The sequence below is a fragment of the Perna viridis genome, chromosome 3 (assembly GCF_037379345.1).
Source record: "Perna viridis isolate PV_CMFRI_1.1 ecotype Kerala chromosome 3, ASM3737934v1, whole genome shotgun sequence".
NCBI classification, from domain to species: domain Eukaryota; kingdom Metazoa; phylum Mollusca; class Bivalvia; order Mytilida; family Mytilidae; genus Perna; species Perna viridis.
In genome coordinates, this window is record NC_142447.1 from 33,149,973 (window position 1) to 34,268,048 (window position 1,118,076).

Here is a 1,118,076-nt window from a genome sequence, read left to right on the forward strand (position 1 = left end):
TAATCTAAATATTATTAAACGATTCCCTCTCGTTAATTAGCAGTTAATCCACCACTTCCTGTATATTGGCTGAGTGTGACAAGCTCAGGTATTAAGTAGTGACATTACACTGATAATACTGATTTGACTAATTACATTAACATTGTAAACACATGAATTAATTTTATTTCTAGGTGGCTACGATATGAAAATCACAAATACTTTACAAGATTATTATGTTAAGAAAAAGAAAAAAATACTTGTTTTGAGCATGATTTTACAAGAACACTGAACATTTAATTATGGAAATAAAAATACGATTGCCCTTGTGTCATTCACCTATTTGTATATTCATAAACTAACAATGGACATTTTGAAAATGAAAGTAATAATGTTTTTGGAATAAAGTTTCAGAAGATTCTAAAAAATTACGAGATTTCAAAATAAAACACTTTAAAAGAAATCCATTTTCGGGAATTACATGTAAATTAATTTTAATTAAAAAGTCTGACTCGTAAAATGAAAAGTTTTGATTTAACGTCAACGGTATGAAAAATTTAAGTAAGCATAATTTCACATTCCTTTTTGTCTCTTAAAGTTACATGTTTTTTGAATGACGGTATCGAATTTTAGATACTTTCAAATATTGTTACTCTTCTTATTATCTATGCAAGTAAGGCAGGTAGTTCGTCGATCGATAATTCTAGCAGTGTCAATGAAATGTCAATTTACCTCATACGATGCTCAAAACACAGGGACACACCTTTTGATAAAACGTGAAACACATTGATTAGTCGACAATATTACCAAGGCGTTTAGAAATTGACACACTCAAAGCATTCTAATAGTTATTGGTTTAAAATACTTTGTTCTTTTTTTAGAATTACTACGCAAGAAACCCGTCAGTAAAATGAGTAGTTTGCAAGTACTGAATTTTCTTGAACATGTTAATTTACAACTGGTGTGCTACTGTTATTATATAATAACGGAACTAATTGTAGTCAAAACTGTTGAACTAAGTGAAGAAAAAAAAAGAAACGGAAGAAATATGTCATTCAATTGTCTATGGTGCGCTAAATCTAAAAGAACTAACTGCATATTCAACTTAAGAGGAGAAATTTTCACCCATCACTATAGTTGGCTAACGTGTGCCTTGATAATACGCTGTTAAATCCGTTACCATTTGAAAACTCATGAAGTACGCGGTTCAATAATTCTGGATCATATATTATCTTCCAATGATGCTTCCCGCTCTCAGATTTAGTTGAAATGACACGATATCGGAATGGTTATTTATAGACTGTAAGTTAAAGTTCATGTGTCTGTGTTAAATAGTTTGTCAGTAAAATAAGGAGTTCGCAAATACTCTATTTTCTTGAACATTGTAATTTACAATTAACAATCTGGTGACAGATCAGGTGTATAATATTATTACATGATACATGTAGCAACTGGAAATGATAAAATTAAGGCCTTATGAATTTCTTTAAAAATTATATCAACTTTCGTTTCTGATTAATCCAGGTTTACATTTTGATGTTACTAAATAAAGGTAGACTTAAGTACGATGTAGGCTGTAAGAAATAGACAAAAAAAAATTTTAAAAAAAAGAGTTTAAAGCATTAAATTCATATAAAAACCTAATTATATCAATTCCTAAGTAAACACCTGGTGGTGTCACGATTTTGGCTTTAGGCCAGTAATATGTGAAAGAAAATTGATTCTCACAGTCAAGGTAATGATTGACACATTGTTCTTTTATTTGTCAACCATTTGAACATTGTAATAAAATTGCCAATCATGGATTAAATCCAATCAACAGGTTATCACGCATCCACTTGATACCGTGGGCATTAAGGGTGGGCAAAGCGTGGACAACTTGATTTGTCCACCGTGGGCGAGTGGCATCGTCAAAATGGTCGTTAGCTGTAGTGTGACAATCTTGAATGAAGTTTTGTGTCAAATAACAATAACACATAGTTCATCCAAAAAAATTTTTCTAAGAATTGCCTTAGGTGACAGTCCATATAGAAACCAAGCAGATCCCATGATAGTCATAAGGCAACAAAGTTTTATCCCACTAATATTAAACATACTCCAGTGTCAGAAAGAACAAGTATTGGGATGACTTTTAGGCCAATATTTTGTCCTTAGGATTTTGATATCTGGTTCTGGGGTATATCATGTTAGGTTAGTGTGTTGCTTTCCAATTTTATTACCTTTGACATTGACTTCTTGTTTGAATGTGAAATATAGAAAAAAATAATGATTTTTTTGTAATTGGGTGTATCTATGAAAAATGGAGGGGGAGACATCAGTTTTAGTGTGCTTAAATAGTTCCTACTGGTTGTTTTCTTTTTTATCATTGCAGTAAAGAACAAACCAACATAAATTTCTAAGAAAGCTCAAGTTTTGTGACTTCTAATGGATAAAAAGTCTTTGAAAACTAAATTAGGCATATTCCACCCTCTTACCTTTTCACTTTGCTTAGGCCAATATATATATACATGTTTCCCTAACATATCAATTGCTTGCTATCAACAAAATGCCTGTACCATTGTAATTTGAGCTGGACAAGATATATCTTATTAACATATGATCATTTTATGCAGAATGTATTTATCACCACATATGAGTACATTAGACTAACTTTGTTTAATATGACATTAATGAAAATAAATTTGCAACTTTACCTTGCAAATCATTTTATTTAATACTTCTTTGATTTTTTGGTTACAAACAGTTTAATATCAAACTTTAATGGTTTTATTTTCCTATTTTTAGTGTATCATTGAAGAAACTGGAGAACACATCATTGCTGGTGCTGGTGAATTGCATTTGGAAATTTGTTTGAAAGACTTGGAAGAAGATCATGCTTGTATTCCCCTTAAAAAATCTGACCCAGTTGTATCTTACAGAGAAACAGTTTCAGAAGAATCAAGTCAAACATGTCTTTCTAAATCACCAAACAAACATAACAGACTTTTCTTGAAAGCTGCTCCTTTACCTGAAGGCTGTCCTGAAGCTATTGACAATGTATGTGTTGTGTTGAAATTTAAAAGTTTCCAAAATTTATTTGGAAGATATTGTAATAATGTATCTTGCTGTATGAACATTAATGATAATTTATTTTTTGTTGGTTTCTTTTTGTCGAATTTGATAAATATCAGAAGAAAAAATAAATGAAAAAAAATTTTTTTTAATCAATTTGTTAATTAACAGTTTATTAAACCTCTTTTGGACTATTATATTCCTTTGTTTGGGTGTATTAAACACACAGATTTGTTATGTTTATAGGGTGATGTAGCTCCACGTCAAGAAGTTAAAGAGAGAGGCCGATACTTGGCTGACAAATTTGATTTTGATGTAGGAGAAGCAAGAAAGATCTGGTGTTTTGGTCCTGAAGGAACTGGTCCAAATCTTTTGATTGATGTTACTAAAGGAGTACAATACCTCAATGAAATAAAAGACAGTGTGGTTGCTGGATTCCAGTGGGCAACAAAAGAGGTATTCTTACTATATCTTGTTCACATTTCAATTCCTTTAAAGGGGAAATAAGTTCTAGAGAAATGTGTATGTAGCTGTCGACAATTCTTTTTTAATGAACATCAACAATTCGTAGTATTAAATAAAGTATGCATGTTTGTAAGCCTTGATGAAGTTCAATCCTACTGTAGAAATTGTATTAACTAGGAGAAAAAGAGTGATCATACTTAATGCACACGTCAGAGTTTTAACCAGAGGAATGATATTCATGTGATATGTCGCTATGTTGCTAGTCTTAAACCTTATGTTGTGTATCCATTTAAACTATGTTTCGGTTGTTTAGTTCTTGCTTAAAGCAAATAAATTTCATCATAACATCAGCATTCCAATATTGAATGAGTGAATTAAGAACAATGTTGAAATTCTTAACTCTAAATTTTAGGGTGTACTTTGCGAGGAAAATGTACGTGGTGTACGTTACAACATTCATGATGTAACCCTTCACGCTGATGCCATCCACAGAGGTGGTGGACAGATCATCCCAACAACAAGAAGAGTATTGTATGCCTGCCAGTTGACAGCCAAACCAAGACTGATGGAACCTGTTTTCCTTGTTGAAATTCAGGTATGATCCTACTATTTCTAGGGTCTTTCAACAAGTTCTTTGTGTGTCCATTTTAACAAAACTCTGTAATGTAACATGACTTGAATTTTGTTGGGTTTGTTTATTATGCCCCACACAACGAAGTTGCGAAGAGTGTAATGTTTTTGACCTGTCAGTCCATCTTCAGTTTTCCAGACTTGCAGATATTGACATGATTTTTGGTTTATAAGTTCACCATGATAAGTTACAAGTCAAGTTTCCGTTTTCTTTAGCTCCAATGATTTTTACCAAAATTACGGCCTTGAACTTAGCGAAATTCACAGAAATAAAAGTTTTCCTGACTTTTTTTTCTAAACACTTGCAGATTAAGACATGATTTTTGGTATATAAATTCACCATGATAAGTTACACAAATGTATAGGTCAAGTGTACGTTTTGTTCCGCTACAATGATATTTAATTTCGATTAACTAAAACTCAAAGAAATCAGTCTGGAGTTTTAAACTACCATTCTGAGTAACAGAATTTAGTTAAAAGATAAAGGTCTTAAGCCTAAAAAAACACTTTTTTTATTTTTTACCGGGGTCCTACATGTATTTCTCTTACCAAAAAAATTTACTTTAGTGTCCAGCATGGGCACATGTGGAGTATGTGAGCACGCTCACTAAGTTTCTTTAATTAAATTAATTATTACTGTAATTGTATGACATTAATTAGTTTTATTTCTTAAAATTTAGTGTCCAGAAGTTGCCGTTGGTGGTATTTATAGTTGTCTGAATAAGAGACGTGGACAGGTCTTTGATAACCAGCAGATTGGAAACACACCTCAGTTTGTCGTCAAGGCCTATTTGCCTGTCAATGAATCATTTGGTAAATATGTGTGCTTTTGAAAAGAAAAGAAAGGAAATAAAGTGCATTACAAATCCTCACTATTAACAATAATTATACATGTTTGACTGTTTTGAATTTATAATACTTAGGGGCTGCAAAAAGTTTGTTTGCAACTGTTCTGTTCTAACCTATGAGAGTGTTTGAAGGAGAAAATGAGCTATTTAACATGTACATGTGATGAACTCTGAATTATTTAGACTTCTTGAAGAGAAAGTTTGTGAACGAGTTAATTAAAATTGTGATTGATTTGGGAGGATACAATTCATGGGTATGTCTTCAGAAAAAACACTGATACTAGACTGTGTTGTAATATTTAGGCTAATGGAAAGAAGAAAGTTTTAACTTGACTAATTTTCATTACAGGTTTCACTGGAGATTTGAGGTCATCCACAGGTGGCCAGGCCTTCCCACAATGTGTATTCGACCATTGGTCCATCCTCCCAGGAGACCCATGGGAAACCTCCTCTAAACCAGGAGAAGTCGTTACTACTACCAGAAAACGCAAAGGACTTAAAGAAGGAATCCCAGCCTTAGACAATTACCTTGACAAAATGTAAAAATCCTTGCAGACATCTTAGTTCATTTGAAAGTGCTTCAGATTTTATCATGATGACAACAAGAAACTCTTATTTATTTATAATTGTATTTTTAAAAATGCTGCTTTCGAAGTTTATATTTCAATTCAATACTGGTAGATGATCCAAATTCTGTGAGAAGCAGTTGAATGGCCTAAATAAAGAACGAAGAAGGTGTACATATAATTTGTTCAGGTTTTTTGTTGTATGCCTATCTTGGGAATAACAAATTTAAGAATATGATTGTCCATCGACACATTGAAAGAATTTCCAATCTTTCGTTTTATAAAATTTGTATGAAACTTCAATAGGCATCCAATACTGTTAGTACTATTAACAGATTTATGGTGTGTAAATAACTTAACGTGTATTGTACCCAATGCATCAAAGCTGCAGAGGGTATGAATTTTTTTTTTTTTTTTTTTTTTCTTCGTGAGAGCCATTGACCAATTTTAACTGACTTGTCAGAATTGTATGGAATAGTCTATTCAATCCATCAAGTAATGGTTAAGGTGGCTACCAAAGATATGGTTAATTTTCAGAGATCAACACCTGAAACCTCTGATTTTAATGTTTTCTTACTTGGGAAGTTTATAAGGCCACACATTGTTGATGTTAGATGATTATGTGGTGCTAGTCTTGATGTCCTGTTGAGACATTTGCTGACTGTTTTTTGTTTTCTCTCTCTCTCTCTCTCTGGGTAGAAACTGTACAAATACATTTTTCAGTTCATGGTTGCAAAATTACTTTCAAAAGTAGAAATTTGTTGTGTATCTTTTTTCTGTAACATTGAATTGTACAAAATTCAACTTCTTCAAAAAATATCTACTCATTATGTCATTTATACATAAAAATATGACATAACTTCATGATTAGTCATGTGAAAGAGGATGACTGTTTTATAGGAAGAGAACAGAGTTGTCATTGGTTTATTTCATATCTTATATTTGTTATAAATTCTTGGAGGAAATTGATTTATTTCTCAATTTTCTTGAAGTTCTCAGATTACAGGTAATTGCGAATTTTTTCTGATTTTTTGGGGGGATGCATGCCCCCCAAACCCCCTGGCTGGTTCAGACGGCTTTGCAGCACTCAAATTGTAAGGTGAATAAACTAAAAAATATGGTCAATCTTGTTCTAGAGATGAGCCCCTAACTAGCATTTACCAAATCTATGGACCATAGGTTTGATAATGGTGAATATAAATCCCCTTAAAATTGTATTGGGGACCATGCCACCAAAGGAAGACCTGATTAATTTTTGAGGTTGTTAACTAATCAATTGGAAGACCTTCATTAATAAATGCATACAACTTCAGGTACCAGTATCGTATTGCATATCCCTGAGCCGGTGTACGTCAAAACATGGATGCTATAAAAATATAGTGCATTTTCTTTTTGCCTCTCTACAAACTGATATTTTGTCAAAAGATACGAACAATGACTTATAAAATAGAGCAAACATCACACTGTAAGATGAAGAACTTTTTTAAAAGAAAATCTAACATAATATAAAAATGTTCCACTGAAAAGGTTGGTTTGGTGAGTGCAAAACGAAAGTGAAAGTAGGGAAAATGGCTATTTATAGTTTGAGACTACTTTTCTGTCCGATCTTCGTGGACTCACCCTATTTTCTTTGCGGGAAATTTTTTCACATGTCCTTAGAAATGTTACATAAGTGAAAGTTTTATTGAATCAATTTACATATTTTTTTAAAAATCCTAAAAATATGCACTTCACTGTAGAAGTCTATGGGAAAATTAATACGATACTGAGACCTTTATATGGCATTACACAACCACCAAAAACAAAGGTATATTTTTACCAAATAGACATGCAATCTGTACTCTGCTTCACTAAAAAAAAGTTTCGCTATCTAACTAGAAAGGCAGAGTAGTTGTACACCAGCAAATAAAGTATGGGGATGTATAGGTTCAACCCTGTCTGTCCAAAACTTTTGACATAATCAACTTTCAGCATTGCTATGAAACTTTGTGGGATGTAATATAACCAAATGGATACAGGTATTTGTTAGGACAAAAAACGTAGAGTTCTTTAGCAGAACGTCATCTCGTGCATTGCCCACTTTTCCTCAATGATTTGCAGGAATGTTGTGAAACAAAATAAGATGTTCATCACTACATTAGGATGTCAGGAATTATGTTTGGGCAAATTGTAGAAATGACGGCTGTTTTAACTCGATATATTTGCTGAAAAATTGGTCTTGGTCCGTATCAACAACTTAAAGGATTAGTATGAAACTTGAATGGGGATGTTGGATAACCATATTGGGATGGGCATAGTGTCATGAATTTATGTTAAAATTTCCAGTCATAATTTGGCATTGTTTTATCAACAACAAATAGTACTGATAGTGGTTTTAAGTTGGGTGTTCTAGGAATGGCAGCGAAAGTGCTTAGTCTGTTCTTATAGTAGTATACCGTAAGGTTTCCATATTGGCTACGCCTCCCGTCTAATATAGTATCCTCTGACCAATCTGGAAAACCTTAGACGATTATACTTTTTTTGACTAACTAGAACTGTACGTGTACCGCGCATTTGCCTAGGCTAATATGGATTTTAATTAGGCTAGTATGGCGTATTGGCGGTTATGATCATAATTATTTAGGTTAATATTCGGAAGTTGGTCGATAAAACATTAATAGACCCAATATGAATCGTGTGTCCACATCGGTCCCCAAATGCACAGGCTGCGGATAGAAGAGTCCCGTTAGGGGCAATGTCTGGTTTCAACTGGGACAAAAACTGGAGTATAAGTATATAAGGAGTAATTCTCGCCAAACGATTTTTTGTCCTCTCCTGTGAAACAACACGCCCAAAATCACTTAACAGATAGCTGATATTTTTCTCTCTGAAATGAGCCATCATAATCAACGATTTTCATTGAGGACTAAAATTTTGGTGAGCAGATTGGCTAGAATTGCTTTTAAATGAGATCTATCATCTTACCAGTAGATCTCGAAATTGTACCCCATATTAAGGAAGGCTGGGATTTAGGGGAATGTGCCTGGAACCATTAAAGAATTTGAAGCTGAGAACAAGCATTTTCCTTGTATATTGGTGATATGAACGGGGCGTCCAATATATTTTTAGAATGTAAGACCAGAACTATAAATGGCTAAAACCATTCTAACGGAAGTGACGAGATTTGTCCATGGAAGACGATTTCGGAGGTAGAGGACAGGACACACAATGTGACGAGCTTCGTCCATCATAGGCATAGCCTAAAAACATATTAACTTGAATATAAGCAGAAAAATGAATTGTACCAAGATATGCCACACTCTCAGATTTTGGAGGAAGTATTTAGGAATTAGGTGCCACTCGGATTATAGTCAATGACTAAGCGTGTAGGGGCATTACGCTATGAAAATTGCCTAAAAAGTATCAACTTGGTTGTAATAACATGGAAAGCTTCGGAGAATATATGATTATAAGTAAAAGTGATCTCTTTTCAACACTTAGATTAATTCTCAGTTGTATTTTAGGCCAATCAGAGCCTTTATCGCCCTGCTCAAGCTAGAATTTACTTCTACTTTTGCGGTCGTATCGCCTTACGAAGCTTTTTTTTATTTGTGTCCATATAAACAAAACTGTTTTTGGACTATAACTAACGTTACTTACAAGCTCCCATCCGATTTAATCTTATTTTACAATTTAAAGATACGGGAATTGAGGAATTGGTCGTTTTCTGACTATTGAGTTCACAATGATAAACTTTATTCTCTTAAACCAAATAGGTACAGAGAAACAAAAACAGTTAATATAATAATACAATATTACACGAATGTACTGCACAGAGGTAACTTGTATAAAACAATGGTGTTCAAAAACATATTATGATAATTATAACAATAGCAGCGGTTACCCTGGATATTCTATCTTATTGTTAATCACTCGTATAAATTTGCTAAGATTATTAAGATCTGATAAATTTCTGTTGTTCATTAACTCATTAAATTTCAAAATGTTCGGGCGGAAATAAAATTTTGATTTTAAATAAAGTTTTCTCTCCTCATTAAGAGATCTACATGTAAAAATATAGTGATATTCATCACCTATTTCTTGAGAGTTTCATATATTGCATTTTCTGTTTTCTCTAGAAATGTGGCGCCATCTGCCAAATTCTACAGGCAGCTTATGGTTTGTGGTTTGGAATCTAAACAGAGCGATACAATTTCTATCACTTAAAATCTTTAAATAATTCTCAAACTCGAAACTATTTTTATAAAGTCTATAATTCAGAGCTTTCGGCGACTCCTGAATGTCAGATTGCCAATGTTGTTTAAATTGATCTATAAGTGTTAGTTTTAATGAGTTAACTATCCAGGATATACTAGTAAAATATTGGTTATTCCATACATTTGATTTACCACAATTATCTAAGATAGATTTTACATAATTAAGCCATATATAATTATTATTGAAATTCTTATGACAAAGTCTATGTAAAATGAAAGGTAGTTTATTTTCCTTCCCTGTAATAAGTTTTGCCCAATATTTGACAACTCTTAGTTTTATGCAAATATCAAGCGGATATCTTCCTTGCTCCCCATAAATCATGAAATCTGGCGTCGATTTCTTAGAATTTAGCAGAAGTTTACAAAATTTAAGGTGAACTATATCACGGAATTATCCCCCCCCCCCACACACACACACCTCACACCCATAGAGTAATATGGGTTTCTCGAACATATCTAGCTGAGATTCAATAGATAAGTTACGTAATCTCCCTTTACGAAGAATGTCATACATTACACGGGTGGCCTTCTCTGCATTATATTTTTTTTTGCTTTGAGAAAGCTACTAGATTTAGAGAAGAAATGCCTAAGTATGTGAAGTCCTAAACTAATTCTATTTCTTGATCTTCATAATAAAATTTCATATCGTTTTGCCACCTGCCCTTTGAAAATACAATAACTTTGCTTTTGTCTATATTAACTTTTAGTTACCAAATATTACAATATTTATGCGATGCATGAAGTTGATTTTGTAAGTCTTTTTCTGATTCTGACAAAATAGCAGTGTCATCTGTATACAATATGAGGAAAAATTTTACATAATTATCATTTTCTGTTTCTATTTCATCTGATAATGTTTTTACTATACATAAAATCATCCAAGTCATTTACATATAATGAAAATAGTGCAAGGGACAAGTTTTCTCCTTGTCGAACACCTATATCACAGGGGAAATAATCTGCATGTTCTCTACCATTAAAATACGAGATTTTACATTTCTATACATGTTAACAATAACATTAAACATTTTACCATTAATTGATGTGTATAGCAGTTTTGTCCATAAACCAGGACGCCAAGCCGTGCCAAAGGCCTTGGCAAAATAAATAAAGGCACAGTAGAGTTTTTTTCTTTTTTGTCGAAACAATTCATTCAATAAATGTAAAGTAAAAATGCTGTCAGTAGTTGAATAACCATGTCTGAAGCCAAATTGGTTCTTATTAAGTTCACGAACATTTAGAAAAAAGTATATTTCTAGTGATGCAAATGTAATAAGCTTCCATTCAATAGTTAGAAAGACGTGTGTCCGGTTTATATAATTCGACCCTAAATATGAATTTTGTCAAATGTCTATGGATGTTGCTTAATACATGTGTTTAGTAAATTTGCAAATCTGTGCTTTTTGCCTTCAAAACCTTATTTGCCGTTATTGATTAAATCCATGCATGAAATCGGGACAATAGTGCTAAATGTGTAAGAGTAAACAAGAGAATCAAGATTTTAGCGGCAAAATATATCATAATTCAAGGATAAAGACTAGACAGGGAAAACTGATACATAACAGCAGCCCCGCCGCACTGTCAAGCAAGGGAAAATTAATTTCTTATTGAGGAATCAGTGGCGGATCCAGAGGGGTGCAGGGGATTGGCACCCCATTTTTTATTGAAAAATAATGTTATTTTCATGTGTAAAATTGACCCAAAAAATGGCAAATAATGTTCTAGCACCCTCCCCCTTTTTTAGGAACCCCGGCTGGCAGCCCTCCTCTTCAAAGTGTCCGGATCCGCGCGAGGGAACAGCAAGATGTATCTAATGTAATGTAATTTTGTTTTGTTTTGTTTTTATTTTGATAAACTGTACAAAAATTACTAAATCATGCCTACAATAATCGTGAAGGAGACGGTTACGGTTTTTTTTTAAATCGTGAACCATTTACTTGCTTTAGTTAGCAATTACAAAAGATGCATTAGCTTCTGTTTTATTAAGTTTAAACAAACATATTTTATTATCAAAACAGCGACAGTTGGATCAAGCACAAGGAAAAAGACCTGAAACCTAGTTTTAATGTAGAGCTATTCATAAAAATGTGAAATTCCCATATTTCGTGGTTCGTGACCTTTGACCTTGAACTTTGAACACAAGGTAAAATTAATGATTTTTGCATACCAATTTTTGTCTCGGCTGTAACCGTTTTGCTTATGCTTTTGATATTGGCCATGAGGATAGATCACCTAAAGACGACGTGTCGCGTATCATGGTTGAAGATCTGCTACTTTGACCTCAATGTAGTACTAATGATTTTTGCATGGCAGATTCGTGTCTTTTTGTATAGGCTTTTGATATTTGGCATGGGGTAGAGCAGCTCAAGACTAAATGACGTTGAACTTTGACCCCAATGTCAAATTAACATTTTTTTGTTCTGTTGTGCATGGCTGCTGTACAGGAATTTACCTCAGCGGGGCCAACAGCGACGGATTTAATCTCAATGATGTCCAGTTTATTGTTTTTGTTTTCTATCCAACCGCGTAAAATTACTTCGCTATACACATGGATTTGTGCAATTATTTTGATATTAGCGGTTATTGGTTTTATGGCATACATGAACACTTGACAAAAACAAACATTTTATCAAATAAGAGCAAGCCTACATAAATCCATATTTCTAGAAGTGGTGACTGAATTCAAAATTTATGTAACTACATGTATGTGCATGAGTTTGTATTATTTTAAGGCAATTGAAAGATATTTGGATCGTGTTAAAATTTGAAATTCAAAACTGTAAAAAAAAAAGTTTTTTTTCTGGTTTCTGGACAACAGCCTTCTGAATTACCATAAGGTTCCATACTACTAATGGGGGGAGGGGATGATATTGATAATGGGGGTTATTACATAAATTGTTTATATATATTATATACTCCGCAAAAAATGTCAAGGGCCACTATAGAAAATTCAATAAATTTAATTTTATTATTAACAGCATATATGTACAAAATTCTATAAATCAATCACTATAATAATAAAAACAATCTTCTTAAAAACAAATGACAGTTCAGGGGCGGATCTAGGATTTTAGATTGGTGGGGGGCGCACATTAAAAATTTTGAGGTTAAATTTTTGAAATATTCTTCTAGAGTGGGTGCAATGTAGATATCTTTTGTGGTAAAATTAGCGAGAAATTAAAGTTTCAACCTAAAACCGCCCAAATCTACCCCTGACAACCCATGTTTTGCAATTTTTTATTTTTTTTTGGGGGGGGGGAGCACGCCCGCCATGCCCCCGCCTGAATCCACCCCTGCAGTTTAATAACGTTTACAATCACGGTCGTAATGGTGGAAATCCAAATTTTGAATATTAGGAAAAAAACTAAGTGACCCTTAACATTTTTTGTGGAGTATATGTATTCAATCAAACTAGCGAACGATTTTCGCTGTATACTAGCACAACTATATTGACTGCATTTCCAAAACAAAGTGAGAATGTTGATCTCAGTGAAATGGTACTTCGAGTACTTATATCGATTCTGATTTGTTTTAATTTTGTAATTCAATTAGTTCGAAGAGCAAAATATCGTGGTGGTTTGAACTATAACAGCCACCAATCTAGTATTCACTCCGTGTCTGTGTTGGTAATACTGGCTCCCGCCAAAATATTCGCATGAGTACAATATAGCTAGAAATCGAGTATTCCCAGTGACTCACGGATTAAGACACAAAAGACAGGTACGTGTATTTGTATACGTATAAACATTTACTGACATTTTCAGAAAATAAAAGAACGTTGAAAAGTGTGTGGTGTGTTAAGACAGAAACATACTAATCGTCGTTATTCTAGAAAGAAGAGAATAAACCTTTTTTTGGATATTTCATTAAAAAAAAATACATTGGTGTATAAATCATAGAATAACCCAATTTCTAACTGTTTTTTTTAATGGGGTTTACCTAAAAACCCACCATATGAGGGTAGTACCTCAAATGTGTGTGGAGGAATTTCAGAACTTGTTACAACCCGGTCAATGTTTAAAAAAAAACACATTTTATCCCCCCCCCCCAAAAAAAAAAAAAAAAAAAAACATTTTAAAACGAACATTTTAATTCTTTGAGAATTATTGCAAGTGGAAGTTCATCATCATATTTCAACTCTTCAAATAAAAGTTGTGGTCTAAATCGTTCCTCCATTTTACTGCTTCTGTTATAGAGATGGTGATGATGCGATGTACAGTGCTGATTTCATTAATGGTAAGATTGAAATGTAGTTCTCATACTCGAATGCAATATAATATCAAAAATGTTTACTTTGAAGAAAAAGTGTTAACAGTCTCTCATATGTTTGACATTTATATAACATGGTAGAACATTTCAGACCAATTCGAAGTTCCTTATTCTACTACATCGCCTGAGTATAGCTGAAATATTGCTGCTCGGGCGTTAAACCCCAACAAACAAACAAACATATTCTACTACATGCCAAAATCCACTAGCATCCCACAGGCCAAATAAGGAAACATTCCCCTTAGACGGATTTTAGTAAATCTATTACACGTTGATGAATATTTACATTAGAAACTTAAATGCGTCTGTTTGCCAAAAATAAGTACAGCGTTGTCATTGTTTTGAATCATTTTGCTTCCGTCCAAGGAAAAAAACATATTCTTTTTGTATATAAAAGTGATATCAAAAGAAAGGAAAGATTTTACTTTGCTATAAGGGAAAAAAGTTGGAATAAAAATCAAAATGAAAAAAAAATCAACTAGTAGGGGAACCAAAAGGTTTGATATAATGCTAAAAATGAACAAAAATAAATGATCCGGATAGATTTAGGTCTAACAAAAATGTTTGAATAGCTGAAAATGCCTTTTTTCCGTTAAAAAATATTTGTGATCACAAAACCTAAAAAAGGGTAATTTATCAAAAAGAGATAGGGCAATATCAGAAACACCACGAAAGCCTTCGATAAGTCCATTAAAATTGCAGTAACAAATGTATTTTTATCCAGCTCTGTACTCCAATCTTCTAATATTTTTATTTAAGTATCCTGGCAACTATATCCGTCTCTAAAAGCTGATACATAAAATTGTAAAAAAATATCAAAGAAATCATTTTTTTACATAAATTGCCTGTTCAAAAATAATTGAGAGTGATGGTAAAACACAAGTCTATAATTACCCTTTGTAAGTACACTATTCTTTTTATGAACTGGTACAACTTGAACAACCTTTTACCTTATCTGGAAAAACAGTTGTACATAAACTCTTATGTATTATATTTGTAATTGGTTGTATAACAACTGACAGCCATTTTCAATATCTTTAGTGACACTTGATCAAAACCAGTGTCTTTTTAATACCTAATTTACATATTTGCTTCATTTATAGGTTTAAAACAAAAATCATCAACATTCTTGTTTTTACAAATTTAATTAATTTTCAATATACTCTGGTTGTTTTCATCCACCTTTCCGATGTCTTTAGCCACATTTATTAACAAATTATTTAATACATCACCTATTTCGGATTGATCTGATATGAGATTTTCATTTTCATTTAAAATGTCAGTTTGGAATTGACGGCCTATGTTGAAAGGCTGTATTATATACCAAAAGTCCTTACTTTTTGCAAAAACTTATACCGCATATTGTAGTGTTGGTACGACTATCAGTTCTTTTGGGCTGTGGATGCTACACTAGATTTGTAGCTTGATCAGCAATATAATGTATAATGTCCATATGTTTCGAGTTTTAACAACAAAATTTTTTTCACCCAGAAGTACATCATCAACCATCTTACACTGTCAAAAGATGTTTTCTAATTTAATCACAGAACACGAAAAACCTTACTCTGTACTGGTTGTAAAGGTGCTAATTTGGAAATTCCCGACTTAAAAGTGTCCAATTTAATGAAAAAGTCGAAAATGCACTTCTACGATTTTTGTTACTATTTTTGTTACAGACCCAAATGAACATTTTGGCTATTTGAAAAAGTTTTGATATTGGCCCTACTAGTGAATAGAATCCGAGGGAAAATGGTCCAGGTCTAAAATAACTGTTATCAATCGAAAAATAGAAGGAACCAAGTCTTGAATTCTTATTTCTAGCGTCATATTTATGAACCTCTGAAAAAAAGTTTTTTTTTTCGTGATCATTATAAATATTAATAGTCAAATACTTTCATATGGATTATCCACTCATATTGCCCGAATTCATACAACCTAACCCAAATAAGTAAACAAATAGATAAATAAATGCTGCAGTTATATTTAGGTAAATAATCAGAATTATGTTCCAGCAATACCCGGCTTTATAAGGGTTTGCTCGTCTATTCCCTACTTGCGGAGCTCGAGATGCAGTCACATTTTATCCTGTTTTTGCAGAGTTACCTCCCGTAAGAGCAGATGTAATTTCGAAGTCTCTCTAATCGATGTTCGGATTCAGGTGCAGAGGTAACTCGAATGAAAATGGAATCCCCAGCAGACAAACACAACGGTGTTTCTAAAATTTACAGGGTGTTTCATTTTGTTGGTAGGTTACATAAGGATGATTTTCATTTGTATCCCGGTAAAAGAAAATTGATGGCAGGGTCAGTAGAACGAGAAATTCCCTTTTGACTTTCGAGATTTTCTAAAGTATTGTCGATATCGGATGGAAAACCTTACGTGTTCCGAATAGACACCTGCTCCAAAGGGAGATAAATGTTGACAAGATGTTGGTCCGCAAGTCGGGAATACAGTCCCGACGTCATTACCAAAGTCGAGAAATTTTTAATGGAAATTTTGGAAAGGATGGAGAGGTTATTTTCGAAATAAAAACTGTAGCCCATTTACTCATTCAAAAGATTGAAAACTCAACTTTTTAATGGTATCTAACATTTTTGGTATCGGTATTTTCGTAAATGAAAACTTAGTTTTTAACGAACTTGGTATTTCACTTCTCATGACCTTTACTGTTTCTTTAATTCTGAACTAGCGCTACATTTATATTTGGGCAAACTGACAGAAACTGTCTCATTGGCAATCATACCACATCTCCTTTTTACATCTAAATGTTTGCTGCACTTGTCCTGAATTTCATACTGTAAACTGACCTTTATTAGTTAACTGATGTTCTTTTGATGATCTCTGGCGATTTTCGTTGTCAGAATTTAGTCCCCCCCCAAAAAAAAAATAAAAAATAAAAAAGTGCAAAAATCGGATAAAATCGTAAAATCGAAAAAAAAGTTGTATAAATTCAACTGTACAAGTTATAGCTAAAATAAAACGTCTGAAATTTTCATAAATATGGGAATTTTCAGAATTTCATATTTTCTTCAATTTAACATGTAATGTGCCATTTTGTCAAATACCCTAATTCAAGGTCATAGTTTTCCTTTCCTCGTTTCTCTACCCCGGACTTGACTTTTTATGAGCAACTCGGCGGATGTTTCTAGAAAAGCAGAGGACGCTTACCCTACCGGTGCACCTGGTCCATGCTCCCAGTTTTTAGTGGAGTCCGAGTTGCTCATTTGCTTTTGTTACTTTGTATGTATGATTTTAGTTACTTTATGTTCTTTGTTTTGTATGTCTGTTTTCCATGTCTGGTCTTTGTCCCTGGATTACATTCTTTTGATTACCGCTATAACTTTGGTTCCCTTGATTACTCTTTCAAACAAGCTTTTGCATATTCAAACACATTTATATAGCATCTAAGTCTTCTAATGAGCCAAGAGAGTGCATAATTAAACGTATTCTAGGACGTTTTGGGGAAAGAATAGTACCCCTACCCACTAAATTCTGCCCCAAAGTGAAAGAAAATGATCGTTTAAGCATACACGGACTGTATATAAGGTATATCTGGCATTTGTAATGGAGATCTTCATGTATAAATCATATTGTATAGCAAATATGCTTTAATTATCCCGATGACGACATAATAGTTAAAATGGGAAATTTAAAAATAACTGCAGATTATCACGCATTTTGGTTTAAAATATCACAATTTTCACATGAATTTTTGTTATCATTATATTGATACACATCAGGTTTCAAAGAAACAGCTACGATGAATTATCGACAGAAATACACCTCACACCGTTTAAACTGCTAATCTACCACATGCGAATTGTAGGTTTTCATAGAAATTTTAGTGGGTAATGGGTACCATTCTTTCCCCTAAATTGCATGGAATACGTTAAATTGTGTATTGCCATGGCTACTTAAAAAGCTAAGATGCTAAATAAAATATACAAAAGCTTATTTAAAGTAGGGTACTTGAAAAAAATGCACATTACAGGTAAAATGGGAGAAAATATCAAATTCCGAAAATTCCTCTTTTCATTAAATATTCATATTGTCATATCGAAACTGGAAAAACATACGCGCCTGAAATGAGCAGATATGTTGGGTACATCAATAATTAAAACAATAGTACTCAACATGTCTATTGTACACTGTTTTATATATAAGCTAAAATTATATTTGAGGTATTTTTTTCATGGGCAGGGGGTGCAATTTTTCACTTAAAATGTTCAAATATTTATTGCTTGGACTCGTTTGAAAGCTAAGACACTATATAAATGTACTGTATCACACAAAAACTTGTTTAAACTACGATGTTTTGAAAAAATGACAATAATGGGTGACATAGAAGAAATTCTGAAATTCTGAAAATTCCCCTTAGTACGATTTTTATAGTGATTGTTATTTAAAAAAAAGAAAATCCAAGCCTCTGCATTAATCAGATATGTTGCGTACATCATTGTCTTAAATATGAATGCGTAAAATGTGAGATTTACCGTGTCGGTATGCTGTGAATGAGAATTCGGTTTGATATTGAGACCAGTTTTCTAGGGGTAGGGGTAATACTTTTTTAATACTTTTTTTTGGAAAATTCTTTTTTGAAAATAAGTTTTTTTGTGGTTTATTCATGTAGAAAATTATTATATTATCTATCGAATGATACACAATTTCAGGTGTTTTGTTTGAGCTATAACTTGTAGAGCACAATTTCTTATGCGAATTTTTATGGGAAAATCGTAAATCCGATTTTGTGCATTTTTTTTATTAATTCTGATAACGAAAATCGGCACAAGTCATCAAAAGAACTCCAGAAGTACTAATCGTAATAATACTAAGCGGAAAATATCAAATAAACCATTCTTTGCTGAAGCATAGATACTCTAGAGTATTAAAAAATATGTAAATTTAAGCGACTTTTCGATGGGGTAGGGTACATTTTTTCATTCAACTAAAAATCTTAAGTATTATTGCGACTTTCTTGGCACTATTGTAAAGTTGAGACATTGGGTTACATGATGATACCCACATTGTTTTTGGTTTCTTCGCACATACTGTCCCAGGAAGATTTAGACGCCCGGACAATTGAGTAACAAAATTCTTGGCTTTTTGACCCAGTTAGGTTAAAATATATAGGCTTATCCTAGAAAAAAATCCGAGAATATTCTTTAGCATCAAATTGATTCGGTAATGGAAGGTATAAAGTTACCTGAAAATCACCATGACGTTGACGAGTGGGGGATGTACGGTGGACCCTCCCACCCATGGACTAATGATGATTGAGAATTTACTTTGATTTGTTCAACCATAATTATTGTGGATTAAATTAACTTCATTTATAGTTTCAATGAATTTCAGACTTTTGCCAGCGGATTTATTCCCGACGGATACATCTTACAAGGTAGGTAAGTCAAAAGAAACTTGTTGATTATGTTAGGGGTCATTCAAGGTGAAAGTTTAAAACCGGTTATTTAGTTTAACGAGTTTCACCTTTTGACATTATACGCTTTGTAATACAATTGCTGAATCCAACATAAATGGGGAGTGTTCGGAGCCAAAGTGACTGTGTTTCAAAAGATCTACACGTGAACTTCATACAATTGAAATCTACGGTATTAAGGGTCAAAGTTACAGATGATCACAAGTTGTTCTAAATTAGAATTCAGATTCCCTTTGTTAATCATGATCGTCTGGGTGTTCAAATAGAAATGCTTCCGCTTTATTATGTTCGTTTCTATAGTGACACACACGTGTGGGACAGCCGTTTCTAACTCCAACCACAGTGGAACAAATGCTAAGATCACTATTGCGTCTGACCTGTACGTGGAGGCAAAGATAAGGTGTGCTGATTCATTAATTTTTAATGTTGCCCGAATCAAGGACGGTAACTCCCTGACATCGGCTCGAATATTCTATACCAACGAGACTGGTGGTACAGTTGGCACTGACTGCTTCTTCTATGTAAGCATTCTTACTAATAGTAGTTATTGAAGTATATATATATATGTCCGGCAGTCGGACAAGATACTGTTGGTTGATTGGTCCATCGAGAAGTTTGTACAGCCCATTTTTGGAGTAATATAGAAACGTAATTTCCTTCTAAATACCGATTATCTTAAATGAAATTAAACCTGGCTTCGCTGATAAAAAGTCCTTTAAAATCTCGATATCTGCTGATTTTCAAGGTTAGATGTTCAAGGTTTTAAGGTCAAGACAACACAGTCTTATTTTCAGCAGCGAATCGGATGAAACGGTTCTCATCCTTCTGACCGAAAATCCAAAAGTTTTTAAGCACAATACATTGATTTGCTATTCACATTTAGGCGTTTTGCTCTTTTCCAGGGAAGGTGGAGTACCATTAAAATATATTTTTATCAATATGTAGGAAGACCAACAATCTTTAAAAGTTGATCTATTTTTTAAATTCTTATTATATTGATACAGGTTCTTTGTACAGGTGCATACCAGTATATTTTTTTATTCTTACACAGCATCCGAACGATGAATCCAACTTGTATACAGTAGAGATGGATATTTACTGGGGGTTGACCAATGAATCTCTGTTGAACGACTATGAGTCCTACACCATAACCTGTACAATCGACGGCGCCGCCACGCAGCAACTAGCGGGAAAGACTGTCGATGAGTAAGCAGTTCATCTAAGGATAAGATAATGATAATGGGATTTGACCTGTTTAGTGAAGCCGGAGCAATTCTAAAAAGTGGTACCGTTACATTTCTCTTTTCATGTTAATGAAATGAATTCATTTCAACAAAGTCAATTACTTCCGACACAATTAATCGTTCAATTTGATCATTGATCTGTAATCAATCTTATTTTGAACGCGCATCGTTTAATTTATTTCTCTAACCGAACACTTATCGATCGATCAACATCGATTAATGATCGAGGATTGAAATGACTTTTTTTCATCGAATTATATCTGGTTGCTGAATGTTTGATAAATCATTTTGTTTAGTTAATACTCATAATTTCACCACCGAACACCCTCAAATCAAACACATGAAACAATCGGTAAATAAGTATTATTATACCTTGTTTACAAAATACTATAAAAGATGTGTTTAGTTTCATATCCTCATTCGAATATTTACATGTAGTTTCCAAAGTGAACCTACTCTGCACTAAAAATTGTTCAGTGGTAAAAAGTCATGAGAATTGCTAAGACAATACATTTCAATAGACGTGTGGTATTTATTTGAGAAGGCGGAAAGTTGTAAAAATACACGCTCCCTTCCACTTACTACAGGTTAAAAGTGTGCGGTGGCATTACACATTTTAATGCGTAGTTAATCGAAAAGGATGTCTGAAATACATTTCAATAGTTTTAATAGTTTCAATAGCAGTTTTTTTTTGTAATTACACACTGTTTTATGTTGTTCCGTAGCAACCTCCTGTGTTGAGGTATACCGATATTAGCTCTTTCATAGCTTTTGAACTGCCGGAAGTGGATATAGGATTTCCGGTTTAGGGGCGTGAGTAAGATTTAACGCCGGTCTTCATGTAATTTAATAATAATTTCATATGGACACAGTAAATTTGACATTTTCTTCACTGAAACCATGAAGAGGTGTTTTTTAGCGAAACATAAAATTAGCTACTAGGTGGTAATCAATTGCCGGAAATTTGTCTTTTGTTCAAGGAGCAAAAAAAAAAAAAAAAAAAAGAAACATTAAAACTGAAATATTTGATATTGAAAAAAAAAATGAAATATAGATAATTAATATTTAAATACTAGTGGGATACTTATCACTGAAGATTTGGTTGGTAATGGTGGAAGTCCATATGCCAATACTGCGACGCTGAAACTGTTAGATGTCCTAGGAAGAGAAATATCAGCGCCCTCTATCAGGATAGGGAAGAAGGTGTTCCTGGAGATGTCTATTTCTGGAGGTAACTAGGTAGAACGACAGCGGTGACTGATCCAGAAATTAAAAAACGGGGATGGGGCCGCCATCTTCAGAATCTTTATTTCGATATCAAAACCACTTTATAGAGATAAAGGAGGCTTTTTCCGTTTATATTTCACTTGTAGAGTTAAGCATTTTACATATCTCCATACAAGTAACTACATATTTCTGTATGTTAACTATTTTTTTTTTTTAATAATTAACCAGGGAATTTGCGTATTTTTTGCTTATTTAGTTTTGTTCAGATCTCTCATAAAATTATTAGAGGTTAAAAGCTGAAATTTAACAAAATGGAAAAACATGCGTTACCCATGAAACTTATTAAGCACTTTATTGAGACTGGGAGCTAAAATAGACTATACTTCAAACCCCATGACTACTTCTTGTAATGAACCATATTAACTTCAAGCTAAAATTTGACTTTTTTCCAAAATGTGTACCATTGTTAGTAAAGCCGGTTTCCCTCGATTTACTGTTTCATTCTAAATTCTTCGTATTATAACGGTGAAAATGCGAAAGGAAAATCAAAATATGACCATGATAAGTAAGTAGCATCTACCGACGTGTGTTTATGTCGGAGAATCAAGACATGGCGGAACTTTAGAATCAAAGAGAGCAATTATATACAATTATATGGAATGCAAGCTTAGTTGACACATCGTTTGAAATTTTACGCTTCAAACAATCGTCGAATTGCAAAAATTGGGGATAAAAGGAAAGTGTGTGGATCGATTCTAAACGTGTCTAAACATAACCTTATTGTTATAATTGGTTAATATAGAACTCTACGATTTTATTTTTAAATTTACCATTCTGATTACGAAGAACCTTACATAAGCTACAACCATTCAATGAATCATGTCCTTTGGTACATGTCCATCTCAACTAGCTACATTCCTAAGTTGATAAGCTTTATAGCTCAAGTGCTACATTATCGCACAGACACCCCTGTGTCATTCAAAGCGTATAATTTCTTAGGCACCTAGTTTCAGATACACGCATATAGTAACCTAAACGCCAAATGCTTAGAATGTAGTTTCAACAATTACGTCTGGTGCAGAAAACACTTGCCACGCACTTATAGGCACTGGAGCACATGCAGCTCTATTATCTCGACATGTGGCCAAATAGAATGATAATTACAAAAAGCAATATTACCAGGCCACAGACTGGCACCAATGCTGCGAAATAAATTATCGGAATTCTTATGCCATCGTCTAAGCAAAATTTCATTTTTATTTGTCATCTCCGGGCTTCGGTTGTCACGAGGTGATAACCGTAATACAAATACAAGATATAGCGAGTCATACATCGGGATGATTTCGGGGAATATGCTACCCTTTTGTATTAAATAAAATGCCAAAAAATGAGCGGAAAATAATACATGTAGCATGGAACCCCATTTCTTCTTGATTGGATCCACTCCCCCTTTTTGTAAATATTTGGATCTGCCAGGGCCTGCACGCGATAGCTGAAGACAGCTCTTCAATTGGTACTCAGCATTCCTCTTTATTTCTATGGTTTTCATTTCTAGCTTAACATTAAATGGTTTATTATGCGTCTGATCTTGGATCTAAATTGATAAAAGTGCTTGATACAATTGTTGCGCCCGGATTAAGCGACGCCCCTTATTTTCAAGGGAGTGAATATTTTTCTTTTTCTATATTGTCGATCAGAACCCTTTTTGGCCTGTTTTTAGACAAAGTACACAGCAAGAATCCGTCCATATAAAATTCAGACACTGTGTATTGTAGAAGTGATTCATGGTGTAGAAAAAACCCACTGAACTAACGATGCTTTTTTCGGTCTTAACGTGATATATGTAATTATATAACGATAATCCTTTCTGTATTCAAATTCGTAATTTTGAGAAAACCATACGGGCAACCCGATTAAAATCTAGCCAATCAAACCAAAATAAAGAATGATAACTCTTGCAAAGTGCCGATTTCATATACATTCTAAGTATAACGACTGAATGACAAACTAAATTAGAAATAAAACTGAATTGGGTGGGTTTTTGACACGCATGAATCAAATCTTGTGTATATTATTTCGTTATTTAGGTTCTGATGCAGGACTTACGCCATATAGCTGCTATGCAGAAAATAGCGATGGTTCCAGGCGATACAAACTTTTGAAAGCTGGGTGAGTTGAAGGTATAGAACAATTCAATGCAATTGATACCAATATAGAGCCTGGCCATGAACTTTAAGGGCTTGTCCATTTCAGACTTAAGCACGCTAGATGGTGTTGATGACTATAAAATAATATGTTGCTCTGCACTGGTAATTAGAAATGTTCATTTGTATATAAAATATAGGTACATTGTCGAAAATTGAAGATATGTGATGAGGCGATGGAACGGGTAGGAAATGTGAGGCTTCGCCGAGCTATTTCCCCGTTCCAAGCCGAATGCACATATTTTAACCGATAACCTGCTAATGTACGGATACAGCAAAAAAGAAATAACCGTATAACTTTATTCGTTTAACAAATAACCTCATTGCAGGATAAATACCGGTATACGACTTCTGGATTATCATCTTTGATATTGCTGGCATAATGAAAGGACCGGTAACATTAGCACACGAAACTATGTAAACATTTTCAACAAATAATGTAGAAATTCCACTAGAATGAAACAAGCATGATCTATAACGGTGCACAAAACAATTTACCACTATAGAGTGGGACAAAAAATATAGCCAAACACAAAACAGTTTACTACTAAGGAGTAGGACAAATAATATAGCCAAACACAAAACAATTGTTGTTTGTGTCGTAGAATGGTCGTCTGGTACAAAATAGTATAATGCATTGTCTGCGATATGCATGGAATATTTGCCAAATATAATTGCTTTTATATGTTGTAGTTGTGGAGATGGTATAATTTTCCCCAAAAATGTTGGATTTACGACCACAGGAACAAGTGTGAAAAGTCCGTTTTTTAAAATATTCAGGGTTACAGAAAGACTATCCAATTCAGCAAATGATCGGATATCTTTTAGTTGTTCCTTTTCAGCTTGTGCACAGGCATGTGATGGGGTATGTGTATACATCCATCTAGTTTAACTCTACTTTAAGAACGATTAGGTTTAATATTATTCTAAAATCTTATCAGTCTGTCATTTTCATTGTCCATAGGAAATAAACTCTGTGATAAAAGATTTGTTTTAATTTTTCGTACCTAACGACTGTGTTACTATAAGGACAAATTTAAAGTTGAATTTAAAAAAAGATGTTTTCGTAACATTTTCGACAATATCTCCTGGACAAGTTGAATATGGAAATTAATTGTATGTAACTGATAAAGAAACAACGTGTTTTATATCTTGTCATTAAAATCTCCAGGAGGTGGGGGGCACTCCAATACTTCTTCGATAGTGGTGCCACTAGGATTTTCTAACCCCACCCTATTCAAGTATTTTTTTTTTAATGCACATCTTTTCACACACACACATGTTGTATATATATATATTATTGACATACCATATAATTATGTTTGTTTTCCACACCTGATCACATATTTGCCCCCCCCTCCCCCGAGATAAAAATACTTAGTTTAACACAAACAATCATTAAAAAACATGATATCAATGAATTTAAGTGAGAATATATGTAATTTTATGCTATCTATAATATTTGTTTTAGTCTTCCTGTGCACTAAGACAAGTAAAACGCAGATCTTCGGGTATGTTTCATCTATTATTATCTTCAAACAGAATTTCTTTCTGGCTTGAAAATATTTTAGTAGTGTGAAATATTAACAGCATTTCCATCTTCCGATCTTTAATATTAGGAAAAATACATCAGTTCACTCGAGGAACCACCACGATGGTCTCGTTATATTGGTAGCATGTTCACCTTGAGTGCAGGAATTCGCGGGTTTCATTCCCGACCTAGTCATACCAAAGACTTTGAAATTGTTGTCACTAGTTCTTTACCAACACAACGACTGTTGCTTCTGTGAGCTAGAACAATACGATACGGCTCAGGGTGTCGAAATAGTACTAAACATATTATTAATGTAGTGAATTCGTTGGTGATCCTTTTATTTACAGTTCGTTTAAATTTATTCTCTTCATTGACCACTGATTGGATACATTTTTGTTACTTTTTTTATATGTATTCATTCACCAGTTTCCATAGCATATTTATCAAATTATGTTTTTCTATGTACTTCTAATATTTTGGAAGAATGTCAATACATATCACCGAGTTTATCTAATTTATCCAGCAAAGCAATTTTTAATAAGGGACATCCTTCTTGCAAATAAATGAATAACATGTTTTATGGAACTTGCTGAAAATAAAGAACTCAAATCAAAACAATTGAACATTCAAGTGATATTGTTATTTTTGCAGAGATGTACAGGTAAAATGTGATATCATTATTACAGGAAAAGAAACAACTGTTAAATCTACTACGTTTGTTGTAAAACAGATTGAAGATGAAACTGAGAAGATATTACGAGAGTTTTCTATGGAGAGAAATTATAAGATTGCCAATGTAGTCTTGATTGGTGTTGGACTGGCTTATTTAGTGACTTTCGTGTTGATATTTTACCAACTTTGCTGTAAACAACGACATGAAGACGAGGAAATTGTTCCATCTATGAAATATACATCATAAAATATTAGTCTTATTATTTAATGGATGTAGTTTTTATGCATTAAAACATTATCCTACAGTAACAATCAATCAATCATTTTTTTTTTGTTATTCCTGCTTCACACCACAATTAAAAACTAGAGAAAGATGATCTAGTGATAAAAAATATCCCCACGTGTCAAATTTTGAAGTGTGAAAAAGACCAAAAAATCCTGACCTGACAAATTTTAATAAATCAACTTATGATTGTTGATATTGAGAAAACCAGTTTAAACGACATTGAGATTTCAAATATCGAAGGACAAACAAAAAAAGAAGACGCACAGAAGCAATATACACCCGGGTAAACTCGTTTCTCCAGAGTGGTGCTTATCGCAAATACGGTTGATAAACAAGTTCTCGAAAATGTACACGTGGACTGCAGAAATGAATCCTTAAGAAACGTGGTGATGGTTTTTCAAGTAAGCATTTCACCATTCCCTACTTTAAAGTTTTCTCGTTAGTAAATGATTCGAATATTGAAATAACTTTGTAGATTGAGAGAATTTCTACTTCATAGTAACAAATTTCCTTTTTTTTCATCTGAACTTTTCACAGATATTTTTTTTATTGTAAACGGGCAAGCCTAAACAAAAAATGATTTTCATTTGTATCTTTTTTTTATATATATATAAAAACAACTCATAGAAACATTATCAATCATTTAGAGTTAAACAACGATTTTATCAAAGCACTTAAGCCGAGAATGTGTAACTTTTAATACGATTGATGTCATAGTCGAAAGCGGTTGAGAGCACAAAAATGTCGCAAATGCGGATAGTTTTTGTTAATTTACGACATGAATAACAATGAAAAGTTGTGGTTATGATTAAAAACTAGTAAGACACATGAAATGAACTCTTGTTTTACTATAATTTGCATAGTTGGTGCATATTATAGTTTTTTCCTAAGACGTTTTGGTGCTGTACATATGCCAATACATTGTTTTTGCAGGATATACATGGATTTTATATGTTACTATTGTGATGAAAAGACACAAGGATAGTGAAATTAAACTACAGAAAGCTAGATTTTAATAATCAGAATGGGAAATTTCAATACCAAACAAAGACATATTTTATGTTTTACAGGTGCAACACAAAGGGAACGTTTGCAGGACTATGACACAATCAGAAATTTCAAAGTTCATTGAGTATATGAATGCATGTACGTTGTATGTGTCCAGACTAAACACTTAAATAGTACATGTACATTTGCATAATGTATCTCCTTCGTGTACAAAACAATTTTCATTTCATTATGAACACCCTCAGCTTATCTTTTTACCAGTGCCTTCTAAACCCGGCCTGTCAAAAAGTCTGTAAGACAGTTGACTGAATATGACTGTTTATAATGAGAAGGATATCAGTAAACTATGGTCTTGTACATGCATATATACAGGACCAAATAAACAAAAAAGTTGCATGTTTATAGTACTGTTTTAATTTTGGACTAAATGTTTTTCGTAAATGTTATGGATTAAAATAAGTTTCTCAGGTTTAAAATTTTCTCATATTAATCATCGAACATATTTTATATTAACGACAACATCAATCGCATTTTACAAGCACACAGTTTGTAATTCAACCGCCGTAAAAGCAACACCACTTCATGGAAAAATGTCTAATTTTTCCTTCATAACCGTTATCATTCATAAGTAACTGATATACATGTATCGACTATCATACTAGGTACATTAACCCCATGAAAAAATTGCGTTAGAATACATATACTTCGAATGATATTTAAAAAAATAGTATAAAATGACTAGGATTACTGTATTGTCCGGACAAAAATGAATTACACAAGCGTCTCATCAACTTACAGCATATATCAAACTATTGGAAGTTGAACGTTTGCTTTTTAACCAAAAGATAATTCATACTTTTCATGTTTAATCAAATATAACAATATTGTTAACTCATCTTAGATCTGATTTTAACTTGTTTATCAACCGTATTTGCGATAAGCATCGCTTTTGGAAGTAACGGGTTTACCTGGGTGATAAACAAATGAAGTAAAACCAACAAAACCCAACACTCGTCTTTAGAAACCAGCCCGGTGTCATCAATTATTAAGGTTCAGTTAAAGTCAAAATCTAGGGCATTAATTGTCAAGATAATTTTAGTCAGGATGTTAAGAAAGCAATTAATATGTTCTTGAAAACTTTGTTTAATGCTTCTTTATACAGTATTCAACATATATGCACGTTTCCTTCCTTCACAAAACATGTATTACAGCAATATTTTGCTAACAACAGAAGTGTAAACATCAAATTTTAAAAATAAATGTACAGATTTACCAGAACAGATTTTTGTTTGGAAATGCAAATATGCTTAATATGCTGTATGTTATTATCTATTGCAGTGCACGCTAGCAATAATGTGTGACAAATTGCCATATTTGAATGACAATTTTTTTCGTGTTTATTGGTGTTGGTATTTAGCTGGATCATGGCATAAATGTCTCAATCATCTATATTTAAAGAAATGTCAATTTGTTCATGACAATAAATGCAAGCTTACATTGCAAAATGCATTTAGGAAAAGTACTATATGAATTTCAGGCTTCAAATCTTGTTTTTGACTGCTGTTCATTTATTTTTAAAATATGTTGGTTACGCTTTTGTTGTTAGTGTAAAACAGAAGTTATAAAACATTTTATAGAACATATTTTCCTAAGTTGTACTAGTGCTTGTGCATTAAATGCATACGTGTATAAAGGTGCATTTAGCGATGTTTTAGCGCTAAATTCAATGTGTTATTTTAGAGTAACCAAGGAACTAAGATTCTAGCGGAAATCAAAAGAATATAATCCAGGGACAAAGATCAGACATAGAAAACAGGCAAACACAATAAGGAACATATAGTAACTAAAATAATACATATAAAGTAACAAAAGTAAATAGGCAACTCTGACTCCACTGAAAACTGGGTGCGTGGACTATGAAAGGTGCATCGGTAGGGTAAATATCCCTTGCTTTTCTAGAAACATCTGCCAAGTTGTTCATAAAAGTCAAGTCCGGGGTAGACGAAAGAGGAAATTAAAACTATAACACGTTGAATAAATCAGTTTTCATGGTGTAGATCCACGAGTTCATGATGACGACCATAAAACTCCTGTAGTGATGACTTCAATCTTGTAGCAACTTAACTCTGTTCCAGAAGCCTAATTGTAAGAAGTCTAGCGCGATACAAAAAAATATGTGTAGTTAAGGAAGCTCTGGCATAACATATGAGTTGTGATATGAAAACTCCATACGTAAGTGCTGAAGGGATGTTGCTAGATGAAAGGAAAGTTGACAATTCTGAATGAAGTCATCCCGTTTGTAGTAAAGTTTGGTCAATAGTTTTCCTTTACCATCGATCTTTAAGTGTAGGTCAAGATATGAGGCTGACTTCACATTGTCTGTGGTATCCTTTATCTCACGTGTTCTTTGGGGTAGATGCGATGTATCAAATCCTCGAAACTACGATTGTTTAACGATAATAAGTCACCTATTCAGCGGAAACTGAGAATAAAGGATCTAGCTAAACGATAGGACCAGATAGATGAATGAACACATTTCATTAAAGCACGTCCTAGATACTGACTTTAGCTTTAGCTGAACCTGAACGGCATTCCTTTACATCATTTATAAAAGGTACACAAAATCTTCATGATAAAAGTATACATGTACAAATTTTCCGAACTAACCGAACTAAAAAAATGGCAGTTACTAAAAGTATACGTGATGTACTATTACGTAAACCTTCAGATTAAACATTTAATAAAAACTAGTGTCGTGTTTCTGTTTGTTCGACTTCCTTTATTTGTTGCTTAGAGTTCTTTGGTAATTATATTTTTATAGCAGACTCGGTTGTAGTAAATGCTGCATTTGGAACAGTTTTCTACCAAATTTTAACGGGAATGTTGCGCTTACCTCTTGGAAGCATCAAGTGAACCTGTTCATGAAATAGCGTAACTTCAGGCGTCTCTTCACTGTGCGACACTGGCAATAGTAATATTCACGAATATAGAAAGCATGTCGTTCTAGATGTACAATTCATCGATAGGTATACTTGTTTTAAATAGTAAATGGTATGTTTTTGTTTTTGTATACTCTATAATCGTTACTTATTATTTAAAATGTCCGGTTTTTTTTTCTGTTTCGATGCAATTTGAAAAATCCAAAGGAAATCACGGAATCGAAACGGATGATTTCTTTATTTATTTTATTGTCTTTTCAGTATTAAATATCGACCTAAACGACATTCCTGTTTATAACGCTTCCCTCTTTGGCGAAGAGCAGTGCTAAAAGTCCCCATATCTTCCAACAAGTTTTTTTTCAGAAACGATTAATTCGACCCATTATTTATTGATATTGTTTATAAATATATATATTCTTGCTTACCCCTAGGGTACATATATATATTAGAGTTGATGTTTGGGTGTGCACAGCGGTTACCTCAGCCCACGTATCTAGTCAAACATCTGACTCACTGACCTAGAAACAAATATAGTGTTTTCTTTCTTCATTCAAATAATCAAAGTACACTAAAATTATATCAAAGAAACGAACAAAAACAAACAAAAAAAACCATTTCTCACATGTAAAAATTATTTCGCATCAATTCAAAAGAGCTTCTTAAGTTCAACCTTCTATCTTTCCAATTTTCATTTGATTCCATTAAGGCGACTTATAGATAATCACAGTGGAGTGATCGAGGGAATCACACCAACCCAGTACCCACCAGAGTACACGCAAACCAGTGTTATATATGCAAAAATGCAGTTCTGGACAAAATCAAACACAAAATACCAACTACCTTTATTTAAGTTCTTAGATGTATCGCTTCGTATATATATATACTTATATAAGGACTAGTCATATTAAAGCGTTGGAATTATCAGACGTTTTGCTGCATGTACAAGACCGGTCGTCTTGTTTTGCAGCAGGACAAAGACATCCAGGTCCACACTCACAAGGTTTAATGTCCCCCGAGTAATCATCAGAAGCGCAATCTGGCGAGTCAACAAGGACAGGAAGATGTACCTTGTCGGTCTGAATCACCGACACTGGACGGGGAACATCTTTACAGTCAGGCAACTTGTTGCAATTTAGCTTTTGGAAGTCGTTCTCCATTCTTAACGTGCACTGACAAGACTTGACCTTTCCTAGTTTCTCCTTTAAAATGTTAGGCAGCATTTTGCTAGTATTAACGTTTCCATCTTTGGGTCTGTCGGTACACTTACAGTTGCACTGTCTGTTGCGACTGACAAATAAACAAAATAAAATCATTCCAGATACACAAAAGATCACGCCAATCACTGTGTAATTGATGGTAAGCGACAATTTGATTTTCTCCAAGTCCATGCATTTGTTCCAAAGAGTCAATTCAATTTTTCTAATGTCGCCTTCAATATCAATATCTGGTATTGTATTTCCAGTTTTGGCCACAAGTGGAGAAACTGAATGAAGCAGCAGGTGTTTAGTGGAAGCCGTACCAAATGTTTTATCGACATCATCTGAAATATTCAGTGTTATGTAAAAATTGGGGTTTTTTCTAACAAACACATCCAAAACTTTTCTAAAAAAATCATATTACTGAGAAACCTGTCATGGAAAACAAAAATAAATAAAATGTCAAAGGGTCAAAGGTGACAATTTCATTTTTCGGTGCTTCACTTTGTCAAGTTTTCTGTTTCGCCACATCATTAAATGCAAAAACTTATTGTGTCTTCCTCGAATGCCAAAATTTTATATGTTACCTATTCCTTGAAGCCAACAAAAATACTTCAATAGATGTTTATATTATAACAACAGGTGTTTTTGTAACAATTAAAATGATTTTATAAGTATTTAACTGTTGATATTAATTAGGAAGTTGATAAATGGAACATTTTATACCATTTTTATATGGAAAACAACAGATTTTTAAAAATATGTAAGAATATAATAAAATTGTATTATTGAAAATTTGTAAAAATATAATAAACTTTCAACTTTTTTTTTACTTGTTAATTTTAAGAAATGTATATTTATATACAAAAATATTAATAATAAACATTATTTCAAACTCTGAACTTTATATTAATGTTTTTCATTCTGTTTTAACTAAATAATAAGAGTACAGTGACATGCCAACCGTGAGATGACAACTTTACAGTTTGCAGACTCAGCATCATATCTTTTACACTTGTAATGAACTGTTAAATGTGAAAAGTGTTTTGTATGAACTATTCATCAATTGTTATCAGATCACATAATATGTAGTGCTTTTTGACAATTTGCTAAATGTTTGCTTATGTTATATGTTTTGTTTTTAGTTTGTTCTGTGTGCAAATAAATAATATATTCTGATTTTTTTCTACTTTTTATGCCTCATGTGATATCAAATTATAGTAATAATAGTCTAGTCCTTACAAAACAACCAAGACCAAACACAATATTTAAGTACTATGGACCATTTGTAAACAAAATAGTGTGATATTATTACATATACCAAAAACAAAACTATTATGAACTAATGAACAAAATAAACAAAGATATAAACCACTTAGAGCATAAATGGATCTTCTGTATTGTGTAGTAATTACAAATATTTCATTAAATTGAACAAGAACCTCATACTTAGTAACTATTCTATTACTAGTATTCCTACAATGAATGATAGATTGATATACCTTCAAGTTATTGGACTATAAAAATAATTCAAAAGTCTATACATGTACATGTATGTGATTTTGTGAAGAAATGCTTCAGTAAAAACAGCAAAAAAAAAAGATTTTAACAACTGGAATAACTAAGGATGTTGGCATCCTGGGAATAAATTCATAAGGAGCTCTAGTTAAATAAATAGAATCACCAGTACCTTCTTCGGCTGCAGATCGTTTACGTCTACTTGGAAGGGAACAACTGGACTAAAATGAAATAAAACATTTTAATACTTTTTTTTAAATCAAAATGAAATTCAGCCTTACTGAATGTAAATTCTGATTACTTTATTTTTTATTTTGTTTTAGTTAAATATACTAGCAGTTAACACATTATCTGAGTCTTGAGCTTCAGATCCTTTTACTATTGATGTAAGAAAATTAGTCATTCATGGGGTAGACATGTGAGTGTTCAGAGAAGGTTTTTGTTGGATCTTTTGGCACCTGATAATCACCTCCAGTTCAGCAGGTAGAACTGTTTTTATGGCAATCTATCTGTTTTTTTAATCCTTTTTTGTTTTTTTTCTTATTATATTACAAAAATCACAGAATTTTTCACTTTTACATTTGCATACTAAATACATGTTGATACCACTTACCCCATCGCAAGTATTGTTACAAGTTGTGAAGGAACATTTGTATTTCACAGCTGCTGTGTTCCCTGTGGATTCGATTAGTTTGAAGGCTTTAAAAAAGGGACTTTTGGCTTTTGTACCAGTTGTGATAAATCCAGCTGTTTTCTTAAATATAATTCCATCACCACAGCTGAAATATAAAGGCTGGATCAAAGACATAAATCTTTCAACAGAATCTAGAGTTTTGTTTATATAAAAAGTATTTTGTGATTATAATTCTATCAAAGTCACAATTGAGCCGAAAACCAACCACAACATTGGATTATCTTAGATTTTTTGAATGTCTGCATTTTTTTAATAAATGCTTACTTCAAAGCTGTACATTCTTCTTTGAATAATAGATGATACTAATATCAGATACAATTTAATTCTATATTTACCCAGCATTTAGAATTTTATAAGATTTCGTTCCATCGCTGTTCTGGGCAATGCAGTCATATGGAGTAAGTCCTTGTTCTGTGCCTATAAAGGGTTAACATAGCACTATCTATGTTCATACCAATGTAAATGATTATAATATAAATGATATAAACAAAAAGAATGTGACCAAATGAATTTGAGATTCGTGAAATCTGAATCAAGTTAGTTAAAATTCTAAGGTACATTATATTGATATTTCTTAAACAGCTTGGTTAACAATAAACGCGTGTTTTAAACATTCACACCATTTTTATTACAAACAGCTTGTGTAAAATTGTGTTTAACTTTCGACGAAGACCCGCAAGCTTGTCGTTTTGTCACAGTCCTTCCCAGTATTGCAGGCTGCATGGTGCAATCTTTGTAGTAAATTCATCACATCACATGATGTTCTCGTTGTATCGTGAAATGTCCTTTCATCTCTTTGCTTTACTAGATTCAGTACATGGAAGAACATTTCTGAAATGAGCCTCACATGAGAAACGTGTACCATATAACATTGTGTATTGGCATACTCCCTTTTGGTTTACCAGCACGACACTGATGCACATATAGATTAAAAGATTTTAACAAAATGTTTAAAAGCTTTTTTATACAATAAAGGGGCTACTACATGAATATGATAAGGAATATTATCCATTGTAGTATTTATACTGCGCTCACAAGCTCATTGTGCAATAAAAATAACTAAGTAAACGATATCACTCAAGACAATATACATGTAACAACCCTACATAATTTACCTTACCTCCAGAAATAGAAAGCTGGAGAAATATTTTCTTTCCCATAGTGACTTTTGTTCCATCAATAACTTTGTCTTGAATGTCCATGATGTTCAACTGTCTAGAGCCACGGTACTCCGCTCCAAGATTGTGTACAAACCCACTTGTTATAGCCATGTGACTGTCAAAAAAATAAATAATACTCATAGTGATTATATGGGAACCAAAAGACGAACATATGAATAAAATAATGAACGAAAAAAATTGTTACAACAGTTGATTGAGTAAAGTTATACCTTATAATAGATCGACAAGAAAAGACCAACTAAATGGATATTTATAAATATTTCGTTGAAGAAAAATATGTAATAATAAATAATAATGAAAGTGACCAATATACGAATCCGTCACCAACTTATACACTAGAAATCAGTATGGTATACAATCTGGTACGACTGAAGCATCTTGACAATATTATCTGGAAGTTGTGTTTGAGAACTTGTACCTTTCTACTAACAAAAAAAATTGTCTTCCAACGCTATGCACCTGGTTTTATTCCGAAAGCTTTGTGTATATAGTAACACTTTTGCAGATATTAACTTCTAACAATTGAACTTTGAAAAAAAAGACGATTTACGCAAGACAATGTTGTATGAATGCTTTATAACTTACTTATCATCAATATTTTTGGCACCGACTTGTTGGTTACTGTATCCGTCTGTTGTGCAAGAGAGAGTATAGGTTTCATAATCCTCCATCAAACTGGCGTTTTTAAATCCCCACCACACTTCAAGTTTTACAACGTACAAGTTTGACTCACCGTTTGGGTGCTGAAATTTAAGTTGGCGAATTATAATTCTATCATAGTGCTTAGATATTTTGTTAATAATCTAGTACGTAGAAACTAAAAACAAACAGCAATGCTCCCATTCCTCCACTTTATGAAGCTAACCTTTTGATATCCAAATTGATTTGGATCAAAATCTCAAAAAGAGGTTGTACAGTGGTAATAAACAATAAATTTCATTAAATTTCGTTCAGATATGTAGAATGAGTTACAGATAAGAGATGGATCCCCGCGTCGGGAAATGATGAAGGCCATGTTGGCTGAAGAGGAAGTTTTAACGAAACGATCCACTAGTTGACCTTCAAAATCAGTGAAATATGACGACGCTGAACTCTTAGCGAGTCCTCAAAATCAACAAAATGAACCAATCAACATTAATAATGTAGTACGTGCCATACCAACCAACCAAATAAAAGACAACCACCTAACAATTCAATGCATTATGCCAAGACCTGCATCCGTAATCATTATAAATTGGTCAGCACATATATGTTTAAATACTAAGCAAGAGTGGGTTACAAATTAGCACTAATGACAGCATATACTGCTGTATTGTACTAAGGATAACATAAGCAGCTGGCAAACTGGCTAAGTTTTACATACTTATAAAATGGAAGAAAAATAATTTTCTCAAATTTGTCCGTAAGAAGAGATGCTCATCATCAATTTGTACATAAACACACACACACACAGTGCACGGTTTGAATAATATTTATCAAATTAGTTCTAGAGTCACATATCGCACTAAAGTACTACCATAAGCGTGAAGGACGAACGTACGGACGGAGTCGAGCTTTCAGGTGAAATACAATAGACTTGCGCGTGTTGATTGGAAACTCAGCCCTACCAATCACGAAAAGAAGAAAATCAGATCTATTGGTAACAAGGCTTCCTCAGCATGGTACATCTAAATTGTATTTTCAAAGCTTGTGAAATAAAGTTGCACGCCTTGTCTTGCTAGGAGTACTCCCACTCAAAGGTACAAAATCCTTACCAAATTATCCGAAAGAAAAAACACAGTAGCACCAAAATAGATATACAGAAAACATGACCTTAACGAGAAAACAGGAAACAGAGACGTCCACATTCACAATATAAACAACGGAATTAAATATAATTACATATAAAAGCTGTAGATAAAAAATACTACACCACTTGCAAATACGCCCCTCCCCCCCCCAAAAAAAAAAGATTAACATTAGCATCAGCGTCATATTCCTTAGATATTGCGAGTTGATAAAATCATTCGGCGGATTGAGAAATCTTGTATCATCTATGTGACAGAAACTACATATTGGTCAGTCAAATTGAGATAGTACCAATAAAGGTTGAACACACCCCTGTTTCAGAAGTTTATAAGTGTTTGACAGTATCTTCGATCTACTACTAGCTCAGAAAGACGTATGAACTACATGCATGATAGTAACATTTCAACTGTAAAGTGGTTAGATTTTATAAATAGCCACTTATAAATTGAAAGTTTACTAACTGGAATTCATAATCATATACATTTGTCATATTACTTTCGATTTGAAATGTTATGTGTCATCTTTACATGGCCTTATACTTAAGGTCTCAAAGGTGTATCCGTTGTTGCAATCATGGTAGCAGTAGCCTAGGGCTGGCTTTCACTCTCCTTTGATTAAATACCCGTTTCATTGAAAATCTGTTAGAAGCTGCAAATCACTTAATATTTGATACAATCTTTATACAGGTGTCGGTGCCATATATTGTAAGTGTATTCCAGGCTTGGCTACAACAAATTCCTACTTGACGACTACAGGTTTTTATTTTGACAATAAACTAAATGAAGGGTGTTGTTGTGGTACTGGGCATATTTCTCATTTACAGCCATTTATCAATGAAATCATCTTGGTGTTTTTACATCTCTACCTTTGTAATAAAAAAGGGTTGCATTGTAAATTGCTGATGCCAAAATATTTCTTGATTTAACAATTTAATCATAAAACAAGTCATGCAATGCAAATTAGTAGTGGTTATTGACTGTTCGTTCATTTCACTTACAAAGAAGAAACAGTCCGTGCCTGTAACCCCGTTCTTGTCTCCTGTGTAGAATAGATTTGTCGTCACTTCTGTGTTCGTGTCATTAATTGGGGGCATATCAACAGTAACTGGAACTCCTCCATTATTACACGTGAGCTTCCCGAAAGCATGTAAATCTGACTTGATAGTGACGTTAGCGTCCAGAAATGTCCCACCCGCACCCGGTGCTCCACAGTTGTGTGTCACTACAAAGACGTGCAGCATTGAAAGCCAGTTTTTATGTATATATACGTAATAAGAATTCAAGTTATAGATTGGAACCTATGTAAATGTATGTAGTTCATTGATAGCGGAAGTAAGCGATTTCCTGCGAAATTATATATAACTTGTCCATATTACTGATATTGGCCGCAGACAAAACCTGATGTTAGTTTTTTGTTTTTTTTTCTGAAAAACGATTGATCAGTAAATATGTATACAACAAAAGTGTGGTCAGAAATTGGTAGTGATTTGAACTATTATGAACTTCATGTGATAGCAACACCTTCCATGTCAACCCATGTGTCATAAAATATTGTTTCCTTCGATCCTATACCAGACTTGTGGTTCGGAATTTTTAGACTTTCCGACATATAATTCGGAAAAAGTTAATAAGTAACTTAATCGAAAAGGAACGTATTCATATAATTATACACAATTATACACTAAGACTTACCTTTTAGAATATATCCATCAGGAATGGAGAAACACAACTGACAAATAAAAATACAGCGTGCAGTAATTAAAACCAACCATAAACGCGAACTAACCGAAGATGCTCAATCTTGAGAAATAAAACGATGTACAGTCTATTTCCAGAAAACTTTTGGCCGTTTTGATCGCAACAGTTTATGTCAACAGGTTCTCATTCATATACCATGCACTTATTTCAAATGTTTTGTTTCCTGGTGATAATGGTTGTGAGAAAATATTTTAAACTTATCGGAGATAAACTCAAGCACGCCTAAGCTTTTCGAGCGTTTGTTTCAAGACCTAAATGTCTTTTATTTAATGATTTAACTTTAAGTCAAGATCTATGACATTTAATGTAGAATAAATATTTCCAAATTATTGTCCTGAATTTTGACCTCAAATGAGCCTATAAAATAATTTAAAACATGTTAAATATATGTTTACATTTTAGCAATTGAATACGCAAATAGTATATATAGTGAAACAATAAGTTTATAAATTATGTGTATTCTAATTAACAGCCATGCCTTTGTATGAAAAGTTATTGAATGTTAGCTTACCTGCACCAACGACAGTACAATCCCAGGAACGATCAGATTCATCGCCTACAATAGTAAAATTAAGTGAAATGTAAAAACTTCATTTTAAAATTTCATAGCAATTTAAGAAATACATGTATATTAAATCTACCAAAAGTTGCACTAACCTCAGACATCGACTGACTCAACCCTTAGAGAAAACCGAAAATAAAACCGCGTCTATCGGTCGTGGCGGGAAAACAATTCGAGTTTTTCTTTCAAAGTTTGTTCTGAAATGCGGGGCCAGCATAAGGAACGGAAAGAAATATGGAAACGCCACACGGGGCCGTCATTGATAATGTTTTAAGTAAAAGGATAGCAAAAATGCTAGACAGGTGACAAGGTGTATAAATATTCACTTCCATTGGAAATCAGTCTTATTCCGTTATTTTTTTAATACTGCTGATTTTGGCAAAATAAGCTGTGATATAAATCGTGTCAGACAAGTCTGACTGTTGGACTGTTGAATATTGAATACTGTCAGGGACCCTGGTCCACCAGCAGCGGTATCTCCTCCAGTGGTTGCTAAATATAAACCATCACTAATATTAGACATGAGTTATCCCAACTCATATGGTCTTCTCTATACATGGAATATAAAACACAATAAATTATTGAACAAATAACGACAAGTGTAGTGTACAGAAATTGATGATTTAAGTTTTAACAAAAGAAGGTCCAAATCACAAAAAAAAGTAATAAAAAAAATAAGAAAAATGCCAAAGGTATTTTGATCAGTCTAAACAGAATGGACCTGAGTGCTGAATAAAATGTTGTATTGTTTTAAAGTTGTCATCATTGCTGGTGTTATCAAGTATTGCGCTACTAAATAAAATCATTGTTATTCGATCTTCACCAGTATCCGGAAGATTGTCTATGTATAATCTCCGTTGTTCTACATACAAAGGACATTGTAGAAAGAAATGAATACTATCCTCAGTAGGCCAGCCACAGGTGCATTTCTGGTCAGGCACCAAACCCAATCTGAACAGATCAGCTTTGAGTGTCCTACTCATGTGACGTAGTCTTGTATGCAAAATATTAAGCTTTCGAATTCCATTATAATAATATGAAGGTGGTTTGAACACGAAATTCTGATTTCTCAGTAATTGTTTGAAATTATCTAAGGTTGGCACTTGTCTCAATCGTAGGTCTAAGCTATTCCACAATCGTGTAGCAGATGGAAAGATATGCTGGTACCTTACTATTGTGTACTATATGGAATAGACACAGTACGTCTTCGTCGACGATCTGCTAATGTCTCCCAACCAGTTTCAAGATATAAAGATTCAATACTGGCATATCTTGGAAGACCGGTTACAATTTTGACAGCTTCATTTTGTATTTTATCTAATTTATTTGCACATTCTGCAGAACACCCATCCCAGAGTTCACAAAAATATTCCAGTAATAGTAAAATATAAGTATGATATATCTTATTCAAATTTGATCTGTTCAGAGTGAACTTGAGCGTTCGCAGAACACCTAACTGTCTTGTTGCATTCAGACATATAATCAATATGGGTTGACCACTTACAATCCGAAAACAATACTACTCCTAAATGCTTGTGAGTATCAACCATCTCTACTCGTTAAATCATTAAATTAAATAGTGATTGGTTGTTGTATTTCTTGATTTGTAAGATATACAGCCTTGGTTTTGGCAGGGTTGAAGTCTACCCTCCAGTCTTCAGACCATTTTTGTAGTTTATCAAGGTCAGAGTTAATGGAATGCTCTATTGTTAAATGATTCTGAATGACGAACAGCCTAGTGAGGTATCGTCAGCAAATAATATAGTAAAACGATTCAAATCATCAGATATATCATTTATAAAGATACAAAATATTAAGGGTCCAAGAACAGAACCTTGCGGAACTCCCGCGTTGATGAAAGACTCAGATGACATAGAATTGTTAACAAAGACTTTCTGTCGTCTTTTATATAAAAAGCTTTGAAGCCATAAAATTACATTATGGTTAATTCCATATGATCTAAGCTTTACTATTAACCCCATATGCCATACCTTATCAAATGCCTTCGAAATATCAATGAACACTACACAAGAATTATATCTTATGATAAATTCCAGTCAGTTAATGGACTGTGCTGTGCCCAGCCATGAAACCTGACTGAAATTTATATAACAATGAGTTTGAAATTAGATAGTTGTAAAGGTACTTATATACTACTCTCTCAAAAACCTTTCTGACGCAGTTTAATAACGCAATCGGTCGATAATTAGAAAGCAGAGACTTCTCCCCCTTTTTAAAGCAAGGCATAACTGAGGCAAGCTTCCAAAACTCAGGAAACACCTCTATCGATAATGATTTATTAAAGAGTATATGTAACGGGACCGATATACTATAAGCGGTGTACTTGAGCATATGGTGACTAATACAATCATGTTTGGTCAGTTCGAGGTGCAAATTCTGGAGTTGCTCGATTTGAAACTTTATTTGTAGAAATCGAACAAAAATATCTGTTAAGGAGGTCAGACTTGAATTCGTCATCAACGATAAGTTCGTTTCTAGTTGAATCGTGAAGTGCTGGTATATGGGTAAATGATCTCGAGCCTTTCATGATCTTCTTAACTAAACCCCAGAATGTCTTTGGGCTAGAACTGGCATTAAGCATGTCATCTACGCTTAAGAAAAAAATGTTCCTTAGCGTATTTGATCATGTTAGTGACCTTATTACGTTGCCTTTTGTAATTTTGAATAGCAATATTAGTTTTGCTGTTTATCGCCTTGTCGAGTAATCGGTCATGTTTTCTGATCTCGCTACGCAGTTCAGAGTTAAACCACGGTTTATTGTCTGGGCGAATAGTTACCTCCTTTGACGGTATATGTCGTTTATATCTCAATAATTTTGTTGGAGGATTCAGTACACATCAGATCGATGTTGTTACCCATATTATTGAAATATTCCACCCAATCGATCGAGTTGATAATATCGTTAATCGCATTAAAATCTCCGTGCATGTATAACCACACGGTCCGCTTGGTGCATGAATTATTAAGTCTCTGAGGTATCTCAAATGCAATTGTGTAGCTTGATGATCACTGATAGATTTGTCAACATCAACGACTTCAGCAAGCTGCACATCACAGTTAGGAGATACTAGAACTGGGTCTAGAAGAGTTCCCATTAACATCATAGCGCATTGCCTCATTTATATAATTAGGAATGTTATAGACCTCAATGATGTCCTTCAATATATTCTTATTCTCCGATAATAAGTTCACGTTAAGATCACCAGGGATTACGCGATTTGGCGTGTAATTCAAGGCCTATTCAATTGATATTTGGAAGTGTTCCCAAAAGGGGTTTGTAGCTCCTTGTGTTCGATAGACAGCACATAGTAGCAACTTAAAACGAGGAAAGCAAACTTCGAGCCATATAAGCTCTCCGTTCGGAAATTCTAGATCGTCACAATGAATTACTGTAAGCTCATCCGCAATATATATTAAGACACCGTCCCATGGCAATTTCGATCTTTGTGGGTAAGGTTGTTTGAAAAACCGGTCATATGAATATCATCAGATGGGATTGTTACATCTAAATGGGTTTCAGTAATACATAAGATCGATGCTCCATTAGCTAGGCTTCCAACGTAAGAAAGCTTGTACCTTCAGCTCCTAATATTAATATGCATGATCGCGAAAAGGAAATCAAAATTGGGACCCGGATTTTCACTGACGTCATCGCTGAGCAGTAAAAGAATCACTAGTATAAGTATGTAATAAGGGTTCTTGGTGAATGGCTCAAAAATGTATCTGTGATATGCAAAGACAAGTGATTTTAAGGCTGAAATTAGGATTCCTAGAAACAAAAATGGTATATTGTATGTCCTGTATCTGTATATATACACACACCTCGTCCGGACACGAGAATAGACTTTGTCATAAAACAAGCCTATCGCGGAGCGATATAAGTTTATATCACTACCCGTAATCAAACATGAAAGCATGTAGTCGCTCCACGTCATGGACTGTCATGTGGCAAAGAACAACGCAAGCAGATTAAAAAAAAAACACAATTCGGCATTCGAGGTCTTAATAGTCAAAATTAAAATAACAAAGAAAACAGGAAATAAACTAAAATACAGTATACAAAACGTTCGCCCATTGTGAAAAAAAAAACATGTCAGGAACAGTTCGGATTTTTCCATATTATTGGTTTATGTCATATTGTCTGTATTTCCATTAAATAGACATTTTGCATATTATGACCAAATTATTATATACATTTGTAGTTATAATAGTAATAAACTCTATTCTATTGTCAGCTGATGAATATGTGTAGCTAAATTTAGTTTCAAAATAATGAGAATAATACATAAACATTATACAAAAACTACCAAGCATGCTTTCAAGCAGATGATTTCCTTTTTCACAGGGATAGATTTTTAAAATTAAAATTAAAAGAAGCCAATATTTTAGCCCGATAAAAGAAAACAACATGTTACCGTAGTAAATACCACGCTAATGTCAAATATGATATAAATAATCAGAATATATATTTTGAAAAGAAACGATCAATTATCATAATGTACTGATAGCTAGTTAGTTCTATATAAAACATAGTAACATACAAGTCCTTGCGAAGCAGATATAATTTATATGATGTAAAAAAAAACCCAAAAAACAAAACAAAACAAAGCGCTCATAAAGGGATTATTTTACCATTAGTTTTTTTTTCAAATAGAGAGGGTTAAGAAAGTAATGTTGGGAATTTTTGAAATTTTAAAATATATAGTCGCATGTCATATGAAGATCAGTAATTAAATATACATATTTACGTCGTTAAAGATAAATTACAAACTATTAACATTACCGAATATTCAGAATTGAATGTTAAGGGAAAATATAGATTTTGCACATCTAGAGTGGTAAATTAAACCGGCTTGAACATGTAAGTGACATTAACATGAAAGTGACATTCGCATTTTTTAATCAGCAATCAAGTTTGTCGTTTGATGACATTCTTTAAGATTTGTTAACATAAAGGAATTCTAGATATGTTGTTTGCATAAATTATACAATGTATAAAGGATGGGTTGACAAATTAAAAATCAGGTATCAATTTAACCACAACATATGATATAGATAGACGGAACTACCCGTCATAACATCCATAAGCATTTCGAGTGCACCCGATTTTAAAGCAAACACAAACTGGGAGTATAAATTGTTAACTGAGTACATTTGAAGCTCGGAATACAATATTTGATGGTGGTGATAAAAGAAAAACAATTTTTCAATCGAAACGTCTATTCATTCAACCTGTCTTAATTTAGAATTCAATTTGAGACGGGGTCAATAAAAGGTCATCTTTATGTACCAAGGCCAACTTGTTGTGGGAAATAAAATAATTGTTTTGTCCAATTCGTACTGGTATCGGATGAGTATTTTCTGACTGTTTTCCAACGTTTTTACAAAGATGCGTCCGTCATTTGTCCAGAAGGAGGACAGTTCATGATTACGCCTGGCAAGATTGCAAAGAAAAATGATGCTCTGTCTGTATTTGGTAAGGTCTTCAGTAATTATTGCGCCTTCTGGATTCCCTTTGAACTCTTTCTTTTTACTGTAGAGAGGGTTTTTAACTTTCCAGTTACGGAAACGGCATATGATTTGGGCCTTACCTCGTCGGTCAATTTCACCAATGATGTGGGATCTAAAAATATCATCTTCTGAAATTTGATCACCAAGCATTTGGTTACAAATGCTAACTTTTTTGTTGTCTGTTTCTTGAAACTCATGTTGTAGCAGTGGTACATTGTGGAACCTCAGTGAGTTGCGGCGACCATATTGTTCAAGCACTTCAATTTGATCTTCTAGTTTGTAAGCATAATCTGTGAGGCTTTGATTTTGATCCTCAACCTGCTCAATAACTTTAGATAATTCTGTGATACGCTCATCTTGTTTTACTAATTTATTTTCGGATTTTGACACTGCATCGCTTACAGCTTTTCCTGTGATTGGCTCAATTATATCCGTTACAACTGCTTCTATGGCATCTGCCATTTTAGCTACCAATGAGTTTATGAATTTTGGGCTTGAAAACACTTCTTTGAGGGTGGTATTTATTAATCCACTCGTGTTACACTTTTCCCCTATAATGGTTTGAATGTAACCGGTTCATGTGATGAGCCTGGCTGACTTACACGGGACAGGTCCGGAGCCGAGCTACCCAACGGGGATGGTAATGGATGACGGTGTGGTGGACTATCAACATTTTGGCTCAGTGCTTGCCGTTTACGGGGGTTGTTAGTTCCATCACTCTTATTGCTTGGTGTGTTTGGTATATCAGTCTTTGATACGTTGGATGACATTACAATTTTCTATGTTTGAATGTTTGTTTACGTTTAAGCGGTCTGTTCGATCAATATACAGAAGTGTAACCACGGGTCAAATATTCTTCTTTTACAAATCTTTACAAGTCAGTCTGAATAAATTTACCAGTTCTTTTTATGTTTTCTATGAATATTCAGTCAGTGACCATTTTTGCGATGATAAGCATAAAATATAACATGTACATTTCCGAAATTTTCTTTGAAGTTTTACTTAGCTGTTTACACCTGTCGCCATCTTGTCCCGAATCTCGATTTATTTATTTATTTTATAGCACTAAGTTCACAGTTGTGATTTAAATTAATAACTAAATTAATACAAATATTTACTTTTTTTTGTAACTAAATATTGATTGAGGACAGGTTAATGAAGTTATTGTGTGTTGTTTTCTTATGAAAAAATATATATTAAGGAAACTATATAAGTATTTTTTTTATATTAATTTTAAAGCACTAATGTAACATCAGACTTAAGTAAACATTTATAAAACAATACACAATAAATAACCACTACAACACATATAGCACACAGATTACACATTAGTTACACACAAGTCTATTAAAGTTCATGAATCTATTCGAGGTGAAGAAGGTGGTATGCTGCATCCCCAGACTGTTTGGTTGTGATCTCTTGGTTACTTTGTCTGTTCTTTAGGTCAGCTTATCTGCTACGTACTTGATCATTGTCAGTTGATGGCTTCCTTATGTTTCAGTAGTTTGATGAGTTTGAAGAGGTTAGGACGTGGGTGCTGTGTATGTTTCTTCAAGTTGCTGTGCCAGCCCTCTAGATGGTTGGTAGATCTTGGTCCCTGGGTATCGTAGTGGTTCCATAAGTGTCTGTTCTGTTCTACCCAGTATTTTGTAAAATAGTCTGCGAATGGAGTGAAGTTGGTGTCAGTTTCGACCTGATCTATATCTGTGAGGGCATTAAACTATACATCTTCGACTTCAGCAGTAGGAATTAGTGGGAGTACAGCTGCACGACGTACTAGTTTGTGGAGGTTGTTGTGTAGGTGATATTTAATTAATCTTAAATGCTATAAAACAAATTAACTATATATATAAACATCTATTGTTACATGCATGTGGGAATAGGAGGAATAGTGATTATCATAGGCCTGTCATGTAGTAGTTAGATTACAGGTATTTGACCTTATGAAAGGTGACGGGATTATATTCCGACGCAGTCGGTATTGCGTCCGCGCTATGACATACGTGACGTCCATGATGCTTAACCATTGCAACCTAACCGATGTAGCTTATAACCTCGAATTGGACAAATATGATAGCAACCGTGAAATGAAAGGCTTCTTTAGGGGCATTGGTGTCCGGGATATTTTCGATCACTTTTATAGATTGAATTATTGGAAATAACAAATAATATAATTGAAATTTGAAACAAAGTACAATGATCACACAGTTCACCAAATAAAATCTTATTAAGGTTTTGTTATTAACACAGCGAGCATATGCGTCGGCTATCTTTTTTCCGACACATCGGTATTGAGTTCGCTTTGACGTCACGTGGCATACATGATGCTTAACCATGGCAACCTATATTGATGTAGATCAGGACCTCGCATTTCATTCGAAAAAATGTGATAGCAACCGTGAAATTTAAGGGTCCACGGGGGGCATTGATATCCGGAATATTTTCAATCACTTTTATATATTGAATAATCTTTTATATACTGAATAATTAGAAATAGTTTATTTGTTGGACCAATAAAATAATTGATATACGAAAACCGTTTTAATCAGTTTTGTGTATTAGCAAAGGAAGGATATGCGTCGGCTATCTTTTTTCAAAGATAGTACTTTTTTTAATGAAACAAATGTTTATTTCTTTGACCACTCTTCAGAGTCTCGTTGTCAAACTTTTACAATGCCACAAACTAAGAAAACGCCATGATCAAAGATTTGATATACCATATAAAAGATCTTGTTGCGAGCACCGCGAAGCGGTGTGAGGTGTTAAGGTTTCCCAATATACTAACGAAAAAAGTCATGTTCCGGAAGTAACGAAATGACTGTCCTTATGGAGAAAATTCATCGCTTCCTTAAACCAAACAAATAAAAATACATAGGTTAAGATTAAGTTTCAGTAAAAATAAATTCATCTTTAATGATAGTTTCGAGTCTTTCTCTATTTTTTTACTTATTGAAAGTAGTCAATGTAATGTTTTTAAAAAGTTCGGGATATACGTAGATGTACATACGAGTATCTCCGTTGTTCCACCGTGGCTGTTGTCAAGAACCTAACCCGCCATGGGGAAAAATATAACTCCGATTATATTATCAAAATCGAAGCATAGCTTTTCTAAGATAGGAAAGGCAACCATTTTTTTGTTTGGACTTTGCAGCTGTCGTCTGTTTACGTCACATCTGTCTGTGGACATCTATAAAGGGGTTCCACAGGGGTCAATTTCGGGACCGGTCCTTTTTAATATCTTTATTAACGATATATTTCAATTTATTTCGAAAAGTAACTTATATAACTATGCTGATGACAATACTTATCATATAGCAGCAATGATCTACAAAGTACTGTAAACACTCTGGAACTGGAGAGTAGTATTTTAATCAAATGGTTCTCAGACAATCACATGAAAACCATCCTGACAAGTTTCAGGGTATTGCGATTGGCAGTAAGACTCAAAAAGAGAACATTAGTTTTAATTTAGATGAAAATGATATCCTCTGAGAATGAGGTAAATCTACTTGGTATAACATTTGATTTTAAATTGAACTTTAAGAGCCATATCTCTAATGTATGTAAGGCATCACAACAATTAAATGTATTAAAAAGAATTGGAAATCATCTCAGTAAATTTGGTAAACTTGCATTATTCTTTTAAACTAGCAAATTTCAACTTTGTCCATTAGTATGGCATTTTTGTAATGAAAGCTGTACAAAAAGTTTCAAGAAAGAGCTTTGTAAACGCTTTATTTATAATGATGATAAAAGTACATATGAAGAGCTGTTAATAAAGTCTAAGATGCCATCCTTAAGAGTTAGACGACTGAGATTTTTAGCTATACATTTATATAAAATAATAAACAAACTTATATCCTGTATACTTATATGATATGATAACTGTTAAAGAAAGTTCTTACTCTTTTAGGTACACAAACTTGGTGAACATACCAAGAGTAAACACAACCAGGTATGGCCTGCACTCTGTCAGTTATGGGGCAGCTAAACTGTGGAACCAACTTCCAAATGAATTAAGAGGGGACATGGGACTTGATCAAATTAAAAGTTTGATAAATAAGTGGGAGGGGGGGATGTTCTTGCCAATAGTTTGGCTTACCCAAGTGACAGGTGCAACATCATCTCCTTAAAATCTTTCATTTATTATAATAATCCTGGCATGTTAATTTTAATGCTTTTAGCTGCTTAGAAGCATCTGCTTTTAAATTTAGTCTGCATTGCTTTTATTATAATGGTTTTTTATGTGCTTGAATACTTGCATGTTATTTATATTTGTATGTCATGTTGCTTTAAGTTTTTGTGTATGCATTTCTTGTGTTTATTTATGTCGATTTTAAAAGCTGTACAGGGGCGTAGCTAGGCCTGTTTCAGTTGTACGGAAAATTACGGCGAGGTCTTGGGGGGGGGGGTCGCTCAAGGCCCCAATGAGTCCGACAAGGCAAAGCCCTGAGGGAAACTCCTGAATTTTAACGATTTTGGAGCCAGTTTTTCAGAGCCTATACTACGTTCATGGTATGCATATGTGATAAATAACCTTTATTTCATCTTTAAAATGCGTGTTTTTATTTTTGTTACTTTTCCCGAAAGTACGCAAGTGCGTATTTGCATATAGGCAGCTACGCCCCTGTCTACAGAGCTTATGTTTCTTGTTTGATATATCGACTTTAATTAAGTTTACTTGACTAGACTTTTTGTCACGTTATGTATGTAAAATATTCGCACCATCCGTTGTGAACTGTAATATTTCCGGTATCTGTAAAGATTGGTCTGACCGGCTAAAACTGAAATGGGTGTTGCTTGAGATGCCCTTGAGGTATAAAAAATATAAAGTATTGCTTAGTGCTATAAAGTTATCGTCCATTTTGAGAGCGAGGGGGAAAAGGTGGGTATGGGGTTGGAATTTTGGAGAGAAAAAATATTTCAAGTTATTTATTAAAAAAAAAAACCATTAATTAACAAGATAGATTTTCAAATAGAAATATTGATTTAGCTTGCTGCTTAAATATAAATAAAACATTGTACATGTATGGTAAAGCTCGCGGTGCTCGCTGATTTAGACAATTCCTACCCCATATTATGGGTATATTCAGGGACTCAGTATTGTTGCGATATTGGATATTGGAGAGGAAAAAATGGTAGTTACATCCGGTGTACTTATTCTCGGGCTTTGTCGTGTCGGAAGCGAAAAGTCTCGAGGACACTAGTTCAAAATGGCAACGATGTTACGGTGCCACCAGGAAGGTCTTTCAAAAACTCTTAAAAGTTAGCGAAAGTAATGAAACGTTGTGAAAACTTTGTTATTTGGTTGCTCAATTTGGCCAAGAGATGAAGAAAGGGGCCGATAAAACCGGGGAAACGAAGCCTGATGTCGATAAAGCTAAACGTGTTTACAGGTGAGATATAATATTGATATTCTGTTCATTAACTGTTACGACGTCATCAAATTGTCTATTTCCTTTTGTCCTGTCTCTATATTTTAAGGGGTATTGTATATTGTTGTCTGTTTACCTAACTTCCTTATGTCATTTGTCTGAAGTCTAACACCAACAGTGTATGTTTAGATTGAGTGCTTATTTATTGACGTACGTTACTCATTAGTGGAATCCGAGTTGCTGATTTGATTTTGTCATTTTGTATGTATTATTTTAGTTGTTATTTGTTGTGTTTGTCTGTTCTTTGTCCCTGGATTACATTCTTTTGATTACCACCAGAACCTTGGTTCCTTTGATTATTCTTAGATCAATAATCAAACCAAGGAAGTACATGTAATTCCATTTCACATAAACAGAGGGTTTTTTTTGCTCCACTTGACCCATAAATGGTCTCTTTGTGACTTTTTAATGTCAGAGAAACAATGAATTTTTTAAGGGGATTTCAGTATGAAGACAACCAGAAAATATGTGATTCTCCCCATCAGCAAATGTTAATACATTTATTCTTTGTTTAAGCATTTAATTATATGTCAGATCATATTCTGTATCATGCTTCATTTAGTTTCTTACACTCACATTGAACATTGTACAGTGTTTTTGTTGCCTAGTTATGGATATCCTGTTTCTTGTTATTATTATAGTTTCCTTGACTTAACTTAAACATCAGGATAACCTCAATAATGGATTGTAAAAAGGTGGTTCTTTCTCCCTATTGTTAAACCTGTAATATTTCTGTTAATCAGATTGTTCAGTGTATTTGACTCTATTGTTGATCATTCTTTTTATTATATAATTTTAGGGCTGCCCTTGAGGCCATAAGAAGATTAGATGATATATCTAAGCAGAAAAAGGCATATAGAGAAGTATTCCACCAAGATGCTGTAGGACTGAGAAACAAGTATATATTGTTATAATGTCATTAAGAGTAACAAATAAGAGGATCCATCTACCGAATAGAATTAAATGAAACTTTCATGAATCATTATAACATGTTCCCATTGTGCACCTCCTATTTTAGATTTTGATCTGAATCAGTTTAGGAGTTTCACGAAGCAAAACATAGATTTGTCATTTATGAAAACATGGACATTGGGAGATCCATCTCATATCTATTACTCCTCCTACACCACTGAATGGAATGTTGTAATATGGGGAGTTGGGGGTATCAAGTTAGTGAGCATTGCTCACAATTTTTGTAGTTTTTACAGATTTTACAATCAGTTTACTGTCTTTTGTCAAAGCCTTCTACAGGATATAATCTTCTTTATTTTCACTTTATAATGGACTTGTCTTACAACAAAAGTGGTAAAAAATGATAGAGGTGTATCGATACACTTCCTTGACCATATTTCAAATGTACTTTGAATGAGATGTTTAAAATTGGTACGAATGTCAAGGTTATATATTTTTTTTTAAAATGGCAAGAGTTTGCCATGTTTAGCATTGCCCTTCAAGGCCTTGTTTAGAATATTGCTTCATGCGTCAATAAACTGAAGTAATACATGTAACTAGCTTATAAAAATTTAATCAGTTAATCATTTTCAACAAAATAAAAAAACTGGTAATTTGTGGATATTAGAAAAAAATCGTTGTGTTATAAGCATATGAAGATTAAAAATTTACAGATAAATTTTACTTCAGCTTAAGAAAATGTTCTTATCAGGAATATTCACTCATACATGTAGAATAAATGATGATAGAGGCATTTTGTAAGTCATTTTAATTTTTCAGGTTAAAAGAATATTGTGAGAGACTTATGTTTTATAACCCATCTGATTATGGCAGAAAGGCAGAGGAAGTGTTATGGAGAAAGGTCTACTATGAGATTATACAATTGATGAAACATAACAGAAAGGTAAGATTACTGTGGCTCAATTTGGCGGGTGTTCACTGGTTTTGAGGTGATACTGACCAATTTGTTACCAACAAATAGAAAAATATTTGACGCCATGCCAGCCTAAAACTTGTGTGCTTTAAACTATTGAATCAGAACTGTTTCAAAATTAATTTCTCAAACTTGGAATAAATTTGATGGAAGACATTAATATGCATCTACTCTTATTAAGTTTCATTATTTGTTGTGTTTTATATGCCTCATCCCACTTGCTAATTTGGTGATGGGAGTTTGGGTCTGTCTTCCATCCATCCTTTTTCCTTCCTTTATATAACGGGGGCATCTTTTTTATGTTACTCCTCCTTCACCTTTGAATGGAAGACTTGAAAGAAACTTTCACAGAATTCTTATTACATGTTCTCAGACATTGTGCACCTTTCATTTTAGATTTATGACATATTTCCATTGTGCATCTGCTATTTTAGATTTTGAATCCAAATCAATATTGAGGTCAAAAGGTGAATGTTATTTCATGGGGGTGTGTAGATGCACTAAATCATGAATGGCTAAAAATCATTCTGTTGTAAGGGATGGATGTCAGAAATGACTTATGTAGTAAGGAAGTGGTTGTTTAATTTTTAAAGAAAACACGTTGTATATGTAATAAAGAAATCTAGAATATTTCTGTCAGTCGAGACATCATCCACGACAAGTACAAATACGTGTTGTTCCGTCCCTCATGTGCAAAGCCTAAAATCATTTAAGAAAGATACTGATTGACTCATTCATCTTTGATTGTGTTAAACATTATAATCCCCATCAAAGTTGTAATCATTGAATGAAATACTTGTTTCATTTTAGCACATCAGAATGGGAAGTTCATTAGAAGCAGCTTTTCGTACCCATCTATCATCAGCAACAGGGTACTACTATCACCTCTTATTCAGATTACAGCAAGAGTTTGGTCTTAAACTGAATGGCATCCTAGACTTTAACCTTGTTCCAGAACAAAAATCAGGTACATGTTACAGTTGTTCTCACCGCCTTTAAAATATGATATCTTATGAATATTTTCTAGCTAAAACTTCTTCAAAATGTCAAAATTTTATGGGAACTTATGTCATGTGAACTTTGAAAATGATTTATTCTTGTAAACTATTCTAGGTGTTTTATTACTAGAGCTATTTATAGAAAGAAACTGAACTTAACTTCTGGGGTCCTATGATATGGTGAATCGAACCATTGGAGAAGCTTTTTTATATATTTTGACCCATTTTCAAATTAGTGTAAAGGGACCTAACTAAACTTTTTTTATTTGAGCAAAAACAAAGTGGTTGTTGCTGATTCTAACCAGGTATTTGATAGTTTGATATTTTGATAAATAATTATTATTTTGATTTATATTGAAATTTGATATTAGGCTCCATTTTCATGTTAATTTAAAGAAGGGTGAAATGGGTTCAAAATAATGATTTTTTTTTATTTCCATAAGATTTTGGTGTTTTACTAATTGGATTATTTAATATACTTAGTCTAGCTATGTATTTAGATTTTTTAATTTGGACCCTTTCAAGATTTTAAGCTCTTAGACAATACTCATTCTGTGTCATAAATCTATACTGTGTCATATACCAGTATATTATCACATATGTATCAAACTTAAATTTTATGAACATTTGTCAATTGTTCCATAATTAGTTATGCAAGCATTACTTAGTCAAATAGTAAAAAATAAAAACAATCCCTATTATTTGATTTCTAATTGATTCCAGTCCAAAGGAGACGTTCGTTTATGGCCAATTTTGCACTCAAAATTTGAAATTGTTCAAAATAAAGATTTTTATCATTTTTGTACACTTAAGTGTTTACACCAGCGAGTTTGATGAGATTTAGGGCAAAACAGGGAAGCATCTGGTCATTGTAGTACCACGATATTGCCTAATTGATGCAAAAGCCATAAAATCTCAATATTTCAGCATATTTTTGACAGTTTTTGTGAAAAACAGATGTGGCCACATGCATGTTCATTCTTGATCTTTATATATATATTGTAATATTGAAAGATACAACATATTTGTCAATATTTTGAATAAACATGGATGCAGCCACTTCCATTTTAGGCTAAAACCATAGAAAAATATGTGCAAAAATGCAACAAAATTGAAGAATTCACTAATATTGTGTTAATTTTGACCTCTATTAAGTCAAAAACATTCATGATGTCACCTAAATCGACTGAGATGTACATGTTGTATTTACTACAACCATTATGCTTTCAAATAAACTAAGTAGTATAGACCAAAACTAATCTTTCAAAAACGTTGAATACTGGGGCAAAATAGGGCCTTACCAGACATACTCCTTTGGATTTGATCCTCAATTGAAATTTTATTTAGTTTAGGATTACATTTCGTATTTGAATTATTTTGACATTTATGCCATCACCGTACTATACCAGTTTATACAAAATAACGTATGTTGCATAAAAAACACTCTACCAATCAAGAGGCTATTACCAACAAAATTAATAAAAGATTTACTTGTCTCATTTTTTGATAGTTAAGATGTTTTTCAGTGATGAGAAAAATGGGATTGGCCAACAGTGTGAAGAAACGAGACTACAGCCCAACAGTTCAGACCTGGGCCATGTGGGCCTGTCATCGTTGCTTGGTGTGTCTTGGTGATATTGGTGAGTTCTGTTTACCTAAACTTCAAATTATGACTTTTTCAGAAAAAAAATGGTCAAATATTCATAAAATTAAATTATAAGTAACACCAAAAACCCCAAAACACTAACATAGTTAAAAGAAAAAAAAAGAAAAAGAGTGTTACATGAGAACATAGAAAAAAATAACAGTATGTATCGCATTTTTTATACCCTCACTTGTTAAAGGGTGTACAGCAGCAAATATTTTTCACATGAAATTTATGTTAATCAAGCTTCAAAGGAAATTCACATGATTTTCAGGCGAAATTCACTTCTTATGAATTTCATGTGAAGAATTCATGTGAATTTCACGTGAAGGTCTGATTCACCTAAAATTCATGTCATAAAGTTTATTTGCTTAATTCAGTGAAAATCTTGTGAAATTCGTGTAAAAATCATCTGAAATAAATTTGTCTGTGTATATAGTGAAAGGAATGACTACCAGTTTTTTCTTCCTTTGGCTACTCACATAGATAACCATCCATTATCTGTTACTCCTCCTACACCATTGTATGAAATGTAATGAAACTTTCACAGAATCTTCATTACGTATTCCCATAGTGCTGTAAAGTGTGCCTCTTATTTAAGATTTTGATCAAAATCACTTTGGAGGTCAAGAGGAACATGTTATTAAATGGGGAGTGGGGGAATCGTGTTATTGAGCACTGCTCACAGTTTTCTACTTTAAATGTCAATAAACCACCTGTAAGGAAAATAGTAGTCCAATATTAACTGATCTGTCAAGAAGACAAAACTATTATATACCGGTACATCAAATGTGTTAAGACTAAAGCTACATTTAAGGTAGACCTAGGGTAAGGGACATAACTCTTGAAATCAGTGATATGTTTGTATCATATTCAATTTCACCAAAGCCCATCAAGCTTCCATTTGAAACAGAATGAAATCAGTCCAAGTTTTTTTTATGCTTACATGAGATTTATGTAAGATGCTGAATACAAATGTTCCAATGATTTATAGGAGTTTTGCCCTATAACTTAGGTCTACTTTCTTAACTGCAAACCTTTCTTTATTATGCTGAGATTTCCAACCCAAAGATTGTTATGCCTTCTTACGTTTTCATTTAAGTAGAACCTCTTAGTGATTTGGTTTCCTTTTACGATACTTTTGGTTTTGAATACTTTTATTTTTGGATTTTGATCTTCCTATATATTTGATTCTAATGAGCACTGCTAATGATATATTACTCCTTGATACACTGAACAGCATCATATCAAAATTTGATATATTTATATATTACATTGCATCATTGACAAGTCAAGTAGCAATCTTTATAAAAATCAGATAGGAGGTGATTCATGCATGCCAAAAACACAGCATTCAGCAGTCAGTTTTATTTCTTGTTCAGAAACCGTTATGGATCACATAACCAGTCATAGTTTTTCATTTGTAGACCATAAAAACATTGTCTGATCCAGTGATTTAGCTAGCGCTCGCCATTTTCGCCATTGACGAATGATTGTGCAAATTCTCGTGCACGATTCGTCACTTGATATTTCGCTCCCCCCAAAAAAATATCGGTAAAAAAAACTCTGATGTTCCCATGACCCCATAATTGACAACTTTATTACCTTTCCCAAGCCAATTAGGGTTTTACAATAAACAATCATGACCAATGTTTTGATTGCATCACCTTTGATCACACCTTGCTTGATCACCTGGTTGAGGCTAATTATTCCGACAAACAAATTAATTAACGGTAATGATTTGTTTGTTGAGCGCTGTGACACGTTCTCAAACATGTTATTATTTATAATATAGTTGTTATAAGTATATGTATATACATGCATGCTGATAAATTTGCGACGCGAAAAGAAAAAACAGTATTGAGATTTAGTCTTTTGCAAAAGTGACTAATGGGTTGAAAATCCTGGCTAAATCCCTGCTGATCCATGGGTTTTTCTACACCATGAATCACCTTACCATTGGTAGTGTTTGAATTTTATATGGACTGGTACTTAAATAAAATGCCCAGCTACAATTCATAGTACATTCTGTATTTATTGATGTGACTGTTTTTTTTTATGAATTACATATTTAAAATATTAGGATTGGCAGACATGAATTAATGGGTTATTGTTAGTTTTACTAACTTGATTGTGAAATTGGAAAGAGTTTGTGTCCGTTGTTTTATCACTTTGTTTTATTGTACTTTCAGCACGATATCAACAAGATTTTGACAAAGGTTATAGTAAATCTTCAGCAGAGAGATTCTATTACCAGGCTATAGCACTATACCCTGAAAGTGGTTAGTATCATATCATTCAACTGCCTCGATTGTCTTGTATCCTTTCCTTGAGAGTTTGAGGTTGTCAGTTCAATTCCTTGCCAAGTCTTACCAAAGAATATTGAATAAGTAATCACTATTTCTCTGCACAGAGTTTTTTTCAGAGCTATTGAGACAACTGATTAGTTCAGAGTCAGAATAATGTGTCTGAGTAGTGTGATAAGCCCTTCTATTGTTTATTTCTTCTGTGAGGTAGCACATCATGTGCTGATGTAATGCAAATGATTTTTTGGGTTGACAAAACGTTTTTAACATAAAATACATGAAATATCAGTCATTTGGCATCAAATTTCATGAACATTATACATCCCGTGCTAGATTGATACTCAGCATTTAAAGCTTAATATTGAATGTTGTTAATTATTTCACATTATCAGAGATACATAAGTCATAGTCTTTGCATTTGAGTTTTATTGTAACTATGTTTAATTTCATGGCCTGATGCCTCAGGAATTAAAAAATACTTAAGTTTGAGAATATTCTTATCTTCCATGGTAACTTCAATCAAAGCCTTTGAAATTACTGGTATTGAGGTCACAAATGGTTATTTTTCATGTTTTATCTTGCAGGGGCCTGATCTCAGATTGACAATATCTATAAGTTTTTACTTTTTCTGTACAGTGAGAAAACTTTATCACTGTAAAATCAATAATTTTACAGTTAAAATATTATTGCAGTCATAATGTACTGGACACGTATTAATTTTCGCAGTGTACTTATTATCGCTATTCTCGCAGTTGCATCAAGAACACGAAAATTAGTACCCAAGTAAATATTTAAGTCTTTTGATTGTTAAAATCATGGTTTCCACAATTTTGAATAGAAACTAGTGTAATGGTCGTATCATTCAATGCAATCAAGTATGAATTTATACTAAATCTATGATAAAAATGTATACAATAAAAGCATGTGGGTTATAATTTCTAAATTCATGATTTTGTTTATATAATGATTTGTATCAACGGCCATAGAGTACCTGTCACATCAGAGAATAGAAACCCAGAAAATTTGCTGCCGCAAAAAATTTATTTATTTACAGTAATGAAGACTGAGACATACACATACAAGGATATTTGTACAATAGTATACATTTTTCTGTAATATAGAATTAGGATTTTATGCTATCATGTGGAAAGGTATTCAACATGTGTAAAGTTTTTACCATGTATTGCACGCATTTGTGTATACTGCGCACCTGCTTCTTGGCAAAAGTGATGGATGGAAAAAGTTGGTTTCTGTGTAAAACATGCAGTAGGAAGTGAGGAAAAAATCACCAGCAGAAGACCACATTAAGATGGAGGAAGGATTCTGGTGAATTCCTTGAAATGCATATCCTATCATCATTAATCTTTTAAATAAAAGTTGTTTTTTTTATGTTTCCCTGTGTTTGCCATTTATTGATTAAAATACAGTGATATATTTGATCCATTCAAGGCTAAAATGTTTACATTTCCTGTTTATAGTATGCAAAATCAGGTGTTTAACTAAAATGATGGCATCATGTCCGACCATTTATGAAAAAAGATGTTTTAATTTGCCAAGCTTGTGTACTGATATTTGACATCTGGAAACAGTTCATCAAGCAGATTAAATGTTTATTGACAATTGTTTTCACCCTTTAAATTGATCTTTGTTATTTAATAATTAAATGACAATGGGCATGAGGACAGGTTAGCACTCCCGTTATTGTGTATTTTATGCTCAACTGCACATAGGTGAAGAAGTAATAATTAGGATGGCATGTTTTGAGAGAAAAATAAGAAGTTTGTGGTTTTTGGTACAAACTATGAAATGCAAGAAAACGGCATTGGTGGATAAAACAACTATTTAATAGCAGTAAAACTTTAATTGTTTATATCACATAAAACTGTTCTCAAAAATACAAAAAAGACTTGATGTTGTCTTTTGCTGGTGACTTTGCTTCTGTTTTCTGAAAATTATGTCTCCAGAAAAAAATCTAGAAACTCATTGTTTTGGTGTATACCGTGCACCCCCCTCCTGGAACAAAGAAAAAGTTGAAAAAATGTGGACAGTATACCCAGAAGAATACAGTAATTTTTCATTGTGAAATGTCCTTGGTATTAATATGCAAAGAAGATGTTTTTTTAAAGTCTATTTTGCAGCTTTCCTCAGACATGATTTTCTTCAAATTTTGTTTATTATTATATAGTTATCTACAACTTATCAAATTAGACAGTATTTGAAGTTTACAGAAATAAAACCTATTTACTTTTAGGTATGCCTCATAACCAGCTAGGAACTCTTAGTGGGTCAAGGTATTATAATGTGGAGGCTGCATATTACTACATTAGATGGTATGTCAACCTTTATATGGTTTAGTTTTATACCAGTGATTTTGTTGTCAGTGTATTATGGGTATGTAATACCATTTCTTATCTGTTGGTTTGCCCTATCTAAGAATGCCTATACTTTGAACTTGACAAGTTACAAGGTTCCTTAACAATTCTTTGAGACCTCCTTACCAACAAGGGATAATGATTGTTTTGAGGACAAAGCAGAGGACGCTTACCCTACAGGTGCACCTGATTCACGCTCCTAGTTTTTAAAGAAGTCAGAGATGCTCATTTACTTTTGTTACTTTGTATGTATTATTTTAGTTACTTTATGTTCTTTGTTGTGTTTGTCTGTTTTCCATGTCTGGTCTTTGTCCCTGGGTTGCATTCTCTGCTAGAGATCTTGGTTCCCTTGATTACTTTTTGACTTTAATATATACGAAAACATGAAGCTATGTCATATTCCGAAGGAAAGTTTACCAGCTGTAATTGTATATCATTCTTAAAGGAAATCATATAAACAGGAAATACATCTTAAATATAGTGCAAAATTATTTGCAACGTAAGAAGTGCTTTTCTGCCAAAATGGTAAATGACAAATCATATGTGATAGTTTAGTTATTGTCTACTATTTAGTTTTATGTGTAAGGATTGAAATAGAATTGAATGAGGATTTTTTTACACAACATTTCATTGAATATGGAATTCAGTTACACATGCTTGGAATTGCTTCATTACATTAAAACTTTTGCAGTTTGGTTTGTGACAAGCCATTTGAAGGAGCTGATGGTAACCTCCAAAGATTATTTGAGAAGAACAGTAAGAGATTGTCAGAACTACAACATAATTTGCCTTTACCACCAGATGTACAGAGGTGAGTCCCCTGTCAGATTAATAGGGTTATTTTTTTAACATCTCTTCATAATAACCTTGCTGTTTCTAGGAAATGAAGAATGATAATTTTTGAATTTTTATTCAAAAGTTGTTGCCCTGTTGTTTTTATGAATAAACAGATGAGCTAAATATAACAGGTTACTTGTAATAGGTATTTTATACCCCACTCTGATGGATAGGGGATTACTGTTTTACCCTTGTCCATGTGTCTGTGTTTCTGTGGGTCAGCATTTCTGTGTGTTAGTGTTTCCGTAACACTTTTTCTATCACAGTTTTCACAGCAACTACTCATTACAGCGGCTTGAAACTTGATCACATTCTTCCTGCAGGTAGGCCATATGATGGGGTACAGTTTCAGAAAAATTCAAAAACAATATCCTGTTTACTGAGGACTTTGTTTATGATCCTTATATCCTGATTGAAAAAGGGGGTATTACTAGTGAGCCATTGCTCACAGATTTTTTTGTCTTTTATTTATTTTATTGAAGTTTTGTCAGGGGTATTTATTAGAGTGTACATCAGCTGAGTCATCTAAGTATTGATGAAAATTATTTTCAAGTAGTCCATGAATTAAAAAACAAACAGTAATAAGAAGTCTTGTTAGTTGTTTATTTACTTTCCAGTGGACTAATTTTGGAAAAGCAAAGGTTCATTATAATAGACCTGTAATTGTTCTATTGTTTGATATAGGTCTGTGCATGCTGTTGGTACTTGTCTATTTCAGAGTACATGACACCAAGATGTTCTTGATTCAATTTCTACAGCTGATTGGGGCTTTTCATTCGACTGGAAAACAGTAAGTTTTACAAAAACCAGTTATCTTATTACTTTAAAATGTTTGTTATTGATCTTGATCACAGAGCTGTATTATAGATCAACTTAATTTTGTTTGGTAATAACAAAAAAGGTAATCAAATATTTCTTGCGTTATAGTAATAAAAAAGTGTGAAATATAACAATCTTTGATGAATTCCTTTAATTGAAGTGAATATGTAGCAATCCAAGATTGGTGTAACTTTCTCTTGACTTCTTTTACCTCTGTTTAATGTGTGTTTTATAAATCAGACCTAAGACTGCAGAAATCCAAGAGAAATGTCAAGCAACATTACAGAAATTTAACCTATGCATGTTCTACGAGGCTGATATGGAGGATGATAGGAAGGAGGAGAACACCTACTTTCTTGATGATGATATTGTGTTTAAATCAGTCATTATTTGCATGGCTACTATTTATCTTCTGCAACTCAGAGGTAATTGTCTTACTAATCTAAGGCTTGAGCTATTATACTTTCCTGCTCAAGAGTTTCCAGTCCATATTAGATGAGAAAGTCTCTAAGGTTTTTGCTTTCTGTTGTATTCATGATTTCTTTTGCAAACTCTCTACTGAACACAAACGTGGTCTATACTTGAGAAGTTTGTAATGAACAGTTTGTAGACACATTTTTTAGCTTTTGCCATCACTTGGGTACTGTTGTCATCTGTTATTGTCGTCTGTCGATGTTGTCCTGGTCTGTCAACAATTTTGATATGAAATAATATGAAACTTTGCACTGATGTTCCTTAGGGTAACATGCTCAAAAGGCGTGTCTGGACAAAACATGGCCGCCTTTGCTATTTTTATATCACAGGGGTCAGTTCACTAATTTCAGCCAGTATCTTGAAAATTATAATAGATAGAAAAAAAATTTCAATTACTGAAATGCTCTTTATGATAAGGTCTACCAAAGTCTCGATCAACTCAAAATTGTCTGATGACTCATTGTTATAATTATTGCTCTTGAAAGGTGAAATATTATGGGTCATCAAAGTTGTAGGACAATTCTTTGTAAGAGTTATTGTCCTTGAAGAGCAAAAATTTAACCAGGTGAGTGATTCAGGCTCCTGGAAGCCTCTTGTTTTACTTAAAAGCAGAATTCCTCATTTTATTCCGAATTTTTAGGATTAAAATACCTTATGTCACCGGTTCATATCTGGAACTTCCCTACTGTTTTTGAACTCTACACAGAAATATAGTCCAAATGTAATTCCTTTTATATCTTTCAATACCTCTTTTATAACAAGTAAATGTGTTTTTGGTAATTATTCAGCTTAATAAAAATCTATTATTTTTGTATAATAATGTTAAGATCTAGTCTTCAAACTAACTGAAGATTTGAGAAACTCCTTTTTGGCCTTCATATTAAGAATTAAAATTCATTTAGGGAATTTAGTTCCTGCAGTTATTTGTCAAGAAACATTAAATGTGCTAAGCATATTCCATTTAACACACTTACTAGTCACAATCTTCATCCTATTATCAATATTTTATGATTAGTAAACAGGAAGTGAAGAGGAGTGATTTTAACAAAGTGAAAGTGACGGGAAAATTCAAATTGATTGAATGTGTTTAGCTTTGGAAAATCTTATGTTCATCAAGGAAATTATTTTCTGAAGATGAAATTGGTTTTATTTGAGTATAATTATGGTGTAAGATAAATACTCAGTTAAAACAGTTTTTAAATGTAAATGCAAATTAACTTTTGGACAGGTTTTAAAATTTGGGAAAAATGTGAAATGGAACAGATTTTATAAGTGCATGTTAAGTTAGATACTGTTTAACTACTGGTTACAGTTTATACTTCAGAAATTGATAGTAAAGATTGACATTCAGTTTCTACATGCTGACAGCTCTTTTATTTTATAATACTTATTCAACTATATAAAACGCTTGAATGGTTGAAAATAGCTGATCTGTTCTAACAAGAAACTTTCAGTATTAGTCCATATGAAATTCAAGCAAGCCAAAGTGATTTATTGTGAAGAAAACCCCACCAAACAAACAATACTTTTATGTAATGATAGTCCTTCCTGTGTTTTAATCTGTACTTTTGAGAAAACCATACAGTCATCTCACACTAAAATCAACCAAATCAGACAATATTAAGAACCATAACTCTTGCAAAGGACCAATTTCATACACGATCTAAATAATTTTTATCTTATAAGTGCAACAATCAGATGACAAACTAAGACTGTTTATGTGGTTTGTAAATGTTTCTGAATTCAAAAATAAAAGGAAATTTGATGAGTTTTTAAACATACTTAAATCACCTCATGTCTGATATTTATAAAGACTGCTATTTAAATTGTCTCCACCAATTATTTTTTTTCAATTTTAAAATGTAAAATCTAATACATGTACATGTACTGAAAATGAATTTGTATTTTCAGGCTCAGGACAGACTACAGCAGCTACAGCTTTTTTGTTAGCATTGTTTTCCCACATTTTAAACCATGTAGTCATCAGGTTACAGGCTTCTTTATACAACAAAGAAAATCCAAATAAAATACTCAATCATTCTGATGATCAAAATGGTATGTTGTTCTTTACTACTGTAATGATATGTGAAAAAAAATCTGTTTTTTAACATCTTTTTCTATGAGGTTTGATAGAAAGGAATGATGTTGATCAACTGAAGTTTGAAAAATACACTGTTTAGATAAAAATACATGTATTAGGAATATGAAAATACTTGTCATTCCTTTTAATTTCAACATTTTTTCATATACCATAATTGATAAATTCATTTTCAAATTACTGCCAAAACATTTAAAAAAAATTTGGTACATTACTTCACTTATGGGTATGTTATAGATGAAGACTTATCAGATGATGATATTGTATGCAATGGTTTGACCTCTGACCCAGAACCAGATCAACATATAGATAAATCCCAGATCACCAGGGAAACTGTTGTTAGACAGGATACTACAGAAAGTGAAGATGGAATGAAAAAGGTAGGTTTTCATTCTTGATGAAAAAAAAAATGATTAATTTTTCTAGGCTGGCAATATTATCAGGACAGAGCATTAGGGGCATCCAAAACTGGGGTCTGAAACATGGATGCCTTAAAATCTTTCTTTCAAAATTTACACATATAATTGACAAGTGACTGATAGGGCATTTATTTTAAATGTTGTTATATGAGTGCAAATAGCCAAAACCTAAAATCATATTAATAGTGATTACAATGTATTTGTAATAATAAAGAGCAGTTATGTAGCTTGGATTTTTAGGTCACCTAAATTGAAGGTCATGTGTAGGGTTTCAAATTAGAAGTGGTTTGAAATTCTGAACCCTTGAAATCTTACGTAAGACTACTGAATTCATTTATTCAGGTTTGGGACCTTCAACAGATTTATTAATTCATTGACACTTAATCAGGGACATTTGAGTATACTCAAGTCGACCCATTGCTTTGTAACTTGAAAAGTCCATGACTTTCCACTTTTGACCCCTGGTGTGCTACTTCAATCATATGACTCAGTCAAAGTACATTGTTGTAACAGATTAACGCAAGGACTTTTCAAAGTGAGAGAGAAGCAATAGAGATAAAAAGCAATCATTTAGCCCTACCCGTCTCTCATAAAGTATAAATTTGACAATTTTTTAGAAGTCACGTCAGTGTAGATTAAAAAGTTACAAAAGACGAAGACGACGAGCAAGAGGAGACAACAGTGACAGTTCTGACCTGTCAGACATGTCAGACCTAAGTGAAGGTTAGTATGGTCAGTAAATACTTTATATGTTAGAAGTGTCTATTTCATTAATCAGGGTCTCTTCTTTGTTATTTGAGGTATGTGTTCATGATCAAGATGCATAGTTCCAAGTAGTCCATTATATCAGTTTAATCTTAAACAGTTATATAAATGTACATGGTCCAGATGCAGACAGACCCATTTGCTTTTTGTTATTTTATAACTGTAAGTAAGAGTTGGTATCAGCAGTTAAAGAATTTATTGTTCATCGACAGTTGACATATTGTTTTTGTACTGAATTATCATAATGTCTGTCTTATCTTTTTGTTTGTTAGAAACTAAATACTTCACATTTACTGTTGATTGTGCTCTGAACTTGATGTATCAGATTTAAACATGTTTCAACAGTAAACCAAAAGAATACATGAACTTTGATTAGCCTATGAGAATTGGAGAGGACAATACTGTGAAATTTGAATATGACACTGTTCTCATGGTCAGCAAGTAAAGTAAAAAAAAATGATGATCAGGTCAACAGAACAAACAAGGACTTTTGGATTAATAATTTAAAATGATACACTTGATTTACTGTAGAAATAAATAATAAAGTATAACATTCTGTGATATCTTACTTGACAGGTGGCGATGACTTACCTGTTGACTTCATGTCTGATGAATCTGAGGAAGAGGAAGAATTTGTTGGGTTTTTCACCAACGATTCTGACTCAGATATGTCAGACAATCACATGGGCAGTGAGGAGTTAGATCATGGCTTCTCTAATGAGGACAAGAGGAAAAATATACTGCAAACTATTGAGGAAAGAAGTAATGCTAGCGACAGTTCACAAAACACTGACAACAAGTCATCACCTAGACCTTGCATCAAACCTGATCCCAGTTCAAAGGTTAATCCATGGTTGAAATCAGTTGACCGTGACAATCTAGCTCATTTATCATCAGAGCTGTTTTCATCTTCTATGAGCTTTTTAGGGCAGAATTTTAAATTTTCTTCACAAGCTGACTCATCTTTCGAGAAAGACATAGAGGAATATGAGACATGTAAAGAGGTCATACAGGGATGGAAGCATGTTTCTGTTCCTCCAGGTAAGGTTATCAGGTCAAAGTAAAAAATCTTAAAAGTATGTTTCTATCTTTACTGCTGCATTGCATTATTTTTATATTTTTTTTTATTGAAAACTGTACATTTGTTAGTTTGAAAACATCGAGTACCGGTACCTTATCCCGGTTCATTAACATTAATAGCAATAATATCAAAATATACACAAATGTTAGTATTTGTTAGTACAGACATGATTTTCAATAATAATATTGACACACATCACAACAGTATATCAAAGAAAAAAACCACAGATAGATAAGTCTAGAGCAATAAAAATGTAATTTATTAACAAACATACAGATTTGAAAGCAGTTTGTTTAATTGAAAAAAAATTAGATAATTAGGATTTGGGACAAAATTAAAAAACCACATGAAAGAGAGAAAAAAAAATTAATAATAAAAAAAAAAACAAGATTTTTTTGTTTCCCTGGTAAATTTCTGAATCTATCTGTTGGCCATTGTACATATGTTATTTATTTGTTTCATCATTTAGAATGAAATCTAAGTATATATAAATTAGTTTTCATAATATAACAGTGAAAATATTCCACAATTCATTAAATTGCTCTAGTTTGTTATTTCTGACAGCAATAGATTTTTCAATGTTATATAAATCTTTGACAATGTTTTTAAATGCTTGTAAAGATAACTGTTTCTAAAGTATTTACAATTTTATATGAATTGTTTAATTTTGAGAAAGAAAAGATTAAAAACTAGACTTCTTCTGCCTCTAGAAGTATCTGCCAACAAAAAATTCTTTTTAGTAAAGGGGATGCTGATATCATTCGATATAAGCCAAAAATCAATTTCCAGGATAAAATTCTGAACTTTTTCACAGTTCCAAAATAAATGTTCTATAGTCTCAACCTCTTCATCACAAAAAGTACAATTTGCAGTATCTGTAATTTGTATTCTAAAAAGATATTTATTTGTTGCAATTATGTAATGATTTATTCTAAATTGTAACCATTGGAGTTTAGTGTTTTTTCGTCACTAAAAATGGAAGTTTAAAAATATCCTTCCATTCTTGATCATTAATATCCAATATGTCCCCCCATTTTTGTTGTCCACAAGGCACACAATTATTTTTTATCAACACTGAATACATATCTTTTGTGCCTTTTTTACTCTTCATAAACAATTTAATATAATTCAGACAGAATGGACATACAACATTATTATCATTGTACACAAAAGATCTTTTTGTCTGTCTTAGTGCAGATATTATACTTCATAGTATCAATATTAATAGCAAATTTCTGCTGAAAAAATCTTAAAAGTATGTTTCTATCTTTACTGCTGCATTGCATTATGGAATGAAGATAACTTAGGCAAAAAAATAATAATAGTCTTTTTCCCTGCTACCAGAAAGAAAACAGTAAGGTAAATAGGTAGGGAAATTATTTTATTTTTCAAAAATATTTTACATTGAGATAATCAGGGAACAATTTAGACTTTAACAGTGCTTGAGCCATAATGGCCGTAAATGTTAAGGGTAGACACAAAAAAACTAGCGGAGGTAGTGTAGCAGAAAACAGGCGTATTATTTTTGATGCCTTATCATTTTGGGTCCAAATTATCAATTGTATGATAATTTTTCAAATTTTTATCATTTTAACACTTCAGATTAATTTATATATATTATGTTATCTGCAGGATTTGATTCCTCGTCAGAAGCCCATCATGTAGCGGAGATAACTAACAAGCTTGCTAACTTTGTTATTGAGACTGACACAGAAGCTAGTATCATGCCCACTGATGCAGGTTTGTTCATAATGTTGATAAGGAATACTGAATTTTTTGTACTATTAGTCAATATTTTTAGCAAGTTGTCTGCTTCGACTTATGTAAGGATTTTTCAAGAAAAAATATTAACCATATTTTTCCATGTATACAGCACACTTTTTTTCAACTTTTTTTTGTTCCGGGAGGGGGTGCATGGTATACACCAAAACAATGAGTTTCTAAATTTTTTTTTGGAGACATAATTTTCGAGGTCTGTAATTTTTGGGAATCAGAACCAAAGTCATCAACAAAAGACAACATTGATCCATTTTGTATTTTTTAGAACAGTTTTATGTGAAATAAAGTTTTACTGCTATTTAATAATTATTTTATCTATAAAGGCCATTTTCTTTTATTTCATAGTTTGTACGAAGAACCACGACTAGCTTCTTATTTATCTCTCAAAACACACACCGTCCTAATTATAACTTCTTCACATGTGTGTGGTGGAGTGTTAAATACACAATAATGGGAGTGCCAACCTGTCCTCGGGCCCATTGTTAATTATCAAATAAGAAAAGATCAACTGAAAAGGTGAAAACAATTGTCACTCATCATTTAATCTGCTTGATGAACATTTTCCTGATGTCAAATATCAATACATAAGCTTGATGAAATTAAAACATCTTTTTATATAAGTCAGACTTGATGCCATTATTTTAGTGAAATACCTGATTTGCATACAAACAGGCAATGTAAACATTTTAGCAGACTCTTTCAATGGATCCAATACATCGCTGTTTTTTAATCAATAAATGGCTTGCAAATGCAGGGAAACATAGAAAAATACTTTTATTTAAAAGATTAATGATGAAAGGACATGCATTTCAGAGAATTTACAAAAATCCTTTCATCTCAGTGTTGTCTTCTGCTGGTGATTTTTCCTCACTTCCCAGTGCTCGTTTTACACAGAAACTTTTTTCATCGATCTTACTTGCCAAGAAGGGGGGTGTGCATCATACATGGAAGAATATGGTACCTACAATGCATTTCATTAGGTCATAGTTACTCTATCATATTTTACAGATACACAGAATTGTTTATTTAATTGAGATCTATTTGAATCAAGTCATTTATGATGATCCGACTTTTGTTTAGTAGACCTTAAGATTTAAAACCCATTGTTTTCTCCACATGAGTTTGTTGTGATTTATTTGATTATGATGTATTGATTACATTCATTCCTAATTGTTTGGAGTAAACTTCTATCGCAAAGTCGTCGATTTGGTGATTAAAGATAACTTCTATCACATGTATTAGAAAAAGGAAAGTCATCGATTTGGTGATTAAAGATAACTTCTATCGCATGTATTAGAAAAAGGAAAGTCATCGTTCTGGTGATCAAAGATAACTTCTATCGCATGTATAAGAAAAAGGAAAGTCATCGATCTGGTGATAAAAGAACTTCTATCGCATGTAGCATGTATTAGAAAAAGGAAGGTCGTCGATCTGGTGATTAAAGATAACTTCTATCACATGTATTAGAAAAAGGAAAGTCATCGATCTGGTGATCAAAGATAACTTCTATCGCATGTATAAGAAAAAGGAAAGTCATCGTTCTGGTGATCAAAGATAACTTCTATCGCATGTATAAGAAAAAGGAAAGTCATCGATCTGGTGGTTAAAGATAACTTCTATCGCATGTATTAGAAAAAGGAAAGTCATCGATCTGGTGATCAAAGATAACTTCTATCGCATGTATAAGAAAAAGGAAAGTCATCGATCTGGTGATAAAAGAACTTCTATCGCATGTAGCATGTATTAGAAAAAGGAAGGTCGTCGATCTGGTGATTAAAGATAACTTCTATCACATGTATTAGAAAAAGGAAAGTCATCGATCTGGTGATCAAAGATAACTTCTATCGCATGTATAAGAAAAAGGAAAGTCATCGTTCTGGTGATCAAAGATAACTTCTATCGCATGTATAAGAAAAAGGAAAGTCATCGATCTGGTGGTTAAAGATAACTTCTATCGCATGTATTAGAAAAAGGAAAGTCATCGATCTGGTGATCAAAGATAACTTCTATCGCATGTATAAGAAAAAGGAAAGTCATCGATCTGGTGATAAAAGATAACTTCTATCGCATGTATTAGAAAAAGGAAAGTCATAGATCTGGTGATCAGAGATAACTTCTGTCGCATGTATAAGAAAAAGGAAAGTCATCGATCTGGTGGTCAAAGATAACTTCTATCGCATGTATAAAAAAAGGAAAGTCATTGATCTGGTGATCAAAGATAACTTCAATTATATGTATAAGACAAAGGAAAGTCATCGATCTGGTGATCAAAGATAACTTCTATTGCATGTATAAGAAAAAGGAAAATCGTCGATCTGGTGATCAAAGATTTAAAACCCATTGTTTTCTCCACATTAATTTGTTGTGATTTATTTGGTTGTGATGTATTGATTACATTCATTCCTAGTTGTTTGGAGTAAACTTCTATCACAAAGTCGTTGATTTGGTGATTAAAGATAACTTCTATCACATGTATTAGAAAAAGGAAAGTCATCAATCTGGTGATTAAAGATAACTTCTATCGCAAGTATTAGAAAAAGGAAAGTCATCGATCTGGTGATCAAAGATAACTTCTATTGTATGTATAAAAAAAAGGAAAGTCGTCGATCTGGTGATCAAAGATAACTTCAATCACATGTCTTAGAGGAAGGAAAGTTTCTGTTTATCATTCCAGCTGTTGTTTATACATGTAAGATTCATACTATTTATATCATGTATTTGGATTGATGCATATTATGGGGCAAAAGCATTCTGATTCAGTTGGGCTTTTGATCTGCATCAATCAATCAGGAATATCAATTTGAAATATAAAGACCAGCCATAAGAGGATGGGTGTATCATGCAGCTCTTTATTTAAAAGGTCTATTCATGTGCCACTTACTTTTATGTTTTAATTCTTTATATATTTATTATATTGCAGAGCAATCAGCAACTGAGACAGAGGAACAAAGCAGCGAAACAGAGTCAGTGGAAAGGTAGGTGTTAATTGATATTGTTATGGGAGTGAAACAGAGTTGATGGTGGGTGTTAATTAATATAGACTTAGTCATGGGAGTGAAACAGAGTCAGTGGAATGGTAGGTGTTAATTAATATAGTCTTAGTTATTGGAGTGAAACTGAGTCAGTGGAATGGTAGCTGTTTATTCATATAGACTTAGTCATGGGAGTGAAACAGAGTCAGTGGAAAGGTAGGTGTTAATTGATATTGTTATGGGAGTGAAACAGAGTTGATGGTAGGTGTTAATTAATATAGACTTAGTCATGGGAGTGAAACAGAGTCGGTGGAATGGTAGGTGTTAATTAATATAGTCTTAGTTATTGGAGTGAAACCGAGTCGGTGGAATGGTAGCTGTTTATTCATATAGGCTTAGTCATGGGAGTGAAACTGAGTCGGTGGAATGGTAGCTGTTTATTTATATAGACTTAGTCATAGGAATGAAACTGAGTCAGTGAATGGTAGGCTTATATTCTAAGACTAAGTTGGTTATGAGAGTGATATAGAGTCAGTAGAAATGTAGCCTTTTATTCTTTGACTTTTTTGTGATGGGAGTGAAATGTAGGTTTATCTTCATAGACTTGGTTTATTATGGGAGTGAAATAGAGTCAGAAAAAGGTAGGCTTATATACTAACACTTAGATAGTCATGGGAGTGAAACATAGCCATTGTCAATGTAGACTTTTGTTCTAAAACAACTTATTTTGTCGTGGTATTGATATGGATAGGCGGCATTCTTTTTAATAATTTTACAAAATTATGGAGGATATGTTTTTCAATTAAGTAATTACATTTGAAAGGCTGTAAACAAATATGTTTAAGTTGATTTGGAAAGACATTAAATTGATATGGTAAAATTATAAACAACTAACTGTAAAAAACATCTATAAAGGGGAGATAAATGCATAAACAGCAACAGGAATTTTTATTTTTTCGATATTACAATAAAAGAGTTTGATAACACCCAATTTTCTTTTTGAATTATGAAAGAATAACAGATAAGTGGTCTTAAAATAAATTTTGAAGAAATTTTATGTACCAGTTTTTATACGCCTGTCAATTTTTACAAGATGTAGTATGGTATACAAATGTCCAGTGTCTGTCTGTTCTTTCATCGTAAACATGTCGCCTCATAACTTGAGAACAACTTATAAAAATTTTTTGAAACTTAACATAGTTGTTTCTCATGATGGTCAAACAGTTTGTATACTTTTTGGTGAAAATTTTTCGAGTTTCGGGACTTTAAAACTGAAATAGGTGGTGTTTTTTTTATCATATATCACACCATATCTCAAAAATGATTTATGATGATTGCTTAAAACTATACACACTTATTGGTTATATTAATCTAAAGATATGTGTACTTTCTGATGATGATTCAATATTTCATTTTTTAGTTACTGAGTTTTTTCTGGTAAAAAAAAGGTTTTTTTTTTCACGTCACATCGTATCTTGGAAACTATTTATTATTGCAACAAACTTTATACGTGATGATTCTTTATTTTGTTATTCTAGTTAATGAATTTTTTGTATTGAGTTTCACATTTCGTGTTGTATAATGGAATTCAGAAGGTGATTAATCCTTAAAAAAATATGTATGGGTGGGTGGGTCACAAAAAACTGCCTTCCAACCCTCCCATACATTTGTTGATGGAATAGCCTTTTGAAAGAACTTATATGGGGAATTTATTTAAGAGAAACATTATACAATGAATACTGAAACATGTTGTAACAATTTTTGTTTCTTTATCAATTTCCTGTTTTATGGAACTTTGAGATTTTCCATTGATGTATTGATATGCAAAATTTTTGTTGTAAAAATCAGAATTTTGCTTCAATTTGGTATCATATAAAACATAATGTTAGCTTGAACAAGGAATTAATTAGGTTATACTAAGCCTGTGTTATTCCAAAAACATTTATCGTTTTTTATCACAGGATGACAGCCATACCATGCACTCATGACACAGCTGTTTATTTGGTAGTTTGCCATATAGTGAAGTTTAAAAAAAATTGCTTACATTAATCCTCAATTTTCATAAAATCTTGTTCTGTGACATTAATTATTACATTAAAATTCAAAAGAATGTTTGGTCAAGGTCATTGAAAAAGTAGGAAAATCTTTGTAAATAAATATCAGGTATAATCTACCTAAAGATTGTGATCAGAAACACCGTCATACGGTCTCTACAATAAATATCAGGTATAATCTACCTAAAGATTGTGATCAGAAACACCATCATACTGTCTCTACAATAAATATCAGGTATAATCTACCTAAAGATTGTGATCAGAAACACCGTCATACTGTCTCTACAATAAATATCAGGTGTAATCTACCGAAAGATTGTGATCAGAAACACCATCATACTGTCTCTAACCCTACAATAAATATCAGGTATAATCTACCTAAAGATTGTGATCAGAAACACCATCATACTGTCTCTACAATAAATATCAGGTATAATCTACCGAAAGATTGTGATCAGAAACACCATCATACTGTCTCTACAATAAATATCAGGTATAATCTACCTAAAGATTGTGATCAGAAACACCATCATACTGTCTCTACAATAAATATCAGGTATAATCTACCTAAAGATTGTGATCAGAAACACCATCATACTGTCTCTACAATAAATATCAGGTATAATCTATCTAAAGATTGTGATCAGAAACACCATCATACTGTCTCTAAAATAAATATCAGGTGTAATCTACCGAAAGATTGTGATCAGAAACACCATCATACTGTCTCTAACCCTACAATAAATATCAGGTATAATCTACCTAAAGATTGTGATCAGAAACACCATCATACTGTCTCTACAATAAATATCAGGTATAATCTACCTAAAGATTGTGATCAGAAACACCATCATACTGTCTCTACAATAAATATCAGGTATAATCTACCTAAAGATTGTGATCAGAAACACCATCATACTGTCTCTACAATAAATATCAGGTGTAATCTACCGAAAGATTGTGATCAGAAACACCATCATACTGTCTCTAACCCTACAATAAATATCAGGTATAATCTACCTAAAGATTGTGATCAGAAACACCATCATACTGTCTCTACAATAAATATCAGGTATAATCTACCTAAAGATTGTGATCAGAAACACCATCATACTGTCTCTACAATAAATATCAGGTGTAATCTACCGAAAGATTGTGATCAGAAACACCATCATACTGTCTCTACAATAAATATCAGGTATAATCTACCTAAAGATTGTGATCAGAAACACCATCATACTGTCTCTACAATAAATATCAGGTGTAATCTACCGAAAGATTGTGATCAGAAACACCATCATACTGTCTCTACAATAATTATCAGGTATAATCTACCTAAAGATTGTGATCAGAAACACCATCATACTGTCTCTACAATAAATATCAGGTATAATCTACCTAAAGATTGTGATCAGAAACACTGTCATACTGTCTCTACAATAAATATCAGGTGTAATCTACCGAAAGATTGTGATCAGAAACACCATCATACTGTCTCTAACCCTACAATAAATATCAGGTATAATCTACCTAAAGATTGTGATCAGAAACACCATCATACTGTCTCTACAATAAATATCAGGTATAATCTACCGAAAGATTGTGATCAGAAACACCATCATACTGTCTCTACAATAAATATCAGGTATAATCTACCTAAAGATTGTGATCAGAAACACCATCATACTGTCTCTACAATAAATATCAGGTGTAATCTACCTAAAGATTGTGATCAGAAACACCATCATACTGTCTCTAACTCTACAATAAATATCAGGTATAATCTACCTAAAGATTGTGATCAGAAACACCATCATACTGTCTCTACAATAAATATCAGGTATAATCTACCTAAAGATTGTGATCAGAAACACCATCATACTGTCTCTACAATAAATATCAGGTGTAATCTACCGAAAGATTGTGATCAGAAACACCATCATACTGTCTCTACAATAATTATCAGGTATAATCTACCTAAAGATTGTGATCAGAAACACCATCATACTGTCTCTACAATAAATATCAGGTATAATCTACCTAAAGATTGTGATCAGAAACACCATCATACTGTCTCTACAATAAATATCAGGTGTAATCTACCGAAAGATTGTGATCAGAAACACCATCATACTGTCTCTAACCCTACAATAAATATCAGGTATAATCTACCTAAAGATTGTGATCAGAAACACCATCATACTGTCTCTACAATAAATATCAGGTATAATCTACCTAAAGATTGTGATCAGAAACACCATCATACTGTCTCTACAATAAATATCAGGTGTAATCTACCGAAAGATTGTGATCAGAAACACCATCATACTGTCTCTACAATAAATATCAGGTATAATCTACCTAAAGATTGTGATCAGAAACACCATCATACTGTCTCTACAATAAATATCAGGTGTAATCTACCGAAAGATTGTGATCAGAAACACCATCATACTGTCTCTACAATAATTATCAGGTATAATCTACCTAAAGATTGTGATCAGAAACACCATCATACTGTCTCTACAATAAATATCAGGTATAATCTACCTAAAGATTGTGATCAGAAACACTGTCATACTGTCTCTACAATAAATATCAGGTGTAATCTACCGAAAGATTGTGATCAGAAACACCATCATACTGTCTCTAACCCTACAATAAATATCAGGTATAATCTACCTAAAGATTGTGATCAGAAACACCATCATACTGTCTCTACAATAAATATCAGGTATAATCTACCGAAAGATTGTGATCAGAAACACCATCATACTGTCTCTACAATAAATATCAGGTATAATCTACCTAAAGATTGTGATCAGAAACACCATCATACTGTCTCTACAATAAATATCAGGTAAAATCTACCTAAAGATTGTGATCAGAAACACCATCATACTGTCTCTACAATAAATATCAGGTATAATCTATCTAAAGATTGTGATCAGAAACACCATCATACTGTCTCTAAAATAAATATCATGTGTAATCTACCGAAAGATTGTGATCAGAAACACCATCATACTGTCTCTAACCCTACAATAAATATCAGGTATAATCTACCTAAAGATTGTGATCAGAAACACCATCATACTGTCTCTACAATAAATATCAGGTATAATCTACCGAAAGATTGTGATCAGAAACACCATCATACTGTCTCTACAATAAATATCAGGTATAATCTACCTAAAGATTGTGATCAGAAACACCATCATACTGTCTCTACAATAAATATCAGGTGTAATCTACCGAAAGATTGTGATCAGAAACACCATCATACTGTCTCTAACCCTACAATAAATATCAGGTATAATCTACCTAAAGATTGTGATCAGAAACACCATCATACTGTCTCTACAATAAATATCAGGTATAATCTACCTAAAGATTGTGATCAGAAACACCATCATACTGTCTCTAACTCTACAATAAATATCAGGTATAATCTACCTAAAGATTGTGATCAGAAACACCATCATACTGTCTCTACAATAAATATCAGGTATAATCTACCTAAAGATTGTGATCAGAAACACCATCATACTGTCTCTACAATAAATATCAGGTGTAATCTACCGAAAGATTGTGATCAGAAACACCATCATGCTGTCTCTACAATAATACAGGTATAATCTACCTAAAGATTGTGATCAGAAACACCATCATACTGTCTCTACAATAAATATCAGGTATAATCTACCTAAAGATTGTGATCAGAAACACCGTCATACTGTCTCTACAATAAATATCAGGTGTAATCTACCGAAAGATTGTGATCAGAAACACCATCATACTGTCTCTACAATAAATACATATTGCTTTGATTCAAAACTACTTGCTTAGTTACTATATATTGTTTGATTGACAAAAATGAAGTCTATTTTACATATTTTTACACTTCTTCAAATTTGATCTTTCTTTGAATATTAAAGAATTATGAAAGTTTGTTCTCTCCAAGTATTATAAAGTCTGATAGGAGTTATTTTTCTTGGAATGCCAAAAAAGATAAATGTTATTGCCTTTGTCTGTTATGGAATCAAGTTTAAGTTATTTGATGATTTAATTTAGCATGTGACCAAAGATACTAAGTACAACACAACATGATAGGTGTCATAGAAAGTCCCATTAGATGCCCTAGTTGTATGCTTATGATGTAGTATGGATAATGTGTTTGAAAATGATGAATACTATACAAATAAAAATGATTTGATATGAAAGGCAAATGATTATATTTCAGGTCTGAAGATGAACACAGACATTTACAGTATACATTAGACATTATACAGCAGGAGGGTTTATTGTCTGTTGTCAAGGTGATGTGTGACTGGATGAAATGTAATACAGGTGTAATATCAACATGTGCTCAGGTAACCAAAAAAATCAGGTTGTGGCCAGTAGCATGACATAGTATTATTTTTTATAACTCCATAATGTGAAGATGTTATATTAACACATTTGTTAACATTTTATTGTAAAGGTCAAAGGTTATGCAGTTTCCAGAAATATTGTTACTTGCAATATTCCAGTAACTGTCAAAATTTCACTTGGAAGAGCAATATTTATTTCATGAAAACATTAGGTAGAAACCTCTTTCTCTTACTAAAACTTTCATTGATCATTAAATATATCTTTTTGTTTGGAAAATTAACATACATGTAATCTGATGAGAGATTTCGATTGTTCTAATACTAAAATATATCTGTTTATTTTATTTGAACTAGACAAAATGGAAGCATGAAATGTCACACATTTCCTTGCACTATTCAAAAGTACAATTCTACAGTTACTAGTAGATCAGACTAATTATATTTGTAATGTTGTATAAAGTTTTTTTTAAGCTAAATAATGATAATAAATGTAGATGTTTAACGATAAAATGTAACATTATATAATGTGACAGCTTGATTTTCACAGGAACTGAATTTTATATGGAGAACCAGCATATCATATTTATTTTTAAACTTTGAATTTGTTTATTTTTTTTATCAGTCAAATCTTTAATTATACCAATATATGTCTGCTGTCTACGGTAATGTAGAAACAGCAGCTTGAATCATGTGATGTTTGAAACAAGAGTTATTTACCTTTTTCTGTTCATATCAAACAGAAATCACACTGATATAACCAGGTCTCAGTGTTGTATTGATTTTTCCATAGACTTACGAAGTAAAGTGCATATCTTTAGGACTTTTAAGAAAAGTAAAAATTGATTAAAGAAGTATCATTCATGTAGCACTACGAAGGACAGATTTAGAAATTTAATTTTCTGTAAAAATATAGGAGCTGTTCACGAAGATTGAGGAGAAAAGTAGTCTTGAACTATAAATAGCCATTTTCTTCACTTTCACTTTTGTTTTGCACTCTTTCTGGGGAGCATTTTTATGTCATAATGTTAAATTCCATGAAAAAAAATTGCAATGTCCTAGTGTGATGTTTACTCTATCTTATAAGTCATAATTCTTATTTGTTTTTTACAAAAGGTTAGTTTGTGAAGAGACAAAAAGAAAACACTTTATTTTAATATTCTCCATGCTTTGCTGTATAACCGCTCGAGGATATGAAGTTTAAGACTTATCCAGTATACCCATGAAATGATAACTTCAGAATGGAAGATATCATTTCGTGGGTATTGCATTTTAACTTACTCATGAAGTCAAATAAAAATAAAGCAGGCATGATTTCTATGGTGAACATATACATTAATCCACAAAACGTTTCAAATGTATTGAAGTAAAAATGAATGATTTATTTTAGAGTTCACAGTCCCTTTGGCACAGATTATCAATATTACTTAATATACTACCAATAGAAACTACATTAATCGACAATGGTAAGTTCAGCATAGACACAGATTTATTTACTGTGGGTTGTTTTGTTCCAAATATTATTTTAACATCTTGCAGATTTCCTTATATTTCATCAATTTGTAATGGTAAGAATAGTCTTTAGTATTAACCCTACTCCATGCTTAAGGGTAGCATGTGACTGCTTGTATTTTATCAGAATGTGACTACATGTACTTAATTTTGTCGTCTTGTTGACAGTTTTCCAATATTCTTGCTCTTTACTGGTGTCTTTTCTAAAATATTTGGTCGGTAATACTTTTCAGACAAGTAAAAGAAATTTAGTATCTATAATTATTGTAATTGTGAACTAAGACAAAACTTAATGAGCAGTGGGTAAATTATTTGCAGAAGTAATTACACACCCTCTCAGCCAGTACACTTGAATCACCTTGTCAGCCCATATGTTGGTCTGGCCGTTTGTGTGTGTGTCTGTCTGATATTGGTTGCAATTCTCAGCTCCCAGTCAATGGATTGATTTGAAATTTGTTGTGTGGCTTTGTAAACAATTTTAGTTGTTTCCTGATATAAACATCCTGTTTCGTGGATTTTTGTCATTTTTTCATTATATGGAATGATAGAGAATAACTTCATCACAAAAATCTCAGCTCCAAATGATGAGTTGACTTAAAATTTGGTGTTTGTCTTTTTAGAGATGTTGGCTGCAGCCTGATATCAACTTCCTGTTTTCTTAGACTGTCAATTTTTCATTATATGGAATGATAGAGAAAATTTCATCACAAAAATCTTAGACTGAAATATTTGAAAAAGATATATGTGAAGCAACATATCATTATACACAAAATTGGTTTGATATTTTATCCTTCAGATAACTGTTGGGTTGATGATTTGAAAAATGTGCTGAAATCAGTTCAACAATCAGATTGGAAACAAGTCATTCCATTGAGAGAAGATATCAGCTTGTGTCAGTTATCTCCCCTAGCTGATGTGCACAACTCCATAGAATTTAGTGTGAAAAGGAGGGGACAGCTGAATGAAATCCAAGAGGTATTACAATTCTGATGAAATTTTGCTTTTGGAAATAATTTATGATAAAGAACACATTTTTTGTGTATTAAAAAGCACAAAAAAGATATTCTAAAATAGACCGCAGATGTTTTATGTTCCCACTCTACAAGTGAGTGATAAATTGGAATCACCTTATCCGTCTGTCACTCCATCTGTCTGAATTCTGTCGCAACTACCCCAGCACCCAATAGATTGATTGATTTGAAATTTGGTGTCTGGCTTTATATAAATAGGGCATATGTTGTAAGAAATTTTGGATGCCTCTGATATCCACTTCCTGTTTCTTTGGACTTTGCCATTTTTCACTATATGTCATAATGGAAAAAAAATTTCATTACAAAAATCTTGATTCCCACTGGATAGATTGATTTCATTTTTGGTGTGAGGCTTTATAAAGATGGGGCATATGTCAGTAGTGATTTTGGTTGCTGTCCAATATCAAGTTCTATAAAACTGGGGGTATATCTAGGACAACATTGCATGCAACTTCATGTGTTTGCTAGAATGGTATTTTAATGAATTTCTAGTATAATCATCTATTGGATAATAATTACTACTTATGATCACTTGAGAAAAGTAATGAAGATATAGCACTGAAAATTTATATTAATCAGTGTTGGTACAATAATATATATACAATACTGATAAAAATAAATAAATAAAACAAAGGTTAAAATATTTCAATACTGATTTATCACTTAGTAGCTATATTGTAACTATTTGAGGTTATAGCCTTATTCAATTAAAATTTTGTTTCATTTTTTAAGTGAAATATTTTTACATCATTAAGGTTAATATAATACTAAACATTCTTGGCACAACCTATATTTTGTATCTTGTAATATTCTGCTGAATAATTTTTTTAGTATTTTACTGATAAATTGCAGACGTTTCTCCGAATTGGATGTATCAGGCAGTTTGGTTACTTTCTTTCTGGTCTGGATACGGTACAATTTGGTTATGAAGAAACACAGGGTGTATTTGTTGGGCCATCACAGACAAATACAAGTTCTGGCAATGAGAAAGTCAATATGCAGAGAGTGGTGAGTCTATGATCTTCTTAACTTTAGTGGTATATTTGAAATCTCCTTTAAATACTGGTAAATTTTACTTTGTCTTGTTGATCACATTAAGATTAACAAATCCTAGAATGTTATTGTCAAGTGTATATGCATGTATTACAGGAATAGTTTGCAAAAAATGCAGTTATCAAACTTTTATTCTTAATCATACTGTGATGCTCTTTTGAAAAATGGGACCTTAAAATTCTAGTTGTTATATTATGGTGATAGAATATTACTAGACCATAAAATTTCTCTTAGATTGCATTGGAAAATTTGAGTTATCTCTCTTTTACCTTAGTAGTAATCAAATTTTATTTCTCTGAATTGAACATTTTTTAAGCCTTATATGTTGTTGAATGATATTGTGGAAAGGGACAAATCAAGAAAAAAGTATGAGCAGTTAATCATATTTTTTTGTTATAATTGGTTACAATATTTATATATGACAGGTAGACTCTGCTGTGCCTTAGCATTACAGCTAATACTGTTGTAATGTACATCTTGTCTATTGTTATTGATTATTTTAGATAAATATCTCACAATGTAAAAAAAAAACAAGTCAAGTATTGATTTCAAATAACTATAAAACTTTTGATAATTTGGATATGCAATCAACATCACTGAATAACCAAATTATATCGTCATGGTATCATGATAGAATGAAGATTTAACAAGTGGACAGAACTTGTTATTTAGATCTATGTGTTGTCTGTACCTGTGGTCTTATTTTAGGTATTTGCTCTTTCCAGTTAGTAACCTTTAGATAAAACCATTGAAATGAACTTAAAGCCTTTTATCAGTTTCATCATTTTGTAGAACAAATTAACAGTTTCTGCAGTTAAGTTGTAATGGTCAACATACTTAAGGGATTATCTAAAGGTTTCTCTGTGTTGTTCACAGATGGGGGAAATCTGAAGTGAACCATGAATCATAAGGTTGAGGTAAATCTGTAAAATTGTTTGTAACATCAAGATGAATAATATTTTCTATCTACTTAATGCTATATTTACACATGTCTGTGATTAGTAAGTAAAAAACTCCCTCCATTGAGACACTTAACTGAAACATGTTATAATGTTTTCAGGTTTATTTGCATAAATTTTCAGCATTTGTCATTATTTTCATGAGATGGAGGGCACTTTGTTTAATACTAATAAAAAATGTTTCTGTTATCAATATATAGATTCTCCATCAGTAATAAGTTTTTTTCTTTACCTTATTCTTGATTAAAATTCTTTCTCCATTCATGATTTTCAAGATGCAAGCTTTAGCATGCATGTTAAGTAGCACTACAGCTAAGGATCATGCAAAATGTGATTTATGGGTAAAAAGCCTACATATTTTTATTTTTGATATTTTGTTTGAGATGTCATAGTAAAAGAAATTAACGTGGTTTTTCATATAACCTGTGCTCTTAGGAGATAAAAATTATATAGAATGCACTGTAGATTTCAAAATTAAGGGAGATAACTCTGTAAAAGACGCTGAAATACATTAGAATCTACTGGATTATCAATGTTGGTTATCTCCTAAGAGCAGGCAGATTTGAATGAATAATTACACAATTCATAGTAAAGACCCATAAAACAACTTGATTACAAAAATAAAAATATGTAGCCTTTTTTGGGGTTTATCACATTTTTCAGATTTTGCATGATTCTTACAAAGACAGCTACTTAAAATCTTAATTGTACCATAGCAAGTTGAGAAGTAATCAAGAATACACTGAAGGAACTTGGAAAGTGTTAAATGTCAAGAAATCACTTGCAGAAATTTTATTATCACATGGTGGTGAAAAAGTCTTGTTAATTTTTAATGGGAGGAATAAAGTTAGATGTATGATATACTAAAGGAAGTACCAAATCTGAATTGAATGAACCTCCTTGATGGACTCCAGGTAGTATACTTGCGTACAGTGCATGAGATGGAGGATTTGATCACTGGCCAAATCACATCAGACTTAGAATTGATAGTCACTGCTTCTATGCATGCAATATAAGGGATATAATTATGGCTGGATGGCGCAGAATGATGTGTCTAAGTGTGGTGGCATGCCTAACTGCAGGCTGTTGCTTCTATGAGATAGCACAATAAAGATCTGACTCAACATGTTGGACTGGTACAAAGCATGGTTTGTTCAGTTGGTCATTTATTCTCACACTGAAATACATGAAATATCTACCATAATCATTTAACTAATCAATCTGAGTTGTATTTAGTTGAAAGATAATGTGTCAACTCTAGACATTTGATTGTAATGTTAAATTTTCTTTTTTCAGTTAAACTGAATATTAATGTGGTACTTGTACTAATTAAGCATAAGAATCAAATCAAAAGGAAAATTACTGACTGTACATGTAACAATCTAAAAAATACCAAGTTGGCAACTTATCTATTTGGTACATAGAACACTGTGAATGTTTGTTGTTTTGTGGTTTCTGGATATATTCCCTGGGATTAATTAATATGATTAGTACTTCATTTTGTGAAATATTATACTGGAGAGGGTATGTTTTGTCCAATGTGAATATTTAAAAAAATACCAGGCCATGAATATATTTCATATACAGTATCATCTAAATTGCTTGGCTTTTTTTCCTTTGGTTTCTTTTTTTATGTTAAAATATATTTCTATAGCAAAATATATAGATATTTGATAAGACTATGATATTATATTTAGAAATCCCAGAAGTTGTCAGACACATTATCTGATAGATGCCTTATATAGAAATGTTTCATCCCATCTTAATTGGCCTTCCTGTGTTTAATGTTATATCATAACCATTATAACGGCTAATCAATACTATAAACTTTGATATCTACTTAAAAGGTTTAGTCAAGAGTTTAAAAAAACTCGATATTAAAAATAAATGATTAATTAAATATCAAACGGCATATAAAAGTTTTCATTACTAAAGATTATTCTATGTAAATAGATACAGCAGTGGTTGTAGAAAACTACAATAATACAATACAATATAAAGACAAAGACAGTTTGAATAAAAAAAAAATGAAACATACCATAATGGCTTCTATAAAAAATGACCTATAATTACAGTAATAGAAACATTCTCTGGTAGTGACCTAATTTCCCAGTTTCTCTAGTTATTTTAAGTAATTACAGTAATAGAAACATTCTCTGGTATTGACCTAATTTCCCAGTTTCTCTAGTTATTTTAAGTAATTACAGTAATAGAAACATTCTCTGGTATTGACCTAATTTCCCAGTTTCTCTAGTTATTTTAAGTAATTACAGTAATAGAAACATTCTCTGGTATTGATCTAATTTCCCAGTTTCTCTAGTTACAGTAATAGAAACATTCTCTGGTATTGACCTAATTTCCCAGTTTCTCTAGTTACAGTAATAGAAACATTCTCTGGTATTGACCTAATTTCCCAGATTCTCTAGTTATTTTAAGACCATTTTTTGTTTCAGTTTAATTCATTTTTTTATGTTTTATTTTTTAGTTTATAATTTAGAAATGAATAGTCCGTCTTTATTTAGAACAACATGATATGGATATTATGAGGCATTTTTTCATTTTTGTTCTATTTTTATGAGCCTATTCATGGAACACAATATTCAATCATTATATGGCCATAAATATGAGTTGTTGAAGAAGACATTATCTCTGCATATTTCAGATATAAAGTACATTTGGATATGTGAAAATAAATGTAACAGTGAGATTTGTGTATGTGAACAAAATTATCCTGCTATTGTTTACCTTGATACTGTACTAATTACTTGAAGGCTGTTTACTAATCATGCTGGATTTATTTGCATAAAAGCAGCATGTGACTGCTTCACTTTGTCCTATACTCCTAAGTCCGAGGACACAAATCGTGACAAACCATGATCGACAACGTAAACTTTACAGTCATACCCCAATGTTGACACAGTGATATCTTCAAGTAATTTATCAACAATGTCTATTGACTGGAGTTTTCCATATAACACATTTTTGGTCAAGTAGTTATTGATAATCGGCAAATCTATTTTTGTCTAGGACTGTCACATGAGTATCATTATATAAATATTGAAACAAGCGATACTTGTTAAAGCACTTCATGTCAGAGCTCAGGATAAAATTTCTGTCGAAAATATTTTGGTGTCCATTGTCCTAGCCAAGATGGCACGATAGAACATGATTTTAATGAATTTTTTGGGTTTTTTCTTTATTTTTATCCTAATGCACTGAGCATTGTAAATTTGTATTTCATTGGATAACATCATCAATTTTAGGGTATATATATCACATTGGTACCTTTGATTTTATTGAAGTGCAGCTCTCTTTTTATTAGTTGTAGTCATTATCTCATGGATATTTTGGATGGTAAAATAAGAAGGGCAAATCTGAGATAACTGAGTTATATATGATTAGATTTATTTGTCATCATCAGTCTAAATTTGATGGTTGCAAATAACCTTTTACATACTTGTTGAACCATTGCGAGGCAACTGAATTTGCAACTATCAAATATTCAATTATTATAGTTATTTCTTTATTCACATGTTTACTTCCTGTATTAGATAATCATGGATTCAAAGAATTAGGACAGAATAAAGTTTCTATTTCCGTGAATCTTAGTAGGGACTTAGATCTTTTGGAAAATATTTTTTCATGTAATTATGTCCTTGATAATTTTTTTACATATCATTTCAGCTAAAATTTGATTTCCAAAGTTTCAGTTTTTGCCCTTTTAATACTGAAAATGAAAGTATCTGAGAAAATCACTTACATGTATAATATAACAATGCTCCTATGCCCTTGAAAATTTTTAAATAGCATACAGGTATTTTTCTGCACTTTGCAGCCTCATTTATTAAAAATTGAACAATTCTTGAAACTCCTACAATATACAATGAGTATTTTAATGGGAATATACAAGTAGGCATTGTCATCGGAAATGAGGATACTTGATAATCAATACATGGAGAAGATAGATAAAAAATCGGCTGGTGTCTTCCTTCCTTTTATCAGGAAGTGTATGTCATTCTATGACGAAGGCAGATTGTTTATCTTTAGATAAAAATTCTATAAGTAGTGTCATCTATCCGGAATATTTTACATAAGGGGATATGTTCTGAGTTCTGTCAAGTGCCTGTTAAGTATTGGTCCATTTTTATCTTCCAGGGGTTGTTTATGTCCACTGCGGAAGAATATTCTTAGAATGATTAACTTGTATGAAGTTTGGATGGCCAGCAAAATCATAATGATATTGACCGTAATCATTTTGTTTCTGGAAAAATGCAATGTCCTATCCTTAAGTCCATCTCTTTGGACATCCTTGTAACTTAGTGGTCATATCTTTTCTAAATAAGATCAAACACCATGGCTGATAAAAATGCTGGCGAGCTTGCAGAATTTGACTAACATGCAAATGAATACTATATAAATTTTTGAGCTAGGGTTTGTTATCAGAAATTTATATGGCAAAGACTGCCTTTGTTACCAGTACCTTATTTGTACCATGTATAATGAAGGTTTTCAGTTTTTTTTTTATCCTGTTTGGGTTCTGTATTACTTCATACAGTCATATTGTGACAGATTTATATTCTACATGTTGTGATCATCTTTCATATTTTGTGTAAGAAAAGCTGAACTTCTATGCATCAATATCCAGATCATTAAAGTGCTGTAACTACAAACAAATTCAATTATTTCACTTCAGATTCTTTTAGTTTAAAAAAAATTGAATGTTTTACAAATTGTCATCCTCAATAAGGTGCCGTATATATAATTATAGCACATTTCAAGAGATTTTGTAAAACTTGTTAAAATCAATTTGGTTTCAAGAACTTATCCACAAATAGAAACCCTTTTTATTTCCTGAAAATTTAATTTGGTAAGGAAACAAAAAACTGCACAGATAATATGTGTTTGATAGAAAGTAGACATAATTATAGACCTAAAAATTCCATCTTCTTGAGAACTCTAAGTGTTAATTCAGTTTTCTATTTAATTGCCTTTTCTGTATTACTGGAGACAATAGATAGTTGCAAAACCTACTTGTGAAAATTCTAAATGTGAAATTCTTGTCAAAATATTGGATTGTCCCTAAATCTGTTTGCATATTGATAACAGAAAAATTTCAAGATCTTATCGATTTATGTCTTAATAAATCTTTCTGCAAATATTTACCTATAAGCCAAACATATCACACAATATGCCTTCCAGTTAGAGTGTTTAAATTATCAAGTAGTATTACTAAACACTCAAGTGATCTAGCCTTAGTTTCACAGTAATCTTTTATCCCCAATTCATAATTTATATTTGTTGGAGAATAATTCATCAATATTTTGATCGATAACTTGACCTTATGGGACTGTATTTTTTTGTCTCTTGGTGTCATCTTCTGGTCTTAGACGATTCCGCTTACATTGATGTACAGATGTGTTATGTTCTATAGTTGTAGATAAAGCACAGTTTCTGGGGATATTGTCTCAGTACACCATCGTCAATTTGTAAGCTATTTTCTTTTCTCTGGTAAACACTCATCGTCAGTGCTAAGCAGATTTGCTGGGTATAGGAATGTAAGAGAACCCAGGCTGTTTACACAAAGTATAAGAGTCTTAACTGACAAATCATGGCAGGCTTTTAGACAAGGTAAATTATTCTTGTCAAGTTAGCAGCCAAGTTATTTTCAATTGTACAGTACCAATACAAATGAAAAATGAATCAAAGCAGGGGAGCAAACTCTCAAGACCTTCATAGCAATATGATCCTAAAGCTAATCTCTCAAGTTTTCAATTATTGAACATTGTTTACTTTACAAATTTTATCTATTTATGTTATGGTTAACACTGTTGACTAAGACATTAAGTCAACATTCAGTCCTTTGTTCGTTTAAATACACTTTATATAGAATATTTTGTCTGAAGAATGTACGGGTCAACACTCCAAGCCCAATGTAGACCATAAATTACTGCAATTTGATAAACCCCCACTAAATTGAAGATTGGCCAACGAAAGAGTGGTGAGATCACTTGTCAATAGATCTAATCAAAGTGGCTCCTGTTTTTGAAGTGTACGGATTCAGAAAATGAAACTTGGATCTCAGCGGACTCAGAACAATAACAGTAATATTAGGATATTGTCTTGGGGGATCTTGATACCAATTTGATCAGAATACAACTAATAATATTGCCAATGTGTCTTTTGGGAAATCTCTCTTATAACATACTTGATAATATTGGCATGACTGTCTTGGGAAATTCGATGCAAGTTCTTTGAGGCTCTGAGATATAGACGATTGTTTGTATCCCTTGTCTGTTCTATTGTTCACAGAACTGCTATTTTTTAATATTATTACATCAGAGAAAAGAAGATGTCGACTGTAACCTATTTCCATCTGTTTTCATTTAGATCTATTTTTCATGAAATGGTTCCGCTGACTGATTTTAGTGCAACAGCTTGAGATCTCTGCCAGTGATGGGACTTTTTAATGACTTATGTAAAGACTTTAAAGTTGTTTTCAACTCAGTGAAAATATGCAGCTCATCGAAAAAAGAAAATCCGATTAATCAGTGCTTTGTATTTAGCAATTCTTTTTGATTGTTTTTGTTGTAGACTTGAACCAATGAGCTAATAAGATCACCACTGTTAAAACTTCACTGTCTTTTAGTTCATTGGGGTTGAATTTATTTGAATTCTTTAGATTTCTTTTAAGTTAAGGAAAAGTGGATGAACCACTTCATATCTATAAAGAACAAATGACTGTCTGGCCTTTTGGAGATTCCTCAATTGTCTTTGTCTGTGACCTTCACCAAACTGTCAAGGTTGACCTCTACTATACTTTGTAGTACTAATTGTATATACCCATTTCAGGATTAACCTAAAACAATAAAAGGTAGGTAAGTATTAAAAGTAGGAGAAAATTACAAGTTATTTTTACTATAAGCCTATGTAAGGACTTGTATTTATCATGGTTTTAAACTACTTAACAAAGCAATATGGTCTTAAGTAGCTTAGACCCATTAAAACTTTCTTGATTAAAAATGTTCAGTCTATGGATTAGAGTGCTTCATTACAATTCCATTTTAAGCTTCTTATTTTTATCTAATTTTCCAACACAAAACTTTAGAATAGAGATGTATTGGAAAAAGATACTGTTTTATTGAACTTTCACTCCCTGATCCTCTTATTTTTACATAATTGTCTAAGGAGAAAAGACGAAGCTGATATTGAGTTGGGACCAGCTGGCAAACCATTGATTATTAGATGCAGGGGAAGTCAACATCATAGAATCATATCAAGTGATGTCGCATGGTCGATGCTCAAACATGGAACTAGATTAAAAAATGTTGATTTGACAAAGATGACGATTTAAGTATCGATTTTTTTGGTCTTTATTTGTGGAATGTGTAATGCAGTGTGCATTCATCAAAAAAAGATTTGTTGAAGCTATTTGCTTAATATGATGTGGTTGTTCTTTTTTTGATGCAGTTCAATTGATCATGTTTGTAGGCTGGTCTGTGTGGTATACTGGCTGTGTAATGTCAAAAATTCATTGATTTAGATTTGGGGCAGTTAAAACCAAGATCAGTTTCATGATTTTTTCCAGATGAATAAGTTTCATTTGGAATTGTTTTACAGATAGGTTCTCCAGTATGTCTCTGTTTTAATGAAACACAAGTTTTAAATGAAGAAAAAGCAAGAGAAGTGTTTTTTATAGTATTATGCTATGTCTTCAAACCTGAGAAAAAGTGATTTATATTGTGTATAAAACATTGAAGTATAAATGGTGTAAATAGTTCATCATATTTTTACAACTAAAAAGGGCGCTCTTTTGTATAGGAATAAGAATAATTTACTTTTTACAATAATGGTCCTAGCGTGGATAGTATTACACCCCAGCAGTATACAATAATGCAAAAAGGTCAGAAATAAAACATAGATAACAGACAATACTGGCTTGACTAAATGTACAGGTAGTTGTAATTTTTAGTTTTACAGCATGCTTGCTTAGTAGGTGCAAAAGATTGGTGGATAACATTTCAGAGTATAATTTATACATGTGGAATGACTGCATGTCTAACACCACAGACTGACACCTCAGGCTGATATCTCATTGTTAGGTATCCTCATATCCTGTATCCTAGTAACTGACCTCATACAAGCCAAGTTTGTAACTATCAGTATAATATGGAATTAACCATGTTGATCCAATTATTTAATCACTTTGATGTAGCAAAGTTCTGGTGTCTTAATGTGTAGATATCTTTTTTTTAAACTGTAAAGGAAAGTTTAGTTTTACTTTGCATTGGGTTATATTGTTAATACAAAGTATTTTAGTTATTATTTAAAGTGAGTCTGGCTGGACCATGAGGATTGATGACTTTCAATATTTTTTTTGTACATTCAAGTTCCAATGTAGGATTGCATGGTGAAGGACTTTTACAGCTTGTTTTATGGTATGGGTCTTGCCCATCTTCGAAGACCATGTGGTGACCTGTAAAAGTTAAATTATTGCTTGGCATTTGGCAGATGACTGTCTCATTGGCAATCATACCACATCTCCTCTTTATATATTCTGGATATTTTTGTTGAAATTAAGCTATTATCTTCACATTAATTGGATAACAATGCTTTAACCTATTCTTAGAAACACATTTTGTAATCCTCTAATCCTGGTGAACTACCAAACCTTTGTAAAGCTGTCATGAATTTTACTTATTTCAGGTTGACATGTAATTTTTGTACTTCCGATCCATAAAATGCCCTGTAAATAATTTGAAGTATCATCTCCCACATCTATACGTGGGTTTATGACAAAACCTATTAACGTCTGTAACAGATCAGTGGTTACGTTTAATTGTCATAATTTTGTATCATTTTCTGTGCTAATAGTATGTGGTTATAGTTAGTGTCAAGTTCAGATCATGTCTCTATTATAAAAGTACATCATAGATTTTGGTTTAATATGAATAATAGCATATTTCAATTGTTTATTGTAGGTACATGTATTGTGAGTGTATAATTGAAATCCATTAGTCGTTTTCATATGCCTGGTTTTTTTTTTAATTTAAAGCAATGGGAAGTAACTCACCAACCCTACATACTGGTTTACTGTCCAATTAGAGCAATTTACAGCAGTAAACGGGTCCGGGGCATAGCTAGGCCTGTTTTAGTTGTACCCAAAATTACGGCGAGGGGTCTGGGGGGGGGGTGTCGCTCAAGGCCCCCAGTGAGTCCGGCAAAGCAAAGCCCTGAGGGAAACTCCTGAATTTTATTGATTTTGATGAAGAAGCCATTTTGAACTTCGAGTTCGTGCAAAACAAACTTTCAGAGAGTAAAATGTAAACGTATTTATACGGAAAAGTACAAAATTTCCGGAATTGATGGTTTTGATATCGCAAATTACTTTATGGTGTATATTGGAGTATCTTTATGTATTAAAAAGGATTTGTCATTGCATAAAACCTTTATTTCATCTTTAAAATGTGTGTTTTTATTTTTGTTAATTTTTCCAAAAGTACGCAACTGCGTATTTGTGTATAGGCAGCTACGCCCCTGAAGGTGAAAGTAGTTTAACTTTTAAAGAAAAATGTTTACTGTTCTTCCTTTCCCCAATGTAACCATCAACCATATTGTTGTGTGTTGTTGGGTTACATCCCTTTGAAAAAACTTGCTTAAATGGCTTGTATTCTGTAAAAAAAAAGAAGGACTATTTGCCAATATTGTACATGTATCTGTAGTAAAAAGAACCTTACTGTCCACCACTTGTTTAATCTTGACTCACCTATTATTGAGTGATATATTTAATCTTGACAAACACTTGACTCACCTATTATTGAGTGATCTACTGTTTTTTGTAGTGTTACTTACATACTTTGGAAATACATACATTGTTTTTCAGAAATCAATTATGGTTTTGGTAGTGATGTCAGTTCATCTGAAAATTATATAAGTTTAATGAAATCCACAAATTACAAAATTAACAAACCACCAAGAAAAAATGATATCCATAAATATAAGTACATTCACATTATGTGTGGTTTTCAAAAAAATCTCGAGTTCATTGCATGTTGCAAAATACTGTCTCTGACTCTGGTCATTTTCATGGAAAAATACCAAAACTACAGTAAAAAAGAAAGACTTATTTTTACTAAAAGTGACATTTAATGTCAAGTATATGCTTGCCATATATCTTAACTTGCAGAAATGTAAAAACAATGTGTTTTCAAGCTGTAAGTCAAATATAAGGACATGACATTGATGGCATCTTGAATAGGGACCAGATTTATTTGAAGGATAGATAAGACCAACATTGAATTGGACAAAAACTTCATGTCTGCATTTTTCAACATGACAGTTCCTGCAACTTTGAAGTTATTTTTTGTGTGTTTCTGTGAAAATCTATCACTTGGATCAATGTTGACATTACAGGGCTTTGTTGACTGTAATAAGGTTATTACTTTAAATCTATATTTTCTCAAAGCCGCCACAATGCAGACCTAATATTTACTTTTAATATGACAAGCTTTAAATTTAGATCAATAAAAACTGAAGTGATACAATAGTCATATTGTAGTGTAAATGATTTGAGTCATTCTTCATGCTGGAGGTTTGTTTTGTTTAATAATGGCTGCCCTTGTGTAAACAAAACAGTTATCAACACAAAATGAAGGCTAAACTTCCAATGTTTGCCTTGTCAATATTTATTTTAGTTTGAAGTTGACACAACAAATTCAATATTCTCCAGTTTATACTTATCTCTTGAAAATTGAACTTTGATAAGTGCCCCATCATCAAGGTATATTTGCTCAATATTCATTGGTGAACAGGTGTAAATAAAAACTCCGCCCCTATGGAGTGGGCGGTTCCTAATCCACCCATTTGGATATCTAAAAAGTTTTTTGTTCTAATTGAATTACCTGTAATTAAATACAATTGATAAAGTAATTTACAGAGGGCGTCATCCGTATGCATTAAACACTTGTAATCAAGCATATGTTAGTGTATACTGGAAGATAGATTTATCTTAAATGGTTCTGATCAAAGAAACAGTGCTAAAGTTCATAGCAGTTGTTTGTACTGGCAGAAATACACAGTAATGTGAATAGCCTTTTGGTTTCTGATGAAAACAATAGTTAAAATAACTTCGTTTTTTACTGTTCACTGATTATCAGTATAATGATGCGCATGTTGAATTTATGGTACATTACATTTGAATGTCACCTCTACATAACAATGGAAACTGTTCATTAATTCATGCAACAGTTTGTGTTGACTACTGGATGCTTTAGAATTTATGTAGCAATAGAAACTTCTATTACACCCTGAAGTTATTTTCAGATTAAATAACTATACATTCATCAATGTTTGGTGCAAGCAAACCTTATAAGGGAATAGATATGTCTCCCTATTATGCTTAAAGATGATTTTTCTATTTGTTCTCTCACAAAAGAATAGTCCCATATGAAAAAGAGTCTAGCCAGTGCAATCCCTATAAGCTATGTTATAGTTTCAACCAGAAAACTATTCCATTATCGATAAACGATGATCTGTATGTAATTATAGAAAGGTATAAAGTTCAAAATTTAATCATTTTATTGATTCTAAGTTCAAACTAGTTTACCTTTCATAATGGTCTTATTATTACCATGTAATACTGGTTCACTTTATGTAATCAACAAGTAATTAGGGAACCCTGTGTAGATCTTAATTATTTATTGGTCTTTATTAGCTGTTTTAATTTTCTCTAAATTATTTACATCAGCAGGGTCTTTTATTGTATGGTACAAAGTACAAGGAAATTTATCAGTAAATTGGTTGTTTGTAGTATCTGGGATCCCCTGGTATTTACATTTTGTAATGTTTCGGTCAGATAGTATGAAGTAAGATCAAAGACTGATTACTAATGAGTTATTTGGAGGTATACCTAGGCAGAAGCATTCAGGCTATGTCAAGTGTTACTTTTATGGTTTTGAGTCATATACTGGACACACTTCTAGTATCAACACATTTTTTTTACATTTCATTGAAATAATCTCTGTTATTTGTTATCAACTTTGGAGTCCTTTCCCTGGCCTGACTTGATAGATATTTTATGCAATTTTTTAAGCCAATTGTGAAATGAGATTTATGCAAATATTTTATTTTTCATCAAAGAATAATCTGAATGAGGGGGCAAAGATTCTATTTAGAATGACATTACAGACAGAATAGCATTAGACACTAATGTTGTGTTACATCTGTTGTCCAGTATACTTGGGGAAGTATTAGACCTTATCAATATCCCTTAAGATATGTTGACACAGGTGATTGTATAAAGGTAAGTAAATAGTCGACAGGTAAATAATATACAGATACTTATCTCACCTAAAACCACTGTATTGATCACTACTAAGCCATTATGTCAATATTTCTAACTTTTTGTTGTTTTATGGTCTTAGCTATGATATTTTATTAGTGGGTAAACTATTGGGTCCAATTAAACCTATTTTTATAGAGATTTAAGATTATACTTTGGGAGACCTTGCAAACTTTTTAATGGATTATTGCCTTGAAATTTGTTTGTTATTGATAGCTAATCTGTTGGGAGGAAAATATCAGTTAAGCATTAATACAAGGTGTTATAGGGTGTGGTTAGTTTTGTCTGTATGGGTGTTATGCTGATGGAAGGAGGGACAGGTTACTGAGGGGATACAACAAACCTGTATTGGTGCAATACTAGTGGGAGGGAGACCGATTGCTAAGAGTTATGGCACACCTGTATTGGTATGATTTTGATGGGAGGCTGATTGCTGTGGGGTTATAACACACCTGTATTTGTGCAATACCGATGGAAGGGAGAGACTGCTTGCTGAGGGGTTATAGCACACCTGTATACAGGTGTGATACTGGTGGAAGGGACAGACTGATTGCAGAGGGGTTATAGTGCACTGAGATCATAGCATTAAGGGATGATACAATACTCCTAGGCAGGTAACTTCTATAAGGGATGATACCATACTCCTAGGCAGGTAACTTCTATGAGGGATAATACCATACTCCTAGGCAGGTAACTTCTATAAGGGATGATAGCATGCTCCTAGGCAGGTAACTTCTATAAGGGATGATACCATACTCCTAGGCAGGTAACTTCTGTAAGGTTTTATTTTTTAAATCAAAGTTAAGATGGTAGTGATATCGCTTACTTCTTGTGCTAACTCTCCTTTTTATAAAAAGTTTCGGGGAAGTATATATGAATCACCCTGCCTGTCTGTCAGTCCATATATATATCCATCTGTCCACATTTCCTGTTAGCATAACTCCTTTACTAACTCATGGGATTTTGATGAAATTTTATCAGGAGGTAAGGCATTATATGAAGATGTGCATGAAGGCATATAGTTACTGTTGATCACTCAAAAGGGAATCAGATGGCCAGGGGCCTCACATGGTTGGGCATTATGAATGTTAATTTTTTTGGTGATGTAATGGAGTGCTGGGATTTCATTTGTAGATGGGAATTGGTCCAATGGCATGTAATACTGAGTTTTTAAGGGACCTCAACTCTGCCCTGGTATTATTATGTACTTTTTGGACCATTAAAGCATAAAACTTAATATTTTTATTTACCAGGCTAGCCTCAAAAGAAGGCAGAGTCTGAATGGTCACAGACACAAACTAGACAACACCAAACAATGCCATCAATAAAAAATGTTACATCTACCACATCTGCTCTGCCAAGTCTTCCCCTCAACAACAAATATCTAAAAGATTTTACATAAACACTATCCAATTGAGATGCAGTTGACATCACATACGTACATAATAAGATATTTTGAGGTAATGGTGCTGACTAAATAGTGTCTGTGTGAAGGTGAACATCAGTGCTTTGTAACATATTTTCTTTGTTGAACTCTACATCAACAAGTATGACATGTATTTCCATTGTGTGACAAAGATTTTCCCTGTCCTGTAAGGCCTTTTTTTTCTTGTTCCCATGAGATCTTGTCTAGGTGCCTTCCCAGGTGTATATAGGAAATAAAGTTATAACAAAATTATAATCTGTCTCAGATTATATTGTAAAAATAAGCATCCTGACTTAAGATGTAGGATTCTTTGTAATCTGGCCAATTTACCTGTTTTGTTGTGTCATGTTAAATTATAAATCCCTTATCTGTGGTATTTACCTAGGAAGTCTGGATTCAGTGTTATATTTACTGGCTTAGGGCATCAATATTATTGAGATGTCTTAATAGCATGTATTAATCATCAAGATCAATTTTTGTTTTTATAATTTCAATATTGACTGTTATGAGGTCGAGATTCCTGTGACTCTATGATTTATCAAGCATGTATGAAAAATCACTTTAGGTTTACACAACATTAACTTTTACCAATCTTTATACACAGGGAAAGCGATAAAATTTGGAATGCTATCAAACATTGTACTAAGTGTTTGGTAATTAATTACGTTGATGAAATGTATTACCCTATAATTACCATGTAGCATTGAATACAGGTTTACATGGTAATACACAGTCTAATTTTATGCATTTTATATCATCCTGTCACATGCTATTGCATCAAATTGTGCTGATAAGTTTGTAGGTTAGTTATGTTGTTGCCAGGTAGTTGATTGAGATTGATCAACTAGGTAAGAATAAGGCTGTATTATGGAGGTATTCTGGTGCATTGGAATTTTTACCCTTTTCTTGTAGATCTAGCATCCATAGAGCAGTAACATTTAAGCTGTTTGTGCATACATGCAAAATGAGTGCTTAGTTCAAAGGTTAACCACAGTTTTTAATGCCAAACTGTAATTAGTACAATAACTAAACTAGGTGCTCATCTTTGGATGAGAAATTCTATGCAGCCTATTTATGTCACCTAATTGGTTAAAATTCTTGAGATATTCTATTCAAGGAATTTTGATGGTTAGAACTGAGAACATATATTACACACATAAGCTAGTACCTATCAAGTCAAAAGAGATCTTAAAAACCCAGGAAAACACAACAGTTCTTAAGAAACATAATTTTCATGGTAAAACTCTATTTTAGAGCTCTATCACAATATAAATCTTGAGATTTATACTAAGAAGACATTGCCATTTGATCATAATTTTTTACATGTTACAGAATAATTTTCTTAAAACTACTTATAATCATTGTTCAGAAAATTGCACTGAATTATTATTATTCCTGAATGGGATGTAATGGTAGTACTGGTAAGCAAGATAAGTTTTAGTCTACAAGCAAGGAAATTTGTCTTGTTTCAGGGAATTGATCACAAAGCTGATAAAAGCACATTAAAGATCTTGTAAAATGACCATGACAGGTGATGTAAGGGGTGGGGCTGTTAAGCCAGATATGTCAAGGTGTAGCATTAATCTGTGGCTGATGGAATTTAGATATATGGGAGTTAACCCTTTTTGTCATACTGAAGTATGTGTGCATTAAGTACTCTAGTACACTTATATACTTCTATTTCATCTAGAAAAAACTAGGGAGTTGAATTACACATTCATTAGATTTTTGGAGAAACCAATTTCTAAGTAAACTGTCATCTGGATTATAGCTGTAAGTATGGCAAAGTATAGAGTTCTAGTGACTCCTCCCACAATACCTTTCCCTGGATTATATTTCTCTAGTAGGTAATCATGACTGGTCATGAAACTAAATATAACTAGTTGTGAAATTAATGGTAATGTGTGCCGTTTTGATATTTTGTAATACCATTGGCATTTTAGTAAAAAAAAACAGGGGTTATCAGGTTTAGTTAGTGATAGATCAAGTTAGAATAAATATCATTTTTGTGGATATTTTCCTGAATTAGTGATATTTTTACTGTTTATCAGATATTGGATAGTATTTCTGTCATTCTGATGTTCTTAGCAAAACTGACAAGATAAAAACTTTTTTAAAGATTAAAATGATACATAATTGATGAATGGTTTCAGCCTGTATTGAAACCTGGTAAATATTTAGACTGCAGGAGTATTGGATAGGATGTTCTGATGAAGGATAATATTATCCTCAAATAAATCTGATGTTATAGTTCATCAAGGCCACTCTATAAAGAAGTGTCAGAACAGCTTCTTCATTTCTCGGACATAACTTTATTTTACTTCATAACTTACCAGTATGAACTGTAAGGTGACAGACAGCTCTCTCTTTCTTCCAAAATTCTTTGTTACAAAGTTCAAGTGGTCACAGATGACCACACCTTCACACCCTTGTATTATGTAAATAAGTGTGTACACGCTCTCAGTTTGCTTGCATCTGTCCTTGGTTTTCTGTCAGAATTAAAAGGGTTTGAAGATGAAAGATTAGATAGCATCAGTTTCATCTGGTTCTTTGTACCTTACTTTCCAAGGCTGAGTGTCATGTCATATTCTAGGATGATTAAACACCAGTTATGAAAGAACCCAAAGTTGAGTCTGTATGTTAAGAGGTTTTTTGGTCAGTGTGCTCAGTTTTCTTAGTCTTGATTTGGATTGTATTCTTTCCAAAACTAATGTGTGATTTTCCCATAGATCCTATTTCCATAAGTACTTGTATTTTATAATGCATGTAAGTTGATATTTATAAAAAAAATCAGCTTAATTACCATGTTGCATAAAGGAGCTTGGGCCATACTATAGTGCTAAAGATTAGTGAAGGTGGATTTGGATGGCATTGATCATAGTGGTAATATGATATTCCTGCATTTCATTTGTATAACAAGTTAAGGTATGGTACAGTGGACTTTGATCTATCAGGATCCTACATTGTAGGATTGTTGTGTACTGTAGGGTTGTAGTGTATAGGTCAGGATTGTTTACTGTAGGGCTGTAGTGTATAGACTAGAAAATGTATACTGTAGGGTTGTAGTGTATCGGTCAGGATCATACACTATAAGGTTGTATCAATCAGGATCATACATTGTAGGGTTGTAGTGTATCAATCAGGATCATACACTGTAGGGTTGTAGTGTATCAATGAGGATTTTATATTGTAGGGTTGTAGTGTATAGACCAGAAAATGTATACTGTAGGTTTGAAGTGTATCGATCAGGATCATTTACTGAAGGGCTGTAGTGATTTGTTTAGGATAGCTCGCTGTAAGGTTATAATGTATTGACCCAAATGGGTATCAATCAGGATTATACATTGTAGGGTTGTAATGTATCAATTAGGATCATACATTGTGAGGTTGTTGTGTATCAAACAGGATAATACACTCTAGAATTGTAGTGTATCATTCACTGTAAGGTTTTTGTGTATGAAACAGGATAATATACTCTAGAATTGTAGTGTATCATTCACTGTAAGGTTGTAGTATATCTAAAATTAAAAGCATCATTTTACTTTGAATCTGAAGTTGTGTATTATTTAACAGGCAACTGTAATGTTCTATCTATACTAAATATTTAACAGAGTACCAGTAATTTTTATCTAATTGATATGTTTGGCTCATCTGTTTTTAGTAATAGTACAAATAAACAAGATGAAATTCAAAAGCTTAATGGGTAGTAGGTACTTGAGAATGTATAATGTTGTCATACAAAGCTATCCTCACACCCTTAAGTGACATGCAGATGAATTAAACATATACTCATAACTTAATTTGTAGTCCCCAGGTTAGTTCTATCTATGTGTGAAGATAAGTTACAGGTCAGATCAGTTGTTCCTAATAGAAGTAGGTATGTCTGTAAGGTATTTAGATCTTGTAGTAACTTGTTTAAAATGGACTTCTATGGACTTGTGACCAAGCTTTATTTCTTATAAAAAAGTTGAAGAGACTATTTCTCTTCTAACACTATATGAACATAAAGACAATATGGTTAGGGTCCATAATGATAATGTTGTATCAACTATATTTAATGGAAAGTTGATCATGTTTTTGTAACTGTAACACTTGATCTGATCTTCAGTATACATTTGTAAATTAGACTTTATTTGCCAGGCATTCAAACTATCCTTTTGCAAGTAATTCCTTGGCTTAGATCATTGTTTTCCTGTACTCTGCTTTTTATCCAGCCACAGAATTTTTTTTCAGATATATAATGGTATTACCCTGTCATAGTTGTCATTGTTGTTGGCATCCATTAACTTTAGTATATTTATGATAACTTGATTAAAATTTATCTGATCTTTTTGAAATTTTAACTTATTTTTCCTAGACACATGGCAGAGGGCCCTATAATTTTTGGAGGATTTGCCCTTTTCGAAAATATTTTTTCATTAGATTCCCTATGAATATCCCTGACTGGATTTAGATATTTCTTATCGTTTTTGAGTTATATGGGATCTAAGGAGCCACACCCCAAAAAATCTTTTTGGCCCAATTTTGGAAATGCTTTAAATAATTCAATTTCAAATTGTGTGTTATATTGTGTCCAAACCAGTTGTTGTGTCCTTAATAAAATGTAAGTTCTTATGCTTAAATATGTCAAAAACTAATATTGCGTCCACATGATTGATTGATTGATTGTTGGTGTTCAACGCCCATACAGCAGTATTTCAGCTATATCCGGGCAATGAACATAAAATGGATTATGAAATGAACATGAAATGATGATGAGATGAAAAATAGGATGGGACATTAGGATAATAGGGTCGATGAGTTCCCATTGCCTCTGGAAATTGGGAGAGGTGGGTTGGGTCTGGCAATTTAGCCTCCTGTGACGAATCCAAGGCTTCTTCTCCTGTCAAATATCACAGCAGGGTTCTTTAACATGTGAGGAACATGGCATTTTTCTTAACACAGTACACTACTATGGGTTGTGGTCAGGTAATCACTATTATGGCCTGACAACCCTGGTATGTAGCATCATTCCACTAACTGGGGCACACAACCTATTCGCTCTGTGGGCAGAGCACCTAGCCCTTGGTCAGGGTTCTGAGCACTATTTAAGTTGCCTTTTACATCAAGCTTAGCGCTGCTGCAGGCCTATTGTTTTTTACACCTGGACACCCACTGCCCCAAGTGAACAGAGTTTGAAATGATGCAGCCATATCATGCTGTGCTCCACATAGCTCTTTTTAAAGAGTAAGTTAAGGCTAGAAAAGTTGTATTCCTCTAACAGTGTTCAAACTTGAGATCTACTGAATTCATTGATCTTCCAATTGCTGTTCTTTGAAGTTTTGCAAACATCATTTATTGAGAGGAAGGGTCCTAACTCTTGTTTTTCCTTCATGCAGAAACCTAGATGCGGTTCCGTTTATTGTAAAGAATGGCCGTAACCTTGTCTTGTGCTTCTTCTAAGTGGAGATCTAGCTTAGCTTCCTGCATATTTAAGGAAGGGCTCTTACCCTAGCCTTGTGTTCTTCAAAGTGGAGATCTAGCTCAGCTTCCTCCATGTTTCTTTCTACCTTTTGTTATGTTTTGCCATAACCCTGAATTGGATTATATTGGATTATGAGCAAATGACTTGTGCAATTGTGTATGCAATACTTCAAATAAAATGTATAACTTTGTGCGACTGTGCACATCAGTGTTCTTCAGGTGTATGATAATGCAGAAATAATGATGTAATGTACCACATCCCTAATCTCATATGCATAAATAACCTCAACAAAATGTTATTAGAAATTGTCTTATTGATTAAAAACATATTTGGCGAATTTTGTGATTTGTAAACCTGATACGTGGGTTAATTCTGGCATAGTTTATTTGCTCCTGGTGGTCTGCACAAGTAAATGCACAAGATATAAACACTCAACAGCTGGTAAAATTATGCAGAATTATTTTCTATCTTTGTTCAGATTATAACTGAAACTAATATCCATGAAGTGTATGTAGACATTTATCATTTTTCAATAAAGCCAGAATTTGATAAGAAACAGACACTGCTAATATACTCATTTGAACTTTCATAAGCATACAAGGTTTTCTTATTGCATGGAGTACTGTCTTTTATTGGCTAGAAGGTATTGTCCAATCCAGTGGGTTTTTTTTGTATAGATTATGATTGGTTAACAGCTATCAGTTAGGGCAATCCTTCAACTTCAATTAGCTCCTCCTACATTGTACCGGTCTGAGCCAATGAAATGTAGCAAATTTGAAAGGTTATAGATTTTTTCCAACAGTGTTTGTGTTACAAGCTGTATCTGCCAGATGATATGAAATATCAGATGACCAACCATGCATGACCTGTGGTTTTTATTTAGAGGAGAATTACTTCAAGAGATTTTTTGTTTGTTTGTTATGCAGGATTTTAACACCCCAAGGCAACCCAACTATCTTATCTACTATCCAGGTCGCTTGATTCTTTATCAACAGAATAATGTATTTTTTATGTTATGATTGCTGTTTTAAAGCTATTACCTAGGATATTTTAACTTAATTGCTTTGTGTATGAGCCATGTTTGATGTTTTGGTCTGGGGGGTATTATTATAAATTTATGTACAGACAGACATGCATACTTATGCCTAGAATGGGGAAACTCATTAATATTGTTATTTGGTATTGCCTTGTTTATCTTCCCAAAATGTAAACCAAGTTTTGCTAGTCAAAAGGTCATATTTAATGTAAATCTCATTTACCATATTAATAAGATCCTATTTGTAAAGAATTGTTGATCAAGAAGGCACAATGCATGGTCACTTTTTATGTCCTCATTGATGTCATTAAGTGGGAACCCTGGCAGATTTTCAATACTTTTACTCATTGTTGAAGTCATGAAACTGTCATTAAGCTTTTATGTTGAGAGATTGTCTCACATTGATCCATAAACATTCTGTATATGGAAGCAAAATCAAATTCTTGTCTCATTTCTCATTAAATTCTGTCACTCTTTTCTGTGCAAAGCCCCACCCGGTAAAACCCTCAGTTAACAGAAACTTTGTCAATATTGGAGACTCCTAGGATTAATATTTTATCCTTATGTAATCAGATTCCCTATTGTGGCCCCTAGGGAGTCACATCTGTTGGGTTATCAGATTGGGCAGAGATAATTAGTTTTCCCTGACTAATCTTAGAGAGAGAGGGGTCCCTTACTGAGGCAGTATATTTCATGATAATTTATAAAGATAATTATTAGATTTGTATTTGTAAATAAATGTTTGTATTTCATTTATTTTCCACTATCAGAATACCATGTTTGTTTTATCATGGGAGAATTAATTCCATGGAAGCTCAGCATCATCTTACTGAAGCTTCATACTGATTGAAAAATAATACTACTATCATTTTAATTACAAATGTATAGATTTCAATTTTGAAGAGATACAGATGTAATTCTGATGCTAAAATTGTTTTCTGAAGTCTTATTCATGCATTCTGGCATGTTTTTATGTGTCTCTGTATCTGAATAAAATCTGTATTTAGCAGGGATGAGCTACAGAAGAATAGAAAAGCCAGGTCAGATTGGAGGAGTTCCATGTACATCTATAAACCTTCAGTTGTTTAATCGAAATTTAACCTTAAATAAAATTAGAAAACTTTTTCAGGACCATATAATGCCTTTTGATTGTGAAATCCAAGCATAACCCCTAATTTAGTTAATTACATATACTCTCTAGGGCCAATTTTTTTTTTTGCCATTGCTATAATAACTCAGCTTCTAAAAACATGTAACAATGCATCATCCCAAGTCAGGGTTTTGAGTCCACTCTCGCTCCCTCAAACCCCTGACATCACTTCATTCATATTTAGAGGGTATCGTCCAGCACCATCCGGTGAGTTACTTAAATTTAACCCGGATCCAAAATCCAATCAAATCACTTGTAATAGAAACTCTTCGATATAACTTACAAAGTGGCTACACATAACATCATTTATTTTCCAGTGAGGACTCTAAACAGAATCTACAGTTATCATTTTCGCGTATATTGCATCATTTGTGACATCATACAACTTTCAGTTACTATATCAGATCGTCCATTACCTCGTATTATTGTTTACCTTTCCACAGACATTTTATGTTAAATCGATTTTCATTGGTGCTTATCACTCGGAGAAGCAACCAATCGGAATTGGCTGGATGATATCCGCTAAATATGAATGAGTGATGTCAGGGGTTTGGGGAAGCGAGAGTGGACTCAAAACCCTGACTTGGGAGGATGGTAACAATGTAGCTTGGATGTTTGCAAAAATAGTTATCCTGAGAATCAACATTGTTTTGACAATGTCCTTTAAAAGACTACAGTATTGACTGTACCTACTATACTCTAGTATTGACTGTCACAGGTAGAACTAGGGTATTGGCTGTCTAAGAACTACACTATTAACTGTCCCCTACAGAATTCCAGTATCAACTATCCCTGGTAGAACTATAGTATCAACTATCCCTGATAGAACTACAGTATCAACTATCCCTGATAGAACTACAGTATTGACTATCCCTGGTAGAACTATAGTATCAACTATCCCTGATAGAACTACAGTATTGACTATCCCTGGTAGAACTATAGTATTGACTATCCCTGATAGAACTACAGTATTGACTATCCCTGGTAGAACTACAGTATCAACTATCCCTGATAGAACTACAGTATTTACTATCCATAATAGAACTCCATTATTGACCATCCCTTGTAGAACTATAGTATTGACTATCCCTGATAGAACTACAGTATTGACTATCCCTGGTAGAACTATAGTATCAACTATCCCTGATAGAACTGCAGTATTGACTATCCCTGATAGAACTACAGTATTGACTATCCCTGGTAGAACTATAGTATCAACTATCCCTGATAGAACTACAGTATTGACTATCCCTGGTAGAACTATAGTATTGACTATCCCTGATAGAACTACAGTATTGACTGTCCCTGGTAGAACTACAGTATCAGCTATCCCTGATAGAACTACAGTATTGACTATCCATAATAGAACGCCATTATTGACCATCCCTGGTAGAACTCCATTATTGACCATCCCTGGTAGAACTATAGTATTGACTATCCCTGATAGAACTACAGTATTTACTATCCCTGGTAGAACTATAGTATCAACTATCCCTGATAGAACTATAGTATTGATTATCCCTGGTAGAACTACAGTATTGACTATCCATAATAGAACTCTATTATTGACTATCCCTTATAGAACTACAGTATTGACTATCCATGATAGAACTCCATTATTGACTATCCCTGATAGAACTACAGTATTGACTTTCCCTGATAGAACTACAGTAATTGCTTTCCATGATAGAACTACAGTATTGACTTTCCCTGATGAAACTCCAGTAGTGACTATCCATGATACTCCAGTATTGACTTTCCCTGATAGATCTACAGTATTGACTTTCCCTGATAGAACTACAGTATTGACTATCCCTGATAGAACTCCAGTATTGACTTTCCCTGATGAAACTCCAGTATTGACTTTCCCTGATGAAACTCCAGTATTGACTATCCATGATAGAACTCCAGTATTGACTTTCCCTGATAGAACTCCAGTATTGACTATCCCTGTTGAAACTACAGTATTGACTATCCATGATAGAACTCCAGTATTGACTTTCCCTGATAGAACTCCAGTATTGACTTTCCCTGATGAAACTCCAGTATTGACTATCCATGATAGAACTCCAGTATTGACTTTCCCTGATAGAACTCCAGTATTGACTATCCCTGTTGAAACTACAGTATTGACTATCCATGATAGAACTCCAGTATTGACTTTCCCTGATAGAACTCCAGTATTGACTTTCCCTGTTCAAACTACAGTATTGACTATTCCTGATAGAACTACAGTGTTGACTTTCGCTGATGGAAACTACAGTATTGACTATCCCTGATAGAACTCCAGTATTTACTGTCCTTTATAGAACTACAGTATAGACTATCCTTGATAGAACTACAGTGTTGACTTTCCCTGAAAGAACTACAGTATTGACTATCCCTGATAGAACTACAGTATTGACTTTCACTGATGGAACTACAGTATCAACTATCCCTGATAGAATTCTAGCACTGACTATACCTGATGAAACTTCAATATTGACTTCCCAGATGGAACTCCAGCATTAGCTATCCTGATAGAACTCCAGTATTAACTGTTCCAGATTGAACTCCACTATTGACTTCCCTGTTAGAACTTAAGTATATCCTGTCTGTGATAGAACTCCAGTATTGACTGTCCCTGCTTGTCAACTCAGTTTTGTTCTCTGTACTTCTTTTCCATTAGTCCCTGTCATATTTACAGTACATTATTATTGTATACCACTGTCTGGTCATTGGTTGATACATCTGTCTATTTGTCAAGAAGTCATACTATAACTCAAGAATGTTGTGGAAGCTTTTTATTAGAAACTATTTGGTAGGGAACTACTATTACTAAGGTTTTTACACACTTGACTCTTACAAGTCTGGAAGGAAGATTGGTAGAGGAGTTGTTTAGTTGTATTTGGGAGGTTCCTTTTTGTTTTCCATTGTGTTTCAGAGTTGTTGGACTTTAACCCTATAGGTTTACTCACTTGCTTATTCTATTTGATGCCTTCTGGCACATAAGAACTCAAAACATCTCTGCCAGTCATCTTAATATTTGGGACAGTCAATACCAGAATTCTATCAATTTAAAGAAGTAGTCATGACAGTAACTTAAGATTTGTTTCCTCACAGGGATAATGTCTAAAATCAATAGATAGCACAAAAATATAAATCTCTTGCCAGGAAAAAATGTGAATTTCTTTTTTTGTAGTTTGTTGACTAGAGTACTCAGACCTGTACCACTGTAATATGTGTAGGTTATAGCGTCAGATAATAATTCTAGTCCTATACATTGGGAAAAAGTACTTTCCCAGGCATGAACTGACAGCCTATATTCTATTGACTGGCAGATTTTCACTCATCAGGAGCTAATTACCAAAGGGTCATTGGTCAGATAATTGATAAATGATATGTCTGAAAATTAAATTAGCTTATCTGTCAACACCCTGTGGGGAGCCTACATGGTCATTAGTCTGTCAGCACCCTGTTGGACCCCCATGGGCATTCATTTGTCTGTTAACACCCTATAGGAGCCTCCAGGGGTCATTAAGAGAATTTTGGCAGGTTGTTTAGTAATTACATGGGTGTTTAATGAATGATGAAGGAGATAAGAACATGATTTGAACCATTTGGGGAATGTTCTGTTCTACTTTATTTCCTGGCTGTTAATTTATTTACTTTTTGTCACCAGGTGTAAACAAATATTTGATCTGTAATAATTGTACATTTTTCAATTGATTACCTATAACAATTTATACTGGAATCAAACATAGCTAGTACCAGTGCTTAACATGTCCCAATATCTGATTTAAATATCTGGTTTTAAAATGATTATTGTAAAAAAACTGATATTTTAATGGTAGCAAAGTTCTATACAAAAAGAAACATGATATAGGGTGTGTTTTTGACCTCTCTGTATTTGAAAAGTACATACATGGAAATAAAACAGAGAATTATTATACATGCTAATTATTCATAGCTTGTGTGGTGTTTCCCCATCTTTCTTTCTTAAAAAAAAATATTTATTTCTAAAGCATAAACAGGGTAACTTTACATTCTAACAAATATATTTTTATATATAAACAGGGTAGATTAAGTGTATATTGCTTGAATCAATTTTAACTTGTGATACATACACTACTTAGTTAAGAAAGAAATAAAGATCTTAAGTCGTGTTCAGAGTAAGATGTTCAATAAATACTCAAGGATTCAAATAAGTGATGGTCCGAGGATACAACCCTCACTTCCTAACCAAGGACCTTAGTGATGGTCCTGGGTACAACCCTCACTTCCTGACCAGGACCTCAGTGATGGTCCAAGGGTACAACCCTCACTTCCTGACCAGGACCTCAGTGATGGTCCACGTTACATCTCTCACTTCCTGACCAAGGACCTTAGATCCTGAACCTTCTGCCCTTTTCATGGACACTTTACTGGGGATTTATGGGTTTCCTAAAGTACTGGACCATTGATATGAAACCTGGAAAAGTCCTGGACCTCTCAGTCTTGAAAGTAAATTTGGACCTCTCAATACTGTTTGATAGCTACTGTAAAAGTATTAATTTTCTTTTTTTTCATGGTGGACAGAAAAGCACGAAAAAATCATACCCACAAATTTCATACATAACAATATATGATGCTAATCATTTTTTGAAACCGCCAAAATTGATACCTGTGAATATGTTCACTTGATAGAATCAGCAAAATTAATATGTTTACAGTATTGGCAAGACTGCACAAGAAAATAAAGGTAGTTGAGATTACAACATTAGGCCAAATAAAATAAGTAGGTTTTCATCACCTCCCACTCCTAAAAAATTGACGAAAGTAAAAAAAAAATTGGGGTGGTAATATCAAAATCACGATTTTTTTAGTGTCAGTTTCTAGTATTGAGGTAATATAACACACAAATCTTTCATTTCTTAGTGACTGAAACAATGTTTTTTCTCTGAAACTGATGTTGCTATGGATTTAGAACTTATCAATACTTCAAATAGCTAAAATTAGACTAGCAAATATCTGGTAAGGAATAAAAAATAAAATCCTCCCATCTGCCCCTAATTTTTTATGAAGTATAATTTAAGTTCATTTGGCCTTTTGGGAAATCCTGTAGCCTATAGGATAACTACCCGGTTGTATACATATATCTTGGTTTCTGACAATGTTTGATTGGTTTGGTCGGCTTGCATTTATATGATACACTGATTACTGGTACATTCATTTCTTGTCCTATAGCCTTCCTTTAAGTAACCTGTGTGTAGAAAAAAATATGCACTGTTCAATCTCATCAACAGCCCACATAAGGCAATGACATTAATTTTCAATTTAAATATGATTCAGACATTCACCTGTCCATGGTCTTGATTTAGGACAGATGACTGACAGGGAACAGAGAGCAGGAAAGTATAGAATGTTTCTACTGGATATATGTACTCAGTAAAGATAACAAATGAAAAAGCATTTGTCTCCCTATATTGTATGCTAGAGAGATTATTCGTTTACCATGTGGAATTCATCATCTCTGAACTCAACCAACTGAATAACATCAAGGTGTCAGAAACATTAACAAAAATTTTGTTATCCAATATAGAATGTTATAAACAGCTCATCATACTATCTATTTAATAGGCTGGGAATGTAATCAAAAGTGAAGCTCATGGTAAGGGGTATAACATAGGGTAGTGCAGAAAATGGCAATGTGGGCATATCACCCATCAAAATTAATTATATTTTGCTTTCAAGAGGAAATGGAGAAGACTAGCTTACAAAGTGTAGCTGACAATGTTTTCCACTTACTTCTGCCAATACTTCAATGGTCAGACATATGCTTCAGGAGAAGGTTGTTACTAAGTGTGGGAATAAAATTACAAAGAAACATTTTGTTTTTTGTCAACTAAATTATGATTAATTATTCTGTTCATAATTAACTGTCACTTTAAGAATATGTACAATAGAAGAATATTTTACAAAGCTTAAGAACTGTCCTTTTATGCATCCATTAGTTCAATGACTGATTTTACATTTGGATGGGGTGGATGGACAGAAGATTTTAATGTAAAGATATAAAATACAGAGGCAGATCCAAGATTTCAAGTTGGGGGGGGGGGGGGGTAATAGAATTAAAGGCTGAGTTAAGTAAGCCAAGAAAAATTTTGGGGATATGATTTACGAAAATAAAACCAGAGTTCGTACAAAAAGAAAACGTCTGCACCCTAGGGCCCCTGGTATAGGATATATTATTAAGGAGAATGTGAAATCCAACCTATGTAGTGCTAGTTCTGTCTAGGAAGAGGACTTATGATGGTTAGTATATGGTTGAACAAATGAGTAACAAATTCTTGCTGTCTCTTGAGTCTTACAGATACTAATCATCTGATAAGAAGAATGTAACTGTAGGTTCACAGAGGGTGTAATGTAATACCACAGATGTCTGCAAATAGCTTGCACTTTTCTGTATGCAGAAGTTGGTAGTAATTTTTGTAGCTGACATAATGATTACATTCCAAAGCATTTTCTTGTTTGATTCTGTTTGAACCTCAGGCGGTAATTAATTAGGATGATATGGAGTTTTGGCAAGATCTTTTTTATCTCATTGTGTATCAAGAGTGATTATGATACAGCTCTACTGATTGGATGATAGATAACGGCATAAAACAGACTTGATGATTGGTCAGATAATAAATTGATGGGAGATTATTAAATGAGCTATGAACTTACCACTTGGGGATTGCAAAAAATGTTATAAATAATTATTTTGATAGACATTTAATTCTTTGCTTGATAGTAATGGTTTTGTCTTGCTGAATGTGTTCTAATATTTGGTCAGAACACAAATGTATGTAGAATGTCTAAATTAATGGATGACATTTGCAAATTAATAATGATATGCTAAAAAAAAATCTATATAGAGTTTGACATGACCTATATTCATCAATATTGTTCATTTTTCCCATGGCTATTGAAAAGGCATAGAATCTGTCATTTATTCTGTATCAGTTATAGAATAATTTATAGAATTTTGTGTCAAACATATGTTTTAACCTTTGGAAAGAAAGAGATTTGATGCAGAGTCATTTTCAGGACATATTTTAGGTGCCAGTCTGTTAGTAATAAAACCATAATAGAACACAGTGATTTTCGTGCCTTACAACATTAGATTGGAATAAAAATAACAGTAATTTTGATCCAAAATTGAAATATGTCACTCCTGAGCTTCATGGCTTCCCTTTTCCTCCCCATCATTGTGACTGATGAAATACTGAAATACCCCAAATTCTAAAAAAAAAATGGAAGTTTAAAGCTCCTACGGGAGACAGGCAAGAGTTGCAGGAGATTACGTCATTTACGATGAAATATAGGGAGGTTCCCACCAAAAGCGAGAGATTTCACACCTATGATTACATGATGGCAGTCTTTGACTAATGTATAGTGTACCAAGGATGTATGTTCATCATGCCTACAGGTTATTTGTTTGCATAGAAGATCATACCTGTCAACCTTTGGAACAGTTTTCTGAGAGATTCCCCCCATTTTTTACTGAAAGCAAATTTTTAATGTGAAAATTCACCTATTAACTATTTTTCACAGAACATTAAGTTATATTAACCCAAACCCCCACAAATCTTGTAGTTTTATACAGGGGAATAAATTTTTCATTGATTATGTGAGAGTCCCCCCCCCCTTATTTGAGAGAGTTAACAGGTATAGTGGTTAATCCAGAAATATTGAGAAGAGGGGCCTGTTGACAGGCCTAGGTTGGGACTCCATTGATTTCTTTTTTTTTTTTTTATATATATAATCAATCAAAATGTTTTACCTGCTTTGGATCTGCTTGTGGATATTATATATATTTTGTGTGTTTATAAGAATAGGAGATGTGATATGATTGCAAATGAGACAGTCATCAACCAACAGCCAAGCAACGAACAATTAAACTTCTACAGGTCACCCACAGTCTTCAATGATAGGCAAAGTCCATACCATAAAGCAAGCTGTAAAATTTCCCAAAATAAATGAAGAAAGAGAAAAATTGGGCTAATCTATACAAAAAAATGTATAGTGAAAAACTGAACAAAAAAAAACAAAAATGACAGCCATTGGAATACAGGTTGATGGCTTGGTACATGCACATAAAGTATCTGGCATGGTTACAATATTTCTCATGGATATAAATAAACATTCTCTGTACCAGCATGATGAAAAACTTGTGTGTATGGCATTGAGGGCTTCACATAGCAGTTTATGGTTTGTAATATGTCATTTTAATTATAGAAAAAATAATGAACCCGACCACCAGGGAACTGATGTACAACAAAACAACTCACTTTAATAGTGATGTACAACATACATTTTATTGTCGAACAACAAAAATCAGACCACATTATTTGAGTAACTATTTAGTTAACATGAAAAATTAATCAGAAAAAAAACCCACAGTTTTGGCCCTTAGTGATATGGAAGTTACAAGTTACCCAGATGGAAGCCTTGTATTGTTGAGGATAGGACAACTAATGATTTACATGCTTATGTAGTCTGACCTGGGTGTCACCTTGTTCAAACTATACCCATATGGTAAAATCAGACTTACAACAAATCATTATAGGTATTACACAATGAGGTGTTTTTGATTGATTCAGTTACCAGTACATGCTGTAAGTGTTAACTGAATACAAAAGCAGTTGAACAGTCCTTGGTGTAACATGTTTTTTTTGGGTTTTTTTTTTGATTTATCAAAATACCTTATGTTGCTGGTTCATGTCTGGAACTTCCCTTCTGTTTCTGAACACTACACAAAAATATAGTCCTAATGTAATTCCTTTTATATTACTAAATACATCTTTTATAACCTCTAGATATGCTTCTGGCAATTATTCAGCTCAATAATATTCTATTTTTTCTGCAAATAAAATTAAGATCTAGTCTTCGAAATTGACCTAGGGACTCCTTTTTGGAGGTTTAGTCTTAAATAAGCAGTAAGGGAATGAAGTTCTTGCAGTAATGTGTCAAGAAGCATTTAATATGCTAAGCATGTTCCATTTAAAACAATTGTCAGTCGAAATCTCCATCATGTCATCAATATTCTATGATTAATAAACAGGAGGTGAAGAGCAGTGATTTTAACCAAGTAAAATTGATGGGAACATTCAAATTGATGAAAAGTGTCCAGTTTGGAAAATCTTATATTGGTCAAGGAAATTATTTTCTTAAGCTAAAATTAGTTTCATTTGAGTATTATTATAGTGTAGGATAATGTTCTGTTGAAATACTTTTGAATGTGATTGCAAATTAACTTTTGGACAGGTTTAAAAAAAAATAGAAAAATAGTGAAACAGAACAAAATTTGTAAATGTGTGTAAAGTTGGATACTGTTTTCATGTAACCAAGAGAAAACAGACAGCCGAATCCAATGGACATTTTTAGTGGTAAAACAAACTTTATTGAACTTCAAGTGCTGGACATTGTTTATTTTATTGTTATAAAATTTTCTCCATATCTATAGTATCTATATTCATTGATTTTCACTTATTTACTTGTAATTGACTTTGGTCGCCCAATTGTTCTGTAATCCTCTGTTAATCTTTATGTTTGTCATGGAGCTGAGAAACCCCCCAAGCATATTTGTCAGTATAGCAATTATCGCTAAATGATGTAATACCTCAAAATTCAGAATGTTTTATAATAAGTGTTTTATGATCCTCTGTAAAAAATATAGAACAGGTTTTGTCTAGTTTAGTCAAGAAGTCTGTCCCTGACTTCTAAACTGTAGATACATATTTTCACAAGATGTAAATAAAGTTGTATATAGTGTACTGGGACTTCGCAATTATTGCATCTCATGCAGTAAACAGTCAATTATAGACCATATGCATATAAACTGTGTAACCTGCCAATTTAAAGGGTTACAATTGGTGGAGAATCCAGGTATTTTGCAGGTACAGCAACATCTGTTTGCAGTCTACTTTGCAAGATCCCCGGTACCTGTTATATCAGCCTACCTGACTGTGAAGAATCCCCTAAACACCAATAACAGAATGGTTATGTGGAAAACATGCACATTTGACAGATGTTGGAACTGCCAATATTGTGAGAATGGACTTCTGTTTTCTTCAAATTGTACGAATATGCAAATCATGTGTTAAGAACATTGATTATTTTGACTTCCATCTTTGTGCCGCAAAATCATCATCAAAGTGTCGATTTCCTGGACATTTTGCAAAAATGTGCAAGTTCAATATCACACTAGATGAAAAAACATGTAGAGTGAAATCAAAATCAAAATTACGCAGAGATGCAGAGAGACTAAGGACATTTATGGAGGAAAACATCTATGTCAGTTTTTCCTTTTGCCACGTTGAACACAATAGAACTAAGTGAATGCTTCTCTAAGACCGAACATTTAAAGCAGGAGGTCAAAGGGCTCCATCAAAGATATTATATTCTGGAATGCAAGTTAATTTGCGATCGACAAGATTTTGCGGGAGAAATTGTTCAATTAAAAACTGAAAAAGAAAAACTAATTGGCAAAATTTACAATCTCAAGTTGAATAAGTATGAAATCATGAAAGACTTTGAAGACATGGTTGAGGAAAAAATGCATCTAAAAGAAGTTGAAAACTTAAATGATTGCGCGGCTAGAATGTACGACCAGCGTTGTGACGCAATAGACAAATAATACTAGTTGCAACGTGAAAGGACAAACTGCAAAAGCAAGTGAAAAAACATGAGGACACAATTGAAAAATTTCTAACCAATTCTCAAAATTTCGATCGGAGAGGACAATCCCATTTCCATGGAAACTTGAATCAAAGAAACCAGTTTTCTGGGTATCATCGTTGGACATAAACATAATTACAACATGAGGCATGTCTTAATGGGAAAGAGGAACTTATCACCATATGGAAATAGATCAGGGAATATATGTTTGGACATCTTTATTATCTGAACTTTCATATTTAATGTATAGTTTAAGACTTGGAAAGAATTCTATTATAATTATCCCTTATGCCATTAATTGCATTTACATATTTACTGTTGAGTTTCATTTTGTTGTAAAATTGTTATTACTCATTTTAACCTGACACAGACATAATAATCACTCAATTCATTTGTCATTTGTTTGATCTGTGTTAATCCTTTAATTGTCTGTACTATTTATATGTCTTGTCGATTTGTGTTTTAGTTAGTTTTAAAGTTTTAGTTAATGACTTTAGTTCGGATTCTCCAGACTGCAGAAAATAAAAGGTTAAGATCGGTACTCTTGCGTGTCTGGTTCATTGACTAGAAACAACCTCATCCACACGTGTAGACACATATTTTCATGAGATGTAAATAAAGTTGTATATAGTGTACTGGGACTTAGCAATTATTGCATCTCATGCCATAAACCGTCAGTTACAGACCATATGCATAGAGACTGTGTAACCCACCAATTTAAAGGGGTATATTCACATCAGAAATCAGTAGTATTGACTGACATTTAGTTTGTACATATTAAGAAAAACAGTTCTAAATAATATGGGAAATTCAAAAGTATGATTACAGTTATATTTTACATCATGATTGTTCATGCTACAATTATCACAAGAATCGAAAACCCCCATTGCTATCAGCAATTTGATTATTGGCATATGGATGGTCAGAGTATTCATTTGAATCTACTTTCCATTAGCAGCAACCAAAAAATAACTGTTTGTTTTTACTGTTAATCTTAAAGTTATTAGATACAACATTGTAGTCTTTCTACCTACATGGACTTAGGAGCAGATACTGGAAATTAACTGATTTTTAATCAGTTTTAAGCTTACTTTGTAAAATTAAAATTACCAGCATGGGTCACTTGACTGTACTAAACTATATGTCAGATTCGTAATTCATGGTGCCAGCATCATGATTGCGAGCTGTCTCATGGCGGAGACAAACCATGTTACCTACCCCTGTATTGGAAACATTATTGTACCTTTGAAGACAAACAATATAAGCCCCCTATGTAGTGACTATGTTATTGACCCTCTTAGACAAGCCGTACCCCATCTGCGTGTTTTTGACCCTCTAAAGACAAACTGTACTACCCCCTGAATATCTTGACTGTATTGTTGTTCTACTAAAGACAAACCATACGACTCCTTCCTCCTTTTGCATGCTTTCATGCTTTGACTGTTTATTCCATTGAAAAAAAAAACAACCATACGACCCTCCCCATTGCATGTTGTGACTGTATTATTGTCCCATTAAAGAAAAACCATTCATCCCTTCCCTGTATGTTCTGACTATATTGTTGTCCACCTGAATACAAACCATACGACCCTCCCCCTGCATGTTGTAACTTTATTATTAAAGACATACCATATTTTCCCCTTTTTGTTGTCCCCCTAAAGACATACCATATTAAGGTATCAGTCTTGTATTTCATATTCCTGAGTGGGTGTACGCCAAATCATTGAGAAATATAGTGCATGTTCTTTTTTCCTTTTTTTTTTGCATACAATTATCATTTTTCTTCTGAAGTACAGGGTTAATATCAAGCTATGACACTAAAAACTCATTTTTGAGGAAAAACAGTTTTTTGTGAGAAATAATGTTTCACAAAAAGTGTTTATTTTATGAACTCAAAATAAAAGTGAAAGTAGAAAAAGTCTATTTTTAGTTTGACCTATTCTGATGTACCAAAGTTTGTGCCTTTTTTTCCCCGAAATGCACCTTATAATGATTTTTGACATTTCCTTAATGGAAAAATATGGTCAAAAGAAAGATTGAAACTCCATGACTATTTTATTTCAAAAATCATGAAAATCTAAGGTTTACTTAAGAAGCCTATGGGGCCAACAATACAAGACACCCACCCTTTTTGGTGACTGTATTATTGTCCCTTTGGCTACAAAACAGGTCAGTTATCATTATGTAGGTGATAACTGTTGTGTATGGTGTGACAGCTGATGTTTTTTTCTGGGCTGAATGTGATTTACAAGGCATGTTAACATATGCAAGGTAAACACCTGGTGAATGTTTACAGATAAATTATGTTGACTGTTACAGAGTTAGGGGCGAATTCTAATCCACTTGTAAAAAAAAGTCCTTAGTTTTGTCCTGAATGACATTTTTATGGGTCTGACTTGTCAGAATATTTTTTGTAATCATGTTGCATGTGATCTGTAGTGTTACTGTGGCTAATTAGTCTTTGTCTATTATTATTATTTGACCTTCAGATGATTTGTCTTTTGTTAATTGCTAGAGAGGAAACTTATGAAAAAAAATCATGTTCCATATGTTATGAGTATGGAACTCAATGTTGCATTTGATAAATAAGTGTTTTCTGAAATTGGAGATATGTCATTAAATGTTGTTTACTTCTGTGCAAAAATATAGATTTTAAAAAGCTATTTAAATTGCAGAGAAAATAAAGCATAAAATTGGCATTCAAGTGTGCATTTATTGGTGCTGTAATTGATTATTTGGATAAAACACCCATTTGATTTATTCTGCAGATGTTAGTTTTATCAGGAACTGTGTGCTGGTGTGTCTCCCCTTATCTCATACAGATAAATAAGGGAGATAACTATCAAATTTGAAACATAAACTGCCAGTTATGAAGTTTAAGATAAATTTTATTAACTCATCACAGAAGTGTTTTGCAATAATTAAAGATAAAAGTGCAGATGAATTTTTGTTGAAAATCTAATTTTGTTGGTAATTTGTGAACAGTTTTTACACATCATGATTATACATTTGGAGATATTATGTGGATTGAATATTTTCTGTGTTCAAGCACTTCCCTAAAAATTCAATAAATGATAAAAATTCCTTTAAGTGTCAAATAGAATCCTAATGCTGTAGCTATAACTCATGTTTTCTTTACAATTATTTTTCTAGCTCTTACTTTACATTATTATGAATATAAATATTATTTAACTTTCCACATGCTTACACTTAAGAATGGCTTTAATCGAATCAAAAGAATAATCCTAAAATTCTACCATGCAGATTGGTAAATAGTTGGGAAGTGATTTGTAAAATCGTCAATTTTCACCAAAAGTTTTTACTTAATTACTGTAAGTATATTTCTTTGATAATTCAGCAGTAAAAACCATTATTATAATTGGCTAATATATACTCCATCTTCACACATCAAAGGCAGTTATACATAAATATTATGTGCTTCATTTATAGCAACTGTTTGGTTTGATACTTGTCCAAGCACCCTCTTAATTCTATACAGAAAATTCCATTTGTCAGATTGTGTAACAATTAAATTATATTTTTTCTTTGAGGAGCTGATTTAAGAGGAAGCTTACTATGTATATATGCTGACATCTGATGATTTTTTTTTAGTTTCAAGGAAGTGTGGCTATGTGGTTGTTCATTTGTGTTGGTAGGAGGTCATTTGAAACCAATGTCCAAAAACATTTTTTGATTTTATTTAGTTTTCCATATTTAAGGGTTCATTTTTTTATTATTCGGTGTGCCTAGATATTGTAAGTTGTTGTTGGCATATTTAATTGTAATATGTGTGAAAAAAATTACTAAAAAGAAGTAATATGGAAAAAAAACTGTAACAATTTATTTCCTCCCCATGTTGTTGCAATCTAAAGCCAAATGTTAGATTTTGACAATTGTTGTACAACTTACTACACTGAACATATCATACTGAAGAAAAAAAACTATCATTTCTGACAAAAATTATAAACACAGCAGTGCAATGAAAATCAACAATTAAAACTTGGCACAGAACAATTAGTGCGTCAATTGTTTCAATATGTTAAAGATCTTGTAACAAAAGTTTTTGAGGTTTGTTACCATTGGCAATGCACTTAGCACATTTGAATTAGAAGTCAACATTGACAGGCAGCAGAGAGACTTTATAATGGGGGATTATTGTATAAATCCTTGATAAACATGTGTGCCTCTCAAAGAGTTTTTATGAAAAGATGGCTTTCTGTTTGTACAATTGTGATTGATTTCTGAAATTCAACAATTTGACAGCTTATAGCCCTCCCAAGAAGTTCTACATTTTTTCCACTCCCTTTTTGACTTCCTGACAGTGATAACTTCTACAATCTGGTTTTGTTATTTGAGTGGAAAAACTTTGAATTGCCAACTTAAAAGAGACATTGTTCCCATATGTTGATATTACTGAGTTTTTGCTTGGCCTGTCCTTATGTCCATTGTATCCTGTAACTTGACAGTTGCTTTACTTAGACTATGCTGGCTTCAATTATATTAGGCAAGCTAGTTTGAGATAGGACAATTTTCTATTTATTGTTTTACAATTATTTATCTTTTTTTGTTCTGTAGTTGTTATTAGCTTGCTAACTGATTCTAAAATGATGCTTGTGGTGATTATTTAGACATATGTTGTTTCAGAAATGTATAATGCATACCACTTATATGCTTTTAAGAAATAATGATGAAAATGTTTCTTTGAACTACAATTACTAAGTTGAAAGTCATAATTTGAAAAAATGGTTTAGGTGTTTTATACATTATATTTAAATTTAATATGGAAGTCGTGTTTTAGAGTTGAAAATATATATACTTTTACATGTATAAAAGGTAATTAATACTTATGAAATGTATTTCCTTCTTCTGAACTGTTCATGTTTCTACTAATTGCCATGCATGTAATTCTGATAGAAAGTGATAGTTTACTTGATAACAGTCAGCACCATTTCCCCACTAAGTACAGGATAATATCAGCAGTTTGCACTGTAGTATGATTTCCTCTCAATTATGGTGCTTCAGTTTTCAAAGAGCTTTACAAATTTTTCAATTAACTAACTAAATTGTAAGATACATCTATGTATTAGCTATTATATATACATACAATATCTTTTAAATGGAAGGTTTATTAAGAGGTAAATTTTATATTTTGTGAATCAAGGGTGGAAAGAATGGCTCCAGGATAATTATATACTTCTATAATATGGCCTCATTGAATTGGCGACTTGGCAGTGTACTGCATCATCTAAAATAATCCTACTGTCTATATCTGGTCTAAGATAATGTATAGTACTTACAGTAAACTGTGAAATCTGAAAGTGTTAAAAAAATGGAGTTACATGTTCTGAGTAATAGTTTGATTTTTAGTGATTTCAGAATGGTAACATTACAAAACACATTCTCGGGCCAAGCTTAGCAGTGATTCAGATAGACAGAAAGGCTAAAAATAAATAGACCACACCCATATACACCTAATATTTTGTTAATAAAGTAGCAAAAGTGATGATCTCTAATGTCAGGTGAATTCTATTCTTAAGTACTGCCAAATATGAGCTGAAGTAGAGTCTTATAAAAGGAAATGACTGTTACATTCCATGGTGTATCTAAAGTGTCAATCTCTGAATCTTGACCTGGGCTGAGGACATAGTTTTAATTACTGAGAAAAGAAGTCACTTTACATTAAGTATGGTGTAAGAGAGTTCAGTTTCAGCTTATAAGTTGTCTTTTGATCTTTGATTTGACACACTGAGGTTTTCATTTTTTTATGGAAATCTAAGTTCTTATTCAGTTAATTTTTTTCTTTGAATTTGCATTGAATTTCAGTGTGTTTTTCTTTGTATCACATTCTGTCTGTTTTCAAGATTTAGTCTCTAGATAGATACCATGGTTTCACCAGCTTCTCTTGTTTGTTTAGTTCTGTAATGATATAAAGCTATTGAATTAAAGATTGCATGATATGATTAAATTTTTGTTTTCCTTGCAATGAAGTTTAAAATTTGTATGCCCAATAAGTATTCATCACAACATTTTCTGTTGCCATTCAGTGCTAATATTGTTTTATGGTTAAGGTTATAAGGTGCTCTCTTGTTGTATCTGTTACCTGTGTATGGTTAGAGTCACTGTCTTATGGACCACACATCTCTGTTTCACTGCTATATACAACCATATAGTGTGATTATATTTATGAATTGATTACCAATAGTTTGAAAGAAACAGTAATAAACATGTTTTGTTGTTCTATGTCCATTCAGATATGTACAAAGGTCATTGTTGTCACTACAGACCATGTTTATCTCATTAATGTACAGTCATGCAAATGTCAAATCTAGCACTTGAAATTCTTAAATAGTTAGTACCAGACTTGTATTACATGGACATGGTGTAAATAGTTAGTACCAGACTTGTATTACATGAACATGGTGTAAACTACAGTAATGAGACTGAGTGTAGTAATTAGAATAGATCATTATAGAATATCTATCATTGTAGGCTGTTGAGGAAAGTAGAAGGAACCAACTAATGAAAGATATGGCTCAACTTAGACTACAGGTAACTGTCCTTTTTACCTTAAGATATGGCTTTGACTACATGTAATGATAAACTGTCCATCTAAGGTAGAGTTATACATCTCTTAAACATACATGTAATGTGCATTCAGTGGGTATCAAATGTGAATTTGAAATATACACATTTACACTTCATTAGGAAAATATATCACAAATGGAAATGTCCTTTATATTCACTTCCTGTCTTTCTGTCCATCTACATTTTCCATGAGCACCAAATCAAGTCTGTTGTAAATTTATCTGTTTCTTAATCATTCAGTGGACTTTTATGAATGTGGGTGATTACACTCTAGGAGTCTTAACTTAAGTGTTTTCAGTCTGCAGCCCATGTGGAGCCAGAGCAGTATCCCTTTTTGTGAACTTACTCATTTTATCTGTTTTTATCAGGCAGAAGTAACACAGTTAGAGGGGTCATTAGACACTATTGACCAGGGCCATTTTCCACCTTACCTGATACCTGATACAACATCACTCTGCGAGTCTCTCCCACTGGTTAAACAGCTGACTCAGACCAATAAAGGCATAGTCATAATACCCCTAGCAGGTAAGTCATGGTTGAAGGTAGTCATAGGCATTGTATCTCTAATTGTTCAGTCTTTATTGTAAGGTAGTCATAGGCATTATACCTCTAGCTTCTAAGTCTTGTTGTAAGGTAGTCATAGGCATTACACCTCTAGCAGGTAGGTTTTGTTGTATGGTTATCACAGGTATTACACCTCTAGCAGGTAAGTCCTTGATATAAGGTAGTCAAAGGCATTTTACCTCTAGCATGAAAGTTTTTGTCATAAGGTAGTCAAAGGCATTTTACCTCTAGCAGGAAAGTCTTTGTTGTAAGGTAGTCACAGGCTTTATACTTCTAGCTTGTAAGTCTTTGTTGTAAGGTAGTCATTGGCATTACACATCTAGCAGGTAAGTCTATGTTGTGAGGTAGTCATAGGCATTACACCTCCAGCAGGTAAGTCTATGTTGTAAGGTCGTCATAGGCATTACACCTCTAGCTGATACGTCTGTAGTAAGTAGTAGTCATTATTATTATACCATTGGTAGTCTATGTTGTTAGGTAGTCATACCTGGAAGACTAATAATCATTTTACCACTAGCTGGTTTGTACAGTCATTTTACCACTAGCTGGTAACTCTATGGTAGATAGTGGTCAGTACTCAAAGACACAGTCATTTACCTTTAGTTTATTGTAAGGTATTCGTTGCTGCAAGACTATAAAAAAAATAAAATTGTATAATTATATCATGCTGTCTTCATCATCATAGTTCATAGACACTTTATGTCCAGACAATAACTTGAGCATAAATGAAATTGTACCACATTGTGCCATACCACAAAAGGAAGCTTTGGATTGATTTTTGGGCTTGTGATTTGAACCATTAAGAAGTCCGGGCCAAACACAAGCATTTTCATTATGTCCAGACAATATTTTTTTTTTTATTTTGAAACGTACCTCTTTGAAAACATACCACAAAAGGAAGATCTGGATTAGTTTTGTGGGTTATGACTAAACCGTTAAAGAATTAGTTGCCAAAATTAGGCTGGAAAAAAGATTTCTCATAATTTCTGGACAATAGCTTTATCCATGAATCTCTTTGAAATTGTACCATAGGATGCCATACCACCAATGGAAGTCTTGGATTGATTTTAGGGGTTATTACTTGAAAATTGTTTATAAATTATAGGGCAAAAAGGGGCTTGAAACAAGAATTTTCATGACAATAACTTGATTATAAGTGAATGGATCTCTTTGAAATTATAGTACAAGGTGTCATACCACAGAAAGATTGCTGGATTTAATTGTGGGTGTTGTGACTTGAACTGATAAGGAATGAGGGACCGAAATTGGGTCAGACACAAGCATTTTCTTGATGTACAGATAATGACTTGAGTGAAAATGAATGGATCTCTTTCAATTGTACCAAAGGTGTCATACCCACAAAGGAAGGCTGGGATTGATTTTGGGGTTTGTGCTTATGGGGAATAGGGCCAAAAAGAAGCCACTGCAATTAAGGTCAAATTCTTATTCTGTGTCTAATATTTAATCACAATCAAAATTCAGAGCTGTATCAAGCTTGAATGGTGTGTCCATACTTGCCCCTACTGTTCATTGTGTAACCTCTGCAGTCATTTCAAGCTGCACCCTGTGAAGCATTTTAATATCTATACAGTATTGTAGGGTAAGGCTGTGAAAACAGGCATTTGATGAAAAACATTTTTGTGAAGCAGTTAGTCAGCACAGACTTTCTTGCATTCTTTTAATTAACAAGGGCATATTTAATGTATGCAGATGTATGTATCTTAATGAATAGTTTTACATGTCTAACAATACTTTAAAACAAGAATTTTGAAGGGAAAGTTGTTTCTTCCCAAAGAATGATTGCTTTAATGTGATCATTACTTTATTTTCAGTAATTGATACATTAGATTACATGAAGAAAGATTCAGTTGGTGCCAGAGAAGCTATTAGGTGGCTGGAAACAGAATTTAGGAAAGGGAACAGGTACTTAGATACTGATGCTTATTTACATTTTTACAAAGAATTTTGTCCTTATATGGTGGTGTTGTTTTCACTGGTCTTGGTATCTGTATACATTTGGTTTTCATGTGAAAGCTTGAATATGAGTTTATTTATGGATATTAATAAAAAATTCCCACTTCTTTTGGCTCTTTGTTAATCTTATTCTAACTGTATTTAGGTGTTTGATTTTGGGTTCTAATTTCAAGTTTGTATAAATTGGACTCATGCCAAGCTTTCTTGCACAAAACATTTTATTGTCTTTTTTACCTATAGTTTTAGGGTTAAATAGATGTGACAATGAAAGTTCCCCTGGTGGTTTCATTAAACTCTAACAGAACATGTATTTTCTCCATTTTGCAGTTGTTGTTGTAGTCAAAATGGATCATTTACATAAAAACTATTCATTTCTGTTTATATGTTGTATAATTTGCTTTATAACAGCTTTGTATAAGTATTAACATAGATTGTCTTTTTACTTTTATACAAATATTTTTATCAATGAAGTAATTATTTGTAGTGCCCCATGCAGGTCCGGGTGTCAAAAGAATAGGCCTGCAGCAGCGCTAAGCTTGTCGTAAAAGGCAACTAAATAGTGCTCAGAAACCTAGCTGGGGGCTAGGTGCTCTGCCCACAGAGCAACTAGGATGTGTGCCCCTTGTGGTAGAATGGGGTACCCCTGGCATGTTACATGCTGGGGTTGTCAGGATATAATACGGAAAACCTGACTGCAAACCATAGTGGTGCACCGTGTTGGGAAAGATGCACGTTAAAGAACCCTGCTGTTGTATTTGATAGGAGTAGGAACCTTTGCGCTCCGCCACAAGAGGCTAAATTGCCCGACCTTACCCATCCCTTCCTTTTTCTAGTGGCAATCTAAATTTGTCGACCCTATTATCCTTGTGTCCCATCCCTTATTTTTTTCATTTCATCATCATTCATGTTCATTTTATCATCCATTTCATGTTCATTGTTTGAATGTAGCTGAAATATTGCTGCTCGGATGTTAAACCCCAACAATCAATCAATCAATCAATCAATTATTTTTAGTTCACCTGGCTGTTTGGATTTTTTGATTGGTTAAAAAACATGGCCACCGTTACTGAAAATAGAACATAGGGGTCTGACAGCAGATTTTTTCATATATCTCCAAAACTGTTAGGTTTAGCGAAATTCTGACTGGAATAATAGTGTTCAGCATGATGAGATCTATCTGTGGTCAAATTTTCATTTTAATCTGTTAAGCCATGTTGGAGTTATTGCCCTTTTTCGACTTTTTTGTTGTTGCTATTTTGAATGTTATTTCTGTTAAAAATCTTCTCCTCTGACACCACTTGACCAATTGGAATCAAACTTGGTATGACTGTTCCTTGGGGTATCCTACATAGAACTGATGTGAAGATTTTTGATCCGTTGAAGAACATTGCCACCATCACTGAAAATAGAACATAGGGGTCAGACTGTGTGTTTTTCGCATATATCTCCAAAACCGTTTGGTTTAGCATAATTATTTCAATTGCTGAAATGACCCTTATTATAAGGCCTTTAAAGTTCTTCAGGGATCAAAGTTGTCAGATGACTCCTTGTAAGAGTTATTGCCCTTGAAAGATGAAAACTGCCATTTTTTTTTTTACAGTTTTCAGCCAATATCTTGAAAACTATAATAGATAGAAAGAAACTTTTCAATCGCTGAAATGGTCCTTATGATAGTCCTACTAAAGTCTTGTTGAGTCAAAATTGTTGGACAGCTCCTTGTTAAATTTATTGCTTTTGAAAGACAAACTTTAGCAAGGTGAGTGATTCAGGCTCCTTGGAGCCTCTAGTTGGACATTTTTTTTCTGTTTTTGATGGTATTACTTTCAAAAATCTTCTTTCTAAAAAACTACTATACAGAATTCAATGAAAGTTGGTATTTTTGTTTTGTAGGGTATCCTTAACAAAATGACCTTTTGGATTGATGATCGGTTAAAAAACATGGCAGCATTTACTAAAAATAGAACATAGGGGTTGTACAGTAGTTTTTTGCATATATCTCCAAAACCGTTAGGTTTGGCCAATATCTTTTAATTGCTGAAATAACGTTATTATAAGGCCTACAAAAGTCTTCAGGGATCAAAGTTGTCAGACAACTCCTTGTAAGGGTTATTGCCCTTGAGAGGTGAAAAATGACTTTTTTTTTTTACAGTTTTAAGCCTATATCTTGAAAACTATGATAAATAGAGTGAAACTTTCAATTGCTGAAATGGTTCTTATTATAAGGCCTACAAAAGTCCTCAGGGATCAAAGTTATCACACGACTCCATATAAGAGTTATTGCCCTTGAAAGGCAAAAAACTATGTTTTTTGCAGTTTCAGTCAGTAACTTGAAAATTATAATAGGAAGAATGAAACTTTTGTTTGATGAAATGATCCTCGTGATAAGTCCTACCAAAGTCTTCATGGAGTCAAAATTGTTAGGCCCAGTGCAGGTCCGGGTGTTAAAAGAATAGGCCTGCAGCAGCGCTAAGCTTGTCGTAAAAGGCGACTAAATAGTGCTTAGAACCATAGCCGGGGGCTAGGGCACTCTGCCCACAGAGCAACTGTGATGTGTGCCCCAGGTGGTGGAATGGAGTACCCCTGTTACATGCTGGGGTTGTCAGGCTATAATATTGAAAACCTGACCGCAAACCATAGTGGTGCACCGTGTTGGGAAAGATGCCAACATTCCTCGCACGTTAAAGAACCCTGCTGTGGTATTCTCTCGGAGTAGGAACCATAGGGCTCCGCCACAAGAGGCTAAATTGCCCGACTCTACCCACCTCTCCCTATTTCCAGTGGCAATCAAAATTTGTCGACCCCATCGTCCTTGTGTCCCATTCCTTTTTCATTTCATGTTCATATTATCATCAATTTCATGTTCATCATCTGAATATAGCTGAAATATTGCTGCTCAACGTTAAACCCCAGCAAACAAACAAAATTGTTAGACAATTTCTTGCTAGAGTTATTGCCCTTGAAAAGCAAAAATTTAACCAGGTGAGCGATTCAGGCTCCTGGGAGCCTCTTGTTTATAATTACACATCAATTTTTTTTTTTAGTTTCTGAAAATACTGTTCATCAAACTTTTTTCACAGTGAGAACATTTTTCATTTTGCTCTTTTTCATTTCGTTCTTTGACATTTATACAGTCCGTTGAAATAATATGGAATTAAGAACATGCTATTTCATTTTAGATACATTAGAGCTCAAAAGAGTACTGAGAAGCTACAGGAGAGTATACCAAAGAATCTGAAGAAGAAAAGTCAAGAGACATGGTATGAATCCAATGTGTTCCTTTAACTACATACTGGTAATTTATGTAGTTATAAAATGACCAGTAGTCACTCAGACTTTACTGTTGTCCTCTTTGCAGGCTTTACAAAAGTAAAATGATATAATTTCAACAAACATCTTTATATGTTGAATCTGATTAGACATGCATATTTGTAAACAGCTTATTTTATAAAAAACCATTTATAAAAACTAATGTACTATAGATTGGTTTTTTTTTTCAATTTTAATTATTTTTTTATTGTGTTCCTTATTTAATTCAGGTAAACAAATGATTCCTCATATAAATCCCTGCCTGCATATTTCAATCAGATTTCAAATATCTCTTAATGAGTTATAGGGGCCACACCCAAAAATACGCCCGTCTAACTGTATACCGTTGTCTGTCTGTTGTCAACACTTGGGACAATAACTCAAAAACACTTTCATCAACTTTTATGAAACTTTGGTGAATTGTTGATTTCTATTGATGTAAGCTCCCTTTCGATTTTTATAAATTTCAGATTTATCGTTTCTGTATTATGAATTTTTTTTTACTTAAAAAAAGGGGGATTTTCAAGTTTTCAGACAATAACTCGAAAACACTTTCACCCACTTTTATGAAACCTTAGTGAATTGTCTATATCAATTGACATGAGCTCCTTTCGATTTTATAAATTTCAGATTTTTCATTTCCATGTAATCAATTTTTATACTTAAAAATGGGGGTTTTTTCAAGTTTTTGCACAATAAATCTATTGATGGAAGTTTCCTTTCAGTTTTTATAAAATTCAGATATATCGTTTCCGTGTTACAAAGTTTTTTTACTTTAAGGGGGATTTTCAAGTTTTTGCACAATTACTCAAAAACATTTTCACTAACTTTCATGAAACTTTGATGAATTGTTCATATCTATTGAAGTAAGCTCCCTTCCAATTTGTATAAATGTCAAATTTTACCTTTCTGTGTTTGAAGTTTTACTCTTTAAAAAAGGAATTTTTATTCATTGAAAAATCATTGAAAATGGACCATATGTTATGATGATCGAATAATAAATATAAAAGGTACTTGGTAACCTTGTCAGAAAAGTGTGTTTTAAACAAGATAGAAATGTATGGGTGAAAAATCAAGACAACAAACATTTTTTAATTACTTTTTTTTTTTTTTCTTTTTTTTTTTGGGGGGGGGGGGGGGGGGGGGGGGGGGTATTTGACAGAGCTCACAGTATTTCTAGTTGATCATATAAATTCATTAAAAGCATAAGGACAAGTTAAAAGGGCAATTGGCGTATCATGCACTTACAGCGCAGCTCTTTGTTTTATTTTTGGTCCAATATCGATTTTTTTAATTGGATTCCTCATAAAAATCCCTGCCTGCAGTGTTTAAATCAGATTTCAGATATCAATTACAGATTTCGAGTTATAAGGGGTCAAAGGGATCACACCCAAAAAAAAATCAACTTTTTTATTCTTGGTCCAATTAAAACAAAAATTCATTGGATTTTTCATAAAAATTCCTTTTCTGCCTGTGTTTTCAATCAGATTTCAGATATCTGTTACTGTTTTCGAATTATAAGAGGTCAAAATGGACACAACTGAAAAAATCACCTTTTTTTTTGTTGACTTATTTTGAAAATTTGTAACTGAATTTAAAATTTTGTGCAATAGAGTGTCAAAACCATTTGTTGTATCCATAATGAATTGGAAGTCCTTATGCTTTAATGTGTCAAAAACTAATATTGTGTCCACACTTGCCCTGACTGTTCAGGGATCGGCAAAAGTTTTTATTTATATTTGTATATTACAATGTGTAGTTTATTAATTTTAGGGTTTAAAAAATGAAATAATCAAAACTTCAATGAAAGGATGTAAGATTTAGTACTTCTTACATCAAGCACTTTTTTATATATTGTTTTATTCTACAGGTGCCTGTATGAAATTTTTAGTTGTGCCAGGTATTTGGCAGGTCAAGGTGATATAGGCAGTGGTAACATGGTAGCAGTTATGACGAAACAAGACATGAAGACATCCAATCTTCCTGAAGTTGTTAAACAGTTGGTTTACAAATGTTCTAAAGAAGGTACATGTAGGTCATTTGTCATAATAGAAGTGGGTAGCACACTTTAAAACCTTCTGTAACCAACCATTTCCATTGGAATTGTCTGTATCAAGTCATGATCGTTGTACTTGTTTCCAACTTTCCAAGTTTTGCATTTTGTTAACTTTTACCCAGATTTTAGCATCTTTTGGCTATTGCTTAGATTTTACCAATCAGTTAATTTTGTTATTACACTTTTATTTAGACAATATATATGAAATAAAATACAAATGTTTTAAGGGAAGTAGGTCTTCAGACATTATTCTAATTAAGATACTTTTTTATACCTACTGCTCTTCTGTATAAAGTTGTTATCCTTTCTATAACTTGAAAACCACATCAGCTCGAATTTATAAATTTTATTATTCTTGAGTTGTTACACACCAACTTATTGATGAAGAGTTTTACTATACATCATTATCTTGTATAGTCATCATAGTAACATTTCTTCTCAGAATTTAATGGACAGAATAGTTCCTTATGTGATATGAAGCTTTGATAAAGTGAGATTTTTGTTTTCTCCAAATAAATCAGTTCTTCTGAATCCTAATGTTGTGCATGACCAGCTGTATGAGATAGAAAATATTTGGACCATTGATTGTCCTGATACCTACAACTATTGGTGTATTTGGACCATTGATTGTCCTGATACCTACAACTATTGGTGTATTTGGAGAAAAATCTGCATCCAAATATAGATTTAAGTATTTATATAATCACTGAATCTATATAGGATGGTTTGTACATATAATAGTATTACTTTGAAGCAAACAACATTATTTTGTGTGAGTTTGCAGAGACATCTATCTTTGTACAGGTGACTCATTATCAATATTATTATCAGTATTCAGCTTCAAGCAGAAGCAAACAAACTGCTACCACAGTCAATGTGATAATGTTGTTGGTCATCATTAGAAAGTAACATGTTAACAGTGTAGAAAAGTGATAATTAAACAAGATTATTTGACATTTATTATACTCTATAACAGTCATATAACAGCTGCTTATTTTCATATTTTGACTTACTTGTCCTGTTTTTGTATAGTTGTATTAAAAGGTAAAGGTTCTAGTCAAAAAGTGCTTATTCAGAAATGTTATAGAAATGTTTGTTCTGAAGGTATCACTAAGACCTAGGTTAACAGATGTTGTTAATAATAAATGACTGTCACTGAAAAACATGCAATAAATAAATTAGATTGACTCATATTCACATTTAGATTTGTAAAAAAATGAAATTTTACAGTAATTCTCATTTTATTTCCTGTTTTAATTTATTTTTCAGGTATTGGTATTGAAAACATTTCTACTTTTGCAAATAAATGGAAAGAAATTTTGAAAAACAAAGGCTGATCGAACATCATGTAATAACAATGATACAGTCTATTACCAGGCCAGCAAAAACAAAAAGCAGGTCCACCATCAAATAGGAACTGACCATAAAGAACTGGATGAACCATACTAGTCAAATAAGTAGAAATGTTGGAACTCCTACTGGCAGATTTATTAAGACATTCAAAGAACCAACTAGAAATCGAGATTGACACTGAAGTATTTAATCATGCAGGTTCAATGAAAGCATTATATGGTTTTCAATTCATGCTGCTATGATATTTTTTCTTCTGTTTGAAGTACTTAGTCTTACAGTTGATACAATGTTCAATACTTTCAAACTTTTTTCAGACAACAGCAGGGTTTGATCCAGGAATTTTGGGTTGGGGTAGAATTGGAAGGCAAAGTGAATATAGGCAAGAACATTTTTTGGTAGAATTGTGAATTTTATTTTTTCCTAATTTTAGGGACTTAATCATAAGAATGCTTTGATATCAAGATGTCTTCAAGTTTTATTCAACATAAATGTAAAATAATCCTGTAATAAAAGCATAAGAGATTTAAAAAATTAAATGCTTTATTGTTGTTTAAGGCACATGGGGTTACTTGTACACTGATTTTCCAATGTCTAAAATATTATAAACTAAATATACTGTTTTTAACTCCATTATCAAGTTATATTTTCAAGAGGACAAAAATTCAAATTTTGCAACAAACATGGTCAATGTATCAAATTTGTGATTAAAACAACTTTTTACAGAAATACTAGAAGTACTTGGGTATTAGTGAGGGAGATGTGTGCTTAAAATCTTTTCAATTATCCTGTATGTAGTAAATTTCAAACATTATATTTCAAATTTGCAGAATTTTTTATATGTAAATTATCAGGAAGCATCACTTGTATTTCCATTATAGAAATGAAAAAAAATAAATTAGTTTTTAATTCTTAATACTGGTATAGTTGAGTGGCCTTCCAAAACATCAATTTTTGCTGGCAGTATTAGCTTTTCTAAAGTGTAAAGTAACCATTACAAAGTTACAGTAGAAATACACCTATCATCAAAATCATTGTGGCCTTGCAAAGCTTACAACTTCCCAATGCTTGCAACATACCATGTTTCTAATCCTTTTGACATAATCGGTACAATTCACACACACACACAAACACATTGCTTGCAAAATTAATGGCCATGACAAGTGCATGCAAACAGCTTACATGGTGTTACCATCAAAACTCACCTTGAAAGAAAAAAAAATAAGATATGATGTGCTATATGTTTGTGAAGTCTAATAATATCATATGATGAGTATTGTATAATGTAATGGTACATAGTTTAAACACTCATAATTCATTCCCAAAATTACTAAATGTCAATGCAAAATATTTTGAAATATCAAAGATATAACCAAAGCAGGATGTACCAACCTGATCCAAAGTGAAAGCCCACACAATACACTCTAAAATAAGAAAAAATCAGGATGTGTATTGAACCAAATTTCTTAAATAAAGTCTTGTACACCAGCAGAATCTGTTAAGATATAAGATCCAGGAAAATTGTTCACTTTTAAAGGAATTTTGATATCTAAAAAGTGACTACAGATATTAATGGTGTTAAAAGAGCAAGGATCACCAGTGTTGCATCTAAACCCTGTTCAAACGTTTGAGTCTAAGTTGTTATGTTCATGTATTAAGTATCTGTTATGGTCTTAGAAGCATTCCTGAAAACCTGAATGTCTTTATTTTGTGTTTAAATGTAGAAATTAAAGTTGTCTTCAACAGAATTCACAAAATAACATATGTAATTATAACAAGTAAACTTTCTCGTTTGTTTATAAAATGCATCCTTCGTCATGTCATTTGAAAAATGAAATAGATGGATTAGCACATTTTAACATGGAAAGTGCATTGCTTTTAGCAAACAAAGAATGTTCTAGTCTCGTTTTGTCGTTAACATGCAATTTTCAGTTCATTTTCTCGGTAAATACATCACTTGCTTCATTACAGTCTGTAAACTTCCAATTCAAATAAAATTCTAATAGCACAATTACAGTCCATGTTTTCTATGTAAATTATAGACAAATACAATTTCAGAACTGCAATTATTTTTTCTCTATTTGGTTCAGTCTTATTGATACAGGGCATTTTAAGGAAGCGTTCTGTATATCGTTTTGGTTGATGATCAGATTTCTGTCATTTTAAGGTCAACAAATTTCCGATGGTAGTAATGAGATATGTACATCTTGACATGGCTGATCGATTAGAATTACCTTTTGTTTGGTACTTGTATATACATGTAAAATATTGCATGTACATGTATCGCTGAAGTTGTCGTACCATAGAAATGCATGTTACTGTTAGTGTTCAATAGTTATGATGGCCACATGAAGGGAAACTAGCCATTTCATTGATATACTCATGGTATTCTTAATATTCCTTGCTTTATGATTGTATAAAATACACATACAACAAGATTGCTACGCATTGCTATTTGTCCCCGTCGCAAAAAAAAATGAAGTGCGGAAGTCCTATTATTCCTGTAAAATTTGTTAAATCAAACGGCAGCACAATACAGCCAATTACATATGGTGACTACCGGTAATAATCTACAAATTTTGAACAAAATCTATTCAGCGGTTTCTAAGGAGTGGAATCCACAAAGTGTTCCTATAGGGCAGTATGAACACGTTTAACAAAGTCCCATAATTCCCGTAAAAAGGTTTCGAATCGAAATATGATCAATCGCTAATAATCTTTAAAAAAAAATTGAACAAAATCCGTTGAGCGGGTTTCCAAGGAGTTGCTATCACAAATTTAAGTGTTTCTATTGTGTGGCACGTATAAATTGAACAGAGTCCCATACTGCTATAAAACTCGCAGCGCAATATGATTAACAATTAATATTACAATACTTGAACAAAACCCATTCAGCGGTTTTCGAGGAGTTGCGTCCACTAAGTCAAGTGTGGCGGACAGACGCACGGTCGGACACTACTATTTTTATGTTCCTTCCGTATTACGGTGGGGTAGAAATAGTAACCAGGAAACTTGTACTGCAGTGTGATGTTTGGGTTAGTTGTTATCACCACTGTGATGCAGTCATTTCATGGACCTGTTAAATAGTTAACTGTGGAACCAGTCAGTAAAGTTGATTTCCGTAATCTGGAATATTTTAAACAGAATTGTCTGCTAAATAGCAGAGATTCAAGATTCAGCTGTACTGGTTGTGTTAACGTTACTAGTTGATGTAGACACCGAGTTACGATAATCGTACAAGACTGTCTTTAGCTTAGATATACCTTCCCTTAATTAACTATTCTGTGCCCCAGTGACTTTTCTATTAATTTTTTAAAGCATTTAAAATTCTGTTACAGATGTTTCACACCTAATGATCGGAGCACTTTCGAACTTAAACGTGTCGCCATAATTGATGGCTTCTATTATATTGTACAAAATGAGTTCTATAAAGCGCTCCATCGACCCGGAAAGCCACTCATTGACATTAGCTTGAATGGATTAGCAGACAAGACTATGATTCTTTTAGCTTGACTGGTTTCTGTATTAGGGATAATTCTAAAACATGTCATCGCCGGTTGTTGTCATTATAAAGGCTCCTATTGATGTTAGTTACTGGCCGATTAAAACTTCTAGCCATAAGCCAGATAGTCTAAGGAAGTAGTCTGATTGGATCGGTTCTTTTATCCTATCGAGCTGACTTAACTGAAACCCATAAATATTATGACAACCAAGTCGCTATGTGGGCGTGGCATCTATACATCATCTTTCTTTCTGGCTGTTTTAATTCGCTGGCAAGACAAAAGGAATTCAAGCTGGGTTGGTAAAACAGTTTCCATTAAACCTACCTTCGTGATTTCAAGAGACTATACGGTGAATGACGAATTTGATAGTTTTAATGAGCCCACAGATTCTTTTGTGCTCGGAACACGGATATGAATTTAAATTATTCTGATTTTGAATCGATAATTATATATTTTCGAACGGTTGCCATTGTCCAAGTACTTTAGTGGTGTCTCTATGGGAACCGGGAGGAAACATTGTTACAAAATAATATTAAGTATTGTGTAAGCTGAACTCTGTGGGAAAAAAATCATTTATATGTACATGATTAAATGCCGATGTCTGTCTGTTAGTTAACATTACTACCTTTACCCATCCCCACTTAAACTTACATTTTTTACCACGAGGTCCATTTTCCAATATGCAAAAATTATTTCATACTAAACATTAGCTCAATTTAGGGGGTATATCAGAAATGACGTGAAGGTCTTGTTGAGAGTAAACAAATTTATCTGTTTATTTGAATGTCATTTTTTTCTTTCAGAGTCAATCAAGATTTTGTTATGGTCATGCCCCTGGTTGGTACAGTCATCTATCTCTGTTTCTTTGTAGTATAGTGGTCATCTACTATTGTTTTTGTGTAGTGGTGGTCAACATCTGCCTTTTTACCTTAGTGTGGTGATCATCTATTTTTGGTGCTGTTCTAGTTGTCATGTGCATTTTTCGTCTTGTACAAGACAGTATTTTGTTATCAACCATAAATTCTGTGTAAGGTGGTCATCTCTGTCGTAGTGATGCTCAACTTCCCTTATTTCTATGTAGTGGTGGTCAGCAGCCATTGCTTCTGTGTTAGGTGGTCATCTCGCGGTCTTGGTGGTGGCCAACTGCCTTCGTTCCTTTATATTGATGGTCATCTGCTATTGCTTAAATTCTGTGTGGTGGTGATTCTCGGCATTTAAATTATTTCTGTGTATAACGGTGGTTGTAATTCTTTGTTTCCATTTAGTGGTGGTCACTCGCCTTTGTTTCTGTATAGTTCTAGTTATCTGCCTTTAGGTATACGTGGTGATGATAATCTTCTTCGTTCTTGTGCAGTTAAGGTCTCCGCCTTTATTTAGTGTGGAGGCCATCTTTCCTTCCGTTCGAATTCTTATCTGTATTTGTTTCCATGTTGCTATCATCTTCCCGCGTTTATGTGGTGATGGTCATCTGCCATTGTTTCATATACTGGTTTTTTGTTTCTTCGATATGGCGATCATCTACATGTGTTTCTTTACAGTGGCGATCCTTTGTAGTTGTTGTTATTTGCGTTGTTTTATATATAGTGGTGCTGTTACGCCTTGTTTTGTGGTGATGGTCATGTGCATTTGTTTTATGCAGTGGTCGTAACCTGACGTTATTTTGATGAAGTGGTGGTCAGCAGCCAATTTTTCCACCTATTGGTGGTCATCGGCCAATGTTTACACCAATTGTGGTGGCCATCTACACCTCTTTGGTTACATGTAGTAATGCCTCCGTTATTATGTAGTGACCAATTGCTATTGAGGTGGTGGTTGGTGTAACGGTGGTCAACTTTCATATTATCGTATTAGGCTACCTTATAAGCGCCACAGGAGTACTGAAATTTAACTATCTTACTTATACTGTGCTACTTAGAATTCAACTTATTATAACTCTGTGGGGTTATTTTCCGCCTAATTTTGAAAACTGTCCCTCTGTCTGATGACACCATTAATATATTTCCTATGTAGTTATGACACTTTAAACTTGACTTTTTTCACATGAACAAATTGATCTTGCTTACTTCTTTCATATCATGTGGTTTTGATCCTCTGTGAAAAGCGATTTTTTTTGTCATAGGAGGAACGGAAATTGCCGCAAAAGAAGAGAATCCTATTATATGCAGACATGAAAATCAAATTATAAGCTTGCATTTGTCGCTAATTCAAAATTCAGTGTTAAGCAGACATCGGAGGAAAATCGATGAGGCTATACCTAAGAATGAAGTACAACTCATAGTTCAAATTTGTAGTTAAAGTGTGTTTCTTCTATTGCTAAAATCGATTTTAGCAGATGTAATATATTTCTAGCACTTAAGGGCTTTCTAGCATGAACGATTTACAGCAATATTGAATTAGATGTTGATGGCGGGTTATCCAATCCTCTTATGACCATTTTCACCTCCAGCATTGGAGAGGGAAAGTGGATTGTTATGTTGACTTTTGAATCATCAATGGCTCTCGACATGATAATTACCGGAAGACTAAATACTTCAGTTGAAAATCGGGCGTCGTTCGAATTGAATAAACCAAGGAAAATCAAAAGATTTTCTTATACCTCCAAGACAACAACATGTCTTTGTTTCCTTTTGATTCCTTTGAGAATGAAAATGAAGACTAGTTTGAATGGAATAGAGATTAATCAAAATGATTTACAACCTTTCTTAGGGTATTCCGTGCGAACGACGTGCCTGGAGTTACATCGCTGAAGAATCTTTTGCACTTTGCAAAGCACGTGATACATAATCGACTGACATGTGTTAAAGCAAGACGAACATCGTGTGATGATCTTCTAAACCTGTAACTCTGATTGTCCTGATTTTCTATGTATATAAATTTAGGGTTTTAGTCTGTCAATCAGCCACCTCTAAACGGACTAAAACATTTCTTATTGGCGAATCAAATTATCGGGAAACTCTTATATAGAAAACAAGTGATGCAGAGCACAGGTGTTAGTATAAAGTGCCCCAGGTAACAATAAGTTTGCTTTTTGGGTCTTTATTAGGTTATTTGATCCGACTTAATGGGACGTCGTGGGTACTTAAATACAACTTATTAATTGCAAAGATGAATTCCCGCAGCTCCTAAAAAAGACAACAGAGCCAGTGCGGTTCTCCGAGCGTGACCAACCGCTTCAAGACGGATTTAAATTACTTTAATAAATCTTGAAATTTGATGAACACTGTCGCGTCTATCTGAACTAGCATATCTGTTTGACAGTATTGCAATGTAAGTGTATGTCCTGTCTTTGGCTGACACATTAACATTATGCTTTTCGTATTTTCAGGTTTGGTTGCAGAAATGAGCACGTTATGAGGTTCCATAAAAATTATGTATATTTATCACAGTATAAATAATTGTATAATTACATCCATTTACATTGCAGGCAGTAATTGGTAATGATAGTGTCCATAACATCGCATTCTTTTGCAAACAGTAATATCTTTACATTTTACAGGACTGGATGAAAAAACTTTCAAATGTGGATGAATGGTCTTTGAACCTTTGAGTCTGTGGCTTACATTCCAACAAACCGATCCTTACCCGCCTACATTTCATACAAAATATATTACTTACTTACTTAGATAATATTAGCATTTTGTTATTAGTAAAGTTACATTTACATGGGATGTAGGTAATATGATCGTCTTAGTATTGTTTTCTGTGAAATGACAAAGTTTTTGTTATACTTTGTGAAGATAATTGGTTTTGTATGCTATCTGATAGCAAGATGAATTGGTGTCGATGGCTAGCGATTGATTAAACATAGAGATTCAACTGTATTATATCAGATAGTGTCCTTAATTGACAATGAAATGAGAGATTTGCATTACTTCTCATAAAATTCCCTGCAATAAATTAATTTTCCATTTCTTTAGCGGAACCGGTAGTAGACGACCCCAATGGAATTGAACTTGGCTTGTGTGATCGATTTTTTGTATATTAACTTGGCTGATTTCTCTGTAATCGAGTTTTCTTATGGCTAACTGAGGAGAAAAGATTATGGCATGGTATCACACAGGTATACATTTTTGTAATTAGTTAATAGGTTTGAACCAGTTAATTCAATACATCTACTACGTACATACTTTTTAGCTAACCGGACAAAAGGTCATTGTGAGCTACTGTCACCCGTGACTAAACGTCCGTCGTAATAACTATACCTCTTTCTTCTCGGATTGTAATAGAATTTGGCCTCAAGCATCTGTACATCTGATTGTCGCTTTGGTGTTTTCGGCATTGTTTTGTACCCAGAGTTCGGTATTTAGTCTTCTTAAAGTTGTACCGACTTCTAAGTATGTGGATTGAGTGTTTAAAAAATGCCGCCGAAGCTATTTTAAAGACATGAGGTATAGTTACAAATTCCACAAGAGATTCAGAAATACTGACACCACTTCCCATATTCCGCTTGATATGCTTTACGAAAGTTGTAAGATAACTGCTGTAGGAGTGATTGCCCTTTATACAAATAAAATTTGACGACTTTTGATCTTTAAAAAATATATATTCTATATTTATATCTGAAAAAAAAAACGGAATACAATGGAAGAAACTTTTAATTAGTTGCATTGTCCTTATGCCGCTGAATGACCTAAATTGACGATGATTTCTTCTTTTTTCTTGCTCCTACATTGAAAACCATAACTTTAATCAATAAAATGATCCTTGGTACAAAACTTGAAAAATTTATAATGGAGTTGTTCCTCTAAAAGCCAATATCATCGCCTTTGACTTTCGGCTCAAAAACATTTCCAAGTGAGTGATTCAGACTCTGTACAATCTTTAGTTATTTCTTACTGAATAAATCCTTGGCATTGTTAAAGCATTTCTTCGTGGTTCTAGTAAATACTAATTTATTTAATGTATCTTTAGATATATAAGTTGATTATGTAACACTTCCGCTACATAAATTGATATTACAGTGTCCATCAACAGAAAACTTACTAACTGCTATCCGCTGAAGGTCTATCAATCGAAGGAAAGCGTCACCCAGAGGCGGGTTATTACGATAGTGTGCATTTTCTTTTTCTTCCATATCTTGATTTTTCCCTTTTTCCTTGATTATATCAAAAATGAGTCAGGACAGACATAAATGAAGAATCAACGAAGCCAGAAAATATCTTTTATAAGTCGACAATGACGATTTTTATCACGGTGATGGATAAGTTAGTAGTGTAATTCCGACAACATTTAATCGTCATCCCTATAATCAACGTCTTACAGACTTGAATCATTTACAATTACTTTTGATTAGTTTCTGGGTTGGGGTATAATTTCACTGCGAATTTAAGTTTTTTTTTGTCTGCTTTCTTCGTGGAAAGCATTATTAAGAAAAATTAACTATGGGTTTTGTTTTGCTATTTTCAATGGTTATATTTGAAGCCCTCCGTCACGTTTAAGGCACAATTGTTCTAATATGCAATATGTATATGATACATGATCTCCTCGAGCTCTGTCTTTAAGTTTCTATTTGTGTTTAGACCATAGGGAGACCCTCTAGTCCATTTTATGACTATCTACTAGATTAATCTTTATTTCGATATATGGGCGCTGTTGTAGAATTTCTCGCTATGCAGGCTTAATGGAATAGGAAAGATAAGCTGGTGCTTTGTATTCCCTCTGGCGAAATGTGCCTGTCATTTCTTGATCAGGGTGAAGCCATGCGTTGATTCGTCGCTATTGGTTATTCTGTCTGCATTATCGTCGTAGCTCTACTGATCACAAATTCGTTTACAAGCCAATTGCCCTGAGCTTTACTGATAACACAAATTATCACACCATGAAGTGTTCATTAGTGATGAGACAAATTATATTATCGATCTTTTGTCATGCTTGGCTAGACCAGTCGTTGTGCGATATCCTTGCATAATACCCATGAATATTCCAACGTTGACTGAATCACAGTGGAACTTAGTATTCACATTCTCCATCATTAACACATTTCTTAGGACGCATTTGAAGGAATCTTGTTACAATCAGAACTTAATGACCTATAACTTAGCATAAGTGAGTCAAGTAAAATTTTAGTACACGAATTAAAATGAAATAACAATATCCAAGGAAAATGCTGCTTATATTTTAACAACTTCTTTAGATTTGATCATGAGCATTTTCGTTTTTGTTTTTTTGTTTGTATTTTGTTTGTTTGTTTGTTTTGGTCCGACCAGCTAAGGATTGTAAGGAAAAAGATGATTATCAAAAACCATCTAGCACTAAGCCAGAACATCGCGATCTCTGAAAGTAAAACTAATTTGATTACGTGGGTGTAATTGTCAGCTGTTTTCTTGTAAAGAAAAAAAAATTGGGAAATTACTTATCAAAATATTTTCTTTGATAATTTTGATAATTTTGATAATGCTTTAAATGCAGCTCAGAAACATTGCTAAATACTTCTGTTTAATATCACATTTAACACAAATGCATGTCAAAGGTTGTGAAACTGTTTTGCAACTTCAAATGACAAAAGAAAAACACACACACACAAATTAAACTCTGAAATTCATATATCCACAAGCTAGCATTAAGTCGTTAACATCTTGCAGTCCAAATAAACAAACACAGTTATGAAAATAAAAGGTTCTTTTTCAAAATTTGGTAATTCGAATTCAATTTAGGGCTACTGAATATTCACATACTTCCTAACAAAAATCTGTTCTGGTAAAGCTAGAGATTTACCTAGTATTCGGTGCGTTTCTAGAAATTCATGAAAAGCTGTTCGTGCTATAATTTGCCCATTTTTGCCAATACTTTTACAAAACACATAAAGATTGATTGATTGATTGTTGGGGTTTAACGTCCGAGCAGCAATATTTCAGCTATATTCAGACGATGAACATGAAACGGATGATAAAATGAACATGAAATGATGATGAAATGAAAAACGGGGTGGGACGCAAAGACAGTAGGGTCGACAAATTTTGATTGCCACTAGCAAAAGGGAGGGATGGGTAAGGTCGGGCAATTTAGCCTCCTGTGGCGGAGCGCAAAGGTTCCTACTCCTATCGAATACCACAGCAGGGTTCTTTAACGTGCGAGGAACGTGGCATCTTTCCCAACACGGTGCACCACTTTGGTTTGCGGTCAGGTTTTCCGATTATAGCCTGACAACCCCAGCATAACATGCCAGGGGTACCCCATTCCACCACCTGGGGCACACATCCCAGTTGCTCTGCGGGCAGAGCGCCTAGCCCCCGGCTAGGTTTCTGAGCACTATTTAGTCGCCTTTTACGACAAGCTTAGCGCTGCTGCAGGCCTATTCTTTTGATACCCGGACCTCCACGGGGCCAAAACACATAAAGAGTTCCAACCCGGCCACTAGAATACATTACACTTTAAATGTAATAACGTTTTCTATGCTTAAAAAATGATACTCCCTTTTCAGAATTTCAGTTGCTAGGTCAGACTTTTTACATGTTCCGTATTGACATCATTTTTCACGTTCAAGTTCGAACATCCACTACAGTTATCATTGTTGTCATCTAGATAGGAAAGTAAGGACTGATTACTCTGGATAGAGAGGGACGGACCACCAGCACCAGATGCTCTGAAACATTAATGGCTCAAAATCATTCTGTCGGAAGCGACTTATACAGTCAGGAAGTGATTGTTTGAACTTTTAACAGACGCACAGCAAAATCCCGCATATTCCCGTTGGTCAAGACATCACTAATAAAACTACATTTATAACAATGAAGTGATAATAACAGTACAATTCTTTTTCCTAGTTCCGTCCCTCATAGGCAATTAAATGAAAATTAAGTCCAAAAATGGATGCAAAGGGACGGGCTTTAGTCGTTTTTCATATTTACGGAATGCAAGCCATTTTAACAAGTTTTTCAAGGGGACGTAACCCACCAACACTCGACAACCTGGTTGGCGGTCTCATTTGGGAAAGGAAGAACAGTAAACATTTTTCTTTGAAACTTAAAACTATTGACATTTTGGTAAGTAGCTAAATGGTTTGAAATTCAATATTCAAAAGCAACCAAATACTTACCGCAGCTACAATAAGTCAAATATTTGAATTTAAAGTCTCCTGCTATCCATTGCTCCGATTGGACAGTAAATCAGTTTGTCGGGTTGGAAGGTTACTTCCTCTTGCTCAAAATTAAAAACAAGTACCATCTTTGAAAAAAGGCAGCAGTAATTTTTTTCTTTTTAAGTTTCTACTTTTTTTTTCAAGAAAATTACACATGGCACGCAATTTCAAATTTTCGATTGTTTTTTGTTCGAACGCTACTAAGTTAGCAGTATTTGGCCAATCGGGAAACATAAATGCGATCAGGTGATTTGCGTTTCCATAGAAGAGCGTCCTTAAGGTCAAAGGTTAAAAAGCGAAACTATACCGAGTGCGCCGGAAAAAAACGAATTTTAAGTCAAAGTTGGGAATATGAACCCAACTTCCGCGATATTATAATAACAAGACGTCACAACAAAACGTTTGAAACGTTGAACGAAATGAAAATACTATTTGTTTTTTTTTTTTGCGGAGATGGGGTGGGCTAGGATGAATTTTAAACTCAAATTTTAAATATAATTTTCAAGAAATCAAGAAATAAGAAGCCAGGTGAGGCCATCAGAAAAAAAGGGGGTCTTTTATTCTCCTAAAATTGCATAAAATTGTTGTGTTGTTATTTAGGAAAAAAAAAACGTCGAAGAAAAAGGCAGGACCTGTATTATCTCAAAATAAAGAAATAGAAAAGGCAGGATGGCAGAAAAGGTCGGGAATACTTCGAAATAGTGGTGATGTTAATTGCGATCGTTAACATATCGACTAGCAAACCAAAAAAAAAAAAAAAAAAAGAAAAAGAAAAAGCGAGGTTGCTTGCTCCTTTTTTTTCTTTTGAATCACAGGAACTCACATTGAATATATTGACATATACATTGCCTGAATCTATCCTGTTAAGTAATATGTTTGAAGCCGTGACAGAGTAAAATATCTTTTTATATTTTTAAGTAAAACAATGTGGTCGGAAGGTCAGGTCTTCGACGTTGTATAGAAAATGTTAAAGGATACATGATCTTTTTTGTGACGCCTTCGTCATGCCAGTGTAAAACCTACATTCTTGTCTATTTCATTATGATAAACACGCACGTAATAATAAAACCAGGGTCATTGAGACTTTCTCACGTGGACAACTTCCCGCGCTATTAGGGCGGGAAATTTTAGTATGCTACAGCATTTGTTTATGTTTTTGACTAGCGGTGAACATTCGAATTTATTAAACAAGAAAATTAATTATTCTATAAGTTCCGAATTTCTACACACAAGCAAGTCATTGAAGCCGTTTTTTCCATAATTAAAATATAGAGAAGATTCCAATTCGTGCATATTTCAAAGAAAATTAAAAGATGGTATGTAGTGTTTATAACTGACACACACACATATATATATATATATCTTGGGTAATAACAATAATAACAATACTTTTATTTTACATCTTTTTTCTCGGGTTTATTTGTATCTTTCTCCTTGGAAAAAAAAAACAACAGAAATTGGCTATACTGTGCTGTTGTGAGCTCATGTTATCTGGTTCTGTTTTTTTTTTTTTTTATTTTTTTTATTTTTGAATATATCTATTTGAATGTTATTATTATTATTATCATTATTATTATTATTTTGTAAATTATTAGCGGCTTTATTATATAAGTTTTTATACGTTATTTAGAAAAAACTACATATTGTCGCAAATAAATACCACGTGCTTCGACACGCCCACAATTTCATTTCTACATTCCACTTTTAAAACAAAAAAATCTGTGACTTCATACCTTATAGCTAGAGTAGGCATTGTGATATTTTGTTGAAAAAAAATAACAACAAGACAAGTCTTTTTGGAAATATTCTTAATTTAGAATAATACACTTACATGTATTATTCCCGACCCACGTGGTGTATTTTGACTGACAACCATCTTATGCGAATAATTATTATATATTCAGGCACGTACTCGACATGGGCGGGTATCTTGATAATACTGACCATTGATTGGTTCAATTAAGTGTGAAAACTTTAATAATCAATTATGCACGTGGGTACTTAGCAAGAAATTTACCCCTGTTTAACCAATCAGATCGTCCAAATATGGTGAATGCAATTGGCAGCTAGCGTAGAGTAATAAGTTGTATTCAATTGTACTGTGTGTGGCATTTACATGGACCGTTCACACGGATATATTTAGAGGATTCGTTTTGCCCAATTCTGACAACTTTGCGTTGGTTTTATCTCATTTTTTGGGGGAATTATTGTCTCAATTGTCTTTAGAACTGGTTTTAAAGTTCTCTTAGAGGTGCTTTGAACTCGGAAATAGACAACCAAAAAGGTGAACCTGGAATGTAAACATTGAGAAAATGGAGTTCGCGTCAGTACATTAGGAATTTTCTTTGTGATTACCTTTTGTGTGTTTTAGTGAACTTGTCATCTTCAAGTTGGATTAGTACACCTATTATTTCATACTGGATCTAAAAATGTATCCGAATCGGCACCCTGTAAGTATTTAAAAGTTTCTTTGTCCTCAGTGAAACACGAATGGCGGGTCAATTAGCGCGTTGATCTGTGAATTTGCTTTTTTTTGCATTTATTTGCATATGGTGTTGATGTTTTCTTTGTTTAGGGTCCTCACCAGGCCGGTCAACCCTTCAAGTTCACAGTGTCCGAATCTTGTGACAGAATTAAAGAAGAATTCAGTTTCCTACAGGCTCAATATCACAGGTACGAGGCCTAGGCCATTAAATCTTTAATGTCAAGTTTTATACTGTAATGGTAATGATTTTGTCTGCATGGCCAGCAGACCGTAAAGTTTGTGACAGTAATTTTATGATAATGATTTATGTTTCTTTTGTAAAGTTGTTAATACCTCCATTGTTTTTATGGCAGAATTAAACTGATTATTTGGTGACCCTGTTCAATCAATTTTACGTTTGACAGAAATTTGTATGTTTTGTTTCCCCCTTTTCAGTTTAAAAATGGAATGTGAAAAGTTAGCCCAGGAGAAAACAGAAATGCAGAGACATTATGTTATGGTGAGTAAGTGTTCTCTGGAGTGTGAAATTGATAGGATAAGTGAATTACATTGTGTTTCAATTTATCGGCTGTTTGAGAAAATAATACCATATAGACAGAAAATTCTTGTCAAAAGTGACCTTGTAATTCTATATAATTACATTTTATCAGTAAGTCATAAAATACCCCATTTCCTCAGGTTGTTCCCTGAAAAATAAAGAAAATTCATAATTTATGTGACACTAAAATACTGTTTACACACTAGTATGTATAAGATACTAAAAAACCTTATTTTATAGTATTATGTACATTATTGCCAATGATAGACAGGTAATTGGACCCTGAGCATTGAAGATGATTTTTAATGGAGAACTTTCTTTTATTTCAGTACTATGAGATGTCATATGGACTGAATGTTGAAATGCATAAACAAGTAAGTACAATAAATTCCAGTACATGGTTAAATATAATGAAACCAACCACTTGGTTTAGTTGATGGGTTATTTTTTTTCTGTTTGTTTGCTTTTTTTTAACAAAAATCTGATATTAGATATTAGTTAGTTCACATTCTTCAGAAATAACTTGGGTTTTATTTCAGATGCACATTTGTTTAAATCCAGGTTGGATATTTCATATCTTGTCCCTGAGAAACTGGTTACAGGCTGTTAATTTTTGTGTCAATCAAATGGATTCCTTTGTATAAGCTCCTCCCACAATTAAATCTGTAAAAATGATAGACATTGATAAGTAAAATATGTAGATATTTGTGATTTGATTGGAGGTTGATGTAATATTTCCAGTGAAGAATTGGATTAGGTCCTTGCAGGCATTATTAGACCTGAAGCAGTGTGATATTGCTTTTGGCAATACGCCAGTTCTGTTCTGAATTAAGTAGTTAACTATAAGCACATTTTTGTGTAGAAATAGTTTTTAGGATAGTAATTACTCACTAGTAAATAATTGGAGTGAAAAAAGCCTGCTGTTCAGGTTTATGAGCATAGAATAGCCCTTGGGTTATAGCTTTATTTTGTTGTGAGAAAATTAAAATACTTTCAAGTAGATTTATGGAATGAAGGTGTCTGTAATTTGTTTAAAATGGTAATTACCACACAGCACTCTTTTTTCTTATTATACTTTCTACAAACATGTTAGAAGCATGTTTTATAAGGAAATATGATCTTTGCTAACAAAAAATGGCTTGCTGTGAACTGTATGAATAATAGAGTTAAAGTTTTTGTCAGAACAGCCTTAGACAGCACATTTTCAATTATTGATTTATTGCATTTTGATAAATGTAAAATGGTTTTAAAGAAAGCCTGATTTGATAGTGTCACAGTTAATGAAATCAGCCTAAGTCTCATCTATAGAAATAAATACATTACTTTGATCCAAATTGATAATCTGTTCAAACCAAAATTAAGTTGCCATGGCAACCTTTTAGACAAGAGTCTTACAATGATGATCAGTGTTTGGAAAAGAAAAAATCTTCAAGATGATTGTAAGAGAAAAAGCTTTTTTGGTCAATAACTTTATTTAATGAAACTCATAATGGGTAATCGATAAAAGTTTATTGCTAATATGCAATCCCACTTGCTCCGACATCGACATGGCTTTGTTGACGCACACGTCCGCAAACACTCGAGACAACAGGAACAGTGATAGGTTGGGATCAATATGAAATGAAAACAATTGCTAGTTCTTTATCTAATCGTGGAATATTGGTGTTTATGTTTACTATGTCAATAGTAAAGAAAACAGTTTAACAAAATCACATTAATAAATGGAAATTGAGAATCCCTGATGTTGAAAATTAATTAGAGAGTTCATAGTCAGAACAAATTGTGTGAAGTGAAAAAAAAGAATAATAATTTAGAATACACATTGTGAAATCAATATACAAAATGAAGTGCAATAATTCATTAATGAAATTGATCATATTTCATCGAGTCACACTTAACTGAATTAGTAATATTAGTAACAGTGTAGTGGTGTAATATTGGGGGGGGGGTGTGCTGATTGACAAGTTGCATGTCAGAATGAAATAAAATCTCAATTCAAAAACAAAGCCTCTGGTTATTAAATTGGGAGAACATGGTTTGTTTTTTTACAACTAAAAAAAAATTTTTAATGCACTCCTAAGGAACTGTACGACTCCTTTTGCCCTTCACTTTGTAAACTTTGAAATTCAAAGCAATATAGTTGTCTTTCTGTAAGTATACTAATAGAGAGTGTAGAAGTAGATGATGTGTGTAGCCAAATGTAAAGTACAGTTAATGTTACGCACTCAGTGTACCAGGTGTTATTTTGGTCTCAGTTATAGCTGTCAGGCAGCACTGTAGAAAAAAACTACACTAATCAAAGACTGAAATGATATGTATGTTAATTATCTTACCATGTGGTGTTGTTTTTTCATTAATTAACGCAGGAAAGGGGAAGTGCTTTATAGTGTTTCCACATGACGTGAGAATAGTGCATATCATTTCATGTAATCAAAACCATTCAGAATGATCCAGGGGGTGTGCTGATGGATGAAGAATTACAGAGGCGGACTTCTAATCTATGAATCAAGGATGTCTAACCTAAGATCAAATACATTGGCCAAATATGAAAAGAAAAAAAATCAGAAATATATTAAGAATATGTAGTGATTTGCTTATGAAATACCTACTTCTTTTTACACAAGTGGAAATAGTTACCAAATGCTCTTATTTTTATTTGATATTGAAACAAGGTTGTAAATTATACCACTATTACATTCATTTCAATGAATTATTCACAAACCCTTTAACAAAGATAGTTTCTTTTTCAGACTGAAATCGCCAAGCGATTGAATGCAATCTGTGCTCAGGTCATTCCATTTTTATCACAAGAACATCAGCAGCAGGTTGCTGCAGCAGTTGAACGTGCCAAACAAGTTACAATGACAGAGTTAAATGCTATTATAGGGGTAAGTATAAAGTGGTCCATAGGCCACTAGGATAACAATGGGAAAATCCAATACTATCTGATCTGTAGATATAAGAGACCTGTCACCTTAGTTATACAATGTATTATTTAACTGGTATTTTCAACTTTTATTTCCTTGTTAGTGTTAAGTAAATGGAGGGAAGTAATCTGGAATGAATTGTTACGAGTGGAAAACTTTTCTCTGTAATAATGAGAGAATGTTATTGATCTACTAATTTGAGAGAGCCAGATATGACTGAACAAAAGTTACTCAAAGAATCCCACAAGAAAGGGAACATGCAGAGATCACACTTATAGTCTCTAGTGTTTAATATAAAGACCATCCTTTAATTGCATACTCCAACATTAATTATTTCCTAGATACACAGGAAAGAGATAAGTTAGTTCCTTGTTACAAAAATAATAGTGTTGAAAATTATTTTGAAGACCATAATTTCTGTTGATATTCAGCTGTCCAAACAAACCTATCTATGGCTTTAGGCTGAGTGGACTATTACATTTTGTCACCTTGTAATCTGTTACTTCCTTTCACTGACCTAACTTGACTATGCATTAGACCATAACCACACATTTTGGTTGTGTGGTTTTGAAACCACTCGCATGTTTTAAGATGTTTGGATGGTTTAATACACAACTGCTGATATTTACAATACATGTATAAAAGTCAATTCTTTAAGGATGAAGTCATCAATTCCACGTACCACTGTATGATAAATACTGTTCAGTGTATTATAAAATTGAGTTTCCAAAAATGTACTACTGAGCATTTTGAGTTCCCTTTTTTTCCCCTGTAATAAGTATTACTATAAGACATTGCAATGGTTTCATTCATAACTGCTGTATTTCTATAATTGGATTGTGGTGAGTATTTTTTAAAAAATGTCTGAAGTTTGGTGACTTACAATTGATATACTTTATACAGCAACAGATGCAAGCTGGTCAGCATTTAGCCGGAGCCCATGGGCATGGTGCCCCACCTTTCCCCATGCCTCCCCACCCACCAGGTTTACAGCCCCCAGGACTTCCAGCATCAAGTGCTGCTAGCTTATTAACCCTTAGTCATGGTATAGGACATGGACTACCTGGTCTAGTGAAAGATGTAGAGAAAGGTTGGTATAATATGCCTCCTATTATAATGTCACCCTATTTTGTTCTGTTATCATAAGATTTATGTTTGGGTCTTAAAAACCTGATCAACTGTAGGATAATTTAGCCATCATAAATTATTTACCTCCTATAGATGAAATAATATGTATTCTTTCAATTCAGTAAACTTCCTTATTAAATTTTTGCCCAGGCAACCTGTGGCAAAATAATAGAAAAAGCTCTATTTGCTTGCTTGTAAAGAATATTTCTTTCTGTGAAGTTTGTCTTGTAATCCAATGAAAGCTGAACCATCTCTTTATGCCCAGCGATCAGTTGATTAAGAAATATTTCAGTCCTGTTAGAATTTATTTTTCTCCAATATTGATTTTGCATTATTTCGCATGAAAGCGATTAGATTTATTTTCCTCCAGGGTCAGAACTTCCATTTCTTATAGCTAAACTATCCAGATTTCATGTTTTCAGACAGTTTTATGAAAAATTAATGTCTCTATTGATTTTCGTCTTGCGTTCAGTTGTTTCAGCAGAACAGGATAATCAGTGTACAATGTATTATGGTCCCTAGGTTCTATGGAAAATTCTGAATAATAGATGTAGCAGATAATGATATTGACAAGTCAAGATTCTCTTGTTGTATAGTGTCCATGATAGAACATTTAATTAAGTGGTGGTTGGAATAGGCACAGATGTTCATATTGTCTGCCCACAACAAAAAAATAATGAAAGTCTTTTTGTGAGACATTTTGCCTCTTAGCATTATGAAGTAGTTAATTTATTGTTGTAAAATAAATGATTAATGTATTGTTCTTTTTATTTTTTTTCATGAATTTACAGAAGAGAAAAATGTGAGTATATACTTGAATTTAGTCAGTCATCAGTGGATTCAATCATTCTTTTTTTCTGTCAATTTTTACATGTTCCTTTAAGGTTATCAAGCATTTATACTTCTTATGTTTTCAAATTAATGGGAACTATAGTTCCTATAAAACTGGAATAATAAAATACTTATGAATGTTAAACTTGGAATAAGAAATCTAGTACATGTATTTCATTAAATTGACAGCTAACTTTAAATTTAGAGCCCTCTTTCAAATTGTTGATAGAAAGGTTGATTTGGTGTGTTCAGCGACGCATTTAGAAAGTTGTTAAATGTTGTGGAATTGTACTTAAAGATGTTAAATACCATTGTTGGTCTAACTGTTTAGAAGATCCTCTATTAGTCATTACTATTATATCTTCGGAAAACTCAGTCAGCTGAGGAATTCACACACCAGTATTAAAAGGACATGTTCCGCTAGGTTCAGCTGTTTAAATTTCAATCAGGGATCATGTAAATATTTTAAACGTAATGTGGCGAGATAAATAGATGATAGTTTGGCGACTTAAATTTTAATAATCATTAAAATTTAAAATGTTTAGTAATTGTGTGATATTTTTGCACCATAACTGAAAGAATGTGCGTTCTGTATGCAATGTATAGATGTACATGATGAGGCATAAACAAATATATATTTGACATCTGTATATTTAAGCAAAACATGTTGATTTGGGTTAGTGTGAATACATTTGCGATGTACAAGTTTTGCTGCAGTTGAAAAGGTCATTAAGTCATTGATTTCATTGTACTTGTATTAGTGAATACATTGTCTTTTAAATGAGTATTGATTATGTCACAGAGATAAAACAGATAAAAAAATGTACAATAGGCATCTCTACCTTAGTACACTGTTTTTTAGATAACATCTTATTCTAATTCAGATTGTTCATCTATATTTATATCAGATTTTCGCGACATAGTTACTTTCAAGTTATTGGCAAGAACACAGTAAAATAAGCCTGTAATATGGCTGCAGAGAAAACTTTGAATACTTGACAAACTATTTTTCTCACTAAATGATCCCAGAAGCCTATTTATTGCTGATTATGCCATAAGTAGTATAAAACCTTTGAGGTATTACTTACGCATGAGAAAACCAAAACATTTTTGCAACCCCGATTTTAATTTGATCGTAAAATGTCAACTTAGTCATAAAAAGTATAGGGTAATATTGTTCATGTAGCTTAAAGGGCGACATGCAGATCCGATCACTTCTTTTCATTCAAATGGAATTGATTTGGTTTTAAAGTAATACAGGGATTATAGAAGATTTATTTAAGAAGAAATTCTTACAGTTTGTTGTGCTGTGATATGAAGATCATTGAACTGTTAAATAAATGCAGATAGAGAATTGGTATTTTTTTCATCTTCAATAAGAAGAAATTTAGATCCGTTTCCTTATACGGTCATGGTTAGATTGATTGGTGGTTCTATCAGATGACCAGTCGGTTGACCTTTATAAGATGTTCCAAACAAAGATATAAATGCAAATATAAAAAGAATTTTAATCCTATTTATTAAAAATGAAAAATAGAATACACACTATGCTCTATACTGTGAACTGTGTTTTCAGACTTTAAAGGATAAGAAAAATTTGATTTATTGTGCACTAAGTCTTCTTTTCATGGATATCAGTACTTCAGTAAAAACATGATATTTCAATTCAACAAAAACAAAACCTAACAAAGTACAAGGAAGCCAAGAGAAATCTTCAGTTTTAACCGTAATGAGCAAGTACAGAGACAAAATGTGATATATATATATTAGTACTCTGAATGAAATTCCACCAAATTTGATTTAAATTTTGAGTCTTTTTAATTATTAGAGGATAGGTTTGAGTCATTTTTTCAATACTTTAACCATTTTCAGGCTGTTTACTTTTAATCTAATGCTAATTTTGTAGACTGTTAATGGTTTACTTTATTTGGCCTGTGTAAAATGATACTAATCTTTACTATAAAAACATACTACAGATAGAAGGTAAACTTTTCCATTCTTATCCATTAAATTGTATATTTTGTTGAATATATTTGTCTAACACTTAACACTTTATGAAGTTTATTTTGTGAAATAAATTCAATTTGAGGTGAAAGGTCATTCTTTGAATTGCATTCATCTTTCAAGTGCAAATTGACTTTTTTCTAACCCCCAGAACCAAAAGTATTACAACTGATCAGGTTAAATGTGTGAAATGTCAACATAGGCTGGTATAATAAAACCCAGTGATGGGATATTAGCTACTTGTCTCAGTAATGCTTAAACAATATTTACTTTCTACGATATTGAATGTTGGTCCTGCGATCATAATATTTCAAAAGCTGTTACTCAGGGCTTATTGAGCAAACAATGCTATATTCAGTAATATTTGTTTCTGTTTACTTCTGCTTGGGGAAAACACTAGTTAGTGTTTAGTTGTAAATAAGTGTATGGGTAATGATTTTCTCCGTCAATTCAGATCATGTGTACTCAAAGGTCTCAGTACATACTGTAATGGATTGCTATGGGGTTAAAAACAATAAATTGTTGACACAGTCATGTTTCCTTCTGGGGGTTTTGGAATTACAGAATTTTTCTATGTTTAGATTGTCGGCAAACAGTGTTTGATCAGGGCATTGAAAGTTGTTCTGCAAACAAATATCTAGAATGACTTGCTGTGTCAATAATGAGATAAAAATCAATCGAAGAAGAAAATGATTGTTTGTGGATTTCTTTTGTCAAGTAGGGTCTCAATTTCTCAGATTTTTAGCCTTGTTCAGTTTATATAAAATGACTTCAGAGTTAATTGTACTGCAATGACACTTGAAGGTCAATAATGAGTGAGAAACCTTAGATTGGAGGATTGAATTGAGAGCTATATATAGTACAGAGGCTTTCATGTTTGATCTGTGATGAATTTTCTATTTGATAATCTATAGAATGAGAAGTAAGTCTCTTTTGATCCATTTCCTGACAAAGTAAAATGTGTTTAAAAGGATATAAGATAAAAAGGATTTGAAGCAAAATAATATTTATTAGCAAACCAGTTAGTTATTTTGTTCATCATAGCCAGAAAAATATGTTTGTCAATATTTTTCTTAACTGAATGAACTGAATTATTATAAAGTCTTATACTGATGACCATTCATTGTTTAAGTGTTGATGGGTTCAGGGGGTCAAAACTAATTGCAAAGAAAAAGCTTTTGATTTCCAGCTTTAAGATCCTTTAATTCAGTAAATGATTTTAATTACAAAACATTCAAAGCTGATAAGATTAGTGGGATAAGGTGTTAGTATTTAATTTAAAATTCTAATCTTCTTAGTTATATAGGATTTAGTACAGGAACACACTTATGATCCAAATTATAATCTTTTGTTCACTACAGTCACATTTTTAAATGAAATAATCTTATAATCTTTCAGTTTGCTCTTATCTTCATCCACCATAAGTACATGTATTGTTAATACTTGCACCAAGTCACTGTATCAAATTACTTGACATGAATCTCATATTGTTCGATATTTAGAAAATTGTGGTTCTTATAAGCCAAAGCCGTTAGCCTTGAAGAATTCTACCCTTGATTGAATGGCAACAAATGGATATTGAAAAAATCAGAATGCATATTGCTAGCATGAAAGGCAGCTTTTATGATTCATAATATTGAGAAATTCTCTTGTTATCTTTTTTTAGTCAAAAGAGATTGACAATTTGACAAAAATCAGTCATCTTTTCATATTATAATTGGAAATACATTGGTGTTATTATAAAAAATTCAATATGTGTTAGATATAATTTTCTTCAAAATGTAAATGAAGAAAGCTTAGTTAAGGACAGGGTTAAAAAAAATTGGTAGGCTGCATAGAGCTTTATTGGTTTGTTATAATAGGAAATCCTCTTTGCACAAAATCTTGTTTTAAGTTGGAGCATTCCATTGAAAAAAATAAGACCCTAAAATGATTATTCACTTCATCTTTATTCAACAGTAAACTTTAGGCATTTCTTCATATCTGCTCCTTTTTCTATTGAAATGGATGATTAAAAAACGCAAATTTAAAAAAAAAGTAACATACTTTTTGAAGTATTAGTACAACATGCTTTTAAAGGTCTGATTTCAAACACATTTGTAAGAGTAAAAGATGAAATGAAATGGCAAAATAACTTCTAAGCCATTTTATGTGTAATTTAAATGCATATTTTAGTTGTACTACTCAGATTTCTCCTGCTTAAGCTGTTTCATGTCATTCGATAGGTAAAGTTAACAGACAGCTCATTTGGTTGTTTGAATAAGATCTTAATGTGCATTAAACTTTGAATTTAATAAGGTTTTACTATTCTTTTTCAGAGATCATCAGCATCTCCAGGTGATAGGGATAAATATGAAAAGTATCAGCCACATCCCCATAGAATCAGAACACCAGACAATCCACCAGAGTCAGCTAAAAAAAGACCAAGAACTGACGAAAACAAAGTTAATGTATGAGCCTTGCAATATTTATTTTCAACCTAATTCCCATGGGTGAAGATTTCTATAAACTTAAAAGGTCAACATTTTAAGGGAAACAGCAAAAAAATGAATATGTAATAACAGGCCCCGACCTTTGTCTTTCTTTTTTGCAAGATTTATTATCTTTAAAGTAGTTGATTTATAAAGCATTAGTATAATTTGATTAGTATAAGTAGCTAAAAAAGTGTTTATTTCTTCACTTAATGATAAGTAGGTAATTATTTTTTTTCTTATTCCTGCACATTTTATCTTTTCTTTCATTACACATCAGTATTCCATTATTGCTTGTGACACATTACAGTTTTAAGACAGAATACCGGTATTAACTCATTAAATCAAACCAAATTTTAGGAAAGTGATGCAGAAAAATCTGACCAGGAATTAGTGGTAGATGTTGCTGAAGATTCTGAGAGACCATCCGTGAGTGTTAATGGTGATCTTTCACCACGGGATAAATCTAAAGATCTGTCAACAAAAAAAGATGAAAGAATTAGTCCCAGGAGTGATGCGTCTTCTCATGGCAGTTCCACATCACACAAACACAGAGAGGTAAAATAAAAAACTATAGATATATATATGGTTTGTATGAAGAAATTTGCCATAATTGTCTTTCATCATGTATAAGTTCAGGTATTGGAAATGGTTTTCATTGTGGAGTAAAGTATAGTCATTTCTGGTAAAAATAAGTTATTACTATTAAATTAATAACTAATGTAATTTATGGACATATTTTTTTCTCTTTTACATTTTATATACCTTAATTGTACACAAGTTTAGGAAATGAAATGGTGTAATATTTAAAAATACAGAAGTGTATTTAAAAGATATTTGATTTAGAAGTCTTAATGGATAACATTATGAATTACATTTTAAGAATTACCATTTCAGTCCTTATCAAATGAAAAGCCAACAACCCCTGTGTCTAAACCAGCAACCCCAACAAGTTCAGGAAACACCACACCGGGGCCATCTAGTGGTAGTGCGATGAAAAATCCAGCTAAATTCCCAATACCTGGTAAGTTAAAGCATGAATGTTGTACATCTTAATTATGTTGTAACATGTGGTAACTTGAGAGCTTTGCATCCTAACTGTCCTTAGTCTTGTAATTTAATGGAGAAATAAATTATTGGTGAAAATATCCGACAGATAGTTATATTGTATACTCAGGGGTCATATGAATAGTTCTAAAAAATGGAAAATCCAAAGAGTGTTATACATGTACTGTGGTGAAAGAACTGGAAATGTTCAATATAGATAGTGGAGTGTGGGAAGAATTCATCACACTTGTAAACATGAATGTGGTCAGGATTGTAAATTAGGCATGTGTGTACGCCCTGCGTAACCACATCCTTTACCTAGGTAATGTAAATAACAACTGACGAGCTGAATTAATTCATGACAATGCATTGTTGTACAAAGTTATGGTCTTTATGCTTGGTATGACTAATAACCTAGTCTTGGTTATAGCACCACAAAAAAATGTTCACACAAAAACCACGTTCAAATGGTCCACTAGATTTAATCACTTTTGTAAATGTGAATTAAATGTTTGTGGCATTCTATTTTACCCAATAAGTATGGTTTGGGGTTTAATGTTCCTTTTGTTGGGTTATTTGATTATAAAAGTAAAATAATTTATGTGGTTAATTAAGTTATCCTTAGAAGGAGGATTTCGTGTTGCACACCTGTACTAAATGTAAAAAAAAACTATAGTCAAAAATACCTACAAGGGCCCTTATGAATATTCATGTTTCCAAACAGTATACACAAGATGAATTATTTAGGTTAAATAAATCTGTTTTGATGATAGTAAAGATTAAGAATTCATGAGTGTTTTTGTGTATATTTAGCTCAATGTTGGCTGAAGTTTGTTATTAACATTTGATTATTTAGTTGTACTATTGGTTTGGGTTTTTTTTCGTCTCTCGTTCAGTACTTTAATTAATATCCTTTAAGTTTGTCTTGAAAGGTGTTCAAACTGTGTGTATTCTTCTCTCTCTGCATTTGGCATGAATATAGAATTCCATTTTGTGTTTTGAAGATTCAATGAAAAAGTTCTTTAGAAGATTAAATTATCTAAAATAGCCAAAAAATTAAATTGAAATAAACACAGACTCCGTAAACTAGAAAATGTAGTATAATTCTTACATGTAGTATTGTAGGTATATAGGAAGTTGATTAAAGATTTATACACTTGTTAGAGACACATTAAATATTTAATCAGTTGTTTTTTTTTCAAATGATCACATTATAAACATGTAGTATTAAAGCTGTATAATAAATCTACATTGTATAAACTAAATATAACTCTGATGAATGCATTCTGTTTGTTGTTTTTATTATTGTTGTTGTCAGTTGTCTATAATCCATACTTATCCCATGTTTCCATACCTGTACTTAGGCTTACACGTCAATGTTGTGCACACTACATGTAGTAACGCTTACATCTTGATGTTGTGTACATTACATGTACGTTGATGTTGTGTAATACCTGATTACAGGTGGTTATCCTCCCTTTATGCCTCCAGGAGCCCATGGTTTACCAGCTGAAGTCCCGAGTAGTGTGTACAGTAATGGTATGCCATACAACAACATCTCACCCAATGCTATAAATAGCTACAGATCCAATCCATTATTTGATCCCCATGCTGCACACATGAGACCTGGTATTGGCAACATCCCTGGTGGCAAACCGTAAGTATAATTGGTCTTTTTCCTTTTCCTGATATTTTTTTTATCTCTCTTCCCTTTGTGTTTTTATTCCTGAAACCTTATTTCAAATTTTGTAGGTATAAAATCGCAAGTTATTTTTCTTATACTTTATCTTATTCATGACAATAAAGTGTATGATGCAATTCAAAAAAAAATATTCTTCAGATGAGGTACAATTTATTTTTTGGTAAAGAAATGGCTGTGGGTGGTTAGATAAAGCTTTCAATCTAGTGACCTTACTTGCTAAGGTCATTGATAAAACTCTGGGTGAAGTTTCTTTGTATTGATACTAAATATTACCATAGGTTTTATTTGTACATGCACAATATTTGAGCCCTATCAAAAATATTTCTTAAGATTACAAGAATTTGTTCATGTTAACAACAGGAAGATATGCATGAACATGGTTAAGTATGAGATTTATTGAGAAAATCTATTACAAGAAATTAATAGGAAACAATAACAAAGGAAGTTTTAAGTGCATCATTGCATGGTGAATATAATCTACAGTTTACAGTTTAACATTATTAATTCATCAAAACTCTGACAAGGTTATTACACATAGTACATACATTAAGGATCAATAAAGTGCTGAAGGGACACAAGACTTAATGTTCATGTACTCTATTACAACTGTTGAACATGGTGGAATTCCTACCAAGTTTCATGTTGATAGCTCTTGTAATATTATGATGAGTGCTTTAGTAGCTGCATGTGTAACAAGGTCTTCATGGTATAGAATGTACCTAAAACAAGAGAATTTATACTGTTTACATGCAGTTACTGTTGTCATATCATAAGTGGAAGATATATGAAAGGAAGTGCAAACATGGTTACTTTCAGCGTATTTAGTTTGGTATGTCTGACACAGCCGTAAAATATCATGTATCAAAATATGCAGCTGCATGTATTATTTATACCATAAAGCTGTATTTTCATAAAGTTTGGCCAGACAAATAAAAAAAATAAGCAAAGCAACAAGTTTTCTAAAAATAAAAATGAAAAAGCAGAGCTCTCAACAATTATTGTTAAAGAGTTTAATTGATGGTGTGTTTGCCTCACTTATAGTGCATACTCATTCCATGTCAGTGCTGACGGACAGATGCAGCCTGTTCCCTTTCCACCAGATGCTCTGATTGGTCCAGGAATTCCACGACATGCTCGGCAAATCAACACCCTGAATCATGGAGAAGTTGTCTGCGCTGTCACCATAAGTAACCCCACAAGACATGTATACACAGGGGGCAAGGTTAGTGGTTGGAATCTTAATTTTTTTATATTGCCTTCCTTTTAATCTAATAAGTATAAAAATATGGTGTTTCCTTTTATATGTGTATAAAGAAACAAATAAAAAAATGATGGAGAGCATATGCATGTATTTAAGCCACACACTAAATGTATTATTGAAACTACTTTAATTGCCTTTCAGATTTGAAAGAGTTTTCAGAACATTGCTCAGTGCATGTAGTAGTTTAAGTTTCAAATGAAAAATTGAATAGTTTTATTTCCCAAATGATACCATATATGTACTGTAAACACTATCCAAATATATATTTAAAGTTTGTGTATGTTACAGGGTTGTGTAAAGGTGTGGGACATTAGTCAACCAGGAAATAAGAGTCCAGTCTCTCAACTTGACTGTTTGGTAAGTGTTTATTAGACAAGGATATACTCTTGTTTCTATATCTGATTGTCATATCATACTCTATGAAGCAAAATTAAATTAGGTATACAATTTTCAATTACAGATGGAAACAAAAACCGATTTGATATGCTTTGCATTTGTTGAAGATATGTTTATATGAACTTTCCCTAACACACCTATCTAAACTGATAATACAATAAAAATGAAAGAGGAGTCTTTCTTTTTTTAACTTGAGAGATGTAGAGAGACATAAATGGAGGGCTTACAATCACCTCATTTTTTTCTTATCCAAACAGAAAGTTTCATAAGTGTCATATCTTGACATATCATATTTGTCCTAAATTCAATGTCAGTTTAAAACTGCCTTTATTCTACATCATATTCTGGTGCAGAGTAACCTGTTTAAATTGACCTTACATGTGAAAAACCAACATCTTCTGATATCCCTTTAACATAGTTTTGAACCTGAGTAAATTGAACACCTTTCTAAAACAAACAAATCTCTGGCAGTCTGGGTTCAGTTTAGACAGGTTTCTCTGTATAACATCTTAATGATTTATTTGCAGCAAAGAGATAACTATATCAGGTCAATCAAACTGCTACAAGATGGTAGAACACTTATAGTCGGTGGAGAAGCTAGCACCTTATCAATCTGGGACCTGGCAGCTGTAAGTATTCGATTCATGTGTCCAAATTTAATTTTACAGGGTAATCAGTCCTATAATTCAATGGTCTGCCTAAGGAAAATCAATTTAATGAATACAGTTAAAGGTCTAGAAAATTTCAGAGGTCCTAGGTCAGGAATTGAGGGTTTTAGTTGGAACCCCTGGAAATAAATGTAAATGTGACTATTGCATTGTGATATAAAATGAGAAAATGTCCATTTTGAAATTATTTAATGCAAAAGAAACTTATCTTAAAAATCTAGTACTTAGATTTATAGATTTTAATAGGTTTTTCCAAACACCTAATGGTAGCATGTTGGTTTTAACCTAGTTCCATTTAATGTTGATAATATATTTGGTTATAGTGAACAAACTGCTACAGAAAAATAAAATGTTCTTGGGTTTAAATTCATCTACAATCGTCTTACTAACTGTTAATTGAACTTGTCAGTTCATAGAAAATACCAGTCATTAACTTTAACTGACCTGCTGTTATGTAAGAACAAGTGTCCTTAATCATGAACAGTTAAAGTGTTTCAATAATTTTCACAAAAAAAAAAAACACATCATTCTTTTGTTTTTCATCCTGTATCATGCTGTTTAAATAGAAGCCAAGTTGTTAATGTGTCAGTTTGTTAATAGGTTCACTGATCCCTACTGTAGCTCATTGTTTTATCAAATTTTCAGCATTGAATTTTAGATTTTCCTTCCCTGGTGATTTGGCAAACATTTATCTACTACAACTCCCGTGTCAGTTGATTGCTTAAGTCAGAAATTAAATATGAAAGGTACAAAATATTATCATCAATATTTACTGCATACTGTTTGGATATATGAACTAAAATGAATTTTTATTGCACCCAACTTTATCATGGACATTTCATTTTATTGTGTCTGTACCTACCTATATCTGTTCCCTATCTTTTCTTTAGTTTGAAAATAAATGGAATGATTTCAAATTAGATAAGAAGCTTCAGTCCACTGTTTTATAGGTTGATTACTTTGGCTATGATTTTCTTTTGCTCCCATTACACTGTCCCATCCACAGCTTGTAACCTTGACATTATTTTTCTTTCAGCCAACACCACGTATCAAAGCAGAATTAACATCTAGTGCTCCTGCATGTTATGCTTTAGCCATTAGTCCAGACTCTAAAGTGTGTTTTAGTTGTTGTAGTGATGGTAACATTGCTGTATGGGACCTACATAATCAAACATTAGTAAGGTATGTATCAGTCAGAGATTAAAACAAATATTTGAGAAAATTCTGAAGACAATTATTTGTTTTCAACATTCCGTATTTATCTCGAGATAAATAAAACATGTGATTGAAAAATCCTCTGCAGATATGTTAGTTCATGCATGTTTTTTATTTCAGCTTGAAAAAGTGGTATTTTTTTTTCAACTTTTTGCAAAGCTGGGTTTTACCATTCTGATTCTTTTTTTTACCATATCTTTACTTCTGATTTGACCAACTTCATTTTTTTGTTGGCTTCATTAAATCTGTAACCCAAGTATGAACAGTAAACTTTTTAGTTATAATAAAACAATAAAGCTTGAAATAAATAATTTTTTATTTAGGAAATTGAATAATTACTGAAGACATTAACATATTCTTATCATACTGCTATTAACTTGGTTAAATACACTTATAAAATCAAATGTAGTGAATTATTCTTCTGAGGGCTTTTTTTAAAATTCCTATCTCTTACTTGACTTTACAGACAATTCCAAGGTCATACAGATGGCGCTAGCTGCATAGATATTTCACCAGAGGGTACTAAACTGTGGACTGGAGGCTTAGACAACACTGTACGATCCTGGGATCTCAGAGAGGGGAGACAACTCCAACAACATGACTTTAGTTCCCAGATATTCTCATTAGGGTACTGTCCAACAGGAGAATGGCTTGCTGTTGGGTAGGTATACTATCTAGCTTGGAAGGTCATAGAAAAAAAAAAGAGAAACTTTATTGATGGTAGAAATTGAAGAAACACTTACAGAATGAATAACAATATCAATCATCTTTTGTAATGTGTGAAGCCTTTAACACTTTTGCTATAAACATTTGAAATACATTTAAGTGAAGCAACTATTGATACTTGTGTATTGATTCTATTTTTATGATAAGGGTAATTTTTTTTTGGTTATAAATACTGTGCCTCCCACTTTGTTTCACACGACTAAGCTGAAGTGACAATATTTCATTTTAGTAACAGACTTCACATATATTCCATATCTATTCTGAATAAAGGGTTGTGTAAAAAAAAATAATCAACCATGGATTGTTTGAAGTTGTTTGTGATATAGTTATGGTTAATAACACTACAAAGTCACATATATTAAAGTGAAGAAAACATGTTTTATGGCCAAATACCACTCACATATATAATCAGGAAGCTACCACTATATAGTATTTATAAGAACATTTTCCTCAGATGTACAGTAAATGTATTTTTATTTTCAGTATGGAGAGTAGTAATGTTGAAGTGCTACACTGTAGTAAGCCTGACAAATATCAGCTACACCTCCATGAAAGCTGTGTTCTCTCGCTCAAGTTTGCTTACTGTGGAAAATGGTTTGTCAGTACAGGAAAAGATAATCTGTTGAATGCATGGAGAACCCCATATGGTGCTAGTATATTCCAGGTACTTCAACATTAACATATTTACCAGCATATTCTTAAACATCCTCTTGTGATCTTGTTTCAGTTATTCATGTATACAGTAAATTGTTAACATTTAAGTATAATAAAAGATATAGTTTTATGGATGTCCGTTACTGATTCTCAGATTTAACCATGTAAGATGATACATAAAAAAAACAACAATTAAACTTGATAAAAAAATCACTTCAAATTTTTATAAATATGCTTCTTTGACAGAATGTTAGTTTGGGCTTAAGTAGCTGTCTTTGTAAGAATCATGCAAAATCTGAAAAATGTGATACACCCCAAAAAAGGCTACATATTTTTATTTTTGTAATTAAGTTGTTAAGTGTAATTATTCAAATCAGCCTGCTCTTAGGAGGTTATCAACATTGAAAATCCAATAGATTCTATTGTACTTGAGTGTCATTTACAGAGTTATCTCCCTTTATTTTGAAATCTACAGTGCAATCTATATAATTTTTATTTCTTAAGAACACGGGTTATATGAAACATTTAATGTTTATTTCTGTTTACTATGGCAATTCAAACAAAATTTCAAAAATAAATATACGTAGGCTTTTAACCCATGAATCACATTTTGCATGATTCTTAGCTGTAGTGCTAATTAAAATCTATTTTATTACAGTCAAAAGAATCTTCATCAGTACTGAGTTGTGACATTTCAACAGATGACAAGTACATTGTGACTGGATCAGGAGACAAAAAAGCAACTTTGTATGAAGTTATTTTCTGAGAGCTGAGAGAAATACTTTTAAATAATTCTCTATGTGTTAAGGAGCAGTCCAGCATTTATACTGAATAGTTTTAAATACAGGACTGTTGAAACGTAAACCAAAGGTCTTCAATGGAGGACATTTATTTTTAGTGCATAGATTATTTGTGTCGTATGTACTCTAGAGAGGGCAATTAAACAAGTCCTTTGGTTTGCTGTTGACCACAAGTAGCAGACTGGTGATGTCAACTTGCATTTATACTTAACATCTGACATAAATGGCAATTTCCGTTTATCACAAACTGTTCTACCAAGGCCCGGGTGTAGTAAGGTGTTCTAAATGGACAGATATCAGTGCTAACTAGTCTCCAGGAGTGAGACGTTAATTTGACTCTGTGACATGGATGTGTTTATTTGTATATAACTGTAGATAAAGTGTGTGATGTGTTGTTAGTAGTCAAGAAATACAATTTCTTGCCCAGATTTTAGTCCCTGTGATTTTGTTTCCATGGAAATACTCCAGTTATTATATTCAGGGTTTGACATTGTGTTAATGTAAATTTCTTTTTCTATTCTGCCAGATCTGTACATTGTTGCTAAGGAAATGAAATACCATGGTAACAACAATTGTTGTCATGGTTACACACATATATGTTGTGTTTCCTGGATGTGTACTAGTGACTATATTGTGAACTTTACACAAATACACAAACAGTTTATCTTTATTGTGTGTTGAGTTTTTGTTTGTTTGTATATTTGCCTTTGAAGCCCCCATGAACAAAGTTTGGGAGTATATAGGATTCACTCTGTCTGTCCATCCATCCATCTGATCTAAGCAGCTTGCAGCATTGTCTTGAAATTTGTATGATGTAATATAAACTCATGGTGATGTGCATACTGTTGGGACTTTATGTTTGTACAAAAATTGTATAGAAGTTGGAAGTTTTTCAGCATAACTCCTGTCCAACGACTTGCAGGAATGTATTAAACTTAATAGGATGTTAAATTACCATACTTTGGTGTGGATATTGTCAGTAATTTATGTTCGAACAAAAATTGTAGAAATGATGACCGTTGGAACATATACATTTTTTTCAGCAAAACTTGGTCAGATATGTTGTTCCAAACTCCTCATTAATGACTTGCAGGATTGTTATGAAACTGAATGGGGTGTTAGATTACCATATGGAAATGTACATATTGCCAGAAATAAGCCATATATTGTGTTGTTAACAAATAATAGTACTGATTGCTGTTTGGAGTTGGGTGTTTTAGAAATGGTAGTCAAAAGTGCTTGGTCTATCCACCATGAAAATTGTGTCCTATATGAATCAAATGTCCACATTGCCTCCCAGTGTTCAGGGACTGTGGGGCTTATCATTCTTGTTAGGGGTAATATCTAGTTTTTGCCAGAATATGGGATTGGAACAGTCCCCCTCTTAACTTAATCCACCACTCTATATATCAATGAATATGAAAGTTTTACTAAACTAAATAAATAATATGACATTTTCACTCTGGTGGGTTTGTTGTCTCTTTGACATATTCACCATACCTATTCTGGTTATTAACATCGACTACATTAGACCAGTAATAATGATTAATTACAACATGGTGCAAAAAAGGAGGGTGATGTAACTCGACATCACATCTGTGTTGTATAACATTATCACAGGGATTTCAACTAAAGTGCAGAGAGACTTGTAAGGAAGTAAAACAAACAGGAAAAAACAGATATTACTTCAGTATTCAAGTTGCATTTCTTTACCCTCGACCACAATACCACCATCAAAATCAATAACTTATTATTAGGACTGAGAAACATTTACTCATCTAGTTTGTATCACACTGTTTTTGAGGCTTCTGATTGATCGGAGTTAATGTGCATTACAGATAGGCCTGAATTATTTGCCCAACTTGAATGTTACCAGTTCACAAGATAATCACTTTGCGCACATGTTGTGTATTTATAAACATAGCAAGAAACACCAACTCGTGAATCTTTGGGATTAACCTACACAAAAAACGTATCATATAGCCTTGATTCACCAGACATACAATTCCTTCTTCATGTATACTGATGGAAAACCGTGCATATCACTTCACGAAATCTTGTCACCACGGCTATGTAGAAGTACCAGAATGTGAACTTAAATATTCAAAGAAAAAAAAGTAAAAAAAAGCCAGAAAATAGTTTCCGAAGACCCAAGAAATATTCTATCAAGAATTAAAATACCAAACTCTTAGCCCTCGGAAATAAATATTAAGAATTTAAAATGCTTGGTGCTTGCAGGGAATAGAGTTATCAGTATGCAGTTCAGGAAGACAAAGCCACCGACAATGTTGTTTAAGCTCACGAGAAAAATAACAGAATGGATATGATCAATTAAGATGACATGAAAAGAAATCTTGCAACAAATACATTGTACGGAATGGTTGTCTTGGTAGTATTTTGTATAGCATATTATGATTAAGTTGTGATCAAATTATGCCATCTGAATATTTTCAATAATGCTATTTTGGGTGGACGTCTGAACAGGAAAAAGGGTTGTTGAATGTTTACTTTCCAAGACAAATACAAACAGTTCTTTCTTTTCTGCTTCGGTGTAGCTAAATATTAGTTTTTAGTTAGATCTAAAGTTATATTTACACATGTTAATGTTTCGTTTGTACAAATGTCTTTTATCAGTTTAATCATGAAAGAAGTAAAGATAGCAGGGGATCTTTGTTGACACTTGGGTCCGAAATTCACAACTGGGTAATCATTGTGGAAAAGATAGCGAGTTTCCGTGAGGAACACAAGTAAACACAATTAATTAATTTGCTTTGGAGTTAATAACTAATTTTACTCTGTTACATAGAAATTGAGATATTTCGTTAGTTGACCATCGATAAAATTTATTTTGTTCAAAGGTTATTAATTTTAGTATCAAAGACTTGGATTAAAGTTATTTAAACACAGTTTGTGAAATTTTGCTAATGTTTCTTATGTAAAGAGTGTCCAAGTAAATACAGCTGAAAACAAATATTTACACAAGGTTTGGAAGTTTTTATCACTAATTGTATAACAAATAGCTTAGGACATATCGTTGTCAAACAAGGCCAACGCAGAGACGTAATTTTCCAGACGTTGCATTCATTTCCGCTATAGTAAGCTACTTACGTCGCTATTTCAATAGTGTAAGGACCCTTTATCAGGACTGAAGGGCTATTTATTGCTAGTTTATTGTTAGATTAATAAATATCCCCAGCTTTCATGTCATATATCATAAATGATTCACAATTGTTTGCCTAGAATGTCAATGATAATATTAAAATTTTAGATTATCCAACATTTTAAAAAAATCTGGTTTTTGACATTCATTTGGGAGAGAGTGTTGTTAGTAGGTCACTCAAGTCACTCATTCTTATCAAAGGATTTATAATGGAAATGAAATACCTCACTTTTCCTGATTTTATTTGATTTTCTACCTAAAGGACGAAAAACGGGAAGAGAAAACGAAATAGCAATGGATTTTCAACCATGAAGTTTCAAATTGGCTTAAATTGTGACCAGTAACCACTATATCTGCTTCTTTAGGTCGGTCATGTCCATTTGTACACAGTGAATCTAATCGGTGCTATTAGGTACAAAAAATATTTAAATTTCTCATGTTTCGAAGCACTAATGCATAAGATCGTTAATTTAAAGGTGTTGTGCAAACATAACTATAAATGCAGTATTTGATAGCAAAGTTCGATTGCCTAAGTCAATATTAACAGATCGGGGAATAAATTGATCGTCTATTTAATCAGCAGATGACAGTCACTAATAACGATGTCAAGTTCAAAGTCTGGAAAAAATAAATATTTACCCGAACAATATACATGTTATTGGATAAAAGTTTGTCATTATAGAAAATTATACAATGGTGTTAGTTCACAGAGAATCCAACTCTGTGTAAAATTGAGACGGAGAATGCACTTATTTTTATTCTGCAACTTCAATCAGAGGCTTTTAAAAAGAACTGAGTCATAAATATTACTTTCATAGCCTGCAGATATTCACAGCATTTCTTGATATCTTGCTTTCTCAGAGGAATATTGACAGACGTCGATACGTCGACAGCAGCCAATGAAATCGAAGTAGAGCCCGTAACCGGTCATTTGGCGTTCTTTTATCAATTCCCTGACACTGCCATACCGCTGAGGCGCGAACCAATCAAATACACCTTCAACGATGGCATTCATCTACAAAGTAAATCAAATATCGCATGCATAATATGGATCATTAGACCTGATGAACGCAAATATTGTATTTCACATCCGCCTGCCGCTAGCAGACGATCAATAAGCCTGTACACAAAGGAGTTAGAAACGTTAATCTAATTTTCGCCACATGAGATAGGACTCCTAATTAGAGACAGACATCAAGTTGCTATAATTTATTTTTCGTTACTTTCCTATGAACTGTGAAAACAAACGTTGACCTTTCATTATTGGGGTTTAATTATAACAGTCATATTATAAGAGCAAAATGTTAGTTACATAACTATATAATTTTCACCATAGACCTGAATGCACGTATTAGAACCTATTTTTAAGTCCTGAATATAGTATCAACACAACACACAAAGAATAAAATATCCTGTTACTTCAGCAGGTATCGAGAACACCGTCGATTGAAGTAGGTTATAATTCCAATCATCTGTTGTTTGCGAAACTTTACTATTTCTATCAACAAGACACTTCCCCGAACACCTGCTTCAAAGTTTTCTGTATTGGAAAACTGTTGTATTTTAACAATCATATTTAACAAATATGAAGTGATCTTAGACCATTTTTTTAAACCAGCAAAGAAGAAAAATTGTGATGTGGTACCACATATTCTACCTCATGCATTTCAAGGCGTCTTGTTAAAATATATAAAGCTGTGCAGGGAAATAGAAGACATTTATGGTTCATATAACATCATGCAGCAAATGCACATAAGATACTATGACAAAGCACCAAATACGTTGCGTGTGCGATATTAAACCTACCACGTGCAGACAGTGACAACCCAGAGAGCACCACGTGTATAAGAATACCTTTCTGTGTTATTTTTGAGTTATAGCGACGTTACGAGCCCCTTAAATTGCTACTTCTTTCTTCCAGAACTCAATTATTGCCCTACAAGATTAGCAAACATAATGGGACTTTAATGATTCATAATCATATTAGTTCATCTAGGCCAAAAGTTTTAGATAGTAAAAGATATAAAATAAACACTTTTTTGTCAAGAAAATAATTCAACTCCTCAACGAAGCAGGCCAATCTGGTTTTGCTCGCTCAGCGTGGACTAATCTTGAATAGTGTACCAATTGGCACTTGATCATGAGTCTAGCTGGAAACTGGAAACTGGAAGACCATTATCAACTTTTTTTTTCCGGGAATACAGACCTTCATATATATATATTTCAAGCAAAAATGGTGAAAAATCTATATAAAGCCAGTATTATAGCTTATGTAATGCACAAAATGGTAGGAAAATGTCTTTAATCGCAGAAGGAATTGATGTCACCTGAAACAGGTCAATACGATTCTTCTGTGCAATATTTGTTTTTGTACCATTGTACCACCAATATAGAGATCTCTGGCTTACAAAATGATCCGATTTCCGGTATTGATGTTCCAGAAGCTGTTTTATTTGATAAGAATAGATCAATGATTTTGACAATATATAATCAACAATTGCCATGGATGTAGTGATTCTGGTCATACTAAGAGGCATTGTATTACTTTAAAAAAAGTTGTAAACCATGTGTAGGTTATATAAAGATTTTATCACGGTATATATATGTAATTTCACATTAAGATATGAAACATATAGTATATTAGTAAAGTGATACACATTCATATGTTAGGTTTTTTTAAGCATTTACAAGATATGGGAAATATATATTTTGTAAAATAAATTCACAGAAGTGAAAGCAGCAGAATTCGTCTAGCACGTTTCTGGTATTTAATTTGTTCATCGTCAAATAAACATTCTAACTATTGACAAACTGAATCCTTTACAATTCACATCCCACATTACTAATGAATATAATTGAACACAGAGATACGAACCATGGTAATATCTCTTCTCTAGGAAACTTTGATGTGCATGAGCTATTACCATATTTTTTTTCTATCTTATCTCCATTTTTTCTCACTGCATTTCTAATCTTCTTATGTTCCCTGATGCATACGACTTGCTTCGTTTTCGATAAGAAATTAATGATGCCTTTAAGAAACCTTATCAAATAATCTTTGTCATTAAATCTTGTAAAATCGATACAAAGAAAATTGCAATAATTATAATTGTTCTCCAATAAATCCGGTATTCCAGTGAGTGATCAAATCATTGCCTTGGAAATATAAACGCATCCGACAGTCTTTAATATCAGCGGCGTATGTTGTCGTTTGTCAGTCTAAATGCAGCCATCATGATGAAAAAAAATCTTCATGAACTTAACTCGTTTACACTCACACGCAGACTCAAATGGGAGGAAACAAACGAAAGAACAAGAAATCTGCTTTAATATGATTGCATCATCACAAATTTTGAAAATGGGTAAGGGTAATGTAATCATAAAAATATAAAAATAAAACTACATACATGTAACAAGAGAACACTACGAGAGACCTTATCAAATATTCAAATGTTATTTTATAATACAAAAAAAAATAATGAAAATGTTCAATGAAAGATAACACCATGAAAGAAAGATACGGTACACAGGCTCTCAAGATGAACACAAAAAGGTGTATTTGAAGCGTTGACGTTTAGATTTGAGATCAACAACAATGGTCCATGTGGATGTAGCTTATCTATACAATGTGTATACATGTGGAGTACGGTCCCCGGGGAGCAGATCTAGTAAAAACCATATTAAACAATTGTTTCGGCAAGTTAATTCTAAAAAAACAAAAACAGAGGTGTTTACACATGGAATGTAGTAATGATATACAGCGCAGATAATTGTGTATGGTGGAGTCAAGCATGGGATGTTAGGGAAGGGATGACAAAGCAAGTGCAACTTTTACGTCACTCAGACATTTCGATTTTAAACCCATGAAAATATCATAGAATATTCGGATACCCAATGAAAATTTCCAATTTATTAAGGGCGGGAAGAACGTGCTTTTCTTGGTGGATTAGAATCGTCGTGTGTTTGCCAATCAAAAGTGATCGACAGTTTGCCCAGTGACAGATGTTTTATACCCGAGATAATCGTTTTATCGGTTGAGTTGGCCTGTTGTTGAGATAGGTATGTGTGTGTATCTGATATTGGCTAGATAAATAGTTGCGGTATCTTCGTGGAATTTTAGCTTTTGCTGATCAGATAACCCAGTGCAGGCGTAAATAACAAGAAAATTGTGGCATGCATCCAGGCAGTTCTTTGAGCGTTATTGTCTGGAGATCACTTCCCCTAAAACAAGAAGTCAATAAATATTCGCAGACATGGAAGGGTTCGAGATGCCAAAAGATGTGAAACTAAACTCCCCTGATGCACAATACAAAAACTTTGGCAAAGTTCCTAAAGAGCATCAAAATGTGTTTACCAGAGGCCTTTTAGTGTGAATTTAGTGTGAACTAAAATAGCGTTAATCTGTATTGAGGAGATCCTTTATTATTGTTAGTAAGATGGCTTTAGTCATAAACCACTTAACTACAACTACCTTTGTAAAATACAGTAATCCCCTCAGGATTTGTTTTCTCATGACGCCTGAATGCATATGTCAAGTAAAAGAGACAATTTCGAAAATGTATTACTGAGATAGGGGCTCTGTAATGAAGCGTTAGCAATCTTGGTGAATATCTAATAGCAATTTTCTGTAATAGCTATTGATTTTGTGGTCAGGATTGCCTTGGGCCAGATCGATTTCCCTGCACATTTCTAATTAAGTGAGACCTATAGATCTTCAAGTACATGGAAAATGTTGTTACAGGCAAAACTATCAATTATGACATTCTTTTAACGTTTATGTCTTGGAAGAATGATTAAAAAAAAAATCACTGGATCGTTACAAATGCCGCGAGGCGATACGATATGGAGAAGTCTTATCTGATGGAATTTTCATTGGACAGGCCGAACACAGTGAGATCCGTCAGTCATCGGTTTGCGATCACCACCCTATATTCATAATTACCTGTCAAAAAATGATTGACAAAACAAACCACGTGGCCCATCGCCCTATGTTAGGGACTAAATTAGTTACTTATGCATTTTTTCACGATCGAGTTTAAAATATTACTTTGGAATATAATAAATTATTTGCAACGAATATTGATCATTAATTTGCTTTAGTGCTGACTAAAAATAAGAACTAACGTACTTTGTTATTACGATTTTTTTTTTCAAGCAAAAGCTTATTTGAAAAGAATAATAACTTCTTTGCTTGTAATTATAATAAGTTTTAACGAAAAGTGATTGACCAGTAACTCACCATTCGTCTCACTAAATGCAAGGAATATGTTAAAATATGCTTCCCTCATTAAATATCATCCTACGAACATCGTCCAAAAATAAAGAAAGCATCACGAAGTGACTTCAGCATATTTGTGAACATATAGGAACTTTACAGTTGGAATGACAGAATATAACTGAAAGTGAACATTTTCTTGTCATTGAACGAGGGTTCGTAGAAGCTCTCGTCTGCATACGGGATTCCGAATACTTAAAGTTATCTATAGGACCTGGGACACACTTTTGTCTGTAAAGGATATAATGGTTAATTTGATTACTGACTATGATTTCTCAATAAAGCTTGGATTAACATTGCACTATCTTCGTACAATCTAAGTTGAAAACGAACTGTACTCCATGCCACATACGACCGATTGTGTATAAGTGAGCAAAACGTTTAATAAATCAAGGTTACAAAAGCGCTTTATACCATGTCGATAACATCAGAGAAGGCAAACAAAGGCAAGCATGTCAGATGTGGCGTGTATTGGAAAAGTAAGCCGATCTGTAACTCAGCACTTCAACCAGCAATTATTTGATTTGAATTTTCTTGAACTTAATTATCCACAAGATAACATAACACCAAGGACATTAAAGTTAAAAGAAAAAGAAAACCCAATTATTGTTTTAAAAGAAAGCTACTAGCCTAAAGTTCTACTTCATCTTGACCAAGTAGGTCAGCTTTTTTCTATACTATTCTATCACTAGTACAGTCACAAACGAAGAAGAAAGTCACGTAAAGGTGGAAATAGATAAGCAACTTGACTGGCAATTGTGGCTCGAAGGTTAGAGAGTATTATCCGGAACACTATTATCCTAACTCATGATTTGCCTGCATCGAGATCATAAAGACAATGGAACTTTGCTTGAATCTAAATGCTTAAGTGCTATAAATCTGAAAATTTTACTTAATTTCTGTCATCGAGCCATCAGCATTGATTTTTTTATGGAAGTAGAATATGTCACCAACGTGCGCAAATGAATCTGTTTATTACATACTTTATTGTGATTGCGGAAGGCGGTAATGTTTCCCGCCAGTTTTGACTAGGAGAGGAAGCCATTCGCACGCCATGGAATCACGAATTAGGCCAACTTTACGGCATTATTTTCACCGAGAAGACTATACAAGCAAAAATAGAGATTTTTGATTCTTAGAATAAAAAAAACAGAGGTATACTTGGTCAATCAAGATGTATAGGACGGCAGAACAGGTTTCTGTGTTCAGTACAATAGTGAGAGTTGAAAATTAAAAACAGTAAAAAATTATTGACTTAAACGATGTGATACAAAAACATCATTGATTCATCGATATACCAACCATATCATTTGTGCTACTGAATTAAACATTAGTTGATTTTTTATAAATTGTTGGCATTGAGTTCAGCGTTCCTTTGGTCGCTGAAGCCTTGAGAATAATTTTAAAGGAGTTATAGAGAAATCCTATATAGAACAGAATAATTATCATTTTATTGCAAAATGTTCATCAATAATGGGAAGTAGGTCCGTATCCGAACCATTAATCCTTCACATGATAGTGGTTGAATGTGGGATTAATAACGCTTACTGAACAACTTTATTAATTCTTCCACCGATAAGTCATTATCTCTTCAAGCGAAGCGGAGTATGTATCCACAAAATAGATTTTATTGGGTCGTTTCGCGTGATCAGAAGTAAATTGGTCAATTGGAAGAGAAACATCAAAATGCTAGCTTGACGCTCCGTGCAATTTTGTACAAGTAACAACTGGGATTAATCACAAATCCTCAAAATTCGACATATTAATTACTATTGAGGCAACCCTATTTATTGACGTGACGGAAATTTCTCCAGGTGAAGCAGATGGGAAAACAAGAAAAGCCACTCTTATTAGAAGGAGACATCGATTTGTCTGAAATATCCAGCGATTAACTTGTTCATGTCCCTTGTTATTGAAAAAACACCAGTGTCGCTCTTTGATAACTTTGTTCAAGCTTGACAAACTTCGAAAGAAGAGAATGCAAAAATAATGGATTGAATAATCCAAGAAAAATCACATAGAAATCGAATAAGAATTTTTCTCCATTTCAATTGGGTAGACAATCGTATCAAGGCGACGCCTACTTCCTTGTGGCAAAATTTCATTTGCCAGGCGCTAAGAAAATTAATTCCCGCCCACTGACAGACGATAAAGAAATTCATTGATCATCATGGCGTAAAATTGATATTAGCCTGTTTAAAATGTATCTATTCATTAACATGCTTCGTCAAGTAGCGAGACCTAAGTTTATCAGTCAATATTCACAAGGGAACAATAACTTATCAGATAGTCGGAAAGGCGTGACGAAACATAAATGTCAGCCATTTTTATTTTCTGTTTGCATTCTCAGCGGTCATTCGATATGTAATTCTTATTTTTGCTTTGTTGTGTAGTCTAAGATGGCGTTTATCGTGCATGAAGTGCCCGATAATCCTTTCTGGTGCCTGCAGACGGTTAATACGTTGAAATGTTAACAAAGAAGATACGACCGACGGCCGAATAGATACGAAACAAATTTAAATTCCTGACTAAATACAGCTTTTCATATTCTTTTGGCCCTATGTTTGCATTAGTCATCAAAACATAAAGATATTAAATTAACCTGATTTGAATATAAAATTGTCGACATAAAGCAATCCAGTCGGTAACAGAAACAGACTCTCTGTGAACAACTGCATTTTCTCACAGAGGTTATTTAGGCACTGATTTACAGTAAAGAGCACATGGTCAACAAAACAGAGCAACATTTAAACTTCTGAGTATACGCACCATTACCTGGAGAGAAAACTTAGAAAAAAGACGTCTGGAGTCAGTTGTTTCAGTGAAGAGGACATGCAAATAAACGATAAGAAACTTTTTTTTATTATTATTAAACTTGATTTCATTATATGATTATAACAAACTTTTTTTAGGAGTTCAGACTGCTCATTTATTCTTCAGTTATATGTGTGTTATTTACAGCGTTTGATCTGGTATATAGTCGTGAATATCATATTCCTTGTTCTAAAAATGGCATCCTTGATTTTATTGATACAACATTGTTTTCAAGTATGAAGTGTAGCGAAATCACACCACAGTATACTGATTCTAAAAAGTCAAAGAACTGTCCATTACATCAACTAGGAACGCACTGCTAGACTAATGTACTAAGTTATTTCAGGACAGGCCTAGAAATATGAGGATAAAATAATTGTCAGGAATGCGCTGAACTAGAAATATGAGGATAAAATAATTGTCAGGAATGCGCTAAAGTTGCAATTTTAAATGACCTTTAAGAATAGAGATTTGACTTTGTTTCATATAAAACAGCTAAACGAATTTAGAAAGTTGTTGAAATCTTGTAGAGTCAACATATACTTGTAGAACATAAGCTGAACCAACAACCCCCGTTAATTGATTGTCAAAGGAAAGACAACGCCTGCAAGTTCACTAGCATCTATAAGAACCGACAGTGTTGTCTTTCTTGATATAAAGACCACAACCTGCCTACAGATGACCATTACTCTTGTTGATGAGTATACAGGCAAAATGACGTCATTTAAAAAAAGATAACTTAATCTCGGTTTTCGTTGCAACATAAAGAACCATCCTTATTGGTTCAAGTGGATTGAAATACCAGTGTAAAATCTTAAATTCAGATTTGTTCTTTGATTAACTATCGTTGATATGAAAATGTTTGAACCGTATACAATGACAAGACGTGCAACAATAATCTTCCGCAAAGTCAAGATCTATAATCATATTAAAATTTTTATACATTGAAAGCTTAACCATATCAGACAAAGATGTTTCATTATTCTATAATGAGCGAGAAAATTGGGAATCATGATTAATTAAAACTTGATAAAAAAAAAACCAAAACAAACAAAACAAACAAAAAAAAATGAACAAGCAAACAAAAACACGCACATGGGTACTCTACAGTTCAATAATGTTTAAAATATCATATCAAAAGTAAACGCCTGACCATTTTTTTTTCGACTGGAAGGTGCAGTTTCATGTGTCTTAAATATTGTATCTCGGAGATCGTAGTAAAGGCTACGCAGAAGCTTGGTATATTTATAAAACTATTTATATATACATGATAACATAATGTTCAGATGGTTAAACAAGGGCCAATCTCAGCCAACAATTCAAGGAATACGCAGGTATAACAGGATTAATAATGATGCGAAAATATTCCTTATATCATTACATATGACTACCAAGATCAAATCAAAGTACTCATGCACTGCATCAATTTATATCGATCGTTTGAATGTTTACGCCTCAGACAATCGTCGAATTTCAAAAATAGGATATAAAAGAAAAGTTCGGGCAACGAATTCAAACGTATCTTAACACAAGGTTATTGTTGTAAATGGTTACTATCATACTGAATTCTTTGATTTATTTTTAAATTGATCATTCTGATCACGAAGGACATTAAAAACAACCGCACATACCAAAATTCACGATGCATCATTGCAGTGCACCAGTCTGCGTTATATTCAGGTTTGATGTCAGTTTACATGAAACACCTTAATAAATGAACACAAACTCTTTGACATATTGCATATTGTAATTGAAATACAAGGCTTAATACCACCATTTCATGTTCCATTTCATTACTTTTTATGTTAAATTCAGCTATTTATAAGGCTTATAGCAAATTTTACGTGAGTACAGATGGTGCTGGAGGGTTTCATTATAATGGGCACCCTTTATTTTCACTCGCATAAAAATATCAACATACCTTTGAGTTATGTGCCTTCTAAGAAAGAACCGTAAAGTTAAAGTAGCCAGATTCAGAAATCACTACTTTCGTTTTGAAATTTAATCATAACAAAGGCATAGATTTTTTGTCCAGAATTATTTTACCATACACTTAGAAAAGAACTGAAGTTTTAAGACTACTGCAGATTCATTCAGCTTTCAGATGATACTAAGTTTTTATATCTCTACTTAACTATGAGAAAAATGATATGCAATCTTAGATCTACTTGTCATTTCGAACTTCTTTCTTATATGTGCAGGCGAATGGTTCCCGAAACAAGGGTATTACACCTCTAACTACTAGTTGGCCTTTCTCATTTAGTAAATTTTCAAGTCGAAATTCATTTTATCGACCTCCAGGTCGAATCTGTCTGTCAAAGAGTAATCAAGGGAACCAAGATGATTCTAGCGGAAATGAAAAGAATGCCATCCATGGACAAATATCAGAAATGGAAAACAGACACACCAAAATGATACATACAAAGTAACAAAAGTAAATGAGCAACTAGGACTCCACTAAAACAGGGAGTATGGACCAGATGAACCGAAAGGGTAAGCGTCCTCTGCTTTTCCAGAGACAACCGCCGAGTTGCTCATAAAAAGTCAAGTTCAAGGTAGACATAAGAGGATGGAAAACTATGACACGTTGAACAAATCTGTTTTCATCATGCAGATCATTCATCATTGAAATAAACATGTCCTAATATACATGTCCCTCTCAACTAGCTACATTTCTCAGTTGCTATGCTTTATAGCCCTAGTGCTACAAGTTATCGCATAGACACCTATGTGTCATGTAAAAACGCTTAGTTTCTCGGCACCTACTTCCAGAGACACATACATTAGAATAATTATTTCAAAAAGCAATATCACCAGACCACAGACTGACATAAATTCCGAGAAATGCATTTTCGAAATTCCTATGCCATCTAAGCAAAGTTTTAATTTTATTTGTCATCTCCGGGCTTCTGATGTCAAGAGGTGGTAACCGTAATAAAAAATACACGATACAATGGGTGATACATCAGGATAGTTTCGGGGGTGACCCTTTTGTTAAAAGATTGGCAAATATGAGCGGCACATAATAGCTTGGAACAGGACGTGTATTCCCTGCCTGGAACCTCTTTCTTTATACAAGTTTCTTGATCGGAACCACTGCCACATTTTTGTAAATACTTAGTGTATGGATCCGCCAAGGCTTGCATGAAATATCTGAAAACAGCTCTTCCAATTGGTACTCAGCATACCTCTTTATATTTCATTTCTATGAACGGTAACTATTTATAATCTTGCAGGGTTTTCATTTCTAGTTAAACATTAAAAGGTTTATTATGCGTCAACAAGGATTTATATATTTAACACTTTGGCGCCTTTAACTAAGAATAAAGCATTTATAGGCAATTTTGAATACATGTATGTCTACAGTGAACGATTGGTTTATTCGAGTAAACGCATAGAAATAAACAGGTACTGATAAGAGATTAGATGTCAACTACTTTTTAATTGAATCATTGTCAATTCAAACCAAATTAATCAGCATATTTAGTTCGCATTAAAAGTAAATAGCATCGAATTAATTATGATGTATTAAAAATACCAATAAAGTGGACCAAACCATCTGCATTTGAACCTTAATGAGCCAATGGGACTATTTTCCTGCGGTAGTGCAAGATAATTTCAGATGCTAACAGGCTTTACAAATCTAAAGGCTCTGGCGACTGCTATATTAATTCTGAACTTCGATCTAAATTGATAAGAACAGATTCCAACTGCTACATAATTTAGATAAGACACAAAATATGATAGATGGGGAAAGTATTAATGATTATACCATCAACACCTAGGTCCTGGAAGAAAACGTATGCAGAGGAAAGGCCGAAAATAAAGTAAAAGAAAAGATGCTCAATATAGTAAGACCCCCCAAAAAAATCAAAAAGACCATATAGGAACACTCATAAGGGTGCAGGGTTCTAAAAACTCATATGAACTGAAAAAGATGAAACATGGACAGCCTAGAGAAAGTTATGAGCTTGTAATAGAATGAAGCATGACACACTGTTTAAAATAACAAAAGTGATTTGAGGCAATAATAAAGAATCACCTAACATCTCTTCGAAAAACTTTAACGTCTGAGCGTGACTAGAGTAAAACACTGAATGTAACATTTCGTTGAGGTTTTGAATCAACCACCACCCTTTAAAGAAAAAAACATCTCTCTGAGTCGGAGCATGAAATCAACATCAGTATTGAACCACAAAAAATCTACTAAAAAATTGAAGAGGCAGTGGCAATTGGAAATGCAAAATTTTTAACAATTGATACGAACTAGACTGTGAATGTTTTACATTAAATTTAAAAAAAAAAACATCTAAATTTAAGCTATCACACCTAAAGTTTAGAATAAAGGTATCATAATCAATATTTTACTGAATTGCAACAACACAGGGAATCACACTTCTACCTATACCAAGTAAGATCATGGCTAAAGTCATAAGCAAAGTTCAGTGATTCCGCAAAGGAAGGACCGAACTGATCATAATGTCATACTAAGATATACTGTTGAACAATGTACTTAATGACAAAAAAAACTCTACAGCAATTTCATTGACTTTGAAATAGCTTTCAACAGCTTTCACAAAGACGGCCCGTGGTACTCCACAGCATTTCACCAATCTCATAAATGCATTCTATAATAGCTTTGAATTCAGTGTTTGGAAGTGTTGGATAATTTTTCGAGTGAAAATAGAGTTAGGCAATGATATATCATGCTATCAACTTTATTTATCAATGTCATCGAGTGGATTTTGTGGCAAACAACTGCCGACTACCCAGGGTTCATAAGATTGGGAACCTTTTCAACCTAAGAAGATATTGACTTTGCTAATGATCTTGTCTCACTGTCACACAATCCGTTATCAATATATCAAAGAAGAAATCAGACTGGAGTCTTCAAAGTCGCTAATCGTCTAATATTCTCTGTCACTGATTTTGACTTACTTTCAACATCCGAAATGGCACGAATGCGATATGCTCTAAAATCGGGTGACTTCCGCTAAAATCTTTGCTCCCTTGATATGATTGCGTACTCTTTCGTAACCAGATTAAACAACTGGCAATGGCTATATATAGGCATCGTAGTCCTGATAATATATAACCTATATATAGGCAATCGTAACTTGACCCTGAAACTGGGTAATATGACATAAATTCAATGCTAACCGATTATTTTATCTTTAATGTAAACTTCCAGTTCTCATACAAGCAAAAAAAAAAACAAAACAAAACAAAAAACATACGCCTAGACGCGTGTATGATATTTTAAAAAGAAGTATGTTGTAGCGATCATGTTATAGATTTAGGTTACAGATCACCAATTCTACCAATGAGCATTTGGAACGTTCGCAAAAATAGTCCTACGCAGAAATTACCCCTGCTCCTCATAGTGCTGTGAAAAAAGTTCCCATCTTATTTAAAAAATTTAAACAATTTCTGAAAGGAAAAACATTTCTGTACATTTTATAGGTGCATTTTGCTTCTAGTGATGCGAAGCCTAATCTCCATAATGATTTCTAAATATACCCCTATCTTGTGAAAACACTGGGATTTCCCATGCTATTTATAGACACTTCACTTCCGGTGACCAGTACTGCAATGCAAGTCTGCTAACCCAACGTGCCATTCTGAGGATTGTGAGGTGACATATGTAGAATCATGCTGATATATAGTCCTCTGCAGGTTAAAGTTAAGGTAAAGTCCAGAGAAGCCATTGCATATTGTGACATTTGCATAGAAGCCTATTGGAAGTGGAATTAGTGGTTTCTAGCCTATAGATTTCTAATCAGGATCGCAGAAGATACTATCAGGAAGACATAAACAATAGCAGAAGAGGAAAAAGGTGAAGACGGATTTAGTCGTCTTAAGAAAACATCAACATGACCACACTAAGACAGCCCTCTTCTAGACACCAGAAGGGTAATGGCGCAGAAGTATGCCAAGGATAAAATGGCGGAGTATTTGAGTCGGAAATGAGCAAACGTGAACTCATGCGGAAACTTACAAAAGATTGCGAATGAAAGGCAGAAGTAGCATCCATTTGTTTCTGCCCCACATGCCATTTTAGACGAATGAAAGAAATCAAAGAAAGAAAAACAACATTCAGGAAGCCGTATGACAAGACAAAGAAAACTTTTCAAGCGTATTTTCAGTTCTGACTTTCAAGTTTATGTTTAATATTAACACAGTGCAAGAAGTCCTTCTAACTTTTCAAAGCTCTCCCATATACTACTATAAAATAAATGATATACACAATAATGAAATCGAGGATTTTGTTATGCATGTCATAAAGTAAGGTATGTTATTGATCAAAGAAAGAAATAGTCGAGAAGGGGCGCCGTATTATGCAAAAGACACGTGCATTTGTCGGTGTTTTACATTACCGCCTAATGTATGGTATTGACACTGCCTGTTCAATATAATACAACTGTCATAAAGACACATAAAACAAATAAGAACTGGTATCGAGAGTTTGTATAGAAAAAGTGGTTCTATAAGCAAGTAGAGAAGGAAAACCAGAAAGAACTAAAATGGATGGATGCTGAGAGCAAACAGAATGGTTTTGTCTAAACTTATAATTCAGCTTGCTTACAGCAATGAATTAGGAAATCAGCAAAAAAGAGATTTGTCCAGTATTTGCTATCAAATTTGTTTTTTTAGGAATGCTAAGTAAATATCAATCCTCGTTTGTCTACCCCGGACTTGACTTTTTTATGAGCAACTCGGCGGGTGTTTCCAGAAAAGCAGAGGACGCTTACCCTACCGGTGCACCTGGTCCATGCTCCTAGTTTTTAGTGGAGACCGAGTTGTTCATTTCCTTTTGTTACTTTGTATGAATGATTTTAGTTACTTTATGTTCTTTGTTGTGTATGTCTGTTTTCCATGTCTGGTCTTTGTCCCTGGCTTGGTTCCCTTGATTACTCTTACATAGGATTTAGCAGTTTTTATTGCATCCAGTATTATAGGAACTCATGTGTATATCAAGACAGTTCAACATGCACAACTGTGGATCCTTGCATATATTCCGAAAGGGGTGCTAGAGGGTCTGATCTAGATAGTGACGGATAATCTACATAGTTTATGTATCAAAAATATCAGTATTGGTATTATGGTCTCTGTAAATGATGACGAATACATGAATAACTATATAAATACAAAACTCACTTCCATATATGGATTTATTACATTCAAAATAATCAACTTTTCACTTTTATCATTAACACCAGTATCTATAAAAAGAAGCCTTACTGATCCAGTTAACGGCAATGACACATAAATGTGATGTATATTCTGTTGTGATTTTAAAAACTTCTTAAAGAATCTGCAAGAAGTTTACATTTTAAAGGAAAATAATGGAGGCTTCAATTTCACACGTTTTTATATTATATTATAGGGTTATTGCATGAATACTGGTGAATATTGTCCCGAGCAGAATATTATGTTGCACGAGCTTGCAAGTGCAATACAATATTCTGCGAGGGACAATATTCACCAGTATTCATGAAATAACCCTTTTATCATTTAGTAATAAATATTTCAGTTAACATTATACTAAATTGTTGGATATAATGCATTTGACAAGGTTGTATGCGTTTTATTGCAATAGTTCAAATATGATGCATAATAAATATATGAACTAGTGCAATATGAATTTATGAATGTTTGATAAATTGTAGTAAAATTGAAAGGAATGCATTTTTTAGTATTATTTGAAAGAAAAATGGAATCACAATAACTGTCACCAAACACGGAAATATGTTGACCCATATATAAAGGTCATTGCCATTTTTAAAACAACCTGTCAATATCCCATTCAGCCATTTTTAGCAGACTACAACAGTGCAATAAATTTAAAAACTTATCTGGAACGTCTCCGAATTTTTCCAGATAAGAATGAAAGTTTGCGTGCAAATACCGGGATATACAGAATGCTTTGTTTTCTATTGATTTGAATAGGAAAATATTTACAACTATGTAATAAACATCTATATATACGATTTCACGCGTAAAGCAGGTCTACATCAACCTTTTAGCTTACATCTATATACATATTGTTATGTCTTCATGCCTAGGAATACATAGCAGGCGCGTAGCTGAGGCCAAATTGAAGTGTAGGCAAAATTACGGCAGGGGGTCTGGGGGCTTAAGGCTTTTACTATGTAACGAATTTACCACATCGATGATTTGGTTTTTGTTTTTTTATTTTTTGTTTAAGCAAAAAAAAATAGTTTATACCCGATATTTAGATAGCAATAATTTTCTTTCGACGCTAAACTTTTGGTCGCCATTTTAGTTGTAGTAAACTAAAAAACGATAACTGACCGGTTATTGCTAAAATAGTGATCGTGTATCGGAAATACACCGTCTTCACGTGATCGAAATACAGAGCACCGATTAGTTGATTTCAACTGATAATTATCAGAGGTGGGGTAAATAAAAATATCTGGTATATTTGAAATGAACACAATTCAAAATTCGGTATTCCATGTTACCGGTTTTATCCGTTTATACGTACAAAAATAGTTACATTATACATGTAATGCCTGTTTTCATCGCTCTTGTTTTCATTATGTTAAAACGTAATTATTTAAAGAAATATTTACGTTATACAAAGGCATGCGAGTCCTGCAAAATATCATTTGTTCGTTAAAATAAAAACCTCGTGTTATTATTTTTTTGTGATATACAACAAAGGTATATGTACATGTAAATATTGTATACTGTAATTCACTGTTATAGTTAATTTGTTACGTTTTTGATTTTGTATATAATGTTTGTTCAGGTTGCTTGAAATAAAAAGTCGAGATTTTGCCAGATTTCCCTCCTACCCAAAGCAGTCCATCTTTTCCACAAGCAAGTGACCAAGGTTTACAGATTCCGTCTCTGTAATTTAAAACTTCTACAAGAAACTCTCCAGGTTTCTTTAGCTTTAGAATCCTATCGTTGTCATAATCGGCAACATAGAGATTTGAGTCATTGTCTTTGCATATGCCACGTGGACAAAACTTACTCCGTTCGTCTGGTTTCCCGACGAAAAGATGCAAATGCTCAACATATCCGGCTTTGTTGAGAATGGTAATACAGTTTTGTTTCCAGTCTGAAACTGCTATTAGTCCGCCTTCTAAAACTGTAATTCTGGCGGGATATTCGACTGTTGGGTTTCCAGCAAACGACAAAAAATCAGGGGTTTCCTTTCTTCCACCTTCGGGCATTATTCGAACAATTTTGTTTTTATGTATCGGGTCATGATCAAAGAATGCATTTTTCTCTGTAAGACAAGTATAAATTGACGTGTCCATAGTACCAACTGCAATGCCCCGGCAACATAGCTCAAAGCTGAAAGACGATATCTCCTTCAATGTTTTATCAAAAACTTTCACCTTTTTTGAAGAATTGCCACTTACAATGAAATGGCCTTTCGTTTCGAATGCGTCGTCTGCGTGAATATCCATTTTCTTTTTTTGGTGAACTTTTCCAGAAGAATCGTATAGTTTAAAGTGTCCACCGCCTTCCACAACCCATATTCTCTGATCTTCATGTGGTATCATCGCCAACACTGTACTGTTTTCTTGAACACGAAACTCGAAAACCTTTTTGCTGCTAGAACCATTTGTCAAGTTGTCTCCAAGTAATACATCTCCATAAAATGGAAGAAGTTGGTCGATGGTGACCTTACCTGGTTTAAACACAGGTTGCTTTCCAAATATTAAACTTGGAATACTTTTCCTTTGTTTAATGTCAGCCATGGCATTAATGAGATCTCGCGATGAATTTACTATTTCAAAATCATCAGCTCTGCTGTGTATGTTTCTTGCGTGAAGTAAAAGCTCAGAATAAGAAGAGATAATCTTCTCAAAAGTCTTGGTGTTCTCCTTCAGTGGCTGGAGTTTATCCTTAGTTATATTTTTTGTTTTGGTTATAAGAATTGTTTTAATTTCATTTACCATTTTAATTATTTCATCAGCTCTGTCGATGATGTCTTGAACGCAGTGTTTTTCTACTTTCCTACACTTTTCCACCTCGTAAGAGAATGTTTCTCGACGTTCAGCCAACCACATTAAATAATTTTGATGTTCAACATTTTCTGTTGTACTTTTTAGATTACTCCTTAAATCATCTGCCACTTCCGAAGCATGCTTAGAGTCATGATTTTTATGTGTTGTTAAATTGCAGTGTTTACATACAATTTTCTTACATTCGACACAGAAATATATCAGTTTTTCGTCGGTATGAATTTTGCAATAAAGATCCCTGTGCACTTTTCCTAGCTTTTGGTTTTGATCCAGAGTTACTAGATGGTGTTCACGAGTAGCTGTTATACCACCATGAGATTTGATACAACTTCTACAGAAGTTTTGTTGGCATTCTACGCAATAAGCCCTCGCTTCTTCTTCCTCCCCACAAATGGAGCACCATGCACTGATTTTATCGTCCGTTACTCCTAAGAAGATATTCTTAGGTAAATGTCTTGCGCGTTTTGGCCGATCGGTCCTTTCCTCGCATAATGGACATTCGATAGGCCCGTCAAATGTATCAAAATATCCTTCCAAACAACTGAGACAAAACGAATGGTGGCATTCCAATATTCTTGGGTCATCGAACTGTTCCAAGCACAGATAACAGCGAACATTCTTAAGAAGTAAGTCTATAACTTTGTCATCAGACATCGAGGAATTGGATTGGAACTATGGCGATTTCCAAACCGAAATACTTCAAACTTTCTTGGCCAAACAGTAATTAGTCCAAACAAATCTATGAGTGTTAGATTGTGAAAATGGATAAGCAAATAACAATCAAACCATTTTATTTAGAAAGTATTTAATGGTCTCCAAATGCAAATTTATTGTTTAAATATTTATATGAAATGTACGACTATGTGCGAATAGAATTTTTAAAAGCCAGGGTAATATGAGCTTCCACGTAAGCGGATGGGCATCAATAATCAATGCATTGCCATGGTTCTATCACATGTTGTCGATTTAGTCTTCGAATTTTAAATGAATTATATGAGAAATGATTAAACAAAAATACATTTTCCACTCATTATTCACTTAAACTGTTACATACTCGCGGTACATTTAGATTAACTAGTCGTCATGCATAAAGTGGTTAAGGTTGGGTAGATTGTTCCATTACAAGCGCTAATTGATTCCAATGTTGTTTTACGCTACATTTAATGTATGTTCATGAAAAATTTCTATGAACTTCAAATATTTTCGTCAGTATTCAAATTCAATGACAAAATTGGTTCACTTTTGGATTTATAATCTGTTTTTTGTTCATTATGGAAATGAAGCACGTCCTTTGATTTTCTTTATTGTCTTAGATTTTAACTAGTATTTTTCAGTTGGGTTGGTTTGTTGTTTATTAGTTAGTACTTTGTATTATAGCACCCTGTGTATGGGCTAAAATGGCTCTGCGGCATCCAGTCGAATGGCATATTAACGGAATGAAACGTTTGAAAGGACAATTATACATCACAAAAAAATGAGGTAGAAGGCAAAAATTGAATTACATGTGAAAATAAATTTGATATCTCTTGTAAATGTCCACTAATCGGTTTCCGTTTTTTTTTCTCATGCACATGACATTTTTGTCAAGAATTTAAGTTAGTCACTCAGATTTTGTAACCCCGTGCAGATCCGGGTGTTAAAAGAATAGGCCTGCAGCAGCGCTAAGCTTGTGGTAAAAGGCGACTAAATAGTGCTCAGAACCCTAGCCGGGGGCAAGGGCGCTCTGTGGGCAGATGCCACGTTCCTTGCACGTTAAAGAACCCTACTGTGGTATTCTCCCGGAGTAGGAACCATAGGGCTCCGCCACAGGAGGATAAATTGCCCGACCCTACCCACCTCTCCCTATTTCCAGTGGCAATCAAAATGTGTCTACCCCATTGTCCTTGTGTCCCATCCTTTTTTCTTTTCATCATCATTTCATGTTCATTTTATCATCAATTTCATGTTCATCGTCTGAATATAGCTGAAATATTACTGCTCGGACGTTAAACCCCCAACAAACAATCAGACTTTGTAGTTACTTAGGAGAGAACAACACATATATGATTGAACAAGGATATATAGTTGTACACGATGTGGTTTCTTACATCTTTCAACTATTTATTTTGTCAATTTTATTTATATGCTTTATTCTAATTTCAATATGATCATTACGACGCCATGATTCAAAATTATCACTTCGGACTTGCATGACTTTCCGTCAAAATCTTAAGTGTAAGAGTTTGTAAGAGTCAGGCAGAATTGAAAAAATCAGAAACATGCATGTCAAAAGCCCATCAATCTGACAATGTAATATCACTCAAGGATACTTTCTCTATAAAGAAAAATCATTATTTGATTTCTGCATCACTGGTTTTGCTCAGAAATATTTCAATAGAATGTTAGAAAAATTAGGTTTTTGACAGAGTTATCTGCCCTTGAAATGTTTTTTTTTTCAGTGTATTTCGATGAAATTATATCTTAATTTACCAAAATGATATGAAAAATGTTGTCTTTTTTTCTTGATTCTGATGGTGCAAATAGTAAATTTACACTATCAAAATGATGTTTTTTTTATACCATGTTTCACCCACTGCCTGATTCTTGCCGAGACTGACAATAAATAATGCTTGCAGTTAGGCTATGTTATCTTTAATGATTATGACAACTTTCGTAACGTTCATAGGTGTACACAGTATTCATATTTTTTTGTTTCGATTGAACTATAATTATTGATATATGCATGTTATTAATGTACTTGAGTATGAACCTATTTGTCTAGTTACATTAAAGTATCAGTGAGACTAAACGAGATCCACCTAGTTCTCCACGCTTGTTCCTCTGCTACGAAGAACCAACTGGTCGCACTGTAAAAAGTTGTCTATTTATTTCACTTTTTTTTTATATTTTGCAGAGAGATCTGCCTTGTCTTGATAGTACGATATATAATTTCATTGTCATTATCTTGAAGTACCAATGGAGACGTTTCTACGACGGAGGCTCTATTTTCCCGTATCAATTTTATTCTTGTATCAGGGTTTTCCATGAGATTGCTGGAATTTTTGTTCTTCTTTCCGAATTTTCTTTTTAAGTTGTCCATTGCCATTTTTCATTTGTTTGGGGGGCACTAAAGTATTCTATATTGTCCTGATGTTTTGGCCCCTTCAGTGGGGTGAAACAAATATATACGACTACCAAGCTTTTTTATTGATTAAAGAAAATCCGAAATAAGATATTAAAATCAAAGCAAACAAAAATTATTATCATAGTCACGCCGTGACAGCCTGCGAGATGACCGTGACTAAAAACAAGTTACATTGAAAGGACCATACACTGTAGTTAATGAAGTGAAAAAGGCATTCTTTGACTGCACATGGGAGACGACCATTTGATCCTGAGGAGAACTGTCAGTTTTGTTTTTTTTGCCTAGAAGAAAAGTTGGAAATAAATATTCTAGCCTCCACTACCTAGAAATAAAAATGATAAAATTTCTGGCCTCCTGATATTCTATTACAGTTAAATTAAAATAAAAAAAATCTAGCCGTACAGCATTCAAAATAAATATATTGTTCCGACCAAAAATGCCTGCCCCCTCTCAGAAGCAAATGGTTGTCCACTAAGAATAGTTTACTGGCTGCCTTCTCTTCTTTGCTCACAATTTGTTAATAGTTCGCACTTTTATAGTCGTTGGAGTTCTTAATTGTTCTTACTCCATCACGATATAATCTTTCTGCGATGTTGAAGATTGTGGATTGGCATTATTCCCTAAAGTATGTTTCAAATGGTATTTCTCTCAGAACAGTTTTAGAAGCTGATCTAATAGAGCCCACTATGGCGATATTGCGATATTGTCTGTATTTAACAAGGCACATGTAATCATGAAAGACAAAGGGTATTTGCATTCCACCGCCGATCGACATAAGGGAGACAAACATTGCAGTAACACGTTTTGGAAACAAGACGTTTCGGCCATGGAGCAAGTTCGGTCTTGGTTGTTTCGGCCCTGTACCATTTCGGTCATATAATAAAAGTCGTTTCGGCCATAGCGTTTCTTCTTTATTTAATTTGATAACAACTTGTTTTATCAAAGATATGATATGTCTCAACTGATATTTATAACTACATTTTTATTTAAAGAAATGAAAATATTAAAATAAATTAGGTTTTATTTGTTATTAATCAAATTCAATTTATATTGGAAGTCGATACACATAACCTTAATCAGCAGATAAACTGCAATTAATTTATTTGTTAAATTAATATAAATTGTTTTAAATTGCCATTAATTAACACAAATTACCTGCTTTGAAGTAGTTATTGGTCGTTTTTTTTTAAACTGAATGTTGGTTATAACGGTCTTCTTAACACAAGCTAATCACACGCTTATATTAATTGATGTGATTATTGGAATGCACTAAAATCATATACTCAATTTGAGTCCTTTCTTTGAGACGCTGCCTAAATGCTTTAAAAGCTGAAGCATGTTACAACATCGTCATTATTGTTCATGTGGACATGTCTTATCCATGTGTATTTTGCAAGCAGGAGGTCCGACCTCGACAGCATGCTCTGGAGTGTGAGAGTTGTAACAGATGGCAGCATCGTTTGTGTAACACATGTTAGTATTCTTTTAGCTCTGTTTATTAATTTTATTTTTTTCTTTTCGTTCTGGACTGTATAAAATAATTACTTGATAATACAGAAAAATAGTCAAGTGTAATGAGAAAAATGATATATAAAGGTCATAAAGTGTGATAATAATGTGAAAAAAAACTAAATCACTTAAATAGATTAAGAACTGAAATGGGGAATATGCCAAAGAGACATTGATCAACTCGACTCAAATATTTTTAACATCTTTTCCGTTTTTGTAAGTTTTTTAACTTGACTCTTGGTACTTTTCTCCGATTAATAACATTTGCCTTTTTCAAAATTTGTGTACATTGTCCTGAAGGTACCCATTAAGATTATACACTGAAATGTGGAATATGCCAAAGAGACGTCAACTCGACTCAATTATTTCTTTTACATGTAAGCATTTAGAAGTTTCTAATGAAAAGTTTTTTGGATTGCAGAATGAAAGAGATGTTTCCATGGTCGACGCTTTAGAACAGTCCCTTGGTCCAGTTCCTGAAGAAACAGCAAAACGGACGATTCCAGACAACTCTTTCAACATCTTTGCAGAGATTGAAGAAGAACATCAAGTTGTTGAAAGGTAAGTCAAAAATAAAATTTAAATATTATCTGGTATATTGAATATATTTAGTGTGACCGAAACGACCAAGGCCGAACTGGTTGATGGCCGAAATGACTGATGGCCGAACTGGTTTATGGCCGAAACGTCTCGAAAGCCACGTTTTACAAGCGTTCCATTCCCCTGTGTCTCTTCCACCCATAATTTTACGAATGACAACATGGATCAAAAAAAAGATGAAACAGTAGATGCATTTGTTGGGGCTTTATTTGAATTAGCCGACAACATTGAAGAACAAACTTATAGTAAGAGATCCACATGTACGAGATGCAAGTAGGTGTCGAACCCTTTGCTTTGCCTTTGTAAAACAAATCGCGACAGACAAGACGGACAAAACAGAAACATGAATTGCCTCAATTGGACAAACCATGACATGGTCATAACAATGGACATATAATACGACTTCGTATTAAATATTTGCCCTTGTCATAACACTTCAACCCAAACAAATTCATCCCATCTACAGTTTGGTTTAGTAAAATAATACTTAAATATCAACAGTATTAAATTAAAGTATGAGGAGTTTGCAGTTTTTACCTGTACAGACCCTTTTGTGCTAACTGTGGGGTACTCGATGAGCATGTGTGGAGCATGCTCAATATGCACTTCCACGAGGAAAATTCTTTTGTTCTACCCAAGCCCTACCTTGCGGAAGTGTATACTGAGCATGCTCATCAACTTACCACAAAAGGGTCTATTTAGTCGAATGCATATTCTAGTTAATTAATAATTTTTAATATACAATAAGAAGAAGCAGCAACAGGAATCACTAACTTACCCACTACTGCATGATTTTATGTATCGTATGAAATATGATGATCTTATTATAGTATATTTACAATTTCTTACTTCATTTAGGTCTGGTGTGTTAGGCCAAGGGGGTAACATCAAGGGTAGCAAAAAGCTTGGGCCTACACATAATATTTACACACAAAAAAATAAATAATGATATAGTCTATGCTGATGTGACCAAACCAGTACCCTTCAGAGCTTGACTTGGGTTGCATCCAACCATCAATAAAATGCTCTTTATTTTGCTCATATGCATGTATCTACTGCAGCATCTGAGTTATCTTTTGCCTTTAGGCACTATGCTTTGCCTAGAATTAAGACATGGCTATGTTCAACAACGACGAATGAACGGTTATCTAGTATCAATATTCATTACAATGTCCTTGTTGATGTTTAAGCAATGATTGACAATTTTTCAACAGGAGGACAAGGTTGGCCTTCATTTTTTTATGAAAAACTTAATTGACAAGGATTGCAAAATTTGTTTCTTTATATTTGTTCACTTGTGAAAAATAGGTGGTTCTTAACAAATTGTTAGAAAGTAATTTATTTATCCCACAAAAGTTGCCAGAACCTGATAAACAATCCAAGGCGACCTGTGGTTCTTCAATGAACTGTGAGTTCACCATAACTTCTAGGTAAAGGTACAGATCCCAAACAAAAATTAAGGTCAATTATTGGTCATGCATTTTCAAAATTTTACGTACTCTGTCTTTAATTTCATTTTTCTTTTGAAATTTTTGTCTAGTATAAAATCAAGAATTAAAAACGATCCCTCAAAATGATGCTTAAACAGCCATCTTTTGGAATTTCAGAATGCTGAAATCCATTTTCCGCTAGGAGGCGTAGCCTCCCAGTACCCCCTACAAGGGCCCTGCCCTGGACCCACTGGGAACCTTGCATGGTCCTCAGACCCCATGCACGTCCATATATCATTTGTTACAACCATGTACATGTATGCATACAGCTTTCGAAAATCTGTTCATAGCTGGATTTCTTCCAGGTCTAGTTCCCCAGTATTTAGGATTCAGTGTCAGAAGCTACATTTGTATTCTCTGATTTGGCCACTCAGTTGGCAGCCAAATGGAAAATAGCTTCAGACACTGAATTCCCAAAAAGGATTAGCCCCCTTCTAATCTATATACCTAGCAGGTATTTTTCTTTGGAAGATATTGTATAAATTTGCTTCAATTTTTTTTTTATCATAGTTGAAAATTGTCTTGATTTCCTAGCTTACATTGATCTTATTCCATTGTTCTTTGGTGTTGTAATGGTCATAAAAAATATCTATATTATCCTTGACCATTGGTAATTTTTAGAAAATAGTAAAAAACTATAACTTTGCTGCTTGCCAGTTATTCTTAGCCTAGTTATTGGTGTTTCAGAGAATAGAAATCTATGCCTGAGGTTTTACACAGTTGGCTAATTCGTATAAATTTTCATGTACGTGCAGGATTTTAATGCTCGATCTAGTAGATTTTGTTATTTGCATTTAATCTATGCAGTTATCTCCAAAAGGCCAGATGTTTGAAGATATTGTGTTGGGGAGTTTGTTTTCAAGTTACATAGATATGTTGAAAAAATAGTTTTCTTTTACAGCTTTGACAATATGAAACATTACCTTTATTTCAGGCGACCTTTGACTGTATGTTGGTGTCCATTTCTACCTCCACAACCATTGGATGTTTCTACTTCTATCTATATATTACAGCATCCTTTTGAGGTAATATACTAAAATATGTACAAATGTATGTAAATCTACCTAAGGAAATCACCGCCTAAAAAATGGCAACATTAGGAATTAATGCATTGTACATGTGTTTGGAATGAAAAAAAATGAATAGGGAATAAACTAACCAGAAGGTAAGAGAAGGTTAAGGAGACTGTCTTCAGGTTTTCTTTCATGTAGTATTACTCAGTTCATGACCCTAATATAAGTAAAATCATTTGAAAAATTAAAAAAACTTAATAAAATGTTACATTTTAACTACAGAATATATATTTACAGAAAGTGTATTTACAGGAATCAAGAAACTTAAAAACAGCTCCCATGTTGTATCAGAGTTTGTCACCTGGAAAATGTCACATCTTCAGAGGCAAGAAATTTCCAGAGACCAGGTACATGTAATACAATGTAATACTTAGTTATCAGATATTAGATATTCTTAGCAAAATGAAAATGCATCCTTGAAATCCCTTAGTATACAGACAAGTATTCAGGGATTTTGAAAAGGATGGAGGGACTCCATGCTAAAAAAAAATGTTAAAATGCACACCACACTTAAATGTGTTAAATATCTCGGGAGGTATAATCTTGTGAAAAATCATGCGAAAAAATAAAATATTCAAGTACTGATGACGCCAGTACCATTTGTGATAGAAAACAAACTGGCAAATGCTTTGATAATCTATCTAAAATGACATGTACCATTAAATGCAAAAACTTGTTGATTGTGTTTTAGGAATCCTAAGCTGGTAGATCTACTAAAGCAACCCAACACCTTATTGCTGTTTCCAGGCCCAGGATCTGTTGATATATCAAAGATACCTGAAGTGGAATCTGGTCATTCATACAACTTGGTCCTCCTTGATGGAACTTGGGCACAAGCCAAGCATATGTATTTATCTAACTCATTGATGGAGTACCCTAAGAAAGTGTGTATACTTATCAGTAATAAATTCATTTAAGACAATTTTACATTGTATTGGTACTATTGCAAATATTTTACAAGCACATATTATACCTGATCTCCAATGAGAGAATTCCCCAAATTTATCTTGCAGTCTACATTTTCATTGTCTGTCATCTATTGTTTTTTTTTTTAAATGCTTTTATATAGTTTTGGTTGTTTTAATTTATTCTATTACTACCACGTTTGCTTTATTTTTTTCTACAGGTCCAAATTAATCCAACTGTAAAGAGTAAGTATGTAATACGTACCCAGCCAGATGATGGTTCCCTGTCCACTCTAGAAACTGCTGCTTTTGCTCTGTCTGTCCTAGAAAGGAAACCAGATTTATTCGATGTAAGACTTACTAAATGAAACTGAAAAAAAAAAGGTTAAATTAAGTATGCTATTTTATTTCTGCTCCAGGACAATCATTTACTTACATCCAGTCATAGGTCTTATGTGTTAACTTAAAAACTATTTATACTATCTTGTTTCAATTGGGTTGAGCATATGAATTGATACATTTTAAGAAAATAGCCTTATAAATTATATCAAGGCTGATAATTGACTTGACCTTTTGGTTTATCTCCTGCAAACATTGAAAATTGAATTTTTACTCGGAAATCACATGACTTCTGAGTCTTAAAACCATCTGATGTCAATCAAAATGACTTCCGGTTAATAACCGCCTTAAAAGTACTTCCCCACGAAAGAGATATGGCAGATGAATATTAAAATGAATCAAATTGATTATTTCGTATACATTGCCTGTTTTTACAGTGTTCGATTGAAATTATATTTTACACGATTCACTGTCAAAGAAAAAATCAAATACATATATAGAAGTGTGAACTATATTTTCTGAATGCCTTTGATATCCATATATGGATTCTGCGTGATTGGCTACATTTAAAACTAAAATAGGTTGTCAATATTACACATTGAGAAACAAAATGAAAACGAAATGAAACGAGACCAAAAAAAAAAAAACTAAATTGAAATTGAAATTTCAAATCATCAGATTTGTGTGGATGTGTAGTTCTATTAGTAGTGAAAGTGCTGATCCTGTTGTAAATAATTAATCTTTTTTGAAAATAAAAAAGAAACAAATTACCATCAGCGGATTTTAAATTTTTTAAAATACCTATTCATAACTTCTGAGGTTCAATGCCATCAGCGCTTTGATAATTAAATTGCAGAATCAGAAATTGTAGTAAAGATTTTAAGAAAAAATGCAATAAAAATCATATAAGTGACAAACCACCTATGCATGTTAAAATAATATCTGTGGCTGTGTGGAAATAACTATGTTTGAATTTATTAAAAAAAAAGCAAAAGAATTAATGGATATTTTTACGGTTTAAAAAAGGGCCAAACAATTAATGTATGGTATCAAAATATGACATTTTGAACCATTATGGCCCCGTGCAAGTCCGGGTGTCAAAAGAATAGGCCTGCCACAGCACTAAGCTTGTTGTAAAAGGTGACTAAATAGTGCTCAGAAAACTAGCCGGGGGCTAGGTGCTCTGCCCACTGAGCAACTGGGATGTGTGCCCCATGTGGTGGAATGGGGTACCCCTGGCGTGTTACATGCTGCGGTTGTCAGGCTATAATACGGAAAACCTGACCGCAAACCATAGTGGTGCGCCGTGTTGGGAAAGATGCCATGTTCCTCCCACGTTAAAGAACCCTGCTGTGGTATTCGATAGTAGGAACCTTTGCGCTCCGCCACAGGAGGCTAAATTGCCCGACCCTACCCATACCTCCCTCCCTTTTTCTTGTGGCAACCAAAATTTGTTGACCCTATTATATTTTTGTTCCATCCCTTCTTTTATTTCCTCATTTCATGTTCATTTTATCATCCCATTTCATGTTCATGGCCTGAATATAGCTGAAATATTGCTGCTTGTGCGTAAAACCTCAATAATCAATCAATCAGTCATGAACCATTGTGACTCTGTAATCTCTCCATTTTCTTATTCCTTCTGTATTGTAGATACTGACCAGACCATTGGAAGCTCTGTGTCAGTTCCAGATAGATCATGGTGCATGTACTCATCATAGTAAAACCTACAAAATAGAAAATGGACTTTGGAAGAAAAAACTCTCAAAGAAAGTTATTAAAAGACTAGAGAAACAAAAAGAACTAGAAGCTGATGACCAGAACAGTTGATGTCAGTTTATCTTTAGTATTAGAATCATTTTACCGTTGATTTTTGTTTTTTAAAAAAATGTTTATGGATGTTAAAATCTAGTTATTTCTAAAAGAAATACTGTACTAATCTTATTTTATGCTCCTTGAGCTGTGATATTTGCCGTAAATAAATTATACTGTTTAATTAACTACTTTTACATGGCCCATGCACTTATCATCTCTTTTTTTCTTTTATATGTTTTATGTCACTTTTTGTTCTGATTTAAAGGTATAGATATACTTATTTTGTACTTTGTCACAGTTTCACCTTGTATAGTGATGAAAATATAAAATTTCGTATCAGACAACTGGAACTATATATATGATTGATTGATTGTTGTTGTTTAATGCCGTTTCGGCGACTAGGGCCATATCACGACAAGAACATTTAATGAAATGGAAATATTAAAAGCAAGATCAAAGTCTCTTCATAAAATAATGAAATAAAAACAAGCAGCTATTTACATATAAAAAGGTACATAAAAGGTGAACCTAAGACATAAAACACATATAGAAACATAAATTCGATAAAACATTTAAAATATTGAAAAACTAAGGAAGGTATCCAATTTAGATTTTATTAAATAAACCGATGTCCCGCAAGAAATCGATAATGTTTTTAGATGAAACGGTCTTGAACAAATCAAACATATTGGCGCAGTCAAAATAATTTTGCCTGGTGTTGGCAAAATCCACACAATCTAGAAGAACATGTTTGATAGAGAAAGGGCAATCACATGGGATACACTCAGGTGGAGGATCACCAACAAGCAAATGACCATGTGTAAATCTAGAATGTCCAATGCGGCATCTAGTCATGACCACTTGCTCTTTGCGATTGCCCGACCCGGATTGATGAACGCCTAGATCGGGTTTTATGGAATTGAGTTTGTTGTGTTCAAAACCGTCCCATCGGTCCTGCCACATCTTTAAAATATATTTCCTTATTAAAGGTTTAAAATCGGTGTATGACAAACTAACGTCCTTTATTATTTCATTTAATGCCTTCTTGGCAACCATGTCTACAACTGAATTCCCCTGAATACCAACATGACTGGGTACCCAGAGAAAAACAATCTCTATATCAAATTCCCGAAGTCGATGAATAAAATATAAAATTTGTAAGATCAGAGTGTTTTTCAGTTTGTGATTCTTAATTGCCAAAAGACAGCTCAAAGAGTCAGAACAAATAATAAATTGTGACAGATTAGATTGAGTAATCAATTTAAGTGCTAACAATATGGCTCGAGCTTCAGCTGTGAATATGGAAGCGCTTGATGGCAACCGTTCAGTTACAGTTCTGTCACCATGGACAGCAGCACATGCAACGCTATCGCCATCTTTTGAGCCATCTGTATACACCGTCGAAAAATCTGGATAATTTGCTTTAATTTCAGAAAATTTTTGTTGTAAAAATAAAGGATTGGTATCGGACTTTTTATATTCACGCAGATCAAAAATGAAAAAAGAGTGTGGAAGCTCCCATGGAGGGCATTTCAAAGTAACAACAGGTGTCACTGCATTGGTCTCCAGATGAATTGCTTCCAAATGAGGTTTTATTCGAATTCCAAAAGGAGAGGTTTTGCTTTCATGTTTTCGATAAATGTCGACATAAATAGGATTAATGACACAGTCGTAGGCAGGGCTATCTGGGTAGGCCATAAGTTTACTTACATATTGAAGACCTAATTTCAAACGTCTGTCTCCAAGGGATGGTTCATTTGCCTCGGCATAAAGGCTCTCAATAGGAGAGGTTCTGAAGGCACCAAGGCAAAGTCGCAACCCCTGGTGGTGAACAGCGTCTAAAATTTTAAAGGAAGATTTTTTGGCGGAACCATAAACAATAGATCCATAATCAAGTTTAGACCTAACCAAAGATCTATATAAATTTAATAAAATTGATGTATCAGCACCCCAATCGGTACTGGACACCATTTTTAAAATATCTAGTGCCTTAAGACACCTAGATTTAAGTAATTTGATATGGGGAAGAAAAGAAAGTTTACTATCAAAAAGTAATCCAAGGAATTTTGTTTCTTCTACTATTTTGATTTTATTACCATAAAGAAAGAGATCTGGGTCCGGATGCAGCTTTCGCTTTCGACAAAAGTGCATACCAACAGTTTTAGATGTAGAAAACTTAAACCCATTCTCCAAAGCCCATTTCTCAATTCTTTCGAGGCAAAGTTGTAACTGCCTTTCAATATTACTCATATTTTGTCCCCTGCAGCAGATCAAAAAGTCGTCTACATACAAGGAACCGTCAATATTGTCCTTCAAAACTTGGGCTAAACTATTAATTTTAATACTGAAGAGGGTGACAGAAAGAATACTTCCCTGAGGAACTCCCATTTCCTGTTCCTTCTCCTCAGAAAAAGTCGAATTTACCCTCACATTAAAATGACGATCTGACAAAAAAATTAGATAAGAACAGAGGAAGTCTTCCTTTCAACCCCATATCAAATATATCTTTTAAAATACCATATTTCCACGTCGAGTCATAGGCTTTTTCTAAATCGAAAAAGACCGACACAACATGTTCATTTTTAGCAAATGCATTTCTGATGAGCGTTTCAAACCGGACTAAATGGTCAAGAGTACTTCTGCCTTGCCTAAAACCACACTGAATATTAGTGAGTAAGTTGTGCTTCTCAAGGAACCACACAAGGCGATCATTGACCATTCGTTCTATTGTCTTGCAGACGCATTTTGTCAATGCGATCGTGCGATAATTTGAAGGATCCGTATGATCCTTTCCTGGTTTTGGAATAGGGACAACTGAAGTCGTTTTCCAGATGGACGGAACGTTACCAGAAGTCCATATCTCGTTCATTAACGCAAGAAGTATATGTAGAGATGGATCAGGAAGATGTTTCAAAAGTTGATAGTGAATATTATCTAGCCCACTAGCTGTATCGTGGGCTTTAGCCAGTGACGATTTTAGTTCCTCTATAGAAAATTGAGAGTTGTAGGATTCAGCATTATTTGACTTGAAGTTTAATTTTGTCTTTTCTGCAGATGATTTAATTTTTTGAAAATCCGGTTTGTAGTAAGTTGAGGATGAATGTTTAGCGAACGTTTCGGCTAGCTTATTGGCGATATCTTTTTCGGTGGTTAGAGTGGTATTACCAACTTTAAGGTGTTTCACTGAAGAATTCGAATTTTTTCCTTTCACTTTTCTAATAAAATTCCATACTTTATTGAGGCGAGTGTGAGATTTAATACTAGAAACAAAATTTTTCCAAGAGGTTCGTCTGGCTTGTTTACATGTACGTCGAGCTTTTGCTCGAAATATTCGGAAGTTTGACAGATTTGCTGGTGTAGGATTTTTGTCAAACCGGCGATGGGCCTTGTTGCGTTCTTCGATCGCTTTGTCGCACTCATCAGTAAACCATGGTTTACTAGGCCTTTTTGGATTTGTCGAGGTTTTAGGTATTGTTTTATTAGCAATTGATGTCAGTCTTTCATTAAATAATAAAATGGAATCTTCAACATCCTTCATCGTTTCTAATCGTAATTCTTCAAGACAGTGGACTTCAAATGAAACCCAATCTGCTTTCTCAAGTTTAAAGCGAGGTTGACGTTCCTCCGTTTTGGAGGATAAATGCTCCAAAATAATTGGAAAATGATCACTCCCGCACAAGTCATCATGAACTCGCCATGTAAACTCTGAAAGTACGAGAGGATCACAAATGCTTAAATCAATAGAAGAATACGATCCATTGCCTGAATGAAGGAACGTTGAAGATCCGCCATTAAATATGCACAAATCTTCTTGCTGAAGGAGCTCCTCAACTTTTTTACCTTTATCATTCTTATGATTACTTCCCCATAAAGGATTATGAGCATTAAAGGCACCCAAAATAATAAATGGTTTGGGCAACTGTATAACCAAATCAACTAATTTCTTTCTGCACAAAATTTAATTTGGGGGAATGTAAATGGAACAAACGGTAATGGTTCTATCAAGGGATAACCGAACGGCCACTGCTTGTAGATCGGTAGTTAAAGGAACTGAACTATGTATTACTCTGTCCCTAATAAAAATGGTAGATCCACCAGCAGCTCGTTCATTTGCCTCAGCAAATGTAATTACATTGTAAATCCTTTTACGGAAATTTGATCCGTTTCTTTTAAATGAGTCTCCTGGAGACATAATGCAACTGGTAAAATAGACTGAACAAGAAGAGTTAATTCCAGAATATTAGCCTTTAAACCTCGACAATTCCATTGAAGTAATTTGGCCATTTTTATGGGTGATGAATGGGGGATATTTTCTCTGACTTGGTGACCTTCTAGTACGAGTGCCACCATTAAGGTCAATTCGAATTGACTGAGCGCGCTGCTCCTTGTATTTTTTCATGGCAACAGGATCTGTTTGGTCAATCTGATCAAGGTCGGGACCCAGCCAGTTTTCACCTGGACAAAGTCCATGATCTGTTGTTTCCATGCCAGACTCGGAATCCGAGTCCGACACCACAGGCGACACAATCTGTCGCCTAGACTTAGATTTCTCCAAGTCCTCCACACGGAAATTCCCCAACTTTTTTGGGCGTTGGACACTCTTCTGTTGAGATTTGGAAGACGATGACTGTTGTGATGATGGAGATGATTTCGAAGATGATCCGGAATTTTGGGATGACTGAGTCATTGGTGAGATTTCTTAGCTCTGGCCTTTTTAATTTCCTCTAAAGATTTTTTGGATGGTTTCATTATTTTGGTGGATACCTCAGTGGGCAGTTTGGCAAGACCATTGATATCCTCTTTCCAACTCATGATCGTCTGCACCTCAACAGTCGAGGACAGACAAGCACGCTTTGCAACACTAGCATAAGATGTTTTGCCAGATGCAAGAAAATTGTTGGAAAGGGACCACTTCTGGCGAGCTTCACTATATGACATTTTGTTTTCAGTTTTTATCTTTAAAATATCGTTTTCTTTCTTATAAAGAGGGCAATCTTTAGATGATGACATGTGAGCTTCCTCACAGTTTCTGCATTTCAGATCTTTTTTGCAGTCGATTCCCTCGTGTCCTTCTTCAGAGCATCGGAAACAAAACAGTTTTCCTCTACACTGGCCCTTTCCATGCCCAAACTTCTGGCATTTAAAACACCGAAGTGGGTTAGGAATATACAGACTGACAGCTGTCCTGTATGGACCAATGTAGACATGAGATGGCACTGAAGTGGAACTAAATGTTAACAGGATTGTTCTCATTGGTGTGGTTGCATCTGCACGTCGAGAAGTAAACTTTTTCACTGACTTAACGCCTTGTGATTTCAGTTCCTCACAGATCTCTTCATCAGTCAAGGCGTCGAGGTCTCGACCTCGGTATTTAAGGACACCCTGTGACTGATTTAGAGACTTGTGTGCAGATGAAACCACACCAAGGTCACCAATCCTGGTTAATTTTAACAAATTTGATGATTGGCCAGGTCTGAGGCATTCAATTAAAATTCCTGATCTTATTTTCTTTGTATCTTTAACATCACCAGCTACACCCTTGATTGTTTTCTGTATTAAAAAAGGAGAAAGGTCATTTACATTTTTGTCTTTATCTTTTGCAGAAATTACAATAAATCTTTGCCAGTTTTTATCACTTTCGTCAGAAGAATTGCAGACATCAGTTTTTCGATTTTTTGAATAAGAAACATTGGACTCCCCGTTGTTTTTTGTCGCCAAGTTAAGTTTTTATAAGTTTCATCGTCTCTGTTCCCCACCCGCCACCGAGTGCCAACACGGGCGACGCTAGGACTCTACGGATTTCCAGCAGATAGCATCAGGGATTCCAGAGACGACATACTCGAACAGAGCGTATCTATCAATGGCGCATAGACAGCGTACTACTCGATTGACCCATGAGCCACCGCCTTCTTCATTTGCCATTTGTAAGCTTTTGAAAATCTTAGAAACATTGGATTAAACAAAATGCCATCAGTAAAGCAGGTGGACAAATGAAGGGCATGGCGTGACCAGCCGATTGATCGAACCGGGTCCATCCGATCTCCCGTTTAGATGACCTAAGAGCCGAGTGGCATATACAGCCGTATCCTCGATCATCCAGCCATCGATGACACGGGGGTTACGTCACGACTGGAGTCTAGATACGACCTTCATCCACTAGGACCTCCTCGCCCACCAATAACTCACGGGTTGCAACTCACAGCAAACAAGTAGGTGAACCCACTTTTTACTTTAAACACCGGGCCCACGGTCGATGTTCGGATCGCTTTAGTCTGGCCTCTAACATTTGACCTTTCCAGCATAGGTAACCCTACCAGGAGAAAAAACTCCAGCTGGCATAGCTCTTAGGATCACTGAGGCATGCAAGCCCCCCCCCCCTTACCACGACAAGGATAGCGATCCACAGGGGGGAACTATATATAAATGATATAGTTATTTACTTTGTATGTACTAATAAATGCTACCATTGGTAGTGTTATAGTATATGTAATATTCAACCATTTCGTAACATCTTGATGAAAAGATAAATGGAATTTCTATACTTTATTTATTAGAAAACGAATATCAAACATGTTAAAACAAACGAAATAATACTTAATGTTTAAAAAGTTTACAAAACATGGCTAATTTAATTTGTCTGACATATGTCTTTTCTGCTTCTTCGGTTAAATGGACACCGTCTTGAAGAAATGCACTCTCCTTAGGATTTATAAGTCCTCTTACTTTCCAGAACATAACTCTGTTACTGTTTCTAAATTTGTCTTGTAGTAATCTGTTGATAGAACTTCTTTTTTCTTTATAAGCATCTGTTGTCATACCCCTTGGTTTAAAACGTGGGAATAAGCTACCAATTATAACTTCTCCAACCCCGTACTATTGAATTTATGTCTCTACAAAATTACAAATGCGATTAAAAACGGTATTTGCTGATGTTGCTGTATTGATATAATTTCCCCCAATTTGAATGAACACTCTAGTGGGTCTGTAAAGCATTACTTGTGTAAACTGGTCATTAGATAAAAGTTTTTCAATTGTGGCTCCACCGACTCCTGCTACATGTAAATTTGTGTTGTCAAAGGTAAGTAAAGGGTGTTCCCTGAACTTTCCTGATAAAACTATGGCCAATAATAGCCATAATCAATCATATCATTGATATTTTGATATTATTAAACAGGAAGTTAAGAGTAGTGATTTTTTTCAAGTAAACTGGCGGGAAAATTCAAATTGATAGAAAGTGTCTAGTTTTGGAAAATGTTATGTTCATCAACGAAATTATATTCTTAAGCTGAAATTTGTTTTAGTTAAATTACTGAGTAGGATAAATACTGTTAAAATATTGATGTAAATGGAAAAAAGAGAAAAATGGAATAAAGTTTGTAAATTTGTGTGAAGTTTGATACTGTTTAACTATCAATTACAGTTAATACAGAAAGTAAAGTAAATCAAAGTAAAGATTGACATTCAGTCTCTACATATGAGGGAAAACAATTCCAAATAATATGGGAAATTTATAAAATTTATAATTAAATTTTAATTTTACATTATGTGATATTTCAAAGTTTGTTCATGCTATAATTTTCACTAGAATAAAAACCCGCCAGTGCTCACAGCACTTTGAGTATATATATTATATAGATGGTCTGGTTGTATCTCAAAGGTTATCAATATGCAACAAAATTTATCTGTCTGTGGGCTGTTCGCCGAATCATGTACGAACAAATAGCTTATTCGCAAAGGGTTGGAATGGTATTCATTGTGTCACCGCATTGATTATTTTGATTATTTATATCAAAATACTAATTGGAATTTGAATTTCATTTCATAATTCATCTTCAATTCAGTTCGTCATTTCATTCATCATGACGTACTTTCATATATGACAAAGGACACTGCATGACGACATATAATAGATATGCCTATGACGATTGTTTCGCGCGATAATTGCACGAGCACTGCATGTCCATTTCACTGTTAGGGATATGTAAACTTTCTATTGTACAAACAAAATTAAGTCCACAAATTTATTCGGTCGATTAATTTCACCGTTCAGGTATGTTTTGATAAATAGTTTCTTTTCATAGGAATTTAGATAAATTTGGTATATTATTTCTAAAACACCTTTATTCTAAAAGTACAATTATAGAGAACAATATTTATTTCAATATTGATTTGAATAATTTAATAAGAAGTAAATGTACATTTAAAAGTACGTTTCTTTTAATAATGCAAGATATTTTGAATTGTGCCGAAATTTCATAATTATTCATTTAATTTCAAACGTGCTAATCTTTTATGAGATTTATAACGAAGATTTTATCAAAAACGTTTATTGCCCCATCTGTCAAGTAGGTGCTATTGCTATTGATTTTTACAGGTTAATGTGTCCTGTGTGTCACAAATTGTATTTCTTTCAGATTAATAAATATATTTATTATTAGATGGACTCAGCAGTTATATGGCCATTATATAATAATTGTGGACTTGATTTACTGCGACAACTGTAATGTTAAAAAAAAACCATATGTAATTTCTTGTTTTCATCGCTTTTGTATTTCTATTATACATGTTTATGTTCATGGGCAACATTTTTACGCGTGTCACCTCATTGAAGACAAAAACATGTCTAGTAACCGCTCTGCTCCGTTTTCTGTAGGTTTTACCGTCGGTCAGTCTGTCAGGGCTTAGGGGATCCTACTTCGTGTAATCTGTAATTTTCTTGTGGCAACCAAAATTTGTTGACCCTATTATTCTTTTGTTCCATCCCTTCTTTTATTTCATCATTTCATGTTCATTTTATCATCCCATTTCATGTTCATGGCCTGAATATAGCTGAAATATTGCTGCTCGTGCGTAAAACCTCAATAATCAATCAATCAATCAATCATGAACCATTATGACTCTGTAATCTTTCCAGCTGGGTCCATTTTCTTATTCCTTTTGTATTGTAGATACTGACCAGACCATTGGAAGCTCTGTGTCAGTTCCAGATAGATCATGGTGCATGTACTCATCATAGTAAAACCTACAAAATAGAAAATGGACTTTGGAAGAAAAAATTCTCAAAGAAAGTTATTAAAAGACTAGAGAAACAAAAAGAACTAGAAGCTGATGACCAGAACAGTTGATGTCAGTTTATCTTTAGTATTAGAATCGTTTTACCGTTGATTTTTGTTTTTAAAAAAATGTTTATGAATGTTAAAGTCTAGTAATTTCTAAAAGAAATACTATACTAGTCTTATTTTATGCTCCTTGAGCTGTGATATTTGCCGTAAATAAATTATACTGTTTAATTAACTACTTTTACGTGGCCCATGCACTTATCATCTCTTTTTTTCTTTTATATGTTTTATGTCACTTTTTGTTCTGATTTAAAGGTATAGATATATTTATTTTGTACTTTGTCACAGTTTCACCTTGTATAGTGATGAAAATATAAAATTTCGTATCAGACAACTGGAACTATATATATGATTGATTGATTGTTATCTTTTAATGTCGTTTCGGCGACTAGGGCCATATCACGACAAGAACATTTAATGAAATGGAAATATTAAAAGCAAGATCAAAGTCTCTTCATAAAATAATGAAATTAAAACAAGCAGCTATTTACATATAAAAAGGTACATAAAAGGTTAACCTAAGAGATAAAATACATATAGAAACATAACTTCGATAAAACATTTAAAATATTGAAAAATCAAGGAAGGTATCTAATTTAGATTTTATTAAATAAACCGATGTCCCGCAAGAAATCGATAATGTTTTTAGATGAAACGGTCTTGAACAAATCAAACATATTGGCGCAGTCAAAATAATTTTGCCTGGTGTTGGCAAAATCCACACAATCTAGAAGAACATGTTTGATAGAGAAAGGGCAATCACATGGGATACACTCAGGTGGAGGATCACCAACAAGCAAATGACCATGTGTAAATCTAGAATGTCCAATGCGGCATCTAGTCATGACCACTTGCTCTTTGCGATTGCCCGACCCGGATTGATGAACGCCTAGATCGGGTTTTATGGAATTGAGTTTGTTGTGTTCAAAACCGTCCCATCGGTCCTGCCACATCTTTAAAATATATTTCCTTATTAAAGGTTTAAAATCGGTGTATGGCAAACTAACGTCCTTTATTATTTCATTTAATGCCTTCTTGGCAACCTTCTCTACAACTGAATTCCCATGAAAACCAACATGATTGAGTCCCCAGAGAAAAACTATCTCTATATCAAATTCCCGAAGTCGATGAATAAAATATAAAATTTGTAAGATCAGAGTGTTTTTCAGTTTGTGATTCTAAATTGCCAAAAGACAGCTCAAAAAGTAAGAACAAACAATAAACTGTGACAGATTAGATTTAGTAATCAATTTAAGTGCTAACAAGATGGCTCGAGCTTCCGCTGTGAATATGGAAGCGCTCGATGGCAACCGTTCAGTTACAGTTCTGTCACCATGGACAGCAGCACATGCAACGCTATCGCCATCTTTTGAGCCATCTGTATACACCGTCGAAAAATCTGGATAATTTGCTTTAATTTCAGAAAATTTTTCTCGTAAAAATAAAGGTGTAATTTGATATGGGGAAGAAAAGAAAGTTTACTATCAAAAAGTAATCCAAGGAATTTTGTTTCTTCTACTATTTTGATTTTATTACCATAAAGAAAGAGATCTGGGTCCGGATGCAGCTTTCGCTTTCGACAAAAGTGTATACCAACAGTTTTAGATGTAGAAAACTTAAACCCATTCTCCAAAGCCCATTTCTCAATTCTTTTGAGGTAAAGTTGTAACTGCCTTTCAATATTACTCATATTTTGTCCCCTGTAGCAGATCAAAAAGTTGTCTACATACAAGGAACCGTCAATATTGTCCTTCAAAACTTGGGCTAAACTACTAATTTTAATACTGAAGAGGGTGACAGAAAGAATACTTCCCTGAGGAACTCCCATTTCCTGTTCCTTCTCCTCAGAAAAAGTCGAATTTACCCTCACATTAAAATGACGATCTGACAAAAAATAGATAAGAACAGAGGAAGTCTTCCTTTCAACCCCATATCAAATATATCTTTTAAAATACCATATTTCCACGTCGAGTCATAGGCTTTTTCTAAATCGAAAAAGACCGACACAACATGTTCATTTTTAGCAAATGCATTTCTGATGAGCGTTTCAAACCGGACTAAATGGTCAAGAGTACTTCTGCCTTGCCTAAAACCACACTGAATATTAGTGAGTAAGTTGTGCTTCTCAAGGAACCACACAAGGCGATCATTGACCATTCGTTCTATTGTCTTGCAGACGCAGCTTGTCAATGCGATCGGGCGATAATTTGAAGGATCCGTATGATCCTTTCCTGGTTTTGGAATAGGGACAACTGAAGCCGTTTTCCAGATGGACGGAACGTTACCAGAAGTCCATATCTCGTTCATTAACGCAAGAAGTATATGTAGAGATGGATCAGGAAGATGTTTCAAAAGTTGATAGTGAATATTATCTAGCCCACTAGCTGTATCGTGTGCTTTAGCCAGTGACGATTTTAGTTCCTCTATAGAAAATTGAGAGTTGTAGGATTCAGCATTATTTGACTTGAAGTTTAATTTTGTCTTTTCTGCAGATGATTTAATTTTTTGAAAATCCGGTTTGTAGTAAGTTGAGGATGAATGTTTAGCGAACGTTTCGGCTAGCTTATTGGCGATATCTTTTTCGGTGGTTAGAGTGGTATTACCAACTTTAAGGTGTTTCACTGAAGAATTCGAATTTTTTCCTTTCACTTTTCTAATAAAATTCCATACTTTATTGAGGCGAGTGTGAGATTTAATACTAGAAACAAAATTTTTCCAAGAGGTTCGTCTGGCTTGTTTACATGTACGTCGAGCTTTTGCTCGAAATATTCGGAAGTTTGACAGATTTGCTGGTGTAGGATTTTTGTCAAACCGGCGATGGGCCTTGTTGCGTTCTTCGATCGCTTTGTCGCACTCATCAGTAAACCATGGTTTACTAGGCCTTTTTGGATTTGTCGAGGTTTTAGGTATTGTTTTATTAGCAATTGATGTCAGTCTTTCATTAAATAATAAAATGGGATCTTCAACATCCTTCATCGTTTCTAATCGTAATTCTTCAAGACAGTGGGCTTCAAATGAAACCCAATCTGCTTTCTCAAGTTTAAAACGAGGTTGACGTTCCTCCGTTTTGGAGGATAAATGCTCCAAAATAATTGGAAAATGATCACTTCCGCACAAGTCATCATGAACTCGCCATGTAAACTCTGAAAGTACGAGAGGATCACAAATGCTTAAATCAATAGAAGAATACGATCCATTGCCTGAATGAAGGAACGTTGAAGATCCGCCATTAAATATGCACAAATCTTCTTGCTGAAGGAGCTCCTCAACTTTTTTACCTTTATCATTCTTATGATTACTTCCCCATAAAGGATTATGAGCATTAAAGTCACCCAAAATAATAAATGGTTTGGGCAACTGTTTAACCCAATCAACTAATTTATTTCTGCACAAAATTGAATTTGGGGGAATGTAAATGGAACAAACGGTTATGGTTCTATCAAGGGATAACCGAACGGCCACTGCTTGTAGATCGGTAGTTAAAGGAACTGAACTATGTATTACTCTGTCCCTAATAAAAATGGTAGATCCACCAGCAGCTCGTTCATTTGCCTCAGCAAATGTACTATACATTGTAAATCCTTTTACGGAAATTTGATCCGTTTCTTTTAAATGAGTCTCCTGGGGACATAATGCAACTGGTAAAATAGACTGAACAAGAAGAGTTAATTCCAGAATATTAGCCTTTAAACCTCGACAATTCCATTGAAGTAATTTGGCCATTTTTTATGGGTGATGAATGGGGGATATTTTCTCTGACTTGGATCCGCGACCACGACTCGATGACCTTCTAGTACGAGTGCCACCATTAAGGTCAATTCGAATTGGCTGAGCGCGCTGCTCCTTGTATTTTTTCATGGCAACAGGATCTGTTTGGTCAATCTGATCAAGGTCGGGACCCAGCCAGTTTTCACCTGGACAAAGTCCATGATCTGTTGTTTCCATGCCAGACTCGGAATCCGAGTCCGACACCACAGGCGACACAATCTGTCGCCTAGACTTAGATTTCTCCAAGTCCTCCACACGGAAATTCCCCAACTTTTTTGGGCGTTGGACACTCTTCTGTTGAGATTTGGAAGACGATGACTGTTTTGATGATGGAGATGATTTTGAAGATGATCCGGAATTTTGGGATGACTGAGTCATTGGTGAGATTTCTTAGCTCTGGCCTTTTTAATTTCCTCTAAAGATTTTTTGGATGGTTTCATTATTTTGGTGGATACCTTAGTGGGCAGTTTGGCAAGACCATTGATATCCTCTTTCCAACTCATGATCGTCTGCACCTCAACAGTCGAGGACAGACAAGCACGCTTTGCAACACTAGCATAAGATGTTTTGCCAGATGCAAGAAAATTGTTGGAAAGGGACCACTTCTGGCGAGCTTCACTATATGAAATTTTGTTTTCAGTTTTTATCTTTAAAATATCGTTTTCTTTCTTATAAAGAGGGCAATCTTTAGATGATGACATGTGAGCTTCCTCACAGTTTCTGCATTTCAGATCTTTTTTGCAGTCGATTCCCTCGTGTCCTTCTTCAGAGCATCGGAAACAAAACAGTTTTCCTCTACACTGGCCCTTTCCATGCCCAAACTTCTGGCATTTAAAACACCGAAGTGGGTTAGGAATATACAGACTGACAGCTGTCCTGTATGGACCAATGTAGACATGAGATGGCACTGAAGTGGAACTAAATGTTAACAGGATTGTTCTCATTGGTGTGGTTGCATCTGCACGTCGAGAAGTAAACCTTTTCACTGACTTAACGCCTTGTGATTTCAGTTCCTCACAGATCTCTTCATCAGTCAAGGCGTCGAGGTCTCGACCTCGGTATTTAAGGACACCCTGTGACTGATTTAGAGACTTGTGTGCAGATGAAACCACACCAAGGTCACCAATCCTGGTTAATTTTAACAAATTTGATGATTGGCCAGGTCTGAGGCATTCAATTAAAATTCCTGATCTTATTTTCTTTGTATCTTTAACATCACCAGCTACACCCTTGATTGTTTTCTGTATTAAAAAAGGAGAAAGGTCATTTACATTTTTGTCTTTATCTTTTGCAGAAATTACAATAAATCTTTGCCAGTTTTTATCACTTTCGTCAGAAGAATTGCAGACATCAGTTTTTCGATTTTTTGAATAAGAAACATTGGACTCCCCGTTGTTTTTTGTCGCCATGTTAAGTTTTTATAAGTTTCATCGTCTCTGTTCCCCACCCGCCACCGAGTGCCAACACGGGCGACGCTAGGACTCTACGGATTTCCAGCAGATAGCATCAGGGATTCCAGAGACGACATACTCGAACAGAGCGTATCTATCAATGGCGCATAGACAGCGTACTACTCGATTGACCCATGAGCCACCGCCTTCTTCATTTGCCATTTGTAAGCTTTTGAAAATCTTAGAAACATTGGATTAAACAAAATGCCATCAGTAAAGCAGGTGGACAAATGAAGGGCATGGCGTGACCAGCCGATTGATCGAACCGGGTCCATCCGATCTCCCGTTTAGATGACCTAAGAGCCGAGTGGCATATACAGCCGTATCCTCGATCATCCAGCCATCGATGACACGGGGGTTACGTCACGACTGGAGTCTAGATACGACCTTCATCCACTAGGACCTCCTCGCCCACCAATAACTCACGGGTTGCAACTCACAGCAAACAAGTAGGTGAACCCACTTTTTACTTTAAACACCGGGCCCACGGTCGATGTTTGGATCGCTTTAGTCTGGCCTCTAACATTTGACCTTTCCGGCATAGGTAACCCTACCAGGAGAAAAAACTCCAGCTGGCATAGCTCTCAGGATCACTGAGGCATGCAAGCCCCACCCCCCCACCACCACGACAAGGATAGCGATCCACATGGGGGAACTATATATAAATGATATAGTTATTTACTTATTATGTACTAATAAATGCTACCATTGGTAATATGTGTTATAGTATATGTAATATTCAACCATTTCGTAACATCTTGATGAAAAGATAAATGGAATTTCTATACTTTATTTATTAGAAAACGAATATCAAGCATGTTAAAACAAACGAAATAATACTTAATGTTTAAAAAGTTTACAAAACATGGCTAATTTAATTTGTCTGACATATGTCTTTTCTGCTTCTTCGGTTAAATGGACACCGTCTTGAAGAAATGCACTCTCCTTAGAATTTATAAGTCCTCTTACTTTCCAGAACATAACTCTGTTACTGTTTCTAAATTTGTCTTGTAGTAATCTGTTGATAGAACTTCTTTTTTCTTTATAAGCATCTGTTGTCATACCCCTTGGTTTAAAACGTGGGAATAAGCTACCAATTATAACTTCTCCAACCCCGTACTGTTGAATTAATGTCTCTACAAAATTACAAATGCGACTAAAAACGGTATTTGCTGATGTTGCTGTATTGATATAATTTCCCCCAATTTGAATGAACACTCTAGTGGGTCTGTAAAGCATTACTTGTGTAAACTGGTCATTAGATAAAAGTTTTTCAATTGTGGCTCCACCGACTCCTGCTACATGTAAATTTGTGTTGTCAAAGGTAAGTAAAGGGTGTTCCCTGAACTCTCCTGATAAAATTATGGCCAATAATAGCCATAATCAATCATATCATTGATATTTTGTGATTATTAAACAGGAAGTTAAGAGTAGTGATTTTTTCCAAGTAAACTGGCGGGAAAATTCAAATTGATAGAAAGTGTCTAGTTTTGGAAAATGTTATGTTCATCAACGAAATTATATTCTTAAGCTGAAATTTGTTTTAGTTAAATTACTGAGTAGGATAAATACTGTTAAAATATTGATGTAAATGGAAAAAAGAGAAAAATGGAATAAAGTTTGTAAATTTGTGTGAAGTTTGATACTGTTTAACTATCAATTACAGTTAATACAGAAAGTAAAGTAAATCAAAGTAAAGATTGACATTCAGTCTCTACATATTAGGGAAAACAATTCCAAATAATATGGGAAATTTATAAAATTTATAATTAAATTTTAATTTTACATTATGTGATATTTCAAAGTTTGTTCATGCTACAATTTTCACTAGAATAAAAACCCGCCAGTGCTCACAGCGCTTTGAGTATATATATTATATAGATGGTCTGGTTGTATCTCAAAGGTTATCAATATGCAACAAAATTTATCTGTCTGTGGGCTGTTCGCCGAATCATGTACGAACAAATAGCTTATTCGCAAAGGGTTGGAATGGTATTCATTGTGTCACCGCATTGATTATTTTGATTATTTATATCAAAATACTAATTGGAATTTGAGTTTCATTTCATAATTCATCTTCAATTCATTTCGTCATTTCATTCATCATGACGTACTTTCATATATGACAAAGGACACTGCATGACGACATATAATAGATATGCCTATGACGATTGTTTCGCGCGATAATTGCACGAGCACTACATGTCAATTTCACTGTTAGGGATATATAGGTACCAGTATCGTATTGCATATCCCTGAGCGGGTGTACGTCAAAACATGGATGCCATAAAAATATAGTGCATTTTCTTTTTGCCTCTCTACAAACTAATGTTTTGTCAAAAGACATGAACAATGACTTAAAAAATAGAGCAAACATCACACTGTAAGATGAAGAACTTTTTTAAAAGAAAATCTAACATAATATCATAAAAATGTTCCACTGAAAAGGTTGGTTTGTTGAGTGCAAAACGAAAGTGAAAGTATGGAAAATGGCTATTTATAGTTCAAGACTACTTTTCTGTCCAATCTTCGTGGACTCACCCTATTTTCTTTGCGGGAAATTATTTTTTCACATGTCCTTAGAAATGCTACATAAGTGAAAGTTTTATTGAATCAATTTACATATTTTTTAAAAAATCCTAAAAATATGCACTTCACTATAGAAGTCTATGGGAAAATTAATACGATACTGAGACCTATAAACTTTCTATTGTACAAACAAAATTAAGTCCACAAATTTATTCGGTCGATTAATTTCACCGTTCAGGTATGTTTTGATAAATAGTTTCTTTTCATAGGAATTTAGATAAATTTGGTATATTATTTCTAAAACACTTTTATTCTAAAAGTACAATTATAGAGAACAATATTTATTTCAATATTGATTTGAATAATTTAATAAGAAGTAAATTTACATTTAAAAGTACGTTTCTTTTAATAATGCAAGATATTTTGAATTGTGCCGAAATTTCATAATTATTCATTTAATTTCAAACGTGCTAATCTTTTATGAGATTTATAACGAAGATTTATTCAAAAACGTTTATTGCCCCATCTGTCAAGTAGTGCTATTGCTATTGATTTTTACAGGTTAATGTGTCCTGTGTGTCACAAATTGTATTTGTGAATCATTATTTCTTTCAGATAAATAAATATATTTATTATTAGATGGACTCAGCAGTTATATGGCCATTATATAATAATTGTGGACTTGATTTACTGCGACAACTGTAATGTTAAAAAAAAAACATGTAATTTCTTGTTTTCATCGCTTTTGTATTTCTATTATACATGTTTATGTTCAGGAGCAACTTTAATTTTTACGCATGTCACCTCATTGAAGACAAAAACATGTCTAGTAACCGCTCTGCTCCGTTTTCTGTAGGTTTTACCGTCGGTCAGTCTGTCAGGGCTTAGGGGATCCTACTTCGTGTAATCTGCAACTCAAAACTGTGGAACCAATATTATTTAAACTTAAGACAGTGTTTATATACACATTCAAAATGTGCACCTCCTATTTCTAAAGTTTTAGCACATTCAACTTACCCATTTTCACTGTATGCATAGCTATATATTTAACACCTTGCTATATGTTGTCGAAGGGTACGTACTACTCTTTCATCTGTTACTTAATAAGAGTTCAAACTTTGCACAGGGTTTATGCACACATTGGTGATGTACAAGATGTCCTAAAAAAGTTAATTTCCTTATTCTTTAATGTATTGTTCAAAGTTGGACTCTAGACCTTCCGTTGGTCAATTAGATATAGTCCCTAAATCTTTGGTTTCCCCGTTCATGATTAGCGTCGTTCACTTTATGACTGATTGTTCAATAAACCTGACATTACAGCCTCAACTAAAGACAAAGTCAATCCGCTGTTGGCATCATACAAGAAAAAAATAATACATCACAACTCCGACCAAAGACTTGTTAATCCGTCGGTCAAACTTTCCTTAAGTCAGCAAATAGAACCTTTACTACAACAATACTACCGAATACCCATAAAACAACATCTGGTTGGCGAAGATGATGTGTATTTACTGTTTTTCAAGTACCACAGGTATTCACTCCGTTTTAGTGTTAATATGCCTAGGAATCATATCCATGGTATCAAACATTATAGTTTCCTATTTTTGTTTTGATTGTTTAAAAAAGTCAGATATTCAGTCCTTCTTAAAAGTGTCCGGATATTTTTTGTTAAACAAGCAAGCCGGGTACCGCATTTTAGCTTGGAAGATACGGTCATATCAATATAGTTGAATATTAGAAAATATTTCCAACGAAAGGAGGTGGTTCCCACCCTCGAAAGCCACTGGATCCGTCACTGTACTGTACAGATATATATCGTACTATAGTTAACTAAAATAAATAGTTAAAATTTAGAGTTTAAAACAGCGTGGTGACCTATATTTTTGTTGGTACTGTCATTCTTCAAACTTTTATAGATAATTGGTACATGTATATTAATTTCAACTTTCAGTGACACAGATTAATTAGCTCAGAGATACGCTGTTTAAACTAAAATGAAGTTTTTGTTATTGTCAATATGACCAGGGACTATAAGATACTTTAAGCACCTAATATGAATATTGAGTTGATATTATAAAAATTATTTTTTGGTTTCTATTTTATTTTCTTTAGAAGATATGCTTTAGTGTTTGCTCTTGTGGTAATTGCTGTGTATCTTTTTTACATTTTAGAAATGTTTAAGGATGTTCGCTATACATCTCAGATTTTCGTAATCACCTGGTTTTATGAATTTCATAGTATAAATATTTTTTGCCAGGTGATCCCCCACTTTTCTTTTCATAACTGCATTAAACATAACTTAAAATGTCATTTGGGAAGTTGTTTTTTAAAGAAATACTTGTTATTCCCTACTAACACAATACCTATGAGAAATCAAGAGAAATCCCTTTTCCGTCAAAATTTCAAATGACGAGCGTACTGATCCATCATTTTTCACTATTTATAATATTGTTTTTGCATGAAAGGTCTAAAGCATTCACATCCCTTTGAAATCATTGTTATTCTTAAACAGAGCAACCAAAACCCTTGTTTAATTAATTAATTGAATGTCTCTTCCAATAGACATAGACAAAGAAAACTCTTGTGTAGATTCGACATGATTATACATACAAACGTAAGCTCTCATGGGTTTTCACCGAATATAAACAACATATACATAACATAAAAACAAATGTTCACGCACACGTAAATAATTTAAAAGCAAACAATTTATCATACAATGCAATCAAGCATGAACAGTACAATTATAAGCAACAAAAATAAATACAAGCCAAAATTTAAAAAAAGATATATAAAAGCAGAAATAATAAATATGACTAGACTTGCATGAACTACATCTGCATTCTGAGCCATTCCAGGACTGAAGCAAACTTTTAAATTGGGAAAAGCTTATTTCAGTCCTGAGATGTTCAGGCAAGCTGTTCCATAATACATGATCGAGCTACACAACAAAATAACTTTTTTTCGCCGAAAGAAGTTCTTAGCCTTGGGATATTCAAATATTGTTGTACCTGAAAGAGTAATTGGATAGTTTATTACTGACCAGGTTATTTAGACAATTTGGAGATAAGTTATTTAAGATTTTGAATGTTTCCAGTGCCATGATCTGTAGAGTAGGTATCTGAGCTGTCCATAGTAAATCCAAATATGACGAGATGTAATCGTCATAGACGAAACCAAGTGCTCGTTCCTGCACTTTCTCTGTTTTTTAATGTTTGTTTCCGAGCAGAAATGCCAAGCAAAGGGCAAAAATCAAAATTGCTAAGAATGAATTTGTGAAAAATTGTAATTTTATTAAGCCTGGAAAGAAATGGGTCCAACCGTTTTAGAACACATTGCTGAGCTGTTTTTCTACATATATTACCAATACGGACGTCATTCAAATACATAGAAGGAGGTGACCCAATATAGAGCCTTGTTATACCCCTTTATGACAGCCAGCCCAACTGCTAAGAATGTTTCCATGTTTAATTTGTTGTTTTCTACCAGTCTGATAAGATTTCAGTAAAGGGAAAGAATGTGGTGAAATACTGTATGAAAGCAATTTATCCACTATAAGTTCGTGTGGAAGACAAAGGGATTAGAGAGGTCCATGAGAACATCTGTCAAATAGTAATTTTTATCTAGGGTCTTTCTCCGATCCTCCATGCAACAGTCTTAACCGTGTTGTCTGGCACCCATGCCCTTTGCGAAAAATATTCTATCGAAAAAAAATCAGCAAGTTGAGTCTCTAACTTACTTTTTCATAAATTTTTGAAATAATGAATAACAGACTCAACACACTTACAAGTCTGTAGTTGGAAATTTTAAGTGCATCGTTTTTCTTGTATATTGGAGTGGGCTGTGCTTCTTTCAGATCTATAATCGACAGGCTACTCAACCGGAATTAAAAAAAACGTTAATTGCATTTTATCAAACAATCGAGTAATATAATAATGTGATTATGTACAGTAACAAAGATAATATTTGGTAATATAAGATTTCAAGTTATACAAGTCATTATCTTCCTTAAAGATGCTAAAGATATAAATATAGTAAATATGATGTCACAAGGAACAATCTATCATGAAGTGAAGGCCAGTGACCATCCATGGAATTGAATAATATTATTTTCAATTTAATGTAATTTGAAAAATATTTCATTTTTGTACTTCAGAATATGCCAGTTCTTTATTTTGCTTTTCAGATTTTTTCTACACAGCACTTTAAGCAGTGGTTGGGGCTAGGATCAAAATTTAGTATATTTTCGTATTGTATGGAAATGGCAAAAAAAATGCCGCATAACCCTATGTTCAAAGTTACAAAAGATAACTTGGCTTTTGAACCTTAAAAAAAATACATGAAACTTTTTGATTTCTAAAGGTTTATTCACAAGGGGCATAACTTAAAACATGGGTTTGCATTGGAAGCAATGGGAGTTTTTTGACTGAATTTATTCCTGTAAGAAGAACAAAACCAGTACTGGTCTTTTTCATAGATGATGTCCTTCTAGTTGGTACGTATACATTTCTTGTTTTAGTGCCCGTATTTTACATTCATTTTACATCAATAATAAAGTTTTGCATTTTTGTACTCTATATAATTGCAAGGGTACTACCAGCTCAAGGATTTTTTTCGGAAAATTCATCGCAGCCATCCGTCACCAGTTCCACGTTTTAGAATAATTTTAAAGGGCGATAATACATTGTAAATTTCAGAAATATTATGCTTTTAAAAATAATAATGAAGCACTTACAATGACTCATGCATATAAACTAAAGGAATCGAATAAAAAAACCCAATTACCTGTTCTACAGTATGATACCAAAGGTTTAGTCGGGTTTTAGTCATAAAACTATAATTATATATGTAAAAAAATACATGTGTGTATTATAAACAAACCCCGTACATTCCTTTGTAGACATTCCAGAGATATAAACCGCAATGGTGTATAGATTGGCTTATCCAAAATGTAAACCAGTTCATTACAAGTAAAATATATTGGTGCTTTCAATTTCAACCCTCCGGTCCCCATTTTTTGGAGGGAAACATTTTTTACCCAAGCTCCCTCTTGTCGTCTTGGAGGTTTTTCAGTTGTTTACTATGTTTAAACTGTGAAGGTAGCATCATATGACTATCAGTCATACATGTATGTGAAAACGTTAATGTTAGCACTCCTATTTTAATTCAATGAACCCATTGATGCAATTACTACATGTGCATATTCTATTGCAGTGAAAAGATCACCTCAGCTATACCTCCCAAATGGAGATTTTGAGGAGAGGGAGAACTCCCATTTAGAGCATGAAGATTGACAGGTATGAAAGTAACTCCCTAATAATTTTTTCTGGTCCACAAATTTATAAGATATCTAAAACAGTGACCTACAAATGTAATGTGCACATACTCTGCATTTAGTCTCATGGGAATCCTTAATGATCGATGCAGGTGGATTTGAAGATAATATTATGTCGGACAGTTGGAAATACACATTGAAAAAATATATACCCCCAAATTCCTTTGTGGAAGGAGACATAAAGAAATTAAGTGGGGATTCAATTTAATTAAAACTACAGTACAAAAAAGAGACATACTATGACTGATCATTGACATGATGGTATACCATTTTACAGTGCCAGTAAATATCTTTTTAGTCTTTGAAGATATTTTGTATACTTTTTCTGCATTTGAAGTGGTAGATCTTACTTCTCACAATACAAAAGAAAGTAACAAAAAATCTCTTCTAGAAAAGAAAGTTATTTAGAACCATTCCAAAAGTGGTACACCACTATGTTGGTGTTCAATCGTGGTATGTCTTTTTCTGTACTATATTTCTTGTAATTTGTCCAGTACTATCTTGAACACAGGAACATAGTGGATGAAATAAAAGAGCTAATTTTAATTTGAGTGGGGGTTCAGATTGGGCATGATCTGGAACAATTTGCTCATCACTCATACAAGTGGAAGCACAACAAATGATAAAATGTTTAAAAGATTAGTTAATACTGATATAACAGAGCTGCTTTTGTGTGTGCTTATTCACTGTTAATGTGATGCCATGAATTTTCATGATAAATTTTCCCATGAAATTTGTGAATTATATGTAGGGTAACAAATATTTCTGGTAACAATGCAAAATTTGAGAATCTTTCACCATCAGTTTCAGTAATCTGACAAAGTAATAACATATATGTGTTAAAAACATTACCCTTGACTTTTGATAGCTTAAGTTGAAATAATACATGAACTTCCTATTTTTCCTTAAAAAATTGAATGCTAATAAATGAAACAGACAACTTTAACTAGGGCTTATTGTGTGTTGCATCTCAAAGTAAAGGTATGGCCATGGTGTGAAACAATGTCAATTGTATTACTTGCATCATGCAGGTATAGAATAATACTACATTGTAGTAAATATAAATTCAATTTCTTACAATAACAAGTTTTAATAAATGTAAAGCATTAGATTTTATCGAGTGGTTCATGAGAATCTAGACATGTACGACGTTTCTGGAAAATTTGACCAAAAAATATGAGGAACAGTCAGAGAGTGGAATCCATACATTTTGTTTGTTGTTAATTAGAAATAAATTTGATATCACATGTTTTGCTTAAAAGAAAACTTTTGACAATGTTGAAAAAAAAACTGCTGTGTTGTGATGACATGGTTGTGTTTGTCAGTCTGTAACTTTTTTTACCTTTCTTTCATTGTTGCAGCATGAAAGTGAATAATAACAAACCTAAAACTAGAGGGAAGGGAAAAGCCAAATCATCCCCTCGAATGCAGACCATAACCTCCATGTTTAAGAAACAGACAGCTGCTGCTGCTGCTAAGAAATCAGGTAAAGTAATGGTTGATCTTGTTTAATTCATTAGAATTGTTCAGTACAAAAATCATTAAAACCATTTACAAACCTCTGACCTTTTTGTAAAGTAACCAAAGTGTTCTTACATGCTCATGTAAAAAAAATCCATACGATTTTTATGTTTTATTAGCGTTTTTATGTACAAATTCTTATACTGTTAAATATAATGTTTTTTTTAGACCTATTGAAGGCATTTCAGTTAATTTTTTCTTTAGACTATGTGAAAGATATGAGTATGGATGAATTGTTTACAATTGTTTTCAATGTTTGGAACATTGTTCCTGGATGACCCTAAAATAAACTACATTCAGAGATACGTGTACACATAATTTGCTTACATGTAACTGACTAAAAAGTTGAAATGTAGTCATGTTCATGTACGGGTACATCTTTCATGTGCTATTATATAATGTACATGATTAAAGTTATTAATGTGGTGTATCAGTGAGTACTGTGAGCTTTACCATGTGTACTGTCTGTGTGATTTCCTGTATCAGTGAGTACTGTGAGCTTTACCATGTGTACTGTCTGTGTGATTTCCTGTATCAGTGAGTACTGTGAGCTTTACCATGTGTACTGTCTGTGTGATTTCCTGTATCAGTGAGTACTGTGAGCTTTACCATGTGTACTGTCTGTGTGATTTCCTGTATCAGTGAGTACTGTGAGCTTTACCATGTGTACTGTCTGTGTGATTTTCTGTATCAGTGAGTACTGTGAGCTTTACCATGTGTACTGTCTGTGTGAGACTCATAAAAATAGTAAAGGACATAAAAAAAATCTTTTGGCACAAACAGGTGGAGGTCGAATGACATTTTTTTGTTTGCAAGAGCAATATTTTTATTTATATTTCAGCAGCAAGGGAAATTGATATTTTTATTTGTAAATCTGCCTTGTTAAATAATGGGGGAAATGTTTTTTTTCCAACGAATGAGTAAAAAAATGTTTTTCCAAAATTCCAGACCATCCTCCTTTCCCCTTGCTTTCAAAATAGTTGATAACTTTGAAGCACTTTGCCATACATTATAATTTTTAACCCTTAAGGACATATCTAGCAACATCCTATTCAGTTTTAGTGGTTCAGATTAATTTGTACAGATACCGTAAATATTACAGTTCTCCACAGATGGTGGGAATATTTTACACATATCATGTGATGTATAAAACATAGTTGAGACTCAACTGACAGCTGTAAATTCCAAAAAGAAAAGGATATTACATTTCCTATCTTAGAAAAGCTATGCATTGATTTGAATAATACAATCGGAGTCATATTTTTTCCGAAGCAGGTTAGGTTCTTGACAACAGCAACAGTGGAACATCAGAGATACACATATGTATATCCACGTTTTTCCCCAAACTTTTTAAAAACACATCATATTCACTTCTTTTAATAAGTAAAAAAGAATAGAAAAGACTTGAAAACTACCGGTATCAGAAAAGATGAAATTATTTTTACCGAAACATAATCTTAACCTTTATATTTTTTTTTTATTTATGGAAATGATGAATTTTCTTTGTAAGGACAGTCATGTTGTGTTATTTCCGGGACATGACTTTTTTTTTCATTAGTGTATTGGGGAACCTTAAGGGAAATTAAGATAGTACATGTAATAACTTTTGAGCTCACACCACTTAGTGGTGCTCGCTATAAATGTAAACATATAATGTATTGGCCATTTTTACTTGTTCATACTTGTAAAGGTGGTATAGTATTAGAAAAGAATTTGATGAGACACAAAAGCTGTATTTGAATAAGATTATTTAACTAGACTAGAATTAAGCCATTATATCAAGTTGCTATTCTAAAACTAGATTTGGAAAAAAGACATTTGACTGATTAACACATACACGTGTGTTGCTTGTTACATTGATATGACTATTCTTGTTCATTAGTTACAAGTCCATGTAAGAGTGTCAGTAGTGATGATGATGTTAAAATTATTGGTGAAGGATCTCCATACTTCAAGGGCCAGTCCAATAAGGATAGCAGCAAGACTCAAGTAAGGAGAAGCTTAAGTTTAAGGAAATCAGGAAGGTCAAAGGTTGTAGAATTTCATCAAGTGGTAAAGAAGGAAACAATAAATGATGCATTGGAAAGTGGGAACGAAGCTAGTGTAGACAGTACGAGAGATGGCGATGAAAATGGCATAAAATGTTGTGCATCAAAACAATCACAAACAAATAAGACAAAAACCACCAACTGTTCTATAAAAGATGATGTTAGCCTGAAAGATTCCATAGAACTCAAAAGTGAAGATCTTCATTCTTCTCAAAAGGAAAACTGTTGTGATATTGACATAAAAGAAAAAAGGTTGATTGTAAGAAAAAGAAAATCAGACTCTACCTCATGTGAGCCAATTGACAAGAAAAGTAAAACAGCCAAAAATGAGACTGAGTCTAACATCTGTAATCTTTGTTCTAAGGATGAAGGTGATAGTAACTCAAATTTACATCTTGTTAAGAGAAAATCAGTTTCTGATAAATTTGATGATCATGAGCTACACAATACCGACAATGAATCTGAAAATTCTAAATCTAATCCAGTATTAACATCAAAGAAAAAACAAAAAATAATTTCACATCATGACTCTGAAAGAAAATTAAGTAGAGAGAAACCAGCACAATCCCTTTCGCAAAAAGTAAATGATACAGCAATTAATAGTTTGGATGATGATGAACATTCCCAACAAGTTGGGGATGGAAATGAGGATGAGGACAAGAGTTCAGAATTTAGGACACCATATTACTTAGAAAATTTCCGTACTGTTCTGAAGACAGTGTTTGGTGACAAAAATAATTCAAAGCTTTATAATAGTGATGACATGGAAGTTATATCAACCTTCAATGGGTTGTCAGGTACATTAATATATTTTGAACTAACATCAAAATGAAAGGTCAATGCACCAGTCCTCATCATTTTCATTATTTTAGAGCTATAAAGATGATACAAATTTGATAAAAACCTTTTTTTGTAAATCTCTGAAACTTGGCTAACTTTCTATTGATTCAAGGTGATCTTTTTTACTGTAACTTTTCAGATTTTCAGAGATTTGCAGAGATTGCATTTACATGTACAAAAAATCTAAATATTGTTGTAATTAGTCTACATGAAAGTATTCTAGTACAAGTATATTGTATAATTAAGATAGCACACACTTATTGTACAAATGAAGCAAACATTTTTACCACCAATCTTTTACTTGTAAAAATGATGTTAAAAATGAGTGATATTTCATTTCAATTTATTTTAAATCTAAAATCTGAATTTCTGTTTTATTTATTATTCCAGAGTCAGCTCAGAAGTTATATTTGAGGTTATTCTGTAGAAAATGGACCTGGTTTCCATTGAATAAGATAAAGTATCCAGGTATATCTGAAGATTTACGTCCTATTGTGGAGGAACTCACAGATGAAAAATTACTAATTACAGGTAAAATGATTGCTTTTTTCTACTTATCATTCTGAATGCACCTAAATTTAACATGCTTATTTTGATAGAAAACTGCCAAAATATCATGACACCAAAGAATTCCAATTAAGAGTAACATTATATAAATGGTAAAATGTTATCTACCATGTATGATGTTTAGTCTCATGTTTTTAGGAATGGTACAGAGTTATTGGAATGTTATTCCTGTCAAAATTAATTTGCTATTACAATTTCAGAAGGAAGTAATTATAGTTATGGCAAAAAGTAATAACTTTATATTTTGAAAATTATATTTTTTCAGGTTTGGAGAAAACTTCCCATTGAAACACATACAAAAATACATGATGTTGCTTTAAGTGGTAGTTTGAACACAGTCCATTAATGATTGCAAATTTGTGCAAATACTTGTACTACATTTTTGCAAAAAAAATCTATTATTTTTTAGTAAGAAAGTGAAACACATACCACATAGTTTCTTTGTATATGAAAATCTAATATGGTAATAGTTTGAAACAGTTTCCAGCACTTGTAAAAGTCATAGACATTAACTTGTACATCAGAAGTTCAAATAACATTCGGTATCAGCAAATTGAGATTAGTAGATGTACATGTATGATTCTGTATAGGCATTTACTTAGTGCTATCAATTTGTGAACAAGTTGGTTGTGTTGAATGATACAGAATATTATGCATATATCATTATTTTTTTTCAAATGCTAAAAGTGAAAACAGTTATTTTCTTTTGGTAAAGCTTCTGGTTATGTAGAAGCTGTAAATCATTGTTGATTATATTTCCATATAGATAAAGAGTTGTGTGACCTTGGTGTAACCTTGAAGATTCTGTCAGGTGGAGATATCAAAACTCTAGGAAAGATGTACCATATAAACACTGCCAGTCAAAGCAAAGTTGACATTACAGATTTATTGCTGAAGAAAACAAAACAGAATACTATTGGTTCCATGTTTAAAATGGCTGGAAATTCACCAGAAAGTATCATGCTCATTAGGTAATGCATATATTTAAATATATCATTGTATTAAAACACAATTACCAATATTTTCTAAGATCAGAATCTTGAAACAATACATTCAGTTCTCGGATTCATTGTTCGAGCTATTTTATTTTGAAACTAGTAAGGGTGTATTTAATTATAAATGTATCAGTATCTGGCCATGTTGTTTAATGAACAATTGAGCTGACCCAAGAAAATTGTTTATGCTTAATGAACCCAGACATAAAAGATGTAAAACCTGTTATATCATTAACATGTCGAAAGTAAAAATGTGTCTTAATGTGCACAATTTATATGCTAATTTTATAAATAGCAATACTTTTTTTTGTCTGACTGAAGAGCCAAGAAATTACTTGGAGGTTGCATACATGTAGCTGAAGGTGCTAGAAATGTTTTTGCTAGAACTCTGATGTTATTCTCACTGACAGATACTGTGCTAGATGAAGACAGCTCTGGGCAATCTTTACAATTGTAAGTATAATGTGAATGATAGAAATCAAAGGAAATTGAAGTTTATTTTGGCCATATAATGAGTATATTTGGAGGACTAAGCTTGTCAATACCTTATTAACTAGAAGTTTGTCATTATTAATTGACTTGTTTTATGCATAGTCTTCAGAAGAGATTAAATGTCTTAATGTGGATGAATTATAAGCAAATTTTACTAGTAGTCAGCGGTGACAAGTTACAGTTTATTTTGCTTTACAAGAAAATAAGTTTTTTGAAAAATCAAATGTACTAGATGGGCTAAATATTGTTATGTGCAGAAGATATTTAAAAAGTTTCAATGTAGTACATTAATAAGTCATTACTGTCAAAAGCACTATTATTTTTGTCTGAAGGTTCCAGATGTTACGTGTAAATATAGGTCAGGTGATCTATCCTACATTTACAGTCAACAAGCAAACTCAGGTCTTTCCAGATAGAGAGGCATTACTGAGGTATGTATTGACCTTTCTACCAAAAAATAGTTTGTAACTTCAGGTTGATTTCCATCTACCTATCTGGATGTATATGGTTTCTATAGAATATTATAAACTATGCCCTTATAATATAACAGTGTAAAGAAAAATTATATGCAATGTGTTCATTTGTGCATTAAAGAAACCTACCAATTTTTTTATTATTAAATAAAAATGACAAAGGTCATTTTTTTAAAGATGTTTTCAGCAACAAAAAAAATCAATTGTTTTTTGTCAGATACTTGAACAATGCTTTTAAAGATTTAATTTGAAGGCACAAGGAATAACTTACTGTGAACAAAGAAATTTTCATAATAAATATTGTATCATTATTTTTGGTGAAGGGGTCATATGTTATTAAGTTTCTTTTTTTCAATTATTAAAATAGATTTTGTGAAGCTTCACTTTTGGAGTATGATATTCTTACCAAGTTGGAGAGAAACAAGTATAATGAAGCATTTGGTGTATATCAAAAGGCATTACAACATTATGATCAGCTGATCAAGGATAAACAAATTCGTAGGTAAGTAAACAGTAGATAAAAGGTACCGTTTATTGATAAGGTCAGTTGACATGTAGAAATCGTAGTTATTTTAAATATTTTTTTTCAAAATTGAAGTATATTGAAAAAAATTTAAATTTTATTATTTAAATTAATAATTCTTTTTGGTTTCGTTACAATATAATTATTATAATAAAACATACATTTGAACTACTTTCACAGCAAATCAATATTTTATTCCCTTTGTGGTTTTTCTTATACTGAAAATATCAGGGGACTGAACACAATAAGTCATACTGTATGTGATAATACCAGTGTATAACAAAGGATCATCTGGATAATTTATTTCTCAGGGGTGAAAAAGAACTAAGTGGTTGATTCTGTGCACCTCAGGCTAAAAAGTATGCCTCTTAAAACCAAAAAGGTAATTTCTGATTTAATTTTTTGCTCAGATTTGATAGAAAACTACCTGTTTTCCTGCGTCCCTACACAGCCTGTGGAGTTTACACTAGAGCTCTAAACCAAGGTGTAGAGATTCTTCAGAGGCAGAAAAACTACCAAGCAGCAGTGGACCTCCTCAATAAACTCCTAGACCAAGACTGTTACTGTCAACACTATAGAGGTCACTGGTGGGAGAGACTGACCTTGAACTATGACACTCATCTCAAAAGACAGGATATGGTGGGCTTTGAATAAAAGAGTCATTTTAGAATGCTTAGATATTGAAAGGAAAGATTTTGACATTTGAAATTACAAATATATAAGGAATAGTAGGCTTAAATGATAAAAATTGCATGAAACTGCAGTGATATTATTTGCCTGAAATGACCTCTGAAATAAGACTGTTGACCCTAATGAAAAGTTTCATGTTCAATAAATGGCTCCAAAATAATCCCAAATAAGATTAATTTTTGGCTTGGTTGCACTTGCAGGCAGGTGGGGTAAATATTTTGGTATCATTTTTCTCAGCAATTATAAATCACTGCCACTAGATATTTGGTATGTAAGTTCTGTATGGGGTCCCATATCAGGGGATGCTATTTCAGGTCTGTTGTGCATCTATTTCCTGTTTACAGAAACCTGGCCATTTCTGTCTTTGACCCATTTTTTTCCAGTTGGATGTTGACATGCTGAATATGGTGTTTCTGTTCAATGTTACACTGTTAAATTGTTTATGACATGTGTTTTTCTGGTTATCCTCTATAAGATAAATAATTTTAAGTACAAATTCAAGGTTTTGTATAGTGATCTCAAATTTCCAAATTTAAAAAAATGGACACATACTTTCCTAATTAAAAGAGGTTGGGCTAGTCTTGAAAAATGCCAACAATATCACTGAATGGTGGAAGATGTTAAACAGTGATATAGTTTTAAAAGCCCAAACTCAATTTCAAATGAGGTTTGACAAATTGAACTTTATTTTCGTTCAGGATTAATATACTGATCTTCTCATTTCTTAATATATATATATATTATTTATTCCTTTTGTTTTAGGCTTTACAAGCTGCTAAAGATGGTTTGAATGATAAATTATGTAGGACAGGTAGAAGACTGGCTCTGTACCAAAGAGCAGAAAAAATCTGTAATGCTACCAAATCCAAGTACAAGGCCAGGATAAAGGAGTTTCAGCATGATAAATTGATGGAATTACCTACAGTAAGTTTACTGTTTTCCTAAATGGTAAAATAGTATTTAATTACCAGGGAAGGATTGCCTATTCATTTTAAATAAAGAGATGCAAATAGGTTGTTATTGTTAATTCAGAAAATTTTTGCAATTTTTTTTATTGCAAAAATATGACAGTCTTGGTATTGCAATAATGAAAACTCAGCATTAAAACATTGCCAATGTGGGATTTTTCTCAAAATCAAAATTTTTTTTCACATATTTGGCAAACATTACATAATTGTAATAATAAATGCATACAACAATTTCTAAAATTACAGTACATTGAAGTCTTTATAAAGTATGGTTTTTATCTATGTGAACTTGAGATGTTTACAATTTGATGTACTTTCAGACATACACATTGCATATTGCTTGTTTTTACCACAGATTAAAAGTAAACCATATACCATTTACATTTCAGGTTACCATTGAAGGACAAACTTTATCAGACAATATAGAAGGACAAAAATATAAATTCATGATACCATGTAGCCAGGAGAACAAGCAGGCAGACACTGATGACTTTGCTTTTTGTTGTGTGGAGGAGGTTGTATTGGACCATTATAAGCATAATGGATTTACTGATGGTATGTTTTTGGTCTTGTTGTGATGGCCTGATTAAAAAGAAAAACAAATCTTATATTCACTGTCATACTCCTTGGATGTCATTGAATTCAACTTCTAGATAATCAGGCTGGTGGATAATTATTTTAGTAACCAGGCTTGTGGATAACTATCTAGATAACCAGGCAGGTGGACAACTATCTTGATAACCAGGCTGGTGGATATTTACCTAGATAACCAGGCTGGTAGATAAATATTTTAATAACCAGGCTGGTGGATAACTATCTAGATAACCAGGCTGGTGGATGTTTATCTAGATAACCAGGCTGGTGGATAATTATCTAGATAACCAGGCTGGTGGATAATTGTCATGATGACCAGGCTAGTGGATAATTATCTAGATAACCAGACTGGTTGATAATTGTCTTGATAACCAGGCTAGTGGATAATTATCTAGATAATCAGGCTGGTGGATAATTATCTAGATAACCAGGTTGATGGATAATTGTCTTGAAAACCAGACTGGTGGATAATTATCCAGATAACCAGGCTGGTGGATAATTATCTAGATAATCAGGCTTGTGGTTAATGATCTTGATAACCAGGCTGGTGGATATTTATCTGGGAACGTAGTAGTGTTTTAACTATTGAGGAATGATAAGAAAAATCATTTGATAATGAAAACAGTATCTAATATTTAAAAAAACTCACTTTTTTAAGATGCATAGCCCTCTTGATTTGAATTACTAGTATGTAAAACATATATGTACTGATGTATTGAGCAGTTCATTTCATTGTTATGTGAAAAAATGAATGTTACATTGTAGGTATTCATGCCGAAGGATCTGTAATTTCCTGTATGTTTGGGTTATTTTTCTGGGACATCCTGTTCATGGATGTACCAAATGTGTTCCATAGTCCATATCAAACACAGCCTTTAGACCTCCAAACTGAAGAATTCTATATTAATAGACAGAAGTGTGTTGATGAGAAATTGTCAAAAATTGAATCCAGCTCGACAGAGGTATTTCATCCTTTCTCCTACCTTTCAATCATTACTAGGATATGAAAAAGATGACTACTGTAGAGGCACTTTATTATGAGTTAAAGCTGTAATATGTCTTTATGGTTGAAAGTCTTTCAGTTTACAGTTTGTTTATATGTGCAAAATACATTGATCACATATCTGAAAAACTCTTAGGTTACACATCATTTTTTTTTCAATATTTGGTCTTTATGTTATATCCTATTGTTGTGTCTTTTAACAATTCAAGTAAACTTGAACTACTATAATCACATGGATCTTGTGAAGAGTTTGTTAAATGAAAGATTGTTATGACAAAAAAGAAAATCAAGTAAGTGGTAGTGCTCTTACTGTTTTGTATTCAAAATTTCTTTAATAGATCAAGAGGAACACAGGCAATCATTAAATGTATATTTTTGAAAATATTTAATAGGAGTTAAAGAACATGGTAGCTAACACATGGAGAGAACATGAGGGTACATTATGTTCTGGTCTCAACTGGGAGCGCTTCAATAACTTAGAACATTTACAGGTAAGACTCATTTCTAAGCCTCAAGTGGGAGCTTTCCAATGACCTGAGGCATGTACAGGTAAGACTCACTTCTAAGCCTCAAATGGGAGCTTTCCAATGACCTGGGGCATGTACAGGTAAGAGTCTTTTGTAAACCTCAACTTGAACCACTTCAATAATTGAGGACACATACAGGTAAGAAGCTCTTCTTAACAGTTTGTGAAAGAATTCTCAACTGAAAGAATGCTTTAATGTTAAAAAAGTTACTGAATACTTGCAGCAAACAATATAGTTTACCTCTCTTTGTTCTCACTCTTTCATTCTTCCTGAGGATTTGATTAAGCTTTGGAAACTCTTCCAAACATACAAGGAGCTAAACTTTCTTTCAACATATTATGGCTCCAGCTTTTAAAGCTTTTTTTCCTGTACTATTATTATTCATATATTTATGTAGATTTTAATCTTATTATGATCATAGAAATTGATAAGTTCAATGTAATAATTCGTTTTAAGTTGAAAGTTTTTATCAGTTGTATTTTTGGTACAAGATGTTTTACATTATACAGGGTTTAGTAGAATGTATTGGTGGGAAGGTTATGTCCAGGATTTTAGGAAGATATGTGAAAGATCCCCGGCATACCAGATCAGGTTTCCCCGACCTTACATTATGGAATACAGAAACAAAACACTTTAAGGTATATTCCTGTGTATTTTTAAAGTTTCAAAAATAATTTACTGTGAAAGTTTCCTTTATTATCAATATGAGAGATAGTATTTAAGGAGGTAGACCTAGTGTAAGGGACATAACTCATAAATTCAGGGATATGTTTGTATCATATTCAATTTCACTAAAGTCTTTCAAGCTTTTATTTGAAACAAAATAAAATTAATCCAAGTTACTTTGATGCTTACACGAAGTTGATGTAACATGCTTAGTACAAACGTTCCAATGATTTGTAAGAGTTGTGTCCCTTACCTTAGGTCTACCTCCTTAAAATGGATACATACAGTTGAAAAACCCTAAAGCCTGTCTGTATTCTTTGCACTTAATAATTTGTTTGGATCACTTTGTTTCTAAGTGTGTTGAAACTTGACATTGTCTTTTGGTATACTCAGGTGGAATATAGCAGTAATTTGGATTAATTGTCTTTTGGTATACTCAGGTGAAATATAATATTAGAATAATGTATCTATATAGGGCTTTACATTTTACGAAAGTGTATTGCTTTAGTGAGCAAGGTATAGTCGATGAGTGAGGATCAGATAATTGATTTAAATGTATTTGCCCTTAACTGTAATGTAAACAGACAAGAAAAGTTTAAAGCCGCACCCATTTAATCAATGCAGATCAAGTTATTTTATTCTATAACATTATGAATGTTATTATAGATAAGTGAAGTGAAAGGACCAGGTGACAAGTTGTCACATAAACAGATTCTCTGGTTAGATTACTTGTTGAAGCTAGGTGTAGATGCTGAAGTCTGTCATGTCAAAGGTAGGAGTAGAACTAATGATCATATTGTTTTTCTTTGTTATGCATCTTTTGTAATAGAAATAAAGGTTAACATAAGATCACATTACAGTTATTATTATCAAATTAAGTCAAAAAAGGCAGATGTGTCCATTACATAAATATATCTATCATCATTAGTAATTTATTATCATGTACTTTAACAGTTATAATGTATCGCTTTGGTATTCAAATACTTGTATTCCTGAATTATGAGTAGCATCTATGTGAATGCCTCAATTTGGCTAGTTTTATAAATAATACATGACATGAACCTCTTGTAAGGCTATTTATAGCAATATTTTATTTCATTTTTTGTGTGATTTCAGCTGTTGGTAGCAAGAGATTGAAGAAAACACAAAGTGATGTTTGAAGGAGTTGTAGAATGTTCTTATATACATGTACTCTGACTAGAAAGTTTTTTTATTTATTGTCTTGACTACCAGGCTATCTGTTAATTATAATTTTTTTTTTTCAATTAATTTATGTTTAGTCACAAATGTAAGTGCTATGTTTCATCATTAAATGTTCCTTTATTTGTAAATATGACATTTATAGAATTACATATTATGCCTGTTAATAAAACATGTTTAATTTTATTGATCAGTTTTAGCTGTAACTTATAGTAATAAACAGTGTTTTATTGTCACAAATGAACACAATTGGCATAAAACTGATATATTAATATAAAGGACTTTGGTACTTTTATAAAGTATTTTTGTATGACCCTTCAAAGTTAATATCATGGTTTTCATGCCATATTACGTGAAAACCATTGAGAGAGTCATATTTTTTAACAATTTTATTGCCTTGAGAAAGTTTACATAGACTGAAATGTGATGATAAGGAGTGTGTATTTTCAGCTGACCTTGCTGAAGGCCATCTGAGCTATTGCCATCAATTGGCATCCATCGCCTTCTGTCGTCATCGTTAACAACTTTTCAACACTCATCTTGTCTGACACTACTTGACCAATTGGGACTGAACTTGGTATGAATGTTTATAAGGGTATCCTGCATAGAACTGGTGTGGGGACTTTTTATGTGGTGAAAAACATGGCTGCTGTTACTAAAAATAGAACATAGGGGTCAGACATTTATTTTTCGCATATCTCTCCAAAATTGTTACGTTAAGCGGAATTCTGACTGAATTATGAGACCTATCTTTGGTAAAATTTTCATTTTAATGTGTTAAGCCATGATGGAGTTATTGCCCTTTTTTCGATGTTTTTTTGCTATTTTTAATGTTATTTCTTTAAAAAATCTTCTCCTCTAACACTTTGACAAATTGGACCCAAACTTGGTATGAATGTTCCATAGGTTATCCTGCATAGAACTGATGTGGGAATTCTTTACCCTTCGAAAATCATGGCTGCTGTTACTAAAAATGGAATATAGGGGTCAGACAGTAGTTTTTCACATATATCTCCACAGCTGTTGGGCTAAGCCAAATTCTTTCAATTGCTGAAATGATCTTTTTTATTAGGATTACAAAAGTCTTCAGGGATAAAAGTTGTTAGACAACTCCTTGTAAGAGTTATTGCCCTTGAAAAGGGAAAATGAGTTTGTTTTTTTTGTACAGTTTTCAGCTAATATCTTGAAAACTGCGAAAGAAAGAAACTTTTAATTGCTGAAATGATCCTTATGATAAGTCCTACCAAAGTCTTCTTGAGTCAAAATTGTTGGACAACTTGTTAGATTTATTGCCCTTGAAAGGCAAAATTCAACCAGGTGAGTTAGCGATGCAGGCTCCTGGGAGCCTCTTGTTTTTTATTGTTCTGGCACCATCAGAAGAGATTTGGTAGAGCCTAAATACAATAAATTAACTTTAAGACTTATGTCACTAAAAATTTATGAAGAACCAAACCAAAAAAAAAATGAAGATTAAAAAACTGCTTTCTGGATATACGGTTGGAAGTTTCCAAAAGATTACAAAATGAAGTTTTACATTATACTGAGTTGTGTTTCTTAGATCAACTTTCGTCGCTTAGATTTGTTTGTTTGTTTGTTGGGGTTTAACGTCCGAGCAGCAATATTTCAGCGATATTCAGACGATGAACATGAAATGATGATGAAATGAAAAAGGGATGGGACACAAGGACAATGGGGTCGACAAATTTTGATTGCCACTGGAAATAGGGAGAGGAGGGTAGGGTCGGGCAATTTAGCCTCCTGTGGCGGAGCCCTATGGTTCCTTCTCCGGGAGAATACCACAGTAAGGTTCTTGAACGTGCAAGGAACGTGGCATCTTTCCCAACACAGTGCACCACTATGGTTTGCGGTCAGGTTTTCCGTATTATAGCCTGACAACCCCAGTATGTAACACGCCAGGGGTACCCCATTCCACCACCTGGGGCACACATCCCAGTTGCTCTGTGGGCAGAGCGCCCTAGCCCCCGGCTAGGGTTCTGAGCACTATTTAGTCGCCTTTTACGACGAGCTTAGCGCTGCTGCAGGCCTATTCTTTTAACACCCGGACCTGCACGGGGCACTTAGATTTGTAGTAAAAGAGTTAGTTGATTATCTTAAACAAGTAGAATGAAAAGATGAAGATGAACATAAAACTACTTACTGAATATTAGGATGAACACTTGAAATACAATGTTCGAAGTTTCCTATAAAATACACATTGAAGTTATAGAATAAACACAATGAGTTGTGTTTTTTAGGTCAACTTTCATTCCATAAAGTAGCAAATAGTTGGATAGTGAATCAAGTTAATTAACTTTAACTGATAAACCTCGTGTTTTTCTTTCATACAAATTACAGTAAAATATCACACTAAAACAAAAATCTATGAACTGTCCGTAATTATTCCAGTTAAACGTTTAATATCGGTTATATTTCAATTGATTCTACAAGTAAACTACTTGTTTGATATCAACCATAATTATATTTCTATGGCCAAAGTCTTCATGTAGAATCAAAGTGTTGTAATTTCTTGTATGATCTTTCATGCTAGAACAATATAAATAGCAAAAAATGATGGGTCAGGGCGCTTGTTTTTGAGATGTAAGCATTTGAAATTTTGACGGGAAAAGGATTTCTCTGGATTTTCCTTAGGTTTTGTTTTCATAGGTTTTATCTCTTAAAAACCGCGAAGAAATAACAAGAGTCTCTTGAAAACTTCTCAAATAGCATTGCAAAGGTGTATTTAATGAAATGAAAAGAAAAAAATTGGGGTCACCGGACAAAAATATTAATGCTGTGAAATGGATAAGACCAGAGTAATAAAAAATCTGACCGAAGATGAGCAGCGAACATCCTTTGTCGAAACTAGAGTTTTTCATAGCACGAAAATTATAAACGTTAATATTTTAATTTTAAATGATAGATGAATTAACACATGAAAATGAGTCCCCGACTTTGTTGCCCTGTCCGTCTGACCGTCACACATTTGTAAACCACTGCACCAAATTAAAGTGAAACCTTATAGGTAGCTAGTACATGATATGTAGTTGTGCTTATAACCAGAAATTTATTATCTACTGAATTTTGTGGGAGTTATACCCCTTTGAACTTTGGAACGGGAGAGACGTACGCTTTTGTAGGCAGAAGACAAACTTTAATTTGTATAATATTGCGTAGACTAGTCAGATTCAACGGTTAATAATCCTAGGATTATGCCCCATTTCCATGACGAAAGTATATGCTGAGCCAATTTGTACCACGGAAAACATATATATATATATATATATATATATATATATATATATATATATATATATATATATATATATATATATATATATATTTAAGGCACTATAATACCCTTTCTTGTTTCTGTTGTAAATAACACATAGTTAACTATGGTGTTTACCTTTCACTTTATGACACAAGTTGTAGGTCCATCTTTTTCATTTAAATACCAGGAAGTGAAGAGTATGAACTTGTATATGATTGGAATACGGAAAGACCTATTTAAAGGGACCGTAATGTACAAATGGAGAATTATTACATCGTTGGATAATGCAAAGGCCTATTAATTATCGTAATGTACAAGTAGGGATCATTTTATATCACACGAAGGCAGTTTATCGACATACATGCAGGTAGGTATTACTGCAATCTTGCTGACCTCTGATGTTAAAACAAAATTTATCAATGCGGCTCTATACACAAATTTAGGTAAAATAAGGTTATTAGAAACAATCGTGAAAAACTTAAACCAATTCTTCATGCTTTCAGTTTGTTGTTGTTTTTTTTTGTTTGTTTTGTTTTGTTTTTGTTTTGTTTTGTTGTTTTTGTTTTGTTTTGTTTTTTTTTGTGGCATAAAAAAGAAAAAAATATAAAAGCTCTTGCAAACAAGCATTGAACTACAGTATAGAGCAATATTCAACGTGAGAAATGTTAAATTACCTTTTATTTTTTATTTCAGATTTATAACCGTTAAACATGTTTCTCAAAGGCTGGATTTTGTTTATGACTTGCCTATTCCAAATGTGTCCTGAATTATTTTGTCTTTGTACGACTATAGGACTTGATATAAACTTGTCCAACAGAAACCTAACGGAGATTAGCGAAGCTATTTTTGTAGGATGTAACCGGGCTGTTGAAAGTCTAGATATGTCGAGTAATGAAATAGCTACCGTTAGCGCTACATCTTTTGCATCGTATGAATCAGAAGTCAGCAAAAAATACATTCCCACTTTTTACCAATTAACAAAACTGATTTTGAACGACAATGAAATCAACCAAATTAATGGTTCTGCGTTTGCTTATACAAACCATAATTTATTAGAACTGCACCTTAGGAACAATAGATTGACATCATTAGAGTCAGGAATGTTTGACTATATTTCCGAGACTTTGGTACGATTGGATTTATCAGAAAATTTGATCTCTTCAATTGGTATGAATGTATTTACTGAAAAGTTTACATCTTTGCATTATGTGAACATTTCTAAAAATAGTTTGACATCATTTGAACCATGGCCTTACATTCCGCCGACTATAAGAATATTTGATTTAAGTAGAAACAAAATCAACAAGTTTACCAATCAGATGAATTGGGTATATGATCTGAAGGAGCCATACCGTACTTACGTAAATCTTAGATATAACAATTTTTCCGTATGGGATGATGAGTGGTTTCGAAAATATCAGAAAACAGGTGGCGATTTTGTTGGTGATTTTGTTACTTATCGGTTAGATCTAACGAGAAACCCATGGATATGCGACTGTCATTTACATTATATGGCTTCAAAGATTCAAGACTCTTTTTATAGGTATGCCGATTCTCAACTTTTAGATGTTACTTGTCAAGAACCTCAAAACTTACTTGGGCAGAAAATTGTTGATGTTGAACTTTCAGAGTTTTTCTGCACGGTGAAAATTGATTGTCCGTATAACTGTAAATGCACAAACATGTCGGAAAGTAAAACGCTATACGTAGATTGTAAGGATGGAAATATGACCCAGTTACCGAACAACCTACCAAATATAGCAGGCGCAAAAATTGAATTAGATGTATCTAACAATCACATACGTCAAATAGATCACAGAACGTATACTGGTAGAATATCGGTACTGCAGGCAGGTAATAACTCCATTGTTCACCTTGACAGCGAAACTGTGAAGAACATGTCACAAGGAAACCAAAACCTTTACCTTAATATTTCAAATAATAAACTTGAATACCTACCTGACACCATTCAAACAATAAATACTCTATCTATTGGTGGCAATCGTTATAGGTGTACTTGCAACATGACTTGGATGTCCGACTGGATTCGTCACGGAATAAAAGGGGAGGCCGATAAGGACGTAACATGTTCGTCAGATGATGGATTCATTTCAAAGATAATTGACGTAACGGATAGTTCGTTACTGTAACTAAAACACAGAGATAGGACTTGCTGTTGGATTTAGTATCCTTCTTGCTATTGTTATTATCGGAATAATCTGGGCGAAACGATGCCCATATGAAACGAAAGTACTTATTTTCAAATACTTCCGGTATCACCCAAGCGACAAATACAAAGTTGACAAAAAAGAAAAAGAAAATGATGTCTACGTCTCCTTCGACGATGAAAACATTCACATAAGACAATGGGTAATCAGACGACTTAAACCTCGGTTAGAAGATAAAAAGTTTAAACTGTTTATACCCGTTTTAGACCTGCCTGTTGGCGCCGAGAAAGCAGACCATATTGTGCGTGAGTTAGGAAACAGCAAGAGGGTTGTCATTATCTTGTCAGATAAATATGACGACAATGAATGGAGTGTTTTTGAATGTCAGCAGGCCGAGATGCTGAATCCGAACGAAGGCAGAATCATTTTTATAAAATACCACCCTGAAGCAGATGACATGATTCTCAGAGAACCTTGGAAGTCAAGAGTGGAAAAACGGAAAGTCTTGGCTATCCGACAAAAAGCCAAAGACCATAATTGGTTTTGGGACAAGCTTAAATATGAACTTCCAGTTAAATAAGAATCATTATCAATTCAACTCATTTGACCATTGCTTTATTTTCTTATCAACATAACTTTTCAAATAGTCAAAATCGGCTTCTAATGAATCAAACGAATACAGTGCATATTAATAACATTTCTTTTCATATATATAAAAAAACCAAAGTAATCAAAAGGGTCTACATTAAAAAAGAAAAAAAAACTACCAAAAAAGCTTAGCAATACAACGTAGCAAAATTGTGACAAAATACTAAACTGAAAACGCAACATGTGCTTGTATAAGCAACTAAGGGTAATTATGTCAAACATGATATGCCATGTAATGAAGAAATAAAACGCAACACAAATTATCACAAAATGAATGGTCAAACTTTTAGTTGCCGTACGCATATTTACTAAACTCTGTACAAAAAACTTGAAGGAATGCCGAACAATTTACAAAACTAGATAAAACATTAAACACGCTGTTATTGTATTCTACATTATTATACAAGTACACCATACACATAAAAAATTTACGCAATGAGGAAATGTAACACAATTTTTATATAAAGACCAATATTCGTCAAGAACATATCAAACGATGTTATTTCAAGACTTCGTTTATAAGAAGAAACTCCAATAATCAATTAGATCCTCTAAAACCTGAAGGCACGGACCATTTAATTTTCTGGAGAAGGACTTGCGATTTTCATGCGGGTCATAAAATTCCTTCCCTCGCTTTGTGGGCAAAATTAATTCTTTTATGGCTAGATACAAATATATAGTTCTTGGTAGAGATTCCTCATACTTTGTAAGTTATAATTCCCAATCATCTTCCAAATATACAGAGGAAGATGTTTACAAAATGCTGGAATTTTTAATCGACAACATTTGTCCAGTGTGGTGGACGTGTTTTTCAACAAACGGTCGGCATTCCTATGGGAATAAATTGTGCTCCTTTACTTGCTGACATATTCCTTCACTCTTACGAGGCTGACTTTATAGCTGATCTGTTCAGAAAGAAAGAATATCGTTTGGCTAGATCCTTCAATCTCAGTTTCCGCTATATAGATGACGTATTATCTTTAAACAATCCTAATTTGGGGGATTTGATACATCGCATCTACCCAAAAGAACTTGAGATAAAGGATACTACAGACACTGTGAAGTCAGCCTCATATCTTGACCTACACTTAGAAATCGATGGTAAAGGAAAACTATTGACCGAACTTTACGACAAACGTGATGACTTTTCATTCAGAATTGTCAACTTTCCTTTCATCTGTAGCAACATCCCTTCGGCACCTGCGTATGTAGTGTTCATATCACAACTCCTACGTTATGCCAGAGCTTGCCGAAACTACGCAGACTTTTTGTATCTCGCTAGAGCTCTAACAAATAGGCTTCTGGAACAGGGTTGTGTTGCTACAAGATTGAAGTCGTCACTACAGAAGTTTTATGGTCGTCATCATGAGCTCGTGGATCGTTATGGTGTATCCATCTGCACCATGAAAACTGATTTATTCAACGGGTCATAGTTTTCCTTTCCTCGTTTGTCTACCCCGGACTTGACTTTTTATGAGCAACTCGGCGGGTGTTTCTAGAAAAGCATAGGACGCTTATCCTGCCGGTGCACCTGGTCCATGCTTCCATTTTTTAGTGGAGTCCGAGTTGCTCATTTGCTTTTGTTACTTTGTATGTATGATTTTAGTTACTATATATTTTTTGTTGTGTATGTCTGTTTTCCATGTCCGGTCTTTGTCCCTGGATTACATTCTTTTAATTACCGCTATAACCTTGGTTCCCTTGATTACTCTTATACAAGTTAACCTTTTGTGAAAAACTTGTTTTTTTATGAACAAAATGTGGTAAAAGACATTTTTTCACTCAATATCATACGCGGATCTACATACTTATACACTTATACTCGAAAAATTTGGTTGACTAAACATGTACATAACAAACTGAAAATCATCGAAGTGGGCCATGGCAGAAGCTGGCCAATTATTTTGATCAACTATCAGGGATTTTTTAGAGATAATTCCAGAAGAAGTAGCTGTCTATAGTGCAATCTTTTGAACTTTTTTTGTCAAGTGAATTCTGCTGACAACCGAACAACTGTTGAACTAGATTCTTAGATTCTCTGTAGATAAAGTTTGATCGATGGCTTTTTCTATCTATCTATCTATCTATCTATCTATCTATCTATCTATCTATCTATCTATCTATCTATCTAATTTTTCATGATTAGTTGTTTCCAATGTGCTGTCCGATAAAATTGTATTTCGTTCCTGTTGATTATTATTGTCAATAAATTTTGAAGCTGCTAATCTTTAACCGGTCAACTATTATCGGATTATGCTAACTTGCAATTATAATGGGTACCTAATGTCACTCCAGTTTTTTTTTTTTTTGGGGGGGGAGTTCTTGTTGCTGGTGCTTTAGTTTGTTTTTTTTGTGTGTGACGTCTTCAGTTTTGTATGTGTTATCTATTTTATTCGCTTCGTTACATTGAATATGTAGATCGTCTTAGTTCTCACAATGCTATGTTTTCGGATTTTGTCGTATTTGAATCGTCTCACTGCTGACGCCTCGGTATTTTTTTGCTGATATGTCATCGGATACACATAAAATATTCGCTGAAAAAAATATTCAAAAGTTAGAAACAAGTTAGCAGCGTTTTGCATGCTTTATTAAAATTTGATCTTCCCTGTAATGTTTGGTACAATAACCGATATTTTTATACCTACAAAAATTTACATCTGGTCAGTTAAGTAAATGGTTCAGCCTTTTTTTTCAATTTTCAGCATCAGAGATAATTGTCGGACGCTTGGTAGTTGGCATCTGGCTTTGTCTTTCAGTAGTACTCGATCAGTGCACCAATTCCTCTATAGAAATTGGTGCTTTTCAGTATTTCGACCAGTTGGAGACTTAGCATAAGCAACAACATAATCTGAATTCTTTGATGATAGACTGAAACAATATCTGGTCAAACTAGATATCTCTAATATAACTTCATAACAACTGTCGGAAATAGAGTTATGGTGACTCGAAAGAGTAGAAGATTGTTCAATCTCAGTCATAACAATATCAACAAATTTCCAAATCATCTGAACTGAACATAAGATCTTGTAGAGGACTATCATGCTTCAGTTGACTTGAGAGACAAACATTTCGCCATATGGGATGACGAGTGGTACCGAAAATGTCAGAAGTCAGGTTGGAATTTTAATGGAGAGATGATTAGTTATAATCTTATCACGAGGAAAAATCCATGGGTTTGAGACTGTTATACAAATAAGGGGTATGAAGAAATGTGTCTCAAAAGGTCTCTTATCAAATTCTTTTTAAGATATCTCAAGAGTTCTTGGATAAGAAATACACAGTTTTTTTCTAACAACAGTGAGTAATGATTGCTTTTAAAAATTATTCTTTGTGCTGATGTGACCACTTATTTATCGATTATGACACTATAGCATGCAACCACCGGTACAGAAGGGGGAGTTTGGCACGCTGTGAAACGTAGATTTACCCCCATCAATTCGTTTGAAATGCCTGTACCAAGTCAGGACATTGCGGTATACCAGCCGGTAGTGTAATATCTATTTTGTCAGATTTAATTTGCACTTGACTTGATTATGAATCGGACTTGTGTTCAGTAATTTTGTCGTTGCCTTTATTTGCCTTAAGTTGCATCGAAAACGCAATCCTCTTTCTTGAGTAACTTGGAGTCAGATTGGATTAATATCAAATAAATGTATTTTTAGAACTGAATAAATAAATAAAAGTACCATTTTAGTATCCATTACAGCAAAGGTTACTAGAAGGTAAAATCGATAGTCGAAAGGTTAAAGTTCAAACTAAAAGAACAGTATAGAGCAAAGACAAGGATTTCAGAAATAAGAAATATAAACTCAGAAACGAAGTCTGGAAAAATCATCACGACAAAATCGAACTACATACATTTCTTAAAATAAAATCTGGACGATGGCGAGAACACTAACAAATTACAACAGTGGACTAATTATAAATGACAACAAAGGAGATCCTCATTACAACAACTGCCAAAATTAGTGGTAAAATATTAATAAAAAGAATAAGTTTTTATGTTGACACGTTACGACTGGAATAAACGTGGTTTGGAGCAGAAAGATGCACTGTGGAATAAATATTTATTTTGCGTAATATCCTAGAGCAGACAATTGCATGGAACTAAAACTTGTATCTTTGTTTTGTCGACTTTTGACTGTGTGCACAGAGACGCGTTATGGAAAGACACGAAAAGATAGCATTGCAGACAAATTGAATTTTATGATAGAATCCATATATGAAAACCGAGAATGTTTTGTTATGAAATTTGTTGAATATTTTGCAAGGACCAAGGTTGGTCGATTTACTTTTACGCCAGCCCAAATGCGGCTACGTAAAAAAACCTATTTTGGTTTGCGACTGACGGTGTCAAATACTATGATTTTATATTTCCCAAAAATAGACTCATGTACAATTTAAACGACCCCCCTTTTTAGGAAGGAGGCTTAATACCCGTAAAAGAGAAATACAATAAATGTTTTAACGACTTAATGACAATTTTATTGAATGTTTTTAGCTCTTTTTCAGCAGCTATTCATAGTTATTGAATTTCCTTTTTACCAGGAAGTGAAATAGAAATGAACGGTCCCCTCTTTTTTAGGAAGGAGGCTTAATACCCGTAAAAGAGAAATAGAATAAGCTTTTTTAACGACTTAATGACAATTTAATTAATTTTCTTTAGCTTTTTTAGCAGACAATTTAAATCAATGAGAATAGCATAAGTTGTAGCTATGACATCATGGGCATTAAATGATTTCTGCATTTCCTAATTCATATCGTCATGTACAGCGCCATAATTTAGTTTTGGTTCCAGACTAATTGTTTTCCTTGATTTGTTATATAATGAATGAAAAATAGTTTGCGAATCAATAATGGAATAAACCAACACGAAAAGATAAAAAAAATAATAGTGACCATTGAAACAATTTGCAAAGAAACACTTTTTTGTAAATGGTCGTTTTTTTAATGACAGGCAGTGGGAATAAAATATAATTTTGCAATTGTCCTTATTCATTTTCCGAGACTACTCTCACTCCAGAGGTCGTTATCATTGTTTTTCCTTTCTACCCTCCACCTAATAACTGACTAAACATTCACAAACTGATTAGGAGCCCAGATTTCGTAGTATATATAACATACTTGGTTTTATGAGTTGATGAACAACAGTTTTCCTCACCGATATATAAAATGTGCTTGTAATATGTTTACTCATATAAATGTGTTCTCTTTGTTCATATTTGTCTGTATTTTGATCATGCAGATACGTGTTTTGTTCTCTGCTGAGAGCTTTGTAGACATATTTTATATATATGATGACCATTCATGCCCCTGCTGAAAGGTTGTTCTGTTTCAATGATAACATTCTGTGTGGTAAGCGGTTATCATTGATGTTTGTATGTAAAAAAAATTCATTAATTCCTCTGACGCGAAATGGATTGGCTATATTCATAATATTTAGTAATATGCAGCATTTTACAAGCCACCCTTTCATTCACATATGGGGATTTTGCAAGTTCAGTACCTTTGGCTTATGTGATTTCAACGTGATTAAAACTTTACGTTCTGAATATGTTTTAGTTTACAGAATCAATTAGGGGATTTGAGAGGCGGAAGGGGGGGTTATTTGAAGTTAATAATGAGAAGCATTAACGACACTTGAATGACATAGTCAATTCTCATGGAGGCTGTTGATTGTTGTATTATATAACATTTTTGTTCGTTTGAAAAAAAAAGATTTTATCTATTTTCAATATGTTATACTGAATACATTTATCAATACATGAGACACAAATCAAGTTATCAATGCAATATATTTGATGAAGAATGTCTCCCCAAATTCTACATTTATATGTACACACAACAGGTGATTTGCGAGAGAATGTGACCAATAACCAACAAGGAACTAGGAAGTACGGTGACAAAAAGTTTACTTTTGGTTTTTTCTTTATGTTTAATCATTTTCTATTGGATATTTAAAGGAGCAGAAGTGTTTAGATGCTAACGGTATCTATGATTTATTGTTTTAATGTAGGAAAAAAACTTGGTACGTTTAATTGATTAATACCTATATAAATAGTAGAAATAAAAGGTTTTTCAATTAATATTCACATTCCCTATTTTGTCTGCTTTGATTTTTCTCACTTAGGTAGGATTAATAATACAGAACTGAAACTTTAACTGGAAATATTTGAGATACATATCTTGTCATGTAATATAAGCATCAGAGGTTATGATTGGACACCTTGTAGTAAGCCTTTGGCTTTGCCTCACCTTGTAGTAAGTCTTTGGCTTTGCATTCCAGAAGTACTTGGTCGGTGCTCCAATTCATCTTCAGTAACGATAGATTGTATAAAGAGGGGCATCATGATGGTGGATGAAACTTTGTTCATAGGATGTAATATTTAAGTCACAACGCTAGATCTATCGGGAAACCTCATTTCTCATATCTCAAACACATCATTTGCAAAATTTAATAGTAGTCTACCACAGCAATATTTACCACTGTTTCCAAGTTTGATAGTTTTGATACTAGATAACAATAGAATCAGTTCTATAGATATCGGAGCTTTTCAGTATTTCAACCAGTTGAAAACTCTAAGCCTAAGCAACAACAGATTGACTGCACTGGAATCTGGATTCTTTGATGATAGACTTAAGCAATCCCTGGTAAAACTCGATATATCTAATAACTTCATAACAACTGTCGGAAATAGAGTGTTTACGAAAGATGTCTGGCAACTCGAACGGGTAGATATGTCACATAATAGTATGACTTACTTAGAAGCTTGGGCGTATATTATGCCAAACATCAGGTTGTTCAATCTCAGTCATAACAATATCAATAAATTTACAAATCACCTGAACTGGACATACGATCTTGTGGAGGACTATCATGCTTCTGCTGACTTGAGAGACAACAATTTCACCATATGGGATGACGAGTGGTTCCGTAGGTATCAGAAGCCAGGAGGAGATTTTGTAGGGGATTTTGTAACCTACAATCTCAATATGACACAGAATCCATGGGTATGTGATTGTCATTTACATTATATGGCATCGAAAATTCAGGCTTCATTCTATAGATACGCTGAATCAGATCTTTTATATGTGTATTGTGAGAACTCAAGCTCACTTCGCGGTCAAAAGATTATGGATGTAGATCCAATGAATTTTGTTTGCGATGTAAAGGTTGATAGGATGCAAATGCACTAGTATCTCTGAATCACAAACCCTCGAAGTTGATTGTAAGGATGGTAACTTGACAGAGTTACCCCAAAAGCTTCCCAAGATCCCTAATAGGACAATTACTTTAGATGTATCTAACAATAGCATCAGATTGATCAATTTTGATCAATTCTAGACCGTATGTTAGTAAGCTGAAGATGCTTAAGGCAAATAAAAACAGACTAGTATATATTGACAAAGAAACTGTCAAAAACATGACTGAGAGCGAACTTACTGTAAATATATCGAACAATCGATTGAAATTCTTACCAAATTCTATATAAAATATCCCATTTATTTCAATATATAACAACCCTTTCGAATGTTACTGTAATATGACTTGGATGGCGGGTTGGCTTGACCTTGATTCCATCGAGGATGTTGACAAGAGAGTGATCTGTACAACAAAGGAGCGAGACACTCACAAGATAACGGATGTAACAGAAAACTTACTTGATTGCAATTATGATACAGAAATAAGTCTAGCCGTAGGTTTTGGAGTCCTTCTCGTTGTAGTTATAATTGGTGTTGTATGGGCAAAACGATGTCCGTCCGGAACAAAAGTACTTGTTTTCAAATTTTTCCGATATCATCATAGCGATAAGTACAAGGTTGATAAAGAGGTCAAAGAACATGATATTTACATTTCTTGCAATGATGAATTGATCCATATTAGACAATGGGTTATTAGAAAACTGAAAAAGTAATTAGAAGAAAAGAAATACGAAATCTTTGTTCCAGTAATTGATTTAATACCTGGCCAAGATAAAGCAACACATATAGTTAATGCCATAGAAAATAGTAAGACGGTCATTATCATCCTTTCTGACAAATAATTATATGATGACAGTGAATGGTGTGTGGTTGTTTTTGTCTGCAAAACGTTATACATCCAATGTCTATTATCAGAGGTAGACGTAGAAAATAATAGCAGTGATAAGACAAATACTGCTACCACACTCTGCAAAAAAGAGATTGTGGAAAACCAAAATCCGTGCTATCCTCTTTTGGTCTCTCTACCAAGGACGATGATTGCAATTTTCCGTATATGTACTGGATTCCTAAACTCCAAAAAAATCCATACAAACAACGTTACATAACTGAATCTGTAAAATGTACCACCAAACCTCTTTCAAAACTTTTAACTTCCTATGTGGATCCTGAAAAATTCAAACTGATTGTCTCAAAAGATCTTTTTGAAGACAATCAGTTCAAAGCTTTTATCAGAATATAATAGCATTAAAACCTATGATTTTTCAACACTGTATAATTCTATTTCATATACTCAGTTAAAATCCCGACTTAAAAACATTATACATCGTTATTTAAAAAAAAAAGATGGTACACCTAGATACAAATATATAGTTCTTGGTAGAGATTCCTCATACTTTATAAAGATAATGCAAAATCATCTTCTAATATACAGAAGAAGATGTTTACAAAATGCTGGAACTTTTAATCGACAACATATTTGTCCAGTGTGGTGGACGCGTTTTTCAACAATCGGTCGGCATTCCAATGGGAACAAATTGTGCTCCTCCACTTGCTGACATATTCCTTCACTTATGAGGCCGACTTTATAGCTGATCTGGCCTGAAAGAAAGAATATCGTTTGGCTAGATCCTTTAACCTCAGTTTCCGCTATATAGATGATGTATCATCTTTAAACAATCCTAATTTCGCGGATTTGATACAACGCATCTACCCCAAAGAACTTGAGATAAAGGATACTACAGACACTATGAAGTTAGCCTCATATTTTTCCTACACTTAGAAATCGACAAAAGTGGTGACTTTTCATTCAGAATTGTCAACTTTCCCTTCATCTGTAGCAACATCCCTTCAGCACCTGTGTATGAAGTGTTCATATCATAAATCATAAATCACACGTTGCCATATCTTGCTGAAACTACGCAGGCTTTTTGTATCGCGTTAGAATTCTAGCAAATAGGCATGGAACAGTTGCTACATCATGAACTCAATGATCGCTGCGTCATTAAAACTGATTTGTTCAACGTGTCACATTTTTCCTTTCCTCTTTCGTCTACCCCGGACGTGACATTTTATGAGCAACTCGGCGGGTGTTTCTAGAAAAACAGAGGACGCTTACCCTACCGGTGCAGCTGGTCCATGCTCCCAGTTTTTATTGGAGTCCGAGTTGCTCATTTGCTTTTGTTACTTTGTATGTGAGATTTTAATTACTTTATGTTCTTTGTTGTATATATCTGTTTTCCATGTCTGGTCTTTGTCCCTGGATTACATTCTTTTAATTACCGCTATAAACTTAGGTCCCTTGATTACTCTTCCAAAGAGAAGTTCATCGTTAATTATCGTTATCCCTCCTACCCTCCACTCTATGTCTGACAGTCAACTAATCTCATAATACCGACATCAAGGAGCACGATCGTACACTAATAGCTGAATGTTCAATAATTTAATTAAAATAGTTTAGTTTAAACATATTTTATTTACAAATAAACAAATTTGGATCAGAAACGAGTTATTCAAACTCACAATGGTCTTCTCCATACTATACAAATACATTGGATTTAAATTTTTTACGATGATGAAAATGTATCTGTAAATGAAATGATCACTAAATAGGTTAATCACGGAAAAATGATCAATTTTTGAACGAAATTACTTTAGATCGAACAAGTCAATGATGATCGAAATATGATGCAGATCGAATGAATTACGTGGTATGAAGTACGGAGCGCAAACATTTTTGCAGCTAAATATCTGTCATAATCGTATTTATTTATAACATCGGAGTCAGCGCACTACCCGTTTGGCATCAATAAGAAGTCACTTCAAAAACTTCTGTTTTCAGAAACAGGAATTACGAACTCGCTGATTTGTCTAACGAAATAAATCACTTTAATACCATTGTTAGCTACAGTACGAGAGATTTTAAGTTCTACTTTTCTGACCAGATTGTCACTACTTGGAAAGGTTATTGTCACGAGTGCCATCATAAATTAAGACGGTGAGTTGTCCTTTAATAAGACTACATCTCTATCTCCTTCGTTCAATTTGTTTTGTTTATCAGTCCCTTTCCTTATCATTTGTTGCAAATGTAAGTTTTCTTTATGCCAAAGTTTCCAACATATGCCTAATATGTTACTTTTTTTGTAATGGCTTCGGTTTATATTCTTGCAATCAAACAATGTATTGCCTGGTTTCTGTGATAATTTGTTTCTTGAAAGTTTGGCAATCATTGCATCTAAAACTGATCAATCTCTCCACCCATGTTAGAGGAGTGTGGTGATCGGAAATTGTACCACCATCTGATCGTAACAACTAATCATCACCACGGTTAGCAATAAATAGCTTGAATGTAAATTTGTTGTGAAAGTATCTGATCAATAAAATAGCTATCCAATTATTACTCATTATATGATCGGATATCTTCGGCTGAACTCCAATTCGCGACCTATAACAGGTAGAATTCCTTTGTCGTCAATAAACGGTTTCAATTGTATCAAGGCACTGTTTTTGTTGAAAAGGTGATTTAGCTATTTCATTTTCGAACCTTTAAATATTGAATAACTCTAATGATTTTCATTTCGGATTCGCCAAACATGCATTTCTCGTAATATCCATTGTTTTACTTTCTTTTTCGCAGCAAGTTCTTAAAGGATACAATTAAGTATACAAGTGACTGTTAATCGCTAAATCTTTCGAATAAATCTAAATTGTATCTTGGCTTTGCGTTGGTTTGTGCCTTCTCGCAACGACTTTAGTTCTTTGTCGTATCTTTTCACCTTGTAACGGGGAAAAATGATTCTTCCGAGTGATTATTTGTGTTCGGACGTTTTGGTGGATCGGATAACCAGATGCCTTCTTGAAGTTTCTTGGGTACAATTGAATGAATGGCAAGATCAGCAGGGTTACTTTCAATATGATTGTATTTTCATTGACAAGAGTCCGACACTTGATGAATTTTGGCTACCCGGTTTGTCACATAAGTGTGATATTTCCTTGACGAACTGTGAACATACACCAAAATAACTCCGTATAGTAACGAATGTTTTTCAGCGGAGTATTCAAATCGATTTGTCCGAGTTCTGGAGCTAGAATCGCCCCGCACAACTCCCGTCGCGGAATTCCCTTACCATGATTTTGTGCAAAAAATCCACATTATAAATTCATATTTATCGTCATTTCCTAGTTGAAGATAATTAACTGGATCGACGGCCTTTTCTGACGTATCTGAATAGATATGAACTGTTTTCTTACCGGACGACTTGATCGATCCAGATAAAAGCATTCGTGGATTTGTTTTTTAATCTCTAGGTTCTGTAAATAAGTTTGCTAATTTACCCATTCTACAAAAAAATACTGCAACAATGGTTCATCCCATGAAATATTTGTGGTCATAGCAGATCATAGAAGAAGCTTTCCTCGAATAGCTACAGGCGCAGGTTATCATAGAGGATCATATTTACTATTCATTTTCCATAAAAGATAACGTCTTGAGAACGGCTTCATATTACTTTCAATTTGATTTGTGAAACAGTCAGAACGAAAATCCCAGTTCAGTTCAAGATTACGCTGAATAGGAAGAGAGTCAGAATCAAAATCAAGACGCTTCAATTCCTTAGCCAGATCAACAGACTCATCACTTTTTCGTCGTTTGATGATATCTTATTTAAGGGAAGATTTCCATATGACGCTAGTATGGACTATCGCTTGGATGTTGATTGAGCAGTTATAACCAATCATCGACATAAAAAGCTTTTGAGCAAGATTTTCCTTTAAATCTTTCGGAACAAATTTGTGTGCATTTTGCATTAACAGTTTCAGAATCGTCTTTCTGATCTGACTTTTCACGATTGATTGGATGTTCCCCACTGCATTGGCAGCTCTCGACCGTACGAATTGAACTGTCTACCTTTTTTTGTTCATAGCAATTGGGTGATTTTATTTTCCACAGTAGCCACATTTAACGACGTTATGACAGTCTTTGTCGCAGAAAACGCTTCTGTTCGAACATAGGTTTTGCTTTGAATGACTTAATCTCGTTCAACATGAGGCGCAAAAAATAATTGGAATCTTTTACAAGGGTCAACGACAATTACTTCCGCTAAGTTCACTCTATTAACTCAAATGTCCTACGTTTTAGCATTTACATAGACAGTTTTTTTCTTTTGAGGAGAGACATATGTTGTTTTGTACACACAACTTGGATTGTTTTCGTTTTGCTTTTTTCGAAAAAGAGTAAATGGCGGATAAACCACATCGTGAGCTCCATTGGAACTGGCGATTGTCCTTGTCAATCCCTCTTATAATACGTCATCTATATAGCGGAAACTGAGATTAAAGGATCTAGCTAAACGATGTTCTTTCTTTCGTCTTTTGGATCAGGTCAGCCTCATAAGAGTGAAGGAATAGGTCAGTAAGTAGAGGAGCACAATTTGTTCCTAATGGAATACCAACAGCTTGTTGAAAAATGCGTTCACCACACTGGACAAATATGTTGTCGATCTAAAATTTGAGCAGTTTGAAAACATCTTCTTCGGCACATTTCGAAGATGATTTGGAATTCATTTTTCAAATTATAATTAATCTCTACCATTTGCAAGAACTACTTATTTCCATCTTGTCATGGCAAGACTAGAGACCATCTTTGCTGTGAGTATAGAAGTTATAAGTTTTGAAAAAGGTTTAGTGGTACATTTTGCAGATCCAGCTATGTAACATTTTTGCATGAATTCTTATGGAGTTTAGGAATCCAGTACAGAGACGATAGATCACAAACATCGTTTTTGGTGGAGAGACCAAAAGAGGATACATATTTAGGGTTTTTTACTATCTCATTTTTGAAAGATGGTATGAAAGTATTAGTCTTATTACTGCTATTGTTTTGTACGTCTATCTCTGATCATAAACATTTGATGTAATACGTTTTGCAAAAAAAAAAACAATGTTGTTTTGGGCTTTGTCTGCTGGTACCAGAACATATTTGTCATGTATAGTAGACAATGTTTTAATACATAATTCATAGAGTTTTAAAAGTTCCTGTTCGCCATACATGGGAAACGTGGCAAATTCCTTTTCATGGCGCCGCCAATAGAGTTCATTCATCTTTCCAAGATTAATGGCAAGGCTGTAGTCGGGCCACACGTTTTTGACGTTCTGATGCTTTGTACATCATTTCTAGATAATGGACCAGGCCATTTTATTTCCAAATATATCTTCTCATTTGAACTGGCTGCCATTTCGTGATTGTACATACTTAGTAATATGCAGAATGTCAAATATACCATGAATAACAATTTTTGAGGATGTTGAAAATGTGTACGTACATAAGATAATCATGAATACTTGTTGATTATGGAAAAATACAAATGTATGAAAGAAATGAATGTAGATCTAATACTTCACGAACGGCCAAAAATAATGAAGATCGAATTAATTGCGTGGTTAGAAGTATGGAGCGCAGGTAATTTGGCAACAAAATGTTTGCCATAATCGTATTTATATATAACATAACAGTCAATACAAATACCATTTTACCATAATGATTATGTTGTTGTCTAGCTTTGTGTTCAGCGTTTTTCATTGGTGTTTGTATGTAAAAAAATATTCGTCTGACGCAACATGGATCGGCTATATTCGGAACATCTAGTATTATAAAACGCTTTATAAGCTACCCTTTAATCCACATGTGGGGGTTTACAAGTTCTTTGATAAATGTGATTTTAACGAGGTAAGTGATTAAAACTTATGATTATGAATATATTTCAGTTCACAGAATCAATAAGGGGAAGACCATTTGATTCTGAGGGGACTGACTATTTTTTAAGTAAATATTCTGATCCTGAAAAAGTTGAAAATAAAACTTCTGGCCCACACAACATAAAAATAAATATTCTGACCTCTGTCCAGTAAAATGGAAATAATAATCTTGTCCCGTCTTGTAAAATTTTCTGACCTGCAAAATTTCAAAAATAAATTTCTAATCCCCACGAAACGTGCCAGCTCCCTAGTCTCCTTATACGTCTTGTACGATGTCCTTTAATAGTCATGGCATTTAAAAAGACTGAACCTTTTCTTACAAACCAACGGATTATAAAGGTCATAATGAGAAGCATTAAAGACACTTGAATGACTTTTTTTTGTAAAATGTTTGGTCGATTGCCCATATGTAATGCTGAATACATATTTCAATACATTTGACACAAAGGAAGTAACAAATTCAATACATTTAAATCAAAGTGGGTCTCCCCATATTCTATATTTATATATATACACACAACAGATGATTGCGAGAGAATGTGACCAATAACCAACAAGGAACTAGGAAGTACTGAGATAAAAACTTTACCTTAGGTGTTTTCTTTAAGTTTATTTATTTTTCTATTGGATATGTTAAGGAGTAGAAGTGTTTGCTAAAAAGGTATCTACGTTTTATTGTTTTTAATGTTGAATAAACCTTTGTACATTTTATTGACTAAAACCTAAACAGTTTTACATAAATGTTCACATTCCCAATATTTTCATTGATTTAGTCTGATTTGACATTTCTCTGCAATCTTCACTTAATTGGTAATGAATAAACAACAGAACTTTAACGAGAAATATTTGTCATACTTTCCTTGTCATATGATATCTTCCTGTGAAGCAGCTTCAGATAAGAAATGTTTAAATCATCTATGATTAAATGACATGTTTATGCATTAAATAGTTGATTCCTATAATTGTTTTTACAAATTTCATTTAATTTCAGCAACAGAGATAATGATCGAACGCGTAGTGATAGGCATGTGCCTTTGTCTTCCAGTAGTACTCAGTAGTAGTCAGTGTTCCAATTCTTCGTCATTAACCATAGATTTTAGAAACAGACGCATACCGGTGGTGGATGAGACACTGTTCAAAAATTGTAATATACAAGCCACAACGCTAGATCTCTCGGAAAACCTCATTTCTCATATCTCAAACACATCATTTGCAAAATTTGACAGCAGTTTACCTCAAAAATATTTACCACTGTTTCCAAGTTTGACAACTTTGATACTAGATAACAATATAATCAGTTCTATAGATATTGGTGCTTTTCAGTATTTCAACCAGTTGAAAACTTTGAGAATAAGCAACAACAGATTGACTGCACTGGAATCTGGATTCTTTGATGATAGACTTAAGCAATCCCTGGTAAAACTCGATATATCTAATAACTTCATAGCAACTGTCGGAAATAAAGTGTTTACGAAAGATGTCTGGCAACTCGAACGGGTAGATATGTCACATAACAGTATGACTTATTTGGAAGCTTGGGCGTATATTATGCCAAACATCAGGTTGTTCAATCTCAGTCATAACAATATCAATAAATTTACAAATCATCTGAACTGGACATACGATCTTGTGGAGGACTATCATGCATCTGTTGACTTGAGAGACAACAATTTTACCATATGGGATGACGAGTGGTTCCGTAGGTATCAGAAGCCAGGAGGAGATTTTGTAGGGGATTTTGTAACCTACAATCTCAATATGACACAGAATCCATGGGTATGTGATTGTCAAATGCATTATATGGCATCGAAAATTCAGGCTTCATTCTATAGATACGCTGAATCAGATCTTTTATATGTGTATTGTGAGAACCCAAGCTCACTTCACGGTCAAAAGATTATGGATGTAGATCCAATGAATTTTGTTTGCGATGTAAAGATTGATTGTCCCATAGGATGCAAATGCACTAATATCTCTGAATCACAAACCCTCGAAGTTGATTGTAAGGATGGTAACTTGACAGAGTTGCCCCAAAAGCTTCCCAAGATCCCTGATAGGACAATTACTTTAGATGTATCTAACAATAGCATCAGAATGATCAATTCTAGACCGTATGTTAGTAAGCTGAAGATGCTTAAGGCAAATAATAACAGACTAGTATATATTGACCAAGAAACTGTCAAAAACATGACTGAGAGCGAACTTACTGTAAATATATCGAACAATCGATTGAAATTCTTACCAAATTCTATACAAAATATCCCATTTATTTCAATATATAACAACCCTTTCGAATGTGACTGTAATATGACTTGGATGGCGGGTTGGCTTGACCTTGATTCCATCGAGGATGTTGACAAGAGAGTGATCTGTACAACAAAGGAGCGTGACACTCACAAGATAACGGATGTAACAGAAAACTTACTTGATTGCAATTATGATACGGAAATAGGTCTAGCCGTAGGTTTTGGAGTCCTTCTCGTTGTAGTTATAATTGGTATTGTATGGGCAAAACGATGTCCGTACGAAACAAAAGTACTTGTTTTCAAATTTTTCCGGTATCATCCTAGCGATAAGTACAAGGTTGATAAAGAGTTCAAAGAGCATGATATCTACATTTCTTGCGACGACGAAAATATTCATATTAGACAGTGGGTTATTAGAAAACTGAAAAAGCGATTAGAAGAAAAAAAATACGAAATCTTTGTTCCAGTAATTGATTTAATACCGGGGCAGGATAAAGCAACACAAATAGTTAATGCCATGGAAAATAGTAAGAGGGTTATTATAATCCTTTCTGACAAATATGATGAAAGTGAATGGTGTGTGTATGAATGCCAACAAGCTGAAATGCTCAGTCCAAACGATGGTCGTATTATATTCATCAAATATCATCCTGAGGCAGACGAAATGATTCAGAATGATCCGTGGAAATCACGAGTGAAAGATAGAAAGGTTCTAGAAATCGGAGAAAATTCAAGCGAACATAGGTGGTTTTGGGACAAACTAAAATACGAACTGCCAGTTAGGTAATGTTTTAGGAAGATAAAGGCTATCAAAATATGTTATGGCTTCGATTTACCGGAAATTTTCGGTTGGATTGACTAGATGCTTCTGGTCAGTAGAACAGCACCAAATGTGGCGTGTTTGGTAGTGGCCGTGGTCGATAGAAATTTAAAAATAGTTTTGAAACGCATCCAACACATTCATTTGATAAAAGGAGAATTATTTTTCTATTATTGTGTCAATGCAAGTTAGGTAGACAATTTTGAGATTAAACAGAAGTGTTTTATTATGTATTTTTTTTCTGTCTTACTAGTAAAAGAAAAAAACATTTTGTGTAAATTAAACTTAATTATAATTGTTTTTTTTCCACAAAATCAGTAAAATTTCACTACATGTTAAAGAAATGATTGAACACTCAAAAAATGAATCTTTGTCGTTGGGTGTAAAATTCAGTTAACGCTAGCTGCTTCCATTACCTCGACAGCTTGTCAAATAAGAGCATCTCTCTTCATTCCATAAAAAAAAGACCAACGGACGTACTATAATCCTCTTCTCTGTTCTGCCTCTTGCTACTTTAACCACACTAAAGGTACCGATAAAAGTTTTTGTGTTGTTTTCTTTCTTCCAGAAATTCTGAAATGTCTTGTAAAATGGTTACTGCTGTCTTAAAATTTCGTTTTAGTTTTAACGTCTATACATGTTTAAGTAGATGGTATTATAAGAATGTCAACTTTCATAAGTGTTCTTAGACTTCATAAAGATTTACAAGTATCTATTTTTAGTCTACATTTTACAGTGTTTAATTATGATTGAAATCAAAGCCCAGGGTACAGTAAACACCATCATTAAAAAGGCAATAACTGGGATAATCACAGTACTAAGTATGTAAGAACGATATTTCTCGATTTATTATGTAGTATGTACATGTACAAGATCTCATACGTAGTGATCTGTGCCATTGATTAACATTGAAAAAAAAACTATAATATACCGCATAGTTTTCTGTACTATTGTTTTATGTTCAAGACCCATTTTATATCTTTCCGATTTTCTTCCAATATTTTCCTTAAGTTGGAGGGAATCTCCGTTCTTAACTCGCCTAGCTATAATTATTTCACACACATGCCAATATCTCCAGGTCGATCCAGACAATAGTTAGATTCCATCGAATTCGCGCGATGTCAGATATATTATCTTTATAATTGTGATGTTTAAAAAAAACACACCGTTTTAACCAGGCGAGTCCGAATGTAAAATCAATGCGTTAATTGTATAGTATTACTGATAACAGATTTAGGTCTTCATACAAGTTTTGAAAGGTGAAGTTTTCGGTAAGAAATTGTAAATACACGTACATATTATAAGTGGCACTTCATACAGTTTGTTCTTCCTTGTTGATAAAATCGACAATACACCTATAAATCTGAGCGAGCCCCACAATATATAATCGTTGTTATTTATATGTCTAAATATTCAAAAAATCAATTTTACCTTAGTCACAAACGGTAAAAGAGGGTCTAGATGCTGCTAGATGTCCGTCCGTCAGTCCGTCCGTCAGACGTATTGAGTACCCGCGATTCAAACAGTATTAAACCAATATTATTTAAATTTTGCACAGTGTGTACATACAAATTGAGTATATACGCTTCCTGGTATAGAGACATTTGATATTTTTCCTTTATTTTCAGCCTATAAAACCTTGCCACTTTTTTTGGCATTTTATATTGTACCTATTATACCTACTTTCTTTGTATAATAGTAACTCATCGTTATTTATTATTCAAACTTTGCACAGTCTTTATATACATGCTGAATATTTGCACCATTTATCACCGAAAATGTGGTACATTTTTATTCCAACATGTTATCACCTCAAACATTTTTTAAAAGAAGAGTTGAAAAAAGATAATTTTTATGATGTAACAATCTCGAAAATAACTTATAAAAATCATGCCAAAACCACGAAAACAGAAACGTAAAGGGTTTGAGTTATATAAAACAAAAGTTATTTAAGCACGTTAAAAATTAGTTTAAAACCCTAAACGAATGGTTTGAGGAAGAACAGGGAAAAGTCAATAATGGGTGTTACATCAACGCTTACGTTACAAAGGTATTCCATTAAAGAGAATGGGATATATTACTGAGTGCATTATACGGTTTATTTTCTGTTTCAGTTCATTTTGACCTTACACTTAAGAGGATACCGGTTAAACCCCACCGCAGACATGCATCTATCCACTGGTCCACTGTCAGTATATGCTGGTCGTGTCGTTAGTGGGCTTTTCAATTTATTTTGAAGAAGTGTCATCGATCTATTAAGGTGGAATTTTTGCTCTTTCAGAGCTTGCGCAAAAGTGTTTTTACGCGTATTGAAGATTTATTGGTGATCTCTGGAAGTATTTAAAGATTATACGATGGTGCATTTGTTTCGTTTCATCATATACATGTATCTATTCTATTCAATCATTAAAACAATTTGACTCGCAGTTCATATTTAAAGGTGCCTGAAAATGATTCTGCATTGACCTTTGAGCAAGACATCCAATGTTTGACCTAGAATATATATACAGACGAAAAGAACAACCACAAGGTATTGGTTTTTCAACACAAAGGGGTGAATTCAGAATTTCACCAGAAGCGCGGTTGTCGGACACATTCAACTGTTTTATTCATTGAATTCATGGCTATGAATTTGAAACCCAAATACATCTTAACATTGACACATTTTCTGATGTCGTTCCAAACTCAAACTTTGTGTCGTTTGCGTTTTTTTATCACAGTAAACTGAAGCTGATACTTCTACTGAAAACTGAAAGTGGTCTTTAACATATTGCTAAGCGTTTATATTTAGGAACGCCTTTTATATAGACATTTTGACAGATGTGGATTGTTTGTTTCGGTGAAATTCAGAATATATTTACTTCACTTTATGCAAAAAGACATCTCCATGTTGTTCACAATGCAATTAAGTATTCATTTATCTCTTTAGGGTAATGAAATATAAATTTTAGGTGAGGTCTATGTCAGTGACTTTTTAAGAAGCCGTTTGTGTTTTATTCTAAGTATATATCCTGGCCATACTAATCTTCTCCCTTTACAATCTTAAAGAATGTTAAAGAATTGTTAGCCCCGTGCAGGTACGGGTGATAAAAGAATAGGCCTGCAGCAGCGCTAAGCTTGTCGTATAAGGCGACTAAATAGTGCTCAGAAACCTAGCCGGGGGCTAGGCGCTCTGCCCACAGAGCAACTGGGATGTGTGCCCCAGGTGGTGGAATGGGGTACCCCTGGCGTGTTACATGCTGGGGTTGTCAGGCTATAATACGGAAAACCTGACCGCAAACCACAGTGTTGCACCGTGTTTGGAAAGATGCCACGTTGCTCGCACGTTAAAGATCCCTGCTGTGGTATTCGATAGGAGTAGGAACCATTGCGCTCCGCCACAGGAGGCTAAATTTGTTGTTCCTATTATCCTTGTGACCCATCCTTTTTTTTATTTCATGTTCATTATATCATCCATTTCATGTTCATTATATTATCCTTTTCATGCTCATTGTCTGAATATAGCTGAAATATTGCTGCTCGGACGTTAAACCCCAACAAACAAAAGAATTGTTAGCTTTTATGTTGTGGGATTTAAACTATAATTCGTCTAAAATATTGATTAAAGAAAAGCTTGTAAGATTTGACTTGAATTTCACATCAGTTGAAAAATGGCGCTTATATTTCTAGTCATTTCATGTCTGGATACCTTGTATCGAAATGAAATTTACGACATCGGCATTTAAGAACTGTACCAGTACCAATCATTCTCAAAGTAAATCGGCGTATAATTCAGCTGAACTAAATTTTGTCAATCATTTACTCTGGTTTTCAACCACTTGCTTAAACTCTGTCTGTTTTGAATATTATTAGTAAATTATCTTACTTTTTCATTTCACATGAAAGCTAATAGTTTTTCTAGTGGTAATTTTCTATAAAAGCATTTGTGATCTTATAGAATGCACTAATTTCTTCCCTTCTCATTTCCATATTCCAAGTCAAAGTTTGACGTCTTCTGGCGAAAAAGTATATATGAAATTCGTATTTTAAAAGTGATCTCATGTAAGATATATGCTTTCTTTTAAAACTATGAATTTCCGCAATAAGATTCATTTTCACCAATTTAAGTTTGGATTTTGTAATTATTTATAAGCCAACTTACTACAATATGTATAGACATGCCCATCCTTTATCAACTGAAAAATTCGACAACTGGTCATTACGAACTGGAAATTCCTACAGCCGATTATTACGATCTTACAGCCATGCATTACGAAGCATCAATACGGGACCATTATGGACTAAATCAAAATGGCGTACATTTCTTACAGTAAGTCACAACTTTTATCAAGTGTGACCTAATAATTTATGATTAATTGATTGTTGGGGTTTAACGTCCGAGCAGCAATATTTCAGCTATATTTAGACGATGAACATGACATGGATGATACAATGAACATGAAATGATGATGAAATGAGAAAAAGGGATGGGACACAAGGATAACAAGGTCGACAAATTTTGATTGCCACTAGAAAAAGGGAGGGATGGGTAAGGTCGGGCAATTTAGCCTCCTGTGGCGGAGCGCAATGCTTCCTACTCAATTCGAATACCACAGTAGGGTTCTTTAACTTGCGAGGAACGCGACATCTTTCCCAACACGATGCACCACTATGATTTGCGGTCAGGTTTTCCGTATTATAGCCTGACAGCCCCAGCATGTAACACGCCAGGGGTACCCCATTCCACCACCTGGGGCACACATTCCAGTTGCTCTGTGGGCAGAGCGCCTAGCCCCCGTCTAGGTTTCTGAACATTATTTAGTCGCCTTTTACGACAAGCTTAGCGCTGCAGCAGGCCTATTCTTTTGACACCCGGACCTGCACGGGGCCCTAATAATTTAATTGATATAAAACATTAGGAGAATTTAAATTACAGAAATGTGGTATAGGAACTGAGTACATTGATTTCTTTGGTATGTTTAATATAGTTCTATAAATTTACGATTTTTTTAACTATTGGGACAACAAGACCTTCATGATGAATTTTCATAAATATTTGATTCACCGAGATATGAACTTGTGTTAAATCATGGTGAAATCATATGTAATAATAACTGACTGTCCTGAAATAAAGTTGGTTAATGAAAGTATCAATATAAGGGCTTTTCCGTATTGGCCCTGTAACATGCCCTTAGTATTAGTAATCGCCTCGGACGGCGTTGCTTCGGGCCATTACAGCCATCCTTGGCCATTGTTAATACCTCGGGCATGTTACAAAGCCAATATTGAAAAGGTCAGACATTAATACTATAATATTATCTTTAAATACGTGCTGAAAAAATGCTTTCTTACTTGTTTAATATCTCAAAAATCAATACTACACATTTAATCTGTCTAAATATGTTTTAAGGCAAAGTTTCTAATACATATTTTTATTGTCTACGAGGTCAAACCGTTTCCAAGTTATCTATATAATTACGTTTCAACATTTTGATCAAAACGTCACTTCATGTATCATATATATCAGCCCGTTCCATGTTCTTTCATCCTATATAGAGGACCTCTATTTGCCAACAATAATGTTTTTGAATTTTAAACAATCAATATTGAATATGTTTGCTACTCGTTACAATGACAGTATATACACAGTTTCGGTCTAATCGTGGGATAATCAATGAGCATGCACCTACACTTCACGAGGAATTTTTTTTATTCTAAATAAGCCCTACCTCGCGGAAGTATATGTCACGCATGCTCATCGACTTACCCTGAAAAAAGCTATTAAAGCAAAAATCATTTTAATACAATGTATTTATAAAAGCAATAAGCAAAAGCAAATTAAAGGGACATTAACTTTATCCGCTAAGTAGACTCCCCGTAAAGTCCATTTTAAGGTATGATTGATTTATCATCTGGTGTTCTTAGCTTTCTTAGTGGTCTTCAAGCGACGTTTTTCAAACAAATATTTAACAAAAAAGTACAAAACATTGATTAGGGGATAAAATATGGTTGGAAAAACATTTTTTTATCTATTTAAGTTAAGTAATTTTGTTAATATACTTATTTGGTTAATCTAAATTTTTAGTTTTTTGTAGTGTTCCATAAAATTTTAAAAATATATTACCACAATAAACTAGTTTTGCATAAACCAATTCTCAAAATAAACTTCAACTGTACAAAAAAACTTTGTGTTACATTATTAACACAGAACAAAAACTCATTTACTTCAAACCGTTGATTTATTCGAACACATTATCGTAATTCCCGAAAGATAACCAAACCAAACAGTGTACCACAACAGAGCGGACGAATATACCATCAGATAACATTACTATAACATCCGTTTTAATTGCTATGCCCTTTGTATATATATAAAAAAACGCAATGTACTTATGTAAATAAATACTAATGAACTTTGCTATCAAATCATTAACTTATTATATATATAGAAAACCCCATTCATCATACAAATCCATTGAATACTGGAAGTAAAAAATATCGTCAAAAAATTAACGGAAAAAGGTGGGGCACCAAAGAAGAAGAACAGCATTCAAAGTATATAGCCAAAACTTGAAAACTAGAAATAGATATGATCTACATACGCAATGTTGACAATAGAATAAAATACAATTATATATAAAATATGAAGATAAGGATCACAAGACAGTAAACAATGAGTGCCATCGAAAGAATTAGCATGTCTTGGTCCGCACAATGCAAGTGAGTAAAATCCGGTAAGAGTGAAGTTCGAAGGGAATGTCAATCCGGTAAAACGTGAAATTTAATTGAGGGTATCTTGTCTTATCTGTGAGATAGAAAGCATATTGGTCAACTAAATTTTGATGACGACCAAAAAAAAAACCTTTTGTAGTGATGATACCAACAAAGGCTGAACATACTCATGTGTTAGAAATTCATTGTGCAAATAATATGCACGTTTGTCATAAAGAGTAATAAAGGAACCAGGATTCAAGCGATAACCAAAAAAATCTATTACAAGATAAAAACTAGACAGGGACAATAGACACACACAACAAAGAACATGAAATATATTCTAGATAACACATACAACGAAACAAGGGGAAATGGACAACCCGGTCTCCCATTGAAACTGGGAGCGTGGATAAGGTGTAGCGTAAGCAATCTATGCTTTTCTGGAAATATCTGCACATTTTCATTTTCAAACATCCTGCATCATCTAGGTATAGGTAAAGTCTGGGAATAAATCAAAAGAGTCCGTCCAAATAATGGCACAATCAAACAGAAATTTTTTCAGCACTGAACAAAATGAAAAAGAAATTCTTCATGATATTAAGAAAGCTGAAACACTGATTATTGGAAGCTCCATGCTAAAGGATATAAATCCATCAGGATTATGGGACACGGGCATCAGTACTAACAGAGGGGCCAACATCAGTAAGCTCATAAAAACTGTGCAGGAGAAAGATATGTCATCTTATAAATTTATTATAATTCATATTGGAGGAAATGACTTAGAAACAGGACAAAATTATTCGACAATAAGAGACAACTATGAAAGTTTACTGCAGTTATTAAGGGCTGTATGTAGACTAGACTGTGTCTTAATGATATCAAGCATTACTCCAAGAATAAAGATTAATGTTGACCCATTGAATCAAATGTTATGGGAGATGTGTAGTGACCTGAACATACAATTCATTGACCATTATGATCACATTCATGACAAAAATGGTAGAGTTTTGCATTATCTGTTCCAAGATGGGTTACACTTTTCTAGAAAGGAAACATCTGTTTTCCTACAATCGGTAAACAATTATGTCAATATCCTAGGTTATGATATGAAGAATGGGAATTTTTGTACTAAATGTGGGGAACCAAACCATAATAGTAGATCTTGCAAGCACAGTCACAAAGTTGGCTGTTATTCCTGTAATTATTATGGCCACAAAGAGAAATTTTGTAGTTTTTACCAATAAGAATCTGGCAAAGAAGAAATAGCCATAGAAAATTTGACAAAAAACAATAACTATTTTATATTATTCTCATTGTGTCACGATTATAACAATACTACTTACACATGTCATAAATTATTAGATGGTTTTCTGCAAAGGAGTGTTAAGTATTTTAATGATGATAAAAGTAAGGATAAAGCCATAAATCAGTTATGTTCGTCATCCACTACAGGAAGGAATTTGTCTGCATGTCAAGATTCTTTAGACACTAATAGAATGAAGGACATGTAAATTACACATCAGATTAAGTTTAATAGTATAAATGAATTGCCTGTAACTAATTGTACCATATCACCTCCTGAGGTCCTTCCATCATTTGATATAATGTTGCATGTATGTATTATGTTTACTTTATCTATGATATCTTGTTTCTATTATCTGAATGTACAGGAAGTAATGAAAACTGATCTATATAAGATGTACAATGAAAGTCCATATGGTTTTGGAAAAACAAAAGGATTGAAAATTTCTTCACATAATATTAATAGACTGGAAAACAAGTTTGATGAAATTAAGAACACTTTATTATTTCAGAAGAATCAGTCAGATATAATTGGGTTTTGTGAAACTTTTCTAAATCCAAATACTCTAGATAGAGAACTAATTATTCCAGGTTTTAATCTTGAGAGAAAAGATAGGATGAAACTACATGATAGTGGTGGTATTTTAGTTTATCTTCATGATAATTTGAAATTTTCTAGAAGACCTGATTTAGAAATAGGTGGCATTGAGACTTTGTGGTTAGAGATCAAACCTTTCTGTAAAAGATCCTTTTTCTTGTGTTATGTGTACCGACCACCAAAGTCATTAACAGATTGGATAAATAATTTTGAAAAAGAAATGAGTATAGCTATGAATATAAATTCTGATGTTATTATTATGGGTGATTTTAATATGAACTTTTTTACATCCGTCTAAACCTACACCAAAATGGTTAGATTTCATTAATATGTTTCATCTTCACTAATTGATAACTGAGCCAACTAGAGTAACAGAAAATACAAGAACTTCAATTGATCATATTTATGTAAGCAATCTAAACATGGTCCTAGATTCTTTTGTTTGCAATTCTGCTATCAGTGATCATTACCCGGTGAGTTTAGTTAGAAAAGAACAAGGACATGAATTAAAAAAGACCCATTCAACTATTACATACAGAAATTTTAAGTTTTTTGATAAGGAGTCTTTTCTTTCAGATATGATGAATACACCTTTTTACCTTATTGAGCAAGAAAGTGATCCTTCTGTGTGTCTCGATTTATTTTATGGTATGTTAAATTCTGTTCTAAATAAACATGCCCCAATTGTAACAAAGAGAGTTAAAAGGGAGAAACAACCAGATTGGTATAATAATGAAATTTTAAATGCAAGAAAGCAAAGGGACAAATTCAAGTCTCTTGGTATGTGGTCAGAATATAGATTTTGGCGAAATAAAACAACGCATCTGATAAATAGTGCAAAACAAAATTACTATGTAAATCTTGTAAAGGATAGTAAAGACTCCAGAAACTTATGGAAGTGCATTCATAGTTTAAATCCTAAAGTCAAATCTACACCAAAGGAATTGAAACTTGAAAGTGGGGAAAAAGTAGTAGACAAAGAGCAAATAACTAATGTTTTCAATTATTACTTCACTTCTTGTATTGAGAATTTAAGAAACCTGATGATTGTGCCAAATCATGATTTTCATAAACTACATAAATATATTAAGGAAAAGATTAGAAACTATGATCATAAACAGTTTATGATACCTCCAGTAAAATGTAGGGAAATTTATGAAGCACTATTAAAGTTAGACACAACTAAGTCATCTGGATATGATAAAATTGGGCCTAAGGTGCTGCAATTAACGTCTCATATTATTGCACCAAGTCTTACTTATATATATAATCGTATGATTGATTCAGGCATATTTCCACATTCACTTAAGATTGCAAACGTAACTCCTGTTTATAAGAATGGTCAGAAAGATGTAGTATCAAATTACAGACCTATTTCAATACTTCCTACATTGTCACAAATAATTGAACGACATATATCTAATCACTTGTATGAATATTTATCTCAATGGGAATTTTTACATCCAGCTCAGTCTGGATTTAGACCTAAAAACTCCTGCCAAACTGCTCTTGTGAATATTGTGGATAAATGGCTATGTAAGATGAATGATGGAAACATAAATCTGGCTATATTTGTAGACTTTAAAAAGGCTTTTGATGTTGTTGATCATGATATACTTTGTAAAAAGCTAATGATCTATGGTGTAAATGACAGCACTGTGCAATTCTTTAAGTCCTACTTAAAGGATAGAAAGCAGCAAGTAAATATCTTAAACACTTTCTCATAAAAAAAACCTATTAGCTTTGGCGTTCCTCAGGGTTCCATACTTGGACCTCTTTTATTTGTTATATTTATTAACGATCTTCCTCTTGACATGCATAATACAAATGTTGATATGTATGCTGATGATACAACCATACACAAATCTGGGAAAAATATTAATTTATTACAACAGGATCTGCAAGATAATCTAAGAAAAGTTGAAAACTGGTGTAGAAATAACCGTATGTTTATCAATCCTAATAAAACTAAGTGTATGATTATTGGAATAAGACAAAAACTGTCAAATGTTGATATACCCTCCTTAATAGTTAATGATAAAGCTTTGAAATTTTCTTTATGTGAAAAACTACTTGTAAAAATTGATGATACTCTAAGCTGGAAATGTCATGTTGATTATATGTGCTCTAATATTTCATCAAGATTGTATCTCCTAGCAAAGATTAAGAAATATCTGAACATTGAAACGAGAAAAACTTTCTATAATGGGTACATTCTTCCGCTTATTGACTACTGTTGTATTGTATGGGGTGGTTGTGGCTCTAAAGGATTAGACAAAATTCTTAAACTCCAAAAACGGGCTGTCCGCCTCATTCTAGATACTGAACCCTTTTCTCCATCAGAATCCTTGTTTCTACTTTCATGATTCCTTATTTTTTGAACAAGGTGGCGAAAAGTCGTTCCAATAGACATTTCAATACAAATAAAGTATGGAATGTTAAACGGTTTTTATTCCTATTGAATGAAATTTTATTTAAATCGGCTATGAATGTTTTATATTTATCTATATAAGACGTCTGGTGATATTTTGTTTTAAAATTTGTTTGAATGGGAAATAAAGGGAACCAGTATCCGAACGGTAATAAAAAAAAGATCATAGTCGAAGGGTAAGAACATGAAATGCATGAACCAAATTAACACCTATAAAAACACAAGAGTAAATAAGCAACCCGGATTCCAGTAAAATCTTGGGCAATGGCCGGGGATCGTTCTCTGATTTTTGTTTAGAAATACCCGCTGAGTTGCTTATATAATGTCACGTACGGGTTAGAAGAAAAAGAAACGAAAACTATGACACGGTGAACAAATCGGTTCTCATGTTGCAAATAGAAACACTGGTTCACGATGGCGACTATAAAGTTCTTGTAGTGATGACTTTAATGTTGCAGCAATGTAATCCTGTTCGAGAAGCCTAAAAGTGAGAACCCCAGCTCGATATAGCATGTCCGGATACACAACCTCAAGATAGACGCTATTTCAACAAAAAGGGGTGAATTTAAAATATGACCAGAAGCGCGGTTGTTGGACACATTAAATTGTTTTATTCATTAAATGCATGGCTAAATATGGAATTTAAACCCAAATTCAACTTAACATTGACACATTTTCCAATGTTGTTCCAAACTCAAACTTTCTGTCGTTTGCGTTTCTTTTCTTTTTCTTTTTTTCCATACTATTCATTACTAGTTTTTGCAGTTTTGGAAAGTAATTTTCATTTTGTCCATTTTTAAAGTTTGAATTCGTCAAAACCATTTGCAACTATTTATAACATTATCAAAATTATGGAAAAATATAAGAGTGAAACTGATACTTCTACTGAAAACTGAAAGGGGTCTTTAATATAATACCGAGCGTTTATATTTAGGAACGCCTTTCATGTCGATATTTTGACTGATTTTGACAATCATAATATATTTACTTCACTTTATGCAAAAACAATCTCCATGTTGTTCGCAATGCAATTAAGTAGTAATTTATCTCTTTAGGGTAACGAAATATAAATTTTAGGCGAGGTCTATTTCAGTGACTCTTTTTTTTTGTGTTTTATTCTAAATATATATCCCGGCCATACTAGTCTTCTCCCTTTACAATCTTACAGAATGTTTAAAAATTGTTAACTTTTATGTTGTGCGATTTAAACTATAATTCGTTTAAAGTATTGATTAAAGAAGGACTTTTCTTTCTTGTCAGATTGTATTGTGCTTCGGTACTGAATTTTATACAACAGTATAAAAAATCAGTTCAGGTTAGGTTGTAAGATTTGGCTTGAATTTCAAATCAGTTGAAAAAATAGCGCTTATATTTTTAATCATTTCATGACTGGATACCTTGTATCGAAATGAAATTAACGAAATCGAAATTTAAGACACAGTACCAATCATTCTCAAAACAAATCGCCCTATAATTCAGTTGAACTAAATTATGTCGATCATTTACCCTGGCGGCGTAAAGAAATTGCGTAAAAACGGTTAAATCTTTGGTTACCACTTGCTGGACGATTCTTTTATGTTGCAGTGTATTTAAACTACATTATTAGTATGATTTTGGTTTTTTTTGTCTTTACCACGGGTTGTGCTATTCATTCTTTTTAGATTGTTGTCTTTTGAGGTCTTATTGCATTTCCAACCAATCCACTTCCTTGAACTAAGTCTGTTTTGACTATTAGTACAGTATCTTACTTTTTCATTTCATATGAGGGCTATTAGTTGTTCTTGTGTTTATTTTCTATAAAACTGTTTGTGATCTTATAGACTCCACTCATTTCCTTATTCTATAGCGTAGCACAGTAGTAAAAGTTTTGGAACGAATACTTTTACTTTTGAAATTTCCATTGTTATACTGAATTGTCCTATAGTTGACGATTCGTTATTTTTTGTGGTCAATATCATAACATTTACCACTTACAACGATATTTTTTAATCTCGACTTTTTTTTTTTGTTTTGTTTTGTTTTTTTTTGTAATAGATTTTTACGCCAGTTGTCGCCTTTCAAAGGTCTCATTTATTTAGCAACAATATACAAGGTATTCAGTGGGTATAACAGCTAACAGACAATGGGATATGAATTAATAAACAGATAATTTTTTTAAATAAATAATGTACTTGTTAACTGAAAGTTTCATTATTAACTTTCATCTAAAATTTAAAATATTTCATTTAAATCACAAGGTATCAAAAGCAATGACTTCTCAGAGGAGAATGCCTTAATCTTTAATTTACCATTACATGTATTAATTTTATCAGGTTTCCCAGTGAAAACAAGAATATTGGTATATATACTATTGATAATTGATTTCCATCTTTAATTATTTGAATAATTTTATAGTCCATGAACTCATGAATTTATCAGCGGTAAAAAAAAAGATTTTTATTCTGCAAAACTTTTAACAAACAAAGCTCTAGAATTTGGTCAATTTGACCTTTGTAAAAAGCTCAGATAGCATAAGTCTTTTTTTTTTTGTGTGAATGTTCTACATCCTATTAAAAACAAGTCCAGGATTTCTGTATATTATCTCATTTTAGACGTAGGTTAATTTTTTGTGTAAAAATTAGTTGTATTTTTATTTGTATATACTTAATTTCTTTTTCAATAGCTTTTTAAGTAAAAGGAACACGCAGGAGTTCTCTAATTTTTTAAATATTGTTTGGTTCATGTTGATTACTAACCACTGCACAATTTATTTCTTTTTTTCAGGTCTTTTGTCATTGAGAAAAATAAATTCTTAAATGAAATAGAAGTTGCTCATATTTCGGAGGAATCCAATATATTTCATTCAGAAGTTGACAAAAAGCATCTTCTAGCAAAAAACTACATATGAAATTATTATTTTAAAAGTTATGTCATCTAAAATGTGTGCTATCTTTTAGATATATGAATTTCCATAGATAGATAGATATATTTCTTTGATTAAATATCAACATATACAGCATATACAAGCATAATTGAAGCACAATAAAATATTACAGACATATGATATATCTTTAATTAAAATTTTAAAAAAGACTTATTGTATTATATATGTTAAATATCATAATGAAAATTTTACAGAAAAAAACTGTTTACAGTAAGTGTAATAATGTCTGAACTAGCTATAAAAAGATGTTGATATTCAATCAGGATAACCCATGAAAGTCAAATGGCTTATTTCCAATGGGATCCCAGTATGTCATAAACCTTACTCCACTGCAAGATACACAGTAAAAATTATCTCATGACTTAGGCAGGTTTATATAAAATGCAGTTAATTTGATCTAAATGTTTCTGTTAAATATTCCTTAACATTGTTTTTGAAATCATTAATATTTTTTTTATATATTTTTCAAATTATTTGGTAATTAATTCCAATCAATAATACAATTATAAAAGAATGTCATTTTTGTTGACCTTTGATCGGTGGTACCCAAAAATTGAACTCCCTTGACCGTGTAAAATACTGATGACAATCTGTGACTTTAGTAAAGTTATCCTTCATATAATGTGGACTTACATATAGGACCCATATTTTCATGTATCTAATACATTTGTTTTGTTCAATCTGTAATTTGTGTCGTAAATTTTGACAGATAGTCATACCAAGACGAGCACGCATAATCAAAATGACACTGTATGAGAGCTGAATTAGTTTCTCTAGAATTTTCTGATAGGCATTTACCCTGTCGGTATCAGAACTTCAGCCTTGCATTGTTTTTTTTAATAGAAGTATTGACAATTATCTCCCCAGAAAGAAAGTCCTAAATATTTCACGCTATTTTGTAAGGAAATAGTGTAATTATTGCAGACAACGTTAAATGTTTCTATTTTCGAAAGTTTTCGTTTAGAGCCAAATAGAATGCATCCGGTTTTTCCTAAATGTAGTGACAGTTTGTATCTACTGGCCACTGGATACAAGACTCGAATTATTAACCAAGACAAGCTAAATTATATCAGGATTCTTATGTGAATGTAAAATCGTGCTATCATCAGCTTAAAGTAATAATATACATTCAGAACTAATACTTGTTGACATATCATTAACATAGCATATAAATAATAAGGTCCTAATATACTTTCTTGAGAAACACCATAAAATCTATTTTGAAAACTTAATTCGTCTCCGTTTACACTGACCTTTTGTTTTTTACCAAAAAGATAAGACTCACATCATTTTGTAGAATTCACGCCCATAAGCTATAACTTATTACATAGTATGTTGTAGTCAACTGTGCCAAAAGCTTTCTGTAGGTCAAGCATTATCATACCAGTGTATAGGCTCTGAAGTGATAGCGATTTTATATGATCCAACAAATGTATCAAATATGTATCAGTAGAATGTGAATTTCTAAAACCGGACTGTAAGCTGTATAATAAATTGTTTCGAACTATGTATGTTTCATATTGGAAATTAACTGATCTTTCCAAAATTTTAGAGACTACAAACAAAATGCTTACAGGTCTATAGTTTCCAACATCGAGTCTGCTGTTCGTTTTGAAAATGGGACAAACGCGGACAATTATCGTATTATCAGGGACTATACCACTGGTAATAGAAAGGTTAACGTTGTATGTGATGGGCTTTTTAATGTTAAACATAATAAAGTTCATTTATATATTTAAATATGTGCTAACAAAAATTCCTTCTTGTTTGATATCTACGAAAATAAATCAATTCTACGCATTTAATCTGTCTAAAAATGTTTTTAAAGCAAAGTTTCTAATACACATATAATTTTGTCTACATTGTCAAACAGTTTCCTACATAGTTACATTTGAACATTTTTATCAAAACGTCACTATATGTATCACTATATATATACACGTTATTTCATCCGATCTAGACGACCTTTAATTTGCCAATAATTGCGTTTGTTGAAGTTTAGACACTCAATATTGGACATGTGTGCTACTCGTTACAATATTATGATATATACTCTTTCGGGCTAACCACGGGATAACCAATGATCATGCGCGGATTATGCTCAACATACACTTCCCGTGGTAAATTCTTTAATTCTACATAAGCCCTACCTCACGGAAATATATGTCACGCATGCTCATAGACTTACCCCGAAAAGGTTCATGGAAGCAAAAATCATTTTTAATATAATGAGAGTCTGTATTTGTAGAAGCAATAAGCAAAAGCAAAATAAAGAGACATTAACGTTATCCGCTAAAACGATCCCCCTTAAGTCCATTTTAAAGTATGGTTACCATGTCATCTGGTCTTCTTAGTTCCAAATTTTCAAACAAATATTTAACAAAAGAAAACAAAAATGAATCGGGAATAAAATATAGTTGAAAAAAAAAACATTTTATTTTATCTATTTAAGTTTGGTAATTTTGTTAATACACTTATTTCATTAATCTCGATTTTGAGCTCAATTTTTGTGGTGTTCCATGAAATTAAAAAAAAAAAACATATAACCACAATAAACTAGTCTTGCAGAAACAAAGTCCCATAATAATTTTTTTATACCATTGAAGTGAGAAGATAGTTAAAGTACTTCATTAATACAAAAAAAAACTTTATAATAAATTATTAACACGAAACAAAAACTCATTCTTTTCAAACCATTGCTTTATTTGAACACATTATCGTAATTCCCGAAAGCTAACCAAACCAAACATTGTACGACAACAGAGCGGACGAAAATACCATTAGATAACATTACTGCAACATCCGTTTTATTTGCTGTGCTCTTCGTATAAGATAAACGCAATATAATTATGTAAATAAACACTAATGAATTTCGCTATCAAATCATGAACTTATTAAAAATCTAGAATCCCCACTCATCATATAAATCCATTGAATACTGGAAGTAAAATGTACCGTCAAAAAATCAACGGAAAAGGGATGGAGCACCGAAAAAGACGGACAGTATTCAAAGTATATAGCCAAAATTTGAAAACTAGAAACAGATATGATCTACATACGCAACGTTGACAATAAAATAAAATACAATTAGACATAAATACTGAAGATAAGGATCACAAGACAGTAAAAAAGGAGCACCATCGGAAGCGTAATCATGTCTTGGTCCGCAGATTGCAAGTGAGTAACACCCTGGTTAGCGTCAATTCCGAAGGGAATGTCAAACCGGTAATACATGAAATTTAATTGAGGGTATCTTGTCTTATCTGTGAGATAGGAAGCATATTGGTCCACCAAATTGTGGTGACGACCAAAAACCTTTGTAGTGATGATAGGCTGAACATACGTTCGTGTTAGAATCTTATTAGACAATATCATAGTTCTACAAAGAAATTCAATGTACAAACAACATGCACGTTTGTCATCAAGAGAAATCAATGAACCATTATTCAAGCGAGTACCAAAAGAAACTATTACCAGGATGAAAATTATACAGGGACAATAGACAAACACAACAAAGAACATGAAATAGCCCAGATAGCACATACAATGAAGCAGGAGGAAATGAGCAACTCGGACTCCACTTGAAACTGGGAGCTGGGTAAGTTACACATGTAGCGTAAGCAACCTCTGCTTTCCTAGAAAATATCCACAGAGTTCCTTTTTCAAACGTCCTGTATCATCTAAGTATATGTAAAATCTGGTAATAAAGCAGAAGAGGGCGTATATGTCGCAATTTTCATTTCAAGTTCATGGTTAGGCAAATTGCAAGTTATCCTTGTAATAAGGATAATTCAGAGATAAACATAATTTATGTAATGGAAACTAGAATTACAGTATTTGGCTGGACGTAGCTTCATATGAATACAGACATAGATTATCTAAAAGTGGCGAAAAGTTGTTCCAATAGACATTTCAATAACAATAAAGTTATAATAATAAGTAGACAATAATGCTATAAGAAATGTTAACCGGTTTTCATTCCTATTGAATAAAATCTTGTGGCCAGTGCATCGATAAGTGTCCTCTGATTTTTTTTAGAAATACCCGCTAAAGTTTTTACATAATGGGTAGACAAAAGAGGAAACGAAAACTATGACACGGTAAACAAATCGGTTCTCATGTTGCAATAGATAAACCAGTTCACGATGACGACCATAAAACTTTTGTAGTGATGACTTTAATGTTGAACCAACCCTGTTGCAGAAGCCTAAAAGTAAGACGCCCAGCTCGCTATAACAAGTTTGTGTAGTTCCGACAAGCTATAGAAAAATGTATTTGTTTGGATATGAAAACTGTACAGTTGCTACAGTTGAGTTTCTTATTTTAATTTAAGGTTATATCAAACTTATTATCTTATTTTTGCATTATATACTCTTTTTTGAAAAACCCTCTGTTGGTGGTACGTGAAACACACAAGCGCTTTCATTTTATGATGTTCGGTTTATGTTCATTGTACGTACTAATAACAAACAAATAGTACATGATACAAGTTTGAAGTTATGACATGTAAAATGTAAAACACCTTTTTAATATTTCATTTCTACATTCCTACCAATATATTCAAATTTCATTTTCTTGACTCTAATTGTATTCATTATGATGGTTGCGAATCTATACGCCTTCTTATTAGTCTATACATATTAACATTGATACAACAGAAATAAATACAAATTTTGCCAACAGTTATGATTTAACCTTTTTCTTCATCTGGGCTGCAAAATTTTATTTTATGTCAACAAGAATTTACATATAAATTGTCAAATCTTTGAAAAACAAACTGTAGCATGTATCGTCAGTGATTATCATATTTGTTTCTTTGTTACTTCATTTATGAATGCCAGTATGTAACTGATTTTTGATTCGTTAAATAAAATTATTATTATTATTATTATTATTATTATTATTATTATTATTATTATTATTATTATCAACATTCGATAATGAGTTCTCGTTACAGTTGTAGTTAATTCCAGTAACGCTTCATCCTCTTATGATATTTCATATTTCTTTTGCAGTATCTAAAAAATCACCAACAACAAAAAATAAATATGAGATGCACCCATATTTTACACCGATTAACATTTGTTTGGTATATTCTACTTTAAAAGTCATTTCTGCATGGTCTAGTGTGTCAACTTTATATTGCTACATTTTTTGTGGTCCTTTAAGTTGTTCAGTAAACATAGAGTTAAGACTGGGAACATTGATTCAGTGAATGAGATATGGTTTGAAATCTACATTTTGAGTTCATAAGAATTGGAAAAGTGTTTCAACAAACTTTAAAAAAATCTATCACTCATAAACTAGTCATACCTAGTCATGCAGCAATACAAAAATGAAACTCCTAGCTCATTCACTGCAAATGATTAATTAGAAATAGAGGCGCTATTCCCGAAAGAGAAACAATCCAAACATTGTACCACAACTAACGAACGAAGATGCCATTAGATGACATTACCGCAACATCCGTTTTAATTGCTGTGCTCTTTGTATAAAATAAACGAAAGATAATTATGTAAATAACCACTAATGAAGTAATTCTAAGTTACAATTCTTAAATCAATTAAACTTCTAAACCACGCATTCATCATACAAAAATATTTAATACTAGACGTATAAAATGTGGAGGAAAAAAGTTGGTCAATTGGTCAGAATTTAGCGAAAAAAGAATGATCGGGATATTAATATTCGTTTTTATTTCAATTAGTAAGTATAATTTGTCTAAACATTTTTATCATATGTTATGGTGATAAAAATTGATCTGTTTAAAGGCTCTTTTTTATACAAAAATCCAATTTCAAATGTGTTAAAAGTGAACTTTTTTACACTTTCAGGTTTTATTAGAATAAATAATTCATTTGATATTCAAAGCGACAAAAGTCTTAATGGAACAGATGACGATTTTGTTTACCCATTGGTATCTGAAGAGACCGAACAAAAGTTAGATAACAATACTGAAACACTTTGCAACAAAATTATGGGACTACGTGTCAATTGTTCGGAGAGATCACACAGTAAAAGCACAACGTTTTCAACCGCTTCGGTGACGGAAGGTGAAACCATTAACACGGGAGGTTTGAATCCTCATTTATCCTGTAGTGAACCATGTACTGATTTATCGGAAAAGGAAGAAGTGGATAAATTCGACGTGTTAGGCTTTCTCAATCATCAAAGCAAACATTGGCTATGTGGAGAAGGAAATTGCTATTGTGATGACAAATGTTTGCTTCTAAAAGATTGCTGCGCTGATGTTTTTGTCAGTTTGTTTAATGTTAAAAATGCGTCTACTATTCGTTTTGCATTTAGTGATCCTATTACGTTTCTAATGCAACACAACATCAAAACTTTAAGGGACACACTATTGCTGAAAAAATATACGGATTGCAGTATGATTTATACAAAAGACGGAGATAAACCACTCCTTGTTGTCAGTAGTTGTCCTATAGACTACTCTGGACCTTCAGGTATACAAAGATACTGTGAAACAATGGCACCAGATGACTTTAGAAACGTGCTCGTATTTGGAGAAAATATTCTTTTTCGTAACATATTCTGCGCACTTTGCCACGGTCTCACCATCGACAATGTTATTACTGTAAATAACACCTTGTTTTGCGGAAGCAATATTTCACAACGTCATTTTCGACACTATCCTACAAATTGCAAATTGAGATATACATTACCAGATGAATTAAGAGAACTCCGTCTTTGTTTTCATAATTCCATGGAGGATAAATTCCAAAGCAAGACTAGACCGCTGCTTTGCGGTGGATACCTCGAACCTGTCACGATAGAACCCTTAATCTACAAAAACATTCACTGTGTACCACGTAATTTGTTGGCGAATATTACAAAAGATAGTTATCTCGGCGGTATAAACGTCCATATGGAAGGAAACAGTCCAAACTTTAATATTTTGTTTCGAATTTCAGACAATATGTACTCACTGAATAAAGATAGACTGTCGTGTGGGGATGGTATGGTATACGATATTTATTCAAATACATGTCATCAATACATGTGTAGACAAGGATTAATTTTCGTAGGAGGCAAATGCCAAGCCAATGACGCCCCAGAGCACTATAACACATCATATATTACTCCTTATAGTGCAGAACATTCATTTTGCAGCGTTACTAAAATGGCAATGAACTTTTCTGACAAGTATGAATCAATTTCTGATGTTTTCAACTTTCTTGAAAATAGTATTGACTGCCAGGCCTCAACAATAGATTTTCGTCGTGATATTATAAATATCAACATCACGTCTTCAATACAATTGCGTGACTTAATTTATTGCGTGCAAAGTTTAACTGCTAACACCAACAATGTATCTAGTATCACCTTAACAAATATATACAACACTTCAGATTTGTCATGTCCTGAGTTTCGGATAAAATCTAGTACACGCAACAACATGGTTGTATTGCAATCTAATGCTGCTGTAGTTTTTCTCACTAGCAATCTAACTGCTGACCTTTATTTTACAAAGTTTCAATTAACATTAGAAAGCGGATTTCGACACATTGACTCTCTGTTTTACTGCGCACCCTTCCATCTGCATTGTTCTAACATCATTTTCTATAATTCAACAGAATATTCATATGACGGGGGTGTTTTGAAAATACAGAGCCAAAATGTATCACACAGTAACTATTTAATTGAAAACGATATATTATATATCTGTGTTGAGAAACTTAGCCAAAACGACGACGATTTTATATTTGATATTTTATTCTACACTTCTTGTTGTATATCTATAGTGGCACTGGTAATACTGATAGCTGTTCATTTATCACTTCCTAAACTTCTTAATTTATTCGGGAAGAATTTGGTTTGCTTTTCAACAGTACTTATGCTTGCTCAAATTTTATACATTTCATGTAGGTTTTTGCCGAATCAAGCTCAAACAGTTTTGTCCGTATTTCACCACTTGTTTTGGTTATCAACTTTTACATTTATGGCAATAATTTCGTACGAACTGAGCAGAACGTTTTCTGCGAAAACGATGATGACTGGAGCAGGAGATGAACTCAGTAGGTTTAACCGATATTGTTTTGTTGGACTCGGAATTCCCACTGTGACCGTTGTAGTCTGTGCAGCCATGGATTTTTTTCTGGATAGAGGTATCATAGCCTACAGTGTGCAGGGCAAATGTTGGATGGGCAAACCATTTTTTCCTTTCTTTCTTCCAGTTCTTTGTTTATATATACTCACTCTTGTTTGTTTCGGTGTCACTTTTTATGGAATTGAATCTTCACGTAGAAAGACACAAGCTGTAACAAAAAGAAAAAATCCACATATCAGTTCTTGTCAGATTTTTACTAAACTTGTTGTCACTCTCGGTGTTTCTTGGCTTTTAGTATTCATTTCAGCTAATGTTAATTCAACTGTTTTAACTTACGTCGGCGCCATCGCCAATAGTTTGCAGGGATTTTTTGTTTGTTTGATTAATATTTGCAATCAAAGAACTATTAAAGAATTTAAACGAAGAAACCAAGAGGCAAAATCTTCATCAGGGAAATCGACTCATTTTTCAACTATTTAATTTCTTATTTCAACTAATAATCACATTAATGTATCAAAATATCTTATTTTACTCATGATTGACTGTCGAATCAAATTGATACACAACTCATCATGGTCTTCCTCACTGATTCTGAAGAATTACTCAAAACAATTTTCACTGTCCTGTCAAAATGAGACTTCTATTCTGTAGCATAACTCAACCTGTTCCGTCACACGGCGACCTGCTTTTCTGAAGCATTGCTCATCATGATGCCCTGTCACTGTCCGACAACACTGCTACTTGGCATTCTGAAACATCGCCCATAAATCTGCACAGTCTCGTCATACTGGGACCTATAATTCTGAAGCTTCACCAATCATGATGCACTGTTCCATCACACTGCAACCTTCTTTTCTGGAAAATATCAATCATGATGCTTAGCTGTCAAAATAAAACATGCTGTTCTGAATTTTGCCCATCATCATACACTGTCCCAACTCACGTCGACCCTTTTTCTTAAGCAGTTCTCGTCATGCCACACTGTTCCCTCACGCTGATATATGTTATTCTGAATCATTACCACTTTTTTATGCATTGTCCGGTCACTCTTCTATCTACTATTCTGGAGCATCATATATCATGATGCACTGTCCCATTACATTTAGGCCTGCTGTGCTGGAGCATTGCCCACCCGGTTCCTACTTTCCACATGGAAATATCTGTTTTGATCTTTGGTGTTCGTTAACTTGCCAAATTTCCCGCTATTTTGATCATTGATAAAATAATTTGATGCTATTATTAGGACATTTAAATACTTCACGAATCGATTATGATATTGGCTGATTCGAAAGTACCTGATTGGATAATACCTGAATGTTAAATACCAGTATATAATGTATAATAACAAGAAATTAAAACAATTGAATTATTCTTTGACAAAGTAAGACTATTTGATTATCAAAACAAAGAAATGATATTGTTATAAGATGATATATTTATTTTTTGAAAAAGAGCCCAAAAATTGTTATGGGTATTGTTATGGTTGCTACTGTGCATTTGTTTAGAAAATCCCGACTCAAAGAGTTCAATTTAGAGTAAAAAGTGGAAATAGCATTTCCAACAACTGTTGTTACTGATTTTTGTGCTCTCCCATTTTCCGTTTTTGTTTTTTTTTCACGAATCTGCATTTTTTTACAATAAGAGTTTTTAATGAAAAAAAATCTGATACTTGAATTTGTTAGAAAGAGTAATCAAGGGAACCGAGGTTATAGCGGTAATCAAAAGAATGTAATCCAGGGACAAAGATCAGACATGGAAAACGGACATACGCAACAAAGAATATAAAGTAACTCAAATCATACATGCAAAGTAACAAAAGCAAATGAGCAACTCGGACTCCACTAAAAACTGGGAGCACCGGTAGGGTAAGCGTCCTCTGCTTTTCTAGAAACACCCGCCGAGTTGCTCATAAAAAGTCAAGTCCGGGGTAGAACAACGAGGAAAGAAAAATTATAACCCGTTGAATAAATCAGTTTTCATGGTGCAGATGGATACACCATAACGATCCACGAGTTCATGATGACGACCATAAAACTTCTGTAGTGATGACTTCAATCTTGTAGCAACATAACCCTGTTCCAGAAGCCTATTTGTTAGAGTTCTAGCGCGATACAAAAAGTCTGCGAAGTTTCGGCAAGCTCTGGCATAACGTATGAGTTGTGATATGAACACTCCATACGCAGGTGCCGAAGGGATGTTGCCACAGATGAAAGGAAAGTTGACAATTTTGTATGAAAAGTCATAACGTTTGTCGTAAAGTTTGGTCAATATTTTCCATTACAATCGATTTCTAGGTGTATGTCAAGATATGAGGCTACTTCACCGTCTGTAGTATCCTTTATCTCAAGTTCTTTTGGGGTAGATGCGATACATCAAATCTCCGAAATAAGGATTGTTTAAAGATAATACGTCATCTATATAGCGGAAACTGAGATTGAAGGATCTAGCCAAACGATATTCTTTCTTTCTGATCAGATCAGCTATAAAGTCAGCCTCATAAGAGTGAAGGAATAGTTCAGCAAGTAAAGGAGCACAATTTGTTTACATTGAAATGCCGACCGTTTGTTGAAAAACACGTCCACCACACTGGACAAATATGTTGTCGATTAAAAATTCCAGCATTTTGTAAACATCTTCCTCTGTATATTTGGAAGATGATTGGGAATTATTTCTTACAAAGTATGAGGAATCTCTACCAAGAACTATATATTTGTATCTAAGTATACCATCTGTTTTGGAAAAACAACGATGTATAATGTTTTTAAGTCGGGATTTTAACTGAGTATGGGGAATAGAACTATACAGTGTTGAAAAATCATAGGTTTTAATGCTATTATATTCAGGAAATAGTCTTGAACTGATTGTCTGCAAAAGATCTTTCGATTTTTTCAGGATCCACATTGAATTGATACCACTACGGGAGTAACAAGTGTTGTGGTAGGACTGCAGACCCTCTTTGACAGTTGTGAGTATAGAAGTTAAAAGTTTTGAAAGAGGTTTGGTGGTACATTTTGCAGATCCATCTATAAAATGTTGTTTGTATGTTTCTTGTGGAGTTTAGGAATCCAGTACATAGACGGTAAATCACAAACATTGTCCTTGGTAGAGAGACCAATAGAGGATAGCACAGATTTATGGTTTTCCACGATCTCTTCTTTGGAGAGAGTGGTAGCAGTATAGGTCTTATCACTGCTATTATTTTCTACGTCTACCTCTGATAATAAACATTGGATGTAAAACGTTTTTGCAGACAAAAACAATGTTGTTTTGGGCTTTGCCTGCTTGTACGACAACATATTTGTCATGTATAGTAGACATGTTTTTGCTACATAGGGGTCTTTGAAAACTGATGTAGCCTTGGCACTCATTGACCTACTTAAAACTTTCATTCGTTTCAAAATTAAAGACCTCACGGCCTTTAACCACTCTTACAGAGAATCAATGTCTTCGTTTTATCCATTTTCTTGCATAGTCCTCGACGGCATCCATAAGAACTTAAGTAATAATTCCAATTTATGGAGCGTGGTTCACGGCATTTGGGACCTTTAGAAAGGATATTACCTGAAGATTCGTTTTCGATAATGGTTAAATCTCTCGTAACGACGTGACCAGAAGGACCATATTTGAATGGAGAGGTTGTGCAAGAACAGTCAAGTGGTTTAGCCTTGAAGTCCTCAATCTCGAGGTTCTGCAATAGCCTTTTATAATTGAAAATTTTGGATGCAATTGGTGAAGTATAGTAATATGAAATAATTGGTATGGATTTGTCTTTGAAATATGGGGGAATTTTGTTGGTAACGTTTTTGTGATGGAGGATGTTAGTCAAATTAATTGCATCTATACCTTTGTTGACAAACGGTAGCGGAAGAAATCATTTTTCTTCATCTTGACTTTTCACACAAACTGGTTTAAAGAGTCTGTGGAAACCAGTAACCAAAATGATGGCAACAAATCTGTATAATGATGAGGTGGGGTCAGAAGCAGGAGAGTCATGACCTGTTTTGTAAAGGGAGTGTAGTAGAGTGAGAGATATAGAATAAAGTTTGGTTCTAATGTGATGAAGTCCAAACGGTTTTTGTATTTTTGTATGAAAGGAAGGAGATCATCTATTTTTTCATGTAACTTAGGTGACGTATAGTGGCGATGGCCATGACTCCTTTCCCGTCTTGGATTTTTGTCAAATAAATTCATCACATTTATGCTATTGTTATATTGGCTTGAAATGTTTCCTTTACTTTTGATGTTGTCATTCCATCCGTAAGGTATTGCAGTACCTAGTCTGCGTATCCAGTACTCCTCTCTTTCCCTACGATAGTTTTTACTTAGAACGGGACTGTTCGTAGGATGGTAATTTTTTTTTCTAAAATACCAACTTTTATGGAGAGGATTGAATGATCTTGTTGATTAAAGTGTTGATAAACTGTCGAGAATTTGGTGGTGTTAATTCCCGAACGATGACCGCACAGTATTGGAGACCATGATAAGGACGAGGAACAGGATATCCATGGCCCGGGGACAAAAACTGGGACAAGAAAACAGAAAAAAAACTTTATAAATAATATAGATTAACTTTTAAATTGAAGAATACATACAGACAAAATATATGAATAATCCGGACTTCATTAAAAACTATAATTATGGACCAGGTGCACTAGTAGAGGAAATATCCTCTGCTAAATCATTCACCGAGTTGTTCATTTGTAGCAAAAAGTACGAAAATGTGATCAATTCCATTTTTATGGTGGAGATGTTTACATCATAACAATCAACGAGTTCGAAACCTTTTTTTTTGAAATAGTGAATTAAAACTTCTAGGCAACATAATATTGTTTAAATACCTTAACTCTAACAGCTAAAGCACGTTACAAAATATGCCAGAATATGTTTCATTTGTTTGTTTTGAGATGTAAAGTAAAGCCTATATAAGCTCAGTTTTTATTATCATCGTTCTTTTTCTTAAACAAACTACTATTCTTGTCCGTTCTCAATTTAAGTAGCTGTCTTTGTAAGAATCATGCAAAATCTGAAAAATATGATACACCCCAAAAAAGGCTACATATTTTTAATTTTGTAATTAAGTTGTTTTATGGCTCTATACTATGAAATGTGTAATTATTCATTCAAATTTGCCTGGTCTTAGGGGATACACAACATTGAAAATCCAATTAGATTCTATTGTATTTGAGTTTCATTACATAGTTATCTTCCTTAATTTTGAAATCTACAGTGCATTCTATATAATTTTTATCTCCTATGAGCACGGGTTATATGAAAAACCAACTATAAATTTCTGTTTACTAAAGCATTTTAAACAAAATAAAAAATATGTAGGCTTTCCAATCATGTATCGTATTTTGCATGATTCTTAGCTGGAGTGCTACTTAAATATATATGATAATGACAGTCATCAATGTTTTTTAATTAAAGAAAACTAGGAAACTATCCACGCGATTCTTTATTATTTTTTTTAAATGATAAATAAAAAAAAGTTAATTCTATTATACTCTCTGTCAGTCTCTTACCTTCCGACCTTTCTAAACATTTATATCAAGCAAAAACTTAAACAATGAAATAAGATTTTATACACATATGACGAGGTTTAATATACATGTGATGATGTTTTGAAATGAGCTGTAATGAATTTCATTCATCAGTTAATATGATTGTAAATGTTGCAATTGAAAAGGGTACAGTATCGTTACCTCATATAAAAATGTAATTATGCCAGCCAAAGATGCCAAGACAAAATCATCGTTTAAAGTTTAAATTGTTTAAATGAAGACAAATTAAGTTTTTACGACTAACTTAAAATATTAAAATGATAGTCCATTTTAATATATACATAAACAATTACTCAGTTAACGAATTAAGAAATAAATCACGGAAACTCCATTCCATGGGATTGTCATTTAAATCGCATTGTTTTACCCCGAGCGATAGCGAGGGTTTAGATAACGACATAAATGGCCAGCCCGCGGTAAAAAAATTATCAAATTGGATTCTTTTTGAATTATTTCGATTGTAATATAACTAGTTTCTTCACAATTTTGAATAGTTGCAGCCTATGTATTGCACGGCATGTTGGTCATTTGTTAATCAGTTTTTCTTTACTATGGCTGTGGTCCAAAGAGATTTGAAGCACGTTATATTAAAATAACTGACTGTAAATAGTACCAGATTTTTTTTATATAACTATTCGAAATAAACTTAAATGTGTTTACATGTACTTTAAAAGTGCGATTGAAGCTTGAAGCTTATGTATTTACATATTAACAGCAAAAAGTAAACAATCGTAACTAACAAGTATATAGTACTCAGTACAAATCGGTCTTGAAGAAAACGTGTATCAAAAACATAATTTGTAATGCAAAAAAAAAACATATATACCTACACATACACATTACAACCGACCCTTGAAACATCGGAAATGTCATAGTTGAACAATTAATACAGTATTGAATTACATAAATTACATAAAAATAAATAGGTGTTGTACGTCGACATGTTCCAATTTATTAATGCCAATGAAATGGCAACACGATTTTTTTCAAAAATATTCTTGTTCGCTGTTATCACATTTACACCTTCTACAATATAAAACACAACCAAGTAATGCTGCTCAGCACAATTATCTGATACATAATAGGTCTATGTAAAGATGATTTATTGGGATCCTTGTTTTCTTTTACTTTATCTGGAACAAAGAAAAAAGGAATTGTCAATAACATACATGCCGATAGTATATCCGTCATTTTCTAATCTATTGCCCGAGGCTCAATTAGTACATTCTCATAAACCTATGACAACTTGTCAATGACTGTAAGAAACTCACAAAATTGTTCATTTTTTTTTTCTCGAAAAATGTATTTTTTTAATTATGGGTGCCTCAGGGAAGATCAGTGACTTTACTAACTGAGCTACCCTCATGAAATAATGTGGTATTACTATTATTTTCATTATTGATATTACGGACCTACGGACAAACACCGTGATAACCATGTTCTTCTCGCTTTCGAAGTTGTAGTATAATAATGAATGATACGTTTTAGGCGGTTTTGTATCAAGTTTTATTTCAATGAAGGTATAATAAGAAGGACATTTTCCATTACCTGAAAATTCCAATATATTTCGTTAACGTAATCCTGTATCTATTCGTTATCATCCATACTATTACAAGTACATTTTAACATTGTTCATTTAGAAAGAAGTATATACTAACTATAAGGCTTTATATAAGCCATTTAACCATACCTCGTCCATAACTAGTAGGTGATCCGTTATAACCATTAGACCACTGGTGATATCGGTTATTTTCTGAATCCCATATGGACCCATAGTCATCATGAACAATTCGTTTAGGCGTTGATCTAATGAAAGTGTCAGCTGTAGTTTTAGGTGGGTCAGTTTTGACAACTAATTCTACCATTGAAAATAAAAAGGATAGATTGTATTTACATTATTGTTATTTTTGGAAAAATGATAACTTGCATTTGTTTGTTACGATTGATGCATTAAGTGAATCTAGATCAAAGGACTGTATGTTGATATCAAGAATAAAAATAACAGAAGAAATTACATGTAAAACAGTTCTATTTTCTTTGAATTTGGACTAAGAAAAGGCATCTAGAGGTAATGCAGTGGAGTGCAAAAATTGCCATTTCTTAAATTCAAAGATGTATGATTTCAGAATTCTTTACATGGTAGACTAGTAAAAGGGAAGTAAGTCAGAAACTGAAATTTCGATGTACTAATCAATAACCATGCACATACAGCATTTTACATAAAATTTGTTGATTCGTATTTTTGTGTTTAATAATTACTGATATTATACTTAATCGTGTGAGGTTTTTTTTATAAATTATTTTCTTTCCATTCAACATACCAGTCAGAAATACGCTTTCGTCGTCTTTTCCTAATTTGTTTGATGCACGACAGATGTACTTTCCAAAGTCTTCAGGTTCGATCATTTTAATCCTTAAACTTAGAGTTACAGTATTTTTACTCTCTTCTGTGTAAAGCTCCACTTGGTATTTATAGTTATTTTCTATTTCCTGTCCATGTCTTACCCAAGCACTGTATATATGCGGATTCGCAGTAATTCGACAGTCTAGAATAGTCTCTTTTCCTATTGCTTGGCTGATGCGTTTGGGCACTAAATGAATTTCTGGTGCAACTATTGAACGAAACAAAAATATCTACTATAGGCTTAGTAAAACAAAATCTTTTGGTTGTTATCAGTAGTAAAATGTATTCAAATTAATGATAGAACTTTTTATTTTAAGGGAAAATCGTGTATGTTGATGTTTCTTCAGTTGTCACTTTTGTCAATAAAGATCATTTTTCTTTCCTGTATTCATATATAAATACAATTACATCAACAATCATTGTGTAAGGAAAATCACCAAAAAAAATCGATGTCTGCATTGTAACCCAAGATAAATCTAAAGAGAAAAATCTAGAACAAACACAACAACCGTTAATTTTTTTTATTATTTAAAGAAATATTATTCACGTTTTTCTGTACAGAGACTCTCCCCTCATTCTATCTTAAGAGTTTATTATAGAAATTTTCCAGTACCAATAAAGTATGTTTTACAGCAATCTAACAGACACAGGTTACGACAACACTTTACTGTTTTTCGACTAAAATGGAGTTTTCCAATATTTAACAGTAAATTCCATCCTATCTTATTATACCGGACATTAATATAATGATTATACAGAAGCAGAGGTATCTATTATTTCAGATTCTCCTGAATACTGATTGTTGTTGTTATTCCTTTGTCCTTGACTCTTTGTTCTTCATTTTTACACTGTGCTGTCTTCGTCCTACCTTTTGTTTCTATTTTCTAACCGTTTGCGTAATGAGAACATCAAAAAATTACCAAATTCAATGTGTACGCATTTTTCTAGTTGTACATCTTAAAGTAATATCAATTTCAAATTGACCTTCGTTCGCCAGGTTATATTTAAAATCTGAAATATTCTTAAAGAGACCTCTGTGTCTTATACAGGACATGTTTTTTTTTCAACAGAAAATTCACCATTAAGTAAAAAAAATATGTGTTATCCGTCTTGATGACTTACACTGCTTTTAATACAATAAAGAAGAGTAAGCTGTTTGCATGATTCAATCTAAGATTCGGTTATAATTACCGTCTATCTACATCCTCCATAAAGGAAGCATATTAAATCTGAACTCGTGCTTATTTGAGAGCTTAGCGTAATTTTACAAACTTATCCGTCACGATCGTCCCGAAAATTCGGGTAAGAATATTTTTCTTTAATAAAGCTGTCTATTCAAGTTATTCAACAAAATGGATATGGCAAATAATTAGCCATTAACCAATGCTTGGTATTCGTCAATAAATTGACCGATATATTTTTTCCGTTCAACATTATTTTGAAAATTACTTCATCTCGGTTGTTGTCTCTAATAAGCAAGATACCCTTTCCATACAGATACACTTGGTCTATTTTCTTGTTTGGGGGTGCTTCTTTAAATTTTTGTCTAAGGCTTTTATTATTTTAATTGTATTTTCTATCTACAGATTTTACTTGAATTATATTACATATCACGACTGCTTTACAAGGTGGAATAAAAGTAATCAATGGCACCAAGGTTATAGCGGTAATCAAAAGAATGTAATCCAGGGACAAAGACCAGACATGGAAAACACACACACACAACAAAGAACATAAAGTAACTAAAATCATACATACAAAGTAAAAAAACAAATGAGCAACTCGGACTCGGACAGGTGCACCGGTCGGATAAGCGTCTTCTGCCTTTTCTAGAAAACCCGCCGAGTTGTTCATAAAAAGTCATGTCCGTGGTAGACGAAAAAGGGAAGGAAAACTATGACACGTTGAACAAATCAGTTTTCATGGCGCAGATGGATACACCGTAGCGATCCACGAGTTCATGATGACGAACATAAAACTTCTGTAGTGATGATTTCAATATTGTAGCAATATAACCGTGTTCCAGAAGCCTATTTGTTAGAAGTCAAGCGCGATACAAAAAGTCTGTGTAGTTTCGGCAAGTTCTGGCATAACGTATGAGTTGTGATATGAACACTCCATACGCAGGTGCTGAAGGGATGTTGCCAATTCTGAATGAAAAATCATTACGTTTGTCGTAAAGTTTTAGTCAACAGTTCTCCTTTACCACCGATTTCTAAGTGTAGGTCAAAATATGAGGCTGACTTCACAGTGTCTGTAGTATAATATTCTTTATCTCAAGTTCTTTGGAGTAGATGCGGTGTATCAAATCCCCGAAGTTAGGATTGTTTAATGATACGTCATCTATAAAGCGGAAACTGAGATTAAAAGGTCTAGCCAAACGATATTTTTTTCTTTCGGATCAGATCATATATAAAGGCAGCCTCATAAAAGCCTCGGCAAGTAGAGGAGCACAATTGTTCCCATTGGAATGCCGACCGTTTGTTGAAAAACGCATCCACCACACTGGACAAATATGTTGTCGATTAAAAATTCCAGTATTTTGTAAACATCTTCTTCTGCATATTTGGAAGATGATTTGGAATTATTTTTCACAAAATATGAGGAGTCTCTACCAAGAACTATATATTTATATCTAGGTGTACCATCTTTTTTGGAAAACAACGATGTATAATGTTCTTGAGTCGGGAGTTTTACCGAGTATGAGGAATAGAAGTATACAGTGTTGAAAAATCACAGGTTTTAATGTTATTATATTCAGATAATAGTCTTGAACGGATTGTCGCCAAAAGATCTTTCGAATTTTTCAAGATCCACATTGAATTAATACCACTACGGGAGTAACAAGTGTTGTGGTAGGACTGCAGACCCTCTTTGACAACTGTGAGTATAGAAGTTAAAAGGTTTGAAAGAGGTTTGGTGGTACATTGAATAAAACATGAAACAGTCGCAAATATGCCTAATTTATTTCCGGTAACATGATTAAAAAAGTAGTTCGTTTTTTATACTCTTAACCCTGAAATGTTCTCTACCCTGAAAATCAATTCCTTGTGTCGAAATTATGCCACCTGTTTTTCATGTCGAACTAAAACAAAAATCATGTCCCGTATTTGGATTACATTGTCTCCCGACGAGTACGTTTAGCGCCGATTACATCGTCTCCCGATCAGTACGTTTAGCGCGGATAACATCCTTTCCCGACCAGTACCTTATTATTTTTCTTCTCGAATAATCATTCGATTTAATCCTGTTATATACGGCTGTTTAATAGTTCGGTGCAAAGTCTAATTCATATTTAGTTAATTTAAGACAAACGGAAATGATTTGTATACAATAAGAGTGTTGTTTATTTCGAGGTAATGAGTTAAGTTTCAGGATGAGGAGTATTTTGAAAATAAATAAGGGTGTGACAAACGGAGAGATAAGACACATAAAAGTCATTGTGATTTGCTGATATTTTATGTATTTTCATAGATGAACGACATGACAAAAACTTACATTCTACTATGACTTTAATTTCTCTGCTTGCTGCTGGTGGTATACCGTTCACAGCTACACATTCATACAAATCTTCACAATACCTTGAAATATTGTGAATTATCAATACTTCACCATTCTCGCCAACGACTGTCAAGAGATTGAGATTATGAAACAATCAAAATGCTAATGTTTATATTAAAGATTTGATGTATGCATATTCCATATATATTTAAAAATCTTGAAATTACATAAGCAAAACAATTTATGTTTATCATTATATTAGGAATACTTTTCACGAATTATAGGTTGGGAAAAATCCATGTATGATTCTTAATTTAATTAGGTGTTGCTGTTCAAATACAATTGTTTAAAAAAAATCTGACCATATCAGATTTGTTTTCTATTGCATTGGGATGAATTTGAAATATATTTGAAAAATAAAATGTTTGAAAATGTTATTTATTGGTAATTCCTATGTAAGGAATCTCTCCGACCTACTATAGAAAACAAAACAATCAGAAAAATGTCTAAAATCATATTTATTACCATGAGCATTTAATTTTGATAATAATACAAATGCAATATTGATACATTTGTAGAAACAAATGTAAACACAGAATGTAATAGAGTAAAAAACAACATTGACTTATACCAAACTAAATTCGGGTCTTAAAATTTTTCTTGTGATTTCATTTCAACGATGTGCGGTTCTTTGTAATGTTATATTTGTTATGTTAACCACGACAATGTATTTATCATAGGAGGTTTGAAATATCGGCAACAATATGTCGAAACGACAACACTGGAATGATTCAAATTCCTCAAATTCCAAAAAACATGGCCTAAACGTGAACATTGGAAACAGAGACGATATATATACACAATGTAGCGAAGCAAATTAAAAAGATTACGCAAAAACAGAAGATGAGGGAAACAAGACGTCACACAAAACTAAACCACACTCGCAATATGAACTCCCAAAAATACGGGAAAGGATTATTTGATTAAATTTTGCAATTCCAGTAGATTTTTTAGTTGTATAACACAATTGGCGTTTAGATTTTTTAGTTGTATAACAAATTTGGCGTTGAGATCTTTATCTTTATATAAATTAAATCACCTTCTTTGGCAGGATGGTTCATATCCGATCGTCGTCTGTACCACGTGACTGTTGGCATTGGTATACCTGTAGCATTACATACCAACTGCACCATTGTTCCCTCACGTGATTTTACAGAGGTTGTTGAAGACTCTTCTATAATTTTTGGTGGTTCTGGAAAAAATCAGGAAATTGATTTCGTCAAGATTACATTGAAAATTTTAAGACCCGATGTAAACTAAAAAAAAAACCATTAATTTATTTCATGTTTATTAACATTGTCTAAATGTTTAACCCAAATCTCCTTTCAATATTTATAGCGTGTTTGTAGTAACTTCATAAATACTGATATTTTGATAAAAAAAAATAATGAAAACACACCAAAGTACAATTGTCGGAATAAATGTGTTTATGATAACTGATCTTCTTTCATTTCTCGTTATTATGTATCAATTATTTCAATGTATAATTGATATTCATTCATATTTTTAAGTTACCTTTTGAATTATTCATTCGTTTTTTATTTTGTTTCAATTGTACAAACGCGATATTTTTAACGAGCAAATGCCAGATGTTTTATGGTCATTCATTTGATTATATTATACGATGAACAGTCATATGGGATCGCTTTTCATATATTCTCAGTATATTTTTGGTCTTACCATGAACAAGTAACATTACATATTTGATTTTCACTGGGTTAGTATTTATTTGGCACATATATTTCCCAGCATCTGTATGTTCTACATCTCTTATATACAAGTTCCATTCGTCTGTGTATGATCGTTCCACACTGATCCTAGCATCTGCAATAATTCTCTGGTCACGGGCAGTCACAACCTTTCCTCTCGGATCTAACCATGCTACCTTAAAACATATTCAAATAAATATAATAAAGAATGTATGTTCTCAATTGATTGTCCAACATAAAGAAATAAGACAAACAGTTTTAAACAGGCATACATAGAAAACGAATTATCTTTCCGTGTTTTACTAGTCTTATTTATTACGAAGTTACAGTTCAAAAGTTGGCATATGTAAGTTTGTACGTCATGCAAGAGATATTTTACCATGCTGGACGTCTTACCAATGCATTTCAAGGACAAGTTTAGTTTTCCTTATAACAGGAAATGCACATCAAAACCATGCTCAGATTAGGTCTCCCCATGTTTTGCAAGAATTCAAAACATTTCTCGCCGTCGTCTTTCTATATTTCACTTTCAAAATATTATTAACAAGGTATTTTCTTAGTCCTTAATGACATTATAATTTACAAATTTAAGCAATAACGTTGTATCTAGATCCTATTTAAACAGTGGTTGTGCGCAATAACACTCATTAATTGTCTTGTGAATGAAATGGGTCTTGACACTTGGCAACTCAACATATTTAGATAGCAATATTCGTACGGAGGCTGTCACTTCCATTTATTAGTTACTTGCAAACAGAGATACATTGTTATGTTTGCTAAATGCTCAACTAAACCTCTTTCAATACTCCTTACTAATTTTCTAATGGCAATGTAAAATGGCCTCAAGAGCCACCGTGATGAAGCCTTCTATACAAATGGCGTAAATCAGATGAGAAATCTCAAAATAAAAAAAAAACTTCATGAGTATCTTCTAGTAGCCTTAACTTTTGTTACAGTAAACAAACTTTTAATGTTTTAACCGAACTTCCAGAAGAAAACCAAAAAGTAAGTTATACATTTCCCAATGTAACGATGTTTGTTTTTACAATATAGGACTAGAATGTATGTTTTTCTAATATAAGGTAAAGATTGGTTAATTGATTGTTGATGTCTAACGCCGAAGCAGCAATATTTCAGCTATATCCAGGCAATGAACATGAAATGTTGATGAAATGAAAAATGGGATGGGACACAAAGATAATAGGTTCGACAAATTTTGATTGCCACTTGAAATAGGGAGAGATGGGTAGGGTCGGGCAATTAAGCCTGCTGTGGCGGAGCCCATAGGTTCCTATTTCGGTAGAATACCTCGGTAGGGTTCTTTAACGTGCGAGAAACGTGGCATTTTTCCCAACACGGGTGACTACGATTTTCCGTATTATGGCCTGACGACTCCAGCATGTAAAATGCCAGGGGTACCCCATTTCACAACATGCGGCACACAACCTAGTTGCTCTGTGGGCAGTGCGTCCTAGGACCCTTACCAAGGCTTTGATCACTCTTTATTCGCCTTTTACGACAAGCTTAGCGCTGCTGTGAGCCTATTCTTTAGACACTCGGACCCGAAGGAGGCTATAATGTAAAGAAAATTACATTTTGCGAAAAAAAAATGCAGTAATTCTGGCAATAAGTCGAATTTTGGAGGACAGATTTTCCAACAGACGTTAGGAATACTCTATGGGAAATAAATTAAATACCCCTCTTGGCCGATCTGTTGATATATTTGTATGAAGATATAATTTTATAAGGACAACTTAAGATATGAACTAGTAAGTCTTCTTTTATCATACTTTGAATACTTTAGCTTCATAATTTAGACTTTAAAAAACGAGAAATAAAAACATATGTCATATGATATACCAGTAAACTTAAGTTGCACAATCAAAGACTACTACAGTCCAACTAACAAAAATATTATAAGAAGCAATTGCCAGGTTATCTTATTTGATTAATTTATTCTATAACTGAAGATAAACTTGATATTTTCATTGAACCAACAAGGTTAACAGTGTTGCTAAGATTCATTTAAGGATGTCAGCATCCCGTGTACTATCTGAAAGCTTGGGAAAACATCACATTTCCTCCCTGTCACGCAAATTAATTCAAGCCAATATTTTTTTCTGCGTTATTTTCAAAACGCATATACTTAATCACTTAATTGGCTGCTTGAAAACGTACATGACAAGTACACCCAATTTATTAAAATTGAAAATATAAATGACTCCTTAGGAATGGAAACAAGACTACCTATTTTTCATTTAATGTGTTGTTGAAGTTAAATGTCTCGAATGTCATTCACCAGCCAATATTTCAGAATAAGGCAAACAAAGAGAGGAAAATTGTTCCACTGCAGCTCGCCTCTCTTGATTAATATATGACTTATCATCGATTTAAGTGTCCATTTGATTGAATATTAACTTTGAGTTACTATGTGTTTTGACAGTAAGAAAGAAGCGAGTTTCCGAAACTGTTTCTCAGGCTAATAAATTTCATAGTATTTAATTAATTGTGGCTTTTATTACCCAAATAGTCAAATATTTTATTGAAAATGATGAGTTAAATTGTACAAATGGGATGGTGAAAAAAATATTGCATTCTAAATTCAATGTCTGACTCAATTTGTGATGTATCACTGGTTATTATTAAACGTTTTGTTTCCTCTGTATAACCATATATATAAAAGTTCAGCTATTCATCTAGCATATAAGTCCAGCATTAGAGCACGAATGCTCATCCTCGGAAAAAATTAAGAAAAACTTATTATTTATACTATTAAAATATATATGATATTCTATATAGTAAATAAGTATGTTCATGCGAGCAGTGTTCCCTATACAAGATCACGTGTAGTAACTATAAGGTTTGATTATAGTACTTTACAGTTACAGATATTAATAACATATATACATAAGTTTCTCATAATATTTTTCTTTCTTTCTTTTCTTTTCTTTTATTTATTACTTTTGTTGCCAAAAGCAAGCCTACATATTTTTATTTTTGTTATTTATTTGCTATATATGTCTACATAATGGAATGCATAATCATTCATTCCAACCTGTCTGCTCTGAGGAGATAATCCACATTGACTATCGGACAGGTTTTTGTATTTTAATGTGCGTCACTTACAGAGTTATCTCCCTTAATTTGGAATTCTACAGTTTGTCATATACAATTTTTATCTCCCAAGAACAAAGGTAATATGTAATGCCATTGTGAATCTCTGTTTATGATAACATTCTTAACAATATATAAAAAAATAAAAATATGTAGGCATTCCTAATAAGAATCACATTTTGCATGATTCTTAGCCGGAGTGCTACTTAAGTAACAACACACGTTTTGACGTAAGCAGGGTTTAAGAGAATCTAAATAATAAAACAAATCAAAATAAAAATTTTATCCATTTTTGACCATCTTAACTTCACACGTACCGTAAACTTATCACAATGAAGTTGTGACTCTGACAAACGAATCATGTCTGTGCACAAATATATTGCTATCATCTTTCTCAAAAAAATATCCATAAAACATGACTAGTACAGTAAAAAAGACTTGAAGAGAATTAAGGTTACGGAATAAGATAAAGATAAAAAGAAATTTGTCATTTTGATGGACATGTTCATAGCATAAAAACATAACCTTTATATAACTTTGTTGCCGAATATTTAGACATACATTCTCACACAGGCGGTTGAATGTTACCATATATATTGAAAATGTCGAAAGAAATGAAAAACTTCACTTAAAGGGTTTTTCTTCAATTAAATTCTAACAGTAGTCTATATAGCGGAAATGAGGTTTGGTCAATGCTTTTATTATTGTGCGATCTTTATTTTTGTCAATATTGCTGCAAACATCAGCTAAAATCCAAATCAGGACACTTATTCGAACTTGATTATACCATCGTGTAGAATGATGAGTGATTGCTCTTATTGGTAGGAAAGCAATACGCCGAATTAATAGAATTTCAAACTATTATAATTAATTACTGTGTCAGCTTTTTCTTAAGTCACTAAGCAAAATAATTGGTCCTCACCCAATGTTTTCCCAAATGCTGAACCGAACAAGGTAAAATGGCTGTCTCTCCTGCGTTTGCTGTGATGTTTACTAAAGGAACGTCAAAACTTGGTTCCAGTGGCTCAACTAAAATGAAATGAAGTATATGCGTTAATTTTAAAGTCGCGTAAAACAAAAGTAACCATAAGAAGTACATGAAGACACTCTTTAAAAAAGTTTAAATTGATTTATTATATGCATGTTGTATTGTTACACATCATATTTGACATAAATCAGTCAATCAATCTCCAATTATATGATTTGTATGATTAGATTATTGAAACAATGAAAACATTTGATGTTCCAACAGTTTGAAAGTATCGCAATCAAAGTGCTTTTCATTTATAGGTGGTTTGTTTTCTTTCTAATCATCTATATGATACACAATCAAAGAAAAACAATGATTCAATAAGTTTGTGTTTTGATGGGTGTAATTAATTTTGAATTGGTGCTAGAAATAAGACATTCGGAATAATATGAACGAGCTTCAAGTTACAAATACTTGAATGTGTTTGAATTCTGTTTACTACATATACATTGAACTAAATCTTCCATGTTCATTCAAAGAATTAGAAATGTTTGACTGCAACGCGAACAATGCATATTGCAAAATTGGGTTAATACCCTTTCGGTGTATGTACATTACGCTGATGATTGTCGAATGTAAACCATTTAAATCAGTGGTTCACACGAGAATCGCACTGACTTTTCTTAATTAAAAAAAGCGTTGTTCATATGCAAAACGTTTCACAATGAGTTCAAAAGCAGCTTTACAGTTTGGAATACTTAATGTAACTACTAGTAATTGTATTCTTCTCAGAAAATACGCAACCGCGGTATGAGTTCGAGTCCCGCGGAGGGAACGACCAAAACAAATATTTGCTTCGCAAATTTAACAGTTCTAACATCGCTGGGAATTTTTCCGATATATATCAACTACGGTGAATTGCTTAACATCAAAATATTTTGGTTGACAGAAAATTAAGATTCGATGTTTTAGAGTGGTTTAAGACCATGTTAAATTATGTTTTAGTATATATTTCAGTCAAAACATGAGTTCACATGTACGTTAAAGTACTACTTAAGTATATAAGATGAAGTTTGGGGAGTTAAATCAGATCTAGACGAAGCGTGAAATGGAATACACAATAGTAGTACACATTTTAAACCTCTGATAGCAACATTTCCAAGGAAGTTTGTTGAAGCAATAAATAAATTTTATTTATTCGAAAACTAAAGAGTGTAAGCAAATGTACCAAAAGTGATGTCGAATGCAGTTAATTGATCATTGTAGCGTGAATGAAAATTTCTTTCTGATCGATTTTCTATTGTAGAAGTGGCCATAGAAGACAATTACTGTCATATTGGTAAAATACATGATAAATGATGGGTTAGGATTGTTTTAAGTCTCTGTAATACCTGCCTTATTATCGCCAGAACATCGTCCAATCAAATATCATGTCTCAAATTGATTTGGACACAAATTGGATTTTATCGTTACAAACTGTAGGAAATAATCACAAGATGTTCTAGATTGGTGTTGCAAGATGAAAATTTATTAAATTTGTTGTTCTAACTAATAAGTCAAGACATTTGTTTTGTAAAGCTGCTCGTAATGTGATAACTAATCTAATTTCGTCATTACTAAAACTCACTCGATGGTCATAAACTCCAAGATTTCACTGAGTCTTTTATGGAAGATTTTAAACCATTTAAAGTTCTAATCAATACTTCAATACTTATATTTAAATGAAACTCGGCCCGGTGATGAATATATGGTTACTAACTGTGTAAATGATATTTATAAAAGCAACCTCTGGATTACATGCTATAAAATACAGACACTCAGGTTTTACGGACAAAACACGACAAATTAAACGAAGCTCTAACATCTTTATCCAGGTGTCATTTAATATCTAAAGGTTAACCTTAAATGATGAAAACAAATATTGCTGAGGTTTAACCACTGAACCACTTAAAACGAGAACCGCGAATCAAACAGTATTGTAAAGGCTGAAAAGTAAAACTGGTATAAGCTCTTAATGATATACTTTATGTATGATAGTATACTGAGTTCGTAAGTATACTTATCAGCTTATATATAGGAAAATGTGTTTTCAAAAAAAAATCAAAGCCTTTTTACTTTTAATTTTTATCTCGTGCATTAGTGCAGTACGGAGAAAAGCAAGCATATTACAAATATAGATATAAATATAAATATACTTGTCTTAAGGAGTAATCTTTTATTTGCAGCATCAGAACCAATTAGAAAAAGAGGATGAAAAAATTAATTGTATACAAAAGTATTCAAAACTAAAAATTCGAAATAGGAGTTCTATTATGTGTAATACAAAGAATGAAGCCTTAGTTCCTCAGATGTTCCGAATTTGTTTGCTACTGCAAATTTCGGTAAACAATTTACGATATAGCTTGGAGCAGACTAGTATGATTACTGCATTGATGAATAACTCACAATGTGTAATGCAGTGACTTAATATAATACACGATATGTAAGTTTGAAATGTGAACATTGAACAACTTTCATACTCATATTTGATTTCAGCTAAAATAAAGAAAACGAAACTAAAATTCAAATAAAAAATAACAGAGTATTTGAAATTTTTATCCTTGGTTCACTAATAGCTTTTTTTGCCAAACCAAAAGCAACTTGAAGAAAGATAATCTGGAAAATTCATGAAAGCAATCCCTATTATGGATTTGGCAGAAAATGTGATCTTCTTAAACTTTAGCTGCATGAAAATAATTGACTATTCTGCTCACAAACACGATCACATTTTGGCGTCAAATTCAATTAAAGTGTATGATAGGTAAAGTAGCTTTATGATAGTTTTGCATGTCTGGACGTTATAGAATACGTAGTAAATCGCTACTTGTTTAAAGGACGTTCGACGCTTAGTGATGATTGGTCGCTCACGGAACATTCGGGGAGTAATTTATATTTAGTACAAGTAATGTAATATTAACCAAGAAACCAATCTTAAGAAACTTTATGGACAAACCTTAATTATTTTTCGCGTGGTTTTTTGGTTTGTAATAGTCGACAAACTTCTTGTTCTAAACATGTTTATCTCAATTACTCGTTTTATTATCTAATGAGAGCGAAAAGAACCAATAATTGTTTTAAGTATTTTCTGCAGGGAGGAACTAATTAGCACTCAGTCAAAGGTTGAAGAAGTCTGTTCAGTTGTGGATTAGAAATGGGCCATATATCTATAATCCCTGGGGAAATAAAGTGACCTATTGTCGGAAAATATTGATAGTGACGACTGCAAGACTATATACATCAAACTGATCAATTTGAAAACAGTGCCAACTTGCTAATGGATAGGACATTTCTTCATTTCATTCTAGAAAACTCAATTTCGTTGAGATACATAACTCATTGATGTTAAGACATTTTAAAGTTGATTTAAGATTCTGCCATCGAAAGCTTTTGTAAACAGTAACCGATTTCATATTTCAAAGATTCCGTACACTCAAATATTAAATGGACTGAAATTGTAAATAGGGGAAGAAATTGGTTACGATCGCAAATCTCCGAGAAAATTTTTAAAAAAATGTTCCATTAATAAGATTTTATTTAAATCTTTGGACATTCTACAAATAAATATTGCACTGCTTTTTACACATTTTGCACATACATAAAAAGACGTATCAAATGAGCATATCGAATCCGCAATTTATTATAGATTTTCTAAGTTTTCGGTTTTATTCTTGATAAATTGATATCAAGAAAATCCTTAGGACTATTCATTCTTTAAAATTGAAATTATAGATTTTCTCTTTTTTACGTTTTCGATAAAAAACTAAAAGAGCCTAAGCAGCATAACGTTTTATATATCATAGAAAACAATCAGTGAAACAGTAGCCTAAAATATTCTCTTCAGAGTTAATTTAAGTAAAACAAACACGAAATTTGAGCTTTGTAACTGTTTCTTCTTTGTTCCAATTAATCCTTATCTTGTCATAAAGTTTCTTGTTTTAATTCCACAGTGTGTGATTCCGAATAAGACAAAGAGCTTTAGTTGGGAAAAGATCATATTATATACGTCTGTCATGAACTGCGTAGACGAACTGTTGCCTTCTTTAAGTTTATACGCGTTTTCACTGCATTAAACATTGTACAAATATCAAAAGTTTTACGAATACATTCTCTACACGAATTCCTACTCAAGCCTGAAGGTACGACAAAATCTCCAAAAAGAAACCATTATACACAACTGTGAAACCTGGCTAAACCGAACCCCGAAAAAGCCGAAATCTGTCTTAACAGTACACTTTATAAATATTCTTTATATCAGATGAAATGTATTTTTAATCTTGGTAACCTAAACACCATATAAATCGAACCAATTTTAAAGTACAAGTTAAGACAGGTATCACTGTATAAATAATTGATTGATTACGATTTAAGGTACATTGACATTTTTTTCATGAATTTAAAGAAGAGTTTGTTTTGATCAGTTTAACTGGTCCTGCTTTTTAATAGACTGACAGGAATTTTCAATGATTAAATTCACGCGTGCTTGGCGACATAGTGACATAGATATTATAGGACGAATTGAATCACTGTTATCATTCTGATAGCAAATGAATAAAACATTACAGTGCACATGTGGAACTCGAGCGTTTAGAATGAGTTCTCTTCTGAATGTTGCAATCAGCAAAATAAAAAGCAAACGTAGTTTAGCTAATCTAGATGACATTGTGATTCATTCAAAACTGATTTATTCAACGGGTCATAGTTTTCCTTTCCTCGTTTGTCTACCCGGACTTGACTTTTTATGAGCGACTCGGCGGGTGTTTCTACCGGTGCACCTGGTCAATGCTCCCAGTTTTTAGTGGAGTCCGAGTTGCTCATTTGCTATTGTTACTTTGTATTTTATATTTTATGTTCTTTGATGTGTATGTATGTTTTCCATGTCTGGTCTTTGCCCCTGGATGACATTCTTTTGATTGCCGCTATAACCTTTGTTCCCTTGATTACTCATCCATTTTGATTTTACTTTACCTTGAAAACATACGTCAAAAGTTCAATGGCTTTTATTCAGGCTTATCTTGACTTTGTCCATTTAAATATTACTAACGAATATCAAACATAAAATGAACAAGCCTAGCAAATAGTATTACACTATGCCTTGCTGTAGACTTTCAAAACCAACTTAAAATTAAATTGCTTTCACTGACATACAGGTGCTTGTTCTACAATTCTGATTGGTTGATTTTCCTGACTACATATAGGCTGTGTATAGTCTCCTTTCCTGTGTATATATTTATATCGGTTAAAAGCTCTCCAGGGCTATGTTATATTTTTTATTCCTGTCTTGGCGACTTTAAATGAAATTTATCTGCAATATTTATTTCATATGCATGCTGAGTTAGCTTTTTAGTTTTAGATTTTGGTAAATATCTAAATTGACCACTTTGAAAAGTTTCGGTCAGGTTTCGTCAAAATCCATACAACGTCATAGCGACCCTAAATATAAAGTATCATGGCATCAGAGTTATGAAGAATTTGATGCGGTAGAATTAATTACAATTCAAAAGGCAACATTTGGTTTCTCATCGGCTGTTACAATATTACTTACTAATTTCAAAGGAAAAAGTCTCACCTTACCGGGAAACAACCTCATCAATGATTATTGTATATTTGTGTTTATATTTAAGGGGTTTTTTTTATTCTATGATCAGGTAATTATATTTCAAAGTAAAAATGATGAATTAACACTGTTTTCACTTTTTCAGTTTTTGTTGTTGTTTTCAATATTATTTATTTATTACACCTCCGTAATATCATGAAAAGTCTCAAAATGTTCCTCTCTTATTTGTAGAAATGCGATGATCAACTGCACGCAGAGTAGGTTTCTAAAAATCATATGTTATTGAACAAACTTGTTCCAAAACGGTAAAAAATACTGATGTTAGAGATAGCATTAAGGAATGTAACTCAATCATCGCATGCTAGATTTTCAGTTTACTTTTTTAAAGTTTATATAAATTGTAAGCAAAGTGTTCAATAAATACAGAAGATGTATCTATTGTCCTTGGAACTATGGCTACTAATAGGTTCAATATTCATAAGATTAATGAACGAGTTGATTTAGATTATCGCAGTGTCTCATTATTATTTATTTTGCTTTCATTGAATTTGACAGACAAACTCAAGTGTGAAATATATAACATAATCAAAGAAATAGATAGTAAATTGGAAGAAATATTTAAAATTGTCATTGGTTTGAAGGTAGGGTGGACAGAGAGGATTACAGTTCACGCTTCCTTCTAAGATATTGGAATTTCGTCCCTCATTTCACCCCACCCCTACTAACTTCTGAGTTTACACCCATGTCAAACGTGTCTTGTAGGATAGACTTTGATAGATAATTAAGGGGAATCATATTAAATTTCGGTAAAGGAAAATGTGTAGATTCTGAAGACTTATGCTACATAATTATGATAAACATTTAACATGGGTCAACTGTAAACTTTTTGAAATAACCAGGATGATAACAAAACTGATTTTTAAGATTGAAAGATAATAACGACAAATCTATTGTTTAGATGAGATGAGAATGATTCCACAATTATAGATTTTTGAACGAAAATATTGCTCATGACTATAATAGATTTGAGAGAAAACAATAATTTAACCAACAAAAGGCAAATTAAGTTTAAGAAAAATATGTTTTCCCTGATATAAAGAAAAACTTATGGTCTATTTATATATAAAAACTTATACCATAAGCTGTTGATATGAGGTAAATCCTAGAAAAAATGGAATGGCATAATAGATAGTTTTTGATATTTTGAGATATATAAAGTCTCCAAAATTTATTTTACATCAGATTGTTTGCATTCATCGTTGTCATCATTTGACTATGTATATATTCATCTATCAAGTTTAATAATATACGATTTCCATGCATCAAATTATTCGGATGAAATATCTAACCATACCACTTATAAAGAATATACAACGATATTGATGAGTCTAAATTTTTAATAGTCGCTTCAAATGTGCTTACTCATTTTTGTTAAATGAAGCTTTAGTTAGAACATTAAAAGGAAATAAACAAAGAATATTATGTTTCCTCAAGCTAAGGATACAATATCAAATATATCGCCATATGCTATTATCGGATTCGATTCTGGTTTCTGTAAACATACAAGCTCCATGCAGGGATAGAAATTCCTTTTTTTTCTCTAAATAACCGCTAAAACAGGTCTTATAAAATTTTTGACATTCTACAATTCAAACGTTGTTTCGTAAAATATTTTTTCCCATATTGCTAGATTCTTGCATTTTCTGAGAGGGCTGACTGAAGAGTCAATAGAATGAGTTTCGAACGTCAGACGCTGCTCGGAACTTAGTAAAAAAAAATAAACTACAGCGAAAAATATTCATGTAGCATTTGCTTATAAAGAGGGCTTTACCATGATAAATTGACTGCTCGAGGACAATGCCTGAGACCACAATAATGCTCGAGACACAGTCGAGAGCATTATTATGGTTGAAGGCAATATCGCTGTTCCAAGGACTGTCAATTTCTCATGGTAATGCCTTCTATATAAGCAAATATTGTGTTTATTTCATTGAAGAAAATGTGATTTAAAAGATGCAAATCGTGTTTCTGCGTCAGGAGCAGACGTGCGGCTCACCATATTTACATTGACGACTGCTTGATGACGAATGCGTCAGAATAAGTGGATGTAACTTTAAACTCGAAACCGGGCATTATCACGTCATGGTATTGACTGGTAAAACTTTTTACTGCAGGTTAATTAATACCACGTGAAAAGGTTTTATCCAATTGAAATTACTGATTTTTCACTGAAATAATATACGTTATATTTACTTGTTTTACTTTTGTGTGTTCGTATTAACTATTTGTTTAATCTGTGTACAAACCGTATAGCTAAAGAGTAGTACTCTCTGAATTTGGGTATCTTTTCCCCAGATCTATAACCTATTCAAAGTGGGAAACCTTATAACTAAGGATTTGCTACAAGTTTCTCTGTAAAATATCTTTCTTTTGATTAAATATTATTAGTGTCAAATATTCGTTCACTATCCAGCTGCAGTACAGACAACACATATTACAGAGAGAAGCAAGTCTATGGAAACTTCTTTCTTCAACGAAAGACTTAGTTCAAACTGAACCAGAAAGCTGTCACATCGCATCTGATATGTGCATCGAATTTAACTTCTATGACAAGCTTGTATAATATGTTATAGGAACAATATCAATATTTTGGTTTAAGGACACGCCATACTTACCATGCCGAAAGAATTGTTACTACTACGTATCAAAGTCATTACATTATAAATGTTGAAGAAGTTAATATTAAAAAATCTCAATTCATTTGTTTTCTTTAACTTTTTAAAATTTTTTTCTTTTAATCATTTTTAAATTCATTATTATATGTATACAAAAAACAGTCAACGCTAAAAATCTGATGAGACGAAAATAATTTTGAATATTACTCAAAACGAGTGTGAATACATTTTGTTCGTACCAAAAATTGTTCAGATAACTTGGTCGTATTAGGAACTCGATTTATAAACACGGCCTAAATTGTAAGTCCGAGTTGCTCATTTTCTTTTGTTACTTTGTATGTATGATTTTAGTTACTCTATGTTCTTTGTTGTGTATGTCTATTTCCATGTCTGGTCTTTGTCCCTTGAATACACCGTTATGTTTACGTTTTTATTAATGTTTCTTTAAAAAAACAAGTCAAAACAGAAGGACAAAACGGTAGACCTAAAGAAGGGAAATTCCAATGAAATTTATAAAACACATTATCTTTTGTTTTTTTTTTTTTTGTTTTTTTTTTTGTTTTTTTTGTTTTTTGTTTTTTGTTTTTGTTTTTGTTTTTTTTTTATCTTATAATTTTGAAATAGTATATTTAAATCTGAACAAAGGTTTTGGATCCGAAGTAATCATTCTGAAGATATTATCACCAATATTGTTATTGGAACCATTTATCTAAAGAAACTGTTGTTTTAGAACTTTAAATTTAATAAGAATGATCGATTTTTTCATTTCTTCGTTATCTTAGTTGTCTGCTTTTTGTTCTCAAAGGGTTCTTATTGATCCCTTCATATTATAAACTCTCTTTCGCTTAAAACTATCGATAACTAGTTTTTTTTCATATTTTACATTATAATTAAATTCATCCATTACAAAATAATTTAGATTCCAACTTTGATTTGATTAATTGGTTGCGGTATTGAATTCTATTTCTATACATGATCCGTCAAATAAAGACTGCTTGGTTTCTTATATGACTACTTAATTAAGTAAAGCATACATGTACTGAGACTACAACACTATGAGAAAAACATGAATATCTGCACAAAAAGATCGAGTGTCATTCATAAAACCCTCTTTCTAGGAAAACTGCAAAACAGTGGCCCTTTTCACAAAAAAAAATCGTAAGAGTAAAATTAGTCGTAAGTTACGACTAATTTTACTCTTACGATTTTTTGTGAAAAGGGCCACTGAAATCTATCCTTTTTCATATATTTTCGACGGAAATGGGAAATCAAACGCAACACAAAACAGAGAAACACATCCTTTGAAATTGAATATAAGAAATATATATCAGAACTTCCATGCGTATTCAAGTCTAAAATTCAAAATATGTTAAAGAATTCTGCCTGTTCAACAATCAAGTAGATTTAGTAGAGTAACATCCCGCCATATTCTACGTTAAAAACTCGAAATGACATCGTGTAAACTTAAACTATGGCACCAGAACATAAATAATAATAAACAGAAAAATACAATTCAAAACTGCTATTAAAAGGATGATTAGATTTGCACCTACAGAGTAAATTGCTGTATACCTATTATCCAAAATATAGTTATAGTTTCAAACAATGAATTTACTGGAAACACGAATTAGTATGTGTGTTAACGGTTTTGATGAGATTGTTACATTTATATTGAAACACATGATTTCTAAGTGTGTCCTTTAACTATAAATATCAAATTTCAAACTCCAAACCATCTTACATGTAATTAGAGGAATGATGGTAGCTCTTGATTTTGTCATAAACAAATAATATGAAATGTGTTATGTAAACCTTCATTTGAATTGCTTCAAAGCGACGAATGCAAGATCAAATAAATGTTTTTGATTGTGGCTTAGGCATTGTATTTAGACAACACTTCTGAAAAACGGATATCATAATCTTAAAACAATTATGTCTGGGAAAATTGGATATTTCGTCAGCGTTTGATTTCCTGGAACATCATTTACATGTTGTATATCCAGCCAGATGGTTCTTAGAAATTTAATGATAGTATAAACTTTCATGTTTGCAAGAGAATTAAACATACAACAGAGACAATAAATCGATCAGATTTTAATTGGCAATTTGGTACTTAAAGAATGTGAGATTTTCATCAAATAAATATGCACGGCTCTGTATTTTGAATATACTAAAACACTTTTGTGTTCTTATATTCATATTTGATATAATTGTTTAATGGTTCAAGATAGTACGTTCATAACTGAACCGTTTACTGTCGTGATATAGTCCACCAGTTGAAAAATGTAAACAAATGAACTATTACAATTGGAAAGAAATTTACCACTCAATCAGTGTCTCATTTACAAAAAAAAGGTACATAAGCACTTTCACAAAACTACTCAAAGTACCGGAGAATTCTTATAAAAGCATATTGTATGCATTAAAATCGTCCCCTTTTCAGCAAGGTGACAGTTGTCTTGACATAAGCCACCCATGTAATATGTTCTGTTCTATACATCTTCTTGGAAAGAGTTTTATTCTTGTCAATTATTCTCCTTAAAGCTGATGGATGAGATTTAAACCAAATAAGTGACAGCTACTAAGGATGAATAATGACCATGATCAGGCTAAATAGTCTACAATAAAACTGTGTAACAATTGTTCCTACATCAGTGTTTGTTGTCCATTAAATCCAATTGACAGTTTTTAGGTCATTATAGTCACTGAATTTATACCAAATGTTTCCCAAGAGGAAGTTCTACAATGAGCAATGATTTTTTTTTGTTGGCTTCCAGGAGAATGTTTGCATGAGAAAGAAATCTCAGACTTAAACTAAAACTTCAAAATATTTCGTTTTCAAATTAAGCTTTAATTAACTTTATGATACGTGAACAATTCCCGTTTAATACTACCAACAATTAAGATGTTCGTCAGCTGATTTTTTTTTAAGATTGAGTTATGTTTATGACGACTTCGTCAATTTAAGTGTCCCAATACAATATTTGCTACATAAGCGAGGTGTTATTTGGTCGTGAAATTTCACCACATTTTTTGTACTATACATACATATCATTAACGATATCTTTGTTTATAAAGAAACAACATATCTTGGAAAATTGAGTATCAAAATACCGGGCTATTGTGAAAAAAAAAACTGCCGTATAGTTGAGATTCAATTCTTGTTACTATGATAAAACTCTAATTCAATATTTTACATCTCACACACGTGAACTAGATTACACGGGCTAAACATCAAACGGGTCGTTTTGTTTATGCCAGTTATAACAAATCTCAATTAAAGGAATATTATGTGAATATGCTGGGATTATTTTAAACGATTTCCTTCAAGTATCAATATAATTATTATGGTTGTGATGAATTACGTGGTCAATAACTAACATGAAAGACAAGAAGAGGAAATCAATAAACCCTTCATTCATACTTCTTTCTTCAACTCGCATACGTACTGTAAAAGTTGAGTGTTTCTTTGAACCATTGAAAATAAGTTTACATCCAGCCACAATTAACTATTAAAAAACTTTAAACATATGGATGTCTTGGATGTGTTTAGAGATTCCTTTATGAAAAATGCTGAACAAAAACAAAACAAAGAAGTAAACATATAATTTTACATTATGGTAACTACACACACATATTCCACAATCTTTCCTGATCTGAAAAATAATCAAAATTTTTAACCAAACCAAAGATAGTCGTATTGAGATATTGTCAAATAAATAAATGAAAGAAACAAACTAAAATATAATAAATAAAAACAGCAACAATTCAACCATATAAAGACGTATCAGTGGCAAACATAAAGTAGACATTATATGCTTCCTTGATATAACTGTCCAAATGTCTTTTTTTTTTTTCTTGGTCCTTTTTTGGATATAATACAAAATTGAAATTTTGAAGTAGCAGCATGGTTGAAATGGACACTCCTGGTCGATATACAAGTTCCATAAAGAGTAATCAAGAGAACCAAGGTTATAGAACTTCGTAATACAACTTAACGTTAGCATACTTAAGGACACTAAGGCCCAGTTGTTCAAAAGGTTTATACCCTGGAAAAAAATGTTGACCAAGTAAGTCTAGTACAATCTACAAAATTTATCCAAACAAACTTTTGAATAAGGTGAATAGATACACAAAAGTATAAGTCTCAAACTCCCTGCTTTTTCTCCGAGATGTCAGACAGACTTAACAGTGTCAGTAGCGTTATGTTTCACAAGACAGTAGATTCTAGTGAAGTGCTAAAGGAAGTATAGACTTTCTTTGTTAAATATTTGTAATTGGGAAATCATGATATAACTAGTGATCCAATAATGTAATTTTTCTAATTTTTACAATGTCGTAGATTACAATTATGATATAGTATTTCAGATAGAACGTGTAATATCTGAAGCCTGCAGTGTTTTACATTAACACTATACGGTTGGAATATAACATTAGAACAATGGGATATTTAGAAGACATAAAGTATTGATTATAGGGCATAAAACACGGAACATGGACATTGGAGGCGAGTTTTCTTATTAATAACTTATCCACGAATGTTAGTTTATGACTTCCATAAAACGAATAAATAGACGATGGTTAAGTAGAAAATGTAATTCGTTATTTCGTATGTGAAACCTATACTATAATTGAAAGCTGTTAAAACTGAGTTAACAGTCGGTACAGATTTATTATATACATGCATTGACTATTTGTACGTTTAACTGCTACACAGAGGCCAATGGTTATAATCTGCTTGTTTTGTGTGGTAACATGGCTATGATTTTTTTTTATCTTGCAATCATTTGGATTTATCTAAACGTACATTTATTTTTTAGTTATTTTTGGACAAATTTCGTAGCGCAAAAAATCTAGGTTTTAGTAAAACTCCTTTTCTTAAATCAGGTGTTAAAGTAGATGAGACTGTTTCGCTTTTGTCTTCGAACTGTATGATTATTTATCCCCGCTATATGCAAATTAACTTTATAGACGTCGCGTAAGTTGTGGCGGCTTTAACATAGAGTAGTATGTTTACATTCAAAAGTCCTACAGTTGTCGTTATTTCAACCGATATGAATCGTCAAACACAACCATGAAAATAAATTTATTCGTCTCGTCTAAAGACTAGAACATACCACATGGATATATATTCTGGGAGTGTGTAAGATTTACGTGGTCCATACTACCAGTGTTCTTTGGTTTTGTCTTCTTTTTCATTGCCTCGTCATTGTCTTTTGACTCCCAATAAATATAAATCTTCACATATTATTCCTAATCTGTTCACAGTAACTTGTTCAAAATACAAGTGAGGATATACAAGGGAGATAATATATTAAACAATAGAGATTTCAATGTACACGAGATTATCCTGTCGATAACGACATAAATTGAAGACTTTTCGACACCATTTAAAAAAGTACATACAACACAGGGCAAATCAACCATAAGAAACAAAAAAGTAACCAAACCGAATTCCTACGTTCTTGAATTATTTTCTAATTTTACATTTCTAAAGTAAGAAAAAATCATGGAAGGGTGAAAAGAATGTCATAAAAAAATATTTTCGTAAATATTGAGTGATAGCTAAGTGTAAATATAGATAAAACGCAGCGAGATTTGTATTATTTGAGAATTGTATTTTTTTTTATTATTTTATTTTAAGTTATGTGATATAACCAACTTAAAGGCAGTTTACGTTTTGTGAACCACAAAGCAGTTTATGAGCAAGCGTAAACTCTCTCTTAACTTTAATTTGTTATACAAGCATTGCTTGGTAAAAAAAAATAAAACAATCCTTATAATTTGATTTTTTAATCGGTTCAAATAAAAAATAGACTTGATTCTTAATCAAAACGTTATTTAGTTTGGGATTATTTGAACCACTGATTACGGGTCGATCTCACTAATGACGTCACAATACCAAGTGAGTTCATTCAATAACCTATGTTTCCCAAATAAAACCGAAGGCTGGTTACAAATAAATTTAATTATTAAATTTAAACTGCAGATAATTAGTGAATGCAATGGCAAAATTGACATAAATTTTGACATCATACATTCATGAATTGTAGCATGACAACTTCGTTGGTATTGTTCTATATTTGTTTGATTCGAGCTTCATGGATAATACAGTGACTCTTTTTATTAATGTTTTTGTGCGTGAAAAACGTAAACTATGTAACAAAAAAGATCAGTGAAATTTATGTGAAACCATGTGGAAATAATTGCCTTAGTATATTCGTTTTAAGCTCCGGTATGAAATAGTATACAGTTGTCATTTTGTTCATTTTTTTTTCATCAAATTTTATATAGTTTTGCCTTAATTGTTTTATATGCAAAGAAAAGAAGGCTTGTCCAATGTTTACCAAAGTTTTAATATTTTTTATTCAAAGAGGTTCTTAAATATTTGTGGAGGTCTTCAATTATGTGAGGACCCACACAAAACGATTTTAGAGCCTCTCAAATATTTCTGGGCGGTATAAGATGCCAAAAACATTTGACGAGCTCCTGAATTCAAATTATGGGGAAAGTAAATCGAATTGTGGATGTCCTAAAATCGAAATGTGCCTCATAATATTAATTTTCAACATCTTATGTTATATTGTAGAGATCAAGATAGGTGTGGATTTGTTTTGTTCGCTAATGAGAGTACATACAGTATTCGAAGTGATTTTGACCGATTGACCGATCGTTGTGGAGCTTCATATTGCTATTGTTTTAGTTTTTCGTTTGTCCACTGCTTTTCCTCATTTTAAGTATTTATGTGTTATCTTTTAGGTTTGCTAAATCGCGTACTTAGATCGTCTCTGTTTCATATGTTCAATTCGTTTACCTTTGGGCCATTTTTTTTATTATTGTTTTTACGTAATTAAATTGTCCCACTGTAGACGCTTCTGTATTTTTTACTCTCAGACAGAAAAAGATTTATTAAGTACTTTGAAATGCAGTTGTTGAAAAAAAAATCAGTGCATGATTAAGTGAAACACACTAAATGAAACAAGATCAGCTGGTGGAAATTCCTTATAACTGAATTCTAAAGTGCCCACTGATACAGATGTAATCGTTAATAGCTTCAAACAAGGTCTACGGAATAATTTTTACATTTCAACAATACAAAAGAGAAAGAAAGGCATCCCAAGGAAGTAGTCGGTAGTTATAAGAGATTGATGATTTGCGTGATCTACGATCTCTCTACCGGATAACATATCATGCAATTAATATGTTTCAATTGTAAGAAAATCAATCGGTATATATAACATAAGGCGAGTTCGCCCTGGGATGCAAAGATTATGGTTAATAAGAATGCTTCAGTGATAATTAATTGGTGATATCTAATTGTTGCCATATTACAATATTTTATTTTGGCAGATAAGCATTCATTCTTGTTACTAACCATCTTCAACTTGACTTACTCCGATAAAAGTTAGATATGTTTCATCCAGTTGTAAATGAAAAATACTCAATTATAGCAACTTCGTTTACGTCAAGATTATGCTGTCGAATCCATTTATTTATTTATTTATTTTTAATTTTAATATAATTTACAAAATAAATAATCAAGTAGTACATCGTTACAGCATTGATAGTTTACGTGACGTTTGACTCAATTGCCAGTATACGAATTAAATTAATTATTTATTTTTTATCGCTGAAAATAATCATATTTGAAACGATAAAAATGTAGGTTAGTCCTCAGCTATAAAGCTTACAAGAATTTTTTTCATATCAGTTATCAAATAAAACTCCCTTCATTAAAAGACCAGGTGAGGTGGAAGGGTAAATATTTAATGTTATTAAGACATCATTAGATAAGAAAGAAGGATACATCTACAAAGCAAAGTGAAATATAGTTTTAATACTATACTTTATGATATCAAAGGATCCTAAACACCTTGCATTATCTAAGATGCTTCAGATTTTAATCGAGAGTAACAAGTGTTCTTGTGTACCAAGTCACATTTCACATGCATACGTACTGGGGTAAAGTAAACACACCGATTCTTGTTAAAAATGTTTGTTGTTTTTAACTAAAATTAAGAGACTTTTCTATTTTTCATAAAATATTTTAATTTACAGTCTTAATTTAGAAAAAAAAACGTATTCATTAATGCAATATCGTAATTTGGTCAAATGTCTTGCCGCTGAAATATTTAATTTTCTTTGTATTATGGAATCTTGTGCTTCGAATTGGGGCATTTATACAAAAGGCATTAAGACCAGAGTTGTTGTCTAAACAACTTTTACTATCCTGGAAAACCATATTTTTGAAAATGATACCAATACGTGTAGTATTGACAAATAATAAAGCTAGTAAAAAAATGATCCCACCATTTTAATTTTATTTTTTCTTCCAATTTTCCAAACCTTTTTCATTATTCTTGTCGGTTCGTTTCTTGAATCATTGTTCACTAATTTAACATAACTGATGGATTAATACCATTAAATAGTAGTCTTTATATAAGAATAAGAAAGGATGTGATTCACGCATCAGGGGCGGATCCAGACACTTTGAAAAGGAGGGGGTGCCAGCCGGGGTTCCTCAGAAAACTCAGAAAGAATTGGTAGTTTTGTCATAATACAGGTCTGAATACAGAAAAGACAATTGTTACTTAAAATTATAGCATACGTAGATCGGAAAGCATTGCTTGTTTTCGGTGGATTTTTCAACACCGTGAATAAATTTTACCATAGGCAGTGTCTGAATTATATATAAACTAATACTTAAGTAAACTCAAACAAATATTGATATATCAACCTCTGATTCTTAAGTGAGCCTGTACTCAGCGCAATCATACAATCATTGCTTGGTGTAACGTGTCATGTTTTTTTTCCTAACAATAGTATTCTTCATTATTGTTTCTAGAAAAGCAGAGGACGCTTACCCTACCGGTGCAACTGGACCATACTCCGAGGTTTTAGTGATGTCCGAATTACTCATTTACTTTTGTCACTTTGTATGTTGTATTTTATTTACTTTATTTTCTTTGCTGTGTTTGTCTGTTTTGCATGTGTGGTCTCTGTCACTGGATGACATTATACTGATTTTTGTTAGAATCTTGGTTTCCTTGATTACTCTTTCACAACGAATGAAGTCAGTTCCCATCACGAGACGTTTGCTGATTATAGGTAGGTTCTTCTCACACAGGCTTGTTTTCGTCTTATTTTAAAATGTCCTTCGCATTAAGTATATTTACAATAAGCTTAAGAGTGAAGCAACAAAGATACAGTTTGGATAAATTTTAACCTCTGTTGAGACTGTCAAGAACTGACAACAAGTAAGTTCTTAACAGTATCCATATCTTTTTAAACCCCAAAATTTTGGGACAGTTCTAGACTCCTGTCACTTTTTAAGATATCAACAACAAATGATTATTCTCGACAAAAACGTCATAACCTCCAACCCCAACACCGACTGTTTGAATTCTTACATTTCTAGGCAGTTCTAAACTCTGAAAGTTTGGGATGATTTCACACAAAAGATTTCATAAAATTTTATTTCTTGTAATTTTACCGCTGACCGACAAGAAAGAGGTTAAAGCATATCTCAACTGTACGTGCATTCGTATTGTAAGGCCTTGTACAAGTCATGCATTGTAACTAGACACAACATGCAAGTACAGGATACTTACGGGAAACTATTCCTATATAAAATGGAAATTGTACGTCCAATTGTAAGAAGTGTTTACATGTGAAAAACACAGAAGTGAAAAAAAGTCATTCAGGAATAGGTACTAAACAAATCCTAAGATATACTCAATTAGGCTACAACTATCAAGCGAAGCCCTTGTTGGTTACTAAAGTGCAAGAGCTTTAATTTTTATAAAAATGTTGCTCTGGTTGCAAATTTAAAACACTATACGGTCATTCCAAAAACATGTTCAAGAACAATAATTGAAGGCGATTTGCAAAAAAGTTGAAGACATAAAAAAAATCTGGGGCTATGTTACCAAAGATTCCCTTAAGATAAATCTTTTGGGCTGAAATGACGGTGGTCCTAGACCACACTACGTCATTACTCAAGATGATTAACAATTATATCTTAAAACAGTTTCGGGTAAAAAAATCCTATAATACTACTGGAATGATCTTCAGATGAAATCAGAAACAAATACAGTTCCAACATCTTACGTTTTACAAGAAAAATAAACAACAATTTAACAAAAAAATCAAGTTGCAGATAATCCTAAATAAGCATGTGTACATTTATTAAAATAAATTATTACTTCTAGTACGAACACTACATAGGTTGCATTCGATGTCAGCTAAACACAAGTAAAACTCAGCGAGTCCGATATTTCAATTCTTATTTCGGGTGTAAACTAGCATAAGGAATGAAAATGTCATGTATGAAGACTGTCACTTTAAATACGAAACTAGTTTGGGGAAACAAAATTTATGTATAAAACAATCTCTAATTTTTACATATACATTAAAAAAACACTCCATGTTCATTGAAAGAAGCAGAAATAATTGATACCTAAATCATGCTAATGGTGAAAATAATGACTCATTAACTTCCGGTTGTCTCCCCTCAATTATAGCCGATTTTTATTTTGTAGCGGAACAACTCCAGGAATGCGAAGTTACATTTTCTGAATAAAAGAGGACTATGTTCATGCGAAAATCGTTCCCGAATTAATTGGAAAAACGAGGGTCTTAGTATATAATTTGTATTATTACCCAAATAACATGAATTGTAATCACATTTTCAAGAAAAGAATACCACAACGGTTCAAGTGTAACTTTTTTGTACATTATTTTAAAAAAATGAGAAGAAATGAAAGCCACAGTAACATGATTAAGCGTTTCATAACTCTCACTGAAAAAAAATATAATTTGAGGTTTAAAATTTGACCAATACGATGGTAATTATGCAACTTTTTCAGCATTCCTAGTTAAAAACGAATTTTAGGATGTCTTTTATAATGCTAACTTCTATAACATGACTTAAGAGTATGACATGTCTTATTTCTAAGGAATCTTCGTTAAGACGGTCTGAGAACAAGTATAAAATATGTAGTACTATAAAAAAAAATCTATCGTAACAAGATCTATGACAACCAAAAATATTAATGATTTCAACTAAACAAAATGTAAGGTTAACGTAAACGAGAATCTAATTTCCATTTAAAAAGATATTTCCTCCGGTTAAAAGCGTCTAACTTTATGGTATGATCAAATCATTTCTAATATATAATGATTTGAGAGCCTATATTTGTATATAAACATTAGTTAGACGAGCATGAAGAGTAATTTACTCAATTACGGAGGAATTTACATCAGAAAAATTGTCGATTCTGTGTTTCCCTTCTGACAATTAAATCCTTTTGCGGAAAGATTAAGTCTGTACAGGTTTACATATATTTAATGAATTCATGAAAGAGTAAAGGAAATATTTCCTTCCACTGATTAATTTTAAAATGTTTGTACCAATCGTTAGATGTGGTAATTAAGGATAGAGCAAGAACGTGCCTTTACAAGGTATAGTTACGCTTTAATGGACTCAAATGTCAATGTTCTTTAGTAGTAAACGTGACCAAATACAAATATTTCTTTATCATTTCATTAATAACGGGTGAAATGATTGATTTTCCTTGTTATAGATTGATCATTATTTTTACCACGATCTATTTTACTTATACCTTGTGCATTTAAAGAACTAACGATTACAAAGATATTCGAAGAAAACCGTATGTATTTTAAACAGGAATTGTAAAATAGTAACTGGTACTCACTGCTCAGTTGTTAAGATACAAAAGCTTCAACCATATTAATTGCAAATTTCGATATGCTGTAAACGTGTTTCGAGGTGTAACTTCTTACCATTAGCATTATAATTAAATATATAAGAATATCCTAAAATCAAATCCTCAATAGAGGGTTTCCATGCAAAACCCAGGCAGTGGGTGGCACATGACAAATTTTGTTTTCAAAAAATGTTCACTCATTTCATTTCACAAGTGCATCCTTTCTCAAAGTTGGTTTTTATTAACTTCAACGATTAGAGAGAAATAAATTACATAGAAAGCATTGAGATTTGTTGAAGAAAGGGAGATAATTCTTTAATTTGAGCAACCAACTTTGGTTGCACTGTTAGGAAACTTAAAAATCATTTTCTGGGTCATCCATTGTCGATTTAAAACAAATTTTATACTATATGACATACATATGCTAATATACATTACATTAGAACAAAAAATTCAGTAGGATAAAATTTACCCTGTACCACTTATATCATAGAATCTGCCTGATCTTTTACATGTACAACCTCTTAATTGTATACGAAAAGTACTCGGAATCAAACCCTCGAAAAAAAAGAAGCCAAATCTATCACCGGGAGGTTTTACTGTGTGCAATACAAGAAACGAAGCCTCGATGTTATAGGAATTTTTAATTTTTTCATGCTGCACATTTAGGTAAGTATGATAAGATCTCAAGAAATTGTTTTGTCTCAGTTTGGTCCATCGAGACCGACAGAAGCACCAACATCTAATACTTATTTACGCAACAAGGTCTTTATCTCTTAACCATCGTGACAATGAGTCACAAATAAAAGAATAGTAAAATTTAATTAGATAAAATTTCAAATGCCATATATTCTTCCATCATTTGATTCACCTCAAAACTTACAGAAATATCTCGCACATTTACTAAGAAACATTCACAAGTAAAACACAGAGAGTTATTTTTCATAACATTTTTTAAACACATATGGTGGATTCCATAGTAAGCAAACCTGAATTTACGTTTCGCGATCGAGGAAATAAAAGTCAATAGTATAATGCAATTGCCCTGATATTATTTTTCCTAAAAATAAAAAGGAATTAAAGCTATTTTTTCTAAGAATACCCCCGCTCCCCTCCCCAGAGACTTTATGATCAAAAACAAGGCAAAGAGGTTAAATAGAAGTTGATGTGGATAGCGTCTTAATCCCATCTCAATGAGTTAGTAAACATACATAAAACTTCTATCAAAATGGTAAGTGGCTGTAGTAAGTAGTCAAAGAGAAAAACTATTACGAAAATTATTAATTCAAACTATACTGTCAAAATGCAAACAAAATCGACAAACAAAATGTTGATGTCAACTTCAGCCTGAAATCGAATTCCAAGGTGTAGCATACCTATATGATATTAAGTGGCTGTGAGAATTAGTTGCAGAGAGAATTCAAAAGAATGTTAGGAAACTGCGCTTTTTGGGGTTATTTGCAGTTGTATATTTAACATACAGTGCCTTTCCATTCAACTAAAGCTCGTTTAGCCAAAAATATATGGTAATGATCTTTATTTCTAAGTCCTTCGGGAACAAAAAGTAAAGTTACAAGGTCAAGGTGGGTTTTCCGATCACCTATTTTCTTGCACTAAGTTTGTGTAAAAAAAAATGTAAAAATGATTCTTTAACTAAAAACGATGAGTTTTGTACTTTTTATCTGATTTGAAAATATCTGTACTGCGAAATATCTGTACTGCGAAATATCTGTACTGCAAAATATCTGTACTGCGAAATATCTGTACTGCGAAATATCTGTACTGCAAAATATCTGTACTGCGAAATATCTTCAGAATTTTTCTGTCTTTCAGTATAGCGAGTAGAAAACAATCAAACGTCATTTTTTTTTTTTTTCAGTTTGAAAAAGGCGATTTGTCGTTAGATTCCATGATCGACCATTTAATCTCCGGTCTACAAAAGTCGATTAATCCCGAAGTACCGTCATGTCATCCATCATTGAAATCAAGTCATATCAAGGTAAAGAACTAAACGCTATTGAAAACTCGATCGTCTTTGATAAATACTTTTAATGTGACAGACACAAAAAAAAAGTCATTTTAGTACTTAGAAATAAACATACAGCAAAAACCGCCATAACCTCTTCAAAACGCATCAAGCATGAACTACCTGCACCGATAGGGTCTGGTCGGTGACCCATTATTTATTCTACAAGTGAACAATGCTTGAGTGATTCAACAGCTAAAACAAAACTGGTATAACTATAATGTATACAATCATTTTTTAAACACAGAATACAGAAAAAAAAAACCAAAAAAAAGTATTTACAAAACAACTAAAAAATAAACAAGAAATACGATCTCGGTATTCATAATAAAGCATGAAATATATGTTTCAAAATCCAAATTTATTCTTTTAGATGCATGACACAATTTTTTTATTAAAATATTAATCAGCTTATGTACAGATTACTGTTTTTTTTGTTAGAACTCTGTATTATTATCGGGTTTATTGTTAGTTAATATCGAAAATTGCAAACTTTTATTACCATGTTCTAATTATCACTTCAAAGACTGTGATCCAAAGCGATATAGCCTACGGTTTCTTAGTAAAATACAGGTAGGAAAAAACAATTTTAGTCGTAAAAAGAATATTTTTTTTATTGAATATCATCAAGTTTGTTTGTTTGTTTGTTTGTTTGTTTTTTGTTTTGTTTTTGTTTTGTTTTTTTTTTTGTTTTTTTTTTTGCTTTTTTTTTGTCATTATGGAATGTGAAGAAAAGTTTTTTATACCCTGAAATATTAATTAGTGCAAGTTAAAAATAAATCTACCGGTATTTAGAAATTGAAAGAGTATCATAATGGATGTATATGAATGTTTATATTGTTTGTTGGTCATTCCTTTTTATATAAAATTCTTATAATTCTTACAAATATATACATATACATCACTGCGTTTACTACAGAAATGTAAGTCTAGAAAGAGTTATACATAAGACAAAACTATTAGTTAAACATTAGCAAAATGTTAACATGCATCATCACGTGAATAACATGCACTATATAAGTTGAACAATCATTTTATATACAACATGTATCTTACCTTTAATAAACGGAATATTAATTACAAATAGAAAGATAACTTCTTGTAAGTCCATACTGTTTTTTTTTTCACAATAAATTAGACTTTTTGGTAAAATGTGTTGGAAAAAATGTTTTCTTGAGGCACCTGTACATAATTAAGTCTAACACTAATCAATTTCCACGATCAGGTGTAAATATAAAATCTTAACTATTCTCTCAATTTCCATTGAGCACCATATTCATAAATGATTCAAAGAAACAAATACTCTTATCCAATAGTAAAGTAGGTAAGTGAAGGAATCGATTCCGGGATACGCCGGAGAGTTCTGCAACCCAAGATTCTGATAGCAATTATGATAGGAAAGAAAACAGATTCACTCTATAATTGATATCATTTATCATGCCAATTGTCAAAAACTTGCAAGCTTTGAAATAATATTCTTAACTATGTGTTCCGAATTAATTTGTTATTGTAAATACGCATCATACTCCAAGATGAGATAGAATTTAGTTTCTTAATTCATCGTTTTAATACTTTTAAGAGAACTCGGCCATTGTTGGCACTCTAGAAAAAAAATATTTATTGTTCTTATCAAATGTAAAGTTAAATCAAAACATTGACGGAAGAAATTTATATTGCTGCTATCCTATAATCAACAGATAGGCTTGACTAAGTTTAAATTGTTTTACTGAAAGGATCTCTCGTTCTTGTTTCATCCTTAACCTCTGTGGCGCCGTCATTTGTCAAATGGACAGAACAGGGCAAACAAAGTATGAAATGCTACTATAATTAAATTCTAAATCAAGCTAGCATATTGTTTCCTACTAGAGAGGGTCGTGACTGATTTACGTATTACTCATAACTGTAGAATAATAACAGTAACGTATCGAAAATAAATCTGGAAAATACAATTGGAATTAAAAGAAAGATTGTGTTCTGATGGTATCTTTAAACGAATTTCTGATAAAATCTTCGATGAACATGAGCATTTTGATTCAAATAGTTAAAAAAAGTGAGCAGTCAAGTCGGAAAATAGAAAGGATTATCATTTGAACTTGAAATGTCATTTTATTAAACGTCGTGCATATAACACCTATAAATATAAACGTTAAAAACCACAGGTAATCACCCTTGTCCCCAAAAATCTTAAGCCGAGTCGAAAGTACATTTCAATATAATTTGCTGGATATGGTGATAAAATTTGTTTAAAAGGTTGTCCAATAATTTCCGTGGTATTAATTATCTTCTTTCGGTTTATTATTAGAAATTTCATATTTATTATACAACCGCCCACCCTAAATACATCCGCGAGATATTCAAGTAGATACTAAATAGTGCGGGCATTACTGTCTTTTCAACTATTTCTAAGTGGAATAAGAAGTGGTATAGATAAACATTTTTAAGAACGGTTACAAAACTATGGTAAATGTACCAATCAAAATACATACCAAAGTAATGGTTATTTTGAAATGTTTAATATCGTAGATCTTAATTATTCTTCTTCATAAGTTTAAGTCTTTTGTCTTGACTTATGGGATAAAAAAAAACCTGGGGTATCAAGAAAGATTGTGTTTCAAACTGTAGAATTTTTAACTGCAACACGAACACTGCATTCTGAATCTGTTTATAGTAAAAATGCCGAATGTTTTATGAACAATCAATAATCAAACGTGTCTCAACTCGGTGGTTCCCGTGCGTCACCAAATAGGAAAAAACGAAAGTTCAAAATAAGTTAAATAATATGGAGGCCTTCGCATGTAATTTACAGTGCAGTGAGGGAAACTAATTCAATTATTTGCATTTTAGGAAAATAAACACCGGATTTTAGTGTGATTTGTTACGTAGTGTTTTTCTACTCACAATTTTTTTTTTATTAAGTAAGCTTTTAAAGTCTCGTATTTGATGGTCAAACATTAATTTAGAAGTACACAAGTACAGCAGTTCAAAAAACTGTCGTTTTCAATGTCTTTGGTTTGATTTTTTTTAAATCAGCAAGCTGGGCATTTTTTTTATAATTACCTAAGACTAATATATAGGACACTAAATAATATGTGTGACGACATGACATGTTTAAATGACGTATTATATACATTTTTTTAAAAATCTTTTGCAATAGCTGCATTACAAGTTTCTATCACGTTTTTTTTTTCGAAACTCATTGTGATATTATAGGGACATTTCTAGCAAGAGTTGGAATAAATGAAAATACCCCCCTCAAAGTGAAAACCACTAGAGACCATTAATGCTCGTCGACGGACAATGAGAAAAATCTGCCCTTGTTGGTTCCTGAATTGGCCAATAAACCAATAATATACCATAAACAAATTATAAAAAAACCCTTTAAATCAAACAAGACAGTTTGATTAATTTGTGAATATTCTACATAAAACATACTAGCAAAAATAAAGACTTCAAAATTAGTTACAATTTCTACAATAATTCCAAATTTAAACATTGGTGTTCGTGTAGACTGAACCAGTATTCTTGAAGTTCAGATTATATACTACTAAGGTGAGGGGGCGGGGGGGGTAACGTCCTGACTACTCTTACGAGTCTCGCACGGACGGTAAGATTGTATATATAAAAGTCAACAATCACTCTTACGGAGTGATGGATCGTTAAAAACGATGCGAAACATAACAAAAAATTAAATAAACGTCTAAACAGGTTTAACATCACCAGAAGATGGTAAAATTTACATTAAATATTTCGGATAACTGATATCTTTCTTCAGCATAAAACTCATAAAACCTTATGAGCATAAAACTTATAAAACTTTATAAGCATAAAATTCACAAAGTTCAAGATCAAGATCATCGTCAAGATTGTTGCTTTGTTTAGTTTTGTTTTGTTTCGTTCGGTTTTGTTTATTATTATTATTATTATTTATTATTATTATTTTTTTGGGGGGGGTGAGGGGGGGTAGGTTTTTATGTTAGGTTTCCAAACTGCAACAGTTTTATTATGGGAAGTTGACTGCTAGAGACTTTCCGTACTTCTTCAGGACCACATATTTCTATAAAAACTTTTTACATCGATAAACATTACATGGTGATATCTATGCAGCCATACTTTTCGGGACAAAATAACATTATCATTGTATAAATGAGTGTAATCTCTTACAATGTCCCCATACTGTAATGGAAGCATGTCTGGGATCTCTGTATGTCTGGTTCGAAATCTTATTCCAATTTCACATTAAAAGGAAATATAAATTTATCACATTCAGCTTCTCCTTTTTTTGTAGAAATGAAGCAAAATTGTACTCTATTCTTTTGCTATTAGATTCCAAGTTTTTGTTCCTTCATTTTAAAAGACGACATGCATCGTACAGCAATAAATGTTCCCACATTTGTTTAGGTAACATTTATCTATCTCCCCTTTTAATTATTTCCATATCATGCATTTGTCTGTAGATATTTTTGTTGTTCAGTAATAACATAAATACAGAAATATGCCTGTATTAGTTGAATGGATACTTTTTAAATTTTGTGTTGTAACGTAAAGGAAAGGTTAACTGATATTTCAATATCAATTATTTTTGGTAGAAAGAGAGTTTTGATTGTCATCTAAGAACTGTCATACAAAGGGTTATAGGTACAGAAATAAAATGTGAGTTTCACAAATAACTGATCGGCTCTTTTTGATATCTCTCTCAAAAACAAGAATACGACAGAAACAATGAATATGCAAACGAAGAAACCATATTGATTTTAGGTATCAATTTGATACCCCCAAAGAATGGAAGAAAAACAAATTATGTAGACTGTACGACAGGATAAAAAGGCGCTGGTTTTGATAGGTACAGCTTGAGTGACAGACGTATTATTTAATGTTTCTCGGAGAACAATGATCGGACGCACACGTCACTCATCGCACGCGAGGAAAATAGGAAATTACTTTGTAGGAATTGATCAGTGAAAAATTATCAATCGGTAGAATCAATGTTGCAGACCTGTGGAACAAGTCTCTGGAGGACTCTGATAACAAACAAAAGCGTCAAACGGCCAATTACAAATGTCTCGGTCCGTTCTTATAACACTTCCTCAAATATTTTATATCCCCAAACCAAACACGAACTAATGAGGAATCAATTGATTTATTTACACTGTAACATGCAAATTTACCGATGATGAATTGGTTGTGTTTAATTATTTACAATTCATATAGATTTATTAAGACGAAATATAAATAGTTCTTTAACTTTCTTATGATATATTTAAACAGACTACTATAATCTGACAAATCAACACCATTCCTAATTGGGTAAATACACCCAACTGAACCACAGATTGAGCTCATAACACGAACAATTCAAATTAATTTTGCAGAAAATAGTTTTTTTTCACCCAGGGAAATAAATTATTGATCTCTCTAAAATTAGCATTCATACTTCACTGGACAAAAAACATCGATTGCATAACATACCGCGTGCATTTAAGTTACATACTCACGCGAATGCTCTGGTGCAATATTTATACGAGAGTACAAAAGCAATATAAAAGAAACGACCCAAATTACAAGTTTCCGAGCTTCATAAAGAAGTACAGTATTGTATATGTATTACCATGGGTTGTTAAGTGTACGCGTGAAATAATTACTCCTCTTGAAATCTTACTTTTTTTGAAATATCTATGCAAACCACTAGTCATAAAGACAATGAATCCTCACCATTTATCTAACAAACAAATGGTGTGTCCAAAAGTGTCAAGGTCAAGTGTCTTTAATTAAAATTATCTTTTACTTTGGGCATTTTTTAAATCTAAAACCGTAGTGGTAAGATCGGCGTTTGAAGCATGGAATCCGAAACTATTACTATCCTTTTGTATTTAAGGTAAACGACAAGCATCGCATAGTTAGTAGAAAAACTAAATACTATGTAAAGAGAAGAAAAATTGATTAATCAGCATGTGAACTCGATTAATACCATGTAAAATACCTATTGCCCAACAAGCTATATAGTTCTTAAGTTTCACGTGTCTTCTTTATAAATATCTGTTTAAAAATACATTACTGTAATATAAAACGTTTTTTTTTTTGTTTGTTTGTTTTTTTGTTTGTTTGTTTTTTTTTTTTTTTTGGGGGGGGGGTAATAAAAGTTTTACAAATATATAAAAATAGTGTTTCAAAGAACCTGTATTTATTCTTGTTCAGAGTGATATACTCCTATGATTGCCCAATTATGCTAAGGATACTTCAATGATTGCTGAATGGTGCTTAGGAAACTACAATTATTGCCGAGTTTTTTTTATTAACAATTTCCTGATGGGCAAGCGGAAACAATTTTCACGCAAATATTTTTTCAACAAACGATGAAATGAAATACACAATAAGTTTTTGTACACTCAATGAAAAAATGATATCGAAAACTAAAGACGATGAAATAGTTTTTTTTTTCTTTTTTTCCGGTAATATTCAGATTCTTCTCATTAAAACAGGTGAGAAGATGTTGCACATACAAGCATATTGGACACATTGTGACTGAAATGTTTTGTGAAAGATGTCATTTCAACGTATCTACAATAAAATGACATGAAACCTGGTAGTGTAAACACCTATGAAGGTGCTAGAGGTACACCGACGACCTAATGCGATTAATAATGATATGAAATGTAAACTTAACTCTTTTATCATGAATTTGAGTATTTGGTTTCCCGTTAAAAAAGTAAGCATCAAGATCCGGAATGGGACGCGTCTAATTGTTAGTAAAATGTATAAACTACATTCATAATAAGCTTTAAGTAGAAAAACCGTCATATTTTGTGTCAAAACATCATCCAATTGAGTAAAAGTGTTTTAATTAATTGTCCCAAATGCTATTTAGGTTGATATTTACTAGATATGAAAAAGGAATCATAAACGTAGGAGGAAGTGACCTCTTGACTCTCTTTCATTGATACACCAGGACTTAGCTTTCAGTTATTGATGAAGTTTGGTGGGCTGCTACCTGCCTCATATTTGCTCTTAGCTTTCTGTGAACTTTATATCAGTTTCTTTTTTATTGTTTTGTTTCCATCCTCATTTTGTTCTTTGTGTTTGAACCTTGACTTACGGGAATGAATATCGCTACATCTACCTCTGCGTTAGCACCATGGCGGATTCCTATAGCCATCTTGTGTTTGAACCTTGACTTACGGGAATGAATATCGCTACATCCACCTCTGCGTTAGCACCGCCATCTTGTGTTTGATCAGAAATTTTCAGCCTGGATTGTTGTCTAGTTGGCAAATGCACAAAAGTAAAAAACTATTTCTTTAATTATTCAAAAACATGCAATATTAACTAATTGATTGGATAAAAACAGCCGCATAGAAAAACATTTGATGTAGGTTTTGGTAATGATGATTGACAGACTGAACAGTGGATTGTTTTTGGTTGAAGTTTGGTCCTTCAAACGGAAGCCAGAGACCTAAATTCTCCCTTGAGATATACCATCACAAAAAGTAATACATCACCCGGATTTCAATTCTTCCTAGTAATATGTACCGGTTAACGAAACAGCTAAGAATTAATCATATTCCCGTTAAGGTTAGAATTGATGGACAGATGGGAGGCTTTGTTGGAATGAATAATCATGTGTTTGATACGTCGGTCACCGGTACAGTCTCTTGACAGTAATATTAAACTTATCGCAGCAATGTTACCCCTGAAGAAAATGAACATTAAGCCACGACGAGTTGGAAGGAAATTGAGTGGAAATATTTGGCTGGTTTTTTAATATTTCTCTCTAAGATACTTTATCAAATTGATCGCTCAATTTTATTTTGTTTTTGGTCGATGAATGTTGTGACTAATTTGGAAAAATGAACTCTTACTCATACAAATATCATCATTATGTAAGAAGATGTATTGGAAACGTCAAACAACTTCACTTTTCGACATAATCTGTAAATAAGAAAAGTACGTTTCTGATGACTATACGACAAGACCGGTTTTCCAAAACTCTTTACAGAACGATTAATTAGAAATAGCATAAGCAAAAGAAAGTCTTCAGCGCGCATTTTTAGTATGATTGTCTTGTTTGTTTGTGAGTATGTTGTTCTTGTTTTCATTCCCTTCTTTCTTATTGTATAATTCTGTTTTGTATTATTCATTTATTATTTTGGGGGCGACAGGGAATTGTGTTGTAGATTTTGCTGTCTATTTATGCCTTACTTCGCATTATCCATCTTAAATAAGACTAACAGAAACCAACTGAATTGTAAAGAAATCGGAAATAATTTAAAGAAGAATCCAAATGTGTATGCACGTGTATTGACGTTACTTTGTCTGATTTTCTTTTTGTTTAAATTCTTTTTAAGACTGAAACTGTATCAAATGCACAACTTATTTATAACTGAGACAAAAATAGCAATTTATGAGAAACATAAATCGTATGTTATCAACCATAGTACATATTTACATTATGCTTATAGAATTCATGCTTCCTTTTTAGTTAGTTGTTCACCAGAAAACTCAAGATGATTCTCTACTTACCACTAAATTACAATATTAAGCTATCACAATTATACAACCAATATATACAGTGGCGGTTGAAAAAATTTCGAAAAATGGCGCTCCATTACAATGTCCAGTTTTGTTTTGTTTGTTGTTGTTGTACTTCTCTTTTTTTTCTACACAATCGACTTATCTTTTCGAGCATTTTCCGCCCATGCTGCGTTCTTTACAATAGCCACAGGCTTCATCCAGTCAGTTAGAAAACAAACATTAGTATGATTAAGATTGAAGATGAATATAAATTCGGAGTTTTTCGTTAATATTAAAATTAGTATATATTCTTAAGCAATATCGAACCTTAATGGAAACTGTTAACTTACACAAATGTTCTCTTGAAGACATTTATTTGTTCCTTTATGACTAATAAAAACTGAAATATAACTACGAATATTACCCATTAATCAGACATGTTGAAGATTTACTATTAATTTGCGTTTGGTGCTTCCTCTTGTAATTCAAACAGATATCGGTGCAGCTGGTCAGCGACGTTGTAGAATATGAACAATCAGTAAGACAGACATGCCTGCCATGCAGCGATAATATTGCTAATATTAATTTCAGACTGACCATACATGGAACTCTTCAAAATCCATGATTAACGGATAGATAATTACAACTAACTGCATCTGACGCATCCATTGCGGTATTAATTAACACGTAAATGGGGAAAATTATATGAGTAGAAATGTCTCTTTATTGGAGAAACGAGTGTTATTTCAGAGAACTTTATAGGACATTTAAAGAGTAAAATGACAGTTGTATACCGTAGAATCGCTGATGAAACTTAAGTCGAAAACGCCTTCGGGTCATCTATTGTCCTACATAAACAAACAAACACAAACAATTATGATCGTTTTCAAAATTATAAAACACAAAAATTAAACCAACTGTAGAATACAATATACATTGGCACATGATAAAACAGGATTAGGGTAATTAATGTAGCATGACAAAACAGTACTAAGCAATGACACCAACAGTGGTTACCACAGTTACATGGAATACACCAGTTGTTACCATGGGTACACACAGCACACCAGTGGTTACCGTGGTTTCATGCCATGACAATGGCATGTTTTTACACTAGAAAACAATAAGAAACATCCCGAAATGTAAAGGGAGGATGTAGCATATTCATATTTATCTTTATTCTTGATCAAAGCATGTTAAATAACAAATAGAAACTGGTATGACAAATATCATAGTAATAGCAAGTAGGTAATTTAGGTTGTCCCGATTCAATTAAGATCTCAAATTAAGAACTATAAATACAGGAGGCAAATTCTGCTGTTTCTTTGTAACATAAATTTATTGATGATATTATTTTATCATTCCAAAGATCGCTAATGCGCATACAAATTTTCATCATTAATAGTAAAACTTCTAAATAAAACATGTAACTTGTAAAAAAGAAATGTACATGTATATGCATATGCAATGCCTTCTGCAGAAACAACTAACCAAATATGTGTATAATCTAACTTAATAAAACACACGATATAGTTTTTATCTTTTTTTACCAGTCGTGCAGCAAACTATTGTTACCTGATTTATTTCAATTTTGTACTATATTCTATATTTACACATTTCTAAGTAGAATTTATTACAACTAAAACGTCAAAACTCTTGTGTCGGCGGTAATTACAACTCTATAACATATATCGATTGATTATTGGGAAGTACCTAAATATGACATTGAAATTAACTGTAATTTTATCAAACAATGAACACGGTTGAAGACGGTGAAAATAATTTCCGTTAGTACACAGAGACCATAATTGCACATGTGTAACTTAACACCAATGATTAGATTTGGAGATTTCAATTTTTATTCTGGGTAGATCAAGTATCAGGTCGATATGAAAAAAGCTGGCATTTTTTGTGCTTTATTTTCAGAAGAGGAAGATGTTTTATTTCTTCGTTACTGACATTCTCAGTAATATAACTTAATAACATGTACTGTGCTGAAACAAACTGTTAGAAATGTCACAAAAATATGATGCCAAAAAGCATACGGGTTGTACCCACATGTAGCTGTCAAGGCTATTTTAACATGAAAACAAATATTCACTTTATACATGGATGTCTTTCTTTTTTTCTCTATATCGGACAAAGTCCTTTCCATTTTAAAATTAAAGTATAAGAAAATAACTGTCTACCAACCTTCCGCCGACTTCCATAAGATGAGCACAGACGTACTAAAAAGTATAAATCTCTCCATAACTTCCTGGATTCCACTACACCAACCGGTACCACCATCACAATTATAAACTTAACTTTAATGATTATATAATTATCATGTAATCATTGTGTTTTACAGTCATAATTATTGTCTCCTGATGCTATCCCTGATAGAATGTGTGTAAATGGTTTGTATTGTGATGCTACAAGTTACTAATGATATTATCTCATATCGAAGATGTTATAATCATATTATAGGATGCCCCACATGGTGGTCTATAAAACTAGGCCAAATATGATCTATAGTTTTAAAATAGATACACAGCGTAATACGACATCAAGAGGAACTGTTAGTCATGCTAGAGAAAAAGTACATTGATCAAAATATTATCAAAATCATCGTGTATTTACAAAAACTAATTTCAAAAGGATACAAGTTTATCTAGTACTTAAAAGATTATATTGCCCTTTTGCAGTCAAACAATCAAACCCATTAGAATTGTGTTGTTATATGGAAAGAAATAATACTTCCTTTGGGACACCAAGTCATTTTCCTCCCGCTATTCATTACTGGAATGGTACTCAGGAGTCCCCGACTGTACCACAATAGAAAAGCTCAAGAATTCATTTGTACTGGGATTAGATGAAGCAAATAGAATTTGGTAATTGGATTTGAGCATCAAATGTGTCAATGTAGCAAAGCCGTTTTATTTAGATTGTAATAAATACAGTATGATATCTTTATACTATTGTTTCTCGTCAGACTTAAGACATTGGCATTGATTATGTTCTTTGTAAATACTGGACAAAACGAATTAACGAGAATGACTCATGTCGTGTACGATATAACTTGTGTTTAAAATTCTTATGCCATCATGTCTCGATTGAGGGATAGATTAAATGCGAAAGAAAAAAAATTGGATTTTAGTTTTAATGCTACATCAAATTTTACAAAATAAATCGCCTCCAATAAAATTTCTCCGGTTTCACCATTTGGAGTAATAGGTCGCTTTATCATTGTCAAAAATAATTGACCGTAAACTGCCGCTTGCAGAAGCAATGCCTACAACCGTGTAATAGATTAGCTGGATTTTTCTACATCCATCCTTTCCTTATCAAGACGTACAAGCTCATTGAAGAGCGTGTGAGGTTAAGCTTGTCGATGACCTAGTTCAATTCGGCAAAAAAAAAAGAAATAGCAAACAGAAATTCAAAATGAGTTTATCCTGAACTGAAAATTGCATCATTAAAACTATGTTCACTAGTTCTCGTATTGTCAGCCAATTTCTCCTCATTAAAGAGTAATCAAGGGAACCAAGGTTATAGCGGTAATAAAAAAAGAGTAATCAAGGGAACCAAGGTTATAGCAGTAATCAAAAGAATGTAATCCAGGAACAAAGACCAGACATGGAAAACAGACATACACAACAAAGATATGAGGCTGACTTCACAGTCTGTAGTATCCTTTATCTCAAGTTCTTTTGGGTAGATGCGATGTATCAAATCCCCGAAATTAGGATTGTTTAAAGATAATACGTCATCTATATAGCGGAAACTGAGATTGAAGGATCTAGCCAAACGATATTCTTTCTTTCTGATCAGATCAGCTATAAAGTCAGCCTCGTAAGAGTGAAGGAATAGGTCAGCAAGTAAAGAAGCACAATTTGTTCCCATTGGAATGCCGACCGTTTGTTGAAAAACACGTCCACCACACTGGACAAATATGTTGCCGATTAAAAATTCCAGCATTTTGTAAACATCTTCTGTATATTTGGTAATGATTGGGAATTATTTCTTACAAAGTATGAGGAATCTGTACCAAGAACTATATATTTGTATCTAGGTGTACCATCTTTTTTTGGAAAAACAACGATGTATAATGTTTTTAAGTCGGGATTTTAACTGAGTATGGGGGATAGAAGTATACTGTGTTGAAAAATCATAGGTTTTAATGCTATTATATTCAGATAATAGTTTTGAACTGATTGTCTCCAAAAGATCTTTCGAATTTTTCAGGATCCACATTGAATTGATACCACTACGGGAATAACAAGTGTTGTGGTAGGACTGCAGACCCTCTTTGACAGTTGTGAGTATAGAAGTCAAAAGTTTTGAAGGAGGTTTGGTGATACATTTTGCAGATCCAGCTATGAAACGTTGTTTGTAAGGATTCTTGTGGAGTTTAGGAATCCAGTACATAGACGGTAAATCACAATCATCGTCCTTGTTAAAATATTTCATAGTAATTGTTACAGTTAAAATAGTTAAGTATGTAAATAGTTATTGGTTTTCAGTTGGCAGTCAAAATTTAACATTGCCTCTAGCAGACCAAACTCATCGAAAATGGCTCATGTCATCTAGTTCTCGAAAAGTATGCTTACTTTTTTCATAATGAGATGACGGCAATCTTTAATATCAATAGGCTGATTATTCCGAATTATATAAATAAACCATACGAACATTTTCATATAAACAAAAGGCAAATATAAATATACTCAGAAGTTGTGAGCAGCTTAAAAATCAGCAAGCTAGAAAAACAAACTATACAGAGGGATAAAAATTACCTAAAGAATGTATAGTACTTAAAATGGTTTAGTTCGACAGATAAACATCCACATTAAGCTTTTGTCAATAATGGTAGGTGCAAATCTTCAATATGTTTGAACAATATTGGTTCTACATTTCTCGAGTTAAAGATTATAGAATTAGGTACCGTCCACAACATATTGTAGGCAAAACTTGTCTAAGTTTTTTAAAAAGGTAGGAAAAACATGTCAAAATTTCTTCATAATTGGAGGTGCACATCATGAATGTGTGTATAAACACTGTGCAAAGTTTAAATAAAATAATATTCGTTCAATACTGAGTTAAAATACACTAAGTGGGTACCAATAGAGTGACGGATGGACAGAGTCGAGCGACTACTAGACCTGCCTTCACCGATGGTGAGGCGGGTAAAAAATCAAATAACAAAAGCACAATACGACTGCAGGAATCCTCAACACGATGTGAACCTGAGATGGGCATCTGAGATCATGGTCATTTATGTAACTTCAGACAGCACTTGACTTATTACTTGTTGTTATTGCTTTGAGTATTAACGTTGCTTGTGTTGTGTATGGATGACAGGCTTTGAAGTAAAATCATCAATTCATTTCCCCAGGACATTTATAAATATCTTTTGTAGTTTATGAGCAATTCTCTTAAAACATAATATTAGAAGTAGCTTAAAATATTTACCATATTGGATTTGGATTTCTCTGATCATAAATTTAAGCGGTAAAACCCCAACACAAACAAATTAACAAAAACTAAGACGAAACGACAATGTAGTAAAAGATATAATTACGTGAACAGTAATAAACTCTTGGGCAGAAAATGCTTTCTAGGAAATACATGCTAAAGCAGAGAGAAAAAAACAACATTTCAGTGCAATAAGTCTTCGTTTCCTCTAGAAAAAAGTGCACACCGAATTGCATTTAAATATCTTTTCATTTTGTGAATGGAGACAGTCACAAAAAAAACCTCGTTTTAACTGCAGCCCTTACGTTCTAGTTTCTACCGCAGAAGCCATATTGGTATAACAGGAACAAATGAATATGTATTAAAAGTATTCCTTTTTTATTTTATAGGGTAATAAATCCTTGAGAGGTATATCTATCATGGATAATGCACCAACCATAGATTGGTTTGGTATGTCCTTAATAATGGAAGATTTATATTGTACATCAAAATATAGCCGTACCAAAAAAAAAAATAATAATAAACCCTTCACATACTCATTTCATTCTTAATGTGAATTTTGCTGTTTAAGAAGCTAATTATGTTTACCACTACTTTAGATATTAATGGACATCTATCTTCTTTTCAAATTAATGCTGAAGAGTAAACAATTGTAAGAGTGGGGATTTAAATATTCTCGAGAATTTCCTCTGTCGTTTGCATTACCTAAATATAATGCTGTTTTAAGTAAGTTCCCAATAATACAACAGTATACCAAACACAACCATTAAATAACAAGAGTCTCACAGGAGCCTGAATCGCTCACCTGGTTGAATTCTGTCTTTCAAGGGCAATAAATTTAACAAGAAGTTGTCCAACAGTTTTGACTTTTCAAAGGATCATTTCAGAAATTGAAAGTTTCTTTCTATCTATTATAGTTTTCAAGATATTGGCTGAAAACTGTAAACAAAAAAAAAACCGTCATTTTTCCCCTTTCAAGTACAATAACTCTTATAAGGAGTCATCTGATAACTTCTATGCCTGAATACTTTTGTAGTCCTAAAAATAAGGATCATTTCAGCTATTGAAAGAATTTTGCTGAACCTAACGGTTTTGGAGATATATGCGAAAAACTACTGTCTGACCCCTATGTTCTGTTTTTAGTAATGGCGGTCATGTTTTTCCACGAATCAAAAATCCCCACATCAGCAGGATACCCCTAGAAACATTTGTACCAAGTTTGGTTTCATTTGGTAAAGTAGTCTCAAAGGAGAATATTTTTGAAAGAAATAACTTTAAAAATAGCACAAAAAAACGTTGAAAAAGGGCAATAACTCCAACATGGCTTAATGGATTAAAATGAAAATTTAACCGCAGATAGATCTCATCATGCTGGACACTTTTAATCGGATCAGAATTTAGCTAAACCTAACGGTTTTTGAGATATATGTGAAAAACTACCGTCTGAATCCTATGTTGTATTTTTAGTAACGGCGGCCATGTTTTTTGACGGATCACAAATTCCCACTTAAGTTCTATGCAGGATGCCCTAAGGAACATTCATACAAAGTTTGTTTCCAATTGGTCAAGTGGTGTCAGAGGAGAAGATTTTTAACAGAAACAACATTAAAAATAGCAAAAAAAAACATCGAAAAAGGGCAATAACTCCAACATGGCTTAACAGATTAAAATGAAAATTTGACCACAAATAGATCACATCATGCTGAACACTTTTACCCCATACTAGATTTTGCCTAAACCACTGTCTGAGCCCTATGTTCTATTTTTAGTAACGGATCAAAAATCCCCACATCAGTTCTAAGCAGGATACCCCAAGAAACATTCATACCAAGTTTGGTTCAAATTGGTCATGCAGTGTCAGTGGAGAAGAGTTTTGAAAAATTGTTAATGACGACAACAGACACCAAGTGATGGCAATAGCTCACATGGCCTTGAGACAGGTGAGCTAAAAACTAGAATAAGGCCACTTAAAACATTTTTTTTTCTCTTCTCTAAGAAGATCAGTGCAGAGGTAAATAGGAAAAGCATGAGATGTCCTACATTTTGATGTTTTTAAATTAACAAATAGTATACTGATGCAAATCCACCTACTTTTGTAAATGGAATAAGAAAAGAAATGAAATGTGACTAAAAATCAATTTTGTTAAATTTTAACTGTTTGTAATTGACTTGATTTATCTAGGGAAAACTTGTTTATGATTCATGGTACATTCCAGAGCAATCCAATGAAAAATGGGCATATTAAACAACTAATATCTTGAAAACAAAGGTCAAAAACTCGTACATTAAAAACAGTTATCAATCAAAGAGCTGTTAGCACTGAGGTTTTTTTTATTTCGCATGAACAAAATTTCAAAGATTACATGATGTAAAATAAAAATGTGTCATACATTTTCCATATCATTTAGAACAGTTTTTTCCTAATTTACATAAACTGAATGTCTACTGTTTTCTGAAGTATAAAATGTAGGCAATAGTTAAGCGGTATCCAACTTCACATACAAACCTGTCCAAAAGTTAACTTGCAAGAACTGTTAGAACAGAGTATATATCCTACACTGTTATTATACTCAAATAAAACCAATGTCAGCTCAAGAAAATAATTTCCTTGATGAACATAAGATTTTCCTAAACTAGAAACTTCTAATCAATCTGAATTTTCCCAACCATTTTACTGGGTTAAAATAAAATTTTATGCAAGTTTTTTTTTATAACAAAACTGGTAATCTGATGGCAAACCTAAAAAGATCTTTTTATAAAGTTGTATTTACAGATGCCCAATGTAGAAAAAGCCCACGAAATGTTGCTGTATTTTGCATTTTGGGTCAATTCTGAATATCTCTGTGCAATGCTTCTTAGGTTTTTGCATCGAAAATACCTTTAAACATATATAACATAGTTCTGTCTTTTAAAGTTTCTCCTTTAAGTAAATTATAACATTTCTTTCTTCTTTCCTTTTTCTACTGTTCATGTGTACCTAATTTAAGAGATGCCATCCCATGCTTTGTACAAATTCCCATCTACATTTCAACCAAATACTTGACCAATCAGTAACTGTTATTTTCTCAACTGTTACCCATGTTATGTGACTGGTTGCCCATGTTTAGCATTAGATAATTCAACCCCATAGGATGGAAATTTGACTGATAAGTGTGTTAAGCAGAACATGCTTAACGCATTAAATGATTCTTGACACATCACTACAAGAACTAAATTCCCTAAAAGCAAATTTATTAATAAACATCTTTCAAGGCCAAAAAATAAGTCCCTCAAATCTTCGGTTGATTTATTTAAAGACTAGATCTAAATTTTATTTGCAGAAATAATAAATTATTAATATGAATAATTGCCAGAAAGATAATTACTCATTATAAAAGAGGTATTGAATGATATAAAAGGAATTACATACGGACTATATTTTTATGCAGTGCTCAGAAATAGTAGGGAAGTTCCTACTTGATACAGCCACATAAGGCATTTTGATCCTGAGGGTTCAAAAACCCTAGAAGTATTGTTTAATTTACCAATATACCAAATTTGAAGAAAAAAATATTACTGATGAAAAAGAATAAATCTGTTGCTCCTTTAAGGAGGAAAATATTATATATTATAACACACACTTTGATCTTTCATAAATATCATGGTACCTATTTTTAGAAATAAAATGCCCCATGCAATTCATCTTGATTTGACTGCATAGTCAATCTGTGGACAATAGGGGCAAGTATAACACTAAAAGCTTTATACCACTCAACATTTTGATTGTAATTACATTTTGACAGAAGATGAATATTGTCATAGAACTAAAAAAATATGGAAATTTGATATTAAGTTATAATGGTCTGATTACATTTGGTGAAACTATAAGTTAAGTTTAATAAGACCTTAACTTTAAACCAATCTGAAATAGGGCCAACAATAAAAATCTAAATACACTGCACAATTCAATAAACCATAGATTCCAAAGAATTAAATTTTTGTTGATATCAAATGAAATTTACTTTTGGACTGCAAATTTATATGAATTTGAAAAAAGGTCAAATTTATATTAATCTACATACACAGATTCACATTAGCAAAACAAAATGTACTTACAAGTCACCAGTAAATTGAACTTACTGACTTATATTTCAGTTATTGCAAAAAACAAGTTTATCGCTATTTTGTTTAAAATCCCTTTGATCTTGCAATACAATAATTTTCAATCTCATGCCACTCAAGTGAGAATGAAAATTATCACTAGTTTCTATGTCCTCGTGTGACATACAAGCAACAGCGTAGGACAACCCAAATAGCCATCTGTTTGTTTACTGCCTATGAAATAATGGCTAATTTGTGGCAATATTTTCTAGTCTACAATGGAAAATGATTAAATACAGTAACTTACCCGATTAGAATGAATAAATCCCAAAATTATTTAACAAACTTTAAACACGATCATCATAGTTAACCGATTTTTTTCCAAAAATGTGTATCACAGCTGCACAACATACGTGACGTCACGTAGCATGTTGCTGAAAAATAGTCCCGAAAGGAAATTTTGCAGTGCTTATAAAACTTACATATTTAGGTCAAGAAAACTGAAAATAAAAGAAAACTAATACCTTACAATTCAGCAAAACAGCGATAAACAGATTATTAAATATTTTTTCAACTCATGGGAGTTTCTCATGCTCATCTCGTCTTGCGACAAAGCCGCTTGACAAGATGAGCATGAGAAACTCCCTCTGGTTGATAACATATTAAATAGCCTATGGACAATGCCGATGGTAATGCCATACCAGTATACATTTGTAAAAACTCATTTACACATTATAGTAAAAATAATACAGTAAAGAAATTTTGACATGCCATAACTATTATTTATCAAACCAAATGTGTTTATAAAAAGTCAACAATAATCACTAACAAATCATATGATGTTAAAATACAACTTGCAAGCTGATGGTTTAGGTCCAAGCATTAGAAATTATTCATAATGAAAACTTAATAAAAAATTTTCTTGTCATGTATGGAAAATGGTGTATTTCTGTGTCATATAATTATACAGAACAAACCATTGAATTTCCTCATTTATCCCGTATAGCATTCTGTTATTGTAACTTGTCCTGACAGACATTTTACAAAATCTTATAAAAATCTATAAACAGTTTTAAAAACTAATCATTTAATATCAATTGTTTCATTTAGATTTTAAAAACTTAGCTAAACTTTCAATATTCACAAAATACTAAATCTATATATTTAATGCTGGTCTTGAAAAAAAAAACAAATACTGTGAGCATAACTCACAAAGGATGTCATGTATTCATACATTTATTTCAAAGAATTTTCATTTACTATAATTTAACCCAAAACTTATTTCAACCAAACGTTAAAATATAAGCTGCAAAGAATTATTATTCAAATATTCCCAGCTGCAGAATGGCATTAACTTATAATCATTCTCTGAAATTTACACTAGTATTAATCAAATAGTTTGGAAAGTTAAGGATACATAAACAAATTGGTCTAACACATGAAAGCAACTCATGTTCTAATGTGTGGATCATGGTAATAATCTAATTACAATCCAGTGTTTAGTGATACATACACCAAATCAGTTTTTTTTTACTACATAAGTTTACTACATGCTTATATTGATATTTATGCAATCAACTGGTCATAGAAATCAATGTGGAAATATTTTTTCTTTGAATGTTACAAAATGTTTAACAACCATTTTCCTTGTGTAAAAAAACAGTAACAAGAAGTATGAAACAGGGCTTAAATACATGTACATGTATTGTAAATAATTTGGAGTCAATTAAAAAAAATTTTGTCCCAATATATGCATATGGAATATATAATCTTTATACTGGTTGACCCTGAACAAATGTATGTGGTCAAAATACCTCTCTCATCTGAACATATAAATGATCGAAACTTTCCTTCCAACTAATTTGCCAAATTGTTAACAGAAGTACAAACTATACTAGATGCATTAAAGAGCCTGAATCACTCACCTAGCTCACTTAGCCACATTCTACTTTTTTTATAAAAGCAGCCATGTTTTCTCATGGATAAAAATTCCTAATGCTCATACCTTAGGAACAATCATATCAAATTTCACTGAATTCACAGGATAAGATTTTTTTAAAGTAATAACATTAAAAATAGCAAAAAACGTCCTAAAAAGTTTTTTTCACAACATAGGTAAACATATTTTAACGAAAGTTTGACCACAGATATCAGACCAAAGCCAGGTGAGTTAATAACTGAATTTGACAAGTACTAATGTGTCCTGGCCTCACTAATACATGCAACATACATGTAGTATGTAAAGGTATAAATGCATAAAAAACCCATATGGTGATGAGTATTCATATAAAATTACAGAAAAAAAGAATAAGAGGTAGATATATAACCTTTTAGTTAAAATGCCCAATACAAAGATTGCCTTTACTAAAAAAAAATAACAACTGAGTACATCATTTAACATAACTCATAAACTGTATATGTTTAAAGAATTCAAACATTCAATTAGATGGTATTGGACATATACTACATCACACATTGTAAAAAAAAAACACTCATGAAATAACATAGTAGTTTCTTCACTGAAGTAGTATTTGTATGTTCTAGTTGTCATTATTTACTTTTCATTGTTTCTTTATAATAGACACATCACAATACAAAGAATTGGAAGTTTCCATTTTGAAAAGCAATTTTAAACTTTTTCATTGACTTGTAGAACTTGAAGTCAGTTTATAAAAGAACAGTTGAAAAGTCTTCTGAAATATAAAAAATGTTGATTAGAGACAATAATAGATGGTACACAATGATAATGAAGTATAAAACAAACCATAATAAATTATCTATCTATAATAAAAAAAACATAATATAATAAAGGACTACACATAGGTTGTTTGTTCAACATCACAAAATATCACAACATGTAAAAAAAATCATGAAGATTAAAAAGTACATGTATTCATCTAATGTGTAATTTTCTAGTGGCCGTCTATAAATATCAGACAGGAGCTGATATATGTACATCCCAAACCAACCAAATTCACTTTTATTTCTTAATCCTAAAGAGTTACACACTTAATAACCAGTCTTAGTTTTCATTCAATGTTTGCAAGTTTGATACAATTAAAAATTAAATAAATTGTATTTGAAATTGGCACTTTGCAAGAGTCATCAATCTTGATTTAATTTTTAAAAGAGGCAGTATAGTTTTCTCCAAAATACAGACCTGCATACAGAAAGAATTATAGCATCGAAAACCTACCTAGATGGAAAAAGTTCTATGTGGTTCTTTTGCACCTTATATCACCTCTACATTGAAAGTGTCCAAATTTAATATGGATTGGTATTTAAAGAACCATTATAATAATAATTGTATTTGTCTTCACTGGCCAAATCCAATCAAAACACATTATAATTTATGCAGCACTCCAGCTAAGAATCATGCAAAATGTGATTCATAGGTTAAAAGCCTACATATTTTTATTTTTGATATTCTGTTTGAATTGCCATAATAAACAGAAATAAACATTCAAATTTTCATATAACCTGTGTTCTTAGGAGATAAAAATTATATAGAATGCATTGTATATTTCAAAATTAAAGGAGATAACTCTGTAAATGACACTCATATGCAATAGAATCTATTGGATTTTCAGTGCTGATTATCTCCTAAGAACAGGCAGATTTGAATGAATAATTACAAATTTCATAGTATAAACCCATAAAACAACTTAATTACAAAAATAAAAATATGTAGCCTTTTTTGGGGTGTATCACATTTTTCAGATTTTGCATGATTCTTACAAAGACAGGTACTTAATAAGTAAGTATTTTGTGGAACACAAAAGAAATGAAGAAACTAATTTGATCTCTGAAACAAAATGAATATCAAAGCCAATGATCTCCAACAGACCAAATAGACCAAACTCTACATAAGGCTAGAACTAAAGGTGTGTACTTTCACAATGTGATCTCTGTATACATGGAGACAGTTTTTCATGATAAAAATATCTACAGCTACAATATGAAGAATTTTGTTATTCAAGAAACAAAACTTTTCTCTGATTTTAATCATTCAACCAAATATCTGAGGTACATGTCTTTTCATAGTTCTCTTATTATCATGATCATTTCTTCCAATCAGAAGATGGCAACAGTTTGACCTTCTTCACAACAGGAAACAGGTCTTTAAGTGTTTTCTGCCCTTTGCTGTCCACTACTTTTCTTTTCTTTCCTGATCATAAAACAATAAATATTGATAATATTAAACTCATTAGTTTTAACTTAAGCAATTAATTTCTGTATACATAGAAAATGATGAAAACAAATTCTAAAGTATTGGAAGTACAAGTAAACAAATATATGGATGAAATTCAAAAAAGATAATTAAACATCATGAACTGTACATTCAGGAAATAACATTAAGACACAAAATAATTTATGGTTATTGCATAAGTGTTTGGAAATATTGCACTGAGTAGTAAGTAGCATGACCTTAGGAGTCCAATATACATAATGTATAGGCATTATCTTCCCAAATATTTATGCAATTATTCTTTAATGAATAGAAATCTTTACTTGTTGTGAAATCAATTATTCAGTTCAAAATGACAACCCAATATAAAGTCCTACATGTATTTGAAATAGCATTCATAGCATTTTTGTCTTACTTTCTAAGAGGTATAGAATGTTACAATAATATGGGAATAAATGTCAATATCATTCCATTGTAAACATATATTGTGTGCACAGACAAATTAACAGCTAGAACTATTCAAAAATTTAATCAACTTTATGTCAATAAAATTAAATATTTCAATATTTTTGTATCTTTACTTTCTAACAAATACTTATAACCTTATATGGACAGTCTTCCTTTTATATTGAAAAAGTGATGTCATAAATTAAAAAGTGCTGTATGATTTTTTTTTTCTTTTTTCCACATGCATACACCAGAGTAAACTATATTTGAAAATATATATGAAAAAGTTCATGATACTTCAGGACTGGTAGCAATATGTCAACTGGATGGTTGCCAATCAAAAAAATTTGGAGGGTGACCAACTGGTACATAAATTGTCATACAACCCTTAGCATCATGAACTTTTTGCTAAAAATATGTCTTCTGATTTACAAATCTGAAATACAAAACTAAAACAGAAACTTGTGTTAAACCTTTCTGTTTGTCTTGCGACTTATCAAACTCAGCTAACATTTCAGGATAATGTTGTCTAAAGCTGGATTCAGCTACTGTTACTTCTCGGTACTCTTCAGTGACATCGTCTATATCTACATAGTACAACATAGTCAACAGTTATACATTGATGAACAATAATTATGATGACAAGTAGAATTACTGAAATCTAAGCTAAAAATACAAATGTTTCCCATTCCACTTTGCTCTCAATTGGTTTTATTTTTTTTTCATTCAATCTTAAAGTTAAAACATATACTAAATGTTTATGAAAATTTTAAGCTTAAATTTTAGGTGTATAATTCTAAAAAATATACCTAAAATTCAAATTGCTAAGCTCATATTTATATGGTATATGAACTTACCAAGTTTTTTCCAGTATACAACAACACCAGATGGCTTCTGTTTAGTTCTTCTTATGATCCTGGACAAATGATAATACATGAATAAGTAAAATGTAATCTATGTTTATATGTGATTCTATTACTGGTATATAAATTTGATACACTGTATATAAGATGAAAAGGTCTTTTCATCATGTTTTTACTTACATTCCTGAGTGCAGTCCAAGTTGCTCAGTTACATTTAAATTTCATAAGATATCTACAGATGTTTTGTTTATCTAATCTGTAATGACAATGTCTTTACAGGTTGGCATTTCAACTGATATTATTATTGTTCGATGACATTGTCATTATATATTTGAATTATCTTACATGAATATGAATACTTTATTAATCATATAGGACATACAATTGTATTTGTAAATTGCTTTATGTCACTGTACATGACACTGTCTTTATACCATGTCACTTATTTTTGTACATTGTTGTTATATTTGTACTATGTCCCTGTACCATGACATTGTCTTTGTACAATGTCAATGTACTTTTCCTTTACTTTTATACCATGACAATGTCTATGTACCATGTGACTGTCTTTGTACCATGTTACTGTCTATCACATGGCACTGCCTTTCTACCATGTCACTTATTTTTGTACATTGTTGTTGTATTTGTACTATATCACTGTACCATGACATTGTCTTTGTACCTTGTCACTGTATCTATCCACTACTTTTATGCCATGACACTGTCCTTGTACCATGTGACTGTCTTTGTACCATATGACTGCCTTTGTACCATGACACTGTCTTTTTACCTTGTGAGTGTCTTCGTACCATGACACTGTCTTTGTACCATATGACTGTCTTCGTACCATGACACTGTCTGTTTACCATGACACTGTCTTTGTACCATGATAATGTCTTTGTACTATGACACTGTCTTTTTACTTCGTGAGTGTCTTTGTACCATGACACTGTCTTTGTAGCATATGAATGTCTTTGTACCTTGACACTGTCTTTGTACCATGTGAGTGTCTTTGTAGCATGACACTGTCTGTTTACCATGACACTGTCTTTGTACCATGACACTGTCTTTGTACCATGATAATGTCTTTGTACTATGACACTGTCTTTTTACCTTGTGAGTGTCTTTGTACCATGACACTGTCTTTGTACCATGTGAGTTTCTTTATACCATGATAATGTCTTTGTACCATGTCACTGTACTTTTCCATTATTTTGTACCATGTGACTGTCTTTGTACATTGTCAATGTCTTTGTGCCATGATAATGTCTTTGTAATATGTCAATGCACCTTTCAATTATTTTGTACCATTTGTGCCATGATAATGTATTTGTACCATATCAATGTACCTTTCCATAATTTTTGTACCATGTGACTGTCTTTGTAATATGTCACTGTATTTTATTATTGCCATTTGGTTGTTTTGTATGCAGTTTAACATTATCAGCTTTTCCATAATAAACAATAAAAATGAACTCAACAAGTGTATCATACTGTAAATAAAGACGATACTAAAAATAATAGTTGCACTAATACACATGAAACACCCATCCCTTTGTGACATGTACAGTCCAGTTATTCTGAAACAAAAAGATCACAATACAAGAAAAACAAAAAGGAGCATTCTTCCAAAAAGATAAACATTCTGACATTCCATTCCAAAATCCATTGCTCTGTTTTTCAGTTACACATATGACATGTAAACAGACAGACAGATGGTGGTTAACCATTATATGATCAGCAAAATGAGTGGCATGTTCATCAATTTCCTTGTTTTTAGTTACAGAACTTACTTTTCAGGTATCAGTTTATCAGACACAGCCCAGTCCATCCCATTTAACTGCAGGCTGACTAAAATAGGAGTTATCTTGTTGAAGAACTCTAAATCTTTCCATTTAAGATTGTCCTTTAAGAATGACTGAAGTCCAGTAACATTTACAGTGTCCCAATGTAAATCAGGTAAGGAGCTATCATCCGTCAAGAACTCATCTATAATCTACAGAACAAACAATCTGATTAAAATTAGCTGTTTGTTTGGCTCTGATTATTATGTGCTTCGCAACTGCATCTAGTGGCAAAGTACATAGTAATTGGAGCCAACTATGTTAGTGGCGTAGTACAGCTGATTTTAATCAGATTGCAAAACAAATTATTATTTTAAATCAATTGAAAAAGTTTTTAGTATCAGGGTCTATTAATCAGCCATTTTACTGGTTTAAGTTGTTCTACTAAAGAAGAGCATGAAACTATCAATAAAGTTCTATGAGTTAAGGAGGTGTGATGCTGTTTACTGGTACTTACAAATAATAACATTAAAAATACTTTCTGAATTTATTTTTATTTCATGATTGAAAAGTTGTCCTACTGCTTTGCCTCAATAAACACCACATTCTTCAATGTATATAAGGAACACATTTATTCTTCTCTTACCTTCTGGTCTGGAAATTCTGGATTTTTTAAAGCCTTTTCTCTCATTGAAAGTTCAAATTTGTTGCTTTCAACAGTACAACATTCACAAGAACAAATCACATGATTCCTTGAATCACATGACTGAACAGTATCACATGGGTTACAACCGCACTTAATATGTTCAGGCTTTGTACCTGTACAAAATACACAAGAAATGTCTCAAGCCTACATGACTGATACATCTATTGACATATTTTGTATTTTGTTAATACTGATTGTACAAGCTACACAAAAGAATTTATTCTTGGGGTGAAATCAGCAAAACCGACCATAAACTTTACATTACCAGGTAATTTTTTTGAAACTTCATTTTGTTTTTCGTTTGTTTGTTTGTTGGGGTTTAACGTCCGAGCAGCAATACTTCAGCTACATTCAGACAATGAACATGAAATGGATGATAAAATGAACATGAAATGATAATGAAATGAAAAAGGGATGGGACACAAGGACAATGGGGTCGACAAATTTTGATTGCCACTGGAAATAGGGAGAGGTGGGTAGGGTTGGGCAATTTAGCCTCCTGTGGCGGAGCCCTATGGTTCCTACTCCGGGAGAATACCACAGTAGGGTTCTTTAACGTGCGAGGAACGTGGCATCTTTCCCAACACGATGCACCACTATGGTTTGCGGTCAGGTTTTCCATATTATAGCCTGACAACGCCAGCATGTAACACGCCAGGGGTACCCCATTCCACCACCTGGGGCACACATCCCAGTTGCTCTGTGGGCAGAGCACCCAAGCCCCCGGCTAGGGTTCTGAGCACTATTTAGTCGCCTTTTATGACAAGCTTAGCGCTGCTGCAGGCCTATTCTTTTAACAACCAGACCTGCACAGGTACATTTTGTTTTTTGTTAAGTTGACTATAGAATTCCATCATTACATTTTTTATTATCATAACACACAGAGAAGTATACAATAAAATAGCATAGTGACATAAAAATTGATAGTGTTGGAAGAATCTCTTTGGGCTACATCCATTAATCTATTTTTTTGCCCAGTAATTCAAAAAATTGTTAGGCTTTTGTCTTAAAAATGAGTTTCAATTTGTTTTTTATCTTTATTCAACTCAAAATGTTAAAATTATTATTTAGTTAAAATTGCTGTATTAGAAGAAGCACCTGTTCCAAATCAAAGTTGTGAAAGACATTTTAGAGAGAGAGAAATGGCCTTTCCTTTGATTTCAGTGATGAGGACTTGAGGCAGAGATATGCCTTGTACATTTGGCAGGTAGGAGATTGTATTTAAAACCAATCTCATGCATGATGATCTAATCAGCAACACTAACAGTTCAGCAAAAAGTCATGGTTGCCCTTGGATTTAATGCCTAGGACAGTATTCTGTAAGTGATAGGATATATACATAACAACTGGATCCAGATAAAAAAGATTACCTAAGTGTTTACATGTAGAACAGTGGGGAAGTTTCTTCAGAGGACTGTCTTTTACTTTTTGTAATTTCACAAGTTCATCATTATATCTCCATTCTTTAACCCTGTATTAAGAAGATAACAAGATATTGTAAGCTATGTCATGCTAAGTATACCTTACTCAACCAATTCAGCAAAACCAGGGAAAGGGAGACACAGTAAAAGATATCAAAAAAGCAATATACTAAATATTTAAGCATTCCCTCTGATAGAAGCTGAGAATTTCCATTATGCAGCATCTAAAAAGCTACTCAGCTGATCCATAAACAGGAAGTAGATGGCCAACAACAAAAATTTCCATTATGCAGCACAAAAAAACTACTAAGTCAATCGGTAGACAGGAAGTAAATGAGTGACAAACCTGAAAAGGGGAGACACAATAAGGTCATCATGAGGAAGCAATATACCAAATATTTAAGGATTCTCTCTGATAGAAGCTGAGAAATCTGTTACGAAAATTTCCATTATGCAGCACATAAAAACCACTATGTCAATCAGTAAACAGGAAGTAGATGAGAGACAAACCTGAAAACGGGAGACACTCTTAAAGTCATGATGAGAAAGTAATTTACCAAATATCTAGCATTCCTTCCGGTAGAAGCTGAGAAATCGGTTACAAAAAAAGTGTAATGGACAGACAAGGTGATTGCAATATAGCCCCAACTCTAATGAGTTATGAAAGTGGGGGTATAATAAATTACATTCTTATTTGTACAATTTTGTTCATTATTAAAGTTATTTCATTTGTCATGACCAAACTTTGGGAGATAGATACAACCCAACCTGAGAATTTCAATGATAAAAGAGAAATTTATTATTTTATTCTGGTTTTTCATTCACCAAATACCATTTTTTGATACCATGTTCTGTTGTTGTCATCTCTAATGTGTCTGGTTTCACATCAATTTGTTATGTAACTCCAGGGATTCGCATTCCAAAAATAAATGAATATATATTTGTCTTTAAATTAAATAGTACAGCATATACTTTTTACTTTCACAAAAGTATTTTAAGATTGACCATATTCTCTAATATTATGCATTGATTGATCATCATATAAAATTGGTTTAATAAATCTTTTGTAAATATTTCATCTGATTCCAAGAGAAACCTATGAAGTTAAGCAGAAAATGTTTTTTTTAAAAGCCATCTAGATGTGCCTAAAATGCTTTAAATTATTGACTACATTTCAATTGAGAAAGACTGTAAATGTCTAGTACCTACTGTGGGATAAAAAATATATATGTTCCAATTCTAACCTTAACAAAATGTTTGCATGCCAACTACTCTTCCCTAAACTCTGATAAAAAAACAAACACCTTACAGAAAAAGGTTCTTATATTTTTTTTACCCAATTAATATTATTAAGGGACTTTTAAGGTCAACTCAAATGACAGCAACAATAAAAATCGATTTTAGTTGTAAACCTGGGAAATGCATTATCTCCCTTTAACACAGAAACTTCTAATGTTCCCTGTTCAAATACAGATAGAATAAGGTAAAGTTTTTCTTAACTTTAGACAAATCAAATCTCACTACATCTGCAATATTTTAAAAAAGAATATGTTTTGCTTTAAATCCCCATTACAAAAACTAATATACTGCCTACTGTGTACAATCTGAGTTGAGTTGTACAAACTCTAATCTGGTCAAGTGTACAGATTCAAACCTTATACATTACTTATTCAGATGAAAATTATCATTCCACAACAAATAAACACCTTTTAAGAGGATCAAGATGAAGTTTGTTACAATGTTGTACAAACTTGTCTGCTTTTTCTATCCCTACATTCTGTACCCCTCCTTTTCGATAGTCACATCCAGATAATAAAGCTATAGTAATCAGATCATTCCTGTCCAGAAACAGTTCATCTTTTATGTCTTCCATCATGCAGCAGTCAATGGTCTCCTTCTAAAAAAATCATTGAATCAAAAACTGCTATCAATATTGTAGTTAGAAACATAGATTAGAATAAGGGCCCTATAACATGGCATGCTAAAGGTAGAAAATTATCTTCTACGTGAATCATCTTTTTCCAGCAGCTTGAAATTTCCATTGAAATATTTTTTTCTAATGAGTAATTTTTTTACTCCATAAATATATTATATTTGATGTAGTATAAAATGACAAAGTATAATTTTCTGTCAACCAATATATTTCAATTTATCGTATCGTTTATAAGGATAAGTACAAGAGATTTCATTGACCTGTTGTGTATCTTCTGAGAAAAATGTGATTAATTGTGATTTAATTAAATGATGCTTTCTGAACAGTAATTCAAATTACATGCAATGACCTCTGTTTTTCAACTCATTTGGAAACATTTTGTGCATGAACATTACATTTTCAATTCAGAAAATGTAAACTACTCTTTTCTAATTAATTCTTGATTTGTAAAAGAATTTCAGTTTTGGTAAGCGATATATATACGTCAGGTACATATGACAGAAGTTAAGTTTCATTTTTTAAAAACAGTGTGGCAAATCAAAAGAGAGGAGGGGCATTGTTTCATATTTAGGCTAGCTTAGACACTGTGCATTTATATGATATAACAACTAAGATTTAATGAAAACTGTACCACTAAAATTGAAATAAATAGTCTTGAACACTTTCATTATTTTGGAAATGTGTATTCAGTGACACCATAATTGGAAAGAAGGAGTTGAGTTTTCGCTAGTCTACCACTTGTAGAGAGAGGGTGAATAAGTGGTCGAATATCAAGAGTGCAACCACACTCCTTTATGTACATGTAATATTAGTTCATAACATAATGTACACTACCATTAATCTAAATTTTAATTTCTCCATTCTTCAGGGTGGAGTCACTTTTTACCTCCAATATGACTCCATTGTGTCTCCACCATATTAAAATCTGAGATAAATTTGCATCATTCCAATACTTCTCATTTAATTTTTTGTATTTAACTGAAATGCTATTAAACTTTAAAAATCATTTAATATATTTTTGTCATGTAAGCATGTTAATTAATCTAGAAGAATATTTTGAAATAGAGACTCCACTCACAAGTGTGAAGAAAGGAGAAATTAAAACCAGTGTTGACAGTAGTGTACATGAGAAATAAGATCATATCTTAATGTACATGTGAAATAATGGTGTGATTTCAATTGCAAATATCCAACCATGATACACAACAACCAAAACCTAGGAACATTTTAAAGGGTATATTGATTGACTGATTGTTGGGGTTTAACGTCCAAGCAGCAGTATTTCAGCTATAAGAGGATGGTGTACTGAGTGCATTGTTACCTGATTTAATACTTCCACACTAATATAAACCTCAAGTGAGAGAAACAGTAAAACTAATCTACACACATAATTAATATACATGAATAAGCTCAGTTATATTAACCTTCAAATCAAGATTTCTGTACACTTTTTGTGCTCCATAAAGAAAAACATCTCCATCAGCAGAATACACACCATCAACTTTCTGAAAAATAAAACTAATAAAATAAATACTTTACAGGTAACAGGTATCTCCACTCAGCTTGTGGAAAATAAATTGAAGCTGAAAAAACATTAACAAAAGTCATATTTTATTCAAATAATGTAGTCCCAATATATCTTAACATTGAAAGGACATTAAAGTAAATTGTTAATGTCTGATTTGATAAAACTGATATGTTTTAATAGATAGATGTGATTCTGGGGATATAATTTGTACAACACTGAGCTAGATAGATGTGACTCTGGGGGTACAATTTGTTTAACATTGAGCCAGATAGATATGATTCTGATAATACAATTTGTATAACACTGAACCAGACACGAGATGTGATTCTAATGACACATGTAACATCTAATTCAAATATTAAATTATCATGTAAACACATAATGTTTGTGAAAAAAAAAAAGAATGAAAAAACACAACAATATACAAATATGTATCTGTAAGAAACATGAAAAATAATACTGCTTCTGCGTGACTGCATCAAAAGGAGCCGAAGAACATGTTCCATAGACAGAGTTAGACAGAATTAGATCTTCCAATTTCAAATGAAGTTTAACAAATTTGAGTCTTAATTATTCATTAAGCCTACATTGAAGAAGAAAGTGTTCCTTATTTTCAATCACATTACAGAATTTGCAAATAAAGTATCTACCTCTCTCTATTTCTAATTATCATACTGAGCCAGATAGATGTGATTCTGGGGATACTTTCAGTCAATACTTCCAAAACTGACATTTTTTTGGAGGTAAAGTCATATTCAATATGATTTTATGTAGTAATTTAAAATCAATGATTATGTTTACAAAAGTGTATAAGTGAACAGTGAGCTAATTATAAAAATACCAAGTCTGTTAAATGGAAACAATAAAGAACACTGATAAAAAAACCTTAAGCCTTGCATCCTTACATCATTATGTTAGAAGTAAAATTTAAATGGTTTCTGTCTGAAATTTGCCAATACATTAGTTTAATAAATACAAACCCCAGATTTATTCAGTCTGGCACACAGTTTTTCAGCTTCCCCTACACTTTGTACACAGGGTAATCCAAGGAGAGACAATAACTCTTTACACTAAAAAAAAGCAAACACATAGATAATACATTAGTATTTCTCATGTGAAACAGCTGTTTATATGCCTGTAATAGTAGCACAAAGAACACAAAAATGTTACTGTTCCCTACTGGGACTGTTTTTTTTTTGGGGGGGGGGGGGAAGGAGGGATCAAATTTTCAAAAATTAATAATAAAGTAATGAAGTGTTGGAAAATATTATTCATGGTTTTTAAGAGATAAAAAAGCTTCTCACAAATTGGATTTTAAAATGTGATATATGGCATATAACTGAAGCTAGTATGTATCCTTTCTTCTCTTTATAGTGCCAATTATTGTCTTATTTTCTTGTTTTGACTGGTCAGTGCTGGTCTATTGTAATTTACCATTAGAAAAACATACTTTTTCCCAGATTTGTTTGTTATTCTTTGTACATCAAATAAATGCAAATGATTCTGCTGTGAAATAAATCATACTTTTTGATAGGTTTTTTTCATGCCGCTTCTCTCAAGACTAACGCCTCGGTAATTATTTCTTTCAGCCATTACAGCTTTCTTTATCTCTGGTGCTGTCCCATCTTCTATAAATATCAATCTGATTCCATGCTTCATCAATTTTGTTGCTCGAAAAAATAAGTTCCTTCAATTTGTTGAAAAAAGGTATAAGGTATGTGTATATCTAAACTAGAATGGTGCTATTTACAGGTGTACAAAAGCAAAAGAAACTATGGATAAATAAAAAATGTGATGTCTAAAAGGGATGGTAAACTAGAAATACTGTGAGGAAGCTCATAAAGAGAACACTCTAACATCAAAAACATCAAGTAGACTAACATTATGTGAAACCCTTTAATTAGAAAATATCTCCTTGCAGTGACCTGACATTTCTAATCTAAATTCATTTCTACAAAAAAATGTATATATGAGGTATAATTTTCCTTCAAAATTTCATCAAAAACTGTTAAAACCCTAGCTGTTACATTGTATCTCTTGCTATCTTATATTCATACTTTCATTTTCTTAGATAAATATCACGGTATACAATATGTATTACATACGCTTAAACATGAACAGATATCTACAAAACTTTAATTAAAAAACTATAAGACAAAACCAATAACTTTGATATTTAACTATACCTGAGATACAAATTTGGTATTTTCTGTGCTATTTCTATCTTTTTCAGTTCACAAATCCACTGACTTAAATCTACAGCTAATGTTGTGCCATTCAAACTGGATAAAGGGAGATCCTTGTGGCATACACTGGACAACAAGTCCCATAGTTTGGTTACTCCCATTCCTTCTCATCTAGCATCTTACCTGTTAAACCTTAAACAGCATAAAAACCACTAAGTCAGTGACTTCAGATGGTGAAAAGAAATAACTTGAAAGAGTTCTTTATCAAAATACAATGTATATGTATATTGTTTTCATTGGTGATTAAGATTAACTTACAAATGTGAGAACTTGGGGAAAAAACACTTCCATGGCATTTAACAATGGACAAATGGACAGACAGACAGGCAAAGATATGTGTTTTGGCTAATATGCTCTAAAAAACTAGGCTTGGTAGTTAGGCAAAACTTTGTGCTTTTAAAAAGTTTTTGAATACTTTGTTTTGGAGACACATTCCGAATTTAATAGTGCTTGTCAGTGATCTCCCAAGAGCCATATAGCATCACATTGACACTGTTCAAGATGTTATATTGAAATTCTGGGAATACCAGGGTGATATCTGTATACTGCTTGTCAAAAAAAGGCAAAATAAACAAAAACAAAAAATATTAGTGTCAGTAGGGTTAGCAAGTGGTGTTGCACATGCAAACAAAAACTCAGCAATTAACATAAATAAATTTTTACCTGAGATTTCTGCAGTAGACTTAGAAAATCCCTGCTTCTAAAGAACTATTTTATTCCGAACCATCAATAAATTTGTATTTCTTATTCGTAAGTATTGGTCCCCTAGAGAAAATCTCAGTGTTTTTGGACAGAAAGGTACAATGTATATTGGCCTCATACATAAAAGTGTATGTCTTCCTTCTTCAAATTACCGCTTTTACAGTTACTTAACTTGCTTTCATGAGGTTATATCATACATGTTTTTGATGGCTCATTAACACACCATTAGTGGGAATCAACTTTTGCAATGACTCCAGGTTGTATGGCCTATTGGCTATGGGGGAATGGACCAAGATTTGTACAATACTGGTGAACAATTTTCTATTCAGATATTGCACACAATATTTATTACCTTCTCCTTTTTAATAGACCCTTTTGTGGTAAGTTGGTGAGCATGCTCATCGACTACCCCAAAGTTAGCACAAAAGGGCCTATTGACTTGCAGTTTTTTTTTCGTTCATGGCATCATGATTTCTTAAAGTACCTGATCATACACAAATGCTTTTACGCTCCGCTTGTTCATAAAACTTCGATCATAAACTGTAATATGTTGTTCCTTATATATAAAACTTACTCAAACATAATGGGATTCCATTACCATGGCATTTCGCTACATAATCGTAAGGAGTTCAAATATCAACAAATAAAAGGAAGTCGAGAAATTAACGTAAAAAGGTCGGGTACGGATGTGACTACGCTACATAATCCGTTTTTTGTTATTGTTGTTTGAGAAATTGTTTCCCTCGATGTTCTTTCAAATGACATTTTTTAGGCGAAGGTATGCACGATTTAATTATTCGTGTCTATGACGAAACGAAAATAAATGATATTTGCTGCCACTGCTGGAATTAAAATGGGGATGGAATATCAACTACAAACATGTAGCTAGTTTGAAGAAGTTTTAGTCCACGATCAGTCCTGGGGATTAAATTTTACTAACGGGAATTCAGGTTTATTTGTTCTAGGTTCTTCTTGTATTGTTGACTACTCAACGTGCATTAAGAAAGTATGTACTTGTATTTGTTGTAGATCGCCTCTGATGTTATGGGGGGGGTGATAATCTGATTCAGGTTTAGGGTCCGATCATTTATATAAACCATTTATTTTTTGTTTTCCAAAAAGCTCCCTGCAGACACCCACTTACTAATAAAATGGTCGGTGACTTTGAATGAGCAAGTGCTTGGCACGCCCGATTTTTAATCTGTTATTTGTTCTTAATTTAAATGTGGTTGGATTTTTGTCAGTTTTTTTTTTTTTTTTTTTGGTTTTTTTTTTTTTTTGTAAATTTTGCGTAAATCTTACCTGCATTTGCAATTTCAGTAAGGTTCTTTCCAAGACGTACGTCCAAAACGGTTTTTTAAATAGGTCCAAGTTGTGGTATCAGAATCCTCGGAAAAATGGTCCAGGTCCTTCCTTTGATATGGAAACGAGTTCAATATTTCACTCTAAATTGGGCCAAATTGGAAATTAGACCGAAATAAAAATTTTACTTACACAATAATTTATGTCATTAATTAAACACAATTGCTTTTGCTCTAGAATAAATAAACATATTATGAAAAGTATTCGAAAATGCGTTTATTTGGCCCCTTACTCGCAAACGGGCAGGCTCAGACTTATAATCCTCAAAACAATCCCAACCTTCCATTAGTGGTTTCGAACTTGGTACGGTGCACTTTATAGAAATCCATAGATACGCATGTCGTCGTCCAGACAGAACCAAATTCCACGGAAAATGACATGTACATCCCTATTACATGTATGCTATATCGCACTTGCGGTTGTATAAAAACTGTCGGTAAATATTTATCAATAAAGTTCAACGAAACTGTTTCGACAAATTTCATAACTTTTCGAACCCCATAGCTAAAAATACGTATTGTTATTTCAATCATAATTGTGACTTACTGAAGTCTTTAAGACAGTCTACTAGACATTAATGTGGACATCAAATATGTCTGCTAACCACCTAATCAATTATTTGCATTATTCTTATGTTTCTGTATTTTATTGATTGTGGTTTAACCAAAATTTTTTGTATTGACCTATACCTGTACAAATCTAAAGACTGTTATTTCATGCTTTTCGGGAAGAAAACGTTTGACTTTTTGGCCGTAGTAGAGAGAGTAATCAAGGGAACCAAGAATCTTGCGGGAATCAAAAGAATGTAGTCCAAGGACAAAGACCAGAACATAAATTAACTAAAAAATAGCACATACAAGTACCAAAAGTAAATGAGCAACTACACTAAAAACTTGGATCATGGACTAGGTGTACTGGTAGGGTAAGCGTCCTTTGCTTTTCTGGAAACACCCGCCGAGTTGCTCATAAAAATTCAAGTCTAGGGTAGACGAAAGAGGAAAAGAAACCTATGACACGTTGAACAAATCAGTTTTCATGGTTCAGATGGATACATTGTAGCTATCCACGAGTTCATGATGACGACCATAAAACTTCTGTAGTAATAATTTCAATCGTGTAGCAGCATAACCCTGTTCAGAAGCCTAATTGTAAGAAGTCTAGCGTGATACAAAAATTCTGGGTAGTAACGGCAAGCTCTGGCATAACGTATGAGCTGTGATGTGAACACTCCACATGCAGGTGCCGAAGGTATGTTGCCACAGATGAAAGGAAAGTTGACAATTCTGAATGAAAGATTTGGTCAGTAGTTTTCCTTTACCATCAATCTCTAAATGCAGGCCAAGATATGAGGCTGACTTCATAGTGTCTTCAGTGTCCTTATATCAAGTACTTTGGGGTAAATGCGATGAATAAAATCCCAGAAACTAGGATTGTTTAACGATAATACGTCATCTATATAGCGGAAACTCAGATTAAAGGATGTAGTTAAACGAAGTTCCTTCTTTTGGATCAGATCAGCTGTAAAGTCAGCTTCATAAGAGTGAAGGAATATGTCAGCAAATAGAGGAGCGCAATTTGGAATGCCGATCGTTTGTTGAAAAACGAGTCCACCACACTGGACTAATAATAAACCGACACGATGAGGTAGGTTTTTATTATGCTAGCTTACAGAAGATACAGTCCGAAGGTAGGCATGTCCACGGTAGCAGTCTGACTTCGAACCAACTAATCTTCACTTGATCATATCCCGCGTGCCTGACAGGAGAGCAGAGACTTGTCAGTTTTCAAGTCTTAATTTGGTTTTACAAAAGCTTTTTTGCCTATATACGCGCCTGGAAATTGTGTATCTAGTATTGTACTAGTGTAACTACTAAATGGTATACCGAGTATGTACACTAGTATATTTTTGTGTCCTTTTTGTAGTGTCGACGGCATCATTTTTCACAAAAAAATTATTTAAGAGAAATCGTGAAGAACATTGTAGATCTTTAAAACCTTGTGCCCTTTGGTAACAAAATTTCTTTCGGAAATCGACGCTTGATATTTTTGTTGTTTACACTGACCACCACCGAACATTTCGAGACTGATGAATAAAGAAGACTTCGGTATTATGAACCAAAAAATTAGATAACCAAATTCAAAATCAGCTCTCACAAACTATAAGCTGAGACTGGTCGATATAAAAGACCTACAACACCCTTAACTGATCGACTTTGATACAGATACAAGAGTTGATGATGAAGTTCATCTTATTAATAACTGCACTTATTTTGAAAATATATATGATCTGATCTATGAATCTAATCACAATTTTCAGTCCCTATCATCATTTCAAAAAATGTTTGGATCTTGAATTGTGAGAACAGGGATACTCTTAATCACTTGTATGTGTTCCTCCCGAAGTCGGGGATTGTCTAAAATAACACCAATTAAGTCATAGCTTTATTTCTTAGAAGCATAATTATTTAATTGCTAGGTTTTGATCGATCGCTATAATATTGTCATTTTGTTGAATATATGTCTTCAATCACTTCAGTTTTGTACTCGCTCATCGAGGGCCTTTAATTGGTCGTCTATTTGTATTCTTTGTCGTCTATTTTCAAAGCATTAAATGTCAAGATCCTTTTCCTGCTGTTGCCGGCACAATTTGTACCGGTTTAAGCGAGGTCGTGAAATAAAAAAATACCGAATACTTTTTAAAGGACATTCTAAGGGATTCGATGAATATCTCCAGCTCCGAAACCCAAAAGGATTGCACTTTCCTTTGTATGAAATTTGTTATTTAAGAATACTTTCGTCCTCACGAAAAAGGCAACATTTTGTGACGTTTTACTACGGTCTAAAATGTCATTACTTAAACGTAAGGTGTAAACCAGTCCATATTTGTTCTATACCATTTACCGTACTTTCTTTAGGGTAGTATATATCTGTTAAATATCTTCAAATACTTCGGGATCCTACATACAACTTCTTAGTGATAAGTCTCATATTTTTTTTTATCATTTTGAAGTTTTCTACTTTTTGCACTTTTCCTTTGGAGATATTTTTTTGTCTTTACGAGGAGGGGGTAAAAATATGTCAGGTTAATAATTTGTGAATGTTCTTTGCAGCTCATTGTTTTCGTTATACAGAACAGTGGCAGATCCAGACATTTTGAAAAGGGAGGAGCCCGCTTACTGACATGAAGGGGTAACTGGTGACTTTCATTTTTTTCTATAAAATCAACCAAACTTTTTAATCTTAAACTAACCTCGCACACCTTTGGATCCGCCGGACTACGGAAAGAAAGCATTTCCATATTAAATCATTGTGGGTTTTTGTTTAGTTTGACTTGTTATACTACATGCTGTCCTCTACAGATTAATACCTTTCTGTTCTTTTAAGATATCTTTTTGCAAACTCCTTGTAGAATGGTTCATACCTACCAGTACTTGCAGAGAATAGCACAGTAGAATTAATCTTTAAATGGGTTGCCATATCATTAAGGACCATACATATAATCCATAATCTTGTTTTATGATTTATTTGTTATACTTCAAGTTGGCACATTTATTCCAAATAACAAAGCCAAAAACAAGTAATGAATAGATAATGTAAAATTGCATAACATTCACTTTATGAAGATTACACAAATATGGCATCAAAACAACTTGCATGTATCAACAAAATTTACATCCAAAACAAAAAATGTACAACCTTAACATACATAGTTCATATTCAGTATTGACAATGAGTATTTGATTAAAAGTTAAACATCTATAACATACTCTCTCATAACACCCTACCAGTGGCAAGTCATTCAAAGTTTTAGTTGAAGTTATCTTTCTTATGACACACATACACTAAACTGTGAAAAACAGAACTATAAGAAATATCATACAGCATTAAAATAAAAATTACGAAGAAAGATTGTAAACAAATTGAACAATGGAACAACATGATTGGTATTATAACATCTGCTGGTTATTAGAAATAAAATGATTCATGGCTTAGTCAAGGAAAACATCTGCATTGATGCTGTTACCCTTTCTGTGACACACTTCACTGTAATTGTAAAACAACATGTTTAAATCATTAAGAAGACCAATAATAAAATTACACAATAATAATAAAAGAATGTACTGATGTCAGATGATGTGACTGCGGTACTCAGATATTGATTTCTTTATTGAGCAGAACACTCCCATTCCTTGTAAAATCAAGCATGGAAAATGATCACTTACACAATATTAATTTGTATTTTAATGGGGAAGATGGATGTAAATGATAATAATGAATATAAATTCATACAAGTTTTTGGTTTTGTTTCAATGCTTTCACACGCTGTATCTAGATGAACTGGAAACTATATGAATGTTGAAAATATAATATAATGTGCACTAATGAAACAGTTACCAGTACATGGGCATGTAACAATACTTTTAACATTCAAATGAAAAAAAAATATGATATCATATTATCACATTTTATTATATAGATAGCAGTGATTTACCGAATGTTACCAGTGTAATAAATTTTGAAAATTCACACCGTGAAATAAATTAAATAAATTCACTCTCAAACTTTCTCCAGCTAAAAAGTTCCCCCATCACAGAATTTAAAATTCATGTTGATCATATCCATGAATTATGAAGACAATCTATATGAAAAATAGGATAATCAATTGGTTATTCACCTTCCAATTTATTATCCTACTAATACTACCATGCTTAACAAGCCGGTTTCTTTAAATATTTTCAAATACACCACAAATGGTTTAATTTTCATCTGAATTTTGAAAATCCCCCTCTGAGTAAGTTGCTTTCTTCGACATGAATTTATTATAATTGTTTTTCAGATACCTTTTCCATGACTTAAAGCTATTGACTTATTTAACTTCTGAATCCAAAGTAAAAAATGCTCTTAGCTATATAATACTTCATAAACCATTGACAAGAATATAGAATACCTTATAACCACTAGATAATATTCCCAGACAAGGATTAATCAACAGTCTTGTTGTCACAGGTTATAAATACTGATGGTGAAGGCAGATACATTCTATCAAACCCCTTCCCATCTTATTAGATCACAAGTTCTAACACAGATTGAGCATTATGAAATAAAATTTCTTGGCAAAAATCAATTCTCCATTGTGAAAATTCTTGGTTGCTGCATTGATATCCAACAAATTACAAGCAGTAGGTAGTTTCCCTTCTAGGAATGATTCAATTGAGAATGAGACCATTAATATGACTATGACATCAGCAAGAGACCATTAATATGACTATGTCATCAATCCAAAACTCATAGCTTAATAGCCCTCATCAAAAGTTTCAACTTGCAACCAAATTTAAATAGGTTAAATCAATTTTATCTCTCCAGAACTAAAATAAAAGAAGCAATATTTTCAGTCTTTTATACAGAAACATACACAATTACTAATCAAATGCTATCAAGGAAGGGGTAGTAGACACAACAGCTTATATCCATACAGATAAATCACTACAAAAGCTTTTACAGAAACTAATTTTCTTATCTTCCACATTATAACATTCAGGATAAAGGGTATGAATCTCTTGAGACTTTTGATGTTGACAGTAGGGCAACTCATTTGTATTCAAGCTTCCATTTGACAAAGACAGCCATGCCAGCCATGATGAAATCGAAACATTGCACTGAATCTTAAAATGACAAATGAAATTTCATTAAGTTTGAGAAAGCGTAAACACAAATCCAAATCCAAAGGGATCAGAAAGAACCTTAATATAATTTGACTTATTAGATAAAATGAAGTTCACAATCAGATAACATTGATCTAAACATCTGCCTGTATCATCCACCTAGCCAGAGATACTACATGCAAACCTATAATTACAAATGTAAAGTGTTGGAAAACCCACTATCGAAACTTAACATGGTATTGGTGAATATTAAATGGAGATAAACATGAAGTAAGTCGTGATGCAGATTCGACATGCAACACTACTATTATTCATGTATTGGTATTGAGTATGTATGAAGCATGGTTTAAAAGGAAAAAAATTGAAAAAAAAACATGTACTGACATATATCAACTGATATACCAGGTTCAGTATATAAACCAGCTTCAACTTTAACATAGTTAATCAGATTGGACATGATGTCCATTAAGGGATATTAAATTCTAGATGTTTTCATTGAATGATATCAATACATTACAACACTATTTTTCCTATGAATATTGGTACATGCACAGAAAAGTTTAAATAAATCAAGACCAGCTATATTCACATACATTTCATGGGCAGATCAAAGGATCTATAAAAAGAACAGGAGTTCCAAGCTATTATTAGCACATTTTTCAAAATTTGGCACAAAATTATCCAAATTTCCAAACAAATAAACGGGTTCCAACCACGGAACTCTGCCCCTGGACTTCCACTGCATGTACTAGTATCTGTTTCACAGATTTATTTATGCAATCCATTAGTACAATGTATATTTACCGACCCTTAAAACTATAAATGGAAGCTTCCTACAAAAAAAGAACTTTCCACATATAAAGCAAATCTGCATTAAAATTTCATAACCCTTAAACCATATAGCAAGCAAAGAATCATAAATATTAGATCTATCATGTGAACTAACGCCTACAACTTATGTCAGAAATCTGAAATATTTTGTCTGCAGATGCTTAATATTGAAATCAATCATGAAAATACTGAAATTCACTTATGACCACCTGATACTATAGAATATAACATGGAAACAACAATTATTGAACCTTTCTCCATGATACAGTACTGAAACATTATTAAAAGAAGCAGGTCATGGAATATATTGAACAATTATTGAATAAGACTGTCTGTAGCAAACTGAATTGTTACTACAACAAATGAGGTTAGTTTACGATAAGAGATGGGGAAAACCTCATTCCATCAATAAATTATCATCAGGAAATCCAAACAGAGTTCTATCATGTAATATGATCACAGTTAATAACAGACCATTTAGTAAATATGGATCAGAGAATACATGGGAGAGGCTACACATTGATTAGTCTGGCCTTGATGTTATAAACTCTCATCAGTCCTAATCCTTTCAAATTAGAATTTATAGATTTATACAGAACTTTAAACTTATTTGTCTATACGTAATTAAACTTTTAATGAGACCTATATAAAATTGGAATTTAGCCATTTAAAGAACTACTGATGTACTAGACGTCTCCCTCTAAGTCATTTTAACTTGTGTAAAACCATAGTGTTGGGAAACTCTAAAATACCTGCATAGGCAAACATTCAAAGGCACACATTAAGCTGTAGAATTGCCATGGATACAAATAGGAAGACTCTACTTCAATCTAGCACCTTCTCTTATCACAAACATTGATCACATTCTAGAATAACATCTTATTGAAAAAATGATCTGCATTCAACCCCTTCTATTATCTTTGAATACCTTTTATCACTTGGAAATATACTGGTACAATAAAACGTACTAACCCTGTAGTATACTGAACTAAAAAAAAAAAAAAATTCATTTTCAATACCAGTAAGTGCCATCATTAAAACTATACTAGTAGATAGTTAAACATTTTTAAACTTTTTTAATTGTGATTTTTTGGATTATGATCTGTATTTTTAATAAATGCCACCAAAGAAAACTTGATATATTTGGCTAAATTGAACAGGGCCATTTGATCACTATATTATAAATGTAACTATAGTATCTATAATATAATTAGTTTTCAGTCAATACCTTCTTTAATTGAAATATAACCTGCACTTATTACTGCATTCTATACTTCAATCTAATTACCACTTTAAAAGAGGCTTCTGTTTGAAAATGTATATGAAGTTCCTTCGTACCAAGATAACATGTGAACTTCTAGACTTATACCATTAAGTACATTAGTATGCTACCTTTAAACACAAAAACATGATTACGATAATTATGAGTGACTGATTTATATTTGTATGAATTGATGTCTTCAAAACCTAATCTCCACATATCATGTATAACTTCGAACACACCATGCATACTAAGTTTTTTTTGCTTTTAACAGCTTTATATAGAAGGCAACCTATATATGATGTATCAAAATGGACAGGTGGTAATGGAACATTTCCAGGTACACATATCTCCTGCCAAACACATCTGTCATACAAATTTCCACATTCATAACTCCAGGTATACATATCTCCTGCAAAACACATCTCCAAGCAAATGTACCTCCTGTCACACACATCTGTCATACAAAATTCCACACATCTCCGGGCATATGTATCTCCTGTCACATTCATCTGTCATACAAAATTTCCAGGTTCATATCTCCTGGTACACATATCTCCTGCAAAACACATCTCCGGGCATATGTATCTCCTGTCACACACATCTGTCATACAAAATTTCCAGGTTCATATCTCCAGGTATACAAATCTCTACACATCTCCAGGAACAAATATCTCCTGTCTCACACATCTCCTGTCACACATACATCTAGGTATACCCATCTCCAACTACATCATGCATCATCATTATTACTATAATAAATATTTGTTTTTAACAAGCATCATATACAGCTAACAGTTTAAGGTTTTACATTAAAGAAAAACAAATTCTAGCATTGAATTTACCTAATTTCAATTCATCAGGTTCTACAAAATACAAACTTTGCACAGCTTAAACAAAAAAAATAAAGATATGAAAAGCATCATTAGGAAGTAAGAAAATTATTTGATGTAAGACTGAAGACAAGCTCTTTATATACTGTAAATGGGTAATATTTATTGTCATCAGTTGAAATAACAGAAATTTGGTTGGTTTTGATTTCACTTATTTCATTCAATCATCTGTGATTTTTTTTAATAAACAATTAACACTTGGTTGGGAATCATAATACATGGATTTACCCAACCACAGAAAAATATAAAACCTATGAAAACTGAACAACACAAATAATCATTGTTTCACAGTAATTATATACTACTTTTATATATTGCTGTAGTTTCTAAATACAAAAAAAAATGTAATGCTCTCAATTGTCTTTGAAAAAAGATAAAAAAGATTGCCCATTACAATGTTTAGATAAAGCCTACAGTTAAGAAAAAGGTAGACTAATAAAACAAAGATTTCCTCCATAAATAGAAGTGGACTTTACTCTATCACAAATATTGCTACATTGCACAATTTCCTCACTTAAATAATGCATAGACTTACTTATCAATACCACAATCAATCCTGTGATGACATTAATGGAATGAAGCATGAACAACTTATAAATTCTGATTAACACTAGTCCAAGTACTGACCATCTAAATACATATAATAATATGGAAGGCCACTACTAAAAACGTACATTTCTAGATTAGCATCGATTCACAGAATAGTTAAAAAAAAAAATTTTCATCCATACTCATTTTTTCAAATGTAACAAGGACAAAATTTAACTTTTTTTAACGAAAAATGGAATGAGATAATCGAAGTTACATGTAATGATGACAATCTAGAAATATGAATTGTGGCCCAGACAAGGACAACAATTTGCATTAATGACAAGAACTGTAGACACATTTAAATGCATTTGATATTTTAATAAGTAGAATAAAGTTATTGATATGATTATATAAATGGAATGGACCTTTTAAAATTTGATATACAATGTAATAACAGATTTACAGTAGCAGAAATTTATTACTACTCTACACTTGGATAATAAATGTATATAATGTCCATTATACCACCAAATCCATTAACATGAAATGTATAATGTCAATTATATCATTTAAACATTGGGTTATTTTAATCTACATTTATATCTACATATAAGTAATTGAAAAGAAAATCAGCATGACTATAATAAATTTTGAAAAGTCTAATTAAAAAAGCCTGCAATGTTTCTAAAGTTATTTCCAGTACAAACATTTAGAACTAATTTGTATTGATTCCTGAATTGTTACGTATTAAATTTATTCTTCACCATCCACTATCATTTATCAAAGCATGGGAGAATCAATCACAAATAAAAAAGATGAAACATAAAAGTTATTGTAAATTCAAACCCAATATTGACTATCACGTAGTACCGGGTTTGTAGTCCGACAATGCTGTAGTATCTCTGGATCCATCAATGATGACCATTCAAACAGCTCTGTACTAGTATCAGATCTAACACTATATCCTGACATTCTACTAGTACTCTCATTGTCTTCATTATTCAACAACGTCACTTTACACTGTGGAACTTTCCCCCCTACTTCTGATGTGCCATCACTATGTGATATTAGTCTATATTCATCATTTCTCCCCCTTGGTGGAGGTAAATTGTAATAATTTTGATGATCCTCTAGAAAGACAGCATCATCATCAGAACATGGAGTTTCCACCTGCTGAGGTTCTATGTGTACATGCGGCTGATCTAAAGCTAGTGGACCAGAGATGGATGGTCTCATTCTTTTCTCATTTGACGGTGGATCAAATTCTCTATGATGTCTACGTCGCCACAGAAAGTATATCACTAACAAAACTATAATGAGTAAAACAAATAATGGAATAAGAATGGCTAAAATGATCACAAAATCACTCTTCGCATCAGGTTCTATAACTTCAGACCTTTTGGGATTTTTGTCTGTTGTATTCCCTATGTCATATATAGCAGGGGTAGTATACCCCTTCGGTGGAGTGAGTTTAACACTAAACCTACCAGCAGCAGGCTGAGAGCCCTCTGATGATAACATATACCCAAAACCATCCCATAAATCTTCTTGGTATGGAATGTTGTTACTAATGGAATAAAACACATTTCCATGTAAAACATCTTGATGAGAGAAGTATGAAATAGTTGTGTACTCGGTATGTGAATCTGTGGACCTACGCATCCTTCTTGGTCCTAACAATAAACCATACTTTGGCTTTTCAATAACTTTAAACTGAGGAATGTGTCCAGTTAAATTAGCAAGCTTCCCAGCATCCAGATATTTAGTGGTAATGGCAACTTTTTCCCCAATAGGAACACTGAATGGGTGAGTGACTATAAGTGGTTCAACACCTATGTTAATTGTTCTACTATGTATCACAGTTGCTGGATCTACTCCAGGATAAACAATATCCACAATGAAATAATCCACATATGAACTTAGATCATGCTGTAGGTAATAAATCAGTTCATCATCTATGTCTGTTTGTTTAAATGACATTACAACTGATTTGCCTGAGTACAGTGCACCATATCTGGGAGGAGAGGTTACATTGAAATAAATATTACTCCTCAAACCATTAGTTTTCACATTCACATTGTGTCTGGTTATATCAACAGTGGTGTGTGTTTGCATCAGCTGAATGTGATGGTTATTGACCAGTTCTAATGACACAGGAATTACTGTTATGTAGCATGATCTACTCAAAGCAGGGAAATGTCCATCAGACACACGGAAATGAAATGTTGTTGATGGACTCCTTCCATCATGTTGAAATTGTATTTTCCCATCATCAATGTCTTTTTGGGTAAATCTGTTAATTAATTTCCTAGGGTTGTCTTTAAAACCTATCACCCCATTTCTTGGTAGTATTGTAAGTGAGTATATGATACGATTTGATGGAGTATCTAAGTCCTCAGTTTTCAGATCATTGCTGGTAATATCAATGTTCATTCCCTGGACTACATACAATCTTGGATTAGTAGTAATAAGTTTAAATGATTCATCATTAACAGGAGTAATGGAGACGGTAAAGTTTAAAATAACATCTAACTTATGATTCCCAGCAAGTCTTATTCTTAGGCTAAAATCATCACTAATGGTTTCAGAGTCATCATGTTTATATTTAACAACTCGTCTATTAACATCACCCTGACTGAACGATTTGCCTAAATGTATCTCCCTGTCATGCAGGAGCAACATTCCATGTTTAGGAATTCTGATTAAAAGGAATGATACATTTGCTTGTCGCTGAACAGTATGAATTCGGCGTATATAGTCTGTTATATCAATATGATCTCGTGTTAGGGTTACCTGCCCTCCCTCTATGACATTCAATTGTCCTTTCTCATTAAAACTTTGATCATCCTTCCCAGGAACATTCTGGTAAGAAATGTCTATTTCAAAGATAAGATTTTTAATTGGTTCTGCATATAGTGTGGATACTTGGAATACAAACTGGTCTCTCTCATCCCATTCTGTGTCTACAGCAGTGTGTTCATAAAAGATGAGTCCATTTTCTATGTCATCTTGCCTAAAGGACTGTAATTCTAATGGTCTTTCATTATATCTACAAAGGAGTTTAAGGTAGCCACTGAAAACACTAACTTTATAAACAATAACTGCAGAATTATCAACTGATCAAATGTATCAGGTTATGAAGTTACATGTATTCATTTAAATAACAGTCACTTATCATTTCTCAGTTTAAACATGAAGCTCACAAGAGCCTGAATTGCTAACCTTGATCCTGGCATTTAAAGGGCAATAACTTCTACATGGGCTGACCAATCATATACAAAAAAAACACCTCATCACACCCGACCCATTTTGTTATTGTTTTATTATCACACTGAGCACATTTTGTTATTAAATTGGAAATGTGTTTATTCCAGCTTCCAAGTTGTAAGCACAACAAAGATAAAATTTTAAAAAATGACACTTATTGTGAATAACTCAAACATTGGTTACCCAATTACCACCAAAATTTGCAGATAGGTAGACATTATCACACTGAGTATTTCTTATTATTACATTGATAATTTATTTCTTACTGTTTCAAAGTAATTTGCTGCAGCATTCTCAAAATACAGTAAAGGGAAATGAATCCAACACCTGTTGACAGAACATCATGAAAATTCGCACATGGGTAGACCTTATCATGCTGAACATTTTTACCTCCTACCAGATTTTTGCTGAGACTAAATCTTATTTTGCAAAAAACTGCTATCTTACCCATATGATCAATTAATAGTAATGATGGTTGTGTTTTTTTTGGCCAATGGCTATAATCAACACAATTTTTAAAGTAGACATACTAAGAATCAAGGAAGATCCAGTAACAGTTGGAAAAGGGATTTGGAGGCAGACATGAAAAGATTGGGAAAAAACTGGGGTGAACTGGAAAGAACAGCCCAGGATAGAAATTGTAGGTGGCCTATGCCCCAGGAGTGGTAAAAGGCAATGAATGAATACCAAGGATCATTGTGACCAAGTTTCATCAAAATCCTTTCAATAGTTTCAATGGATTTTCAATGAATTGGCAGACGACCATGGCGACAAAGTGATGACAAAAATGCAGATGGCCCTATGGGCAAGGTGAGCTAAAAATTGGATCAAGTAGTTACTGCAAATGAATTACATTCAGAGACAAACTAGAATAGGGATAGTGATTGGAAAATACTTAAACCTTATAACTGTTGTCTTGTAAAAGATACATGTATATACTGTAGTATATTAATTTTTTTAAAGTGATAAAAATAAAATCTTATTCATGGCAAATTAGATATGTTTGGTTTTTAAACTTAAGTGACTAAAAAATACTTGGTAGAGCCTTTTTTCAATCATCCATAAAACAAAATGCTATTTCATTGAAACGCAAATGGGCACAACACCTGAATTGTAAATTTTAATTAAAAACTAAATGAATACCTTGTAATAATTCTTCCTTTCTTAGGTTTTGACAGGATATCATATATAATGGGTTTAGTGAGTTCTGTAGTATTGGTCTTGGCATACAGGTAATTCTTGGTGATAGCTTTAGTTCTACCAGGGTATACCCTCAACTGAGAATTTCTCAACAAGGAAAGACTCAGAGTTTTAGACGACACATAGAACTTGTGTCGACGTCCATCACTGTTCAAACCATCTGATACATGGAAACTGAATTCTCCATTGGTTGCCCCTACAATGTTATATAAAATATTTGAATGAAAGAAATTGAACAACAATACAAAGTTGTCTTAACTCCATACAATGTAGTCAGATATATAATCAATTACGATTCCATAACAATTTTATTTTTAATCTATAATATGAATATATTAATTTGAAGAGACATAAATACTGAACTTTCCTATAACAAACTAGAGGCTCTAGTGAGCCTGAATCGCTCACCTGGTCAACAAGTCTTTTTTAACTTTCCAAAGCTCGACTCTTGACCTTAATGTACTATTGTCATCAGAACCATTCAATCAATTGAGAGCATCTTAGTTGTTTACTGGGTTTTATGAAACAGATCTCTCATACTGGTAGTCATTTTTTTCATGGGTAATGAAATTCAACATTGGTCAACAAATCTTTATGAAAATTTCATCATAGGTCGGTCTCACCATGCTGATCAATTTTACCATGTCAAAATTTAGCTCAACCCATTTGTTTACAAGTTATTTCCAAAAATCTTCAATGGTCTATTTTTAGTATCATTGGCCATGTTTTTTGCCAGATCAAAAATCCCCACATAAAGACTATTAAGGATACTGTAAGGTACATTCATGCCAAGTTTGGTTACAATCCATCCAGTAGTTCAGGAGAAGAAGATTTTCGAAGTTGGAGATACAAAAATTCTGGACAAAAATCTATTTTAGTACCCATAACTCATTCATTCGTCAAGGGTTTTTTTCTGAAAATTTTGGCATGGGTCAATCCAATCAAGCTGAACAATTTAACTCCCTGTCAAATTTTAGATGAACCCAACTCCTTTTGAATTACATGCAAAATTCTGCAATTTGACTTCTATGGTCTATTTTTAGAAACGACGGCCTTTTTTTGCAAGATAAAAAATTCACATGCACAGACTGTTAAAGATGTTCTAAATAACATTTATGCTTATTAATTTTGTCATAGGTGCACCCCATTATGCTGAACAATTTTACTCAACCAAACTGTTTTTGAGTTATTTGCAAAATTCTGCAATTTGACCACAATGGTCTATTTCTAGTAACAGTCGCCATGTTTTATTTCCAGATCAAAAATCCTCACACATGGATTGTTCAAAATACCCTTAGCTAGCATTCCACAGTTTCATTTAGTTTCGCAATTTTGGCTAGGGATGAAAAAATAAATAATTGAAAATTGATGGTTGCTATGGTGGTTATAAATAAAGATATTATTTTATTTGTTGTTTTTTTTCTGAAAAAGTAAACAAGGACAAGTGTTTTGCTATGTTACATTTATTTTCATTGTTGTAAGGAATGGCTGCCTGTCCAACATGTGAAAAGGAAAGTAAGTGAATTTTTTACCCTGTACAAATTGGTGAGTGGAATTGGAGGTAAAATAGCTTAAAATCTAACCGGCGATGCCCACAGGAAATGTGATTATTCAAAAATCTCATTGTCCAAAACAAGAAAATCCGAAAAAAAAATGTATTTTTCGCAGGAAATCTGTCATTTTGAAGCTTAAAGTGGGTATGTTTTTGTCAGTTTTTATGCATTTTAACATGACTTCTGTGTGGTTTCCATGGTGACATTTATTCTTGTGTTTGTATTTTTTTCTCTAATAAGTTCATGCATTGAAAAGTCCGTTTTATTAGCTTTCATTTGATATATACATGTATGCACGGCTCTCAATTTTTTTACCAGTGAATCGCCATAAGGAAAACACACACAGAACAAAATATGGCATAGGTTACAAAACTATGGAGTGCTCACTTAGGAACATTCATACAGAGTTTGGTTACAATTAGTTGAGTAGTTTCAGAGAAGAAGATGTTTGAAAAAGTGTGCAGAAGACAACAGATGACAGACACATAGTGATGGCAATAGCTCACATGGCCTTTCAGCCAGAGATGAGCTAAAATATGTAGTGAAACCTGATTTTATTAAACACTGTCTGAACCAGACACATTCTGAATTTCTTTCAATCTTTAATCTGGGTAAAACAAACACTGTCTGAACAAGATGCATTCTAATCTTCTTTTAATCTTGAACCTGGGTAAAACAAACACTGTCTGAACCAGACACATTCTAAACTTCTCTTAATCTTGAACCTGGGTAAAACCAACACTGCCTGAACCAGACACATTCTAAATTTCTTTTAATCTTGAACATGGATAAACCAAACCCAGAAATATTTTACAATATAAAAGTATTTGGTGTAGACAGGTACACTGTATCACTGTACATGTATTAAGTTCTCAATCCATGCTTTTTATTTTCATGAGAATAAAATGAACCAATAATAGTCTTTGTAGAATATCAAGTTTCAGGAAATTAGCTTCTTGAACCTTAATGACTTCGTACCTTATTGAAAGGAAATACATGCTAAAAATGAACCTATCAAGAGAAGAATAACATTTTATTTTGCATTTAAATTTTTAAAATATAAATTGTTTCCCATGTTTTTTTTAATAAATGAATATTATAACCACTGACCTCTGCATGATTTTTTACCAATTTACTTATACATGTAACTACTCTAATATCATTATAGTATTTTATCATTGCTATGCAAGAAGTGTATCTTTTTTCCAGAAGAAGACTCATTTCTATCTCCATCTGCCATTGATAAAGACCATAAAAAACAGAATTCTTGTCTGCACTGTTAATTTGTTTCTATCTTTTATCAGGTTATACACTTTAACAATGTCTTTGCATGCATACCTGCCATTAACAAGTTTCCACCAGACTAATTCACATAATGACTATTGTACAGTACAATGTCTCTACTTAAATGCACCTATAGTATGTTTCACTGAAAGGTTTTCTCCACATTTTCTTACATCTGTCACACAGACTTTAAAATAGTTTAACTTTACTATTGTGTTCAAAGTACATCCTGTCATGGAGTCATAAAATTAGAATAACTGTAAAACCATATGATAACTGGTCCATTGTCAGACAGGGGCTTTATCTATTTGTCTTTAACACCTGTGGGATAATGTGAATGAATTTTTGGTATCAATAACATCTTTTCTTATTCATTTGAAAAGTTAATATACAATCAGCGAAGTGAGTATCTGTTCTAAAACATGAAACTGTAAGCATAAAAGATACATGTACACCTGTCATAATATATGTACCAGCAAAATGGAAACTTGGTCAATGAGGTTAAATTTGGTTAAAAAGATTCACATGAGCTTTAAGGCAAACAAATGCCATTAACAGTTCACTCACCTTGGTGAACAAATGCCACTTGGCCACCATCGACCAAAGCCTGGGTGAATGTGGCTATACTTTTGAATGTGTTGTTAATCAAAGCCACATGCCCATTGGTAGGTTGGGTAATGGTAAAAAGTATCTTCTCTGGAGGTGAGTCAACATCAGAAGCCTTCAGATAGTTAGATGTAATTAAAGTCATTGATCCTTTCCATACTTCTAGTTTTTTATTGACAACAATTACAGGTGCTTTATCATTGATTGCTTTCACTGCAACATGCATTATTGCAGGCCGACTCTCTTTCTGTCCTTCATCAACTGCAGCTTTTAAAGCAAAATTATCATTTACTAATTCGCTGTTGTCATGGACATAAAATATTTCTCCATTACGAACAGATTCAGAATTGAAAGTTGATACAGGCACTCCTCTGTTCCGAATAGTTTCAATCAGACCATTTCCTGGCTGTCTTAGAATTGTATAATCAACTACTTTATTATTGTAAAATCTATTTTTCAGTTTAAGATGAGTTGGTGTTAAAGGAACTCTGCCACCTTCCTTTACAGTTAAATTGCGAGTATCTATTTCGAGGTATGCAGGTACAATATCCATCACAAATTGTAAATTTTTCAATTCTTTCAAGCCATTAGAAACATCAAAGGAGAAAAAGTCATCTAATGGTCCAGGTTCTGTGTTTTGATATTTCAATTTACCATCATTTATGTCTTTCTGTGTAAAATGAATAACAACAGCTTGACCATTAAGTTGCAACTGACCATGTGTGGGAAGACTTGTTATGGAATACACAATATTTGATGCTTGACTGTTTGGATGTGAAACTTCTAAGTATTTTTGTGTAATAGCAACAGTGCCGAGCTCCTGTACTTCAATCAAATTGTTCTTGACAATTTTTGGTGGATGATCGTAACTTGCAGTCATTATCCTTATGGGAAATTCACCTTGAACTTGGGCAGCATTTCTTGCAACTACAATAAACATAAATGAATCTTCTGACCCACCCCTACCATTATGCCTGTAACTTATTATATTATTTAAAATATCTCGGTAAGTGAATTCTGTTTCATCTAAACCATTCTTTTCTACTTTCCCATGTAAAGGTTCTCTCATGAGAACAAATCTTAATTCATTAGGTTTACAGTCAATATTCGATTCAACACTTAGATTTGTGGAAGAAATCAAAATAGAACTTCCCCTTTCTACGAAAACGCCCGTATTATTTTTTATTTTGATGTATGGATTTGTTGCTTTTATTTCAAATGCAGCAGTAGTAATAAACTGTCCATCAGTGACCCAAATAAGGGCACGCCCATAGATGTTTCTACCTTTGTGACGGAAAGCAATGTTACCATCTGCTATATCTCTTTGCGTAAATTGATAAACCACACTTTTATTTCCAGTAAAGATAAATTCTCCATTGGACACTCCTCTATGGGAGTAAATAAGGTCCATTGGGTCAAAGTCTATATCAGGGTCTTCGAATGCCAAATCTTTCAATGTCAAAACATGATCATGATTTGCAACCACTTCAAAAACCTTAGTAACAGATCGTTTTGGATAATTGTCATTCCTCATTGTAATCTGGATGTTGAAAGACCCACTAAACTCTTGGTTTTTATTATTAGGTTTATCACTTATTGGTGCAGCTTTAAACTCAAAAGAATCTGACGAACTTTCAGAATCATCATGCTGGTAGACAAGGCGAAGTGATCTAATATCATCATTAGTAAACTTTGATATATTTCTTTGAAGAACAGCTGAAGACCTGGGATCAACCAGCTCTAAGTAGCCATGTTGAGGGTACTTTGTAATACTGTACTCAAATTCTCGGAAGGCAATTGTTTCAATATATAAATTACTCTTCTCAATTCCTTTATGACCTCCCTCATATATGTCTTTTAGATTAGTATTGATAACCTTTATATCACTTTCTTTTGGTAAAATTTCAAATCGCAAGCGGAAAAGTTTGGATTGAGCTGAAAGAGTTTCTATTCTTAAATCCACAAAATCCTCAATTGTCTCAAATGTCATACCTTTGATTTTGTAAACAATCACATCATCATTTATATCCTTTTGAGTGAATATGTCACCATTTTTGTACTGTATGGAAGAGTCAAACATATTTTTTGAATAAGAATTAGAAGCCAAGTGATAAATATAGCCTTGAGCTGGAGGTCGCATTAGATAGAATTTGATATCATGTGGGGGCAGCTCAATGTTGTTCGTTGATGCCTGAAGTCTGTTCTTTGATATATTAAAGTATCCTTGTGATCCATCCACTCTAATTAAGTTAGGTGTGTCAACACGTAATATCAATGCTGAAACATCAATAACAATTGTCTCCTGCTGTAGCCTTTTTCCTAAGCAAGTTGTAACAAAAGAAAATTGGTCAACTGCCGCCCTGTATGTAGTAGTAATGTGCTTGTACCTTACTTCATTATTTTCTATATTTTCTTGTGTAAACTGATTGACTCTTACCCACATATTGTCATTTTGTAAGACTTCTATATTACCGTAAGATGGGGAATTTAAAATCTCATACTTTATTGACAGTTTCTGTAAAGGAACATTTGTTTGAATATATAGATCTTCCTTTGTTATGTTTCTGTGACTTCCACTTGTTAAGCTTATTCTTTTAACATATCTAGGAACAAAAATCAGTTTAACTGGATCAAATGCTAGACTTACAATGCTGCTTCTATCACTACCGTCTGATGCATACAGGTCACAAGTTGACGCTTTACCAGTTTTGTCAACAAATTGAACAATTCCATTAGAAACTTCATCTTGGGAGAATGTTTCAATTTTGACATTAGGTTCTGATTTACGTTGAAAATAGCTTAACGTTCTTACACATTTACTGGTAAAAGTAATGCTGCCTGAATCACTGTCAGGATCATTTGTGGATAATATGTCAGTTGAAATGTCAATTGTTGATAATTTAGCCATTTTTACTATTCCAGTTTCAATAATTTTTATCATTGGTGGGTCATTGACTGCAGTAATGACAATTGGTAACACAAAAGCATACTTTTGAGCAAGTTTTCCAGGAATGTCTCCATCATCTCTTCCAATAATTAACATTTCAATACTAACACTATCACTATACTGTTCTTCCCCATTGTGACTATAAGATACTTTTTTACCAATTAAATCTAGAAGTGTGAAAACATCTGTATTTCTTCTCCTTCCTAAATCTATACTGAATGTTCCAAACTTTGGTTTTTCTATGACATAAAACTGAATAGCAGACTCTCTTATTCCATACTTTTTAAAATCAAAGACTATTTCAATATTTTGAACAGTGACTATAGCCTCACCTCCTTCATCTACAGGTAAGGGTGTCACATGAACGAATGACTGTCCCTCATCAATGTTTGTTGTACTAGCTTCTGGTGTTTCCTCTACAACACCTGAGCAATCATCAGTATTACAGAAACATCTGTATCCAGTGTCTATCTCTTCACATTGTAACCCAGACTGACATGGACTTGACATGCATGATTCTTGGATCATACAACCAACACGCAATCCATTACTTATTACAATGTCTGGAAATCCCACTGCTTGATTGTCAATAACAATATTTCTAAAACATCCATTAAAGGACATTTTTGAGGTTTGGAGTAGTGCTTTCTCAGCCATGTATCCAGCATGTTTAAGCCCAACTACACCACCTATAATTAGTTGACCAGCAAGTCTAAAGTATTTACTACTTTGTGTGCCATACCTTGATTGTTGTCTATTTCCATCTATTCCAAAAACAAATCTATCATCATAGAAAACAGCCTCAACAAGATGCCACTTTTTATCACTGACCATGTCCCTAGAGTTTAGGCTTTTAGTTAGACCACCACGATTCACACTAAGTCTTAATTTCCCATTTATCAATTCCACAGCTATTGCCTGTGAACTATCATCAGTGTTTGCAGAATTAAACAACAGTAGTGCATTGTTCTGAACTGTTTTGAATTCAAATGTGAAAGCACCTGTTGCTTGGAAGTTAAGGTGTGGTAAAACAGCATAAGAAGCAGATGAGTAAAAATTTATTTCATTTGATTTTTCTGCAGCAAATTCATCTTCACAATTCCATGAAATATGATGGTAACTTTTAGAGTTCTGTAACTTGTGAGCCAAAGCTAAGATACTGTACTGGTTGTACATCACATTAAGTATACACCCCCTGAAGAACTCTACAGTTTTGCCAGCTGGATGGTAAATATCAGATGGAGTTCCACCCAAATAGATGCCATGTTGTATGTTCAGTTGTGTAAGGGTTCCTGTACCTTCTGTTGTTATGACCTCATTTTCATCAATATACAGTGTAAATGTCAAACCTTTCTGTTGAAATCTTATTTGGTGCCAGTTTCTATCATGCAGATTAGCATTTTTGACTGACGTAAGGACAATGCTTCCAGATCCAACATCAGTTTGAACCTCCAACTTTCCATCTACAAGAATGACAGACAGGTAGTCAGTTGATCCTGAAGCTAGAAGCAAAAGTCCATTGGGTAGGGATGTCCTGAATCGTAGTTGAAGCTGAGTCATGTCAGAGTCATCTTGAAATGGCATGCTGATGTAACTGTCTCCATAAAATGAGGCTGAAAACAGAATTTAGAAATTTAATTGGATAACATTGGTTTTCATGCATTATTGTAAGTTTGATAATTATCAACTATCTGAATTATTTTTAAAACTAAGCATAACATAAATATACATGTTCCAACATGTTCATTGGGTTAGTTTTCAAAATGTTATATTCATGTAATTGTTATTTCTTTATGCAATAAAAGGTTTACTTTGTGTCCCTTCATATTTAATTATCACACTCAATTTGAAACCCTCTTGAAATAAAGTATTATTAATTATTATTATCATTATAACCCTCATAGCATGTATCTGAGAGTGAATGAGCTACCATAAAATTGACAATTTACAAAATGTACAAGGTAATTACATTTCAAGAACAAAATTGATCTAGGTCTATCCAGATAAAGCATTCAAAATGTAAAAAAATATCTATTCAAGGACAGGAACAGAAAGTAATTTGGGTAATTGTATACATAACTGTAATAGTTTCCTGTTTTTAATCTCTTGGCTATCACCCTCAAACATTTTTGTACTTTCTATTCATCAACTTTATCAGCCACAACTTCAGAATTCTCAAATGAAGGATAGAATAATCTTATAGTATGATCTACAACACTGCATTTAGTTACACTCATTCACACAAAATTTACAAGAAAAGGGTCTTACAGATCAATGCGTTCCCTATTGATTTGTGGCCATATAATGTAGAATTTTTAACCACCCAGACTTCCAGAGGGATTTTGGGATTATTGAACAGACATCATACCATAGAGTTTGCAATAGAATAAATTCAGCATTGATTCTGGCAGCACGTCAACTCATGCAATGGTTACAAGTCAAACCATATGGAACTAAAACAACTGTATTTTTACAATGTTGTTCTATCATCCTTCCACTTAAACCATACCACTGAGAGATACCAAGAGTGCTAATTGAGGTACATTCAGGTAAAAACAAAAACAGATGTTGTAACCTCTCAAATCATATGATGTCAAAATATTTGTAGGTTGTTGATGAAACCCTTTATCTTTGTTACATCACAATTCCACATCAATTAGATAGTGAAATAACCATGTGATATAAATAAAATATAATGTTTCTGTCCATTTGAGTAAACAGATTAAATATGTGATATCAGCTATGAAAATATGTTGCATGGCATCTAAACAACACCCTGACAGTAGTGATTCCATTTCTTGTCTTGTGTGCAGCACAAACCATGGTTATAATCTCTTAGTAGTATTTACTAGACATATGTTTATTTATCAATGTGATAAATATACTTATTTGAATTTTACAGCATTAGATTTTACAAGCAGATACAAAAACATTGTAAGAATGAACTGACTTTCTTTGAAATACTTAGTAGTTTAATAAGAAAATGTATTAGAAAATGTACAAGATTTTTATGAGTGACCATCCAAAACTACTACTATAGAGTGACAAAAAAGAACTTCTGCTACCTTCTTCCTTGTCTAGCTATTAAAACAAATCTTCTATAACAACTATATCACAGTGAAGTTTCATAAAAATCAAACCAAATATTTTAACAGGTACAAGACCCATTTCAAGCCTGCACCTCTGTCACTTATATAAACACTAAGCAACTAAATGCAGGGTAATTCAAAGTTACATACAATGTATTACCTAAATACAGTCGACTCCACTTAATCGCATATCGCTTTATTGCATATTTCGGTTATTAGCATAATTTTCTCCTGCACAAAACCATTTCCTATTATTCTATTAGGGGAAAAAATCGCTTATTTGCATAGGCCTTGGAGGTGCATTTCGGTTTATTGCATAGAGAATAGGTAGTTAAAGTATCTAATATACTAATGATAGCATATACAGTCATGTACTGCTGAAAATATTCAATAGGAAAAATACATAGCAAATATTTGTCAAATTTTTCCATAACAAGAGGTACACATCTTCAATATGTTATATAAACAATATTGGTTTAATACTTTTTGAGTTACAGATTACAACAAGAAGGTAAAGTGGCAAAAAATTTCTAAGTACTAACATGCTGAAAATATAGGATATCATTTGTCAAATTTCCCTAGAAGATACATGTATAACAAGAATGGACACGGTGAATATGTCAAAGAGACAACAACCCCATCGGGATGAAAAATGTCAGCTAAAGGCCACTCATGGGTCTTCAATGAACGATGAAGAAACACAGTAGGCTGCAGCTGGCCCCAAATCAACATTATACACAGAACAGCCAAATAGTTGCCCCTATATACTCCAGGAACATAAAATTAATCTGTAAGTGAAAACAAAGCATTACATTCAGAGGCCAGAAATTCTTGACTTGGGACAAGTGCAAAAAATGTGGTGAGGTTGAAGTACTTTGGCATGATTACAACCCTACCACTTTTAAATCTGTTAACTGTCGAAAAAAAACTTTGTTATAGAGATGTACACATCTTATCTTTACACAATATATACAAAATATATGTATGGTGAACATTTTGCCAAGTTTGAATGATATTGGTTAAACATTTTTTGAGTTTTAGATTACACCAAGTAGATACCATACACTATACAAAGTCACAAAGAATCAAAGTGCCGATGGCATTGAACCTTGGAAGTCATGAGATTTTTAAAATCCACTGATGTTAATTTGTTCTTTCTGTACTTCCAAAAAGATTAATTATTTACAATGGGATCAGTGGTTTCACCACTACTAGAACTACACATCAACACAATACTGATGATTCAAAATTTCAATTTAAATTTCGCTATTGTTTTGTTTGTTTGTTTTTTTTTTGTGACATTCATTTCGTTTTTATTTTGTTTCTCAATGTGTAATTCTGAAAACCTATTTTTAGTTTTAAACGTAGCCAATCACGTGGAATACATAAATGGATATCAAAGGCATTAATAAAATATAGTTCAAACTCCTATATATGTATTCAAATTTTTCTTTGACAATCAATCATGTAAAATATAATTTCAATCGTATACTGTACAAACAGGCAATATATTTATACGAAATAATCAAGCTGATACATTTTAATATTCATCTGCCCGATCTCTTTCGCCATGGAAGTACTTTTAAGGCGGTTATCAACCAGAAATTCTTTTCATTGACATCAGATGGTTTTAAGACTCAGAAGTCACATGACTTCTGAGTAAAACTTGATACATGTAAGTTTAACATGGTAAATAATGCTACATATGTACAAGTATATACTCTCTCCTCGAACTTCAAGGTATATTTCCTACTTATATATGTTCACTTTATACCACTGTACAAACAAGGTTATGCCTACATGTACAATCTATATAAACCTCTGGACAGACAAGGCAATACCTACATGTACAATCTATATATCTCTGGATGGACAAGGCAATACCTACATGTACAATCTATATACCTCTGGACAGACAAGGCAATACCTACATGTACAATCTATATACCTCTGGATGGACAAGGCAATACCTACATGTACAATCTATATACCTCTGGAAAGACAAGGCAATACCTACATGTACAATCTATATACCTCTGGACAGACAAGGCAATACCTACATGTACAATCTATATACCTCTGGACGGACAAGGCAATACCTACATGTACAATCTATATATCTCTGGACGGACAAGGCAATACCTACATGTACAATCTATATACCTCTGGATGGACAAGGCAATACTGACATGTAAAATCTATATACCTCTGGATAGACAAGGCAATACCGACATGTACAATCTATATACCTTTGGACGGAAAAGGCAATACCTACATCATGTACAATCTATATACCTCTGGACGGACAAGGCAATACCTACATCATGTACAATCTATATACCTCTGGACGGACAAGGCAATACCTACATGTACAATCTATATACCTCTGGATGGACAAGGCAATACTGACATGTAAAATCTATATACCTCTGGATAGACAAGGCAATACCGACATGTACAATCTATATACCTCTGGATGGACAAGGCAATACCTACATGTACAATCTATATACCTCTGGATGGACAAGGCAATACCTACATGTACAATCTATATAAACCTCTGGACGGACAAGGCAATACCTACATGTACAATCTATATACCTCTGGATGGAAAAGGCAATACCTACATGTACAATCTATATAAACCTCTGGACGGACAAGGCAATACCTACATGTACAATCTATATATCTCTGGACGGACAAGGCAATACCTACATGTACAATCTATATACCTCTGGATGGACAAGGCAATACTGACATGTAAAATCTATATACCTCTGGATAGACAAGGCAATACCGACATGTACAATCTATATACCTCTGGACAGACAAGGCAATACCTACATGTACAATCTATATACCTCTGGACGGACAAGGCAATACCTACATGTACAATCTATATATCTCTGGACGGACAAGGCAATACCTACATGTACAATCTATATACCTCTGGATGGACAAGGCAATACTGACATGTAAAATCTATATACCTCTGGATAGACAAGGCAATACCGACATGTACAATCTATATACCTCTGGATGGACAAGGCAATACCTACATGTACAATCTATATACCTCTGGATGGACAAGGCAATACCTACATGTACAATCTATATACCTCTGGAAAGACAAGGCAATACCTCCATGTACAATCTATATAAACCTCTGGACGGACAAGGCAATACCTACATGTACAATCTATATACCTCTGGATGGACAAGGCAATACCTACATGTACAATCTATATACCTCTGGATGGACAAGGCAATACCTACATGTACAATCTATATACCTCTGGAAAGACAAGGCAATACCTCCATGTACAATCTATATAAACCTCTGGACGGACAAGGCAATACCTACATGTACAATCTATATACCTCTGGATGGACAAGGCAATACCTACATGTACAATCTATATAAACCTCTGGACAGACAAGGCAATACCTACATGTATAATCTATATACCTCTGGATGGACAAGGCAATACCTACATGTACAATCTATATAAACCTCTGGACGGACAAGGCAATACCTACATGTACAATCTATATACCTCTGGATGGAAAAGGCAATACCTACATGTACAATCTATATAAACCTCTGGACGGACAAGGCAATACCTACATGTACAATCTATATACCTCTGGATGGACAAGGCAATACCTACATGTACAATCTATATACCTCTGGATGGACAAGGCAATACCTACATGTACAATCTATATACCTCTGGAAAGACAAGGCAATACCTACATGTACAATCTATATAAACCTCTGGACGGACAAGGCAATACCTACATGTACAATCTATATACCTCTGGATGGACAAGGCAATACCTACATGTACAATCTATATACCTCTGGATGGACAAGGCAATACCTACATGTACAATCTATATACCTCTGGAAATACAAGGCAATACCTCCATGTACAATCTATATAAACCTCTGGACGGACAAGACAATACCTACATGTACAATCTATATACCTCTGGATGGACAAGGCAATACCTACATGTACAATCTATATAAACCTCTGGACAGACAAGGCAATACCTACATGTATAATCTATATACCTCTGGATGGACAAGGCAATACCTACATGTACAATCTATATAAACCTCTGGACGGACAAGGCAATACCTACATGTACAATCTATATACCTCTGGATGGACAAGGCAATACCTACATGTATAATCTATATACCTCTGGATGGACAAGGCAATACCTACATGTACAATTTATATATCTCTGGAAATACAAGTCAATACCTACATGTACAATCTATATACCTCTGGATGGACAAGGCAATACCTACATGTATAATCTATATACCTCTGGATGAACAAGGCAATACCTACATGTACAATCTATATACCTCTAGAAAGACATGGCAATACCTACATGTACATTGTATATACTACAAATATATATAAACTAAGATTTCTAAATGCTGTGCATATTCTAAAGTTAAATGCAAACTGTTTTGCCACAGTATGTATTAAAATATCCTATTCTCAGACCCAACAGTATCATCCATAACTGATAGCATGATTGATCATCTTTTCCCATATTCTAACAAACTGTGGCATAAAATTTCTATTCATCTAGATGAAAACTCTAACTAAGGATGCCTGCATGGCTAGACTTCTTTTATTGATGCATGGTATTTAGGCATAAAATAATCATTTTAAACACATTTCCAGAAAGCACTCTGTCAGCAAGACATCTACAAAGAGGAAACATATAACCATCAGGAACCATTGATTTATCTCATATTTCCTTGCAATAATTACATGAAGATCAGATGAAACATTTGATATGATATTTTCTGGTGAATGATGAAATTTAATGTTCAACTGACTTTCTAGACAAAGAAGTTTCATTGATTTTTACTGTCTGGATAATCAATGGTACCATGTATGATATTATTCAAAGGATCACCAGCATTTTCATAAACTACATACAATTTGTACTTGTAGAAGTATACATTGTACATAGGAGATAGGACAAATTTGATGGCCAATTCTTGTTACTGAATAGAGATGTTTTTCATTTTTTTTACTTTGTGATTCCTGTTTTTGAACATATTTCTACCCACATGTAAGTGCTTATTATACCCCACTGTTTGGTTGATTTTGGAAACAAGGACAGGACATAACACAGTTTCAAGTTTACTATATTTTTTTTTTTTTTTTACTTTACAAATGTATATTCATGACTACAAATGATCACTTATGGGTGAAAATAGAAGTTATAAAGGTATTATTGATATACAAATATACTTGGCTGTTACTACTGGTTGGTTAGCCCTTCATAGCAACCCCAGTGTCCTAGCTATGGCAAAATGGAGGGGCGCCCTGCCCCTCTGCTCCTATTGAGTAACCTTTTAGCGACCATTAACAATTACCTGAATGGCCCTTAAAGATTTCCACCCTTTTTAATTAATTACCCCAAGCCAATTATTAAGTGTCACCTTCAATGGCTTCATTAACTACATCCTGTCGTAATTAACCCACAGGTAAACCTCAGGTAATTATCTGTGATCAATCAGCTGACCAGGGTTATCCGATAATGATTGACAAGTAGAAAATGAATCCCGATTGGATCTATAACAATTTTATGGACAGCCAATCATTGGTTAATAATTAATTTCTACTGCACAACTAATTTTACAAATATTTTCAAGGTAACAGGTCTAAATTTTGTAGAACTACCGGTGTATGCACATGTTTGTTTATTCAAGATGTCAGCTACCTCCCTTATAATTTCAATATTTTAAAAATTTTCTATATCTTCAACAGTAAAGGACATTTTCCATAAGTGGTAATTGCAATAATTAAAGGAAATAATATTTCTATTTACTTAAGATTTTGATATTTAATTGGACCAATATTGAATATTTGTAACATTCCCTGCTACATTTCACCTCATAATATGTCATAAATGTAAAGAATCACTTGCCCTTACCTTATGATTAACAGTAACTGGGAGCACGAATCAGGTGCACCAGTTTTTAGCTCTCTGACTTTTGTTACTTTGAATGATTTTAGTTACTTCATGTTCTTTGTTGTGCATGTCTGTTTTCCAGGTCTTTGTCTGGTCTTTGTCCCTGATTACATTCTTTTGAATACTGCTATAACCTTGGTTCCCTTGATTACTCTTTCAAGAAATAAGCCTTACATCATAAAATAGTCAAACTTGGACTTTCAATAGAAATAATAGCACAAAAAAAAAGCACATGTGCATCAAAAAAGGAGGTGTTATGTAACTTTGAAGTCTGGAAAAGAGGACCATTTCATTGCTTAGGAATCTATTATTGGGTATTCTGGTGGTTTAAAGGTAATAACAAGATTTTATACATTTTCTTTAGCAAACAAGTCATAGGAAAATCCAAGGAGGGCTTCTCCGTGCATGAAGTCTGGTTGATTAAACATCTGTATAGAAAACACTGAAAATCACTGTAGAGGGCCCTTTTTCCGCAAATTCTGAATCTGCTACTGAATGTGGACAGAAAAACAGACAGATACATACATTTAGGCTGATTCCTGAATTCCCCTCAGACTACGGGATTTGGATGAATTGACAAATAAACAAAGCTTTTTTTGTATATACATGTATATGTACATGCATTTGTTTGTAATATAAACAAGAGGCTAAATCACTCATCTGGTTAAATTTTTGCCTTTCAAGGGCAGTGATTCTAACAAGGACTTGTCTGACAATTTTGACTAAAATAAGACTCTGTTATGACTTATCATAAAGATCATATCATCAATTGAAAGTTTCTATCTATTTTTTAGTTTTCAAGATTATGGCTGAAAACTACTAAAAACATATTTTTTGCCTTTCAAGGGCAATTACTCTAACATGGGGTTGTCTGAGTATTTTGACTAGAAGTGGTCTTTGATCAGCGTTACCATAAGGATCATTTCAGCAATTGAAAGTTTCTTTCTATATCTATCTATCTATCATAGTTTTTAAAAATAAAAAACCCATATTTTTTAACCTTTCATGGACAACAACTCTAACAAGATGTCATCAGACATTTTTGATCCAATGCAGACTTTTGTTGGCCTTATAATATGGATCATTTTGGCAGTTGAAAGATTCTGGCTAAAATCTAATAGTTTTGAAGATCAGAGAAAAACTTCTGTCTGACCCCTATGTTCTATTTTTAGTAACAGTGGCCGAGTTCCTCAACAGATAAAAAATCCACACATTAGAATACTCTGAAGAACATTCTTACCAAGATTGGTACAAATTGGCAAACAGTTTCAGAAGGGAAGCCAAAAAAACATCAAAAAGGGCATAAACTCCAACATGGCTTCAAAAATTTGCACGAATTGACCAGAGATAGACAATTAATTTCAGAGATATATGAGAACATCTGTCTGACCCCTACATTCAATTTTTTGAAACAGCAGCTATGTTTCTTGACTGATCATAAATCCCCACAACAGTTCTATGCAAAATACCCTAAGGAACATTCATACTGAAATTGGTATGAAAATTTTTTTTAAAGTAATAACATTAAAAATAGCCAAAAAATATCAAACAAGAGGCTCCCAGAAGCCTAAATCACTCACCTGGTTGAATTTTGCCTTTCAAGGGCAATAAATTTAACAAGAAGTTGTCCAACTATTTTGACACAAGAAGACTTTGGAAGGACTTTTCATAAAAACCATTTCAGCGACTGATAGCTTCTTTCTCTCTATCATAGTTTTCAAAGGCAATAACTCTTACCAGCAGTTGTCTGACAACTTTCATCCTAATAATAAGGATCATTTTAGCTATTGAAAAAATTTGGCTAGACGTAATGGTTTTGTAGATATATGCGAAAAACTACTCTCTGACGCCTATGTTCCATTTTTAGTAACAGTGGCCATGTTTTTTGACGGATCAAAAATCCCCACATCAGTTCTATGCAAGATACCCAAAGGAACATTCATACCAAGTTTGGTTCCAATTGGTCAGGTAGTGACAGAGGAGAAGATTTTAGATATATAACATTAAAAATAGCAAAAAATATTGAAAAAGGGCAATAACTCCAACATGGCTAAACGGATTAGAACGAAAATTTGACCACAGATAGATCTCACCATGCTGAACACTTTAACTCAGTCAGAATTTAGCTAAGCCTAACGATTTTGGTGATATATGCGAAAACTACTGTCTAACCCCTATGTTCTATTTTTCGTAACAGTGGCCATCTTTTTCGACAGATCAAATATCCCCACAACAGTTCAATGCAGATACATTGGAACAAGGAACATTCATACCAGATTTTGTTCAAATTGGTCAAGTACATGTAGTGTCAGAGGAGAAGAGTTTTGAAAATTGTTAATGACAACGATGATGACGGACGCCAAGTGATGGCAATAGCTCACATGGCTGAAGGGCAAGAACTCCAAATTGACACGAAAATTCGATTATAGATCTCATCATGTTGAATACTTCTTTTCAGTCAGAATTTGGCTAAACCTAACAGTTTAAGAGATATAATTGAAAAACTTCTGTCTGACCCCTATGTTCTTTTTTTTTCAGTAACAGCAGCCATGTTCTTTGACAAATCAAAAATCCCTACAACAGTTCTGTGCAGAATACCCTAAGGATCATTCATACTAAGTTTAGTTCTAATTGGTCAAGTTGTTTCAGAGAAGAAGCGTTTTGAAAAATTGTTAAAGACGACAGACGATGGACAAAGACAATGGACACCAAGTGATGGCAATAGCTTACTTGGCCTTCGGCCAGGTGAGCTAAAATGTGTTGAAAAGTACTTGAACATTTCAGGAGGAGATGTGCTTAAGAGGTTTTCACATGTAAAACACTTTACATTAGGTTGGATTCTCTCCTTTTGTAGATATCAGACAATAATTATCTTCCTTTATGCATATCTACATATCTACATATGGTATATAACCTTCCTATATAAATTCATAAAAATCTGTTCAGTGGTTCAGGAGAAATTGCACTTACAATGTGTGTGCACAGATAAAAGGACAGACAGTGCAATTCCAATATACACCCAAAAGCTATGATTGCAAGGGGTACATATATAAAACTTCAGTTTCATTGCGAATCAAAACATGAATAGATTCAGCATGTCAAAGAATCCCTAAAATACTTTCTAAATGAAATCAGAATGAAACAAAGTTTTATTTTGGACTGCAATTTGGGCAAACTTGAAAAAAGAGCTGAAAAGGGAAAAAAAGTTAGATAAATCATGTAACATAACATCTTTCAATAAACCTCAATAAAACCAGTCAAGAAGTAAGCTTATAAACAAACAAAATGTTCTTTTCTGTCTCTAATCTTAAAACAGCAAAGGTCATGGCTCTTAAAATCAATTGTGACTACCATTTCATGGTACAGAAACTTGTGGTACAATGTACAATTGTAATAGACATTAAAAAGCCATTTTATGGAAAACAGAAAAATGTTTTGTTTTTAGTCATTTATTAACCCTTCACATATTTTCCAACAGTAATGGTCATATCATGGAAATCAATCCCAGTACGATTTTTATGGTAACTAAATGAATGATAAACAGACACAACAAGGTCAATAACCCTTCTTTAAAGTAACAGCACAACTGTTAGGTTAATAATGCTATTTGAATTCTTTCTTGAAAAATCCATCAATTAGTGTCAAAGGGAAATCAGACTGACCATAATTACTGGTGCTTTCCATCACTGGTCAAGACTGCAAACAACATGCTGGATAGCTAATACATCATAGTAAACAAGCTTCAAGTGGAAAATTGGTTGGATCACAATTGATAAAAGATATGCAGTACAGTTACAACAATGTAGTTTGACCATTCAAATTATTCTGTCAGGGGTGGTAGATAATCTCGTGGCCATTGGGTGGTACATAATCTCATGGCCATTGGGTGGTACATAATGTCATGGCCAATGGGTGGTACATAATCTCATGAACATTGGGTGGTACATAAACTCATGGCCAATGGGTGGTACATAATCTCATGGCCATTGGGTGGTACATAATCTCATGGCCATTGGGTGGTACATAATCTAACTAAAAAAAAAAGATATGTAATCAAATTTGACTTGCATTTGTGACTGTTGATGGTTCTGTAAAGACTTATTTGCCTTTAAGAACTTACATAAAGGTGTGCATACACTTGTTTAAGACCTTTTGGTAATCTCAGAAAGTATTTTCAAATTTGGATTTATAAAATGTAGGGTATACACTGGTGCATTCATTGCACTTCACCATTTCCATTCTTCTTTCTTTTGCAGGTAAAAAATTAAAAACCCCTGAAATTCTCAACTTGCATCCAAATACACGCGCAGTACATGTTTGTGCTTCATAACAGGTTGTGGCCTTGACCCCTAGTGCACTAATTTTTCATTCAATAAATTTCTACTGAAAAAGTTGTTAAGATACAACACAAAATCTTTAAATTACATGTAAATTACCCCCCTGTGACTATCAAATGGTCATTAATTTCAAGATAGAATTACAAATGAGAATGTGATTGACCATGAACTTGGAACTTAATCAATACATATGGTTGGTACTGCATAAAAATAATTCACAAACTCAGACACTTATATGTACATACGTAACTTCATTTACTATGTACAGTAGTTGGTCAATATTCACCAGAATACCCTTTTCACCTTTCTAATGGAATGGGCTATAATATCCTGTTTGTCTTTGTTTTTTAATGAACTGCCTTGATGCTTTCAGGGTAGTTTAATAGCCTCCAGTTTGGGAGTTCATGACAACTGACCATTTCATAACAAAGACTTTGAAATACACTGTCGCTGCTCCTCTGTCAAGCATGCAGAATATAGGCTACACATGTACATGTAGACTGACAAGTGATGCTTTTTTTTTAATACCCCATCCTATAAATGTGTCAATTTTTTTTAGGATTAATGAATAAGTAAAGGTTTTGAATTTGGTAGATAAAAAAATCATCAACATATCTTTCAGAGGATAAGAAAAACACAAGTCATAAACAATTAATCAGTGTAATTTTGAAAGGAAACAATATTGGGAATAATCTGTCACAATTGGGATACCTTTTAGCCTTATTTTGAACAAGTTAGAACTTTGGAAATTTTCAGATCATTTAAGGCAAACAATATCAGTGGTGACAACTGGTTAACTTAGAATCAGAGTAATGTGTCTGATTGGGGTGACACATTTGAACTGTTACATTATACATGTACTTCTGTATACTAGCACAATAAAAAATTGACTCAGTATGCCAGACAACTACAAAACAAGGTTTGTTCAATGGGTCAAATTTTCTTATGCAATGCATGAAATACATATCTGCCATAGGATGTTAAACATCAATCAATCAATCAATCAATCAAAATGAAAGTAGAAAATTTTCAACTAAATTATTAAATTTATTCTTACAGTTTACAAAATGTAAAACAAAGAAGAAATAACTCTTAAACAAATCATGATATCAAATACTGTAAAACTGTTTTTACATTAATATGTACAGATTTATTGAAAATATTGTTTCTAATTTCAGTTTCTCCATACATGTACATTTGTAAACATGTATATTATTAATGAATGTATAAGCAGCTCTCTAATCACATACATGAAATGTACATTGTATAATAACTAAATGTTTTGCATAGCATTGCTTGATATGACCACAGGTGTTAAATCCTGAACAGTTATAACGAGTATGGACACAACTTCAAACTTGATAACACTTACGCCTATACTTGGATTGTGACTGAATGCTTGACAAGATTCTGAGTTAAAATGGTAACAATAAGTTGTTTTCAAAAACCTGCTGTAAACAACCTTCATACCTTCTATTGCCTAGAAGCTAGCAATAAAGAGCTGCACTTATAGCACATGATACGCCCGCTGCCCTTCTAACTTGTCCTTATGCTTTTAATGGATTTATATGATCAATTAGAAATACTGTGAGTCCTGTCAAATACCCTCCGCCCCAAAAAAAAACTGCACAAAAAATTTGGCACTATGAAGGCTACCTCAAATTTAACTAAGTTTGAAGTCTTGATTTTTCACCCTTACATTTCTATCTTGTTTAAAACATACTTTTCTGACAAGATTACCTTTTATATTTATCAGTCCATCATCATAACAAATGGTTTGTTTTAATTGATTTTTCAATGAATAAAATTTCCTTGGCCATTTCCAGCTTTTTTCAAAGAGTAAAACTTCATAACACAGAAACGTAAAATTTGACATTTATACAAATCAGAAGGGAGCTTACTTCAATAGGTATGAACAATTCACCAAAGTTCCATAAAAGTTAGTGATAGTGTTTTTGAGTAATTGTGTGAAAACTTGAAATTCTCCCTTATTTTAAGTACAAAAATTCATTCCACAGAAACGAAAACTCTGAAATTCATAAAAATCAAAAGGGAGTTTGTGTCAACAGATATGAACAGTTCACTAAAGTTTCATAAAAGTTGGTGAAAGTGTTTTTGAGTTATTGTCTGAAGTGTGGACAATGGACAACGGAATACCATAATACACCCAGTCTTTGACGGGCATCTAAAAATGTATGACCCTATTGACCATTATTTTTATGTATAAGTTGAGAACCCTTTCATTCAATCCCGATTTTGGTATATGTACATGTAGTATGGAACTTTATGATACTTACATGCAAGTTAAATTAGAGCCTCTAAAAAAGCCTGAATCCCTCACCTGGCTTGATAAGCAACATTCTTTTTTTTGTAAAAGCTTCCATGTTTTATCTTGGACAAAAATTCATACATGTACCTAAGGAATACTCATATCAATTTTTATTGTACATGTATTCTGTGCAATAGTTTCTGGGGAGAAAATTTTTTATTTTAAAGTACATGTAATAACATGAAAAAAAAAAAACATCAAAAAGGCCAAAAACACCTTAAACATGTACAGATCTCTTCAGGCAATCATCTCATCAAAACTGTCAGAATTTTGCTAAACCTAACTGTTTAGGCAATATATGTGAAATATTTCTGTCAGACAACTAATGACCTACATGTGTATGTTCTATTTTTAATAATGGCTGCCATGTTTTTGGACAGATAAAAAATCCTCAAATCAGTTCTACATGTATGTAGAATACCCTAAGGAACATTCATACCAAATTTGTTTCTAATTGGTCAAGTAGTGTTAGAGATAAAGAGTTTTTCGAGATATAACCAAAAAAATTGTGAAAAAACATCAAAAAAGGGTGATAACTCCAACATGGCTTCACAGACTTACATGAAAAATTTACCACAGATACATTTGTAGATCTCATCATGCTGAATATTGTAACCCCCCACATCAGAATTGTGTTAAACCCAATGGTTTTAGAAATATTTGCAAAAAACTTCAGTTAGATCCCTATGTTCTTTTTTCAGTAATGACTGCCATGTTTTTGGATGAATAAAAAATCCCAACATCAGTTCTATGCAAAATACTGTAAGAAATATTTATATTCATTCAAATGATTCTACTTAGTTTCAGAGGAAGAGTTTTGAAAAACTGTAAAAGAGGAAGATGAACAACAATGATGGATGCCAAGGCCTGCTTTTCAATATCTTTATCCTTTTTCTAAGGGTTATAGCCAAAAATACAAATGTGTAACATTCAAAACCTTTTTTTTGTGGTATGTAACCTACATGTAACAGTGCAATTTAATAGTGATCCTATAAACTTTAATTTTAACTGTTGTTTGGAAACCAGAAAAATGCATTTATAGCCCATTTAGGCCCTTCATTTCTAAATGGAACAGATCATATTCACAGATCACTCCAAGTCAAATCTTTCTAGTAAAACAAGGTACAATAATGAACATAGAGGTTTCATCACAATGCCCTCAATATGAATTTTACAATGCATCCCATTTGTATAAATACAGTTGTAAACTGTAAGATCACTTTTTAACTGATTTGCAATTAAACATGTAGATTTGTATTTCTGCTGTGTTGGCACTCATTTATTACACTTCTACAACAATATATTAGTATGAAGGTTGTTTACAGCAGGTTTTTGAAAACAATAATTTGGCCTCTTCTATACATGTAAATGAGGTGACCCTTAATAACCTTTTGTTATGATAGAGTGCCTTCAAAATACATACAAATGTAAATAACCATGAATTCCCAAATGTCTTGGGAAAATATTATTTACATGTACATGTAGCTCCTTTAACATACAAGTACATGTACCAATACATATGGTGTGTTCTAATGGAGCTTACTAAAAGAATAAAAAGCAATGAAGCAGTCCTATTTGTGATTCACAACTGGGCATCATTTCACAAAGCATAGTGAGCATGTAAGTCCCATGGGATTGTTAAAGATATGTGTGTATATAAGTCTTACAAGTGTGAAATTTTACATTTTTTTTATGATTTACATGTACTTTTATCAATTATTCATGATATAAATCATTTTATAATGGTGGAATATCAATTGAAATCACTTGAGATCATTAAAATTTTGAAGATCAGAAATCACTTAGAAAAATTATTTTATGTACCTTGCAAATGCTGATTTTTTTTAATTTTGAACTTGTTATTTACATAATATTTCTAATCTGAAAAACTAACATTATGAACTCACTTTTAAGAATTTTACACCATAAACTCAATTTTAAGAATTTCAAGTTGAATGAAATGTATCTTGTTTTAACACATGTACATATACAACTTAGTTAGGTGACAAAGAACTTGCAATGAGGAAAATGTGTTACATGAAGCTCCCCAGAGTCATGGGATCTCTTAAAAGCTATGCTTACACAAAGTATGTTGAAGAAGCTACATGTACATGTACAACATTTATCATAATTTTCCTTCAGGTTTCCCAATATGCACAAGTACATATAACAACGAAAAATAAAACGCTTTACAGGGTGCAGCTTATAATGCCATACGACTGCAGAGGTTGAACCCTGAACAGTTGGGGCAAGTATATTTGTATGGACACACCATTTAAGCTTGATACAGCTTTGAATTTTGATCATGATTTGATATTTGACACTGGATAAGAATTTGACCACAACTGAGGCAATCCCTTTATTCCTATAGGTTGTTGAAGTAGAAACCAAACCTTTCTAAGGGACTTGTGGTACAATTTCAAAGCAATTCATTCTATTTTGCTCAAATTATTATCCAGAAATTAAAATAAAAAACTACTGTCTACGCTAATTTTAATTTCTCCACACTTAACAAGGGAGATAATGTGAGTGGAATCACAGTGTCTCCACCAAAAAAAAAATACCCAAGAATACCCCAAAAAATTATAGAAAACATATATTTTCTTTTTAGACGTGATATTTTTTAATGGAAAGTTTTGAAAAAAAATTTAAAAACTGGTGAGTTACGACAGACGGATTGTCAATACAACAGACAGATTAAATGCATCCAGCACTTGTTTGTTCATATTAATGGATCCACTGCTGTATTCCAACTATTTTTCTGGTTTGTAAGGATTTGCATAACATACAAGTTATTTTAACCATAGTACTTACATTATGTATTCTATTTAATATGTAAGAACAAAGTGTGTTCATCCTTGCAATGATAAATCTATCGAATTATCGTTTACAAGCAAGTATTTTAATCAACTTTTTTGTTTCAAAAGTTTAAGATTGGATACAGAATGAACATTTTTCACTTAAACTTACATGTACATGTACAATAATTCACGCTTTACCGTTCACATTTCATTACGAAACGTGCAAATTTGTTTGTGAGAGCTCTATGGACTTAGGTTAAATTTATCTCAATTGATAATTTGGTAGAAAATCCAAAGCGTTTCTAGTGATCTTCGCGTTTCATAACAAACAGAACAGTAAATTCTCCATTTTGACGGAACATTTCTTAAGCTTGAGACGAGTTCATATGTTTCAATTTATCAGTGGTGGATCCAAAGGATGGTCTCACAGTGCATTTAATCAACCCCTTGATGCTTAACAAACACTGCCAATTCCTGCCAAATGTGGTGTTGGTAATTTTGCTTGCAAACAAATACATACATGTACTTAGCGATGAACAGAAACACCAGCTTTTACTGGGGATTTCTGTAGTATTGCTTCTAAAAACTATTTTATTTTGTACCACAAATAAATTTGTATTTCTTGTTCCTAAGTACGAGTCAACTTGAGAACATCTCAGGTCGGCCTCATACACTGTACATTGTACAAACATGTATGTCTACTTTCCTAAAATTACTGCTCTTACAGTTACATTTTCTTACTTTGATCAGATGTTTTGTCATCAAACCTCTAATTATTACAAATGGTCCATGCACCTGACCACCTTACAAAGCATTTCTGGGAAAATGACAAAGAACCCACCACCCACCCTCCCCTCAAAAAAATTTTTTTTTAAATTGAAAAATAAACACAAATAGAAATTTAGAAGAAAAAAATTATGGCATTCAGTTTTCTTGGTGTGATGGAAACTACTTAAAATGGCAACAGTTATTCCTTAAGCAAACACAGAAAATGCAAAAAATGAAAAGAAAAGTAGCTAAACCCTGCCGTTTGTTGTTGACTCTGTAGTTTTGTATTGAAATCAAAACCTGCCTTTAAGAGGTTATATTATAGAATGACTCTATAACCCCTAGTGGGAACGCAACTTTTGCACTGTTTCGGCGATGATAAAAATATTAAGCCAATTGACGTTCATTTGGTACCACATCCAAATTTTCCTCTGGATCTGCCACTGTTTATGCCTAGTCAATTCATTGGCTTCTATTGCAAAATCTCCAATTTTAACCAAATTGACCTTGATATATATGAAGAACTATTCTGTATGCATTTCAGAACAAAAGTGAATGTGAAAGTGTCTATTTGTTGCCAATTGTATACCCCGATCAAGGCAACCTATCAATATATATCCAAATTAAAAACGACAAATAGAGCAAGTATCAGATTGCATGGCCAGTGGAAATTCGAAATTACCTCTAATTTGCAACAATCAAGTATCTTAACTGAATTTAATTGAATATAAAATAGTTAAGGGTTTGATGCAAGAGACTGTGATTGAAATTATGATATCTTGATATGACACTTAACAGCAGATGAAAATTCAAAACAATAACTTACCAGAATTCACGCTCCTGAGGCAGAAAAAGCAAACCAAAAGAATCGTGCATGGCTGAAACTCCATTTTATTTCACATATATCCTGTTGTCATCTTGCAAATTGTATTATGACTATGCATGCAAATGATTTTGTCAAAGAATCCATGGCATTAGATTTCTTTGGACTGTTTTCCTTCAAAATCTCGCATTGTCTCGCACTTTGTTCAGTCGGTAGACCAAAATTAATGATTGATCCTGATCTCGTAACGCGATGCACATTTTCTACTTCTTTTCCGGGACTTTGAAACTCGATTTGTTTTCTTGTCCTTCAAGTCGCTTTATATATTGGTATTAATTGTATGGCGTCTCTATTAACTCTTTTGCGTCAGCTAAATTCTTTCCCAGTATTTATATATTCATTGACACTGGTCTCTTATGCTCCATTTGAGCATAAACCTACAATTAATTTACAGGTCTATGATGTTAGTTTTCTTTAATTTTGTTTGTTTGTTTGTTGGGGTTTAACGCCCGAGCAGCAATATTTCAGCTATATTCAGGCGATGAACATGAAGTGGATGACAAAATGAACATGAAATGATGATGAAATGAAAAATGGGATGGGACAGAAGGACAATGGGGCAAAAAAAAATTCCGACCGCCACTGGAAATAGGGGGAGGTAGGTAGGGTCGGACAATTTAGCATCCTGTGGCGGAGCCCTATGGTTCCTACTCCGGGAGAATACCACAGTAGGGTTCTTTAACGTGCGAGGAACGTGGTATCTTTCCCAACACGGTGCACCACTATGGTTTGCGGTCAGATTTTTCGTATTATAGCCTGACAACCCCAGCATGTAACACGCCAGGGGTACCCCATTCCACCACCTGGGGAACACAACCCAGTTGCTCTGTGGGCAGAGCGCCCTAGCCGCCGGCTAGTGTTCTGAGCACTATTTAGTCGCCTTTTACGACAAGTTTAGCGCTGCTGCAGGCCTATTCTTTTGACACCCGGACCTGCACGGGGTGTTTTCTTTAATAAACTAATTTGAATTCATATTTTTCTCTGGACATGAAGGTTACATGGATCATTAAACATTTTTAAAAATAAAGCAAAAAGAAAAATACTGCAGAAAGACAAATCGCTTGATCATATGGCATATATTTATCATGCATTCATATACACGGCAGGGAGGGGGGGGTAACTTCCATTTTTTAGGTCTGGGTGTGCCAAATATGCGTTCGAAAAGGTACCAATATTTACTTATTTTCAGCCTCAAAACCTGACCCATAATTGTATGAACACTGTAAGATAATTACTCATCTGGACACCTGCAGTTGACAACATGTATGTTTTGTTTCAAGTCGAGTTTGTTTAATAAAAAAGCTGCACTGGAGACATTTGTTTGTCTTGCTATTTATCAGTAATTCAGGGGTCATGATTATATAGGCCTTTATATATCTCAAACAGAAAACCATACCCATATTTTTGGCACATCACCGTACTGTAATATATAGGAAGTTACTCCGTCCTCGGGTATATAAATGACACTCGACAGGTTTACACTCTCTCGAAATGCAAAACTAAGGCGTAGTACAACTTTTTTCAACCTGTCCCAGTATATTTATTCTTTCATCCTCACAAACATGGGGTGTGTTATTACAAACCTTCTGTCATAACTTTACCACTTGTTCAAATGAAACAATAGTAGTTTTAATTTCATAACTTAAAACTGGGACTAATAATTCAAAACAATTATATTAATCTCAGTTTAAAAAAAAACATTTTATAGTGTAATGCCTAGTCTTTTTGAAATATGTTAGAAGTGGCTGATAAAAAATGGCAAGGAAAATTCGTACGAAAATCTAAATGAAAAAAAAAATGATGGTTTTAATTAAGTTTGATATATGTCTTTCTGTTGTTTGTTGAGGACAATATTTAGTCTGAGGAAAAATATCATATTGACGACTATAAACTGTAAGTGTAATTGTAAGTGGACTTCAAATGATTAATTTTCATAGGACTATTCAAGGAGTTAAATATACTATATATAAAGAGTAATCAAGGGAACCAAGGTTATAGCGGTAATCAAAAGAATGTAATTCAGGGACAAAGACCAGACATGGAAAACAGACATACACAACAAAGAACATAAAGTAACTAAACTTATACATACAAAGTAACAAAAGTAAATGAGCAACTCGGACTCCACTAAAAACTGGGAGCAAGGACCAGGTGCACCGGTAGGGTAAGCGTCCTCTGCTTTTCTAGAAACACCCGCCGAGTTGCTCATAAAAAGTCAAGGAAAACTATGACCCGTTGAATAAATCAGTTTTCATGGTGCTGATGGATATACCATAACGATCCACGAGTTCATGATGACGACCATAAAACTTCTGTAGTGATGACTTCAATCTTGTAGCAACATAACTCTGTTCCAGAAGCCTATTTGTTAGAGTTCTAGCGCGATACAAACCCATTACTTTCTATGTAAAATCATATTTTTAAATTAATGTCAACGAAATACATCTCGACGGATTTTGAAGGAATTTAACCATTAAAGAGAAAATATCAAAATTAAACTTTTGTAGTTGGAAAGACAAAAATCAGTGTCAAATTTTGACTAGGAAGGAAACATTTTATTAGATCTCGTACGGTCAATTTAATCTGCTATCTGATTTTTAGAGTATTTTTTATTCCTTTTAACAACAACAAAGAGACAAATCAAGTATTGAGTTCTTATACTTTATATGTTGTTCCGTTTGACTACTCTTACGAAATTTGTCAGACTGATTTCCTATCTACACGCCTCTAATACTACCTTACTCGCCACTAAAAGATGGACTCTTTCGCGTTGTTGGCAACAAAATATCATTGACGAGAAAACATTTTATCAAAGTTTCTTTTGTATGAATCATTAGAAAATGTTTCAAGTTATATATTTTTCATCTTGATGTAAAAGACTTTTCCAATATCCCACTTGTAAGCAAGGTTATGAGTTATTTCGGGGTCATCTTTACAGACTAATACAGCGACTGCCATGTCATTTTTAGATTAAAAATAATTCATAAAACTTGAGTGTGGTTTAGCATGTTTACGAGCTGTGACTTCCAATGCTCCAATTCACACTTAATATGCTCATAATGGCACAACCTTTTTGGCTAATGACATCAGAGGAACAATGTAATTTAAAAAAAAAATTTCATTTAAAAGATAATTCAGTTTGTATTTTATTGGCAGTGGTAGTGTTCCGTGCATTCGAGGATGGGTAGCCTCTACAGGCTAATCATCCACACATCAGGTTTGAGTCTATAACATTTTAAATCATAATGCTGTCATTCCAGACAGCAATAACAAGCTAGTGAGTCTTGGTCATGCAATTTCTCCTGACACGTGAAACATGTCTTGGTCATGCAATTTCTCCTTACATATGAAACATGTCCATTCACACTGGTTCTTCTTTGTAGCAACTAAAATTTTAAGATCATCCCATGGGTTAGCACTGAAGTACTTTTTAACACTTGAGATATTTACATTTTCGACCAAGATTTTATTACAATTTTTTTAAACATCTGATAAAGACGATTGATGCATCAACTTTGCCACATGTCATCATAACTTCTGTGTCTGTGTCTGACCAACATAAAATCTGTCCATTGTCAAGCACAGGAACTTGCTACCACTATCAAATATGCAGCCTAACAAGTATATAACACGAACAGAAAAACTGTCTGGTTTATTAATTGCAATCACAGTTTGCTAAGCCATTAATAAGGTCCACAAAATTTCTGTAACAAAACAGTTTGTTTCAGTCAGGATTCTGTATGCTATTGATGCAAACCAGATGTGTGGACTATTAGCCTGAAGAGGCTCCCCGTCCACGAATGTGTGGATGAGGAGCCACTGCCAATTAAATTTGTAATTAATGTAAATTATATTTTTTTTTACTTGTACATCTCCTTTAAAGTAATATCAAAATAGATAGTTTGTTGAAATTATTCTTAATTGGAAAGTCTATAATATTATTGTTTCAACAATTTTGCATTGAAATTACAAATCTAAAATTTACTGGCCTTAGTGTATTATTGGGGACTGTGGTATGTCTTCAAAAAGTGAAGAGACTTAACTGTTTTTCTTACTTTAGGGGACTCATATAAATAGTGTCTTGTGTGTATTCCTTGTCCTGTATATGCATGTAGGTTTTGGGTCCCTAAAAGTACACTAAGGCATTATAGGGATCATTTACTCTAGGGGACTGTCATAAATAGTGTCTTGTGTTTACAACAGCAAAGGAAACAGAAAGGGTAAATTTTATTGAACATACAGTAAACTCCATATTCAGTAAAATTTTCTATCGTGAAAAATGGTAAAATATGCAATTTTTAGAGTGGGTCCCCTAAAGTAAAATAAATGAAGGCCATTTTACTGAGAAAAAGATCATATGTCATAAGCAACTTATGGACAAAGTATCTTTTTGTAACTTACATTCAGACCCATTCATTTCATTCAAAATATGGTTAGAAAATAGCAATAAAAATTTTGCATAAAAAAAAAACATTTTAAACACCAGAGTTGGAAGTACTTTGGATTTAAATTGATTAAAGAGGATAAAATATTACAATAAAAATCCATGAGTATAATTGATATCACAAAATGTATCTTATCATATCGAAAGTAATAGTATCATTTTGAAGTAAACCAATACGTTTGTATCATGAGGTAACTATCATTTCATCTTGGACTGTTCCCTTTAGTATCCTTTATGGATAATGTTTTTGAAACGCCTCCCATTCTTGTTAAAACCATACTTTAAGTGCTTTAAGAAGCTTTTTTGAAGCTTTTTAAAACAGAAAATAAGTCAGATTTGGCAAAAAATTTGGAATGTCTTTTCTTAAAGTTTCAGTTTAGGCCATGATTTGAACCAGGAACAGTATGTTCTTATTTCAATGACAAGGCCAGGAAAACTGACAAAACACCATAAATTAACTAAAAGAATATACACATTAACTTAAGGAATAAATTAACAACTCACTAAAAACTGGGGCCTGTGTATGGTTTCACAAAGCACTTGTCAGACTTAATTATACATAAATCCTTAAGAAACCAATAGAACTTAAGTGGTCATAAGTTTTATGTAAGCTTTATGAAACAGTACCTTGGAGCACAAGTAGGGTAAGTGTTCTCTCCTATTCTAGAAACACCTGACAAGTTGCTTACATGATGTTAAATCTGGGTTAAAACAAAGGAGAAAACTATGACATTGTGAACAAATCTTTTCAGGATATAAGTAAATTCATCTGCTTGAAGTCATAAGTTACAAATGATAAATTAATAGGATTAGAATTGGTCCCTTGTAATTTGTATTTTGTAATTGCAAGGAGTGCATCTTTCTAGATTACATGTTTGGAAGTTAAGTAATTGGAAAAGTTCAGTCCTGATAGTAGAAATAATCAAGCTTCCCATGACATTCCTAATCATTACATGTACTTCAATTGCCCCCCATAACATTTTGTTTCTATTATTTTTTTGTTGTTGAATATCTGACATTGCTTTAACCATGCTTGTTTTTAATCTAATGATCATTTTTGGTGAGATCTTTTTTTCTAGACTATAAAATGGCAGGCACTGTAGCAATTGACCCTCGGGTAGCGGCTATTATGGCAAAGTTTGAGGAGGAGGAAGAAGAAGAGAGGGAGAAAGAAGAGAAAAAGAATGAACCGAAACAAAAGCCACCTACTAATTTAGAAGAATTTCTTGCCATTGAAAAACTGGTATGAGCTAGAAAAAAGATTAAAAGCACTTCTTTATAATGTTTTGTTTTATTTCTTGTTCTTGAAAAAAAAAAGAAAATTCAAAGGTTTTGTAGATTAAAGTAACCAGGGAGCTAAACTGGTACCTAATGATGTATAAAGACATGGAAATAAACAAAATAACCAGGGAGCTAAACTGGTACCTAATGATATATAAAGACATGAAAATAAACAATATCAATTGGTTTTATTAAATTTAGAAATAATCTGGTTTGTTTTATAAAAACAATAGTTTTACTCCTTACTGTTAGTTGTTTGATTCTTTTCTTTGTAGGAGGACTGGCCATATCCAATGGCAACAGAGGGACCTTTAGATCTTGAAAATGAAGCTCTCCTTCTTGGTTCTCAGGAAGACATAGCTGCTATTATTAGAGATTCAGCTCGTATCCTTGTATTTATATTTTTAAAATTTTATGTCCTTTTGTTACATTCATGACCATTGTTACATATACAAATACCTGTCTTTTTCAGAGAGTCTGTGGTGAAAGATAGAGTTAAATTGACTCTCAAACATTTTACTTATCCTTCAGTGCCCAGCTGTTCAAACTTAAACATTTTGTATCTGCTAAGAAATTTTATCCATGATATATTTTTACTTGTTTAATTATCCATGGCACAATTTTGTCAGTGAATAACTTATTTATAAATAACTGGAAATAATATTGAACAACTGAAAGAAAAGTTAACAACAGAGAAGAGTAGAGGAAGCTTTCCCTTGTTCTATTTTCTAGGATCTAGTACATAATGGAAACATTCATCAATTGAGTGAATTAAATGTATTTACCAGCAGATACATGCATCTTGCAATTTTACCTACAATATTCAAAGTACCTGTAATATATTAACCTTTTTATTTATACTCCAATTAAATGGTATATATTTTAGCCTTAACATTGATTTAGCCATTGGGTTACATATGATGGAGGATTTAGAATCAGACCTAGAAGAATTAGAGAAAAAGCTGAAGTTTTATGCAGACCAGATCTTAACCGATGAGGAGACAGAGGACAAAAAAGTGGAGAGATTGCCATTCTCTTCAGCAAGAAGTAGGAACTAGTAAAATGAATATCAATATCTTGCTATGTCATTACCAAACCATAATGTAAATCTATATTGTATTAAGGAAGAAGCATTTGTTTATCTTACTTGCTAACTGATTTCCAGCACCTTTAATAGAAGTTAAACTTATTGAAACTTAGTTTAATGGTAAAAAAAAATTGCATCATTTAATATTTGAAAATTTGTATTAGAATAAATTTCTACCTTAAAGTGATCTACATGATAATCCCAGCTTTCCCTTGCCAACATCTCTATTTAGGATGGTTCTATATCCATTCTTATTGCCTTATCAATTAAATGAAAAACAACAAAAAACCTTCTTATCAGTTTTGTTGTGTTTGTATAAATGACATGAAAAGCACCATTATCACTTATCCAAGGTATTAGTAAGATAAAAAGATAATTCTTCTGTCTCATAGATTTCATGAAAAATACAAAAACTGAAAATTAACTTTGAATAGATTTTACGATTTTTTACAGTTCTGTTAAATTTGTATAAGACTTTTAGCTGATTGTAGTATTGCTATAGCCTTTCCTAATGTTGCTAGATTAGGAAAATACTGTATAATACAAACATGCAGACTATTTGTACTAATTATACCCCACTAACAAAGTTTGGGGGGATACATAGGAATCACCCCATCTGTCCTTCCGTCTGTCTACATACCTTGTAAGTGCAACTCCTCCTAAACTGCTCTAGGGATTTTTATGAAATTTTATTGGATGGTTGAGTATCATATGTATCGGGTAGATGTGCATGAAGGAATATAAATACTGTTGGCTGACTCCAAAGGGAGATAATCCAAATTAAAGTTTTTACATGCTAAGAGCTTGTAAGTGCAACTCCTTTTTAACAACAAGATTTTGATGAATTTTTGTAGGAACGTTAGATATGAGGTGTAGATGTGTATGAAGGAATATAATTACTGTTGGTGACTGCAAAGGGAGATAATCAAAATTATGGATTTTACATGTTACAACCTCGTAAGGGCACCTCCTCTTAAATCACTCAAGAGATATTATTTAGATGTTATACAGTGGTTGGGCTTATATATAGATGTGCATGAAGGAACTTAATTAATATTGGAGGACTCCAAAGGGAGATAATAAAAATTATGGGTTTTACTTGCTACCACCTAGTAAGCACAACTCATCTTAAACCACTCAAAAGATTTAATGAAATTTTATTGGAAAGTTGGGGTCCATATGTAAAAAATTGCTTTTTGTCAGCTCACATACAATTTTATAATTTTTCATCTTGAACTTGAATCATCCTCACAATGATCAAGATAAATTTTGAAAGGCACCATGTCACTGTGGTGTGGATTGGTAGTTGTCAGTTTTCTCCTCAATACTTTTGCCCCTGACAAAGGCCTTAAGGCCAAAATTTTGGGCCCATATTCTTTGATGTTTTAAGTTTTATTTATATTTTATTTGTATGTAGTTCCTTTTTACCTTTTAAACGTGGCTATTGCTCACTTATTCATTATTCTGTTTCTATATGTAGATATGCATGAAGGAACTTAATTACTGTTGGAGATCTCCAAAGGGAGATAATCCAAATTAAGTGTTTTACATATTAAAATCTTTCAAGTGCAACTGCTCCTTCACCACTCAAGGGATTTTTATGTAACTTTATAGGAAGGTTTGGCTTAATAAGTAGATGTGCATGGAGAAGCACAGTTACTGTCAGAGAACTCTAAGGGGGGATAGTCCATATTAATGGTTTTTTATGTTTAAACCTTGTAAGCACATTTCCTAAACTGCTCAAGGAAATTTGATGACTCCAATAGGATGTAAATCCAATTAAATGTTTTACATTTGAGTCCATTTGAAGCAGGGAGTATTATCTTTGTGAGCTTACTCACACTATTTCTGGTTATAATTGGATGTTCTTATTGTTGTGTAAAATGCAAATATTTTGTTTCAGCTTTTCTAACAGAGATGACAGACTCAGATGCCGTTAAGACTCATCATAGTGCTAAAGTTACTAAAAGTTTGGTGAGTATATATATATTCTTGTTGCAGGTTTCAGTTTTGCATGTGTATTGCATGTTTAGATGAAACCAAAGGTAAATACTAAAAAAATAAACATGCATGATAATGTGAGATGAATATTAATATACATGTAGCATTTTTCATTCTGTTTAGTAGTTTCCTATTCAAAGTAGGTGTAATATCTTTAATTAACATTGTATATGTGATTAAATAATAAGGCTTGATTCTACCTTATCCTTTAGTTGGTAATTTATATTTGTATAATGAGTAGAATATAAGCCATAAATTATAAAGAGTTCTATCTAACTACTAGACCTTTCTCTTATCAATATTTCATTCTTTATGCTTGCTATGCAGTGCATTTGTTTTGTTTTGTTTTTTTGTTGATATCTATCTTTAAGATTTTTAAGCTTCAACGTTTCAATTTCTTTTTAATTTCCTTCCTTAATTGTACATATATTTTGATTGCCCGAATTGTTATTCTTTCTATATCAGTATATATACAAGAATATTTTTGTCTTTCATCTGAATAATCATTGATGGGTCTGAAATAATTAGCCGTAGTCAGAGATTGAATGAAAGTGGACAAATATTCTTAATTTACTATGAATTGGTCATAAAAACTCATGTTTTCGTTATTGATTTTAAATATTGCCCTAATGTCACCCAAGTCAAGACTCTATGAATTATTCTAGTTTTGTCAAATGTATATCTGTCTATAAACTGTACAGGATTCCAAAAGTGGGGTAAGTAGATATCAAAAATGTTGATGTGTTGTCAATTTTTCATTTCTTTATCACAAGAAAGATAACAGTTACATCCTCTGTTATCCCCCTAATTCACAATAATTTTATATATCTTTGCTAATTAGTTCACTTGATGCATTAATTAAATTTATACTAGCTGTTATTTAAGCATTAAACAGTTTAAAATGAAGTTTTATATTCAAAGTAAAATTAACTTTCAGATTATGAAAACAAACTTAAATGGTGGATCGTTTGTTTGAGACTTTAACCCAATAAAATATATTGATGTAATGTCTACATTCAATCATGGATCAACACCTTCAAATTAAGTGTCTTTCTGAACAAGAGAATCTGGAAGTTAATTTTATTATGTCATTGTTTTTGATATAAATGTATCAGTTGCTATTAATTTACATTATTTGTATCCATCCTTAATTAAAATAGTTACAACCATTAAAGGCTATGTTTATAAAAATATATATTTTTGTAAAATATAAACTTTAATGCCAGGTCTACAGCTAGTGTCTAGGTCAAATTAAAGCTTATCATTTCAAATTGTGACATCGTTTATATATTTCAAGAGGGTTACACAGTTAGTTTACAAGCTAATCTTCCCTGAGGCCCTCACACACAAAAACTATATCTACTAGAAATTAAAAATAAACAACAAAATACACAAAAACAAAAGCTGATTTGACAATACCAAATCACTTTAAGATAATACAATATAGAACATTAAAAAAAAAAAAACAGTGTAAGCAGCAACTGTTAAAGGCTAGGTTTATAAAAATATATATTTCGTGTAAAATATAAACTTTAATGCCAGGTCTACAGCTAGTGTCTAGGTCATATTAAAGCTTATCATTTCAAATTGTGACATCATTTAATGCATAATTTACTAAGGTTTGATCTGTTGACTTAAACTGAGTTATATCTGCAGACATTTCTGAGTAAAATGGAATCTGTAAGTCATTTGTATTGCAATATCCTTTGAATATATTTTGCTATTTTTTCATTTGTACAATCAGCTGAAATTTGTCACTGCATTTATTTGTTTTTACAGTAGAATAGTATTACATGTAAATAACTGATTCGCTTAAACAAAATACTTGCTCCAGTTTTACTGTTTTGTGTATGAAATTTTATAATACATTGTACTGCACAAAGTTTTGTTTTGAACTAATACGCTACTGTGTTTCAGCGTACTCAGAAGGTTTCCTATGTTGTTCAAAATACAATTTTTTCTATTCCTGGCCAGTGTCTTGTGTTTTGATACTTTTTCAATCATAATTATAACAAGGTATATAAGTTGTTTATGTCACTGGTAATGTCTGTGTTGTTCTGTGATCCCCATCCTAATGTACTCCCCAAAGAGGGATGAATAATATTGTGCCATGTAATTAATTCACCTTCCTTTTAACAGAAGTAAAACATGGTGAAGGAAAAAATACTTTCTGTAAAAGTTAATTGTATTTTTATATAAAATTTTAACTACTGTATAAGCTAGTTTATTTAAACTCTATAAATAGAAAAAAAACTCCATCTGTAGTGATCTAGATTTCAAGTTATTGATCTGATTTTTGTACTGCTTTGAGTCATTTAATTATAAGTATTTGTCCAGGTTTGTTCTTCTTGTATTATTTCTATATGCCTTAAATAATGTCTACCCAAAAAGACTATTTGTAAGTTATAACCATAGAATATTTGTTTTTGTTTAGGACTTTGCAGAGTCCATGCTTGAGACCCGGAAAAAGACAATAGAATTTTGTCAGTTCCCAGGATTTCGGCATGGAGAGCTGGTAGAACTTCCAGCACAGATAGAGTCATTACCTATTCTTCACAAAATTACAAAAGCTCAAGACTTTAATGTAAGTTTCTAGAGTTTTTAAGCTTTATTTTGATTTTACAATGAAAATCTAAATAAACAGATTGATCTGAATTTTTAAGTGTTGATGCATAAAAGTACCATTCCATGTAAAATTTTAACAGATATGTGAGAATTGGGGCCACAATATTGTTTCCAAATTTTAATCAGTTTTGCTTGCTTAAACTGTCCACATAAAAGAATAAAGATGATAGCTAACGTTGATTAGATATACCACTAGTTGATATTTGTATTGCTTTCTTTGTAATTTTCTATGAATTATCTCCCTTTGAAACAGTGCTTCTTGTAGATATATTGTAAAAGAGCAGAAAGATACGAGTCTGAAGGGAACAGCATTTAGTATAACTAGTCAAATTAAGAAAAATTCCACAATTATTAATATGTGTCTTTTCAAAGGCTTTCCCTCTGCAATGAAAACTTTTTCCAAACACTATGCAATAAATATTGTTCTGATATCAGTTATCTCCCCTAGCTATATGACATAGTGCATTGAAAAAAATATCTTGGAAGAAACAATTCAAAAATGTAATAACTTTAAATTTCTGAAAAGAAATGTTAAAAAAAACAAAAAAAAACCACACAATGGAAGAATCAATCCCTAACACATACCACTCAATTTTGAAATTTATATGGAGTGGTACTTAATTATTATTATACAGAATTTGAATTCTCTTTTCTGGACATCTGGACATTTTGAGATCTATGAGGTGTATCAAGGTGAAGCTTCATAGGTGCCTATGCTTAACATACATAGAACCCTGGAAGCTAATTCAAAATCTGTAGTAGCTATCTTTTTTATTGATAAAAATTCTTCTTTTAAAGGATCTTTTGAGCAGATAAACCAAACCATTTTTTATATTAATTTCTATATTCAATAAGATTTATTATTGAAAAATATTAATTTTTCCATCTTGGCAGATGGACTTGGTAGTTCTGGTCAATTTAAATTCCTTCAGTTGACCAATCAAATTAAAGTGTGATGTCACATGGAAAATGAGAATCAGGAATAACCTTCACTTCATAAGTTTAAGTGTAGGTACTGATCCTTGGAAGTGTATACTATATGTATGCAGGGTTGTTATAAATTCAGGTTTAATCATCACTGTAACAACACTCCTCAATTGCAAAATGCTTTATTTATATCGACTTGTTTCAGCAGATACCTACTGTCATCCAGTCATGACAGCAGCAGGTTTCTGCCAAAACTGGCCGACATAAAATGAACTTGTTTGCATCAATCTGTGTTGTTACAGATGAAATTTTGTTATATTTTTGCTGTTGATAGTTGGGCATAAGATCATTAATCCTTTGAATTCTAAAACTTTTTTTAAACTCTTCCCCTTCAACAGAAAGGAATAATTATACTTAATTTACTATGAATAACTAAACATTTATCATTTTTCAAAATGTTTAAATTGAATTTATTTTGCAGCCTGGGTTTAAGAAATTTTGGAAGAAGTTATTTTTATCAGAGGCTTCAGTAGCTGTTCTGCAAGACACTTTCTGGTGGATCTTTCTACATCACTTTGACGAGGTTATAGTTTACTTTCATGTTTTCTTCCCAATTGTTTTCTGTAGATTTTCAGTGGTTAATGTTATTGATATTATTTAGAAATATTGGACAGGCCTGATATGTTACTTCCAAAACCACTTGATAGACAGTGATGATATTTTTTACAAACATTTTGAATCTTTAAATGTGTATGAAGATAATGAATGACAAGTCTCTGCCAATGGAGATTATCCAACTTAAAGGTTTTACATGAAGGGTTTTATTCTTGAAGTGCATGCCCACAGTATTTCTTGTTTAATACTGTTTTGTTTTCAATTTTTTTATCAGGATTTTCATGTATATATCCTTATTTACTTTTTCAGGGTAGAAACAGGTCAGAGAATATGTCCCTGATTTATGATAGAATAGCTGATAGTTATGTAGCATTGTTTACCAGTATCCATAATGACGTCAAAGATAAATTTCTGGCTGTAGGTCTATTACTTTATTGGTTTCAATAAGAAGATAATTTTAGATGTATATAGACAGTCCAAGACCACTGTGACAGGATAATATTGGCTCAACAGGTTGTGATAAAAAAATAAAAATAAAGGAAATTGACATTCTGATTTTGTAGAATAATACATATTAGAAATGTTCACATATTACAGCTAGTTGAAATAGACCAATTCCAATTTCAATACAAATCTAGCTAGGCTAGTGAGTAATTTAAATAGCTCTCTAGATAGAAATCTGCTCTACGTTAGACCAATGTGTCCTACTTAACTACCACAGAACACCTTTGTGATCTTTTGGACACTGTCTTTAATTTTGAACAGCTGTCAATTATGATGACCTTAACCTTTAAATTTGCCATCCAACATTATAATTGACTGCTATTCAAACTCAAATACTTTATGTATAAGATACATTTTTTTTAAACAAGCCAATGTGATATGCATAAATTCTTTATTTTAGGTATATCCCAACTGTCTTGCTCAAGCTGTTTATTTAATATACCACCAAGCTTTTCCTGAATCTAGTAACAAACTTGCTGATGACTTTAAACAGTTTCTATGTAATACTGTCTTTGAGTGGATTACAGGTATATTGATTTATACTTATTTACTTAAGGAATGACTGTTATATTTTTTTTTCAGTCTATGAACAAATAACTTCAATCATGTGGTGCATGCTGTATTACCTGGGAAGCAGATTATTTTCAAGTGTGCAACATGGGGATTGAGGTTATTTCAAATAGACTGGAAAAACATAACAGTCATTATTTATAATTGGATTTAAGTATCAAAATCAATGAGTAAATCATTAAAAAAGTTTGATGATGTCATAGTCACATTACAAAATTTGGTCTATGAGATAAAGGATGAATTTTTTTATCCAATCAGACCTGTGTTACCTTTATTATTATATTAGGGGTATACATGTGTAGTAATCACCTCATCCTTCTGTCCAAAAAAATGTTATAAGTATATTAGGAAAATATATCAACAATTTATTGTGTCCAGATATTTGTCGGGTGAGCCAATTGGGCTTTCAGGATCTTTATAAGTATATAATATAATTTATTTTAGGTATTAAGCCAAATAGTATGATATTCAAAGAATGGGATATCAGGAAAATGGAGACAGATTCAGCCAAAGGTAAAAAAGCTGAAAAACAAATGTCCGAGACTACACAGAAAATTATGCAAGCTGCGGCTCTTAACAAAGAAGGTAAGTTTCTTAAATACTTTATGAGTAAAACTTGTTATCAGCTTCTAAAGACAAGAATTTGATTGTTAAAATCTAGGAAAGAGTGTTGCCATTACTTATGATATTTAACTAGTGTTATCCTTATGTAATGATTTGGGGATAAACCTTCCTCAAAGTTAGCAATATTTATCATGCAGGACACATTAACGGTTCTAATATAATGAGAATATGGTGAACATGTTAAAGAGACAACAACCCCACTGGGATGAAAAAATGCCAGCTCAAAGGCTATCCATGGGTCTTCAAGTAATGATGATGAAACCCTCACACCACAGGGCAGGCTGTAGCTGGTCCCAAAACAACATTATACATAGCTACAACAAAATAGTTGCCCCCATATACTCCAGCAACTTAAAAGTGAAACAATACATACAGAAGCCAGATGTTCCTTACTTGGGACAGGTGCAAAAAATGAAGCACGATTAAAGTGCTTTGGCATGATCACAACCCTCCCCATTTAAATCTGGCCACTTAGGAAAAATATTACACCATTAAACACAGCAAGTAGGTTTGAAAAGTTTTTTTTTTAATGCTAGACATTCGTCTTTGAAATAGAAAAATATCTACTCTTCATTACCTACTTATTTTAATAAATGTACATGTCGGAGGTTGGTTTTAAACCATAAATAATATTATTGAATGTAGAAGTATCATATTTAAAACTTACGTATTTCTGAAATACTTCTGAAACATTATTAGATGTGAGTGAAGGTAAGATAACACATATTCTTTGTATATTCAATGGGAAGAGTAGGTTGTTATTGAACAAATATCACCTGGATATGATACATGTTCAATGACACATCTACAGCTGATTTTTTAATGCATTTTGAATTTTTCACTTTGTATCTTTTTTTCACAAAAATTCTTTATATTTGTGATAAGCATATCACCTCTATTATCTTCTATTACTATGCTTTTTATATGGCTTATTCATTTCAAATCATTTATACTGAAAAATTTTTATGAGAACTGAATTTTTATTTGAAATGCATAAAATGTTTCAGAGAGATTTTTTTTTATATCTTTGCCAACCATGGTCTTGTTTTTTTTTTTATTACCACAAGTTTTTAAATACTAGTAATTGTTCTAGTAAATAATGTTCTTCCTTCTTTGACTTTCAAACCGGTAGGAGATACACAGCTACAAAGTGGTTGAATATTTTAATAGAAATCCATTAGATATGTAAGACTCGGATGCATGTCTGGTTTCATAAAGGTGTCCGATTTCACAAGTAGGCCGATCTTATGATGAAGTCAATTTTTGTCATGGAAATTGGCAAACATCTTATATGTACATAGTACTATGACGTGGTCACTTCACAAACATGAATTGGATCACACAAACATATCTGATTAACAAATATCAAACACAACCGTTTATGTTTGTTTTATGAATTTTTGGCGCTTAGAGAGACATTGTTTCTTTGACATTGTGTGACCAGTACAATGACCCAGTTCATATTCATCATTTCTTTACAACCCCATTTTGTTTTCCACCATGTCATAGTCGGCCATTAACTTTTCTTTATTAATGATAGCATGAGAAAAAATTATCCAATATTTTAGAAATTCGACGAACCTTTCATATGACATGGTAGGGGACCCTTTAGTTTACTGCCCCCCTTTTGAAAATAAGGATTAAAATGGGGAATTAGGTTTTATCATTAAATCTAAACCAGTTGTGTCAATAACAAACTGTAATCTCTATGCTTTAGTGTGTCAATAACTAATATTGTGTTAACAACTGCCCAAAGTGAATAGAGTTCAAAGTGCTGCAGTCGTATGATGCTGCCCCTGGGAAGCTCTTTATTCTCTGAATTTTGTTTTAAGGACAGAAACCAACAAATAACTGACTTCAAAAGCCAACAGAAAACATAAACAATTACAAGGGAATAATATGGAAATTTTAAAAAGTTCCTCTCAGAGACTATAATGCAGAAACTACTATTGAATGGTAATGTAGGGATGTTTCAACTGCATGTGCTAAATTTTGTGTCATCCTCAGGAATGCTTTACACCGTCGCCTGTCTTGAACATCTGACATCGTTTATTTATCGCAACTATGAAGTCAACATTTCGGGCTATGTGTTGTATTATCAGACGTGTTTGTGGAACTGGACACATTTGTGTCCTACATATATTTTGGTTGTTTTGGGGCATTTTGATGGAAAATGTATCAAATTCATTATTTATACTTGTGTATTATAAATTATTAAGATGGAATCCATTATACATTTGCCACTATATAAGGTGGAACACTGCAACATCAAGCAGAAAAAAAATCACTTTTGTCCCACATTGCATTAAGACAGGCATGCATGGTAATGGTAGTCATCTGTCTGTTCATCTAGTCGTAAAGTCTTGTTAGCTGTATTCTGATTTCAAACCTTCTGTGAACTGGTATTTGTTTCTCATACTTCAGTTAATTGGGCTCTGTAAGGTGTTCTTGGTGCAGTTCTCATTTCTTTTCTGTTTCATTCTGAATAAAAAACAGGTATATGTAAAATAGAAACAGGAATTTAGTTTGTAGTTTAGAAGTTCTCAATCTGCTCTCGAAGGATAACTTTTTCAACACTACATTCATACTTTAGTTAAAATTTTAATATGAAATTTATTTTATATTATTGATCAGTGGTAATTATTCAACAAAGTAATTGTATACATTTCATTTTCATTATTGATGAACAATATTAGTTTAAACCTTATTTTATTCAACACAAAGTGAAATGGATTAGGCAGCAGGCAAAGCCTATGTAAGCCCTCTCCCAGTAACAAAGGTATACAATACATATATAAGCATAATAAATCTTTTGTAAAAGAAACTAGAAAAATCTCTTGGATTCCATGCTTTATAAAAGCAACTTTATTTTAATTTGAGCACTCAAAGCTTGACTAATGTAGAAAAAAAACTAGTACAATATTTTCATAAGGATGCATACTGTATTATTGTACATGTATATGGCATGCCAAAGTGGACAAAAATGGATGTTTTCTAATATCAAAAAATTATTTTGTTATCATTACTAATTACTATCATTATTAATTCATTTTTAATATAACAAATTTGATTTCTAATATTTAGAACAATTTTTTAAATATTAGAAATTGATTTTCCAATATCAGAAAATGGATTTGTTTTATTAAATTGCGATTTTGTAATATTAGAAAATCATTTTGTAACATTAAAAAATGTGACTGATTTTGTAATATTGAAAAGTGATTTTCTAATTTTACCAATTTATTTTGTAATATTACCAATTCATTTTCTAATATTACCAATTCATTTTTTAATATTACCAATTCGTTTTCTAATATTACCAATTCATTTTCTAATACATGTATTACCAATTCATTTTCTAATATTACCCAATTCAATCAACTAAATCAGCATTTTGTAGTATTAGAAGATTAATTTTTGATATTACAAAATGAATTTCTAATGTTAAAAAATATTTTCTTATATTAAAAGAAATATTTTGTGATATTAAAAGTTTATTTTCTAATATAACAACATTTTTATTTTTGTCCACTTCGGCTTGCCATACATGTACTACCATTGTGGTTCTATACACATCAAATGACACCTTGATCTGATGATAGAAATGAGATGTTTGCATTGGAAGCAAACAAAAAAAGATTCAATTAAATGATATCACACATACTGCAGCAACACTTCTGACTGCTGACTGCTAAATGGTATATGTAATATATACTCTAACTGCTTATATACAAAGATTGACAGTATTTTACACAGCTGTACTGTTTGCAGGGACCCTGTCAGGTATTTTTTAAAAATGATTTTGTGTTTGTTTTAATTTGTTATTTGTCACTTTTCCCATTGCTATGTTTTTCATTTACCATTCATACTGCATGAACATGCCTCAGTGTACCAACATCTGCAAGGTCATTATTTACCCTAATACCATCCACAGTCATACAGTAACAGAAATGAACCCTTAATGCATGATTTCAAGCCATGAGTGGATGCTGATTACTTCAGTAACCTAATACCACCTTTGTTGTTTTTCTTCATTAGATACAATGTATGTTTGGATGTTTTTATTTACTTTTAATTCTTAATTTATTTATTTGTATGTATACTGTTATGTCATTACATTTATGTTATACTATTTTTTATTGTAATCTAGTTATTAAGGTATAAATGATTGATTGTTATCTTTTAATGCCGTTTCCGTGACTAGGGCATTAAAAGATAACAATCAATCATAAGGTATAAAGGCATTTTTGAGATACCTATGCTCTTTCATGTAACCCTGGAAGAAAAATGGAGAAAATACAATATATTAACATCAAATTTATGATCATACTTCCAGAAAACAATAGCTATCTTCATATGAATAGATCACCTTTTATTCTGTCTGTTGGACAATTCACACTTTAGTACAGATTTTCAGGCATCTTGTTTGCAATGTTTCCTTATTACTTTGGTGTATAGCTTTGTAATTGGGACTTATTCCATTGTTCTTCTACCCAGGTTTCTAGCATATGTACTTTCTGTTTACCAAACAATTACTTATTTAATGTGAAAATTGAAAGAGGCTGAACTACTTTAAGCCAAAATTTGATAATAATTCAGTTGGACCTTTATTTGCTGAAAGACTGAGAATGCACATAAAGGTAAAGAGGTCATTCTTTAAAGGAATGATCACACGTGTATACTTTTAGAAAAGTCTACCACAAGAATAAAAGAAATCCCAGTCACAAGAACTAGGGTGGGTCAAACATCACATGGTTGGGCATGTTGACTCTCAGCATATAGGTTCAATATAATTTCTATCCAAGTTTTGGCTTAAGATAAGCCTGATTTGCCACATTCAATTTTTTTAAGACAGGTTATAATTTCTATAATCTCTTATATGTGTATATCATCAATGACCAATAATAAATGGTCTTAACATGATAACTTAGACAGTACATTCAAAACATTTATACTTAATACATGTATGTAAGGAAATAGAGTTATATGGATTTCAGTGCAATTAGTTAGACTTGAACAAATTTTAATACCCATCAAATTCATCTTTTTAACAATAAAAAATGGACTTGTAAATTACAACTACCATGTATATATAATAGCATATGAATCTATTATATGTTTTGAAACTGGTTTCAAAGTCCAGATGTTATTTTACAGTAAAAATTTTTCTTTTTTTTATATTTTTAGTTAGTGCAAGTCTTGATATGGAATCATTTCATAAGGTGATAGACAATTTGGGTGGAGCTACTGAGAGTCGATCTTCAGCTCGAATGACTCCTCAGGGAGCCTCAAGGGAGATAACCAAAGTAACAAACTTCAGTTTACCAACTAATGGTACAGTGCCTTCTCAACAGGGTGTGTACACAAGTTTCTCAAGGACAAGTCCATCCAGACTGGCTACATGTGGATCAACAGTAAGAAGGAAAACTGCTAAACAGGTAGATGGCTATGGCTAGGGTAGATTAGACTTTATTTACCAAACTATTTTAATAATTATTTCTATTGTTTATTTTTGAAAACCTAGGTGTTGGATATAATATTAAAAAAACATAAACAATATTACCTAGATAAATGCTTTTGATCAAACTTATTTTGTTTTAGTTTTTACCAAGTTTTATGATTTTGCATTTAAGTCTTTGCTTCTATCATGTATATTGTCTAACAAATACCACTACTAGTAGTTGATGTATAGATAAAATTTTGACAGGTTGAAGCATATTTGAGTTATACCACAGATGAGGTATACCTAGTATATCTTTCAAAGTAAACATGTAAACAACAGGACATCTGATGTAGCATTATTGTTTCCTTTCCCTGTAGAAAGAACTCTCTTGATGTAGACTTGAAATTCATCATTTATTATTGCATGCATTATCTATGGTTATAACGAACTTATTTCTTTACTGAACATTCTCTTGTTATACATGTACTATATTCTTGATTTTGAATGCCATTTTTATAAAAATTGATATTTTTGCCTTGAAAACATAAGTCTTTTAAAGTACTTCTTCTAGTAGGTAATTGTAGGAATTAATTAAAAAATCATCATATTTTTAATGAGGTGATTAATATTTTTTATCTTAACTTTATGTAATTAAGTACCAGGTTAATACTTCCCTAGGCTAGTTTTTCTATAGTAAAGATAAGCTGCTGTAATTGCACTATGTTATATAACTGAGAAATTGAATGGTTTCAGCAGGTTATATATGATATACTTTTGCATGCAACACATTATTTCTTCTTTACAAGTTACCCCTTAATTTAGACATAGTAGTAGAATAACCAGAAAGTTGTTACACACTATGATATACAGAAAGTACTTTCTTATGAATTCATGAATTATTTTATAATTACATTCACTGTGCATATCATTTAAATATGCTAATCTCATTGGATAACTGGCTTTACATATGATATTTCAAGAGTCTATGATGAAATGAAGTGGACTACTCACATTTTGGACATGAAGCACTAGTGTGCTTCATTGAAAATTGGCTTGTTGATGCTTTTTAGAGCAATGAAACATAAAAAATGAAACATTTAATTCTTATTTGAGAAAAAAACATGTACCATGTTAATTTTATCATTTGTTGGTTTTCTATCCTTGGCCAGTCACACAAAGGTTAAGGATTTTTATGGTAGAAAGTATTTGAAATTATTTTGTGTATGATTTTAGTTCTTTAAGTATGACAACTGTGAGACTCAAATTTATATCCATTACAACTTATTTTCACCCCAGTACATATCATTTTACAAATTTGAACATATTTTTCTTAAGGTGTATGTTTTAAATAGTTGATGATTTAAATGAAAATTGTACATTCTTGGCTCAAACAATGAAGACATTGACAAATGAAAAATAAATTTCCATTGAATGTAGTGGAGATTTCACTTGCAATTCATTAAAACATTTTTAGCACACCTGGCCGAAGGCCATGTGATCTATTGCCATCACTTGGCGTCCGTCGTCGTTGTCCGTTAACAATTTTTCAAAAATCTTCTCCTCTGAAACCATTAAGTAGAATTATATGAAACTTTGCACATATGTTCCTCAGGGTATGTTGCACAAAAGTTGTGTTTAGATTTTTGATCCTTCAAAACACATGGCCGCTGTTACTAAAAATAGAACATAGGGGTCAGACTAGTTTTTCACATATATCTCCAAAACATTAGGTTTAGTCAAATTCTGACAGAATAAAAGTGTTTAGCATGATAAGATCTATTTGTGGCCAAATTTCCATTTTAATCTATCAAGCCATTTAGAAGTTATTGCCCTTTTTGACGTTTTTTTGCTATTTTTGTTATTTCTTTCAAAAATCTTCTCCTTTGACACTACTTGACCAAAATGAACCAAACTTAATATGAATGTTCCTTGGGGAATATTGTTCAAAAGTTATGTTTATTTTTTTGATCCATCAAAACACATGGCAGCCATTACTAAAAATAGAACATAGGGGTCAGACTGCAGTTTTTCGCATATATCTCCAAAACCATTAGGTTAAGGCAAATTCTGTTATAGGGTAAAAGCGTTCAGCATGATGAGATATATCTGTGGTCAAATTTTCATTTTGATCTGTTAAGCCATGTATGTAATGGTCCTTATGATAAGTCCTACCCAAGTCTTCCTGAGTCAAAATTGTTAGACAACTTCTTGTTAAATTTATTGCCATTGAAAGACAAAATTTAACCAGGTGAGTGATTGAGGCTCCTGAGAGCCTCTTGTTTCTAAAGAGATATGCTTGGTTGATGTATTGAAAAAAAAATTGAAAAAACTCTGTACTTATGATAGCGATACTGATAGTGTCCATTAATATGCATGGAGCAATAATGGGTCACATGATTCTGTATGTTCTATTTGACTAGTCATATATATGACTTGAGATTAAGATACTGTTGTCATAGCTGAGGTTGTTTATCTAACATTGTATAATGTATTGTAGTCTCACCAGATAGGGCCAGGACCAGAGTATGAGAGAGTAATGTTTAATGTTCAGGGAAGAAGTCCATTAATCTCTCACTACTTACATATGCGACAGCTGAGAGATTTCCATCAACCAGGAATGAAAGTTAGGAGAACAGAAATAGCTGCAATACCATATCCTTGTCTTATAAGAATATTATAAAAATCATGACATTATTTTTCTCCTCGCAAACAGTGTTGGGTGGTATATACAATCTGTAAATATTCAGTAAGGTGCATTGTTGCATGAATTGAGCTGTGCAGACTGGAAACATTCAAATTGAATGGAACCAACCAAATATCCAAAAGTTATAGGACTCAAAACTTAGTAAATTCTGGGCATTCAATTGGGTTCATTTATTGATATTTGTTGTGACTTTTTGTATTGATCTTGGCACGGTGCAATAGGTGATTCCAGTCAGCACAGCTCACATCTTGCAATATTTCTTTAAGTATAAAAGTCCTGAACAGCTTGACAGAATTTTATAAAATTATGTAGGAAAGTTAGGCATCACATATGAATGGGCATGAAGGAAAATAAGTCCCTGCAATGGAGGTAATCCAATCAAAGGGCTTTACATGTTAACACCTCTAAGCCATTCCCTTCATCCATTTCTATACTGCTCAATAGGTTTTGATGATATTTAGTAGTAAGGCTTTATTATATAAAGATAACCATGGAGGAAGATTAGTATTGTTGGATTCCTGCAAAGAGAGGTAATTCAACTTGTAAACGTCTCTTAACCTAGCAAATCTTAAAAACACTTGTTAGAACAAACTTGCTTCAGTTGTTTCTAAAAATTGATAAAAATAGATCTAATTAAAATTCTAAAATTGATAAAAATGTTTTTTTTTAATCCAACAAGTTTGTACCATATTATTTTCCTTAACTATCTTTACTCCTGATGGACCAACATACAAGCAGTTGATTCAGAAATCTATAGCCATGTCAGAAGCCATACAGAAAGAATATCAGAAGTAAGTTTTTACATGAGGCAATAGGATGGCAGGGTCTATTAGAATTTTGAACACCTGACTGTTCTTGCAAAACCTCTCCATTCACATATGGTCCTTCTGGTCCATCGTTACAGGAGATTTAACCATTATCGAAAACGAATCTCTGCGTAATATCCTTTCTAATGGTCCCAAGTACCGTGCACCACGCTCCATAAATTGGATTTATAACTTCAAAGTTCTTATGGATGCTGTTGAGGACTATGCAAGAAAATGGATAAAACGAGAACAAGAAGACATTGATTCTCTGTCAGAGTGGTTAAAGGCGGTGAGGTCTTTAATTTTGAAACGAATGAAGTAGGTCAGTGAGTGCCAAGATTGCATCAGTTTTCAAAGACCCTGATGTAGCAAAAACATTGTCTACTATACATGACAAATATGTTGTTGTACCAGCAGACAAAGCCCAAAACAACATTGTTTTTGTCTGCAAAACGTTTTACATCCAATGTTTATTATCAGAGGTAGACGTAGAAAATAATAGCAGTGATAAGACCTATACTGCTACCACTCTCTCCAAAGAAGAGATTGTGGAAAACTATAAATCTGTGCTATCCTCTTTTGGTCTCTCTACCAAGGACAATGATTGTGATTTACCGTCTGTGTACTGGATTCCTAAACTTCACAAGAATCCATACAAACAACGTTTCATAACTGGATCTGCAAAATGTACCACCAAACCTCTTTCAAAACTTTTAACTTCTATACTCACAACTGTCAAAGAGGGTCTGCAGTCCTACCACAACACTTGTTACTCCCGTAGTGGTATTAATTCAATGTGGATCCTGAAAAAATTCAAAAGATCTTTTGGAGACAATCAGTTCAAGACTATTATCTGAATATAATAGCATTAAAACCTATGATTTTTCAACACTGTATACTTCTATTCCCCATACTCAGTTAAAATCCTGACTTAAAAACATTATACATCGTTGTTTTTCCAAAAAAGCTGGTACACCTAGATACAAATATATAGTTCTTGGTAGAGATTCCTCATACTTTGTAAGAAATAATTTCAAATCATCTTCCAAATATACAGAGGAAGATGTTTACAAAATACTGGAATTTTTAATCGACAACATATTTGTCCAGTGTGGTGGATGTGTTTTTTCAACAAACGGTCGACATTCCAATTGGAACAAATTGTGCTCCTTTACTTGCTGACCTATTCCTTCACTCTTATGAGGCTGACTTTATAGCTGAAAGAATATCGTTCGGCAAGATCCTTCAATCTCAGTTTCCGCTATATAGATGATGTATTATCTTTAAACAATCCTAATTTCAGGGATTTGATACATCGCATCTACCCAAAAGAACTTGAGATAAAGGATACTACAGACACTGTGAAGTCAGCCTCATATCTTGACCTACACTTAGAAATTGATGGTAAAGGAAAACTATTGACCAAACTTTACGACAAACGTGATGACTTTTCATTCAGAATTGTCAACTTTCCTTTCATCTGTGGCAACATCTCTTCGGCTCCTGCGTATGGAGTGTTCATATCACAACTCATACACTATGCCAGAGCTTGCCAAAACTATGCAGACTTTTTGTTTCTCGCTAGAACTCTAACAAATAGGCTTCTGGAACAGGGTTATGTTGCTACAAGATTGAAGTCATCACTACCATAGTTTTATGGTCCTCATCATGAACTCGTGGATCGTTATGGTGTATCCATCAGCACCATGAAAACTGATTTATTCAACAGGTCATAGTTTTCCTTTCCTCATTTGTCCAACCTGGACTTGACTTTTCATGAGCAACTCGGCAGGTGATTCTAGAAAAGCAGAGGACGCTTACCCTTCCGGTGCACCTGGTCCATGCTCCCGGTTTTTAGTGGAGTCCAAGTTGCTCATTTACTTTTGTTACTTTGTATGTATGATTTTAGTTACTTCATGTTCTTTGTTGTATATGTCTGTTTTCCATGTCTGGTCTTTGTCCCTGAATTACATTCTTTTGATTACCGCTATAACCTTGGTTCCCTTGATTACTCTTTTAAATGTATTCTCAAGATGTTTATCAGGGTTTTCTATGCTCCCACCTTTATACTTGGGTGGTAAAGGGTAACATTCATTCTCTTTTTTGGGCCTTTTTATTTCTTGTGTTTGAGTCTCCTTATTCACTGTGTTTCATGCAAATGACCAAAACTCCTCCAAAATAATTTTTCATGCTGCATGATGGGAACATTTTATTTCTCGTACTATTGTGCACAGGACACCCTCCCTTTTCCACCCCTCGTATACCTATGGGCCATTTTAAGTTTTACTGCTGTCTTCTGTCCATTTTGTTTAGAATGATTTGAAATGTGGTATACTGTTTCAGCTTGACATGATTGTTATTCATTTATTATTGGTTATCAACTTCCTTTTTCCTGCCATCGTTTGTTACATTCTTTGTGTTTTGTTAATTTTGTCATAAACATCTCAGCATCATCTTTAGAATAATTTTAAATTTTGTGTGTTGATGGGCTGTAACTTATGTTGTCATTTAGCTTTGTTGCACATTGACTTCCTGTTTCCTGGAACAATATGGTGCGTTTATGGGATTTTGTGTGCAGCTTCAGCATGATGAATTTTTTACATCAACTTACTTTTTGCTATCAAGTTTTGCTTTAAGTGTGGAACTTTTGGCTCACAGTTACATCCATCTTCTGTTTAATGTTTTGGTGCATGTTAGGAGTGACTAGAGTATCTATGTCCTACAGGCAGATTTCTTCTAGCTTATTTCTGTACAAGTTTTTATTAGGTCCCACCTATAAGGGAGAAAACCTTTACAATACTCACCTTTGTGAATTCAGCTGTTCAGCTAGTGGTCTGATCATGCATTCACATTTTTTTCTGCTTTTATAGGTCAGAAAGGGTCAATTTATTTTGCTTGGCATGATTATATTGTTGACATTGTAGAATTGTAGCAGCATTTCTCAGCTTGGTACATTTTTGTATACAGCTTTAACACAATGACTTGAAATTGTGTTATCTATTCCCAACCTAATATTTATGAACTTATTGTCTTTATTTTAACAAGTTGGGAACCCATAGCATAAACATAACACATTGTCATAACTTTTACTGTTTTTCAATTATTTTTACTAGAACTTTTGCTTCAATTAAGCAGTGTTGACATTTATACACTCTTTAACCTATAATGGTGAATGAAATTCCCGGTAATATTCTGTATTACATGTATTATTAAACTTCTTGATAATTTTAGAATCTGTGAAGAAACTGACCAAGAGATTTATGAATTGAAGAAAAAGCAGAGAGAGTCCAATATGGAGTTTAACAGGTTATCTAAGGAGCTGAAGATGACCAAAAACCCACTGGATCTTAAAATTCTTAGTGATAAAATAATTGAGTTATATGTAAGTATACATTTATAGTTCCTTGTGGTACACTAGAAAGAACTTTCAGTGTGTAAATGATGTAAAGATTTAAGGAAATATTATATTGTACTTTTATAATACCACTATTTAAGATAAAGCTATGTTAAAAGCTGAAACTTTTATAAATTAAATACTCATACTTTCTAAATCAAAGAAACTTCTGTTTTATTTGTTTATGTAATAGGATTTTTTTTTCATTATCACATCATGTTAGTTGGTGATGGTTTTATGTTTTTAATGGTGAACTCATCACTCTTTTGTCATGATTTGTTGATTATCTAATGCATTCTATCATAATAAGTTTATTTGTATTCCTACCCATTTTTAATGATAATGCGCAAGTAATAAATACATCTGCATTATCAATCAATTAAGTATCAATAGTTCTAGTATGACTTCAAATGTAAATACATATATATACTTCAATTTAAACCTTCTGTAAATAACTTTAAAATTTTAAAATTTCATATTTTAAGGCCTTTATTTGTTCTAGCAAGACAAATACAATTGTCCCCCTTGTAACTATATATGTTTGTTTTATAAGACTGATTTCCCTGCTTCACAAGATTCCAATGGGTACCAGGTAACATGTCACTTTGGTATACAGTGGTATAAATGCCACTTTCAATAATATAGAATATTTATTAACATATAATTGTTAATTTCAATAGATTCCATATGTTTTCTATCATTAATTAATTGCCTTATCTAAAAATATCATTTTTTTACATTGGAATTTTTTTTGAGTTTGCAAATGCTTGCAACAAGTTATTTTGGTATGTGTCTGAACTGAACTAGGCAGTTTTAAGGTAATCAATTCATTATGGAATTTATTGATACCTTTTTTTCTATTTTCCAATCTAGGTATATGGCATTTTATTAGGCGCTAGAGATTAGCTTATATTAAACATTGTTATTGTATGAATTTATCAGTAGATTACTGGTTATAATGCATGGTGTCATCTTTACCATCTTTGTTGGAGCTGGGCTTAATGAATCATATCTATAATTCTTTATTTCTGTGATCATCATATGGGATCTGGTTCTACATTTTATTCAACTTTAGATCTTATCTTCCAAACTTCATTGCTTTGATAATTTCTACTATGTTGGCATTGGTACTGGTTTTGGTGATGGTGTCTGTGATGTTTCATCTCAACTCCATAAAGCATATTCCTTCTTCATAGAAATAAAACATACATTATAAAAGTTGCATTTTTTAACTTATAGGTCATCAAGGCAAGAATATTTTTATACATTTCATTTTGCAAGATAACAGTTTGTCATCTCTAATGAAATAAAAATAATGTACTTTGTTTTTGTATTGACAAATTAGTACCATTAAGTAATAAGATATACTAAGATTCTTGTAGGCTGCTGCATCTGTTCTTCTATGAATTATAAAGTTGGTGCATAAAATAACCCTTCAGGGTTCAATTTTTTTGTTGTGTCTGTTTTTCAGAAGCATTACATCTCACATTCTCCTGTATTTCTTGAGCTCCATTTTTTACCCCCATTCATCGAGTGGGATGGTACATTGGAATCACCTTGTCTTTCCGTCATTCTACCCATCCAAATTTACATTGCAATTGTCTTGGCTTCTAATGGATGGGTTGATTTGAAATTTGCTCTGTGACTTTATATATATGGGACATACATTGAAAAGAAATGTTGGTTGTCTGACTTCCTGTACAAGTGATGGTATACCTAGCTTGTCAACACATGCAACTTCATGTTTTTTCTGCCTATCATCTGAGGTCATTGACTCATCTTGTACATATTATCATACATGTATTTACTAGTATTTTCTGATTTTTTTGTTTTTTTTTAATTGTAGAATATGCTTTAATATATATCAATACCAATATTTTCAGCAAGAACAATCTTCAGCTAAGCAGGCTCAGCGGAAACAAAGAGTAATTCCCGTTTGTTATTCTAACATTCCATCCGTTAATTTCTGCATGCTTCAGCCCACATTCAGTTATTGATTTAGTTTACTATTTTTATCCATTTTTTTTTACTAAATAATTTGAGTTATTTATTACAACATTTTTTTAAAGTTAACCTTCTTCCCTTAACATAAGCCATAACTCCCCGTCACCCTTGAATTCCTCCATTCTGTGTAAGAAGATTTGGAAATATGAATATAAAATTATCCAGAAAAAATAACTACTAAGAAAAAGTGGATTTAGAATAACAAAGAAATGTAACAAAAGAGAAACTTTCCCCAGCTTCAAGCTTCATTGTTTTATGTTGTGTCACTGTTAGGTTGTTCTCTTTTATACTTCTCAAGCACCCACACACATGCACTTGTAGATTTGCATGAACCATATTTTGTGAAGCACGTTATTATATACAGATGCATGTTCACTTATGATTTCACTTCTTGCCTTAGTCAGAGATTCTTATTCTTCAGATTAAAGGTATTTACTAATGATGACAATAGGAAGTCATTTTTTGTCCTTCTATAGTACAACACATACTTGCATGTGATTCATCCAACTCTTGTCTAAATCCTCATTTATAGAAAAATTAACCAAAATCTATTTATAACACTTTTAAAATCTTTCAACTTCAGTATTTAGAATATATTATGTCAGCAAATGATTGAGGACTTCAAATGATGCTGAATTATATCTGATTTTTGTTGTTGAAATTATAAGTTATCTCCCTTATGAAATAGGAATGTAATTTAAGAAAATATACAAGCATGTTAGTGACCTAATTACTGGACATATGAAGTAGGTGCAATAGATTGTATTAGATTCTATATTAGACAGTGTATGAGTAGTATTTCCAAGGATACATATTCATTGAAACTTAAAAATAAATTATTTAACTTGAGTTTTTAAGTAACGGTTTGTTTATTTGTAGGAACGAGAGAGGGAAGCTATTTTACTTGATAATGATACAGACATTGCTCCTAGTGTTAATGGTGAGGAGGAAGATTAAAGTGACCAAAGATTGCTTCTAACACTTCAGCTATTTGTGAATTCCATATTACAGAAAAGAAAAATGTATTTTGCTTATTTCCCATTATTGAATAATTTTGTTTCTTGATTTATTTTTTCTTAAGTCAAACTAAAGAATAAAATGAAGATGGTAAGGAATGTTACTCAAGATTCAGTTGCTGAAATTAGGAATTAAATAACAAGGAAATATAAGTTTAAGTCAGCATTGCAGATTTATGAAATAGTTTATTTCCCAATTCAAGGAAAGCTTTCCCTGAAAGAAAATTTGCTTTATAACTTTATATGATATTGTAAGACAGATGACAAGCTATCATTTGTCACTTTGTTTGATGTGGTGTTCTATAGGTATAATGAAAATCCACTGACTAGCTAATTAGTTTTATAACTATTTTCATTAGTTGGTCTCCTACATTTGTATGACATTGTTTTTAAGAAGTTATTTTCTGATACTTATAAATTAATAATGCAATGTATGTAAGACATGTTAATCTTCATTAGTTGGCTTCAATGAGCCTTGAATTTCTTACATGTGATTGTTTTTGTAAGTTATCCACAAGTACAAATATACTTTCTTTGGAAAATAAATGTGATATTGTTTTATTTTATTATTAAAGACTGTTGAACTTATGTATTAGTTGTGTTATATAATTCATTATGAATTCTAACAAATAAGGTGACATGAGTAACTGGAAGTTTTGATTAACAAAATTCCCCAAGAACAATAGGGCTACTGAAGTATTTTAAAATGTTTTAAACTGACATTTAACTGAACATTTTCTGTTTCTATATATACTTGTATACTGTAACACCAATATAATTTAGAATAAGTTGAAAGTAAAGTAGATCCAAAATATTTCAATAAATTTTAAAGAACAGTCTATGAAATATTGGTATTAATATCATGAAAACATGTGTTTATACAACTGCTTACATTCTAAGTTTATTTCTATTTGAAAGCCAATGTAGTTGAACCAATTTAAACCCCCCTTTTTTTAAATGTAGAAAAATGATTTACTATTAAATCTTATGGTTGTCAGTGACATCAAAGGTTTTGCCTGTTCAGTTTTCAGTATAGGTTCCCTGGAATTGTATAGGTCAATATTATTTGGAATATTGCGGGGGTGTTGACATTAATCTTCTATTAGTACTGTTTCAGTTACTATTTCAGTCTATATTTGTAGGGAACTTGTCAATGTTAACCTTTTACAGGGACTAATGTATAGCACTATAATTATAAAATAGCATTGTGTTTGTTTTAATAAGATAACCACAAGGGAACCGTAATTCCTTCCTGACAAATCTTTCATGTTCAACCTTAGAAACTATTGGCTTTTTCATTTTAAAAGGAGTGCTGATTAACAGTGTTGTTACCAGAAGCTGATAACTAAGGTTATGTTGTTTACAGAAAGGATAACTTACGAGGTTGTTAACAGAAAGTATAACTAACGAAGCTGTTCACAAAACAAATAACTAAAATGGTTGTTCACAAAAGGGATGACAATGTTGTTATGATAATTAACTAATGAAAGAGTTACAAAATGGGAAACAGAAGGAAATAAGAAGAGAAATACTTTATTTGACAAACATCAGACACACAGATGTACAAGAGGACATATAAAAACATAATCACAGCAAACACAAACAACTATTTTATAAACAACATTTTTTAGTGGAGTCCGAGTTGCTCATTTGCATTTGTTACTTTGTATGTATTATTTTAGTTACCTTATGTTCTTTGTTGTGTTTGTCTGTTTTCCATGTCTGGTTTTTGTTCCTGGATTACATTCTTCTGATCACCGCTAGAACCTTAGTTCCTTTGATTACTCATTCAGTGCATTCGCAGTTTAATAAATAAAACAAATTACACCACAGGAAACTTTGAAATATGTCTGTGAAATAAGTAAATTTATTAATTTTTGTTCCGATAAATACTACAGATAAATTATTAATAAATATATCTTTTATATATTTTTTTTTGACAAGTGAGCAGATTATAGAACTCATTGCCTGTTCAATTTGTACATAGTTGGCATATTCGTTCTTCTCGTGGAATTCCTGACCAACTCCTGGTTTCTATGGGGATTATCTAAATTTAGAAATAAACAGTCAATCTCCTTGTTGTGAGCGTAGCATGTTATTTTCCAGGCAAAAGATAGTCTTAATTTTTTAATAGAAGTTGCCACAACTTGAGTTAGACATACTGGACTGCCAATGCTGTATAGATTGATCTTTCAGTTGCACTGAAAGCATTGACTTAAATACTTGCTTTTCAAATGGTATTTGGTCATCCCAGATGAACGATAATCCAGTATTATCTATTTAATATGGGAAATCCACTTGAATTTTTCTGTGCTTATAGAATGTAATTTTGATATAACTTGGTGCTTGACTGAGGATAGTTCAGTATTGTTTAGCAGGAGGTTGTTCCAAAAACATCGCCATTCTGCATTTGATACTGATATGTAAAGGCAATCGACTTAATCCTCCTTAGATCAGTTAGGCGTGGTATTGAATTTGTAATTTAATATTGTTTTCATTAGAAAGCTAAGACACTATAATTGCATTTGAATATACAAAAGCTTGTTTGAAGTAAGGTATTTGAAAAAAAAATGCCAGTAACCGATGAAATGGAAGAAAATATGAAATTCCGAAAAATCCCCTGTTTACAAAAACTCATTATTGTCATATTGAAACTGACAAATATGAGCCTGAAATAAGATAATATGTTGGATACAACGATAATTAAAACAATAGTACCCAACTTGTCAATTGTACATCGTTTACATGCCAAAAAATAACATTTTAGTTCATGTTGAGGTATTTTTTTTTCCTATAGGGGTGGCAATTTCCACCTATATTGACTGGAAAAAGTTCAAATATTTATTACTAGGGCACATTAGGAAGCTAAGACACTATATTAATGTACTGTATCACAAAAAGGCTTTTTAAATCTACGATATTCGGGAAAAAATGACAATAACGGGTGATACAGAAGAAATTCTGAGATTCTGAAAATTCCCTTTTTTCGATTTTATAATAATTGTCACCAAAAAGGAAATACTGTTTCCAAGGGGTAAGAGTAATATTTTTAAACATTTTTTTGAAAATTATTTCTTGAAAATTAGTTTACCGTGTTTTTCTTATGTAGGAAATCGTATTATCTACCGAATGTTATCATATTTGATACGTTTTAGTTGAGCAATAACTTGTACAGTCGAATTTATGTTACTTTTTACGGAAAAATCGAAAATCCTATTGACATGGAAAAATATGCCAATTTAAGCGATTTTTCGGTGTTGTAGGGGTACATATTTTTTCAGCTTACCCCAAAACCGTAAGTGTTATCGCAATTTTCTCGGTACCATTTGTAAAGCTGGGACATTGGGCTACATAATGATACCTAAACGTGTTTAGTTTGTTCACACATGCTGTCACAGGAAGGCTTAGGCGATCAAACAATTGCGCAAAAAAAAAAACTTAGCTTTTTTTACCCAGTTGGGTACAAGTAAAGGCTTATACTGAAAAAGAATCCGAGAATATTCTTTGGCTACAAATTGATTCTGTAATGGGAGGTATAAAGGTACCTAAAAATAACCATGAAGTTGATGAGTTGGGGTGCACAGTGGACCCTCCCAGACCATGGACTATAAAAAGGTTGTTTTACAGAAGGGATAACTAAGAAAATAGTTAACAAAAGGGATCACTAACGAGTGTTCACAGAGACATAACTAACAAAGTAGTTCATAAAAGGAATAACTAAAAATGTTAAAATTGTTTACAGAAGAAATAACTAGCAAGGTTGTTCATAGAAAAAATATCTAACAAAGTTGTTTATCGAAGGGACAACTAAAAGGGTTAACAGAAATAATGACTAATAGGGTTGTTCACAGAAGGGGTGACTAACAAGTAATAACTAAAAAGGTTGTTAACAACAGGGATCACTAACATGGATTATCACGGAAAAATATTTAACAAAGTTGTTCACAAAGGAATAATTAAGAAGGTTGTTAACAGAAGGGAATACTAGCAAAGTTGTTCACAGAAGAGATTACTCACAGGTTTGTTCACAGAAGGGGTGACTAACGATGTTGTTAGCACAAGTAAACACTTAGAAGATAGTTAACAAAATGGACCTCTAACTTGGGTTTTCACTGAAATAATAAATAACAAAGTTGTTTACAAATAAATATAATAACAAAATTACCGAACACTAATCCGATTCATAATCAAGTCCAAAATAAATCTGCCAAAATATATACACCACTGGAGCAGCTGGTATCGCAATAATTCTGACTTCAAACAAAATGGTGGGTTAAATCTAGGTTTTACAGCGCGCTAAACCTCCCTCTTCCATTGTATATACCAGTGGTGATTAAACAGCATTTGCATATATGCTATTGTCATAATCGGTATATCAGCAGTCACGTCAGCATAAAGAACAATTTACAAAAAAAAAAATCATTACTCATTATTTTAGAAGAAATTGAGTATTTTTCAACCAAGGACTGATATCTAAAAAGAATTTGGTAAGAGACCTTTTAAGACGCAATTCCTGATACCCCTGATTACCCAGATATTTACGGCACGGTTGTTCACAGAATGGATAACCAACAGGGTTGTTCACAGAAGGGATAACTAACAAGGTTGTTCACAGAGGGGTGATTAACAATAATATTAACAGAATGTAAAAGACAGTGTTATTTAATACAAAAGCCTTTGTTTTTTTAACAAATTATTTTTGTATTGGAAATCTCGTAAATTTTAACTTCAAATGTTCGACTGTAAAAATTTTTACTAGGGTGTATGTTATTTTTGAGGATTTCAGCAGCTCAAAATCGCGACTGAACCTCGTGGAAATAATTGCACTCATTTATTATTTGTTTAAACAAATGAAGCAGTTGTAATGTTACGATGCCCAAATGATGTAAATTCTACAGGAATATTGTAAAGGACGTCCATTTTATTCTGAGGGGCATTAACAAGTTTTGGCGTGCCAGAATATTTCATATTTGCAGGCGAAACTATTTTTTAAGTCTAAGATATAACCAGATTAAAGCATTGAAGGCCACGATATCTATTTTTATAATAAGACATGATTAAGCTAAGATTTTTAAAATCCAGCAGATAAGCTCTTTTTGAACTAATTTCAAGACTCATATGTTCGAGTTTGACATTGTATTTTCACATATTTTTCATATATATCTGTTTTACCTATGGGTAAAGTACTCGGTCTTGAATTAAGTCGTATATATTGTTATGTGATTTTTTTTTCACAACCTCAAATATCTGTTCCTAAGTTCCTTTGATATAAAATATTATTTTTTTAAATCATGCTTACATTATGCATTCGGAATGTTATTATTAATTCACGCACCGCCCAAATTTTATACATAGCCCGTCGCTTTAAAATAGCAATGCCCGTATATGGAGACTCATTAAAGATAATCGTTCAACGCCAGTCAAGTTGTCTTAACTTAATTAAATATGCATCACTGTGGTAAGCATTAATGTTATATCGAATGCATGTAAACATGGATTACTTACCATGATTATGATTGATGAAATGTCGTTATGGTTTATAATGCGCACATTGCTAGTCCTAGATTCATAAATGACTATATGTCATGATCGTAAAATAGTTTTTTTTCTGTTATGCGTTTCTTAAGCAACGTAAAAGACACTTTTATAACAGTGCAAACAAATAAGTTTTTATATACACTATGAAGAAACTTTTAGAAAAAAGTGTGTGCTTCAAACTGTCAATTGAAATAACTTGTTAAATTAACAAGGAAACACAGAGATAAAGTAAACAAAATGGTGGGCAACCTTGTCGTACGCCAATGTTATTGTGTAATATTCTTCATGAACTTAAAAAAATATAAAAATTCTTCATTGAGTATTTAAGTGATGTTAATAAAAACATACACTAGAACTGGCCTAAAGCAGTATTATATACATTGGAACATACAATGGAGTGGTACTATATATATATATATATTACATTATACTCGAAAGATGTCCTTTGCCTTCTTGTCACAGGCCAGGTAACGAGGTCAAATATGAATTCACTTCATCATTTCATTACATAAATACAAATGACACTGCTTTTGTCCGTGTGGGTGATAATATTGTCCATTGTTTTAACTTAACTTGATATCTACAAAGAATTGTTGGTATCTTAAACATTTCGTAAGTGAATGTCGATATTGTCCGACACACCTCGACGAAATGTGGGATTATTCCAAGTCAAATTGTACCTGGCAAATTGATTTAAACTTTATATTATATATGTTCGTATATAATTTTTGTCAATTTAAATATCTACTCATAATAGTCGTCCTATTTCTGCAATCTCTCTATAAAATAAACTTGATTTCTTGTTGAAACGGTAAATATAATACCATCTTGAACACAGAGAGCTTATGTTGATAAATATGCCAATGATGTTTCTTATTAATAATCAAGTTTTTTTAATTATTTTATATTTGCTGTAAAAGGTAAAACTCGAGAGATGCATTAATACAAATTATATAAAACTTGGTTAGTGGTATAAAAAATTAGTATAGAATAAGAAGAAAATGATGATTTTATTTCCCCTTGTGAGGCATGGTTAACAGTACAATCATGATTCATACAATGAAAATACACATTACTTTATGCAACGTACAAAATAAAAGTCACTACAATCCATAATGACGAAGATTTGCTATGAAACAAGGATTACATTCCGGTAAACACTGGAACCTCATGCACAGCCTTACTCCTACATTTGCCTCAAACTCCGCAGACTATCCAATGTTACTAAAGTACAAGTGGTACTAAGGGACGATGCTTGAGGCACGATTTCAATGTTTCTTTTTTATTATTTTGTTGATCAAATAGTTAGACAGAAAGAGCAAAGCTTTCTGTATTCTACTCTTTATGTTCAAATTAGGAATAGAGGCTAAAATTTCTACATTGTATAAAAGAGTAATCAAGGGAACCAAGGTTATAGCGGTAACCAAAAGAGTGCAATCCAGGGACAAAGTCCAGTTTCGGCAAGCTCTGGCGTAACGTATGAGTTTTGATATTAACACTCCATACAAAGGTGCTGAGGGATGTTGCCACAGATAAAAGGAAAGTTGACAATTCTGACTGCAAAGTCATCACGTTTGTCTAAAGTTTGGTCGATAGTTTTCCTTTACCGTCGATTTCTAAGTGTAGGATACAATATGAGGCTGACTTCACAGTGTCTGTAGTATCCTTTATCTCAAGTTCTTAGGGGTAGATGCAATGTACCAAAACCCCCCAAATTAGTCTTGTTTACAGGTAATACGTCAACTATAGAGCGGAAACTGAGACTAGGATTCAACATAATCACTTATACGATGACCAGGTACATATACATAAATACTGCTCTATATAAAAACTAAAATTTATGCAGAGGATCGAGGAACCAAATAGTTTGAAACAGCTTTATACCGGTAGATTTTTTTTTGTTTTTTGTTTTTGTTTTTGTTTTTGTTTTGGTTTTCTGTTTTATATTTTTTTCTTACATGTTTCTTTAAATGAATTAGTACATACCTTACTTTTAAATAACCGTTGCCTGCTATTATTTTTTTTTTGCCCTTTTATTTTTCTACTGAAAAGTCGGAATTTCCAATGTTCCTGGCATGAAATGGGTGTAGGACGGTACATGTCTTTCGGGCTCGGTATTAAGCGCTCCTCTTTTGAAAAAAAAAAATCGGAACCGCCCATGTACCTGACCAAAATCAGAAACCACTGCCCAGATGATAGAATAAACAAGATCATTGAAAAGGCAATTGCTATGACTCAATCTTTACTTAGAAATATTCGAATGATGTTACATGTGTACATAATAAAATATAATCGTAAGACAAGCAAACAAAATTAAGTTGACATAATTATGCACTTAAAATTGGTTTAACTTGACCACCTATAGCAATTCCGTTTGATCTAAATTTAAGGTGGCTGTGTAGGCTACTTCTTTGTTGATTGTTCTGGATTAGGCTTGATGTCAATCTTGCTATCCAAATTACCAACCCCCGCAAGTTCATGGGGCCACTCATAGGAAATTAAAATTTAAACATCGCATTTCTTCAATTGATAAGAGTATTTTTGGTTATAAATCCCCTTTAAGGTTTACAATGGTAAGAGTAAACGGGAAACAAATCCTATGGTTCCCTATTGTATTTTTGATGAATATCTGGGAGATAATACGATGATTCAACATTTAAGCTAACCTTATTTTACATACTTTAGAATTCAAACAAACTTATGTAATTTTCACGAGCAGAGAGAAATTTGATTGGGTTTCCCAAGGCAAATCGGAAATGATCAACAATGCTATCTATGTGTTCACCTGATGTCAGCTCTATGTAATTAATGTCCAACGATGTATGACATAGTTGTGAGGTAAGTACGAAATAAATATAAAAACAGAGTAAACCTGGCGATGAAATGTATCTTAACCCAGCAGTGTTCAGCAAAACAGGTGCTTTTTACACTAAGTAACATCTGGTAAGCGAATACAGCATAGCTTTCATTTTGTCGTGCGATATATTTGTTGTACTTGCAGCTTCGGATAATCTGCATTCAAACTAAACTATTATTATCACAAATAAAAGACGAGTCAGTGGATAACCTTGTCTTCCCGCATCACTACTTTACATGACAACGTGTTTAACTTGATGCATTGGATCAGGATACATCAATAACTTCTCTTTTCTTTACACTTTTTTGACTAAACGTGTGTAAAGGTGGCTTTTTGATTTCACTACACATTTCTATTTACGTCTTTAACTTAAAATTTAGTTAAATCATCATTCGTAGTAATTGTAAGAAGTTCTCCAGAGCTAAAAGAAAATATTTGTCTTTTTTTATACAACAGGTTCTACAGAAGAAAACAAGCCAATCGACCAAAATGCAGCTGAAAATGCAGATTGGCCAAATACTTGTGTTTCTTGTGAATGTGATGACCGGTGCGGATGGACAAAAATTCTTTGGATTAAATAGACGGACAAATAACGGGTTGTCTAATTTCAGAAACACTGGATTATCTGATTTTAGGACTAGGGGGTTTTCCCGCTTCGGAGGCAGCAGTTTATCGAGTAGACAAGTAAATCGACAAGCACATAGTAACATACCAATCTTCCTACAAGGAAAAATACCTTGGGCATACGCTAGCCAAAATACTGCATCCATTGTTGAAGAAACCGATGTAAAACCAATCACTTCAACGCCAAGAGTTGTCACCGCTAGGGCGAAACAATACAGCCAAAAAGGAAAAGTTTTTGGTCATTGTGATATTGGTAATGATGAAGACTTGGATACATTGTTTCCGGGAATATTCCAGTCGGAAACAGAAATTTTAGGTGGAGGTAAAGAAGTCGTCAAAAAGGAAAGATGGTACGGCAACGCCATGAGAACATATGGGGGGAAACCAAAGAAACCCATCAGACCGGTAACGACATCAACAACTCCACCACCAGTCATGGCTCTGTCAAATGATAAGACAATAATCAATGACAATAGACCAATTCCTCAGAAGGATTCTACTCCAGTCTGCCAGTGCTGTGAAACGTACGTAACCAAGGTCACAAAATAACCGAACTTTAAATTTAAAAAAATTTCCAAATCCAATTTAAATTTAAATGGTATTTTCCTACTTATCGGAACTTTCATAATATATCAAAATCTGAGTATAATTTCTAATTACATTGTAGTTAAGCAAATTCTAAGCACAGATACAGAAGTAGTTAATTTATTATTAGTTTTTATCTTTTTCAGCGTATCAAGGCACGAGGTATACAATAATATCACAATAGATGACACAACTTATAGAGTGATACAATTACCTGGCAAGTTCCAAGCAATACCAGTTGGACGTTGCCCGTAAGTACCCATTTCTAAATTGAAATTTGCTACCTTGGACGATACTCGTTTCTTTTCAAATATGCAAACGAAAAAATTCTAGAGTAAAACTCTTACAAAGTAAACGTATATATCACAGGTGTCTTATGTTACCACCATGAAAGAAATTTTATTGTCTATGATGGCAGTTATTAGAATCATAACACGAGAAGAATATAAATTTAGCAATAACTTGACATTTTATGGACAATAATTGACATTTGACAACTATAAACAGTAGGAGAAATTAAATTTTCGTTATTATAATTTCCTTGGTTTAAGTTAACCGACATTGAACCTTTCGGTCACAATAGAACGTACGTCAAGTGGTCATTTTATTACATTTTATACAAAGTTAGGCACGAAAATGTGTCTTTCATTCTTTGAATTATTTTTGAAATTAGGAATTAAAACGCTTAAAATCTATTACATATTACGTACAATATAGTTTATTGTAGTCACTGGTATTTTATTTTGTATTTTTTCTGCTTTACAGACAAAGTAACATGTGTCTTACTGGAAGTTGTGTACAACACTACAACATTCATCATGTTCTAATATGGAATAGTTCAGTTCCGTATTGGCCAGCCTTCGACTTCGCCCTCGTGGAATATCCCACACATTGCACATGGGAAAATGTAGGCGTGTAGATCAAAGAATATCCAGTAGACATCTCTTACTTTAAAAGTCCCAGACACTTTTTATAGCTTTATTTTTTCTTCCTAGCACTGTGATACTCTGCAAGGTATAGTTCTTTATCGGCAGGGTGGGGAAGGGGGTTGAAGTATGTACCGATGGTAATTTTGCAAAGAGCAATATAGCAAATTATGAATGTTAACAGTATGACTGGATTGTCTGTAACTTATTTATTTGAATGATTGTACAAATGATAGAGTTGGATGGTTATACACATACATTGGTGAGAGATTTTTTTTTATTATGAATAAAACAATACATTTCTGTTCACTTATTTTTTGTTGTTTTTTTTTTGTTTTTTTTAAATTCCACTTAGATCAGTCATTACCCTTCCTAAATCTTAAAATAAATGCCAATTTTCACTGGTGTCAAATCTTTCAAAATACTTTTAAAATATACCTATCTGGAAGTTTAAAAGGGAAATGCCCTTTATAAACTTTCATCACACTTACAAAAGTTAAATGTGTCATTCTAATGAATGTCATTATATATGCTGTAAGGATATGCACTAAACGACATGTATAAGGAAGTAATATCTATCAATCAAAATAAGTTATTATATCAATCTATTGAAATCAAATATAACAAGTGTTAGTCCATAATATATCTATTTCAACATTTTTGAGAGAACCATATATTAATCTCCCGCTAGCATCAACCAAACAAAGAAAGATAACTCTTGCAAAGTGTCAATTTCATAAACAATCTATTTAATTTTTATCTTATAAAAAAAAAGAACCAGGGTCTGTAACCAGGAGTGTAGCTGCCTATACGCAAATACAAATACGTAGTTTCGTACTTTCGGAAAAAGTAACAAAAATAAAAACACACATTTTAAAGATGAAATAAAGGTTATTTATCACATATGCATACCATGAACGTAGTATAGGCTCTGAAAAACTGGCTCCAAAATCGTTAAAATTCAGGAGTTTCCTCAGGGCTTTGCCTTGCCAGACTCACTGGGGGCCTTGAGCGACCCATCCCCCCCCAAGACCCCTCGCCGTAATTTTGCATACAACTAAAACAGGCCTAGCTACGCCCCTGGTAACTGTTTCTAAATAAGAAACAAATTGAATTTGGTGAGGTTTTGACATGCATAAGTCACCTTCTGTCTGATTTTTATAAAGACTGCGTACTTACCAGTACCTAGTAGACAATTTAAATATGAAATGACCTACCTTTGTAAAAAAGGATGAAGATAACAAGACTTAATTATTTAAGGACATAATTTATTTTCACAATTCTTAACTGAAATACAAGACATAATCAACATAACAGAAATAAATAAAATAACATTTTATATTGTTACTGATAACAAGCCAGAGGCAAAATAAACTACATCTGTTTTACCCTTTATCAGTTGTAAAAATACAAATAATCTTTTATTCAATGATATATTCAAAAAATAATCTGGGAATAATAATTATTCACATGAATTACAGTTATCAATTATTTTTGATAAAAACACTTACTACCAGAAACTTCGTTCTAAATTTTTTTGCCTCATCACACAAAATACTACATGTACATGTAATACTATTTCAAAAAACATAGGCTACTTTCCCAACTAAAATACTTCCTAAAATTCTCTCATAATGAAAAGAACATTCATAAACCAATACCTTGCTGCATTTCCCTTTAAACATGATCATATTTTACCACTTAGTACTGAGTGGTAGAGTCTAAAGATTAATGAGGAATTGGACATGTTTTATTATGTTTATAGTTGTTACCAGTATATTTAAATCACACTTCCAATGGCATAAACTCCATGCCATTTCTATAATAACTACTTCCTATAAAAACAAGATTACAATTCTTATGACTAGAAAGGACCACACATTTACTGAGGCAACCCAAGCATAAGTTATTTTCAAAATGTAAAAAAATCTATGCATGGCCTTAGGATAAATACCAACTGGATTTATATACAGTATGCTGGATATATTGTTCAGTAGTCAGATGGAAATGAAATTTACCAGCTTTTTAAAGTTATACCTAAAAGCAGTAAATTTGATGCCTCTCAATAGATAAAAATGATAAAACTAACAACAATAACAAAAAATAACACAAACAAAGATTACAACATATACTTAACTAAATTAGGGATACTCAGTTAGAAAAGGTTATTTCAGGTATGCTTTTATCACTTTTTGAATGATAAATACAGAAGAATGTTATTTTTTTATAAAAAAATAGTTTAAAAGTTTTTGAGAATTCATAAAAAAAAATAGATCGATAGTGAGATCAGAAGTCTGGCACATAAGTATCTTGGCCATTAGTATCAGATCATAGAACTCATAAATCTGTTTAGAATTTTTATAAGGATATCACTCATAATAAAACCTTGTAAAAATAATGTCACAAATATGTACAGAAGATCAATTCATTTTAGTTCTTTGAAATCTAGAGGTCAAAGATTATGAGCAATGAAAGAAAGAAATACTGAAAAATATTGCACTAAGTACATAAGCACACACTAGCAGAGCATCCTTAAACTTTACACTCATTGTTCATTTGAAGGAACAATAAATTCATGATTTGCTGAATTAAAAAAAGATTAAAATATAACAAAAAAAATCATTTATTTCTTTAAAAAATATACAACTCTGTAAATGTATGATCAATCCTAGGTTAAATGCAAAGAAAGAATGAAATAAAATGACATTTAATAAGACATAAAACACCAAACAATTCCTACTGGTATATGTACAATCATGAGTCTGATAATTGGAAGTTAGTGAAGAATTTTTTTTTCAATTAGTTAAAAAAATGTTTATAGCAGTAATTTACATCCATGTTTTTCAAAATGATAACCCAGTGTATCTGTTCTTATGTATTGGTTAAAATTCATACATAAAGTTTCAATTGTGAAGAGAATCTTGAGAAACTTCAAAGCAGTCCAGAACCCCAAGGTCCTAAAAATCTCTAACACACTTAAACAATGACACCACCAGCTATTACAAATTGTTGTTCATTGGACATTTTTTGACTGCTGACAATGTAATAATAAAATGTACAATTGATGACAATGATATATACAATGTTAATGGAACAAATACTACTACACTGTAACAACAAGGATTGTATCCTCTGGCAAGAGACAATTATATCTAAATCATATCTCTCTGTTTTTTTTTTAAATACATAAGTTACATTTCATTCAATATGGAAATGGTTACTTACACTCACTAATACAAATTAGTGCTGAAAGAAAAAGGTAGTACTTAGCAATATAACACAAAGAAATAGTTTTTAAACTTCTTTTTCAGGATGATTACATTCACAAAAATCTAATAGATGTCATGGAATAGTCTACCTATATAGCTACTAGTAGTGCTATATCTTCAATATCTATAAAATAAATGGGATTTTGAATAGTTCAATACAGACACAGATAAATTATACATTAAATGATGTACAAATACTTGTATTAAGTCACAACAGTTGCATACACTAGTGTCAATATGTGTAGCATATCATTAATTAGTGATACAGGTGTATTCACACATTGAGACAGGATACAGGTGGTTGATTCTACACATAACTGTATGAAATTTCAACTTTATCAAAAATTGGACATTCACAATACCAAAGAAAATTCTAATAACTTACACCTTAATGAGAAATAGTTGTAAATGTACATTAATGTAACATCATGGTCCATGCATTGGGAAGGACATCACATGAAAAGTCATTTTAACTTAAGTGCATTCAGTTTAACTTGTGTTGTATAAAAAAAGCAAAAAATGCCTGTATTTTAGTGAGAATAAATAAAATAAAGGCTTAATTTAGATAAAAAATAGGACACATATACTGTAGTCACATAAGAGATACAAAATGAAAGTATTTCCACACTTTTAAATCATATTGCTTTCAACTTGGATTAACTAAGATATTTTACAGGTCTATCATTCATGATATCAAGGGATCACATTTCAAAAAACATATTTTTGCAATATGAATTTCAATCAAAAATTTTAATGGGTTAATTCTTCATTTCTAAATCTTTTTTTTCATGTTCCTAATGTTGGTCCTAAACACATGAAAAACATATGTTGCAATTTTTCTTGTGTAGAATTAGAAACAATTATCAAGTTTCATTTTTACTACACAATGTAAATATAGTTGAGCTTCAGATGCAACACAAATACCATCAACATTATTCACAGAATTTCTTGTTGATCATTGCAGCAATTGGGCTATAATTAATGCACTCAAAAATATAATAATTCACAGTTTGTAAGTACAGAGGAATCCTATAGAAACTTTTCTTTATCACTGGCACAGCTTCTAAAGAGAAGGAAATGACTGAGTTCACTTCATTACAAAGAAAAAAAAACAAAAAAAAACGAACAGCGCTTTGGTGTACCATCCCTCATAACAGATCTCTATCTATGTGTTTATGCTTTTCTTGGCAAAGAATATTCCTCTTCTTCAGAGTCATTTAATGGATCAAATTCTGTATCACTTTCCTCCATACTCAGTCTGTCGAATCCTTTGTGTGGACTGAGGAAGTTACCAAGGTTAAATTTTTTGCGTGACCTTGACTTATATTGTCTGCAACAATAGTATTCGCCTGAAAAAAAAAAAAGCAAGTATTTTATGATAATTTACTGTCACAAAATAACAATATTAGTGGTCTTGATCCAATATTTTACAAACAATGTCAATGATAATTAAAACTATTCCACATAGCCAGAGTACTATCTATAACACCTAAGAAAGCTACGGTGTATTTTATGTTTCACAGAAAAAAAAATCTAAACAAACTACATTTAAAAGCTACTACCAAATGAGATAAGGCCTAAAATATAACCATTTGTCTCTTTTGAAAATACAGGTATAAAGTTTAGGCTACATGCATGCAATTTCCCTGAACAGTTTTATGCTTGTATTAATGTTAATAACTATAATTTATGAAGTGAAGTCTTTACCTACAATGTAATTCCATTATTTCAAAATTTTCAATAAAGCCATGACATGCCATTCAGACCAGACTTATTTTGTTAGTTTCAATATTTCATGCAAGTTTAGTTGTGTTAGATCATTTAACATATATCATAAAAAAAAACCCTCATTTCCTGTAGAAAAAAATCCTGTAATCACATAAAAGCTACCTCTATGTTATCAGCTGGATGTATGTTATGATGTGCTTTCTTTCTTCCTACATATACAGTGACATTTGAGACATTATATGATTCATAACAATGACAAGAATCTCAGAGTGAGGTAGAAACATGTTATTGTATTTTGTTCCAAGGCTGTAGCCAAGCATAATAAAAGCGATATCCTAAAATGTATATTGCTAAAGCCTTGATTGTCAGAGGACTATTGCTTTATTTTAATATCTACGAGAATAATAAAGTGGACAAAACATTGTTTCAAATGACAAACATTCATTTATGAATGTAAAATGGTTTTTTTTTTAATCAATTCAAACCTAATGATAGTAAATAAAACAAAAATATTTTATTGGGATGAAACTTATGGAAATAAAATTATTTTTTATTTATTTATAGAGTAGAAAATACAGAGAAATAGCAAAACAGAAAGTTCTCAATGATAAAATCCTGCAATAATAACTATGAAAAAAACTCTAACCTCATATATATATTTCATTTGGGAGGTGTAAAATACATGGTATTTTATTTGGGATGTGTATAATGCATGGTTAAATAAGTCATGCAGTACAGCATGTGCAAACATTATGATAAACACATTAGGCAGAAAATTGCAATGTTCACCTGAGATGACCATATCACCCCGTAAAATGGAGTATACATATAGTTGCTTCTCAGCTGAAATTAAAGAATATGGTACAATATCTACTTCCTAGGGCATTACATCATAAAAGAATTGAAAATTAAAAGATGGGCTTGGTAAAAAAAGACTATCCCAAAATAATTTGTGATTCTCAAATTTTTGATTTTGCAGAAGAAAAAAATTATTCATAATTTTTTTCTTAAACTTTAATATCATGTCTCCATTAATTATAACATGTACAAAACTTCAATACAGTGACCACAAAAACTGATGACAGATGGATGGGCACAAGTAAAACTATAGGGCACCATCATTGTTGATGCAGATCTCTATTAGTCCAATAAAGACTCACCTTTTCTCATTCTAACAACAATAATAATGACGATTATAATGATGACAGGTATGATTAATAATCCACCAATAATGAATGCGGGTACAAGATCATCATCTGGAAGGACTGATTTCTCTGGTGAAGCAGGTTTAGTTGTAGTTTGTGGGGCCTCAGTCGATGTAGTAGTAAATAAAGATGTTGATGATGTTGCCATTGAGGTAGTGCCTAGAGAGAAAACAAGTACTATCTTAAAAAATAAAGATAGCCAACGTAGTAAAATTTGTTCCTTTTACTTATAATTTTCTACATTTCATTCAAGAAATAACAAATGGCACGCAATTTTAATTTTCGATTAAGGTTTTTCGAATGCCACCAAGTAATCAGTATTTGGCCAATTGGGAAATAGAATTGCGATCAGGTGACTTGCGTTTCTATGGAAGAGCATCTTTAAGGTCAAAGGGTAAAAAGCGAAACTATACCGACTGTTGAAAAAAAAAAAACGATTCCACAGATCAGATATGGTTTTACATAATTTTAATATCTATTGGTTTGGCTGAGTTTATATTGGAAAACAATGTCACTGTAATTTTGCCTTAAACAAACAAAACAAAAGCAGATCATAAGAGCAGAAATAATTTAACTAACATTATACAAATTGTGCCATTTAAAATGAGAGCAAATAATGACTTAAACAAGTTTGGAAGTACCTGTTCTTTTATGATAATGCTTTCAAGACAAAAAAATCCATTCACTGCTAAAATCTACTCAGACAAAAAGTATACTTGATAGCTGTGGTCTCTTTACATTTTATAAAAAAGTGCACTATAACCAATTAAAGACTACTGGACATACAAAAACAAAACTTGACAAGCAGTGGGTGATTACCCTTCCAGCACACTTGGTATAATCCTATTTTTTGCTCAACTTTGGGTAAATTATTAAACTTTACTTTTCTGATTTTTCATGTTCTCATACTTGATTTTTTAAAATTTTAACTTAGTCTTGACCCATGGAATGTCAGTTTTTTTTAAGGTTGCCCTACCTGTGCATTCTCCTTCCATGAATTTGATCCCTCTAAAATAATAATACCTACTTGTTGAAACAGATTTTGTATATAATGGATTCATGTCAAACTTCCAAAGTTTGTGAGGACTTAATTCCACAACATAAACCCTCAGGTAATCGGAATCAACAGCAACATCATGTGGATTCTGCAAACCCTGCAAACAAAAAAGACACAGATCAATAAAAGAATACTGAATTCATATTTTATGATATGAAGTTGCATGCATTGTCTTGTTAAGTATACCACTATTTGTACAGGAAGCTTAGATTGGGCAGCAACCAAAATTGCTTACAACATATGCTCCATTCAAATAAAGCCACATATCAAATTTTAAATCAATCAATCAATCAATTGGCAGTTGAGGTCATTGCAACAAAATTTTGATGGATATTAAAGCTGCACTTGCTGCCAAATTTGTTTAGTTTTGATTCTACTGAATTTTGCTGAATCAATGAACTAAGTTTGTAGTAATGCAATTGAAGCAATAAATGTCGATAATATCTATAGAATATTGTGAAAGCAACGTTTTTTTAATCAAAAAAGATCGATTGCTCTGATCTAATTATTTTTCACCATTACTTTCGAGATTGCCAACACGACATTCACCTGGGTTAAAAATACTTTAACTTTGGTAAAAATATAACAATAACGGATACACAGGTAAGCACATGTCTTGTTTTAATTTCATTTCATCTATTTCTTGATTAGTTTTCAAATAGATAATGACCATATTTGTGCCATATTATATCACAATATGTAAATTTCAAAAGGATCCTTGTGTTATATTCAAATTTTTTTCTTTTATGGCTCAAGTCCGTCGGTCTTCCCTGCCATTGAATAACCACTTTTGTGCCATCAGATTTGTTATTAAAGAAGCAGCCCTTACAGCACATGCACGGATTAAGGTCACCAGAAGTCACATGCATACAAATTTATCTAGGTCAATTTTTTGTCTTGCAAGACAATAAATATATAGAAACCTATTTCATGAATTTAATGCATTTTATTTGTGGATATCAAATGAAATTATACAGGAAAAGTACAATTTAGTAGAAAATAATTCAAAGTCAAGGTATATTTCAACAAAAACAAAAATTTATGAAAATGACAGCTAATGCAGCTGTAAGTAGGGGTATAATAAACTATTTCTTTTCTCAACATTACCTTATTGTAAAGATCTGATTTTATTGGATTAGTCATATTGATATTAGATAATTCAGTGATTTTAAATTTTTTATTGTGTGTTTTGGCTTAAAATTATTGTTTAAGTATTAAAACAAAGAAATATTGCATTTTAAAAATTGATGTACAAATAAACAGAAAAGGAGAATTTGTACTGGTACTCACATTTAGGACCAGCAGAACAATTCTTACCTGTTGATTGTTGAATGTTTCAAGAGTCTGCCCAGTCTCTATATCTACAATAATACCCTGTACTGGTACACTGTTAGGACCAGAAGGACCATTTACTGCTAAAAGCATTCCACCTGAAAATTAATGAAGTTATAATTATAATCAACCATTTACATTATATGTTCATTAAAGCATACTTGCATTTTTCAAGTCTTGTACCTTTTACTTACAATCAACTAAAATAGCGTATATAAGATAAAAACTTATTTTTATTACATAAATAGCAGTGATTCATGAAATATTTTCTGTATAAAAAACATTGATAATTAATACTGTGAAATAAATTCCGTAATTTCACTCCAAGACTTTCTCAACCCAAAACGTCACAACACCAAAATCAATCTGCCGATCACTAAATATAAAATTCATGTTGAAAATAGTAACTCATTATGCAGAAAATCTATACAAAAAAGTGGTTAATCAATTGGCTATTGTGAGTAACCAAAATATAATTACTTGTATGTTTTTCGGCACTCGTGACCATGTTTTTGGATATTCACTCTTACAAGTAAATTATCCTGCTATTATCTGTATTCTAGTTGATGAAAACAATTTACGAAGTCTTAACCGCTCAATATTAATTATTTGTTTCTTGAATACTTTTAGGAAATACTACGTGTGGGACGGAACTAGCAATGTTTTAAATTTCATTACATGTTCTCTAAAAGACTTCATCGGTGCTAAACGTATAAATACTAATGAATATTCCTTTAATATTCTATTTATCATATTTCTGCTTATCGATAGAACTAAATATTCTAGCCTGGCTAAAAAAGGCTAGCTGAAGTATAAACTACCATGTAATGGACAATATTCGATAGCAAACAGTCTAGATCCAAACTCAGGGGGATGATACTGTCTCTGGAAGTTTCCATCTAAATCAAAACACTGAACTCTGCCATTCTCTCTATCAGCCACACACAACCATCCCTTATTGTCTACCAAGGTCAAACTGTGTGGAATATTGAATTGACCCGGCTGTGGGTAACCTTCAGCATCTGAAACAAAGAATAAATAATTTATTTAACACTTCTTAGGTTACAATTAAATTACTGAATCAAAAATATTCAAAAGTTCTTTATACTATCAAAAGGTGGTTTGGTAAGGTGATTAATTATAAAATTTCTTTTGTAATAGTGACTTTTTAGATTAATTTTGAAACATGCATCTTAAAAGCTCACAACTTCAACCTAAGACTGGTGAAATCTAAGATTGGTGAAAATGTAAAAGAGAGAAAAACTCCAGTGAAGCTAACATAATGTGTTATCCTTACCAAGCATGCCACGATTCCTGCTACCAAACTCCTTCATAACATTTCCATTTTGATCAAACTTTATTACTCTTGCATTGCAATACCTGACAGAATAAAACATAAAAATATAACATATCTGGTATTTCAAAAGGCACATAGATTGAACTTAAGTTTTAAAAGTACAGTTTGACTTCCCTAAAATCCAATTGTTAATATGGTCAAGTTTTCACACAGTACATACTGTTCAAAATTGTTAGCAGAGTACTATCCAAAGTTCTAATGATTTTCCAGCCAGAAAATCAGAACCTCTAAATCAGTCATGTTTCATATAAAAATAAAGTATTTATGAAATTATTTATCCACTTTTTACCCAAATTTGTGCACATCTCCATAGGAAAATATAAAACACATGTACAAATTTTCAGCTTAGTACTGTGTACAGTTTTTGAGATTCAACACTATTGCTAGATAGATGAAAGAAAAAATGAGAAAGCTATTAAGCACTTATGTCAGTGATGCAAGACACTAGTACCCTAATAATTGGAGAAAAAAAAACAAAAGCATAAATCTATACTTCCATCAAAGGAAGTATGAGGAAGTATGTTTTGCCTCCTCCTCTTTCTCACTATCTAAGGGTTGACTTGATTGGTCTGTAAGGAAATCTTCAACAAGCAAGTGTTACCTATAGTTTAATCTACTTATAACTTGGAGTTGCATGCATTGTCACAACAGGAAATTGATACTGGACAGCACCCAAAAAATTACGTACAATGTATACCATCTATATAAAGCAAAAGATCAAAACTGAAATCAATCCATCCATTTGAAGCAGAGATAATAGGAACAAAATTTGGATGGACAGATAGAATGACAGACAGATGGACAAGGTGATTCCAATATACCACCCACTTGTTGAGTGGGGGGATTTACTTTCAGAGAAAGTTTGACAAAATATCAGAATAAACCATACTGTGTATTTGCATCGATAATTGACTGCAAATTAAACATACGTACCCATCACTAACAAAGAACTCTCCAGTTTTTAATACAATGACATCAGATGGTTTACAGAAATGCTTGCGATCAGATCCTGGTATAAACTTTTCTCCAAGAATCAGGTCAGGTTGTTCTTTTCCAGCCGGTATTCTCATCACCTAAGTATCATTAACATATATAATCAAACACTGTATATTTGGGAGGTATTTCAACATTTGTCTTCATCAAGGGTGGATATGAAGGCTATAATTTAGTTTATTTCTAACATGCTAGAAGAGCCAGTAAATGGTTATCTGTGACCAATATCTTCAAACACAATAAAATTTTCATTTGATTGCATGAAAGTGTCAAAATATATTTGTTTTTGGCCCCTTATCATTCAAAAGGCCATAATCCGTCAAAAAATTTCAACCTTAATTGTTTGGCATCTAAAAAAACCTTGTTGTTAAAATCATTTAAACCCATTCAGTTGTTGCACAAATACAAAGTGTGCTAGGACAATGAAACAACAGTGCAAAGACGTTTAACTCATAGTGTAAGCACATCTGTACAAACCTGATGAAGTCCAACATCTGTCAACCAGATATTGTTGTTATGGTCAAGTTCTATACCATGTGGCATATAGAATCTGCAATAAAAATAAATTCAAGCGTCATATTGTATTATTTTAATTTACAAAATAAAAAATGCAATGTATGTTGCCTACAAATATGTAAAGAATTTGCATTTGAAAACTGCCTTAAATCATACACAAAACATAGAAACATAATAACATCAACAATCCGAAGAGAACAGATGGAAGTAAGGAGAAAAGCAATAACGTCAACAATCCGAAGAGAACAGACGGAAGTAATGAGAGAGGCAATAACGTCAACAATCCAAAGAGAACAGACAGAAGTAATGAGAAAGGCAATAAAGTCAACAATCCGAAGAGAACAGACGGACGTAATGAGAAAAGCAATAACGTCAACAATCTGAAGAGAACAGACAGAAGTAATGAAGAAAGAAATAACATCAAAATGTATCAACTTACAAATTACGTCCCAGTTGTCTGATAATTTGTCCATCTTTGTTATATACCACTATAGTGTTCGTCGCTATAGGTTGGTCTCTCTTTAGCAAAACATTACTGGGACCAAAAGTACTACAAATATAGATAATATAACTTAAAGAGGTAGACCTAAGGTAAGGGACATAACTCTTGAAATCAGTGATATGTTTGTATCATATTCAATTTCACCAAAGCCAGTCAAGCTATCCTTTGAAAGAGAATGAAATCAGTCCAAGTTACTTTGATGCTTATATGAGATTGTTGTAAAATGGTGAATGCAAACGTTTCAATGATCTGTAAGAGTTGTGTCCCTTACCCTAGATTTACCTCCTTAATATATGTACCTGACACGATTTATCTAGAACATCATTATTCATGGCCCAGTGATTAAGGGTTACAGTACATGCAATGTTTTTAATCAGTAGATAAAAAAAACATAAATTATTATTGTTTTCAGCAACACATTAACAGAAAACAAATTAACCTTATGGAAACACAGAATAAAACACCTTATTCTTATTATACAAGGTATAAAAAATGTGAATATACATGTCTTCATTTTCATTGATTTAGTCCTCTGAAATTGAAAAAAAAAAATCTGTTTAAACTCGTATCTATCTCTGTAAGTCTCACTAAATATAAACCTAAAAGATAACTGACATTGAACCATACCTTTAACTGCTTACATACTTACAATTAGTTTTCATCTTGTAAATATTAAATATTGGTGGTTTTCCAATTACCTAAATCCCTACTTACTTTACAACCACAGAATGTGTTACCTAAACCCCTAGATAGTCTCCACCCACATACTAAATTTGTTCCTTATCCACTCCTTATTCTTCATCCACAAAACACTTACAATTGATTCCAGACCCTATCAGCCCTGTGAAACACATAAACATTGCCTTGCTTGTCTGTGGTTACTCCAGCTATCTGTCCCATCAGGCTGTTACTATCCATTGGAATACCAGGAACTTTGGGCAAAGCAGTGCCAAACTCAGATGACTGACCAACATAGTGTGTGCCTTAAAATTAATTGAATAATTTCTTAAATTTGAGTATATAAATGCTGAAGATATGAAGTTAGAAAAGCTCATAATAATTTAACATACTATTTAAGAAATTAAATTCTAAAGTGAATTCCAATGTAAAATAAAACACATTAGATCATAATTGGAATCTACTGTTCTATTTCTTTTCATTAGATTAGGTATTCGGGTTTCAGAAGCTGAGTAATCAATATTGATTAAATCTTGAACAGCTATAGCTAAGATGAATAAGCAGTGAATATTAGTATGAAAGACACTAACATGTATTACAAAATTAACAATTGCTACAAGTTACAATACATTTACGACAACATTTCTATTCAAAGCCACTTTGAAGGTTTAAAAGTATACAACATAAATAATGCAACAGAAATTAATGACTTTTTGTAATGCAAAATAGCTAACGATAAGAACATATACAACCATGTAATGTCTATAAAACGTAAAACAGGAAATGGCAAAAGAAAAATCTGAAGCAACAATGGGAAGCACAACAACACTTAACATCTTGACTTACGATGTTTGAATGTTTTACTAAGATTAGGATGCCTTGTGGTAGGATAATTACCCCTACCATCAGAGGGTCTATAATGAGCCCCTTTCTTTCCACTAATTCTATGAGCATCATTATTATAATAACCAAATCCATCAGCAGTTTCTTTATAAGGCTGATCCTGGTTTGACTTCCGTGGATTGTACAATTTGTGACTTCTAGAAGAAACTGGCCTGCCCATGTTGTCACCATCACCAAAATAACCATCCATATCAGAATTGTTATCATCATAATAATCATATGAAGAGGGGTGATATCGTTTACGATTTCTCATTGTTTCAACATTGTCATAATAGTCATAACCTGGATGGTATTCTCTAGGGTAGACATTCTGACTATGATATCTATTTCTCTTTGGGCCAACATAACCTTCATCTTCATTATCTTGAATAGCCTTAAATTGATATAAATCATCATTTTTACCTGGCTGAGGCTGTGGAGTGACTGTACTGGCAGTGATAGTAGTGGAAGTTTTAGTTGTTGGTAGAGTACTTGGTCCATCATGTCCCTGAGGATGACCCATATGACCATGATGACCATGTGCAACGGCTTCAAGAGCTGGATTTGGTGGAAGTTCTAAATCAGAATCAGCAGGAATGGTGGCCAGTAGCTGAGGAATATTGTTTCCAGCACATGTACGAGATGGTAATGTGTTTCCAAAAGGAGTGTAGTACATGATGTAGAAATTACACATTTCATCATCAGCTGTTGCTCTAATAGAAAATGAAGAAAATCACTTTAAAGGAAATCAGTCTGTTGTTCATGAAAAAAATTCATTTAAATCATTAGTACTGTAATCCATTTAAATTTTCGTTGTAAGGGCTGAAGTGTAAAAGTAAGACTGAAGTGAATATTTTTTTTGAAGAACATTATAGTGTAGTTCGTGGGAAAGATCCCAAATTTAAATCTGTGTGAAAATTAATTGATCACAGAAATTGTGAAAAAAAAAAAGACGGCACAAAAATTTCCCGGTTAACAGCATATCATTTACTATTTCTAGCCAGATTAACTGATTTGTTCCATTTCATTATCTTATCCTTTATAATTTACTGTAATAAGGTTTCATTCATTACAGCAAACTTACCCAATGTATGTATTTCTATTTCTAGATGTTGAATCATATGTACATCTAGCAACCTGAAATGTGTAATGTTAAAATTCTCTTTCCAATGCTGTTTACTGGGTGGATTTTATTTCAGATTTCTTTGGTTCAGTTTATACTTTTTTTCTATTATAGTAAAATTAAACACCTTAAACTGAGTGAAGATTATTTTACATTTTCTTTACATAGACACTATAGAAGAACAAAAAAAGAACTATATTCATACAGAGGTCAGCATAAAAACTATTATAACAGTATTTAAAAGACAACCCATAAATATAATGTCTCTTCTATTACAAATTATTTTTTTTATAACAGACACTATATTATAGAAATGAAGATGATTTCATGAAATATAAGACAACAGAATTGATTAAGAACAACATCCCACCAAAAAGACTTCCAGGTAGACTATTAACATCAGGCTTCAGTTCATATATAGATTAAATCTATTCACTATTACTCAATGGACAAGTCAGTTTCAAATAGTATTTGCTCAAAAGTGACATTTAAAATCTATTTCAGCAAAGACAGAGATAATACAGTAATAATTCAACTGACTGGCAATATCTAACAGTGGCTAAACAGTTACATTCGATGTCATTGCTTAGTACACTTAATCTTATTTTATTAAATAATACGATATTGAAAATAAAAGTATAGCTTGGTGGAAATAGCAATTTGACATAGTAGTGCATTTATATAAAGATGGATGGCAAACTAGAGAGATTATAATGTATGATACAGAACATTTTAGTCCCTTATCATTTTGGGTTTCCACAGCATCACTTAATTTCACTGAAATTGCCAAAAAAAAAAAAATGAAAAGAAGGAAGATCAATTATCTCTTTTGTCTTTTAATCTCCTCCAAGCATGATTGTAAGTTTTTAGGTGGCTGATATTTTTTGAAACATTTTGATTTGCAGATAGTTTTGGGAAGTACCCAAGATGAACAGACATGATACATGATACCATGCATGATGGCTACTAAACAGTATGACAATATCTAACCATGCATCTAAAAGAATGATCAAATCTCCTTAATTATAGGGGAAAACACATTAATTTTCTTTTTGACTGCCTAAGCACTACATAATAATAATTTTAACAAATTAATCAGTGACAAAATTGTCAAGTGCCAGGTAAAGCAACTTTTTTGAGCTATCTCCCTTCCAACATCATAATGAAGCATACCAATGAAGTTAAATACATTGGTATTTTTCAAGAAATGTTATATAAAAATGCCTACCAAATGGTCCCCTGGCTTGATGACTATTTTATTGGTAACTGGATAAAAGGACTGTAAAAAAGAAATAGATTATCATTAACATGGACATAAATTGTACTACTGGTGCTAAATTTTTACAAGCTGTTGCCATGCAGTAAATTCACATCAAACTGTCACTGTTTAAGCATTTTCAATAAATGTCAAAGATAATCATATTCTTAAACTGTAATAAAAATAGTTTATTCATGTATGGTTTCATCTAAAAATTATACATTCACCATTTCTTTGAAAACATGATTCATAATACCGACAATCCCTCAAAGAAATGCTGCATTCAAACATCACTTGCCTTATAACATTTTATAGTAAAGGCTTTTATTTTCACTGTACTTGTTATATAGCAAAACTAGAAAAAAATGTGAGTAAAGCTAACTTGGTGGTACACCCACCCCCTCTCCTGAAACAATATAGGAAACCCATAAGCCATATAAGGCATTAAGATGGAAAAACAAAATAAGAGGTGCAACATGGCATAATGTGAAAAAGAATGTGAAAGTGTCATCAAATTCCATTAAGTTGATTCTGGGTAGATGATTTCCCCTTTGGTCAATAAATGACAAAGTCCATGTCTAGCATCAGGAACGCCAAAAGTCATTCAGTTGGTAAAACAAAATATGAGGTGAACATTGGCATCATGTCATAAATAATTGGTGAAAGTTTCATCAAATACCATTCAACAGTTTAAGATGAGCAGTGATTTAATCTGGAGATAGATGAACAGATCTACACCATGATACCTTTCAAGTGAGGGGTATAACAAAGGCATTGAATTCATTAAAATATCTTCTGAGCTCCATGACCTTAAAGAATACTGAATTTCAAAACAATGTCTATTGACCCTACTCTCAATATCTATTATCCTTGTGTAAACAACAAACCTCTACTTCTGTATGCTAATTCGATATAACAGTACTATAAGTAGTCTTCAGTGAATAAACACTTTGTGATTGTAAATAAAACTGTGTACTAAATAGTCTTAAGTGAATTAACATTTCATGATTGAAATTTTTTTCATCATTCTTCCAGAATATAAACACAAATACATGTACCAAGCTTTCTAAAATGAAATGATAAAGGTTAATTTGAAGGAATTTACAATTACCTCTGAACAATAAAATAACTAAACTACCCACTTGATCACCTCTAGGCAATAGTCAAAAGGAAAGTAAAAGAAGTAAACCCATATGACCAATGGCAAATTAGAAATAACTGTAATAGTCTTTACTTGGTACAGGCATTTCAAATTGTAGTTTTGTCATCAGAAATCATTTGGTGTAGTGATTGAAGATAAACAGACAAGGTAAAATTATTCCTGATCACAGATATTGTACCAGTACACACCTGAGGCCACTGAGGATTTCCTTTACCTATCATATTATATTGGTTTGTGGTCTGGTTCAAATGATAGCCACTGATTACTCGACCTATAATACAGAACATATCATTTTAAAAATACATGTACTGGTAGATGGAAGTGGAAGCTAAAAAATTCAGTCACTTGTAAATATTCTAAGATTTAATACAATTTTACTTTAAAACAGTGATAGTTTATAAGTAAAACTATTGATGGATTTCAATTAATCAAATAAAAACATGTATGCATACCTTAATTATTGTTCAGGTAAAACTTTTGTCTTTGTTAAGATCCAGTGGAAAGAAACCAACAGAAAACATTGTGATGTGAAACAAAGGCAACAGTTCTTATTTCAACTTACTTAAACTATGTGCATGTGTTCTGTATCCAAATGGGTAAATATTCCCAGAAGCTTTAAACTCACAAGAAATATCAGAATGCACTTCTGCAATTATAAGTTATAAATATTTAAGGGATGGCATAATAAAAAAATCTTTCAGACAATTATACAGCTGCAACATTTTTTGTAAGACAAATCTCCTTTTGTATATAAAAGAACATCTTCGTCAAATTACTAATTAAAAAAAAATAACTGTTTTTATCAACTGAAAATTACCACTTCAAAAATTACCATAATCAACAAACAGCAAAACATTTATTGTCAGACAGAAGTAAACCTTTGTAATGAACCATGACATAGCAGACTTAATGCATCCATCAATTACTAGTTTATCTTTGATCACTGCAAGGTTCTTTTACAAGCAAGAATTTGAGAAAAATTCTAAAAGTCTTGTTATCTAGACATTTTACAAAACATGGCTCTAAGTAACAAACTAGCCATACTTAATCCCGAACTTACTTTTTTGGTGTGGTCGTATCACTAAAGAGTAAGACAACAGGAGAAATATTCCTGCTTCATAGTATTGTCTGAAAAGGAAATGAAAATTTCTATCAAGATCTGTTAATAAGTACATTCTAAATTTCTTGAGGTTGAGTTGAACATGCTAATTCAAGATTGTAATTCAAAGATTGAATGTGACAGTGCAAGAAAATGTGCTGAAGATGAAAAACATTAAGATTTCAACCATGTGCATTTTCGGGTACATTTAAATGTGACTTTTGTACTAGTGATACAATTTTATTACAAATGAAGTTAGGTAGTATGATTGTAATACATGTACTTCAAATAAACAAGGCACTAGAGACTATACTTCCTTACAGTATATAACTATAGACTTTAGGTTTGCTACAAGTACAAGAGAATCATTAAGAATACATGATTTATATATTAATACAATCAAAACTGCCTTAGCAATAAACAGACTTTCAAGACTGGTTAAAATATTCCCTACATAGTGCATTCTATGTAAAATAAACCTTTATATAAAAACCACCTGTCTTGTGCTACTATGTTTTTCCTCTCTTCTTTGGAAAGTCACTTTAGAGAAGTCTGACTGTATATAAGATTGGAAATGCATGACCTATGACCTAATGACTAACGAAATGACTTACTTTTGAGAAGTAACATGAAGTCTTATTCCTGAATGATCAGCCTGTGAACCTTCTAAAACAAAAACAACGAAATGGTGTAAGTATCGTTTGTCGTGCAGATACTGCTAAAACATTAATTTTTTGTAAAAAAAAAACACATAAAAGAAAGATTTGATATATTTCTATTTTCAAACTTTCAGTTGTTATATTTGAATTTTTTTATAAACGTTTTATTGTTAAATGTTTTCCAAAAGAAGTGCCATAAAAGCAAGTGTTTTTTTTTTTTTTCGTGTATTGAACAACATGCTCCAATATAACAGTACTTACTCGGTAAAGGATTGGCATAGTGTACTTGTACAACAACATAGCTAATGTCTGAACTCCCTGAGACATGAAAGCCTACATCTACAAAATATTACAAAATTATAGAAATTGTTCATGTACAAGAAATAACATTTTCAAAACAAAAGATTTTTCAATAGAATAAATGGTTTAGTTTGATTTGAACATCTTCTCTTCTCTCATTTTAATGAGTGGATTAAAATGCACACAATCAATGGACAATGATTAAATTTCTGCAAGAGGCTTCCCATAACAATTTTCAGACTTTTTTCTTTCAGGAAATAAATTGATACCTCATCAGCCAAGTTAGGATTAAAATTTTTTTCACATTCAGTGATAAAATAAAGATTTGCATATGCCTTGCTTAAGCATGCAATATAAAAATCTAAATTTTACCACCAAAAGTTAGTGAAATAATTTCATCTGTTTCTACCAGAATGAGTAAATTGTAGATGATTTGAACCATAACCTTCTTCCCCAAATTGTTGATGGTTATTTTACCATAACACATGGTTTACATTTGCACAATCCTATTGTTTACTCTTAAGAACCTCAGCAGTAAAGATGAGAAAAATTAAATGTTAAATTTCAATAAAGTCTTTAAATATGTATAAATACTAATGAATGATGGTAAATCCTGTAAACCTGAACCCCTTTCAGATTGATGGATTTGTTCATTTTTGGCAGATATTCAGTTTACAAAAGGTGCAAAATGCATTGAAACTGATTTGAAGGGACATTGGATGATGTCTGGTGCATTGAAACTGATTTGAAGGGACATTGGATAATGTCTGGTTAATAGACAGGTTTTTTTTTTTTAACATTTAACTTATAAGGGTTTCATCACATTAATTTAGTACCTTTAGGTAAAACAAGAGGTGGAGCATTTTTTGCCCATGCAAATATAATTTGCTCTGTAGAATCACAGATGCTACCACAGTGCCTGTAGGAATAGAAAATTCAGTTGATTACAAAGTTATTTACAAAAGCATAACATGAAAGATTCAATGAATTTAAATCATAATAATGGCTTGATAACTGTCTGAAATATTTTTGCTTATCAAAAATTTAATCTGAAGTAAAATTGTTTATATTTCATATATATAGATATTATAATATTAACCATTTTCCGTTGATTTTTACAGCAATACAGTATATTAATCTTTTTACTTTGAAAAATTACAAATAAATGTTCAGACTATCAATACTGGTAAATAATGCCTGCTATGTAATATATAATATATAAAAGCAAAAAAATTTACATTTTGTACTTAATAATTGTAAAACTGAAATACTACCATGTTGGGTCATATCTTGCTGGCTTTTTACAACCAAACAATAATATGTGGTGAGCCTGTCCAACATCAGCTATTGCTTCAAATTGCACTTAAAAACAGAATGATGAGATTATATATACAAGGAATTAATTGAGATATAAAATCAATACAATATAAAAATAAATATAATATTAATTTAAAGCCCACCAAATTGGGCCACTTGGACAAGACTTGAAAGGGTGGTCAATAACTGAAAAAAAAAAAACTCAGTCAGTCAGGTATAGAATCAATAGATATCATATCCTCTTACAGATACATGTACATGTACTAATTTAAACACAGTGTGCCACAGTCTAGTAATTGAAAAGAATGTAATACACTGTATTAGGAGTTTTGTCTAAATGAATCCAAGGATACATTTTACAGTGTTCAAATTATACTTTTGCTCTTGAAAAAATGTAGAATAGTAATACTGGATTTTGATGAAGGACCTTGAAAAATGTAGAATATTGGATTTTGTTGCCTTTCTAAAAGACAGTTTGGAAACAAGAAGTTTTATCTTCAACAGTCAGCACTCAGCATTTCCCTCCATATGTTATATACATATATGTCTTGTAATTTATAGTTAGATTATTATTCAGTTTTCCACAGTAATCAATGCTACTGTATATCAAAAATTATTTTAACTTCCATGAATTTTAGAGAAATCCAACAAGAATAGTAGTTGTGTTAAAAATTCCATTATGTGAGTTATACATAATGTGATCCTAAGAAAGTTCCATTTTGTGCAATAATAAAAACTGTGCAATAATTGCTGAATAATATGATAATTAATTGGAAAGAGTGAATAACCAAAATATTATCACGAGTGCCGAAGAATGCCTAGATTTAACAATTGTGCGAAATTTTTCAGTGCACGTCTTAAATCCTCAAGCATTCTTGGCACAAGTGATCATATAATTATTATTCACAATAAATAATTGATTATCCTATTTATTATATAGATTTTTCTTCATAATTTATCGATATTTTCAACATGAATTTCAAATTCTGTGATGGGCGGATTGATATCTATGTTGTAACGTTTTGGCAGGGGAAAGTCCAGAGTGAAATTACCAAATTTATTTCACAGTGTGAATTATCGAAATTTATTACACTGGGAACATCCAATAAAACACTGCTATCTATATAAAAATAATTTACAATATTATCTTCTCATCAGAGTACAGTTAATGCATTGTTTTTCATAATTGCTCTTCTTAATGTTCCTTATAGGATTAATTGATTGGCCCTATTATCAAATTATGCCTATGATACTCAGTTGATATTACACTGGACATTCAGTAATGCCAGCTGTCACAAACTATGAAAAAGGCAAGTCATTATTAATCTGATTATAATATAATAAGATTAGGATAGTTTATAAGCATGACAAGAAAAACTTAAAACAAATGTCTGAAATTGTAAACAAATTCTGAAAATATCAAATATGACTTCAAGGCAAATAATGTTTATGACCAGTGTCTACCGCATAGATGTTCATGTAGGGGATTAACCTGCCACCAACAAGGAAGCCATCTTGTCAATCATCATGAAGACATCAATATAGTCATGTTGTTACCGGTTACATCAACTCATAAGTTCACAATAAAAGAAATGATTGAAATATTACACCAATATTAGTACTAGGGTTTGGTTTCATAAAAAAATCTCAGATTGAAACTTTCCTCTAATCCTTGACTTCATCCTCAAATCTTCAATTCTAAGTGTTTTGATTGGTTGAGGAAGGTTTTGAGAAAAATCTCAATTTGAATTTTTTTATGAAACCAGGCCCAGGTTTGTTGTGAAGTTAAAGCTTTATCTGCAGTAAAATGAAAGACTGAAATTTTACATGTACACCTCATTAAGACTACAGAGAGTTTACTGACATTTCCTTGTTATAACGTAGATTAGATATGCATGATATTCAACACAACTGAATAAAACACATTAAATGTAAACTTTCTTAGAATTTGTCACTTCAGAATAACATAACTTGTTCAAAATTAATGAAGTGAAAATCTTTTGTCCTACATGTATCTATAGGTGTACATATTTACTGTTTAAATAAAATGGTTTGCATGAAAAAGCATGATACCACTAAAGAGGTCAAACCCTGAACAAATGAAATAAAATTCAATCATATACATTTTAGCTCCTAATTCATATGACAAGATTCTTAACAGAAATAAAGTGGTAAAGAAAATTTGCAATTAGACATAAGGTCTAAGCAATTTACAATACCCGTAAATTGGAGAAAAGCCATGTTTCTGACCCCTTCCTGGTCCATTCTTCCTAAAAGGCAAGAGCCTTAACCCTATAAATCCATCAAAACATTCCTTTAGTTGTATGGAACTTAGTGGTACATTTTCATAGAGATCCAAACACTTTTAATCATGTTGGAAACCAGAAAAATGATTGTTTTTTCCATTTAGGCCTCCAATTCTTTCATTGCTACAGTCATCACCCACAAAATCAATCCTGATATGGAACATTGTGAAGATTCATAGAAATCCATACAGACATACCAAAGTTTTTAGTTCAGATTTGTAAAAGGCTTACTTTTGATCCCTTTTTAACCGCTTTTCTAAACACATTAAGGGATATAACTCCAAAATTACATAAAAAATTTTCCTTTTGCAGTATTGAGTTTTTTTGGTACAAATACATGTATCATCAAGTTCAATAAGATTTATTAGTGCTGTTGTATGGAAACAAGGTGAATTCGAAATGATTCTGGCTAAAACCTCAAAAAACAATCAATAGTTTGAATTTTATGGTATAGAACATTTTGGACAATATCACCATTGAGATACATGTAAATGCACTTTAGTGTACAAGTAGTTACATTTTACAAAACAGTTGTTTTTGGCCCCTTATTCCAAAACAGTTAAGGCCAGTACCCTAAATATCAATACAAATGTATTATCAATCGTTTTTTAGTTCGGAACCTTGTGGTAAAATTTCATTTAAATTTACCAACTATCGATACTATTAAATATGTAATCAGTAACAAAGTTTCTATAGATGATGACAACACAAAAGATCATAGCACCATACCAATTTTCAACCGCAAATATTTTGTGGTCTCATGAAAAATTATAATTTTATCTTTCTGTTATCATCCAAAAAATTGAAAAGGTACTATTCATGAGGTATATTCCTGAAAATAATAGCACATTTCCCACAGTGCATCTACACTAAAATTGCAGATAGCAAACTGCTTAAAATTACAGCTTTCAAAGCTATTACCAGTGTGCTACAGTTGTATATTGACTTTGGAAAACACTGTCCTCTTATTCAACACCAGTGGATATATGGACAGAGCTCAAACATCTAATTAACGATAAGGAAGTCCATTAATGATGACTCTCTTCCAACAAGCAAATAATTCACAAATAAATGCAAGCATGTAGAAATACAAAATGTGTTTCATTGTGATTTGGTAAGAAGCAATTTTTTCACCTTTAAGGCCCAATGAACAATTGTCTTTCACATGCATTTGTGTGTAAAATACTCAGATCAAATAAAATGTTTTACAATGAAAGAATACGGCTGCATAATAATAATAGCTATTTCTATATCCGTTATATTTTGATTATCTCCAGCTTGCATGCAAGGACATCATTTATTAAGCCTTCCAGAAAATAGTAATTTTAAACCATGTAGCAAGCTATTTACTTGGAATTATTTATGGTTATATCTTAAAAAGTCTTAATGTTCCACTATGTAAAATTTGAGAGAAAAGAAAATTATCAAGTTAAACTACTTATATAAACAGCATGGATGTAACTGTAGAATGTTATATATATGTATCCTTCCTCATTATTTACATTTTTTAATATTATGATTTTATGATTTGCAAAAATCTTGAGTACTAGAGTTCTTCACTGGTGTTAGTGAATTCCTTTGTTTTCATTTAAGATGTACTCTTTAGATCATTTGTGTCCTTTCATCTAAGTGACTTGTTTTTTTGTTGTCTGGTGTATTTTTAATGTTTCCAATTTTGTTTCTTTTTTTCAAAGATTTCCACTATTTGAACACTTTATCATACCCGACCACATAATGGTGGAAAAAAGGGGGATGGCAAAACCAGAACTTACATGTAGGTGAATCTGTAACTCTGAATAAAATGTCAGATAACCAAATTTAAATATGTCACTGTGATATAAGTGGACAATCCAGAGAAGTCATTATCAGACTAATTCAATATCAATACAAAATCAATAGTTCTGGCACATTTTTCTTTAATATAAAGACATGCCTAATAAAAATAGAATGCTATAACTACAGTATCCTGCTATTAGAGTAAAAATGTCACCATCATTTAAGCAATTATCAATATCATTCAAGATACTAAGGAAATGTCCTTATGTTCATTTGTCTTACAGTGAAAGGCAGAGAATCAGAACTACGCAATCTGTTCCTGAATTATTTATGACATCACTTGAACATTGAAACTTATTGGGCATGTTTTATTATGGCAGACATTTGTAAAATGTCAACCACAAAACAAAACAAAAATAAGGGAAAATGAAAAATTACATGACACCCCCACCATAATGGTGGGAAAGAGGGGATGGCAACATGTTAAAAATTGCCCAAATTGAAAATGACTTTTTGGATTTTGCTGAAAAATGAACCTGACCTGTATTTCATGGTACATAACAATGGTGCAAAGTTTAAAAAAAAATTAATTGATTTGTTCTCATCTTACATGTATCATCTGGAAACCGTCAGGGGACAGACAGATGGATGGACAGACATGCAACTTTCCTAAGGGTATCACATAATACCTATTCACTTTGTGTGGTGGGCTATAAAAACATTAGTGCAGTGATTGGGATTAGAGGGGTCAATGGCCTTGTATCAAATTCCAGTTAAAAATGTCCTATTAAATTAAGAACTTTTTTACAAAGAATAGCCCATTGAAATTCTTTGAAATCATTTAAAATGGCTTTATCTCAAAATTTCAATCCAATCACTGTGACAATGCTGATTCTTACTGACATCACAATATGATTGTTCTTACTGACAACATCACAATATGATTGTTCTTACAGCTATAAAAAAAAACTTAATATGGAAAACTTGCATTTATTCACAATATGAAATACAATCTACAAAATCTATAATGGAAGCAATATTGTAAAAGTCATAAACTTGCCAATTCTTTTTATATTACAATGTAATAGCAGTGAGCTAATAAAATGTTGATTCAATATTGATATCACAAATCTTAACTCCAAGGATCCTTGACTTATCATATTGACATGCAACTTCATTTCATACAATGCACATGTACAAGTAAATCTTCATACATGGGGACTTGCTTCCACCATCAAATATGCAGCTAGACAAGTATATCAATACATGTTCAAATTTACTGGTAAGGCTGCATACTTAATAGTGAGAGTAAGCCCCTGTGGTTCAATAACGGCATTTAGTTACAAAGTTCCACACATGTACAAATATATACTTAAACTTATATACATGTACATGTAAAAACAATGTATGCATACTTAAATTAAGTGGACTTGAAATTGAAACTATTCATGTACCTCTGTAATTACATGTAGAACACAGTCAAAACCTATATGAATGTTAAGGTAACACCTGGCTACTCAATAATGCTATTAGTCAATATTGAAGTGAATTAAGTTCTAGATATGACATGACCAGTATTTACATCAGTCATCAGCAAGTACACCAACTCTGTCAGGTACATGATCTACTTGGTTTACATGAACTTAGTGAAAAAATTCAGAGATTAAATTGCATAATACAGATTAAATTGCATAATACAACACATACAACTTCTAATCTTACCACAGAATACATGTGCATGTACATACCAATATATGTATCTCCTAAAGGAAGCCTGTGGCCACTGCACAAATATTCATCATGCTAAAAGGAAAATATGAAAAAAAATTACACAAATTGGTTCTTCAGTGTTTATGTCTTTGTGTATCATCTGCCAATATACCAGCTTAAATGCAAAAGATTTTTGTTTGACAATTGAATGAGTCTTTGTAGTTAATTTGAATAGTTTCTTTAGGTCAAACAAGCAATAAACTACTTGTACATGTATACCCAATATTGATGATAGTAGAAAAAATGTACATGTATCTACAGATCAACAACAAAACATACATGTATAAAAGTTAGAGGAGCTGACAGAACACTCTATCTTCAGATGTAAGGAATGATTCAGAACTTAGATATGATGGCTGGGCCATACATACATTTGTACTTCAAGCTAATTATAATTTAGCTTCTACCTATATCATATAAAATCATAAGAGGTGGCTACAATACATGAAATTTGAAATATTGATCAGTATGAATTTACTGAACATCATCATGTATATGGTACCTACAAATGTCAGGCAGACATTCGGTACTAAAACTGCCATTGATATAGAGTAACAACTTACCTTGGTCACATTTGCTCCTTTCATAGTAATATCCAAAGATTGTGAAATTACTGCTTGTGTAAATCCATAATCAAAAATAAAATTAAGTGTCACTAACACATAGAAAAATACTTTCAAATCCACAGGAACCATGGTCTCTTTGGTAACAAGTTTTCAAAAGCACAAGTAATTAAACCACAAGTATTTACATGCAGAATACAATGTAGTTTATTCCTTCTCTTCAGAAATTACACATACAACAATGAACATGTATCATGTGTTTTCATTCTCTCCCTGAAAAGCAAGATAAAGAAATTTAACATCACTAGATTAATGGTGGTAAGCTCAAATTAACCATGAAGAGATTAAAGTTAAATGATGGTATGCATATCTATAGTTTACATTGATTGCATCATTTACAGTCTAAAGTAATCATACACTGAAAGAAACCCAGAATACATGTAATACATTTTGACTTCAAAAACCAATGATTACCAGATCTAAATAGCAACATATTATACAATTTCTTTTAGTCCAAAGTTATTCATTAGAGATGACAGACGTAACAGAGTTATGCATCAATTTTAATATTAGAATTAACTTATTATTTTACCATAAACAACCAAAAATGAACCTTAGTTATCATAATTACAATGAAGAGTGTGTACCATGTGTGAAAAAAATCTCCATGTGATTCTTATCCAAGTCATTATCTATCTACATCTTTGTATCTTATACTTTAATTTCCACATTGCATTATTATCCAATACTAATAACATTACTCACGTGTTCCGAACTTTGTTTCTGTTTAATTTACACCCACATGTATGGTTGTGAAAAACATTATATACTGTATTATTTATTTCGAAACATGTATTATCAGAAGAGCTATGAAAATTATTATCTCCTCATGTAAAAAATTTGACCCCAAAGACCCGACCTTTGACCATTAAAACTGGTGATATACAGATCCCTATGAGTTCAATTATATTCAAAACTGGAACGGGTGCAATTCCAGTGAGTTGCAACATGACATTAAGTAGGATTATCTCCATTTACAAGTGTCCAGCAGTATTTTAATTGGCTTCATGTTAATGTACATCTACATGTACATACATGTACAAAGCATAAAATTCCTCTAAGTTTCATCAAAATCCATTGAATGGTTTAGGAGTAAATGTGCATACAGGAAACAAGACAGACAAGGTGTGATTCTATTACATGTAACCTCATTATTCATACATGTGACTTTGCTTATGGCATCTGTGTTTAATTTAAGTGGAATTTTCATCCATTCTACACAAAAATTCATTTTCCATCATGTGAAATACCCTTCCTTAAATATTTAAAATTACCAAAGTGTAAACTTGATAGCACAACTACTTGAAAAAGAAACAAATCATTTACATTTGATTTCGACAATTAAATTCCACTATCCTATAAAACAAATATTATCATCCACAATTATGACGTACATGTAGTCCACAATTATGACGTACATGTATTATTTCTTCATTGTCTACAAGGCATTTATTTTTTTTCTGCAGAGTGCAAAACATGTACTTTATTTGCAATATCTTTACTTTTCAGAAAAATCAAATCATTAAATTTCAAAAGCGTAATATTTAAAGTAGACCATAGAACCATTACATGTGCTGCATTTTGTCACTTTTTCCATACATGAACAAAATATATACCAAGTGATCTTGTTAAAATATCGTTCAATGGAATATCACATACATTGTACACGTACCATTATTATGTTTATCTGGAGTCAATATTATGTATAAAATTAAGTAATTAATTAAATGGGGTCCAGGTTATTTTTTTAAAATATTATGTTTTTTAACTTGTAACATTGAAAAACACTCAGAAAGCAATATAATAGGGTAAATCAATAAACAATCAGGCAAACACTCAAAAAGCAACATAGATTAATAAACAATCAGGCAAGTTTGTTAATCAAAATTGTATTATAAGCACAAGTGAATATAGTACATTTTCTCAACATACCATACATGTACATCTATTCCTTGGGCATAATTTTGGGGGCCCCGAGATATATCAGGTAAATATCAGGATTCACCACTGGGTCCGAGGATGTGTAAATTTAGAATGGTAGGAAAACAATACTCCCAGCAAGAACAATGTACTGCATTTCATATTCAAAAGTTTTAACTTGAATTTCAAGATATAATAACAAATAGTTTGCAGATACTGTGGTCTAAAATATGAACTATCACACAGTGACTTTTGTTAAAAAAAAATTCTCAGTGATTACATGTGTGGGAATGCTTCTCTTATGAAAATGGCATAACTATCCTCTGATATCCACAGATTTCCTCCATTGCCTTGCTTTTATCTTGAACTAACATATCATAATTAAATTCATCAAAAATTAGAAAATGTTCATATTTAACAGATGCTTTATCAAAGAGTTTATAAAGTCTGCAGAAAAGACATTACCAGTCATGGATGGTTGTCTGTACATTCCAGTGATTAACTATTTTCTGTTATTCACATTTGTTTCAATACTTATGGATTCAAAATATTGATGTTCTAGATTTGTTTTCCTGCCACATGCCAAGTCTGATCTTGTATATGTAACAAGCCCCCCTCCAAATCAATTTCTGTCCTTACGTCAAAAGTGGTAATCATTTACTTTAAATAACAAGTCATTGAATGATTCTTCTATTTTTGTTTCCTGAAATAAATAACATGTCTACTGATTTTGATACTAGTAGTTCTTAGATTGAACAGAATTTGTACCTGAGACAATTGATATTAGTATGTGCACATAGAACTGCCTAGGGTGTTTCTTCCTTTGTGATTTCAGTTTGTCAAAAATATCATCTTGGTCAATGTTTTTATTTATCCTATAGTTGGCAAGGGGACATAATCCAACTAATCAGCTGTTTCATTGTCGATAAGTTTTTAAAAAAAAAAGATTAAGAAAATTGAAGTAAAAGCAATTCCGTCAAATAACTGGTCAAATTTATGCATTTCCAGTGAAACCACAGCAGACTGTCTTCACAGAGTATGCATTTCTGGTTCTTTCTAACAACTTTAAAGCAAATTCCACATGGATTCTTTGTTGGGTATTTTTGGAAATGGTTTAAGTCCAAACAAGCATAAAAACCTAAGGCTCTCATATCATGAATGTTATATTTCTGGTGTTGCTAAGGGCATATGCGTACAATAACGGATGAAAATAGAAGGGCCCACAAAACACCTCCTTGTCCGACTGCCACCTTGTAATAATATGTAAATATAGTTTAAATTAGCAGTGGTCACTGGTCAGAGAGCCTCTATTTCAGACAGAAGACCTTTGAAGTTTCATTTAACTGACACTTCATCATGAACTTCTGATTATCCTAGAGTAGACAATTGATTAGAAGTTCAGGATCTACCATAGACGTATTTACACTTGTGGACACCATCAAGATGAAAATAGCATATTTTCCTACTGTTTTCTTACTGAATTCTCCTTCAGCATAAAGATCAATGACATCACAATTTAAATTTAAATTGTTTCATTTAAATCAAAAGGTTATTCAGAGACAAATCTGGGTTCATTCAGAGAAAAATGACAAATGTGAATTCATGTGTAACAGGAGAGCATGATTTGACTCACAAAATTATACTCCACCACTGAGGATCAAATCCTAGACCACTCGGTGACAAGCCAGTGACTAACCGATTCGGTTAATGAATTAATCATTCAAGTCAATAAACTGACTATTTTAATCTCACTACCTACTACAACGCAGGTAACATGTATTCATGAAAGTAAATTTGAAACCTAGAAAATCTGTTTCTATTCAATTCTATTATGTGGATAAATAAAAACTCATTTTCCATCAATATGTAAAGGAAATACCTATGCATAATGATGACCTATACTTATAGTTAGTTATAAACCATAGCATAAGTTGAACTCATATATAGTTACGATAACGTAAACGTTCCTCACGGGAACGTATGTGGATGGAGGGTAGCGTTATCGTAACTATCAGATGCAGTGAGAACAGAATTTTCTGTTGTTTACCGCAATACTGGGGTGCCATATGATCGGTTAATCTGTGTTAAATATGGATATATGCAATAAATTAGAGGGGAATAAATAATATGACTTACATTGTTTTGCTAGATATTTTTTTTTCAATAAATGCTGCGTTCGTCTTCAAAATACCTTATTCAAACATTCCGAAATGTCATTCGTTTCTGTAAACATCTTGGTCAATAATACTTCCGGTAGGGTAGATAACTCTAAACATTTTTTCTGGGCACAATGTCCAGTTCTCATAGCCATATTACGATTTTGGCCACTTGGAGTTTTTCGAGAGATGCGGTGACTGCAGCCAGAGACTCGCTATGCAATGGACATTCACCTTTAGATGCACTGGAAATTGGTATTAATTGTGAGTTTTAATTTAAAATAAATTGATAGTTTTACATTTTTTACAGTTTTTATTTGGACTTAATATTCAATACTAGTATTGTAGACACTGTATTCAGTATAAAAAATACCATTTAAAAACCTTGATTTTCATATTTTGAATCCTACAGTAAAGTGTCTATTAAAATTTAGTTTTGATAATAAGCCTAGTTATTTCCTAATTGTTCTAGATCTGCATCCGTTTACTCGATCGATGCCATATATACCTACCTATACGTCTATCAATCTAGATAAAATTAATGTACACATAATAATAGAAGATCTGGAATTCTCCTCCGTTTGGGATGGGACCAAGTAAGAAAATAGATTGCCATGCAACCTATAGCATTGCTGGAGTAGACAGTACTCCCTCGTCACGATAAAATTGTATAGCATTTTTGTGCTATCCGTACTGTGGTTTTAATTTGATGGTAATTATCATTTTAGAATAAACTTGTTAAAGAAGGTCATTTATTTTTTTAAAGTAAAATAAAAAGATAAGTACCATGAATATATATGTATGTAACCAATTACTCCAAATTAATGCACAGGAAAGTAAACATCATCAGCATAGATGCATCAAATGTTTGTTTTTTTTTTGTACCTATAAACATGCAGTTAATGATAATATTGGCTTTAATTCAAAGTAAACTTACATCAAACAGAGACAACCCGCTATATTCATATAAGAATAAAACCTAAACAGTAATGATACTACTAATGATGATTAGCGTGTACAGTTGTCCGAAGTTTATTGATTTATATCGGAGAGGAAATTTATGCACATTCTGTTTTCTGTGGCAGCACAGAAATGAAAATAAATAGATCCCGAGGAGACGACATCTGATGTTAAGAGGTACTTGGAAGAATTTTAAAACAAACATTTTGACCCAGGCCTTTTGAAAAATAAATCGCTTTTGATCGATTATATAGGCGAACAAATGTGCTTGTCCTTTCAAATCAACGTCTGATCCAGGTATTGTGCTTTCACATATTTGAATATAAAATAAATAATATGTTTCGATGCATTTAAAACATAACTATTTTAACTATTAACTGGCATCCGTCCCTCAGTATCTAATGATTGCCCCTCTTGTTTTAAAACTTTCACGTCTTTTAATATAAGTTAGTAGATATTTAGACACGAACTATTCAAGAACAATACCTGTGGGTAATGCCTTTGAATTGGTATAACTTGAAAAAAGTGACAATAGTTAATATAAAGCGGTTGAGTTGAAATGAGATATATACCCGGGTATGTACATATATAAGTACATTTTGTATAGCATATATACTTACATATAATGTCACAATTGATATTCCCATTGAAATTTATCTTTATATTTAAAAAAAAAACAATTTCTCACAACAGTTTTTTAAAGAAGTAATATATTTCCATTTTAATAGTTCACTATTTTCAAAAATATTCCTCGTCACAAGGAAGAAGGTACTAATAGCCCAAGGCCCAGAACTACCGATGTTCGGATGTACTACTACACCAACACAAATCAATAAAAGACAAACAACTCTAGGCAAAGTTAGGGTCATATTTTCGGAGACAGTTAAATAGCTCCATAAATACATGACTTCTTTTAATACTCAGTTAGTTCGAATTTAAGGTTTTTGTTCACTTATAAATGGTAGAAAAAAATATTGAATATGGCGAAATTTATCGAAACAACTGCACCAGGTATTTACATAAATACATATAGTGAACTGACAGTTAATACTGTCGGCATTTACACATATTTTAATATTAGAATTGATTTGCATTAGTGTATTCAAATAGGTATGCACTCAGAACTAGCACTTTGACACAAAATACATAATTTTCACACTCAAACTTAACATAAACTACAGTTGGTGCTGATAGAAATCGAGATTTGCACAATTAGAAGTTTATAAGTATAGAAGTTTAGACACAAAAATAGGTTCGGAAACTTGTGAGAAGACTTTTGGAAGGCAAACCAGATCGATCAAACAGAAATCTATAGAGCCTTGATCAGGACATGCAAAAGACAAAAAATATTTTATCTTCCTATTTGGTTTCATCGTGCACTGTTACAAATCATGATTATATTCTGTGTGTACAATTACTTTTTTTTGTGCGAAATACATGTATATGTTCTTTTGTATGTCGTATGTATAGGTGCATATACAGTTGATAGAATACGCTTCATGATAGAGAGGACGAAAAATAGAGTGTATATCGTATTAAAACTTATAGAGATATAAACTTTCATTACAGATACAAAGGCAGAGTGAAATTTCCTACTATTAACTTTAAATAGGCTAGCTAGGTACCTTTCATACTCTTCAATGAAGCTGTATGGGCGGCGGTTCATATAAACACTGCCATGGTTTCATCTTCATGACCTAGGTGGTATTTTAAAGCACTGAAATCTGAAAGTGTCTAAACGGTTTTAGTTTTAATCTTTATGGTATTTAAAAACATCTAGATGAAAATATATTGAGAAATTTGACAGCATATAAAGATAGTGTTGAAATGCATCTATGTAAAAAATACATTTAAGATGAGCAGCGGTATACATAAACTGCAATTGTTTCATCTGCATGTATTGAAAAACAAACCATTTATATGTATAGATTAAAGTTGCTATATCTAGACGAAAACTGCAAGTATCTATACTTTCATTAAAAATACCGATTATTCAATTTGATTTGAAACAAGCTTTCAGATTGGTTGGTTCTCTTATTTTGTACAACTTGCTTTAATACTGCGATATCATGTTAACGCCGATCGGTCCGAATACTGGTAATCCCAAACAAAAAACAAGCGTTTTGAAAACGAATTAATTCTTTATATTTGGATTTGAATCCATTAAAAATTAAATTATAAAGAATGTTCTTAATTTTTTAACATGTTAAATTACGTAATAACCTGGCCTGAGGCCTGGAAACTGCCGCAAATCTAGTTATTTCGTATAACATGTTAAAAAATTAAAAACATTCCTTAAACATCTAAAAGGAAATATAGTGATTTTTACAAACATCTTGGTGAATTTAGAAAGCATCTGGATAGATTCACAACAAAGTGTCTAGATGCTTTTTGGTGAAACTTAAGGCATATTTTCATCTACATGTATATGCTTTTTAATTCGCGTAGATGAACATTCCATCTACAATGTAGGGGAAACCATCGCAATTTTGATGTAAACCACCACTCACAGTTCAAACATATAATAAACTATTTAAAAAAACATATTTACAGCTGGTTAATTCCCGGTTAAATTACTCTTACAACTTCTTTGAATTTCGAAATAACACGCCTTATTTTTCATACTATCAGGTATTGAAGAAAATGAGAAATACGGTCGGTGTATTGTTGGTATAGGAGGTCCAAGAAATTCTCATGGTCATCTTGAAATGGATGCGGCGGTCATGACAGGACAGACGCTACTGTTTGGCGCGGTCACTGCATTACAGGGGTACATTTATGACTTAAAATTTTTATTGCTTTTTAAGAGAAACGAGACTTACATTGTCCTTAAATACCAACTTAAGCTATTCTGACTGATCACCTCAAATGGTGACGACATTAACAAGTCTCGTGATACCTGCACGATTATCAAGCCGATCGACATTTTCTTGTTCATTCCAGATTCTCAAGACCGGTATCTGTTGCCCGAGCGGTAATGGATCATTCTCCCCATAGTATGTTGACATCGGATGGGGCTAGAATCTTTGCAGAAACCCGAGGCTTTGTCATGGATACAAAGCTGTTATCTCAAAGTACACAAGAAGTAAATATTCTTTTACATATTTTTCACCACCGGCACTTGTTCACACAGTCTATATATCTACCATATACATGTAGTTCGTGAAGCGAGAGACATCATTTTCACATAATCAAAATGCAGGTTCAATATCCTCATTATTCCTTCATCACAGACACTTTAGTCTAGGAATTGTTCTGTAGAAGATCCCGTCAAAATAAAATCAAAAGTTCACCTTCGTAAAGTCTGTTCTTTAGAATTCTACAATTGAAATAATTTTGATTAGATTCTAATGCCTGTGCTTTATAGAAGAGTATTTGGTACTTCGGTAATTCTGGCTTATATTACATTGTTGTGTCACTTTGCTTTTTCAGTTTTAAGAATTTAATTGCTTTTGGCTCAATTAGATCCGAAACGTAGTTTTGCCTGCCCTTTCGGTTGAGGATTTCGTCATTTACCATACTGAGTTGAAAGAGCGTCAAATGGATGCAAAATGCCTTAATTGTTATTCAAAAATACATTTAATTTGTGCTTGTAGAAAGAAGAGAGACCGCAACCTGACGGTCACGATACTCTTGGACTAATTATATTAGATCACACCGATATAGTTTGCGGTATGTACAAGAAATTCGATGATGACGGTGTTCTCTTGTGTACATGAAGAGGCTGACCACATTATACCGTAATGTGGTATATGAAAAATGCTTTCAATTTCAACTTTATAATTAACTAATATCTCGCACTAATACAATCTGTGGCTCAACTCGTCGGGAGTACATAGTAATTCGTCTGTATGCCCATGAGTTAAGTCTCATACATCCAAAAATATAAAAAAAAGCGCTTACATTAATATACATGTATACTGTATATTACATGTCAAAATCTGTATCACATTCTGCATGTGATACAGATTTTAACATGTCATGCTCATTATATCATATATATTTTAACCATACTTCAAGTATGGCCTGTGAAGGGGTGCGATATAGGTGTAGAGGTGTAATATAGGGTAGACGATATAGTTGAAACAAACACTTATAATGCATATACAAAAAGGTTATATTTTAATCTAAATATATGATATAACATGACATACAGATTTTGACATGTAATATTCAGTTTGTAACAACCCGAGACTCCAAGGGCGAGGGTCAATACAGCATGCGATACAGATTTTAACATGTCATGTTCGTTAAAACATATATTTTAACTATACTTCAAGTGTAATCTGTGAAGGGGTGTTATACTTGTCTAAGAGTATGAAATATGGCATGCGAGATAAGTCTACATGTGTGATATAGAGTATGCGGTATTGGGTAGACGATATAGGTTTGAACGAACACTTAAAATTAAATATAACTTTTTGTATGTACATTATAAGTGTCCGTTCAAACCTATATCGTCTACCCTATATATCAATAAATAATTCAACAAAGTTTAATGAAAATTGAAGGAAGCTTTTACAGTTGTTGATCCCACCATTACTGAAGAACGGAAAATCAACTGAAAGGGAAAGACGGAATTTAAAAAATTCTGTTTTATTAATACAAAATGCCAAATGTTAGATGAGTAATCAAATTTTAATTCAGTGGCTCGCTGTGCAAAGGTGCATTTTTCTTGAAAATGAGGATGTTATAAGTTCAAATCGGCGGTCATTGCAAGAACATGTTTCGTTTCAGTGAATTCAATAATCAATTCTACGACCCAGAAAATTCCAAATTCACGCTTCCGAAATTATCAATTATTACCTATTGGGTTTACTTCTGTGTCGCGATTTTAAACATCTCAATTACTGCTGCGCATCATGTACATATTCCTTGCATTTATTTTTTCAAGGCGCCTCTATATATGTCTTACATTAAAATTAGAACATTTGAAGTGAAAGCACCAGTAAAGAACATGAAAATTAACACAATTTACATGAAAGCACAGGTAAAGAACATGAAAGGGGGAAATGTACTACGTTGTCGATCACTACACCAAACTTCAAAACTGCCGATTTTGTACGACACGACAAACGACTTTTCACGTTTCAGTAAAGCTAATAAATTATCAAATTTAAGAAGATGATTTCAGTGATGACTATTTTAATCAAATAAAATAAATATCCTGCTCGAAAACCTCTTCCACCTCCCCATTGGTGTGCATGGGACACAGTCCTCCAACCAATGGAAGAGGCATTTCTTGTAATTTTAAACAATACATTTTTATTCAATAAACTTAGATTTTGTATTCCCTGAAAAATTGCCATTTACGGAAACGTATGATATTTTTTTCTGCAGACGTCACTTTAAAATCATAGAAACATTTTTTTTCCTTGAAACGTCATGCCGATTCCCGGAAACGTAACGCACAGCATTGCATATATGCCTGGTTCTATTTGCTTTCCTGTTGGGATAATCGAATTAAAATAATTTCAAGACATCTAAAAACTGCTTTACAGGATGCATCTTGTTACGACCGCAGAGGACAAGCCCTGGACACATCATTCAAGCTTGATACAGCTCTAAATTTATATTGACACAAGATACAAAATATTTGACACAGGAAATGAATTTGACCAGAATTGTAGCGGCCCCTTTTTGGTCCCTCATTACTGATCACTTCGAGGCACACCACCAAAACCAATCCCAGCAATCGATCTTTTTATGGTATTGCGTCTTGTAATACAACTTCAAAGACATCCATTCACCTCAAGTCAAGTTAGTGTTCCGAAATAAACAAAAATGCTAGTTTCTGGCCCCTAATTTATACACGATTTAAGTAATAGCCCGAAAATCAATTCCAGCCTTCCTTTCTTGATACTGCACAGTAGGGGACAATTTCAAAGAGATTCACTCACTTAAACTCGTTGTTGCCCGACATCAGAGATTCACTCAATTAAACTCTTTGTTGCCCGACATCATTAAAAAGCTTGTTCTGACCCCATCATGGCCCCCAATTCCTAAACGGTTCCAGTTACAACACTTAAAATAAATCCCAGGTTTCCTTTTATGGTATTGCATTGTGTGGTGTAATTTCATTAAAATCTATACACTTACATGTATATTCAAGTTATTGCCCAAGACATGAAATGTCTACTGACAACAACGACAGCATGATACCATTATACGACCGCAATAAATAAAAACGATTAATTAGTAGTCTTTGGTAAATGCATAAAAGATTTTGCTTGATTTTTCATTCAGGAGTGTCAACAAGTGGTATGCCTGGTAAACACCCTGGAAGAGTAGGAGACAGTGCACTACCTGGAAATGGATTGTATGCAGGTAAGCAACTGGAAACGGGTTGTACACAAATATATATGCACCAGTGAAGAGTAGGAGACAGTGCACTACCCTGACATGGATTTTATGTAAGCAACCTAAGAGGGTAGGAGACTGTCCACTTCTAGAAAACGGTTTGTACACAGGTAGTAGGAGAAGTGCACTACACGGAAAAGGATTATACATATGTAAGCAACCTAGAGGAGTAGAAGACAGTGCACTGCCTGCAAATGAATTGTATACAAGTAAGCACCTTTGAAGAGTAAGGTAGGAGTCAGTGAATTACTTGGAAATGTATTGTTTACTGGTATGCACCCTAGATGGATTGTATAGTATGTATACACTTTTGAATAGTAGGAGACCATGCACTTCCTAAAATGGCTAGTACACTGGTAAATACCCTTGAGGAGTAGGGGACAGTGCACTACCTAGAAATGAATTGTATGCAGGTAAGTAACCTTGTAGTGTAGGAGACAGGCCACTACCTGGAATGGATTTTATACTGGTAAGCAGCATGGAAGAGTAGTGGACAGTGCACTACCTGGAAATTAATTGTTTGCAGGTAAGCAACCTAGGAGTGTAAGAGACAGTCCACTACCTTGAATTGAACGAAAGGCAGTCAATGTGAAATAGTGGGAGACCTAGAAATTGACTGTATGAGAGGCAAGAGAAATGCTTTTGGAAATGGATTGTCTACAGGTACTAGTAATCACAAACAAAGTACTGCCTGAAAGAGAATTGTTCTTGGACAAGCACCTTAGAGGAAGAGACAGTGCACTGCCTGGAAATGGATTTTACACTGGTAAGTGGAATAGGTCACAGTGAAATGAATTCATCAATAAAACAACAAGATAGGGATATTCTTCTTAGATTTTTGTAGATGCATGCTAACAATATCATTTACAAATTATTCCATGCAGACCTCAGTTTACTGTTGAATGTGTAAAATATTATCTATCTCGTCTAGAATGTGTTAAACAATTAAACTTTATTTTTAGATGCCTGTGGTGGTGCTGCATGCTGTAGTGGAGATGGAGACTTTATTCTTAAGTTCTGTCCAGCTTTCCAAGTTGTTCAACATATGAAGCAAGTATGAAAAGTACAACTTAACGAAGTATTTCATTCATAAAAGTTTCCTTTCAAAACAACTAGTAGCAGAATTAAAGATGCAAAACTACAGTACATGTTCCCCATATGAAAATAAGAATAGCTGATTGTCTACAGATGATTATGAACTACAAATTATATATGTATCCTACATCTGGTTATTACAGGGCAAGTCTCCTCAAGGAGCCTGTGAAATGGTGATTGATGAAATAGTACAGAGAATAGGAAAACAATTTGAAATTTCAATCATTGCCGTTAATATGAAGGTAAACTATATACTCTGTGTATCTAATTTATGATCTTATTTCCAGCAAACAGAAAATTGAAATAGATATGTAAAAAAATTAAGTTCAGTACAAGTTAGTTTCATTTTCATAGTTTACAATATGATTCCCTAATGTTATGCTGTCAGTTTTCATATTTATTGTGGCAAGATGCAGGATACAATCTAATAAAATATTATATACTGTAATGTTATTCAATACTTTTAATTTACACACATAAAGTACAAAAAGATAAGGTGTTGCCTTTTACCAAAGACAATAGTTCTACATAAACTTACTAAGAAGAGAGACTACCGGTAAATAGAAGTCATAACAACTATGTAGAATACATAAATTATCTTTGCAGGGAGAATATGGAGCAGGAACAACCGTGAATAGGTGGAAAGATCCTTTAGAAATAAATCAAGTATACAGCGGATTCCCTTTTGTTGTTTGGACCAGTGATATGGATGAGCCAAAATGTTTGTGTCAGAAAGCTCTTAGGACATGATACATCTATAAAATATCATCTAACACATCAGAATGTCCTACAGGGTGTAATACATCAATTATGATCTAACATATGGAAGGCTCACAGGATATGATACATCTGTAACAATCTAACCACTCAAATGCTCACAGAAGATGATACATCCATAACAATCTAATACTTGGAAGAAATGGTTCTTCATTCATCACAGACTTTTCAGTCCTAAGCATGAAGAATGACAACAAAGACTTTTAAAGGAAATTATAGTCCCCAAAATTCTAATATTCTAAAAGATAGTTACCACTATAACAAAACAAACAGCAACTGCACTAAAGAATAATATTATCCCTGTCTTTCTTTTCTATAGTCCCATAACTTTAAATAAAAATATGATAACACTGGAAACCAAAAAAAAAAAAAAAGAGCTTATATCAACAGATATAAACAGTTCAACAAAGTTTCATGAAATTTATGAAAGCAATTTTAACCAGATTTTCCAAAGGCAAAAAATCAGTTATTACCAGTAGTTTTGGGTGTATAGGGGTCAGCAAATTTTAACATATTGTTTCATGTGAAAAAAATGAAAGTCAGGCCTGATTTTTACAATTATTACTTTTGTTGCATCCTTTTGTTAAGAAAACAGGGACTTTCACTGATGTCATGCTTGAGTGGTGACTTGCAAATTACATATTTTTGGACTGGATAAAATATTATGTTTGTTTTTAAGATTCATTTAATTTTACTTCCAATAGAAAAAGAATGGATATATGGAAGTACAACAAATGCACAGACATATATGACAATAAGCTCATTCTTTTGGTTTCAAGACTTCAGGGCTCATTCTTTTGTTGGGTTTCAGACTTCAGTTTATGTATTGGGGAATGTACATGTATCTTCACAAGAACACTCAATAAAACTTCCTGAATCATGTTATTATTTCAATGCCAGAAATCTTGTTTGCTGTCAATTTGAAAGCATCTTGTTGAGTTGTTTTCTGTTTTGGGGTTATATTGTTATAATTGGAAACCCTCTCTTATTACACCCCTCTTGCAAGTAGGGGTATTTAGTGATAGTTAATGAATAGAGTGCTGTAACTCAGAAGTAAAATTCAAATTGTATAAAAATCCAAAGGGAGCATATGAAAGTATGTATATATTCAAAGTTACCAAAGTTACATGAAAATCATTGCTGAAAGTATTATTGAGATTTTGTCTGAGGTATATAAAAATACTTTCCATCAGTTAAGATGGGCAACTACAGAGACTTAAAATTGTCAAGCTCCTGCAAAACGAGTTGTAAAGTTACAGCAAGACTATTGTCCTTGTTAAGTGAAAATAACTGAGAACTACAAAGGCTGATCCAAGCTGGGTGTACCAGATGCATGCCCATTTATTTAAAAAAAAAATTAAATGAAAGAAAAATGGTGCATGCCACTCTTAGATTATAGTCAGTGCCCCTTCTGTTCTGTAATCCTTGTATTGCCCCTGAACCAATATATTGAACAGCATGTTTCAGGACAGATACATTAGTTAACAACAGATGAAAATAAAATCAGAATTTAAAGTTAAAGGCTGTCCTGGACCAAAAACAAAAGTTCATCTGGACACTGAAATTTTTTTACAAAATATTTAATTTTTCTATTGAAAAATCTGCTACTAGGCAACATCAAATTTTTTAAGATTTTCACCCTGTACTTTTTTGTCCTGCATTGCAACTAGACAATGCCTCCTCTTTACGACTTGTACATACATGGTTGTAAGAAAAAATAATCAAATTTTTCAATAAAAAAGAAGGTGCACATATTCATTAGGTATATAAACATACTGTTCAAAGAATGAAAAATATTGGTTTAATAATTCTTGATTACAGATAACCAAAAGTAAGCATCCTCTACATGTAACTGATGAAGTGAAGTGGCTACTAGACCTGCTTTCACTGTTGGTGACAGAGATAATTATGCACAAGGAGAACTATGTAAAATCTTTCATATACTAATAACAAAACAAACAAAAAAAAACCTTAAAAAAAAGAAATATTTCAGCACTATGTAAATAATAATCTAAAATAACACATACTGTATGCACAATAAAGGTGCAGGAGGTAAAAATATTTCATATAAAATCCTTTTTTTTAATTGGACAGGCTACACCAATGTAAAGTAAAATAACAATCACAGTCAAACTGAAAAATAAATACATGAAGTAAACAACTTTTGATTTAAACTAAACCCCATAAAAGGAATTAAATGCTCTTTACATGTTATGGAAAACTCATAGCCATCAGCATGGTAAGTTTTGTTAAATTGTATAAAGCCAATGGCATTTTATTTACTAGTGTTTTAATATCTACATTTTTCTATATAATGAAAAATTGACAGTTCTGTTTTCCAGTAATCATAAAAAAGTCAAAAAATTATCAGGTCTGAATAACAATTTGTTGATTGGACCCATATAAGTATATGAGATTATGAAAACAAATACAATTAAAAACAAGAGGCTTTCAGGAGTCTGAATTGCTCACCTGGTTGCATTTTGCAACAATTTTGACTCAAGAATTCTTTGGTAGGACTTATCATAAGATCTTCTCAACATTAAGTTTCTTTCAATCTATCATAGTTTTCAAGATATTAATTGAAAACTTAAAAAAAAAATGGAGTCATTTTTCCTCTTTCAAGGGCAACAACTCTTACAAGGAGTCATCTGACAACTTTTATCCCTGAAGACTTTTGTAGTCCTAATAATATGGATCATATCAGCTATTGAAAGAATTTTTCTAAACCTAATGGTTTTGGAGATATAAGCGAAAAACTACTGTCTGACCCCTATGTTCTATTTTTAGTAATGGCAGCCATGTTTTCCGACAAATCAAAAATCCCCACATATGTTCAATGCAGGATTCCCCAAGGAACATTCATACCACGTTTGCTTTCAATTGGTCGAAGTAGTTTCAGAGGAGAAGAGTTTGTATAATTGTTAACGACAAGGACGACGGATGCCAAGTGATGGCAATAGCTCACCTTTGAGCCAGATGAGCTAATAAATATTATATAAAACTCTTAACAGTTAATAAAAACATTCGGAAAATTTAAAGAAACATGGCAGGATATATTTATGATGAATGTTCTGCAAAGATACACTTTCATAAATGGTATAAAACTCAAAAAATATTTTTCCATTGACAAAATTTTTGGATTGTTCTTAAATCTTTTCCTAACACGTCTTTCAAAAGCAGTTTGTCTTTTAGATCATTTGGTATACACTGATTCTCAATGTAACATTTGAGCTCATACTTCCATTGTTTCCTAATGAAGTCCCTGCAACACATAAGCAAGTTCCGAGGTGATTCTACACTGTCTGACAACCAAAGATGTATTTCCTTACTCTTAGTTTTCTCAAGCATCCACTGAAGAGAAGACTTTTCTTCCTGCTGGACATTGTACCCACATGACAAAAGTAACCAAACCATTTCAACTAAATTCCTACATACTGCAGCACACAACAAGGACCTCTCTAAAGGCAATTCATTATAGGGAACAATAAACTGAACTTCATCTGCTACTGTCTGATCTTCAAGTTCTTCATATTTCACTTTGCATTCCATCGATGCATTAGCATCCAGCAACAATTTGGCAGCCATGATATTTCCATTGGCAACAGCATCATACAGTGGTGTCCTGATTAGATGTTCTGATGACATAACATCTGGGTCTGCACCTAGTTCAATTAGGGCATGCAAAGAATCAGAATCAAAATCGAATACTGCTTCATGTAACATTGAGAGACCATCCACACTTCTTGTGTTCATGTCAAATCCATTAGCAGCAAGTTTTCTTATCACACTGGTTCGATTGAAGCCATCTCTATTAAATAAGGCTTTTATGACACATTTTCTATCTGAATTTTCTATTGGAATGATGCATCTTAGTCTGTATTCATTTTTTATGATATCCACAATATCATCATAACCCATCAACACAGCCCAATCTAAGGCTGTAAAGCCATCTAACTCCAAGTCTAATTTAATTTGATGGTTCAAAAGAATTTTCACCATCTCAGAGTCATTTCTGAGTACAGCAAGATGTAATGATTCTTTGTCATGCTGCACATCTGTACCATGGTTAAAGTGGAAACCTCTCTCTAATAATAACTTCAACATTTTCTTGTTGCCTGAAAATGGAAAGAATATCATGAGAATAGCTCATTCATACCAGACTGATAAACTAGCAGAATGGTGTAAATGAAAAATAAATCACATTTAAGGAGAAAAGATTCAAGAAACACCTAATCTTTTTATACCCCCACAACGTTCAGTTGGGGGCATATTGTTTTACCCCTGTCCGTCCATCCATCAGTCCCATTCAGGGTATATAGTTATTCCGCTTAACTCCTCCTACAGTATTTAGGGTACAAAGTTGATATATATATTAAAGATTAAAGATGTATATATTATCAGGGTTTTGATTTTTATCAATATTTGACATTTTAGTTGGACAGTCATTTTGTCATCATTTTGAGGGAATAGAGGGCATGTCTATTCTGGATAACTCCTCCTACAGTATTTATGTTAAGAAGTTGATACTTTGCAGAATGGTTATATATGGATTGCAGATGTGCATATTTTCAGGGTTTTGATTTCTATCAATATTTGATATTTTCAAAGATAGTTGGCACCATTTTTAGGAAATAGGGTACATGTCTTTTCTGGATATCTCTTCCTACAGTATTTAAGATAGGTAGTAAATAATTTTGAATAATCAGGCAAGTTACAAACAATATAGTCGAAGATCCTACACATAAGAGTGGATCAACCTTTCAGTTTGTTCCTGTAGACCAATGATATCAAATCAGGACATTTTCAACTTCTTTCTCTGATCATAAAACTGTTGCCATTCTAAAGAATTAAAGCTTGTAATTATAAATGGACTTTTATATATGTCAGAAAATACATGCAGGGGTGTCAAATGTGTCTTTCAACAAATGAATATTCATAACCAAACATAATGTGGTAGTTGAGTTCAACAGGAGTGTGAGGGCATCCCTTTGTCTAGTTAACAAATAATTTGCTATCTAGTGTTAGTTGTCAGTCTTGTCAATGGCAAAGATTGCATTCTTAAGACTTTCAGAGTTTTTCTTATGAAGTGGACATCCACTGAAATTTACCATGGGTATCCTTAGATACCTTATCAATATTTTACATTGTTTAGTTATACTGCCTTAATGCAATGGCCTTCATTCAGTTTTCATATATTTCATAATCAAGTACTCTTCAAGTTAAAAATTCTTCCTAGTTCAATCATTTAAAAAGCATGACTCTAAAAGATTATACTTCCAGCAGAAGAATAAACAGTTGGATAGATTGACTTAATGGCAAGAATTACAGTCTTTCTGTCTTATTATGTCGAAAACTTACTGAGTTTTACTGCAGTATGCAAGGCGTAGGTCTGGAACTGAGGAATGAAATACCTTCTAGAACTGAGCACTAGTTTTAATAAATCAGCATTGTCTGTCTGAACAGCTTTACAAATAGTTATGTTAGTAGCCTTCAATCCAGCTTGAATCAACATCTCAACTAACTTGATTGAATTGATCTCTGCAGCACAACACAGAGCTGTTTTATTTTGAGCATTTAAATAGTGTTTGTTAATGTTTCTATGCGTGAGAAGAACTTGCACCATATTTTCAGCACCTTCTAGCACAGCTAGCATAAGACTAGATATTTTATTTGTACATGGGATACAATTGGCATTAACATCAACATCCAAGGCAATAATGTAATCAAACAGTTCATTGTTTTTACTTAGTATTGCTGCATGAAGAGGGGTTAAATTCATAGCAGATGTTTTCTGATGAATTGAGGCACCATTGTCAATCAAATATTTCACTACTTTCAATTTCTCTAAAATGCATGCAACAATTAGAAATGAAGTCATAGCCTGTCTTAAGAAACGAGAATTGCATTTTTTGGTCACATGAGAACATTTTCCACAAACAATATACGCTATTACTTTCTCTGAACGAAAAACGTAACCATTGTGCTTCACTTGCTCTAACATCTTCATGCAAACACATGGTGCATCTTGAAGAAAAACTACAAAATATATAAAATCATATTACAATGCACACACAATATAAACGTTTTTGTAAATGTATCATCATATAAAATTATCATTTTTTACCTCCTAAAGGACAATAACTCAAAGGACACAATGGAGACTTTTGTAGACCTGAACAGGGTCATTAAATCAATTGATGTTTTATATTTTTCATTTATGCTTTTCATTATGCCAGCTAATACTGCAAAAATTGTCATTTTTGGCCTTTCAAGGGCAAAAATAGTTGGAAGCAGTACAATTATGATACAATATGGACTTGTGTTAGCCTTATTATAAAGATTAATTGAAAATTTTGTCTATTATGATCTTCAAGGTATACCATTAACAAAAAATACATTACTTAACAAGGGCAATAACTCCAAAAAAGGCTAATATACAAATATGACCATGCTTATCATAATTTTACTCTTCTTCCATTTGGTTTTAGATATTTACTGAGATAACTGACTTTTCAAAAAAAAACCATGACAAACATGTTTGTTGTCTGATCAGTATAATGCATAAACAACAGACAATGTGCATGACTTAAACCCAATTTGAAGTACAATGTGTGTTTGCTCAGTGGTTTCAGAGGAGCAGAATATGGGTCACTTAATTTTTTTTTTTGGCACTTGGAATGACAAATGATGCACAATTTACATAGAAAAGAGTAGAAAACACTAGTTATTTTACTTTGGTGCGTCTTCACCGTAATTCTTCTAAGGCCTGAATTTAATATTTGTTTTGAAATCATATGCTTTGATTAGAAAATTAGGTTTGAAAACTATGGTAAACTAAAGTACAAAGAATACCAATTCAAAATGTATACACACTAAAGCATTTTGGGATTTGGTAATCAGATGTTTTGATCATATAACCATTTTACTTGGTAGTTTTTAATTAATAAAGAATTTTGTAGGATGTATGTCAATACCATATTTTGTTATTACCATATCCAAACTGTTTATCAACAAGATCCTTATTACTGGATATATATGATAAAACATCATCTTCTGGAGAATTGAACAACAATCTCAAACCCTCTATAATTCTTTTGGTTTCATCCATTATCTGTTTGCCTGGAAGAAGGTAATTTTCTATATAAAAAAATCTTAAAATCACTGGATGATAACATACCCTTAAAGAAAATTCTTATGATATGGTCTGAAAGCTGATCAGAGATTTTTGACAACAGTATCAAAGACTAAAGCAAACAAGAGGCTCTCAAAGAGCCTGAATTGCTCACCTTGCAAACCATACCCTATTAACTAAGGAAGTAAAGGTTTCATGCTTTGTTACCATGTTTGACAAAAAAATTGCTGAAAAGAGCATATATTGATGAATGCTGTAAGTTCAATTGAGTACCTTAGCACTGTAAAATGTTGGAAATACCTTCTAAGTGTATTTAGAACCTCTTGAAAAAATTCCAGTAGGGATCCTCCTATGCTCTGTTATTCAACCAGTCTGTGGGGCATTAGCCCTGTATACATTTTCTGAAAGGGAACATAAAATTAAGTTAAACTATGGCTATATACAATTAACATTTTCATCATCACCATTCAACTCAGGAGACCATAGTTACTATACATACCAAATATTGTTCAATTCAAAGCAATTATAAAAATTAGTGGGAAAATGGCCACCCAGAACAAACTTTCTTAATCACCATTCAACTTAGAACACAATGTTTCCTAAAGAAACTAAAAATCATTGAAATCCGCACAGCTGGTGAAAAATAACAGCAAAATGACCACGTAAAAAATAATTTCAATACTCCAGTCAACTAAGATTATCATGTTAACCTTATGGGTAGCTTTCTTCTTCATTATTTTTCTGTAGTTGAGAAAAAATAGCAAAAAAAGCATTTTGACCCCTATGTTCTGTTTTTAGCAACAACGGCCATGTTATTTGACCGATGAAAAATGTTAAAAGATCAGCTTTTGCAGGATACCCTTAAAAAACAATTATGCCAATTTTCATTAAATTTTGTCACATGGTTTCAGGGAAAAAGATTCTCAAAGTTGTACAAGTGAAAAACAAAAAAATATATATCTCAGGGGTCATAACTCCCACATCAGGTGTCATTTTGTGCAGGATACCCTTAGAAACAATCAAACCAACTTAAATTGAATTATGTACAGTGGTTTCTCAGGAAAAGAGTTTAGAACGTAATAACAACATCAAAACAGCATAAAATGTCCAAAAAAAGGCTAACTCCAACATGGGTCAACAGATTTTCACAAAAAATTTGGCCAGATAGATCTCACTATACTGAACACTTTTACCCCAAGTAATGGCTGCCATGTTTTTTTCACATATCAAAAATCCAAATGATCATTATTTATGCAGTAAACCCTAAGGAACAATCATGCTAGTTCCACCTAAATCCATTGAGTAATTTCAGAGGAGAAGATGTTTGAAAAATAGTTAATGACAACAACAGATGGCAGACCCTAATTGATGGCAATAGCTGACATGGCCTATGAACAGGTGAGCTAAAAATGGTAGTATTTAAGTTCGTGTTAATTTCATTATAAGTGTCAATAAAAGATGTAGCATTATTGTTTTGTTGCATGATCTAAGTACTGGTAGAAAACGGGTCTAGTGTAGATGCTCAACATCTGTCTGTGTCTCCATCGTGCTTAAAGGGTACCTATAGTTAGTGTAATTTTAACTTGTGTTACTAGGAATTCAATAAGATTTTTTACTAATGCACACCAGAAAGAAAGCCTAAGGCCAACAAAATAATATGTCTGTGTCCTGCTACCCTACCTACCATAATACCCTAAACATTTTATGGCTCCTAGTACCCTAAACATTTTATGGCTATTTTGGCTCAAGGACTCTTAAAATCTTGATTGTTTCCCCATTGATTCAATGTAAAATGTTTTTGGAAAATAAAATAATTTACCTACCTACATATACCTACTCTTATTTTTTTCTTGCTGGTAGTAGGAAACTAAGCTATTATTTAGGACCTAATTACCAGTTCCCAAAGAAGCAAAAAAAATATTAATTTTTTATTATGTCAAGTTTCTTCAAAATCTGATGAAGATTAAATGATCTTGTGACAACAGGATGATATTAAAGTCAGGTAAATTGTATTTATCCTTGCCTCAGTGCACACATTTTCTATAAGGCATGTAAGTCTCATCTAATGACTTTGTGGTTTCATGAGAATGGGTCCTCAAGATTTGTCATTTACAGAGAGTTGAGTTCAGCATTAAAAGCAGAATATCTTTTTGCATAAAAATAACAATGACAAATATTTTGCTCTACATGATAAAAATGTTAAAAAAAGCATAAAATAAAAGATTTTGCATTGTAATGCAGCGTTTCCAGATCCTGGAAGTAAACAATAAAATGCATTGGAAATTCCAGAAAGAAAAATTAAACTAGAATGAGATTTCCAAACCCCATAGCTACATGTACCATGATTGCAAGCTCACTGGATATTTGGTGGACTAATTTCACAGGTTAAGATTCATCATTACCTTTACAAATATGGCCTCAATTTCTCTCTTAATTTCCTTTAGACTACAGACAAGCCTGTGTATCTAGAAGAATTTTAAGGCACAGAATACCCTAGATAAAGTTGCAATCATTTTATGTAAAATTGTATCAAAAACTGGCCTGACTGCTGTTTTAATTTTATCAATTCTGCTGAGGGTGAAAATGAACTAAGTCTGGATAATGTTTTGAGATGTTCCTTATGTATTAAAGATAAATGCTATTAACATTGACATGCTGGTCAAAAGACAGACAACAGCCACCTATACACAATAGGTGATTTAAACTGTGTAAATGAGTGGACCATGGTCAAGTGAATCTCAGGTGTTCATCTTTGCACTCTCTGCAGAATTAAAAAAAATATAACCCTGCAATATCAGGTCAGTTTTATATAATTTTCCATAAACTTGATGTAACTTTTTCATATCTAGGGGATGCTATGCCTTAAATTTTTTCTAGATTCACAAGTTTAGTCTGTAGTCAGAGGGAGACTAGTGGTGAAATGCAGGCCATAATTGTGGAAATGTAATAATGAACCTTAAGCACTGTAAAGGAGATGACTGTAGCTAGTTGATAATTTAATATCATTGTTCACTTATCAAACTGTTCACGTGATTTGGCTTTGGTCATGTGACGCTGTTACCAATGTAAACAGTTGTAACATTCATTTTGAGCTTGCCTCTGTGTTTTATGTTAAATGTTCCAGTCCCTGTATCTTACATAAGTTCAGTTTATTTCTAAACAAGTTTTACCCAATTCAAGTTCATAACATTTGAGTTAATATCCTTGCTCTGATTGGTTGATTCGTTCTGAACTCAGTATTTAAGTGAGTGTGTGGCACGGTTTATTACTTCTTCTACAGACAGACAGTTCAGGTGTGTAGCACACCGTTTCTATACTTTAAGACTGTTACAGTCTATACGTTCTTTGCTTCTAACCTATCTACGGTTTTGCCACTCTTCTTAAAGGAATGTAACATTCTGGAGAATATTTGTGGAATTTTTGGTTAACTGATTTAGAGAATGATTTTGCATATTTAGGCTTCTTTATACACTAAAATATAATAGTTATTGGTTTTCTGTCCACCATCGAGCCATGTTGAAATGTAAATTAATAATAGGTAGGATATCAAATCCCACACTTTCCTGTGAACGATGCTTATGTATTTAAATAAAAGCCAGTCACCTCCAGTTAACTAGCTAATCCCTCTTAGGCGTTATGCATTTATTAGCATTATGCATCCTTGTTTTCCGTCACTTTGTACTTGGTTAAATAAACTGTGTTTTTCCACATGTAGTTCTTAATTACAGTTTTTAATGACAGAGCCCAGTGCACGAACAATCCACACAGAGTTTACTGTATGAGGTTTGGTCATAGGTAGTTGTTATTGACACGTAAAATCTAGAAAAGCAAATACATCAGTGTACATTCAAACACTTACCATCATTTATTTAAAGAATATCACATTACTTATATGGTTAGATTGGTATGGCTGTTTTCTTAGTCAGATTTTAAAGTGTTGACTGGCCATTTTCACTGAGAAACTTGCACATATAACAGACATGGCAGGTGCCCGGTGCAGTTGCAGAAATTTTCTCTCCTTGTATAAACGATGACTAGTGATTGTTATGTGTACCTGACAGCATGCAAAAATGCATTTAACCTGCGGTAGAACAGGAATATGGTCATATACTTAGAAAGCAGTCACATTGTTGTGCTTGCCGACCATTAATTTCAGGATAACTCGTGCCCTATCCGAGTCGGCCCTTTTCGGAATAAATAGTTAATTTTAGTATCAAACAAAATTTTTAAGGAGGGTAGTAAATCTTGGAGTTTATCCACATCTAATATGCTTTACTTTATATCTTAACATCTTCAGGAGTGAATAAATACAACCTGCTTTCCGTGGTTTGAAACCTTGTAATAAAATTGTATAAAGATCAACCAACTAATTACATGTACTCAAGTTATTGCACGACAACTTGAGTATGGCAAGCCAAAGAGGACAAAAATTAGCATTTTCTAATATTAAAAAAATTTTTTTTAATATTACAAATTCATTTTCTAATATTACAAATTAGATTTCTTATATCACAAAACACTTTTTTAATATTAAAGAAACAATTGAATTTCTGATATTAAAAAAACTATTTTTGGATATCAGAATTTGATTTTCTAATATTAGAAAATGGATTTGTCGTATTCAGTGACGATTTTTTAATATTAGAAAATCCTTTTGTAATATTAAAAAATGTGACTGATTTTCTAATATTACAAATTCAATTTGCAATATTACAAAATGTGTGATATTTTATAATATTACTAAATCAGGAATTTGTAATATTAGAAAATTAATTTTTAATATTATAAAATAAATTTCTAATATTTAAAAATCTTTTCCAATATTAAACAAAATATCTTGTAATATTAAAAATTCATTTTCTAATACTACAAAATATTTATTTTTGTCCACTTTCGATTGCCATATGAGTACATGTAATTAGACGACGATGACAGCGCCATACCAATATTCGACCGCATTTTTTTTTTTGGTGGTCGTATAAAAAAGACAGATTAATTTGTTGATATTATGAAAATCCTGCATGTCTCTTGGCCACTGTTGTCACATTAAGAAGTCATATTAAATAGTCGCTACTATCTTTACTAAGATAAACTAATGTAACACCATATATGCAGAGAAGCTGGCATATTACGAAAGGGTAATTAATACTTTCAATTTAAATCAAAATTGCCTCGTTTGTCATGTTTTTGTAATGAAATGACTATTGTCGTCAAAGTCGAGGTGAAGGTCTAGAACTAACGTGAAGGAAGCTATGTAAGTCGGTAGTCTCTTTAATCTAAATGCAATACAATACAATACAATACAGAAGCTTTATTTAACGTCGATATTTTAAAACAATACAACATAAGCTCCTGTGAGCTTTTAAAATCGACATAAATGCACTACAATAAATAACATTTACATCACAAGTACAATACATGGCAACTATCTAATCCTTTTCATGCAAACATACATAAATCATTGGTCAACATATAAGGCAAATAGTAGCAAATGTAAAATAGGATTAAAATGAAAGAGCAGCACTATAAATAGTCAACAATGTAAAAGCATAAAGCAGAGCTGTTACGAATAGCAAGCAGAACAATGACCTGCCGTTCCATGAGTGTAGAAGATTCTTAAATTGAATAAAAGATGATTCTCTACGAAAGTGGTCTGGCAGGTCATTCCAGGTTTTTGCAGCTAACTATTTAAAGGAGTTTAATCCATACCTTGATGTTCTGACGTTCGGTAGTTTTGCCGTGTTCTGATATCTGAAATTATATTTATTTTCCTTTATTTCAATTAGGTCATGTAGATATAATGGGCTCTGTTCATTTATTATCTTGAAAGTTTCAACTGCAATATATCTAATTCTTCTTACTTTCAGGAATGGTATTTTTGATTTTAACAAAAGCTCCACATAGGTGCTAGTATAGTCGTTATAGATAATTTTAATGGCCCTCTCTTGATTTTTTTCCCCATTCTATAAGTATTAGCCTCACTACAGAAGTGCCAAGTGACAGGACAATAGTTCAAATTGGACAAAATAAAAGAGTGGTCAATTATTAACCTTTCCAGTTTATTTAAGTGTTTCCTTATCCTGTTTAAAACATTTAGCTGTTCTGAAGCCTTTTTGCAAATGTTGGCCACATGAGTATCAAATTTCAACTGGTAATCTATTGTTACTCCTAAACGTTTTACTTTGTCCTCACATTTTACAGCATTATCGCCAAGATCGAAAGAAATGTTTTTATCATAAGTTTTTCGGCCAATGGCAAGTACCTGAAATTTATCAGGGTTTGCTTCCATCTGATTCACTGCAAGCCAGTCTATCAATTTTAAGCTATCTGCCTCCAATTTTGTATTGACTTCATCAATATTGTATCCAGTATAAGAAAGAGTATTGTCATCAGCGTAGTTATAGAGAGAAGAATCCTGAATGAAATGAAATATATCATTTAGAAAACATTGAATAATACCGGTCCTAGAATTGACCCTTTATAAATTTTCTCCCACTTACTAAATGAGGATCCTAGTTTGGCACACCGCTTTCTGTTTGACAAATAATCTCGGAAAAGATTAAGAGCCTTATCTGAAACACCATATGATTTTATTTTATCTAGCAGACGATTATGTGGAAATCAGTCAAATGCTTTGCTTAAATCCATCAAAATAGCAGCTATAAATTTATTACCATCCAATGCTTTTTTCCAGTCTTCCACTATTTTCAATAATGCAGTTTGACAACCATAGCCAGCCCTAAAAGTTGAAAGATAGGGATGGAAAATATGGTTAAAAAATTCAGTCAATTGTACATCTTTGGCCTTAAAAACATTAGGAAATGTAGCGGGAAGAATACTAACAGGTATATAATTAGACTTATCTAGGGCATTGTTTTTCTTATAGCATGGCACATCTTGGGCCTCTTTTAATTTTTCTGGAAATTTAGAAGTTGTTATTTATCAAGTTTGTGATCGTTTGAGCAATGGCTGGTTTAGCAAGTTTTAGCAATTTGGGGAATATACCATCTATGCCTGTTGCTTTCTTAACATTAGCTCTATCTATTTATTTTTCTACAAAATTACACTGGATTTCCCTAAGTTTTAACGGTTCAATATCTTTTTTATTTTCGTTTATTTTTGCTATGCTTAGGTGTTCTACTTCATTGATAGCTAACTCTGACCCTATATCCTTTGCCACATTTATGAAAAAGTTGTTAAATTCCGTGGCTACTTGTGCTTGGTCATTAATGATTTGATCCTTTTCTTCCAGTATTATGTCTTTGTTACTGAAGTTTTAACGGTTCAATATCTTTTTTATTTTCGTTTATTTTTGCTATGCTTAGGTGTTCTACTTCATTGATAGCTAACTCTGACCCTATATCCTTTGCCACATTTATGAAAAAGTTGTTAAATTCCGTGGCTACTTGTGCTTGGTCATTAATGATTTGATCCTTTTCTTCCAGTATTATGTCTTTGTTACTGATGTTGCCTTTAATACTTAAAAAAGGTTTGATTGTAGGCCAGAAGTTACTTGACCTAAGGCCACCGATACACCGTTCGAAAATGCATCATCTCTAGTTCTGGTGGCCATGATAAATGAACGGACGCCGTTCTCCAAATTTAGGGAATATCGTCAAAATATCGATATGTGATCTAAAGAAGTTCAGATTGATTGTTGGGGTTTAACGTCCGAGCAGCAATATTTCAGCTATATTCAGACGATGAACATGAAATGGATGATAAAATGAACATGAAATGAAAAATGGGATAGGACACAAGGATGATAGGGTCAACAAATTTTGATCGCCACAAGACAAAAGGAAGGGATGGGTAGGGTCGGGCAATTTAGCCTCCTGTGTTGGAGCGCAAAGGTTCCTACTCCTATCGAATACCACAGCAGGGTTCTTCAACGTGCGAGGAACGTGGCAACTTTCCCAACACGGTGCGCCACTATGGTTTGCGGTCAGGTTTTCCGTATTATAGCACGCCAGGGTTACCCCATTCCACCACCTGGGGCACACATCCCAGTTGCTCTGTGGGCAGAGCGCCTGGCCCCCGGCTAGGTTTTTGAGCACTATTTAGTCGCCTTTTACGACAAGCTTGGCGCTGCTGCAGGCCTATTCTTTTACACCCGGACCTGCACGGGGCTAAAGAAGTTCAGACTGAGTGCTTTATATAGGACAACATTCTGGCACAAAAATCTTTAAATTTGCACGTAGACACAAGAAATAAATTTGACAAGGAAAATGATTATTGTTTGGTCAATTTTGTCCATAAAATCAATCTCATCTCTTTTTTTGTGGTGTATCACCTAGTGTAGTACAATTTCAAATAGATCCGTAATTTTCACTGTAGTTATTGTTAGGAAAATATATCCCATGTCTGTCTGGTAATTGTATTTAAGTGAACCTGCATCATTATGAACTATTACAGTGAGTTGACCGTAATTTCTGACCATGTTGAGCTGGAATACCCCAAGGTAAATACCAGTATTGTTAAATATGGAACGCCTGTAATTATAAAACCACAGAAAGTAATATAAAATTGACAACACGTAAACAAATGTGTATCTCATCAGACAGTTCAGGCGTTCCATAGTTAAATGAGTTCATCTATTGAATTAGTGACAATGGATCTCATACCCAGTGGTCATTTAAATAGACACCTTCATTCATGTAGTTAAAACTGCTGAAGGAAATTTTTTCCTTCACATGGAAAAAAAAATACCTGTTAGGAGTTTCAGTAGGTAGCCACTGAAATGTGATAGAATGAGAAAAAAATCATGTACTTGTGAAATCGGTGTTTAAATAACAAAATGCTTTTTCTTCCATTTGTTATACGATCCTTAGAAGTATATATTACATGTAATCATATTTTAGAGGAAAATAAGTCACGACAAACTCTGGATAATGTGACCATACTGTTGCAAATTTGTAATTTTAACTAAGTGTATAATAATAGAAGTACTTAGTTTTTTTCACATTAGCGTATGCAGATTTCCAAAATCTTGTATTTTATCATTATAGTTCCAGTAATTTTGATGAGAAAAAAAGTTAATTCTAATTCTTTGTTTAGTTTTAGTATGAGCATGTCCACTAGTAATAAATATGATACAAAAATGATGCAGCTTCAGTCGGTCACCATTAAGTTAATTAAACGACGCCGACGACGACACAGACGATGACAGCGCAATACCAATTTAGGACCGCAAATTTTATAGAAAGAAACGGTTATCATATCAAGTATAATAGACAAAACGCATATATTGCCCAGAACATAACGAAATGGATCACCGTACTGATAAAATCTAGGAAGAAGTCAAAATGAATGTCCGTATAACAAATGGCAATATCAGGGTAAAAACAGGAAAGTTAGAAACAACCGCATTGCAGTTTCTGACTTGGCACAATCATTTCAAAATGAAAGGTGAGTTTAACAAGGTTTTATAGTGCGTTAAACCTCTCGCTTCCATTACGGTTGATTATTTCCTGTATATTTCAACACAAATAGGAAGCACACAATTGCCACCAGTCAAAATCGGAAAAAACAGTCGTCAAAACAGTCCTGATCAACGATGTATTGGTGACTTACTTCGACAAGAAGTGAAATAAAATATGTTTAAATCTAGATTGATTCAAGCTAGATTTAATCTTTTTATTTTCATTTTATATTTAGGCTATATCTAAACATATAATCAAGGATTAAGAAAGACTATTTAAACGCAAGTGTAGAAAACAAGGAGCACCATGAATGATTACAACAAAACAAAAATGAATCAAATCACTTTGATAGATAGTCCGTATCGTGCCATATTGCTTGTGGTTCTAGCAGAGAACCTTCGTTTATAATTAACAAGGCTTGTCTCTCTTTTCCAGTAACACGGTTTGTTACTTACATATATTAATTACATTAAATATGTGACGAAACAAACGTCCAATTTTACTTTATTAAGATCACCACAATTATAGTATGTGTTTTAAACCTCCGTATTACGTTTTCGAAATGTCATCCGAGGCTTTAAAATGTTCGACGATTAATCATATTTCTGTTATTGAATTCACAAGTATTTCGAGTTGGTATAGACCACAACAGAGCACAAAAAATGTTAAGTCGACTCAAAACCATCTGAGTCTGTGTCAGAGTTGTTTCCGTTAGTTTGCTGGTTACTGTCATCTATAACAAGTTTCTTCTGACTCTTTTGCTTCTTAAACAATGGTTTGTATGTCAGCGTATGTTTATTTTTCAATTGTTCAGAAGCCAGTGTCACTACCGTAGATAGATCGATATTTTCTTCGTTGTCCTCAGTTCTCAGATATCTACAATTTTTCAGTTCATCCCAGACATCTTTTGGTGATCGCTTCCTCTTTTCGGAGCCTACTCTAAAATGAGCTGTTTCTTCTAACTGTCTCCTAATATATTCCTCTATACGTTTGAGATACTCCTCTTTTTTGTGAAGAAGAATTACAAATCGGTTGTGCTCATCTACCAATAGGAGCTGTCTTCGTTCTTCGTACGGATCATCCCCTAAGCAAAAGAGGCCATCCGAAATACTGAAAGACATCCTGGAAACCATTTTCATGGCTTCTCTGTCGTAATTGTGACACGAATACTGTTTGTTCAAACCAGGTATGTTTGATTGTCGACTTGCGCCTGGTAGGCTTCTACCATCGACACTCCTATTAGTTTTATCTCCTCTTGATATCCTTTCTGCACCATAACGCGCGCTTTTGCTCTTTGTTGTTCGAGGAACTGCTCGGATGTCCACCTTTTTCATATTTGTGGCTGTTTTCATATAATTTTCACTAGTTACGTCAGCGTTGTTTTGTGGATCAGCTTCTATACTGATGCTTGACATATCAGTCTCTACTTTTTGTTTAGATTCTTCGATTTCTTCATCTTTCTTATGCTGAGAATCGCTTCCCGTTGAAACAGGGGAGTTTAAATTTCGATTTCGTCTTTGCGTTGAAGAACTCCTCGTGATTTTCTTTTTCGTGTCATTTGAAGTCTTTGTATTACATCTACGCGAAAAATTTTGAGAAGAAACTATAGGTTTATTATTTATACTTGGACTTTTACTTTTGACAGTCTTGGTGGTGTCTGTAGGAGAAACACTAGGAGCACTGGCATCGATGTCGTGTTTTGTGTTCGATTTAGTGTCGTTACCCAACTTTTTTATACAGTTCAAATCATCTTTAACAGAATTAGATTTGCCTCTTGTGTCCTCTGAGGATGATTCACTTCCTGATGTTTTGTGCACTATCCTTGGTGAATTCACATTTCCAGTTTCTATAAAATTTTGAGATATTGACAAAACATTCGATGGTTCTGGTTCTGTTATTTGTTCTGAATTTGAAATATCCTTAGATTTCGGAATTGGATTGTCTTCGCCGTATACGAAAGTAAAACCCGTCACCTTAGGTTTTACAAAAGGTTTTTCGGGTTCTGGAGTATCCTCAACGATCATCACTGGAATACGGTTGTTATATTCTTCTGTTTTGTCTACTGATGGTTTTCTTGAAACCTCAGACGAAGGTGTGTTTTGATGCTTTGTTCTATCATCTTTGCTTTGTCTTCTTAATGTTGAGCCATCCTGTGATGCTGTGAGTCTGTCGTCCCAAGCTATAGCAGACGGTCGATGTACTGAAAGGCTTTCACTTGACCTGTTCAAATGACTATCAAAGGAACCAGATATCAAAGAACTTCCTGTATTTTCCCGACTTGCTCCGAGACCTCTGCTTGTTACTGCACTCTTCGTCTTTCTAAGGTGTTCTCGTCCTTGTATTTTTAAACGTTTTTCGGCATCAGCAATGCGCAATGCAGCAGTAGTGTTGGCGGTATTAATTGGTGGGCTCAATCTTCCGGCCGACTCCAAGTCTTTTAGTCGTGAAATTTCGTTGACTTTGAGGTGAGATCTGATTTTGGATACTTTATCTCTAAACCGCCGGTAGAATACTTTCATCCCTCTATTATCCATATCCAGAAGTTTTACGGAGTAGGAGGCTTCCGCGTCCAAGGTAACTAGATTCTTCTGGAGACATCTCTGCTCTTTAAGATTGAATTTGACAGCGGTGACCTCTTTATCGCTATTAAGTATCCGCACTCGTGACATCTACAAATGAATGAAAATCGTGGAAATAATCATAAAGTATAATCACATACCTTGTATTTTCGTTAGTTTTGTGTCATTGGTTGTAGTGAGGTGTTGATATGCATTGAATTTGAATTATTAAAGTTATAGTATCCAATATATGCACATTAATTAATTATGTAGAATTTCCAAACTGTTCTTGAAATCCCACTCACATTGTTCGTTTTGTTTGTTCACTAAAGTTCAATTTTTCATTGTCAGTATTTCTAAAATTTAATGGCTTTCCAATATAATTAAGAAAGAGAGAAAAACATACCAGATTAGTTCGGTTGTTACGATGAGATTAAGACATAATTACAAAACTGGCCCTTTCGTGCTAGTTGTATGAAATATGATATCTTAAACGTATCATTGAATAATAGATAGTTTAAAGTTAAAATACTGAAATAACTTACCTCCTATCCTGAATGTTATTCTCTTGAGTAAAACTTGTTATATGGCGACCATACTCCTGAATTAATGTCGGATTTAATGGGGATTAAGACTAGATTACCGATTTATTATAATTAATACATTTTCACACCAGTTAACAACCAATAGTAATGAATGTTTAACATATATGTATAGGTTTAATAACAATATTGAAATTACTGAAATTGTTTCATTGTTTGAATATCTCTTGTTCAGAACATTGACAAACACAATGATCTGTTGAATGGTTGATCCAACAAAACCATAATTTTGAACGTATGGAATATTACAAGGGTACCTCAATTCGCCTTCAATCCTCTTTCTATGGTAATTTCTCTTTGAAAAGTGCTAAATTAACAGGTTTCGGACTTTTAATGTTTAAGTCTTAGAAGACGCTGCCGCTTAGTTCCATGGGTAAGAAAAGTAATTTCGACAATACAGCATTTTCATAGAGTTACGTAAAACCGCGTTGAAATATATTTTCTATTTTGAAACCATTATGGCGGGATGTAGTGACCAGAAGCTTGAACCTGATATAATCAGTTCCACTGATTTCTATAGGATCTGTTTACGACATGGAAACCAGTGTGGTTGAAATTTGAACTACCTGTTAAATAAATAATCCAAATTTAATTAAAATTAAAGTTTTCAGTAGATACTTTACATTTCAAATCGATATAAACGATCAGGTGAGAATTAATCCAATCCTGAATGTAAAGATTATGATTTAATTTACAATCAGTCCAAGTTAATTTTAATGCCAAACCAGCTATTGTTGGCAGACAATATCAAATTTAAGGTTTGCCAGTTATGTTAATCCAACACTCAGTGTAGACATCCAGCAGCACTACTGGACAAATGCTAAAAACTGACGTCAATATGAAATTCAACTGATGCATCGTGTGATTCCTCTTAATAGTGTTCTAAATAGTTTTATATACAGCTTTAGTTCACATTTTCATCATTTTATTTTCTTCAAGTATAATAGTTAGGATCAAATCCCTACTTTGTTCATTTATAATGGTATTCCTTTGACCATTTATACTATTGCCGTATCTTAAACGTGCCTGCTAGTCAAAACCTGCTAGTCTACCCAGATCCATAAACTTTTAGATTATTGTTTAGAAACCAGAAAAACATGCATTTAGGGACTTTTCCATCCCTTAATTGCTAAATGATTTCGGTCATAACTCCATAATCAAATCTGATCTTTTCAATATTTAATATTGTGGTACAAAATCCATATGTAACTTTAATTTATGAAATGCTTGTTTTGGCCAATGTTTCCTACAACCTTCAAAACCAATACCTATCTTTCTTTTGAGGTATGGAGGCTAGAAACCACTAATTCCACTTCCCATAGGCTTCTATGCTAATTTCACAATATTCAATGGCTTCTCTGGACTTTACCTTAACTTTAACCTGCAGATGACTATATATCAGCATGATTCTACATATGTCAGCTCACAATCCTCAGAATGGCATGTGGGGTTAGCAGACTTGCAGTGCAGTACTGATCACCGGAAGTGAAGGGTCTATAAATAGCATGGGAAATCCCAGTGTTTTCACAAGATAGGGGTATATATAGAAATCATTATGGAGATTAGGCTTCACATCACAAGAAGCAAAATGCACCTATAAATTGTACAGAAATGTTTTTCCTTTCAGAAACTGTTTAATTTTTTTAAATAAGATGAGAACTTTTTTCACAGCACTATGAGGAACAAGGGTAATTTCTGCGTAGGACTATTTTTGCGTACGTTCCAAATGCTCATTGGTTGAATTGGTGGTCTGTAACCTGGAACCGTGTATCAAATTCAAGTAATCACATGAAATCTAATATTGGTATCAACTGATAACAACCTGGATGACAACACTAATGACAATGTCAGACCATTCAATTCCTGTTTAATTGCATGGCATATTTGTCAGGAAAAAAATGACGCAATCAACAAGGACGTGCAATGAACAGAACTTATCATTTTAAGGGATAATACCCAAATTTTTCAATGTTAAGTGGGTTATATTCTTTTCTCAGGTCTAATTAGATTCCTGCCTTAGTATATAAAAAAAACAAGAGAACATGTAAAACCAATTTTTTAAGTGTTTGTTATTTAGTCCATTTTAATGATCAAGGTACTTTTAGTAAATTTTGATTTTTGGCCTAAATATTATGCAAAAAAGGCAAATTACAAGGATAAGATGGGAAATGTTTTTGTTTTTTTTTTTCAGTTCCTATGCAATTATCAGGTATGTGACTGTACTAATGGTTAGGTATAAAAATTGCAGAAATCAAAAGCTTAGTTGAAAAGTAGGAGATTGTTAATATTGTAAGTCTATCAATTGATTGGTGGGCTGATTTGAAATTGCAATTAAGTGCCAGTCCAACTCTATATGGAAGACTAGGAAAACCCTGATGCTGTACATATAATGGAAACTCGCTGTCAAGGACATAGCCATGATTTGAACTTACAAAGTTTATAACATAAATAAAATTCTGAATACTCCAGTTTAAAAAAAATCATTTAATTTTAATTCAAGAATGAATATAAATAACAGTTCAATAAAACAATTACAATAAAACATCTATATTTAAAAACCTGAGATAATGAGGTCAGGATATATATATAAATAAACAATTTATGGTATATCACAGTAATTTTCATACATATATGTGTATGTTTTTACTTAAAAATAAAAGTTAGTTTTACTAATTGAAAACTAGGAATACTGTGAGATAGCTCACAAAATGAATACAAGTGGACTTAAATCACATGAAACTCTCAAAGTTGAATAATCTTCATTTGAAGGTATCAGACAATAATTGGATATCTTTGAGATGGGAGCCATCTCTGTGGACCCCGCTGTCAATAACATGTGGTAAATAAGCTGATATGAAGCATTATTTGAAGTTATTATGACATACCCTCTGGTGTAGGTTAATATACATGTCAAGTATAAACTTTGAAATCATAACGGTTCTCAAGATACAGAGTGGACATGATCTTAACCACAGGACATGGGGTTGTCAACTGAAACCAAAGTTTGACCTTGACCTTTGACCTAGGAAGTTGTACATATATTAAAACACACCCTCTGGTGTTGGTTAATACATGTATATGTGTCAAGTATCAACTTTGAAATCATAAAAGTTCTCAAGATATAGACCGGACACAATATCACAGGACATAGGGTTGTCAACTGAAACCAAAGTTTTTTACTTTGACCTTTGACCTAGGAAGTTGTACATACATTATGACACACCCTCTGGTGTTACTTAATATATGTGTCAAGTATAAACTTTGAAATCATTACGGTTCTCTAGATATAGAGCGGACACGAATTTGTTACGGACGGACGGACTGATCACTATAGGGTGACCCGCCTAAGGTGGGACCCTAATGATTTTCCCTCATGCACATCTACATATGATGCCCAGCCAGTAACTTCCCTATAAAATTTCCTTAAAATCAACTGAGTGGTCTAAAAGGAGTTCTGCTTCAGGGATGAAGTTTTAAACATATAAAACTATTTTTAAGTTTGATTATCTCCCTTTTCAGACATCAGTCTATAAGTACCATCCACCAAGCACATCTACATCCTGAGCGGGTGTACATCAAAACATGGAGGGTATAAAAATATAGTGCATTTTCTTTTTGCCTCTTTACAAAACTAATGTTTCAAAAGATATGAACAATGAATTATAAAATACAGCAAAAATAACACTATAAGATAACAAACATTTTGTTAAGAAAATCTAACATAACATAAAAATGTTCCACTGAAAAAGTTGGTTTGATGACTGCAAAATGAAAGTGAAATCAAGAAAATGACTATTTATAGTTCAAGTTTATACTTTTCTGTCCGATCTTCGTGGACTCACCTTACTTTTTTTGCGGGAAATTATTTTTTCCCTATTGAATCAATTTACATATTTCTTTAAAAAAATCCTAAAAATATGCACTTCACTATAGAAGTCCATATGAATATTAATACAATACTGAGACCTATAACCCCATCCTTTCTATATCTTATCAAAATTCGAGTTGGGCTTGCAAGATATGTACACTGACAACAGGAGGGAAACAAACAGGGGGATACCTATACCTCCAAACTTTGTGTGGTATTATATATATAAACAGGGTAAACAATTCTTGTTATAAATACCTTCTCAAAATTAATTGTCTCTATATGTATGTATACATATATGGATTGTTCTAATCTAAAATGTAAACCTGAGAAGTAAGAAGTTATCAATCATTCATGTAAAACCATTTCTAAAATATGCAATATAAAATTCAAATCAAATTTATAATATACACAAAAATAATCATTATCCCCCCAAAAGCTTCAGAGGGCCCAGCTTGATTCTACCACAGAGGTTGAATCCTGAACAGTTGGGGTAAGTATGTTCACAACAACAAATCTAAATTTGGATTGCAATAAAGGATTTGACATATGAAAAGAACTTTACCAAAATTAAAGAGGCCCTTTTTGCCCTCAATTTTCTCAAAAGAGTTCAAGTAAGTCAAAATCAAAATCAATCATAGTCTTCCTTTTAGATGTAGCATCTTATTGTACAATTTAAAGAGATACATTCACATTTACTTGAGTAATTGTCTGGACATCAGGAAAATCCTTGATTCTGACCCCTTTTTCCTAAACTACTCAAAACAATCTTGGTTTACCTATTGCGGTATGGCACCTTGTGGTACAATATCATAATAGATATCAATTCATCTGTACAAAACTTCTTGACTGAAAATCAGGAAGATGCTTGTTTCTGGTCCTTTTTTACCCATCCTTCCTAAGCAGTTCAAGAAACAACCCCCTGCCCCCAATAAATCTCAACCCTCTGTATTATCACATGACATTTTGTGGTACAATTGAAAGGGAATCAATTCACACATACTCCAGTTATTGTATGGACATCAGGAAAATGTTTGATTCTGGTTCCTTTTTGGCCCCTTTTTCAAAAACGGTTAAAGGTATCACCCCCAAAATTAATAACCTTACATTTTTTTCAAGTTCCAACAACTAATATTCAAATTGTCACAGGAAAAGCCATTGTCTACCTAGCAATATGGACAACAAAATAGATGGCAGCACTATACCATTTTAGGGCTTGTGGTTGTATAAAAATAATGAATCAGAATCATGATTTAATAAAGTTAAGTCTCTTCTCAACCCATTCTTTTTCCTTTGTCATCTCATGTTTGTTATAAAACTGAAGCAGACTTTTATATCTTTCAACAACATTGAAGCCAACAAGAGTCTGAAGTTTATGAAGGTCTACAGGACACAGATGCATTGGCTGACAAAAATCTTCTGTAAGATGACCTGAACCATTCATACAACAGTCATAGAAAATACAGTGATCAATTCCTAATAAATGGTTGATTTCATGCACCAATAATTTACAACTTCTATGAAACATAGTTCTTTGAATAGTGTCTTCTTCCTGAGTAATGTCTTTGTATATGTCATACCAATCTGCATCGGAAAAACTGAGTGCAGGATTGTAGCGATGGAAGCTGAAAATAGCAACGTGATGGTTCCCAGCAGCCATACCCGCAACAAAAAGGTCAGTGTTATCACAGAACAAATCACTCATAGTCAAACCAATAAAACATACTGCATCATCGGGTAATTTTTGTCGAAGCATGTGTAGAAGATCAGGGACACCAATCTGATATCTGTTCTTGTGGAACCTGCTTTCTAATGTATGCTGCTTTGGTCTAGTACTTCTTCTGCTAGCCCCATATTGGCCATCCTTACCTGGATCTTCAGTCCAGTATATTTTTTTATCCTTAATGATCACATTAACTTCTATTTGAGGTAATATACACACAGGAATACCTAGATATATCTCAGCAAATTTTGCTAACTCTCCAAAGTAAGATATTTCACCATCAATTTTCCCAACTGGTGCAATATAAATTTTACCATTAGGATATCTCTCAAGAATGTTCTTCCCATTTGGAATAAAGTTTTGTTTTGAACCTTTTCTCTTCCGTGTTGAAAGCCAGGGACATTCAGATAAAAATTGTTTGTATGTTTGTCCTTCCTCATTATACTGAGCCAACCAGTCATTGACATTTGTTGGTTGAGGTATTGATTTAAAAAACTCATAACCACTGGGGTCTGAAGCAGGGTTTAATTCACAAGGTATTGAACCATCTAAACCAATAGCATTTACTTGTCTAGTCTTACTTGGTGGTTTAAAACCTTTTGCATAAGGTACACATTCCTTATATTTATGTAGTTTGGGTTTCTTGACTTTAGGCATCCTGTTCCTCTGAAATATATAATTACATGTACATTTTAGTAGAAAAGGTCTTAAATATCTTCTTACAAAAATAAATATGATCGATGGTTTGGAAAATAAATTGCTAATAAATTCTACAGTACTGTATTGTACCAGCAAAATACTAGTAAATAATACATCTTTGTATACAAAATAAAAAAATATTAGATATGGCACAAACCATTAATTACATTGAGAAGACTAGGAATTTTACTGTCTAGAATATTCCTAGTTAGTTGATAAAATAAACCAATCTGCCTGTAAACACTAAAATAGAAAAAGAACTTACATTCAAGAACAACTTTTGAATGTTAAGGTTAACTTCAAAACTATATGTTAAATATATACATGTACATCCTTAAAATTATGACGACTATGTACACAGAAGTTAATGTTATCAAATCTATATACCCCTCAAACTTTCTTTGAAAGGGGTATACCAGTAATAAAATATTGAACGAACAAAATAAAAAAAAAAAATAAATAAAAGGTTCTGAAGGGCACAGATTGATATGACCAAAGTCTGTTTGCTAAAGAGGTTTAAACCTTAACACTTTGGGCAAGTATGGACACTACAGAAAAGATTAATGCATCTCTAAATTTAGATTTTTGTTCAATTTTTGACACAGCATAAGTTCTTGCCAGTATTTGGAAATTAGACAATTACCTATTATGGTACAGAATCACAAATCTCAATTCATGGTTGGAATTCTGCTTATAAAATACCCGAAGAAATCATTTTCGCCGAAATCAAACTGAGTAATTTGTCTTTGTTTTCTTCATCAAAATGCATTGTAAGATTTATCATCTCACAGATTCCAAGAAATTCAAAACCTTAATTTTAACTTCAAACTCTATTGAAATAGGCCAGGAAATAAGCAATTTATACAAAATTTTATAAAATTCTTGTTTTTTTGCCCTTTTGGCCCCAAAATTCTATACCCCAAAATCAATCCAAATCTTTGAGCTACAGAACCTTATGTTAAAAGTACATAATGACCCATAACTAATTAATACCCAAATCATTGCAGCAAATTTTTGGGTCACTTGAAAATACTGCAATTTCCTAAATGGTTTGTGCCTGAAATAATGGTGTCACTGTAACATCTAACAGTTTTCAAAACAGTTGCAACACTACAGAGGGACAAAAAAAAATGTCCAATGGTATTATTTAAGGTTTCAGTCGCTGTCCTTATCAACCAGTCTATGTAATAACAAGTGATCATTGTACAACTTTAGTCAATATCTATTGATGAATTATTCAAAAATGTAATTCTTCTTTTCACCCATTCAGCTTCACTCTTCATCTCGTGCTTAACATAGAATTCACAGAGTTTTTTGTATCTTCCGAGTACATTAAATGCAACAAGTGTCTGCAGCTTGTGTAGATCAACAGGACATAGATGGAGAGGTTGTCTGAAATCCTCTGCCAGATGACCTGAACCATTCATGCAACACTCAAAGTAAATACAATGAGCAATTCCAAGTAGATGACCTATTTCATGCACTAATAATTTACATGCTCTCTGGAAAATAGACTTCTGGATGTATCTCAAGGTCATTTGTTTGTTTCTTCTTATATTGTACCAATCAGCTGTGGAGAATTTGATGGATGGGTCATATCGGAAAAAGCTAAAAACTGCAACATGATTTCCTCCAGCTGCCCACCCAGCAACAAACAAGTCTGATTCCTCTCTGTATAAATCACTCATTGTAAGACCAATCAAACATAAAGCATCTTCTGGTATGTTTTGACGGAGCATATACAACAGGCTTGCAATACCAATCTGGTATTTATGATTTTTCTTGAAAAATCTACTTTCTAAATCAACTTTGCAATGTGATAAAGCATTTGTGCTACAACATGCTTCATTTTCTTTCTTTTGCTCATTGATCCAGAATACCTTTTCCTTAGTGAAATCAACATCAATATCAACCCCTTTTAGAATGTCAACAGGCAATCCTAAATATATAGATGCAAATTCAGCAAGATCATTGAACTCAATATGTCTTTTTTCACTGAACGTTCCTATTGGAACAAGATAAATTTTCCCACCAGGGTATTTATCACAAATATTTCTCCCAGTAGATACAAACTTATTATTAATACCATGAACTTTCTCAGTGTCTAACCAGCCATTGGTATTAAGATATGATTGGTATGATTGACCTTTAGCTACATACTGAGCCAGCCAATCATCTATACTTGTAGGCTGTGGGATTTGTTTAAAGAATACAAAACCATCCACATCATTAGCTGTGCTATACTCTGGTGCTTTTACATCAGAAATACCAACAGCTTTGATTTTCTCCTCGTCTGTTGGAAGCTTAAACCCTGATGCAAATGGATAGTACCTCACATTAGTCTTTGATCTGGTTCTAACTTTTGGCATATTTAATGCCTGAAATGTATAGATGTAAAATTCTAGATTCTGAGTGAAATATAATCTGACCAACAAGCAGACATTTGGTCAGTGCAAGATATAAGTTAGAAAAGTATGATTCATAACTGTACAATCTCTATACTCGAATAGCGGTGTTACCTTTTATCATGCATAAACTATTTATTATACTTAAGAAACTTGATGTGAAAGAATGCAATGCTTTTTTTTAGCCTTTTATCATATTTTTAACATATTAGCACATATAAAATTTAGGTTTTCTTAAGACTATTTTCACCTATTGAGATTAGTAAATCTTGAAACCATGGTTATTCTGCTAATATTAACATAAGAGAACAACCATTTGATTTTTTGGGGGGGGAGGTTAAGGGTCAAACTTTGTATCCCGGATTTTTTTTGTTGTACAATTTCCGACCTGACATTTCATTTTACTCTAGCCTGTCAGTGATTATTTTTTAAATCTGGATTTTGTTCTGCCTTTTAATTTTACCCAATTGTTCAACCACAATTTTTTAATAACATACATGTATATCATAGTCCTGCCTTTTCATTTCAAATTTTAGCCATAATATTCAAATGGATGCTCCCTAAATCTATCCCTAATAATTTTTTTACAGACTGTACTATAATATCATATTAATCAACTTACACAACTGAAGTAATTATAATGTAGAATATAGGTTACTTGTTCATTAAGTTGAATTTAATAAGGAGTTATGATGAGTTACATAAGGCTATGTTGACTAGCAAGTTGATGATAGAGCATTATGTCCACAAAAATTTAAGATTCATATAATATTAAATTTTCCAATTCTTAGAAAATTTGTTCCTTACACTTCAATTTCTTATTACTTAATTAAATACTTACTGTACATAAATGATTTTGTCTTTAAAGAATTTCTATCATAATCTGTACTTGTTTTCTTTCTGGTTTATTCTGTTTGCAGTTTCTGTAAAGAAAAATCTAATTGCCGGTATTGCTTATTCAGTTTGAACATGGAATACTTGCATAAAATCTAAATTTCTGAATTGGACATAAATCAAATGAAATATTCTCTCTGAATTTATGAACTAGTATCATTCTACATCAATGAGGTACTACAGAGCTCACTGAGATTCTCAAAATAAATGCTATGGTCATTTTAAATAAGACTCTGTCTTGCACAATGATATCCAAACATAACTGCATGTAATGCAGTCTGATCATCCATTTTTCTAAAGATTATATCTACGTAACTAACGGATGGGAAATTCAAATGTCCTATAGAATCCAGGCAAACATTTCATGTCAGTTCAAGCCCATTATTGATTTAACCCTCATTTTTCCTCAAGTCAGAGTTGTCTTTGTTTTTCTATGTTATATGTTTCTCGTTTTTGACAGTATACTCAAGCTGATCAATCATTACCCTCTTATTGTGGATGTTTTTTAATTAATGTAATTGGATCAATGGATCAAACGTGTACACCTGTACAAACATCACTTACCTTGCCAAACAGTTAATTAGCTTGGGATCACAAAACTGTCACTTTGCTGATTTCCTGTAGACTAATTTATTTGAAAAAAGTTTGATAGAATTTTCTATGTTTTTGAGATTTTAAGAGATGAAAGAGGACTGGAAATCTTGGTTATTAATAGGAATCTTCTTCGTCAATGATGAATAATGACGAGCAATAGAAAAATCTATGCTTTGATATTTGACAAATGGTGCTTATTAGATTTTTCAAACTCTTTGTTGACCAACATATAATTTCACAAATTTGAAGGTACAGTGTACATGTTGTCCAAAGATCTTAACCAATTCTATTGTATACCTCCTGATAGAGAATTTCATACAAAAACAAGTTTTAAATTTATACTGACACTGATAATAAAATGCTTCACGTGACTCAGCTTGATACTTCCACAGAGTGAACCCTGAACAGTTGGGGCAAGTATGGATACAACATTCAAATACAGTATTATTTTGATTAGGATCAGATATTTAAAAAAGGATAAGAATGATTCCATTTTTGGCCTCTCATTCCTATTTGGTTCCAGTCGAAACCTCCAGAATTCAAACTATTTAAACATGACACCTTGCGGTACTATTTCAAATTGATTGATTCGTTTTATTGAAGTTATCATCCAGAACTAAAAAAAAATAAAAATACTTGTTTCTGGCTCGTTATTCTCCTGATTTTTTCTAAGCTTAATTACAACCCTTATATTAATCACAGTCTTTTACTCAAGTTATTGTCCAAACATAAATGAAATGCTTGTTTTAAATTCATAAGCAGTGTGAGACTTAACCCCAAAAATTAAAACCAGTCTTCCTTTGGCATCTTATAATACAATTTCAATGAGATCCATTGACTAATATAAGAGAATGGATATTGTGAGTATGTCAAAGAGGCCACAAAGTCCATCCACAGTTTTCAATGAATAAGGAAACTCTCACACCAATGTGTAATGCAGTACGGGCCCCAGGTGTTGTGTCTATTTGTCAATCACACCCTCACCATTGGAAAGCAGTTTGAAAAGGGAGCGGAGTGCATAGTTTTCTGCATCTTGAACTTTGTGCTAAATTTATCTACATCTATCTTGTTGGTGTTTATGTGCCAATTAAAAGGACGTTGAGTTTTTAGTTCTAGTAATAATGAGCACAAAGTGAGCTCAACAGCAACATGTGTGTACATGAAAATAGCATTTTGAGACGATCCCCAGTGACAGCTATCAGCCTAACTGGAATATGCTTGGTAGTCAGCAGAAACAGCCTTAAAATGAAAGATCCACAGCAAGAAAATCAGAAATTTACACTCATCAGTATCAGTAAACAAAAATAGATAGGAATTAATTTTTATCATTGAAAATTTAGTTGCTTTCAATGTATTCCTTTAACTTTTCCTACTTCATGAAACAGAACAAGACTTACAAACTCTGTTGCATTTATGTTATGTGTAAAATATTCCCACCATCTTCGGAGAACTGTTATCATACATGAATTCACACTTGTCATTTTACTCTGAATGACCCCAGATTTGTCTCTGAATTACCTTTCGACATCAATGAAACAATGTAATTTAAAATTGTGATGTCATTGATCTTTAAGTTGGGGGAGAATTAAGTAAGAAAACAATGGGAAAATATATTAGTTTTGTCAATGGCTTCCATAAGTGTAAATACATCTATTCCGGACTTTATACATAATCTGAATTATAGACCCGCTTAATCTTAAAATACAGTTGTAGTAATCCCTTTGGGATTCAGTGTCTGGAGCTATTTTCTGATCTGACCACCTACTGAGCGGCTGAATAAGAAAATAGCTCCTGACACTGAATCCAAAAAGGGATTAATAGCCGCAGGCGTAGCTACCACTCCCAGTAAAGTTAGAAGTGAGGCCGAGGGTTCAAAATGTTGAATCTCTTGGTGCTCGCTTCTATAGGTAATGTATATGCCAACCCCATAAAATATAAAGTCACTGATCGTACGAAATCAACCAAGTGCCAACAGACGAAGAAGACGACACGGACGACATCGCCACACCAATGCGGTCGTATGAACACTGTGATTACCTGTTATCTACCACACCAGTAGATCAGCCAGGGGCGGATCCAGGATTTGAGTTTAGGGGCGTTAACTGAATTGCCCCGTGCAGGTCCGGGTGTTAAAAGAATAGGCCTGCAGCAGCGCTAAGCTTGTCGTATAAGGCGACTAAATAGTGCTCAGAAATCTAGCCGGGGCCTAGGCGCTCTGCCCACAGAGCAACTGGGATGTGTGCCCCAGGTGGTGGAATGGGGTACCCCTGGCATGTTACATGCTGGGGTTGTCAGGCTATAATACGGAAAACCTGACCGCAAACCATAGTGGTGCACCGTGTTGGGAAAGATGCCACGTTTCTCGCACGTTAAAGAACCCTGCTGTGGTATTCGATAGGAGTAGGAACCTTTGCGCTCCGCCATAGGAGGCTAAATTGCCCGACCTTACCCATCCCCCTTTTTTCCAGTGGCAATCAAAATTTGTCGACCCTATTATCCTTGTGACCCATCCTTTTTTTTTCATTTCATGTTCATTGTCTGAATATAGCTGAAATATTGCTGCTCGGACGTTAAACCCTAACAAACAAACAAACGTTAACTGAATTAAATGTCGTGCAATGCATTAAAGGCAAAACATATTATGGGGTGAAACTTATGGTGATTTTTTAAATTTTTTTACCGATTTAGGGCGGGCGTACGCCCGGTACGCCAGTCCTTGGATCCGCGCCTGTCAGCAGACTGCTCTTTGTCGATAGTTATTGCGTCCCGTTTAATTTTATACTGTACTGTTGTGCAATCAAAGAGTAGTTTTCAAAATTAGAGGTAAAAAAAGTATGGGTTTTACTGGTACAAAAAGGTATTGATATATTTATCTGTTAGCTCAAGCTGAGTTACATATAAAAGGTACCAGATCCACAACACAGAGCGGAAAATTTGACTTGTGGGAATTAACAGTCATCGTTCCAAGGTAAAACTTGAATCTGGTCAGGATTTTTCTTTCTATCAATGTTCTTGATCTAAATAATTGACATCCCGTGTTTATCCCTTGAGGGATTCAATGTCAGATCGAGATTACTTGGATCGTAGAACAGTGTCAAAACAAAGTGCCAATTTATGACAAATAAAAACAAGATTCTAGTTTAACCAAACTGGATGCCTATTTGACCATTGATTTCACCGGTACCAATATAACTAGAACTTATCAGGTTGCACTATACAGATGTGATTGAGATACACTGATTAGTACACAAAATTGACCGTGTTTCATTTTGTAAAACTTAAAAATAAAAGGTGAAACTTTGTTGAAATATTGATTGTGGGTAGTAGAGCATTCAGACAAAAATAGATGCAATACTGATAAAGGTAAAGAGGTGTAAATGCATGCTTTAAGCTGTCTGGAAAAATTCAGGGCCTTGCTGGATTGGCTTCCCATCTCTGCACCAACTTGCTTTTTTTCAAAAATGCAAGATTTTGCATGAACTTTAAGAATTACAATCACAAACAAATGAGCAGAAAAAGGTACACTTTTTCTTCGTTTCTTTTTCCAATAATACCATGCCGCTTACTTTTCCTGACAGCTTTGAAGTGCCTGATATTCTAGAAGACCTGTTTTTTGTCAATTTATTTTGGGAACGCACCCAAAATTTGTTATGAAAACTGGTATATTTTTTTATTATGTTACCATGGTTACAGATTTCCATGATGTAAGGATTTTGAAAAATATATACTGTTTCTGGAAAAATTGTTGGATTTGCATGTTGAAGTGTCTCAGTATACCTTTATATTCACAAATTGTCAAACATTGTCTTTAGTGACATATCTATACAGTAGAACCTCAGAAATCGAAGGTCATGCTGCTTTGTATAGAGGTAATTATGCAGTCTTACTTCAGGTATCAGTATTCCAGCTAGACCTTTTTCATAGAGCTGACCCACCCCTTTTCAAGTGACACTCCGTGCCATTTTCAAATCACCCTGCCCTTTTTCAGTCAAAATGTTCTTTTTTTTATAGGAAAATGAATCATTTATTTTGATGATTCAAAATGATCCAAATTCCTAGCTGGAACACTGGATATTACCCATTATATAATCCATGAAACACAGAGAAATGATAATTCTCTGCAGCAGTGAAGGACCAATTAGGCTGGTTGGGTCTCTGGATAGGTAAACAGGGAAGAGAAGTATTTAAAACTTTCACATGTCTTATTTATTTTTCTTTTTCAAGCATGTGTTAGTGGATATAGTGATCATGTCAAGAGAACTTATAGCGGAGCTACTAGACATCATAAAGAAGTAAGATAATGATAGTACAAGTAACGAAAGATATAATCTAAAGTTACCCATTTATAAAAATCTGAAATGAACTGAGAGAAGAATGTCTTCATCATCTAATTTCAGACCATAAAAAAGAAGCAGATAGTGAAATGTTTTATTTCATTTTTTAAGGTTCATTTTAACTTGCTATGTGTGGCTGAAGTATTATTTTATAGTGGTATAAAAAGCCTACAGGTATAAATAGTCGTATAAAAAGGCAAAAGGTAACTTGCTGTGTGTAGCTGGCGTCGAGTTTACAAAAAGTTGTGTTTAAAATTGATCGTAAATTATGATGTCACAATGCTATTTTAGGTTGTGATGTCATTACTTATGATCAACTTTACAATTACGACTTTTTGTGAAATCGATGCCTGAAGTCTTATTTCGTAGTAATATAAAAAGGCTACACTTCGTGCCATCGTGCCTTCATGTATTCCCTGTGATACTGGTTAATTAATTACAAAATAAATCTATTTTAATTTTGTTAAGGTTTTTAAATTTGTGAATGTAAAGAGTTTTCTTGTAATTTTTTTTCAAATAGATTTTTAAATATTGTTACTTATGTTGATGAGTATTTTTTCTTTGTAGTACATACATATCTTGAATATGATATGCATAAGGTTTGCATTCCTGTATGTTTTTTTCATTAAAATTTAAATCATGAATGAGTAATGAAGGAAACCATAAGTCTAGTAGAAATCAAAAGAATGGAATCAAAGGAGTTGCCTCATAAAAAGTCAAATCCCATGCAGAAGAAAGAGGAAAGGAAAACTATGACAAATTGAACAAATTGGTACAGATGGATACACCGTAACAATGCACGAGTTCATGATGACAACCATAAAACTTCTGTAGTGATTACTTCAATCTTGTAGTAACATAACCCTGTTCCAGAAGCCTAATTGTAAGAAGTCTAGCCCAGTACAAAAAGTCTGTGTAACAGCAAGCTCTGACATAACATATGAGTTGTGTTATAAGAACTCCTTACTCCTGAAGGGATGTTGCCACAGATGAAAGGAAAGTTGACAGTCTTAAATGAAGAGTCATTGCATTTGTCATATAGTTTGGTCAGTAGTTACGCTTTCAATTGATCTCTAAGTATAGGTCCAGATATGAGGCTGACTTCACAGTGTCAGTAATATCCTTTATCTCAAGTTCTATGGTGTAGATGTAATGCATCAAATCCCTGAGACTAGGATTGTTGAATGATAATACATTATCTATATAATGGAAAGTGAGATCAAAGGATCTGGCTAAATGATGTTCCTTCCTTCGAATCAGATCAGCTATAAAGTCAGCCTCATATGAACCAATGAATAGGTCAGTGAGTAGAGGAGCACAGGTTGTTTCCATTGGAATGCCAGCCATTTGTTGAAATACATGTCGACCACACTGGACAAATATGTTGTCCATATAAAATACCAGCGTTTTGAAATCGTCGTCTATGGTATATTTGGAAGATGATTTGGAATTGTTTCCTAGGAAGCATGAGGAATTTCTACCAAGTAGAGTATGAATATGAGCATATTCATAGTTTGAGGCAGTTTAAGGTTATAAATCTTAGAGTGGTTTATGAAAAGGGCCAACTACCCAAAACAGGTTATTTCATATGATAAATTTATAATAGAAATACAATGTACAAACATTCCCAAAGTTTCTAAAAAAATGGTCAACAGATTTTTGAGTTGTAGTCCTAAACAGGAAATCGACCCATCTTTGTATGAATTAAGTCCTAGAACTCAAGAAGATAAAATCAGAAATGTAAAATGTACATGAACAGAAATAGACAACTCATCAAAGTTTTTTGAAAATTTTTGGAAATGTTTTGAGCTGTCAAACTAAAATAACATAGCTTGCTCATCAGGTACTACTTTATCAGAAAGCTTGTTACAGATCAAATTAAATTATAATAAGCTTATGGTTAGGTTATTATTGTCATATGATGTGGATTGTATGTGAATAGTTTTACCTCATGTATGTAGCTTTATGTATATTATTAAAGAATATTTGCATTTGTAGATGCATATATAATTTAAAAACGTGTCATTAGTCATAGTCTATGCAAGTGTACATTTTAGTGTGAATATTAGCTTATTCATTGTGTTTATTTTCAGTTATTCCAGTTATTCCTTGTATGAATGCAGAGAAAAAATAGTAAGGAAAATTTATGATGATTTCCTTTCAAATACTCAAGCTGGTAAGTTGTTTTAGTTTGTGTAAAAACAAATTTTTAAATAGTTTTTTTTGTTGTGATAATTTGTACCCCGAGTTTTTCTAACATTGTAGTAATCACAACATATTTTGTGAAAGATTGAATTGCTCCATAAATGACAATAGCAGTTAGAATAGCAGTTTTCAAGTGAAGTATACCTTTTAATGAGTTTTCATTGCCATATTGTTACTCTTTCTCTTTCCTCAATATGTAATTGATAAGTCTTTGCAGTAAAATATTGGCAAAATTTCGAGCATTGTACAGAAATATGTACATATGTTTGAGCTGTTAAATATTGCCTACATATATAAAATAACACATTTCCAGTTGCTCACTCATTGAAAGAGATTAAAGGAAAGAGTGAATGCTACCCCATTCTTCAATGGTTACAACATTTAACAGAGCAGAGAGCTGAAGTATTTCTCACAACCCCTCAACACCATGGAGATGAGACACCATTACTATCCCAGGTCCAGACAGATTCTGAAGAAGAAAGAATATCCTTCGGTAAAAGTGTTCAATATACATTGTATTAGAAAAAATAAAATGGTAAGCTAGTGTTCCATAACAATGAGCTCACCTAGACACAAGGTTTTGTAATTAGTATTCATAGAAATAGTTTATTGTTATAAATCTGATTTTGATGATTTTGTGCATTTTTTTCTATTGTAGGAGTTCCTTTCAGACTAGACTAATCTATAACCAGTTTGGAGTTATAAGGTTACAAAATTGGGCCACACCCCCATAAAATCACCTTTTAATTTTTGATCCAATTATTATTTTTTTTTATTATTAGATTCCTCATGAAACACTGTGTCTGTGTTGTTAAAACAAATTTCTGATATCTCTTTATGGTTTTCGAGTTGTAGGGATCGATGGCAACAGTGTTAGATGAGCACCATTAAGTATGTGAAAGCAGAATTTCTTTCAACTTAAATTGAATTTCAATTTTTGTGCATTATTGTGTCCAAACCAGTTATTGTGGCCACAATGAACTGTAAGTCCCTATGTTAAAGTGTGTCAAAAACTTTCCCAACCGAAGTCAACAATATGCCTGTCATGCTGGGCCAGTTGAAGCTCTTATTACACATGAAATATTTTATTAAAATGTAAAATTTTACTGTTTACAGAATTTTCCAAATGGTTCATGGTGATTCTTCTGAGGGTTCTATGTGACAGAGAATGTGAAGTCATTCACCAGAAGTGTATAGATATCATTCAACAGATATTTACTCTACTTAAATGGAGAAATGGATACTATTACTGTTCTATGTTAACATATATTATACATATTTCTGCAGGTAATTACATATAGATACGTATCAATTAATGCATATATTTTATCACAGTCTGATTGAAATTATGATAACCACACAACTACTACATGTATTAAGAAATATTTTTGTAAGGTTTTCTCAATCTAATACCGTATTCTTCAGTGTATACCGCACACTTTTTTTCAACTTTTTCTTTGCTCCAGAAGAGGGATGCGCAGTATACACCAAAACAATGAGTTTCTAGATTTTTTTTTTTGAGACATAATTTTCTGGTCCATAATTTTCGGGAATCAGAACCGAAGTTATCAATTAAAGACAACATCGAGCCATTGTATTTTTGAGAACAATTTTATATGAAATAAACAAATAAAGTTTTACTGCTATTTAATAGTTGTTTTATCCATCAATGCTGTTTTCTTGCATTTCACAGTTTGTAAAAAAAATCACGACTAGCTTCTTATTGATCTCTCAAATCAAGTCGTCTAATTATAACTTCTTCACCTGTGTGCGGTGGAGCGTTAAATACACAATACGGGGAGTGCCAACCTGTCCTCGGGCCCATTGTCATTTAATTATCAAATAACAAAAGATCAATTTAAAAGGTGAAACAATTATTGCTAATCCTTTAATCAGCATGATGAATTGTTTCCAGATGTCAGCTATCAATACACAACTTGGCAAATTAAAACATCTTTTTATAAATGGTCGGACTTGACGCCATTGTTTTAGTGAATTACCTGATTTGTATTCGGACAGGAAATGTAAACATTTCAGCCGACTCAGATCCAATACATCGCTATTTATAAACTATTTTAATTAATAAATGGCTTGCAAATGCAGGGAAACATATAAAATACTTTTATTTAAAATATTAGTGGTGAAAAGATACGCATTTCGGGGAATTTTCCCAGAATCCTTTCATATCAATGTGGTCTTCTGCTGGTGCTTTTTCCTTGCTTCTTAGTGTGCGTTTTACACGGAAACTAACTTTTTTCGCCGATCTCCCTTGCCAAGAAGGGGGTGCGCGGAGTACACAGATGCGTGTAATACACGGAAGAATACGGTATCAGAGAAGATTTGCAGACTTCTTCAATAGTATACATGTATATTAATGATAAGGCAATTTTTATTCCTTTTTTTTTGCAGTTGGATAATGTTATGGTGATGTTGTACTTTTCATCTTTGTTGTCTTTTTTGTTTCAGTACAAGAAATTGAGTATAATTGATAACTCTTTAAAACTGTACCACAAGATTCCATTACACAAATAGAAGTTTGTGATCTAATTTTTGGGTAATGGACCTAACCATAAGGAATTAGGGACCAAAAAGGAAAAAAAAAAAAGCATGTTTTGCCTTCCAGACATTACTGTATTCACATTTATAAGTGTATGCATTTGATTTCCATGATATTGTACCAAAATTGTACCACAAAAAAAAAAGATTGATTTTGGAGGTAATTATTTAGGGTAACTATTTAGGGATTAGAGTCCTCATAGGACCATAAACAAAAAAGAATATATAAATTCTTGACCAGTTTCAACATTGTTTAACTTACAGTCACAAGTCACAATTGTTTTTTAGCTTTTGAATTTTGGGCCCTATTTTCAAATCAGCTTATATAAAGGCCTGAAGGTCCAAAATTATACTGCATTTGCTTTCATCAAAAATGCATGCTTTGGGTTCTTTGTTATATTGGAATATAATGCATGTAATTAAATGTCCAATTTCAAACCTTTTTTAGTTCTTTGAACACATGCATTTCAGTGATTTACCTAGCCCTCATCACTTTAACCAAAATAGTTCTGTCAGAAACCTAGGTTTAGTTTGATTTGAACTTTCTGATATTCTTTAAGTATTTATTTGTATTGGTGATTAATTTTGTGAGTGTAAACACATATACCCAAATACTTTTCTTCACCTGATTGAGTTGGAGAATAGTGTAACTTGAATGGTAGACCAGAATGCTGACCTAAAGCTTAATGTAATTTATGTTTAATATATACATATGAACTTTATATCTACAACAGATCTAGTGAAGGCTAATGATAGACTTTATGAGAGTAACAACCACTACAGTGTAGATATTACTAGATTTGATTTTGATATGATTACACTGAATTCCAGTCTAGTGGCACCAGAAAAGGTAATTTGTATTAAATTCCTGCCATATGTTTTCTGAAAGGCTACATGAAGATTTACAGGTCAAAACAAGATAGTTAGTCTCACAATTTTATTCTGAAATTCAGTAGTAACATGTATTCAGGTAATAAAATGTAAAATCATGTAGGCATGTGCATTGCCTGGCAATGTGAGCGCAATGAGGTTCAGCATTCCTGAATGCAATGTTTAAGCTTAAAAACAGCTCTAGCTCTATCCTTTTAAGTTTTAGCTGCTCTTATTCTTAATTTGTACAAATTTTAGAAATATAATAGTTTTTTGTGGATGGCGGAAATATTTGTGACATAAACAAATGCACATTGAATTGATGCCGCTGACAGCTTTGCTTAAATAAAAAAAGGTTGCCTTTCCTATCTTAGAAAAACTGTGCTTTGATTTGAATTATACGATCAGAGCTATGTTTTGCCAAGGCAGGTAAGGTTTTTGAATAGCAAATAGTACAGTTGAGAAAAATGTGTAAGTGAATGAAGTTTTCCTAGATTTATCCATGAGTATTGTATGAAGCATAAAAAAAGGAAAGGAATGCACTGCAAACAAGTTATTATTTTCAATGATAAAAATGAATGCATATCTATCTTCCGTTATTGATCCTGATAAGTGTCAATTTCTTTTTTTCTTGCTTCGGAACTTCCCAATTTAGGCTGTTTCTGCTGACTGCCAAACCCTATCCGGTTTGGCTGATAACTCATACTGGGGACCATCTCAAGAATGTTATTTTCACATACACAAATGTTGCTCTTGAGCTCACTTTGTGCTGGCTTAGATTGTTTCCTTAATGGGTAGCATGTGAATTAAGATTTTAACTTGAGGAAACATTTTTTTCTGTTGTAGTCCATAGAGGTGTCATTTTGCTCTCTATATGTACTAATGTTTATGTTTTAAGAGAGAGGAAGACACACCAAAGATATTTACCACTCCATTAACACTGTTAGTAAATGATGTCAAGATCTGTGAATGTCTTCAACTAAACATTGTGTAAGTAAGCTTAATTTTTATTCTACGTAAGTAAAGTTACAGTTTAGAGATTTCTCCATAGTGCTTCCTATTAGAAAGTGTCAATTATGGTATCACATAGACGTACTTTCATGAAGTTAGTTAATTAAATGGTTATTCAGACATTATTGAGTGTACTTTTTATTGCTACATGTACCAGTATATAGTTTTTTTTTATCAACCTATGTTTTTATTTTTAGCGATATTGAGAAAGATTCCACTTATGCAATGTCAAAGTACCACGAGTTTAATTAATTGTTATTATAAATCTGTTAGATTTTCCTTCTATTGTCATTGTAAAAATTTATGATTTTACAGTTCTTCAATACGTGCCATACATTTACTATGTTTTTTTGTGAATTACATGATGTTTATAGCTATAATTTTAAAATCTTCATTTTTTTTCTATTACATTATCAATTAGTCATCTGTATACATCCTGGGGAATTTTTTGCAGTAAGATCTTACAACTAGCTTCCAGTGATATAGCCTCTGTAATTCCTAGAAAGACGTGTGATGTCACATGGGGAGCAATGTGTTGTCATGTTGAACTTGGAGATCTTCTTATAAAGAAGGTATCAATTGCTGTTCTTTTCTAATTGCTTTCCTTTTGAAAATCTATCTCTCGCACCCTGGAAAGAATTAAGTAGCAGTCTTTGTAAGAATCATGCAAACTCTGAAAAATGTGATACACCCCAAAAAGGGCTACATATTTTTATTTTTGTAATTAAGTTGTCTTTTGGGTCTATATTGTGAAATATGTAATTATTCAATCAGATCTGCCTGCTCTTAAGAGATAATCAACATTGAAAAACCAATAGATTCTATTGTATTTGAGTGTCATTTAGAGAGTTATCTCCCTCAATTTTGAAATCTACATTGCATTCTATATGATTTTTATCTCCTAAGAACATGGGTTATATGAAAAACTGAATGTTAATTTCTGTTTACTATTGACATTTCAAACAAAAAATATCAAAAATAAAAAATATGTAGGCTTTTTAACCATGAATCACATTTTGCATGATCCTTAGCTGGAGTGCTACTTAAATTCTCATAGAAAATGTTGTTTTGGTTATTATTATAAGACTTGGTCATATCTTTTAATATTTTAGTTTAAGCCAAGTATTTTTTTTAGTATTGACAAGTAAACAAGTATCTAATTTATGTCAAGATCTATTTATGTCATGAAATTAAAATACCTGTTTTAAATTGAACATGTGCTACACATTCTTTTTAGTTATGATATGCAGAATTTAGTATGATTTTTATACCCACCACTCAAAGTACAAGTAATTATATGATACCTTCCAAAAGTTGCGTGTCCATCCGTCTGTTCGTCCCACGATGGTTTCCAGATAACTTGAGAACAGGTCAATGAACTTGAGTACCAAAAATACAGGTTAAGCTTAATTTTAGCAAAATCCAAAATGTAGTTTTCAAGTGAAGCCATTTTGAGTATTTTGCCATCCCTTTTTTCACCAATATGTGGCAGGGTATCACTTAATGTTTCAATAATTTTTTATATGAAGATTTGACATTTAAATGTTGTTTCTTTATCTGTGTTCTGTTGACTTAAATGCTCTCAGATTTATTTATGCAGTTACTTGTACATGAGTGTTTAACATTATATTCTACAAATAATGTAAATGCACATTGTCTGTCAATCTTATTTGCAGGAATCACTTGCAGTGATTGACACTTTGATTACAAAGTCTGGGTTACCTACCTTAGATATATTGAAGTATTTCCTGTCTGTTTTAGTTGCACTGATAAAGTTATTGTGTTCAGGCTGTGATGGAGCCAATATAAGGTAATGTTCTATAATTAAGAGAATTTTAGTTTTTTTTTCATCTGCATCAACAAAGTTAGCATATAAAGATTTTTAGTATACAGTGAAACTTCTCCAAACCAGCTACCACTGGGACAAGAAAAAAATGGCCGGTTTATAGGGGTGGCTGGTTATGTGAAAAATAGCAATGTATTTTAAGAGCTGTTTCCATTAATTTGTTCTATAACCCTACACCTTGTCAATTTGTTGGTTGAGACATGTTTAATGCCGATTCAAAACTTTTTGCCTTTTATTACATTTCATAGCTTGCATCATTTATGAATGATTTCATTTTACAAACCGTACTGCCGACATAATAATGTTCATGGTTATGAAAGAATATGTAATAAATATCAAAGGGCCATGGATGGTAATTAACTATTTGTATTGTTTTCGTAAATTACCTATCAACTAAGTCTAATAATTTTACCCCTATGTTGTTTTGGCTTGGGTACAGGTGACATTAATTGACAGTTAAAAGATCGTAAAGATCATACTATTAAATGACCCCAATTGCCTGACGTGTGTACACACCAATTAACACGCAACCAGTGACAAAATGTAATGTATGGATTAAATTTGTTATTTTAAACTACTGTCCACTGATGAAATGCAAACTGTTCAGTGAATGAATTATTAATTACATTATGTTACGTAATCATTTACAGTTTTGTTGATACATTTATTACAGGTGAACAATAACCAGGCGGCCGGAATTGTGAGGTTGTTTTTATTTGAAATATGTAACTAAAACTGTGAAAAACTGGCTGATGTACGGTTTTAGGGGGTGGCCGGTCAATTGAAGACAAACACACAGGTTTTAAGGTATATCGTGGGGACTTTTGAAAACAGCCGGTTCGAAGGGAAGACTGGTTTTCTGAGGTACGGTTTGGAGAAGTTTCACTGTATTGGTCATTCTGTTTCTTTGTCAACTTCTCTACCACATCCAAGGTTTAGGTTTTAGTGGAAGTTTTGGTAACTATATCATACACCTTGGAATACGTTTTCACTAAATACACAGCCAAAAATGGCACATATGACAATCATATGTTGCTTGATTCATATGATTATCATATAACTGACGATTCTTATATGTTAATATTTCAGGCTTGCTTACACATGATTATCATATGTTCATTAAAAACATTATTAGCATGTGATAATCATATGATAATCATATGTGAACTGTTACATATATTAATCATATCACGTTCGATTCATATGATAATTAATTATATGTGATTATCATGAGTTTGGCTGTGAACTTATATGAAACATACACTGCATTTTTGCTTGAAACTTGTTTTCTTATTTACAATATATTAATATACTTTTTATACCAGTGAAGTGACCGAATTAGAGGAGTTAACAAGTAAAGTTATACAGACCATAATAAAAGCTGATGAGAAAGATTACAACATGAATCATTTCACCCTTCCCCATACACAAAATATCCTTACCCAGCTGACTATGACATTAGTTACCTACCAACTCAGTAGACTGGCCACAATAAACCTTAAGGTAGCCATGATGATGTTACTGGTGCATTGTATCAGTAAACTCAGCCCAGCATTGCTACAAGGAGCAGTTATTAAGCCTAGTGTAGAGTCCTTAACGTCGACCCTAATTAAGATGTTGGGTACTACTACTGATAATTGTCAGGTATTATTTGTTTAATGTTCATATTAATGTTAAAAATCTTAACTTACACATGTATAGGTTCTAACCTCAAATATACCTATTTTGATATGAATTAAGCTGCATTGTAATATAGATATCATTGATTTATCAAACAATCTCAGTGTTATAAATTTGGAGTTTTGATTTTGCTCCCATACTTTGTCAAAATGTAAACTTTGTGGCTCTTCTGCTGTTGTGACATTCATATTATTTGACATCTGTTGTGGTTCAGATTATTCATTCTCCATTCTAACATTTTGCAATTGTTTGAAATAGTAACTAAAGACTGAAAAATCAGAAATTAAAAAAAAATTGATATACAAATGCAATAAAAAGAAATATCAATTAGTAGTTTAGAAAAACAAAATATGACCATTCATGCCAAAAACACTAGATGATTTTACTTATTCATATAACAGGTCACATTCACTGAGTCTGTGTGTTCTTCATCACTTGTAATCATATTTTGGTTATTCACTCTTCACAATTAATTATCCTTTAAACAATCTCATGGTTACTTTTTCGTGACAAAATATATTTTCATATTTAGTTTTCATAATGTTAATGTATAATATTGATTTTTGTATAAAGCTACAGTTTCTTCATTTGTACTTTATGTTTGGTTTGGACTAAATTTGTATAATTTATAAAATATCTTTAAGTCTGTTTTTTTTCTCAGTATTTAGTTGCTCCACTTGTGAAGTTAGCTCTGAGTGAGATGAGTGCAAAAAGAGTTTCACCAGATGCCAGTACAGAAGATGATTTGACTTCCATGCATGGGACCAACAAATCTACATTGACACTGTCAAAGAGAAAAAGGTTAATTGTTGTTACATTTTCTTAACATCACAAAATTTGCTTTTTAGTCTGTCTGTTTTTTAACTCTTAAAACTTATACTGTTATTGAAATAGACAATAGGTGAAAGATAGATTATCTGATTTACTTTTTGGCTGAATTTCACATGGTGAAAATTGGGTTATAGTATGGTGAATTTTGTTTGGCCAGATGGGCCGGGAAATTAATTTTCGTAACATTTTTCTTTGCAACTACTAAGTGCAGTATTGATATTTGGTATCCAGCATCAGGTATAAGTCACATATCATGGGATTTGATTTCAGACCTATCAGACATCTACTTCCTGATTAAGAAAATTTGGCAATTTCTGTCTTTGACCCATTTTTACCTTTTTTGTACTGTGTGTTCCATATTAATGAAAAATTACACTAGAATGCATTACTCTCTTGGCTACTAGTATTTACAATAACGAATATCATTCTCCCTTGAAAAATGAAACTATTAAATCAGTTTTTGGTTAAAAATTAAAAAGAAATTCCTGTTTCTTAATCAGAATGCCCTTTACCAGATTTGCTGGACAACTTTTATAAAGCAATTTCTTGTAGGTTAGGAAATCCAGGTCTGTCATATCAAATAATGAACATCATTAAGTTGATCTGATTATTTTTTGCCAGGAAATTGGATATGGATGACAAGGTCAAGAGAAGTAGAAAGACAAAAACATTGAAGTTAATATGTGTTAAGGTTGAAAGTTTGGTTGGACAAGTTGACAAGTATATCACAGAGGTATTCTTTATCAATTTGTGTACAACATTTTCAACCACAAGCATTTTATGATTACACAAAAATAAAAAAGTACTGAAAAATAAACAAATGAAACTTAACAAGATAAGCATGGAACCTTTATACAAAAAAAAGGTGAGGAATTTGTGTACAGTGGGACCAATTTATTAAAGATGTCTTTATGATTGGTTCTTTTTTACATGTATATTTTTACTTGTTTTATCATGTTAAGTTGTTCGTGGCTTTCTCTGTTCAATGAAGTAAATATGTTGGTATTATGCGTTACAAGAAAATAAAATCTTTTACATCAATTTTTATATTCTAAGTTATGATTTGCAAAATTTAGTATGTTTTTTTCTTTATTAATTGAGTATATGGCAGAAAAGAGATGTAAAAAGAAAACATACATTTATTTTCAGGAAGATGCTGTACATAAGTTAGAAGGAATTCAAGTTGGACTGGAAACAATACTTAGTTGTTTCCATGTATGTGTATGTCAGGGCAGTTCTGGAAGGAATTTCAGGTTTGCAATTTCATTTTTTATCTTTGGTTTTTTGAAATACACACCTGTCCTTTTTTAATTAAAGCTTGATGTTTAATACTGACTTAACATAATAGGAACTACGAAAATCGTATGATTTTATGATTTATTATGGTGAAGGATCTGTCGATGTGAAACTTGCTTTTATTGATCATAGTCTCACAATATTCATGTTTAAAAATTAACTTTATGATTTTTTTTAACAGATACCTGATTACGGAAGATATGCTTTCTCTTGATTGGTGGATTCCTAGATCAGTCATACAGCAGATAGTTGGAACATGTATCCAGACAATTATTCTACGCTGTAACCGATGGCAACAGTCATCTGTTTCTTCATGTCTGAACAACATTGTGAACATTTGTTCAAACTTTTTAAGACTAAAAGATTTTGGTATGTTTTAAAAACTTTATCATGTTTTTCTTGAAGTTCTATTAACTATAGGGTTTCTCAGGAACATATGATATGTGACTTCTGCCTACTGTATTTTTCGGACTATAAGTCGATATTTTTTTTTCCGGAAGGTATCATCCTATTTGACTTATATTAGGATTTTTCAAGAAAAAAATGTTCCTCTACAATGCATTTCATTAGATTTGTTTCTTTCAGTTTTGATTGCTTGCTTTCAAAATTTTGGGCAATCTACAAACAACGAAAGCTGTCACTCAAACAGTCAAACTGGCAATCGATCTTGAAAATTATTGATCAGTGCTGCTATCCTTTATGAATGAATATGACGATGTTAACAAAAATTTTAAAACCTTTAAAATATAAAAATAAACTCTAGAAGATATGTTAACAAAACTTTTTTACTTGTAAGACATAAGTTATTGAGTGTTCCAGAGTTATCAGTCCTTTGATATGCAAATTTATACCCATTTATGGTATGTTGTAACACATTCACATGTGGCTCAATTTATAATCAGTTTAAGTGTTATCTAAATGGCTAATTGCAACCACATTTAAAGGTAACAATTTTTTATATTGTATTTCCAAATACCAGGTAATATTGTTTATTAATTACCACTCGTAATTATGACCTATTCATCAAGCTTATTTCTCGCTAATTTCACACTTGAGTGTCCACGCTTGACATGTTTATGATTTTGTACACCTGATGATCTCAGGTTTCAGAACAGTTGTCAGGCAGTTGAATAAAAAAAAGTTGAACTCGCAGACAAAGTACACTTTAACAAATATACAAATATGAATTCAATTCAGAAATACTATACAACGTAACATCGTTGGAATAATATGCTGTGAAAAAACAAACCGCTCAACTTGGATCTCCACTGACACCTACGATATAAAGGCATACATCTGACCCTCAACTTATGTGGCAAATTCGACTTATCTATGTTTTTTTCCGTCAATTTTGGTCAAAATCAGGCAATTTAACTTACACTCCACATCCACTTATAGTCCGAAAAATACGGCAAGTGTATCTTTGATATTCAATGGATTCACAAATGTTAGAAAAATTCATACAGAGTCAACTCATATAACCAAGGGTAATACTTTAAAAACTAAAATAATGTCTTATAAATGAGAAAGGATATATTATCTGATATATATATTCCTCGCCCATTCAAGTCTAGAAATAGTCTTTTTAGCTCACCTGGCCATAGGCCATGTGAGCTATTGCCATCACTTGGCGTCCATCGTCATTGTCGTCATTAACAATTTTTCAAACATCTTCACCTCTGAAACTACTGCATAGATTTGCATGAAACTTTTAATGATTGTTCCTTAGAGTATTCTGCACAAGATGATGGATTGGATTTTTAATCGGTTAAAAACATGGCCACCGTAACTAATAATAGATAATAGGGGTCAGACATCAGATTTTTGCATATATCTCCAAAACCGTTAGGTTTAGTCGAATTCTGACGTGGGGGTAAAGGTATTCAGCATGATGAGATCTAGCTGTGGTCAAGTTTTGGTGAAAATCTGTTGACCCATGTTGGAGTTATTTCCCTTTTTAGACATTTTTTGCTGTTTTTGTTGTTATTAATTTAAAAAATCTTCTTCTCAAAAACTACTATAAAGAATTCAATGAAAGTTGGTACTTTTGTTTTTTAGGGTATCCTTAAGAGAATTACTGTTTGGATTTTTGATTGGTTAAAAAACATGGCCACCTTTACTAAAAATAGGACATAGGAGTCGTACAGTAGTTTTTTGCATATACAATATAATGTATTTCCAAAACCATTAGGTTTGGCCAATATTTTTCAGTTGCTGAAATATCCTTATTATAAGGCCTACAAAAGTCTTCCTGGAATCAAAGTTGTCAAACAACTCCATGTAAGGGTTATTGCCCTTGAGAGGTGAAAAAATACATTTTTTTGTTCAGTTGACAGCCTGTATTTTGAAAACTATGATAGATAGAATGAAACTTTCAATTGCTGAAATGATTCTTATTATAAGGCCTACAAAAGTCTTCAGAGATCAAAGTTGTCAGACGACTTCATATAAGAGTTATTGCCCTTGAAAGGCAAAAAATTTCAGTCAGTATCTTGTAAACTATTATAGATTGAATGAAACTTCCAATTGATGAAATGATCCTCATGATAAGTCCTACCAAAGTCTTTGTGGAGTCAAAATTGTCAGACAATTTCTTGTTAGAGTTATTGCCCTTGAAAGGCAAAATATAACATGGTGAGCGATTCAGGGTCCTGGGAGCCTCTTGTTTATCATATAAAAATAGAAATTCTTCATGTTACTTATGTTATTGTACTGATTTACCCACAGGTTGGCCTTTTTATTTGTATTTTTTACCCAGCATGGTATGGAATAATAGACAATAAAGACCCAGACCCAGCCCATGTGTAAATGAGTACAATCTAACCCCAATAAATTATTAAATCTTTAACAGGGCTCCATCAACTTTCAGAACATTAAACTTTTATTTAAGAGATAATTCTGAGTTTTCTTAGTCTTGTATTTTCTTGCAGTGTTTTTTTTCTTTTACTCACCTTAAGCATCAACTATGTGATAAGTATGTTTACTCAGACTCCTGTTTGTTGCTTATGTGTATTCACAGGACGTCAAAGTAAATCTCACCATTGAGTGAGAAATTAATAATCCAACACCGCTGAGAATGCAAGACAAAGAAATCTTAGGCACCCAAGTGTAAGATTCTAGTTCTCTAACAAGGCTCTGCCAAGAATGTCTAAGATTTCATGTTTTTGTGTTTGATTCTTTTCTCCCTTTTTAAATTAAATTTTGTGATCAGTACACCTATTTCAAATGCCCAAATTCCTTTGTATTTTGCAGGATGCCATAAAACATTTTATTGTGACCTTACAAACGTTGCATGTTTTTATCTTGCCCATGAATATCTAGCATGGCAAAATATTTGAATATGTTTTTCTCCATATTGAGAAAAATCTCATATGTTTAATAATATGAATATCCTTATCTCTAAATTAAGAAATAGTTATCTTTATCTTTTTGGTGAATGAATTCTCTATTTAACATTCCATTATGGTAACATTGTCAGCCTAAAGATAAATAACAGATTGTTTACCTACATTCATAGTACTATGTAATATCTTTTTCACCCTCAGTTATTTTGTATTTACAATTTACATCAACTTTGAGTTGCTCTTGAGACTTACCATTCATTTTCAGTAATCAAAGAGTTTAATTTGAAATTTTGCTCCAAAAAAGTATATGTTTGGTTGTAATTTTCAGATCACTTCCAAATAGATGGAGAGATTCTGATAACATTTCTGTGGATTCTGTCAATACCTTGGTTACCTGTAAGTAAAGTAAAGTTTTATTTAGACATTAAATTTCTTAAACTATGTTTGGTCCAATTTTCATTCATTTTATCTCTTCCTTTTATTTGTGAATATGCCATTCCTTTGCCATCCTTAGTGTAATTGGTCTCTGGGATAATGTCAAAATCAGACTATTAGAGTTCACAACAAATATTGTTTAGACAAGATGTCCTATTCTCATTGGTTTGTATTTGATTTTTGATCAGAGGACCAAATTTACTTTCAAGAGTTGAAGGTCCTGAATTTTTTCAAGTTTCAAATCAATGGTCCACTTAAGTAATCTGAAAAATCCTCTGTAAAGTGTCAATGAAAACTGTTGAAAGTCTCAGACCTGAGTAAATGGAATTTCAAAGGTTGTAGACAAGATATTGAGAGTCCTAGATCTCAGACCACTGTTTAATTGAATCCCTGTTGATGTGCATATTTCTGTTCTCCCACAAAATAGCAAGGTATCACTTAATGTCCCCTTTGATTCTGAATGTTTGACTTTTATTTCTCTATCATTGGTGATTCAGTAAAATCATAAATTGATGAGCAATATTATTCCTGGCAATATTGGTGTCATTGAACAACCCTTGATTGACTCATTTGCAAATTAGGTTCAGGTAAAAGCAAAATATTCAGCCCTTATATAGCCTGAATGTTGTTTAAATATGAATGTGAATTATTTTTATTTAGAATGACCACTCATGGATGGACTTAAAACCAGATAATTCTAAAGAAATAGCTAAATTGGCTGAACAGATGGCTGTGAAGATAGGTATGTCAATATATTTATAAGTTATTGATGACATAATGATTTAGAATTTAGAAGTGATTTATTTTGTTATTTTCAAACTTTAAAAACGTATTTTATTCTTACAATATAACCTTTGGTGAGGTAGGTTTATTTACAAAGAATTGAAATTGACACAAAAACTGTGAGTCTTTAAAAAAATCCATAGAAGTAGATCTAGATGAAAAATGAAGAAAATGGAAAGATGAACATTCCAATGTATTTATCTTGATATGGATTGGATGGAAATTTTGTTTATGTCCTAGATTTAATTGTGAAGTGCCGACTTTTAGAAGGTCTTGCTCATTTTCCTAAAGACTGTTCACCAAAATGGAGAATACATGTTTACAGACAAGCTTTTGTGAGTATGCTTAGATACTTTTATTAAAAGGGGTTTTATTAGGTGTTAGGTTTCATTTACTTGAAATACACTCATTAATTGAGTTTGTTTTCTTTGCTTGGCAAATGTTGAATAGATAACATGTTATACTATTAAGTATCAGTCCATATAAAATTCAGATACTGCCTATGGTAAGATGATTCATGGTGTAGAAAGACCCATGGATCAGGCGATGCTTTTTTGGTCTACATATTCTATACTTTAATGTGACCATAGTCCTTTCTGTATTTACATCTGTTCTACTGAGCAAATTACACTTTAATCTCTCACTAAAGTCAACCAAATCAAGAACAATAACTCTTGCAAAGTGCTAATTTCATGTACAATCTATATAAATTTTATATAATTTTTTTAAAAGCACAACCCCAAATGAAAAACTACTACTAGTTATGTGATCTATAATGGTTTCATAAAAATCTAGACTAAAAAGCATTGTATATTTTGGTAGATTTTTCTACACCATGAATCTCTATCATAGGCAGTATCTGAATTTTATTTGGACTGGTATTCAATACCATACTGATTTAAAAAAAAAGACATTGACAGTGTTGAATTATTTGTTAAAATGAGGAATATTATTTCAATATTGACTGCATTGCTGACTATTTTTAGGGTGATTCTGAATGGAAACTTAGACAGGCGGCTGTTGAGTCTTTCCCTACTCTGCTGTTACACCTGGGGCCTAATGCTAATCATCTCATGCATGATCTTATCAGGTATTGTAGAATCAGGCTTTCCTGCATTGTCATAGCCCTCATTTTGAAGCTTGATGCTAGTCTTTTTGACCCTGAAGGCCAGGGAAGCAGCATTGATACTTATACATGTATAAGTCTGTCATTTTTTTTCAACTGAATACAAATTGTTGCTATGATTATACCTCCCACAAACATTGGGTGTATTCATTCTGTCTTCCTATCCTTTCATCTGTAAGTGTATCTTTTAAACCACTTGATGATATGTAGATGATTGAGATGCGTTCATAGAGAGATACATGTATTACAACTTATGGTTTTTACATGTTAACATCTTGAAGCCCCAAGTCTTTCTAATCTCTTAATGAAATTTGATGAATTTTTTTGTGAAGATTAGGTTTCATGTGGAGATTTATGTAAAGGAATATAATTGTTGGATTTCTCCAAGGGGAGATAATAAAACTTCAGGGTTTCACATAATTAATGTCAAAGTATAGTGTATGATAATATTGCTTGCTGACAGTATTTCTGGTTTGATTTAATTGGCTGATGACAATTTTGTTTCTATGATTATGAATACATACTATTTCAGTCCTTGTGTAGATGATAAAAATGAAGAAGTACAGCTATCCTTAGCCAAAGTTATTGGTATTCTGGCTTGTGTGGTGTGCAGGAAAGTCGTTCTTAGGTAAGTAACAACTACCTGTCAATCAAATTCAATGACATTTTTTTTCAAGAAGGTTCTCCCAGAATAGGTGTAATGACCAGTTTAATTGCATGGGCATTACAACCAGTGATAATTGAATGTTGTTAAAACTGAAGTATTGAAAAAAAAAAACATGAAACGACAATCCCACCTTTCTGATCAAAATACACCAGGAGAGCACCATCTAGCTATCACATAGTTCACAATTGTTGACAGTTGTCTTAATGGTCATCTTTAAAGCAATGTTTTCTTTCTTTTAGAAGTCACACTGCAGAATTGACCAAACCATTGTCAGATTCATTTGAAATTCAGTGTTTGCCATGTGATAATCTAAAAGGTATTTCAGATATCTATTTTTTTTAATAATTTATTATTGAATTGAGATCATGTGCTTTGTATTAATACCAATATCTAGTTGTTCATTTATTCATTTTACTGTATTTTTTAAAAGTTAGAATTATAAAAGAAACAAATAATTATTTGTCTTTGTTATTTGGTCTAAAACTATGAAGTTCTATTAACATTCATCCACTTTTGCGATACCTTGTTACGTTATCACTAAGCAGAGAAGCTTTTTTTTGTAGATGATCAACAGAATAATGTATCAAAGAGTAGACCGAATCTAGTGGATCCTAACATGTTTGTCCCATACTTGAAATTACTGTCTTGTCCAAATAGAGTCATCAAGAAAAGTAAGTTATCACTATTTTCTGTTTAGTCATAGTCAGATATTTTCTCATTTTGACATAATAGTACCGTGAAATCTGTCTAAACCACACTCCTTTTGAACTTTGAAATTGGTTCAGTATTGACAAGTGTTTGGTTAACCGTGGTTTTGTGATAGGTTTGTATTCAGAAATTTAGTTGTACAATGAAGCCTCTCCAAACCAGCCACCTCTGGGACAAGAGGCAATGACGGGTTTATAGGGTTGGTCAGTCGTGTGAAAAATAGCAATGCATTCAGAAAGTCGTCTCCTTTTCTGTGTTTTATAACCCTACGTGTTGCCAGTTTGCTGGTCGAGACATGTTTGATGCCAATTCAAATCTTTTGGCCTTTTTTAGCTCATCTTGCCGAACGCCATGTGAGCTATTGCCATCACTTGGCGTCCATAGTCGTCCCTCATCTTCTGTCGTTGTCGTGATTGTTAACAATTTTTCAAAACTCTTCTTCTCTGGCACTACTTGACCAATTGGAACCAAACTTGGTATGAATGTTTCTTGGGAAATCCTGCATAGAACTCTTATGGGGATTTTTGATCCATCTAAAATCTTGGCAGTTGTTTCTAAAAATAGAACATAGGGGTCAGACAGTAGTTTTTCCCATATATCGCCAAACCATTAGGTTTAGCTAAATTCTGATGCGGGTAAAAGTGTTCAGCATGATGAGATCTATCTGCAGTCAAATTTTCATTTAATCTGGTTAGCCATGTTGGAGTTATTGCCCTTTTTCAACATTTTTTTGCTATTTTTAATGTTATTTCTTTCAAAACTCTTATCCTCTGACACTACCTGACCAATTGGAACCAACTTGGTATGAATGTTGCTTGGGGCATCCTGCATAGAACTGATGTCGGGATTTATGATCCGTCTAATAACATGGCTGCCTAACTAAAATAAGAAAATATGGGTCAGACAGTAGTTTTTTACATATATCTCCAAAACCATTAGGTTTAGCCAAATTCTTTCAATTGCTGAAATGATCCTTATAAAAAGGCCTACAAAAATCTGCTAGGATCAAACTTGATGGAAAACTACTTGTTAGAGTTATAGCCCTTGAAAGGTGAAAAATGATGTTTTAGCAGTTTTCAGCCAAAATCTTTAAAACTATAATAGATAGAAAGAAACTTTCAATTTATGAAATGATCCTTATGATAAGTTCTACCAAAGTTTTCTTGAGTCAAAATTGTCGGACAACTCATTGTTAGAGTTATTGCCTTTGAAAGGCAAATATTTAATCAGGTGAGCGATTCTGGCTTCTGGGAGCCTCTTGTTTGAGGGTGTGGTTTGGAGAAGTTTCACTGTATAAGTTAATTATCTTTGCTTGCATTATTACAATTCTAAACCCCAATATAAAGAGAAGAATAAACATATTTAGGAGATTTTGAATTATGAATTTTAAGAATTTGATGATTTTTAGATTCAAACGTCAAATGTAAAGGTTACATACTCACTCAAATATTTGCTCAATCAGAAGATAACATGCTTTACATTGCAGTCTGACTTCGCTTACTTGAACTTGGATGGCTCAAACACCCAGGATTTCTCGGACACAATTCAAAGTACCAAAATTTTTCCCTATATGATCAATATAAATAACTTTGGATTTCTCGAACTGACTGGTTGGTCCGTTCAGTAATAAATCTTAAAGAATAAACCTCACTAACTCGAACTCGTGAGCCATTTTGTCAGCTTGGGTAATAAAAGGTGTGAAAACTGAAACCCTATCATTAATCAGTTTCATTTTAGTTAATTACAGGTAAAATTGAAGTCATCACTAATTAGATAGTTTTGATCTTAACATAGTACTGATGGAAGTTCGAGAATGTTCCAAACTCGGCATGATGAAAGCATCAAAGAAAATCAGATGAAAACAAATTATTGACTAAGGAACTTGAACTCTGAACATTTTTTAAAAGCAAACACAGAATTTTTAATGTCCGCAAGTCAAGATAATCTTCCTAAAGCGAATGAAAAAGATCCATGAACTAACAAAACTTTGTAGGATGTAAGCAATTTCTAACATTAAAGTCAAACTCTGACTGGCAACGAAAAATAATTTCGATGAACTTCAATTTCTCAAACTGCCGATAACTTGAACACATTTCAGTTGTCCCTTGGAGTTCAAGCTACCGATGTTTGACTGTATTTATTTACTTTTATGATAATAATTTAGTAAAGTGAATATCAAAGAGATTAAGATTACAGGAGACATGGATGCAAGATTTCATTAATTTGCAATATTACAGCCATTTGTTGATGCTGTTTAATTTTGTAGACGCAATTGAGAACTTGAAGAGGATATTTGGTCATATTGGAGTAAGAGCCAAAAGTTCCACTATTGTCAACATGGTTGATACAGCTTTAAATGTCATTGTAGATAAAGATTATAACATGAGAGTTTGTTTCAGGTTTGTTTATTCATATTTGATGAGGCAAATTTTAAAAGAAAAAAATGTGCTTCATATTAAACTTATCAAATAGCATTTAGCAAGTCTTAAATTTTGTTTTTTACATAAAGGGATGGCACCATTGTTTTTGGGGTAATTACCTGACTTCTTTTTGGAATTTAGGACTGATAGAGCCATAAACAAGCATTTATCTGGTTGCCAGAAGTAGAATATGTTAAAGTGTATAGATCTCTATGAAATTGTATCACAAATTTCCATTACATGAAAGGAAGGTTTTGATTAAAGGCAGTGGAGTTAGAAAGCTTTATCGTATCAACTCCTGACTAAGTTGGAAATTTTTCATACCCCTGGCCTGATATATAGGAATCCCCTGTAAAGGGTAATAACTAACTACCCCACTGGTAAACTTCAGACAAAGTCAAAAGGAAGAGTCTAAAAGAAAAGTCCTTATAACAAATGGTAATATCTAGACAAAAACAGGAAAGTTGAACAACACCACAATGGTCTTGACTTGGTACTGGCATTTCCAGTAGAACAAGGTTTTATAGAGGGCTAAGCCTCCCACAACTATAATGGTGGACTATTTCTGGTGCCCAATCAACAACTAGTAAATAACTATACAGTTTTGATATTTAAACATAAATAATGAAATATACACATATCCAAAAAATTCCAAATTGTACAATTTTATACTGATAGACATTCAAGTATATACATATATGTGTATTTTGGGCGATGGTATCCTTATCTCACATACAGTACTTGTTTTTTTTTTCAGTAAAGTTGTGCCATACCTGGCAGGAGAAAACTGCAATGAAACAAACCAGCGGATTGTTAACAAACTGAAGGAGGCACATCTTGAAGCTGTCAATGAACAGAATATCAGACTGCAGGAGACTATTGTGTTAACACTAGCACAGTTTGGCAGGTAAAGTGATCTCTAACAAAAACCATATATCAATCTGCAGGAGACTATTGTGTTAACACTAGCACAGTTTTGGCAAGTAAACTGATAGCTAACAAAAACCATATATCAGTCTGCAGGAGACTGTCATGTTAACGCTAGCATGGTTTGGGAGGTAAAGTCATAGCTTACAAGAACTAAATATTAGACTACAGGAGTCTGTTGTCTTAACATTAGCACAGTTTTGGAGGTAAAGTAATAGCTTATTAGAACCATATTTCAGACTGCATGAGACTGTCATGTTAAAACTAGCACATTTTGGCAAGTAAAGTAATAGCTTCCAAGAACCAGATATCAGACTGCAGGAAACTGTTGTGTTAACACTAGCACAGTTTGAAGGGTAAAGTGATAGCTAACAAGAACTAAAAATCACACTGCAGAAGACCATTTATTTAAGAGACTGAGGAAAAATTTTTTAAATCTTGTAAAATTTCTCAAAATGACAGTTTACTTTAGATATTTTGTTTCCTGATTGCTTGGATTTTCTTCCTGAAAGATGTAGTAGGAAAAACTTTTGAAAAATGGGAAAAAATTGGAACATTTACAACTCATTAGTGCTACATTTAAATATTTTTTTTATTCATTTGGACAGGACGTTTGAAGCCATTTAGGTGGGTATTAATTAAGGATTTTATTGTCCTTTGGTGTTTCATAGTGATGCCTTTGAATTGGAACTAAATTCTTATACAACCAAATTACATATATAATTAACAGGGTTGCAGAGAATGAACAGTTACTAGTTGTAATACTGAACCTCCTTGAGAGTATGTTATCTCCAATACCATTGATAGCTGCTGCTGCTTTTGAACAGGTAAATTAAATATCATTTGATAGCTTAATTCATTAAGATACATATTTATTGAACTAATCATACATGCAACAATTATATAGTTTTAATTAAATCTGTATTACAATATTAATGAACGATATTTTAGAAGGAAGTGCTATTGAAATTATTATGCTTATTCATCCTTTGTAGATGATTATCAATCAGTTTTATATATACTTTCAGCTGAAGTCAGTGGCACAATACAAGAAAATGAAAACCCAAGATTTGTTTATGAAACTCAGACTTCCTATATGTAGGGTAGGTAGATAGACATATCTGTTTTATGCAGTTATTGAATGTAGGTAGAATAATAAAAAAATGTTAATCTTTTCAAGTCTTCTAATACCATTTTATCTGGTTCCAAAAAATTAAGTATTCTGTTTTACTCTTGTCCTGGTCTCTGTTTTTCTGTCTGTCAAACTTTTTTGTAAAATTTTCTCTTCAACTATTTGTCTCTTTATATTTTTACACAAGGTTTATGTATGTGCTATGTCCTGAAATTGGATTTTTGACTTGTGCAACAACTTCTTGATTGTGGACTTAGTTAATATTTTGACCATACATTAAAGTTGGGATACGTGAATATCATTCACTCACAGATTTCTTGTTAATTATAATGCGAGGAAGTAAAAGAGCAGGACAACACATGATTTATATTACATTCTGAATCGAGTTTTGCCCATCTAACATTGTAAACATATATAATTTTAAGTCCATGATATCTTATAAGCATTTATTTGTTGTTAGATGAAACCCATTGACTTTTTTTTTCTAATTTATTTTTTTAGTTTATAGCAGAGGCAATGCACAGTAAGCATGTTTCTTGTGGAGACCCAAACCCTTCCATGGATATCATCAGAGATGTATCGAAAGTGTTAGATTTTCCTGATAAGAAAAGTTTTCTGCAGGTAACATTACAGGTTTTCAGTTTTAACAAACCAAGTGATAGTTATTATTGTATATGTCCTATTGTACAATTAAATGACTCTGTTCCATGTCTAGCACTCCAATCTTAATATTCTATGAAGAATTGTTTCATCTGTTGTAAGTTGACATATCCATATCTATTTTTTTTTTTATCTTACAGGCTGCCAATAAGTTCCTTGTTCCTCATCTAGTCAGTATAGCTACACCAGAAGCTTCAAGTCTACTAAAAAAGATTGCTACTGAGGTTGATGTGCCTGTATGTATCTTTATAAACTATACAATTTTTTGTAAACATGACATCATCATAAATTTCTATACTCGTATCTGAAGTATGTTATATTTATATGGAATAATCCTTAACTAATTTGACCTTACTCAAAAATTGTATCTTTTTAAAATATTTTGCTTTTTCAATAGTGAAATAGCAGTAATATACATGTAAATATTCCCCTTCTGTTGCATGGATTAAGTTTAACAGATGTTGAATAATTGGATTGTTAGTATGTATATTATTGAATTATCTCATCAACAGAGTCGGATGAAGATCATGATGGACAACATAAAGTATATATTTCCTTACATCGCTATTTACTTCCAAGAAGCAGAGCAGGGAAAGGCCATGAAGTTTTTACAGGTACATGTTATAAATAAGAGCATATACATGTTGGTTCTTTATTCTATGAACTATTATTACAATGCTTGTCTTAGATTTTACTATCTTACTTTTGTCCTTAGCTAATTGCTTCGTTTTAGTAAAACTGAATAATAAGACTCAATATGTCTTTGTGTATTTTGAATGTTAAAAATGTAAGATAGATTTAGAATAGAAATGTATGATTTTCATGAGCACAACTAATTGACTAATTGTTTGATTTTAGTGAAATTTGATAAGAAGGTTTGATAAATTTTGTGTATTTTAAATGTTTTTTTTTTATAAATATAAGATGGAGTTAAGTAGAAAGAACATTATCAATCGTTTTGTTTCGGACACAGTCTTTCATTTTCTTTTACATTTCAGAAAGAGACCGCCTGTGATATGGAACAGTTGTTAAGGTGCCAGTTCCAACCCACTCACAATGAATTGTTGCTTCATCTTGGTACTCATTACCAAAAGGTTTGTAGCTTTCATTAAAGGCCTGAATATAAAATTTGACCTTGTGGTTAGATTTTTATTGACCTGTTCTTTAATGGATGTATTATATGTAATTGTTCATCCACATTTTGTATAATAACCAGTAAAGTATGTCATCATGAAGTGAAGCTTCTTTTCATTGGTCATTATTTTATGACTTTTGGTTTCTATGTTGTCAGAGTTAAAACAATGAATAATGAGGTGTGGGCATATCAATACAATGGAGTTGAGACAGAAAATATCACTGTGAGCCTAATTGGGTGAGATGTAATATTATGTCCAAAATTCTTTAGTAACACAACAATAGCCTAAGGTAGAAAATATCAGGCAGTAAGAACAATTGTAAAATAATAAAGTTGCCAGTAATATGCTTTAGCACTATTATTAGTTTGGCTTATAGAAAGCTGAATGTTAGTGGGACGAGTAGATGACAGGGGGATTAGGAAAATATTTTCATAACATTTTTCTCAGCAACTATAAATCAAAACCACAAGATATTTGGTAACAACTTCAGTATATAATCCCATATTGTGGAATGCCATTTCAGGTTTGTCGCACTTCTACTTCCTGTTTATGGGAACATGGCCATTGCTGTCTTTGACCCATTTTTTAGATGTAAATCTGTTAAATCTCATTGTTTTGTATGTTTGTTATAGGTATTTAGTGGATTGACTGTACTATCTAAATGTGTAAAGGTAGAAGGAGAGCATATCCCGAAAACCATGACATCTGCTGAAATGGTAATTATGATAGAGACTTGTACAGTTATATATTGATTGTGTGTAGAATGTTGTTTTGATTAATATCATTTTTATTATGGAGTAGGTGGACATTTACAGATTTGTTAAATTGGTATAATTGAAATTAAAGTATCTCCATTCTTTTACTGTGTATGTATTCATAATGCCTATTTCTTCTAAAAGCTATTTTGATTTGGGAATTTGGGAGCCCAAATCTTCTTTAATATTTTCTTCAATGTTTTTTTTTTTTGGATAAAAATAGAATTGTGAACCGAGTGTTAGTTTGTTCTGTTTGTAAACTTAAATACATGCACTGGTATATAGGAGTTACCAATAGTTGTCTATGTATAAAATGGAAAGTAGCTATGAAGGATGTTGTGTTTATTTACAGGCAGACTATCTACAACCCAAACTTTTAGGTGTGATTGGTTTCTTTGATTTACAGCTTCTCAACAAGAACATTCCACTGGAAGACAAAAAAATGGTAATATATGATGTTCCATGTAATACATGTATACAAAAATACAGTATGGTGGGTGTAAAATTTGAAGATTAAAGGCAAAAAAGTATGACAAAAATGCTGCTTATTCTAATTTTGGCAAACCTAAAGTTGTTCACTAATTGCTAAAGCTCAGACTTTATATTTTGTGCAGTCTATTTTAGAAATACAGTCGACTCCACTTAATCGCATATCGCTTTATTGCATATTTCGGTTATTAGCATAATTTTCTCCTGCACAAAACCATTTCCTATTATTCTATTAGGGAAAAAATCGCTTATTTGCATAGGCCTTGGAGGTGCATTTCGGTTTATTGCATAGAGAATTTTGCGTCATCCAGGTAAAGACAGGTTTTCCCAAATTCTATTTTAAGCCTTCGGGTCATAAATATGTCAATCATATTTATTGTTGTAAAAACTAGATTATCATCAATCAGGAGGTGTTAATAATGGATTAAAAAAAATCATGGACATAAAAGACAATATAAATGATTTCTAATTACATTAAAATAAACAAGCACCTAGGTGAACAATGACTTCTGACGACATGCCGAACATCACCTTATGATGCGGCTTGAGGTTCGGCTTGGGGTATTTTTTGTCCCTATTTAAATTCTTCCGACTACAAATGATTATCAATATAAATTTGATTTTCTTTAATGAGCTGAACAGTTTTGAGTGAGCTTGGGTTACTAGGCATAAATATTATACGAAAATTAAAAGTCATTCATTCAGTACAATGTCTAATGAAATTCAACTACCCTAAGGTGCCCCATACTATCCACACTTCATAGGAATATATCAAGGTCAATGACGCGTATAATACACAACTATCATTGTACAATGAACAGAGGAATAAAAACACAGACCATTTCAAAAGCCCACAAACTGCAAACATGGATGAATATTACACTGAATCCTGGCTGAAATATGAAATATGGGATTTGCTTTCGTAGAAAGGTCAGGAAATTACTTGACTATTTATAGATGAGAAACACGTGGTTTTACTTATAAATACGCACAACGTAAAGAAGGTCAATAAACAAGACAAACACAATATATATTATTATTTATTGATAAAAGAACAATACAATGAGAAGGTCTATAACAATTAAATACCAGATCAGAAATGTTGAACAGTGATATCCCTGGTTGATCCACAGTATCATCGTCTTACCTGAACTCACACTTCCGGTAAAATCGTAATTTCGGTTATAAGAATAGCCCGGTTATTTGCATAATTTTTACTGGCAAATAGGCTATGCAATTAAGCGGAATCCACTGTACCACTATTTTAAAGATACACCAAAATTGGAATCTTAGGTATTTAATATCTAAACAATTCCAATTGATGTTTTACTTGAAATTTTTCTAGTATTTTATTTTTTAGAATTACTGTGAAAATGCTATTGTTCATGGGGTGCCAATTTTTGTGGTTTTTGTGGATAGGCCAAACTATGAAATTTAGTGCCCAACGAAAAGGAGAATCCCATTGATGTGTAGACTGAAAACCTCAAAACCTTAAATTTACGAATCCACGAAATTGTATTTCTCCCCTAATCCAAAAGAGAATTTGTATCCATGAATTAAAGCACTTTCTTAGTATTTAGACTTACATGTCAAAAATACTTAAGAACTTGTGCTGAACAGCTTCATATCAGTCTTTGTGAAAGACTGTTTAATGTCTACTATTTTAACTCATTCTTGCAGACATTAGAGAGTTTGACAGCAATGATCAGATTAATGGGTAGAAAACACATTGGGATGATAAGATACAAGATTGTCAACACCTTGAGGATAGGTTTACAAATTACAGATAGAGACTTCCAGGAGATATCATGTAAAGCTTGGGATTGCTTTGTTAAAAGGTAAAAAAGATGGTAAATTAATTGAAATGTTTGTTTGTGAATTATCAAGAGTAGGATTGTGAGATGTAGACAGTATTTTAACAAAGATATATTTTTATTTTTTACTAATATATCTTAAACTGTAACCAAAATAAGTATAAAATATGTGTTTGTTATAAAGAAAGGATCTCCTTATTCTCAGGATTTCAAAAAGAAAAATGATATGGTGATTACTGATACCCCTGCAATCCATTTTTTTTTAATGAGTTTGGACAATATATCATTAAACTTTACAATATTGGTTATGATGAGGAGTTGAGCTATTTTTAAAATATATGGTTGTAACTGTGATATTCCATTTTCAGTTTAGATTCTCCATTCCTTGGCCAAATGATGTCACAGATTATAGCCACAGTACTGCCTTTACTGAATCACTTACCAAAACAAGTATCACAGCTCTTTAACTTCATGATAGTAGAAAATAGGTATGTTTAGTAAGTGCTAATTTTTTATACTTTTGTTCCATTTTTTAGGCCTGAAAATTTTAAGTTTTCTTATAGAAAATTCCTTTTGATAAATGACTGTTAGTCTGTAATTTTACCATTTAGGACTGTTAAAGAAAATAGTATGCTTCTCCCAGGGAAAGCACTTTAAATTTATTTTTATGATGGGGGTTTTAATATTATTAAATGGGTGGTTGGGGGTTATAAATAGACAAACATATTTTTTTGGGAATAGCTCACATGTCAATGAATCCCTCCTTTTTTAATAACTTTTTCTGGACCTTTCATAAATAATGCAAAATTTATTCAAAGACCACAGATTTTCAGGTTTTCTTTTCTATCTATAAAGTGTATTTGGGTAAGTTTTAGAAAATGATATAAAACATTATTTATTAACATATTTTTATTTCCCATTAAACAGGGATTCCTTGTCATCATATTTCCATGAGGTATATTTCCTACCAGATATACCAGAGTTAGCTGAAGCCAACGATATACTGAAACAGTACACTGTAGCTTCTTCAAGGTATTATATACATGTATATCATGATCTAATTTGCATAAATTAGGTTTGAGAATAGTCTTAATGTTTTAAGCATGTTGGTGAGGTCTTTGTTTATTGTGTGTAATGTGTATGCGTTTTTTATGAATTAGTCATATATTTATCAGTTTCCATGATAAAAAAATATTTTATTTGGAGATTCAACTTGATATGGATGAAGCGTATGCAACATCTTATTTATATGTAGAATATAAGACCTGAACTATGAATGGCTTAAATGGAAGTAGATGGTTGCGTAAGTGTGGAGGCGCTGTTGTGTCTTTTAATTCATCGATGGATATGATTTTATATCTATTTATTTATTTAATAATAATTTGGAAATTTTTGGCTGTGCAGAAATGTATTAAGCTTTCACAGAAGAAAGTCTCACACATTCTCCTCACCCAATGAGACTTGGCCAATAGCAACATGTGGTTGGTAGAAATAAAGACCAGAAGTCGAAATAGAGGAAAATGTATGTTTTAATGTCTTTTTTGGTCTTTATTTCTACACACCCTAGCAACATTGTGGTGCACTGAAACAAAGAATGAGTTCTGAAAATCATAGGCATGGCATAAAATCATATGATTTGTACATCATTATAGGTTCAATAAAACATTTTCTAGTCATTATACCCCCACAAACAAAGATTTCGGTGAAATTCTATATGGAGGTTGGGTATCATATGTAGATATGCATGAAGGAATATAGTTACTGTGGGGAAGACTCCAAAGGGAGATAATCCAAATTAAGGGTTTTACATGTTATAACCTAGTAAGCACAACTCTTGAACCGCTTAGTAGATTTTGACGAGATATTATAGGAAGGTTTGATATCATTTGTAAATGTGCATGATGAAATATAATTCCAAATGGAGACAATCCAAATTAAGGGTTTTACATGCAAAAACCTTGTAAGCACTACTCCTCCAAATCCACTCAAGGGATTTTGATGAAATTTTATAGAAATGTTGGATATCATATGATTGATTGATTGATTGTTGGGATTTAATGCCTGAGCAGCAATATTTCAGCTATATTCAGGCGATGAACATGAAATGGATGATAAAATCAACATGAAATGATGATGATGAAATGAAAATAGGGATAGGACACAAGGATAATACGGTTGACAAATTTTGATTGCCACAAGAAAAAGGGAAGGATGGGTAGTGTTGGGCAATTTAGCCTCCTGTGGCGGAGCGCAAAGGTTCCTACTCCTATTGAATACCACAGCAGGGTTCTTTAATGTGCGACGAACGTGGCATCTTTCCCAACACGGTGCACCACTATGGTTTGCGGTCAGGTTTTCTGTATTATAGCCTGACAACCCCAGAATGTAACATGCCAGGGGTATCCCATTCCACCACCTGGGGCACTCATTCCAGTTGCTCTGTGGGCAGAGCGCCTAGCCCCTGGCTAGGTTTCTGAGCACTATTTAGTCGTCTTTTACGACAAGCTTAGCGCTGCTGCAGGCCTATTCTTTTGACACCCAGGCCTGCACATGGCTGGATATCATATGTGTATATGTGTGAAGTAATATAACGACTGTAGGAGTACCTCAAAGGGAGATAATCCAAATTTAGAGTTTCACATGTTTAAACCTCATGAGGGCAACTACTCCTAAACCCCTGAAGGGATTTGATGAAATTTTATAGGAAGGTTACATATCATATGTAGATGTGTGTGAGATTGCCCACAATATTTCTAGTTTATATAGAAAAGTAGTTCACTTCATAAATGCTCTAGTTTTTTTCCCAGATTTATAGTGATATGTTATTTTATTTCATTCAGGGCAAAATGCCGCCGTTGTGTTTGTTTTGCAGTTTACTTGTAGTCAAGAAGAATGAACCTTAAATTTGTTCACGCACACACACAAAACACTTCGCTTCTATGAAAAATGTGTTTATGCAAAATAATATGAATCTGTAATGACATTCCTTTCACATGTTGTAGTCAATCTGATCTGAGAACAAGACTTAAGTACTCAATGAAAGGTATAACTCATGAGAGTTTAGATGTCAGACTTCATGCTTTATCAAAACTCAAGAAACTTCTGAGGGATGAAAAGGTAAAACATGATATTTACTGTGTACATCCATACAAAATTTTACAACTTTTCAACCACAGAGGAAAATCAAAATTAAGAGGTTTTCGCACTCATCACTATGTATAAACAAATAAAAAATTCTTGTAAAGCAAGTTCTTTTAACTTCATCTGGTTTTCTCTGATACTGCTTCTTAAGAGGACTTATTTTCCCTTTTTAGTAATCCATTCCTTACGAAGTTGAAATCCTTTAACATAGATACTTAGATTTATATTTGATCATTAAAAGGTCATTCATGTATATGGCTGTACCTGTAATTTTACAATGAATTCTAGATTTCCAGCTGTTTAGAACAACCCTTCACTATATTTGACAATGTCCTTGACCTTTACAAAGCTTACAAACACTTGAAAATCAATATTATCAAGTTAAAATCTTGAGTCCAAGAACTATTATTAAGTACATGTATGTTCTGTTGTACTTCAGGAAGCACTGTACCAGTTTGTGATTGGCAATGAAACATCAGATCCTATAGTTTCACAGGTTGTTTCTGTGGCAAGTATTCAAGTCATAAGCTATGTTTATGAATTTGTTATTGTATTTTTTATATTGAGTATATTTTATGAAGTTAGTTGTACAGTCAAACCTGTCTCAACCACCACCTCTGTAAGCTATAACTTTTAATAATCTGTGATTAAAATATCCAATGGCTGTGCTTAGTTGGTTGAAAAAACCTGTGTATATAACCATCTGTCTTATGTGACCATTATTTTGTTTTCTTTTGAAAGGTCACATTAGAAAGTTGACTACTATAATGCAAAAAAAATGTGTACCTAATGAACATATGTACTTGTGGTAGCTAACTCTCTTGGAACTTGCTAAATAAAATCAATTTTAATTCACAGTTACTGAATGGCTGTAGGGACTCGGACAGTAGAGCACAGATATTGTATGCAGAATGTATAGGGGAGTTAGGGGCTATTGATCCCGGGAGGTAACTAGTTGATTCCTAGTTAACATGTATTTGATTTTTTTTCTTTCCTTTTTATAAACCAAGAAATACAGTTAATGAATGTAGAATCTAAAATGAGACCAAGTGTGTTGCAAAGGATTCAGCTTTTGTTTTCATTTACTATCAGTATAAAAAAAAATCATCACAGTTTTCCTAATTCTTACTGATGTTGCTCAGCAATACTATAATTTGCTTTGTTTTAGCAGATTCCTTGTCTGCATGTGTATTTGTAATCTTCTCCTTTTCCAGACTCGAATTGATGACAAATGACCCCAAGGCCGACATTGCTAAATTTCATCCAAACATCAGTGAAGATAATTTTGCCTTTGAGTTAATCAGTCAGATTGTTAAAGGATTTTTGGCAGCCACAGAAACAAGAGTTCAGGTATTTGTTTAACATTACAAATAGTGGGCAAAGTACAAATAATGGACGAGGTATAAAATCTTTCATACATACATTAACTATTTTGTTGCGCTCATTTTATATCTTACAGTTTCATGATGATGTAACATATTGTATGTTATAAGGCTCTTCAGGCTGTTTATTTTTGTGTAAATTGTTCTTTGTGCTAATTTGACCAATGATTTACCAATTATGATGCAATAGCATGCAAATGCTGTTTAATCACCAGTGGTATATTCAAGCTGCAATGGAAGAGGGAGGTTTATTGTGCTGTAAAATCTAGATTCAACTCACCATTTCATTTGAAATGCCTGTACCAAGTCAGGACAGTTGCGGTACTAGCTGCTCCGGTGGTGTAATGTCTATTTTGCCAGATTTGTTTTGGACTTTACTTGATTATGGATTGGATTAGTGTTATGTAGTTTTGTTATTACCCTCATTCAAGAACAAAATTATCATAAAAAATTAGGATGAAAACAATGTGGGGAATTTCTGCAAATGTAAGTTGATATTTCATACACTGAGTTGTTTGAAAAATTCACTCTTAAAGCAGTTTTGTTTTAGATGCTTTCAACATATCTTTGACAAATTGCATCCTTTGAACAAAAATAACTATAAGATGGAAAGATTAATGTGTTGTTAGGATTTCACAGGTTATTAAACTTATGTTTGTTTTTAAGGATGGGACTGCCTTTGCTTTACAAGAACTGTTAAAGGTTTATAAGATAACAGATAAATCCAAAATTTGGAGGAGGTTTGAAGATCATGTAAAAGAAATTCTATCTCTTCTGATGACATCAAAGTAAGTCAAATGAGATACTTTATTTTCATATAAAAGTTCTTTTCGAATTTAGAGAAAAAAAAATGAAACAAAAACTAAACATTTTAATTTAACTTTTATATACCAAAACCAGAATAAACCAGAAATCTGTCTAAAGAAGACAACTTTTAAAGTCCATTTATGTCTTTTTTAACGTTTTTATACACCATGAAAGTTGTGTTGGTCTGTCTATCTGTCCATCCATCCCCTGACGGTTTCCAGATGATAGCTTAAAAACAGATGAATAAACTTTTCAAAAAGTTTGCACAGTTGTTTAGTACCATAAAATACAGGTTGAGATAAAATTTCAGCAAAATCCAAAATGTAGTTTTTGAGTTTTCAAACATTTTCCATCCCCTTTTTTTCACCATTGCATGGCAGAGTATCACTCAATGTTTCATTAATGCCCTTTTTTCCACTTTGGTTAATTGATCACATCCTAGACAGCTTATTTAGACAGGTTTCACTGTACTGTATTGTTTTCTGATCAAAGGGCTAATCTGTAGGCCATTCAGACCCTGAATCAATCTTGACAGCTAATCTGTAGGCCATTCAGACCCTGAAACAATCTTGACAGCTAATCTGTAGGCCATTTAGACCCTGAAACAATCTTGACTGCTAATCTGTAGGCCATTCAGACTTGGGACAATATAAAAAAATGTTACCCACTATTTAAACCAGAAATATGTGTTTAAATACTTATCTTTTAAGGAGATACTTATAGTTGATCTTTCAAGATATTTGTTGATTAATTTTAGTGGCATGTATGTAATTACTTGATATACCTGAACATGTATACTTACCATATCAATTGCTTATCATTTTAAGAAATTTTAAGAAATTTCTTTAGGCTCTAACTGAATTGTATACAATTGTTTTTGATTTACAGATATGCCTTAATATTCAAGCCAGACTGGTCCAAGTGTACAAAGCCTATTTTTCTGAGTGAGAAATCTAAGACATATGCTGAATGGGTCAGTACATGGACTGGATATCTGATGTCTAAGGTAAGGAATCTGACCTGGTTTTCTAACCACAGTTTAATGTGTTAATATCCCTTTTATGTGGATGTAGAAATAGCTTAGAATTTATTAGAATTTTCTCTTTTGTAATTTTTTTAAAATGATAACCTAAACTTTTTTTCAGCTAAACTGATAACTATGTATTGTGACACTGTGTATAAGAGTCCTGATTTAATTCAACAGGTTAGACAAGACCATGCCAAGAGTGTGTTTGCCTCATGTACTGTTGCTGTGAAACATGTTGTCCATATAGCACTGTATTTACTACCTTATGCTGTTACCCAGGTCCTACAGGATGGTACACCACATGACGTCAAAGAGGTATGTTTTATTGTCAATACTATTATTGAGGTGATGATCGGATTAAAAGATCATAGGATTGGATTTGAAGGAAAGGTATTTTAATTTAAAATGAATGACTTAATATAGATTGAGAGTTGGCAATATCCTTCATTTATAGAGGCTCTGAAACATGAATAGCTAAAAATGGTTTTGTCAGAAATGATGTGTGTTTTTTTAAATGATTGTTTGAACTTTGAAAGCAGGCTTAGAGTGGTGTTATAAAGAAGTCTTGCATATCCCTAAGTTCTAATTTGAGTACAAATATCTCCGCCCTCATAGGCAAAGCCCATAAAATCATATTAAAACAATTGTTTAGATTTGTTTGGTTGGAAAGGATGTAAATTTGAATGACCAATTGAATGTAAATATCTGAAAAAGCTATACCATTGCAGCAGTGTTGGATGTTTGTCTTTTCTTGTTTGTAGATAATAAATCCAAATAGGTGTATGACATTGATGTCTGTTTTCATGAAAGTGACCCTGTGTCAACTATAATACTGAAACTCTTTAAATGCATACTTAAGTATAAACACAATATACAATATATATTAAAATGTGTATTTGTTATAGGTATATACTGAGATCATAGAAGTGATAAGTCATACCCAGAAACCTGACAGTAAACATAGAGATGGCAACTTCATTCATTTAAGTGCTCAGACAGTATTCTCAATAATGGATCACTTAACCAAATGGAGGAGATGGAAGGCCCAATCTCTTGGTGGTTACACTGGAAGAGGTTTGTATACATACCTAATTAGACCTTTGACAAGGAGGGAGATGCCTATCATTTCTAGATCCTTTAAATTTGTTTCTTAGTATAGCATGAGCTGCAGATATGAATGAAAAATGAATTTCAAAATTTTAGATTGGTTTTAATATTTCTTTAACAATTTTATGTGGTACCTCACTTTTTAAAAAGGTAAATTTTAAATTAATTTGAAAACAAATAATTAATTTTTTAACAAGCTTGTTATATAGACATTTCAGTATCCAAGGTAACAATGAAGCTTCCCTGAGAACTAATTTATTTTGTCAGGGTACTAATGAAACAAAAATAAATTGCAATAGAGGAAAAATATAGCTGGAAAAATATCAAGTTTTCACAATATTTCTATGCATCTTATTGTGATTTTGGAATTGACATAAAATTATTTTTAGTTTGAAACCATATCCTCCTTGTAAATTGGAAAATCTACTTTTGGCAAAACAAATGTTTGTATCTTTATATTTGTCATAAAATTTGTAACCAGTCTTAATTTCTTTTACGTAATTGGTTCATTGATGCATATTTTTCATAAAACTTTCTTTATTGATGAAAAAATGTTCATAATATTCTTGTTTTCAACAAAAGCTGCTTACTTATTTTATCAGTATCCCTTGCAATATTATTCTTCAAATATGATGTACCGGTAATACTTATTATTTTCCATGTTTAAGGTGGACCTGCAGATCCTGGTTACAGAGCAGTAGATAATTTCCTCAACAAAATACCACAGGATCTTCTGGCTCATGCTTGTTTTAGTTGTGGAGCTTATACCAGGGCATTGATGCACTTCGAGCATTTTTTGTCCTCAAAAAATCAAAATGTTCAGGATCATTTAGATTTTCTGCAGGTAATCCTGTTAGTTGAATCAATATGAAGTCCCACTCGAGCTAATATCAAAAAATATTCAGTCATTTGGCTATTTGTTTGTTGATGCATTTATGGATCTGAAGTGTGCATGAACACTCTTGTCACAGTCACAAAGTCATATGTAAAAATCTTTGTCGTTGTAGTGTGTTGATAAACTGCATGGATGATTGTCATGAATAATTTTTGTTTTCATGGTTACAAAAGTGGAGAGTTATGCAAGGGGAAATAACTCCTTCATATTTTGCATTTATGTTCAGCAATCACACTGGTACAAAATGTTAATTATATTTATTTTCAAATGGTTACTATAGTAACAAATATAAAAGGCCCAGCTCAATTTTTATTTGAATGGTATTAAAGAACCTATTTTCTAAAAGTGTCATTCCAAAAATTAAAAAAATGTGGTCCCTTTGAAGTTTTTAAGCTTTTAATGGACAAAAGTTTTAAGGATATTTAAAATAGGCCAATTAAGGCCATTTTTTAATCAGTTGCTATGGAAACAGATCATCAGATGGAATTTTTCTGGGTTGAATATTGAAGAATAGTTCGTACTGGTTGTATAGAACAATACATGTCAAGTGAAAATACAATTTTCTTTGCACAATTATGGGATCAAAATATGTCATATTTCAACAAAATAAGCAGAAAAAAGTAGGGAAATCTTGTCATTCTAAAGATGGCGCTGTAGCATCTATACTAAGAGCACAAAAACAAAAAAACTGGATTTTTTTATGCTTATATCCATCTTAACATACGAACAAAATTTCAATAAAATCCATTGACTTGTCATGTGGACTCATTTGTAATGCTTTTGCGTGGTTTTATGGTAGATTGTAAGTTAAAACTTATTAGAAGAATCCATTCTTTCCCCTCAATGGATTTTAATAAAAATTATGGGAAGGTTCAGCATCATATTTATATCTACATGAAGATGATTATTGTAAGTTGTCTAAAGAGGGTATATTCCAACTACATGGTATAACTTGATTTAAGTCCACCTGAAGTGGTGTTAATCATTCTTAGCTTGCTTAGTATCTTAACTTTTTCATGTCATTTCTTCAGAGGTTGTATGTTGCTATGGATGAATCAGATGGAGTAATTGGTGTTTCAGCCATTAGACAAACACAACCAACATTGATGGAACAGATTCTTTTACATGAAAGCTTGGGTAGGTGTGGTACTGGTTAAACTTAGGTTTATACTTGTTAAACTTTTTGAAAGTAGGTATTTTGTTGGAGTATGTAATAATGGAATGTAACTTTGAGACAATGCTAGTCTTAAAAGCAATTGAAGTAATGAATTATAAATATCTCTCTGTCTGACACAAGTAAAAAAGCAATGGAAATACATTTACATTATTTCTCCTGTCCAGTTCTTCAATAGTATGTTTTGGAACATGTCATTACCCATGCCTTCTTGAAATGCCTATTAAATTTTGCCTAACCATCATTAGAGTCTTCTAATGGGCTTGCATGTTATTAGTCGAAAACCTTAGCATATTATCCACCAAGAGATCTGAGTGTAGATTTTCTAGTGGGCTTTTACAAACTCCATCCTGTAAAGATATTCCTTAGGGTAATGTTTCTATTTATTAGGCCAACATCAAGATGCTCAGGCTTGTTATGAGAAGGCAATAGACAGTGAAATGGACAGTTCTGATCGCCACAAAGGACTGTTACAGAGTCTGATGGAATTAGGACAACAGAACAAGGCATTAATACATGCCACAGGTGCTATAGCAGAGAGGTCTGTCTAACTTATTTTCTTTTAGATATATATTTTGTCATTGTATGATAAATATTTTAGATAAGATTTTGCAAAGTAAATCCAAGTATGATAATGTAAAATTTGTGAGGTATACTTCATGAAATATGTTCGCAATATACATGTAGTTATCAGAAGTTCTTATGAAGTATGTTTGTATATTTAGTCTTAAGAAAGCCACAGAAATTCTAATACTACAGTATTGATGAGTAAAAATTAATGATTTCTGTTCCATGGCTTTTTTAGGCCTGAATGGGCTCCCCTTTTGAGATCATACATGGTTGAAGCTGCCTGGAAATTGGGCAACTGGGAAAAGCTAGAAAAATGTATCAAATTTGTAAGTAGTCTTTAAACAAGTAAAATTTGTTTTATTGAATTTAATTACTATAGAGACAAACATTTTTTTATGCTCAATTACTTTTAAAAAAGTGTTTTCCAGTAATGAAAATAAAAAACAACAAAAAAAGGCTACAATGGATTGTTTCTGCCAGTCATTTGTACTGACAGAGAACTATTGGTATGAAATTATATCTATCTATCTATCTATCTGTTGTTGAAATATCATTTTGGATAATGCTTTAAATAAGATTGAAAATGAAGTAAATTTTGTTCCCTTATTTTAGGAGAAAAGTGGGAGAAACTGGGCAGTTGGTGTTGGAGAAATTCTTCTGTCAGCAAAGGCAAGGGTAAGAGATTTATTTTGTTCTAGGATTTGACCAACTGATGCATTAGTTTATTGAAGTAAAGATGGGTTCAGATTGCTACTACACATGTATATTTGATAGAGTCATTTTATAATCAGTTGAAATCACAATTCATGTCCAAGAACTTGGTTATGATACATATGTGTGTGCATTTTATGCATAGATTACAGTTGTTGATCAAGCACTTTGAAAATTGTACAGAAAGCCTGCTGTATACACTGGTTCTGTTTATATTGATAGAATGAAGATAAATTCTTGAAGAGTTTACAGATAATCAGAAGAGAACAGATTGGTCCCCTCTCAGCAGCTAGTATGGAAAGTGGAACTTATCAAAGAGGTTATCAGCACATTGTCAGGTATAATACCAGTAGTTGGCTGGATTATGGTTCAAATTTTTGTAAAGCATTAGAATCAGTTATCGTGAAGTATAACTGCTATTGGATATGGCTTTCCAACAAATAATAAGAGAAAAATGTCTAAGCATTGATGACCAAATGAAATCAACAAATTTGAAACTTGACAAGACGAGTTTTCCAACCAATGAAAACCTTTTCCCATAAATACATGTAACACTTCTTTCACAGGAATTGTATTGCAGTTCAGGCAAATTTCTTTTTTACTGTCTTATATGAGACAGTAGTGCTTTAAATGAAGAAAGAAAGTTATGCCAAGTACATAGGAAAAATTGCAACATAGATTTTTCATGTTTTGATAAACACCTTAAAAACATGTTTCTCATGTATTTTTTCATTTGTTTAGGACTACCATGGAAAAACATGTTTAGGACTAACAAATTAGTTCATGAAAAACGAAGAAATCATATTGTGATTGTAGGTCTTCTATTGAACTTTGTGTATGTAAACAGTTTTGTTTTCATATAATTTTGGAAAGGATTTGTTCCTATGCCTTTTTATAGACACAAAAAGCACATATTTCTGTAGTGGTCCGAAAAATTTGTTTTCATATGTTTTCTATGTATATGATACATTGTATATTGTTTTTCCAGGTTACATCTTCTGACTGAGATAGAAGACTGTTTCAGAGTTTTAACTGACCTCAATACTGAAACAGGAGCATCAGGAGATACAATTAGGGTGTCCCCACTGGAGTTACTGAAAAACTGGGAAAGTAGATTACAGGTTATGCAGGTAAAGATACCCCACGCAAAAATATCTGTTAATCAGGGTTCATTCTACTAGACGACTTGAGTAAAATGGTTGCCCTGGTGTTGCTCACTTTGTCATAAGATGCCACTAAAAGCAACTAGAAGTCGCCATGTCATTTTCAGACATCTTTTGGTAATATTTTGACCAGAGTTTTATTTATTAAATAACTAATCAAACAAAAATTACACAAAAATGGTAGCCATTTAAGATAAATTGTTTTTCAAAAAACATTGAAAGCTATCAGCTTTTCGTAGCCAGGAATATGCAGTTAACTTTTTAAGTTCCAGCTTAGGCTAAATGATGTTTTAATTTAATGTTCGTACTTTGTAACACAACATGCAACAGTGCCATGGTATAGATTAATCTCAGAGAATATTGATAAAAAATAAAACATTTAATCACTTTGTTAATATCTAAGCAGTAAATTATATTTTTCATGAAACATTTTTTGGCTAGAGTCCAAAGCCAAAAGAACAAAAAAAGAAAACAGGAAAATGAACATTAACAAATAAAGAAAAGCTCTCTTTCTGCAATTTGTTCATTGTTTATCATACTTATTAGGAAAAAAAACATTTCATAGTATTTGGAAGATGCGAGTAAGTCACTTCTCCCTATGTTTCTCAAGTAGCTTGAGTCCTGTGTAGATTAATCAGTACTTTTGAAATATCACCAACCCTTTTAAAATGGTTATATAAAAAGGCTGATTTGGAAGGCATGTGATGGAAAGTTAAATGATTAAAAAATAGCATTTTTCTAATTTTACACCAATCACTTGGTATATAAATTAAATGCTACTTTCCCAACATTATTGATATGTCGTTTTGGAATTTTCAGTAGACCTTGAGATTTTTCCATATCATGTTTATAAGTCCTTGTATACTGAAATTCAGGTATTACTATGGTCAATTATTTCCTAATTAAATAGTGGTCTTTCCGGGCCCAGGAGCCTTTGTTGACATTAAGAAGGACATTGTTTACATTAGCACAACAGATGGTTGGACAGGATTATGACAATGAAATAGGACATTGGTGGCTATGGAGTGCTAAAATAGCCAGAAAGTAAGTTGTAACATGGCTGCTATGAAAATAAAGATGCAAGTACCATATTTTTCAGACTATAAGTCAATATTTTTTTTTCAGCAAAATGTCGGCCTTGACTCATTGTTCACTTCAACTTATAAAAGAAATTTTTTCAAGAAAAAAAGTTCATCTACACATGATTTTATGAGGATTAAATTTCATTGATTGTTTTCATTCATAATGTGGAAAACAAAACCTGCGATCGAATGCAAAAGATAATTGATCAGTGCCACTATCCACGAATACGAGGATGTTATATTAGTCATCCCAAAGTACTGTTCTTCAAAACCATTAAAATATATAAACAAACTTTTAAAGATAGGTTTACAAAATCTTTAATCGGATCGTGCATTCCTGAGTTATCACTCTTTTTATATGGAAATTTATACCCATTTACGGTACGTTGTAAAACATTTGCAAATTGTAGTCAATTAATGTGTTTTCTAATTGGCTAATTGCAACCAGTTTAAAGGTAGCAATTTTTTATTGTAATTTTGAATACCAGATTATATTGTTTATAAATTACCGGTCTTAATTATGACCGGTTGTCCAGACTTATTTCGCACCTGGGTGCCCACACTTGACATGTTTACGATCTTTGGGTTTCAGTATCAGAGCAATTGATAGGAATTAAATAAAACTAATAAAACTCATTTACAAAATATGCTTTATTAAATATAATGACAATTTAAAGTTACTGTGCTTGCATATGATTTGAAAAACTTCTGCTGACACCTACGGTTTACATCGATGACCTAAGATGCACGTCTGACCCTTGACATATGGCAAATTCGATTTATGTAAGTTTTTTTCTTTGATTTTAGTCAAAATTCTGCAGTTTGACTTACACTTCACATTGACTTATAGGTCAAAAATATGGTAGTTGTCAATGTAATAAATTTTTGAAGTTGAGGGGATATATTATCTCCTTCCAACTATTTCAGACTTAACTTGGCACAAAACTAGTTTTAATGAATATATGAATTCCATTTGAATTTTAAGATGAAAGGCCAAGGTATCAAATCCAAATATTTTACACAGTGAAGTGATATTGCACTTCACATTCACATTAATATTTTTTATTTCTTAACAGTTTAACTGACAGAGATCTTATGATGCTTTGATAGTTTAATTATGATTTAAAACTTTTGAATTAGTGTGTAATATTTTGTAAAAAAATGTACTTGTAAACAATGAAATTCATCAAAACAGAAAGAATAGGCCTGGTGACTTGTGAGTTCTGGTTTATTATTTCAGAGCTTATTTCATGTAGCAAAATCTTCAGCAGGGTATCACAGTATGTATGGGCAGTGATCTCTATTCAGTGTATTTGATTTTTGTCACAGGGAAGGTTATGTTCAGACTGCCTACAGTTCCCTGCTACAGGCAAGAGACTACAACCTGCCTGAAATGTTTGTAGAGAAAGCAAAATGGTTTTGGCACAAGGGAGACAAAGACCAGGCCTTAACCTGCCTAGAGAGAGGCATGTCTGTACACTTTCCTAATATACAGGCATTAAAATCTGATCCGTCTGAACAAGCTAAGACTAGACTCAAGATCTATGCTCAGGTACTGATAGATATAAAAAAAATACAGAACAAAGAGTGCCAATTTTTTACCTAAAATCAAGTAATGAGTAAATGTGCATAAATCTGTAGTCGTTTAAAATGTTCAATGTGCAATATCTATATTGTTCTATATTTAGTACTTGTCAATCGACCCAATGTTAATTAGGAAAATAGAAATAATTGTTTAGAGCTAATGAAAAAGTGTGATTTTTACGGTGAATATTCTCTTTCAAAGCTGACCTAAAACCTACATGATATAACTAAACAATTTGCTGATGTTGGTTTGCAGGCATTATTATTGTTTGGTAGATACAGTGATGAAGCTTCAAGCTTAGAGAGTAACTCTATTCTGAAGAAGTACAGAGAAGTAATAGATATCTATAATGACTGGGAAGAAGGACATTTCTACCTAGCTCAGTACTATGACAAAATCATGACCACTCTGTTTGAAGAGAACACTTCTAAAGGGTATGTATACAAGTATTGTTGTTTAAGTATACAAGTTTTTTCGTTAAACTTGTACAAAGTTTTGAAGTCTCTTAGAAAATGCACTGTTACTACAGATAGTTACAATATTTTGTCATGGCTTCTTCGAATGATAGTTTACCAGAAATGCAGTACATGTAGCAGAAATAGTTTTTTATTTTTTTCACTGCAATTGATTATCTCAGCCACTTGATATTTTTGACAAAAACTTAATATTAAATGCCATGTCGTGGGAAATGATTTCATTCAGATGTTGGGCTTTATCATCTTGTTGTTTTACAGGCTTTCTTGATCTTTTGTTGACCTCATAGTTTTAATTCAGAATTATCCTTTACACTGTGCGTTGTTATTAAACATCACAGCTGATTGTTGCTTTTAAATATTTGCTTCCATAAGGTACTCTTTATTATGGTATATTGTTTTTTTGACCAAGGCAAAATCACCAAAAAATATTTTCCTCAAGATCATTTGTTAATCTTATATTGACTAATCCATACTGCTGACTTTTTATTATAGAGAATTTATATTACAAGTTTTTTGGACTTTCCCTTCTCCATGGTAACCAATATATCTACCAATCAATGTCAAGATTGCTTTAAGTCTTTGGCTTGAATATGGAACAAAGGTTGCTGAATATGAAAATTTGGACCCAAAGAAACAGCCAGCAGAAATATTACAGAAAATGAAAAAAATAGTTTAAACAAACTTTATAAGGTATCTGTTTTATTTATTTTTCTTCCTGACTTCCTGCTTTTTCAGGGAGTTCATATTTTTCGTGGTCAAGCATTTTGGTCTCTCCCTTCTTCATGGTAACCAATACATCTACCAATCAATGCCAAGGTTACTAAGTCTATGGTTAGAATATGGAACACAAGTTGCTGATTACGAAAAACAGGATAAACAAAAACAACAGTCATCTCAGAAAATACAAAGCATGAGGAATACATTAGCCAAGCTAAACAAGGTAAAATGTTAGTTTGTTTAGCTTTGCATTTTTATCATTTATGTTTGTTAGTTTTGTTTCATGAATGGTTATTCTGTTATGCACTTTTGAAATTTACATGTAAATGTTGAAACAAAATTTGTTTTGTAGCTGCACAACCATTTGTGTATTTTTCAGATTTTTCCAAATTGTATGAATGAGCCAATAAAAACAAACTTTAAGAATTTAATATGCATGTAGTTGTTGTAATGTAGAAAATATTATTACATGTATTTAGGAACTTTATATTAGGCAAACAGTTGTCTTGTACAGTGTATATGTTATCCAGAGCAACAAATGTGATTTCTCAATTTATTTACATGACGTTTTCATTTTATGTAATAGAACATACAACTATCACAGTAAATAATTTCTATTTTCAGTTAATCAGTACATTAGGCAGAGATTTAGCCCCATACCAGTTGTTTACAGCATATCCTCAGCTGATCTCTAGAATCTGTCATGCTCAGAGTGATGTGTTCCAACAGCTAAAGGAAATCATAGCCAGAATATTTGTTCACTTCCCACAACAGTCACTATGGATGATGATGGCTGTTTCTAAGGTAAATTTAACAGTTTTTGTAGATGATAATGACCGTCTTTATCTATGGTCATCGTACAGTGTTCAATCTAGAAATTTTTCATTGGGGGTCATCATGGCTCAAGCATTTTGGCAGAGGGGGCACTACTGGAAAAATGCAGTCAATAAAAAAATACCATCTATCTACAATAACCTATATCAGAAAAAGGTGTCTACAAAAATTGGTGGCAGTCGTAAATAATTGGTGGTGATAAATTACTAGATAACAAACTAAAATTAGAGGAAAAATTGATGTTTTGAAATTGAAACATCCAGCAAAAAAGTTATTTTTTTTATATTTGCACGGAGATTCACAGGATAATTGCGTTTCTACAGCAATTTTTTTAACTTGGCAATTGAAAGCCATTGAAGTTTGCACATGGCTGTCACACCCACTTATAACTATCAATAGTTGATGACAATCAAATATGAATTCATATTTGGTTGTCACTATTAATTGATGAAAGTATGTGCCAGTGATGGCTGTGCTGATGACAAAACTTGCTGACACATACAATTGACAAATTTCCAACACTGTTCAGATTTCAGTTGTACTTCCAGTATTTCCTTCAGGGTTCTTTTAGGTATTCATGGTGTTTACTCGTTCTCCCTCATGGTTCAGTGATATGATTATATAATGCAGATTATTTCCAAGTGCCATACTGACTCAGACTAAGGGCTTTTGTAAAATTAAATGTGTTAAGGAACCGATTTCCTGGATTCATAAAATAAAGATCACAAAAATCTTTGCTTCCACTGGACTGATTGCTTCTAGATTTGGTATGTGGCTTTATATAGATGGGTTATATGTTGTAAGTGGTTTTAGTTGCTGTCCAATTTCCACTTCAATTACTAGTGGGGTATACCTAGCACAACATCATGTGCAACTTCGTGCTGAATATCTTGTTTTTAATACCAGATAAATTCCATGTACAGTAATACCTTTTCCATGTAATGGATTTATATGATACGGTGCAGTTTTCATTTTGTGTCTTTCAGTCTTCCTATCCCATGAGAGTAAAGAGGTGTCAAGATATTTTTGCTGAGGCAAAGTAAGTTCAATTATTCTGTCAGGTTGTGTGAGGCAAAATGAGTTGAAATATTCTGTCAAGAAGTGTGAGTAGAAGCAAATTTAGTTTAAATTTTGTATGAAGCATAGTGAGTTTAGGCAAATTGAGTTTTAATATTTGGTGAGACATAGTGAGTTTAATTATTCTGTGATGCAAATTGCAAAGTGAGATTATATATTCTGTGAGGCATAGTGAGTTAATATATATTCTGTGATATATACTGAATATAACATGTCAAAATCTGTATCACATGCAGTATCAACCCGAGACCCCTATATCAACCACTGGCCTGTGGGGTGATATAGGTTGAGGGGTGATACCACAAGTGATACTGATTCTTACATGTCATGTTCATTATATCATATATTTTAACTATACTTCAAGTATGGTCCATGAAGGGGTGCAGTAAAGGGTATGTGATATAGGGCTAGGGGTGTGACATAGGATATGTGATATAGGGCTAGGTGTGTGATATAGGATATGTGATATGGGCTAAACGATATAGGGTTTAAACAAATACTTATAATGCATATACAAAAAAGGTATATTTTATTCTAAATATATGATATATATTTGGAAGGAATACTGAGATATATATTCTATAAATGTAAGTCAACATGTAGAAAGAACAAAAATCTCAGTCTGACAGACAAATAGAATTATTGTATCTTCCAGTGTGATACAGCAGAAAACAATAAGAGTTTTTAGATCAAATTTTTTAAAATTTTTGTTATCTTTGATTTTTGGTATGATCACATTGGAAAAATTTTCAAACTATTGATAAATATACCCTTTTTAGATCAAAGAATTCAGAGCTGAAGAAATACATAGAGGTGAGTCATTAAAATATTATGAGTTCACCATCTATTGCTATTGTATGCTAACTACTTCACTTGAAAAACAAATGTTTCTAGCCATAAAATTCAGGCAGATTTTGAAATGTTACAGAATGTACAACACTTTGATGTTTTATTAAAAATAAAAATGCAGTAGTGATATATAAAACTTTTGGAATATTAACTTAGTCAAATGTTTATCTTCATTTTGAAGGATGGTACCAAGTTAACAGAGAGATTGTTAGAGTTATGTAACAAGGAATCTAAATCAGCGGCTACCATGAGTGTATCTCAAAGCTTCAGACCACTGAAAAGGTTACTAGAAGATAGGTAGGTGTCTTTGGTATTACATTAATTATTTTACAGTTAGCAGTGATTTATCAAATGTTCCCTGTGTAATGAATTTTGATAATTTACCTGTAAAAGAAATTCTGCAACCATTTCACTCTTTAATTTTAATTTTAATTTCCCTTTCAGACTTTTTGTCTTCAAATTATCACAACACAAATATCAATCTGCAGATCACAAAATTTTAAAATTTGTGTTTAAAATAGGATTATGGAGAAAATCTGTATAATAAATAGGCTAATTAACTGGTTATCCTGAATAACCAAAATATAATTACTCGTGCCAAGAATGCTGGAAGATTAATCTCATGTGCAGGACAAGTTCCACCCACTCGTGGTGTACTTTGGCACTCATGATGACATTTTGGTTATTCACGCTTTCCAATTTACAATCCTATTATTATTTTGTCTCTGAGTGGTTTTATTTTATCTGCTTCAACAAGTGTGCAAAAAGTATGGGAGATTTGTGATGAGTGAACAGTTTAGAGTCAGAATAATTTGTCTGCATTGAGCAATAAGCATTTCTAACAGCTTTTGCTTATAAGCAGCACATTATTTTTGATATATTGTCTTGTACAAAGCAGGGTGGGTTGGGTTTTTTTTTTTTGATGATCATTGATTTTGTACTGAAATATGTGAAATGTCTGTAATTGACTGTTACAATAAAACAGAAATTAATAACTTATTTTTTAATTGAATTTACTAGAGTGTGTACTGGTCATGCTGATATAAAAAATGCTTAGTTAATAAAAAAGATATACTTCAACCCAACAGTAAAACCCTTACTGAGACATTGATGGGCATCATCTAGACTTATCCAGTTAGGAGAAGGACTCACAATAACTGTTTTGTTTATGAATCTATTTTACAGCACATTCAGTACAATACTGGTTCCTCTGCAGTCTTCAATGACAGTAACACTACCCAATACACCAGGAGCTCACAGAGATCATAATCCATTCCCATCCAATGAAGTCTATATCAAAGGATTGGAAGATACAGTCAGTGTTCACAATGCCTTTACATAATTAATTAATTAAGTACCAGTTCACATAAAATTCAGGCACTGCCAATAGTAGAGTGATTCATGGTGAACAAAAAAAAAACACCAAACAAACTATATTTTTTTTCAGTCTACCTTTAGTGTACTTTCACATAATGATAATTATTTCTGCATTCAGATCTGTACTTTTGAGAAAACTACACTTTAACATCCCACTAAAGTCAACCAAATCAAACCAAATCAAGAACAATAACTCTTGCAAAGTGTTAATTTCATGCACAATCTATATAAATTTTATTTCCATAGCACAACACCAAAATGAAAAATTAAGACTGGCTATGTGATCTATAAAGGTTTCTGAACAAGGAATAAAACTGAATTTCGTGGATTTTTGACATGTGTAAATCACCTTCTGTCTGATTTTTATAAAGATGGCTACTTAATTAAATGGCTAAATGTAACCTAAAACATGTTTCTAGTTCGTCATTAACCAACATAAAAAAATATGTAATAATATGAATATATTCCAAAGTAATTGACTTTTAAATGGAATTCAGAGGTAAATCTTTCTACATGTAATGGTGTAACACAATTATTTTAGAATGAATGTCATTGTTGAATGTAAATGATTAATGTTTATTTCATTTATCATCTTTAATTATTTTTAGATTGAGATACTTCCATCTCTTCAAAGACCAAAGAAGATAACATTGGTAGGGAGTGATGGAAAACTTTACATTATGATGTGTAAACCTAAGGTCAGTGTTAGTTTTGTAGACAAAAATGGGTAAGTTAAGAAGATTCATCCAAACAGGACAGTGTGTACAAGGTACTTTACAAAAATGAATGGCTTAAAAAAACTTACTTTTTTATGTAAAACAATGTTTTCTCTCAGTTGCAAAATATTTTATTGGTTGAACACCAAATTTTAATTGGTTACCAGTCAGAATTTCTTTCTATTGTTTATGATGATGTTATAATTATTGTTGAACACATTTTATCATCCAAAAATGAAATATTTAACTATCATTTGGTGACAGGATGATTTAAGGAAGGACTGTAGATTGATGGAGTTTAATGGAATCATCAATAAATTCCTTCACAAAGATCCAGACTCAAGGAGGAGACAACTCCACATAAGAACCTATGTAAGTTCTGTTACTTTGTTGTTTTAAAAAATATAATATCAGATTCTTATTGTAGTGAAATTTCACATCTTATGGTAACTTGAATATTTCAAGAGATTTAATTTTACTCTAAGCAGAGTACTACAGTATAAAAATGTGACCAGGATACATTCATAACTTAGTGGTTTTAGATTCTATTTGCCTGTTTTATAAATCAGAGATGTTTAACTTTTATGGATTCTCTGTAGTTTCTACAAGTTTTGACTGCAAATTACACTCTACAGATTGTGAGTCTTTCCATAGTATCTATGTTAAAAATCACAAAGTTCAGGATTTTACAGATTTTCATAATATATGACCAGAAATACAGATTTTAATAAAGTAATATAAACTGATCTGATACATAGATGCATTTGATGGTAATTAAGATCAGGATGTAATATTGTTCTTGTACTGTTAAGTATTTATTAGTGAATTTAACATAATTGTTCGTTTTTAGTCTGTGATACCTTTGAATGAGGAATGTGGACTGATTGAGTGGGTGAATAATACCAGTGGCCTTAGACATATATTAATGAAGTACTACAGAGAAAGGGGATGTGGCATGTCAGGGAAAGAACTGAAAGAGGCATGTCCTCACAAAGATTCCTCTATAGAGTAAGTAACAACATATGAGTGGTATTGCATAATTAATTTTGCTTACAAATCTAGGCCACTTTATATCTCAATTCAAGTAGTATTCTTGATAATAATCAGACAGGAGGTGATTCATGCATGTCAGAAACAGCCATAGACCACATCATCAGTGTGTTGTTGCACTTTTTGGACTGTCTGAAATTGACACTTTGCAAGAGTTATCATTCTTGGTTTGGCTGATTGATTTTAGTGAAAGATGAAATATGATTTTCTAAAAAAAATTAATACAGACCTGAATGTAGAAAGGATTATTGTTTTGTAAAAATATAACACATATAGATAAAAAAATTGGGTTTTTTTTCGGTGTTTTAAAAGTTGCCAATTATATCTTGTATATTTTTATTCAGAACTTTATAAAAATATAAAGACTGTACATTGACGAACCATGATATGTAATAAGAACATTTTTATATTGACAGTACAAAGCTGCGTGTGTTGAAAGAGAAATTGTTACCAAAGCATCCTCCTGTGTTCAAAGAATGGTTTCTCAGGACATTTCAGGACCCTACCTCATGGTGAGAAAGATTTGTTATGGAGTTATGACTATCAGACCATACATGTCAATATGTCTGTTTATATAATTCTATTATATTGTTACTTTTTTGTATATGCATATTCAGTTTAGCTGGTTATTAAAGTTAAAAATGAAGCTGTGAAAAATAAAAACTACCCCATGATTATATTTTTTTTCTCTCAAAAGTTAACTTATGTCTCTTGTCTGAGTTGAATGATATGACATATTTTTAAAAAAGGTAATAAAACAGAATGTACAGGTAAACCTGGTATTAGCCATAACATGTTAAAGCCCCAATCATCATCAAACAAATATTCAGTCTGTTGGTATAATTTAACCTCAAGAGTGGTAATAAGGCAGTTCCTTGGGGTAAAAAATCAGTATGGAAACTTAACAACATAATATACAATGTTCAATTTATTCTTGCTTCGCTATTCTCAAGGTACAATGCAAGGGTATCCTATGCCCGTACTGCTGCTGTTATGAGTATGGTAGGCTATATACTTGGACTTGGAGATAGACATGGTGAAAATATCCTCTTTGATTCCACTAATGGGGACTGTGTTCATGTAGATTTCAACTGTTTATTCAACAAAGTAGGTATTTGAATATATTTATGTTCCCCAGACAGTTTTTGTTTTATCTTTTATAATTCTTTTTTCCCAAATACTTTTGTCCGCTTATCTTCTCAAAAACAGCCAAACTGATTGGAACAAAATTTGGCACCAAAAATAAAATGGTCACCCTATGCAGATGTGCAATCTATATCAAAATTTTTATACATGGCCGCCGTTCAAATATGAAAAAAATCATAAAAATACAGAACAAACTATAAGTTTAAAAATATCTCTCCACAAGGGGTTCCAGTCGGCCATATCGAAATTGAAAAAAATGACCATCATTCCAAGATGCTGTTGAAAATTTAAAAAATCAACAACCAAAAAATCCGAAAAAATCTTAGAGCCATAGAAACTGATTTTTGAAAATCTGTGACAATGGGAACATTTAAGGAACATCTGTGTTGGTATCTAATATAATTAATACTAGTTACTTTTGATTTTGTTGATTTTTACTTTATTGTTTTGCCTTGAAAATTTAGGTCAGTTGTTTTGGTTGTACTAACCCCTTACTCCTATGATATAGACCTAGAATATTGGATCTCTACAATTCATGAAGTGATCAATACTTTTACATCATTTTTAAATACCCTGTATACCTTGTTAACAACTACAAAACTCTGATGGGTTTATAAACTTAACCCAAGGAAATTATTCTCTCCCCCCCACCCCACACAAAGGTATTGGGTTCACTCAGTCCTTTTGACCATCTGTTTGTCAATCCTTCCATTCCTATCTCCTAGGAAACTGCTGAAAAGAATTGGATGGAACTTTATTATCACATGATGCAATTATTTTTCAATTTTTACCAGTCTTTCCCACACATCCAATTTTGAATGCTATATCATGTTCAAATATATAATTCGTTTACTTTCAGGGTGAATCATTTGAGTGGCCAGAAAGAGTTCCTTTCAGATTAACACACAACATGATAGATGCTATGGTGAGTTCTATGTACTACTAGAAGTGAAATTTTACCTATAGTAATATATATAATAGATAGATATGAATGTCTCACTAACTATATGGTATACAATTGGCTCATATAAATGAAGAACATATAAGTGACTGTTTTGAAAGTTAGTAAAACATGTTTTCTAAAATAAATATAATACACAGTATTTGTTTGTAGGGTCCAATGGGATATGAAGGGATATTTAGGAAAGCATGTGAAGTTACACTGAGAGTGATGAGAACTCAAATGGATCCTTTAATGAGGTGTGTATTTGAAAATTAGTGGAGAAAATTTTCTCAATCTTAGATCTATTTTGATATGAAGGGTAGTTTTAACTCTCACTGGTTAAATTGGGGATAGATATTGTCTATTCCAATCAGGTTATTACTGGATTTATTTTTTGCTTGTAGTTTTGACATGATCATTAATAAATCCCTTTTAAGACAATGGTTTATTGTTTACTGGTGTCAGTTTGTCCATCCTTCCTTCACACTTTGCACAAGAACTCAAAAGGCAACCAGTTTATGTGAAACTTTGGTAATTGTTAATGTATATTGAAGTAAACTCCCTTTCAATTTTTTTGTAACTTTGAGTTTAAAATTCAGATTTATGGGACTATGCACTTAAAAAAGGGGGATTTTACAGTTTTCAGACTTAACTCAGTAGCAGTTGCACTCATTTGCACAAAACTTTTGGAAAATAGTTAAATACTTTTGATATTGGCTCACTTTACAGTGGTTATAAATTTCTTATTCCCTTTTTTGAGTTTTTGGACTTTATTCATAAAAAAGGGGGATTTTCCATAATTACACAATAATTGAAACCACTTCCAGCAACTCTTGTGAATCTTTCTTGAATTGGATTGTGTTTTTTGTTTTTATTATTTATGGAAACTTCTTTCCAATTTTTATATATTTTGTGTCAAATATCTAATCACAATCAAAATTCAGAACTGTATCAAGCTTGAATGAAGTGTCCATATTTGCCCCATCTGATCAGGGTTTAATTTGTGCAGATTTATTTAGCTGCACTCAGCAGAGCATTTTATTTGTCATACTTCAGCTTATTGTTTGCTGAGATTTGAAGTTCTTAGATGGAGTGTTCAATTTAAAAAAATGATGATACTTTTCTTACCTTTGACTGGTAGAATTATATCTTATCCAGTGTAGTTTGACATGATGCATGGTCTCCTGTTTTTAGATTGGTCTTTCCACCATTTCTGAATTGAGATTTTAAGCTAGTGGAGGTATCCTTAGCACAATACAGTGTGCAACCACCTTGTAGTATTATGTACTAACTTAATTTCGTTTCAGTGTTTTGAAGCCGTTTATATATGATCCCTTGGTGGAATGGAGCAAACCAATAAAGCCACAAGGTCAAAGGTCTATAATGATTCCCGGTCAAAAGTCTGTTCCAGGAGATACAGGAGAGATTAATAATGAACAGGTACGAAGTTTTAATTAAAATGTAATCTATTCTAGAGTTATAAGGGAGATTGCATTTCAGAGATTTTCAATGCCCAGCACTTGAAATAAAATTGATTTGTGTAACTGACTATATCATAGTGTTCGGTTACCAGAACTGTTTATGCTACCTAAAGACCAACCATATTTTCAGTCATAATTTATGAAGATGATTAATAAATTCTTGCTCTGTGTCATTTTAACACGGGCATTATGGAGAGATTCATAATTTGCTGTCAAAATTTGTTGAAACTAAGGCAGTATCGTATTGGTAAAACCCTCTGGGTTACTAGTTCTAAAAGAAAAAAAAAAAGCAAACAATATTCTTTACCCTGTTTATATTTGTATCATGAGTAACAATAAGTACAAATCCATGAAAAGTATTTATGTTATTTGAAATCATTTATTTCTTTTTTCACAGGCTATGACACATGTCCAGAACATTGAAGACAGGTTGAAGGGAATATTAAAGAACACATCAAAACAAGGAGGACCATCCAAACCAAAGAGTGTTGCTCTGTCAATAGAGGGCCATGTCAATCATCTAATCAATGTAAACAGAAAATCCATATACTGGAAAAGAAAGCAGTTGTTTATAACTGAACTTCCAATTTATTAGATTTAGTCAATACAAGTCATTCCCTTCCCTTTCTCAGTGAAAATTGTTCAGTATTGTTTATTTCTTGTCACCTGTATTAAAATACTAATATCATAAATTACAAAACATTTACCAAAGACAGAAACATAAAGATAATTTTCCTTAGTTGACAAAAAAAGACCAGATTCACATTTTGAAGTGATGAAAACACTTTGAAAATGAGTCATGTAATGCAGAATTTTGTTTAATAACAGAAAAAAAAAAATCATGTCATTACAACTTCAGTACATTTGTATAAATAAGTCTTCTTACCTACAATTTCAGTTATAGCATTACCAGAGTATAAAGTAAATTGATTGGTAATATTCTTCCATGTTATGTTATATTTATACATGTTATGTTTTATTGTAGGAATCAACTGATGATAAAAACCAATGTCAGATGTATATAGGATGGGCAGCATATCTTTAAAAGATGTGCGATTGTTCGTATGATGGCGGATAGAAACCTGATACACTTAGTATGATAAGATGTTTAAAAAGTGATGATGTCCTTTAATGTTCAAATCATTATAAAGAAATTGATATTCCAGTGAACAGAATGACTTGTCACAGTAATAATATATTTTCACATAACTACATATTCATTATTTCATTGTAAGATCATGTGTGTAATTTATATATAGTCCTCAAACAAAGTTTTAATAACTTTAGAAACTTTAAAAAAAATCCTTATTTCTTGTTAGAGAAATACAATAAAAATTTGAATTCGTATCAGAAAGATTAGATGTTTATGTGTCTGATACTTTTATATTTAAATAAATCCAGATTGTATTCATTTAGAAAAATTTTCTTTTTAAAAAGTGGCCCTTAAATTTTTTTTGTGGAGTATATATTTTCGTGAGATTTTATGGTGCTACTAAAAATAGGAATAGTTAAAACATATATTTTCATATTTTTCAAAATATAGTTTAAAAAACACATTGAAAACATGCTTTACAAAATTATACAAAAACCACTTTGTCAAGAATGAAATTCTATGGCAAACATATTCATGTAGTTACAGTATGATCATGTATTGTTTAACATGTCTTTCATGAATTCTGAAGTCCTAAACATGTTTTTGAGGTGTTTAACAAAATATGAAAAGACATGTGTTGCAATTCTTCCAGTGTATATAGTGAACATTTTAAGTATGATTTATCACCTTAATGCTGTATGTTTCAGTTTTGTGTGTTCTTGTTTTGTTATTAGAAAAAAAACAACAATGTTTATTGAACATTGTTGATTGCTTCAGTATAAAATTCCCTACCATTAATGATACTTTACCAATTTATAGACTTACAGCTCTCTAGGTAGAAATCTGTCCTACATTATTCCAATGTGCCTTATTTAACTACCAAAGAACACTGTCTTTTCAGTTTGAATAGCTGTCAGTTATGATGGTGGATGGAAAATTTAAAGAGTTGAGGTCATCATAATTGACAGTTATTTAAAATTAAAAAGAATAATCAAGGGAACCAAGGTTATAGTGGTAATTAAAAGAATGTAATCCAGGGACAAAGATCAGACATGGAAAACCGACATGCACAACAAAGAACATAAAGTAACTAAAATAATACATACAGAGTAACAAAAGCAAATGAACAACTCGGACCCCACTAAAAACTGGGAGCATGGACCAGGTGCACCAGTAGGGTAAGCGTCCTGTTTTTTTCAGAAACACTCGCTGAGTGGCTCATAAAAAGTCAAGTCCAAGGTAGATAAACGAGGAAAGGAAAATGACCTGTTGAATAAATCAGTTTTCATGGTGCAGATGGATACACCATAACGATCCACAAGTTCATGATGACGACCATAAAACTTCTGAAGTCATCTTGTAACAACATAACCCTGTTCCAGAAGCCTATTTGTTAGAGTTCTACCATGATACAAAAAGTCTGCATAGTAAATAGTAATCAAGGGAACCAAGGTTATAGCGGTAATCAAAAGAATGTAATCCAGGGACAAAGACCAGACATGGAAAACAGACATACACCACAAAGAACATAAAGTAACTAAAATCATACATACAAAGTAACAAAAGCAAATGAGCAAAAGTGTCCAAAAGATCACACAGATGTTCTCTTTTGAATTTAACTCTTTAATTCTTTGAACGATTTTCATAATTTTAGACTTGATGATTTAATGGTGGTATTGATCATACATGACAATACATGGAAAATGAAAATAACATCAAAGAAAATGAGTAAAACAAATAACACCACAAAAACAGCTTTTATTCTGGATACTCATGTTTCATCATACTTTTCTGTATGTTCAGTAATAACTTGTTCTACAGGTTTAGGAACATGTCCATCAGATACTGTTTTATCTGGAGATTCTGGTGGTAAAGTTGGTCTTAGATCACATCCAGGATCTACTGGCTTCAACAAAAAACACTTCAGAATGGCCTTCAGTGTCTCATCATTGAAGCCCTTTAATTCACCATTTTCTATAGTGTCATATAAAGGTAGTTTGTCTTGGATGAAACAGATATTTCTCAGCGGGTTGGCATCATCATCTTTCCATAAGTGAAGAGTGTTGAGTTGATAGGAGTAAATTGAGTAAAGTCTGCCATCCGTAAGAATTGTTTGTGTTGTAAATGGATAAGTCAGCTCTGATAGAGTGTTAAAACCTACAATACAAATCAAACACAACCCAAGTAGTAATTAGTTCTTTGAGACAAAAATATTCATAATTTAAACTGTGTGAATTTCCTCCCTCATCTCACCTACAAGTTATATAAACATGCAACCTTTGTGACATAACAATAAAACATTTTATGATGTCTTGTACATTCTACACACAGGGCCTACTGCTAATCACAGATTCAAACTTAAAAGTGAGAAAAAGAATTATAAAATCTTAAACACCCTCTGATAAGCTTTCAATGTTTTAGCGCCTCGTTTGAGAACTTGAACTCATACCATTTGGTTACTCTATTTTGAACTCTCAGTGGTGTTGAATTCTAAATCTCTCAAGTTAAATCAAGGTCAAATATGAGTAGCTTCATAGTGAATTTCATTGCTGAATGCAGCATTATGATGAGATAAGTCAGTCTACATGATATAAAAATGCTTTATGCAATTGTACAGATCGTGGAAACAATAAGTGTGACAATTGGTCAAAGGACATGAATCCCCTTAAACAAAAGACATACTAACCAACTAAAATAAAACAATTTTCATATTCCTAACTTTGCAAAGGCAATTCAAAGTAAAAAAATGGTGGGTTTCAATTGATTTTTTTTTGTTGCAGTGCAAAAAAAACTTTGGCAAATTTTGTAGCATAAATGTTAAGTACAATACCAATTTGAGCCCACAAAGTGTTCCTGACGTGTCACATGCACAAAAATATTTCAGTCCCAATATCAAGAAAAATTGTCCAACAAAATGGTACTATTGGAACAAGATTATATGAAGACCACAAAATGTAAGAAATGGGAGGAGTTCCATAAACAAATAACTTAAGTCTATGAACAAATGAATGTAGATCACATATAAGTCCCTCCATTTCATTGGGTAACACTAGGTCTGTTGTCCCATTAACTTCTCAAAATATTAACCATCATGTGAATAGAAGCACTGTAGCTACATTTGTTGTCAAATAACCAATGAAACAAAGGCATATATTAATCATGTTAACAACAAGATATTTACCTTGGTTATGAGCCTGGGCTACTGCAGAAATAAAAGCAGTGTTCATACCATAGTATTTAATTAATTCATCAACCACCTCTGGTTTAAATTGTCTTCCTAGGTACTCAATTTGTCGGTTTAATCTTGAGATGAAGGATAAATATACATATTGGCAGGGGTCATAGGACTGGTACCCTAAAAAGCATTCCAAAATATACATATTAACAATTATGAAATGACTTAAATCACAAAATGACCATTTCTAAGAAATATACTACAACTAAGAAGAAATATGTGTACAATGTTCAATTTTGTTATGCGTGTTGTGGCAAATGAATCCCTTCATTTCTGAAGTGAAGATAACAGATACTATCACCTTGCTTAGGTTGAAAATTACTGAATGAGTTTATTTTGCTGAGTGCATTCAATTTAGTTCATACACTTACTTATAGGTTGTAAATCATGTCAATGAAAATGTACAGATTCTGAATATATTTACCATAATTGTTTTAACAAAAGAATATGTTTGATTATTGATCCATTAGTATAGAAAAAATGTACAATAAAATGTTTCACAGGGAGCAGCTTGAAATGACCACAAAGGTCGAATCCTTAACAGTTTGGATAAGTACGGATACACCATCCAAGTACTATACAGCTTTGAATTTGGATTGAGACCAGAATCAAAACGGCCCCTTCAAGTCAAGCCCCTCAAAACCAATCTAAGCCTTTCTTTGGTGGTATTGCACTTTGTGATATACTAAAACTCTTGTTATAGTACAGAAATCAGGAAAAATTATTGTTTCTGACCAAATATTGAATGTCTGTGGATGATGACAATTATGCAACCACAAAAATGGATGATGACAACAGCAGTATACCATTATACAACCACAAAAATAACAACTTTTACATGAAGCTGGACTTACCAGGATCCCAATGTGGTTTCATCCATCTACTTGTAGTACCCATGTGATTTGGCCAGAATCTACACTCAGGATATGGTTCAGATGTGCATTTCACATCATCTCTGGGAAGAAACTACAATGGAATATTCACTTTTATCCCTATGGTGTACATGTTAGCAATATAATGAAAGCCTCAAATTTTTATTTCAAAGTCTTTTGTGGAGTTTCTCTAGTTTTTGCTAATACATTCATTTTTTTTACCCATTAAGTTACATTAAGTTACATGGCAATAGATATTTCAATGAGACAAAGTGTATGTATTTGTATTGTAATTTTCTCTTGTATTATAACTTTTATATTCTCTAATGTAAACAATTGTCTTTCAGTGAGTTCAAAATTGAAACAGATGGGCACATTCAATACATAAGTAAAGAGTAAATAATGTCATGGTAACAGGTTTGTATCTAGAAAAAGGAACAGATATGATGAAACCTAACAAATGCACCATCACATAACCTTTATAAAAATAGTCATCTTTTTCTATTTTTTCTCTTAATCAACATCATGCACACTACAGTATTTAAAAGTTGGTTTTATATAAAACAAAAAGCATCACGTCGAAGTCTGTTCACTTGGGGCCAGTGTGGACACAAAACTAGTTTTTGACACTCTTAAGAATAGGGACTTGCAGTTCATTAGATGGACACAATATAGCACAAAATTTGAAGTTCAATTAAAAATATTTGAAATTGGACAAAAAATAAAGAAGTTGATTTTTTTGGGGTGTGGCCCCTTTGACCCTTTATTACTTGAAAACAGTAGGAGATATCTGAAATCTGATTTTATAATGCAGGTAGGGGTTTTCATAAGGATCCCATTTAAAAAAAAATTTTTTTTAAATCTGACCAAAAATGAAAAATAAGTTTTTTGGGGTGAAGCCCCTTTGACCCCTAATATGTTTAACTCAAACCATAAGAGATATCTTAAAGCAAGCAGGGAATCCAATAAAAAAAAAATTTCAAACTTGGACCCAAAATAAAAAAGCTGAATTTTTGGGGTGTGGCTACGCTACCTCAACTCCTTATAACTCAAAAAGAGATATCTGATTGGAAAATAAAGGTAGTGATTTTTATAAGGAGTCCAATAATTCTTGTTTTCAAAAGTGGAAAAAAATGAAAAAGTAAAATTTTGGGGTGTGACCCCTTTGACCCCATGTTACTCAAAAAGCGAAGAGATATTTGAAATCTGATTGAAAAAGGCAGGCAGAAATTTTCATAAGGAATCCCATAAAAAAAATTACAAAATCTGACCAAACATTTTTAAAATGTTTTTTGGGACATGACCCCCTTTTGCCTCTTATATCTTGAAAACTGTAAGTGATATCTGAAATATGCAGTAAGGGATTTTCATTAGGAATCAAATTATAAAATTTCAAAATAGCATCAAAAATTAAAAAGTCATTTTTTGGGGCATGGCCTCCTTTGGCCCATATAGCTCAAAAAGTAAGAGAAATCTTGATTCAAAAATATAAGCCTGGATTGTCATGATATGATATTAAAAACATCAAAATCAGACCAGAACAAAAAAAATTCATTTTTTAGGGTGTGATCCAACCTTGCACAATGCTAAATGTTATTTAAACTATGTTAAATTTTCTAAAACAGACTGTCATTCAATACAATGGATATCACATTAAACCTAGCAACATGTTTGTGGCAGGGTTTTGAACAATTTAAGGAAATATAAATGTACATACATACCTCTGGCAAAGGAAAAGATGATCGTAATTGACAACTGAGCTGCACACTGGACTGGTATTTGGAATAATTTTGCAAATATTTAGTGGATAGAATCCTCCAAGGATCTCCCTTTTTCGAGTGAAAGTAAGGTTTAAAAGCTCGCACCCCATATCTCTCCCAATAAGCTGATATTTCAACATCAGGATCAATCTGCGTGTAAAGTGAATGTTCAAATTTCTGCGATAAAGCTATGACTAATTCTATTACAAGTGACTTTATCAGTTTTGTAGTTTTATACTCTTTCTCATCAAAGCCACCAATTCCTACAGGACATTTTTTGTTGTCCATTCGATCATATTCTTCTAATATCTTGTCAATGAAGATATCTTTGATCTGTTTATACTCTCCCTCAACATCTACATCAATATCTTTGACAATTTTTGGAACTCCATCAAAAACAACAGTTTTTGTCTTATCTTGTTGATAATCTGACATTCCTAAGTTTGACTGAACAGGATTGTATTTCCAGACCTTTGAGCCATATATACTGTCTTTGGTTGCAAAATAATTAAATCTTTCTTGGATAGTTGACATACTTTTCACCTTTTCCTCTTCCTTATGTAGATTCCAAGCCATTTTAGTATCCATGCTTCCCCAGTTTCCAGGAGGATATTTAGGTTTAATAGGTGGATATTCAACTGCAACATCTTCTTCATCGTTGTTCTAAAATTATTGTTATAAATACATTAAATCTTGATGATTACTAGTATATAATGTACATTTTTTCCTAAAGAGTCTGAATAGCTGATATGCATTATTGCAGATTATGCAATATGGAATGCTATAGCCCAAGGAATTACCAGTTTTGCAATATAAGTTCACCTATTGAATTTGTAACTAGACAACATCATTTCAATGGTGTCTTCCTCAAATGCCAACATTTCAATGTACAAATAAGAAATAAGTTGAAATCTTAAGAAAATTGTTTTCATTACTGTCATCAAGAGGTACATGTAAATGTAAAAATGTATAAATCAGTAGACTTAATAAAAATTAATTAAAAGACTGTCACAGCCAGTGTTAGCATTAACACAAACTTCCATATTTTTCATGCAAAAAATATAAATGCACGCAAATTTGAGTGTACATTGCATTATTTTCACTCAGAAATTTGACAAGAAATTTGCATTGTCAGCTTAGTCATTATCACATATTGCCAGACCTGTTCCTGTAACAGATTCTTTTTAACCTAATACATTTTCCGGAAAAGGTTTTTGATATTGGCAGGAAGCATGGTGTCAAAACAAAGTCAGAAGTCCTTGTACGACTTTCATTTAAATTCTAACAGAAGTTCAAAAAATAGCGGCAATGGCAGCGCATGTATGATTTTATTATTTTGTCAAATCAAAACTGTTCATCTATTTTTAGAGACTAACAGCTGATTAGTACAGGTACAAGTTGTAACTACAAATTTGGATTAGTAAATAAAGTAATCTCTTGTCTTTTGTGTATTCAATTTAAACTAGAAAAACAGATTTGGTAGGAAAAATATCACTGGGAGAAACAAATACCTGTGCTAAATTGGATCACATAAAAAAAAATTTAAATATACCACTGACGCTAACCGGAGAAAAAATATGCTGCATGCATGTTTTAATGAACTGCACACAAATTTTCAAGCCCTATATGTCTTTTTCACACAATTTTTACACCTACCACGACCACTGATTACAGCACAACACTTGTAAGCAAGGGCTCAATAAATTACTGAGAAGAAAAGCTAAGATTCATAAGCAAGACCAAGTAGACCTACAATATTAAAATATTAAACAAATATGTAACAAGATTTAAACAACAGCACAAAATTCCAATAGGAATTATTCATAATCCAGTTAAATTATAATGTGTCTTACTTCCAGGCTAATTCATGTGTTTACAATTTTGTCAAGCCCTGAAATTAGGGTAAGCCCCAAGTTTGGGTACTACTCTCACATACTGTATATGGGGGGTTTTCAACCCATTATAAGTCCCAAGAGCTGCTGGTAAATATACTACCTTTGCAAAAGTTACTCAAAATTACACAAATATTCCATTTTTTAACAATAGGAGAGTTCTTCGTGATGTCATCATTTACCTGTGATTTGGTTTTGGTTGGCAAAAAATCCATTGAGTGGCATGGGGCATCAACTTTAAATCATCATAATTTTTTCATTTTTCAAGATAATTGAAAAATTATTTTGGTTCTCTTCACTGCCAATAAAACTCTTTTCATCCATGGAATTTTTAAATAAATAATCGTAAATTAGACTATATGAGCAAACAATTTTAAAAATTATTTTATATGAATAAAAAGGTTAACATATAAATATCATTTCAAATTTATTTTTCAAGTAAAAGAGCTAGAATTCACATACAAAATATGAATTATTTGATCTAAATGAAACAATTTGCAGAACCAAAATTGGATATAAGATAACAAAGATATAAAGTTTTGAAAATTTGGATTCTAATCATGAAATTGTCAACTGTTTATTTAGTTGTTTATTTACCAACCAATTTGACACTTAATGATATGCAAATTAGTGAATATGACATCACTAATGAGATTGGTGAACTCTCCTATACTACATATTAAGAAAGATCATCTCTAGAAACAATAAATAAAAAAGTTGAATATTTGACTTGAGGTCAAAACATAGTCAATTAATAATTATGCCACCATGTGAGGCTTATATTTATTTTGCTTAATCGTCTCCATTAGCATACGGTCAGCTTTTTCCAAAATGCCTCAGTGAACATCATGATTATCTGGACTGGACTACTTAAAACATTGTCACAATATCAATGATTTTTTTCACCCAAAACAATAAAAGCTGTTCAAATGATAATGCAAACACAGATGAAAAGGAGCGTTTCCTACCCAAATATGAGAGTGCTACTCAAATTTACTGATATAAATTTGCCCCAATCTGAGGTCAAAACTCCTAACCCAGCCGCTGTCGTTTTAATCACATGTATCCCACCCACCCCATTTTTTCTTTCATGTTATTATCATAAGGTACGAGACCACAATTATCTGCCCTTAGCTTTTCGTTGTATACGAATATAGTTCCTATAATAATAGGGGATTTTTCAAAAAATTTTTAGAAACACTTCCTTTCAGAATTTCTTATACTTTTTGTGCTCAAATGGAAGAGGAATAATGAAATTATTTTAGTAGATGTGTTGAAATGAGAAATTTGACATTTAGGTTGTGATTTGGTGAGGTCAAAAAAGGTCAAGTTTGTGACATCCAGAAGCCATTTTGGGTCATTTTTAGGGTATCTCTGTGTTTATGCATAAGATTTGAAAAAATAATGGTAATTTTTTTTATATTTTTTATATAAGTTGTTGGAAGGTTCAAATTAACATCCCTGAAAATCTGAATTGAATTGCGCCAGTGGAATTTTTTTAAATTACAGAAAGGCTATAAAGAAGACAGTGGGAGAATTAATTGTGGTTTCGTGCCATAAAATGGTTGTCCTTATTAACAGTACCAAAACCTTTTCCGTTTGGACTGCCGATGACTGTAGATATTGTTGAAAGGAATGCTTAGATTTAACTCTAGCAAGCAAACTAGAAATTCGCGACCTCTGCATGGAAGTCGCCATTTTAATTGTATCTCCAGTACAAACAAGCGTTTGAAAATAAGTAACATGAGATTCATCGAAAAGCATTTGTTTAACATTGACGTCTGTCCACATGACTAAAAGATGGACGAAGTGCCGGTACGAAAACTTCCAGGAGACGTGGTCAGGTAAGTCATAGATATCATGAGTATTTCGAATAAATTTGAAAGGAAATACATTTCAAGTACATCATGTTGTCCTATCAACTTGACACTTTTTACAGAAATAATATCTCCTTGACCCTGTTAAGTGTGATCTTCCGATGGAAAGTCAAAGTACTCATGTACTGAATCAATTAATATCGATTGTTACGCCTCAAATGGCCAAAATTTGGATAACACGAGATAAAAAGAAAGTACCGGAATCGACTTCAAATGTATCAGAACACAAGCTTGTGGCTGGCATGTTGCCATTTACCAAAAAAAAAATTATGTGGCATCCTACAGTGTGCCATTTTGTGTAATGGTAATGCTCAGGTTTGTTGTCCAATTACATGGAACTCCTAGATGAATGAACACAAACCTTTCCAATATTCTGCCATATTGAACTACAAACTATCAATTGATTTACTCTAAATTTCAATTTAGCGACAGTGTCAAATCATTCAGACTTGAGCCACAATCGTCAACAGAGGTGGATTCAGAGAATCACCAGAGGGTGGGGCACAAAAAAAATCCTTGATGAACACAATTTAATGCATGCATTCACACACAAAAACACGCTATTTTCATAAATTTTGCAATTGATAAGGGGTTCCCTCTCGGATCTACCTATGGATTGAAATTAATCCTACTCTTAAATAAATGTACCTCTCATCTAGCTTCAACTAATTCTCATTTGATAAGTTATATCTCAACTGCTGCAAACTGACACTTAAACTCCTAATATGCATAATTACCAATAACAATTACACCAGACTAGACTGGCAACAAATTTGGAAAAAATGATTATCAAAATTACTAAGCCACCGTCTCATCAAAGTTCCACTTTAATTTGTTATCTCCTTAGCTTGTGATGACCCTACTAAAAATCTGTAACGGATACATCAGGATGGTTTTGGGGGTTAAGTCACCCTTTTGTTCATAAGTTGGTCAAAATTGAACAAATAGCCTGGAATCCCTTTCTTTATCAGAATCACTGCCCCTGTTTTGTAAATATTTGGATACACCCACATGAAATGTGAAGACAGCTCTTTTGATTTGTACTCAGCAATGGTACGTACCTCTCTTTTTTTCTTTCTAGGATTTATGTCGATTCATATTCTTATAAATATCCCTTCTACCTTAAAATCAAATGGTTTATCATGCATCTAACATTTATACAATTGAAACTCCTCAGCCTTTCTGTTTACACTAAAGAAAAACCTTGGAGGCACTAGATAGGAGAATTTGTCTGGAATTTGACTGATTAAATTCTAAAATTGTAGTTTTACTGACTGGATTGAAATTTATACCATTACTATTTTTTCCTAGCTCCTTGCTTCCCGCCAAAATTCTGGACAGAGAAATTGTCTTTCATTTCTAGTGATATCTAACCAACTGTTTAGCGTCACCTGGTGGATAGAACTAGCTGACTGGTTTATACATGTTAATGTTCTGACTGATAAGAAGTTAGAGGTCAACTATTTTTAACTGCAAACCAAACTAATCAGCGTATTTATTTTTAACTAAGAATTGTTTATTGGTTTTGTTTATTGACGTAAATAACATGGAGTAAACCCACTGAATAAACCATGATATTTTAGAAATAATGGCAAAGAGGACCTAAGTGTTTGCATCTGAACCTTACCATTGTATGTCAGTGGAATTATTTTCCTGTGGGTATCTAAGAGATAGTTGCAGATGCTAACAGCCTTTATAAATCTATAGGCTCTGATGACTGCTATATCAATTCAGATCTTTGATTTAAATCAATATATATGAGGCAGGGACAGTATAATATACCCTTCACTACACTCTTGCTTCTTGGGCAATTTTTCAAAAGAAAAAATACACCAATAAGAAAAGAATAAATGTTTGGTTTTTTTTTCTCCCAATAAACACTTATACACCGGTGACTCAAAAGACCGAAATATGTGTCAATGATCAAAATACATGTGAAATGACTGGAAGACACCTCTAATTTTAATCATATGCAAAATAATTCTCTTGTAAACAATATTTTTGACACTACCGGTATATTATATTTGAAATAAAAGTCTTTGATTATTTTGTAAACAGTATTTGGAAGTGAGTAAGTACAAAAATTATGAATGAACTGAACGTTGTGGATTGCTACATTGATTTAACAAACCTATATAAAGGATTAAATACATGTTCTAATACTATTTAATTTGATCAAATTCGAAATATATTTATCAATTTTCTCCCAATATGTATGTTCTTGAACCATAAATGTGGAGCCCTCATGCCACGTCACGTCAGTGAACATTGTGAGTGTGGGTACTTCCCCCTTAGTAGCAGGATGTAAATTTTAAATTTCACAGTGACCTTTAAAACAGTAATCAAGAGAACCAAGACTTAAAAAAAAGTTATTATATATACATAATTCTTTAAGTTTTTTATTATCATTTTATTTAAAATTAAAATGTATATCAAATTTCCCAAGATTTACATATAGGAACCCCTGGAAGAGGAAATAGCATGCTGTTTAAAGATTAGCAAACTTTTAAATTTATATATATTAATTTATTTGAAATGATTATAACTACTAAGAAAACCTGCACAAGGCATGGACATATCCTTTGTATTCTGCCAAAAAACTTTGTGAAAGTTCATTGTATTTAAATTTTAACTTATATTCCACACACAGAATATTACTTTTACACTTTTAAAATAGGCAGGATGATCTCTTAAAATTCTGTTTTAATTTACAATTTAATCTGTACATTTTTTTTTAAAGGAAATTATCTTCAATAACTTCACAAATATATTTTTCAGATATTTCACTGATTGGAGATGACACTTTAAATGATCGACACACCTGTGTCATATAATTATTTTATGATATATAAACATAACTATTTTATGATATATAATTAACACAGGCACATGTTATATGATTATGTCACCTAATTAACTGAAGTAGCCAGCACAGAAGGTATGATATGCTTGAAGTTAATTGTGATTTATGTTCCTCTGTTGGACCATGAAACCGTGAAGAAGTCTATCCTATAACAATACAATTTTTTAACATATGGAAGTAACATATTTAATATAAAAAATGATTAAAATGATTTTTTGTTAATAACATGCATTATAATTAAATTTTTAGGTGTTTTTTTTTTTTGGTCCATCCATGTGTATTTTTGTCACTGACTCATATATCAGTCTTTTGAGCTACTGCTTTTGCACGTTTACACTTCTACTGTCATACTGTCAAACAAAATACTTTTTAGATCTTCAATATGGACGCCTCCCGTGGACAACAGAAATGAAAGTGATTTATATGACTTAACTGACTTTTTTAGTCAAATCAGAACTACTCAGACTTTTTCATTACACAATTAAAAAAAAAAACCTTAATTGCAAATCTAACAAAAATGATCCAATCTGCTGACTCATTGAATTTCATCTGATTGAAATTTGTACAGTTCCACATTTTTTTTACGTTTTCTACGTTTTTCAAAATTCTTAAAGCTAGTCACGTCACATGATCTTCTTTCATTTTAATTCACTGTGGGAAGCATTTATTTTCAAGATCTCAGATATTTTGTTTGACCTTGGCTTTTTTAATAGAGTGCCAAATGTAACAAAAGAGCATGATTAAACTCACAAAAATTATATTTCAACACTTAGAATCCTCAGGGATAGGCTAGTGATAGACCAGTTTAGCTTAAGAATTAATCCCTCAAAGGATCTGGCATGTAACTAAGTGCTAGTAGTGCTAGTATTATTTGTTATGTTCCTCTTTTTCACAATGGACTTGGAACTCATTTGAATAAAGTTTTATTGTGTGTTATCGTGGATTTTAGTGTCTGATTTGCCTAAGGTAGATGATGGTTTGGGCCTCATCAAATTAATTCACCCCAGACCTCTTGGTGCATCAGGTATCTCTAATCTCCATTTATCTCTTGAATTTTGGTTTTTATGTTAAGGGCATAAGGAGATGCCCATTTTGCTGTTTCTTTATTTTGATCATTTCAGGGGCCAGTCAAAGGCTTTACTTTGGGTGTTGGGAGTTTCACTATGATAACAGATTGTCTGTAAACTGCCTTCAGTTGTTTTGTTCACACTTTGGTAGGTTTGTTGTCTCTTTAACACATTCTCTGTTTCTATTTTCTTCTCTATAGTTAGGAATGATAGCTAATCTACTGTCATGGCTGAAGGAAATATGACTTCAGGTGCTTATTTGAGAACTCCCAGAGTGTATGAAGTTTCATGCTCAAACTACATGTAAGTAAATGCACCTGTCTTTTATGGCACTCATGATGATGCATATATTCTAGGTAGTCACTCTTTTTTCAAATGCAGTATTTTATCCATAATTCATAATTGATGTTATTTTCTCATAGATATGGTAAAATCTGTGATTTGTTCAGCAACAGTTATAACTGTCAACCAGAATTTTATGCCAGAGCGTCTGGAAGAGTGAACTTGATAGGTTAGTATTAGTGACTGTTTTATCACAAGTCTTCTTCCTATTAGGTTTTCCATACTAAAGAAAGAGCTTGTGATTTAACAACATTGTGTTGTAGATCTTCTTTGTTTTTCTTCAAAATAATTTTTCCATCATTACAATTTACAGGTTCATATCAGTGATAAAGATTAATTTAACTTGCCAATAAATTAGTGCTATGGTAATTTTTTATATATATATATTTCTCCCTTTTTAGAGAAGAAATATAAACCTTTCTTGAAGAAGTTAATTAATCAATGCATTCTAAACTCACTTTGAGTAAAAATCAAGCTTATAATAGGGTTTTAGCACAGGCACTCACATCTAGAATTTTTTTTTGTAAAATATCAAATATTTTATTTCTATTTCACCAAAGACGTTAAGCTTCTTTACCAAGCACATCATATTTAGGGGATAGAGTGATGACTGGTTGGCTCCGAGTCAGAATGATGTGTCTGAGTGCAGCAGGTAGAACCTGTGGGTTTATGCACTATTTGTATCCAACACAATTACCGATACCAATATTTTCTGTTAAAAATGTCACACTAAGCAACTGTAAATTTAACAATGTCATTTTTTATGTATAAAATGTATTTACAGGAGAGCACATTGACTATTGTGGTTATTCTGTGTTGCCAATGGCCATTGAACAAGATGTTATAACAGCAGTATCAACCAATAACAGTGGCCGAATTCAATTAACTAATACCAATTCTGATTACAGGTAACAATGGGCAGTGGCAGATCCAAGAGGTGGGGGGAGTGCAGGGGGTTGGCATCCCTCCTTTTTTACTGGAAAATTTGTCATTTTCATGTGTAAAATTGACAAAAAATGTTAAATAATGTTCAAGCACACCCACCCCCTTTTTCTGTGGAACCCTGGCTGGCACCCCTTCTTTTCAAAGTGTCTGGATCCGCCTCTGAATGGCAATGGTTTTTTTTTCAATTGGTAAAGAATCATTTTGTTTTTAATGATTTAATTTTAATTTACAAATACTTACCAAACACTTATTATTAAATTTAATGTCCAGTAATATGTACTAACAGTATTTTATTTTGTAATTTTCTGGGAAAAAAATTTAAATTTTGTGTATTGAATTAGAAAACAATATACATTTTATATTTTCCTGCCTTTCGTTCTTTAGCAAAATTGGTAAGTACATTTAATGAACAATTCCCTATGTTAACATTATGTCATTATATCATAATTGTTTCAGAATTTGGCTTTCTGTTTTCATTTACCAGTACTTAATTATTCTCCTATTTTTACAATGCAGTATTTGATAGCAGATACATATACCTGACTGCTTTTTATAACTTTTTTCAGTTCTTTTGAATGTGATATTAACAATTTTACCATTGACAAAGACAAACCTGTGTGGCATAACTACTTTTTATGTGGCTTGAAAGGGCTTCTAGAACATTGCAAAATTGACAATTCTAAAGGTCTGATGTGTGTTGTTGATGGAACCATCCCAAAGAGTGCAGGTCTTTCTAGTTCTAGTGCATTGGTTTGTTGTGCAGCTCTGGCAACAATGTATGCTAATACCCAGTCTCTTTCAAAGGTACGGTAACTTGTTACCAGGAAAATGATGATTAAAGATAACCTTAAAATTATTCTGTAATTTAGAATGTAAAGTGAAACTTCACAAGCAACTAACTACTAGTAATTTTTCAGAGAAGCCCGAAATTTCTAATCTTAATCTATGCTATGGTTGGTCTTTTTAGCTCACCTGGCCAAAGGCCATGTGTGCTATTGTCATCACTGGTCATCCGTTGTCGTTGTTGTCCGTTGTCGTCGTTAAAAGTTATACAAAACTCTTCTCCTCTGAAACTACTTGACTAATTAGAACCAAACTTGATATGAATGTTCCTTGGGGTATCCTGCATAGAACTGATTTGGGGATTTTTGATTTGTCGAAAAACATGGCCGCCGTCACTAAAAATAGAACATAGGGGTCAGACAGTAGTTTTTTTTATATATATCTCCAAAACTGTTAGGTTTATCCAAATTCTTTCTATAGCTGAAATGATCCATATTATTAGGACTATAAAAGTTTCAGACTCCTTGTAAGAGTTATTGCCCTTAAAAGGGGAAAAATGACTTTTTTGTATAGTTTTCAGTCAATGTTTTGAAAACTATGATGGATTAAAAGAAACTTACCAAAGACTTATTGAGTCAAATTTGTTGGACAACTTCTTGTTTAATTTATTGCCTTTGAAAGACAAAATTCAACAAGGTGAGGGATTCAGGCTCCTGGGAGACTCTTGTTTATTATTACTCTCAAACAGTTGATGAAAAATAAATTATTTGATACATTGTGCTTTTTTTTTTCATGTGTGCAGAAAGAACTGGCAGACATGTGTGCTCATTGTGAATGTTACATAGGAACAGAGGGTGGAGGAATGGACCAAGCTATCTCGTTTATGGCCAATAAAGGCACTGTAGGTATACAGGCACACTGTGTTGTAATAATATTTGTATTTCATTAAAATGATATTTCAGCTAAAAATCAAAAAGTTGTTAAAAATATACATGTAGACAATTGCCAAAAGAAATAAACATAATATTAATGACTACTGATACATGTAGTAAATAATTAATGGGAGATGTCATGAAGTTAATTTTAGATTTCTTTGTTAGTTGACCAATATAGAGTTATGATATTTGTATAAAATTTCTCGTTCCAACAAAATTTGATAAGTTTTATTGAATTTTAGGCCAAGCTGATAGAATTTAATCCTTTGAGATCAACAGATGTGGAACTACCTGATGATGTTGCATTTGTTATATCTAATTGCTGTGTTGAAGCTAACAAAGCTGCAGCATCACACTTTAATACACGGGTCGTAGAATGTAGATTAGCTTCTCAGGTATAATAAAGTGATCTATACCTGTTAACCCTACCACATTAATGGGGAGACTCCCACGAAATCAATGAAAAGTTTAGAATCTCCTACATAAAAATGTAAGATTTGTTGGAATTTTACTTAAAATTACTACTGGTATATTTTCTGTTAAAAATACTAAATAATTGCATTTTTACATAAAAAAATTGCATTTACGTAAAATTTCAATGAAAAATGAAACAGTGTTAATGAGGGAGAATCTCCAACATGAACTGTTCCAAAGATTAACAGGTATGGTGTTTTAAGGACTTATTACATGTATATGAGTTATAATCTTAAACAATATGGCTGGAGAGAATTCAACTGAACAGTAATGTGTTGAAAAAAATGTTTATTAAGTAATGAGGTTAAATCAGTGGTAATTTATATGTCTCTGCTTTAAGTCTATTTTAAGTTGAAGTTTAATACTACTATGACAATACTGTGGTTCATCATTTTGAATTACAAAAGGTATGGTAAAGCTTTGGTTTTAAGTACATTTTATTTTAATTACCTACATGTTCATACAGGTTGTGTAATCTCGTACAAATTTAAGTCCAGTGGTCCATGAATGACCATTCTATTTAAAACATATATATATTGATCATGAATAACCTGCAATAATTCCATGCAGAGTCAGGAAGAACACTTTTCTCACAAAAATTTCTTTAAATGGCAATGCAAGTTATTCAAATTTTACAGGGTCAAGGGGAGATAATTTGCATCAAGTGCACATCAAAGATCCCACTTTCTACTAATGTTTTAATTTCTAAGCATGTTATACAGTGTAATAGCCATCTTCAAAAGCTACCTATAAATTCCCATGAAAATATATATATGTGCACACCATTGCAAAGCTTGAAAAAAAACAATTTAAAACCATGTGACAAGATGGTAGACTTTTGTGGTTTAAAAAAAAAATCTGAATAAATGACGCTGATAATCCACATTTTTTCCCTTCTAACTGACAATATGGAGACAAATTAGTTACACATATTAACAGTTTTGCTTCAAGTTGGTGAAAATGAGATATTTTATACAAAATTTCAATTTTCTCCCTGTGAAAAGAAATTTAAAATTGAAAGTAAGGTAAATTGATAAGTTCTTTTTTTTTTGCTAAGATTTGGTCTATACTGTGAAAGTACTTTTATTCGTGGGTGCCAATTTTTGTGGTTTTGGGATAAATTATCAGTTCATACATTCTTGAATTTGTGGATTTGACAACTCTATCATACAAATGATAGAAAATTGCCTTTTTGTTGGGAACCAAATTTTGCGGTTTACCAAAACCACAAAAATTGGTAACCCCACAAACAAATATACTTTCTTTGTTATACCCTCAACTATTCAAGCAGGAGGTATATTGTGATCATGCTGTATGTTGTTTCAATTATCTGTTTGTCTGTTTATCCATCACCGGTTCTATTCTGCAACTACTTTTTAAATGTTGATTGGAAATTGTTGAAACTTACACACCGTCATTGTCTAGTATCTGTAGACAATTTGATTTCCAAGCAATATCTTGAATATAAGGGAATGGATCTTAAAACCACAACATGCCATACCAATGAAAAAAAGGCTGGGATTGATTTCGGGGATTGTCGAACAGATTAAGAAGGGTCCAGAAACAAGCATTTCCTTGATATCCTGAAAATAACTTGATTATACATAAATAGATCTCTTCGAATTTGTACCACAAGGTGCCATACTATGAAAAGAAGGCTTGGATTGATGTTATGGGTTGTGATTCAAATTGTTTTGGAATTGGGAGCCAAAAGGGATCAAGAAACAAGCATTTTCATGATATCCAGACAATAACTTTACTACAAGTCCATGAATCTTCATGAAATTTTACCACAAATTACAACAAAAGGAAGACTGGGATTGATTTTGGTGGTTGTTACTGAAACCATTTATGAATGAAGTGTAAAAAAGGGGCAATTTAGATCTTTTGCTGTGTCAAATATTTGATTTAATGAAAATTCATAGCTGTATCATGCTTGAATGGTATGTCTATACTTGCTCCTACTGTTCAAGGTTTGACCTCTATAGTGGTATCTAAGAGCCTTATTATCACTTTTTTTGTCATTGTGCACCTCCTATTTTATTTTTCAATCTGTTTCAGTGTTCTAGGATTTTTCAGAAATTGAGGTTTCCTCAGGAAAAATCCATATAAAATCAACTTTCCGACAGTCATTGACTGCTTTCCTAATGAAACAAATCCTTACAGCATATGAAGTTTTCAACTTGCCACGGAAAAGTGTAACTAACTACCTAACTTTCCCTGACCCAAATTTCACTTGCCTCGGGTAACAGGAAATAGGAATCCTAGAACACTGCTGTTTGACGTATGTGGTTTTCTGATGCAAAACGTGGACTTTGTCATTGGTCAAGCAATAGGGAGACCATTTTCTAATCTGCAACTCCTCTGAATAAAATTTGATTAACTTAAGCACATTCTTTACCACATGATACAATTTTGCATCTTTTTTTTTGTTTTTCCATCTGAATGATATTGGGGGGTTACTTTATGGTTTCTAGAGAGGGGAGCAGGGGGTGGGTATCACAAAGTGAGCTTTTATTGTCTCCATTTTTTTCCATTGTTATTACACCCTTCCTCTACTTGAGGTATATAGTGATAATTCTTAATGTCTTTCAGTTCATCTGTCTCTAGTTCTAATCCACAACACTACTTGAGTGTAAGTGTATGGATCTTTATAAATTATACCACAGGTGCCATACCACAAAAGGGAGCTTGAGATTTTGGGATTGTTATTCAAACCATTTAGGAATTAGGGAAAAAACAAGCATTCCATGATGTCTGGGCAATAACTTGATTTCTGTAATTGTGAATAAGTCTCTTTCAATTTGTAGCACAAGGTACCATACAACAAAAGGATTGCTGTGATTTTGAATTGATAAGGAAATAGGTGCCAAAAAGGGCCAGAAACAAGCATTTTCTTGATAAACAGAGAATAACTTGAGTGAAAGTGAATGGAACTCTTTGAAATTGTACCAAAGGTGTCATACCCCCAAAGGAAAGCTAAGATTGATTTTGGGGGTTGTGCTTATTTAGGGGCCAAAAAGGGCTACTGTGATTCTTATTAAATTCTATTCCTGTGTCAAATATTAAATGGCAATCAAAATTTATAGCTGTATCAAGCTTGAAAGGTGTGTCCATACTTGCCCCAAATGTTTAGGATTCAACCTCTGTGGTTGTATCAAGCTACACCCTGCAAAGCATTTTCACAGGATGCCATTATGCACATCCAATTTTTTTTTCATCTGAATTGTTTAAGGGATTTTTTGGATGAAAGTGGTGGGTATCAACAAGTGAGCATTGCTCACAGTTTTTCTAGTTTTGTAAAGTGCTGGTGTGAATTGCATGAAGTTTTTTTCAAATCTCATGAATATAACCTTCGGACCTACAGATTTACAATGTGAGAGCTTTTTATATATTTTACCATTTCAATGCAAAATATTTTCTTGAATGGTTGGTTATTAAAAAATGTACAGTTTTCAATTGAGAATTATTGAATGTTATATTTATACCCAATTTCATCTTTATTAGATATTAGCAAAAACAAAGGGTTTAAAGTGGCAAGATTATAGAAGATTTGCTGATGTTCAAAAGGTACTTGGACTAACATTTGGTGATGCCTTATCACTTGTGAAAGAAGTTCTACATCCTGAACCTTACACTAAAGATGAAGTTTGTGGAATATTGGGAGTCTCTGCTGATGAACTTGCTCATACTAGTTTAAGTGCCAATACATTAACAGGTAAAGATGAAGGTTAAGGATTGATTCCTTTTGTTGAGGATTTAGGAATAATGTGAAGCGGGTGTGCATTCTGTTTCCATCATACAGTTATAAATAAGTAAAACATGTAATATGACTGATAGAAAATTTACAACTGAGAACACAAAGTAGAGAAAATTTAAAAAGTTGATTTTAAGGATGTGGCCCAAATTTGGCCCCACATAGACTGAAAATATTAAATATTATTTTAAATCTTTTAAATATTCTTAACACAGAACTATATAAGAATATAAGAAACAAAACATAAAAAGATTTGTCAGAATCGAATGAGAAATAAAGTTTTACCCCTTTTGGCCCATTTTTTGCAGAATAATAGGGGCCAATTGATCCATTTTATATATCAAGCTTTCTCTAGCCATAAGTAACAATTTATTAGAATTTCATGGTTCTCTACAACTAAAGTTATTGCATGGAAATGAAAAAGCTAATGACGAAGACAACAATGACAATGACGAAGACAACAACAGCATCATAACATAATACGACCACATTTTTCTGGTTGTATAAAAAGGATCAATAATTTTACATAAACTTATGCCATGCTTTAGTAATGAAGTAATTTTTTTTCCAGTAGCATCATTTAAACTGCATGACAGAGCTACACATGTGTTCAGTGAGGCCAATAGAGTTATACAGTTTAAGAAGATATGTGATATGAAGCCAGTTGATGCCTCTGAAGCCCTTGGGAAGTTAATGAATGATAGTCATGCCAGCTGCAGAGATTTGTATGAATGTAGCTGTGATGACTTAGACAGACTTGTTTCAATCTGCAGGTATGCTGATGAATTTAGACTCTCTTTAAATACATGTACATGTATAAATGTTGTATGAAATGCAAAGTTTAAAAGTGAGAAAAAAAAATTATTTAAGGTGGCAAAAGGGAAGTATGTATGTAGCACATAAATTTGAACATTCAAAACATATAGAATATGCAATCCACCGTAAGGAAAGGATATGTTTACAAAACATATGCCTACATATATTGTTCATAATGACTCTTTATATGGTTGAAAGTATACCAGATTTAGCAATTATTTCCTCCACGAAAGGGGAACTGTTTAATATGCATGAAACATATACATTGTACAGTCTTATATAGGATGTTTTTTAAAAAGATCAGTTTAGTTTAGTAGGTTTGCAAAAAAACACCATTACAGTAAGCCAAACCTGGAAGAAACCCTTTAAAAGTTAGCTCAGGTAAATATTGGGTCAACAGTCTTTTCTATAGTTTGATGAAAATCATGATATTTGGTTTCAGAACCTGGAACTACATCAAACTTTTTGAACATGCAACTGAACTTACTTGAAGTTCCCTATGCAATCAGATAAGACATGCCCCAGAAAACTTCTCAATCCTAACCAACATTTATTTCCAATTATGAATGCAAGTGCAATGAGTGATTTTTTTAGTTCAAATTTAGATGACCTATCAAAAATATTTGTTGCAATTTTAAATTAATTAAAAAAATGCAATGTTGGTTAAGGATAAGAAATTTTCTAGACCATGTCTTCTCTGATTACACACAGTAATCTACAGGCCAGAGTATGAAGAAGTGGGATGATGTGACAATTATTCCACCTTTCCTTACACTTTCAAATCTGACTCTATAAACTGCATATATTTCTTAGAAAAGCTGTAAAAAATAATTCCTTAGATGCTGAATAAATCTTATAAATCATCTTAAGGTCTGTCAACTGTGTTCAAAACAAGTTACTTGTAATTTGTATTGATTACTTAGTATTTGTTTTCAGTGATTCTGGAGCATTAGGGTCAAGGTTAACTGGTGCAGGATGGGGAGGATGTGCTGTTTCCATGGTACTAGCAAGTCAGGTAGAATCCTTCATTAAATCTGTCAAGGAACAATACTATGGAAAAGATGAAATGTTGCTAGCAAGAATATCAGACTCACTGTTTGCTACATCACCTGGCGGAGGGGCCGTTATTTACACCAAATGATATTACTTAAAACCACAAGAAAATTGGGATGTTTAAACTTAGAAATGTATTAAACTCTGTTATATAGATAAATAATAATTCTCTTCTATTGAAAAACTGAAATGTTGCTTTAACCATGAAACAATATTGCTATATTCTTCGCAATGGTGAATATTATATTGAAGATGGCATTCCTTTAAATCATTTCAGTTATTAATGCATACTGGTAGCTACAATTTCAAGTCAATGAAGTGTAACACTAATTTGCATACCGGTATGCAGACTTCACATGGTCAGAAATAAGCCTTTACAACATTCAAGTATAAATGGGTGTCAACTGCACTTAAAATAAAATGTATAGTAATATGCTTTCTCATTTCTAGTAGCTAGGTGTGTGTTGGTATAATGAATATTGAGGGATGTGGTAGTGTTTAAGAATTTGGTCTTATTTGTACTGTAATTAAAAGTTGGTTTATATGGTGCAGTATATAGTGGTTGATATGGTACATAAAATGTAATTACTGGTTATGTTATGGTGAGGACTGTGAAAAGAATTCTGGTTCAGGTTTTTCAAACAGCCAGGAGAAATTTAGTCAAGAAAACCAACCAGACTGCAGACTAAATGTATGTACATGTACTTGTATGTATTTATTTTAACTTCATCATTGATAGTTTTGTTATTTGTTTTGAGTAGTGGATGTAATAATATAATGGATGATGATAAAATAAAATATTGTTTTGCAGTTTCATCTTATTTAAATTTATGCATGACACAGCAACTGGTTTGGACACAATGTAGCACAAAACAAAATTTTCAAAATCAGACCAATTGAAAAGCAGATTTTTTTTAATTTTTTTTTTTTTTTTGGGGGGGGGGGTATGTCTCTTTTGACCCCTTACACCTCAAAAACCTTAAAGATAACTGATGAATCTCATTGAAAAATGCAGTCAGGGATTTCCACAAGGAATCTAATTAAAAAAAATTTAAATTGGAACAAAATCTAACAGGAGGCTTCCAGGAGACTGAATCCTTCAGCTGGTTAATTTTTTGCATTTCAAGGTAAACAACTCTAACAAGTTGTCAGATTAATTTGGTAGGACTTATTTTAGTTTTCAAGATTTTGGCTGAAACCTGCTAAAAATATCATGTTTCACCTTTCAAGGGCAATACCTCTTTACAAGGAATCATCCAACAACTTTGATCCCTGCTGACTTTTGTAGGCCTAATCATAAGAAGCATTTCAGCAATCAAAAGTTTCTTTCCATCTATCATAATGTTCAAGATGTTGGCTTAAAACTAAAAAAAAAAACCCATCATTTTTCATCTTTCAAGGGCAATAGCTCTAACAAGGAGTCCTCCAACGATTTTGATCCCTGCAGACTTTTGTAAGTCTAATCACAAGAAGCATTCCAGCAACTGAAAATTTCTTTCTATCTATCTTGCTTGCAAGATATTGGTTGAAAACTGAAAAAATGTCAGTTTTCAACTTTCAAGGGCAAACAATCTAACTAGGAGTATTCCAACAACTTTGATCCAATGCAGACTTTTGTAGACCTTATAATAAGGATCCTTTCAGCATTGTCAGAATTTGGCTAAACCTAATGATTTTGGAGGTATATGAGACAAACTTCTGTCTGACCCCTTTGTTCTATTTATAGTAACTAGCAGTCATGTTTTTCGACAGATCAGAATTCCCCATATCAGTTCTATGCAGAGTACCCTAAGGAAACTTTCATATCAAATCTGGTTCCAATTAGTTAAGTCATGTCAGAGGAGAATATTTTTGAAAGAAAAAACATTAAAAAGAGCAACAACAAAAACAACAAAAAAAAACAATGAAAAAAGGGTTATTACTCCAACTTAGCTTAACAGATTAAAACAAAAATTTGACTTCGGATAGATATCATCATGCTGAACACTTTTACTTGGTGCAGAATATAGCTAAATCAAATAGTTTTGGAGATGTATGCAAAAAACTTGTCTGACCCCTGTTTTTAGTAACAGCGTCCATGTTTGTTGACAGATCAGAAATCCCCATATCAATTCTATGCAAAATACCCTAAAGAACATTCATACTAACTTTGGTTCTGATTGGTCTAGTAGTTTCAGAGGAAATGGATTTTGAAAAATTGTTAACAATTATGAAAAGAGATGCTGAGGCCGGGTGAGCTAAGAAAGATGATTATTTGGGGTGTAGCCCCTTTGACCCCTTGTAACTCAGAACAAGAGGCTTCAGAAGAGCCTGAATTGCTCATCTTGCAAACCATGCCCTATTAACTAAAATAAGTAAAGGTGTCATGCTTTGTTACCATGTTTGACAAAAAATAGCTGAAAAAGAGTATCTACTGATGAATGCTGTAAGTTCAACTGAGTACATAAGGCACTGTAAAATGTTTGAAATGCCCTTCAAAGTGATTTTAGAACCTTTGGAAAAAAAATCTGGCAGGAGTTCCCTATCCCCTGCTATCCCACCTGGTGTGGAAGAGCATTAACCAACTATACATTTGCTGAAAAAGAACATAAAATGAAGTTAAATCATGGCTATACATTTTCATCATCACTTCAACTCAAAAGGCCTTGTTTACTATCTAAACCAAATATCATTGAAGTTAAAGTAAGAGTACAAATTAGCAGGAAAATAGCAGACATTTTGAAAATGGTCGCCCAGAACAAATTTTCATATCACCATTCAACTTCGAATTGGGTGACACATCATTTTGATAATTTGGACATTGGTCCATCTTCTGATGGTAAACAATATTACATTTTTTGTACCCAATTAGAATTTTGGTAAATTCAACTGTTTTTTAGTTATTTAAAAAAAACTGTATTATGACCCCTATGTTCTATTTTTAGTAATGACAGCCATGTTTTTTTAACATATCAAAAATTTTAAACAATTAGTTAGTGCAGGACACCCTATGGAACAATTATGCCAACTTTAATTAAATTTTGTTGCATGGTTTCAGAGAAAAAGATTTTCAAAGTGAAAAACTAAACAAAAAATCTGTTTCAAGGGCCACAACTCCTACATCAAGTGACACATCATTTTGAAAATTTAGACATTGGTCAGTCTTCTGATGTGAACAATATTGTTCTGTCAGAATTTTGCTCAATTCAACTGTTTTTTTAGTTATTTAAAAAAAACTGTATTATGACCCCTATGTTCTATTTTTAGTAATGACAGCCATGTTTTTAACATTTCAAAAATTTTAAATGATTTGTTTGTGCAGGATACCCTAAGAAACAATTATGAAAACTTCAAATAAATTCTGAAGCATAGTTTCAGAGAAGATTTTCAAAGTTGTACATAAATAAAAGAACATCATTCCAATGACCTCTTTAAAAAAAAGTATGGAAAACTTACAATTCACTGAAATTTTTCTAAATCCAAAGGCCATAACTTCTGCAAAAATCATTCAACCATAACTATAGTTGAACTTAATCTGTAACTTCTACTAGTAAGACTACATACACACATTAGGCCTCCTTTTGGCCCCTAATTCTAAAATAGTTGGGGTGTAACCCCTAAGACCAATACCAAAATTCCTTCTGTGGTTTATAACCTTGTTATAAAATTTTATAAAGATCAACCAACTAATACTCAAGTTGAGCCATGAAAATCAAGTGTCTACAGACAATGCCAGAGGACAACAGCGCCATACCAATATACAACCAAATATTTTTAGCAGTCATATAACAAAACAATTACCGGTAAGCAAAATACACATTTCAGATCATAATTGTAAGTGTGACTTGGTATAGTAATTTCAAAAACCTCTTTTTTTATGACCATTTTAGTTAAGTCTAAGTATAATTTCTTATCAGTTGTTAATTACTGTTAGAAGATAAAAGTCAACTGATTAAAGTGAGTTATGGTTCTGTCTACCTGGTTAACAGACCAAGACAACATAAATATGGTGAATCATTTTTTTACTGCTCGGCCAACACATATTTATCACGCAATACATTTTATAACACAAACATGATAGAAGTAAATTTTTAACACATTTATTAAGAGGCATAGTACAGCAAAACAATAGTAATTTTATACTACAAATTTACAATTAATACAAATAACCCTCTATACAACAGGAAAGTTGATCTAAGTACTTGAAAATAGTCTAGCTTCCATATTAATTCATATATCTTTCTATGCATAAACAGTATCAAAATTCATTGCCAAAATAAAGAACTGACAAAATGTATACCCTCTAAAGAAGTGAGAAATTTCAAAATTAAAAAGCCATTCTCTAATGAAAAGAAGATATTTGGATATTTTTCCAAAATACACTGCTAAATGTATTCAAAAACATCAAAAATGGGACTATCTACTTGCACATAATGAACCTTTGTGGAATGTTTTCTTTCAGCACTTTTATCACAAGTAATGTATTCCTAATGGTAGATTTCAATAGTGCGTGTTCCTTTGTAAAATATGTTAAAATTATGTAAAATATTAAGAAATTAGAACTGAATATCCTGAAACTCACAAATTTTACAGTTTTCACCAAGATTCAATGCAGTAACACTTTTCATACTTTCAAATTGGTGATGACAACGTAATGATTTTATATAAAAGGTTTGAAATATGTACATAATTGTTCCCAATTAAGCTCATAAAATTGCTCAGTCTGTAATTAATCAAAAATGATTTATTTCATCAAATATTTAAAAAAAAAAAAATACCAGGATACTGTAATGTGAATATTTTAAAATGAAAAGATCAGCCAAATGGCCTAAATTACCTTTAACAATGAGATATAATTGAAAAATAATGTAATGATGAAAATATAATGTCTTCTTTATGAACCGACACATTATGAATGATACACATTAAATTAAGCCTCCTTCCATACAACACTTACTCCATCCAATTTTCTAGTCACATTTTATACCCAAGACCTACAGTAACAAATTCTGCAACCTCATATAGTCAAATTTATTTCACCTGGCCTAAGCATCTTTCCATGAAGTTCAACAATACTATGTTTTATTTGTGACGTTATATTAGATTGAAGTAATGGTAAGTTTTAAAATCATATCTTTCTTCACAGGAAAGAATCTATTATTATAATTATTGTATGAAAATAATTAACAATAATCAAGGAGTTATTGGCCAAACCATTTATTAACAGGAAAACACTGCCATGAAATAGTACAGAAGTTTACTTTTTTTCAAAATAGTGAAAATGAATTCTGACAAAATGATACTATTAAATATGCTATAAAGATAGAATGTTCTACTTAAAATTAGATATGTACTAGTCAAGCAAGACAACAACCAAATAACCTTTAATAATTTATTTTCTAAAATTGTCCTCTAAAATTTGAGATTATTCAACAATTCATGAATAATTCACAGTTGACTGCAAATTGAAATATGTGTCCGAACTTTTTGAAAATTATTTTTAATTCATCAGTGAAATAGATGCTGCCATTGGTTATTGAAGCAAATTTATAACTGAGATTCTAAAATTATAATATCTTCACTGAGTTCACTTGAGAAAATCCAAGAAAACTAATTTCTTGTTAGTTTTGAGTCACAATATTGATCTTTTCATTGTAAAGCAAGCATACAATTCTATTATATGGCTAAATTTACAAACAAAATGATATGTTGCAATAGAATTACTTATGAGCTTTCGTTTTTGTCTTGTTATATCAATATAATCTTTAAGAAAAACTTTTGCATTAGAAAATAATGTAATATTGATAGTGTCAATATAATTAATGTGGACATATCACATATATATAGATTAGCAGTATCAAAATGATTTATTAAACTGAAATGTTGTACTAAAGCATTGGTTTTGAAACAAAAAATTCTCTCAAATACTGTTTGATGCTACACATGATTTATCAAATATGCAAGAACTTAACAAATAAAACATGAAAACAAATAAATAATAGTTTAACAAGAATCTCACAACTGATCCGCACCAAACTCATATCACATTCAGACATACACTATTTGGCTGGATTAGTATTTATTATTTGATCCATATTGACTAGCCATTCCTTTAGCAGCTCCTGCTGCAGCATTAGCTGCTGCATTTTGAACATGTTCATTTCTCATTACGCCAGTAGAAAATTCCTGCTGAGCTTTGGCAAAACTTGCTCCAGTACTTCTATATATTCTGTGAACCTAACAAAGGAAAAATCATTATTTAACTTTTGTTAATACATTATACATTATCAACTTTCATTTGTATCAAGTTAGATACTTAACAAAACTAATCATCATACGAGATTTTATGAATACAAAATTACTTTTAAAATGCCAATGATTATGAAAATCACTATACAGAAATAGATTGATGCAACAATCATTTTTCACAGTTAAATCATACAAGTTTTTAAATGACTCATTTTAATACCAAACTTCAAAGCAAATTATTGAAAACTGTCCATCATATTACCACAATGCTTTATATGATAAAAATGTCTTTAACTGAGTTATTTTTTTTTAAAGTTACAAGCAAACACCACATGAGATCACATCTTTTTTAAATTAAGAGTTACATTTCCTCCTCAAATTTCCATTTTTTACTAACATTTGAGCAGGAATGAAGACCTAATTTGTTAATCCTCCTCAAATTTCCAATTTTTACTAACATTTGAGCAGGATGTAGACCTAATTTGTTAAGTACACAAGTCAGCAATTAACTAGAATTCAAAGATCTAACTTTAACCTAAAAAAAGAGTCATCATTATAAATGAGAAGATCTGTTTAAAAATAAAGATGGTGCTTTTCTACAAAATTTCATTTCAAGCATATTTTAAAATACATTATTTTACGGTTCAGACTTTCTAAATATTCTTTAGAAATGTTTCAAATTTTATTTTTTTCAAAAGTGTTGTATTGCAAGTTAAATTAGAAATATCAGAGTTACCATAGCCATTTTCTAATTTATGCTAATGTTACCCAAATTCTATTCAACTCTATACTTTATACTCAATTTGTATGTGGAATACAGTGTACTAGTTATATCATTAGCTCCTCCCCACAAAAAACAAATAATAAAAAAAAACTACCAATACAAGTCATATAGAAGAAAAAATTTTCATGAAAATGTCCAATCACAAGGGAAGTACAAGCTACATGCATGGGTATATTAACTATATATTTAGGTTTTAGAATTGATCCAGATTTCATCAAATGGGAAGGAAAATACATAATTTGGATATGTTCTAGTCTCTAGTTGCTCTACAGGTGCAAATTAATATCACTTAATGAACACTCTGAAGTAGAAGTACTGTGCAAAGGAGAAGTATTTTGCATGCTACACGTTCTAGCATCTACACTGGTAATATAAATCAATCTCTTCAGCAGTAGAACATTCTTTTACACCACTTAAGTCCTTTTATTCACTTTCAATGAAGTCAGAATTAATGAAGAACCCTTGTATTATTACAGTATTAGAGTTTATGAAAATGCATGAAATTATGTATCAAACTATCAACATTTTATAATGAAACTCCAAAAGAACCCAAGTGTTATAAAAAGTAGTCAAATCTGTAAGAGGTGCACTTTAGTCAGTGGAAGTGAATGTACATTTAGTGGCTCATACATTTGCATTAGTGAGAATCATTCATTCAAATATGACTTAAAGAAAACAATGCAAGATTGTGTTAACAATAGGCTTTTGGTTAAGAATTTTGAAGTCATACCCTTATTAACATAATAATTTCTAGTACAGCTAACACGGAGAAGAAGAAAGCTTCAAATAACATCATGGCTCCAGCTCCATGGTTACTACCCATTACTTTAAAACCATTTATCCAGCCTCTGTTGATATAATCAAGACATTTTTCATGCAACATTTACAACAGTTTCATGTACCTACCCTCAGAAGTAAAATTATTTCCAAAACAGCACAAACGGAAAAGAATAAAGCTACAAAGAGCATGATGGCTCCTGCAGCAGGTTTTTTACCCACAATTCCAAGGCCATTAATCCAACCCCTAAAACAAAACAAGGATAGGTTAAAGAACAGATTCATTTGGATAAAACTAAAATCCTCAGTTAAATGCAAAAGAAAATTAATCAGGTTTTTATCAATAAGACATGTTCAGGAAATTAAGAAATATTTTGGGAAATCATATAATCAATCTGTGATAAAGAATCAAAGATATTAAAAGAAAGTCTGAGAGAAAGCTAACAGATGTAAAAATACAAAAAAAGCAAGAACTAGCCATGTATGAAACATACATCTACCAGTATCTATTTTTGAGTCCAAAAACAACTAGAAATACTGTGAGCAAGCTCACAAAGTGAATACACCCACTTTAAATGGACTTACATGTGAAACGCTTGTTGGATATCTCCCTTTGATGTCACCTAACAGTAATTCAGTAATTATATTCCTTCATGCACATCTACATATAATGCCAAACCTTACTATATAATTTTATCAAAATCCCTTGAGCAGTCAAGAGTTGCACTCACAAGGTTTCAACATATTAAATCCTAAGTTGGATTATCTCTCTTTGGAATTATTTTCCTTCATGCACCCAACCTTCCCATAAAATTAGATGAAAATCCCTGGAGCAGTTAAGAGGAGTTGCACTTACAAGAAATGTGGACAGACAGACAGACAGGGTGATTCCTATATAATAAGTGTTGTGGACTTAAATGTTTTTGCATAGTTTCTTATTCTTTTCTTTGAGAGAACTTGTCAGTGCAATGTCAAAGACACGCTTGAAGGATCAAAACTTAGTCAACGTTTGCAAACAGCAATAAAAAATAAATTCTTAACGGACAGGCAATGTGACTTAATAAGGGGGAAGGAAATGACATGGGACATGTGTTTTCAGAAACCCAGATGGTCAGATGTCTTAATATTGATACAACGATGAAGTGTGACAAACTGAGACAAAAAAATTAAAATCAAAACATAATGATGGTTCCCATTGCCACCAACTTTTCCCTGCCAAAATATTTGTGTGAAACATTGACTTTGAAGTGAAAAAGATAAACAAATCCAATTTTTAGGTCAGTGAGGACTTTCTAATATAACTTGTTAATAATTATTCCTGAACACATACTTATTTCATTCCTTTTGAAATAACAAAAAATCCTCTGTAGCCAGATAGTTCTTACCAAATTAATAATAGATAGAATGTAAGCCCCAAAAAAAAGGTTATCACATAGAATTATGCAAAAAAGCTATGAGTCTACTACTACCTGCTTAAAAGGAAAAAAAACTGAATGAACTCATTCTATTCTTATCCAAAATTTTAAATTGGTTATTTTTAAGAGTGTTTACTTCAAGGCTTCATAGATTCTATTTCACAATTCAAAAGTGTTATGGCATAAAGCATAAAGGCATCTGAACAGCATAAAAAAGTAATGCCTTAAGTACCATTCTGTGAAAGAATCAGGCAATGGGTGGCACATTTTTTTCCATTTGGTCTTTTTTGCCTCAAATATTTTCAAAACACCTAGAAAACAACCAAAAAGCCATTAGATTTATCCTGAAGCATCAGAGACGAAGACCTTTGTTTACGGCTTAGGGGAAAGTGCGGACAAATTCCCCCCACCATTTTTCCATGGTGCATTTCAATTAAACTTCAAAAAGGCTTTACAAACACTTTAATGGTCTTTTTCTGGAGGTAATAAGTACTTGGGATAATGCAATAAAATTTATTTGGTTTTTTTTCTTCATGTGCCACACCTTTTACACATTTTGCCTGAATCTTAAGACAAAGAAGTACTTATAAACCTGTAGGAAGTCACAGTTTTTAAATTTATTTTAACTATCAGGGGATGAATAGAATGAATTGATTGTATAAACATGCTCTGACAACCATGTATACTACCAGCATATCTAAAAATTTAAGGATTGTGTTATTTGGCTGCAATACAATAAGGTTTCTCTGGATCTCTTTCCTGTTGGAGAAAAACAAGCAAATTTTAAAAATGTCTGAATTCTAGATCGTTTCTAAAGGTAAGCTATTTGATTGCAACAAACAAAAGACAGAATGAAAAAATTTTTAGTCTTCCAAACTTTTTCAATTTATTTCCTAAAATCCAAGAGGAATAAAATTCAGACATAATTTTGCAATATAATAAACATCCCTCCACTCCAAGGTTGGAAACATCTTCAATTCCTTCTACCTTAATTAAGACAAATGAGCCTAATGCTGCAACAAAACCAAACATCAGTCCAACAAGAATCATGATCATTCCAGCGGCAACATTATCACGAACTTGTTTCAGACCACCGATAATGCCACTGAAAACATGGTATCATTTATTAACATGACATATAAATAAGGCATGTATTATAGCTCATTTTGAAAATTATGATGAAAATTTAAAAATCAGTCAATAAAGATTATGATACAAAGGATGTGAAACTTTTTTCTTTTTTTTAAAAATTATTTTAAAGTAATATAAAAATGTTGACATAAAATGAATACTACAGTTACACAGGTAAGTCCTTATAATGCTTATTGTAAATTGCACGAGTCATAGCATAAGAACAAAAGTCTTGAACTTTAAAATTTAGTTCATAGATTTGTTTTCATATGTTACCATTACAAATTGAATAAGCCATTAACAAGAATAAAATACACAATTCCCCTTCAAATCAATCAATAATAATCAAGATTGATCTTTACAAGAATCAGACAATAGGTAAAACATGGTAAAATAATCTACTTAATGACAGAATGTTTCTACTATTTATCCCAGTATGACTTATGAATAAAATAAGATTTTCAACATCACAATGGTTTGAGTCAAATTTTTTAACATTCTAATTAAGAGCTTTAACTTATGCTGGGATTATTTTACAGGGTCAACAAACGAACCAGAAAATGGCAAAATCAGAAGTAAATATAATGAAAAAAAAGATACAGATTTGAAATAACAGAATTCCACTAAAAAGTGGGAAAACAATCATGTCTTTTTATGGTAGAGATTAAAAAAGTGGCAATTAGAGACAGATGTAAATGTAATCAAATTAATTGTTAAAATAAAACAAAGAGATAAACTTTCAATACTTACACTGAAACATCGGTTATTCCTAATGCCTGGACTACACAACATAGGAATTGCAAAAAGAAGATGAAGAAAAAGACAAAGAAGTTGAAGGAACTATCACTCCTGAAATCAAAAAATAAAAATCATGCCATTTTTTTTACCCAACACCATGCGTACTTACACAGATATGGTTGTAATTCCTAATGCCTGGAGTATACACACAATGAATTGGAAAAAGAAGATGAAGAAGAATACAAAGAAGTTGAAGGAACTATCACTCCTGAAAAGAAACACATACAAGGGTTTAGTAAGTGTACAATTTCTAAATAAAGTGACTTATTCATACATATATGAATAATTAAATAAGACTCACAAAATATATCATATTTTCCAGACTATAAGTCGACATGGTGTACAAGTTGAATTCCCTAATTTTGACAAAAATCAACGAAAAAAACATAGGTTTGTCAAGGGTAATATGTCTGCGTTTATATCATAAGTGTCATCAAGATCTGAGTTAAGCAGTTTGTTTTTCACAGCATATTATTCCAGCAATGTTACTTGATATAGTATTTCTGAATTAAATTAATATTTGTATTTTTGTTAACATGCGAGTTCAATTATTTTTATTGAATTGTGTGTCAATTGCTCTGAAGCCTTAGATCATAAGGTGTACGAAATCATAAACATGTCAAGTGTGGGCACCCAGGGGTGAAATTAGCGGTAAGTTGGTTTGATGAATAGGTCACATAATTAAGACCGGTAATTAATAAACAATATTATCTGGTATTTGAAGTAAAATAATAAAAATTTGTAACCTTAAATTTGGTGGCAATTAGCCATTTAGATAACACTTTAACTCATTATAATTTGAGCCAAGTGCAATTGTGTTAGGAAATAATGTAAATGGGTATAAATTTGCATATTAAAGAACCAATAACTCTGGAACACTCGATAACTAATGTCTCACCAGCAAAAGAGTTTTGTTAACGTATCTTCTGGAGTTTCTTTATATATTTTAACGGTTTTGAATTTTTTTATTAACATCTTCATATTCATTCATAAAGGATAGTGGCACTGATCAATAATCTTCCGAGTTCGATCGCCGGTTTGACTGACGGCTTTTGTTGATTGCTGTTTACCCAAAATTTTGAATTAAAGCGATCAAAAATGAAATAAACAAATCTAATGAAATGCATTGTAGATTAACATTTTTTCTTAAAAAATCCTTATTTAAGTCGAAGTGGACGATACAGTCCAAAAAATATGGTACATATATGTTCAATCATTAACTATTTTAAATTTGTTTAAAGGTAAGATAATAACTCAAATTATATCCTCTATTTATTTGTTTATTCAACAATATTCAAGCATCACAGAATTATTAATCAAGTTTTGAAAGGCCTCCTATTTGAGACCACTTACCTGAAAGCTTTGTAGACAGGTCTGTACCAACAAAGGAAAGAACAAGGTGTAAACAGAACAAACCAAACTATTGACAATCCAAACGTCACTCCACCATCTCCATCAACAATAAAATATGCTAAACTTGCCAATATATTCAGGAACAATACTATTACATAAACTGAAAAAAAAAATACCCATCAGCCAATGTTACATTGTTTAGGTATTCCTTTTATTATTTATCTCATATTTAACACATTTAAGACATCAGTGTAATTTAATTGTATTTGAAGCGTTTTCAATGGAAAAGTAACAATTATCATTTTATAACTTTGCAGATATAACAAATGAGAGGAATTTTTTTTCCCAAGTAAATGTGGCAAAAATTAAAATCCTATACTTTTCTAAATTCAATTTACTACACCATGTTGTTATTAAATTAATATAGATTTGTAAAAAGACTTACACATCCATAAGTAGTAAACAAATTTGACTGTTCTCTGGAATTCTAAAGGAATATCTACACTAAAATCTTGATAAAAACATGGACCAACAGGACAAAACTTTGGCACGGGTGGCCAGTTGTTCTGACGATCTAAAATTCAACAACAGAGACTAGAGTTAATATTTAACGTTACATTACAATTCATTTTTTAAATTCCAATTTATGTAAATGTAGTATTGTACTTTTAGTCTTATGTATTATTTGTCGTTATGTTGAATTTCATTAGACAACAACAGGGTTAATATTCCATGACTGATGTGATATCTTTTTTTATACATGAGGAAACAGTATTTTTAAGATATTTAATTACATTTTCACAGACACATTCAGTTGCAAACTTCACTAATGTGTTGCCAATCAACTAAATTTGGAAATATGAAAAACTGATGCCTCCTAACTTGCAAAACAAAAACCAATAGTTGACTTCTAATGTCATGTGTGTGCATATTGTCTGGGTTGTGACATTTATTATTTTTCACAGGACTCATGTTATGTTTGGATTCCATTTGAATGATCTAAGATGTTTTCCTTATTCAGTACAATAATGTTCACATTCTTGATAATGCTTTAATTAATGAATACTTTGTTGAATAAGTAGCGATTTGGTTTGAACATGAATAAAATGCTTTGTAGGGCCCAGCTTAATAGGACCAGAGGTTGAACCCTGAACATTCAAACTTGGCAAAGCTTTAAATTTTGATAATGTTTGGACATTTGACACAGGATAAAAATTTGACCAGAACCCAAGTGGTCACTTTTTGGCCCTAATTCCTAGATTGTTCCAATCAAAACCAGCAAAATTAATCATGAACTTCCTGTGGGGATATGTCACCTCATGGTACAATTCAAACATGATTCATTCCCTTTTATTACAGTTATTGTTACTAGTTTCTGGCCCCTTTAAGACCTTTTATTCTTATTTGGCTCAAGTCAAAACCCAAAAAATCAATCCAAGCCTTCTTTTTTGTGGCATGGCACCTTGTTGTTAAATTTATTTGAGATCCATTCACTTTTAATCAAGTTATCAAAGGGAAATAAGGAAAATGCTTGTTACAGGCCCCTTTAGGGCCCCTAATTCGTACAAGGTTCAATTATTTACCCTCAAAATCAATCCAAGTCTAACCATTGTGGTATAGAATATTGTTGAACAATAACATAACATACCTATGATTTTACTGTAGTTATTTAGTTAAATTCTATGAAAGGCTTATGTCCCTAATTCTTTAACAGTTGGGGCCACAACTCGCAAAATCAATACCAACCATACGTGTGTGGTTTGGAAACTTGTAATGAAATTCTATCAAGATCAACCAACTAATACTCAAAATCATCGCATGAAAACAAAATGTCTATGGAAAACAACAATATGGATGACAGTGAAATAACAATATACATGTACAATCGCAATCTTTTTGCAGTCATTTAAAAATGATACAAAATAGATGAAATAACATGCTTTTAGCTTTTAAATTGAAACATTAATATACATTCAAGAAATATTTTAAGTTGATCTCAATACCCAATGGAAAACTTTTAACTAAGAATAAAAAAAGATGATACCATTGTACTGCATGTTCCTCATTTCTCTTTCTTTCCTTTGTAATTCTTCAGCTTTTCTCTCTAGTTCCTACAAAATACAAAAAAAATCCATACAAGATTCCCATCCACAAATACAGAGAAAAAATACCAAGTGGAAAATATGGAAAAAGAAAGAAAAAAGTGCATCAGAACAATAATAACAAGGTCATTGCAACTTCCTTGTAAAAAAATATCTTTCTGAGTAAAATATATGTTGTCAGTCTATTTACCTTGTATTTTTACCATATATTAGAATGTTCTAGATTAACCTTACCTCTTGACGTCGTTGAAGATCAGAAGTGTCTACTTTCTGGACACCAGAAGCAGCATAAGGTGGAGGATCTTCTGATGGCTGCATGATAGCTGGTTGTGACACTGGCTGTGTACCAGTTCCTGTACTTCCCTACCAATTAAAATAAAGTTAATTACAAGAAGTGAACATCTTTTTTCTAAATGCACCACTGGAACATAGAAAATGGTATCAACAGACAAGCAAAAACACTATGAACATATAATTTATTGAAAGATGGAAAATATCTGCTGTACCTAAAACGCAATCATCGTCAATCTGTATTTAACATAGATATGTACAGTGTAACTTCTCGAAACTGGACTCTCAGAAAACCGGTCTTCCTTTCAAACCGGCCATTTTCAAAAGTCCCTGCCTATATACCTTAAAACCTGTGTGTTTTGTCTTCAACAGACAATCCACCCCCCCAAAACTGTACAGTTACATTTTTCAAATAAAAACAACCTCTGAATTCCGGCTGACCAGTTATTGTTCACCTGTAATAAATGTGTCAACAAAACTGTAAATGATTGTGTAATATTACGTAATTAATAATTCATTCACTGAAGGGTTTGCATTTCATCAGTGGACAGTAGTTTAAAATAACAAATTTAATCCAGACATTACATTTTGTCACTGGTTGCGTGTTAATTGGTGTGTATACATGTCAGGCAATTGGGGTCATTTAATAGTATGATCTTTACGATCTTTTGACTGTCAATTAATGTGACCTGTACCCAAGCCAAGCAACAAAGGGGTGAAATTATTATACTTAGTTGACAGATAATTTACGAAAACAATACAAATGATAAATTACCATCAATAGCCCTTTGATCTTTAATACACATTCTTTCAAAAACATTAACATTATTTTGTCAACAGTACCATTTTTAAAATCAAATCATTTACAAATGATGCAAGCTTTGAAATGTAAAAAAAGGCCAAAAGTTTTGAATTGGCATTAAACATGTCTTGACCAACAAACTGACAAGGTGTAGGGTTATAGAACACATTAATGGAAACAGCTTTTAGAATGCATTGCTATTTTTCACAAAACCGGCCATTTCCATTTCACAGTGGTGGCTGGTTTGAAGAAGTTTCAGTGTATTTTCACAAAGAATTATGCTGTAAATTTGACACCTATCCCTTGGCCTCTATGTCTTTGTCACAAATAGAAACTTGATTTTTTTCAAGTTCACATTGAGGTAAACTTAACAGAGATATGACAATTACTGGTAAAAGATGCACAAACACAGAAACATACATTTGTTGTAGGGCATAATAACTATTGTTTTTGTTCTGAACTGTGAAAATATACAAAAAATGTAGTTATGAAATACTTTTATTGCATCGTGCTTAAGGACTTCGTTAAAATCTTTAAGTGTGATGGTAAGTGTGTGGAAATTTGTATAGTTATAGTTCATTTCATGAACTGGGTAAAGGAAGGGAAGTGGGAGGCTCTTAGTATTTACATCTATCAACGGCTGATCACTCATTGACTGTGAAAAAAAAAAACACAAAAAAACATTACAATCAGCATTATCAAAATATCAGGGTATGCTATCCAAGGTTGTCATGGCAGTCAAAAAAATAAAAGTTAAAATCTTATTTGTTGAAGCCACAAACTAAATCTTATTTTCATTCTTAATTTTTTTAAATTAAATTTTAGATTCAGAAATGTAAAAAAATTAAAGACAGGCACAAAATATTTACTTCGGTAGTAACTTTTTTACAAACTTCAAAATTCCAATAAGGCATAATAAACAGAACTTAACTTAAGTGAGTTACATACATGTAGTACATATATCTTATTAACTAATACATGTATATGCAAGTACATTGTAGTTAATAACATAAATATACAAACCCCAGCTGCTGGACGTGTTTTATTGCTATCTTCAAAAGGATTATAATCATCCATTCCACCTTGACCAGTTGTACCACCAGTGGCCTGTCTCACAGATGGATCCTTCAATTAATATAACATTTATCAATATTTTAAATGCCTTGTGATTATATACTTCTGCAAATGTGAAATTTCCGCAAAATATTAATTAAACAGATATGTTTTAAAGGTGACCAAGGTGTCTAAGGGTACACGTACGATCTCAAAAAATATTTCAAGCATTCTTAACATTGAATCAAATGTAGGTTTACATTGATTTCCATGAATAGAACTTACATGTACAAACAGATGTAACACAGTTTGTGAACTAGTAAATTTCAAAATTTCTGTGCTGTCTTAGTGTTGAAATTGCACTGAATTACTGAATTCAAAAACTGGCTTGATTAGACAACAGAGGTTGAACCTGAACAGCATGAGGAAGTATTGACACACCATTCAAGCTTGAAAAAGCAATTAAACATTTGACACAGGATATCAATTTGATGAGAATCAAAGTGGCCCTTTATTCATATATGTATGGTTAAAGTCACAATCCCTAAAATCAATTGAACATTTTCTTTTGTGATATGGTACTTTCTGGTACCATGACTAAGAGATTCATTCATATATAGTTATTATTGTTTCTGCCCCCTAATTCCTTAACAATTCAATTTGCAACCTAAAAATTCAATTTTTTCAACCCCCAAATTCTATTTCAGACTTCCCTTCATGGTATGGCATCTTGTGGTACAATTTCATAAAGTTATAAATTCTTACATTCAAGTTGTCGTCCAGACATCTGAATGTCTACAAACTACCATGATGACTATATTGTACATGATAACATTATATGACTGCAATTTTAATTTGATTTGTATAAAAGACAAGCCTTATCTTATATTCCTTTAAGAACATTGTATGTGTACTCAGAATGCATAATTCATACATGTATTTGATAATGCATTTAAGTGTGTAGTTAAGTGTTATCCAGCAAACAATGTAGTTAGTGTAGTCATGCTGATCCAGCTTGAAAACAGGGTCTACATGTACATGTACATATATTGGTGCAATTTTGAAATGGAAACAAGAACAGACATGGTGAAATACAACAAATACATCAGCATATACATGAAACCTAAATCCAAAATAGAAAATCACCAAATGGTCTTCTTTTTGGAGACACTTAAGTGTGCAAAACCAGAAGTTTTTTGGGGCACTTTTTAAATTTCTGGTAAAATGAAGGTTAAGTGCAATAAAATTAGCCTTTAAATGTATGTGGAGCAAAACTAGAGGCTCATAAATGCCTGAAGAGCTCACCTGGCTTGATAAGCCACATTCTAATTTTTGTAAAAGCAACGCTCATACACAAGGAACAATCACATCAACTTTCATTGAATTCTGTTCAGTAGTTACTGAGAAGAAAATTTTTTAAAGTAATGATATTAACAAGTACTATCTTTTAAAAAAGATAGCTATCGGATATTCTCACTTTGTTCATACCAAATCTGATTAAGATTTAATTTGGTGATTTGTGTTATCACTGTATTATGTTTCACATTTAAATTGTTTAATTAGTTCAACAAGTAAACTAAATTTCCAATTCTTCAATATATAAAAGTGATCAAACACCAATGCCCCCAATGGAGTCTTAAATTTCAATTTTGCTATCACAGTTGTCCAATGAAGAGCGAGGTTGTAAGCTACATCGCTCAGGTTGCCATGGTTAAGCATCATGGATGTCACATGATGTCGAAGCGAACTCAATACTGTGTTGGAAAAATAGGGAAAAAATGTAAAAAAAAAAGCAATTTCTCCAACGACAGAAATTTGACCACTTTATGCTGAACACTTTTACTCAAGTCAGAATTTGGGTAAACCTAATGGTTTAAGATATACATGCAAAAACTGCTGCCTGACCCCTATGTTCTACTTTTAGGAATAGCAGCCATGTTTTTTGATGTATCAAAAATCCCCACACCAGTTCTAAGCAAAATACCCTAAGGATCAATCATGGTAAGTTAAGTTCCAATTGATCCTGTAGAGTCAATGGATGCCGTCATAGCAATAACTCATATGGTCCTTTTGGCCAGGTGAGCTAAAAAGAGGTTTTGTAATAACATGACAATATTACCATTTACAAGTAGTACACATGTACATGTACATTACAAACATGTAAAAACAGTTCATGTAATATAAAGTCTATAATCACATGACACCAAACGTATTGAGGAATATAACCGATTTCATATATATTAAAGTACAGAAACTTCTGGTACGTGTACAATGTACAAGGTATATAATGTAGAAATGCAAGAAAAGAATAATTAACATCATTTTCCCAACTGGCTTACTTACTGATATTACACTAACATTGTATTTCTCCTATAAAAAACATACAAAACTATTAAAGGAATTTAGAAATAGAAGATTTCTGAAAATCAACCACACATTCAATAATCCGATATGTAAAACACTTTTGTTTTAATAATTTTTTTTAAAATACTGTATTTGGTGGAACCAAATATTTACTTGATTTTTCTTAAGTCTCATTTTGAAATAAGCATATCAGGTCTTTCTATTGCAAATGGTGCATTTTAAATCATGGCAATCTTTGTGATTTGGATCAAATTTTTCTTCATGATAGAGCTAATGGCTTTTTCAGAGAACTATTACCAAGAAAATAGCAACATATCTTGAAACATTCCAGTTGGTAGGTGTCACCTTTTTTTATTATTTTATTTAAGCTGGTGTTTAATGTTACTCAAGGGAATAGACATATTCATACTTGTGAATATAATATCATCTTCATACCAACAATTAATGTTGTCACAATGTCAATTTACACTGACTTCTGACATCAAAAGATAACCAAAGTCCTAGGGTTGAGAAGTTCATGCATGAACAGGGATCGACACTAACAGGACTACTGCAGAGATAAAACAGGTACATGTAATCTGCAGACGGTAATGATGGTTCTGTTCTTAGATCTTATGAAAAATAAGACAAAATTAAGATAGCCCACAGGACTACTGTGAACATTTTGCAAGTAGTCCTCTCCAAAATTAGGTTGGCACAGGACTACTGGACTACTGTTAGTGTTGATCCCTCGGTAGTCCTATGGCCTATCTAAATTTCATCTTATTTTTCTTAAGAAGCTGAACTATGATCAGAACCATCATTACCGTCTACTGACTACCTGTTTTACTTCTGACATAGTCCTGTTGACCACCAAACAAATGAAGTTAGTGTCAAATCCTGACGAAATAAGGTCAGTGGGGCTACCCTATGCACAGGCTTTTTTCAGGACCTTACTGAAAACTTTATTTACATGTAACAGGGACGGAGCATCATCAACATCCTATATAAAGAGATCCTCTGGAACATGAATGGCTTAAGTGACACATATTGGAAATGATGTATGTAGTTAAGAAGTAATTGTTTGAACTTATAGTGCAGACGCACAGCACATGTTGTAGGAAGTCTCGTCCATTACTTAAGACATTACCCTACACAAAGTATAATTTTAAGACAAATAACTCAGTCCCTCATGCCTCATAGACAAAGCACAAAATCATATTACTCCCTATTATATAGTTACTTATCAACTAATCCAGATATTCAATTCAATCATGATTGCGGACACTAAATATCTGGAGAAATGGAGTGTCAACTGACCACATCACCTTATTCCAAAATGATTACACTTCACCCAGTTTAGTTCTATAACATAAAACCACGCATTTTATGTTTATCTTTCATGTTTTCATCGGATATTTTCATTTTTTGTTTATAGTCAAAATGCGAGGTTTTATCATTGGACATTAATTTCAAGGTGTAAAAATCAACTTTAAATTCAGACATTTTAAGAATATTTTATCAACAAAACTATATAATTACAAGAAAAAGAAGTCAAATTTATCCCAACAAACCTTGTTTGGAAGATAATATTCCCGAATTAAAACATGGAGTGATCTGGCCTAGAAGCTGACATCTTGTTATGTTGACTGCATTTTTGGATTCATATGGTGGAACGAATTTTTATCATTTAAAGTTTAAAAGTTTTTTTTTCATTCCAAGGGAAATTATCACAAAAAATTACGAAAACCTTCATTTTTCAATTTCATTATTCTACTTTCATACTCACCACATGATTTTCAAATATATTTTATCTTGACAAAATGATGTGTGAATAAATTTTGTTGCTTAATTAAAAATCCTAAATATTTGCTGATCGCTATTTGGAAATGTGCTTCTCGGGACTAATCGATTCTGGTGTTTATGCAATCTTACATGTGCTGATTAAAAAGCAAATTACAATGTTTTTAATGAAATTTCTGCATCTGAAATTTAGAAAATTTAGAAATTTATTTTACAGCCATGTCTTTTAACTTTGTATTTCAATTATTCTTAAATATTTTTATTTGATATTACGTTATATCTAGACAAAAACATCCTGCAGGTCAATTCACCGGAACGTTACTCCCGCAAAATAGCGTCCAATGATAATAACCTCGCATTTTGACTATTAACAAAAAATGAAAATATCCAATCAAAACATGAAAGATAAACATAAAATGTATGGTTTTATGTTATAGAACTATACCCGACGTCACATACAGCTCATTTACCAATTGAAACTCTACTTATTAAACCGTCGGGACTTACCGCTAGAGTTGTCTCTTTTATTTAACCTGAAGAAAGTTCGCATATATATGCATGACGTGTTAATACCAACGTGTCGCTTATTGGCTTAAATCGTGTGTAACAAATCCTTACAGGAAAATCCCATACTAATATCTGCCATGTTGGTTTCTACGGGACAATTTGTTTACAAACGAAGTTCGTAAGTTCCCGTCGAACTCCAGTGACAATCGTCTGCTTGATCAACTTCTCGGTATTGTATGTTGTTCGCGTAAAATAAATCCAAGATATCCGAACTTACACCGAAATGCATTCTGGGTTCTTTGCTTTTTGGACAAACCATTTAAACGTAAACAACATCTCCTAGCAACCTGATCACTGTAAACATGGCCGACTTTTGACGATATAAATATTGGGAACAAGAATTAAAATCTCACCGGAATTTAACGATTCAATGTTTAGGGAGAAGCCATTAGGCTAAACAAATGAGCAAGTCATTTAAGACAATTTAAACGATGGTAGGTGTCAATAAAGTCGTAGAAAATATTATTCAAATTTTAACAGTATCTTATTTATGTGACGCCGAGTATAGTAATTAGTATACAGTGCAGTGTCAAAATCAGGACTACAGTATAACATCGTTGAAATTCATAACCCGAATATCAGGTACAGATCAAACAGCACAGTGTTTTATATTAAAATAAGTATAAACTTCACTTTTAACGAAAGTTTTTTCATGCTTTCAATTAGCGTAGAATGATTTGTTAAGCAGGAAGTAATGTAATATCCAAGATGAAAAAATCAATCAAGATTCAAGGGGAGCTGGAGCAACCCACTTACCGAGAACGGATTGGCGTTGGCTTCTGGGTCGGCAAATGGGTTACTGTCGAAATCTGACATTATGGTTGCACCACTTAAACTACGTAGACGAACAACAAGTATCACAATACGTCTGTCATTAGGAAAATTTACAAATTTATTTACAGGTGGAAACTATAATGGCCGATGTACAGCTTCCGTGTCAGACATGCGCAATTTCTGTCAACATCACATGAAATGACGTCATGTCAAGTTCGATTTTTAGCTATTCTCACTATCACGGGATTCGATTAATTTTATAAAATGTTATCAGATCAGAGACCCAGGGGCGAATCCAGGATATCAGGTTTAGGGGGGCATACATAGAATTTAAGGCTGAGTGAAGCGAGTCAAAAATATCGGCAAAACATTGTTAAGGGTATATAATATCAAGGATTTTTATAGTCTACTCACTACTCACAGGGGCTTAATTCAATTGCTCGAGGGACAATATACACTCCCTGGTTGCTCCCAATATCAAATATGCACTCCGACTAGTATTTATATACTAGCCGGGCTGCATTTTTGATAGTGGGAAAAACCAGTGCCCTGTGGTCTACCGTATTAAAATCTTTGGTAAGATTCACGTTATTCTTTTTTAATGTGAAAAATCAAGATTTTATGCCCCCAAAAAATAATTATAATTATAAGGGGCCATCGGGGAACGGTCGTCAGGAAAGGGGACAGGGCATTTTTCCGTTAGTATTTTTAACCCACAGAGATTTATTATATTCCTGAACTTGCACCATTTCTATTTATTCACCCTGAACAAAAATGGACTATGTATACATATAAGCTTAAGAAGAACTTTTAGTATCCGAATGGACATGTGAGGGCACGATCGATACATTACATGAAACAATAACATCACATTACATTGAACTTACATTTTATGCACAGATTAATCACATATCGTAGCACAATATGGTATGAAACTGTGGGGTGTCGGGTATCCCTTTTCGGATTCAGTGTCCGGAGCTGTTTTCTGAGTGGGCGGCCTAATCAGAAAACAGCTCCGGACGCTGGATCCCAAAAGGGACTAGGGTGACAAGTACATCGATCTGAGATAAGGAAAGGAAAAAATAAATGTTTCACAGCTAGCTATTAAGTACCAGTCCATGTAAAATTCAGACACTGTCAATATTATAGTGATTCATGGTGAAGATAAACCCACCGCACGAACAACCTACATATGCTATATTTTTGCATATTCAGGTTTATTTTTGAGAAAATCATACATTTATCTCCCACTAAAATCAACCAAATAGAACAAAATCAAGAACGATAACTCTTGCAAAGTGCTAATTTTATATGGTCTGTAACTGATTCTGAATTGGAAATAAGAGTGAAGTCGGTGGGTTATTGACATGCATGAATCATATCCTGTTTGATTTTTATAGAGACTGATACTTAAAATAACCCAAATGAACATTGGTATTTTATATATATAGTTCTGAGACATTTGTATAATATTGATTTGTTGTGACATGCATCATTAATTTGATCCTCTATCCTACATAATAACATCTAAATGAACTGTCCCGTACTACCATACATCGTGTACTAAGTTACAGCCCTAGATTAATCCTACGAGGAGGCCAGCGAAAGCTATATTTTTTATAGCCTAGCTGGCCGATTGGTCTAGGGCGCTGGAGTTTGTGCAGGCGGTGTTGCCATATATGTCACAGCGGTACGAGTTCGAGTCCCGCGGAGGGAACGACCAAAAATTTGCATCGCAAATTTGACAGTTCTAACATCGTTGGGAATTTTTCAGACCTTTCTATCTATATATAACCAAAGGCCTGGAATTTAGTACAGACCAGGTTACTTACCAGAACAATTCAATCGTTATATTCCACTCACTATCGTTTTGGGGTTGGATAGATGTGTTGACATAATAGAGTAGTAGTCTAGATGTAGATTAGCTACATAAACGAAGATTTTCAATAGGCTTAAAGTGATTTTCAACACCGCCGTCTTACGAAAATAAAATGGTACGGGAAATATCATCACTATACATTTGTATATGCTATGAACTGAATAGAAAGTTTCACATATCTTGTACTCACGGAACGAGTAAACTTTTCGATCAAAAGAAGTATGGTTATATTTTTACAACTTGAGGTTGGATAGATTTATTGACATACAACAGAGCAGTGGTCTGACTAACTGCATAAACGAAGATTTCCATAATGCTTAAATTAAGTTCAACACAGGCACTCGAGGACAGGATATAGTTTTTTTTTTACAAAAAAAAACCAAAATTCGTAGTTTTTATTTATTCAATCCATAAAAAAGCCTTACTGTGAATAATATGTTATGAAATGAACAGAAGAAATAATTAAGAAGAAAAAACGCCTTTTACAGGTGAAATGGAAGAAAATATGAAATTCTGAAAATTCATCTTTTCATGAAATGGTTATTATTGTCACAATTAAAACTGAGAAATAAGCACAAGAAATTAGCATATTAATTTAATACATCGATAATAATTATATGCTAAAAAGTAACATTTAGGTTCATATTGAGATATTTTTTCCGGGGTTAGAGTGGCAGTTTCACATAATTGGACTTGAAAAAGGTTCAAATATATATTACTTGAGCTCACTTGAAAGCTGAAGTACTTTAAAATGTACTGTATTAAACAAAATAATTTTTGAACCGCGGTGTTATAAGAAAAATTATGATAGTGGGTGGTATAGAAGAAAACCTGAAATTCTGAAAATTCCTTTTTTTCAATAATTGTAACCCAAAAGGAAAACCTAAGCGCCTGATTGATCAGATATGGTTCGTGCATCATTATCTTAATTATGAATGTCTAAAATATGATTTATACAGTGCCATGCTGTGAAGATAATTTTGTTTGATACTGAGACCCGTTTTTAAAGATGGTGGTAATATTTTTAATTTGTGCGGAAAAATATTTTCTGAAAGTTATTTTCTCGTGGTGTTATGTAAAAAATCGAAATATCTATCGAATGATACGAAATTTGAGACCTTTTGTTTGAGCAATAACTCGTAGAGTCGGTCGAATTTATTCGACTTTTATGGGAAAATCGAAAATTCTATATTTTGTAATTTTTGTTGAATTCTGATAAGAAGTTCTCCAAAAGTCACCAAAAAGAAGAACAAACATATTAATTGTGATAGTACTAAACAGAAAATATCAGATGAGCCATTTTTTTTTCTGTAGTATACATACTCTAAAGGTTTTATCATTGAAAAATATGTCAATTTAGGCGAATTTTCGATGGGTATAGGGGTACATATTTTTCACTTTACCGCAATTTAATGGTACCATTGGAAAGCTGAGACGTTTGACTATATACTGATACCTATTATGTATATTTAGTAGCCACAAAAATCTTGGCTCTTTGTATCAATGATGTATAAATATAGGATTATACTGAAAAAGAGTCCGAGAATATTCTTTGGCGATAAATTGATTTGGTAATAGGAGGTATAAAGGTACCTGCAAATCACCATGAAGTTGATGAGTGGGATGCACGGTGGAGCCTTCCAGCCCATTAACAACATGGTTATTAAACATACTCCAAAGACAACCTTTTATATAAATATTACTTATCAATCATTTGCATATGGATAGCTATAGGAAAAAAGCTAAAAATACACTGTGCTCACAAAGAAAATACCCCCGCTTCGAATGGACTTAAATGTGCGACGCTTTTTGGATAAAAAGAGTTCGGCTATCCCAATTTTTTTGTTGAAATATGAAGTAATGTCAGTTAATTGTTATTTATATAAATTTATTAAAAAAATCTTATCTACCAGTTTTTTTGACAGAACGTGAGATATTGAAATTTCCTATAGAATCAACATGAAATTTAAAAAAATTGCCTTCATTAAGGCGCAATTATCTTGAAATCAAGTTAGGTAATCGATGTTTTTTACATTTAAGTTCTAAGTATGTTCATTCAAGGTTATCTACGAGTAAAACTAGAAATCATTCTGCTACAAATACGTTAATGTAAGTTTTAGAATGTGGTTACCGGTATCCTTATGCAAGGTATACAAAGGGATGATGGTCTAGGAACAAAATCAACAACAACAAAAAAATCCAAATTTCATTATAAAATATCTATCTAAAATTGTTTACAGAGGTAAAAGAAGTCCTTCCGTAAAAACAATATATTTGTGCAATGCCGATTACTCCAGCAATGCTAGAGGTTGCCAGCCAAGCTATTTTCTGACTTGGTGCCATCCTTTGGGTATGGAGAAACGGAATTCCAACCCCTACGTTGTAGGAGTAAATGCTGATATCCCACAAAAGGGATACCAATGCTGACAGAGTCTTTCATACCATAGACCTGGAATTTTTTAGTACAAGAAGTTAAAGGGTAATCAAGGGAACCAAGATATTCGAGCGGAAATCAAAAGGTATATTACATATTCCACGGATATATAGGCAAGTCAAGGAAAACAGACACACACAGCAAAGAACATGGAATGACCAAAATAACATGCACAAAAAATGTAAATGAGCAACCCGGATTCCACTTGAAACTGGGAGCATGGACCGGGTGCACCGGTAGGGTCAGCGTCCTCGATCTAGCTGCTTTTCTAGAAACACCCGTCGATTTGCTTATAAAATATCATGCCCGGGGTATAGATGAAGGAGAAAAGGAAAACTGCGACACGGTAAAAAAAAAATCGGTTCTCATGGTGCAGATGATCCACGAGTTCATGATTACAACCATAATTGTAGCACGAATTGTAGCAACATATATGTATTACCCTGTTATTCCAGAAACCTAATTGTAAGTTGTAAAGTTTCTGTTCCGATAGTGCTTGTTCTCGTTAATACACATACATTGAAAGAAAAGTACTTCAGATTAAAATTTTATAATTTTTGTGTATTTCAAATTCCTAAAGTGTAAGCAAAGGAACCAAGGTTATGCGTAGGTGGTTGTGTTATGTTCAAAGATTTTCTTTGGTCTTCAGTTTATTTTACTCTAACCAATGAATTTCAAGGTTCTATCAACCAATTATCTTTAGTGTTACATTTGATTTTGGTTCACTGTTAAGCCGGTGTGTTGTCTTTTGCATTGAGGCAAGTACTTTATGAAAACCTGTTGGCAGTCAAAGTTACCCCAAAATTGATTTAAAATGTATTAAGATGACGTTAGATAAGTCTCTTGCACACTCTTGAACATTTAAATATTTAAAACTGGTCGTGAACAGGAAGAGTTTTGCTAAGTCTTCTTGCTGATGTGGCAATGCCCATGGACATGGCATGCACGTCGAACCGGGGATGTCTTGCCGATAATATCACACTATTTCAAATTTAATCTGGCATCTAAAATTACACGACTAGATATTCATAAATCTTATGTACGATGACGTGTTTGTGGTAATTAATTTTATTTTACCTTGTTAATGGACTTGCAAAGTCGAATGTACAGATATACAAAATGTAAGTGTGCCTCCCCAGTATTTATGCTGGGTAAACTTAAAGCCTATAAGGTTTATATTAGACTTATGCATACTAGGAGAAAGTGAAATTGTTCAGGATTTTAGCAATATACGTTTTATAATAAAAAAATTGACAATGACAAAGTTTTGATGAAAATACATCATTTTGAAGTACATTCAAAGGTTAAACAAAGGGAAGACACAATGATTAACTGAAAACTGTAGTTTTTGATAATGGAATTTTTTTCTTAAAGACATAGGTACATGTACATTCAATTACTCATTATTTTTATTGTGATTCAAAGCACATTTATCAAAAATAGCCATTCAGCAGATTTTTCTCATTCATTCATATTTGATATTAATTTCATTTTAAAAGACGCAATAGTTTCCACATACACTCAGTGAACCAGAGCTGCTCTGGCTTCCAAAATTCTATTGCCAGATAAATAGCCAGCTGCCATTTTTTGTTGCTAATTTTCAGAAATTAGAGCCAAAGGGTGCCATTATACTTTTTTTTTTTTTTTTTAAATATGACAGTATTTAGTCCACTGATGAATTATCTTCATCAATTCATCAAAATAACCTCTCCATTCATGACATACATTTACCCAAGATTCACTCTTGATGCATGTTCATGTATAAAGCAGGTTTTTAACTCTAGTCTGTCACTTTCATATGCACAAAAGAATTTAGCAGTGAACCTACAGACTGAGTCTATGTAAAGTCAATCAGGTCTATGATGAAATATGCTCAAATATGCTTTAAAATGTACAGTACTGTCTATGTAAAATTATGATGGGTCTATGTTGACAAAAAATTTAGCTTCTAATACTGCATAAAATAATAAAGTACTAATCCAGAAACAGATATTTAATTTCCATCAAGGACTTTATATTACTATTCTCATATAATCCCTGATTTTAAAACATGTTCACCTTTGTCCTTTATGGTCTGATTATCTTACAGTATTATTTTATTTTTGTTAATATATTTTTAACAAACTTGATTCTTTTTTTTCAAATGATAAAATTTCTAGCAAACTACATTTTGTACCATGGACCATTAATTGTGTCCTTGTTTAATTATCTTGATATCTGAATAGTATTACCTGAATTAGTTTTTGGGAATCCCCATTCTATTTGTTTACCGATTTTCCTGCCAAAAAAAAGTGTAAACAAATGTCATCCTTTTTTTTTTATCAGTTCATTCATTTCGAAGTGCTTAGACACTTTCTGATAGGATAATCATTGTTAATTGGATTTAATTTATTCTGTTATTAGGTAAGTCTGTTTCTGAATGTATCACATGGTTAAACAGAGCTGTGAAGCTTGTATGAAGCCACATGCATATGGCCATAATTGTGTTTACCTTTGACCAGATGATGAGTTTTGATTGGCACAATAATTTATTAAATTTGATTGACACCTTCTATAGGATATTGTTAGTCATGGTCACCTGGTCTAATTACCTTTAATTGCCTTCAGTCCTAAATTGGTCATGGTAATTAACTCTGACCAGATGTCAACACAATTGTTTAATTAGAGAGAATATCCGTTTGCTGAAAAACTTACTGTCAACTTTAATACATAAAACCTAGGCGCCAAGAAAATCGCCAACTGGTTATTTTTGTCACCAGATAAAATAAAAAATCGCAAATTGTGACATTGGAGAAGCCCAGTGCGACCCCTGAGTGACAAATAAAACATAGTGATTTTTTTTTGGTAATTTGTCTTAAAAGAACTTTTGAAATAGAAAATATTTACTTTCCTCTTGTTTCCAATAAATTAAATAATATATATTGCTACTCTTCAAACCCATTGTTTTTTTTTCAAACATTCTTAGCAAAATTACCCTATTTTCAACAGAGGAATTTCAGAAATTTGGCTATTAAACAGCCAAATAGCAACACAGGTTTTCTATATAGATTATTACAAGTGACTTCTCACTCTAATATACACTCACTTCCTTGTCCTAATTTCTTCGGACTCTGCAAACCTCTTTTTTATTTGGATATTGAAAAGTCAGATTGGCCTTAAAGTTGGGGTGTAAAAAATTCTCTTTTTAGCTCACCTTGCCGAAGGCCATGTGAGCTGTTGTCATCACTTGACATCCGTCGTTGTCGCCGTTAACAATTTTTCAGAACTCTTCTCATCTGACACTACTTGGGGTGTCCTTCATGGGACTGATGTGGGGATTTTTGATCCGTGGAAAAACATAGCTGCCCTTACTAAATGTAGAACACAGGGGTTAGGCAGTAGTGTTTTGCATATTATATCCCCAAAACTATCAGGTTTAACCGAACTCTTTCAATTGCTGAAACGATCCTTATTATAAGGCCTACAAAAGTCTTGAAAAATCAAAGTTGTTAGATGACTTCCTGTAAGAGTTATTGCCATTGAAAGGTAAAAAATTATGTTTTTTTTTGTTGTTGTTTTTTTTTAGTTTTCAACCAATATCTTGAAAACTAAACCTTCAATTACAGAAATGATCCTTAGGATAGGTCCTACCAAAATCTTTTTGAGTCTAAATGACAACTCTTTGTTAAATTTATTGCCCTTGAAAGGCATAATTTAACCATGTGAGTGATTCAAGCTCCTGTGAGTCTCTTGTTTGAACAATCAGGCACTTAAGAATGATTGAAATATCTAAAAAAATGAAATTGAAATTCTTTGTTCTGTCTTGGATAACTTTAACCATATAGTTTATAGTATGACTTTCAATATTTAAATTATTTTGTCACAGAAAAATGAAGACATCACAGGTACCATGGGGCTTAGGATGGCTGTACCGTCTGTCACCTGAAAAACAAGACACTATGTTGAAAATGATGGTATTGACTATAGCTGCTATACTTTGTAAGTAATAAATTATTATAATTAGCAAATAACTTCTATATGTCCTCAGAAAAGGACAGACCATTGTGAATGAACAAATCAGCGTCTGCTTACCAGGTAATTTACTTTTTCTGCATTTTTGTGGTAACATAATGAAGTTCTTTAACATATATATAATGATCAATCAATTTTTATTCATTGTGATAAACATTTCATTTCAGCATTTTCAACTAGGTTGTTTTCTGTATTGAGATTTGAGAGTGTTATTCACGAATTTGATCCATACTTCAACTATAGAACTACAAGGTTTTTGGCAGAAGAAGGATTCTACAACTTCCATAACTGGTTTGATGACAGAGCATGGTACCCTTTAGGTAGAATTATTGGTGGAACAATTTATCCAGGTAAATTCGTATAGTACAAGTGTCAATTGCTAGGTATCAAATGAAAAAGTCCAACTTTATACAGTGATTCTTCTCTAAACCAGCCACCACTGGGACAAGAGGAAATGGCTGGTTTATGGGGGTGGTCAGTTTTGTGAAAAATAGCAGTGCATTGTAAGAGTTGTCTCCTTTTATGTGGTCTATAACCCTACACATTGTCAGTGTGCTGGTTGAGACATGTTTAATGCCAATTCAAAACTTTAGTCCTTTTATTACATTTCAAAGCTTGCATCATTTGTATATGATTTGATTTTACAAACGGTATTGCCCACAAAATAATGTTCATGGTTTTGAAAGATTGTGTAGTAAAGATTAAAGGGCTATTGATGGTAATTAATCATTTGTATTGTTTTAGAAACCACCTATCAATAAAGTTTAATAATTTTACCTCTTTATTGTTTTTGCTTTGGTACAGATCACATTAATTAACAGTTTGATGATAGTACATGTACTATTAAATGACCGTGATTGCTTGATGTGTGTACCACTAGCTTCCAACTTGGCATCAGAATATGCTCACCCTTAATTTTCATTAACTCTTCAGATTTATCTTCATTTTTTTATTTCTAAATATTCTGGTGATTGTGACAAAATGTAGAATGGACTGATCTAATATAATCATTGAATTTGGCACTGAGTACGATTTTAATCCTTATATTTGGCACTAAGTATGATTACAATCACTGTAGTTGGCACTAAGTATGATTACAATTACCATATTTTTCAGACTATAAATCAATACTTTTTTCAGCAAAAGGTCAGTCTCAACTTGTCATCCATTTCGACATATATAAGGATTTTTCAAGAAAAAATGTTAATCTACAATATATTTCATAGATTTGTATAGTTCACTTTTGATTGTTTTCTTTCAAATTTTGGGTAAACTGCAGTCAACGAAGGCTGTCACTCAAACAGTCAAACCGGCGATTGAACTGGGAAGGTAATTGATGTGCCACTATTCTTTATGAAAGAATATGACAAGGTTAAAAAAAACTTTAAAACCATTGAAATATATAAACAACTCTAGAAGATACGTTAACAAAACTCTTTTACTGGTAAGACATTATCGAGTGTTCTGTAGTTATCGGTTCTTTAATATGCAAATTTATATCCACTTATGATATGTTGTAACACAATCGCACGTGGCTCAAATTATAATCAATTAAAATGTTATTTAAATGGCTAATTGCAACCAGATTGAAAGGTAACAATTTTTTTTTAATGTATTTCGAAATACCAGGTAATATTGTTCATTAATTAAACTCGTAATTATGACCTATTCAACAAACCAACTTCCTGCTAACTTCACACCTGGGTGCCCATGTTTGACATGTTTACAATTTGGTACACCTGATGATCAAAGGCTTCAGAGCAATTGACACGCAATTCAATAAAAAATAATTAAACTCACAGACAAAGTACACTTTAATGAAAATAACCACCAACACCTACGATATAAATACACACATCTTACCCTCGACTTATCTAGCAAATTCGACTTAACAATGTTTTTGGTCAAAATTAGGCAATTCAACTTACACACCACATCGACTAGAGTCTGAAAAATATGGTACTATATTTAGCACTAAAGTATGATTACAATCACAATATTTGGCAATAAATATGATACATGTATACTAACAGTGACCTTTTTCCCCCTTCATTAAGGAAAGTTTGATCCTTCTGGGTGGATACCAACTTCTGCTGTTCTGGGATCAGCCAGTGAAGCCTTTCTCATTCAGTATGATGGTAATTTTTCTGTTGAGTCTTTTTAGCAGAACATATTTGTTGATGCCATGGAAGAGAAGATTGATTGATTTAAGATGCATTATAAATAATCAACAAACTTTTGTTTTCACTTCTAGGTTTTTTTTTCAGGTTTAATGGTCACGTCAGCAGTTCTGTACCATGTTATGTGGTTTTTCCATATTACTATTGACATCAGAAATGTCTGTGTGTTTTTGGCTCCTTTATTTTCAAGTTTGACAACATTAGTCACCTACCAGTTTACAAAAGAACTGAAGGTATATATTTCAAAATTATTATATGATCCAGCTAATATAGTGAATAGTGAGTAACAGTGTGATATATAAGCTATTTACTATAATAACATATTCTACTCCCATCAACAACGCTTCATAAACTGCATATTGAAGTAGCAGTCCACCTAAGAATCATGCAATTTTCACTGCAAGTGATTTATTGATGTCAGATATTTTATCCAAATTGACTTTAAATCAGTTGGATATATAAGAAAAACAATGAAAAAAATGAAAAATATTATCACCATTACTATAGCAATAACCACTCCTTAGCAACCGCCAATTTAGGGCCTAATAATCACAAAAATTTCACAATTTGAATGTATTTTTTTATAACTAATGGTGGAAATTTACCAAACTAAATAATTATATTAATGAAGTGTGTCTTATGGAAAACAATTTACAATAAAGTACAAAGCAATCTGATTGGTTAAGATCTGGTTACCATAGCAACCAATTTCTTAATTTTTGACAATTTGAAATATACAAAAATAGGCTATGTTCAGACCCGTTTTGCTAACAAGAGCAAGAAGATATTATCCAAATGTATGCATGGATGTGTAGTAGATGCTCTCCACTGAAACATATCAAACATAAAAATACGTAGCATATCTTTGTTTTTTGCTCATTTGGACCTTAAATCATCCCCATAAAAACTTTTCTTCTTCTTAACACTTTTCATACAAACTTTGTCCAGACCATAACTTTTTTGTCTTTTGACCTAGACTTCTAATATTTGGTATGTTGGTATATCTTCTCGGGGCAGAGTGTCACATACCAGAGTGGGTGATCCTTGACCTTTAACCTCAAGGTCAAATAACATACAAAGTTTGGCAAAATATGATTAATATTCATATTAGATTTTATCCTAAATCAAAACTTGTTTAGTTTGGGATTATTAGAATCCTAGACTATACCAATCAACTTTAAAGATGCCATAGTACTGAATAAGATTATCCAAAGTAACTTAAGTGTACCCAACCAGTAAGTAAGCTTGTTACTAATCAAATTAAATTCTACAGTTTTAAGATCTTTAAAGTTATAGTTTTTTTGCTATATGAGTTTCAATTGTGTATTTTGGAATTAAGTGTTTCGCAATGTGCTATAATTTATAAAGACATAATATACTTTTAAACTCTCATTTCTTTGATAAGATATGGTCTTGGAAATGCAGAAGCTTTTACTTAATGGATTCAGAGTAGTTGTCTATTTAGATTGTACAATGAAATAGTTGCTATTATAGGATGCAGGTGCAGGACTGGTTGCAGCAGCAATGATTTCCATTGTACCAGGTTACATCTCCAGATCTGTAGCTGGATCGTATGATAATGAGGGTATTGCTATTTTCTGTATGTTGTTGACTTACACACTGTGGATAAAATCTGTAAAAACTGGATCTGTATTCTGGAGTGCTTTGTGCTCACTTGCCTACTTCTACATGGTAAGTAATTTACAGTGTTCTTTTTACTTGAAAGTAAGACAAGATTGATATTTTAATTTAGCTGTATGGTACTATGTAAGAACCATGCTTCCATGTATAGTACATTTCTGTACTTTAAAGTGATACCTTTTTAATTTTTTGAATTATTTTTTTAAATGAATGAAAACTTAAAACCTAAAAAAAAAAAAGAAATGAGGAACTGCAAGATTTTTAAAGGGTCTTTCGTCTGTGCAGAAAGTGATGAATTAAAATACAAGAAGTATTTAATTACAGGTTTCCTCATGGGGAGGATATGTCTTCCTTATCAACTTGATCCCATTGCATGTGTTGGCTCTGATGGCTACTGGTAGATTCTCACACAGAATTTATGTTGCTTATTCAACAGTGAGTACATTGTAGCTCTTCATTAAAGATAACTATGTATCATGCATTTTGCATTTAGAAAAAAATTGGCTGCTTATCAAATCTTCTATCATATGTAAAAGTACCTTTTTGTATTATATATTTTTCAGCTTCTCTGTATTTCAAATTTCAAGTTTATAATTGTGTTGTTGATTTTGTATGCAGTTTTGTAATTTCATCTTTTATGATTATAATTATACTCCCACTCGTTAAAGTGGGAGCTATATTGCAATTGCCTTGTCCTTCTATTTATTATACTTTTTTTGTAACAGATTTCTCAGCTTCTACTGGAGGGAATGCTTAAATGCTTTCTTATGATGACTTGTACTGTATTCCACCTTTTCAGGTTCCATATTCATCTACCGGTACTTCTTATTTACTGATTAGTAGATTAGGATTTTAGGTGCTGCCATTAAATTTTTGTTCCATATTTCCCAGTTTCTATTACAGGGAATGCTTGATATTTGTGTAGTATAGATATGGGTTTGAACATTTTTTTAAATATATTGTAGGTATATTGTTTGGGAACCATTTTGTCTATGCAGATATCATTTGTAGGATTTCAGCCAGTTCAGTCCAGTGAACACATGGCAGTAAGTTAATCAACTTATTTAAGATTTAATATTTAATAAATAGAAAATAATTAGTGATCAAATTTATTTAGGAAAATATGTATCAAAAAGCTTTAATAAACGTTTGAAGACTTATCAGCTACTATTACTGCTTTTTATGTTTAAAGAAATAGTCATAGAAGCTTGAAACAGGCTAGTTTTTTGCTAGTCAATTTTATATCAATATGTTTTGAACATCTCATTTGAAGTGCTAACTCAATTAATACTGGGAAATTCCTAGGTAGATTTGAAACAATGATGGAAAATTTTATTATTGTCAAATATTGAGAATATCTTCAAACAATTGACAATGTATTTTTTTTCTTCAGGCTTTGGGAGTATTTGGTCTCTGTCAGATCCATGCCTTTATTGATTATGTTCGTTCCCGACTGAATGCAGAACAGTTCAATGTTCTGTTCAGATCTATGGTACTGTTAGTTGGAATCTTAGGAACCGCTGCAGCTGCTGTAGCCACAGCCACAGGCAGTATCCTTTTGTAGTTTGAATATAAAGAAATGATTATAAAGAGTGTTGATATTTTAATTTTTTTTCCATATGTTTCATAGTAAACATAAATCATACAAATATCTGTCACCTTGAAATTAAAAAATATAAGCTAATTAGATCATTATTATTTTCTAGTTAACATCTAGTAAGGTCAGATTTCCATATAAATTACTTACAGTACATGAATTAATAGTATAAGTAGGCAAGTAGACCAGAAAGAGATGGTTATAACCTAGGGGTAAGGGAACAGGAAATTGGAATATGGGATGGGTGGGAACCAGTAGTAAAAAGGACAGCATTTTTACCAATATAAGGAAGGGATTTTGGAACTAATACCCCTTGTCAACCCCCAAAATATTATTTTGAGCTTGATTTACTTCAATGTGCACTGTATATGTTTCCAGTTGAAGACAGGGTTTTTTTCCACATTTATTTATACCCCTTAACTTGGGACAAGAAATATCACCATGGACTGGACGTTTTTACTCCTTGTTAGACCCATCCTATGCAAAGAACAACATCCCAATTATTGCTTCTGTATCAGAACATCAGCCAACTTCATGGAGTTCTTTTTACTTTGATCTTCAGATGCTTGTTTTTATGTTCCCAGGTGAGTTACAAATATGCTTTAAATAAGCTAGTTTAATGTATTAAAAATATATCAGATATGAGCTTTTTAAGGTTGAATGTGTAAGTATACAGGTTTAGACAGTATAAAGTTTCCATTGTCTTTATATTATGAGAATATTTTCTGAGTAAATTTGTGTTATTTTTTGTTACTTATATTATCTTTAATGCTTTATGATAATGATAGAGACTAAATTATCTTCATTTGTTTTCAGCTGGGCTGTACTTTTGCTTCAGTAGACTGACTGATGCCAACATCTTCATCATTATGTATGGTGTTACAAGCATCTACTTTGCAGTAAGTTCATTCATAATAAACTAACAGAAACTTGTCAGAATGCTCGAAATTAAATTTTCTAAACTTCTAGGCTACCCACAAGATTTTTATAACAGTGTGATTTTTGACACTTGAAACAACCCTATAATTTGTATCCAGTAGATGACTAAAACAGTTTGAAGCCTTTTTTTTCTATGTCTATGAAATAAAGTTCCATTAGTTTCAATATTTTTGCAGGGTGTGATGGTACGTCTCATGTTGGTACTTGCTCCTGTTATGTGTATCCTTTCTGGTATTGGTGTATCAGCAACTCTTACTACTTACATGAAGAATCTAGATGTTAAAAAAGATAAGAAATCAAAAAGAGCAGATTCTACTTATCCAATGAAAAATGAGGTAAGACATATTATATAAAGATGTGTAAAAAAAACAGCTATTAAAAGAGTAAAAATTAAATAATATAAATCATTTTTTTTTTCTCATTGTCATTGACTAAATATTTTGGTGTTCACTGAGCTCTCACCATTTTTTAAAAAAAGTCAATATACTACAAATGTATAAAGATTTCATTTCCCTTTGAGTTGTCTATGATATTAATGTGATGACTCTAATTTCAGGTAGCCTCAGCTGTTGTATTCATGGTGACTGCCTTCTTGATTACGTACACTTTCCATTGTACATGGGTGACATCAGAAGCTTACTCTAGTCCCTCTATTGTATTGTCTGCTCGATCAGGAGATGGTGGCAGAATTATCTTTGATGATTTCCGTGAAGCTTATTATTGGCTCAGACAAAACACTCCAGAGGTACATGCCTATTTACTTAATTCTAGTTGGTGTTGTTAATCAAATACCTTTAAGTTTTTATTTCTTTATTTTTTTTTTTTTAAATATTTTGCTTATTGCTCTGTTCACTTTCAGTGTGTGGAAATATTATTAATGGAGAAAATTAGCAAAATTTTTAATTAACCAATAGTGAAATAATCTGTTGACTCTGATAGTGGGTAAATTAATAGACATTTCCAATTTAATTCTTGTTATAGGATGCCAAAGTTATGTCATGGTGGGATTATGGTTACCAGATAACAGCTATGGCTAATCGTACAATATTAGTTGATAACAACACATGGAACAATACACATATATCCAGAGTTGGACAGGTAAACGAGATTTTCCAATCTCAGTTTTTCCTTACTTAACATCTTTCTTTGATGGTAACACTCTTATACATATTATTGGACAAGGTTCAGCACATTTATAAAGTTAGTTTGTTTGTTGGGGTTTAATGCCCGAGCAGCAATATTTCAGCTCTATTCAGGTGATGAACGTGAAGTGGATGATAAAATGAACATAAAATGATTATGAAATAAAAAAAATGGGACAGGACACAAGGACAATGGGGTCGAGCAATTTTGATTGTCACTGGAAATAGGGAGAGGTGGGTAGGGTCAAGCAATTTAGCCTCCTGTGGTGGAGCCCTATGGTTCCTACTCCGGGAGAATACCACAGTAGGATTTTTTAACGTGCGAGGAACATGGCATCTATCCCATTTATAAAGAGGTACATTTTTAGAGGTGAAAATTCGAAATGTATTTTTGTAGTAAAATTGTTATACATTATTGTTTATACTTAACAGGCTATGGCATCTCCAGAAGAAAAATCCTATGAGATCATGAGAGAATTAGATGTTAATTATGTATTAGTAATATTTGGAGGTCTGACAGGATATTCATCTGATGGTAAGTAACAGGGATGATTTTATGAGGTTTACAAACGAAGTGGAAATTGGAAAAATCGGAAGTACATTTACAGTAAGAAAAGAATCATAACGGTAAAATCCAGGTTTGAAATAGTGGAATTCTGCAAAAAGGTGGGGAAAAAAATCATCTCTGAACTGAGGAAATTCATTAACTTATACATGTGATGATAGCTAATGCATTGCATCCTTTTCAAAAAGTCACATATACATGTAAATAAAACACAATTGTATTAGGTACCATATTGTGTTTATTGTTTGAGTACAGCAGTGAAAAACACTGTAGCAATGTACTTACTCATTCCTGTTGTGCTCTACTACACAGAATTTGCTATCTGAGTACATGTATTTAATAAATTTTCAAACTACAAATTTTACACAAACTTTTGTAAAAGTTAATGTACTGAGGCACTTATTGCAGATATAAACAAATTCTTGTGGATGGTTAGAATTGGTGGCAGTACAGACAGAGGAAGTCATATTAAAGAAGCAGATTATTATACACCACAGGGAGAATTCAGAATTGACAAAGATGGGTCACCTACACTTCTAAATTGTCTCATGTATAAAATGTGTTACTACAGATTTGGTCAGGTTTATACAGAAGGAGGTGAGAATTAATTTCCTAGAGGTGTTACAATTCCACTGTTAATATCTGATACTGAACATGATTCAAGGCAGACAGTCTGATTTTTATCACAACTTATACAGAAAGGTCACATTTTTGGCTTTCACACTGCAGGTTTAACTGTTACTGTGACATAATAAGAAACAAAAATTTTTAGCTATTACTGCTGGTTTAGCTTATTTGGGTAGTAGATTGGAATCACAAAAATAGTATGATTATCAATTTCTTGTTTCTACCTGTAAAGATCACAATGTTTCCTTTTATCTGTGATTAATTTCCCTTCTTTTGTGTGGAAGCACATTGGTTTTTTGTAGAAGGCAAAAATTAATACTCAAATACTTGGTCACGATACTCACGAGTACTCGAATACTAGTATTCAAGTTAATATGTGGTATTTTTATTATTGCCTTCAAATATACAAGTTAACATCTAGATATACACATTATCCCAGAATTCAAATTCAAAGACTACAATCTTTACATGTGTATCACTTTACCTTGAACAATAAACATCTGTATACCGTTTCTACAAATTACCATAATAAGAGATATGACATTGTTAGGTAAATGAAGTGGGGCTTGATAGACACAATCTGTATCACATATGTTCCTGGAGAGTTGGTAATTTTTTGATTAAGACTTGTCATATTTTTTAAGTAATTTTTTATATTTTGAACAGAAACTGATCAGATATTATTTTTTCCTTAGAACTGTTTTTTTTTTCTTTCTTTTTGTTATCAACTTAGCATTTGTATTTTGTATGAGAACTTTCGAAAAATACAAAAATAAAGTACCAAAAAGAATGTTTCAAGTCAGATATTTGAAAATTAGCTTTTATAAATTGATCTCAGGGTAACTTAATAGCAGGCTGTGTTTTGATTTATTGTAGGAAAACCTCCTGGGTATGACAGAGTCAGAAATGCAGAAATAGGAAACAAAGATTTTGAACTTGATGTATTAGAAGAGGCCTACACATCTGAACATTGGTTGGTTAGAATTTACAAAGTTAAAGATCTTGACAACAGAGGATTGTAAACTTATTCTTTTTATTATATATTATAGTGACTTAAAGTAGTGTGTCATTTCTGACAATCAGATGGGAGTTCTCATAAATAAATAAAACAGAAATCACAGTTGTCGTAATCAGTATTGTTTCTGTATATCATTGTTTTGAACCATTATAAACACAGAATTTAAGTCAAATTGTTGCAAGGTTTTTATTTGCCATTGAGACTATAAATGCATTGTATGGTGAAGTTGAGTTAGAATATGTATTTAATTGATATATTTTTTACTATTTCTTTTTCTAGAACTAGTGCTGTGTTGTTAAAGCTTTATATACTTTGTTCATACTATGACTTTCTTTTATTTTTATTTGTTTATGTATGTATATTTTCTACTTAAAGGTAAATACTTTGTAAAACTTTAACTGTTGATGTGTTTAATTCAACTTTTTACTTACGCATGTAATGCTAACATAAATTATTTAGACCAGACCAACAATAACAAGAGATACCTATCTGAAAATTAGAATGTCACCCTATTTTGTATTCAACTGAAAAAAATAAATATTTTATAGAGTTTCTTTACTTTATTTTCCATAGTACAATTGTGATAAATGTATATTGATGACACATCCCACAAAGAGATTCAATTCTTGACTTACAGGATATGTTATTGCATAAGGGTGATCTTGTATTGTTGTATATTCTTTTAGTCTTGTATTAGGTACAATCCACTCACATGGTAACATCTTCAATTGATAGACTCTATAAAATGGAAATGAACACTATGTTTATTGAATAGGTTAGTACATGAAAGTAAACCTTGTAAAACAAAATCTACTTTTTACAACCTTGTAAAAAGAACACCATAATTAAGTATTTTTCATAGAAATAGGTGAAGGCTTGTGAACTTGGTATAATATTCCCTACTCAATGAGTGGAAAATACATTAGAATCTATTTGTTACAGATTTTGTTGCAATTATCTTGATTCTCAATTGGGTTGGTTGATTTCAAGTTTGATATATGGCTTTATGAGATAAATGGGACATACCTCGTTGATTTTGACTGCTGTCTGGTATCAACTCAGTTTATTAGGACTTTCCCATTTTTCATTACTTTTAAGAGGTCAACAAATAAAACAAGAATTTGCAAAATCAGAAGTAATTACACAGTAAAAAAAATGATAATGAGGAAATCCAGATTTGAAAAAGTTGAAGAAAATGAAGTCTCCTATATGGAGCAATTAAGGATATATCTAACACAAAACATGTGCAATTTCATGTTGAATGCAACTTGATTGTTTAAGAATCAAATGACACCTTCACATGAGGGCAATATACTTTAAAAGAAAAAAAAAAACGTGATTAACAGACTTCATTCCAGTAATATGGTGCAATATATGTCATAAAAATATACCTACACAACAGTCGTATCCCCAATTTTAAGATGATATTATAATTGTTAATGTATGATGGCTTCAGAGGGGCACATAAAATTCATTAATGCAGTGTGTTGCAATGCCTTACTGAACTTGTCTAGAGAAAACTACATATTGATTCAAAACATGCTACTCCTTGTTATCTTCTCTAGCAAGCATTAAGCAATAGTTATCTTCCATCTTTTACATCTAAACATTACACTCAACCTATAAACATGCATATAGTCTCATGGTATTGAGAGGAATTGCATTTTCTAAACACTGGAAGCCTCGCACAAATTGTTTTGGCTAGGACCTGTTCCTAGTACCTTTCCTAGAATGTTTAAAATATCTTCTGAAGTCTCACAATGTTTGAACAGTGACTTCTGGTTGTTAACATTAGTGAAATGATCCTCTGTAAAAATGTCATGTAGTTCTTCTTTGGATATGTCAGTCGGAAAAACAATCAATTATTAGCCAAGTAAATACTTAGTAACTCTTGAAACTTGTGACAGATTTGTTTAGTTCCAAATGGAAAAGGGAAATAATCAAGTTTCACCACATACTAGTATATCAAATATAAGAATTTATACCATATATTGGTATCTTCCAAAGCTCTGGAAACTTTAAAAAAAAAAGCCAAATATTGACTGAAAAAATGTTAGTCATTGTCTTATATTGAACACCAAATATATGTTGTCTCATTCAAAAGTGTTGCTATATAAGTCAAGAGAAAGCAATAATTATGCAATTAAGATAAATTTTAGTTGTGTTGATAACAGGTGGAATGGTCTTTGCCTTAAAAAAATAACTTGTCAGTAAAACTTCATTCACATGTTTGGTCTGTTTCTTCACATTTTTAAAGAAACTCTTTCAACTTGACCAAAATCCCCTCAAAAAACAGAAAAGGTACTAGTCAAAGCTCTCATTCATTACTATGACAGTTCTATAACCTGATTATTGGCATTTTGTTCAACTGTGAAATTGGTTAATTGGACCCTGTTGGTCACTGGTATGGATGAATTCTGCAAAAAAAAAAAGAAAGAATGTTCATTATTACTTCAGCATTCAATCAATCAAATGTTAAAAAGCAATTGCACGTTGAGGTATTATTCTGAGTCAGTTTGAGTAAGTCTTTATATGTTTCTTGATTGGGATTAAAATATTTCTACTTTCACATGACACAGATCTTAGCTATGATGTATGTCTTTTTATTTTATTGAATGCCTTTACAATTTGAAACCAGAAATACTGTTAGTAAAACACACAGAGGATACCCCGTGCCACCCACATACATTCATTCTGACTTGAGTCTTTGAACTTTAAACATTTTAGTATTACAATGACAAAACCATTTAAGGACAGAATCAGGAGATACATGTATATGGTATTAATATTGAAATCCAATAATTTTAAATAGACTTCAAAGGTCAAGGTCATTTAGAGGTCACAAATTTAGCTGACACATTGTCTTATGATCTTATTATGTAACTGTAAGAATTGCACTCATAGACCAAAAAAGGAATGTCTTCAACAAAATACAAAAAAAGTCATGTCCCAGAAACAGAATGTGCCAAATATGGTATGCCTATGTTGAAGAACCAAAGAAAATATGTGTATGACCCTGTCTCGAATCTACACAGACAGACAGGGTGATTCCTATACACCCATATGAACTTTGCATTGTCTTGTTGGTCATACATTTGTACACCCATGTGCCAAATATGGTATGAATAATCAAAATCCGATAATTTTAACTTGAGTTTAAAGATCAACTTCATTTCAAGGTCTTGAATGTACTTGATACATTGTCTTGTGGCGATTAACCCACTAACCCAAAATGGAAAGCCAACATCAAAAGACAAAAAAGTGTGTCTCAAACGCAAAACTATAATTGACCTTGAGGTCAACTGTCAATGTCATATAGTGATCATGAATGTACATTTCACCCAGCCAAATTGTGATACACCAATGTTCCAAATATGACATGCCTATGATGAAGAACAAAGAAGATGTGGTCTGAATTTGAATCTGCAGACTGAATGATTCCAATATACTCCCTGACCCGGAAATTTATTTGCATGGTATGGTAATTCTTATATAAGAAAAACAAAGATTCCAATGTGTATAAGGGAACTACCATTTGATTTTTTTTCATCATGAACTCGTGGATCATTACGGTGTATCCATCTGCACCAGGAAAATTGATTTGTTCAACATGTCATAGTTTTCTTTTCACCTTTCATCTACCCCGGACATGACTTTTTATTAGCAACTCGGCAGAAGTTTCTAGAAAAGCAGAGGACGCTTACCCTACCGGTGCACCTGGTCCATGCTCCCAGTTTTTAGTGGAGTACGAGTTGCTCATTTACTTTTGTTACTTTGTATGTATCAATTTGGTTACTTTATGTTCTTTGTTGTGTTTGTCTGTTTCCATGTATGGGCTTTGTCCCTGGACTACATTTTTTTGACTTCCACTAGAATCTTGGTTCCCTTGATTACTCTTATACACCATAAATAGCATTAACACCTGTTGCTCCGTTCTTTTGAGGTCTTGCTGGAGTTGTCTTTCTTTCACCTGTTTCTGCCAACACAATTGTTGAAGATATCTCATTTCTTTTTGCAGCTCAGTACATTTCTCCTCCAAGTTTTCACGTTTAAGCATCTCTAACTGTTGTTGAAGCCTATTGAAATTAAGAGAGTTCAATCTATTGTCTTTTTTTCCTATGTAAATGATAGATAACCTGCTAATTATAGATACTTGAACTATGGGTACCTTAAATGAGTAATTCCAATAAAATGACAGATCATACCAGACTTACTTTACAAACTCTGGCATTTTTGATGGAGAATTCAAGGCTTTTTCTTTTTCTGTAGTACTTTTCTTTTCTTCTTCATATTTTAGCTTCAGCTCTGTAATAATAATAAAGTAAACCTAGCATGCATGATTTTTTAAATCCAGTTAATGAAAATATATATTCTATTATCTATAATGTTCAGTAATTACAATGAATAACAATTTAGTTTTGGTCAATTTTTAGTTGCTTTTCTATCAGGTCAGGATAAACCTCATTTTACATAATAAAAGATTGGATGGTGCTCACAATGGATTTTTAGCTCACATGGTCTCCATTGCCATTGTGGTAAACAATTTTTCAAAACTCTTCTCCTCTAAAAAACTTGGCCAATGTAAACCAACTTTGACATGAATGTTCCTTATGGTATTTTGTATAGAACTAAAGAAGGGAATTTTGATCCTTTGAAAAAAAACCCCAAAAAACAACAACAAAAAGCATGGCTGCCGTTACTAATATAGAACAAAGGTGCCAGACAGAAGTTTTTCGCATAAATCTCCAATACTGTTAGATTTAGCAAAAATCTGACAGTGGAAAAGTGTTCAGCATAAAAGGATCTATCAGTGGTCAAATTTTTGTGTAAATTTGTTCTGCCATGCTGGAGTTATTGCCCTTTTTCAACATTTTTTTTGCTATTTTTAATGTTATTTTTTTCCAAAAACATGGCCACTATTACTTCAAGCAGAACATAGGGGTCAGACAGAAGTTTTTTCACATATATATCTCCAAAATTAATAGGTTTAGTCATATTCTGACAAGGGTATAATGTTCAGCATTATGAGATTTACGGTAAAATTTTCATGTAAATCTGTTAAGCCATGTTGGAGTTATTGCCCTTCTTTAACATCTTTTTTTTGCTATTTTTAATGTTAACACTTTAAAAAATGTTCTTCTGTGAAACTACTGGACAGAATTTAATGAAAATTGGTATGAGTTTTCCTTAGGTATTAGGACCTTTTATCCAAGACAATACATGGTTGCTTTTACAAAAATATAATTTTGCTTATTGCAATTCATGCTCTCTTAGTTTTTTTTTTATCCAGGTCAGGTAAATGAAATGTCTTTCATACACAAGGTGGGTCAAACCTGAAATGCTATCTGAGGAACAGAAGTCATGTTTAGGCATTGAAATTGCTAAAAATAAGACAAACATGGTGTATAAGAGACTGGGGTAATGTGAAAATTTAACAGTTCTCGGTTTTCCTCAATTTATCTACCATAAAATTTACCGTTTATGTTGTCTAAACATGTAAAATAGACTTTTGCTATTGGATACAGCCTATGTGATACAAATATTCGGTACAATCTATATAAGTGTTACATCATGTGCTTAGGCTGAACTACTTTTATCACACTGGGATGAATTACATGTTCAAACATCTTCCCAATGAATGGACCGTGACGTGACTATTTTTCATTCAAAAACTGCTTATTTTCATACCATGTATGGGATATTTTGATGACAGTTTAATATGATTTTAGGCTTTGTCTATGTAGGATGGAGTTATTTATACTCAAATAAAGTTTAACTTTGTTGATAATGCACTGCTATGTTGTTTTGGCTAACAGAAATATGCAAAACTTTCTATAACATACTATGTGCATCATATGTATAATTTATGAGTAAAAATTGCCATCTTTATTTTACCATTTAGATGTTCTTCAAGTTTTTCTTTCTCATTACTTATCCGTTGCAGTTTCTTCACAAGATTGTCTGCAGTATCTTTCTTCTGGTTATAATTTTGTTGCTCTGTAAAAAGAAACAAACAAACAAAAAATATATCTGAATCAATGACACAAAAAGGTTATACCAACCATATATTCAAGTCAAGGCAACTGTTTTGATACTTGAAACACAATAATCAATCTGAGCATTAAAGATTGCATAATTGCAATATTGATAGTGTAACAAAAATCCTGTAAAGTGGTTTAGAAGAAGATATGGAAACAAAATAGGTACCCCTACTAATTTAACTCCATTTTTGTTGTCTGTCATTATCAACTTTTCTTTAAATGTCTTCTTTATTGAAACCAATCAGTGGGTTGTAAGCAAATATGGTCACCAGCATTCCTTTGGTAATGTATTAACTTTGAGAATTGTGTTAATTATACTGACCAGGTATACAATTATACAAACATGGCAGTCAGATCTTCTCATATATTGGGTAAATCACTTATTTCAAGCTTTATTTTGAATTTATGGAATATTCAGTGATACCCCCAAATAATAGTGAAAAAGGGGAATGGAAAAATGTTCAAGACTACATATGGGATTTTGCTGAAAATTGAAATTAAACTGTATTTTATGGTCCTTAACAACTGTGCAAAGGTATAAAAAAAAATCATTGATCTGTTCTCAAGTTACCATCTGGAAACTGTTAGGGGACGGATGGACATGAAAGTATTACATAATACCTCACCACTTTGTGTGGTGGGGTATAAAATGAGAAATAAAGAAAAAAACAAAACAACCTTTCTCCTTCTGCTTGAAGAGCTCTATTAAAATCATAAATGGGGTACCAATTTTGTGGTTTTTGTGGGTTCAGAAAACCATGATATTTGATTCCTAATGAAATGGAAATTTCCCATCGATTTGTATAATGGAGTTGTCAAAATCAACTTATACAAGAATCCACAAACTGACATTTTTTCCTAAACCATGAGAATTTGTTGCCTCAAAAAAGTACTTTCAAAGTGCATCATTTCTCTGTGCTAGTACATGTTAAGATCAAGAAGGTTTGTTTTTCAAAGAAAATTCAAGTAGTACATGGATTTATTAGTATGTGAACATTCAGTTAATTAATTCACTGTATTAAACCTGCTTTCAGTTGTTCATATTGCTCTCTCAGATTTAAGATTTCTTGTTTTGCCTCTTTTTCTCTAGCAGCTTGTCCATCACTTACAAGGCTGTAATTTTCAACAAACTCATCAACTTCAGCACAAAATATTCCTGTATCCTTTTCTTTCTTTTTCATCAGAGAGTTCTGAAAAAGCAATACAAAAAAATACTAGTATTATCAATAACTGTTCAAATCCTTAAAAACAATTTTTTTGTTCCAATGCTTTACATAAAAAAACTTAGAACAACAGCAGGGCCCTGGCTCTTCATACCCATCTTTTGTAATAAACTTGAACTTTGACCTATAGATCTAACATTCAAAAGAGATATTCATTGTCAGTCTGCAAATCAATTTGTATCGTTGTTAACAGTAAATCTTACAACATAACAATTAGGTTACAACCATTTCTTTCATAACAGATTGAATGAGATACTGACAATTTTATGAGATTAAATTTTCCCCCTTCGTTTGTTTAATAAACAATGTTTTAGTACCAGTATTTCTTTATTACAAACTGAGGATGACAGTGAAGGGGTTATGGAAAGTCATATATTCTAGAAATCTTAAATTATGATACTGAAAATTTATAATGCTTTACAGATAATTTCTTACTGTTTTATTTTGTAAATCTTTATACTCATCATTTAATATGTGAAGTTGTTCACACAAACTCTCCTGTTTATGTTGTAGTAGTGTGTAAGACAGCTCATCCTCAGTGAGTTTCTGCACCTGGAATGACAGGTTGAAGTCTATTAAATACATCTTAAAGCATATATCATTTAATTTTCTGGGGATGCTTTTATAAAATATAATTTGGCCTGGCCAGCATTTTGAGTGAAAACAAAAGTTTTTCTTTTGGAAACAAATTTTCCACATGAAAGCCCAGAAAATGAAATGGACCATGCCCTATCTAAATAACTGAAATGAGCGGTGTGTTCCCATTTCGCCTTAGCTGTGAATAACAGTTAAAAATAGATAAAAAAGTACTAAGGCGAAATGGGAATTTTTATATTTTTATGTTGTAAAAACAAAACACTAAACAAATGTGGTGTTGTTAGAATGATTAAGGCAAAAGAATTATAAAATCAATTTTTATAGGCTTTTTTTTCTTTTTTAAGCCACTAATTTAAAATATCTGAATACTTTTTCAAGTTATGATTGGTCTTAATAAAAATTCATTTAAAAAAATACTGATAATATATATAAATTTGTTTCATATTTTAGTACACATACAATTTAGGGACTATTAAAAAAAAAAAAGTTCGAAAATGAGATATGACTTTTTTTAAGAACAAATCTAATGACTGTATATGTATATGATAATAGTTACTATCAAGTACTGATTAAACATGTACACATATAATTGAGAATTAACTTATACATAAAGACAAAATCACTTTGGAGATTTAAAAGACTTGGACTTTGGAGATGCAGCCCCACCATCTCGAAGCTTCACTGATTGTTATATATGGTCTATGAACCTTCACAATTGTGCCCGCTGACCTCAGCCTGATACTGTTTTCTGCTGTTGTTTTTAATTTTGTTCTGCAGGAATCATGCTTTTATTACGATTTTGCTCATTCTTTGTTGTATGTTTCATATGAACATTTTAATTTGCCTCTTCATTGTTTTATGCTTATAAATATTTGGATGTGCTTCTCTGAGTTAAGTTGCTATCAAAGTTGTCAGTCATATCATATTTATTTTGAATTTTGTTCTTTAATAGTATCCATAAAAAAGGTGATTTAAAACAGAAAATGAAAAATATCAAGACAAAAACCACTTAAACACATCACAAAATAAAAATAAATAAATTGACAAAAAATATCAACAAGCAATACAAAGATTTACATATATATGTGTATATTAGGTTTAAATACTATAAAAACACAACTTGCACTTAAAATCACATGTTTACACAAGTTCCCATGTCACCTTAGTTCACTCCAAATTTTACTAAGGCGAAATGGGGATAATTTTATTGTACCGAATTTGACAGCTAAGGCGAAATGGGAACAAGCCAAATGAGCTTAGTATTTAATTTAACACTTTACAGATACAATTTAAATTGTCAGTTTCATTCAAATCTTTAATCACTATCTAATATACAGATCATATCGAACTGGGATACAAAAATTAACTTGGTTAAATTAACATAGATGTTGCTTTATATTTAGTAAAAGGTGTGTTCAATTTGACAACAAAACCACATTCTGTACTGTTCATCCATGTGTGACATACAGTATAGGGACATACCATGCGTACCGTGATGGATCACTGACATGGTGGCATATCACTTTAAAAGTGGCAATAAATATCTTTTTAGCCTTTGAAGACACTTTGACTTTTTTTTGCACTTAAAGTGGTAGGGCTTATCACTCACAATACAAAGAATAAAAAAAAGTATCTCACAGAATTTTTTTTATTTAAAACCACTCTAAAAGTGGTACACCACTATGATGGTGTTCACTCACGGTATATCTCTTTCTGTACAAGCCAAAATGTGTACATTCTACCAAATTTATGAAAAAAAAACTTTATTTCATTACATTTATTTTCTTTGAAGAAAATATTGGTTACATGTCTTGACAACTTAATATTCCAAGTATGAAAGCTTATTGTATCAAGACAGTTTTTGACAATATATTTAGTTTGTTGAAGCATGTGGCTAATATGTCTGAATAAAAACAGGTACTATCTTTAAAAAAAGGATGGCCAATGCAGTAAAATTTTACTTCAAAGTTTCTACATTTCTTTCAAGAAAATAACACATGGCACGCAATTTAAAATTTTCTATACCGTTTTTGAACATCACTAAGTTATCAGTATTTGGCCAATCAGGAAACAGAATTGCTATCAGGTGACTTGCGTTTCCATAGAAGATTGTCCTTCAGGTCAAAGGGTAAAAAGCGTAAATACACCGACTGCGTTGGAAAAAGAGAGAACACCTCCACATTTGGCAAGAAATGATTGAACTTTGCATAGGAACAATACTAAGTTGCATGTGTTGTACTAGGCCTCCCATTCAAACAGCAAGTTTATAACAAACAGCATCAAAATATCTTACAACATATGCCCCATCTACATAAAGCCACACACCAAATTTGAAATCAATCCATCCATTGGGAGCCAAGAATTTTGCGACAATTTTTTTTTCTATCATTCCATGTGATGAAAAAAATGTTTCCAAAACAATATACAAATGTAAAGATGTATTTTTGTTTCACATTGCAAGCCTACAATTATAAAAATCCACAGTGCTGATAGTGTTCACTTCTTAAGTACAGCTCTGCTTTAAAACTAGGCAGAGAATTATGATTCATGCATTTCTTAATCCCTAATATTTGTAATGCAAATTCTTCTGTAGGCCCCATAGAAACTGTATTAGGAAATATAAGTGCTAATAAAAGTAGTCCACTGGAGATATTAAAACATAAAATTTGGTTATGTTCTACTACAGAAAAAGAACAGGAAAATTTCCTGTCAAAATTTTTACACTATAACCACTGAGTTACCAGTCAAAAAATATTTCAAGATATATAGAAAAACCCAAATATATATATATTTGAAATTCTTCATTAGGCCTCATAAAAACTGTATTCAAAAATTAGAAGTGCAAATGAAAGTTGCTCACTGGAGATATTAACTCTTAGATTTTGGTTGTTTTCTACTACAGAAAAAGTACAGGAAAACTTCCTGCCAGATTTTTTTTTACTATAACTAATCAAAAAATATTTCACGAAAAGTAGTAGATCCAAGGACATGAACATAGGAAGAGTTGTTTTTAGGACCTAACAAATATATTTATACAGTTTCATTGATTTTTTAAGATATGATGTCACCCCCTGCATGGTTTTTAGGCAAGCCATACTTAAGTAATTCTATATACTGGAACTCTTGGACAGGGTTCTGTAATTTTGTATCACACAATTAAAAGATGACCCAAACTTTGTTTCTTTTTATGACAAAAGGGAAAAAAACAACATTATCTCCATTGCTTGTTCATAATTTTACCTTTATAGCTAATTGACCTGTCAGGCATACACATTCTTTTTCTGTCTCCTTTATCTTTTCTTTGAAAGTCTGCACATTTAATTTTACTGTAATTAAATGTAATTTTGATACTCACTGACTTACAAATTTGTTTTGTTTTTATATTATCAAATTTTGGATGTTAGATCTCTTCTGATTGGCTGATATTTTTTGGCTATCACCTTATAAATCTTACAATGACATCATAAAATGTTGTTTACTGATTTACTTGTTCAATTTTGAATAAACAATTAAACAATATGGAAGAACCAAAACAATTTTTTCTGCCTATTTGAAAAAAACCTCAGTGCATGTGGTGCATACTTGAAAATAATGCTTACTACCTGGTACATGAGTGTTTTTTCAGTGTGCACCAATTGAATGAGGTCCATAGACACAAAAAATATTACAATCATTCCTTAAATGACTTATAACTATAACAATTACCAGGTAAAAGGATATATTTATACTCCACGAAAAATTGTTGGGGTATAATGCTTTTTACATGTACCTGTCTGTCCATCTGTCCACCCCGCTATCTGTCACATCTTCTTGTCACCAAGATCGTACAGTACCTTCATTATTTTACCAATTTTCTTCAAATTTTAGTTAGTAACAATGAAAACTTGGATGCGATTGATTTTTCACAAAAACTGGTCAAGTGGGACCACTCTTTTTGGAATGGGTTTAGTAAAAAATTAATATTTCAAGCTTGTCACCTGGGTAGTGCCTTCATTCCTTCAAACCTTGGTGAATGATCTTAAATGGGATTGATTGTCACAGAACAATTTTTTTTTCAAAATTCATCTCTTCTAAAACTACTTAACCAATTAGATCCAAACTTGGTATGAAAGTTCCTTAGGGTGTTCTGCATAGAACTGATTGGGGAAATCTGATCTTTCGAAAAACCTGGCTGCAATTACTAAAAAATAGACCATAGGGGTCAGACAGAAGTTTTGTGCATATGTCTCCAAAACCGTTAGGTTTAGCCAAATTCTGACATACATGTAGATGAAAGTGTTTAGCATGGGGTAAATTGTGTAAATTAGTTAAGGTCTCACTAACCACTTCCAGGTCAAATGACCACCCCCCTATGTAGTACCAAAAACACACTGAACCTAGACATATGCATTGTAAGTGCATTATTTGCATGTATTATGATTAAAAGTAGTCAAAATAAAGCTAAGAATGTGTACTTTAAAATCATATATGTAATTAACTACAAAAGTGTATGAATATTGTTTACATGTGTGAGTAATTGGCCTCCATGCTGTCAGTTAGCAGAACAGGTAAAAATGTGGATTTTCAGTATTATTTATTCAAGTAAATTTTGTGAAGAATTTCTACTATCATCGTACCATTAGCATAATGATTTTGGAAGCCTTACTTTCCAAGCTTCGCAACAGTATGCAACTTTAAGATGTCATTTGTCCTGGGAATTCACAGTGAGACTTTGAAAATTACTTTTTTAACATGTAAAGTAATGGAAACGTTAGAAGTGGTTAGTGAGACCATAAATTAAATTATGGCATATTTCAGGGAAATGCATAATTTGAGGAAAATTGCCTTTCCTGGTCATTATTTCCATTTTCCCATAAAATCAGTATAGTGATATTGGTAATCTGGCTATATTTTAAGAGGTGCATTGTGCAAGGGATTTTAAAAAACAACATAGCAACAAGATTTTTGTCAGTAACAGTGACTCATAACTTGACGTCATCCATGAAATACACAACGCCACTGCTTGGGATATTCAAAATACTCAAATACTCACACAGCACAGACTTAGAATCACACAGTAATGAAATAGGTATGATATAAATTGTTGAAATCTGTTCTTTTTTCATAATGATAAATGATATTTACTATTACGACTTCTTGAATTATCATAGGTATCAATTAGGTGTGACAAGTTAGTTAAAATTGTAATATTTTAGTAATTTAGGGGAAATATCACTGAGGGGCATGATATAAAAATGACCATTTCTTTGTAGTCCTATGTCTGATTTTGATAGTTTTGGTCTTATTAGACTCACAATACAACAAGCTTTTATAAAGTGTAAAAAAAGAAAAACATAAAAACTCATAAAATGTTTTTAAGGTCTCACTAACCACTTCTGAGGTCAAATGGCCACACTGAACCTAGACATATGTATTGTAAGTGCATTATTTGTGTGTATTATGATTAAAAGTAGTCAAAATAAAGCTGAGAATGTGTACTTTAAAATCATATATGTAATTAACTACAAAAGTGTATAAATATTGTTTACATGTGTGAGTAATTGGCCTCCATGCTGTCAGTTAGCAGAACAGGTAAAAATGTGGATTTTCAGTATTATTTATTCAAGTAAATTTTGTGAAGAATTTCTACAATCATGGTACCATTAGCATAATGATATTGGAAACCTTATTTTCCAAGCTTTGCAACGCTATGCAACTTTAAGATGTCATTTGTCCTGGGAATTCACAATGAGACTTTGAAAATTACTTTTTTAACATGTAAAGTAATGGAAACATTAGAAGTGGTTAGTGAGACCTAAGTCCTGTTGGAGTTATTGCCCTTCTTTGACATCTTTTTGTTATTTTTAATGATATTACTTTTAAAAATACTTTCTTCTCAGAATCTACTGGACAGAATTTCATGAAAACTGATATAATTGTTCTTAGGTATAAGTGTTAGTAAGTTTTATTCAAGAAAAAATATAGCCACTTTTACAAACCTAGAATGTTGATTATGAGCTAGGTGAGCGATTCAGGCTCTTTTGAGCCTCTAGTTTTGACTACATACATACAAACATGTAGCTTCATCCTTTGGTCGTGGGGAATACATTTGTACAGTTAACTTTGTTTTAGTATCATACACTTGCCTTTCCTATCATCTGTGGCAACACCCCTTCAGCACCTGTGTATTGAGTTTTCATATCACAACTTGTACATTATGCCAGAGCTTGTCGTAACTACACAGACTTTTTATATCATGCTAGACTTCTTACAATTAGGCTTCTGGAACAGGTTTATGTTACGCCATGATTGAAGTCATCCCTGCAGAAGTTTTATGCCATTATGGTCGTCATCATGAACTTGTGGATCGTTACAGTGTATCTATCGGCACCATGAAAACTTATTTGTTCAATGCGTCATAGTTTTCCTTTCCTCTTTCGTCAAAAAGAATTCTCAAAATTGATTTCCGCTAGAATCATGGTTCCCTTCATTGCTCTTGGCAGTCTTGCAGAAGGGGCATCAAAGCACTTACTTTCATTTAGAAAATTTCTCCTTTGTTGTGCTTGCTGCTCTGTATGGATAATTTGTTGAAATAAATCGTCTAAAGAGTTCATTTTAAAAAAAAATAAACTGTTTTCACTTTATAATTCCCACTAAAAATACTGTCTTCACCATTATAAACCTTGAAATATTGTATCTAAATATTTATCAATGAAAACGCTTTTCTAACCTAGATATTTGGGATTTTCCCTTATTTCGGAATAACTTTACTTTTTTAAGTTCGTTTATGGAAAAATCCGAGACGTACAAATGTAATTCTTGGTACCGGGGTTTGTTGACTTCCACGAAAAATGACTCATATGTCACAGCTAAAATAAGAAATTGACGACGTTTTTATCTAAATTTAGAACAATTGAATTCAATTACTTATAAAACCATGGCAGAGGGTGGACAAGACTCACAAAACACACCAAAAACTGAAGTTACAGACATGGCTTCAAGTTGCGAAGAAGATGTTGCAATGCAAAGACTTATAGAAAAAATGAAGAGGTATGTATGTAAATAATTGTTGACGAATAGCATTGAATTTTTGTTGTGGAAAATTTGTTATATCATAGTAGAGCATTGATGTCATATAATGAACCACTATACAGATTTTATTTTCCGCTAACAATATTAAAATAAAAAAAATGTTTGGCCCCCCTTTTACGTGGATTGCTCATACATAGAGCAAAAAAAAAGTTTGCCCCCCTTTTACGTGGATTGCTTGTAGAGCAAACTTAAGTGTTAGATTATCATCCAACCTTAAAAAAAAATAAGGGGCAAATGGGAGGATTTTATTTCTTACTTGCTTACCTAATTTTAGCTATAAATTGAAGTGTAGATAAATATACAAAAGTGTATTCTAAATTTATAGCCACATCAGTTTCAAAGAAGAAACATGGATTCAGTCACCAAGAAATGAAAGATTTGTGTATTATAGTATCTTAATACTAGAGACTGACTTGAAAAAAAAATCAGGATTTTGAAATTCCTGCCCCATTTTTTTTTATTTTTGTCAAATTTTTAGGGTTGGGGGGGGATTACAATCTACTAATTAAATTTAATTGGCTCCTTAGGAAAATAAATTTACATTAGATTTTTGTTAATAACTTTGCTTTGATATTGCATCTGAGTCATTATTTACAATGAATAAATGGGATCTTGCAAATGTATAGATTCCTTTTTTATCTGTACTATGGTCTAACAGGTCCCAAGAAATAAATAAAATAAACACAAAATTTCTAAGCTAAAATTACTATATTTACAGTGTATAAATGGGATCGTGTAAATGTATAGAGTTCTTTTTTTATCTGTACTGCCGTCTTACAAATCCCAAGAAATAAACAAAATAAACACTAAATTTCTAAACTAAAATTACTATATTCAACTATTTATGTATAAATGCAGTTTAAAAAATCAAAGCAAGAGCTACCTTCTAATTCAGACTATACATGCATTTCATCTGGCTTATTTTATTTAAATGCATTATTTATACATGTATCTGGGGACGTGCCTTTACCATAAGAGTAACTAGTATCTTATTGCATTAATCGTTATCAGATATATTATTATAACACTTTAAAGTAGATACATTTTCACAGTTGCTAATTTTCATGGATTCTGTTAAGTGAACATATTTTGTGGGTATCCAAAATTGATTGGCACTGTATAGTGTTAAAATTAATTTCAAAGGTACTCCTTTTTTGTCCAGCATGAAAATAGCAAAAATTAGTACATTGTGAAAATTTATACCTTTACAGCATGTAGTTACTTACATGTATACAAATAATAATCATGAGAGATAATGAAAAACCAAAAAATGTGTCAACTATAGACTTGGTTAAATCACCAATAGTCTCCTCTGTTTCTTTTTGGTTCTTTATACATGTTGTATGTTGATACTTCTGTAGTAAAGGTGAATATGGTAAGTCCCATGAAATGCCCTCCTCTGGCAACATGTCTTAAAATGTATTCCCTTTTTTTCAGTGACAGACTGTCTGAGTTGAAGCAATTGCAACACAGTGAACGTCCTGTCACTGGAAGAGATTCACGAGAAAATATAAACTCTTTCTTTTCCAAACATTTAAATGCTCAAGCTGCTGCTCAGGGCAAAGAAAATATCCCTGTAAATGTTGATAACGTTGAAGAACACAGACCAGACACAGTTGTTGTAGAGATTCAGGGATTAGTTGAACAGCAAAGAGTTTCCAATGTTTTAACAACCAACTTTAGACGTCATCTGGAAAATATTATCAGAGGTTCCATTTCAACTGTTGCCAGAAATCCTTCTCAAAGGCCAGCTCCACAAAGTTCAGCAAGATCTACACCACCTCCACATAATTCCGAACATTCTTCACCAGTACCAACACCAGGACTCCTACCTTCTACACAAGAAAGCAGGCAGTCACCTGTACCAGCACCTCGACGCAGAAACCTTCCTCAACATCTGAGTGATGAACGAATCAGAAGTAATAGCATTGTAAGCAGTAATAGCAGTGTGTCATTAGAAAATCTAGTTGAAGCTGTTGCAGATGTAAATCCACCTGTTGTAGAGAGACTGGTTCCACCTATGTATGGAGAGTATGTGTCTACTTCAAATGTTTACTTATACATGTAAAAGTTTTATCCATTCAAAAATACATTAACTTATTGTAATAAAAGGTTAATAAGTATTATATTCTCAACTGTTTAGATCATAACGATAAACATAACAAAATCTTTTTTGACAATATATTTGATTTTCATTGTATGCGTAGATGAATAAACAAAAAACTAATGATTTTCAGAACGGACCAACGAGTGACTTTAGAAGATGTTGAAAATTTGTACAGAGAAAATATTGTACAAGAAATAAGTGAACTAGTTCATAGACAACTGGTAACTTCATCATTACAAAGTACATTCAGAAATGTTCTGGAGATCAGCATGCAGGTACGTGTGATATTAACACTATGGTTAGTGATGAATTAAAATCATGGTCCTTTATTATATCAGACTAAAATGGTTGGAATACAGAGCTGTCAAAGTCTCATCCAGCTGATATGGGCAATGAGCAAAACCTATTAAAAGTTAGCTAGCCCTAAATCATGTAGTGACTTAAGTAATCAGATTTTATCAAGAGTCATTTATCAGAACTCAACCTCAATTTGTTGATTGACTTGGTTATTCCAGTTTTATCATGCATCCATACAACAGATAGAACTTAGAAGTCACCTATAATCTTAATTTTTATACATTTATTGATAATAGTAAAGTGCTTTTTGAATACTGTTCTTTTGAATTTAATAGTATACCAGACAATATAAGAAGCCTTTCTCAAAATGTGTGAGCTTAATGGAGATCACTTTAACATCAATAGTTATTTTTTTATACCATTAGATGTGAAAATAATTTAGGATACATTTACTTGAATTTCAATTCAATTTTGGAATTGCAGAATCGTGTAGGTGATATTGGTGCTGACGGGCAAAGAGTCCAGGAATTTGTTCAGTCTATTCATCCATCACAACCCATCCAAAGAAATGACTTTTCTAACATTGGTATTCCCCCACAAGGGAATGATAACTGGGACAACATATCAGTTACCAGTGTCAGTACTCATGCCGTACCTTACACACAGGTATTCATTTTATTTTTATTCTTGATGTTATGTTATACTAGTATTTTTTGTATGACATACCTCAAATGATATTTTGATATTTTGTTGTTTTTGTGGATTTTTGGTTTCCAGAAAATAACTATCTAAAGTTATATGTGAATGGATTTTTTTTTAAACTGAAAGACCAAATTTCTTACCATATGAGGAAAATAGGATTGTTTAAAATTTCTCTAGTATCCCACCCAAAGGTTTGGACAGAACATTTCATCTTTCCACCAAATTTTGGCATAATAAAATTCTATTATTTGCACCAGACAAACAATTGATTGAATGTTTTATTCCATTTGTTGGCCATGTAACTTACATTTGGTTTTGACTGGCTACATTGATATGTTATGGAAAACTGTGAAACATAGGTCATTTCAATTCAAAACAGATCACCAGGAAAACAAACTTAAAGCAAAAAAAAAAAAAGAATTGAACACCAGCTATCCTCTTTGAAAGTAAGGAAATCTCAAATACCCTTTTATAAGATATAATAGTTCTTTAACTTGCTGGAGCCTCATTAGAGAACAAATATATCTTACCCACTGGTGACTGAGGTTTCTGTATCCTTCACTTGCACAGGTGTTAAGACTCATACTGTCTGTTATGAAAAGGTCACCTAATCATTTATTGTTTTCTGTTTCTCAGTCAAATCTGCATTTGAGCAGAGAAATTCACAGTCTGAAATCACAGCTACAGGAGATGAAGAATATGATGAAGCTTAGCTTTGATCTCCAGCTCGATATCCAGAGAGCAATCAGACAGGAAGTGGCTGCTGCTTTATCTGAAGTCAAAGGTACCTACTTCTAACTATAAATTTAAATAGTAAATAGGGCAAAAAGCTCACAAATAAAAATGAATGTTAAGATCTACCTCTTGCCCTATATGCCTCTGCAACAATGTCTTGGTAGTTAACCCAGATCCACTTGCAAATTAAACATGCATGAAGAATACTGGTATATGTGTTGTTTTTTAAATGTAGACCAGGTTGTATAACAAATTTACATCATGAATAAACTGGCCCTTATGTGACTTGTACCTCCTGCATCCTGTTGAACCCTGTACATTTGTGGACAAATGTGGACATATGATTCATATTGGACACAATTTTTATGGTGGATAGCCTAAGCACTTTTGACACACAATTGGCTGCCATTTCTAAAATGCCCAATTCCTAACAATAATCAGTACTTTTTTGTTGACTACACAATAACTGAATATGACTATAAACCCCACATGATAATCTTATGCTTCAGTTCATAACAATCCTACAAGTTTTTTAAGGAGGAGTTGTGGACAAAGCATCAGACCCAGTTTCATCATTTGTATCATTTTTTGTCCAAACATGAATTCCTGACAATGTGCATTTCCTATTAAGTTTCATAGCAATTCTGCAAGTTGTTGTGGACATTGCATGAGACCAATGAGACAAGTTTCAACAGCCATTGTTTTGACAATTTTTTATCCAATATAATGAGAATAGGTATGGTGAATATGACAAAGAGACAACAACCCATTATTCACACTTTCATTCTGATGGTACCAAACATTTATATCCGACAGTATGCATGGGTTATATTAGATCCCACAAAGTTTTATAATTATACTGCAAGCTGCTTAGAAAATAGTTCAGACAGACAGACAGACAGAAAAGGGTTTGCAGGGGGTATGAAAATGTCATGGTTTATTCACAGTTCCATACTGATGTTACTAAGTTCACATACAATTTCAAGCAATTCAGAAGATCCTCCAACCCACCACATCACAATATTTGTACTTATTGCAATTTCTTGGGCAGGAACTTGGGCAGGACTTACTGTCTCTATGATATCATTTCATTCAATCTTGATAAAAATAGCTTGTTGGTTGTGGTCAATAACTCTTCATTGATTGATTATTGTGTTTAAGATACAATGTCTGTAAGTTTGACAAATATCAATAAAACTTTATTTGTACCTATTGCAGGAGGAGCAGAGGGAGGGATTGCCACAGAAATAAAGAGTAAACCAGTCAGTGATACACACTGTTTAATCTGTCTAGACAATCATTCTGATTCAGTCCTGTACCAATGTGGTCACATGTGTGTATGTTATGCTTGTGGACGCCATCTCTTATCCAGGGGAGCTAAATGTCCTGTATGTCGAGCTCCAATCAAAGACATCATAAGAGCATACAAGTGTAATGAAGATTAATTGGCGGGGTATATAACTACAAACTGTGATATACATGTAGTTGCAATGATTTTTATAATGAAAAATTCTAAGTTCATTGTTATCATCATTAAAACTCATCATCATACTGTCATTATAATTTAGAAAGGATATTTTAAATGTATAATTTGCTTACAGGCAAATATAACATTGTTAAAGTTCTGAAAGCTTTAATGTTCTTGAGTGAGTAAGAATGAAGTACATTGATTCTTGTACTATGTTAGTGTATTTGCTTCTAGCTTGTTAAATTGTTAAATTTGTTACAAGATTGAACTATTTATTATAATAAATTCTTATCAATTACATACTTGCAGTTTACTGTATATACATGTATATAAAAATATACTGGTATGTATTTTTCAGAATGTTTCTAATTTTTGAACAGGTTATACGAAATTACCTGGTATGTGGCAGTTTACACTTTTTCATATAATGTAATTCCTAATGGATGACATTCCAAATATTAATAATTGCATGATTCATATTCAAAATGTTATTTTGTTTGGGGATTATTTGAGTGCAAACCAATCTTTGTTAATGACACAGTACAAAGCCTGATTATACAAAATAACCTGGTTTGCTCAAAGAGAACCAGAAATCTTGTTACAATCAATTTAGATTATAAAGACATATATCCTATTTTCAAAAGTTCAAAAATACCTTCATAATCATTATGGTGGTGTTATCCATTACTTAGTAATAATGTGCTGAGATAACTTTGGTTTAAGTCTCTGGTATTGGCTGTATCTTTTCCAGCATGTTATTAATAAGGATCATGTTTTAATATGAAGATAGGTCTCGTGCACTATTGTGAAGGTATCATACATGATATAAATATCATGTTATAATATAAATACTAAAAATTAATCTTGTTTTCCCTATTTGAAGAAATTTGCATGGTCTTATATATATATATATATATATTTAATTACAGCCAGGTAATCTCTAATAAATATAAGTCAGCAGTTTTTATGCAACTGCATTATTTGGTTGATCTTTATAAAATTTTACCACCAGGTTCCAAACGACCAAAGGAAGGTTGGTATTGATTTTGCAAGTTCTGTTCCAAACCAATTTGGAATTAAAGGTCAAAACAAGTTTTTCAAAGAATTGAACCATTTTAATCTAGTAGAAGCATATGGATGACTAGAGCATGTTCCACAATATTCTATACCACTGTAGTCATACTGGGATTGATTTTGAGAGTTAAGATTTGAACCATTTAGGAATGAGGCACCAAAAAGGGGCCAGAAACAAGCATTTTTCTGGTGTCTGGACAATAACTTGACTGAGTAAATAGATCTCATTTTAATTGTACTACATTGGTGTAATACCACAAAAGGAAGTCTAGGATTGATTTTTGGAGTTGTGGCTTGAGCCGATTAAGAATGATGGGCCACAAAGAGCCATAAACAAGCATTTTTTCTTATTTCATGATGATAAATTGAGTAAAAGGAAACGGATCTCTTTAAAATTGTACCACAAAGTGCCATTTTCCAAAAGGAATATTAGGATTGAAGATGTTAGAGTTTGTGAATTAGGAATTAGGTTTAATTTAAAAACGGGTGGGGTATATTTTAGGGGTTGATGCCCCTGTGATACCCATGCGAACTGTGCAGTTTTTAAATAATAGGGTCATATTATAAATTGATGTTTTTTGGACAATTGGTTTCTGGGTCAATAACTAAGTAATAAGTAATATATAATATAAATAATAATAATATAAGTGAATAGATTTCTATGAAACTGTACCGTAAGGTTAAATACTATAGCTAAAAAAAAAAAGAAAAATATTGGGATTTTGTTTGTGATCTATCTTGAAATTCAGACCTCCAGCCAAGAACTTTAAAATGGATATAATCGTATGACCACAAATAAGGTTGCTAACCTACAATTGTTTTTAATTTCATCATCTGTAGACATTTCCTGATTATTATAAGTATATATAACTCTGTGTGAAATAGTACCACAAGATGCCACACAAGATTTGGATTGATATAATTTAGTTTAGGGGCCAAAAAGGAAAGGGGCCAGATACCAGCATTTTCCTAATGTCAAGACGATAACTTGAATAAATGTGGATGTGCCCCGTGTACCACAAGAAGCAACAACACCAAAGGAAGGCTGGTATTGCTTTTTGAGCTTTTATGAATTAGGGACTGGAAACAAGCATTTTATTGATATCTGCACAACATCTTGTATTTGTATATAGATATAATATATTGAGTATATTTGAATTTTCACCATGTGTCATTCCACAAAAAGATGGCTGGAATTGATTTTTTGGGTTGCAACTTGAAATGTTTAGGATGAGGGGCATACAAAAATAAAGTTACCACTAAGTTTTTTTTCTACGTTCTTAACTACTCTTACAAGTCTCGCACGGAAAGTCACAATAAAGTAATTTCCATGATGTGTTTGAAAACCTAAGTTTCGATTGTAAGGAGCAACCATTTGATTTTATGGGGGGCGCTAGGATCAAACTTTATATCCTGCCTTATTAGCTCACCTGACCAATGGCCATGACAGCTATTGCCTTCACCTAGTGTCTGTTGTTGTTGTCATTTGTCGTCATTAACTATTTTTCAACTCTTCTCCGACGACACTACTTGATCCATAAGAACCATCTTTGGTATGAACGTTCCTTGGGTATCCTGCATAGAACTGATGTAGGGATTTACGATCCATTGAAAAACATGGCTGCTGTTATGCTGTTACTAACGAAAAGAACATAGGGTCAGACAGAATTTTTTCGCATATATCTCCAAAACTGTTAGGCTAAGCAAAATGCTTACACAAGTGAAAGTGTTCAGCATGATGATATCTATTTGTGGTCAAATTTTTGTTTTAGTCTGTAATGTTGGACTTGTTGACCTTTTTCCATGTTTTATTTTGCTTCTTTTAAAAAATCTTCTCCTCAGACATTACTTGACCAATTTGAACCAAATTTGGTTTGAATGTTCCTTAGGGTATTCTGCATAAAACTGACGTGGGGATTTTTGATCCATTGAAAAACATGGCTGTTGTTATTAAAAATATAGCATAGGGGTCAGACACAAGCTATTGCCATCACTTGGCATCCGTCGTCGTCGTCTGTTGTCGTTGTTAACAATTTTTCAAAACTCTTCTCCTCTGAAACTACTTGACCAATTGGAACCAAACTTGGTATGAATGTTCCTTGGGGTATTATGCATAGAACTAATGAGGGGATTTTTGATCTGTAGAAAAGCATGGCCACCGTTACTACAAATAGAACATAGGGATCTGACAATAGTTTTTCGCATATATCTCCAAAACGGTTAAGTTTAGCCAAATTCTGACATGGGGGTAAAAGTGTTCAGCATGATGAGATCTATGTGCAGTCAAATTTTCATTTTAACTTGTTCAGCCACATTGGAGTTATTGCCCTTTTTCAAAGTTTTTTGCTATTTTTAATGTTATTTCTTTCAAAGATCTCCTCTAACACTATTTTACAAATTGAAACAAAACTCACTTTAAGTGTTCCTTGGGGTATCCTGCATAGAATTGTAGTGAGGTTTTTTGATCCTTTGAAAAACATGGCCACTGTTACTAAAAATAGAACATAGGGGTCAGACAGTAGTTTTTTGCATATATCTCGAAAACCATTAGGTTTAGCCAATTCTTTCAGTAGCTGAAATGATCCTTATTTTTAGGACTACAAAAGTCTTCAGGCATAAAATTCATCAGACACTTTCTTATAAGAGTTATTGCGCTTGACAGGGGAAAATTGACAGGTTTTTATTTTTTAGTTTTCAGCCAATGTCTTGAAAACTATGATAGATTTGGACTTTCATTTACTGAAATGATCCTTATGGTAAGTCCTATCAAAGTTTTCTTGAGTCAAAATTGTTAGACAACTTCTTGTTTAATTTATTGCCCTTGAAAGGCAAAATTCAACAAGGTGAGCGATTCTGGCTCCTGGGAGCCTCTTGTTCACACATATCTCCAAAACTATTTAGATTTAATCAAATTTTTACTGGGTATAAGTGTTCAAATTTTCATAAATCTGTGGTCAAATTTTTGTTTTAATCTGTGAAGCCATGTTACCTTTTTTCAACATTTTTTTGCTCTTTTTATAGCCATGTGTGCTATTGCCATCATTTGGTGTCCGTCGTCATCTGTTGTCTTTGAAGTTGTCGTTAACAATTTTTCAAAACTCTTCTCCTCTGAAACTACTTGACCAATTAGAACCAAACTTAATATGAACGTTCCTTAGGGTGTTCTGCATAGAATAGATGTGGGGATTTTTGGTCCATCAAAAAACATGGCGACTATTACTAGAAGTAAAACATATGGGTCAAATTGCAGAATTATGCAAATAACTCAAAAACAGTTGGATTTAGCTTAAATCTTGTAGGAAGTAAAATTGTTCAGCATGACGGGATGGACACATGCCGAAATTTTCAGGAAAGACCCATTGAGACGAATGAATGAGTTATGGATCCTGAATGGTTTTTTTCCACGAATATTACATTTCCAACTTTGACGATCGTCTCCTTAAAAACTACTGGATGGATTGATACAAAACTTTACATGAATGTTATTTAGAATATGCTTAACATCTTGAACAATTTCTTATCTGTCAAAAACATGGCCACCACTACTAAAAATTGACGACTTGTTGAAATTACTTGAAAACCAATGGGTTTAGCCTAATTTTTTAAGGGGGGGGGAATTGATCAGCATGGTGCCGAAATTTTCATTAAGATCTGTTGCTAATTGTTGGAGTTATTGCCATTGAAGAGAAATAAATGACAATTAGAAATTTATTTTATAGTATGAAAACTGGGTGGATAAATAAGATGCTCTGTATTAATTAAATAATTCTTGTAACAATAGTACAGTCAAGAGTCCAGCTTAAGAAAGCTATAAAGACTATTTTGACCAGGTGAGCCATTCAGGCTCTCTAGAGCCACTAGTTCTACTATTAGGCACCAACCATTTTCTAAGCTGGAGGATGAGACCTGGGATCTTTAAAAAAAATGTTCACAATTTTGAAGACAAAAATTTGTTTTACTCATCCAATGAAAAAAAATAAAAATAAGAATAATGCTTCTATATTTTCCCCATTACTTAAACAAGGCAGATGTTGAAATACAAATATTTCATTTTGGTTGCTGCTGAACTATTGATAAAAATTTTGCTTAGAAGAACAAAAAATCCTTATCAATTACAAATACAAATATTTATTCATTCAAACACATTTACAAATGAATGGTTATCAAATCCAACATACAAAAAATGACAGTTCTATTAATAACAGCCATATTGTAAAACTGGAGTGGAGGGGCCTGAAACTAATACTTTATTTAATTGACAAGGCTAAACCTTTATTTATATATTCAATTAAGGGTTTTAGATTAATCAAACAGTTACTGTTTAATATTAAAGATATATCATTTTCTGTTATTGGAAAGATGCTTATCTGACATCAAATCCTATTGCACTGATCATTTCTTCTGGCGTACAGCTTAGGATTAATTGTTAAATAATAATTTCTTTTGTGATTTTTTTTTTCTGCAGCAGTCAGATTTATTTTTTTTTATATAGACAATAGACAATTTGATTTGCACTAACACATTTACAGTAAATGGTTATGGCACGAACAAAAACAGAACAATGTAATATACATTGCATATAAACTAAATTTATGACCATGGTGCGACAGTGGTGTAAATCTGATCAAAACAGATCAGATATCAGATATATATCAAATCTATATTGTTGAGCAATGGGGTTAATTTTAAATCTTTTTTCTGTCCATTGCTGAGTAAAAAAAATTTGGCTAAAATTTGCAACCATTTTATTTCTAAAAATAATTCCAGCCACCCAGGCTGAATAAATTGGGCCTAAAGCAAGAGGATCTTGTTATTTGATTTCAAATTAATGATTTGTTATCAATCTTCAACACTCATAAAAAAGGACGAAAACAGTAAGTGCCGGCGCAAACTGACTATGACCCCTTATATCCATAACCTAAAACTAAAGTAGAGTTAACTATGCATATGCGAATGACAATTCCAATAATATTGTATGGAAAATGGATTTGCTGTTTTATACATGGAAAAATAAGAAAATTCTTTGGGATAACTATGATTTTTGTCCTGACTGTATGCGGTCCCCATGCGGTTGTTTTGAAATGGCGGACCAGTAAAGAACGCAGTCATGAGTGCAAGGAGTAAAAAGCGCCCTTCGTCTGCCAGACGGAATATTCCTATTGAAACATTCACTCCATTTGTCAGGTATTGCGATTATGTGATTTTATCGGAGAAAAGATAGAATAAGGTCAGGCAGCCTCACGCCAGTATGCAGTAATAGGCATTGTAGGGTAAAATAATGTATATCTCTGATCGTCTTGGCATTCTCCCTGGCTGTATGTTAGTCTAGAAAATCATGACGTCCTCTGATGCATTTCTGTTTAATCAGACGTTTATGAAGAAAGCAAAGAAGTAATAAAAATAGCATCCCAATATTGCATATTTAAATTACTTGGACTAGCTGCATGGCAGACTGGGGTTTCAATTTTGTAGCTGTACTAGAAGCCACTTTGCCTAAGGGTGGGCTAAGGATTACATTTTGTAGGTACATATTTAAAGGTCTTTGAAGCAAAGCATAATGTGTCTTTCTTTTAAATGCCCATGAAAAATTAAAGATAAATATGTGACCCATACTCATAGTCAAAGACAAAGATGACTTTCACAATCAGTTTCGTTATGGATAGTTCTTCATTTATAATGAGGTAAACTGGGGTCAACAGGCATACCATTGGAAACAGTGCAATGAAAGCCAGGAGAATAAAAACTGGAATTGATTACTACATCTTAAGAATTTCTAAATGATACTGTGTATAAACATGCATTATGAAAACATTTCACATGTACATGACCATCAACCTAGGCTAAAATTTTAATTTTTCCACTTTTCACTGTGGAGTCACTATTTTCCTCCACTGAATCTCCATCAGATTAAAAACTGAGATAAATTTCTCTGTTCTAAAATTGTCATTTATTTTTATACCCCCGTCACTTTTGATGGGACATACACTACACTCAGCAACTTTTGTTTCTCTAACACTCAGGTCGAAGTTTTAAATCCATGTTAGTCAGTGAAACACTGTGTCAGTCACAGTAAAATGTGAGTGTTACACCCACCCATCTGGGACATCGTATATTCCGCTTGTTAATAGTGTACAGAGAATCACTGACCTAGGTGTAAAATTCGCCCAGCACAGTGAAATTAATCTCATTGATCTCTACAGATAATATGAATGTTAGTACCCAAGCTCCCAGGTCTCTGACCTCCAAAATTCATTGGGGACCACTGAAAATCACAACAGGGGAGTCCAGGGGACTTGTTAAAAACTCTTAATCCAATTGCTAAAATCTATACTAGTAACATGAGTCAAAAGTATATATGTCCAGCTTTAATCCAAGCTGCCAGCACATTAAAACAGCGGTTGAGACAATTAGCACATGATTTTAACGAGGAACAAATATAACATGAAAATCGTTAAAAAGGACAATTATTGTTGATACATACTTCATAACTGTCCTGTATTGAGTTATAATTAATTGCAGTCCATTTAATGACCAGACACACATCAGAGACATTGTAAACAATGTGTTCATTTAAATTTCTAAAAATAGACAACTACCAGTATATAAATGTGCAAGATTTGTCAAGGGATTATTTTTATACTGGAGTAAACATCAGTCAGCATCAATGACAGTTCGAAATTGTTTTAACTTTAACAAAACTCATTAAAATAAAGATATATGTAGGTTATATGTGAAATACACTATAAATAAGAAATGTCTCAGAGTTAACATGATGCATTTTTAGCGGTTGAAAACGTCCAGCTGAGGTAGCCCTCTCATCCTCATTTGAATAAGGTTTTCTAACTTATATTATTATTACTGACAATGTTCGCAGTCCTGATTAAGGGCTTCTACTTTACAGTTCTTATGTATCGGTACATTATACATAAATGTCTTGGGACTGAGAATTAGTTTCTTCTATTTCTGGAAACGTATTTCAATCACAAAACTATCAGCAACTAAAAGCGTCACAGACTGTTCAAAGTGTTTTATTTATAATTATTAATAGTAATTATCAATTGAAAAGTTCAAAATTAAAATATCAAAAGATTGCATTATTACTTGATAAAAATATGAAGTAATATTTCTTTATGATATCTCCAACTCATTGGATGTGATTGTAAATAAAAAATAACACATCAACAAATGATAAACATGTACAAAATAAAAAAAAAAATAGATGATCATGATGCCAAATTTTTTATGACATGACTAAATTTTTATCTTAACTGGAGTGCTCTGAATTACCTGAGAAACAGAAAAAGAAGATACATCATGTCTTACAATGAATTCCCAATTATGCCTCATTGAATTTTACGACTGTTACAATATACAAACGGTCAGTGTTGGCTAGGAGGAATCAGGGTGTTATACACTCAATATGTGGGTGTAACACTGAGTTTCACTCAGGTCGGACCAGTGTTAGAGAACCATTCCACTCAGAGTGTAGTGTAATATGAGGAAGGTGAAACCTTAAATGCTGCCAAAGAAACATGCAAAATGTGCCATGATATATGGTTTTTATTGTCCTTATGCATTCTTCTGTTGTGGTCTGAAATATGTAAAGGGCGATATGTCCAGCTTTGGTAGGAAACTGTGGGTTGTCATGGTCCGAAATGTCTTTGGGTCAAATTGTTCGGTATTGATCACATCATTTTCATAAACATTCGGATGCCATGTTTTAATAATCCCCATCTTAGAAAAAACTCAGATTTGATTTATATTTAATCATTCAAGCTAGTTTATGTTTCATAGATGGGTGTGGTCCTCAATCGCATTTACCAAGTATACAAAAATGAAGCTACCATTACACTGTTTTCAAACTCCAGATTTTACTTGCACAAACATAAGTACGCAGGACCCATTAGATAAAACAGCCATTTACGCTTCCTTCAGGAGCGTATTATGGTATATTGCTTCAACACAAAAGGCTTTAAGCTTAAGCCATTTAAATAAAACCTTGATCAATTGTTCATATTGATTGAAGAAATATCCCCTTAATTTGACATAAATTTTAAATTGGTTTTTGAGTTATAGGAATTTTGCATTGAAAATATAGTGGACTGGTGTTTCGGTTTTTTTTTTGTGTTCTAACTGAAAAACACTTTCAGCTTTGGCCACCAAACTTTGAGATCTTTGTATCCATGGTCACAGGCTCTCTTTTGTTTTCTATAAAGTTTGAATTTCATTTTTGATTTTTGGGTGGTGTTTACTGTAATACTTCTTTGTGCTCACCCCCTCATGGCCAGCTTTTTATTTCTGTATATAATCATAGACCTGTAATTAAAAGAGATTAACAAGACATCCAAATTGTGCTTTATCACGCGTCTGGAGGCAAGACATAATTACCAATGAGATTTTTAATAAAAAGTAATTGCTTTTAACAGGGACTTTAATATACAACCCCTGCATTCTAGGATCACTGGAATTCTGTATCCCTTCCCTTAATTGATAAGTTTTTTTTCCTGTATAAACTGTCCCCTTCCAGTCAAAAGTAAATTGTTTCGTTAATTGATCCTTGACACCTCTGAAGCCAAATTATAACTTGGGATGATTGATCACTCATCTGTAATTACTGAACTGTCAACAGGCAAGTACTTTTTGGGTGAATGAATAAATGAATTAAATCATTAATTATTAGTTAAATCTTTTGTAAAATTGATGTTAATTCATCTAAATTGTCTGAAGGGGTATCTTTTTTTTTTGTCTCATATGTGCGGTCGATTGATTGCGCATGGGAAGTCCATGTTTATCTCTCTACCTTACAATATGATTAAAATAACATTTCAATCTTTTCATTTCTTCTTCTTACATGTATTATCTTGCAAATTCAGTGGACAATTAAAGTGGCTGGAAAATTTATTTACTTCTCTACCGTAATACCTGTCTGTCATAATGTTTATTAGAATCTTTTGTAAACTTCATGTTTAATTGGCTGACACATTTTTTTAACAAAATATCAATAAAATCTTCATAAAAACATCTTAAGGCGAACAGTTTGACTTTGTCATAACATTTTAAACAGAAGTCAAAACAGATGAATCTTAGTCTATTTGCAGTATTAAATTACTGCCAGTTAGAGACCTTAAAACTGTCTGGTTGTAAGTGACACTGAGAAAACCAAACATCTGTCTAAACCAGACAAAACCTTGTGGCCCTTTGCTGTTCGTTTTGTACAGGTTTCAGTGTATAGTATCCCAATATTTAAGGATCATAGACCGTAGGCTCAGGTTTCATATAATATCTCAAATTAAGATTTTCCTCAAATCTTCAATTTTAAATGATTTTATTGGTTGAAATGTGAGTTGAGGAAGGATTTGAGGAAAGTCTCAATTTGAGATTCTTTATGAAACCGGGCCCAGGTTACATGTATAAAATATCATTTCTGTTGTACACTTCATTTCCTAACTTCTTTCCTTCTGACATGCTGACAGCAAGTTTAAACATGAGAATTTCTTTGGGAGATTAAATTTTATTTTTACATATGTAAAAATCTGTGGTAAAAAAGAAATCTTTTCTTCAACCACTTATGACAAATATACAATTCAATGTGGACTTCAAATCCATGGTTTCCTATTTTCTAGCTTGTCTACAACTCTTCATGACATATACATGTATATGAATGTATCCTTGAAAGAGTAATCAAGGGAACCAAGGTTATAGCGGTAATCAAAAGAATGTAATCCAGGGACAAAGACCAGACATGGAAAACAGACATACACAACAAAGAACATAAAGTAACTAAAATCATACATACAAAGTAACAAAAGCAAATGAGCAACTCAGACTCCACTAAAAATTGGGAGCATGGACCAGGTGCACCGGTAGGGTAAGCGTCCTCTGCTTTTCTAGAAACACCTGCCGAGTTGCTCATAAAAAGTCAAGTCTGGGGTTGACAAACGAGGAAAGGAAAACTATGACTTGTTTAATAAATCAGTTTTCATGGTGCAGATGGATACACCATAATGATCCACGAGATCATGATGACGACCATAAAACTTCTGTAGTGATGACTTTAATCTTATAGCAATATAACCCTGTTCCAGAAGCCTATTTGTTAGAGTTCTAGTGAAATACAAAAAGTCTGCGTAGTTTCGGCAAGCTCTGGCATAACGTATAAGTTGTGATATGAACACTCCATACGCCAGTGCTGAAGAGATGTTGCCATCTTTTTTGGAAAAACAATGATATGTAATATTTTTAAGTCGGGATTTTAACTGATTATGGGGAATAGAAGTATACAGTGTTGAAAAATCATAGGTTTTAATGCTATTATATTCAGATAATTGTCTTGAACTGATTGTCTCCAAAAGATCTTTTGAATTTTTCAGGATCCACATTGAATTAATACTACTACGGGAATAACAAGTATTGTGGTAGGACTGTAGACCCTCTTTGACAGTTGTGAGTATAGAAGTTAAAAGTTTAGAAAGAGGTTTGGTGGTACATTTTGCAGATCCAGCTATGAAACGTTGTTTGTATGGATTCAGGAATCCAGTACATAGATGGTAAATCACAATCGTCGTCCTTGGTAGAGAGACCAAAAGAGGATAGCACAGATTTATGGTTTTCCACAATCTCTTCTTTGGAGAGTGTGGTAGCTGTATAGGTCGTATCACTGCTATTATTTTCTACGTTTACCTCTGATAATAAACATTGGATGTAAAACTTTTTGCATACAAAAACAAATGTTGTTTTGGGCTTTATCTGCTGGTACAACAACATATTTGTCATGTATAGTAGACAATATTTTTGCTACATCGGGGTCTTTGAAAACTGATGTAGCCTTGGCACTCATTGACCTACTTAAAACTTTCATTCGTTTCAAAATTAAAGACCTCACGGCCTTTAACCACCCTGAATTTTTGTTAACGTTTTTGTGATGGAGGATGTTAGCCAAATTAATTGCATCTATACCTTTTTTGACAAACGGTAGTGGAAGAAATAATCATTTTCCTTCATCTTGACTTTTCACACAAACTGGTGTAAAGAGTCTGTGGAAACCAATATCCAAAATGATGGCAACAAGTTTGTATAATGATGAGGTGGGGTCAGAAACAGGAGTGTCAAGATTTGTTTTGTAAAGGGAGTGTAGTAAAGTGAGAGGTATAGAATAAAGTTTGCTTCTAATGTGATTAAGTCCAAGGTTTTTGTATGAAAGGAAGGAGACCATCCTATGAAACTATGAAAAGTATAAAAGTTTTATGATACATACGTAATGAATGGACACGTGACGTGTCTCAAGTCGGCATGTACTTTGAAATGAATGTTTTCACCTTTTCAAATTTTCAAAAAAGTGGCACTTTAAAAGTGCAATAAACAAAAAAAGTGAAATGCTGATATGAGACAGAATGAGACGATTTGATATAAAATTACCAAAAATTTACAGTGAAAATTATAGATAATCAATTCAAAACAATAATAATGAGATACTGAGTATGTGTAAAGTTCAAGATCAGTCATGAAATGTCAGCTTCAGAATCAATTTTATGATTGATCTTTGTGAAATTTTGTTTAAGATCAATTACACATACTTAGTTTATCATTATTATTGTTTTGGTTGATATCAGTTATCTGAAATATTCATTGTAAATTTTTATTCCCGCTATTTTGATTGGTTCCTTTTATCCAGATAAATGATACAGCCTTAGCTACAGGTACAATGTACGAGAACACAATTAATTCTGTAGTGCATTTCAACAGACCCATTTTGACATATAAAAAAAAATTTCACCTATTCAAACTCAATAAAACTTCACCAATATGGAAACATGTATAAAAGCAGATTTCTATAAGAGTGCCAGAAAAATTCACCATTTTTTATTTTTAGCACCTATACTTCAGGACCCTGTAGACATAAAAAGTGACCATTGCCAAATGTCCTAAATTTTGACCTTCTTCCATGGGACCAAATCACAACTTCCACATAAAAATTACTGAATAAAAAAACATCCCTTGTAAATTTGATCCTTGTCCTACACTTCTGCAGCAACTACTTAACAATAAAGTTTAGGACAGAAAAGAAAAAAATCAGGAAGAAACACACACACACACACAAAATGAACTATATTTGTATACAATGAGAAGTCAAGGGGAATTAATTGTGATCTGGTACCTATTACAGTCAAAAATTTTTGTGAAAAAAAAGTCTTTGACATCTAAATTTCAGACAACTTGAACAAGCCCCTACCCTTAAACTGACAAGAATTTCATATAGGACACATTGACTTGGAAGCAAAATTTCTGCAAGCCCACTCCTATTTTTATCAGCATTGGCTGGTGGGCTGGTCCCAATTTCGAAGACTAAAAACAGGCTATCCTGTGTTGTGATATTTACCTTACTATGACTAGCTTGAAAATTATGTACGACTTTTTTTATTTGTAGTGGATCTAGACTAAGAAGTATACAGAATCAACTAAACACAGATAATACTGATGCTATTCTTTGCATTAATGGTAAGGTACTTTTATATTGTACACCATATTCTCACATTTTTTGGTAAGAATATGACAAGATGATGAATTTAGACTGGTGCTCATATGTGTTTAAGTGCTTTGGTATGAAAAATAATGCATCAAAATTTGATCGTTTCCATCAGAATAACTTTGTCATTTTTTCCAAATGTACCATAAAATCACATTGGTTTCTGTTGATTTTATAGAAATTTTTGTAGTTACTATAGATTTGAACAAAATAAATTTTGCTTTTAGCTCATCAATGAAAAACTCCAGTGAAAAGATAACTGAAGTTTAGGATTTTTAATAACTCTTGGTATTTCAGTCTTGTCAAGTTATATTTTGGCACTCTTACAATTGTTAGTTAGTTTTAAAAGATCTTATGGATGGCATAAAATTTTCAGCCCAACCTTTTTACTGTAATCACAGATTTACTTTTTATATCACATGACTTTTACAAAAATGACAAAAAGGACAAAAACTTAACTATATTAAACAGTATGAAACATGTGATAGGAGTAAGTGGACATCATACAAGTATTTGCAGAATATTCATATAAAAGCATTCTCATTATTTAGGAACTTTCAGTAATGTTAGGAATATAATTCAAAACTGAACTGCGTACTTGTAATTTCTTTCGTTCTTTTGATGAAAGTGTTATGGTATCTGTTTTTCCTTCTACTTTTCATACTTTATCATAGATCTGCTTAGTATAAGTTTTGATAGTATTTTGGTGCCATGCTATTTTCTGTTTTTCATTATAAGTTAGAACCAAAATTCCATGTGCCTTAGTGCAGCTGTGTATTTATTTATAATTCACTGTAACGTCTTGTTGTCTGAATAATGTATGAACTGCTTTGTAATATTTTGACATATTTCTGATTTATTGCAGGAATTGACAGCAGATATAATGAAGGAACCACTGAACTGATTAATTATTTACTCTTTGGATTCTTTGAACTGAGGAAATCAGAACTAGAAAGGTATGACTACTGTTAATGATAAGCTGAAGTACAAATTACAGTGCACACACCTAGACTTCTCTTCATTTAATTATAAAAACCAATGTGGCCTTTTCCAGTCCATTTGGCACTTATGCACGAGGTATAAGTGATTGTACATTCAGTTGACCCCAATGTAGACCCTTTTAATCATTTACCTGTACATTTGAGAAAAAAAAACTCTGTCCTCCTATAAAGTCTCATAGCCATTTTTAATATATAAGGAAATAAGTGTAAAAGAGCGAAACAATTTGAACAAATGCCAATATTTTAAGAGCTTAATTCACATATATAAGATTGAAATAAACTTAAGTATAAATAGAACTTGAAAAGTATTGATAGGTGATTGGGTATCTGTTCTATTGCATTTAACAATAAAGTTATAATTTTACTCAGAATAAAAGGGCTTGCAGCCTATCCCTTTAAATGACGTCTTTGTCATGCTTATGCTGATATGTCACTGAAAAAATTAACACTTGCATTTTACATTCTACAAAAGCCAGAGATTTTTAACTTGATTGTTTAAGGAATGACTGTTATATTTTTTCAGTCTATGAAGAAATAACCTTAATCACCTCAATTATGTAGTGCACACTAAATTACCTGCTACACAGGTTATTTTCAAGTTTGCACCACAGGTATTGAGGTTATTTAAAAAAAAAACAGAAAAAATTTGATAGTCATTTCACATAATTTGATTTAAGTATTAAAATTCAATGAGTAAATTATTAAAATAGGTTGATGACGATATAGTCACATTTCAGAATTTGGTCTATGAGGTGGACAAAATTTTTTATCCAATCAGAAAGTGTGTTACTTCTGAAATTAAATTATCCTTTGATGATTAGAAATAAATTTTAATCAGTGACAGTTTATTACCAAACATTTTGGTTCTAAAATGTGATATTTGAACCCATATTAACCCTCATGTGTGCATACCAAGGTTCATTCTAGTAAATGCTTTGTTACAGTGTATAATCAAAAGTTTTAATGTTTGATCCATAATTCATATGTTCAATTGTGTTAAATATTTAAGTTCATTTCAACGCATCCTTCATTTTGTCACATTGTGGATCATCAAATCCAGTGAAGTATTGTTCATGGATTGAGATGTACAGTATATTGAAAATATAAAAAAAAATGTATGCTTCCCTTGTCATATTTCCTCGTTATATAAATAAAACCAATGCTTTTTGATGATTCTGGTTTCAGATCAGGATTTGATGAAGAGATAATTGATGGTAAGTTTGATTATAAACCTCCATGATGAAGTTGTGGAAGGTAAAATGTTTTTAATGTGTTTGTCTGTCTTGTATCTTTTTGTCATGGCAACTGCTTTCAAACTATTGCAAAGAAATGTGACAAAATTTCATGAAACTCAGTATGTATGAAGGACATAATATGTATTTGTGCATATTCCCAGGAAATATTGTCCACTCAATTTTGTGGGAGTATTGCCCTTTAAACCTAGTTTCCTGAAGTCCACCTCTGAAGCATCTTGTCATTACAATTACTCTTTAACTTCCTGATTTAACTTCATGTAACTTGTTGTGTTGTAAGGAACAATGTGTAGTAGTGCATATTATCAGGTAATTTTAATGCTTCAAATTTTGTGGGATATATGGTATGGTACTTTGGACTTAGTTTCCACAAATACATGACTGAGGCATCTCCTCTCATTTTTTTTGGTTACAAAAATCTTGGTTACCAATAGATGGATTGATTTCAAACTTGGTGTGCTTTATCTATATGATGCATTTGGTTGCTCTCCAGTATCAACTTTCCATACAAGCTGGGGCACACCTATCATGATGAGTGCAACTTCATGTTTATTTTATTACACATCCAGCAAACAGCATTTGGAGATGAATTTACAGGAAAAAATTTGTATGTCCATGTCTGTTACATGTCTTATAAGTACAACTACACCTGAACTAGTCAGTTGATTTGATGAAATTTTATAGAAAAATAAGGCATTATACATGTATGTAGATGTACTGGTACGTGAAGAAGGATAGCTGTCTGGTAAGGGAGATAATCCAACTTAATGGTCTTGACTCCTTAATTGCTGAATCAATTTTTATGAAGTTAGGTAACATGTCCATCCGTCTGTCACAAAGTTTGTCAATGCAACTCCTCTAAAACTACTGAACCAAATTTTACGAAACTTGGTGTGTAGCAAGAACATCATATGTAGTTTTGTATATTACCAGGAAATTTTGATGCCCCAATTTTTGTAGGAATTATGCCCCTTTGAACTTAGAAATTTGTCAAAAATCTTCATAAATTACCTTGGCAGTGCAACTCCTCTGAAATTATTGAACCAAATTTCACGAAATGTGGTGTGCAGCAAAAACATATATGTTATTGTGCTTTTTATCAGGAAATTTTGATCCACTAATTTTTGTAGGAGTTATGCCCCTTTGAATTAAGAAATTTGCATGCCCTTTGAACTTAGAAATTTGTCAAAAATCCTTGAATTAACCTGTTCAAAATCTCAGGAACTACTGAACCAGTTAGTGCAATTTTCTGCACCTTTCAACAGAATTTTATGAAGGTGTTCTTAGGACGTGATGGACACTGCAAGTGGATCTAGTTTGCAGAACGGGGAGTGGGGACATATGTTTTTGCAGACAAAAACAAACTGTAATTACTATTCTTTTTGTAACATTGGCATTGCTCACAGTTTTTCTATTTTCCTCAGGATATCATTGTCTTGGTTAGAAACTTGAAATATTATGATGTTGTTAGAAAGAAAAAGTTATCAATAGAAAATGTAAGATTGAATCAATCAGATGGACTTTGGTTGTTGAATATCCTTGAGTTTTGACATCTGTTTGGTACTTTTTGTGATTTCCCATGCTTCCATTATGGTTCATCATTTCCTGTACATTTCAATACAAATGTGCCTCATAGAACTGTCACCAGTCAAAATTGGTAAAATCAGTTTTCAATTTCAGTTACCTTTCATAGTTAAAAAAAATATTATTCACAAGAAGTATACTAAAAAAGAATGTATTAAAAATGTATTTCTATTGCATTTGATTACAGACATTATCATCTTTATAAAGAAGAATGAGGTTCATGTTTACTGTAACCCTATAAACTATCATTATCTGTTGCCTTATGTAAGCCATTGGAGAAATGTCAGATTCCATTGTATGACAGATTCTGAGGTTAGTGTAATTTATTAATGCTAGCTTAGAAGACCAAAATGAAACAGAATGTCATTTTTCATTTGTTTTCTTTGTGATATTTTTATCCTGCCTAGTGGAAAATTTGATAATAAGATATCTTTTGTTCTAAATCAGCATTACCAGTGGGGGAAACGAAGATGCAGTAGTGTATCATCATTTCAACATGTGCTTGGAATCACATTTCAATTTTCTATAAATGTTCATAAAGAATAAAGACAGTTGTTTCAGTGGGTGGGACATGACAACTTTTGTATTAAAAAAAAACACCCATTTTATATCACAAATGCATCCTTTCTCAAGTTGAATGTTGGTTTTTGATTAACTTCAATGATTAAAGAGAAACAAATTATATAGAAAGCATTTAAATTCATTGAAGAAAAGGAAATAAATCTTTTATTTGAGCAAAATTTGGTTGCTTTATTAGGGAACTTTAAAAGCATTTTTAGAGCCATCTATTGTTGATTTAAAACAAACTTTGTCCTATTTGACATAAATATGGTATATACATTACATTGCAACAAAAAATTATAGTTGGACAAAATTAACCTTGTGCCACCCATATTATAGAATCTGCCTAAATTTTACATGGAAAGCCTATTAAAAGTTTGTTCTGTTTTGTTGTAACTGAATTATCCTTAAACTTCTTACAGTTTGAAGATGAAGAGGCTGCTGAGGAATTCAAAATACATTCTTTTGTTGCCATGGTTACAGGCTGTAATAAAATAGGAATTCCTTATAGTACAACCGGTAAAGGCTAAACTTATGTTTTGTATTTTTAAACAGTATTTACACTCCTTCTTCAGATATTATCCATTTTATAATTCTAAGTAGATATGCACAAGCAAAAAATATTTTTTGTGAGGTGCCTTCAAGGACAAAACTTTAAAAATGTTTTTGCTTTTATAAGTTAAGGCAAAGCAGGGGTATCTTTTTGTGAGGTTGCACACAGTATTTGAAAATCTTGAACCTGATTTAAATGTACAATGTGTTGTGTTGAGCAATTATGTGTTATATCGACAGTAGTCAAGGGAACTGGTGGAGTGGTTTTTGCTTTGTATGTTACCATAATAATGTAACTTTTATTTCAAACATTTTGCATTTGAGTATATTGTTAATGATATCAGTTTGTAATTTAAAACATATAAGACAAAAAACACTGATTTTTATCTTAAAAGGTAACTAGAAGTGAAATTCATCAAATGCATTGACCAGTTTAAATTTACCTACATTCATTATTACTCACAATTTTGTCATCTTCCTTCCATTATAGGTATTCATCATAATTTTGATAAGATGTTGGTAGAGAAGTGGCCAATTGTTCAGGCTTATGCTTTAGATGAATTCACTGGGTAAGGCATTATCTTAAGTAAGAAGCCTGAATTTAATTTTCTCTATTTTGATCTGTGTTGTACAACTTTTTACCATTATTCCAAAAATGAAAAGGAAATAGGGGGTCACCAGACTCATTTTTTCATAAATGGGAACCCAAAATGGGGAATTTTGCCCTAAAAATAAATTCCCATTTCTTTTAGATTGTGTAGTATATATGCAGAAACCATTCACAAACATTTTTATTGTTATTTGTTTAGCTACTTTTTAAAGCTAAATAAAAAGACAAATATAGCCTACATTTTCACCCCTTTTTGATGCTTTTACTTGTCAAATATTGATTGAATACAGTGGATTATTTTAAATCACAAAGGAAAACAAGATATTTTACTGGATTCTAAAGTTATAGCTCATCGGTCAATTAAAAATGTCTACATTATCTGTACTGATATTTGTCAAATTTTAGCTGTTTGGACCCTGGTTTAAGAAGAAGAGTAAAATTGATACAGGTTGTTTCTGCTTCACAATAAGACAGAAGTAACTTCTTTTTCTAATAAAAATGGTGAGCGATTCAGGTTCTCTTGAGCCTCTAGTTTATTATATGGCCGCAAAAAAAATTTTGGTTGTGTATGTTATGGTGCAGTCATCATCCTCATCCTTGTCATCTGGGGGCACTTTGTTTCCATGTGAAAACTTTAGTTGTGGGTGTCCAATTGAAATTTTGCTATGATTTTACTAAGGTTCCTGTTTAATTTGGACTTTGTAGCCCTTACTGTTTTAGAAAAAGGTGCCAAAAAGGGTAAAAATAGGTGTTTTATAAAAAGCCATGTTGAATATTGGTTTTTAGCTCACCTGGCCATAGGCCATGTGAGCTATTGTATTTCTTAGCGGACGTCGTCGTCTGTCGTAATTGTCATTAACATTTTCTTCAAACATCTTCTCCTCTGAAACTACTGAATGGATTTGGATGAAACTTAAGATTGTTGCTCCTTTGAGTATCCTGCACAAAATGACCATTTGGATTTTTGATCTGTCGAAAAACATGGTCGCCATTACAAAAAATAGAATCTAGGGGTCAGACAGTAGTTTTTCCCATATATCTCCAAAATTGTTAGGTTTAGCCAAATTTTGACATGGATAAAAGTGTTCAGCAGTGTGAGATCTATCTGTGGTCAAATTTTCATTTTAATCTGTTGAGCCATGTTGGAGTTAATGGTACAAATAGTATGTTTTCTAAAATTTTAATTTTTATTATGATTTTTATTATTTCAAAATTTGTTAATTGAAACATTTAACTTTCTATTCAATTTATTTTAATGGAACTTTACTTATTAATTTACATATTTTATATTTATATATCTTGTACTTGTAATTGATTATTATTATTGTTTATACATAAGCCTATGTTTATATTATATACAGTGTGTATGTGTGTGTGTTGGTGTTTGTGTTCTGTGCTTGTTTGTTTGTGCGTGCACGTTGTGTGATAGTGGTAAGTGGGTAAATGTGTGCATGAGTGTGTAATGTAAAGTGCTTAGTGTAATTAATTGTGTTAGATAAGCACTATATAAAAACTTTGTAATAATAATAATAATTAGAGTTTTTTTTTTTTTTTTTTTTATTTCTTTTTGAATATAGTCAGGGCTTTACAACATTCCCCTACATCACTACCTGACTAGAGTGTAATGGGGTTTTGTAAACATGTAGATAATCCTCACTATATTATATTAATTTGAAAGACTGCACTTATCATACTTATTCACTCTCACTCTCACACTCTGTCATGCTCAAAAGACAATCATTCTATGATACATACATTTCAATTTACAATTTGAAATGAGAAAAGAAGATATATACTGTCTTGTATTTTAAAGTCTAATAAGCACATTTTTAGTTATCAAATATCTGAAATATTTCTAATAGGGGCCCATATCTTCTCAAATTTATGCAAAACATTATTTTTCTTGACAATCAAATGTTCAATGTGATAGTGATGTCGAATTCTTTGCTTTAAACCAACAATGTTAGGCAGTTTTTCTTCCAATCTGTATTTGAATATGTACTGTTTTCTAATAAATAACAAATGATTTAATTCAATATCTGCCTCAGGAACACCAAAAAAGAAAGTGCTTTTTTTCATAACAAAATCAGAATAATATTTTCTAAGAAAAATCTGAAAATCATATAAGACATTTGAAGTGACTAAGCAGTCAAAAAAAAGATGTTCTATAGTCTATATACTCTGGATACAAAAAGAACACAAATTTAAATCTTTTATATGAATCTTGTACAAAAACATATTTCTAGGTACAACTCGATGTAAAAACTTGTATTGGAAATTGGCAAGATAAGCATTACTACAACACTTCTTATTCAGAACAAAATATTTTTTTTCAATCTGGAATTTCAGTATATAATTCACTTTCCCATTTCAACAATTTTTCATGGGGAAGATAGCATTATAATTTCACTAAGTGACGATAAATAAATCTAATACATTTATTATTAACAAGCATTTTCAAAAATGAATCCTCAACAGTGTGTATCACTGTGTTGTCTACATTTTTTTTAATAAATTGTCTTAAATCTGTAGGAATACTTGATGTTAAGGAGATATATTTCACAAAGTTTTGTGTATGTACCTTTCATGTCAGTTCTGTAAAGGTTAGAAATTTTGTCCCCACTATATCAAACACATCACTTAGATATTTGACATTTGAGTCTTTCCACTTAATAAAGTAAGAAAAATCTTGTAACGGCACAAAATTTAAAACATCTAAGCTTAAGCACTCATTAATATCTGTAAGTTTTTGTAATGGTTTAGATAACGATAAGGCTTCCAAAATGGATTTTTAATATTTTTTGATACTTCTAATAACTTCCCCTTTTGTAAAGAAAAGGCTCTCAACCCACCCACCCCCCCCCCCCAAAGTCTTTTAATTCATTATTAAGCGAACTTTGCCACTCTCCTCCTTTTTGTAAAAAGAGCCTTCTCACCCACCCAATTTTCAAATACATAATAAAAGAATGGACCATCTTTAATCCCCCATCTTCTATGTCAGCTATGAATGCTTTACGCTTTATCTTTTATGTTTTTCCATCCCATATAAAACTGTAAAACATTCTATCTAAGTCATCAGTCAAAGATTGATTCATATTAGGCAATGCTGTAAATAAATGTATACGCTTTGGAATTGCTAGATTTTTTATTACAGTGATTTTACCCTGAAGTGTCGGCTTCCTATGCTGCCAACTTTTAAGTAAACCTTTTAATTTACTTATTTTCCTTTTAAAATTCAATAATACTATTGAGCTTAGATCTAATGAAAAATCTATGCCAAGATACCTAAAATTTGAAAATGACCAATCAAGTTTAATGTCAGGGCATAAGATCAAATTTGAAAACTTTTTACTACCTACCCATATCACTTTTGTCTTTGAGGTGTTCATTCTCAGCCCAGATACCAAATAAAATCATTAAAACATTTTAGTGATTCTCTTAAAGATGAATCTCTATCATCTAGTAATAAAAATGTATCATGTGCATATTGGCTTACTGTGGGTTTACAGTGAGCCACGTGTACTCCTTTTATACCAGCTTCATAGCTAACAGTTCGACTTCAATTATAAACAAGTAAGGTGAGAGAGGGTCACCTTGACGACAACCTCTTTCTAATTGAAAGAAATTTGATAAGTCTCCATTATTTATCACACAACTTTTTGCCCCTTTATATACAATATCAACCCAATTACAAAGAGATCCACTAAAATTAAAACTTTGTAATGCTTTTTTAATGAAATCCCATTCAGTTGAATCAAAAGCTTTCTCAAATTCAATAAGTAACAATAGACCTTCCTCATTATTTTCTTCTAAATAATACATCAGATCGTAGAGTAATCTGGTATTCTCTCCAATGAATCTATTTTCCATAAACCCTTTTTGGAGAATCACTAATAATGGAAGAAAGAAGCTGTTTAATTCAAAAGGAAATGACAGCTGATGCTATTTTCTTATCAGTGTTCATCAGACTTATTGGTCTCCAATTTTTTATGAATCTTCTATCTTTCCCTTCCTTAGGAATGCAGGTAATAATACTTTGGTATTGAAAATTTGAAAAAGCTCCAGAATGGTAGCCATATCTTAGTGATCTAAATAGGAAAGGTCCAATATCTTTCCAAAAAAATTTATAAAAATCAACTGAAAAACCGTCAGAGCCAGGACTTTTTCCATTTTGCATCCTGCTCAACACTTTACTACACTCATCAAATGTCAGATTACCACATGAATTTTTTTGTTCTTCATTCAGCTGATTGACTTGCTTAAAAACCTCTAAGTTTGTGGGAAGATTTAAATAATTTGTTGTAAAATTGTAAAATTGTGTCAGTTCAGATAATATTTTCTTTTGATCTGACACACATATACCATCATCACTGATTATCTCAGTCATAGTTTTGTTGATAAATGCACTTTTTTCTAACTTACAAAAAAATTCTGTGCATCTCTCTCCACTCTCATGCCAATTTGCATGAGAACGGAGAACGATGCCTTCAACAAGATTTTGTCTTTGAATTTCTAACTCAAGTTTTTTCTGATTCAAAGACAATGATAAGTTTTCTGAAGAATTTTTGTTTACATCTTTTTCTAATTGGTCTATTTCTGACTCTAATTTACTGAACTGTTTTTTACTTTCTTTTGATTTTGAATACCATAACTGATGGTCTCACTTCTGATCTTCATTTTTAATACTTCAAAGAATAATTGATCACTACAAGATAACTCAACTTGTAATAGATCAGATTTGTCACCACCAGCATTGTACTCATCAATCAAGTCTCTGATGCATTGCTTGATAAGATGACAATAATCTATATCTCTCAGCAGTTGAGCATTAAATTTCCAGTATCCCCTACCTCTTCTTGAAAAGGATGCTGTGAATAAAAAAAGTGATTACAGAATGATCAGTTCTGTATCCAGCCTCAATTTTTGCTGATTTTAGCAAACAAAAAATATCCTCAGAAACAAGAAAATAATCTATTCTGCTCTGTTTTTAAGGACTAGACTGACGCCATGTAAACCTTTTTTCATCAGGATAACATGTTCTAATGGGTCTAGCATTCCTAAGGAGCTTTTTATTTCCTCTATCTTGTCTCTAGCTTTTGGGTTCCTGTCATGCAGTACATTACAGGTATCATCATACCTGTCCTGCACTACATTCCAGTCTCCACAGAATATATAGCTTGTATTGCTAAATTTAACAGCATGAAACAGAACTTCATCGAAAAAGTCAGGTCTCTCTAGATTATAACCATACAAACATACAAAAGTAAATCTATGCTCAAGGATAGTTATATCTAGTATGATATATCTACCATGTTGATCAATGATTGAATTATGGATGTCATATTGAAGACCTGGCTTGAACATAATACATACACCGGCACTCTTACTATCACTTTGACTGAAATAACACTTGTGACCCCACTCAACTTACCACTTCTTTTCTACCACCTCAGTGCTATGGGTTTCTTGTAAACAAGTAATGGATGCATTTTTTTTTTACCCAATTAAAAATGTCTACTCTTTTCTTAATATTTGATTGTAGGCCTCTTACATTCATTGATAACATTTCTACACAACTACTCATTAGTACAAATGAAATTTGATAACCTTTTACGCAGGACAGTGAATTTAACAAAATGTATCAAACAATTTTAACAAAAAGAAAAAACAGATTCTCTCAAACTCACACACTCAAGATAGAACATTTTGTTTGCAGAAGTTTCTAAATAATTAGTTCAGATTGATGGCAAATATTTCAATAAGAGAGTTAATTCATTTGTTTTTAGAAAATATGTACATAAATATGCTCGAACTTGTAAGAGTTGAGCAACAGAGTACTCAAGTAATTGGAAGTTAATCATGTTTTATGTAGTCAATACCATAGGGAAATGAGAAGCAAGAAATGTACTCAAGAAGATATCATTTTAATTTAATAGACTTGTATCCTTCTTGTGTGTGTGTGTGACTACTTATGGATAGAACAACCGTAGCTTGTACAAAAACCTCTAGTAAAAAGGGAGATAAATAAAAAAATCATAATATTTCATCAATTCTGAAATTCAAAATTCAACTGATTATGTTGTACATTCAAATTTTATGTACATACCAATGGGCATGAACGTCATATCATATTATTTTACATGCGATGTACACCTAGAAAGGATGTGTTATTATCACATATAAAATGCAAAATTAATGTATCATTCATCCATACATTTGACTGTATACCCATATACTGTAAGCTTGAAAAAGATTGATAGATTTGAGGAGCTGTAACAACAGAGGCCTAGGACACGTGCTACAGCTTATCAAGCCTAGCAGCAGTCCAAAACAAGGTGAAAATATCAGTAATTAACATTGCTCACAGTTTCTGCAATAATAATTAGAGTTATTGCCCTTGAAAGGCAAAATTTTAACCAGGTGAGCGATTCAGGCTCCTTGGTGCCTCCTGTTTTTTTTTTAATTTCAATTACTTTTTTTAGCTCACCCGGCTGAAGGCCATGTGAGCTATTGCCATCACTTGGTGTCTGTTGTCATTAACAGTTTTTCAAAACTCTTTTCTTCTTAAACTACTTGACCAATTGGTATGAATGTTCCTTCAGGGTTCAACACTAACAGTAGTCTGATAGTCCTGTGCCACCCTAAATTGAGAGAGGACTACCTAGAAATTTTAAGTTAGTGTCAAACTCCGTCGATGGGGTATCTTGTATAGAACTGATGTGGGGATTTTTGATCTGTTGAAAAACATAGCCGCCATTACTAACAATAGAACATACAGGTCAGACAGTAGTTTTTTGCATATATCTCCAAAACTGTTAGGTTTAGCTAAATTCTGACATTGTTAAAGTGTTAAGCATGATGAGATCCATCTGCAGTCAAATTTTTATTTTAATCCATCAAGCCATGTTGGAGTTATTGCCCTTTTTCAACTTTTTAAATTATTTTTAATGTTATTTTTTTCAAAAATCTTCTCCTCTGACACTACTTTACCAATTGAAACCAAACTTGGTAGGAATGTTCCTTGGGGTATCCTGCATGGAGCTGATGTGGGGATTTTTGATTCATCGAAAAACATGGCTGCTGTTACTAAAAATAGAAGATAGGGGTCAGACAATAGTTTTTTGCTTAGATCTCCAAAACTGTTAGGTTTAGCTATGTTCTGACATGGGTAATAGTGTTCAGCATGATGAGATCTATCTGTAGTAAAATTTTCAGACTTATCTGTTTAGCCATTTTGGCGTTATTGCCCTTTTCAACATCTTTTGCTATTTTTAATGTTATTTCTTGCAAAAATCTTCTCCTCTGACACTACTTGACCAATTGGAACTAAACTTGGTATGAATGTTTGTTGGGATATCCTGCATAGAACTGACATGGGGATTATTGATCCGTCAAAAAACATGGCTGTTGTTACTAAAAATAGAACATAAGGCCAAATTCTTTCAGTTACTGAAATGATCCTTATTGTAAGGCTTGAAAAATGTCTCCAGGGATAAACGTTGTCAGGCGACTCCTTGTAAGAGTTATTGCCCTTGAATGGTGAAAAATTACCAGGTGAGTGATTCAGGCTCCTGGGAGCTTCTTCTTGTAAGTAATTCAGAGTGGTAAAAACGCACTACTGAAGTAATAAAAACCAACACACAGCATAATAGACAGCAAAGGATATTTTTGTGCATGAAGTTAATCTGAAATAAATTAGAATGAAGTTTATTTGTAAATGTCTACAACTTGTTTTGTTTTCTTTACAGAGGAGGATTCTTCACCATGAAGCATGAAGTAAGTTTGTTAATATTTTTTTTCCAATCAGGTATAATGTCATTGGACTAGAAGTGATCACATGATCGTTTTGCTATTGTTTCCTCATTTATTGACAAAATGTAAATCAATACATTCTAGACTTGCCTGTGCACTATCTTTTTTTTACAGTATTTTAACCTCTTTGTTAGAAATACTAACCAGCCGAACAGCTATGATGCATTCAAACACAATACATGTGATACAGTAATCAAATGGACTGAGACAATTCTGTCAAAACACATTTCTAATTATCTCATTATAATATATCATCATCTCTCTGTAATATATTACAGGTTGTTAATGTTAGTAATACTGTACATAGAGTGTACAATGAAATGGATCCATCCTCATTAGAACTGCTGATATCTGAGGTTAGTTTGTAAAATTGGATATACATATTTTTTTAAAATGAAAAGACCATGTATAAATATTGCGCATTATTTATTTTCACACCCTCATACAGTATTTTAGTATTAATTAAATATTAAATGTTAGGTCTATAAAAGCTATATTTTGTATGTACTATAGCTAGATAAACTATCTTGTTTTATTAGACTTTTTGAAAAGTGAATAATGTAGTTAGTTTTTCAGCAATTTAATCCTGCTCTGGTTTCTCACTTTATTAAGGAAGATGCTTAGTTTTAAAATTAAAAAGCAAAACATGTTTTCATTGCTTACTTTAGTTTGTAATTAAAGCTTCATAAAAACATTGAAAGTATTTCTGGCTTCTTGTTCCTTTTTACGTTGTTGAAATAATACTTTTATCGGCTATATCAAAAAGTGTGAATTTTAAAACACAAGTTCTTTGCTCACTAGCAATGAAATTTGTTTTCATTATTCTTTAAGCAACTATCAATGTTTGAGAGACAATGGAAGACTATGTTGGTTACTACAGATATGGAGATGTAAGACATTTTTTCTTCTACTCTAAAGGTTATTTCTTGAAATGAACCTCTTAAAGCATTACAAATTACATAGTTTTTAGTAGATCATTATTTTTATTGGATTTGGTTCATGACATAACACTACTAGACAAAATTTTGACTGACATCAGCCCTCGACAATGTCAAAGACAGGATATGGTAGTTTTTGGCTGATACATGGTTGATATAGAAAATGCCATGTATATATCTAACATGTTTTTACGTGCAAATATTGCTCTTTTTATTATACATAGCTAGATGAAAGAAACAATAGAAATTTAAGTTATAATTATGAAATGCTTTTTCTAGGATATCAAACTCAAGCCAACTTCAAGAAGAGAAAGTTAGTGAGGTAATATTTTCAAGAATTACTTTTTGAAGAAGCCTATTAATAAAGATATTATTTTTATTGAAGAAAAAAACATGTAACAATTTTTTTTGGTTTAATCCTTTCAGTAAAATACTTTTTTATAAATTTAATTTATAATTCTTTATGAACATGTATGATCTTGTAGCAATTCGTATCTAGAAACTCTTATTCTAATACAACATGCTTCAAAGCTCTTTTGACCACAGCCATGGTAAAAAAAGTGAAAAACACATGACCATACTTTTGCAACTCATAGGCTGTGTCTATTAAAAAAAAAATTAGAAACTAGTCCATTAAGAATCGAAATAAATCACAGAAACTCCATTTTATCATTTTTTTACCACAGGCTGGCTATTTATGTCATTATTTAACCCCTTGCTATTGTTCATGGTAAGACACTGCTACATAATTGGCCAGGCCGTAGTAAAACAATGATAAAATGGAGTTTCTGTGAGTTATTTCTTGACTTTAGTATAAAAATGTTTATGTATTCTTTTGTATTGATATGATTTGTTTTAAATATTAAAATATTTGGTTTTTTTGTTTTTTTGTTTTTTTATGCAGGCTTTGAGAAGTTATTTTAAGCATGGCAAAGTAGGAAATGAAAATTCCAGGTAATTTAAAAAATATACCTCTGGAAAAAATGTAAGTGGTAATATAAAATCAAGATGTTGCACGCAACGTCTTGCTTTGAATACCCCTACCCCCGACAACTATTTCTAATTAAATGTTATTTAAAAAACAATAGATACTTTGTGTACTGCATAAAATAATGCTGAATTTAATGTCACAGTTTTCTGACAGTATTTTGATGACAGATTTTTTGGTAGTCAAAAATTAAGCTTATAAATTGCCCCCACCTATCGTAATAGCAGGGAAGTACATTTATGTCTTGTGCATATGAAGTTTGGTTTCTGAAGCGTTTACACAGATGAAGGCTTTAGTGGAAAAGAAGACACCTGTAGATCTTAGATTTCAAGGGTCATGGTTACAAATGCTTAAAAGTAAGGAAGACTTACAAAGACTTTGCACAGATGTGGCAGAGACTTGATTAAATAGAAACGTTGAGCTGAACACTTGTAGAACTTCATAAAGCTTTCATTGTATTTAATGAAGCCTGTGCAGGTGATCTTCATGAAAAAATTGTATTTTGGTCAATAGGTCAGTGGTCTAGGTGACACATACTTAATGAAATAGAATATTGCCTTTGAAAATTTATTCCCGGGCATAATGATTATTTGTTTTTCGTTGATTTAAGAGTCAGTTGTATAGGTGGAGGTATTTTTATAGGGAAAGACACCTGTGAAGTTGGGATCAGCAAGTCATGGGTCTAGGCTATATGTGCCTAACAAAACAGCATTTATTAGCTGAGAATTTATTTCCCAACAACAACTGAGATTTTCTGATAAGAGTGTTTTATGTGAATAAATAGGAATGCAAGCTTATCATTATTTCAGTACTAGTCCACATAAAATTCAGACACTGCCAATGGTAAAGTGATTAATGGTGTAGAAAAAACCCATCAAACAAACAATGCTTTTTCAGTCTAAATATGCTGTACTTTCATTTCAGCATTCAGATCTGCATTTTATAGAAAATAGTACATTGATCTCCCATTAAAATCAACCAAATGAACCCATATCAAGGAGGATAACTGTTGCAAAGTGCCAATTTCATCTGCAGTCTATATAATTTTTATCTCAAAAGTGCAACAATCAAATGAAAAAGTGTGACTTGTTATGTGATCAATAACTGTTTCAGAACAAGAAATAAAACTTAATTTGTTGGACTTTTGGCATGCATGAAACACCGTCTGTCTGATCTTTAGAAACACTGCTACTTAAACAGTGGTAACACTTTGCTTTAAATACTTTTAGAAAAGACTTATCACCTGTTTGCTTTATGAATTGTTGTTTTATTTTGTTCACATTTATCCTTTTGCTTTGTGTAAATTCTAAATTAAGAGGTAGGGATTCTGAGGACTGATCAATGATATTTTTATACCATTGGCTTTATATGTAGTTATACAGGGAGAATAATTATTGTCAGAACACTACAAAGGGAGGTAATCTAATTTTAGTTTTACAGGTTAAGCACAACTCTTAAACTATTCAAAGAATTTTTATTAAATTTTAAAGGAAAGTTTGGCATAATATGTAGGTGAGCATGATCTTATTATCAGACGACTTCAGAAGAGAAATAAAGTATATGAAGGATATTTACATTCAAAATTCAACTTTGCTTGGAGCACAGGTATTTTCTTTGTGAACTTATTCAAAGTATTTCTAGTTGTCTTGCTTTTCAGCACAAGAGAATAATTTATACTTTGTATTATTGAGGATTTACTTCTGAGTATTTAGACATATGAAATTAATTTTGTATTGAATAGACTTAGTCTGAGATTTATATTGTATAGCTTGTGATTATGTTTCAGAGATAATCAGAGTAAACCTTTTGTTCTGTTTGGTGTTAACACAAGGAAATCTATAATGGAGTCTGTAAAGTCAGGAGCCACTGCTGTCAATACTTACGTTGTCAAGGCTGGTGTTGAAGGAGAATCTTCTAAATTTATGGTAATACACTATACACTATAAATCCAAGTGTTTTTGCAGTACAGCCATGACTTGAACTCTTGATGAAGTATGTCTCCCCCAACTTTGGTGGGGAGACATATTTCTGGACCGAGATTATTTTTGGTGTCTTTGTCTGTCCTCGGGAAATTTTGATCCCCCAATTTTTGTAGGAGTTATGCCCTTAGAACTTAGAAATTTGCCAAAAATCCTCATAAATGACCTTGTCAGTGCAACTCCATTAAAATAATTATTCGGGTTTTATATAATAATTGTTAAGAGGCCATTACAATATCCAAGAACTATATTATGATATAACTTACCGATGGTAATTAATACTGAAAATAATCTATAATTGGGAAAACATTTCTTTACCTGCATAGCTTTCATTTCTGTTCAAAACAGTTCGTGGGACGGGGGAGACATATTTTTTGCAGACAAAAACAAATTTGAATTTTCTTTGATACCCAAAAGTTCTTTGCTATATTAAAATCACTTACACATGTTATGCTTACAGAAGTTACCACAATTTAATTTCACAAATATCAGACAGGAGTTAGTACATTGTATGTAAGCTTGTTTCTTGTGTTTACCAGTAATATAATTGATTATAGTTTACGTTTTTCTTTCGATAGGTAAATTGAAGTATACTAGTTCCATGATATCCACCTGAGTCCTTGTATGAAAACTCAAAAACTCTTTCAAGGATTTTTTAAAAAATTTATGAGTCTACCTTTTTTTTTGCATTTTTTTATCTTCAGATATTTTCTTTTTTATACAACAAAATGGGATGTATCCTGTGCTGTAGGACAGTTGTTATTCATCCTTTAATTAAGTGGTAGATGGCATAGTTTTCCTTCCATAAGTCCTTTGGTTCATCTGTCTAACACCACTTGTTATTTCTATATAATCAACATGCTTCAATGGATTTTTAAAAAAATAACTAGGTATGAATCCCTATGAAAATTAAGAACCTTAAACAAATTTGCAGTGTTAATTGGTGGAGATGGAGGTCACAGTAAATGTTTTAAATGTTGAAGATTGAGAGTTAGAACTTCCTTGTTGTGTTTATTTTTTTTCAGATGTTCTTAATGTCTTTTTAACAGGTTGTATTTGATTGGTCATCATTCACATTTTCAACACTTTTTATCCTAGGTTTGTCATGGTGTAACTCCCAATGGACCCATCAGCTGCAGCAGGACTTATTTCTTGACAGAATTTTCTGATCCCTTATATGGTAAGAGTGACAAGTATATTTTAGTATCATTTGTAGTATATCTTCATACTACTGCTTTCAATACTATTTTATAGATGATAATCATGCTTATGATGCAGATTAGATCAGTATTTTGATTTGTATGTAAAAAGGGTATGAGAACTCCCCATATTTGTTCCTCATAGTTTGCAAATTGATAAAGAAAGCAATGAGAACTGATCTCTTTCATGGTTAAATAGAATATGCCCTAACCATTGAGAAAATATATGGAAGGGATAGAAAGCACAAGGAATTTTATTTTTGAATGGTATTAGGAAGAGAGTAAAATGTGTGAAAGACCAAATTGCTCATCTTCACAGCAATTGTATTAGAGTGGTTAATTTATTGATACACCTATATGATTAAATATTAAATGATAATCCAGTTGTCCAATATGTTTGAAAGCATACCTGTTAACCTAGTCAAACTTAATTTTGGGAGATCTCCTGCAATCCATCATAAAATTGCATGATGACATTATCAACATATTTTGTTATGTTATAAATTTAATAAAACAGAGGATTTTAAATATTTTTTTTTTCAAAACCATAAATACATGATATATAAAAATGAATCAACAACAATTTGGAAGGTTACTTCCCTTTGCTCGAAATGTGAAAAAATCAAAATCAAAGTCGGGAATATGAAAAGTCTATTCAGGTAGCTTTTTTTTAAGGGGTACTTTGCATCATTTTTTTTTATAAAACTATATGTAATTTGAAAATTCTGAAGGTACCTTTCAGTCTTAGAAAGTTAAAAGTACCTGGTTGCCCCTTCTTAATGGAAGGCCTGTATTGTTTGAAATAAATGATCACAATTATCACTTATCTCAGAAATGTTAAACTGTACATGAAGTTAAGTTATAGAGTTGGGAGAAATGATACATCAGATTGATGCATGTTGACTATTTTACATGAGAGATAAATACTAGCAAAGCTTGAGATAAATTTCGGAACAACCATAACGCACACTATTCATGTTGTATATTTTGACAAAAGATGAAATGTGTAGTCAGTTGTTGTCAGTAACCAATACATCCAAATAATAGTATTTATGTACTTACACCCTGTATAATTTCAAATTATCCATTAGTCCTTCGGTTCGTCAATTTGTTTTTTCACCACTGTTTTGTAACTGTTTTCTCCCCAATTACTTATCACAGCCACTAGGTATTTCGTCAGAAGCTTCATATAGGTATGCCACATCATGACATTTGATTTAAGACTGAAGCCTAATCAGCTTTGCTTTGACTTTGTTGATAATTTGACCAATGGCATATGATTAATTGAGTTTGGAGAAAGGGGTGTCTGTTAGTGAGTTTTGTTTACAATTTGCCAGTTACTTGTTGGAAGGAGAAGACATTTTTTATGCCCTTGTGACAAACAGTCAGAAGGGCATATTAATCTACCCCTGTCCATCTGTCCATTTTACTCAGAAATATATGGATCATGGCTTGCCAGCCATCTCCTTGTACAGTTTTTGAACTACATCTAAAATATTTTACAAGATATTTCTACACATGATGAAGGCGTGCTGGATCAAAGGATTTTGATTTTCATCAGAAAAAGGGCTATATGACTAGTCCGGTTATCTCCTGTAGTCTTTGAACTACATCTAAAATATTTATTGCAAGATGTTTCTATACATAATGAATGTGTGCAAGGTCATAGGATATCGATGTTTGCGGAATATTACAGAACTAGGTGATAGTTGGACTTTGGAATATTACGGAACTGGGTGATAGTTGGACTTCGGAATATTATGGATCTGATGATATTTGGACTTTGTAGTTTTTGTCAGAAATATACCCCAAGCAAGAAAGTTAGGGATTTATTTTTGGAGATATTAACATTTTTTATGCATCCATCAGTCTGTCCATCAGTCCTCTTTTTCTCATCGCAAGTATTTTTGCATTGCTTAGCCTAACATACCAAATATTTACTGCATCAACCAACTATACATAACCTTTCTGAATCTGCAAACCATGTCTTTATACAAAAATAAACATGTTCTTAATTTGGCTAATCTAGCGAGCAGGGGCATCATTAGTGTCTTACAGACACATTTGATTTACTAAAAAAAAAATCACTACTAACAAATGATACAGGGGCTCCTGTGGCAAACAGGGCTTCTAGTTTAATGAAAGAGTCAAGTGTTGCTTTTCTGAATATATTTATAGTTGGTGTGGTTAGGAATTATGAGCTTTTTTAGATACAAATTCTTCCTTGAATACTTTAATTTTCTTCAGTCACTTTATCAGTCTTAACTCATAAAAGATTGGTGTGCAGATGCCACAGATAAAACACTGCAGTAGCTTTGTTTGATTAAATGAGTGTTCAGTACTCTGAAAGGTTCTTCAAAATATTGCAAAAGTAATTTGGTTTCAAGTATTTGATCAGTTTGTGTGATGCTAAAAACATTTTTTTAAACTTTGTCTCAATATTTGCTGTAGATTGTTAAAGGGTGTTCTGCCATATTATTTGACAGAAACTAACCAATAAATGGCTTCAAAGAATAATAGCAACTATCAAAGACAACCAAAGCTTTAATTTATTTCAATATACAATGCATTTCTTTCTTTAATGTGGTTTCAGTTGCATGTTACAGTCACAAAACTTCATGTTAAAAATACATTCTAATTTAATAACTTTACTTTTACTCCAGTCATTTACAAAGCTAGATAAATAATTGATATTCCTGGTTTTTCTTGATTATTTGAAATTTATGGCAGTCGTTGACAAGAATATATTTGAATAACAGATACATGACTCAATCAATACAGATTTTATGTATTTAATTCTGAAAAGTGAAAGAAAAAAATAATGTGAAGCTTGATCAATAAAATGTCAGCCTTTCCACCAGGGCTTGTCAGGATGTGAAGGGTAATTTTGTAAAGATCATTAGTGGAAATGAGTTGAAGAGAAGATCATTTGTAGGAATCAAATGTCACTGATATAATTGTCATATTGTGTCATTAAAGCTTAGTGTCCTTGTTACCAGTGTCTAGAAAGTCTTTCTATCATTATACATCTTTTAAATGAAAAATCACTTAAGAAAAAAAAATAATAGACATTGTCGTAAAAATGGAAAATCTGAAAAACTATATTATCATATGACTTTAGTGCATGGCAGACACAAGTTATGAGACTGACAAATGGTTAAGATGACTTCCTACAAGTAGTGTTTTCTTGCAGCGAGGATGTCACTACAAAGTCATTAATGACTATTCTTTATTTGAAACAATTCAATCTCTCTGTGAAAGCCTTAGTTAGGAATCAGTCAGTATTATAGAATTTGATTTCTTTTTTTAGGGATACTTCTAAAAATATTTTTCTAAGACATTTACTCAAATTACAGATGATGATGGTCAAAGAGGTTTTAGAAATAATTATAATATGAAATCAGGACAATAGGATGGTGGTAAACTCAGACTACACTTCCAATAATTGTTGCTGGAACACAAATTTATAAAAGTAACTATAGATATCTATTGATTACTGGTAACCATGATTTGTCAATAATGCAATGTTTTAATATCAAGCTGAGAATTTCACAATTTAAAAAAATGTCAAAACTGTGTTGATGTTTTTTTTTTTTTTTTTTTTAAAAAGGCATATTGTTAGATATATCAATTCAATGATAATTTGAGAAATACAGCTAAGATCATTTGTTGTATCAATAACAGAAGTTGTGTAATAACAATTTGATCAGAGGCTTTTTATTCAATTTATACAAAAATGTATATGCTTTGGTTTAGATTTCATTTAACTATAGATTTATATTTGATTAAATTTTATGCCCTTGGGTCTAATTGTAGGAAGAAATATTCAATGAGTAAAAATATGACGGAATCTTTGATCATGATTTTTCAACTCTGCTTACTTACATCATTTGGCACTTTTCTCAATGATAAATATATTTGTGCTTTTTAAGAAATGATTGACATTATACAGAAGAATATTAATCTGATTTTCATTTTGGATTCATAAAATTTGGGTTAAACATGATATTTTTAAGTAAGCTTAAAATTGAAGTTGTAATGGAAGAATAAAAACAACTTTTACTTTTTTTCCTTTCATTTTGAAGCATTCAACAACAACAACAGCACAGTGAGATAAATGTTAGTCTATACTGTTTGTTGTAACAAAAATACAACTGTTGTTGTATGATAAAAAATACATGATAAACAAGTGAGAGTACATTAGTTACAGTGATACTGGTTGGATGTTCTATGTCATACACATTTAGAAAAACTATACTGTTGGCAAGGACCAGTGGAAACATTAAAACTGTGTAAAGAAACATTAGTTTGATGATTAATTTTGTTAATTGGATCTCTTCTCGAAGACGTCGGTTCAAAATTAATGCTGTTTCTGTTCTATACTTAGCATCGATTGGCCGAGATGTATTAACACTGGTACATAATCCTATTATAGATAGAAACATAAGTAAAATGGGTAATCCTATAAAAATACAAGTTAAGTACCAGAAATAGACAACATCATACTCAGCATGCTTGCCTGTCTCCTGTATTACTTGGTAAATGTCAGGATTTTGATCAGATTGATCCCAGTAATTATTGGTTTTTGTTCCATAATCTTCGGATGTGTGATTATTGTAATTAGTGATATCGTATTGCCAAAGACGTGGGACGGTGCTAATCAATCCTACAATTATCACCAGACCCGAAATGATCCAGGATTGTGTTGATGATACTTGATTATAAGTCTGGTACAATGTTACAGTTAGTGTTCGCTCTAAAGCAGCAGAAAGAATAATCCAGATTATGATGTAGCGAGTCCACTCATGACAAAGAACAGAATAATATGTCATCTCTGAAATTATCTTTTCTATATAGTGTGGAAGCATTACAAATATAGATGTTATCACATGAATTAGTGTTGTTATTGACAGAACAAAGAAATATGTATCAATAGACAATCTGATTTGCTTAGCCAGCACAACTACATTGATGACCTGTCCAAGTAAACTAAGCACCAGAATGACTGGTACCAGAACATAACAGATGTAGTTAGTGACTTCTATCCAACCCCGTGTTTCCATTGCAGTTGTGTTAAGGCACAGTATTGACAGACAGTTACGTGGGGGTAAAAGAAGCAATGGTTCCTGTGTATACTTATAGTTCCACATGTTCAAAGTCTTATATTTGATGAAAGTGAATTTTCACTGAATCAAATTCCTTGCACATGAAACTAAAACATTGATCCATTTTTCGGTATTGTGATGGAAGAAAAAACTGCCCAAAGAAATTCAGAATTTTTGTTGTAACATTTTAGATTTATTTTATCTAAATGTCCTAACAGCTTTTCTGCTGTCACTTGATGTATTTTGTTTCTGCAGTGAGAGTTTTTAGTCAATAAATCACCTGCGCTATATAGCATTGTTTGTCGTCACATGGTCATGCATTTTGCAGTAGTATGTTTATATTCTCCTGTGGTTTGGTGAAGCATGACACTAATCCATGTAGTTACAGTAGTGAACACAGAGTTTCTATTCAATTCCTATCTTAATGTCTCACAATATTTCCATATTTGGTTTTTTTTTCCTGTTGTAATTGAAAACTGTGTTGTTCCCAAGTTTCCTGATTATCATTATTGAACCCTCATATGGTAAAAATTCCCAATAGTTTTGACATATTCATGTTACGTCTCAGCAAAGTAATTAAGTGAACATTTTCTGTATCCTTTGATGACATTGTAAACCTTTTGCTCTTTTTTTCCAGTTTTTTATCAAATAAATTCTGCATTGGTTTACGTTCTGTAATTGTAAATAACATCAACAGATAGATGAATAGATGAGACTTTTCTCTACAATCACTGTAATTTAATCCTGGGTTTCTTTTATTTCCAATTGTATCATGAGGAAAGCCAATATTTTTTCTCTGTTAATATGCTTAGAATAAGACAGCTTATAGTAGTAACAGTCATTTCACATAATTTCTAGGGTATTGAATTATTTCTCTGCCAATAAAACATTTTAACATAAATAAAGACCATATTTGACATTTGCTAACCTGGTAGTGGACAATATTCAAACCTTGATAGGTTGGTGGAATATTGATGTTTGAGTGAAAATGAAACATTGCATGGTCAGACATTTTTCTTTGGAACCATTTTTCTATCACTTATCAGTTCTTATTATTCCCTTGTGGAACGACTTTAAATGAAGTATTTAATTGTATGCTATCTGTCAGTCATTGAAATTAGATTCCAATGCAATTTTTTCCCAGATATTTATAGAAAGGAAATCAGCAGACCTTTCATTTATTTTGTCTTGTTCAGATTATTTTTCAATACAAGTACTTGTAAAATACATTTAAAGGTGTATCCTTGGGAGGATAGAGCAAGACTTTGTTCTTAATGTGAAATGTGATGTTATGGTGAGATGTTCAGAACTGATATTATTCTGTTGATAGGTGACATCATAGTTGATTTAAGGCATAATAAGCCAATATTTTTTCAGTAACTTATTACTAGTTATTTGAAATTGAAAACATAAAATTTATTTATCAAGTTAGTCTTGTCACTGCTTATTAAGATTTGATAACTCTTTTATACTGTAAAATTTTCATTATGGGTAGGTAAAGTGAAGGAACCAGAAAAATATGCATGCTAATACATCAAGATCTGAATTGGACTTTTATATGAAATGAAATTTTAGAAACAGACACGTTGGATTGTTTTACTTTTAACAACTTTAGTTATTGAAGTTCAATAAGTCTTTGGTTAGATAAAGCTTCTTCAGTGGCTCAGTGAATAAGATGTGAAAGTGTCGAGAAAGATTTGTCATTTTAATGATAAATGGATATAAATGCTTTCATATGGCAAAGATTTATTGTTTAAGAAGGAGAAAAAGAAATACTCTTCTCTCATTTGTTTCTATAAGTGTTTGAATAATTGCATTAGCAGTCAAAACTTAAAGAGATAGAGATTGATTATACTTCAGTGACTGAAATGCAAGGAAACCAATATAAGCTACTTAATGTATAGTGCAGTAAATTGTAAGATAATGTATAAAATGATCATTTAATACTCAATGATTTAGTAGTGTGTCTTTTACATTCATTTATAAATTAGAGAGTGTATAGTTTTTTTTCTTGTCATTTCATCTCTTTGTAGAAAATAAAAGGCAAGTTAATAAAGCTATTTATTGTGTTTTGGAATTAATTGTCTGTTTTTATATGTCCCTATTACAAAATGTTATGTGATATCATGAGTATGGAAAGTGAAGATAAAACTCCTGTTGAATAATTTAAAAAAAAAAGAGAGAGATATGTTCAGTTTATATCAAATTGAGCCCTGAAAATAAATTTTGTAACATCATTGGGGACATTGCATAATATGTAGTAAAATAAGTGCTAATTTTATTCGAGGAATCTTTTTGAATGCTAAATATGGAAACCAAAACACAGAATGCAGTTGAATGTATGAATTTTCAACATTTCTTTAGTGTAATGTGCAAACTATACCAGCATTTTATTGGACAAACAAAAGACCTTTCTCTAAAGCTGCATGGCACATTCCTTCCTAAGTTGGTGAAATGTATTAAATGTAGATATGTATACTTTATTGCCATTTTGGTTCAATGAATAAAAAAAAATAAATGTAAAAATTATAAGACAATAGAAGACGATGTAGTTGCATCTGTTTTGCTTGGTGATTTGCTTGTAGATTTTGTATATTGTAATTAAATATGGATGTGGATACTGTATCACCATGTTAGTGAAATAAATTTTGTTGGACTTAAAGGACATTGGTTTCTTCTAAATGTCATAAGCATTGGGGGACATATTGGCTATGCAGAGCACTCTTGTCTATAGTAAAAATTTCCTGATGATTTGCATTGAAATATCAGTATTGATCTTCTGTTCTTGTATGACAGGCATACTGCTCGGTGTTTTATCTGTATTTGGCTACCTAACAAGGCTTTGTCTTCCTGCTAACACATTTTGACACACTTATTGTCATACAGTGAAAACTTTTTTTCCTTACTTGCAAACTTATAACTATGTTGGTGTAGGTCATACATACAAAAGAGGTTCTCTTTTTGATCTTGATGACTTGGTTATAAGGTGTCATTCTATTATACTGTAATCTTGACTGTTGTTGGTGCAGTTTTTTTTTTTTTTTTTTTTTTAAGATAATGAATCAATTATCATGGGAGACCACATGCTCAAATTCCTAATTTGTTTTTAATGATCTTCTCCAACTTATCAAAGCTGACAATAACTTTATCAAAGCATGAACGTAATTTTCCCCTGACTGAATGTTAGCAGTACTGGATAGAGTAATTGGATGTTGTAGATATCCTTTAGCAGGAAGCTCCATATCTTGCACAATAGAAAATGACCCTAGATTGCCTATCCATATATTGATCTTGTTATTATTCAGCGATTTATTTAATTTTCTTCCCTCAATAACAATTTCCTTATATTGTTAGTTGCACTTAATATTGTCTAGGACCGTGGAACACAATTGTCATTGGCTTGCTGCTGATTTGATTCACTAGATATATTTCTTATGTGATTTCATTGGCAATGGAGCAGGCTGCTATCAGACTGCATTATGTACTGCAGAGTTCAAATCCAATGAAGCAAGCACTATTGACTTCAAGTAGCAATTTATTCTACGCAATTGCAAGTTATATTGTACAATTTAAACTGTCTAATTGAAAACCTTATAAAAGTAGATTCTGTAGGATTTATTCCTTCAGGGTGTTGTCACATCCTTTTTTAATGTGCTCAATGTTTTCTCAAATTAAATGTAAAAGGAGTCATTCCTGTTTAGTTGAAAAAAAGAAAAGCTGAGTGATGTACATTGTTTTTACCAGGAGCATAAGTTAATGGAACTTTTATTCTATTGACAAAAATGCCACATTACTGAAGGAATTGGAATGCCATTACTATTCTATAGTATATTTATCACCCTGAAATAGCATCAGGGACTGAATTTAATGTGTGACATAATCACGAAGGGTTAATATACAAACTGATAGAAACCAAACCAGACTCTGATCAATACTTACAACTGTCACAATTTATACCACAAACATTAATCACATATACATTGTCTCAATCTAAATCAATTTCTCATGCTTATATTTCTATTCATCTCAGCAGAGAATTTATCTTTGTAACTTTACCAAAAATGACCAGTTAAACTTAAGGAAATGTTTAAGACTGAGAAATTCTCTTTGTGTTTTTTTTTTTAATTCAAAATATACCAAAGTGCTATTAACAACTCCAAGCATGTATAGTTGATATCTTCCAGTATCTATCTTCACTGTATACATCTCAGAATTTTCACAGTCTAAGTGATATTTTATTATTAGAATCTTGTCTGCTTCAACCAATAATTGTCCAGATTTTAACTTGTTTTTAAAAAAAAATTTTGAATCCTTTCAACTTAAAATTGTGGCCTGGCCTTTTTCATTTATCGGGATGAGAGGATGATATGTGCTATTTATCATATATAGGCTAAAAATTTAACATACCAATTCAGAAAATTTTACAAATAAGGGTAACACCAAAATTACCATACACTAATCTGATCCATAATCAAGTCAAGTCCAAAACAAATCTAGCAAAATAGATATTACACCATAGCAGCATGTACTACAATGGTACTGACTTGATATAGGCATTAGTAAAGAATAGTAAAGAATGGCCAATCCAAATTCTGAAATTATCAAATTGAAATAACAGCTCATTCACAAAATTTTAATCCTATTACTGATTTTTTTCCAAATTTGTGTTAGTATGTTGACATGTCTGCTCATGCAAGGTCTGTAAAGTATAAAAGCAAGGCCTGTAAGGGTAGTCAAGGACATTAAAAAAACCTCAGTCAAGTTGGCATGATTGACTGACATATTATTTTGTATTTTTATTAAAACAAACACGTTACATTGTTGTTACTTTAAGCACTTATGATATTTCAGGTAAATCTGGAATGCCATCAGAAGATGAAGAAGCAAGGTAACTGTATGTACACTGTCAGTCCATGAGATATATTTTTGTAATTTTTTCTTCTTCTGGTGTCTGTGAAATACCTAACATTGATTTTTACAGTTCTACCTTTGGTAGTCAAACACAGATACTGTAGGTCTTCATTTAGGTTCATTCATACTGTATTGATATTGTGTCAAACAATAATACATAGTCATAAATACAGAAATGGTGTCAATTCCCTGAATGTCTGATCATAGTACAAATGTTCAGGTGTGAATATTTGTCTCTAGATTTAAATTTCGTGTAGAGAGCCAATTTTTGACCAAATTTGGCAAAAATGATAATTGGGTTACCCTCTACAAAAAAAGGTTCATTTTTTATTCAACTTCATTGAACAACATGGCTACCAGAAGCCTTATAAGCTTCTTATTGCTTTATCCCTCTGAGGCAGTGGATACTCAAACTTGTCACTGAAACCCTCTTTTTCTAATTATGCCTATTATTAGCCTGGCTTTCTTTTTGGCTGGGGATTTCCCAAGCATTCTGTTTATATTGAGGAACTTGCTTCATGGGACATGAAATGGACACAGACACAGTATATACTCTATATACTAAGTTAACCTGTTTTACTAACTGTATTGTTTTACTCAACATAGGACATCACATTTTTTTCTGCTCTAAAAGTAATATGAAACATCAAAATTTAACTTCCTGCCAACCAAAATGTGATGAAGGTAGATCATACCTAGTACTTTTAGTAGACAAATTTTCCTAATTTTATCACCCTCTTGAAAGAGTTTTTATGAAATTAATGTTTGTAATTTTACCATTTTTTGTCTCACCTGAGGAAACTTAGGTTTTGCTTTTTCGGCAACGGTGGCAGCGATGGTGTCCACAAACTTAATGTTAAGTTTTCTGACAAATTCATTTAAACATAAACCCCTTATGCTAGGTCAATGATATTTGGTATACAGATGCATTACCATCATTACATCACAAATTCTTGCCAATTTTTTGCACATATCCCTGCATCTTTGGTTTGTTGACTTAGAAAATTTGATGTTGAAAGTTTAATATTAAACTTTTCTTACAATTCATGTAGACATTTTTATTTGAATTCCATCCACTTCATGAGTGAAAGGGTTCAACAGTGCTCCCTTGCTATAGCGCCCCTCTTTAATGGTGGTCCATCTTTTATTGCCATTAATTTCTAAGTCCACTTTTCCTAAAATTATATAGATTCTATACAATTTATTCCCTCGATATATCCCCAACCTTTTATGTCGCCATAATGTAGCCTGGTCTGAAAGGTGGTGATATAATGAGGGTGCACTGTATAATAATGCCCCCGTGACAAACTGTTGGGAGGCATATTAATTTTACCCCTGTCCGTCTGTCCAGATTACACATGGTCATAGCTTGTCCGGCTATCTCCTCGTACAGTTTTTGAACTACATCTAGAATATTTTACAGGATATTTTTACACATAATGAAGGTGTGCTGGGCCAAAGGATTTTGATTTTCATGAAATATTATGGAAATAGGTGATAGTTACATTTAGTCATATTACTCAGAAATAGGGCTATATGGCTTGTCTGGCTTTCTCCTCATACACTTTTTGAACTACATCTAAAATATTTTACAGGATATTTTTACTCATGATGAAGGTGTGCAGGGCCAAAGGATTTTGTTTTTGATGAAATATTACGGAAATTGGTGATAGTTACACTTAATCATTTTACTCAGAAATATATGGATCATGGCTTGTCCAGCTTTCTCCTCGTACAGTTTTTGAACTACATCTAAAGTATTTTACATAATATTTCTACACATGATGAAGGTGTGCAGGGCCAGAGGATTATGATTTTCGTGAAATATTACGGAAATTGGTGAAAATTATACTTACTTATTTGCATCAAAAATAGGAATATTTTAATATTGAATAATATTAAACAAACACAGCATTATATTGATAATATTGAACTGTCAAGACTTTTCTCTGTGATAAGAGTTGATGATTAATTTAAAGACAATTTTTTTTTGCATTTCTTCAAACACTTTTTGCTCATTGAAAATACTTACTTCTGTATGACTTTGCCAGATGACAGAAAAGAATGCTCTGTGTAATAGGCTTGGTCTACCATGATTCATATTTGCTAGAAATAACACTGATCCATTTTGTGTTGTCCAAGAAAAATGTGATTAAATTGTGATTAATTTCTTGGACAGTAATGCAACTTCCATGCAATAACCTCTGTTTTTTCAGTAACATTTGTGCAAGTGCATCATAAAAACTTATTTCAAGTAGAAAATGTAAAATAGCAATTTCCAAATATACCCACTAGTCACACTGATATGTTTAATTGTTATTGGGTAACTTTCAACTGTCATTGAGCAGTATTGTGGAAAGTTTTTAGCTCTCATTTTCACTATGAATATGGTCAAAATGCATTTTTACTTCTTTAAGGGGATAGACCTAGGGTGAGGGACACAACTCTTACAAATCATTGGAACGTTTGTATTCCCCATTTTATATCAATCTAATGTAAGCATCAAAAGTAACTTGGACTGATTTCATTCTGTTTCAAAGGAAAGCTTGAAAGGCTTCGGTGAAATTGAATATGATACAAACATATCACTGATTTCAAGTGTTATGTTCCTTACCGTAAGTCTACATCCTTAAATGAACAGTGAAGGTTTAGTTTTAATGTATATGTACTATATTGAGTTAAAAAAAACTTTTTGATACTTCATACTTATTTCATTTAAGAACTGAATGTTTCAATTTTGACATTTCGTCATTGTGTAAAAGCATTTACCATAGAACATTTTCAGTTAAGCCTGGTAGCACTTCATGCTCAAAATTTGCAAGCAGTCATTGCTTTTATGTCAACGAAACTTAAAAAATGAAACATTCAATTCTTATAATCACAATAAATATGTTTCTGTTATTTTATTTCTATTTCATTAAAGAAATACTTTGTAAATAGGCAATGAACAGTAATAAAAATATAGTCCAGTAATTATAAGTGTGGCCTATACAAATAACTATAAGATGTTTCATTGATTCATGAATTTTTACATTAATTATACGTTCAATAAATGTCATTATATTACTTATACACATGCAGGCTGTATACCCCATTTCTGTATTTGACTTAATTATTTGTCCTTACAGAGTACTTGTACAAGTATATAGTGTAATGATTGATGCTGTTTTACATGCCATACAAGTATATGTCAAAACATTAAGCTCTCATCTGGTAAGTTATTATTCTATTTAGACATAAAAAAACCTATGTTTCATTTACAGCAGTTTATCATAAGGCCAAATAAGAAAATATGTGTGGTTCCAGTCTCCTGCAGACCATAGACTTTATTTTTGCCAAAATGAAGAATTTTTTTTTTTATCTTTCTTCTCTCGACTAGATTTGGTATTTACAATAGTAAATAACTATGGCTGTGTACTTGCTTGCAGCTGTGGCCAAGAAACAACTGAAAGCAAGAACTTTACAGCCTGTTGATGTTCCAGTTTTTGATGATTGTCTAGTGATCAGTTGTTTGGTTCTTTAACAATTGGGGAACATGGCATCTTTCCCAACTTGGTGCACCACTATTGTTTAGGGTCAAGTTTTCCGTATTATGGCCTGATGACCCCACCATGTAGCATGCCAGGGGTACCCCATTCCAACACCTGGGGCACACCACCCAGCTGATCTGTGGGCAGAGTGCCCTTGCCCCTGACCAGGGTTCTCAGCACTATGTAGTTGCCATTTACTACAAGCTTAGTGCTGCTGCTGGCCTTTTCTTTTGACACCTGGACTAGCATGGGGCTTTGTTCAAAGAGGTGACTGGAACCACACATATTATTTGTTTTTGCCTAGTAGAGAATGATAAAATCAGGAATCTGATGTATGGACCTATGTGTTTTTGACAGATAATAATTCATTGGTTGGACTTTTTTCCTAATTTTTATACAAAAGCCTTTGAAAAATAAAAAAAAAATATGCCTAATATAACAAGACATGTACCAGTATTTTGAATTGAATTGAAAGTCCCATTTAACCCTGTATGTTTTACGAAGATTGTTCCTCTTCTCCTGATAAACATCCACCACATTGGTTTGGATAAATATTTTGGTTTCACTGATGTGGCATCTATATTCTATAAATATTCAATTTCTGAAGTACACTGTACAATGAGAAGTGCCATTTTAATTGTGTTTCTTGTTTCTGAAAATGTTTTGGTAGATTCAGATTTTATTTATTTTCAGTTATCATTACACTTTAACATGTGGCCTGAAATGTTTAAGGCAGATAAGGTAATGTCTTACTTGCTTGTTACTATATTATAGGCTAGAGCTGCTGCAGTAGAGATGGTGTGTGAGGAGTGCAACAAGCTGGGCAGTCCTCTCATACAGAAATACCTACAAAGAAGGTATGACATGCATGGTGTGAAATTTAGTTAGAAACAATTTGTATTAATTATTACATTCATGAATATTATCTATATACAATTATAGCAGCTCAGTGCATGCAATAGCACATTTTATGGAACACTTTAAAGAGATTTTGATTAAGGCCAATGGCTGAGGTCAGTTACGTAGTTGGTCATATTGCACTGTCGTTTTTGCTCTACAAAGGTGTTGGGGCATTAAGCTATTAATATTGCCTAAAATTATCAACTTTGTTGTAATAATATAAAAGTTGTTCATAAGATAGTAAAATATATAAATATAGAGAGAAGATGATTATTTGTGGCATTAGTTCATTGTAAAGATATCATAATGGTGCCCTAATTTTACGTCATTTATCGAAAACTGCTGAGAATTGTAAATTTAGGGTTTTTTTTCTGACGATTATTTACATCTGACATATGTCCACACCCAAGGATTAACTTTGTAATAATGAATGTATTCACTAAATATTAAGTTGTGTCTTGGGTGTTGACTCTATTTCCTTGCCAAAAAATATGACCAGAAAGTGACAAAAAGTACAAACTTTGACAGAATATCTGAATATTGGTAAACTATAAGCAATTTTTCTGTCCTTTCAATACAAGAATCATCAGAAGTCTCAATAATTTCTAATTTGTGATGGATTTAAGTCTCCAAATTCACAATTAAATCATTCAACACTTTATGACTAATTTTCAGAGGAATTTTAGGCCAGTAAGGCCCCCAATTGCCTCTTCTCCTTTGACAGGAGTTATAGGACTTTGTTGAATTTGTACATTCTACACTATAGAAATACTTTATGGACACAACTCCTCAGAATTCTTTTAACAGATTTTGTTCAAATTTTGTATGATTGTTGTTGATCTTATTGCACTAACATTTTGAGTTGGCAAATGATATGGAAGTTATTGGACTTTGTTGAATTGACATATTACACTATAGGAATACTCTATGGATGCAACTCCTTGGAAACTGCTCAATGAGAATTGTACAAACATTTTATAATGAATTATCGGTATTTTATATTGTAATGACTCTATTTCTTTTCAGGTCTAATGTGATATTTATACTAGAGGCTCTGGATAGCAAAGGCCAGTAAGTAAATGTACTATATGTTTACAAGTGTTATTGTTATGAATTAGAATGGAAGAATGAAGCTGTACTGTTAACTGATTCAGTCAGTGGTTAAATTATTAGAGAAAGAATGCTTCATTTTACCAACTATCCTAAATCCTACCACATTTATGTTTGTGACTTTAAATAAATATAATTCTGACAGGAATTGATTGTTTCTGGTCCTAGTATTAGGGTACGAGACATATAAGAGTACATTTACATATTGTTGATCTTCTTATCTGTTGTCTTACTTCAGATCATGTGAGCTACCAGATGGAGAGAAGGTGTTAAGAGTAAAGTCAGCTAGTCTTTGTCTTGCTGATATTCCTAGTTATAAAAATCCTGCCAAGATTTTAGGTTCATTAGTTTACTCTGATGTGTTCATAGACTCTGTGGTACAGGTTCAGAGAAAAGGTGAGTTCTGTTAATAAGCAATCAGTTTGATTGACTTAATTAATTACATGGGGTTTTTTTTGTATAGCCTGGAAGGCAAGACTAAAGTATTGCTTTTCCAGTGTTGGTGTCCATGTTAACATTTAAATGTTAAATTTTCTGATTAGGTCAGTTTTATATGAACAACTCTAGGTGCTAGGTTAGTCATATTTGGTATGAAGTCTCAATATATAGTCTCAACACTGGAGCAGGGAACACATTTTATCTACCTGTAACAGTATATCATACTTGCTATTTTCAAATCATGTATAAAAAAAAAATAGAAATGTAGGAGTCAGTTTGATTTTAAGCTTAATGATCAAAATTGTGGTTTGTTGTGAGGTCATCAGTTTCAAAGACTTTGATTGAAGTTACCATGGAAGTTAAAAAATTTACTCAGATTTAAGTATTTTTAAACTTCAGTAGTGCTGGGCCAGCTCTTTGGCTTTTAGATATATCTTGAGTTTTACAGACCATATTAACCTTGACTTTGACTTCAACTTATTGGGTCACAACTTGTTTTCTTCACCTAGGTCTTGCATATTTGGAATATAAATGGTTCACCATTAGATGGTATATCAAAGACCATGGTGACATGACCTTTTCCTTAAGATCAACATTTCCTTCTTTATCTGAAGAATTGTCAGAAGTTTTTTTAGCTTTACTAAAGTTTGTTGGTATGTGGATGTTTTCCCATGGTTGCATACCATGGTGACTTTCATGTGACCTTAACATATGACCACAAGGTTGAATTTACTTTATATTGCTTACATATATAATCTAATTGATTTATTCTGATATTAACAGATACATTTTTTTTTGTGTGAATTTGTGAGACATAAAAAATAGTATTTCATAGTTGGCAGCATATTTCTTTAATTTACATTTTTAATTTCAGATGGTACTGTGACAAGAGATTATGAAGTGTTATTTTTGACAGGGCAGATTCCTAAGTACCAGGCTTGGTCGGTATGTAATTCTCATTGGTCTGTTTTTAGTCTTGTCTTTAAAACCCTGACATTATTTAAATTTGGCTATTGTTTATTATGTCAACACAATCTTCAATGTACTTTCTGGAATTTACATTTTTTATACCCCCGCGACAAACTGTCGGAGGGCATATTAATTTACCCTTGACCTTCTGTTCGTCCGTCTGGATTACACATGATCATGGCTTGTCCAGCTATCTTCTCATACAGTTTTTGAACTACATCTAAAATATTTTACAGGATATTTCTACACATGATGAAGATGTGCAGGGCCAAAGGATTTTGATTTTTGTGAAGTATTACGGAAATTGGTGATAGTTACACTTTAAAATAGTCATTTTACTCAGAAATAGGGCTATATGGCTTGTCCGACTATCTCCTTGTACAGTTTTCGAACTACATCTAAAATATTTTACTATAGTATTAATATATGGCCTTTTCCATATTGGCCCTGTAACATGCCAGAGGTATTAATATTGGCCAAGGATAACTGTAATGGACCATTACAGCCATCTGAGGCCATTATTGATACCAAGGGCATGTAATAAGGCCAATATGGAAAAGGCCATGCATTGATACTTTAATTAACCAACTTTATTTCTGGACGTAGTCAGAATTTATTATCAATACATATGATTTCACATTAATTAAAAATAAGTTCATACCTTGATGAATCAAATAATCTCAATAACCTCTCAGATGTCCATAATATACAAAATATTTGGGTTGTTTCCGTCATCATTCTTAGGTTTATTGATACTGTCCTAGTATGTGACCCAGGAAATTTCAAAAGCAAACAAATAATTTGGTAATTTTTTATGTAAAAACCATGTTTTTAAGTGCATTTTGATCTGGAATCAAGCTATTTTCAAATGACATGGGAACTCTTTTGACATAGCGTACAAGGTAGGTGAGTAAAAAGAGAAAGGAAATGTACTCTTTGAAGATTAATGTCAACACCTGGATTTGTGCAAAACAATGAGATTTGACTGCACATTTCGTCTTTGAAAATTACTAAAACATGAAAGTCGCCTTTTTTTCTTTAGCATTTCTATATAAAAAAGTATGTGCTCCCGCTTCGAGATTTCAGTTTTGTTGCCTGCCTCCAATGAACCCCCCCCCCCCAAAAAAAAATATAAAAAAAAAATGTGAATTTTAAGCTTAAGATTAAACATACCTAATAATTCAATATATTTAGTCCCAGTACCATCTTTCTGCAACTTTCAATATCCTAATCTAATTATTTTAAGAAATATATGCCATTTTGATTTAGCTCATAATGGCTCCGTATTGACGCCCTGTTTTGAAATTTTTAATGCATGGCTGTGATTTCGTAATGACCGGCTGTAGGAATTTCCGGTTCATAATGACCAGTTGTTGAAACTTTCAGCTCATAAAGGATGGGCATTTCTATACATATTGTATTAAGTTGGTTAATAATGATATTTCAACACATGATGAAGATGTGCAGGGTCAAAGGATTTTGATTTTCGTGAAATATTACGGAAATGGGTGAAAGTTAGACTTTGTTATTTTTGTCAGAAATATATCCCAAGCAGCAAAGTTAGAGATTTGTTTTGGGGGGGTATTAACATTTTTTATGTGTCCATTAATCCGTCCTTCGGTCCTCTTTTTCTCATTGCAACTAGTCTGACACTACCAAACAGAATTTCATGACACTATGTGGCCAGAATACAATATGTAGATATGCATATATTTAGGAATTTCTGATCCCCAAATTGATCCCTAGACCATAAGTAACTAAGGTTTTGGAAGGATTTCTGAATCTGCAAACCATGTCTTCATACAGAAATAAACATGTTCCTAATTTGGCAAATCTAGGGGGGCATCATTAGTGTCATTTGATTTACTAAAAAAAAATCATTACTAACAAATGAGGCGGGGGCTCCTGTGATAAACAGGGCTTCTAGTTTACATATGAAATTTTGCTATATGAATTACTCATTCACTTTTTACTCCAGCCAAACTTACAGTATAACAAGTATCAATTAAGTTAAAAAGATTTCGCATATTTAGGCTATCAAATAATAAAGAAACAAAATTATTTACATTTAGTCTCAGAAAGACTTTAAGGTATTATTTAAGTATGAACATTAATTGATTTTGTTAGTCCACCCTTATTGGATAACCTGTGCTTTATTAATACTTTATAATTGCCAAACTAATGAATATTCAATTTATTTTGCAGATCAGATCTAAAGGAAAGGATGAGATTACCATACTGGAGGAGAACTTCAAAAATATGAGGGATGATGTTTATGGCCAGATATTAATATCAGGGGAGAGTGTTCATATTGGAAGTCACAGGAATATCTGCCAACCTCCACTAGAAGGTAAGTACTGTAGTAGATAGGTATTGTTAATAGAATATGTTATGTGTGGTTTATGCAAACTCTCAGTGATTATACTATGGACTTGGGATATGTTCTTTGTAATAAACCACTGATAGAACACATATATATGGTCCAACTAGTAAATATAACATTATTGACGACAATGATGAGTATTTTAGGTTACACAGACAGTTTAGAAGTGAAAGAAATTATGTTATTATGTTATGTTTTTACCTGTAAATACCTGAAAAAAATCATCTTACTGCTATATATAATGTTTTAACACAATGTTATTACCTAATTTCTGAGGAAATGGAGAAATAAACTGCTACCTTATTTTTGATGATATATTGTCTCACGTAGTCCAAAATGTCATTAACCTTTTTGATGATATATTGTCTCACATAGTCCAAAATGTCATTTACCTTTTTGATGATATATTGTCTCATGTAGTCCAAAATGTCATTCACCTTTTGATGATATATTGTCTCATGTAGTCCAAAATGTCATTCACCTTTTGATGATATATTGTCTCATGTAGTCCAGAATGTCATTCACCTTTTGATGATATATTATCTCATGTAGTCCAAAATGTCATTCACCTTTTTGATGATATATTGTCTCGCATAGTCCAAAATGTCATTTACTTTTTTGATGATATATTGCCTCACATAGTCCAAAATGTCATTTACCTTTTTGATGATATATTGTCTCATGTAGTCCAAAATGTCATTCACCTTTTGATGATATATTGTCTCATGTAGTCCAAAATGTCATTCACCTTTTTGATGATATATTCTCGCATAGTCCAAAATGTCATTTACTTTTTTGATGATATATTGCCTCACATAGTCCAAAATGTCATTTACCTTTTTGATGATATATTGTCTCATGTAGTCCAAAATGTCATTCACCTTTTGATGATATATTGTCTCATGTAGTCCAAAATGTCATTAACCTTTTTGATGATATATTGTCTCGCATAGTCCAAAATGTCATTTACTTTTTTGATGATATATTGTCTCATGTAGTCCAAAATGACATTTATCTTTTTGATGATATATTGCCTCATGTAGTCCAAAATGTCATTAACCTTTTTGATGATATATTGCCTCACATAGTCCAAAATGTCATTTACCTTTTTGATGATATATTGTTTCATGTAGTCCAAAATGTCATTTACCTTTTTGATGATATATTGTCTCATTTATTCCAAAATGACATTTACCTTTTTGATGATATATTGTCTCACATAGTCCAAAATGTCATTTACCTTTTTGATGATTTATTGTCTCACGTAGTACAAAATGTCATTTACCTTTTTGATGATATATTGTTTCATGTAGTCCAAAATGTCATTTACCTTTTTGATGATATATTGTCTCACGTAGTACAAAATGTCATTTACCTTTTTGATGATATATTGTCTCACATAGTCCAAAATGTCATTTACCTTTTTGATGATATATTGTCTCACGTAGTACAAAATGTCATTAACCTTTTTGATGATATATTGTCTCACGTAGTACAAAATGTCATTTACCTTTTTGATGATATATTGTCTCACGTAGTACAAAATGTCATTAACCTTTTTGATGATATATTGTCTCACGTAGTACAAAATGTCATTTACCTTTTTGATGATATATTGTCTCACGTAGTACAAAATGTCATTTACCTTTTTGTATATTTGATATTACAGCTACTGTATACATGTACCAGAACAAGATAGTTTTGTACAGTCAACAAACAGGTGCTATAGTCTTAGATGATAGCATTATCAAATCACTTCAGTTCTTTGATGATGTAGGTATAATAATGTTAGGTGAATGACTTGTCATGAAATATGAAGTATGCTTATAAGTAGAGTCATCAAATTCTTTCATGAAGCTAGATCATTTCTTTAATCCTTTCCAGTGCAGTTTGTTTAAATGATGTTTCTTTTATCAATATATGCTGATTTTTTAATTTGTTTAATTTGATTCAAGATAAAGAATGATAACGCTATGAAGTTGAGCTGGTAACATCAGATGTGTTTTAACAGTGGATGATTTAATTTATCATAAACCTATACATGCAATAAAACATATAAGTTACAAAAACTTTTTAATGTCTCTTTAGTTTCTTATGTTAATCTATTCTTTCAGGACAACTCCCGGTCTGTGGCTATTTTGGTGGTAGAAATCAAGATAACCATGAAAGGTTTAGTTCCTTCCTACCTCCTGTCTGGTGATAACCTGATTTTTGTGTCCTTTAACCCCAAATCAAAGGCTTACAAACACATGTACTCTGTGGTAAGTATTACAGTATGATCAAGGATATATACAAACATGAATTCAGTAAAAATAAAAAACATTGACTTTTTTGTGAATTTCAGTATGGCATTTAAGCATTCAAAACAATCAAAATAACAGAAAGATGTAATGGCATAATGCCCTGATTATGGCCCAAAAGTATCGACTAATAATGAAAACATGATACAAAACATAGTAATAGCAGGGTGTCAAGTCCCTGTAAATTCCTATATTTTCCTATAAAGTTGAAAGTCCCTATATTTTCCCTATAATTCATTAAAATTCCTATAAAACCCTATATAATCAGAAAAATCTGATTTTTTTTTCCGAAATGATAGAAAAACACTGATATACAAATGTATGAGGCCTGTATAAATCATTAATATGCAATGTATCTCTTTACTATTTCATATGCAATTAAGATACTCATACATATATATGTATTAAATAGCTATTTCTGGGAAAGTACTTTATGGGTATGATATTCTGGTGTACTCAGGGCAGCAAAATATAAGCTTTGCTTATTGATCATCATATACTAATGTTAGTAGAAAGACTACAAAGAGATATATCATATCCTTGTTGAAAAGTTTGTATTTAAGTCATATTCCTACATACTGATTCCAGAAATATCACAAGGATATACAATGGACATGAGATAAAAAAAAAAAATCTACAAGTCCTCAAACTTTGATAATTCTGGAATCAACATCGAAATATATACTTGAAATGGGAAAGTGTGAAAAATGACGACAATCCAACCAGAAACCGAAAACAAGGATTTTGACCAACTTGCCTTGTACAGGTGGATGTTTGTATGGTACAGCACTATAGGCCAAAAAGCAAAACTATGTGTGGTAAAGGTTTCATACTTGTGAAAATTAGGGTCAGTTGTTATGAAAATCTTTGCATTTATTTATTTTACCTGATTTCTATATAGGGGATAATTTGTTTTTAATGGAGCATATCCGAGAATGTCAATAAAACCTTCCAGAGGGCATTGTAGAGCACAAAAATGGTGTAGGTAGGGAAATCCTGAACATACATAGAATTGACCACTACTGGAGAGAAGTATTTGACTTGAAAGGTGATGGTGGCAAAAAAAGTACAAACTATTGGAGAAAGTATTTAAAAGAGCTCTGGTATTGCCACATGGAAATGCAGAAGTAGAGAGGAGTTTGTCAGTGAATATTGATGTGGTCACTGATGATAGGACTTCGCTTTCAGAGCAAGCCATTAATGGCATATGAATGATGAAGGATGAAGTTGCATTTTATGATCCTCAACATAAACAGCCAAGAAACTTACCTGTCATAAAGGAATTGATCAAAGCTTTGAAAACTGCACATGCTTGTTACCAAGCAAGTCTTGAAGAAAGAAGAAACAAAAAAGAACCAAAGCAAGGTTGAAAAGGGAAAATGAAGAAAGATTAAAGAGAATTAGCAGCTACCAAAAAAAATTGACTAAAGAGAGCTAGAACTGTCAGAAAGAGAAACACAAGTTAAGATTGGTATAGATACAGGCAATGCCCTCGTTAAAGAAGGAAAAATGAAACTAGAAACAGGATATAGATAGATCATCTCTACAGGTTGCCGAAATGATGATTGATACAGCTACAAGCAAATCAGAAAAAAGCCTTAAAGGAGCTGGAAAAAATCAGAGAGAAACAAAAGGTGTTGGAGAAGGTGAAGAGCTCATTGTTACGAAAAGTCATGTCTCTTGGGGAAGAAGATGACACAATGCAAGTGAAGCATGGTACAAAACATCATGACACTGTCATCAATCAAATTAAAAAAAGCAGGATGATAAGGAAAGCAGTTCTAAAAGCAAGGGAGATAAATCAACTAAGAGAAAGAGTGAAACAACTGCAGCACATGTAAAAGATAGAAAGCAACAAAAGCATTAATGACATTTTCATGTACTCATTAGACATTTTGAATACTTGTTTTGTTTAATTTTGATGTTATATAAAGAGTAACTTTATAATGGCTTGATGTAAATTAGGAAAAAATAATAAATGGGAGGAAAAGAAATGGAGGAGGAGGAGGCCATAATACATGTACTTAGAATAGAGGGTTATATATAGGTTTGTATCAGAGATGTAAAAGCTGAACAGGAAACTAATCAAAGTTGTCATATTTTTCCAGTTTTTATTAAATACTAAATTTGCTAGGTTTCAGGGCTGAAACAATAGACTTTCAACACAAAGCCTGCAATAAAAATTGTATATATCCCTATAAATTTAATTAAAAATCCCTATATTTGCCCTATTAATTCCCTATAATCCTATATTTTTAGGCCAAAAGTGGCTTGACACCCTGTAATAGGTTTAAATATAAATATTAAGAAAATGAATACTTTGTGGATTTAGATCATGGTTATGATGTCATAATGATGTCACAAGTATAGTTTATATAAGCAAAACTTTTTTATTATTGTTTTGTCAGTAAGTCTGTGTTTCTGAGTGGTATGAAGTGGTTGATTCATTCTTACATGTATTTTATCAGAAAGTCTGTGTTTCTGAGTGGTATAGAGTGGTTGTTTTATTTATTACATGTGTTTTGTCAGTAAGTCTGTGTTTCTCATTACACAACATATCAGCTGCTGTAAAGTTGCAATAACTAGAACCTTGAACTATGTTATTTGTTTCCTTAGACAAAGAGGTAGAAATCCATAAAGTTGATGGCAACACCTTGTGGACTCTTCAGCAACTTCCAGGCAGATTGCTTCTACAAACCTTAACCTTAGGATGAATTGTTATTAAATGTAGATGTGCACACCACACCATCATGTTGGTGAAATAAATTTTATAGAACTTTTGGGACTTTGGCACCTTCAAATTTCATAAGTGCATGGGACATATCACAACTTGAAATAATCTTTTTTTTTTTTTTTCAGGTACTGCCTGAGTGGAAGAAAGAATCCAATTTACCTAGCATCACTAAAATACAAGAATTACCTCCATGTTTTACTGAAATGTATGTCTTTGATTATAGGAAAGTGAAATTGAATAGATTGTTTCTTTAAAACTGAAATGAAAAGCTGTAAACAAAGAAGTTATTTATAAATTGTTTTAAAAGATTATTATTGAATTCTTAGCATAACATAACTGTCCGTCCGACAGTCCATCATCAGCTTTCTGGGCTTTTTTTTCTAAATGCAGATATTGACATGATTTTTGGTGTATAAGTTCACCATGATAAGTTACAGGTCAAGTGTACGTTTTGTTCCTCTACGATGATACATGTATTCACTTTTGATTAACTAAAACTCAAAGAAATCACAGTCTGGAGTTTGATACTACCATTCTGAGTAACAGAATTTAGTTAGAAGATAAAGGTCTAAAGCCTAAAAAACACTCTTATTCCTTTTTTATCAGGGCCCATCTACATGTTTTTCTCTTATAAATTTATTTGAATATCCAACATGGGGACGCGACGCATGGGGTATGTGAGCGTGCTCACTAAGGTTCTTTAATTGTATAAAATGGCCAAAGTATACTAACTTAAAGTTGTTGTACATCTCAGATAGTTTTAAGGATTCAAAATTGTTTTCACTCACTTGAAGCTAAGGTATTACCATGTTTATTTTTACTAAATGCTAATTATTTTACATCTTAATCATGTATGGACGATCTATCCTCCATAGTTTTAACTGATAAATTGTTCGATAGTATACATCATGGTCTGTGTTGCCTGTTTTGTGTTTTAAATAATATTAATTGTATTTCCAGCCATTCTGTGTTACAAAACCTTTACAGCAACACTACTAAAACAGTGACGGGATTCAGGACAGCTGCAGCTTCATTACATAACATTGATAGGTTAGTATTGTAACAGTCACCCCAGACAAAATTATGTATTAAATTACACATTAAAAACTGAACAGATTCACTCTGTTACAAATCTGAGAAACTGTGATCGTTTCTTCTGTGAGTACTAGCTTACTATCTTTCTATGAGGTCCCTGTGTACCTTTTAAACACAGGTGGTGGCAGCACATTAACTGTACACCGAATTATCAAGCCCGGTAAATGTTACAGTATGATAGACATTGATACATTGATATGGTAGTTTAGGGATATATTGATTCAACTATCTAAGGATTAAGTGGGAAATTAAACCCCACTTTTATGACAGGGCAGGGTGGGGCTATCCTGCTATCACCCGAACTACCACTTTTTTAATATTTTGTTTTTCGAGTGCTATTGGCTTGACTGATTTAAGATTTAATACACAACCTAAACTTGTTGAACTGAATGTTGTCTCCTTTTCTTAGTATGGCTCGACCATAACATCCTATTTGACAGCACTTGATTTAGTAAAGTTAATTCTCTACATACAATAATTCAAAATGATTTCAACAATTTTCAGGAAACTTTTGTGTATATTACATGTGTATACCTAATGACTAAAGTTCCATTTGGATACTTTTCAAGTTCATAGGAAAGTGGTAGTAATAACTCAAAATCAGTTTTCATGAACTTAAGAAATCTGTATCTATTGCTGTTTTTTTTTTTAGAGATAATAGATTAAAACACAAAATATGATTTAGTGCAGCTATTTCAGAAGATGGAAACAAATCTGTATAGACAATTGTGTTGTGTCAAAGCAACAATCTTAATATTCACACCTGTTATAATAATTTTCCTAAAAGTTTATTGTTTACTTTTCTTCAGATTTCTGTATCATTTCTCAGCCAGTACTGTAGGGAATGTTCCATTTGAGGAGAAATATCTTTCTCTTCTCCTAAATAGAGATGATGATGTTGTTAACTCCAGTGGAACATTTGAAGTCTTATCATCTGAACCCGATCAGGTAAAATGTCAGTTAACTATGGTAGCCAAAAAATCATGTAACTTATAACATGTGAACAAGATGTCCCTGATCAGAATAAAATATGATACGATCAAATATATTCTTCCTTAAAATAGTTGAAAGAATTTTTAACAATGTTATATACCTCGTGAAAAGTGATGAGTTAGGGAATGATTGGTGAAGTGTGATTAATTCCTGTAAAACTTAAGTTTGGACTAAGCCACTACAATTTGGTTATAAAAAGAACCTTCATTGTTTTTTTATGACTTGTTTTTTTTTAGCAAATTATCATTAACATTATTGGAGGAATAGAAGGAAGTCACAAAGAGAACTTGTGTAATACTCTAGTGACGCTAACCAAAGACAGATATGAGTAAGTTGGGAGTCTATAATTTTTCGAGTAAAATATAAAACGGAATAACTGGGGATGTTCCAAGTTTTCTGAAAATATAATATCTTTTGATTGATCTCTTCCAAATTTTGATCAAGTAACTTCAATGTCTGTCCTTGTCTAAGGCAACATGGATCTATAATTTTTCCTTTGTACCCTGTCATAATTATTCTAACATTTTTTAATATGCATTGGTGTTAACCTTGGTAAATTCTAAAGCCTCTCAAAATTTTCTTAAAGCTGGAGATTTGCTGTGTTTTTGTTTTTGTGACATGAATTGAAGTAATTTATTACGATTTTAAGCTGAAAATTCAAATATAATGAGAGAAAAGTGGCTAAATCTCTTGATTTGAGATGGGAATGTAAGCGGGAAACTGTTGAAATTTTCATAAAATATTGGGGTGCTGAAAGCTGTAAGCTTAACACCTGTGTAAAAGAAGTGTGGATTTCCTCTTTTTACTCTATAAAAATGTTATCAGTATTAAAGATAAAATACCTCAAAATCATGTTTGAAGACCTATTTAAAAAAAAGTATGTTGATTACACAAACTTTCTGAAAAAATTATTAAATTCTGTATAGCAAAAACATTTATAGATATGATCTACATTAAATAACTAGACAGCAGGTTTTTGAATGATTTCCATTTGAAAAAGTAACCAATTTATATGTCCACATATGTTTGGTTATTGACACCATAGGGTTCTATACATTTAATCACCGACTCTTTTGGCTAATCATCTGGAGTACACCTAGGACTCTCCACTTGAAATATCAGAGGCAAAGTGTGACTCATTTTTCCACCAATCTCCAAACCCCAAATTAATGCTGAAATGTCCTTCTTAACCAAAATAGTCCTTGAAACTTGCATCTAAAATGATTCTTTTGAGTATATATTTTATTTTATCCATCTTGTCAAGCATTCTGAAGATTTTAAAATCTCTAATACACTTCACTCTGAGTATTTAATGTAACTAATATTCGTGCACAACATCCAAGTATCGGTTGGAATTTAGTGTCTGTCCAGTACTGCTTTTTCGTCTGACTCGGATCAAAGTTTATTAGAGTAATTGAGCCATATATGATAATCACTTACAGACAATACTGTTTGTGATATTTTACAACTCTTCTTTTCTTGAGTGTTTTTCATCTAATTGTGTTTGAAAAGTTGAGATAAGTAACCTTCCATTATATATAAAGTGGTGTCTTTCTGTTCATCTGTTCACAACTATTTCACTCTGCAACTTCTTAGTACAGCCTCTTGATATTTTGACAGAAGCTTCGTATAGTTACTGGTATGCAAAAATCATGGGATTCAATTTCAGAATGAATCAGCATCAACTTCATGTTGATGACTTTATATATTAACAATATAGTTAATGGGGTGGTGAGTGGGAGTATCCTCTAGTGACCTTCAGTTTAGTTTTCTCTCAGCTGCATAGAAAAATCTCCAAGCTGAGAATAAGTTAAAATATTTACAGATGGACTGTCCTACAGCAAGATAGATCTCATACCACTCCATTTGTACCATTCCATCTCTATCAGTCATTGAAAAGTATAGCAACTCACAGGAGTAGATCTGCCTACACAGATAGCACCTCACGGAAGAAAAGGATCTTACTTGTTACGCCTGGGTATGTAAACCACTTAGTGAAACATTAAGATTTGTATGTTATAAAATTCTTTTTGTCAGTATATAGAATATGAATCTGTCAAACCTTGGTTTCAAGAATAAATTCACATCAGCTGAACTTATGATCCTTTTGGACAGTTATTAAATCCTTATATTATTGGTAACCACATTTTATAAGTCAAAATATATGATATTTAACTTCCAAATTTTTATTATCAATGTCAATCCTAGGAAGATGTGGAAATCAGTAAATATTTACTTATCTTAGAGCATTCAAAAGTTTCACAGAAATGAAAGTACTATTACATTATGAGATGTTATAATATGACAGTAGTCTGAAAGTAGAACTACCTATCAGGCCCTAGTACCACAAAACTTGTAAAATACTTCTTCACTTCCATAGTAACTCCAATCAAAGCCTTTGAAATTAATGACATCACCTAAAACAGTAAAGAATTTTCTCAGACTTACGTAATTTTTCAAGTTTTGTTGTGCTAGGTTCTGTGCTATTAATGAATGATTCTGCCCAGCCTTTGTTAAAATTTGCTAGATTAGATTAATATCAGCAAAACTTAAAATTCTTTTTGATAATAATTATATCTTTATTCATTGGTTCCAAATTTCTAATTAAGTCAAAATATATGATATCTGACTTTCCAAAGAAATTTTTAATATCAATTTTATTGCTAAAAAGCCATGGCATTCTATATATATTAAGTATAAGAGCCTTCAAAAGTACTCATCAATTATAAGATGTTAATATATTTTAAGGTCAATGGATATTTATGATGTAGTTTATGCTGTACTGAATCATCCAGACTTACAAGTCAGACAGAGGTTGTCAATTGGTGAGTTCTATGTTATTGAATCATCCAGACTTACAAGTCAGACAGAGGTTGTCAATTGGTGAGTTCTATCTTATTGAATCATCCAGACTTACAAGTCAGACAGAGGTTGTCAATTGGTGAGTTCTATCTGAAAGTTGTTCATTTATAATAAATTATATATCCCTTTGAACATGGGAGACATATTGTTTATATTTGCATTTTTCTTCTTGTCTCAAATGAAAATCACTTTTTGTTTACATAACTGCATGCTGTTTTTTTTTTCTGTGAGCTAGCACGTTAAAAATCAGGCTCATCGTGTCACACAAGTGCAATGCAGATTCTAATTGATCAAACATTCTTGTCCTGAAATGCATGAAATGTTTGCCATGGGGTATAAAATCAATCAATCAATCATACACCTGATGTACACTGAAACCTGTCTAAACCCTTTTGTTTATGTTCAGTTTAGAGAGATATTTGGTTTACCAATGTTCAAAATACATTTAAATTGGTTTAAAGATACATTAAAAGTGTCTGGTTTAGACTGGTTTTCAGATTGTTCAGGGATTTTTGTTTAGAGTGGTTTTCAGATTGTTGAGGGATTTTTGTTTAGACTGGTTTTCAGATTGTTCAGGGATTTTTGTTTAGAGTGGTTTTCAGATTGTTGAGGGATTTTTGTTTAGAGTGGTTTTCAGATTGTTGAGGGATTTTTGTTTAGAGTGGTTTTCAGATTGTTCAGGGATTTTTGTTTCGAGTGGTTTTCAGATTGTTCAGGGATTTTTGTTTCGAGTGGTTTTCAGATTGTTCAGGGATTTTTGTTTAGAGTGGTTTTCAGATTGTTGAGGGATTTTTGTTTAGAGTGGTTTTCAGATTGTTGAGGGATTTTTGTTTAGACTGGTTTTCAGATTGTTCAGGGATTTTTGTTTAGACTGGTTTTCAGATTGTTGAGGGATTTTTGTTTAGAGTGGTTTTCAGATTGTTGAGGGATTTTTGTTTAGAGTGGTTTTCAGATTGTTGAGGGATTTTTGTTTAGACTGGTTTTCAGATTGTTGAGGGATTTTTGTTTAGAGTGGTTTTCAGATTGTTCAGGGATTTTTGTTTAGAGTGGTTTTCAGATTGTTGAGGGATTTTTGTTTAGACTGGTTTTCAGATTATTGAGGGATTTTTGTTTAGAGTGGTTTTCAGATTGTTGAGGGATTTTTGTTTAGAGTGGTTTTCAGATTGTTCAGGGATTTTTGTTTAGAGTACTTTCACTGTTTAATATTATTAATGGTTCTGCAATGTTCTTAATATTTTGGTACAGATTTTTAAATTGGATCCACAAAATTTCACTTTGACTTATAAGACAAAAAGATAAGAATTGATGGTATAAAACTGCAATGTCTCATAAATGTTTGTAGTTATTCATATTTTATTATCATTAAAAAAACAGCTTTTTTTATTTTAGGTGCTGTAACTGTGTGCATAGATCCTATGAATTCCTTTATTTCTCACAAGTGAGTTTTTTCTTATTGGTTATTGTTTACTTCTATAACATAAAAGTGACATATTGAATACAGAAAGGCAGTGTTTAGTTATTGAATATTTTTTAAAGTATCAATTTGTTTATATTGTATCTTAAATAATTCAGATGTTAAATGTCAGTATCTTTTGCACATTTGCTAAATTGATTGATATGGTGTTAAATTAAAAAAGATTTATCAATCTACTACCATCTGTGATTATCTTGGCTTTAATGTCAAGTGAGTTACATGTATTTTAGGCAGTTATTTCTTTCTTCATGTATTATTTTCTTATGACACACCTCAGTAAGGTTTTTTTCACCCGTCTTATGTCATTTCTTTTTTAGAATGACATTTCCTCAGTTACTGAATCAATGTGCGCAGGGATGGGTTAACCACATTTTATTCACATCATCAACATCAATTAATGTAAGTACATCAATTACTCCATTTTACATAGAACATTTTCACTAGGTCGGATTTATCCTATCTTTATGGGTATTTCCCCCCCCCCAAAATTGCACTATTAATTTGTTGTAACTAACCAACATTTTATAATTTTCTAGTTTTCTTCTATTAGAGTCCAACCTTGATGTGTCGAATTCAGAAGAGACGAAATCTCAGATAACTCGGAACTAATTTCAAAGTCCCAGCAAAACTCCCCTTACTTCAATACAATTTCATCTTGGATGATTCAAACTTGGATGAATTGAAATCTCGGATAACTCGGAAGTATTTAATCTATCCCCTCGATAAAATTTTGAGGTTAATAAACCCTGATGACAAACTATGACCAAAGTGTGTTTTTACAATGATTAACATGGCTTTTGAAATTATTTGTTGACACTCTTTTGCTTGATTTTTGTATTTAATTAATCCAAAATAGTGCGGGTAGTGAAAAGAAAGAAATTTTATTAGTCACATGTTGGAATTCACACTAACAGTGATATCAGATATTTTGATAGAAATCAAAAAAAATTACAGACGAATTGTCATGGTATCTGAACATTTAATTAAACATCAAACAGTAAATAGTAAATGTATTTCAATGACTACATTTGTTCCAATAGTGAATCTGCAAAAAATCTTATTGTAGTAATATAGAACACATGGCTTGACAATACTCCTGATTGTGACTCATACAAAGCAGCATGTTATAAAATTCTGACATTTTCGATGTAGAAAAAATAAAATGGAAATTTCCCTTAAACACTCAGTGCCGTTCAGTATTTGAACATGATATACAACACAGAAAAAGATATCCTCTGATACAAAACACAAAATACCCTGTAAAGTGTAGTACATATACATGTACAAGCACAACAAATGATGTAAGTAATGGAAACAATCATCAACCAAACTATTTCCGGGTTATACTTAACCTCAGATAACTTGGACCTCGGATAACATTTTTGCCAGGTCCCTTTGACTTCAATTGAGGTTTGACTGTACATCAAGAGAATGTTTAGAACTTTTTTTTCAACAAAGTGTTTAATTTTTCATTGCACAGAACTTGGCTTTAGAAGATGTTCAAAGAATTATTAGATCTGTCAACAATGATGTATCATTTTTTCTTGCTGATAAAGGGGAGATAACTAGGTAAGGCTTAGTCTACGATCATTGAATTGAGCCATTACCAACTGGAAAATAGAAGTTATAGCATTATTTCTACTGAGAAAGTTCACCCATTTATATTTTTTTCAGTGTTAAGTTGAAAATCAATGCAAGAACTTGTTGATATTTTCATGCATAAGACAGAATTTAACATAAAACAGGTTTAGTAATTATAAATGGTATAACTAGTAATTGTGTTTTTTTTTTCATTTTATGATACCTCTACCAACCTAATCAGTGTTGTCATAAATCGGCTCTTACATTTTCACAGGAGTATGGACATAGATGCTGTTTTATCAGAAACATCATTTGACGAGAAGTCAAAAGTCAGGGCCAGACATTTGCTATACCCAGGATGGTAATAAGATTCAAAGAATCATCATTTCTGAAATATAGTTATTTGTTGAATTTTATAATATTATTAATTTTAATGTGTGTCTACTGTAAGTTTTATTTATAGATATCATAATGATATATGAGGACTGAAAAAGGTTCAAATCTACTATAAGTTTCAGTATTGTTTTTCTTTTAGTTAATAAATATGATAATTAATTTATTATGACTATTGTTTTGAATTTTTTCACCAGGTCTCTGGGTCTGTATAAAAGTTTGAAGACCTCAATTAACCTACAGAAATGTGTATTGAAATTTCGGCGACCCCTGGAGAAACAGCAGTTCGTCAAAAAGCTGAGAGGTCAGATTTATCTTTTGTTACAGTGTATGTTTAAGTTTGAATAAAATGATTTTTTTTATCTCATTCTAAGAAAAGAAAGCATTTTGTTATTTTCAAAAGGGTATAATTTGTAGGATACATACAGACAGATCAAGAATTATTTTGTATTATTGTTTTTATCCTGAGATACTTGGTAATTTGTTATACCTACTTTATGCATATTTAAACATTTACGTTGTAGAATTAAAATCCAAACTGAAAGCCTATCCCTTTGAAGAAAATGTTTACTTTGTTGATGGAAAAGTTCAGTTCAGTGGTAAGTCATCAAGTATCATCAATTATAATATACTACTGATTACAAATTGTCTGCTAGTAAAATATACCTATGTTTTTGTGACAACAAATTCATTTAAAATAGAAGTTAACATTTTTTGAGTCTATAAAAGAAATGATTACCAATCATTTTTAGTTCACCTGGCCAAAGACCATGTAAGCTATTGCCATCACTTGGCATCTGTCGTCATCGTCCGTCGTCGCCGTTAACAATTATACAAAACTCTTCTTCTCTGAAACTACTTGACTGATTAGAACCAAAGTTGGTATAAATGTTCCTTGGGGTATTTTGCATAGAACTAATGTGGGGTTTTTGATTCGTTGAAAAACATGGCCACTGTTACTAAAAATAGAATGTAGGGGTCAGACAGTAGTTTTTCACATATATCTCCAAAACCATTAGGTTTAACTAAATTTTGACTGGGTAAAAGTGTTTAGGATGATAAGATTTGTCTCTGGTTTAATTTTGGTTTTAATCCTTTAAGCCATGTTGGAGTTATTGCTCCTTTTCAATGATTTTTGCTATTTTTAAGGTTATTTCTTTTAAAAAACATGGCAGTCGTTACTAAAAATAGACCATACAGTGTATGGGTCAGACAGTAGTTTTTTTGCATATTCCAAAATCCTTATTATTAGAACTACAAAAGTCTTTAGGGATAAAAGTTGTCGGATGAGGTCTCGCTAACCACATCTAAAGTTTCCATTACTTTACATGTTAAACAAGTAATTTTCAATGTTTCACTGTGAATTCCCAGGACAAATGACACCTGAAAGTTGCATACCATTGCGAAGCTTGGAAAATAATGCTTTCAAATTCATTATTCTAATGGTACGATGACTGTAGAAATTCTTCACAAAATTTACTTGAATAAAAAATACTGAAAATCAACATTTTTACCTTTTCTGCTAACTTACAGCATGGAGGCAAATTACACGCACATGTAAACAATATTCATACACTTTTGTAGTAAATTACAAATATGATTTTAAAGTACACATTCTCAGCTTTATTTTAACTACTTTTGATCAGAATACACACAAATAATGCACTTAAAATGCATATTTCTAGGTTCAGTGTGTTTTTGGTATTACATAAGGAGGGTGGCCATTTCACCTGGAAGTGGTTCGTGAGACCTGACTCCTTGTAAGAGTTATTGCCCTTGAAAGGGTAAAGATGATTTTTTTAAAAGTTTTCAGTCAATATCTTGAAAACAGTGGTAGATTAAAAGAAACTTTCATTTGTTGAAATGATCCTTATGATAACCACGACCATAGATTCTTGAATCAAAATTGTTGGACAACTTCTTGTTAAATTTATTGCCTTTGAAAGGCAAAGTTCAACCAGTAAAAACAGTAAAGCAGGTGGAAGCACAAGTATGATTTTCACACACAAACACACACACACACAAATGTCAATCAGTTTCATTCCTCTGCTAAAAGATCACAACGTCTAAAAGCAGAATCATAGATTCCGTTGATGAGATCAGAATGTTTTACCAATCTAGTAATCAGAATGTATTGTATAGAAAATGAAATATAAATGTAACAGGTACAGGATTCAACCATTTCTATGTTTTTATCATTTACTTTGTTAAATCTCCCTTTTGAAAATTCTATTATACTCTTAAAGAAACATTTGTTTAAAAATTTTGGAAAGCATACCACACAATTTTCCTCATCCAAGGAAAATACTACATTCAATATGTTTTAAGTATCTGGCAGAAATAAAACAGATCTGTCACTTCCAATCTATTCAGTATGTTTTAAGTATCTGGCAGAAATAAAACAGATCTGCCACGTCCAAGCTATTCAGTATGTTTTAAGTATCTGGCAGAAATAAAACAGATCTGTCATGTCCAAGCTATTCAGTATGTTTTAAGTATCTGGCAGAAATAAAACAGATCTGTCATGTCCAAGCTATTCAGTATGTTTTAAGTATCTGGCAGAAATAAAACAGATCTGTCACGTCCAAGCTGTTCCATATGTATAGTAAATACAGACCACAGGCTTATATGTACATGTGACAATTTGATTTATGAAGAAATATTTATAAATCACACTGCTGAATTTTTTACTTAAAACATTTTTACATAAACAAAAAGTTCTTGCATATACCTCTGGTGCTTTCATTTTTTAATCCTTTGTTCATAAAGCAGTCCAGGGCTATGTATGCATATTATAAATGAGAGAAAAAAGGGGTCAAGTTTCCAATTAGTATCAGCATACCATATCAATGTTTTACTACTACTAAGACCTACAACAGTTTGAATTTTCAGCTACAATGTGATGGAAATTTCCCTAATTATTAAAAATATCAAGGAATAATACAACTGTGTCCACTTTTTTTGGTATTTTTGAAATAGTACCAATCTTCAGCCTGTTGATTTAGATTTGCCAGTATGTAGTTTTCTTATTCTCGGAAACACAAATGAAATATAAAATAAATGTTGGAGATATAAAGATAACTAATTGTGTGTTAATTATTTATTACATACCATAGACAAACTGCTAGTTTTGTATTGTATAATAAAAAAAATAGTGATATGGATTTATCCTACTTGATTATTGTGGGTTTTTTTTTTTGTCTATGATAAATATGGAGAAATCATACCAGTAAAATGCTCTGCTTATTGTATTTTTCTGGTTAAATAATTAGAAAAGGTGTAAATTGTGAAAACATTTTCTAGGCCTACAACTCTTTTAACAGTCTATTTTGTGGTTGAAAATTCCTTACTCTCCATGCATTAATAAATTGTCTTGACTATTTTGAACTTGATAATTACAAAAAAATATTAATTTCTCAAACAATCTAATGAGGAATCTAAAAATAGCTTTCCTATTTTTTAGAAACACTTCTCTAGAATTACTTATTTTTTCATTCAATAAGTCTGAAAAGTTTCGAACGCATCTAAGTTATGACATCTATGGACAAGTCACTGACGTGACGGTAGGTCAGAAAAACCTGATACAATTGCATCTTATAGATTTATATCTCTTCTCATGTGGATATTTAATATTTCATATAAATATTTTATCACACTAACCACATAAATGCCCATCACCCGATTTGTGAACCACAAGTGTCATGATTTAATTGACGCGTAACACCTCCCAACCCTTTACGTGATGTTGGATTTCTTCAAAATAATATAAGAAATAAGTTTCCGTTCATAATGTATAAAGAGTAAGTAAAAATATGAATTATCCAGGAATCTACAGATACCATTGATTATTTTTTTGAAACACGACAAGTAAGTGAAAGTTTTTAATTGTGCTGTTGAAACGATAAAAATGATGTCGATTTAGGACTTGAAATCTTGTGACTTTGGACTTCAGAAAGAACTCTCCTGTGTCACTGGCTTCCTAGCTGATAGTTTTTTAATTATACATGTACAGTGTTCCCTCGGTCTATGGGCCCCTTTTTTATCCCCATCAAATTTGTTTGTACCAATTTCCTGCATTGAAATTCCCATTTAACTGCCAAATCACCATATGGCACAAATTTTGAAGTCCAAAAGTCATTTATTTGTCCAATTAACTTCAGATAGCATCCCCTAATTCACCTGTGATCTACACATGTATTACAGGCTTTGCCTTCAGTCGATAGCATCATGATGACGGATTTTACACAAATGAGGGGCTTTATAGGGTGACAACAATTTTTGTTTGTAATTTAATGATTTTTCAATAAAACCGGCCGCAGTTGTTAATACAAAATGTATTTCACTCTCATTCTGATAACAGGGAGATAAGTTGGTAAGGTCCTGATAGGTTTAGATGCGATGTTCTGTGGAAATGTTTAAAATTGACATTATTGTTTTTTTAAAGCAATGTAACAATAATTTTACGTAACATTATTACAGTTTACTGGTAATTTGAAATACAATGTAACTGATATTTTAAATATCACAGCAAATGCAGAAATAGGAAATATCAAGCAGTAAGAACAATGGGAATATGATTAAGTTGGGTCATTACTGTTTTACTGTAGATTCAGCCTCTATGACAGAAGTGACATACTCTACACTGGTAGATGCTTTAACAATGGTTGCCACTAAAACTACAGCATTACAGAATGGTGATGGACATCATAATCACTTCATTACATTCAGTGGCTGTAATCTGAATGAGAATTCACTTAAAGACTGGCTAAGGGCTTGTGCCAAGCAGGTGTGTTATACATTCTATTCATAGATAAAAAAATACTTCCACTTTTGTTTTAGGACAAGAAAAACCAGCTTAACAAATGATGCTGTAAACATAATATTTAAACTCTTCCACTCTTCAAATTATATTTCCCAGACATGGAATTTTTTAGTAAATAAGTATGAAACACCAGTAATATCTGTTTATTTTGTTTTTCTAACAGGTTCCAGAGAAGAAACAAAAATTAATGAAGAAGGATTTGAAAAGAGAAGAAATTAAGAAAATTCATGTGAGTTGTTCTGTTAGTACCTCAGTGTCAGAAATTCCATCTGTAATGAAATTAAAAAAAATAATAATGATAATGCCACATATACCTGACTGCTTGTATAATTTCCGTAAGTTTTAAACTTAAAGAAATCAGAAAAAAATGTATACTGAGAATTTCTTATTAGTCCCCTACTGGCAAGTTTTGGTTTTCACTCCATCCATCACACTTTTTTCATGCTTTCAGATATACATTTGACTTTTGTTGTATTGCCTTACCATGACAAGTTACAGATCAAGTTTGAATTTTGTTCTTAATGCTGACTCAGTTTACCACACTTTTCATGTTAACAAATTATGCATGAACATTTATACATTTTGTTCTCTTCACAGATTTTTCTTCCAGTAGGGTACTTTGTATTGCCATTCAGTACTCTTGGAATACTTGTTTAAAAAATAATTCACCGAGGCTTCATTGTTTTTCAAAGGGCTGGCCATTTATGTTACCTATAGTGATAGCATTGGTAACACAATGACATAAATGGCCAGCTTGTGGTAAAACAATAATAAAATGTAATCTCAATAATTTATTTTGATTCTAATTGGACTGATTAACATTTCTTCATGTTTTTGAAAAGACACAACCTTTGTGATGCATCATATGCCAAGCATTGTGAAGCAAAATTCTACTGTGACATTGAAAAAATTTGGTAAAAGCTATCATTTACATCAGAAATAAGACTGTCTGTGATGTTTGTCTAATGTGTATTACATTTTCACCTTGGCTGTGGTCTTAAGACCTTTAAAGCATGCCATATTATAATTTTATTTAAACCACTTCAACAACTTTTTTTTTAGTCTGAGCATCATCTTGATCCTTTACCTGCTGGTTGGTTCTATAATGGAACACAGTTTGTCAGTTTTGATGGTGAAAAACAAGATCAACATCCATGTAAGTTATGGTTTATCAGAAAAATTGTATGAAGTCAGTCTTCATGATTGAGTGTTTTAAAGTACCACTGTTAGTTATCACAGATACAAGATACAGTAAAAAAAAGTATGCCTGCAAAATTGGTTTCACTGACTGATGTATTGAATTTTAATTGCATATTCCATTGCTTCTACAAAAGATGATTTAGTATTTGAATTTTAGCCTTGACATTTTTTCTTCTTTACATGTTAGACAGTATGGTTGTTGATGGGTAATTTATCATTTAAGCATTCAACTTGCTTACAAATTAGAATTCTAGGGAAACCATCTAATTGCTGGTGAAGAATGTTTATTTGTTTCCAAAGCATTTTATATTTGTTCTGTTTGTTTGCTTTTAAAATATTTAGCTCACCTGGCCGAAAGGCCGTGTGAGCTATTGCCATCACTATATGTCTGTCGTCTGTCATTGTTGTCACTAAACTTTTTCAAACATCTTTTCCTCTGAAACTACTCTATAGATTGTAACCAAGCTTTGCATGAATGTTCCTTAGAGTATTTTTAACAATTCTTGGATTTTTGATATGGCAAAAAAACATTGCCACAGTTACTAAAAATATACCAAAGGGGTCAAATTGTAGAATTATGCAAGTAACTCAAAAACAGTTGGGTTTAGCTAAAATCTGGTAGGGTAAAATTGTTCAGCATGATGGGATGAACCAAAGCCGAAATTTTCAGAAAGATCCATTGACAAATGAATGAGTTATGGGTCCTGAAATTGATTTTTTTCACGAATTTTACATTTCCAACACTGATGAAAATCTTCTCCTCTAAAACTAGAATTATGCAAATAACTCAAAAGCAGTTTGGTTTAACTAAAATCTGGTAAGGGTAAAATAAAATCTGGTAGGGGCATCATTGTTCAACATGATGGGATGGACCTATGTCGAAATTTTCAGAAAGATGTGTTGACGAATGAATGAGTTATGGGTCCTGAAAACAAAACTTTGCATGAATATTATGTAGAAAATGTTTAGCAATCTATGCATGTGGATTCATGATCTTGTGAAAAACATGTCCACCGTTTCTAAAAATAGACCATAGGGGTCAAATTGAAGAATTATGCAAATAACTCAAAAAACAGTTGGGTGTAGCAAAAATCTGACATGAATTAAATTTGTTACCATGACGGGATTACGTACATGTATGTGAATGTCAAAATTTTCAGAAAGATCCATTGAAACTTGAATGAGTTTATGGGTCCAGAAATGGATTTTTTTTTAAAATCTCCTCTAAGATAACTTGTAGGATGGATTATAACCAAACATTGCATGAATGTTTGTTGACCTATGCTGAAATTTTCATAAGATCTGTTCTCAGTGTTGGAGTTATTGCACTTGCGGAGAAAAAATGACAATCAGAGATTTATTTTGTAATATGAAAACCGGGTGGATAACTAAGATGCTCTGTATTGATTAAAAGATTCTTGTGACAATAGTATGGTAAGGTCAAGAGTCCAGCTTTAGAAAGCTATAAAGACTGTTTTGACCAGGTGAGTGATTCAGGCTCACTAGAGCCTCTATTTTTTTTCTTTTTTGTTATAAAATACTGCAGGCCTGTGGGTCACATAACTTCAAAAATACTTGAGTCTTAGAATATTTTCAACTTCCATGATAACTCTGTTCAAAGTCTTTGAAATAGATCACATCACTGACAGATGAGAATTTTCTCAGACTAAAGCAATTTTCAAGTTTTATAGCACTTGGGCCAGTTCTTATGAGAAGTTTTTCATTTGTAACATGTATAATTGTAGGTTTAGAGGAGTTTATACAGCAATATATAAAAGAAAAGAACAAAGAAGTAGAGAAGTTTAATGCAAAAGTTGACTTGGAAGCTAAAATGTTTGTTGATCTTTTCTCCTAATGGCACAGTATCGATTGAACGATGAATCAGCATTCTAAAAAGATGTGGAAATTAAAATTGCTTACTTTCTATTCTGTCTAATAAGACTGTAAGAGTTGTCTGTATTAAACTTGCCAGTATTGAAAACTTCACATCTGTATGGATACCTGGTGTCAGTTTCACAAAAAGTCGTAAGTGTAAAATTGATCATAAGTAATGACGTCATAAACTAAAATAGCATTGTGACGTAATGATTTACGATCAATTTCACACTTATGACTTTTTGTGAAACCGACACCTGGAGAGGAAATTAATCTCTATATGTGTTCTATTTATATCTAAGCTTAGAGTAGTGTGGTTTACAGTTGACATATCCAGAATTTTATATTGATTAATTGAATTATTTGTTACTGTTCCGTCCTAATAATACATTCCATCCACTAAAACACTGATATAAAATGTCTTATTCACTTATGCAAATAATTCTATATGATAATTGATATTGTTGTAAAAGTTTCGTATAGTGTAATTGTCCCATGTTCATTTTATACTAGCATTGTATTCGTGATTGAAACGAATTAGTGAGTTATGTTTCACATAATTTTAATTCGTGTTACACAGTAATTGACCTTGTTCTTTGTTCCATATATTTTTTTGGAATTTTGATTAAAAATAAATGGAACCCATTCAACTACAAATGTTGCATTAAAAAAAGGGTTAAATTGATAATAATTAAGTGCCATGGTCATTTTCCTACATCCGAACCACATATGTAAAGGAAGCACACTGATAAAACTGTTCAAACTTCTTTACTAGAAACTTAGTATTTGTATTTCATACATGTTGTGATATTTTACTATACATGTGATTTTTTTTAATATCCTGTTTGTGTGGGTTGTTAATTTATGTCCAGTGTTTATAGTACATAATTTTTTTCATTCTCAGAATACCACTAAGAAACATGTTAAACGTAGAATCTGAAAACCCCTTCTGATGATTCTTTAAATAGTATTATATACTAAGTTTTATAGGTTTTCAATAGATATCTGTGTTGTTACAGGTTTAATTTTGTTTCATACTGATAGATGTTTCTTGCTGTGAGTGTATGACATAGTGCTGCAGTTGTTAATTTACAGTATTAATTATTCTTGCTTTATCAAATACAACGGTATTTATTTTGAGAATTTTTTCTGTTATTTAATAAGTGCTAAGTTCTGTTTTATAAGAAACAAATGTTATTTGCATTCTTTGTTATGTGTTTCATATACTTTGAAATTGTATTATTTATTTTTACACTTAATTTGTGAATAAAATTCACTTGTTAAAAAATCTTGTTGTCCTTGCCTCCTTGCCTTTGCAAATGTTAGGGCTTCAGCTTATCTTACCAAGCATTCTACCATTCTTCCGTTCATCATTTATATTATTTTATCAGTAGTTTTCACTACTTAATCATACCCCCTTCATATATAGGTATGCACAAATGAATGTCAATAATGTAAGGATATTGCAAGGGGAGATCATTCTACCCAGGGGTTTAACATGATATAATTCCACTTGGTGTAATTCTTTTTCTAATAGCTTGCTCACAGTATTTCCACTTTTAAGTTTGTGACTATTTTTTATGTAACTTGCACAGCTAGAAAAAAGACATTTTTTTACCCACTGTGATGGTGGTGTCCCTCTGTTCTTCTGTCCTTCCTTCCATTACACAGGGGGGCCCATCTCTTATCTGTTACTCCTCCTATACCACTGAATTGAATGAAACTTTCACTGAATCTTTATGACATGTTCCCACAGTGCACCTTCTATTTTAGATTGCAATCAGAATCAATTCTGGGGTTTCACATAGCAAAACATGGACTTTGTTATTTGTGAATATGGAGGTATGGAAAATTCATTATGTATCCATTACTCCTCCTATGCAACTGAATGGAATTTAATCAAACTTTCACAGAATCTTCATTTTATATTCCCATTGTGCATCTCCTATTTTAGATCAATTTGGAGGTCAAAGGGTACATACTGTCGAATGCAGAGTGGGGATATCAAATTAATAGTTTGATTCTGAGGTCAGTATGTCAAAGGTCAAGTTCACCTTTACTTTTTTCCTACCAATTATTCATAGGTTTTGAAGACACTGGCAGGATTGCAGATTTATTAATAGAAGAAATTATCTCCCAATCTAAGCAGGTGATTAAAAATGCACATGACTTTTTAACTACTGGATGGTGTTTAAATTTCTGTGAGAGTTTTCATGCATTTTACATTTCTGGGTCCTCCTTCAGCCTATTCTTTATTTAAATTATTTCTCTACTCTCTATGGTAAAAGTTAGGATTTTATCGTGCTCACTAAAGTGTTGAAATTTCTTTAATTTTGCCATCGCAAGTGGAGAAATAATTTAAATTAACTTCTTACTAAAGGAAAATCTGTTAGTCTGTTTTGAGGTAAGTAGGTCAAAGATTAGACTAACATTTCGAAAGAAAATTTTAATATGAAAAAGTGGTTTCCATCACACACTGTTTTTTGTTTTTTTTTTTTTTTTTGTATTGATAAATTTTAGTGCAATTTGCTTCTATGGCTTCGCTTATAACAAAACTTCTTGATTTTGAGGTTTCATGATCATCATGCTTAACCAAGATGAAATAGCCTTTTACAAGAATATGCAGATTGTCAAGTTTATACGATTGATTCACGTGCAACAAAAATGTTTATGATTTGACCAATAGTTGTAAAGGTTCTCATTGCATTACATGATCTTGGCAATACCTGTAGCCTCAGTTATTCATATAATTAATCATTCAGCTTATTCCTTCACTAAACAATCTCTATCCAAAGAACAAAACTTGTTTAAGTTATAACAAAAAGTTTGTTGGTACTATGCCAATTTTTACAAGAAGGACCAATACAGTACTGCATTAAGTACAAATCTGTGAGAATCTGACGGGTCCACAGGCACTTGGGACCAGGATTTTTTTTTTTAATTTCCTCAAAAATATCATTAAATCATTTTGTTGCCATATTTGAGTTATTATATTTGTTCTCTGACATGTCCACTTGCTATTTATTGCTGTTTATACTATGCCTAGTTTTCATCTACATACTTCTAGATGAAAACTAGGCATAGTATAAACAGCAATAAATAGCAAGCGGACATGTCAGAGAACACACATAATAACTCAAATATGGAAACAAAATGATTTAATGATATTTTTGAGGAAAATTTTTTTTGGACAGGTCTTGCAAGAAAACTAGTCATCCAAATTATTTTTTGACTTTTATATTGCTGAAGTATTAATTCAATGTACCTCAAGAACTATACATATACTGTCTCCTGTACAGATCTATAATCGTGAGAATAAAAATTATTTTAAAATTGGTTGAAATACACTGCATGATTGTTCCCACATTATTTATTTCTGTACCATCACGTATAGTCAATGTATCTCACTTCGCCGTACTATCTCAGCTCTTATATTTGTGCCAAGAGTTCTAGATAGGTTGAAAGCATACATTTCAACAATAAAAATTATGCAAAAAAATTGTTATGTATCCCTTGCTGCCTGACTCTTTCATTGACATATACTTTACTAGTCAACCTACCATTTCATTGCTTTATTACCCTTATGATAGAAATAACTAATTAATTAAAGAATTTTCCTGTGAGGGTTTGTAGTTGTAAAAAAAAAAAATTGTACAGTGTACTTTTCACTGTATAGTGAATACTGGTATAAACTTATGTTTCTTCAGAAGTGCAGTATCCTCCATAAGATTTATAGAAAGCATCCTGATAACCCCTGAATTGCAATATAGCATCTTGCAACTACAATTTATAGAATCACATTTGTACTGGACTCTATGAAAATTCTTTTTGGATAGCAATTCCCGATAAAAAATATAGCATCAGCGCAATGTGATGCTATTTGGCCCTCAGGAGATCACTGGAGTGTTTCAGGTATTACTAAAGATTGGAGTGCATTCAAGCTTTAAATTTGTAAGTCACAGTGCAATTTTCCTTCCATTTTTTTAAAACAACTCTGCTTGTAGCAATATGTGAAGAAACAAGGGATACAATTTGGAATTTTATTATTTTCCTTGTACATTATGTATGACAGCAAATCATGCACAGCAGGGGTGCTGACAGTTTCTGCATGTGAAAAGAGTTTTGATATTTCACCTCCTTCCTTTGTTTTCCACAAGATTGTTTCAGTCATGTTATCTCATTAGTTTAGTTTATAATAATTACTTTCTTACTTACACAATTCAATAAATATCTATTGATGTAGCTCAGCCTGATGCAGTTTAACAAATCTACATAAATCCTGTATGTTCCAAGCATCATTCCCATGAAACAATTTTCGGAGAGTCTATCTGCTTAATCTACTAGGACTCATCAAAGTTTTTTTTATAGTTTACATAAATATAAATAAAGCCTCTCCAACTTATTATTATTAGGCTTTTACAATACACTGCGTAATGAATCGAACTATATAGACTATCAAAATATTTGAGTTTAAGTCTGTCAAAAATGGAATTTTTTTCAGTAAATTTTGAAAATCTAAAATAGTAAACTATCATAAGGTTAATAAACCATGCATATATATATATATATATATATTAAAAATGCAGTTAAAATGGTTGGAATTAATATGGCCGTTGTTGTATATTTTGCATCTTTATGTGCAGGTTATAAGATATATTAGGAATAAACCGATTCTGATTTGTGTGTTACAGATACTTAAAGTACTTCCTGTTTCAATTTTTTGACAGCATGGCACAGGGAACGACGATTCAGACCCTTTATACAGATTTAAATAAGTTTAAAAACAACCAGGAATATGGAAGAGCATTAAAAGTAGCAAATAAAAGTATGTTGGTAGTATTTCGGTTGTACAGTTTTATAAATCTTTTTTTAAAATATTGTCTATTTTTCAATATTTTGGAGTAAAATTTTGAACATATGCCAGGTTATGGCAGATATGAAGAACCTATTTTACAAAAGTAATAAGAGGAACATGCGAATGTCTCACATGAATAATTAAATTAATCCTTCAATTTGAAATATTGAGCCACAGCAGAAAAGGGTCTGACAATACTGTTTTTTTTCTTCATATGTACGCAATTATGTCAGTAGTATTTTAAGTAGTAGAAATAAAAGAAAAAGTAGCAGGGAGGCTGATGAAAATTTTCAAGAGTTTTCCCATTTTTGAAAATAGAGTAGCTGTCTAGTTTTGCTTGTTGACAGCTTCCATTGATATCTTAGCTATGGCAAAATGGAGGGGCACCGCACCCCGCCCCTATCACGCCTGCACCCCTCTGCCCCTATTGAGTACCCCTTTAGTGCCCATTTACAATTACCTGAATGGCCCTTTGAGATTTCCAATCTTGTTGATAAATTATCCCAAGCCAATTAAGAAGTGTCACCTTCATTAACTACATCCTGTCGTAATTAAACCTCAGGTAAACCTCAGGTAATTATCGGTGATCAGTCAGCTGACCAGGGTTATCCGATAATGATTGACATTAATGACAAGTAGAAAATGAATCCGGATTTGATCTATAACAGTTTTATGGACAGCCAATCATTGGTTAATAATTAATTTCTACTACACAACTAATTTTACAAATATTTTCAAGGTAACAGGTCTAAATTTTGTAGAACTACCGGTGTAAACAATTGCATGTTGCACATGTTTGTTTATTCAAGATGTCAGTTACCTCCCTTATAATTTCAGTATTTTAAAAATTTTCCATATCTTCAACATTAAAGCACATTTTCCATAAGTTGTGATTGCAATAGTTATAGGAAATAATATTTCTTTTACTTACTTGAGATTTTGTTATTTAATTGGAGCAATATTGAATATTTGTAACATTTCATGCAACATTTCACCTCATAATATATCATAAATATAAAGAATCACTTGCCCTTATCACCTCCATTAGTTCACTTGCTGCCTCATTCAAAGAACATTGACAAATCTAGTTCACACAACAATCGATCAAATCCAATGCCGATTTCCTAATTCTTTCATAGAGGATGTGAAGGCTACAGAAATACATTTATGGCTTAATCACCTCTACATAGATGTGTTAAAATTTTAAAAGCACTTGGTCATCTGAGAAAGGTCTTTCAATACAATATGGGTGTCATGCATATATTAATCATGCAGTCAAATTTACTCAATTTGCAAATTATGATGCTACCTTCATTTTCAAAAGTTGGCAGGTAAGCATTAAGAATACAAATTACTGACTTAACGCAAATATACAAAATCTATGTCCCTTTTTTGTTGAAAAAAAACATATTACGTGTTAAAGTGCCCTCTTCCCTGCGCCCCTCTATTTTCAAATCCTAGCCAGAACACTGATGAACTCCTCAGGGACCAATACTAAATATAAATGTGAAATAATGACATAAATTTGTCATTAACTCCGTTTGGATCCTGATAGCACAGTTAAAATTGTGCTAAAAATAGAATCTCAAATGGCAACACAGAGGTAATACCCAATTGAAAATATTTATATCTGTCCAATGCATGTACATGTAGTACTGCAGGGGTCTCCATGAGCTGTTTTAGCATGGCAGGCTGGCATGATAAAAAAATTCCCAACCATGGTTAAGTCAGTGCCATGATTAACTTTTATTACCATTATCAGCATAGAATTATTTTATGCCTGAGAAACCCATCAATTAGGGACTCAGTTTATATAAACCAAAGGCATATTTACAATTAGAATATACATGTAAATATGACAGTCAATGCTAATAAGACTCTTAATTAGTTATCTTACAAATTAATTTTAGAGGAAGTGTCAATCAAATAAAAATATTTAGCGTGAACCAATCAAAACTGACTATGGTTAAAGGTAACCTTGGCCAAATGCACGTGGCTATTTTTAAATGCTAAATTGAATGAAGATTGAATATATATCAGCATTTTCAACATGAAAAAACTGATTTACTTAATCAAGGAATGTATAAAACCCCCTTAGTAATGTTTATTCCATCTGATACTGGCTAAAACACATTGAATTGAAAACTAAATGGCTGGCTTTTGTTTACAATTCCATGCTGTTCTTCCTCCAATGTCACATGTTATTGGTGGGAAAATAGATAAAAAAAATAGAATGTAAAATTTGTCAAGTCTAAATATAGTACAAATATCAGGATGAAAAAAAATGACTCTTCAATTTATAGGTATATGCTTTCATATAAGTCCTGATTTCATGGCTGTAGATGGGGTTTCTGTCATGAAAGAACTTCTTTTTTTTTAACCCTCCCCCTTAACCTTCTTTGATTCATGCACATGTATTTTTGTACTTACATATATATACTGGTTTCATTGTAATTGGCAATAGCAACATATTTTTTAAGGCCAGAGTAATTTGTTGACAAAATATTTCTAATGCTAAAAAATGTACATAAAAAAGTTACAATGACTAGACAATAGTAAGGGAAATATATTTAAAACTATAATGGAAAATTTTTACATCTTGAATGTGCCTACTTAAGCAAAAATTGTGCCATAAAATTTTCTTCATTGGTTAAATTTTCATCCATGGAGAACCCCGGTACTGGTGCTTGTTAAGGCAGTTCATATCTATATCTACTCTGTTCTAGATGCCTTTTTGTGTTTCTACAAAGGGTGGCCATGCATTTTTTAAAATATTAAAATCATTTAAAATAGTGCCAGGGATGTATGTCCCTCATTACAGTTTAAGAGTGTAAAGGGATTTCTATTTTTGATGATTCTTAAAGAGTTTCTTTTTAAATTAAATCTAAGATATGCATTCTGATTGTCTGGAAAACATTCTTGTATGATAGTGGGAAAAAAAATTCACTTTATTCATATGCAATGTACATTTAAGTTTTATTTTATGTCAGATGCGAATACTACTTTAAAAAAATTATTTCATTAAAATGGTCCTCTTTTTCTCACATGAAAGTGACTAAAGCTTTCAAAAACCTGGAAAAAACCCATATAGCGTCCTGGTAACCCCTGAATTTCAATATGGCATCTTGCATCTAAAAGTTTTAGCATCACATTTGTATTGGACCCTATGGGAAATTCTTTTCAGATAGCATCCTGGTAAAAAGTATAGCATCAGGGCAATGTAATGCTTTATTGCCCTGGGGAGATCACCTTCAAATATTTGAACTATCCATTGCTCCAATCAAACTGTAAACCAGTCTGTTGGTTTGCAGGACTATTTTCTTTTGCTTAAAATTTAATATGAGGTACTCAATGGCCTTATGTGCAATCGAAGTCCAAAGCAAAAGTATCAGAATCTCTATTCAACAAATTAGTCTTCATACCATTTATCATTTTGCCAAGTTAATTTAGGAATTTTTCATCAGTAATACATGTAAGTAGGGGATAGCAAATCAGGAAATCTCCCATGGCTAGAAATAGGAATGTCTTTGTCTGAAAAGTGAGAAATTGACTTGATTTTTGTTTTTAGTAACTGCTACCTTTATATCGATACTTAATGTTATTGATGTTCAATGTTTTATTTTTACAGTTTTACAAGAAGACAGCTCTGATAAGACAGCTTTCCATTGTAAGGTAGTTTGTCTGATCAAAGATGACAAATTTGATCAAGCATTAACAACCATTCACAAGGCAAAAGAACTGTCCAGGTATATAAATCTTAGGGTTTGTTTACATGAGGAGGTAGACCTAGGGTAAGGGACATAACTCTTGAATTCAGTGATATGTTTGTATGACATTCAATTTCACTATAGCCTATCAAGCTTTCATTTGAAATCTATCCAAATTATTTTGATGCTTACACAAGATTGATGTAAAATGCTGAATATGAACGTTCCAATGATTTGTATTAGTTGTGTCCCTTACCTTAGGTCTACCTCCTTAAATGTACTCTGTCACCAGAATACTCAAGACTTTTAATAGACATTTGTGTAATACACTGTAAATAATCGAAATATGATTTCTTAGCCTTTCTTTAATGCATGCTAAATTTTAAACTTATTATACAGTATTATTTTATGGCTAATAAAGATGACCCTTCAATTTATTTGTTCTGAAAGATCTATTAAGAGATAGATAAAACGTTGGGTAAGATGGACATCTTTTGAAGTTTAACCCTGAATGATGTTATAGAAGGAAGTATACCATATGTATAGAGATAGATTGATAAATTATGGTTTTTTTATTGGATGCATATACATGAAGTGCTTGAAAAAAGTCGGTTTTGCAAGCTTTGTTTTTACCAGTGCAAGTCACATTAAATAAAGCTTTTGTTTCTGTATAAGAAAAAATATGTAATTTAAATCGATAAACTCTGAAGTATGCACAATTATTGTAGTGATTTTGTCAAATAAAGTGTTAGATGTGACTAAAATATTTGCATTATCAAGAGAACTTCAATAACAAAAAAAAGTTGTAAAACCTTAATTTGAAAATATTTACATAATATAATCTTCATGATGATGTACAAGTTTTTAATGGTTCATTCCACCTATTCCCACTTTTTATAAAATAGGTAATAAAAAGGTAAATTTTCATGTGGGAATAGGTGGAAAATAGTGTAGATAAAGGATTATACTGTATAAACAATGTTTGATTAGGTGTTAATTGATTTTGTAATTAATGACAGGTAAATGATATATTTTGTCAGTGAATTTCCATTTTGTTGCATAAATATAATAAAAAAGAAACAAGTAAATTTTGAATATTATACTTTTTAATTTAAGGAAATATAAATAAAGAGTTATATATATGAATACATAATGTATATTAATGAATCAGTAGTTTTTGATATACATAAGTCATAAGACATAAGAAAGTAACAATATCAGTTTAAACACATTCATTCAACCAGTCTCTACGATATTAAGCACTAGATCATATATATTAAACATACACAATAATTTTGTTTTCACATAACAATTTAACAGTTCATCAATTTAGTCAAGGTGCAGAAGGTATGAAGCTGCATCACCAAACTGGACAGTTGTGACTTCCTGGTTACGATGTCTGGTTTTGAGTGCTGCTAACCTGTTGTTGATGTCTACATACTTTCTCTTTTGTACTGCTCTTTTACCACCAGCTGCGTATTGAATCATAGTCAAGTCATGGATGGCTTCCTCATGTTTCAGTTGTTTTATGAGTCTGAATATGTTTGGGTGTGGATGTTGAACATGTTTCTTAAGTTTACTATGCCATCCTTCTAAGTGATTGGTTGTCCTTGGACCTTCTGTTGTGTAGTGGTTCCATAAGTGTCTGTTCTGCTCTACCCAGTAAGTTGTTACATAGTCAGTGAAGGGAACGTAGTTGGCGTTTGTTTCAACATCATCTATATCGGTAAGGGCATTAAACCATACGTCTTCGACCTCAGCAGTGGGTACGAGTGGTAACACAGCTGCACGACGTACTAATTGGTGGATGTTGTTGTCTTCTTTGTAAGGCACTTGTAAACCTGTTTCCTGAGCTTTTCGCCATATGTTCTAAGTATAGTGAAAAAAAAACAGCCCTTTGCGTTGATGCCAGGAAAGATGGAGTATGCTGCGTTGCGTATGGCGACCTCATAGTCCAGAAAGATAGTAGTAGGTTGAAGTTGCAGTTGATGTTGTTGACATAAATCTTTGAGTAGAGTAAGAAATCTGGTATATACAAGTTCGCTCTTGGCTGGTAGTAAGCTGTACACTAGCGGATACATTGCGTTGTCAACCATTGCATGGAATGTGTACAGTTGGTAGAATTGAGTAGGGCATGTATAAAATGTGCCATCACCATATATAGTTTCTGCAGCTGCTAAGTGTGTTAGATTCTTGTGTGTCGTCATTCCCGTCATCAGTTCTGAGTTTTACTAATTCTTCTTCATAGATAGTGGGAACTGGAGTGAGCTCATCTATGCAACGTTTTTTCATGCTCTGCAGGACTACATCTACCTTCAACTGCATGTTATCAGACTCATGGTTGTGATTTGCTGATACTTTGGTTGGTATATTGTTTAATGTATTAATTGTAGCAGGACAATTTGCAGTAGAACATTTCCAGTAAGTCCTTTCACCCCTTCTGTTTTTTGCCTGAAACTTAAAGCCATTGTGTACTAGGTTTTGGTTGCCAAGTCTGTTTGTAACGAACTTCACTTGTAGTATTGCATTAGCCATTGTAACTATTTAATGACAAAAACTGGGAATGGACAACAATATATAGCCAAATATTGGCTTGGGGTTCTCAGCTGAGTACATATCTGTCAAATCACTACATCAGCTTGCAATGAAACATTTAATATTTCTCAGCTTTGCCAGTTCATAATTATTTAATCAATTAGAAAGCTGTAATTTAATTACATCAAAATGTCTAGATTCTGGTCTAGTTTTTTTTTCAGTTTCTGATAATATTTATATTTTGTTAAACATCATATCACATATTATAATAAAATCTTAAATTTATGTTCCATTTGTTTAAATCTCATTCTCTTTCTTAAAAATATAAAATATGCACAAAAATTGCAAAATAAAGGTAAACACAGGTAAATAGAAGGTGTCATTTATGTAGGGCTTAATTACTATAAAAACAAATCAAAACATCAAAGAAACTTGTATGTGGGAATAGGAGGAATAATGTTTTTTAAAAAGTGGGAATAGGTGGAAGACACCGTTTTTAATAAGTGTAAGTACAGGGCTCTTTGTACCTTTAATGTATTATCTGTTATCAGCCCTATTCCCAATTATAAAAAATGTCTTTTTTTTCCAAAATTTATCATCATGAATTTCCCAACTGAAGAAAACAATATGAAAGTTGTCAATCAATTTGTCTGTTGGTAGAATGAAAATCATATTTTATTGATGAGTTGGCAAATCATTATTGTCACAGTTTCTGAAGAGCAATTTTAAGATTGGGGAAAGAAACGCATCTATTCTTCAATTTACGACTTTTTATTGCAGCCAATTTGCACTAATTATTTTGGAACTTCTTTTATCATTCATTGCTTGAAAAGTAAAATGGTGTTGTTATGTCTCATAATAATAATTATTATGTGAGAAAAAATTATGAAGAAAGATGGTTGCAAGTCAATGCAGCTAGAACAGTTCAGTTTTAAGAAAATAAATTTAATGAATGACAGTAATAATCCACTGGAAACCAAAAAATATAACTGATGAATCTGAAACAAACAAAACAGAAACTACTACTTTTAATACCCTTGTTGAAACCTGTGACAATTAATGAGAGATTAATCAAAGGAACCAAGATTCTAGCAGAAATTAAAAGAATGTAATAATACCCTCGTTGAAACCTGTGACAATTAATGAGAGATTAATCAAGGGAACCAAGATTCTAGCAGAAATTAAAAGAATGTAATAATACCCTTGTTGAAACCTGTGACAATTAATGAGAGATTAATCAAGGGAACCAAGATTCTAGCAGAAATTAAAAGAATGTAATAATACCCTTGTTGAAACCTGTGACAATTAATGAGAGGTTAATCAAAGGAACCAAGATTCTAGCAGAAATTAAAAGAATGTAATAATACCCTTGTTGAAACCTGTGACAATTAATGAGAGATTAATCAAGGGAACCAAGATTCTAGCAGAAATTAAAAGAATGTAATAATACCCTTGTTGAAACCTGTGACAATTAATGAGAGATTAATCAAAGGAACCAAGATTCTAGCAGAAATTAAAAGAATGTAATAATACCCTTGTTGAAACCTGTGACAATTAATGAGAGATTAATCAAGGGAACCAAGATTCTAGCAGAAATTAAAAGAATGTAATAATACCCTTGTTGAAACCTGTGACAATTAATGAGAGATTAATCAAGGGAACCAAGATTCTAGCAGAAATTAAAAGAATGTAATAATACCCTTGTTGAAACCTGTGACGATTAATGAGAGATTAATCAAGGGAACCAAGATTTTAGCAGAAATCAAAAGAATGTAATAGTACCCTTGTTGAAACCTGTGACAATTAATGAGAGAGTAATCGAGGGAACAAAGGTTCTAGTAGAACTCATAAGAATGTAATCCAGGGACAAAGACCAGACATGGAAAACTGACAAACACAACAAAGAACATTAACTAACTAAAATAATACTTACAAAGAAACAAAAGTAAATGAGCAACTCTGACTTCACTTAAAACTGGGATCGTGGATCAGGTGCATTGGTAGGGTAAGCGTCCTCTGTTTTTCTAGAAACACCCACCGAGTTGCTCATAAAAAGTCCAGGGTAGACGAAAAAGAAAAGGAAAACTATGACATGTTAAACTAATCCGTTTTCATGGTACAGATGGAAACAGTGTAATGATCTACAAGTTCATGATGATAACCATAAAACTTCTGTAGTGATGACTTCAATCTTGTAGCAACATAACCCTGTTCCAGAAGCCTTATTGTGAGAAGTCTAGCATGATACAAAAAGTCTGTGTAGTTACGGCAAGCACTGGCATAACATATGAGTTGTGGCATGAAAACTACATGCAGGTGCTGAAGGGATGTTGCCACAGATGAAAGGAAAGTTGACAATTCTGAATGGAAAGTCATCATGTTTGTCATAAAGTTTGGTCAATAGTTTTCCTTTACCATTGATCTCTAAGTGTTAGTCAAGATATGAGGCTGACTTCACAGTGTCTGTAGTATCCTTTATCTCAAGTTCTTTGGGGTAGATGCGCTGTATCAAAGGATTGTTTAACGATAACACATGCCATGAGGGAAAGCCAAGCCTCAGTGACCAACAACTGAGTGGCATTTTAGAGAACTTTAAAACAAGAAAAACTGAAAACTGTCTTTGTGATTGCTGAAAATTGAATAATACAATGAGTTTAAACATGATTTTATTTGTAAGTTTTTTCCCAATTGATAAAAAATTCCCAATCTCAGGGGCAGGGGACCTTATTTGAAAAAAAAGGTAGAAAATGCCTGAAGTAACAAATATTCAAAAACATAAGATTTTAAAGTACATACAGAAATTATTACAAATTTCTGTCAATCCTTGTAGCATTGTGACTTTTGTTGCTTGTATATGATTAGTCAAAAACAGAATTCCATACTGTGACCATAATACAGAAGGTTGAGGGAATATTACCAACTGCTGTTTTGACAGTCTTACGTTTCTGTACAGAAGTTGGGGGAAATACATACAATGAAATGCTGATATCGGTCTAACCTCTCAAGAGAGGCTACCTCTTTATGTGGTCAGTTTTGGATTGCAGTATGAGAGAGACTACTGTATTTATAATACAGTACTTTTAATTGACATAAATTCTTTTTTTTTTCAGTGGATTGAATTTCGAGAAAGCTTACTGTCAGTACAGATTAAATAGAACACAAGAAGCATTAACCACATTGAGAGCTGTTGATAAACCTGACACTAGAATCAAAGAACTGCTGGCACAAGTGGTGAGTACTAACATTGGAATCAGAGTGCTGTTGGCACAATTGGTGGGTACTGAATGATGTTTTTAGTACATGTGTAGAAATTTGACACAATCTGAGTCACAGTGAACCTCCAGATCAATATTTATTTGAATTTTACGTGTTTTTTTCCTGCTAACATGGACTTGTACACGTGGAATGATTGAATCTTCCATTCGCATGTGCTAACATGTGTACACCATTTGTCTTGTTTACATAACCTGTAGCCCCAAACATCATTGCTGAAAGACAAACAAATGAAATCAGTAGGAATGGAATTTTTTCTTTGTATGTTGTTAAATAATAACGACTAAATTTCAAAAAAGAGAGACAAAAGTATGAAGAAAAAAGATTGCAATTTAGAGACTATTCTGTCATTTGATCTACAGTGAAAGGAAGGTTAACAGAACTGCACACAGATTATTTTTAAAAACTTGTTACAGTATCTCAAAATCTTAATAGTTTGTTGGAATAATAAGACTTAATTTTTAAAGGAATACATATTTGATAGTGCCATTTCTCATAAAAATGTTCAGAAACTTCTTTCTCTTTCTTCAACTGAAAAAAATATTCTAAATAAGGTTTGACTGTACATCCGAGAAATCAATCGGTAATCATACACGTAGCTATTTTTGTCTCAAGGGGACATGAAAGTGCTGGGCGTCTGTCCATCCACGTTTCCACACTTCTGTTGTTATGCTTTTACCAAATAAGTTTGTTTTTGGTATGTAGCCTTATTATGAAGAGTTACAGATTAAGTTTGACTTTGGAAACGGTTGAATGATTTTTAGGGAAGTTACGGCCCTTGGAATTAGAAAATTTCAGTGAATTTACAGTTTTCCTCACTTTTTTTTGTAATGCTTTCATCAATTGATTTTATTTTTTGTATGTAATCTTACAATGAGAAGTTACAGATTAAGTTCGACTTTGCTTAGGGTGGATTGATTTTTATTGAAATTATGGCCCTTGGACTTTCAGTGAATTTAAAGTTTTTCTCACTTTTTTTTCGTGGGGGACATTGGAACGCTGTACTTTTATAGAACATAAACATTACCTGTTTCTACAACAGTATACACTTCTGAGAAATCAGGGCTATTTTATTTTTTTTAAACGTAAACATAATGCACATATGTAACCTGTGTCTATACCTGTACAGTACACAAATGAATTTGCTGCAAAAAAGACAATAAAACAAAAAAACTGGAAAAAAGTGTCCATCGGCAAATTGCCGGAGTCTACTGTACTAGATTCAGAGTGCTGCTGGCATAAGTGGTAAGTACTAACTCTGATTCAATGTGCTGCTGGCACAATTGTTGAGTACAGAGGCTAGAACTGATTGCACAAGTGGTAAGTTCTAACACACAAGTCAGAGTGTTGCTGGCACTAGTGGTGAGTAAATACTAATTCAATGTGCTGTTGGCACAAGTGGGAAGTATTAACACTAGAATCAAGTGCTGCTCACACAAGTGGTAAGTAATAAGGTTAGTGTCAAAGAAGCTGCTGGTTTAAGTAGTCTGTACAATCACAAGAGTAAAGAAACTTGTGGGTTATGTGTTAGTTGTAAAAAAAATACCTTCTTGTATGGGTGAGGAAAAATAAATCTGTAAACAGTAGGTATGAACACAAGAAGTTTAAACTTTAGAATTTAAAAATAGCTGTTTTCTTGATCTTTAAAGTATGAATATAATGTTCGAAAAATTGTAAGTAATAGAATTACAATAACACCACTCAAAATGAGAATATATTTTGCTTGATCAGAATTAGTTATATTTAAAATTTGTCATTCTTCTTCTTAATTCAGAATCTTAAAGTAGAAGTAAATGTTGTATCTTAGTGGATTTTACTCTAAACTATCTTACATGTATATAGTTTCTTATCAATGTAAATTTGATTTTTTTTCCCTAGCTGTACAGATTGGAGCAGTATGAAGAGTGTTATGATTTATACAGAGATATAATCAAGAATACAGAGGTGAATTAAACTTAAAAGAAATATATTATTACAGTTATCCTAACCTTACATGGACAAAAAGTGAGAAAATGCATTTTGTTTGCCTTTCTAATTATCTTTTTATTTTTTATAATAGTAAAAATATTTTACTATCAAAGTTAAGTTGTTCATTAACATTCATTTAATTTTTGATTTGATTTTATTTCATTTGAAAGTTAGTAGAATATAGTTAATTATATTTCAGGATGACTTTGAAGAAGAAAGACACACCAATTTGTCTGCAGTTGTTTCATCTCTGCAGCTTTGGAACCAGAATGATGTTGTAAGAGAATATTTTTGTTTGCTACAAAGAGATAACAAGACCTGTTTGTTTTTTTTATGTTACAACTTAGTAAAATGTTTTTTTTATGTTACAACTTAGTAAAATGGGTTTTTTTTATGTTACAACTTAGTAAAATGTTTTTTTTTATGTTACAACTTAGTAAAATGTTTTTTATGTTACAACTTAGTAAAATGTTTTTTTATGTTACAACTTAGTAAAATGTTTTTTTTTATGTTACAACTTAGTAAAATGTTTTTTTTTTATGTTACAACTTAGTAAAATGTTTTTTTATGTTACAACTTAGTTAGTAAAATGTTTTTTTTATGTTACAACTTAGTAAAATGGTTTTTTTTATGTTACAACTTAGTAAAATGGTTTTTTTTATGTTACAACTTAGTAAAATGGTTTTTTTTTATGTTACAACTTAGTAAAATGGTTTTTTTTATGTTACAACTTAGTAAAATGTTTTTTTTATGTTACAACTTAGTAAAATGGTTTTTTTTATGTTACAGCTTAGTAAAATGTATATGTGGTCTGGCTCTTGATTTTTGTAATTAATGTTTAGAGACTGTAGCATATATTTTAACATATTAATGTAATCTCTTTTAGTTGAAAAAATCAACAAAAATTCTTGCAAACAAATCCAATCCATGTTAAAATTGTTACTTACTTTTGTTACAGGGCACCCCAGAGTTAACTGAAGATTCTTATGAAATTTGTTACAACAATGCTTGTTACTTCATTGGAAAAGAAGATTGGAGAAATGCTGAAAAGAAATTAAGAAAAGCAGAAAGTATGATTTTAGGGTTACCTCTCTTTATATAGTAATGAAATGGAAATTGAATGCTTGTAAAAAATATGGAATGATATACAAACTTTTTAATGTTACATGTAAAATATAAAGTTTTGTGCTTCTCAAGAACTGTGTACATATGGTATAAAATATCAAGGCATATATTTATTATCTTACAGTATATTGTAAAAAAAGTTTTGAAGATGACCCTGATGTGACAGAGGATGAAATTGAAGAAGAATTAGGCATTATCAGGTTAGTTTGCAACTGATTTTCTTTCTGAAGGAAAAAAAATGTTAGATAATGTTGATTCTGTAGTGAAGTCTTAAAGCCTGGCAATCTTAACATGCTGCTTACATAGTTTAAAAATGTCAGGAATGTAAGGCATTGCAGTATGAATTGTTGCTTGTGTTATTTTAGCATGCATAATGAAAACTGTCTTCAGTATGACAAAAAAAATTTTTTCTAGAATCACAAATATGTTTCATTGAGCCTCTGTATCAAGAATTTATATTTCACTATTATAGAGTTCAGCTTGCCTATGTACTTCAAAAGCAAGGAATAAAAGATGAAGCAGTTAAACTGAATAACCAGGTCCTTAAGAACAGGTAAGTCAACTACTTTTGGAAAGTCATGTCTCAATTATGCAATCAATTATATTATGCTCTGCTTTTATGCAATCAAAGTATGTGCTATGTCACTCTTGAATATATTATGTTGTGCAATGATCAATTTCCTGTGCTCAGGGTATATTCACTATTTCAAAGCTCTTACACCTCTGCCAGAATTAGTGCTAAACCCTGCCCCTTTATACAAATTAGTACAGTACACTGGAAACAGTTTGAGGATTTGTAATGAGTAGAGCTTATGCCTTGTGAATTTTTTCTCATCCTGTATAGCAGAAGCTAGAAGCTAGCAGAGTGACATGAAGTAAATTAGGAAGTGGTTATGGGTATACAGAGGACATTGACCATTGATAAGATCAAGAATAAAAACAGATCGAAACAAAAATACAATATCATTATATATCAACTTATAAGCCATAACAAAGTTTAAACTGTACCCCTCAAAACTGCATTACATACACACTATGAAACATAGATTTTTGTATTTTATGTTTTAATTTATATCTTATTTTCTTACCATATAAAGAAGAATGTGAGTTACAATTATTTTCTTGTTATTTTTTCCTTTCAGGCCTTCAGACATGGCTGTAATGGCAGTACTATCTAACAACATTGTTACTTTAAATAAAGTAGGTTTTCTTGTGTATGTAAGACTGGTGAATCACAATGTTGAAAGTGTTGTTGCTTTCATGATCTTATTTAAAATTCAACCTTGGTGCTCACTAAATACATGTATTCAGCAATTCATATGATATGAAGACATTTCCACATCCTAGGGGGTATACAGTGACATATCTTGGAAACCAAAATATCTGGATACATATTAAAGGAACATTTGAAGCTCATAAAAGAACTCATTGATATCGAAATGTGAAAATGAATTATAAACACATACATTTTAACATTCATTGAACATGGAATGATATTTTATGCATTTTATACTGAATGATGGAGCTATAATTAGATTTCTATGTTTTTTTTATAATTTTATTAGGATCAGAATGTGTTTGACTCAAAGAAGAAAATGAAGACTGCTAAAGCAGATGGTTTAAAACATAAACTGACAGCTACACAACAGAGAAGTATCAACATGAATGAGGGATTACTACACATGTACACAAATCAGGTGAGTGAGTTTTGGACAGTCTTACATATTTAGTTATTTTGAATGCTAGACATGTTGTGCCTTTTGATTCCTATTTCATTTAACCTATACTTTTGGATTTCTATACAAATACTATATATTTATACTATTTAAACAGTCACGAGGAGAAAGGTTCAAGGCAAATAAAACTGAAGAAGTATGACCACCTTATCTTGTAGAGCACTCAGTGCCATAATTTGGCAGAGAAGTTGATGAAGGAGTACCCTGACATAGATACTCCTGTATTGATTGAAGCAGCCCAGTTTGTGAAAGATAAAGATACAGCTAAAGCTATTGAAGTGCTGAAGGTATTCTGTTTTCTCAAATTAATGAGAAATGATATGCTTTATGATGTGTCATACACAACCTTTCTTTATGGACAAATTGTACCATGTATACATGCTTATTACACAACTTCTTTGTCATACAATTAAGAGCTGTCCTCTATTTCCTATGATCTGTTATTGTAAGTATGTGTACTCTGGTTCATATTTAGTTTGCAACAAAAAAAACCAAAATATTGCAGAGAACAAATTGGAGTGTGTCCTGGGTTGACATATATGACAAAAATTGTACAAGACAAATTGTTTGGTGTGTATCAGGTTTTACCCTTTAGTACCACTTAACTATTTCATTCAACTTCAGTGTCTGTTATGTTGTCATGAGTTAATCTAAACTTCTATGTGCAATAGAGACCAATGGTAAATTTCAGAGTTTATTGTTTTATTTTGGTTTAATTCCAGAGTTATGAGCAGGGTCATCCAGCCAAATCTCTCAGTATCAAGATGGTGATGGCCCAGATACACCTTACTCAAGGACATGTATATAATGCCTGTGATACACTCAAATCACTAGGAGACCTGCAGTTTAAGCCTGGTGTGGTAAGTCTCTCAGTACATTCTTTTTCTGCTAAGGTTTTGAGAACAAAAATCAGAATGTTTACAATTTGATGATAATGATTAATTACTGCTATGTTTATGGAATGATAAATTCCAGTAACACTTAGATAATACAAGGAAAACACCAATACTATTTAGATTTTTTAAGATTTACTCTAATCAAGAACCATAAAGGGCGTTAGTTTACAACAGGTACACTATGATTTGAAGAGAGAATAAAAGCACTGTGAAAGTATTTTAATTCGTGGATACCAATTTCTGTGGATTAGGTAATATACACAAGTGGATTCTTGAAATGGTGGTTTTGAGGTTTTCAGTCTACACATCAATTGGGATCTGCTTTTCGTTCAGAACCAAATTTCGTGGACTGGCTCACTCACGAAAACCATGAAAATTGGAACCCCACGAACAATAGTACTTTCACAGTATTCAAATATTTTGACTCTTTTGTTTATTCTTTGAAGTTCCCACTTAAACTGTCGACATTTTTAAATAGTGTTCTTTTCTGGTCATATTAGATTAGCCTACTATAACTATACAAGTACTTTCTTACTTTGAAATGTTGAATTGATTGAAGTACAGTCCACTCCACTTAATCGCATATCGCTTTATTGCATATTTCGGTTATTAGCATAATTTTCTCCTGCACAAAACCATTTCCTATTATTCTATTAGGGAAAAAACTGCTTATTTGCATAGGCCTTGGAGGTGCATTTCGGTTTATTGCATAGAGAATTTTGCCTCATCCAGGTAAAGACAGGTTTTCCCAAATTCTATTTTAAGCCTTCGAGTCATAAATATGTCAATCCTATTTATTGTTATAAAAACTAGATTATCATCGATTAGGAGGTGTTAATAATGGTTTAAAAACATAATGGACATAAAAGACAATATAAATGATTTCTAATTACATTAAATAAACAAGCACCTAGGTGAACAATGACTTCTGACGACATGCCAAACATCACCTTATGATGCGGCTTGGGGTTTGGCTTGGGGTATTTTTTGTCCCAATTTAAATTCTTCCGACTACAAATGATTATCAATGTAAATTTAATTTTCGTTAATGAGCTGAACAGTTTTGAGTGAGCTTTGGTTACTAGGCATAAATATCATACGAAAATTAAAAGTCATTCATTCAGTACAATGTCTAATGAAATTCAACTACCCTAAGATGCCCCATACTATCCACACTTCATAGGAATATATCGAGGTCAATGACACGTATAATACACAACTATCAGTGTACAGTGGTGATTGAACAGAGGAATAAAAACACACAGACCATTTCAAAAGCCCACAAACTGCAAACATTGATGAATATTACACTGAATCCATGCTGAAATATGAAATATGGGATTTTCTTTCATAGAAAGGTCTGGAAATTACTTGACTATTTATAGATGAGAAACACGTGGTTTTTCTTATAAATACACACATCCTAAAGAAGGTCAATAAACAAGACAAACACAATATATATTATTATTTATTGATAAAAGAACAATACAATGAGAAGGTCTATAACAATTAATACCAGATCAGAAATGTTGAACTTTGATATCCCTGGTTGATCCACAGTATCGTCGTCTTACCTGAACTCACACTTCCGGTAAAATCGTAATTTTGGTTATAAGAATAGCCCGGTTATTTGCATAATTTTTACTGGCAAATAGGCTATGCAATTAAGCGGAATCCACTGTATAATGAAAAGTCTACTTTTGATAGGAGTTTTGAGGTGCCTTACCATGACAATCTCCATCTCTGATTAAGTACTACAGGTAAAATTGATATATTTGTCATACTAGAAGCAATCTTTCCTATGTGACCTTATTTATTGTTAGAGGTGTCTGTCCTTCCTTCCTGCCATTACACGGAGGGGTACCCATCTCTTATTCATTACTCCTCCTACACTACTGGAGTTTAATGAAATTGTTATAGAATCTTTATTACATACTTGCATTGTGCATCTCATATTTTTAATTTTGGTCCAAACCAATTTGAAAGTTTCTTGTATCAAAATATGGACTTGGTTATTTATGAATATAGGGACACAGGGGTACCCATCTTGTATCCATTACTCTATCTATACCTCTTAATTGAATTAAATGAAACTTTCACAGAATCTTCATTACATATTCCTGTTGTGCACCTTCAATTTTAGATTTTGATCCAAATCAATCTGGAGGTCATATGGTGCATGTTTTAAATGAGGAGATGGGGTATGAAGTCCATGAGCACTGCCCACTTTTTTCTAGTTTTTCTTTTACTCCTTAGGGTATCTTGTGGATTTTTAGGAAGTTATGTGCTTGGTTAGTGACAAATTTATTATTAATAGTCAGAAATATTGTTAATTAGAGTAATACACATTACTCAAGAGAGCAGTTACATGACCCATGATAAGAGATATTGTTTCCAGGTGTAGTGTATGTTAATGAAATACCCTTAATAAGTTTATAACATACAAGAAATATTCATTCCAGACTCTCGTATGATATTGATATGTACCATAGAAATTCTTTATTTTAGGTTTCATCTCTTGTCACTTTATATCTAAGCCAAGAGGATAGAGAGCAAGCCTCTAAAGTGTTGACTGAAGCCATAAACTGGTACCAGAAAAAACAGGTTAGTAATGTCGCAGAAACCTTTTAGTGTTGTTAACCTTCCTTTCCATTACATAAAGGTCTTGTTTAGTCTTCTGATGCAATGAAGAATTGTTACTATCCTTACTTGTTGAATATCATTATTTTTTCACCTCATATTTGTACAAAATTTTATGACTTCCTCTCTTTGTCTTTGTATTTACATATAAACAGATGTGATTCAGCTAAAGTTTAAAATCTTTGATGTTTACTGGCATTTGTTGTGTTATTGGTTTGCTTGCAACATGTGTATATGTTGTGAATCATTGTTTTTCACCATCTGTTGTTATATGCAAATTTTAGCTGCAGTTTAAAAGTTCATTTACATATATTTTGTATAGCTATTCAGCTATATCAAGCACACCCATTCAATAGTTAGCAAGCCATCCATATTAAATGCTGGTACTCAATTATCTCCATGTAACTGTGTCTGGTTGAGGAATTTGGTATTTAAAAAAAAGATTACCATAAAAATTGGATTTGTTTTATTCATCACATTAATGGTCATGTGAAATCCTTTAATTGAAATCTCCACTAAACAACAGAATTCATCTTATTACTGAATTAATACAAATAATCATCAGCCTTTCTTTTGAGGAAATAGTTATGGTATACTTGTATGTATTCATTGGTCCGTCTGTCTGTCCATCCATTCAGAGAGATTTTGATGAATCTTTTGTATGCTGTGGTATGTTGTCTCCATTGAAGAAAGCTTGCTCTTGTTTTTTTTTTATACTTTTTTAATTTTTATACCCCCAACAAACAAAGTTGGGTGTATATAGGAATCACCCTGTCTGTCCATCTGTCTGTACACATTTCTTTGAAATGCAACTCCTCCAAAATCACTCAAAGCCAAAGGATTTTAATTAAATTTTATATGAAAGTTGGGTATGATATGTATATGTGGATGAAGGAATATTACTACTGTGAGAGGACTTCAAAGGGATATTATATATAAATAACATATAGCTAAGAGGGTGATAGAGCTGTTTGTTACCCAGAGAAAATCTCTGTCGCCCTGAAGCGCAGCCGAGGGTAACAATGTATTTTCAAGTGTAACAAACTCTCTATCACCCTCTAAGCTATATGTTATTTATTTTGTCATACTGAATGTTCCATTGTCATTCTTTTTCAAACTAAGCCTTAACAATCATTTTGTATGTTTGTCTTTGTTCTTTATTTTCTAAAATAAAATTGTTTTATTTTCTTCATTCATTTGAAACTGTAAACGTCATATGTGGATCACACCCCTTTTAGTTACCTTTATTCAATGTATCGTTGATGGACTTTTTCCCTGCTCACAAACAGAAATGTCAATAAGATGTCTTTTGGTTTTTTTGGTATTTTTTTTTTGTTTATTTTGTTAGCTTTTCACGAGAGGGTAATAGACAAAAAAATTATTTCCCTCGAAGACATGTGTTAGAGCAGAATATTACCCTCATATTGAACCAATCAAAATTCAGCAAATTGACATAAAGTATAATTATCCAAATCAAGGGTTTTACATTAAAGTCCACTTGAAGTGGGGTATTTTCTTTGTTAACTTGTTCACAGTATTTCTAGTTTGTTTCAAAATTATAGAGCATTGAACACCTACAGATATAGTTCACTTCAGTGGAGTTGTTTATTTGGAAAAGTTATTATTTCAAAATGTCAACTGAAATGAAATCAGTGATTATAAATGTTACATGTTGACAGTTATTTCATTGTCTTCAGTTTAAACATGGACAGATAATGGTTATCATTATGATGAATTTAATTTGCATCTTAACATGACATGTACGACTATGTTTAACTGAATTTAACTGAAAAAGTAATTGGATTTGCATGCATTTTCGTGTAAATAGTTGAAGTTTTTTAAAATTACAATCACATGTAATTGAAATTTTGGACAATTACATAACATCATACTTTCTAATGAATTATGCTGTATTACTATAACAAATTACCAATACCCCTGTAACATGTTTACTTTTTGAAAGGGATATTAAATAGAATTAATTGATACAGTGAAGTGATAATCTTTTGTCCTATGTGATTCTGAGAATGTATTTTTTTGCTTTTTTAACACTTAGAAATATCTGGTATGAAAATCACTTAGCAAGATCAAAAGGGAGACACTATATGTAATGAAAAAGAATGATATATTGTTTAAGAAGGAAACACTTTGTGTTTGATCTGAAAATATAAGTCCTGATAATGTAACTATTGGTCTGCTTTTTATTAGCTCACCTAGCCGAAGGCCATGTTAGCTATTGCCATCACTTGGCGTCCATCGTCGTCCATCGTCGTCATTGACAATTTTCAAAACTCTTCTCCTCTGACACTACTTGATCAATTGGAACCAAACTTGGTTTGAATGTTTCTTGGGGTATCCTGCATAGAACTAATATGGGGATTTTTGATCCGTCGAGAAAAATGGCTGCCGTTATTAAAAATAGAACATAGTGATCAGACAGTAGTTTTTTGCATATATCTCCAAAACAGTTAGGTTAAGCCAAATTCTGACAGGGTAAAAGTGTTCAGCATGATGAGATCTATCTGTGGTCAAATTTTCATTGTGATCTATCAAGCCATGTTGGAGTTATTGCCCTTTTTCGACGTCTTTTTGCTATTTTTTATGTTATTTCTTTCAAAAATCTTCTGACACTACTTAACCAATTGGAACCAATTTTGATTTGAATGTTTCTTGGGGTATCATGCATAGAACTGATGTGGGGATTTTTGATCCGTTGAAAAACATGGCCAACATTACTAAAAATAGAACATAGGGATCAGACAATAGTTTTTCGCATATATCTCCAAAATGGTTAGGTTTAGCCCATTCGAAAGGGGTAAAAGTGTTCTGCATGATGAGGTCTATCTGCTGTCAGATTTTCATGGTAAGGTCTCACTAACCACTTCCGGGTCAAATGAACACCCCCCTATGTAGTACCAAAAACACACTGAACCTAGGCATATGCATTGTAAGTGCATTATTTGCATGTATTATGATTAAAAGTAGTCAAAATAAAGCTAAGAATGTGTATTTTAAAATCATATATGTAATTAACTACAAAAGTGTATGAATATTGTTTACATGTGTGAGTAATTGGCCTCCATGCTGTCAGTTAGCATAACAGGTAAAAATGTGGATTTTCAGTATTATTTATTCAAGTAAATTTTGTGAAGAATTTCTACTATCATCGTACCATTAGCATAATGATTTTGGAAGCCTTACTTTCCAAGCTTCGCAACAGTATGCAACTTTAAGATGTTATTTGTCCTGGGAATTCACAGTGAGACTTTGAAAATTACTTTTTTAACATGTAAAGTAATGGAAACGTTAGAAGTGGTTAGTGAGACCATAAATTAAATTATGGCATATTTCAGGGAAATGCATAATTTGAGGAAAATTACCTTTCCTGGTCATTATTTCCATTTTCCCATAAAATCAGTATAGTGATATTGGTAATCTGGCTATATTTTAAGAGGTGCATTGTGCAAGGTATTTTAAAAAACAACATAGCAACAAGATTTTTGTCAGTAACAGTGACTCATAACTTGACGTCATCCATGAAATACACAACGTCACTGCTTGGGATATTCAAAGTACTCAAATACTCACACAGCACAGACTTAGAATCACACGGTAATGAAATAGGTATGATATAAATTGTTGAAATCTGTTCTTTTTTCATAATGATAAATGATATTTACTATTACGACTTCTTGAATTATCAAAGGTATCAATTAGGTGTGACAAGTTAGTTAAAATTGTAATATTTTAGTAATTTAGGGGAAATATCACTGAGGGGCATGATATAAAAATGACCATTTCTTTGTAGTCCTATGTCTGATTTTGATAGTTTTGGTCTTATTAGACTCACAATACAACAAGCTTTCATAAAATTTAAAAAAAGAAAAACATAAAAATTCATAAAATGTTTTTAAGGTCTCACTAATCACTTCCGGGTCAAATGACCACCCCCCTATGTAGTACCAAAAACACACTGAACCTAGACATATGCATTGTAAGTGCATTATTTGCATGTATTATGATTAAAAGTAGTCAAAATAAAGCTAAGAATGTGTACTTTAAAATCATATATGTAATTAACTACAAAAGTGTATGAATATTGTTTACATGTGTGAGTAATTGGCCTCCATGCTGTCAGTTAGCATAACAGGTAAAAATGTGGATTTTCAGTATTATTTATTCAAGTAAATTTTGTGAAGAATTTCTACTATCATCGTACCATTAGCATAATGATTTTGGAAGCCTTACTTTCCAAGCTTCGCAACAGTATGCAACTTTAAGATGTCATTTGTCCTGGGAATTCACAGTGAGACTTTGAAAATTACTTTTTTAACATGTAAAGTAATGGAAACGTTAGAAGTGGTTAGTGAGACCATAAATTAAATTATGGCATATTTCAGGGAAATGCATAATTTGAGGAAAATTGCCTTTCCTGGTCATTATTTCCATTTTCCCATAAAATCAGTATAGTGATATTGGTAATCTGGCTATATTTTAAGAGGTGCATTGTGCAAGGTATTTTAAAAAACAACATAGCAACAAGATTTTTGTCAGTAACAGTGACTCATAACTTGACGTCATCCATGAAATACACAACGTCACTGCTTGGGATATTCAAAGTACTCAAATACTCACACAGCACAGACTTAAATTTTGCGAAGAATTTCTACTATCATCATACCATTAGCATAATGATTTTGGAAGCCTTACTTTCCAAGCTTCGCAACAGTATGCAACTTTAAGATGTCATTTGTCCTGGGAATTCACAGTGAGACTTTGAAAATTACTTTTTTAACATGTAAAGTAATGGAAACGTTAGAAGTGGTTAGTGAGACCTAATCTATTAAGCCATGTTGAAGTTATTGCCCTTTTTCAAAGTTTTTTGCTACTTTTAATGTTATTTCTTTCAAAAATCTTCTCCTCTGACGCTATTTTACCAATTGAAACAAAACTCAATATTAGTGTTCCTTGGGGTATCCTGCATGGTTTTTTGATCTGTCGAAAAACATGTCCACTGTTACCAAAAATAGAACATAGGGGTCAGACAGTAGTTTTTTGCATATATCTCCAAAACCATTAGGTTCAGCCAAATTCTTTCAATTGCTGAAGTGATCCTTATTTTTAGGACTACAAAAGTCTTCAGGCATAAAATTTTTCAGACACTTTCTTATCAGAGTTATTGCCCTTGACTGGGGAAAATGACAGAGTTCTTTTTTTACAGTTTTCAGCCAATGTCTTGAAAACTATGATAGATTTAGACTTTCATTTACTGAAATGTCTTATCAAAGTTTTCTTGAGTCAAAATTGTTGGACAACTTCTTGTTTAATTTATTGCCATTGAAAGGCAAAATTCAACAGGTGAGCGATTCAGGCTCCTGGGAGCCTCTTGTTTCAGACACCACCTTCAATTTTAACACATTGTAATCATTTTGAAAGGACAGATTACCAATGCATTGTTTGTGTATCAACACATCCCACTCAATAACATACCAAGGCAAAGATCTTTGTAGGATAGAAAACTGTTGTCGTCATTTTAACCTGCATATTTTAATTGACCTCTCTTCACAAATATCAAGTTGTTTACTATCAGTTATTGAAAAGAATGTGCAAATTTTCATGACACAAAAAAAACAATATATCTAATTCCTGCTTACTACCTACCAACTTTGTGCCCTAAACATTTTATGGCCATTTTGGCAGGCTCAAGCACTGTTAGAGTCTTGCTTGTTTCCCCATAAACCCCATGTAAAATGCTTTTTTTTTTAAAGCAGTTTCTCTTCTTACTTTCCCTATTTTTTTCTTGCTGATGCAGGAAACAAAATTATCGTTATTTTGGCCTTATTTTGCTATTAAGCTAAGATTTAATCATTTAATTCATCTTTTGTAATTTAACTTCAACATTTACTCATTAACTTGTGCCTCTGTGTCATTGCCATATAAATTCTAGAAATTTTTTTATCAAACTTAGTCAAAATCCAAATTGAGAGGTCTGTCAAACTTAGATATTGAGTCAGTAATCATTACTCTGTTCTGACTTCACCATTTTGTTGTGTTGCAGTCAAATTTTTGTGGCCCTATGCCTGGTGTTAATATGAAATCAACACAAAACAATTCTGTGAAAACTTGTCAATACATTGTTTTATTACCTAATTATAAGGTTTTATCTTGTTTATTAAATATACACATATTTTTCTCTATTTTCAAAATTTATTCAGGATAGGGCAATCTATTGCACTGTCGATGTACTATTGCACGGTGTAATAGTCTCCTTGAGGAGTCTCTAGCACTGACCCCATAATGACCTTTATCTAAGCCTTTTGATTGGTTTAACTTTTTTAAGCGCTTCATTGAATTGGAATTTATACACAAAAAAACTCGAGTGTAAAAACGTAGATGTGACTCTCATCTGCCAATTCGTAAAAATGGAGCGGTCAATTTCCTATTCCTGGTCGAATGGTTGTCTCTTTGACATATTCCCCATTTCCATTCTTTATTATATCTCATAGACAAATTAGGTAATAAAACAGTTATTGGCCTCGTGCAATAGAACACTTGATCATTCTCAGTACCTCAGGACAAATATTCTGGTCTATTGCATCCAACCCATTTAATAACTGTATACTGTTATTTGAGTATTCTTTATCAGTAATGTTTAGTGAAATATATCCAAATGACTCTCTCTATAAGCTTAATGTAAGTCTAAAGTAATCAGATTGTATTTTTTATGAGCTTGGATGAACCAAATATGAATAGCACCTGCCAAAATGAAATATAATGTAAGGTCTGAAAGAGTTTCATTTGGATGAAGATTTATTGGTAGCAGCTTATTTCTTTAGAAGTTGCTGACAATACAATCCACAAATACTCAGAAGTATGCCATTTTATTTTAACCTAGATCGCCAACAAAATATCTTACATTATGTTAAATTTCATTACAATTATACTTTTTTTGTAGGATAGTTTCTGTGCAGAATATTAAAAAGAATTATATTACTAAATCATATTAATAAAGACTTTCCAGTGGTATTGTTTTTTTAATGAATTTTAATTTTTCAAACATATTTCTTTTCAGAATTAAAAGTAAAACTGTGAATCAGTTACTCACATCAGTTTTTCAATGTGGCCTATGACAATTCCAGATATTTTTATTTTATTTGAATTATTAGCAATCAGGGCCTAATCTAGAAGGAACAAAAACTTATCTTTGTTTGTACTCACTATGTGTTAGATGGGAAGTAGTTTTTTAATAGATAACCTAAATAAAAATGTCAATATTGTTATTTTTCAAACAGCATTGACTAAAATTTCTCCTTGTCATCAATGACTAGGTTAGGCCCTGGCAATTAATTGTTAGCAGAGGTGGACATTCTCTGATTGTTGAATAAAACCATGAAATTAAATCCTTTAGCTAAATCTGTTAGATTACAACAAACACAAATTAAGTGTTAGTGAAAGAACAACTGGATAATACACCCTTTTAAATTAGCTTTGACTTTTGATCTTTGAAAGAAGAAATGATTATCAAGAATTTGAGTAAAAATTTCCATCAAGTAAACTATTCTATTGGTATTTCACTCCTACTATATGTTCAAGCATCTTACATTACACATCAGTAGTTATCTCCTACTCCGCCAACACCATCAGTTTATATTGAAGTGCATAGATCGTCTCAAAATTCTTCATCAGTCTTTGAAATCTGAAAATACAGTCTTTAGAAGCAGTTTATATTGGAAAAAGTCCCTCATGTGCTTATCAAATTTACCTAGAACATGAATTTATAAAATGTCAAGACAGTATGTAACAGATATTGTATTAATCCTTAGGAAAACTTTTCTTATCCACCTACTCGCTCCAATAAACTTAAGTAAGGCTATACTTTAGGGTAAGTGCACCTACTCCTCTCCAACAGACTTATTCAGGCTAGGGTAAGTGCACCTACTTCTCTCCAATAAGCTTAAATAGGGCTATACTTTAGGATAAGTGCACCTACTCCTCTCCAAGAGACTTAAGTCAGACTAGAATATGTACACCTACTTCTCTCCATAAATTAAGGCAGGGTAAGTGCATTATAATGCTAGACCATTTTGTGTTATTGACCTTTCACCCCCTCCACTCCTCCCATAAGACAGCAAGATTGTTGTATAGGCAATCTATTGCAAATAAGATCTTTTTTTGTTCCCAACACTTAATGACTGATTGTGTGTGTGTGTGTTTGTTTTAGTTTTCCTTACAAAGCAAATTGTCTAATTTTAGTAAAAACTTTTTTAATGCGAAATTTGATTTCAAGAATAAGATTTTATTAGTGCAAAATCTCAAAATTTTTAGAATAATGTGAGCCAGTTTTCAGTGTTCTAGTTTCAAAAGGGCATTTATTGAATAAAAATGCTTGTTATAGAAACCAGAACTTATAAACTTAAAATGACCTATTCTGAGGAACAATTGAAGTTAGATGCCCGTTATATTTTAAGGTTTTGGTTGTTTGCACTATTTTAAGGGTTTTTAAGGGTTAGTTATACCACACGACTAGATTCAAATGATATGTTTACTATTTGGTTAAAGTTTGGATGATCTGTTATTCTACCTATAAAAGACTTCATGAAACAACAAAATTTGACCAAAGCAAGAAAATTGATACATTTACCTATGAATAAAACTTCATAGAACAAATATCGGAACATATGTATCACATGCTGGTGGTACATCTCTTTAGGCCCCAGAAATAAATGTCTGTTTCCTGCTTTCCTACTTACCCTAGTTTTTTATGTCTCCCCTAAACATGAAATGGCCATTGTAGCTCAAGCATCGTGAAAATCTAGATTGTTTCTCCATCTACTCAATGTAAAATATTTTTTGAAAAATAAAATAATTTCCATACCTACCTACCCTATTTTATTTTTACTGGTAGCAGGAACTATACTATTACTTTTATTTGGCCCTATTAGGACTTTGACCTTGTACAACTGGTTAAAAATTGTACATCCGTGTATTAAGATGAAGTCATTTTTTTTAATTAACACCCAAATTTATTTCCATTGAAGTTTCCAATTCTTTTAAAATATTTGTCATTCTGTAAACTAAATGACTTAACAGCCCTTATTTTAAATGCTTTCTTAAGAATGTATTTGGAAGATGTGTTGATTTGGCCCTGAAAATTAATTCTGTCAAATCAACATGGTTAGTAAGGTTAGAAAAATAAGTGCTGTCTTTGCTGACAAAACCCTTTAGTAATTAATGTATAAAAAACAAAGAAACCTCAGAATGATTACATGTTAAACCCCAATAATCAATCAATCAATCAATCAGAATGATGACAAATTTTTAAAATTGACCAAATTGATGGAAACGTTTGCTTTCAGGATATATATATTGATATGCAGGAAGTAGTGGCCATTTGTGTCTACAAGTCATCTTTATATTTTTACCACAAAGGCTTGTTTTTTCAAGACAGCTTACAACCAATTATTTTGTTTTTGAAACATGTGGCAATTATTTCTGAATAATAAAAAAACATTGAAAAACTCCCATTTTCATAAAATGCATAAGAAATCATTGAATGTTGCATAGAAATAATAATTAATAATAATAATAATCACTACAACATGAAAATTGTATTTGATTGGGTTAAGCCAGCCTTTCACAAAAAAAAAGAAAAAGAATGTGAGTAAGCTTTTTTTTGTTGGTGTACCAAAATGTTCTGTAACATGGCTTTAAACTAGTATACTTCAGGATTTTTATCACTCAGTTCCTTGGAGGTTGAACTTCTTAAATGTAAAGAATAGATAAAATGAAATATTTTAAAAACAACTGGTTAGAAAGACCAATTTCAAACTTCAAGCTTGTCAATTTCCAGAGGTTAGAATTCCACTATGTCAGAAATAGCTTGCCAGCCCCCTTCTAGCTTTACTGGAGTAGATAAAAGTAAATTTTGCAATTTGCATATCACTGTAGTATTTGTATTATCTCATATAATAAGACAGTTTTTAAAGAAACATGTTTTAGGGCCAACATCCTAGTGTTCCCTATAGATGGTTTTGGAGGACACAGGAACTCTGCTCACTTTTATTGGTTTTATAACTACTATACCCTTTCTCTGTCAATTTTCCTTAAATAGATGTTAATGCTTTCATGATGCACTTTCTGATTTTCCTCTTACGTGTTTAGAATGCCCCCCCTTTTTTTTACATGGATTACCATGCCATTTTCAAAAGCTTTAGAGAACACTGCATCCTTGCATGATTTGAAGGAGTTTAGATACAACCTTTTAATGATGTTTTAGTTATGCTGCTAAAATGAAGTAGTAGATAAAATGCAAGTAATGGGTTCTGGTTCTTTGGACTTCATTGTTTTTAATGGTGAAGGTTTCCTGTATGAAGTAAATATTTTGAAGTTTTCTAATATGTGAGTATTGCTGTAGGAAGGTGATTTCAGAGATCAATAACACATTGTTGTCCTTGGATAAAGGATATTACTCTGTGGCATGTTATTTGAATTTGTAAGTTTTGTTAAAATTTGTGTCATACATATCACAATAAGGAAGATTGGATTTAATATTGTTTAAAAAAAATCATTTGGAACTGGATTAAGATCAAGTTTTAAAGAAGTAAACAAAATCAAGTAGTCATTAGTGCTTCCAAGATACGACAAATGAATAGACAAGACCATTTCTATATACCCCTGTATTTTGATTTTTGATTCTAGGTTATATTAGGTAAATGTCTTATTATAAAATTTAGAAATCTTTGACAACTTTCATTCTAATCTGAATCTTATATTATCACAGTCTGTGTTCAGAACTGTATCAAATTTAAATGTTGTGTTATTTACCCAAACTGTTCAGGGTTTAATCTCTGCAGTCATTTTGAGCTGTGAGCTTCAAAGCATCGTATTATTTATTGAAGCTCCTTCATTCCCAATCCATCGCATGTTTGTCACACGGACCATTTCTGTCCCCCTATAATGATTGCTTGACAAGTTGGAGTGATGTTTATCATTTTTGTGTTTCTTGATTATAGTTTAAACAAGAGGAAAACTTGTCAGACTTTCACACAATGATGTCAGCCATTAAAAGCAGGTTAAGTTTGGTTACAGTGTATCTTCATTTACAGTTAAGGATTTGTGGCTCTATTTTACTTTAAAAATCAGTGATTACTAGATCGAGCATATCAATGTAATTGTTCTATCTTCAGGCCTCTTCCCCAAGTCTGCTGACATTAATGAGGGCTAATGCTACACTACAGATACAGATGGGTAACCCTCAACAAGCAGCTGTCATGTTGGAACAGCTAAGGAAGTAAGTAGTTCATGGTAGATGATGATTCTATCACTTCTCCAATCACATTGGTCAAAGTAAACATGTGTAAAAGTGTTTTTTTTCTTCATCATATCATAGTCATGTCGATGACAACAGCATACAGTGCTAAGTTGGTCTTCATACCAAAGAAATGTTTTAAAGTTTACTATCAATGACTTTGTATGATATCATTCTTTAATAGCATATGTAATTGTTATGTAACATTTGTAAAATAAGTGACTGAATGAAATATCATACACTTGATATTCAGTGATATTGTCTACTTTGGATCACAATTTAGACAATACTATTCACAGTGACCAAGACTTACTCATTAGGAGTTCTATGATATACCAGTATCTACTTTAGAAATATTTAAATGATTCAGTTTCAGTGCAAGAACTTTTATTTTTCAATTATGGACACTTATAATTATGTATATTACAGGTCAAATCCAAAGGATCATCGTATAGTAGCAGAGTTGATTTCTGCATATTCACAGTTTGACCAAGCAAAAGCTCAACTGTATCCTTTAATCTGTCTTTTGAATTAATATTAATCTCATGATATAAGGATCATTCCTTTATCATTGATTTTATATATATGAAGGATGTCAGTAACCCAATACATTTTGGTAGATCTGCTGAAGACTGTCATGACTTATTTTAGGGATTGACCACTGGTATTAGTTGTCTGTGAAAACAGGCTAAAACATGTAACTTACCTATATTCACAACTTTTATTTCTTACAAACTAAAACAAAAGAAATAAATTGCTTGCAGAAATAAGTTTGTTAACAGTTTCTGAATTGCATTTTATCCCATAGAAGTTAAGACACTCAGTTTAGCTTCAATGGATGACATTCATTTTGACCTACATGTTGTAATTGTCTAAATAGGCAATCTCTTGACTAAATTACCTTAAACTCTCAATTTTCATTTGAATGTTGTAAAATTTGTATTTTAAAAGGTTTAATACAGGTCCAACATACTGTAGACTGAAGGTTTTTGTGACACTTTTACTTACCTGTATCAATCTTAAAATATTATGATAAGTTTTGACTGATGAGGACAATTTTAAACAACACAAATTAGATTGGCTGGTAAACTATAGAAAGTAAGACAGCACAAACATTTTCTAGGGGTTAACAGTATGTATGGCCATTTATTATTTTATCAAAATAAATGAATTCATAAGTCATACCAGTGAACTCATTGTTGTGGTACAGATGTTATATACTGTTAATACCCGGTATTAGAATCACTGATTTCATGAATAGAGAATTTACTTTAGAGTTAATTGTTAGATGAACAAAGTTGAAGTTGTAAGAATTAGATATTAACTGGTAACTCTACTGGTTGTTTACCAGTAAACTTAATTTTGTTTGTCAGAATATGAAATTATAAAGTTTGGACTGTTTTACTTCTTTTGTATTGTCTTTCTGTTCTGTTAATATTTATAGTTCTCTTAGTTCTTTTGTTTAACATGACAATGTCATAATTGTTTTATATTCTGTCTTTGATGATATATTAAACATGTGGAAAGCTTTACAGACAAACAGTATTAGTGACCAATATACCTGTACTTAGAATTGCAAGATCAATGAAAGCTTCTTTTACAGGATTAATTTTATTGAAGGTTTTGTCAGTGCAGTGTATTATTTTTCAAAGAATACTGACTTATTATGCCATGATATGTAACCTAATGGCTGCTATGGCTTAGAGTAAAGCATATTTATCAGACAGCATATTTGGCCAATTACCTTGAATAATAGCAGGTAAAAATTTAGGAGGGTTAAATTGTCATGATAGACAGGATCCATCTTCATGCCACAAGTTATTTTGTACTGCTTTTCCCAATTTACAACTTATATGATATGACTGTTTACACTGCATCATCAAAAATCTAGTATTGTGTCAAGCATTACAAGTATAGATATAGAATCAAGCCATATTTCCACTGTGCAGGATTTGACGGTGGTTATCCTATCCAGTTTTATTCAGCAAAGCATTTGGTTTCTGTATAAAGTTTAATAGACTTTTGGTACATAAAACTGAATGACTCTATAGGAGTATTTATGGTGCAAAGTATGTATGTTGTATACAGTTTTCACTTTTCCTTAATGATATAACAGTATCAGTGCTGATTTGCCACCAGTTGATGACATTGTGAAAAAGATTGATGTTGAGACATTGGAAGCATCATTTAGTACATTAGGACCAAAATATATTAAAAAGGCGCTGAAAACAGAAGCTCAACCATCACCTGGACCGTAAGTATTCTAATTATAGGTGTATGTAATCTTTCTTTGTTCACATTGCCATATTTTATATTTTGCTTTTCAATTCATTGGCTCAAAAGTAATCAAATCGATACCACCATTGTCGGTAGAGGAAAAAATGCCAATTTTGTGGAAAGAATACAGGTTATCTTCTCTTTTTAAGACATTTGCCGAAGTCTAAGTTCTTAGAAATACATTATTTTCTGATAAAGTTGGTTTGTTTACCCAAGGTGTGTTTGTAAGGGAAGTGAATGAGCTTAAAAGCATTCTCAGATGTGTTGCTGTCAGCCAAACTGATTGGGTAATTAGATTATCTCCCTTGATCTGTATGGACCACTACAATGTTTTAAACCATTATTGTCAATTATACATGATCAGCTGTTGAATTGAGGGAATGAAAAAAGGGATTGTTATTGTTGTTATTGTATTTTTATGAAAACCTACAAATTAAATTTGTTGTCAATAAACTGTTTATAATGATTGTTAGATGGATAGTTTGGTATAGATTTTAACTTGATGTAAAGGAGTGCTTCATTATTAGAATTTCCAGTCTGAAATACATGCAGGATGTAGTTCTTTTTATTTCTGCTTTTTTCTATAATTGTTTGTGGTTTATTGATAAAATGGTTATGAGCTTGAATGATTTAACAGCAGTTAAGTCTTGTTGGGTTATAGTCTATGTACTTTAGTAGACCAGCATATTGAATCTTATGATGGGGAGTGTACATGTTTTAGAGATTGTGGAAGTATTGTTTTTGTAGTATTTGCAGTACTTCTCTTTTTTATAAATGGTAGATTATGAAGCAATCTTTAAAACTTTCTTATACATCTCTAATTATTTTTTTTGGCACAAAATGTCCATCTCATATGTACATTATGACACTAGTCTGCTTACCAAATGCTATACACTATTAATCTGGTACTGTGGTGACCTCATTTTCCCTTTAAATAGTAACCTCCATAATCTTGAACATGAAAACTTTGCTCTGATGTACCTAAGTCTAGATTATAATGGTCATTAGTTTCCATTTATCTTTTTTTAGTAAAAAAAAATGAAAAATCAAGCCAAAGTAGTTTCTTCACAATTGTTTTTAGGGATATAGTAAAAATTCATTTGTTGTGCCCTAGTAATTAATTGCCCAATATGTGATATTTTATACCCTCAGTGCTACACTCAGTACCAATTTAAATATGATACCCTATTTTCCTTGACAGATGTATGTCCCTCCTGATGCCCAGGTAATTACTTGAGAAATATTAAATGATTTTTTTTTTTTATATATAAACTTTTCACAATTTTTTGTAAATATGAATAACAATCAAGTTCTGTTTTCAGCACAATCTCATTTGTAGTTTTTGAATATTTGTTATCCCCCTTTTGTGATTTCTTGATCAAGGAGTTTTCGAAGATCGCACAATTGTTTTTTATACACCAGTCTTTAAGACAGGATGTATTATGGTATACCAGAGTCCATCCGTCCATCACACTTTACACAATAAATCAAAAATACTATGAAACTTTGGTGAATTGTTTCTTTTGATTGATGTGAACTCCCTTTTGATTTTTATAAATTTCATTTTTTCACTTTTTTTTTAGTTATGGGACTTAGTTCATTCAAAAATTTTTTTTTCTGTTTTTGAACTTTTACTAAAAAATCCTTGTAGCGATTTCAATGAAACTTTGGTGAATTGTTTCTTTTGATTGATGTGAACTCCCTTTTGATTTTTATAAATTTCATTTTTTCACTTTTTTTTAGTTATGGGACTTCGTTCATTCAAAAAAATTTTTTTCTGTTTTTGAACTTTTACTAAAAAATCCTTGTAGCGATTTCAATGAAACTTTGATGAATTGTTTCTTTGTATGTTTGGAAGCTCCCTTTCAAATTTTAAAAAATTATGTTTGCATGATTTAAAGTTAAGGGACTTTATTCGTAAAATTGGGGGGGGGGGGGGAGGGGGAGTATCAGTTTTCAGACTATAACTCAATAGTGGTTTCATATATTTTCATGAAACTGTAGTGAATTGTTTTGCTTGATTGATGATAGCTCCCTTTTAGTTTATTGAATTTCTGATTTTTCATTTTTTAATTTGTCTGGCTTTATTGATGGAAAAAGGGAGAGATTTTCCCTGTTTTCACAAGAACCTGAAAATGCTTCAAACAATTTTCTTGAAACTTTGTTAAATAGTTTATTTCTATTAGTGTAATCCCTTTTGATTTTTATATCTTTTGGATTTTATGTTTTTTTTAGTTAAAGGACTTTTCATACAAATCAGGGATGATTTTTTTCCACCTTTTAGCGGAATTCTGCTAATTGAAATCCAGATTTTACCATTATGATTCTTTTTTTTACTGTTTATTCATTTCTGATTTTACCAATTTCCGCTTTGTCTGACAACCTCATAAAATCATCCCTGTACAAATATGATATAACTAAAAAATGCTTCCACCAATGGAGGTATAAAGTAATAGTTCTTTTGATTTTTTTTTATCATACCCTTTAGATACAGAAACAAAGTTCTGGCAACTTTATAAAGAACTTCTGTCTGTTTGTCTGTTGTTGTTTTTTTGGGTTTTTTTTGTTGTTAAGTCTTATTGCAAGCATTTAAGTTATTTGACTGCTTTCATTCTGGGTAAAATATTATCCTGTGTCATACATTTAATCTCGATCCAAATTCAGAGCTTAAATTTTGTGTCCATATTTGCCCCATTTATTCAGTGTTTGATCTCTGTGGGCATGTCTACCTGCAGTTTGCAAACTATTTTATTTGTTTTATGTCCCATTAGATATCCTTTTTTATTTTTGTTTACTGTATTTTTTGTCACTTTCTTTTTAGTTCACCTGGCCAAAGGCCATGTGAACTATTGCCATCACTTGGTGTCCATCAAAGTCGTCGTCCGTCTTTGTCATCTGTCATCGTCCGTCATCGTTGTTTACAATTATACAAAACTCTTCTCCTCTTAAACTACTTGATTAATTAGAACCAAACTTAGTATGAATGTTCCTTTGGGTATCATGCATAGAACTGATGTGGGAACTTTTGATTCGTCGAAAAACATGGCCGCTATTACTAAAAATAGAACATAAGGGTGAGAGAGTAGTTTTTCACATATATGTCCAAAATGGTTATGTTTAGCCAAATTTTGGTGGGGTAAAAGTGTTCAGCATAATGAGATCTATCTGCAGTCAAATTTTCATGATAATCAATTAAGCCATGTTGGAGTTATTGCCCTTTTTCAAATTTTTTTGCTATTTTTAATGTCATTTCTTTCAAAAATCTCCTCCTCTGACACTATTTTACCAATTGAAACAAAACTCTTTATAAGTGTTCCTTGGGGTATCCAGGATACCGTATCATGCATAGAATTGAAGTGGGGTTTTTTGATCCGTAGAAAAACATGGCCACTGTGACTAAAACTAGAACATAATGGTCAGACAGCAGTTTTTCGCATATATCTCTAAAACCGTTAGGTTTAGCCAAATGCTTTCAATAGCTGAAATGATCCTTTGACAGGGGAAAAATACTTTTTTTTCAATAGTTTTCAGTCAGTATCTTGAAAACTATAATAGATTAAAAGAAACTTTCAATTGTTGAAAAGATCTTGTGATAAGTCCTACCAAAGACTTCTTGAGTTAAAATTGTTGGACAACTTCTTGTTTAATTTATTGCCCCTGAAAGGCAAAATTCGACTAGGTGAGCGATTCAGGCTCTTGGAGGCCTCTTATTTCTTTTTTATCTTTGCACTGAATTTCTTTTAGTAAACTATAAAAAAAGTATTGGTAAAGATTGTTGAAAGGAACTTGGAATTGCTTTGCTAAAACTCCACTTCAGAAATATTTTACTTCTATATATGGCATAAATGATGCACACACTGAATTGTTTAAGCCTTTCTATATAATACATGTATAGATAAAATTATTCATTGGAATTATTAATAGTCAACTATGTGTTTTTTTCACTGGCTAAATTTGTGGTCTGTTACAAGCCTAGAAGTATTTAAAAGCACCTGTCACAGCACTGCTTTATATATTCTATGTCCTTGAATCACAGATGCTGGTGTGTGTCTTTAAAATCAATATCTGTAAATTATTGTAAAACATGTGACATATGTTAGTGGCACAGTAGGCTTGGCTTTACTCACCATCAATGATGGAATCTTGCAAACCTTTCAGGTGATATGGTCATACTATACCTTATCTTAGCTATAATTGATAAGGTATCCCAATGTTAGACCACTGAACGTGTCACTTCAATTATAGGTGTATAACCATCTATGCTTCAGCCTTGGTTCATTACAGGTCTAAGGATTATATCATGTTCTACTCAGAGAACACACCTGAAATGGACCAGGTACACTTCTACAAAGTTTTTTTTTAATTTGAGTCTCTGCCTGTCAAGTATCAAGTTTTGTTTTGAACTAAAACTGGTCAAACATGGATATTAGTTTTCCAGTATTTGTAGCACCAGGTAGCTGTTGGTTGGGGATATTGTTCAATTTTGAATTCCAATGATAAACTTTTTTTTTACTGAGATGGCTATTGACACTTTGTATACTTTTACAATTATTTCTATTTAAAAGCAATTAAAAAAATGAAATACTGTTGTCTTAGGGTATTTGGCGAAAGGGAATTAAGTTTGTGTGTCTAATGTTGTTTGCCAATTGAAAAGCGTTTAAAACTTTGTACGACATTACATGTAAGTAACTTCAATGTCTTAGAGTTGTGTATTGCCATATACTCTCAGCAACAAGTAAAAAAAATTTGGATATTTTTTATATTGATCTTTGATCTTAAAATTATGAATGTTTGACATATTTAGCACTATTAAATTGGTTGTTAATTTGCTTGTATAAGTGTACAACATTTGTCTTTGTGTCATAATGATTTGTTATGCAGTCCATATATATTATTGCAGTTTATTTTTCATTTTGTATAAATAACAAAATCAAACTGCACTATTCAGTATTGTACAACTTCACTTGCTTTCCTTGAACAGTTTTGAAAGTAAAGCTATCTAGAAAACTAGGCACTGAAGGTTCTTCACCTCGTGTGTCCTCTATTTTTTGTTAATATTTAATGTGAACACTCCCCTACTGTTGAAGGAAGACCTGGAAACTTGTAATGTTCATTAGTTATTGATGAAGCTATATTGATTGTATTGTTTAATGATAAAGCAATTTGTCACCTGTTATTAGGGAGTGCTGGTCATAGAAAGCTTTGATAGTAATGAGTTATAATATCTGTACACACAAGAGGCTCATCTGGCAGGCATATCTTAAAATCTTTGTGATTTAAATTTAATGAAAAAGTTTATTTAGTGTATGCCTTGCTTTGCTTAGAACTTGACTTACAATCCCTGTCTAAGTAAAACTCCCCTTCCATGTTCTGATTCTTAAAAGTACTAGTATGTAGAAGTCCTGGTAGAAATTAATGAGAGCCAATGTATCCTTGGTTCTAACTGTAGAAATGTATCACTTTCCAGACTATCTTTTCACAATTATTTGAATTATTAAAGGGATCATGGTTTTAGTGAAAGAAACTTTATCTTCTTGGATGAAGTCAATACTTAGTTGGATTACCAATCCCTTTGTCATGATAATGATTCGGACAGGTTTTATGACAGAGAACATCTCCTTTCTGAATAATAGATAAAACATTTTCCTAGAATAAAAACTGATCTGAGGGTTTTATGATTCAGTTGGTGGTTTATTGATCATCATGTCACCTGTGTCTCACCTGTGGATACAGAGGCGGGGGAAAACTTCATAGATTGGTCTCATTAGTTATCTGTTGTGTAATTGATAGCCTGTTATATGAGATCACAGACCTCAAAGACAGTTGATTGTAGTTCATGGCTGATGTTAAGATTATAGAAGTGCCTATACTGATGGCTACCAATATATTCATGTCTTTTAATTAGATTATGAGGCCATAAGAATTATTACCAATATATACAATATGGTAGAGGTATTGCTGATTGGGAAGAACCTATGAATTTTCAGCATAAACACTTTCAGGTTTTACTTCAGTACAGAAGATTTAGGGTTTGATCTTATACAGCAATAAAACTTGCATAAATACATCACTTTGCCTTCTCTTCATTCCACAATCAATTACCTCATACTTAGAATAATATCATAAGGAGTTTGTGTTGATTATATTCAGTTGCAAATACAAATTACAGCCTAGATTGCAAAATTAGGCAGAAATTATATTTTCAATGTAATTAAAAAAATAACGTATCTTTTATATGATTGAATGCATATATTGCAGTCTTATAATGTTATGATGCAGTGGTCTTTGTTGTCACTTCAATTTGTCTGTTTCGGTGCAATAAATTGAGCTGTCTTTAACTGGATGAAATGAAATTTTGATGAATTGTTACTTGTTTGTCTTATAATGAAGACCAATTGTAGGCAGTGTTTGTGCTGTATATGCAAAGCTGTCTTGATTTGGTCATGTAACAAGCAAAAATTCTTTACATTTATATCCAGGATAGGCAAAAAGTAATTAAGCAGCATCAGCAATTCAGAATCATATTTGTCAGTTACTCTTGCTTGTATGATGTTTAACTTCTTTAAGCACACATTATACAAATTATCGAGACAAAGGAATTATCTGCTCTTGTTTTTTTTTGTTTTGTTTTGTTTTTGTTTTGTTATGTTTTATTTTCAGTAAAATGAATTACATCAAATTACTCATCGTTGTAAATGATTGTGTTTTGAATTCTTTCATGGAGTTCAGTAAATCTGATGGATGGAATAAATTCAAGTACCATATGTTTGATAATGTTTGCAAAATTTTGTGATTTTGAGAGGAAAAAAGTAAGCAAAAAAATTTTCCTAATTATAATTTTGGCAGATACTACTTAAGCCCAGAACAAATATTTTGCTGTATTGATTTTGCCGTTTTTAAATGGACTGCTTAAATTTAGCACCCTTTAAAAAATACCCATTATAGGGTAATAAAAATTGTTATGGTTTTAGTTTTTTTTTTTTAATATGACGTGAAGTAAGTGCTGTTTTTCCTTTTAGTTTTGAAGATGTCTTTAGATATCTTCCTGTTAATAAATTCACAAGGAAGCACACAGATCAATATGAAACAATTTTGTATTGATAAGCAAGTTTGTGAATGAAACTTTATAGCAAGGAAGCATTATAGAATATCCTCTGTTTTATGTTTTGAGTCAATAAAGACAAAAGCCCCTTCCAACCATGATAAATCTAAGACGATTTGATTGTGTTATTACAGATATCGGCAATGCCAACCTAGTATTGATTTCTCTACCCACACACTGCATTTTTATCAATGACTTTCTGCTAGTAAAAATCTCCATTGATAATTAAATCAGATTCTGTAATTAGCACTTAGGCTTTGTCACCAACTGATGACAGCGCTGAAGCTCCGGGAATATTTTCTTTGTAGTAGAAAAATAATTGTATTATAGGATCTTTTTATGTTGTGAAAGTGAATGAAAAACCAGACTGGATCTAGTCATATATGTCTTTTGATTTGTCATTTGAGGATCAACAGAATCCTTCTTCAAGACAATCATTTGTACTCTTGTTTTCATGTTCTTTAGTTGATTTTCATGGCTTTACTGGTAGTTAAGGGTTAAAACACTCCTATTATATTTTAACAGTGTACTCATTCTATAATATGGCTTCAGTCAACCAATTTGTTTCATGGAGTAAATAGCATGATTTTAGTTCATAGTAGTCTTCCTTACACATTTTTTAAAATCTTTTTTTTCTCCATTTTCACAGATCTGTATGAAATTGTTTGAAATTTTGAATTAAAAAATCCTTGTTGGTCTTACACTTGTTCACACCAACCTTCCTTTAGGGAGGTATTTGTGGTAGTAAATGAAATCCAAAGATAGAAAGCAAATTATACATTTTGTATACAGTATTGCCCCTTTTCTTTAAAAATACAAATTAGTTCTTATCCCATGCCACAATAATAGGGATCCATCCTACTGTTAAAACAAAAGCATAGATTTTTCATTTTTGGATTTCTGTGCAATTTGGATGATTCAGTATGATCATGAAATGTATTTTTCGTATTCTTCAGGAGCAGGGTATGCATGCTTATAAGTACTATTTTGTAACATCCAAATATTACGCCTGAGATTTTCTATGAAGTCCACAAATATAGTATTCTCAATAAGATTTTTTTGTTAAAACTTTACACAGGAAAAATTATTTCACATGAATTGAGCAAATAAACTTCGGGATAAATTTCACATTAAATTCATGTGAATCGAGTCTTCACATGAAATTCACGTGAATTGATAACATGAAAGTTGTGTTAAGTGAATTTCATGTGAAAATCACGTTAATTTCATGTAAAGTTCACATGAATTTCACATGAAGCTTGATTAACATGAACTTCACATGAAAAATATTTGCCTGTGAAGGTTAGGTCAGATGTATTAGTATGTATCTTTCTTACAGAGCTGGTGACATGATAATTCAGAAGTCTAAGAGAAAGAAGAAGAAAAAGGGTTAGTATTGTCATTATTGGTTTTCTTGGGGATAATAAAATTTTCCTTACTGTCAGGCCAAATAAAATTAATTAGCAGATTCTAATCCCCTTCTGCCCTTAAAATAATTGATCAAAATTTTAAAAATTGGAGGCGGGAATTTAAAAATCAGTTTAAGTATTGAGACACTGTAACACACAAAACTTTCAATTTTTTTTGGTGTTTAAAACAATGTTTTAGATTTAGAACATATTTATTCTTCAAATAGCTAAAATTAGGCTAGCAAATATCTATCTATAGATCATCTTTAAAAGGGGATTTTGTCAGTGAATAAAGGACAAAACTACAATTTATTTTCAGGAAAACTTCCAAAGAATTTAGATGCTGAGATTGATCCAGAAAGATGGCTACCAAGAAGGGAAAGGTCTTATTATAGAGGAAAGAAGAAGGATAAGAGAAGAGATATTGGTAAGACCAGGACTATTTTAAATGGTCAAAACTCATTTGGCCAATTCAAAAAAGTAATTGAATTATGCTGATAACTTTAAAGTTTCATTGCGTGAGTTTGTACTCACCTGTTTTGTTCTTGATATTGACATGCAGTTTATAGCATGTATTATTTCTATGACAATAAGTTGTGTCATCCTGAAACCTTGGTATTTAGTTTGTACTGGTATGTCAATACTTAAGGATTCATTCTTTATGATAGATATATTTTGATTCTATTTTGAAAGGAAAATTCCAATAAAACAGATGTTACAATTAAATTTGTTTTGTTTGTATTTGGAAATATTTGGTCTTTTACTTATTAATACCCTCAATTCTTTATGATACAATTAATAATCTAACACAACCTTTTCACAGGAAAGGGTACTCAAGGATCCTCTGGACCTTCAGCTGATTTGTAAGTATATGTTAGTGTGATAGGTTAACACTTCATGTTTTTGAAATCAAAAGAATTTGGGGTTTAAGACTTGAACATTTAAGAAATTGGGACCAAAAAGGGCCAGAAACAACCATTTTTCTGATGCCAATATACTGGAAATAACTTGACTATAAGTGAATTAGCCTCTTTGAAACTGTATTACAAGGTGCCATACTAGGATTAATAATGGAGGTTAAGATTTAAACTTTTTTTGGAACAAGGGGCCATAAAGGGCCAGAAACAGGCATTTCCTTATATCGGGAAAATAACTTGAGTTAAAGTAAATGGATCTCTTTTAAATTTTACTACATAGTACCTTTCTACAAAAGGAAGACTGAGATTGATTTTGTGGGTTTTGACTTCAGCTATGTAAGAATAAGTGGCCAGAAAACAAATTTTTGTTCTTCTTATTTCTGGGTGATAACTTGGGTAAAAGTGAATGGATCATCTTGAGATTGTACTACATGTACTAGGTGATATCCATTAAAAAAGGTCTTGGTTTATTTTAAGGTTTTGACTGAAACCTGTATCAAGTTCTAATGGCATTTCCATACCTGCCCCAATGTAGGGTTGGATCTCTGCAATTGTATCAAGCTGGGCCCTTTTATTAAACACTGAAACTAATAAGACTTATAATTTTCTATTATTTACAGCAAAAACGTAGGGCTTAGTTTACCTACAATGTTTGACTCTATAAAGCAAGTCTCATCTCTTTGTACGATGTTAGGTTCACACTAAAATCTGTAGTGAATTAACTGTGTGGGTGTGAAGGTGTGGTCCCCATTTCAGTCTATTCTGTTAGGAAACTAGAATGCAACAAAGGTTAGACTGGATTGTAATTATGCTTGCTTCACGTGTACTATCCACGTCCTGCTTGGCTGATGGGTCATTATTTTTCATTCTGTATATTGCCCTATATAGCAGTGGAAATTATTTAAGTCACTTTGTTACATAAGCTTGTTCATTCATTATTCTAGGATTACCACTAATTCCTCTGGATTTTAGAAAGTACCACTGTCCTTACATAAATTGGAATATTTAGGTAATCGGACGTCTAAATCAAACTATGGTTTATGTGATTCTTCCTTTGGTGTAGAATTACAACACTATGTTACATAAATTGATAAAAGTGTAATGTAGTGTATCTTATCTAAGAGTATTTTCAGTTATATAAATTAGCCAACACATTGTACTCACTTAATGGGATAAGTCATTGTACTCGCTTAATGGGATAAGTCATTGTACTCACTTAATGTGATAAGACATTGTACTCACTTATTGGGATAAGTCATTGTACTCACTTATTGGGATAAGTCATTTGTTGATTCATGAAAAAACATGGCTGCCATTACTAAAAATAGAACATAGGGGTCATATGGTAGTTTTTTTGCAAATAACTCAAAAACTGTTGCCTTTACCAAATTTCTTGCATTGGTAAAATTGTTAAGCATCATAAGAAGGACCTGTGCCGAAATTTTCAAAACCATTCATTGACTAATGTAAGAGTTGCGACCCCTGAAACAGTTTTTTTGTTGTTTTTTATTTCACATGTACAACTTTGAAAATCTTCTTCTCTAAAACCATTAAGATCATTGAATGAAAATAAGCATAATAGTTCTTTAGTGTATTGTGCTCAGAATGACTGTTGTGATTTTTAATCCGTGAATAGATATGGCTGCCTACACTAAAAATGGAACTTTGGGGTCATGAGACAGGTTTTTGAAAAAAATTCAAAAATTGTTGCCTTTAGCAAAATTCTGGTTCAGGTCATGAAAATGCTGTGAAAAGCATTTCCTGCATTTGACCATTTAGTTGATTTTAACTTAGCCTGTCTCATTCCTCAAGTTTTTCAAATAAGCAAATGGTTAACTAGGTGAGTGATTCAGGCTCTCTTGAGTCTCTAGTTTTTTAAAGTTGTCATTGAATCCCTCATTATCTCTGCCAATGCTTAACAATATGTTTCGTTTTCACTTACAGTTTACTTTTTTGTTGCTGGAGTATATAGGGGCAACTATTTCGCTGTACCTATGTTGTTGTTTGGGTCCAGCTACAGCCTGTCCTGTGGCAAGAGGGTTTTATCGTCATTCATTGAAGACCAATGGGTGGCCTTGAGCTGACATATGTCATCCCGATGGGGTTATTGTCTCTTTGACATATTCACCATATCCATTCTTGTATGATATTCTGATAAACATTAAAAGATGCTTGAAAATTGACAGCCAATGGCAACTTATTAAACTAAGGAATTATACTTTGCTGGACTTGTCAGACACTATTTAGGAATGTCGGTACGGTCATGACTGGTTTGTAATCAGCTGCTAATATCTGGTGATGTTTACCAACTATAAGTTGTTTATTACCAAGCAAAACAACATAATTACTTGTTCCAGGGGTGATAATGAAAGTGACAAAAACTCGTGTTCAATGAATAGTATAAAGCTATAAAAAGTGAAAGTGTTTATTGGTCTCTTTGTCCAATGTATGATATACATTATTGTCTGTATAGATGGATTTGACAGTTGGTGTTCTATATTTATACTTGTCTTGTTTCTGAGGTTACCTTCCATGTTGCGGCAGCTACAGAGTACCTATCTGATAAGTTTAGATCTTGACTTGCTCTACAACTTACTTCTGCTGTTATTCACAAACGGTTACATAAAAATTTGCATTATGACATCATTTCTCATGATCAAAATATCAGGAATAATCTTTATTTAAATTGTCATCTTGCATTCAACGGTTCTTTTTTTTTTTTCTTGAATCTGATAGCATAACTTTTTCAGGTAAAGTGAGGATACAGGTATTGAAGTATTTAATTTTAGTGGAGTCCGAATTGCTTATTTACTTTTGTTACTTTGTATTTTTGTTGTTTTATGTTCTTTGTTGTGTTTGCCTGTTTTCCATGTCTGGTCTTTGTCCCTGGATTACATTCTTTTGATTTCCGCTAGAACCTTGATTTTGTTCATTACTCCTTTGTAATAAATTTCTTGTTCTTTTGTTTCACTATCACTGGTATTTGTACCTTTTGATCTTTAACTTATTTTTTCTTTCATCTTTTTAGTGACAGTAGCAAACTAGCAACTGGAGGTGGATCTGGTAGTGAAGCCAGTTCTCCTCGACCAGGACAGACTACTTCACCGACCTCTGCTCCACCCACAGCCCAAGGCCCCAGACAACAAAAACCAGTTCAAGCTAACAAGAAAAAGAAGAAGAAGGGAGGTGGAGGAAAGTGGTAAAGGGAAGATGCAATTTGAGATGCAGTTGAATGAATTATTGGACAAATTAGTAATTTAAAAAATAAATTTTAAGTAATTAATGTGTTGTAAAAGAATTATTTCAATCTCTATCAGTCATTAAATAATTTAGTTGTTTAATGTTGGTTCTTTGTTTTTAAACTTTTTTTTTACTGTTTACTCAGTACTACTTTCCCAAGGAGTTTACTCTTTCTCTCACATGATATTGTTTATAAAACAGAACACATAGAATTCATTAATTTTTTAGTGGTTTTTTTTTATGGAAAAAAATCTAACAAAACATTCCCGTCTAGGATTCTGTACATTGATGTTCAAGTCACTTTTTTATATAAATTTATAAATACTTATACGTCCACACAAAATGGGGGTTGTATTATGTAATGATGTTGTCAGTGTAGTGAATTTTTTCGTTTCCATGTGATAGCTTTAGTTTTAGTGAACCTAATGTCATGAAATTTTGATATATTGTTACTTGCTGCATGAGGATGCTTGCTATTAGAATGGGGTAAATGGCCCTACCATTTTGCAAAAAAAGAGAACAAAAGGGGTAAAATAGGTGTTTACTTAAGATTGATACAGAAAGTTTACTTCTCATTTAATTTAGACTTATTATTATATTCTTTTTTAGGAATAATTAACAAATTTCAAGTAGCATTTAGCGTTGTCAGTCTATGTGGGTTAAGTGGGGCCACACCTTAAAGAATATTTTTTTTATTTATGGTCTGATTTTATATTGGATTCCTCGTGAAAATTCCCGCCAGCATTTTTCAACTAGAATTCAGATATCTTTTACAGTTTTTGAATTAAAAGGGGTCACACCCAAATAATTTTGTCTTTTATTTTTTGTCTGATTTTGAAAAAAAAAACATTTGATTCCTCATGAAAATCCCTGCTTGCAATTTTCAATCAGATTTCAGATATCTCTTACAGGTTTTTAGTCATAAAGGGCCACACTAAAAAAAACATTTAATATTTTTTTTTGTGATTTTGAAATTTTGTTTTTATTGGATACTTAAGAAAATTCCTGTCTAAATACAAGAGTTTTAAAAAGTCTGCTAAACAAATTTACACAAAATTTACTCTATAATTGTTTTTAAGAGAATTAGGTACAGAGTGATCCATGAATGCACCCTGAAGCAGAACTTAGTACGTTTTGTACTTAAATTGAATTTCAAAATATTGTGAAGTATTGTAACCAAATGACTTATTCTGTCCATAATATGCTGTAAGTCCATATGATCAGTGAGTCAATTACTAATATTGTGTCCACATTTGTCCCAAGTGAACTGAGTTCAATTGGCTGTGCTCAGCAGAGCTTTTTATTGTTTTTGTTTTTCCAATAAATTTTTTTTTTTGACTCCTACTGTAGAATTTTGTATGAGATGGAAGCTATGAAACATTTTAATACTACAATCATAGCATTTTTTTGTGTCTAAAATCTTTGCCCACAAAGAGATTGAACTATGTAAGTAAATCAAGATTTAACTTCATCAGGATTTCCATAAAACTATGAATGGTTTAACTAAAGAATTATTGACTCAGTTTAAGAACTGTTGTCCTCAGCTATGGATCAATTACAGGTCAAATTATACAGCTGGTGTTCATGGACAAATCAGTGTATGCGAACTTTCACTGTTTGTGGTGTTTTCATAGACCCTCGATTCCCTTGATTACTCTTTCCCCATGAGGGTTCCAAAATTTAAATATTCAAAGAGCAATATTGACCAAAATTTACAATCTAAGATTCAAATAAGTGATGCATTAGATTTGTTTTGTTATAAAGATGCCAGAAAACAACACTTTCGTGAATTTGAAGGCCCCAGAAATGATTTTCTTTGTTGCTGAGAACTATATTACACATAAAACCCCCATGGACATTTTTAAAAGTTGGCAGGTATGAACAATGCCTTTAACACTTTTATCTTTGTATTTCTGCAGTTTTATCCCTTTAAATATGGCTACCCTTTTAGTTGTTGTATTCATTCTTGTATTGTGCTATAGATGAACAATTTAAATAAATATTTCCTCACCCTTTTATAATCCATTTCCTCATTCAATGATACACATTTTTCAAAACTTGAAATTTAAAAAAGAAGTTGATATATTATTAAATTTTCTCAGTAAAAATACAGTAGATAAAAATAAGGACAACTTAATCATATTTTCAGCTGAATTTATTATACACTCAAAATATTACATGCCACTACTAAAGAAATAAATTTTGTGTGGCCTTATTGTGAAGAAGAATTTTATTTGGTTCAGGTGTCATGCTGTACTGTACTTTATAACCATGTCTTGACTGAGATATGAATATTAAACTATAATTTAATATGATTATTTATTTCACATCTGTGCAAGAAAGTTTTTTTTCCAAAAACTTACTTGGTACTGTGATGTCATTAACATTGATCAGTTTGCAGTTCGCAATTTAAATAATCATGAACCATAAATAAGGCTTTGATAAAGGGAAAAATCTGAAATTTGACTTGAATGGATTAGAAATTAAATTAGGAAAATGAGTTATGATTGTTTTTAATTTGTAACAGAGGTAGGACATATTCATAAACTGTTTCACGGTTCATGAGGCGTAAACTGCCCCAAAGTTGGTTATTTCATATAACCTGGTCAAAAATTTATTAACAATCCTTAAATACATGTAACCATATTTTCCTTTAATTTATAGACTTCCAATCTCCCTTACAACAGTATATGAAGAGATGTGTGTTTTATATACCGAATGTGTTGGCACGTATAAGGCTAATAGTTAGTATTTATCATTGAACACAGGCTATTCCCTTCAGAAAAACTATTCCAAAATCATGCAGTCAGTAAATTCCAAAAATTGGTTAGGCAAATAAAAAATGTCTGTTTCCTGCTGCACGGCCTAACCTATTTTTTAGCCTACTCTAATCATTTTTGGTTATTTTTGCTAACTGGGTAAGCACCATTTAATTCTCAATTTCCCAATTAACTCAATGTAAATGTTTTTTTTATTAATAAAATAATTTCCCTACCTATCTACCTTATTTTTTTGCTGGTAGCAGGAAACAAGTTTATATTTTTTAGCTCACCTGTCTTAAGGCCATGTGAGCTATTGCGTTCACTTGGCATCTGTCGTCGTCTATCGTCATTAACAATTTTTCAAAACTCTTCTCCTCTGAAATTACTTGACCAATTGGAATCAAACTTGGTATAAATGTTCCTTGGGTATCCTGCATTGAACTGATGTGGGGATTTTTGATCTGTCGAAAAACATGGCCACCATTACTAAAAATAGAACATAGGGGTCAGAGAGTAGTTTTTTGCATTTATCTCCAAAACAGTTAGGTTTAGCAAAATTCTGATGGCAGTTAAAAGTGTTCAGCATGATGAGATCTATCTGCGGTCAAATTTTCATTTTAATCTATTAAGCCATGTTGGAGTTACTGCCCTTTTTCCACGTTTTTTTGCTATTTTTAATGTTATTTCTTTCAAAATCTTCCCCTCTGACACTATTTGATCAATTGGAACCAAACTTAGTATGAATATTCCTTGGGGTAACCTGCATGGAACTAATGTGGGGATTTTTTATCTGTCGAAAAACATGGCCGCCGTTACTAAAAATGGAACATAGGGGTCAGACAGTAGTTTTTTGCACATATCTCCAACACTGTTAGGTTAAGCCCAATCCTGACCAGCTGAAAGTGTTCAGCATGATGAGATCTATCTGCAGTCAAATTTTCATTTTAATCTATTAAGCCATGTTGGAGTTATTGCCCTTTTTCAAAGTTTTTTGCTATTTTTAATGGTATTTTTTTTTTCAAAAATCTCCTCTGACACTATTTTACCAATTGAAACAAAACTTGGTATAAGTGTTCCATGGGGTATTCTGCATAGAATTGAAGTGGAGTTTTTTGATCTGTCGAAAAACATGGCCACTGTGACTAAAACTAGAACATAGTGGTCAGACAGTAGTTTTCTGCATATATCTCCAAAACCGTTAGGTTTAGCCAAATTCTTTCAATAGCTGAAATGATCCTTATTTTTAGGAAGTCTTCAAAAGTCTTCAGGCATAATTTTTTTTCAGATGCTTTCTTATAAGAGTTATTGCCCTTGATAGGGGAAAATGACAGGTTTTTTTTTACAGTTTTCAGTCAGTCTTGAAAACTATGATAGATTTAGACTTTCATTTACTAAAATGATCCTTATGATAAGTCCTATCAAAGTTTTCTTGAATCAAAATTGTTGGACAACTTATTGTTTAATTTATTGCCCTTAAAAGGCAAAATTCAACCAAGTGAGTGATTCAGGCTCCTGGGAGCCTCTTGGTTTAACTTACCATAATTATTTTCAAATGGGCTATGATAATAATGGGTAATAAAAATCACTGAATTTATTTCAACATTTTATTTCAAACTTAATCAACAGAATGACTAGAAAGTTTTACAAACTTTTGTATAAAACAATGAATGAGACAATGACCCATACTTGTTATTTGGATTTCTAGTCTTTGGTAATGAAATATATCACACGCTTCTGTTATAAAAGTAACCAGTAAATTACTGTAAAACTCAACACAATACAAAACAACAAGTACAAACTCTAGATGTGTTTAACCAACAGATCATTTTAAAGTTAATCACTTGTTATTTTTTTTTGTGTAACCAAGTTTTCTGTGGTAAACTTGGAATATGTTGGGATCCTTTGGTTCTCCTTCTCCAAAAATCTCCTCAGGTGAAGTCTACAGTGGGAGATACCAGTACAGGTGATGGCATATTCCCAAAGTTATAGAAAGAGAACCCAGCTGGAACGGAACAGGATCGGCATGGTGATTTGGCGACTGGTGTCTTGCACAGTATCTCCTTCTCAAAAGTTAGTAGTTGTTGCATAAAACTGAGATTTGGAGATATTTCATGCTTCCTGGATTTCACAAATTCAAATGCTGTGTTTAAGTCAAGTCTTTCGTTGTACATGATATAGGCCAGGCAGATTGTTGCTGAACGACTGATTCCCGCATGGCAATGAACCATGGTTTTTCCACCTCGAAATTTTTCATTGTCTGTAAAAAATAGAATTTGTGAAAATTTAAAATAGAAGTTAAGTGGGTTTGAAGCCTCATAGTCTGTCAAAAGAAAAAGTTATGAAAACTTAAAATAGAAATTAGGTGGGTTTAAAGCCATTTATAGTAGTGATACTAAGTAATGACTTCCTAAGTATAGCACTTTGTCCCTCAATAGTATACCTACAATGGACATTGTGAATCAGGATTTCCTGACATGTTATCACTAGTACTTATCTACATGATATACTGACACTTGTTTCATTTCTATTTTCATTTTTATGTAATTTCCCCCAAAAAATGTATGTGGGTGTTATTATATTCAACATTTGTTTTAAAGAAGCAAGGTTGTATTCTATTATAAGTTGTCATAATATGGCAATCTATTATTTAGCCTGGGCTTCTTAAAAAAAATCTCTAATTAAGATTTTCCTCAAAACTTTTGATTGTTTGAAATTTGAGTTGAGGAAGGTTTGAAGAAAATCTAAGTTTTTAAATTCTATCTGAAAGCAAGCACTGTTCTACATTATATTATAATGAAACAATGACTATGATTCTATTAATACGAAATAATATTAAGGACACCACAATGGTAGAAAATAAAACTACAACAGCCATTATAGCCTATCACTTGTGTACTTCTTTTTTTCTTGAACTCAATCATCTGTAAGAACTTAACTTTAAAAGTCCTAGTATACATTTGAAAACATTAGGAATAAACTTACCAATAAATTGTATAGCAACTTTAAACCATTTAGACAGGTCTGTTGACCCGTCATCTTCCACTGCAATTGTCTTGTAGCGGAAATCCCCACTAAAGTGATTCTGGCATGTATTGGACACATTTAGGATGGCTGTAATACCTAGTTTCAACATCTCCTCCTTGCATGAGGCATTAGTAGCGTTTCCTATATACAAGTAGTCTTTCAACATTATTGGCTCGGACTGAAAGAACAAAACAAATGCTCTATAGCTAATGCCAGTGTCTTTTAGGTAGTTAGCTGGTTTGAAAATCTTGTTGTCTTCCATTTTAGGGGAATAAATGAAAGGCAACAGCAAGGAAAAATAGGTTAGGTGGATAGAAAAAAATTTCTAAAACATTACTTTTCTCATATGTTATTGATTTCCTTCAAGGATTGGAAGCTAAAATTTCTAAATTCATGATAACAGCATGAATGTACCTGAGTGGAATCTGTTCTGTACAAGGATTTTCTACATGCCTTGTCCATCTCCATGAGTGGGTTTTCGGACTGAAAGCTCTCTGAGGTTTGGCATAGATGTGGATATGACTGTTTGAAGTCTTTAAAACTTCCTGAAATAGAAAGAAAATCCAATAAAACTCAAAACATTCTAGTAGAAACTTCTATTTCCTAATACTATCTTTACCAATGAAATTAATAAAAAAAAACAAAAATGTTAATACAAGTATGTCAAAATTAGGAATTTGTTTATCAAGATTTTTTAAAAGTAATTGAATGTAACTACATCATGTTGATGTTAATGTCAAAATAATTGTATTCATGCCCCTTGGGAGGCCCGTAATTGAAAAATGCAAGTGCTGCATATTTTTTCGTGTGGAATGTCCATATCGAAATTACATGTACATAGTCTTTTATTAACACCATTTTAAAATGTGGTGCTTTGCTGTGTTTCAGCATTCGTGCTTTTATGACTCATAGGCATACGTGATTACATATAGTACATGACATAACCTACATGTAACTTATTCCCTTAAATACGACGTGTACATGTAAACAACCCGGCCTATTTTAATATATCATATCACGATTGTTTGTAAACAATTTGCAGTCACAAACAGTGTACTATCATGCGTAAGGATTGTCGGAAACAAGTGGCACGCCACAAATTACATATTTTGTATCTGGATCAAAACTAATTATGGATGCCCTGACAAGATTGTGAATGAAGTTAGTATTTCAGTGACAGATCGATTAATGTTACAGTTTTTGCCGGAATACATTGATTGATCCTACCAGGTTTTCATTCATACTACAAGGATAGGTTTTGTAATTATTTTGATTGGGAAAAATTATCGACCACAAGATATACGACAGCAGCAGCCGTCCTTGGACCAGATCTTGGTTCCAACAGATGATCAATGAGAATATATGTGGGCGGTTGCTGACTTCTAGACGGGTCAAATTATAAAGAAAGTTCTGCAATAGTAATTAAACCCTCCAAATTCAACAAAATTTTGATGTGCTGGGGTATTCAAATTGCTAATTTTATGCATAATAAATTGTTGGTGTCGTACTGCCCATATAAATATTCATCTAGTATGAGTAGTAAATATATTGTACATTGTAAAAAAGGATAAATCTACCACGACATAGATCGTTCGTCAGCTATGAGTTAAAAATAACTAAAATTTAAAGATCTTTTAATTCACAGAATATCTGAAAAACAAATTATATGCACTCTTTTTTACCGAATGTATCAGATATGGGCTACTTACATCTAAGTCTGCATCAAATTAAAGTAGTATATACGAATACGAAATATCTCGCTTGTAAAGCATTTCATTTCATACTAACAAAAAGGAATTATCATAGCCTTTAATGTAATCTCAGATCTGTAAAACTATATTCAATTTCATATTTTAATATGACGTGTTTCAAAGCTCTTCAGACCATAATAAAAAAAAAAGTGATAAACACGTGACCAACATTTTGGGCAACACATATGATGCACCTATTTAAAAATATGAAGAAACTAGCTATAGTCTTATTAGAAATAAATCACAGAAGCTTCGTTTTATCATTGTTTACCACGGGATGGTCATTGAGGCATTTATGTCGTTATTAAAATCCTACTAATCGCTGAGGGTTAAACATACGATATAAATGGCCAGCCCGTGGTAAAATATGATGTTTCCGTGATTTATTTCTTATTTTTTCATTCTCTCGTCCACCAAAAATAACGTTCTGTAGATCTATATTATTTATCTTCTGATGTGTACAAATAAATCCCTTTGCTAGGGTCACCTTTGATTTTGTATGAATTGTCTCAATGTTGTGTTTGACACTTCTATTAAAGTATCAACATGAATATTGATGAAAAAACTTTCGACACTCAGTCCAAAGGTTACAAAGACGGCTTTGTCTAATTTGCAAGTTCCTTTGGGTCTAAGTGTCGACTTATCCGGCAATAACGAGCCGTTAAGGGGTGAATGATTAGGAGACCATTGTTCAAGATAAAAGCCTTTTGTTAGTATTGTCAACCTCTGGAGGTATTTTAATTAAATTGCTGTTGGAATGATTTCCGGTAATAAAATATTCAAAGGATGACAATAATCTAATTCATGTAATTAAAAAGTCGGGTAGAGTTCTATTTCCGCAGGAAATACAATATTCTACCAGTTGTGGGAAATGTAAACTGAAAGAGAATGTGGTAATCACTTTGTATTTATTAACTTTTTAATCAAAATTCTGCGGGTTTTTTTTTTCATTTTTCATTTTTTTATATCAGTAAAGAATTATTGTTCCTCCACACATGAATGTTTTTTATGAATGATTTTTGATTTTTTTCAAATTTTTTTTTTTTTTAGAATTTTAAGTTATTTAACTTTCATTGTGCAAACAGTTATATAATTATGTCAGAGCAACTGATGAAAGCAACGAATTATCTCGGCGAACATCCTTAAGTATCGCACACATGTGCTCGCGTACATTGCATGCACGTTTTTGCTAACAATGCTAACAGGGAAAGGATACTTGGGTGAAAGATTTTATTTAGACGAAAATTTTACAAAATGTTCTGCATCAATTTCAATTATTTTATCTTTTTTTTATCATTACTCTGCTTGTAGGAAACGAGTCGAGTGTGTTTTTTACTTCATTAATGAATTAAGATTTTTTTTTAAAGAGGAGTCCGAAAGAAACTTTATTAAAGGAAGATTTTAGGATAGAATTTGTTAATTTTCCCCAAAATTAACTACTCCTACAACTTAAGAGATTGGAATTTCGTTCCAGAATGACACCAAATAAGAAAATAGGTTGCCATACACAACCTCAAGCTTTGCTGGATATTTCCAACAATTAGGGTTTCGAACCCCATTTACCTTTCCCTTGGATATTTAACATTCTACGTCATAAGGAGAGGAACGGGAGTTCTATAAACATGTACTTATGACTTACTATCTTAGGAAAATCTGGAATGCATAAAACGTGTTTTGTAATCTACTATATAGTCTTTTTGTACAACCTCGGAACACGCAAGATCACCTCTAATTTCATTTTTATAAGTATATGTTCACAAAATAGTTTCCCCTGGTATTTGATAAGCTACAATATATGGACAAGGCAATTTCTATATTCCATTTTAGAATGTTTCAAACGACTAACCTCTCAACATGTAGACATTTTTGTTGTCCATCAATTTACACATACACGTCCAGACTATGTAGAGGTCCGACATCTCATCTTTGCTATCAATATAAGTGCCATCATCGTACATAAATATTTTTTCAATACGTCCTGATTTCAGTTTGTTTTGTAAATCACAACCTAACATAGACTCCAGACGAATGGTTCCTCCATTTTTCACTCGCCTTTTTAGTATTGGAGGACAGTAAACATTACAAGCACCAATAATGTGATCTTCGTTGTAGGAAAGATAAGATCTCGCATCTATTATTATAATATTGTCTGAAGATTGCAGTAAGTGTTCTTCTAAGTGTGAGTAAAATGTAAAACTGCTAATAAAATTCATCTTCATCCTTGGTCTGCGGTTCTCGTAGTAAATGATATTTCATTGATAGACCGATATAAAAATTCATGAATGGGATTAATGATAGCATTACAACTTCCGCCGATTGATTTTCTGTGTTAGCCAATCAAGGAACAGCCCAACCCCAAGTAGGACCGCCCATCAATCTCATAATCGTCATTGATAAAATTTTATTGATTGGTGTGGGAAATAGTCAATAAAGCGTGAAACAATTTAAATACACGACACAAATTATGCATCAGGCATGGAAACACCTACTACTAACATAAATGGAAACGAGGATTCCCACAGAGGTGTAGTTGTGGTTTTACTTGAGCCTCACACAGCGGTTAATTTACAATACAACTTGGCACTTAACCAGCTATTTACCTTGACCTTTTAAAAGCGTATCAAGAATTTGTAAACTTTTAGCCTTTGCTGTTCATACCAGGAATATTTGCAGTCTGTAGGAATAATATTAATTATATAAATATATATTGTAGTATGGTTACGATAAAAAAAAACACATTATAAATCCATGTATGGTAGTATATATAACTGATTGTCTTCTTTTTCGAACAAAATAGATAAGATACGGACCACTTGCTATCCCTGAAATAAAAGAAAAGTAAATTCCCCTGAGGGATCATGATTGGATTAATAAAAATTCGAATTTCAATTTGTATTTATAAAGCTTTCCCATGCATTAATTTTGACACCGAATTTTAAATCAGATTGCGAAGATTTTTACGAAGAAAGTAAAAAAAACAAACAAACCATAAAGGAGCTATGATATATGATAAGACTGCTTAATTCAGATTAGTATGTGCTTTGAAAAATATGTATATATGACATTTTTGTTACTTCATAACTGATTTTTCATTTTGTGAACTATTGATTAAATTTATACAAATACAAATATTTTATTTAGCTCTAACACAGTTACAATAAGTGGTTTTGGCCAATCTTAACATTACATGAATTGAACATATTGAATATGTGTTATATATAATGTATACTAGTTACAGATGTAGCTTACTGAATTGAAGTTATAAAGGATTATGAAAACACAATTTATATATCAATTGATAAGACTTTTTCTTTTTTCCATGCAATCTGATATGACATTGGTAGACAACCTCAGTAATTTAGGATTTTACTGTTAAACACTATACTTATTTTTTTTTTTATAATATCAAACGTATAAAAGTATTTATATAAAGAAGAAATTTTTGGTTTTAGTTCATCTCTCAGTGTGTTGTATAGATCACACTCAAATAAGAAATGTTCTTCGTCTTCAATGTTTATATGGCATACGGGGCTTATTCTATTGTCTTTTGATATATTGAGGTGTCTTCCTCTCTCAATCATAAGCTGATGAGATCTAATTCTTATTTTGGATATCATGGATCTCTCAAACCAGTTTAGACAAATCATCTATATAATTTGGTCTAGTTCCAGACCTATAAAGTTTTCTATAAAAAGATAATTTTGAAGAATTACTGATACATGAATTTTGTTCTTGTAAATATTGATCTGATAATCATTGGTAACTTTATTTTAGTGTACTTGGGTTATTCATTAAATAGCCAAAGCCCAAGGTATCTAGTAACCTTTTGGTATTAGTTGTCCAAGTGTTTGAATCCTTTGTAATATAAAAAAAAAATGGTATAAATGAGTAGTATTATTGGAATAAATATGACTTAGAAATCCAATGATTGAAAAATTAATTTTACATTGCAAGGGCAATCTACATAGCTCTGCACGACAAGCATAGTTGCAAGATTTACAGTTAACTCCAAGTAGTTCTTAAATATGTATCTATAAAGGATAAAACAAATAAAAGAAAAAACACAAGAATATGAATAAAAATAATTATCAATAAAATACCAAAAGTATACAATAAGCAATTAAACGTAAAGTTAAAGCAAGCTACAGTATACACCCATAAGCTGACGCTTCCGCGACAATTTAAAATCTTGCTCAAATTTTAAAGACGAATGCATTCAAAAACAAACGAAACGAAAGCAAAGGAAAAAAAGAAAAGGGGTACGCACTACCGGGCTAAAAAAGAAAACACTCGGTACAACCATAAACCTATATTTAAGTACAGGTCTATGGTACAACCAGGGAGTGTATATATAGTCCCAGGTACTACCTATCAGAATTAATATGTTCATTGAATCTCAATTTACTTTATGTAAGGATTCCGACTGAGATTCTTGCGACAAAAATGTACGAAAAATTCAAAAATAAATCTAAGAGAGGGTATCAGAAAATCAGGAATTTGATTTATGACAGAAGTGTAAAAGTTGTACGGGTACAAGTAAGCCACCAAGTGGTTATCACGAAGGATTGCTTAGATTTTATGGCCAGGGATCTTTATAATAATGTACACTCTCTGAACAGGCATACATAGGAAGGCGGTTTAAGATTTTTTTAAAAGGGAGTCTAGATAATTTCAAAGTTCACTGAAGTTCAAGTTCAAAAGCTTTATTTAAAGCCAGTGCAATACAACGCTACCGACAATAATTTGCACAAAATCAATAAATTTTATCAAAGAAAGGTAGGAACCTGCTTCTCCTGTATTCACCGCTGTCTAGATTCGACATAGATGGAAAGCCATCTAGATGCAACCGCCACTCATAGATACATTAAACTTAATACGGGAAAAGGGGCACAACTCGAGAAAATGATAGAGGTCATTATTGGGAACAAGGCTACAAAAAATGGCAACGAATGGTTCAGCAGTAATTGACAGTGTGAAGGAGTACTATGGGAAGAGACTGCAGAATGTAAACGATCTTCAGACACAAGCCTGTGTAGCACCTGGTAGACGAGTCAACAAAAATGTGAGGGAAGCAGTCAGCCAAGTTCATGATGAAGTAACATCGAGGTATTTCAATCTTTAAAGTTCATCATTACCGCTCGACTGTTCGACACGTATGGCCAGGGGCGATTCAGAGGGGGGCGTGGCGGGCGTGCGCCCCCCCCCTAAAATTTGCAAAGCATGGGTTGTCAGGGGTAGATTTAGGCAGTTATAGATAGGTTGAAACTTTAATTTATCGCTAATTTTACCACAAAAGATATCTACATTTCACCCACTCTAGAAGAATATTTCCAAAATTTAACCTCAAAAAAATTTTTTGCCTTGCTCCACTCACCGAAATTTTAAATGTGCACCCCCAATCTAAAATCCTGGATCCCCCCCTGATGGCCTCAATTCTACCATTAATTTCTGGCTTACAAGAATGTTGCATACATTTTATGTAAAATTATATCAAATTCTGGCCAAACTATTGCCATTTTAATATTAACATTTCTGCAGAGAGGGCGAAAATGATCTAAACTAAGAAATGCGCCATCACTTTTATGTTTTAAGCAGAATGTCAAAACTCATCTTTTTAGACTTGCATATGACTGTTAACTGTTTTAGCTTTATTGACTATATGATTCTTATGTTTTAATCTGATATTCAATAGATACTCTATATTTTTAAGTCTCTATATATGTATAGATATACTTTTTTGCATACATTTCCTAGATTTTTTAATAAACGTTCCATGCATTTTTAGACAGCAATTTTATGTATTGCTAATTATTATTTTTTTCCTTGTTATTAATTTCATATAAAATACCTTAGTACAACTGGTGTATTTTTTTTAAATTTTAATTTTTATTATGATTTTTATTGTTTTAAAATTGGTTAATTGAAACATTTAACTTTCTGCACAATTTATTTTAATGAAACTTTACATATTAATTTACATATTTTATATTTATATATCTTGTACTTGTAATTGATTATTATTATTGTTTATACATAAGCCTATGTTAATATTATATACAGTGTGTATGATGTTGTGTGTATGTGTGTGGTGTATGTATGATGGTGTGTGTGTGTACGTGCATGCATGTTGTGTGATAGCAGTTAGTGGGTAAATGTATGCATGTGTGGGTGAGTGTGTAATGTAAAACGCTTAGGGTAATATTTTATTGTGTTAGATATGCACTATATAAAAACTTTGTAATAATAATAATAATAACTAAGTCTGGATAATGTTTTGAGATGATACGTATACCCTTACAGGTAAACTCTATTCACATTGACATGCTGGTCAGTAGAAGGAAAATTGCCACCTATACACAACAGGTGATTTAAAATGTGTAAATGAATGGACCATATCAAGTAAATCTCAGGTGTTTCTTTATTTTTGCAATCTCTGCAGAATTGAAAAAAAAATAACACTGCAAAAATCAAATCAGTTTTTGATTTAATTTAATTTTACATAAACTTGATGTAACTGTTTCACATCTAGAGGATGCTATGCCTTAAAAATTTTCTTGATACACAGTTTTGTCTGTAGTCAGAAGTTAATTAGTGGTGAAATTGGGCTCGAAAGTTTATCATCATTGACATCACATGTTTTGCAGCAGATTGTCACCATTACCCTGAAAATAGCTGTGCTACAAACCAGCACTATTCAACTACAAAACCATAATGTCAGTGCACATTCCAACTTGAGACACCTTTGATTGCCTTCCGTCATAAATGGAACTTAGGCTGTCCTTTGAGTTCCTTAATTGGACATAATAACTCTCTGTAGTAAGAGTATCAAACCCCTGTGATGAGTATGCAGACAAATCCATGTCCAAACAGACATATATGACCACAATAAATCCTCATCATCATAGCCAAGAAAAATATTTAAAGGAGTATGAAAATAAAACATTATCCCTTGCATTAGTTACTATCAAAAGGGCAATTAGTTTAAACTTCTTCTGTCAAGAAATTTCAGAATTTTATTGGCTGTAGATGTTAATGATATTCCTTTTTTTCATGAAAGGTACTATGGTTGTGGTTTAGTTATTCCGGAGAAGTTGGAAGGAGTTAAGGTTCTTGACTTGGGAAGTGGAAGTGGCAGAGATTGTTTTGCTCTCAGTAAGCTTGTAGGAGCCAGTGGCCATGTTACTGGGATTGATATGACAGATGAACAGGTTTTTCCTTTTTTTCAATGTAGCAAAAGTTTCAAAAACTTCAAAAATAAATCAATTTATGATGGACTTTTGAACCACTTAAAATTTACTTTTGGACCACTGAAAAATTTAACTCCCTAAGACCTTGTGTATAACCACTAAGCAGCTGGTCCTTGTGTTCAGACATTTGCTATTTATTTATTTATGTAAGACATTTAAAAGCTTATCTATTGCTGTTGCAAAAGTTTTAATTCTGACCATTTAAAAATCAAATTACTTCATTATCAAATTTTCTAATTATAAAGAACTATGAAGGGGTAAATCCTTATTTAATGTTTTATTTTAGTTAGAAGTGGCAAGGAAATATATAGATTATCACACACAGAAGTTTGATTACAAAAAACCAAATGTTGACTTTGTACAAGGATACATAGAAAAACTTATAGAAGCTGGATTACAGGAAAACTCATTTGATATCATTGTGTAAGTTAGTACATGTTCTTGAAAAGATCGTATCATGAGTTTATGAGCATGCACAGTATATACTGTGAGGTAGGGCTTGGGTAGAACAAAAGACTTTTCCTTTTACAGAAGTGTTCTGTGCATTCTCATTGACTATTCCACTTTAAGCACAAAAGGGTCTATAGGGAAAGCAAGCCAAATAATTTTTATATGAACACAACAAAAAAAATATTTTACACTTTCCTTTTACAATTTGTAGTAATTTAATGAATTAAATTAGCCAAGATATCACTAATGTATCTGATATATATTCTCAATATTGGGAATTTATGCATTGGTTTACAAGTAGCTTATTTCCTGCAACTTTATTATTTTATGTCATAAATATGCTCCTCTTACTGTTTTTGTGAATCTGCCACTGCTTGCTTGTTTTCTAAATTTATTTTATGAAACCACATATATTGCAGGTCTAATTGTGTTGTGAATCTGTCCCCAGACAAGAAAGCTGTACTCTCAGAAGCTTACAAAGTTTTAAAGGTATTGAATGAAGAAGTGATGAAAATAATCAATTCTGTTCATCAGTAATCTGTACTTTTGGGGTTTTTGTCTACCAGGATCAAAATAGCTCATGTCACTGGTCCATACCTGGAACTTCCCTACTATTTCAGGACTATGCTCAAAAATATAGTTCAAAAGTAATTCCTTCTATATCAATTAATTCCTCTTTTATATTAAATAAGTTAAAGGCAATTATTCAGCATAACTATAATCTATTATTTCTGCAAAATAAACTTGATATCTAGTCTTCAAATCAACTGAAGATTTGAGGGACGTATTTTTGGCCTTGAAAGATGTTTTGTAATGAAATCCATTTAGGGAATTTAGTTCTTGCAGTAATGTGTCGAGAAAACATTAAATGTATTAAGCATGTTCCTTTTAACACACTTATTCAAAATCTTCATCCTATCATTAATATTTTATGATAAATAAACATGAAGTCAAGAGGAGTGAACAAGTAAAATTGGTGGGAAAATTCAAATGAGAAAACGTGTCTAGATTATGTGATTTGAAAAATTTTATGTTTTTCAAGGAAATTATTTTCTTAAGCTGAAATTGGTTTTATTTGAATAAAATTACAATGTAGTATAGAAGCTCAGTTAAAGTATTTTCTGAATGAAATTTTAATTGCAAATTAACTTTGGACAGGTTTAGCAATTTAAGATAAAGGTGAAATTGAACGAAAATTGTACATTTGTGTGAAGTTGGATACCAATAGGATAATTGATTGGAAGGAGTGAATAACCAAAATATGATCACGACTGCCAAAAAAACGCTTAGATTTAAGGAGTGTGCAGAACTACTTGTTCCGTGCAGGAGTTAAATCTTACTGCGTTCTTGGCATGAGTGATCATATTTTGTTTATTCACAATAACCAATTGATTATCCTATTTATTATATAGATTTCCTCAATTATTCGTTGCTATTTTCAACATAAATTTCAAATTTTGTGAACGGCAGATTGATTTTGAAGTTGTGACATTTCGGTGGGAGAAAGTCCAAGAGTGAAATTACCGAATTTATTTCATAGTGTGAATTATCGAAATTTATTTCACTGGGAACATTCGATAAAACACTGCTATCTATGTAATACTGTTCTAAACCTATTGATTACAGTATATACTTCTGAAATCAGTAGTAAAGATTGTCATTCAATTCTACAAAACAGTTTTAAACAATATGGAAAAAACAAATGTACGGTTTTATTTTACATGTAATCTTTGAAATCTTGTTAAGGCTACAATTTTCCCAGAATCAACAACCTCCAGTACTAACAGTACTTTGATTCTTTGATCTTTTGGTGAAACATTTCCCTATCTCTTGTATGTGACGATGTTTTTCTAAATATCCATCAAAACATTGGGAGTGATTATGACATCTCGGTCATCTTCTTAAGAGTTTTGAATGAAAGGGCCAACAGTGAGTAGTGGCATTAAAAGATTGTCGTAAATTGATTACTGATAAACAGAATGGTACTACTGTAGTCCCTTTTCATTTTCGGTCTCGTAATATCACATAGAATATCTCCACTTGGGCTGACGCACTCATCAAAATATTCCAATTGATATAGTCAGTATTATAATCAAAACTAACTCTTATATCTTCATCAATGTCACCGTTGAGTTGAAATTCCATTGTCATTGGAATTTACCAATAAAAGAGGCATAACATTTACATCAGTTTGTTCAAAATTAAACATAAGCATATGAAAAAGTTTTAAGTCATTAAAATTTTATCTTCTGTATATAGGAAGGAGGAGAGCTGTATTTCAGTGATGTATACTGTGACAGAAATTTAGAGGACTCCGTCAGAAAGCATGAAGTATTATGGGGTAGGCTTCTCATTAATATATATGGAAGTGTATTTGTATATCAAGTCATTATATAATCACCTACTTGTACTTACTACATGTACTTGACTTGTTTCTAAGAATAGCATAACATTTTTTTTATTTTTTTTTATTAGATAAAAAGGAATTGGCTTGTAAAAAAATTGACTTCAAATTTTTAGATGTTGGAAAAAGATGCTAAGTTTTTAGATGGGATCTACCTTAAATTGTTTAAGTCATAGATGGGGATCTGTTTTTAATAGCTGAATATTTAGTATCATTGTCTTACATTTACAGGGGTGGATCCAAAATTTTATGAGGGAGAGGGGGTATAATTACAAGAATCAGTATAAAAGGAAACCAGATTATGACAGGTTTAATGAATGAATATGATAAATTGCCATTTTGAATACAATATTCAGCAGATTACGATAGATTTTTGTTTTTCTTTTTCTTTGAAAAGGGGCATATGCCCATTAATCCCTCACCTGGACCTGCCCCTGATTTAAACCTGATTTTGTAAGTGTCATAATTTGCATTTTCTATACGCAAATGAACCTCTTTTAGATATGAAACTTATGTTATTACAGGAGAGTGTATAGCAGGTGCTCTGTGGTGGAAAGACTTGATAACATTAGCTGGGGAGATTGGCTTTAGTACACCTAGACTTGTTACAGTTTCACCTATACCTGTAGATAGAGAAGACTTTAAGAAAGTCTTGGGTTGGTTTACTTTTTGTTTGTTGGTGTCCTAAGTACTTAATTAACATGACAATTTAAAATGTGATTTACAGTTCTACTTGAATTAGAATTTTGATAGATTTTCTTCCCAAATAACAGCAAATATATAAAAACTAGCATTCGTGAGATATATTTGTTTTCTATAACTTAATAACTGAGTGTCACTATTTTACAAGGCACTGACCATTTTATTAGTGAAGGGGAAGGGGGCTGAGATATTTTTGATGAAAAAAATCAAATGTTCCAAATTTTGGAGAAAAAAATTTTTTTTTAACTCATACGTTGAAAAAAAAAATGATTCTAAATTTTCCCCATTACTTAACACAGCAAATTTTTTAAATAAAAAAATGATTTGTGGTTGCTGCTGAAATAAATACAATTAATGTAGAAATTTTGCACATGCAATTTTTTTTCCAAAATCAATTCCATGGCCATCCTATCAGAATAAAAATGGTCTGTGCTTAACTACAATGAAATGCTTTTTTTTCACTTCTCCATTCCATGTATAGAGGACTATGAAGATACAGTGTAACCTGTCTTAACCAAACCCCTTTTTTGGCTTTAATATTGGTTTGGTTTAGACAGGTGTTTGGTTTAGACTGGTGTTTGGTTTACCAAGATTCAAAATATTAAATTGATTTTAAGGAACTTTGAAAAGTGTCTGGTTTAGACAGTATTTCAGTTTTTTCATGGTTCAGTTTAGAAATGTTTTCAGTTTATTCATAGATTTAACCACTGTTTATTTTACAGGTGATGCCAAATTTTGTTCTGCAACATACAGACTGTATAAGCTTCCAAAGACAGAAAAATCTCCGCCTTTGCAAGTTATTTATAGTGGTGATGTGACAGGTTTTGAAAATCAGTTGGATTTTGACAGATTGAATCACTTTAAGGTAATTCAGCTAATTATACCCCTCCAAACAAAGTTTGGGAGAATATAGGAAGCACCCCAACTGACTGTCCACATTTCTAATAAGCACAGCTCCTTCTATATGCTTAAAAGATTTTGATGAAATTTTTTAGAAAGGTTGTGTAAAACATGTAGTCATACATGAAGAACTCAAAAAGAGAATAATTCAAATTATGGGTTTTCACATGTGAAAACGTAAGCGCAACTCCTCCTACACCGCTCAAGGGATTTGTTGAAATTTGATAGGAGGATATGGTATCATATGTGAAGTGCTTGAAGGAATGTAATTATTGTCAGAGGACCCCAAAGGGAGATAATCCAAATTATGAGTTTTACTTGTTGTAACTCCTTCTAAAGCGCTCAAGGGATTTTAATGAAATTTTATAGGAAGGTTGGATATCATATAGATGTGCATGAAGCAGTACAAATACTGTCAGAGAAATCCAAAGGTAGATAATCCAAATTTTGGGTTTTATGCGTAAACCTTCATAAGAGCAACTCTTAAACAGCTCAAGGGATTTTGACGAAGTTTAATAGGAAGGTTAGGTACTATATGTAGATGTGCATGAAGGAATATAACTAGGTACTTTCAGAGAAATCCAAAGATAGATAATCCTACAAATGTTTTACATTTATGTCCACTTGAGGCTATTCTCTTCATGAGCATGCTCACAGTATTTCTAGTTTTAACCTACTGTAATATATTTTTCAACATATTTACCATGTGAGCTAATGCATAATGCTTTAACTTGGCTTGATGGTATGTGGTCCTTCAGTCTATTATAGAATTGCCTTCTTATTGTAGGCTGGTGATGTATACACAGCAGATTCAGAGTTGGTGGCTATTTTGAAGAACTCTAGATTTTCAGATGAGTTTGAATTTCAACCTGGTTCTAAAGGTGTTTGTGGTGCACAAGAATACACTGTAGGTTATAAGTCATTGAAAATAATAGTTTGTAGTTAAAATGCCTTTTACTTATAAAGAATAGGTACTGAAAATAACATATTTAAGAATTATAGTATTTAAAATTCCAACTTGAAATTAAAGGTATGAATTCTAATACTTTAGATGGTAAAAATTCATACCATAAAAGGAAAACAAAGTACTGAGATATAAATACCACTCAGAATTTAACAAACCTACTGGAAAGCACCAGAAATATGTCTGGGATAATTCTGAAAAGTTTCAAGTTGTGACATTATAATGTTTCAATTTTTTTTTTAAAGAATCTATTTCTTCAAGGTCTTGAAAGCCTCCTGCTAGCTTTAGCTTTCAAACTTACTGCATTTGCTCCTTTACTAGGATTCCATGGTGTTAACGAAATATTTCAAGCAATTCATTATCGATCTTTCTACATTATGAAGCCAGCTTAACAAATTAATGTTTCAACAGTTTATTTGAGCTTAAGAAAATATTATCAGTCCATGTACAAGGGTACATAACTCTTGTTTAAATGTGTAACCAGGGAATTTATATTTAGGTTGAAGATCCATTTGAGGTGTTAGAGGAAAAAGAAAAGAAAGGAGAATCAGTGGCTCCAGCATGTTGTGCTCCAGGGAAAGCATGCTGCTGAAAATAGACAGAATATGATCTGGACAGAAATCTTTCTTCTTTTAATTTTAATAAATTTACAGATATTCCGGTAGAATTGTGATCAAGTTAAACCTGTCTAAGCAACCACATGTACTGAGAAATTTAAGACAATGATTAAAATATCCATATGTAATGCAGTCTTAAGTAACCTATATATAAAAAACAACCTGCCTTAAGTGACCCTAATTTTACTTTTCCTTGGAAGTTCAGGCTTGACTCTGCACTTTTATTTTGTTTCTAACTTGCAAATCTAGATGAAGTGCCATAACCATCGTGACAGTTTAAACTTTATTAATGATCTTCTGTTTATGTTAACATATATTCTTTGTATTTTTTTTTGGAATTCAGAAAACAAACACAAGATATAAAATAGAATGAATAAAGACTTGATTGTTTTTGACCATGATGAGTAATTACTACACACTAGTTTTGTACAGCTGTTGACGTACTTCCATTCTGTTATTTTTTATCATTTGTTATTGATTTAATCAATAAGTATCTTTATCTGGTTGTAATTTGTTATGATATCATGACATGTTGATAATATTCAATGATTTGATTTTGATCTGTTATGTAGAATGTTTGTCTTTTGTTTTTCACTGTTTTTCTTTTCATTGTTTAAGGAGGTAGACCTAGGGTAAGGTACATAACTCTTACAAATCATTGAAATGTTTGTATTCAGCATTTTACTTCAATATCCTGTAAGTGTCAAAGTAACTTGGACTGATTTCATTTTGTTTCAAATGAAAGATTGATAGACTTCGGCAAAATTGAATATGATACAAACATATCACTGATTTCAAGAGTTATGTCCCTTGCTATGGCTATAAAGCAGGTTCATAATGTGCAAAAAAATACACTTTTGGCAGTTTTTTTACCTTAAAGTTTAGCTTTACAAATGTTCATCATCATGGAGGATAGGGTTAAAAACCTAAGAATTGTGGGAAGTGTGAATCATGAGCTTTCACAAAGCTATTTATAAAAACAAATTCAGAAATTCTGTTAATTATTTATCTAATATTGAAAGATGTAGAATCAAACTTATTTCCAGTCAGATGGGAAGACTTATGGAATTTTTCATTTAAGCTGATAATGGTCTTTGAAAATGTAATGTTGTTTTATGAATCCAATATTTTTTTTCATTATTTTTAAACATAGAAATGCAAAAAAAATAAAGATTGACTTTTGTTTAATGGATACATACCTGAACCTTTGGATCTGTTCATATGGGAGATTTTTATGTAAAAAGCAAATTTTTTATTCAAAAATTCATTTATTTAGCTTTTTTCACATAAACTAAAAAATTTTAACAATAAACCTCCCACAAATCTTACAATTTTATTGTGGCAGATTCAAAATTTGCTTTATAGATTTTCTTGGAACGTCCCCCTAACAGGTACATGGATGTGGATATAGTAATAGGAAGAGAATGCAAGCGCAGAACTTAACTTCTGTTAAGATATTCTTTTGTGAACACTTTTTGTGTATAAACATTTCTATCGAAGGTGCTATTTACTGTGTTCATATTTGTTTGATGTTTTTTTACAATAGTAGGTATCAAAATTTGGGACACTGAATAAAGACTTATTCACATACATGATTTCAAATAATTCTGGCAATTGTTATATGGTCAAGGACAATAATACTTAAACATTTTTTTCATTGTCTAATTTAACTTTATCTGAATACAGAATTTTGTAACTTTTCAATACTCAATCATTTTGTCACTTTATGTTATAACAAGAAGTTTGCTTAAAAGCTAGTATGACAACCTATGAATTATTTTTGTTTGGCCTGTATTGAGCATATGGGATAAAAGAAGTCTTGCCATAAGTTCTGCATATTATTGCCAGGATAATTTTGTATTACTATGTATCCTGAATCCATTGTTTATCAAATGATGTATTTTATAAAAATAAAATGAATTTGAAGAATTGTTAAAATTATCAGGTAAGCATTAATAGAAGTAAATGCCTTTTTTCCTAATTTTAGGGGGCGTATGCCCGGCACACCCGACCTTGGATCCGCATTTGCTTTAGGGTCACATTGGTTGACACTTAAATGGTAATACATATACTAGTAAGCCAACTCAGGACAGGATATTCTTACCTGACAACTGTGTCATTGAATTGTATAAAAGAATTATCCATTGTCATTGAACAGATATGTCTTCAAATATCATTTCCACTGTCAGTGGTTGTTCATTTCTTGTTTCCAGAATGTAGTTTGAAAAAACCCCAAGTATTTCATTAATGGTAAAAGTTTGTAGCCAAATTTTTACATCATTTGTTCATCCAAGTTCAAATAAATTGTATTATAGAACAAAAGCATGCACACTAAATTATATTGAAATATTTGGGCAATTTTATATTCCTTCCTAAATATTTTGAAGGCCATATTTCTGGAACTACATCTACTACCTACCTTTTATTATCTTTTAAATGTTGGTGTGTGTATTGTATTTTATTATGTTCTATGCACATGCTGATGAACTGTTTTTGTGCTTTATACCTTATATTAAAGGTAATGATAAACACATTGTAATACTAGTATGTGGGGAGACACAATCTTAAGACAATGTGTGGTGACCTTTGACCTTGAAGTAATTGTCGCAGGTGTAACTTTTTTGTTTGGTTTGTCATGTTGAACGCCAATCTCAAGAGAGTTGTAGGCGTGTCAGCATGGATAGGTATTTGATAATAATTTCTGTCATTTTTATTAGGCACAATTTCAGGAGATTAGTTTCTCTCTGAACATACACGTATCAGAAACCAACAAGTATACTGTATCAATATTTAGGCTTAGATAGTGTCCATACAAGGATATGGCATTTTGCAGTTGCATCAAGCTGCTTCAACACATCTTTTTTAGACCAATAAAATAAATCAATGGCATTAATCAGTAGGCATAAAAACAACAGCTTGTAAAGCCCGGCCAAAATATGAAAAAAAAAAAAAATTTTTGCTATTGAAATATCACTATTTTTGCACCTTAAATTTAGGATAAACTACTCATTAACTAGCAGGATTGTTGTCAAAGTCCAACAAGTATTTCAGAATTTCCCCTGATTGAATTACTTTTGCAACTATACCAACCTTCCCCTGGACCGGTCAATGTTTTTTTAATATACGATCGCAATTTTTTTTTCAATCATATATAGATGGTAGTACTTTGGTGCCGTCCCTTAGTTTTAGTTTAATTAACGAAAACTTTTGTAAAATTTATCCAAACTTTTTAAAATTTTAACACATTGAAACTTGACAGAGGGCCCTATACTTTTGGGCGGCTTTTGCCTCACTCCTTCTGGAAATAAGGGCTGAAAGGGGGAAATGGGTGTTATCATTGATCCGATTTTTATGCTTCAGATGTCATCTGTTCCTTTTGAAATTCTGTTTTAATTTATTTACAGACTAGACATATCTTTAACCATTTTGGAGTTAAAGGGGTACAAAATTGGGCAACATTTTATTATTGCTCCAATTTTGAACACTTGTTTCATTGTGTCCAAACCAGTTATGTCCATAATGAACTATAAGTCCCTATGCCTAAGTGTGTCAAAAACTAATACTGTGTCCAAACTTGCCCCATGCAACTATTCAGAGTTCAACCAATGCAGTAGTATCATGTGGTGCTCCGCGAAGCTCTTAATTGACTTACTGATATAGAAACAATGTCTCTCACTCAGCAATTTTATAGGTTTGAATATTTTCTAACTTGGTGCCATTCGGCAGAGTTACAACCTTTTACATTGTAAGATTATAATAGTGAATAAGTATGGCACGCCAAAGTGGACAAAATAAGCATTTTCTAATATTAAAAAATGATTTTTTAATATTACAAATTCATTTTCCAATATTACAAATTGAATTTCTTATATCATGAAAGACTTTTTTAATATTAAAAATTCAATTGAATTTCTAATATTAAATAAACTATTTTTGAATATTAGAAATTGATTTTCTAATATTAAAAAATGGATTTGTAGTATTCAATGACGATTTTTTAATATTAGAAAATAATTTTGTAATATTAAAAAATGTGACTGATTTTCTTATATTACAAATTCATTTTCCAATATTAAAAATTAAATTTGTAACATTACAAAATGTATGCTATTTCATAATATTACTAAATCAGGAATTTGTAATATTAGAAAATGAATTTATAATATTAGAAAATGAATATGTAACATTAGAAAAAAAGTGTTATCTAATATTAAAAAATGATTTTTTTAATATTACAAATTCGTTTTCTAATATTACAAATTAGATTTCTAATATCGCAAAACACTTTTTTAATATTAAAAATTCAATTGAATTTCTAACATTAAAAAACGATTTTTTAATATAAGAAATTGATTGTCTAATATTATAAAATGGATTTGTCTATTCATTTACGATTTTTTAATATTAGAAAATCATTTTGTAATATTAAAAAATGTGACTGATATTCTAGTATTACAAATTCATTTTCTAATACAACAAATTCATTTTCTAATATTACAAATTCAATTTGTAATATTACAAAATGTGTGATATTTTACAATATTACAAAATATTGATTTTTGTCCACTTTGGCTTGCCATAAATAATGGTTCTACATCACAACTAGTTAACACATTAATTAAGCAAGAATAAAACATTTGACAAATACTAATATTGTTTAGTTAAGAGCACAACTTAATCTCTCAAGATTGAAAAGTTATCAGTATACTGCATGTTACACTAGACACTAAGTGTTTCAATAAATTGATCAGTTATATGATACATGTAGCATGCGTATGCCGTGTGTAGTTAAAATATGGATCATATATATATATATCACCGCAATAAAAAAGACTAAATTTAATTGATAAACTGAGTCAATAAATGGTAAATATTTTATATGTAACAATTAAACATCAATAATGAATGCGTAATATGAAAGACAAAGGGTGCAATATTACTGAACTTAAATCAATGACTGAGCGAATTCTTGCTTTACAGAGAAACCACTAAACGCAAGAACTAGTGCCCGGTTATGTTTAGGAACCTCAATTTAATTAGCTTTTAATATATCTTTTGTCTGTCCTTTGCAAATTCTTATTACAGGACAAAACATATCAATATTCAAGTTTTGGGTATTGCACGTACATTAAAAAACGAGAGGGTCCGGATATCACAGGCTGTTTGTTTCCTGACTACATCTAATAACCCGAAATTATCAACGCGAAAAGTAAAGTTATTAGACATCCATTTTAGAGTAATTTCAATATGATTCCTAAGACCCTAGTGATTAACCGGAGACACAGTACTTCTTTTAGGAGAAAGCTAAACTTACTTGTAAAACGAAACGTATTTACTTTACCCTCGTTCTATTCCGATCAAGGCTACAAAAGAAATAGAAATATTAAGACTATACCGCTAAAGTCCGTTCCCCTTGTACATTTAAGATCTATCAAGAGATCTGCATATTTAGAATGATAAAGAGAACATTTCTCCGAACAAGTCTATACCAATGAGAGTAACTAATGACCGCCATGACCTGATCTTAGTGCCCCGAAACACTTGTGACTTTCGCATCAGATCCATTTGAAAAATAGAGTCTGCAATGAGATCTTCTGTGTGGGATCTTGTTTCTTGTGAACCATTGGAAAGCCCGAGATATTCTTTTAAAGATGATGCTGTTCCGCTTTCTGTTTGTTTTATACTCTGGATAGTGCTATCCTGTGGTTAAAACAAGATCTTTGCTATAATTATTAGGTATCATACGAAACAGGAGAAATATATTCAGGATACGACACAACGAATTCAGCGAATGTGAAAAACAAAAAAGTTAAAGAGATTTGGCATGAAGACTTTATAACTAAAACAACTAACAAACAAAAAAAAAAGCCGAACGAATGGCCCAGGAAATGCAGCAAATTGAAATATCCCCCAATTTCAAAACATCATCGGATGCACTAAGAACCAAATAATCCGAAACAGGAGAATTATATTCAGGATACGACACAACGAATTCAGCGTATGTGAAAAACAAAAAAGTTAGAGATTTGGCATGAAGACTTTATAACTAAAACAACTAACAAAAAAAGCCGAACGAATGGCCCAGGAAATGCAGCAATTTGAAATATCCCCAAATTTCAAAACATCATCGGATGCACTAAGAACCAAATAATCTAGTCCTACAGTCAGGAGTTTTAGCGGCTAGGTGACATAATGAACCGAAAGATTGATAGTCATAAGTACCTTTGAGTCTTGAATTTTCCGCCTGTACATTCCTACTGCCTGGGCAGCTGCCTTGTTTTTGTGTGCCCACCTTGTAAGGTTCATTATTCTGATGCTGTACTGACAGTGTGGATAAGGGCAAATCATAGTACCACTCTCTCCTTTCCTTATCGATGCAGTTTTGGTGTTTCTTTTGAACTCTGAAGCAACATCATCGCGCAAAGACAACAAACATTCAGAACAAAACGTATGTCCACAGGGCAGTACACGAGGTTTTCTGAATAAGTTATCACAAATGTAACATTTGAGAACCGTCATCCATATTCCGGAATCATCCGAGGCTTCACTACCCTCAGTTGTCGAAGAAACATCCATGATGTATATCCAGGTAGCCTACCTTTCTACAATCTGCCGCATATATTGATTGACAGTACGTGATTCAGGCCAAGTCAAAATCAATCGGATAAAATATATGTTTACGACAAAGTGAAACGCAGAGGCTTAAATAATTAGTTAAATTATAATTTAAATTAAATTCGTAGATCAAAACTATACTGTTAAACCAGATTGGAACACGTTCTGATGTTGTTTTTTTTTCATGTAGAAATTCCACACAAATAAATAGAAACACACAAAAACAAATCACTCGAAAATAAAAACAAAAACCGAAAAGCATTTAAAGTGTAAAAATAGGTATTTAATACATTATTGTACTCTTGCGCCAAAACTGTTATTACCGTCCAACACCAAGACATCTCATTTAGTGTATCTCATCCTTAAATCATCAAAGATATTTATATAAAATCACAAGAAAATTAAAGCGTTTTCCTTTAAAGTGTAGAAGATGATGCAAATTGCAGTTGCGGAACCAGAGAAAAGGGGCTCCAGGCTATTTTTTTTTTTAATTATTTTTGCCCCGCAAAATTCACGAGATTATATTAAAAAAAATACCAACAAGCGGAAGACGGGTCAGGCCCCGGAACCCCATACATCAGCAAAGTGCTGGGTAGCTGTATCAAGTGCGCGGGAAATCCGAAACTGGCCTAAATGGGAATTCCAGTGTCAATAATATACTTTCAAGCCTATCAGTCTATCATTTTTCTCTATTGACAAACTAGTTGTGTACGAATACAAACAAAAATTACTAATAACTTATATATGGTTATAGTTCCATGATTTTCTATTGGCTTGCTGAAAATAAATCGGTATGTACAATGAGCTAAGAGAATACGAATGATTTAAGATTAACCTACGAAAACGCCCGAGTCTCGATAATGTTTGCGTCAAAATCTGTTTATAGAAACTGATAAAAATAGCCAACCAATCATAAAATCACAAAGTATTGCACCACCACCGCGAAATAAAGTAGCTAAGCGTATATAAACGAAACCAATACAACGGTTCGACATTATTTGCGGTTAGTTGTGTCTAAGGAAGATGGTCCAGAAAATCTCCAAAAGGGGTGTTCACTCCGGGAATACTTTGAGAGCTTCTAATTCAAGGTATGTTTTTTGATCGTTTTTATAACGTTTTTAAACTCCCAAGAACTGCTCAGTGTGAATTCTTTCTGTGGTCACTTAAGAAATCTTTTTCTTTTTACCCCTTACTTTCATACATTCCCAAATTCATTAATTATTTATTGTTTGTTTGTTTTGGTCATACCTGCATCACCAACGGGTAAATTCAATAGCCGCTCGACTCCACCAATTAAGGAGCAGTGACCTCCACGGTATTTATAAAGAGAAAGTTAGTCCGAATTTCTTCTGACCCTGCAATCCTCCTGTGTTTTATTTGCGTATTGATGACATCAATATCCAAGTAAAAAAAAGGAGGGTTGCAGGATCAGAGGAAATTCGGACTAGGAGAAAGTTGATATATTATCCCTATTTAAATCAAGTAAAACTCAGCTATTTCAGGGACAACTAATTCGAATTGAATGTCCCTGATTTGATAATATTTTTCACAAGGGCCTGTGATATAACTATTGTTCAACTCCTGTTTTGGACAAATTTGACAAATGGCTTATATCATTTTTTTCTATGTGATTTTTGGTATCCAAAACCTTTCCACTATTTCAGAGTTCCTTGTGTTATAGCTGTGTTATTCTGCTCATGTGTTTCAGGTTTAACCGCCAGTATAGCAGAAAGACGGGCTTGTTAAGACAATCGAATAATCCGACAACAGCACATGGCACAATTCTTGACGATTTAAACATCAAAAGTGATCATGTTATCTACTCCCTTAGCAAAAAAGGACGATGGAAAGTCCCGGAAATGCTTAAAGAATCAATTCTGGCTGGAAACTACAAAAATCTCAAAACCAACGTTAAACTAGTCCTTTCCCACAACTTAATGAAGAAAAGTCATACTGTTGGCTTCTACGCATCCAAAGGAAAAGTGAAGAAAGTGGAGGGAAAGAGAACGTATTTCAATGGTGACTCAGTGATATCCAGCACTAACAAACACAACAATTTGTCGGACCTGCAGGTAGAGGTACTGTATCCCTGTCCGACTTCTTCCTCAGTTCTCCATAATCCAAAATATGTTGGTCACAATATCGAGAAATCCGAAAACGGTCGTTGTAAGACATCAAACTCTAGGAAACATAGGCAAAAACTCACAGTTAAAAAATACTGTGAAGACTTAGAGGAAGCTGAATATTGGGACCAATCTGACGACGAAACTGAATTAGATGCTGATCTTGCTCAGTATATGTACAGTAACTCCAATAAAGAATCAGAAACAAATACAGAACTTCTAGAGGATATAATGATTCACGCAGCTTTAATGCAGAGCATATGCCAAAGAAGTCCGCGTGTTCCAAGCGAAATTCATGATACAAAATGCAAAAAGATATATGAAGTTGACAATGTTGCGGGTGGTGTGGAATCAGAGAGTGACGTTGAATCGGCTAGTTTTTCTACTAATACCGAAGCGAATAAGACTGTTATGGAACCAGTTTATGTTATTGTACCAAGAAAAGAAATAGAAATTCCTGCTTTAAAGCAGTGCTATGGCAATAGGTACAAAGAGTGTGCTTGTTTCCCTCGCAAATTTCTAATTGATATCTCAGAAAGAATAAAGAAAAGGATGAGCACATCAGGTTGTCTTAAGCTAGAGAAATACAACAGCAGTAAATGGGACCTCACCTCTTGTCTTATTTTCACTCAAGACAACATGGATGCAAATAATACAGAATCGCAATGCGTTTTGAAAGTTATCATGAACATTGGCACTAATTCCGACAACTTAAAAATCTGGACTCTTTTTGACTATTTTGAAGGTTTCCTGGAGTGTGTGATTGGACGAGCTGTTTCGTTCTTAGATATGATGTCTGTAGAGGGATTCAAAGAAAAAGAAAAAGAACCAATGAGAATGAAAGCACATTTGAAATTCGAGAATCTGAACGAGTCCCAAAAGGTCCTGAAATCTTTCGCCTCGTTAACACGTAACAAGTGCTTTCAAGAAATATTCAACACAAATCAAGACAAAGTAAACGATGACTTTGAGATGGTGCCATCAGAATATTGTGGAATTTGTTTTGACGAGCTTGCAACCGGCGGAAAACCCGGAACGGCGTTGACATCATGTGGACATTGGTTCTGTGATGATTGCTGGTTAGATCACTGTAGATCGCGAATGAAAATGGGGTCATTATTTGTTTCATGTCCTGAGCATGGCTGTGACGAAGATGTCCCAGACTCTGTTGTGTTAGGTTTCGTCAATATTTACGAAGTTCTTGGCATGATAAAACGGAAACAAGAAGTCAGACTTGAGAGCTCGATCGATTCCAAATGGTGCCCCAATCCACATTGCAATAGAATAATCAAAGTATCGCTATCAAAAAAGGTCAACGATATATCATGTACTTGCGGTAGTCAGCTTTGTTTCCAGTGCTTGCAACCTCCACATTGGCCTGTACCGTGTGAATTAGTGGAGACTTATTGGAAAAGGCTTAAACGTCTTGGTGATGATATACACATCTTCCAGTCAAGTGTCCAAGTTCGAGGGAAACAGTGTCCAAAATGTAAAAGGTTCGTGGAGAAACTCGGAGGTTGCTTTTATATGAACTGCATTTGTGGTGCCAGTTTTTGTTGGGGGTGTCTACAGACTTATCCAGGACACGTATACTCTGAACGATGTAACCAGTATAAAAACGGGGACCTAAAAGGAACAAAATCAATACAGGTTTACGATATGGAAACCTATGAAAACATCAAAGGAAGTAGAAGTGCCGATTACAAACGAGCCGTTAATCACAGGAAAGCACGACACACAATTCAAATTAACGAAATTAGAGCAGGGGCCCGCCAAATTCAATTCAAATGCAAAAGTCTCGCGAAAAAGAAAGGTCCTTTGCATTTCCCCATGTTCTGTGAGGATGTCATCACTGGAAATACTACGGTTGAAGATGAGATTCATAAGCTGCTGACTAACTCAGTTTCTATATACACTGAAATTCACCATATTACCGAGTATTGTTACGTCCTACTCGACAAAAGAGGAGAAAAAAAGAAACATGCACAATTTAGGGACACTCTTGGTTTGCTAAGTTATAGCGCGGATAGAATTAAAGAGATTCTAAAGCACCCTGTCGAAATGAAAGACTGTCGAGCCGTTATTTCAACTTTGAAACATATTCAGCAAAAATCGTCAGAAATGACTAAGTCAGTTGTTAGTTATGTTGAAAAAGTCATGTGTTAAATGAACAATTCGTAATTGTGGAAATTTACTTCTGTAGTCTTTCAAATTGCAGTCTTTCACAATATATTTTTTACCATATTGTTATGACCTTATTTTATTATTTGAAAGAATTAATTCAGAAAAAATATTGGGATATAATCAAATTTCACAATTGTGCTATTCTATATAATAAATCATGAGTTGATCTTTTTCTTACAATCGCAAAACTGCAAATACAATTTGTTGGCCTAGAGTTAATAATGACTCGGTAAAATGCATTCATGAACTTCCGAATCACTTTGATAAATTTTTAAAACCCTATTTCGCTGTACTTACGGCAGGCTATGGCTATCTAGCTGGATAACTTGGAAAAAACTGCGACCCATCCATCACTCAAGTATAATGACGTCTCCAGCGTGGTTGCATCTCAATTATAGATTTAAATAGAGTGTACAATTGGTGCATTATAATACAATGCTGTGTTAAAACATTCTAAGTGCGTCTAAAAGAGTAATCAAGGGAACCAAGATTCTAGCGGAAATCGAAAGAATATAATCCAGGGACAAAGACCAGAAATAGAAAACAGACAAACACACGCACAAAAAAAGAACGTAAAATAACCAAAATAGCACATACAATCTAACAAAAGTAAATGAGCAACTCGAACTCCATTAAAAATTGGGAGAATGGACAAGGTAAGACAGTTGTCTAGGTGTTCAGGTAGCTGTCAATGGACACGGGTACGCATTTTGTGGACATCTAAAAACTTATCTAGTAACATGTTCTTAAATTGCATGATGAAAAAACTGAGAAAAATGTTGGAAATATGTATCTAACTTTGGCGCTGTATTGTTCAATATATTGGTTAATGACATTGTATACGCCAGGGGCGTATTATGGTATACCGGCGTCCGTCCGTCGTTACAATTCGCACAATAACTCAAAAGTGTTGTCACCATTTTTTGTGAAACTTAATATGAGTGAACGTTTCTTTCCGTTGATGTGAACTTCCCATTTTTATAAATTTTCGACTTTTTGGTGTTTTTTTTTTTTTTAGTTATGGGACTTTCTTATTTTAAAGAGGGGGTATTTAACAGTTTTCAGCAGTGGTTGTACCTATTTTCTTGAAAATTTGGAAAATAGTTATTGATATCAAATCAGCTAATCTTTCGATGTTTATAAATTCTTTACTTTCCTTTCTTAAGTTCTTAACCTTTATAATAAAAAGGAGGATATATCATGATTGAACAATAACTCGAAAATGCATGATACCTTGTTAAAACTTTTTTTATATAAATTCATGATTTTTTGTTTTATTGCAAATTTTGATTTTTGACTACTTTCATTCTGCGTGGTCAGAAAATTATTCTAGGCCAAACATCCAGATTCAGACGTGTCGGGTTTGAATACTGAGTCCATACTTGTCTCAACTGTTCATGGTTTCTACCATCTGTGCCCTTCGAAGCATTCTATTCCGTTTGTGAAGAATCGTAATTTGTCTTACTATGGTTTAAACACTTTTCCTTTCTTTTACTACAGTGTTAAATCCTTTAAGGTAAGGGAGATAATCCACCTTTGATATAGCTATTGTAAACAAAAAAACAAAAAAACAAAACAAAACAAGACAAAACAACAGACAAAACAAAAAAAACTTAAATTACAATGGGTAACCATTGACTATGCAAGAGTGTAAAAAAGCAGCTCGACAACTTAATACTTTAAAAAGGATGAAACACACAAACACTATCAAAAAATGACAGCGTTGTATATTATTGTATTCGTCTAACTGCAAGTTTTCTTTTAAAGTTCTGTGATCACTTTGGTTCAGTTATGAATTTTGTAAAATATTATTCGAATGTTGTGGGAAGGTCAAGTCGGGTGAAAAAGAAAAAAAAAATATCTGGTGGTCATTAATCATATTGGAATGGAATTGTGTATATCGGGCTATCAGTTATGGTGACGACCATAGAACATTACGACCTAAATCACTGGGGTTAATTGTTGCTAACGACAGAGATTCACCTTTCATTTATTTATATTTCCATACAGGATTGATTGCTTGATTGAACGCTGTTGAATGTCATTGAATTTTCAGGAGAGATCAGAACATTTATTTATTTTCCAGGAGGTGTAGGTCATACCAGTATCTATTTTAATATTTTTCAGGGCCTGAATATTTACTTCTAAAAACTGCCAGATCCCCATCTTAGAATGAAATGATCGTCTCCTTACTTGGACAGGTTTCTAGAAATGGAATTTGACACAGGGAAGATAAGCCACCAATGGCTTGTGGATACATAAGCAGTGAAGACACTTCAACAATCATTCTACAGTGACTGTGGAAGGGAGCACTATACAGGCGACAGGCCTGGTCGAGCTATTTCTATGAAAATCATTCCAGTCCGAGAATCATTCACCACAGTTTGAAGGAAATATGTGGTGAAGAAACTTAGGAGTTATCCAGGCGACAAGTTTAAATCATTTCAACTCAGTCCTTTCCCCCAAAAAAACTGGAAAATGGAGTTGTTATCCAAGCGACACATTGCCATGACACGATTACCTTACTGATAAATCTTGAAAGTAGTCAAGAGGAATAGTCTAAAAGGAAAGTCCGTACAACAAATAGCAACATCAGGGTAAAAAACGGAAAAGAAGAAACCTTCCTAATGGTCCTGACTTGGTACAGGCGTTTCAAGATGAAAGGTGGGTTAAGGTAGTAGCAAGTGGTTTGGTCAATTCTGAAAATTTAATCTCATTTTGTTGAAATAAAGCTGTTTTGAGGCAGTCCTCACAGAAAATTCAAGTGTTTTTTTTTTTTTCATAAAAAGTACATATTTTTCTAATCCTTGGTGTATGGAGGTTCAAATAATTTATTACTAAATTAGTAATTATTGTAATAAAAAACAGTAGCCATGGTAACATACTGAAATTTTAGTACAAATCAGTGGTCAGGGATGCCTTCCTTATATTATGTTTCTAAATATATCAGGCACTTAGAAACCAGCAGAGGATGAAAGCATGCATGGAAGAGGTGTAAAAAGGGTAAATATAATTCAATTCGATTAATTTTCTCGCAATTTTAGTTCCTAAAGTTCGTGTTTGAAAATCAGCCAGCTTTATCTGGGGTCAAATATTAAGTGAGGCAAAATCTAATCGGCAGGGGGTCTAAGAGTAAAAAGTGCGAAATCCTGCTATCTGGGCATTTTCTGAACCTATATCTGCAATGTTGATCATAAGGGTATTTGTGTACCATAATAGTAATAAAGTACATTCTTTTTCCATTTTAGGGGGCAAAAACAAGGTAACCACTGTATAAAAGATGGATTTCAAACAATCTCTTTACAACCGAATAATAGATGTGATACTGTTTGGCACGGTTGTGTGTGTGTGTTTCTTTTTATGTTAAATGAAAATATTGGCGATTACGGCAAATCAAATAAACTGTCATCGGAGGCAAAAGACTTAGAAAATAAAGACGAGCCTTGTGGTCATAAAAATCAAAATTAAGTGATCACCAGGTAACGGTGAGCGTGGAGCATTGCCAGTCCAGTAAGGCGTCCTTCACCAATTGTGGATTTTTCCCACGTCTTCGTTGTTTTTCTAAACAAAAATGGTACACCTAGATACAAATATATAGTTCTTGGTAGAGATTCCTCATACTTTGTAAGAAATAATTCCAAATCATCTTCCAAATATACAGAGGAAGATGTGTACAAAATGCTGGAATTTTTAATCGACATGTTTGTCCAGTGTGGTGGACGCGTTTTTCAGCAAACGGTCGGCATTCCAATGGGAACTAATTGTGGTCCTCTACTTGCTGACCTATTCCTTCACTCTTATGAGGCTGACTTTATAGCTGATCTGATCCGAAAGAAAGAATATCGTTTAGCTAGATCCTTTAATCTCCGTTTCCGGTATATAGATGACGTATTATCTTTAAACAATCCTAATTTTGGGGATTTGATACATCGCATCTACCCCAAAGAACTTGAGATAAAGGATACTACAGACACTGTGAAGTCGGCCTCATATCTTGACCTACACTTAGAAATCAATGGTAAAGGAAAACTATTGACCAAACTTTACGACAAACGTTTTCATTCAAAATTGTCAACTTTCCTTTCATTTGTGGCAACATCCCTTCAGCACCTGCGTATGGAGTGTTCATATCACAACTCATACGTTATGCCAGAGCTTGCCGAGACTACGCAGACTTTTTGTATCGCGTTAGAATTCTAACAAATAGGCTTCTGCAGCTGGCTTATGTTGCTACAAGATTGAAGTCATCACTGCGAAAGTTTTATGGCCGTCATCATGAACTCGTGGATCGTTACGGTGTATCCATCTGCGCCATGAAAACTGATTTGTTCAACGTGTCGTAGTTTTCCTTTCCTCTTTCGTCTACCCCGGACTTGACTTTTTATGAGCAACTCGGCGGGTGTTTCTAGAAAAGCAGAGGACGCTTACCCTACCGGTGCACCTGGTCCATGCTCCCAGTTTTTAGTAGAGTCCGAGTTGCTCATTTGCTTTTGTTACTTTGTATGTATGATTTTAGTTATTCTATGTTCTTTGTTATGTGAGTCTGTTTTCCATGCCTGGTCTTTGTCCCTGGATTGCATTCTTTTGATTACCGCTGTAACCTTGGTTCCCTTGATTACCCTTTCGGTCTTCGAAGTGGGGGAAAGGACCTTTCACAACAAACGCTTGTAGCTGGCAATGTCAACAGTAGCACAAACATATACGTTTGATATTAGGATAAAAGACTTGATGTGCCTGTTTCAAAGAAACATTGGGTGTACTTGGTAAGTCGGGCCGAGAGGTAATAAAATTTAACCTTCCACCTTCTCACTTCTTGACACATTGCATTAACGTCTGGCAGGTCTGTGTGGAAGATGCGTCAAGTTCAAGATGATATAATAATAATATACAAGTAAAAACTAAAAAAAAAAAAAAAAATTCGGAGACATTGTGAAAATCCTTCATCTATAATCTGCTTTTCAGAAACAGAATATTTTTCAATAAGATATCGGTAATAAAACTTTTTTTATGCAGCGTTTGAGACGTATTTTCTTATAACCCTAGTCCAAAAGTCTGTGGTGTATTTGTTGGGGTTTACAAGAAGCAGGAGAAGAATTTTCATGTTCGAATGAAGGGCCTTCAAAGGGCACGAACATTTATGAATAATTATAATTATTTTTACGTAAGCATACAGACACACGACAGTTTAAATAAGATTTGTTGAAAACAAGTGAAAAGCTATTGAATTTATCCTGAAGCTTCTGTGACGTAGATTTTTTTGTCTGCTCATATAAGGAGAAATGGCAGGACAATTTTCCGCCATTTTTCCACAGTGCATTTCAACTTTTGACCTATCAATATCTTCAGAAGGGAAATTTTACAAACACCTTGATTGTTGTTATGTCCCTAACTCGCTTTCATACATTCTTGACCTTTTTTTTTATCAATGAATCATTTATTTCGGGAAAACATAGTTAACATGAAATGTCACAATTACGATAACGTCGACAAATTACAATTGACATTGTGACGTCAAAATAACGACAATTGACAGTGCGCCTACGAAGTTCGATAGTAACAGGTACTTGTGACAGTTGTGTTCTGCGAATTATTGTAAACATTGTCCTATGTCAGCTGATATATTTAACAGTTGTTCGAATGGTGCAAATACATCTCCTGGGTCCCGTTCAGAATTCGATCCTGAAAATTCTGGACCGCCGACTGATTGTATCGCGATGTCCCAAGAAGGAAAACACACAGAAAGTAAAAGTCATGACACTTTACTACAGAATAAGCGAGGAAGTTTTTCCAATACTGTGAATACACACCATTTTCAAGGAATCGATAATTTTGGTGTCAATTTTAGTACAAACGAGATTGCTAGCAAGCTTCCAATTCTAGCAAATGCTCTTAGCGTCGCCGCACCTTTTAGAGCAGGAATACAAACTGACAATGCGGAAGTCTTTTTGATGACTCCCGATGGAACTTTGAAAAGAAAACTGATTAACGAAGACATGCCATCAAAAAGAAAACAACCAACCGTGGCTTACATGCCAGGTGAGATTCGAGTTTTTTTTTAATAGTCGACTGTATGTTTGTGCAAATGATTTTAGAAAATTTCATTTAAAAAAAGTAAAATTTTATCCCGTCATAACGCACAGCTCAAAATCAAATTAGTTAATGTAAGAAAGTCCAAGCTGACTTAAGTTTCGCCGCAGAAGACAGATAGATTACAGGTATGTAGGTAGTATATTAAGCAAATTGCATTTTTAATCACTTAATGTTCCTTTAATGTGCTATTTTTATTTTTTTTTATCATTATTTCCTGTGTTCCTCAGGTACTTCAATCCCATATCGTACACCTGGACAGAGCCTGAAGAATAGAAATGGAAAGATCAAACGTCCAATGAATGCTTTTATGATATGGGCTAGGACTGCTCGAACAAAGCTGGCCACAGAGACACCAAATGCCTCCAATGCTGAAATAAGCGTTAAACTGGGAGAGGTGTGGAGTAAACTTCCTAGAGAAGAGAAACAGAAATTCTATATGGAAGCTGAGCGAGTGAAGGCAAAACATAGACAGGATTTCCCAGGTATTCTAGCAAATCTGTAGATCTTTTTATTGTTATGATGATACAAAACATGCTGCATGTTTTCATTTTTTTTTTGATCTTAAATTGCATTTTTTATAACAACAAAAAATAAATTGTGAAGTCATTTTACCAATGTCTTTTTCAGTCACCTTGCAAATTCATAAAAAGTAGTATGTTTTTCAATGAGCAAAAAGGGTTTACTGTTGTTAAAAAATTATTTTTGAAATATTTTATGAGAATTAATTACATGTAATTATTTTATGTGAAGTTTTGAATTAAACTTATGAATAGTAAAATCATAAGCATTTATTCTTTAAAAGCTTTTAAAGGGGAAACGTTCCTATAGACTTATAGTTTATTTTTTAAAATAAGAACAAGATTTCATTTGCCACTTATTTCCTTTTTGAAATATTATGTGAAATACAAAAATGGGTATGGTGAATATGTCAAAAAGCCAACAACTCCACTTGGATGAAATTCGTCAGCTCAAGGCCACCCATTGGTCTTCAATGAACAACGAGGAAACCCTCGTACCACAGGGCAGGCTGCAGCTGTCCCTAAAACAACATTATACACAGGTACAGCGAAATAGTTGCTCCAAAGAATGCCAGATTAGTTGCCTTCTTATAAATTAAAAAAAAGTTTTGGATAGTTCGTAGAAATACTATAAACCTGTCAAAATAAATTTGACCCTTAATGCTTAAACAACTTGCAACATAAAATGTTTTTAATTCCAATCTATAGCATTATGCCCAACATGTACATAGTAAAAAGTCTTCAAAATCTAAATTACTGAAAAATATGCATTTCAAATTTACATTGAAAAGGGTAGATAACTCCGTAAAAATTATGTTTTGTTGGTTTTTGATTCCACTTTGTCAATTGCATGTATTGTATGATACTTAGGTATAGCTATTTGTACCTTTATATTGACTAGTTAAACATATTATTCTGCCAATGATATGTAATACATTTGGAGTATCATGAGTATATTTAAATTTTTTTGGGTTATTTTATATCACAGGCTTTTTTGGCATTTCAGTCAATTCAAAATAAAATAAATTAGTATTGTTTATACCTGACGGCAAACTATTTATCAACTGTTTTAACCTTTTTAAAAGAATCTTTAAACCACAACAAATAGGAACTTTTTATCTTGAACTTAAAATGGACACATGGTTTACTATTTAGTAACTTAATCCAAGTTGTTCTTTGATAAAATATATGAAAACTCATTTTAAGATGTAGATAATCCTCAAATGAATGCTAAAATTATTTACTATCCCTTCATTGGCATAATTATTATTTTGTATAAAATTTTATTTTGTACAGTTATCTCCCCCTTCCTGTGTTAATTCTCATGGGAAATTTGATATTCTTATTTTGAGCTTTCTGAAAGTTAGATTTTGTTAGACTTTTTTTCTGTGTTTATTTGGGTCAGTCATAATGCTATAGATAAAAACTTAAATATCTGCTATGTAAAATGTTTAGATTTAAGATAAAAATTTGTACATTTGCTGGACTGAAAGGGGAAATTCTCTGAAAAAGGATAAAATATTTTGAAGTCAAGTTGTGTGACCTATGTTGTTTGCATTAAAGTAAGATTGTTCATCCACCATCATCTTTGACAAAACTTAGGAAAATCTATTGACAAAAAATATTAGACACAATTATCTACCATAATAATAATTTTTAATGGAAATTTGTTAATATATGTATTGATTTGACTTTTTTTTATATAAAGAAGTGATTTATGCATGTTCTTTAAAATATATATTTAAGCAGTTATGAGTGTCAGTGAAAGTGGGATTTAGTAGATATTTACAGCTAATTGGTAGAATTTCCTACAAATAATTGTATACCATTCGACACTATAAACAGGCAAAAATAACCCATAATGTATAGCAGTTAAAAAAAACAACAAACATTGCAAGGTTCATTTTAAGGTTCTATTAAAACATGAAGAATAAATATAGAATATGTGATAAATCCCCCTATGCATGGTTTTTAGTCAAACTAAGAATTATTTTAAATCTCTGATACTGTTATTGAAGAAGATATATAAGATAAAAACTTAATTCTTGATATTTATCATTTTTTAATAAAAAAATGAATTATGAAAATTGATGGCCTGATAACATTTTTTCTTTGTTGAAAAAAGTATTTTTGTTATGTTGAAGTTCCATTATCAACACTTTTTGATGATCTATAGATAAAATTTTGATACTGGAAATTGAGTTGTTCACAAAGGTTAAAAAATTGCCTGTTAAATGTTTCCTTAACTATTCTAATATATTTTATTGGTATTTTTTTATGAAATGCACTTAAATTGATTTCAAGATAGCTGAGCCTTAACACTTCATGTCTAACCACTAATATAGGTTTAATGGTTTTTAATGCACCAGTCAAGGTTTTTCTAAAGCTGTATTTTGTTAATTTATGGCCAGTTCATGAGATAAAAAATGTGGGATGCATTAGTAATTTACTCTGAAATGAATGATATTTTTTTTTAATCTGTGTGACAATATTATCATTTGGGGCTGAAATAATCAACCTTCCACAGTTTTACTGTCTCCAAAGGCACAAGTACACAAATTTCTCAATTATTTTTGAAAAGTGAATGAAAATAAAGCAAAATTGATCTCATTTTGCTCTTTCTTCTCAGAAGGGTCTGTCAGAAACCTTAAATAACCTCAAATGGGTATCAAACAATCCTATAGTCACCATTTAGATTGTAGAATTCTCAGAAATTGGAGGTAACTGAACTTATTTTTCTTGTTATTTTCAAAAACTAAAAATTCCCAATAAATTTCTTTACAGAACAATTGCTGCCAGCAGCCAATTATCTCCCATTAGAAAAGCTTTTTTGTAATGAATTGACCATGCATTTTTACTAAATATGGTTTTATGTCAAACAATCTTTAAAAAAAAAATTATTAGCTCACCTGGCCAAAGGCAAGGTCAGCTATTGCCATCACTTGGTGTCTGTCGTTGTCACTAACAATTTTTAAAAATTTTTCTCCTCTGACACTACTTGACCAATCGGAACCATACTTGGTATGAATGTCCCTTGAGATGTCCTGGATAGAACTTATGCTAGGATTTTTTATCTGTCTAAAAACATAGTCGCTGTTACTAAAATAGAACATAGGGGTCAGACAGAGTTTTTCGCATATTATACCTCCAAACGGTTAGGTTTAGCCAAATTCTTTCAATTGCTGAAATGGTTCTTATTATGAGGCCTACAAAAGTCTCCAGAGATAAAAGTTGTCAGTTGACTTCTTGTAAGAGTTAATGCCCTTGAAAGGTGAAAAATGACAATTTTTTTTTCAGTTTTAAGCCAATATCTTGAATATACGATAGATATGATAGATAGAAACTTTCAATTGCCGAAATGATCCTTGTGGTAAGTCCTGCCAGAGTCTTCTTGAGTCAAAATTGTTGGACAATTCCTTGTTAGATTTATTGCCTTTGAAAGGCAAAATTTAACCATGTGAGCAATTCAGGCTCCTGGGATCCTCTTGTTATTTTTTTATGGCCTGTCCTGGCTTTTTATTTCTTAAGATTTTGCATCCTGCCTTTTTATTTCAAATTTGATCCTAGCCATCCATAAAAATTAAATGGAAGTCTCTAACAACTCTATTGGTATTTGTATTGTCATGTGCAATTGACTTATTGTTCAATTCTGTAGTACTCTCTTCAAGAACCTACGACAGTATCTGAGAGGTAACGATTTCATACAAGTTATATAATGCATCAGGCATAGTCATAGCTGTAAACATAGGAACAATGCTGTAATATAGCTTATTAAGTAATAAAAAGAACCTTACCAACAGACAACTTCTGTGGTGTAAAAGGGATTTAATACTTTCAGATTGGATTTATCAACCTGAGCCCCCAAAGAAAGGAAACAAAGCTGAGAGTAACCATCAGACATTATGGGATCAGTATAATGAAAATAGACCAAAAGTTGTACAGAAGTCTCGACCAACACCCCAAGGACCATTCATCAAATATGTTGGACAACCCAACCGACCAATTCTACCAAGAAACGTATATCCCCTTCAACCAGTAACAATCATGCCTCAAGGAAATCAGTTCGGAGTTGCACCAAGAATGCCTTTTGTGCAACAACTAGCATCACAAGCCATGTTCGTGCAAAGGGATCCAGGTAAAAATGACTGTTATTGCTTTCATTTACCCTTGACCTTAAATAAATGAAATATTCAGGAGATAAACTAAATCAAAGTATTCATAGCATAACTCCATTTTGGGCAATTCTACTAGTACTGTAGTAGCCAACTGCAGGTATCAGAAAAACTTAACGGTCCTCCAAACAGTTATTGGTACTCTTTACTAATTGCCATCAGCACTTTATTGATATTGTGACTACTGACTAAGGATTCTTATTGAAGGATTTTTTAATAAGAAGATCTATCATTGAATTTGATTAAGTTAGTTATGTGTATGATATATGAATCTGTTTCCATTTTTAAGTGAGTAAGGAGCTGTAGAAAATATTTTCTGCTTTCTTTCCTTCCATCAAGAATATTTTTCTTTCAATTTGAGATGAATATTTTATATTTAATTTTGGATTCCATTTAATAGCTTGAATCAACTTTTAAAAAATGGAAGAGTTGCTGACTATTTACACCTATAAATTTTTAAGTCTGTAAGGTAAAAATAACAACTGTGGTTTTTTGCAAACCCTGAGCACTGCTTTGCTTATAAATATATGCAATCCCTGGCAAAAACATTTTCAGCTACTAGCTTGAACCACAATGGCTTACATTTCAATCAAATTGAATGAACAAAACATTTACTGAGTTTCTACAAACCAGAACCAATTTTAACGAACTTGAACATAGGGGCTATTGGCTATAGGCACACTGTAAATGTCTTTTTATTGAAACATCTTATTGATTAGGTACAGGGAATTATCTCCGTCAATTTGTTCCATACCAAAGCAACACACCAAGACTACATAGACCAGCTGGGAATCTGGACTATAATTCAGTTCAAAATGTTACCATCATACATCCTAAAGGAGCTGTATCAACAACAACAGCTACAAAAGGCAGGCCAAACACTGTTTCAGAGAAGGTTAAAGGTGAGTAAATCAAATATCTCTGTATAATAAACAAAAATGCCAAAGATTATAAGATTTTAGGCTAGACATACACATGAAAAGCTTTTTAAAACACTCAGTAAATAGTCAGAACCTTATCACTGTTATCAAAGATAATAAGTTTTGTAGTGTATTTCATCTTTTATATTCAATAGTTGTTCAATGGTCAGTTGCTGCTCCACATTCTGACAATTTTTGTTGTTGAAAAAGTAGTAACCATTTTTCTTTTACAACATTTGAAACGCGAAGGTAAAACTTTGAACAGTTGGACCAAGTATGCACACACCCTCAATACAGCTCTAAATTTGGATTGTGATTTTAAAAAATGTTTAACACCTTTATAAGATTCTGACCAAAATCAAAGTTGTCAAACTGTCAAAGAATTCTTAATTTGCAATTTAGATCGAGGAAATAAGAAATTTGAACAAAATTGAAGAAAATTGGATTTCTGACTCTAATACTTTAACCATAACCCTGTAAATCTTTCAAAACCTTCCTTTTGAGGTATAAATTCTTGTAGTATTATTTCATAGAGACCGATACACTAGAAGTTTTTTTTAACAGGAAACAGGGAAAATATGTGTCAGTTTGGACCCTAATTTAGCATTGTCTGTTCATCTGTCAACAGTATTTGTGTAGGCAGTACTGGTATCTCAACAACTATATATGGTACATAGTTTTATAACCTGGACTAAATAAACTTGTTATTTTGCAGTTGTTCAAGATAATCTTCATGTAAGAGATGAACAAACTGAACTCACTGTTGTAAATCAGCAGTCCTTGCATGAAGATAAAATGGAGAAAAATGACTCTAATTTACAAGGAAAAGAAGCAAACATTAAAAAAACAAGTGATTCTGAAACGCCTAAGAAAACTCAAAAAAAGGGAAAAAAGAATGAGAAAGGAAGTGACAAAAAATCGTAAGACATTATTAATTACTACTTAATGATATCTGTATACTAAGTGACAAATAGATCTTTTCAATATTCATTAGAAAAGTATTGTCCTCAATGCTAAATCAATTAATCATAAAGCATTATACCATATATCATAATAATTTTCATGGGAATGTAAAAAATGTTATATTCTGTAGTCAGGCTTACATTATATTCCAACTATTTTTTTTCTGTAGATCAACTAAACAGAAACAGAAAGGAAGTGCTACTAAAACTACAAAAGAGAGTGCAAGAAACATTGGTGATGAATGTGAAGTGCCAACTCTTCCAGGTAGTAGTACCCAGCCTAATGATGAACATCCTGATGATTTCTGGCCATTTCCCTTCCCGCCAGCGGAACAGGAATCACATATGAACATGTTCGAAGGTAAGCAAATCTTGTTATGACTAATGATACAAAATTTTCAGTGATTAAAACAATTTTCATAAAAAAAATGGTTTAGAGACTTAAATAATTATGCTTTTACCTGAATTGAATTATATCTTCCACTTATCTGTATAAGAGACATCTTGAAGAGGATCTTTTTGAACAACTACATCTTACCCATCTAACACAGAAAAAATAATGTAGCAATGATCAATTAGGTTTGTACCTTTTTATTTGAGTAATGATGTCAACTGATTTACTGTAGGTCATATCCATGAATCTGGAGAAGAAGGGGATCCTTACACTACATATCTATGTCCTGTGAAATCCAAATCTGATGATGGGAAATTACATGTTGATGTCTCAGGGTATGTATCATTCTATCAGTGTAGCAATAGTCATTCATAGAAATACCATTTAAATCCTGAACTTAACAGGCAAAAAAGGTGATATCATAAAAAACTTTAAAAAAACCCATAAATTTAAGTTAGAACAAATTTCTAAACAGCAGTATTTTCCATGACTGGGGGAAGAATCGATTACATGATAATGCTACAGATTTGATTTCATACAAATTACACAACTTTTCCTACCTGGTGAATGAATTTACTGGTACAACACCGTTACTCCTACAACACAGGAAGTACAGTTTCCATTCCTCCAAACTCCAGGTCAGGAAGTAGCTTGCCAGCCAACCTCTAGCATTTGTAACACTAGTACATTTCTCATCAAGACTACCATTGTTTTCTAATCATGAATACAACAAGTGGTTTCATTACTCTCCAGATTTTCTACTACTGGTATATCAAATAACTTGGTGTGTTTGCATTCATAAATAAAAATAACTTTGGTTCAGAATGAGAAATTTTCTTGAATGCATAATATCTGATTGCAAGGATTCAGTAACCAGGTAAGAAACGATTGAGTATCTGAAACGCAAAATTGAACGAATTATGAACTGCAATGCAGATTTGCCCTTTAGTAATGGGAAATACTGTTAATGGATATTTCTCTCACCCGACTTTTTTTTTTATAGATTTTTCAGGTTCTGTTTTACTCATGTTTGTAAATTTACAGGGTTCAAAATGGTGTCATTTGAAATATATTTTGACTGTCTTTAGTCAGAATAAATTATATGTGTATGAAGACTATTAATACCCTTGCCTATATAGTGTATTTTGAAAACATGCAGTTTTTCTGAGCCATGTCTCCACTTAGTTCAGGGATAATAGTTGTTTGGGAATAATAATCAATTAAAACATTTATTACCACAAAATATCCTTGTTACTGCTAGGATATTTATTGAACCAAATAAATATTAAGTATTACTTAATATCATTATTTTTGGTACATATAAATAGCATTGTGACTTTCTTTATATTTAGCTGGCAACAATACCTTAGACATGATCAGCAACAGAAACCTACAGAAAAACTTGATGCCTACTTTGTGGATAAAGCTGAAGTAGTCAGTTGTCCAAGTGACCTTGATATTTGTCCAGTACCTGTGGCATTAACACTAGCTCGTCAGGATAGTAAACCTAATGATAAATTTAGCTCAAGTTTTGGAAGTAGCATTTCAAATGCACTTAATGTACTTGAAGGTGACAGTAATGATGAATGCTCAGAAGATGCCACAGTCATGCAGATAGACTCTAAGGGAAATCTTACTGAAAGTACAATCAATATGAAAGATATAGAAATTCTTCAACAAAACGATAATAATCAAATGAGAAGTATAAATCAAAGTTCTGTTCAGTATGCTGTAAACAGTGAAGTGGATACTAGACCATTTAAAAAAAGAACTAATAGATATTTTCAGGATATGGAGGAGAATCTGGTCATTGTAGAATAATGAACTGTTACTACTTAAGTATCAGTAGGGGAAGAATCCAGTATTGTAGAATTAATGTGACTATCTCAACATTAATAGGGGAGGAATATGAGCCAGGCTTGTTTTATAAAGAATCTTAAATTGAGATTTTTTTTTCAAATTCAAATCCTTCCTCAACTCAATTTTCAACCAATCGAATCACTTGCAATAGAAAATTTGAGGAACATCTAAAGGTTTTTTTTTTTAAATTTATGTCAAGATAATTCGTAAAGTATAAAAGAAATCTGTGTATTTGCTATTTGATAATATTAGTCTTTGCTATAGTGTTACATTAATCTGTGATATATAAGAATTTCTAGAGTTCAATACATTTGATATGTATGTTGTGTTTTTTGCTGATTTTTATTATACAAGCCAATTAAAGCTTCTTGCTGCTTTTCTTCATTTTAATTTGACCAATAAACTTCACAGTTAACTTGTTGGAAGACAAGCCCAAAACTTTAAATCTACAATTTTTTTCTTTAAGTATAGTTGGGTTATATTTATAATAATAACTTCACAATTTGGAGAAAGTTCTCCAGCCAAAAAACAAGTTTTACTAGCCATGACCATCAGACTTGTGATTAATTTTGAAGACTCATATTAAAATCCATTATAAATGTTCATATGAAATTAACAGTAGTCAAGTTATCTGAACTCACAAGGGCTATTAAGGTTTACTACACTCATTTTAACAAAGTATATGTATACTGGTATATGGAGGTCTAGGGCCAATAACTATTGTTAAAAAATAACAGCAATGTAGTTAGCATAAATTTTACTCCCCCCCCCCCACCCCCAACCAAGATTACAGACTTTGAAATAAAGAAAATGCTACAACATCTTCGCTTGTAGGATACTAAATAAAAGCATTAAGCATGAAAATGCTCTAGTTCTGGCCTTCTACAGACAAATCAAAGTTTTTTAAAACATGAATAGAAAAATAAATTTTTTTCTTACAATATATTTTTTTAAAAGTCCATTCATAAATATTAAAACAGTAAATGTACATTTAAAAAGTTTTTTTTATCCAAAAGAATAGTCCAGGAAAAGGTGAGAAGACAAAAAATGAACACATCCAAGTCTGTATGTTAAACAATAGTTCTATGAGTGTTGTTATGCCTTTGGTTTAGTTTCCTGATCACTGACATTGCGTATGTAAATAGAGTCCTGAGGAATATCAACAGCATCCTCTGTTTCATACATGTAAGATGAAGCTATAGCTAAAACAGATCCATCATGACTGAACATTAAGGAAGCAATGCTGGTTGGATATCTGAAAATAAAACAAGTTTTAAAATTCTATTTGTAGTTAATTGCTAAAAGTCCAATTCTATATAAAAAAAAATACTAGTTGTCTGTAAAATATTGACTATAATTCTATCTAAGTCTAATAAAGTCTCCAGATAAGGTTTCTGCCACCTGTTCAGAAGACTGAAACTGAAATGCCTAATAGAAAGGAGAATTAAAGTAATGACTGTTGAAGAGAAATGACAAAAAAGTCAAACTTTTCAAAAATAACAAATTAGAAATACCATGAGCCCGCTCACAAAAGAGAAAATCCTCTGACTCATATAGAGTTAACCATGAAAACTTAAGTTGAATTATTTCCCTCAGGAGTGTTCTGACAATAATTACATTCCTTCACACACATCTACAAATGACATCAAATGTACCTATAAAATTCAATCAAATTCCTAAGCAGTATATCATACTTTATATTTCTAGAAGATAAATTTTCCTCGTTTTTCAAAAATGACCCTTAAGGAACATGCTTTAGAATTTGAATGTACAAAACATAGTTCACTAACTTGATTTTGAGATAATGAAGCCTTAATAAAACCAATATTTTACTACATTTCATATGGATTCTGTAGGGAATTGTATGCAGGTGTGCATGAAGAAATATAAAGAATGTTCAACTGAAGATGTTTTACATTTTGTTTCCGTCATCGTTTTTCCAAAAATGATGGTACACCTAGATACAAATAAATAGTTCTTAGTAGAGATTCCTCATACTTTGTAAGAAATAATTCCAAATCATCTTCCAAATGTTTACAAAATGCTGGAATTTTTAATCAACAACATATTTGTCCAGTGTGGTGGATGCGTTTTTCAACAAACTGTCAGCATCCCAATGGGAACAAATTGTGCTCCTCTACTTGCTGACCTTTTCCTTCACTCTTATGAGGCTGACTTTACAGCTGATCTGATCCGAAAGAAAGAATATCGTTTAGCTAGATCCTTTGATCACAGTTTTCACTATATACATGACGTATTATCTTTAAACAATCCTAAATTTGGGGATTTGATATATCGCATCTACCCCAAAGAACTTGAGATAAAGGATACTACAGACACTGTGAAGTAAGCCTCATATCTTGACCAACACTTAGAAATCGATGGTAAAGGAAAACTATTGACCAAACTTTACGACAAACGTGATGACTTTTCATTCAAAATTATCAACTTTCCTTTCATCTGTGGCAACATCCCTTCAGCACCTGCGTATGGAGTGTTCATATCACAACTCATATGCAGGTGCTGAAGCTTGCAAAAACTACGCAGACTTTTTGTATCAAGCTACAATTCTAACAAATGGGCTTCTGGAACAGGGTTATGTTGCAACATGATTGAAGTCATCACTACAGAAGTTATATGGTCGTCATCATGAACTTGTGGAGTGTTACAGTGTATCCATCTGCACTATGAAAACTGATTTGTTCAACATGTCATAGTTTTCCTTTCCTCTTTGGACTACCCCAGACTTGACTTTTAATGAGCAACTTGGCAGGTGTTTCTAGAAAAGCAGAGGACGCTTACTCTACAGGTGCACCTGGTCCATGCTCCCAGTTTTTAGTGGAGTCTGAGTTGCTCATTTGCTTTTATTACTTTGTATGTATGATTTTAGTTACTTTATGTTCTTTGTTGTGAATGTCTGTTTTCCATGTCTGGTCTTTGTCCCTGGACTACATTCTTTTGATAACCGCTATACCCTTGGTTCCCTTGATTACTCATTCTTTATGAATTGTGAACACAAAAACCTGATGTGATCTTAGTGAAAGGGATATCTCTCCTTGTTCCTGAGTTTAAGGAGAAGATTTGTTACTTTATGTGCAGGATACAACTTTATAGCTCACCTGGCCTTGAGGCCTTGTGAGCTATTGTCATCACTATCTCCTTCATCCAAAGTTTCCCATAAACTTTTTCACCTTCTCCTCTAAAACTTAGTACTGGACAGATTGTAACCAAACTTTACTTGAATGTTCCTTACGGTTTCTTTAATAATCCTACGGTGGATTTTTTTTATCTGGCAAAAAAATGGCTGCCATTACTAAAAATAGAAAAAACAGACCATAGGGGTCAAATAGCAGAATTGAGCAAATTACTCAAAAACAGTTGAGTTTAGCTAAAAACTATCTTCATTTATGCACATCTACATATGAAACTTGACCTTTCCATAAAATTTCATCAAAATCCAATGAATGGTTTGTTTGCATTAACAAGATACATGAGATATGTGGACAGATGGACAGACAAGCCAACAGACAGACATACAGGGTGATTCCTATATATCCCAAACTTTATTTAATGAAGTTCCATTATCCTTTGAATTTATTGAGCACTGAAGTGTAATATAACAGATATGGTGAAATAACTATAACCTAAAGTACTTATGTTAAAAAGTAGATTTATAGTATGGTTCAGACTACCTATGAAACTGGCAAAGTCTTTTCTTGTTGAATCCATCCCAGATGTTAACATATCCATCAGACCCTCCAGATGCAAATGTGTTGTGTTGTGAGTGAAAGGCAATGGCATTAACTGGGTATATCATTTCCACACCATTCTCTTTGATTCTATGACATTTAAAGGCATACTTTCTTTTCTGTACCTCAGGACTTGGGTCTAAATATTCTACTGCTACTCTCCCTATTCAGCAAGAACAGGTACAAAAATAGGATTCAAAACAGAAACAAAAAATCACGACCTTAACAACGAAGAAACAACAATAAAAATGAAATTTTGAAATGACTATTCTATACCAAAGCCATTTTAACCACTCTCTATAGTAAATTTCCCATCTACAGTGAAAAATAATTTAAACAACTCATTACTGAAATTGTATCATTGCCTGTGAAGTTTTTATTGTCTTGAACCATCTTTTCAGTTTAAATTGTGAAAAAATCCCCATAAAAATTAACAACAAAAATATACATAAAATTGTCCCCAAAAAAAATCTTTGTGAAAAATGGAATTCTCATAATGTACTAAAGAACAGAGCTTTACAGAGAAGTTAATATTATAACAAGTTTCAAAAGATATGAATGTTGATATTTTTTCTCCCCATAGGCTGAAGATGTTAGAAAATTTAACTTCAAAATATAAGTGTCTAAATCATAAATCAATAAATGATATTGCAGACCAGATGATAGAGATAAATTCATTACATATAATACCTTCAATAGAACTGAGTACATAGCCTTGCTTGTTAGGGAAACATCGTATACATCGTGTTTGGTACTTGAGACTGGACTCTCTTCTTTGCTGTACATATCCCATATTCCTTAAGTCCCACACTAAGATTCTACGTCCAGCTGTTCCTACAACCAATCTATCTCCACATACCGATAAAGTGTACACCTGTAATTGTCATATACTAAGTATGCAAGTATCCTAGAAAAATTTACAAATGTATGACAATAATTTAGAAAGTCAGAATACAAAATTAATGTTTTCTTTCTGACAAATCTTTCACTGACTTATCACAATAGGCTACAGAATTTGTATATAATTTATGTTTGGTTTATCTTAAACCAGTAACAAATACTTCAATCAATCTAATCATTATACTTAAGTATCAGTCTTAATAAAAATCAGACAAAAGGTGATTCATGAATGTCAAAAACTCACTGATCTCACTTTTATTTCTTGTTCAGAAACAGTTACTGATCACATAACCAGTCTTAGTTCTTCATTTGGTTGTTGCACTTGATAAAAGATGTATATGAAATTTGCACTTTGCAAGAGTTATTGGGTCCCTTTGGTTGATTTTTGTGGGAGATGAATGTATTATTTTCTAAAAAGTGCAGATCTGAATATGGAAATGATCATCATTATGTGAAAGTATGGCATATGTAATTGTAAACTGAAAAAGCATCCTTTGTTTGGTGGTTTTTTCTTCACCATAAATCATTTTACCATTGGCAATGTGACTTGTATGTGGACTGGTACTTAAAAACACTTTTGGGACTACATGATGTGTGAGGTACAACTTCACACCTCTACACTCTATCTAGAGAGGACATGTCGGAGTTGCTGCATAGCAGCATTAAGAATCTACCCTAATGTGTCCGGTTCACTGAACTGACAGATGGTATAACAATGGTGAGGGCCTACTCTACCTTGTCGGGTTGACTGAACTGACAGGATGTGGTTAAACAATGGTGAGAACCTAACCTACCTTGTCAGGTTGACTGAACTGATAGGAAGTGGTTAAACAATGATGACGACCTAACCTAACTTGTCAGGTTGACTGAACTGACAGGATGTGGTTAAACAATGGTGAGTACCTAACCTACTTGTCAGGTTGACTGAACTGACAGGATGTGGTTAAACAGTGGTGAGGACCTAATCTACCTTGTCATGTTGACTGAACTGACAGGATGTGGTTAAACAATGCACAGGTGTTGACTTTGCTGCTTTCAACCGGAGTCTCCCGATTCATGCAAAAAAAAAAATCAAACCAATATTCTCTTGATTACGTGCCCATGACTAAGTGGGAGGTTAATGCCTGTTATGTCTGAAGTGGTCCCAGTAGGTACGTATAAATGTGTCAGTCGAAAAGAGGCACATCTCAGGATTACAACAATAGAAGTGGGTCAGGCAAAAATTCAAAATTAAGGTGAAAACTGATCTTAACAAGGCAAGGAAAAAATGGCAGATACATTACATTTAGGTAAGGAAGAGGAGGTGACCACCAATTTTTGTAATATAAAACAAATGTCTGTGGGCAAATCTCCCACTTTGAGAACATTTTGAGAGGGAGATCTCCTGCTTTAAAATTAGTTTTCAGATTAAAGTTGTAGTTAATTACTTCAATTCATGCAGAATTGACAAAAGACAAAAACTCGGCAAATCTCCTACTTAGAGAAAATTTTGAAAGGGAGATCTCTCACTTAGAATTCTCAATGGTTAACACCTATGAACAGTGGTGAGAACCTAACCTACCTTGTCAGGTTGATTGCGCTATAGGATGTGGTGTAACAGTAGTAAGGATTTAAACCTGCCTTGACAGTGTTGACCATCTAACAATTTGCCTACCTTCTCAGGTTGCCTGACTGACAGGATATGATGACTGCAATTTAAGATACTGGATAACAGTACTAAAGATATAACCAACATGTACCTTGTAAGATTGGTTTAACTGTAAGGACATGGTGTCAGAGCAGTAAGGATCTAACATGCCTTGTCAAGTTGATTAACATGACAGAATGACTCAACTATACAATAAGGTGTAATGTTAGGTAGACTGAACTGATAGGGTGTGGTTTAAAGTAGTGAGGGTCTAACTTACCATGCCAGGTAGACTGAACTGAAAGGGTGGGGTGTTCAGTAGTGAGGGTCTAACCTACCCTGTCAGGTAGACTGAACTGATAGGGTGTGGTGTAACAGTAGCCAGGGTCTAACCTACCCTGTCAAGTGGACTGAACTGATAGGGTGGGGTGTAACAGTAGCCAGGGTCTAACCTTACCTGTCAGGTAGACTGAACTGATAGGATGGGGTGTAACAGTAGACAGGGTTTAACCTACCCTGTCTGGTAGATTGAACTGATAGGGTTGGGTGTAACAGTAGCCAGGGTCTAACCTACCCTGTCTGGTAGATTGAACTGATAGGATGGGATGTAACAATAGCCAGGGTCTAACCTAACCTGTCAGGTAGACTGAACTTTTGGAAAATAGTCTAACAGTAGAGAGGGTAACACCAATTGTGCCAGGTTCACATGGTGTTACAATAGTGAGAATCTTTGGCAAGAAAATACCTGTGTTACTATTAACATGCCCTGAAAAACTAGGGTTGGGAGGTAGGCAAAACTTTTTTTATTTTTCAAAAGGGTTTTGACTGGCTTGTGTTGGAGACACAATGTGCTTGTTAAAAAATGGCCAAAAACCTTAGGGTAGGCACAAAATGTTGCTGTAGAAAGGATTAGTGGAAACACAGGTATTTTATTTGGCCTAGTCTACCTTGTCAGGTTGACTAAAGGATCCAGCTCCACAAGGTGTTCGAGGGTCCCATAGTTTTACTGTGGAGTCCCAACTTCCTGTTATTACTACATTAACTTCTGGACAATATTCTACACACTTTATTGGTGCTTCATGGGTACCCACTGTTGTGCCTGTCAACAAAATTAGTATATTAACTCATCAAATGTGAAGACTTAAGACAGAAGTGAAACTCTATCATTAGATACATGTAATACAAATAATGATGTATAATCAATCATTGAGAATAAAGTTTAGAAATCACAATTTATAGCTTTTGGTTACATAATGGTGATTATATTGTAGCTAATTTATTAGTAGGAACAGTTTATTTGTTTTAAGGATATTTCACATAGTTTGATCACATAACATTTAATATGCATTCACTTGGTTCGTCAATCCCTCATCAGTTATGGCACTAATGCAACAAAACAGTATGTTACCTATCACCCTTGTGGTAAGTTCTCTACCAGAGTGAGAGGAATTACCTGATTAAATCTGAAAGTGGTTCACATGTTTTACCTAAAAAGTTTTACTTTCAGTAAGTAAGCCAACAACAACTTTTATATTTTCTTAGTAATTACACTGTAACTACCATGAGGCACATTTGTACCTGAGTTTGCATTAAAATCAAACATCTTCAAAGTATTGTCAAGTCCTCCACTGTAAGAATGAACAGCATCCTGTCAATTACAAAAAGAATGAATCAGAAAGCTATCATATACGATGTAGTTATAAAAACTTAAAAAAAAAAAAAAACCCAAAACATAAAATGTACAAATTTACCAGTATTTTTTTTATGTAATTTCTTGTTCACCAATTAAAAGCACTCATGGGATGAAGAAAACTAAAATTATTTGCAGTTGGTGTAATGCAATATGTATTTCATGTATGACACCTCCAGTGTTAATAGCAAACCTTACATGAAAACAACAGTCAAGGACAGGTGCTGAGTGGAAGTATTCCATTCTCTTGTTGTTGGCAACAATGTCATATAAACGAACTGTAGAATCCCATGAAGATACCAGTAGAAACTGACTGGAGTTGGGTCCAAACTTCACGCTTGATATTCCATCATTTGGAGGATTCTTTAACTGAAACTCATTTGGAGTTTCACCCATTGCATATGTCTTGATATCTATGCCTTACATAAAAAATAAAACTGTTATCAGTTGGAGATTCTCCACCCAACCCAAAGAATTGATTTTCCAGAATTAACCATTTAGAAGCTTTAGTTGTCTCTGAAAGTCATTTTGTTTGATTAAATGCAGTCAAAAGGGATTATTTTTAGATGCTCTTCCAAACAATGTACAGAATTCCTAAGTTCATTCAAATTAGTTACAGGGTTTAAAAATTTTTAGAAAATGTGATAAGTTAACAGACTGAAGATTGAAAAATCCTGAAAAGACCCTGCTTTGCACTTGTACAACATGCTGAGCCAAATCTTTATCGTGCTACATGTAGCTAAATGAAGCTGCAGACCTCAGTAGGGCACATTATTCCGACTCTGAGCAGGGGAACAAACCCACAACCTTCTGCATTCAAGGTCAGCACCTACCCTGAGATCATCAAACTTTTCAAGAAAAAAATAATTTACAAGTAAGCAACTAAAGGCCCTAGAAGGCCAAAATCACTCACCTGGAATTCACTTCTTTATCTTATGAATGTTTTATGTCAGGAATAAAACAAATATTTCAGTACATTGTAATTAAACTTTTGAGGACAAAAACCCCTTAAAGGAGTTATTTCTTAGCATGATTTAGTTAAAATCTTTTACATTATCTAAGGCTGATCGAGGGTCATTTCATTAATTTAGTTTTTTTCTACATGTATCTTCAGAAATCAGAAAATTTGTCAAATGCAGCCTTTCAAGGGCAATACCTCAAGTAAGGCTAATCATTTTTAATTTGTTGGTTTACGGATCCACCAACCCCAATTTGTGAATTGAAAAAAAAAAAAAAAAATAAAATTAAGAATTTCAGTTTTTTAATCCCACCGACCCTTTAAACCCTTAAAATTTGAATTTAAATCACATTCTTCGATTAAAAGAGTCATAAATCTGACAAAAGGTTTTAATTGCCGTTTAAACAGGTAAGGGAGAGTTGTATGACAGCTAAGGGGCAATTAGCTGATCAGGGTTATCAATGATGATTGACAAGTGGAAGTTGGACCTAAATGTACCACACATTTATAGACAGCCAATCATTTGTTAATTATAAATATTAACTGCACAACTACTGTCAATTAAACAGGTCTAAATTTTGTAGAACCACATGTATAAATAAATTATACAGGTTTGTTTATTTTGAAAAGTCAGTTATAGTATATTTAACTCCCTACCAATTTATTATAATGTCATCAAAGATAATAGATATTACCTCCTTGAGATAAAAGGAAAATCAAAAGTTCATTTACATTTAAAGTAAAAGAATTTCTTTTTGATAAAATGAAAGAATTTTAAGATACAAAAGAAGATGTATTTGTACAGCATAATCTCGTTTTATACCTTTCTATTTTATATATTAGTAAACCAGACAGACTTTTTCAGTATCGGACATCTTTTTTAAATAGATATTTTTCTAACTTATTGTAAATAATAATAATCAATGTACGGCTGAGTAACTTCAACCACAGGATATGATCTTACTGGGATTTCTCTCCTCCATATTGGGAGTGTGGTAATTGCTGTTACCACACTCGTTTCATCATCATTGATATTGATGCTGAGTTATACATGTACCTAAAATACTAAGTTGGGTATGACTACTGATCAAAGAGTAGTTTTCACAGATTTTTCATGCTCTCTAGTGAAAAAAGCTTATGCCAAAAAATTAAGAAACGTGTAATAGATAACTGCTATTTTGCTTTCAAAATTAAGCTTTCATACAAAGATTATCATTGATGAGCAAAAATTTGGCGAACAGATTGGTGAGAATTGCTTCTGTCTTGAAAACGGGATCTACTCTCTGACCAGTCGATGTATCAACTGTCATTCTATGACATTGACACCATTCCAGTACTTATACAAATTATTAAAATGGCGTAAACAAGAAAAATGGTAGATATTCTGAAGTTATTTACGTAATTTGAAGAATTGGTTACAGGCAAACTTGTTAATAATGCTAAAATCACCTGGTAAAAATGTTTAAATTTTGCAGAACACCGCGCGGAAGTTAAAGAAAATTTCTAAATTCTAAACGCAAACGGTGATGTTTCCGGAAAGTAACCCGAAAAATTTACCGAAGAGGAAGGTAAAATAATATTGACGTACAAAATATTTTGTTTTTTTTTATTAACAAGGTGGTAGATGAAAAGATTTATATATCAGTTATTATCAGAATACTTAATTTAATTTTACATCGTCTTGTACGACTGAATTTCTACGTTCTAATGAACAAAACAATGTTTCTAATATTTTTACTTTCGTTTTCGTTGTCATTTTCAAGTTTTGCTCAAGTTTATTATTTATTTTTTCGGTATCTCAAGTAGATTGATTTTGCTGACAAAATTATGCTGTTTACATTTATGGTTGGTGAATGTATTCGAAAAAAGTGAAGGGAATTAAAATATTCGGTAGAATTTATTCTACTTTCGTTTTTGATGTTAAGTTCGAAGAATTTTAAAATAAAAATAAATAAATTACTGGTAACAGTGCAAAAAAATCTTTCAGAGTCTTTAAAAGGTGATAGAACAATATGTAGACGTTGTTTATGTTGAGCTGTACAGATGGATTACTATCATTAGCATCATTATGCAGTGTGCCATATAAATTTCTGAAAACAAACCTGAAAATTTTTAATGAACTTAATTATTGGCATGCTAGAAGAATTATGTAAGCCCACCAGCATTTTTACCAGGCATGGCTGTCGGGCTGGTGGTCAATTTTGAAGACTGATTATGAAGACATCTAAATTAAAAAAAAAACAACTTTGAAATCAAGTCTATAATAATCCAGTTGTTATATTTATTTTGATGAAAATATCTTAAGGATGCTGATTTTTTAACTGTTCCATTATTTTATTTTATTCAACTTACTACTTTGTCATAAAAAAAAAGCAAAAAAGTAGAAATTCAGTGTTTTAACTAATGGTTTGTTTTGAGCATGCAGTACTTGAAGTTGTTTCAAAGAAAATCTGAACATGTTACTAACTCTTACAGTCTTGTATAAAGAGTTATCCATGCAAACCATACAATACTGAGTATACCTAAGAAAAGTATTAGCAGACTGTTAAAACATACCTGCCAGTGCCAAGTGTCACTTTTTGTGGGGAATTTACCCATGAGAGCTCCAAAATATAAATTTTCAAAGAGCAATATTGATCCTAATTTATAACCCAGCATTCATATAAATGGTGCATTAGACATGTATTGTCATAAAAATCCAGAAAACAAGACTGATGAATTTTAAGACCCCTGTAATAGTTTTCTTACATGTAGGTTCTGGTTACCTAAGTTTTTTGTTCAGTAATGGATTCCTGTTGCAGGGTTCAAAAGTTTCATTAGTGAAATGGATTCTGAGTTAAGTCTTATAGAACTGCAATGACTTTTATGAATTACATCATGCAATATACAATGTAGTACTGTATGAACCCAAACATGCAATAAATGTACCAATTATTTTTGTGGTGTCTTTATTGCAGTTAAAAATTCAAAGAAGACAGCTAAATAAAGGCATACAATAACTAAATGAATCATGAGTGATACAGATAATACAGATGAAGAAAATTTTTTAGATGCAAAAAATAGTCATAGTGATTCTAGCATTGAAGATGAGACACCTTCTGTTTGGCAACCACCGTCTGCTATGTCACAGACAATGCAAAAGAGAATGGAACAGTTTGATAAGTCAGGGGCTGATAGGAACCCAACAGTAGGTCAAAATATTGATTCAAGTTTTGTAACTTCCTTAGGTAGAGTATCAGGAAAGAGTGAAAAGACTCCACCACCTGTACCTAAAAAAACTTTTGAACACCCAGAACAAATGAACCTGTCTGATACTGCTGATTCACAGAGTCAAGTTGAAATGAGGAAAAAGTCAAATGATGACCACACTCATAGTAGAATATCTGTCAAAGAAAGAGCACTGATTTTTGAAAATGCTCAAAACCAAAACCAAAGTTCAATATCAACAAAAGACAGAAGACAGGCGGAGATTCATGATGTACAACAATCTCCAGAAAAGGATTCTGAAGTCAGCACTGTGGATCATTCTGATTTTGAACCACAATTTGAAGGTGGAACTGGATCTGTAGATACAGAAGATATAGTGATTGGGGACATTAATGATTCAGAAGATAATGGTCAAACCAAGCTAAATGAAGAAAATCTGGATCCAAATGTAACATCTTCAGGCATGCAGAAAGAACATCAAGATCAACAGCGGGAAGAAAGATCATCTCCAAGGCCACACACTCCAAAATCACACTACCCAGCCCATGGATGGTATGTGTAATATGTTATCCTGTCTGTCTGCATGAAAACATGCTTTAATTTATGTACCTACTTTTTTATGTGTTCATTCATATATATTAATAGTAGACCTATCAAATAACAGTCTTCAGGAATTTAGATCAAACAATCAAATCTTTTAAAGGAAATAAATAGAAGTGGCTTAAATCTATAATAATGAATATGATGGGTTAAATCTATAACAATGAATATGATGGGTTAAATATATAATAAAGAATATGATGGGTTAAACCTATAACAATGAATATGATGGTTTAATCTATAATAATGAATATGATGACTTTAATCTATAAAAATGGATATGATGGGTTAAATCTATGATAATGAATATGATGGGTTAAATCTATGATAATGAATATGATGGGTTAAACCTATAGCAATGAATATGATGGTTTAAATCTATATCAATGAATATGATATGGCTTAAATTTATAAGGAATTATGGTTTAAATCTATAATAGCAAATATGATGACTTCAATCTATAATAATTTATAGGATGGCTTTAATCTATAATAACAAATATGATCACTTAAATCTATAATAATGAATAATGGTTTAAATCTATAGTAATGAATATGATGATCAGGGTTTAACACTTAACTCTTCTTGCTAGGTAGCCCACAGGACTTGCTGATAGATAATTTATGTAGTCCTCAAAATTATTTTGCAGTCCTTTCCTTAGGACAAACAAAATTTTAAGCATTAATTTGATAGCTCTAAGGACTACCATTTAAAATTTCAAGGTAGTCCTCTGTCACATTAGGTAGGCACAGGACTACCAGACTACTGTTAGTGTTAAACCCTGATGATTTAAATCTATAATAATGCATATGATGGCTTAAGGTAGAAGTTACGTAAATGAACAGCCCTAGTGGATTACAGGAAAAACATTGTTGTTGCCGTTACTATGCGAGTTATTGCCCTTTGACCACAGACTAAAAAATGTTCGACAGCAATCGAAATTCCCGTGAATATTTCGTTCGTAAATTGTATTATACTAAATAACATAACCTTCGTGGAAAAGAGAGATCAGAAGATGTTCACAAAAAAGAAAAAAAATGAATGCACACGAAAGTAATAACAACAATTTGGAATGGAGACAGGCCATGATAGAAGAGTAGTAGACATCTGACAGATATGCTGAAAGGGTGTAAAAACTGTATATAATTCTCCTCTATTCTTGCATAATTGCAAATCTGAGCGAAGATATGGTCTTGGGAGCACTGTTTATGAAAAAAAGAGAAATTTGGAAATTTCCTCCAATTAAAGATAAATGACCATACATGTTTCGACAAATACAATATATATGAAAACAAGTTAGACAAACGATAATTTAGAATCATTTGTATGGGAAGAGTGAGTTACATTTTTGTGAAAATACAACAAAAGCGTGTAAAAATAAACAAACAAAGAAAGAAAGAAAAAAAGAAACAAGTAAAAGGATTGAAAGCTGCACTAATATATCTTGCCAAAGAGCTATACAAAAGGAAATATCCCTGAATAAGTACGGTTTACAAAATGTTGTGGGATTAAACAGCTATTTTCAGTCGTTCAAGTATATATGAACGGATCTCTCCACTCTCAAACATTACATGAATGGCCAAAGTCCGTTCATTGAGTTTGGGAGCTCCGAGAATAGGAGACAGAAAACCACACGATATGTGAGACCAGGGTGGAATCACAGATATTGAAAAGTGGGTTCCAGAGGGGTTACATGATAATATTTGGTAATCACTCTTGACAAAATACTGCGTGAAATTTTTTATCTGACTTTTGGTCCACCACTGGTAAAAGAAATCAAACCAAAATAATGTAGTAATCAGAAAAAGTGGGAAAAAGCACAAGATATCTAATTGGCATCCCTACAACAAGCTATCAAATAAATCAAAGCACTCTTGTACTGAATAAATTTACATCGATTGTTTAAATTAATCGTCAAATTGCAAAAATAGGGTTAAGATAGAAGGGTAGAATCAGCATCATTTTTAAACGTATCTAAACACAAGCTTGATGTTATAAATTGTCAAAATTAAACTCATTTATTTAAGTTCACCATTGTAATTACAAATGACTATCAATTTGTCTTTAAAGTAGCTCAATAAAATTCAATTGGCACCGTAGCAGTGTGCCAGTTTGTGTGATATTCAGGTTCATTGTCAGTTTACATGGAACACCTGGATGAATGAACACAAAACTCACTGACATCTTGCATAGTTGAACTACAAACTACTAGTATGTCTTTTTTTAGCTTTTCAAGTCAAAATTGAATTTAGCAACTCCAGATGCCCTTTTTTACATGTACATGTACTTCTCATAATACAGTTTGTTATCAGTTGATAAGCTATAAGTGCTACAAATAACACCATACCGTAGACTGACACCATTCCTTAGAAAAGTGCATGATCAAAATGACTATACCCCATGAAATATCAGTTGCCTTTGACAAGGGTTTGCAAAAAAGAGGGGAAGTGGATGGGTTTACAGTAGTTTGACAGGTGCACATTACACAAGTAGAATGCATCTTTTTTTCATGTCTGTCATTTATAAGCCCCGTGTCAAAAAAACAAACGTGAGACCTATCGTGAAAAAATGGCATGAAAAGCTGTTATTATGATGTATTTCAAACAAGATTGTTATGAGTACATAACAAGTAGCTATATGTATAGTGGAGGATAGAACATAATTAGAATTGGTATGTGCTACAATAAACTGATTTGGGTTAGGACAGAATTTTACATAATTCGTAATTCACTGGTATTTCTATGTCCCATTTCCCCTCATGATGGGGAATAAATTCACTGTAATATAATCCATAAAATCAGTATCTCAATTCTAAGGCACCTATTGTGTAATACTTCAGAAGATTTCCCAGCTTTCCTATCACTGTCAGCTGGTGTCTCCTTCAGTAAGAATACAATGACTTCATTAAATATCACGCCTACCAAATATCACATAAGTTCATTGAGCTTTATTTATCATTTAGACCATACAATAATGCAGCAATTATGTATCCATTTTTTTTTTAATTTTGAAGACATCTTTTTTTCAATACAAATACGTGTTATAAAATAAATAAATAAACAGAAAATGCATTCGTAAAATATAGCAATCTGAAATAAAATTGTTAGACAATGCTACACATATTTGTAAATTGCCTTTGTCTTGAAAAACTTTGTTTCTTTGCCTTTTTGGTATTTTAATTCCCTTTTTCAACATCTTTGAATTCATTTGAAACTGAAGAAAAAACTCTGTCTAGGGCCTTCCATTCACTAATTTTGCTACACGTACTATACATGAAACAAGTGTCTTAGCAAGCCTACATTTCATTTACAACCGTATAACATGTAAAGATATGTGACATCGCCGAAATAAATTTTGACATTACCAAAAAAAATGGAAAAAAGGTTAGTATGTATTCCCACTTTAGGAGAGCATGACGGGTTAAAGAGTCCCGTTGTCAAGTGATTTTTATACATCTTTTGATAGCTATTCAAGATGATGATCATATACTATTTTTTAAAGAAAATTCTAGGCACCGTTATTTCACAATACTAAGAAATAATTTAATACCTGCCGTTTTTGAACAATTTCTCTACATATCCTATGTATTTTCATCATTGTTTTAGTATATTTCAAATCTATGTACTTAGAAAACAAAATCCGATACGATGTCATTTTTTTCTGTCATATGATTGCATTTGAGTCAATCTTTCTGTATGCAAAATTTCAGAAAAATTCTAGGACACGATATTTACGTATCTCCTACCTTAAATTTATAATAACGAATTTGATAACTTAAATCTATAATAATAATTATCATGGTTTAAATCTATAATAATGACTATGATGACTTAAATCTATTATAATGAATAATGATTTAAATCTATAATAATGGTTTAAATATGAGGGTTTAAATCTGTTAATGAATATGATGGTTTAAATCTATATTAAAGATTGATTGATTAATTGATTGTTGGTGTTTAACACCCAAGCAGCAATATTTCAGCTATATCCGGGCGATGAACATGAAATGGACAATTAAACGAATATGAAATGATGATGAAATGAAAAATGGGATGGGACACAAGGATAATAGGGTCAATGAATTTTGATTGCCACTGGAAATAGGCAGAGGTGGGTAGGGTTGGACAAATTAGGCTCCTGTGGCGGAGTGCAAAGGTTCCTACCCCTATCAAATACCACAGCAGGGATCTTTAACTTGGGAGGAAGGTTTCATCTTTCCCAACATGTTGAACCTCTATGGTTTGCTGTCATGTTTTCTGTATTATGGCCAGATGACCCCACCATGTAGCATGCCAGGGGTACTCCATTCCACCATCTGGGGCAAACAACCTGATTGTTCTGTGGGCAGAGTGCCCTTGCCCCCGACCAGGGTTCTGAGCACTATTTAGTCGCCTTTTATGACCAGCTTAGATCACTGCTAGCCTACTCTTTTGACACTCAGACCAGCACATGACTATATTAAAGAATGTGATGACTTCAATTTTTAATAATGAAAATGATTGCTTAAATCTATAATAATGAATGAATATGATGGCTTATTCCTATAATAACGAATAGATGGCTTAAATCTAAAATAATGAATATGATGCCTCAAATTTAAAATAAGCTTTGTCAATTCTTTTTTTTTTAAAAACTTGCTGTGCAGTAAAGGCTTTTTGTATTAATAATAGGAGCACAGATTATACTCTTTAGTAGGTCTTTTAATTAATATTAAATGACCCTCAAAAGATGAAAATCTTTCCTGACTTCATGGTCTCTGATCCTGTTGTGCACTTTGGAGCAGGATATCATGGGTGCACAAGTTCCTTCTTGGTCTTACTTATCTCTTGTCATACTTCTGTGAAACAGAAATATTTTTTTTAGTTTTTCTGCTGAGGGGAAATGATTTTAAAGATTGATTTTTTTACATAAAAGTAAACACCACATTTAAAATGTATAAGATAGCTTTTTCTATTATTTCATGTATTATTACTTACAGGCTGGTTCAAGGAAACTTATGGTAACTATATGTTTCAGTGCATGTGTATTTGGTTGTCACAGTTTGAATTCAAGTTGTTTAAAAGTTTGACCAGAATGCATGAAAGTCTATATAGGATCAGAATTGTAAAGTTGTCTTCAGAAATATGCCTTTCTGAAAACTGTATGCATTTGCTATGGAGAACCTTACAAGTATATAATTTGAACCTTATTTATAAAGGTTTAAAATGTTACTTACCCTGTACAATGTTTTGTACATGGAGTTTATATCACTTAAACAACACTGCATGTCAATAAGAGCTGAGTGATTTGCTTGAAGTGTAGGAAATATATACATCACCCTAATATAATGCACTGCTATTTGTACACTGTATTGCAGTATAAAGTTTTTCTGCAGACAACTTAAAATTCTCCGAGATAAAAGTAGGATTTCGTTCATTTTTTAAGGAGAAATTGGCAGAATGTTTTCATATCACCAACTATACTCTATACTTTATTATGGTATACATGAGTAGCGTAATTGTTCTTATCGCATATAATGTATAGACTTACAAAAAATATTTTTTTGTTAAACTGTTTTCAATACCCCTGAAAAACAATCCCTATATACTTCTTAGTGCAGTTAAAGATTGGTTAAGAGAGTTTCAAAATTGACTGAAATTTACTGGCATTTTTTTTTTCTTCACATTTTTAGCTGCTTTAAGTGAGCTTATACTACCATTTTGGATCCACTTGCTGCCATCTGTTGAATGTCATCATTAAACATTATGCTAAACTGTATAAAAAAATTGATGAATTTTAACTTGACTTGGCAGGATTGGGCTGAAAGAGTCACAAACAAACAAGATTGCTGCCAGAGGCCAATAGCATCTGGTGGGAAAATTTTCAATGATAAACCTCATTGAAACCACAGATGCTAATATTTGAAGATGTGATAGGGTTGTTGACCTCATTGCCCTAAATGATCAAGTGTTTTTACTCAGTTGGATCAGCAAGTGGCTGCAGCCACTCAAAGTTGCCATTGGAACTCAAGGGAAAAATTTCTTTGGCTTATATTTGCTAAAATTGAGCCAATGGTAATCAAAGTTGGCAGAAGTGGTAAAAGGGAATACTTCTCAATGCGAATTATTTTTTGTTCTGCATGATTAAACAAGATATTTTCAAAGGCTAAAAGATCAGCTCCTCTGAAACCACATATGATAATGTTTTTAAACTTTAATAGAATTGTTGACCTTTGAAATTGATCTTTTTTTTGTGGCTCAGGTGCCTTTGTTGGTGACTGCTACTGCTCAAAATTTCCATTTAAAGTGCTAGGGGAAACACAATTTAGCATACGTCTTTATAAGTGCTTTAACCCAAAGTTTAGTAATCTCAGCACCATTGATGTAAATAGTGACTGTTTAAATAAATCTGTTTTTGTAATGCTTGATCAGATGGCATGATCCAATGGGCTTAATCTTCAGAGTCTTTAGATATAACTACAAAGTATTAGCATGTTCCAGTCAAACTGAAGTCTTCAAAATGCTACTAAACTGTGAAGTACTGGTTATATATGTCAAGAGTATTTTCCAGGCGTGTTCAATGCATTTCAGCAATTAGAAGTTGCACTAATTGATTAATAGTATTACCAATTAACTGTATGATGCCCTAATTGACATATACATCAGACCATACATGTGTCACAAGTTTACTGCTTGATTCTTTTCATTGACATGTACTTCAGACTCTAGGTGTATCACCAATTTACTGCTTGATTCTTTTCATTGACATGTACTTTAGACTCTAGGTGTATCACCAATTTACTGCCTGATTCTTTTCATTGACATGTACATAGGACCATAGGCGTATACTGCTAGAATCTCTCATTGACATTTTTGCCAGACCATAAGTGTATCACAAATTTACTATTCTCTCACTGACATGAACTTAAAACAACTTTCTGTTTTCTTTAATGAAGGCCTGGTACAGAACCAGCTCCAGATTCCCAGAATCCGTACAGTCCACGCCAGCCACATCGACATCTACCACCATACCACAGAGGTATGCCAACTCCAGGTCCTAATGACAATAGACCACCTTCCCATTTGGATTATCTTCTACCTGATCCTAGTATGCCACCATATGGACCTTATCCTAGATTTCCAATGAGTCCACCAGGTTTCCCTCCTTATCAAACACCTAGTGGTAATAGAATGCCTCCTTATCCACATGGCCGTGGAAATTTCCCACATCAATTTGGTCCAGGAAATATCCAATACCACACAGGTCCAAGAATAATGCAATATCCAGCTGGATCAGGAAATACTGGTGTCTCATATGCACCTGAAGGTCAAGGTCAGAGAGCACCAGATCAATATCAGCCTCCAAACCAACAGCCACCTGCTCAGCAAGGGCCACCAAAAAAGCAAACAAAACCAAATAAAGTTTCTGGCAAACAAGTTCCAGCAGGGAAAGAAGGTCATTCACAGGATAAAAAACCAAGACAGGAAGCTTCAAATACAAGGGCACCAGGAAACAATGTTCCTGGAGGGAAGAGTAAACCACAAGGTGGAAAAGACTCATCAAATGATAAAGGTAACTTTAAAATGTGGTTAAAAATTTTAGTAGTATTATAGTCCAGTCAAAGTAAATTTTAAACAAATTGCAACAGAATTTTTTTATTCAAATATAAAGTATTATGTCCTATATATACACAATAAAAATTCTTTAAAAATCTTAAGTTGTAGAAAACTTAAATACATTGGAAAGGGGAGATAACTCTATTAAAAAAATTTTTGGTCAGATTTTGTACCATTCTTTATTGATTTATGTAACGTGTAATGCTTCAATGGATAATTTTTTTTTCTTATTGACTATCTCATATATTATGATGTCCATGATATTTAACACATTTGAAGTATGATGGTATATTTAAACTTTCGGGTAAGTTTTAATTACAAAAAATGTTTATTTTCTGGTACTTCCATTATTTTGAAGTATATTCTATTAAACTGGTTTTGTTTATATATGCAAAATATTTTTCAACAATTTTGCCTTTGTTGAAAGAATCTTTTTACTACAAAAAGTGGAATATGCGCTTTTTCATTTTCATCAAAATAGGAATGTTTGAACATTATCTCAGAAAGTTGACACATGGTTTACTTTTCGAGTTTCTAAAACAAGGTTGTTTTTTGATAAAAGATATGAAAACTCTTATAAGTTAGTACATGAGTCTCTAATTAATGTTTAAATTTGTAGTACCACTGCTTTTTATATATAAGACAAGCATCATTTTGTATTAAATTTTATTATTATTTCAGCCATTTTTACAGAGTTATCTCCCCTTTCTACTGCTGATTCCCATAGGAAATTTGAAATTCTTATTTTGAGGTTTCATCACATTTGATATTGTTAGACTTTTTTCTGTGTTTGTGTGGGTTGTAATGCTATAAATTAGAACTTAAATATCTTCTGTTGCAATTTATTTGATTGAGGGTAAAATTTTGCTAGATTACTTACGATTTTTTTAAAATTGAGGGTTAGATTTTGCTAGATCACTTAATTTTTAATATAATTCTTCAACAAATTTCATATTAACATCTTGACTTATGAATGCAGTGAAAAAAAGTAAAGGTCCTACCTTTAAATCAAAGACCGAAGTCTTCAAAAGTTGCTAATCGTTGTCGTGAATATTGCAGAAATTAACCTAATTGTAACCATGGTAGACGTCTGTGACAGTTATAACATAAAAATGGAGATCGAAAAGTAATCATAAAAACTATACACTCTGTTTTTCTTGTCTTAACATGATCATTGCAAAATCCCCCGAAAAATCATCAAAAATCATCAAATACTCCATTCCACTGATTTTGGCTTGCTCTCAATATCTGAAATGGCACGAATGCAATATGCTCTAAAATCGGGTGACGTCTGCTAGAATCTTGGTTCCCTTGATATGATTACTTTTTTGTAACCATGATGACCCCAATGTCTTTCAATTAAAATAACTGGTTACCAGAAAGTGTGGATAATGTTTTGGTTTCACAATTTACTCTCATATATAAGTTGCCCTGATAATGTATATGACCTATATAGTCAATTGTAATGAGTCCTTTTGTCTGAATTTGAAACTGGGTAATGTTCAATGCTAACTGATCATTCATTTTTAGCTCACCTGGCCAAAGGCCATGTGAGCTATTGCCATCACTTGGCGTCCGTTGTCGTCCGTCGTCGTCATCTGTCGTTGATGTTAACAAGTATACAAAACTCTTCTCCTCTGAAACTGCTTGACTAATTAGAACCAAACTTGGTATGAATGTTTCTTGGGGGTATCCTGCATAGAACTGATATGGGGATTTTTGATTTATCAAAAACTATGGCTGCCATTACTAAAAATAGAACATAGGGGTCAGACAGTAGTTTTTCACATATATCTCCTAAACCGTTAGGTTTAGCTGAATTCTGACACGCGGTAAAAGTGTTTAGCATGATGAGATCTATCTCTGGTCAAATTTTGGTTTTAATCCGTTAGCCATGTTGGAGTTATTGCCCTATTTCAACGATTTTTGCTATTTTTAATGTTATTTCTTTCAAAAATCTTCTCCTCTGACACTATTTGACCAATTGAAACCTAACTTGGTATGAATGTTCCTTGGGGTATACTGCATAGAAATATGTGGGAATTTTTTATTTGTCGAAAAACATGGCCACCATTACTAGAAATAGAACATAGGGGTCAGACAGTAGTTTTTCACATATGTCTCCAAAACCGTTAGGTTTATCCAAATTCTTTCAATAGCTGAAATGATCCATATTATTAGGACTACAAAAGTCTTCAGACTCCTTGTAAGAGTTATTGCCCTTGAAAGGGGAAAATGACTTTTTGTAATAGTTTTCAGTCAAACTGAAAAGAAACTTTCAATTGTTGAAATGATCTTCTGATAGTCCTACCAAAGACTTCTTGAGTCAAAATTGTTGGATAACTTCTTGTTTAATTTTTGCCTTTGAAAGGCAAAATTCAATAAGGTGAGCGACTCAGGCTTCTGGGAGCCTCTTGTTGAATGTAAACTTCCCGTTCTCATACAAGCAAGAAAAAACCTGTAGAGCATGTGTGTATGATATTTAAGAGGTACATTTTGATCTCATATGAAGCTAGAACTATGAAGTTATGACAGTAAACATGGCACTGATCAGCAGCTTAATGTGGAGTAGTAATATATAACTATGCAAATCATATGCAAATGTAAAGTACTGAAATTACTCATGCAAGAAGTTGCTAACAATATTAGAGACTTAAAAATTGGTAAATGTGCTACCTCTTAAAACTATGTAAAGGTTCTACCTTTAAAAAATAGGTAAAAGATTTTCCTTTTCTTAATTTATTTATAATTGCATAAATTTTTAAATTATATACACTTGATTCCCATTAATCACATATCTGTTAATGCATATTCCTTTTAGGCACTTAAAAACCAAAGCCACTTCCCGTCTTATCCATGCAATAAATTCTTCTTATTTGCATAATGTAAGACCAAAAACTTGAAAAATTAATTGCATAAATATTTTTTCAAAACATACTCAAAATTTGTGCCTAAATGGGTAGGACAACAATACATCTCCAGTGAAATCCCTTTACTATTAGTTTTTTTAGAAATTAGTTTTTACAACTTTTTTTTCTGTTTCCTTTGACTATATACTAATTAGACATGAGAATGGAATATATTCCACTTAAACACTGAAAACATTGTGGCAATTTTCCTTTTTTTAAATAGTAATTTCTGTTAATTGAATTTTTTTTTCTTGCAAACAACTATTGGATTAACAAGAATCCACCATAATTATATTGTACTTTCCTGATCATTATCATCTGTTTTGTGTCATTGGTTAATGGATCTCAATCAAATTTTCCCTAAATGCAGAAGTTCGAATAAGCACTGGTCCAATGTTAGGACCCCCAATTTCTAATGCATAACCATTGAGATATCATTTACTTAAGTTCTAAACTACCATATTTATGTTTACTTTTATTGAAGACCTTTCACATAATTCTTATTGAGGATCTTTCATTTAGGATTTCAAAAATCCAGGATCTTTCTTTTTTTTTTAAGTGTTCTTACTGTATTGATGTTGACCTCTTGGGTTGTATCAAGATGTGCTTGCAAAGCATTTTATTGTTTTATTGACAATTATTAAATTTTTTCACTTATTTTACTTCACAGGTCCCAAAGCTGGCATAACCAAAGCTAGTCCATCTAAACAGGTAAGAAAAATAGTTTGATAACACGGGTGAGACTTAGACTTAACTAGTCCTTCTAAATAGTTGAGATTTAGGCAGGTTCAGACTCAAAATTTGTCCTATCAAAATGATGAGACTTTAAGATCTTTTGGAGACAATCAGTTAAAAATTATTATCAGAATATAATGGCATTAAAACCTATTATTTTTCAACAGTATATACTTCTATTCCCCATATTCAGTTAAAATTCCGACTTAAAAACATTATACATTGTTGTTTTTAAAAAAAAAATAATGGTACACCTAGATACAAATTTGTAGTTCTTGGTAGAGATTCCTCATACTTTGTAAAAGATAATTCCAAATCATCTTCCAAATATACAGAAGAGGATGTTTACAAAATGCTGGAATTTTTAATTGACAACATATTTGTCCAGTGTGTATTATCTTTAAACAATCCTAATTTTGGGGATTTAATACATCACATCTACCCCAAAGAACTTGAGATAAAGGATACTACAGACACTGGGAAGTCAGCCTCATATCTTGACCTACACGTAGAAATAGATGGTAAGGGAGAAGTCATATGATAATTGAGTGCTTAGTACAAAAATTCTGTTTTTTATGTCTTTTTTTATCAATTGTTCTAACCTGTATTTGACAGAACATTAATATATTAGATTGATGGGTTAAATATATACTGAAAATTAACACAAGATTATTATATCACCCCAAGGGCCACCGGCCCGCAGTGTGATATAGGTCAGGGGTTGATACAGCATGTGATACTGATTTTAGTATGTCATGTTCATTTTATCATATATTTTAACTGTACTTTAAGTATGGTCTGTGAACGGGTGTAATATAAGGTATGCAATATAGGTCTAGGGGTGTGATATAGGGTATGCTATATAGGTCTAAAGGTGTGATTATAGGGCATGCAATATAGAGCAGAAGATATAGGGTTTAAACAAACACTTATAATGTATATACAAACAAGTTATATTTTACTCTAAATATATGATGTAAACTATGATCAGGTCTTCTAGACATTATTTGTCTGATTCCCACTTAGCTGTACTGGATTTTACTTTATGGCTAGTTATATGTCCTTCATTCAACACTGTATGCAATATTTATTAAACCAAAAGTATTTAAGTTGCAGAGGATACGAAAATGTATAATGTTTTTATACAACCACAAAAAATTTGTGGTTGCATAATGGTATGACACTGTCATCGTCCGTGTTGTCTGTATTGTTGTTGTGTGTAGACACTTCATTTTCGTGCAATAACTTGATATTTGTTTGTTGATCTTTATAAAATTTAAAGGTTTAATAAAAGGAAGGTTGGTACTGACTTAGGGGGAAACAGGGGCATTTTACAAATTAGGGACCAAAACAGCATTTCATAGAATAAAAAATATAACTCCAGTAAAAGCATAGGAATGTATTTGATGTTGTTTCACAATATTTTTTACCACAATGTTTAGACTGGGATTGATTTTAGGGGTTAAGACTTGAATATTTTACAAATTAGGGGCCAAAAGGGGGGAGAGGCAGACACATTCTATTTTGTAGCTATAAAAGGGAGATTTTGTTTGGATAATCCATGTTATTTATGCTTCAAATATGCATACTTTTGTCATTGCATCTCCTTTCAGACTTCTGACCAGAATTTCATGAAACTTTATATCTTTTATTGAAGGAGACAGTGTGTACCGGTATATATTATCAAGAGATTTTGAATCTTCAAATTTTATTGAGAATTGCCATTTGAATTTAGTTTCCTGGAGGAGACTGAATTATTTTGTCATTGCAAGGCCTCTCAAACGACTAAATGTGAAATTTGGTATGTTGAAAGGAGACAATATGCTGTTATGCATATTAATAGGAAATTTGAACTCATTTACTTGAAAAGCACTACTGAAACTGGCCCTCTCATTATACAGTTAAAATTGGCCAAACTGTTTTTAGTATATTTCTAAAAAAATTGAAATCATAATATGGTGTCATCATTGTCATTGGCAGCAGCAATGTTGCCATCTATAGTAGACATTTGGTTCCACACAATATCTTTTAAGTGTATGGATCTTTATGAAATTTTACCACACAGTCCAATACCTCAAAAGGAAAGCTGGGATTTATTTTGGGGGCTTGTGGCTTGAACCTTTTAAAAATTAAGGGCCTGAAACAAACTTTCCCTTGATATCCTGACAATGACTTGACTAAATGTGAATGGATCTCTTTGAAGTTGTACTACATGGTGTTATATAATGAAAGGTAGACTAGGGTTGATTTTGGAGGTTGTGACTTAGGAATTAGGGTAAAGAAAGTTCCAGAAACAATCAATGATGTCTGGATAATAAATAAGTGAAAGTGAGTGGATCTCTTTGAAATTGTATCATGCCCCATAGAATGACTGGGATTGATTTTGGGGGTTTTGAAAAGAACCATTCTAGAATTTTGGGCCATAAAGGGTCACTTTGATTCTAGTCAAGTTTTTATATCATGTCAATTATTCAGAGTTGTATCAAGCTTGGATGGTGTGTCAATACTTGCCCTCAACCATCAGGGTTCAACTCTGATCATATCAAGCTGTGCTCTACAAGGCATTTTATCATTATTTTCAATGTATGAAAATCTTCAACCTCAAAATGCTTCCTTCATGGTGAGCATGATTACTAAGTTCTGTTTTATTCATTTTCTAATAGGAAGCTTTGATAGTCATGTGCACATTATTTCTAGGGACCTGAAAAAAATTACCTATGTGTTTCTGGCATTGATGAACAACAGTCCAATGATACCCTCTTCAATTACTTAGAGGCAAAGTCTAAAATGGAGATAATATTTCATGAGTCATTAAGAACAGAAGATGAAAGGGACCATGCTATTGTAGTATTTGAAGATCTGATAGGTGAGACCAAGTAGATATCAACATCAATAAAGACCTGATAAAGACCTGCTTAAATTTTCTACCATATTTAACATTCTTAAGAAGGATATATAGCCTCTTAGGGGATAAATTAATTTGTAATTTTTTACTGCAGTCAAATGTAAGACATGCTTTCTGTAATGAGAAAGTAGTACCAATCTTATTAAAATTAGACCTATCAGTTGTTCCATTCAGTCACTGCCTGTAGGATCTAACAACACTCTCTTCTACTTCCTGTTCTGATGGCCTTTCTGATTAGCCGAGCAGATTTCATCTTTCATGATTTTGAATGCATTATTCAAAGGGGAAAACTTAAGGATTCTGAAAATGTCACCAGAAATAAAGTAGGAAGGAGTACTGTTAGATCCTACATGCAGTGATTAAATGGAACAATTGATAGGTCTAATTTTAATTAGATTGAAGTAGTACCATTCATATATTACACACTGAAAATAATCTTAAAAATTTATGTTAATGCATTAATCCTTGAGCATGTTTATATTTAGATAAGGAAAAACTAGCTAGTGTCTGTAAGAAAAGATGTCTTGGCAGTTCTTCCCTAGAATTTGATGAAATAGACCCCCCACGAAGTGTTGTAGCTAGCTCTGAAGATGAAAAATTTACGGATGAAATGTTTAAAGAATACTTGACCAAAAAGAAGAAACATGATATTGCAAGAGTATCTACAACATCAGATGGAGCTGTAACAGCTAAGTTAAAGCAAGCATCAGGTAGGAGTCTTATATATACAAATTTCTGTATTCGGAGGTGATTCAAATTGGAGAAAGAAGTTAGATGGTCTGGTGTGTATTTTTTTGTCTAAAATACTCTTTCGAAAGGAAAATTTTTTCACAAAATGTCTTAAATAAATGATACTGAAAATGGATATTTTTCCCAAATTACTCTCATGTAAACAGTTTCTATATGACAGCAAAAAATGCAGTCATATTATGTTATGATGCTGTTTTCATGTCATTTCGTTGTCGTTAACAATGACTTGAGTTGTGGTGAACCAAATATCATGAAATACTTGCTGCTAGAGGAAGCTTGCTATTGAAAATTAGGTCACTTGCCCTATATTACATGTTCTGCTAAAAAAGTACCAAAACAGTTGAAATAGGTGTTTATTTAAAATTGATGGCATTTGTTTTGTATGAAATTTAGGTAGGCCATTTTGCTATACTATACAGAGGGGTGGCCTTTTGACCAAGATTCTTGTGGAAATCAAAATAATGTAATCCAGGGACAAAGACCAGACATGGGAAATAGACAAACACAACAAATAACATAAAATAACCAAAGTAATACATACAAAGTAACAAAAGTGAATCAGAGCAACTTGAATTCCACTAAAAACTGGGAGCATGGACCAGGTGCACCTGTAGGGTAAGCATCCTCTGCTCTTTCAGAAACACCTGTTGAGGTGCCCATAAAGAGTAATGTCCAGTTGGACAAGTAGAAAGGAAAACTATGACACATTTAATAAATTCTTTTTCATTTTTTGTGAAATATGAGTGTGTTATTAATACAAATTCTAGTGTTATCAGAAACTGTTCGTCAGAATAATGATTTATTTAAACTCTGCAATATGTTTGTTTATAGTGAAAGGTGTCCTTCCATCCTTACCTCTGTTACACATGGAGGACCCATCTCTTATCCGTTACTCCTCTCACAATTCTGAATGGAATTGAATGAAACTTTCACAGAATTTTTATTACATGTTCCTATTGTGCACCTCCTATTTGAGATTTTGATCCGAATCAATTTTGGGGGTTTCACATAGCTAAACATGGACAGTGTCAATTGTTAATATTGGGACAAGGGGAGGCCCCATCTCTTATCTGCTACTCCCCCTATACCACTGAATGGAACTGAATGAAACTTTCACATAATCTTTATCAAATGTTCCGATTGTTTTTGGGTTTCACATGGCAAAACATGGACTTCGTCATTTTTTATTACGGGCAAATGTGGGGACCCATCTCTTATCCTTACTCCTCCTTTATCACTGAATGGAATTGAATGAGACTTTCTTAGAATTTTCATTACATGTTCCCATTGTGCAACTTCTATTTTAGATTTTGATCCGAAAAACAATTTTGGGGGTTTCATATATTGAAACCTGCACTTAGCCATTTGTTAATATGTGGACTATGGATGGGGGCATCTCTTATCCATAGCTCGTCATCTACCACTGAATGGAATTGAATGAAATTTTCGTAGAATATTTATTATATATTCCCATTGTGCACCTTTCATTTAAGATTTTGATCATATCAATTTATGGGTTTCAAATGGTGAAACATGGACCATGTCATTTGTGAATATGGGGACAAGAAGGGGGGATGGGGTTTCTATGAAATATTTCTCAATAAGATTACCCATTAGATCACCTACTAGATCACCCCATTACGTCACCTTCTTGACCAGAAATTATTTTCCCAACTTGTATGCACAAATGTATCCAGTGTAATACTTAGATAACTAATAGTGCCTGTAGTAGATTACATCACCCTTGACTGCATCTAGTAGGGTACATTTACTTAGTGTGTCTTTCCAGTGTAACACCCTTCACAACTGCACTATGTTTGTAGTTGATTTGGAAATGCCATAGGTTTGTTTATTGTAACACATTGTTATTATTGCTTTAGTTGTATATATTAATATGTTGTACTTCAAATCTTAGTATTTTCATGAATTACAGTGAAACCTGTCTAAACTGAATCCTGAATAATTCCAAAACCTGTCTATACCAAACACTGAATTATTCCAAAACCTGTCTAAATCAAACACAGAATAATTCCAAAACCTGTCTAAATCGAACCCTGAATAATCCCAAAATCTGTCTAAACCAGATACTTCTTGAAAGTCCCTTTGTATCAATTTTAATGTATTTTAACCTGGGTAAACCGGACAACTTTAAAGTCCGAAAGGGATTTGGTTTTGACAGGTTTCATTGTATGATGGGTGCCTCACCATGAATAGTAATGGATGCCCTATAGTAATCAATCCATCTGTGTGTCTGTCCCAACAAATCATGTATTTGCTGTAATTTTTTGTCTTTTAGTTTAGGCTTTTGATGGTGTATCAGCTAAAGATGATGTGTCAAGTATCACATTTGATGACATTTGACTTTGAATTTTAATCTAAAGGTCAAATAAATGATTTTATTCATGGCTGATGCACAGTATTTTTACAACAGTGTCCACAGAGATAGATTTCATCTCAATGATATATTGTTTTTACTTTTTTTTACATTTTAAAACCTAACATTGTATTTCAGGTGTGTCAGAGATACTTAAAGATCCAACTGTAACAATCAATGGATGTAAAGTGACAATATCTGTGATGTATAATTGTGACCATGGTACTTACTGGGATAAAAGCCTTCACACAGTTTCTATTCCTGTACCTTACAAACCATCAGTCAATGATGACCACATTAAATCATTCATTATAGATATACAATCAGTTTGTAATGAACACTTGGAACAACATCATGCTCGCTTAATTCTGAAGGATGAGCTCCATATTGAATGTACTATACAACCCAAGGATAAAGATGCACGTCAGAAAGTTAAGATTTGGAAAGATAGTGTGCAGAAAGCTTGGGAAGAGTTTGTCAAGGTCAATGCTAAAAAGCGGGAGTTGCAAGTAACCAATGAAATCAAAGAACTGATGATTGAACATGTAAATAATTCAAAACAAAAACATGAAACAGAGACTTTGAAAGTTATCTCCCCTGACGAAACAGGTTCCATGAAGTTCATTTTTGTTGGCCAGTCTACTGTGGTGGAAAATTTTCATGAACAAGTCACATCAAAGAAATCAGAATTTGAAGAGAAGCAAAAGAGAAAAAATAGAATCAAACCTGCATCTATGGACATTAAACCGCTAGAAGTGGCTTTGATGAAAAAAGATAATGAACTTGAAAAATTGTGTGAGATTGCTGAAGACTTCTCCTTTGAAGCAGATGAGGAAAATGGCAAGATAAACTTCTCTGGAGTGGAGGAAGATATTCAAAAGGCAAGGGTCAAAGTGTATGAAATAAAGAACAACTATAGTACCTTCAGGATAGATACCCTTTCAAGCAGTCAGTGTAAGCTTCTAGAAAGTTCTGATGTGTCACAATTGGTAAATGAAGAATTTTCCAAAAGTAATATAAATCTGGTATTTAGAGTTGAGAATGGTTTTGTCATGGTTTGTTCTACAAATGAAAACCAAAGACAGATTGAAAATGTATTCAAGGGAACTGTTGCTGAAGAATCAATAGTCTTGGATGCTGCCAGTGAGGTAGTGCTGACTTCAGATGAATGGCTTGAGAAAAAAGGCAACTTAGAGGAATCATTTAATGGTTGTGCTGTAATTGATGACTCTGCAGGGAATAGGATTGTTGTCACATCAACCAAAGACACTGTAGATCTTATAAAAGAAGATCTCCAGGAATTTATCAAGGAACATTCTGTCTATGAAGATGAAATTAAAGTACAAGATGAGTCAATATTCAAATTCTTGAAACTACACCATGTTGACTGGTTTAAAAATCTGATATTTGACAATAGTGATCAGAACATAGAAATCAAGTATGATCAAAATCCTATTGAAGTAAAGGGTACCAAGACGGCAATAGACAAAGCAAAGTCTGAAATAAAGAAAGAGATTAATAAAATCAAGTCAGATAACTACAGTATATCAAAGCCAGGAGTAGATTTACTGTTTACTGATACTGCTAAGTCTGACAGTATTACTAACCCTGTAGAAGAAGATTCTAGGACTGTAATAACTGTAGGCCAGTCCTCAGGAAAACATGGAGCATTTCATCGGAGGTCCGGACCAAAACAGTCTGATGAGGACTATGCCAATAACCAGGCTTTCAAAAGCTATAGACGAGGTACTAATTTATGTTCACTATGTAAGGGATTGACCATTTGATTTTGGTGGGGGAGAGGGCTTAGAAAATTTTTTAGAATAAATATTTTAACTCTGGTCAATTTGAAAATAAAAATTGAGGTCTGGATGATCACTCTCCCTTAAAATACCTTTAAATCAAAACCTTTCGATTCAGTGTGTGTAGAATTTTATCTCTTCAAAGACCCTCTGCTGTCAACATCAAGTGGTTTTCTCCTAAATCATGTTAACCCTAGTCATGCTGTGACCAGATTTATTCAGGATTGGCCCTGTTTCCGCTTTATTGGTTCTGGCAGTGTTAATCTTAGTTTAGGAAAGCACAATTTGTTTCCATCTGCAAGCATTGCAAATGTGCTTTAAAATGAGGCTATCTGATATTGGGTTTGTTGAAAAAAATAATGACTGGAGTAAAAAGACATACCAACATACCAAAAAATGTTAAGTTTATAGTTTCCAAACAAATCATTGTTTTATGTTTTAAATATACTAAGCTTATTCTTTTGCAATTGAAGTTCCAATGGCATATCAAATTCTATGACATTGTATATAGCATATTACCTAGCCATGTAAGGTTGTGAAGTTCATTCGATGAGTTTTGAAGTAAAGTAGAATGTAATAATCACTTAAACCTTGGAAAATTTTAAACTGTATTGGTTTTCAAGGACATAGGTCATAGGTCACAGTAGAATTTCTAACTAAAATAATCATCTTGTACATTGTACATTCAATGAACTTGAATGAACTTCAACCAAACTGACTAAATACAGTGTCTCATAGCTTTATCTATGTTTTATGTCACTGGTAAAGGACACAGAATGCCATACTTACATTATAAATTCATCAACTTTGATATTATTAAGTGTATGGTTGTGCTTATTTAGCTGAAGGAGTTTCAAACTGCTTACTACATATGTGTACTAGTATTATTGAGATATTAACTCTTTATAGTGGTAAAACTTTTACTTAACAAATCCTCTATCTATTTCAAATTTACAGATACAAAACACAGGAAAGGAGATAGAGGGAAGCCTCTGAACTCAGGACCAGTAGTATGTACAAATAATACAACCATAACTCTGATAAAGAAGGAAGATATTGCAAATCAGAAGGTTTGTAAGAATAAGATTTTAGGAAGGTCAATTCTTATTGGCTTGTTTTTTAAATCTTGTATGTCAGATGTAAATTATTTTATAGTAAGTTTTGTATGATGATAAAGTGCAATGAACACATCTCTAAGAGATCCAAGTGACAAAAAGATACAACTGACACTGGTGACACTGTTGACTTGGAAGATCCAAAGTGGCAATGCTTTTTAAAATTACTCAGCTTAGATAATTGCATAGCTTAAGTAACTTTTCTAATGTATGTGTGGACCTGTAAGACTTCTCTCATTTCTCAAAAAGTGTTTCCCTTTGATATCCTGCCTACTTAAGATCAAAATCATCAACATACATACCATTTGATACAACATAATTCAGAACAAATTGTCAAACTCTGGTCATGTGACAACATCTTATACCAGAAGAAAATAAAGAACAGCTGTACTATAGTCTGCCTATGTACTAACTGGTATTTCTAGTACCGGTGCTCTTGAGTCACCAAGGAGACAAAGATTAACTCATCCTTTCTGCTAATGCTGACTATTCCCTGCTTCTCACAGTTTCTATTTCATGTACAGACAAATTTGTCATGTGTCAAAGCAATATAAGCTGGCACTGTATACATTGTGGTATGCCAAACTTCAACATAAGTTTCTTTAATTTCACTGCCTTAGAAACATCACATCCTATCATGTAGTTTTAGAGACATACCTGTAGATAGTCCTCTTGCACCAAAGGCATCTTCATCTCCTATTGCATCCAAACCTACTAAGAATTGGAAAACTCAAAACACAAAACAGAAATTACCTCTTGAAATCTTAAATGTAAACTTTCAATCAATAAGAAATAAGAAATGATTGATACAGTCAAACCTGAAATCATACTAGGCACATAAACCTGGCTTGATCCTAGCACTTCATTGTATGAATACTTCCCAGCTGACCTATATACTGGTAATGTTTATTGTCAAGATAAAATCCACAGCACAAATAATCAAAGCTATAGTGGTGTGTTCATTGCTATAAGCAAAGAATTCATAAGCTCTGGAATAAAAGAGCTTGAACATGATTGTCGAAATTAAAATCACAGTGTTAAAAAAAGATCCTGATATCTTCCGACTACAGACAACCCTCTAATAAAGGTTCTTCGCTACTCATTTACACCAACCCTTAAACTGAATTAACAACCAATCAGATTCTATCATCAAGTTGGAAGCAACTTCAACCTTGGCCATATTTATTGGTCTGACTCAATAACACAATACCTGGTCAACAAGACTTACAACTGCATCAATAAATGATACCAATTTACACCAGATAGTAGATGTACCATCCAGAAATGAAGGTATCTTAGATCTGATCATGATCAATAATCCAACTTATATCAACTAAGTTACCACATTACCACCAATAGGGTCAAGTGACCATGGCATTTATCTATGCTGAGGCAGACATTTGGCTAGAAAGAATAAGAGAGACACACAAAAAAGTCTATAGATACAATAAAGCAGACTGGGAAGATATTAAAACAGATATTATTGAAATCTATAAAGAAATCATTAATACCTATGACTCATCAGACATCAACACACTCTGGGAATTCTTTAAAACAAACCTTTACTTACTCTGTTGAGAGGCACATACCATCTAAAATTCAACCTAGCAAATATAGACTGGCAATGATAATTGACCAACTAAGAAGGCTGATAAACAAGAAAAATGAGTTAAAAGAAATGAAAAACTGTAAATATGCAGAAAAATATAAAAAAAGATCAAAACACTTGTACAAAAAGAACATAGGCAAGCCTATCAAGAATATATTGATAAACTGGTGTGTTATATACCTATAAATGGACCAGATACAACCACCTTCAGCCAGTGCAAACCAAAAAAGCTATTCCAATACATAAAGTCAATAAGGACCAACAAATCTGGTATCGCTGCTTTAAAAAGATGGTAAAAAAGCAAACCTTTCAAACAAGCAGTTTCAATCTGTATTTTCATCAGTAACAAATGATTCTATACATAGTATAGAAACTAGTCCCAATCAGTCATTAACAAATTAAATATCAAAACACCTGGAATTGAGAAATCAATCCTCACAAGGCAACAGGCCCAGATAACATCAGTGGTAGACTTCTGAAAGAAATCCACCTAGCGACTGGAAACATGCAAATGTTGCCCCTGTCTACAAGCAAAGAGATAAACATAGACCTGTAAATTGCATTCCAATTTCATTAACTGATTTGCTGCAAGTTAATAGAACTGAATTTAAACTGACTGCACTCAAAATGTAGCATTGGACGGTAAGTCATCTGACACTGTCTTTGTCAACTGTGGAGTACCACAAGGTACTGTAATAAAACCTATTTTATTTTTGGTATATATCAATGACCTCCCAGATTATCTTAAACACAGCAAACTACAGTTATTTGCTGACAACAGGATCATATACATGCCCATTAAATCGCAGAGTGACTGCCTTAAACTACAAAATGATTTTGATGCAGTAGGAAAATGGGAACAAAACTGGCTATTTGCCTTCCATTCTGATAAATGCACTGATCTCTATGTCTCCAGTAATTGAAAAGCCATCCAACACAGTAATATTCTCCATAACAACACCCTAGAAGTTGTCACATCAGCTAAATACCTAGGTGTTATTCTCAATCTAACTTAAAATGGGACAAGCACAATGATGACATCATTTCAAAAGCTGACAAAACACTTGTATTTCTCAGAAGAACTTGAAAACAAGCCACCATCACACCAAAAGTCATTCATACTAATCCCTTGTACCCCCCAAACTTGAGTATTCCTCCTCAGTTTGGGATCCTCATACCCAAGACTCTATTTTGAAGATAAATATGTTCAGAGTAAGGCTGCTAGGTACACCTGTAATTACTACCACTATGTAGTTTGTCCTGTAATGAGTTCATTAAAGGGCAAATAACAGGTGTCAAATAAATTTTTGCTTTATTTGTATAGTAGCGAATAAAGCAGTTAAGCTCCGCCCACCATCATGACGTCACAAATCAATAATTTTGTCAAAAGTGAAAGTAGGTCACAGAAGAATTTATTTCTTATCAGAAAAACATGTTAAATGACGGAAATTGTTGTTTAATTTTGAATATTTATGTGTAAATTACAGAAAAAGTTCGGCTCAGAAGGGGAGTAACTGCTCGGCAGAGCCTTGCAGTTACTTCCCCTTCCTTAGCCTCATACAAATACTTTCTATATTTTTCTGTAATACACTAATATTGTAAATGTATCTGTCTTGCTGAACACACTAAACTGGCTACAACTACAAGAACACAGGTTATGTAGTTGCCTTGTAATGATATATAAGATCACACACATCAACTTGTTGCTAATTCTTATTCCATCAGACCCAAGAAGCAGAAAACATCACTCTCACCTTTAGACATACACTACTAAAGAATCTTACTGGCTTTCATTTTTACGATATACTATTACTTAGTGGAACTTATTACCTATTGCAGTTGCCCATTCTACATTAGTAGACATCTTCAGAGAACAGCTTCCACCTGCTGTTCTCTCTGCCCTCATTTGATTATTCTTTATCTCCTGTATATAGTTTTAACCACAAAGGAAATGTCTACTACTACTGTTCTTTGCACAATTTTTCTATATAAATAAGTTTAATTGTTAACACTTCATGTATATAGACAATGCATGCACCAATAAGTAAACTTAGATGGTTTACTGTAAAACTTAAAGAAGAACTTTAGTTACATACTGTGATAGTACTTTTATTCGTTGGTACCAATTTTTGTGGTTTAGGGGAAAATGGTCAGTTCTTGCATTCTTGAATTTCGTGAATTTGGTAACGCTGGCTTACAAACAGATGAAATATTTTCTTTTTGGTTGGCAACCTAATTTTGTGGTTTACCAAACCCACAAAATCCACGAAAATTGGTACTTCATGAATAAAAATACTTTCACAGTAATACACTGTGAAGAATTTTGGGTTTGTGTATCATAGGATTGTTTTATTTATATGACAAGGTTATGCAATATAACCTACCTCGGTGCAGTTAATTAAGCTTCAGAAACTGCATAGCTGTTTATGAATAAACATAACTTGTCCCCTGTGGTTATATCAAGCAGCACCCTATAAAGCATTTAATTGTTAAAATGTGGAAAAAGCTTCTTTACTTTTCATTGATGTTATGCATTTTTATACAAACCCAAATTATTTTTCATTTGTATTGGTAATGGTATCACCCTGTCATTGTTGTCATCATTGGTGTCTGTTAACTTTTGTTTATTTGGGATGCCTTTAATAAAACTTATCCAATATTTTTGAAATTTTAACACATTATTCCTAAGGACTTGCAGAATGTCCTATAGTTTTTGCAGGTTTTTGCCCCACCCCACCCCATTCGAAAAAAAGGGGATAAAACGGGGAAGTGGGTGCTTTCATTTGAATTTATAGGAAAAAAATGATTCTGATGTCAGTGTGATCCTTTAAGCATGATTGACTTATATTGTACCATTTTGGAGTTAAAGGGGTACAAAATTTGGCCACACCAAAAAAAAAAAAAAAAAAAACTATTTGGGAGGAGTCAGATTATGAAGATCGTTTTATTGGTTTCCATATGAAAATCTCTGCCTGCTATTTTTCAATCAGATTTCTGACGATTTTCAAGTTACAATTGGCCAAAGGGCCATACCCTAATAAATCAACTTTATATACACCCATCTCTTAAGACGCTACGTATTATGGTATACTGGAGTATGTTTATCTGTCTGTCATTTTCATACTTCCTATAGTAACTCAAAAATCTGTCCACCAATTTTTGTGATACTGAAGTGATTTGTTTTCCTTTGATTGATGTTAGCTCCCTTTCAATTTTTGTAAATTTTCAATATTTGACTGAATTTTACATGTGAAAATCAGGCTATAGTGTGGTGAATGATGGTGGGCAGGCAGTGAGTGGCGGATAAGTGGGTGGGAAATTATTTTTATAACAGTTTTTATCAGCAACCACTAATCACAGCATCTTGGTATTAGGTATCCAGCATCAGGTATGGGTCCCATATCGAGAGATGGGATGTCAGGCCTGTTGGACATCTACTTTCTGTTTAACAAGGTTTGGCCATTTCTGTCTTTGACTAATTTTTCCTTTTTGAGTTATGGAACTTTTTTCAATAAAAAATGGGAGGAAATTTCTCTTTTTGGACAGTAACTCAAAAACCTGTGCAGTAATTTAAATGAAACCATAGTAAATTATTTCTATATATATTATACAAAAGCTCCCTTTCAATTTTTTAATTTTTTTATATTGTTTTACAGAGTTATGGGACTCTATTAATAAAAAAAAGAGTGAGTTTTAGTTTTCAGACTTCAACTCAATGATGGTTGCACTTATAGAGTTGTTTGTTTTGATTGATGAAAGTTCTCTGTAAATTTTGGTAAATTTCTATTTTTTTCTTTTTATTTTATGGGACTTTATTCATAGAAAAGGGGGAGATTTCCCATGTATTTGTGCAATAACCTGAAATTGCTTCAAGCAATTTTCTTCAAACTTTGTTGAATTATTTATTTCTTTTAGTGTCAGCTCCCTTAATTTTTTTTTTTTTTTTTTTTTAAATTTTTTATTTTTGAGTTATAGGAATTAGTTCATGCAAATTTAGGGCAATTTCTAATATTGTGACCACACCTGTGCAAGTTTAAGATGCTTTAGTTGTATCATGTTGTGTCAGCAAATCTCTTAATTAAAAAAATGGATGAACTAGAGACACCATTAGATAATAAATTGTATTGCTTGTTCATAGGCTGATGTGATAGTATGCTCTACTAATGGTCAGTTAGATATGTCAGGACCAGCAGGCAAAAGTCTGGTTAGAGGTGCTGGCACACAGCTGCTGGATGATATCAAATCTGACTACTCAGATGGCATCCAACATGGGGACATTGCTGTTGTCCAGGGATACAACCTTAAATGTCAAGAGGTTTATCTTGCAGCCTTGCCAAGCTTTTCGCCTGGTGCAGAAAAGGTTTGTATACCTTAAGTTATTGAAAGAAACGTTAATGCTTGAATTTTGATCAATCTCTTTTTACTCTTGTAAGTTGCAGACCTGTCCCTGTCATTGTTGTCAGTGTCATTGTCATCTGTTTTGTTGGTAGAATCTTTAGACATTTGGTTTGTGTGATAAATTAAATACAAGTTGGTGGATGTTGATAAAATTTGATATCAAGGTTTACCAACTACAAACTCTAACCCTTGTGGAATTAAGGACAAATAGGGGCAAAAAACAAGAAAATATTTTAAAATTTAATTATAGAACTCAATATAAGTGTAATGATCTTTTTAATATTGTTCCACAATGTTCTTTACTACAAAAGTTAGAATGGAATATTTAGGGGATTATGATTTGGGCCCAGTTTCCTCAAATCCTTAGTTTTTCTTCAAATCTTCAATTTCAAGTGATCTGATTGATGAAATTTGATTTGAGGAAGGATTTTAGGAAAACCTCAATTGGAGATTTTTTTATAAAACCGGCACGGGAGTGTTTGTGAATTAGGAGCTTAAAAATGCCAAAACAACTGTTTTTCTTGTTTTCAAACAAATGTAAAGTGTACAGATCTGTATGAAATTGAAACATTAAGTTTCAAACCTTTGAGATAAGAATTTGATCGATCTTCGGGGTTACAACATTGCTTATAGAAATTAAAGGGACAAATCAACCAGAAGCAAGCATTTTATAAAAGTTAACTTTACAACTTAAGTATACATTTTTTCAGGTTTTCAGGCAATAATTTGAGTAAAAACATACAGATCTCTAGGTGTCACTAACCACTTTTAACGTTTCCATTACTTTACATGTTTAAAAAGTAATTTTCAAAGTTTCATTGTGAATTCCCAGAAGTGATGACATCTTAAAGTTGCATACCACTGCAACTTTGTCCCTGGATTACATTCTTTTGATTACCGCTATAACCTTGGTTCCCTTGATTACTCTTTGATTACCGCTATAACCTTGGTTCCCTAGATTACTCTTTGATTACCGCTATAACCTTGGTTCCCTTGGTTACTCTTTGATTACCGCTATAACCTTGGTTCCCTTGGTTACTCTTTGATTACCGCTATAACCTTGGTTCCCTTGATTACTCTATTGCAAAGCTTGGAAAATATGGCTTTCAATTCATTATGCTGATCGTACAATGATTGTAGAAATTTTTCACAAAATTTACTTGAATAAATAATACATGTACTAATAATCAACAATTTTACCTTTTCTGCTTACTAACAGCATGGATGCAAATTACTCACACATGTAAACAATATTCATACACTTTTGTAGTTAATTACAAATACATGTATGGTTTTAAAGTACACATTCTCAGCTTTATTTTGACTACTATTGATCAGCATATACACTAATTATGCACTTACTATACATAAATCTAGGTTCTGTGTGTGTCTGGTATTACTTAAAGGGGTCGCCATTTGACCCGGAAGTGGAAAGGGAGACCCTATCATATAGGTTCCACACCGCAAAATAGTTTTGATGGATAAAAAGGGTTGTTTGATGTATATAAATAATTGTGACCCATTGTAAAGGCTAAGAAGGATTAAAAATATGCATTTTCTTTAATTTTATAAAAATTGCTTCTACCTTATGTCTTCCTGCAAACTTTAAAATTGTTAGTCACTTTCATTCTGCTTAGAATCTTTTTTGTTGATAACAAACTTAATTATACAGTTGCAATCACTCCTCTTTAATTCTGTCAGAATCTGTGAGGAAAATTGTTCTACATAAGCAGATAGAACAGAAATTCTGACAGATCCTGACAGGGTCTGATTGAGGCTGTCATGTGTAAGGACACTTTTTGCCCTATTCCCTGACAGATCTTGACAAAAACTGTTTTAGATGGTGACAAAGAAATAAGAAAAGCTGTTCTTAACTGTCATACGCCTGGACAGTTCCTGACACTAAATCTATTTATTCTGCATGAAAATAATTTAGGACTTGAAGTTCTCAATAATGGCAACTGTGTGACGTAATGTAAATTAGCAAATACATTTAAAAAAAAATCTTGATTTAAAAATTTTAAATTAAATTTCCAATTATATAGAGCTCATCATGATCATCATCCCACAATCACTAGATCTTGGTTCATTTTCCAACATTTGATGTTCACAGCCCATTCACTCATCGTTAAAAAATATCATTGTTTACATGTATAAATTTTTACATTCCATTGATCTGTAATTAAATTTTATCTATTAAATTGTATAATTACAGGTCTGTGATTCTGTTCCAAGTGTAAAAACAGTAACAGATAACTTTCAGATGTTTGGCTATTCTCTCAAAGTTCAAGATTGACAAAGTAATTTTTGAGTGAAAGTACTTTTAAATAACATTAGGATCTCAAACCATTCTATAAAATGTTAAAATTGACAATTTTAGCATTAAATGGGTGACTGCACATCCTACTGATATATTTTGGTCAAAATTCTTTAAAATGCCATTTTTTGCCATGATTGTGAACATTTCCAATTTACCTATATGGTCTTAAATCAATATAGAAAATGTGGAAATTGTAAATATTAGTTTCTTATTAGTGACTGTGACAACTGTATTTCAGTCTAAATTCTAAAAATTGACATATTTCTTAAAAATGCATGAGTGCGAGCACTTTTAATTTCCATAAGGGTCTAAAATTAATGACTAAAATGCTAAATTTTTCCATATTACTCTCATGTAGGTGACTGCAACATATAAATTTGACTGAAAATTCTTTAAAAATGTCATATTCTTGCAAAAAAAAATATGAATATGTGCACTTTCAATTTCAATAAGGCTCTTAAATTAAAGACTAAAATGCTAAATTTTCCAAAATAACTATCATGTGGGTGACTGTAACACATAAATTTGAGTTGAGATTCTTTAAAAATATCATATTCTTGCAAAATGTATGAGTTGAAACACTCTTAATTCCAAAAGGGTCTATAATTAATGATTAAAATGCTTAATTTTTCCTAATGACAATCATGTGGATGAATGTGGCACATATATTTCAGTCAAAACTCTTTAAAAATGTCATATTAACTGTGGAACATAAATTTGAGTCAAATTCTTTAAAAATGTCTTGCAAAATGTACGAGTGTGAGCACTTTTAAATTCCAAAAGTGTATAAAATTACCCTATTAAATGTAAAAAATGTAAGTATAATTATCACACTTGTTACTGTGACTTTTTTTTTGCATATTTGTATGAGTGCGGTCATTTTTAATTTCCATAAGGATCTAAAATTAAAGCCAAAAATGTTATTTTTTTCAATATAACTATCATGGGGTTGACTGTGACACATAAAAATGAGGTTTTAATTTTTTGTATAAAATGTTTAAAATTGTCAATATAAATACTCTGTATCATACTGGTGACTGCGACACATAAATTTCAGTCCCAACTTTTTAAAGTCATGGGTGTAGTACGGCATGCAATAATTTTTGTTGGAACAGTATGCCATACATTAACGTCTTTTCAAAATTAAAAAAAAAAACAAGTTCAAACATAACAAGGCTTACTTCCTGTTGTATGAATTAGTATTTTGGTGCTGCATCTTTTTTAGCTCACTTTGCCAAAGGCCAATTGAGCTTATGCCATCACTTGGCATCTGTCGTCGTCATTGTCGTCGTCATTGTCGTCATCATGGACAAATTTTCAAAAATCTTCTCCTCTGAAACTACTAGACCCACTGAATGTATCGGAATTTGAGTGCTGCACCTTTTTTAGCTCACCTGGCCAAAGGCCAAATGTGCTTGTGCCATCACTTAATGTCTGTTGTTGTCCTTGTCGTCGTCCTGGACAAATTTTAAAAAATCTTCTTCTCTGAAACTTTTAGAATGAGAGGATGTAAACTTGGCATGATTGCTCCTTAGAGTATTGTGCACAAAATGACCTTTGGAAATTTTGATCCATGAAAAAACATGGTCCCTATTACTAAAAATAGAACATAGAGGTCAGAAGGCAGTTTTTTGCAAGTAAATCTAAAGTTGTTGCCTTTAGCAAAATTCTGGCAGGGTATTATTGTTCAGCATCATGAGATGGACCTGTGCCAAAATTTTCAAAGCAATTCATCTTTTGATGTGGGAGTTTCGGCCCCTGAAATAGAACATAGGGATCAGACAGTAATTTTTCTCCAAAACCATTAGGTTTAGCCAAATTCTGACAAGGATAAAAGTGTTCAGGATGATGAGATCTAATGCCATGTTGGAGTTATTGCCCTTTTTTGATTTTTTTTTGCTATTTTTAATGTTACTTCTTTCAAAAATCTACTCCTCTGACACTACTTGACCAATTAGAACCAAACTTGTGATGAATGTTCCTCGGGGTATCCTTCATAGATTGTTGTGGGGATTTTTGATCTGTCAAAAAAAAATGGCTACTGTTACAAAAAATAGAACAAAGGCATCAGTCAGAAGTTTTTATCGTGTATCTCCAAAACTGTCAGGTTTAGCCTAATTCTTTCATTTGCTGAAATGATCCTTATTATCAGGACCACAAAAGGGAACAAAGTTGTCTGACGACTCCATGCAAGAGATATTGCCCTTGAAAGGTGAAAAATGGCCTTTTTTTTTTTACAGTTTTCAGCCAATATCTTGAAAAGTATGATAGATAGGATGAACTTTCTGTCGCTGAAATGATTCCTATGATATGGCCTACAAAAGTTTGTAGGGATCAAAGTTTTCAGATGACTCCTTGTAAGAGTTATTGCCCTTAAAAGGCAAAAAATACTGTTTTTAGTAGTTTTCAGCCAATATCTTGAAAACTATAATAGACAGAATGAAACTTTCAATTAATGAAATAATCCTTATGATAAGTCTTACCAAAGTCTTTTTTGAATCAAAATTTTCTGACAACTCCTTGTCCTTGATATTGTCCTTTAAAGGTAAAAAAAATAATCAGGTGAGTGATTCAGGCTCTTGTTTCTGAATCATGTATATGTGCTGTATGTAATTCAGTCAGAGAAGTATTTTCTAGCTAGTGACTGTCAATATCTGTCAGTATCTGTGAGGAACTCTTCTAATTTGTGTGACAGTTCTACATAGAACAGTTTCTGACAGTTTAGAACTGTTCTGTGACAGTGAATCCTGACATAATCGAAGAGAGGTTAGAAGTGATTGCAACTTTAGCTATTCATGTACCAAGTTTGAATGTTGTGTCCATACTTGTCCCAACTTTTCAGGGTTCAAACTTAATAGTATCATTTTAAATAAGAATCATTGTTCTTGAACCAGTCATATGAATGACTTGATATTTGTAAAACAAAAAGGCTCAGTATGATAGGTTTTAGCATATATATGACTTATGTATTGGTTGCACATATATTTCCTGTATTCTAAATGTCTGTATGAATTGAAGCAGACTTAAACTGTTTAATTTTTGCTAAAATAAATTACAGTGAAGGTAGTTTTTTCAAGGAGTACCAATTTTTGTGAATTTCTTGGGTAGGCAAGACCACAAAATTTGGTTCCCAGCTAAAAGTACATTTCCATAGATGCATTTGTTTTACTTCCTTATCCACGAAAAAATTGCTATCCATGAGTTAAAGTACTTTCACAGCAACTTATATATGGCAATAATTCATGAGACTTTGGTTTAACATTTATTGAGCATGACCTTCCTGTAGGTCAGTATTCTTATTTATATTTTATTATCGTACATTGCTTTTAATTATTTTTGTTAACAGTGGATCATCCAATGTGTAGAAAAATGCCTTCAACAAGCCTCTGGGTACAGTTCTATTGTGTTTCCAGCTTTTGGTACTGGTAATTTCCATTATCCTAGAGATCTGGTGGCGAGGAAGATTTATGAATGTGTCAGTCAATTTGATGGGCAGAACACTTCACTGAAGGACATAAAGATTCTGGTCTATGATGATGATACTATCAAGGTATAAGATTTGTCTATTTCTTTTTTTTATTATTATTTTGAACCTATAATATAGGGATAACAGCACATACTTGTAGAAATTTCCTAGTTAAAAAAATTGGTACTAAAGCATTTTATTGTCAAATTCCTTACCTACGTGTATTCTTAAAACCATTTTCATGATTTTGCTGTGAAAAAAAAAGTATATAGTGACCATGCTATCCATCTGTCCCTGGAAAGTTTTCATCCACAACTCATCAGAAACTGCTCAATGGAATTAGTTGAAACTTTCACACTTTCTTTTATGGATACAGTTGTCTACTTCCTATATTCCATTTCCATTGGAATTACTTCTTGGGGTTCCATATTATTACCTTCCACTTTTGACTGGATTTCAATGAAGCCTTCAAACATTGCAATCTTAATCACCAGATTTCATTGTGCATCACCTATTTCACATTTTTCACATCTGTTTGACATCATTGTTAAATTTATTTTACTGTTAGGGCCAGAAGGTTAAAGTTTTAGGTCCCATGCAACTTCAGAATTACATTTGACACATTATGAATCTATGTGGCATTCTGTGATTCCTATAATTAATGACATTCCAGATTGGTCAAGATGTATTTTACAACAATCCCGTGATAGTGCCATATTGTTTATTAAGACATTCTGAATTTGTTCATTGTAAAATTTTGTTACTTGGCATTACTTCTGAAATCTTTTATGGATTTTCATGAAACTTAAATAAACTTTTCTGTTCAAATTTCATGTAAATGACAAATAACTCTATAGTGTTCATGAATGAATTTATTCTTTAATTTGCTCATTCTTGTCTTAGTAGACAAACCTACTGTTACTATGTTCCTAGTTTAATTTGCTCATTCTTGTCTTCATGGACAAACCTACTGTTACCATGTTCTTAGTTTAAATTTGCTCATTCTTGTCTTAGTGGACAAACCTACTGTTACCATGTTCCTAGTTATAATATCACACACACAGCAATTTTGTTGTTAGCTTTTTTTACAGCATTTTTATGTGCCCGTAAAAGATAGGTCATATTATGGTATAGAAATGTCCCTCCTGTCTGTCTGCTTACACATGTCACATTGCAAGAGAACCTTTTCTTAAATGAACTTCAAATATTGCACAATTGTTAGTATGACAGGCTAATGGTCTGTTTACCTTTTGGTCATCTGAATATAGCTGAAATATTGCTGCTTGGATGTTAAACACCAACAAACAAACAAACAATGTTTACCTTTTGGAGAAAATTCAAGGTTTAGTTTCTGAGTTATTGGAATTTATTTGAAAAAAAAAGGGGAGAATCAAGACTATATGTGTCATCCAATATAATGGAAATAGCATGATAGATTTACATCGAACTATTCACACTTGTTTGTTACAAAGGTCTATATTCATATTAGTGAAGTTCCTATTTTTTCTTTTGGACTAATTTGATTTGTTGGTTTTTTTGTCACATGTTGCTCTGTAACTTGAGACAAAAAAATGAAAATTTTTGAATTTCAAGAAGAGATTTTATAAAAATTGTTAGTGTTAAATATATTTCTGAAATGTAAATGAAATAATATTTTATTTTTACAATAGAATATTGATGGGTCCGTTTGTTCATAAGTATATAAGCTGCTTTCAAAAATATACCAATTGAATTGTCATTTGCCACAATTTCTATATCAGAAAACACTGTCTCTGGTCTGCATTCCCAGTATAGTCCAAAAAACCTTTCATTAAAGCATCTGACATGACTATAACACCGGGGAATACTTATAATCAGCCCATCAGCATGTTGACTGAATTTTTTCACCTTAAAAGATGGTACTTGAGATGTTGAGTAAATGGGGTGTCTTCCCGATTGTCCAACATTTGAAAATTACAAGTAAAAAATGGTAAAAAAATGTTGGACAATTGGGAATGTTTTGATGAGTAATATACATGGTTAATTAGAAAGTGTTTTGATAAATATAGTTTTTAGGTTCTATAAGGGGTGTTCATTAAAAGAAAAAAATATACTAGTGTTGCTTTAGGTTTGTGATGTTAGTTTGTACTCTATTTGTCTTAGTTTTTATTCTTTTAGTTTGTTTCATCAATATATATTAGCTGATGCTTTATGATTTATGGCTGATTATCTCGATTATCCTTTTGGTTTGTTGTTTCTGTGTTGCTTCGTGTGGGTCTGGTTATCAAAAGACTAGGCCTGCTGCAGCACTAAAAGTCATAAAAGGCGGCTAAATAGTGCTCAGAACCCTGACCATAGGCTGGGCGTCTGCCTTGATCAACTGGATTTGTGTGTCCCTGGTGGTCAAATGGGTAACCCTGGCATTCTACATGCTGGGGTGGTCAGGAAAACATTGCAAGTTAAAGAACCCTGCTGTGGTATTTATTAGGAGTAAGAACCTTTGCGCTCTGCCACAGGAGGCTAAATTGCTTGACACTACCCACCTCTTCCTATTTTTCGGGTGTTATACACCAACAATCAATCAATCATGTTTCTGGATTTGATACCTGATGTTTGTATTTAGATATTTTTATGGAAAAATGGCAACATATTTGCACTTTAATTTTTATGCATGTGATATTTAAATGTTTTATTTTCATTAAATAAATATGAAATTATGCACGTATATTAAAGCAGTGCACATACTATTACAGTTATTAACAATAATTATGTATCACTTGTGAGAAGTGTTCTGTCAGCATCATATACTCAGTCGATCACAGAACTTGGACTGCTTAGGATAGAGCAGATGTCATTTTGTTGAATGATACATATTATAAAGCAATTAGCTTGGATTACTACAACTCATTACAAGAGTACACTTCATATATTATATTTTAATTATGATTTTATGAAATAATTTCCATGGCTGGAATTTAAGCTCAAATCAAAATCATTATTCATACAGTATTTGATTCCTAAAGCATTAAAAATACTGGATATTTTTTTTAAATATATGAAATAGAGATATTGCCCATTCTTTTTGTTTTACTAGGCTAAATACTTTGCTCATTGCATCCATTTTGAAATGTATCTTTTTCACATACCTGTTTAGAGGTTTGGGGTTTGTCACCATTCTCATTTTTCTGTTCTTCTTTATAAAAAGAAATAATGCACTGTAAAAACAATTTACAGCCTTTGGAAAATTTGCTTTTTCTATGGCATCTTTTGCCAAAAGAGTATCAAATTCTTCCATAAAAAGATTCAGATTTTTTTTGGAGAAATCAAAGTAGGTCCTGTCTGAAGAGGTTTCTCTTGAAATTCCAATTTGAAACCCTTTTCAATAATCAAAAGTAACCACTGATTCATGGATATTTTCTACTAATTATGAAGAAACTTTGTTAGGCAACCTCAACAATTATTTCTGGACACAAACAACAAATTGTATTTGCCTCTGAGTCAGCTGTCATTCTTCTTGGAGGTATGAAAAGAACCCCAAGAACTCTTGCCAGACTTGCCATCTTCCTTCTAGTTAGACTGTTAGTCTTGTAGACCACTGATTTCAAGTCCCCCTCTCTCATGGGAGAACTTCTGATTCAAGCCTGAACAACCTCCTGAAGACCAACTTGTTGGTCCCCTAGGATTTAGATCTGAATACTTTGGAGACTTAGCACCTGACGTTACCGACTTTTCACCTCCATCATATTTCCTCTTCCTTGAAGAGAAACCCAGTAAAAGAGCTTTTAGTTGATCTTTACATTCTTTCCTTTTCTCTAGATGCATTTCTAAGGCTTGGCTAAAAAGTCCTTCATCTATCAAAGGAAGATATTGACATTTAGTACTAATATCCTTAATTAAAGCTAAACTAGTATCCTGGCTTGCTGCCTTAAGACGAATTAAATGACAAAAAGCCCTAGTGCGACCCACTTGGTCAAGAGTTTTTGTTGACATTGCAAACAGGTCTTTTACATTTTGACCTACAGTTTCTTTGTCAGTGTCCTTATCCACTGCATATAACAAAGACCCCTATGTTTTGTTGCATGTAAAGAATGAAAAAAATTGTTCAATAAGAGCTGAAAGCTGTGCTTGGTATTCCAAGTTTTCAATTTGATGGAGTGTTTGGGTGTAGGAACCTTCAAATATTCTACTGCACTATTGTGTGTAGGGAAAGTGCTCTTGTACTCCTCCCTGTAAGACATAATGTGATCAGGATTCTTTCTACACCAAGAATTTTCAAGAATGTTTTCTTGTGATTGGTCTAATATTAACCCTACCCTACTCTTTTGTTTCGCGATGTCTTCCTTAAAGATCTGCGGCAGAAAATTATTCCTTGCCTGACTACTTTCAGACTGTTTATTAGTCAACTCCTGCTCAAGCACAGATTTCTGCAAATCTGTATTTTGCATATTTGCATATAAAATATGCTTCAGAAACATTTCAACCCTACTGTTTGAATCATTACTTGTATTGTCATTTACATGTATGCCATCAATGTCTCTTTGAACTGAACTATTTCCAGACACACTTCGATTAAACTCAGACCTTATGTCTAACTTATATACATTCCCTTTCATTAACTTTAAAAGACAACTCTGACCTGGTGTCAGTGTCTCTGTTATGAAATATTCTAGAGAAAAGTACCCATAAATATTCTTCTTAGTTAGGATTTAACCCTATAATTTGTTGCTGTAGCATGGTCTACACACCCCTTCTGAGTCATTATCCACCCCTCAAGGCTAGAAACCACTAATTCCACTTCCCATAGGCTTCTATGCTAATTTCACAATATTCAGTGGCTTCTCTGGACTTTACCTTAACTTTAACATGCAGAGGACTCTATATCAGCATGATTCTACATATGTCAGCTCACAATCCTCAGAATGGCATGTAGGGTTAGCAGACTTGCAGTGCAGTACTGGTCACCGGAAGTGAAGGGTCTATAAATAGCATGGAAAATCCCAGTGTTTTCACAAGATAGGGGTATATTTAGAAACCATTATGGAGATTAGGCTTCACATCACAAGAAGCAAAATGCACCTATAAAATGTACAGAAATGTTTTTCCTTTCAGAAACTGTTTAAATTTTTTAAATAAGATGAGAACTTTTTTCACAGCACTATGAGGAACAGGGGTAATTTCTGCGTAGGACTATTTTTGTGTACGTTCCAAATGCTCATTGGTTGAATTGGTGGTCTGTAACCTAAACCATCAGATCTATGCAGAGCTGAGCTCTTTTGTATTCTGAGAAAATAGCTGAACAAGAGCCTCCTAGGAGCCTGAATCGCTCACCTGGTTGAATTTTGCTTTTCAAGGGCAATAAATGAAACAAGATGTTGTCCAACAATTTTGACTCAAGAAAACTTTGATGAGGACTTATCATAAGGATCATTTCAGAAAATGAAAGTATAAATCTATCATAGAGCAATAACTCTTATAAGAAGGCGTCTGACAAATTTTATGCCTGAAGACTTTTGTAGTCCTAAAAATAAGGATCATTTCAGCTATTGAAAGACTTCGTCTAAACCTAACGGTTTTGGAAATAAAAGCGAAAAACTACTGTCTGACCCCTATGTTCCATTTTTAGTAATGGCGGCCATGTTTGTCGATGGATCAAAAATCCCCACATCAGTTCTATGCAGGATACCCCAAGGAAAATTCATACCAAGTTTGGTTCCAATTGGTCAAGTAGTGTCTGAGGAGACGATTTTTGAAAGAAATAACATTAAAAATAGATTAAAAACGTCGAAAAAGGGCAATAACTCCAACGTGGGTGAACAGATTAAAATGAAAATTTGACCGCAGATAGATCTCATCATACTGAACACTTTTACCTAGTCAGGATTGGGCTTAACCTAACTGTTTTGGAGATATATACGAAAAAACTACTGTCTGACCCCTATGTTCTATTTTTAGTAATGGTGGCCATGTTTTTCGACGGATCAAAAATCCTCACATCAGTTCTATGCAGGATACCCAGGAAAATTCAGACCAAATTTGGTAACAATTGGTCAAGTAGTGTCTGAGGAGAAGATTTTTGAAAGAAATAACATTAAAAATAGAAAAAAAACGTCGAAAAAGGGCAATAACTCCAACATGGGTGAACAGATTAAAATGAAAATTTGACCGCAGATAGATCTCATCATGCTGAACACTTTTACCAGTCAGGATTGGGCTTAACCTAACTGTTTTGGAGATGTATACGAAAAAACTACTGTCTGACCCCTATGTTCTATTTTTAATAATGGTGGCCATGTTTTTCGACGGATCAAAAATCCTCACATCAGTTCTATGCAGGATACCCCAAGGAAAATTCAGACCAAATTTGGTTACAATTGGTCAAGTAGTGTCTGAGGAGATGATTTTTGAAAGAAATAACATTAAAAATAGAAAAAAAAACATCGAAAAAGGGCAATAACTCCAACGTGGGTGAACAGATTAAAATGAAAATTTGACCGCAGATAGATCTCATCATGCTGAACATTTTTACTTGGACAGGATTGGGGTTTATCTAACTGTTTTGGAGATATATGCAAAAAAAACTACTGTCTGACCCCTATGTTCTATTTTTAATAATGGCGGCCATGTTTTTCGACAGATCAGAAATCCCCACATCAGTTCTATGCAGGATACCCCAAGGAACATTCCTCTTAAGTTTGCTTCCAATTGGTCAAGTAGTTTTAGAGGAGAAGAGTTTTGAAAAAGTGTTAACGACGACGGACGACGACGGACGACGACGGACGACAAGTGATGGCAATAGCTCACATGGCCTTCGGCCAGGTGAGCTAAAAAGTCTATCAAACTTATCATTGAAACTATTTTCCATTTTACTATGTTTTCAAACAGCCTGAATGGTTTCTGTTTTTGATGGTATTGAAGAAAGTTTCCTTACTTGGGACTTTTTCTGTCCGAGAACAAGAAGAATTATTATCACTCAAATCAGCAGATGTCTGTGTGTTGGAAAATGGCTGACTTTCTGAAGGCGCGTCATGACAATCCGATTCACCCTTCATACTGCCCATAAATGTTATTACTAGAAAAGAAACTTAAACTATAACACTTTGAAACACAAATTTCCAAAACTATGATAAATTTAGGATGAGTCCATTCTCTTGAATACAAAAATTAAAACTAAATTGCTTTCCTGTATTTCCAGGTATATTTCAGGGTGATGATGGAACTGGATGTGGTTAATTTCAGATGTTTTTAATTGTGTATGAAGGAGCATTACAATCAATATTCTATTTTTAAAATAAAATATTATTTTATTTACATTTCAGAAATGTATCGAATAAAATTATTATAAAATCTCTGTATTGCCACTCTAACAACTCATTTAAGCATAGCATATGGAACTTGATATGATAACTCCATTTCCTTCCTTCATGAGGATGGACTTATACCTTACCTGTATATATCTATTTCAATGTTGTACATTTTGAGTATCAGTTCAAGGGAGCGAAGCAGGAGTATCTTTTAGTGAGTTTGCTCACAATTTTTCTGTTTTTTTTTTCTGCAGGAAACACTTCAACATTATAGGCATATTTGGTGTGTTTTTTATATCACAATTATTACTGGTACTTACATATACTGGTGAACATAAATATTCACGTATATATATTTTAAAAGGTTGGTTTCATGAATGTTTTACTAAAGTATTAAAATTTCAAATATGAAAAGACAATAATATAAGTTGTATAGTTATACCCATGCAAACAAAGTTTGGGGACATACAGGTTTTACTCTGTCTGTACGTCCGTCTTTTCGTCTGTCTGAACTATGTTCTAAGCAGCTTTGAACATTATTATGCAGCTTTGTGGGATGTAATATATGGATATGTGCATACTGTCAAGAATTTAAGTTAGGACAAAAATTGTAGAAATGATGGCTGTTGAACTTTGGAATTTTTCAGCAAAACTTGGTCTGATGCATTGTCCACTACTCTTCCTTAAGAACATGCAGGATTCTCATGAAACTCAATGGAGTGTTTGATTAACTAGATGTGCATATTGTTAGGAATAAGTCTGTTATTGTGTTGTTAAGAAAAAATAGTACATTTTTACTGATTGCTGTTTGGAGTTGGGTGTTTTTGAAATTGGAGAACATTGTGTGTCAAAAGTGTGTAGTTCCAACATTAAAGTTGTGACCAATATGAATCGTATGTCCATATTGGTCCACAAATGTACAAGGTTCAACAGGCTGCGAGGGTATTAGTCTCGTTAAGAGCAATGTCTAGTTTTATCTGGCATTACATTTTTGATTTCTCATAAAATATTTATTTCAACAGGCATTTGAGCAAGAAGAATTAAGACAGCTGAACCCTGGTTATCGACCACAGACTGTTGGTATGTTAGAATTTAGCTCACAAAAATACACTGAACATATGACAGATTTTGTTACTAGAATATTATAATGAACCATTTTTCAATGAATGCCATTAATGTCAAATTTAAAAAGATAAAGTAATTTTACTAGGAAATTTTCAAAATACTTAGACACTTCAGTTTTAGAAATATATGTATCTAATGTACCTTGTCAAGGATATCTCCTTGGGTGCAAGGTTTTAAATTCAGCAGAAGTGAGGAAGTATCAGAACTTACAAATCTTTTTAAAAATTAAACTTTACTGTATATACATAACTAACTGCTGTGGAAGTACTATTGTTCGTGGGTTCCAATTTTGTGGTTTTTGTGGGTAGGCCAAACCATGAAATATAGTTCCAAACAAAAAAGAGATATCCATTGATGTATTTACTGAAAACCTCAAAACAACGAATTCAAGAATCCACAAACTTGTGTTTCCTCCCTAATCAACGAAAAACTGGTATCCACAAATTAAAGTACTTTCACAGTATATTGTTTGCATTTTCAGGATTTAGAGCTAGTAGTGGGCCTTATAAAAAGAATAGCATTACTGTAAAATTGGAAAAAGGTGACCTTGGAGTACAAAAAGTAAGTTTGCAATTGCACATGACTTTGTAAAGTAATAGATTATATTTTGAAGGTCAAAAGTCTAAAATTTAGTACTTAATTCTATGCTATTGGTATGGACACTGAAACTGAATCCATACTCATCTGCTTCCTTGTTCATTTTTTGTCACAAAAGGAAATAGAAATCTTATAATGAACAGTATTAAACTTATTATCTTTTTTGGCAGCTTGAAGTATTGGTGTCTGCCGTCCCTAAGGATATTAACCTTGAGAGTGCTGGTGGAGCAGGAATTTCCTTGATGAAAGGCCTAGGCCAAGGAATTCAACAAGACATTGCCAACCAGCATCCTATGGGAGTATCAAGTGGAGGATTTGCTGCTGTCAAACTGTCTGTTCCCTCTGGGACATGTAAATTTGTCTACCTTTCATCATTAGATTCGTGGGATGGTCAGAAGAAAATACTTAAGGATGATGATAAAGTATGGTTTTAGGTTACATACCACTGACTTAACTTGAAAATCTGTTGACCCATGTTTGAGTTATTGCCCTTTTTTGGACATATGTTTTGTATTTTTAATGCTATTACTTTCAGAACTCTTTCCTTTGACATTACTGTACCAATTATAACTAAACTTGGTATAAATGTTTCTTAGAGTATTCTGCCTAGAACTGATGTGGGGATATTTATCTGTTGACATGGCCACTGTTACTAGAAATACAACACAGGTGTCAGTCAGCAGTTTTTTGCATTTAACTCCAAAATAATTTGGTAAAGTCAAATTTTGACAGAGCTTTAGTGCTCAGTTTGATGATATCTATCTATTGTCAAAATTTCGTGAAAATCTGTGAACCAATGTTGGAGTTATTGCTATTTTTGGATTTTTTGTTGTTGCTACTTTTAATGTAATTATTTTCAAAAATCTTCTTCTCTGACTGGACCAAACTTGGTATGAATGTTATTTAGGCTATTTTGCCTAGAACTGCTGTTGGAATTTTTTGTCTTTTACAAAATGGCCCCTAATAATAAAAATTGAATAAAGGGGTTCGACAGCAGTTTTCTTTGCATATTTCTCATTAACTGTTAGGTTGAGGCAAATTCTAATTGGTTAGTTTTCAGAATGAGGAGATCTATCTGTGGTCAAATTTTCCTGAACCGATATTTGGGCATTTTTTTGGGGGGTTATTTTTTATGTTACTATGAAAGTACCTTAATTCGTAGATAAAAATTTTCGTGGATCAGGGAAGAAGCACAAGTTCATGGATTCTTGAATTTGTGGTTTTGAAGTTTTCAGTATACACATCAAAGGGAATGTACTATTTGTTGGAATCCAATTTCATGGTTTGACTTACCCACAAAAAACACGAAAATTGGTACCACACAAACAATAGTACTTTCACAGTATTATTTTTCTTCTCCTGTTAAACAACTGGACAAAATTCAATGAAAGTAGATATGATTGTTCCTTGGGTATGATAGTTGAAATTTTTTTCAAAAATTGAATGTAGCTTATCTAGCCAGCTGAGCAATTAAAGCTCAGTAGAGCTTCTAGTGTCACTTTATGTTGTTAAGGGTATGGTAATACGGGAGTGTTAATGGTTGTATCATCAACTTGGTTCTGCACACTTATTCCCAAAAAAAAAAGCATCAATATCTGGTTTGTATCATCATTTTCAGGAGCTGAAAAACAGCAACATGGCAGCTTCATTTGCATATACTCTGTAAATGCGTTTGAGAACCAAAACAGTAGCTTTTCCTAAGTAGGGTTGGCCTAAATAGTCTGCAGTATGGCATCCAGATGTTTATATCATCAATATTACCCATTATTCTTGGGTACTTGAAAATTGCAAAACGATAACAAAACCGCACAAAACAAACAGAACTGATAAAAAAAGAATCGAAACAAAACAATTTGAAAAAATAATTCAAAACAAAATAAAAACAAAATTAGACAATACAAATCAAAACAAAATGAAACTAAACTAAATGAAATAATAGAAATCTTTTAAGACATTTTGCAGTTTATAAGAACCTTAATGTTTACCTATGCCAGACAATTGGACCCAAAAACATTTCAGACCATGACAACCCATATTCCTTATGAATGCCGTGGACATTTCGGCCCATAGACATTTCAGACCGTAACAATTAGGATAGTGCTTTATTAATAGGACAATTAAAACCATATATCATTACTAAATTTTCCATATTGGAAGGTTATAAGTATAATATATCAAATCAGAGCTTACAAAAATAATCAAAGATGTTTATAATTAATGTTTCTTTGGGAGCATTAGAAAGTTTCACCTTCCTCATATAATACTTATACAAGATTAATAACATATATGAAAATTATGTAAGATATCTCATACATGATATAAGATGTCTTACATAGTACATAAAATATCTTTTGAAGTATATGAGATATCTGATATATTATATGAGATATTGAAAATATGGAATAAATATGAAAATAGTTTGCCATACATCAGTCACATATTATATAAGTCATCTCATATAACATAAAAAACGTCTTTATAGAATATTAGCTATCTTATATATTGAATAAAATATCTTATTTAAATTTTTGTTCAAGATATTTCATATCAAATATAAGATACCTTCTATATTATATAACAGTAATCAAGGGAATCAAGGTTATTGCAGTAATCAAAAGAGTGCAATCCAGGGACAAAGACCAGCCATGGAAAACAGACATACACAACAAAGAACATAAAGTAATTAAAATCATACATACAAAGTAACAAAAGAAAATTAGCAACTCGGACTCCACTAAAAACTGGGAGCATGGACCAGGTGCACCAGTATGGTAAACATCCTCTGCTTTTCTAGAAACACCCGCCGAGTTGCTCATAAAAAGTCAAGTCCGGGGTAGACAAACGAGGAAAGGAAAACTATGACCCGTTGAATAAATCAGTTTTCATTGTGCAGTGCAGATGGATACACCATAACAATCCACGAGTTCATGATGACGATCATAATACTTCTGTAGTGATGACTTCAATCTTGTAGCAACATAACCCTGTTCCAGAAGCCTATTTGTTAGAGTTCTAGCGTGATGCAAAAAGTCTGCGTAGTTCCGGTAAACTCTGCCATAACATATGAGTTGTGATATGAACACTGCATACGCAGGTGCTGAAGGGATGTTGCCACAGATGAAAGGAAAGTTTACAATTCTGAATGAAAAGTCATCAAGTTTGTCATAAAGTTTGGTCAATAGTTTTCCTTTATCATCGATTTCTAAGTGTAGGTCAAGATATGAGGCTGACCTTACAGTGTCTGTAGGGGTAGATGTGATGTATCAGATCCCCGAAATTAGGATTGTTTAAAGATAATATGTCATCTATATAGCGGAAACTGAGATTAAAGGATCTAGCCAAGCGATATTCTTCCTTTCGGATCAAATTAGCTATAAAGTCAGCCTAATAAGAATGAAGGAATAGGTCAGCAAGTAAGGGAGCACAATTTGTTCCCATTGGAATGCCGACTATTGTTGAAAAACACATCCACCACACTGGACAAATATGTTATCAATTAAAAATTCCAGCATTTTGTAAACATCTTCCTAAGTATATTTGGAAGATGATTTGGAATTATTTTTTACAAAGTATGAGGAATCTCTACCAAGAACTATGTATTTGTATCTAGGTGTACCATCTTTTTTGGAAAAACAACGATGTATAATGTTTTCAAGTCAGGATTTTAACTGAGTATGGGGAATAGAAGTATACATTGTTGAAAAATCATAGGTTTTAATGCTATTATATTCAGATAATAGTCTTAAACTGATTGTCTCAAAAAGATCTTTCGAATTTTTCAGGATCCACATTGAATTAATACCACCTACAGGAGTAACAAGTGTTGTGGTAGGACTGCAGACTCTCTTTGACAGTTGTGAGTATAGAAGTTAAAAGTTTTGAAAGAGGTTTGGTGGTACATTTTGCAGATCCAGCTATGAAACATTGTTTGTATGGATTCTTGTGGAGTTTCGGAATCCAGTACATAGACGGTAAATCACAATTATCGTCCTTGGTAGAGAGACCAAAAGAGGATAGCACATATTTATGGTTTTCCACAATCTCTTCTTTGGAGAGTGTGGTAGCAGTATAGGTTTTATCACTGCTATTATTTTCTACATCTACCTCTGATAATAAATATTTGATGTAAAACGTTTTGCAGACAAAAACAATGTTGTTTTGGGCTTTGTCTGCTGGTACGACAACATATTTGTCATGTATAGTAGACAATGTTTTCGATACATTGGGATCTTTGAAAACTGATTTAGCTTTGGCACTCATTGACCTACTTAAAACTTTCATTTGTTTCAAAATTAAAGACCTCACGACTTTTAACCACTCTGACAGAGAATCAATGTCTTCTTGTTCTCATTTTACCCATTTTCTTGCATAGTCTTCGACGGCATTCATAAGAACTTTAAAGTTATAATTCCAATTTATGGAGCTTGGTTCACGGTACTTGGGACCTTTAGAAAGGATATTATGCAGAGATTCATTTTCGATGATGATCTCCCATAACGACGTGACCAGAAGGACCATTTTTGAATGGAGAGTTTTTGCAAGAACAGTCAGGTGGTTTAGCCTTGAAGTCCTCAGTCTCGAGAATCTGCAATAGCCTTTTATAATTGAATATTTTGGATGCAATGGGTTAAGTATAGGAATATGAAATAATTGGTATGGATTTGTCTTTGAAATATGAGGGAATTTTGTTGGTGACGTTTTTTTGTGATGGAGGATGTTAGCCAAATTAATTGTATCTATACCTTTGTTGACAAACGGTAGTGGAAGAAATGATCGTTTTTCTTTATCTTGACTTTTCACACAAGCTGGTTTAAAGAGTCTGTGGAAACCAATATCCAAAATGATGACAATAAGTCTATCATGATGAGGTGGAGTCAGAGTGTAATAGAGTGAGAGGTATAGAATAAAGTTTGGTTCTAATGTGATGAAGTCCAAGAGGTTTTTGTATGAAAGGAAGGAGACCATCTATGGAGACATCATGTAACTTAGGTGACATATAGTGGCGATGGCCATGACTCCTTTCCCGTCTTGGATTTTTGTCAAATAAATTCATCAGATTTATGCTATTGTTATATTGGCTTGAAAGGTTTCCTATACTTTTGATGTTGTCATTGCATCCGTAAGGTACCTAGTCTGCGTATCCAGTGCTCCTCTCTTTCCCTACGATAGTTTTTACTTAGAACAGGACTGTTTGTAGGATAGTAAATTTTTCTAAAATACCAACTTTCATAGAGAAGATTGAATGATCTTATTGATTAAAGTGTTGATAAACTGTCAGGAATTTGATGGTGTTAATTACCGAACGATGACTGCACATTCTTTTGTTTAATCTGTCAGGAATTTGATGGTATTAATTACCGAACGATGACTGCACATTCTTATGTTTAATCATTCTTGCGTTTCTCCGACATATACTAAACCACATAAGTTGCATTCTAATCCATATATAAAGTTTGTTGATTTGCAACTTAAGTCATCGTGACCTCTTGTATGGAAGATTTTGTTTGTAAGGGAACTGGAGAAGTGAGAGTCAGTTATAAGAATGTTGCATGATACATCTTTTAGTATATAAGAGATCATTGATAAATTTTAATAAGATATATCTCATACATAGTATTTTGTATAAGATATCTCATGTATTTAATTAGATATTTTATACATTAAATACAATATCTTATATAATACATAAGATGACTGATATATTATATAAGATATCTAAAGTATGGAATAAAAATGAAAATGGCTTGTCATATAAGGGTTCCTATTTTGTGTAATCTTTAACTCAATAACAAATATATCTAAAATTAAACACAGTGTTTTTATTCATTTTGAAGATGTAAACCTCCTATTTTAAGCATATTGGACAAAAAATTTGGTGAATTTTCCTGTTTTTCAGCAGTATATAATGTTATGAGTACATACTTAATTTGTTATATACTTTATATTTATTTAACTTGAATTGTGTTTATGCATAATGAAGGTCTTTATGTGCTAACATTAACACAGGATGGTAACAAAGATTCAACACCCTATCAGTCTTGTTATTATCTTGTTTTTAGCATAAATTTAGTGTTAGCACAGTAAGGATTTGAACTGCTATTTCATTAAGTATTTTAAAATGAGATTTCCCTGAAATTCCTCATTTTTTAGCTCACCTTGCCAAGTTCATGTTAGCTATTGCCATCATTGTCGACTGTCATTCACATTTTTTTTTTAAATCTTCTCCTCTGACACTACAAGACCAATTGGAACCAAACTTGGTATGAATGTTCCTTGGGGTATCCTGCATAGAACTGATATGGGGATTTTTTATCTGTCTTAAACATGGCTGCTGTTACTAAAAATAGAACATAGGGGTCAGACAGTAGTTTTTTGCATATATCTCAAAAATATATAATATTTATTGGTCATATATATACTTTATATTTAACAGGGTTAACTTGTGGCATAATGGTTAGCGTGCTGGACTGCAATAATGAGGCAGATAGTACCATAAGGGAATGAGTTGATATCTCATTAATATTACAAATCATTACTTTCAGTGTGGATTGAAATGGTGTTGAGCATCGCTGATTTACAGTAGAAAAATCTATGTATAACAATTATATTTTTAAATTAACATCTTGTACTGTAAAAAATGTGTTCAATATTTCAGCAAATCTGTAAGTTTGTGTACCAGTGTTTGGAAACTGCTGAGAAGAATGGATGTACATCAATAGGTATTCCTGCTATGGGGACAGGAAAGATTGGATATCCTCATGATCTAGTAGCTACATACATGTACAGAATGGCAGAAAAGTTTGCTACTAATTATACAAATAGCAAACTAAGGGATATAAGATTTGTACTTCATCCAAAAGATCATAGAACTGTTAAGGTTGGTGTGATTCAGTCATAGGGTTTATTAAGGCATCTATTGATCTGTGTCTCGAGTTTGTGTTCAACAATTAATGCTAGACTACTTAGTGTGAGAGTGTAAGTTGAAAATTTACAGATTAAATATCTTTTTTTGCTGTATATATATATATAAGGAACAGGGCAATATGGGAGGCTTTACAGAGCATTTCAATTTCCTGCTCTGAGTACAATGGCAATTTTTTAAAGTTCTTTGACTGCTTTCATTCCGTTGTAAAATTTGTACTGTATTCAGCCTTTGATCTTCATCCAAATTTATAGTGTTTCAACCTCGTATCTATCAATAAATTGTTCTATGTTTTGGGCAAGACATTGTATCAAGCTGACCCCTGGGAATTATTGTATTTGTCTAAAAGAATAAAGAGTTTCCTTCAGCATAATATTGACTCAAATGGAATGTAAATGGGTGCCCATTTTGTGTCCTCAACTCTTTCTAAACCACTTGATAGAATTTTATGATACTTTCAGGGAATGATTATAGGGTTGCATTATTGTTCACTTTCTTTATAAATATTTTTTTACCCCACTGCAACACAGAAAGGGACATCAGAAATTCTGGTATTCCTGTGTCCGTCTGTCACACTTTACTTTGATAAAATTTTGTAGGATTGTTAGCCACTATATGTAGTTGACCATATTGCACTGCCATTTTGATTCAAGTAATTTTACAGGAGTTATGGGACTTAGTTGAATTTGTGCATGCTATACTATAGAAACATCTTGTGGACACAGTTCCTCAGAAACTGCTCAATTGATTTTGTTCAATATTTGTAGGATGATAGTCACCATATATAATTGATTGTAATGCACTGCCATTTGGATTTGACAAATTTTATGGAAGTTTATGATACGTTTTCACTTCAACTTTTTGTGGTAGCGGGGAGATTTGGCTACATGTAGCAATGTTATTACCTTTTTAAATGTGGGATTTCTTTTAGCAGAACATCGGTTTAGCCATTGACTCATATTGGAGTCAATTGCTAGTTCCATGTTATGCTAATGAAAATAATGGACACTAGTAAAATAAAAAGCATTGAACAGAAACTCTAAAAAAATGATAGGTATACTTATGGGATGTATGTAATCTCTTCACGACCTATATTTAATTCAATGACGTACAATTTGAATGAAGTTAAATGACATATATATTGTTTTAGCTCTTAATGAAAAATAAGACAATAAATTGCATAATATTTCTATCTAGATTTGATTAAACTTTTTACAGGCTTTTGAGGCTGAGGAGAAAAAGTGGGTTCCCAAAGTGCAAGTCAAGACAGCCCCTCCAAAGTTTGCTGCTGATGATAGTGGTAGCCAAGGAGATAAAGTTGTTCCTAAACCTATCAGTGATCATGGTAAGATATAGTTCTAGGAAGTATATCAACTTGTGAAAGAAAAAGCCATAGTTATCTTTATTTATTTAAATCTCATTGAATAGTTAACTTTTTCAATGGTCATAGGATGAAGTTGATTTCCAAATGATATTCTTTTCTTATTATAAACTATTGTGCAGTCAAGTGGCAAGTAAAATTGACCTTGAAGAAGATCTTGTTATGAAATGATATCATATGATATGATTTTTGAAAAATAGCAACATGTTAGCATTATGTGAACTCTCATTATTCAAACTATTGCTAATGTAGTGATAGATTTTATATTAAAATTACTTTCAGAATTCAAGGTTGGTGATGTAAAGTTGACAGTAGAACAAGGGGACATATTATCAAAGAATTGTGATGCCATAGTAAATGGATGTAGTGATAACTTTGACTTTAATGGTATGATGGCTTGGATAGCCTTAAAGAACAAAATCAAGATTATTTAATATTTTTCTTAAATAGCTTATTCTTCAACCCCCAGAATCGGTTTATTTTAGAGACACCAACTGGATCTTTTTTATCATCTTTTATACAAGCACAGACATGTAAACATACGGGTCTGCTATTGTTGTCATGTTCATAGTTATTCTTGGTGTTGTCCATTTAAGTTTTCTTGCATAGACAATGGGTTCTCATGCAACACTTTTGATATTAGTTGGTTGATCTTTACCAAACTATATAATAAGGTTCCATACCACAAGAGGAAGATTGGTTTGCTTTTTGGAATATGGCCTAAACCATTTAGGAATTAGGGGGAAAAAAATAAAGCATTCTATAAAATTATTTTAAGTAACACAAAAATTTGTGCATGGATCTCTATGAAATTACAATAGTATGTTCTATATCACAAAGGTCAAACTGTCTTTTTTTTTATTTTGGGGGTTACAACCTGTTTCAAAACCTCAAAAGGATATTTTTATTGGTTTTAGGGGTTATGACTTGAACCAATAAGGAGTAAGGAGCCAAAAAGGGACTAAAATAGAATTCCAGAGTTCTGGACAATAAAATGAATTATAGTTCATTAATCTCTAAAAATGTACTGAAATTGGTTGCAAACCACAAAAGGATGGGTGGGATTGATTTTTTTTGTGGGGTGGGGGAGTGGTTGACTTAAAAAAAGAGACCTGTAATAAGATTTCTGGATAATAATTTGTAAAATTGTACCCTAAGGTGTCACATTACTTAAGTAGTACTAAGATTGATTTTGGAGGTTGACATGAACAAGTAAGGAATAAGAGACCTTTTCGATTCTTGTCAAATCCTATCCTGTGTCAAATGTTTGTTTGCAATCCAAGTAAGAGCTGACCATTATGAAGCTTGGATTGTGTGTTCATACTTGCCCCAACTGTTCAGGGTTTGATTTGTGGTTGTATCAAGCTGCCTTCTGTGAGCATTTATTTAGGGATATTGTTGTTCAGTTAATACCAGATAAACTGAAAGTTTAACAATTCTTAAATTTCTGAAATAACTGGTCTTTTATGCTGATTTAAATTTCATGCTTAATGCACAAGTCTGCACTCAATACTCAAGTTATAGATTAAATGATTTTTCATAGCTAAAATGTGAAATCGGCATTTCTTCTATTTTCAGGTGCTGTATCTCAAGCCATCAAAAATAAATGTGATGCTAAAAAGCTGGATGGTGAATGTTCCAAGAAAAGTAAGATACCCTGTAAACATTAACAAGAAGTCAAATTATTATAATATATGGGTATCAATTGTTCTACAAATTAGGGCATTTCATTGTATGTTATTCTTTCATTATTTCTTTATTCCAGAGTGTAACACAAAACAATGAGTGGGTGTATTATGATATAGCACAACTTTTGATTGGACTTTGTATTACATTTTGAGATTAAATACATCAGAATCACTTCTTGATCTGATATTGATATCAGGTATGCAGCTGTACTGAAATGGTACTTTAATTGAGCACTTTGTACATCAAAGAAAAAAGTTGTCAAATTTAATTGATTTTTTTGTTTTGCAGAGGATGACATGAAAAAATTTGGTGTTGCTTGTACATCTTCCTGTGGTTTATCTAACTGTAAACGCATTATACATATCACAACAAAGAACAGTCTGCATGGATGGAAGAAAGTCATTAAAGAGGCCCTGAAAAAAGCAGAGAAAAGACAGCTTGGTTCCATTACATTCCCTGCTTTGGGAACAGGTATGAAAGACAGCTGACTTCTTTTAAGTTAGTTACAACAAAAACTGGAAAATTAGACTCGAGTAATATTGTAAATGTAGTGATTTTAAATGGTGTACAAAATTTCCCTACTTTCGCAGTTGACAGATTAGTGTGAAAAATAGTACTTGTGAAATTGATAATTTTATAAAACCTTGAAAATTGATACCCAAGAACATGTTCATTAGATAAAATTTACAAAAAATTAGCTACCACAAAAACTGATCTGTTAACAGTATAATGGTGAACTTTGTAGATCCATAACAAATGTTAACAGTGTAATGGTGAACTGTGTAGACCCATAACGAATGTTAACAGTATAATGGTGAACTTTGTAGATCCATAACAAATGTTAACAGAATAATGGTGAACTTTGTAGACCATAATGAATGTTAACAGTATAATGGTGAACTTTGTAGACCCATAACGAACATTTATTCAATTGTAGGCACTAAAAATAGCTATATAGCAAAAGTCAGGGTTATAACTATGATTTGTTTGAACAAATCTTCAAATTCAAGGACAAAGTTCAACATCAACTTTTTTATCTGCATATTGAAACATTGGTCATTTAAATTAACTTTCAGATTAATAGGAAACAAGTAAAACCTGAAATACTCCACAAGAGACATAACTCACTATCCCCAAATTAGTCTCAAGCTGGTTGGTCTGACTTGGAGATGATTCATGTGCAGGAAACCCTCCACCATCTTGTCATGATTTTCATTCTACCATTTTGGACTTCTCTACTACATGTATTTCTAAAACTCCATCCAGGAGCATACAAACCAGTTTATAATTCATGGCTCTTGAGCAGAATTACTTGAAAAGCTAAATAGTTACCTTTGACCTTTGAAAACAAATTGACTGCTTTTGTGAATTATTGAAATTACTAAGAGGGGAAGTGAGAATTTACCATAGAAATTCATGTTTTTCATCCATTACTGGTGTATTTGTTCATTGATCTGAAAGAAATTTTATCATAAAAAAATCCCTTACCTTAAAAGGAAGGTTTTCGTTGTTTTTAGGATTGTGGTGATAGCTGTATAAGAGATTGGGGTCACAAGAAGTCATTCTCATTAAACTTCTAATAAATTACCTGGTTCTTGACTAATTATGTTTTTGAAATATTGTAACGTTAATATCGGTAGTTTGATTTGTGACATAAAAGGGGCAAGAAAAGGTAAAATAAAAAAAATTATATGCTTTTTGTTACTCTACTTATGCTTAGTCATTGATAAAACAGCCATTCCGTAACCTCTGGCAAATGTTGAAATAATGTTTATGCACTTGACAACATGGTAACTGAAAAATGTCTTAAATAACTAAACAGGTCATAAATACCTTTCAACTGAATTGTATGGTGAATCAATTCACTTCAATACTTTTCTCTTTTATTTTCATCTTCCTATAAGTATTTGGATTTGAAGAGTCAAGAGTATAAAGTTGTTTAATTCTTTAAATTATAACTTGCACACCAAAGTGTCATTATATCAAGTTTAAATGGAGTTAAAGGGTATATATAGCCTAAAAGGAATAGACCATTCTGTCTGTTCATTCATTGTCGTGTAGGCACAAATTGTCCTAAATTGCTAGACAGAAGTTATGCAGTCAGATGGTTCATTTTGAAGGGTTTTCTTATTAAACAGTATTATCCATAATTATACCCCTGCTTCATATGAGAAGGGGTATACTGTTTTACCTGTGTCCGTCATTCTGTCATTTATTAATGCACTTTTTGGTTACAAATTCTCAGCTTCCGTATATCTGTGGTTGTTTATATTTATACAAAGCTTCATATGGGTATTCTGTATATTAATGGGATGTGTTTTTGTACTTGAATGACATTTGATTTCTGAAAAAAAATTGAATTTTCTTAAAATTGTGATGGAAAGCTTGTGTATCACTAATGAGCCATCTCTCAAAGATTTCTTGTTGAGGTATCAAAATTATTCTCTTCTAATTTGTGCTTTTTTTTGGGGGGGGGATCTAAAAATGAAGGATTACAGGATAAGGATATAAAAAGTTCATAAATATTTTTAAAATACTCACATATGTCATAGAGCATTATTGATTTTGCTGCAGGTAGTGAAGAACAGATGGGACAGACAATAATGGAAGCCCTTGCAGAATTTGTTAGTGAAAAGAAACCAGTCAATCTTCAACAGGTTTACTTGGTCATATTCCAAGATAAAATGGTTAAAAATATGCTGAAAGGTGTTCGTTCTGGTGGCCAGTCTGCTGCTGCTGGATATAAAGGTATGTTTGAATTTGTAGAATTGACTGCAAACTTTAAAAAAACTGAAATAATAACAAGTCTGTCATATTATCTTCTTTGTATTCTAATCATTTGTGTTATGTTAAGTAGTTTTTGCATGACAACACTCATGAACAGCTTTCTTGGTTGTCACAATGGAAGGAGCAGTTTATTTGAAAATCAGACAGGCATGTCAAAAACCCACAGAGTTCACATTTATTTCTTTTTCAGGATCAGTTACAGGCTGCATAACCAGTCATAGTTTTTCATTTGGGTGTTGCGCCTTTGTGATAGAATTTATATAGATTGTGCATGAAATTAGCAGTTAGCAAGAGTTATCCTTCTTAATTTTGTTTGATTTTATTGTAAGTTTAAAGTATGTTTTTTTCTCAAAAATGGAAAGGACAGCTGTTACTTAAAAATATAGCATATGTAGATTGAAAAAGCATCATTTGTTTGGTGGGTTTTTCTACACCATGAATCACTTTACCATGGGCAGTGTTTGAATTTTATGTGGACCGGTACTTAAATGCCTGACAAGGGAACAAGCATTTGAAAATTACTGAAGTAGTGTAATTTTATTTAAGACAGACTGTTTTTGTGTACAACTATGAAATAAAAGTGTAAGACCAAGATTATTTTCCATCACTATAGAAAATAGTAAGTTCCCTTTTTAAATAAAATTTGAAGGAGGTTATGTAAATAATATCCAGGTAAATTTTTAACCCATATTGATACTATATCTCATCAGATTTTTCAGAGGATATAACATTGTATTTGACTGTAAAAAACTTTCCCTCGCTATTAAAAAGCTTCCACTACTTACAGTAATAGTATGACTATAAGTTTTTATGAAGCAGCAAAAAATATTCCTATTTGAATGTAGCAAAACAAAACAAGTATTTAAAGATATTCTGGATAAGCGGAATATTTATTATTCATAAAAATTATTTTGATTTCCTATAGACAAGAAATATATTCTATCAATATTGAAATTCAATGCTGTCCCTCCCCAAGGAATGATACCTTAAAGATAAATGTTGTTGCCTTTCCTAAGTTTGTACTGCATAGATTTAAAGATTCATTAAAAAGAGAATATCACTACTAATGATATAGCGATCATTGTGTCCCCTCAAGTCAGTTAAATGGTGACTACCGATGATAACATTGTGTCCCCTCAAGTCAGTTAACTGGTCACCACTGATGATATAGCGATCATTGTGTCCCCTCAAGACAGTTAACTGGTCGTGTTCACTTTTTAGTTTGCTACTTATCCAAAATTTTAAAATGCTTTCTACTATAAAATAAAGATCAGGTTTGATGGTGGTGAATGTTTTGCAATTAAATTTCAGAAGATATGATCCCCTTTTTCATACAGACATTTTAATGCTGAAATTTCAGTAATCAAGAGATGAAATTTCTGTACAGAATGTACATATTTCTGTTTTTTTTTCAAGTAATACTTTTTTTGATTTTAGGGGCACAGAAAGTGGTAAAATCAGAGGACAAAAACAGATCATCAATGTCCTTCACTATTTACTATTTATCTAAAGAACATTTCACAAGAGCAAAAGATTTACTTGATGAAGCCATAAAAGATAAATACAAAACTGAGATAGTTTGTGACAGCATTCTTAGAGAGGCAAAGGATGCTGAGGTAACATTTGTTTAAAATCTCGTTTGTTATGATGTTGAATAACTTGAGTTGATATTTTGCAATATTCAACTTTCACTCATTATGAAATCTTTTTCTCAGATTCCTTTGAAAAATTTGGCTGCTTTACATTTGGCACGTGCCATGGTAGAAATTTGAATGATTGTCTGTTTATGATGACACCAGTGGTTACAGGAGAACAACATAAAGAAAGTCACAACATCACCTTCCACCAGTCATGTTTTTTTTTTAAAAATGATGCACAACCACTCAACAACCAATCACAATGACAAATTTTTCACACAACATCCTCCCATGATGTGATGTCGTAAATATCTAGTAGTCCAAGAAGTAGATAAAAATGACCTAATCATAGAGAATTAAGGATTATTTTTAATTGACCAAGTTATGCAATACACCCAACTTAAAGGCAGTTCAAACTTCATGAATTTGGAAGTGTTAACAAGGGTAAATTGTCCCAAAGATGGTTGTGCAAGCATAACTTGGATAAAAACAATACTTATGATTTAACTCCAGTCTAAATTAATATTTGATCCTTAACTAAAATGTTATTTAATTTGGGATTACTTGAAAATGCAGACTGTGATCCAATCAAAATTAGTTACTTCATAGTACCAAATTAGTTCATACACAATAACCTATATTGTAAAGATAGAACCAACCAATCAGAAGGCTTATTACAGATCAAATTAAATTATTATGTAGTGTTCTCTTTGAGACTAGTGTTATATATCACTTTACTGTTTAAGGCAAAAATTATGTTTTTCATGCGTAGCTTATATAGTAAGTCTTAGCAGGTAGATTTGATATTTAAATATTAAATATTATTATATCATAGTATGGAAGTTCATTTTATACTCCCACTTCACAAGTGGCTGGTGTATTGAAATCACCATGCCCATCCAATTATTTCTGCTCTTAATGGATGGACAGATTTCAAATATTTCAAATTTGGTGTCTGAATTTATGTAGATGGATTACACATTGTAAGTGATTTTTGTTGCTGACAGATATGAACTTCCTGTTTTGTCGGAATTTGGCATTTTATATGATATGGAATGGTAGTGAACATTTGAGGTACAATAATCTCAGTTCTCACTGGATGGGTTGATCCAATTAATTTTGGTTTCTGTCTAATATCAATTTTCTATGTGAGTGGGCTTATGCATACCCAGCACAAATCATCATGTAATTTCATGTACTGCTTTGTCAAAACTGAGACTTGATACAATTGTACAAACCAATTACTTTTTTCCATTTGATATTAATCTTATGAAAAAATCAAATAAGAATAATTCAGTTTATCCATAGTATTGCAATAGTTGCCCACTTCTCACAGTTGTGTTTCTGTTAAGTTTGATTGTTCGATTATATTTACTACATTGTATGTCTGATTGGATTTCCACTGCACACAAACGTATACATAATAAAGACACATTCAGATTTATATACCCACACTTAAAAGTCTGTCCATCCCATACTAGTTTCCACATGCTAACTTAGAGGAAATTAATGTGTCTTTTTAAAAAACTTTGCATAGTTATTGAGAATCATCAAATACAGGTATAAGTTTGAATTTCAGTTTGAAAAGATTATCTAAACAAATGTTACATAGAACTGATGTGGTGACTTTTGATCTGTCATAAAAATGGCCGCTGTTACTAAAATTAGAACTTAGAGTTCAAACAGTAGTTTTTCACATATATCTCCAAAACTGTTAGGTTTAGCCAAATTTTGACGTAGGCTAAAAGTGTTCAGCATGATAAGATCTATCTGTGGTCAAATTTGAATTTTATTCTGTTAAGCCTTGTTGGAGTTATTGTCCTTTTTCCCTGTTTTTTTGCTATTTTTAATGTTATTTCTTTCAAAAATCTTCTCCTCTGACACTACTTGACCAATTATAACCTAACTTGGTTTGTATGTTCCTTGGGATATCTTGCATAGAACTGATGTGGGGATTTTTGATCAGTGAAAAAAAAATGGCCACTGTTACTAAAAATAGAACATAGGGGTCAGACAGTAGTTCTTCGTATATATATCCAAAACTGTTAGGTTTAGCCAAATTATTTCAATTGCTGAAATGACCCTTATTAAAAGGCTCTCAAAAGTTTTCAGGGATCAAAGTTGTCAGGGGACTCCTTGTACGAATTATTGCCCTTGAAAGATGAAAAATGACGTTTTTTTGGGTTTTTTTTTTTACTGTTTTTAGCCAATATCTTGAAAACTATAATAGATAGAAGAAACTTTCAATTGCTGAAATGATCCTTATGATAGTCCTACCAAAGTCTTTTTGAGTCAAAATTGTTGGGCAACTCCTTGTTAAATTTATTGCCCTTGAAATACAAACTTTAACCAGGTGAGCGATTCAGGCTTCTGGGAGCCCGTTGTTATTAGTATAATATGGAGATTGCTTCCCACTATAGTTTGAATCTGTGAAAACATAACAATCCCACAACAATATACTAGTAAATATTCTAGCCTTATGCTTTTAGCATCTTATTCTTATGCTTTGGGCTTCTTATTATCAATGCATGACTGAAATAATGAAATGAGAACAATAGAAAATACTCTTGTACATAGGAAAGCTTGGTGTATCTTTCTGTGAGCCATGCTTATAGGTGTTGTCGTTACATCATTATTTCCAATACTAGTACTTGTTCTTTTTTTTACAGATTGACTTTCTAATGTCAGTAGGTGATAAATATGCAATTACATTCACCATAGATTCGACAAAAGGTGAAGTTATACTTGATGGAGTGCTTGATGAAGTAATGGGTGCTAAACAAGATGTTTTTGATGCAGTGAGGAAATTTAACCATGCTAGACATTGTAAAGCTGAGGCTGCCATAATACAGGAACAAGTTCAATGGTATCTCAAGGTCAGTGATCAATATGTTCTTTTGTAATTCACTTTTTAGGCAGTGGATTTCTTCTACAACTGTGAAAACTTTCTATACGACTGCAAAATAAATTGTGGTCTTATATTGGTATAGTGCTGTTGCCATTGTCATCCATAGACACTTGGTTTTCGTGCGATAATTTGAGTATTAGTCTGTTGATTTTTAGAAAATTATATAACAAGGTTCCAAACCACAAAAGGAAAGTTTGTATTGATTTTTGGGGATATAGTCTGTAATGTATTAAAATAAGCCAATAGCGTGAAAGATGGGCGGCGTTTGTTTTGCATGCTACACGTGCATTTATGTCTAAGTCTGTATTATGTATCTTTCGTTATAGATTAGATTTGATAGCCAAAACGATGCGTTTAGTTCCCAGGCCATAAAATAACTCCAAAACGATATTACATAGTCGCAACTGTTTTAGATTAGGATTTAGAGCCAGAAATGGGCCTAAAACAAGCATTTCATAGAATTTAACTATCTAACTCCAGTAAAAGCATACAAATGTATATGGTATTGGGTTAAGACTTGAACTTTTCAGAAACTTGGGGCAAAGAGCAGGGTTACATATATGCATTTTCCTGATGTCAAGACAATAACTTGACTATTGGTTAATGAATCTTTGAAATTGTATAACAAGATGTCATACCACTAAAGGAAAACTGGAGTTGATTTTGTGGGTTAATAATTGAACTTTTTAGGAATTAGGGGCCGAAAAAAGATGCCTAAAACAAACATTTACCTTTTGTCTGAACTATAACCTAATTTTAATTCTTTAGGATACTGGTCCAACTGGTTTACCAGAACTTATCCCTTATCCAGATATGGTTAACATGTATCTGGAAACAGCTTATAAGGGAGAATCAGGGCGTACTGAAGTGGAGTTTAAGGATGCCCAAGGAGAAGACTATGTCATTGTATTAAAAGAGATGACAGAATACTTAAAGAAGGACAAAAGTAACAAAGTGGATGTTATCAGAAGAGAAAAAATACAAGGTTTTTACATATACACATATTTACCTTAATATAGTAGAGTAAGTTCTGTTACCAGACTTTAGCTATCCATCAGAATAGGTCTATAAATAATAGTTCCTGAATCAGGAACATTAGAATATTAGATTTATGATTTAGTTTAAATTTATTTTTTTTTTTTGTTTTTTTTTTTTTTTACGTTATTGATTTGCTCAATTTCTTTTCAATTTATTTATATGCATTTCAGTGGTCCTGAAAATATAAATTTCGTAGATCAGTCTCCTGTGATATAATCTGTGATATAATATAATAATTTAAATAAACTCCTAAGGTGGTGCTGGTAATACTGAAGCCCCTCCAGAATGGGATGATCAAGGAACTGAATCTGTTAAAGTTGTTACCCTCCTTAATTCATCACCAGAATACAAATCTGTGGAGAAGAAGTTTATAGACTCTGTGTTCAGTGGTAGAAAGGAATGGGCCACTCAGTTCAATAAACAAACACTGGCAGTCACCAAGGTAGGTAGAAAGAAGTAATTCTGTTGTTTGAGAAAACCTAGTTTTTTGTTTGTTTTTTTTTTTTTTTTTGTGGGGGGGGTGGGTGGGTGGGTGGTGGGGTATTTTATCAGGAAGCAAAATGATAATTGACTCATGTTTGCATGTGGAGATAACCAAATTTAAGCAGTAAATTGTTCCTTTAGTTCTGTTTAAGTTTATATTATAACCTCATGTGACGTTGAAAATTGAAATACTGTGACAGATGAGAGATAGTTTGGCATTATTAATACTAGTCTAAGAGATCTTTATTTTATATATAAGAACTTAAGAATATCAAATTGCTTTATTCCTAATGTAGATTGAGAGAATTCAGAATTTAAATTTATGGCGAATGTATGCAGCAAAGAGAGATTTGATTGAGAAGCAAAATCCCTCTGGTACACAGAATGAGAAAGAATTATGGCATGGTACTCCTGAAGCTGCTGTTGTTAGCATCAACTTCTATGGCTTTAATAGGAGTTATTGTAGAGACAACAGTAGTAAGTATTCACCAGTTATTTATATATATTTAGTCTGGAAAATCTTTACACACAGTGCTTTGTAATTTTAGAGGTAAAGTGGTTTTGTCAGGAAACTATATATATCCCTATATTTCTTCACTTTACTCTGCTATCGACCTTTGACCTCTAGTGTTCAGTTGGATTATTCTTAGGTGTTGATTGATAACAAATTTGACCTCAAAATTTAATCTACCCAAATACAAAAATAATAATTATATACCTATATTATAAGGATCTTAGTGTTATTTAACTGCTTGAAATTTGCATTAAGCTCATCAAAGAAATAAGACCTAAGAAAGAATTGATATTATCAATTAATGCTGGTTAAGTTTTCAAATGAAATTTGGTAACAGAAACTTTCAGAGAAGTCTTTGATGATATTTTTATGAGAAATGTTATTTTTAACTTAGTGGGGTGCTAGATTTCATGCTTCCCAAAAATTTAGTGCTGTTGTTACCAAAATCATAGCATATTGATTATAGTGAATTGTTTACACTATGAAGCTTAGTAACATAATGATAGAATTTCAAATATTGCATAGTTTTCTTCATTCTTTAATTTGTTTTTTGTATGCCCATCTATACAGGTGGGGTATAAAATAATAAACTGTTGTCTGTCCATCTGTTCATCATTCACATTTTGGAAAATAATTAAAAAATGCTTCTTCTTTCTTGTCTTTATCCATATCCCTTCTTCTGTTCAAAATCAAGGTCATTTCTTCAGTTTGTCATTTATACTTGATGATCCAAGGTAGTATTTGGGTCAGTGATATAAACAGCCGATAGGGGACTAGGTATTGCTTTGCAATACTCTCAGAAGGCTTGTTTCTATTGATGATAGCTCACTTTTGATTTTTATAAACTTCTAATTCTACATTTTGGATATATGATTGCTAAAAATTGGTTGCCATATTATGGTATCTTATTTTCATTGCTATCACGGTCAATTGATGTCTAAGAATAACTTGTTAACTTGAGTGTAAGTGTATAGTTCTTTATGAATGTATACACGTTGTCATACTATGAAACGAAGGCTGGAATTGATTTTTGGGGGTTATAGAAATCAAGAATAAAAAAATGACTAGAAACAAGCATTTTCCTGAAGTCCACACAATAACTTAACTGAAAGTCAATGCGTCTATTTGATGTTGTATCAAAAGATGCCATAAAGGAGGATTGATTTTTGGGGTTGTCACTAGAACTGATTAGGAATGTTGGGCCAATAAGGGGCCTGAATTAGACATTTTCTCAATCCTCAAATAAAATCTTCAGTAAAGTTAAATTGATCTCTTTGAATTTGTACAAAAATGCCATACCACCGTTGGATGACTGACATTGTTTGGCTTTGCTGAGCATCATATACTTGTAATGGTAGGATGTATCATTAGAACAGCGATGTTTGCAACCTTTTTGGTTCGTTCTTATTGCCTTTTTTTTTTACCAGATTATAGCTATTTACATTTTCATGTTATGTTTTTTGGTTTTTTTTTTTTCAGAGGATGCTTATTGGGGTGAAGGAGTGTATTTTTCAGCAGATGCTTCATATTCTGCACGGTCTTGGCTAGCAGCTGGTACTGGTGGACATGCACTTACAGGGGAACACAATATATATTTATGTAAGGTTTTGACAGGAGTAACTATGAAAGGACAGAGGAATATGCGTTATTTACCCATAAGACAAGATGGTACCATGCTAAACTATGATGCAGCAACAGATGCCAATTACAATCCAACTGTTGAATATGTGATTTTCAATGACACACAGGCTTATCCTCAATATCGTATCAAGTTTAAATACTAAACTTTTACAATTTGTTTGACACTAGTATTGAAAGATGAATTGATGAAAAACATTTCTTTCATTTGTCACAGATGCAATTATTTTTGTTAAATTTCCCTTTCTTTAAGACTGACACTAAAAGTGCTGTACATAAACCTATTTTTTTTTCTTTTGTTTTTATTTGTTATAATCATAATGAAAATTCCTATGGGAATTATTCTGTTTGTTAATTGTCTTTCTTTACCATTAACACTGTGACATCACAACACTTTTAACAACTGGAAAGTCCAAAAATCAAAGATGTAGTGAAGAAATTAGCTGGAGAAGGAACTGAAGAATGCCTATGGCCAAAATGTCATTCAATGACTGAGGAAGACAATAATCATAATGGAAATTATTGAAGCTACCATTCATGTATTGTTTATTACATATGTGTTGTGGTTATATGAATGTATTTGCAAAATACATTATCTAAGCTTTACATCTTGTCTGTCAACAAATAATAAATAAATCACTATGGATAAAATCAATCAAAATTATTAAATGTTATTTTTACAAAAGTTATAAATGTAATTTTTTGTAATTCTAATAAGACTTGCTACGTATAATTTAAGAACAAAACTTAGGGTAAAATTATGGTAAATATGTTTGCTCCTTTATCTCTATGAAGCTATACCAAAGGATTCCACAACTTAATGATCAGACAGGAACTTTTTGGGTTATGACTATAAACATTTACAAATTAGGGGCTGAAAAGTTAAAACCAACATTTTTCTGGCTTTGGAGCAATTTCTGAAGTAAATGTGTATAGATCTCAATGAAATTTCACAATAATATTCAGTACCACAAAAGGAAGGTTGGTAAGGCATTCCCAACTTCCTAGAAATTTAGATCCAAAAATAAGCACTTTATCAAATGTAATTTAATAACTTAAGTTAATGTGTATAGATCTGTATGCAATTGTACCACAAGGTTCCATACCAAAAATATAAAATATGGTTAAAAATTTAGGGTTATGACCTTAGGTATTCAGTAAAAGGAGCTGAAAAAAGAATTAAGCAAGAATTTTTCAGTTTTGGGGATGATAACAAATTTTAAAAGTGTTTGAACACTTTTATTCTATAAAGAAACTTATGTTGTGTTAACAATCCACATTCAGAACTGTATCAAGTTTGAAAGATGTGTCTGTAATAGCCCAAACTGTATTAGGTTAAACCTCTTCAACTGTATTTTGAACCACACTAATTTTTTCTTCAAAACCATGAGAACTACTACCCACAAATTTGTTTGACTGAATGCATGAAAACTAACAACTGCAAATATTCATATGGTTATCAAAAAAATATATATAATGAATGGTATGTATTATTATATGATTATAAGTTGAAGGATTAATAAATAAATATCTAATATTTTTCAATGAAACAGTGGAACTTGTTTTGAAAAATCAAAAATACTGTCAAAACCAGACACTTTTTAATAGTCCCTATACATCAATATAAAGGTACTAAGTATTTAAAACATTGGTAAACAAAATGACTGCCTTAACCGGAGAAATTCTGAAGTCCAAAAGAGACTAAGTTCAACAGTTCTCACTGTTTTAGTGTTTCCTTTATCAGTTCACAAAATTTTCACTATTGAGAGACTTGAAAACTTAGGGTTTTTTTATGTAAAGTCCCTACTCATATGTAGGATTTCTTTCATTATTTTACTCTGACATTAATATTTTGTAGAATTAGTTCTGTGTGTTTAGTATTTCATCTTCATCTCTTAACCTTAATGTATTAACATTTATTATGTGGCAAATAATTAATTTTGAGAAATTGTTTTAAATGTGTTGAGCATGTTCTGTTTAACACACTTATCAGTCGAAACCTTCATCCTATTATCAATATTTTATCACTAATATACAAGAAGTGAAGAAGTGAAGAGTAGTTATTTTAACCAAGTAAAATTGGCAATAAATTTTAATTGATAGAAAGTGTCTAGGAAATTTTTTTCTTAAGGTGAAATTGATTTTATTTGAGTATGTTTACAGTGTAGGATAAATACTGTTAAAATAGTATTTTAATGTAAATGCAAATTAACTTTTGGACTTTTGGGAAAAAGTGAAATGGAACAAGATTTGTAAATGTGTGTGAAGTTGGATACTGTATAACTATCAATTACAGCTTATACTTCAGACATCTGTAGTAAAGATTGATATACAGTTTCTTCATATTAAAAAAAAACAGTTCTAAATTATATGGGATACACAACTGTATGATTTCAGTTCTATTTTACATTATGTACTCTTTGAAAGTTTCTTCATGCTACAATATTCACTGAAATCAAAAAATTTCAGTGCTAATGGCACTTTGACTGGATTCCTTATGAAAATCCTTGCCTGCATTTTTCAATCAGATTACAGATACCTCTTACAGATTTCCGGTTATAAGGGGTCAAAGGGACCACATTCCTAAATTCGACCTTTTGTCTATTTTTGGTCTGGTTTTCAAAATTTTTATTTGAATTACAAATTTTGTGCTATACAGTGTCCAAACCAGTTACTTTGTCCATTATCAATTGTAAGCCCCTGTGCTTAAATGTGTCAAAAACTACTATTGTGTCCACACTTGCCCTAGCTGATCAGGATACGACCACTGGGTTCGGGGTTTTTGTTGTTACTAATGACCTCGTGATTTTGAAGCTATATTGCACTCAGTGCAATTTGGGAATTTATTTCATGAATAGGTTTTTTCACTTACTTCCATGATGTAATGTTATATCGACAGTAGTTCAAGTTTACTTAAATACAGTTTTAAATTCTTTCTGTGTGCACGCCTGCGCGGTTTAAGATATAGAACTTTCTGTTTCCATTGTCATTTGTTAAAGTAAGAGAGTGCTTTCATCTTTGAGTAAACTACTGACCAAAATCATAATTAATGTCCTGCAAAATCAGAAAATTGATCCTGAAAAGTTTTTGTACAACCCATACTGTTTCGGAATCTATTGAGGTTACAGACCACCAATGAGCATTTGGAACGTACGCAAAAATAGTCCTACGCAGAAATTACCTCTGTTCCTCATAGTGCTGTGAAAAAAGTTCTCATCTCATTTAAAAAAATTAAACAGTTTCTGAAAGGAAAAACATTTCTGTACATTTTACAGGTGTATTTTGCTTCTTGTGATGTGAAGCCTAATCTCCATCATGATTTCTAAATATACCCCTATCTTGTGAAAACACTGGGATTTCCCATGCTGTTTATAGACACTTCACTTCCGGTGACTAGTACTGCACTGCAAGTCTGCTAACCCCACATGCCATTCTGAGGATTGTGAGCTGACATATGTAGAATCATGCTGATATATAGTCCTCTGCAGGTTAAAGTTCAGGTAAAATCCAGAGAAGCCATTGAATATTGTAATGAATATATACAAAAAAGGTGTAACAATTATCAGTATTCTTTTCTCATTATGTTAATTTCACGTGAATGTGGAATTAGTAATTGGTGAAGATCATTTTTCACGTCCTTTGATTCATAATCATTTTGTGCTTGCTTTACCAAGAACTCCCAAACTCTCCTAGCAACCCGATCACTGTAAACATGGCCGACTTTTTACAATGTAAATATTGGCACCGAGAATTAAAATCTGACCGGAATTTAATGATTCAATGTTTAAGGAGAAGCCGTTTGGCTAAACGAATGAGCACGTCATTTAAGACAATTTAAACGAGGTAGGTGTCAATAAAGTCGTAGAAAATATTTTTATTCAAATTTTAACAGTATGTTATTTATGTGACGCCGAGTATAAGGTTATTTATATTGCTTACTATCCTAATGTCTTATGAGATGAAAAGTTTAATTTTTCTTTGTTTTTAAATAAATTCCTTATTTATGTTCTATCTAAATGAGCTTGTAATTTATTTAGTGTACTGAGTAGTAATGTTCTGTATGTTGCATGATAGGATCTATAGCTTTATTCCTTTGTATGTACAATTTAATATAAGTAACAGAAAGTTATTGAGAATGCTTTCAATTTGTTTTAATCGATGATTGTTTCAGGTCTTGAGGAGGTGGTTACCTGAACTTGAGCGTATGTATGAAATTATAAATGTTAAGAATCTTTCTAGTTTATGAGAATTAAAACAGCCTTAATGTCTGCATGTTTTTATCTAGTGAGCCTTTATTTTATATTGTTAACAATTTGTGCTAAGGAATAATTTGATTAGCCTGGTTTTAATAATTATGGTGTAATATTAATGCATTACGTGTATTTGATTTTGTCATGATTTGTTATATCTAGGCATAAAGTTATATGTTAGCTTGATTGCTCTTTTAACTCAAAGGCATATTTTAGCTTATGTCATCACACTGCGTCTGTCACTCTGTCTGTCTCCGTCGCCGTTCACAAATCTTACTACATGTAGTATCCTCTGAAAAAAAAAGAGGAGGAAACTACTTATATCAAGGTAAATAATGCAAAATCTACAAGCGACCGAGAAAACAAGATTAAATTCCTACTTCGTCTGAAAGAGCTTTTTAAAGTCTACAAAGGATCGAAGTTGTAAGACAACTTCTTGTTTAGGGTAATTGCCCTTGAAATATCAAAAATATACTTTTTGCAACTTTTGACTTACATTTTAACAACCATAGAAGCAGATAGGGGAAGGTTTCAATTGTTTGATTTTTTTATCTTGTCATTAACTATTCCCAAAGCGAAAATGAGTTCCAGGTGAGAGATTTGGGTATCTGAGGCATCTAATTTAATATATTCATACAAAAATGTATTGTAGGCTACAGAAGAAAAAGAAATAAAGGTTTTCACCAGATCAAAATAAAAGTTTACCATTTCTATTATCAATTATTAATTGGTCTGATAGTACATACATATTTTCTGCTACCTATACATTGCTGTTGATGTACAGATATCGATTAAAGCAGATTTGGATGATAATTTGTTGCACAGAAATAAGCAACTATCACTAATCGAAGACTAAACGAGTTAATGTAGAATAAGCATAACACAGCATCTGTCACTGCTTCTATGGTGTAGATATACTATCATACACTTCATAAAGCCACTAATAAAGTGATTTTGGTGGATGTCATCTGTAATTCAAAAAAAAAGATTGAATGAATGTTTCGTAGGATGTTGTAATGAATGAGCTATATTAAAAAATTAAAAAAAAGAAATCAGAAAAACATAATCAAACAATATTTTCTGCACTCTGGGAAGTTAATTTTTCGAGTGCTCAACATTTGATTCAGTGTAAGAATGTATTATTGCTCTAAAAAATTTGACTAAAAATTGAAGAACTTAATTAACTTTTGCTTTTTAACGGTGGTTATTCAACTTTTAGTTAATGCTTAAACAGTTAACAACTAGACTCACGTTGGGAACAGTTTATTCGAAATATTCTAGTAGGAGAAATCAAGGATACCAAGGTTATAGTAAATCATTTCACAGCTAATATATATATGACTGCAAATTTTTTATTGTTGTATAATGGTATGGTACTGTCATTAGTTCATGTTGTCGTCTTCTACAGATACAAATGTACTTACTTTTGGTCCGATTGCTTTTGATAAACTTTAGAATAAGGTTCCTTTACACAAAAAGAATGTTGCACAAGGATTTGTGTTATAAATATATTATTTCATGGTGTATTAATATTTGTATTTACATTATCAAATGAATAAAAAAAATAGTTCCCCTGAAATTGGTTGTTTACACTACAGAGCACATTTTTTTTATTTAAAGTATGCGAACATAAGTAACCGTGACAACTAATAAGTTTGCAGTATATGACTTCTGAGTTAGAAGAGTAATCAAAGAAACCAAAATTATAGCGGAAATCAAAAGATTCTAATCTAGGGAGAAAGTCCAGACATGGAAAACAGACACATAACAACGAACATAAAATAACAAAAATAATATATACAAAATAAATGAGCAACTTGAACTCCACTAAAACTGGGCGCATGAACCAGGTGCACCGGTAGGGTAATCATCCTCTGCTTTTCTTGAAACACCCACCGATTTGCTCATAAAAAAATCAAGTCCAGGGTAGAAGAAAGGGGAAAGGAAAACTATGACGTTGAACAAATCAGTTTTCATGGTGCAGATGTGGATACACCATAACTATCCATGAGTTCATGATGACGACCATAAAACTTCTGTAGTGATGACTTCAATCTTGTAGCAACATAACCCAGTTTCAGTAGCCTAACTGTTTTCTTGTTTTTTTTTGGGCTTATGACCTCATTGACAATTAACATGTTTTCTAGTTATGTAATAATGTTTATTTTTCATAAGTGTTTTATATATTGAACGACATAGTTTATTGCCTTTGTCTTTTTTTTTAAATAATAGTTATTATTATTATTTGATGTTACGTGTAAAATGTAACACAAACAGCTGGGTATTACCAGATATTAGACATGGTCTTAATCCATGGACAAAGACCAGACATAGTAATCAGACACAAACAAAAAGAACATAAACTAACCAAAAAATAATACATACAAACAAAAGAAACTCGGACTCCACTAAAAACTGGGAGGATGGACTAGGTGCACCGGTAGGGTAAGCGTCCTCTGTTTTCTAGAAACACCTCATAAAAAGTCCAGGGTAGACGAAAGAGGGAAAGGAAACTATGACACGTTGAACAAATGGTTTTTATGATGCAAAATGACTTTTTAAAAGGGGTCGTTCACGCTTTTTAAAAATTTGATAATTTTTGCTACAAATTCTGCATGAAACTAACAACACTTTCCCACCAATGGAACAGTTATCACCCCCTATTTTTGTTCCGCAAATATGCACGATATGTTAAAATAGTGTGATTACTTATATTGATCTGAAATCATTGACAATTGTTTTATCAACGAAAGTTTTAAAACGACAAACGTGATGTCTTTTCATACAGAATTGTCAACATTCCTTTCATCTGGGGCAACATCCCTTCAGCACCGCGTATGGACTGTTCACATCACAACTCATACGTTATGCCAGAGTTTGCCGAAACTACGCAGACTTTTTGTATCATGCTATACTTCTAACAAGTAGGCTTCTGGAATAGGGTTATGTTGCTACAAGATTGAAGTCATCACTACAGAAGTTTTATGGTTGTCATCATTAACTCGTGGATCGTGACGATGTATCCATTTGCACCATGGGAAACTGATTTGTTCAAACTGTCATATTTATCCTTTCCTCTTTCGTCTACCTCGGATTTGAATTTTTATGAGCAACTCGGCGGGTGCACAAGTACGGAAACTTTATAATTTTAAAACTAAAGTCGTCTTTTTTATCATAAATCTTAGTACTGAATGACCACTGCTATCGAAATCGAGATGTAGGCCCAAAATACATGCTGAACAAGCTGTTTCTGTTGTCTCCTTTTTCTCAAGCTCTGGTTGATATATTGCATGTAACCATTTACTAAAAGAAGGGTTATTGATAATACATCATGAACATATATGTATGTGATATTAAAGGATTTAGCATCTTTAACGTTTTTATTCTTTACGAGATTCTGAAGAAACCCAGTCTAGTATGAATGTAAAATAAATAAGTCGAAACAAGTCGGCTAGGAGAGGAGCACAATTAGTGCCCACTGGAATGACAACGTGTTGCTGGAAAATTCTCGATTAAGCAAAATATTTACAAATAAGTCCTTTTCAACGAGATTTCAATATATCACGTGACAACGTAGTGTTAAGTGTCGAAAAGTCAAACGTTTGCATGAAGAGAACTTATTTCCGAAAAAAACGCGGTTTTAGGTTTTCAAGTACATGCAAATCTTTAGAAGTATCCTCGTATGATTAACGCCACTGTGAGAGTAGGTGGTATTGCAACTAGCTTATGGTCCATCTGTCTTTCACTGCGGATAATATCTTTGTAAGGTGAATTGATATCTCTTTCGTGAAGCAAGATGAAGATCCAGTTATATACCTTTCTTTGTATGGATTTTTATGAAGTTTGGGAATCCAATACCAGCAAGGCAAGTCCTCACTTTTTGTTTCGATATGGAGAGAAGAAGACATGAAGGACTTAGGGTTGTTTAGGATTTCATCTTTGCCAAAAGTAACATGTTTGTATTTGGCATTACCTGGGATGTTACTATTGATGCCGAATTTCTTGATAAAGCAATTGATCATGAGGTAATGAACTTTCCAAAAAAATATAATGGTGTTTGTCCTAAGGGAAGATAACAAATTTGTTGAACAGCGTAGTAATATACGGATATTCCATGAATTGTTTGATGAGGCAATAATAAATGGAAGGAAAGCAATCAATTCAATTATCACTAACCTTTTTCCGTTTAAAGATGTATTACATGTACTTATTTTCTTGCCGCGAAGACCGTTTCTGTCGATTACCGCACGATACCCTTACACGCTGATTGCGATCATTGGGACCATCTCAAAAAATGCAATTTTCACACACATACACTTTGCTTTCAAGCTCATTTGCTTGATACAATTTAAAACGTTCAAATTTTACACCGCAAATGAATAGATTTTTTTAGATCACAGTAAAAAGTTCGAAATTTCTACTAGCGTTATCTTTGGGTTTTTTGTGTTTTAGTTGCAGGAGGTTGTCAAAACTGTCAATTTGGCAAAGCAATTGTTTATATTCTCTCCGTAGAACTTGAATTGGTATTGTTGTGACATTTGTGGCAAAATCCCCGGCACTAAGTGCAGTGTCCTAGTGTTGTACAAAAGATATTCCCTCCCATATAGGCCACTAGGCCAGAAGGTGTCGTTGTTCTTACGTGCTCTTTAAAGACATTTTCGTCAATATTCACTCTCATGATGTAGGTTGGTCGACGCTTGTCACTGCGTTTCAATAGCTTTACGAATCTTGCATGAATATCTTCGTGTTTTGCATGTTTTACAACGTTTTGACCCAGATCGTATGGTTTATCCGCTGCCACATTGAATTATTTTTGTTCTATTCATCGAAACAACGGTACCAGTTTCTAGTTGAAGGAAAAAACTCTCGTGAGGATCTGTAATGTTAGTATACGATGCACAAAAAGTTGCATTTCTTTGTAGTTTAGTCTGTTCTAGCGAAGAAGGTTTTCCCTATAAATCACTTATAAGTTTGTCTTTGGCACTTCACTGCAAATTTTTCTTCCTATCACTGTAAAGAGATTTTTTGGACGAAGAAAGCTGAGCTTTGATTCGATTGTCGATTGCTTCTAATTTGTCGACAATTTTCTTCTGCCGGACATTCAATAGGTTCGTTATGGTGGTTGCTTTGTTTCAGTTCTTGTGATTTTAGTTCGTTTACAGCCTGTTATTATGCTTATTTTCTAGTATCTATTTCAGTATCTTTGTTATGATTTTTTTTTCAAGATTCTTCATTTCAGTGTCAAACTTGCTTGCAACATTGTCTACTTTTTGTTGCATCGACTGTAACACCTCTGAAAGCCTTTCCTTCTAATAACGGCAGAATTCTCTTTCTTTCTGTTGGATGATTTTGTTTTACATGACAATATTTGAATTATTTCTGAAAGAATGTTTTCATTGAAGTCGTGGTTGCCATTCGTGTACGGAGTTGTTCTCTCCAAACAAGATATTGGTATATTACATAAATATCACAACTTCCACTCCGGCTTGAGGTCCATAATCATAATCTCTTCGAGTTTACAACCGGAAAGTCATCGTCTCGTTTTCGCACAAAATCAAACAGTTAAGTGCGAATCGGTTTTAAGTAGCAGTCCGCCTAAAAATCATTTTCACTAAAAGTGATTTATTGATGTCAGATATTTTATCCAAATTGGCTTTAAATCAATTGGATATATAAGAAAAACAATGAAAAAATGAAAATATTTTCTTAGTTACCATAGCAACAACCGCTCCTTAGCAACGACCAATTTAGGACCTAATAACCACAAAAAAAATTTCACAATTTGAATGTATTTTTTTTATATCTAATGGTGAAAATTGATCAAACTAAATAATCATATTAATAAAGTGTGTCTTATGGAAAACAATTTACAATAAAGTACAAAGCAATCTGATTTGTTGAGATCTGGTTACCATAGCAACCAAAATCCTTAATTTTTGACAATTTGAAATATACGAAATTAGGCTATGTTCAGACCCGTTTTGCCAACAAGAGCAAGAATATATAATCCAAATGTCTGCATGGATGTGTAGTGGGTGCTCTCCACTGAAACATACAAAAAATAAAAATATATAGCATATCTTTGATTTTTGCCCATCTGGATCTTAAATCACCCCATAAAGACTTTTCTTCTTCTTAACGTCTCTCATACAAACTTTGTCCAGACCATATTTTTTGTCTTTCGACCTAGACTTCTAATATATGGTATGTTGGTATATCCTCTCAGGGCAGAGTGTTGCGTTCCAGGGTGGGCGACCTTTGACCTTGATCTTTAACCTCAAGGTCAAATAACACAAATTTTGGCAAAATACGATACATAAATTTGTCTGTGCGATAACATTTTGGTCTTTCTACTTAGATCTATGATCTGTTTGACATTTAAGTAAATCACATCAAGGCAGAGTGCAATATTCTAGATTGGATGATTTTTTACCTTGGCCTTTGACTCCAAGGTCAAATGACATACAAACTTTTGGCCAAATACCATACAAAATTTTGTCCGGGCCGTATTTTGTTTTGTTTTTGTCTTTTTACTTAGACATCTGATATTTGTTATGGGGTTATATTTTCGAGACGATGCGCTTCGTACTAGAGTGGTTGACTTTTGAACTTGACCTTTGACCTCATGGTCAAATAACATATCAACTTTTGACTTAGTGTTAATGAGGACAGATGTCATATGACTGATACTAAATTGTCTTTATTAATATCTGTATTATTGTATTTTAAGAGAATTCAATTAGACCCAAGAATATTTTTTTTTTGTATTTGCTGATCAACTCGACATTATATCCCATTTCCATTTTTGGGCTTATATTTTACTGAAATGCATATCTTCTTATCAAAATGTCCAAGGATTACATACTTTTGATTCCCGCTAGAATCTTGGTTCCCATGATTACTCTTGTAAACATGAACATGTAGGTTCTTCTTTACAGAACATTTCAAAATGTTTTATAATTTTGTTGTTTAAACATAATGTCACAGTACTGTGACTTACTCGATATGGAATTTGGTGCCAGAAATTCAGATCAGAACAATTTGAAAATCAACATTTATAATATATCATTGAAACGTTATAAATGGATAACTAGAGGCCTAAGAGAGTCTGGATCGCTCATCTGGTTTACCATTTGCTTGTAAGAAAAAATTGACAATGAGACAGGCTAAGTTAAAATTAACTGCATAGTCAAATGCAGAAGGTGCTTTTAATAGCATTTCATAACCTGAACCAGGACTTTGCTGGAGGCAATAGTTTTTGAATTATTTAAAAAAAAAAAAACTCTTCTGACCCCTGTGTTCCATTTTTAGTATAGAAAGTCATATATACTTTTAATGGATTAAAAAACACAAGTCATTTCGAGCAATACACTTAAGAATTAATATGCTTTATTTCCATTAACAGATCTTAAATTAAAATTTAAACCCGCGGTTACTATATCCAATGAGAGGCCTTCTTACAAAAATCGTAATGAGAAAGAATTCATTTGCATATCCATAAGGATTCTGTAAACTAATTCGCGTACAAAATTTACTTCTGTGACACAAAATAGACTTGTCTCACAAAATTGAATTTTATTGAATTTCGTGACACAGAATTGACTTTTGCGACACAAAATTGAATTTTGTCTCAACAAAAACATAATTTCGCCATTACAAAATGAAGTGATCATAAAACAAGTCTGTGTTCCATAGTCCGCCCATCTGTCCTTTTTTCCGTCCGTACTTTCTATTTCTTTCATTCCGTTGCGAAGAAGAATAACACCTCTAATCCGTTACTCTTCCTACACCACCGAATGTAATTGGACGATACTTCTCATATTCACAATGTGCACCTTCTATTTTTGATTTTGATCCGAATCAGTATGGAGGTCAAAAGGTGCATGTTACCAAATGGGGAAGAGGCTGTACATTTCTCACTTCGTGATTATCTTTAGCTGTAACTTGTATTATAAGACATTATAAAGAAAAGGAAGACCGAGACTATGCAGAAATTGATAGTCCAAAGGTATCTATTACCATGGGAAAATACACAGTATGAAATAACTGAAATAACACGTATAAAGAATAATTACTGTTTTATTTCAAGCAGTATCTTGAGTTTTATTCTGTGAAAGTGAGAAGAGACAAAAAGGTGGAAGAGGTAAAGAAATTATCAAATTCTTTTTTCACCAAAAGTACATTTCATTCAAATGACTCCCATTTTTCTTCAATGCCTTATTTTCTTTCTTATCTACTTTTCGACAAATATTACAGTATCTTACTTTAAATTTTCAAAAAGAGAATTTTGCTGAAGTTGTAGCATCTTAATTAAACAGTTGTATATGGCAAGCCAAAGTGGACAAAAAAAAGAGCATTTTCTAATATTAAAAAATGATTTGTTAATATTACAAATTCATTTTCTAATATTACAAATTTGATTTCTTATATCAAAAAACACTTTTTTAATATTAAAAATTCAATTGAATTTCTAATTTGTAATATTAGAAAATGAATTTTTAATATTACAAATTGAATTTCTACGTTGAATATATCATTTCGAAGTCAGAAATTATACCCGGAAATTTTGGGACATCTATACACTTTATCATTTGATGAGTACTTCTTTCAGAGGTTAGAACATAGGACTTCAGCGGGACACTGTGGAGTATTTGTTATTTCAACAGCTAGAGTACTTCACTGTTGGAACAACATGAATATACCAGGAAATGTAAGTGTCATTCTTTGTTTTTAGTGTGAAATTAAGATTCCAAAACTTTAGGATTACAATTATGACGCCTATTACATATCTCTGAAGTTGTTTCTTAGCAGTAATATCGTTTGATACAGTGTTATTATAGTTTGTCTTTTTCCTTGCATTAGAAATTTCAGGAAACGTTTGGGCTTTTTTTTGTCTGAGTAATAGTAACTTTTGTTTTCTTTTACAGAAATCGGGACAGGATCTGCGAGAAGAACTTGTAGAATTTTTGTTTAGCTAATAAACACTCTATATTTACAATTTATCTGTTGTTCGATTCCCGACATGTATTGTTTTTAAATCTCAAGTATTTTTTACAAAAAGATAGTACATTGTGTATTTTTGCTTCATTTGGAGTATTTCGTCATTGATGATCGTTGTAGTAATATAAATGCTGCCTATTATCATAGCGGATCAAGAGTTGGTCAGCTTTTACATGGTAGACTTGAATTGTAGATTGTGGATTCACCGAATTGCGTTTGCGGTAGAAGTGAATCAATATCTCATTTCTTATTACATTGCGATAGATATCGAGAACTTCGCAATGAGACTATTTCCCCTAAATTTACCAGTTATGTTAAATACTGATATTTTACTATTTGGTTCTGGTCAGATGACCAGTGATCAAAATAAACAAGTTTTTATCAAGGTGCAGAAATTTATTCTAAAGAGTAAGAGATTTATTAACTGACTTGCATCTTGATTAATTTCATTTTTTTCCGAATTGAACTCTTCACTATTTCCTCTTCCACAATTTGTCAACAGTTTAAATTATTTAAATTATGTTACATGTATTAAGAGCATCCAGTCTTTGTATTATATTGTTGTCAATTTCGCAGGAGATGGACTTGTAAAGGTCTTGAGGCTTGTTTCCAGATCCTGTCAGATATAAAATTGTTTTCTATTAAATGACTTATAAATTTTTGCTAAATAAATATATTTAAATTAAATGCGGTCATATTTTTGACGGGAACGGAATGTTAAGAAATGTTAAGACATGTTGCGTACGGCAACAGCGTAAATGTCACATCTTGGTGTCCACTCAGGAGCTAAAATCACGATAATTTGTGCTTAATGTAAAAGTACTGCTTGCCAGACTTCGTCTATTCATTCTTTTATGTGGAGGGTTTGATCAGTCACACTTCACTGAACATGGTTGAAGTTGCAGATGCAAAATCATTAATTAAACCTCTCTCTTTTTTTTCATTTTTCATCGTGATATTTTTTACTTTCAAATCTAATAAATATTGATTTGCTATATCTTAATTGTAAGTATTATAACATTAATATATTACTATGATTGTTTATAATGTCATCTTGCATTTTACTCGGTGTGGGAGTTGGGAGCACTTCCTTAATATTCCATTTTCCAGCTTGCAAATATGCGAATAGGTGGGGACAACAAAATATGATACATGTATGTCAATAAAGTTTACATGTGTCCTAGTAGTGTATCATGTTAAAGGGAACACTCCTTATAAAAGAGGTCAAAGAAATATTGGAGTTCCCCAGAGCCCCCAACTGTATTTTATCTGTAGCATGTGTGCCAAGTATCATAAATGAATGAAAAGTAAGATATTCATCCCGCTAGTCTTGAAGTAGATATCTACTCAATGACCTATCTCATGTTTCATGTAGGTTCGAATTATAGTGAATAGTAAATAGTAAACTGTACTCCAACTTCAGTCCGGTATATTCAGATCGATATCTAGAAAATTTTACATTACCGACAATAATAAGTACCAGATTGCTTATAACAATATATCTCCAAGTTCATTTTATACTTTATTAAGCCAATCAACTTCTGAAAAACTGTCGGAGAAATAACTGAACCGTCGGTAGAAAACCTCGTATCGATAGACAGCCATACCTACTGTGAAAAATATTGATGGCAATAAATTCAATTGATATTTAAATTTCTGACGCAAAATACCGTATCTTCTTTATTGTGTCTTATAATGAATTGAGGAAGGTAAATATACATCTTTTATTACGATTTTAAATTGTTTAGCAAAGAAATAAAAAGAATCTTTGTTTAAATAAAGACCTAAAGCCTGAAAGTACATGTTAAAGTACATTGTATATTTCTATAGTGAACATTTCATGAATGTTGTACTTTCATTTTCAATCACGGAATAAAATGTAGTTATAGGAATTTCAACGTTTATTAAAAAAAGGGTTAGGGATGGGAAAACTTCCTGTTTTCTAGGGGCACGGGTATTATAAAGTTAAGGGTCGCCTTTTTGTATACAGCTAGGCAGATCATGGCCAACCTTTGTAAAACTAAGAACATGATCATGCATATTCAGCACAGTCGATATTTAGAGGAACATGGTAAAACATTGCCGCCCTTAATTACACCACGTATACTATAATACAATAATTGTAGTCCCAATGTAAAGTGAGAGAGAGAGAGGTGGGGAGAGAGGAGTAAGATCAGTTTAAGGAAATCAAAATAAATTTGGCGAGTTAAAGATCGTTATTTACCGTTAAAATAACAGACAATCCTCGCCTTTCTAGAAATTGAGACTAACACCGGGACTATTCGAAAAGGGATTTGCTGTTAATACCAACTGTTTAAAAATAAAGTATATGAAAAAGGTTCCATGTTATAGCCTGGCTGACCAATATCGTAATTACTATCTGCAACCCTCGTCATTTCGTCTTCCCTCTACACCGAGCAAAACATTTAACGAGCATCAAGGCTGGTGTCTGCTAATCTTCTGAAGCACATGAGTAAACCTCCGTCTTAGTGAGATTCTTTGCGCTGTCTCTGTATTTTTGTGGATCTTTTTTGTTTTCCATTTTGCTCTTCCTGAGTTAGGCTTTCCATGTCCCCGGTGTTGTTTTGTCACCTATTTTACTACTTCTTGAAAGCTACATACCGTATGTAGTGTCAAAGGACCGGATAAAATACATTGTATTGATTCAATTGTCTTGAGAGTCGTTGGTATCATTATTAGAGCTTTAGTTTTTTGTGCTGTCTTATTTTCCTTATCTTCAGTATTTATATATAATCGATTTTATTCGGTACGCTACATTGATTATGTAGATCGTCTTTGTATCCTGTTTCCTAGGTTCCCTTGATTACTATTCCACGTTTAGGCCATGTACTTAGATTGGGACGTATTTGAATGATTCCATTGTCGACCCTTTGGTATTTATTTTTGCCGATATTTGCTACAAAGATTTCGGAGGGAAAAAATCATTCAAAAATAATAATCCAGTGTTATTTTCGTTTCTTAATTTCTACGAAAAACGAAAAACTTTTAGGACTTCTCTCCTTGCATTGGATACATACAAACTTTACACATATAGCTCTCTTTTTGAATCCAAACGCATTAAACATTTGATTCACATACTATTATTCTGAACGATTGAAGGACAGCAATTTAATTTGAAATCAAATTTTCTATGTCACTACCATAATGTCTGTTCGTAGAAGATTCAATGGGTTAACGTTAGGGGAGTGACACATACAAATTAGCATGCATGTACTATATTTGTTATTTATTCATAAAGACTGGTAGTATTTCACCATAAAATCGAAATACAAATGAGAAAAAATGTGCACCTCTTCTGGTCGAATTGTTTCTATATTTCTATGAAGGCGACTTTGTTAAGTGTTCACTGCAGCAAAAAGAACGCAAGTTAGCCAAGTCTTTTATTTCCAGTTTTCGCTATGTATATGACGTTCTTTCGCTAAATAATCCACGGTTTAGTAATTTCATTGTTTCATCTACCCAAAGAACTTGCAATTAAAGACACTACAGACACACCGTTACCTGCCTCGTAGGTAGTTTAATGTTTATCTCGAAATAGACAACAGAAGAACATAACTAACTCTATGACAACGTGATAAATTTGATTATTCTATTTTTTATCTGGTAATATTCCAGTCGCCACTGTATGGAGTTAACAATTCACATTAAGAAATGTTTGTCACTATTGTAGATGTTGACTGATTTAGCTTATAATGTTACGTAATAATAAAGAAAGCGGCAAAACTGTGATTTGGGTATGAACAGTTGGTACGGATAACCCAGATTTCTGTTGCAGAAAAATAAACTTTCCCAAGTCAAATAATATATGACAACAGGGAAAACTATGACATTGTTTACGTGTCGCGAGTACGAAGCCTATCGGTATCATAACACTAACAAAATAGGAAACTTAGTTCGGAAAATTTGATACAGCGTACTGAATAGTTTTATAGTTTTAACGCAAAATTGTTAGAACCTTTCTTGGAACAAAATATTTATAAAGTTGGACCACATGTTTCAGGAAGTTGATACAAACCGCATTAATGATTTTTTTTTATAAACCTTTACTTTTCAGACGACACATTAGATGAAAAACGATGTCAATCAAACGAGAAAATGAGGTAAGTATTTACTAAATTGCCTTTTAATGGAAAACGAATATCAACTCCCCCTTGCAGAATTTTTTTCGATATATACTTTAGTTATTATTAGGATAGGAATCAAAGCACTGGAGGTGCTGAAACTCGGAAGTCGCTTGGCGTGCAACCTTCAAGATAGCTTCCCGATGTTTATTTTTACTGGCAGCAAAACAAAACACAGATGTACACAAATATCGTGAAAATAAGATTATTGCATTTGTTTATGTTCTTGAGACCTTAAACTTGAAAAAAGGAAGCTGATTATGTTTATTGTGACGCTTCTTGATAAAATGATAGTTAAAATCCAACACCACCCAAAGAGAGATAATTCCAATTAAATTGTACTGGCTTTCAACTAGACTGGTTCCCGATCGCAATATTCAGGTACAAGTATCGTATTGCATATCCCTGAGCGGGTGTACTTCAAAACATGGATGCTATAAAAAATATAGTGCATTTTCTTTTTGCCTCTCTACAAACTAATGTTTTGTCAAAAGATATGAACAGTGACTTATAAAATAAAGCAAACATCACACTGTAAGATGAAGAACTTTTTTAAAAGAAAATCTAACATAATATCATAAAAATGTACCACTGAAAAGGTTGGTTTGGTGAGTGCAAAACGAAAGTGAAAGTAGGGAAAATGACTATTTATAGTTCAAGACTACTTTTCTGTCCGATCTTCGTGGACTCACCCTATTTTCTTTGCGATATATTATTTTTTTCACATTTCCTTAGAAATGCTACATAAGTGAAAGTTTTATTGAATCAATTTACATATTTTTTTTTAAAAATCCTAAAAATATGCACTTCACTATAGAAGTCTATGGGAAAATTAATACGATACTGAGACCTTCAGTAGTCCCGCGAACCAGGATATTTGAAATTGTAACAAGTCAAATCGCCCCCAATGACAAGTCACCCACTCCCACAAGACAAGTCGCCCACTCTCAAGACAACACGCCCACTATCTAACTTCAAGTTATCTTGTTGGTTTAAAAAGTTTACTCAAAATATGAAATGAAGGAATATTTATACATCTGAAACCGTAATTTTAAGTCTATAGATCTCTAATTTTTCACATCATTTTGTGGTGATTTCATGAAATTGTCCTAGATTGTATTGTGTTATAATGTCATATGTAATCATGTTCATATGCTTCATTGTAATTCTTATCTACAGTGGTTGACGGCAATTTTGTTTGTGCCGATCTGTTCGTGGTAAGGTAAAATGAAGAGAAATTCGTATTCAAGTTTAAAAACATTTTATTCTGGAGATGTATTATTTAATGGCAAATAATTAACCAATACTTTGCAACAACAACGACATACAAAACATTTATATAAACAATAAAAGTATAAGTCTTCACTGGCCGCCGTATATCTTTCCACACTTCTTCAGGAGAAGGTTGGGGCTGATCTGGTCGTCACGGTATTGGTGAAATATCAACTTTGCAGGAATGTCTATGAATAAGTATCAATGTAGGCTCTTTAAAAAAGAAAGACAGTGTAATATGAATTGGTTTTATTTGTTGATTAAAAAAATCTGTCACTGGCGATTGTGACTACCTGTACCTAATTCTGTGCTGCTTTCTTCTACAATTAATACATGTTAGTACTTCTTGACGTGGTCGAAGGTCTTCGTCGCAGACTAAGCAAGGAGTAAGTTCAACCATTGTTGGTTGAATGATCGAAAATGACAAATCTTGAGAATTTATGCAAACTTTGGGCTGTGACACTGTTCCAGTGAATATCCAAAGCTGATCTACCAAACAAAACTCACCTTGTATCCTTCTTAATCATTTTAAATTATCCAAGCTAATTAAAAAATGACATGTTTGCCAAGCGAATACCTGTAAATCAAGCTTAATTACCTCATTAACATAATGGGTTTAATTTATTTATTAAATTCAATTAATTAATTAATTAATCAGCGGTAACTATCAAAAGTGCAAAATCGAAAGTGCCAAACAGGCGTGGTATGTTCACGTCAAGTGAAAAAGTCCGTCAGAATATACAATTTTTGTCAAACAATTTAAATATTAATCAAAATATAGATATACATAAACAAAAAAATTAACTATTCATCATTAACATTCCAATACAAGAAAACATTTGGAAAATAAGGACACAATAATTCAATTTATCCAAATCATGCGAAAATAATAAGTTTAAATTACTTATTGTTACATAAAATGCATTTATATTTTGATTGGACGACTTGTCATTAATGAAGGGGCGACTTGACTCGCAATTACTACGCTGCCAAGCGGCAAAAATAGTTTGTAGTCTCGATTTACCAGTTCGACAATATTTAGCTGAAAATTAACACTTAAAAATGTTTGAAATATCATTAATTTGGGATATTGGTGAAATATTTAAAGTTAAAAAGAGAATCATGCATTGATTTGAAGACAGCATTTCCGTCGGTTAAGTTATCTGCCGGAAGCACTTTTGTCATTCGTATACTTACAATAGAATACAAGAGCGCAATTATTTAAAATGCATTTTCCATAGGGTACCTATGTAGTTTGAATATTAATTTAAGAAAACCACACAAATTAGCAGAAAATGGGTTTCAGTTCCTAAAACTAGAAAAGCATACTTTTTATTTGCACAAAAAAAGTATATGGTCATGCGGCAAAAGTTGACCTAAATTTCAGTTGTTATGGACTTGAAAATTCAGCACAAAATACACTGGAAAAAAAGTGAAGCACCTAGATTTCATTTATGAGAAATCATTTCAACCCTATAACATTTTATTAATTATTACCAAAATAAAATCAATCATATATGGGTAAGCTTTGAAATGAAAATAAATTTCAAGCCATATCCAACCAATCAGGTACCACCTTGTATTCAGTACTCAGTACCATGTTTGGGGTAAAAAAGTTCCCATTAGAATGTAAACAAATAATTGCGCATTTGTATCCAATACTCGAAGCCACTCACGTGACTTCCTAGTAAAAATGGCAAAACCAAGAATACAATCATGCCCTATGTGCTAGCTAAAACACATTGGATGTTTAATGCTGAAGGCAACATCACTTCTTTAGGGCTGTCAGTTTATCGATAATGCCCTCTACATAAGCAACTATTGTGTTATATCATTATAGAACCAATAGAGGGCATCATCGTGTAATCATAACCCGGGCCTTATCCCGTGATAATCTCCTCCTGGCATTTTAACGCATATTACTGGAAAACATATGGCCATGTTTTGATCAAATAAATTAATTGGCTATTCTTGGGAAGTGACATTGCCTTCTACTAATAATGTCATATCATTAAACAAATTTAACCAGTTTTAAACACACAGTTTTATGAAATACGTGTTTTATAGGGAACAAACAAGTTTTACTTGTGTGTGTCTGGCATAGATAAAGAACAGACCAATGAGACCTTAGTCAACTATTTAGAAATTCAGACAAACAGGAAGGTAGATGAGTTACTGAGAACAGAGGACGATAATGATCATGCCATTGTGGCGTTTCAAGACCAGATAGGTAATTGAAAGAATTTAAAGTAATAAATATACAACAATCAAACAATTTGACAGATTTGTATACGTAAGTTCTTTTGAAACTTTTTTCTTAATCCTTTTTGGAATGAAATGTACTCTGGTTTGTAGCGCTCATGTAGTTATATAATAAAATACTGTTTAAACTAAAACATTTATCACGGATTACATAGAGAGACACAGCATTGACTATTTAATCGAGAAAAAAGGTCCTAACAATTTACTTGACAACCCAATGACCTCTCTAAGCAGTATACCATCCTGATGCTTTGATATGAATTTAGATGATGAAAATGTAACTCTCTTTTCTATAATCTGTAAAGAAAAACTCACAAGTGTCCTTGCCAACACAGGTATATTGCCGATTCTGTTTGGTGCACAACCTAACCCTTTTTCAATCTCTACTATTTTACTCAAAGTGAGAGATTGACTCAAGTGTTACTGAGATAAATACTACTAAAGCAGTGTCTTGAACCAGATGTAGATTCTCAAAAATTAAAGACTCAATGGAGTCTTTTTTCAGGTAGCCTTACTTTCATAATAGTATAAAGACTTATTCATTAATGTTTCTATAAAAATAGGTAACTAGGAGATATTCGTTATAGTAATAGGTAGAAAAAAGGTATATTTTGTGATAAAAAATCAAACACGAAGTATCATTAGTTTGATGTTGTTAAAATGTTGAAATTTCTGGTCCACAAGCTTTTTGTCGAACTTGATGGACCATTGGAATACTTGTATGAACAAATAGGCTGATGTGTTACTTTATTCGAAGGTAGATTTTTAAAAGAGAAAACAGAAACGACTAGCCCAGTCCTTCAACTTCAGTTTCCGCTATAATGATGATGAATTATCACTGAAATATCTGATTTTCAAGGATTACTTAAATTTGATCTACTCAAGTGAATATTAAAAATAAAACAAACAACTGATACCCATTCTTCTGTTTCATATCTAGACCTTGAATTTGTACATAGATCATACAAGACGTATGAAATCGAAACAAACGTGATAATTTTGACTTTCCAATTATATTTCTTTTTCGTAGTGGCAACTAATAAACATTTCTACTCTATCGGACTGACAACACACCAAACTTGATGCTTTTCGGATTTTACTTTTAAAATTGTAATACGATGCATTGTGCCGCTGATATGGCAACTTTTGTGCAGCATCCGTTGTCAACCCGGTTTTTTAAAGAAGCTGTAGTTTGTGTGTGTGTGTATGATTACTTTTCTTGTTTTCGGTTTTTATATGGATTTGTAGTAATATGTTATTTTGTATGTGAATTGTTTAAATACAATTTGTAGAAAATCCTTCACCTAGTCTAAAATACAGTTGAAAAGAAAATTTTGCACCTCTAATTTCAAAAGTGAAGTCTTAAAAAATGTCATGAAATATATATTTTAAATTATACACCACATAAACATTTGCGTGAGTCTGTAAGTCCACCTAACCGTCTGAACATTGTAAGCACTCTCACTTCTAGTGATACATCTACCCCAAATAACTTGAGATAAAGGATACTACAGACATTGTGAAGTCAGCCTCATATCTTGATCTACACTTAGAAATCGATGGTAAGGGAAAACTATTGACCAAACTTTTCGACAAACGTGATGACTTTTCATTCAGAATTGTCAACTTTCATTTAATCTGTAGCGACATCCATTCAGCACCTGCGTATGGAGTGTTCATATCACAACTCATAAGTTATCCCAGAGCTTGCTTGCCGATACTACGCAAACATTTTGTATCACGCTAGAATTCAAACAAATAGGCTTCAGGAACCGGGTTATATTGCTGCAAGATTAAATGTCATCACTATAGAAGTTTTATGGTCGTCATCATAAACTCGTGGTTCGTTATGGTGTATCCATCTGCGCCATGAAAACTGATTTATTAAACGTGTCATAGTTTTCCTTTCCTTTACCATACCGATGCATCTGGTCCATGCTCCCAGTTTCTAGTGGAGTCCAAGTTGCTCATTTGCTTTTGTTATTGTGTATGTATATTTTAAGTACTTCGTGTTCTTTTTGTGTACGTCTGTTTTCTATGTCTGGTCTTTGTCCCTGGATTACATTCTTTTGATTACAACTATAACCTTGGTTCCCTTGATTATTTTTCTACATTTCTTAATGTGTTTCCACAAGACTACTTAAGGTTGCTGCTATCAATGTTTCGAACAAATTCGAATTAAGGAGCTGTTCAACCATGTTTAATACCCTTTTAACTTAAAAAAAAAATTTCATATTTTTATCCGTACATTCTTAGTGCTCTCGGGCCTACGTTTCTTTCTGAATTTTATAGGATTCACGTAAAAGTAATTACCATTAATAGAAATCGACCAAGTTTGAAATAAGTCTCTGAACTATTGTTTTTGTAAGATTTATTGTTCTTTAAACCTTGAAAAAAGTCTTCCTTATTTTTATTCGCACGGGTTTTTATTTTAAAAGGGTTGCCATGGCCAATAACTCAAACAAAATAGAAATAATGGACTGATTGCACTTTTTTGCCCTTTAAACTAAAAAAAAAATACATAATAATTATTACCAAAACGATTTTCATAGCCTCATATCTTGATAAATTTTATTTTCTGATTATATCATTTTGGCAGCATGCTGTAAAACAAGAAAGGACAAGTTATTTTGTCATGATTTTCTATCTTTGAATTATCTTTAGTAATTTATCCGCAAAATAATCAAGACATTCTTTGACATAGATCTGGAAGACTTAGCCAGCAGGTGTAAGAAGAAACTATTAGCCAATTCTTCACTACTATTTACTAAAACAGATTCTCCAAGAAGCGTTATTGCAAGCTCTGATAATGAAAAATTTACAATTGAAGTCTTCAAGACCTATTTGACGAAGCAGAAGGTGGCAATTAGTAGAGTATCAGGAACGAACGATGGAGCCATTACTGCTAAGTTCACGGATGAATCAGGTAATTGCTTAAACATCATTAATGATGAGTCAGTAAGAGGGAAATCACTTGGAGCTGAGCGACAACAAAACTTAAAAGTCACACGGAAAACGAAAAAAAAAAACCCAAAAAAACAAGAAGCACATATCAACACGAACAGAAATTGAGCATCACGAACTTGAAGGCTTGCCAAAAGCTTGATGCATACGGTAAGACCAAGCATCCTTATTTTTTCCAAAGACACTTACAAGTTGCTCATTGCATTTCCGGAAGAATTTACGAGTGTGCAAACTTTAGATTCATGCCATATTTCAGACTAGAAAGGTGACATTTTTATACTTACCTATTTTTTTATAGATCATGAAATCATTGTGAAAAGAAATTTCGAAATTCATGACATAACTTTATAAATTATTTTGATATGTACATTATTATAATAAATCAATACCGTTGCAGATGTCTCAAAGATATTGAAAAAGTCAACTGTGACAATCAGTGGTTGTAAAGTGACAATATCTGTGATGTATAATTGTCACCATAGTACTTACTGGGATAAAAGTCTTCACACAGTTTCTATTCCTGTACCTTACAAACTATCAGTCAATGATGACCACATTAAGTCATTTCTTATAGATATACCATCAGTTTGTAATGAACACTTGGAACAACATCATGCTCGCTTGATTCTGAAGGATGAGCTCCATATTGAATGTACTGTACAACCGAATGATAAAGATGCACGTCAAAAAGTTAAGGTTTGGAGGGGATCAGTTCAGGCGGCGTGGGGAGATTTTGTAAAGACTTATGTTAAAAAACGGGAGATGAAAATTAGCAGAGATATAAAAGATGTTATGATTGGGGAAGTGAATACGTTGAAACAAAAGTATAAAACTGAACCGCTGAAAGTGATATCCCCTGACGAAACGAGATCTATGAAGTTTGTATTTGTAGGCAAGTCATCTGTGGTTGATAATTTTTATGAAGAAGTTATATTAAAACAATCAGAAATTGAGAAGACCAAAAAGAGAAAAAAAGATACCAAAACTGTATATATCAGCATTAAACCATTAGAGGTTGTTTTGATGATAACAGAAAACGAACTTGAAAAGTTGTGCGAGATATCAGAAGATCTTTCGTATGACGCAGATGAAGAAAGTGGCAAAATAAAATTTACCGGAGTACAAGACGACACGCAAAAGGCAAAAGCAAAAGTGTTAGAAATCCAGAACAGCTATAGTGTCTTCAAACTGGATACCCTTTCAAGCAGTCAGTGTGAGCTACTAAAAAGTTCTAGTGTGTCACAACTAGTAGTTGAAGAATCTGCCAAACAAGACATCAGACTGGCACTCAGAGTTGTTGATGGTTGTGTGATGGTTTGTTCTGTTCACGATAACGAAAAACAAATTGTTGATGTGATCAAGAGAACTGTTGTAGAAAGTTTTGTTGTCTTGGATGCTGCCAGTAAATCAGTTATAACTTTGAATGAATGGTTTGAGAAGAAAAGTTATTTAGAAGAATCATATAAGGGTCATGTTATCATTGATGACTCAGTGGCTGGTAAAATTGTTGTTACATCAATGAAAGACGCTTCTAGTAAAATAATGCGAGAAATCCAGGCTTTCATCACTAGGAACTCTGCCTATGAAGAAGAAGTCAAAATACATGATGATGCAATATTTAAATTTTTGAAACTACACCATGTTGACTGGTTCACAAATCTTATATGTGACAATAGTGACGAGAACATGGAAATTCAATATGATAGGAATCCAATCAAAGTAAAGGGTACCAAGAAGGCAATAGATACAGCAAGGTCTGAAATAAAGAAAGAGATCAATAAAATCAAGTCAGATAACTACAGTATATCAAAACCTGGGATAGATTTACTGTTTACTGATACGGCTAAGTCTGACAGTATAACTAACCCTGTAGAAGAAGATTCTAGGACTGTAATAACTGTAGGCCAGTCCTCAGGAAAGCAAGCAGCTTTTCATGAAAGGTCTGAACAGTCTGATGAGGACTATGCCAATAACCAAGCTTTTAAAAACTTCAAACGAGGTACAGCCATACATTATTCAAAGTTTCTGTGAAAGTTTATCTTAAATCTGTTTAAATTATAAATTGTATAAATTTAGGCTTTTCCAAACAGATACAACTTGAAGCACGAATTTCTTAGAATTGACATGTCATCGTATGTTTTGTATTGAATACACGATAGTTTATGACGGATTCTTGACAGAGGAAACAATTCAATTTAATGTTTAGAGTTTATAAGCCTTTGGTTAATTTCTTCTTGCTTTTTGTTTTTGTTTTGTTTTTTGTTTTGTTTTTACATTATAATCATGTAAATACACTAGAAATAGAGATCGTTATTCGGCGGGTTAGTGCGCTTGTGTAACGTATCTATGCGTGGATGAGGCTAGCAAGTGAAGAAGTTTCTAGGGACTTACCGTTGACCTTTTTTCTTGCGGGTTACATGATTTAATCTAATACTTTAACATATTATTTGGCTATAACTTTGCCAAAATTAAAGTTTGTTGTCATGTGAAGTCAGTATTGACAAATAATACGTGGTCACACAGGGCTTCATACTATAACCATATAGATGGCTAATAATGTTCAACATCATTAGATAGAAGTTAAACCCTGTTCTCAGTTGATAAGCACATGCTCCATTTTACGTGAACAAGTATTTTATGTGCCTAAATCTGCTTTTTAACAGGTTCCAAAGCTAGTCAAGAGGACAGAGGGAAGCCCTTGAAATCAGGATCAATAATTTATAAAAATAATACAACCATTACTCTGGTAAAGAAGAAAGATATTGCACATCAGATGGTATGTACGTCTGAGTGTTGACTGTTTTTTCTAGACCCTTTCGTGCACCATATTAACCGATTTGTTCAACGTGTCATAGTTTTCCTTTCCAATTTCGGCTACTCTAGACTTGACTTTTTATGAGCAACTCGGTGGGTGTTTCTAGAAAAACAGAGGACGCTTACCCTACTGGTGAACTTGCACCATGTTCCCAGCTTTTAGTGGAGTCCGAGTTGCTCATTCACCTTTGTGTATTTATATGTATTAGTTTGTTTTTATGTTCTTTGTTGTGTGTGTCTGTTTTCCATGTCTGGTTTTTGAAAACATCGCTTTTTTTTTTGGTTTTTGAAGATATGACTGAACATTGAATAAACATCTCCGGCACAGATCTGCAGCATAATGTGGAGTATAAATGTATAATTATGCAAATCATAAGCGAATATAAAGTACTGAAATTACTAGTGTAAGAAGTCGCTAACAGTATTAGCGACTTAAAAATGACCAGTTATACAGTTATCTGTTATGAAAAAAAAAACTTTTGGGAAATGTTTTCAAAATAATTCAACTACCCACCTTTTTGTCTAATTTTATTATTTTGCTTACCGTAGATATAACTATCATAATTATTGTTATTGTTACTCTTACATTTCTGTAATTGTGCGTTGTTTTTTATGAACTGAAGACGACGAAATTATTTGTACGTACCATATTTTTTATCTTAGCTAAAACTAAGATTTCGTTGTTTTGTCAAAGGCTGATGTGATAGTATGTACCACTAATAGTCAGTTAGATATGTCAGGACCAGTCGGCAATAGTCTAGTTAAAGGTGCTGGCAAACAGCTGTTGGATGATATCAAATCTAACTTCTCCGGTGGTATTCAAAATGGCGACATCGCTGTTGTCAAGGGATACAACCTCCAATGTCAGGAGGTTTATCTTGCTGCGTTACCAAGCTGGTCTTCAGGTGGTGAAAAGGTTTGTACAATGTTAAAAATTGCAGAAAATGTTGATACAGGATTTAGTGCTAATATTTTGTAAAATATGTTTGTGAGTTGGTTTTATTGTTATCTTAATGGTAAACTGTTGTTCTATACTTGTGAATTTTTATGCAAATTGGTTGTATTGTTATTTACACATTGTTTAACAAACAAACAATTGAGAATATGCCAGGCATAGCATTTGTTACTGTTTTAACCAAATTTGTTTCTACAGTTTACATGTTACGCTATGTAATGCGTTTATTTTTAACAATGTATTTGTAAAATTGATTTTGTTAACAGTGGATCATCAATTGTGCAAACAATTGTCTTCAGCAAGCCACGGAGTACACGTCTATAGTGTTTCCAGCTTTTGGTACAGGTAACCTTAACTACCCGAGGGATCTGGTGGCCAGGAAGATGTATGAATGTGTCAGTCAGTTTGATGGGCAAAATACGTCACTAAAAGACATAAAGTTCCTGGTTTATGATGATGATACTGTCAAGGTATACGAAAAAAAAATTCTCTATTTCCTTTTTTATTAGCTCACCTTGCCAAAGGCCATGAGAGCTATTGCCATCACTTGGCGTCTGTCGTCGTCGTTGTCCCTCATCATCGTTTACAATTTTTCAAAACTCTTATCCTCTGACACCAAGTGACCAATTATTACCAAACTTGGTATGAATGTTCCTTGGGGTATCCTGCATAACAATGATGTGGGGATGTTTTGTCCATTGAAAAACATGGCCGCTATTACTAAAAATAAAACGTAGGGGTCAGACAGTAGTTTTTCGCGTATGTCTCCAAAACCATTAGGTTTAGCCAAATTCTGACGAGGTAAAAGTGTTGAATATGATGAGATCTATTTGTGGTCAAATTTTCATTTTAATCTGTAAAGCCGTTGGAGCTATTGCCCTTTTTTCGACGTTTTTTGTTATTTTAAATGTTATTTCTTTCAAAAATCATCTCCTCTGACACTACTTGACCAATTAAAACCCAACTTGGTATGAATGTTTCTTGGGGTACCCTACATAGAACTGATGTGGGGATCTTTGATTCGTAGAAAAACATGGCCGCCGTTACTAAAAATAGAATATAGAGGTCAGACAGTAGTTTTTCGCATATATCTCCAAAACCGTTAGGTTTAGCCACATTCTGTTTGTTTGTTGGGGTTTAACGTCCGAGCAGCAATATTTCAGCTATATTCAGACGATGATATGAACATGAAATGATGATGAAATGAAAAAAGGGATGGGACAAAAGGACAATGGGGTCGACAAATTTTGATTGCCACTGGAAATAGAGAGAGGTGGGTAGGGTCGGGCAATTTAGCCTCCTGTGGCGGAGCCCTATGGTTCCTACTCCGGGTGAATACCACAGTAGGATTCTTTAACGTGCGAGGAACGTGGCATCTTTCCCAACACAGTGCACCACTATGGTTTGCGGTCAGGTTTTCCGTATTATAGCCTGACAACCCCAGCATATAACATGCCAGGGGTACCCCATTCCACCGCCTGGGGCACACATCCCAGTTGCTCTGTGGGAAAAGCGCCCTAGCCCCCGGCTAGGGTTCTGAGCACTATTTACTCGCCTTTTACGACAAGCTTAGCGCTGCTGCAGGTCTTTTCTTTTAACACCCGGACCTGCACGGGGCAGCCAAATTCTGACATGGGGTAAAAGTGTTCAATATGATAAGATCTATCTGTGGTCAGATTTTTATTTTAATTTTTTAAGCCATGTTGCAGTTACTTCCCTTTTCGACGTTTTTTTTTTTTTTTTTGCTATTTTTAATGTTATTTCTTAAAATCTCCTCTCTGACACTACTTGACCAATTGGAACCCAACTTGATATAAATGTTCTTTTGGGATATTGTGCATAAAACTGATATGGGGATTTTTGATCTGTCGAAAAAATATGGTTGTCGTTACTAAAAATAGAACAAAGGGGTCAGACTGTGTGTTTTTTGCATACATCTCCAAACCTTTAGGTTTCGCAAAATTATTTCTATAGCTGAAATGACCCTTATTATAAGGCCTTTAAAAGTCTTTAGGGATCAAAGTTGTCAGGTGACTCCTTGGAAGAGTTATTGCCATGAAAGATGAATTTTTAGAGTTTTTAGCCAATATCTTGAAAACTATAATCGATAGAAAAAAACTTTCAATGGCTGAAATGATCCTTATGATAGTCCTGCCAAAGTCTTTTTGAGTCAAAATTGCTGGACAACTCCTTGTTAAATTTAATGCCCTTGAAAGACAAACTTTAACCAGGTGAGCGATTCAGGCCCTTGGGAGCCTCTTGTCTCGTTAAGTATACATCTATTTTAAGCCTTTAAAGTAGTACCGAGTAGTGTAATACCAGCCTCATTAAGCTTATAGAACAGTCAAATAAAAAAAATATTGTTTTGGATAATTTGCTAAATTTTTTATCGAAAACGTGTTACTTTTGAAATAAATATACTGTTTTTTGAAATTTCACTACAAACTCTTGGCATTATATGCCTACTTCAGGATTTATATATATATATTAGATTTTTCTCAGAGAAAATATTTTAACAGGCTTTTGAGGAAGAAGAATTAAGGCAGCTGAATCCTGGTTATCTTCCACGCACTGATGGTAAATTTAACATGCGTATAATTGTGATTATTGTTTTACTTTATCGTAATAAATTGTTCCTTAAACGGACCAATGTAAACCTCATACAGCTACATGTCCTGAGGCACCGTCCCTTGGTATTCATTGCAGCACCACAGCATGTAGCAATGCTGTCTGTATTATTCGTGATAGTTGCAATTATATGCACAATATTTGGTCAATAGTTTTCCTTTACCATCGATTTCTAAGTGTAGTGGAAACATGGACTAGGGTAGGCGTCCTCTGCTTTTACAGAAACATCCACCCTGTTGGTTATGAAATGTCACGTCCGGGATAGGTGTAAGAGGAATGGAAAACTATGATACGATGAACAAATCGGTTTTAATGGTTCAGATGGATACACCATAACAATCCACGAGTGCGTGATGAAAGCTATAAAACTTTTGTATTTGCGACTTTAATTGTGTAGTAATATATAATTCTGTTCAAGAAGCCTACTTGTAAGAAGATTAGTATGATATATGTAGTCCGAGTAGATTTGGCAAACTCTTTTTTAACGTTTGAGTTGTGCTATTAAATACCCATACCTAGATGCTGAAGGGAATTGCCGCAGATAAAAGTTCAGTTCACGATACGAAAATGCATCGCATTTGTCGTATAACATGGTCATGAGTGTTTTTTTTTTTGTTTCCATCGGTCAATAATAGTAGTCTAAGATATACGGCTGACTTTATAGTGTCCGTAGTATCTTTTTCTCAGGTTCTTCGGGATATATCTGATGTATAAAATCCCTTAATACCTCTTCACGTACACGTATCTTTCTTACGAATCCTCACGCATCATCAATTCTTAATCATTCGCAAGCAATCGTATTTACCTCGTCGGCAGTACAAAAACCTTAATAACTCGTAAACATGCGCAGGCATTCGTTTCGCATATATATATATATGTGTGTGTGTGTGTGTGTGTGACAAAATGATAATTTGTATACAGATGTATATATCTGTCAATAAAAAATAAAGAAATGATGTTTATTATTAAATTTAAATCGAAATTGAACGGACGTTAACATTTTTCATGTCATCTTATTTCTTTCTGTTATTTTAACATTTTTGACGTTAATATTTAACCCCCATTATACTATTATAACGTCACTATATGTATAACGTTACCATTAACTACGTTCTCGTTAAGTAATGTCACCTGAAGATTGGCAGCAGCCATGAAAGCGCTAGTGATGTGAATACATAAATATATCGTGAAAATCTGATCGTGTTGGATTTTTATTGGATTTTTATTGACATATATATATATATAGATTATATATATATATAGATTGTTCACGATAACCAATTGATTATCCTATTAACTAGTATTATATAGATTTTCTTCATAATTTATAGATATTTTCAACATGTAATGTAAAGTCTGTGATTGGCGGATTGATATTAACCATTTGATCACATAATTTCGAGTTTCAGGAGCCAGACAAGGTAGTGGGCCATACCACAAAAATAACATTACTGTTAAACTAGTGAAAGGAGATCTTGGAAAGCAAAAGGTGGGTCCTCGGTATATTGTATAGAAATAGAGAAGCCTTTAAATATACTTGAGGCAAGAATATTTTTTAAGTTATCAATACTTACCACGTATTAAAGATAAAAAATATATTAAAATAATCCAAAATATATTACTTATAATTCATTTTCTAATCTACTTTATGAATAATGTTTTGTATGATGGAGGAATAACCAAGGGAATCACGATTTTAGCAGAAATAAAAAAAATGTAATCCAGAGACAAAAAACCAGACATGGAAAGCAGACACACACAAGAAAAACAGTAGATAACCAAAATGATACGTACAAAGCAACAAAAGTAAATGAGCAACTCGGACTCCACTAAAAACTAAGAGCATGGACTACCTGTACCAGTATGTGCTTTTCTAGAAACATCTGATTTGTTAATAAAAAGTCTGGGATGGACGAAAGAGGAAAGGAAAACCACGACACGTTGGACAAATCGGTTCTCATTGATGCAGATAGATACACCGTAACAATCCACGAATTCATGATAACGACTATAAAACTTCTGTTGTGATGATTTCAATTTTGTAGTAACACAACCTTGTTTCAGAAGCCTAATTATAAGTCTAGCGCGGTACAAAAAGTCTGCGTAGTTACGGTAGCTCTAGCTTAACATATGCGTTATGGTATGAAAACTTCATACGCGGTTGCTGAAGGGATGTTGCCACAGATGAAAGGAAATGTGACAATTTGGCCCAAGGCATCGCGTTTGTCGTATAGTTTGGTCAATAGTTTTCTCTAAATGTAGGTCAAGGTATGAGGCAGACTTCACAGTGTCTGTAGTTTCCTTTATCTCAGGTATTTGGGCTAGATATAATGTAAAAAAATCCCCGAAACTGGGATTTATTAACAATAATACGTTATCTATTGAAAACCACTGGACAAATATGTTGTCGATATGTTTGAAAAATGATTTTGAATCGTTTTTACTAAGTTCAAGGAATCGCTACCAAGTACTGAAAATAAAACCGGCATTTATTATATGATCTAAGTTTTCGTTTTTCTTTCAATTTAAGTTTGTTCATTACGTCAGCAAATATGTATTCAGGTGTACCGTCTTTTTTTTTTATTAACAACGATGTATAATGTTTTTGAGGTTGTTTTAACTGAGTATGGGAAACAGAAGTATAAAGCATTAAAAAATCATTGGTTTTAATGCTATTGTATACTGATTATAATTTTGTGATGGTGGCTTTTTGGAAGTGCAGTGCAAGACAAGTGTTGATAGTTCAGTAAAATATATTTCTCTCTAGCTTGAGGTTCTAGTGTCTGCAGTCCCCAAGGATTTAAACCTAGAGAGAGCTGGCGGAGCAGGAACATCATTGATGAAAGGCCTAGGTCAAGGAATTCAACAAGACATTGCCAACCAACATCCTAATGGGGTATCGAGTGGAGAATTTGCTGCTGTCAAACTGTCACACCCCTCTGGGCCATGCAAATTTATCTATTTGACATCATTAGATTCTTGGAATAAAGAAAAAAATATTGCTAACGTTGATGATAAAGTATGGCTTTAATGTTAAAGAGTCAATTGTTCAACATTGTTTACCTGTTATGTAAATATTGCAAATACTACTTAATATATTTAGATTGTTGTGTTGCGTGCACTCGAATATGTCACAGGAACTGGCTGTGTATATTTACAAACCCACATAATCAGAAAAAATAGTTTAAGTTAATTCCTCTTTTATTATGTGATTGAAAATTTTGTTTTGCTTCAATTTATGTGTAATATTTCAGCAAATCTGTAGGTTCGTGTACAAGTGTTTGGAGACAGCTGAGAAGAATGGATGTACATCAATAGGTATTCCCGCTATGGGGACAGGAAAGATTGGATATCCAAACGATCTTGTTGCAAACTATATGTACAAAATGGTGGAAAAGTTCGCTATCAATTGCAAAGGGAGCAAATTGACAAATGTCACATTTATACTTCACGACGAAGACGACAAATCTATTAAGGTTAGCTTTGGGCTTTTAGACCGAGTTTTACTTCTATTTCGTTAGTCTACTTTTCGAGCATTCAGTTTACGTCAAAATCCCATTGTCGCAAAATGACATTTATTTATCATGCTGTATGTACAGTTTTGTTAATTGCAGTTCCTGTGGTTTTGGACCGACCTTAACATGTTGTTTTATGTATTTTCCAAGAGTATATTTCATTTTGTATCTTTAAAACTTACTATAAACCCAGGCTTTTGAAGCTGAGGAAAAAAGAATGGCTCCTATGCAGGTAATAACAGTTCCTTCAAAGTCTTCTGCTGTTGAATGTGGTAAATTCATACCTAGAGTCATCAGTGATCGGGGTAAGTTTGTCAGTGACACACATATCGCAGTTCTAGATTCTCAATAATAAATATGCTAACCGGCCAGTTATTATAAGGATTTTTCGTGCTAACAACCATGACAACTAACCGTGTCGTATTCTATACTACCTTTATAAACTCAATAATAAGCAGTAATATAAAGTGATATCTATTTTCCCTAATATCTTGATCACACTTATTTCCAGAATCTTTTAGAATTTCAAACTGCTTCAACACTCGTTTGAATTTGTAAACATGCCGTGAAGAAATCTAAACATGAACATTGAAAACATTGTTTGGTAATGTTCGCTAGGTAAAGACACAGAAATAAATCTGCATTTTGATATGAAATATGATTATAAAATATTCTTTATGATTACAACGGCTGTCCAGTTATAACATTGTTTAGGATTTTACATGGAATATTCTTTCAGAATTCAAAGTTGGTGATGTCAAGTTGACAGTAGAACAAGGGGACATTCTATCAAAGAATTGTGACGCAATAGTTAATGGCTGTGGTGATGACTTTGACTTTAATGGTATATATTATAGAGGGGTTGAATGTCATTAGTTTATTTTTTCTATACATGTAATAAATATATAATTTAGTTCTGTTTGTTTGATTCTCTTTGGTCAACTTAGGTTAAAGGTAAACGATAGCTGAAATATCATAAAGGAGAAGGCAGATATATTAAATTGTATTTATAGTGTTTTTGCGTCTTTATGTCTATTTCAATATCCTTTTATCGTCCGAAATATTGAGATAAGGAGCTTAGTTCCCATTGTTGTCCCTTTGATAGTCTGTCTAAACATTTGTTTTTGTCATAAATGGCGTCCAGTTCAAAATTTGAAACGCAAACCTTTTATAAACCAACTTCTTACACTTATATCTACGAGAATTCTTGAAGGTCCTTACTTCTATTCTAGTTGAGATTCTATGTCATCTTTGGCCAAAAAGTCAAACTGTACCAATAGTCATTGTATTGGTTATGAAATTTACTCATTTGAAAAATACCAAAGTAGAAGTATCAAAAACTGAATGCATACATCAGGTTCAAAGATGTAGTAAGAGTCTCTTGCTTTTAAGAAGCATCCCCTGAGTCCGTACATTTCATAATATTGCTCTCGAAACTAAAACCATACTGTAAGTTTAAAGCTTGAATGATGTGAATCCACAAGATCTTGAATAATATTAAATATATATTTTTGAAAAATATTCTCTGAGCAGAACCGATGTCACGACAAAAAGACGGAAAGTCGACTGTACGAAATAAATCGAATCATTTTTTCATGAAATTTAAAATATAAATTTTCCCCTGCTGTTGATTTGTGGGATATTAACAAAAAGTTGTGTAAATTGTGAAGTGGTTTACTCGAGCATAAAGTTGAGTAATAAAGAGTGAACATTAGGTACATTAAAAAAGAACCAAAATATTTATCATGTAAAAATAAAACTTTATAAAACAAAAAAACTGAGGCCATATCTTTCGGCATCACGGCCTTTGTCGGGGACTTTAAACGACAAGAAGAAAAACTGGCGACGCATACTATAGAAATAGTTATTACATTTTTGCCCCATTTTCTGTTTTGTTATGTTCATTAAGTTGTAAAAATGTTGTCGATTACAAATATCATACAACTGCCTTTATTTATTTTGAATATAATAATCATGTTAAATGTTATCAACAACCATTTATTTTCAGGTGCTTTATCTCAAGCCATCAGAAATAAATGTGATCCTAAAAAGCTAGACGATGAATGTTCAAAGAAAAGTAAGATACCAAGTTCCTTGATAATCTCCAATATACAAAAATCTTAAGCGAAAACCTTTTCCCACAGTGCCATTTTATATAGAAAATGGTCATAGAATATATCAGTAAGCTTGTCGTAAAAGGCGACTAAATAGTGCTCAGAAACCTAGCCAGGAGCTAGGCGCTCGGCCCACAGAGCAACTGGGATGTCTGCCCCAGGAGGTGGAATGGGGTACCCCTGGCGTGTTACATGCTGGGGTTGTCAGGCTATAATACGGAAAACCTGACCGCAAACCATAGTGGTGCACCGTGTTGGGAAAGATGTCACGTTACTCGCACGTTAAAGAACCCTGCTGTGGTATTCGATAGGAGTAGGAACCTTTGCTCTCCGCCACAGGAGACTAAATCGCCCGACCTTACCCATTCCTCCCGTTTTCTAGTGGCAATCAAAATTTTTCGACCCTATTGCCCGTGTGTCCCATCCCTTTTTTTATTTCATGTTCATTTTATCTTCAATTTCATGTTCATCGTCAGAATATAGCTAAAATATTGCTGCTCGGACGTTAAACCCCAACAATCAATCAATCAATCACTACCATCATTCTGCCTAATATATATATATATATACACCGGAAAATAAAACAATATTCTGTGTGCTAGAAAAAACGTAACGTTCATATAACTGTGTTATTCAATATCAAACATTCAGTATTCAGTCCTACACATGCACAAATTACATGGAATCTATACAGACAAAAAGTGAAAAGACCAACTCTGCCATCTGTCAATGTTTCAAGTACTTTTTTATAAAAAAAAAAATAACGATATATTTGGTACTAGTTTGGGATACAACAAGTCATTTGATCTCGTTTCCTTTCAAATCGGGATGAAAGTACGTTTATATAATCGCACGAGTTTAAAAAAAAGGTTATTGCACATATTTAGAATCACTGTCCGGGAGGTTTGTTTTAATGAATCATAATCAAGCGGTTATTTTAAATGTTAAACGTATCAGTGTTAATTTGAAATGTAGTTTAAAAGCTTATTACTACAACTGGACTAAGTAGTTTCCAACCGACAACATCTAGTGTCATTATAAAAGGTAGGTTTCAGTTCGAATCTTTTTCCAGTATATTTTTCAGTGTCTGTTTGTTTGTTTATTTGATAAATTTTTGTTTGTCGGGTTATAGAGTGTTTTTTGTTTGTTTTCATGACAGTTCGTATTTTTTTAAATCTCCTTATAACTCACATTTCCCCTGGGTTTTGGAAATCAGCCCAAACAATTTTGGATTTTTGACGTTACAATGAATGCCCTTATTGTAACATTAATTTGCTAGTACTTTGTTAGTCGCCCGACAGAAAAGAGTCAGAAATGATCACACCTTTATTGGAATAAAGGACTTGACCAAATGTTAAAATTGTGTCTTAATTCTTAATAATTTTCTCCTTTTTAGTTTTTGTTCTAAGAAATATGATATTTTTAACCTGCTTTTAACTAAAGACAGCCAGTTAGAGCAGTTTTGTAGATAGAAATCTTCCTGCTTTTCAAATATTGTCAAATACCGGACTATTGGAAATGAATTTCTACCGTTGACATGTTTTTTTTTTTTTTTTGTTTTTTGTTTGTTTGTTTGTTTGTTTGTTTGTTTAATGTTATTTTAATCCCTAATATTTGCTTTACATGGGTAAAGATTTCTTTGTTTATTTGCAGAGGGTGACATGAAAAAATTTGGTGTTGCTCGTACATCTTCTTGTGGTTTATCCAACTGTAAACACATTATACATATCACAACAAAAAACAGTTCGAATGGATGGAAGAAAGTCATTAAGGAGGCCCTGAAAAAAGCAGAATACAAAAAGTTTGTTTCAATGGCTTTTCCTGCTCTAGGAACAGGTATTTGAGCATGGAAAACATTATTTTCTGTCATCTTGCAAAATCATACGGACGTATATATTTTTCATTTACTCATAGCGGGTAAAGGGATGTAAAAACAATATTTAAATTATTTCAAAATTGTTTTTGACATAGAAATGTGTATGGTAAAATTACAAACATGAATTGTAAAACGCCTCTTTCAATGGGAGATACTTTGCGGGGAAATTCTTTATAAGATGAGATAATTAGTTTGGGGACCATTAATTTTCCTTTTTAAAATATGAAAGAAATTCATCTTATTTCATTTTTTTTTTAAATTTATACACACCATTTTTTCAATAGTTCCTGAAACAGTGAAAATTTTCCACAGGTTACATGTAAAATTGCCTTCTTTAAGACTTTATTAATTGGAAAAAAGTTTTGTGTCCAAGTTGGTTATTTTTGTACATTTTACGAAAATTTCAGAATGTTCATGCAATAGTAATCAAGGGAACCAAGGTTATAGCGGTAATCAAAAGAATGTAATCCAGGGACAAAGACCAGACATGGAAAACAGACATACACAACAAAGAACATAAAGTAACCAAAACCATACATACAAAGCAACAAAAGTAAATGAGCAACTCGGACTCCACTAAAAACTAGGAGCATGGACCAGGTGCACCGGTAGGGTAAGCGTCCTCTGCTTTTCTAGAAATACCCGCCGAGTTGCTCATAAAGAGTCAAGTCCGAGGTAGACAAACGAGGAAAGGAAAACTATGACCTGTTGAATAAATCTGTTTTCATGGTGCTGATGGATACACCATAACGATCCACGAGTTCATGATGACGCAAGTCATCTTTTAAAAAAAACGAAAATATATACACAAAAAAATTAGGAATGATCTACCTTTTTGATATTTTATTAACAATACACAAAGCATGTCATCATAAAGAGATATATACATTTATATTTCTAATTCATATTATATATTGCTAATGCAAAAATGTTTTTTTCTATATCGTCAATGCAAGAATGGGGGTGGGGGTAAGTAATGTCTAGAAGTATATACAATGTGTCCCATTATGTTAACGGCTGAATTGAAATTGATCTACTATTGAATATATAGGATATTAAATGCAGAAATTGGACACCAACCTAATAATAGGATGAAACGATTTATAAGTCGCCGTTTTCAAATTTAGGTTATGCAGGCAGTGCTGAAGAACAGATGGGACAGACAATAATGGAAGCTCTTTTAGAATTTGTCTCTGAAAGGAAACCAGTTCATCTTCAACAGGTTTATCTGGTCATATTCCAAGATAAAATGGTTAAAAATATGCTAAAAGGTGTTCGTTCTGGTGGACATTCAGCTGCTGCTCGATCAAAAGGTAGCACAAATATACGTGAAATTGAAGAACCGACTACAAAACACAAGTTATTGTCACGAACTCTCGTGTATATTCACTCTCAGTAACATCCAAGTTTGAATGTCTATATCTGCGGAGGTACATCTAACATAGATATAAGGTATAAATCCTGTTAAAATCAACAGTGCTCAATAGCCAATTTGTATTAATGCCATGTCTTCGCATTTTCAAAACGCATTTTATTTTTAGTTTTATCTATACATATTTAAAATAAAATGTTTTGAAAATATGTACTATATTCGAACACAAATATAATCTGTGGCAGCATCCCTTCAGCACCTGCGTATGGAATTTGCATATCACAACTCATACATTATGCCAGAGCTTACCGTAAGTACGCAGACTTTTTGTATCGCGCTAGAATTCTTACAATTAGGCTTCTGGAACAGGGTTATGTTGCTATAAGATTGAAGTCATCACTACAGAAGTTTAATGGTCGTCTTCATGAATTCGTGGATTGTTACGATGTATCCATCTGGGCCATGAAAACTGATTAATTCAACGTGTCATAGTTTTCCCTTCCTCTTTCGTCTACCCTGGACTGGATTTTTTATGAGCAGCTCGGCGGGTGTTTCTAATAAAGCAGAAGTCGCTTACCCTACCGGTGCACCTGGTCCGTGCTCTCAGTTTTAGTGGAGTTCGAGTTGCTCATTTACATGTGTTACTTTGCATGTATTATTTTAATTACTTTATGTTCTTTGTAGTGTTTGACTGTTTTTCATGTCTGGTCTTTGTCCCTGGATAACATTCTTTTGATTTCCGCTAGAATTTTGGTTCCCTTGATTACTCATCCACACTCAGGTCCAGCTAGAATGAATCTCTTTATATCTATTTTGTGGAAAGGCTATCCTGTTAGTTCGTTAGTTCGTTGAGAGAGAACCATTTCATTTCTTTTGAAATCTTCAAGCGAATTTTGGGCAAAATTTTATCGCATGGTATATTGCTTTTTGATATTAAAATCCAATTTCAGCGCTGTAAAAAAATAATTTACAATGACGTTATTTTATTACCTTAATTTAATTTTGTCAATTTCGGATATTTTTTTCACTCTATCTAAGTAATTTACTATGTTTTACGTCATGATACTTAGTTGAAATGATTGATTTCGCCCTAGTGTGAATATAGTTTGATACATGTCACGGAACTGCATTAATGTTGCTATATTATTTCCGGATTATACTCATTTGCAATATAACGGGTGCCGCTGGTGGAGCAGGACATGTTACCCTACCGGAGCACCCGATATCACTCGCGGTTTTTTTCATAATGATAGTGCTTATGTTTTTTGTGTGATGTCTAGTTTCCCTTATCATCATTTTTATGTGCAATATATTTTTTGTTCACCTGGCTTAAGGCCATGTGAGCTATTGCAATCATTGGGCGTCCGTCGTCGTCGTCGTTAAGGGTTTTTTTTAAATATTCTTCTATAAACCTTCTCTTCTGAACAATTAGAAGCAAACTTGGTGTGAATGTTCCTTTGTGTATTCTGCATATAACGTTTTTTTCTATGTCAAAAAACATGTCCTCTGTTATTAAAACTGGAACATAAGAGTCGGACAGACGTTTTCCCATATATCTCCGAAATCGTTAGGTTTAGCTAAATTATGACGGGGTATAAGTGTTCAGAATGATAAGATCTAGTTGTCGTCACATTTTAGTGTAAATTAGTTCAGCCATGTTTGAGGTAAGGCCCTTCTCGTTTTTTGGGCTATTTTTAACGTTATTACTTTCAAAAAGTCTTTTCTTCTGAAACTACCAGATCAATTAGAACCAAACTTGGTATGAATATTCCTGCGGTATTCTGCATAGGTCTTATGTGGGGGATGTTGATCCGTTGAAAACATGGCCGCTGTTACAAAAATAGAACAAAGGGGTCAGTCAAAAGTTCTCCAAAACCGTTAGGATTAGCCGTTTTTTTCAATTGCTAAAATGATCCTAATTCTAAGGCACACAAAAGTCTGCATTGATCAAAGTTATCGGACGACTCCCTGGTAGAATATTGTCCTTGAAAGGTAAAAAAGTGGGTTTTTTTTTTACAGTTTTCAGCCAAAATCTTGAAAACTATGATAGATAGAAAGAAACTTTCTATTGCTGAAATAGTCCTTATGATAAGGCCTGCCAAAAGAACGTTTTGAGTCAAAATTGACTGGCAGCTTATTCTTGCCCTTGAAAGGCAAACATTTTACCATTTAGCGATTCAGGTTCCTGGGAGCCTCTTGTTGTTTTGGTTCTTTACATTGTGTTCGTAGATCGTCTTTTTCATCTGGGTCATGTTTTTATTATTATTGTTATTATTATTATTATTTTATTTTGACATATTTGAATTATCCCTCCGCTAACGCTTCGGTAATTTTTTGTTGTTGATATAAGACAAATTATAGAAATCAGGATGATGCTTACAATTTATCGATTCATTGTTTTTATTTGAGGACAAATTCAAATTTGGTGTTTCTCACTCAACTACATTTCATTTCTGAACGGGAACGTGATTTGACATTATCTTATTTACTTACAATGCAAAGTATCGCTTTTATTTACAGTCATTCAGAAAGTTATCAAATCACAGGTTAAGTATGAAGTATCAGTGCCATTCACCATTTACTATATGCCATGGGATGATTTGACAAGAGCAAAAAGAATGCTTGATGATGCTGTCAACAGGAGATACAAGACTGACATTCATCGTGACTCAATGCTCAAAGAAACCAACGAAAACGAGGTAGCAAGTCTTAATAAATCACATTTCGTCCTAGTTCATATCACAACTCATACGTTATGCCAGAGCTTGCCGAAACTACGCAGACTTTTTGTATCGCACTAGAACTCTAACAAATAGGCTTCTGGAACAGCGTTATGTTGCTACAAGATTGAAGTCATCACTACAGAAGTTTTATGGTCGTCATCATGAACTCGTGGATCGTTACGATGTATCAATCTGCACCATGAAAACTGATTTATTCAACGTGTCATAGTTTACTTTTCCTCGTTTGTCTATCCCGGACTTGACTTTTTTATGAGCAACTCGGCGTGTGTTTCTAGAAAAGTAGAGGACGCTTACCCTACCGGTGCACCTGGTCTATGATCCCAGTTTTTAGTGGACTCCGAGTTGCCCATTTGCTTTGGTTACGTTGTATGTATGATTTTAGTTACTTCATGTTCTTTGTTGCATATGTCTGTTTTACATGTCTGGTCTTTACATTCTTTTAATTACCACTATAACCTTGGTTCCCTTGATTACTCTTCCAATAAATTAAATGACACTAATAAAAACTTGATAATTTTTTTTTATCGGAAGTAAACTATGTCTTGCATGTATTTTATCACAAGTATTTTGATAATAATTGAATAGATTCAACTGTGAGGAAAGCATTTTTTTTTATAAAATATAGAGTTTTTAGTTTGTTACTGCACTCAAATCAAATCAGTAATACAAAACCCCGAAAAAACACATGTAATGCATATATACCAATGTGAATTATATGCAATGAGTTAATATGCGTCATTTTCACTACAACAACATGACTCACTCATCATAGTTTTTCTTTCTTCTTTCGTCTAACCTGGAGTTGACTTTGTATGACAAGCTCGGGGGTGTACGTATTATTTTTTGTTATTTTATGTTCCATGTTGTGTTTGTCTGTTTCCTATGTCTGATCGTTGACTTTGTATGACAAGCTAGGGGGTGTACGTATTATTTTTTGTTATTTTATGTTCTATGTTGTGTTTGTCTGTTTCCTATGTCTGATCTTTGTCCATGGAACACGTTCTTTTTATTTCCGCTAGAATCTTGGTTCCCTTGATTACTCTTACTAAAACCACTTTAAAACTTCGTTAGTTTTTTATTGTTCAAATCAGCTGTTGTAACATTATTGTAAAATATATGTATTTTGTAAATCTAATTACAGATTGCCCATTTACTCTCAATAAGTGATATTCATCCAGTTGTACTGACCATAGACACAACAAGTGGTGAAGTAACACTAGAAGGTGTATCAGATGTTGTAGTGAGTGCAAAGCAAAGCATTATTGATGCAATGAGGAAGTTTGCTCACGTTAGACATTGTAAAGCAGAGGCCGCCATTATACGAGAACAAGTACAGTGGTTTCTCAAGGTCAGTGAAACAACATACAAAATATCGTCGTTATATTTGACTTTGTTCATTGGGACAATACTCAACTGTTGAACCAGAGGTTTCAAAGGGTATTCACCAGCTCAGTAGTCAGACCTCTGGTCACGAACTATATATGATCATACATTTTTACCAATAATATGCCATTTCACAAAATTCTATAACCTAAAATACTGAATCTTCATTTCTTATTATAAACATGGGATTTGTCGGTGCTAAATCCAGCTTCCTATCTCGCTGTTTTTTGTTCTAATGCTGCAAATGAGAGGTTACGCTTTAACAAGTATCACAAAGCAATTGACAAGTATCATGATACTTATTAAAAACGTTGCGATAATGTCATGATGTATTTCCAAGCATCACGATGCTTTAAGATCGTTGACTTCAGCCGTGGTGCTTTAACTTCCATTGTGATGCTTTGTCTTTTCAATTGCATCGTGATTCTTTGCTCCAACGCCGTCGGTATTTCGTTCGCTTCGGCATCACGGGACAATCATGATTCCTAACTATGGCTACGTAATGTATTGAGCTTACAACCTCGTATTTCAATGGATAAAAGTGATGGAAACCGTGAAATTCAAGGGTCCATGTGGGACTTTTTTCCAGAAAGCAGTCTTTGAATTTCATACATAGGATAATTGTAAATAGTTTACTTGTTGAACCGTTTAAATTATTCATTGAAACATGATCACACAGTTTAAAATCTAAAATATATAATTTCTTATTATGCCAGTTTTGTTATAAAGGGGTTTCAATGGCAGTTAATATCTCGGGAATCTTAATACATGTTTAATTATTAATGGTGTAAAGTAGTATCATTATCTTTTGCATTATCGTATTTAGTATTTAAGCAAATATACTGACAAATTAAGAAAATGCGTCGGCTACCTTTTTTTAAAGATAGTACTTGTTAAGAATCACGATGCTTTTATAAAGTATCGTTGTGCTTGTAAAAAGTGTCGGATACTTTTTAAAACTAGCATGATGGCAATACTGTCATGGTGTAAGTATCGTTATTTTGGAATGAACGGACACTATGCATAAAAATCAAGAGGTTGCAAACTATGAGAAATGGTTTCCCTGTCTAAATATGAATTTAATACAAATGTTTACTTAATCGTATGTTTTTTTAATGTATAGGATATTGGTCCAACTGGTTTACCAGAACTGATCCCTTACCCAGATATGATAAATATGTATCTGGAAACAGCTTACAAGGGAGAATCAGGGCGTACTGAAGTGGAGTTTAAGGATGACCAAGGAGAAGAATATGTCATTGTATTGAAGGATATGACAGAATATTTAAAGAAGGACAAAAGTAACAAAGTAGACGTTATCAGAAGAGAAAAAGTACAAGGTATCACTCTCACCATGTTTTTGTTATTTTAATGGGTGGATACATAACTGCTGTTATTAAAAATAGAACATAGGAGTCTGAAGGCATTGTTTGCAAATAATTCAGAAACCGTTGCCATTTGCAAAATTCTGGCAGGAACATATCGTTCAGCATCAATCCACGAAGCTATGCCGAGATTTTTAAAACGATTTGCCAACTGATGTAGGGGTTGTGACCCCTGAAAAAAAAACTATTTTTGACATTTTTCGCATGTAAAACCATTTTACAGAATTCAATAAAAGTTGGCATAATTGTTCCTTAGGGTATTCCACCAAAAATGACTGTTTGGATTTTTGATCCATGAAATAACATGACCTCTTAGTAAAAATAGTACACGGGGGTCAGAAGGCAGTGTTTTTGCAAATAACTGAAAAGTTGTTGGATTTAGCAAAATTCTGGCACGGTTCTACATCATGAAACAGACCTTTCCCAAAATTTTCAAAACAATTCCTTATTTGATGTAGGAGTTACGGCCTCAAAAACATTTTTTTAAACTTTTTTTTGCATGTGTAACTTTGAAAATCTTCTCTAAAACTATTAGCATTATCATTAAATGAAAATAAGCAAACCGATTCTTTAGTGTATTCTGTTCGAAATGACTTGTGATTTTTAAACTATGAATAGATATGGCTGTCTATACCAAAGACGGAACATAGGAGTCGGAAGACAGTGTTTAAAAATAATTCAAAAACTGTTACCTATAGCAAAATTCTGATTCAGGTCAGAAAAATGCTATTAAAATCATTTCCCTCAACAAAACCAATCTTGACACTCCTTTTTCTGACCCTACCTCATCATTATACAGACTTGTTGCCATCATGTTGGATATAGGTTTCCTCAGACTCTTTAAACGAGTTTGTGTGAAAAGTGAAGATGAAGAAAAACGATCATTTCTTCCACTATTTCTTCTCTACAAAGGTATAGATACAATTAACTTGGCTAACATCCTCCATCACAAAAACGTTACCAACAACATTCCCCCATATTTCAAAGACATATCCATACCAATTATTTCATATTCCTATACTTCACCCATTGCATCCAAAATTTTCAATCATAAAAGGCTATAGCAGAACATCGAGATTGATTGTTTGTTTGTTTGTTGGGGTTTAACGTCCGAGCAGCAATATTTCAGCTATATTCAGACGATGAACATGAAATTGATGACAAAATGAACATGAAATGATGATGAAATGAAAAAGGGATGGGACACAAGGACACTGGGGTCGACAAATTTTGATTGCCACTGGAAATAGGGAAAGGTGGGTAGGGTCGGGCAATTTAGCCTCCTGTGGCAGAGCCCTATGGTTCCTACTCCAGGAGAATACCACAGCAGGGTTCTTTAACGTGCGAGGAACGTGGCATCTTTCCCAACACAGTGCACCACTATGGTTTGCGGTCAGGTTTTCCGTATTATAGCATAACAACCCCAGCATGTACTACGCCAGGGGTACCCCATTCCATCACCTGGGGCACACATCCCAGTAGCCCCCGGCTAGGGTTCTGAGCACTATTTAGTCGCCTTTTACGACAAGCTTAGCGCTGCTGCAGGCCTATTCTTTTAACACCCGGACCTCCACGGGGCCCTCGAGATTGAGAACTTCAAGGCTAAACCACCTGACTGTTCTTGCAAAAACTCTCCATTCAAATATGGTCCTTCTGGTCACGATGTTACCGGAGATTTAACCATCATCGAAAACGAATCTCCTTTCTGAAGGACCCAGGTACCGTGAATCACGTTCCATAAATTGGAATTATAACTTTAAAGTTCTTGTGGATGCCGTGGGGGACTATGCAAGAATCCAGGTACAAAGACCAGACATGAAAAACAGACATACACAACAAAGAACATAAAGTAACTAAAATCATACATACAAAGTAACAGGGTTATGTTTTTACAAATACAGAAGTTTTATGGTCGTTTTATGGTCTGTTTTCCATATCTGGTCTTTGTCCCTGGATTACCGCTGTAACCTTGGTTCCCTTGATTATTCTTTGACCATTGCTCTAGTTGACTCTTCCATTTGACTATTGACAGTTTATCAATTCGGTAATTCTGTTATTACACTACATTTTAAGCAGAAAGTCTCCGATCAAAGCATCATTTTCTGCCGTTTCCATAGTAAATTTGATAATAACAATTTGTTTTGTTTGTATTTTTGTGTATCATATGTTAACGTAAGATTTTCCATTAACATATTAGCATTTTTTAACATTTCCAAACCAAATCATATATATATATATATATATATATATATATATATATACTAATCAATATCAAACTTTAATTGAACAAAGTTCTACGGAAAAACAGGCCAAAATCTTAAACGGCAGAACTAATTATGGCATTAGTTATGTCATATTCATATAACTTGTCAAATTAGTTGCCAAATAAGCAACTAAATACACAATTGAATAATTTAATGATAACAATCCCATTTTTCAAAATTTAATAACTTTGTTGTTTTACATCCAATTTTTGTTCTGTAAAATGTTTCTAGTAGTATAATTCATATTTGTAACTTTTACTTGAAGAAAATGTATAGTCATATTTGTACGTAAACCTCTATTTTAATATATATAATTGTTATAAAAATTTTATGGTTATACAGTCTAATTACTGGATATTTATGTAAAAACTACATAGATAAATTGAGTTTTGTATACAATTTAGGGAACCAAACGAATTTTTAAATTATCTTAAAAAATGAAAAAGTTATGATAATTTAACTTTGATGTCCCATGCCACTTAATGGATTTTTTGGCAAACCAAAACCAAATCACAGGTAAGTGATGACATCACGAAGAACTCTCCTATACTGATAACTAACGATAAGAATAAAGACCGTCTTCAGGTATAATCAACAATTTTATATTACCATTCAATTCAGTGATTATATCAACGTTTTGGTATACATTAAATTGAAGGTGGTGCTGGAAATATAGAAGCCCCTCCAGAATGGGATGATCAGGGAACTGAGACAATTAAGGTTGTCCCCCTCCGTAATTCATCACCAGAATACCAATCTGTAGAAAAGAAGTTTATAGATTCTGTTTTCAACGGAAGGAAGGAATGGGCCATTCAGTTCAATAAAAAAACACTAACGGTCACAAAGGTAAGATATGCTCGCTATATATAAACGTCTCAGAATGTTGCGACTCTATTCACTACACTGCTCCATCGAATCAAATTTTGGTCGTTCCCTCCGCGGGACTTGAACTCGTACCGCTGTGATATCTATGTCAACACCGCCTGCACAAGTCCAGCGCCATAGACCACTCGGCCAGCTAGACTTGCAACACCTATATATAGCCTAGCTGGCCGAGTGGTTTAGGGCGTTGGACTTGTGCAGTCATAGATGTCACAGCGGAACGACAAAAAATTTGCATCACAAATTTGACAGTTCTAACATCGTTGGGAATTTTTCAGACCTTTCTATATATAAAGGAATCTGCCAACCAGCAAACTTAATGGGTAGTCATGACAATGCAGCACAAACAAAACAAAAGTGTATTGCAGGTGTTTAAATGATTCTACCTGTTGTTTATGAATTAAATTGTTGTATTTTCAGTATTGAAAATAAAAGTATATGATTATCCTATCAAGACTTATAGCAGCTGTATAGCCATTATGTCAATTCATCACTTGGCCTCAAATACACTGCGACACATAGGTGATACAAAAACAGGGATAAAGGGCGAGGTTTAATAGTCCGACCCAAACTTCGATGTTTTTCAAGTCAAACATTCTTCCTCTTTAACAAAGAGTTTTAGGATCAAATATGAAAAGAATTTTGTAACAAAACTAGAAAAAAAAACTGAACAAAGCTCCCTAACTTGATATCCCCACTCCTCCATTGGATAATATGCACCTTTTGACCTCCATCTTAATTTGGATAAAAATCTTAAATAGCTTGTTGTCAATGACACATTTTATGATAAACATGATAACTTTGATTACCTCTAGTCGACTACCTATTCATTTTGAAGTTGGAATTAAGCTTTTTTTCTTATAATGGCTTACAAAAGCAGGTACAGTTGCAATTAGATTATGGTAGTTGAATCTGAAAACTCTGCGGTTTTCTCCATAATCTGATTAACTGGAATAAATTGTTGAACGCATGCAACTTCATGTTTGAACTTGTTCTTTGTATTTTATATTTTTGACGGGGGTTGACATTATTGTTATTACTACAAAGTGTTTTGTATTACTGAAGATTGAAAGAATTCAGAATTTGAATTTGTGGCGAATGTATGCAGCAAAAAGACACTTAATGGACAGTCAGAATCCTAAGGGCACACAAAACGAGAGAGAGTTGTGGCATGGTACACCTGAAGCCGCTGTCATTAGCATCAACTTATATGGCTTTAATAGAAGTTACTGCAGAGACAACAGTCGTACGTAAAATATAAATTTGTAAAAAAATGTTTTGTCTCAACAATAGTTTTAATTGTTTTGAACTTTTATTGTTTTTAAAGGCATATATAGATAGTATAAACTAATACAGACACGTTTCCTGACAGATATTTTTATTAAATACCAGTCTTTGTCGTGTATGTCAAAAACTCACCGAGCTCACTTTATTTATTTCCACTTAAACAGTTGCAACCCACATAACAAGTCTTATGTTTTCATTCGGCCATTGCATTTTTTAGATAAATATTACATAAATTGTATATGAAATTTGCTGCAGTTATCGTTCTTGATTTGGTTTGATTTGCTTCAATTACTGGGAGATGAATGCATGTTTTCTATTTGAAAAAAATACAGATCTGAATACATATATGTCGTAACGTGAAAAAATAGCATATGCTTAACTAAAAGGCATCGTTAGTTCAGTGGGTTATCAACTCTACAAAAGGCAGTGTCTGAACTTGATTTGGATCGACTTGTACTTAAATAAACACCTTACAATATGAATTACTTTATTCTACAAAACGCATACCTTAATACGAAATAAAACCTTTTTTTCAGACAGCAGACTACTAATTATGACCAATGAAAGAAAAATCACCCAAGATCATTTTCTATTGGAAATAACATTAGCAAAATTAACTGCGCTAAATTTTCTCTCACTGGCCACACTTCAGTGTGCGGGGATGCTCATATCGCCATCTCCATACTATGTCTGACAATTTCTGACGTTATCCAGATGTTCATACGCTTTCTTATTCCCTTTTCTACTGTCCAGTTGGGAGGAGAAAATAGTATCCGTTCGTGTTAACTTCAATTTTATGTTTCAGGACTTTTTAAAATAGATTTCCAGATTATTAGATGTCTCAGGCAATATCAACTTTCTCATTGATGGGTTGAATATCTTTTATTTCATCTACTGTGTTCTATTCATATTGATGTCAAATATGTTTTCTCTAACTCCTGTATCCATGTTTTAGAGAACAAAGCTGGGTAAAAAACGAATCACTTACATTTGTGTTGTTGGTTTTGGGTGTCTGATTGCGCATTTACATGCAAACTAGTTAAGAGAATATTCGCGAATGTTAGTTATTTATTTATTTATTTATTTTTATTTTTTTTCATTTTCGAGAACCTATAGCACATGAGAAAAGCATCATCAAAATCATCATTAGATGAATACGCGATCGTGTTTGCGTTCATGTATACGTGTATTGAATTTGCTACTTTAATTCGCATTTCCTTTACACATCAATTATACTAACTTGTATTCCAATAGAGCTTGGATATATCTTTTCCAGAATTCTAACTTTCATGAATATGATAAAATGAACTGGTTGAATACAGTAACCGACACACTCATTATCATTTATAACCGAACTACACAAATACATTTGTTCAATCTTACCTTAGTTTTTAAAACTGTCTACCAACATTGCAGTTTAAGCTAGATTCGTGGACTTGATACTCTCTCAAGTCATCATAGCCTCTAGTATTGGAAACCTAATGATAGTTTGAACTATTGTAGACTAGGCAAAGTATTCTGATTTGTTTTTTTTTTAATTGCGTATCTTGTGACACATATCGGTGTCGCATTGTATTTAGTATTTCAACGTCATGAAGATGTAAAAACGTAAAACAGCCAGAGAAAAAAATGCCTAAAAAATATTAAATGAATGAATGCCTATTGTGCTAATTTTCCTAGACCAAAAAATGTTCGCGCAATGACGCGATATTTTCACGAAATAACGTAATACTTACATGAATTAACGCAATTTTTACACTTAATATCGCGATACGTTTGCGATTTAATGCCAAAAAAAAATACTATATGAGGAATGTCAAACAGGAATTAATCTTAAGAAAAAAAATATCCGATGATGGATAAAGAGATTTTTATATATTCCTATATATATTGAAGCGTATGTTGCTCTCGTAGTTTTGACATTATGATAGGTGAATTTGTACATTACACCTTTTATATTTTAAAACCAGATCTATATCAATGTATTTTGGGTTTTTTTTTATTGTAGAAGCGTCGTTTTAGAGAGGTTTCTATTTTACATTAAATGCTGAGATGTTTTGCAATGTATTTTGTTTTCTTTTTATGTAGAAGCAGCATATTGGGGTGAAGGAGTGTATTTTGCAGCAGATGCTTCCTACTCTGCTCGGTCTTGGCTAGCAGTTGGTACAGGTGGAAACGCAGTTGTAGGGGAGCACAATATATATTTATGTAAGGTGTTGACAGGAGTAACAATGAAAGCGAAAAAGCATCAAATGCTACGTTATTTACCTGTTAGACAAGATGGTTCTATGTTGAATTACGATGCATCAACAGATTCTGACTACACTCCTACAGTTGAATATGTCATTTTCAATGACACACAAGCGTATCCTCAATATCGCATCAAGTTCAAATACTAACTGAATTTTGTGGTAGAATAACTAATAACGTGAGATAATGTAAACTAAGAGTTATATCTGTCTTTGTTGACATTTGAAGCGCGGTATATTCCCTTTTATAGTTTGTTCATAGATGTTTTATTTGAAATATAACTGTGTTTATAATTATTTATAATTGTGATCAAGACTGACAAAGAAGATATTCAATGGAACAATAATATGTACTCAACTTATACACTGAAAATGTAGAGAAAAAAATATTATTACGGTGTACGTTGAACATTATATATTTATTTTATTTTATATTATTTATTTTATTATTTTTTTTTGTTTTTGCTCGTTTGTTTTTGTTTGATTATTTAAAGATGTTCTTCTTCGTTTAATGTTGTTTTTTTTGCAGTGAGGTTGTGGGATACTTATATATTGAAGTATTATATATCGTATTTATTTCATATATTGTCTTACTAGGTTCATTATTTATGTCGTTGTTGTATTAGTTTTGCTTAGTCTTTGCCCCTTGTGTTACGAGTTTTGTACTTGATTTTAACAATGATTTTTTTTATATTTTACTGTAACACTTATAACCATGTGTCCCACTATAGCAATGATATGATTGCCCTTGGTTTCACTACCACAATGATTTCTCTTGGTGAACACACATGATTTCTCTATAACAATAATTACCCTGAAGTTCACTGTTACAACGATTTCTCTTGGTGATAACCCATGGTACAACTATTACAATAATTACCCCGAAGTTCACTACCACAATGATTACTCTTAGTGATAACCCATGGTATAACTATTACAATGATTACCCTGAAGTTCACTGTTACAATGATCACTCCTGGTGGTAACCTATGGTGTAACTATTACAATAATTACCCAGAAGAACACTGTTACAATGATTACTCTTGGTGTTATAATCACAATGATTACCCGTTGTCCCTTGTAGAAGGAGTTTTGTATTTTACTTTAACAATGATTATTTTATTCACTATGACAGTGATACTGAATATGCATTTTTGCTTGACTGTCTATCAATATGTAAGTGGAGTTTAACTGTGTGATAATATTGTGGATAAACCTTTTATTGAGTTTTACAAACTGTAACTTCGAAATTAATATCGCGTTTAAATGTGATTTATACTTTATACTTTTTATTCCTTTATTGTATTTAAACAGAGAATATTTCAACTAAACATGATGCATATGTGCAATGATATCATGATGCATAACATACAGTTTAATTTACTTCTTTAACATTAACTTTGCAGTGATTTTTTTTTTGCCATGTATGTCTTTGTCATTTCTCTTGCCGTCTATTTTTAATAGAATTCTGAATTATCGCAGAGATCAATTAAAGTATGTGATTTTTATTGTTAAGGTAAAATTATGACCTAATGACTTAAAACCATTACACGCCGTTATTTTTTTTTTCTTAAAAATTGAAACAAAATACATAAATTACAATTGCCCAGTTGTTCTATTAATTTCACTAAAACATTTTTTTATAATGAACCTGGTGTATGCCCTAGAGTAGACTACTTGTGGGAACAAATTGTGCACCATTGTTGGTCGATCTGTTTCTATATTCCTATGAATCTAATCATTTACTGGATCTAGTATCGAAAAAAAAGCAAATGGCATAGCCCACTCCTTCAATTCCGGTTTCCTATAATTAGATTATGTTAATAATATTAATTTCAAGGAATACTTACATTTGATCTCCCTGAATAAATTTGAAATTAGAAATAACAGATGCATCTTCTGCTTCATACACAGTATTTATACATGATACAGGGACGTTTGATTTTAAACTTTAATTCCCTTTCTAGGTGGCAAAATATCAACATCTCCAGACTATCGAGTATACATACATTTCATACTTAGCGTTGGGATAAGCACACGGACTTAAGGATATTTTCAAATACGCTTCAGGGGAATGTTCAGTCTTCGTCGATATACACATGTAATTACTGTGTATTTTACAGTCGTGATCACATTTGCTGGACCGATCAGAAGTTTCTGTCTAACAGATGTTACAAGATTTCCTAAGTTATATTTTACGTCTTATCGGACTGACAACTCCTTCTGGATTTATTCCACTTGCAATTTGACGGCGCTGCTAGTGGAATAAGTATACAATTCTGCTTGACAACGAAAACCTTACCATTTAGTTTGGCTTACTGTGAATTAGCAAATTTTGTTGGAAATTAAATTTGCAGTTGATTTTTTTATTCATCATTATCCTAGCGCATTGTTTTGCCATATTACAAGTGCCTTCTAATTACTTAAAGAATACTGAAAATTTTTATAAAATCCATGTCATTTTTTTTTTAATTGTTAGAAACTATTGGAATGTGATTTTGTTAATTGGTGATGAATTAATGCCTTGAAACCAATTTTACCCTGACATTTCAATTTTAAAAGATTGATCAAAATAGGATACATGAAATTAAAATTGTCTAATTCTTAATTCTAAAAACTCATAAAAAAACGAGGTTTAATACCTTTGATGTCAACATTTTTAATCATTTCATATTTTGTTTTTTCTTGGTCTTATTATGATGATATACAGCAAACACATTTGATCGTGCAAATGATGTATTTACAAAAAAAAAAAAACGATATAATAACTAATCTGCAGAATAGACGTTGTACAATTGGAGAAAATTTCTAAATTTCAAAATTATTCGTCATTAAAAACGACATATGAGTTTTTAAAATGGTCAATTGAATAATACTTTTATAAATCATTAAAATGAATGACTAAGTCTTTGTGTTGAAACATTTTGGGTTTTTTTTAAGAAAAAGTTTTTAATTCCAATTGAAGAGAACGAAAATATGCAAAACAAGTATTTGAAATAGTCTTATTAAACGTTTGATGTTTCAAGATAATAAATTACTATAACATTTTTTCAGAAATTTGCTTGACAACAAAAATCTAGCGATTTACTCATTTCCACCATGCAATAATAAAACTTCCATAGTGTTTTGCAGTTAAAGACATGGAATTTTTTAGCATTGGTACGGAGGTATTAACCAAAATTAATATGTAGATAGCAGTGATTTACCGAACGTTCCAAGCGTAAAAAAAAATTGATATTTCACACTGTTAAATAACTTCAGTAATTTCATTCTCGGGGTTTCAACCGCCGAAACGTCACAACACGAATATCAATCCGCCGTTCACAAAATTCATGTTGAAAATAGCAACGAATAATGGAGGAAATCTAAATGATAAATAGGATAATAAATTGGTTATCGTGAATAACCAAAATATAATCACTCATGCCATGAACGCAAGGTTTAACTCGTTAAATCTAGGCGTTCTATGGCACTCGTGATCATATTTTGGTTATTCACTCTTTCCAATTAATTATTCTATTATAGTTCCATGGTACACGACTAAGTTTTAATTTTGGTCACATTATGTGCTTTGTACGCATGTTCAAGTTTTTTTGTCATTGTTACCTTTCCTTGTATATGTTAATTATAAATTATAAATTATACTTTTTTTGTTTAATAAAAATATAGTTTAGATCCTTTAAAACCAAAAAACGAAAATGCTAATCTTTTTATCATTGCTTCTATCCTCAACTGTGCATTATCATAAACATCGAACAGCTCCCTTACTGCATGTAAAAGCAGTTAGTTTTGAAATACAAAGCACAGTCTTTTTTTTAACTTTATTCGAAGTTTTTTTTTTAGAATTATAAATTAAAATTGTGTCAGTGTTGGAAAGATGTTACATTTTTTGTATTACCAAGTAAAAAAGAAAACAGAAAAGGCAGAGAATGTAAGAGTAGATTCTAGCGGAATCCAAAAGAAAGTAAAATAGGGAAAAGACCAGACATGGAAACAGACACACACAACAAAGAACACCAAATAACCGAAATAATACATACAAAGCAACCAAAAAAATGAGAAACTCGGACTCTACTAAAAATTGGGAGCATGGATCAGATGCACCGGTAAGGTAAGTGTCCTTTGCTTTTCTAGAAACACCCGCCAAGCTGCTCATAAAAAGTCAAAGGTAGACGAAATAGGAAATGAAAACTTTAACACGTTGAACAAATCAGTTCTTACGGTGCAGATGGATACCCCGTAACGATCCACAAGATCATGATGACGACCATAAAACTTCTGTAGTGATGACTTCAATCTTATAGACACATAGTCCTGTTCCAGAGGCCTAATTATAAGAATTCCTAGCGTGATACAAAAAGTCTGCGTAGTTACGGCAAGCGCTGGCATAAACTATGAGTTGTGATATGAAAACTCCATACACTGGTGCTGAAGGGATGTTGCCATAGATGAAAAGTTGACAATACAGAATGAAAGTTAACGCGTTTGTCGTATAGTTCGGCCAATAGTTTTCCTTTACCATCGATAGCTCTTAGTGTAGGTTTGGGGTAGATGCAATCCCCGAAACTAGGATTGTTTAACAATAATGCGTCATCTATATAGCAGAAACTGAGATCAAATGATCTGTATAAATGATAATATTTCCTTTGGTTTTAATCAGCCTATAGGTCAACGAGTACAGGAACACAATTTGTTCCCATTGGAATGCGGACCGTTTGTTGAAAAAAGCGTCCACCACACTGGACAAATATGTTGTCGACCAAAACTTCCAGTATTTTGTAAACAACACCTTCGGTATATTCGGAAGATGATTTGGAATCTATGAAGATTCTGTACCAAATACTACATATCTACATCTAGGTGTACCGTCTTTTTTTGAGAAATAAAGATGTATAAATTTGTTTTTGAGTCGATATTTTTACTGAGTATGGGCAATAGGAGTATAGAGTTGAGAAATCACAGGTTATAATGTTATTGTATTCCGATAATAATCTGGAATTGAAGGTTTCCAGACGATTTTTAGTTTTCTTTGATACACAATTAAAAGAACGATAACTCAAATTACATTTTATTTACTTCCGTAGGTAGACAGAAGGTACCAGTATCGTATTGCATATCCCTGAGCGGATGTACTTCAAAACATAGATGCTATAAAAATATAGTGCATTTTCTTTTTGCCTCTCTACAAACTAATATTTTGTCAAAAGATATGAACAATGACTTACAAAATAGAGCAAACATAACACTGTAAGATGAAGAACTTTTTAAAAAGAAAATCTAACATAATATCATAAAAATGTTCCACTGAAAAGGTTGGTTTGGTGAGTGCAAAACGAAAGTGAAAGTAGGGAAAATGGCTATTTATAGTTCGAGACTACTTTTCTGTCCGATCTTCGTGGACTCACCCTATTTTCTTTGCGGGAAATTATTTTTTCACACGTCCTTAGAAATGCTACTAAGTGAAAGTTTTATTGAATCAATTTACATATTTTTTTTAAATCCTAAAAATATGCACTTCACTATAGAAGTCTGTGGGAAAATTAATACGATACTGAGACCAGAAAGAAGCAGGTTTGGTAAAGTTCTATTGAAAAATCATTATGTGTTATTTTGGTCTATTCCTGTCTAGCTCCGCCCTTCTAAAAAATGATTGGTTGTCACCACGATATATCATCCTCGTCACGATACAACTTCCTCTTGACCGGAAATGCCTTTGCTTGTATTCGAGCATCCTATTTATTTTCATTTAAGATTACTTTTAGTAATAAAATGAATGGTTGAAGTGTTGCTATTGCTATTTTTTATTATTTAGTTAAAATTTCATTCCAGTTAGATATTCACTATATATGAAGTGTTGCAACAACTACACTTGAGTTTCTTTAAGGTTATGCACATGTGCATAAAAGTATGATGTACTAAAAGGGTATTCGGTTTAACATTAACATAACACACATTGCCTGCAGCAGAGGGTGATACACCGAGTTCTTCGGGTCGGGATTTTGACCTCAAAAGTTGCAATGGCCTCTGTGCAATTCTTGTGCTGTCTGTAGAATATAATCGTTTTATTGCCTTTTCGTCTCCTGATGTCGAATGACGTCGGTTCATAATAGCAATTTTAATTTTGGTTTGTCGAGATATTTTGCAAACAACTAATACAGAGGGAAATTAATGAAACCAGATTTAGGAGTTAATCAAAAAGAAAAAAAAATAGGGATTACCACCAGACGCACTACAAAGAACAATGAAGTGATCAAAATAACACGCACATAGAAACGAACATAAATGAGCAACCCGCCAAGTTACTCATAAATATCACGTCCGGAATATACCAAGAGGAAAACTTTGACACGAATCGGTTTTCGTGTCCTAGATTGATAAACCATAACGATCCATGAGTTCATGATAATTATAAAACTTATGTGGGGATGACTTCAATCTTAACATAATTCTGTTAAGAGGCCTAATTGTAAGAAGTCTAGCTTGGCGCAAAAAAAAAATTGCGTAGTTTCGACAAGCTCTAGAACTCTGTGTTTTTTATATGAAAACTGCATACGCAGGTGCTGAATTGATGTTGCCATAGATGAAAGAAAAGTTGAAGATACGAAACGAAAAGTCATTGCGAGTGTCGTATAGTTGCTGATGAGTCTTCCCTGTTCACCAATCTCCAAGAGAATTTCAAGATTTGAGGCTTAACTCATAGCGTGTGTGTTATTCTTTATCTCACATTGTATCAAACAAAACGTCATCTGTATAAAGCGGAAACTGAGTAGAGGAGCATATTTTAATCCCAATGGAATTCTGACCATCTGTTGAAAAACACATTCATCATACTGAACAAACATGTCGATAAAAAATTCAGCATTTCGAGAACGTCTTCTTCAGTATTTTTATAAGATGATACAGGAATCTTTTTCTAACAAGTATGATCTGGGTATTCAATCTTTCTTGGAGTAACAACTGGTTATAATACTTTTGAGTTTAGATTTCAACTGAGTATGGGAAATAATAGTTTGAAGAGTAGAGAAATGCACACAATCTACACTCTTTACCCTTGTAAAAAGTATTTTTATTGAAGGGAAAAACCTTTATGAACATCTATCTTGCAATGTGGTCAAACTTCATCTTCATTATGACTCCTAAATATACCCCTTAGGAAACAAGGGTTGTACTGTTCCTGCTATTTGTATTCCACTCCAAGTATGCTCACCTCATATTCCATTTTGAGCATTGTGAACTGACGCATTTAGAATTATGCTGACATATAATTTTCTTAAGTTTGAAGTTAAAAGTATATTCAAGTAGGGACAATGAAACTTGTGAAACCAGTAAGAACACCGACATGTTTCACTTTTCCTTGGCGGCCAATAGACCCAAAGACACCCAAGATCTCCCCCCTTCCCCACCTCCTGTGAACATTTTTGAAGGCTTGCTCAAAGTCAACAGCGCAAAGATTTTAAGATTTTAATTCCATTCAATGCTTGTTTGCATATCGGTGAATCAGGTTTTGTTTAATACTGACTGCAAAGTTTTCATAATGACTTTAATCTACAGGAAACATATCCCTGTTCCAGTAGTTTAGCCCTTTCTGAAAAAAAAGTAAATGTCTAGAAATACGTAAAGGATAAGATACAAAAACAACATGCGCTGAAGCCTCTGCGAAGTTGGCAATGAGGAAATCAAAGTCGTTGCATTTGTCATTGGGTCATTTAAAAGTTTTCCTCTCTGCAATTCCGAGATGAAGGTCTAGATAAGAGGCAGACATCATTACATCTGTACATAGTGTTTTTAACTCAAGCTTTTTGGGTAGATGAGATAAAGATCTTCTCCAAAATAGATGCTTTCTTTGTTAACATTCCATTCTGAATTTACACCACATTTCTGCCTTCAACTTTTTTTACCGAAGTCTGACGTACTATCTTTAAACAATCCTAATTTCGGAGATTTGATACATCGCATCTACCCAAAAGAACTTGAGATAAAGGATACTACAGACACTGTGAAGTCAGCCTCTTATCTTGACCTACACTTAGAAATCGATGGTAAAGGAAAACTATTTACCAAACTTTACGACAATCGTGATGACTTTTCATTCAGAATTGTCAACTTTCCTTTCATCTGTGGCAACATCCCTTCAGCACCTGCGTATGGAGTGTTCATATCACAACTCATACGTTATGCAAGAGCTTGCCGAAACTACGCAGACTTTTTGTATCGCACTAGAACTCTAACAAATAGGCTTCTGGAACAGGGTTATGTTGCTACAAGATTGAAGTCATCACTACAGAAGTTTTATGGTCGTCATCATGAACTCGTGGATCCTTATGGTGTATTCATCTGCACCATGAAAGCTGATTTATTCAGCGGGTCATAGTTTTCCTTTCCTCGTTTTTCTACCCCGGACTTGACTTTTTATGAGCAACTCGGCAGGTGTTTCTAGAAAAGCAGAGGGCGCTTACCCTACCGGTGCATCTGGTCCATGCCCCCAGTTTTTAGTGGAGTCCGAGTTGCTCGTGTCTCCCATGTCAGGTCTTTGTCCCTGGATTACATTCTTTTGATTACCGCTATAACCTTGGTTCCCTTGATTACTCTTGCCTTGAATTTGTTAATTACAATTCTTCAAAGTTATTGATACGAATTGTTGCTTTCTCTTAAAGTTGTGTCATTGGTATGAGCAAACACCTGTAATAAAACTTGTTTTAATATACTGTGACAAGAATCTTACTTAAATGAGATTATGCCATCCATCGTTTACTGGTGTCCACTCGTATATCATGGTATTTTATCCTGGTGCAAAAATTCTTAATTGTGTGCAGTTCTCTTTTCATGAAAATAATAATGCGTTCCATCTAAGTTTTGTTTTTTGGGGTTTTTTTTAAGAGTATTGCCACCTGCACTCACTGATTCAAAGTATACTCAACGTATTATTTTAACTGCTAAGCTGCTTTCAAGTAGAGTAATTTTGTTAAATTTGGGAAATGTTAATTTCTTATTTATATATCATCCCTTCAACTGGTAGTCATGTTATACATGGTGTGGATAATCACTGTGCTAATATTCCCATTTTCCTATGCTTCAATGCAAATTTCACAATTTAAAAGGGCTATACCCAAACCTTATTCTAAAGAATACTCCATATCAGCACAGTTAAAATATGTCGGTTAGATATATAGGGATAGCAATTGAACACAGGCCTCCAAAAGGTGAAGGATCTGTAAATGACAAGAGTCTCTCAGTTTCACAAACATGGGGTGTAGGATATCATTATGCATTGCGATTCCATAGACACGGGATGAAGTATATCATTATACATGGCGATTCCAGAGACACTGGGTGTAGGATAGCATTATGCATGGCGTTTCCAGAGGCATGGAGTGAAGGATATCAATAAGCAAGACAATTCCAGAAACACGTGGTGTAGGGTATCATTATGCATGGCGATGAAACTCGGAAACACAGTAACATTACAGTAATGTGAAAATATTCAAAAAGGATTTCCCTTTAGAAAAAGTTTCATTTTGTTTTAAATGAAGTAATTTTCTGAGTCCAAGGTTAAAAGTAGTTTCCATGTATAACTATTTTTACATGTCCAGTTGTTATTGGTTGATTTGGTGGTATAACAAACATCTCATTCCCTTCGTGATTTGTTTGGTAAAATTCTGTTTCTTGTTGTCATATTTTATAAAATCGATTAACTATACAATTCCGAAACTTACTGTTACAACTTTTACTGCAATTTTGCGTCACTTCTCTATCTCAGCATTTCGGATTTTTAAAGGCTTGCAAACGAATGCCTAACAATATCTCACAAGTAAATTATATCTTTGTGGATATCGGCAATAAATATCTGAAATAGATATAGAATTATATATTAAATCAGAAGACAAGACAACAAGACAGCACACAAAAAAAAACTCATCAATTTGCAATATGAACACTTAAAAAACCTTGAGTGGCATCAGTAAACATGTCCTGCTTCGTAAGCGGCACCCGTCACAAAATCAAAATCAAAATCAAAATCAACTCTTTCGACATAAAGTTTCGATTCTTGTGTCATCTATGTTCAGGTCTTGGTACATATCAATTGTCAAGTTCAGTAGGGTGGATCAAATGTTAGTAAGCATATCTTTTTAGTTCCCTGTTTTGTATAGAAACAAAAGTGAATAAGAATTGACCTAAGCTGTGATGTACAAGGTATATAGACTTAAGTATCATCAGAATAAGTCATCCTGGGAGTTTTCGTGAAACAGCTTCTTGTTCTTCCCCTTCTTTAAAACATCGTGAACGAGTTTCACATGAATGTTGATGTGTTATGTGTGTTTTTTTGCAGTGAAACACCTGAAGGAATAATAATAAATCCCCAGTAAGTTACCAGCTACGGACCAACATAACCAAAGATCGTATTGTAATCACTGCAGATGTTAGTAGTTGTGGGTATATGCTAATTTGTATTTAAATTTTATAGTCAAATAGAAAATTGAATAGTTCGTACTTCCATTTCCAATATAAATATTCAGAGACAGAATGAGCAAGAAAAACTCATCATAGAAAATCTAGAATGTGTATGATTGGTCACGGACAGTATGCTTTTGTGTAGATATGTAATTGTGTGATTGGTAAGGACAGAATTGAATCACCCATTCTACCTACACGAGTATATGGAAGTCTAGCATTGTATTCTGAGACTGATATTGGATATAATATCTTATGTTGGAAGATTAAAAATGTTTCATGACAATATAATGGAAGCAAATTCTTTACGGTATGAGAAAACGATGTTTATATAGTTATATGAGTTATTGTGAAAAATTGTAGGAGGGCACAGAATCTTAAAGTAGAAAAAGAAGCTCGTGTGGCCTACTAGTAAGATACCTCGGTATTTATATCAAATACGCCCATGTTTTTGTTTGTTTGTTTGTTTGTTTGGTTGGTTGTTTTTTTATTGTTGTTGTTTTGGGGTTTTTTGTAGCAGTATGTCTGTGAAATGTTTATCATGTAGACGCATCAATATCTACGTCATTTCCATAAGTTATATTAGACCAGAACCAGAAGAATTCCATGCAAATTATAATTCCTTTTTTTTTTAGAGATTTTGATATATAGTTGATGAAACTACCCCCACTGCACACAAACCTGACTTGTGACCTGACCCTTTTTATAACAAGGACAATTTTTCAGATCCAGGTTCGGTGAACAAATTTCGTTCTCTTAAATAAATCAATATACATGTTCATTTTCAGAACATTACTACATATAACCAGATTTATAAACATCGTATGGCGTTGACCGAAGTCATCTTTTTGTATTGTGTTATTTGGTTTTTATTATTATTTAAGAACAATTATCTGTAAAGGACCACAAAGCAAGAACAAAATTGAAAACACAAATAATATCCAATACTGCTTACTCTTACAGTATGAAGTCATCCTAGCATGTAAACGTGGTAAATAATAAGAACTTATATTTGTGAAACCCCGTTGCCATGGTAATTAACAAAGTACTTTCATTCTACAGCTACAAAGGTCATTACATGCCATTTTCAACTGTTCCACTTCCATGGAAGTCAATAATTAATTATATACTTAATTTATTCTGCATGTATTAATACCTACATTTACATCTTACACAATTATTCGTCATAGTTCTAATACTGCTGTTATTATCTTTTTTTAAAGCGATTCTGAAATTAACTTTAAAAATTGCCATTTTAATATTATAAGACTGCTTTTTGAGTGAGTTTGAAAGAATGCGACAAAATATTGGTGTTTTCTTTAAATGTGACGAAAAAAACTAGATGAAATCTATCACATAACAGCAGATCAAACATGTACTATTTTTAAGAGTAGATCATACTTGTATTTTTATAGTTAGAAGCAAAATACTTGAATATGGTTACCATGAAAATCAAAGTACTCATGTACTGAATTAATTTATATCGATCGGTTGAATTTTTGCGTATCAAATATCATCAAATTGCCAACAAAAAATGGGATAAAAGGAAAGTACGGGGATCGAACTCAAACGCATTTAATAATAAGCTTATTGTTGTAAATAGTTAATGTTGAACTCCTTGGTTTATTTTTAACTTCACCATTATGATTAAGAAGGACACCACACACACACACACACACACACACACACACACACCAATTTCATAATGCATAATACTTTCTTGGGCATCTAGTTCCATACACACGTACATTAACATAAAATAGTATACAATGTCAACAATTATATATGGTGCAGACAACACCAGCCATACACTTTTAAGGCCCTGGAGCAGCTGCAGCTCTATTATCTTTACACATGGCCAAAAAAAAGCCCAAAAATAGAATGATTATTACAAACAGCAATATCACCAGCCCACAGACTGACACCATTCCCAAGAAATGCATTATCGAAATTCCTATTCCATCGTCTAAGCAAAATTTTATTTTTATTTGTCATTTCGGGCTTCCGGTGTCACTAGGCGGTAACCGTAATAAAATACATGATACATCGGGATGGTTTCGAGGGTTATGCTACCCTTTTGTAAAACAGTTAGCAAAATAAAAGGGTGGCGAATGATAGCATGGAACCCCTTTCTTTCTTCAAATAAGTTTCTTGATCGGATCTATTGCCTCCTTTTTGTAAATATTTGAATCCGCCAGGGCCTGCATGAAGTATCAGCTTCAGCATTCCGACTATTTATAGCCTCGCAGGGTTTTCATTTGTATCTATATTAGAGGGTCTAAAATAAATAGACGTCTTGAATATATCGACAGTGCACGACTGATTGCATAGAAATAAAGAGGTACTGATAATTGCAGATGCTATCAGGCTTTACAAATCTAAAGGCTCTAGCGACTGCTTTATCAATTCCGATATTCGATCTAAATTGATAAAAAGCGAAATTATGGATTTTGGGATAATTTCTATACCTCAACCTTTTGTTCTTCAAGTAATATTTCAGATCCATGAAGGGGTAAAATGTAAATATAAAGTTAAAAAAATAAAATAAATATATGAAAATAAAGGTCAAGGTTATGAGAAAAAGCATCGACCTTTTAAATGACCTTGAAATGAGAAAATTTAGTTTAAAAATACTTATTTTTAACGTTCTTTTAAAAGTAGCATAATTCGAATAATGAAGAGCATTATATGAAATGCCCTGGTGACAAACACTTTATTTTCTTGAATGTCATCATGGTTACCACATTTCTCTTTAAGTAACACAGATCTATTGGTGCATTTCATTGAAAAATGCAAAAAGCGGGGTTTCGAAAACGTAAACGTGATTATTTTGGAAATTCATTGTACACACTTTGTGAAAATACACATTTACGACTGCATTTTAAAAAAAAAACGATTGAATAGTCATAATGATATTGTCAAACTATCTAAAGCATAAATGTGTACTGTTGGCATTAAAACATGTTAACAAGTCTGTTGGAAACAACAAAATGTACCGTTTTGTAGTTATTGGTAAATGTTAAATGCTGGTTTCTATAACAACGGGTTCGCTAAAATAAAAATTTCTTCAATCTCGATGTTAATACGTTATATGGACTTATTTGAGAAATAATAAAGAAATTTGAAAGTTTGAGGTTTCCATGTGGGTTTGGTCTATGCAAAGAATGACTCTTGCATTTCTCTCTCTCTCCCTTTTTCCGCCGCAGTCGGTATTGAGGTCGCTTTGACATCACGTGACATCCATGATACTTAACCCTGGCAACCTAACCAATATAGCTTACAACCTCGCATTTCATTGGTCAACTGTGATAGCAATCGTAAACTTTAAGGCTCCATTTGGGATATTGGTGTCCGGAATATTGCGATCACTTTATCTTTTTATAAATTAGATAATTGGAAACAGTTTACTTTTTAGACCAATAAAATAATTGAAATACGAAATATAGTACAATGATCACACAGTTCACCAAATAAAATCATGACAATCAAATTTGGGTATTAACAAAGCGAGAATATGCGTCCGTTATCTTTTTTAAAGAGAGTACTTGCATTTAATATATGTTTGTTTAAAGTGTTATGGTATCAACCAAGTAAAAAATATGTCGATTTCAACTGTTAAAAGAAACAATAACTCCTAACGAAATTGTTTCCCAACATTGCTAAAATTGTAATTGTGAACAAATTTCCTGCTACAAATTATATGTATCGGCTATCGTTTCTGAGTCAAAAACTGCAAAAAAATCGTCAATTCGACGGAAAGTATACTATAAGGAGGCATTGAACAACGTCTGTCATATTGAATTAAACCCATTGTTATTCACTTGAAACAGTCCGACTAGTATATAACACGCCCCTTTGCTTTTAAATAATATCTGTAAGAGTTGTTACTGTAACTATGTACTTTTTAAAGATTTTCTTTGCAGAAAATTGGCTCTATAAGGAATCATTATACATCATCGCGATCGGTCGTGCGCCTGTGTTCTGCATAACTTTGCTTGGATCAGATTTTAGTAATGTATTCAAAACCGAAAAAATGGCAATTACGACAAAAAGGCTATAAACTTCAAACACGCATGCACATAGATTTTGCCAGTCTGAATAATTAAAACAAAAGATTTTTAAATAAAAGGTGGGCCTATACCAGGGCCTCAAAGTTTCCTCTAAATACATGTATCACATTACCTTGTGTTTATAATTCAAAGCTAATTAACGAATTTGCTTGATTATTCATAAAAATCAGTGTTTCACATACAAAATGTAACAATTTATGGCATTTTTCAAGGGAGTTGGAAAATATAGAAGCTAAAGGAGTCGCGGGTATATTTTTCAGGTGATGATTATGTTGATCTATATGTTTTATTTCCGGACATACGGACTCGGTCACTTTTAGATTACATACTTCCTTTTCGACATATGCTTGTCCCTTTTATGACTGGATCGTCAACGAAGCCGTAGAGATGTAGTCATAGTGTATTGGCCAATAAACCTGTTGATTTATCCCTCTCCTAGGCTGAAGATGAAAGAAAATCTGAGTTAATAAACTGGACAAGATAATGGTCAACAAGTAACATAAATAATAACAAATAAACAATTTAGGACAGTTGACGATTATCGATTGTCACCAGGGGTGAAGTTTTTGGGTGACGTATGATGTTATAGCGGTCAGTTGACAAGAGTGATGGTCATCCCCATCAAATTAACTAATGATTTACAGATACAATTAAACTCTGTCGTGTGAAGCAGTAACACCTTATAAGAGTTCGACAAGTGTATTCGATTAATCAACCTTTAGGGGAATAGACGAAGAAATCGACATGTCCACCCATCGCAGGACACTTTCTTCGCGGTTCTGCTGCTTTCATTACTGAGTAAATATTTCCTGTTTGTTGGCAAAGTATATGTACTGTAGTTTCAATTTAAAATTTCAAAAACAGTATGCACACCTTCACCAGTCTAGTTTTCTAATCGTTCGATTTTCAGGCTTCATTATCTAACTCTGACCTCTGAGAATGTAGTAATGATGCCGCTATTTGAAAACCATACACGCTCTTTGTGTTCATGTCTGAGGCCGTTGCTATCAGTACTCCTGGAGTTCACCAGAAGATGACAAATGTAGCCGGTGATTTAGGAGCCGAGTGGTAATGAACTAAAGAACATTATACCCACTAATTAGTCTAGTCACTGGTGTAGTTTTTTTGTAACTGACGATTTGTTGTCTCCCTTTAGACATCGTTAGTGTCTTGAAAGTCAGCACCTAGAATACTAATTGTTTCCGCTCAAGTCAATTAACAACAAATATGAATGAGTCCGTCCTTTTCTTGGTCGGTCCTATACTCATTTACCATAGATTATCTTCATTTAATTGTAACTTTTTGAACTTTAATTATTACTTTCATGTCAACCCAAGAGTGTGCTGAAAGGCCACGCCGTGTAACTGCCACAAACAAGATATAAAACGTCACACTGATTAAAATTTGAAGTTGTAACTGTACACTTGCTTTCTACATAAAACAATAATAAAAAAATTTTTTTTTTTCAATTTCAAACAATTTCAGAGTGCCACATTATTTTCTAAATAGACCATATGGTGCATTATGTTAACTATTGCTTGTACGCATTCCAAAACACTTCAATTAATGAAATATTACTCAAATTTTTTACGTACATATCATCTGTCAAAATATGCTAACAGCGATTTTCATTGGTGTACTTGTCTGGAAATAATCCCGCCCACCCCTTTTACGTATAGTAATGGGTTACAACCATCATTTGTGTGAACATTGAAAAGAAACTTTTGGAGATAATATTTTATTAAATATTGATTTCGAAGCCGTCTATGGATATTTTGGAGTTTGATTTTCAGTAGGATTATGTGAATTATTTCCCGATTATTTATTTATCTATCTGTGTTAATCATCATACCTGTTTAAAGGGCTAGCAGTGCAATGTGACTACACTATATTGTTTGGAGTTATACTAGATAATACTAAAATCACAAAATTATGGCAGGAAAACGATTGTTTAGATTTCACTGGATTTGTATAATAAGTTTGGTCATTTATTTAGAAAGTGTATATGGCTGCCCAACAGAATGTGTTTGTCAGGGTAAAAATGTGGATTGTAGTTATAGAAAGTTATCTTACGTTCCTACTAATATTCCTAAGGATACACAAAAACTGTAAGTAAATTGGGTATATCATTAATATGTTGTTGACATAGCTTGCACTTTGATCAGTGAAAATCGCTTGAATATTCATTCAAAATCTTCCATTTGATAAAAGTTTAGAGTAAAACGGATTCGGGGCCTGAAAATTTAATTTCCCATAAGATTCGTCAGTTTAAAATATAATGCACTTATTCCAATGAGCAAATGACATTTTGCAGCACATTAATAATCTCAATTCAATTCAAAACTTATCACTTGCACTGGAGGCATACCGTTTATATTTTGATAGTAATTAATCCGTCTGAAGAGTTCTGATATAATTCTGGACTGGCGTTTTTCTTATCGTATCATTATCAGTAGGACAACAATATTAACTTAATACAGTAATTGATATAATCTGAAAGTCGGTGTTTTCACGCGTTATCTAACGGGCGACGGACAGCTTATAAAAGTTACGGCGATCCCACAATAGCTGAATTGGCACTGTAATTCTGAATTTAAGATAACGCGTAATTTGTAATTTTGTATATTGATTACTTTCGTTAGATATTTTCAATTTTCAGAAGTTATGCATGCACGTTCATTGTAATCAATATGAAGAATCTGAGCAAATAAAAAAAAAAAAAAAACCCAAAAAACAACAACAACAACAAAACAAAGGATGACAAGGGGTGAAAGTTTCCTATGTATGCTAAAATGCATGTATTTCATAAAATTTTACATCATTTTCTTAAAAAAAAAACAGGTGATAAAAAAGAAAACGTGCAAACTACAGTTCGTTTCAACCCAATGACGAACGAATATAGCAAAAAGACAGATAATACATACTACATTAATACTATGCGAATTTCTTCTTTGTTTATATGTATCTTTTTTCCGCAGTGAATTGCAAGGAAACAATCTGACAATTTTAAGAAAGAACGATTTACAAGGCTTGAGACTTCTGAAAGTATTGTAAGTATAACCAGGGACTGTATACACTCCCTGGTATAACGATAAAAAAAAAGTCAGAAAAAAAGTTGGTTTTTTTTGTTGCTGATTTATTTGTAACGAGCCAATTCCCTACATTTTGGAAGAACTTTACCGTCTATAATGGATGTGATTAAACAAACATTTGGTATTTACATTCCGTAATCCTCGTTTTAACTAATTATGTCTGAATGGCTGTAGTGTTGTACCTTAAATAATGTCTTACACCATTAACAATGTGAACAAAAGAAGTCATTTTCACCTTCAATATCTCTCAACTTTGTCACCAATGTCTCATAATACTCAAGGGTTTTCTCTGGCGTTTCTAGTATGTTTTCAAAAATATTTGTGATAAATTCGTTTTTAATTAGTGTCTTTATAAATACGAATTACTAGTATAAACATTATAAAAATATAATCCTAACAATATAATGAGAGTGATAAGGGTAGAAGGTTGTGTAACAATACATATAAGATGTCATGTTTAGCACAAGTTCAAAATGTTATAGACCTCCATTAAAACGTAATTGTCAATTAAATGTTTATTAAGTATTAACAATATTTTGCAAGAAACCAGTCACATTAACTACGAGTAATAATCTTAATAGGGAACTTTCCCACTGCTATTTACTCGACATATACACCTGTTACCTTTAGTCTTAGTATTATTCGTATCTACGCTGCCGCTGTCTTATCCTTTGGATAGTTCTATAAGTATACCTCTCTCAGTTTACAAATAAAAAAATGCAGCAAAAGTGTATTAAGCTGTTCTAACTACACATAAAAATGCAACAAAAAAATCTAAAGATGTCCGAAGTTGTCAATAAGAATTTATGTTTTCCCTTTCATTTGGTTGAACTTTCTATAATAATGGTTTTGATCTTTTCCCTTATTTTAACCCCTTCAATACAAGAAATATGTACTTTAATACATTTCACCAAGTATGCCTTTGTGTATAAAGAACATTAAATTTCGCTTGACCAAACAATTTTGTATCTATATGTATATCAAGGAGCAAAGACAAGGTTTCTTCTGAGTTAAAAAGAATTTGCCACCCATGCCGATTAAAATCGAACAGGAATCGAGTTTCATTGCACCTTTATTTTACAGACAATTGTTAGAAAATCAGATACAGACAATTGAAAGGGGAGCTTTTCGTGACCTTGTCAGTATGGAAAGATTGTAAGTATCAAGTGGTCCAATACATACAACTATAATATAGATAGACTTTTGCATGGATAAGGTACCTTATGGAACAGAGGCATTAAGTCAAGATAATTTGAACGGTTTTAATTGAGCTTAAAAGTAATTTGTTCGAATTGACTTACAGAATTGGAGGACATTTTAACTTTGAAATAGTGTCCATTTTTCTTGCTAGTATTCTCATCATTAATGATAATAATACATTATTTGTTTTTGTTTCAATAAAGGTTTAGTATTTGGTGTCAGTGTCATCAAACTTAATTAACTATCACCAGTGCCCTCTTGAGATAAACAAGGAATATCCTTTTACTTCTGCTTTTTGCAAATATTTTTCTCACAGATCGTTAACAATCGCTGCCTCAAGCATTTGACTAAATACTGCGATAATAGCAAACGATGACTTTTATTTTTTTTGACAAATTTACAACCTTGATTTGTAAAGCTGATAAGAACCCCTAAGGCTATTTTTATTGTTATCAATTTTATGATAATTGTTGTCTAATAAGAATATAATCAAACAAGAGTCGAAGGGAACATTATAATATAAAAATAATAATAACTTTATTTAGAGTCGGCGTGAAATATATAACAATAAACATAAGCTCTATTTTGACGACATAAATTCAATTCTTCAATTTATATGGTATAAAACAAACAAAACAATGATTTGGGACTGCATTCATGCACGTGTGAACGAACCCCCATACGGACATGGTGCTAATGATATGAGTTCTGGGTGCATAACTGGTAAAATATCAGAATAGCTAGTGACAAATAAAAAGCAGTTTAACAACTAAAAAAGTCAAAAGAAAGCATATTCTCATAAAAAAAAAAAAAAAAAAAAAAACATTACGATAATTGTTGCATGACTTGTTGATTCCATGGCATTTCTTTATGTTACATTCCCTTCTCGAATACAACCCTGGAAAGAACGTGTAAAGAACATTTAAGAGTGCAGATAGTCCTTATGCTACGAAAGTTGTTCTTCACTGTGTTTGATCTTTCTCGACAAATTTATCATTTCAATTAATTTGCATATTATTGATTAGAAAACTTATTCTTATAGGAAAAAAAGAAAACATTACGTTTAACCATACATCACTAGTTAACTTCCGTTTTGTTGATTCCATTTTATTTCTTTATGTTACATTCCCCTCTTAAATACATCCCCGAGAAGATGAATTTTAAGAGTGGAGGTAGTCCGTATCCTACGAAAGTTGTTCTTCACTGTGTATGATCTTTCTCAGCAAATTTATCATTTCAATTAATTTGCATATTATTGATATTTTTAGGCGAATCGATAGGAACAAGTTGTCCAAAGTGTCCGAAGAGCTCTTTTCTGAAATGCCAAACCTTGAAAGACTGTAAGTTCCTTACAAGACAAATTGTTTATCTTGACGAATGTATAATGTGTTTACATCTTTTGATTTAGTTCATGTTAAAAATTAGTGTGCACAAATGTTTGTGTTCTTTGAATGCTGTTGTAAATTGCAGTAGGATGACTTTGATACTTATTTCTTTTAATAATTTCTTTAACTCAAAAATGTTCGAGGTTCTAGGTATGTATAGACTCTACACGTGAAATGAAAGACGATATTTTAAACTGTTGTAAATTTGACCCGAGATTTCACCCCTTGATCTAAACACCAGTTACAACTGTTGGTCATTGATCAGTCCTGACTGTGAATAACTTACCTAGATTTGAACATATAAACCTTTCATAGATATGGAATGTGTTGATGTGATATTAATCTCACTGAATTTTATATCACTTTTTTGTTTGCTCAAAAGTATTTGAAGCTTAGAGTTTTGGTCCATTTAAACAAATAGATTTAAAAATTACAAAATTTCTATCACATATTGATTAATAAAAAGTAGCAGCATATTATTTTGACAGATTTAAGAGCATTTTTGCAAACAAATAATGTGATAAGATTTAACCACAAATCTAATAAAATTGAATTAGGCTGAATCACTCTATACCATGTTTGAGAATATTGAGAATCACTTCTATAGGTCTCTTATTAACTGGACTTTATATGTGGTTTATGAGCTAATATAATGTAAGGTTCTGGGAGGGGATGCATATCATGGTGTAATACTGAAGTTTGCTGATTCACTTCTGTTTGAATGATCTTTTCTTTACTAGAAGTGTGTACTTCTAATTTTTGTGATTTTGCAAGAAACTCAAATTTAATGATTATGAATAAGGGGGAACAAAAGGTATTGATACATTTTCCTATGTCTGTGGTTATCCTTCAGTTTGGAAAACATAAACTTTGGTATGAAATTTACTTGTGTCATATTAAAATAGTCTACTAAGATAGAAGCTTACAACTTGTCAATAATGTCACTACATATACAAGCAAAACTGTTTCAAAGTCTTACTATTTCTTACAGGAATTAGTGATAGAAAGACATTTATCAAACATTTCAAACTGATTTAGTTTAAAACAAGGATGTCATTGAATGACAGAATACATACTGGTGACCACATTGTCCCTTTCAATGTGCTGCCGGAAAAGTTTGAGTTCTTACAATCAAATGATTTCAGTTTTATATCATTGAATGTTTTAGAATTTTGTGGTTATTAGATACACCTTTTTGTGGTAGCGAATAGGGTCTTCACCTTTGTTTCACACAAACAAACATATTTCCATTGTACTGTTATAATTTGTTGTGTTGGACATAAATTATAATGTATCATCTTAATACATGTATCATTCTAATGGACAATGTTAACTAAATTCATCTAACAGTGTCATAGTTGTCACCTTTGAATTTAAAGCCATTGATGTCACCTTGTTGACATACATTACACACCATCTCTGTATTGGAGCTGAGAACTACCTTCTGTTATGCAACACTATTATAGTGTTACTCATAAGATTTTAATGGCCAGATTGTCCTTGCCAATTACCAGGACATTAATCCCGCTATCAGTACATAATTACTTATCCCAGTAACTATTCAGATTTAATTTAAATACATGTATTTAACATTGTCTCCATTCCTGCTGAGCACTTAACCATTGGTCAGCACTCTTACATTCATTGAGGTCTATTTTATAGGTATCTATTCTCAATGTCTTATAAAGCTCTTGACTGGCCTGTTTTGGACCATGGTTTATCCTAATATCTTTACCTTTAATATGTTTTGCTCTTCAGCGTCTGAATTTTTACAGTGTCATGTTGGTGTTATTGTCTTATAAGTACTTTTATCTGTTATTATTTGCCATTTAAAGTTTTCCACAGTATTTTACTCTCAGTTAAGATGGTTATTCAATTCTGATGTGTTTTGGTTTTCTTGTACATGTATTTGCAAAAAAAATTTTCCAGAAAGAAAAACAGAGGATCTTTGTAAAATTTGCTTTGCTTTGGTTATTAATGATAATTAAGTGTGTTGCTATTGTATTGAAGTCAGCTTCACATGCCATTGCAGTCTACTTTATGAGTCTTGCCTATTTTGGTCAATTTACAGAGAAAGATAATTGAACACTAGGATAGAGAATACATCTAGTCATTAGCTTGGTGCAGTTGTAGGCCTATAATTATCATGTAGCTATAGGCCTTACTGAATGCTGTAGGGTTTTTATGTGAATACATCCTTGGTTAACCCTCTATTCTCTGTTGGGTGGAGACATTATCATGTATCTGTACATCTTTCCTATGGTATAAAGTGTTTGCTTTTATACAATAGTCCGCATTATGTGTGATCAGATATTGTCGGCTCAGTAGCCTAGTTAAACAGTGCTCCATGATATAATCTACTGGAGTATTGTCATGTCTGGGCTGGGTTTGTTTGCTACAGTATTTCCACAATCTAATCATGTTTTTCCAACTGGCCATTAAGATTTGCAAGGATTTCAACATTGGAAAAGTATTGAGATAATAAGTACATATATGATTTAAAGAAGTCATGACTTCCTTGTTTAATGATACAAAATTTTATTCTGTTTTCTTAAAAAATCAGGGGCAGATCCTGACACTTTGAAAAGGAGGGGTGCCAGCTAGGGTTCCTCAGGAGAAGGAGGGTGCTAGGACACAATTTACACATGAAAATGACAAATTTTCAAATAAAAAGGGAATGCCAACTCCCTGCATCCCTCTGGATTTGCCACTGAAAAGTGATCGTTAAGTGTAATATGGCAAAGTTTGAAATAAATTGCATAACTTTTTTAATTAAGAATGAAATATTATACTTCTATCAGTTGAGTGCCCAGAGTCGTATGTTGTTTCTGACATTCCGTTGGCTTAGCCTTTAATGGATCAGTTTTACTGGTATAAAAAGTTATTACTGGATAAACAAAAAGATTACAGATTATAGTTTAAGAATGTATCTGATCAATTACCCTGAGGTCATCATAAAAATATTTTGTTATCAGGGAAAAAGCTCTGCAAACAGTAGATATCCATTAACTAATGAACTTTCTGTTTGAAATCAGTTACTTTCTCTTCTTGTTTTATTGCCTCTCTTGCTAGCCATTGCTTTATATACTGGGATTTCTCTTGGTAACAATTGCTGTATTTACTGTTACAATTGATTAGACATTTAATCAGATAAATCAATTTTAATTTTTTCAAGAAAAAAAGCATTATCACATATATAGGCTTATATATGTCACAGTTAGATGTGTTATTGGTTTCAGTGCAAACCCATTTCTAAAAATGGCTTATTCTTCCTTGGGGTTTTAAGGAAAATCCATACAGAAGATTTAAAACATGTTACACACTCCTAAAATGCATATGCTGTAAGGCAGGTCCAACTTTGATAAATAAAAGAAGAAGTTAAACAGTATAAATGTACATCTTAAAAAATAGTCTTGTGACTTGTAAGGTGGTCTAACTTAGTTTATTTTATTGTCTGTGTACCTATACATCATATATGTACATAGAACAAACTTGAGCAAATATTACCACAACCTGTGTTAGACCACCTTCCTTAACTAGAAAGTATGTAATTGTTTGGAGTAGCACCACTGGGTTAGGAAATTAGTGGGTAGTTATGAATAAAGAGGGTCCTACTGAGTTGAACAAATTGTTGAGGAACACTTGTGCTACTACTTAATGCTGAAGTACCTCAAGTGTTACGTGTAATCATTAGTTCAGTGTAGAATACCAGATCCCTTTTATAGATTTGAAGTACATGAATTACTCTTAATATAACAATATATAAAACATACTATTATAAATCTCAGTACTACACAGAATGTGAAGATATTTCTAGCATTCTTCTACCATATAAATGACATGATATTTTACCTGGGTCAGGTGTTCAGAATAATAACTACTAAATTGCTTCCACATTTAACTTAGAATTACAAATTATTCAGAGTCAACAAATATTTACTCAGCAGATTTGTTGTTTTCCAAATAAATGCTGTTTATTATAATTTAACTATTAGAAACACTTCAGAATATATTTGATATTTATTTGCTTTAATATCACTCTATTGTTAACCTCACTTTCAAATTAGGGCAAATTTACTTTTTCACTTAGTGTCAAAATGAAAATAAAACAAATTGCATAGTTGGTCTGTATAAATATATATATATACCTTAAATGTTTTACATGTAACTTTTTCCATAAATGTATTACATGTAACTTATTCCATAAATGTATTACATGTAAGTACTTTTCATAGATAATTTGAATTGAACCTGTGTTATAAGAAGAAGACATCATAAACAGTTCCTTCCTTTTGTTTGCCCAATTGACCTAGAATTTATTTACTATTCTAAGTGCACCCAACATGATTTTCAACAATCGTACTGTTTCCCCCTTTGATTACATTTACTGCAGTGGTGGATCCAAGGGGAGTGCAGGAGGTAGGCATTCCTCCTTTTTATTGGAAAATTTGTCATTTTCATGTGTAAAATTGACAAAAAATGGTAAATAATGTCTTAGCACCCCCTTTTTCTGAGGAACCCTGACTGCTGGCATCCTTCCTTGCATCTTTTAAGGTTAAGATTTGAATATGTATACAGCTATCTTAGGACCTTCAACTCCCTGTTCTGGTAACTCCATAATCTGATGGACAGTGTTGATCACTTTCTGTGGAGTATTCTGATGGGTTCTCTTATTAATCTTAATTGAATCTAGATAGGTTTTACACTTTTAATTAAGCTCTAAAGTGTGCATCTCCCATGTATATTGACAAGAATGTAATAGATAGAAGATTTATGACCGATCTCTGTTCATCACATCTCTCTGTGTGAAATTTAAAGTTTTCAAAGATTGGTTTTATCTTAAATAATAATTTATTGAGAATAGAATATGGAGAAACTGTCATGTAGAAGATAAAATTTTCAGCTTTAAGATAGTTATGAAGATATTATCAATTTGTACCTAAGTTTTGCTGCTACTGTATGATATGTTTATCTGGGGATCCCTTTACTGGTGATAATATTTTATCATTTTGGAGGTTTTAGGACTTTTCAATAGCCCATTACCTAGTAGTTTAATATATGAAAATCCTTACATATTTGATGGGTTGCCAAGCTCACTACGGTTGCTATGAATTTACATTCATTTTAAAACTTTTGAAAATAACCAATTGGATAAATTTGTGAAATTTAAATCTAATTTTTCACATATTTGTCCCTTTTATAACAACTCAATATTTATCCATTAAGCCATGTTGGATATTTGACCACCATAAGATATAAAGGTTAACTCTGATTTCAGAATTCATCAAATATACAATGGGCCATGAATATTCTGTTTATCAAAATATGAATTATAATAAACAGTTCACACCTGTATGAAGGTTGTATAGGTATTTTACAGTGAAGACATATTGGTCATTTATGAGAAGGAAAATCCATATAGAATCAAGATCCTATAAAGCAGTTTTATTAATTATATCTGGACACCATCAGGTGACCTATGACCTTTAACATTGTAGATTTAGTGTGGGCTTTCTAGCAATTTTGATGTGTTTTATTGAAATTTTCTTGATTTAGTACAAAATATTCATATAACAGTGAAATGTTAGATTTATGTTCCTTACAGATAAATGAGAATTAAATATTTAAGGAGTTATTCTTATAAAAAAAGGGGAAATAAAGTAAAGTAAGTTATATAGGCTGTGAATGGTTTTTTGAAAATTATTGTTTGTAGGAAACTTTTATGGTGATAAAATATATTGTATGGACCAGACATGGTTGCAGGTTCTCCATGCAGTAAACTAGGTTAAATAAGCTCTATTTGTTCTTTAATGTAATTTTTATTCCTTAAGGAGATGTATATTTAAGTTGCTAAAATATTCCAAAGCTATAAATGCAAATTAATAGAGACATTAAAATTATAACTTCTGATGGAGAAAAAAGTTAAATAATCAACAGCTTGAAGTTAAGACTATGTTTCTCTTTTTATTTCACATCAAATACTTCACTTTGAGATTACTGATTTTCAGTGATGCTATTTTATGTGTGCTTTGTACACGCACTGGGGTTCCATGAGATCTTTTCTCACCATCATCAATAATTTCAAGTATTTAATATGGGTGACAAGAAAATTTATATGTGAATGTGATGGAACAGATATGCTTCTTACCATTAGAACAAATTAAGGCAAACAAATGAAATGGAGAACATTTTGCATAAGGAAAAGCAGTGTTTACTTACCAATTTGATATTTTACTGGATCAAAATGGTTAATTTAAAATTCATTTGTTTTGTAGAGTAGCCCAAACATATGAATGGGTTCAAAAGGTGTCTACTTTGATAGATAATTTTCAATCAGGATGATAAGGAATACATAGATTTATTTGAAAATTATGATAACATGTAATATATTTTAAACATGATTAAATTCTTACAAAAAAAACAACATCAGTAAATGGATAGAGTTCCCTTTGTCTTCCTATTTATTTTTTGGCATTGTTTTAGATTGCTTCTTACAAGTTTATCAGTAACTAACTGTTAGGTAACTTTGATGTTTTTCTTTATTTTTTCACTTTGTTTCATCTTTTTCTCCGTGATAAACGAAGCGTGGTGTCTGAAGGGTACATTTCATCTGATCTGAGTATATTGACAATTTATAGTCTATCTATTTCTCTGTTGTTGTTCCTATCTTTTTTACTGATCTGGAAACACACAGGCTGTACTGATTGATATTTTACTTTATTTGGTATCTTTTTTGTCCAATTTTATGGAAAAAAGGGGGACCATGTTGTAATTAAATGTTATCCTGATACCTATAAAGTCATTGACAGTTTGATTGATGGGTCATTTTACTTATGTTAATAAAACAGGCAAATCATTCCATCAAACTCAATTAGAGAAAAATGTACCAGTACATGTAGTCCGCATGTAAATTATAAAGTTATTAACACCTGCATAGAGTGGGCCTGGGGCAAAAATATGATTCATTACTTAAAATAATATTTGATCAACAAGGAACATACATTTTGTGTGTAATCTTCATGTACTCCTGTAATTTAGAGCAAGTGTAGAAGTTTACAGTGACCTATTACCTGTGAACTATAAAACTCCAACTATGCTGTTTTACTTATAAGGGACAATGCATTTTCTTTCTAATGTTATAATTTTAATGTATTCCATTAGGCTTTAGATGTTTCGGCCCGTGTTTCAGAATTTCTGCTGCAGGTTTAGAGTTTTTATATATATTTTTTAGATGTCTTGTTTTAATCAATTAATTCTAGAAGGCTGAGTACTCCTTTAGAATAACTCAGTGGTTCTCTTTACCAAAGTTCTTTGATCAACATTTCCTGCTATATTTCTGGTAGCCTGGGATCCCTTATTCTACATTAATGCTTTGAAGATTTGCTAACAATAGACAATTGCCTTTGCAATATGACTTGAAGTATTCTCATACATGGTGCAGGTACAGGTCTTATTGTTCCTTGGTTGATCAGAACTCTTGAACTACTGTTAAGTAATTCATTTTTATTGGGTGTGTCTAATGTTTACTTGGAACAATTCTATACTATAATAGAGGGTGTAGGAATATCTGTGACTAAGTTTGGTACTTTTGTCACAGTAAAAGTGTCAAAATTCTAATATAGTCTTTGAATTCATTCAAATGTACTTTTTTCTTTGAGCGACAGCTTCTGAACTTGTAAGGTTATTGTAAAATATTACAAAAAATTAATTCAATATACCCTCCCAAATTTAATTTAATCATGAGAAAAACTGAAGACTTTCTTTGGGTTTCATTGATAAGTAAGTAGTAATATAGGCTATATTTGTCTTGCCCAAGGATATTTGTCGCCATCCGAATCAGTAACACTGTATTAAAATCTGATCTGTATTGTGGTGTTTGGTATTTATACAGTAACCTTTTAAAATATTCTGTCAACATCTTGGAGGTTCTAATGCGAGAAAAAATGACAGGCTTAATAAGTACTTATTGAAATAGACCCATAATCCAAACAAAACGTAGGTGAAATATGGTCCCTGGTGTTGTTGCACAATGCAGTCTTAATTCATAAAGTATAGACATCGTTTTGCAAAATACTCCGGCAAATATTGTCATTTTATTTGAAGTTAGGAACTTGAAACCCATATTTATTTTCTCCAGTGAGAAAATGTACTCCACTCTTTAAGAAATCCACCAGTACACAATCAGCTACTGTTTTTGCATAGAAACTTCTTTTTAACTCCCTATAATTAATAAATAACTTTATGAAGAAGAGGGATGGACAAAAAATAGTTATAAGGAATGCAATGCACAAGCAGACAATGATATAGTTTGGGTGTGTTAAGAGTTTGAGTAGGTGGATGGTGTGAATAGATCTCATAGCTTAACCATGATCATATATATATATGTGCTTATTTCTTATATAAAACACAGTTCTGTATTGTATAAAAACAATCTTGTAATAATATGTTAGCTTAAATAATCCTATCTACAAGGTTCAAAATGAAGAGAATGTAATGTCTTTATTTAGAAAAGTGTTAAGTTCTATAAAATTCTAACTACAAAATCATTGACCAGATCTGTATTTCTCCTATTTAAGCCTTTAATTGTACTTTCTTGAGTTTTTGAATGTTTGCTTTTTGCTGGTAGGCATTTATTATTGAATGAGACAACAATCTGTCATGATAATAAAAATGAAACAAATGATAAAATGACCTATCAGATATCCTCTATCCTCTTCAGGTTAAGTTACTTGTTTTTACAGAATGGTCAGTGCTCTCAGAAGTTTTAGCTATAAGTAGAAGTGCCTCTTGGACATTACTTTATAAAGTTCATGTAAACGGTCTCTTAGCTCAAATTGAAGTGAATTATCTTTTTGTTTGAACCATCATGTTGATAACCTTTCCAGCCCAGGGTGTGTTATCTAAGGTTAATTCAGAAGTTATTGCAGTATAAAGTTTTGACTGACATTAAATCCTAATAATAAAATCTCTCATTATAAAAGTTACGGTAAACACTGTAGGATTTTGTCTCAAATTGGCATTGAATTTGTATGAAAAAATGGCAATAATTTTTTTAATTCACTTCAAATCTCCAAACATAAGCAGCTTTCATTCTGAGTGTAATACCAGGAGACACAGAAGATTTGGTGTCATATTGGTAGTGAAAAAGTCATGAGAATGTTTTCTTCCTCCTCTATCACCAACAATTAACTGTTAATTCTCTTATCTCTCGTCAGACTCTCATCTCTCTGATTGATCAACATTGAACACTTTTTTTTTGACTAAACATGAACCTATATAAGAAATGCTCTCACTGCTATGTCACTTCAGGGACTGTGGAGTAATGTTCTGGCCTAGGTGCCATCAGTCAACAAAATTGTGAAATTTAATGAACTGTGGAAAAATTTATACAACTCAACGAAACTTAATGCTGCTTTTTATTTTGGATTTTTTTAATTATAAACTGACACTCCTTGATCATATTTGATAAAATAATATAAAGATTGCCTGATACTTTATACATAATTTACCCACTTATGAGTGTACCTCAATATTGCAGAATTTTTCTATGAAAAATTATACATTTAAAATATAGTAATCTGATCTGAATTTGTCATCTCTCATCACTCCAGTCAGGTGTATAAATGTAAATTTAATGATTATATCAGAAAAATAAAAATATTTGATCAAGATGAATTTGTCTTTTCTGATGGTTGAGGTTTAGTACTAAATTCTCATAACTATATTTTATGGCCCACTATTTATGTCAACTTATGATTTCTCTATTTACAAACTATAATAAAGACACTTCACTGAGACTGAAATGGCTCATTCATATATAGAATGTTTTGAGTAAATATTAAATTTGTAATGTGTAATTAGTAAACTCAAACAATATTGATAAATGTGTAGTTAAGGTATTGGATATGTGTAAATTGAAGTTTATTCACCCTTCAACTGTCTAGTACTATAAAGTTCATTATAAGGAGAGCTACACCCAAACACCTACATGTATGTAAGCTCAGATTTTGGGAAACAGATATATAAGATTCAATTTTATTGATGTCCCTTCAGACAATGTTGACAAAAAAATATAATTGAATTTGAATTTTTATTTGTGAAAATGTATCTTGTTCTGTTCGAAGTACATTATTCATGGGAAGTTTAAGTAGTTACGGTACATGGCACTGTTGAAAATTTCAGGGCAGTGCATTTGATTATGTCACACACTGCATAGCAAATTTAGAAATTAGCTTAATAACAAGAGGCCTACAATCAGTGACTGAAACCAGAAACCTCTTTTCCCTCATCTTGCAGATTTGATTATTTTTTGGCCCATATGACATCAGATTCTTAATTTATATTTTACAATTTTTTTTTAACTTTTATACCATTTAGCTTCCTATAGAAGCATGTTAAGTCTCACATGACAATGGCTACAAATGACTAAATATATTATTATAAGAACACCACAGTAAGCTGTATAACACTTTAATTAGTCACAGATGTATTTATTGGAGAGCAACTATGATAGACAATTCATAAAAATGCCAATGTGGTATATGTTATAATTTTTATACAATTAACAATATAGTTTTTTGTAATTTATGATATGGCTTTTAATGTAGATTTGTACTCCACATTGAAGTCTGTTTTTTATACCACACATTAAGTAATGTAGATAATTTGTAAAGGTCTCAGCTAAATGGATAGTATTGTCTGTACTTGTCCTGTATGTGAATGTTACCATCAGTTTGTGACAAAGTTTCTGTAAACAGCATTCAAAGTGTCACGATGGATGATAAACAGGGTAAATACACAAGGAGGAAAATTCTGTGGTCAATATTATGGCTACAACACTTACAATTAGGGCAGTTTAAAGTTGTAAAATAGGTAGATATGTCTAGAGCATGTAGGAAACATGACTGTAGACCAATATTGTCCAGTCTGAGAGATAACAGATATCTAAACATACTCCAGGTTATCTGACCAACAGGTGAAAGGGGATTAGAACAGGTTTTTTGAATTTGAACCCCTGAACCTGGAAAAAAAGGCTTAAAACATATAAACCAGAAGTTTGTCAGAATGGACTTCTTCATATCCATACCTCCATTAAGTGTTATAAAAGTTCTGCATTTATTGGGCAATCCAAATAATAAAAATAATCTTAAATTAATTTTCCGTAAAATACTGTTGATTTTCTTCTGCATTTTGGTACGATTTCTTTCCTGTTCACCTTTATTATATTTATAATGCAATGATCTGGACAGTTTCACCAATACAAAAATGTACCAATAATCCATATTAATTAAAGAGATTAACACAGATTATGTTGATCTATTTCTGTAATACATGATGTCTGGTACTACTGTTGTTTACATAAATAAGATAACCAGTCATGTAGCACTAAACTGTCTGTCTGATGCCATCTACTGGTTCTGCTGAGCAAGTACTCAACAGGGCTATAGTTGTAAAAGTCAGGTGAGGTGAAAAATCCAGCTGATTTATCATGTAGAATTAGTAGGTATGAAGCAGATTAGAGGTTTATCTTACTGATAATCTGGTTAGTAATATGTACTGACTTCTGACAAGGAAGATAAGATATACCTAGTACTTCTAGATGTGGGAATAGTCAGGTTCCAACCTTTAACTAGGTTTGTCAATGAAAACATTTGTACTTCTTTTGTTTTGCTAGAATTTTTAAGAATATGACGTAAGGTGATAATTGCCCCAAAAAGTTATTCCTGTGAAAAGACTTTTGGTTACAGAACGAACTTTTAAAAACAAGATATCTTTTAAAATGAAGAGGGTACAATGTTTGAAAAAAATGCTAGAAAAGTGGAGATAACTTCTATAAGGGATGATGAAATCCTTCACAAAGTCATCCTGTAAAAGTCCACAATAAGGTTTATCAATGGTCAAAATGTGCTAAAGGTACTTCGAAAAATGACAATAAGGTTTATCGATGGTTCAAATGTGGTAATGATATCTTGAAAAGTTAAATACGATGAAATACATCCATATCAAAGCAAAGTCCCATGTGGGAAAGACCTAAAAAATACACTTTCATTATGGTTAATATTGTAAATAAGGAAATATTGATGATAACATCATGAGAGGAGTTTAAAATCCATGCGTTTTATAAGTGCATCTCAGTTTCATAACACTGGTAAATTTAGATGATGACCTGGTCTTCTTACCCTTGAAAACTGAGATTGGTACCCAACCATTTTAACTATAATTTATACCTTCACAGGCTATATTGCTGACTTAGTGATGTGATAACAATAGTATATTGTGGTAAACCTATATAAATTGGTTCATAACAGCATACTTAATTTTAAGAATAAGCTAGAACACAAATTTAATGTTGGACAATATTGCACCTAGAAGTGCAAATATATTGTATAGATATAAATCTCATGTCACAGTCTGCATTGAAGTCTCAAGTCTATCTTGTCCGTTTGAAGTAAAATTGGACCTGGTTCAAAGTAAAATGTTAAATATTTGCATCTATTGCCAATAAACTGCTTTTGGACAATCATGGATGTGCAGTGGTATGTCAAGAAAGTTGTCATGTTTAAAGATAAATATTTACATGTAAGTCAGACATGTGTCTCATAACCTGTAACAGTGTTGTTGTTTTACCATGTCTGATTTTCCCTTTAAGGTTATGGGTGGGGGACACTTTTGGTAGAACAATTGATTTTGATGGTTGAAAAGGAATTTGTAAAGATACGGCTGAAGAAAGATAGCATAAAAGTTTTTCTCTAGGATATTGAGCTGTTTTCTGTGTCCTCACATCATTTCAGTTGGTGACAGTATGATTGAAAGTGTTGAGATGTTTTCTGTGTCTTTCACTCTATTTTGGCCCATTACAGAATGATAGTGAGTGTTAGGTTATTTTATGTTGAGTTTACATCATTACAACCAGTTACGGGGAATGACAGACTGTTCGTGACTTTTAAACATAACTAACATGATCTGTGATCCAAGATACAGCTGTGTTATGTGTCTTATTAGTTTAGTAGTGCTGATTATTAGTTTGGATGTGCTGAAAGACAATAGATGATGTGAAAGTTTCATGTTCTGATGATAAAAACATACTCTTTGGAGAAAGCTATTTTCAACATGAAGGTTTTGAGGTTCATCTCTAAGCCAGTAAACCTGTTTGACAGAAATTAGATAGGTTATGAAATATGGAATGTACTTGCTGGAATGGCATCTCATGTTTGTCATGTTTATTTAGATGCAGTCTTTTATGAATGTGACAGTAATGGTTGAAAGGGAGACTACTAACTGTGCAGGATGTTTCCCTTGGATTGTGTTTTATTACAATTCACACAATCTTAGACAATATGTTTTATTTGTTATTTCCCATATTTGAATTACTTTGATTTAATAATTTCTTTTACTATTTGATAGTTATATATACAGACAAATGACAATGTCCATTATACAGCATGTGTATACCTTTCAAAGTTGTTCCGTTCTAATATAGACCTAATATTCTTTTATATTGATTATGACTGCATGATTTCACACATCTGGCCAGTTCCTGCTGCTTACCCTTCTGATACTTCATTAGCAGATGCTAAGGGTACTTCAGAGATAAATAATTGCTCTTAAACTTCTGAAAAAATCATTATTTACCAGAAAATTAGTTTAACTGCTTTGTCTTATGTTTGAATAGCTTTGAGAGTAATTGGAAGAACTTTTATGATTTTAGCCCTCAGTAAAATATGAAATAAAATTGTAGTTCAGCCACAGAAGTTGAAATGATTTGTTTGTTTTAACCTTTTTGGTAAGAATAACAATGTTTCCATCAATTTAATCCTTGTATGAGTTCTGTCCCCTTATTCATGATATGCTTATTTTGTTTTTTTTGAACAGTGAGACAAATAAAATAAAATATCTTTTTAACTTTTAACTGGTTTCTTTACATACATGTGGAAGCATAGCCTACTTAAAAGTCTAGCACATGGATGTAGTATCTATTGCTGAATTATTTTATTGAGTATAAAATAGACATTTCATAACAGACTGTAGTTAAAGATTTTGATATAAGTCGTTAAAATTGTTATGGCATAAAGACATTAAAATATAAAATATCAATAAAACTGTTCGTATTTAAATAGGATCAAGGGGATATTACTTAGAGGTGTAGCTTGCAGCTCATCTGATAGCAGGACAAATTATAACTTAATCTTTAGTCTTCAGGTGTCTTTTTACTAATGTCTATTGTAATTTTATGTAATCTACAAAACCTTTGATGCTATGCCTTCTGTCTTTGATGATTCAATCTAATGACACAAGTTTTAGCTTTTATTACTCTATTTTTGTATGAAATGTAAGGTATTTTGGCATTTAAACTTGACTTTAAGCTTATTGTGGGAGTTGTATGACAGTTTTTATTTCTGATACATATTGTAATAGAGACTCATTTGAAACCTTTTGTTCTATTTTCCCTACCTCTGCTAATTTGTACTTGATGCTAGCTTAGAAGGGTCGCTAGAAACATTGCTGAAAAATCTCAAGCACTTGAATTTACATCCCACACATGCAAATGAAACATTTCTTTGGAACTTCCTTTCATTGACAGTTTATATACAGCTATGAAACTAGAAGATAGAGAGATATATTTCTTGTATGTTATTGACTCCTGTTATAAATGAAAAAAAAATCATTCATAATGCAATTCTCATTATTTTTTTTGTCTATGCCTGGCTTAATTTTTATAACATCGTTTGGTTGATTGATAATTTTTCTCTTTTCTCATGCAAGAAAGGAACCTAATTGAATTAGTTATTTAATGGAACAAGTAAATATAACATGGCATAATGTGTCTCTTAACTGAATGTTTTGTGCTCTGAAGTTGCTTTAGATGTAATTAATCTCAAGTATTTCTTGTTTCTTTTGTGTTTATGTGGAATGCATGTGGTTACATCTTTCTCTAGTAGTATGCACTCACTCTACTTATTAAGTCATAAAAAACCAAAAGGTTGAGTTCTTCTCCATCAATCTATTTAACTTCTGAAGATGAGCACTTTAGCCAATAATAGTATGTGCAGAATGGGGTTCTTGTTAAACTGCAGTAGAAAAAAAAACAACATTAAAAGTTATCACTTCTTTATTGTGGTGGTACAATATTCCTTTGAATGAGCCTTTTACAATATAATGTCTTTTCCCTGGTATTTCTGTGTAGATACATGACAGAATTAGAACCATCCTTGTCTTTCAGGCTTTTCCCTGTTGGTGGTACTTAATTATTATCTTGTTGAAGTGTTCAGATAATCTTGGTCCTTTAGATTAGTTAATTACATGGTCTTGTTAAACCACTAGATAAAACTTAGTTATTTTAATTGCCTTGTAAGAGAGATGAGATAATGTTTTCATGACATGTATTGTTTTGATGCATCCATACAGGCCTGAATATTTCCTGGTTTTGATGCATCCATACAGGCCTGAATATTTCCTGGTTTTGATGCATCAATACAGACCTGAATATTTCCTGGTTTTGATGCGCCCATACAGACCTGAATATTTCCTGGTTTTGATGCACCCATACTTCCTGCATATTTCCTGGTTTTAATGCATCCATACATCTTGAATATTTCCTGTTTTTAATGCATCTATACATCTTGTATATTTCCTAGTTTTTATATGTTCATATAGTCCTGCATTTTGTTTAGATTATTTTCATATGAATTCCGTTTAAAATAAAGAAAAAATTATTGTCGGTTTTTATCACTTTTATCTTGACCAACAATATCTCTTTTTTTCATACTTGAGTAGTACCAGTAGGATGTCATCTGAATTATCATTGACCACTTTGTTTAAAAATTCATTTTCAGCATTTATCTTAACTATTCATATCTTCTTTCATTTCAACAAGTCACTTACGCAAATTAGAAGGTCCAGGTAGTGTTAATTTCATTGTGCATCTTTTTACTGTGTGACAAGTGCAGCAATGAATGTCATTAGGAAAATTTTAGTTTTAACTTCTTCACAGGAGGTATGTGTCATTTTAATTTTACATTTATCAAAATCATTTGATATTAATTGTCATGCCCAAAAAAATTCTGTCAATGAAATGTTTGTATCAAGCTGAACTTAGCACTTCACATTAAGCATACAGATGACTTCACAGTGTCTACTCTAAACAGGTCCTAATGATGAATGGTTGGGTAGATTTTTGACGTGATGGCTTTGAAAGCTGTGTGTATCAGATATCATATGAGTATTTAATCTGTTTCGGTTAGCATTACAAACACCTAATTATATCTTGGGTAATTTGTTAAAAAGGACATAGATATGTCAAAAGCATATGTGACAAATATCAACCTTCTTTTCATTATGGCTGGTGTCCAGAATCCACTTCTTTAATTTATCACTTGAGAATCATTTTAAATTTAATGGACTCTGATTTGCTTTAAATGATAATAGCATTACAATGAAATGATGATCATCAGCTGTTTGATTTTAAAATGATTTGATTTATTTTCAAGATTTATTTAAATTTTATTTTATTTTTTTTTCTATTTTAAGTCTTGTCTATTGAGCCTTACATATAACCAGGTATCATTTTGTAATATTTTAGGAATGTCATAAATATGCTCTTGGATTTCAGAATCTTTAAGGGAGAGAGATATTAAAAGTCAAATATTTATCATATATTGGAATTGATTTTTATTAAGTTCAAGGAAATTCAAATTCAGGCTTGACTTATCCCTTGCCAATATGTTTTACATTGTCAGTTTTATGTTAGTTGTTGGGACAAGCACAGTTCTCCATTTATATCTACCTTATTGGCAATAATTGGTTCAGGTACATTTTGTACTGCATGATGAAACTAAGGAAGCTAGGGATAAACTCAATGTTCTGTATCAAAAAATTGTTTTCACAGAGATGCATATGAAATTGAACTTTTTGATGACTGCAGGTGTCAAAATGGCACACCTGGTCAGGTAGACAGTGGGAGGAAAATCGGATGATGATTTAAAAAAGTATGAGTACTTAGGGCAATCTATGAATGGAATATTTGTGAACTATTGAAAAATATCATTAAATAAACATTTTTGTTGTTGAGAAATTAATCCAGAGTCATATTTTCATTTGATCTGATCTGTTATTGGTCTTATATAAATGGGCCAAACATTCTTTTAAAGTGTCCGAGTTCAGTTTTTGGAAAAGAGTTCTGAAATGAAACATTTTAAGGTGAAATAGGAAGAGATTCATATAAATAGCATTAATATAGTACCTTTTATATTATATAAAATTAATTGCAGGCTTGAAATATAAAGACACAATAATCAAAGAATTGCAAAGTACATTGATTTTTGTCATAATAGAAAGTTAAAGGCTAAAAAAAAAAATAGGTGCGAGGCTTTGTGTAGTAGTCATATGAAACCTGATGGAAGCTTTCTTGTTACATCAGGGTTTGACATGTATATTTAAACCCACTATATAACAAAGATCTAGCTTATGATTGTATTTACCGCTGGGTGCACAAAGAGAAGTGCATTCTGGGTGACAACATAGCTGACAGATGAAGCTGTTAACATTCCCTATAGATTAAATATATATTTATTGGTGTTGGTGGCCCATGTTGTTAGTCATAAACAAAGGCAAAGTTTGTCTGACAGTTTAAATGTGACTGATTGTAAAGAAAGCAAGACATTACCTAAATTTACCACTTTAAAAGGAATCATTAAATTGATATATGTGGAATTTATGCAAATTATCCATTATTTGTGGTATATAGAGATGGTTTGATATAAAAACAGATATTTCCTTGTTAGCTCTCCTGTGTCTTAGAGAGAGAAAAGTAAATAAAATGGTTAGGGAAATTGCAGCAGATTTGACCAGACATTTATCCATTGTAAAGTTATTAGCCTAGTGACCTTCTGTGACCCCTATCATAGACTATTACTGTCTACTTGGCTGCTTCTCATTTTATCAGTAAATAAAAACACCATGTGGTTTATTTACATTAATTAGGCCAGTTTGTTGTTGAAAAAGAGATAATGACTTTTTATATATATATATTTTTGAGTTTCTTTCTATGATCAGTATTTGATCTGCTTGTAAGTCAGGGAATATGCAGTTTTGACCTATAATTTATGAAGTCTAATTTTGGCCTGCATAAAAGTCCCATTTCAGTTCCATGGACTACAGGACAGGTGTGGTGCTATATAAACAAGCAGGTATATAAAGTTCTGACTTGAAAGAGCTTATTGAACTAATGTCAACACATTGTCTAACTTAGTCAGTATTTTTCAGTTTTTATAAAAAGCATGGTTTATTATGATAAGAACTTTACAATTCTCTGTCAGATCTATTTCTGTTGAATTAAAGACCTAAGTGCAGTACTATATTATTTACATGTTTATCAGATCAGTTTACAATTTTGACATGAAATGCAGCAGATAAATGCACCTGATTACATAGTTCTGAGCTGGAAAAAAATTATCTTCTTTTCATGCTGTGTATGTAGGAGAAAAAAAACTTATTGAGGTTCTGACATGCCATTCTTTTGTTAAACATTCCATGCTCAATTTGGAATTTGGCTATTTGATTCTTTTACATGTTGGTGACCCTTGTTTTTGCAAAAGTTGAAAGTTTGATATTTAGAATAATAAATACTATATCAGTTTGCCTTATGAATAGTTATAATGAAATTTACATGGTTATTATTTAACAGTCAAGCAGCAATTTATGTGTACCAGTGACAACTAGGTAGTTTCTACTTAAGTTTTCTAAATATGCTTTAACACTTATTTTGACATGCATGTGGTAATAAACATCTCTCCATATTGTTATCTTCAGTATTTTATGCTTGCCATTGGGGAAGGAGTCCACATCTTTAGAATTTTATATCTAGGCTAGCTGTTCCAGGTGGACTTAATTCATCAATTGTCTTCACTTGGTTGAACAGAAGTAGAATATCTATAAATTCTATACAGAGCTGGAAGCACTGCAGTGGTATCATCACTGACCATCTATATGTAGCTATAAACAAAAAAAGATCTTGTGTTTAAGAAAGTACAATGTCATAGTTATAAAAAATAGATACAAATTGTGTTGTAGAATTATTCAGTAATTCCATGTAGGAGATGCATTCTTTAATAAGTAACAAATATTTTATGTGGTATACTGTGTCAAAAACAGCTGTATCATGTATTGTAATTATTTTAATTAACCAGGTATATTTTAATTAACAGGTATCATTAGATATTGCACATCTGGTGATCAAAATCTGGACTGCCAATGACAGGGGTCTTGTCTTCTAGTTTATGAGTCCTTTGATTCTTTGTCAGATGGACAGGTTTATGAATACTGAATCTGAACTTTGACCCTACCAAAAAAGGAGTAATGTCATGAACTGAAGATTGGTCTCTCCCCATGATTTGCGATAAATAAATAAAATTTTGACAAGATACAATTACTGTGGTAGATTGTTGTGATATGTTTTGCACAATAAGGACCAGAAATACCGGAAAAAATGATAAACTTGGCCCTTACTATGCTTGATGAATCTTGACTTAAACTTATTTAAATGCAGTTTTTGTACACAAAAGATTAGATTTTAAAGTATTTCTCAGGACCTAGTTTTTACAATTAAATATTTTAATGGGTCAACAAGAAGTTAAACATTCAGATTGTGCACTGTCTGGCATTACAGAAGATTTGTTATACACATGAAATCCATTCAATTAAAGGGGTTGTAGCTAGAATTTCACTGTATGATAAGTGTGGTACAGTTTCAATAAAAATTTCTGAAGCCTTGAAGGAATAAGAAAGAATTAGATTACAAACTGTTATGTTACAAATCAGATAAAAGTATTGAAAGGTAAAATCATCTACTATGCTAAGCCAAGAATGTAAAGATAGAATGAAGTTTGGAACTAAGGCATTAGTCCATTCAGTATCAATACCATTATGACCTTTTACATATAAGCTTCATCATTCTCCTCTTATATATATTTTCAATGATTTAAGGTAGCTCTTGGATATGCAACAAAAATGTTAGGTACAGATAGCACACCTTAATTCTGTAGTCCACCCACCTTCATGTTACTTGCATTATATGTTCTGGTCAAAGGTCATCTCTTGGAATTCCATCACTTTACATTTACTCCACACAAGCCAAGTGTCATGTAGTTTATATTGTTATTAATAAGATCACCCATAACATGACAGTAAGATATGAATAGAATTTATAACATATACCTTACTTCCAGGTAAATTGGAGTTGTACCGCGCTTTGTTGAGAATAAAATTCCAGAGGGTGGACCTGAATATAAAAAAATGTTAGCAAAAACATAGTAATAAAAAACTGTTGAACTGTGTTATTATTATAATTTTTATGGTTCTTCATTTATCATGACAGTGTTCTAGGATTTTTCAGAAATTGAGGTTTCCTCAGGAAAAATCCATATAAAATCAACTTTCCCACAGTCAATGACTGCTTTCCTAACAAAACAAATCCTTACAGCATATGAAGTTTTCAACTTGCCACGGGAAGGTGTAACTAAGTACCTAACTTTCCCTGATCCAAATTTCACTTGCCCTGGGTAACGGGAAATAGGAATCCTAGAACACTGCATGAAATAAACTGCTGAATTTGCATTTTTTGAACAAACAATGTTGGAAGAACTTCCTAAAAGACAGAGCAATACAATTTTGTGTCATACCAAATTTATTCAAAAAGATAGTACAAGAGAAATTTCTATCAATATAATTAGGCCTTTTTTTTAATGTGGTTCATTAATTAACAACTCTTTTTATCCATATCAGAGCAATGTGTTGATTACCTGTAATGTAAATTAAATTGAGTAGAAAAACTATTATACAATTAGCTGTTCTGAGTATAGCATTCTTGTTATCTGGTTTCAATGAAGAATTTTGAGAATAAGCTTAGACCATTTTACTTTTTGTTTTGACAATTTTAGGCATCAAACAAACCAAAGCACTTTATCAAAGTTTACTTAAATCTTAAGACATGACTCAATATGTTTTCAGAAAATAATTGATATGAAATATCCAGACAATATTCTTGTTCTTGATTCAGGAAATATTGTTCAGTTCTGATTCAGTTTGATTGATGGTAAATGATTGTATCAAATGGAAATTAATCTGTGTTAGGAAATATGGTCAATTTATTATTAATCTGCTCCATTACTGATTTTGATACAATTTTGTGTGTTAATTCAGACACCTTATATATTTGCCTATTGTTAATTTTTAATTGATACTGAGAATGTTTGGGTGTGAACAAAAAGTAACATGAAAATGTATTGATTTACAAAGGTATCTGATTGGATGGCTATCAGGCGAGTTTTAGGTCTGTAGTTCATCTCATGAATCTTACTTGGCGTCCAGACATGAGTTTTTTGTGGCGAGGTATAACAAATCTTTAAAGGGTGTTACAATTTATCAGATTTAACAAATTATCAAAAACGTATATTTTTTCAGGCTAACATATCTACAGCAGCTCAGTAGTCGCCAACTCACATGTTTATGGTTTAAAAAAGTGTTATATCAGATCTAGTAAACTGGTTTAAGGGATAAATTTTTGTTAATGATTTTGCAAATTGTCTTAGAAGTTTTTACTGATAAAGCCCAGTATCAGGGTGGTACCAGAATTAGTATTTACGTTTGTAGTACTACCAGGTGAAAAGTTCAAAAATCAAAGGAATCTCTTAATATAGTGTTCCTAACTAATTTCATTCCCTATTGTTGTTTTAATTACACAAATGCACTTTTAATTGTTTTGTCCTTTTTGAAATCCTTTTGATGGGTTATTTACAGTAGTATTTTGTGGTAATGGGTTTCAGTAGTAGGGCTAAATATGGAATGTTAATGTAATGCATCGTCATAGTCAAGATTGATTTGTTTTGAACATGATGACAAGGAAACATTGAAATATCATATCCAGCAACAGAACAAATTCCAATGGTAATTTTGGAACTTTTCTAACAGCAATGGTCATTGATGCAGTTTGGTATTTAGATATCTCTAAGGTGGTTTATATTGTCTGTCCGTGTGGTAAAGGATATACATATCACCTCCATGTGAGGGTGACTTCCCATTAAAGCACCATGACATTTCACAGGTGTAAAATGTTATCATTATGAGTTCTATAAATATGAACTTGATGAACCCAGAAATAATGACAGATCCAATTAGTAATGTTGAGGAACAAAGTTAAATGAAATCTATATGATGCATGGTTTGTCAATCAGAAAAGTCTTGTACTGATAATCAAAATATACAAATTATCTCCCTTGGAAATGATAACACCAAAGCATTCTGTTGTACCACTCAATTCACAGTCTTTTCAATAGCCATGGAAAATAAATTGGATATTCTTATGTCATAACTTTATCCCTAAACTCTTTGCATGAGAGATTGAGAATTTGCACTATGCAATAACAAATTGACATTTATGTAGTAAGTATCCAAATATAACCTAAGTAGTTTGGAAATAGTTTGTTTTTAGATATTTCTGGTCAGGAGTTGCCAAATCAGTGTTATTTGTACTGAATGAATTGATACTGTTATAGTAAGGTGGAACACAAATATTTGTGTGCATACTTTTACTTATTTCTTGTTGTTGTCAGTTGTTTTCATTTTTTTTAATACATATATCAACAAAATGCAATATCATTACATATTTGTTATTTTTCTTTTTGAGAAGAAATTTTTGGATTTTAGAACTATAGCCTATGTGTCCATAACTTGGGGTTTTTTTAAGCAGTTTTAGGACAATCATTACTGTAGCTATTCAATGTAACCTAAATTAATTATAGATTCACCAGTTAACCCCAAGTTACATGATATTAAAGGTTAACTAATTATTTTATTACTGTTAGCTATGATTTCTCTCTCCATGCTTCCTCACTATGCACCACTTTCATTTGTCTTTTTGCTGTTACACCTCTTTATTTTCCTCTGTTGCTGTAGTGTCACTTTATTTTCAGAGATCTAAGTTACAACAAGCTTGAAACAATCAGTGGAAAAACTCTCAGAGGCTCTCTTATTTTAAGAAATTTGTAAGTTTCTAACTAACACTCATTTTCATCTAACCTCTTAGCATTTTGTGGATTCATTGGTGTTGAGATATATGATAAATATTACACTCTAAATAATTGTATGCACTGTGTATTTAACATTATATATAGATTTTTTTTGTAAGGCAATGGGAATGAATACACTGTCTGGCTAGCCCTATTTAACCTGAATTTCACTTTCAGCATCATTGCAGTATATACATGGTTTGATTGAAAAAAAGCCTTTTATTAACTCATCAGATTAAAAAATGGGGTAATGATATGTGTCATAGAGTTTATTTCCTTCAAACATATATGCCCCATCCTGATGAGAAACAGTGGGGGATCCAGTAATTCAGAAAAGGGAGGGCATACTGACTTCCCAAAGAAGGGGTTGACTTCAATGATTTTCAGTGAATTTCTCAGGAATGGACCAAATCTTTTTGAGATCAGGGGTCCCCAAAGCCCCCTTTTTAGATCATCCTATAAAATAGCATGGCGTGCATGACTTGTGGGATGGTGTGTAAACAAATAAAAAATATTAATATTTCCAGGGTATAAGTTTTATCAATGGATGATTCGTATTGTTATGTCTCTGTCTGTAGATACCATTGTCATCTGTGATCTCTATGTTCAGGATTTGTTCTAGGTATTCATTGTATTGCTTTTTTATAAAGCATGTAGACAATGCTAAATTTAATTATGTATTCTAATGATTTATGTCAAACAAGTTTCCAATCCTTTCAATTGTGATAAAAGAGATTCTTCATTTCATTATTCAAGGTTGTAAGCCATACTTATCTACAATCAGATAGACAGAAATTTAACCTTTTAATTTCTTTCAAATATGATTTAGTATTCAGTCTAAGTAAATAAAACTTTTGATAATGATCATATTAATATTGAATGGAAATACTTTGCCAAATCTGATAATATAATTAGCTGTGAATTTAACATTTTATTGTTTTATACACAATAGAATATTATCCACCCTTCCTTTTTTATTGAAAGGCATTGAACAGATAAACTGTTGTTATCTTATCTGTCTTCAAAAATAAAAAAGCAATTCAAAAACTTCAATTTTTGTAACATTTCATGAAGGTTCAACAGCTTTTAGATATGCTTTACTTGTAATGTTTAGTATGGTAGTTATGCAGATTTAAAAACAAAGCTTTGCTTGTCATGAAAAAATTAATTTCTTTAAAAATTTACAATTCATTTCTATGTTTAGCTTATTTGTTTTTGTACTCTCTTTGATATCTTCTTTTTCTTTCCTTTTCAATATGGATTAATGCCAATGCCTTATTTTTGCAATCTAAAAGAGAGAAAGGAAAAAAAAAAACATAATTTTTCACCCATATTGACAGTGTTGAAATTTTCTATACCTTAAATTATCCTTTGTTAAGGAAGAAAGCTTATACCTTATGTCAAAAGTGAACTACTTTCAAGTTAAAATATACTTTATTGACAAGATAAACTAAAAAAAAATAGAATGAATAGATTTGACAGAGAAACCCCATTGAACTATCATTTTACTCTGAGATAACAAACCCAAGGATCACCTGCTCTGTATTAATTAGTGTTCTAATAAAAGGCTACCCTGTTATTTGAGAAATGACAGAAATTTTTAAACTGATTTTAGACCATAAAATTCACAATAATCCTGTAATTTTGGACTTAAAGAGAAAACTGTGAATGGAACCCTAATTTTGTTTCAAGAAAAAAACATACATGTATTGTGAGTACACAATAGTTGTATTTATTTTGATTGGAATATGTTCCCATATGAAAAGAATAAGGGTCATGGTTTTCTTACTTCTCAGGGAATTTAAATTGTTTGGTATTGAGACACACCCTTGCAGAGATTTCTAATTAATTTAGTGGACCATCAGATTTCTTTTGGTTAAATTTGTCATAGTAAATTACCCTGGACAATAACCACTGGTCTAAAATATAATACTTAAATTATGTATTATTAATTAACATACAACTTCAATACTGCTCATGTACAGAGGACAGGCTTGATTTGGCCAGTACTTGCATTTAGATCACCACAAAGAATAAATTATCACATTGTCAAATCAGAGCATGTTAATTTACATACCACCACAGGAGCTTGAAATCTTTCAATAAATACTATACATAGATTCAAAATAAGTATTGACTATTACTATCTCTATGAAGCTCCTTCTGAAAATGAACCCTTGATTTAGAGCTATGTTTAGAATTTATCAAGAAAGATCTGTTGATATAGCGAACATATATTTTCATTTGGTTAAAACTGTTTCAGAAATTTAAAGTATTCCATAATCTCATATGAATAAAGCATCAATATACCAAGCTGAACTTGTGTAAAGAGGAAGAACATCTTATAACTAATCAGTATTATCATTTACAGGCAGCTTGACCACAACCAACTTACATGTGTATCAGAAGAAGCTCTCAAGCCTTTGAGAAAGATGGAAATCTTGTAAGTCCTTCTTTCATATACAATGCTTACTACAGTTACAAGAAAAAGTCCTTGAACCAAACTTGACATTAATGTTATAAAAATAAATGACTTAACTGATGGCATTTACTTAAATCTCTATAAAAATAAAAGTGAAAAAAAATATAGAAAAACTACATTTATATTTACTTGACTGCTACTTTGAATTTATCATATTTTTTGTACACCTGCATTTTCCATGACAATATCTATGGTAAATATTTGACCAAGTTTCTATATCTTTTCAGGACTCTGAATAATAACAATTTGACAACTATCCCTCGAGGAGTCTTTGATCAGATGAAGAATCTTAGAATTTTGTAAGTCATGTTTCTGACATAATATGTTAAATAAATAATTGTTTGGCATGTGTTTATATATGTTATGTATGGGAAAGGTAAAAAAACAATACAGACACTTAGCCAAGATATATCTCATACATCACCATCTTAGCATTGAAACAAGTGTTATGTTCAGAGGACAGAAAGGCCATATTTTGGTGTGACGTTACACCATGTTTGGGTCTGAGATGTATAAACAAACACCTGTTTTAACACCCTTTTTATAGTACCTCATCTTTAATCTTACTTTATGAATAATTTCCTTATTTCTATGCATGCCCATGGAAATATGACCTTTTGATCAAAAAGTTTCTACTTTTTGTACATTTTAACAACTCCAGATGCCTATCTGAAAGGGAAAAAATGATCTTTATACATTTTCATGATATTTTCTTGTTAACAAGAATGTTTTAAATTATTTTTATTGCAAGAAAAGAATGTTGTAATCAATATACAGTGATAATATGCCGTAGGGTTGCAGTGTCCTCGAAATGTAGTCAATTTGTTGTTCTTGCATTTAGTCATGAGGTAAATTATATAAATAAGTTTTATAGGTTGTCCTTTTCATTAAAAAAAAATTGGGTAAGCTTGTTACATTTTCCTAAATAAAATAAATGTATTTGTAACCCCTTAAATTCATATTTTTTACTTCTACTTCGAATTGAGTCTCGCATGTTATATGGAAATGCATCAATTTTCCTAGATATACATTTACCTATCATTCTGCTGAAGTTGTATTTTGTAATTTTTTAAACATTCTTTATTTAATGTTCTCATGGCTGTGCTACATAATAGTAGAGAATACAAGTTGTTTAGATAAAAGCTGAGTACTACACCATTTGTATGTAAGCTGTTAATATTGACTGTCTAACACCTTACAGTAATCTGTATGCTCAAAACATCAACACTGAATAAACCTTTCATTACTAAGGTGTTAACACTTTATTGGGAACAATACCTCTTGAGTCATAATTGCACAAAATATTTAATTTACTGATCCTCTTTTGTCATTAGTAAAGTACATATTGAAAACATTCAATAGAAACCCAGTGTTAGATATTGTTACAAGTACATAACACAGTACTTTCAGTTAAGTGTGAAAACCCTTGATTTTTTTCCCATAAGGAAAGTAATCAACTTTATGTTTTACTCTTTGTATTAAATGGACTTTCTGTGAGATTTTCTTCAAAGAACATTAATAATGGTAATAATGTTTGAAAATGGCAGTATATGAAGGCGGCCATTGAAGTAAGAATTTAAGGTCATTTCTGTTATGGATAATTGTTAATAATTATACAGAGAAATTCTATTATAAACCTTACTAATTGGAAAGATTAAATAAATTATAGACAACTGCTTTTGGTAAAATACCTTTGTAATACCTCATGCTTAGGTTTCTATAATGATAATGGAAGATTTCAATGTGAGTCATCTGAAAAATGCATATCCTAGGAGAACTGTAGTAAAAATTAAATGCAGTGTGAAAATATTTGAAAGTGTACATGCTTCTTCTTGACCTTTGCAGAGGTCAATTGATTACATGTCTAGGATACTAAGTGAAGGGCTTTTTGGAGAAATCATTGGTCCTTTATTACATTTTTTTCAAAACTTGCTATATGGATTCAATACAAAACTTCCCCATGATTTCAGGTGTGATCAAAGTTTACAAAATCAAACACATGTAATCATAAGGGCCATTCAAATTTTTCTGTGATAACAAAACTTGGCTTTCTATGTCAGTTTATACATATCTGTATACAATAATCAAACCCTTGTCTTTGAAGTGATTGAGTTTTGACATATAAGATTGAGATAAAAGATTCTGAAGATTTGTTTAAGTTAAAATAAGCAAGACTAATTTACAGAGGGTTAAAAGTGAGGAATATTTGTGGTGAAATTTGATGTTATACCAGAGTATAATCATCTTCTCATTTTAACCGAATCAAAAGCTAACTTGTGGTTTTTAGCCTCATTGATGCTTCACATAGCTTTTTCTTGATAGATTAAAATGGTATTAGTTTGATCCCCATATATTGCAGTAAGGCTTTATCTATAGTAGTGTTCAAAATATGAATAAAATGTTTCCTTTGTTAACCAATTTCATCACTGTATGCAACTTATTTTACGGTTGAGAGTCTTGGCACTTCAGTCTTTCTTGGTCCTTGAATTACCTCATTATGCTAAATTCTGCCAGGTTCATTAAATGCCACAGAGAAAAAAAAATAATTCTTCATCCATTCTCATACCATGTAGGGCTATTTTAGGAGAAATCTTAGTTGACAATTTTAGTTTACTCTTATTTATTCATGGGGTGATATTTTCTGTTATTGTAGGAGGTTGATAAACAACAACTTCCTATGTGACTGTCATTTGTTGTGGTTGCCAAGGTACCTGAGATCTCACCGAGGTCTCGGTCTGTACACAGAATGTAATGCCCCGTCACATTTACAGTCAATAGAGATGGTGGACATACCAGAATCCCAGTTTCAGTGTCAAGGTATCGTACAGTCTTGGTTCTATCATTGACAATGTGTTATCTTTAGTGTCAGAGGAGGGTCTTTGATTGTTATTGGGGATCAAATAGGTTGATTTAGACTTTGATAAATGATGAAATAGTGACAAACTTTGTATTTGACGTAAAACCAATACATGTACTGGTAATTAGAATATGTGCGAGTTGTTCTAATGAATAGAAAAAAAGATGTGCTTTACATTATTCAACTAAACTTGTTGACTTTCTAAAATCTACGTTGTTGTCCATTCATTTCAACAATATGATTTATCTAGTAGAAGTTTGTCTATGAAGTGACATAATGTTAGTCCTTGGACTAGAAGATTATAAACTAACTTTGGTTCTTAGACAACTTCAATGAATACATCATCTGCAGGTGGACATCATCAGTATGAGGAATGGAGCCAACTTAATTAGTTAAGAAATACATGACACACACCTTTTAGACATTAATCACATTTGATGAGTTTCTATCTTATGAAAATGAGTTTTTCAGGTGCCCATTCAGTAAACAATATGTAATGTACATATTTTTTATTGCCTCATAAAAATGCAGAAACTCTATATACTAAATCTTGGTGTTAATTCAAATGATCATTTTTTGCTAGTTTTTCTTCCAGTAATCCTTTGGTCAGATTTTTAACACAATAAATTTAATTTGTGGACTTGTGCAGGGTATTAATATTGACAATAATACTGATCATGTTGTAGGTATGTCTAGTTATACTGCACCCAAATGTGGAGAGGAACCAAGTTGTCCAAGTAAATGTCGATGCACAGAGGGTGTCGTAGATTGTAGAGACCTGGGTCTGACAGCAATACCTAGCAATCTACCAGAGGACACCATGGAAATGTAAGTCTTACAAATAAGGGGCTACCATCCAAAGATTGTTGCACAAAGGGTGAATTGAAGGACATTGATGTTAGGTTATTGATGTACCTAAGATCACCATTTTAATATCATAGGGAGATTATTTGAAAATAGAAGATGTGGTATGGTTGCCAATGAGACAGTCATCCAACAAAATCCCAGCAACAAACAGTTAAACTTCTACAGGTCACCACACGCTCTTTGATGATGGGCAAAACCCATACCATAAAGGAAGATGTAAAAGCCCAAAAATAAATGAAGTGAAACTATTCATAATTATAGACAAAAAAAACGTAAAACGAATAACAATGTACATAAAAAACAACATCAACCACTGGACTACAGGTTCCTGGCTTGGATATGACACATAAAGTATGTAGCAGGGTTAAACATGTTTTGACCCTTTCTCTAACCTGGAACAGTATATTTCTTTCTTATTTTCATACCTGATATAAAACATGTGATATGTTCACATAATTAAAAAGGAACCGTCCTTTTTTTAAATCTTACAGTGATGCTTGTTTTGAATAAATAAGAAAGGGTGTCAGTTAAAGAATATTTACTACTGAATAGCTAATTTGGACAATTTTACAATAAGGTTTTCATGCCAAAATGAATGGAATGAACATTTGCATACATCACACCCTTTTTATTCAAAAAGCAATGTATATTAGTATTATGTATTGTAAATACTACCTTGCATTGTGTGTTTTCACCAGATGCTTGTAACTCTATCAATTGGTGTATTAGCAGTCCTTCAATTAACCTTGATATATGAGTCTACAGACCAACCCACTAGAAACACATAGCGACTACTTTTTCATTCACAATTTATGGCTTAGTTTAATACCTGTCACAAAAAAAGGTGATGTAGGGAGTTGATCTGCATCAATCTGTTATAAATATTGTTGCACCATATTCTCTGCGCTTGGAGGCTATACCTACATCAGTGTAGATTAGCTAACATGTAAACATTTCAATGTAAAGTCAACATGCATGTGGAACATTTGGCTAAACATATGTCATTAAGCTGGAAAACTTGAGTGTTTTTTTGCTTACTTCTGCTAATCTTCTTATCTGTTAGAGATTTGTTCCTCAAATTAAGTTACACAGTTCAATGCACATAGCATACATCTCTGGAAAAAATCCTGCTTAAGGATTTTACAAAACTGTGTCATTATTTTCAGATGATTAATTGATTAATTGGAAATTAAAATTGTCCTAATTTGAAGAAATGATTTTACCTAGAATGCTGAACCTGTTTATTGATTTGTAATTATGTACCAAGTATACCCCTTCATGATAAACTGCTGTAATAGTAAAAGTGTGCTATCGACCATCTTAATTACCTAATACTTAAGACTAAGGGCCATTATGTACAAAAAAATGATTCAACACTTCATCGTGTGCGATTCTCCAGTGGTTATGTTGTGACAATGATTTGGTATAATGTGACTTTAAAAGGTTATGAATTAGGTTGTTGATGTATCATTCAACACTAAACTGTGTTTATAGTGTAGAATACTCAAATGTAGTGGGTCATGATGAATCGCTACAAATAGTCCTTGAACTTGCTGTCAACTCTTATTTTTATCATCAACCTTTACTTTTACTTTGATGTATAAAACTTGACTGAACAAAAAATTTAAATTTCCTTGCAGTTTTATATTTTAAAAGTTTCAGAGACAGAACCAGGATTTGAAATTAGAGGGGTCATAGGAAGCTTATAGTAGTGGAGCATTGTAAACTTGATCATTAGAGAGTTTTACATGCTTTGCTAACTTTGTGTGTCACTAAAGTCAACTTGCCCATTGCTTTAACCTGTTTTTCTGTTGTTTCAAAGCATGCTTGTCAATTTAATGAAGGATGCATTTTCACTCAGACACATCTCTTAATCTGCCCCTGGTATTATTTTGTTCAAGGGTTATGCATCTAATGCATTTTGTTTCAGATCTGTCTCAAATATATTTGGCATTGTTAAAATCATTTCACATCTTTAAAATTAGTTGGTTATTTTCAGGGAAAAAACCAATAATGCTTGTGATTCTTTTTCTTTTCAGTCGAATGGAACAGAATCATATTGTGCATGTACCAGCAGGGGCCTTCAGTGACATGAAAAGACTTAGAAGAATGTAAGTAGTACTTTCTATATCCATAATCATAAAATCTAGCTTTGAACTCAAAAAACATATTTATGTCTCACCAAAGTTTGGATCATAAAGATCTGTTCTCTTAAAAAGGAAGAAGTGGGCATACTGATTGACTAATTATTTTGACAAGTGTTAAATTTGGCAAATTTGGGGCAAAAAGGTTTCCAAAACAATTTGGCAGAAGGTAAATGATGCACTGAGTACTGAAGCCCAGGGTAAATATTTTATTGAATTTATTTTGGTGTTTTAAGACAGACTGCTAAAATACACCAAAAAAATTAGCGGAAAAAGGAAAAAGAAGTCTGGAGTTTGGCACTCAGTGTAACATTGATAAAGTGTAAACTTGGAAATTTTCTTGTGGGAGTAATTTTTGCTACAGTTATGGTCACGAAATATTCACAAAAATTTCTTTGTTTAATTTGTTTAAAACTAAGATGCCTCACCAGCAAATAACAAAATGTGGCCCTGCGATAATTTCACATTGACTTACCCTGCAATATTTATTGAGCCACCATGCGATATTTCTACATTGAGTCACTCTGCTTTATTTATTGAGCCATCCTGCAAAATTTCTACATTAAGTCACCCTGCATTATTTATTGAGCAACCCTGCAATATTTCCACATTGGCAGTAATTTTTTTGTCTGACTATACTTTGATATAAAATTGGATTAAGGAGTTAAGAGGGTTTAAAATGTATTTATAAATTTCACTAGTTAAGTACATTGATACATCCATTAATGAGCATTACTTGCTGTACATTTATCTTATATCTATTAGCTGTTATACCACTAAGTACCTTAAGGCATCAGAAAGAAATTAGATTTAAAATTTGTAAAATGAAATATGTTTATTTTATCATTACAAGTTTTCAAATCCATTACTTCCAGTTAAACCTCATTTTTTTGCACTTAATACAAACTTTGATAACTCACATTACACAGGGATATCTTTATTTTTTATGATAGTTTCCCTGAAATGTAGTGGAAAAATTAAAATCAGCATGAATTACAGGAAAGAGCATTTATGTAAATAGACTGCACAGCTCACCATCTGAGAAGAGATGAAACTTCTGACTTAATTTGTAAAAGTTCTGCAGAAAATTAGTAAAAGTTTTAAATAATTGAATGCAGATCTGTTGCTTAAATTTGTAACATTACTGAAGGTGTAAATTGTGCTGTCAGAAATTTGGCATGATCTCAAAGTTTGTCGGTTTAACTTGATTTGTATGTAAAATATTGAATAGAAAATAGCGTTTGACTTTCAAACAGAGAAGAAATACTGTTGAAATGCACTCTTAACTTGTATGATAATAATACATTGGACTACACTATGAATTTGGCAGAATAATTACCATAAGATGGTGCATTAATACAAAAAATCAGCACAATTTAACATGCTGATATGATATGTGTACTTAGGATTTACTTTCAAACAGTAAATGTCTTATGGGTCAATACTGGGGTCACAAGTGAAACATCTTAGTGCAGTCTGATTGATATAAAGTATCAAATTTTGGTTTAAAAAGGTCTATGGTCACACCCTGGGGGTCATACTACAGGGGTCACATCACAGCAGTACTAAATACAACTTGACTTACATCTCGATGGAACGAATTGTGGTTTTCTGACAAGACTCTTAGTTCATATTTTGTAATCATAAGCTATGACTTATTCCCAGGGACATGATAATTTTGTTTCCTGATATTTTATAACTTCTTTTCCTGCCTACCGTTTTACTATATCTGGTTTTCTTATCATATTCCTGCATTATAATTAATGATTCAGCTATCCAGGACCTGTTTAATATCTAATGATTTTCCATGCTCAATCTCTGACCAAAACCTGGTTTTCTTTTCATTTTCACATTAATAAATGATATTTCCATGAGTTTGTTATGTAAAGCAACAGTCACACCTGTGTATCAGATGGTTAGCAGGTGCTAAAGTCATAGTAAAGTATGGGTGCCCTGTAGTACTCCTGGAGTACATAGGTCTTCAGACACACCCAATGGGTGACATTTTATTTGACATAAAATTACCAGTATTGGGTAAAAATGTATAATTTGTCCTGAAACAAGGACTAAAAGATTTTTATATAATTAAATAATAACCACATTCTTTAAATCTGGGGGATTTGTTAAAAAAGTGCTCAAAATGGAAGCTGAGAAAAAAATAAATGGTAGACGAAAATTGAAAATACATCTAATATTAATGGTCCTGACTGGATATAGGATTGCAATAAAAAGGGTTGTAGCCAAAGATATTTTATAGTAAGAACCTAGTTAAACTGGACTGTTGAAAGACCTTTAACTCATTTACTAATTTATTTTTGCATTTTCAACATATGTTAATTAAGCACCTTCCACAAACACAATAAAAAAGTCTGATGGATTTTTGGTTTAGACAGGTCTATGAAAATAGATTTCTTGTATGTAAGCCCCTCTCTCAATTTCTTATATGCAATTTCCTGTATGTAAGCACCTCTCTCAATTTCTTGTAGGTAAGCCCCTCTCTCATTTTCTTGTATGTAAGCTCCTCTGTCAATATCTTGTATGTAAGCCCTTCTCTAAATTTCTTATATGCAATTTCCTGTATGTAAGCACCTCTCTCATTTTCTTGTATGTAAGTTCCTCTTTCAATTTCCTGTATGTAAGCACCTCTATCAATTTCTTGTAGGTAAGCCCCTCTCTCATTTTCTTGTATGTAAGCCCCTCTCTCAATTTCTTGTATGTAAGTCCCTCTCTAAATTTCCTGTATGTAAGCACGTCTCTCAATTTCTTGTAGGTAAGCCCCTCTCTCATTTTCTTGTATGTAAGCCCCTCTCTCAATTTCTTGTAAGTCCCTCTCTGAATTTCCTGTATGTAAGCACTTCTCTCAATTTATTGTAGGTAAGCCCCTCTCTCATTTTCTTGTATGTAAGCTTCTCTCTCAATATCTTGTATGTAAGCCTTTCTCTTAATTTCTTATATGCATTTTCCTGTAGGTAAGCACCTCTTTCAATTTCTTGTACGTAAGCCCCTCTCTCAATGAATTTCAACCTCGACAAATTCATTTGTAAATTTATTTTATATTTTTAGATTCCTAGCTGCTTATTTGTCTTGTCATATGTGTGTTTTGCTGGTAATTTATGACAGGGTAGGAAACACTCAAATTCAAGCCAGTCCTGAATACAATTTTTCAATATATTTACTATATGGCTGTATAGATTTTTCCTAAAAATAGCCAGCCCTGCCAAAAAATAGCCAGTCTGGAGCTGGTGGGCAGTTCAGTTCATTTTGATTTTTTTATAAATGGATTTCTTATTAATATTCTGCTTATCAACTTCTATTTGACTAACATTTCAATAGGTATTGAATTCTTCACCTTTATCTCAATATTGTAATATTCTTATAATAGGAGGGATTATGCATTTACAATGAAAGCTTTTTCCCTGGAAACCCCATCAAACTAGGATTTACTGATAACTTGAAATCTCGGCTTTAAATACAAACCATGAAAACAGTAGAGATCTCCAATGGGAAGTCAGATTATCTTAGTTTTCTTTAGAGTTTAGAGTTTCTGTATTATACATTGAATCAGGTTCACATCTCATTGTGATAAGTCAGCTGATGGTATCGAGGAAACACCTGTTCCCTGCTTATACCAGCCTTCTCTGTCTTATCTGGCTCTCATATCAATATATAAACTTATCTATTATGTTTAAAACTATGTTTTTGTTTATGTGAATAACATTACACATCTGGGTATATCTTTACAAAATGTCCCTAATTCTGTTTACAGAATTAGGTTTACTGTTATACAATTAAGCAAGGCTTTTGGATAAGTTGTTTATATATTAAGTACTTTACCATATCTTTGATGTTTTCCTGTGTAGCATATCAAAAAGCTTATGTAATTTTAAGTTATTTTATGTTTGAATATTAGAAATATGAATCTAAGTAAGCGATCAAATTGTTCACCTTGTTCTGAGTCCAAAGAAGTAAAAAGTTCTGATTCTGTACTGTATGCTTGGGCATGTTATCATTGATTTATACCTGAATTTAATATTTAAAATTTATATCATGTATTCATCTATTACTCTGAGGTTCTGACAGTTTAGTTTATCAAGTAAAATAGTCAATCTCAGATATGGGTCCCTGATAAAGATCTGCATTTTCTGAGATTCACAGTAATTATGATTAAAATCTTGTCTATTGCTGTAATAAGATATACTTTTTATAGTATTGCATAATATTGTGCATGACTGAAATCTGTTATCAGGCAAATAATGCTAATTTTCTACTTTGAATGATTCCGTAGAACATCTACATGGAGAATTTATATTAGCCCAGGAAATTGTTCATTCTTTAATTATTCAATCATACATACCACAATAAAAGATAAATATAGAGTTTCCTACATGTAAAATTATACAGTTATGTTCATTCTATATTAAAATATGATAGTCTTATTCTCTTGTGTTTTCTTTAATGATTTAGGATTTTAGATCATTCTATGTTCATTTCTTGTGCTCAGGTCATTTTTGTGAAGAGGGGTATTTTTTAAACTTTTTATTTTTTACATATGTGATGTGAGAGGTTTTTAAAAAGTTCATTGCCAAATGAAATGATAATTGAGGTGCTTTTATTCATGTATTATTTGCTTTTTTGATGTGGGAATCAAAATGGGCAATAAAACACACTTTAATCATATGAGGGATAATTTTTGCAGTGGCCTTAGATTTATAAGGCTTTCATAGAGGCATTTTGATGATATGCTGGTACAGTACATACAACAATACTAGAGGAGAGCCAAAATAATAATTTTTTTTTGCCAAGGATTACAACTATGAAACTACAACTTCTCTATCACTAGATTTATCCATTTTAAGTCCTTGCTTGTGAAATAAAAAATTTATATTGACCAGTATACATTCATTAGTCATTGGGTAGTCATTTATGATTTGTTGTTTTTTTTTTAATTTGTTTCAGTGACCTCAGCAACAACCAGATTTCTAGGATAGACAATGGAGCATTTAGTGGACTCATTTTTCTTAATTCTTTGTAAGTTAAATGTTAATACAAGAAAAGAAAAAGAAAATAATTTTTCCCAAAATTAAATTAGTCTTCTGTGTTGTTTATGTTGAAAACTTTAATGAAACAAATTTATCGAAAGGAATAGTTGGGTTTTCATATTTATGATATATAGTATATGAATTTAAGTGAAATTGTGAATTATGAAGCTTGATTGGTTATACATGGGTTTGTTTTGTAGAGTTCTGTATGGGAACAAGATAGAAGATTTGCCATCAGGTGTATTTAATGGTCTTTCTTCACTCCAGCTGCTGTAAGTACTGAACTCTTATTCTTAACCATTCTTCATTTGATGAAAATTGCTTCACAGAGTAGTTTTAATATCAGTTTAACTGGAAATTTTCATACAATGAAAACTTTGCGTACATTTCACAGTCTGGTTGGGCTTTTGTTTCTTTAATACACTTACAGTTTGTACAGTCTTCTCTTTGTCTTTCTATATCCATGTAACTATTTTTAAGCAATAATTGAGCAAATTTGCCTGTTAAGACTTCTTCGTTTACTGATTCATGGTTGACATTCTTTCCATTTTAGATTATTGAATGCTAATAAAATAAAATGTGTGAGGACAGATGCATTTAAAGATTTATACAACTTAAATCTTCTGTAAGTATTATTAATAAATGATTTCATGTAAAGTCTCAGATTTCTTACATTTCTATACTTTAAGATTTTGAATGATTTTATGTAACCAGTAAAAATACCACCAAGGATGACAACCCGCTGAGGATTTTCTTAATGGAGAAGGTTTAATTCTGTTTGATATTATGATCATTGAGAATCTGAACAATAGAAATCCCTCTGTATTGAATTCTACAATGTTATCATTTTACAACAGAGTATAAAAGATAGAACAAACTAATTTCTTTAAAAAAAATTGCACCACATATTGTCCAACATTAAAGGTATAGTATAGTATTTTTTTTCTCTTTACTCTTTCTTCTTTCAATGACCATTCAGAAACAGGACATTTTGAAAATAAACCATTAGTGTTGATTTCATTTTAAAAATTCATGATATATGTTCTTCCAAATTTATTCAGTGATATTTTTTTTGTTTAGTTCTCTCTATGACAATCAGATCCTGTCACTCGCAAATGGAACTTTTGATCCTTTGAGAAATATACAGACTTTGTAAGTATAAAATAATACTATTAAGTAAAAAGTCAAGTTTTTTTTTAGAACAGCTTCTTACAAACCCAAGAGCATCAAGTTGGCCAACAAAAAAAAAGATGTTAAGTTATTGATTAGAAAACACATATGTAGAAACACTAAAGTCAAGATAAGGGCACAAAAAATTCTTAAATTGCCTACTAGATTATTGATTGCAAAGATATTTAGCTTGATTCCTGTTGACAATGTAAACTGTGCTATGCTTTCCATGTCTAAAGAAAAGAAAACTCCCTTCTGTAACATGTAAGTTAAACTTTAAAGATGAACAAATACTACTATGTTCTTTCAGACATTTAGGAAGAAACCCGTTTATCTGTGATTGTAACCTTGCGTGGCTTGTTGACTACCTCTTTAAAAATCCCATAGAGACTAGTGGAGCTCGGTGCGAGAGTCCACGTAGAATGGAAAGAAAGAGAATCTCTACAGCTAAATCTACTAAGTTTAAATGTAAAGGTTTGTGTGGTGTAGGCATGTGTGTTTTAGCACTTTATATTGTTGAAGTATCATTGTTATGGGAGCACTATTTTGTTTAGTTTTGTAGAATAGACAGAACCAATAAAAGAAATGTGTTCAGTGAAATGTTACTAATTGATTCCAAGAAATAACAAAATTTCACAAACTTTGTATTCCTGTAACTAACAAAATTAAAAACTAAAAATTCTATATAATTAACAAACTCAAAATTCTAGTAACCAAAACAAACTCAAAATTATAGTAACTAAAAAATATTAATGAACTTAAATTTTTTTAAACTAAGAAAATTTCACAAAATTGATACCAAGAACAAGCATATTTCAACAACAGATTTGCTTCTATTTTATTACAAATAATGAAAAACACATAATTTATGAAAAGATGTTCATAAACATAAATGTTCTAAGTCCTTCCATCAGTTCTGTAAATATAAAAGTCGGTTTTAAGTTGAAAAAACCCATAATAGTTTTAATCAATAACTTAAGACATTTTTGTGAGTTAAATATTGTATTATGCAGTTTCTTTTAAGTTAGTAATCACAAATGTAATTTTTGTATTGTATTCAGGTGCTGAACATCACAGAACAGAGAATGCTGGGAGCTGTATGGTAGATATGGCATGTCCTGATTCATGTGTCTGTCTCGGGACAGTAGTGGACTGTTCTGGACGCGGACTGACAGCTATTCCTAAAGACATTCCTACATATACTACCTCACTGTGAGTTATATTTTCAATAATGAGTATTGATATCTCAATGTTGAGCTTGAATTTGACAGAGATTAAACTCTAATACATACCTGTTAACCTTTTCAACAAATCATGTTGGAAAGTAATCAAGGGAACCAAGGGTATAGCGGTAATCAAAAGAATGTAATCCAGGGACAAAGACCAGACATTGAAAACAGACATACACAACAAAGAACATAAAGCAACTAAAATCATACATACAAAGTAACAAAAGTAAATGAGCAACTCAGACTCCACTAAAAACTGGGAGCATGGACCAGGTGCACCGGTAGGGTAAGCGTCCTCTGCTTTTCTAGAAACACCCGCCGATTTGCTCATAAAAAGTCAAGTCCGGGGTAGACAAACGAGGGAAGGAAAACTATGACCCGTTGAATAAATCAGTTTTCATGGTGCTGATGGATACACCATAACGATCTCCTCCATTGACACTGTCTGATTTGGGAGATGTTACGTATAAGCAAAGTTTGATATTAAAATTCAATTTTAAATATTTTTCACAGAAATCATAGTAATTTTAACCAAATACTTCTCACAAATCTTACTTTTTAATGCGGGAGATTCTAAATTTTTTATTGATTTTGTGGAAGTTCCCCCCCCTCCCACAAACCCCCCTTTGTGAGAGGGTTAACAGGTATGCTGATACTATTGCTTTATTTATCATATCCTTGTTTATAAGAAGGAACTATACTGCCATCACACCTTGTCATTTCATTTTGTATAAAAACAATATTTGTCACTAATTTTCTCAGCTTCTGTTAGGTAGAATGATTTCTCATTTGGTGTACTATTTTGAAATAACTAATTGAAGGTAAATATTTTCCTTCTATCATTTCTCCCTGATGTCAACTTCTTGTCATTCTCAGCACAACATTGCACACAGCCTCTTTTTATACAGTTATTTTTAACACCACAAAGAGAGTCAATATTTGTCCTTTTCTTCAGATTTGAGTTTTAATTTGAAATGAACTGTATTTAAGAGGGTATATTGGTCAATGTTATAAAGCCAAAAAAACCTAAGCATTCCAGAACACCCATGTTCTAGCTGAAACATTTAAACAGAGAATCTTGCACATAACATTTTATATTTTAATTACTTTGCAGGAAGCTGAACAATAATAAGTTAACAAGAATAGAATCATTATCAGGACTACTCAGTCAGTTAGATAAACTTAGATCCATGTAAGTTTTACTTGCCAACTAATGTATAACCATAGACTTTAGGTTACAGTTGAAACAAATGTAGAGATTTCATTATATAGTTTGTCACACTATATTATCTACCAGTAGAATAGATATTAAATTTCCATGATTTGATGAAACTAATTGGCAGTCTCTGTAAGAGTCAGGCAGTGGTGAAACATGGCATGACAAACCCCACCATTTTGAAAGTTTAATTTGACTATTTGCATCGATGAAAATGCACTGAAAATGAACATTTCAAGGGCAGATAACTCATGTTTTCTAACATTCTATAGAAAAATTTCTGAGCAAATCCAGTGACACAGAAATCAAGTAATGGTCTTTTCACATAGAGAAAGCATCCTTAGTGAAATTATATTGTCAGAATGGTGGTTTATGACATGCATGTTTCTGATTTTTTTCAATTTTTCCTGATTCTTACAAATACTTACACTTAAGCCACAACTATAATCTCATTGATTTTTTGGTTAAGATGAAAACAATTGAAATTAACCAACTAATGTTAATATGTGGTGGTATACTTTTTTTTATTCACCAACAGAGATCATCAGATCTATCATTTATTATTAAAAATTTTGAAGGAAACAAGACTTGTTTTTTTATATCAATTATTTATGGTTATAAAGTGCTTCTTAAAATAAATGTACAAGAATAAAACATCTTCAGAGTTTGTATCACTGTTATAATTCATCATGTTTTTTATACACAAATCCACATTTTATTACCCAGTAGTTGCTGGCAATTTTATGGACCTGAGTTAATGCTCTTCTTTTTTTATTGAGGATGATTTATAAGAAACATTCTTACTACATTTTTTTTAGTGACTTAAGCAATAACCAGATAGATACAGTTGATGATATGGCTTTTGATGGAGCTACATATCTTACAGAGATGTAAGTCTCATTAATGGTACCTTATACTAGAAATAAAAAGATAAGAAAAGCCCTTGAATTTTCTGTCTGATTGTAACCTGGTTTTCATACAAGATATTGCAGGCCTTGAAACCATAATTTTCATCAAGTTGTAATAACTGCTTGTTTAACTGTCATTCCTATGGTGCTAGAGATAATCTCTGGTTTCTGGGTGGATCTTAAGGGCATCAGAAACTGTGTACTATCTCCTGTTAAAGTAAAATTGTAGTATACAATGTGCACTGTGTATTAATGCATTTTGTGTTTCATTTATCAGCATTGTTTAATGTAAAAAAAAGTAATGTCCTCAAGACCCCATCCCCCACAAAAAAAGGTTTACTTAAGTTCTGGTGCATGTACATGTAATAGTTTTTATGTTGTTAGTTGATAGTTGTCTTTTTTATTTTATTTGTAAAAATATTTTTAATTTCAGAAACCTTGGTTACAATAAGATCAGTAAATTAACCATGAAGATGTTGTATGGCTTAAGATCAGTTCACACAATGTAAGCATCAGTTAAATCTTTCATTTGATAGCCCTATTTTTTCATCAATTATTTATATTTTCGTAAATTGCAGTAATTTCATCTTCAATAGATACTCCAAAATAAAATGATAGTTCATTCATGAGGTTTCTATATTTAAGTGCATTATAATATAATGGCATTCATATCTGTCCAATTTTGCATTACAATGAGATGCAGCTCCTGAAATGTTACAACTGTTGATATTTTGGAAGAATGTCTGGCATCCGAGCTTAAAAATCCATTATTTGATAATATCAAATAAACTGCATTTGCTGATGAATCGATTGTATGGGTGTAATCATTTCTCATTTGTTTTATTCAATGATCCAGCAGTTTTTTTGCTGAGTTGTTTGTTGTGATGCTTGGTACAGTATGGTATGTGCCAGAATTCGCAGACAACCTGTTAGATTTGATTTAGTCAAATCTGTTTACAGACAGACTGACTTGCCAAAATTTACGGACTTTGTTTATCATCATTATAATACTATATTAAATCTATGATAAATCATTCTCTACCTATTGATGGTTTGGAGATTTGTCAACATTTTTACAGTATTTTCTTTGATGGGAAGTAAGTAAAATGGTGCATTTGACCCCAGGAAACAAACAATTTGGCATTGTTATAAGGTCTTAGGATTTTTGCTTCACAGTTGTCATTGCAGTTTCAGAATGAGGTAATTTTACCTTACATAACTTGCTGTTTTTGTTCTTAGAACTTCAGTGCAACTTACATACTAAGTTAACAATGTACTATATTATTACCTGAGTGATGGAAACTATAAATGGATGTCAAAGGTATGAGATTCCAATAGCAATATTTGGGATGTATAAAGTTAGGATGAGTTGTTTCTGATTTGTTTGTTTTTGCAGGTCTCTGGACAAGAACCAAATTACATGTATCAGTAATACAACTTTCTCAGAAATGCCAGATCTTCGACATTTGTAAGTATTTAATGTTCTATTTAAACATTTATTGGATAAAAACCAAGACAAACATTGAATTGTATTTTTTTATTGTTTGTTTGTTATTTCATCTGGTACAAGATTTTGTTCTTTTTTTTTTTTTCTTATTTTCGTTTTTTTAGGAAATGATAAAAGTGTAAGTCATGTTCAGAAACTTTTAGAACCATTGCTTTAAGCTTCAATTATTCCAGGAGTCCTATAAAATCAATATACATGCAAATGATTACATCTTCCAGTTACTTACAGATACTTCAGAAGCATACAATATCTTTTCTGTTGACTTGCTTACATTTAATAATATTACAATCTGTCAACCTTTCAATAAATTGGGATGCTTATGAATAAATTGTCTGATTTATGATACAGTATAGTTTCAACTGATCAATAGTTTCTTCATCATAGAGAATGCAGTTTGTGATGTAAAATTCTTTTCTATGTAGGTCTCTGTATAGCAATCAGATAAGATGTGTTATGGAAGGTGCGTTTGACAGGCAACATTATCTGGCATCATTGTAAGTCTCCTGGGATGTGTTTGATTAGCTTCCATAAGATTCACAAGAATATTTCTTATTGTATGAAATAAATAGTATATATAATGTCAAAATGAAAATATTGATCATGATTTTTTTTCCTTAGAAAAACTTATTTGGTTGATTTTTTTTATTCTGTGTAAAAATAGAACAATAGAGAATCAAGAAGCGTATTAAAATCAATTCCCTTGATAAATCAGATTTCATAATATTTATTTCTGAATGTCAAGACTAAACTTTTAGGTATGAAAGCAACTGATATGAAGAAAAAAATGTCTTCATCATGATAATGTAAGATAGTTAATCATCAGTTAATTCTTACGTGTTTAGTTCAAATTTAATAAAAATTATGCCATCATTTTTAAGATGTTGGTTATATGAGTTAATTATGTGTTAAAGTTTTTCCTAAAGTTAAGGATTCTACATAATCTAAGCATTAGATAGATTGAAGAGGCTTTTTGGTTATTCTTTTGTAAATTTTTGATCATATCACTTCCAACTTTTTTTAATAAAAATGTAATACCTATATTGCATAAAGGTATTGAAAAATTCTAAGATTTAAAATTGATTGAAGCCCTGCCAAACTTAGTGTTAAAGGTCCATGGAAGTTCTTACTGTAAGTTGATTGAACGGAGAGACATAAGTACTCTTGGACAAATAAGTATCAGGTGTTCATAGCGGCAATCCTGAAGGACCTTCTGTTCAAAAATCTTTTAGATCATAAATCAGTTCATAAATAGATACTCAGCCGTCTAGACACACTATCTTTTCCAAAAAATTTCTAAATAGTCAACATTTATCATGACTTAAAGAGACAATTTATCAAACCTTAATCAGGATGAATACAGTTTGTGAAGTAGTTAAATTTATTTTGATAAATTACTAACTCTATCAGTATCAATTAATGGTAAATATTGGGTGATAGATTCTTATTGGTGTCCTAAGTTAAAGACTTTGACATTCCACATTGTCATGTGAAGATAGATAGACCTTTCATCTATAGAAATGTGACATAATAGGTGAAACAGACTTCATTGTCAACAGATACTTTATTAGTTAATTTACATCAAGTGATGGGATATCACTGAATATTGGTCTCCATGTAGGGAAATAAAGACTAAAAAATCATGAATAAAAATGGGCAAGTACTTTATGAAGCTGTTTTGTGAGGATTAGAGAGATTAAAGCTGCACAAGTTGTCAATGCATGTGGCATTCTTATATAATGTAAAGCAACTGTTATCTCTTATTCAAGAGTAAAATTGTTTTTAAAATGTATAAGATTGTTTGTTAGCAAATAAAAACATTAATGTAAGTTCTGGTTTATATTATGAAATGCATACTAATGAGTCCTGTTCTTATTTTTTGGTTACATTCATAATTTGGACAAAGAGTTCCCCATCTATAAAATTTACTTAAATACCTGAATATTTGTAGGTTATATGAACATGTATTTAAAATGCTTTTTTGTATCCCACTACAGTGAGTTTTTTATTTTCTCATGGTTGCTTTGACATTATGTGCACATATGTACATTTTGTATCAGTTATGATAATGACTGTCTTCATCCTTGTTTTCAAGGTCCAGTCAAACTTTGTTTCTATACAAGAATTGTTGTACATGTATTGTAATTGTTGTAAAAGAAAACAAGGTAGCAATAATTCCAAAGTCCTGTATGTACTACTGTACTAGTGCTGTTATCTTTTCAACAGAATCTTCTAATTTAAATCTATTTGTAGGAACCTTGAAGGTAACCCCTTTAATTGTAACTGTCACATGCGTTGGTTACCCGAATGGCTAAGTTCCAGGAACATTATTACTGGTAACCCCATATGTAATGCTCCTCATCAGTTTAAAGATTCTGCCATCTCAGATCTCAAACCTAAAGACTTTATCTGTGAAGGTAAGTCAGCTTTGTACATCCTTCAGAGTAATGTTGCATATCAGTTAGAAGATTCCAATATCTCAATATATAGAAGAGTGCTTTAATTGTTTAGAATTACTTACAAGTAAGTCTTTTTCATTTAGAGATTCTCTACATTGTTGTTTAAGTAATCAACTTTTTCAATACCATATAGTTATAGTTAAAATATGTACACAAATTTGACCAATTACTGCCAAACAAAAGAGCCAATAAAAATGAATAACTGGACAAATATAGACAAACAGGCTTAATAAACAATAGTTCCATTACTGGAAAATAAGCAAAGCATTGTAACCTTGATGTGGGAATCTCACTTCAGCTTCCGTAGAAATATTAGTTCATATTCTGCAACCTGACCTCCTGAAAATATGATCCACATTAGCCATGTGTACTGTGATCTCATGCAGTCATTATTTTGGGGATTTAGAATCAACATTTTGAATTACTTATTTTTGTGGTTTGCTTGAATAACTTATCACTTTTGGAAGAAAAATTAATCTGAAAGTCAAATAAAAAGATATATAAGATTTTGAAACATTGCAATGGCAAACATTTTATTGTAAATGTACAAAAATGATGTCACAAGGGAAACTTGACAAAATGGACCAATGATAGATGATTAAAACCAAGACAATCCTAACTCTTCCTAATATATCAACAGTAGTTTCTGTAGGGGCATTTCTGGTAGAACTTTTTTGGTAGTAATATGACATTTTTGTTTTATAACAGAGGACACAGGCAGAGGTTGTAATATAGGAATTCCTCCATGCTGTAGTGATGGCCCTTTAGGTAAGTTACATACTCTTATTACCCTACCGATGCACCTGATCCATGTCAATAGTTTTTAGTGGAGTCCAGGTAGCTCATTTACTTTTGTTTCTTTGTATGTGTTATTTTGGTTATGTTCTTTGTTGTGTGTCTATTTTCTCTGTCTAGTCTTTATCCTTGGAATATATTGTTTTGATTTTGGCTCAAAACTTGGTTCCCTTGATTACTTTCTGTCTGAAATTCAGTCCATTGAATATGTTATGCTGTTAATCAAGAAACCACTTTGTGTGTAGTGCCCTTTACTCAGAAATATGAGTGTTGATTAATAAGTACAAGTTTTATGTGAAATTATAACAAGAATAGGTATGGTGTATATGTCAAAGAGGTAACCCCACCACAATGAAAATGTCAGCCCTGTGAGGCTACTTAAGGTTATTTTTTCAAAAATACCCTTTGGAAATTGAAGACATTTTCTTTAAAATAAGAGAGTTAATTTACTAAGACTTGGTGTACCAGTACTTTTGTTTGCTGTGATATAAAATAAATCATGTTGTAGATTGTCAATCAACATTTCATGCAAGAATATTAATTTTATGGGAGAAAAAAATACTCTGTTTGTATGAGAAATAGTATATCTGGAAATGACTACCATTAAATAGGCTGACTTACTTACCAATGTATATATATATAGATAATAACATTAATGTGTACACTAATGGTCTGTGTTAGTTTGTGACCTAATGGTATCAGTTTAATGTTTTGTTTATACCACTTGGACATCCATGTAATGTTTTACAAATATGCTAACACCTCTCCTTTTTATGAATCATCACCATTGAAAGAAAATAAGGAAAACATGTAGAAATGATTAACTCATTCTGACTAAACTGTCCCTCTTGTACAAAAAAAATGTGGTTTTGACTTTGTCTCAGTTCTTTATTTATCAGACAACTGGATTTTGCACGTAATCAGTATGTCTTGAAAGGCATGAATGATATACTGAACGTAGAGCATTAAAAGTTGAGAAAGCTTATTAAAGTGTAAAGAGAATAATTGCTATACCCTTTTCTCCAATGTTTTGGGAAGTATATAGAAATAGAAGTCAGTCTGTCTGTCCACACATCTCTTAAGCACATTAAATGTGCTTCCTCCCAAACCTCTCAAAGAATTTTTAAAATAATTTGATAAAAAGATTGGGCATTATATGTAGATGTGCTTGAAAGTAAAGAATTATGGTCAGAAACCTGCAATGTGAGATAATCTAACCGAAGGCCTTTACACAAGTAAAATCCAAGTGAGTTGTGTTTGGATATTTTTAGCTTGTTCACTGTATTTGTAGTTTATGTAACTTTAGCACCAGAGCCTGGTTTCAAATATTGTTTTTATCTTTATGTTTACAGCGTCAGTTGACAGTTGTCATCCTAGAGCCTATTGCCCCCCAAATTGTACCTGTACAGGTACTGTAGTCAGATGTAGCCGACAGAATCTGAAGACTGTGCCATCTGGTATACCTCAGGATACTACCGAGCTGTATGTTTTTATAATCTTCAACACATGAATGAAAATATAAAGTTTCTTGTGCAATGAATTTTACTTTTTAAAAGTTAAATAAAAAAAGCAAAATTGACAGTGTATTATGAGATGCACATAGCAGCTCATGGGTGGCTTTTAGGTAAATTTCAGTTGTTGCAGCTGTTTATGACTAAATCAAGTTTATAAATGTCATTTTTTTAATGCATTGTACTCTATTTTTAGTTTTATGATGTAATATAAATATTTTCCCTACCCTATAGTGTAGTCTTCTTTATGCTTAATAAATTGGATATTTTATGACATTGTTTATTTTTTATTACATTCTATCTCCTCTTTAATGTACCACATAGACAGTATTATTTAAATGTAGGGATATACGGAAGCTGAGAGTGGACACAAAAAACAATGGAATTATTTTTTTTTAATTCGAAATCACGATAAAACAGTACCGTTATCTTGAGATCTTGATAAAAATATAAATCATTATCGCGATAAAACAAATCTGTTATATCGAGATCTCGGATTATTAAATCGAGATCTCCATTTATTATATCGTTATCTCCAGATAACAATTTATTTTTTATCGAAATCTTGAGATAACGGTACTGTTTTATCAAGATAATGATATAATAAATCGAGATCTCGAAATAATAATCCGAGATCTTGATATAACAGATTCGTTTTATCAATATATCGATTTATTTTTTATTGAGATCTCGAGATAACAGTACTGTTTTATTGAGGTTATGATATAATAAATGGAGATCTCGATATAATAGATTCGTTTTATCGAGATAACAATTTATTTTATATCGAGAACTCCATAAAACGAATCTATTATATCGAGATCTCGAGATAACAATTTATTTTATATCGAGATCTCGAGATAATGTTATAATAAATAGAGATCTCGAAATAATAATCCAAGGTCTCGATATAACAGATTCGTTTTATCGAGATAATGATTTATCTTTTATCGAGATCTCGAGATAGCAGTACTGTTTTATCAAGATAACGATATAATAAATTGAGGCCCCGATATAACAAATCGAGATCTCGATATAACAGGTTCGTTTTATCGAGATAACGATTTATCTTTTATCAAGATCTCGAGAAAACGGTACTGTGACATGTACATGATCTCGAATTAAAACAAATTTTTTCATTGTTTTTTGTGTCCCCTCTTGGCTTCCGTAAGGGATATAATTTGAGCAACACTGGAAAATGTATCCTGGCTGTCAATTAAATGGTTATTTTGTAATTTGAAGTGAACAACTAGGTAATGAAAAAGTAATATGATTGTTTAAATTGGAGAAGGGTTTGGTAAGAAAATTGTCCCTCCGAGAATGTAATCACCCACACACTATATAGTATTGTGGAGTGTAGATAGTATTCCCCAACTTCAACTCATTCGTATTATTATTTTTAATTGCTTCTTTTAAATTTGTATATTGCTATTTTTTCTTCAGGTATTTAGATGTGAACAACATCACCCATCTGACATCAGAATTGGGATCCCTCACCAACCTCAGGCGGCTGTAAGTATATTATAGGATTTGTAGCTTTAGCAAAAACATATCAACCTCTAAAAATCGTTTGTCTTTTAATTATTGTTAAATTATTGTTTATTTTCTGTATCTTCTTTGAAACAATCAAGAAATGTTAAAAGAAATTACCCAACTGACAGTATCAGGTTAGAGATAAGTCATCCTTGAACTAGCACTTTCTTTATTTGAATTTGTATTACATGTACAATAACTCTCTCATTTTTTCTTCTTTCAATGCCTTTATATTACAATGAATATTTAAGTATCGGTCATTGTAAGAATTATGTAAATTCTGCAATATGTGATGCACCCCAAAAAAGGCTTCACATTTTTATTTTTTAACTTGTTTTATGGGTCTTTATTATGAAATGTACAATTAATCATTTCAATCTGTCTTAGGAGATAATCCACATAGAAAATCCAATTATTTCTATTATATTTTGGTGTCATTCCTTAATTTTGACTTCTTCAGTACATTCCATATAATTTTTATCTCCCAAGAACATAGGTTATATGAAAAATCGCATATTACTTTCTGTTAATAAAATTTTAAACAAAATACCAAAAATAAAAATATGTAGGCTTTCAACTATGAATAACATTTTGCATGATTCTTATCTGGAATACTATTTAAACAGTGTTTTATATTTATAGAGACTTAAGCAACAATTTACTGGTCACTTTACCACAGAATATATTCAGCAACTGTACACAGCTTACTGCATTGTAAGTATAATAAATTTGTTTATCACTTATAAATGTTTTTGTACAACTGTGTTTGATGACTTTTGAACCTAATCAGAATTGATCGAAACCTAAAAATGAGTAGTTAATGGTGAAAGTTTTCTGTACTTGGAGATACATGTATATGTGTGCTTGGAGGTACATGTATATGTGTTATGTTCTTTATACATGATATTGAAGTCAATTATGTTTTCAATTTTAGAATACTGAGTTACAATCATTTAGAATGTATGGCAGACACTACACTGTCTTCCTTGAAGAGGCTAAGAGTTCTGTAAGTCATGTATAATTCATAGTTGTACCATTGAATAAAACCTGTTGAAAGAGGTGGCAAGAAAGATAACTCAGTAACGTAACGGAACACATTGTTTCCCTGCAAATACCAACCAAAGATTATGATTTGCTCATTTTTGCCAAAAATTTTACACAAAATTAACAAAAAAAATTTCAACATGGAAAGGGGATCCTACCCGTGGATCTGCCAATGTTCTATCATGCCTGATGGAAAATGGTTATTCTAATTTTAACACAGTTCTTGTGGAAATGCTCATCCATTTACCTTAATTTCTATACCTATTAAGTTTGAATGTATACTTGATCTAATGTGCTTAAAATGAAAATTGCTCTTGTGAAACATTTGAGTTATTTTTTCTTTTGCAGGTCTTTACACGGTAACAACTTCTCCACTATTCCTTATGGAGCTTTCAAGGACCTGATCTCCCTCACTCATTTGTAAGCTTTTTTTAAAAACCTGATATTCAATTCATGTAATTTTTACGAGGTTTTACACTGAACAGCTTTTGAAGGTTTGGAACTTCTTTCACAAACTTTGAAGAGGTGATTCATTACTGAAACTAGAAAAAGAAATTTAATGTGTAGTTGATGGAATGTCACACAAATTAAAATTTTATGTGGACTATTTCTATCAATTCTCATCATTTTCCATTCTAATTTCTTGATTATATGTTTTAGGGCACTAGGTGGAAATCCCCTACACTGTGACTGTAACTTAAAATGGCTGTCCGACTATATAAAGAAGGACTATGTGGAATCAGGAATAGCTTCATGTGCAGGACCTCCCAAAATGATGAACAAGCTTATACTTACTACTGACTCAACTGCATTCCAGTGTAATAGTAAGTTTTTATTTTCTAATGGAAAAAATGTTTACCTTAAGGAGGTAGACCTAGGGTAGGGGGCATAGCTATTGAAATCAATGGTATGTTTGAATCATATTCAATTCACCAAAGCCTATCAAGCTTTCATTTGAATCAGAATGAAATCAGTCCATGTTTCTTTGATGCTTACATGAGATTGATGTAAATTGCTGAATACAAATGTTCCAATGATTTATAAGAGTTGTGTCCCTTACCCTAGTTCTTCCTCCTTATGAGTCTGGTTGAATCTAAGATTCTTTCCTTCATGTACAGCCTTAAATATTTGTAGCTGAATAAGAATTCTAGAAGCAGTTCTATGAGAAAAATGATTGAAATTGACTGTTCAGGCTAGTAGCTGAAAAAAGTTTATTGCACAGTCTGTATAGTATTATGAACATTTAATGAATTGCTTGAAATTATTTTATCTAGACAAGGATGATTCCGGGCTTCTAAGTAAATGTAATGCTTGTCACAAGAATCCCTGTCAACATCAAGGCACCTGTCAACTGATGGACTTCAAAAACTTCACCTGTATTTGTACACCTGGTTACTATGGGGAAACCTGTCAACATGAAATCAATGCCTGTTTTGGCAATCCTTGCCTGAATCAAGGTGCCTGTGAAGATATTGAACATGGGAGATTTAAGTAAGTGGAAAAGTTATTTTATGTTTAATTTTTGATGAAGAAAATTAGTTTACAAGTAGTTTTTAATAGTTTTGCTAGGTTGAAGTTAATCAGCATTGCAGTATTTTTTGGTTTTATTTTGGTTGAAGTTAATGTAAATATATACATAAACATGGTGCTTAGTGGTGTCTACACATCTTTTATAACATTGATTACTGTGATGGGACTTTTATTCGTGGGCACCAATTTTCGTTGTTTAGGGAATAAATATTAGTTGGATTCTTGAATTCATATATTTGAACTCTATCAAACAAATGAATAGGAAATTTCCTTTTCCTTGGGAACCAAATTTCTTTGTTTACCAAACCCATGAAAACCACAAAAATTGGTACCCCACAAACAATAATACTTTCACAGTACATGTAATTACTATTTTTAATTTGCACACATTGATAAAATAAGCATTATTTGTAGATGCTTTGAATCATTCGTTTTTTGTTGTTTGAATTGATAATTATCTTTTTTGCACAGTTAATTGCATCACAAAATCACAAAAAGCACAATGATGTTCAATTCATGAAGCAACTACACAAACTGTAACAGTTCAAATTAACAGTCTTTGGTACTATTATCTTTATGTGACCTATATATAATGATTTTGTAACCATTACATTGATATTTGTAGGTGTACTTGCCAGCCTGGTTTCCGTGGATTGAGATGTGAAGAGAACATTAATGACTGTCATGGACATAGATGTCAAAACAATGCTACATGTGTTGATGGTGTACAGACTTACACATGTAGATGTGCTCCAGGCTTCATGGGTTAGTTTTGATGGACTATTATTTGTATAAAGTATTCATTTTTAATTATGGTTATAAGTCACTATACTCGGCGTCACATAAATAACATACTGTTAAAATTTGAATTAAAATATTTTCTACGACTTTATTGACACCAACCGTCGTTTAAATTGTCTTAAATGACTTGCTCATTCGTTTAGCCAAACAGCTTCTCAAAAACAAGTCGCTTATTAGCTTAAATCATGCGTAACAAATCCTTACGGGAAAATCCCATACTAATATCTGCCATGTTGGTTTTTACGGGACGATTTGTTTACAAACGAAGTTCGTAAGTTCCCGTCGAACTCCGGTGACAATCGTCTGCTTGATCAACTTCTCGGTATTGTACGTTGTTCGCGTAAAATAAATCCGAGATATCCGAAATAACGCCGAAGTACATTCTGGGTTCTTCGGTTTTTGGACAAACCATTTAAACGTAAACAACATCTCCTAGCAACCCGATCACTGTAAACATGGCCGACTTTTTACAATGTAAATATTGGCTCCTAGAATTAAAATCTGACCGGAATTTAACGATTCAATGTTTAGGGAGAAGCCGTTTGGCTAAACGAATGAGCAAGTCATTTAAGACAATTTAAACGACGGTAGGTGTCAATAAAGTCGTAGAAAATATTTTTATTCAAATTTTAACAGTATGTTATTTATGTGACGCCGACTATAGATCATATTAATAGTTATTGGGATGATTGGATTGTTAACATACATTTTCTGTAATGTGTTTAATTCCAAAAGTAAACATATTTCATGTCCATGTAAGTAGGAGTATCTGAATATACAGTATTGTTAATGTTTTACACTATTTTCTTTCTTTTTTCAGGCAAACATTGTGAAAATAAGATTCCATATTGTAAAGGAGCCTACAATTTCTGTCTGAATGGTGCTACTTGTATCAACCTAGAATATGACTATAGGTAGGACTTTAGAATTAATACTTTATACATGTATATGTAGAAACTGGAGTGCTTCATTGTCAATTTAGAGCGAAGATCAGAACTGATAAAGCAGTCACCAGAGCCTTTAGATTTGTAAAGCCTAATAGCATCTGCAATTATCTTAAACTGCCACAGTAAAATAGTACCCCAGGCATACCCCATGTAGATTCAAATGCAGATAGTTAGATCCATTTAATAGGTATTTCTAATATATCAAGTTTAATTCTATTTTATTTACACCAATAAACAACTTTTACTGTGAACTTAATATGCTGATTAATATTAATTGTACATATGTATTAACAACGATCCAGTTAAAAATAGTTGACCTCTTATCTCTTATCAGTACCTGTTTATTTCTATGAAATCAGTCGTTCACTGTGGATATATTCAAGTTGTCCACTTATTTTTAGACGCATAATATAGATAGAAATGAAAACCTGCAAGGCTTTAAAGTCAGAATGCTAAAGCTGTCGTCTGAGATTTCATGTGGGTCCTGACGGATCCAATATTTACAAAAAGGGGGCAGTGTATCCGATCAAGAAACTTATACAAAGAAAGGGGTTCCATGCTGTCATTTGCCACTCATTAATTTTTGCCAAATGTTTTGCAAAAGGGTAGCAAAACACCCCGAAACTATCCAATGTATCACTCACTGTATCATGTATTTTTATTACGGTTACCGTCTCATCACATCGGAAGCCCGGAAATGACCAAAAAAAATCAAAATTTTGTTTAGACCATGGCATAGGAATTTCGATAATGCATTTCTTGGGAATGATGTCAGTCTGTGGTCTGGTGATATTGCTTTCTGTAATAATCATTCTATTGGGCTATTTTGGCCATGTGTAAAGATGATAGAGCTGCATGTGCTGCAGGTTCTCCAGGGCTTTAAAAGTGCATGGCTAGTGTTGTCTGTACCATACATAGATGTTGAAATTGTATTCTAAGACTTTGGTGTTTATGTTAATGTATGTGTGTCTGAAACTATATGCATAAGGAACTACTGATAAGCACTTTAATTGATACATACGTGTCTATGCAATAACTTGTAGCACTTGAGCTATAAAGCTTATATCAACAGAGGCAAGTAGCTAGTTGAGAGGGCCGTGTATCTGAGGATTTATTTAAATTATTGTGGCGGCTTAAGTTAGAATGATTTGACAGTTTTGACCTGGAGGTTGATAAATTAAATTTCGACTTGAAAATATTTAGAAACTGGATAAGGCCAACTAGTAGAGTGTAGCTCAATTACGCAGTATTTCGGAGAGATTTGTGTTCATTCATCTAGGTGTTCCATGTCTTTGGAAATTGAACCTGAATATTACACAAACTGCAACAATGCATTATGAAATTGGTGTGTGTTTTTTTGTAATGTCCTTCGTAAATCAGAATGGTGGATTTAAAAATAAAGAGTTCAACATTAACTATTTACAACAATAAGCTCATGTTTAGTTACATTTGAATTCAATCCCCATACTTTCCTTTTATTCCAATTTTTTGCAATTTGACGATTATTTAAAGCATAAAAATTCAAACGATTATAAATTGATTCAGTACAATAATACTTTGATTATTGTCTTGTAGTTTCTAGAGTATAGTTATGACAAACTTATGCATGTTGAGATATACATTAAACAGTGGTTGGTTTCACAAAAAATCATAAGTGTACTTTTATTTATACTTTATGATGTGTGATATACAAAAAAAAAACAAAAAAAAAAAAACATCATCACACAGTTTTACACTTGCTTTGTCAACTTATTTGTGACATCTACCACAGGGCCTCATGAATCTCTGTTACTTTCTTCATCATTAACATTACTCTATGGAGTCTTTTACACTTTTCTTAACATTCCCTACTTTGTTATATTTTATTATAAAAATGGTGACAATTTACAATTATTGACACTGGAGAAGTTTATAACCAATGAATGTTAAAAGGAAAGCTCTTTTAAGAGAATTATTTATTTCATGGAATTGATTGTGTATTTCAGATGTAAGTGTGGTAAGGATTGGACTGGTAAAAACTGTACAGACAGGATAGATAACTGTAAATCTCATATCTGTCAAAATGGGGCACGATGTATAGATGGTCCAGGTACATACTCCTGTCTATGTACTAATGGTTATACTGGCAGATACTGTGGTATTCCTCCAGTCAGGAACCAGATTTACTCTAACAAGGGACCATGTCAACGACATGACTGTCAGAACAATGGAGTATGTCATCCACAGAAAGGAAACAAGGAATATTCATGTCAATGTGTATCTGGTAAGAAACTGAATAAAACTATTTATCACTTTTTCCTCTAACTGAAAGTTAAACGAGGTAATAGTATTATTTAGATTTTTTTTTTTAGAAAATGAGATGGAAATTAAATTTATTAAAAATAATGTGTATTATGGTGGTAAGTGATGCCTTCAAGGCTAAGAACTAATTAAGGTTTGTTAAATCATAGACCCATCTATAGGTAATACATGTATGGTTAGATAATAAGAGGAAAGAAAATATTGCTTTTGGTCAATCTGAAAGGCTTTGGATAGGTTTAACTATAATACCATGTTTAATTTTTGGTTTATTTTTTCAATGTTAGCACACAATGTGTTTGTCTTTTTGAGATACTTCCTGTTGCCTTTTTCTCCAGCTTTTGCATAAGCAGATTTAATGGTGCTATTAGAAATTGGCTTTTGTCCATGCCCTTCTTGCTATACTAAGTTTCTGACACATAACTTCTATTTGCTTAAATGAATTTGAATAAAATTTAAATTTTTTTTTCTAGTTCTAGGACCATCAGCACTGCATTTCTTTACCTTTTTCTCTTTCAAAGAAGTAATGTTTTTTTGACTTAATGACTCATTTTTATGAAATTTCAGGTTTTGCTGGAAAGAAATGTGAGAAGTTAAGAAGTGTGACATTTAAGGCTGATGATTCCTACATTCAGATGTCAAACATTAACTTTAAATCTGCTGTCAATATCACAATATCACTGAAGACAGATTCTGAGTCTGGACTAATTTTCTACACTGGAAGTGAACCTCATCTGGCTGTAGAGCTTTATAAAGGACGAGTGAAAATAAGTTTCTATACAGGAGATGATACTGTGTCCACCATGTACAGTTATATCTATAGTTTTGTCACCATAAATGACGATAAAATGCATACAATACAACTGTTAGTCCACAAACGTAACATAACCATGGTTATTGACAAAGGATCTCCACAGAGTGTTAACAACCAAGGAAATAATGACTTCCTCAACCATGAAGAAGATATCTACCTCGGTGGAATGCCTAATGAAGTTGGCAGGCCTGCCAATGATAAATTCCATACTCGTAATCTAAATAGTTTTAAAGGTAACTTATAATGATTCTTCATATTTTTAGCTCTCAAAAAATCTGTCAGCATTAATGTAATTTTATCTTTAGTTAAGTTACAACCAAAAACATTCTTAATACATTCAGGAAAGAAATTGCCATGTCTTATCTAATTATTAATACATGTATAACGTAACAGGGATGAATATATTCTAAAATCAATTACACTTTTCTATTTACTTTTGATTAGATAATGGAACAAAGCTAAATTCTGATTCTGATTCACATAAAATGTCAACGTGAAAGATTTTTTTCCTTACCATTTTCAACCTTGTCTGTCAGCTGTTTACCTATATTTTAGGTTGCTTCCAAGAAGTAGAAATCAACGGAAAAGTTCTGGACTTTACCGCATCTATTTATAATCACAAAGTAATGCCAGGATGTAAAGTTGATGTGTGTCATAATAATCGATGTAAAAATGGAGTATGCAAGCCTAGAAAGAAGAGAGGTGGATACAGATGCAAGTGTAAAAGAGGATTCTCTGGCAAATATTGTGATATTGGTGAGTATCTGAAAATAGAAAATATGAGGATTATAAAACATGTGTAGAGTTAACCCAGGCATGATATATAATTTATTCTCAAATATTTGTGTTTTGTTCTATATACATATAATATAATAACTTTTATTGCAGAAAAATTGGGTAAAACTGTCAAGTTATTAACTGTATGTTTTTACTCTTTAATGTTTTGTTTGAATTAAAACAAGAATCTTTAAAAATGTTAAATTTATTGTTTTTTTATTTTTATTTCAGCTCCATCATGTTCAAGAAAAGCTTTCAAAAACATTTACGTAGATCCCAAAACAAACTGTCGATCACGAACCAAAATAAAGTTCCGAGTTTGTGAAGGTTCATGTGGCAAAGACTGTTGTAAACCTAAAAAAATCAAAACGAGGAAAGTTAGACTTTATTGTAAAGACGGGTCATCATATGTACACAACTTACCTGTTATAAGACGCTGTGGTTGTAAAAGGTGTTAGCCGTACAGTTTATTGACATTACGTGTAATGGACTTATCATAAATGTGTGTCAGAGTACTATGACCGAGAGTGACAAGGGAATCAGAGATATTAATGAGGACTCCAAAGATTCCACATATCAGTTGAAAGAAATGATTGACATCAATACCTCAATAGTGAGAGGTCAAAAAGCTAAATGAGGATATAGTCCTCAAAGTATCATTTGATGGTACAACTATCATATACAATGAACATAGTCGTCAGCAAGACTTTTGTTATTTATAAAGTCATTATTTATGACTTTTGTTGTTATTATTGTTATGGTAAAAAAAGAGATGTATACATACTTACTGTACTTAAATTGTTGTTTTTTATATTTGTACTCCACGTAATTCTGTCCTTCCATTCATAAGAGGTCAATGGAAGGAGGCGATTCATATGTCACAAATCTCATTAAACAGAATTTATCATACACTACATTATCTGCTTCCCTCCACTGAGCTGTCCTGATTATGATTTATAGTATAGTATTGTGTAGGAATGTGATACAAATCTTCTACTTTAAATCATAGTTATTTAGCTGGTCTTGGTGACAAAATCTACCTCATGTAAAGCTAAAAGATACAAATTTCATAACAAAATGTCATAAGAACAACCACAGACTTTAAAGTTAACTTTGGAGTCATACTCATGTATACATCCTGTTTCAGCAGCTTATTTCTAGCAGAAAAACAAATGTATGTGAATCTTGCCTGTTTAGATTGTGACGACCCTATCCACTCTGACCAAACCAATGTTTGAAAATTTTTTACATTATGTCATCTGTTATTTATTTATTCATTGTTACATTTGTAAATTTTTATACAAATATACATGTAAAAAGGTGTACATGTAAATATTGTAGTAATGTTTGAAGATGATGCGTATTCATTTTCATACTGTCCTTTTTTTTTTGCCTATAGAAGCATTTACGTAAAGCTGATGCAACCTTGCAAGTATTTGACTTTTTCTCATGCAAGTGATAGGAACGAGTTTTTTATTTTATGTTATCAATTTCATCATAACCAATATATTACCCCTTTAAGATATGTCCATTCAGTAATTTTACCCTGTTCTGTTGTCGTTGTATCCTCCCTAGCCTCTTTTCTTCAAACTTTGGTGAAGTTGACTTTTCTAAGATGAAATTCTAAGGTTTTATTTACTGGTATTGAGCCAACAAGTTGTTGTAGAAAAATGTCATATATTGCAGGGTCCTGTCTTATTGGAAACAAAGCATATGTGTAGCAATTTTCTTTTTCTTGGAAAATCTGGTTTCTTTATGATCAACACTCAAAATTACCAAAACATGAAGTACAACACATACTTTACTTACCTAAAGCTGAATCTCACTGTGTGTGCCAAAGATTAAAGTTTTAGATGATTTACAATTGTGTCTTCTTATCAAATATTAGATAGAATTTTTGCAATTAGAATTAAATTCAAGTTACGTTAAGTTCCTTTCCTAGATATATTTTGTTTTAATTGGTAATGATGGGTGAATGTGTGGAAGTTTCTATTCCAATGTGCAAGGACAATAAAACAAATCCTAGTGAGTTGTTTTTAAAGTTTACGTTATTGAAGTCACATTGATCTTATTTTTCTGCTGTACCATAGTTCATAGTTGAAACAGTTAAAATTCATAAATTGTAAATTACAGTTACCTTTATTAGTTTTTCCATGACAAAATATAGGTAATCATTTGTTCTATCAGAGCATCTTTTTATTATCCTTGTGTTAGGACGTTATATATTTTTCATTTTTTACTTGAAATTCTCATACTTGTCCCTGTTAGTTTTGATACATAAACAGTAACTGTGAATGTGTTATGTTTTTTTGTTTTATCTGCTGTTGTTGTACACATTGTAAATGTTTGTTAATACATATGACTGTAAATCCACGTTAGTTTCTGTTAGGTCATGAATATTTATGATATGCAAATTGAAATTGTTAATAACGGTTTGGACATAAATTTTAAAACTTGACTATTAAATTGTTTATATTTGTGAAAAGGTATGAAGAGCAAAGGGACCATTTTGAGCCCTCCCCATCTCATGACGAAAACTACAAACCCATATGTGCATATAACATGTGTAAAGCAACATCATGGCCCTCTACATCAGTACTTTCAGTTATTTTGTAGATCATAAAATAAACAAAATGCTGCATGCTATTTCATGCTATGAAGACCTCCAATCAACCATTTTTGTCAGAACAGAAAGAGAAAGAGATACCTAGCACAAGTTGTCATTTAAAAGCAATATACTAAATATCTATGCTTTCCCTCCAATAGAACTTGTAAAATCTATTACTGAAAAGTTTTAACTGATGGAAAAAGGGACAAGGTGCTTGCAAGATAGCCCCATTGTAACAAGTGAGGGGAATAATACAAGGTGAACTAGTAACCTGATAAATTTGTTCATTGGGTGTTTCAACATAAAATAACTATCATTCTGTTGTCAATATAACATTGACAAAAGTTTATTATCAAAAATTAGTTACATTTCTTTGGCATCCAAGGACTATTAACTTTTATACAAAATGGCACCAAACAAATAAACATAGAACTAATGTGCTCAAACTAACACTTCAGTACATCATGGCACCAAACAAATAGACTTTGTAGAATAATGTACAAGTAACAATATTATACATAATGTCTGATCACCATGCAATTCTATCATCAAGCTTCAAGCCTACTACGGGATTATATTTGCTTATTTTCCACTCCTTTTTGAATCATACATGGTTTCGTCATTTTACAATAAAGTGAAAACTATATAATGAATCTGTGATGTGCAAGAAAATATATAATAAGCATCCAAAACAGTTCTCTCCAAAAATAGAACTCTTACTTTTCACAAAGGGAGCGACAGCTTATTCAACTTCATACTTAATGTACTTTGCTTTTTATTGCAAGAATTCAAAGCTCACAGCCATTGTATTAATTTTAACACAAAAAAGCCTTATTCAGAAACTCCTTAACATTGCATGGTGACCAGTTTTGTACACAGTACACAAAAAAACCAACAAGAGCTCTCTCTGTTAGAGATTCAAAAGGTATATAAAATAATATAATGTTTGATTGTACTATAACATATCAAAGAAATAAAAGATAAAAAAGTTAACAATTTGTAAACATCTGTACTCGGTGGGTAAACTTCAATAATAAACTGACACTACAAGTCATAATCACCAACGTCAGGAATTTCTTTATCTGATTGGCTACTATTGACGGTGTTGTTATTGACCATAAGATACTGATTTGTAAGGTTTCTGTGGTGTTCTTAAATTACAAATTTAGATTTCTAACCAAATATACATTATATATAAAACAATCCATAAGCTCAAGTCCCCAAAAACAATAGGATTTCATAAATTGAAACTCTTCTACAAAACTATGTATTATAATTATATGTGTAATAAAAACAAATATCTGCTTTAAACTACTGAGTATGTTAGTGTCTACAAGGCTTCAGTTTAGACAGAATTAACACTACATGATTACTCTGATTAAATCTTCCACTTCTATATTGAAACTAGGATACCTAAGAAAATTTATTCCTTTCTAAAACAAGTTATATATTATGTACTTAATTCAAATACTTGCATTTTCAGTACTAAACAGATTTTGTTAACTGTATTAACAATTACTTAGAAAAAACAATTTTAACAGATATGTTAAAATATTTTATTCATTGGTTTTAAACATCAAGAAAAGAAGCTATGGTCAAGTTTGGCTTTCCACAGTAGTACAGCGAGCAATAAAAACCACCCTCTCCTTTTTAATAAGCCAGAAAATAACAACAAAAATGAAACTAATTATTAATGCTAGCCTAGGATGCTGAGAATTTTTCATACATATTCAAAAACTATAAGTATTTTGTTAAAACATCATTGCTTTTGGTCTCAAATTATAGTCCCTGATGTTGGCTACAAATGTATGATTTTATACAATGTCAACCAAAGGGTGATATGGACTTCTAATAAATGTTAACCCGGTTGATTTAAATGATATGGATTTTTAGCACATGGATTTTTTTTTTCCATTGGAGGTAGATTCGAATGAATAAAGAAATATTTTACAGAAAATAGAAGTATAATTCACTGCCCATAAAAAATTGATGGAAAAATTAAATATTCACCTATCTGGTAATTTTGAACATTGTCTCCTAATCTTAAAATGATATTCACTTCATTAAACCAGTTTAAAAACTAGTTAACAAAACCAGACAAACAATGCTCAAATGGTTAATAATAAAAGGTCTAAATAATTGTTCAAGGTCAGTAATTTGACAAAATATTAAGTATATCATAAAGGAAGTGGACAAATTATATTTGGCTATAAATAACCATACAATATAGTAGATGTTAGTCCTTCACTAATAAGGAATTTATTGTTGTGGTATGATAGTAACATTATCAATCTAAAATGAAACATTTTGGGTTTTTTTTTTTGGTTTTTTTTAACTGAAATAAATTTTGTACAAGTTTTCACTTGTTCTTCACAAAATTGTCCAAGTATTAAATTTTTTACTATTTAAACCATAAATTAATTTCAAGAGTGTTCCTAAAATAAGCACAAGTTAATTACCTGAGCATCATAATGACCAAACCATTGACCAAATCCATTTGGGAGAACAGTACAAAAATAATTAAAGCTTTTATGTTGTCCTTTCTTACCCTAGACAATGTAGAAAAGTAATACTAGTTAATTCAAAGATGACAAGTACTGTACAATAGTAATAACAACATAAACATTGAGTGACAACATAACCCAAGAAACTTTTGTCCCTTCTTCCCTAACATTTGAGAAAACTAGGTGGGGGTATAATCAGCTTAAGTTAGCAGTATGGATGGAATGTTTTGTTGACCTGAATCAAAATATGTAAATACCGGATTATTCAGAAAAGTTAATACAAAATGAGCTATTATAAAGCTTACACAGAATGAAGTTTCTTTATGATAATGAAAACCTGAGCTACAACATTAAAATTGTTTGTTTCCCTATATACACCATTGGGCAATGGAGGTTTTCCTTCCTTTTGTTCAAAGGGAAATAGTCCAGCCTTATAGTGCTTTTTAATTATTATCGGACAGATAGATAGATAAGTATTTTTGCATTGATAAATCAGTAGGTCAGTCGTTGTGAAAATCAATTTTATACAATAAGAAAAGAAACAAATTATAACACTGTCTGATGTCTTTGTTTTCCTAACAAAGTCCTTGTTAAAGAAAATTTCAAAAAATGGACAAAAAATAAAAATTCTCAATATTAATGTGATACAAAACAAGTAAGAGGTAACAGAAAGTTTTTGGGTGTCAGTCTCTGTAAGAATCTGGCAGTGGGTGAAACATGGTATGAAAAACCCACCATTTTGAAAGTTAACTTTGACTGTTTTAACCATCATAATCAAGAAAACAAGACAAGATTTTCCATATCATGTTACTGCATTGAGTTATAATTTCATTGAAATGCACTGAAAATGAACATATCAAGGGCAGACAACTCAGTCAAAAACCTCATTTTTCTAACATTCTGTTGAAAAATTTCTGAGCAAAGCCAGTGATGCAGAGATGAAGTAATGGTCTTTTCAAATAGAGAAAGTATCCTTGAGTGATATTACATTGTCAGATCAGTGGGGTTTTGACATGCATGTTTCAGATTTTTTCCATTTTGCCCATTTTACAAACACTTACACTTAAATTCTATTAGATATACATTGATGTATGTTGTAAATGAAGGCTAATTAATTCTTGGTTTAGTAACTTACATGATAACCAAAGTTACCTGAATAATGTATCACATCTAACTCGGAGATTCCTCTGCCACTGGCAGATTCATCAGAAGTTTACTGAGTGGAAAATGATGATGTACATGCACAAAACTTTCTACCACATGAGTAAAATAAGAAATTACTGCACATGTTTTAAATTACGAGTTGGCACTCATTTCAAATTTTCTCATATTTTCTAGGGAAATAATACAATTAATTATAAGTGCAATTTTAAACACTACGACTTCAAACAATAAAAGTAAACATTTTAGTTCAAAGACATTGTGTGTGTTTTACATCAAACAATACATTATCCGAATGAGAGATATCATAATACATCATTTTTAATATTTCATAAGGTAGGGTTATTCTGCTAGATGAAATATTTTCCATTTTGAGGCAAAAGGTATAATATTTTTGCATTTCGAATTCTGGTAAATGATACATGATGCACTCAGTATTTAACCCTGGGGTTAATATTTCATGGAATCACTTTTGTCATTTTCAGACCAACTTCTATAAAAATGTGCCCAAATAATCACCCTATGGAAATTACCCATTATACAGTTTATGAATTATTTACAAATGAAATAAGTGTAAAACATATGCAACAAGATTCAAAGCAAACAAGATTTGGTTTTTGTCTCAATATTCTGGTGTGGCTAAACAACAATTGTCTCAAAGAATAAAGTGCATGTGATACATAATACATTGCTTAAAGTTAAATGTTGAAGTAATTGTACTTTATAAGTTTTACATGGCTATAATTCAGAATATTGACTGCATTTCTCCTACATGTACATATTCTTAAAGAACCTGCTGATATAAACTAATATTTTTAACTTCAGAAGTAACAAGTTTTCTGATTGGATAAAACAATATCATCTATCATCTTATAGACATAATTTTGCTACATGTTTGTGACCTGGTCAACCTTATTTTGATGTATTTTCACTTCCACATAAGGATTAATACTAGATTAGATATTACAAATATATGCCTTACAAACAGGAAGTAGAATTAAAAGAAGTGACACATATGTATCATAAATCAGATACTGATTGCACTGACACATTTTAAACCATGAAGCTGATTGAATCAAGGGGAAATAACAATAAAGACACAGAAAGAAAAGTTGATATTAATGTCATGGAAAATGTTTAGAGATCTAATATATTGGAGATCAATCTTTTATTATTATGTTTTGTTCTCAATGTATGTACTTCATTATATGAGACATAATTTCTACTATTTTCAGCTGAAGTAAAATCCATAAGATTATTTGTGTTGTAGAAAAAAAACTTCTGCAACATTCAAGGAGACTTATGATACACTTAAGTGAAATAACACACTATAGAAAAGAAATATTTCCAGTTTAAACCAAAAAACTGTTATAACAAGTGTAAATATAATAATTTGGAAAAAAGTCTTAATATATTTACCTCTATAATTTTCAGTCCCTTTAACAAAAGTCAACAGACTTACAACATGTTTTAAACTCTGCAAAATATAACATGGAAAGAAATTGATAACATTGTATATTTCTACATGTGAATACAGATCTACCAATATTCTACAACTTCTGTCCCAATACACAAGGAAACATTACTGTCTTAATGAATACAATACCAACCAATTTCTAAAGCTTCAAAAATACATAAGAAAAACATGACAAAGATTTATACAAGGATATAACAATATTATGATGATCATGAAATGATCAGAAAGTTTTATTTTGGCATTTTTATTTATAAATCTATAAAGAGGCTTTTAGTACAAGTTCATGTTGCACTTTCCAAAATGCAGTTGTTCCCCTTGAATCACAGATTATTGTTCCATCATTGGTTCATATCCATCTTGTTTGACATACCAGACAAAACAGAAGTAGAATTAGTATGATATAAAAACAGTGATATAAGTACGTTTGTACTGGTTAATGGAAAATAAGATTTGTGATGAGATTTTGGCCTTATGTAAAGTTTTACATCAGATCATCTTTGTATTAATAAAAACTATTACCAATTAAATATTCAGTTGTGTATTAAAGAAAAAAAAAATTCAATAAAATTAAAAAAAACACATACAAAAATAAGTAATTAACATCGTACAATTAATTTTGACTTTCTATCAAAAAAGTGAGTTATCAATTCAACCAGTGACTTAAAAAAAACAATCATCAAAATAAAATGTTATAAACACAATAACCTCACACACACCAAGTAAACAATATATACAGATTTGCTGTGAATTAATACACATCCATAGCACTAACTATGGAATAAGTTTCCACTGCAATAGATTACTAATGAAGTAGATCTCCATAGCTCTAACTATCACTTGAGTCTTCATAGCATTAACTATGGAGTAAAACTATCACTTGAGTCTCCCTAGCATTAACTATGTAGTTGAACTATCAGTTGAGTCTCCCTAGCATTAACTATGTAGTTGAACTATCAGTTGAGTCTCCCTAGCATTAACTATGTAGTTGAACTATCAGTTGAGTCTCCCTAGCATTAACTATGAAGTTTGTCTCCATAGCATATACTACAAAGTAAGTTTCCATAGCAATAATTTCCTTAACACTAACTATGAAGTAAGACTCCATAGTAATTATTATGAATAATGTCTCAAGAAGATCAATAATGTTTGAGAAAATGATTTACATTTTCGTTGATGTTATTACTTAATTTATGTGCAATAACCTACAACTTTTATATATATATATATATGTTTGTTTTTATGTCATATTTATATACTACATCATGTACAGTCAACCAAAAATGTAATTTCAGACTCAGATTAGTCAAGAGGTTTTCAATATGGAGTACCCTTCAGTTGCTCCATTTGATTGTACCAATAATCTGATTTTGAAAATTCGAATTCAAATGAAGTCTTAAAATATGTGAGGTTTCCTATCTATGTGACTTATTTCAAGTACCTCTATTAGCATGCTGGAATTACAAATATTCATAATACCAAATATAGGAGAGAGGAATTCAGATTTCAATATAACAAATAAATCTATATGTGAAAAATCATTTGACAATATTTGGTTGGTTGTATACATTAATCATATTGAGATATCCTTGTAGTAACTAGAATTATCACTGGTTAACTTGGCAACAGAAGAGGTGTTGTTGGAGATGCAATGGAGCCAGTCATTGTGAACTCAAACCCAGTGTGTGAGCAGGAGTCAGAGCTGCTAATATCACGTGAAGAGTCCATTGAACTAGCCATTGAGATGTCCGATGAAGACGTACTCAGACTGATTGATGTGTCTAATTCTTTCTCAAAAGCCTCTAGCTGTCGCATAAAGTTTAAACTTGGTGAGATCTGGCTTCTTTTTGATTGTACATGTTCAAATGCAGCCTCCAAACGTAATTTAAGGGTAAACATCAAGTAGGCAAGGCAAATGGTGACAGATCGACTTACTCCTGCTCGACAGTGAACCAACACTTTACCCCCTTTCTCTTTGACACGATCTAAAAAACATAAAGCATGCTGGGTAATTTCTTATTTACGAATTTCATACTGCAATACTTACTTTAATTGAAGTATGTAAGGTGTAACAGACACTAAATGTAGGATCCATAATGAAATTATATAGTACAAATGTAATTAATAACTACATGTTTAGATGTATTAAAGCTGGCTTGCAAAATACTGAACATGAAGAAATAAGTCCTTGATATATCAATGGATGCTTCAAAATTTGTGTAAAAGCCAGAAAAAATGAGGTAACAATCAAAAAGCAAAACTTATCTTCAGTATGGTCACTACAAGGGATAAATTTATTTTTTAATGTTATTTTTCAAATGTGTATTACTGCTACATGTACTTTGAATTCTTAAAAGGTATCTGCAGCTTGATAGTTTCCTATAAATTGAAACTACATATACTAATAGCTACATACTTTCCAATAAAATGAAACTAAATGTACATGTACTAATACACTGTATCTCCATAGTTTAAAGTAAAGTGAAACTATGTTTACTAATACATGTACATGTCGCTCCATAGTTTCCAATAAAGTTAAACTATATATGTACAACTACATGTACTAATAGCTCCATAGTTTCCATTAACATGAAACTGCATGCATGCTCCAAAGCTTCCGATAATATGAAACTGAAAGTACAAGTAGTTCAATAATTTCTAATAAAATATAACTACATGCACTAACAGCTTCATAGTTCGCAATTCAAGTAAAATTACCAGTATGACAAACTTACCAATAAATGCAATAGTACTGTCAAACCAAGCAGATAAATCAGCTGAGTCATTATCATCCACTGGTACTGTCATGTATTCAAACAGGTCCTCAAAACAGTTCTTACAGCTCTTGGACACATTCATTAAAGCTGTAATACCCAATCTCTGTAGCAAGTCTAACTGTGATGCATGCTGGAAGTTACCTAAACACAGGTGAGGTAGAATTTCTACAGGCTGGTCCTAGAAAAGAACATTCTTTTATGTGACCAGTGTTAATAACAAAACAAATGTCATTACTCTTTGCAATAATACAGGTAAATTTTGAGGAAATAGCTAAAATATTACTGTACATATTCTGCACCTAATTTGCCCTACATCCAATTTGAGCATGTGCTAGAACGCTTTCATGTATGTTTCTAAATGCTGCAATGTTACATTTTATATCATTTTGTCTTGTTTGATACTTTGTAAAATTTAAAGTATTGTGAGCAAGCTTAAAAAGTTAATACCCATTCCAAAAATTTTCAAATAAATCTGATGCTTGTGGTTTACATCAGTGAACTTTATTGTACATATTGTATGTACTTAGAAGAACACTCTTCCTTCCTAAAGGAAACTCCTTTGAAAGAACATACCGTGACCCAACAGTCTACTCTCTGATCAGGTTTAAGAGTATGTGATGTCTTGAAATGATGAGATTGTCCCTCACATAGATGTGATGCTACCTTGTTAAAGTCTGTGAAACCACCTGCAATAAAATATACAGCTTTGTTTATATATTAAAAAAAATAATAATAGAGATGTTCTATTACGAGTATGTGTCCACTGACCACATGTAATGAAGAACACCTTTTATAGGCAGAAATACCTAGAGAACTTCATAATAAAAAAATTATTGGACAACTTTTTTATTATTATTATAATTTTTTTTTTTTTTTTTTTTTTTTTTGGGGGGGGGGGGGGGGGTTCATTATAAAATAAATATTGTGATCTTGAAGATGGGATTAAGACATATTTTGATCCTTTCAAATAACTCTAATACAAACATTATGCATTAAATGTATGAAAATACAAAAGTTGATTTGATGTAAATGAAAAATAAATGTTTCAACGGTTAACATGATGGAAACAAAAAAATTAAATAATTTGACACGAAGAAATCATCCAATGCCACCCTCCCCAACAATACCTATTGCTCATCCCCTTAGTCATAGAATGAAATACAGGATTCAATACAAATTAAAAGTAAACTTCCTACATGTACATGAAGCTGAAATATACCAATATAAAATCAATTACCTTTATCAAAAATGGTAACTTTCAATAAAGAAATAACACACAAGTTGTCATAAGTGGGTGAGATTGTGTATAGGGTTTGCTAACCGAAGCAAAGTTTACACTAATTTCTTCAATGATTTATACTTGTAAACTCAATACATCTACAATGAATGAAATTCCCTAAAACTTCACTAATTACTGATATTAATTGTCAGAAAACACCCTCTTAAAACAACTGAATTGTAAAAAAATAAAGTTTTGTTCCAATAATGGATCAAAAATTTAATGAGCAAGTCGGTGAAGTGAGACAAATATCCATAAAGATACAATAAGTCTTCCCCCACACTAGATTGAAGATGCTATCGACCTTGATTTATTGTTGATAGATTTTGTGTGGGATCAAATTGACTGACACTATAAATAGTCCTTATCTCATTACTCAATGTTTGTTTACACATTAGTGCAGGTGGCGTGTAGACACAAATCTACTATATTTAGCTTCACACAACTGTAAACCTAACCACAATGCATTCTCTTGGGTCGACTGTCTAATCAATTTAGTTTTTTGTTCTATTTGCAATCTGACGTTACTGGTCCTCCGGGTATCAAACACTATCTCAGGTTTTTAAGAACAGCACAGCTTTGTGCAGGGCCAACAACCTGAAAGTTTCACTAACTTGGGATGTTTTAACATTTACACACATAAAAATAGAAAATAAAAAAACAAGAAACTGTCAACCAAACACAATGTTAGTCTGGTATTAGGGCACTATAAATAGTGTGACATGTAGGAGTTAAACTATGAAAAAATTTAGTGTTCCAGAGGCACAGGGTACAGCTTGATATGACAGCAGAATTTGAATCCTGGTGATTAGTAGTTGGCATAAGTATGGACACTATACTGAAGCTTAATAGAACTCGGTGACACAGAATGAATGTGGTTATTGTAACGACCAATTATTCCAAATGGTGGTAGTTTGGACGGTAAATGTGTGGTAGCTCTTTGATATGTTCTTAGCCTCCTTTCAATAACTGTGAGCATTCTTTATGTTGGATATTTCAGTTTGTCTATATAGTACATACATGTACTGAGGTATTGTCTATATAGTATATACTGAGGTATTGTCTATATAGTATATACTGAGGTATTGTCTATATAGTATATACTGAGGTACTGATTGTATTTTGCTCGTTTGCTTGTTGTTTCATTTCATATTTGACCATACATTCAATGGGATGGTTAAGGACTTATAAAACTACTTTAACCTCAACACAAATTTCATAAGCTTGCCCACAGTCAAGAGATGTTGGTCATTAATGTTTTTTGTGTAGAAATGATACTTTTTAGTTTAATTTTGATGATTTGTCATTATTCTGTTACCATGGATTTTATTACCTTTTTTGTAGGCGCTTTTCAGAGCTTACTTTAAAGAGTATACAAGGGAACCAAGATTCTAGTGGAAATCAAACAAATGTTATCTATAGGGACAAAGACCAGACAGGGAAAACAGATGCACACAAGGTGTGTTTACACTTGTTGAAGATCTGTTGGTGATCTCTAAGAGTATTTACTATTTTAGGTTGTATGCTGGTGCATTTGTTCTGTTTCACTGTATCTGATTTTTTTTTTTTTCAATTAAAAATACAAATTTAAAATAAAACATATACATGTACATGTTGTGGTCCAAAAACAAAGTTAAACAACCCTAAGAACTCATTTTTGATTAATTTAAACTAAGTGAAATTCAAGACCTTTCAAGTGTCAATCAGGACTCATCTAAAAAGTAAAATGTGTCCCAAAATCAAAATACATGGTATTTAAGAATCTGCATATCGAAGAATCCTTAAGGTTCTCCTTTGGTCGAATCAATGTACTGTGGCAATTTTAATTCTAGATCTGAAAAAGGCTCCAAAATCTAAAAATCTACCGTATGTACATGTATTTGCCAAAAGACTATTCTAAACAAGAACAGTGTCATTAGCACTTTCATTGGAACAGGAAAACTAAAAGAAGTACATGTACATGTATGTACTTTTCATATCACAAAAAAAAACAGTGAACATTGTTCCATTATGATGAAGTAATTAAGGTTGACAACAAACATATGCCAGATGTGCAGTTAAGGTACAGACCAAAAATCTTACCACCCCACTTTTATACACATTGACTGATGTTTGTTTATAGTGACAAATATAGGGACATCTGAATGTACTGTGATTTTGGCAATAAACTGACAAAAAAAAGTCAGATAACATGCATGTATATATCCAAATGTTATAATAAACTGTAAGTATTAGCAGAGATCCAGTATCTCAAATACATTTCATTTCCTATGTCTGAGGGCTATCATTTCTGAGGTGTACTATATTTTTATATTTTCTTGCAAACAAATATATGAATAGTGTGTGTTTTCCATCTTCCCCCATACTAAGTTTTAACCAACGTAATCCCCCTGTCTGAACAAAGCACATATGGAATTCCCTTCTTCTAAGCTTTTAACCTTTGTACATAATAACTTATTCAAACAAAAAACAATCTACAATCCCAAAAAGAGGGAAGTCTAGACAAGGTTTGCTGTAAAAATATCTTCCAAATTGAATACCTCATCAAAAAAGATAGACACAAAAATTATTCTGGTCTATATAAAGCCTATACATTTACTAGAAATACATGTAGATAACAAATTTAAATAGGTAAGCATATCACTAAAAATTTCCTTTAAAGGATATATTTAGAACCAAGAGTCATATCCTTTGTTTGTTTAAGGGTGCAGCCACTTATCTGTTACAATAAATATTATAAATAGAGTTTTTATAAAATCATAATGTGAATATTCCACCTATCTTTTTTTCTTTTAAATGTATGAACTTTTAAAATATGGAGTGCATAATGCATACATGTACATGTATACTTCAGATCATTACAAAACTACACTTTCAGAATATCATGCTGTCACTTTTTATGTAAATAGAATTTACAAACAAATGTAGATATGACTTTACATACAAACATACACATGAATTCACATATGTGCTCATCTATACTGAATAAGTTGACGTACAGGTACAAGAGGAATGTCTTGGGTCTACATCCTAGACCTTAATGGAAACATCTCTTTACAATTACATGTACCTATGGCAAATAGTAACTGAAGCAATGTATTATAAAAGTTGTAATGTATTTTTGTATCAGGTCTTGGTTTACATGTAATACCATTTTCACATTTAAAACATTTTTTTACTTCTATTGATAGTCATTAAGTTTTATACATGGAAATTAAATATGGACTCCTGGTAAGTTGCTACAGATATGTGAAATGTCTATAAAAATAATGAAACTGAAATAATGAAAAATGGATAAGTCCAAAAAAAGATTCAGACATTCAAGAAAATTGTTTATATCATATACAAAAACATATATATACATGTATGCCCCATTTATATAAAGTTATATACCAAATATTATCAATCTTTCTACAGGGAGTTGAGATAACTGTGAATCTTTTCAAGCGCAAAAACAGATATTTAATTTTTTCACTCTATTATAAACTTACATGTATGGTTGGCTGAAAGAAATTGTAATAGTCAGGTTACTGGAAATACACTTTTTTAAGTATTACCAATCAAAGGAAGCATTTCAAAAACAAACAATAAATTTATATCTTTTATCCCACTCCTATAGAGATGACTAGATAGTACTGAACACCTTGATACATCCGTAGTCAGCCCACGCCACTGCAGCAGAACTTCATATGTTGGATAATTACTGTCAATTGATCTACTGTGTTTAATTAATGTTCACGTATGTCATTTATACTTCAGTTCCAGTGGTACTTTTCCTCCCTAACAATCATGTCTGTCATAGAAGTACATGTACACTTTGGTGGGAACATTCTTTTTACTTGTATTTAATGCATTTATCTAGATATTTACACTACCAGGGGCTGCTCTGGCTTCCACAATTGATCATTTTTTTTAAAGTATAACAGGAGGTCAGATATGAAAATCAGAAAAGTACTATATGCAGGCTACTAATCTGATACACAGTGCACATACATGTACAAGCAATACAAGTTGATGTATGGGGGGGGGGGCAAATATACAAAAGAACAATAATACTACATTTACATGTATTAAAAGTTCTAAGCCAGATACATTTTTGTATCCCCGCAGTAATGTCTTTAAAAAATCTATATTCCGTATCAAAATCATTTTTTTAATTTTTCAGTACATTATTGAGCTTTTTTGCATGGTTTAATTTGCCTGCATACATATTTCATTAGAAGGTACATTTTGTACATGTACAAAATGTACATATAAATGTATAGTCAGAAAATAATTACACTGTTTCATATTAATACTATACCAACCCACATACATGTAGTATTCCATCATGTTAGTAGCTGAATTTACAGAAATTTTGCACCTAAAAACTTAAAATAAAATGTAACTACATGTACATGAATAGTTCTGATTGTAAAGGGAGAGCATGATATGTTCCACAAAATAATACTGTGCCACCAGGGTTTCAACTCTAGACCACTTGGTGAACTGATTCGGCTAAAGAATTAATCCTTAAGCCAACTCAATTAACTGGCTATTTAAATCTCACTACCTACTACAAGGTGGGTAGGCCGTCCTGCCACATGACAAATGGCCTCTAATGAAAAGAAATCGCACACTTCATAGGATCAGATGTGACTTGATGTGCATTTGTCTTATTCTATACATGTACATGTTACCACATCACTTAGGCTCTCCATCAGTGTTTTTCACTACATGTATTTAGTTTTACACATTGAGCTGGCAAGTACAACCTAATTTGTAACCAAGTTATTAATCATTGATTTTCATGGTGATTAATTATCAGTTAATTCTTTTTATCATTCACAGATGCATTGGTCAGCAAGGTTTATCAACTGATATTTGTACATACTGTTCCTAGAAATTTCAGTTTATACACTGTCTATATATGCATGCTAAAAACCAAGCACAACAGGAAAATAGTGGCCAATTGAAAAAATACATGTACAAGTGTTGGACCAAGGCCATTTTCCCCAGAATTCTGATCAAAAGTCAAGATCAATTTAAAAAAACAAGACTCTTAAAATGTCAAAATTGTCCATGGTAATCTGTTGAAGATCCATTTTTGCTGCCAAAAATAGAAATTCTCGAAAAATCAAACAAAGGTAAGATTTTATGAGTAAGTAAATGTAGACCCAATGATTTTGTTCCTTGTTTTAAAAGCAGCCCCAACCCTTTATTTTTGGGAAATTTTTGAAGTATTTTCATTACACTGAAAAAATATTTTATGGAGACAGAAACCTGTCATATGCCGATCCGGAACTGAAAATAGTTACCCAACTGACAAATACACAATCCCAATATTCATTAGCCCCGTGCAGGTCCGGGTGTTAAAAGAATAGGCCTGCAGCAGCGCTAAGCTTGTCGTAAAAGGCGACTAAATAGTGCTCAGAACCCTAGCCGGGGGCTAGGGCCCTCTGTCCACAGAGCAACTGGGATGTGTGCCCCAGGTGGTGGAATGGGGTACTCCTGGGGTGTTACATGCTGGGTTTGTCAGGATATAATACGGAAATCCTGACCGCAAACTATAGTGGTGCACCGTGTTGGGAAAGATGCCATGTTCCTCGCACGTTAAAGAACCCTACTGTGGTATTCTCCCGGAATAGGAACCATAGGGCTCCGCCACAGGAGGCTAAATTGCCCGACCCTACCCACCTCTCCCTATTTCAAGTGGCAATCAAAATATGTCGACCCTATTATCCTTGTGTCCCATCCCTTTTTCATTTCATCATCATTTCATGTTCATTTTATCATCAATTTCATGTTCATCGTCTGAATATAGCTGAAATATTGCTGCTCGGACGTTAAACCCCAACAAACAAACAAAACAAACCAATGTTCATTAGGATATGATTTGCAGAAAAAAATTTTCCAGAAGTGAATCAAGTACATGTACCAAGCTGAGAAATCATGTCTCAGGGGACATTTCACTGGCTTCTTTACTGGTCTTCAAAAAATTATGCCTGACAGTTGGGAATTTTCCTCCCTTTGGGAAAAATATTTTTCAACATTTTGGGAAAAGTCTCAAAGGGAAATACACCATGTTCGGCTACATGAGATCACTGAGACCACATAACAATCATAGTTTTTCATCTGAGTCTTGTGCTTTTGAGATAAAATTGATATAGATTGTACATTGCAAGAGTTATTGTTCTTGATTTTCTTCAGTTTGGTTGATTTTAGTGGGAGATCAATAAGTACAGATCTGAATATAGAAAGGACAATTGTTACATTAAATATAGCATAAGTAGATTGAAAAACCATTGTTTGTTCGGTGGGTTTTCTTAATCATGAATCACTTAAATATGGACAGTGTCTGAATTTTATATGGACTAGTACTGAAACTTTCAAAATGGTGGGGTTTTTTTTAAAACATTTCACTCATTGTCTAATTCTTATGGAGACTGGCACTTAAAATTAGCAACAAAAATTGTTATACATATAAATGCATGTTATTTATATTTACAAATATATTGTACATTGTGCATTAGCTAACCTACATACAGTGTATACATGTAATATACAAATGTACATGTAGATATGAATGTAGTTGAAGTGTCTCCAGAAGAACATAAACTACTTTGCACATATATATTAACATTAACATGAAATTTCAAAGATTTAGATAAATTTGTACATGTATTAAGCAGGTTTTATTTGGTCTTCACATAAAAGTGCACATGTACATCAGTGATCCAGCCAGAAATTGAAAGGGGCAGGGTGCTGTTGAGCAGAGGGGCACCTTTGTAGTCGGAAAAGGGCACTTTTTTTTGGTTCGTATGTTTACCATGTCAAGTTGTTTGTTTCATTTCCTATGTATGTAATTTTCTTTGTTTCTTTGTTTTTTTATTTGAATTCTTTCTGATAACTACATGTAGCTGCTGAACCCCACCTCTTATGGTTTATATGAAAATTTTTTGATAGTTACTATATGCACTAAGATCCAGGACTGAAAGCTGGTCAATGATGTCTGTGTCAACAAACCTGTCTTGGATATTGGTAATCAGTTTGGTGAGGAATGGTTCTTTGACTTTTGTGTTGAAGTCAGAACTTGGAGTAGTTGTCAATTGTAGATCAGATGACATCTGGGAGTATTTCAGCTGCCAAGGCCCATCTTGGGTTTATCTGGTTTCTAACATCTTGATGGTTTTTTTCTACTGTTGATTTTACCGTGCTGAGGTCAACATCTCTACGTGGGAAGACCAGTGATAAAGTGGATATGTGTGGTAGTGTATCTGCCAGCAACAAGAGTGATCTAAGTGTAGTTTGGTCTTTAAGACTCTCCAGGATACCATTACCAAATGGGTCACTGCTCATACCTGACGTCCCTAGGTCAACAACAATAGCTTTATAGGATCTAACTATGCTGGAAACGGCTTGGTCATGGGATAACCATCTGTGGTTTGGCTTGTTTAATGCTCAGTGGTGCTTGGTTAAAGGCAGCTTGAACCATTTTCAGACTGGATGTATGGACGCAACTATACTTGTAATACTTGTAGATTTTTTGTAATGTTTCATCAGTTTTCTTCATGACTGAAAAGGAGTTGAAGCTATCTCTACAGGCTAGTGCAAGTCGATGGTCTCAGCAGTGGTTTGTGATTAAGGATGGGTTGCTGTCTTAGTTTTTTGGCTATGAAATTGGATATGAATTTTATAAATTTTAATTACGGAGAAAATTCCATGGAGAAATAAAATTATTTGCAAATCAGCTGCCGATCTCCATATGAGTATACGTTATTCGTCATTGTCTATCTTGTAATTAATTTTGTTTGCACAATGTTCGAAACTTTTTCATAAATATTTAATCCAATAAATAGTAACTAAATCTTTAAAATCTAACGAGCAGCGAGTTTTTATAAGTTATTTTAAGAAATCTATTTTTAGTCATGTCATAGGTCACGATAAAATCATGTCAGCTGCCGTATTGGTTCAAACAAGCAATCAAACTTTTAAAATTATGTATTTTTTAAAACTTTTGTTCGAAAATTTAATGTCATCAGTACATGTACGTGGTCACATAAATATTTTATTTGAAAAAAAATATAAAATGACTGGTACCGAGTTGAGTCTCAAGATGTTACTAACTTTTAAATTACTGTAGGAGAAATCATTAATTAAAGGGTACCCATGTTGTACATGTACAAATGTATGTGTGTATTTCCTAATAATGTAGGAAAAATTTGTACATTGTTATTAATCTGTATCTGTTCCTTGACCATGTAATAGAGTATTAACATTGTGCATCATATTTTAAATATTTCAGTATTGAAAGTACTGATACTGTACACAGAATGAAAGAAAACATTAATAAATTTGACTTAATAACAGGGCAAAAGAAATTTTGGGGTTCAATGGATCAAAACTAAAAAATTATGAACTAGCGTTGATGCAACTGACATCATACAATTAGCTATTATTAGCATAACTATTGTTCTGTCTAACTGGGGCTGGTACATGTAGATAGGTACTTGTACACTGTATAGGAGAGTTCTTTGTGGTGTCATCACTTACATTTTACACCTGTGTTTAGGTTTTGGTTGGCAAAAAATCCATTGAGTGGCATGGAGCATCAACTTTAAATCATCATAACATTTTCATTTTTAAGATAATTTAAAAATTCTTTTGGTTCCCTAAACTGCAAATAAAACCCTTTTTATCCATTTTAAATAATTATTCAGTAAAAAGACTATATGAAATTTTCATAATATATTTACATAAATATAAAAATAGAGGTTTACATATAAATATAATTTCAAATTTATTTTTTTTTTTAAGTAAAATAATTATAAATTCACATACAAAATATAAATTATTTTCGCTAAATGGAACACTTTACAGAACCAAAATTGGATATAAAATAACAAAGATATGAAGTTTTGAAAATTGGGATTCCAATAATGAAATTGTCAATTGTTTATTTAAGAAATAATTCGTGGAGGGGGTACAATGTAGATTTGTACTCATTTGAACATGGGTATGGCATTTATATCTGATTACTTATCACTGAGTGACAGTGAGGTGTTAAATGAGAATATAAATGCTAAATCCATGTTAAAATGAGTACAAATCTACCCCCAAAAGGAATCATTTAATATGACATATACGGTATTTTTTGTGACAAAAATTTCCCTAGGCGTAGCCGAAATAACGGCTGTTCCGTTTAACCTCCCCGTATGTAAGTTGGATTAAATTTGTATATTTATGTCATCGTATGTGTTAAATGTGTGTATTTATATAATTGATTTCAATTAGATAACTCTCTGCCATCAAAGAAAAGAGACAGTGCGCAGGTGCTAAAGGTGGGGTTGTACCAACATATACTATTTGACGATATGAAGATGTCATATTTGAATTAGTTGTTTATTTGCCAACCTATTCGCCACTTAATGATATGCAAATTAGACAATATGACATCACTAGTGAGATGGGTAAACTCTCCTATACATGTATAAAGTTCTGCATGTAGTTTGACTAGTGTACATGTACATTTTGGTTTGTACATTGTACATTATAGAATATTTCAAATATTGCACAAGTGTATGTACATGTAGCCTTTGGTTCAATGATTCTTATCTAATAGCTATAGTACATGTATCCCATTCAATGATTGGATATCCCTTCAAATACAATGTACATGTATTTGTACAGTTTGACCATGTAAGGTATCATATAACAATGATACAAACCTTTGAGGTAGCATATATCACTCTGGTTAATATTGTCTGTAAGTTGTTGTCTCAGACTCTTCAGTACTGAGTATAAGTTGGAATCTTTAGATGAAGAAGTCAATTCACATGTATCCCCGTCATACACAACGATTCTCTTAAAAACGCCGTTTTCCAACTGTTTTCTTTTCAACTCACATGGAACAATATTTTCCAGCGCTATGAATCCACCAGATCGGCGTTTTACAATTGGTGGACAATGAACATTTTCTGAATGAATGATATGACTCTCGTTGTAAGACATGAATGAACGACTATCCAAGATCAGAGTACACTCTGGTCGACTTTTCATCATATTTTCGAGTTCCTCTGGTTCAATGGGATTAGCAGGAATGTTATCCATTGTCGAAATTATCATGTAAAGATGTATTACAGTCTAAACATTCTATTTCGTTGTGAATTCGACAGAAGTTTGTGTTTCGTTGTGGCCATTCACGCGACTGTATGTTTATGAATGGTAGTAACTTCCGGGCTGTCACATGACTACTCATTCATAAATTATTTCACACATGTGTATGCGCGTAAAATAGTCCCACTGATTATCGATTATTGGAAAATACGGAATTCTGCAACGTAGGAGTGGTTAGATTGAATACAAACTGCAGGAAAGAAATAGTATCTGCGTAACTTGAAAGGAAAAATATGTAGTATTGTGTGTAGAACATAAGAAAATTGAAATTAAAACATATAAATTAATTTTTTTAAAGAATGCATAAAAAAGGATTTCTTCCTCTTAGACATATCATACCACTTGTATGATACACATGTATGATGACAGATTACATTCTTTCTTAAACATTTTAAATATAAAGATGAACAGCATTAAAGTTAGCATAAACTTGCATAGACTGTCACGTCACGTGAGTACAGGTCTAGTCTATCTAAGAGTCTTATCTTCTTTTTTTTCTGCCACAGTACTCGGGCTTTGATTAAAACAGGGGTGTAACAAATATGTGTGTTTTACAAAGTTGGTCGTTGGTCGAAATAAGTAGCATGATTTCGACAAAAAAGAGTTCGGGCTCCAGAGATATACTTATTAGCCTACACGGTAACAATTAAGGCTCGGATTCAGAGATTTTCCCAAAAATAGTCCAGGCCAGTATTGGTCAGCACTATTTTCAAACTTAAGTGGGTTTCAATTACGGAGTACCCCTTTCGAAACACCGGGCATTCTTGAACTTACAAAATGAAAGTCCGGCGGTTTAAGTTTCTACCGATCGTTGGTGTTCAGAGGTGGGTCCAGACACTTTTGAAAAAGGAAGGGTGAAAGCCGGGGTTCCTCAGACAGAGGGGGTGCTAGGACATTTTTTACAATTTTTTTTGTCAATTTTAAATATGAAAATGACAAATTTTCCAATACAAAGGTGGGGTGCCAGCCCCCTGCACCCCCTTCTGGATCCGCCAATGGAGTTAGATATTTCTGCATTCAGTTCGGACGATTATAGTGCTTAAGTCTTAGTGACCTGGGATTAGATCAATGTCCATGAGACGATGAATTATTAGGAGTGAAATTAAACAGCCGTCTTCGTCTTTATAAAAAAAAAAATCACTTTTTTTGCTGTAACGACATTAAACGGTTGATAAATTTATCATTATCGAACCTATCCTTCATTTTGAAACATACAGGACTACTTTTGTGGGTTTTTTTTTTAGTCACGAATGTCTGATCATAACGAAAAGTTGTGTAGGTGTTAAAATTGGCAAAGATTATAAGATATTAATAGCCCTGTTTAAAATAATCATGTCACAATATTTAACGCTGATACATAACACTAGTAATATAAGTCAATGTTTAGTGCTACTCTATGAATGCACTACACCAACGAACAGTGTAATACGTTTCTGTCAAGATGATACAGATAACTAAACTCCAACATGCACGGTTCTCATTCTTCTTTAGCTAGAAACCATAAGACTAAGGACTCACTTATTTACTATATCATACATTGCTCTATCAAGAAAAGGTATGGGTTCTGTAAGAATTCAAGAAGTCCCAAGAATTGTCAAATACTCGAAATGAGCTTACTACATCTTACCAAAACGACTGACTGACCGGTTACTTTATCGAAGATCAAATACTTACTAAAATACTTGAGTACAAGGCATGATGTTGTTATTAACAATTTTGCTACCCCGTGCATAATATATCCTAAAAATAAGTCTTCATGTTTTATTCAGTTGAGATTATAATATTTTTCTTCAGATATCTCCTGCCTTATCCATGAAATGTTTATACATGATCTTGTATTAGTTACAATTACAGTGACGGATCCAGAGGGGGACAGGGTGTTTGTACCTTCTTTTTATTGAAAATTTGTCATTTCGATGTGTAAAATCGACAAATTTGGAAAATAATTTGGCAGCACCCCTTTTTTTCAGAGGAACCCGGCTGGCACCATCCCTCCTTTTCAAAGTGTCTGGATCTTTCCCTGAATTTTGTAAACTTATAGTCGATTATGGCTTTGGTAAATAAAGAGTAATCAAAAGAACCAAGGTTCTAGCGGAAATCAAGAATGTAATCCAGGGACAAAGACCAGGCATGGAAACCGGACATACTCAACAAAGAACATAAAGTAACTAAAATAATACATACAGAGTAACAAAAGCACATGAACAACTCGGACTCCACTAAAAACTGGGAGCATGGACCAGGTGCACCGGTAGGGTAAGCGTCCTCTGCTTTTCTAGAAACACCCGCCGATTTGTTCCTAAAAAGTCAAGCCCGGAGTAAACGAAAGAGGAAAGGAAAACTATAGCCCTTTGAACAAATCAGTTTTCATGGTGCAGATAGATTCACCGTAACATTCTACGACTTCATGATGACGACCATAAAACTTCTGTAGTGATGACTTCAATCTTGTAGCAATCTAACCCTGTTCCAGAAGCCTACTTGTAAGAAGACTGCGTAGTTTCGGCAAGCTCTGACATAACGTATGAGTTGTGATATGAACACTCCATACGCGGAATACACCGAGTACATATATTTGATTGCATACGCCTGTATTAATTATATGTACAATTTACTGAACGTTATCACATATAAAAAGTATATTGGTATGCAATATTACAGTGATTACACCCCTTGTTTACTTGAAGGCCCCATATAAAATCTCGGAAAGCTTGGATCCTAAAATTGAACTGTAAAACTTGAGTGTTGCTTTATTTTTTTTATCATAGCCTCTACGGTAATATCCGGTTACTGTCAAGCGAGAGAAATGATCGTGAACAGAACAGATCAATAATATATGTCAAATTTTGCAACTTATATTTTATCGATTTGTTCACAATCACAGAGTGATATGTTGGGGTCGTCTCCGGCAACCTAACTAAAAGACTGTTTCCACGGCAAGTTTGAACTTGTAAGTTTTAGGCTTTACTTATATGTTTTGGATCGTTTTAAGGACATGTTTCTACATGTTTCTAAACAGTTCTGAAGCTAAATGCAAAATGGATGAAGATGATATTTATTATTGCAGCATTATGTATTATCATAATAGCTAGAGCAGTTCAGATAATAAAAAGGAGACAAATCATGGATACAGAGAAGAACTAAACTGTGCTAAAACAAAGTGTATGTTAATTGGAACTAGATAGAAACTTCTATCAGTAAATGATGTTCCATCATTTACAGTAAACTCTAATATTGTTCAAATATCCAATTGTGAGAAGTTACTTGGAGTTATGATAGACACTCAATTATGCTGGTCAAAGCAGATAGATGTATGTCTAAAAATATCCAGTCGTGTTTATCTGCTGTCTAAGATAAAGAAATTTCAAAATCTTGATTCAAGGAAACTTTTTTATTCAGGTTATATTTTACCGCTTATTGATTGTTGTATAGTCATTTGGGGAAATTGTAGTCAATATAATCTGAACCGCATTTTTAAACTGCAAAAGAGAGCTGCTCCACTAATCCTTGATACAGATTTCCTTGCACCATCTGCGCCCCTGTTCAAACAACTAGACTGGTTGACAGTTGAAAATGGAATGATGTATCTCAAATGTGTTTTAAGTTTTAAAAGTATAAGAAATGAAACTCCATCTTATCTCTCTAATAAGATAAAGTATATATCTGATGACAACTCTTACTCTTTACGAAACACAATCAAAGGGAACTTATCTATTCCAAGTACGAAAACTCAACTCTAAAAGGATTTTTTAGTTACTCTAGTTCAACTCTGTGGAACAACCTTCCAACAACAGTAAGAAATTCCAAAAACTGCGGATTTTTTAAAAATAGATTAAGATGCTATATTTACTCAGCAATCAGAGTTTATGGTTTTATATGAATGTATGTTAGTGTGCATTAAAAATGTATTATTGATTTTTTGTATTTGTTTACTTTTGAGAGCCTCGGGGAGGAATAGTTTATTATCTACTTACTGTATTACCCTCTTGAAATAAAGTATTATTATTATTATTATTATGGTTTCGCATTTTTGACCTTATAGACGCTCTTCCATGGAAACGAACGTTACGTGATCGCAATTCTGTTTCCAGTTTGACTGAATACTGATAACTTAGTGGCGTTCGAAAAAAAAACTATCGAAAATTAAAATTGCGTGCCTTATGTGTTATTTCTTGAATTAAATGTAGAAATTATAAGTAAAAGGAACAAATTTTACTGCGTCGGCTATCTTCATTTTCAAAGACAGTAATTAAGGTCGTTCCCATTTCTATGGGAAAACCTTCTTGTATTTCTTCTGATTATTATTATTATTATTCTTTTTTTTCCCGCCAGACATTTTGCCAAAGTTTTGGCCGAACGTATCACGACAAGATTTTGACAATCTTTTGCAATCTGACAGGGGACTTTGGAATTCATCCTGTGAGACGTGATCATTTGTCGGTCCAGAGTTATCTGCCCCATAGCGGAAAAACTAATTTTGCTAAAATTTCTTAAACCATTTTAGATACACACAAACCGAAAGCTCCATACTTTTTAGAAACCAGGGGCAGTACTATCTGACAAAGTTTCGAACAGATTTGAGGTTTCCCTGGTTACGCGATTTCGCGACCTAAAATGAAATTGTTCGGTTGGTCACTAAACTTTTAAACCGTAAGTCGTATATACTTGGGACCTTCACTGTTGATCTTAAATGATTTGCAGTATGTTTTGGGATTTCTTGGTTCTTTGTCAAACTTTGATAAGATATTTTACCTCATTTATACGGTCATTTCTGAATCTCTATTAGGCACTTTTTGCTGTATTTTTTGTTTTGTTTTAGTCTTTATTGTATGAGTTACTACTACTTCCAAGTCGGTATTTACTGTCTAAATATGTATCTATATAGGAAAACTGTCCAGCGACATGTAGAACTATATTCGAATACAACGAATTCCATTAGTGGTGTCTTTGTCGGCTTTGGTTATTGAAAATCACCTCTCTCTTTGAAAATTGGTGCACACGTTGAAAACAACAGTTCTTATGGTAATTAATGCATTTTGTTTTAAGAAAAAACTCGCAAGCTCGTGCAATATAATATTCTGCTCCGGACGATATTCACCAGTATTCATGCAATAACCCTATATTATAAGACAATAAGTAAATAATGTTAATACATTCGTGAATGTTAGTTTCTGAAAACTGTCTTTAAAAGTATACTTCCAATATTTTTTTTTTAAAAGTGGCCTTAGACCTATCATGGGCACCTAAATCGGGGATGTCCAGCTTTTTATCAGTAAAAACAACTATTTACGATCTTTAAATGCAAAACAACCCCATGTATGGCCTAACATTTAAACAAGCATAGCGAGAATATCACGATAAATAAACGTGTATTAATAATTTTCAATTGTCATTAAAATAGGAAAATCAAAGTACTCATGTACTGAATCAATTTACATTTACTCTTTTAGTTGCCTTAAAATAGCAAGAACAGAGACCGACTTCTTGGTTATCAAAATATTTAAACAGTTATTGTACAGTAATTTTGTAAAGTCACTTTGTTCCGACATTGTTGTTCCAACTTACACAATGGAGGCACATTATTCACACTTATACACAATACTCATACTTTTGTAGAGACTTAAAAGTACGAAATAAGAGTTTACAATCTGAGTTTAATTTTGACCACATTTGTTCAATATACACTCAAATAATATATTTACAATGCATAATTCTAGGTTAAGTGTGTTTTAGTACTTCATAAAGGGGTGGCTATTTGAGCTGGAAGTGACAATTGAGAACGTTTGCTTTGCAATACTTTATAGTTATCTCCCTTTGAATTTATCTATTTTCATGAAAATCACAAGTTCATTTTCTTCTCAACTAATTGTATTGATGAAATTGTCAGGAAAAAATAGTTTATTACAACACAGTTACTACAGAATTCATCTTTCTTATAAGAATCAGAACTACTTTGCAAATTTAATAATAAACTTCGCCTTTTAAAATATATACAAGAAATAAATATAGTCGATCGAGCCGTCTCCACAGGCTAGAACACAATAAGCCATTAGCCGTGAAACAAAGGTGACTTCTCATGAACATGATAGTTGTCAGGAGAGAATTGGTGGGAAAGACCTTTCAATTGTTCTGGAACAATTGACCTTTTAATTGTTATTATTATTATTTACATGGAGCCCATCATGCCTCAATGTAGGAACTATCAAAGATCCTTCAGGTTTTGAAACTTGCTGTGTAAACGACCCTTAACTTTTTTTCATCTGTGGCAACATCCCTTCAGCATTTTTTTCTTATCACATCAGAGCTTTCCGAAACTACGCGGACTATTTATACCGGACTTTTTGTACCGTGCTAGTCTTTAATTTTTACTATTAAGCTTCTGGAACATCACTACAAAGTGTTTTGGTCTATGGCAAGCCGTTGTGGTATTATTACCAATTTATTGATATCAATAAATATTTAATATCATGTCATTGAATATTTATCATGACCTGTATGAATTACTATTTTTATAAGGGTTATACGATGGTGCATTTAAATCGTTTCGCAATATATGTTCCCTTTCATATTATTGATATCAACAAATGGAAGGATTATAATAACACGTGAATACATATTTATCAACGTGTTGATAAATCATTTAATGAATAAATTTAACGAATTTTTATCAACGTGTTAATTAATATTTATGAATGCGTTATTAAATCTTAAATAAAGCTGGGTATTATTCAATGTTGTTACGACAGTAACTTCTTAAACTACTATAAAATACTTAATAAAAACTGGACCAAAAATTGACTAAATTAATCTTTAATCCAGTGTGCAATATTTAGAAACATGCTTATTCTATGAAAAGAAGGGCATGCAACTGTTTCTCAGTGTCGGAGAGTCCCATTCGTTAATTAAACTATTTACTTAGTTGTTTTTTTTAAATGGTTTATTCCTCGAATACCAACAACGTTTGATCTACGGAGCAGAAACGATTTTTAAAACCGGAATCTAACAGAATATTTAAAAATTCCGCTGAAAAATTACATGCCCGCTACCCTTCCGTTCCAAAAGTAACAAGCTCCGCCTACTCTATATTAAGGTTCAAAATGCCAACAAAACAGGGTCTCTCGTGGAAAATTATCGCAACTTCAATAATAAATGTAATTTTTGTAGCAAATTTGGTATCAGCATACAGGTTACAGACCACCAATTCAACCAATGAGCATTTGGAACGTACACAAAAATAGTCCTACGCAGAAATTACCCCTGTTCCTCATAGTGCTGTGAAAAAAGTTCTCATCTTATTTAAAAAATTTAAACAGTTTCTGAAAGGAAAAACATTTCTGTACATTTTATAGGTGCATTTTGCTTCTTGTGATGTGAAGCCTAATCTCCATAATGATTTTTAAATATACCCCTATCTTGTGAAAACACTGGGATTTCCTATGCTATTTATAGACCCTTCACTTCCGGTGACCAGTACTGCACTGCAAGTCTGCTAACCCCACATGCCATTCTGAGGATTGTGAGCTGACATATGTAGAATTATGCTGATATATAGTCCTCTGCAGGTTAAAGTTAAGGTAAAGTCCAGAGAAGCCATTGAATATTGTGAAATTAGCATAGAAGCCTATGGAAAGTGGAATTAGTGGTTTTTAGCCTTACAGGAAAATGATTCCGGAATCGAACTAGGTAGGCGTGACACGCACAATTTCAACTTGAAAGTCGTTACAAGCGGTTGAAGGGCGATACTCCGCGGTACCGCTAAATCTCCAACTTTTTTGTATGGCACATCGTTCTGACCCCAACCCGACATATCAATATCCAAATAAAAAAGAGGAGGGTTGCAGGGTCGGAGGAAATTCGGACTACACTGCAATATGCGCGTTTTACTTAAAATTCCATGCGCTTGATAATACGCAAATATTGGTAACAATTACAACCCTTTTTGTGAATACGTTCATTCATTCATGCCTTTAATTCCTCAATAATGAGATCTCAGTGAACATAGATATAATTACAAAATCGGCATAGCAAGCAAAAAATGTCAGATATAATACAAATTGTAGATATGATCACAGGAACGCAATATTATACAGTTATTAAATGGGTTGGATGCAATAGACCAGAATATTTGTCCTGAGGTACTGAGAATGATCAAGTGTTCTATTGCACGAAGCCAACGGCCGAGTGCAATAGAACACTTGATCATTCTCAGTACCAAAGGACAAATGTTCTGGTCTATTGCGTCCAACCCATTTAATAACTGTTTTATTACCTAATTTGTCCATGAGATATAATAAAGAATGGAAATGGGGAATATGTCAAAGAGACAACCATTCGACCAGGAATAGGAAATTGACCGCCCCACGCTTACGGATATGCACATCTACGTTTTTACACACGAGTTTTTTTGTGTATAAATTCCAATTCAATGAAGCGCTTAACAAAGGTTCAACCAATCAAAACGTTTTGATAAAGGTCATAATGGGGTCAGTGCTAGAGACTCCTCAAGGAGACTATTGCACCATGCAATAGTACATCGACAGTGCAATAGATCGCCCTGTCCTGAATAAAATTTGAAAATAGAGAAAATATGTGTATATTTAATAAACAAGATAAAACCTTATAATTAGGTAATAAATGCATGTATTAATATATTTGGTGTATTAGGATATATCATGCATTGGCAGTAAGTCGACTATACCTGGTAGAGCACAGAACTATGTGGGAATGACAAAGTTTCATTAACGACGTGATTTCCCAGTCTACTAGATCAGTTTGCGGCCTTTTTCCTAATAAAATTGGGTACAAATCTTCGTCATCATAATACGAGAGTTCCTGGTAAACTGTCAAAGGAAAGTGTTCAGTTATTGTGTCTGACTAAATATCACGCAAAACGTGTGTGCATGGACAACTGCAGGAAACATGTAAAACAAATCTCTGTATATTCGTCCATCTACGGAGCAATACTTCTCTGAAAGTTCAGGAATAAAATACGAGGTGCGAATTTCGCTGTAAGTTTTGGCTTCAGACCAGAATTTCGCAAATGTCACAGATGTATGGATATTTAGGAATTTAGAAAAATCACAGTTATTGTTTGTACGATACTTCCAATTGTCAGAGAAGAGGTATTTTGATTGACTACTTTTCTTCCAAAATCGTTCAATTTATTGATTTTAAAAATTAATTATTTTAACGTGCTGATTATTCATTTATTGATACTAATATTTTTTTATTAACGTGTGAATAGATATGTCGTATTTACTGTTATCAAAAAATGACAATTTATTGATATCAATAATTCATTTATTGATATTAGATAGGGAATACATTTCTCAACGGCTTGCCATTACGATCGTCATCGTGTAACGGCTATGGTGTATCAATCCGACTCTATCATCGTTCGTGTCATAGCTTTCCTTTCCTCTTTCGTCTATCCCGGACGTGGCATTTTATGAGCAATTTGGTGGTTATTTCTAGAAAAAAAAACAGAGGATGCTACCCTTCCGGTGCACTTGGACTATGCATCCTCCAAGTTTATAGTGCGGGAGTTCGGGTTTGCTTAATTACTTTGGTTTCTTTGTACGTGTTATGTTTTTCCTGTGCGTGTGTCAATTTCCATGTCTGGTTGTTGTTCGAATTTGTGCCTTAATCATAGACCAGTATTTTAATTACAGATGTATGATCTCATCCGGTAAATTTACTGTAACTAGAGACATAAATATAATGTGTATTATATGTCTCTGCCGTAACATGGCCTATCCAGTCTCAACTTAAAATATTACCTTAGTTACCTATACCCCTATTAGATTTCAAGTAATATATACAATTGTATGTTAGGCTTTGTTTATACATGTTTTATTTAAGTACCACCGTTCTTCATTTTGTTCCGGGTTTTTATCCGGTAAAACCGACATCGACTTTAATTTTAAACATACGCAATAAGTTTCCTGTTTCACAATCGACGGTAAGCAAGCCCAAACAAATCCATTTCCCTATAAATACCATAAGTCTTTGCCTGATTTTATCCTATGACATTAACTAATCTGTGAAATGGAAGTACAGAATGACTCCCTTTCAAATGTCATTACGGCAGGAGTCGTTGGTTTTCTTGGAGCACTTTTGATGATAGGACTATTCTATCTTTATGAGAACAAGTTTTGGATGGTCAAGCAGTTTTATCGAACTGTACTGAAAAAGTTGATCCCAAGTTTATACATTCAAACACAAGTTCATTCAGAATCAGTTACTTTAACCTCTAGAGTAAATTGTCAGTCAGTTGTCATCATAGGTGAGTATTCAACGTATAGTGGTTTAACCTATTTCCAGTGTATTCTCAATCTGGTGCTATTATAAATTCTGATTTTTTTCAAAATGAAGAACAGGGGCCTGCAGCTGTGGATCATACACTTTCTAGTCATCTCAGCGGTAAAACATTTTGGCCATTGTACTTATCGGCCATGGTTTTCATTATGCAATCAATTAAGTAATTTAATTTGTTAAAAAAAGTTGCATTTGATTGATCATTTAATATATTAATTATATTCAATGTATGCTTCTTTTGTTGGAAAATAGTCTTATTGGAGTAAAAAAATATTGTTTTGCCTTAAATATAGATGTTCAAAGTGAAAGAAAATATTTGAATAACATAACATAAGTGCCAATGACATACAAACTGCAAATATCTGCCTATGAATGATTTGAGTCATAAAAATATCTACATAAAGATGTAGCAATGGACAGGTATATAATGCTGAAATGGATAAGACTTGGTTCTTTTTGTATTTGAATGTTGTGTCAGATCATAATTAATACATCTTTAACCCCCGTAAATTTGATAAAAAGACAAAATTTCGTCATTGAAAGTATAACCAATGTCATCAACTAAAAAGACAACTTTTGCATTGGGTAACAGCTCCATATAAGTTAAAACTCTTCAAAAGATTTATATTGAAAAATGGTTTTATTCGCTCGAGAGATGCACACATTAGAAGAAAATTCTCACTGTCTTCTACATTCACACAGTTACATAAAGGACAATGGTCACAGTTATAATCATGTGCAATCTAGAAAGGTATTTTTTGAAAGTAATATAATTGTTTCATGCAAGCAGCTTTAGGCGAAATGATTGAAAGTCCTCATAGTTCAAGGAAACTTGCCTTCCAATTTTTACATTATGATGTTGGTAGATAATTATCTGATGTGATTTTAATTGAATAAACAGGTAATTGCACATGGCATGATAATTAAAAGGCTCTATAATCAAATTACCTACTTGATTAATGATTAATTATCATTTATGCACTAGAGACATTGAGCTGTAATTAAATTGAATTATAGTTATATGCTAGAAACTACAAATGACAACATTCATTAAAAAAAACTAATAATGTTTTTGCAAAAGTCACATTCTTTAAAGTAACAAAGATAAAATTTAGATATGAAATAACTTAGAAATAAACTGTACCTTTTATCAGGGACTTTATATTTGATATACACTCCCTGCTTTTATACATAAATGTATGCTGAACATTGTGGAATTTTTTAAAAGCACATTACAGAGATTCCAGTTATCAATAATTCAAATAAATTTACACAGTTTTCTTAATACAATCTTTGCTTAAAGTTTTTTTACAAAAAAAAATGTGTTGTAGTTTATTTTTCTGTCGTCTTTAATTCCTGATTTAATGCAACAGAGGGCATACTTTTTTTAATACCGTTTGAAGTTTTAGTACCTTCCGCTTTAGATGGTCGATTTATGGTTGATCATCAGGAAATTTGTTATGCTGCCATTTTTCACAGTCAAACTGCAGTGCATGTTGCCTATGTTCGGACATGCTGTTTGCATGTAACACAACCAAACAACATGGTGAATAATGGATCAGCATTTAGGAATCGTTTTTATGGTACATGAAAGAAACTTAAAAAGATCATTCTAAGGTGAAATTATAAAGAAGAAGAAACTGTATTGCATCGGCATGAACAGCTTTAGCATTTACAAAACAAGAAATGTTACACATAATCAGTCATACAGTGTGGAATAAAAACTGCAAAGAGCAAAAATATTTGTAATTCAGGTATACTGTAAATAGTTATGAAAGTATAGGAGTCCTTATAAAGTAATAGCAATTTTCTAATCTTGCCACACTTTCAGCTTGAGTTCATGGCTTGGGTAATTGTTCAAGTTGTTTTATAAATTATCTTTGTTGTTTAAACTTTTTAAACATAAACTGGTGTTTTTTCCTTCAGTGGTTTTTAACATTTATTTAATTATTTGTTTATGTTTACCAATTGTTTATTCTTCTTTTTTTTCTACTTGTGTAAATACTCTTTTTGAAATCAATTATTATTTTGTTTATAAGTTTACCACAGTCATCCATCTTTTTTTTAAGTTAAATACAAATTTATGTAATATTTGTAACTGTATACAATATTTTAAAAATGTATGGACGAAATATACTGTGACCAAGATAACTATGGCCGAAATGACCATGGCAGATCATACATCATCATGAACAGACCAAGGGGTGTTTACTAACATATTCAAATCAACTCAACATTTCATATTCCTTTTAATATGAGGAAGGCATTAGCCTTATGTAAGACCAAAGCATTTGGTAGGTTCCATCTTAAATAATGTGGATTCATGCCATTTGCCACCTTTGTTAATTTTTATTTATGATATTTTCATCTCTAATGGCTGGCAAAAGATATTTCAAATTTAAAAAATTTTTTTTGGTCAGTTTTGGGTTTTGCAAAGAATGCCTGGTTTTACCACAACCGACAGTAAGTTTTTGAAAGATGTGAAAGGAGTTCCAAACAAATAACATGTATGTATTTGAAACATAAATGTAGCGGGTATTTTAATTACATTTCATAGCTTCAATAGATAAAGATGTAGTGTTTAGCTTTGACGTAAGTTTCTTGAGGGGAATTTTTAGACGAATTTCTACACATTTTAACACACTTTGCATGTGTATAAGTTCGCCATCGTGATTTACTGTACATCCTGAAAATCTCTATGCATTCAAAATTAAATTCATATTCTAACATTTATCTATCAATTTATATCGAAAGTTTGAATTTTTATCGAACGTTTGAATTTTTAATCTTCAAATAATCGTCAAATTGCCAAAATATGGGATAAAAGCAGCGATAAAAGGAAAGTATGGGGATCAAATTCAAACATATTTATCTAAACACAAGCTTATTGTTGTAAATGGTTGATATTATAGTATTATTGTGCTTGTAAGGTTTTCCATATTGGCTTAGTTATTGGTCCGAGGCTAGTCATATTGGACCGAAGCGTAGACATCGTCCAATACGACTAGCCAAGGACCAATAACTGAGCTAATATAGAAAACCTTACGCAGTTGTACCTTTATTGACTATCTAGCCCAATACGTCATATTGGCTTAGGCTAATATTGATCTTTACCAGGTCAATATGACATATTGGACAAGTAAAAGCTGTATTGGACGACTACATCCCATATTGGATGGGTAAAAGATGCATTGGACAACTAAAGCCTGTATTGGCGCACTTTTGTTTTTTTGTTTTTTGTCTTATATTGGCAGTTTTGATCATCTTTAGGCTAATATTCAAATGTTAGCCAAAAATGAACTCAATGAATAATTTTCAAATTCACCATTCTGATTACGAAGGACATTTAATAAACACACAACAAAGTTTTCAATACATCGTAGCATACAGTGCGCCAGTTTGCGAAATATTCAGGTTCGATGTTGGTTTACATGGAACGCCTAGATATGAATTACTAGGAACACAAAACGTCCAACATACTGCATAATTGAACTACAAACTAGTAGTTGGCCTTTCCCAGTTTCTAAATTTTCAAGTCAAAGTTCAATTTAAAGATCTCCAAGTCAAAACTGTTTGTCGCATCATTCAAACTTAAGCCACAATCATTTAAATAAAGCATGTCCTTAGATACATGTCCCTCTCAACTAGCTACACTTCTCAGTTGATAAGCTACATATATAGCTCAAATCCTACAAGTAACTGCATAGACAGCAGTGTGTCGTGTAAAAGTGCTTAGTTTCTGGGCACCTAATTCAAGAGACACGTACATTAATGTAAACGTCAAAGTCTTAGAATAAAATTTCCACAAGTATGTCTTGTGCAGGAAACACTCGCCTTGCACTTTTAAGGCCCTGAAGCACCTACGGCTCTATCATTATAACACATGGCCAAATAACCAAATAGAATTATTATTACAAAAAGCAATATCACCAGACCACAGACTGACACCATTTCTTAGAAATCCATTATCAAAATTCCCATGCCATCGTCTATAAGCAAAGTTTCATTTTTACTTGTCATTTTTGGGCTTCCGATGTCATGAAGCTGTAACTGTTTTACAGTACACAATACAGTGGGTAATAGATCAGGATGATTTTAGGATTATGTTACCCTTTTGTTAAAATTTTGCAAAAATGAGTGGCAAAATATTAGCTGGGAGCCTCCTTCTTTATATTAGTTTCTTGATGGGAACCACTGCCCCTTTTTGTCAATATATGGATCCGCCTGGCCCTGCATGAAATATCTGAAGACCGCTCTTAAATTTGGCACTCAGCATTGCTCTTTTTCATTTCTATGGTCGAACAATGACTATTTATAATCTTGAAGGGTTTTCACTTCTAGCTAAACATCAAATGGTTTATTATGCGTCTAAGAATATTGCAATTGCAGGCAACTTAAATATAATGAACGATTGGTTTATTCGGGTAAATGCATAGGTATATACAGGTACTGCTGAGTTTAGAGGTAACTTTTTTTAATTGGATTGTTATTATATATTAAATATTAAGTTTTGCAGTAAAAGCTGTTTATTGCCTTTGTTTATTGGCATAAATAGCATAGAATTAAATATAATGTATTATTAGAAATACCTAGAAAGTGAACCTGACTACCTGCATTTAAACCTTAATGGGGAATTCCACTGGAACTATTTTCCTGCAGCAGTGTAAGATAATTTCAGATGCTAACAGGCTTTACAAATCTAAAGGCTCTGCGACTGCTATATCAATTCTGATCTTTGATCCAAATGATAAAAAGTATCTGAATTTAAGTACCTGTAATAACTGAAGACCATATAATAAACACGTTTTAGCAAAAAAGATAAGGAATTATCTAGCTCTATATGAAAGTTCCACATGACTTAACTTCCTGTCAGACTGAAATCAGCATCGCAGTGCTTTCAAGGCTATCACTTTATTTCACACTGAATATAGTTATTTGAATTTTCATTGTTATCAATCTTGATTTTATAGTAGCAAATACACATTTAGATATGGCATGAGAAACTCTGTTTGCAAGTGTCATTTCAATAAATTAATACCTTACAAATCTTCAAATGTAAAGATAGGACAAACAGATTCGAGGCAAATGGCCCCAGGTTTAGTTTATTTTATACAATTGCAAAATATTTGCAGTCATATAATGGTATTATACTGTCATTGACATCTGGCATTTGTGGTCATTTTGGTTTCCAGACAATAACTTTAGTATAAGTGTATAAATAAAGATAATTTGATTAAAAGTGAAATGATATCTATAAAATTATACGACAAGAAGGATAGCTGGGATAAAGGGGTTTGTGACTTGTACCATGTTAGCTTTATTTGAAAAATCCATACTTTACTTAAGAGTTTAACGAGTGCCTTCATCAGAAACATAGTTTTATTACATGTGTTGCACCAAACTGATAACACCTTACAAATACCAAAAGTCAGTTAGTTGAATTATAAAATATGCAAAAAGGACTAAAAAAAGGAAGATAAAAATCTCTCAAAAGGACTAAACTTAAATGACAAATCCTAAAACTTGTGTTACTAAATCTAACCTTTGAACTTGTGTTAGTAAATCTAACCTTTAAACTTGTGTTAGTAAATCTAACCTTTAAACTTGTGTTAGTAAATCTAGCCTTTGAACTTGTGTTAGTAAATCTAGCCTTTAAACTTGTGTTAGTAAATCTAGCCTTTAAACTTGTGTTAGTAAATCTAACCTTTAAACTTGTGTTAGTAAATCTAGCCTTTAAACTTGTGTTAGTAAATCTAACCTTTAAACTTGTGTTAGTAAATCTAGCCTTTGAACTTGTGTTAGTAAATCTAGCCTTTGAACTTGTGTTAGTAAATCTAATCTTTAAACTTGTGTTAGTAAATCTAACCTTTAAACTTGTGTTAGTAAATCTAGCCTTTAAACTTTCAGTCTCTCATATGCATTTTAGATTCGGTTCTATGTAAAGTGTTAACATTTGTTTGTAATTACAAACATGCTTTACCTTACAACCTAAACATTTTTTTAAAGAAAATTTGCCAAAATGTACTACAGCAAAAGATCTGGTAAAATGTCTGGAACTGAAGGAATTTGTTTTTGTAAAAAGACTGATGAAGTTCTCAGTGGCAGCTGACAAGAAAGGACAATGTGCTGGGTTGGCAGTAGCCGTATGTCCTCGATATTGCCTCCAACATTCAGGCATTCTTAACAAACATAACAGGTTGGTATCAACTTTTCATTGCAGACCTGATTTTTATTTTCTTTCAAGATTTTCAAATCTTAATTTTACAGTTACAATTCTTTTTCATAAAATTTGATATATGTTAGGGCAGACCAATTGCCATATACAGTAATTACTTGCACAAATACATGCAATTATAAGTATTATCCATGTACAATGTATGTACATGTACCATAAAATACAAACATCCAAACTTTGTTATAAACTTTGTAGATAAAAACAGTGGAAAATTATTTAGAATTCTCTTCAATTCAGAAGTTGTCCCAAGATCATGTGTGTATGAAATTATTGTATGATCTGATTGGTTATACTGTCCTCATTAAGAACAGCTTCTAAATTGAATTTGAATGACAGCCACCACTTTTAACTGCCAATCAGATACCTTATTGATCAAATTTTTACATGACCATTCACTAACTTGCTGATAAATAGCTTGATGTGCATTCATATATTTAATATTGTAGTGAATACAGAGGAAATGTCATTAAAGTGAAAGAGATAAAGAACAGAAAAATAAATCTAAAAAAGCAAGTAACTTGGTTATCATCTGAAAGCTGGTCACACGTTGGAATGAAAGGACGGTTCCAATCTTATGATGACATCCTTCATAGCATAACAACCAATCATGGATACTATTTAGTGGATGGTGGAAATTTTGTTCAGTATACTGATAGAGTAGCAGATGTAGTAGAGGCAGCTGCAGCATCAGGTTAGATCTTCCTAATCATTGCAGCTTCTGCCTAATCATAATAATTCAACTGCTTTTTGTGGTCTTTGATAATTGATTACCAGTAATGTAATTTTAATGGGAGACCCTATTAAATGGGATAGACAAATTCCTTACATCAGTACAGGGTTTTGTCACTGATTCATGCAAAAATTAAATATTTACAAGTTGCAAATATTAACTAGAAACAAAACATTGGAAGCAAACAGTACTGCAAAATGAATAAGTATGTGTTATTTAAGTGCTAGTATTGATCACAAGGTTTTAGCTTCACAATTTATCACACTTTTTGAACTATGATTCTTAGCTTACCTAGCCAAAGGCCATGTGAGCTATTGCCATCACTTGGTGTCCGTCGTCGTCGTTAACAAGAGTATCAAGGGAACCAAGATTATAGCGGTCACCAAAAGTATGTAATCCAAGGACGAAGACCAGACATGGAAAACAGACATACACAACAAAGAACATAAAGTAACTAAAATCATACATACAAAGTAACAAAAGCAAATGAGCAACTCGGACTCCACTAAAAACTGGGAGCATGGACCAGGTGCACCGGTAGAGTAAGCGTCCTCTGCTTTTCTAGAAACACCCAGCAAGTTGTTCATAAAAAGTCAAATTCAGGGTAGACAAACGAGGAAAGGAAAACTATGACCTGTTGAATAAATCAGTTTTCATGGTGCAGATGGATACACCATAACGATCCACGAGTTCACGATGACCACCATAAAACATCTGTAGTGATGACTTCAATCTTGTAGCAACATAATCCTGTTCCAGAAGCCTATTATACAAAATATACAAAAATTATATAAAACTCTTCTCCTCTGAAACTACTGGACTAATTAAAATCAAACTTGATATGAGTGTTCCTTGGAGCATCCTGCATAGAACTGATGTTGGGATTTTTGATTCATCAAAAAACATTGCCACAGTTACTAAAAATAGAACATAGGGGTCAGACAGTAGTTTTTTGCATATATCTCTAAAACCATTAGGTTTAGCCATATTCTTTCAATAGCTGAAATGATCCTTATTATTAGGACTACAAAAGTCTTCAGGGATAAAAGTTGTCAGATGATGCCTTGTAAGAGTTATTGCCCTTGAAAGGGGAAAAATGACTTTTTTTTTTTACAGTTTTCAGTCAGTATCTTGAAAACTATGATACATTGAAAGAAACTTTCAATTGTTGAAATGATCCTTATTTTAAGTCCCGAGTCAAAATTGTTAGGCAACATCTTGTTAAATATATTGCCTTTGAAAGGCAAAATTCAACCAGGTGAGCGATGCAGGCTCTTGGGAGCCTCTTGTTTTAAAGATAAATATGAAATGACATGCTACAAATGGTTTAAGTTTCCTTATATAATGATTGTGCCTTTCTGGAATTACAATGTCAGTGAAGATTTTGTTTCATGACTGTGAAAAAAAAACTTTCTCCTGTAAATGGCTGTTTTTATGAATTTACTGATAGGGGTAATTTTGTTGAGCAGAAGTATTTAGGTCATCATGTTTGTTTCTGTAACTACCTGACAGTTGTATAATTTGACTTGCAAATATTGATAAGTACAATTTTAGCTGGTACATGGCTTCTAATGCCTCTTTGATACATGCTCTTGCATGAAACCTTTTGAGTAAACTGAGTCATTAGAAGCTCAGGTGTTAATATGAAATTTAACAACCTTTCTTTTGAAAATTTCACTTCAACAAGAATTTGTTAACTCACATTAATTTTTGTACTGGTAGTACATTTATAACAAGATATACATGTATCTGAAGTTACATTGTAGTATTGTCACAAGCATTTACATGTGTTGTATAACTATTTAAAGGAGTATACAAAATGGTAATGAAGATGAAGAATCCAGGCAATATTTTAGATGCAGAAATTTCTTGGTGCCAAACATATCCTGGGTTCCTTTATATGACTGCAGGTACTGAATTTAATTAAGAAGTTTCTATCTTATAAAAATATCAGTATTCGTCATTTTTTTTTAAAATCTGAACTAGACAGGCTGGTTATTTTTTCATTTGACCATGTATGTTTGATAACATTAAAATTCCAGTGTAATAAGCCTGAAATTTAATTCTCATATTTAGTATTATTGAATTTTAGTAAATTTCTAATGTGTGCATTTGATGTCATTAAACAAAGAACTTGATTTAAAAGATAAAATGTAATAATCCGTTAAGATATACTTAATGACTACTGTTTGATATTGCTTCAGGGTTCAGATAAGCGATACGGTTAAAGTGTGATTATAGAGCTAAGCGGTGTCATTGATTTTAATATGGAAGAAAACATTTATTGAGGAGGAACATTTTATAATTAATTTTCAGACAGGAAAGTTTGACAGCACTTTTTACATATCTTGACATATTTTTTTTTTACATTTTAGGGATATGTCGTAATAATGCTGCTGAGTACAGAAAAGATCCATCAGTTTGGTATACAAAATTGGGTCTGCATCTAGAAAAACCTACCAGCAATAAATATATTGTTGCTATTGGAGAGTGTGGAATATCAAACATACTGGAGACCAAAGAAATTGAAACAAAACTTTTTGAACACATGGTATTTACATGTATAACAAAATTGACTGAATTTGAATTCATTACTAATTATGCTTTTTATACATTATAAAAAAATTGAATAATAACCACCCCCCCTTTTTATACATGGGATTTAAAGCTACGCAGTACCCTGGCATACCAGTACCAGACACAAGAGATTTCTTAAATTGGACTTGGATGCAGAGTTGTGAATTGCATGCTCAACTTGGTCAAAATTTAGGTCCTACACTGGACTTGCCATCATTTTTAGAGCACACAATGGACTCAAAGGGGAAGGGGTTTACATACCTTATGTTGTGATCTGGCGTTATTGTTATAGTTGATAGACTTCTGTATTAGTGCATAGATCTCTAAGAAATACCCCTTTTCAATCACCTTGTATGTTCCTCAGTCCATTCATCAATTTCATTTTTCTGTAACAGATTACTACGCTTTTATAGGAGTAAATCGTTAGATAATGGAGTTCTCAGTCACATTTTAGACATGACAATGTGATTTACGATATGGAGCCCAAGGTGGCTTTCCGGTCTTCAATAAAAACTAAATATACTGATATATCAATAGTTATGCTTGTAGTCATCAAGATATTAATCAGTTCCCAAACCTACAAATGGTGGGACATTTTTGGTGGTAGTTTCTGATAATATCATTACAGATATGTTGGATGAAAGACTGCAGAGAACAATAAAAAAAAGAGAAAAAAAACGATTGAAAAAATTGAAAAAGAATTTCCCCTCCCTACCTTCCCACAACTTTGATCCATGGGTATTAGAACATCAAACAGACATTTTTATGTTTGGCCTTATCTACTTGCTGTTTACCATACCACTTAGTAATGAGGAAAAAATTGCAGATAATAATGGCATGACACTATCATTATCTGTTTTCATACCCTATAGGCATATGGTTTTCATGACATAAAATAAGTTGGTTGTTATTCATAAATTTTATAAAAGGTTTCAAAACTACAATAGGATGGTAAAAAAAAATACTAATGATCAAATTATAATTGTATTTATGTTTAAATTTATGTTGTGATAATAGATAATTTGCTATGGATGAATATTCCTATTGAGATTGCGGCAAAAATTTGTTGGTATATTGAAATCGCCCTGTCCATTATTTTGTCCACCCTAACTTTGTTGCAAGTATCTCAACTCCCAATGGATGGATTGATTTCAAATTTGGTGAATGGCTTTGTATAGACAGAGCAAACTTTGTAAGCAATTTTGGTTACTGTTTAATGTCAACTTCCTGTTTTGTGGCAATTTCCTATTTTTCAGTACTGGTATATAAATCAAATGGGGGTTCCACCTCTGTAGTCTTATCATACCTTTCCCATGAAGCATTTAATGTATTGTGGTTTTGGTGAGGCTTTTATCATTTGGATTGATGTCTTGTGGCCAATTTCAAATTTAAGTTTTAATAGAAGTTTGAACATTTTCAAGCCAAATATTTATTGTATCTTATTACATGTACACTGTTATTTATAGGTAATACTTGCTGACCTACACAAGAAGCCCATTTTAGTAAATTCCCACAATGTAGATGCTATGTTAGAAGTATTAGATAAATATCCAGGTGTATCAGCTTGTTTAAATATTGGTTTTGAAACAGTTCGAGCAGACAGAGTAGACAAGTGGATAAAAAATGGATACTACCTTGGAATATCTGGTAAGTATGAATTCTTTTATGTACCAGTGATACAATATATCATGTGATGACAGCCTTTGAATTTCTTGTATAGTTTTAGGTACTTTATATAAATACAAACAATACATGTACATGTAATTGTATAAAGCTTTCGTTGTCTATGTTGTTGTCACCCTGAGCAACTTTTTTTTTTCTTTTTTTTTTGCATGATAACTTGAGTAATTATATAAGATATACCCAAAGAGGATGTTTGGGATTAAGGGTTTGATGTTTATACAATTCTTCAGAAAATTGGTTCCATAATGGTATGGCACTGTCTGCAGCCACAGCAGCAGCATGGTTGTCTTCTGGCATCCACAGACAATTTAGTTTCCAGAAAATAAATAGCATACATGTAGCTTGGAACTCACTTAAATTGTACCATAAGCTGCCATACCTCAAAAGAAAGACTGGGTTTGGTTTGGAATAAGGACAAAATGGGAGCCAGTAACAAGCATCTTCTTGATGTTTGGACAATGACTTGTGTAGTGTTTGGATCTCTATGAAATTGTACCATCAGGTCCCAAACCTCAAAAGGAATATTTTGATTGATTTTTTGGGTAATAACATCTACTGTTTAAGAGTTCAAGTAGGGACTTCAACAAATATTTTATGAAACTTACTTGTTAATCTATTTAGATTATTTATATATATGTATTGCTCTTAAATTGTATCACAAGGTTCTATACCACCATTTTTACATTCAACCTTTCATTGTACCTAAAAATTGATATTTATGTATGTACTGGTTGTATTTTTTTGCATTAATTAAAATAACATCAAATTTGTTTCCATTTCTCAAGCTGGGCTATGGTTTGGAAGACAGGAAAATGTGTTAAAGGCAGCCCCATTGGACAAACTAATTCTACAGAGTAACTCTCCGTATCTGACTAACTGCACAAGTGCATATAAGGTGAACTATATATCAAAAATAAAAAACAGACCTGATTTCAAAGGAGTACATAGGAAGAGTATTGAGCTGTTTAATAGGGATAGGGATGAGGATATAAACTTTGAACCCTGTCAATTAATGGTTGTTGTTGAACTTCTTGCATCATGTTTAAACAAGTCACCTATAAGTTTGACTTCTATATTGAATGCCAATGCTGAAAAATTTTATAAGTTTGATGCATGTGATGCAATTCAAACCTGAAATTATGATTTTATTCATCATATAAGTGGTTACATTTTTTTATTTTACGTTATTATACTCCTGCAAGCAAAGTTTGTTGGGTAAAGAAGAATCATCCTATCTGTCAGTCTGTCTGTTCATTAGTCCATATTATTGATTTACCTATCTACAAACTTCACACATGTTGTAAGTGCATTATGATAATTATTAGTTATATAGGAAGATAGACATGATATAAAAACATGCCTAAGACAGATGATTTTTCCCTATAAGGTAAGATGAACCAATTTAAGGTTTTTGTTACATTTAAAAATCCCATAAGCCCAACTCCTCCTGAAGCGTTAAATGGATTTAAATTGAATTTTCTAGGAAGGTTAGAAATCAAATATACATGTAGATGTGCATGAAGGATAATAATGAATGTCAGATCATTGCAGTTAGAGATAATTCAACTTGACTCTTTGCAGAAGGATGGGGTGTATTCACTTACTGAGCTTGTTCACAGAATTTCAGAATGTTTGGTAAATCAATTATACTTGAAAATGATGTCACATGGAATATTCAATACAATGTACAAATTGAGGTCAATTTCTATGATGGCTAGAATTCAACAATAACAAAAATCTCATCAAACACTTTGGAATGGTGCAGAGCATTCCTGGTAACAAAGTTGCTAATACTTGTAGTATCTGTCTGGGAAGGTAGAGAGTTCCTGTAAACAAAGTGGGTGATACTTGTAGTATCTGTCTGGGAAGGTAGAGAGTTCCTGTAAACAAAGTGGGTGATACTTGTAGTATCTGTCTGGGAAGGTAGAGAGTTCCTGTAAACAAAGTGGGTGATACTTGTAGTATCTGTCTGGGAAGGTAGAGGGTTCCTGTAAACAAAGTGGGTGATACTTGTAGTATCTGTCTGGGAAGGTAGAGATTTCCTGTAAACAAAGTGGGTGATACTTGTAGTATCTGTCTGGGAAGGTAGAGGATTCCTGTAAACAAAGTGGGTAATACTAGTAGTATCTGTCTGGGAAGGTAGAGAGTTCCTGTAAACAAAGTGGGTGATACTTGTAGTATCTGTCTGGGAAGGTAGAGGGTTCCTGTTAACAATGTGGGTAATACTTGCAGTATCTGTCTGGGATGGTAGAGGGTTCCTGTTAACCAAGTGGGTAATACTTGTTAGTTGTAGTACATGTCTGGGAAGGTAGAGGGTTCCTGTTAACAAGGTGGGTAATATTTGTTAGTTGTAGTATATATCTGGGAAGGTAGAGGATTCCTGTTAACAAGGTGGGTAATACTTGCAGTATCTGTCTGGGAAGGTAGAGAATTCCTGTTAACAAGGTGGGTAATACTTGTTAGTTGTAGTATATGTCTGGGAAGGTAGAGGGTTCCTGTTAACAAGGTGGGTAATACTTGTTAGTTGTAGTATATGTCTGGGAAGGTAGAGGGTTCCTGTTAACAAGGTGGGTAATACTTGTTAGTTGTAGTATCTGTTTGGGAAGGTAGAGGATTCCTGTTAACAAGGTGGGTAATACTTGTAGTATCTGTTTGGGAAGGTAGAGGGTTCCTGTTAACAAGGTGGATAATACTTGTAGTATCTGTCTGGGAAGGTAGAGAGTTCCTGTTAACAAGGTGGATAATACTTGTTAGTTGTAGTATATATCTGGGAAGGTAGAGGATTCCTGTTAACAAGGTGGGTAATACTTGTAGTATCTGTCTGGGAAGGTAGAGGATTCCTGTTAACAAGGTGGGTAATACTTGTAGTATCTGTTTGGGAAGGTAGAGAGTTCCTGTTAACAAGGTGGATAATACTTGTAGTATCTGTTTGGGAAGGTAGAGGATTCCTGTTAACAAGGTGGGTAATACTTGTAGTATATGTCTGGGAAGGTAGAGGGTTCCTGTTAACAAGGTGGGTAATACTTGTTAGTTGTAGTATCTGTTTGGGAAGGTAGAGGGTTCCTGTTAACAAGGTGGGTAATACTTGTAGTATCTGTGTGGGAAGGTAGAGGGTTCCTGTTAACAAGGTGGGTAATACTTGTAGTATTTGTTTGGGAAGGTAGAGGGTTCCTGTTAACAAGGTGTGTAATACTTGTAGTATCTGTTTGGGAAGGTAAAACAATTTTCTAATTTCCACTTTTATTGTGCACATGTGATTTGCTGCTCATGTTTTATGTGACTGATTTTATGTACTGCTCCTGTAATTTATTTTTCTATGATTTATTTATTTATATAAAAGAAAGTATTGTTCTGATTCTAGATTACAGATGAATATGAAAAATATGAAATAAAATTGAAAAGAAATGTGTTGTGAATGTTATCTTGTTACTTTTATTTTACTTAAAAAACACTTATTATTTTTTATGTTATTTATGCATATACCAAAGAAACTGTCAATGTTGAAACAAAGCAGATCCTTTGTATTGGCAACTAGTAAATTTTATCCCATCAACTTTTTGGTTCCTATGTAATGTTTTAACGCCTTCTGATTTCAAATAGAACAAGGGTTTTTCTATACCAGAAGTGACTCAGAATATACATTCAAAATTCCATAACAAATCAACTAAATTAGAGACCAGATGAAGAAGTTGTTTCCCTTTATTTTAAAGTTTCTAGTGCATTCTATATAATTTATTTCTAGTGAACTACAAACCTGCATTCATTTTTCATCTGGTCCGCGAAACTAAGGTATTGCATTTACAGTGGAAGGTGTAATTTGTCAGGAGGTACTAACCCCCATCTCATAAACTGTGAGTCACATCCTAAGTCTTCTGCTCATATCAAATCAAATTCATGCTTGAACACCCTTAATTGGGATAGTCTTCAATCTCGCAGAACAAATACAAGGCTTGTTTTACTTTAAATATGTAAGATAAATGGGGGATAGTGGAAGTTACAAATGATATGCTCACACAATCAGATAGGTGCATTAGAGGCCAACATAAATATAGGCAAGTTAATACAAAGATTTCTATAAGTATTCCTTCTACCCAAACACCATAACAGATTGGAACAATCGCCAAGAATCTATCTGTATGTCACCTTCCCTAGAGTCCTTCAAAATTGGTATCTCCACATGAAGATTTGAAGGACGTTATATAGCTAAACAATTAAAATAAAATAACCCCAACCACTTTACATAATGTAAATATGTTTCACTTTTATGTTATATATTTTAACATTAATTGTAATGAATTGAGAACTTGTCTTTTAACGTTAAATTTCCGACCCCATATTCATGTGTATAGCACGGCAGGTTCCGGGAGGTTCCACACTCCTTGCAGTCTACTCCCGTACCAGAAGATGACGACAGCATCAGGGTTACAATTTTGATGTTAAGTTTACTGATCACAGGCCCTTGGGACCAGGATTTTTTTTAATCACAAAAAAAAAAAAACAAAAAAACATTAAATCATTTCGCTTCCATATTTGAGTTATTATGTGTCTTCTCAGACACGCCCGCTTGCTATTTGATGCTGTTTATAATATGCCCAGTTTTTCGTCTATCTCCTTCTAGAGAAGGTCCCATGGGCCTGTGTTACTGATTAGTTAAGTTTAAAATGAATCACTAGTTTAAGGTCAATCAAATATGCTAATGCAGTTGCATAAGCATCTCTACATCACAGTTTCCAGGCGCGTAGCTGCCGTTAGGCAAAAAAGCTTTTGCCTGCACTTAATTTTGCCAACTTTTTTTTGAGATAAAATACATCCAGGAGAGGCATACATGATGCTCTAAAACGCTATCTTCGGGGGGCGGTGCCCCCCCCCCCCCGGACTCCCTGCCGTAATTTTGCCTACACTTCAATTTGGCCTCAGCTACGCGCCTGGTTTCATATCTGTTTCATCCATATAACAACCCGGTCACAGGCTATTGAATTAGAAATTTCATAATCAGATTATTGGAACGCCATTTGTAATGTCATCAATACATCACAGTTCCATATCTTTCATGCGTATGTCCCACAATAATTCAAATTTCAAATTTTGAAAATCAACAATCATGTGTGACCATGTCCCTTTGATCAAATTAGGTACGCTGTGAGAACATTTGCTGAACGTCAGGAAGCTTACATAAATTGTACTAAACTATTGAAAAAACGTGAAAATAAATTTAGATCTACATATACCATGCGAGTCAATATAAATGAAGGTGATTACTACAGGGTGATTGACGGGGCATACAATGGCGGGATTATGTTCCGTATAGTATCAAGCAGCACTCGGAAACACAATGGGGTCTTAAATTTAACATTGTTATTAACTTGAATGATGTTGCGGTTGTCAACTATGAGTGGCAGATCATGTCACAATAGGGATATTTCTATCGGCTTACTTTCAACAAGTGTCGGCTTACTTTTGAAAAGTACGCCGATACAAATAACTTTATGCATAAAGTAAAAAGTATCGGCTTACTTTTGAAAAGTAAGCCGATACTTTTTAAGTTTTGCAAATCTGTCAGCCAATCAAATTCCCGTTTATATAGGATTTAAATCGTTCTAAAGCGTAATTTATAGGAACTTACTAAAATGTGATAATTTGTAATTCTGATTCGAGTCTGGTGCATACTTCGTTGACGACAGTAAATTTTTATTTCATTACATTCTTATCGAAAGATGCCACTTGACTATGATTTTACGAAAATAAACTTGTTAATTAATATAATTATACATACTAAGTATTATGTAAGCAGACTTGATATAAACCAGTGGATCACTTTTCACGACACACGTGGGATTTGTGTACTACAATAGTCCATAGGCCGGGAGGGTTCACCGTGCACCCATCCCCACTTATCAACTTCATGGTGATTTTTAAGTACCTTTATACCTCCCATTACCGAATCAATTTGTCACCAAAGAATATTCTCGGATTCTTTTTTCAGTATAAGCCTATATTTGTACCCCACTGGGTCAAAAAGCCAAGATTTTTGTGACTCAATTGTTTGAGCGTCTTAGCCTTCCTGGCCTAGCATGTATGAACAAACTAAACAAATTTAGAAATAATCATATAGCCCAATGTCTCAGCTTTACAATGGTCCCAAGAAAATTGCAGTAACACATACGGTTTAGTGGTAAAAAGGAAAAAAATGTACTCCCACCCCGCCGACAAAAACGCTTAAATTGACATATTTTTCAATGTCAAAACCCCTAGAGTATTTATACGTCAATAAAAATGGCCTTTTTTGTTAGTTTCTGCTTAGTTTTATCAAAATTTATACTCCTGGGGTTCTTTTTGATGAATTTTGTCTAGTTTGTAAAAATATGGCAAGTGATATCCATTCTAGATGGTGAGCATAACGGTATCTCGTTACAGCACAGTAAGAACTGGTCAAAAGTTTAGTTTTATCATTGCATCAAAACGGGACTACAAGACCATCAGTTATAAAACATTTTAAACAAAACGCCAAGTTAACCACATATAAAATTGAAATCAAGGAAGCCGGGATTCGAACGGCGACTAAGAAACATCAATTAGGGACAATAAATAAAATATCCGCTTCCATAAGTTTTACAGGATTATTTATTTTTCTTTTCTGATTTCTGAATAAATGTTGATTCGGTTTTCCCATTTAAAAAAAAAACGTGTCACCACACTCCTTTTCAGGTGACTTTATCGCATCACAATGTAAGTGGGAATGTAAGCCTTAGGTTATTTTATGCATAAACGTTAACCTTTAATCTGGTGCAAAATGCTTTTCCCCCGTACATTCTGACAGGATTCCAAGTGTACTGTCATGCTAAACACTGACAGAACATTTATAAACTTTTGTATTACAAATGTATTGATGAAAAAAAACACCTAAATTAAGAAGTTTTTTCCTCAAATTTAATTCAATTTACTTATTTTATTAACAATAACATTGACTGATTCTATGCTTTAAACCACGTCTAAGAGTAATTTATAATATATAAGATATAGGGTACACACTTTTTATTGCACATAAAAAGAACATTAACTTTTTTGTAATTTTAGAAGATAGGAAAAGGTTTTTTAATGAAAATATGCATCGCACCCATCTCCGCAGCCGATATATATTGACAGTTCCTTTTTTTCTCTCATGCACATTCTCATTTTCCTTCAGTTTTATTTGTTTTTGTTTTTTGTTTGTTTTTTGTTTGTTTTTTTTTTATCTTGTGATTTTCCCCACCCAAACGAAGTACTTACTTATTTGTTATTTATATAAATCGATTGAGTATCGATATTCGAACGAATATTATTACGGTAATTAAAGATCATTTTACTTCTTATCGGAAGTAAGGAATCACGGTATTCATCCTGGATGGAGAACCACCATTTTGAATAGGAAAGCAGTCGATGAAATGCACACGGCGAGTTAAGGAGGGGTTCCCATAACATAAGTTTTCTCTCGAAGTGGGCAGGGTGCTGTAAATCTCACAAGAATCGTCCAACCTGATAATTTGTAAAGGAAATACATCTATTTGAAAAAATCCTCTTACATAATGAACCGGTATCTAAAAGGAGTCCATCCCACTAACAGTCTTGAATGTTCCACCTGTCAATTGATATGCATGTATCTACTTGCGTAACAATATCTTCGTATTGCATATATTACATGAATTGCATCCAAGTAAAATTCACATAACTGAAATGTTGATGAAGGGTTGGCTAGGAATATTTCTAGTTCTAGTATTTCTAAGTTCACAATACATAATTTGAATATAGCTAGTGATAGAATATGTGGAGTAAAATTATGTTCTAATAATTTTGATGATATGTTTTTTTGTGTGTACTTCTGCCATCTACAAATTTTTCTATAGATGCATACATTGATGAATTATGCACTTACTATGATGTCCTTTTTGAGGACTGTACAACTATTTTAGGTGGTGATTGTAATATTAATATAACAAATAGCAATACATGTGGTAGTACATTGAAGTCATTTACAGATTTTTTAAATGGTAGAAATTTATGCCCTGCTCCATTAATGCCAGGTAGAATTGGTCCAATGTATACTTACAGAAGTAAAGACTTCAGTAAAAGAACCCTGTTAGACTATATTTGTTTATCAAATAGTGTTCAACTTTTAGAGGTTCAATCCAATTGTCCATTTGATGTGTCTGATCATTTACAAATTTTTGTTAATCTGAAGTTAGATCTGTTGAGTAGTATATCGGACAACTATTTGTTTAGAAAGATAACACTTAAATGGTCAAAAGCCGACGAATTCGAAATGAAAATATACTGGCATCCCTACTCGGTGGAATTACTGATTTTATACAAACACTAGAATCCGATTTGATGTAAACTGTTGTTTATTTTTGTGTATATTGTATACTAATTGTGTTCCCTTTTGTATGTAAATTAGTGTTGTGATTATAAAATGTAACTCATCATTAATGGTGGAAATAAACAAAGAAAATCAGTCATATACATTTTACAATGCTTCTTACTTGCATGGATGTGTTGAACTTGCTATGTCATGTTAAGGATTGGCCATTTCACTTTATACAGGTTAGCATGATAAAATTCTGGACTCTCAGTTTTTTAGATTAACAGAAAACCTACAGTGTGGTATCTGTCAGTTACATGGATGGCCTTTATTTTAAAATGATAGGGGCCATTAACTCAAAATCAAATAAGAGCATTTCTTTAGTAATTAGTAAAATCATATCAAAATTTCACAACAATTGATCAACCATAACTATAAAGTCATCGCACGAAAACCAAGTGAATATGGACGACGACACGGGCATCGCCGACGGTGACGCTGCTGTCAGCACCATACTAATATACAATGTTTTACGGTGACACTATTATATTAAATTTTACCTAAAAAGCCTGTCAATTACTGTTCCTGAGGTCCAACTTGATAGTGTGTGATTTGCTGAGAATTTACATCTATAAGGTCTTTGTTTTTCCATTAGTACTATTTTAACAGAAATCTAGCAAAAGAGAATAAAACTGCATAATGGAAAGAAATGTACTCAACAGATAACATTCGAAATTCTTATGAAACAAAATTACAATACCGGTATATGAAGGACTTTAAGACTAAATCCATCGATACTGGCTCACAGTTAACATTTTAAAATCAATAATCCAACTAAATTTTGTATTAAACAATTTTAGTCAACTCCTAACTAGTTATATAATTTGTAGCATGAAAAATGTTCCATTGGACAAAAACTGTATACTATAGTATTTGTTTTGCAGCTGTATAAAATATATCCAGAGACAGTGCCAGTATCGTTTGGTTTCAGAACCAAAGTTAATTTAATAAAACTTAGTTATTTTTACGTGTGTAGTATTGATGTCTTGATACTAAACAAAACCTTCATCCTTTCAACAGACAAGCGATTCACCCATATTTGTCTATCTGCAAATATAAGAAAAGAAAAAGAGTAGACATTTATTTTTAAAACTTTACAAAAATAAGAAAAAATGTTTCTTTTAACATACATATAGTTGTATATCAATGCCTGCACTTGTTGATGGAGTGTATGGTGTTACTCTACATCTATAATCATATACAGTAAATCTAACTGTGTAATTCAAAATCAATGTCTATTGAATATTCTAAGAAAAACGTCATCTGACACCACTATGACTATAAAACATTTTTAAAGAACATTGCATGTGCAATGTATTTTATCTTGCATGCACATATGTATACAAAATCATAATAAAATGAGCTCAAACCACCGCCATCAAAACAAAAAAATATCTCAAGCGCCGAATCCCAAAAGAGATTTGGCCGTGGACTAGGTCTAAAATTATTACAATGTAGTTGTTTAGTCTTTTCATATTTGGTTTTCATTGTATAATGAGTTTGGTGTCACTATAATGACTTACTTCATATCAAAGAGTAACCAAGGGAACCAAGGTTATAGCGGTAATCAAAAGAATGTAACCAAGGGACAAAGAACATAAAGTAACTAAAATCATACATACAAAGTAACAAAAGCAAATGAGCAACTCGGACTTCACTAAAAACTGGAAGCATGGACCAGGTGCACCGGTAGGGTAAGCGTCCTCTGCTTTCCTAGAAACACCCTCCGAGTTGTTCATAAAAAGTAAAGTCCGGGGTATACAAACGAGGACAGGAAAACTATGACCCGTTGAATAAATCAGTTTTCATGGTGCAGATGGATACACCATAACGATCCACGAGTTCATGATGACGACCATAAAACTTCTGTAGTGATGACTTCAATCTTGTAGCAACATAACCCTGTTCCAGAAGCCTATTTGTTAGAGTTCTAGCGTGATACAAAAATTCTGCGTAGTTTCGGCAAGCTCTGGCATAACGTATGAGTTGTGATATGAACACTCCATACGCAGGTGCCGAAGGGATGTTGCCACAGATGAAAGGAAAGTTGACAATTCTGAATGAAAAGTCATCACGTTTGTCGTCAAGTTTGGTCAATAGTTTTCCTTTACCATCGATTTCTAAGTGTAGGTCAAGATATGAGGCTGACTTCACAGTGTCTGTAGTATCCTTTATCTCAAGTTCTTTTGGGAACCAGCTGGTTCCAGGTACTAGGTACCTTCATAGAGAGGATTGAATGATCTTGTTGAATGAAATGTTGATAAACTGTCGAGAATATGGTGGTGTTAATTCCCGAACAATGACCGCACATTCTTTTGTTTAATCATTCTTGTGTTATACTAAACCACGTAAGTTGCATTCTAATTATAATCATCCATATATTAAGTTTGTTGATTTGCAACTTAAGTTATCTTGACATCTTGTATGGAAGGTTTTGTTTGGAAGGGAACTGGAGAAGTAAGGGTCGGTTATAAGAATGTTGCAGGTTTTGCAATTTTTAATACCACATTTTGAAGGTTTAAATAAAAATAAATCCCTACATACCGACCCTACAAAATTTCAGAATGGTGATCGGAAACATAACTTATTCTTTTTCGGCCTTGGAGATTTCCCATCAATTGACTGAATTGCACCAGTAAGTTGACTTACCTATCAGTCTTACATGCACTTGAAACTGTTGATGTTATCCCGAAAAGTATTTTGCTAGGTCAAAGATTCAGCAAATGTTGTATGCTGCACAATATAAGCGTGCAGATTACAAAGTGGATTACTAGTACATGTACTAATACTAGGTCACGGATCGACATCAAATCTTTCATGTGAATTGAACGAATGAACGTGGTCACATGACTACTATAATTTCCTCGAATACATCACGACCCACATTCACGGGTATGACTATGCTCGGGGACTGTGTAATTGCTTCGATGCTTTACACCGTCTGTAAGAGACCCCAAAAGATAGCCAAGGGTATTAAGAACCCCTCAGTCCGGCATGAATTACAAATACCACATATGAGTGCAAACTGGGTCTACCAGTATTGAGTATATATGTTAGCACGAAAATGAAAATTAAACCAAGTATAGGAATAGTCAGCGTCTCTCTTATATCGTGCAAATGATTGGCTAAAACTGTGTTACGAAAGATTTTTTTGGGGGGATTTTAATTCTCTATACCCTCGAAGACTGTCGAATTATCAACTCAATTATCTACCTCGATAGAAGCAGTGATGTCCTAGACTTATAATGCACGAAATGAAGGGTGTAACGGATATACAGAAAGTGCTATCATTTTTAACTTTATTGTTAAAGTGTTATTTAACTATGAGTTTCTGATCTCTGATGGTTGAAACTTTTTAAACGAAATTTGGCATGTGGCAACCACTGCCTGAGTCTTCCATGGATACCCTCTTATTATCATAGACGATATTGTTTGTTATATTAGATACAAGCCTATGGCAAGCCAAAGTGGACAAAAATGAGCATTTTCTAATATTAAAAAATGATTTTTTAATATTACAAATTAGATTTCTTATATCACAAAACACTTTTTTAATATTAAAAAATCATTTTGTAATGTGACTGATTTTCTAATATTACAAATTCATTTTCTAATATTACATATTCAATTTGTAATATTACAAAATGTGTGATATTTTATAATATTACTGAATCAGGAATTTGTAATATTAGAAAATGAATTTCTAATATTAAAGAAAAATCTTTTCTAATATTAAAAAAATGATTTTGTAATATTAAAAATTCATTTCCTAATATTACAAAATATTGATATTTGTTCACTTTGGCTTGCCATATAAGCCAACTATTTCATAATGATAAGAGATTCTTTTAAATATCGGTAATCTCCTAGAAACAACAATATATTTCATATTATTTACCACTTGCGTTGCGTTCTCAACAATAAATTAATATACATGTAGTTCCCCTCCCTTAAATCCAATCCAATCAGACAACTTAAATTATTTTATTTTACAATAAAATGTGTTAAAGATCTATACACATACATTAAGGTTAATGTACGGATACGAAATGTTAACGAAGGACGATGACAACATGATACGATTATACAATTATATATTTATACAAAGCTGAAGTGGACTTTAGGGGTTGTGACTTAAACCGTTCAAAAAGATTGGGACCAAAAACAAACATTTTCTTGGTTTCTGGCAATATAAACTAGGGTGAAAATGTTTGAATCTTTATGATATTGCATTACAAGGTTTCATTCCACAAAAGATTGAAACGGTTTTGGCCCTAACATTTAAAGACCGAGTCAAAGGGGTCAGAAATAAGTATTTTCCTATACTATACATATATAATGTCTTATTTCTTAAGTTTAATTTCAGATTTACATTTCTTTGGTCATATCTTTTTGTTAAGAATCTTGCAAGTTTATCAAACATTTAATTTCAAAACGAATTCGAAGCTTAAAAACAGTGTCTACATTGTTCTAGGGTCGACCTCTGATGGCATATCAAACTGCATTCGTAAAGCATTTTATTTGTTACCTTATAACTAGAGAATGGGCGCAAAAGTGGAATTAATTCCAATTTGTTCTGCTTTCTAGCAGGTTTTTTTTTCTGGAAAAAAATATTCTATTTTGTGGCAAAGCATAATTAAATGTAAATAATTTTTATTTATGAAGTTTATTGTCTGATGAAAATATATCATTAGTTCTATAAGCATATTCACTTTTCGTAAAAACTGGGTTGAATACTTTATTACAATCAAATTTAAGAATCGTGTCAAATTGATTAAAATTGGACACCCGGAGATTTTGTCAAGACGCGCCCGGCGTAGCATTTCATTGAAACTTTCAAATTTCTTCTTCATATGATAATTGCTTGGCAGTTATACACTGTTTTTTTTTCTTCTTCTTCTCTTTTTTCCATGTCGTGAAAGTGCGATGGATGAGTACATTGATGCAAACTGCTCACTTTGTGTCAATTTTCCATCTCTTCTTCCACCTGTGCTAAACTCCTTTTTTCTTCACTTCTATGATGGACAGAAATATTTTTGCCACCAAAGTTTGAGATAAACAATCGTTTTACACAGCAGTCGTATCCTATTGCCCATGGACGGTCTATGCCATCTTTCTTCGTCAATAGGACTCTACTCTGCTTACCCTTATTACCTACCAAATTGATAGTGTTGCCATTGTGACCAACGATATACAGCAGACCATTAGTAGCATCAACAGCAAAGCTTGTTGGACCACACAATGATTTCAACGTAAAATCGTAACGTAATTTTCCTTTTGGATTTAAGCATATTACTCTATCCTCTGCAAATAAAGTTGCCAGCAATCTGTCCTTTGGCCCTCTCGCCAAACCCATGTATCCTACATACTGTGGAAATACCTTTATTGTTCGTCCAGTCATTGTTAACAGTTTTAATCCATTGGTAACACAGTTTACGAAAAGTTTGCTTCCAATACAAGCTATTCCTCGACAGTCATCATGGACTTGGAATTTGTTGCTTATTTTCAAAGTATCCGTAAATACTAAAACGACTGCTTTGTTGTCTGGAAGAGTGACTGCCACGAGATTATTATTAGTTAATGTCATGCTCCATGGTCCACTCGGAAGCTTAACTTGTTTCAATAAAATGCCATTATTGTCGTACAGAAGCAACCGGCGGTTGTATCTATCTGCCAATAAAATGTTCCCATCAGCCAAAACTTCTAAATGACGAACCCACGGATCCCTGTCCTCGGACTGAACACGGAAAGTATGCACTAATGAGAAGCAAACATCATCAAAAGTATCGTCTTCTGTTTTCTGTTTTGTATCTTCACTCAGTATGGTACCAGTTGCATTGGCGTCAGAAGTCGTATTGTTGGCATTGTCCGTCCCAATTGTGTGTGTTTCCTGTGGTATATGTACAAAATTCCCGTCAGTTTTACCATTTGAAGTTTTAGGATTCATCTCAACATTACCAGCCATTTTAATAAGTACAAGCCTGCGTCAAGGTATATGAAAATATAAAAGGAAATAAATAAGTAATGAAACCATAATGTCATTGGTAACTGGCAACATGTATGTACAGTAATTTTCAAACTTAACATGACCGAAAACGACGTATTTTGTAATTGAACGGAGACTTCTGTTGCTAAAACTCTCGATTAAGACAACTGATAAACCTTCTGCTGCATACCTATACATAGATGATACCGGACGCTTGAGTTCGAAACTTTATGACTATTGTGATGATTTTTTACTTTCCAATTGTAAATTTCCCCTTTCTTTGTGCCAAAACATCAACATCTTCAGCATGCACGTATTTCACAGTTAAGCCATTATTGTCGCATATGTGATTCGGACACTGACTTTCTTAGTAGAGCGTTCGAGGATACTGTAAGATAAGCTTCTAAGACAGGATGTGTTTAACATAATATATAATGTTTTAATGGTTGTCAGCGATAGAAAGTTACTATCGCAAAAATGAGACAAGCATAACTTGAAGCTTACCAGATTTTACCCACGAATAATGTGACGAGTTTCCCTAGCGGAGTAGAACATGCTTACACTTCCGAAACACCCGATGTTACTTCCGCCTTTTTCTGATAGTTCGAATTGCATGTGCTTAAGGTTTAAGTGATGTCTTGTTTTTATTTACGTCAGCTTTTATATATCATTTTATTATATTATGTTGTCTACATTGTGTATGTATATCTCTGTTTCCTGTATTCACGTTTTACCGTGCACCTGGATTTTTTTTATATCTCTGAGTTGTCCTTCCTTATTTTCTTTTTGTCGATAAACTAAAATGTAAATGCGGTAGCAGATCATTGCAACTTGCAATGCACTCATGTGTGCAGATACGGTATAGATGAGGCTATACACTATCAGCATTCATATACATGTATACTAGTACATCTACATGATTAGTCTATCTACACCAGTCGTAAAGCAATATGCTAGAATTTTATATTCTAGCTATAATTTGTGGTTTGGTGCCATCCTAACGCTAGATTAAGGATATTCGCTGCTAAGTTTGAAAATATCAACGATATCAGAAGGTTGTAAAACCTTTGAAGATGTTTCATGCTAGAACAATATGAGTAAAAAAATGATGAGATAGAGATATAAGCATTTGAAATTGGACGGGAAAGGGATTTTTCTGGATTTTCCATAGGTTTTGACTTTATCTGTTAAAATCCACGAAGAAATAAAAAGAATTTCATAAAAACTTCTCAAATAACATTTTGAGGTGTGCTATATGAAATTATAAAAAAAGAAAAGTGAGGGTCACTGGACAAAAATATTGATGCTATAAAATGGATAAAACCGGAGGAGTAAGAAAATCTGACAAAAATGACTGACCAAGGAGAAATGAAATCGCAAACGTTTACGTTAGACACTTACATATAACACTTAGATTACTGAAGTATTTTGTGGTTACAAAATTATGTCAAAAGTGAAGGATGATTACCTACCCTACCGGTGCACCTAATTCATGCTCTGTGCTATGGTGGAGTCCGGATTGCTAATTTATATGGGTGTTGTTTTGGTTATTTCGTTTTGACTGTATGTCAATTTTCTTTGCCTAATTTTTATACCTGGATTATGTTACCAAAATGTGAAGGCAGAACACTGAAGTGCTTTATCGGATCTTGGAATTATTTAGACATAAAAATTATTCAAGTACCAGGCGCGGATTTATATGGGGCGGACCCACTGTACACGCCCTTACTAAATTTGGGAAAATATTTTTTTTACATTATTTAACGCTTTGAACTAAGCATAAATTATTCAAAAACTACTTACAATACTATATTTCCTCCCTTGTTTGACCCAATATATGAGCCTTAGTTTGTTAATCACTAAAAATCGGTTGATCGAATTTCACTTTTATAATAACAATTTTGTATAAAACAATACCTAATGTGAATGGTGAAATTTAATTCCTAAGGCGTTGTGTCTTGATATAGATATATTTTGGTTTAAACATGTGTAATCTGAAGTTTTTGATTGCTATATTGTGCAGTCAAAAATTGAAATTGATTTAAAAAAGCAGCTATATTAAAATAAACCAAAATTGAGTTATACACCGCCACGTAATGGTAAAAAATGGGGATGGCAAATTGTTAAAAATGGCCTATAATACTTTGATACGAAAATATAGTAGCACGTGCAGGTTCTTAATTCAAAATGGTATTGCTCACCCAGTTTTTACGGACATATATTCTATAAAGCACATTATTTGAAACAAACCCCGATGGGTTTATCGACTGCATTTAATAGATTTATTGGTAAAGGATACGATTTTCAAACTATTGTCTATTTATTTTAACTTCGTTTTCACAAAAAGAGATATTCGCCTCTAAATGAATCCCTACGTAAAAACTAAGTCGGTTACGTCAAATACTAAATCACCAAGACTTGACGTAGAATACTCAAAATCCAGTCCACTAGAATTGTAGTCCCAATAATTTCTTAACCTGTAGTTTTGATAGTATTGTCATTCTTTAATATTTTCTGAGTAAGCTTTCAAGCAGTAACTGCGAGCGGTCTTTAATGAGGTAGGACATAACTCTTGAAATCAATAATATGTTTGTGTCATATTAAATTTCATCAAAGCCTATCAAGCTTCCATTTGAAACAGAATGAAATCATTCCAAGTTACTTTAATGCTTACATGAGATTGATGTAAAATGGCGAATACAAACGTTCCAAGCCTCATATCTTGACCTACACTTAGAAATCGATGGTAAAGGAAAACTATTGACCAAACTTTACGACAAACGTGATGACTTTTCATTCTGAATTGTAAACTTTCCTTTCATCCGTGGCAACATCCCTTCGCACCTGCGTATGGAATGTTCATATCACAACTCATACGTTATGCCAGAGCTTGCCGAAACTTTGTAGTCCTATTAATATGGATCATTTCAGCTATAGAAAGAATTGGGATAAACCTATCGGTTTTGGAGATATATGTGAAAAAACTACTGTCTGACCCCTAGGTTCTATTTTTAGTAACGACAGTCATGTTTTCCGACGAATCAAAAAATCCCCACATCAGTTATATGCAGTATACCCCAAGGAACATTCATACCAAGTTTGGTTTCAATTGGTCAAGTATTGTCAGAGGAGAAGATTTTTGAAAGAAATAACATAAAAATAGCAAAAATCGTTGAAAAGGGGCAATAACATGACTTAACGGATTAAAACCAAAATTTGACCAGAGATTGATCTCATCTTGCTGAACACTTTTACTTTGTCAGAATTCAGCTAAACCTAACGGTTTTGGAGATATATGTGAAAACCTACTGTCTGACCCCTAGGTTCTATTTTTAATAACGACAGTCATGTTTTCCGACGAATCAAAAATCCCCACATCAGTTATATGCAGTATACCCCAAGGAACATTCATACCAAGTTTGGTTTCAATTGGTCAAGTAGTGTCAGAGGAGAAGATTTTTGAAAGAAATAACATAAAAATAGCAAAAATCGTTGAAAAGGGGCAATAACATGGCTTAACGGATTAAAACCAAAATTTGATCAGAGATTGATCTCATCTTGCTGAACACTTTTACCTTGTCAGAATTCAGCTAAACCTAACTGTTTTGGAGATATATGTGAAAACCTACTGTCTGACACCTAGGTTTTATTTTTAGTAACGGCGGCCATGTTTTTCGACAAATAAAAAATCCCCACAACTGTTCTATGCAGGATACCCCAAGGAACATTCAAGTTTGGTTCTAATTAGTTAAGTAGTTTCTTCAGAGAAGAGTTTTGTATAATTGTTTACGACGACGACGGACGCCAAGTGATGGCAATAGCTCACATGGCCTTAGGCCAGGTGAGCTAAAAATGCATCTAGCATTGACAGTTGGTTGAAAATGTGAGAATTAGGTGGGTTGTAATCTTTTACAGGTTTGAAAGTTCCATTCAAAACTGATTCGAAGTTTGGTTTATATAAAGAGATGCTCGAAAGTAGAGTGAGAAAATGTTGTTATCCTCGATAAATTAAAAGATTTGCTCTATACTGTGTCGTATAAACAGAAATACGTGTACATAAAATTTAAAATTAAGTTAACGATTCTACAAAGAAATTCCAAGAGACTGAAAGTCAAGAGAGAAAACTTTGACTAACCTTTGATCTGTATAAATGGTTCTTGTTATTTTCCAATTGATGATGGCAATAAGCAACTTCAATTGACAAACTATGTCAAGAGGGTGACACTTATGGACTCGTCGATTATGCAAAAAGAAATCCTCGCCACTAGGCAAAAATTGCTTATATCGAAGAGGTAACAGTGATTGACTATGTCAATAGGTAACCACAAATTGACTATAAATATGGGTGGAACTATTGAAATGACTAAAAAGTACTATAAAAAATACGGTAGAAGTAAAAATAATAATATGAAAATTTTAACTTTTCATGGATACTGGATACTAGATGATTGACTATGAAAAAAGGTACCAGTTTACTAAATGATTACCCGAATAATGTAATCCAGAGATTAGACATACACACAACAAAAACATAAAATAACCGAAATAATACATACAAATTAGAATAGGTACACGAGCAGCTCGGACGCCACTAAAAACTGGGAGCATGGACCAGGTGCACCGGTAGAGTAAGCGTCCTCTGCTTTTCTAGAAACACCCACCGAGTAGGGTCAAGTTCGGGGTAGACGAAAGTAGAAAGGAAAACTATGACACATTGAACAAATCCGTTCTATGGTGCACATGGATACGCCGTAACGATTCACAAGTTTACGATGACGACCATAAAACGTCTGTAGTGAAGACATCAATCTTGTAGTAGCATAACCCTATTCCAGAAGCCTAATTGTAAGGGTCTAGCGCAATACAAATTCTGTGTATTTACGACAAGCGCTGGCACAATGTATGAGTTGTGATATACGCAGGTGCTGAAGGAAAGTGGATCACAGATAACAGGAAAGTTGACAATACGGAATGAAATTATACCAGCCATGGATGGTCTTGTAGTCACTAGTGGTTTTCCTTCTTGTGTTAGGGTTTTTCATGTCATCGATGAATGCCATGCATAATTGTCATTTTCAATGATTTCTCAGAAGAACCGGACATATTTTGGGTTGCAGACGACCAGAAATGTGTCATAACTGATCATGAGGTCCAGTATAATACGGGGAGGAAAATTGCACGAGAGGGCACGATACTAGTGGCCTAACGATGAGATTTTCTATAGTAAATCCAGATCAGGCACTCATAAAATCCTTATCAGTCTGGAAGTCATGCTATGCCATATACAGTTATGTACTTTTAATATGTAATTTTATAATAAAAAGATCCCAGTTCCTCCCTCGCCAATAAAATGGTTGGTGCCTTAATTACAAGTCCATGCTTTTGCCAATTAATTATTTTAAAAGACAATAATGGTTGATAGCCTATTTTAACAGATAACATTGATTAATTGACTATTTTAACAGATAACACTGGCTCGTTGGTTATTTCGAAAAATGACATTGGCTGGTTGACTCATTCGAAAGATAACATTGGCTGATTGACTAATTTGATCTAATTTTAATTAGATCGAGCATATACTGTGTAAGTACATTAATTCATGGATCTCAATTTTCGTGACACCCCACGAACAATAGTACATGTACTTTCACAGTACTTATTCATTGCAAAGATTAATGTATTTCAATCCATTCATGTCCTATAATGGATAGGATAGTACCAGAGAAGTATAATTAAGAAGCCATAGTGGTACAATTATCGTTACTTTTTTCAAGATTAAGGGTGAAAATGTTTTGAGCTTAAAAGTGAATTTTTTTTAGGTAAAAGTGACATAAATGTTCATTTTTTTTCAATTTTCAAGTGTACACACAATTTACATTTTTTATCTAATATCAAAAGAAAGATACACAGTGAAAGTACTATTATTCACGAAATTTGGTTCCCAATGGAAAGGAAATTTCCGTTGATGTGGATACTGAAAGCCTCAAAACCAAAAACTCAAGAATCCACAAACTTGTGTTTCTCCCCAAATCCACGAAAATTGGTAACCATGAATTAAAGTACTTTCATAGTATTATAGTGTATTCTTTATCCTGTAAAGGATGAGAAACAACAAAACATAATTCTTTTAAAAATAGAATTTACTGTATTAAAATAATTAAGCAGTTTCACAATTTGAAAACCATTGATACAGTAAGTATACAATGTCATAAATATGATTCATATGAGTTTATGGAGTACTGGTAGAATATTAAATGATTCCAGACTTATGATAAATAAATCATAAACTATTTGTAAGAATGACCATTCATTGAAATAAACCAGTACAAGAAACAATATAAGAAGTGTGAAACATGAAAACAAAATGTAACATCACCAATTCAATGATTTTGGTAAAAATAGCAACAACAAATTAAAAAAAAAAAAATTTTGTTCTTGATTAAAATTTTGTTTGATTTACATAACAAGTGTGATAATAACCTAACTAACAATGACCATGGAAGATTATACTTCCATGTTGGTGAAGTGACATAGCTGGCATTAGAAAAACATTAATTAACCATGCTAGGTATACCCCACTTGTACGGCTATGCCATAACACGAGGAATTGACATTGGTTGTCACGAAAATCACTTACATATGCCATCATTATTATAAAACCATATAAGACTTGAAATTAATCTATCCATTGAGAGCTGGGGTATTTGTGACAAATTTTGATGGATGCACAAACAAGACAATTCCAATATACATATGTACCACTGTTTCATTACGTGGGGGTGTATAAAAGCCATCAGAAACAATCTTTTGATTATTCCCCCCGTAAGAGAGGATTTTAATTACTTTTCATATAAGGTCTCACTAACCACTTCCGGGTCAAATGGCCACCCCCCTATGTAGTACCACAAACACACTGAACCTAGACATATGCATTGTAAGTGCATTATTTGTGTGTATTATGATTAAAAGTAGTCAAAATGAAGCTGAGAATGTGTACTTTAAAACCATATATGTAATTAACAACAAAAGTGTATGAATATTGTTTACATGTGAGAGTAATTTGCCTCCATGCTGTCAGTTAGCAGAACAGGTAAAAATGTGGATTTTCAGTATTATTTATTCAAGTAAATTTTGTGAAGAATTTCTACTATCATCGTACCATTAGCATAATGATTTTGGAAGCCTTATTTTCCAAGCTTCACAACGGTATGCAATTTTAAGATGTCATTTGTCCTGGGAATTCACAGTGAGACTTTGAAAATTACTTTTTTAACATGTAAAGTAATGGAAACGTTAGAAGTGGTTAGTGAGACCTAATGCCAAAGGCAAGTATATGTTTTATCTCCCTTTGGAAATAGGTTCTATTTTCAACAAATCACAAAACAATATTTTATCTTCCTTTGGGAATAGGTTCTGTCAAGAAATCACAATAATATTTCATCTCCCTATGGGAATGGTTTCTATAGTCAAGAAATCATAAAATGGCATAGATAAAAACAAAAAAACGTGAATTGCTTAATGTAAATATAGGAATGTAATATGTTTAAAGTCAATCTGTACAGTTTCAAAAACATGTACATTATAAACATTTTGTTTATAAATACTTACTGTTATGTATACACCAATTACTCTCAACATATATAACAATTTGTACAAAAGTATAAAACAATTAAAATGAAACAAGACAACACCAACACACATAACACACCACATCATAACAATAGCACCCTTTTACTCCCTGGAATGTTAGCAGGTTAATGGTCATTGTTTACAATGGTACAATTACATTATTTGTAAAGCTATGTAAAGTTGTTCCTTTTAATAGAAAAAGCATGTTATAATGAGTAAAATAAAAAAAAACAACTTATGCTCTAAATATAAAGTTCTATACACTAAATTCAAATTGATGAAACAATCATAATTGTGTTCTATTAGGAAGTTTCATATTTATATTGTGGAGCTATTTTTATAATATCAAAGAATTTTCTGTTCCCTACAATTATGAGTTTTTATTTTACTGATTAGACATAGCTGCACAGTGATTTTGTTACTCTTTATAAATATCACCCTTCCCATTGGGTTTAGAAAGAAAACTGGCTAATTAGGGATGGTAAAAGCCTGGGTTAACTGGTATTTTTGGGGAATTTGGCATGATTTTTCAATAAATTTGCTAGGGGAAACAAGCTATATTCTAAGGTGAATTCAGGGTAACAATATCACTGCTGCAGAATTTGTCACTTCATGTTCTGAGACATTGAAAAACATACCAGAAATCAACAAAAGCAATCATTTAGAAATGATCCTTGCTCATACATCTGTAGTAGTTACCAAGTTAAAAATATCAAATATTGCACAGCATAAGTATTACACAGCCATCAAAGTCTGGTGACAGATCATTTCTATACTATAATCCTGTATATATGTGAGTTCCTGATTTTGTTAATGGTTCCCTTTCTCCTACATTTCTCCTCCGTCGGTATCTTCTGACTTGATATACAGTGACACTGAGAATGACCAGGCAAACTGAAAATAACATTCATTAGTATCAGTCTAATCAGTAAAAAAAATTCCATTAAATACTGAATGCCAATTTATAAATTAAAGAATTCCTTCAAATATTGAATTCACAAAGTATTCCTATGAACACTGAATGCCAATTCACTTCTTTTTTCACCTGTTTTGACTTGGATTTAAACGAAGTGTAATTTCTTTAAAATTTCTAATTTATAACTTTCACAAAACAAGCCATGTAGAACTATTTATGTTTGCCAAATATTGTTATGAACTTTATTGTAAAGACTTTTTTACAGAAACCCTTGAGGCAATAGTGTTAATCTCTTCGCTTCACAACTTTCAATAGGAGGGAAATGACCTGGTGATCAAAGATGCCCTTGTATTTCAAATTTTCACAATTTAGAAAGGTTCATTGATCCCAGGCATGGATCCAAAGATTTTGAAAGGGGGTTTCCAAGCAATTATTTGCTTGTATTAGTCAATATTTTGCATTTTTTTTATTTTCCAAAAATGGGGGTTCCAACTCCCGAAAATACTTTCTGGAACTGCCATTGGATCCTTCCTATACAGTATATTTGAAATACACAGCTCTTACATTTAACTGTATTTTTAGTCCACTTTTCTGTGTTAAAATTTGAAAGGATTTGTTTGAAGGGTACTATGATTTCTCAATCATTTGTAGCCCCGTGCAGGTCCGGGTGTTAAAAGAATAGGCCTGCAGCAGCGCTAAGCTTGTCGTATAAGGTGACTAAATAGTGCTCAGAAACCTAGCCAGGGGGCTAGGCGCTCTGCCCACAGAGCAACTGGGATGTGTGCCCCAGGTGGTGGAATGGGGTACCCCTGGCGTGTTGCATGCTGGGGTTGTCAGGCTATAATACGGAAAACCTGACCGCAAACCATAGTGGTGCACCGTGTTGGGAAAGATGCCACATTCCTCGCACGTTAAAGAACCCTGCTGTGGTATTCGATAGGAGTAGGAACCTTTGCGTTCCGCCACAGGAGGCTAAATTTCCCGACCTTACCCATCCCCCCTTTTTCCAGTGGCAATCAAAATTTGTCGACCCTATTATCCTTGTGACCCATCCTTTTTTTTCATTTCATGTTCATTTTATCATCCATTTCATGTTCATTGTCTGAATATAGCTGAAATATTGCTGCTCGGATGTTAAACCCCAACAAACAAACAAACAAACAAACATTTGTTTTAATTGTAAGAACTCGTATAACTATCAAAGGAGGGTCTAGAAATTCTTTAAAGGGGAGAGATTCCAATTAAGAAATTTATAAAGGGGGCTTCCAGGCTATAATTTGCTCATCTTTACCCAAATAATGTAAAAAATTGAAATTTTCCAGCATAAGGACTGTTTCAACCCCAAGCAACTTTCCCTAGGATCTACTACTGACTATTGTTGAGCTGAATGTAACAATTACACAGCATGTCTTACCAAGTACTGCTGCTCCAACAACAAAAATAAATCCTGTTGTCACTTCACAGACCATCTTCTTTCTGTTTGGTTGAAAAAGAGAATTACAATACTCTGGCATAGAAGAACCAGCTGGACATAAGGCACTTTCTGGACATGGCTGTGGTTCATCACCAGCTGACTATTGTGAAAAAAAAATCAGAGAAAAACTTGAATAAACACACAAAGACAAAACTGATCAAAAGTGTATTACTTGTAATCTGAGGTTAATTGCTGAATTACTGTAAACAGAAGTAATTTTCATTGAAAGGAGTTTAGCAGGCCTTCATAATCATTTTATCAAAAAATTAATGATTTTCCGAAAAGTAGAATGATAACTTAAAGAACACTTCAGTATTTACCAGACATTTGAAGTCCAAAAAAGAGACCAATGTATAAGTTCAAGAGGTTACCTTGGGTAACAATCTGTTTTAATCTTATTAACAGAACAAGATACATGTTTCAATTAATTCATAGTCACCTAGTCATTTTTAAGAGAATATCAGTAACTGCAAATGTAATACTTTTTGTTTTATTAGATAGGTTTTCATAGTGATCCTGTATTATGCCCAAGTACTTTTTGTATTGGGTTGTTAACTGTATTGGCTTTAGGCATGTTTGAGTGCCAAAAAGCTAATTGAGACCTGGCCAACACCCGCTCAATGACACTTTGTGATAACCATATCATTGACCAATTATTTAAAATAACTATCACACATTGACTGAATAAAAACAGAACAAGATGGACAAGCACAGGAGCAACTTGAGTTTTTAGCATATTTTGTAGAGTTAAAATGTCAAAAACAATACCAGAAACAAAACATAGAAAAACAATGAGCAATGCTTACTAAGTTGATACCCCAACTCCCCCATTTGATAACATGATGCACCCTTCGACCTCCCAATTGAGAATCAAAATCTGATATAGGACATGCACAACAAAACTATGTAATAAAACAAGAGGCTCCCAGGAGCCTGAATCGCTCACCTGGTTAAATTTTTGCCTTTCAAGGGCAATAATTCTAACAAGGAGTTGTCCAACAATTCTGACTCCATGAAGACTTTGGCAGAACTTTTCATAAGGATCATTTCATCAATGGAAAGTTTCATTCTAGCTATTACAGTTTTCAAGATATTGGCTGAAAACTGCTACGAAACATAATTTTTTACCTTTCAAAGCAATAACTCTTACATGGAGTCGTCTGACAAATTTGATCGCTTGGAGACTTTAGTAGGCCTTTTAATAAAAATTGTTTCGGCAATTGAAAGTCTCATTTTATCTATCATAGATTTCAAGATATTAGCTGAAAACTGTAAAAAAAAAACTGTCATTTTTCTCTTCTCAAGGGTAATAACTCTACAGGGAGTCGTCTGACAACTTTGATCGCTGGAGACTTTTGTAGGCCTTATAATAAGGATCGTTTCAGCAATTGAAAGATATTAGCTAAACCTTAAGGTTTTGGAGATATATGCACAAAACTATTGTCTGACCCCTATGTTCTCCAACATGGGTCAATAGATTTTCACCAAAATTTGACCACAGAGAGATATCATCATGCTGTATACTTTTACCCAATCAGAATTTGGTTAAACCTAATGGTTTTGGAGATGTATGGAAAAATCTGTCTGACTACTATGTTTTATTTTTAGTAACGGCAGCTATATTTTTTAACCGATGAAGAATCCAAATGGTCATTTTCTTAAGAATACCCTAAAAAATAGAAATATCAACTTTCATTGAATTTTGTAAAGTAGCTTCTGAGAATAACATTTTTGAAAGCAATAACATCAAAAACGGCAATAACTCCCACAGATTTTCCCACACATAGATCTCATCATGCTGAATACTTTTACCCTCTATCAGAATTTGGCTTATCCTAACGGTTTTGGACTCCAAATTTTGAGATATATGCAAACATCTGCTGTCTGTCCCCCTATGTTCTATTTTTTGTAACGGCGGCCATGTTTTTTTACCGATCAAAAATCCAAATGGTCATTCTGTGCAGGATACTCTAAGTAACAATCATTATTAGTTTCATGCAAATCTATTCAGTAGTTTGTAGAGGAAAAGATGTTTGAAGAATTGTTAACGACGACAGATGATGACGGACGCCAAGTGATGGCAATAGCTCACTTGGCCTATGGCCAGGTGAGCTAAAAATTCTGTGAAAGTTTTATTAAATGCCATAAGCAATGTAGGAAAAGTAATGAATAAGAGATGGGTCTACCCCATATCCCCATATTCATAAATGACAAAGTCCATGTTCTGCTATGTGAAACCCCCATATTGATTCAGATCAAAATCTGAAATAGAAGATGCACAACAGGAAATTGTAATTTTGATTCTCTGAAAGTTTCATTAAATTCCATTCAGCAGTGTAGGAGGAGTAACAAATAGGAGACGGGTCCCCCTCTGTGTAGCAGAAGGAAGGAAGGATGGACACCTATATCACTATATACTTGAAAGTCAGGGTATAATAAACAAAAACAAAGATCCAACGAGAACATCAATATTTAACACAAACAATCTAATCAATATATGAATATTAGTAACAGAATTTACTGGTTTTGAACTCTAAAAATTAAAGTTTTTAAATTTGGAAAAATGTTTACCGGTACTTCCATTTACTTGTGAGCTTGTAATTTTCAAGGTGTGTTTCATAACTTCTCTGTTTGGGTTAGTTCTATTAATGAATGGCAAAACTAGTCAAACCTAATTTACAAATAGTTTCTAATTGTAGCATGCAAATAACACACTGTCTTAATACTAAATTTGAAATAACTATATCAGATACCACAGCTCCTCCACTTTATTTCAGTGCTTAAATTTTCTATCCATGAGAGAAAATCTTGTATTAAGACCACTTTGAAATTTTTGTATAAACATTATTTTTCTCTATATTAGACCTGTATACATGACCATTTCTCAGATATATTAAATAGAATAGTCAATTTATACATTTTTGCATTGTATTTCAAATGATTAGTTAAGAATGCCATGTCAAAAGAATTGTATAGTAGAGGCCACATAAGACTTAAAAGGCATCTAACTTACAGGACAAAATGAATCCTTTGGACATTTTTTACAATCTTGATCTGTAACAGATCCCGTCTTTGTATTGTACGATCCATCTGGACACTCCTTGCATAGTGAAGCTCCTCCCTCGGTTTTAAAAGAACCTAAAAGATATGAAAATGAAAACTTTCTGAATTTATACAATATATGCATTATAATATATGATCTCTAATTAAGTACCATTCATTGTAAGAATCAGGCAATGGGTGGCACACCATTTCTAATTACTTGGTCTTTTTTTGCCTCAAATATATTCAATACATCGAGTTAACATCCCAAAAGCTATTTAAAGTTATCCTGAAGTGTCTATGACATAGATATTTTTTACTGGTTATATGGAGAAAAAGTGCAGGAAAATTTTGCAGCCTTTTTTTTAAGGTATGAATTCTTGGATAATGCAATAAAATCTCTGCAATTTTTTTTCTTCATGTGTCACACCTTAAATATATTTTTCCTGGCCCCTGCACCACAAACGTAAAAAAATACTTAACTCTGAGAATATTCTTAACTTCTATGGTAACTCCAATCAACATATTTCATATTGATGACATCACAAACTGTTAAGAATTTTCTCAGGAATAAGTATTTTTTCAAGTTTTGTGGTGCTGAGGCCTGGTTCTTAGATAGATAATTACTTAAAGTGTATCTAGTAAACAGAGATAGTAAATACTTTGCATCATAAAATGATCTAACATAAAAAATAGGCAATGAAGTACTAGTAGTTGGAAAACTCATATACTTTAAATTGAGAAATTGTGTCCAATATTATTTGAAATAATGTCATTAGATGAATTTTAGATTTAATTATTTGTATCAACTAGAATAAAATAATATCAGCAGTGCAAGTTCTATATATTGCAATTACAACCAAGTTTTTTTTGTGATGATAATTTTTATTACACAAGATTTAAAAGTATGAATGTTTCATGACTACAAACTAAGGTAAGTACCAGGCTGACAAGCAACACAATCCAGTTGACCTGTACCATCAGCTTCAGTACCTTCTGGACAAGGATCACACTCTTTACATCCTGTCTTACTGAAAAAATAGAGAATTACAATTCAGTTGAAGCACAGAAATGAAACAAGAGTTTTTATTACAGGATGTTTCCACAAAGAAGCCCAGAGAATATGATACATGTACAGAGAAATATCATTTTCACTACTTTATGATTTTTTTTTACCTATCTGACTGATTGTTTCTTTTTCTCAATACTGTGAGTGAGAACCAAAATTATTGCTAGAACCTAAGTGACACACATTTCAATGATGGGGTGGGGGATACATTTATTTTTACAGTACTACCAGTATGTTAGTTCAAGCCAATTTTACACATTGTAGGTTATTCCTTTTTTTTTTTAAATAACCAAACATTTTATTTTGGCAAAGTGACATTTTGGAATAGTTGTAATTGTATGTAGTCAACTGACATGTATGGTAGGTAGATCAAACTGATTAATGTATGTAGTCAACTGACATGTATGGTAGGTAGATCAAATTGATTAATGTGAGAGAAAACAAGTCCCATGTCAAAAATACAGTTCAGGTCAAATACAAGTTATAGAAAATATACATTTGTCTTAATTAAACACTTTTAAATAAAATTTTGCACTAAAATTATTGTCATCATTTTCAAATATACCCAGGAAACATATACATGTAGTTCTAAGACAAACCAAGTTGTATATAGGCTAAAGTCATGAAAAGAACAGATATATCATTATACAACACATTTAGAAGTATACAAAAGATCTTACTTGCATACTAAACCTGTTTCACATGGTAAGCATTGGCTCTGGTTCTTTTTATTATTGTAATGACCTGGGAAACATTCATTACATTTAGTGGTACCACCTCCTGAATAACTCCCTGGTAAACATGCAGGGCAATCAAGTAAGCCTGTTTCATTACCATATGTCCCTGGTGGACACAAGTGACATGTTTCACATCCTGGACCTCTGCGAAAAGAATTCAGTAAATAAATAATAAATGTTAAACCTTGGTAGAATTAATGAAAGTAAGTATCTGAAATATGTTGAGAGCTTTTATGTTAATAATTTAAAAAAAATATAATAATAATAATAATAATAATAATAATAATAATAATAATAATAATAATAATAATAATGTATTTTCTTTAAGTGTCACATATCTATCTATATAGAATAAAACACATTATGTACAAGCAATAAAATACGTAGTTAAAAAGGACAAATACCCAGCCATACATGGCTTATCAGACACTCTATACTGATTGTAGTGTTGCATTTAATTTCAATTACTGTTTTGATACTATGGAAACAATCACAATAGTCTTAAGTAAAAACATGTACTAAGTATATATAGCCTGTCTGACAGTCAGATACTAAGAAATATGCTAATATATCACTATAAGTATAAAAAACCTTCTATCCTTCTTCTGTTATAGTATACAAATGTACTTACCATAATAGTATACTTACAAAACCATTACAAATGGTCATTATTTTGAAAGGAACTTCCTTCATAAACCAAATTAAAAATAACATCAATAAAATTAAAAACCAATCAAATCAATTTCTTACTTGCAATATGTTGTCTTTGGACATTCTTGACATGAAGATTGGCCTGTTATATTTTGATATGTTCCATGGCCACAGGGAAGACAATCCGTCTGGCCTGTTGTATTCTGAAAATGTCCTTTTGGGCAAAAATCACAATGTGGACTACCATCCTCCACACTAAATGTTCCTTTCATACATATCAGGCAAGCACTCTGTCCTGTAATATTTTGATAATATCCTGGAGAACATTTAAAGCAGTGTGACTGTCCAGTATTGTTTTGAAATTCTCCCTGACTACATTGTAAACAAGATTTACTGGCTTCCTCCTGAGTATAATGACCTACTTCACAGGGAATACATTCTCCCTGACCGGTCAAGTTTTGGTAATAGCCTATCTTACATTTTTCACACAAAGCTCCATTTGTATTGTTTTGGTATTCACCCTCGGGGCAGGGAAGACACTCAAATGATCCTGGGTGTTCAGCAAAGTGTCCAATGTCACATCCTTCACACTCAAGACTTCCAGTGGAGCTATAAAATAATACAAACAAACATTAAACATGGCAATTAGTAATTCATTGTCCAATACAATCCACAAACATCAAATTTTATACAGAAAAAATAATTCAAAGTTTGAAGGCTACAATTTTTCCCAAAGAAACAGAAGGGGTCAACTGACTTAATGACAGACTGATAGAAAGTTTAAAGTACTTGCTTTAAAAAAAATAGCCGATGCAGTAGAATTTGTTCTTTTTACTTATACTTGTCTTCATTTATTCAGGAAATAACACATGCACGCAGTATCAATTTCCGATACAGTTTTTTTTCTACACCACTAAATTATCAGTTTTTGGCCAATCTGGAAACAGAATTTTGATCATTTGACTTGCGTTTCCATGGCAGAGCGTCTTTAAGGTCAAAGGGTAAAAAGTGAAACTATACCAACTGTGTCAGAAAAAAACTGTAGTTTCCTTTGTAAGACATTACAATATTTTATACAGGTTTCTTTTAATAGAGGCTATGAAAAAAGCCCACTATACCCAGACATTCCTCTTTCGTAACACCTATATAAAACATTAATATTGATCAGAATATCTCAAACAATGTGTCACCAATAGCCCAAACCTACTTTGTAAAATACCCAGGCTGGCATTTCATACATCTTGTTCTCTCTGTTTCTGGATTATACTCCCCTCTTGGACATGGCAAACAAAAACTATCATTTTTACACTGACCAAATACAGGACAACAGTAGCATTCAACACCACCTTGAAAAAAAAACACAATAATTTAGTACCTATGTACATGAACTAGTAGTAAGACAGCATATCAAAATTAATTTCACCAATCAATAATTTGAAATGATTGTTAACTCAACACTAAAACTTCAAATCAATCATTCTTTTTTTCTTGGAGGATAATCACTTTATTTTGGGTTAAATTACCCTAATAAAAACAGTGCTACTTATTTAATTTGTCAACTAAGTTCAGACATAAAATACAAATACATGTTATAAGTAAACTGCAAGTAACTGTCAATTGCTGAAATTTTTTCAGACTTATTTAATAAAGTTACAACTCAAAATAATTAACTTGTACTATTTAGTAAACTCACTCTCGTTTGCATATGTACCCTTGACACAACTTGTGCAGTTTCCAAAATATGTTTCACAATGAGGTGGACTAGCAACTATAAATTGTACGAGATATAAGAAAAAAATGCCTGAAAAAAGAAAAAAATCAGCACACTAACATCTTTACAGGAATATGTTACTCTTCTTCACAATAATGTGCATACTGCACACATTTTGATATGTTTTAAGTGATACAACTGATCCCTGTTATACATATATACTATTATAGACTAACCCAAATGATTCAGTCCCTATTCTCAATCAATTCTCTTCTATTCTAAAAGAATGAATGTAGGGAACAACTGGAGCACTCATTGTTAATGATAAGACTGTACAAATCAGACAAAGGGACTTCAGAATTTCTGTCAAGATTAAATCAAATCTCAGATTAGAAGGACTCATTAACATTAACAAAAACAGTCATATAAAAGATATGAGCAGTGTGAGCCTAATGGTTATTTAATGAATCTTATTTTCCTTTAAGGTTCTCCAATATTCCAACCAAAAAGGTCATATCCTGGTACTGTAGTAAAAAAAAAATGACTGTCCTTACTAAGAATATTTAACATTTCTTCTAACCAAACAAATAAAATTACATTTCAGTAAAAATAACTTAATCTTTTCTGATAGAACAAATATGACCTGATGAAAAAGTTTATAAAAGTTGAATGAATGCACTATCTTTCTGGGCTGTTCCACTGGCTATTCAAGAACCTACCCTGCCTCAGAAAAAATACAGTTCCAATTGTGTATGATGTTCCGTGTTGTGTTTGTCAGTTTTCCATGTCAGGTCTTTGTCCCTGGATTACATTCTTTTGATTTCTGCTAAAATCTTGGTTCCCTTGATTACTCATCAAAACAAAGCATAGCTTTTCTAAGATAAGAAAGGCAATCATTATCTTCTTTAATTTATGTTGACTGTTGCATCAGTTTGATGTGCATTTGTTTTTATTGTTACAGATTATTTGTAAAATAGTCCTGAAATACAATACATATACAAAACAATACAAGGGTAAAAATTAAATCTTGAGTAAGGTGAAGCTCACAATGCTCACTTTCATTGGAAATGTCTACTTTTGTTACTTAGTATGTAATGTTTTGGATATTTTATGTTCTTTGTTGTGTGGGAAACAAGACGTTTCGGCCATGGAGCAAGTTCGGCCTTGGTTGTTTCGGCCATGTACCAGTTCGGCCATATAATAAAAGTCGTTTTGGCCATAGTTTTTCTTCATTTAATTTGATAACAACCTGTTTTATCAAAGATATGATATGTCTCAACTGATATTTATAACTACATTTTTATTTAAAGAAATGAAAATATTAAAATAAATTAGGTTTTATTTGTTATTAATCAAATTCAATTAATATTGGAAGGTGATACACATAACCTTAATCAGCAGATAAACTGCAATTAATTTATTTGTTAAATTAATACAAACTGTTTTAAATTGCCATTAATTAACACAAATTACCTGCTTTGAAGTAGTAATTGGTCAGTTTTTTAAAAGTGAATGTTGGTTATAACGGTCTTCTTAACACAAGCTAAGCACACGCTTATATTGGAATGCACTAAAATCATATACTCAATTTGAGTCCTTTCTTTGATACGCCGCCTAAATGCTTTAAAAGCTGCAGCATGTTACAACATCGTCATTATTGTTCATTTGGACATATCTTATCCATGTGTATTTTGCAAGCAGGAGGTCCGACCTCAACAGCATGCTCTGGAGTGTGAGAGTTGTAATAGATGACAGCATCATTTGTGTAACACAGGTTCGTATTCTTTTAGTTCTGTTTATTAATTTTATTTTTTTCCTTTCGTTCTGGACGGTACAAAATAATTACTTGATAATACAGAAAAATAGTAAAGTGTAATGAGAAAAATGATATATAAAGGTCGTAAAGTGTGATAATAATGTGAAAAAACTAAATCACGTAAATAGATTAAGAACTGAAATGAGAAATACGCCAAAGAGACATTGATCAACTCGACTCAATTATTTTTAACATGTTTTCCGTTTTTGTAAGTTTTTTAATTTGACTCTTGGTACTTTTCTCCGATTAATAACATTTGCCTTTTTCAAAATTTGTGTACATTGTCCTAAAAGTACCCATTAAGATTATGAACTGAAATGTGGAAAATGCCAAAGAGACATCAACTCGACTCAATTATTTTTTACATGTTTTCCCTTTTTTGTAAGTTTTCTTAATTGACTCTTGTCCTAAAAGTATCCATTCATTTCAGGTGTATCCCTAGCTGCTTACAAGCGGTTAAACAACGGTGAGGTAGAAATCTTCTTTGAGTGTAGTGAATGTCAACCACCAATAGTAGGTGTTTTGAATGGTGAAGACAGTGAACAACACGAAGACTCCACAGAAGTTGAAGAAGAAATGCAACACGAGGTAATTTATAATTGACTGTAATATATATATAATTTGTTATATTACTTATTATGAATATATGTAAAAATAACTATATAACTATTTCATTAACTAGGATTCAATTTTATTTAAGTATATCAATTAATAGCATAGATATATATTAAAACCAGGTTCTAGGTCCCTGTCAATAGGAATGTTTAAATAAAAACGAAATAAGTGGACATCGAATCTATAATCATTGTTATAATATAACTCAGAAAATTGAATACCGATCAAGTTTTTTCTGCGGATGAACTTTTTTGTCAGTTAGAACCAATAATGATGTCGAGGGTAAGTTAATCATTACATGTATATTAACAAAAAGGTAGACACAATACATTTATATATATTTATGAATCTTAAAAACTCTTCAAATAAATGAAGATGAGGAGATATGGAATAAATGTTAATAAGATTCCAATTCCCTAACAACCGGAAAATTACGAGATCTTCATCAGTTAACAACGAAAATTTGGGAGTACAGATGGGATAATCTATATGGGTACAATGTATATGTCTCAAACCTAGTAACAACTGTGTAATGACAGTCATCAGCTAATCTACAAAAAAAATCCTTTGAATGCAAATTATTGTACCTATACTTATGTCAAGTTATGATACTCTTGTAATATGAGTTTATTTTAAAAGTTCTTTTTGTACCTTACAGGCTGGCATCAGCGCTTTAATGGTAAAGCTGGTAGAGCCCACCTTCATTTCTACAGAATTGTGCCAGCATTCTGCATGAAGCCAAATCCGTAAACATGACCCACCGTCTTGTTGGCGAGACATTTAGTTGTGCTACATACTTAACATTTAATATGTCGAGTGCTGAACTGAACTGAATGCTTTGTATTCATATATATTTTTATACTAATGTGCTTATGATGTTTAATTCTCTACTTTGTTACTATTTATGTTTATGTCTACATGCTAAAAAAAAATAAATGAAGTAAAATTTGATAACCACAACCAACTGCCATAAACAGACATCCTTTGATGAACGTACATACATGATAAATACTCAAATATTGAGCCTAAGCAAACTGCTATCTTGCTAAAATGTGATTGGTATTTTGTTAATAGCTCAACGGAAAAATGACAATTATTCACGGTACAAGTCTCTTTGGTGAAGGTATTAAGTTAATTAGGTCTAGTTAATTACCTGACATCGTCATGACTATGGTTACCTGGTATATTGAATATATTCAGTATGGTCGAAACGACCAAGGCCGAACTGGTTGATGGCCGAAATGACCGATGGCTGAACTGGTTTATGGCCGAAACATCTCGAAAGCAGTGTGTGTATGTTTTCCATGTCTTGTCTTTGTCCCTGGATAACAATCTTTTGATTTCCGCTAAAATCTTAGTTCCTCTGATTACTCTTACTACTCCATATTAAAATTACTGATAAACAGGCAAATGAATAGAGATCCATGAAATCATTTTTTCCTTTTGATAGTGCATATGTATGTTGTATGTACATGTATTGTGTGTTGCCTCAGCATGCTCAGGTAGTGTATACATGTAAATAAAAGCCCCCGGTTGTCAGTTTTAAGCATTAAGAGAACCAAAAACTCACAACAAAGAATTTATTGCACTAAATGCATTTAAAATACAACAGCAGAGGTATCTAATCCCTTTTGAGATTCAATGTCTGAAGCTATTTTCTGATTTGGCAATGGGGGGCCACATGAATGGTGTATTCATGTTAGATCTTAAACTCATTTAAAAAAATTGTAAGATTATACACCATTTTCATTAACAAAACATATCAGTGATTTAAGTCAACTGAAGGAGATAGTTTTTTCTTGTTTTATGTGTGTTTGGACCAAACTCTATACCTTCAACTATATTTTTAAATGTAGTTTTTTGGGGTAAATTTTGTTTTGTACAAATTGTAGACGTCTTCGTTCATAAGTGATCTGGAGTGGAGAGGTGTAAGAAACTCTTACCACATAACAAATGCAAAAGATTCTCTTTCATCTTCAATAGTAAATTGGTGGTTTACATTGTCACATTTTAACAATTAACATATGAAACTGAAGTATTTTTCATCTGTCATGTTGGGTATCCATCTTGAACATCATGTGATATAGTATACTGAGTTCTAAAAATAGAATGTTTTAATCAACCAACAGTTTGGAATTTGTTTTGGGGCTTAAATGTTTGAAATCTGGAAATGTCGAATATCTTCTGCAGTACAGATTGAAAATTATTTTAGATTCTAAAACTTTGGGAGAAATTAAATATGCGGGTCCTGATCTGAATCCGGAAATGGTTTTATTTTTAGTCATTCCAAGATGTCAGCCTCTATGAAAACATGAATTAATAAAACACATTCATTTATTTAGAAGAGGTCGCAAGTTATAAAAAAAAAAGAATGCTCAACGTGTGTTCTTTTTGTTGCAGACGACATTCAAATATACTGAAATATGTATCGAATAGGCATATAGATTCATTAACTAAGTATGCAGTTGGATTTAAAACATTGCAAGGCCATGAACTTCGAAGTCGGTTGCCCAAGTCAAAGAAACCGAAGTCTGTAAAGAAGGCCCCAAATGACCTTGAATCACTTGTTAAACCGTTGCCATACTCAGCATCTCTGAACAACTCAAATGGCATTGGTGCTGAACTTGGTGGATCATTAGACAGAGGTGAGAGACAATTTACTGTTTTTTCTAACAGCCATGTTCACATGACATTTGCAAAGAATAATATTTTTACACTTTTGTTTATACTCACCTTCAACTGAAATGTGAACAAATAACACAATTTCTCTGAAGTCAATAGCATGGTTCATAATATGAGGAAGGTGTAACCTGTAAGAGGACGAAGTTGATTCTATGGATATACATGTACAATATCTTGTTGTTGCTTCTTCTAGACATCTTGATAGTTCTTGTCACCTTTTACCACTTCTTGTTGCTAACTAGTGAAATCAGTATTACTGAGTATTTTCTGGCTAAGGCCAGAAATGACTACTCTATGGCATGTCAGAATAAAAAAAACAAAGTATCTGAATTTAAATATTTATTGAAGACCATATAAAAAATGCTTGTAGACAATACAAAAATACAGAAATTTGTATGTGAAACTCTGAAAGACTTGATTTCCTGTCTGACTGAAATCATGCTGTCAGTGCTTTCAAGCTTATTACTTAAATTTGTATTAAATACTGTTATGAGGACTTAGTCCTTTATTACATTTTTGTAACATTCAAGAAATGTCAGCAGGTCCAGAACTCTTTCAAAAACTCCATTTAATGAAAATTGAAAATTAAAGATCCTCAATAATGAATCAATATTAGAGATTGACGGTCCAGGACTTAGGTTTAATGGTATTAATTGGTCCTGAAGCAGAAATTGAGGTCCCCAAACCTCAGACCACTGCTAATTTGAACCGCTGCTAAAGGTTATTTGAAGACAATTCTGGGATTACATTTTTTTGTACATGAATCACTTGTAATGCAAAGCAAATTGACAAGTGTGAATTCATGTAATATGAGAGAGGTGAAACCTAGACGCTCCTGAAACAAATTCATACTACATTTTACCTTCTTGTTCCAATCCAGTCTGCATGTGCAGTGTAGTTCCCACCTTTTGCATTTTCTGTAGTGATGTCTTGTTTTTGCGTGTTCCATTGTGAAATCATGGTATAAATTGTATCGAGAAAATTCATGTTCTGAAAACCTGCAATCCCTTAAGCAACCGTCTTGCAGAATTTTTCTGGGCTCATAGTGTATATACAGCTTAAATTGTCCTAATATACATTTGTACAGTTTGAAATATCCTAATGCCACGTTCTGAAATACTTTTGGCCGAATGTTCCGGCATTTACAAGGAATTATGGTATAGTTTTAGTAAACACTTGGGCATCATCATTTTAAAAGAAATATATATTCCAGTATTATGTTGACTGATGACCATCACTATCTTGGAAAGAGCTATGATTTGACTTGTATTTAATCATCAAAGCTACATGCAGCTAATGTTTTCTGAGACAGGTATGGTTCTCAATCACATTCATTTTAAATGTAAAGTGCAAACCAGATTTTGATACCCCATGTTAATGATTCATCTATTCAAGGCCTAATCTAAACATTGATGACAAGGAGTAGTTTTAGTATATTCTGTTTGAAAAAATAACAGTATAGACATTTTCTACATTGTATTTTGAATGTAATCTTTTACAAAAAAAACTTGTCAAAGACAAATGGGAGAATTGAGAAGTTTTCACTTATTTCCCATCCCCCTGGATTAGGCCTTGCTATTTAAGCACTCTTTTCAGATTATATACTGTCTATGTATATGGAAGCAACTACATATAGTATATAACATTTCAGTTATTTTGTTGCTTGTTAGTCTAACAATGAGGTGCTGCATAGACTGATTGGAAGAAAAAAATGCCATGAGTCAAGGTTGTTTGAAATCAATATTTGTGTGGTAATGTACTATACATGCATGGAAAAATTTTTGGTACAAACTTTCATTTTAGTTTCTAAATTATATTACTACTAATGAGTATACAAATACTTTTATCATACAGATTTGTTTGATGTTTATATTGAAGCCTACATGATGTCAACAGTAGAATTTGTACAATTGCTTTTTTAGTAATTCTGCGTCTTCTTTAATATGTAAGTGTGTTTTCTTTTCTTTTAGAAAAAGTTTTAAAGTTCCTGTATAAGTTTTATCTAAAGAAGGAAATCAGGAAATTTGCTGCTGAAAATGGACTGAGCAGTAAGTATTCAAGCTTATAATGTAATGATTAGTTCTGTTGTAGATTTCAGTAGGACCACATATATGTTGGTTTTGATGTGTAATTTTTTTTCTATACTATGTTTTAAACAGCCTTTGTGAAAATAATAATAGAATAAGAGCGGCATGTTAATTTTTTTATGATTGTCCCCTATGTAAAATTGGGACTAAGAAATACAACTAAATGTCCATGCATCTGTGTGTCTGCATATCACAATTTGTAATTTTTCACAAAACTATATTTCTCAATTGATTTAGATAAAATTTATACCAAATTTATACCAAAGGTTGCTACCATGAATTTCTCATACAAGTATAAAAAAGGTGGTGACTGTGGTATTTTTAAACGGTCTTATTGATTGTTATAGCTGTTTTGTACTCATTCTCATTACAATAACATTTCTCACTAGATTTTAATAAATTAATCCCAAAGGTTGCAACCATACATTTGTAAGTTTCTTGGGGAAAAAAAATTCTTTATGGTACATATATGTATGCCCTTTTCAAAGGAACACATGTTAAAGGTTATCTCAACTCCATACTATTTCTTATGTATTACAGCTAAATTTTTTCACAAGGCGTACCTTAGCTTTCGTAAATTTTGCTGTGATGAGGAAAGTTTACCGGTGGAGCTCCACATACTTCTTTCAGACATGTGTGCCGGAGCAGGTAAAGTATCTATACCATCTCATTTATAGTCAGGTGAAATACTAAGAGGAAGTTCTTGGAAGACCAAGGCAGTGGGAGACACATGCCAAATATAGAAAAAAGATCATCCATTACAGATCACTAACGCCTGTGTTTTAAAAAATATGAAGGGGGATTGTAATTACTGAAATGGTAAGAATGGAATAAATTACTTAGAAAACACTTGAAACTTTAAACTAAAGAGTAATATCTATTTGATCTGTTCCTAATTTTTTAATATTTGATTTTTAAGGCACTTTGAAAATATACTGAGTCAATCCACTTTTTACACAGAAAAATCTGTCCTCTGACTTGATGATTATTTAAATATTACATTGGAAAAAAAATAATGGGATGAAATTTTCAAAATGCTGCCCATATTAGATCTGCCTGGTATCTACATGGACAGTCTCTTCTTAATATGTAAATGACTTATTTATAATCACAAGATAAATTCAGTTTTTTGTAAATTTTATCTGTATATGGCTGCTTGGGAAGCTGATTCATCTTTACTTCATTTCCAACATAAAACATAGTGATGGTAATGTTGCCATGTCCTTTCATAGTTTAAAAGAAAAAAGTTATTAAATTCTTTATGAAGTAAAATTTACATATACATGTACAATGTAGTTATAGTAAGTGAAGGATTAATATCACAATCCCTTATTGCAATGAAAATTAATTTAAACTTGTTTAAATCATGACAATGTTCTTACCTTTAGAAAATGCACATGTAAGAAGTAATGGGGCCATACATCTTTTAATGTTTGCCTTTCAAAGTAAATGACTTTTAGACTCACTTTGATAGAAAACCTAAGTGACTCTATGCCATAGTTTAAAATCAGTCATTATTGAATATTTAAGGAAAAATTGTCCCAAATTTTGATATGAATGTATTTGTCAAGGATTAATTTTTTATTAAAATGAGTAGTTTAAAATTGTTAATTTTTTTTGTGTATTGTAGGTCATGTGGATGATTTGATGCCTTACTTTTTACAACATGCCAAGGAAGTATTCCCCCACCTAGAATGTATAGAAGACCTTAAGAAAATAAGTGATCTTAGAAACCCTGCTAATTGGTAATAATTGTACATATCTTATTTGAACTTCAGATCTTCTTCATGAATGTATATTTATAAGTTGTATAATGAGTGAAAGTTGAATATCGCAAAATATCAGCTCAAGTTATTTAATTTCAACATAGCAAATGAGCCTCGGCAAGTTTGTTATAATGTTGAAATTAAATAATACAAGTTGATATTTTGCGATATTCAAATTGCATCTGTTATAAAATCTATTTCTCTATAATTCCTCTGTATTATTTGGCCACGACTTATGGCTTCTGCCATGGTAAAAATTTTACCCATTGTCCACTATTGGCATCACCATTTGTTATGGGAGAAAAACCTAAGAAATGTCGCTTCTCAGCAATCAGATTTTATTGTTAATGCAGCACAATTACACAACAACCAATCACTACAGAAAATTTTTCATACCACTTGTTCATATTACATTGTCCCTTGATGTGATATTGTAATATATCTAACTGTTCAAGAAAAAGATATAATAACAAAATTATAGAGATTTGTTGTATTACCTATTCCAATTGGATACATGTTTTTTTTATTTTCTTATTTTTGTAATTATTTTCACCATTTAGCATTAAATAATTTCATGAAATATATTTCAGAATTACCAATAGCAATATTCCATTCATAAGTAGATGAATTTGCTTTGGAACTTATTGTTACCATAGACTGTTTCCTTGAACTTAATGTATTCTTTCTTCAATAATAGGTACTCAGAAGCCAGATCAGTAGAGAGAAAGATAATATTTCATGCTGGTCCTACTAACAGTGGTAAAACCTATAGTGCTCTACAGAGATTTCTGACAGCCAAGTCTGGTGTATATTGTGGACCACTCAGGTTATTGGCCACTGAGGTCTTCAATAAGTGTAATAATGAGGTATGTGTTAATTAAAATACTTTACATGGAAATAGGGCCTTAAAATGTTTCTGTTTTCTTTATTATTTGTTATTGAATTATTGATAAGTTCTCAAGTGACTATTTTATGCCACCCCTGGCTGAATATTGTATTATTCATCTGAGTTTGTCATGAATATTCTATCATATTGAAGTGAGGTACTAAACAGAGCTTGTTCCTTTGTCCATCAGGGAAGAATTTTTATTGTTCATAGTTGCAAATTTTATCTCCTTAATATTTCATAGAAGACATATGCTTGCACAAGTAAATCCACTCAAGTGGTTTGTAGATGTAATATTTCTACTGGAACATCAAGCTGTCTTAGTTATGAAGTAGAGTGAATTCAGAGTCAAACTATGGATTTGTTGTGATACTTTGTCTGACATCTTTTAGACCTTTTTGACCTTTTTAAAGCATTTTTTTTTAATTCAAAACAGGTGTTTGGTTGACACAGGATAAAAATGCAGTTGAATTGATAGGAATAGAATTTCAGCAGCAGTATGGTTTAAACATGTTTAGATTATATACAGCTCAACTTCACAATGTCAGTGCTCCCGTGTCCATCCCACAGATACAAGTGGTGATACAAACCCTGACCTTGTGCAGATGAGTTAAGACATGTTTTGCATGAAAGTATCTAGGAATGAACCATTGTTGCACTATAGTGTTAGTGGTTTTTTTTCTAGGGGACTGCATGTGATCTAGTAACAGGAGAGGAGAGACGCTATGTGAACCCTTCAGAAGAACCAGCCAACCATGTGTCATGTACTGTAGAAATGACCTCTCTAAATACACCCTGTAAGATCAAATTTTATGTCATATTATCAAAGAGACATTGGCATACTAATTTTTATTGAACTAGGCTATGGGTTTGATGATGGCCGGGGGCAGATGGGCAAGTGGGCAGGGGTATCAGCATTGGTTTCCGGATGATAACTAAAAAAAATACATCTAATTCAAACCAAACTTTGGGATATTGTTACATACCAGGTAAGTGAGATCCCTGGTAGTTTTGGGGAAATTTGATTCAAGGTCAAGGTCACAGCAGCCAAATAACTTTTTTTCCATAAAATTGGGGTTTCTGGATGACAACTCAAAAAGTTGACATCTGATTCAAACCAAACGTAAGGATATTGTTACATACCAGGTAAGTGAGAAACTTATTGATAAGGTCAAGGTCAAGTATGCCCAAAAAATTTATTTTTACATAGAAACTTAAAAATTTACATCTGATTGAAGCGGAACTCAGGGATATTGTTACATTCCAGATAAATGAAAACATGATTGATTTTTGGGGAACAGTCAATGTCACAGTTACCATAAAGCTTAATTTTTTTCTGTAAAAATTAAGTTTCAGGATGATAACTTAAAATGTTTGCATCGATTCAAATGGAACTTTGCAATATCATTACATACCAGGTATATGAGAACCCTATTGATTTATGATATCTAAAATATTTCTTTCTCTAAAACTCACAACTCAGCTTGTGCATCCTGATGCATTTTGTTTTTTTTTATTTGTTTTTCATCTATTTTCTTGTATATTCTTATACATGTGTTAAATAAATATGTTAATGATACTGTTACATAAATACTTTAACCAAATGTTACTTATTTCAATTGGTTTTATGTTGACTTTTTTATTTACTGAATGTTTTTTGTTGTTTCTATAAAAGTTTTATTTGTGTTTTAGATATTGTCCTTGATTTTTCATTTGTTAAGATGTTTAAAAACTTGTAATTTTAGTCTTCTACAAACCATTATTCTTTATCTGTGAGAGATCATATTTTGTGATTTTGAAGCAAAAGGGTATACAAATAATTTTGGTGTTTTTAAATTTTGATGGATGATAAGTTGTGCACCAAGTACTTAAGAGTTAATATTTTGCAAAATTTATTTTGGTGTTTTTTAACAGATTTCTAAAATACGCCAAAATTTGCACCTCCGAAAATAACCTGCTATACGGCATTATCCTGTCTCCATGACATTTTTTCAACCATTGCTCTTTCTCAGTGGTAGATCATATCAACCATTTCTCTCTCTCTCTTTGACAAATTATATCAACTATGAATTTTATGTTTTAGATGAAGTAGCTATTATAGATGAGATACAGATGATAAGAGACACACAAAGAGGTTGGGCTTGGACTCGATCACTTTTAGGTCTATGTGCTAAGGAGATACATCTGTGTGGAGAAGCCAGTGCCATAGATTTAGTCAAAGAACTGATGATGGATACAGGAGATGAAGTAGAGGTAGGTTTAAAATATAAGGTGATGTGAAGGATATATTTTACGAAAGTAATACAAGTAAAAAGGATTTTTTGCATTATTTTGGCTATTTGCATTTGTTGAAATTGAATTTTTGCCATATTCATTTTTCACTGATTATGAAACCTGTAAATAATGGTTACATGTCACCTGTAGCATAAATCTTTTCTGGATTATGAATACATGTTACTTAAAAAATTATTAAGAGGTGGAATTCTGTAGGATTTTTATGTAATAAATCATATCCAGACTAAAACTTATTATACTTTGATAATAGGATTGTGAAATCAAGCATGTGAGTAACAAATCAAGCATGAGAGTAACAAATCCCAAGATGCAGATCACTATTAGAAATTATAGAATTTATACAATTCATGTCTTGTTAAAATACAAGTCAATTCTGTGCTGAATAAAAAAATGCAATTTTAATGAACACTTGCAGGAGTACATATATTGTGGTGCAGATAATTTTTTTTCAATATTTACTTAGCAAGCCTATTGTTGACAATATTAAAGCTAAAACAGAGTAAAACAGTAAAAATACAAAAAAAGCCATAATTTGTGTGACAAAATCTTAGCTCTTCCAAATACTAACTGAACTTGTTCCAAATAAGAAATTAAATTGTCATTGCTTGTTTGTAATACTTTATCCTTGATTTATGTAATTTTTTTCTGTGTTTGACTTCTATTTTTATATATTTATAGGTCAGGAGATATAAAAGATATACAGATTTAGTTTATCTAGATAAGGCTGTAGGTAAGCTGGATCTATATGACTCTATATACTTTATGCAAGTACACTGAAACTTCTCCAAACCGAACCCTCAGAAAACAGATCTTCCCTTCAAACAAGCTGTTTTCAAAAGTGCCAGTCGATGTACATTAAAACCTGTGTGTTTTGTCTTCAATAGACCGGCCACCCCCTAAAACCGTACATCGGCCTTTTTTTCACAGTTTTAGTTACATATTTCAAATAAAAACAACCTCACAACTCCGGCCACCCGGTTATTGTTCACCTGTAATAAATGTGTCGACAAAACTGTAAATGATTACATAATATTATGTAATTAATAATTCATTCACTGACCGGTTTGCATTTCATCAGTAGACAGATGATAATTGAAGGGTACAGTAGTTTAAACAACAAATTTAATCCAGACATTACATTTTGTCTTTGGTTGCGTGTTAATTGGTGTGTACACACATCAGGCCACAGGGGTCATTTAATAGTATGATCTTTACAATCTTTTAACTGTCAATTAATGTGACTTGTACCCAAGCCAAACAACATAGGGGTGAAATTATTAGACTTTGTTGATAGGTAATGTACGGAAACAATACAAATAATTAATTACCATCAATAGCCCTTTGATCTTTAATACACATTCTTTCAAAACCATGAACATTTTTTTGTCGGCAGTACCATTTGTAAAATCAAATCATTTACAAACGATGCAAGCTTTGAAATGTAATAAAACGTGTCTCGACCAGCAAACTGACAAGGTGTAGGGTTATAGAACACATTAATGGAAACAGCTCTTAGAATGCACTGCTATTTTTCACAAAACCGGCCACCCCTATAAACTGGCCATTTTTTCTTGTCCCAGTGTTAGCTGGTTTGGAGAAGTTTCACTATACATCATCATGGGATATAGATTAAGTTCATGGAATACAGATCAAGTTAATGTGTTGTTCCAATCTTGAGACATTTTACCAAATTAAGGGCCTTTGACAATCAGTTTCTTTAAAATAATACTCTCTGAACTTCCTAATATTGAGATCATTTATAGCATTTGAATGTGTAGTGATGGGTTTAATGTTCGTCAAGTTTACTATTTGTTTAATTTTATTTACTAATGGTAACTTAAATAGTAAATTCCATAAATGCACATACAGTATACTTAGCAACATTTGTTCTCGAACACTTTAAGTCAGAGTTTTAAATCCTTGTTAGGAAGTGAAACACTGTGTCAGTTGGATTTTTTCTGGGTGAAATAAGAGTGTAACACACATCCAGTTAGTAAGTGAAACACTGTGTCAGTTTGATTTTTTCTGGGTGAAATATGAGTGTAACACACACCCATTTGGGATATTTGTGTACAAAGAATCACTGATCTGGGTGTGAAATTCACCCAGGATGATGAAGTTAATCTTATTGATCTCTGCTGACATTGGTACCCAAGCTCCTTGGTCTCTGACCTCAAAAATTTGTTTGGGACCCCTGAAAATCACAACAGGGGAGTCCAGGGGACTTGTGAAAATTCTCAATCCAATTGTCAAAATCTACATTAGTAGTACGAGTCAATTGTTGATTTGTCCTGCTTTAATTCAAGCCATCGGCACAATAAAGCAGCAGTTATGACAGTTAGAATGTGGTATTAACGATTGACAAATACAACATGAAGAAAAGATAACAAAAAAATTGTAAAATAGATATTTATCGGTGATAAATACTTCATAACTTTCCCATATTGAGTTATAATTAATAAAAGTCCTTTTGATGACCAGACACATATATAATCTCTTAATTTAGATTTCTAAAAATAGACAGGTACAAGGTTCATCAAGGAATTGTGAACATTGGTCGGCCTCAATTAAAGTTTGAAATCTTATCATTAAAATAGAGATATGTATAGGTTATATTTGAAGCATACTTTAAAAAAGAAATGTCTGAGAGTAAACTGGAAGCATTTTTAGCAATCTAAAATGACCAGCTGAAGAAGACTTTTCTAGGTGGTTTGTCATGCCCAGATGTTTAACTGATATTTTGTGTGTGAATGTACGTTGATAGTGTAGATTACAGATTAAATGTTCCATAATTACTCCCATTCAGCTATTATGGTTTTGTTCTCTGGTTTTGTTTTGTTTTGTTTTTTGTTTTTGTTTTGGTTTTTGACTTAATAGATTTATAAAATAGCATGTTTCTTGAAATTTTCTTTTGATTTTCTTTTGTCAGATTATTACTTTCTATTGTCAGATAAATTACTTAGTATGTTTAAATTGAAACTTTGTTGTACATGTAAATTTTTGACACAGTTATTGTCCTTTCATTTTATTTTTGCAGCCAGTAGAGGACTATACATTCAATGATTGCTTAGTTATCTTTTTACTTGTTTTGTTAATGCCTTTGGAAAGTGGAGCAATTTTATGTACTACTGAAAGTTCTTTGTTCAAGTATAATAAAGGTCCATGTATAAATGGATGTCATGCTACCTATGATAGGAATTCGTTGCATCAAATTTGTGTACATCGGTTCTAGATGTGACTGAATGCTGACAGTTTGTATGCACAAGTTAATAAGTTTCAACCACCTGGCACACCTCTTTGATGTGAATTATTATTAAAGAAAAATTGTGAAACTTGCTTTTTATGACAGAAAAGTGTTGTTCTGGTTAAAATTAAGTGTGTAAATTTAGTACATAAAATTTTTTCTTGGATATACATAAATGAACTGTAGTGATCTTTCTTTGCAGAAAGCTTTGACGATATTAGACCAGGTGATTGTATTGTGTGTTTTAGTAAAAACGATATTTATCACATTAATGGTGAACTAGAAAAGAGAGGGATACAGTGTGCTGTAATATATGGAGGATTACCACCAGGTGAGTCGGCTACATTCTCTTCTTTTTGGGGTTATTTTTGTTTATATTCTTAAGTCAGTTCTTTAGATTACTTCCAGGTTAGTAGATCTTAAATTATCCTTGATACCTTGACAAGAAGGGCACTAATGTAAGCACAAACAAAAGCAGTTAACTCTACAGGCAAACAAAACAATATAAAAGCTTGTCATACCAGCTCATGACTGCCATCCTACAGTTAGAATCTCACTGAAAGACATTGTTTGAAAGGCTAATTTTTGGAAGCCATTTATTTCATCACAAGAAAAATATTGAAAGTAATCAAAAGCTATGGGCTGAACAAGGAAGCATTGTATTTAAAAAATCTGTACATGCTTTAACATGATAATGAATCATTAATGTTTGTGTTTGCAGGAACGAAGTTAGCACAGGCTGCTAAATTCAATGACCCTAATGATCCATGTAAAGTAATGGTTGCTACAGATGCTATAGGCATGGGAATTAATTTGTAAGTCAAATCAAACTCGTGTTTCATTTGTCAGTTACCTTATTTTGATTTCATATACTATAACTTATTTTACAAACACAAGTCATATAACGGTTTCATGCTGCCATTGTCATGATGATATCCTTAATACTGGTCTTACAAAACTGTTTGTAATTTTACAGATCAATACAAAGAATAATTTTCTACTCATTAACAAAGCCTACCATTAATGAAGAGGGAAATGTTGAAATGGATGCTATAAATACTTCACTAGCTCTCCAGATTGGAGGTAGAGCTGGGCGCTATGGTACACAGTTTGAAATTGGTGAAGTAACAACATTCAGACGTAAAGACCTTGCTCTGTTGAAGGACATTGTCAATAGGCCAATAGATATCATTGAGGTATTCAAGTTCCAGATCACACTGATATATTATTAGAATACCTACATAGTTTAACATAAGCATGTGGTTTGTAGTTTCCAGATAATAACATGATACACATTGAAGGATGAATAAGACTTTATTCCTAAGTATAGATCAAGCTTGGTTTTCTGCAGAATCAAATTTTTACATCATTAATTGTGATGTTTTAAACTTTGCCACACCTTATTTTCCCTGGTTTCCAGATGGTTATTTGACATTGGTTTGATTTTGTTTATTTTTGAAGTGCATAAATTTATTGCTTCACAATATTAGAATGCTGGGGAATATTATCATAAGTAGAATTTTATACTGCATGAGTTTACGAGTGCAATATATATTATACAAAGGATAATATTCCCTGGTATTCATGCTATAACCCTTTTATTGTATGGCAATATGATTTAGTCTTGTTTAAAATAGACTTTTGTCATGGATAATGTCCAAAATTTTCACTATATTTGCACTAGTACTATATGGGAATTTATTGCAGACTGACTTCCATTGCTTTCTATAGGGAAATTATATTGCTTCTTACAATATTATAAGGTAATTGCATGAATATTGGGGAATATTGGACCAAGCAAAATATCATTGCACAAGTTAATGAGTGCAATATGACATACTGCAAGGCCCAATAAGCCCCAATATTCATGCAACAACCCTTTTATTAGTAATATTTTTTCTGTGTTCGTGACACAATATTTTCTTTTTTATAAGTGATTTTTCATATATTCTTCTAATATTGCACTAGGTCCAATATTTCCATATTTTAACAAGTGCTATATGTTTTTTTTTAATTGTCAGAGGAAAAAATATTTTTTTGTTTGTTTCTGTTGTTATTCGTTATTTTTTTTACTGATTTTCATTCAATCAATCTCAGTTCATTCTTGGCAACAAGCTACTTCAGATTTGGAGGTTTCTTACAATTCTTCGGCGATGTCTCGTTCCGCCATCTTTGTTTACCAGACGACAAGTGTGCAATAGAAAATTGACATTCGGAATGCACCCATACTTTTCCCGGAATTTTAAAGGCCAAGGCGCAGAGTAAAATATGGAAATATACTGCAGGATTTTTCACAATGGACTAAATATGGAAAAACATATTACTATATAATAATACAAGATACCACTTAATACCCTATTTCAGCAAGCTGGTTTGCACCCTACAGCTGACCAGATAGAATTGTTTGCCTACCATCTTCCACAAGCTACGCTCTGTAACCTGATTGTAAGTGTAAATGTCTGGGACTGGCATCAAAGCCATAAATGTATACCAGCTGTTTAAACATTTATTAATAGAAACTTAGGACACAAATCATTAATTATACATGTACTTCACGAGTTCTATAGTAGTACTTCTTGGTAACATTTTTCCTAAATTCCTGAAAATTTAACATCTGTTGACCTGTTGTGTAAATACTGATTATCTAATGGCATAAGATAAGTTTGAATTCTATTTTGATATCATAAAAAGTTGTTTTGTCTTATAGTATTACATACAAAGGTTGGGAGAATTTTAATTTTAATTGTTAATATTGCTATTTAAAGAAATAATAAGGAGAAAGTCTTATATAATAACTCGTAGACCATCAGATTTCTTCAATTGAGGATGTCCAAACCCTCACTTTTTCTTAACATTATAATGAGCTCTATATAACATGCCTTAAGTTGGATGATTTTTTCATTATTAATGTAATCTTCTCAAATTTTGTTTTCATTTTAATATTTCAGGATATATTCATGGTATTATCACAACTTGACAATGACTATTACTTCATGTGTAACATGGATGATTTTAAATTCCTGGCAGAAATGATAGAACACATCCCATTAACATTACGTGTTCGCTATGTGTTGTGTTGTTCTCCCATTCCTAAGAAGCAAGCTTTTGTTTGTTCAATGTTTCAAAAGGTAAGATGTCGTAGAAACATTTAAGCAAAAAACATTTTCTTGTGTTTAAAAGAGAATCAGGGCTGTTCCATGAAAACATAAGAGATACAGGGGAAGGAATTTTCAGGTGGTTATAAAAACAATGGACTAATTGAATAAAATCTGTAGTTATATTGCTTAAAATTGTTTCTAAAGGTTAGTTCCATTGCAAATAATAGCTCCCCCAAGTACCTTATATGATTTAATGAAGATCAGTCTAACTTGTATTGATTTTAATAGTTCCCTACCTGCTTTAGCAAAAAGGGACTTCAGATTTGCACTCCATCTGTCCGTCTGTCTGTCCCAAAAGAAAAGTTTTCAACACTTTTTTTTCTAAATGCTTGCAGATATTGAACTGGTATTTTAAAAAAATTTTGGGTATTTTAGTCAACCTTGATGAGTTACACATCGAGTGTACATTTCGTTTTGCTTCGCTGATTTTTGTCCAAGTTATGACCCTTGAACTATGAAAAATTTACCGAAGTTTTCCACATTTAGAATGCTTGTAGATATTGAGCTGATTTTTGGTATGTGAGTGTACCCTTATTAGTTACAGATCTAGTTAACGTTTCGTTCTGCTCCACTGATTTTTGTCTGAGTTATGGCCCTTGAACTTTGATAAATTTACCGAAATTTAAGTTTTCTGCACTTTTTTTCTAAGGCTGAAAAAAAAATATGCTAGGTTCTCAGGCACTGCCGCATGCCTAAAAACCCTTCCGCATCTGCAACTTTTATTAAAGTAAAATCCAGAAATTTTATATCTGTTTTGAAAATTTTCATATCCAGTCTGGAATTGACTGTTAATTAGTTACAGAATCACCTGCACGCTTGACAGAAATGTAAAAAGTATGATGCGAATGAGGCTGTTACAAAATGTATTTAACATTGTTCATTAAAAACAAAAGTTTGTATCATGGCAGAGAGATGGCTTTTATTTCTTGCCACATCTCATATTCCAATAAAGTTTTAATGCCATGGAGTATTTTATTTAACTTTTCAACATTATATACGTTTACAGAATTGTTCAAGTCAATGAAATTTTTCCAAAGGAAAACTTGCTTCCTATCAAAAAAAAAAAAAAAAGAAAGGCCTCCCTCCTGTTTCAATTATTTTAATAAGTGGCCCGAGAACCTAGGCATTTTTTTGTATGCCCTAAATGCTGGCAGATATTGAGCTGAGTCAACCCTCATGAGTTACAGATCAAGTATAGGTTTCATTCCACTTCACTGATTTTTGTGCAAGTTATGGCCCTTGAATTCAATGAAATTTAATTTTTCCGCAATTTTTTTTAACGCTTGCAGATATTGAGCTGATTTTGGTATGCGAGTCTACCTTGATGAGTTAGAGATCAAGTTTACATTTCGTTCTGCTGCACTGATTTTTTCCCAAAGTTACCAACTTTCCATGCGCTATACCAAAATTCCTGATTTAAACGCTTTTTTTCTATAGAAAACTTGTTAACATTATCTCAATGTGACATCTTAATGTAACAAAAGATTGGGTAATTATTCATTTAGATTGGTATGGAATTTGAAACCTAATCTGTCCAATTGTCCATGCATAAAACTTTGATAAATTGCATCTGATAAATAGATTTGAACATCTTTCTTGTCTTTATCCATGTCCCTTCTTCTGTTCAAAAGTCAAGGTCATTTCTTCAGTTTGTCATTTATACTTGATGATCCAAGGTAGATTTACTTATGAGGAAGTATCTCTTGGTTAACAAAAGCTATATTTTAATATAGCCTGTTTGGCCTTTTTGGTTGAGTGTAGGGCAGTGTTGCATATCATTACAACTGAGTTCCAAATCAAAACAGTAAATCAGAAAACAAAGTAATAGTCTTTTAACATGGTGGAGACTCATTGGAGATTAGATCTTACCCTTAGGTACCAGTAACCTCTATCATACACTGGCACATGTGCTTTTAACATTATCATGAGTACATTCTTCTCCAGATTTCTATTGAATATTAATTTTTTTTCCCCATTAAATGATGGTACAATGAAAATTTTATCTTACAATTTTCATACTTTACAGTTTGCCAGACAGATGCACCTTGGAGAACCTTTAACATTTGAATGGTTGTGTCGACAAATAGGAACAGTCACATCACCAAAGACAATCATAGATCTAGTCCACTTAGAAAATGTCTTTGATGTTTTGGATTTGTATTTATGGTTGAGGTAATTTGTCATATTGTTACAATTCATTTTTCCCTCCACTCATTAGTGTGGTGAGAAAAAACTACATGTTTACCAGGTACTGCTTCAATTTTGGTCTTGTGATAGCTCTAACTCAACAGTCATACTTTTTTTCATTTTAGATATATACATACAGCTTTGTCATGATTGACTTTTGTGGGCCTTGAGATAGTTTTTGAAGATTAAAGAGTTACTTTTACATTAGTGTACAAATTGAAGCTGACAAGTAGATATGATGAGTTGATATTAGCATTTGGTTGCGTTTTTTTTTTGTATATTTTCTTTATGTGGTAATATAAATAAAAATGTGTCAGATGTAAGGAAGTTCCCTTTATTTTTGTTTATTTGTTGATAGACACCATAAATCTGGTATGAATTCTGTATTTTAGTGATGACCTCTTCTTATAAACTTGGGGGCTAACATTTTCAATCTATATTGGATTGTCTCTCTCAATACTTTCTGCAAAGAATGTAATTTAATGTAGCTCCAGTGGATCAGCATGCAGCAGTTGCTTTTATAATTTCCATAACCACACATTAGGGAAGCATGTTTTTGCCTACTTCCTTGCTAATACTATGCCAATGTTTGCCAAACTTGGCAACATAGATGAACCAGAGGGGGTAAACACATCAATTATCTATTTTAGGTACATGTTTGTAGATAACTTTTTATAGTGAAGGTGCTTGTCATAAGTATGAAAATAACTTGTGTACATCCAAGTACCCAGATGAGTAGTTCAGACTCCCAGGAGCTTCTTGTATTTTTTTTAAAAATTATAGAAAGTACTGTTAACAGTTTAATATTTGTGATTGATAATTTTCAATAATTTTGTCAGGTGAACATAATTGTGGGTATCAATTTTTATGTTTTCCAAAAAATGATTATCATTAATAGTTAACTGATTTCACAGGTACTATTTTTCGTGCTTATCTGTCCACTGTAAAAATTAGTCCACCACAAAAATTGAAACATTTACAATATATGTAAACATACATACTAGCTGATTAAAGGTTCCCTGATGTGAGCTAGTTTATCTATAATTCCACATTAACTATTATTTTAGATTTCGCTTTCAAGATATGTTCCCTGACTTCGAAGCAATACAGGCATTGCAGAAAGATTTAGACTCACTTATTCAGGAAGGTGTTCAAAACATAACAGAACTGTTAAAGTCTACTAAGGAAATCGACCAGGAGAATTCACAGGAGGCATTAACTAGGCATGGTGTTCTAAAAGATAGTGTTACTTTATTAGACATTGAAGATTCTCCTAGGCAGAAACAGGGAAAGATTGAACAAGAACTATTAAACTCTAATGTACTTAGTCCTGAGATGTTAGAGAAATTGAAATTGGAGTGGTCAGAACAAAGTAAACGGACTAATAAATATGCACAAAGGATTACAAGGAGACCTAAAGGAAAAAATAAATAGTTCTTTATAATTCATTCTTTTCATCTTTCTTACATAGGATTCACCATTTTATAGTAACTTGCCATTCAGGAATATTGTATAACCATATCCTTTTCTTATTCATGTACCATATTTTTCTCTTTAATACGTCCATTAATTCCAGACGGCATTGAGTGAATTACTCCTAGTAATCATTATATTATCTGACGGCTGAAGTTTGAATCACTGAGAACAGAGAAACCACAAAGGTAAGATTTTGAGTCCTCAAATATTACTCTGCTATGTTAGAGAATATACCAGAGGTTTCTGAAATTTAGTGTTTTTATTCAACCACAAAGGTACATCATGTAGTCCATGGTCTGGGAGGGTCCACCATGCACCACCACCCCTCCCCCCCCCACTCATCAACTTCATGATGATTTTTAGGTACCTTTATACCTCCCATTGCCGAATCAATTTGTCACCAAAGTATACTCTTGGATTCTTTTTCAGTTTAAGCCTATAATTGTACCCCACTGGGTCAAAAAGCCAAGATTTTCATGACTCAATTGTTTGAGCGTCTAAACCTTCCTGGAATAGCATGTGTGAACAAACTAAACACATTTAGGTATCATTGTATAGCTCAATGTCTTGGCTTTACAATGGTATTATGAAAGTTGCAGTAACACTTCGGGTTTTGCAGTAAAATGGAAAATATGTACCCCTACCCCTCTGAAAAATCGCTTAAATTGACATATTTTTCAATGTCAAAACCCCTAGAGTATTAATGCTTCTGTAAAAAACAGCTTATTTGGTATTTTCTGTTTAGTATTATCACAAATTATACTTCTGGGGTTCTTGTGATGAATTTTGGCGAATTTTGTAGTCAGACTATCAAAAATTGCAAAAACTATGAAATTCTTAAAATTCCCATTTTTCCAATTTTATAGTAATTTTACCCCAAAAGGAAAATCTAAGTGCCTGGATTGATCAGATATATTGGGAACATCATTATCTTGATTATGAATGCCTTAAATATGAGTTTTACGGTGTCGGTGTCCTGTGAATGAGAATTCTGTTTGATACTGAGACCAGTTTTCTAGGGGTAGGGGTAATATTTTTAACATTTTTGAAAAATCCGTTCTTGAAAATTAGTGTTTCGTGGTTAATTTATGTAGAAAATTAAATTATTTTTGGTCTCAAACCAAATTTGAGATGTTTCAGTTGAGCAGTAACTTGTAGAGTCGAATTTATGTGACTTTTGACCGAAAAATCGAAAATCCCATTTTTCACCTTTTTTGATAAATTCTGACTATAAAATTCGCCAAAATTCATCATGAGAACCCCAGAAGTATAAATTGTGATAATACTAAAAAGAAAATACCCCCCCCCCCAAAAAAAATTTTTACTGAAGCATTAAGGTAATTCTCTAGTGGTTTTGACATTGAAAAGTATGTCAATTTAAGCAATTTTTCGGCGGGGTAGGGGTACATTTTTTTCCATTTTACCACAAAACCCGAAGTGCTATCACATTTTTCTTGATACAATTGTAAAGCTGAGATATTGAGCTATATGATAATAAATACATATGTCAGTTCACTTCGTTCTGTAGCGAGGAGTTCGTAGAATAAAAAAAGTTAAAAAATGATTTTTGCCTCAACGAGGTATAAAAAATAGCCAAAAAATACAAAAATGCTTCAGTTTATTTTTTGGCAACAAAAAGATTCGTAAATGGGAAGTATAAGGGTACCCGAAAATTATATTTTGGTTGATGAGTGGGGGTGCACGGGGGGTTGTCTCAGCCCATGTACTAATGGTATCACCCTGTCATTGTTGCTGAAACATACTGCTATTTTTTCAAATGGTTTTAAGTAAATTTTGAAAGATTAAAGTATCAAATTCAGTTCCAACGGGATGAATTTTTAACAAAATTATGGCTTCTGTGCCTGAAATTTGCAGTTGTTGAAACATTTTTTGAAATGGTTTTAATTGATTTGATAATTATTTGGCTTGTAGTTAGATATAAATGTCAATCAATTCATTGGATTAGTTTCAACAGTTGCAGATTTTAGTCTTTTTCTGACTTTTTCAATAAATCTGTTGTCTGAACATATTTGGTAGTAGGTTAAGATATTTACAGGAAGATCTTGATGTGATACTGATCATGTCTTAATTTTTGTTAGGTCAGATGTTTTTTAACTGTTTTTCAACAATCTTTTCATTTATTTATTTTTCTGTTTTTTAGTCTTCCATTTGTCTTATGCATTCCTCTGAGAATTTTGCTCATGCAGCTAATGATATATGATTAGCCTATATCATATAGGGTATGTAAGTCTTGTCATGCGACTGTGGTTTCGCAAGAATGGGTACTAGTTAATCATTCAAATGCATAGAGATTTGTTACTTACAGAGCAATGAGTTCAGTATTAAAATCACAGCATCATTTCGTGTAAAAGTACCAATTAAATAGTGTAGGGGAAAAGCAGGAAATTTGCATTGACATGCAGCCTTTCTAGATCTCGGAATAAACAATAAAATGCAGATCAGTCTTCGAATTTCAATACATTCTATATATAAGAATAATCAATGTGTGAACGACAGCCACATTTAAAAGGTAAAAAAGAAACTAAATACAAATAAAATATGAATAAAACATAAAAACAAATAGATAAAAGTGAGCCAAAATGTCGGACTTACGGCCTTCGTCAAAGGTAAAGAGTATTGAAGATAAAAATGTCAATCCCTACCACAGCGACAAGGTGCCCTTCAAAATTAATCTTGAACACTATGAGATATGTTTCAAGTTCAAGATGAAAATTGCTAAAACGAAAAGAAAAACAGGATTATGGTGACTAAATAATGTGGGTTTTGACATTCATTCCAAAAGGTTGATCGTTCCCAAGAAAGCTGATAATACGATGTTCCAGGAACTTTCTTTGTTTCTCGCTTGAACATGTTTTCAAAAGAACAGTTACTTTCATGTCGTCAACTCTGTGGTTTGCTTCCTGAAAATGTTCCCCGACTGGACAATCCTTTTCATTGGTGGTGCTTTCTTTGTGTTCTACAAAACAATCACCCAACCTCTGATAGGTCTCGCCCAACGTAAACCATTTTACAGGATTTGCAAACCACAGCGAAGATGATGTTATTGGGGGTATATGTGAAACCATCTTTAATGTAAAGATGCTTGCTGGCCCTCATCAGTTTCCTAAGTAAAATGGCATGTCGAACAGCGTGTACGCTTACAGTGCCGTGTGCCTCTGTAACTGGCATGGGGGCATCTAGTGGCACTCTTGAAAGAACTCGTAACAAGGTGCTCTTTTAGAGTCTTTCCTTTTCTATAAGCAGTTCTGGATATATACCTGTAAAGAAAATGAAACTAGAAAAAGCCTAACAAACCATATTGCTGGTTGAAAAAAAAACAAGAAAAATAATATTCACATTTTTATTTCACAACAAGAACAATAACAGGAAAATAGTACTACATGTATATTGCACAACTTCAGTGAAACTGATAAAATTCAGTATTATCTCTAATAATGCTACCCCATAGTACTACACACACAACCACTACAGCATGCACATATACTACTTGTTCTTAAATAGGAAAAAATAGAAAGGTACATCAGTGAATAAATATTCTACATATTTAGTAGTTATGCAATAGAAATTAATTCTATACAGATTACTAAATAGATCTTTCGTCAATAAAACAAACTGGATAAAACATGTATATGTTATAACAATCAAATGGATATAAAATTTCAGACAAAATAAAATTGATAAGAATTGGAGAAATCTGAAAAAAAATCATTATGTATATGTTTATAACAAAAAAGTGGATATTACATTTCAGACAAAATTAAAGAACCTTATTGAGTGGGCTCAAATACCCCACATGTCCACATATTGGACTCATAAATAAAAAGTATTTGAAAAAAATTGAAGTTCAAAGGACCTTACTTCCTTAACTTGTGAAAAATGTTATTTTAATGAAATTTGCTTAATCCAAGGTCTGTTATTTCAGTAAAAATCAGCAGAATGGAACAAAACGCAAACTTTGATTTGTAACTCATCATGGTAGACTCACATATCAAAAAACCAGCTCGATATCTGCAAGCCTCTAGATAAAAGTTTGGAAAACTATTGATGGACTGACAGACTGAAGGTAATAACATTACACCCTACCCAACTTCTGTGTGTGTAATAAAATAAAAATTAGAGATACATGTATTTGAAAATAAAAATTATTTATAATAAACTATTTTGTCGATATCTCAAGATATGGAGGACTATTGCAAAATTTGGAACAACAGGTGTTCTCATAACAAGAATAACAAGGACAGATAGAAACATTATGATGTTTACAGGTTACTTATTACAATCTCTACATGCATATGATTATTTGTAACATAGTCGCAAAAAAAAAACGGCAGTCAATAAATTAAAATAGAAATTAACCATTGATAAAGACGTTAATAAGTGAGATTTGATTAACTGAAACTGATCAGATCTGGTGATAAGAGATTTAATGAAGAAAAGTTAAGAGATTCAATAATAATAAAAAAAAACAAATAGCAAATGCTTCGAGGTGTATAACACATGTCATAGAGGTAGACATTAGAATGGAGGATAGAGGCTACTTATTAAGTCAAATATTTTAAGCAACTCCTTGCATTATTTTGAACAAAAACTACAACATTACCCATATTATAATCATAACTTGAATTTATTTTCCGTTACAATGAAACCTGTCGAAATCAAACACTGAATACTCCAAAAACCTGTCTAAACTGAACTCTGAATAATCTGAAAACCTGTCAAAACCAGACACTACGCACTATCAAAGTCCCTTTCATCCATATAAAAGTATTTTAAATCTTGGTAAACTGTCTTAACTGAACGAATTCTGAAGTCTAGAGCAGGGATCGACACTAACAGTAGTCTGGTAGTCCTGTGCCACCCTAATTTTGGGGAAGACTACTTAAAAAATCTTCAAGGTAGTACATTGGGCTATCTAAATTTTGCCTTATTTTTCAGAAGAACCATCATTTCCGTCTAAGGACTACCTTTTTTACTTCTGAAGTAGTCCTGTTGAACACCAAACAAATGAAGTTAGTTTCAAACCCTGCAGAGGGGATGGGTTTCAACAGGCTTCACTGTATTAATAGCAAATAAGTTTTATTGAGGAAAAAAATTATAAAATATAATTGCCAATTACAGATTGAATTTTGCTAGAACTCTATACATATTTATGGTTCTTATACTATTGAGGAGATTGGAAGAAACACATTTCTAAGGAAAGATATCAAACATTTACAATGATAACACAACTTAAGAAAGTTTTGATAGAGTAATAAATAATTCAAAGAAAACAAATTAGAGGATACATAATACATGTATATAACAAACAAGTAAAAACAAAGAGATCAGATTGTGCCCATAATTCAGTCATAAAAAAACATATAAATTCTAAGGTTTATAAAATATAATAGTACATGATCAAAATGCTCAGCAGGATGTTGCTTCATACCACAGAAAATCCCTGAACAGTGGCAGAAAGTATAAACATTTCCCAAGTTAAACAAAACAAACAAAAAAATCGTCGAAACTGAATTGTGATTAAAGTTATAGCACAATCTAGATTTCTGACAGTGTTGTTTTGATTTAATAACTTAAATTATCTTTTATTCATTACAGTTTTTGAAATATTCAATAAATTACAATTCAAAAAGGGAAATAACTGTCAAATAATTAAAAATTTGCTTACCAAAATATTTTCAAATTGTTTCTGTAATATATAATAAAGAAAGTTATACTTGTATATTACATATCAGCAAGTTCTATATCAAAGACTTGAATAAAATACCATCAAAATCTGTCAAGAAATAAATAATTTTAACATTGAAGTCATTATCTAAATTCCTTTTTCAGTAGAAAGCAGGCGTTAAAAAATCATACAAATCCATTTACTAGGACTGACACTGACATCATCGTAACTCAAAAGGACCATTATGTGTGGTCTTCTTGGACCCTTACTTAGTTGAATATCAAAACATTTGTCCACCGCAAACTTCATTCTCATGAAGATATCACAACTTATTTCAAATAACATTTTTATTCAATGAAAAACACATCATTTGAATGATGCATTATTTTGGCAAAAGCAAATTGCAAGATAATTGGGGATTTTCTCCAATAGAAAAAAAATGTGAGACAGTAAAATAGTATAATGATCAAATGTGTATAAAAAAAAAAGAAATTTATTGAGCAAACAGCACAATTTTGTGTTAGCACAATGAATGCATTTGATTTGACAAGGAAGATGATGTCTGTAACATTTAATTTCATGGAAGTTTTAGCTAGAAAAATTTGAGCATTATCATGTAGGAAGGATCCTCTACTCAACTTACTCTAATAAAATTCTGTTATACATGTATATATGACAACAACTACTGCAAACATATTAATTTTCACGATATACTAATTTTGCTATTTTCACAGTTAAGAAAT

At 32.5% G+C, this 1,118,076-nt stretch overlaps 46 protein-coding genes and 2 pseudogenes across 110 annotated transcripts in view; 27 read left to right on the forward strand and 21 right to left on the reverse strand.

Annotated features, from left to right (window-relative positions):
* The window catches only part of LOC148621929 (eukaryotic translation elongation factor 2-like), a 15,506-nt gene extending 9,786 nt beyond the window's left edge, over window positions 1–5,720 (forward strand). The window contains exons 9-13 of the mRNA XM_088576802.1: window positions 2,764–3,015; window positions 3,277–3,486; window positions 3,908–4,090; window positions 4,806–4,938; window positions 5,323–5,720. Coding sequence (XP_088432928.1) covers window positions 2,764–3,015; window positions 3,277–3,486; window positions 3,908–4,090; window positions 4,806–4,938; window positions 5,323–5,516 — 972 coding nt within the window. The 3' untranslated portion in view covers window positions 5,517–5,720. The remainder of the gene's footprint in view (window positions 1–2,763; window positions 3,016–3,276; window positions 3,487–3,907; window positions 4,091–4,805; window positions 4,939–5,322) is intronic.
* A 7,777-nt stretch (window positions 5,721–13,497) lies between these two features.
* Window positions 13,498–26,687, forward strand: LOC148621930 (uncharacterized). The gene is made up of 10 exons (XM_088576803.1): window positions 13,498–13,515; window positions 13,991–14,031; window positions 19,417–19,459; window positions 19,799–20,019; window positions 20,550–20,704; window positions 21,819–21,973; window positions 24,057–24,138; window positions 24,867–25,038; window positions 25,645–25,684; window positions 26,394–26,687. The coding sequence occupies exons 2-10, from the start codon at window positions 13,993–13,995 to the stop codon at window positions 26,624–26,626; spliced, it is 1,140 nt and encodes a 379-aa protein (XP_088432929.1). The 5' UTR covers window positions 13,498–13,515; window positions 13,991–13,992; the 3' UTR covers window positions 26,627–26,687.
* A 4,755-nt stretch (window positions 26,688–31,442) lies between these two features.
* On the reverse strand, window positions 31,443–39,458 carry LOC148621931 (vitelline envelope sperm lysin receptor-like). Its single transcript, XM_088576804.1, has 10 exons — window positions 39,404–39,458; window positions 39,258–39,302; window positions 38,681–38,717; window positions 37,987–38,210; window positions 35,787–35,944; window positions 35,141–35,295; window positions 34,356–34,437; window positions 33,940–34,105; window positions 33,499–33,547; window positions 31,443–32,152 (listed from the first exon to the last, which is right to left on the reverse strand). The coding sequence occupies exons 1-10, from the start codon at window positions 39,410–39,412 to the stop codon at window positions 31,512–31,514; spliced, it is 1,566 nt and encodes a 521-aa protein (XP_088432930.1). The 5' UTR covers window positions 39,413–39,458; the 3' UTR covers window positions 31,443–31,511.
* Window positions 39,459–50,028: 10,570 nt separating this feature from the next.
* LOC148621932 (nonsense-mediated mRNA decay factor SMG5-like) lies at window positions 50,029–130,551 on the forward strand. Of its 2 annotated transcripts, none has more exons than XM_088576806.1 (26): window positions 50,029–50,236; window positions 51,075–51,173; window positions 52,007–52,130; window positions 52,971–53,127; window positions 54,685–54,798; window positions 56,996–57,085; window positions 59,361–59,439; window positions 60,173–60,292; window positions 61,037–61,108; window positions 61,378–61,562; window positions 63,523–63,666; window positions 63,947–64,089; window positions 64,746–64,851; window positions 65,470–65,934; window positions 67,607–67,714; window positions 70,674–70,728; window positions 77,023–77,152; window positions 78,540–78,615; window positions 79,458–79,636; window positions 80,545–80,700; window positions 120,290–120,349; window positions 120,754–120,910; window positions 122,782–122,872; window positions 126,100–126,180; window positions 128,100–128,254; window positions 129,555–130,551. In XM_088576806.1, exons 1-26 carry the CDS (start codon window positions 50,169–50,171, stop codon window positions 129,620–129,622), a joined length of 3,282 nt encoding a protein of 1,093 aa, XP_088432932.1. In that variant the 5' UTR covers window positions 50,029–50,168; the 3' UTR covers window positions 129,623–130,551. The 2 variants fall into 2 exon arrangements, with proteins under 2 accessions (XP_088432932.1, XP_088432931.1); XM_088576805.1 differs by having other exon boundaries at window positions 128,100–128,260; window positions 129,555–129,764.
* Window positions 130,552–143,313: 12,762 nt separating this feature from the next.
* On the forward strand, window positions 143,314–162,738 carry LOC148621933 (transducin-like enhancer protein 4). 3 transcript variants are annotated; one of them, XM_088576807.1, is made up of 18 exons: window positions 143,314–143,665; window positions 143,791–143,888; window positions 144,136–144,199; window positions 144,568–144,612; window positions 146,989–147,126; window positions 148,069–148,255; window positions 149,085–149,095; window positions 153,447–153,578; window positions 153,960–154,157; window positions 154,497–154,623; window positions 156,111–156,303; window positions 157,390–157,570; window positions 157,898–157,966; window positions 158,533–158,634; window positions 159,710–159,855; window positions 160,355–160,549; window positions 161,098–161,278; window positions 161,927–162,738. In XM_088576807.1, the coding sequence occupies exons 1-18, from the start codon at window positions 143,645–143,647 to the stop codon at window positions 162,032–162,034; spliced, it is 2,196 nt and encodes a 731-aa protein (XP_088432933.1). In that variant the 5' UTR covers window positions 143,314–143,644; the 3' UTR covers window positions 162,035–162,738. The 3 variants fall into 3 exon arrangements, with proteins under 3 accessions (XP_088432933.1, XP_088432934.1, XP_088432936.1); XM_088576808.1 differs by having other exon boundaries at window positions 157,411–157,570; XM_088576810.1 differs by having other exon boundaries at window positions 156,138–156,303.
* Window positions 162,739–180,477: 17,739 nt separating this feature from the next.
* Window positions 180,478–184,104, reverse strand: LOC148621934 (uncharacterized). Its single transcript, XM_088576811.1, has one exon. The coding sequence runs from the start codon at window positions 183,976–183,978 to the stop codon at window positions 182,059–182,061; it is 1,920 nt and encodes a 639-aa protein (XP_088432937.1). The 5' UTR covers window positions 183,979–184,104; the 3' UTR covers window positions 180,478–182,058.
* A 4,577-nt stretch (window positions 184,105–188,681) lies between these two features.
* Window positions 188,682–194,360, forward strand: LOC148621935 (tRNA-uridine aminocarboxypropyltransferase 2-like). 2 transcript variants are annotated; one of them, XM_088576812.1, is made up of 6 exons: window positions 188,682–188,830; window positions 190,982–191,072; window positions 191,373–191,467; window positions 191,812–192,004; window positions 192,247–192,375; window positions 194,018–194,360. In XM_088576812.1, the coding sequence occupies exons 1-6, from the start codon at window positions 188,718–188,720 to the stop codon at window positions 194,192–194,194; spliced, it is 798 nt and encodes a 265-aa protein (XP_088432938.1). In that variant the 5' UTR covers window positions 188,682–188,717; the 3' UTR covers window positions 194,195–194,360. The 2 variants fall into 2 exon arrangements, with proteins under 2 accessions (XP_088432938.1, XP_088432939.1); XM_088576813.1 differs by having other exon boundaries at window positions 188,696–188,817.
* Window positions 194,361–215,709: 21,349 nt separating this feature from the next.
* Window positions 215,710–229,674, forward strand: LOC148621936 (fanconi-associated nuclease 1-like). Of its 6 annotated transcripts, none has more exons than XM_088576819.1 (17): window positions 215,710–215,732; window positions 216,261–216,343; window positions 217,743–217,867; window positions 219,785–220,747; window positions 221,181–221,321; window positions 222,124–222,328; window positions 222,674–222,805; window positions 223,177–223,275; window positions 223,685–223,819; window positions 224,251–224,479; window positions 225,293–225,454; window positions 225,888–226,053; window positions 226,858–227,054; window positions 227,488–227,586; window positions 228,132–228,260; window positions 228,955–229,060; window positions 229,405–229,674. In XM_088576819.1, exons 2-17 carry the CDS (start codon window positions 216,330–216,332, stop codon window positions 229,446–229,448), a joined length of 2,946 nt encoding a protein of 981 aa, XP_088432945.1. In that variant the 5' UTR covers window positions 215,710–215,732; window positions 216,261–216,329; the 3' UTR covers window positions 229,449–229,674. The 6 variants fall into 6 exon arrangements, with proteins under 6 accessions (XP_088432945.1, XP_088432940.1, XP_088432943.1 ...); XM_088576814.1 differs by having other exon boundaries at window positions 215,725–215,855; XM_088576817.1 differs by lacking the exon at window positions 215,710–215,732 and adding an exon at window positions 215,793–215,841.
* Window positions 229,675–232,920: 3,246 nt separating this feature from the next.
* LOC148621937 (protein toll-like) lies at window positions 232,921–235,624 on the forward strand. Its single transcript, XM_088576821.1, is given in 3 exon segments — window positions 232,921–233,126; window positions 233,453–234,902; window positions 234,904–235,624. Coding segments are annotated over 2 exon segments (2,037 nt in total). The 5' UTR covers window positions 232,921–233,126; window positions 233,453–233,469; the 3' UTR covers window positions 235,508–235,624.
* A 4,520-nt stretch (window positions 235,625–240,144) lies between these two features.
* LOC148621938 (uncharacterized) lies at window positions 240,145–243,908 on the forward strand (annotated as a pseudogene). Its single transcript, XR_015920886.1, has 2 exons — window positions 240,145–240,178; window positions 241,862–243,908. The product of XR_015920886.1 is annotated as an uncharacterized LOC148621938 (transcript).
* Window positions 243,909–249,374: 5,466 nt separating this feature from the next.
* On the forward strand, window positions 249,375–252,883 carry LOC148621939 (protein toll-like). Of its 2 annotated transcripts, none has more exons than XM_088576823.1 (2): window positions 249,375–249,499; window positions 250,520–252,883. In XM_088576823.1, exon 2 carries the CDS (start codon window positions 250,531–250,533, stop codon window positions 252,559–252,561), a length of 2,031 nt encoding a protein of 676 aa, XP_088432949.1. In that variant the 5' UTR covers window positions 249,375–249,499; window positions 250,520–250,530; the 3' UTR covers window positions 252,562–252,883. The 2 variants fall into 2 exon arrangements, with proteins under 2 accessions (XP_088432949.1, XP_088432948.1); XM_088576822.1 differs by lacking the exon at window positions 249,375–249,499 and adding an exon at window positions 250,031–250,189.
* A 6,937-nt stretch (window positions 252,884–259,820) lies between these two features.
* Window positions 259,821–260,531, forward strand: LOC148621940 (uncharacterized). The gene has a single exon (XM_088574101.1). It carries the CDS (start codon window positions 259,821–259,823, stop codon window positions 260,529–260,531), a length of 711 nt encoding a protein of 236 aa, XP_088430227.1.
* An 18,634-nt stretch (window positions 260,532–279,165) lies between these two features.
* On the reverse strand, window positions 279,166–325,377 carry LOC148621941 (lachesin-like). Of its 2 annotated transcripts, none has more exons than XM_088571319.1 (8): window positions 324,650–325,377; window positions 291,881–291,987; window positions 287,816–288,020; window positions 287,175–287,327; window positions 286,073–286,201; window positions 282,492–282,782; window positions 281,861–282,028; window positions 279,166–281,303 (listed from the first exon to the last, which is right to left on the reverse strand). In XM_088571319.1, exons 1-8 carry the CDS (start codon window positions 324,705–324,707, stop codon window positions 281,197–281,199), a joined length of 1,218 nt encoding a protein of 405 aa, XP_088427445.1. In that variant the 5' UTR covers window positions 324,708–325,377; the 3' UTR covers window positions 279,166–281,196. The 2 variants fall into 2 exon arrangements, with proteins under 2 accessions (XP_088427445.1, XP_088427446.1); XM_088571320.1 differs by lacking the exon at window positions 324,650–325,377 and adding an exon at window positions 315,008–315,389.
* A 5,804-nt stretch (window positions 325,378–331,181) lies between these two features.
* Window positions 331,182–348,471, reverse strand: LOC148621942 (flap endonuclease GEN homolog 1-like). 2 transcript variants are annotated; one of them, XM_088571322.1, is made up of 12 exons: window positions 348,384–348,471; window positions 347,048–347,239; window positions 346,386–346,548; window positions 345,842–345,931; window positions 344,758–344,838; window positions 343,107–343,297; window positions 341,350–341,450; window positions 339,920–340,092; window positions 339,283–339,485; window positions 337,484–337,542; window positions 337,138–337,213; window positions 331,182–336,158 (listed from the first exon to the last, which is right to left on the reverse strand). In XM_088571322.1, exons 2-12 carry the CDS (start codon window positions 347,206–347,208, stop codon window positions 336,113–336,115), a joined length of 1,344 nt encoding a protein of 447 aa, XP_088427448.1. In that variant the 5' UTR covers window positions 347,209–347,239; window positions 348,384–348,471; the 3' UTR covers window positions 331,182–336,112. The 2 variants fall into 2 exon arrangements, with proteins under 2 accessions (XP_088427448.1, XP_088427447.1); XM_088571321.1 differs by having other exon boundaries at window positions 337,100–337,213.
* A 4,207-nt stretch (window positions 348,472–352,678) lies between these two features.
* Window positions 352,679–389,579, reverse strand: LOC148621943 (chondroitin sulfate proteoglycan 4-like). The gene is made up of 4 exons (XM_088571324.1): window positions 389,373–389,579; window positions 366,222–370,820; window positions 362,761–363,013; window positions 352,679–361,399 (listed from the first exon to the last, which is right to left on the reverse strand). The coding sequence occupies exons 1-4, from the start codon at window positions 389,434–389,436 to the stop codon at window positions 359,191–359,193; spliced, it is 7,125 nt and encodes a 2,374-aa protein (XP_088427450.1). The 5' UTR covers window positions 389,437–389,579; the 3' UTR covers window positions 352,679–359,190.
* A 2,586-nt stretch (window positions 389,580–392,165) lies between these two features.
* LOC148621944 (protein FAM227B-like) lies at window positions 392,166–420,062 on the forward strand. 13 transcript variants are annotated; one of them, XM_088571330.1, is made up of 21 exons: window positions 392,166–392,327; window positions 394,953–395,116; window positions 395,430–395,538; window positions 396,058–396,201; window positions 398,145–398,215; window positions 398,944–398,958; window positions 399,899–399,922; window positions 400,677–400,826; window positions 402,276–402,377; window positions 402,719–402,826; window positions 403,314–403,440; window positions 403,928–404,068; window positions 407,879–407,890; window positions 409,295–409,545; window positions 409,815–409,847; window positions 412,048–412,201; window positions 412,967–413,045; window positions 416,292–416,442; window positions 417,008–417,046; window positions 418,338–418,379; window positions 419,338–420,062. In XM_088571330.1, the coding sequence occupies exons 2-21, from the start codon at window positions 394,961–394,963 to the stop codon at window positions 419,413–419,415; spliced, it is 1,986 nt and encodes a 661-aa protein (XP_088427456.1). In that variant the 5' UTR covers window positions 392,166–392,327; window positions 394,953–394,960; the 3' UTR covers window positions 419,416–420,062. The 13 variants fall into 13 exon arrangements, with proteins under 13 accessions (XP_088427456.1, XP_088427464.1, XP_088427461.1 ...); XM_088571338.1 differs by lacking the exon at window positions 418,338–418,379; XM_088571335.1 differs by lacking the exon at window positions 417,008–417,046.
* A 7,827-nt stretch (window positions 420,063–427,889) lies between these two features.
* Window positions 427,890–430,309, forward strand: LOC148621945 (uncharacterized). Its single transcript, XM_088571352.1, has 4 exons — window positions 427,890–427,955; window positions 428,326–429,017; window positions 429,225–429,329; window positions 429,844–430,309. Exons 2-4 carry the CDS (start codon window positions 428,359–428,361, stop codon window positions 429,995–429,997), a joined length of 918 nt encoding a protein of 305 aa, XP_088427478.1. The 5' UTR covers window positions 427,890–427,955; window positions 428,326–428,358; the 3' UTR covers window positions 429,998–430,309.
* A 946-nt stretch (window positions 430,310–431,255) lies between these two features.
* LOC148621946 (peptidyl-glycine alpha-amidating monooxygenase B-like) lies at window positions 431,256–461,097 on the reverse strand. Of its 3 annotated transcripts, none has more exons than XM_088571325.1 (24): window positions 460,973–461,097; window positions 456,857–457,129; window positions 456,272–456,326; window positions 450,399–450,486; window positions 449,961–450,043; window positions 449,086–449,163; window positions 448,780–448,831; window positions 448,127–448,194; window positions 447,629–447,712; window positions 447,255–447,337; window positions 445,875–445,925; window positions 444,608–444,660; window positions 443,488–444,236; window positions 442,781–442,946; window positions 441,901–442,011; window positions 441,423–441,495; window positions 440,886–441,025; window positions 439,893–439,975; window positions 439,417–439,617; window positions 438,581–438,693; window positions 437,234–437,360; window positions 436,162–436,365; window positions 435,791–435,844; window positions 431,256–434,622 (listed from the first exon to the last, which is right to left on the reverse strand). In XM_088571325.1, exons 2-24 carry the CDS (start codon window positions 456,986–456,988, stop codon window positions 434,447–434,449), a joined length of 3,024 nt encoding a protein of 1,007 aa, XP_088427451.1. In that variant the 5' UTR covers window positions 456,989–457,129; window positions 460,973–461,097; the 3' UTR covers window positions 431,256–434,446. The 3 variants fall into 3 exon arrangements, with proteins under 3 accessions (XP_088427451.1, XP_088427452.1, XP_088427453.1); XM_088571326.1 differs by having other exon boundaries at window positions 443,947–444,236; window positions 460,973–461,095; XM_088571327.1 differs by lacking the exon at window positions 435,791–435,844 and having other exon boundaries at window positions 443,947–444,236; window positions 460,973–461,095.
* LOC148621947 (N(4)-(beta-N-acetylglucosaminyl)-L-asparaginase-like) lies at window positions 461,080–471,064 on the forward strand. 2 transcript variants are annotated; one of them, XM_088571353.1, is made up of 8 exons: window positions 461,080–461,256; window positions 464,584–464,722; window positions 464,896–465,037; window positions 465,549–465,624; window positions 468,199–468,279; window positions 469,275–469,366; window positions 469,551–469,649; window positions 470,014–471,064. In XM_088571353.1, exons 1-8 carry the CDS (start codon window positions 461,127–461,129, stop codon window positions 470,155–470,157), a joined length of 903 nt encoding a protein of 300 aa, XP_088427479.1. In that variant the 5' UTR covers window positions 461,080–461,126; the 3' UTR covers window positions 470,158–471,064. The 2 variants fall into 2 exon arrangements, with proteins under 2 accessions (XP_088427479.1, XP_088427480.1); XM_088571354.1 differs by lacking the exon at window positions 464,584–464,722 and having other exon boundaries at window positions 461,116–461,256.
* Window positions 470,869–502,811, reverse strand: LOC148621948 (uncharacterized). Of its 5 annotated transcripts, XM_088571344.1 has the most exons (9): window positions 502,765–502,811; window positions 499,438–499,519; window positions 483,994–484,058; window positions 483,582–483,734; window positions 483,029–483,070; window positions 477,620–477,720; window positions 477,178–477,306; window positions 475,546–476,223; window positions 470,869–474,302 (listed from the first exon to the last, which is right to left on the reverse strand). In XM_088571344.1, exons 7-9 carry the CDS (start codon window positions 477,293–477,295, stop codon window positions 473,293–473,295), a joined length of 1,806 nt encoding a protein of 601 aa, XP_088427470.1. In that variant the 5' UTR covers window positions 477,296–477,306; window positions 477,620–477,720; window positions 483,029–483,070; window positions 483,582–483,734; window positions 483,994–484,058; window positions 499,438–499,519; window positions 502,765–502,811; the 3' UTR covers window positions 470,869–473,292. The 5 variants fall into 5 exon arrangements, with proteins under 5 accessions (XP_088427470.1, XP_088427471.1, XP_088427473.1 ...); XM_088571345.1 differs by lacking the exon at window positions 483,994–484,058 and having other exon boundaries at window positions 502,765–502,803; XM_088571347.1 differs by lacking the exons at window positions 483,582–483,734; window positions 483,994–484,058; window positions 499,438–499,519; window positions 502,765–502,811 and adding an exon at window positions 489,461–489,673.
* LOC148621949 (uncharacterized) lies at window positions 486,915–489,973 on the reverse strand. Of its 2 annotated transcripts, none has more exons than XM_088571329.1 (2): window positions 489,845–489,973; window positions 486,915–489,410 (listed from the first exon to the last, which is right to left on the reverse strand). In XM_088571329.1, exon 2 carries the CDS (start codon window positions 489,408–489,410, stop codon window positions 487,407–487,409), a length of 2,004 nt encoding a protein of 667 aa, XP_088427455.1. In that variant the 5' UTR covers window positions 489,845–489,973; the 3' UTR covers window positions 486,915–487,406. The 2 variants fall into 2 exon arrangements, with proteins under 2 accessions (XP_088427455.1, XP_088427454.1); XM_088571328.1 differs by lacking the exon at window positions 489,845–489,973 and adding an exon at window positions 489,706–489,792.
* LOC148621951 (archaemetzincin-2-like) lies at window positions 492,366–496,149 on the reverse strand. The gene has a single exon (XM_088571350.1). The coding sequence runs from the start codon at window positions 496,147–496,149 to the stop codon at window positions 495,016–495,018; it is 1,134 nt and encodes a 377-aa protein (XP_088427476.1). The 3' UTR covers window positions 492,366–495,015.
* On the reverse strand, window positions 492,366–498,560 carry LOC148621950 (uncharacterized). Its single transcript, XM_088571349.1, has one exon. It carries the CDS (start codon window positions 498,558–498,560, stop codon window positions 497,403–497,405), a length of 1,158 nt encoding a protein of 385 aa, XP_088427475.1. The 3' UTR covers window positions 492,366–497,402.
* A 170-nt stretch (window positions 502,812–502,981) lies between the features above and the next one.
* Window positions 502,982–560,304, forward strand: LOC148621952 (serine/threonine-protein kinase ATR-like). Of its 2 annotated transcripts, none has more exons than XM_088571356.1 (68): window positions 502,982–503,052; window positions 504,309–504,376; window positions 506,512–506,594; window positions 506,937–507,116; window positions 507,740–507,910; window positions 509,914–510,029; window positions 510,948–511,039; window positions 511,515–511,632; window positions 512,737–512,870; window positions 514,232–514,550; window positions 515,248–515,387; window positions 516,039–516,150; window positions 516,567–516,670; window positions 516,895–517,082; window positions 520,386–520,453; window positions 521,153–521,234; window positions 521,516–521,610; window positions 522,262–522,365; window positions 522,934–523,029; window positions 523,308–523,384; window positions 523,632–523,739; window positions 526,043–526,175; window positions 526,954–527,103; window positions 527,854–527,950; window positions 528,152–528,226; window positions 528,757–528,876; window positions 529,056–529,151; window positions 529,428–529,529; window positions 529,914–530,009; window positions 530,684–530,767; window positions 531,159–531,251; window positions 532,976–533,133; window positions 533,478–533,597; window positions 534,037–534,141; window positions 536,112–536,226; window positions 536,690–536,758; window positions 537,109–537,197; window positions 537,465–537,600; window positions 538,299–538,420; window positions 539,328–539,445; window positions 539,644–539,781; window positions 540,372–540,540; window positions 541,242–541,417; window positions 542,500–542,605; window positions 543,033–543,183; window positions 543,448–543,538; window positions 543,825–543,887; window positions 544,146–544,261; window positions 544,912–545,053; window positions 545,997–546,130; window positions 547,498–547,720; window positions 548,009–548,187; window positions 548,965–549,169; window positions 549,571–549,750; window positions 550,767–550,819; window positions 551,637–551,670; window positions 551,888–552,003; window positions 552,892–553,021; window positions 553,692–553,781; window positions 554,064–554,171; window positions 554,650–554,807; window positions 555,266–555,361; window positions 555,803–555,956; window positions 556,855–556,920; window positions 557,110–557,195; window positions 558,246–558,378; window positions 558,817–558,948; window positions 559,405–560,304. In XM_088571356.1, exons 2-68 carry the CDS (start codon window positions 504,333–504,335, stop codon window positions 559,462–559,464), a joined length of 7,998 nt encoding a protein of 2,665 aa, XP_088427482.1. In that variant the 5' UTR covers window positions 502,982–503,052; window positions 504,309–504,332; the 3' UTR covers window positions 559,465–560,304. The 2 variants fall into 2 exon arrangements, with proteins under 2 accessions (XP_088427482.1, XP_088427481.1); XM_088571355.1 differs by having other exon boundaries at window positions 511,482–511,632; window positions 559,405–560,302.
* A 946-nt stretch (window positions 560,305–561,250) lies between these two features.
* On the reverse strand, window positions 561,251–569,009 carry LOC148621953 (large ribosomal subunit protein mL65-like). Of its 2 annotated transcripts, none has more exons than XM_088571357.1 (5): window positions 568,856–569,009; window positions 565,341–566,042; window positions 563,602–563,713; window positions 562,694–562,867; window positions 561,251–561,669 (listed from the first exon to the last, which is right to left on the reverse strand). In XM_088571357.1, the coding sequence occupies exons 1-5, from the start codon at window positions 568,967–568,969 to the stop codon at window positions 561,284–561,286; spliced, it is 1,488 nt and encodes a 495-aa protein (XP_088427483.1). In that variant the 5' UTR covers window positions 568,970–569,009; the 3' UTR covers window positions 561,251–561,283. The 2 variants fall into 2 exon arrangements, with proteins under 2 accessions (XP_088427483.1, XP_088427484.1); XM_088571358.1 differs by having other exon boundaries at window positions 568,862–569,003.
* Window positions 569,006–582,993, forward strand: LOC148621954 (N-acetylgalactosamine kinase-like). 2 transcript variants are annotated; one of them, XM_088571361.1, is made up of 10 exons: window positions 569,056–569,115; window positions 572,034–572,086; window positions 573,501–573,589; window positions 574,205–574,328; window positions 574,932–575,169; window positions 575,951–576,049; window positions 576,326–576,478; window positions 580,065–580,275; window positions 580,886–581,087; window positions 582,067–582,993. In XM_088571361.1, exons 4-10 carry the CDS (start codon window positions 574,243–574,245, stop codon window positions 582,269–582,271), a joined length of 1,194 nt encoding a protein of 397 aa, XP_088427487.1. In that variant the 5' UTR covers window positions 569,056–569,115; window positions 572,034–572,086; window positions 573,501–573,589; window positions 574,205–574,242; the 3' UTR covers window positions 582,272–582,993. The 2 variants fall into 2 exon arrangements, with proteins under 2 accessions (XP_088427485.1, XP_088427487.1); XM_088571359.1 differs by lacking the exon at window positions 572,034–572,086 and having other exon boundaries at window positions 569,006–569,115.
* Window positions 582,994–586,246: 3,253 nt separating this feature from the next.
* LOC148621955 (secretory carrier-associated membrane protein 1-like) lies at window positions 586,247–604,569 on the reverse strand. Of its 11 annotated transcripts, none has more exons than XM_088571367.1 (10): window positions 604,387–604,569; window positions 598,888–598,989; window positions 598,493–598,519; window positions 597,006–597,134; window positions 596,714–596,780; window positions 595,115–595,243; window positions 594,670–594,829; window positions 593,269–593,367; window positions 589,926–590,043; window positions 586,247–588,399 (listed from the first exon to the last, which is right to left on the reverse strand). In XM_088571367.1, exons 1-10 carry the CDS (start codon window positions 604,444–604,446, stop codon window positions 588,235–588,237), a joined length of 1,056 nt encoding a protein of 351 aa, XP_088427493.1. In that variant the 5' UTR covers window positions 604,447–604,569; the 3' UTR covers window positions 586,247–588,234. The 11 variants fall into 11 exon arrangements, with proteins under 11 accessions (XP_088427493.1, XP_088427495.1, XP_088427498.1 ...); XM_088571369.1 differs by lacking the exon at window positions 589,926–590,043 and adding an exon at window positions 590,102–590,219; XM_088571372.1 differs by lacking the exon at window positions 589,926–590,043 and adding an exon at window positions 592,375–592,492.
* Window positions 604,570–604,939: 370 nt separating this feature from the next.
* LOC148621956 (dolichyl-diphosphooligosaccharide--protein glycosyltransferase subunit STT3A) lies at window positions 604,940–622,987 on the forward strand. 3 transcript variants are annotated; one of them, XM_088571363.1, is made up of 16 exons: window positions 604,940–604,980; window positions 612,583–612,695; window positions 612,896–613,078; window positions 614,996–615,141; window positions 616,403–616,600; window positions 616,874–616,984; window positions 617,515–617,595; window positions 617,943–618,099; window positions 618,578–618,730; window positions 618,963–619,045; window positions 619,262–619,420; window positions 619,642–619,830; window positions 620,067–620,183; window positions 620,660–620,762; window positions 621,201–621,389; window positions 622,296–622,987. In XM_088571363.1, the coding sequence occupies exons 2-16, from the start codon at window positions 612,587–612,589 to the stop codon at window positions 622,439–622,441; spliced, it is 2,124 nt and encodes a 707-aa protein (XP_088427489.1). In that variant the 5' UTR covers window positions 604,940–604,980; window positions 612,583–612,586; the 3' UTR covers window positions 622,442–622,987. The 3 variants fall into 3 exon arrangements, with proteins under 3 accessions (XP_088427489.1, XP_088427490.1, XP_088427488.1); XM_088571364.1 differs by lacking the exon at window positions 604,940–604,980 and adding an exon at window positions 609,425–609,838; XM_088571362.1 differs by lacking the exon at window positions 604,940–604,980 and adding an exon at window positions 609,425–609,475.
* On the reverse strand, window positions 622,978–636,979 carry LOC148621957 (coiled-coil domain-containing protein 172-like). Of its 3 annotated transcripts, XM_088571378.1 has the most exons (9): window positions 636,810–636,978; window positions 633,539–633,624; window positions 630,137–630,253; window positions 629,503–629,668; window positions 628,333–628,434; window positions 626,652–626,742; window positions 626,360–626,513; window positions 624,783–624,854; window positions 622,978–623,175 (listed from the first exon to the last, which is right to left on the reverse strand). In XM_088571378.1, exons 1-9 carry the CDS (start codon window positions 636,889–636,891, stop codon window positions 623,146–623,148), a joined length of 900 nt encoding a protein of 299 aa, XP_088427504.1. In that variant the 5' UTR covers window positions 636,892–636,978; the 3' UTR covers window positions 622,978–623,145. The 3 variants fall into 3 exon arrangements, with proteins under 3 accessions (XP_088427504.1, XP_088427505.1, XP_088427506.1); XM_088571379.1 differs by lacking the exon at window positions 624,783–624,854 and having other exon boundaries at window positions 636,810–636,979; XM_088571380.1 differs by lacking the exon at window positions 633,539–633,624 and having other exon boundaries at window positions 636,810–636,945.
* Window positions 636,980–637,168: 189 nt separating this feature from the next.
* On the forward strand, window positions 637,169–642,978 carry LOC148621958 (uncharacterized). Its single transcript, XM_088571365.1, has 6 exons — window positions 637,169–637,327; window positions 638,807–639,400; window positions 639,607–639,751; window positions 640,257–640,439; window positions 641,112–641,259; window positions 642,429–642,978. The coding sequence occupies exons 1-6, from the start codon at window positions 637,215–637,217 to the stop codon at window positions 642,653–642,655; spliced, it is 1,410 nt and encodes a 469-aa protein (XP_088427491.1). The 5' UTR covers window positions 637,169–637,214; the 3' UTR covers window positions 642,656–642,978.
* Window positions 642,979–648,791: 5,813 nt separating this feature from the next.
* LOC148621959 (dynein axonemal assembly factor 9-like) lies at window positions 648,792–716,715 on the forward strand. Its single transcript, XM_088571382.1, has 39 exons — window positions 648,792–648,936; window positions 656,177–656,247; window positions 657,141–657,231; window positions 658,462–658,490; window positions 660,301–660,425; window positions 661,097–661,193; window positions 661,717–661,795; window positions 669,585–669,612; window positions 669,927–670,004; window positions 670,480–670,538; window positions 670,866–670,908; window positions 671,491–671,540; window positions 673,361–673,499; window positions 674,652–674,733; window positions 684,709–684,745; window positions 687,897–687,981; window positions 689,073–689,155; window positions 690,225–690,269; window positions 690,547–690,704; window positions 691,621–691,691; window positions 693,921–694,065; window positions 695,768–695,871; window positions 696,213–696,359; window positions 699,258–699,337; window positions 700,093–700,182; window positions 701,037–701,175; window positions 701,457–701,548; window positions 703,046–703,198; window positions 703,969–704,045; window positions 705,472–705,520; window positions 705,874–705,955; window positions 707,037–707,125; window positions 707,412–707,498; window positions 707,728–707,834; window positions 708,055–708,129; window positions 712,138–712,316; window positions 712,516–712,581; window positions 713,415–713,508; window positions 715,298–716,715. The coding sequence occupies exons 1-39, from the start codon at window positions 648,860–648,862 to the stop codon at window positions 715,405–715,407; spliced, it is 3,492 nt and encodes a 1,163-aa protein (XP_088427508.1). The 5' UTR covers window positions 648,792–648,859; the 3' UTR covers window positions 715,408–716,715.
* On the reverse strand, window positions 677,311–680,645 carry LOC148621960 (uncharacterized). The gene has a single exon (XM_088571381.1). The coding sequence runs from the start codon at window positions 679,900–679,902 to the stop codon at window positions 678,841–678,843; it is 1,062 nt and encodes a 353-aa protein (XP_088427507.1). The 5' UTR covers window positions 679,903–680,645; the 3' UTR covers window positions 677,311–678,840.
* A 3,400-nt stretch (window positions 716,716–720,115) lies between the features above and the next one.
* On the forward strand, window positions 720,116–764,516 carry LOC148621961 (signal recognition particle subunit SRP72-like). Its single transcript, XM_088571399.1, has 20 exons — window positions 720,116–720,252; window positions 723,911–724,028; window positions 729,635–729,755; window positions 731,676–731,741; window positions 731,965–732,042; window positions 732,724–732,835; window positions 733,015–733,090; window positions 733,363–733,443; window positions 734,033–734,090; window positions 734,456–734,587; window positions 734,785–734,913; window positions 735,349–735,486; window positions 738,031–738,126; window positions 749,349–749,452; window positions 749,900–749,977; window positions 751,587–751,724; window positions 760,189–760,238; window positions 760,578–760,685; window positions 761,082–761,121; window positions 764,204–764,516. The coding sequence occupies exons 1-20, from the start codon at window positions 720,156–720,158 to the stop codon at window positions 764,376–764,378; spliced, it is 1,995 nt and encodes a 664-aa protein (XP_088427525.1). The 5' UTR covers window positions 720,116–720,155; the 3' UTR covers window positions 764,379–764,516.
* On the reverse strand, window positions 725,103–726,730 carry LOC148621962 (uncharacterized; annotated as a pseudogene).
* Window positions 764,517–768,960: 4,444 nt separating the features above from the next.
* LOC148621963 (dual specificity protein phosphatase 1-like) lies at window positions 768,961–774,268 on the reverse strand. Its single transcript, XM_088571402.1, has 4 exons — window positions 773,799–774,268; window positions 770,616–770,746; window positions 770,160–770,379; window positions 768,961–769,434 (listed from the first exon to the last, which is right to left on the reverse strand). The coding sequence occupies exons 1-4, from the start codon at window positions 774,169–774,171 to the stop codon at window positions 769,106–769,108; spliced, it is 1,053 nt and encodes a 350-aa protein (XP_088427528.1). The 5' UTR covers window positions 774,172–774,268; the 3' UTR covers window positions 768,961–769,105.
* A 2,579-nt stretch (window positions 774,269–776,847) lies between these two features.
* Window positions 776,848–787,177, forward strand: LOC148621964 (arsenite methyltransferase-like). The gene is made up of 9 exons (XM_088571400.1): window positions 776,848–777,058; window positions 779,010–779,160; window positions 779,486–779,622; window positions 780,069–780,138; window positions 781,909–781,990; window positions 782,578–782,709; window positions 783,478–783,620; window positions 784,443–784,562; window positions 785,119–787,177. The coding sequence occupies exons 1-9, from the start codon at window positions 776,892–776,894 to the stop codon at window positions 785,209–785,211; spliced, it is 1,095 nt and encodes a 364-aa protein (XP_088427526.1). The 5' UTR covers window positions 776,848–776,891; the 3' UTR covers window positions 785,212–787,177.
* Window positions 787,178–790,537: 3,360 nt separating this feature from the next.
* LOC148621965 (uncharacterized) lies at window positions 790,538–791,862 on the reverse strand. The gene is made up of 2 exons (XM_088571403.1): window positions 791,459–791,862; window positions 790,538–790,936 (listed from the first exon to the last, which is right to left on the reverse strand). Exons 1-2 carry the CDS (start codon window positions 791,810–791,812, stop codon window positions 790,685–790,687), a joined length of 606 nt encoding a protein of 201 aa, XP_088427529.1. The 5' UTR covers window positions 791,813–791,862; the 3' UTR covers window positions 790,538–790,684.
* A 924-nt stretch (window positions 791,863–792,786) lies between these two features.
* Window positions 792,787–796,325, forward strand: LOC148621966 (uncharacterized). The gene is made up of 2 exons (XM_088571386.1): window positions 792,787–792,939; window positions 793,560–796,325. Exons 1-2 carry the CDS (start codon window positions 792,875–792,877, stop codon window positions 796,138–796,140), a joined length of 2,646 nt encoding a protein of 881 aa, XP_088427512.1. The 5' UTR covers window positions 792,787–792,874; the 3' UTR covers window positions 796,141–796,325.
* A 3,936-nt stretch (window positions 796,326–800,261) lies between these two features.
* Window positions 800,262–811,395, forward strand: LOC148621967 (uncharacterized). Of its 2 annotated transcripts, none has more exons than XM_088571387.1 (8): window positions 800,262–802,194; window positions 802,476–802,730; window positions 806,605–806,901; window positions 807,658–807,840; window positions 808,574–808,778; window positions 808,991–809,181; window positions 809,447–809,549; window positions 810,567–811,395. In XM_088571387.1, the coding sequence occupies exons 1-8, from the start codon at window positions 801,765–801,767 to the stop codon at window positions 811,033–811,035; spliced, it is 2,133 nt and encodes a 710-aa protein (XP_088427513.1). In that variant the 5' UTR covers window positions 800,262–801,764; the 3' UTR covers window positions 811,036–811,395. The 2 variants fall into 2 exon arrangements, with proteins under 2 accessions (XP_088427513.1, XP_088427514.1); XM_088571388.1 differs by having other exon boundaries at window positions 800,266–801,718.
* LOC148621968 (mitotic checkpoint protein BUB3-like) lies at window positions 810,430–821,499 on the reverse strand. 2 transcript variants are annotated; one of them, XM_088571389.1, is made up of 7 exons: window positions 821,448–821,499; window positions 819,239–819,459; window positions 818,929–818,998; window positions 818,298–818,449; window positions 815,514–815,697; window positions 814,767–814,986; window positions 810,430–812,329 (listed from the first exon to the last, which is right to left on the reverse strand). In XM_088571389.1, exons 2-7 carry the CDS (start codon window positions 819,434–819,436, stop codon window positions 812,170–812,172), a joined length of 984 nt encoding a protein of 327 aa, XP_088427515.1. In that variant the 5' UTR covers window positions 819,437–819,459; window positions 821,448–821,499; the 3' UTR covers window positions 810,430–812,169. The 2 variants fall into 2 exon arrangements, with proteins under 2 accessions (XP_088427515.1, XP_088427516.1); XM_088571390.1 differs by lacking the exon at window positions 821,448–821,499 and adding an exon at window positions 821,397–821,415.
* LOC148621969 (uncharacterized) lies at window positions 821,460–890,222 on the forward strand. Of its 2 annotated transcripts, XM_088571384.1 has the most exons (26): window positions 821,460–821,566; window positions 822,956–823,757; window positions 828,788–828,808; window positions 830,744–831,360; window positions 834,984–835,024; window positions 837,746–837,914; window positions 838,439–838,663; window positions 841,216–842,823; window positions 843,837–843,949; window positions 849,742–849,963; window positions 855,668–855,871; window positions 864,090–864,147; window positions 864,674–864,753; window positions 864,960–865,211; window positions 871,445–871,666; window positions 872,930–873,056; window positions 873,375–873,479; window positions 874,671–874,739; window positions 875,070–875,252; window positions 877,356–877,529; window positions 879,006–879,184; window positions 881,875–882,081; window positions 882,882–883,098; window positions 883,406–883,593; window positions 883,931–884,111; window positions 885,628–890,222. In XM_088571384.1, exons 2-26 carry the CDS (start codon window positions 823,009–823,011, stop codon window positions 885,930–885,932), a joined length of 6,516 nt encoding a protein of 2,171 aa, XP_088427510.1. In that variant the 5' UTR covers window positions 821,460–821,566; window positions 822,956–823,008; the 3' UTR covers window positions 885,933–890,222. The 2 variants fall into 2 exon arrangements, with proteins under 2 accessions (XP_088427510.1, XP_088427511.1); XM_088571385.1 differs by lacking the exon at window positions 828,788–828,808.
* Window positions 890,223–900,642: 10,420 nt separating this feature from the next.
* Window positions 900,643–938,553, forward strand: LOC148621970 (protein mono-ADP-ribosyltransferase PARP14-like). 5 transcript variants are annotated; one of them, XM_088571391.1, is made up of 23 exons: window positions 900,643–900,745; window positions 903,112–903,157; window positions 906,518–906,680; window positions 909,417–909,638; window positions 910,074–911,675; window positions 912,340–912,452; window positions 913,185–913,406; window positions 913,712–913,915; window positions 915,965–916,022; window positions 917,477–917,562; window positions 918,841–919,092; window positions 919,328–919,549; window positions 919,782–919,893; window positions 920,328–920,432; window positions 921,597–921,665; window positions 923,356–923,538; window positions 924,706–924,891; window positions 927,471–927,649; window positions 928,836–929,042; window positions 930,201–930,417; window positions 933,385–933,572; window positions 934,674–934,854; window positions 936,984–938,553. In XM_088571391.1, exons 2-23 carry the CDS (start codon window positions 903,134–903,136, stop codon window positions 937,292–937,294), a joined length of 5,106 nt encoding a protein of 1,701 aa, XP_088427517.1. In that variant the 5' UTR covers window positions 900,643–900,745; window positions 903,112–903,133; the 3' UTR covers window positions 937,295–938,553. The 5 variants fall into 5 exon arrangements, with proteins under 5 accessions (XP_088427517.1, XP_088427518.1, XP_088427519.1 ...); XM_088571392.1 differs by having other exon boundaries at window positions 917,483–917,562; XM_088571393.1 differs by having other exon boundaries at window positions 913,745–913,915.
* A 14,814-nt stretch (window positions 938,554–953,367) lies between these two features.
* Window positions 953,368–1,016,783, forward strand: LOC148621971 (slit homolog 2 protein-like). 3 transcript variants are annotated; one of them, XM_088571396.1, is made up of 36 exons: window positions 953,368–953,771; window positions 954,642–954,713; window positions 955,839–955,910; window positions 957,224–957,295; window positions 980,305–980,376; window positions 982,772–982,843; window positions 983,110–983,181; window positions 985,536–985,699; window positions 986,426–986,567; window positions 988,646–988,717; window positions 993,707–993,778; window positions 993,990–994,061; window positions 994,343–994,414; window positions 994,870–994,941; window positions 995,270–995,433; window positions 996,021–996,171; window positions 997,303–997,380; window positions 998,223–998,294; window positions 998,746–998,817; window positions 999,709–999,780; window positions 1,000,242–1,000,313; window positions 1,002,070–1,002,233; window positions 1,002,984–1,003,043; window positions 1,004,423–1,004,552; window positions 1,006,025–1,006,093; window positions 1,006,757–1,006,828; window positions 1,007,049–1,007,120; window positions 1,007,507–1,007,578; window positions 1,007,819–1,007,982; window positions 1,008,433–1,008,649; window positions 1,009,314–1,009,453; window positions 1,010,310–1,010,403; window positions 1,012,422–1,012,699; window positions 1,013,302–1,013,781; window positions 1,014,104–1,014,304; window positions 1,014,557–1,016,783. In XM_088571396.1, the coding sequence occupies exons 1-36, from the start codon at window positions 953,596–953,598 to the stop codon at window positions 1,014,781–1,014,783; spliced, it is 4,395 nt and encodes a 1,464-aa protein (XP_088427522.1). In that variant the 5' UTR covers window positions 953,368–953,595; the 3' UTR covers window positions 1,014,784–1,016,783. The 3 variants fall into 3 exon arrangements, with proteins under 3 accessions (XP_088427522.1, XP_088427523.1, XP_088427524.1); XM_088571397.1 differs by having other exon boundaries at window positions 995,270–995,427; XM_088571398.1 differs by lacking the exon at window positions 980,305–980,376 and having other exon boundaries at window positions 953,455–953,771.
* Window positions 1,016,784–1,020,230: 3,447 nt separating this feature from the next.
* On the reverse strand, window positions 1,020,231–1,036,374 carry LOC148621972 (dual specificity protein phosphatase 2-like). Its single transcript, XM_088571401.1, has 4 exons — window positions 1,035,836–1,036,374; window positions 1,025,423–1,025,535; window positions 1,024,808–1,025,027; window positions 1,020,231–1,024,057 (listed from the first exon to the last, which is right to left on the reverse strand). Exons 1-4 carry the CDS (start codon window positions 1,036,230–1,036,232, stop codon window positions 1,023,687–1,023,689), a joined length of 1,101 nt encoding a protein of 366 aa, XP_088427527.1. The 5' UTR covers window positions 1,036,233–1,036,374; the 3' UTR covers window positions 1,020,231–1,023,686.
* Window positions 1,036,375–1,046,187: 9,813 nt separating this feature from the next.
* Window positions 1,046,188–1,061,230, forward strand: LOC148621973 (deoxyribonuclease TATDN1-like). 4 transcript variants are annotated; one of them, XR_015920523.1, is made up of 8 exons: window positions 1,046,235–1,046,568; window positions 1,052,607–1,052,796; window positions 1,053,282–1,053,526; window positions 1,055,374–1,055,475; window positions 1,055,941–1,056,116; window positions 1,057,609–1,057,789; window positions 1,058,611–1,060,370; window positions 1,060,655–1,061,230. XR_015920523.1 is itself a non-coding variant. In XM_088571405.1 (7 exons), the coding sequence occupies exons 2-7, from the start codon at window positions 1,052,687–1,052,689 to the stop codon at window positions 1,058,958–1,058,960; spliced, it is 1,164 nt and encodes a 387-aa protein (XP_088427531.1). In that variant the 5' UTR covers window positions 1,046,188–1,046,244; window positions 1,052,607–1,052,686; the 3' UTR covers window positions 1,058,961–1,061,230. The 4 variants fall into 4 exon arrangements, 2 of the variants coding, with proteins under 2 accessions (XP_088427531.1, XP_088427530.1); XR_015920524.1 differs by having other exon boundaries at window positions 1,058,611–1,060,133; window positions 1,060,195–1,061,230; XM_088571405.1 differs by having other exon boundaries at window positions 1,046,188–1,046,244; window positions 1,058,611–1,061,230.
* A 9,646-nt stretch (window positions 1,061,231–1,070,876) lies between these two features.
* LOC148621974 (uncharacterized) lies at window positions 1,070,877–1,074,076 on the reverse strand. Of its 3 annotated transcripts, none has more exons than XM_088571407.1 (2): window positions 1,074,010–1,074,076; window positions 1,070,877–1,072,201 (listed from the first exon to the last, which is right to left on the reverse strand). In XM_088571407.1, the coding sequence occupies exon 2, from the start codon at window positions 1,072,183–1,072,185 to the stop codon at window positions 1,071,184–1,071,186; it is 1,002 nt and encodes a 333-aa protein (XP_088427533.1). In that variant the 5' UTR covers window positions 1,072,186–1,072,201; window positions 1,074,010–1,074,076; the 3' UTR covers window positions 1,070,877–1,071,183. The 3 variants fall into 3 exon arrangements, with proteins under 3 accessions (XP_088427533.1, XP_088427534.1, XP_088427532.1); XM_088571408.1 differs by lacking the exon at window positions 1,074,010–1,074,076 and adding an exon at window positions 1,072,725–1,073,322; XM_088571406.1 differs by lacking the exon at window positions 1,074,010–1,074,076 and adding an exon at window positions 1,072,711–1,073,320.
* Window positions 1,074,077–1,078,328: 4,252 nt separating this feature from the next.
* On the reverse strand, window positions 1,078,329–1,093,959 carry LOC148621975 (uncharacterized). Its single transcript, XM_088571413.1, has 9 exons — window positions 1,093,810–1,093,959; window positions 1,089,418–1,089,525; window positions 1,088,932–1,089,070; window positions 1,087,824–1,088,333; window positions 1,087,017–1,087,217; window positions 1,086,210–1,086,298; window positions 1,085,239–1,085,363; window positions 1,082,166–1,082,325; window positions 1,078,329–1,080,729 (listed from the first exon to the last, which is right to left on the reverse strand). The coding sequence occupies exons 1-9, from the start codon at window positions 1,093,838–1,093,840 to the stop codon at window positions 1,080,611–1,080,613; spliced, it is 1,482 nt and encodes a 493-aa protein (XP_088427539.1). The 5' UTR covers window positions 1,093,841–1,093,959; the 3' UTR covers window positions 1,078,329–1,080,610.
* Window positions 1,093,960–1,094,123: 164 nt separating this feature from the next.
* On the forward strand, window positions 1,094,124–1,111,615 carry LOC148621976 (ATP-dependent RNA helicase SUPV3L1, mitochondrial-like). Its single transcript, XM_088571409.1, has 15 exons — window positions 1,094,124–1,094,511; window positions 1,096,519–1,096,596; window positions 1,097,176–1,097,283; window positions 1,098,266–1,098,380; window positions 1,099,099–1,099,267; window positions 1,099,973–1,100,084; window positions 1,101,371–1,101,540; window positions 1,102,261–1,102,312; window positions 1,105,029–1,105,157; window positions 1,105,548–1,105,641; window positions 1,105,803–1,106,022; window positions 1,107,191–1,107,271; window positions 1,107,775–1,107,954; window positions 1,110,011–1,110,156; window positions 1,111,239–1,111,615. The coding sequence occupies exons 1-15, from the start codon at window positions 1,094,238–1,094,240 to the stop codon at window positions 1,111,603–1,111,605; spliced, it is 2,295 nt and encodes a 764-aa protein (XP_088427535.1). The 5' UTR covers window positions 1,094,124–1,094,237; the 3' UTR covers window positions 1,111,606–1,111,615.
* The last annotated feature ends 6,461 nt before the right edge of the window (window positions 1,111,616–1,118,076 follow it).

Bases quoted from the DNA above. Each gene is read 5' to 3' on its own strand.
- LOC148621955 (XM_088571367.1), bottom strand. From the start codon at position 604,446: ATGTCAGATTTCGACAGTAACCCATTTGCCGACCCAGAAGCCAACGCC. The intron at 598,520-598,887 runs GTTTGTATATTT...TTTTTTTCACAG, and splicing joins AAACACGTCCAGCAGCTGGG to TCAATGAGTGATCAGCCGTT. The intron at 594,830-595,114 runs GTAAGTCTTTTT...TTTTTTTTTCAG, and splicing joins TGTTTACTACTTATGGATGT to TTTATGTAATAGTATTGTTC.
- LOC148621961 (XM_088571399.1), top strand. From the start codon at position 720,156: ATGGCACAGGGAACGACGATTCAGACCCTTTATACAGATTTAAATAAG. The intron at 729,756-731,675 runs GTGAGTACTAAC...TTTTTTCCCTAG, and splicing joins AAGAACTGCTGGCACAAGTG to CTGTACAGATTGGAGCAGTA. The intron at 749,453-749,899 runs GTAAGTAGTTCA...TGTATATTACAG, and splicing joins ATGTTGGAACAGCTAAGGAA to GTCAAATCCAAAGGATCATC.
- LOC148621976 (XM_088571409.1), top strand. From the start codon at position 1,094,238: ATGCTCAACGTGTGTTCTTTTTGTTGCAGACGACATTCAAATATACTG. The intron at 1,100,085-1,101,370 runs GTAAGATCAAAT...TTTATGTTTTAG, and splicing joins GACCTCTCTAAATACACCCT to ATGAAGTAGCTATTATAGAT. The intron at 1,105,642-1,105,802 runs GTAAGTCAAATC...GTAATTTTACAG, and splicing joins ATAGGCATGGGAATTAATTT to ATCAATACAAAGAATAATTT.
- LOC148621951 (XM_088571350.1), bottom strand. From the start codon at position 496,149: ATGCCTAAAGTCAAGAAACCCAAACTACATAAATATAAGGAATGTGTA.
- LOC148621967 (XM_088571387.1), top strand. From the start codon at position 801,765: ATGTCAGCTGATATATTTAACAGTTGTTCGAATGGTGCAAATACATCT. The intron at 802,731-806,604 runs GTATTCTAGCAA...TAATACTTTCAG, and splicing joins ACATAGACAGGATTTCCCAG to ATTGGATTTATCAACCTGAG. The intron at 809,182-809,446 runs GTAAGCAAATCT...GATTTACTGTAG, and splicing joins ACATATGAACATGTTCGAAG to GTCATATCCATGAATCTGGA.
- LOC148621972 (XM_088571401.1), bottom strand. From the start codon at position 1,036,232: ATGATAATTTCGACAATGGATAACATTCCTGCTAATCCCATTGAACCA. The intron at 1,025,536-1,035,835 runs GTTTGTATCATT...ATTTTATTGCAG, and splicing joins TGATATATGCTACCTCAAAG to GTGGTTTCACAGACTTTAAC. The intron at 1,024,058-1,024,807 runs GTAAGTTTGTCA...TATGTTTTTTAG, and splicing joins CAGTACTATTGCATTTATTG to ATCGTGTCAAAGAGAAAGGG.
- LOC148621975 (XM_088571413.1), bottom strand. From the start codon at position 1,093,840: ATGAAAGAGAATCTTTTGCATTTGTTATGTG. The intron at 1,086,299-1,087,016 runs GTAAGATCTTTT...CTATTTTTTCAG, and splicing joins GAAACAGGTTTAGTATGCAA to TAAGACAGGATGTAAAGAGT. The intron at 1,085,364-1,086,209 runs GTACTTACCTTA...CATATCTTTTAG, and splicing joins TTGTGTTGCTTGTCAGCCTG to GTTCTTTTAAAACCGAGGGA.
- LOC148621942 (XM_088571321.1), bottom strand. From the start codon at position 347,208: ATGGGAGTAACCAAACTATGGGACTTGTTGTCCAGTGTATGCCACAAG. The intron at 346,549-347,047 runs GTATAGTTAAAT...AACAAATTGAAG, and splicing joins ATACCAAATTTGTATCTCAG to GAACTTATTTTTTCGAGCAA. The intron at 339,486-339,919 runs GTAAGAGAAGAA...TTTGTTCTGTAG, and splicing joins CAGAATTTCCAGACCAGAAG to ATTATAGATGAGTTCTTGAC.
- LOC148621936 (XM_088576819.1), top strand. The intron at 225,455-225,887 runs GTAAGTTTACTG...TTTACATTTCAG, and splicing joins AATTGATGGAATTACCTACA to GTTACCATTGAAGGACAAAC. The intron at 227,055-227,487 runs GTATTTCATCCT...AATATTTAATAG, and splicing joins TTGAATCCAGCTCGACAGAG to GAGTTAAAGAACATGGTAGC.
- LOC148621930 (XM_088576803.1), top strand. From the start codon at position 13,993: ATGGTGATGATGCGATGTACAGTGCTGATTTCATTAATG. The intron at 20,020-20,549 runs GTAAGCATTCTT...ATTCTTACACAG, and splicing joins GCACTGACTGCTTCTTCTAT to CATCCGAACGATGAATCCAA. The intron at 21,974-24,056 runs GTAACTAGGTAG...TTCGTTATTTAG, and splicing joins GGAGATGTCTATTTCTGGAG to GTTCTGATGCAGGACTTACG.
- LOC148621964 (XM_088571400.1), top strand. From the start codon at position 776,892: ATGGCAACGAATGGTTCAGCAGTAATTGACAGTGTGAAGGAGTACTAT. The intron at 779,161-779,485 runs GTTTTTCCTTTT...GTTTTATTTTAG, and splicing joins TTGATATGACAGATGAACAG to TTAGAAGTGGCAAGGAAATA. The intron at 781,991-782,577 runs GTAGGCTTCTCA...ATGTTATTACAG, and splicing joins AAAGCATGAAGTATTATGGG to GAGAGTGTATAGCAGGTGCT.
- LOC148621953 (XM_088571357.1), bottom strand. From the start codon at position 568,969: ATGGCGACTTCCATGCAGAGGTCGCGAATTTCTAGTTTGCTTGCTAGA. The intron at 566,043-568,855 runs GTACTGTTAATA...CAATAATTTTAG, and splicing joins TCCAAACGGAAAAGGTTTTG to AACAACGATGAAGAAGATGT. The intron at 563,714-565,340 runs GTATGTATGTAC...ATTCCATTGTAG, and splicing joins CATCTTTTCCTTTGCCAGAG to TTTCTTCCCAGAGATGATGT.
- LOC148621946 (XM_088571325.1), bottom strand. From the start codon at position 456,988: ATGGTTCCTGTGGATTTGAAAGTATTTTTCTATGTGTTAGTGACACTT. The intron at 441,496-441,900 runs GTAAGTTGATAC...TTTTTATTGCAG, and splicing joins AGACAACTGGGACGTAATTT to ATTCTATATGCCACATGGTA. The intron at 437,361-438,580 runs GTAAGAATTGTT...TTTTGTTTGCAG, and splicing joins AAACATTCAACAATCAACAG to GGTTTGCAGAATCCACATGA.
- LOC148621932 (XM_088576805.1), top strand. From the start codon at position 50,169: ATGAAGAAAGGGGCCGATAAAACCGGGGAAACGAAGCCTGATGTCGAT. The intron at 51,174-52,006 runs GTATATATTGTT...TTAATTTTTCAG, and splicing joins GCTGTAGGACTGAGAAACAA to GTTAAAAGAATATTGTGAGA. The intron at 60,293-61,036 runs GTGAGTCCCCTG...TGTCTATTTCAG, and splicing joins TTACCACCAGATGTACAGAG to AGTACATGACACCAAGATGT.
- LOC148621952 (XM_088571355.1), top strand. From the start codon at position 504,333: ATGTCAAGAGAACTTATAGCGGAGCTACTAGACATCATAAAGAA. The intron at 545,054-545,996 runs GTAAAGATACCC...CTAATTAAATAG, and splicing joins GTAGATTACAGGTTATGCAG to TGGTCTTTCCGGGCCCAGGA. The intron at 556,921-557,109 runs GTGAGTTCTATG...ATTTGTTTGTAG, and splicing joins ACAACATGATAGATGCTATG to GGTCCAATGGGATATGAAGG.
- LOC148621970 (XM_088571391.1), top strand. From the start codon at position 903,134: ATGTCAATCAAACGAGAAAATGAG. The intron at 911,676-912,339 runs GTACAGCCATAC...GCTTTTTAACAG, and splicing joins TTTTAAAAACTTCAAACGAG to GTTCCAAAGCTAGTCAAGAG. The intron at 930,418-933,384 runs GTATCACTCTCA...ATTAAATTGAAG, and splicing joins CAGAAGAGAAAAAGTACAAG to GTGGTGCTGGAAATATAGAA.
- LOC148621933 (XM_088576807.1), top strand. From the start codon at position 143,645: ATGTATCCGAATCGGCACCCT. The intron at 144,200-144,567 runs GTGAGTAAGTGT...CTTTTATTTCAG, and splicing joins TGCAGAGACATTATGTTATG to TACTATGAGATGTCATATGG. The intron at 154,158-154,496 runs GTAAAATAAAAA...TTACCATTTCAG, and splicing joins CATCACACAAACACAGAGAG to TCCTTATCAAATGAAAAGCC.
- LOC148621947 (XM_088571353.1), top strand. From the start codon at position 461,127: ATGTCCAGTTCTCATAGCCATATTACGATTTTGGCCACTTGGAGTTTT. The intron at 465,038-465,548 runs GTAAATATTCTT...TTGTGCTTGTAG, and splicing joins TATCTCAAAGTACACAAGAA to AAAGAAGAGAGACCGCAACC. The intron at 469,650-470,013 runs GTAAACTATATA...TTATCTTTGCAG, and splicing joins TCATTGCCGTTAATATGAAG to GGAGAATATGGAGCAGGAAC.
- LOC148621973 (XM_088571404.1), top strand. From the start codon at position 1,046,331: ATGGAAGTACAGAATGACTCCCTTTCAAATGTCATTACGGCAGGAGTC. The intron at 1,046,569-1,052,606 runs GTGAGTATTCAA...ATTTTTTTAAAG, and splicing joins TCAGTCAGTTGTCATCATAG to AAAATTTGCCAAAATGTACT. The intron at 1,055,476-1,055,940 runs GTACTGAATTTA...TTTACATTTTAG, and splicing joins GTTCCTTTATATGACTGCAG to GGATATGTCGTAATAATGCT.
- LOC148621941 (XM_088571319.1), bottom strand. From the start codon at position 324,707: ATGGAGAGATTTATACTTTTTAGTACGTCTGTGCTCATCTTATGGAAG. The intron at 287,328-287,815 runs GTAAGACCAAAA...GATTTTTTCCAG, and splicing joins TGTAATGTTACTTGTTCATG to AACCACCAAAAATTATAGAA. The intron at 282,783-286,072 runs GTAAGTTTTTGT...TTCGTTCAATAG, and splicing joins AATTAAAGTCATAGTAGAAT to TTGCACCAGAAATTCATTTA.
- LOC148621949 (XM_088571329.1), bottom strand. From the start codon at position 489,410: ATGTCACGAGTGCGGATACTTAATAGCGATAAAGAGGTCACCGCTGTC.
- LOC148621935 (XM_088576812.1), top strand. From the start codon at position 188,718: ATGGATCAAAAAAAAGATGAAACAGTAGATGCATTTGTTGGGGCTTTA. The intron at 191,073-191,372 runs GTAATATACTAA...GTGTATTTACAG, and splicing joins TATTACAGCATCCTTTTGAG to GAATCAAGAAACTTAAAAAC. The intron at 192,005-192,246 runs GTGTGTATACTT...TTTTTTCTACAG, and splicing joins TGATGGAGTACCCTAAGAAA to GTCCAAATTAATCCAACTGT.
- LOC148621958 (XM_088571365.1), top strand. From the start codon at position 637,215: ATGGCAGAGGGTGGACAAGACTCACAAAACACACCAAAAACTGAAGTT. The intron at 640,440-641,111 runs GTATTCATTTTA...TCTGTTTCTCAG, and splicing joins ATGCCGTACCTTACACACAG to TCAAATCTGCATTTGAGCAG. The intron at 641,260-642,428 runs GTACCTACTTCT...TACCTATTGCAG, and splicing joins TGCTTTATCTGAAGTCAAAG to GAGGAGCAGAGGGAGGGATT.
- LOC148621934 (XM_088576811.1), bottom strand. From the start codon at position 183,978: ATGTCTGATGACAAAGTTATAGACTTACTTCTTAAGAATGTTCGCTGT.
- LOC148621966 (XM_088571386.1), top strand. From the start codon at position 792,875: ATGGTCCAGAAAATCTCCAAAAGGGGTGTTCACTCCGGGAATACTTTG. The intron at 792,940-793,559 runs GTATGTTTTTTG...CATGTGTTTCAG, and splicing joins TTGAGAGCTTCTAATTCAAG to GTTTAACCGCCAGTATAGCA.
- LOC148621965 (XM_088571403.1), bottom strand. From the start codon at position 791,812: ATGGATGTTTCTTCGACAACTGAGGGTAGTGAAGCCTCGGATGATTCC. The intron at 790,937-791,458 runs GTACTTATGACT...TTTTAACCACAG, and splicing joins GGAAAATTCAAGACTCAAAG to GATAGCACTATCCAGAGTAT.
- LOC148621950 (XM_088571349.1), bottom strand. From the start codon at position 498,560: ATGCCAAAAGTTAGAACCAGATCAAAGACTAATGTGAGGTACTATCCA.
- LOC148621943 (XM_088571324.1), bottom strand. From the start codon at position 389,436: ATGGAGTTTCAGCCATGCACGATTCTTTTGGTTTGCTTTTTCTGCCTC. The intron at 370,821-389,372 runs GTAAGTTATTGT...TTCTGTTTTCAG, and splicing joins CCTCAGGAGCGTGAATTCTG to CCTCATTTTATGGAGACAGT. The intron at 363,014-366,221 runs GTGAGTGAACTG...ATAACATTGTAG, and splicing joins AGTGGCATTTGTTCACCAAG to GGGCAACCAATGGAGAATTC.
- LOC148621939 (XM_088576823.1), top strand. From the start codon at position 250,531: ATGATCGAACGCGTAGTGATAGGCATGTGCCTTTGTCTTCCAGTAGTA.
- LOC148621960 (XM_088571381.1), bottom strand. From the start codon at position 679,902: ATGTGGAACTATAAGTATACACAGGAACCATTGCTTCTTTTACCCCCA.
- LOC148621945 (XM_088571352.1), top strand. From the start codon at position 428,359: ATGCAGCTGAAAATGCAGATTGGCCAAATACTTGTGTTTCTTGTGAAT. The intron at 429,018-429,224 runs GTACGTAACCAA...TATCTTTTTCAG, and splicing joins GTCTGCCAGTGCTGTGAAAC to CGTATCAAGGCACGAGGTAT. The intron at 429,330-429,843 runs GTAAGTACCCAT...TCTGCTTTACAG, and splicing joins ATACCAGTTGGACGTTGCCC to ACAAAGTAACATGTGTCTTA.
- LOC148621963 (XM_088571402.1), bottom strand. From the start codon at position 774,171: ATGAAGATGAATTTTATTAGCAGTTTTACATTTTACTCACACTTAGAA. The intron at 770,747-773,798 runs GTTAGTCGTTTG...TTTCTATTTCAG, and splicing joins AAATGTCTACATGTTGAGAG to GAAGTTTTAAAGACTTCAAA. The intron at 769,435-770,159 runs GTAAGTTTATTC...TATTTTTTACAG, and splicing joins AGTTGCTATACAATTTATTG to ACAATGAAAAATTTCGAGGT.
- LOC148621931 (XM_088576804.1), bottom strand. The intron at 34,438-35,140 runs GTAAGGTAAATT...AACCCTTTATAG, and splicing joins CCAGCTTTCTATTTCTGGAG to GCACAGAACAAGGACTTACT. The intron at 33,548-33,939 runs GTAAGTGGTATC...ATTTCATTTTAG, and splicing joins GTAACAATACTTGCGATGGG to TCCAGTTGTTCCCTTCCAAG.
- LOC148621956 (XM_088571363.1), top strand. From the start codon at position 612,587: ATGAAGACATCACAGGTACCATGGGGCTTAGGATGGCTGTACCGTCTG. The intron at 612,696-612,895 runs GTAAGTAATAAA...ATTTCATTTCAG, and splicing joins GACTATAGCTGCTATACTTT to CATTTTCAACTAGGTTGTTT. The intron at 618,731-618,962 runs GTGAGTTACAAA...ATTTGTTTTCAG, and splicing joins GCTTGTTTTTATGTTCCCAG to CTGGGCTGTACTTTTGCTTC.
- LOC148621948 (XM_088571344.1), bottom strand. From the start codon at position 477,295: ATGGATGAAACCAAAAGAATTATAGAGGGTTTGAGATTGTTGTTCAAT. The intron at 476,224-477,177 runs GTAATAACAAAA...TATATTTTGTAG, and splicing joins TGATAAACAGTTTGGATATG to TTTTTCTTCAAGATGCACCA. The intron at 474,303-475,545 runs GTAAGTTTTCGA...TTCCATTTTCAG, and splicing joins GCATACTGCAGTAAAACTCA to GCAACAAGAAAATGTTGAAG.
- LOC148621940 (XM_088574101.1), top strand. From the start codon at position 259,821: ATGGCACAATCAAACAGAAATTTTTTCAGCACTGAACAAAATGAAAAA.
- LOC148621971 (XM_088571396.1), top strand. From the start codon at position 953,596: ATGGCAGGAAAACGATTGTTTAGATTTCACTGGATTTGTATAATAAGT. The intron at 1,009,454-1,010,309 runs GTTAGTTTTGAT...TTCTTTTTTCAG, and splicing joins ATGTGCTCCAGGCTTCATGG to GCAAACATTGTGAAAATAAG. The intron at 1,013,782-1,014,103 runs GTAACTTATAAT...CCTATATTTTAG, and splicing joins TAATCTAAATAGTTTTAAAG to GTTGCTTCCAAGAAGTAGAA.
- LOC148621944 (XM_088571330.1), top strand. From the start codon at position 394,961: ATGGCAGGCACTGTAGCAATTGACCCTCGGGTAGCGGCTATTATGGCA. The intron at 413,046-416,291 runs GTAAGTTTTTAC...TGATAATTTTAG, and splicing joins ATACAGAAAGAATATCAGAA to AATCTGTGAAGAAACTGACC. The intron at 418,380-419,337 runs GTAATTCCCGTT...GTTTATTTGTAG, and splicing joins AGGCTCAGCGGAAACAAAGA to GAACGAGAGAGGGAAGCTAT.
- LOC148621969 (XM_088571384.1), top strand. From the start codon at position 823,009: ATGAGTGATACAGATAATACAGATGAAGAAAATTTTTTAGATGCAAAA. The intron at 831,361-834,983 runs GTAACTTTAAAA...TTTACTTCACAG, and splicing joins AGACTCATCAAATGATAAAG to GTCCCAAAGCTGGCATAACC. The intron at 855,872-864,089 runs GTATAAGATTTG...TTATTTCAACAG, and splicing joins ATGATGATGATACTATCAAG to GCATTTGAGCAAGAAGAATT.
- LOC148621957 (XM_088571378.1), bottom strand. From the start codon at position 636,891: ATGAACTCTTTAGACGATTTATTTCAACAAATTATCCATACAGAGCAG. The intron at 630,254-633,538 runs GTAAAATTATGA...CTGTCATTCCAG, and splicing joins CAGGTCAATTAGCTATAAAG to GTGCAGAAACTCACTGAGGA. The intron at 629,669-630,136 runs GTAAGAAATTAT...TTGCTTTTTCAG, and splicing joins AAGATTTACAAAATAAAACA to AACTCTCTGATGAAAAAGAA.
- LOC148621968 (XM_088571389.1), bottom strand. From the start codon at position 819,436: ATGGGTGAAACTCCAAATGAGTTTCAGTTAAAGAATCCTCCAAATGAT. The intron at 818,999-819,238 runs GTAAGGTTTGCT...TGTAATTGACAG, and splicing joins TCCTTGACTGTTGTTTTCAT to GATGCTGTTCATTCTTACAG. The intron at 818,450-818,928 runs GTACAAATGTGC...TTTTGTTGACAG, and splicing joins TGATTTTAATGCAAACTCAG to GCACAACAGTGGGTACCCAT.
- LOC148621959 (XM_088571382.1), top strand. From the start codon at position 648,860: ATGAGTGCAAGGAGTAAAAAGCGCCCTTCGTCTGCCAGACGGAATATT. The intron at 707,499-707,727 runs GTAATAAGATTC...TTTTTTCACCAG, and splicing joins CATTTGCTATACCCAGGATG to GTCTCTGGGTCTGTATAAAA. The intron at 707,835-708,054 runs GTCAGATTTATC...TTTACGTTGTAG, and splicing joins GTTCGTCAAAAAGCTGAGAG to AATTAAAATCCAAACTGAAA.
- LOC148621974 (XM_088571407.1), bottom strand. From the start codon at position 1,072,185: ATGGCTGGTAATGTTGAGATGAATCCTAAAACTTCAAATGGTAAAACT.
- LOC148621954 (XM_088571359.1), top strand. From the start codon at position 569,072: ATGGACGAAGTGCCGGTACGAAAACTTCCAGGAGACGTGGTCAG. The intron at 573,590-574,204 runs GTTAGTATTAGT...ATGTATTTACAG, and splicing joins TGGAAGAGTGAACTTGATAG to GAGAGCACATTGACTATTGT. The intron at 575,170-575,950 runs GTACGGTAACTT...TCATGTGTGCAG, and splicing joins ATACCCAGTCTCTTTCAAAG to AAAGAACTGGCAGACATGTG.